This window comes from Perognathus longimembris, chromosome 4, assembly GCF_023159225.1.
Source record: "Perognathus longimembris pacificus isolate PPM17 chromosome 4, ASM2315922v1, whole genome shotgun sequence".
Taxonomy (NCBI): Eukaryota; Metazoa; Chordata; class Mammalia; order Rodentia; family Heteromyidae; genus Perognathus; species Perognathus longimembris.
In genome coordinates this window covers 18,758,222-19,911,654 of record NC_063164.1, presented here as the reverse complement: position 1 = coordinate 19,911,654, position 1,153,433 = coordinate 18,758,222, and the positions used below count along the sequence as shown (strand labels likewise).

At 35.6% G+C, this 1,153,433-nt stretch overlaps 3 protein-coding genes across 10 annotated transcripts; 2 read left to right on the top strand and 1 right to left on the bottom strand.

Moving 5' to 3' along the window:
• Nucleotides 1–11,672: 11,672 nt before the first annotated feature.
• On the bottom strand, nucleotides 11,673–167,759 carry Ikzf2 (IKAROS family zinc finger 2). 7 transcript variants are annotated; one of them, XM_048344820.1, is made up of 9 exons: nucleotides 166,552–166,765; nucleotides 165,041–165,144; nucleotides 163,472–163,520; nucleotides 162,461–162,565; nucleotides 69,219–69,485; nucleotides 60,864–61,031; nucleotides 29,806–29,943; nucleotides 21,805–21,948; nucleotides 11,673–16,066 (listed from the first exon to the last, which is right to left on the bottom strand). In XM_048344820.1, the coding sequence occupies exons 3-9, from the start codon at nucleotides 163,503–163,505 to the stop codon at nucleotides 15,342–15,344; spliced, it is 1,581 nt and encodes a 526-aa protein (XP_048200777.1). In that variant the 5' UTR covers nucleotides 163,506–163,520; nucleotides 165,041–165,144; nucleotides 166,552–166,765; the 3' UTR covers nucleotides 11,673–15,341. The 7 variants fall into 7 exon arrangements, with proteins under 7 accessions (XP_048200777.1, XP_048200775.1, XP_048200778.1 ...); XM_048344818.1 differs by having other exon boundaries at nucleotides 165,078–165,144; XM_048344821.1 differs by lacking the exons at nucleotides 165,041–165,144; nucleotides 166,552–166,765 and adding an exon at nucleotides 167,657–167,759.
• Nucleotides 167,760–273,196: 105,437 nt separating this feature from the next.
• Nucleotides 273,197–969,202, top strand: Spag16 (sperm associated antigen 16). Its single transcript, XM_048345736.1, has 16 exons — nucleotides 273,197–273,323; nucleotides 282,105–282,151; nucleotides 283,792–283,887; nucleotides 288,934–289,052; nucleotides 292,511–292,648; nucleotides 305,300–305,407; nucleotides 313,415–313,532; nucleotides 318,307–318,376; nucleotides 319,149–319,258; nucleotides 357,797–357,924; nucleotides 550,375–550,518; nucleotides 588,374–588,559; nucleotides 641,594–641,720; nucleotides 728,590–728,655; nucleotides 755,805–755,931; nucleotides 969,027–969,202. Exons 1-16 carry the CDS (start codon nucleotides 273,197–273,199, stop codon nucleotides 969,200–969,202), a joined length of 1,887 nt encoding a protein of 628 aa, XP_048201693.1.
• A 1,028-nt stretch (nucleotides 969,203–970,230) lies between these two features.
• On the top strand, nucleotides 970,231–1,112,807 carry Vwc2l (von Willebrand factor C domain containing 2 like). Of its 2 annotated transcripts, XM_048344178.1 has the most exons (6): nucleotides 970,231–970,370; nucleotides 970,566–970,757; nucleotides 973,045–973,224; nucleotides 973,366–973,514; nucleotides 994,925–995,054; nucleotides 1,112,395–1,112,807. In XM_048344178.1, exons 3-6 carry the CDS (start codon nucleotides 973,125–973,127, stop codon nucleotides 1,112,541–1,112,543), a joined length of 528 nt encoding a protein of 175 aa, XP_048200135.1. In that variant the 5' UTR covers nucleotides 970,231–970,370; nucleotides 970,566–970,757; nucleotides 973,045–973,124; the 3' UTR covers nucleotides 1,112,544–1,112,807. The 2 variants fall into 2 exon arrangements, with proteins under 2 accessions (XP_048200135.1, XP_048200133.1); XM_048344176.1 differs by lacking the exons at nucleotides 970,231–970,370; nucleotides 970,566–970,757 and having other exon boundaries at nucleotides 973,059–973,514.
• Nucleotides 1,112,808–1,153,433: the final 40,626 nt, after the last annotated feature.

Sequence of the window (1,153,433 nt, the reverse complement as noted above, 5' to 3'; positions counted from 1 at the left end):
GAGAGTGTAAGGGAGGCTAAAAACCCCCAACACGCTAGACTTTTCCCTGAGGAGGGTTGTTTCGCTGAATCAAACTGTGCTCTGTATTTGTGGAGCGTTGGGCCCTACGGCTCTGCTCTGTTTGTCTTTAGGATTCCAGGAACAAAAAATCGAGCAACAGGATTTTGACCTAACTTTTTTCTGCACCCTGCTTTCCACGAGGCTCTTCCTGTCACCCAAGCCTTTCCCACTGGGATCCCTCAAGTAATTTGCACCTCTGATTTGTCCCTTTGCTATCTATGCTGCACATTTTCCATCCCTAGTCTCATACATTCTTTGATAACTCTCCTCCTACTTTCAGAGCCACGTTTGACATTTTTTACTGCACTCTCTCCCTAGTTTCACAAATCTGTGACTTTAATTACTATATCACACATAAACAGATACAGACACACCACTCCAATGCAGATCTCTTTCCTGATAGTAACCCAGTGTCACCAGTCTCCTACTACATATCTCTTATTTGGATGTCAAACCAGCATTTCACACTCAACGTGTTGGACGAGTTCATTGCCTTTGTTCCCTTTAAGTCGCTTCTCCCCTGAGTTAGCACTACAAAACCTCTAAGCTTACCAGTCAGAATTAAGAGTATTATCCTGAACTAACCCCATTCCCTCAACTGCCTACCTTCAACCCAGCACAAACCAGTCCAGCACACTCTCCCTTGTAAATATCTTCAGAATCTAACCATGACTCTATTTCCATAACACTCCCACATAAGAAATCACCATTATCTTTCCCAAGACTTATTGCAGCAGCTCTGACTTCCAATCTGGCAATCCCTCCAATCTGATCTCATCTGGAAGCTCAGACAATTTTGTAAATTGAATCATGTCACTCCCAAGTAAAATTTTTCTTGCTCCTTGTTTTCATTGTTATAAATTCAAGTTCTAATATCACACTCCACACTTTTATTCTCCCTCTGTTTCTGTTTGTCTCTGATTCTCCTTTGCCCTTTCCCTATGTCTCTCTTTGCTTCAGAACTCTGCAAATGTTTTTTTCTTCCCTTCTGTTTTTGATTTCTGTCTTCCAGCTTTCTCTTACTTGTCTCACACACTCTTGTTTATCGTTGGAATTCAACCTAGATGCTACTTCTTATCAAGATGTATGTTTCTATTCCAAGGAAAAATGAGGTTACACTTTCATTAGTTGTTGTAGTATAATACTTTCACACTTACAATAACAACTACCTTGTTTTATTATTTATTTGGGAGCTTCATGCAAAGACTCAATTTCTTTGAAAACAACAATTACAGTTTATTTGATATATGTCCATAGCACCTAAAGTGGTATATGGATGCACTGAATAAAGGAATAAATTTCATACAGTACTTGGTCAAATGGCTGGCACATAGTAGCCACTCAAATCCTTGCAATTTAAAATTTTCTTAGTGGATACAAGATTAGGTACCATTCATACAGAAATGGAGAGATAATCTAGAAAAGAAAAAGACAGAGTTTATGAGCTTTCCAACTTTCCAAATAAAGTCAAACCTTAAGAATACTTTGTTCCTTTCTCCCAACACTAGGACTGGGGATCAAATCCAGAGACTCACATATCCTAGGTAAGTACTCTACCACTGCATCCATGGCCCCAGATCTTTGTCTGTACTTTGTTTCTGAGGCCCAAGCTGGCCTCTATGTCCTTGCCTCTGTCTCCTGAGCAGCGATGATCACAGGCACTTGCTATCACACCTGGTACATTCTATTCTCTTAAATTCTCATCTTACATGCTAATTTTCTGGCCATTTGTTTAAATTTTTCTAAGGACATAAATGACCTTATTCCAAATCTCAGTATAAATAAACAGGGCCAGAGTCATAGAATAAAAATTAAAAATGTTTTTGCCTCCCCATTTTTGGCTCACTAGAACAGTTGACCAAGTATATTGCTCAGTTTTCTCAAAAGACCAAAAGTAAAAATTGCACACTAAAAACAAAACAAAATCCAAACATTTGATTCCCTTACCTTGAATTTAGTTTATATTTGGGTTTATAACTTCAAGATACTCTATTTAATATCAATCAATCAAATGATCTAGGATGTTTTTCACACTTAGACCCATGATGGCATTACATTAAGCACAGGAAAATATCAAAAGACCTTGCTGGTGTCATGAGTTAGGTGTTGCTAGATGTAACCCAAACCAGCTTTGTACATATGATAAATGAGGTGGGAGAGATCATTCATTCTTACTGTCATCCAGACAGTCGATGATGCATTTGTCCTTGTTTCTACAAATTAGTTTTATTATGGAGTTCCATCATAATAGTCTGACCAAATGGGATGAATTCAGATCTCATAGACCAGAACAATTTTAGATGCGCCAAACAGGTACTGAGTCAATTTGTTGAAACTATACCATTTGTAATGTACATGTGTAAGAAACAATGAAAATAAATCTTAATTTAAAAACAAAACAGCTAAAGGTTTTTGCTTCTGAGGAATATAGGGCTATTTATAATTCAGTCTCCATCCTACAGGTCTAAAGAACACACAAAATATAAAAAAAATCAGTCTACAGATTTAGAATGTAATAAGTAAATAAATTACAGCAGCTGTGGGTGGAGACCCCATGTTAGTGAATTATAATGATTGACAGTGACTGTTCAATAACAGACTGATGGACTGCCATTGCTGATGTATGATGCTGAAGATACTAAGTTGTAGTCGGATACTAGGATTGCCCAACATTTCTTATACACTTTTATATAGTGACTAATAAATCAACTTGGGCATATATACCTGGGAACTAGGGCTGGAAAGCCCTACTAATGTTGATATGAAACGTGATCCCAGAAAGGAAGATATGAATCCATCTTTCGCTTATTCATTTCTGGGGATTCTGAAGTGCTTAAAAACAACTGGGATAATTGTGTCATGCTTTTTTATGAGTGTCATATAGGAATATAACTAACCTATGAATATAGCATACAAATCAATAGCAGATTGGGCATTTTTCAAAAGGTAAAACAAACTATTTTAAAAGAATCCACATTATTAGGAAGATACATTAGTAATTTTCTACTAGCCCCCAAAATACCTCTTTCTATCAGTCTCATTACTGTTATGTTTTTGTATAAATTTGAAATTATGACCCAGGGTAATTCTCTAAAATAAATTTGTCATTACAACCAAGCATTTAACAAAGCTGAGAGAATATGATGGCAGTTTGATACGTTTTTAAAAGTAAAAAATACATTTTTATAGTTAAGGGAGACATTATTTTCCAGAATGCTAAAGTTTAAATTGATGATACTGTGTGCATATTTTAGAGTTTCAACTAAACAAATAGAAAAACACCATGGTATCTTTCTTTCAGAATTGGGCAATAACCCACTTTCTATCATAAAGATGTATGAAACATATATGAATTTTTCTAGGAGAATAAAATAGTTTCTTCTTTTTCTGTGATGTAGGTTTTTTTTTCCTTGCTTATTATATAATCAAGAGATCATGTCTGTAGCTATAACCAGAAGTTTCAAAACATAAATCAATAAAGTAGTAGTAGCTTGGAAAATATATCAGTGTTATGGTATAGCTGACCTACCTTTGGTTAGGATAATTCAAAAGGAATTTGGCTTAGAGTATGGAAAACCATGAGTCATATGCTGTCCCAGTTTTTTTCCCTTCTTCCAGCTGAGTGTTATCAAATGATAGTAATATGTATGTTACAATCTGATATAAATAAATAAGTAAACAAATACAAACAGTGAAGGTAGGTGGGGTAGGGTGGAGACAAAAAGAAGAAACTAGTTGAAGGCCAAAAATTAGGTTACTTACATATTTTGTAGAGGTATGACTAGAATATGACTGTAGGCCTAAGTATAGAAACCATTTCTGAAGACTTGGGAAAACTTCACACCAGGACCAAGAAATTCTAGTTGGTGTTGGCTGATGCCTCATTCCTAAGGGTAGAAAATGAGATTGAAATTTACCATAAATATATCACTTCACATGGATAGATCTTGGATTGTGGGTGGATCATGATATTGCTTTATACTATAATAATAAAATTAAAGAGATAAATTTGCCCATAGATTTATTTTTGTCAGTCCTGGGCCTTGAAGTCAGGGCCTGAGCACTGTCCCTGGCTTCTTTCTTCTCAAGGCTAGCACTCTACTACTTGAGCCACAATGGCACTTCTGGCTTTATCTATATATGTGGTGCTGAGGAATCGAACCCAGGGCTTCATGTATGCGAGACAACACTCTAACACTGAGCCATATTCCCAGTTCCTGCCCATAGATTTTGAGGAATAAGCACAATACCTAGGCTGCTCATTCATTAGCTTTGAAAAATATAATAAAATGCTAACCACAAGAAAACTATTGGCTATCATGGCCAAAGCCATGAGCCATTTTCACGATGAGTCCAGATCAGAGATTTTTAATTAAGAGGAGTAAGAAAGTCAGATACAAACACTGAAACTTAATTTTTATAGTTAAAGAAGAAAATGAGTAAGGAGATAAACATAGTGTGATATAGGAAAAAATAAAGAATTCCAACACTGAAGAAAATTTAGTAAATAATCAAAACCTCCAGAACCAATTTCAATTAAGTATAAGGGCCTATTTTGAAAATCAATACTTTTTGTCCATTAATTTTTTTCTGTAGTAAAATTTTAATTTCAGGTTATTTATGTTGTTAAATAGTATTTCTCTACACCCCTGACAACATCAATGGGTTGGAATCACTTTGTTGAAAAATTAGAATTAGCAGAACATTAAAAGGTATCTTCTGAATTATATCTTGGTATTCAGTATTTTATAATAATTGCTCTTTCACCTTATAGATAAATTTTATCAACCAGATACTGAATAAAGTTAGAAAATAAAATATTAGACCAAGTAATATGAAATTAGAGTAGTCTTTTCATATCAAGTGTTTATGAACAAAATTATGAGCCCATTTCCTTGCTATGGAAAGCATCTGATCACCATTGGTTTCTGTGATATTATATGAAGGAATTAGGTAAGGCTAGTAACAATTGCTGTCATTTGCCAAATACTCAAAAGGAATTAAAACTCATGCTTTTTTTCCTCCCTGGTTATATCAAATTATTCAGAATAAAAGGTTTGTTTAAAGTATGTAAGTAGAATTGAGATAGAGTTGTGAAGAGACATTAAACAGTGAAATTGCATAGGTTATGTAAATCAGGAGACTGATAAAGAGAAATAAGAATGCCATGGTCAGGGAAAGGAACTGAAAGGAAATAGAGAGGAATTATAAGACATAGGAAAACCCCTTCTCTGGGATGCTTTGCCTCAATTTTACTACTCTAGCCAAATGCTCTGAGGTACTTTATCCTTGATTTTTTTTGCCAGTCCTGGGCCTTGGACTCAGGGCCTGAACACTATTCCTGGCTTCTTTTTGCTCAAGGCTAGCACTCTGCCACTGAGCCACAGCGCCACTTCTGGCCATTTTCTATACATGTGGTGCTGGGGAATTGAACCCAGGGCTTCATGTAATGCATTCAGGCAAGCCCTTTTGCCATATTCCCAAAAAATTGGAGACTTTTATCGTTTATAAAACACCATTGATCTGAGTTCTTGAATCTTCAATGTCTACTAAAGCAGACCCAGTATTTGGGATACTTTACATTATGTGGTCATTCCTTTCTAGTCAATTCTACTTCCAAATGGAAGGATTTCACAAAGGATTCCAGGTGGAGATAGCTGATTTTGATCCCAATTCCATTTGTTAAGTTAAAGTAAACACAGAGTGACTCCTCCCTTTTAGTCATAGGCTTACCTAAGTGGAGCCCAACCCAAAGACCTTACCTTACTTCCTTTTACCTTTGCTTCTTCCTGGAATACTTAAAAACAAATCCAACTTCTTCACAAGATATTCCAGTTGGTTTGAAGGTCATGTCCATACAGCTCTTGGAAGGGTTTTTAGAATAAACAAATCAGCACCAATAGAGGTAGTATCTATTTTTGCTATTTGAAGGACTTGCCTTTTCGCTGATAAATTCAAATTAAAAGCTGGTGTGAACTGAATCACAGAATAAAATTATAAACCAAGAAAGGATAAATAAGAAGAAAAAGGCTAACGTAGCTTTTTCATACTGAGACCTTTGGATTTCTCCCTATTTTTATCTTTTTTCCAACTTTCCATGAGATTGTGGATATATAATTACTTTTATTTATATCTGGTCAGTTTCTCTCATTTTCCTTCCACTAAATAGTTCATGAAAGCACCTACCTCATGCATTGTCTGAAATAGGAAGAAAACAAAACAAACTTCCAAACAGGACTCAATTCAAACTTCCAGTTGTTATTCTTGTTGGGACAGGGAGAAAGAGAAGAAGAGGAGGTGGAGGAGGAGAGGAGCACAGAAGGAAAGGACGAAGAAGGAAAGAAGGGAGGGAGGGAGGGAAGAAAATAAGTGTTTTGTTGGAAATTTAGGAATTTGTAATAAAAAGGGGTTTTTCTAACAGGCACTGGAGTTGCTAAGACACTAAATAAAATTCCTCTACCATGTAATTCACATCTCAACTCTTTTGGATTAAACATATTGATAAAATTAAAGTTTTAACCACTGTACCACGAGCTCATCTATTTCATTTCTGACTAATACAGTGGAAAAGTGAGGAGCAGATAGCATATTCTTCAAGAAATCATTTTTTTTTATTTATTTCTTTACTGGTACCAAGGTTTTAACAAAAACCTTTAAATTTGGTATCTGTTTATACCATTAACCACAATCTGGTATTTCTTATTGGTTGGGAAGGGACCTTTCATAAACTTAGTACTAGAGAGCAATTTGGTTGGTAATTTCATCCTTTATTTGCGTTTCTGTTTCCCTCTTTGGATGCTCAAATTTCACTTGAATTTGTAGTAATTTTTATTCTGTGATATTTGTAAATTTAAGAATGATAAATATCCATAAATTCTGTAAATATGAATTGATGAAAAATCCTTAGTAAAAACGTCAAACATGTACTAGACTTTCAAAAGGTCTGAGAGATAAGCACATGCTATAGCTAAATAATGAGTTTGTAATCATTTATACCCTTGTACATCTATGGTTTTGAAATGTTTGTAATAGAACAGATCTTGCATGGAAAAAATTACTTTTGTAATCTGAGAAATGGGTAGTTTGTACTTATATCATGACACAGAATTGAAGACCAAACTCAAGCCAATGAAACTCAATAATCTTTGTGACTAAAGCCTTAAGTGTTTCCTGCTCTGAATTCTAAGCAATTATTTCTAATATGATGGTTGACTACTACTTAGGCCATTTGTGTAATCCATTCACTGTGTACTTTAGAGCAAGCTGGTTTTCTTTCCTCATGTCTGACATCACTCTTCAATAGAAAGGGGTTAGTCTCTATCATAGCGTCCTCAGATTTGTTTTTGTTTTGTTTTGTTTTGGCCAGTCCTGGGGCTTGGACTCAGGGCCTGAGCACTGTCCCTGGCTTCTTTTTGCTCAAGGCTAGCACTCTGCCACTTGAGCCACAGCGCCACTTCTGGCCATTTTCTGTATATGTGGTGCTGGGGAATTGAACCCAGGGCCTCATGTATATGAGGCAGGCACTCTTGCCACTAGGCCATATCCCCAGCCCCTCCTCTGATTTGTTTTAAAGACAAAATAAGCTTTATATGAAAATTGTCTAAAGGGCAGAGATGTCATCCTTAACAAACTGTGGGATAATCTTTTGTCTACTCCGAAAGACTCCATATGATGGAGAATTGTGACTGGAATGAGCATGGAGGACGTTGCAAGCAACAAATCCCTGGAGAAGAAAATGTGATACCAACCATGGCCATGGCAGTAAACCTGGAAACATTCAACTGTTTAGTCTCCAAGGTTGGAAAGATGTGTTTGTGTACAGAATTTTCACCAGAAAGTTTTTTTTTATAGCAAACATTTTCTGTCAGAAGTTTATTTTATTGGTAAAATATTAAATAATATACAGAATTAAAAACTGCACTTACACTTCTGAGAAGAAATAAATCTTGGACAAATTATATGCTTGTTCCTGAGATTCCCTAAATTTATTCCAGTAGCTGTGCACTCAGACAGTACAAACCTTTATAATATAATTCTTTTCACAAAGTATTACAAAGTTTCTGCAGCTTCTTTTAGTTGTACACACATACAGACGCACACTCACACATGCATATACAACACTCATACACTTATACACAATACCCATAGACATGCACAGAGCATGTGTGGGTGTGCATTAAAAACAAAGAAGATACAAGTCCCACATTTTAGTCTGCAGTGATAAAACTGTATAGCAGAGGTCTCCAGATCAGTAGACAGCAGTGAATTGTTACACAGCCGCATAGACTGTTGCAATATTTCCATAGTTCACCCCATTTTTTGAGGTATGCTATTTGAGCCTTAAAAAATTACATTACACTGAGCAAACCTGACATACAAGGTCTGGTATTTTAATTTTACATATATTTATATATTTTTTCTTTTTTAAACAATAGGTGTTTTTTTTTTAATTTCCCCAAATTAGTTTGAAAAAAATGAGGTTTACTGGTTTGACCTTTTTTTTTTTTTGTTTTCCTTTTTGCTTCTAAAACTCAAAATGTCCTAGAAACTGTCAAGCAATTAGTCTTTAAAATAGTCTAATTACCTTTGGTATTGTTAAAGAAAAAAAAGAATTAAGTACCCAAGACACATACTGTATAAATGCAGTAAATGCCTTCAAACAAAATGCCAACATTATTTTTTATAACAAAACATGTATTTACATTTCAGCAGGAACACAGGTATATAAAAAAAAGAAAAAACAGAGCACTATATATATATATATAAATATGCATGATACGAAAAATACTCCTTAAATTTTGTAAGAAAACAGGGCCGTTTCAAATATTTTAAAAAACATGTTTCTCCAATAAGTGATATCAGTTTAAAATTGACCTAAGTGCTTTAATATTAAAGTTTATTTCCAAACAGAGAAATGAAATAAAATATTAAATATTTTTTTCTTAACTTCAAGCATGAGGCGAGAGTCTAAGGAAAGAAATGTAGTCTGTAGGAATTCTAACTTTAGGACACATTTATCAGAAAAGATTAGTAGATTCATTCGAAATTTAGCCTAAAGATTCCATAAAAGCAGAGCAGTAGTTGGTACGAGCTCTAATCATTTGATTGTGGAGTTGTTTTTCTCTTTGTGTCTTGTGTCCTTTGACAGACCATGATTTTCAAGAGTTTCTTTTTGTCATCAGCTAAAGAAATAGGTCAAGAAAGAAAAAAAAATAAAATCACCATAGTTTTTAAGACTTCAAGGGGAGTATTGCACTTGTATAGGAAGAGTATCTTTTTAACTAAAGAGGAGAAGTAATCATTCTGGGATTGTAAATAACACATGGTCTAAAAGGTCCAACTATTAAGAGCAATTATGGGGCCTGAGTACCCCTGCTGACCCTGGAATATAAATAGAGAAATGATAAAGCACTTTTCTCCTAAGTGCGAGAAAGTTAAGAGTCTTTGCTTTACATTTTAAACATCTTTCTACAGAACTATCTAGTCAGTCTGTCATGATATCTATTTTCAAGAAAAGACAAGTATGAATATAAAAATCTAACCCAAAAGAAAAAAAAGGCAAATATATAATCTGGTCACATAATCTCTGGAATCATTTTAGTTACCTAATATTTGAAAGTGAAAGTAACACGAGGGTTATACAGTGTGCGATTTTAAATCCAATCACATTTCTTTTAATAGAAAACTATACTTAAGTACAAAAATAGGCAGGCAGATTATTCAGCCAACAAAAATAATGAATAAAAAACTAAGACTTAAAAAGACCAATGGATTGGAGGTTAAGAGTTGACCTAATCTTCAAAAGCAGTAGCCAGACAGCAGCAGACTTCCACGACATTGGGGGAAGGCAGATAAAAAGATGGGTGAGGAAGAAGTGGAGGGAGTACACATAGTTGGAAGTAAAAGTAACAGAGAGCTTACACACACACACACACACACGTAAAAGGTTCAAAATCTGAGAGTGCTTGACAGACAAAAGAAATGATCAGTTTCAGAATTTGAACCACTAAAAAAATGAGTCAAACAACAACAGAAGACAAAGCCTAGATTCCTTCTCTGATTACGGTATATTGGATTGAAAATCAATTTCCAATAAATTAAAATGAGCAAAATCCTGGTAAGTGCATAGTAGTGGATTCAGTGGCATCCACCTGTTCTAGAACCATTTCTTACTATGTGTCACTTGAGGTAATACAAGGGCCCAACTCACTGCAAACTGACTTATTGGTACCTAAATGAAGTTATCTAGGGTACTGTATGTAGCTTAGTAGAGGGCCTCCACATTTTCTGTTTTTCTTCACAACAAAAATGACATCATGGAAAACTAGTCATTCATGTACGATTCTCTGTATGGGTTAATTAACATTTTTTTTCCTTTTACAGAAAATATACAAATGCAATGTTATGGGAGAATAACTCCATCAACAGAATTATGAACTTATTTCTATGAGTGCATGTGAAAAATATTCACAAACTTACAGTACAGCAAGATAAAACTAAAAGGCTAGAGAGAATGTAACATTGAAAAATCTTGTGGAAATTCCAAAAGTTTAGGTCACTGTAATAAATGTGAAAATATTCCAGGTGTAATTATTTGGCCTAGCAATTCACCATAGGACAAAATGAAAACACTAGCATATCACAGCTTCTTGGTCATATGACATTTGCTTTATAAAACTAGCTCACTTTTTAAAAAGCTGTCATATTCTAACACATCCATTGTAGGTAACACACAATCATGGTATGAAACCATTTGAAATTATGCTTTGGAGAATAGCAATGTGACATGACTGTTGAGTTTTATTTTGCTCAGATTAGAAGGCAGAGATTCCAAGACTAGAAGAGCACTAGACTGGGGATAAGAAAACGAGAAACAACAATACTGCATTTTGTTGACCCCATCCAGTAACAAAGCCTGTGTGACACAAATCTTATCTTTCCTTGACAAACAAAAAATATAAAAAAATACCAATATTGAATTCACAGTGAAAAATGCCACTCTATATTTTTGCCTGCATAATCTTGTCATAGAATTTAGAAATAGGATCAAACTGAAAAAGGTATTAAAATCTGCTTTCAGAGGTTCCTTTTACTTTTAACAGCTAAGCTGAAAGTTTGATATTGGAAAATGCTTTCATAGTTTTTGCCCTAAGAACACAAAGAAGAATTCTATTATACCTAATTTTAAGTAATTTTTTTTTAGAAAATACACAATAAAAGTGTGGTAGAGCTAAAATAGCTAGCCAACATGCCCAATGCATTTTAAAAGGCACCAATACAAATTTTTATAAGTATTTAATACATTAAATTCAGGACCTTTAAAAGACCAGTTACTGTATATTTTAATTATTTTGCAGAAACTGGAAGATTAAAAATATTTCTAAAATGATTTTATATATACAAACTTTAATTGCATCATTTTTTCACTTCCTTTGAACTTGGAGAATTGAGTCTGGTGTAGAGTAATCATACAGGTAGCACTTATTAAAGTAATGTATAAAATACAATTAAGGATGACCACAAGTCTTCACATTATTTTCCTCTAAATTGAATAATCCAAAGTTAAAACGAATCTAGGACTTTTAAAGTTCTGTCTTGAAACTATGGGAATACATATTTTAGTTTATATTTTTGCAGCTTATTCCACTCTATCTCTGGAAATAGGATAAAATAAGATTCAGAAAATATTAAAAAAAAACATTTTCCTCTAACTGTATTCTCAAATGTAAATTTTGATAAATATTTATACCAAGTAAAGACTTTGTGGTTTTATGAGATGTAAAACTGGGACACAAAAATTATAATAAATAAAAAATTTTAAAGTTGCTCTTAAAAATGTTTTTGCCTGTCTCCATATGTCAACATGTAAAATATTTTTCTTCCTCTCCACAAAGGAATCTATATTTCTTTAAGTTTTCATTGTTGAGTTTATCAACTTTACCCCCACCCCTGCTGTTTGTTTCATTTTGTCCCAAGGTCTAAGCTTCAAAACTGCCACTAGTCCTAAAGACACAATTATAACTTCTTTAGTATTTCTTAATACATTCACTTTGGAAAAGTAAACTTCATTGCTCAGGTACTGAATATAATTTTAACTCTATCTCCTTATAACACACGGGATAACTCTGCTTCTTTTGATAAATTTTAAGAGATGTGTGTGGTACATACATGCATTCACAATATGATCCACGCATATTCATTATCTGCATGCATGAAAGAGAGACTTCTTAATAACAACAACAACAAAAAATCTGAACTCCAGGCTCTCATTCTTCCATTCTTTTCCTCCAGAAAATTCCCAATGGAATATTTTGACAACTTTTCATCTTCGAATCTGTTTCCTGGCCAATATCTCTGTTTTAAAGTGCCCTTAGAATAGTGATTCTTCATTACAGAGAGGCTTACAAAGTCTGGGCAAAATTAGGGCAAGACAATAGGATGAATTTTTTAACTTTGGCCCAACTGGAAAATACAGAGGCTAACCCATTTTCATGTGCCTCAAAAACTTCTTGCAATGTGAAATCTCACCTAAATAAACTGTGCATGCTACTGTTATGTAAAATTTGATTTATTTGGTATCTGGTCCTCATATTTATTTTTAGGTGCTACTGAACTGCACATTTTCTTTTGCGTAGAACAGTCATGAAAATATAGCCATCCATAGTTTAAAGAAAGCTTGATGTCCACAAAAACTCCTTCTAACCTAAAAATTTGAACCGACCTTGTCCTCAGTTGTTCCCACCAGAGATGTCATCTCCATCTCTCTTTTGTCCCTCATGTCATAACAGCTAAGAAAACACACTTGGAGCAAATGTACCTTCACACCTACTAGCTCTCTTCAAGTAATTAAATTTTCTGATAAGATAAAATCAAAAGAGGTGAGTGCACTAATATTGCACTCACAGTGGAACCACACAAATTTTAGGTCCGTCGGGAATTCAGTTTTCTCCAGGATAGCAAGTATATAAATGTTTACATTGGGTGGAGGGGCAACTACCCAGAAAAAAATTCATAGATAATGCAATGTCAGGAAAAGTTCACGTGTCCAAAATTATGGACATATTAACTGGCATGCAATTATTTCTTTAAAATATGATAAAACACAAAATCATGAACCTCAAAATTCTTTACCTCACCCAAAAAGGAAAAAGAAAAAGCATTTCAATTATGATTGGGGGAGGGATAGGCTAAGTAAAGGTCAGAAAGTCTCAAAGACATGCCTTGTCTTTGAATAAGTGATTCGTTTGCCATCTACCTACAGATGTAGGAAGACAGAAAAAAAAATAGTTGCCATTCTAGATATCTTTGTTTTGGTACACTGTCATAGATTTAAAGGAGTTGTTTAAAATTTTCTCTAAAGATAATTTAAGACAGGGATTACATAGAGGTAAATTAGAACCATTTTCACCAAGTTTCAGCTGTGTTAGTGCTTAGAATTTGCTTAAACAAGCAAATGGTGAAGTACAATAAAGAGAAGGCTGAGGACAAATTTGACCATCCATATTTCTCTATTTTTGACACTTCTAACTCCACATTATAGTCTAACCTCTTCAGCACTGTATTTAATTGACTTTTAGAACAGATATTAGTTACTGCATACCCGAAACTAATTACTCACAAATAATCCAGTTATAGTTAGGCCTGCTCTTCGCAAACAGAACGAACATCAGGTGCCTCAAATGACCCAAGCACCAATGTTACTCCATTTCTCTCCACTAATGCTACTGAACTGAAAAGATAAAACAAAGCACCCACACAAATGAAAGTAAAATCTGCATGTGAAACATAAAAATATGTCATGAATGAATTAAAAGATGAGAAATTCTGTGCTACGGGGTTAGATCCACTTTTGACATGGATTCATAGAACTGAATATTTTTTAAAAGAAAAAACTGTGCCTGAAGATTCTGTCATATTCCAGGGTCTAAGAAGGGTAAGAGAAGAGTTGGTTGTTTCTTTGTTAGATCTGTATAGTCCGATGTACAGGCTGTAAAGAAGTTCCCTTTTCTCTGCAGTAAAAGAAGCAAATATTATTCCCGAAGAAATACTAGAATAAATAGCCCTAGTTAAACAAATCTTACAGGGTTCAAGTTACCATATGCAGGTCAAATTAGCAGTTTCTCTGAGGACATTTTGAAAGAGGCAGCCTATCACAAGACTTTTAAGATCTTCTACTCCAAGAGTAAAAGAGGAATGGACAATGAGCGGAACACTGAGTGGTCACAGTTTGAAAAAAAAATGAGTGAAGAGAAACATCAAAGATCACTAGGTGGGGTTTCTCTCTACTGTTAGCCTCATATTTTTCTGCTGACTGGTTAACACTGATTAAAGTTTGATAAAGTGACAATTGTAAGCATAGTGTTAGAAGGAAATACGTGAAAGTATCCTTCTCTCATGTTAAAACCTTAAACAAAAATCTTGAAGAAATTTATGAAAAGTGGAAGTCCCTCCTGAAATTACTGCTTCTCATCCACTTAGACCATATGTTATTCTGAAAACTACATAAAAAATACTATTTGTTACAGGTGTTAAAAGTAAGGCTGCAAGGTTGTCTATAAAATGCCAGTCATCAAAACTATGGAAAAACAGTGCTTAAGTTTAGAAAAATAAGATCAAAGGACCTCAGGTGTCTCGTAGTTGTCCTCAACTACTTGTGGTTTAAAAGTTTTGCTCTATGGTACAGTGTAAAACAGACTGAGTTATAAATTCCATAGGGGAAGTAAACATAGAACCCACAACAACTCAACTTGTCCTAGCAGTTATCATTGAAAGTAACAATGAATTTGTGTTCCATGATTTCTAAAGAACAAAAGACTGGTTTACATTTTGAAACAAGATCTTCTTTGAAGAATAAAATTACTTAAACCATTTGAAATTGCCAAAGTTCTACCCAGAAAACTCCAAACTTTCCTGCCTTCAATCATAATCCTGAACATCAATGGCAAATAAGAATCGCTTAGGTGAATCCATATGAATCAACTGAATTTTTTCCCCAAAGCATGACATGCCTTAATATCTACCCATGGCAGAACTGCTTGAAATTTCCACAAAATTAAATAAGCCAAGTTATCAGGAAACCCATCCTTTCACACTTCCATTTTCTTCCTTTTTGTAATTAGGCAGAGCAAATGACACTGCATCCACAAAATAAGAATTATTGACAGTAATAATATTTCTTCAAAAAGGTGTGTCAATATCTGAGGGAAGATGGGATTGTAAGTGCAGTATTTCTTCATGTGCAGTTCGTTACTTCATGGGGGTCCCCTTTGGAATGAAAAGGCCTAGTGGAATGTGTGCTCCCCTCGAACAATGTGTGATGAAAACTCATAACGGTCCTGGCTTCTGTAGCCACAGATGTTGCATTCCAGTGGGTCCCGGTAGCCATGGCAACCCATGTGAATGGTGTACATGACATGGTCTAGGAAAAGGACTCGGCAATGCTCACACTTGAAGGCCCTTATCTGTTCTCCTTCTCCATTGAAAACCTTATAGATGTCCTTCAGAGAGCCCTTAGGAGCCTTGGTGGCATCCAAAGCCTTGACATCCTCCTTCATGTAAGCTGGGCTTTGTTTCCTCTTAGGATTTAAGGCAGGGTTTCCTTGGTAGGACTGGTGGTCATCGTGGCTGCTTTCTGAGTCAGTAGAATCCAGGCAGCTATTGCTGGGGGAGGCCTCTCTTTCCTGGGGTCGACTCTTTGGTCTGATGAGAGAGATAGGGCCATCCATGTTGTTTTCATGACTATCAGAGGTTTCCCTGCTAATGGGTCTTTCTATCCTATTGGGATGATAGACCTGAGAATAAGCTGAGCTTATGACTGGGGCCACCTCAGCGATTGTGCTTGGCGGGTGCTGCATCAGAGGGTGAAGGGCCTCAGTTCCAAGGTAGGTGATTGCATTGTTGATGGCTTGGTCCATCATATGAGACTGCATCAGCTCAGCCTCCTTCTCATAGGTTAAGTTCATATCAAAGTGGATATCTGGGTAGCTGAATCGCATGAGCTTTTCCCCTAAAAGGAAAAGGTAGGGGGGAAAAAAACACATAAGAAAAGGAAAAGACATTGCAATAGCCATTGACAGGATTTAAAACTATTATTAAAAAACCCCGCAAAGATAACTAATGACTTTCATTCTCCATATGAATATCTCATTCAAGTATTTAGGCTCTTCTGCTAAGACTCACCGATACTCAACATAAAGAGGAAATTAGTAATAAGTCATTTGCGTTTGCTCTAATGTCATTATAAGAATGCATGACTTGTTATTTTTGTTTTCTATTAAAATTGTTACTTGTATGATATTCACAGACTCTAGGAGAAATAATAAATACCAGGTGAAAATAAGTCAGAGACCATACTTATTTTTGCATATTTCAAAAGAAAGAGAGATCTTGTTGTAGCCTGTATTAACTCACTCTTGAGTAAGATTTATTTGGTTGATTTAAGTGTTATTTTTTAATGAGTTACAGAAAAACATTTGTCATTTTGGAGAATTGAAATGTCATTATTATAATACTCTTAAATGTTATATCATTTGATAAAATGAATGCAATTAAAGGCTATTTAAAAGTAAATTAGTGATTAATTCTAAAAGTACTTGTTCATGAAATTAGAAAAATTGTCTATTTTTCCTTTGCTTCTTGAAACAGACAATTATTCCCCTTATTCCATCACTTCCTTATAGACATTTGTGATTCTGGTAGGTGTACACAGTGTTAGTTTTTACATATGTTTTCTTGTTTGAAGTATATAGTTCTTCCTTAAGCTTTTGTATCAAAAATGTAATTTTTACTCCAGTACTTGAACATTAAGTCTAAAAGAGTTTTGGTGCTTAAAGAAGTAATTTTTTCCAAAACATTTCCAGATGTCAGAATAGCTTATATTTTAAATTTTTTCCACTAAGATAATGTGTTATTATCATCTTTTGATGGGTAGAGTTTATATATAAATCCTCCATAAAAATATAGGTAGACTTCTCATTGTGATATGTTCAGTATGTTGTGCGTGGAAGCTTAAACTATAATGTTGATAAGATTCACCTGGATAAAATAGGAGTATTTCCTAGTATTTAATTCATACTAGGAGAGCACAGAAAAATTTCCTGAAGGAAGTGCCATTAGGAATAAGAATGTGATAGAAAGCATTAGAAATATGGAGGAAGAAATATGGAAAAAGATTTGCTAGTAGGAAGGCAGAGACAGGAGGGAATTACTTGTAAGTCAGCAATTATTTATACTTCAACATGACTAAGAGTGGACATAGCTGAGTAACATATGTAAAATAATTCTGAATTCACTGAACAGCAATCAACTCTGAGGGATTATACAGGAAAGTACCCTAACTTATTTAACAAGAGGACTAAGAAAGTTGCTATAGTAATCATGCTGTCATGAACTAGTTCAGTGTGATGCAAATAAAGGAAACTGATATGGGGTGAAATTTATAAAAATACCACTGCTAGACCTTGGAGATTATCTATGAAAAGATGGTAAAATAGATGATGAGAGAGAGAAAAAAGTATGAAACTGAGTTTTCTGGCCAAGGAAACCTAATAGATGACAGTGAGATAGGGAAGATATATTCTGTCTGGGGAGCACTATGAGTAATACTTATGTCTAGCAAAGAGAGAGATCTGGATTTGAGATGTAGATGTGTAGTTATCGGCTGATAGAAGGCTACTTCTAAGACTCGAGTCCCGATGACACCACTCAGCAACAGGTCAAATATACAGAAGAAGATCAAAATAGAACCTGGAGCATATTTATATGCCAATTCATAGAGTTAACTTGGATTCTTATACTTGGCAGTATGTTTTGAAAGCACTTGGTCTTGATTCTTCTTCATGAAGAAAGGATTTTGCAGGGCCAGAGAACCCTGCCTATCAAACCCATTGTCCAGGGAATAGGGTAAACAGACCCCAGTTTTCCTTCACCAACAGACTGTATGTTTCCAGGATCTGGGAAATCCTCTTCATGGTGTCCATCCCTCTGTTGCCAAGTGTATGGTACTGGTAAGCACACACCTAAGCCTGATGAATGTGCAAGACACTACTATATATATGCTATGTGTGCCATGCAATGTAAAAGGAACATTGATATGAAGAGAAAAATGTCTACACCTTTTCTGGTCATGGGCAGAACTAGAAGACATTTGGCAGGGGGTACTTCTGATGTTAATGTCTATGAGGAGTACTAAGAAATTTGTGTTTATAGATTTTTTGAACATCATATTTCAAGTCTGGAGGACAGAACATATAATTTGCAGCTTAATGTTTGTCAGTAAGATATTTCAGCATATGAAGAAGAGTCTTCATTAGTACTCTGTCTTATTTGCATAGGTGAATGATAAAGAGTAGTCAGAGAATTTGAAAGAAAAAAATACATGCAGTTAATTATTGCAGAAACCAAGGAAAATAGTGCCTTTCAGATAAAAAAGATGATACTATTCAATAGTGGCAAATATTCTCTAAGATTTATGTGAGACACAGTCTACAAAGGATCAATGGGATTTGGCACTGTAGAAGTAAATTGTGCTATTCATGAGAATAATTTCAGTGGAGTATGAAGAAGAAAGCCAGTTTGGATTGAGAAATGAACAGAAAGAAAGAAAGTGTGGCAAATGTTCTTTTAACTATGCCACCTTTGAAGAGAAGGAAAAAGAAGGTGGTAGAAGACAGAAGGCAATACGTGATTGAAATAAGCTTTATTGTTGCTTATTTGCTTTTAATTAGAAAAACTTATCACATTAAATGTTTAAAATCTAATAGGCAAATGGCAAAGAAAAAAATAATAATGAGGGGCCAGGATGGGAGAATTTGAACATAACATAGGAGCTATCCATCTAGAAAGAGATATTTCTTTCATTGAAATAAGGGAGAAATCAAATATTTATGTGGATGCACATATCCTACAGAGTTAATATAATATTATATTAAAATGATTCCAACTCATTTTATTTCTGTGATTGTAGATATACGATTACCAAGGACAGAGATACCACATCTGCAGAGAACACAGAAAGTTTGAAAATGTTCATGATAGAGACTCAGATTTTTCAGGGACAGGTTCAAGGAAGGTCACTTCATAACATGAACAGACTTCATAACATGAGAACAGACTTGATATTTGAGATCAATGACTCATCGGCTGTGGGATTTCCTCCAGAAGTCCTAGTGAAAGAGATATAAATACAGAAGATGCATAAGATGCACTCAGATGCATGAGACAGTGAGATTTCACCAGAAGAAGGTGGGAAGATACCAAGGCAAAAAGTGTTGAGATTATTGGTAAGAGACTTGACAAAGTGGTAAACGGTGAAATCTAGAGTTCCCAAGAAAAGGAGGAAAAGGCAAACAGATATGTTTCAAATCCAGAGAATCTTGGCCTATATAGCTTGATAAGTGAGAGAACAATATTAAATGGAAGGACATGAATGAAAGGATTTATGGTACAAGTGCAGTGATGAAAATGTCCATTTTAAGAGCAACAACAATATTGTAGCTATAGTTTGCTATATAATACTAGGATAGAATCTAAATAAAAAATCTCAAATTCTTAATAAAATATGTTAACATTTTAGGATGACAGTATTAACTTTGTTTGTACTATAGTCCTGAGTAGTTTAGGGAATGGATTACTTAGGAGGAAGTAAAAAGAGGAGGAAAAAAAAAAGAAAAATAGAGAACTTGTGTGTGTGTTTGTGCATGTGTGTGTTTGTGTGTGTGTGTGTGTGTGTATGTGTGTGTGTGAGTCCTGAGGCTTGAACTCAGGGCCTGAGCACTTTTCCTAAGCTTTTTTGCCCAAGGCTGGCACTGTACCACTTGAAGTACAGCTCTACTCTTGGCTTTTTAGTAGTTAATTGGTGATGAGTCTCTAGAACTTTCCAGCATAGGCTGGTTTCAAACCATGATCCTCAAATTTCAGCCTCCTGAGTAGCTAGAATTACAGGTGTGAGACACTGGTGCCTAGATCAAGGGTGAATAATTTTGAGATACACTGCAACTATAGATCAAAACAGCATAAATAATTTCAATGAAAGCTGTTGACCAATAGGGTGCTGTGTTGAGGTGAAACAGAAATAGCCTCAGTTGCAGGGGTATCAGAAAGAGGGGGTGTGCTAATGAAGGTGAAAGGAATGAATATGGGTGAAATAGATTGTCGGCAAGTATGAAAATAGAACAATGAAGCTTGTTGAGATTGTATTAGGAAGAGAAGAGGAGGGTAAAGGAGTGATAGAGGTGGGAGATTGATAGGAATACATTGTATGCACGTGTGGGAATGTCAAAATGAAATCCCCCTTTGTATCGTTAATGAATGCTAATAAAGAATAAAAAAGAGTCATACTATAATTTTCTAAAACTATGTTCCTCTTTTGTAAGTAATGTAATTAAATCAAATTGAAAGTGGCAAGCCTAAATCATAGAAAATGTGACAAAAAGTGTTACAAAGAAGAGACTATAAAAATTTGGGATATAAAGTGCATAATAATTTTCATGTTTTTCCAACTACACTACTATCAAGTTAGATATAATTATCTAATTATTCTCATAAACTAATAAATTTTAAGATAAATGATCTGTTTTCTCCTTCCCTTTAAAAAAAACATAAAAATCAGGGCTTCTGGTAAAATCTCAGATCTTGAGCTGATGTAATATTAGCTATGACATGTACGACCCCAGGTAGTCCTTTTAGTTGTGGGACTTGAACTCGGGGGCTGAGTGCTTCCTCTGAGCTTTTTTTTTTTTTTTTTTAAATGTGATATTATGGTTTGCTAGTTATTCACTTTTTGTTTGAAAAGAAACCCCAATGTTTTTATTGGAGTAACAGACTTTTATTACTCTTTCCTTCTTGAAATAACAAAAGAAAAGCCTTTCTCCCAATCATCTAACCAAGGTGTCTTATAATGCTCTAACATTAGAGTCTGAGAATTCATTTTAATATTTTATCTCAACATTTTATCCTTTATAAATTCTGCAAAAACAACTTTAATACACATAAAAACGATATTCAACACTTTTCTTCTACTAATTCTTAAATATTCTATAAAAATAGACATGACTTTTGTATTCTTAAAGAAACTCTATGACTTCTAACACATAATTTGAATGTTGCCAGCAATGGGAATTTCAAAAATCATCTCATGGCTTGGAAATAAACAATATATCGAATTTAAAGACATATATAATGTTTAATATTTTCAAAATCACAGGCTGGGACAAAAAGAGATTTAGGTGTAAAATACAGATGCACACAAAAAATCTTGAATGTAAGTTATATTATTTTCTAATGCAGAATTTTGGAAAAAAAGAAATTTCTCCGAATTCTAGATGAAATGCAAAGAGAATTTATATCCTGTAAAGAAATAAAAACCCTGCTACTAATGTAAATTTAAAATGCATTACAAAAGTGGCCAATAGTCTAAGGATTTCATATTTTGTATGATTATTTTACAATGACATTTTCTTTCTACATATCTTTAATTCCATGTATTATTTTTGAGATTGTGACTTACTTCTATCAGTCTTTGTGTTATTTCTTTCTCATGTTCATATGTAAGGGTGTGTGTGTGTGTGTGTGTGTGTGTGTGTGTGTGTGTGTGTGTTCTACCTAGGGGATCATAGAGTAGAAAAGAATAATGTGGAATAGAGATAAGAATGTCATTCATGATATGAAATACACCACATGTGTTTCTAATATATGAATTTGCCTTTTCAAATTAAAATTATCTGATAAAGCATTTGTGCCACTTACCCACAAACTTTTGTGGAGTGGAGCTTTTACGTTTTCCCATGTTTCCTGCGAGCTTCTCTATGACAGCAGGTCTCTCAAAAGGCACCAGAGAAATATTGTTGTCCATAATAGGCTCTTGTTCCTTACAATCTTCCATAGGAGGTACTATATGAAACCACATAGAAAGGCAATCTGATGATTTCTTCCACGTTTTGAAAGATAATCTTGTCTTCTCAATATGTGTTAAAGAAAACACACTCATACACTTGGATAAAAGCAGGTAAGAAGAAGCTCTTCTGTCAAAGAAAACTTAATTCTGTACCACACACACACACACACACACACACACACACACATGCACGTGCACATGATTTGTTTCTATCTAAGTCTGCTTCTCTCAGATCAATGACATAAACTGTTGCAACTATTGGTGGCAAACATGTTCATTTGTTTTCTCGTCTTTTTTCTCTGGAAGTGTTTTTAACGGTGATTAAAATCAATAGTACTTTAAGACTACTCTATTTCAAGGCTTTGGGAGTTTATTTTTATCAGACAATATAAGAAAGTCAACTTGTTTTGGAGAAAAGCTTAGCTACACGTTCAGAATAACAGTACAATATTTGATGATTTTCTCCATCTGTTTTCCTGCAGCAGATTTCGTATCGGATGAGCTGCTAGCCATATTGGCAGTAGCTTAAATACCTGTACAAAGCAGGCTTCAATAAAGGAGATCCAATTTTGAACATGTCTATGCATAGTAAACTCTGACAGCCTTACAATTGTAACTTATTTTCAAAAGAACTCTCTTGCAGGATAAAAATATCTATTTCTAAATTGGCACAGGGGCACTCTAAACTACTAACCCTAATTCACCTGACATAAACTCTCTAACGTGGCTCCATACTCATTCTATTCACATAAGTCTCTGTGGACTAATATTGGTCCTTGAATATTGACATTAGATGCTGACATTCATGGTATAGAATAAATTCAAGAAACTTACAGAAGGTGTTTTTGAGTTGGAAATTTGCCCAAAGATGTTAAATTTAGCATAGGAAAATGTCTCAGACAGATCATATCAGTTGAATAAAACTATTATTCAGAGTTAATACCTGAAGCTTCCATTTACTAGGTACTCTAAGTTGACAGCATACTAGTCAAATGATTTACTTGAATCCTTTAGTTTGTACAACACAGGTGTGGAGCATAATCCATTCTCATTTATAAGGAGGCCCTACTAGCTGACAATAATATTAGAAACAGAAATGAAAGTGAATGAAACTGAATGAAGAATTCAAGTGACCTATTTAATAACGAATACAGAGTGCTGATGATGAAGGGAAAAAAAGTATCAAAAATGTTTTCCTAATTTAGACATCTTTAAAGAAATCCACTTTATGATTTGGTTAGCCTAGTTGCTGGGCCAGAAAAAGTTAATCATTAACCTACATTTTAATAAGAGATTATCTGACTCAGAATAGCAAGGAATTCTGCAAGTACTGGATGTTGATTTGGACAAATTCCAAGATGAGATTTAGTAATAAGAAAGCACGGAGATCATTTATTACACTATTGCTATTACATATTATCAAGTGAGAAACATATCCAAAAACATTAAAGTATTATATAATCTCTTAACTAAAAATGACCAAACAAACCAAATTTCATGACTGATCATAGAATTCAGATAAAAACATCAGGGGGAAAGAACAGTGAGTGATAGTAATCACTTGGAAAACCAGATAATGAGACAGATTATAGTCAAAATCTTAACTTTTCCTTTCGTAAGATTCATAGACACTTCATTATTGCAAATAAGCACAAAGTAGTTTATGCATGAAGCAAACTCAAAAATACCACAAACTTAAATCTAAAATGAAAAAAATTATAAAGAAAAAAATTGCTGTTAATTTTTGCTAAAAGCCAGCAAAACGAGTTAATGGGTTTGTCCCCAATATTGAATATGTTAATTAGTTTTGAAATGACTAACCTAAAAATTGGCAGTTCTGCTGTAAGTCTCGCCCTGAATTTTCTTATTTGCACACACTTAACACTCAAAACGAAACCTGGGTGTGGGAACCGTTCCACACCACATCCACCTCAATTCAGATGATCTGTCCCAAGTTCAATGAAGCTCATCTACACTGAAAACAATGATTCTGGCAAGCTTTGGTGGAAATTCTACTTTGCGACAGCCCTCTGCGTCGAAAGTAAATCTTGTTTTCACCATGTTGGCAATATTAAGCACAAAGTGCTTTTTTGAGGCTTTCCATTTTCTATCCTATATAATCCTCATGATATAGATGCTATTACATCTTTATTTTTACAGATGGAGAAACAAAGACTTAGAAATTGTACTGTCATGGGTAAAAGACAAAACATACTTTTCCTAAAGATCTAATGTTTATTTTTTGCTCTCCTGAACCATGGGATAACTAAACAAAGTGGCTTTTGGATATGTTCTCCAAACACATAAAGATTCTCTAGATATTTCATATCTCAATTGCATTAAAAAATCAGAAAATTAACTAGGATAAAGGTAAACCAGAGTGCTGATATCTTCATTTGTTTCTTTTTTGACACTATCTGAAGAATGTATTTATTTTTTCACTGTGCCATTATTTCATTACATCAGTATAGATAAAGGTTGAGCCAAAGGGCAACATTAGGCTGAGTATGATAGCATACACCTATAAACCCAGAACTTAGGAAGCTGAGGCAGGAGAATCTCCAGTTCAATATCAACCTAGTATATATAACAAGACTCTTACTTAAAAAAATAACAACAAAAAATACAATAAGATGACATAGCTTTATTTATGTTTAGCCAAACAATCCACTCAAAATTCAAATAATAAGAAGAAATAAACTAAGAATCAAGATCCTTTTGCATGTTTTTACACTATCCCCTGTGACCCTGCATAGGAGAGGACGGGTTAACTGGACTGGCAGTTCCACATAGCTGCATACAATGGAGAAAGCTCTCTAAAGGAAAAGGCAAGTCTTGTTATCAAGACAAGAGAGAAGTAAGAGCAAAACAGATAATCTTTCCTATTGTCAAAACTTTTTTTACTATGCTATTGAATCTAAATACAAAAATCTTTTGAGATATTTGTTATTTTCTTGACAGACTATGGTGCTGCAATACTGGTGCTGGCTTCTATGAAGTAACTGTTTCCATATTCCTGGCCCTGCTCTTCTCATCTTCATGGCTTCTTTCCACCTTGATTTGTTTTGGACTTCTGTGATACTTCACTAAATATGTACTATTTATATATATTGCCTAGAGTTTACATATGATATGTTCTCTTGGCCAATCATGTGCTAGGAGCATGGTCCCAAGTGCAACCACCATCTTCCATTCAAGAGATGAGACCCAGTGTAAGGTCACCGGGGACATCGCAATTGTTAAAGGATTTGTGTTGGTGTCTCAAAAATAGTTAGGTCTCCCTAGGAGTAGTTTAGTTCCTAGAAAGCCCATTATTATAGAAGAGTTATCTTGCTTCTCATTATGAACACCTAGCCTCTGGCATTTTGTTACAGTATCTTAGAATGAACTAAACCCCTAATTACAACCTATTAGTGCAAGCTACTACTGCTATAATGATGGCTATCACGTTTTCATTTTTTACCGAGATCTCTTTAGGTCTCTCTCAATAGCTTATTCCAAGATATGTTTTACTGGTATCTTAAAGAAGTGTTAAAAAACTGAAATCTTGCTTTTCCTCTCATAGGCTTTCTCTAATTTCCTATTCTCACCCCCAATGGATGGCACTGTCATCTACCACATCATCTACCCCATCATCCATGCCAGATATTGGCAGATACTAGATTTCTTTACCTCATCCAGACACTTCACTCTTATAACCCCTACCACATGAATAAATATGGAGGTATAAAGTGTTTTAGATTCTACATGTGCAGTTGCTCTGAATTACCTAATGTTTCTATTCAAGACTACTTGAAGGCCACCTTGACCACTGCAACAATTCCCAAACAAGTCCAGGTGTTTCTTGACTTCTCTACTATTACTTTTATATTCCTCCCAGTAAAATGTTAATATAATTCTGTGTCGTAAAGTACAAAAATTCCTTGCCTAACTATATAACAGGCCTTTGATGTACTGTCCAGAACTTTTTCCTCTAACCTTATCACCTTCTTGCATCCTTCTAAACTGGGCTCCAGTTGTACAAAGCTACTTGTAGGTTTTCAACCCTCCAGGCTCTTTTAGACTACTATTTCTTTGCATATGCTGTTATTTCTGAATGAAACATCGATTTATTGGCTTGGCAGGTTAACCTTTCAAAACTGAGCTCTGACACAACTTTCCTCGAAATTTCCCTTGGACCTCCAATCTGAGTTAGGTATCTGTTCTGTATCTCCTGCCCAGTATATATTATCAGATGGTACTCCAATAATTATTGATTTATTATTTAATTTCTTTCACTAGAAATTGCATCATGCAAGAAATACTATATTCAATGGGTGTTTAGTATATGACTTAATGAGGGAAATAATGTCACCGATGAAAATAAATGAAAAAAGCAAACAAAAATTTGCAGGTTTCCAATTATAATACCTCATTGCTTACACAAAAGAATCCTATTTCCCCAAATAATTGAAAGTATAAATCTAAGAATATATAGCTTTAAAGTTGGTTATCTTTCTGGTTACACAATTTCAATTTTGACTTCAGGCATTAAGGGAAAAAGGTAATTACATAGTTTGCTTTTTAAAGCTTGTTTCCCAAGCTGAACAGACTTGAAAATGAACATAAAGATAACATTCAAGTAAGATAAATAATCTGCCATAAAAACCAATTTATGGTTATCTTTATTTCCAGGACCAGAAGTCATAAAACTTTTCCCTTTGTTCAAACTCAGTCGACATTTATAACAACTTTTGCCTCTACCTGCTAATACCTCTTCAGTGTTCTCTTATCCTACTGTGCCGTTTCATCTTTTCTTTTGCATTATCACTTACAGTCTCTCCTCATTCATACCCTTGATACTGCCAGATGTCAATTTTATATTCTACATTAATCATATTTTCCTTTAGGAGATGCACATTTGATGATTAATTGGCTCCTATTGAATGTACTACAAAATCCAATCACTGGATTAAAAGAATGGCTCTACTTAAACATAATAACTTACTCTTCTAGTTTTACTTTATATCACTCTTTTAATTCGAGTTATGTGTGTCAGTGAATCTGTTAGTCTTTATTAAAGTTTCTTCTCTGCATGGAATATATACCTCTGTATCCTGTCAGATATACGTAATTTTCACTCACTTGCATGGCCATATCAAACCCTGATACATGGAAGAAGTTTCCTTTGATTTTTCCACTAGGTTATTCCAATCCTTGAATTAATGGAGAGCTATAGACACATCTTTATTACAGTTTTTGCTCCACTTCATTTTGATATGTTTAAAATGAATACATTTCCTAGCAGGATATAGGTGTAAATATAAAAAAATGTTCATTTATCGTTGCATCTCCAGAATGCTCCTTTGACACTAGATGTAATCTCAATACTTGGGAGGCTGAGGCAGGAAGATTGAAAGTTCAAGGCTAACTTGCTACACAATGAGTTAGAAGCTGGCCTGGAACACATAGGCATACTCTTGGCTAAAATACAAACAAACAAACAAATAAAATGTTCCACACAATTGGCAAACAGCAAATCTTAAAGAAATGCTTTCTTAAGAAGGGCCCAGAGTCAATATGGAGATGCATATGCTTTTGAACTGAGGTCAGCTATGAAAAAAACTTCACAGGTCAAATGATGATCATATGGCTATCAACCCTTAATACTGTAAACAAATTAAAAAATAGATGAGATATAAGAAGTACAATAAGGGATAAATAGGAAGTTTATCATAGCTATTTAAAAACAGACATGTGAAGCTATGCATATGGAACAAGATAATGATGACCTCTAGTAACAATCACCTATGGTTTTCTCTCTTTGACATTTATCAGCTATACTACATCATACAGTCAAACAGCAAATTCCCTAATCAAAGTGGAAGGAGACTAATGTCTACAAATGACTATTACAAAAAACAGAAAAATATAGCATGAAAAAGTATCAACTCTGTGCTTGAACAAATTGACTTAAACAAATATTCATGTCAACACAAAATTTCAAAACCTGCCCTCTTCTCCTTGGCTTTGGCACTGACTCTACTAAGTGATCCCAGCTCTTTCATCCTACTTCCACTCTCTTCCATAATCAGTACTCTGTGTGCTAGACAGGGGCACAGCAATTCAGGAACAGGGCAATAACTGAAGCTACCATCGCTTACAAGACGTGTCTTTTTCTATCCTCCAAATAGAACCCTAATTCCAGAGTCAACTTGACAAAAGATCCAGGTTTATAAAAGTTATTGATTTATATTTTACTTCACTATGACAACATAAAAGTCTTTCAGAGAGAGACCCTTATTCTGGTATATAGTCACTATAGAACTCCATATATAATGAATGGAAAAATTAATTAATTAATAGATTTTTCCACACATGTTATAAGGAAATGTCATAACTGCAATGGGAGAAAATTATGCGGAAAGTCTGGTACTTATGCCATTGGATCTCCATCATCTTTCTGGTTCGAGCTACCGGTAAAACCAGCAATTTAAACTAAACAATATTCTAAGTAGGCAAATAAATAACAATTACATACTATTAATATCAAGAAATCTAATAATAAAAGAAATATTGGGGGTATGCTTTTATTATATATACAATTCTCACAGAAAATATCTCAGTAACACACTCAGACACTAGATAGCCAGACCAAGTTACTGGACTCAAAGACCTACTGATTTTAAATCTCTGTGCTCTGAGTCCTGCACTATTTTCATGTACCAGGTATACAAGTTTGCAGTATCAAATTTACTGAGTAAAGATATAGACAGGTTTATAAACATGTTCATTAATTATGATAATATAAAGGTATATGGACTCAATCATAACAAATGGAATTAAATCATAATTTTATAGTATAGAACCTGTTCTCAACATTGAGTATGCTTAATTCTTTAGCATAATAAATATTTTGAATTTAAAATTCACAACCTAACAGCAAATTATCAGCATCTTATAAGCAATTTCATAATTTATACTATTGTAAAATAAACACAGCCTCAAAAAATCATCTTTAGAGCTAGCTATATCTATATTTTCAAAGTGTATATCAAAAAATATCATTTAGTATTAGCCATTTTACTTTTAAAGTAAAAGATATAAACATATCAATAACTTAAGAGTTTTGTGTATATTTATATGAATAAAATAAATCAGTATAGAAATACAATTAGTAAAAGACAGGCACTACAAATCTAAAGACCTGAAATCCATCACTTTCTGTTGCAAGGATGATTTATAAAAAATTAACATTAAGATTTCAGAATTATTAACTCATAATCAAGGGACTACCTCAGTAGGAATTACCTTCCTAACTGCTGTCATGGGTTGTAAAATCCAGGATAGATTGTTGAGAGAATGATTTTTTTTAATGGAGGGAGATGATATCTACTTCAGATCTCTTACACACTTACAAAGCAGAATTACTTACTTCCCAGACCAATTTTGATACAGATTGGATGAATTTCAAATTATATTACAGATCACATACCTAAGAGAAAAGAAATAATGTACCTAACTAATTCATTTTTTTAGGGAACCTGCAGATAACTATGGAACTATTATATCCCAACTAACATTGGGATAGAGAAATGCAAGAGAAAGGTAAGCATATTCAAACAAATGGGACCATCACTATGCTAACTCAAATCAGAAATAATTTGGGATAACATGCATATATCCCAAACCTTAGTTCATTTCAAGTGTCTGAGAAGATAATTCCATACAATGTTCATGTGGTCTCAACTTGTTTAAAACAGAGCTAAACTTCATCATTGCCTTCACAGGTGGAGAGAATTACTTAACTCATAAGAAAAGATAAAAGCAGAATAACAAGGAAGGAAAAATCACAAATGTCCTTTTCTACCCACCATGGTGACTCATGACCTGCCCGGCAGCCTCCATGCTGACATTCTGAAGATAGTTGTGGCAGCGTTCCTTGTGCTCCTCCAGTGAACTACGCTGCTTGTAGCTCCGTCCACAGTAGTTGCACTTGTGAGGTTTACCCACTGTAAGGAGAGCTCAGGGTTAGTGTTTTGTCCACATCAACACAAGAGAGAGAGTTGTGAGTTAGCTTTGGGTAGTAGGAAGGGAGCATTAATATGCTTTTTAGACTTAGGTCCCTTCCTCTTCTACAGTCTAATTCAGACAAGAGAAAAGAATAAATTTCTACTAAAAGAAAAAGACAGAGGGATGATAGGCAGATTGTATTTCTAGTGTCAAGGGAAATACTGAATCAAACTGGTGATCTGACTATATTCCTGATCATGATGGAGTGATGATCAATTCTCAAATTATCTGACCATTTACATATTTTCCCTTGTAGTTATGTCAGCCTTGACTCACCCAAAAGATACCTCAGGGGTATCCTACATGCACACACATGATGATTTTTTTAAGTTTGTGGAGGATTATGTGTGTTTTGGGGAAAACGATCAAGTTTTCTGAAGAAAAACTAAAATACAATCATTTGAAATGTATTGCTTAAATAAAATGAGACTATTCATGGGTAGCAAGAAGATTAGAGTTCACGTGGTAAGAAAAACTACAGATAAAAGTAGAATGTTTATCTTCCCTTTCTATGGTGGTAATAACTGTTCACATATGTAAAGCTTTTCAGAAGATGAAGTATATTCTCCTCATCAGCACTCTGTATAATACTAAGAACAAACCTACTAGGTACTTGAAGTCAGAATTATTAACAATAACCACTGAAATTTTAATATAGTTGTTTATAATGACAGTGATTTTTTTCCCCAAAACACTTCTCATTCAGGAAATGAATTTTTCCCTACTAGCCAGGGACACATTATCTAAATACACATATTAAAATATACACTGTGATGCTTATGTAGACAACTTTGAAAACAAATGATTGACAAGAAAAAAAGGCACCTTTGTAGGAATAGGCATGTTTTGATATGGGACTTCAATTCTTGACAGTAAATGGATATAAAAGAACAAAAAAAAGTACCAAGAATATATGTGCTGAAGCACTAAGATCTAAAGGACAATGTGTGAACTGGGTTGGTGTTTCTCATTTGACCCCCAATGAATAATTTAGCTTTCCCCAGAGAATAAATAAGTCTTTTTTCATGACTAAAGACAGCATCCTCAACACCAGTCCCCTAATAGACCAATGTGAAAACATTGGTCAGAAGAGAAACTAAAATACCATAACAAGGCAAAGTAGTCAAGACTGCCTAAGATTCACTGTAATCACTCAGAAAAAAGAGCCCAAGCCAATCCTTAGATTATATTTGATGCATATTTAAAGTCAGCTATTTCATAACCATATTTTATACATCATCTTTAAAAAATAGCTATCTAAAGCATGACTGGTCATTTAAAAAATACTAGGCAAAGTACTATAATTTAGAACCAAGTATTTCTGGGCAGTATCTATGAATGCTGGGTAAAATTCATACCACTTACATTAAAAAAAGCAAGAAGCATTTTTAGTCAAAACAGTATATATAATATAAGTATACTTACATGTTATTATAGCGTGAGACATGAGAACTACATAACAAAAAGCCCTCATTGCTTTTAGCATTTTTAAAAAATACTGGTGAATTTAAACTAAATAAATCCACATTGCTGTGTCAGTATACAGAATAAACCTACTAATTAATAGTTAGTAAACACTCACAAAGACTAATCCTCTATAAAGTCATAGCTCATCTTATAAGAAGAAAATGACAATGTTTTGCGTTTTTTATTGCTCTCTACTAACTCTCTAGCTATTCTTATTTTTGAAGCCTATCTTATCTTTGTCACTTGTGCCTCTCCTATTTTGTCAGATTTATTTTAAAATATCTCTCTTTACTTCATCTTGTTCTCATAGTTTATTGGGAATCTGTGTATAATTAGGAATCTGTTCTCAACGCATAACTTCAATTTTTCCCTCTTCTTCATCTCTACTCCAGTCTCTCAAACAGTTTCCATACTGGAGTTTGACAGGCCTTCTAACCAATCAGTCTCCAAGAAATCTGCTTTCAAAATTGCCTATCCCATCCTATCTTTCTCTTTCATTCACTACCATGGCTAGGAATGTTGATACATGCTTGTGATCTCAGCACTAGAGAGGCTGTGACAGGATGATTATGAGTTTCTAGCCCAGCCTAGGAGGTACAGTCCTGGACCACACAATAAGAACCTGTATCAAAGAAAACAAACAAAGCAACAACAACCCCTCAACCCTAAACAAACAAAACAAAAGACTCAAAAGCCTACTATATACCACTATGGTGAGACTGTGGTGCAGAAGACAAGTTCTCATTATGCTTATCCTTTTTCAAATGAGTCTGGTGAGGAATACAGATGGCAAATACATAAGTAATGTAACATAGATTATGGGCGGCTCGACGGAACAAATGATTGGTATATTAATATAGCTTGGGGAGCCTACTTTAATTTCAAGTGGTTGGACAGAAATGTTCTAACCGAGAGGACCACTTAAAGTAATACATGAAGGGCACATGGCAGTATGAGGACTACAGTGATAAGTAAAGAGGCAGAATTTAATGATATTTGTTTTTGAGAAATAATGCCATTTCCTTTTTCTCAAAGTTGTTTTCAAACATCAGTAACAATTCTTGCTAAGCTCATGAATGATTCAACGGTCCCCGTTAAGACCATTTCCTATTAGTTCTTTGATAACATTTATTAGAACTTAAGCTTAGGGTTGGGAATATGGCCTAGTAGCAAGAGTGCTTGCCTCATATACATGAAGCCCTTGGCTGGATTCCTCAGCACCACATGTAGAAAATGGCCACAAGTGGCTCTGTGGCTCAAGTGGCAGAGTGCTAGCCTTGAGCAAAAAGAAGCCAGGGACAGTGCTCAGGCCCTGAGTCCAAGGCCCAGAGACTGGCAAAAAAAGAAAAAAAAGAAAAAGAAAAAGAAAAAGAACTTAAGTTTAGGAAATACTGTTTATATTTCTTTTGTCTTGAATCTCTTGCTTTAGTTTCTGGGATCAGATTCTGAATTCCCCTTCGCTGGCTTTATTTCCCAGTCTCTTCTATAGCACAAATATGGACATGTTGCCAGTCACTCTATATTAAGACTTCATTTCTATGAACCAGAGGGAGTGCCTGGAATGCTTTCTTATTTGTAAGTTTCTACTGGTCATTTAAACCTTCATTCTTAAATCTTCCTTTTGTGTAACCCAAACATCCTTCTCCTCTGTTCTAACACTGTTTATGCTCTATTGACCCACTGAGTATGACAGATGCATTGTATTTATCCATCTGATGTCTATTTCCTTAGCCCAAAGAGCTCTGTAAGGACATAGATCATGCTTTATTCAATTTTAAACTGATAATGTTCATGGTAGTTATTAAACATTGGAGACCTTCAATATAAATTTTCTAAATGATTGTATTTCTAGGCCATATTTCCACTTGCTGTTCAAATAGCCAACTTATAGTCAGTTATCTAAAAAACAAAACATCCTAGATATCCAAACCCATTTCATTCAACAAAACTCCAACCTTGTTCTTATTGCCCTAGTATGCTGTGTTACTATTCCAATAATTAAGACTCATAACAGTGCAACAATTCTTGTCATCTTTTTTCTTTTCATGCTCCTAAATAATATTTAGATTCTGTGTATGTTTTCAATGTTTCTCGTTTGATGCTATCTTTCATCTCCAATATCAATATCCTAGTTTAAGCCTTCATTAACACTAACCTGAGCAAGCACAATAGCCTTCAAGTAAGGTTTTTCTTCCTATGTATAATTATTTCACTGCCTCTTGAAAAGAAACCTTGAATGACTGTTAATTTGTACTGTAAATGTCTTTTCACCTGGCTTCAGCGCCCTTCACAACTCAATCCAGCCGCAAGGCATATCTTTATTTTCTACTACAGACTTGAAACTTTTTCCCTAGAATGACTTCCATAATTTCTGCCTCTTAAATTTTTCTGCATCCTCTATTTCCAACTTCCTCAAAGCCATTCCATCTACAAGCGCTGTTTTTCTCATTAGAGAATTGTAATTGCATTGGCCCTCATGTTTAGGAACCTCCTAACATCCTATTCTGTGTTCTTTCGGGGTTCTATTCGTGGTATTTATCATGTCATTTTGATATCCTTGAAAAATTAGAACAACAACTAGTATACCTTTGTAAACTCAAAAGAGATTTATCATGGTGCCTTGTTCAGTTAATTAAAAATAATAAATGGCATGGATGGCACTATTTTCTAACTCATTAAATGGTCTTCTAACTCCTTAAATAGTTTTTATTCCTCAGTTTTCTTATATCATTTCTAATTCTAGTATGTTCACATAAAACTATAAATAATTCAAAATTATGCCATTTAGAAATAAACACTTTGATATTTCTTTTTCATCCTTGTTTCCTATGTGCATGAACATAAATTTTGTTATGACTAATTATTTTATATATTGTATTTTATAATCTTTTTATCTGAGTAATATATCTTGACTATTTCTGTGTCATGAAATAGTACTTTTGTTCTGGCTATTATATAATAATAATTCCCTCAAGTTCCAAATTTATGATAACATGAAATCATTAGCTCCTTTCTTTTATTTTCTTAGCCAACATCCAAAGACTTTTAATTATGATATACACTATTTATGTTCCATATCTAAAGGAAAAACAGTGCACTTCAATGATTCTAGTATCCCAATAATATCCTGGAGCTGGTGGTGGAGAGAAGTTAAACATAGGTTGAAGTGAAGTGCTAATTGTATCAATGCAGTAAATGCATTTTATCATTTTCTTTTAATTTGGTGATTATTTCTATTTCTTTTTTTTAAACGACAGTTACACATGCCCCTACTTAAAAAATACTAACAGGCATAACAATACTAACACGCATTTAATGAAATGTATAGTCTAGTCCCTATCTGCTCCCCCACAATTTAATTATAGTCGATAAAAACAATCATTTTCACAATTTCTTCCTCTAGTGATTTTATCTATGTTTTTAAATAGTATACAATCTTTTCTTTATTCGTGAGGCTTAGACATTATATTGACTTAACTAAGGATTCTGTGCTCCTAAATATCTTCAACTCTTCTTTCAATAGACATAGAAAAAATTCTGATTAATTGGATAAATGAAACTCTCCATTATGAATGTATTAATTATTCTGTATTACTGCTTTGGTTCAATAGTGATTATGCTTCATTTTGTGAGAAAAAAAGCAATTTTTTTCCTTGTAATAACTTTCACTTTTTTCCTTTGGTTGGTGTTTCTGTTCTGAGAACTACTTATTTTACCCCTAAATGTTCTTGTACCAAATAATAATTGTTCCAAATATTAAGAATTCCACACAATGTCTCAGGTCTCAGCTACCTCCACTCCCATCCTGCCCTTGAGCATCTGCGTATAGTGCTTGCTCCTACTGGAATGGATGATCCTTTGGGCTGTCATAAAAATATTGTTCTGAGATTCCCTTGTCTATCTCATGACTGACTCCCTTCAATGCCTAAATCCTATGTTTTCTTTACTCTTCCTGGGTACGGAGGTCCAGGTTGGAAATCACTTTCCCTTAACATTTTAAAGGCATTGTTCCACTGAACTGGTAGTAATCTTTTAAAGTGTTTGTTGCAAATGTAAGTTTTACGTAGCCTATTTATCAGAAACTTTTAAGTATCTTTTATTTGTCCTTGATGATCAGACATTTCTAAAATATGAATTATATGTCTGTGGTTTAGTAGTTCCAATTTATAGTTACCCTCTGGTTCTCAAGGAACGTGCATATATCCAAATATAATATTTATAGTTAAATATTATGAAACATATTGAGACAAAGATAACATGCACATATGTGTATACTATATGTATATGTGACACAAGGTTATTGTAATTGAACATAACCTATGACTATTTCACTTAAGTTTTATATACAGTATGAGATTTATGCCATTCATTTAAATAATAGGGGTATCCAATTTTCATGTCATTTGTTGAAAATATTATCCTTTCAGACAAAAATAATAGTACAATGCTGTAAAACCAACGTAGTATCTATTTTTCGTTATATTTCTTTACTTTCTTCTACTCCATTAAGCTCTAGGTCTCTCTCTCTCTCTCTCTCTCTCTCTCTCTCTCTCTCTCTCTCTCTCTCTCTCTCTCTCTCTCTCCCTTCTTAAATTTTGAACTCAGGGCCTTGCACTTACTAGGGAGTACTCTAACACTTAAGCCATGCCTTCAGCTGGCTTTAATTACTTTTTGAACAATGTCTCAATTTTTGCCTGGGTTGGCCTAGACCATAATTTTCCTACTTACATTTCTTGCTGAACTGTTAGGACATGTGGTCAAACAGTTTTGTTTTGTTTTTTAATTTGTTGAGATGAGGGTCTAGGGAACCTTTGGCCTGAGCTGGTCTTGAACTGAGATCCTCCCGATCCTCCCAAGGAATAGGATTACATGTATCAGTCCTTATTGCTAGATAAGATTTAAAAACCAAGTTCATCAAGAGATTAGTTTTTAAATTAGGAAGTATAAGTCATGCATTTTTATTTTTCTTTCTTTCATTTTTGATGTTTTAGATCTATTTCCACTTCCAAACAAATTTTGCTGTATGTTTACCAATTTCTATAGAAAAAGACAAACCTGCTGGAGCATGACAATTGGGACTCTTGTTGAAATAAGAGGCTCAGTTTCAGGAGTATTAACTCTTTTAGTCTTTAGGTTGAAATTTTACATATATGATTATTTTCATGTTGAAAAGTTCCCTTCTACTCTATTGCTAGGAATTTTTAGTGTACATAAGTGTTGACTGATTTCAAATGATCTTTCTACAACTCTGAATATTATATGGCTTTTCCTTTTTATCTGTTAATGTGGAGAGTTATAATGATTGATTATTACCAAAGTCGATCCAGCTTAAATTCCTGCAATAAGACGTACTTGGTTTTAAGATATTACCCTTTCCATATATTTCTAGACTCAATTTGTTAAACTTGAATTAACTGTTTGCTATATTACTATTTACTACATTTGCTATGTTTGCTATATTACTAGTTACTATTATGCAGTCATCTTTCATTTGACATCAGAAAAATGCTAAACTAACATAATTTATTTGGAAATATTTTTCCCTTCTCTTTTCTCTGGAAGGATTTACTAGTAGTAAATCCTGTGTTTCCTGTAAGCTGTACTTATCTTTCAATGTTTAACAGAATTTACTAATGAAGTTCTTTGGACTTTTCTGTTTGGGAATGCTTTTAAGATAGCTGCTAACTAAATTATTTCGATAATTCCTGGATCTGTTCAATCAAATGACTGTTCTTTTAACTGTGGATATTTTCTACTTCGTGCATGTTGGTTAGGTTTTAATGGGATATTGGATTTTATGAATTTTGCATTAGTAGGTTTTAGTTTTTATTGCATATCTTTAAAATGCGGTTGATTCTTCCAGTATGCTTCTATATTACTACCTGGAATCAGTTTGATCCTTTTGATATTTGCCTTTATATTTTCAGGAAGGTCCGGAGAATATTGTAAGGGCTAGTTTAGTGTCTCTAAGGCTTTTACTGAATTCCTTGCCTTTCAAGTTCTTTCCATTTTGGTGAGAACTATTTCTCTTGCCACTAGGCCATATCCCCAGCCAGGTGAGAACTATTTCTGGACTAACATTAAGCTCCAGGAAACATCTGACCTTGTGCTTTCCCAAGTTCAGGTAGTTACTTCATACAGGTAGCACAATATTTCACCCAGACTTGAGGGGACCATTTGCAATACTCACTTCTCTTTCTACATGGATTCTATGTGATACTGTTTACTCTAAGCACATTTGTCTTCCCGGTCTGTCATATCTGCCTCAATTTAGTTGTGAGTGCCTGTCTCTGGGTTTGCTGGCAATGAGCTACATCTGAAAACTGCCTTCAGGAATTAAGCTGGGGCAATTGGAGGACTCATTATTATTTGTTTGTTTGTTTTTCATTCCCTAAATATTCAGTTTCTTATTTATCTTATTTTCATTATCTAAAAATTATTTCACACATTTTTTTCAGCATTCTAATTGTTTAAGGCAGGAAGGTAATTCTGGTCCCTAAAGATATCACTAAGAACTTGTGCTAAGCCAGCACCAGCTATAATAAAGCCTACAGTCCTAGCTATTCAGTAGGCTGAGATACGAGGATCACAATTCAAACCCAGCCCAAGGCAAGAAAGTCCATAAGACACTTACCTTCAATTAACTACCTTCCCCTACTCTCAAAAGAAAACCTGAAAGTGGACCTGTGCCTCAAGTGATAGAAGACTATCCTTGAGCAAAAAAGATCAAGAACAGAACCTAGACTAACAGTTCAAGCCGCAGGACCAACAAACATACACACACACACACACACACACACACACGCGCGCGCGTGCACATGAGCACACACACACACAGATGTTAACCTTTAGAAAAGATGCAATTCAGGTAAATTAAATAGATATTCTTACGATTATAATTCTAAGATGAATTATGATATCAAAGGTTCTAAGACAAAGACTCCACTTCAAAGCTAAAGTTTGTCTTTCCTTTAGCAAAGGCACTTTTTGTGATTGATTTCTCTTTAAGACCTACTTCCATTCTAACCATGCTGATATTTCCTTCATAAAAAGACCCCCATTAAAAGAAGTGGAAGACTCTCTCCCCTGCTCTTCAACATAGTACTAGAATTCCTAGCTAGAGCAATTAGGCAAGAAGAAAATATAAAGGGGATCCAAATAGGAAAAGATGAAGTTAAACTTTCTCTCTTCGCAGATGACATGATCCTATACCTAAAGAATCCCATAGACTCTACCCCCAAGCTACTAGAGCTGATCCAAAACTTTGGCAAAGTTGCAGGATATAAAATAAACCTTCAAAAATCAACGGCCTTTCTCTATGCTAATGACCCGAAGACTGAGGCTGAAATCAGGAAAGCAACTCCTTTTGCAATAGCCCCCCAAAACATAAAATACCTAGGAATAACCTTAACCAAAGAAGTGAAAGACCTCTTTGATGAGAACTTTAAAAGCTTGAGGAACAAAATTAGGTCAGAACTAAGGAAATGGAAAAAGCTCCCATGCTCCTGGATTGGGAGGATTAATATAATCAAAATGGCAATATTGCCAAAGGCTATCTACAAATTCAATGCAATACCCATTAATCTCCCAACACCATTTTTTAATGAAATAGAGGAAGCAATACAGAAATTCATATGGAACAATACAAGACCTAGAATAGCAAAAACAATCCTAAGCAGAAAGAACAGTGCTGGAGGAATTACAATACCCAAGTTCAAGCTGTATTATAAAGCTATAGAAATAAAAACAGCTTGGTATTGGCACCAGAACAGGCCTGAAGACCAATGGAACAGAATTGAAGACCCAGAAATGAGCCCACAGAACTACGCCTACTTAATCTTTGATAAAGGAGCTAAAACAATAGTATGGCAGAAAGATAGCCTCTTTAACAAATGGTGCTGGCAAAACTGGCTCAACACATGTAACAAACTAAAACTAGATCCTTATATATCACCCTGCACCAAAATCAATTCCAAATGGATTAAAGACCTCGAAATCCAAACAAACACCCTGAAAACACTAAAGGAAGGAGTAGGAGAAACACTTGGGCTCCTTGGCGCAGGACGGAACTTCCTTAACAAAGACCCAGAAAGGCTACAAATCAAAGAAAGGTTGGACAAATGGGACTGCATCAAACTGCAGAGCTTCTGCATGGCAAAGGATATAGCTCGCAAGATAAACAGAAAGCCCACAGACTAGGAGAAGATCTTTACCGGCCATTCAACGGACAAAGGCCTCATATCTAAAATATATGCAGAACTAAAAAATTACCTTCTTCCAAAACAAAACTGCAAAGAACCAATAGCCCCCTCATCAAGTGGGCTAAAGACTTACAAAGAGACTTCTCTGATGAGGAAATGAGAATGGCCAAGAGACATATGAAAAAATGCTCTACATCACTGGCCATAAAAGAAATGCAAATCAAAACAACATTGAGATTCCATCTCACCCCAGTAAGAATGTCATATATCAAGAAAACTAACAATAACAATTGTTGGGGGGGATGTGGCCAAAAGGAACCCTACTTCATTGTTGGTGGGAATGTAAACTGGTTCAGCCACTCTGGCAAGCAGTATGGAGATTCCTCAGAAGGCTAAATATAGAACTCCCCTATGACCCAGCAGCCCCACTTTTGGGTATCTATCCAAAGGACCACAAACAAAATTATAGTAATGCCACCAGCACAACAATGTTCATCGCAGCACAATTTGTCATAGTGAGAATCTGGAACCAACCCAGATGCCCCTCAGTAGACGAATGGATCAGGAAAATGTGGTACATATACACAATGGAATTTTATGCCTCTATCAGAAAGAATGACATTGTCCCATTTGTAAGGAAATGGAAGGACTTGGAAAAAATTATACTAAGTGAAGTGAGCCAGACCCAAAGAAACATGGACTCTACAGGTTTAGGCAAGTCATAGCCGAGCAGAGCAGAGCAGAGCATCACAAGGCCCAATAGCTATACCCTTATGAACACATAAGATGATGCTAATTGAAATGAACTCCATGTTATGGAAACAATTGTTATATCACAGTTGTAACTACTTTCAACGTCCCATGTGTATCTGTAGCTTCTATTATTGATGATGTTCTTGTATCACCTTCCTGTGGTTGTACCTACACTATCTCTGTAATCTTATCTGAGTATATTGGAAACCGTGTATACTGGTATTGGAACTAGGAAATTGTAAGGGAATACCAAAATTGAGAGACACAGGGTAAAAAAGGACAAACAACTACAAAAGCAATACTTGCAAAACTGTTTGGTGTAAGTGAATGGAACACCTCAGGGGGGGAAAGGGAAAGGGGGAGTTGGGAGGGGGTAGGAGGGACAAGGTAACAAACAGTACAAGAAATGTATCCAATGCCTAATGTATGAAACTGCAACCTCTCTGTACATCAGTTTGATAATAAAAATTTGAAAAAAAAAAAAAAGAAGTGGAAGATTTACAAACCAAATATGTCAGAAATGTAGATATAGACTACTGATCTGAGGAATGAACTAAACAAAGAATTTGAACACAATAGAAAACAAAAACACTGATGATTCTGCCACAACTTTTCAATCAGAAAATAATAAATGGATTGATATTTACTATAGTTTTCTGTTTTTCTAAGGAATTGAAAATTATAAGTTGCCTCTGTGCTCCTAGAACCCATGCATGACTATAATAAAAGGAAAACTAAATCATAGAGCCATAAAGAATTTGAAATAGCAATGTTTACCATAAGTTCATAAGGAGTTATGAGGATATATAGCACAACCAAGTCTTGTTCACTTAAAGTTTCTTGAAATAGGTGACTTCAAGAATTTTCCTAGTGAACCTATAAAACAAATTACAATAGCACTAATAAATTTGGTAAATGTTTTATTCTTTATATAGATGCATGTATGTTTACATGTATATAAACACACAAAGAAATACATCTATATACAAAAAATATATTTACTATTTTCCATGACACATAAAATAAGCAGAGCATTTTGCATATATTGTGTTCATATATCTCTATAGAGTTAAGCATAATCTAGTTGTTTTTTGTTTTGTTTTTGTTGTCAGTCGTGGGGCTTGCACTCGGGCATGGGTGCTGTCCCCAAGCTCTTCAGCTCAAGGCTAGTGCTTGAGCCACAAAACCACCTTTGGTTTTCTGGTGGATAAGTGGAAATTGGACCTTCATTTTGGGGCTGGCTTTGAACCCCAATCCTCAGATCTTGGCCTCCTGAATAACTTGGATTACAGGTGTGACCCATTGGTGGCTGGCCATGCATAGTTCTTATAAATACTTCTATGACTAAAACTGGGATTTTAACATTTGATTTTACCTGGTAAATTGCTTTATAAAATTGCAAATTAATCTAAAGAAATATGACTTCTAACATAGGGTTAAGTATTTCATTTTTTCTGTTTTCACCATTAAGTTAGACTATATGTATTAGTGACTTGTTTTATTACATGGACTCTGTTGTGGGAAAATTTTAAGGTACTTCAAGTCTACTGCTATACTGCTCACTCAAAAAGCTTTAGCAACTTTATATGCACACTAAAATATAGGAGATGGCTGTTTTACTATATTACCAGTAACAAAAAATAAAGTAATAAATTCTCCACTAATATGCTAAAGTCCATGACTCAGAATTGCAGTAAGGCATCTTTGGGCACTGAATAAAACTCCTGGGGAGCTACAGGATAGTTTCTATTTCCGAAGGAAATAATAACACCTCTCAGGTACCATGCAAACTATTTTCTTGCATTATTTAGTGATGCAATATTTTGGTAAAGGTGTGTGTCAGCTATTGCTCCCGTATACTACAAGTGTTATTTAAGACTCAATATAAATATAGGAATGAAGGAGATATGGTCCAAGATGATGCTAGGGTTTGGGAGATTAAGGAGGACTCAACAGGCATAGAGTTACACTTATAGCTGTGGCTATTTAAGAATGAAATAAAAATATTTAGTTTCTTAATGTGCAATTATAATAATGTCTTCAAATGGCTATAAAGTTGTTAGGATGCAAATAATTATTGTTGGGACCTGGGACCTGATTATTTAATAAATGAAACTGTTAAGTATTTCTAAGGGGTAATACTGTGAAAAAGTTACTAAGACATTAATCAAACAATGAACCAATAAAGCCTGGGAACTTCTGTTCTAGGCGATATGACAGAACATGTATTTCTTTTTAATTCGCATTAGAGAGGCTGAATATTAATAAACAATACCAGGCATTTAGTACCTTCACCTATTTTTCAAGTATAATCTCAATGCTTTTGGCTTTATTACCATTTTATTCAAACTATATATACAATAAGGACTTTTTGAGGTTTAAAGACACTTTTGTTTCTTTCAATTTTTTTTCTTCTTCCTGATCTTGAGGCTTGAACTCAGCCAGGATGCTGTCCCTGAGTTTCTTCTGCTCAAAGCTAGTACTCTACCACTTGAGCCACAGCGCCACTTCTGGTTTTCTGAAAATTTTAATTGCATTTAATTGGAGATAAGAGTCTCCTGAACTTTCCTGCCCAGGCTGTATTTGAACTGTGATCCTCACATCTCAGCCTCTTGAGTAACTAGAGCCACCAGTGCCTGGGTGGTTTAAAGGTTCTTACATTTCATGTGATCAAAACTTGTGATCCATCTAACTGTTACATATTTCAAAATAAACTCTGATACAGAGTTTTAGAGCAACATCCACATTTACACTTTTTTCCAATTTTTTAGATGTCATTAAAACTTCAGATTAAGTAGGAAGAGAACATTTGAGAAAGGGGATGGGGTACATGGAATGTCAGCTATTTTTCAAAGTAAATGTCTATTATATTAAACTGTATCCATATAATCAGCTGCCAATCTAGAAATGATCATAGTCAAGTAACTTTGATCTGTCTAAGAGTGTACCAATGGAACTAGGGATTGGAGAAAGGATGTAAAATGTTTCATCAGATCTGTGAAAAGGCAGATTTAAATAAAGAATTAAACAAAACATACAATGTAAAATAACTTGGTGATATAAGAAGAAGGCTCTTTTTAACACATAAATCTTTTGAATGTTGTTGTCTATATATTTCCTAATAAAAATTATTTAAACAATAAACAGACAAATGTTTAAATATCTGAAAATATTTATAGTTTGTCCTAAAACATATCTTTTGGATATCTTGATTTCTTATTTAAAAAACAACAACAAGAAACAAACAAATGAAACTTGTTTAACCTAATATTACCCCAAATGACTGTCATTGTAAAGATTTTTTTGTTATTTTAGCAACTATTACTTTCCCAAACAATTTTCTGTGAATGTACTTTGAGAAGGTGCATGCTATTCTAACAAAAAGTCACACAGGGCTGTCATCAATAGACTTCATTTTTCTTTTTTAAGAGCTGGCAAGAGCAGAGCAAGAACTAGATTCCTTGAATATTATCTGAGTATACATTTACTGAGAACCCTCAGTGCATCTCTGCCATGTTCCAGTGCTCTAGGTACAAGAGTGAAAAGAAAGTCATCATCATTCTTATGCCCTATGCTCAATGCTGACTCTCTATACCTCAACCTTCCCTCTTGTAATGCAATGTATTCACATGCTCTTCAAATTAAATTAAAAGCCTCAGACATTAGCAGTGTTAAGTAAAGTAAGCCAGGCCCAGAGAGACAAAAGATGCATGTTTTTTTTCTCATTTCTGGAACTTATATTTAGCTTATAAATATATAAGTAAGTATATATAGGGTCACACACATGTGTATAAACATAATAAAGTATGGTATATTCAAGGGAGAATTCAAATGGTAGAATTTGTTAGAACAACAAATTCACAGTCTAACAAAATGAGTACCAAGAAGATGATACTTGAGGTATGTGGGAAGAAGAACAATGGGAGGTATTTCAGATGAATGAAGAGAGGAACAATCATAATATTTAATATATATCCTATGAAACTAAGAAAACTGAGGGTTGGATGGAAATGGATGGGGGAAATGATGGAAGGAATGAAAATGATCAAGATTCACTGTATTCATAAACTGACATGTTGGATTGTAACCCCTTTGCACAAATACTTAAAGATCATAAAAATATAGTTAAAATTGATCAAGAGAAAAAAACATAAAACTCTTACAGATACACAAACAAGGGAAACTATGCCAAAGCATGGACAGGCCTTTAAATGAAAAAAAATGATAACAAAACAAACAATACAAATATTGTAAAATTAAGAACATCTCCTTTTTATTTCCAGCTCACTGTGAACAAAATAAGCACAATCCAAAAAGGTCTCAGGTAAGATTATTTTCATAAGAGTGAAAATTGGCAGCATTACTTTCATATCACTTTGTTTCTAGTGATTTAAAGTTTCCCCAGATTTCTTCAACTGAATGCCTAAGGATATGAAATGCAATTAAACAAAGCATGCAATGTAAAATAACTTGGTGATATAAGAGGAAGGCTCTTTTTAACACATAAAACTTTTAAATGTTGTTGTCTATATATTTCTTAATAAAAATTACTTAAACAATAAACAAATGTTAAAATATGTGAAAATATTTACAGTTTGTCCTAAAACATATCTTGTCATTTCTTATGCTACTTGTATTTAGATGAGCTACAATGTTCTATGTATTATCATAATAATAACTAACAATAACAATCACTGAACTCATTACTTGGCTAATTGAGGAATTCAGGAAAAAGAGCTTTAGATGTATAATGTGGCAAAGAGTGGGTATAGTCAAACCTGAGGAAAAAAGAGAGCCATGTTACTGGCTTATTACGATAAATGTGCAATGCATTCTTTAGGTTGATAAAAAAGAAACAGAAAGTAATGCAAGAACTGTCTAGGAATTAAAAATAAATGAACAAACTGAACAAATGATCCAATTACCAAGTGCTTCCTTTTTGATGCAATTTCTATTTTTAAACTGTTTTTCTCCATCTGACTTTGCAATATTATTATAACTTACACCACAACTGAGAAAGACACTGAGATAACTCATAAGTCCAAAAATAATTCATTTGGAAGGAGATACATTCTACAAATTATGGTCTATTCATAGAGTAAAGGCTGTATATGTATAGATCCAGAATATGGGTTCTTTCTTGTATTTCAGGTTGCTGACCTAATGCCAACTGTGTGTGAATCTTAGGTTAAGTTAAATGAGGAAATCATTGTACCAAACTAAAAACAATTCCATAAGAAAAATTTTAAATATATATATGGGAATGTTACAGTATATGTCACATAGTACTTACTACATGGTGTCAGTACTTAATAAATGGTGACCTAGTATACTGCATAATTTACTTGCTCTGTTTACTAATTATTGCTTATCATTTCTTGTTTGTATTTAAGATCTTTCTTTTTTCCCTGTTGTATGTCAAATGCTTAGAAAACTATCTAGGAACTTGTGTTCAAAGAATGAATGTCATTTCGTTGTTAAGAGTTTTCAGGAGCTTTCCCATATGGCACCAAGGATTTTCTTGAAGGAGGTGGGAAACAACTAGCAGGGAATGTCAGGTAGAGCAGTCCTAGATGCCAGTATTTTAAGCAGATGACAGTTAAGTTGATACCTGGAGGATGATAAAGAAACGCTGCCAAGAACCATGGGACTAGCTGGAGATAGTGACTTTTCGCTTATCCATCACTGCAAAATTTCATGGGTAGAAAAGTCTAAAGTTATCTGGAATGGTGAAGAACTGAGATGAGGGGGAAGGTGGTGAAAGATGAGACAGAAGGCCAGAAGCTCCAACGGCCATGATAAGTAGTTTGGTTTTTATTTGAAGAACGATGAAATGCCCACTAACGCTGAGAAATGACACGATTTAAATTAAGTTTTAAAATAACATTTCAGCTGTTGTATGGAGGATAGATGACAAAGCAGGTATATACTGGCCTGGTAGATGGGCATTGGAATTTCAAAGATCAGAGTTCATGGCCCAGCAAGTATGTTGGATTGTATAAAGTATACTTGTAGCTATAATGACACATATTTAACTGTATCAGAGTGTATGTTAAAAATACTTTAACAAAGGTACTTTAGACTATGCTAAATTCATTTTGTTTCACCTGCTTTATATCCTTGTATGAATACCTTTAAGAACTATTTGTTTTTAAAGAACATGACACAATTCTTTAGCTTTATCATCCTATGTGCATGTATATAAAATCTAATAAAAATCGTTGGCACACCAGAGAACAAAAAGAGCAAGAAAGGGGCTGGGGATATGGCCTAGTGGCAAGAGTGCCTGCCTCATATACATGAGGCCCTGGGTTCGATTCCCCAGGACCACATATACAGAAAATGGCCAGAAGTGGTGCTGTGGCTCAAGTGGCAGAGTGCTAGCCTTGAGCGGGAAGAAGCCAGGGACAGTGCTCAGGCCCTGAGTCCAAGCCCCAGGACTGGCCAAAAAAAAAAAAAAAAGAGCAAGAAAATAAAAGAACCATCTTCATGCGGTAAAAGCATTCATATGTAATATATAAAATCTGGCTGTATATAGTGTCACATGTCTGTCATCCCTGCTATGTAGGGGAGCACAAATAGGATTATGACCCAGGCTAGCCCAGATATAAAGTGAGATATTATCTCAAAAACAACTAGGTTAAGCAGGGTTGGTAGAGTGACTTGATGACATGATTGAGGTAATGCTAGGTAAATACCTTGCAAGTGAAAGGCCCTATTATGCCCCCCCTCCAAAAAAGTAAAATTACAGATCATAGATTGCAGGTACACTAATCTCTTCCCTTAAAACCTGAAAACCTGGCTTTCCTATGAAATAAAAATGATGCTTATCACAAAATAACAATCCTTTAATCACTAATCTAAAAATTAAACAGTAATATTTGTTACATACTAGAAAATATGTCCAATCACTACTGACCTCCACTAATCCTAAACTTCCTAATCTATGTCAGAATATTCAGAAGAAAGTGTTTGTTTATTCAGTCAGTACATTAGGAAAAGGATGAAGCAGGAAGAGAAAATACAAAATAAGATCTCTTGTTTGAAATGCCAGATATAGGCTCTTTCAGAAATTTTAATCTATTTGCTTGTCATCACCACAGTTCTGTATAATTTAATGGGATACTACTAATAGAGGATTAATGGTTACTAAAGGAAAATGTTAAATATATTCTCTCTGTCCCTCTCTCTCTATATATATTTATTTTATTTTATTTTTTGCCAGTCCTTGGGCTTGGACTCGGGGCCTGAGCACTGTCCCTGGCTTCTTTTCACTTAAGACTAGCACTCTACCACTTGAGCCACAGCGCCACTTTCAGCTTCTTCTATTTATGTGGTGCTGAGGAACAGAACCCAGGACATCATGCATGCTAGGCAAGTACTCTACAGCTAAGCCACATTCCCAGCCCTCTAAATATATTTTGTATGTTGATTATATTTTTATTCGTTGATGTTTATCAGTTGAGCAATTTCATAAAAGATTAGTCAGAATAGTCCAGGCTGTGGATGCACAGGTTTGTTTCATTCACATAAACAATTAGGTAGGAAAAATAAAGTGGAGGTTAGCTTATTAAACTAAGGCAAATATAAACACAAAAATTTAAATTATCTTTTCCTCCACAGGTGTTATGTGCCCTTCTATACACTAGAAGAGCAATAGAATTGGCATGCAGCCTCTCCAATTTTACCATGGAGTTCCAAACATATCAGGTTGCAGACTTGGTGTAGAAGGGGCAATATAAAATTGTAACAAGTTAAGGTTGTCCACACCAACAGCCAACAAGGATGCAAAGCTGCTAGCAGACAGGGAAATGTCTACAGAAAATTTAGAACAATGAGAATTAAGTTTGTGACTCTTACCCATTTGTTTAGAACTTCTGAGACTAGAGAAAGACAGAGAGGAAAGGATTCTAAACTGATTTAACAAATGACTTTATACTAAAATGAAAAGAGGTACATCAAATGAATATACAATTACACAGGAGAGACTTACTAATAACTCATTTTTGAAATGTTCCTGAAATTAAAAGCATAGCTAGTACTTTATCTCAAAGATGATGCTGTATATGTCATTAAAAATTTTATAGGCTTTGGGGCTGGGAATATGGTAGAGTGCCTGGCTTGTATAAAGGAATACTTGGGTTCTATTCCTCAGCACCACATATATGAAGAAGCCAGAAGTGAAGCTGTGGCTCAAGTGTAGAGTGCTAGCCTTGAGAAAAAGAAGCTATGGAATATATATATATATATATATATATATGCTTTGTATATATATACAAATACAAAATATATATATATATATGCTTTGTAAAGAATTTGTAGGGTGCACAGGTAATAACTATTGGTCTAGAGGAAAAAAGTTGTTCTATAAGTGGAAATCCCATGGATTATCTATCAGTTTGCCTGACTGAACTGGTTATCAAATTTCTACAAGTAGGGCCTCATATGTGTATTTAAGAGTTGAGGGAGGGAGGGGGGCATGAGGGACAAGGCAACAAACAGTACAAGAAATGTATCCAATGCCCAACGTATGATACTGTAACCTCTCTGTATGTCAGTTTGAAAATAAAAATTTGAGAAAAAAAAAAAAAAAGAGTTGGAAATTGAAGATACTAGTCCCATCCCCTCTAGTCAGTACAAAGTCTCAGGACTTAATGGGGAAAATGAGCCCTGCACATCTATACAAATCATTTTCACAAGTGACAGTGCATGGGTAATTACCAATGTAGTTCATTTCTATCCACTACCTCCAGGAAGAGAAGGAGGGGTGAGTGTGGGGAAAGTTCACACTTGGGAGCTCACCCAGAAAATGGGCCAAGTGCCAGGTCTAAGATCAGTTTAAAACAGTTCCTTCTTATGGGAAGCCTGCAGAACAAATGTGCCAACATTATTATTAATGGGCCACAATACATCCAGTTATTGAGCCAGCATAATTTAATCCAAGGTGCCTATCACTTCACTGGACCATGGATTTGTGCTATAAAAAAATCTCTATAACATAACTGATACAAAAATCATCGTGTTGTGAAAAGAACATGAAAAGAACTGATTATAGTAATCTTGTACCCAAGTACCTGGTTTTCAAACTTTTTTTATTCCTCACTCATTCATAATTTAATATCCAAAGGTCTATAACCTGCAACAAACACATATTACAAAACACTTTTCATGTTAAACAAACCAAGAATGCTAATTATGTACTTTTAAATGTCAGTCATTATAAAATTAAGATGAAGTAATTCTGAGAGAAATGGCTGTTGGATTGGGGAAAGGACTTATGAAAAAGAGAGTAAAGAACAAACTTTGAAACAATAAAAGAGGAAAACATAATTTAAATAAACTGAGTGGGAAACTGGATTATTAGAAAAGAAAGTTAGTAACTACAAATGCCATGTGTAGATTAGAAAACCTTTAAACTTGAAGAACAGCTGACCAGTTAGTGCCTTAAAAAAATATGGTAATAGGCATTACTTAGTAAAAAGTGATACTATTTTTGAAGGAATATCCACCGTATGACCAATTAGCAGACTAATATCAGATTTAAAACTAGAGCAATTGATGTTAGATGATAGAATTGCAGTTCTATCTCAAACCAAGCCAGATAATACTTTTGAGTTTTATATTTAAGAAATTTGAAGTACAAGCTATCCTACCTGATTAGATTCTCCAAGGGCATGTAGCTTATACCTTTAAAACTGTACTAAAGGGGACTATGAAAATATACCTAGAAGCAGAGTAGGTCATAATACCTACTTTTATAAGGGTTTTCTTAGGATAGGTAAAGGCATAACTGAAGATAAAAACATAAATTAGAGATATTTAAAATGGCAAACTTCAGTGAGCTTTAAGAAATCTATGTACTATCTAACTGGTATATTTTTGAAAATTTTTAGGAATTAATATGCCATAATTCTGATCTATTGGGTAGATAAAATATAGTCCTTGGGATTATAGAGAAATTGAAAATAACTAAAAATGTACAATAGAGAGGAAGCTGTTGTTTTAACAGATGGACATTATGTGGAACATCTGTTCCAATTCCTTTTATAGGACAAAATAGTTTTAAACTGACAATTTGACATAAACAACAAAGTTCTTAAACTGTCAAACATTGAATAGGTTGCAAAGTATTGTATAAAAATCTAGATTTTCATGAGTAGAAATAAGTTAGATGTTTATTTAACCCCATCCATTTCCATGATTGTTGGTGATGTTTATTTTTTGTCTTGTGTACACTCAAGCCAGTCTGTAATGTGATACACATAAATTACATGAAGTAATTTCATCAAACACTTATTTTTAACTGATACATATAAATTCAAAATTAAATACTAAATAATTATTTAGTTGAAAGCCATTATTTAGAAATAAATAGCAAGTATTATGAAAAATATGAAGTAATTCTGTTTGAAAATGAAGAAAAACTTAAAACAGTTCCCAAACTGATCTGTTTACTTAATATTTTATTTCTATATTTTTTAATAATATCTCAGAATCAGAAATAAGTTTGTTTCCAGATGCTAGAGGATTGCATTCATAATCCTAGGTACTCAAGAGGCTAAACCTAGAGGGCTGTGATTCAAAGCCAGATTGAACACAAAAGTCTCCAGAACTCCATTTTTAATTAATCAGCAAAATGGTTGGGCTGGAGGACTGGTTCATTGGTAGAATATCAGCCATTCAAAAGCAAGTCAAGGGAAAGCACAAGTCCCCGAGTTCAAATCCCATTAAGAAAAAAAAATACATGTTAAAAATATGGTTGCAGGGGCTGGGGATATGGTCTAGTGGCAAGAGAGCTTGCCTTGTATACATGAGGCCCTGGGTTCGATTCCCCAGCACCACATATACAGAAAACGGCCAGAAGTAGCGCTGCGGCTCAAGTGGCAGAGTGCTAGCCTTGAGCAAAAGGAAGCCAGGGACAGTACTCAGGCCCTGAGTCCAAGGCCCAGGACTGCCCCCCCCCCAAAAAAAATAAATATATATATGGTTGCAGATACACTGGACATTTTTGGAAGATAAAAGAAAATACATCACCATCCTTGGGACATTAATATTTTTCTTGCCATGTGTTTTTAAATGATTCCATTTGTAAACAGTAATTTTTCATAGTAATCTGAATTCAGTAAAATTCTATAGCCAAACTTGAATTTTTGGCATAGCATAAATATTTTTATTTCATGATAGAAATTCTTTCTCATTTTTCTCTATTTATTTAAAGAGGTACTATATCACTTTTGTAGACATTACAAACATAAGTTTCTCCTTTGCCTTAAATCTTTAAGATGCCTACAATATTAAAGTATAGGAGAAATATTTCTGAAGTGCTAACTAGAAAAATATGCAATTCTAGTTCATCTCATAATTTCAAAATCCAGTATGCTTTTGGACTACTTGAATTAATAATGGTACAGGGATTAATAAAAATACTCTTTCCCTCAAATACTGGATATAATAAATACATAGAATAAAATATATTGTACAAAACACATTAATTAGTCCGGCTATGTTTATAATCTCAGCTACTAGGGAAGTAAGAGACAGAAGAAACTCAGTTCAAAGTCAACGTTGGGAAAAATATGAAGCCTTATCTCCAAAACAAAGTAAAAATCAAAATGTTTGGGGATGTAGCTCACAAGGCCATGAGTCTAATCTCAGCCCTACTCAAAAATAAAACAACAAAACCCATACTAGTCTATTGTTTTCAAATGGAAGGATTGTAATTGCTTGTTAAGCTGAAAATCCAAAAGACAAATGTAATAAAAACCAGTGATTCATTGATGTATCACCAAATCACATTAAGGGTACATTGTAAATTTATATAAAGCTAATATAAATTTGTAGAAAATGAATTTCATATGGTTGTATGGCATATTACAAGGTTACTGAATAGTAAAGAGTTTAAACATGGAATAGTAACTTTTATTTTCCTACAACTTTAAATAAAACATCTGGGACATGTTTTGAAAACAATAGCTCTTTTTCTCATCCAGCTGATAACTTGATTGTGATTGATACATTACATACTGTTGAGAGTACATTGCAATTATTTATTTATCTTTTTCCTTTCCTCCTTCCTACTGTTAATAAGTTATCTAAATTTCATATAGTATACATGAGGTGGCAGAGAGTAGCAAAGGAGAAAAACTGGTTCTGTATAGATTCAAACTCTTTATGATGTTAGATATATTGCATATAAAATTATTTTAAAAGTTAAAATGAATTAGTAAGTACTTTTTATAAAATGTTTGGAGAGAATGAACACTATTCTTTAAATTTTATTGTGGTGATAGATCAAAAGTAAAGTTCAAGTAGAAAAACAATCATTAGTATTAGTGGCAAAGGGAGACTTAAAAGAGCCAAATAACTAGGCAAAGTCCTACAACTAATTCACAGCAAAACTTCTTAACCGTGTATGTTTTTATTTCTGTCTTTTAGACAGTCCTCTTTCTTTTTCTGCTAATTTGAAGTCACCTCATAAATGTTTATGTTTTGTAGAATAAATACGTGTAACAGTTTCAAGAATCACATAAGACAAAATGTGCAAAGGGCAGATTTGGCAGTTGTAGTCCTTGGTTGGAATCCAGGCTTTGTATGACTTCTTTCTGCATTACTCCTCATCTGTACAACATGAATTGGAAGACGCTCACTCAAATGATTTCCCATTGACTGTCTATGCCTTTGTAGACACACCGAGTAACCCAATACACTGAAGTCTTGGAGCTTTGGTAGGGAATAAACTGTACAGTCATTAAAATCAAGTATGCTTGTAGCCAAACCTATAGATGCTGCTTATGCCTTTAATTGTAATTATATACATTATCCACATATTCAATTTCCAATGAAAAATATTAACATAAGGGTATTATTAATAAACCTTTTTTTCCATTTCAAAAATATTCAATGGGCTGGATATTGGTAGCTCACACTTGCTATTCCACCTACTTGTGAGCTAAAATAGGGAAGATTGTAGTTTGAAGTTAGTCTGGATTAAAGTTTGTGAGACTTTACATCAACCAATAATTTCAGGTGTGGTTGTGTACACCTGTTATCCCAATGATGCAGGACAATGATATCAGGGGAATCATGGTTCTAGGTCCAAAGGGCAGAAAAGTTCAAACCCTCCCACCTCCACATCTCATCTCAACAGGAAAAGATGAGTGTGTGGCACATGCCTGTCATCTGAGATACAATGAAAAGTATAAATAGGAGGATTGCAGCCTAGGGTGTCCCTAATAACAAGAGAGAACCTACATAAAAAAATAATAGAGCAACCTGAATTAGCAGTATGGCTCACGTGGTAGAGTACTTGCAAGTGTGAAGTACTAAAAAAGAAATTCAGTGAAGATTTGCTGATAAAATGAATTTATGAATTGCATTATGGGCAGACATAATCACAAAAAAATCCTGAAAATATATCTTAAAATAAAGGTACTTAAGTTCTTAAAGAAACTGAATATATAATTACAGATAATAGATCATGGCAGTCGTAAAAGCATATGGTGCTAAAAAATTAGTTTTCTCTCTGAATAAAAAGAGCTGGGCTCTTATCAAAAGATGAATTATTAAGTGCATATATAGTGAAAATATACAAATTAATTTTGGGGGGAGGTGCAAGTCCTGGGCCTTGGACTAAGGGCCTGGGTGCTGACCCAGAGTTCTTTGTGATCAAGTCTAACACTCTACTCTTGAGCTACAGCTCAACTCTGGCTTTTTGGGGAGCTAATCAGAAACAAAAAGTTTCAAGGGCTTTCCTGCCCTTGCTGTATTGAAACCTAGATACTTAGATCTTGGCTTCCTGAGTCCTAGGATTACAGGTGTGAACTCCTGGAACCTGACCGATATTTACTTTTTTTTTAATGGAAGGAATTTTCTTTTCCTTGAGAGAGGGAGCACAGCTAGTACTAGAGTTTGAACTTGGGACCCCATGCCTACTAGGCAAAGGCTATTCCTCTGAGCCCTACCTCCAGCCCTGTTTATTGTTGGTTATTATGTAAAACAGTCTCATTCCCTTCCCAGTCATATACCAGGATGTGACAGGCCTATGTCAAGCTTCCAATGTAGCTGGGATAACAACTGCACACTATCACTTCCAAATCTTCTTTGAGGCAGGCTACACAAACTTTTCTGCCCAAACTGGCCTAGAACTGTAATTCCCTCAGTCATAGTCTCCCAGTAGCTAGAATTACGAGCATGAGCTACAAGGCCTAGCTGTAAGAATTTTCATTAAAAGCACTTTCCGTGTTATAAGACTTATTGTCACTAATCTATGAATGTTTCCTTTTGCTTAGTCTATAAAAGGCTTTTGATTAAACAATCCATAGAAAGTACTTAGTGTATTGTCTACTATATAGAGAAAGTTCACAAATGCAAGCCACTATCTAAAAATAACCTAAATATTAGGCCCATACAATCAAAACCAAGACACTACCTCATATCTTCTAGGGGATGAAAATAGAGTTACAAATAAAAATTATTAGCTTTTACAGGAATTACTACTTAAAGATAATATGACACATTGACATTATATTCCAAATATTTTTCATGTTTCTCACATAATTGGTATATATAAATATATCAGAGCCGGGCTCATTAGGGCTAAATACCACAGAAATGTTTAAATGCATCGTACCATAAGCTGAAATATGGTAATAATAGCCAACTTAATAAGGCAATACAGTAGAACAGTGACAGTCATTGCTCAGAGGTTAGGTTTTGGAACCTATGACAGTTATATGCTAATGCCAGCAACAATGTGTGAGGAGAAGCTTAGTGTGACAGAGCTATATCTGAGGGCCCACCAGGGCCACACAAAGGTGAAATGGCAAAAGAAATGCACTGAATGCTCAAGTCCAAACACAGATGAAACATGAGAAAGTTTATCTATTAGCATTTAACATCCCTTATTTACCTAAGCCTGGGAACAAATAGAGCTGAAAACCTACTCTAAAACCTGATTCAGAGTGTTATGGAACTGTACTGCTATACAAAGTGAACAATACCAAAATTAGTAGTTCTAGGTTATGGGGCAATGGGAGAGGTGAAATAATGACTCTCTGGGTAAATTACAGATAAGAGCAAGACTGTCAGAAACTGGAAGATCTGGAGTGTAACTTCATATTCTACACCTAGATGATCTGTGCATGAATGCAAAGTTAGTCATAAAACCAACTGCAAATGTAGTTCTAACAGAAAAATTCATTGGAGCATATTTTATCATAGACATTTACTTCAGACACAAAGCGACTAGACCAATTCCTTCTAAAACAATTCCTATGAATAAAGACTGAAGTACTTTGCCTTGATTCTATAGGGAGAGCATGTTTTCACTATGTTACCTCAAGACTATACAACCTCTTTTTTGGCATAATAGAACCAGAGAACCTTGCTCATCTTAATGTACCACAAAACATCAAGCGGGACAATTACATTCATGATATTAAACATACTGGGTTTGGTGAGAAGGAAGTAATGAATATTTGTGATGCCTCAATAAGATAAATGCTAGAGGACAGTAAACTCCAGAAAAGTTCAGGGATGTCCAGCATCTGTGAGATGGCAAATGTTCAGTAGTGTAGGCATGCTAAAACAGGTCTTCTACAGGAAGTGATACATTGCTCTTTCTGTATTTTAAATAATGAAAAACAAGGGACAAGTAAGTCAGAGTGATATCTTTGGATTTTGGAAGTAGCATAAGCCAAACTTGAGCATGCATGCTGCCCTGCTATGTGTATTAAGTAAATTCAAGGTTTCCAGTTCTAAGCAAAGCCTGGGACCTAGAGGATTTGCAATATTATCCTTCCTTAAGGAAAGCTAACCTAAACTCATGACTAAAGGCAGCACATGCAATGTTTGAAATATCTGTGGCAAATGGAGGTGCTGTTTGAAATCTCTGTCAATGGAATCCTCTGAGTGCAGATTCCTAATAGTTTTACAGTAAAGAACTTAAAATTATAATAATTTTCCATTTAACAAAGTAGCTCCATAATTGCTGAATGTTCTTTAAGACTGAGTACCAGATACAGAACTTAAAATAAATAAGTGGACCAAATTATTCATCGTGAAGTAGGTGTAATCTGAGTCAACCTATCTGAGGTATAATACCATTTTATTGTTAACATGAGACCAATTAGTTTGGGACAGCGAAATGTAGTGATAAGCAAATAACTCAAGGGTTCACAATAACTCCTAATACTACTTCTACACCTCTCCCTTAACACACATCTATCAGGTTATGGGTTGTTCCTTCAAACAGTTAACAAGAGAAGGAAATAAAGTGGGCCTAGTTTGTAAATGAATTGCATGGTATTTGGCAGTGGTTGTGACCTCTGCCATTTTCAACTCCACTTCAAGGGACTACCATTGAGGTAGCTTTGAGAAGAGACCTCCCAGGAGCTAGGATTTCAGCTCCTACATCTGATTGCACACTTTGTGTGGGAGAAGAGATAGTTAAGGTAATGATAAATGACATCGCCATGTGATCAATGACTTCAAAGAACTAAGTGGAAGATTGGAATTAGAAGGTGTGGGAGGATTATGTGGATGCATTTTTTTGAATTGGTATAAAATCTGGTAATATGTCACACTAATTCCTCTTGAAATTATCCACTGTGGAGAAAGTTCTTAGTAATATAGAAAAAGTAAAGCCAAATGTTTACTCTTTTGCCCTAGAATTTGCTCGATGGGCCATGTACATAGTAATAAGAGGAGCAAGGGGAGTAATTGTATATGGATTCAACTATAAGGACATGTAACTCATTTAACTATCTCTACTTCTGAGCTGAAATGTTCAAATACGGAGCTCCTGCTTTGATACCAATTGCCAAGTAGATTACATTGGACTCCTTCAAACATAGAAGAGGGAGAATTTCATCCTCAGGGGAATCTCTAGATATTTAGGATAAAGATTTCCCTTCTCCTTCATGCATGGATGTAACAGAATGCCTTATAAAGATGTTCCTTGCAACACTGTCTTTTATTGATTTTAGAGCGCCCCCCCCCAAAAATACAAAGATTGCCACCCTATAGAATTCTCCTGCTTTACCATTCAGAACGAGGTGGCTAATGGAGGATAAGATGGCCTACCATTGTCATGCCACCTTGAGAATTATGGGATGTTTTACAGAATGTAGTATAGTCCCCAAGTCATTCTTCTATAACCAGAATGACTACACCTGAGAATGGAGATGTTATAGATAATACATTTCTCTGTCCTGAAACCTTGAGATTGAAGCTTAAGAGAACTCAGTCTTAAGGAAGTATGCTTTCATCAGGATTCAGAATTCCGGAATGGCTACATTAAGAGCTGTGAAAACTCACTAGTTATTTCCTGCATCTCAAACAGTTGAACTCATAGGGAGGGAAATGGGCTAATAATAATTCCAGATTACCAAATTGATTTTAGGTTATTGCTACAAAGTAGAGGCAAGAGATATATTTAAAAGTCTTGAGATTCATTAAGTCATATTTTTTAAACTTATTATTTAATCGTGGTGACTGAGGATCTGCAGTAAACCAAGAAATACAGTACTACCAAAAACAGACTAGAAAGTAAGGCTTGGGGCTGGGAATATGGCCTAGTGGCAAGAGTGCTTGCCTCCTATACATGAAGCCCTGGGTTCGATTCCCCAGCACCAGATATATGGAAAATGGCCAGAAGTGGCGCTGTGGCTCAAGTGGCAGAATGCTAGCCTTGAGCAAAAAGAAGCCAGGGACAGTGCTCAGGCCCTGAGTCCAAGCCCCAGGACTGGAAAACAAAAAAAGAAAGAAAGAAAGAAAGAAAGTAAGGCTTTTGGCCTGGGCTAGGGTAAGAAGGAGAAGATAGGATTGAGTGGAAGAAGGAAGTGAAATTGAAAGATCAATTTTGAGATTTTTTTACTAATTAGAGGAAAATAGACTTTGATATCTAAGTCTTATATTCTAGTTATTATGAAGAACATTGCTGATTGGTTTATATTATAAATTCTTTTGGAATAAATTAACACTACTCAGTAGTGATACAGTAGCTAACACCACCTTTATAATCATTCCATTAAATTCTCTTATTCATATGTACTTTAGATTGCTGTTTATCTGCAGAAATCATGGTGTGGTATTGTAGGTTTCAAAATCAGCACAAAGCAGTTATAAACATCACATCTTTGTGAAAATAGATAAAATAACATGCACACTAAACTGTAGTATTAAAAACAATAGAATTCTGTAAAGAATGAAACAGATTAACGTCATCTCTTATATGAAGTTGAAGCAAAGCTTATATTCATAAAATTCTAAGCAATGCATGTATTTTTGTCAACTCAGTAATACTTCTTAAGCCAAAATATATACTTACCTAAAGGAAATAAATGTTACATCTTAAAATATATAAGGTATATTTCAATAATCAAAAGAGATAATTTTGATTCTTATGGTTTCTATGGCCTAAGGCCAGACCCACATTTCTGCTTCTGGGTGACTGTGGTGAGGACCTAAGTCCTGAAGTGGAGGGTGCATAGAATTGGTAGACTTCCTTTTAACCTTTTTATTTAGTTTGGCTTCTTTTTTCTCCTTGACTGTGTAGCCATCCTGATGGGTTTTCCTCTTCATGTCCCTCATGCACTCCTGTTTCCCACTGGCAGAGTCATCCCTTCCATCCCCTCTCCCTGCACACCTTCTTTCTCATTAAATTCCTTGGTGCTGGCTGACCTTGCAAGTTGGACCACAGCCACTGCTGACAGCTGGGAATGGATGCAACAAGTTAGAAAGATGTGGGAGGACTTAGGAGAGGTGGATCATGCCTGTGATCCTAGCTACTTAGGAGGCTGAGATCTGAGGATTGTGTTTTGAAGCCACAGACACAGTAAAGTCCCTGAGACTCTTATCTCCAATGAGCCACCAAAAAGCCAGTAGGGGAGCTGTGGTTTCCAGCCTTGAGCATAAAAGCCAAGGAATAATGGCCTGGTTTTAAGCCTTAGTACTTGCACACACACACACACACACACACAGACATATAAAAAAGAAAAACCAAAAACACCTTGCAAGTACTGTTTAGCTATCCTTATGAATTTAGAAAAGTACAGAGTCCCATAATAGAGAAGAAAACTCCAGAGCCTACAGTTTCCTTGGCTGTACAATGGAGGTTTGAGCTATTTTATAAGAGTGTTTGCTTTTCTTCTATTTTTTTTTTTTGGCAGTATATATGCTAGGCTGGTCAGGAACTCTAAAATCTGCCCTTCTCAGTCTCCCAGACAGGTGGAATTATAGGTATGCAATTGTGCTGGCTAGAAGTATTTTAAAGGTGAATTAGACAAAATTATGTCATGTGAATAAAATATTGTCTTATAAAAAAAGAATTCTAAGAGAGTTTTCCTAGTATTATTTTGAAATATTACAAAATGGAATAAATTTTGAGTCAGAAAGGAAAGTAAAATACATACTTAGAATATTTTGTCTTAATGTTTGCATTAAATTTATTTTTAAATGACCCCAGATTTATCATTTAATGTGTAAATAGTTTTAAATAATTTAAATCCATGTCAAAAATTCTATTCAGTCTTAAAGATAGGAAGAAAAATGTAAAAAAAGATAATAAATATTTCTTTACTACCTTCAGAACATTTAATAAAATCTCTCAATACAGATGAAAATCTATGCTCTCCTCGCATATTTTATATTAAGATTAAAGTTTAATGTGTATTATAGACAGACAAGGCATAAAAAACTGGCTTGAGAGTATTCTATATTAATTCCCTACCTTTAACTTCTTAGTTATGGCAATTTATGCTAAAAGTCAAATGAGATTTATTCAGATTTTTTATCTTTATTTTCTCTTTTATGTATTCATTCTGGCATTACAAAAACAAATGTGCTAGATTATTAAACCATTTATGAAGCAAAGAAGAATTTCAGAAAATGTCCAACAAATGTGATTTGAGAAATAAACAAAAGGAGAGTTAGTATATAAATTTTTCTAACAACCAAATTTTAATGACTGTAGTATTATTCAGTTTAAAAATAATATTTTCTCTGCCACTGATATCTGAAACTGATTACCCTATCAGCAAAAGAAAAAAAAAGAAAAATCATAGCTTTCATTTCATTTTTAGTAATTTTAGAATGTTACTCTGGCATTTCGTTAGGTCTTCAATCATTTTAGATTAACCATAATTACTATGGTTATTACTATTAATAATATAAGCTTAAAAATCACAAAAAATTTATATAACAGCTATTTTTCTAACTCCAACATCCAGAAATAAGAATGATACTCATCAGCTGACAATGGTTTATAATTCAAAACAAGAAGGGCCATAGGCACTCTGCTGTTTATTGGTTATTTAACATATGCAAAATTATTAGGTACTTCCTTGCTCCAAACTAACTTTGTTACTTAGTAAAATTACCTAGTAATTTCTTAAGTTCTTCTATTTTAGCTTTCTTCTCAAAAACTAGGTGGCACTTACCAGAGTGGGTCCTGAGGTGTCCTGTGAGGGCGTCCCTTCTTCTACATGCATAGCTACAGAAAGGACATTTGAACGGCTTCTCTCCAGAGTGTAACTTTATGTGTCTCAGAAGGTTGCCTTTCTGAGTAAAAGAAGCTCCACACTGATTACAGTGGAAGGGGCGTTCACCTGCAAAGAGAAGTGGGAAAGATGTGTACTTTATATGCCAGCAACTGATTTGGAAAGCACTTAACAAAAGCTGTCCTCTATATTCAGGATGTTCATCTAAACTCCTTCATAAGTTTTCTGACCACTGATTTTCTAGATTGTACTTTTAGGTCAAGTAGTCATTTCTCCATTTCATACAAACTTGACAAAGATTCCTGCTACTAATTTAAAAGAATAACAATAGTATTTACCAGTAGCTAAATACCTAGGCACTAATCACTTCATTACCTTGCAGGTTGCATTAGATGCAGCATCCAAACTCTTGTGATGACAGTAATAATTTGATGTTGTTAATTTCCATTTCTAAATAAAAATTTCAATTTACATATCAAAGAGACTGTAAGAATCACAGAGCTAATGCTGAGAATTGAACTTGGTCAGTTTGAATACAAAATCTTGTTCCTTTTATTTTATCATGCTATTCTTTAAAATTCATAGATATTTTACAATGAATGGAATAGCTAGTTTAACTGTTTCACACAGCTGTTAAGGAAAAGGAGCCCACACAGGTATAATGAATGAAGGAGCTTTGATGATCATTACAAGATCCCCAAACACTGTACAAGTATCTTGATTCTCCTGGTCAACAGTGAAACTTTTTGCAAAATTTCCTGATACAGTAGGCTAAAAATTCAAATAAAAAAATCTCACTCATATATTTCCTGTATATTTTTTATGATAATATTTTAATAGGAATATTTTCTCCTTTTTCTCTTATTTCTGATATTGCTACAGTTGTATATGTCTGATTTAATAGTTTGGTCTATGGTAGTAGTCTGCTTAATAGTGTATTTCCATTAACTAATGTCATCAAACATAAAAACGTGTATAATGAAACAATGAAAGAGTCAACTATGCCTAAACTAACAGCATTAGTAAACCATGGAGAAAATATTCTTTCATCAACTTTGCCTTTCACTAAGGACAGAGATAGGCAATAAGTGAATAAACGAATTAACTGAATAAAGTACAAATAATATATAAAGAAATAGTAAAACTATATTGTCTTAAGGCTCAAAGTTTAGAATAAAAACTCTATTGTTTGAACTGAATATTTTCTTTGAGGTTAGATGATGACTATAGTATCAATAGTGTTTCAAACAATTGAAACTGAATTGTTCTTAGCTGAAACATTCATAATAATAATGAATAATAGAAACTCAATATATTGTTTAGCCCTCAATATAATTCAAACACATTGACTCTTATTAAAGAAAGCTAGGCCTCACCATAAAGAAGATAGGCCATTTAGAGTTACTTTCTAGCAGACAGCTACTTAAAGTTCTGTCATAAAGTTTTGTTAAAAAGCATAGAGAGGGCTGGGAATATAGCCTAGTGGCAAGAGTGCTTGCCTCGTATACATGAAGCCCTGGGTTCAATTCCCAAGCACCACATATATAGAAAACTGCCAGAGGTGGCACTATGGCTCAAGTAGTAGAGTGCTAACCTTGAGCAAAAAGAAGCCATGAGTCCGAGGCCCAGGACTGGCTAAATAAATAAATAAATAAATAAATAAAGCATAGAGAATTTTGGGAAAAAATTGATAGGTCACATGTATCTCAAATTGTGTAGTACTCCATTTGGAAGTTAATGACTTACATACTAAAAGAATATAATCTTTCTGGGTGGTAGGAATTAATGCTTTTCCTTAAAATGCTGCAAACTCCTACAGTGAAGTTTATAAGAGGTTCTAAAATAATGTAAGAAGTTAAAAAAATCTTCATTGTTGTTACCTTAAAGTGTATCTTATTTAACTAGGTGGATTCATTTGAGAAAATCTAAAATCTGTCACATGAAGTCTCATTAAACAGTGTAAGTTGATGGTTGAGCCAGGTGCTGGGGTAGCTCATAGCTGTAATCCTAGCTACACAGGAGGATCAAACTTTGGGGCCAGCCCAACCAGAAAAACTCATCAGACTCCTGTCTCCAATTAACCAGCAAAGAAGCTGAAATTGGGGGCTGGGAATGTAGCTTAGTGATAGAGTGCTTGCCTTGCATGCATGAAGCCCTGGGTCCAATTCCTCAGTACCACATAAACAGAAAAGCCAGAGTTCTGTGGCTCAGAAGTGGTAGAGTGCTACCCTTGAGCATAAAGAAGTTCAGGGACAATGCCCAGACCCCAAGGTCAAGCCCCAAGACTGGCAAAACAAAACAAACAAACAAACAAAAAAAAAATCCACCAAATAAAACCTCCAAAAAACAAAGCAAAACAAAAAAACCTGAAGTGGGAGGTGATTCAAGTGATAATCAGCCATGAGAACAAAAGCCATGTGAGATCATTAGGCTCTGAGTTGAAGCCCCAGTATTGGGACATGCACACACTAAAAATCCAATGATTGTAATTTACTTGTCTTTTCCCATTTCACTTACATAAACACAAACTTACTTTGATTTTTTGCATTTGTGTTTTTTTCTCCAATAAAATAACAGCATAACTTGCTTTTGAGAAATGAGACTGAGGTCTGAACTCATGACTTTCACAATTGTTAGGCAGGTGCTCTACCACTTGAGGCAAAACTCAAACTACTTTTTCATGGCATAACTTTCTCCAATTATGATTATCTCTTTCCCACCCCTGCCATGGTATTTGAAATAAAAAAAACAGGTAATCTTTCACAAATTAACTTAATTGAAAAGGAAGAAAACAACAAATAAAAGTTACATTTTTCAATTCAATTTTTCATTTTTACTTCTGGAACCAGTCTATGTAAATTTTCCCAGGCAAGTAACAAGTTAGTTTGCAGTAACTTTTAATGGAATTGAAGCAGTAGGGAGTTGCCTTCAGGACCCAGAGCCATCTAGAATTTTTGAATTGGAATACTGAAAAATAGCTCACTTATATTAGTTAACTCATCACTCAAAATCAGCACCAGGAGAAACTTTTTGTACTTCAATTTATGAGACTAATGATGAGGTAATTGAACTTTTATATTTACAAATCCTCCAAATAGCTATGAATTTTTTTTTAATTAACAGAGAAAGTGCTTCTGAATTTATATAATTACCCTGTAAGAGGGCTGGAGAAATGACAGGAATCAGGGAACATCTGGGAATATTGTCAGACTGCTGAGCATCTAAGTCATGGTATGGAAGTCTGGATACTTTTGTACATTCTGGTGACCATGAGATATGAAGAAAAGCCATAAGCCAGGTCACCACTCAGATTTCTCCATTAATGAGATAGAAAACACCCATAGCAATGCACCTTGGCTTCAACCAGATAAGGCTTTGAGAAATACTGATGGGAATCACGCTGTTCTTTTAGATATTAACTCTATGGTGTTCCTGATTTTATGGTAAAATCTATTTTACTATTCTTAATGTCTTGATTGCATGAAATGATAATAACCACAGTTGGGATTACAGTGACATTCTCAACACTAATTATTAGAACATGAATGAAAGCAGATAATCTAAATTTTTTTTTTTTTTTGGCCAGTCCTGGGCCTTGGACTCAGGGCCTGAGCACTGTCCCTGGCTTCTTCCTGCTCAAGGCTAGCACTCTGCCACTTGTGCCACAGCGCCGCTTCTGGCCGTTTTCTGTATATGTGGTGCTGGGGAATCGAACCTAGGGCCTCGTGTATCCGAGGCAGGCACTCTTGCCACTAGGCTATATCCCCAGCCCCATAAAATTTTTTTGAAGTATACATATATTTCAGAAATACTCCAAACAGAGAAAATACATTATATATTCTTAATAACAAAAAAGAAGTAAATTAATTAACTCACATTTTGAAAGAAAATTCTGTAAGACATTAGGAATCCTTTCAATCAAATTATGGGACATTCCATGAGTTCGACATTACAGAGATGTATGTAAAACCATCTAGTATATTTTTTTCATTTTCTTTTTTTGTTTGGTTTTGTTTTTTTTGCCAGCCCTGGGGCTTGAACTCAGGGCCTGAGCAATATCCCTGGCTTCTTTTTGCTTAAGGCTAGCACTCTGCCACTTGAGCCATAGTGCCACTTCTGGCTTTTTCTATATATGTGGTGTTGAGGAATCAAACCCAGGGCTTCATGTATACGAGGCGAGCACTTTACCACTAGGCCATATTCCCAGCCTAAAACCATCTAGTATTTAAGTAAAAAATTAACTCCTTTTAAAATTATAAAAATATGTATATTGGCTGCAGAATGTTAAACAACACATTTAAATTATTTGGTGTTTAAACTAAATGGGCTAAATAACTTTGCCTTTTGGTCAGTTTGAACATGGTAGGGAACAAAGCATGTTGTTTTTAAATATCAAAATAAAACAAATTAAGAAAATCCCACACTATTATAACCTACATTAATAATATTATGGAATAATCCAATGTAAAAATCTAAGAAGTTGCTGTAAGTGTCTACATGTTGCACACAGTCTTCCCTGTTACTGGGAACAAAAGTCTTGTCTAACAACTCTAGGAGAACAAGTAAGATGGTCACGGCCTGCTTCCTATCCAGTCTCACTGTGCTTTCTAAAACCCAGTTTTCCAATTTACTCATTCATTCATTGTTATTTACTGGATGAATTTATATGTTATTTTTATTATGGAGCCCCTTGTATTTCAATTGTTTACATATTTTCAGAAATATATATTTTAAAATCTGTTTACATATTCCAATGAAACGCACATACATCTACAAAGATTTATCTTTAGAAATAAAAGATAGAAGGTGTTCCCATGATAGATGGGACAATCACCTACAAATATACAAAATCCTAAGCACCTTTCCAGAGAGCCTGGGATTGAGAAAAGGGCTCTACAATAGGCAGTACATGGTGCTCAAAGATGAGATTACTCCATCCTAAAGAAGAGCAAAATAAAGGATTTTCTATACTTGCAGTGTTCTCAATCATTGTTCTTATTCATTTTCGCTCATGTGTGAATGGGTTTATTACCCCTACTTATTTCCTTCACCCTGTTTTTCCAGTGAAGAGTGCCTGGAGTATCCGATGACAATATTACCCGATTTCTTACTTTAGAAGCAATGCCAAAGAAATAACACCCAACCACTAATAAGATACTGTTATTGGGACTTTTTAGTAAAGTATGAAAGAGAAAGAGTAAAAAGTGAATCAGATCTGATACTCCATGCCATTTTAGTATAGTAGTAATTGTACACCTGTTTTCTCATTGCTAGTTTCATTTTAGATAATTCCGTGACTTAAAAACACTCCAGAATGTATCTCAAAGGCTTCATAAGGATTTAGGTAAAAAACGGGAAAATAAAGGCAGCAGTTTATGGTTTTATAGAAAAACATTTTGTTAATGACTAGATTCTAACGATGTACTTCTTGACCTACTTTAAAGAAATACAAATAACCTTATGTTCTCAAACAGGACTAAAATGAAGTTCAAAAAAATCGAACTCATTCAGACCTGTAAAATGGGTTGTCAAAAATACGACATCTAAAATTTTAAATTCAACAAAGTTCCTCCATGAACAGTTACTAGCTTAAAAAAAATCTCCCAGATCTGAAGAATATGTGATAATTTGCATAACAGTCCAGTAAATACTTATTAACAAAGCCATAGTGTTGTAAATATACTTTAAATAATGGTTTCCCTCAGTGTCTTTGTCTTTCTGAGTTGACTAAGCCTTATATTCTTAAAAGTTTTGGAAATCTCTGTAACTATTTATAAAAAATGTTCCATGCCAATTAGGCCATTTTCAATATTAAAATATTCAGCTCAACTTTAGTAATAAAAATATCAAGCAGAGAGTAGAGTAGGAACATAATTATTGTATTTGCAAACTAACAATCCTCATGAAGGTCACTACAGACAGTGAAATCCTGATTAACCTAATTTTTCATGAAAGTGTATTGTGCTTCTTTGAATTTTCTTTACTAAGAACATGAAAGGTTTATTAAAAGCATCCCCCAGATAGGTTTTAGTATACACTTCAGCCTTGAAATTAACACTGTACAATTCAACTGGAAAGAAATTAGATGAAGTTTGAGTAATTTATTGGAAAGTTACATATGTGAATGAGTATTTCTTATCTTCTTCAACACTGACCTTACAAAATTCTGTGAAACAAATGACTCATAGCATTATATTATGAGCATAGGCAAAAACAAGGCTTTGTAATTTGAATTTTTTTCTTTTCTTTCCTTATAAAATAGATAACAAAAATTTAATGTTATCTTCTCCTAAGACATAAGTAGTAAGTAGGTTTCTAATTCTACAGTCTTTTCTTCTTTTATATGACATACATACCAAAGTTTGACCATTCAACTTTTCTGTAGGATACTTAGTACCTTAAAGGAAAAAAATTACAGTAGTGATATAAATGTTTTATAAGTATAGTGTTGTTTAAAAAAGAAATTCAGGGGCTGGGGATATGGCCTAGTGGCAAGAGTGCTTGCCTCATATACATGAGGCCCTGAGTTCGATTCCCCAGCACCACATATACAGAAAATGGCCGGAAGGGGCGCTGTGGCTCAAGTGGCAGAGTGCTAGCCTTGAGCAAGAAGAAGCCAGGGACAGTGCTCAGGCCCTGAGTCCAAGCCTCAGGACTGGCCAAAAAAAAAAAATAATAATAATAAATAAATAAATAAATAAATAAATAAATAAAAAAGAAATTCAATATACTTGACTGGTTACATTGTGTGTGTGTGTGTGTGTGTGTGTGTGTATGGTCTAAAAAGTTGATTATTTTGATTAGGACTGGTTTTTCTTTTTTGAGAGGTCAAATCTGGAGTCTTTATTAGAAAGCCAGAGACTGTGAGAGGACACTTGTCCCCAGAAAACATGCAACCTCAAATACACTTAATACTATTAGAAAACTGAACCATGAGGGTAGAAAGGCAAACAAAGAGCAGAAAAACAACCCCAATAAACCTCATCAACTCTAACAGAGAGCTGATGGAGGATGAGACAGTGACCTGAAAAGTCAGGCGACAGGAGGCATGACGCCTAACATTGATTTTAATGTGAGGTTTCTCATTGTAATTTAAAATATCAGCCTTAACTCAGTCAGAACTCATAATAAGCTATTGATATGTCATGTATTCAAACAAAATCAGGGTATGCTGGTTCTAGATTCACCAACACCCCTAAATAGGTAACTATATAATGTAAAATAGTCATATTACTCTTTTTTCATGCATGAATCGGCTTGAACTAAAAATGCATTGATCTAACATATTTTCATTTTTAAGGACGAAATTAATACACTGGTTATTTAGAAATATTATTTTAAATAATTTTCCTTAATATGATTCATTGTTCTTTCAAGAATTATTTTTTGTTCTTTCAAGACAATTACATTTTCAGCCACTGACATATTAGTGACTAATATTTTGGTATACAATATTACTTTATATTATAGTGAAAGCTCTAGTACCTTCAAATTAATATTTTACATAAAGTTAAAACATTTTAAAGAATCAGCTATCTTCCTGGAATCTCATCTATGATGTTTTTTAAAAATGGCAAGGCATTTGAAGCTATTTAAATAAGGCCTTCTTGTTTGTGTGATTTTCATATGTAGAAAATCTAGAAGGATAAATTAAATTAATCTGAGAGGATTATCCTTAAACAAGTCCATATTACACAAGCTACCTACATACTTGTCTTTCATTGTCACAAGTGACCCTACATATCTCTGAACAGAGCTTAAAACTGAAAATTTGAGGAAGATGGCAACACTCTTAACTAGGGAGAGTACCTCTCTACCACAGAGAACAGGAGCAGTAAAGGAATGACTGGAAATCCTATTTCAAGGAGTTAACGAGATAAACTAAAAATGACTCACCCCTCTATAAATGTGTGAGTGCCATTTTGTAGTATAAAATCTTAGGTAGCAAACTAAATTACCTGCCCATGGGTATGGTAAAATATGTATGGAAATAAAAAAAGATTAAATTACCCAATGAAATTCTCCTCTACCTTTTGAACCCTTATCATATTATTGCTATATTAAGAACTGTGGAAACTGAATCCCAAACTTCTCTTTTGATAAGCTATTCAGATTTGAAAACTGGAAGTCAAGACCCAGGCTAACTGTGCTTTTCAGCAATCCAATACTAGCAGAATTCTGAAAAGGGAGTTTCACCATTGCTACCCCTGAATAAAAAGGAAAGAGAATAGATGTCAGGTAATATCAACATCAGATGTCACAGGCAGTCATCAGGTTATTCTTTCAGCTGCTTACCAGTGTGACTCCTTTTATGTACCATAAGCACATTGGGCCCAATGCAAACCATGCCACAGACGTCACATTTCAGTTTACCATTCGGAAGCCGGATTCCTCCCTCGCCTTGAAGCTCCTGGACTTTCCTGTTGTCAGCCACCTCGCTGCTCTCAATTAGGGGCTCTTCTAGGCTGCTACCCTCATCATGGCCCCTGATCTCATCTTCACGGCTCAGGGGTTTCCTGTCACACTCTTCATCACTCTGCATTTCTAGCTTTACTGAATTTGCTGTAATTAAAAAAAAAGAAATATTAAGTATGTGGTATGTATTTTTACCTACATCGCTTTCCTATGCCTTGTCATTAGACAAGATGGATGTAAATGATACATAAAGTAGAAGGCTGTCCATCATCAAGAACACATAGATACATATCTACTTATGGTATTTCATTGAAGCTTTGCTCAGCCAAGATCTAGGCAACACACTGACTGTATTTCTGCATAGACACACTCATCTGTTTAACTCTATTATTTTTTATTTTCAAATAAGTTTTAATATAATTCTAACATTGGCTTTTGGGTTAGTTATTAAGGCCACTAAGAGTGAGGCACATTTATGGAAGACACAAGGTTAAATATTGCTTAACCCAGAGAACCCTACCTCTTCTTAATTTAACAATAATCACTATTGACTTCATATTCTCTGCTTCGCATCACAGTACTTGTATAAACCTGCTTTCAAACAGAGCAAGAGAAACAAATCACAATCTTGACCCTCCAAATGTCTTTCACATCTGAAGGGACACTATCAAGGCAACTGTCTTAAAATCAGACTAAACATAAATGTTCATTTAAGACCTGCATAAATGCAGGGCAAACTGTACAGACCTCACACACTCTAAATTAACTCTCCCTTTTTTTCCCATATAAAAAAGAGAAGAAAAAAAATTCTCTGTGGAACACATGAGCTTGCAAATCAAAATATATCTAACCCTAATCTATGCACACCAAAAAGGATCTGGTGACAGGAATGGCATAGCATGCATGTACACACTTGTGACTCTTGAGAAATTTAATGCCTTCTGTTTGCTGTTTTTGGATCATCCCACAGAAAAGTTGGAATTCTGTTAGTACAACCCTCATACTGGATTGCTGACAGAGTCCTTTGACAAAGCAGGGCAAGCTTAAGTTAATATCAGCTTTTAAATTCAGTGACCTTAAAAAATTTCTCAAGAAGTCCTATCCAAGTTGCAGAACAAAACAAATTATTTAGTACTACTTGAGTAGAGGAAACATTTTCATGGAAAGGAAGTATTTTTCATTGCAAGTATTTTTCTTGGAGAAACCACACTTGCTCTGGTTTGTTACTAGTACTTCTCAGGATAAGCAGTGCCATCAAAATCGCTCTTTCCCGGTCATTCTCAGCATCCCAAACCAACACACAGTGAGTACTAACAGTATAAACCTGAACTAATTATTTAACCTTGACTTTTTACATCTTTCAACATGGAGATAGATTCAGATTAGTGAATTAAGTTTGAGCAGAACAATTTACTGAGTAAGGGTGAATAATGCCTAACTTCTTAAGTATTTTCAGGAACTTAAGTTCTCTATGTCCTCCATAAAGTTTAGATGGTAACAGTACCCACCTCCTAGAGATAATGGAAACACAGAAAACATGCTCACTTATCAGTTTCCTCTAGACATGCAGTGATATCTATTACATAGATATGTGTACACACACACACACACACACACACACACACACACACACAGAGAAGGTTATTGTGAAGATCCCTTAACGTACAGTCTACAAAGGGACACAAGATCTTGTTGAACTCAACTCCAATACAACATGTACTGTTTGGGGTTTTACTTTATTTAGGAATTGCTGTGACTTTACTGGGTTTTCTATAAGACTACAAACACAATTTTATCCAACTTTATATCCCCAGCACACTCAAGAAACTGGGATACACAGCAGATGCTAAACCGATGTTCACTGATTATTAATAAATTTATTACTAAGTTTATATATCCCTGTAAACTTGCTTTATACATATAAAGAATACATTAAATAGTAAAAAAGAAACTGTGTATTCTAAGGTTCACAATACTTTAGATGCCATCTCAAGAGAAATCATGACCAGTTTTCAAAATCAGAAGTATGTCTGAATCCATCTTTAAATGTTAGATCTTTTCATTGAACAATCATTAGAAATCTAAGAGCATTTCTTCTTTGTTGCCATATTAGAGTACTTTCAATGTGAAAATTGGCATTCAACTAAAATTTTTAATGTGCGTATTAAAATTATGAATAAAATAGGCCATCTTTTTGTAATTCAAATATCAAAGTTATCTGCCTAGGTTTTTTTGCTAGGTTACAAGTATTTGTCACTGAATTTAAATGTTCTTTGTATGCAAGTTAAACATCCCTTATCTTGAAATTCTGAAAATACAATATCTAAAATGTTTTGAACAATGATAGGAAACCACAAATAGAAAATCTCATGTGTGACTTCATTTGACAGGTTGTAGTCAAAATGCAGGCATAAAAGAAAAATGTGCACATACCTGAATTGTGAAATGGCATCCCTTTGGTACAACACTTTATTAATAACAATATAATCATATTTTTAAAACTGCAGGTACAATGAAAATTCTGTGTAAAATTCCCATCAGGCTATACATTTTAGATTTGAAATGGATCCAAATTTCTTCTGTCAACTTCAGTTCCATCTCCCAATAGCTTTTTACATGTATGAGGATATACTGAAAATCTAAGGACACCTCTCATCCAAAGTAGTTCTGATATTTTACCTATACTAATAAAATTGGTGTTGTATTGCTGTGGTTTATAAATATTTTTGGTTTATCATTTCTACTCAAGGGTATTTTTGGTCTACATGCTAATTCCATATACATTTTTAATGTTTTCCATTATAAATTTGGGTTCAATATTTTTCTTCAAGGAGGATTTCTACCCCTCAAGATTTTTCTTGTGTATGTGTGTGCATAGCTACTGATTGCTTAATATGGTCTAATATTTCATCCATAATTGTTATTTACAAAATTTGTTATTTAACAAAAAATAAAAATTGATATTTAACAAAAAATAAGTAACTTATCCTAGCCCATGAATATAGATATAAAAACATAATTGGCACAAAAAAAGTATTATTTACAATTGATCACATATAAACAGTTATCAGAAGTTTTTACTCCTAAAATAATATATTAGAGGCCAATATAGAAAAAAAGATACATATTTTGTTAGAACTGAGAAAAAATTAAATCACTAAGTTATAGTATGAATTCTTTCTATTGATTAGTAAACATTAATATGCTCATCATTTATGAATATGGATCCCAGTGCTTTCCTACAGTACATCAATAGTATAGTGCATTTTAATATATATCTCATAAATTAAACGTTATAAAAATGTTCCCATGTATAAATATTAATATATAAAACTAATAATTTTAAGGCAAATCTCTAAAATTTAGGTGAAATTCTATATGTAAAAAAATTGGGCTGGAGGTGTGGCTTCAATGCCAGCCCAGCCATGAGTGAAAAAGAGCACAAGACTTTGAATTCAAGCCCGGGTCTGGAATATACACACAAACATACATGTTACTATTACAAATCTCAACAATAAACATAACTTTTCAGGCTTGTTTCTCTAATATGAATTGAGATTTACATTTATATACACTGATAAGAAAGAATGGACTAAACAAGATGGTATTTTGGCTGAGGGTGTGGCTCTAGTAGTAGAATATCTGCCTTACAAGCATAAAGACCTGAGTTCAAGCCACAAAAGTGTCCAAAAAAAAAGAAAAGAAGCCTTTGGAAAAACATTCTATTTCTGTCAGAACATATTATTAGCAATGGAAAGGGGCTATGGAATATGATTTCAGTTAGTTCATCAGTTTGTTCCTTTTCTATGTAAAATTGTAGCCACTGATAATTATAGTTCATAGTTAGAATCTAAAACCAACCTTGGAAAAATTGCAATATTTTGTGAAGCTGTTAGATTAATTCAAACTATTTTATAGTGGCAATTTTCTTTCTACCACTATTATACTAAAACAAAACACTAAAAATTTGATGAAAGCCTAGCATACAGAAAGCACTAGGGTCAAGTCCAACAGCCTTTACTACACATACACACACACACACACACACACACACACACACACACACACACACACTAAACTTACCATATACTTGCTTCTTGCCTAATAGTTGGTCAAAATTTTTGTGAAAGTTTTACACTAAAGGTAAAAGTATTAATTTAAGATACACACATTAACTGCACAGTATACACACAAAAATAAGTCATGAAAAATTCTTCAGGAATATTATACAACCCCCTCCCACACACACTTACTTTTTGTTTTTGTCAGTACTGGCATTTAATCTTGGATCCTTAAGCCATGTTTCCAATTTTGTTTTCATTCATTTTTCCAGCAAAGTCTACCTCTGTATGTTCAAGGCTGACCTCAGACTATGATCTCCCTACCTTTACTCCAAAGTAGCTAGACTCAGAAGGATAGCCTATACCCCAAACCCACTGTGAGGTAAGAGTCTTACTGTTTTCTGGGTTGGCCTCGCCTCAAACTTCAATCCTTCTATCTCCAATTCCCATGTAGCTGAGTTTACAAGTGTCAGTCACTATACTAAATTTATATATAATGATTACACAATAAATTTATTGCGTGTAAGAGCAAATATAGGTTGAGGCTTTTCCTTAAAACTGGATATTTTACTTCTTTATTCTAATTTCATCTAGTTACTCATACACACAAGATGGCATATGACTTCCCAATGTCAGACAACTGAGTTCTTTACATATTTTGTAAATACGTTATATTATATATTTAACTTAAACCTTTTGAAAAAACATTTTTAATGTGTAATGAAAACTATTTGGCTAATTTCAGATAGAAAATGGAAGAAATATTATGTGCAATACAAAAATCTGTTTATATATTGGTTTTTAAAATAATCCTAGTAAATTTCAACTGTCATATTCTACAAATACTATAGTAACTAGACTGAAAATATAGTTACTTAAATATTTTTGATTACTCAAACTAAACTTTCTGCAACCTAAAATTTTATCATCAGTGTGACATAATTTTACTGTCTCACAGATTATTCAAGTTTTAGTCATGAAAATGATACAGTAGGATTAAGATTCATTTTCTCTATTGAAAAGGATAAGTGCTCAAGTCCAGTTACACCCTAACTTGCTGTATGTATGTATGTATACATGTATGTATGTATGTATTTATGTATGTATGTGTGTGTATGTATATATGTATGTATGTGTATTGAACTCAGGCCTTGTACTTACTTGATTTACTTGCTCATAGCTGGTACTCTAACATGTGATCCATTTCTGCCATCTAGCTTTTTGCTGGTTATTTTAGACATGGAGTCTCTCCGAATTTTGTCTGAGCTACCTTCAAAATACAATCCTCTAGAGCTTAGCTGGTGCTCATAAGCTAAAATTAAGACACTAGCACCTATTTTCCCCCCAGGTTTTTCATTTTTAATGGGATGGAGTTTAAGTAATATTTGTTTCACCATGCTGAGATAAAAAAATGAAAGAAAATGGTATTCTTTCCAAGTTAGGGGTTTCAAACATTTTTTCAAGCGTTATGTGTAGGTAGACTTTATTGCTTTGTTTCTGTGATGTGAGAACTGGAGTGCTGCTCACTTAGGGGTTTAAACATTAGAAGCATCAATTTCAACCAGTCTGTGCCACGTACCTAAAACAGTAGTAGGCTCAATACCTGTCCAATCTGATGAAGCTGCTTCTATACTAATACAACTCTATCTTCTTTAAACTTTAGAAATGAAACATCAAATGTGACTAAATCTACACTACTAGACTAGCAGCTATTAATAAAATGTTAGAAAAACAAACCACCTTCAAAATGTTGATGGATACTACAATTATTTACCAAATTCTTCCATAGTCCAAACAAAATAAAAATCATAACCAAAATATCTTCAAGTATATGCAATCATTTGTGGGTGTATGAATGTATACGCGCGCGCGCGCGTGTGTGTGTCTGTGTGTCTGTGTGTGCCAGTACTGAGGCTTGATCTCAGGAGCCTGAACACTGTCCTTTAGCTTTATTTTCATGGTTAGGGCTCTACTAACCAAGCCACAGCTCCAACTCTGGCTTTTTGCTAAGTAATTGGAGATAAGAATCCCATGGACTTCCCTGCCTGTGCTGGTTTGAAACCAGGATCTTTGGATCTCAGCCTCTTGAGATGCTAGGATTACAGGTATGAGCTACTGGTGCCCAGCTTACAATCTTTTTTTAAAACATTAAACGGGTAGAAAGCAAAGGAAGGGGTAACAATGTCCAAAAAGAAATGTACTCATTACGTGACTTATGAAACTGTAACCCCTCTGTACATCACCTTTATAATAACATTTTTTAAAAGCAAAAGAAAAAAATCCTCAACAAAATTTCATAGAATATAAATCCTTTGTTCTTGTTAATGGTAGACACATGAAGGAGCATGAATGCTGGGCTCCTCCCAACATTCTTAAATGCTTTTATTTTTTTTTAACCGAGAGTTGGACAAGTGCCAACACCAATGCCACTGAAGTGCAGCTTAGCCTTTTGTAAGTAGCACCTTAAATCTACAATGCATGACCTCATATTTGCTGCTCCTCTTTCCTCATCTCACAGAAATAAGGCTAGATTTTGTCTTTATTACATCCATTGGAATAACTCCAGATCAAGACCCTACAAATTCTGAATTCTTGTTATGATTCCAAGAACAGCAGTATGAGTTTCTCTGCACCTAAACGTAGGTAAAAAGATCTCTTTTTCGCTGCTACTTAACTAGTTGTTGGACCTGGGGAACTTGGTTTGTAAGGACTCAACCAATCTGCATTATTTAAAATAGGAAAGGAAAACAAAACAAATGAGCAACAATAACAACAACAAAAACCCAACAACTTGATATCCTAAGAACAACTAGCTAGGCAATTTAGTCTCTCATAATGAAGGACGTAAGTTCCTTTTAATAATAGTAATAACAACAATAATACCCAAAGAGTATAATTTTTATGTTTCATATGATACATGTTCTGTCTCATTTGACATCCAGAACAAGTAAATTCTAGGTAAAACATCCATAGGTAAACACATGGGAGCCTTTCAAACCATTTGACTTTAGTAAATGTCAGCATGATATCAACTCAAGATCCTCGGGCTCTCAGTCCACAGGCTACAGGCTCTTCAATTAAACAAGTATCTGACATGAGTGTTACATTTAGGGCAAAAATAAGTCATGCACAATCAGTTCTTTCAGGTGCTATAAAACCATGTATATTCAGTTAAAGAGGTGACCAGGAACTGAAAGTGCAGAATGATCAGGTAAAATAAAGACTTCAAGTTTCCATAAGCTGAACTCTTGAATTCTTTCTACCACAATGAGATGCATGGCTACTTCAAAAATATCTATATCCTAATTTTTAAATTGGCTTTGGGTTTGGAAATATGTACTACTTATACACCCATGTAATATTACTAGTAGCCAAAGAATTTCTCTAAAATATCTCCCTCACCTTCATTTTCCCATGAATATATATCTTCCTTTCCAGGCTATCACGTACTTGTGGTAGTTAGCAATTTGAGGAATATGTTAGTTATCATCTATTTTAACCTCTAAACCAACAGTTGCTGGAGGTATGCCATATAAAGCCTTCTTTGGGGTGCATGTTGTAACAGCCTTGCATAAAATATTGGTATAGAGATAAATCACACCCTCAAATGGCACAAGCAGCATCTTCTCAACAGAAGCAAATGCAAACATAGTGTCTACCCACTTTCCTTGAGGAAATATGTACAAAGAAAGAGGGCAAAACAATAATTTCCTGGAGATCTCCTACAATTCGTGAAATCTTAATACTGCATCCCTATCACCAAAGCACACAACTTTATTACCTAACCTAGTGGCACCATTTTAGTTCAAGGATGGAGTTTCTATTTTTTGGCAGATGGCTTATTCATAACAACTAGAGAATGTGGAGTAAACCAACCTAATTTAAAAAGATGCCACAAAAAATGCGCTATCAGTTGATCCAGCCTTTAAATGAATCTAAAGATTCCATATTTCCCATGCCTTGTTCATTTAACTCCATTTTTACACCTCCTTTGAGACGATATAATTATTTTGAAGGAAAAATTTCAACAGCTTTCTGAAACTGCTCTCTTTTCTTGTCTTCGGCTACACCACACTCCCTAAATTCATCCTATTTTCGGTTCCTAGAACAATCTTCTTAAAGCAGAGTACATTTTAACATTGTCAGCATCCTCAATGACTGCCCACTGATATAGCACTGTCCCACTCACAGTATTCTTCAGTCTATTTACTATTGGCCCTCTACTTATTCATATCTCTTCTGGTCAAAAATGTTTTCCTCATCTTCCCAGAACATAGCATACATATCTCTATTTACTACTTTTTCTTGGCTCCTGTAATTACTTTCTGGAATTTTTTTCCTGCTGCTACCCAAATAGGCATACCTGCCAAAGCTCATTTATCTGCTACCATTTTTCAAGAATGTTTTCAGGTTGCAAATTTCTCTTTCTATGAAACATTATTACATTACAGTGATTTCTTAAATGGGTTTTCCTGAACTCTACAAGGCCTATACTGTAAGGCCTTGAAAATAAATCCATTCTTGATTCATTGGTATAACCATCTTATCTTTACATATAACTAGGTACCTGGTGATTGGTTAAACTCCTGTTGATGATTTACATACATAAGTTACCTATACCTTATGACAACAAATCACTGTAACGAGTAAACAAAAAAGCAGAGTTAGTTGTTCAATCCGAAAAACACCATCAGTAAAATATTGTTTAAAAGAAGACTGTATGTCAGGAAATTGTCTACATATATTAACTGATTTAGTTATGATAGCCAATGGAAGTATTTAATTTTATCTTCACTTTGTAGATGAGAAAACTGAAGTCCAGAATGGGTGAAGTAACAGGAAGTCACACAGCTATTCAGAATTAGCTGAGTCTGAGGACCAGAATTAATTGGTGACCAAATTCTTGGTATATCTACTTGTCATCAAAGGCAAGACAGGTACTAGTTATTAGTTAAGAAAACAAAACAAAACAAAAATATGTTAATATATTAAAGACTAGTAATGTAGCACCAATGTGTACTATCTGCTATATACTTTTATTCCCTGTTTAATCCAGGTATTTATAATTACTTTGCCAATTTAGGGTAAAGAGAAATTTTCCTGAGCATCTATTTTGGAAAAAGACCAGCTGACACTGCCAAATTTTCTAAGCAACGATTTTTATCTCATATAAAGAGCAATCGAGTTTGAACCGGTGTTTGGCAACCATCTGTTTAACATAACTGTGGGAGGCTTGTGAAGCAAATTACATTGTGAAATTATCTCTTTAATAAGGGAGTACAAATTTCTTAACCTAACTTCTGAAAGAAGTAAAATCATTACTATAAAATCTAACTGAGCGGGAATGTTCCCAAAGGGATCCACAATACAGAATTGCCCGAGGTCACTAAGGACGTCTAAACCAGGTCAGAAGGTAGTGCTGTGAGCTAAGGAGACAAAGATAAAGAAGGAGGCAGGTTTCTATTACGGGGCAACAACAAGGGAGAGGATCCAAAGCCTGGAGACTCACTTTAGCAGCTCTATGGAGTCTGAGAGGTGAAATGACCAGGTGACAGGGGAGCAAAGTATATGACCTGTATGGGTCATACATTCAGAGACCAAGCTACTGGGGTGCCTTCCCTGCAATTTCTTCATATACATTTCACTATTTGTCTAAGTCAAATAAACAGTCTATTTATCTGGCCCCAAGATGGAAGGTTTATCAATTAGAAACGTATAGACAATAAAACACACCAGTGACAAACAGAACATGTGGTAATTAGGAAAAATAACCTGGACAACTGCCAAGCTCATTTTAACAGATCTATGCCAACTATTTATTTTCCACAATGTAGCAGCAGTTTTTTTTTTTTTACAATGCTCACATGTAGTTTCCAACCACTAATGATTGAATATTTTATATAAGCATATACAATGTATATAGTAAAAGATAAAAAATAATTACAAAGTAACATATGAAGTACTCGGTTGTAATAAGAATGCTGGATTTCAACACCTGTGTTTAAACTCTTAACAAGTGTAGATGTTAAGTCACTGAGTAACTCCCATTTCCTACTGTTGTCAAGTACAGTAAGCAAGATAGTATTGTGGTTAAGAACACTGAACTTAAATCCAGTGCCCTGGAGTTTAAGGCCAGGATTTTTTCATGTATTTGCCTCATGACATTTGGAAACATAACTCTCAATTTTCTCATCTATAAAACCAAGATAATGAGTTCTGAGTATTACATATAATTGTATATATGACACACTAAAAGCTATTTTGCTTTTTCTTAATAGATATGCATTAGCCATTTCATAAATGTAAAAGTCTAATTCAGGAAAGAGGAAAAGGCTTCATGAAGGACAGGACGTAGCATTAAATAACACTTACAGGTTGTTATACAATAAGGGGCATATGTAATAAGCCAAGAGCTAACATAATACTTGCCAGGGAATTTGGAAAATACCAGAGTGGTCAGGTTGACAAAGAAATAACACTCAAATTGGAAAAGAGGAAACTAAATGTTACTGTTGACACTATCGTGTGTGTGTGTGTGTGTGTGTGTGTGTGTATGTGTGATTTAACATAGCCATCTTTAGTTTCTCATACTGAGCAAAATAAGGTGTGGGTAATTTATGAAAACTGAACAGCACAAGGTTCTGAGGCCTTGGTGATGCAGTTGGAAGGCATGCTTACCTGAGAGGTAGAGAAGATAGACTGGGTTACGGCACTATCTTATACACAGAAAATCTCAAGGAGTACATCGAATAGTCTTAGAACTAATAAACTTATTAGGAAAGACACAACATACAGCATCAACATATTATTTATTTACTTATATTTTCAGCTTTATTGAGTTGTAATTGGTATATAATAAATGGTATACAGTAACATTTTTAAAAAATAAAAGTATTGCTATCGGACACTGACCAATTATTTTACTACAGAAATCAAGGAATCAAGCCCATATTTAATAGCTATGTCAAAAAATGTAATAAGGAGATAAAAGATTTCTACAGTGAAAACTGTAAAACATTGATAAAAGAAACTGAGGAGAATGTAAAAACCAGAACATTAAAAAAACTGAATTGCGAACATAATTTTGAGCAAAAATAGAACAAAACAAAAGTCATTAAGTACCTGATTTCAAAATACACTACAAATCTGAAATAATCAAAGTATAGTACTGGCCTAAAAACTGAAACATAGACCAATGGACAGGATGCAGAGTTAGAAGTAACCTCAAGCACCAAAAGCTAACTGATTTTCAACAAAGGTGCTAACACTGATGCTAATGTAATAATCTTTATTGTTTTCAATAAATTGAAAAGATATGTTTTAACATGAATAAATGCTTGAGGAGACAAATGGTCGAAAAAAGAGTAAAACATAAGGCAACAAGGGAATGATAGCAATTTCAAAAGACAAATACTGTCAATTTATTAGAAGACTTGTGTCTCAACATCCAAAGTATGAAAAAGGGAACTTCTTAAAAATCATTCAACTCAAAATTATTCAGTGAGCAGTCTGCTCTGTAGCAGGCTCAATTATCCAAGCAAAACAGACAGACATGATCCTTGCTATGAAACCGTGGAAATACATTTGTGTGGGTATATATGCATAAGCTTTTCACTTCCTATACGTCAGCACCTATCCACTATAAAATAATGGGATGAGAAAAATGATTCAGAACATTCTCACCTCCCCATTATTAAAATATTAGGCAAAATATAGGGGCCCGCCAATTTAAGATGATAATTTCTCCATTGTGCTACTCCAAACATGTCACTCTTGCTTTGCAAATGGAAATTTTGGTTGCCCAATGAATTGTGTCTCCATTTCTATATCACTCTTAAACTTGCTTTTAAAGTTCATAACTAAAGAAAAAAGTTTAATAAAAAAAAAAGCTCAGGGCTGGGAATATGGCCTAGGGGCAAGAGTGCTTGCCTTCTACACATGAAGCTCTCGGTTCGATTCCCCAGCACCACATATATGGAAAACGGCCAGAAGGGGCGCTGTGGCTCAGGTGGCAGAGTGCTAGCCTTGAGCTGGAAGAAGCCAGGGATGGTGTTCAGGCCCTGAGTCCAAGGCCCAGGAATGGCAAAAAAAAAAAGCTCATAACTAATACATGAAATTGTAAAGCAAGGATTTACTTGTATGTATCAGAAAGCACAAAGTAGACCAAAAATATAGATAAAACTATATATAAATGGCTTTGTTGAAGTCTACCTTATTCATTTAAAAGGCTGCCTTCGCCACTTAAAAGTTATTTCTTCCTACTAAAATGCTTAGTTTTGTCTCAATAAAATAATAAAACTTGTGTTCACTTTACTGGTGTTCTACCACTTGAGCCATACCTCCAGCCTATACTTTTGCTAATTATTTTGGAAATAAAGTCTCAAAGATTGTTCTTCCCAGACCTGCCTCAAACTGGGATCCTTTAGATCTAAGCTTCCTTAGTAGCTACAGGTGTGAGTCACCAGCTTCCAGCCATAATGGCTTTCATTATTAATTCTATTAACTTGTGCCATAGCATCTATTTCACATATAATTGCACCAGATGCCTTCTAAGAGGCTTAGCTTCTTTATCTATGACATGGAGATAATGCTATGTATTTATACAGGTAAAATCATTAAAAGTCTACCTGATAGAAGCCAAGGCTCTTGAGGTCCATTTACTCAGTAGTACATGCAATTCCATGATACAATTAGACTGTGCTTACAATTTTATATAAACAATAATTTGTGTAACTGGTCATTACTACAGTTGTTTAGTATCACTATACAAATATATTTATACAAAATGTGTTCCTGCATTGGAGAGGGACTTAGATGAATTTTCAGATCATATATTTAAAACTTAACAGCCTTCCTAATTTTCTGTTCTACTTGCTTTTAAGGTCATAAGAAGAGTAGGTTTGAATGTGAGTGTACGTGAATGCATTTGCATGGTACAGACACTGGAAAACTAGCTGGTATGTGTGCAGGATGCTCTGTATTTAAAGGCAGAGCAGTGTGCCATCCCCATGTGCTTCCTCCAGTTCAATGTTGGCTGGCATCCAAAAGAGGAGGGAAAAAAGGCAAACAGAATATATCCAAAAGCAAAAAAAAAAAAGTGCTACCTTCACAAAATGCATCAAGTCCAATATTCCAGTGATATTATGAAGTTGTTTTTTTGTGTTTTTTTTTTTTAATTTGTCCTTTTTTCTACTTTGTCCCTGTCAGAATGTATACCCTGCCATTATGTTTGGCTTGTGGCTGTTTGTGAGCTTCCTCCCCATCTGGGACTAAGAGGCAAATTGCAGGTTTCCAGGGAAGGGATTGCTGGTACAGCAGGGATCACTGCCTAGCCACTTCACATGGACAGAGCCAAGCCCAGTGACACCCGCTACCTCGTTCCCTGTCACAACCTGGCCACCCTGCTTTGTATTCTTAGTTACTGAAAATAGATAAGCATTAGTTGTAGAAGACTAGGGTCTTTCTTTGCGTGAACACCATAAACACAGGAACAACCATTCAAAGTGATTTTTACTTCTTTTCCACCTTCAAAATGAATGCCATTATTTCAGGGGCATCGAAATGCCCAAATCTGCATTTTTGTCACTCTCTTCTTCCAAAGCCCACTGTTCTCTTTCAAATTCCTAGTAGGTTGCCTTTTTGAAAGGCAGCACATGCTTACTAAAAGCACCTCTCATTCTGTGGAAGCTGTCAGCAATTACTGCAATGAACTTTAAATCTTGTTCTTCTAACTACAGGAGTAGTCTAGAAATAATGACACAACTTCGCACCACTTAAAAATGTCAAGCTGACCACTCAGAAATTCAAGCTAGGTTTCTCCAGAAAAGCCCAAATGATAAGACATTTTATAAGCCTTGCACCTTATATCTGCTTTCAATACTGCACTGTCCAACACATTCACAAGACAGCAACATCTTCTGGGACAAGTCAATACCTAAACAAACTACAAAAGCTGCTACTTGAGTATAACTAATATATGTGCCTGGTAAGAAATAAGAGGTATTTATGTGTAAATTTTTCCCCTTCATCTGACCCAATCATGTGAATTAATTTCATTTTTCCCTCATTGTACCATTTCTAAATATTATAAACCCATTACATGACTAATTTACCAAATGGCAAAATAGGCTTCTTTAATTAAAAAAATAGTGTTTTAAATATAGTTACCTGGAATCCTACTTTCATGCATTTCAGAATTAGATTTATTTTCAAATGACAGGTTCAACGTCTATATTCAGAAAGAAAATTACTTCTGTAAAATTTGAACTAATTCTTTTAACTCAAGATATATAGTCTCAGGTGCATGATGCTAATGAAAAAACAGTAATCTTAATGTAGTTTCTCAAATCATATGGAAAGTCCTGAACTTAGTATATTATCACCTATTCAATATTCTGAAAGGCAAGTCTGTTATTAAGATGGAATCAGGTAAGGTGTAAACAGCCCGTTTTTAATCACAGAGAGTGGGAAAAAATCTAAAGCATGGGCCCTGAACAGCTGTAATAGGGAGAACACTTAGAAAATTATTACTAATGTTACCATGAAGCACACAGTAGTAATGGAAAGGTATTCTGGGGTGGGAGGGAGTGGGAGGAATTCACTAGCTTCTACAATGCTATACATTTTCTCTAAAAGGTGATAAATAAATAAGCCAATTTATTCATCCATTCAGTACACACCCATAGAACATAATCTACACCTTAGACACCACAGTGTTCAGACAATGCTGCCGAGGATAGAGACAATCATTACCATGCAGTTAGTTCTATAAAAGATATTGTACAGGATGCCAGAGGACTAACAGTCTCAGTGCCAAAACATACAGAGTCTGCAAGGACAAAAAGATACAGGAGTCAATCTCAGTATCTAAGCCCTCTCAAAACGGTACTGCTAGAAAAGGTATAAGCTTCTTTAAGGTTAAATCCAGAATCAATAGGGCCACCAGTGTTTACTCAAAGGCCAGTTGTATGAAATGCTAGCAATAGAAAAGACAAATGAACAGAAATGGAAAAACATGATCATTTAGTAAAGGCTCATCTAATTGGGAGATCTTAACATTAGCCATTTTTAATCTCTGACAAATCTTGCTGGCAGGTATTAATTAGCTTCATTTAGCAGTCAAGGAAGCTGAGGTTAGGACCACATCACAATTTTGAATACCACTGAGTCTCTGAACCACCCAAATCCCATCTTATACATATCAGTATCTACAAAGAAAGCCATAAAGGGGGGAAATCTATAAATATGAGAATTCAAAGTTCATTCTCCATTGATGATTTCATTCACATTTTCATAAGGAACTATACAAATAAACAATTTTTAGTAACTGATAAAAGAACATTATGGAAAAAAATTAAGGCATTTAGAGCTAAACAAAACACAGCTCATTACAAAGTAGCAAATAAATGAGTGAAAAGCAACATAATATGAATAACCTGAAAACAATCTGGAAAGAGGCTGGGTGAGAGAGTGGATCTCAGAACTAGGCTTCATACCTGGCTTGAATTTGGAAAGTGAATTTCATGTCACAAATATTTATGGAGTAAATTTTTTGTACTAGACCAAGTGCTAGGCCCCAGAGATGTTGTGACATTTTAGTCAAACAACATTTGAATCTATCAGATGGAGAGAATGAAGACTACAATTCTGTAAAAAGTCCATCTGTATAGAAGAGGAGATCTAATAAAAGACACAGAATTTAGAGCAAGAAGAGCTCAGAGCAATTACTTAAAATTCTTGGAACTCAGAACTTGTGATCCTACCATAGGTCATAAGAAATGACTTCATTTTATTACTTTTTACTCATGTGGATTTACTTATATAGGCAAAGTAGAATATAATTTGTTGAAAATATACGACAGTATCAAGTCCCAATTCTCACCAACAATGCCTACATGGCTTCTATCATAAATATAAATGAAATTATCTAATTTGTTTTCTTTTTCATCATGAAAGTAATCCAGAATGGTGAATAAAATCCTAAAAATACAGAATCACATCACACCACATACACACACACACACACACACACACACACACACACACACACACACACCACACACACTTAGAATAACAAACTAAGTGAAATCTCTTCAGCCCATTAAACCCACTATCATTAAATAGAAGATTGTATGACAAGCAATAGAATACTGGTCAAAAAGTAACAGCTTGGTTAAACTTTGTAGGCAATGATGATAGTGGCAAGCTTTCACTGTGCTGCCATATTATCAGTCTTAATGAAATTCACTTGTCAGTTCAATTTTGAAACACTGAGTTCGCTCACTGCGTGACAAGGGTAAAATTAAAATCTCTTTTCTCTTTCCAATCAAATCAGCTAATGATGAAAAATAAGAAAGAAAGAACTCAGAAACTGCTGTCACTAATTGGTCAAGAAAAGATTCATTTTCAAATTCTTTTTCTTTGCATTTTTCTTCCACTCAGTGGTGATATTCCCATAATGTTACCAGTCAGCTACTTCTTTTCTTTTTTAACTGACCTTGTCTCCAACAAGCATATTGAGTAAAACTAGCTAAAAATATGTAGAATTGCAATAGTAGGAAATAATGCAGTAGTTAGACTCTAATGCTCAGATTTCATTGTCATTATCATTCATTGAGTATTATTGGGCCTGTCTTACAGTTGAATATGTCACCAAACACCTTATTCTAAAATAGAGAAGGGAACAACCTGCCTACACAGCCTGTATTTTACTATATATTTTTAGAAGTCTAGTGAATTTCAACACTCTTGAAAGTAAGCCTGAAAAGGCAAAGAACCATATTTCTTTAGTGTTGTTTCCCCACTGATGAAGATTTCTTTCAAAGCCTACACAATCTTTAGATTTGCTGGTGTTTCTATTTCTTTTTACAACTTTCAAAAAATCTGGTAATTTAATGAAAGTTAATAATGAGCTAGAAGAAGAAATAAAAATCAAACTAAGACAATACATGAGTATGAAGGTATTCATTAACTTGGAGCCTCAACTGATTCTCTGTTCTATAATTTTTATTCTGCTTAATATTACTGTACTATACTTTCAAACTATGTTCAGTCAATTTTTCATCTTTAATTCATTTATATTTTAGAATTTGGTAAGCTTAAACTATGATATTTACTAGTTAATATAAGCACAACATTAACATTGGTACAAAAAAAAAACAGGAAATTTAAAGGGATAGATATTTTAAAAGTCTAAAATCTCAACTTAAACAGCATTATGACATAGATCCCAATACTTCATGATTGCACGGACAGAAATACTGAAATCTTAAAAAAAAAAAAGTATTGTTTAAGATAAACACAGCCCTTTAAAACAAAAACAACTAAAAAAAAAATTTTTTTTTTTAAATATAGGAGCTAGCTATACGGCCCAGGCTGGGCATAAACTATCTTCTACCTCAGCCTTCTGAGTAGTGGGACTACAGGCATGTACTCCACACCTGACAATAAGAAAATTATTCCAGCCAGACACTGTGTGGCACATTCCTTTAACCCTAGCTACTCAACAGGCTGAGATCTGATGATTGCAGTTCCAAGGTAGCCCAGTCAGGAAAGTCCATGAGATTCTTATCTCCAATTAACCAGAAGTTGAGCTGTGGCTCAAGTGGCGGAGAGTTGGTCTTATGCACAAAACCTGAGGCTGGGCCCAGACAGTGAGCTCAGGTCAGGCCTCAGAACTGGTGCACACACACACACACACACACACACACACACACACACACACATTCCAGATCCAAGTTTTTATTTTTGCAGGGCTGGCCATCAAACCCATATAGCCTTCTGCAGAGTAGACATGTACAAAGAATCTTCAACCCTTTGAAGTCTTTTTACTACATTCCTTTTTGCAGTTAAAATTGTATTTTATTCTGCTTGTCTTACTATGGCCCAATCTACCTTTAAGCATGTCCCATTCCTATTCATTCACATGAAATATAAAATACTAAATCTTACCAGGAAAAATTTCTAAAAAAAAGTCCAATGTATTAGTGAAATAATCTATTGATGCCTGCTGTGTGTGTATGTTTGTGTATTGTGTGGTTGTGTGTAAATCAATCAGTAAGCTAGCCATTTAAATAAACAGAATTAAGGAAACAATGGAAATATTTGATACTAATTAAGAAATAGGTATAAGAACCAAATACCTTTGTGCTACACTCAGAAAAAATATCTAATGCCACACTGAGATGTAGATTTTAACATCAGTTAGTTTTTGGGTTTTTTTTGCTTTGTGTAAAATGTGTGTGTTTGTGTGTGTACATGCACATGTCTGCACACATACTAGTCCTGGGGACTTAACACAGGGCCTAGGAGCTGTCCCTGAGCTTCCTTTGCTCAAGGCTAGTGCTCTACTACTTGAGTGACAGTGCTACTTCTGGCCATTTCTAAGTAGTTTCTTGGAGATGAGCGTCTCACAGACTTTCGATTCACAATCCTCAGATCTCTGCCTCCTGAGTAGCTAAAATAACAGACATGAGGCACCAGTGCCAGAAGTGAGGTTGTTTTATTTTGTTTTTTAAGTAATACATGCTTTAATTGTTAACTCAATACAATTTGTTTTTATCGGCTCCCAGTTGAGAACTGTTTTGCAGATATTGCTTTTCTGAGATACTATAAAAACTTTTTTTTTTTTCAGTGTAAGATCTCGTTTATTGAGGAAGTACACACAACTAATATAAGCCACAGGAGCCAATCAGATCAAAGATTGGCAGGAAGGGGAGGGGGTAGTGCAACCTATCTAGGGACTGTAAGGGGAGGCATGAGCTGTCCATAAGGGCGGAAGAGCCTGGGACCAATCTTAGAGGAGGCCTGATTTTTTGTCACAGCCCACAGAACCGCCTCCTGGCTCACTGTCATGCGCCATCTTAGCCACACTGTGGCCCCAGGACTGAGAAACAGGCAGGGCCAGCTGGTTGACTTCCTCTTTCTGATGTAACATGTCCAGGCCTGTTTTTGTTTTATTAGCAGGTGACCGCCTTACTTGAGAGTGTGCCTATCTTATGTTGTCCCCCTCTGGGGATATTACCCATCATTGAATTACCTTGGGCTGGGAATGTGGCTTAGTGGTAGAGTGCTTGCCTAGCATGCATGAAGCCCTGGGCTGGGTTCCTCAGTAACACACAATCAGAAAAAGCCAGAAGGGGCGCTGTAACTCAAATGCTAGAGTGCTAGCGTTGAACAGAAGCAGCTCAGGGACAGTGCCCAGGCCAAGTTCAAGGCCTAAGACTGGCAAAATAAAAACTTTTTTTTAAAGTGAAACATATCCTTAAAGGAAACAAATACAGTATTAACATGAAAACTGTTAAGGACTGTTAAGGACTTTATCTTAAAGACACTCAGATTGTTTGGGTGAAAACTGCAGGTGCAACATTTTTGCATGACTGACACACAATAGTAAGAAAACAGTGAAAATGTCCCATTGAAAGGACAGCTTAGGTTTATTGCACAGAGTTTAGGTTCATTGCACAAAACCAGGGCCAGAGTGAATGTGGCATCATGGATAGTCATATGCTGTCATAAAACAGAGAAATAGTTGTCATTATTTATTAAAAATGATTTTTCTAGCTCTTTTATACACAGGAAATAATTTAAAGGAAATGTATTTTTTAAGCAAGCAAAACCAATACTAAATTTAACCTCATAGAGTGCCTTTATAATTCTGATAATTTTCCCATATATGAAACTGTCAGGCCATGTAGTGTTTGACTCTTACAAATTTCTACCTACTGATACCACATTTATTTCAAGACACAAAGTGTCCCAGTGAGGAATGCAATAGTATAATACATGGATTATATTGTATAATTTAATTTTATAAAATAATAACAAGATTCCTAAGGATATGACATAAACAAGATCTGAAAAGCTAGATGTCTGGAGTCAAATAATGGATATTAGGCACATAACCTTAATACAAAAGTTAAATATGATATTTTGACATGTTTTCCAATCTACTCCCAGCACTTACATTATCCTTTAAATTTCAATTGTTTAGAAAAAAAACTACATATGCTCTTTAAAATTAGGAGAATCTTTTAAATTAGGAGAAGTCTGGTAAATGGCCACCATTCTACAACAACTTTGTAACTTACTATTAAGAAATCAATGTATCTAAGCCTAGAAAATTAGTGAGTATATAACTCATGTAAAACTTAGTTTCCGCAGGATAAAAAGATCATATGATAGTAGCATAAATTTGCCAAAATGCCTGTGGAACATCTTTAGGCAGGCTGCTGATAGCAGAAAGATCCATCTTACATACAAAAGATTCAACAAATCTCAGTAGAGAGGCTTATTTTCATATTTTCTAGGAATAGATTCTCTACGTCCAAACTTCTAACAACAAATGAATATCTGAAGGACAAAAAGTGTATTCATTTACGTTTTTTTATTTGTATGCATGCCAGTCCTACACTTGAACTCAGAGTCTGGGCACTGAGCTTATTTTGCTCAAGGCTAGCACTTTACTGCTTAAGCCTTCTGCCTCAGCTTTTTGGTAGTTAATTGGAGAAAAGGGTCTCATGGACTTTCTTGAAGAGCTTGAATTTGAATTGCTAGTCTCAGATCTCAGCCTCCTGAATAGAAAGAATTTATGGGTGTGAGTCAACAGCACATAGCAATCATTTTTAATATTGGTGGTTCTTAAAATATATCTTAAAGTGTTGATGCACTAAATTGTATGATTCTGTAGCTCAAGACAAACACTACCATTTTTTCTTGTTAAAGAAATGCTAATTTCTTAAAATTCTTAAATTTAGATTTTTCTCTAAGAATTTATATTAAACCAGTCTTTAAATGCCTCTTATGTATAGTGAATGCCAGCAAACACACACAAAAAAAGAATGAGCTGGGCCTGTTATTTATCTCCCATAATGCCAGAACTTGGGAGGCTGAACAGGATAACCATAAATTCAAAGCCAGCCTAGGTCACCTATTTATACTACTTTCTCTTGAAAATGGTAAAAGTACACCTTAAAAAGTGGGGGTAAGGGAAAAGGGCGCATCAAGTGCCAGTGGTTCACTCTTGGAATTCTAGCTACTCAGATAGCTGAGATCTGAGGATCATGGTTTGAAGCTAGCCCAGGCACAAAACTCCATAAGACTCTTATCTCCAAATAAGCATCAAAAAGCATGAAGCAGAAGTCTGACTCAAGCTGCAAGGCACCAGCCTTGACCAAGAAAAAAAAATTGCTAAAGGAGAGCGCACTGGTTCTGTGCCAAGCCCAAGTACCAGCACCAAAAATAAATATATAAATAAAATAAAATACATAAACTAAGAGAAAGAAAGAAGAAAAGAAAAGAAGGACTTTAGAATTGTGGGGGGGGGAACAGGTTATGGTTAATCCATGCTATTTGCATGCATGAAAATATTAGTATTCCCATTAATATCAATTAATATACTAGTAAATGTAGTTATTACTTTTATAGAACTTTAACCCTTACCTATCTGATAATTTGAATATGAAATATCCTTCACAGATTCATGTGTTGAAATCTTGGTTCCCAGCAGGCAGTGCTGATTTGAGAAGTGGTGAAAAATTTGAGGTGAGGCCTTGCTGAGAAAATAAGTCACTGCAAGCCTTGTCTTTGAAGGTTAAACCGGGTCCTCAGTCCTTTTTCCTTTCTCTGTTTCCTGGCCGCCATGAGATGAGCAAACTCTGACACATGCTCAGTCACCCTTAAATCTTGCCTCACTGTAGACCCAGAAACTTGAAACCAAATGACCATGAAATGAACCCTCTGAAACCCTGAACCAAAATAAATTTGCTCTCCTAAGTTGTTTGCTTTTTCCTACCCTTGAAAAGTCTGAGTAATTATTATCTATAACAACAGTTATTATGTTCTTTCTATAAACAAAACCTATGTTATATAAAAGACATGGTGTAACAAATAGGTCTAGAGAGTTCAGAAAATTTTCAAATCTTCCATCTCTTAACACTGCAATCTGAGGTAGGTGATGTTATTAACACTAAACATACAAGGAAACTGAATCCCAACAACCTCAATTGACTTGAGCAAAGTCACAGAGCCAGTAGTTGAAGAGCCAAGGAGTTTGATCTTTTTTGTTTTCCCTACAAATGCTGTGATTTTTGTTTCAACAATTTTCAAAGATGACTCCAGAAAGATATTTTATATTTCTGTAAAATAAAGTGAATTTTGACCATTTACCTGTCTCATATGTATGAACCAATTGGACAGTCTACCATATTAAATTGAAGTTGGTATTTATTTTCTGTGATGGCAATATCTTTCTTCTCTTGCATTTTAATGCTGAGAATAAATACACAATCCAAAGTATTTTCTGACTTTCTGTTTCCAGATTTCTAAAAGCCAGAACGGCATGGTAGGTATTAGCTTCCCATACAGTAGGTTCTTATGGCAGGACTACTTCATCATCTTGAGGATAAATCTATCAGCAAGGTTCAAATACAATGCCTTCCCCCTTCACAGAGGATATGTTCCAAGGATTCAGTGGGGGCCTGAAGTCAGATAGCACCCAACACTACAGAAATTATGTGTTTTTTTCTTATAATAGAGGCATCTAGTCAATAATGAACATATAACTTACTCTGCAAAAATATATTAAGCAAGGGAATGATTTTGAAGTGGGATAGAAGAGGAAGTTGTAGATTTTATCATGCTACTCAGAATGGTACACAATGCCAAACTGATGAATGGTTTATTTCTGGAATTCTTCCACTTAATATTTTCAGAACTTCATTGACAGGTATTTGACAGGTAATTGAAGCCATAAAAAGCAAAAGCATGGATAAAAGGGATTGTATTGTTTTGTTTTTGTTGTTTTAATGGTACTAAGGTTATGAACTAGGACCTTGATCTTACTAGGCAGGTGCCATTTCTTCAGAATTTTTTACTTCCAGTTATTTTAAGAATAGGTTTATGTGTATGTCCAAACCGGCCAGGATAATAATGGTATTTATGCTTCCCACATAAGCCAGGATGACAGGCATATTCCACCATGTCCAGTTTCAGAAACATTTTGCCTGCACTGTGAACTTCCTTATCTCCATCTTTTAAGTAGCTAGAAATATAGGTATGAGTCAACACACCTAGTTATACATTTTTTCTTTCTCTTTCTTTTTTCTTTTCTTTACACTTTTTTGGTAAAATTGTTTTCATTTATTTGAGGGGAAAGAGGAAGGAGGGTTTATTAGAAACAGAATCTGTTGATTAATCACCACCCTACCTGTCTGAAATACCACTAAGATATGGGCTGATGCCCTAACATATGTCCTAACATAACTGGGAAGAATTTACTAGTTGAAATAAACAGAAGTAAAAATTCTCATGCTTTTCTTATTTCTGTCTTTGCATTTTGGGAAACTGCTTCAATTTCTCTGAAGTGCTACAATCCATGAAGATCTTTAATTAGTGCCTATTTATTTTTTTAGCCCTCCATTTTGACATCCAGCTAGTCCTTTCTAAGACATACCTCAATAAACAATACTGTGTATGTGCTTTCCTATCAATTACCTCAATCAAAATTCACCTATAATTTCTCCTAATACTAGATTCCTGCCAACAGCTTTCCAAGAAACCAATTGCCTAATATGATAGGCTTTTTTTTTGCAAACAAAACAAAACAAACAACTTGAACCCTTTAAAAAGTATGTATACCCACTACCATGTCCGACAACTTATAACCATAAAATTGGGCAGAAAAAGAAAGAAAACACTCCCGTAAAAGCACAAGATACAATCACTAGCCAGAATGTTTATGAACTTTAAAGTGGTTATAAAAACTAACAGATAGGCTGTGATAGACAGACTGACAAACAGAGGGATGGACAGACAGTTTAGATGAAGGATGGATGGATGAATGGACTTCTCAGAAAGTCATGGATTTATTTTAAAATAATCTGACAGAAGAAAGATTTGGGATACAGCAAAAAAAAAAAAAAAGGATTTCCTATTAATTGGTAACTACTGAAGCTGAATGTTGGATATATGAAGGTTGAACACAGTCCACTTCTCTATAGATTAAAAATTTCCACACTAAAACCAAAGGAATAAAGAGAGTAAGTCAACTGACCAATTAGCCTGTAAGTAAATTTATGAAATAATATAGTAATTATAGTTTAGGAAAAGAGTGACAATGGTTTGAATAGAAATTTATCAAAGAGGAAAAAACATTAAAACAACACTTGACAACAGACAACATAAGTAAAGTTCAAGTGATGAAGATTTAAAAAGAAGTAAATGTTTCAAAAGTACATTCAAATGATTTCTTGTATCTAGTGAATTGTCATACATCTGCTGAATATTTGCAAAGAAAAATATTAATTTTCCAAACTGTGATAAATTAACAGATGAACTATATGGGTGAGCCACAGATAGACATGTTTCAATGGTGTTAAACCATAAGGTACCAAATATCACTGACTCAAATTCTTAATTCTAGTAGCCTTGATGACAAAGCCAATACACAATGGTTGGGAGAGGGGGTTGTTGATCAAATTCTCCATTATAAAAATGGACTGTTTGGTGAGGTTTTGGTTTCTTTTTCTTTTTCTTTTGGTGGTATAGTATTGAGGTTTGAGCTCACAGTCTTTCTAGGTAGGCATTCTATTACTTAAGCCATATCTCCAGCATGTTTCACTTTAGTTTATTTTTCAGACAGGGCCTCACATTTTGTCCAGGCCAAATTTGGATGGGAATACTCCTACCTGACTGAGAATACAGACATGTACCTACCACTATAACTGTTTTAAGAGACAGGTCTGGGCTGGCTTTTAACTACAATTATCCTAATTTTGCATCCTGCATTATGTTCTGATTTATTGTTAAACTAATATGAACCATTATCCCTTTTCTTAAGAGTATTTTTTAAATGTTGGACTTAGGTTTCATTTTCAGTAAAACTGGATAAAAGTAGCTATAAGATTTTATTTAGGTGTCCAACATTTTGTTTTGCAGAGTCACAAGCCCTGAGGATGGTGCATAAGGATAAGTATAGACACAGAAGGTAGTTCAAGAACTACTTCAGGAACACATGAACTACTTCATCAAGTAGTACAGGATAGCTTAAACCATAGAGAACTGGCACTGGTGAGTTGCTTATCTCAGCAAGCAATGAACTGAAAGCATAGCTCCAAAGTACAGATAATAGAATAATTTCAAAAAAGGTATGTGAGTCTTATCTCAGTAGATCCAAAGTTCAATTGAAATCTAGTATCTATCATATCCTCGGAATAGATCTAGACAGGCAATTTGTAGTGATGCAAATAGTAGAAGACATTCATACTTTCAGATATTTATTGAACTATAAAGGGCTCAAAGTCCAACAGAGTAGAGAAAGTCAACGAATTATGAGGATAGAGTATGAGTCCATTAATAGATCTGAGGACTTATATACAAAGGAGAAAGCACCAAAGACCTTTGGGATGGATTGAAGAAGGCTTCTCAAAGAAGATAATTAAATCTTAAAACATGAAAAATAATTTGCCAGTCATACTGTGTAGGTGGAATCCAAACAGAGGGAAGAACAGAGTATGAAAAATGGATGGTAAATAGTTGGTGGACAGCATTAGTAATGGAGAAGGTGGACTTTAAGCCAACAAACTCAAAATCATGGGAGTAGCCCACAACTCAGGTCCTAAGGAAGTGAGGTACCAAGGTAAGACCTAGAATGACATCAAATGTAATAAGAATGTTATAGTCCTTATAAAGATCTATAAAGAACTTGCAGAACATATGATCAAACTAAAGGAAAGTACATCAAATAAAAGTTACCCAAATCATAAATCTCAAACTTTTATGACATGTCAAATGGAAGATTTTCTCCCCTTAGGATTGTTCTATGTGGTATTACTATGAAGTTTACATTAAAATAACTGATAAAATCTAGTAGGTGTAAATATATATTGAAGGCCTATTATATAAAATTACTTTGATTTCACTGAATATTAATAGTAATAATAATAATAAATATGCATCATACTTGGGAAGCTTATGGCAAAATTAAGGAAATAAAAGAGCTGCCTAAAAATTTGAACACAAAGTAAAGCAAGTATCATCTTTTATTTATCAATGTGTAAATAATTATGCTGTATTAGGGTATCTATGCCAGTAGAGAAAATATTTATGATTAGAGAATAGGAGTAAATGGAAAAAAGCATTCTAGAGAATCTATGTGATGATGGTGATAACATCATTAAACCAAAATGATTCTAAAATTCTATTTGCATAGGGTTTGGATTTAATTCATATGCACTGGATACCTATGACCTTCCCATTACTCATAACCTTCAGTATAGAGGATCTGAAGGAATATTTTGTTCTTTGATTATAAAGTAATAGTTATTTCTTTCTTCAAAGTCTGTTAAGTATGCAAATAACAAAGTATGCTATCAACTCTATACAACTACCAAAATGACTCATAAATTTCAGTAATAATTGTTCAGGATAGTTTTTAGGGAACTAACTTATCTACAAAAAACTGGTGGCTTTTTCACCACATTTGATAGTTCCAGTTTTCCTTCTTTTCCTTTTGAAATACAACTGCACAGTATAATTTCAATGGAAACATTTTATATCAACAATTCATTTACAGTCCAGAAGAACATTTTATGTCTATTTTTCTTCATGTATCTGCCTATGTGATGATCATTTTATACCTCTGATATAAGAAAATGTAGTGACCTCTCATTAAAATGAACCAAATAGGGCTGGGGATATAGCCTAGTGGCAAGAGTGCCTGCCTCGGATACACGAGGCCCTAGGTTCGATTCCCCAGCACCACATATACAGAAAACGGCCAGAAGTGGCGCTGTGGCTCAAGTGGCAGAGTGCTAGCCTTGAGCGGGAAGAAGCCAGGGACGGTGCTCGGGCCCTGAGTCCAAGGCCCAGGACTGGCCAAAAAAAAAAAATGAACCAAATAGGTGAAAAACTACCAAGACTATGCTAAGAAGGTAAATTACACTAAAACCAAGCTCTGCCTTTAGTAATGACTACTTAAAAATACTGGGATTCCACTACGTAAGTTATAGAGGAACAAAGGAACAAAGATTTGGGGTGCATCAGACCTTGTTTTATAATTAGTCAAACTGGCAGTTATCAAACATTCATAATATCTTAGGGAATACTACACAAAATGGTTGTAAAACAATCATACAATGATAAAACATAGTATAAAACAGCATCTTTGCCATGCTAACATAGAATTACACTTGAGAAAAATCATATTTCCCTAAACATAAAGTTCTTCAACATCAGATACCATGTCTCTCTCCATCAGATGGTAGAAGTAAACACTATGTAGAAAAGGGGCAATTAATGGTAAGATGTTCAAAGCATGTGAGTCATTGGTAGAATAAGATCTTGTACAATCTCTTCAGATATCAGCACTTAAGGCAAATGTCTGTACTAAACATGCCATTTTTATCAAATATGTTAAATTGCTCCTTTGAAAATATTCTCCAGGTGTAATCAATTAAATTTTAAAAAATGCTTAAGGAAAAAAAAAAAAAAAAAAAAAAAGAAAAGGGGCAATTAATATTGTATGCAAAAACCAGTATGTAAAGAGTGTAATCATTCCTTTGGTTTTAGGAAGTCCTTTCTTATCTGGAAACCTCTTACTTTATGGTTATTTAAAGAAAACCAAGTGGGCACCAGCGGCTCATGTCTATAATCATAGCCACTCAGGAGGCTGATGTCTGAAGATCACAGTTCAAAGCCAGTCAGGGCAGTAAAGTACATAAGATTCTTATCTCCAATTTACCACCAACAAGCTGGAAATGGAACTGTAGCTCAAGTGATAGAGTACCAACCTTAAGAAAAACAAAACAAAAACAACAACAAAAAAAAAAAAACTAAGAAACTGCACCCAGTCCCTGAATTCAAGTTATTTTATCATACTTAAAAATCTTTTGAGTTGTTACAAAGTCCCAGTACCTTAACATAGTTAACTTGCAGATTTCTCTGACCTGAAGTAATCAGTTCCCCACCAGATTCTGCTCTTTATGTATTATTCTTTTCATTGCATAATCTTGCTTGTCCTTATTTTCCAACTTTCATCATTCAAGGTCCAGTGCCCATGTGATTTCCTGGGAGAATGTTCCTTTCTGACCACTTTGGGAAAAACGTGTGGCTTCTCACAGAATAGCAACCCTACTACTTAGCTGTAAAGGAAGTGTAATGACTCAACAGTCCTTTCTGTGCCACTGTACAATGTGACCGGGAACAGGCTAGGTCAGGCACTTAGCATAGTGACTTGTACATAGAAATGTTCAGAAACGTTTACTGAATCAACCTGAATCCTTTCCCAAGTCATTTTTTTTTTTGGTCATAAAAACACTTAGAAACAGATATTGGCAAAGATTTCTTTTCTTTAGCATTTGGAAAATCAAATTGTGAGCACCTTCTTCAAATTAATATTTTGCAGATTACTTGTGTTATAAAATAGACTCGATAGAAGCTCTTATTGACCAGTAAGGTGACACCACTAACAGCTCAGAGTATGGACAGTATGTTTATTGACAAACAGATAGTAAATATGAAAAGAGTTCAACTAGGAAATATGAACATAATTCCTTTTACATGAGGCTTGGTTTAAAAATCGAATTTAGAAATTTTTGTACTTTATTCTTATTCCAGAAACTGTTTTTCAAGTTTTATTTAGAAAAGCAGTCAAACTGAAGTTTACTCATCAGCCCCAGAAAGGCAGAAGTGCTGGTCACATGGTAGTGTAATAAAAGAATGAGAGAGTAGATATCTACCCAGCAAAGGTGTTGCAGCATTAATGATAGGGAAACTGACCTGAGAAAAACACCTGAAACCTACAACATAATCTAGAATGAAGGAGGCAAGATGATGTTGGGTCAGCCTGCCAGACAATAAAATGCACTCTATTTAAGAATGATTGTTTCCAGGTATGACACTTCTTTATGCTTTACATACAGAAGAACAGGTTTCTTTGCTCTATCATCCTTAAGGTGGTTGGTACTTTGTTAATAATAGGTGTCAAGATCTCTGACAGAGATGGATTTTTCTCACTGGAAAATGTTGAGACTTTCCGGGATCACTCTGGCCAAGTTCTTAAACTTGAGAAGATGGTGATTAGAAGTCAGGCAAGTAGCTCAGCAGTGGTAAGATGTAGGGTAAAGAATGATTGCTAACCCAAACTAAGGGCAATACCATCTGTTGAATTTGTTAAATGCACTAAATTGCAGAACACAGGGTTGGTTGGTGTTAGTATCATTCCTCTCACTAAGAACCACATCACTTGGGCACAGAAAAATAATTTTGAATTTTCATGGAAATATTATAATAGTGAATCTGCACCCCCAAAATCAGCAATGCTTTTTTAAAATTTAGTATTTAAATATATCTCCAAATGTAAGCTATGAAGAATCCAGGGAAAGAATTTCTGGAATGTTTTGACTGTTTGAATAGTTCATATCCTGCAAATACCTGCATAAAAAAAAAAAAAGAAGAAAAAGCTGCAACTGCAACTGTTACTAATTTAGTAGAAGTAAGCTTCTCAAAAATACACTTTTCAAATTGCAAAGCAATAAATGACACAAGATATAACAGACAGACAGACAGACAGACAGACACACACACACACACACACACACACACACTCACACACAACCAAACCAAAATAACTACATTTCTATGGAAGTTATCTCATTGGCTAAAGAGAGGCAGAAGTGATCCTGATTACCCACTTTTAACTTATGAGTTTGGTGATTTTTCACACATAAACATTATCAGGGGAAGTTCATGTTTCTTCCACATGCCTGGATACTGCTAGTTTTACCAGGAGTATTTACATGGATTATTAACTTTCAGAGGACCCCTCAACCTCCTCTACACAGTGGACTCCGATAGCCCCTGGCTGTACTCAAGCAAAGAATTTTAGGAATGGGGAAAGGAATGGCACATTCCCTAGAGAGGTTAGTGTGGAATGGGAGTGGAGGAGGGAAGAAAAGAGGGCACCCTTCACATCCCTGTCAATCAACTATTATTAACTATTATGCTGATGGAATGGAATCTAACTTTATACTGGTAACATCTGGCTTTCCTCCAGGTTCAACACTATTGCCAAAGAAGAGACTGTGGTTTTCTTAAGTGATGTGGCCTTTGCTTCTTAGAGATCTCTGTTAATGCAATACAGTCTCAATACATGCATTGACGATTCTGAAAAAGGAAAAACCAAAAAGCTTCCTGGCTATCAATATATTTAGAGGAACAATCAGGTTTGAAGACAAATCATGTTCAATCAGTGGAAAACCTGGGCAAATCAAATTATCTTAAAAGCTAACATGATAAATCTAACCCCAGTAGTGGACAGATAAAGAGGGTGGTCTAAAGACAGCATGTTGTTGCCTTTTGACTTATTTCTATGGAAATTCTAATCTCATAAGATAGCAAATACTACCATCATTAGTCTTATTTATAATTTAGAAAAACACCCCAATGTTTTAACTGTTAAACTACTGATGTTACTACTTTGCAATTCTATGATGAATCTACTACAACTCACTTAAGAAAAATAATCTGCATAGCTATGGGTGTGTACCCAAGTTTGTAAATATATTAGCCATTGTCATCTACTAGTTTATGTTCTATCCTAAACCAAAAATACTTAAAATCAAATTTAAAAATAATTTTCCTGCCAGATATGTAAGGACACAACTATAAGACTAGTACTGGACATATGGAAACAGGAGTTTGCAGGTATATAGTAGCTTAGATAGTAAATCTGAGGCCAGCCTGGGCTACATAATGAGACTATCTTAAAAACAAATATGATGATGATGATGATCGAGGTGGTGGAGGTTGTAATGATAATGATAATAATATATTCTTTTACTTAAAATAACAAAAACAACTAGATAATACTTGAGGATTAATTGCATGCCAGGCACTGTGCTAAGAATTTCACAACTATTATTTAATGTAAGCTTCAGAACAACCTAAATGAAGTAAGTAATATATTTACCTATAGATAAGGGTCCAAGTCTTAAAAATGATTTGCAGCTTTGGACCTTTGTACTCTAAATATTTTCATGACTTCAGTACCCAGCAAGAATATTCTGTCTATAATCCTCTTGTTAAGACAATTAAGATTCATTCATCTGTATTCTTCCAGAAATCACTCTCCAGGTTCATCAGTTCAAGACAGATGTCTTCTTTTCAATCCCCAAATCTACTTTTCCCCATATCAGTAAATAACATCATTACTATTCTCTCTGGACTCCAGAGGCCAAAAATCAGCCATTGATTCTAATAACTCATTTCCTCTCAAAGGGAACTGCCAGTCCAAGAACAGATCAAAATAGCTCCAGACCACTCCTCACCCTCCCATTTTCCTCAAACTGGACCACAAGGGTCATGTTCATGAAGGCTTTCTTGCAAGTCACCCTTGCTAACAGTACTATTCTCATTAGCATCACTACAATCAACCATACCACAATAGTAGTATCGCTGTCCCTCCAACAGACTAAATATGCAGCATTTCACAATTACCAGGAATTACTCTTATTAGTAAATCTATTGCATTATAAAATTGAACATTTTTTAACTAGTAGATGTAGTTCCCACAAAATTAATCCCCACTGTCCAGATCCAATTTTGTTTGTAGTTATTTAAATGCATGATAAGCTTTATTCTGTAAAGGAGGAAAGGTGGAAGAAAAAGAGGAAAATACAGGCTCACATCTGTTTTTCATTGGACTCTTAAGTGATTATAGTGGAGGAATGATGGCCCAAAACATGAAATTCTAGAATAGAGATTATGGGAAAAGGAATGTCCTGGTACTCTGGTACTGGAAGAACTTTTTAAGGGTCCATATGATATTATCTGACAGATCTAGGCAAAGGGTTTCCATAAGAAAATCCAGAACTACATATGGAATCCTTGACTTGAGCACTGCCTTTATCCTGGTAGGTGGTAAAACAAAAACCTTTGCCAATGGATTTCTGGAGCTGCAGATGCAGACAGTAGGGGTCAGGGAGACATGCGGGCTATGTATGGTGGTAAGAGCTAAGAGAATGATTTTAAGATATACATGGAAAGGGATATGGGTTTCCAGAGATAACTAGGAATATGTGAGGAATTGGGCTGTCTAAAACCAGGTCAATGAGCTGATAATGGGGAGCAAAACCCCCACAGTCTTACTAAGGTGTACTGTCAGGTGAAATGACAGGCTGCTGAGGTCTCTGACATTTACTCTTCTATCTGATGTCTGATGCTCTTGCCATATATATATATATATATATATATATACATATATGTGTATATATATATATATATATATATTGCAGATGCTACTAAAGTAAGATAAAACCATTCTAGAGTGGGGAGGGCCCTAAATTTACCTCTTTTTACAAAGAAGAGGTTTTAATTTTTTTTTTAATCATATGGAGGTTTGAACTAAAGGCTTAGCACTTGCCAGGCAGGTGTTGATCTGTCTGAACCACAGTTCTGAACCACCCCACTAGGCCCTTTTCTGCTCTTGTTATTCTTTGACCAGGGATTGCTCTTTGTATCAGGCAGCCTGGCCAGCCCCCTCTTCCTACTTATGCTTCCATCTGTAGTTGGGATGACAGAAGCATCACAACATTCGACTTCTTCCAGTGAGGTGGGGGTCTCCTAAATGTCTTTCCCTGGGCAGGCCTGGAACCACAATCCTTCCAATAAGGCTCCCCAAGAGCTGGGATGACAGACACATTCCCCAACACCTAGACATTAGATTGAAATGAGGTCTCACAGGATTTTTGCACAGATTGAATTCAAACTACAACCCTCCTGATTTCAGTTTCCCAAATAGTTTTATAGACACAAGCCATTGGTACCTGAAAAAGGGGAGAATTTTAACACAGCAAAGCTAGACCCGGTAAACAGCATCTGCATATGAAGGCAGAGGTCAGAGTGGGACATCTACAAGCCAGGAGCTTATGAAGGATTGCAAGAAGACTATTAGAAGCTAGGAGACATGTTCTCCTGATGCCTTCATCTAGACTTCTAGCATCCAGACTTGTGACAATACATTTATACTGTTTAGATTTCCCCAGTCTTCAGCACTTGTTACTAATATAGGGTCAGGTGATATATATTTGACAAAGTTCAAATTGCTTGAAGAGGTGTTGGGGAAATAAGAGCCTTTTGAACAATGCTTCAGAAAAAAATTGCCAGAACACAAGAAATAGGCTCATGTTACAACTTTTAAAGGCCAAAAAATAAGAATTTTGCAAAGCTGAGATATGTAAGCATGGAATAACTCAATTAAGATTGGTAAAGAATGATTTGTGTCACAATTTAAAGGCTTCATTGATATTATTACTACTGATGGGACTATAAAGTTAGTAGCACTAAAAATCAGGAATTTGTTTATTTTGAGTTTAATTATCCATCTGAGAAAATCTATTAATATTATTAGATCAAAATAGAAAAATGTGCAGGAAATGGTATCATAAGGACATTCATAACAGGTCTAACAACCACACCCTTCTGTTGACTAATAAAAACATGTTAACTGGAAAAGGTCTCCATTCATATGCCACAAGGCTACTTGAACCAGAATAAAGAGACACATCAAGGCATGTTTAATAATTTGTGGATGAGGCATAGCTGACAACTATATCTGATCTTCTGAATTTTGGGGCACACCTGGAAGTCAACTAGCTGGCCCCACCTGTTTCTCAGTCTTGGGGCCATGTGTGGCTAAGATGGCAGTGCCTAACAAGAACGTGCAGCTGCTACAAGTGTCTTTGGTTATAACCCGGAGGCGGTTCTGTGGGCTGTGATGCCCGGCTCTTCCGCCCTTGATGGACAGCTCATCCCTCCCCTTCCTGCGGATCTTAGACCTAATTGGCTCCTGTGCCTTATATTAGTGGCACGTACTTCCCCAATAAACGAGATCTTGCGCTGACTTGACTCCCAGGCCGTGTCTGATTGTCCTCCAGTGAGGGAGGGCTGGGTGCAGGCTGCCTGCCGACCCTGTCCTTGCTTGGCTCATCTGGTCGGGGCGTGCCTTTCCCTGTCTCTCCCGCAGGTCGGGGGAGTGGGGGGGGGGGGGCTAAAGACCCCGACACTAAATGACTGAGTTTGGGCTTTAGAAATTGTCTATTTGAGGAATCATTTAAAATCATAGTTACGCAAACAAAAGGAAAAGGAGGGAGAAAGATAGATGTGAAAAATCTAAGTTGGGTATGTGGAAGTTGTGGGATCCAAGTAGCTTGTGCCATAAAAGAGCTAAGATCTTTCTAAAAAAAAATAGAATATTTCTCTACTCTCTACAACTATTACTCTACCACTAATATGGTTCACTTAACTACTGCTAGCCTCCCCCTATCTATATTGCCCCATTTCATATCTCACATTTTCCAATCTTCTTTCTGAAAAACAGCATAAACCCATCTTTTATAAACTATAACCATAATGACCTCTTCTACTGTTCAATGGTAATTATGGTCATACTTAAATTTTTTACTTTAAATATAGCTGCCAGAACTCTTGTCCAAGGACAAAGCATTATACCATATCACAAGGAAGGGTGTAAGCACAGCCTAATTACTCCCAAAGCTATTGGCCTTTTATCTTTCATAACACTAGTCCCCTCTGGGATGGTATCTTCCTGGTTCTCTGTTCAAGCCACAGTGGTTTAATGACCCATTTTCACTTCTTGTCCCATCAGTCAAAGGGCCATTATCTCTGAGTTAACATAACCATTATCTGCTGCTCTTTCTTAGGAGATAGTCTACACTGGTGACAGATAGTCATCTACACAACTTTCTAGCATCAACCCCTGGAGCTCTAAAGTTCTCCAGAATGCTCATTCCTAGCCTAGCATTTCCTTGTTTTAGGTATCTCCTTGCTCTTTCTAGAGGCTGGGCTTTGTATTGAGACACACACTGTCCTAACAGAAAGGAAGTATTACTTTCTTTCTCAGGAAGCCCTGGGCATCTTATGCAAACCCATTTTCCCACGATCAGCTTTACGCACAGAATAAAGTACATTCCTAAGGAGTAGCAGGCCTTATTAATGAAGTCAGAAAACATTCTGCTCTAAGAAATGTCTGCTATATAGTTGCCCAGTTAGGAATATTAAGGAGGTGAAGTATGGGTGTTTTGGGGCAGGGGGGTGCAGCCTCTCTCTGTACATTAAAAAAAAAACACATGCTCCAGCTGGGGATGTGGCTTAGTGGTAGAGTGGTTGCCTAGCATGCATGAAACCCTGGTAGTACATATACAGGGCACTGTGGCTCAAGTGGTATCGTCCTAGCCTTGAGCAAAAGAAGCTCAAGGACATTGCCCAGGCCCTAAGTTCAAGCCCCAGGACTGGCAAATAAAAGAAAACAAAACAAAACAAAAAACACATGCTCTCTCTTCCCCAATGTTCCAAAATATAACTCAAATCATTGCATTTAGGATAAAAATGCAGTCCTTCCGCCTTTCTCCAAAAAGATGTTTCATATGATTCCTTCCTACCTCCCTAGACACGCGTCACCTTTCACCTGACTCACACTCAAGGTCTATCTGCTTTCTTTCACCCAGTGAAACACACACACACACACACACACACACACACACACACACAAACAACAACAACAACAACAACAACAAAAACCTGCAGTTTTTCCCTACCTCGCAAATGTTGTCTCCCTACTCTACTGCTGAGTGTCCTCTCCTTACCCACTCTTCAGCTTAAGCATCACCTCCTTCAAATATTCAATGGAATCCTAGGCCCAATTGTTCTTTGTAGCACTGTGTTCTTTTTGTATTTGATAGTCCCTATGATAAATTATTATGTTTGCATTTTGAATGTTTACTCCCACACTAGTCTATAAGCTCTATAAGTACAGTTGTCTTCATTGCTATAGAGCAAAGTTTAGCACCTAACACATACTTTTCCTCAAAAAACATTGTATTAAATAATGAAAGGACACATTAGAAGTGCCCAACAACTGAACTACTTGCTTATTGTTCTTAAAGGAAATCTTGATTGTATGTCACATACTTCACAGAAAGGAGTTTGAAGAAGTAACATCAAGTCTATAATCTTGAGCTTTCTAGATCTGGAACTAATACTTTAACAGTTCTGACTGTTTTATGGGCTCAGAAGAAAAAGCTATTATAATCTGAGAAGTTAGTAAATATTTTGAAAAAATGTGATCTGAAGTAGAACTGAGGTGAAACCTAAAATTACAAAACTGATATATCATTGAAGATATGGAACATTTAAATCTTCAAAATGTGCACAAGAGGGCTGGGGATATGGCCTAGTGGCAAGAGAGCTTGCCTCATATACATGAAGCCCTGGGTTTGATTCCCCAGCACCACATATATAGAAAAAGGCCAGAAGTGGTGCTGTGGCTCAAGTGGTAGAGTGCTAGCCTTGAGCAAAAAGAAGCCAGGGACAGTGCTCAGGCCCTGAGTTCAGTGCCCAGGACTGGCCAAAAAAAAAAAAAAAAAAAAAAAGAATGTGCACAAGAAAAGATAAAAAAGTAAATGAATGAATATCCAGAATCATAAACATGTTGGAGGGGCAATGAAGAGGGCACAGGAATGGAGGGAAGACATGTGAGCAAATGCAATCATTGTATTCAATATGCATTATGTATAAACTGAATTATGTAATTTGGAGGTAGGGATGATAGGGGACAGATGAGGGAGAATAAAGGAAGAGGTGACATTGATCAAGATGCATTGTATTCATAAACTATACAACTTTGTACAATAGCTTAATGAAACTAAAAGTAAATGGGAAGTTTGTGTGTGGAAATTTACCCTGAAATAGGTATTGATGACTAGGTTAAATAGATAAAAATCATGTCAAATGACAAAAGATGTGAGCTGAGTTCTAATTTCAATCTCTTAATGTAGTAAGAAATTTAGGGAAATACATTTGCCCATGCAGAATATTTCAGAGTGAGAAGTAACTAGAAGTAACCAGCCAACAAACTTAACACAAAAATAATGAAGCTAATATAACTAATGTAATGTGTATTCTGGATATTTAACAACTATACAAATTGGCCCCCTGCAGCAAGGAGCTGCATTCCTCAAAACAATAGCAGGGAAGAGTTGGCCAGGGACTACCCAAGCTTCCAGGCTCAGATCATTATTCAGCATTTGGTGCATGCCTGTGCCGCTCCCAGGACATCACCTTTCCTCTGGGAGACTGTGGACCCTTGCCTGAGAGACATTTTCCATGGGAAGATGGAGGCTGAGATGCATGAACTAAGACAGGCTGCCTTGACAGAGGAAAAGCAAGGTGTCCATGAAGCTATGGGAAGAATGAGTACACATAGACTTTAATATTTTTGTGACCAACATGATTGAAGTCATCAGCTCTCAGTAAAAAAAGTTGGTGGGGATACAGGCTAGAAGAGCAGAAGACAAGACAAAATCCAAGAAAATCATAAAGGGAGCAAAAGAAATTTGCAGAGTACTGTCTAAGAAGGATAATCAATGATTCCAAGGTTTTGAGCCTAAATAAGGCCACAGAGGGAACAGAGTTAGAATGACAAACTGAAGATATTTTGAATAAATCTGAGTAAAGTGACACATGAGTATTGTGAATTTGATTGAGAACTATTGAATTTTAAGTGTTAGTTATTTGTAAGTATCCTACATGCAGACATAAGTATAAGTCTTAAAATCAGACTCTAGGAAACACTAAGTAAATTTCTTATGTGGTGGCTATGGATATGTCCTTCTTAGTTGGGAAATATAAAATTGGATGTAAGATGGATGGACATGTAGCTATGTACATGTAGATATATACAGCTTTCTTTGGGTAAATTAAATTGATCAAACATACCATTAAATTGAAAAGAAGAATGCTTTATAATATTGCACTAATAAATCATTTAAAGTAAAACCCAAGATACATTTAACAAGATCTAATATGTGTACTAGCCTTACTTGGGTAAAATTTTAAAAATACATTTGTTCAGTTCAGTGAGAACTCCTGAATTAAAACATACCAAAAAATCATGTAAAAATGTATGTAAATAATGTAGTTTAGACATAAAAGCCTAAAATTAAAACAAGACATACATTCTCTTAATTACTTTATTAAATATCACTAGCATTCCATGAACATTTTAGAGATATTCAAGATTAACTTCAAAAACAATATTTATATAAAAAAATGAACATATCTTGTGCTAGAAATACATGTTAATGAAAAGTTGAAGAGCAAACTTTTAGTCTATGCTAAGAGAAATGCTTTGATATGTTATTAGTTCTAAAGAAAAAACAAGCTATTGCATATATTTCAGAAAAAGCCAAACACAGAAAATGTCCTACTTTAATATTTCTAGCTCATCTATGGTTATCATTTCTCTTTAAAAAATAACTACAGACAATTGAAATAAAATTATATAATTTAAGAATGTTTAAAATCCCGTTTGAAGTATCTTTAGTAGTCATTGAGATAGGCATGGTAGCTGATACTTGTGACCCCAGCTACTCAGGTGACATACATTAGGAAGAATATAGCAGGAAGCACACAAACAAATTCAGTAATCACACACTCTGTCCCTTACTTTCCATTCCCTCTTTCATGAGTATGTATTTGTTGACAAATCAAATATTTACTTGTAATTAAATTGATTTAATCACATATTTACATTATCAATTATCAACCATCTCTGTTTTTTTTTTTTTTCCTTTTAAAGTACTAGGTTTGAACTCAGGATCAAACTAGCATTCTACAAATTTAGCTACATCAAACTCTTTTTGCTCTCAGTTATTTTTCAGACTAGGCAAGGAACAATCTCAGATACTGATTTGAATACTTATACCTCCCTCATGGCTATGATCACCAATGTGCATCACTATGCTCAACTTGCTTGTTGAGATGGGCTCTCTGTATTTTTTTTTTTCTTCAGGCTAGTTTGGAATGGTGATCCTCCTAATCTGTGACTTCTGAATAGCTGAAATTATAGGCATAAAATAGCACACCTGGCTTCATTTAGCATCATTATTATTGATCAATGACTGAATGTAATCTAAATACAATATCATATCAAGGGGTATTTTTTATTGCAGTATTCAAGAGAACCTGTGAATTAGATTATTTTGAATGGGTTGAGTCATCATTAATATATACAGCAAATGACAGAAAATTCACAGAAATTAAATCAACTATACTACTCCACATCTGCAACTTTAGAACATCAGTGTGCAAAAACATTTATTCAGGAAAATTACAAGACTATTATAAATGCCCAAGCCTAACCCTCACAGACTTTTATTAAATTAAACACTAGATTTTAAAACACCCTAAAATGAATGTAGTAATCAGCCATAGTTGAAAATCCTATATATATAAGAAGAAGTAATTTATATAGAAATATAGAGTAGAAGTAGATTACTGGCTCACACTAGTAATCCTAGTTACTCCATGGGGCTGAGATCTTTACCAATTTGCAGTTTAAAGCCAGCCCAGACAGGAAATTCCACAAGTCTTATTTTCAATTAATCAGCAAAAAGTAACTAGTGGACCTGTGGCTCAGGGGTAGAGCACAAGATCTAAGAAAAAAAAAGGGGGGGAGGGACAAAGCCTAGGCTTTGAGTTCAAGCCACACCACCAGAACAAGAAAGAAAGAAAAAAGGTCAAGTATCTGATGTATATAATCTGGAAACATGTTATATAATCTGGAAATAAACACATTCCTAGGAAACTAGCATGCTTTGTTTACACTTGATCTTGATAATGCCTACAGTCAACCAAATGGACCTCCTTAACAATTGCCATGAATGTTATCCTTACACTACCTTCATTTGGAAACTAACAATTCCACTATATCCTACTCTGTAGAAAGCAAAAACCCTCCAAGGGCATTTGCTATATACAAGATAAATACATCTTCACAACTAATGTATTCTCTGCAAAAGAAGGAGGGGGAGGGGGAGGGGGGGGGAGGAGGAGGGAGGGGAGGAGGAGGAGGAGGAGGAGGAGGAGGAGGAGGAGGAGGAAGGAGGAGGAAGGAGGAAGGAGGAGGAGGAGGAGGAGAGGAGGAGGAGGAGGAGGAGGAGGAGGAGGAGGAGGAGGAGGAGGAGGAGGAGGAGGAGGAGGAGGAGGAGGAGGAGGAGGAGGAGGAGGAGGAGGAGGAGGAGGAGGAGGAGGAGGAGGAGGAGGAGGAGGAGGAGGAGGAGGAGGAGGAGGAGGAGGAGGAGGAGGAGGAGGAGGAGGAGGAGGAGGAGGAGGGAGGAGGAGGAGGAGGAGGAGGAGGAGGAGGAGGAGGAGGAGGAGGAGGAGGAGGAGGAGGAGGAGGAGGAGGAGGAGGAGGAGGAGGAGGAGGAGGAGGAGGAGGAGGAGGAGGAGGAGGAGGAGGAGGAGGAGGAGGAGGAGGAGGAGGAGGAGGAGGAGGAGGAGGAGGAGGAGGAGGAGAGGAGGAGGAGGAGGAGGAGGAGGAGGAGGAGAGGAGGAGGAGGAGGGAGGAGGAGGAGGAGGAGGAGGAGGAGGAGGAGGAGGAGGAGGAGGAGGAGGAGGAGGAGGAGGAGGAGGAGGACTACGAACGACGACGACAATGACAGAGAATAAATACAAATGAATTCATTGCCTGGGTGATAGGCAAAGTGTTTTCCAAAGCAGAACACTCACTCTTGTCCTGGTTAAAACCTGTTTGTCTGGGGATTGGTTTTGCTGCTCTAGTTCCAGCTTCCCAACCTTACAGGGTGCTGATGTGACCTTGGTTGTCTCTTTGCTGGAGCTGGATCCAACTAACAAAATCCAACACGTGCAGGCACTTGTTTCAACATTATCGAGTATCTCCCAGGGCAGCAGAGAACCAGGGTGTCAGTTGCCATTTCCAGGCTTGTCTATGATGGTCTTTATCCTATGTCCTTAAGCATGCCCAAAGTTAATCAGGCAGATGGACATCAACAATCAGCAACTGAAGTAACCAAACACCAAACAATATAAACCCAATGAAACATTTCCTAGTGAAAGGATTTTACAAGAGCAAAGCATGTAGTAAATATAGTTTACCCATATATTATGAAGAGCTGAAATCTTACTTCAGATGGAGACCCACCATGAAGAAAATGAGCTTCCTTCCTTCCTTCCTTCCTTCCTTCCTTCCTTCCTTCCTTCCTTCTTTACTTTCTTCCTTCCTCCCCTCTCCTTTGGTTCCTCCCTGTCCCTTTCCTCCCCCCTCCCTCCCTCCTTTCTCTCTCTTCCTTTTACTCATTTGCAAATATAACTAATGAGGCTGGGGTAGAAAAATACTTTAATTATTCATATTAAATGTAAATGCATCCTGAAAGTTAAGTATCAATGTTCCCATCAAAAGCAGGAAAAAACAACTCATAAAATTACATCTCATCTGCCTTTTCAGAAAATGGATGTTATCTTATAAGCTGTAGAATATATAACTTGAATGCATCATCCTTTTAAATTTTCACTTATCATTTGATCAATTTGTAGGGACAAACTGTTTAAGTCCAGATAAGTATTGGTAATGAAACCCCTCTTATACAAACTTAACACTGTAGATTTGCAAGTTTTTAAGCTTTCTTCTACCTTTAACTAGTGCCTGAACTTGTAGCATGATACACCTAAAAACATTAAAATCCACAGACACCAAAGCATCCCTTTAGCAACAGAATAAAAATTATAATAATTTTAAAAGACTACTCTAAATTACAAAATTAACAACTTACTTCACAAAGGAAATATGCAAAAGTATATCATTCTTACACTAGAGAATTCTTAGAGATGTTTAGTCCTTAGCTTGGCCATTTAAATAGCTCTAAATCTCCATTTCCCTTGTGGAAAATGGAAAGGTTATCTATCAGAGAATGACTGTCAAAATATTAAAAGGAATCACATATGTTCACACAGGGCTCATATACTTGATTGGTCTCTTCCTAGAATCTAAAAAGAAAACAAACTAACAAATTAACCACCTGCCATTTTCTATTTCATAGGTCCTTATAAAAACTTTGAAACATAATACAAAATTTGAAAACATAAAACAGAATATGTTAAATTGAAATTCACATAATTTCTAAGATCCTATATTATAAAAAATAAATATTCAAGTAGATTCAGAGAGATTAGAAATTGGTACATACAATCTGATGGACAATTTTGAAATCTTAAAATCTTTAAACTAATACTGAATGAACCATTTCTACCATGCTCAATTATCAAGAGGAAGAATTTGAGTAGGATATAAATAAGGATATTTAAAATGGTAAAAGCCTGGGGATCTTCTAAAGGTATACAAAAAAACCACTGTTAACTAAAATTCAGAACGCTGGAAATTTACACATAGCAGAGTAGTTAAGAACACAGACTCTCAATTCAACCTGCAAAGGTTTATATTTTGCTTCATCATTCACTATAGGTATTCATCTTTTACTCAACCAAAAACATGTTAATGTAATTCTCCTCTATACAGCAGGAGTTATTGAGAGCTTGATGCCAGCTCTTGGTACTGGCAAGTTTACTCTTTATATGTAACGAATATATTAAGATCCACTATATTATGGACCTACATGTATTGGAATGCTGTAACAAACAAAAGATTATGAAAGTAAGTATGTTTCATTTCATCTGGGCAAAAGTCTACAAATAGATGTTTGACTACCTCTGAGGTTTGAACTCTCTGGTATTTTTTCTCTAATAAACTACCTTTCTTTAATCAGCTATTTTTAATGAGCAGGTGTTTGTTTGTAACCAGAAAAATTTATTTTGAAGTGAAAAGGTTTGTAACACTTTATGTATTCCATTTAGAAATGCTATTTCACCTTCTGACAAAACTAAAAGCTCACTGGGAACTTTTGAGGTAAATCTGTAAAATATCTAGTAGAATTTATTACTGCTAATTGCATTATCAATTTACAAATATAACTTACTAATACTAGTCTAACTCATCCTACCTATGTAAAATAAGTTAAAATGTCTTCTAAAATAAATTATGAAGAATATATACTCAGATTATTGCTCAGGATAGTCAAATTATATTTGAAAAGCTATTTTTTTCCTTTTAATTAAAACAATAAAAGTTTTACCTATAAGCAACAAACAGCATTTTTCATGCAGTTCATGTCACTACTTCAAGAACAAAAGTATGTGTTAATGTCAGGTTTGCTAGTGAGCTATGTGACCATCAGCATGTTGTTTTAACCTTTCTGATTCTTATATCCACATCTTTAATATTAGGAGAATACAGTGTCCACCTTACTGTGCTAATAAAGGATTGAGTTTTTCTTTTTCTTTTATTTGTTTTTAAGTAACAAGTCATGGCAGGGCAAGGTGGCTTAGGCCTCAAATACCAGCTACTCAGGAAGTAGAGATCAGAAGCACAGAATCAGAGATCTGCCTGGGGAAAGAGTTAACAAGACCCTATCTCAACAAACAAACTGCACGGTGATACAAAACTGTAATCCCAGTAACACGGCAGGTGTAGGGAGAAGGACTGAGATCTAAGGCTGTCTCTAGACAAACCCTTGAAAACTTATTTGAAAAATAATCTAAAAAGAAAAAAAAAGATATGGCTTAAGGGATAGGGTACCTGTAGGCAAGTACTAGGCCCTCAGTTCAAGAAGTATTACTAGGAGACTGGGAATATGGCCTCATGGCAAGAGTGCTTGCCTCGTGTATATGAAGCCCTGGGTTCAATTCCTCAGCACCACATATATAGAAAAGACCAGAAGTGACACTGTGGCTCAAGTGGCAGAGTGCTAGCCTTGAGCAAAAAGAAGCCAGGGACAGTGCTCACGCCCTGACTTCACGCTCCAGGACTGGCAAAAAAAAAAAAAAAAAGAAAAGAAAAAAAGTACTACTATTAAAAATAAGAAAAGGGGCTGGGGATATGGCCTAGTGGCAAGAGTGCCTGCCTCATATACATGAGGCCCTGGGTTCGATTCCCCAGCATCACATATACAGAAAATGGCCAGAAGTGGCGCTGTGGCTCAAGTGGCAGAGTGCTAGCCTTGAGCAAAAAGAAGCCAGGGACAGTGCTCAGGCCCCGAGTCCAAGCCCCAGGACTGGCCAAAAAAAAGAAAAAAGAAAAAATGAAAGAAAATGTTATATACTGTATTACATGCACTTGATACTATTATGTTTATGAGTAAAGGCTTTAGATTCAGTAACCAATTAGCTTTCATTTACATCTGTGTTTTTTTTTTCCTTTTTAGAAAACTCATCTACACCAGTGGCTAGCAATTTTAATGTATATCATTTAAGCTAAATGATACTGGGCATAGATAACACTTTTTATGTCTTATACAGCAGCACTTTAAAATTGGTTTGTTTGGCTTATGCCTGAAATCCTAACTATTCAGGAGGTAGAGATCAGAGGCATGCAGCTCAAAGCCGACCTGCATAAACATTTCCACAAGACATATCTACAATTACCTACCAAAATGTCAGACTGCAGATATGACTTAAGTGGTAGAGAGATAGTCATAAGCAAACAAACAAAGTGGAAGCATGAGGCAATGAGTTCAAGCCCAAGAACCAGCAATATATCAATCAATCAAATAGTATTCTTCAAATGATCTGTAGGAAGGATGTTTTATTCTTTTAGTCTCTAACTCATCACAAATGCACACGCATATTATAAAAAGTAAAATTTGACAAATATGAACAACAAATCCCCAATTTCTATGACTGCCAAAGTTTGGCAAAAGTTTTAGGCAACCTTCATATTATCAACTTTTGACTACTGGACTTTTGTATTATCTCAAGGCAGATTGGAAACAAACATTTTTTTAAAAAAATTATTTATTTATTGTCAAAGTGATGTACAGAGGGGTTACAGTTTCATACATAAGGCAGTGAGTACATTTCTTTTCTTTTTTTTTTTTTTTTTTGGCCAGTCCTGGGGCTTGAACTCAGGGCCTGGCTTCTTTTTGCTCAAGGATAGCACCCTAGCCACTTGAGCCACAGTACCACTTCTGGCTTTTTCTGTATATGTGGTGCTGAGGAATTGAACCCAGGGCTTCATGTATGCGAGGCAAGCACTCTATCACTAGACTGCATTCCCAGCCTGGAAACAAACATTTTTAAGTCCATAGGTTGCATAGTAAGTAAGACTGATGAATATTTGATTGATTTTAGGAGTGATAGATATAAACTGTTCTACAACATCCCATCACCCTTGTTGATGATGTTTTGTTTATCAAGACCTCAATTCAAATGATGAAAAAATAATTTAATAAAGTCGCCAATACACTACAATGCCTTTTTGAAGAAAACTATGTATTTAACATATGCTTTAAAGAGCTATAGGACAAAGCAACTGTGTTGTAACTTACTACCAAACAGTAGGGAAGGACGTCTGTACTGCAGAATGTACCAACAAAAGTAAGTAACAACAAAAGTAAGCTCACAGGTTTATAGTTAAATAATTAAGGATGGTCCTCATATAATCTACCTAGAATAAGTTTAGGGACAACATATCTATGGCACTGCTTTCATTAAACACCATGGGTTGACTGGGATTGGAAAGGACAATGAGAGGCAGTCTCTTTACAAATAGTATTCATTATCTTTCCAACTTTAAAGAATCTTTTTTCTTCTTAAGGTATCAAGCTAAAAATGTTTTCCCTAAGGTAGCAGAGAAAGACCTCAGAATCTACTATGACTCCAATCCTCCTTCAAAAGGCACCAGGAAAAGAACTGAGGCTTTTCTGACAATTGATGACACCTACACTGTTATGGTAATTCTGTGATTACAAAAATGAAATTAGTTCAAATGAAGAAAAATCTTTCCTTTGGGTCCAAATGTATATTTCATTTTAAAAAGAAATTATTTTAAAAATCATTTGACAGCCACAAATGAAACTATGCCTTCATAAGGGCATAAACAGCTATCAGATGAATAATCAAGCATGTTTCAGAGTATTTTGAGTCAGGCTCTGAATTCCGTCTTACATGGAATACAGTACAGCTTGTTCCACGCTTCGTCCAAGATGCTAATGATAGTAGCTGTGGCAATCAAATCAGTAGCACAAATGATCACACATTCACACTTCAAGTGCAAAGGCACATTCTTTCTTATCACTTTATTCTCACTATAAATCTGTCTAAAGGACAGGGAATAATGTCATTCCTCCCTTAACAAATAAGCCTGCCATTTCAGATAACTGATCCATGACGGGCTATGAGTATATACAAAACTGGCACAGTACAGAATCACATGGGTGCCAACCGGAAGCAATTTACAGGCTACTGACTTGAATCTGCTGCCTAAATTACTTTACACTTTCTTTGGAGAGCAGCACACACAATACATATTCTTAAAGTCATAGTGACTTTCATTTTTAAACTCATACTCTAACTGGTGCTTATCAGTGGAGGTTTCATATGAGACCGATGTATATTTCCAGAAATGCTGAATACTTTCTGTACCCAGGAAGGCCAAGGCGTGGTGATGTTGGCAGTTATCAAGGTATCTGTTTGCCCAACTTTCATCCAGGTGGAGCAAAGGGAATAAGCTCTTGAAGCATAAAGAGAAAGGAGAGAAACTTAAAAAAACTGCATAGTTTTCTACAATAAATATATATATATGTACATACACATATTTATATGTGTATAATATATATAGTACTTTTCTTGACCACTAACACTCGGTTAAAGAAAATAAATCCAAGCAGTTTATAGTTCATTAAGTAAAGTGTGTAAGTTTTTGAACTCTTCCTTGTTTGTTCCCATTGTACAATCAAAATCAATTATTAAAGGAAATAAGGTATCAATCTTACAAGACTTCAATAGCTCCCTTCAGAAACTTGATACCTAAAGTTTGCATTCAATAAAATGAGTTTTAAGAGTGAATTTAGTTATTTAAAAGTTCTCAATCATACATATTGAATATATATGGAAGCTGCAGAAAGAAACACCATTGATTACATGACTAATCAAGTATTTCAGTCTTCTACCACATTCCCAGTTGTACCAGAGAAGGGGAAAGATGGAAGGTAAACTCCCCCAACAACTTCTCTGTAACCCAAACAAAACCTGCCTTCAAAAGGTCATACAGACTGAAAAAGACCCGCCGAAAATTGTTCCTGTGCATTCCACAGTACTGTGGGATAAGCAGGAATAGAAAAAAAAAGAAGAAGACGTAGTATAGCATGGGGTCAAGAAACTAAGTGGTGAGTGAACTCCAAATAGTAGATAGTGATCACACAAATGACAATAAATAACTGAGCTTGTATGATGGCCCAAATATTATTTAGGGACTGATATGACTTGCAAATATAAGTACATTTTATATAGACAAGTCACTTAAGGCTCTGAGAATCGAATGTAGTCACAAAGTCAGTCAGCAACTAGTTATTCCTTTGGGTAAGAATGAGGGGCCTTCAAGCTGGCCACCTCTGGCTATAAAAAATATTTTAATGTTTATGAAATAGCTTTATGCTTTATCAAATCACAGGTGAGAGAGAAGTCAATGAACATTTAGTGGGTTCATAACAAATATACACTGAGTGACAGTGAGGAAATGAAAGTTCAGGTGACAAGTTAACAATAGGCTTACGTTTCTTTAAAGGAATGAATGGGAATTCTCTTTAGCTTATCATTCTCTTCTCTGAAATAAAATGTCTTCTAGCTAGGCATGATGCCTCATACCTGTTAATCCTAAAATAGTCAGAAGGCTGAGACTGGGGTGATGACAGGATAGCCTGAATATAGGTGATAACCTTTCTCAACAAACAGCTGAATGCAATAGTGACCACTTGTCATCCCAGCAACATCAGGAAGGTAAAATAACAGGACAGTAGTCAAGGCACGTGCCCAGGCAAAGAGTGAGACCCTAACTCCAAATAACCAGGACAAAAAAGGCCAGGATGCATGGTTCATCAGTAGAGTTCCTGACTAAGATGCATGATGAGACTCAGTTCTACCTCCACACCCCCAAAAATGAATCTTATAGTAAGATTAATACAGGGTTAATAATTGCAAACTCTGAGAAATTAGAAAAAATAAGATGGTAATAAAAATGAGCTATTTAATATTTGATAATTATGACAGAGAAATTGTTAGAGAAATAATCTAGATATTATCAGTGTGACATTCTTTCTTAGTTATAAATCAGACTTGTAAGGAAGTGGCTAAATGTGAATTTCTTAATAAAATATTTTAAAATATACCAAGAGTGATGCTAAATCACACATAAGTAAGCACGCTGGAACAATTTTTAGTATTCAAGAAGTATATATTTTCTGAATATAACTATTTTATTTCATTTACATTAATGTTGACATATCTCAGATTCTATTTGTAGTACAGATAAATATAATATACTCATACTGTATTTGTAATATAGCTACAATTACAATAATCATATAGCTAAAATGACTATGTCTAGAGGTACTGAATTCTGGGAAACCTATTACCTGGAAAAGTTAAAGCAGAAACTTTTTTGTTAGACTACTCAACAATGTTTTAAAAAGTTTTGTTTTGTTTCTGGCTTTAATGCTTAAGGTAATCTCTACATCACTGCTTCTCACTGACAAGAAAGTTAGAACCCAAGTACAAGGCATCCTCAGTCCATTCCTTAGTGAACTTGTTGCTGGCCCTGTCTGAAACCATCCTAACTCCCCTATGTTTTCTTGGCCTTTTGCCAGGAGTATCATTTTACTAGGTGAAGAAAAAGTTTCATTCTTCCCGTCTTGTACTACGTTCACCCTGACCTTGTAATCTTGTTTTTCCACATTTTCTACCTATTGAACAAACATCTTCCCCTCACCCAAATATTTATAAAGGTTGAGGAAGAAATGTAGAGCATGGGAAGGAGGTGTGATCACTATTTGAAACACAGATAGGGCATGGATGGAAACAAAGAGCGTGATTGGGCCTAATGAATTTAGGTAATGCATCCATTGTTCCACACTGCTACGGTCTGGTGACAAGGAACCCCAACTAGAACAAGCTTGTGCTGCATTTTCCTTGGCATTTAGATGTCAGCCTCGATAAGGTCACACCTTGGAAGATCCACATAGCAGCCACACGGAGATAGCAAAAAAGCCTTCAGCCATTCCCATACTCAGATAAGACTAAAGAGAAGTGGAAGTCAGAACCACATTCACATACACAAAGAGGTTTATATGAACAAGGGACATATAACTACATCTAGCTAGATCTTGTCACACAGGGGGTTCTGAAATGGAGCCAACCACAAAGGTAAAGAGAGAGCCACCACGGTCGGCTCCAGGAAACCTATTGCTTTCTTTCAATGACTTCCTTTGAAGAACATCCAAAACTTCCTTCACTGTTCTGAATGCTTCTTTCAATTCTAGTGACTCCTTGAAATGTCCAACTCCTAACCTTCTATTCCCTAAACCTCCCAAAAGATTTATCTTCTCTTCTACTGCAAAGCTCTCTCCCATGAGCTACCCATAGAAACCAATTCCCCAGTCTGCCTTCCCTCCCATTGACTCCCTCAAGATCCAGTCCTCTTCTCCTTCACTGTTTTCTTTTCCAACTGCTCCCAAAAGAACCAAATCTGACATCATTGTGAGAGAAAGATACACCAGAGGTTTTGAGAGGAGGGAGGAATGCCACTAGAAAACACACCGCACCACATGTAGGTACTATGAAGGAATGAGAATGCAATTCCTGAGCTGTTTTCTCTTTTGTGTATATACATACCTCTGATACACTGAAGCATTCCACAAAAGACTGTTTGTTATTTATATGTGGAACCTTCAAACAAGTTTAGGATATGTGTGTAATAAAAGCTATAAAACTTACTAATATAAGTGTGATCAAAATCAAAATACATGTGCAAAGACACTTTATACTCCCCATGACAATAGCTGTAACTACTGATGGGTTTGGCACTCTACTTCCCTATTGAGAAGCTGTTCTATCATTCACTCTTCTAGAAAATTGTTATTTCACCCTTATGTTTGCAGCAAGACTTAAGAGTTTTATTTTTATATATTTTCATATTTTGTATATTTTTATAACCAGAATCACAATGACAAGACTTAAGTGATTCCACTTCTGCTTTAAGACATAAACATACCTGAACTGCCTTTATTAAATTGTTCAACTTCTTAAGTGACTATTTATCTTTAAAACTGGGCTCTACCATAATGAGTAAAAGATAAACCAAATAACCCTTTAAATATTTGTTTAAAAATCAATCACTTCTTCACAATAAAAATATTAATTTATTCTATGATTGAAAAAGTTATGGAAAGAAAGGATCAAACTAATTTAGGATAATCTTATTTTGTATTGTCTTTTTATGGAGAAATAAAAGGGCCTAATTACTTTTAAGGTAAAGTATTTGTTTTTAGTAGATATTTCTCTTTGGGGGAAAGAAAGGCAGGAATGGAAACTTAACCCTGAGCCGGATGTCTCTACCACTGAGATGTCTCCACCACTGAGATGTCTCCACCACTGAGATGTCTCCAATTACAATTGGCCATTTCTGACACCAAAAATCTCATTGAACTATTGCAAGTATCAACCCTCATAAAGGCTCAGCACTACAAGAAGCAAATTAAACCAAGTATGGAATCCTTAGATGTAATAAGTAAAACTCTCTTGCCAATTTAGAGATAACAGGCAAAAAGTAAATGCAATTCTCATTCAAATTATAAACAGATGTGACATATATCACATCATTTAAATTATATGTGACAGGTGTGTCACATATAACACACATGCATACAAGATGTGCACACACACATATCAATAGAGGTAGAGTTAGAGATAGAGATACCATAAAGCAAGTCATCATACAATAAAGAACAGACATAAGATGTTATGACAAACTTGAATGGAGGAAACCAATTCTCTTATGTCACGTACAGGAGGTTTGAATGAGAAGAATCATGAACATGATTCCATTTTTTACTATGGTCAAATTCAGCTGCTCTGGTTCAGAAACAAGATTGTGCATTCCTTCAAACTAGCATTAAGAAAGCACAAAACCCTTTGGCAGTCCAATAACAGTCCTCAGAAGAGACTTTCTAATCAATTCCTTGCCCACAAGAACTTTAAGGCTTAATTCTAATGTCTCATGCCTTTACAGCTGTAGTTTTTGAAGTAGGGCATTTTTGAAAGCCTGCCAAATACATTTTTCCACTTTTCACTAGAATCTCAAAATTCTAATTGTAAAAGTATTGCTAGATGTTTCTCTAACAGTGCATATTTGTCACTCTATAGTGAGACCCTTGAATGGAGTTTAACAGGTAAAGTATGTAAAACAGGATTCCAGTGTAGTTACTGCTACAATTGTATAGTAACTTTCATGCATTAAGTGACAAACTAAGTAATTTGTTCCCCAAAGCAAACAAACAGAAACATGTATATAACCATGGCTGCATACATTCCTATGCCCAGGTATTCAGAGGGAGAGATCAAGAAAAAATGTTGAACCCTATCTCAAAAATAACTAAAAGCAGCTATATGCCTATAATGTGGGCTGTGCCCATAATTCTAGCTGCTCAGGAGGTTGAGATCTAAGTACTATGGTTCAAAACCAGCCTGGAAAGGAAGCTCCCGTAGGGTCTTATCTCCAATAAAGTACCAAAAAAACAGAAGCGGAGCTGTGGCTCAAGTGGCAGAGTGCTATCCTTCAGCAAACAACAACAAAAAAATCCCAAACACAAAAACACAAGGATAGTACCTAGACTCTGATTTCAAACCCCAGGACAAGCACAATACAAACAAACAACAACAACAGCAACAAAACAAATAAGCCTAAAATCTATAAGTAAAAAAGGGTTGGGGCATGATTCAAGTGATAGAGCACTTTTCTAGCAAGCATAACACTAGGCCCTTTACAGCAAACACATTACCAACCAAAACAAAATTCATACATACTTCTAAACTCCTTCCTTGAAAGATATCACAAAAAATTAGAACCTTGTCTGATAATATCTTAGAATTAACTATAACACTGAAAACACTTTAGAATATTAACTATAAATTAACAAAAGGACTGCTGAATTGAAAGTAAAAATACCTGGTCTGTGTACTAGCACTTTGTACTATGTAGCTTTGGACAATTCATTAACTATTTTGGGTGTTGGTTTTTCTATCTCTAAGAAGAGGGAGATAGTGATACATTTCAAAAGCTATGATTAAATTAAATATGGATAAGCAGGGGTATGTGAATGAGTTAGACATAAATTAACATAAAAAACAATCACATCATATAGAATTATCAGAAAAACAAATTGACATTACTACATAGCTCCCCAAAAGGCATTATCCTACTAAGCATTGAGTGAGATTCCCCACACTATTCAAATGGGTAGGTAATATCTCTAATTTCAGCTATATAATGCCAACTACTAAAGATAAAATAGTAAGAACTATATAAAAAGTAGAATCATTTGTTAGAAAATAGGTGATTTTTATTGAACATAGTATGGCACAACTGCACCATTTTTTCCCCTTAAAAGCATCTTTTGCACTTACACAGAACGAAAAAAACTGCTTATTGTGTGACTTTTGCCATCCTCAATCCCCTGCAGTCACAATAAGCAAATTTCCATGTATCAAAGGCCCTGGGATAAACTTCTAAAACACCCTTCATGTGGCCCACAACTTCAGAGAACTGAGCTACGTGCTGAGCCACTGAACTGATGTGACCTGAGATCTGATTCCACTGCAGAGCCATCGGGCTACATGCTAGTGTTACTTTACCAAAATAAAGTCCTCCTCAATAGGACAGCCGCCCAAGAGTGCTTCCAGTGCCAACTTCTACCCTCTGGAATAAGATTCCACTAAGTTAAGGTAGCTCCGGACAGTTTTTCTTTAGAAGCATGTACATGTATTCAGAACCCATTCACCCTGAAATTGAGGTTCAAAGAATACATAAAAGCACATTGCTTTTCATCCCTGATGTAAAAGTAATATGTACTCATCTTATGTAAAAACAATTAAGATCTCAGGAAGACTTTGGATAATAAGTAGTAAGAATCCTAGCACTCAAAAATGACTACTATTAATCCTGATTGGTTTATATCCTTCTCAACTTTTCTCTATGAAGTATACATACATTTATATATGGCAAGGTTTTATTTAGGATCTTGAGGTTCTACTATATAAAGTTGCACAACTTTAAAAAATTTTGTATTTTGAAAAATTCCTCCACTATAATTTTATTTATAATATATGGCTTAAATACCTACATCCTACATTATGTAATACATTTTTCATTAAAAAACAATTAAGTGTTATTTCACATATATGAAAATAATAGGCACTGTAATCAAGTACTCTAGGGAGAATATTTTGAGGGATTTTTTAACAGGCGAACTCACCAAGCTTTTAGTAAGTGAGAATGTAAGCAGACAGAAAGCTAGCAGTGACAACTGTATAATGAACATTATCTCTATTTCATTCAAATAAATGAAAACTAGGTAGTAGAAACTTTGTATGTTGTCTTGTGAATATTTTGTACCATTTCATGCCACCACATCACGATTAATAAAAACACCAAAACAGGTTTTCTTACTATGCTTAAGACATTATCCTAAATATTTTAAACACATTGACTCTAACCTTATATTAATATTGCTTTCCTACACATTGAAAAAAAACACAACAGAATGGTTTAGTAATTCACACTCCAACCAAATGAAATCTAACAAAACTTTAGGTGTTGCTCTTGAATCCCATATCTGATTGTTCAACATTCTCACTTATATACTATTTAATTTCTAGCTATACTATATCACTAATGAAGATAAACTACATCTCTACTTGATGTTCTCTTTCAAGGATGGAAAATATAGATAGGCAAGGAAAATTATCTACAAATCCTAATAAACTTTCCAAAGTTGTATGTTGTACAAAAATATCCAACAATTTCCAAAATGAGTATCAGTCTTTGTTTTTGTCCAGTATTTGGTATTTTAAAAGAACTACTCATAGAGCGCTAGCCTTGGGAGCTCAGGGACAGTGCCCAAGCCCACCATTCAAGCCCTACAACCTACAAAAAGAAAAATCATATAAAAGAACTACTTATATACAGATAAAGTATTATACTTTAATACTTAATTGAATTTAAGTGTAAATGAAAAACAAAACATACAGTAAGATTAAAATTTTCAAATGCAAACAAGAATTAAAGCTATCAATAAGTGGTTAGAACAAAACCTAAATTTAAGCTGGGGTAAGGAAAAGTGGCAAATAAATGAAATACGCCCAGTTTCTTAAAGATCTACTGACAAGGAAATAAGGGGTTGGCACTTTTACTTCCAGTTTATAAGGAATAAGAAGTTCTCAATGAATTCATATTTAATATGGTTACTTTGTCACTTTTAATTTTTCTTTTTCTGTGTTGAATAGGTATATATTTGCATGGTTTGTTACTTTCTTTTAAATTCCAGATACCTTATGTAATATTTCCAGTAAATGTTTGTTTAGTTTTTGTAAAATTTAACTTGTTTTATTCTGTTCATTCTTTTTTGGTGTTTAAGACTTGGCAAATAGTTGGGAAATCTATCCATAATTTATGTAATTCTTCATTTTGCGTACACCTGTGTAATATTCTTTTACTAAATTACTTGATCTGTTAATCAATCGCCTATTAGGGAACATTGCTGGTAAATTTATCTACCATTTTTAGCATTAAAAAACTGCAGTGAATAAATTTGTACAGTCAATATTTGATAAAATATTAAGATAAATTTATAGAATTGGAGTATTCAAAGCCTGCATAGAATTATTTTCATTTACATGGATAACCATTTACACATCCATCAAAAATGTATGAAAGTCTGTTTGCATATATATCCTTGCCAAAAGCACATGCTATATAGTTAGCTGTTTTCCCCCTAACAAAATGGATTGATATTTCTATTTTAGGAGGAAGGTACTGATACTGGGGTTTGAACTCAGGGCCAGGAATTGTCCTTTGCCTTTTATTTTTTTTTAATTGCATTTTCATTTTTGTCTTTTCTTCTTTGGTAGTGAGGTTAGAACTCAGGACATTGCACTTGCTAGGGAAGCACTTTGCCACTTTATATATACCCTTTATATATACCCTTTATTAATAAGAATTCTGGAGCTACACAATCTAGGATTTTGTCATACAGTTTCTTTGCCGTTTAAGGTATTTAATTCTAAGGGTTTCATTTTTCTGTTTGTTTTTGTTGTTGTTGTTTTATATCTACAAAACAAAGGCAAGCACAATGAAATGGCACACATCTGAAATCCCAGCAATTGGTAGACTATGGCCAGAAGCTACCTGGTGAGCCTGCCTCAGAAAACTAAAAATACTGAAGGTTCCACTCATTTCCATCTCATATTTTTATGGTGATTCAGTAAATTGACACTTATAAGCATATATTTTAAAACATACAGTAACTAGCTTGATAAAATATTTCCCTAGCTCTATAGTTGCTAAAATGAAATCAGTACCCTCCAATGTAAAAACAGAGGGGAAAAAGTTTTTAGATATTACCTCATCTAATGAAAATAATTTTGTGTACAAAAATAATCAAAATTTAAAAGTACGTAATAATATATATGCCATTCCTCCTAATAATTTTGCAGATAACAAACAGATATTTCCTCCTTTTCCTCCCCCTTCTCTTCCCACTCCTCCTCTCCCCATTCCTCTTCCCTCTCTTCCTCCTTCCCCTTTTCCTCCTCCCCCTTTTCTTCCTCCACCTCTTCCTTCTCTTCCTCCTCCTTATCCTCCTCCTCTTCCTCCTCTACTGAGGTTTGAACTAAAGGAATATACTAGTGGCAGGACTCTGCCTATACCTCCATCCCTTTATGCTATGGTTATTTTTCATACATGGACGTAGTCTGGCTTTTTTCCCAGGCCAGATTGTACTGACAGCCTCCTTTTTACACTTCCCATCATGGCTTGGATGACAGACCACTGCTCAAATTTTATTGGTTGAAATGGGGTCTCACAAATATTTTGCCCAGGCTGGATTTGAATCACCATACCTCCCCACCTCCAACTCCCTAGTAGCTAGCTTACAGAGGTAACTCACTAAAACCCAGCCTCCTTTTTTTTTTCTCTTTTAAGGCCCTCAAGAAACCATTAAACATGCTAAGAATGTATTATTCTAAAAAATGCATCATGTATTACAACTCTTAAATTATATACTAACCATCCCACAGTAACACACAGAGCTTTTTGGAATAGTCTTATAGTCTAGATTCTCAACTCTGTAAACTTGGTAAAACAGTAATGTTATACTATGCTTTTTTATTATACTTCATAAACTTCTCTAGGCTCATTGCTCTACTCTTTCCTGCTTCTGAGTGAGTAGTCAAAGAGGTTTGATACTATGAACATAACCAATGATGTGTCACAAGAAACCCAGTATCCAAATATAAAGTAAAAGCCAAATTTTTCTTCTCCAAATTTACAAGTTAACATAGTATATACAGGGGATGCAAAATGAGGAGGAGGTAAATATATGGTAAAGACATACATAGATAGATAGACAGACAGACAGATAGACAGATAGATAAAAATATTCTTGGACAAATGCTAAAGACATGTATATATATGGTCATATATGGTAAAGACATATATTATATGTGTGTGTCTACAAATATTCCCGGTCATTCCCACAACAAATAAACAAAAGTTTTTCTATTATATTCACCAAGACCAATGTACAGCCATGAATTTTCTTGGCCCAGAAGTAGAAAGGACTCAACAAAAAAAACTGAAACGGTAGAGCAAACTTCAGAGTGTGTGTGTGTGTGTGTGTGTGTGTGTGTGTGTGTGTGTGTGTGTTTGACAGTCCTGGGGCTTGAACTCAGGGGCCTGCAAAGTATCCCTGAGTTTTTGTGCTTAAGGCTAGCATGCTGCCACTTGAGCCACAGCTCCACTTCCAGCTTTTTGGTGGTTAATTGGAGGTAAGGTCTCACAGGTTTTCCTGCCTGAGCTGGCTTTGAACCATGTTCTTACTCTCTTGAATAGATAGGATTACAGGCATAAGCTACCATCAACCGGCTTTGCATGCCCTAATCTCTATAGCATTTAGCAATACAACGTCTTAAACCCAGCCTGGAGGGAAAAATAATCTTATTTCCACTCTTCTTCCCACTATTCCAGGATCATTCTAAAGTGAACCTTAATGCCATTGATGAATATGATCCTATTAGACATAATTTCACAATTACATCAGCTTACTGGGATTTATCCATCATAAATATATATATGATATATGTTATATCACATATATATGTATATCAAATGGCCTTAACATGTAGGTAATTCCAGTAAGTATACTTACTACCTTAATTTTAGGTCCAATCTCAAGAATGCTTGTAACCATACAAATGACTTTCTCAATGGAAAGCAAAACACATTTAATTTGAGAGAGAGAGAGTTGTTTTCTTAACTCTCTTTTTCTTCTCACTTACTTGTACTGATATTTGGCACATTTGCCCCCAAATCATGGTGGGGCTGGAATGGAGGGAGGAGTATGCTTGGTTTTGTTGTAGCATGTCCTTCCTTAAACCTGACTTGGATTATATTCGTGAAGTTGGCATGTATTCACCAAGGAGGGGTAAAGTTTGACAGAAACAAAGGTAAATGGATATTTTTATACTTTTCACAAGGACACCAAGTGCCAGCCATCTGGCAGAACACTTATCTCCTCCTGCAGGTGATGCCACCCTCTTCCTAATGCCTGGAACAATCAGTCCCCATCTTTTGTTCCCTACCCTTAAAGAGTGTTCCTGAATTCCCCAACCCTTATACAAACTCCAAATTTTAGTTTCAAATAACTAACAGCTTTCAGTGTATTCGACGTGCTTACAGTACTAATCTTTCCTAATGATAATCATAGGGTTTCTTGATGCAAAAATAAATCTCTTTTCTTCTTCAGCGATATCTCATTTTAATCTTCCTCATATATAAAAAGGTATAAGTATGTGTATGTGCATTTATTTGCAAAAACACAAATGTACATTTTATAGGGGTAAGTCATTTTTTAAAATTTTGACAAGTATTCTGATTGTTTTGCTTGCATGAAATCCATGAAAATCGTTACAGAAAAATAGAAAAAAGAGTCTGAATTAAACAAATATTGGACAGACAGGATTTTTTTTTCCCTTTAGGTTTTAACCAAAAATTAGCTGTGGATTAAACTGGAAAAATATAATTAATGGATATCATATCAATTGACTATGTATAACACAACACTGTATAAACCAAATACTTACTAAAACAAAGGACATGAAATAAAATGGGAAGAATCTCTTAGGCTAAGAGTTTCTTCTGAGAGTTCCCTCACAGTTCTGAAAATATAGTAATACATAGCATCTGTTTTAGTATAACGTGAGTAAAAAAAAAAAATATATATATATATATATATATATAAACACCCATTAAGAAACTGAACCAGAAAGGGAAGATTGTGTTTTATAAAGCTTAGGCAAAAAAAAGTTAAAATAACACTATGTCAACAAACAAGCCAAGTAAGGTAGCACTTATATGGAATCCCAGCTACTTAGCAGGCAGAAGTAGAAGAATCAACATCCATGGCCAGCCAAGCCAAAAGCAGAAGACTAAATGAAAAGTAACTCACACTCATGCTCAATTACTTGGACATGGCTCAAGCAAGCATGAGTCACTGATTTCAAAGGCATACTACTCCAACTTAAATATATAAGCAAATAAATGAGACCTAAACATAACTGTATTTAGGGAAAGCACTATCAACTTGCAGGCAAGCCCTCTATCACTCGACACATACCTTCAATCTATGAGAAACTTTTTTTCATTGACTTTTCTTTATTTAAATCAATATCCAAGAAACTAGAATCAAATAAAAATGTCAGAAATAAAAAAGGTCAGTTTTCCATTGAAAAAAGAAAACGGAAAACAAAGCCATGATCCTCCTAACCTTAGTCTCCCAAGCAGTGAGTATCACAGGTGGCATCCATCAGCACCCAGTTTCAAAATACATGTAACTTAACTCTCCATTTCTCCTTCCTTCCTTCTTTCCTTCCTTCTTTCCTTCCTTCTTTCCTTCCTTCCTTCCTTCCATCCTTCCTTTCTTCCTTCCTTTCTCCCTCCCTCCCCTTCCTTCCTTTCTTCTTTCTTTCTTCATGAGAAACTTTTTTAGAATTAAAGGCAAAGCATGGTAACCCTTAAGAGTTTCAAGAAAAGTGCCACAGTAAATGGAAACCAGTTACATAATCAGAAATTATATAAGAATCAGACACTGAATAGTATTTCATATTGATTCAATGGCTATTCAATACTACTCTTAGTAAACTTGCAGTCAATGCAAGGCTAAGAAATTGACCTAGAAGGGTTAACATATATATTCTATGCCTGAACTATGAAACGGTTCTAGACCAAGGTACAAGGAAGCAATGGATAGTAACTTGAAACATGTGTAAACATGTTACACTCTTAGACCAAGTCCTATACACTTGAAACAACATACTCATACAGGATATGTCCTTTCATTTCTCTGCCACCCTGAGAAAACACCTTCTTTCATAGCAAGGTCTCTCAAAATGAGAGCAAACTAATCATCACAGGTTCTTGAGATAATGGAACCTTGCCTGGCTAAGCAGGCAGCCTGCCCATCAACAGCCTGCCATCAACTTCAGATCCACATATCTGCCCAATGATAATCAGGAACTGGTGTTCACACCCTGAAACCAATTCATCACTGTGATCTGCCTTGAAAATACATTAAAGGAATAGGTGAAAGCATGGTGTGACTTAAACCACATGGATCTCAACATGTTCACCCTACTTACTATCATGGAAGAGTTGTCACTGGTCCTGGACCAAGTTTTCCCATGAAAACTGAGATGAAATATACATATACATATATTTGCATATATATGTGTATATGTATATATACATGCACACACATATATATGCAATGTTAGTAACCAATAAAATCAAATTATTTCCATTGTACAAATAAATATGTTTTACTTTAAAACATCTTAACAATTTATGACCAAATGAAATAGCTGTATACATTTGAGCTTTGCTTATATTGTATGCAAAACAATGTATCAATGACTGCCTGAACTTCATTTAATATGAAAAGAAAAATAGATTATACTTAGTGATTTTGTTAATAATAGTACTATTTGAAGAGAAGCAAAATCATATTGTCAACCTCTTCAGTGTAACTCTGCCTTAGTTTCTAAGACACATAAAGAAAGTTGATTCCTCAGAATGAAATATTTTTGTAGCTGCTGAAATCACAATGTTATATATGTGCTTAGTAACATCAAAGCGTACTTGAGAGTCTAATGTTAAGGAAAATTAATTATACAAAAAAATTTCTATTTCACACTTCCAGCCATTCCCAGGTCTGAGTGAAATATGAAAAAAACTAAACAGACATATTCTGATTAGCTAGGTGATGCATATGCAAAGTATAATTCATAATCATAGTTATTAGTTATATACTAATACAGTGTATTTGTAGCTATAGCACAGTAAATTCTATATGCAAATTTCTGTCATTATCATTTTACAAGGTAATTGACTAAGATTTTGAGTACCTTGCCTGTAACTTTAAAAATATTTTAGCCCCTTAATTAACCTGCATTCATTCTATTAAAATGCCTATAATAAAATATATATAATTAAAATATGTTTGCAAAAGATTTATAAGTTTCCCACTGCACCATCACAATCCAGGAAAACTAACCATGTTAGAAAACTCTCATATCATGGATATGCCTAATCATTTTTATTCAGTAACACATAAGGTAAGATTTCACAGGAAAAAGGCTCAGAATTAGAGGTATATATGAAAGAGAAGAAATAAATAAGAAAATTTTAGAAATCTGGGGGCTCTGAGCTGTACTAGGAAAGAAATTAATTTAACAGAATTCTCCACCCCAGTAAACAAGCCATGCTGTAAACAAGCAGTTGCCATTCAACAGCATCCCTCCCACCCCCAATACACACACTCAGTGAACCATTGGAGAGAGCCTGCATGCAGCCAACTGTCAGTGAGTAATTGCCTCTGACATTTACTGGAACACTTATATGTGAAACTACTGTGTGTGCCACACTCTACCAATGACTTTCAATAATTAATTTCACTGAATTCTCACAACAGTATTACAAGAGAGATGCTTTTGCACACTTGATGAGGAAAATGAAGAGTAGAAAGTTTAGCAACCTACCTAGGGCCACATAGCTGGGGAAAGTGGAGCCAGGAATGGAACACAGGCAGAACTATTCTAGTCATTAACTATTGAGCACAGACAAGGGTTTGGAAAAGCCATAATATATCAAGGACCTATGACTACTGTTACTATTTGGATAGTTTGTGTATAAAAAGTATGTCATTCAATGCAGCAATGTGAATGATGATTGAACCCTTAAGAGGTGGGAAAAATTAGGTCATTTGAGTGACACCCTCAAATGGAATTAAGGTAGTTCTCATGGGACCCTGGTTGGTCCTCAAGACAAGGTTGTTATAAAAGAACAACACTGGCTCCTCCCTGGTCTCTCTGGTTTCCTATCTCTCCATGTGATCTCTCCCTCTCACCCACACTCCCACCATGATACCATACGCCAAGATAGCCAAGGAGGCCATTGCCATAGCTGAGCTGATGTTAATTACCTTGTGGTTCAAACTTGAGAAATGTGAGCTAACTAAACGTCTTTTCTTCATATACTATCTAGCCTCATGTATTTAACCACAGGAGTGGAAAATGGACTAATACAAAAAAACAACAGTCAAGATTGAAGCCAGAGACACTATAACAATGACTACTCATTTATCTTCCTGTTTTTCATTACTGTTTTCACTTATGAATTTTAACGGATAAAACAATTATAAAAATGCGGTAACATAAATCAGGAAAAACATCCATTTCCTCAAATATTTACTATTTCTCTGCTGGACATGAGTGTACTACCAGCACACAGGAATTTAAGGCAAGAAGATTGTGAGCTTGAAGCTGGGCAACACCATGAGTTCCAGGGCCAGCCTGAGTTACCTAACTATACCTGTCTCCAAATAAATAAGTAAACCATTTATTTACAGTGAAAAATTTTCAGAACCATCTGATAATTTTTGGAATATGCAGTATTCTTTCCACAGTCACTATACTGAAAAACTGTACCCCAGAATTTTGCACTACTAAATGAAATTATTACCTTTTATCAAGGTTTTCTATCTCTCCATTTACCTAAATCTCTACAACCATTTAACTCTTTAAGTTCTAATTCTAAGCCTCTACATGGATCAATGCCATTACTGTAATTGTATTTATTGCCACTATGACTGGAATCCTAGTGACCACAGTGTTTTTTTCATGTCTGACTATGAATGGGGGAAAATGTACACCTCAAATTCTGATCTGAGGTTTGAAAGACATTTCCTCTGCCTGTTCTGGTGGCTCATACCTGAAAACATAGCCACTTGTGAGACAGAAATTGGGAATCAAACTGTGGTTCATGGCCAGCCAAGGCAAAAAGTTCACAAGACCCCACATCTCTAGGTAGTGGTGTAAACCTGTCATCCTAGCTACAATGGAAACTGAGTTCCAGGGCAGTCCAGGCAGAGACCATGAGAACTATCTTCCTCCCCCATTTCAAAAGAAAAAGATGCTGTGTGATGCCCCATGCCTATCATCCCAGGTGCAGCAGGAAGCATAAACAGGAGGAATGCAGTCCAGGCTGGCCTAAGCAATAGAATCACAAGGGCTGGAATTGCAAATAAAGCAGTAGAGTACCTGCATAAGACACCTGAAGCCCTCAGTTCAAATTCCAGATCTGCCATAATAAGAAATACACTTCTCTTATACTAACTTGCATAGTACTATGAATACTACCAATTAGATAAACATCACATAAACAAATAAGCTTTCACTGAGAATTTAACCAAATTATTGTGCCAATATCAATACTTGAACTCATCCACTTTCACAGCTTGCTTGCTCACAGCTGACCTTCTACCTCTTGAGACATTTCTCCAGCCTAGCTTTTTGCTGGTTATTTTGAAGACAATGTTTGTAGTCCTTTTTGCTTAGGTTGGCTTTGAACCATGAACCTCTGGGTCTCAGCCTCCATCCTGAATAGCTACAATAACAGTCTTTTACTGTATTTGTAAAATTGCCCCAAAGAGAAATTGAACTTTCATGTTTTTGATGTAGCTAAAATAGAATATTTGAGATTGGCAATACAGAAAGAAACATATTCCTCATAGTTGAAAATGCTAGCATCAGGTGAGAGCTTCATTATACTATGGAGAAAGATAAAAGTTGTCCATAAAGTAGAGTGCACAAACTCAGATCTCTTTTCCTTTTCTTGTATAGCCACTAATTTTATCATGGGGCCCCATCCTCATGACCTTATCTAACCCTCTTAGGAAGTTCTGCCTCCAAATATCACCATTATATAAATTCAGGGATTAAGTTTCAGACAAAATAATTCTGGGGAGTCATTGAAACCACAGCATAGTCAAGCAACATGTAGATTTGTGTACCCACTCCCATAATCGGGATACAGAAAAATGTGATCCACAGGAGCCCAATAGCTATACCCTTACGAACACATAAGATAATGCTAAGTGAAATGAACTCCATGTTATGGAAACGATTGTTATATCACAGTTGTAACTACTTTCAATGTGCCATATGTAACTGGAGCCTCTATTATTGATGATCTTCTTGTATCACCTTCCTGTGGTTGTACCTACCCTTTCTCTGTATCTTATCTGAGTATATTGGAAACCGGGTATACTGGTATTAGAACTAGGAAATTGGAAGCGAATATCAAAATCGAGAGACACAGGGTAAAAAAAGACAAACAACTACAAAAGCAATACTTGCAGAACCGTTTGGTGTAAATGAACTGAACAACCCATGGGGGGGGGAGGGAAAGGGGGAGGGGAGAGGGGAAAATGAGGGATGAGGTAACAGTACAAGAAATGTATCCAATGCCTAATGTATGAAATTGTAACCTCTCTGTAATTCAGTTTGATAATAAAATATATATATAAAGAAACATCATGAAAAATAAAAAAATTAAAAAAGAAAAATGTGATCCCAACAAAATAGAAACTGCTCTATAAATAGAATTTAAAAGACAACTCCTACTAACTTAAGGGCTACATTTAGCTCCATGTCTTTCAACCAACCAGATTTTCCCTCTTAGAACAACTACACTGGATTCAAACACACAAAAAAAGGAGGAGGTAAAATGTTTGATAAGAAATATACTCATTGCCTTATGTATGTAACTGTAACACCTCTGTTCATTAAGTTGACAATAAAAAATTTTAAATATGCTTTTTATACTTGTAGCATTTCAACTTTAAGGACAACTTTGAAATTGTGGTTTTGTGGGGGATTTATGAAAACAGTTGAAATTCTTTTCCATGGTAGAACTGTGGCAATTATTAAATCAACACACAACTTTAATATTACACATAACTGAGCAACGTATATCCAGAAGAGATGGCCTAAGTGGAGGCTACTTGACTCAGATTTTCAAGGACATATTTTTACAGTTTTTAAAGATATATATATATTCAGTATTTGGGAAAAAATTATTCTTTATTTGCAACTATTTAACTAGAAGGTCCTTTTAGTAAAACAAACTAAATGTGAAAAACACTGACTCCAACAGAGAAAGGCAGCTGCTAATCTCTTAGCTCAAAGTTCTTATATAACTTCACAGATGCTACTTGAGATCTTTAACTTTTCCTTCACCTAAACATTGTTTGATATAAAAATCCATGAGTAGCCAAAATCTCCTTAAGATTCTACTATATTCTTTGATACTTTTGTTACAGCAGTCATAAATGCTAATATGCTGCACTGATGAAAATAGCACCAACTTAGGTCTGGTACTACTTTGGGGCTGAGAAGATAGTTATTATTTCCACAGACAACAGATGAATATTCATTGACATGAACTCCTTCAAGCCCTACAGCCTGACCTGGTTCCTGAAGTTCCCAGGATTAGAGATTTACTTTGACTTGAGACAAAAATTTTAGAAACCTCTGCTGAAGCACACAGATACATAAAACAACAATAATCTATGAAACCATGTCATTCTCTGAAAATCTCAGCCTGGATTTTTTTATTTGAGTTTCTTTAGGACAACACAGAAAGCTGAGGAAAGAGTTCCTAATGTCTACAGAAAAGTTTAGGTTTAGAGGAAGGATGGGGAAGACATATATCTGACTTGTGTCACTCTGAGAGGAATGCAGGGCTGAGCAGGACAGAGAAGCAAACAAGTTCCAGTTTGCAAAAACAAGTGCTAGAAAGAAGAAAGAATGGTGAAAGCAACCAAAGGACACTTCATATTCTTCTAAGGCCAGCCCTATCTACATAACCTTTGCTGGAGGAATAATGACATGCCCCTTCCTGCTTTCTAAGTATTGGTCCCAACACAACTTTTCTAATAGATAGATAGATAGATAGATAGATAGATAGATAGATAGATAGATATACATGAAATAGGTCAGCTTGACAAAGGGCAAATGACTAAGCTGAAACAAATCTCCCTAGGTTTTGCCAGAGGAAGTTTCACTAGAAGTCTGAAGTCATGAGCCAGCACAAACAGGATAGATGAAAAGTGTGGGAGAGAAGAAACATGAGAAGGACAAAGAAGAGAGGGTGTACCGCTATTATTCAGTTACAGATGACACATATAAGGAAGTCCATAAGAATGTTGCTTATTAATATTCTACCCTACTCTGAGGCAAAGCTACAGATTTATCTAACCTGGCCAGCTCTAAATCAAAAGAAAAAGCAAGAAACAAGGTCCATTAAAGATCTGGGCTCAAGGGTCACCATCTTAATCAGCACCCTACCTCATCCTGGTCCTATTAGACCAGGTGAAATCAGACCGCAATTTACCTTACTTACAATCCAAAAGTAGAAAAAAATAAAAAGCTTAATCAGTAAGTACTAAGCACTTACAGGAACAGACATTGAAAAGAAGGAGTGGTCTCACCTGTTTGAGTGGAACAAGAAGTTAGCTATAGCTATTTCTTTGGAGAAAAGATTTGCTGTTGACAGTTGACTATGCATTTGTTATATGAGCCTGGATCTCATAGCCTCTTTTTTTCCCTGTTTCCTAGATAAAGATATCATCTCCGTTTCTCTTACTTCAAGGGCACTTCCTACTCCAGTCAACTTCCTGAAAATGCACTTGATGTCCCTCAGCCATTTGTTCATATAACACTGGGAAAGGGTGCATGTATTCTATGCCAGCTATTGAGACAAGAAGATTATAGGTACAAAGATGAACATGCCATCCATCTCTGCCCTGCAAAATCTCAGTCCTATAGGGGAGGCAAAGACATAAAACAATAACAATACAATGTGGCCAGCAATACAACAGGATTATACACACTTGCAATGAGACTATGGAGAATGACTAACATTTCATAGAATGATTTGGAGTTTGTCTAGATGAGAATAGGGGCAGAAATTCAAGGAATGGGGAAGGGTTTTGCAATGATAAAAGCAATATGAAAAACTATATTATATTCATAGTATTATGACAAGTGCCATGGCTATAAAAGCAGTGTAAGGCAATGTCAGGAGATGAAGACAGAAAAATACACTGGGTTGTTTAATAAGCAAGTCATGAAAGTTTCCAGGAAGGGGAATGGCAAACAGATTTAATTACAGAAAAAGATGAAAATATCACAGAGATAATATGATTGATTTTATGAATGCAAATAGAAGGCAGACACCTTACAGTTCTTCCTAAAAGGGGGGGGGGTAGAAATCAGTGAATTCTATGCCTTAATTATAAGGACAGCATTTGGAACCTTTCCTTAAATTCATGACTAAAATACTCAACCACTGAATTTTCTTAACATATGATTTCACTCTGCTAAAGGAATTCATTTCTGTTTTCTATGTAATATACAATACTTTTCATAAAGTATTAAAAAATACTTGCTAGTTGAGTAAGATACATAACAATTACCCTGTGGGACCTTTTTAGATAAGTTTTATGCTTTCTGAATTGATTTCTACTCTACCAATTTTATTAAGTTATCTGATGCCATTTCTAATTTATTTCTACAGCCCATTGGAAAACTGTAAGGTCAACTAGGTGAATGTCTGCACAAGTGTGTTTAAAATGTACAGCTCTTCTTTCCTTCTGGCTCCAGGTCATGAGGATACAGCTTCCTATCTTAGGCAAATCAGTACCTGGGTGCCATCCTGATACCATTAGCTATATTTCTTACATTCAGTAGTAACACAATGTAGAAGCTGAAGTCCCTGAAACCATTCAGGAGTTCATATAGGATAGTCAAATAATTTTACCAATATTCTTTCAAACATTATTAGTTAACAATTTCATGAATATTATTGTGTAAATGAAAAGAACCTTAACAAAATGATTGTGATTATTTGTGGAATAAGACTTGTGGAATATAGGTCACTAAATGTTTTGAAAGCTGCTCTGAGGTCCAATAAAGAAAAATATAAATTTCGCAAATGCCTTTTATAACTAAAGAACAGATTAAAAATTGCCATCATTACATTTCATACACAAAACTAAGGTGCATAATATGTTAAGAGTTCTTCAGAGTACCTTCTCAGTTTGGTTAGAGCAGAGCACTAATCACTTGTTGAAATCTAAACTGATTATTTCTGAAGTGTCAACAGATGCACCAAGCTCCCTGGCTGAAACAGGAACATGAGTCTATTTTGTATCAACAGGTTGAAGGAATACAACTGAGAGAGAAGTAGAGAAGGTGTTGTAAAATACAGTGAGATAATAGCACACAAGACTTTAGAAATCATCACAACAAAAGCATTTGGCAAGTCAAAAAAAATGAAAGGGGGAAAGGAAAGTAACAAAGTAAAAAGAAACAAGACCTTTTGCACAGTGCAGTAAGTGCCTAGGTAATATGTCTTTCCATTTTGTTGTTATTACTGAGAAGAGCTACCACTCTCATATCAAACCTTTTAAAGATACAGTTCAATTATATTCTTGTACCATCCATTGTAAAATCAGGGACATTTGTAGGTCTGATAGTAACATTTTGTGACCTTCTAGCCCTGGAAGTAATCTTCATTTCCAGTGTACTCTTCCCATTCCTGGCTCATACACTATTTTATGTTTCTTAAGCTGGCCTGATGATCAGGAGTAGTCATAGGCTCCTCCTTGAGGATTCTGATTTAGTATACCCAGGGGTGAGGTCTGGGAATCTATTTTTTCAAGCTTCCTAGATGATTCCTATGATCAACCAAGACTGGAAAACAGGTCTCTACAACATAACTAATTTTTTTATTATATATATATTATTATCAAACTGAATTACAGAGAGGTTACAGTTTCATACATTAGGCACTGGATACATTTCTTGTACTGTTTGTTACCTCGTCCCTCATTCCCGCCTCCCCCCTCCCCCTTTCCCTAAGACAGGTTGGTTGTAAGGATTAATCTTTCCTGAGAATTTAATAATTTCCTCATGATTGGAAACCTTCAGGATATTATGTGACCTTGCTCATGAACCCTTACCAAATCTTCAGTGAAATACTTAAATGGGCTAACACATCCCTTTTAAACTTGCATCTAATCATTTGTCAACCAGTGAATCTCCTAATAAGATAATTTTCCAAACTAAAGCAAAGCCATGCCTGACCTAATCCAGCCTGGCTAACCAAGAGAGACCCCAGCCCTGCAAACAGGTAGGTTTTACTAACAGGTGACTTGGACCACTGGTGATATCTGTGTAGCTTTGATCAGCTCCTCCCCAAATGCTCACAGAGAGGAAGCCAGCTAATTTCCCTGTTCAATGTGAGTGAGTCACCATCTTAACAATTTAAATTGCTAAGGTGCACATACTGAAATATATGCTTCCCAGCACAATTCCGTATCGAATTACAATAGTAAATCCAATAAAGACACAGTAAAACTGCCACTCAGGCAAGGGAGAAATACAAAGTTGTATGCTAATTCAGATACTGCTAATGTTCTCAGAGAAACAAACTAAGTGCCTAGAATCCGTTTTAAAGACCTCCATATTATTATATTTTTCACCCAAGAATCTTGCATAGGAAATGTCAGCTAGAAAATTGTGGTGAATTTCCACATCCTTCTTACATGAAACCCTAAAAGATGTACATTTCATTTATGTGAGTTTTTTGCAACATCACTTTATACTTCTCTTCAATTTAAAAATCCCACTTTTAAGTCACAAAACACTGGACTTTAAGATAATAAGCACTAAGGCCTCTATGTACTGTCAAAGTTTTGTCTTATATTTGAGGTAAAAAGTAACCAATTGCTCTATCTTCAGAACATGGTTTTCATGAAAAATGAGACCTGAATTTTAATTTAATATGAATTTCCAAATATAAGAACTTTAAAGATTTTAAGGGTAAATGCCAAAGACAAGTGTTAACAACAAAAGTACGAAAGATATACTCAGATTATTGTCTTGTTTTCCTGTTTACCATACTAACATGCTTTCTTTACAGCTGCTGTGTGGACAAAGGCAAAAAGAAACAGAGCATATACATGCTAAACAAGCATTCCACCAGTGGTGCTATATTTCAGAAGACATTAGGAGAGTCTTCCAAACACAGAGGCCAAAAAACTCCTCTAAAAACCTACAAAAAATTTAATCCACAAGCACTACTACAGAATGTAGTATCAAAAACTCTGGTGGATTTAGGGGGAAAATGTAAAGGTGACAAATAAACAAAAAGCAATAGCTTAGCATTCCAGGGAGACAGATGAGGGCTCAATATGAGGAAGAACTTTCTAAGAATTATAGCTGGTCATCAATGCAATAGAGCTCTTCCTTCCTCTAGCACTAGAAGCAGGCAAAATCCCAGTGACCACCTGTCACATATGCTGTCAAGGATATTCTTGTTTTGTTTAGAAAGTTGCTCTAATGACCTAAAGGTCACATAGTGTTTAACTCAAGGGTTATTTTCACATGAATGACATATGTATATATGTGTGCATATGTTCACACAGACACACAGAGTTGTACTCAAGAGGACTTGAAAGACTGATAGTCTTAAAGGAGGCATAAAGCAAAAAAGGATTGCTCAAACTGCCATGGTAAAGTGGCATAGGGTTTTCCTATTTTAGGGTTTTCTTTGGGTTAAAGAAAAAAATTAAGACCTCAGTGACCACATTCTTTAACAGCCTGTTGATAATCTATTTCTTGTGACAGATAAAGTGCTACGAAACTACGCAACACACTTGGATGAATAATTGCTCATGTAAAAACATGCCATGCAATGAACCTTCTGTGTTCTCAACTATGTTTATTTCTCATATGAAGAAAGCACAGGTGAGTCTAAACTAAGTAGTTTCTTGAACAAGTATGTAGGAAAATTCCTGGTTTTAGCTTTCTCAGTACTCGGCTCAGCCTGTGAGTTTCCAGGAAAATTAATATACTTATCAGAGACTCAAATCTTCAGCAGTCTTAAAACAGTTTTGAAAGAAATCATGGTTTTATCTCCTTAAACCATACGCAGGATATCAATTCCTGTATACTTCAGCTAACAACTTAAATGCTAATGGAACAGGGTTTTTTGTTGTTGTTGTTGCCTACCTTCAACTCTTAGATGCACACACTTTTCTCCAAAATATTGTTACATGAATGTTCAGGTTTCTTATATCAATTAAAATTTCATTAACCTCTAAACTTTATGGATGTGCTATGCTAAATATAGTGAAAGGGTCGCTTTATGTAACCTACCAGGAACCAGAGAAACAAAAGCAGAAGTATGAGTAACAAGTGCACCTTCTGTTATAACATGATAACATTTGAAATACTTTACTTAATATTCAATAATTCATACACTTCTATTATTCTTATTATTATTTGTTAGTTGCAGGGCTTGAACTCTGGGCCTGGGTACTGTCCCTGAGGTCTTCAGCTCAAGGTTAGCGCTTTACCACTTGAACCACAGCACCACTTCTGGTTTTCTGGTAGCTAATCGGAGATAAGAGTCTCACGTACTTTCCTGCCTGGGCTGATTTTGAACTGCAATCTTCAGATCTCAACCTCCTGAGTAGCTAGAATTACAGGCATTAGCCACCGGCACCTGGCATCTATTATTCTTTATTACCAGTGCCTCAAAACATGGCTCCCAAATAAAATCATTTTCTCCTTTCTCCTAGTTCTTAATTATGTTTTACTTGGACAATGAAACACAAATGTTCTTGAGAAGCAAAATTTCAACACAACTTTTCATTCAACATATAAAATGATATTTAAATATCTATAATTAAGGATTGTCAAATATACCTAGAGAGCATTTTCTCCCAATCAGATTAGTCAAAATTTATAAAATGCATTGATTGTCAAGATGAAAGATGAGATCTCATACATTTTCAGTTATAGTGTGAAATTTTTTTACCCTTTCAATGGAGAATCTGGTCATACTTCACCAAAATGGTTACTGCACAAACTTCCTTACAGCAAATCTACAGCTAAAACGTTACCCAAAACATATGTGCAAAAGTAAGCACATGTACATTGTCTATATAACAAAATCCCAGAAATAACCTAAATGCTCAAGTAATTAATAAATGTACCAGTAAGATCAGTGTGCACTCAGTATATGCCAACAAGAATAGAATATGATATTAAAAACCAATTCCTTAATGAAAAATCAAGCCACAGGTCAGGATGCACAGTGTAATCCTGTCCTTACTAATACAAAGAGAGACAAATAGTCAGAGACAAATGAATGTGCTATTAATACACTTTTAAAGTTTGCCAAACTCATTAGGCAACTCTAACAAGAAAGGTTTTGACTCTGAAGGTTTTGACTCTTCAATTTATGCTTTTCTCTATAGCTTTAAATTTTTATTCTTTGATCCAGTATCATTCTTATTCACAGACACTTTAGGTTGCTCTTTAGCCCCAGACTAAGCAAAATTTTGTAACACTGACCACATCCTCTGTGGTATAAAGGTCATCTCTCATACTCTTTTCCCTAGCATGATGGCGCCATATTGCCAAAGTTCCAGTTTGGAACTTACACAATGTATGATTTCAAAGTAGTCATTTCCTCCCCTACTTTCCCCTTTCTTCACATTCTCATGTTATCTGTGATGATGGCTGTCTTCCTCTCACTCCTTTGACAAGCCCTTTTGATAGGAGGCTCAGTATTGTCTTAAGCCTGGGTTTGTCCAGTGGTATCTAGCGGAACAATTGCAATTTCCAGTAATAAATAAGCAGTAGATTTGGGTTCTTTATGAGTTCATAGTTTTAAAGTTACATTTTTATTATGAAAATAAAAAATCTTTCCTGACCATAAAGATTTGGCAGTAAATCATTTCCAGATTATGGAAAGAAACATGTGAATTAACTTGAACTAATAAATGTTTTTTGCAATATTAAACAAAAAGTAAAAAGTAGAGAAAAGAAAACTAAAACAAAAACGGTCTAATTAACTTTTCTAAAAAGTAATTTAACATAAGATGTTTAGAAAGTATGTCACAAACATGCAATCATATTCAGCAAAAGACTTTGGAGAGGAAAACTCAGAAGGATTTCTTTATTCTCACAGTGTTGACTGATTTCAAACACCCCCCCCCCACACACACACACCCCAAACACTGCTTCAGCGTCTAACACACATTTATAACAGTGAATAGGAACTACACATCAGAATGGAATGATTATTGATTTCTTAATGGATTACTGCTGCACAAATTTACACTCACAGAAAACCCATCCATCTTTGGGCAATAATTATAAGCCTATCATAGTATATGCAGCATTCTGACTGAATTGAAAGTTACTGTTATATGCGGGAAATGACCAATTTTCTATTTCTCCAGCTCCAACCACAATATAGAGTGGAGAGCAACATCTTACATCGAATTCTATTAAAGAACATGGTTTGTGGCAGCCACAGCCCTCACCATCTGTAAATTACCATTAGTGAAGTAAACAATCAGGTCCTTGTGGACATTTTCTTCTAATTCATTAGTTGTAGCAACTGTAAATAAAGTGAGTTTAAGCCTGTTATACTCGAAGACCTTTCAGTACATCCACTGTAATACATTGGCTCAAGTCATGGCTGTTTTTACTTTATATCTGATCTGTAAACCACTCCCCAAGTCTGAAGTTTTGTAGCAATCAAGTTACAGAGGTAAGTATCTTTCCAAACCCTAAACTGTTATTAGTAAATAGAATTTTAACTAAATACCCACTGGGACACCATTACAACTATGATGCTATTTTCCAAAAGAAAATACTATTGTGTCAGTTCCACATAGCAGTCTCTAGTAACTGGATAATGATGTGAGAAATATCAATCAATTAAGTTTTTAATTCTCATTTTCCAGCTGTAGGAGTTAAGATAATACACTTCCTCCTTGATAGTTAATCCCATTCTCAACACATTACCTGTAACTAGTCGTAAAACGAAAACCATTAATCCAACTCAAATAAAAGTGATTTGGAATCAATAGCATACTTGTTTGCATTTTCTCTTCAGGTCCTAAATTGCCATCAAAATTTTCAATTAAATATATCCATTTTCTCTTATAAAGAATTATAAAGTGCAATTTTTCCACCTAATTAGCTAACTTAAAAATTTGTATTTCATAAACACCCTAGAAATTAAAGAAATGAGAATTGATTGTTTTTATAAAGCATTTTTCCTACATACAAAGAAACCATTATATTACCATGATAATCAACCATAATAATTAAAACACTATTATCTATAATATAAAGTCAAATAGAAAAGCTAAATAAAGTTACCACTATAAAATTAACAAAATAGATTTGAAAAGACTATAAAATCAGAAGATAGCAAACTTAGTTTTTGTTTGTTTAATAAGTATAGATATTCTAAACTTTATAGCAATCAATTCAGAAAAAAGTAAACATAATCTCTGGAATATAACTGGTAACTTCAGGCTGAGTTGATACTTTTAATTTTTAAACGTTAAGATGCAATAAGTGTAAAAATTATGTGAATGTTTATAGTACATAATGAATAACAGCAAATTATGCCAGAAAATAAGCTAAGTGCTTCATAAGTTTGTGCATTTTTTTGCTATATGTAATAAAGCCTTAAAGTTATTATTATTGTACATACTTACACCTGAAGGAGTTGAATTTAGAAAATTTAAGGGATAGTCTCATTGTCATTCAGGTATTAGAATGAAAACCAATAGAATATATCAGCCAATTTCCTATGGCTTAGGAAAGGTAAAGACATAATCTGGGTTGTACCTAACTTTCAACTTGGTATTTTTAGCCATTTTCCCAGGAATCTACCTGAAAATATAAAAACAGGTGCACCCACAGGGACTGAGCATAAAAACACCCAGTATGTGTCAAAAATGTAGTAAATAGACAAATAAACATAAGCCAAGAGTGAACATATCATTTAAAAGAAAGGATAGACCTAGAGCCCAAGGCAAGGTTTTAATCACTGTGCCCACCATGTGCCTATGTGATCCAGGACTTTAGTACACAGATTTCCACAGGGGTATAGATACTATAGGATAAAATACGGTGTATGATTTGCAGACACAGATATGGAGAATTCTATTTACAGAAGGGAAAAGAGAGCCAGCAGATTAATCCATGAAGCCCTATTCCTGGTGTTGAGGCTCTAATGAATGACAAGATAAATCATCTTCTTCAAGTATGTACTGGGAGAAGAGATGAATAAATAAAACAACATCAAGCTCTATTAAGTATAATAAAGACAAAGAATAGGGTAATATTACAGAATGCCTAGGGCTTATTTTCCTGTGATGCTCAGGCAAAGCTTCTCAAATAAAGCAACAGATACATTAGAATAGAAGGATGTATTTGATCGAAGTTATCATGAAGGAGGTGTGTTCCAAACAGAAGGAACAGCAAGTACCAAAGCCTAGAGATTGAGAATACATGACATGACAGCATGTCAAGGAAAAGAAAGGAGGAAAAGACAGTAAAAAAAAAGTCCAGTGAACACAGGGAGAAAAAAGAGCAAGAGTTAGAGGCAGGAACAAAATTCTTGTAGGATATTATAGAAAATGAAAAGTTTACTCTGTTTCAATAGAAAGATTTTATATTTACATAAGTAGATTGGTATAATCTCATTCCAGGTTTAAGAGTACAGGTCTTATATACTGTGGGATGTGGACAAGTCTAGAACAAGAATGAAGGTAGGAAGGGCAGTAATAAAGTGTTCCAATGTTTTAGTCTTAAACGATTATAGATAAGGGTTATGGGAAGAGATATGATAAAGGTTGTTTATACTCAGAAGGTATTTTAAAACTGAAAAGAACAATTTCTAAAGGACTAGATATAGGCTATGAAAAAAGGAACAATGCTAAACACAGAATTTAAAGTAATATGTATGTATAAGTATGTAATAAGTATGTAACGAAATCAGCTAAGAAAGCAAACAGATACTGTGATGAGGATCTAACAGCTACTGATAGATAAAGGTGAATCAAGCAGTTTCAATTTGCCAAGTAATTGGCAGTCATGAATTACATCACTTCTAAAGAAGTCATTCCTTAATTTCATTCCCTTAGACAGAGGCAATAGATCTTGCTTTTTTTGTTTTCTCTTTATCTTTCTTGGTGGTACTAGAATCTGAATTTAGAGTCTCACACTTGATAGGCAAGCATTCTACCCTGTGAGCCATGCTTGCCCATTCTCTTTACTTTTGGCATTTTTTTTTAAATAGGGTTTCACTTTTTGCTCAAGCCAGCCTGGATTGCAGTCTTCCTATTTACACTTTCCATGTACCTGGGTTGACAGGCATACATCGCCACGCCTAATTTCTTATTGGCTAATACGCAAGTCTTACAAACTTTTTGCCTACACTGGCCCAGATATTAGCCTCAATAACTCAGAAAATCAAAACACAGGGTAAACAAACACAAAGCTCAGGGCCCCAGAGGCAGCAAAAAGATGAAAACACCAGATTCAAAGCATGAAAGTATTTTAAAGCATTGAGTGCTTTGTTACAAAATAATAAACACAATTATTAGTTATCAGTAATCCAAATTGTGACTGTACAGACACATGATCTTGAAAACACATTTAAATCTAAAATATCCATAAATTTCACTTGAAGCATATGGGAGCACAGTGAAGTTAGCAACCATCGTTAAAAGCTACTCAAGGAGGTAAAAATATTTTTTAATTGTGGCCTAAGACACACCTCACCCACAGCTGAAAGTATTTTATAGTAATTTAAGTCCAATCACTCACAAAATATGAAAATAAAATCAAAGAGAAATTATAAATTGATTACTACACCGGGTTCTTTATCAGCATAAAAATGTCTATGTCTTATCATTCTTTAATTGCTACTAGAGCTATACATAATATAACCTTGCACTTCAGTTTAGTTAAGATTAAATACATTCCTTTCCTAATTGTTTCTATCTGTTTGATACCATGGCTTATTTCACAGAATCTCATTTAAAGCAAATTTCATCTCATTTGTTTCCAAATAACATACAATTTTGTTGGAAGATTTGGGGGAACAAAAAAAAAGCAAAACTAGGGGTTGAGGGGCAATACAACAAGTACTAGTTAAGAAAATCATCTTCTGTGGGGTGCTGATGACTCAGGCCTGTCAGAAGACTGGGATCTGAGTATTGAGGTCAAAGCCAGCTGGGGTAATAAAGCTCTTGAGTCTCTCTTATTTCTAGTTAATCAGTAAAAAAGCAGAACAGAGGTGTATCTCATATAGTGAAGTACCAGGCTTGAACAAAAAAGTTAAAAGGCAGCAACCACGTTTCAGTTCAAGCCCTTGTACTAGCATGGTTGAGGAAGAGGAGGAGGAAGAGGAAAGAAGGAACTTTGGTTTGTGGCTATAATTCTGGTTACTCAGAAAGCTGAGATCTGAGGATCACATTGTTCAGAGCTGGTCTGGACAGAAAAATCTGAAGGTGTCTTTCATCTTGAAGTCATAGCAAAAAACTCATAGTGGAATGTGGCTCCAGTGCTAAAGTGCCAGCTATGAGCCAAATAGCAGAATGAAAACTCGAGGCCCAGAATTCAAGCCCCAGTACTGGCAAAACAAACAAATAAATAAACAACAAATAGGGTGTTGGTGGCTCACACCTGTAAATCTAGCTACACAGGAGACTGAGATCTAAGGATCCTAGTTCAATGTCAGCCAGACAGGAAATTCTATTAAACTCTTTTCTGCAATTAATGATCAAAAACCCACAAGTAGAGCTGTGACTCAAGTAGCAGAAAAATAGTGTTGAGCAAAAAAAGCTCAGGGACAATGCTCGGGCTCTACATTCAATTCCCAGCGAAGGGAAGAAGGGAGGGAGGAAGGAAGAGGAAAGAGGAAGAAAGAATGATAGGAGAAAGAAAAAGAAAGAGAAAGAAAGAAAAAGGAGGGGGGAGGGAGAAAGGTAAACAGACAGTGAGAGGACTTAGTATTGTCAAAGATACTGAATACACAGACTTACTTTTTGAAACTATAAGAATAATTATAAACAAATATTTGTGATGCTACACAATGATTGCTTACCTACCAAATTGTCTGAACATTGTTTATGTACACATAAGCAATATTTCAAGAAAGGCTTAAACTGCATGGGGGGGGGGTCTCTTTATAAACATTGTATATCTCCAAAGTACTATTATAATAATTACATCATGGGAAAATGTGATAATTAGCACAAGTGCTATATGAAAATTGAGGTCTAGGTTCCTAATTTGTCATAAATAGAAATGTCTAAAGGTTTCAAGGATGTGCCATTTGACTCTAAGGTTTCTAAATAATCAGAGTAATTAGAAAGATTGTTAGTTTAAAGAATAACAACAATGGCTCTGTAACTGTAAATGTTTCTACCTCTTATGCCCTACTTCTTATAACATAAACAACAAAATTGTCTGATGTGAATTTTAATCCTTTCTCATAGTGTGTGAATGAATGCCTTGATATAATGCATCAAAACTCTTTTATATCATTAAAAGTTCTTTTTTTTTCCTGTAAAATCCACCTATATATTCTAGAATGATACTGGTTGAAAAATGTATTTTTCTGAAGCCCTGTGAAGTTTTCAAGTACATTAAGTTTTTAGCCCAACATAGTATTCTGCTTGAATGCGCATTGAGGAGAGTTGAAAGTGGAAACTTGAGCTAAGCAGAATGTTTATGTTAACACTGGCTTGTGGGCAAGAATAAGTAGATGATTTGATCACTGGAATTATCACCACCAATGACATAACTCAAGCGACCACATTGGTGAGTAACCTGAATAAATAATTTCTAGAATAACTGTGATAGGTTTCTAATGGATTCAGTCAGATAATCAATATATATTAACTCATAATGTATTACAAAATTAATAGACAACATTCTTAACTAGGAGACTATTATGAATAAGACTATACAGGTTCTATGTAAGTGAGAAAGTAGTTTTGTTTTTCATCATTTCTTCTCACAGTCACTGTGAGAAAAGCTTTATTAAAGTCACTTTATTGGTCCTCTGAACTCCAAAAGACAAACACCAAAGGTAGTTTGTTTGTTTTTTATCTATTGCAAATAAAGAAAGGAAGACTACTACATAACTGTAGCCCAGACTCAAACCCAGAGAGTTTGGTGACAGCCTAATTCCATCTGCTATCCTCAAGGCTACAGAGATTAGAAAGTCATTTTCTCTACCCTCAAGCAGTTTCCAATTTACAAAAAAGATAAGCTTCAAGAAAAGAACCCACCTAATGAGGAAAAGAAATGGGACGTGATTTAAAAAAAAACAAAACTGTAACACTTTTGAAGAAGAAACTACTAGAAGCAAAAGATCAAATCCAAAAAAAGTTCAAGCTGTGATATGTGCTCTACTGGGAAGTCTTCTGGAAAGATATTGTTTTCTCCTTGATTTTTAAACAAATAAGAGAAAAATAAGAGGATACTACTGGTGTCTGTAAAAAGTTTGACCTAGAAAACATACAACACCATTGAGTATCGAAATTTGTAAAATTTCAGAGGCTATCAGAAATTCATTTACCAACAGGTCTAGCATACTACTGAACAAGTTCATGCTAAACAGAAGCCATCGTGGGAGAGGAGGTACATAGACTATACAGCAATACACTGCCACCAAAAGCATCTTCCAGTTGCCATCTTCAAAAGAAATGCATTAGCAGTCCATAATTACCATGTAGTTCTCCCTCAAACAAAGCAGGTTTAGTTGTGATTTGCTTTAATTAGGCAATTTTACTTTCATTTCTGCAGTAATTATTTCAAATTCAACAGCATTAATAAATGCCTTATATCTGCACACACACTTTTTTTTTTTTTTGGCCAGTTCTGGGGCTTGGACTCAGGGCCTGAGTACTGTCCCAGGCTTCTTTTTGCTCAAGGCTAGCACTCTACCACTTGTGCCACAGCACCACCTCTGGCCTTTTCTATATATATGATGCTGAGGAATCGAACCCAGTGCTTCACATATACAAGGCAAGCACTCTTGCCACTAGGCCATATTCCTAGCCCACACACTTCTTTTCAAACAAAATTTATGACTACATATATCTGACAGTATCCAAAGACAAAGAAGTAGAAATATTCAACAAGTGATCAGAATGCTCGATCAAGTTTTCAGGCAAAACTTCAGACTACTTTTTAAAATTGTTGTTAATGAACAGTAGACTAAAACCATGTGCCTCCACTAGACTATTTGACATTTATATATTTGTATCCATACCTGATTTAATATGATTGTATGATTTGCTATTGATTCAGCTTTTTTCAACTTTTTAAATCTAATAATAACTATCATCTGGTTACTTTAATGTGCTAGTCATCATTCTGAAGATTCTGTCTGCAGTACCTTGCATATTCTTCATTTCTTTGACAAGCAGATATTAATATGCCCATTTTACAAATAGAGCTAAGATTACAAGAGATGAAACATTTATACCTATTGATTATGAGGAGTTGTTTTGTATGAAGGAAAGAAAAACCATACTCAATACCATAACTTTTAAACCTACATATTATTGTCCAATAGGAAATATAACAGTAGGTATTATCAGAAATTGCAGATTACTCTGCAGTTGCTTAAATAAATATTAAGCTTATGATAACCTGCCTCCAGTCCTGTTGCTTTTTAGTTTGCTTTTCAAATAGCGTCTCATTCATTTGTGCAGACCGTTCTTCCTCCCAAACAGCGGGGATTATAGGCATGGACCACACTAACCCACCAAGCTCGTCTTATTATATATTTTCTATTCAGGATGTAAAAGTATTCTGTGTGATGAATATTACAAACATAATATTACTTTAAATGGAATTAAAAACAGTTTCAATAAACAGCTTGTTGAATAAATTACTTATATACCCTCATCTTGTTTCTTTTAATTATTTGTGAGGTTACCAAACCATTTCTTCAAGAAACAATAAAACACGTGTAAACTTCATCTGTCTGATAGATTTTTGCTGAATATTATCATAAGGTTCTATTTCAGCAAATAAAATAAAAGCCAACATGGACACTGTAAATTTCTGAAAGAATGATGAGGAAATCTTTTAAATACTCAGTGTCCATGTAGTAGACACTTCCAGAAGGATATGATAAAGCAACACCTCAGAAAACATCTCTTCTGTTCAGTACCAGGTTCCTTTTTCATTGACATCTCACAAAAGGGAGGTGGGAAAAAGTGGAGACTGTTCTTAGTCTCCTTTAGATCTATGTTCTTCTTAATCTCCCCAAGTGTTCTTCTGATTAAAGTAAAGTAAAATGACTACTGAGGGCAAGACCAACATTTCAGGAATCATGACAATTTCACAGTACAACCAATTAGTATAACTCACATAAAACATGGACTGTATTATAGTATTATACAAGAGATAAAAGTATGGGGTTGAGAATTTAGCTCAGTAGAACACTTGCTTAGTAAGTATAGGACTCTGAGTTTCAGTCCTCAGCTCTGCAAAAACAAACAAAGAAAAAAATAGATATAGACAACAGATGAGTCTAGGGTGGCCACTGGTAACAGCACTGGTTCATTAAAACAAGCTATTTTAGGGTTGGTGCAGTGGGCCAGTGGCAAATGTCTGTAATCTCAGATTTTTTTTTTAAAGGCACAAGTAAAATCCTAGTCCAAGGCCAACCCTAGGACCAAAAGCAAAACCCTACCTGAGGGAGGTATGAGGGAACCTAACACAAAAAGAGCTGGCAGAGCAACTGAGCAATCACAAGACCCTGAGTTTGGAGTTCAAGACCCAGTACTGAAGGAGGAAAAAAACTCAGCAGTACAGACTTTCATTTGGCTTTAAACCTATTAGTTTTTCCCGGCTCAAGACGTAGGACCCCAGTTTTCCAATTTAATCTACCTTCATCTTCTAGCTTTCAAGTAGCTGAAGAACTATAGTGTTCTTCACTGGAGCCCAGTGCCTATTCGCTTGCCTTCTACCACATTTATCTTCTTGCCATAATTACCATTCAGGCAGGAAGCTTCTATGGTTGACTTAAAAATTTTGATTTCTCTCTATTTACTCTGTGTGTGTGCACGCCCACACATGCGCATGCAGGTGCATGCATGTACACACATGCTAAGGCTAGTTCAGTTGCACTTGAGCCACAGTTCTTCTTTTATTGGAGATAGAAGAGTCTCACAGACTGAGCACTGGTGACTCACGCTTGTAATCCTAGCTACTCAGAGGGCTGAGACCTGAGGATCTCAGTCTAAAGCCAGCCATGGCAGGAAAGTCTATAAGACTCTTATCTCCAATTAATCACCAGGAAAACCAAGAAGTGGCACTGGATCAAAGTGGTAGAGTTCATGGACAGTGCGCAGACCCTAAATTCAAGCCCCATGACCAACAAGGAAGAAAAGGTATCTCACAGATTTTCACGCCTGGGGTAGCTTCAAAACACAATCCTCATATCTCAGCTTCAGGAGAAGCTAAGATTACAGGCATGAGCTACTGGTGGCCAGCTCTATTTATATATTTTAAGAAAAGACAAAAAGGAACACAAGAGCTCTATTTTCATTTGCCCTTTGCTCTTCTCCACTAGACCTCCAGAGTCAGCGGTTTTCACTATCAATTCCATCGGCTGCTCAGATTGTTTCTTGAGCTACTTTGATGGGTATTCTATACACTTCACACCTCTGTTCTTCCTTTTCAAATGTCTAAAATCATTTTCCCAGGTAGGTCTTACTCCATTAACAAAATACAGGAGACTGTACTATTTTTTGTTTTTTTCTTTTCTCTCTTTGGTGGTACTGGGGTTTGAACTCAAAGCATCACCCTCATTTGGCCTGCTTGTTTGGCTATGGCTCTATAACTTGAGTCATGCCTCTAGCCCTTCTTTTAGCTGCCATCTCTCAGCTTCTTTTTAAGTGTTTAACATTAAAAAGAATTAGCAACACTCAATGAAATCTTGAATTAATGGAAATGAGCATGGACAAATGCTTTTTTTTTTAAGTAAATTTGATTATCCTCTAGAAGATAGAGCAGAAAAATCTAAGCGTAAGTTTTAACTCTTTCCACTCAAATTTCTTTTGCTATTATAATGATACAATTTCTTGGCTGGCACTGTTAGATGTGATATTAACAATATGTGTACATTACTAAACTTAGAGTATCACAAACTATGAATGAATATCATACATATTTAATTAGAATATATAACATTCTCTGGAAATGCTGATGTGTTATTGTGATAAAGAAAATATCTTAAACTGTAAATAAATATAAAATAACGTTTAATAAATAAGCATAATATTTGTTTATGAAATTACCTCAGATTTAGGTGTTTATCCTCAATGTCAGTTGTCCATTTTCATGCCTACATCACTGCATCGTCAAAGACAAATTGACAGGAACAGAACCATGATTATTTCCCTTACAGATCAGAGCTCCATAATTTCTTTGAAAAGATGGCTAACTAAATTCACTTTTTGTTAGTCGCTCAAGCAATATATGGATTCATTCTTTGCAAGAAATCTTGAAATTCAGAACTATTTAGAATAACAGATTAAGATTTCTTTGTTACACATATCACAAAACTGTCAAAAGTTTGATATTTCCCTGTTATCTTTGTTCTTATTACATACATACACATTCTCAAACACATGCACACACTTTTAAAAATATAAGTAGCATTATCTTGCAGGTGATTATATGAAATCAATTGTCTAGTTACCCAGGTTCTCTTGATTTGGGTTTTTGGGGTTTTGGAAAAGACTCTTCAGATTTGTTACTAGCCACTATAAAACAATGAAACCAACTAAAACCATCCAAATTCATCAAAACTTTTATGGCAACAGCTTTACTGTGAAATTATGATAGATATCATATATCATATTATTTGATATATGTATCAAATTATTATTATATATATAGTTTGTTTATAATTTAATTTTCCTGGGGGTAGGTGTTCCTTGTTTATTTTAGTTTCCAAAATCCCAAATACAAAAATTGCCACTAGGTTATTGCTTTGTCAGTGTTTCAGACAGGAGAACAGAGTACAAATCCTGTTTTGACAGTGTGAAAAGAGCAGATTCACAGACAATATTTGCTTCTTTTCTCCCCCTAGGTCACAGTGATATCTAAGAAGAATCGATTGCAGCTTTCAAATATTTTGTGAAAATTTAACATTGTAACATTAGAGTGTTTCATGTGTAATTTTAAGACAGTATCCCCAAATGATCAAGTACTACTACCTATTTACTAGCTACCACCTATTTTTGACACTAAAAATTCTTATTAAGCAGCCAAATTGCCAAGCTTTAAATAATAAATGAATAATCTCATCAATGGTTGTTCCTTATTCTTTTTTCCCCTTTCCTTTTTTGTAGTACCAGGGTTCCAGGGTTTGTATTATTGGTCTCATACTTACTGGGCAGGTGCTCTAATACTTGAGACATGCCTCCAACCTGGATTTTGCTGCTTATTTTGGAGATAGATTCTAGTTACCTTTTCTTGCCTAGGCTGGCCTTAAACCTAGATCTTCCATATCTGTACCTCCTGAGTAGCTAGGATTACACATATAAGCCTCCACAAACAATCCACCAATTATTGCTAACACAGATCAATGGATCTTTCACAATCAGGAATATAAACCCTCAGTCCTAAAAATTACAGATATGCACTTGCCATCTAAACAGTGACAAGTGTGTTAAATATAAAGCAGTCTACATAAGTCCATCTGAATAATGAAAACATTGACATGTCTGATTAAAAGATTCTTAAGATATCCTTTTCAAGAGAAATATATTTGTGTATATAAATATTGCTTATTAAAAATAGTGTTTTTAAAAAGACAAGAGAAGGATCTTTATGAAAATGGTCATGTTGTATATAGTAGATATAACTCTTTAGAACTCAATCAGAAACTCCCAATGTAAATTCAACTAAAATTGTTAAAATGAAATACACCCTCCAAACATCACCAAGCCCTATATCTGATGTCTCGACAAGAAGATGTAGGTTGACATGATATCGTCAGGTGTAACAGCTTTGATGATAATAAGAGAGCAATGACAAAATGTCAAAGGTGTAGACACCCAGAATGTTAATGTATTAGAACGTGACTTTACGCTGATTAATTATATGCTCCTTGAAATATCTGGAGTGCATATGAAAAGTTAATTGAAGCATTTCATCATGTACCTGCTACTAAAAACAATTTTAAGTAAGTAATAGAGAATTTGCTTAAAATTACAAGTACGTAGAATTCAATCTGTAAATTCTCCATGTACCACATATAGTAGTATAATGGAGATGACAACGGTGGCTGCATGAAAGTCAGTATTATAATATTGCCTTGGATTCACTAAATATGATGGCATAGAATCAGAAAACCTAAGAGCTATTTAAATAATAATCTTACAGATCCCTGGGGGACAATGAGACCTCTTAAATTGCTGATGACCTGAATCACCTGGCAAACAGGTATATGAAAGGAAGCTTGAATGTATGAAAATAGTAGTTAAGGTATTCATTAAAAGAATTACAAGACTATTAGAGTTAAGCTATAACAAATCAATATTTAACAAATTTGTAACAGGAATTTAAGTACTTTAAAGAAAAGGATTCCACTCCTGCAAGAATGGTTGCAACCTGATTATCTGTTTTAACGTAGGTTAAAGACTGAATACAGAAATGAGCCAAGGAAGGTGAAAAGAAAAGAAAAATCTCAGTAGACTAGACCTAGGGAGTCTAAATCTATCACATTCATGAGAAAAGAGGGAACTGGACTGAAGGACAACGGCTGCCTCCGTTATAATGCTGTGCACACTGGGGCATTAAACATTTGAATTAGATAACTTTTTTCGTTGTTCAGATTCTGCGCACCGAATACCCTTCTCTGATTACCCACATAAGTTTTCTCAAGAGCAAAATAATCTAGTTAAGCCAATTATAACGTTCCGGACCCTAAGTTAGTTGCTTAAAGCTTTGAGGGTTGTTGGTTTTTTTCCATTTTAACCAAAGCATAAATTTACAATGTCATTCTGACTTTAAATATCAGTTTTGTAAACTCATTTGATTGGAGTCAACTCTGATAAAAAGATTCACTAGAACTATACCACAAATCAAGTTTTGAAACTTGGAAAGATGAGGATTAAATCCAGTATTATACGCAAATTCATTGTACGATAGCCTATGGAATATCTGAATAGCCAGTTATCCTTTTACTTATGTCATCATTCATTTGCATCTTTAGATTTATAAATGCAAAAACAGTTGGGAGGTAAACCATGAGAAGCAAAATATGTACCTATAATAAACATATATCATAGTGTTCACAACACACCTATTTACTCCTAAATGCTATATGCAGCATTATGAACTCACAGAAAACATCAATTCATTTTGATCTTTGACGATAACATCCTTCCTTTCAAAATAACTCAAACATACATTTGCACTCAACACCAGCAGTGCATCACACAAAGTAAGTGTTCAATAAATATTTGCTGGATCAGTGATTCAAAGACGAAAAGTAGCTCTTTAGAGAGTTTTGAATCTCCATAAACAAAAAAGCTCAGAAGTATTTTCATCATTAACATTCAGTTGGCATTTGATGATGTCTTAGGTAATTAGAGCCTACACTTTCAAAATGAAAGTCTATAATAGATATTCTAAGATAGTAGGTATATTAATTAAGGCATTTGCTATACTACTTTCTGCAATAAGTAATTTTACTAATATGCACAATACTAAAATTTTTTAAATTAAGATTTTCCCAAGTCATCTTAATATTATATATACATCTATGTGTATATATGTATTTATATATGTGCATATATATACATAGATATATTGTCTGTATATTTATCTCAAGATTTTCAAAAAGGCTGTAGACTACAGTACTAAATTCCTTGACTACTTAAGTGGCAGAAGAGGGTGGCATTTAGCTAACAAACTATTCATGTACATTACATGTTTATTTATAAAGACAGGTTACTAAATAAAGAGAAATCATTAGAGTAGAAAGGCTGGAATAGATAGTATATATTAGACTTATGACCTTTTAAAAACAAAATCATAAAATTACATTAAATTTACTACAACAATTTTAAAGAGAAGGACTAGCGTATTTTATTTAAAAAAAAGACAGTGAGTCAATCTTACAAATTAACTCAACTTTTGAAACAAGTATAAAAAAACTAGCATAAAATCCATTAAAAAGGGGGTTTATTAAAGCATGTGCTTATCTATTTTTATATAGAATTTGATTGAATGGAGGTAATTGAGGAAATAGGCCACTGATAAAATGCTAATAATTACTAAGGAGTAAATTTTTAAGAAGTACTAAGCTATTTTAAAAGCAATAGAGGAGCAATGCAGTGGAAACAGAAGCTACATACTAATTTTCACTTATTAGGAAATTTCACAACTTCAATTTAGTTTTTCTACCTACTGATGCGATCTTCAAAAGTTTACTTTACAGTGCTTCATAGAATCTTGAATTAAACCAAGTTTTTTCCTGGAAACTTGCTCCAGTATTTCCTTCCTTTGCTGATAAAGCCTAACACCATGTCACCACTAATTTAGGCCTCATCATCCTTAACTTCTTATCCTTAACTCTTCTAAATCTTATCCACTGGAAAATGTCACCCAAATCTTTCTCTTCCTTTTTATCTCCACTATTGTTAGCTCTCATGACTGGTTAATCATTACAGACCCTGATGAAGGTATTCCTGAATTTAGAATGCTTCCTATTCTATCCACACCTTTATCACCACAGTGCAACTAGTGTCATCCATATCAATCAAAAAAATTGAAGTGACTTGCTCTGTCCACACACTGAGCTCTCCTGACAATGAAAGCCAAGTAAGTTCCCTTTCATACAGTACAGTCTACCTGCACTCATTACCCCTTCGGAATCATCATTAGCTTATAATTCCTACAGGACAACCTGCTTAAATTTCCCAGAATATTGTGCTATGTCAAAATTCTCATTTCGAATATACCATTTACTGAAGAAGCCCTCTTCCTTTTTTCTAAATCCTTACGGATTACTACTTTTCAAGCAAAGAATTCTCTCCCTCTAGAAACTCTCCCCAAACTGGTACCACCTCTCACTCCTATAATAATCATGATAATGAGCTTATTACACCTGTTCAGATGTGTCTGTCCCACCAAAGCATGAGCTCCTAGACAAGTATGGCCTACCATTGGATTCCCTTCCATGTACCTGGCACAAGAAAACATTTGCTGAATTAATCAACAAGAATGATACAACAAAATGCCTAAAATGAATAATCATATTTTAAAATTACTTTAAATTTAAAACACTTAAAACTAGTACCCCCCCACCCCAAATGCATAAGTAACAATGAGGCCTACAAAATAATGACATATCATCACATAAGGACTTGTGGCACTCTCAAAAGCATCAAATGAGATTAAATTTTAAATGTGAACTCCCTGGGAATGAACTGATTCTCAATATGCCCAATATACTCCACCTTAATGACTGGAGTCCTGGGAATACCAAGGATCAGTGATGATTTTCTTTGCATGAATTCAAAACTTTATTCAAGACCACTGAGATCCAATTTTTAAAAACCCAACATACAGAAAAACTCTTAATAGATGTTTTAACTCTTGATGTATGCGTTAAATACTATATATTTTTTTCAGCTTTACCTTAACTCTATCCCAAGGGTCTATGCAGTAAGAAACCAAGAGCAAAAGAAGTAGATTTCAAACAAATCTGGATCTGAAAACAAACCCATTTTCTTATGAGTCACAGGTATGTAGAAAATAACTCAGTAATAGCAGTAGTGATCATTTTATTGGGTTTTGGATGGCAGGAATTTGTGCTGGGCATTTTCCATGTACTGTCTCATTTAAACCTCACAGAAGCCCATTGGAGCTGGTATTGGTTACTTTCAAATTACAGATGAGGAAATTGGAGCCAAGAAATGTGAAGCAAAATGTCAAAGTTCCACACAAGTTAGTAGCAAATCAAGAATTCTAACATGGTTTGGTATAAACCCCAAGTCCTTTTCTATTATTAATTTATTTATTTATAGTCAAAGTGATGTACCAAGGTGTTACAATCAGTTTTCTATTATAAAATAAAGAAATTATTTACCCGCCTGAAATAACATAGAAAACATTTGGCACATTTTGCAGCATCCTAGGCTCCCTAAACAAATTATGCTCACTCCTAGCAATTGAGTAGTGATTACAATGTTTAAAGTTAAGGGGAAAAAAATTCCAAAATATTCCTTACCTATTTCAAAGCAAGATTCTGAACCTCAATTAATTCAAAAAAGTAAAGTATCACCTAATTATGTATATATTCATTATATAAGCACTGCTAAATACATGCATACACACATACACATATGTAGTATGTATGTATGTATGTATTAAAGTATTGTAAGTTAGTAGAGAATATTATATTTAGAGATCTTAATTCATTATAACTTACTAGGAGACTCCCAATAGAATCTAATAAATTATATTACATTAAAATTAAAAGAAGTATTTCCATCAGGAAAGACAGATATAGGAAAAGATAGATGAAGATAATGTACAGTAAGTTGCTTTGTTTTTTTAGTTAGTTTTTAAAGACAGACTTTAATTTCTACTTTTATGAACCCTACAAAGACAGAGTAGTCATGTACGGATGGAAGCTCAAAAATGTAGCATTATACTGTTAATTACTTATATAAATATAGACTTCCATGAAGTTTCCTTTTCTCCTTTCTTTTTCTTTTGATACACAATCATGTGACATAGTCTCTGATAGGTGTGAAGAGGTCAAATCAAACTTCAATGTTGTTTTAATTTCTTTTCAACAAGAACCAAATATAAAGTACAAATCAAGGCACCATGATTCCAAATTGAGCTAGATCATAAATCAAGTCCATCTGGTGTTATATTAGGGTGTGTCCCATAGAAATCCAACCAACGGTGACTGCCAAACTAAGCTATAGAAGACAACTCAGAAAGCCAGTGAGTCCTATATTATAAGCTGTAGTTTGAAAAGAGCATTAGAACAGGGCTTGACAAGATTAACTGATATCACTCCGCCCTCCTAACAACACTGCTATTTCTGTAATACTATTTTTTGTGAATAAAACATCCATTTGGGTTCAACACAGCAGACGCCTTCAGAGGATGGCATTGTTGAGACACCAGTTATCTAACTAACCCACAAGAGAATATCCCAGCTTTTTGTCCCAACCCTGCAAACATTGTCTTTCTGCTAAGACAACAATGAAGTCAGTTGATTTCTTTAAACCTTCATTTCCACCTATGAAAAATAGAAATCATAATACATTTCTGCTTCTCAAGGTTCTACAAATGGAAACTAGGGAAAAGAAATGAATGTGAAGCACTATGAAAAGAATACACTAGATTCTCTGACCTGATTATTGGTCAGAGTCTTGCAAAACTAGAATTACTGCTTTTCCAATTCCCTACATGCCACCTGGCCATCAAACAACTGATAAATAATAGTGACTGCACAACTGATCCACCTAAGAATTTTAAAGGAATGGAAACAAATTCTGTGTCGGAATATACTTTTTATATATTATTTAAGTAACTTCACCTACAACAAAGAATTACTAATTGGCATTATAAAAATAGGTGTAAGGAAATTACAATTACTTACAAATTTTGAACTTTAAAATATTTTCAAAATAGTCATCTGCAGATGAAGAACAGCTTAAAACCAATACTCAAACAACTATATAAGAACTGAAAATAAGATAACCCACAAATAGAAGGAATCACACTGTTTCATCTTATAAGCCATAACAGAAAATGAATTACATTTATATTGTTCTGTCTGAGTTGTCTATCTTAGATTCATAACTTCTAGAATTCTATTTTTAAAATCACTTAACACTGTGTATTTCCAGGAGCCATCAAGGCATATGCTGTCATTCTCTGACACGGGACATTGTCAGCAAATTCAATATGGACACTAATGATCTTAGGCAATAGTGCCCAGCCTTTTCTCAAAGAACTCTTCATTTCAGAAAAAAAAAAAAAAGTCAGAGTTCTATAAGAAAACATGTTCTGAAATGTAGGAAGTAGTCATTATAAAACGTTAGGACCACTAATACCTCTTCTTTGAAGGTTATCTTATACGCTGAATTTTAAAACCCCAAACTGTCAGGTATTATAACATTTTCAGCTCTCTCCCAAGTCACCAATACGCTATTCTAGCGATGTCAGATAATGATAACTGCTGTCATTATTTTTTTTACACAATAGCTAGAAGCAAGTTGTACAAATGCCCTTCTTCTTGGACTAGTCAAAAAATACCCAAAAACAAATGTCTAGGACCTGACAGTAATACTGTCCACTTTCCTAAAGTCAAAATAAATGGGCTATTATGCATTGCTCATTCTGTCCTTAAATCCAGAATATCTGCTTAAAAAGTCAAAGGTTTTTACTCCTTTTATTTTCTTCTGAACTAGTTTCAAATATCTCTTTTCCCCTTTACACATAGACCTCTCTTTCCTGCTACTAGAATCTACCTTATTCTATTCACATTTACTTTTGGCTTTAATCACAATTTCATTTTGAAAGCAGTAGCCCTACAGGAGGTAAATTTGAAGATATTGTTAAGGCAAGAGTGTGTGTGTGAAGAGGAATAAGCAAAACCAGTGATCTCAGACACAAGTGATTTTTCAGGTCCTATACACCCCAACACGATTCCAAGTAAAAACAACAAAATCTGCCTAACCAATTCCAAGTCCCTGTTGTAATTAACAGACAAGAGTCTCTCCCTCTATTTTCTTAGGCAATCTAAAAATGCTGATATTCTCCTAGATCTAACAGAGAGGAAAAAATGGGTATCTTCTCCATCTAACACCTAAGTGGGTAACCTAGATACTGTAAATAGAGGCTACATAAAGGATGCAACAGACAGCTCTGAAGTGGGAGCCAAAATACTTAACCTGAACTCCTTGGAAAAGAACTTGAAAACACTTGCTTAGCCAAAAATGGTACTAATATGAAACTGCCACAAGCTAGTAAATTTTAAAACAACGAATTCTTTATCAAACCTAGGTTTGCTGTCATTGGGTGAGAAAAGCTTTGACATCAAAATGTTCTAAACTTATTCACATTAAACATGCTTATACTTTTATTACTGTTTGTAATTAAAAGATGAATGAACTGCCTTGCTGAAGCAAATACTTACAAAAGCAGAATCAAATTCACAAATACAAATACAAGGGGCATAATTATTTAACAAGCATTTTCCTGATGCATTTTCCAGAGGTGATGAGGATTGAGAAACAAGTCTTTAAGTTACACACTATGTTACATTTCTAAAGCCAATAGCTAAATATTTAACAAATAGAAACCACACAAAAAATCAATCTTAGCTCATTAAGACATTATGTGGGAAGGTTTCTGAAATATAAAAACGCATTCTACCCAATGTCTCATAATATTAAATGTAACATGCAAAAAGTCTAGGTGTACATTACAGTAGTATAACTTATCAAGTCAAGAAAAATAATAAATTAATGCTATAAGATCTACAAGATTAATGGTATTATCTATTCATTGTAAGGGATTATCAATATAATACAACATATAGTCACTCAATAACAACATTGTCCTTCCTACATGATAAAGGAATTTACAGGACTGCTTTTAGAATAAAATTTTCGGGTTTCCTCATTCATAAAAAGAAAGCTTTTAAGTAAAGTAAGTTCAATAAGCTTAAAGTTAATGAATTGCAAAATGAATTCAAGAGTAATTTTTATATTTTGCTTGTAGTTCAGTCTTTATTAATTAGACAGCTTGTGCATTTACAGTAACTTAGGTTGAGCTGTAAGAGGTAAATGGAAAGAAAAGTTCTCTAAGAAAATCAGAATTTAAAGTATGCTCATAATTAAGTATATAATTCAGTTTTTTAACTTAAATCTTCAAAAAAGAGGATAACGTACATGTATTTCATATATAACCTCAAATAAAAAGATTGCAAATTTTATAAATCTGCATATAAATCAGATATCTTTTCTATACAAGAATATATACATATCAAAAGCATAAAGCAAATCAGATTTTGTCTTCTGTCACAGAATACACATTTTTCTTTTTATTTCACAACATGTTATATACTACTACGTCAATAAATGATCCTTTATCAAAAGTTACAGCCAAACTATCTATACTTGCAAACTAAAAAACAGGCTTCTAAATTTTTTCAGTCCTCTCTGGACAATCTTAAACAAAAGGCTTTCAACACTGTTAGAGAATGGATATAAATGAATTCCATAAATAGTCAATTATACTTCACTTCCAATGCTTTAGAGTTAAAAAAAAAAAAAAGTTCAGGTCTGGTTTTTTTGTTTTTTTTAGAAGCAAGTGTCACTAAATTTTTGCCACTAATTGTTTGGCTTTGTACAAAGGCAATATAAAATTCATTTTTTGCAAACTATTAATAGTTATTTGCAACTGACATATTTCCATATTTTTCATCCAACAACCAAAACAAATCCAGACATAAACCTGACAAAACAATCACCAGCAAATCCTGACATCTCTCACCTGATACAGGTAAGCACCAGCTCCCAAATGCCACCTTGGGATAGTTCACACTAGTAAGCAGATTCATGTTTTATCTCACTTAGAATGAACAGGAATAAATTTTGTGTTGTTCTTTCTTTAGCAAAATCTATAGCAATAGCTCTACCACATGTGAGCAGACCCCACAGATCTAACAAATTCAAATCTGTCTCTAGAGAAATAGAAAAAAGAAATCATAAAACGCAGACTTACTGCTTGTCATGTGACTTGGAGAAGCATGTTGTCCATTGGGTGTGCTTGAGGTGAGGTCAATTGCCATGTCGGAGTGCTCTCTTTCAGGTGAAAGCTCATTGTCACCTGTTTTCACAAAATAATATCTTTTGGTTTCTATTCATCGGCACTTAAAATTTAATCACTAAATTTTCTACATTCACACAGTGGCATGCATTGATGAAGTTTTTAAGTAAAGCATATTTTCCCTTCAGAGAAGTGATAAAAGTAGTACTTTTTAGAAACACATAGTAAATGAATGAAATGCCATAAGCCACAATTGTCCCATAACTAAAAACAACAACAAAACACCTGCATTTTCTGTCACACATACTAACACATTGTGAAAGAGAAGGAAATTAATATTAATACATAAAGTATCATTTAGTTTAAAAAGATAAGTTTTAACATCTACCTTAAAACAGTCAAAATAAAGTTTCTATCATGAGCATTTTCCAAAATGCTATTAGAAAGTTAGAGGTTTGAAGAGAGCTTCGTAACATATATATGTATATATCTGAAACTAATTATTTCACATTATGTATCTAGAAAAATTAGGTTACAGGGTAATAAAAATGTAGTACACCCCACATCAGTAGATATATACATAGCCTAAAATTTTCTAAGTTTATTTCACATTATGTATCTAGAAAAATTAGGTTACAGAGTAATAAAAATGTAGTACACCCCACATAAGTAGATATATACATAGCCTAACATTTTCTAAGTTTAAAGTAACTAGAAAAAACAATCTAATAAAAATTGTTGTTATGCCAAGCCACGAGTGATTTCAATATTCCCATTAATTTTACATAGTAGTTAGTATAACTCTTTATTTCTTATTTTGCTCTGTGCTGTTGTTCCTTCAAACTCATTTCAAGTAAAATTATGAACAGAAGAGAATGCTTAGTAAAATCTTTTAATTCGGACATTAAAATATAGGTGATAGGAAACTAACTTTATGGTAACAAATTAATAAAAATGAGTACTTACATGTTATATAGCCATCAATAGTCTCTGTTTCCATAGTCAAAGTGCAGTACTGCAAGATAAAAGATTAAACCCTTCACACAATGATTCCTTCCCCAATAGGCCATTAAATTCTTTACTTATTTGAAGCTCCAAGCAGTTAGTGGAGGTTGATACTGCAACTTGTGCCCAAGAACCATACCAAGTGTACTGTATGTGCTCATTTGCAAGTCACTGAACTCTTTCTGCAAATGATCTGATTCCTGCTGAGATAGGATAGGGAAGATAAGTGTTCTGTGAGATGGGCTGGAGCAAGAAAGGAAGGGCTCTCCTTATCAAAATTTACTTGTTTTAGAGGGGGAAATTATGGGAAGGGTAGCTCTGAAATTTGCCACCTTCAACCAGGATTTAAGTTTTTTTGTGTTTTTTTCTTTTTTAACCATTCACCACTTCCTACAATCACACTACAGTTTGAGGACTTCCCAGTATACAGATAGCTCTATTCACAATTGTTGCAAGTTGGTTCATCATGTTCTAACAGGGAGGGGGAGAACAAACAAACATAAGAAAACAAAACAAAACAAAAAAACTTAGTGCCCAACTCTGTCTTGAAGACTCCAGCAGTGGTTGGTAAGCTCTGACTTGTATTGACATTTTTTCCCCACTCCTACCCCAAGTTCTGTGTAAGCACCTGTTCAGTGTAAGTTTAATTTCCTGCCAGCCTCTGGTTGGACAGGAATGCCAAACCTAGTTAATGCATTCCGATTTTGAGAATTTCAGAAACTTTTGGCTTTGCAGGAAGGAATCATTTTTACTTTTCTTCCAAGTTTGGGAGATGATTTTCATGCACCAGTGACACAAAACAGAACTTAATTCTCAGAAACAAAAGTAAATTGTATGAGATGACACCCCCTAGCTTTGATTCACATGATGAAAAGATCAATAATCTAACTGTATTCAGTGAAGGAAAAAGTTTAAGAACTGACAAGTCCTGAAGAGAATTTTTACTTATTTTCCCACCTTTGGCCCTGGTCCTTTTTGCCTTGAGTTTCAAAACTCTCACTGCCCCAGCAGCTAAATTATTCACAATGAGCCATTTCTGTATTGATCGCTAAGTATATTTAGCCCTGGCTCCTGGAATTTCTCCATTACTTACTGGAAAACAGGCAGCTTCACTTCTTGTCTCCAAAACCACTTCCCTTCTCCCTCCCCTCCCCTTCTTCACCACCACTCTCTCTAACCCCCCCCCCAAAAAAAAAATACAAAAAAACTTTCTTTATGGAATAATCAGATCAAATTCCTAACTCAGTCACTACATCGCACTTAAATTTCAACCTGCTGTACGGTTATCAAATTCTTTCAATTATGATTACATAAAAAGTTTCCAAATGGGAGCAGTTCCTTTAGAGATTTTTTAAAAAACACACACACAATTGAGCTTATCTCTTTAAAAAAAATGTACACATTTAACACACAGATCAAAAAGAAAGAGACGTCAGGGAGAAGCGAAAGAAGTCTGCCCCATCAATGAAATGGTTATTAACCCTCAGAGAAGGAAAGAAAGGAAAAAGAATGAGAAACAAATGTACATACAAAAGAAATTGTCCTGTGATTAAAAAAGATTCATCACCATTTCCAGCTCTGTCGGGAGATCTCAGCTTCTTCTAACCCCACCAAGAGGAGGTGACAATGTCGTGCTGAAGATAAACGGAGAGGGAAAGAAAGAAGTTTCTTGTGCTCCCCCTCTCTCTCTCTCTCTTTCTCTCCTAGGCCCCCCTCCAAGCCAAGCCCCCTGCAGAGTTCAAGGCGAGGAGGAAGGAAAAAGCACTTTACAGGTGGGTCATTCCGAGCCCCAATCCAGCAAACAGATCGGCTGATAAACAAAACCAAGGAATCAGGGAGAAGAAACACCCCCCTTCTCCTCCACCTCCTCCTCCTCCTTCTCGTCCTCCTCCTCCTCCTCCTCGTCGTCCTCCTTCCACCCCTCCCCCTCGTCCCTTTGGGATGGTCTAGTAGGAAAAGTCACTCAGGAATGGCACCGCGTACTTTCAGGAAAGAGGAAAAAAGAGAGACAGAGGGGAGGGAGAGGGAGAGAGGTCAGTCAGTGCCACAGCAATGCGATTAACAAGAAGAGAAAAAACTTGATCCACCGGTTCCTTAAGAATCGACCAAAAGCTAAGACAAGAAAACTGAAAGGAAAAAGGGGAGGTGGGGGGGGGGGGCAGGAGGGGAGGGACAGTCAGGCAGAACCCAGCCAAGGAACCTAGGCCAACTTCACAGGACTGCTTTTGGCCTCTGGCAAAAAAAAAAAAGAAGAAGAAAAAACGAAGAAGGCAAATTTAATCTTAATTCCATCGCTTTCTCCCATACTAGAGCCTGTCAAAGTGATTTAACTGCTGCCTTTTTACATGTGTCATACCAGTTTTTTGGTGGGTTTTTTTTTTCTAATCCCAATAGGATCTGGATTTTTTTTTTTACCTTCTATCTAGACAGCTGCAATTTATGCCAGGTTATCCAATCTTTCTTCTTGGAATTCAAGTTAAAACAAAGGAAAACAAGTCTAAATCCATGACAGCTACCGAAGATGAGAACTGATTAATCGATTAAACATCCCAGAAACAGATTGCCAGGAGGTGGGGTGGGGGTGGGGAGGGGGGGTGAGGATGATAAATTAAGGCAGAGGACATCATCTTCAACCCGATTTCCCTGAGCGTCCTTTACCAGAAATCATCATCCTAATCAGAACCACAACCCATCCCTGCCAACGGAAGAAAAAAACAACAACAAAAAGCCTCTATTACGATTATTATTATTATTATTACTGGTTAACAGCAACAAGTCATCTGATCACATCACAGTGCAGAAACGAGATGCCACATTAATTACACTTAACTTTGAAAACACTCCCCCCCAGCCTTCCCCCTCCCCTTTTTTTTTTTTTTTTGCAAACCCATCCACGAATTCATAGAATCTCCCAGGAATCCGAAGACAAATAAAACAAAAGCTGTCCTTCCCCACGCAAAGAAAAAGAAAAAGGAAAGAACAGAAAAAGAAGGGAAAAAAAAGAAAGAAAAAAGAAAAACCCCAGCCAAGCGGAGATTTACCTCAGCAGTGCATGCAGTAAAACAATCCCATCACCCTTTTGTTTGTGTTTACTGTTAGTGTGTCCTCTCTCTCTCTCTCTCTTTTCCTTCTGTCTTTCCTGTGCCTAACGTGTGTTTGTGCACTGCAGTGGGTGGTGGAAACTAAGGCAGTGGATCTGTAGCTAAGGGTAATCCTGTTTTTACTTCCTCCATCTTCAGCGAGAAGCAGGGTTAGCCCGGGACAGCTGGTCAAACCCCGAGAAACCGATCCGGCGGAGCCCGAGCACATCTCTTCCCCCGCCGGCCGGGCTCGCGCGCAGACGCCCCGCGGGCGGAGGGCGAGTTGGCCGCGGCGGCGGCGGCGACGGCGGCGGCGGCGGCAGCAGCCGTGGTGGCCCCAGCGGAGCTGAGGGAGCCGGGCTCACCCCGCCCCCCCCCTCCCCTCACACAGACTCACACACTCGGGCCCGAACGGGCGAGCGAGCGAGCGACTGAGCGAGCGGGCGGGCGCGAACGTGCGTGCGCGCGTGCGTACGAGTAAAGGCGAAGGGGACCGGGGAGGATGAGGCAGGCCGGAAGGCAGGCAGGCAGGCGGGGGGGAGGGAGGGCTAGGCGACGGTGCGAGTGTGTGAAGTGGGTGCGCGAGCGCGCGAGGGAGGAGGGCTGTGAATGTATATGGAGGGGTGGCGTGCGCGCGCGCCCCAGCGCGGGAGGGCCCGGCGGGAGCGTGGGCGCGGGTCTGCGCGCTCAGCCGCTCGGCGCGCTCGGCAATCGATTACAGGACAAGTGCCGCTGCCGCCGCCGCGGCTGCCGGGCAGCTCCACGACGCGAGCCCGCCTTCGCGCCCACCGCGCTCTCTTTCTCGCTCTCACTCTCTCTCCCCGCCCCCCCATCTCTCCTCTGTCTCTCTCTCGCGCTCTCTCTCTGTCTCTGTCTCTCGGGGCTGCGGTGCACCCCCACCCCCGCCCCTTCTCCCTCAGCCCGCCGCCCCTCCCCCACCTTCCCGGACCCCGCCCCCACGGCCGAGGCCAGGTAACCGGCTCCCCTCCGCGAACCCCACCACTTACGCGCGTGCACACACACACACACACACACACACTTCCACAGAAGTCACCGTAAATCTCACGTTTTCTGCCGGCTGCAATGGAGAGGTTGGAACGGGGAAGGGAGGTGCATTTCGGCCGCGGGAAGTTTTCTTTGGAACTGGGGTGTCGGTGTGTCTGTGTGTGAGTGTGTGCGCGCGTGTGTCCGTGCCTGCGAGGCCGAGCGGGGCGCGGAGCTGCGGGCGCTGCTGCGCGGCGCCCTGGCCGGGCCGGGTCGCTGTGCGCCCGGACCCACCCACCACCCACCCGCAGGCTGCGGCCCCCGCCGCCGCCGCCGCCGCCGCCGCCGCCGCCGCCGCACAGCCTGAGACACCCCCGCGGGGCTCCAGGAGCCCCGGGAGTGGACTTGGGAGAGAAATGCAGGTCTGAGACGAAGCTCCAACTATTACTATTTTGAAAGTGCTTTACGGTGCAGGTTTAAAATTAGAGTGTTTACTTGCTTTTTTTACCCCCCTCTTCTATCCCCGGGCATGTACCACCTGCCCCTGAGTCAAAAGCAAAGGCAAGAAGGGTTCAAAAAGTTTGATACTACCCCTGGAAGGGTTGCCCTCCTCCCATACAATGCCATCAATCACAGCTGCCTTATTTAAAAGGGGGTGAGAATTTAAAAAAATAAAAAAAAGTATGTCCTTGCTACAAATAGTAGCATTTGGTATCTTTCTTGACCACATTTGCAAGAAGAGGGAAGAGAGACTTCTATAATTAAAGGGAAAAGGAAAATGAAAGGAGCTGAAAATACTGAACTGTGTAGTCTGGGTGGGTTAAGTTTGAAAACACATGGAATTATCAGGACTGCCAAGCAGCATTTCTGAGAAACCATATCACAGATTGTGAAGAAAATCGATGTTGAAGGAGTAAGAGCAGCCACCATCCTCCTCCTACTCCTTTTAAGAATCCCAGAAATAGTTACTGGTTTGTTCCTCATCCCCCGCCCCTTCTTCTCAGGAAAGAGAAGTAACATTTGAAAATAAAATCAACTGACTCTTAAGCATCACTTTATGTCTGGGAAGATTTGTCTTTAGGTTTTTGCTGTGAAGAAAGAATTCGTTTTATGGTATACTTTAAGTACCAGCTAAGCCACAACTTTTATTACTCTTAGAATTCCGGAATGAATTGCCTTTTCAAAGTGTATGTCATACATTGCATTTTTAAACAGTTGTGCCATTTTTGTTGTGGTTATTATTATTGTCGTTGCAAATAGTGGCGCCCTAGAATAAATAAGATTAACCAATTTTCACTAGAGATAAATTGTTTATTCTCTTTACAACTTTCTGATGACTTTTCAGAAGTTACAGTAGTTGTGAGTTATGTGTTGATAATGCAGATGTTTAACCTGTCTTCCAGTTATCTAAGTAGGATTAATTCTACAGTTATATCTGAGGAAGGCTGAACAGTGAACTCTCAAGTCGTTCTAATCATCTCATAGGACAGCAAAGATTTTTATCTCGAATTACCTCAGAAATTGGAATGTTGTTAATAATACCTAGTGGCTATTGTTTAAAGGGAAACATAACTTCCTTGAGTTTCCAAAGTCCCTCCTAGAAACTAAATTTAAATGTTGAAGAATCAGCTAAGTTATAAGGATTCTTAGAAATGGTTCATTAAAAGCCTAATCAAATTAGGATAATTTAAGCTTTTAAATTCTTTGCTGGAAGAGAATCCATTGTCAGGTCTTAAGGATTCATACTCAAGTTACCAAAGCTATCATAGTTGAGACATAGTCTTTGCCCCTGGCTGAGTAGAGATTAATTTAACTCCCATGAAGCCTGTCTTTTTAATGAGTTGCTTTCATTGGCTCCCAGTCACCTAAGGCACACTTTCTCCCTCTAGTGGTTAAGCCTTCAGATAGTTTACCATGGATCAGACAGTTGGGCCAAGGGTGGTGGACTCCAGATCTTTGTGACAGAGATCTTCAGCGAGTGGTGTGTATTCTTTTAATATCCCATGTTCCTTTCACAAGTGCAGATTATGATGTGTTGGACTCATCCAGAGAAGTCTTTTTTTTTTAAGCATACCTTGAGTTTAGCAGTTTATTTCATGCCTCTGGAATCTGTAGTCCTTGCACTAAGACTCATATTGAAATCCACTTAGGAAAAGGAACTCTTGTTTAAACCATAGTGATTCACTTTCTTCAGGACTTCTCTCCACAGTATTTTGATGGCAGTGAAAGGCTATGTTTATTTCCATCTTTTCTCATAACTGCACTGTATAAAAGTTTTTGTTAAATATATAATTCTTTTTTTTGTTTTTTTTGAAATATATAATTCTAACAAAAATGAAAATATACCCAGAAGAAAGTAGAATGACGTATTTTTTGACTATTGTACCCAGTTGGGGACTTTTCAGGATAGTGTCACAAAGTGGAGAGAAGGTATACCTGAACTCTACCATTTTGCACATGGCTAGTATTATTCTTCCTGTCCCAAACCTGCTCCTTCCTAGCACTAACTCTTCAGCATCTCATATTTACTTCATAGCACACTTACAAACTTTATTTATATGGTCAATTTTAAAATGAAATTGAGATCCCTACAAGAATATGATCTTCTTAAGGGAGGCATTTATCTATCCTGTTAACCATGTTTATTCCAAACTAGAGCAGTGTTTGGCACAGATTATTTCTTTAAAAAAAATTATTGTAAAGGTGATGTACAGAGGGGTTACAGTTACATAAGCCAGGTAATGAGTACATTTCTTTTTTAACAGTGTCACCTCTTCCATTGTTTTCTTCCAGTTTTTTTTACCTCCTGATACCCCTCCCCCACAAGTTGTATAGTTCATTTACAACATAGTGTCTATTGAATATCACTGCTTAAGTAGTTCACCTTTGTCCCATCATTTTTGTGATTCCTCTTACCCTCCCTAAATCAGATAAACTTATACATGAGACGAAAGGTACAGAAATCAAAAACAGCGACAAAAGGTGAAAGACAGAAGAAAAAAATGCAAAATCAAATAATAAAACTCTTGTTTCCATTTCTTGGAGTTCATTTCGATAATCATCGTTTTTTTTCTTTATTTTTTTTTTGCCAGTCCTGGGGCTTGAACTCAGGGCCTGGGCACTGTCCCTGAGCTTCTTTTGCTCAAGGCTAGCACTCTGCCACTTGAGCCACAGCTACACTAGCGCTTTTACTGTTTACATGGTACTGTGGAATTGAACCCAGGGCTTCATGCTTGCTAGGCAAGCACTCTACCACTAAGCCACAGTCCCAGCCCGATAAGCATCGTTTTGTATGATCACATGCACATAGATATTGAGCCCTTGTGATCTCATAATAATATCCTCCTTTGATCTCACTGTGTGAATGTTTAGAGTCCTGTTTAATTTATCATATCCAAGTATAATTTTTTTGTCTTTTACTATCGAGTTTGGTTGTAGATTTATAGGCACATTCTAATTACAAATCAGGGAAATCATGTAACCTATGTTTCTTTTGGTCTGGCTTACTTGGCTCAATATAATTTTCTCAAAAAACATTCACTGAATGAAAGAATTCTGAGGAAATCACACACCCACCCATATTCCCTGTTTTAAGCAATTTTCAAGGAAGAGAATTATCAGAAACACATTCTGATTTCATCATGAATCTTGGCGTGTAAATCGAGTCACATATGTTCCTTCCTAGATATTATCAAATACATTATACAAATATAAATTGTAAATGGAGTTAACATGGAAAATAAAATTTTGATTAAATTGTAGTTATATGACTCCTTTATTTCATAAACTAGTTATTTCATTTCACTGACAATTCAAGAACCAGGGCAACTATTAAGGAATGCAGAGATTTAATTTTACAACCATAAAGACTAGCAAAAGAAAAATTTTGTGAGGCAGTATAGCTAAAAGGTACATTATTGCATATAGAGTATGGATTTTGGATTCTTTGCATGGTTTTTGTTATCTGTTTTAAATTTAAAGCCTATTCCTTTAAAGAAACATGAAGTTTTTATTGATTTTGCTCAAGGAATTAAATTCATGTGTTTAAGTTTTAGTTTTGCTTTCAGCAGAATAGTCAGGAGATGGGGGAGGAGATTAGAGAATTGTGATTCTTTCCTAATATCAATTTTTAGAAACTAATTATATGCTAATTACTTATTTTGATAGTTTTGTTATTGCTTGATGTAACACATAGTCACACAAAGTAGATGTTCCAAAATAACTTAAATCCCTGGAAAATTTGAGTTAATCTTAACATAGATACACTTAGGCACAATGCTTTTTCTTTTTCTGTTTTATTTTCTATTGTTTTGTTCCAGTACTACTCTTGAACTCAGGGCCCAGGCACTGTTCCTTAGCACTTTTGCTCAAAGCTGGTGGCTCAACCACTTGAGCCAGAGCTCAATTTCTGGTGTTTTGTTGAGTAATTGGAGAGAAGAGTTTCATAGATTTTCTTGTCTGATCTGAGCTTGGGACTTTGGTCTTCAGATCTCAGCACCCTTGGTAGCTAGGATTACATATATATATACCACCAGTATCCAGCTAACACAATGTTTTAAAAGCAGTATCTTGTCTCACACTTGTCAGGTACAATTGTTCTGAATTTTTAAATAATGTATGCAGGGTATAAAACAATGATCTTACTTCCTTCTGTCTACCTGGGTTAGTATTAAAGAAACAAGGAAGCCAGAAGTGGAGCTTTAGTTTCAAAGAAAACACCCTAAGATCCAAAATCCAATTTGTAAGTAAGTATATTAGTACTTCTTTCTCCCTTACTACACTGATAGCCTGTCTTTCTGCCATGTAAGTTCTACGTGATAAGGAACTATTCCTTTTACCTTGATTAGTTTCTAACAATTCTAAAAGCATCACTTTGCAATTAGAGATAAGGCTCTTATACAAAACACTCATGTTTCTAGAAAATGTAATATTATGACTTAACTTCATACTGTGATAGTGTAATATCAGACATCATGTTGAGAGAGCACACTTTGAGATATAGGAGATAATAAACTAACTCCATCCAAAATGACAATTACAAATTGAAGAGTTATACCAAGGGGTGAAGACCAGAGAAGCTTCTAAAATAAACATGAAAGCTAGTGTCTTTTAAAGATGTCATTAAAATCCACCATACTTGCTTTTAACCTGTAGAGGTATTCAGAATTTGTGAAAATGAATTCCATTCATGCCTAAATGAATGCCAAGCTTGATCACGTGATGCAGCTCCAAAATCCTGTCTAAAAGCCACTGGGAATTTTTTTTTTCTATTCCTGGGGCTTGAACTCAGGACCTGGGTGCTGTCCCTGAGCTTCTTTGTGCTCAAGGCTAGCATTACCACTTGAGCCACAGTGCCACTTCTGGCTTTTGGCTTTCTCTGAGTAGTTTGTTGGCAAAAAGAGTCTCAGGGGCTTTTCTGTCAAGGCTAGTTCCTAACCACAGTCCTCAAATCTCAGCCTCCTGAGTATCTAGGATCACAGGTATAAGCTACCGGTGCCCCATCAGAATATTGTGTTTAAAACACTAAAACTTAGCATACAATCTAGTGAGGTTACTGGAATCCCAAATAAAGTGTTAACACAAGAATAAGAAAAAATATTCAACATAGTGAAGACATACATGGTTTATGAAAAAAGGATAATAAAGTGAAAACTCACTCGTGGGCATTAATTTAGGTACAGAATTTAAATACCCTCAATAATCTAAAACATTTTTTAGCAACTAAATGCAAGAGATTCCAAAATTTGTATTGCTGTGGATAAGTAGGAAAGCCCAAAATGAACATTTGATGCTGAAGCTGGAAAGAGAAAATAGGATGGCCTGACTAAAGATCTATGTCCAAGGTTGGGTTGAGCTATTCCTTATTTCTAAACAGTCACATGTTACAGTCAACAGGAAACATTTGGTAGTTAAAACAATGTTGATAGCAGTATGATCTCATCTTTTCAGTCCTATGAAAAACTGTGGAAGTACAAGTCTAGTTTGTGAGACATCAAGTCTTTGTTAATCAGTATTCTTTCAACAGTATGGCAGTCTCCTTACTTGCTTAAAACAATCCTGTAGCTGGACACTGATAGCTCATACCTGTAATCCTATCTACTTAGGAGACTGAGATTTGAGAATTGCTGTTTGAATGCAGTCCAGGCAGAAAAATCTGTGTCTCTTATCACCACTTAAGAAGTAAAAAACTGGAAGTGACTCATACCTGTAATCCTAGCTACTCTGGGAGCTGAGATCTGAGGATCACCATTGAAAGCCAGCCAGGGCATGAAAGTCTGTGAGACTTAGCTCCTGTTAATCATAGAAAAAGCCAGAAGTGGCTCTGTGGCTCAAGCTGTAGAGCACTATCCTTGAACAAAAGGAGCTCAGGACAGCTCCCAGGCCCAGAGTTCGAGCCCAGGACTGGCAAAAAAAAAAATCTAGAAATATTATGTGCTTATGTTAGATGATGGGTGAAGATGGATATTAATAAAGAAAATGGTAAATGGAAAAGTTTAAAAAAATCTCGAAATGGAAGTGTGACTCAAGTGGTAGAGCACCAGTTTTAAGAGAGGAGAGACCAAATGAGAGAAGAGACCAAATCAGAGAGCAGGGTCCTGAATTCAATCCCCAGTATCTATGCACAAACATACACACTTTTACAAAGGTCTGAAAAATGGAAGAGAAAAACTAAAGGGTTCCATCTTCACATTCTTTGTGGCTAGATGGTGACAACCTAGGAAATGAACAGTTTTACTGGGGTAGTACTAGGGTGCCATTTTCTGCTTGACAACTGAAAGAGAGTATAAACTATGGAAAGGGGTTTGAATGAAAGGTCACTTACAAATAAAGTCTAATTTCACTTCCCCTGAATTCTTAGTATGTGTGGTTTAGAGAAAGGTTAGTTTAATATAGAAGTTAGGGTGACATTCTGAACTGTCTAAAGACAATATACAAAGAAAGAACAATACTATCACTGTCTTTATCCCAACAGTGGTGTTCAAGCTTCAAAAAGATATTTGACATCATGGGTGAGGTACTAGACACTTGGGAAAGTCCCACTCAGTAGATAGAGAATATCACTAAAAGTCAAACTATTTCAGAAATGGTTTGCATTTGGAGTACTGTGATTCTGAAATATTATTGAGGGAGAATTTCATATTCAGAATCTATAATGTATTAAATTGATGGTATAACTGGATACACTGATGCTAGAGTAGAGCTAGGGTGGCCATATGTGTCATGATTATTACCATTAAAGTCATTTATTTTGTTCTAGGCATCAGGTTAAGCATGTTACATGCATTTTACCATTTAACACATGGTGCCAATTTAAAAGAGGATACATCATCAAATGTGTTTAGAAAATACATCCACAACCATCATACTATTCTGACTCCCATTTGGCCAATTATTTTTATCAGTAATAGAGAGCTGTTGCTATAGTTAAATGCCACACTTTATGTAACATATTTGCCACTGTTAAATCTCTTGAAAGAAAGCCCCAAATCTAGTGTATTCTTAGAAGTCCAATCAACTGGAGAATCCAAATACATAGTGTTCATGTGTGAAATATGATCTATCTGATATGTAGTAGTTTTATCAAATATTCATAGCACCTATCTTCTGAACAACAGTAATATAAGAAACTGTGGGAATAAATTAAAAGATAACTGTCCTATAAACAAATGTGTAGCAATTAATGATAATAATAAGATACAATTTAAGAAGGTTCTAGTCTGTGTGTGTGTGTGTGTGTGTGTGTGTGTGTGTGTGTGTGTGTGTATTTTGGGTTACCAAGCATAATTAAGCATTTTGCATTTTTGTTTTGAAGGAGAAAAGTTCTAATTCAATTTTTTCAGAAACATGGATCATAACCTTCTCTCTTTAGGACTGGCTTTGTCTGACATGTACAAAGAATGAATAGATGACTTTTTAGAATAAAGTCATAATTTTTTTTTTTTTTTTTTTTTTTTTTTGCCAGTCCTGGGCCTTGGACTCAGGGCCTGAGCACTGTCCCTGGCTTCTTCCCGCTCAAGGCTAGCACTCTGCCACTTGAGCCACAGCGCCGCTTCTGGCCGTTTTCTGTATATGTGGTGCTGGGCAATCGAACCTAGGGCCTCCTGTATCCGAGGCTGGCACTCTTGCCGCTAGGCTATATCCCCAGCCCCTAGAATAAAGTCATAATTTTGAACAGCTAGAGCACTGACTGATTTCTTAGGAAACAATTAGGTCATTTTGCTAGTATCTGTTAAGTGCATCCAGTCAGATTAGGCCCTGCATCCAGTAAAGAGAATACAGGGCAGAGAAACATACCTATATTGTTTTAAGCTTTTTAATTCCCAGGTTACATACACATGGAATTTTCATATTGACTTTCTTATAACAGTTTATTTAGCGAAAAATAAATCATGATTTTATTGGATAACAAAGACATTATTTATAGAAGGATCTTAAAAGTGTTAGGGTAATTTTACATTAGAACATTGTTTGCTGTTTGCAGACACATCTTACTATGTATTTTAGTCTAGCCTTGAAATCTCAATCTCCCTTCCTCAGCTTCCCCATAACTAGAATTCTGGATGTTTGCCACTGTCTTTAGCTAGAACATTTTGAATTAACTGTGCTAATGCAGAATAGTTTCCGAAAACACCAAGAAGTGGTCAAGAAAATGAAATGGACATTGTATCAGATATATTTATAAGAGATCTTTATGTTTTAATTTCTCAATATTTTTGTTATGGAATGTTTTAAATCAGGCTAGTTTGATAGTTAAACAGGAATTGTATTTCTTCACCATATAATATGGATGACAGAGGTACCCTCTTCTTTCAGGTCATCAGAAATACTACTGTAAGAAATATTAATTGACATGGAGCTGGGCACTGCATTGATAATCTATCATATATAATACCCCTAGTTCTAAACCTAGGCCACTATCTCATTTTATTTTTATGTGTTTCTTCTATGAAGAGATAATATACTTACAATAATAAGTTTAATAGTAAAGGCATTTTTATAGCCAGTTTGTTAAAAGTGCATAGTTGTGAATGGAAATTTCTGGATAGGAAAGAAAAGGAACAATTTCACAGGTATCATGATGAACTTCAGAAAGGGAAAGACATACCTCTTGGGCTTGAGATAAAAAGATGGGTACAGATGCAAATAAACTTGTCAATTGTCATGATGAGAAGCTGAGGAAGGATTTGAAGAAGATAATAATGTTATTACTAAGGGACAGTAGAAGAGCTATATCAGATGGAATAAGTTTGAATCAGTCCTATGAAGAATATGAGAGAGGCTTGCTTACTAAAAAGATACATAAAGATTGATATTCAGAATATAAAACTCATTTGAGATTGGAGATCGGAAAGTAAGGTGCTGGTATGCTGAGTGCTATAGTGACAAACAGCATAGCTCACTGCCCAAGTTAAAAACAGTGAGCCACAAAACTGATCCAGTGTCAATATCTTGCACAAGAAGGAAGCTAGAAGTCACTGAATCAATGAAATTTAGTTTAATTTAAAGAAGTATATCATAGTAACATACAATGAAAAGCTCTATACACAAACAGAAAGAGAACAGATTATAGATAATAATAAATAGAATTGTAGAGACCATGGTTATCAATGAGATTAAGAAGCATTATATGTGGAAATCCCAAGTGAGAACTAGTACAAAAGACTGTATAGTGTAAGACCATGGTTATCAATGAGATTGAGAAGCTTTGTATGTGGAAATACCAAGTGACAATTAGTATAAAAGACTGTATAGTACAAGACTAGTATAGTATAAAAGAACAAAAGTTGATATTTTTTGATGAAATGCAAGATGCCAGGATCTAGAATGGATGCCAGAATCTAAAATTCATGACCAATAAAGGTTGGGTTATCTGAACAATAGCAAATATAAAGGTAGGACAATCGGAGACCTAATTCTTAGAGGAATAGAGCGAATGTTGAAGCAGGAGCAGAAGTCTATAAAGGTGGAGTCATTGAAAGGTTGACAAAGAACAGTAGGAGGGAAGGGTCATGAAGAGGTGACAGGAAATAGGAACTGGGTTTTACGTGGAAGTGTAAATTTTCTGAAAAAGTCTTTGGATTTTCATAGGAAAAGCTGACACCCTAAGTCTTAACACGGAGTAAGGTGAATCATCTACTCTTCAGTGGATAGACCATATAAATGATGACTAAGGCTAGTTTACCAAGAACAGCCCAATTTAGAGCTGTGGTCCTAATATAATTATTAATAATAACCCATTTACTCTTTAAAAGTGCCCTGGTTTCCAGGTTAAATTACACGGTCACTCTAGCTTAAAATGAAGTAGTAGCATTAAGGAAGAGTTCTTTACTAGACAAATACATTTTTTAAACATTTGGAGAATCTAGGATGGGTTTGCTTGGTTTTTTACTTTGTTTTGCTTGGGAGAAGACTTTCAGACACCATACTAAGAACTTGCTAGGTTGTTGAATAGTGGAACGTTACTTGGGAAGAGGAGATACCAAGCAATGTCAGAATTGACAGTGCTGAAGAGTGAATTGGCCTCAACGGGAGATCCTATATTATGTTTCTCTCTTCATATCAGCTTTCTTACTCCTTCAAGATGGAGTCAGGTGGACAACCAAACCTTCAGAGGTTAAATGTGTCCAATATTTATTTGTGTCTTTACACCAAGGCCAATGATTATAGTAAGTCATTGTACAAAAGACAAGCAAGATTCAGGTCAGAGACCTTTGTGACCATGTGCCAGAGTCTAAGTTCCTCTGGGAGGAGATCATTGCTTTTAGATACAACGTTTCTGAAAGGATGGCAGCCTTTTTACTCTCATTTTCTCTATCATCTACTTATTGAGTGTCCTTTATTTGGAGCTTTGCCATATCTTCCTTTCTCTGCCAACTCCAAGTACTTCCTTCAAAACCAGGGTAAAAAAACAAAGCAGCTGAAGGCCTGCAGATTGTATGACGACTGGTTTATTCATTGAAGTTACTAGCTTTTGCCAGCCATTGTATACTGAGAGTTGATGTCAAAAGGATTATCAAACTCAAGTCAGACGATAACATAAGATGTGAGCAGAAATTACTATTTTTAAAGGCAATGAATGTATCCTTATGTCTCTAGTCTAAGACATAGGCTAAAATGAAACTCCAAAATCAATTAATATATACCCATGTGAAGATTCTTTAAAAATAAGAACAGGAATGATCCCCTCCCACCAAAGAGAAATTCCTATTATACCATCATCTTAGGAGATCTTTGAGTCATTAAGGTCATAATTTGGCCAAAAATTCAATTTGATATAACTGAGACTAAAGCTCAATATACAATGGAATAGTAAGAGGATGTCATTTTTATGAGCAGTGGGTATTCTTAGACAACATACCAAATACATTTGTAAAAACAGGTTCTATCTTTTCATTTTTAAAATATTATAATTTACAAATCAGTTGCCCATAAGAATCTTTTAAAGGAGTTATCTTGCTGTATCAATACAGATATGAATCATGTGCTTAAAATTCCATATGCAATTTTTAGAATTAAATAACAACAAGAAATCAGCCAAGAAACCAGAGTTCACAAGCATGGTTTCTGAACCTGAGGTAAGCACATTTAGTATATTAGCATACATACAAAGTTGGAGCTGCATCTACCATTGTTTTAAATATTCTTAGCAGAACTTACCCTCTACTCTAGTTCCTGACTCCATTGGACAGGAATATCAGCATATTTGAAATGTTTAAATAGAGCCTTCTAGAATAATGTTTCCAAGGACCTAGTCATAACCCATCAATAGGCTGTATGTTTAGTGACTCACAGCTTTTATCTTTAAAAGAAAATTGACATAAAGCCAGGCACTGGTGTCTCATGCCTTATAGTCCTAGCTACTCTGGAAGCTGAGATCTGAGGATCATAGTTCAAAGCCAGCCTGTGCAGGAAGATCTGTGAGATTCTTACCTCCAGTTAAGTACCAGAAAGCCAGAAGTGGATTGTGGCTCAAATGATACACTGCTAGTCTTGAGCAAAACAAAACAAAACAAAACAAAACAAACAAACAAAAAAAACAAACCTCTAGGACAGCTTCCAGGCCCTGAGTTCAAGCCCTAGGAATGGCACCAAAAACTATACAAATTAAAAAAATTGACACAGAATGGAATAGAATACTTCATATACAAGATAATTATGTATATAACATTTATACATGTATGTCCATATATACACAATATATACACATACATGGATACTACATAATGTTATTTTTAAAGATATTTGCTGCCACTGGGTAAGAGTATCCATTTCTAATGTTTGCTCTTCTACATGCATTATGCCTAATACAATATGCCACATTTAGATTTCTCTACCCAAACCACAGCCAGCTATACTTTAAGTATGTATCCTTCCCCAGAAAATCCTCACATGATAGCAATCATTTTATCTAATCTATGCTCATACATAGAGTGTACGTTTTAGGATAATTTGACAATTGTCACCCTCCAAAAATAAAAACTGTTATTTGTTCTTGTTGGGCATTTTTAAACTAGAAAATTTGATCATTAATATTTTTCATGACATCAAACCAAACATACAGGAAATCTATAGGCAAACACTGTATATTGTAAGTCACCGTACTCCATCACATCTTAGTTACATGTGGCTTTGATCTTTTAGATCATTACATGATATTTTTACTTCTGTCTCACAACAATACTGATACCTTGCACCATCAATGCATGGTTTATAACATTTAATTTATTTGACACCTATAGTCTACATCAATAATGCTGTTATTTAGCTCATAATGGGATATACATTTACATGTAATATGTGTGTTTTCTGACATATTATGTTAGAGCAATCATCTTTTTTTGAAAATAATGTTCTTACCAGGCACTAGTGGTTCACGCCTATAATCCTAGCTACTCAGCAGGCTGAGATATAAGGATCACAGCTTGAAGCCAGCTTGGACAGAAAAGTCCCTGTGAGAATTTTATCTCCAATTAATCACTCAGAACCCAGAAGTGGAGTTGTGGCCCAGAGTGGAAGAGTGCTATACTTGAACAAAAGAGCTCAGGGACAGTGCCCACGCCCTGAGATTTAGCCCCACAAATAATAATTTCTTGTTTTTAATACAGTGCCTTACACAGGTTATGTACTGTCTTTGTTAATACAATTTTTTTCTAGAAATGAAATCTTTCATCAATACAATAAAATATTCCAATGTTGTCTAGCCAATTATTCATTAAAAGCAATGTTAGCCAGGAACCAGGGGCTCACGCCTGTAAGAGTAGCTACTCAGATCTGAGGATCCTGGTTTAAAGCTAGCCTGGACAAGAATGTCTGTGAGACTTTTATCTCCAATTAACCACCTAAAAACTGGAAGTGCAGCTATGGCTCAAGTGATAAAGCACTAATATTTAGCACAAAGCTCAGAGACAGTGCTCAAGTCCTGAGTTCGAGCCCTGGGACTGGAAAAAAGAAAAAAAAACAAGCAATCCGAATGCAGTTTCTTTTTATATTTTTTTCTATTTTCAAATGCGTGTATTTTCTTAGGCCTTTGTTCTTTGCCAAAATTACTTCCTTCTGCAGTTCTTACACAAATATCTGTTTGGTTTCTCCTAAGTCTTTTCAGTGTTTATAAAAATCTTCTCAACTATTTTTAGCTCTCCCTTTTCAGAAGTTATATGATCATAGTGTTTCAGTTCTCAGTATACAGCTGAAACTCTGGTGTCCATCATAGTACTGTATTCGTATCGTGTACTTTCGAAAAGTGAGCTAGTGTCTTAAAATAGCACATGACTCCAATATGACCACAGAACTAACTAGGGTTAAAGTCAAGCTTTCAGAAACACCTGTTGATTTAGTCTCCATATCTTTGAGCTCAGTCTAGAAAATATAGTGAGTCTGTCTTTATTTTTTATCCTTTGCTTATTTTTTTACTTGTTTTCTTCTTATGTAATTCTTCTAGTTTTTTTTCATTTCCCTCTGAAAAAATAATTTGGTTATTAAATTGAAATTGAAATGTATGTAAGACTTGTAAACAAAAAGAATTAAGAGTTCTAACCATATATATGATACAAGTATATTACTATTTTATGTTTGCTTATAATAGAATACTCTCTGATAGATTTCTTTAAGAGAACAGCATTTTAGGAATTGTTTAAAACATGTGATTTATCTCACTTTTACTATTTATATCTCATTTGGTTATATAAGGACCTAAATTGGCATAATCACATTGCAAGTTAGTTGGAGAAAGTTTTTATTGGAGCAAACAAGACTAGAGAATCTTTATTGACTTGTTTTTATTGTATAAACTATATGATTAATTCTTAGAAATATTCTAGGTTAGTTAGAAGCTTGAGAAACTGAAGACTTAATTTAGAGGAATATAAATTGCTATCAAGGTATGTAGGACTGAAATCAAAGTTAGGTATGAAATATTTAAATGAATTTTGACCCACCTCATTTGCTTGATATGTTATTTATCACATCCATTATAGTGACCATAATTATAAACTTTGAGTTTCCTTTTTGATAACTTCTAATAATTTAATTGTGATGTGAATAAATAATAATCCGAAATAATTACTTTAGCTTGCAGATAAGTAATTGTTACTGAGCTTTGATTCTTTATCAAAAGTAGATACATTGGTTGCTATTTACTCCTATAGACCGATGTGTGCTTCAGAAAAAAAAAATGTCCGATGTATTTTATAATGCAAGCCAAAAGACTTTCTCAACAGACTTAAAAAATTATTGCTGAGATTTATTTTTTAACAAAGCAATTTTTATTAAGAGTTATTCGGCTAAGTACAATAATAACAATGGGAAAATCAGAAACTCTCTCATTACCTGCGTCTATAATTGTGCATGCATAAAGTATGCATGAAGCCTTTGAAAGGAGAGATTCTGCAAGTGGAATACTAATTTTGTGAATACTGTAATTTCACGTCTGCTGTCTATGTTCAAGCTGGTTGTGCTTTGAAGAGCAGCTGAGGCTTTATGGAAAACTTTGTAAAACATTCTATTTAGAAGCAATTCTTTTTCTTTGCATTTTGTGCTCTGGGTATTTTTCTTCTTTTGTGTTTTATTTTGAGAACATTTGTATGGAAACAAGATCTTTGTTTCTTACAAGCACATCTGCTCTTGCTGCTTATAGATTACAAGGAGCCATCATCCTCTGTGACATCATAAGCATTTCTATAGCAACCAGAATGGCGTATTATTTTTTTAATTAAATAGAAAGTTACAGAATTTTAACAGCATCAAAATGTTTATCTCAAAACAGATACGTAACAAATTCCCAGAGAGCTACACCACGGCATGGTGCCTAAAACTTTGAAACACTATAGCTTTAGATTATTGCATATAATTCCTTTTAAAGTGATGTGACTGTCAGTTCTAATCACCCACAATTTAGCAGAGAAAGGAAAAAGAAAAATGAGAAGCAGAATATTTGGGGAAACAAATTTGGAGGTTACTGACTTTATTGTACCTCCGTTCCCTGCCACATAAATGGCTGGTATTAGCTCAAGAAGGGGAAAAATACACTACATGAGACCATGATGTTTTAAATTCTACAAGAAATAATGATATAGATTTGAATAACAGCTCTAAGGATCTTGAAGTCTTTTACTTGAAATGATTTTATGAGCAGGCACTACATTCCTTCAGCCACTGGCCTGCTTCACTGCTGTGATGAACTGTGGCAATGAGAACATAGTCATTTGGATAGTGAACCAAGGCTGTTAGGACTGGAAGTAGGGGAAGGCCGACTTTATGGCACATGTAATTATATTTGTATATGTCAAAAACAAAAAACACAGAATTATGAATTGCAAGATAAATTGAGCTTGAAAGGATGGGCTAAGTGACCAAACAGAAAAAGTCAGAACCAAAAGAAGAAAGTCCAGGGTATCTAGCTTAAGCAGAAGTGGGGCAAATTTTGAACAAAGGCCAAAATATCAGGCAAAGACAGGTGGCCACAGCTCAATTCTGTGATCCGAGCTACTTGAGGCAGTGATGGGGGAATTGTGGTATGAGGCAAGCCCCAACCAAGAGATCTCAAAAAGGCTGGGAAAGTGGCTTAGTGGTAGAGTGGTAGTGTGCATGAAGCCCTGGATTCGATTCTTCAGTACCACATAAACAAAAAAGCAGATATAGGGTAGAGTGCTAGCCTTGAGCAAAAGAAGTTCAGGACAGAGACCAGGCCTTGAGTTCAAGTATCAGGCCTGGCAAACACTAAAACAAACAAAAACACAAAACACACACACACACACACACACACACACACACAGAAAAGATAGAAAGAAATTCTCAAGAATCCATCACAACCAATGCCAGGCACAGGGTTGAGGGCCTGGTGATTACCTGCTAAAGGGGTAAAACAAGAAACAAAGTGAGAACATTCCTTGAAAGAGGGATGGAGATGTGGCTTAAGTGGTAGAGGACTTACCGAGTAAACATAAGTCTCTGAGTTCAATCCTAAGTACTCCCTATAAAAAGGGGGTAGAGCAGGAAAATGATAGAGGCCTATGCAGTGGAGTGGATAGGATTGTGGAATTCTCACTGCATGAAATGGAGACATTGTCAAAAAAGACTGAGATTAGATGCGATAGATTCGTTCAATGTATGCTAGGGGACAAGACAGGAAACAAGTGGCTAATGTATTAAATAGCATAATGAGTGACTATAGTTTATGTCTTATTGTTTACATTTATTCAGTCATTTAAAAAATGTTCACAGTGTGCCTTACTTGTCATAGAGGAAACAAAGTGTCACAATTTAAGAATAAAGCAATGACAACACTAATGGAAGAAAAAAATGTTCTCTAGAGACCATGGCCCACCAAATTAAAAACAGTGGCTTTTAAATATATACATACAGTAGCTGCTTCATCTCAGGTTTTGTGATTGACCAGTCAACTCCCTGCGATCCACTATTCCAACAAGCAGTATCTTTTCCATAGCCCTGAATTATTCCGTGTCTCCTGTGTATCAATGTAGCTGCTTGACATGAACTGACTTGTCTTGTCATTGAACATCCCTTACTATAAGTTCCTGAGTTCAAAGTAGCTTATTTTGAATGAAGGAGGTTTCTTTTATTCAAGCGAGTAGCTTAAGTTATTGCTCAAAGCATTTTATGAGATCCAGGACCCCACTGAACTGTTACTCAGTCATTCCTTTGGAAATATGAATCCTCAACTAGACTTTCTGTATTTATCTTTCAGACAAGGAAACAAAGAGTGCAGCAGATCATGCGGGAAGTTTCTGAGTCTAGCATAGAACTACTTTTATATTACTTTTGTCCAGATTTCATTGTTTAAACTTAGTTATATGCCATACTTAACCAAAATAGTGGATAATTTCATCTGTGTGTCCTGCAAAGTTTTTACCTGAAATCATAGTCTTTTTACTCACCAAAATATTTTCATTTTATTCTTTTTCTCATAAAAGAATTCACCCACCCTCATCTCAAATGAGATGCCTCAGTGGTACACACAGACTCTGAATCTAGCTCAGAGTGCAAGATCTTCAAATCATGTTTCCTGTGTTTCTTTCAGATACAGTTGGTTTCATGTGTGTGTTTGACCTGAATGGTTGTGAAGGCCGTACACTTACATGAGTCTTTTATTGGATGTCAGTTACCACTGTTTTGAAATTATTAATAATCTTATCTTTGAATCTGTGTTTTTAGGGTCAAGAACATGTGTGGGAGGACGGGTGTGTACAATGAGCATGTCCTCAGATCCCTGCTACCCTATTCCATTCATATACAGCATTTACGATGCTCCTTTGAGAACAGAATTTCAGAAGACCTATGATGCTTGAAAGTCTTTCACTATGAAAAGTGAGTACACAACATCGTTATGATGTCTATGACTGGATATGCAAGGCACTAATTGCTCCAGAAGCTGCATTTTTCCCTTTGAACCAGAATATTTTCAGAGCAGACAATCTACAAAGTAACTATTATATCCTGTTTTATTCTTTTATTTCCCATCCTTGTATTTCTCAGCAACGTATACTAAAATGATATCATAGAATGAAACAGATACAGCAAATACAACTCATTCTTTAAGTCTTCCTTTTCCCATCTGTATGCCAAAGATAAAGAGCATTAGTAGAATTTTCACAAATTGCAAATAAAAATATAAGCAGTTCATGGAGAAGAAAGGAAAGAAACAGACAGAAAAAAATATAAGCAGTTCAATTAGATATGTGTAGTATTTCTATGTTCTGTGAAGAACAAAACACATGCATGTGCAGGCCATGGAATACAAATTATGCCATTTTTATAAATCTGAATGCACATTTAACATTCATATTTACATTTAAACTGGCATCATATAAAGATGGATAGTAAAATTAAACTTTCCTTTATGCAGAACAGCAATATGTAGTGAACATAAAACTTCATTATTAGTCAAACTGTATTACAAAATAAGGCAAAACCAAGTTTATATTTCAGTATTTGAAATTATTGATTTTTTTCCTGCTTTTTGGAACATATGGTACTTCATTTTCTTTCTTCTTTCCTTCCTTCCTTCCCTCCCTCCCTCCCTCCCTCCTTCCCTCCCTCCCTCCCGCCCTCCCTCCCTCCGTTTCTCCCTCTCTCTCTCTCTCTTTCTTTCTTTCTTTCTTTCTTTGCCATTCCTAGGGCTTGAACTCAGGTCCTGTGCATTATCCCTGGCTTCTTTTTGCTCAGCGCTAGCACTCTACCACTTGAGCCACAGCACCACTTCTGGATTTTTCTATATATATGATGCTGCGGAATTGAACCCAGGGCTTTATGTACGTATGTGAGGCAAGCACTCTACCACTAGTCCATATTCCCAGCCCTCTGCATTTTCATTTGATGTTGGGCCCTGCAAATAAAGAAGGAACCCCAAGGTCTGATGTAGATTTCTTTAACTTCAGTAAATAGCTGTTATTCAGAAAAGGAAGACAGGATATATGTAACAGTGAATAACCACAGAAATGATTGAATCTTTCTGAGTAGACATTCTGACTACCAAAGTTTTGAGATAATATACTGTCTGAGTTGTCTGAGAAATCTCACTGATCCTTGATAGTTGGATATTTCCTTCAACAGTTTCTTTGCCAATATTGTCCATGGGGGTATCTGAAATAGTTGTGAAGCAACACTCTCTCCTTGGCAAATGGCAGCTTTCATAGTCCTTTTCTTTCTCAAGGGTTATCTTTTTTTCTGAATAATTACTTATTTATTGTCAAAGTGATGTACAGAGGGGTTACAGTTTCATACATAAGGCAGTGGGTGCATTTCTTGTACAGTTTGTTATCTCCTCCCTCATTTCCCCCCTTTCTCCCTCCCCCCTTTTCTTCTCCCCCCATGAGTTGTTCAGTTGGTTTACACCAAATGGTTTTGCAAGTATTGCTTTTGGAGTTGTTTGTCTTTTTATCCTTTGTCTCTCGATTTTGATATTCCCTTTCCCTTTCCTAGTTCTAATACCAGTAAGTGCAGTATCTAGGGTACTCAGAAGAGATACAGTGATAACACGGGAACAATTATAGGCAGGGGATACAAGAGGATCATCAACAACAAAAAAAGCTATGGTTTCACATGGCATGTTGAAAGTAATTACAACAGTGATAGCACTTATTTCTATAACATGGAGTTCATTTCACTTAACATCATCTTATGTGTTCATAAGGGCATAGCTATTGGGCTCTTGTGGTCCTCTGCTGTGAAAAAAATTATAAGTGAAGTGAGCCAGACCCAAAGAAACATGGACTCTATGGTTTCCCTCATAAGGAATAATTAGTACAGGTTTAGGCTAGTCACAGCAGAGGATCACTAGGGTTACCTTTTATTGCTCCTTTTTGTTCTAGATTGTACAATTCCTTATGTTTTTCTAAGCATGAGTCTTTGGTCTATTTACTTCTAGTTAGTTCCATGTGCCAAAGTTTTTACTAGACACAGTCATTAAAACTTGTCTTACTCTTTGTTTCCTAGACCTCATGTATTTCATTCAGTTTAAAGACAGGTACCTTGACACTACCTGAAACCATATTCTGTGGTAGAAAAGGATTTCTCTTAATCTGATATGTACTGAAGGACTGAGTTGTTTGAGAAATCTCAGTGGTCCTTTGTCACTCAGGACCATTTTTATTGGGCCCAAAGCTACTAAATTTCTAACAATTTAAGGTGTTAATATTCATTTACATTGATTCAGCTATAAAAGTATAGTATGGTGACTGCATGCATTGGTACACACCTATCATCCCATCATCATATGAGAAACTGATGTAGAAACATTATGAGCTCAAGGCTAGCCTGGGTTACACAGTAAGACCCTGACTTTAAAAATGAAAGGTATAATATAGTGAAAGCATTGAAAAAAATCTACTTTCAAAAGGCATCCTCAGGGCTGGGAATAAGGCCTAGTGGCAAGAGTGCTTGCCTTGTATACATGAAGCCATAGGTTCGATTCCCCATCACTACATATATAGAAAATGGCCAGAAGTGGCACTGAGGCTCAAGTGGCAGAGTGCTAGCCTTGAGCACAAAGAAGCCAGGGACAGTGCTCAGGCCCTGAGTTCAAGGGCCAGGACTGGCAAAACAAAATGAAATAAACAAAAAAAAAGGCATCCTCAATAAGATGCTTTTTAAAAGTAGTTACTAGCTAGGCAGTGGAGGCATATGACTATAATCCCAGCTATTTGGGAGGCTGAGATCAAGAGGATCACAATTCCAGGCTAGCCTTAGCAAAAATAGTTCACAAGACACACCTCAACAGAAAGAACATGGTATACCAGTGTACATCTGCTACTCTAGCTATGGAAAGAGTGGCCAGTCCTGACCAAAAGTGCAACTCTGTCTCATGAACTAGCCAGAGTAAAAAGTGCTGAGAGTGGTTAAAGAAGTAGATCACCTACCTAGCACATACAAAGTCCTGAGTTCAAAACCCAGTATTGGCAGAAAAAAAGAAAAGTAGTAAATATATCACTCATTATTAAAATATTTTCTCTAGTGGAAAGGAATAGACGGTTTTTCACAATTATTTCTTTGGCAGTGTAGTCATGGTTACCATAAAAATATGTCACCAACCAGAAGCTAACAGTCAACAGCCCAGGATGTAACCCATTAAAGTCTTTCTCTTAGGACAAAGAAGAAGGTGAAAGGGGGTGAAGAATAGGTTTTGAATGGCTGGTTAACAATACCTGGATACCCATAAAATTACTTAATTATACATACACATAAGAAGTGGAAATGAGACAATGAATGAGGGTAGCATTGGCAGGCCTTCCAGTTTTGGAATAACTCTCAGAAACCTCAGTGGTGTCTCTTTGTCACCAACTGGAATTAAACGTCACTTGGAATATAAAGGCAGATTTGCATTTTTGTCACTAAGAAGTCTATTTTAAGTTATGTGCGAGTCAGGGAAGCTCTTTGTCACCCATCATGTCACACACACACACACACACACACACACACACACACACACACACCCCTGAGATAATGAACATGAAAAGACAAAATGTATATTTTGGTTCACAATTTGGGAGGTTCTAACCCATCATCAGTAAATCCCTGGGCTTTAGGTCAGTTATAAGATGCACATCAAAATGGGAACAAGTATTGGGGCTAAATGTCTCACATCATGTCCATATAGAAGCAAAAGAGAAGGATCCTCAATCCCACAATTTTCTTTAAGGGAACACCATCAATGACCTAAAAATCCCTCACTGTGACTTACTTCTTAAAAGATTCCATTACCTGGATATCAAGATTTTAATATATACACATGAGATGGTTATTTAAATCATAGCAGCATGCTAACTAATGACAGAAATACTAGACTTATTTATCCTAAGTGTTGCCAGATAAGGATACCCTCCACCCAATAAAAAATGCTAAAAAAAAACATTCGATTGGCAGAGTAGAAAGGCTGTGCTTGCCTAGAAAAATCTCTTCTTAGAAACTAGGTATATGAAAACCACATTTTCCTTAAAAATCACTTAACAAGCAGATCTAGTGAAGGGTCAATTGTCATATTAAGTATTACAAACATCAATGAATTTCAGCTACAAGGAAATGCAAGCATCAGTCTTTCAAATTTGAAATTTTTTTTTTTTACTTTTCTGAGGAGGACTTCTTGGGGTGCACACATAACATTTTTGAAGCCATAGCGACAAAGAGGTAAATTGTTTAACTACTACTACTTTAGTCTATTAACTACTATTACTTTAGTCCAGTATAGTTCACATTCACATTCTCAGCAACCATCTTGACCAAAGGCAGGGAGAATTTTTATATCCTGGTAAAAATATGCCTCTAACATAATTTTGACTTACTCAAGCCCACCAAAATCAGGTTTAATTCCAATCTTACTTCCATTCAAGATTAACCATCTTCTACTAGAATATTCTCTCATTCTCTACAGTTGTTTAACCTCAACCTGTCATTACTGCTCAGTTCAATGCTGACTGCTGTTGAAAGAATGTCAACCTTATGATTATAAATGACGGACAATACATTATGTCAATGTGCTTAAGTCTTTTCTTTATCTGGTATGAAGGTTTGAATGATTTATTGTTTAATCTGATCAACTTCTGACAAATCAAACAATTTTAAAAAGTAAAAGAGATACATCTTAAATTCAGCTTATACAATGAGTAAGATTTTATGCTCCTTATCAAATAGATTTATAATATGAAAGAGAATATAAAGCAATAGAAAGAGATAAGTGAGAGACAAATGGCATGTTCTTTTCTGTCATGTTTCTACCAAAAATAATTTAAAACATAAGCTTAATTTTACATAGTTTTAAATTTGTAGAAAAATGTTGCAAAGATTGTATAAAAAGTAAACTATGATTTAAACTCAAATTCAAGACTATTTCTCAAATTTTTGTTTGGGTTATTTCATTGGTTTTATGTTTGTTCTTTGAGATTGTTCACAATGTTATTTAAATTGTTCAGAGCATTGATTCCAAGATTTGTGTAGGGAGAAATTCTGCCAAATCCAGGGATTTAGGATAATAAAATACTGCTTAGTTCGAATAAGAATTTAGAGTCTTGACCTCTGTCCTCCTTAAGTAAATATACGAGAAATTTAAGCTGTGCTCTGGGCAAATATTTTAGGGGCTGATGAGCATTAGGCTTCATTTAACATAAAGCTTCATCATTCATCCACCCTGGCGACTGTCTATTTCTATTTACTGTTTAATGAGAGTGAATGTAGTCTACTGAAGTTCCTTGTCAAACCTAGGACAAGAAAAGAGATACATCTATCTAGATCGATAGTTGACAGGCTAGCGGCCAGTCTTTGGATGACCTTTAAGTAGCTTAGAAACTTGACTAGCCCAGAGAAGAGAATACATGAATTCAAAATGAGGGAGTGTGAAACACTCTATTTCTCTCTTTCTTTCACTTTAATCTCTATTCCTTTAGAATGTAAGTCTCTTGGGAACAAATGTCTTTACAGGTAGAATACTGTGATTAACACATTTATCATGAGATTAATACATACTCAACACTTAAAATATTTGTTGACCAACTGACTCAGAAAATAAACTTGGTGATCCTTATTCTATATAAAGTATGAAAAGGTCATTAATTTGCTGAGAGAAGTGAGAAGTCTTAGGGAGAAGAAATTTATGATATTGCAGTATGTTCAGGTTTCTCCAGAAAAATAAAGCCAATAGAATATATGTATATATATATGTATATATGCACACATAATATGTACATATGTATACATAGTGTGTGCATATTTATTTACTATGGAAATTTGCAGATGTGATTATGGAGATCAAGAATCCCTCCATCTGTTTTCTGCAAGCTGGAGCACTGAGAACACCAGTGATACAATTCAGTCTGAGATTCAATTCAATTCAGTCTGAGTGTTAAAGCCTGGGAAGTAGGAGAGAGGACAGAGACCAGGTGCTGACATAAATTCCAAGTGCAAAAACCAAGGGATTTAAAACATTGGTGTCCTTGGGCTGGAGAACATTCATTCATCTCTTCTCTGTCTTCTTGTTGTATTCTCGAACTCAATGCATTGGTGAAGGCTTTTCATGTTAGTATTTTCTGAAAACATGCTCACCAATACACTAAAAAATAATGTTTTTTCAAGTATCTGGACATCCTTTACTCCAGTCAAATTGACATATCTTATCATTTCAAGTTACTTACATTTAAACTTGTGAGACTTGTGAGTCTGCAATGAAAATATATCATCTGTGGGCTGGGGATATGGCCTAGTGGCAAGAGTGCTTGCCTCCTATACATGAGGCCCTGGGTTCAATTCCCCAGCACCACATATACAGAAAATGGCCAGAAGGGGCGCTGTGGCCCATAAATGCAAGAAAACATTACTGAATGGATTCTATAACATCCACACAATGAAGTTAACTGTTGAGATAGGTGCTGGCAAAGAGGTATTCAAGACTGAATGAGTTGTCAATGGTGGCAATGGTACTGCTCACACAGTACCAGTAATTGTAGTAACAATTAGGAAGGCAAAGGACATGAATTGTATTTTTTAGTTTCTCATTTGTCAGTAGGCATCCAGTGTCCTAGTAGTCCCTTAAAATATGGTTTTCTTTATATTGTGGATATTTGAAGGCAATAACATTTAATATTTCTGATGGTACTGGTGTTTGAACTCAGGGCCTTGCAGGGCAAGCCCTCTATCACTAAAGTCTTATCTCCAGCCACTTTTCTCTAGTTATTTTTCAGATAACACCTTTCACTTTTCTACATGGCAGCCTCAGACTGTGATCCTTCTACTTACATAGCTGGGATGAGAGTATGTACCATCATTTTCAGCTTTATTTTGAAGCAGGGTTTCAGTGACATTTTTGCTGTGTCTGGTTGGTGGGAAGGAAAGAAGGAAGGAAGGAAGGCAGGGAGGGAGGGAGGGAGGGAGGGAGGGAGGGAGGGAGGGAGGGAGGGAGGGAGGAAGGAAGGGAAGGGAAGGGAAGGGAGGGGAAGGAAAGGGAAGGGAAAGAAGGAAAGAAAGAAAGAAAGAAAGAAAGAAAGAAAGAAAGAAAGAAAGAAAGAAAGAAAGAAAGAAAGAAAGAAAGAAAGAAAGAAAGAAAAAGAAAGAAAGAAAGAGAAAGAAAGAAAGAAAGAAAGGTAGGAAAGAAGGCAAGCAGGAAGGAAGAAGGAAGGAAAGAAGGCAGGCAAGCAGGCAGAGAGATACATAGAGAAAGAAAAGGAAGGAAGAAAGGGAAGAAGGAATGAAGGAAATGTGTGCAAATTGTTAATTCAAGCAAATCTTATGGAAAAGTATTGAAAGTCAAAGGATATAGGTCAAGAAACAGCAGATGGGAAAGAATGTGAGAGAAATAAATGAAATGGGAACAGGCCATGTGAAAACCTAGTCTCTTAGACAACTCTGCAGAGAAGTAGTGATCATTTTTGGAATCAGAAGATTGTAGTAGAAAGTGATAGAAGTGGAAAAGATCAAATGATTGAAGTTTGGGATAGAGAGGATGAGCAAGTTCAATAGGACAGAAGCAGATGGGAGATAAATTTCCAATCCAAAAGGGGAAGGATAGAGACCTGTGATTCTTAGATTTGTTTGTGAAATCTTAGTGGGTCTAAACACTATGAGCTTGTTATCTCTCTATAGCCAGTCCTGGTGGAAAGCCATAACAGAGTAGACATATTGCTAATAGATATAAAGAAGGTTAATGATTTTAAACTCATGGTATTATACCAATTTTAATGAGTTTAGAAATATTTTGGATAGCCCCTAATTTTAATTTTCATTACTAGGACTAAACATATGAAACAGATCCTAAAAATTTGAAAAATAATTTAAAAGGACCAAAATAATTTAAAAAGGGCCAGTAGAGGCTGGGTAGAGGCAGAAAGAAGAAAATGCAAAAATAATTAAAAAGTGGTACATCTGGTTGTGTAAATATCAAAGGAAGCAGATAGAACATTAATGATAAGTTAAATATATGGAGACTCAAATCCCACCAGTTTTTCTTCACTCCATCAATGACAAAAGAGGCAATCTTTGCTAAAGACTAAATACATGTTGTGATATTTTCTCAAGAAATTTAGTCGCACCTAAGGAGAGTGAGAAATAAGGTCAGAAATTGAGGGCTCTACTTAACATATATTTCCTGACACAAATTAAACAATGCATGCGAGCAGGTTACCTAAGTGACAGTTTTACAATGCATAGCAGGAAAAAAATGGAGTCACTGTGGAAAATGGAAATATGAAAGAATAGAATCAAATTAGAAAGTTGAGAAACACTAGAAAGGAGCTCAAGACCTCAAATAGAATAAGTAACTAACATGGGTACACAGCATTAGATTCACTTTGTAGAATATTGTATTCATATAGAATAATGCAACTCATGTTACATTAAGCATTCATCCTTACTCATGAACTTGATCAGATTTCAATTCTGAAAATTTGACTTAACTTAGGAGAGGGAAGAGGAAGAGAAAATTCTTCATAGGATGTCTAGGTTAAAACAACTGCTTCTAGAACAGCCTTTTCTGTCCATAACTGAATACCTATCTACGGGAACGTGAAAAACTAAGATTTAATAGTTTCTTCACTTTATTAATTGGACTATGAATGTGTCCATAGCTTACTAAAAGAACTTCAAACATGTCCTGAAATTATCAAGAAAGGACCTGTTTCTTACATTTATTTTCTGTTCTTCAATGTCCACCGTAACATGCCACCTCTTTTAAGAAGGCTTTCATAATGAGAATGAAGACATATGTAGATTCATAGAGTGGACCTCCTGGACATACTTATATATTATCCTACATTTATTGTCCAACAGCCATGTTTATTCAGGTTAGCCAGTCCAACTTTCCCTAAGAGTAGATTCTGATTAGCAGTTGTCAAACCAAGTCACCCAATCATGAGCTAACTGAAGAGCTTTGTTCATGTATGTGGCAATGAAATAAAGGTGTAAGCCATGTTAATATATGGAATTCATTTCTAGTGACAGATACTAGCTCAGGATCAGCACAAATCTTCAGAGGTATAATAAGAAGGAACCCTAAGACTTTAGTGGAATACTTGAAATAAGAAAATAAGCTAAATATTTCTCTTGTTCTTTCTCTCATACTCACCCTCTTACCATGGCTTTTAGTAGATATTTAGTAACCATAAGTAGCTAACCATAGAATATCTAACAGTAGTAAACTGGAGAAACAAAACTTCTCCTTAATAAAGACAACAGAGCTGATAGAAACCTAGCCTTGAAACTTGCTTCACAAGAGATCTTTTGAGTTTTTAATTCAATAACTTCACTTTTATTGGCTTAAAAGACCAATGAAGTATCAAAACCAAGAAATTTTCTGAATTATACTTATATTCATGTTCTAAATATTTTATTTGAGCACTCATTTAATCATACTTCATGTTGTCTTCCACTGACTTTATCTTTTGTCAGAGTTTGAGCTCCTTAAGGGCAAGGAATTTAAATAGTTCCATGCTTCATTCATGCTTTAGAATACTACTTTTGCCCATAGCATAATTCCTAATAAATTTAAATGAATAAATCAAACACATAAACCTCAGCATTTGATTTCCTTAGTATCAAATTGTACTTAACACATATTAAAGTTATAAAGCTGTGGAAGAAACATATATGAAAGTGTCATTTTATTGTCTGGTTCTGTTCATTTCTTTTCTTCAATAATAGGATATACTTGAAATGGTTATTTTCATGTTCTCCTTCTTTTGCTGTAGACCACAGAAATTACAAACATGTCATGACAGTTTATCTAAATATCTAGAGATTAGCAAAAATAATCAGTGTTATCAGTTCTGTGGGTGTAATTCCAGTATCTGACACTTTTGTTAGCTAACATGGTTTTATCTTGGGTAAAAGAGAGAATTAAAATAGGATTTGGAAGCATTGAAAATAACCAAGGGCCAAAAGAAATCTTCCTTTTCTGTAATTCAAGTTTTGACAATAACAGTATTTAATTATGACGTAGCTTATTATTATATTTTTTGCCATATATAATATATGTGTATACTAAATATATAATCTAATTATACTTGATATTTGATTTTGACAGAATGATTTCATTTCCTTTGGTTTCAATTTTCTCATCCATAAAATAGGAATCATTATACTATCAATCTTTTAATATTGACATAAGATTTAATTGAGTTAATGAAGTCAAGACACTTAGATTATTAGTTCCATATATAAAGATACTTAAGAAGTCTTGGAGTTATTTTTCTGTGTTTATCATTATCCTTCTATACTATTGTTTTGATATTATTATAATTTTTGTATAAAAATACTTTTAAAAACTTTGTGGCAAAATAAAATACACTTACTTTTTCACAGTTGGACACTACTCTTTCCATGTGGTTGCTATAGATATAATCTGGCTATCTTCTTCAATTACTTGCCCTTGAAACAAATATGTACATCAAAAATTTTAAAATAAAACTAATTCTAAAAGTGAATGTATTAGAAACTTATCACAAACAGAATAATTATATGAATATAAAGTTCTCTTTGGAAGGAGGGAAAGTCTCACTATGTAACTCAGGATGACTTTGAACACCTGATCCTCCAGCCTTAGTCTCCTGAGTTTTAGGACTTCTAAGCATGCACCACTTTATCTGCTATAAAGTTTTTAAATAAGGAAGACACATTGGCCTCAAAAAGAATTTAATATATGAAAAATGGATTTAAAATTAATTTGAGTTTTATTTTAATTCACTGTTTAACAAAGTTAATTGAAAAATATATAATTACATTATATTAAATTTTTCATTGAGGTAATTGTATTCTTACATAGTAATGTGAGAAAACCTTCAGAAAATTATCTTATGTGTTGTTCACTTCCTCCCAAAGGTAAAAATCTACAGCATAATATTCTAGCCAGGCAACTAACATTGATACAATCCAATCTTCTTCATATGTCTGTTTTATTTGTATACATTTGTAAGTGTGGTACATGCACATGTATGTATACACATCCATGGGTGACTTTCTTTACAATGTTATCTATCATCTGTTATCTTTTCTGTTTCTGTTACCATAGTCAAGATACTGGAGAGTTCCAGTTTCATACCCACTACCTCTCCTTCCTGTATTTTCTTTCTGTACCAAAATTTAGGTGTATTTTTTTAAAAGAATAAATCAATCTTCCCAAAGCCCTAAAAATCAAACAAAACTTTTGAGACTAAATCTACTACTGGAAACCAGTACCACAGCACATATTTATATCTCTGTCTAGAATGAAACTGATAATACAAGGTCTTCATATATTTAAGTCAGTTGTTACTTATTTGTGCTTCAGTTATGTAGTTATTATCAAAATCAAACCAGTGAATTTACCTTCTAACCTCTACTTTCACTTTTAATGCACAGTCTTTTGCCAAGTAGTCTTTTGCCAAATTGTTTATCAAATATAATCTCCTTTTAAGAAACATTAAAAATATAAGTGCATGCAATATTTTTCTTGAAGCTTAAATACAAAGGTCATTTGAATATTATTTGAAATTTAAAATGTAAAAATAAAATATAAAACATTGCAAATAAAAATCATATCTAAGCTCTTAAAGTCTTCTAAGAGTAAAACTATAGGAAAAATGCCTATCTGCCAGTGAATTCATTTAGCAAAGTATAGGACATTACAGCAAACTGAAAATACGTAACAATGTAAGGGAAGTACAGCAAGCTGAACTCAAAGTATTTGCTGGGCATGCTTTAAATAAACTCAGTTGAGTGAGAGTAGGCATTCAGGAAACAGTTTGGAGATACTTGACCCAGCTGTGGTCCCTTTCCAGTCTTCTGCTCTGTTAGCTGATCTGGTCTCAAGAGGTTTTCTCACCAGGAAATGGAAATAAGCCCATTATTTGTAAGAGATTAAATATTGATCACAATTTTATATTTGTTTCATATTAAAATCTATATGTAAGTGCTTCATTATTGAGTTTAGTTTCTGTATGATTGTTCAGTTCAGAAAGCAACACAATAGAATTTGCTTCTACTGTAAACATAAAAAAATTAATACTACATCATATAAAATTACAGAGATGAGTCTTCTTAAGAGATTTAGTTCCACACCCTTCCCTCCCAAAATGTTTGGCAAATGAAAAAATGAGAAAAGACCAGAGGCAAAATAACTGTAAAGAAAATGACTGGGTGTTAGAATCACACTGAAAGAATTTCAGGCTCTGTAGTAGTAGCAACACAGTCCAAATCCCCATGCCTCAGCTTCTCCACTTGCAAAATAATAGGAATGATAGACTCTCTCTTCTAGGACGTTACAGAAATAAACGATTTGCCACATATGTCATCACACATAGTGAGATCTGAGGAACCCAGTGCGAATCCCACCTGCAAGGATAGTCTGTGAGACTTCTTACCTCCAATTAACCACCACAAGCCAGATGTGGAACTGTGTAGTTGCTTGAGCACAAACAAACAAACAAACAAACAAACAAACAAGAAACCCAGGGACAGCTCCTAGGACCTAAATTCAAGCCTCAGGAACAGAACACACATACATACATCATCATCATCACCATCATCTTGGAATAATATCCCCAGTCACTGGCAATAACCTGATTTTTGTAATTAGAGTTACTGTCTCTTTATCATAAATGTTAATGGCAATAGGATTGGTGTGTACAACAGAATTACTGTGAAATCCCTATAAAAGTGTGCTAGCTAAAGTATTTTCTTATATATATTGACAAGGAGACATAGAGATTTCAGTTTTACAAAATTATACAAGTCTATGTTGAAGGCAGAGAGAAATTGGATGTAAATTGTATATAGGCTATTAGCTATTTCATTTCCCTTTCTTTAATTTTTTCTGTCATCACTGTACTACTTGACATTTCCCAGCACCTTGCTATCCATTATTGCTTATTTATCATATTCCATATTTAATACCAAGCATGACATTGTATTGATCAACCCATTATGTCTTCCCAGCTTGTCTATCTACTCTATTCTGATGGCTTTACACATTAGCTCTTTTGAATGATGCTGTAATATGATTCAGAGTCTTCCAGTGAGAACTTGTAGGCAAATCAGTAATTTGCTTTAGATCTTTCTGGGCAAACAACAGTGGGTTTTGTTTATACCTATAAACCTTTCCTTCCTCCTTGGTTAACTTTTTGTACATGTTTTCTTCATGATTCTACCTTGGATTTTTCTGATGTTCATGGTTTGCTTCGAGGATCTCTCCTCTATAGCTCTTATTATAAGCTGTTTACTAAATGACTACACAGTCTAAATCCCACATTATATGTCTATTGAGTATATCTAGTTGCTCTTATGACATCTCTGCAGTATGTCCTTTGGGCATTCAAACTCAACATATTCACATTGAACTCATCATCATTCTTTTTTTTTTTTTTTTTTGGCCAGTCCTGGGCCTTGGACTCAGGGCCTGAGCACTGTCCCTGGCTTCTTCCCGCTCAAGGCTAGCACTCTGCCACTTGAGCCACAGCGCCGCTTCTGGCCGTTTTCTGTATATGTGGTGCTGGGGAATCGAACCTAGGGCCTCGTGTATCCGAGGCAGGCACTCTTGCCACTAGGCTATATCCCCAGCCCTCATCATCATTCTTTATAAGAGATGAAGTTCTTATAAATAAATACAGTTGTTCCTTTTCTCTCCACTTCTATTCCTGTCCATTGGCATCTCTTATTGAGACAATGGATTTCTCCTTCATTGTTTTCCCTCCATCCACAACATTCTTCAGTGTTTCTTAAATACAAATATAACTGTGCCATTCATTGCCTTCTTATCCTGACAACAGAACTGAAGAAGACCTGCACCCTGAAATGTTCATTCTAGAGGCAAAAGATAATCAATTAATAAGACAACAGACAAAACATTAGATGAAAATGAGGTGCTCCAGAAATTGTGATGACACTGATGTACATGTTTATTGGTACTCAAGAAATAGTATGCAAGAGGGTAAATATCCAAAGTATAATAGTATCAAAGAACTTTGCTTTTCATTAGAATTGCCTGTCTCTGAAAGTTTCTGGGGCATATGTGTTTACAAGTTTTATTATGTAAAATAATATTCTGCTGCTGTAAAGAGAAAAGACTAGGCAAAACAAGAAAGAAGTAAGGAGATAGTTCAGAAGCTGTCAGTAGTCATCCAGTGCAGACATAGAAATAGAATCCTAATGGTGAGTCTGTTGAAGAGTGGTCTCACTGAAAGCTTATTTTGAATATATACTTCACAGGTCTTCCTGATAGATTTGAGAGCAGAAAAATGAGATATGCTGAGATTTTTGTCTTGAGAAACTATAAGTGATGAAACTATTCACGGAGATTAGAAAAAAATCGATCTTTTTTGGATTTTGAAAGGGAACCAAAAATTGAGACTCTCTTTGGATTTTAAAGGGGGAACATCAGAAATTTATTTTTGATATATATTAAATACATATTTATATATATGTACATATTTGTCAAATAGGAAAATGGACATGTCAACATGGAGTTCAGATGAGCCGTTTGGACTAAAGTATAACATTTTCTGTTCTATGTGTAGAATGATTTTAAAGCTGTATAACTGAATCTTCACTTGAGTATAAGTGTAGGTCAGGGGCATTCTATGAATAATTACCAAATTTTGTTTTTTTTAAATGTATGCAGAAATATGTATCCACAATTAGTCTATCCCTTTTTGAGATTGGGTTTGTTAGTCAGCAGTGTAGCCTTTTCTTCCCTGGATTATTACTATTTGGTTTATTTCCCCTATGTTGTATTACATGCTTTTTGTCTCAGATGCCACATTACTGATGAAATCATTTGTCATTAGGCCCAGATCCTTTAGATTATAGCCAGTGTCAATCAGCAAAAGAATGAGTTAGAAATATTCTGCCCTAAGTCTCTCAGTCTCTCAATACACATAAAGACTATTCTGCATCAACTTGATACTCTTCTTTTTGGAATGAGCAGGTGGCACACTGTATGTAGATGTTGAGATGTAACTGTGTCAGGAATTGTGTTTTGAAAGAAAATTACCAGGCTGCCTTTAATAACAATATATATACTTAGGATATTTTCTTGGAGAATGCATTCTCAGTATAGAAGGAATATCAATGCTCTAGTTCTGAGCACCTGAAACAAATGGGTCTAAAGAAAAATTTTGAAGTCTTTACTATAGTAAAGAAGATTCATGCTACCTTTGTGCTTTAGAAAAGCAATCACTTCAGATATAATAAAAAAGAGCTATAAAAATAATTTATTATGGAAATCATTTAGTGTAGAGAAATTATGCACTGAGTATCTATGTGCCAGATTTGTCAGTAAGTGATTGTAAGGATCATGGAATTATGACTGGATACTCAGTGCTATCTGAATTAATTGCCCTACCACAGAGGATGTATGGTTACCTTTCAACCATATGTTGTAATTTTAAGTGTTTTTTTCTTTTCTAAAAGATGACTGAAGTATAACTAAAAAGTAATGAAAATTATTTCATATTAAATTCAGAATGGTTCCTTCACAACTAAATAGCCATCATAATTTGCTCTCTTTGTGTTTTTATCCCTTTCTGTGTTCTCTTTGCCCTGTTGTCCTGCCCTGTCTCCCCTCCTTTTCATGGTTTTATATGTCTTGTGATTTTCTTTTTTTTGCCCCTGCAGACCATAGATACAATTTCCTGTGTGGTACTCAATATGTTGAAGTCCTAGGATGTTCTTTGAAAGGCATGGTACTATTTTGAGGTAAGTTAGAGCATAAAACTGCATTAGCTGTCTCATTTGTGAAAATTATACCAAATTCCCAGATATGTGGTAAGCAGCTGCTGGTAAAAACACATTCCTAATGGTTTTCATAATTGATGTTTGCAAAATCAGAAATAATTCTGAAAATGTTGCATCCTCCTTATAGGATGCTCATGGTGAGAAAGGATTCTGTATTTTATGAGGTTTAGTACATGTTACAGATTGTCTTTTAAATGACAATTTCTGTAGCAGGAGGATGATAAATATTTTTCTTGTACTGGTTTGCGAAATTACAGAAACAGATGCATGCATGTACACATACACATATACACAGTTCTATGTTCATTAGTAGAATTCCAATAACAATATGGCAGATGATTGCACAGGGGTGTGAGCATTTTTCAACTAGCACATAAAATAACTTTCAAAGAAGACATCACTGTATCTTCAATTACTTTTATTAAAATAGGAGATTTAGTGGGCCCCCTCCCCTTCATACTGTCTTTAAGTTAGTTTTTAAATTATTCTCCTACTTTGGCATAACTTCTGGAGCTAAACTTTGTGCAATGCTTATTATGCTACACATTAATTATAAACTTCTTGACCTTAATCAATTTCTTTTCTATTAGTCCAAATTCATACTTAGTGTTTAAATAACTTAAGGAACATGACCTGACTCAGGCAAAACTTCCATTGACTTTTACTGGAGTCAGTGAAATTTTGTCAGACATCCAGAATCTAATTCATTGCTACATCCCAGAATATAAACTATAAACGAGAAACTATAGAACTTGTGCCATATAGCATGGTAATGTTCTTTTAGCGTTTTTCCTGCTCTCAATGGGAGATTTTGATAAATACATTCTATATATAATGACATTTAGATTCCTGGCATATAAATATTAATTTACAATGTACACATATAATTCATGTTTAAATGTATAAAATATTAACATATTATTATCCTTAAATACTTTTTAGACACACTGTTTAATTGGAGTCTGGGTACAAAAGCAGTAGAGCTTTTTGGTTATTCATCCCTAAAATTTAAGCATAGGGTTTTTATTTTTTGTTATTATTATTTTTTGGATCTAGACCTGAATTATCTGGCTTGTTGCTCTTTCTCTGCCTTTTCCTTCACACTGGCACTTTATCACTTAAGCCATACCTCTACTTCTAGCTTTTTGCAGGTTAATTGGAGATAAGAGTCTTGGATTTATCTGTTGAACTGATTTCAAACCAAGATTCCCCAGAGTTTTGCGTTTTGAGTAGCTAGAATTATAAATGTGACCAACAATGCCTGACAATGCATAGTTTTAATACTGATAGATAATAACCAAAATCTTTTCCTCATATAGATGAAACAAGTTAAATATTACCTAAGATACGATGTATTAAAGAGAATGATGGCAGCATAAGAGCACGTGTTCTACCCCAATCCCAAAAAGAGAAAAAAACAAAAACAACCCCCTCCCCCCGACCAAATTTATCCAAGAAAGGAAAGGACAGTAGGGAATGTGTGATGAAGTAGGCTATGCTAACTTAGAAGTAATGTTGGCTTTGGGTATGATATCCACAGATCACAAATGTTAAGGAATTTCTTCAAATTTAATAGTGTTTGAAGCCAAATTAAAAGAAGATTCTACTTTTTTTCGAGGATGTATTAGTGTCGTCAGAAGTACAGGAAATTCTGCAGACTCTTACAATATTGGAAGAACATGGGTAGAAGCTGTACAGCAAGCTGAGGAAAGATGGCCTTTTAGTCTCTTTTCCACCAGAGTTCAACAACATTCCATGGCTGCACTGGCATCTCTGGAATGTAAAGTGAGCACCCAGCCCCTGCTTATTCTGTTTTTTTTGATCTGGTGTCTTGATAGTTACTGATTTCCTCAGATGAAAGAAAAGATCCCCTACTATGAAGAGGGGCAGACCTGAAGTGGAAGGGAATAGAAATGAGAACACCAGAGGAAGTAGAGAAAAGAGTATCAATTGCAGGACAAGAAAATAAGAATTTAAGAGACTGGATAATGCATGAAAAACTATGAGAGAGAGAAAGAGAGAGAGAGAGAGAGAAAATGCTTGCTTTCTATAAGAGTTTTGATTGTTGTTTTACTCTGTAGTTTTCTCACCTTTAAATCACCTATAAGTGAGGTTCAGTGATAACAGGTCATTTATATATATACAAAAGGAGTAGGATAGCACCAAGTATAACTTGGATTACATATAAAGGGTGATTACTTTTATTAAAGTAAGTATTTTCATGATTAAATGGTTAAATTAAATTTTACTATTACTGAATCGTAATAAATAGGGACTCAACAAACAACTCATTGATTTAGCAGGTGAGCCTTCAAAGTCAAAAAGCAATCTGTGTAGTGTATAAAAGAGACAAATGGAATGAGTAGCTCCCAAGTTCAAAGCAAAGGCTAGCAAACTAGAAATGCTCATCACTATTCACCAGTCACATTTACTGTTTTCAGTAGTATCTCAACCACAGGTATAGTCTTTGTCACCAGACTCTAGCCCCTCCATGGTTATCTGTAACATAACTGTACTAGTCACCTTAGCTTTCTGTATGAGTTAAATAAAAACTTGAGGTATTTATTTTTAGTGTTTGGGTAATGAAATAATGGAGCTGAATGGAAAGGAGTAAATTAGTCATCTCTTATGTCCTAGCTTGAAATACAAAAGGAAAAAAGACACATGGAATGACTTCTGATATAAGTTGCTGAGGTAAGAAGCAGAAATACAAGAAGAAATACAACCAACTAGGAAATGGTTCCTGTTGCTCATCCTTCCTGTGAGTACTGATGGAAGTCAACAGTCTCCTATGAAATTTGTGTTTCTATGGGAAGGTCAGAATCCTCACAGAGAATCAGGTTATTATAGAGGACTGAGAAGCTGGGGATTTTTGACACCCTGGCCCCTCCTACTTCTGAGTGCAAGCCACTTCTCATATGTGGTGAGGCTGCCTTTTATATGTCTGTCCTGTGACCAAAGCTTGTAATGCAAGCACTGGGGGGGCGGGGGACGGGGATAAGCAAAGGAAGATGAAGGAAGAAAGGTTCAAACTGATGCTTTTCTTCATAGCCCTGAGGCTTAAGCCTTTATTTCTAGAAGAATGGGGAGGGGAAGAGCAAGTCCCATTTGTTGCTAAGCGACCAAAGCATTCCCAGGTCACATTTGCCGCTATTGAGAGTCAGTGACAAGGTGGATGTTGTGAGGCAAGGAGAAGCTTCTCAGTTCAAGATTTCTTATTCTACATTTTAAACTGTAGGGTTTGCAAGATGAAAATGGATGGGAAGCCCATCAAAGTTCTTTAACAATGGCGTTTTGAGAAACAAGCCAGGCCTGAGAAAGAAGTTTCAGACTCAAACCAACACAGTAAGGCATCTTATTTTTCCCTGGGAAGACTAGGCCTACTGCAAAGGATTCTGAGAAAAAAATTAAGAGGAAAAAAAAAATCACAAACCAATTAATCAAATGAATTATCTATAGGTATATGAGAAAGGAGAGACATTTGATGTCTTTTCTTGGAGGAGAGATTTTTTTTTTTTTTTTTTTTTGGCCAGTCCTGGGCCTTGGACTCAGGGCCTGAGCACTGTCCCTGGCTTCTTCCCGCTCAAGGCTAGCACTCTGCCACTTGAGCCACAGCGCCGCTTCTGGCCATTTTTTCTGTATATGTGGTGCTGGGGAATCGAACCTAGGGCCTCGTGTATCCGAGGCAGGCACTCTTGCCACTAGGCTATATCCCCAGCCCCGGAGGAGAGATTTTTTTAAACATGTAAATTCCCTTGCAAGGGTAACACAGAGAAACATTGTTTTGATATGACAAATACAGTCTTCAAAGATTCAATATTTAGGCAGATCCTAAAACATTTTGAAAATTAAGAATAGTGAGTAGGTACTATGATATACTAAGCAATATTCTTAAAATGTGACAAAAGAACAAAGGTGACAGTGTAATTCCAGTCTTGGAATAAACCAACAGGCCATTAGAAAAGATTAAATAGTTTGGAAGCAAACCCAAATGTTTAAAACAGTACAGATGACATTTCTCGTCGAGGGATTGAATGAATTTCCCCCCCCCCCAAATTTTTTTTGACCAAATGGCTAGAGTTTTCAAGATACTTAACTTTGAAATTCAAAATAAGAGAGGAAGTAGAAAGAATAAAATCATAAGTAACAAAAGACAATTTTAACTAATATTACAATCTTGTTGTTAGCCATTTATTGGTCTGCTATGGCTGGTATAATAAAAATCCTATGACATATCTTCTCGGCCAAGCATTCTGGAAGTTCAAGATCCAGGCGCTGCAGATGTTGAGGCCCTATTGGTACTGTGTCCTTGGTAGACTTCCTTGTAATCACAATAATCCTTGGTATTTCTTTCTCCCTAAAGAAACTAGTCAAATTTGATAAGCGCTCTTACCTAAGGTCTCATTTAACATTTTTAAAGGTGCTATAGCCACATATAACCACATTAGGACTAGTTCCTCAACACATGAAGGATGCAATTCAAATTCATAAAAGGAAGTTTTTTCAAAGTTTTATTTCAAAGGCAAAAAATAGTTCAAATTTTTAAATTAAAGAAATTCAAATAAAACAACAAAAACACTTTTCACTTGTTTTATCAAAAAGCAGGTGAGAGAGTGCAAGGATAGGAAAGCTATACAATACAATTTTGCTGCTTACAGCACATTAACATAATAGAAAATTTCTTATATTTTATTGCAAATAAATTTGTTCAATAGATCCACAAAAATGTATGTGAAAAACGAAAGCTGAGCCAAGTGCCAGTGGCTCACACCTGTAATCCTAGCTGTTCAGCATGCTGAGATCTGAGTATCTTAGTTCAGAGCTGTCCTGGGCAATATAGTCTATGAGACTCTTATTTCCAGTTAACCACCAAAGCAGCGAGAAGTGAAGCTGTGACTCAAGTGGTATAACACTACCCTTGAGCACCAAAGCTCAGGGACAGTGCCAAAATCCCGAGTTCAAGCCCCAGGACCAGCACAACAACAACACAAACCAAAGCTCTTTCAGATAGTGGAAAGATGAATACATTTTTGATGTTAGCAAATAAGGATTTGGAGGAGCCAATGAATGTTACCAGTTGATCAATGGACTATTTTTCCTTCATTAAGTAATACACAAAATAGTGAATAAGCATCCTGGATATGGACATAGAGTATCTAAGATGTAAGTTAAATGAGCAAAGTAGGTTTCTATTTATGTACAAAGTATAAATAGAAGTACATATGATGAATATGGTTATATTTGGTTTGAATTATTTACATTGAATATACAATATTTTACTAATTAGACAAGCAAGCTGTTTTCATCTTTTAAAAAATTACAGAATTTGTTCCTCACACTGGTGGCTCACTCCTGTAATCCTAGTATTCAGGAGGCTTTGATCTATGGTCCTGGGTTTGAAGCCAGGGCAGGAAAGTCTGTGAGACTCCTATCTACACTAAAAAGGAAAAAAAAAAAAAGCTCAAAGTGGAGAAGTGGGTCAAGTGGCAGAGCATTAGCCTTGAGCACAAAGAAGCTCAGGGACAGCTCCCTGACTGAGTTCAAGCCCCAAGACTGGCACAAAAGTAAGTACATAAATATACAAAAATAAATAAACAAAATAAAAATAGCAGAGTTTGGAAGACATATTTTAACTATAGAAAGGCATCATTGAAAAAAAGCAGAAAAATCAGAAAAATGAAAATCAATAAAATAATTTTGCTTGATTAGGAGCTCCCAGAAATGGAGGGGAAATTTTTATAATGTCCATGAGTTCAGAATTTGGGAAACAAACTAAGGAACTTTCCTGTGAAAGTTCTGTGCTATCTGAAAGTGAAATGTTACTCAGACAGGCCCCTTGACACTTGAGAACATTTTTGGCAAAACATAGCTTAACAGAACACAGACACCTGCTACCAAACAATAAGAATTTGTCTCTGAGGGATCTCTTGATATGGAGGTCTATCCTCGAATGTGGAAAAACACACACCAGATTTTTAATACTGGTACCACATCTATTAAATTAGAGTAAATTATAGACAATTTCTTTCTTAGCATTGTGTTTGCTTTCAATATGGTGACATGTTGTTTGTTCAGTTTATTAAATAGTTAAAGGAGTTTAATGGGAATACTTAAAAGATGACATCTGCCTATACTAAGCATGATGGAGGAAGTTCTATGCCGACAATCTGTTATATTTGAAATCTTGAAGTTCTGTCCATTTTATTTTTTATCTTTTTTTTCTTTTTACTTGCTAGCAAGTAAAATATATATTTTAAAATTTGCTTTTTATGGACTCAACCCTCAGTCTGTTGTGTTGATCCCACAACATATCCATGATGCTAAAAATTCCTTGCTGGCATTTCAAATGGGAGTGAAGTAACATTCTAAACCACTTTCAACAAACCTAGTGCCAAATAATGAAAAATGTATTTTTATTTATCATAAGTCCATTTAAGTACCAGCATTCAATGCTAGACAGTGTATCCACATGACAAGAATGATTATTGAGTTTTGTTACACATTGAACTCCCCAATATCCCAACCTTTTTTTTTTTTGTCTCAAATACAGGCAGGTATATGTAGCAATGTAGCCACATTGTCTAGTTTTCTTTTATATCTGTTACATGAATTATGTTTTGACAATAAGGACAGAGGGAGAGAGGACCGTAAACTTCTTAAGGGAGGGAAATAGGTGTGATAGGGAATACAAGTTCTGGGAAAGAAAAATGATGTGAGAATTGGTAAATGCAGGCGAAATTAGTATTTGGAAGTTTCTAGAGGCAACCATTGACCAAACTATCCCTCAACACACGTTCTGCCAAAGTGTTTCTGAGGAATATATTATCTTAACTCATTATATTAGTAGTCAAACTCTGTTTGAATAGATATACTTATATCTATATATCTATCTATAGCTATCTATGTATATATCTATCTCTCTATATAGATATCTATATTCAGTTTGGCAGGAACACTCAGGTCCTCTCACACTTGCTAAGCTTGCTTGACTGGCACATTCCTACTTGAATCAAACCTCTAGTTCTGCTTTTTTTTTTTTTTTCCAGTCATGGAGCTTGAACTCAAGGCCTGAGTACTGTCCATGGCTTCTTTTTGCTCAAGGCTAGAACTCTACCACTTGAGCCACAGTGCCACTTCTGGCTTTTTCCATATATGTGGTGCTAAGGAATCAAATCCAAGGCTTCATGTATACAAGACAGCACACTACCACTAGGCCATATTCCCATCCCTAGCTCTGCTTTTTTGCTGGCTATGTTGGAGATGGAGTCCTTTGGATGTGCCACCCACCTGCGGCTCAATTTTTACTCTTCCAGGTATCACTCTTCTGATTAGCAATGATATAGACATGCACCATCCAACCTGGCTGAAGTATAATCTTAAAAAATGTTTCTGAGGCTTGAACTCCATTCCAGGGTTCTATCCCTGAGCTTACTGGCTCAAGGCTAGCGTTCTACCACCTGAACCACAACTCTAGTTCCGGCATGTTTGTGTGTGTGTGTCCGGCATATGTGTGTGTGTGTGTGTGTGTGTGTGTGTGTGTGTGTGTATTTAATTGGAGATAAGAATCTCATAGACTTTCCTGTCAGGGCTGGCTTTGAACCGCAATTCTGTAGCTAGTAGTACAGACATGAGCCACCAATACCCAGCTTTCACTACTTTACTTATAAAAATTTAATTAATACAATTTGTCATTAGGATATATGCTTGTCATTTAAAAGCATTCTCAAAATAATATAAATATCCACTATTATTAGGTTCCGAAAAGTTATAATTTCCTCTTCTGAGATAGCTGATGAAACTAGTTTGTAAAAATAGAAAGTGGTCAAATATAACCTTCCAATAAAAGGAAAGTTTGTAAATATGAGAATGTCATAAACTACAAAGGTTAGATAGAAATAACTGCGGTTATGTATCATAAACACATTTTTAAAACACTATTAAAGATATCCCTAATGAAATGTTTAAAAACTTGAAATTCTTCCTGAGAGTCACTAGATTAAACTGAATTCAATATGTACTTATTTACTTATTCTTCTCTAATCTGTGAAAGAACAACTCTTATCACTTTGGTCATATAGGAACATCACCTTTGGTTCTCACCTTATATTTATATATCAATTTACAGTATTCAAACTCTCTCCTATATTTATTTAAAATATAATAACTATTATATAATGTCCAATTGAAATATTATTGCGATTTTTGTTAGCTATGGAATCATCTATTCCACTTACCATCATGTGGGAATTGGCATCTTTATAACAGACAATATATTAGACTTGAAAACTACCGGCTAAAGGCCTGTTAACAGTGAGCATCAAGCATGGCCATTGTAAAGAAATATGTGTTTACAATATGCTGGGACTAATTAGCAAAGAATTATTGAGTCATGAAAGGCATTTAAGGCATTTAAGAAGATGAAGCATTAGCTGAGAATCACAAATAGATATAAGGTAGACAAAGACAAATGGTAGAAGGATAAAATTTTTTTTTTAATTTGGTAAAGCACCCTGGGCAACGGTACAAAGGATGGAGTATTTTGCCCATTCTGATAAAAGCTATTAGAGGCCTCAGAGGCCCACTTTAGGTTGGAGTGGGAAAAGAAGAGAAAGTGGCCAAGGATGAGTTAGTAGAAATATGGAAAGGGTAAATGAAGAACTTTGTATCTCGTGTTAAATGGATTTCAGTGACAGATTAGGATCAGGAAAACTAATCAAATTTAATTATTTCAGTAAATTCTACTAGAATGGTTTGGAAAGAAGATAATATGATAGATTCCTGGGAGTCTTTTAGGGAATCTGTTATAGTAATTCAAAGGTCTATATTCAAAGGTCCAAATTAAGAGAGCAGCAAGGGGGAGAAGTAGAAGGAGATCATATTGTGTTTATTCAAGGGATTAAAAATGGTTTAATTTGGGAGTATATTGCTAGCATTCACAATGTGAACAAATCAAAATGGGAAGATGAATTCTTAAATCAGATATCTTGGGTCATTTGGTAAAATTTAACAAAACATCAATAGGTGAATGACTATAAAACAATATCCAAGAACAGTTTTAAATTTTTGTTTGTTTGTTTGTTTTGTTTTGTTTTGGCAGTCCTGGGTCTTGGACTCCACCTGAGCACTGTCCCTGGCTTCTTTTTGCCCAAGGCTAGCACTCTGCCACTTGAGCTGTAGCACCACTTCTGGCTGTTTTCTATATATGTGGTGCTGGGGAATCGAACCCAGGGCTTCATGTGTACGAGGCAAGCACTCTTGCCACTAGGCCATATTCCCAGCCCAACAGTTTTAAATTTTAACAGAAAATTAGAAGCTTGTATTTCATTAAAATGCATAAAATTGTCATGATGAAACGATGTGATTGTGACATAGAAAAAGTCACTTAATAGATTCTAAAACACAAAATAAGAAGATTGTGTTTGTCCAAAGAGGTCATAAACATAATTGAAGTGCAAACAAGAAATTGTCAAGATACATTCAACAAGTGGGAAAGAAATTATTTTATTTGTAATACTAAGGAAAAAATATTCCCTGAAATTATAAAAATATATGCATCATAATTACAAAGCATTTAAAGGTCTACAAATGTTAAGTGCACAATAAGTACATGCTTATTAAACAAAGTTCAAAGTTATTCAGAAAAAAGCTTTAAAAAGTTGATATAATTTTTTACTCATTGAAACATAAGATAATTTAATGTGATTCTGATTAATGAACATGTTGGAAAATGGCTACTGGGAAACTGAACTAGCAAATCTCTCTGAACACCAATTGCTACAATGTGTACCCAAAGCTTAAAAATATAACTTGTGCTGGTGTGGTGGTACATGCCTATAATCCTAGCCCTCAGTAAACTGACATAGGAAGATCCTGAGTTTGAGGCCAGCTTGGACTACCTAGAAGACCCTATTTAAAAACAACAATGAAAAATATGCCTTGATTCAGCCCTTCTGTATCTAGGCATTTTTCCTAAAAGAGATTACACATCAGTGAAAAAATCTAATGACTTAATATCTATCCTCCAAAAGAGGATCCTGAAACCAGAGCTAATGAAGGAATCATCTATTGAAATGTCATCTAAGGGAAGATAAAGAGAGGAGAACAAAGTGAGGTAAGGAGGGAGAATCCGAAAAAGGACACATGATCCATTTAGTTATGATTATGGGCAAGAGGTTGTTTGCTATCACAGAGTCTTCTGGGAATCCACATGCAACACATCTTAGGGGTTTCATCTGAGGCAAAAAGAAGTGTACTTATGTATAACTAGTCCTATTTCCTGTTGAGCAGTAGTTGACTCTACAGGGATTTTACTGTACCTTATTTCCAGGTTACACATGAGCAGCTCTTTTATAGACTCCACCCTTATAGTAGCCCAGATAAGTGATTGAAAGCCATCTGTCAGGGTCTGACATGAAATGCTGTCTGTACTTGTCTGTTGATGTTATGCATGTCCTCAAAGATCCTGAAATAAGAAGCTTAGATGATTTAATGTGGGGCCTGGAATGTATTCGCTAAAGTTTAACATTTGCAACACTTAGACAAGTTTGTGTTTTCTGTTACATTCATCTCCCTTCCTACGTTATAGGGTTAGGGCACATTCTTTTTTGTAAGAAAAACTTTTTTTTCACTTCCTCGAGACATAAGTGCAAGTCAGATATGCCAGAGATTTCTTCAAGTTTGAAGACAACTGGTCTTTGTGAAGGTAACAATTGAAAAGCATATGAAAACAAAATAACAAACCCAACAAAATCTGTAGACATAGCTGACCCTGGGATTATAATTACAGTTTAACTTTTGTCTTCTTCCTAACCAATTCAAGATTTTCCTCACACATAGCCAGCGCTTGGTCGTAAGAAAGGAGAAGATAGAATATAATCACACTGTCCACAGTTAGCTGGCTTATCTTCTCAAAGAATGTTGCTATATCATCTTGGTCTTTCTTGCTGGCAGGATGATTATTTAGCAGTGATAGTAGTTAGGCCTACTTTGATGAAAGGGATGCCAGGTTGTGGATTCAGTACAGCCTACCTAGTCTCTCTCCTAAAGGAAGGTTTGAAATGAAAAGTGAGAGTGGTTCAGTACAGTGGTTGGCATGGGATATCGGGATCTGCTTTCCAAGGCAATTCCTCATATCATCCTTTATGACCTGTCATCCTAAGAGAGCAGAATCTAAAACAAAAGCTGATATGTATGTGCTTTATTTGGAGAAAATAGAGGACAAAAAAAAGCAAATCAGAGAAAAAGGGAAACCATTCTTTGACAGCTGGTTGCTAAATGCTGTGGGACTGTCTAAGAAACCAAATAAAAGGCATACCAGATCTGTCCATACAGGAAGAGGAGATACTAATTGTATATACCAAGAGTTTTCAGTCTAACAAATCAAAATCCCACCCAGGGTGTGAAGATAAAATGGTTCTCTGGAATCTAATGCCTTACAATAAGTGGAAAATTCCTGGGATGAAAGGTAAGACATTTATCACAGGTGCCTGAGACAAAATGCTATCTTATGTCTTCTGTATGAAGCTAGTCAGAGCCTGTGCAACACTGAATGCTATAGGGTACTCTGAAATAAAGACAGGTAAGACCACCAGGAGCTAAAGAAGTTCTTAAGAAGTATTGAATAGTGCCATCAGAAGATCCACTAAATCAAGAAGCTAAACTTAAGAGTATTAAATTTCTATCAATTTAGGATTTGTTGAATAAATGGTGGCATGTCTATTCAATAAAAAACTAACAAAAATGAGATTATATCTTGTGTGATACAAGGTATTCACAATAAATCATAGTTTATGTAATCTGGCTATGTTGACAATGAATCTCATTTTATGCAATTCTTATAGGTCTAAATAAGTTACATTCTACATTCTCATTTTGGGGGGATTGTCAAACTTGTGATGCTTTTTAAAATCTTTGCTCTCTGTCCTATATACACTGCTGTGTCCTTCTGTAGTATTCACTTAGGATATATAAGATCTACTGCCTCACTAGAAATTGCTACAAGTAGAGAACTCTCAATTTCATATTGATTTTTTCCTTCTCTGTCCTTTTCTCTTTTCTTCCCCCCTCCCTCCTCTTTTCCTCATACTTCGTTCTCATAGGTATTAATTACAGCACTAGAACAGAAGATGATGAATTTTTTTTTTTTTTTTGGCCAGTCCTGGGGCTTGGACACAGGGCCTGAGCACTGTCCCTGGCTTCCTTTTGCTCAAGGCTAGCACTCTGCCACATGAGCCACAGCGCCACTTCTGGCCATTTTCTCTATATGTGGTACTGGGGAATCGATCCCAGGGCCTCGTGTATACGAGGCAGGCATTCTTGCCACTAGGCCATATCCCCAGCCCATGATGAAATTTTTTATCCTGGATTAGTTTTCATGTCTAAAATTTTTTTTTATCGTTACCCCACCCTCTAAAATGAGTTTTATAGAGTGTGTAGAACTATGCACTCTTAGAAAGGAATAGAAACTAGATCAAATCCAATGCATCCTTTAACTCAAAAGAGGTCCCAGCTTTTAATTTCCTGAGAAATGATTATGCTACTTTATATGTTAGTTATTAGTCTTTAGATATAGAAAATCACTACCATAGAAGATTTTGAGTTATGTATTTGTCTCAGTAAGAGAAAAAAAAACCCTGAAGATAAAGAGATCATAAAATGTTAGTAATAAATCAGCATTTTATTTATAGAATCTAGGAGAAAACAAAATAAAGCACAAAAACAAGATCATAATGAAAATCTGGACAATTATGGAAGTGAAAGGTGAAGCTTGGGGGGAAAAGGTGAGGGGTGATAAGAAAGTAAATATGATCACAAGTACACATGTACGGGAAGGTCCTTAATGCATATAATGTAACATATGCCTATAAAAATAGTTTTCAATCATCATCATCTGTAGTAGGAGTAGCAGTAACGGCAGTAGCATGTATATTGTACTTCAATGTGACAGGCACAGTTCTAAGTACTTTTGAATCATTACAAATTTAACCTGAATTCTAATCCTGTAAGGCAAGTGGTATTGCATCCTCATTTTTTAGAAGAAACTGAGGCACCGAGATACCAAGTGATTACCCAAGGTCACATGATTAGTGAGTGGCAAAACTGGCATTTGAAACCTGGCCATCTGGCTCCAGAATCTGCACTCTTAACATTATGTAAAGGGGATAATTTCCAGAGTTTCCACTTATTTCCTTTTCTTCTCATTTGCCATTGCTCCTTTATTTTTCATGGTTTCTATGATCTCTAGGCCAAATGAGATTCCAAAAATAACAATTTTAATTTCCAAATCGAGGGCATGATTTCTAAATGGACCAAGTTATTTTTGTGAACCCTACATAAAATTCAGGAACAGAACTTTGGGAAGGAACTTCCAGATGGCAGTAAATCTTCACAGTTCAGTAATTAAGCCTTTTGAGAATGTTACACTGTGATGGAGCCACTGCCTGATTAACTGTACAATATCAATTATATCAAATGGCACTGCTTTAATTCTGTCAAAATTTAGAGAAATCTGACATGCTGACACGAAATTCTATGAAGTGTGATAATGAGCTGCCAAGTGTCATAAAGTGCCACAGGGGGAAGGGAGAAACAATCCGTGCTTTTAGGCTAAATCTGTTACTTTTTATTCATATTAGAGAATGCTTTATTAAACACCATAAGCGTCTAGATACATACTTCTCCTGTTTGAAAAGAGCAGTCTAATCTTTTTAGTTTTTATGAATGAAGTTCAAGTGTGAATACTTGAATTACAGAAGAAAATAAAAGTAACATTGAGCTTTTTTTTTTTTTCTTAGCTGAGAAAGATTGTATGGCTAGGAAATTAGGCCCTTATGCATTTTGTCTCCACCAGTCCTGTGAAGCTTGGTCTTCAGAAAGTTAGCGTTAGCTTTTTGGAAGTTGAGAAATTCAACTTGTCTAATTTTATGGTGACAGAAACTTTCCTGGTCATTAAGGACAAATCCAGGCTGTTTAAATAGCAAAGCTGGAGTTATTAAGTGACAGGATCTTTCAACTAGGTTTGGCTTTCTTGAAAGGAAAGGCATATCCTTTTCATTAAAAACAGAAAAGACTTTATGTTAAATGCAATTCTGTGATCAAACATGAGAGTTTCTATTTCATTAATGGAGTAATAAAAATAGCTAAGAGATAGGCCACTCGAGTTTTTAAATCATTAATGAGATGTATACACAATTAAATTTTCTGTTGTCTTTCAACAAGATGAAAGGAGCCCTGTATTCGGCTTCTTGAGATGCCTGAGTTTCATTAATGAGCACTCTGACATGGAGGGTTCACTTACTTTAATGTGCAGTACTTGGTGATCATCTCCAATTGCCTACCGTATCTGACCTCTTGACCTCCTTTTTACCTTTGTGAATTTTCAGTTATCTCCTGGATATTTCAAGTACCCCCAAGCAAAATATCTATAGCCCTATCTGCCATATTTTTTCTGAATACTTTCCCTTTTAGTACTTCTCTCCCCTGTCCTTTGGTCCAGAAGACTCCTCATGAGTAAATCATTTACAAATGACAGCTCAGTCTTTTTTCTTTGGTTCACTCATCATGGCATTTGGAGATAATTCTTTTCTCCTGGAGATCCCTACACTGACACCATTCAGTTTTATCTTATTCCAGTATTCTTCACCTCCTATAGTTCACCTTTATTGATATGTCATAGCTAGTCTCTTGTGGGCTTTTATCTGACAGCAAGATAGTTCACATCTGTCTACCTTCTATTTGTGTATGGTAAATGTTAATAAAGCTGGTAGATACACTGCTTCCCCATTTTTGTCTAGTAATAATTTTTCACTTATATTTCTCTTGTGGCAGGTTTAAATAAAACCAACAACTGTACTGGTTAAACTCAGTAAGATGTTATTCTTTGCCTCTATCAGGTACTTCAAACTTTTTATGAGTAATTGAATTCTTGTTGGTCTTTGAAAAAGGAAGTGTCTTCTACTAGCTATGGGATGGATGGTAAATAAAAGCCACACTAGTTTACTACTTCTGTGTTCTCTGTTTGTAGATAATGAGAAACAGTGCAGCTTGATGTAGTTGAAGAGAAAAGTTTGCCAGTCCAGCTAGATCTTTATCTCTGACATCTACGATTCATTAAATTACTTGTTACTATATTAAGAGAATGTAGTTACTTATTGAAGATTAGGGCTTAGTTACCTGTTCTGGGTAACTGACACAGAAATTTACCCTGAAAACTCTATTGTAAGCTACTAAATTATCTTGTTATTTCCTTCCAAGTGTTTTTCATATCCATTATAGAGTCAATATTATCTTAATAGCTAATGTATTTGTATATGTATGCATGTGTTGAAGTCATGGGGGATAATAATGTTTAAGGAACCTTTTAGGTAACAAAAGTAGAAAATAAGATGTAAATGGCATCTGTTGGCTAGCCAATTTGTAATGTTACTATCTACTATGTAATCGTACCTATTTGGCTTTGGTAGTTTGAAATGCACTTTGGACCATTTCAGTGCAGCATTTCACACTATTTCCCTGAACTATATAGATCAGATGTTACAGAACCACTTAAAGATGCTAGTGGCTCTATCCCTTATGTCTCTCAATGTATTAAAGGAGGAATATTCTTTAGACCTTCCTGTGAGATATGATAAGAAGGTGAATGAGCTAGGCATGTGACATTCCTGTCTTCCTAAACTTCAGGATTTTTTTCTACATTATTCAAGAAAGGTTCTGGGATCGCACCTTCATTCTCCATAATCCATTGAGCCTATGAATTTTTTTTTAAGTTTTCCAGTTGGAGCTTATACAGTAAACTCACAATTTCTGTCAAGCATAACTTATCAATAGCTTTGACCTGACCACTGTTCTATACAAAACCACTTGTCTAACATTGTTATGGTTCTTATTCCTCAGACATCTTTTGATATGTTAGCAAAAATCACATTTTGTTATATGTAGTAATACATTTACTTTCCTTTAGGGCATACTTGGATTTCACTCTAATTATAAGGATGAAGGCAATTAAAACTATTACAAGGTAAGCGTTGAGAGCTGAATTTAGTTTGCAAGGTTACTGCCTTAGTGAAGTTACTGTGGAGTTGTCAAGCAAACAAATGATCGTCTTTTCAGATTGGGAACAAATGATTGCTTTTGCTGTCTAAGAAGTTACAGAGAGATTTTACAATCCCACTTGTCAGAGTTATCTGTGTTCATGTACCTATGCTTATTTCATGCTTTAAGACATACTTATTTCCTAATTGTACCTGCTGCACAAAGAGATGGTAAGAGTGTGAAATTATGTTTTAATATGACTAACTACTCACTTCATTAGTTAGTCTAAATCCTAGGAATCCTTGCTTTGTCCTTGGCTGAGTTATCACTTCAGACACATTTTTTAGGCAAAGACAGTGAGTGTTTACTACTCAAAGTCTCTTGTAGAAAAACATATGTACTAAAACTTATTTAACTAAGTAAGAAGGAATGGAATTCAGGGAACAATACTTAGCAAGAATATTGGTGAGAAATTAAGAAAATAAAGGTAAATAGTACATGTTGAAAAGAGACTAACATGGGGGCCATTCTGAACAAAAGGTTATGTAAAATGCTAAGGTGTGATCAATTTGGCTATGATTTAGCAAGTATTCATTTATGCTCCACCCTCCACACCCATGGAAGAAATGTACTTCTTTACCTCATTGATGTTTGGCTTGGGCTTGTAAATTTTTTGAATATTGACAGATGAACTCAGAGAAAAGGCTTAAAATGTGCATACCTGTGTCCTCTGCATTTGCTTTCCTGCTTTTTTGCACTTAGAAAAGTATGCTTCAGGCATCCAGTGCTTCAAGGAAGATGAAAGGTGTCAGGAACTGACCAAGAATGAAGGCCAAGTTTGGACCCAGTGTTCCATCCAGCTAACTCTGTCCTCAGTTCAAAACACATAACAAACAATAAACAATGTCTGGGATTTACTTTGGTTGCCAATTAAGTAAAAAAAAAAATTCTGACATATTAAGTATATAAAGGCAAGGAAGGAAGTGTTGATTAACTTTTAAAAATGTTATTACTCTTTTTGGTAAATATAATTTTGATCATATTAAACAAAATAAAAACTGAATAGAGTATTTGTGAAACATATTTTCCATCTCAGAATTGCTTGACATTTGCTTTTTTGCTCTCATATATACATACGTGTATATATACGCATATATATGTTCATATATACTTATGAAAATGGTAACAGTTTCCTTTGTTTGCATGCAATGATAGATCTCTGTATATAGATGCAGAAGTAGCAACAATTATATACAGTCATATATCTTCCTTGGGTTTTCTTATTAAAGTGAATAATTAAAGATTATTCAGTATTGGTACATACAGGTCTAAGTTTAGTATACATTGAACTTTCTAATGACCATTGTTTAAAATAACATAAATTATAAAGTACAGTGTTCCGTTTTAAATGGTATTAGTCAAGTAACATGTTGTATAGTACAGAAATTATTTAATTTACAAATATAAAACAAACTTCTAAACCAGTAAAGAGAAAAGGAGGACTATTGAAAAAATGATCAGTTCCTTAGAAACAAAAAGTGTGTAAAAAAGAAGAAAATAAAATAAAAGAGTCCAAGTAATGTAATAGAAAAAAAAAATCCAACCCTGTCTCAGTGGCTCACACTTGTATTCATAATTATTCAGAGGGCTGAAATCTGGAGGATCATAGTTCATAGCAAGCAAAGACAAAAATTCTGTGAGATTAAATCTCAAAAACATTCTAATTAAAACTTGGGCTGGGGGAAGTGGCTCTGCGGCTAAAGTGGTAGAGTGCTAGCCTTAGCTGAAGAGCTCAGGGACAGTGCCCAGGCTCAGTGTTCAAGCCCCAGGACCGACAACAACAACAAACACAACAACAACATACAAACAAACAAACAATTAGGGCTGGAAACGTAGCTCAAATTTTAGAGCACTATCTAAACTAGCAAATTGGGCAATTGGAAAGCTCAGAGTTTAAACCCTGGTACCACATAAGAAAGAAAAGAAAGAAAGAAAGGAAGGAAGGGAGGGAGGGAGGGAGGGAGGAAGGAGGGAGGAAGGAAGGAAGGAAGGAAGGAAGGAAGGAAGGAAGGAAGGAAGGAAGGAAGGAATTCGGTCACCTTGGGCATCAAAATCTTGAAATATTTTTTTCAGTAAGAGGAAGTATTTTTCCATAAGAGGAAGATTCTCAAACTAGAGTTTTTGAAAGCCCAACTATATGCATGTTATTTATAAACATTTCACTTACAACATGGTTGAATATATAAGGATAAAAAGATATATTACAATAATTAGTGAACATAATATGATATAGGTATATTAATACCAGAAAAGATGAGCATTTAGAGAAATATTTATTATAATATTGCATGCAAGTACAACCTTTAACTTACCCAAAAGAAAAAAATTCTTACTAGGGCTGAGGCAGTATTAAGTACATGATATAAAAATACACAGAAAAATAATTTAGTATCTTCCTCAAAAGTTAATAATATCAACCTAAACAAAAGTGGTTATTGTGAAGAGAATGTGAATAAGATAATTAAAAATGTGATCTCCTCATCAATACAGGCTCTCAAAACAAGTATAAATATATATTCTTTCAAACACATAGATTATTTTTTAAATCATCTATTATGTTTAGAAACAATTTCTATTTATAACAACAAATTGATATTATGCAGAATAGATCTTAATTAGCTTACATTATTTGTACAAATGGGTAAATGTGAAATCTCCACACCTGTATTCAATGTATTTTAATCAGTAGCTACTACTCTAATTTGTTTCCCTTCTTATTTCCAAAAACAATTGTAGAATTCATTTCCATATGCAATTTAATGTATTAGATAAGTAAAAAAAAACTGTCCTTGCAAACATAACACTAAATTCCAAGTAATTTTATGCATTAGAGAAGAAGTAACGCAAATTATGATAATTAGGACTGGGTTTCAGCAAATGTGTTGTGGTAGAAATTTATGGGGCTTATGTCTTTGTGAGACACTTATATTTTTTATATGTACTCTATAGATCCAAGAGAAAACAAGATGGAAAAAATGAATTAATTAGAAAAGGATCAGCAAATACACACATTATGAATTAAACTATAGAAATGAAGATCAACACCAAAGCAATTAGGAACTAATTAAGACTAGAAAAATTCAATATAAACAAAAACATAAGTTACAGATAAGCAGTGCTGGGGTAAAATGTGAAGCATAACTTGAATAAACGAAGTGTCTGATGCATGAGTAAAAATACAGCCACAAAATACTATCTTCTTCTGTTCCTGTTGGATTCCTGCTTATATTTGTAGCTATTGAAAATTGTCAGGTTCTCCTTGAATGACCCTGCATCAATCAATACTCCTGGCCAGACTATCATAGAGGCTGTTGGGCACATATTAATTAGTGCTCTGTTTGTATTTTAACTTTTACATGATGTAGCTGAGGTTCTGTATTGATATAGGGGAACATATTGCTAAGGACTGGATGTTTATGCCCTATTCGCTAAATTCATATATTGAAGCCCCAATTGATAGTGTAGGGGAGTGTGGTCTTTGGGAGGTAATTAGGGCATGCAGGTAGAACACTTATGAATGGGAATGGTGCCTTTATAAGAACAAAGGGCAGGGCCTTCTTTCTCTCTATTCTGCATCGGCAATTCAATGAGAAAAGGCCAGTTCCAATTAGGTTGAAGTCTTCTAACCAGTGTAACTTAATTGCTACTTTTCTGTTTTAGAAGTCCAAACTGACTAAGACAGATGTTTAATGGCTGGATTATTTTTTCTCCTTTACTTTTACTTTTATTTTTGTGTATGTGATTTTTACATTCCTGTTTAGAATATGTATTATCTTTCACACCATTCTTCTTGTACTGATAGGCAAATATATTGCCTGCCATTCTCAAGACAATTTAACACTTAATCTCTCTGTTCCTGATCAAAGATTTGTCTTAGTAATTTTCAAAAGTAGAAATAATACAATCAACTAAATTATTCATAATAACCCCTTACCAGCTAAACAATCTCCTTCTAATGAAAGGAAAGAGCAATTTAAAATAAACTGCTTACTTTGGATTTTGATGGCTAATGCAGAAAAACAGCCAGAACCAGTTTGGGCAAGTCCAACTGCTACATGAGTCACAAGAAGCTACTATGCTAATCTTTTTTTTTCTTTTTCAAAATAACTGATTGTTTTCCATTCAGATTTGTTCCTGGGTCAAACAGAGTATCAGCCTTCTAAGAAGCTAGATGGAGCTACCTGACACAGAACATTTTGTCTTCACATTACAAATACTGATGCACATAGTAAGCCAACTGCTATTTTCAGACAGAAATTGACTTCAAGTCAATGAAAGTAAAATTGCCCCCTTGAAAAAGCTATTTCTTCACTAAAGCATATCAAGAGTATATGAAGTCACCATTTTCTTTACACGGAGCTGAAGAATAAGACCAAAGATGAAGTTACTTAGGGTGGTCCAAAAGATTATCGAAAACTTCATGACTGAACCAAAATTGGACCTCTTGTATGTACACATTTGTAGCTGAGGATATAGTTTTGAGAAACAGTAAATAAACTTTTACAGAAACCTAAGTGGAAAAGCTGTGGTTGGAAACCAGTTCTGTCAGTGAACATTTCCTTTGCTCCTCCAATGCACCGACCACACTGTGTCTTCACAGCATACCCTCCAGATGGGCAGTCTATGTCCTAATGGTTTTTCTACAGCCCAGAAGTTGGTTATTTAATAAGCCTTGACTATCCACAGATATGGATCATTCCTCATGATTGTCACATATGAAGTAATTTAAGCTATTTTGACAGCTATAGACATTCCCTAATCGTGTGTGTGTGTGTGTGTGTGTGTGTGTGTGTGTGTGTGTGTGTGTACTACTATTTCTTGAAAGCCCATCTGACTAGAATTTTGGCACCTTCTTAGGAAGGGACTTGTATCTCAGAGAATCAAACAGGACGGATATAAATGGGGGACAAAAGGAAGTAATGTGGTGGAGAAGTGAATGCTTATGTCACACCCATTCTTCTTTTCATCTTTAATAATATAACTTTATTTTTTAAACTGTGCACTTGACTCGATGACTCCTTTATTTTCAAGCTTCCCTTGTTGTAGGAAAATGATTTTAAATTAGAGCTCTGAATAGGGCTACCTTGAAATTGGCCAGGCTTGAAATACTTACTTGTACTAATTTTTCCCCATTTCGCTTCAGTGAGATCAAGCTGGTGGCCTGAAATTGGCCATGGAAGCGTACTGCTTTAATAAACAACAGGAGAGGGTTATTTGTCCAACATTCACCTGTGCACTATTGGTTCTTGACAATGAACCAGTTATAAATTTCCTTATTTCACTTAATCAAAACACCATTCCTGAGCTGCTGGCCCTCTTGTTCTATATGGTCGCAGGTGAGTTAATGGAAGAATCATGTTCTCTATTGACTAATATACATTTACTGGCCTTAGTAAGCGATGGAACCTACAGGAATAAAAGAACTGCATTCTTATAAATTTTACTGTCAACAGCTGATGTCCATTAGTCCCATCCCCAGAATGCATAGAAAAGGAATAAAGGAAAACATAGGAACAAATAAATAGAAAAAGGAGTAAAGACAGCTATATGTGTTTAGTTACATAGTGACTCCTTTGAAGACAAGCAGATAAAGAGCATGCCACCACCAATTGCTTCAATATTGTTATATTTTCAGGCAATCTGGATCCCCAACTATTTTAAGTCTTAAATTTCAGTCTGTTTCTTTGTTAAAAGGACTTTGAGGGCATATATCCCTCCAGAGACAGAGTTAGTTCTTAACCAGTCATTTATAAGTGTAGGGATTTAGATATACTAGATACCTGGAGTTCATCAGGATAATGCTGATGACTTTGGGTGTTCCTTTTGAGATAGAACCAAAGGTACCTTCCTTGGGACCACTTGGTAATATACTGCCTTGACCTTCTTACCTTACTTTACATCCTTTTAGTCATGTTCCTACAAATATTCACCATAGGGTCTATTTATAGGGAGCTTGATTTAAGATAGGTAGATAAGATAGAGCACAAGAATTTCAATCTTATTCTTAAAAATCAGTGAGAAGAATAAAGAAAGATTCAAGCATCTTCTTCTAGTTTTCTCAATTTTCACCTTATCCACTGATAGGTCTGATGTATATGCGTGGGAAGAAAATCAACTCATTTTGGAAACCAAGTTCATTTAAAAAGTTTGCAATGTATGTCTTTATGCCTGGACTTTAGGAGAGAGGTCAGAATAGAGATATATTAAATTAAAATAACCAAGGTTGTAAACTCATAATGTATGAGTTATGCTGATTTACTTTGATATGAGCTTGCCCATCTCTACCTAATTTTAAAATTCAGTACAGCTGTGAGTTTCATTAAATGTTTATGATCCTATTATAGGGTATATTTTTAGCTTTAATAAAAGGAAGTTGATAAAGCTTCATTATCTGTCGTTTCAGAGGAAGAGTAAAAAAAATCTAACATCTACCAAGTGAGTCTATAATATGTCATCATAAATCTTCTATTTCCCAAGCCTTTGTCTCTCTATGACATCAAGGATAAATGACTATTACTAGAATTAATATCTCTTAAATATATCATGATTCTTCCACATTATTACCAAAAGGCTGTTATGAAAACTTCACTAAAATGGAATTTGATTTTCTTTCTATGAACTGTAAGGGTGAATGATTTTTTAGTACCTGTTCTAGAAACGTCTTCTACATTAGCTCAGCAGGTTTTCTTAGAGGAATAAAATTATTTTACATGTAAGAAAGGAAATTACAAAGTTTAGTGGCAAAATTACCTTCTTTTTTATCATTTGAAAACTGTAATCACTTAAATCACTTCACTAAAAGATGTTAGTGTCACTTCCAAGATTTGAATTTTGCTTTAAAAAGACATGAGTCTGGTTGCAAAAGAACACAACTAAATTGACATAAGGAGAATGCTTAAGAAACAACCTTGAGATCATTGAAGTACTTCTGTTTTTTATACCACAAGCAAAAGATTATTCTACTGTAAGTTTTTTTTTGTACTATTGTAAGTAACAAACATAATTTCTCTAGGCACATGTGTCTATGCAAAAGCTCCTGTCACAGTTGCTATGGAAGTAGTTTCTAGCACTAACATTATTAGGGCTCATTTTGGATTAGAAGGAAATGCATCTGAAAAACACTAAAAACTGCTTCCATGATTTGGAGAATGGTGAAGGAAAGAAAGAAAGGAAAGAAGGAAGAAAGAGAGAAAGGAAAGAAGGAAAGAGAGAGAGAAGGAAGGAAGGAAGGAAGGAAGGAAGGAAGGAAGGAAGGAAGGAAGGAAGGAAGGAAAGAAGGAAGGAAGGAAGGAAGGAGAAAGACAGACAGACAGAAAGAAAGCCTGAGCTACATACACACGGTGATGATTCTGTGTGTTTTAATGGTGATAGTAATCAGAAAAGTAACTATCTTATAGGTATATTGTGTGTCAGGCTAGGTAAAAGGATGTAAGCCCTGGAATTATGAGATATTAATTTTGAAACTTCTATAAAGATTTGGATACCTAGTTAGATCTGAAAAATACTGGTTCACATTAGGTTTTAGAAATTTGCTTTTTTGGTGTGCACTATCACAGTAGGAAAAACTGTATGATAATGAAAAAATGTTTGCTTATTCATTGTCCTCAGGGCCTTTAAGAAATTCATACTTTTTTTTAACTTGTCCCCACTTTCAAAGGCTTGCTCCTGATAAGCAAGGGCTATTAGTTCACACGACAGTGAGAGTCACTGGCTTCAGACAACTAAAGCATACGCTGTGCTGCTATCAGCTCGTCTCCTCACTTCATTTCATGGTTTGTTTCTTTATTTTTCTGTTTTGATTTTCCCTCTTACCTTTGTAAAAGAATCTTCTCTATTGATTTTGAATACTATCCCAAATTTACTTGGAGATAAAATAGAGGTATAAATTAAAACATAAATGGAATGAAATAGTAATTGAAGATGGCATCACCTCATTTCCTGGGAGGAAAAAGTTACCGAACTGAAAGAATGATTTCTTCAGTTGATTTAGCAGGACTTTTGGTTGCTCTTCCTTACTGAGGATGAGCTCCTTACAATGCGGGAAGGTCCAGGTGAGTCTCCATATAAGGGATTGCATGGATGGTTTACAAGAAAGGAGAACCTTGTTACAGTGGTCAATTATTGTTACTACAAAGTCAATTTAAAAGAAACTGACTTCCTTCATGTTGAAAGTCATCAAATCCATTAAGTCATTGATCCTCTATCCCACAAGTCCCTGTTTGCAAATGTATATTATTACAATTAAAGTATACAGTATACAATAAAGTTTAGTTTCCACATTATCTTTGCATTTTGTTTTTAATATGAAGATCAGATATAGGAGAGGATATGAGTTTGGTTGTAATTATGGATGTATCATATCTGAAACTTTAGGGGGTTTTCTACAATTTTTAATTTTCTCAGACTTCCTGAGTATCCAGTTGACTTACTCATGCAGATTTTTATCTTCAGGCTGTATATTTCAAAAGCTTTTTCTTCAAAATGCTCTGTTCTTTTTTTCTCCATAGCTTTCATTTGAAGCAGAATAGATTGCTTTAAAAAATTATCAGTAAACAACAGAAACTATGACTTGAACCACCACAGGTAAGTACTATATTCTCTAATCAAATATAGTGTTATTATGATGACAAATCTCTCATATTTGGAATAGGGAGATGGTAGAACTAATAAAGGAAAAATTATACGTTTCTCTGAATAGATTATTTCCTTTTGTTACGATTACTTTTAGGACTTGTGCATTGTACTTATTAGTCTCATTCTTTCTCTATTAGGTATATTTGGAACGTCTTCATCAGACATGTTGTTGTCACGTGTGTGTGTACACACATATCTATTACACATATATAACTTACATATATAAATTCAAAATGAATTATTTTATATTAAATAACTTCAAAACTAGTTTTAACTATTAATTATTCTTCTACCACATCACTATGAAAAGCAAACAAAAAAACAGGCCAAAGATGTAGCTCAAGAATAGAAAATTTCCCTACCACACACAAAGCTTTGGATTTGATCACAAGCACTGCAATGAAACAAAACTAACAGACAACATCTTAAAAGAAAAAGCAGAAAACAAGTTCTGGATGTAAAAGACACCCATGGAATCCTAACACTGAGGAGGTTAAGGCTGGAGGATACCAACTGCAAGGGTAGCATGAGACCACATAGTGACTTTGAACGAAGCCTGAACTACATAATATGATCCTGCTTCAAAAACAAATAAAAAGCAAAGAGTAGGGCTGGGAATGTGGCCTAGTGGGAAAGTGCTCACCTCGTATACATGAAGCCCTGGGTTCGATTCCTCAGCACCACATATATAGGAAAAGCCAGAAGTGGCACTGTGGCTCAAGTGGTAGAGTGCTAGCCTTGAGCAAAGAGAAGCCAGAGACAGTGCACTGGCCCTGAGTTCAATCCCCAGGACTGGCAAAAAACAAAAAAACAAACAAACAAAAAGCAAAGAATCAACAAATAAATTTAATTAACTGTTTTAGCTATAGGAAGGTTATTTAATATATTCTACCATTATTTTAGCAAGGTAAAGTAAACATTGTATTAAAAGCCAAAATCTCTTCCAATGTACACTTCAGAAATACTGCTTCTTTCAATGATGTGAATGTGAATCTGTGGAATCTTTCTCATTTCTCAAATCCCAATATACTGTGGAGGCAGATTGGTCATGCTATCTATCTTGCATTGTCTTGTGGCCAGAGGAGTGGTTAAAAGATCATAAACGAAACAAAACTCTATTTGTGACACAAAGAAATGAATATTAGTGAGAAAAGATGTCACTGCTGGAAAACACAATGAAAGGATTTGGTGATTTCTTATTTTTTAAAAAAGCAATTATTGAAAAAGATAGAGTATAGGGATAGGGTTAGAAAGAAATATAATAAAGTTAGGTTAAAAGTGTCTGCTAAAACAAATTTCTTCATGAAAATTGAAAAAGTTATTGTGGAGAGTTTTTGTGTGAAACTGAAGTAGATGAGAGACAACATTTGGAAGTGTATGATAGAGGATTTAAATTATATGCCTGGACTTCATCCTGATTGTTTCTCTGGGAGGTTAGGATCCTGGTTAATGTGTTTTAATTTCTCTGGGCTTCAAATTATTGATGGAGTATGGATGATTATACTTATCTCATAGGGTTATTGTGAAGATTAAATGCATTTAAATGTAAATTTCCTGGCATAACAATGATGCTCAATAAATATCAACTATTATTTTCACCATAGGGGTGTAAGTACTCAAGAGAGGACTTGATTAAGAAATTGAATATATCATATTCATCTGGCACAAATGTCAAAGCTAGACTTCACACATTCAGCTGAAAAGTTCATTTCTTGAAAGCAGAATTTAGTGAGATCCTGTTATTTCACTGCTAGTTTCATCCATTAGAAGGTAGGAAAATTGTTACTATCAGCCCATGTTGATAGTAGCACATTGACTAGATTACACACACACACACACACACACACACACACACACACACACACAACAGAATGAAGTAGTAAGAGAAACCAGTAACTTATAGAAAATTACTGACAGGATCAGGTTTTAAATTGGTAATACATGAGAAGAGAAACCGTGTACTTAAATATTTTGATGATACTGCCTGTCAGGATAATGTCAGAGGTGTTAAGGTCTAAAATGAACTGTGATGTATGAAAACTGATAAGGTTAACAAAAAAACTAAAATATGTAAGGAGGTTTCTAGAGAAGCAAAATTAATAGATGTGAATTATATTCTTGGCAAAGGTTATTGAGTAAAATTTGAAGCTTGCTGGTGAAGGACGTGAATAAAAAGCTAGCTACTATTTTGTAGAAAATAAATCAAGATCTAGAACTGCTTCCACATGAGGTTTAGACTTGTTGAAATTTGGAAATGAAGGATGTGCTGAGGTAGTCTTGATGTAGATCATACAACAGAGAAAGGCAATTTCTAAAACAAAGACACCCTAAGATATGGAAGAACTGAGGCTTTGTGGCTGGCTGACTCACTAGGTATGGTGATAAAATATGTGTGGGACAGTGGACACTTGCTGTTCTTATCACTGTTCCAGCAAGCTATATGAGGCTCAAATACTGGAATTTCAGGTAACAATGAATAGAGTGTTGACAGTCAAGATTTCAGAAAACATAATTGGCGGCCCTGACTGCCAGTCATTTCAGGAGGCTGCTGTAGCACTAACCTTGTGGAAGGAAATGGAAGTATGTCTTCTTCAATCCAGATAGATTACACATAGAACAGTAGACTTCTAGGCTGGTCACCTTTGGTCAAGATTGTTTGCCAGCTCTGTGCATTTGTCATCATTGTGACTATTATTTCTCCAATCTTAAAGAGGGAAAGTTAAATAAGTTCTGGCTTGAGTGTTAATATGGCAAAAATTAAGCCTGGCCCTGTGAACATAAAGAAGTATGTGGAAAGATACCAAACCAGGAGCAGAGTGAAGAGACTCAAATTCCTATTGATTGAAGTAGTTGGAGTCTAGAGCAAGTCTTTCTCTAGACTAAAGATTTTTACTGACTCCATAATGGATAGACAGCTTTGTTAGATAAGTATGCATTACTTGAAAAGTGAAATTAAAGCTCCCTGTGCCCAGATCCCTTATATATATGATGTTCTAATTACAAACTATACTAATTGTTTCTTTTTTTGTAATTTATTTATTAATTAAACAAAATTTTTTGACAAGGTGTTGTACAAAAAAGGGTACAGTTACATAGTAGGGCAGTGTGTACATTTCTTGTGATATCTTACATCATGTTTTTCTTTCCCTTCCCTAGGTCAGGTAGACATATATACAATACACAATGTACCAAGAACATATAGAGTTGCCACGTGGCCTACGCCAAAGAAAATTCACCTAGGGCTTTAAATGTAATGTCGACATTAGACAATATGTCGACAGTAGTCTTACATGAACGTACATACATAGCTTTTGGGCTATTGTATTCCACTGAGAGGTCAATTTTTGACCTTTATATGTTGAGTAGTTGTTTGGTTTTAGTTACATAATGTTGGGTCGCTGACCCAATCCTGTGGGAAATACCATTTGACAAGCAGTTTTTGGTTTCACAGATCTGGTCTCTACTGTCTCTCCGTCACCCCATCTTAACAGTCATATATCAGGGAGATCATGTCCCTTTGTTTTCTATGTTCTAGGCTTGTCTCGCGCAGCATTATTTATTCAAGCTCTGACCATTTCCCTGCGAATAACAATATTTCACCATTCCTAATTGCTATGTAGTATTCCATTGTGTATAGGTACCATATTTTTTGGCTCCATTCTACTAATTGTTTCTTGAAAGTATGTGTAGAGGGGGCTTGATATAAACCCTACTGTCCTATTGAATGTAGAGCATTGAACAGTAAGTATCCTGCTTGGTGCTTTCTAACCTTGAGTATGCACAGAAAATGACAGTGCTTATACAATGATGTGGAATAAATGGACTACTGAGGCCACTGTAGGCTTCTCCTTGTTGTCCTAAGGCTTATGGGTGAAGTTCTTGGTGCATGCTTGTGAGTACATAATATACTTTCATGGTTTATAAGAAATGTATGTAATTCTAATTATTCACAGAAAACTCCAGGTTCTGTGATCACCTCTAGATAAGACTGGAAGTTTTGAATCAAATCCTGTCTTGCATAACATAAAATCCAGAAACGCAGATCAAACTGAGGACATGGAGAACTCTTGTAGGACAAATCTATATCACTAGGGTTCTGGCAAACAACCCGTTCATAAACTCACTTGTAAGGCTGAAATTCTTTCCTTATCTTAAAATGCATTATTCTTAATATATTACCTTTCATGTTAAAAATAGTTAACCCTAAATTTTATTTATGCTAGATTTTTATTTTACATTTAATTTAATGAGCAGCATCAAATTTTATGGCTACTGTTTTTCGGGTTTTAATACCCAAAGGACATGTTTAATATGCTGACTTGACATAAGGAGCTCCCGGTGGTAAATGGTGTGATCTGATGTGGAACTGCGCAGGGCTAGAATCCCAAAGCAAAGGCCCTGTCAAGTAATAAGAAATCATATCTTTCTTTATTCTCCTACATGACTCAGCCTGGATAATACCTATCCAGTATGAAAAAAAATAACCCTCAAGGCTTTAAAATACTGGGAATGAGAGTAATAAAGCAAGTTTATAGATGCCGTCTATGAAGCAGAGTGATGGAAATAAAATAATCAAGCACAGAGCGCAGCAAGGAGCACTGTGCTAACTGTATGAGTGTGCACTCTCTGGCCAGAACACATGGATCTGAGGCCTGACTTCATCACTTCTGATCTGTTATTTGTTAAAATGAAGTCATTCAGCTGCTTTGTGGATTGTTTCCTATTGCCAATGAAGACTGAGTATCAAATTAATTAATATACTTAGATTCTGGATCATAGTAAATGCCAAATAAGTGCCAGGGAAAGAGAATTTAGGCCTAAGTAAAATGGGAACAATATTATTGAGTATTAATATTGAGTATAATATACTGGTTGAGGACATAGGGTCCCAGCTCTAGCTTTTCTGTCACTTTTGCTGTCATTATTGATAAGAGAGGAAGTAATTGACTCTAGGAGTGTTGGTGACTTCACCAAGGTATCACACAATAGGAAGCTTTCTGGAATGGCTATGGTTAAACCCCAAAAAGGCCAAAATATGAGGTTTTCTTTATTCCCTGGAATATGTTCAAAGAACTCAAGTTTTGTTTGTTTAATCACAATGCCTCAATTTCCTTACATATATAGAGAGAATAATTCTTATCATACAAGACTGCACAAGCAACTCTTATCACTGTCATTGCATTGATGAGATTCATGTTACTTTAGAGTAAGGAAAAGTGGAGAACAGGGCTGAGGGGCAGAGAAAAAAAATGACATTTTTAAAGAATGTACCAGTGATTTAAAGAGAAGACTTCAAACTTAATTTGGCCCATCCCATGCAGATTTGTAGTCAATTCTGGGGTTATTCAAATTCTCTTTCTTGCTACTCTCCTTGCTGAAAGCTGTGTCCTTTTAAAGCATATGGGTAAGTATCATATTGTGTGTGAAAATCAAAGAGGCAGTAGTCTAAAAATATGTAACCTGGATTCTATTCCTGGCCTAGCTACAGACTCCTGTTAACTTATTAATATGTGTGTGCCTCAATTTCTTATACACATATAGAGAATTAACTCTTTCTGTCCCACTCTCAGGAATTTGGCAGTAATTATAGAGCATTCCCAAACCACTAAGTTTTCTTGAAATAATCAGTGTTTTTTAATATAAGCAACATTCCTCTTAGTAGTCACATTTGCTTTGATTATACAAGTGTTTGTGTAATGCTAGGATTCTATATGCTTATAAAACAAGAAACAGTGTTTATTTAATTAGAATTTACTTTCTTGATGAATTATTTTTGTTTTCTGATAAGAAGTAACTTAATAAAATAAAAAAATACTGAACACTGATGGGAGAAATTTGACAAATGAACACTTGATCATTTGTTCTTAATGTCAAGGGAGACACCTGTTAAAGTAACATTATGTTAGGACACAAGTTAACTTGATTGTTACATCATGTACTAAATGTATATAAATAAGATCAATTCTGAATTTTGCATTTTTAAAAAAATGTTGACTCGAGGGACTACAGATTGTTAGACTGTTTTGCCACTATATCCTTTCCCTCCCTCTCTCTCTGCCATTTCTTTCTCTTCCTCTTCTTCCTCCTTTTCCTCTTCTTCTTCCTCTTCCTCTTCTTCTTCCTTTTCCTCTTTCTCTTTTTCTTCTTCATCTCCTCTTCCTCCTCTTCTTCCTCCTCCTCTCTCTGTCTCTCTCTTTCCCTATCCCTCTCTTTCCTCTTTCTCCCTCTCTTTTTAGTGCTTGGAATAATCTCAGGTTTCTGATTATACCAGGTAAATTATCTACCACTGAAGTACATCCCCACCACTATTTTATATTTAAATCAGTACTCTAAGTTCCTTTATAAATTATACTCCCAGTGCATCCTAATCACCCATGGAAGATGAAATACAAACATATTTAACATGCATATACATGTGAGGACTTTATCACCTCCATCCTCCAGAAATTTTGACTAGTTTAATGTACTCTAGGAGATACCTATTTAAAAATCATCCCAAGTGATTCTAAAATATGTCTCTAATTAAGCGGGGTTTTTTTTTTGAAATCTGAGGGAGAGGTTGATGCTTTTCTCTGTCATTGGCAGTCACAGCTGTTAGAAAACAGGCTATTGATTTTCCAGGAATTTTGCTTTACATTCTTCTGAGTTTAGATGCATAGAGCATAGAATAAGGATGTGTAAGAGAATGAATAAAGCATTTATATTCATGAAACTGTAACCCCTCTGTACATCACTTTAACAATAAAGAAATGAAAAAAAAAGAGAACACTACACAGTCTACCTATCTGCAACATAGAGCTTCTCTTGCATTCTCTTATTGTATGTTTATTTCTTATGCAATATTCTAACTGCTGACGGAGATTTAGATAAGTATAAAGTAGCAGTATTTTGAATTGTTGGTAGTGAATGGATTGATGGCATTCTACGACATCTCCCTTTAATGTAGCAAAAATATGTGTGTGATATGGACTGTTTTCTAGGACTCTATATGCTCAGATTTGCTTTTGTTATAGTGCTCCTGAAATATAAGAATGTTGGGGCTGGGAATATGGCCTAGTGGCAAGAATGCTTGACTCATACATGAAACCCTGGGTTCAGTTCCTTAGTGCCACATATACAGAAAATGGCCAGAAGTGGTGCTGTGGCTCAAGTGGCAGAGTGCTAGCCTTGAGCAAAGAGAAGCCAGGGACAGCGCTCAGGCACTGAGTCCAAGGCTCAGGACTGGCAAAAAAAAAAAAAAGAGAATGATATTAATATCTTAAATAAGTGTTATGATATCTCAGGTGTGATATCTACCTCAGAGTACTTTTGTTACACAATATGTGATCTCAAAAGAAAAAAACACTTTCTCATACCAAAGCAACCTATATGTTGAATGTAATTAAAATTGCTTTTATGAATTTAATGGCCCTTAAGATGTTGCCCCTTGCCGGGCATTTTTTTCTGAATAATTATTTGTTTATTGTCAAAGTGATGTACAGAGGGGTTACAGTTTCATATGTAAGGCGGTGGGTACATTTCTTGTACAATTTGTTACCTCCTCCCTCATTTCCCCCCTCCCTCCACCCCCTTGCTGGGCATTTTGTTTAATGTATTTACTTCTACCATACTTCTTGTAAAATTAGGCAGCTTTTTTAGATAACATAGTTCACCTTCATTGGCTGAAGTAATTAGAGAGAGAGAGAAAGAAAAAAATTATTAGGGTACTCTATAGTAATTGTAACAAATGTACACATGCAGAAATATAAACAATAAAGGGACAAGTTCCCAACCTATCCTGAACTTTGTGTGTCAGTCATATATTATTTCAAGATTTTGTTTATATTTATAGTCCTCCACATCCTCTTACCCAAAACTTATTTTCCTCTTCACAGAAATTACTCTCTTTATATTCAAAATAGTTTCAATAAATGTTTTAAGTCACTTTTAAGTTGGAGGCCTCAAGATCAGGGCTTATGCTAATATATATATATATATTTTACTCAGAATATCAAGAGTACAATTCTGTTCATACCAAATTTTTTCTGAATGTCAGGGACAGGTACTCTGTTTTCATGTCTTACATCTCTGCATCCCCCCAGGGGCTGAAGCTTTTACTCAGGGGATTTCTGGTTGAGGGAAGAGGGTCTGCCCCACGGTCTCTCATTCTAAGTGATTATTATCACACTAGTAAGTTTCCACTGTGGCTGCTGTGTGCAGGCTATGAACACATTTGAAGTCAGCAGGGGACCGTTAGAAACCTCCCCTTTGTTGAGATGGAGCTGGAGAAACGTCGGCTTCACTGAAGCCAACTTGCAACCTGCGGTCTGTAGCTTCTTTTTTCACCCAGTGCTGTTTTAAACTGTCTTCTATCCCACAGAGCAAAAACATACCGAACAAAATACGGTACAAACAATCCCCATGAGTGTTTTTGAATTTTCCTCTGCTAATCTCATTGTAATGGTATGAGGTCTTGCCGGGAGCCATTTGTGGTTTAGACACACACCATTCACACAGTTAAAAACAATTAATATCAAGTATCGAATCAAAGGCTAGTCGATGTAAAAGCTAGATTAATTGACTGTTCTACCTGCCTATGGAAAAGAAAAACATTTTATCTTCTTTACAGATTGCCAATTGCTATATAAGGAGGCATATTTACACATTTGTTCAAGACACTGGATACTTAATAACATAATTGTATGAACCATATACTGAGCTTGCACATTAGATTACCAGGAACAGATAATCCTGTTTTAAATAGAAACCTTCTTCATTATTAAAAAGTTCTTTATCTATGCTTATTCTTAGCTGGTAGTGGACTTAGCCGTCTCAAACTCTCATTTAGTAAATTATAAAGGTCTGTCCTTGGTCAACAACACTTGTATTTCATCAAATAAAGTTTACTTTGAATTTTTATTTAAACTACAAAATTCAAAAGGACTGCTTAGGTCCTACATGAAAAAACTCATCCTATCAACATTTTCCCCAAACATCCCAGAATTAACTTTCTACTGAAAATGCTTCAAAATTCGTATCATGTTGTGTTTGCAAAACATAATGTTGTGAAGTTTAGGTCTTTACACATACTATTCCTCTTCTAAAGTTGATAAACTAACAGAGACAACTCCGAATAGCAATGGCTGCTAAAACATTGATAGATCATAGGGAGAAGGTAATTTCTGTAAGCTATTGGCTTTACTTGTTTGTTGAGTTGTTTTCTTATCAATAAATCTAACAGTATTGCAAACAATAACTTTGAAAAACTATTAAAATTCAAAAAGAGCGATAATGATGATAACTTTATTGCTTTATCTAGTTAATAGACTTTAGAGCTACTCATTAAGTAAAGAAAGATATAGTTTGGAAACACTGGAATAAGACCATATTTTTTTTTCTGATTTATTGGTCACTTATGCCTCCATTTGATTAATTTTGTGTTTGGCATTTGTGATTAAAAACCCTGACTTCATTATTTGGAGTGCTAATAGGCTGATTATGAGGGCTAAGAAGTTTGTGGTTTATCTTACATTATTTGGGGGCCAAATATTTATGTTACTGGGGTACATTAGTCTCCATTTGCAAGTAATATAATTATTTAGATTACATTGGGTTTCTTTGAGAATAAAGAGGGCTTGAGAGCAGAAGAAAGTTATTTTCAAGGTGATTCAGCTATTATCCCCACTTCTGCTTCTGTCCCTGGGAAGAGAGGGTATTCTGACAAATGCAGATTTTTCTTCTTCAAATTAATTGTTGATGTTTGGTTCTTATGCTCCACGTGCTCTTTCTGTTTCTTGCTTTCCAAAACTGTTCCTTCTGCGCTTCTGGCCTTCCTGGGTGGCTGTGAGCACAGCCTCCCAAATTCTTATAAAAAGGGAAAGCATGATGTAAGAAAAGGAGGCAGCTCTGACACACTTAGCAGGAAACTTGGGAATAGTTTAGTGTTTAGGTTTTTTGGCCCGTGGTTCCATCTCTGTTGTCCTTAAAGATAAGAGTTTTAAGTGAGGAAAATGATTTCCATAGGATTGGTCAGTCCATCCTTTCTTAATCTATCTCATTCATACTGTACTTAGGAATGATTCCTTCTAGAGACGCTCAGTTAGCTGCTAGAGCTACCTTACTTCCTATATTGTTGAGACATTTTATTGTTTGTTGTGTTTCCATGGCTGTTTTATTAGGATTTATTTCATTGGAAAAATGAGGAAGACTGAGTCAATATGGTTACCTAACTGCGGGAATGAACTCATTTCTTTGGAATTAAATGAAAATAATTTAAACACATGCACACGTGTGTGTGTGTATATGTGTGTGTGTGTATATATATATATCAGATTTCTGTTATATCATATATATATATATCAGAAATCGGTATATTCTCACCATTTGGTGTGGCTGTACATAAAATTTCAGAGTATGTTCTAGAGTTTATGGTTTATAAAATAATGGGTAATATGATCTACTTAGTGCATTAATTATTCTCATATGGTAGAGAAGATAGAGATTAATTTATAACTTTCTTTTATTTATTATTTTTGTGATCATCCTGGAACTTGAACCCAAGGCTTAAGTGCTGTTCCTAAGCTTTTTGTTCACAGCTAGCACTCTACCACATGGCCCATAGCTGTGTTTGCAGCTGATTTGGTGGTTAATTTGAGATAAGAATCTCTCAGGGACATACCTGCCCAAGTTGGCTTTGGAGATCTTCAGATATCAGCCTCCAAAATGACTGGAATTACAAGCATGAGTCACTAGTGCCCAGCATTATAACTTTTCTTTAAAATTAGTAGTACATAAAGATCTACACTCACAAATTGATTCTATTTGTAGCATTTTTTTTAGTTAGAAGAGATCCTAATTTCCTCTAGGTTCTGTTTTTCTTTCTTTGGTATATATTTTTCAATGCATTGTTCATTAAACTGATGTTTGATTTAGCAATTATGATTAAATGTTATAAACCATACTGATATGCTTTACAACATTTAAGTTATGTTCAATAGACACACTGCCATTTTCAGTATCATAACTTAATACAGTCCCTGCTCTGTGTGTATTATAAATATTTGTTTCTCCAATTTAAATGAGGTGTAGTCTTCAGCTATTTGTTCCATAGATCTGTATATTTCTCTGTAATCTCAGTGGAACCACTCTGATTCTGAAGTCTGAGAGTCTAGAGCCCTGTTTGTTTAGTATTCATCTTGAAGATCTATTAGAAAGAGTAAGAGTCCTATGAATTCTTAGATGTATAATAGAGGGTGATGAAGAAAATGTAAATGTTAATTAAAACTCAATTTTCTTTTGTACAGCTAATTGCTAAAGTAATTGTAATTAAATAGGAAGATATTTTGACTGGTATAAGCTACTACCATTGTGGCTATGTATTTCTTTCTTAAATCACTATGAGTTCACAGTTCATAACATACTCAGTTTTTAAGATGAAGCTTATTAGGTTAATCACATAGAAGATGGGAATTGGTGTTTCTGGCAGTATTTTGAGTTACCCAAAGTAAGTTCTCTCTATCAGTAAACTGTCCAAACTTGATTTATTCTCAGTGTGCTTGGTTCACCTCCCTTATGGCTCACTGAACCACAAGAGAATGAATTTCCTGAAATGGCACCTTTGGCTTTTAAGAAACCATTTGGTGTCAAATCATTTATTGTTCCAAGACAACTTCTAGACTGATTCTGTTACTCCTCAGTCCTAGGGAGTAACCCAACTTTAAGTTTATATTACTAGAGCCAATTTTGAGTACCTAACAACAAAAGCAACAACAACCAAAAGACAAATTCATGTGAAATTAACTACAAGTTTGGAAATTACTTTATCTTTGTTCTTGTAATTTTCAACGTACCATATGAAAGTATGTCTTTTTCTTTTGTCTTTCTTTCCCATGGTTTTACCCTTGATGTCACTGTAACTGACTCTGGTACACTGGGTATTATATGTACGTTTATCGCAACTCGGGAAGGGGAAACACCAAAATGGAGAGACAAAGGGTAAAAGGTGAACCAAATGCAACAGCAATACTTACAAGACAATATGCTGTAAACCAACTGTGCAACTCTGGGGGGAGGGTGGGGAGGGGTCTAGGGAGGGGAGAAGGTGGGAGGATAACAAAGGAGTAGGTAACAAGTTTGGTAAGAAATGTACTCACTAATTACATATGAAACTGTAATCCCTCTGTGCATTACTTTGACAATAAATAAATAAATAAGTTTAAATTAAAAAAGACAAATTGGTAAAGAGAATCTTTTCTATTGGAAATAAGCGCTTGAACACCTATATGCCTGTTGGAAGGAAGAATGTTAACTGACGGCAAAGATAACTCTGTTTGTTCAGGTTTGTTTTTATGCAGTCTGTATAATACCATTCCCTGTTGCTTTTCTACTAAAAAATGTAAAAGTAGCCAGAAGGAATCACATCTGAAGGAAGAAATGAAGGTCCAGTTGGTTCTCCCAGTTTTGTGTTTACATGCAGTGAGATGTGAAAATATACCCATAAACACACAAATGTCATGTTTCTTTAGCTAATCTAATTTTGCTAGTGAAAAAACCTTTAGATACATTAAGATTTCTTTCTCCTAATCGTCAGTGTATTGTCGTATTGTAATAGTTTGGTCTAGTACCTCACTTAAACCAAGGAAAGGAGAGAGACTTACATACAATTTAAATGAGCCAAACAGCTGTAGAGATATTTCTGAGCCAAGTTGATGAAGAAGTAATCTAGTTTGATGGATGTCTTCATTTCTATCTTAATCACAGCATGCTAGATTAGCAATACATGTGTTTCGCTTCAGTTAATTACTCAGAACACATGCACAAACACAGGATTTTACTTCAATTAATTGCTTTGAATTTCAATACACTTTTAGGAAAGACCACACAGAAAGTACCTGTTAAAAATCCTTAGATAAAACTAATGAGTGTTGCCAAAACTTTATAGAGGAACCTCCTCCAGGTCTAGATTTTCTGTCATCATAGTGAAACATCTGAGAAAAATAAACATGTAGACTGTGTAATAATAAATTATATAATTAGATGACCTAATAGCTTGATTTTAATTATAATCACTACCTGAGGGTCTAAAGAAGAGTGAAAAACTATTAGGTTAACTGATCTGTGGTTATAGGACAATGGAAGGTATATGTTCTCATACATCGATCCTCAACTTAAATTTTATTAGTGGCTATGCCTTTGTGCTGGTCTTGAGATTGTTTTGGCGCTGAAATGCCATGTTTTAAACACTACTAGATTGCTTGTATACCTTGTAAATAAGCAGGTTTCTTTCTTTTCTTTTCTTTTTTTGCCAGTCCTGGGGCTTGAACTCAGGGCCTGAGCACTCTCCCTGGCTTCTTTTTGTTTAAGGCTAGCGCTCTCTACCTCTTGAGCCACAGCGCCACTAGTGGCTTCTTCTGTTTATGTGGTGCTAAGGAATTGAATCCAGAGCCTCATGCAAGCTAGGCAAGCACTCAACCACTAAGTCACATTCCCAGCCCCCAGCTTTCTTTTTTTTTTTAATTGCCAGAAACTAGAAAGCATTGTTGACTTACCAGAACTGACATAGTCATGTGATAGCCAGAGTTAACTGCAGAGCAGTTGATGGAGAAATAGCAAAAATGATGGAAAAGCTAGTACAAAATGTATATATTTAATGAACCAAATCTATTTGAATATTGAAAATATATTATCACTGAGCAAGGGAGTCATTTTGTGGTTGGAACATCATTGATACTCAAGTTAAGATGTACAGATATAAACTATGACCAGCTCTTCCATGAGCAGTATTGTGGATTTTTCCATGGGAGAAAAAAAGGTCTAATGTAATCTGTTTTATAATCCCTATATCTAGGAAATCTGTGGAACTGGGAGGAGCCCACCTAGGCAGTTAACAAAGAAGTCAGTATCCAGACACCCTTAACATTTTCCTGAGAAGTAAAGATAGAGAAATAGATCAACTTAGTAATAGACCAGCAGCAAACCTCCATTGTATTTCTTCCTTGTATTTTCCTCCTATTTTTCCTTGTAACCGAATGTCTACTACCTGTGTTAGTCCGTATACTTAAGCAACAGAGTCGTAAGAATTACAAGTTTGGACTAACTTTATGAAAGAATTGCCTCCCTAGTTCTATTCTGACTCTATTCAATGAGCGTTCATGTGCATCTGCACACACACAAATACTTATTAGAAAATAAGCAAAGCAAAACAAAACAAAAACAAAGAAGCCCACCTCCCCCCCAAGTTTTCAAAGAATACTGAAGATAAGCAACTTCAATCCTTTGCTAACAGCAAACAGGGAAAACACACAGTTTGTTTCATGGGTTAGGTTAATGACACTACACTTTTGAAAAAAAAACAAAAAAACAGAACAGTTAAAAACACCAAGGGTGGTTGGTGTGTTCCTTAGTGCAGTGTAATCGCAAAAGTCACTTTCTGACTTTGGATAGAAAAGCTAAATTCCATTTAAAGCTGTTAAATGAAAGGCTACCATCCATATCTCCTCATCCTGACAGTGAGATTTGGTCTGGGGTAAGTGACTTCATTACTCATCTGTTAGTTATTCTTTGAACAAAAGCAGGGTTTTTTTTTTTTTTTTGCTCAGCCTAGGGTTGAATAGATAAATGTGTAACACCCCTTGCAGTAGGTCTTGGGATGTAGCCAAAGCCACTTCGAGAGCTCAATTGTAAACGCTCCAACATTAAAGGATCAGAATATCACATAAATTCCTAGTCAGTGTCCACGAGTTACAAAATATATACTAAAGATTATTTTTTCCTCATGAGCAGTTTCAACTGGAAATTTTAACTTTCCTAAAACCATTACACCATGTGCTTTACTGGCACAAAACAATCAGAAACAACTTATCTTATAAGAATTGGGATTGCTTCAAACTATCACTTGAAAATACAAAATATAATGGCCATTTTTATTTCCTGAATTATAGAAATTATATTCCTATCTAGCTAGGAATAAAAGAGAGAGAGAGAGAGAAACTATGTGCTTCTAACATATATTTAGGTACTCATTGAAACAAACTGTTGTAAAATCCAAATCATCATAAACTTGTAAAAGCCAGTTGGGTTTCCTTTACTGGACATCTAGACACAGGGCCTTTGTAAAGGCTTATTAGTATTATTATTTAATAACAGAGTGGTGTTAGTTGCAGGCACTTTAATAAGAGGTTCATATTTAAAAATGGAATTCAAAAAGACAATAAAAAACAATTTCTTAGTTGTTGGCTCCATTTTTATGTCACCCAGGCTTATTATTTCACTTTGAAAATACCCAGTTGTAAAATCAGTGAATAGTCAGAGCTAAGACTCTCCTTTGAGAAATGATTGCTTAGTTTCTCATTACTTATCTTTTTGGACATTTCTATATTAAAACACTGAGTGTTTTTTTTTATAATGTTCCTGCTCATACTCTCTGTTTAGAATATATAAGACTCTACTATTAAATACTTGTGGAAATCATTTTAAGTGAAAATCAGTAGTCATTCAAAAATGAAATTAAGGGGCTGGGAATATGGCCTAGTGGCAAGAGTGCTTGCCTCGTATACATAAGGCCCTGGGTTTGATTCCTCAACACCACATATACAGAAAATGGCCAGAAGTGGCACTGTGGCTCAAGTGGCAGAGTGCTAGCCTTGAGCAAAAAAGAAGCCAGGGACAGTGCTCAGGCCCTGAGTTCACGGCCTAGGACTGGCCCCTCCCCCCCAAAAAAAAGGCAAAAATGAAATTAACACATATTATAAAAATACACATACATATAGCATACACTTGTATATATAATCTTTATAAGAGATTAGAAATAGTATATATTATTCATTTTTATGTGTTACACTCCTATTTTGGTAATTAGTTATATAAAAAAACAACCAGATGTTCAATGAGCACATTTTCCACATTTAAGTGTTTTCCTCATATCCAGTATTTTACAATGATTCCATTCATTTTTAGACATTATCGATTAACCTTAAGAAGTGTATTACCTTTATTATAAAACCAATCTGCCAGTGAAGCTCAGTCTATCCATAATATAAAGAAACAATAATTGAAAGATGATATTTACTCTTAAAGGTTTATGTAACACTGACTATTGCTCTTTCCAACTTCTTGGCTATCTGCAGAATAGGAAAAAAATCTTATTAGAATTAAAACCATAAATCTTTATACTTCTTTTTTGGTCTTATTTCCTTAGTATCTTTAGGCAGCTGCTTATGCTTGGTTTTCTCATGTAACTTAGATGGTTTAGAGGGCAGATATATAAGGAACTTCCTTCTGTAGTAGCTGAGTTGTTTTACTTATCTAAACTTTATTTTTGAAAACTTTGTCCTCACCAATCAAAACCATTGCACGTAGACAGAGGGGCTGAATTAAGAACACAAGGCAATTGTTCTTCAGTGGTCTCTGTGGGCAGGCAGTTGAGTCAGAGTCTGGTTTGTTTGTTATTCCAAATTCTAGTTAATACTTGTAGAATCAAACAGTATAATCCTAGGAAGTGTCTTTTCAAGAACATGGTAAGAATACGCTGATGATCAACATAAGACACATATTTAAAAACAATCTTGGAGGATCTTGAGTGGTCTATCTAAGTGATAGCTTTGTAGAAGAGATATTGGCTACAAACACTGGCACTTAATTGACAAGTATATGATGAGTGACTTGCGAAAAATAGCTTTATTTTTATTATGATTTAGGACTCATAGACAGTTGTTTATGTGATATTTGTTCTCTCAATCTGCTGCTTTTTGTAACATTGCATCTGGTAAAGAAAACATTATACACAACTGTCATCGAGCATTGGCTGGAAGATGTGGAGTTCAAAGCCAGCCTTTTGCCGCATTGCTTAGGTGTGGTCTATACAGAATTTCATCTTTAAAAAAAGAGTAGGGGAGAGAGAGAGACAGAGAGAGAGAGAGAGAGAGAGAGAGAGAGAGAGAGAGAGAGAGAGAGAGAGAGAGAGAGGAGGGAGAGCAAAAGAGAGCACCAAAAGAAAGACAGGAAGGAGATAACCATTTTACTGTAGTGATGTGACCCTTTTCTTACTTCCCTAGCCAAGCTATGTGCCTTATGGTAGCGTGACTTCAGTTTGGCACCCCTAAACCACCATCCCATGCTTAGTCCTTGACATTTTAGGTCAGTGTGATTTTGACACCTCCATTATTCTCATGAAACAGGTTATGAGTAGAACATGGAAACCCTACAAAAATATAAGTTAAAATTGAGCAATGAGGAAAGGCTTGGTAGCACATGGGGCTTGTCCAGATAGGTCAATCACAAAATCAAGAGTTTGGCAAGATGCATTAGCCAAGTATAGACATGCAGAAAAGTGGAAAGGAAAGCTTAGGCACAGGAACTCAGAAGAAAGGTGCAATATTAGGAAAATATTTAAGTACTAGGTCTGCATTTCAGTCCTAGACAGGTTCAGGAGCAGTAACACATAGAAACTAAGATTGTGAGCTGTAACAATTAAGCCAAGAAACACCAGTGGCTCATGTCTGTAATCCTAGCTATTCAGAAGACTGAGCTCAGAGGAAAGACATTCAAAGCCAGCCAGGGAAGGAAAGTCCCTGACACCCTTAACTCCAATTAACCTCCTAAAAGCTGGAATGGAAGCTGTGGCTTCTAGTGATGCAGTGCTAGCCTAGAGCACAAAAACTCAGGGCCAATGCCCAGGTCCTGAGTTCAAACTGTATGCCTGGCACCAAAATAACTAACTTTCTCTTCTTTCTTTTCTTTTCTTTTCTTTTCTTTCTTTCTTTCTTTCTTTCTTTCTTTCTTTCTTTCTTTCTTTCTTTCTTTCTTTCTTTCTTCCTTCCTTCTCTTTCTTTCTTTCTTCCTTCCTTCCTTCCTTCTCTTTCTTTCTTTGCTTCTTTCTTTCTTTCTTTGCTTCTTTGTTTCCTTCCTTCCTTCCCTCCCTCCCTCCCTCCTCCCTCCCTCCCTCCTTCCTTCTATCCTCTCCCCCTCCTCCTTCCCTCCTTCCCTACCTCCCCTCCCTTCTCTCCCTCCCTCCCTCCTTTCTTTTTCTTTCTTTCTTTCCCTCTTTCTTTCCTTCCTTCCTTCCTTCCTTCCTTCCTTCCTTTCTTTCCTTCTTTCTTTCTTTTTTTCTTCCTTCCTTTCTTTCCCTCTTTCTCTCTTTTACTCTCCCTTTCTTTCTGAGTTAAGACAAAAACCTATTTTTCAGCAGCTGGTTTTAAGGCTAGAATGAGACTCATTCTGAGCTTACTCCTAGAATGCTTTAATCTTCCTGTCTAATATCAAAAAAGATTTTTGCCTGTCTCAAATACTAGAAATCAGAATTTAATTATCCTTGCAAGATGACAACCTTAGTAAGGATGGGTAGATCCCATATTTCCATTTCCATTCTAGGCTCTTACACTATGTTCTGAATGCATCAGAAATGGAGATCCATGTGTTTAATTGTTTTAACAGGTTTGTTACTATTTTGTAAGTGTAAAGAGAATACTTAGAATCACATTATATGTAGTAAAAATATGTGTGAATGTATCTTAGACTCAGAACTGCTTTTCTGATTACTTATACATCTATATGAATGATTAATAATTATTGGAGCTTCAGATCAGAAAGTTAAAGAAACTTATCAATAAGATAAGTAGATATATGATTTAGATACATTTGCTAAAATATTTTTATTGCTTTGAAAATGTATCAAATAGTTGGATGAAAGGAAAAGGTAAAATTAAAGTTGCATAATTTATATATTATAATTGTATAATTTCTCTTCTTTTAATATGAAAACCTGAAGCACAGGTAAGAATAAAAAGGCTCACTATAAAAATGATAGGAGGTTCTAGGTCAAGTTAGCTAGCTATTGGAAAAAATGTCACTATCATGTTTCATCAAATAGTAGGAATCAGAACCAAGTGTTCTCATTATACACAGGATACAAAGTACTTTATAAATCACCATGTCTGCTGACATTCAATTACATTCAGTCTTATGAAAATGAACTGCAGAGTGTTTTAAGTGTCTGCTAGCAGTAAAACTTGCCTTTTCATTGAAAAAAACTTGGCTTTTACACTTGGCCTCAAAGTTCATAAAACACTTTTACACATCTAAGATAGAAATACTGATTATTCTGCAATGTTTTAAACTTTAGGCTTCTTGCTTTAGAACATTAACAATGCACACCTCTCCATCGGCAGACCTTCACAGTAAGTACTCATCCATATGCACAAGAGAAGTTTAAACAAGGAAACCCACCTTGTGTGCATCAGGCAGTGTCTCTCCATGAAAACACAGGCCCTCCATTTCTCATTCTGGTTAATCTCCACAATAAGGGTCTCTGTGCAGAAAGAATCAAATGCTGTTGAATGATGAGATTCAACATTCCACCAGTCTTAATCTTACTGATTATAGGGGCTCATCTCTCTCTTTATCTTCTATCTTTTATTTACCAAGTGAAGAATCTTTAGTTTTAGGTCACAGGTTTGAAACATCAGTAATACATCTACAGGTTCCTGAAACTATAATTGGAAATTCGGACTAAGTCCCTTTGGTGACATCAGACATGATATCATTATTGTTGTTGTTAGTCTTGCTACCAGTGGTAGCAATCAGCCAAATAGCCTCCAAATAGTTGTACAGACATTCTTGGATGACATTCTGGAGATAACTGTAAATTTTGTGGACATTTATCTAAGCCTCAGAATTTTCTTATGTCTATTTACATTTTAATGTTACATAGTATGTACATATTTGTGAGCACATACCCAGAAACATGGTTGTTATGCCTAATAAATACAAGTAAATATTTTATTTGAATTGAATTTTAACTAACCCACTCCAGGCAAGGCACTTCAAACTTTAAAAAAAAAACATAAACCTCTTTGTATAACTACTTAAACATAATAATAACCAAACAATAATTTCCATGTTAAAAAATATATATATATATATATAATTTATATGCTCAAGTATGTTCGTATCTTGGATGAACAGTATTCATAATGACCACAAGGCGGCACTAGTGATTTGTGAATGCAAATGGTGTAACAATTGGCCAATACATATAAATGTTGAAACCACTTACTAACATTTTTTTTTCCTGAGAAATAAATGTCATGGTTTATGTTGGAAATAGCATGAATGTCTTTTTTATGCCATATAAAGCTTTTCTGCATTCCCACAATTACCATAAAGTGCTTGCTGTCTTTGAAAAATATTTTCATGTAGTGATTTAAATTTTCCAATTTAAGTCTTGTGTATTTTACAGTGCAGGTTCAGTAAACATTCAGATAAAAGTACTTCCAATATCTATAATTAAAAGTATTTTAGGGGCTGGGGATATAGCCTAGTGGCAAGAGTGCCTGCCTCGGATACATGAGGCCCTAGGTTCGATTCCCCAGCACCACATATACAGAAAACGGCCAGAAGCGGCGCTGTGGCTCAAGCGGCAGAGTGCTAGCCTTGAGCGGGAAGAAGCCAGGGACAGTGCTCAGGCCCAGAGTCCAAGGCCCAGGACTGGCCAAAAAAAAAAAAAAAAAAAAAAAAAAAAAAAGTATTTTAAATGCATAATGTATTTTCTGTAAAAAGTATTACAGGATTTTTCAGAACAAAAAGTAACACTTACTTTTGTTACGTGTCCTTATGACATGAAGCAAATTCCTCAATGTCTCATGGACTTTTCTGCCAGTAGACTCTTATTTCCAATTAACCACCAAAGCACTGGAAGAGTAGTTGTGGCAAAAATGGTATAGTGCTAGGCTTGAGGGGAATGAATGAATGAATAAATAAGTACAGTAAATAAATAACTAGATCAGGGATAGCAACTAAACTCTTGAGTTCAAGTTCTAAAACTGGCAAACACACACACACACACACACACACACACACACACACAATGTAAAGTAATGGATTAAAAGAAACAAGGGGCTGGGATATGGCCTAGTGGCAAGAGTGCTTGCCTTGTATACATGAGGCCCTGGGTTCGATTCCCCAGCACCAAATATACAGAAAACGGCCAGAAGTGGTGCTGTGGCTTAAGTGGCAGAGTGCTAGCCTTGAGCAAAAAGAAACCAGGGACAGTGCTCAGACCCTGAGTTCAGGCCCAGGACTGGCCAAAAAAAAAAAAAAGAAAAAAAAGAAACAACAATGACACAGATGAAGAAATTTGTTATTCATGCTCTTTTATTTATTAATCTATTATCAGGTTATGCCTCAGGGTTAAACACATTCCCAAAAAGAAAGGTCAATCATCCTTCCTTTACAGCAGTAACTTTCCAGTCACCAGCAATGCCAATGGCAGATTGAGTTTCTCACATACCACTTCCTTCAATGACCTCCTTAGATATGCCTTTTCTGGCAACTCTTATCTCCATACCAAATTTCCTATGTATTTTTGCATATAAACCTAAGTGGAGTTTTATGTATGGGGGCCTGCATTGAACTCATATTGAGATTAGTTTGTGCATCAGTTAAAAGTAATCTTTAGAGTTGGGGTTGAATGGTTTTAGAATCACTGGTTAAATCAAAATGTTCTGGCTGCTTGATACCACAATGTAATGGAAATTCCTTTAAAATTACAAGATGCGGAGTAGAGGGAAGAGTAAAGGAAGATGTCTCCTTCCTAGTTTCTACAGGCCATCACTTCATGCTGGGATGTTAGCAGGATGTGGCAGAACCAGTTGCCCAAACACAAGTTTCTTGCTTTGATTCTTCACTTACTTAAATCTTGAATCTGTTGTTAGTATGGGAAAACAGCATTCTAGACTAGCTGTCTTCCCTATTTGGCCATACTGCATGCTTTGTTTGACTTACTGTGTTTCTTTCTTTGTTTATCACAATCTACAGACTCTAATAACCTCAGAGTCCAGCCTCTGGCCTAGGATTTCAATAACACTGTGACTACTGCAGAATTGGCTGCAAGAATGATGACCACTGTTTTGCAGATTCTTAAACTGGGCTTTAAGCTCCTGCTACCTGGCCTCCCCTGTCACCAACATTAAGTCATGCATGTTCTACAACTACCTGCCTGGATACCTTTGTCTTGAATGAATGTTGAGACTCCTAGTCTACATTCTGACTTCACTCACCTGTTTTGCCATCTGCTCATTAAGTCTTGTGGGTTTGAATACCGGCTACACCAGGACAGCCCCCTGGGCTGCAGCACTTTGCAGGGCCCCCCTTTATCTGGTTACTCAATCTTGTTGGAAAAAAAATGTTACTTCCATAGTGTCCGCATGACACTGTATCTCCCTCATTGCCTGGTGACTTCTTGTCTCTCTGTGTGGCTGCTTTAACTTGCCGGCCATTCCTAGTCTACCAATGCTATGCAACTGTTGCTTGTTTGTGCTCAGACATTGGACATGCCCTCCGTTACACTTTATCATCCATCGAAAACAAAACTCAGCAGACACTGTTGATTTCTATCTTCTTTAGGCTGTTCTTCAACAGAAAGAATTTTTGTCTGCCCACTTTAGGGATGTTTCTTTTCTTTTCATGTCTTGACTGTGTGTTTCTAGCCCCTTCTGAGGCATATCTTTCTTTTAATCATTTCCAGGAGCTGACAGCTTTACTTTAGAGTCAATCTAGGGTACAGGTTATTAAAAAGAGCCAGTTATGATTGTTGTATGAGCTAACTCTATTGCCTGATTTCTGTCTTATGGAAATAAGTTTTATTCCCAGCAATCTGTCAAATATGCCAATGCTCACAATATGCATAGTTTAATTATGAAGTAAAAATGTGGGGATAGGAAATAAAAGCTACAAAGGAATTTCAGTTTCTGCTGTAATTTAAGACATACACAGGCACACACATTTATATATACAGATATGTGTGTGTATATATACACACATATAATTCAAGATAGCTATCTATCTATCTATCTATCTATCTATCTATCTATCTATCTATCTATCTTAGTAACCCTGACTTGGTTAAGTAGTGGACAAAAAGAAAGTTCTGAGAGGACCCCAAGAAAACAAATTTTAACACTCCAGCATTCTAGGGTAATGGTCTGCCTGAGGTTCTTAGTGATTTGCTCCAAGCAAAAAGAAAGCAGGTTGTTTGAGGCCAGCTATATGATTGGTTCATCACTTGGTAGCTTGATGTCCTCAAAAATACCCTGCATTTAGTTTAACAAAGCAGATATCAGGAAGATGAAACATGTCTGAGTTGGGCAGTCATGAGGACTGGAAAGGGAGGCAGCTGCATAGAGAGGGGGATGATGATGGTAGGTAAATACAGTTATACAATCCAAGGTTCAAAGGTGAGAATGGAGCTAGAGAATTTGAAAGGATGGGCGAGGGGGGTTGTCAGGGGAGGCAGGAGATAATGAGGAAGGATGACACTGATGAGCACTTGGATGTGTTACCTTCTTAATCACATATTTGAAGCTAATATTTGAAAAGGCAAAACCCCCTGCATTTCAAACAAACATAGTTGACTTCAGTTTTTTTTTAAAAAAAGCTTAAAGACAACTAATTAATTTTCTTGCCTGTTTCTCTATTTTAAAACATAAGATGTCCATAGCCTTAGTAAGTATGTAACCAGTTTAGGTAAAATACTACATATTAGAAAAAAAACATTCCTTTATCTTCATCCTATTTCATTTGTCAATGTCTAGGTCTATGTGAATTCTGTGACTTATATAAAAAAATTCTATTTGTCTGTACACCTTTTAATAGGAATGCCATGTGTGAGATCCATTTTTGCAGGGACTTCAAACTTTATCTCTTCTATATGATAGTTAATATATAAAGTACATTAAGCCGACTTACAATGACCATTTAAAACTCATTATTGCTTAGTAGCAATATGGCAAAGTTATAAACACATCTAATGAGGCTTTTATTGTCTTGCATTGTGTAGTTGCCTCTTAAAGAAAAAAAAAACACCTCTTAACTTTAAAAAGGAAAATTTCATTGCTAATTAGATTCAGTCAGGAAACTAATAGAAACTTAAATTTAGAAAGAGGAGGCAATTCGTCCAAGATTGTCTTTGGAGTTTTTAGTGGTACCATGTAATGTACATCTTCAATTTATTTTTTAAAATAATATTTGTAAAATGGTTTCAGATACTACGTAAGTGTATACATAAATAACAGGTGGATAAAGAATGAACTTTTCAGTGTGAAGTTTCTTGATCAAAAACATTTTAGAGAAATGATACTTGGAGTGACTTAGTGTTAACATTTTTGTCATCATATTTATTGAAGAAACTGGTTTAATCAGTCTGGCTGAATTGAGTATTTCTGGAGTTGTACAGTAGGTGGCGCCATTGTCATTTTCGAACCATCTGCTGAGTCAGTGGGCTGTGTTCTCTGATGAAGTGATGCACTTTTTTTTTTTTTTTAAATTAAGGCAAGAGAAGGGTTGTCACCGAAGAATCAATCTTGAAAGTCATTATGAATTTGAAATGATGTCAAGCTTCCATTCTTTTGCCACTGTCTTGTTTCGGAGAACAAAGTTTCCCTCATACCCCTTGCTATAAATGGCTCCTTGAAATCCTTTTATGTATCATGATTTTCTTTTAAATGAATCTAGTACTTTTGCTGCCTCAAGAGAACAAAAATCTCACCTAAATGATGTGGAGAAAAATCTATGTCTTCATGATGAGGATAATAATCCTCTTTATTCACCTGTGCTATTTATTATTCCTCTCCAATAGCATTACCTGTGTAATATGGCAGTAATCATAGAGGTTAGAGTGAACTCATTCTTGCCTGGAAAGATTACCTGTATTTATGTTTTCTTACAAATTCTTGAATTGCCTCCCACCAGCTCTTTTGTCAATCCTAAATCCATTTGCTGTTACAGTTGGTCCTAAAACAAACAGAACAACAATAGGAACAACAATGAAACTTAGTTCACTACATTTTTTTCTACAGAAAATGTGCTGTTTCTTTTGTGCAGCTTACTACTGAGTCAGCCATTAGTCACTAATGGATTTGAAGCTTGAAAAGGTGGATGGTATCGACAGGCACAAATGGATTTCTAAGCATTTCTCTGAAACTTCTCACTAATGTTTGTTTCATGGGAGCAATGAAGCATGTCAATCCCTTATGCCATTTTTTGGTTCAGCCCTAAACAAGGTCGGCCATACTAGGATTTTCACTTTCCTTTAAACTTAGGGATCTACTGTGCTTGTCTAGGATTGTCATAATCGATTGAGAGTGTGAAATAAGGCCTTAGTACAAACAATAATTTGGAAACAATTCAAATAGGTTTTTGAATATTATTTGCCATTATGCTTTTCTTTATCCCTGAAAATTTGCTGAGATTGATAGATGCCTATTGCACTCCATCTTGGAGGTGAGCATGTGATTTTCTTGAGGTATATTTTATCTGTAACTTTTTATTGCAATGCATGTCAGTTTAAAGAATGCACCTAATTCTCTTACGTAGTACATCTCATATATGGATCAGTGAAGGAAACGGATCCATTTGAACTATGCTGCTTGACAATTTCGTGTCTAAAAAGAAATGGTATAAACATGTTTTTAAGAAGATTTAAAGATATCCAATATTGCATTTTTTGTACAGATGCCTGACCTTATTTAACTCTGAATCGGGATCAAATTGCTGCCATTCTTCTTACTTATCATTGGTATTCCATAACAAATGGCCTGCAGTCCTCTAGCATGTGCTGTGTGACTCAGCCTGATTGATTATTAGAGCTTTTGAGACCAAATTATCCCTAATTTTCAATTTCAATTTGGTTTAAGTCCATCAGATTCAAGGCTTTTTAAATAGACTCAGTATTTCATATGGCCTTTGCACTCTGTAGATGTTTAGGCACAGTAGGCAAGTCAGATAGGAAAGGCCTATGTGTGTTCATAGGCATCAAGAGATACACTTATCACTCTGTGTGAGATGAAGTCATCTACATGCAGGTTTGTTGCTTGGTGAATTTTGTGTTAGAACTTTAAACAAGGCATCTGACTCCCCAATTGGCCTGACAATGTGCTTTTCAAAGGTGACCCTGTCAGGGATACCCAATCAACCTAATTTTTCAGCGGATATTGATTTTTGTACTCTAGCTAAGGACCGCAAAGGTCCTAATTCAGTTCCACTTGGTTATATGTGTTCCGTTACAAAATACCTAATGATTCTCATGGTTGCTTGACTTATCGAGCCAACACAAAAGTTAGTTGAGTACAGAAAAACATATAGGTCATATGTGATTTACAAAAGATATAAGTGAATGTATGCAACCACATACCTAGATTTAGATGTTTAGAAACTGTGGTCTATTTCCACTCAGGCAACTTGAGTCAATTTGGGCAATTTTTTTTTGTTAGCATTTTGTGGTTTAAGCTTCTATGATTGGGTATGATTTAAGTATATGTTCCAAAGAATGTGTGTGTGTGTGCAGGAGGCTTGGTCTTACCAATGTGGCAGTGTGAGAAGTGAGAAGTCTGAAGAGCAGTATGAGAAGTGATGAGAAATTGTAGTGCAAGTTATAGTACACGACGGTCAAGCAGACTGCCTTTTTTCCTCCACCTTGCTTCCTGCTTCATCATCTGATCTCCTTTTTATGGGTGCTCTCCCTGATGGCCTGCTGTGATATGACCCAGCCAACGCTTCTCTCCTCGCCTGGTCCATGGCACCAAAGCCCCACGGAGGAGGCTACAGCTCTCATATTGCCTGTTCTTTCCTATTGGATGACCAAGTTTATTTAGAAGTCTTTTCTCCCATTCTTTGAGCCAATCATCACTGACTTGGCCTAAAGGTGATCAAGAACCAAGACTTGCCTGGCCAGTCAGTGTGTCATTCTCTCACTTCCCTCCCATTACTGCTTTCTCTCCACCCACCCAGTAGAGAAGTGCTACTCTTACCTATAATGTAGGAGAAATGCAAAACAAAACAGAAGAGGCTGGGGATATGGCCTAGTGGCAAGAGTGCTTGCCTCCTATACATGAAGCCCTGGGTTCGAAACCCCAGCACCACATATATAGAAAACGGCCAGACGTGGCACTGTGGCGCAAGTGGTAGAGTGCTAGCCTTGAGCAAGAAGAAGCCAGGCCCTGAGTTCAAGGCCCAGGACTGGCAAAACAAAACAAACAAACAAACAAACAACAACAACCCCCCCCCCCAAACAAAACCTAGAATGCCTTCTGAGGAGATGAAAAGTTAAGAATTTGTCCTAGGTTTTCTGTTTTGCTTCTGTGTTTGTGTATTGTTGTTTGGTTTACCATTAAGATCTTGGACTAATGATCACTCCCAATATCCAAAAGAAAAAGAACATTATTTGCAGCCAACTATCAGAGTTCTAAACATCAAACCCTATCTGTACCCATACCATCTTGAATGCACTTGATCTTGTCTAATTCACCCAGTTGCTTCATGTCTCAGAAATTCCTAACTTCAACTCCATGGGCTGTGATGTAGTCAGCAGCCTCACTGTTATCATTATTTTTATACCAGATCAATGTCTTAAAAGGAGGTCTTTCTGTTTATGTTGGAAAGATATACAGTTCTATAAGATTTCAGTAACTTGATCGACAAACAAAATAGAATTTATTGCATTAGTAGTTGATTTGCATAGAAAAATACACTGTACAACTGTGTTTCCCCCTTTGCTTCTCTTTGCATTCGTGCTATAGGATATATTTCCTCAGAACAGATCATTTCCCTGCTCACCCTCAGTCAAAGCATTTCCTCAAAGAGCTCCTTCCTGTTCTCATAGCTTGTGTTTCTCAGAATAAGTTCATGCAGATCTTTTTATTCTTAGCTGCTCTGTGAGAGAGATTTACATAATTTAGAAGTTTGTTGTGAGGTCCTGACAGCTGGCCCAGGACCTGGAATTGTAATAGCACACTCAGACATGAAGTAGTCAGGAGCTCTGATGCATCTAGAGTTTTTATAGCTGTTCTGCTGTAGAACACAAAATACCAAAAGCTCCAGTTCTGCGTCTCCTGGTAATGGCATTGCCTGAATATAGGTTGTTAGGATACCAAAAGGGACTAGATTGTTATGGAAACCAAGGAGCTACTGTGAGACAGACAAAAAAGGCTTTGCTTATATAAGTTCTCATGGAACATTATTTCTTTTCTTTTAGCACAAACAGAGATATTTTTTAAGCCAGTCTAAGGAGGCTATTAGAGATCAGGAAGTCAGTAAAATTAACCTTAGTTTCTTAAAAACCAGTATATCTCTAATAATTTTATTGTGGAAGGTACAGGAAATGCTTATAGGGCCTGAGTTTATCAATTTCATATACCTGAAAGAAAATTTCAAGCATAGTAAGTTGTAGCTGTAAGTAGATAAAGATTTTTATGGCTATGCATAAGAAATCCAGCAAACTTGGTCTAATTTTCCCAAGTTTTATTGAATATACTTGACAAATAAAACTAAGTATAATTACGGAATAACACATAATGTTTTAATGTACATAAACCCTGTAAAATATTTATATAATCAAGCTAATTAACATATCACCACTTATGGGGTGAAAATAATTTAAACACCACTCTGTCTGCAAATTTCATGAATAACAATTACTTATAGTCATTAGGCTATACATTTGATTTCCAGAATTTATTTTATAACTGAGAGCAAGGGGTATTCATCAGCATCTCATTATTTTTTTCTGTCACTTGACTCCATGTAACTACCTTATTTTTTCTGTGAGTTTGAGTTCTGATCACTTCTAAATTCTAGATATATCATTAAGTATTGTCAGTCTACATCTCACTAATATGGCTATACATAATATTCTCTAAGTTCATTCATGTTGTCTTGTGTATGTAATTCAACATACATAATATACACATATGTGTAATTCATCCTTTGGTAGATGCTTTATTACTCTCTCCCTATTTAGCTATTGTGAATAACGTTGCCTAATAAATATGGGAATGTAGATATGTCCATGAGGCAGTGATTTTATTTCTTTTGTATATATACTCAAAAGTGCGATTTTTAGATTATATAATAATTCCTTTTTAGATTTTATAAGGAATTTCATACCACCTTACACTCCTACCAATGGTGATAAGGGTCAAATTTTCAACATTCATAACAATCCTTATTTATTTTTAAATAATGGTTATCCTAGCAGCAATGAAGAGGTATTTAATTAGTAGTATTATTGAAATTTATTTTTTTATTAAACTTTTTTCTTTATTGTCGAAGTGTGGTATAGAGGGTTACAAATTCATATGTAAGGCAGTGAGTACATTTCTTGTTCAACTTGTTACCTCCTTCCTCATTTTTAGAAGAAATACTTTAGGATATTTAAAAATGAATTACTAATATAGAGAAGACAGAAAGTAAGAGTATGCTACATTTGGTATTCACATTTAATATACATACTTTTTATACATTTATATTAGAAATTGCTGTTATTGATGGACAGAACTAATAATTTCTGTCAAATGTTTTAGAATTGAAAGAATAATTACTTTGTTAATATGGGATTGAAGTATAGCAATAATGCTTATTTTTAATATATTCTTTTCACTTATTCATTGTATACAGTTAAAATGACTGATACTGTCCTATAAGTGAAAAAAGATCTGTGTCAATAGGCATAAATTATGCTAGACCTGCTTTTTTGTTATTGTTTGGCTTTGTTTTCCACACTAGAGTTTAAGCCCAGGCCCTCCTCCACGGTAGGCAACCCTCTGACATTTGAGCGATTCTCTTAGCACTGCTATTTTTATTTTGCTGTTGAGATAGCATTTAGCTAATTTTGCTAACTTGTAATTCCCCTGCATCCACCACCTGAAAAGCTGAGCTTTTATCACAGATTTGCACACAGATAGTTCTGTGTCTGGACTTTAGGTTGATTGTGGGTATGATCATTTGACACTCATTTTGGGGGGGTATGATATCTAGCTATGGAAAAACACATTCAACATTTTTTTTGTTAAAATATCAATTAAAGATTAACTGTGCCTTAAACTAGAAATTCTTTTATTGTAAATTTTAAATAGTTTTACAGTTCATAATTAAACCCTGTATAAATTAGTTTTGTTATAGTAGTTATGCTAAAAATATTGCATATTCTCTTGGGTGTAAAAGGATATTGGAGTTTTGGAAACAACAATTGAGAGCTCAAAACTGAACAGTGATAGTTCTTTGGGGGACAACTTAAATAGTCAAGGGATATTGAAGCTGTCTTATAGAGAGTGCTATAAAGTTCTGCAAGATTAATATAGATTGATTATAAGTTGTTGTATGTATTAAGTTCATTTAAATGATTTAATTGCAAGACAATGTCACCTGAATCCAGAACCTCCATATTTTGTTTTCTTTGATTGGCATAATGCCATTTGTTGTATTAGCTTTTAATTCTAGTAAGCCATAAACTGATTTGTGAAAGTGATATAAGAAATGATGTGGGGGAGAAATGATATGTGCTAGTCATACTTGAATATGTTTCTATGCCTGCATAGGGATTTTCTAATTTGCCAAACCATATTGCATTAGCCAATTTTCTCATATCTCGGAGGCTGGTTGAAGGGTACAATTAAGAGCATTTCTTTCAAAGGATTTGCTAGATTGAATTATAGAGCCAGTTTCTCGATCCTTGCTACCACCCCATGACAAGTAGGCTTTTGGCTCGATTCAGATCTTGATCCCATGTATATGTTTAAACTTGACTTTTTAAGTTTCACTTTGTCAGTAAAGCTTTTAGTAGATGTGGCATGTGCCAGGGTTTGACATGTGCTTGAATGGTTGAATTTGTTTATTCTTTTCTTCTTCTTTTTTTTTTTGCTGGAGAAGAATATGCTTTGTGTATCCTCTTGTCCAGGGAGGGTGAGAGATGTGTGAAAAGTACTTGGGTTGTGTCCAAAGTTGGGAGTCAAGGCTGCTGAACCAACCCAGGTCAGCTGATTTCAGCTGACTCAGACCTGCATCCAAAAAATAATAAACAGAAGAAGAAGAAGACTTGTTTGTGCTGAGGCTTGGAGTAGTCTGTAAGGTCACATTTTTTGTGGCAATAGCTGACTGAGAAAAGGGTTTTCAATGTGAGAGCTTTGGCTTTGTTTTGCTAATAAAATACAAAACTGAGACATCAATTGATGAAGTGATTTTCCTTAGGTCAGGTGAAAACTCAGAGAATAATCTCAGACTATCTGTGTCAATGTTACATTAAAGCCAGGGCATTTTAAATTAGGTTATAAAGCAAGAAACATCTAGGCAGTTTGGCTAAAATTTCTTTTTCTTTCTTTTATTTTGTAAGGCCATTTTTTTTTCCCTGGGCAAACAGTTTTCTCATCTGGGCAAATAATTATCTATTCAGATCAGCAATTTGCTCACTAGAACAAATAGCTCATTTATCAGAGAATTAATTAATTTAGCAAGTTTTACTTTAAGACTTTGATCTTTCTAATCCTCAACTACTGGGACATTAAATTTACCAATACTAATTCCTTGCTCCTCTCTTGAAAAAACCTAACAACCCTTGAGACGTGTCTAAAATTCTTTGATATATATACGTTTGATATATTACTTGCATAGAGAAAATGAATTTCTCTTGTTGAAGTAAATTTAATGCATTTAACTTTGCTTGATCAACAGTATTTTTTTCTTGATGGACCTCAGTGTTAGGATTTTTGACATATATTAGACTTATTCTGTTGAGCATCAAATGCATATATTATTAAGAACATCAAAAATGGAATAGAAATTTGTTGGACTTTATTTTGCTTCAATTTACCACCAACTTCCACATTGATCAATGTATTCGATTGCCATCTACAAAAGAAAGGGAACAAGAAGATCATCTTTAAAGTTCCCAGGCTTACACGTCAATGATTGTGAGACTTTGAGGTTTTCAAAAACAATAATTACTAGAACAATTTAGTTTATTGCTTTTTAAAATTTCTCTTAATAGTCCAACAATAGCAACAATTTAAATATGATTATTTTATTGTTGCCTCTTTCAAATATGATAATTTTCTTTAAAAATACTAGTGAACTACCTGAACAGGTACCTTATCCTTGTTACACTAGCTACTCAGGGTGCTGAGTACTAGGGATCGTGGTTCAAAGCCACCCTAGACAGAAAAGTCTGAGACTCTTATCTCTAACTAACCAGGAAAAAGCTCAAGTGAAGCTCAAGTATAAAATTTATTCTATTTCGGGCTGGGAATATGGCCTAGTGGAAAGAGTGCTTGCCTCGTATACATGAAGCTCTGGGTTTGATTCCTAAGCACCACATATATAGAAAATGGCCAGAAGTGGCGCTGTGGCTCAAGTGGCAGAGTGCTAGCCTTGAACAAAAAGAAGCCAGGGACAGTGCTCAGGCCCTGAGTCCAAGGCCCAGGACTGGCAAACACACACACACACACACACACACACACACACACACACACACACACACACAATTTATTCTATTTCTTTGTGTGGTTTGTCAGATGTCATCTTACATTGTATTCCAAGCATGCCTACTCACTATATAGCCTAGAGTGGCCTGGAACCCTTCTTATCTTGACTCAGTTTTCTGAGTGTGGGGATTGCAAGCATATTCCATCTTGCCTGGCTAATTTATCCTGTAGATTAAAGGACATTTTGATTATGTCAATTTATTTGTCCTAACAATTAGAATCTAAGTATACTCTTTTTGAACATAATTAATTGTATTCCTTCAGATATTAGCATTTCAGAATTTATTGTGAAACAATATTATGTACCTTGAGTACAAGTTTTACTGCTCTGTAATGAGAACTTAAGTAAAATGTTCCCTGCTAAGGAAAATTTGCTTAGCTTAATGACATATTGTTTGCTTTTTTATCAGAAGATATTCACTCTTATTTTGTAAATAATTCGAATGTGTTCCATACAGATTAAAAACAATAAAATGGATTCGAAGATAATCCTATAGACAGGCATACTGATAAATGTAGAAAAGAGAATAACTGCCTACAGTGGAAGTACCACATAATTATCAAAAGCACCTATATAAGAACTTAAAAGCCCTAGAAATACTGAGAAGGACCAGTCACATCAACCTTTGACTTACTAACTAGTGAAATAGTAGGTGTTCACAATCAGGACATTCCAACATCTGCCTGCAGATCTAGAATCAAGGCAGAAAGAAGATTTCCAGATTCTGAGAAATGTAATAATAAACTTTAGAAATATACAATATCATTATTTTATCATTTAGATTCTCAAAAATAATAAATTGTTCAAGAACTTGTATGTTACTATGGTGTTAGGATACTTCATTTTTATTTTATTTTATTTTATTTAATGATTGATTGATTGATTGCCAGTCCTGGGACTTGGACTCAGGGCCTGAGCACTGTCCCTGGCTTCTTTTTGCTCAAGGCTAGCACTCTGCCACTTGAGCCACAGCTCCACTCCTGGCCATTTTTTGTATATGTGGTGCTAGGGAATTGAACCCAGGGCTTCATGTATATGAGGCAAGCACTCTTTGCCACTAGGCCATATCCCCAGCCCAGGATACTTCATTTTTAAAAGACTGCCTTTAATTTGCTCTTAGTCTTATACCAATTTTTCATTCATGATTTTATTTGCTACATACATTTAATATTTTCTGAATACTATTTTCATAATGAAAAGAATTTAATTTTTCTTTTATTATCAGTTCTTCCTTCTTTTATTTCTGTCTTGCTCTTTCAAGAATCATTGTTTCAATGATCTTGCCCATGACTCACTGAGCAAAGGTCAACTATAATAGGAAAATGTTACAGTTTTTGATTGAATCCGTTTTTGGTGTGGAAATAAATTCAATTGAGACAGATTTACCCCAAAAATCTTTCATTTCTAATAAGTAAGATTCAGACTGATTGTACCATGTGGTCCAGTGTATTGACTCCACAATCTTCTAAGAAAATGGCCTGCTTTCCCTAGAGGGAGGACACATTATACATTAGAAAATCGCTTTGAAGTCAGGTGTTACCTTTCTACAATATTTTTGGCAGCTTAACTGCAGTATCTATATGAAATAACCAGAGTACACAAACAACTTCTGTGAAGCTTTTAAATAGTAATTCCTGTGAAATGGTGACCCAACCCAAATAGCAAAGTGCTAGTAACTGTTATCAAGAAAGCAAAGTGAGAACCTAAAGCTCTTAGTTTAGGGCCCAGTACTGACATATGACAAGACAAAACAAAACAAAGACTATGAACTGGAATTTGCATTGCTTAACAAGAAAATTAATATAGCAATGAACGAAGAGGTAAAGAAATAAATTACATCCTCAAAGAGATGGTAAATGAAAAGAAAGGAGAAAGGAGAAGGAAAGAGGTTACAATATCAAATTCAGAAGTAGAAATTTCCCATGACAATGACTATACCAACAGGAAAAATGCATCAATCAGAAAATGCATGGATATATTTCTGACATGTTGATTTATTTCTTGATTGATTTGTTAAGCTTAACAATTGTTTATGCCATGGAATGATTTTTTAGAATTTATCTATGATTAGAAAGTATTTTCTGATGGGCTGAATAATAACATTTCTACATTATAAGCATAGTTATAGTAGCTATACAGACTTTATATTTGAAGTAAGTTGAGAGTAAATATATATTAAAATAAATGAAACAACACAGTAATTTCTATAAAACAAACTCTTAATTCCTATTTTGGAGCAGTGTCATACTGTATCTTTCCTTTGAACCTTTGCTGCTTTATTCCTTCATTTATTTGTTCTTTCCTTCCTTTCTTTGATTTTTTTTTTTCCCTGCTGGTTGTGGGGCTTGAATTCCGGGCCTAGATACTGTGCCTGAGTTCTTTTGCTCAAGGCTAATGCTCTGTTACATTTTTTTTTTTTGCCAGTCCTAGGGCTTGGACTCAGGGCCTGAGCACTGTCCCTGGTTTCTTTTTGCTCAAGGTTAGCACTCTGCCACTTGGGCCACAGTGTCACTTCTGCCATTTTCTGTATATGTGGTGCTGGGGAATTGAACCCAGGGCTTCCCTTATACGAGGCAAGCACTCTTGCCACTAGGCCATATTCCCAGCCTTGCTCTGCTACTTTGAGCCACAGTTCTCCCTCCCTCCCTCCCTCCCTCTTTCCCTCCCTCCCTCCCCTATTACCTTCCATCCTCTTTTCTCTCCTTCTTATTTTCTTTATTCTTTCCTTTTTACAATTACTGAGGGCTTGAACTCAGGGCCTTTCAAACTCACTTGGTTCACTCTATCTTGTCTATGTCTAGCCCTTTACCACTGAAGCCATGACTCCAGTCCACCTTGTATTTAGTTAGGAATGGTTTATCCATATCATACCAAATAGTGCTCGTGTTTGACATCTTTTTAAATATCAATTAAAATAATAGAAGCAATACTTTTAAATAAAATTTGACTCTCAGAAAGGTAAATGGATACTTCCGTGGTTTCAGGAATTCCACTATGTGTCAAATAACTGTGGTGTTATAACTAACATTTTTGGTTAAATGCTTAATCAAATGTTTCAAGTATATTATTAATAGAGGATTATTGGTATGATTACCTGATTCTATGATTTTTCCAAGTATTTTAACATGTAAAATCTAAATTAAACTCAACAAATTTGCTACTTCGTTTCAAGTTTATGGATTCTGTGAAATAGTTATTTAAAATAGAACTTTTACCTCTCTGAATGATTGCCTTGAGATTATTTCCTCACTAAGATTTCAATTCTTTGGAGGAAGAATTATCTTCCATCTTAAAGTAGAAATACCTTTTATCTTAAATAGACATATAGGAATAATATTATTGAAATTTATTTTGAAGTGAATCTTCTGAATCTAAGTATCTTCTCACGGCTATCCTAGGCAGAGGGGGCTTTCCACCCAGTGCTGAAAAACCTAGATGTGAGAAGCCATTGATTGGATTGCAGATGTCATACTGTTTAGCTTTAGGAGAGCTTTTGCTCCCTTAAATGGTTTGATTCACTCACCTCTGAGTAGCCTCCAAGTATAACCCTATAAGGAAGTCTAAGCTGGTCCCATAGCTAGTTCCTAAGAGTTCTGAAAGTTCTGCTTGCACCCAAGTATTTCCATATAAAGTCTGATCTTATTGAAATGCTCGAGTTCAGATCCCCCAAGAGACAACCAGAGGCCAAGACCAATGCAAGCAGCAAAAAGGGTGTTTATTTCGGGCTAGCTCGGTCCTCCACGCACTCAGTAAACTGGTGACTTTAAGAGGCCCTGAGCCTAGGGCTTCCAGCTGTTTTATACATTCTTTGGGGAAGGCTTGGACTTAGCATACATCATAGCATCTTTTAACAAATCAACACACACCACGGGAAAATTATGAAATAATTCTAAAGCATGTTTGGCGCATTTGGTAGCGGGAAGGAATCTGGAAAGGATCATTGGTCAGATCAAGGGACCGATGCATTTAAAATTGATTGGTTAAGCCATAGGGGTGTAGGGAAGGGGGGATACGTGCACAACTGCAGGGTTTTAATTAGATACTGGAAAACACACTTGGGTGAGAGTTCTAGAATAACTCCAAAACTTGTTTTTCTTCCCTACAGGTCACTCTCATGGGTGTCTATGGTTTTTCTGAGAACTCTCTGTCCCAGGGTGTTGTATGGTCTTTACTGAAAAGCGAGGGGTGGAGGATAGGGCTTACAGTAAGATCAGTCAGGTACAGAATGGGGTCTTAGAACAATATGGAGTTACTCTGGTCCTTCACTCTGGCTCTTCATTTTTAGGGCTTGGTCTCCACTCCCAGCATGTGATTTTTGTCTTTAAAAGCTTTGTTCAAGTTCTGTACTGTGCTGCAGGTCTTTGAGATGGGAGTCCACCTTCAGATACCAGCTCTCCAATAAAGACTTCCAATTTGACCTCACAAAATGTAGCTCCTCTGATTACCAACAACTGAGTTACCTTATGAAGAGCCAGACTTTGAAGTCAAGCCCCACTTTACCACACGAACCCCACTTTACCACATGAACCTGAGATAAGCGGCCGGGCCCTGTGAGCAAACCTAGGACAAGCTTATTAGGGCCCAGCTGGTCAAGAACTCTAACCGCCCCCAGAATGCCTCGAGCCCTGAGCAATCAGATTTGTACCCGTGTCCTAATCTTGCTTGCTTAAACACCTGATTGCTGTAACTTTGTTTTTTGTCTTGCTTGAACACCGGATGGCTGTAACTTTGTTTTTTGCCTTTATAAGCCCTGTGCAACCGCAGCTGGGGGCTTCCTCCTAACCTCTGCTGTGTCGGTGGGTAGGACAAAGCCCGAGTTGCAGCTCGCTTGACTAAACTCTTGCCTTGCTTTTGCATTTCAGAACGTCTGAGTCTCGGTGGCCTTCTTGGTGGTCGTTTTGCGACTTGGCATAACACCTTACAGTTTTACTGATAACTGGAATGCAGTTTGAAAATCACTTGCTTCAGGCCTCCTGTTCTTTTTGGCTCAATTTAGAACAAAAAATTGAGTGAAACTCTGGACAAACAGAAAACCAAGGGAGGAAACTGCTCAGCTTTATCTTTATGTCAGTAGCTGAAATTTGGCAGATCTGCTAAATCTTAGGAGGCATCCAAATCTTAGTCTATAAAATTAATTAATATTGTGTAGAGCTCTTACAACATTGCAGAAATTTCATTACAACTTCTTATAAATTATCTTATAATCACATTTTATGGATGAGTAATTGAGTACTACCGGGGTTAAGCAATTTTTCCAGTGCCACCCTACTTTCAAATGGTTTGCTCTAAGGCATGAACTATTTATGACTGTAATGTACAGAGTCTGATCACCAGTATTTTCTTCTTGCCCCTGAGGTTCCCTTTATTTCTTATGTATTACAATTTTAATAGGCATCAAATACCAGCTCAAGGAAGTTGTAAGGTCTGTCCCTGGAAGGCTCCATGCAGATGCTCCCACCTCATTAAGTCTCCGCCCAGTTACCTGGGTAACCAGCAGACCTGGAGGCAGTTACCGCCCCTTTCCTGACATCACATCCTAATCCACGGGCCACACCCCCTGCCCCTGCCCTAGATAAGGCAGGGCTGGGTGGGGGTCGCCCCTTCTCTCCTTTCCAACCATTGATCATCTTGGTCACAGGCCCGCAGTTCGGTAATAAACTTTCTCTCCTGCCTGAATACCGCGTGGCATTCTCCTTTACCGGCTACCTACTTTAAAAACCTAACAGAAGTGTTTCTAGATCTTCACCTGCTTTTGTCATACTTCACCTACCAGAGGATAATGATGAAGCTGACACTCTCTTTAAGAGGCATATGTGACTATGTTTTATTTTTCTTTCAAAATAGGTGGTATTAATAAGTAAGACCTCATGTTGAACCTCATGATACACCATTTCCATACTACCACAGGATACACAAACTGGGTAAAACAAACAATGGGTGTTTCTTTGGTTCATGGTTCTGCAGTCTGGAAAGTACAGATCTTGGAGTTAGCATCTCCTTTAAAAATGACGTTTATCAGACTGGGAATATGGCCTGGTGGCAAGAATGCTTGCCTCTGGGAATATGGTGTAGTGGCAAGAGTGCTTGCCTCGTATACATGAAGCCCTGGGTTTGATTCCTCACCACCACATATATAGAAAAGGCCAGAAGTGGCACTGTGGCTCAAGTGATAGAGTACTAGCCTTGATCAAAAAGAAGCCAGGGACAGTGCTCAGGCCCTGAGTCCAAGCCCCAGGACTGGCAAAACAAGACAAAACAAAATGACATTTATCCATTATCAAGGCTAATTTGTTTGACTTAGTCACAATTTTAAGGCTCCATCTCTTAATAGTATCATGATGACAATGAAATTTCATCATGAGGTCAGAGGGTCTAAGTAACATGCTCTATCTCGCAGTCATCATGGCACCTGCGGGCTTTTCACTCAGCTCAGAAAAGCCTAGAGATGAGAAAAGCCATTCTTGGAATTGGAGATTCTTAGCTCCAAGAGAACTAGGAGAGCTCTGCTTCAGAAAATATGCATGTGTCATGCTGCTACCCCAGGGAATTTATCCTCTGAGAATGCTCTCCCTAACTGGTCTCCACCTCAAACCTGTGGTTCCTACCTTTAAAAGCTTGTTTGCAAGCTCTATGTTATGCTGCAGGTCTTTGAGGCAGAAATCCACCTGCAGTCTCTGGCTCTCCAATAAAGTCTCCCAATTTGACCTCTCAAGATGTGGCTTCTTTGATCTCTCCAATCAAGCCTCAGTACAACAATTCAATCCATAGTATTTTATGTATTTATATGTGCTTTTAAAGTTAAATGGGATGCCATCATTTTACTTCATACACCTATAAATCTCACTTGAATTAAATTTATTTAAATCCTCCCAGTGTATTTTCTCGAGTCATTTTTAGAAACAAAAGCAGACTTATTTTTTCCTGTCACATTCAGATTGCCAGTTATTTTGGAAGTGTGATACAGGCTGTTGAAATGCTTTGTGGTTTTTGTTTGCTTCCTCCCCCCAAGCCTATAGCCAACAGCTTGACCTCAGGGCCTGGGTGCTGTCCCTGAGCTTTTATGCTCAAGGCTCTACCACTTTGAGCCACAAGTCCATTTCTGGGTTATTTCTTTTTTGTTTTTCTTCTTCCTCTTTTTTTGTTTTGTTGTTGTTGAATGGTTAATTGATAATAAGAATCTCAAGGGGACTTTTTGTGGGAGCTGGCTTTGAACCACAATCCTCAGATCTCAGCCTGCTGCGTAGCTAGGATTATAGGCATGAGCCACCAGCACCTGGCATGTTTGCTTTTATGTATATATATATATATATGTATATATATATATATTATTATTATCAAACAATTACAGAGAGGTTACAGTTTCATACATTAGGCATTGGATACATTTCTTGTACTGTTTGTTACCTCGTCCCTCATTCTACCCCTCCTCCCTCCCCCTTGCCCTTCCCCCCACCCCATGAGTTTAAAAATACTTTTTGGAGACTGATCATTGCTACTTCTGCCCTTTTTATTAGCACATACTAGTTGTACAAAATAATGTCCTTTGTACATTTCCCCCATATTACCCTTGCTTCCCCTCTCCTCCCACTGATCTTCTTTTTCATAGTCTCACTCTTCTCTCATATCTTTTTAAAAAATCTAGTTTCACATGTAGGAGAAAACATGTAATATTTGTTATACAGTCTCTGACTCATTTCTCTCAATGTGATGATCTCCAGTCCCATCCATTTTCCTACAAATGACATGTTTTCATTCTTTATGAAAGCCGAGTGTAATTTGAATTGTGAAAACTATCATGATAAATAGGTACACAAGCATCTTTAGTGCATTCTGAATTAGATTTCTTTGGGTATAACTCCAGGAATGAAACAGGTGATCACATAATAACTCTATTTTTAGTTTATTTGTGGAACCTTCATATTGATTTCCATAATAGCTAGACTAATTTACAGTTCCCATGAGCAATATGTAAGAGTTACCATTTGTGGTTCTTCTGAGAACTGTCTAACTCATTTGCTATTTCTGCCTGGTAAAAACAATCCTCAGGGCAGTGTAAATGATAGCCATTTTGGAGGTAGAATTAATGTCATTGTATCACTTTATAGCAATGTCAGCAATCTTTTTCTGGGTGGTAATTAAAGTAACATTGGCATAATTGTCTTCTGGGAAAAGCTTTATGATTCAAAAATTTTTAAAAATGGGTTAAAAATAAGAATTTGATAATCAGTTGTTTATGCATGTATTAGTGACCTCTCAAACTACTGGGTGACAAGTCAGAGAAAACTTCATTATCTTTAATCATTTGGAGAAGCACTATACCAAGCATTATTTGTATATGCTATTTTTGCATTTCTCCTTCCCCATTCTAAGGGTGCTTGGAAATCTAGTAAAAAAAAAAATACATAGGTCAGTGGCTCTCAAACTTCAGCTTCCATCATAATCCACTAAAAATCCTGTTAAAACAGGGCTCTAACTTGGAGACTTTGATTCTGTAAATTCAGGATAAGCTGCAGAATTTGCACTTGGAATGAGTTGCTAACTGATGTTCATGCTACAAGGCTGAGAACTACATTGAGAACTACTTGAAAGAAGGTTATTTTTCCTGTTCTTTTATTAATGTGGGCTTTTTCCCTCTGTTGGTCCTTATTTTATTTGTATTCTACCTGTGCTTTTGCACCCACTCATAGTTTAGGCAACATTTTTCAAATTTTATGATTACTGTACATTACAGGAAGAGGAAGTCCTTCTTCCATAGCTTTTCCAAATTAGAATTGTCTATTGGATTTTCAGCATCCCAACCCCAAATGCAATGTGCTCTTTAACTTTGAATCTCCACTGTCCTATCAGCTGTATGCAGCACTGATCATTCTATATTACAGAACCGAGTGAATATGCACTGTATTAACAACTATTGCATTTTAACCTTTCTTGTAAAGGACCAAAGAAATTGAACATAGAAATTTTAGAGTCTGAAACTTAAATATAAGTAAGATAATAAAAAGAAGGAACAATAGTGAATGAATTAAGAGCCTATAAGAAGCTAATTTGCTATTATTAAACTTAAATCAATTTGAATCGTACTTTGTTAAAACTTTTGCTTGAAGCAGGGTATAGTGGCTTATGCCTAAAGTGAGAACTAGGGAAAGAGGACTGGATGGATCAGGAGTTCTAGGCCTCTTGGATTACTAAGGAGACACTCTCAAAAGAATACAAAAGACAAACAAAACAGAAAACCTTCTCATATGATGTCTCTTTTATACTATGTTTCTTCATTATTTGTTTGGCATTTTATGGTACAACATTCAAGAGAAAGCAATTGGTGTAGATATATTGATCAAAAATGAGATAGGATAGAATAAATTTCAATAGAGTTTTACTTGAAAATAATTTTCAGAGGACACTAGTTAAAATTCAGCCTCTATTAAATCAGTCAAGTAAATGGAAATGAAATAGTAATCAATAATTCACAGGATAAAATGAGGTGATTTTAATCAAGGCATTTATCATAACAGAAAGACATATAAGAAATACATTTTCAACTAAAAAGACCTTGTATAATCTATGTACAGGGTATACACTAAATAGATTTTTAAATTATTTTTATGTGTTTGAAACAGAACTTTTTATACTATGTAATCTTATTAATAGACAAAACAAATTTTATGTCTGATTATATCTTTGCAAAGGAAAACTCACTTTGATTAGAAAGATGTTTTTTATAGAAAGATTTCAATTTATAGAAAGATTTCATTGTTTTAATGAGAATCCTAGTAGTTTACTTGGACAAAAACACAGAATTTATAAAAGGATATTAATGTTTATTACTTGAGGAAAAAAGCTGAGAGTGTGCTAAGGAAACAGGGAAATTAATTTGACTTTCCAGATGTCAGAATATTACATCTGAAAAAAATAATGAAGCACATTTCAATAGACACTGGTATAGAGACAGATAAACAGATGATAAGAAAAGAGCAAATATTTCATAGGCAAATCTCAGTTAATTGAAATCTAGATATGTAAAAATGATGATTTAATCAATGAGAAAGAAGAAACTAATTTTAAAAAGGTTCTGGTAATTTTGGACAACCATTTGGAAAAAATGAAATTAGGATCTATTTAATTTCTTGCATAACAATAAACTCCCAATAAAGTAATGACTTAAATATGTAGAACAAAACAGTAAGTGCAGGGCTGGGAATATGGCCTACTGGTAGAGTGCTTGCCTCCTATACATGAAGCCCTGGGTTTGATTCCTCAGGACCATATATAGAGAAAAAGCCAGAAGTATTGCGGTGGCTCAAGTGATAGAGTGCTAGGACTGTACAAAATGAAACCAGGGACAGTGTGCAGGCCCTGAGTTCAATCCCCAGGACTGGCAAAAAACAAAACAAAACAAAAAAAAACCCAAACACAACAAAACAACCCAAAACAGTAAGAGCTTTCAAGAATATCAAGGAGGGGCTGGGGATTTAGCTCAGAGGAACAGGGCCTGCCTGGCGAGCACAAGGCCCCGAGTTCAGTTCTCAGCTCTGGAAAACAAACAAACAAACAAACTATAAAAAAATATCAAGGACAGTGTTTATATAATCTAAGATTTTGTGACCAATGCCAATGTCTATAAAACCTAGTACAGGTTTTGAATATTTTCCAGCATTAAAACCTCACAGTAATACAAGAAAGGCAATGGAAAAAGTGTATTTACTTATAGTTTTGGCTAAAATTTTAGAGATAAAAAATTTTAATCTTATTTCTCTTTCCTATAGTACTGTTATAGTTTGTAGAAAAGATGACACAAAACCCAATCATAGTAAAACCAGAAGAGGTAAGAGGCTCAATATATTACATGGCTGGGCAGTAGTACCTTAGACTTGTAATGCAAGCTACTATGGGGATTGAGATGGGATCATGGTTCAAAGTCAGCTTGGGCAGAAAGCCCTGAGATTCAGTCTCCAGAATCACTGTCACAAAGCCTTGCTGGACTTGTGACTCAGTATTCAAGGAAACTAGCTAAACAAGTATGAGGCCCTGAGTTCAAAACTCAACACACTGTGTGTGTACATGGATTTCATTATAATGATGGTTTTATAAAGTAACGGTTATATAAATTCTATTAGTACATTAAGTTCATCCTACATTAAACTATAGAATGGCCATGTAATAACTTTATTAATGCAATAATAAACTTTATCAATGCAAATTGACTGGATGATTTAAAGTATTTTTGAGTAAGAATAGTAGGAAAAGAAAAATTAATGTCATTCCAATTTTGTAAAATTACTCTCTCTATATGTGTAAAGTAGGCATATATTAACTGTGAAGGGTCAGATTTTTTTGTCTACTATTTTTTATTTATTCATTTATTTTTGTCGGTTGTGGGATTTGAAGTTAGGGCCTGATGCTGTCCCTGAGCTCTTCAGCTCAAGGCTAGCACTCTACCACTAAAGCCACAGAGCCACTAGTCTACTATTTTCTTTAAACCATCAAGTTATCTTACTTCTGTTTTTGGACCTTGGTAAAACATAAAATAATCTTGTATCTGAAACTAAGAGATTTCTTACTAATGGTACTGCAGATAGCTTGCACATTATATCTGTAACCAGTCTCTAGGTCCTTATAGGTATGGAATGACACATGACATTTGAGCAAACAGAAGAGCATGTTAAAGTACGGGAGAAGTGGATCTTCACATGAATGTTGGTGAAAAGGAAATATATGTATTGTATGGTTGGAAAAATGGTCATTACTATTACTTATATGAACTTGAAATTTCTAAAAGCTGCTATCACTTACAGTGAGGTTTTGAAAAAAAAGACGAAAGCTACTTTTATATAAAGATGTACCACTAAATGGCTTGAACTGTACTGGTAGCAAATGAATGTTCATAACTTGTGAAAATTGAATAGTACTTTGCTAGATATTTGCATATGAGTATTTTCTGCTTTGAAACTACAAGTGCAGAAAGTACATCCATTGTCAGATTTTGTTCAGGTTTTGCTTTTATAAATAATTTCACTTTTACATAAAGGGAGAAGTTAGTCTTAGAGGACATTAAAGTTGTTGTCCTTTCTGATTATTCCTTCAGTTTTTCTCTCTCCTTTGGTTTTCTTTATTGACTTTCTTCAGAAATATGTTCAAAGGGAAAGTAGACAATTTAAAACTCATTCATCAGAATGGCAAAGCATATTCTATTCTTCCTTTACTTTTAAAAGAAGTTTGTAGAATAAACTAAAAAGGCAAGATTATAGGATAAAAATTCATCTGAACTCATGTGACATGAACTTTTTGGTTTTGCTTGGTGATGTTTTTGTATCCATTTTAAATTAAGCAGTAATTAGCAAACAATTAAAATTTCAGTCTAGGTTGGCTATTTAAAAATTATTTCTTGAGAATACATAGTACTTTTAAGATGTTAGAGGTCATCACAATCATTTCCTTGCTGATTTTTTTTATCTGAAGGGAACTATTGCTTTTGTTTACATTTATATTTGTAAAATATCATTGCTTTAAAATATTGCTTACAAAGAAGTGGTGCTGTGGTAGAGAACTAGCCTTGAGCTGAAAAGCTCAGCACCCAGGCAGAGTTCAAGCCCCATGACCGACAAAATAAAATAAAATAAAATATTGCTTAGTTATTGCAGAGATTAACATACTTACAAAGTAAAATGTTAAACTTTTTATTTGACTCTTTAGAAGTGTTGATAGTTATGTCACTATGAAATGTATTTTAAGTTGTTGAGACAAAAATATCTTAGGTGATTTTTAAGTTTGAAATCCATTTTATGGATATAAAGATTAGCACTTAAGTTAAATCCTTAGTTATTTGGCATCTTTATAGAATTATACTTTTTTTTATCCTTTTCTGAGTTAGAATACTTCTTAGAAGTTTTTTTATTTTAATAAGAGTATTTCCGACTTCTCCCTATACATCTGACCCTGGTCATTATTTTTAATGATACTATTACACTATTCATCTGTTAAAAATTATTGAATATTTCTTTTTTTAAAATTATTTATTAATTGAACACTAATTTTTTGACAAGGTGTTGTGCAAAAAGGGTACAATTACATAGTAGGGCAGTGTGTACATTTCTTGTGCTATCTTACACCCTGTTTTTCTTTCTCTTCTGAATATTTCTAAAAATAGTTATTTTTATCTTAAAAGCTGTCTCTATACTAGTTTGAACTTGGTAATATTCACTCTCTTTTTAAAACAAATTTTACTTACATTGCTTGTTGAAAGCATGTGATATACAAGGCATGATGATGGTGCTTTTGGGATATTTTGTGTACTTTTTAGAGATTATAAGATGGATAATAAATATGAAAGATTAGGAACCTAAAATTGAGAGAAATTAAGTTAAAGTAGAGAAAAACTAGTATATAAGGCAATCTGTAGAATGTGACATATTACAGCTGTAGAAGATCCCTAGTAACAGAACAAAAAGTTCTGTTGAGTGTTGAGTGTTCTGAAAGCCCCTTCTGTGAGTCTCTCATGCTTCTACATATATTGCTAAGTATGAGTAAAATTCAAGGCCTATTTTGATCACTTCTTACTTATGTCATTTTTTCAGGGCCAGGTTTGTAAAGATGAACCTCTAGGATGGAGGTAATGACTCTGAACCATACAGCAGACTTTCTCTTAAATCAGCAAACTCCTTGGTTTCAAAATTTCTCTCCTGCATTTTCATTGCCATTGTTCCTTGCACTCAGAATGTTTGATGTGGAAAGTCAATGATAAAATGAAGGTTACAAAATGCATAAATGTCAGGAGTGAATTCTCCAATTATTATGTGTATTTGTGTACTTGGTAACACAAAACTCCCCAATTTTACTAGAAATAGGTAGCATTTTTAGTGCTAGTAAATTTGTATTAAGTTCTTAAGGCTTTGTTAATACATCTTTCACAATAACAATTTCAAGTAAGTAATATAATTATTATTTTACAAACAAGGAAACTGAAGCTAGAAGCAGCTTTTTAAAAAATCTAATGCTCACATTCTCAATCACCTTCCTAGGAAGTTACTTTATAAATTACTTTCATTTTTTGGTCATAACTGGGGGCCTTGACTAACTTTTTAATACTTGGTATTTATCAAGAACTATAAAAAAGAATCTGCAAAGAAAAGGGCCTTGAAAATGCTTCCTATATACAATATCAACCTGAAGAAATTCCTGTCTTAGCAGTAGTGTTATTTGCCACATGATTGGGCAAATATCATATATTATACATTATGTAGGGCCATTTGTAGCTCACCATTTTTTTTTGAAGTGGTTTTAACTCAGCAAAAGTCAATGCTACCAGTGGATGCTAGGGTGATTCTTCTAAGTCCTCCAAATAAAAATGTGTCTAGATAAACACATTAAAGATTATAAGACATGAATTGATTTAGGTGACCACCCCTAATATTTGCTACATATCTCAATTACATTTGGTAGCTCTCTTTGGTCAGTCAGCCAATTATGAGGTCAAAGACTTTTTTTTCCCTCTTTCTCCAGGCAAAGATTTATTTTCTCTTTTCTAAAAAGACTTTTCTCCTGGAAACATTTGGAGATCTTCAAACATTTAAAATCCAGGGGCTACTAATGGGCCTGTAAGAACCAAGAGACAGGCAATTCAGAGAAGAAAGAAATGACAGGATCAAAGTGTAAGAGAACACCAAGTTGTCTCAGAAAGATGTAATCCAAGAGGACTGCTTCTGACATCTAGTCCACTCCAAGAGCTGCGTCCTGAGCTCCGGGGTAACTAGGCAACGAGTTGCCCTGGTAACCTGGGAAACACTGAGGGCCCTGGTCAGCCTAGATGCTTGGGCCTGGCTTGTGGGACGAGGTGAAGGAGGCTGGTTCTCGCGAGAGCTGAGTGGGGCTTTAGGGAAGTGTCCTCGCCCAGAGCCAGCACCTCAGGGACGACGGTGGGGCCTTGCAGATGGCTGAGCAGGAAAGGATGAGTCCCGCCCCTGTGCGGGTCCTAGATGAAGTTTTGGGCATGGGTTTGACGACAGCCGGGGAGACGACAGAAGAGGTGCCCACAGAGGGCATCTACTACCTGGAGCGTATCCTTCTGGTGAAGGCTCGGCCTGCAGGGGTTGTCCCCCTTTGTTGGGGATGGAGGCTATGGTTACGGTTTTTCACCCGGAGCACCAGTTAGGGCAACCACCAAGCTAGTCCCTAACTGGATTGCTTATCATCGGGGACCCCCTGATAACCACCCCCAGAATTCCCCCTTCTATGACTATCGGTTCACCTGCTCATCCTCATAGAAGAGTTGGGAGATCTGGCAGGACCAGGCACTTAGTGAACTATATCAGTATGCTGTGGGTTGAGGGTTGGTATTTGTATTTAAGGAGCCTAACAAATGGATTTAGCACCTCCCCACCCACACTCCCGGCATTTAATAGTGCTCCCAAACTAGTAGTGCTCCCAAACTAATCCTCGAGGTTTTAGAATACTGCTCCACTAAATTAAATCTGACAACACTAGGAGACTAGGGCAAGTCCTCTGAGCTGAAGGTTCAACTACCGCATCCATTATTCTATAGAATGGTCCCATTGTCCAGAGTTTGTTTCAGTAACATTACATCCCTCGGTGGTTTCTACCTCAGCTGTTTCTTAATAACAACAATAATAACAGTAATGACTAAGTGATAGGATTTTTTTTTTCTTCTCAGACTCCAGGGGCTGACGAGTAATGTTCAGAAGAAAGTATATTTTGGTGGGAGAAATACCAGGAACACTGAATAACATGTGGATGATTAAGTTTGCTATTTATTTGCAAAGAATTAGAGGTCCCTTGTTCTTGATATATATGTATACATATACATACACATATAGTAATCGTACAAAAAAGAGACGGGGAAGACTTGTGAGAAAAAGACATCTAACTTCACTCTTCAGATAAGAGAAAGATGGTTATCTATTTTACTCCTAAAGATATTAAGGAAACTCCAGAGTCTCCTTGATTTTTTTTTCTGGTCCCATCCTTTCTCCTCTGACAATTCAAGAGTTATAGCAATAATTCATTTTGTGAGCTTTGGCAATGCTGCTCAGATTTAGTACATAACCTGTTAGGAAACTATGAAGAATCTAGTGGGAAGATTAAATAAAATATCCCATATTTCATTGGATCGAAATTTGAGTTTTATAGGAATGTAAGTTTGAAAAGTTTGAAATCAATTTGAATGATATAAATGGGTGTTTCAGTGTCACAAATAATATTTTTATGCTCCATTTTCATAGCTCCAACAGGCTGTCTTTTCCAGTAATACTTCTTTTTAAGTTAAAAAATCATTCACATTATTCTTTCTGAACTCATCTACCTCAAGTAGAAAGTTGTCAGTGCATGGTAACAAATCATCTTGTCATTTTTGTTTTTATCAAAACAATTTCTGTAAACACAATTTATTGACATGAGACTATGATAATTTTTTTTGCAGTACATGTCAGGACTTGTGAAATACATGATACACTTCTGACACAATGAAACTTTTAATGATGAAAACCAGATTTCTTAATTTGTGAAGACATCACAGAATCAAAATTGCAACCTTTACTGGTTTGCATATGTCTTACAAAAACTTCAAATACTCACTTTTACAAATATAAATCATTCTAATATTTTAGAATTTTTTTAATCTAGTTTGCAAGTTATCTAGTTGCTTTTCTTCCATGTTTTTTTGGTTGAGTAATTGGCACTTGGCGTTTCAACCTAAGGGTTTCCAGGGAATATCAAAGTTAAACCAATCAGTTTTTCTATATGCAATGTTTACTAAACATTTGTCCAAAGTTCTTTATGGGAGAAATCCTTTCATGAATTAAGACCTGGTTGGAGCTGGAACTCAGTCTCTAGGCACTGTCCCTGAGCTTTTGTGCTCAAGGCTAGAACTCTACCCCTTTAGCCATAGCTCCACTTCTGTCTTCTTTTATTTATTTATTTTTGGTGGTTAGTTGGAGATATATATCTCATAGACTTTTCTGCCTGGGCTGGTTCCCCTCAACAGATTATCCTTAGATTTCACCTTACTGAGTAGCTAAGATTTCAGGCATGAGTCACTAGTGCCTGTTAAAATATATTTATTTGTTTTATTAGAATACATCACAACTTGGAGACTTTCCATTGTACTAGTGATTAAGGGCTACCTATTGAGGTGTAGCTGTGTATATTTGGGAGTGCCCAATTCCAATTGGCAGATACAGGCTTGAATAAATTTGTAATAAGAAAGTTAAAGGTTGATTCTATTGGGATTGGTCTGAAGAAAGACCATCTTTAAGGAAGAGTAATGGAATGCATGGACTCTCGAAAGGAGGTCTCAACATATTGTTTTTGTTACCTCCTTTACTCTCTGCTTCCTTAGTTAGGTCTTATATTTAACACCGAGAATTTGGATTCTTAGGGTATGAATATAAGTTCTCTGGCCACTTCTGGGGTCTCCCCCTGTACCTAGCGATTTCTCATTAGTGAGTAAGTTTAAGCAAGTCTTTTGAGGGTAATCATTTCTGGATTCAGGGCCAATGTCCGCAGCTGAAAAATTAAGGATTCTAGACCCTAAAATAGCATGATCACAATAGACTGGTATCAGCCCAACCTAATGGCATTCCTTAAGGAATATCTTGAATCTTTCATTTCAGTAGTGAAGATCACTGATAACGATAATTGAACATTGAGGTGCATTTTACCTTTTATTATTTTATTATGTTTACAGAAACTTTTTGTTTTATAAAAATAAATGCTGTTATTCAGTGGAAGCATAGATGGCTAATGTAATAAGATTTGTAGGTTTTTCTCCTTTTTCCTTTCCTCATTTTTCTCTGATTTTTCTTAATCTTTCTTAGTGTCTTTTTCTTCTATTATAAAAGTGTACTTCTCTGAAATAATATACTGTTATGTGAGCAGGTATTTCATTATGTTCTCAAGTAGTGTATTTTCTGTTATAGTTGGAAATCTTAATTTATCCAATGTTCTTTAGATACTACAATATGTATACCCTACATAGTTTAGGATAAAAATTATACATAACCTGAGTGTGGAATCTAGACTGAGAGCCATGCTACTATATAAAGTTTCACATATTACATGTGAGAAAGTTGTAGGCTCTTTAGAAAGAGAAAAATTGTCTTCTCTTCTGTGTATTCTAATCTAGGCTTGGTTTAATATGAATCAAACATGGAACTTTAAATAAAGATTCTAACATTTAAATCCAGGTTAGGGCTGAGTGTATGCATTATTCACAAGCTCCCATGGGCTGCAGTACTGCTAGTTTAAGGATTATAATTTCAGTAGCAAACACAAAGATGGATGTTATGACTTCTAGCTTTTGTATTTTCAGATAGTGTCAGGCATGATGATGCATATCTATAACCCCAGCCTTAGGAAGCAGAGGCAGGATTGAGAGTAAGAGGCCAGCTTGGGATATTGAAGGAATTGGAGGCCATTAAGGGCTAGAACATAGAAAAAACTCTTGCCCCAAAGACAAACCAACAGAAACTACTTTAAAAACAGTAGGATAGTGTGTGGACAGGATAGTAGATCTTTGGGTTTAGAAGTTTGAAAGACTTATACCATCACCTGCCATGATATCTGTGAATCTAAAGTCTTGAAAGAAAGTAATTTCTGGCATCTGAGACAAAAGATGCTTTTAGTTAATTAAGGCAGGAATAGCCAAAAATTTTCAGTCTTGCCAATTCTATTTGAATTTGTAGAGGCTCCATGCCACTAATAAGAATTCTGAGGCCACATGAGGATGTGACAACAGGGAGTACACACAATTGGGGAAAATGAATGCTATTTATTTTCCACTTTTGGTCTGCATTATTCAATTAATTTTATTTAGGCTGGTATTCCCATGAAATAAGATGACTGCGTCTTTTGGTATTTACAGTACTTTTGAAATTTTGTACGTATGATATTGATTTGGAGGATCCAGGCTAGATTTTATATTGCCCCTGTGAACACTGGTTTTGAAGTGATGGGAAAGATGCAAAGTGAATTTTGTGTATGGAAGCTTTGGGAATATATGTAAAATATGATTAGCTGTGTTTCACTCTAGATTTTATAAAATGATACTACTGCTGGCCATGATTGGGACCTAAAAAAACAAGAACAGAAGAGATCAATGTATGAGGAACTTTATGCTCCCTTCTGAAAATTGTTCATTGGTTTGTCTCTGGCTCAAGTGTGAATAATTGTTTGAGACCTCATGATACGAACTGTTACCATAAAGCTTGTTGCATTGTTTCAGCTGAAATGCTTCTGAGTCACATGATCATAAAGTTGTGTTTTCTGTAGTACTATATTATGATCTTAATATGATTGTGATTTTCATGTTCTCTGGCAGTTTCAGTGTGGCTGTTCCATTGATCTACTTTTTTGGTGGCATCTACAATGACAGGGCCTAGTGCAGGTTCTGCTGGTGCAGAATTAGTCTATACAGGGTGACTAAATACAGTGAATGGTTTATATTATGAAAAGTCACAAGTCTTCTCAAATTCCTTCCAGAACCAATAAAGATATGGCTGAGTGGGACTCTCAATGATTTTCTACACCGTGACTTTATGAGGATCTGGCCTGGAAGTGGTTGTGCTGTGGGTTGTGACATCAAGGAGGACAGGAAAGGAAAACCACAAAAAAGTACTCAAAACAAGAACAGACTAGGAAACTAGGCACAGTTAAGAGTAAAATGTCAGAAGGGCAAGAACCAGATCTGTGGGCAGTAGATAGTACTGGAAACCAATTTTTTACATGGGCATCATTTATGTTCTTTTAGGTAGATGGAGCAAGAATATTAGGTATTTTTCCAGTGGAAAAAATAACTCTGCCTGAAAGCTGTGACTGGCTTTTTTGTACGAGTGGTTTCTCCTGTTGAGATAACCTAAGAGATAAACTTACAGATGAGAAATGGCTTAGTAGAAGTATAGAAGTAACATAGAGTATTTTATCTTTCAGACATTTGCTAATGGATTGGCCTTTTCTACTCTAGCAGGACTGCTGTTCAAAGAAGTACTTTTCCAACTTTTTCACACAGGTGATCCTTTGGTTCCTTCTTCACCCTGTCTTTCTTTCAGTTTGCCACAATAGCTAAGTGGATGAGTATTTGTAACATGCAGAGTTCTCTTTATGCATACCCAAGAGAGTAATTTCTCTGAGGTCTTGGAATCAGAGAATGCTATATATCTGCTAAGAGACTCATCTGTTTTTATTCAGAAGATACTGAATTGACACCTGATTACTGTCCCATCTTTACCCTGACTTCTGGGAAGCTGGGAGACAAATCTGTTTATGGCTTAAAAAGTCAGAGAGATATATGGTATGGGCCACATCTTTACCTTTATCTTATTTCTACTGTTTTCACTTCCAGTATTTACTTTCATCCATGTTTATAGGTTGCATGGTATGTGTATTTGTAAAGTGCTACAGAATCATTTTAGGATTAGTTTGTGCGTTTATGTGTCCATGGGTTTTGATAGCTAGCTAGATGATAGTTGATACAAATATATAGGCCAAGATACATTTATTTCTTTAATAATGATGCACCATCACATTAGACTGAGGTTCTCCCAAAAAGATTTCCTGTAGATTCATATTTTGGGGGTCGAAAGACATCCGGAGTGTAGGTGTTCTGGGTTTGGGCCTTTTGATCTATTTTTAATCTTTTAAGCTTTGGTTTTATAGCATATATATATACATATATATGCTATATATATGATATATATATATATTTTTTTTTGCCAGTCCTGAGGCTTGAACTCAGGGCCTGAGCACTGTCCCTGGCTTCTTTTTACTCAAGGCTAGCTAGCACTCTGCCACTTGAGCCACAGCACCACTTCCGGCTTTTTCTATATATGTGGTGCTGAGGAATTGAACCCAGGGCTTCATGTATACAAGGCAAGGACTTTATCAATAGGCCATATTCCCAGTCCCTACTTGCCCATTTTTAAGTGCCAAGTTTGGGGCACCTTATTATGGAGCAATAAGTAACAAATACAGGTTTTGATACTTGTATTGGGATACTAGCATAAGAAACCTTTTTCAGTATCAGCTTTGCTTTGGACTTTAAAATTGGACAGATGTTGGAAATATATGTTAGGTTTTAAAGATAAAATAGCTTAACAGATTGCTACGACTAGCCTGTTTTTCTCTAAGGATTCTGCTTGACAAGCGACTGTTGGAGTGAGGCAAATATAATTGGAAACTCTTCTGAAGCATTTGATACCTTATACAAGTAGATGTTTACTATCTGGATGAATTAAAATTATATGGTAGATAATGGGTGTACTGCTGTTTCCTGTGTGATTATTCTTTTGTTTGCCGAATTCTTTTGTTTGACCCTAATTACTTTTCACCACATTATTGGAGATACTGATGTTTGACCATAGAATATTGTGGTTTTTTTTTTTTTTGACAGATACCTGTTAGCTGAGAATTGATCATAACTGAGCTAGGCTAAAATGTTGCCTATAAGTGACAGGGATAAAAGTGAAGAGTAATTACTACTGATTAGTGAAGCTGAATAATAAGAATATATTTAGAGGAATATAAGTCTGTGGAAGATAATTAGCGAACATTTCATGTACCTGGGTAGCATTGGAATCCCATACAGAATATGGAGAGACATCCTGAACTGCTGGTTTGGATTCTAACTCTGGATGCTGTGTCTGTGATTCCTAATTTGCAAAATGGAAATAATAGTTTTAGCCCATAATAAAAATAGGTTTAGCCCATACACAGGATAAGGATAAAATAATTTAGTATATGAAAAACCAATAATGTCTGGTTTGTATTAAACGCTACATATTATTTATTCTTCATCAAAATAACAGAAATTGTCCTGTATACTTTTAGTGAAGTCTTAGAAGATAAAATATTAACAAAGGAAAGAGTTTTTCAGCAACAAAATAATAGCCTAATCTTATCTTTGATCTTCAGAACAGCCACTATATTTTAAAGTGTTTATTTTTTATTTTTTATTTATTTTTTGGCCAGTCCTGGGCCTTGGACTCAGGGCCTGAGCACCATCTCTGGCTTCTTCCCGCTCAAGGCTAGCACTCTGCCACTTGAGCCACAGTGCCACTTCTGGCCATTTTCCACATATGTGGTGCTGGGGAATCGAACCGAGAGCTTCATGTGTAGGAGGCAAGCACTCTTGCCACTAGGCCATATTCCCAGCCTACGTTAAAGTGTTTAATGCAAACAAAAGAATATGAAAGCCACAACTTCTGCGAATACTGGAAAAAAATCTGACATTCATTGTTATTTTTATTAATGTTAATTATTTCCTTGAAATTTTTATTTGTTTGTACAACATCTTGCAGTTTTTGAAAGTATTCTAGCAATACTCTTGGAATTCCTTCTTATTATAATAATTTCATTGGTAGTTAATTTCTTTTTTCACTTCCTGGAATAGGTGTATTTCTTTTAAAAAATTTTAATGTTATTATAAAGTTGATGTAGAGAGGTGTTACAGTTACATAACGCAAGAAAAAATATGTTTCTTTTTGGACAAAGTTACTCCTTCCCTCATTCTCTTCCAGTTTTTCCCTCACATCCTCCATCTACAAGTTGTATAGTTAATTTTCAACATAGTGTTCGGTAATTAACATTGCTGCATTTTTTTCACCTTTTGTTCCTCTATTTATCACCCTTACATTCCCTAAGACATATAAATGAACAAACAGAAAAAATGGAAAAGACAACCAAACAAAACAGCAAAAAAGAAAGAAAAAACCTCTTGCTTCTATTTCCTGGAGTTCATTTCAATAAATATTGTTTTGTTTGATTATATGCACATAGATATTGTGCCTTTCTGTTCCTTTCCGTGTATCCTCCTTTGGTTTCATTGTGTGTGAATGTCTAGAGACCTGTATAAGTTATTATGTCCCAGTGTATTTTAGAACTAACTTCCACATATGAGAGAAAACATGCACTTTTTGTCTCTTTGAGCTTGGCTTACTTCACATAACACAATTTGTTATAGGTCTGTCCATTTCCCTATAAATCGCATAATACTGTTGTTTTTTTTAAATAGCTGTGGGTAGTTAATTTCTTAAGCACTTATTATATAACATTGAATTATGCTTGCTATATAGCTTATATTTACTTAAAATTAGAGAACATTTCCTGAACAAATAATTTAATTAAAAGCTGACATATATAAAGAGATTTAAGTAAATTTTACTGATTAAACCATAGAATATGTTTTTACTTTATATTTAGATGTTCTATTATTCTTTTCCTGTTACTTGCTACCAAATAAGGCCACCTAGGTTTGGGAGTACTTGACCCAAGAGCTCTGCTATTTAAGATAATCCTTAAAAATTTACATCTTTCTAATTCATATTTCTGTGGTCTTGTAGTAATTTAATGTGGATATCTATTGTAGATGTAACTGGAAGTCCATAAATAGTAGTCAGATTGATATAAATGTAATTATTCATTACCATGAAGAAAAAATCCTAAGATATTTTATATATAAATGTGTAGGTTGTCTAGAGAATAAAAAGTTTAGGGGCTGGGGATATAGCCTAGTGGCAAGAGTGCCTGCCTCGGATACACGAGGCCCTAGGTTCGATTCCCCAGCACCACATATACAGAAAACGGCCAGAAGCGGCGCTGTGGCTCAAGTGGCAGAGTGCTAGCCCCTTGAGCGGGAAGAAGCCAGGGACAGTGCTCAGGCCCTGAGTCCAAGGCCCAGGACTGGCCAAAAAAAAAAAAAAAAAAGTTTAAAAAGTGTGTTTTTCAAATTTCAGATATAATTCGATCTGATAATATTTAAAGTCAATGCAGTTTTAATGTAACAATATTATTCCATATATTTTGGGATTAAAACTTAACAAGATATTCAGAGATCAGCATAACTGAACCATCTGAAGATGATTGTGAGTATGAAGAGGTAATTTGTTAATTTTATTCATTCTATAATCATAAAAGTCATCTTCATGAACTAGTTATTTTATGAAGCAGGTAAGCATTTAATTTTCCTTAAACACTAGTTTGTAGTTTAAGTTAACTACAATCAACTGGTTTAAGTGTGAGTTGGGGATATTCTGATTAGTCTGGGAAATACTTCTTGCCTATCTTTCTTCCTGTTAATGGTTCTTGAGATTCATCTTATTACCTATCTTATGGATACATGCTAGAGAATGTCAGTTTTTTTTTTTTTTATAAGATTCTCAGGTCTTCATACTGAGTTGAACTCAGGGCTCTTGCTTATATATAGCTCAACTATATTTCTGGATCTCAAAGCTTTAATTGAATTAATTTTTCCATTGAGACTTACTAATACTTCTAAGACTTGAAGGAGAAAGACAATTACGTGAAAACATTGTTTTAACTCATGAGACCTATTAATACTTCTGAGTTGTTGTTTTTTTTGCCAGTCCTGGGACTTAAACTCAGGGCCTGAGCACTGTCCTTGGCTTCTCTTTGCTCAAGGCTAACACTTGAACCACAGAGCCACTTCCAGCTTTTTCTGTTAATGTGATGCTGAGGAATAGAACCCAGGGCTTCATGCATGCAAAGCAAGCACTCTACCACTAAAACAAATTCCTAGCCCGATTACTTCTGGGATTTTAAGGGTAAAACACTTCTGGATAACAGAAGGTATGAGTAACACTGATTGGAAGAAAGCCTGGCAATACATTGCTTAGACAAGCGAGAGACAAGATGAACACAGGAGAAAGGATGTTGGTAGAGTTATGTTTTATATATAAAGTTACTGAATGAGTTAAATGTAAAAAGCCTGAGGGTAGTTGCTAGGATGTAAGAAGTATATGACTAATGGTAACTCTCATAAATATAATTCCAACATGTTTCTTTTTCCCAATATTTTAACACTTAGGCAGTATGTTATTTTGTAATAAGCTAGATATTTACTGAGACTGGTTGTTAGGAAAAAGTAATGATGGAGGAGACCTGAGAGAGGGCAGCATTGGTGGCATTTAGACATTGGAATATTATTCTACACTCTCAGTAGAGTTGTTAGAATATTTACCACTATATATAAAAGTGGTTGCCCACAAACAAATCTTGAATTCACTAAGTGACCTTGAGTCACATTTATCAGGAGGTCAGAAAATGACTTTGTTATTCATTTTCTAGACGTCTTTATATGGATAAAGCCTCTTGTGCTATGAAATCTATGTCTTTGATGTTTTTATTTGTGAAGAAAAATATTTCTAAAATTAAGTATGGTAGTCTCTCCATACCTATGGTTTTACTCTTTTTGGTTTCAGTTACTCATGGTCTATTGTAGTCCAAAAACATGACAGTTCCTAAGTTTGAAATACCTTTTCTTGTAGTATATTTTTATAATTGTTTTATTTAATAGTAGTTATTATTACAAATTCCTTACTATGCTTTGTTTGCATTACACTTTACCACATATATGTATAGAAAAAATATAGAAGACATAAGAACATGTTAGAGTGTATACTCCATGGTGAAGAGACAACTACTATATGGTATTTCATATTTATGCTAATATGTCCAATCTGTTCTTTTTTTTTCTCTCTCTCTCTCTCCCTGACCCAGATACCAGATGACAATTTCAGCATTCCTGAAGGTGAAGAAGATCTGGCAAAAACAATTCACCTGGTACAAGAACAGGATACAGATACTCAGATCTTGGTGAGAATTTTGAACATAGTGTATCCCACAGTTTAGAAATAGTACTTTTCTAAATAAAATGAAACTTAATTACCTGCTATGACCATTTCACTTGTATTTGTCACCAAGCCTTTATTTAAAATAAGCTGCAATATTTTATGTCTTCATTTGCGACATTATAACCATTCTTGCATGATTTTCTAAAAGTGACTTCATTAATCTTCCTTCTTCCTTGAGATAAAACCAATAAGCAGGAGTACAGATATGAGCCACTGGTGCTTGGCTTGGGATGCTATTTATTAAATTTTTTATTGTTATTATAAAAGTGGTGTACAAAGAGGCAGAGCATAGTTTTAAAGATATTTGCTGTGAAGGCAGTTTTCTTTTATTATGATCATATTACATCTATTAAAAACAGAACACAATTCCTTTTATGTTAGAGGACATAGTAGACATAAGGACTCAACGTTACAAAGTTAAGAATTGATAATAATTAAAGATAATTAATGATTAGAAGTATAAGATCACGGTAGGGTTGAGTACGTAGCTCAGTTCTGCAGGCCAAGGCCCAATTCCCATCACAGAAAAATACATCATGATTCTTTGAGAAAAGCTAAGTAGAAATACTGACAATAGACTTAATTATTTAGAAAAACAGAGAAGTACTCCTATTGAGCAGTTAATTTTTAAATAGTTTAAGGATGTTTACTTTTGGTCATTATGTTTATACTTTTTTTTTTTTTTTTTTTTGGCCAGTCCTGGGCCTTGGACTCAGGGCCTGAGTACTGTCCCTGGCTTCTTCCCGCTCAAGGCTAGCACTCCGCCACTTGAGCCACAGCGCCACTTCTGGCCGTTTTCTGTATATGTGGTGCTGGGGAATCGAACCTAGGGCCTCGTGTATCGGAGGCAGGCACTCTTGCCACTAGGCTATATCCCCAGCCCATGTTTATACTTTTAATTAACATAAATTAGTTGTACGGGAGGAGTTTTATTGTGACATTTCAATTCATGTATGCAGTTTATCCTCATCAACCTCACCTGTCACTTTCCCTTATCCCACTCCCCACTTCTTAAAACAATTTCAGCCAGTTTTATTATTATGTTTTCATATATGTAAACAAAGTACTTTGACCATATTTGTCTTCAGTAACCATTTTTTAACCTGTTCTCTTCTCATCAGTATATCTTCTCCCAACAGAAGCTGTCTCTTCAGTGTCATATTGATCAGGAATTTTTATTGACATGACTTATGCCAGCTTCATACATAGTCGCACTGCACTTTGAAATTATTCTCCCTCCCCCCCATTTCCTTTTCCCCTTATCCTCTAAATAGTTCTATAGAATCATGTTCTGTGTTCATGTGTGTGTGTACCCTGAATTTCTATCTTTATTTATTGAGCAGTGCAGCAATAATCATGGGTGTCCAGGCTTTCTTTTTTTTGATATAATTTTTACCCCCTCAGATATTTGCTCAGTAATTATATGTTAGCATCATAAGACAGGTCTATTTATAGATTTTGGAAGTACCTCCATACTAATTTCCATAATAGTTACAGTAGTTCACATTCTCATCAATATGTTGACTCTTGATTGGTATGTATCATGTAAATGAAGGCTCTCTATTTTGGAAATGTCACTTTAGACCTTTCTTTTTAAAAATGATGGTATGAGGTAGAACCACCTTTGTGTCCAAAGCATTCTGGGTCCATGTGTTTAGAATATTTTTTGGCACTTTAGCAATTGCACAGTTTTGCAGCTTGCAGTGCTTGCTAATTTTGTGCTTATTCTGAAGTGTCTTATTAACCTCACAATTTAGCTACAAAGTCAGAGATGTTTATAATGTATAACTGAAAGAAAAATACTACTTTTATTACATAAATATACATGCTATTTGTATGTATGCTATCTATGTAGATGTAGGCACAATTTTTTGGAATCTAATAAGTAGAAGAACTTCTATATTGAAATGTTTTTGTTTTTACTCAGTTTTTTTTTTGTGTGTGTGTGTGTCTGCCAGCACTGGGGCTTAACTTGGTTGCCTGGACACTGTCTCTAAGCTCTTTTGCTCAAGGTTGGCACTCTACCCCTTGGGCCACAGTTCCACCCTGAGTTTTTTGTTTGTGGTTAATTTTCAGTAAGAGTCTCCTTGGACATTTCCTGTCTCTGGCTGGCTTCAAATCTTAATCCTCAGATCTCAGCCTCCTGAGTAGTTAGGATTGCAGGCATGAGTTTCAAGCACTGGCTTCAGATGGGACTGATACTATGTATTACTCATATTTAATTCCTATTACAATTCACAGTACTTTTATCATGGAGAATGTTCACCAAATATTCACATATATTAAGATGAAAAGATATTCATAATCACATTATATCTGGGAATGTGTTTGTTGTACATAAATGCAAGATTATAAGTGAAAGCATAAGTATATTGATAGGATTATGTATGGTAATATATAAATAAGAATGATAATTTAAGGTGATTCTATTTCCATTCTGATATTTTCAGGAAGAGATAGAAAATGTTTTTTTTTTTGAGAGAACGAAGAATTACCCGGAGTTCTGCAACAAAACATATGAACATTCTCTAAATGGCTCATAGGCATCCTTAGAAACTGAAATGATATACCCTCCTACCCATCTCTCTGTTCTTCTCGTCCTATTTTTGCAATTTTTCAACTATCATCTAGCTTATCCTAAAATACAAATTTCAAAGTTTCTGACCAAAGTTTCTGAGGTCAAAGTGTATTTGTTAAGTTGTGTTTATGTTCAACTGTAGTTTATGCTCCTAATGATTAGATATAGTTTTCTGTGTTAGTAAATACCATTTTGCAAAAATATGTTTTCCTCTACTCTTTTGACATCTCTATAATACTTAATAGAGTCTTGGCTAATGTTATCTAATGGCTAGAACACTCACTAGAGAGCCTCATACATTGTTCAGAATTTTCTATAGATTCCAAAGTTTTATTCAATTTGCTATTCTACAATGATGTAGTAAGTAGTAACAATGTCATCAGTGTTAAATTATGTACAACATTTTTGAATGGATTATTTTAGGGCATCACAGTTGGCTTTCCAGTGTATCTGTACATAAATATTTTATGCCTTTTATGTAATCTTCTATCTAGTTACTATAGAACTGCTTTTCTAAATTCAGATCAAATTAGTGAATTCTTGTCAGTGAGAAGAGAATGAGTGCTCTTGAAAGACAATGATGCTTTCAAAGTTTTTAAGAAAATACATGGCTTAGTTACTTTTTTTGTTGCTGACAGAATGCCTGACACATTAATAGGGGTAAAATTTGCTTTTCTCATTTCAGAGCTTTTAGTCAGTCATAGTAGGGAGGGCAGAGTGGAACAACTCACATCACAATGGACAAAATCCAGAGGGAGAGTCTTGCAGAAATGGGAAAGACATAGTCCCAAGACATGTTTCTGTGATCTACTTTGGCAAAACTGGTCCTGTTTTCCAGAACTCTACTCCATTTCCAATAGTCTGTTCTAATTTTGAATCCATTACTGGTCTGAGCTCTGATGATGTAATCACCTCTGGAAGCAGGCTCACAGACAAACCAACTGTGTGCTTTACTAAGGTGCTTCCCAGACAAGTCAAATTGACACTAAGTTTAACTATCATGCTACCCATTGTTAGATTTATTTTGTACATCAGCTGATGTGCTGTATGTGTTATCCAACTGGTCAATTATCTCTTGAACTCTGAAAGCAATAATGGACAGTATATAAACACAAACAAATGGGCTGGTTGTCTTCTAATAAACTTTATTTACAGAACTGTTACCTCTGACCCCTGATGTAATTGACTGAGTTATTTTTGTTTCTATTATGGAATAATAATTATTTCTTCCCCAGTATTTTTAAAAAATCAATGTAATAACATTGTCGTATTTTTAAATAGGAATAACTAAAAAAACCAAAGACACTATACATTTCTTTTACTTTGTGTGTACCTGATAGTGAAAGGGCAGGGCAAGTAGAGCTCCTCAGTGTTCTTCAGATAATCTGATCTTACTCTAGCCTTATCTAGAGCTTGAGTTACTCTTCTTCTTTGATGTAGGCTTGTGTTGTAAAAGCACTTTATTTAGAGTTAAAAATACTTCTGAGGGATACAATACAGAACCTACACTAGTAGTTCATACTTGTAATCCTAGCTAGTCAGTAGGCTGAGATCTGAGGTTCCTACTTCAAAGCCAACATGGCCAACAAAGACTATGATCTCTTATCTCCAATTAACCACAAAAAGTGGGAATTGGAGCTGTGGCTCAAAGTAATAGAGCATTAATCTTGAGCACAAAAGCAGAGGGACAGTATACAGGCCCTGATTTCAAGCCACTGGACTGGCAGAAAAACAAACAAAACCCCTTGAATGTTAGCATCTTGAAAGCCTTTAAACAATGTGTTATACTACCTACTTTATTGTATAAAGTGGCCTGTTTAAGTGTTCTGCCATATTTTTACATGTTTCTCAAATATCCTCTAGAAATGATAAAATATACCTTTCTAAGAAATTTTCAACATTTTTTTTCTAGAATTATATTATTTTTGGAACTTTATTCCTCTTATTTTATTATTACTTAATATTTTCTATTTTTTATTTATTGTATTATTCTTAGAGTCTGAATTTTGATCTTTCTCAACGTTAACATGTGGGGTTTTGTATTTGGGATTACAGCCCAGATCACACTTATTCAGTGAAATCTTTCTTCACCGCAGTGTACCTATACCAACTTTACACACATACCTGCAGGGATCTTGGATCCTATCTTCAAGCTTCTCCTTTTTCCCCACTGGCACCTAGTCCTGACATGCTGAATGCATTTTATTTTTCATATTCCATCAATAGCAATTGACTGCCAAGTATGAAGACTACAGCTTGTTTGTTTACACCAGTGCTTTATCCCTGTTGATTAAACCAGTCCTTTATGGATAATATTTAAGTTGAATTACTAGGAAAATGAATAGATGAATAATTGAATGAAAGACTTACTTATGCCATTAATAAAATGATTTGATAGTAAAAATGAATAATTGCTTATTTATATTTTAGGAGCAAGAAACAATTCTTCCTTCAAAGCCTGTGGTACCTGAAGTAATAGAAGACTTTCTCTGCAATTTCCTGATCAAAATGGGAATGACCCGAACTCTTGATTGCTTTCAGTCTGAATGGTAAATAATGTGGCTAAATAGTTGTCTATAAAGGTCAATCACTTTCATATGTGCACTTTTAACAATCTAAAAAGACTAAAATTATGCCGCTAACATACCTAGGTAGAAAACTTCCTCATTTCTAACCCTGAATCCATACCATTCACATACACTTATATACACATATATACACACACAGCCCACAGCCCATCTCTACAAATACAATTTTATTAAACACTCTTTCCAAGTATTCAGATTGAACCATCTTCAAGTAATTAAGAAAATGGAATATCTCCTATAGGTAACAAAATTGATTTTTTTGAAACATTTCCTTTCCTTTGGTACAGAAATATTTTTCCTCTATTTAGGTATTCTACAACTACTACCACTACTACTACTATTACTTCTACTACTGCTATTACTGCTGCTTTGCTTTATTTATAGTGTAAATGCTTTTCCTATTTATTTAATATAGTTGGTTAATTCTTTTTGTACAAATAGCACTTCATTTAGAAGTAGAAATATATTTTCAGATATTACCTAAAAGTATGATGTCATTTATTTATTTGATTTATATAACTTAATAACATGGATTACAAAAATTACAGGCATGACAATAATGTCAACACACATGTTTTCTGTTCTTAATATTCCTAAAGATATTTTAAATGATGGATATGAAAGGTTTGACTTTTGATAGTCACCGCATGCAATACAAACTGGGGTTAATATAATGTATAAAATGTTTATTGTGTTTTGGGCTATACTAATTCAAAATATGGACAAATTTATAGTATTTACTAGTATATTATTTTTACCTTTGATTTGCTGTCCTCTATTGAAAATATGCACATAAGAAGACACAGTTGCATTGTTTCACATTACATATCCAAGTTAATAAATTTAATGTTGAAAAGTAGTTTTAATTATTTAAGAAGGAGCCAGTGGCACTGTGGCTCAAGTGTTAGAGCACTAGCCTTGAGCTGAAGAGCTCAGGGATAATGCCCAGGCCCAGAGTTCAAGCCCCACACTGACCAAAAAAAAAAAAGAGTCTTATGGATTTGGGTTGGGAATATGGCCTAGTGGCAAGAGTGCTTGCCTTCTACACATGAAGTTCAGGGTTCCATTCCCCAGCACCACATATATGGAAAACGGCCAGAAGGGGCGCTGTGGCTCAGGTGGCAGAGTGCTAGCCTTGAGCTGGAAGAAGCCAGGGACAGTGCTCAGGCCCTGAGTCCAAGGCCCCAAATTAAGAATGATTTTTAAAAAAGTAATCTTAAAGAAATAATTGTAAATGTATTAGGCAATACATTTTTGTAAGAGCAAATTGATGATTCATTTGCAGATAATTAATGAGGAGAAAAAGTAATTTGGTTCAATTATCTCCTTTATTTTTAAAAGAATGAGTTAGGACATAAAGTTCTTACCTATATGCTAGGTTAGTAATACTGTGAAATAGAGAAACCTAAAAACACACACATACAGATACACACACACACACACACACACACACAAACACACACACATTATATAACATTTTTTGGTGGTGTTAGACTTTTAACTCAGGACCTTATGCTTAATGAACAAGAGCTGTGTGCCCAGGCTGCCATGGAGCTATTGGCTCTTCCCCAAATCTAGTCCAATGGAATACTGGCATACAGCCAGAGCTTTTTTTGTATCCCCTAGGTAATGTCTATGACTATTTCCATGCTTTAAAAGCAAAGTTAATCATGAAAAGATTATATGGCCTGTAAAGTATTTTTGACAAGTAGTAAAATATTTATTTTCCAAAAAATTGTTGCCATGGCCTTCTTTCTGTAATATAGACAGGTGAGTATAGTAGGATTTTGTTCCTTGAAACACTGGAAAGTTTGCTTGTTTGTTCAGTGCCCTTATGACTATTTTAGTAGCCCTCATAGGCAATAGTGATTTGTCCTGGTGAACAAAATTAAGGAGAGTCTTATAATAGAGCAAATATGTCAATGTCCCTTCAGTCCTTAATATGCCCATGTGTCATTCATCATCTTCCTTGCCAAATTGGCTTGTTCCCTTGGCTATTAACATGTTCATTGTTCACTCACTTGAAATGTAATTCTTTGTTCTTTGCCTTTTCTTATTGCTATCCACTTTCTTTAATTCTTCTTTCCTTTCCATCTTTAATTCTTCTTCTCTTTCCCACTTATGCTTTAAAGTGTTTTTCTCTTTTACATTTTGCTTCCTGTTCAATCACTATCTCTTTAGCTGATGAAGAGCTAGCTTTTGTTCATATACTATACAAAGATTTTCCTCTCTGCCCAATTGGAATTAAATAAAATACAGGAATGTTATGATTTACCTATCATGGGAACTCAGTATTACAATATACTAAAGTTGAGGATGGCAACGATAACTACATAGAATAATACCCTATAATATTCAGTGGGTAAGCTGTTAGAAAAGTATTAATGTTGTAGCTTAAAAATGACTTAAAATATTTTAAAAGACAAGGCTTCTGGCTTACTACTCAGAAATTTACTTTTCTTTTGACCTTACAAAAAAACTTTTTTTGGGAGTGGGTTTGAATTCAGACTCTGGATCATTCCCATAAACATACACTAAGAAAGTCCTGTTAGCTTAACCTATACTTCATGTCCAGACAGTACCCATTTCTTATAACTTCCACTACTGATCACTTTGTTCTACCCCCTCCCCTGCCTCTTTTAGATTGTTGTAGCAGCCTGCCAACTATTCTTTCTGGTTCTATACTTATTGTTCTAAAATCTGTTTCTTCAAAGAGACTCACCTTTTCAAAACATAAGTATGATCAGTGTCCCTGTCTCAAACTCTTCCTATGACTTCAACCTCATTCAGTAAAACTTACTTTCCTTTTTCTGGCTCCCTGCTTCCTTTCTAGCTCTTCTCACAGCATCTCTGTTGCTCAGATATTGGATCTAGCTCAAATGAATCTAGGTATAGACGCATTTTGCTCTTCTTGTAGATACTGAGCACTTTCTTGTCTCAGAGTCTTTGCATGTCTTTTTCTGTCAAGCTTGGCTATTCCCCTTCTGTAGATCCTCGTGATATCAAACCTTCAGTTCTTTCAACTTTCTGTTCAAAAATACACTCTGTCATTTATGCTTGTCAGTCCTGACTATAGTCTGTAAAATAGTATAAACACTCGTACCAATAACTTACCCTCACTTTGTTTCTCTCTTATTGTTTTATTTTTCTATAGAGAACTTACCACTTTCTCACTATACTGGCAACTTCATGAGAAGGAGATAGATTGATAATGTAAGAGATTTTCAGTCATATTGTATACCCCATCAGGGTAATTTTTTTTTTTTTACGATTTCATTTTAACAACCTTCTAATATTGACATTTTAATCTGTAAATGCAGCAACCAATTGCTACCAGATTTTCTGACCCTAAAATTTTGAATTGATTCTGACTTCATTAAGGAGAAATGACATAAACCATTTGTTTGATTTTATCCTAGGTATGAGTTAATACAGAAGAAAGTAACTGACCTTCCAGCCGTTGGGAATGTTCCAGATGTCTATAATCAGATTATGTTTCTAGAGAATGAGAACAGAAATTTGAAGAAAGATTTGAAGCACTTCAAACAAGCAGCTGAGTATGTTAGCTTTAAAATATTTCCCTCCACTTTTCTTTGGACTTAATAAAATGAAGAGTTGAATGAAGCTAATATGTATAATCCACGAGAACTGTTGTGCTAGAAAACAGAATTTCACATAAGTTCTCTTGTAAACAATGTGAAAGACTTTACCAGCAAATTAATTTCTTTGATAAGTAGAACTGTCACATTTGAAACTTGCCAACAGAAGGAATACAGGACACTGTGTGGGAGGTGGTTAATTTATGAAGTAACACTCATTTTCCTATGTTATTTCTTAGTCTTTTCATGTTTTGTAAATCATGTCCTATGAAGATAAGCTAATTTCTGAATTAATAATATTAATATAAAGAGTGGAAGGAAGAAGCTAATTGATTTTAATTGGACAATTTAGAATTTGAGAATTCTTTAAAAGGAATAATGCTAACTGTAGACATTGGTGATAATGATACATCCATGTGGGTTTATCAGTTACAACTGTTTTATTGCTTTGGCGAAAACTACTGATGGTGGGAAAGAGTGTACACTTATGAATACAGGTGGTATTGAAGTATCTATCAAGATGCTACAATTAAATTTACTGAGAACTTAAAACTACTTCAGGAAGCAGTCTGTTAAAGAGCAAAAAACAAAATGTAAAGTATCCCATCTCACAGCACTGGACCAACAGTTAAAATTTTAATGAGTGTATTTTTTATTTTCTTCAATACGTATGTTTATTTAAATACAACTTAAGATTCTATTAATGTCTTACATGATATTTTATAACAACATAAAAATATTTTATGAACATAATTTTTATTCTAAAAAATTCCTGAAGGGAAACCCTTTCTTTGTAATTTCTTGGCATGAACTTATACACAAGAAAAATTTAGTAGCCGAATATTTCCATCTCTTCCTAAAATGAATGGAAAATAACAGAGTTTTAGTGAACGAGTTTACATAGTGTTTTTCTGGCAAGGAAATATGTGAATATGTCTCATGGAGAGACAATTTTTATGGAATCATCTGCTTATTTAGAGAGGAGAGTGGATGCTTTAATTCATCACTCATTCTAGTCAAACATATTTAAGGAAGGGGGCATTCTTTTAAATAAATATATTAATGTGTATGGGAAAATAATTTTAAGATGTATGCAAAACTTAATATATAAAGAAACTACTTTACATTGCAAACTGGAAAAAAATAGTTAAAATAACCTTTTACTTTTAGAATGTGAATTTTCTAGGCATACAATTTTCATATTATCTTGTGGGTGCTCTGTTCAGAATGCTGCCTTTTTCACAGTAGTGTGTGATGATCCACAAGAATACATTCCTAGAACCATTATTTTCTCTATTCTTGGTTCTTTTTTCTGAGAAATATTTTTTACTCTTTTCATTGGTGCTTGCTGTGATTTTGAACAGATGCATGTAATGTATGCATTTGGAAATTGATAAAGTGTATTTTTGACTGCATTTCCTGATGTACTCTTTTAATTCTTCATCCTCTTTTATTATTGCTTGAGTTTATTATTTTTAAGTATATGCAGAATTAGACACTTTATGCAATAAGTTTTAACAGTAATATTAACTAATCATTGTTGCTTATGAAAATATCAAAATTAAATAAAGTATAACTTAAGCAAATTAGTACTTTAAAGTTAAGTAAAATCATAGTTAAAACAGATACCATGCAAATGAAATTGTGTGTGTGTGTGTGTGTGTGTGTGTGTGTTAAAATATCAAGTTATGAGCTAGGAATATGGCTTAGAGGTAGGTAGAGTTCTTGCCTAGCATGCAGGAAGCTCTGGGTTCAATTCCTCAGTACCACATAAACAGAAAAAGCCTGAACAGAACAACTGCTGTAGCGCAAGTGATAGAGTGCTAGCTAGCCTTGAGCAAAAGGAAGGCAGGGACTGTGCTCAGGCCCTGATTTTAAGACCGTGGACTGGCAAAAAAAAAAAAAAATCAAATTATAACTTTAGGTTCAGTAGGCTATGGATATACCTCAACTCAGTTATTCAATATAATTTAAAATCTAATAAGTTAGAGAGGATATTTATTTGTTTTAAATCTGCTTATATGGCGCATTTGAAGGAAATCCTCTCTTACAAACAGATGATTAATATTTATTTTGGTGAATGAATATTAAGCATGACAAACTTCAGAGCACTTTTTGGTAAATTATGTTCCCCATGCCTTTGAAGTTATGCAATAATTTCACCAAAGTGAATCAATGATATAAGCCTGTGACAAATTATGCTTCTTCACTCAAGGTTGTCAATTTGACTTAAGAAGAATATTGTTTTTAATAATAGTTTGTGACATAAATGAGATTCTTCTTTGTGGATTTTGACTAAAATTTGCTTTTTTAATATTATGTTAAGGGAAAACAAAAATAGATTTAAGATGCCTTTAAAATAATTCATATTTAATATGCAAAAAGGTTATAGACATGTCCTATTGTCCTTGATTATATTGGTATCATTTAATAATACAATTAGAAAATTAAAGAAATTAAATAGCTTTAAAGTTATTATTTATCTGGAAAAGGATTTCATTAGATAGAACATTGGTCTTAAAATATATAACTTCAATGTACACTCATTTATTAACTCCTGTTACTATTTTTTTTTTTTTTTTTTTGGCCAGTCCTGGGCCTTGGACTCAGGGCCTGAGCACTGTCCCTGGCTTCTTCCCGCTCAAGGCTAGCACTCTGCCACTTGAGCCACAGCGCCGCTTCTGGCCGTTTTCTGTATATGTGGTGCTGGGGAATCGAACCTAGGGCCTCGTGTATCCGAGGCAGGCACTCTTGCCACTAGGCTATATCTCCAGCCCCTCCTGTTACTATTTTAAACTGATTTATTAATTATCCGTAACACTATTAATTCCTTGAGAGTGATGTGATGATAATTAAATAAGGCAATCTATGTTAAAAGGGTATGTTAATTATAATGTACTTTGAAATATTAGGTATTATTATCAATAGCACTAAAGATTGTCATCCTAGGAATAAAAAAAATCATCACAGGGTTAATATGATAATCCATGAAGAAAGAAACAAAAAGGGAATTATTTTATACCCAAGCATCATTTGAATTGCTGTATCGTAATTGAATCAAGTCTTTTCCTTTGTCATGAGTATTGTTAGTTTTTAAACACACATTTTCTTTTTGCCTGCTACAAATTCAATACAAAATTTGTTCAGATAATTTTCTTATAGACATTTTCAGGAGAAAAATATTATTAAAAGATATATAGTTAGGGGGTTGTGTATATTTACATATATTCTATATAACAGAGAGACATATAATATATTTAATATGTTAAGTTGACACCATTTTTAGACAGACAGAATATAGGTTTAGCTTTCCATTGAAATATAGTTAATTGTTATTTTAAGTTCATGAAGTGACAGGCAGTAATTTTGTAGTGCAAAGACAACGAAGGAAGAAACATATTGAATTTTGATAACATGTATTTTATAAGCCTTATATCTTCTCAGTTTACATATTAAAAGATTCTTCATCTGAAGTTCATAAATAACCTCTATGTGTTTATTATTTAGGGTCTTATTAATTAAGAATCTTTGCTTGTTCTTATAGCCTATTTTCAGTAACAGTATACCTTCTTATTATCCTACAAGTAATGCAAATAAATTGAATTTCATGCTTCAGTTTTAAAAACATGCATTCACTTGTTCTTGAGCATCTTATAGTCTGGTTTACATTTCACCTTCCCAAATTGCCTTCTAGATTGAAGAACTCTGCTACTAAATTGAATAGGTTCATTCCTCCTGTTTATTCTATTTTTTATTCTTGTATTTACTCCATCTTCTGTGTCAGAGTGGGATTCTGGCCCTGTATTTACCTTACTAATAAGCCCTTTTTCCTCTTTTTGCATCTACACTATTGACACTTGGTAAGTTTTGGAAAATGACTATTGAATCTATATACTTACATGTATGATATGATAACAGGTAGCAAGTAACAGGAAGCAAATTAACATGTGTAAAGGAGACATGAATGATGGTACTGAGGTTTCAACTCAGATCTTTGGGAACATTATGCAGGCACTCCACCACTTGAACCATGACCTAGTCCTATGACCTAGTCCTTTTCTACTTTGGTGTTTTTTTTAGGGAGCACATTGCTTTTTGCCTGGGACTGGCTTCAGATTGTGATGATCGTAACTATGCTATGGGATTATCACCATACCCAGGCCCATATTGTTGCTTTTCATGAGAAGATTCTTCAAATTTTGATGAAACCAAATTTTATCATTTTATGATACTGCTTTTTTTTTTTTTTTTTGGCCAGTCCTGGGCCTTGGACTCAGGGCCTGAGCACTGTCCCTGGCTTCTTTTTGCTTAAGGCTAGCACTCTGCCATTTGAGCCACAGCGCCACTTCTGGCCATTTTCTGTATATGTGCTGGGGAATCGAACCCAGGGCCTCATGTATATGAGGCAGGCACTCTTGCCACTAGGCCATATCCCCAGCCCCTTATGATACTGCTTTTGTTACTTTATCTAATGTACCATTGTCTACCCTTAGGCCATGGAGAAATTATTTTTGAATTTTCTTCTAAAAGCATTAAAGCTTTAAAATTTTATTTCATGCTATAACTATTCCTTAATTTGTTGTGTGGTGAGAAGCATGAGATACAAGTAAATTATCTTTTCTTTTGGAATATTCAGTTGTTGTGTCCCCACTATTTGGAAAATTTTCTTCAGAATTTATTGATATCTCTGGGACTTCCACTGGAAATCAACTGTAGGTATATTTCTAGACTGTCCTATTCTTTTCATTTCTTATTCTATTTCTTCTCTATTCTTCATTATTTTCTATTTTATATTATTACACCTATATCAGACTGTTCATTTTTTTTGTATTTTTCATGAGTAAAAAGTGAGAGTCCTTTGTTCTTTTTCAAGATTGCTGGTTTATTTTAGGCTCTTTGCATTATCATATATATCTTGGGTTCACTTTTCCAATTTACATAGAAAGAGATGAATGAAATTGAGACTAACAAAGTTGAATACAGTACACAGAGATTTAGTGTAAATATCCATGTGTATATTGTTTATATGTATATTCTGGAGAGGAAGGAACGATATTTTCACAAGTTTGAGTCTTGTTTACATAGAACATCTTCTCATTTAAAAATGTCTTCTAATTTAATATTGTATATATGTGAAAGATCTGGAAATTTGTGCCTTTAACTTGATATCAATATTTTGTTGTTGTTTTGTGAGTTATATATAATAAAGAACTGAGCCTTGTGTTCCTTTCATGGTACCTTCAGGGCTTATATTGTACTTGAAATGTAGTAGAAACATAAATAACTGTTCTGCTAATACTTAACTTTGTAGCTGGAGTTTAATGATCTTTAGATGGTATTTTTGATATTGTAATTTTGGGGATGTCATTTTCTTATCATGAAGGGAATTTAGTCAACTTCTATCACGCTAATTCTTGCCTTATTTAGAATATTGTCTTTCATTTCTGACTTTAAATTACATAAATATAATGCTGAACAAAAAAGATCTATGGAAAGCCCTAAACATTTGGTAGAAAATAATATTGTATGAAGATTTGAGAGAAAATAATCTTGGCTGAAATCTTTAATGGAAAGATAAAAAGCATTATTAAATAAGCATTATATTTTCTTCTACCAGAAAATGAAGATATTTAAAATTAAATTGCAATTAATATTGAGGAAAAATTAGGAGGTTTGGTAAAGGGTACTTATTTTACTTACAAAAATTACTTCTACAAAAGGTCAAAAGGTTCTCAGCTTTTGTGAAGACCCATTTAATTTAATGACTTTCAGAAACAAACACTGTGAAAATCAAGATAATAATGAAGCCCATAAAATTTCATGCTTTAGGATTTAGGTAATTGCTTGTTAAATTAGGAAGGTATAATTTCTGGACATGAGCATACTCCACTTTTTTTAAAAAGAATATAAGGAAATTTCTCTAATCCTGCTGACTTCCACTCAGCCATTCTACAATCATTCTAATATTAACGAGTGACTTAAAGCATTATCAATTTAAAGATAGTGACATATGTGGTAGTCATACAATTTACTGTGATCAGAAATTACATTAGCTAATTTTGCACATGGAGAAAATAATGTGGTGAAGATAGCATGCTTTGATTGGTGAAAGTAAGCAAGGAAACATATGTTGTTTCTTTTCAAATAATGATAATAAAAGCTCAATAATTTTATAACTAAATGACTATATAAAATTATTTAAATTAAATAATTAATAAGGTATTTTACCAGGGACATTCATAAACAAAATATTTTTAAAGGTCATACTTCTAAGTTACACTTTTATCATGATAAGAAGTGGAGTTTTGGAGTTTCATAGGTTAAGCAGAATAAATATCTATCTGATTATTGCATAGTTGAATTTTGCATGTTGATTTTCCCGATTCCTGAAATGGTGAGATTCAGTGCCCATTGTGACATCTCATTAAGAGAAGGCATGTGTGAGTTATACTTTTTATGATATATAAATTTAAATAGACTGCTTGACGAATAACTCTTACTTCACTGCTCTTGAATCAGTGTTTGCTGTCTTGGTTAATAAAATATTTTTTTAGAAAACAAAGATCCTGTACTAATGTGATGAGAAAGTACTATAGAGTAGAAAATATTAATTGCTTATATGAATACGTTGCACTGTTCTTCAGTGCAACTTTTATTTTCATTTTATTAAGCAGATGGGCATCAGGAAGGTCATAAAAGGAGAAGCTTCGCCATGAAATGAATTTAAATTGTCTCACTGAGTAGATTTCATTTGTGCAAACAGAAAGCATGTCTCTGAAAACCAATTTAATGGTCAGAAAAACTTTAAGGTCTAATACTTCAGTCAATTCCTATGCTTTCTTTCCTGGGATGAGCACAAATAGATTTCTAAATCTGTATTGAAAAAATGAATTTCTACAGTACTGCACATCTGTGGGTCTGATTAAGAAACTTGGAAGCATTTTTCAAGTACTTTTATCCTGTTGCTGGTTTACATTTCAGTTAAGAGAAATAAAATATGTCTATGTAACTGCCAAGATTCTAGATATAAGATAGTTTTAGTAGACTTACAATGATGTTCATAAGAATTTAATTTATGGAGACACATAGTGATGCATCCTGGTACTTTTGGTCTGTTAGAGTCTACCTTTCATATATGTTACTAGAGGAGGACAGATCTACTAGAAAAAAAATGAATCTGTCTCTTTTTGTTTGTGCACTGGTACGGGGCTTGAACTCAAAGTCTAAGTGCTGTAGCTTCACATTTTATTTCAAGGCTAACACTCTACCAATTGAGCCCCTACTCCACATACAGCTTATGAACTTTCTTGTCATACCTGGCTTTGAACTGGGATTCTCAAATCTCAGCCTCCTGAAAAGCTAGGATGACAGGTGAGACCCATTCCCACCAGCCTTGAATCTGTCCTTTCTAGTATACTGCGTAAGAATGGTGATGTGATGAAGATAATGACAGAAACATTTGTCAAGTGTTATCTATGCATAACAATAAGACATTTAATTGAATGTGATGTTAGGTTTATTTTTATTTGCATAAGTTACTTGAGGTAGTTTCAAACATACATAAAATGAAATTCACTCCCTTTACTATTCTCTTCGTCTCCCTTCCTCTCTGACCCCTTTAAAAATAGTATTTGATGGGTTCTATTATGCTGTCTTCATACCCTAATGTGACTGCAACACTTTATACTTAAGTCTCTCATTACTATTAGATTTATTATCATCATCATATGGTTTCTGGGCACTGTTGATTATAGCTTGACTGAGTAGTATTGTGATTACCATGTCTGTGAAGCTATCTCTTATCATGTGCTGACATACATTCAACCTTGATATGTGCCTCAAATTTAGTGTTTTTAGGACCTTTCATACTGATTTCCATAGTTGCTACAGAATTGTACAATCAACCCAGCAATGTATGAAGATTCCTCTTCCCTAACATCCTTAGCAATATTTGTTGCAATATTGTTTGCTTGGTGATAGAAATTATGACTGAGATGAGATAGAATCTCATTATTTTTCTGATTTTCATTATCTTTTTGGCAAAGTTATTAAACATTTTTATGCATTTTGGCTATTTGTACATCTATTGAAATTCATTAAGTCATTTATTAATATTCATTAATCTATTATTATTGGTTCTTTAGATATTTAATTTTTTCAAGCTCTTTATGTATTCTAAATATTAATTTTTTGATGAATAGCTTACAGAGATTTGCTCACATTCTTGTATTTATTTCTTTTGATGTCTAGAAGATTTTTGTAATTTCACCTGAGCCACTTGGTCATATTGCTGACCAATTGCACTCCTATTCCTTAAGTTGTTGCCTATGCCATTATCTTCAACTTTCCCCTTTGTTTCCTGTGGTGTTTTTAAAGTTTCTGGTTTTGAGATCTTTGATCCATTTGGCAGTAAATTAGGGGTCCAGTTTCAGATATCAGAAGGTATAATAAGAATAATCTGGTTTCCTATACAAAGATCTTGAGAAGCAGCTGTCTTTTCCCCAGTATATGCTTTGGCTTCTTTGTCAAAATCCAGAAGGCTATAGCTGCATGAATATATTTTTGAGTCTTTTATTCTATCGCTTTGGTTTTTATTTCTGTTTTTATACTGGAACCATGTGATTTTTTGTCATTATCATTCTGTACTTTACTATGAAGTTCAAATTTATGATACCTGCAGTGTTTCTCTTTGTGTTCCGGGTTTCTCATGTTATTCACAGTCTTTTATGTTTCTATATGAATTTTTTATTTTAGTTTCCTACTTTGTGAAGAACAACATTCAGATTTTGATGGAGTTTTCATTCTTGTGGTGGTATAGCAGTTATCTCAATATTAAACTCAATATTTGTTAGTATTTCTAGAATTTCTGTAACTTTATTGAATTCTTGTTATATTTCATTCATTGTCTTTCTTATGCCATTCTATTTGTATTTTTTAATTCCTTTAATTGTTTATATTGTTACTCATTAATTTTATAGTTAATTATTACTATTTTTTTAACTTCTTGTTTGAGATTTCTACCACATCATTATCATCCAAGTGATTTATTATGTAATTATTTTGTTTTGGCAAAGACATTGCCTTGTTCAGAGGCCAAGTCATTGTTTGGAGGTTTTAGTCTCTTGTGTTCTTTCAGATGAGATATGCACATTGTGTAGGCAAGGCTGGGTAGTATTTAAGCTGTGTTGTATTTATCCAACACTGGTCTGGTGGTGTGCCTCAGTTGTCAAACATTCACTCACTATTACCACAAAGCACTAGGTTTAGTCTCCTACTCTCCTGGGGATGTGAATAAGTTGTAGAAGCAGTCAAAGTTAATAGACTCACCAGAGTGAAAACACAATAATCACAAATTAATAGCAATCATTGACATCATTCTCATAGCTCCATAATAGTAAAGAAGCAAAGATAATGCTTCCTGTTACAGAAAGACACTAATTAAGCTGGCTACTAATGAAAAGAAGTAGAGGAATAGTACTGAAGAATAGTGTGGTATAGATGGTGTAATAAGGATAAATACAGAAGTAGCTAAATTAAGTTTTGAGAAAGAAGAGGGGAATACATAGAAAATATCCAGATAAATGTATAGTGAAAAAAAGAGGGTAAAGACAAATATGCCCTGCCAAAAGTACGGAAAATTAAGAAAAATTGTGGATGGGAGAAAATAGGAGAAAACTAAGAGAGGGATTCAATCTAATTGGATACAGAAGGTAAATAGAAATGGGACAGGGAAATAGTAGATAGAGATCATTACAAATTGAATTTGAAAATGTGGGTATGTGTTTCTCATATAATGACTTCAAAAGAGGAGATAAGAAGAATAAAGAAAACAAAAGAAACCTCTGAAAGACATAAATTTAAAAGTCAATATTATTTGTTGAGAATGAGGTGTCTTCTCCCAACTAGAATTTTTTTTTGATAGTAAAGACAGAGTTGTGTGGTTTGGAGACATATCAGTGCTGTCTATTGGAGGCAGAGTGGCCCATCAAGACCTGAGCCAAGTGTCAGTACAGGGAGATGGATTTCGAATGCTATTTTCAGATTCTGGTGTCAGGTCCCAGGTGCTGGACTCTGAGCTTCCTAGACTGGTTTCACTCTCACTGCAGGGCTCCATAAACTCACAGGCTGTTTTCTGTACCTGGGTGGTTCTCTCACCAGAGAGACACAGGCTCTGGATTTGCTGAAACATCCCAAGACCCTGCACAGATAATTCCTGCCAAGGTTCTCAAGACAACTCTGGGCTCATGACACAGCTCCCCTGGTCATGGGGCTCTGTCTTAGGACTCATAGGTTCTCTGTGTCAGGTCTGTATGATCCTGAATATGATTATTTTCTCTCAAATTGTTCCTTTTATCAATATGAAGTGACTTTCGTTTCTTCTGACTAAGAAGAATCTAGCTATTCCTGATGACTTTTAGCTCCATTTTCTTGTAATATCTTTTCCCACGTTTCAGCTTAAGTCTTAATTCAGGGTCTTGCACTCCCTAAGCACAATTTTTTTTCCTGTCTTTTTTTCACACAGTGTTCCATGTTTTTCTCCCAGGGCAAACCTGGACCTTGATCTTCTTGCCTATACTTCTAATTGACTGATAATACAGACATGTACCACCATGCCAATCTGGTTTTGTTGACAGGGGGGTCTTGGAAACATTTTGTCCCGGTTAACCTCAGGCTTTAATCTAACTGATTGCTACCTGCAGAGTAGTTGGGGTCACGAATGTATGCTGCCACAACGAGCAGTAAGTGATGTAAGTGATCTTATTGCTACATTTATGAAAATCTTAAAGACAATGAGAAATAATACTGACAGGCTAGTATACACTAAGCTAACTTGGGAAACTCCCAGTTTTCAAATGCATGACTTTTTTTTGAGTTTGATTTTCCTCCTGGACAAAATAAAAGCCCTTTCCACTCCCACTCCAAACACATACATACATACACACACACACACACACACACACACACACACACATACACACACATAGTTAAGACTTAGAAAAAATGGTTTAATTAATCACGGACGTACTCCTCAGATAATTTTTCAACATTGACACAATCAACAAGTAGGTGGATTTAGATGTATTTTGCCCTGAAAATGAAATTAAGTCCGATGGAGCCAGTTGACCATAACTCTTGTGTTACTTAGGCAGTATTTAGTGATTAATGATGAAAATTACAATCTTGTCATTAGGGAACAATTGATCATCCAAAAATGAAGAGATAGTGAGAAAACAAACTCCATCTGCATCTCTTTAACATACAAACTGATTTCATAATGAGAGATCATAGTGGCCCACATATGCTCCCTTGGGAATCTGAAAGCCTCCTCTTACCCTGTGCATTTCTTTGGCAGCATCTCAGACACTGGTCCTCACTGATTTCTCTGACACAGCTGAAAATAAAAATCTGACTTTGCGCATTTATTTTTTGTGAACCTGAGTTTTGAAATGTGGAACAGACGAGCAGATTTCTTCCATTCTGATGCTAGTGTGAGTTATCAGTGCTGTAACTTGACTCATTTTCATGATGTGTGTGTTTCCATGCAAAAGATTCTCTAGACCACTGTTTGTCATGGGATGTTTTATATTATACTGTAACTAACTTCTTTTATGTAGTGCATAAAACATTCCCAGTGCATAAAACATTCACATAAAACATATAGTTGCTTTAGCAATCAGAGATGTGCAAACATATATACAGTTAAACAATCTCTTTTGTAATACGGAAATATATTGATAGCCTTTCTTACACAGGTAGTACTTATTTTGAGTAATATAATAGGTACAATATATTTTTATATGAATTACTAGAAGGAAAGTTTCGTTTTCCAATACTTAGAAGATCCTTTCTAATTATCTATGCTAAATAGTCAAGTATATTTCCTTTTAATCTTCTGTGATGTTCAGAGTTAAAGTACATATTTTTTCCTTTATTTAAAAATATTTTAACTTATACTGTTTTGTATGTATTTCACATTGGTAAGCCAAACACATTCTCATTAGTAGTGATTGGATTGTACTTTTGGAGTATTCTGACAATATACATTTTTACTTTGATTTAGTTAAGTGAAACAAGAACTGATCATATGTTGAAAGTTCAAGATTTGTCATTTCATTTTCCACTGCTTCACCCATTTTTTTCTTTTTAAGTTAATTTTATTGTCAAGGTGATGTATAGAGGAGTTAGTTACATGTATAAGGTAGTGAATACATTTGTTGTCATACTTGTTACCTCTCCCTCATTTATCTCCCATCTTCCCTACCCCCCCAAAAAAGTTATACAGTTACTTTCCAACATATTGTCTTGTGAGTCTTGTTGTTGCATTGGTTTACCCTTTCTCTTTTGTCTCACCATTTTGTTTTCCCTTTCCCTTCCCTAATTAAGATAAACATATAAACAGTTCACAGGGTACTAAAATCAAATTGCTTCACACATTTTAAATTCCATACAAATTATGTTGTACCTAATATTTCAATGAGAATTATACTGGGATTGTACTTTGGGTATTTTTTGAGTTTATAATACTGATTTTTAACTGAGGGGTAAATAAATTTTCAGAAAGGAAGTAACAATAATTTTTAGATTTGGTATTGTTATTATGTTTTTCAGCAAAGCTAGAGAAAATCTGCTGAAAATTCAGAAAGAACGTGATTTTCATCGAATGCATCACAAGCGTATAGTCCAAGAAAAAACAAAGTTGATTAATGACCTCAAAGGGTAAGTGATCATATATGCTGGCATATTCAGTTATTACCAAGTAATTTATGGTGGCAGATATTATAAAGGAAATTATTAATTCAACTATTATTGAACATCTAGTATGTGACAGACACCATTACTATGTGTTCGAAAATATGAGCATGCATAAATGTAGGCCATCCTTGTGAATGGAGGACCCAGAGATTCTTGGATTGTAGAATATAGAAAGTTTTAGATGGAAAAAGAACAAACTACACTGCATTGTTGCTCTGTTAGCTAAGAGGGTAATTGCTTCAACCAGACTAGGGTATGACAGGGCTGAAGTATGTATTTTCAGAGCAAATGAATTTCAGCTTATAAATATGAATCACATGAATAGAGTGGGATTGGTAGAGTGTATCTAGATGGTACATGCTGTGTAAAAGTGTCAAGTCACAAAGGAGCATAACATTCACCGGATTGTGGCATTTGGAGTACATCTCTCATGGGGCTTTGCAGTGGGTAGGAGGCATATCTTAAATGCTCTTGACTTTTTGATAACACTTTTTAGAAATTATTTGAAAGACAGAACATAGATTTTTCTTTCTCTCTTTCCTTACTTTCATACCCACTAAAAATAAAAAAAAATAATCCTTAACTAAATTTCTTGTTCTTGGGTAGTGTTATCTACTAGAACTTTCTCTATTGGCAAACACTCTGCATGTTGCAATCTGTTACAATAGTCAATAGGAATTTATATTTTAAAAGGTATCACTATTGTTGAGTATCTACATATACTTAAATGGAATAGTACCACAGTTCATTTCTCATACAATTCATTTTTTCAGATTATATATTTTTTCATATTTTACTATCTGGAGAGCACCAGGGAGAGAAACCTATAATTGGCTTATACTCAGAAGTCCTCTTCCTCATCTAATAAGTAGAAAATATTTAACCATGTGGATAAATCACTAATGAATGTTTTCTAAGGACCAAAATCAAGAAACCAATGATACTGTCCACCAGTCACAATAAAGGTAGCAATCATGTCAGTCAGTCACCAATGAATACCTTTTCTAGTAACTGTGCTGTTGCATAGGAAATCATAGTACAATAGGTCTTTTTATTCCTGATAACATTAGAGCTAAAGTTCTGTTTCACAATTTACTAAGTTATTTCAATTTTGTTTTCATTTTTCTTTTCATTCTAAATGGCTAAATGTTGAATTTTTGCCTATTTTGATCATCTCATTTTATATTTCCAATTTAACCTGAATAGTTTATTATGAATTTATTTTTTAGAAATAATATCAAATATAGAAATTACAAATAAAGAAATATCAAATACTTATGAAACTGATGAAACAGAAGTACACATTTAGGGAGCATGCATGAATCCCTGGGTTTAATTCTTCACTACCACATAAATAGAAAAAGCTGGAAGTGGTGTGGAGTTTAAGCCCCAGGACTGGCAAAAAAGAAAAGTAAAAAATGAAGTACATATTCAAGCTAATTTAACAGTTTTTCTTAATATTGTTTTCATGTTATGCTATGTATTTTCTTTCGATAGTGACTTTAGCAAGGGTAGTGGAGACAAACATAAGTGAGTGAGCCAAAGATAGTACATAATGAGAAATTATGTCATCAATATTTTCCTTTAAAATAACCATACATGAATTAGAAAACAAAGGTGTACAATTTGATACCTATGTGTTTAGTAACATGTAACATTAATGGAACTGTTTAGTACATACCAAACAACATATATGCTAATCAGATTAAAAAGAATGAAGGATGGAATTGGACATGCTACCTGAAATTTTTTTGGTTACTTTTTCTGAATATGGCTGAATTGATACAGAGTAAATGCATTTATAATGCTAGCACTTTAATATTTAAGCTTTTATTTCTGTCATTAGTGAAATATAATGTATATTTCAAAATCAATTACTTTTATAAATATTTCTACATAAATAGTTTTTGTATAAAATAGAACTACAATTTAATATTGTAATAGAAAAACTTAGAATTACTTTTTAGAACTCCTGGGGACATCACTTTGGATCATAGTAATTAGGATGTCATAGTAATTAGGATGGAACAAGTCCTCCAACTGAGGCAGAACTCTTTTGGGAAACTGTTCTTAGCAGTATTACTTTTACACACCTTATATAATCATTTAATAGTCCCTCTTTTGTTGAGCATCCTAAATTTCCTTTTCTGTCAGTGCTGGAGCTCGAACTGATTGATAGCTTGGGTGCTGTCACTTAGCATTTGTGCTCCAGTCTGACATGCTACCACTTGAGCCACAGTTCCACTTCCAGTTCTTTGGTGGCTAGTTGGAGGTGAGTCTTATGGATTTTCCTGCTCGATCTCGCTTCTAATCGCAATCCTTATATCTCAGCCTCCTCACTAGCTAGGATGATAGGTATAAGCTACTATCCCGATAGCATGCTAAATTCTAAGAAGGATTCTCTCTCAAATAGCTGAAATTCTCAGGACAGGCTCCACCTGAGTAGCCAAGATGTTGCAAATTGCTTTATATTCCGCTTTTGTAGCACCCTTCCTCAGTAAGTACTACAGGAGGTTATATGATGTGGCATGTACCCTTGCTAAGCAAGATTTCCTGCTCACCATGAAAACTCCTTTCATCTCCCCTGAAGCCTTTCACTTTTCAGATCTCAGAGAGTTAAAGTTTAGAGAAGCAACCCTTTCTTATCTAGCTTGGGATTTGGCTTCATTGAACCAGATACCTTTTTATTGGCTCTCCTCTCTGTAAATGGTTACAATGATATTTGATCCATGGGTCCCTAGGACATTTGGCTCCAGCAGCATGATTGGACCTGGACTAGATTTCCAACTCTTAAGGATCTACAAAACTGGACAAAAATTATGAAGTTGATTGCTTTTAACCTTGTGGGAAAGTGCAAAGGCGTGACTTGACAACGAACAAAGTGACTTGCATGATCACACTAAGTTAATTCTTGCAGTTATTTTTTCACGTAGCAGTATGGCAAGATGTAATCTAGAGCACAGTGGTCTGAGAGGCAGAGATATGAGTTCAGCATTTCAGAGTGAGCTGGAATTTCTGGACCAGCATCCACAAAAGAGATGCTGGGCATGAAAAGAATAAAAAATAACTGTAGTGGCCCTCTTCAGTCTTTGACCAAACAACTGATTTATGGAAGTATAGGATACAACTATGAAGCCTGGAACAGAGTCCGACCTTAGAATATGTGAATAAAGTAGCAAGTCCAGACATTATGCATTACGTGTGAATATTTCAAATTATTTCATAAACTATAAAAGGAAAGAATACCATACTCATCCTACGAAGCCCCTATGACCCTGACACCAAAACTAGATAGGACTCAACAATAACAGAAAATTATTGACCACTTTCTTTGATGAATATAGAGGCAGAAAAGTTAAATAAAATACTTATAAATGGAACTCAATACTTTAAAAGCATCATAAACCAAAATCAATTTTGTTTCACTTAAAGGATATTGGTTCTGACCAGCAGATTCTTGGTGACAGAAGATGTTTCCATGTGGTAACAGTTCGTATTTTTTTTTTTTTTTTTTTTGGGCCAGTCCTGGGCCTTGGACTCAGGGCCTGAGCACTGTCCCTGGCTTCTTCCCGCTCAAGGCTAGCACTCTGCCACTTGAGCCACAGCGCCGCTTCTGGCCGTTTTCTGTATATGTGGTGCTGGGGAATCGAACCTAGGGCCTCGTGTATCCGAGGCAGGCACTCTTGCCACTAGGCTATATCCCCAGCCCAACAGTTCGTATTTAATAACTTATGTTAAATAATCATGTGTTGAGGAATTGGTTAACCAACAGATGTCTTCCCAACCTCTGCTTTTATAGGTTTAGATTGAGTCAGGGCTATCTAAAGGAGCTATGGGAAAAACAAGAAAGCACATTCCAAGAGGTAGATAAAAAGATAATGGGAAGTACTAATATAAATACATACAAGGGCACCTCAGGTATTTGACAGGATTACTGCTGAAGATCAGAGACTTACAATCCAGTGTAAATAATAGTTCCATAATCAGGATTTCTGCCAGTATCATTCAAATATGAGTCAGATCTTTGCAGCCACTCACAGTGCCTACAGAACTCTACATTCTCAAAAAGGGATGCAAGGTTCATTCAACATTAAATAAAATGTATGATAAACAGAATAAAAAACAAAACACTAACTATCATCTCATTAGATTTGGAGAAAGCCTTTGACAAGATTCAAAATTCCATGATGTTAAACTGCAGAAAAAAAACCAACCAACAAACAAACCAGGAACCAAAGGATCCTATTTCACCATTTTGAAGGCTATATGGCTATAATTATGGAGAACCATGTTAAAGCCTCAAAAGAGGCCCTGGCCTGGGAATATGGTTTAGTGGTAGAATGCTTACCTTGCATGCATGAAGCCCTGGGTTAAATTCCTCATTACCGCATAAACAGAAAAAGTCAGAAGTAGGGCTGTGGCTCTAGTGGTAGAGTGCTAGACTTGAGCAAAAAGAAGCGAGGGACAGAGCTCAGGTCCTGAGTCCCAAGTTCCAGAACTGGTTAAAAAAAAAAAAAAATCACTAAAATAGTCAAAGAGATGGAGGAGAAAAGGAGACAGAGAATTTGATTTGATCAAGGTATGAAATATTACAGAGAGATACCTTAATGTAATTAATTTTTGCTAGTAAAAGTGAAGTATATAGAAAAAGAAGCTGAAAATTTTTCAGACCCTCAGAGAAAACATGCCAAAAATATCTTTGGGATAACCTCAAGTAATCTATGTCATAAGTATTTTGAATCTCAGAAGAGGCTGAAATCAGCCTTTTTCTAGCTCATTTCTTAGCTGACTAGAGGGTCAAGAGTATCAATTTGCTTAGTTCATTCAAAAAAACTTCCTTTGACCAATAGATGACTGTGTGGACTAACATAAATGTACTGGCCTTTAACTCTATTTATCCTGAAGATTACTGCAGACTTTTTTTTTTTTTTTTTTTTTTTTTTTGGCCAGTCCTGGGCCTTGGACTCAGGGCCTGAGCACTGTCCCTGGCTTCTTCCCGCTCAAGGCTAGCACTCTGCCACTTGAGCCACAGCGCCGCTTCTGGCCGTTTTCTGTATATGTGGTGCTGGGGAATCGAACCTAGGGCCTCGTGTATCCGAGGCAGGCACTCTTGCCACTAGGCTATATCCCCAGCCCCATACTGCAGACTTTTATTCTAACAAAGGAGTCATAATGTTGCTTTTGGTTTCTGAACATCAAAAGCAGCTCCTTAAAATGTCTTTGCCTCACATATAGTCACTCAGATAAATTGCCATAGATAATTCTGCAGAAGAAATGTTGGTATATTAATGGAGATCAAAGATGAACAACTATTGAGTTGTTTATAAAAATGAATACCAGAAAGAAGAACCATGCTTGGAAAAAGAGGCAAAGTGGGGGACACGCAGATGGTGGGAGAAAGGATGAGCAAATTCATCCATTGTAGCCAGTGAACAGTATGTGCAAATTAAACTATTAATGCCAAGGCATTAGATCTTTCTAAGAGAAGAAGTCATTTTCTATGAGCTTATAAAATCTGGAGAAATAAAGTTTGGTATAGGAACCAACATATACAAGGGCATCCTAAGAGCCAGAAGAAAAGAGCATTTTATATTCAGAAATGGATCCATTCATCAGGAAGATAATAGCATAAATTGTCTACTGCTCTAAGTACTTTAAAATTGCTTTAGCCAAATATGATATCATGATAAGGAAAACATTTACATTTATAATAGGAGGTTTATGCTCTCAAAAATTAGGAAATAGACACACAAATTCTCTAAGTTTGTAGAAAAATACTTCCTGTCAATTTAATATAAATTATATTGCTTGAATATTATCCAAGCAATGTTATTACTTTTAACATGTTTATAGGATTTTCACTATACTGTATGTTGTACCATTAAAGAAGTGTCTATAAATATCAGAGACTTGATGTTACACAAAAATATTTTCTGATGACAGCCAATTGCATTAGAACTCAGTAACTAAATATCTCTTGAACTATCTCATAGTTGTTGGAATTAACACATTTCAATTCCTTAAAGTAAACATTGTGTACTGACTGATTCAAAATGTAGAATATCAAGTTAGGCATGGTGGTACATACCTTAACTCTGTCTACTCAAGAAGTGGAGATCGGGTAGATTCTAGTTTGCAGTTCAAGACTAGCCTGGGCAAAAAAAAAAAAAAAAAAAAAAAGGGATACCTAACTCAACAAACAAACTAGACATAGTGTTGTGTGACTGGTTGGAGCTACAAGAAAGGCATAGGTAGATGATCATGCCTGGAGTTGCACCCTGGGAACAAATGTGAGACACTCTGAAAAATAAACCAAGCATAAAGGGGCTGGAGACATGGCTTGAGTTGTAAAGCCATTCGAGTAGAATCCTCAAAAGCATGAGGCCTGGAGTTCACAACACCAGTACTGGTGAGAAGAAAGGAAAGGAGAGGAGAGGGGGGTGAAGGGGAAGGAGAAAGGGAGGGGAGAGAGGAGAAAAGAAAGAGAAGAAAAACATTAAAGAAGAGGAAGAGGAAGATAAGTGTAGCATAACAAAATTTGTGTTAATGAAGGCAAAGCAGCAAATTACCTACAACGAAAGAGAAATAAATTTAATAAAAGAGCTGAAAGCAGTAAGATAGAAAAAAATCACGATTAAGAAAAATTTAATGGACTAAGATACTCTTTATTTGAGAACATGATAAAACTGATAATCCCTAGATTGACTAATCACCACTATGGACAAGGAGTAACCTGAACACATATAATGATGCTGAAAATATAAATTACAACCAAGAAATTTAATTCCCAGGTATATGACTAATGTGACTTATACAACTTGTATAACAATATTCATGGCAACCTGAGCTTGGCCTTTTATCAAAGAATATTGCGTAAATACATCGTCAACTTTATAGATATGTGTATATGTGTTTGTATAAATAGAATGAAGTAGATGTACTGATACACTGACATATAACTGAAGGAATAATCTGAAACTTATGCCAAGTGAAGGAAACAAGTCTCCTAAACATATTCTATGTTGCCAAACATGTAACATAAAAAGTTGGAGAATCTTCTATGTTGTTAGGACTATATTTTCATAGTTGGATGGATATATATATATATATATATATAATTATCAAACCTCTTGAACCATAACATTTAATATCTGTGTATTTTATGCCTTTAAATTATACTTCAATAATTTTTTTTTTTTTTTTTTTGTCCAGTCCTGGGGCTTGGACTCATGGCCTGAGCAGTGTCCCTGGCTTCCTTTTGCTCAAGACTAGCACTCTGCCATTTGAGCCACAGCGCCACTTCTGGCCATTTTCTGTATATGTGGTGCTGGGGAATCGAACCCAGGGCCTCGTGTATATGAGGCAGGCACTCTTGCCACTAGGCCATATCCCCAGCCCCCTCAATAAAAATTTTAAAAATATCTTGAGTTTTAAATTAAAATAGTTTGCAGGTGTTTGTTTTTGTGATATATCAAAATCTTTTCACATTTTCATGTTCTTTGTATTAGGTTATTCATTCTTGTTTTCATAGCCATCATTTATTATGGTGTTAATAATAGTTTTTCTTTAATCACCCATTGTTTGTAGGCCTGTTTTTGAAAATTATTTCTACATTGACTAAAGAAAGGCTTAATTTCTGAAATCTCAAAGAAAGCAGTAATCTTCTTGGAATATACTCGAACACAGCAAAAGGTTCTAGAAGGAAGTATAGAAACTACTTATAGCAAATACGGTCTTCCCATTCCCACCCTTCGGCCCACAGACCCCTGGTTATGACTGAAGTTTCATGCCAAATAATAGTTCCCGTGCTTCATGGCTTTTGTGTGTTGATCTATGTATGGCCATTCATTGTTATGCGTAAGTCAAAAACAAGTGAAAATAAGAAAAGAAACACAAGATTTACAAGTTAGATGGAATTCATTGATTAAACTCTTACCTTTTAAGATGCATGTGGTCTTTTTCTGTTTGTAGATTAAAGCTACATTATGCATCTTATGAACCAACTATGAAAGTGTTACATGAGAAGCACCAGGCTCTGCTGAAGGAGAAAATGCTGATCTCCTTGGAAAGAGACAGAGCTGTTGGGAAGGTGAGAAATGAGAGGAAATTAAAGCACCCGTCAAATTGTTTGGACTCATTATTTTTATAACATTAGTAGAAATGTTGGCTTTGTTTCTGAGATAAATTTTAAAACATCTTCTACCAATTTTCTTGTAAAACTTCATTTGGAAAATTAAGAGAAGTATTTTATCTATCTAAATGTCTATGAGGATTTTTATTATAGTGAATAGTATTTAACTGAAACATAAAGCCATAAGAAATTATTAGAGTGTAGTGAGAAGAAAATGCTTAGCCACAGTTGTTAGATACACTTAGATTTAAATGCCAAGCTATAAACATAAAATGACAAGTATAAACATCGATATTTGGCAAGTTATCTTAACACCTAAAACTCAGAGATACTTTATATAAAATGTAGCCAAAAAAAAATCCACCTCTATAATTTCTGTGGAAATAGGAAATAATGAATAAAAAAAGTTCTTGAAAATGTTTTCCAAAATGAATAGTTGACATTCCTAATTGTTGAGTGAATTTGTGTTTATCTTGCTAATGAGTGAGTTTTATTTTTTCCTCAGTTTTCACATAGGCTAGCTAAAATTCCTTTTATTTATTTATTTATTTTAATTTTCATTCTTTTCTTGTGCTGATTTTAAGCGCTTGAACTCAGGGCCTGGGCGCTGTTCTGAGCTTCTTTGGCTCAAGGCCAAAGCACCAATTCCGGCTATTTCTGAGGAGTTTATTAAAGGAGATAAGAGTCTCATAGACTTTCCTTCTAGGGCTGGCTTTAAACTGTGATGCTGAGATTTCAACCTCCTGGGAACCTACGATAATAAATTTAAGCTCCTAGCGCAGTTTCACTCAGAATTTGAGCAGTGGTGTGGAACCATTGGCAAAGAATTTAAAGAAGTAAAACAAAATATTATGCCACATTACATTTGTTTATTGAAGAATATAAAACTGTAACTAAGCTTAGTATTATTTTGTTGTTTGCTTCAAATTTTCACTTTGCCCAAACAGAAAATACCAAAGCTTATGTAGTGGCAATACTGTTCTTTTATTAATTTTACTGTTAAGGCATGTTTTAATCATTTTTTTGTGTGTTTTCAGTTTAATTCTTAGCTATTGAAGTGCAAACCATCCCTTTCTTTGGTGCCTCTTTTGGCTTGCATTTTTTTTTTTTTTTGGCCAGTCCTGGGCCTTGGACTCAGGGCCTGAGCACTGTCCCTGGCTTCTCAAGGCTAGCACTCTGCCACTTGAGCCACAGCGCCGCTTCTGGCCGTTTTTTTCTGTATATGTGGTGCTGGGGAATTGAACCTAGGGCCTCATGTATCCAAGGCAGGCACTCTTGCCACTAGGCTATATCCCCAGCCCTTGGCTTGCATTTTAATTTTCTGCCCTTGAATGTTTAAATTCTAAGTAATGTGAATAAACTGAGTATTATATCATTACATAAATATAAGACATTTATATGTCAGACTTGCAAATATTATCTCCTTGATCTCTTCTTGCATCTAATCGGTGGGAGATATTTATACTACATTTCTTTTTGACTTTTTCAACACATCCAGCATTCAATCTTCTGTTACTACGAGTCTGATTATGGCTAACTTACCCTCCTAGAAATGTCTTTAATTCTTATATCTCAAACAAAAGGGATGTTCCTGAGGCTAGATACATGGTCATATGAAGAATGTGCTTAGAACAGATAAAATCTCTGGGTTTCATATTCAATGATTTAGTTAAAAGACTTAAGGATTAGGAGTGATAGATGATTCACAGTTATATATAGTTAGCTGTGTGAACAATCGGTACATTTACAAATGTCTAATTTCTTACCTATTAAATATATAAAAATATAATTGATATATATCTAAAATGAAAATATTTACAAAGGTAAAATAATTCTATCAGAATTGAATGTTCTATACTACTGCTTATGTACATAATAACAGTTTAGATATGTCATTAGAAAAAGGAACTGTATTGGGCACTGCACATATATGTATAGTTAAATGGAACCTCCTAGTTTAGATGTTGGAATGATGATGCTATTTCCAAATTGATTTAAGAGAAAAGCACATATTCCCAAGCATTTCTGAAATATATGAGATCCTGGAAAGGAGGATACTGGCTTGAGGTATTTTTTTAAATTGTGGGTGGGGCCTAGGGCTAGCATGATCTGGGGTGACAATCATACTCCTTAGTGGATCTTTCACCGAGTCTAAGGAGATATTCTCAGTAGCTAGCCCTAAGGCAAGTGATAGGGAAGGAAAGAGCTGAGAAAACTGGGGGAGAGTAAAGGGGGGGTCACAGAAATGGTGGAACAAAGGGTGGACAAATGTAACAGTGATACTCACCTGTATATCCTCTCTACACTCACCCTGTGTATATCACCTTGACAACAATAGTAAGGTAAGAAAAAAGGGCTAATTGTCAATTATTAAATAATAAAGTATATTCTTCATTCGTTCCAACCAAAAAGACCTTAGTGTTAAAATATGTAACAATTTGGATGAGAAAAATAATACGGTATGAATTATAAATTTGAAATGTAAAGTAACTCTGTGGTTTCTTTATAATATTAATAAATGATTGAAAAAATCAGTGGTAGCAAATAGACAAATCTCCCCTATAGAAAGCCCAGATATCACAGTAGAGAATCTTTCCTTCCAAGAGGTAAATTTAACAACTCAGCAATGAGGTGTTGGTTGCACTTCATAACTAGCTTCCACTGCACTTCATAACTAGCTTCCACAAGTGCAGGTATACAGGAAAAAAGTAATGCTGCAATTAGGTGATCAAAGTTGGTATCCTTGTCTTAAGTCATGCTGGTAGCAAGTACCTTAGATATAATGTGCTAATAAATGCATTTCTTCTTTCCTCAAATCTCATAACTCTAGTTTAACCACTGAAAATACATCAAACAAACCTAAATTAAGACAATTAGCGAAGTACTACCTGGTCATTACTTCTCTAAATATTCAAGGCCATTTAAATAGAGAAAGTCTAAGAAATGGTCTCAATATACAGAAGGCCAAGGAGACGCAATGACTAAACATATAGTACATTGTGGATGGATTTCTGTAACCTAAAAATTTTATATAGAAAAAAATCAAATAAAATTTGGATTTAGTTCATAATAATGTATGATTATCAAGTTTATTATTTGTAACAAATTGTCAATCTTTTTTTTTTTTTTGCCAGTCCTGGGGCTTGGAGTCAGGGCCTGAGCACTGTCCCTGGATTCTTTTTCCTCAAGGCTAGCACTCTGCCACTTGAGCCACAGCGCCGCTTCTGGCTGTTTTCTGTATATGTGGTGCTGGGGAATTGAACCCAGGGCCTCATGTATAGGAGGCAAGCACTCTTGCCACTATACCACATCCCCAGCCCACGAATTGTCAATCTTAATGTGTGATGACAACAGAGGAACAATGTGTGTAACATACCAGAACTCTCAGTACTATGATAGCAATTGCTTCCTGAGTCTTATACTATTCTTTTTTTTTTTTCAAATTTTTATTATCAAACTGATGTACAGAGAGGTTACAGTTTCATACATTAGGAATTGGATACATTTCATGTACTGTTTGTTACCTTGTCCCTCATGCCCCCCTCCCTCCCCCCCTTTCCCTCCCCCCCCCCAGGTGTTCAGTTCACTTACACCAAACAGTTTTGCAAGTATTGCTTTTGTAGTTATTTCTCTTTTTTTACCCTGTGTCTCTCAAATTTGGTATTCCCTTTGAATTTCCTACTTCCAATACCAGTAAACATGGTTTCCAATACACTCAGATAAGATTACAGAGATAGTGTAGGTACAACCATAGGAAGGTGATACAAGAACATCATCAATAATAGAAACTACACATACACATAGGACGTTGAAAGTAGTTACAACTGTGATATAACAATTGTTTCCATAACATGGAGTTCATTTCACTTAGCATCATCTTATGTGTTCCTAAGGGTATAGCTGTTGGGCCTTGTGATGCTCTGCTATGGCTTGCCTAAACCTGTACTAATTATTCCCAATAAGGGAGGCCATAGAGTCCATGTTTCTTTGGGTCTGGCTCACTTCACTTATACTATTCTAAAAAAGATTATTTGAAAAATTATAATCCATTTGTTTGTCATGTAAGGACAGATAGCAGTCATTCACATTTTTATCCAAGCATTCCATAACCATATTATTCTGGTTATAATTTATCTGCTACTTTCTATTAATAAAAATTAAAAAATACTGCTATTCAGTATTAGAAAAAGTCATGTTTCTATTTAATTAAATATAGTATTTTAGTTTAATTTTCATATAGTGAGGAATGAGACAGCATTTTAAGGTTGAATATTAAATTTAAGTCTACTGTCCAGGAAATAATAAAAGTATGCCACCCAGCTTTCAAATGTTAATGATTATAAGATATGTTTAATAAAGCAAAATCAATGTTAGAAAATGAACAACTGGTCCTAGACATTAAAACTTAGGTAAAGTTTTAGTTATTAAAAGAATTTTTTCATGATTTTAGTTTTAAAACACAACTTAAAGCTTACAGATATAAAGATGATGTAAAAATTTAAATAGCTGAATAATAATCAAGATATGTAGCGAAACTTATCCAATGAAATAGAATCTTAACTAAACTCTGGTTTTACTTTGTTAAAGTTCATGTTTGATTTTTAAAATTTATAGGGATTAATTCAAATGTTATACTTTTTGGTATTTCGAAATCAATTTTTAGAGACCATATTTTATTTACCCCCTTAAAATATATTAGTATAGATATAATGTTTTTACTTTTTTTCATCAGATTACTGGACTCCAAGCAACATTGAGAACGATAGATGGAGGCCAAAATGTTCATTTTCCTATAATTAGAGGTAAAAGTAAAATGTATAAAATCTCTATTACTGGTCTGATGATTCCTCAATCTTATCAGTCCTAGCTACTTAGCATGCTGAGATTGTAGAATCATGATTTGGAGCCAGTTTACACAGACAAAATATTTCCAAATAACAGAAAAAAAGCAGAACTCTACATTTGGTGCAATTTGTAATGGATAAATCTGAGAAACCTAGCACATGAAAAAAAAAAAAAGACCGTGGTAACTATTTTATATGCTATGATAATTAAAAACTAGTTAACAGTGGAGTTTATTTTTATTTTTGTTAGGTGATCTCAGGTCCTAGGCACTGTTCCTGAGTTCCTTTATGCGCAGGGCTAGCAATCTAACACTCTGAGTCACAGCTTCACTTCTGGTTTTCTGATGGTTAATTGGCGATAAAGAGTCACAGGGACTTTCCTGCCAGAGCTGGCTTGGAAACGCCCTTCTCAGATCTTAGCCTCCTGAAGAGCTAGAATTACAGGTATGAGCCACCAGAGCCCAGCCAGGAGTGTTTTGTTTATGATTTATTTTGCTATATATTTTGTTAATATTGACTGATGAAAGAGAAAATTTCAAATGAGAATATGGATCATAAGCCTTCACTGGAGAAAATAATGAGTGTCATTTTTTTTTCAGTAATTAACCATTGTAAATTTTAAAGCTTTTCTCCTTAATAAAAAAAACACAGCTAATTGAAGCAACATTTTTGGTTATGATGATAATGTTTTATATTGTTCACATTAAAAATGCATTCTATTATCTTGCAGTTGGTCACTACTGTGAAAAGGAAAATAGACCCGAGGGTCCTACTCAAAAGAGTCTTCGTGAAGCCAGGGAACAAAACAAGTGTAAAATGTTGATGAAAGGTAACAAAAAGGTATACTATTGATTTGTTTCCATTAATTCCTATTTGACTCTCAGATCTTCACATCTTTGCACTCATGTAGTATCATTTTCTTTAACTGGAAAAGGAATTTAGAGCTTATGTATTCTAAGCCCCTTAGTTTATAGGAGGGCATAATGGCAAATATTAGCAATTAGATAGATCATGCATCCTTGGTTATTAATCATGGTTATGGCAGCAAACCTGTGTACTGTTCTATTTAAATGTACATGAGTATGAAAAAAATCACTCCCAGATCATCTGTCATAGTCTCTGACCTTCAAAAATATATCTCCTTTTCAAAAATATATTATGCAATAGTTAAGAATCAATATATATGCAACAGTTAGGAATCAGACTGCATCATTAGTGTCTGCTTTGCAGTCACAGTGGTAATGAATACTTTCTCTATTGATTAAAAAATTACATTAGCGTATTTGACCAAAAAATCAAAACTGATAAAAGAAAATTATACAAACATATAAGAGGTTAAGTTTCTGGGAATGAATACTATATAAAATTCTACTACAAAAGGGTTCTACATGTTGCATTTGTTTTAAAATAAAATGCTTAGAAATAGAGAAAGTGTTCATTTAGAATTAAACAATCTTCCTCACCCTAAGTGATCATTTTTACTAATATTTCTTTTATTTTTCTTGTTATTAGTATAAAATTATAGAGATAGAATATTTTTTCTGTGATTCCTTTAGATATACTTCCAAAATCACTTGTGGAAATAAAAAGATACTTAAAAGAAGTTTGCTGATATGAGTAATACCAATATGCATGTTTTCATAATTATATCATTTAGAATTGTTCGATACTCCTAATCTATTTCCAGCATTGTTTGTAACTTAATATTAAAAATGATGCCATAAAACAGCATCCACATGGACTACATTTAATCAGTGAGCATCATCGGATGCAAATTTAACTACTATGATGAGAACCATAGAAAGGAAAGGTAGTACCCAAAGAGCATGGGTGATATGGGTGGAGGGCCTCCCACAGTGTTTTGAGCTATGAATTTCTACTCAAGCCTTGGAGGAGTGGGACTCACAAGTGGGCTTTTTGTAATGAAATTCTCACATATCCTCTCTCATTTCCACCCTCTTTATGTTTGCATACATTTTATAAGTATAAAAAGTTTAAAAGAGCCAAATATGATAAGTAAATCCTTTAAATTTTGCAAGTGAGGGGCTGGGAATATGGCCTAGTGGCAAGAGTGCTTGCCTTCTATACATGAAGCCCTGGGTTCGATTCCTCAGCACCACATATATAGAAAATGGCCAAAAGTGGCGCTGTGGCTCAAGTGGTAGAGTGCTATCCTTGAACAAAAAAGAAGCCAGGGACAGTGCTCAGGCCCTGAGTTCAAGGCCCAGGATTGGCGAAAAAAAAAATTGCAGGCGATTTACTACCTTTTGCAATATAGGAAGGGCTGAATCCTGATATTTCTGAGAAGCTTGCAAAATAATGTCCCCATCTTTCTTTAGGTGATTAGTTTAGGTGAAGTTCTGTTTCCTTTACTATTTGAAAAGTGTTGTCAAGTATTTAGTATTTAGCCAGATCAAATCATTTTTTTTAGTCTTCTCATCCCTCACATAGAATATTGCCATCTCTGGGCTGGGAATATGTCCTAGTGGCAAGAATATTGCCATCTCAGGCCTGGTATGTTCAATTAGCTTAGAGAATTTGTTTTTCGGTTGTTTATCTGAAACAAGTATCCCTTTCTACTTATTTTGAAATCCTAGTAGATACATTTTGATTGGTATAAATCAGTGTTTCACAAACCTTAGTCTTGTTTCCATATTTCTATCTCTGGCTTACATCTGCCATGTGCTCTCAACCTTGTTTTCCAAGTGCCTGCTTGGAAATGGCGTTATCCAATTTATCATTGTCTAGTTAAATTTATTTTTCTTTCAAAATAATTTATCTTGTGTTCTATAATTGTTCTTTTTTTCTTAGAAGCTTTCCATGTGTTCACTGCTGTAATATTTACCAAAATCTCCTTAGGGCCATCATTGGACTTTTAAAGATAACTTTCTGTACCTGAATTTCTTGCTTTCTTTCCTTTAGACTTTTGTTCTTCATTTCACAACACTTCATCTTATTAATAGTTTTTCTTTCAAATGATTAATGATCCCTGGTCAGAATTCATATTAATGCAATCAAGACTAGATTAGGTTATAAAGCTGTCTCAGTCCTGTTATTAAAGATATTCACTTTTGTGTCATAATCACAATTCCTGACTGGCATGTGTCTTCCTCTTTGCTGGGGTTTAAGAACACTATCTGAGCTCTGTAAGTCAGTTAAAGTGCACCTGGCAGAGACACTGCAACAAAGCCATAGAGACTGAGCACAATGCAGCATTAACCTTGCCTATAAATGGGGACAAGTATGAAATTTGGGGCTGAAATGCATTAGTATATTTCACATTATTGGTATAATATTGTACTTAATTTAGTATATTTTATTATATTTTTTCTTTACTACTTTTCCCTCCTAGGCTGCAGTACCCTCCCAGAGGGTAAAGTGCCAGATCTTGCCAGAGGTGAAGAGGTTATATAGTCTGACTCCAGGCTTCGTCTTGTTTTTGTTTTTGCCAAAACATATGTTAAAATCGTTCCATTTTCTTTAGGGAGAATTTTTAGTTTGTATCATCATATAGCTTTTTATACAGGGGCATAATAAATACAGAAGAAAAATTAGTTTTCTTCTTTTACCAGTCTAAAGTAGTTGTGCAATGAATTTTTCTGAAGTTTTTGCCTCTTCATCCAGACACTTAGAAAAATATTCAGAATCTTAAGAAAAAAAACCCAATTTTAAGTATATTGCGGCAGGGTGACTTTAATAAAGAAATGGTTCTAGTTCTGTAGGATCTAGAACAGGTAAGAGTTCAGGAGTCAGTTATGACACAACTCAGAGTTGAATAATTCTAGAATACTACTAACACCTTTCATTCTGGAAACACAATGGGACAAGTGAGTGCTTTCAGAATTCAGACCTTGGGCCATTGGGTAGGAGTTTTATACTTGAGGAAGGAGCTCTCTAGGAAGAGGTGAAGCCACCAAAGCCACATCAATGTAAGAACAAGTTCTAACACATTATACTATAGTGGGGAATGAAGAAATAACATCTATGTAAAATATTCAATTCTTAACCCTCTATTTCTGGGCATGATGCCTATTTGATTTGCTCCTCCCTTTTATTTCTTGCTCACTGTTAGCTATGTTTAGCTAGCATCGTGATTGACTCAATTTCTTTACCTGGTGAATTGACCCTTATCTTCAATCTTGAAAAAATCTGAGTATGCAGTATTTCTATTACCATAGATTGTTATAACTTTCTTTTGACATTTGCCTTTCAACATGGAGGTGGGAAGATATATCCTGATTTTTTGCTCAGTCATAAATGATCCTCTACAAAACTATTATTTACCATTGAAAGGATATGTCCCAGCCATCCAAGGGGACAATGTTGATGGTTATGCATTGATGGTCAGTAAATAAATATCCAACCTAGAATAGTTGCTGCAATTTGTACTTCACCTGGTCAGAAGTAAAATAGCACAAATTCATTTTTGAAGATTTATCAATTTTCTACTAAGTGGGGATATGGTAATGAGGATGAGTCTATCATCTTTATCTTTTTCTATTTCTATAAGGTTGAGTTAATAATCAGGCTTACTTAAAGTCATTCTTATATTGTAAACTTATTCTGAATTGCAGAATAAGAATTGTGACTATTTGGAAGTCATTGTTTTGGTCTGGAAATCTTTTCTCTTAAGTTAGTTTATTTAATTTTTTTGGCAATACCTGGGCTCAGGATTTTGAGCTTACTATACAGAAGCTCTCTGGTCTGGAAGTCTCTAGTCTCAACATGTACCTAAAAGTAAACAATAAAGAAATAACTCAAAGTGGGAAGAGTGTTTAAATAGACATTTTTCAAAAAAAGATATTTCAATGGGTAGCAAGCACAAGAAAATATGTTTAACTTCAATAATCATTACGGAAATACTAATAAAAACTGTTAGATATGTATTAGTGTGGATTCTACTGGAAAGACACAGAAATGGGAATACTTAAACCCTTATTTGCTATTGTAGATTTTGAAATAGTTTAGTCACTTCGAAAAAAAATATAGTATTTCCTAAAATACTAAAAATAGATTTATCATGTGATATAACAATTCAACATCTGGTTGTATACCTCATGGAACTGCAGGCAGAATTTTGAAAATATGTTTGCATCCCTATATTCAAGTACATATTATTAACTACAAATGTAACATGGAAACAACCCAGGTGTTTGACATTAGATGTGTAAATATACAAAACTTTTAAATATTATGTTATTCAACATTCAAAAGGAAGAAATTTCTGCTGGGCATCGTGATACATTCTTGTAATCCCAGCACTTGAGAGTTAGAGGTAATACCATGAGTTTGAATACCTGTGATACATATTTACATAGTTCTTGACCAGGTTGGGCTACACAGGAAGATCTTATCTAAGAAAATATGCTCAGGGTGTAGTTTAGCAGTAGAGTGTTTGCTTAAAATGACCCTTGGTTAGAAATCTAGCTAAGAAGAAGAAGGAGAAGGAGAAGAAGAAGGAGAAGAGAAGAAGGGGAGGGAGACGAGAGAAGGGTGGGGAGAAACTTCTAGTGGATGTCACAACATGGATGAATCATGAAGATATCATGTTAAGCAAAACAAATTGACAAATTAACAGTTTAAAATGGATTATAGATTACACTTAAAGAAGCCAAATTTATTCATACTAAAAGTAGAGGATAGTGTCAGCCTGGGGGAAGGGAGAACTGGGGACCTAGTGATTAGTGGGCATAGAGTCTGAGTGTTACAAGATATATTCTGAGATAGATGAGGATGATGGAAGCACAATGATGGGAATGCCTGTACCACCAAGTTCACTGAATACTGAAAATATTGTGATATGTGTGTTACCTGGATTGGGGAGAAAATTGATACTTTGGATGGGTAGAAAAGGTCATCATATTGGAGAGGAAGAGTACACAGTGCCATATATATATATATATATATATATATATGTGTGTGTGTGTGTGTGTATATATATGCTTTAACATGTATAACAAAAGCTGAAAACAAATTACATTTTAAACTAAAATTTCAAAGAATGATAGTCTATGAAATTGTCACATGACTTTCTTTATATAAAGTTCCCTAATTCTTGAGAAGAGCTATTAAAAAGGAAGTTAAATGATTAGATTGCTCTCTAAGGTAAAAGCTGGTTTTGCAACAATTATTGAGAATTTGAGAAAAAAGTTTTTGCTAACATTTAGGTTGTTACTCTTGAAGACCTTTCAAATGCTAATATTAATTTCTGATTCGTTATTTTTAAGTGATTTAGTATTGTAGGTTATTCATCAGTATGTTGTTAGATAAAAAATGTCTTTGAAACTTACTTTCTACTACCAATATGACTATCAGCATAGCAGCTTTCTCAAACTATGAATGAATTTTTACATGCTATGGATGAGTTTTCATTTCGATTCATTATATTAACTTGGATATTAAAAATAAATATACTATTTTTAGCCATTATTTACTTCTTTCACAAATTATTCTTTCATAAGGCCTATCATTCATTTTACTCAGCATATTATTTACTGTGGCATGAACTTTGACAGATGCTCTTTTAAGAGTATCAATTTTTTTGAAATTGAATCTGTGTTTAAAATGTAGGTCTACCATATATCACCTAAAAATGTGTTTATTACTTCCATGTTTCCATCTCTAAAAACTAGGCAGAATAATATATTTCTCCAAGAATTTTTTTCATGAGTAATTGATACATTCAATATCTGTAACAGTTTCCATAATGTAAATTATACTCAAGTAATGACAGTGTTTCTGTAGAAAAAATGCTTACAACATAAGGTAAATGGACTTTAATTTTTGTAGCATTTTTTATGTCAGTCTACAAATGCAAGTCTTTTACAGTCTTCTAAATTCACTACTTTTTAATCCATTTAGTCACTTCATTAGATAATGGCATGAGTAATTTAGCAATAGCTTTCCCTGAGTGCTGGTATAGTCTCCCTAACTTAGGTTATATACTAGTCGATATATGGAGGTTAGAGAACTATGGTGGCTAATTAATATAGTCTGGATTTATACATCGTCTGTATCTCAAACTACTTGCATGCTTACTAAAACTGTATTCAACTCTCAGTTGTTTTAGACACTTTTCTATATTTTGCCAATTACCTCATTATGTCTTAATTTTTGTCTGATATCAATGGAACACACTCCTATGACTATATGTACTTAATATTTTAAGTTCTGTGAATTAATGGGTTACAGATTTTGCCCACTTTTCTTTGAGGCTGCTGAACTTTGAGGTGCATTTGAAATCTATCTTTGACACAAATTTCTTGGTCAATCTTGTTCTACATGATGCCTTTGGATTTTCTATTTATGACGTGTGTGTGTGTGTGTGTTGTACGGAGGATTGAATTCATAGACTTACATTCTAATACTTGATTCATGGCCCTCATTCTTTTGGTACTTTTCAGGTGGGATATTGTTTTTTGCCTGGGCCAGAATTGTACTGTTATACTCATCCCTCTGCCTCTCCAGTAGTTAGGAAAACAGGTGTGTTCCGTCATGCCTGTTTTTGTCTTGTTTTCTTTTACTTATTTATTTATTTTTGACATAAGGTTTCACTAACTTTTGACTAGGCCACACTCAAACCATGGATCTTCTATTCTGACTCTTGAGTAGCTGGGATTGGAAGGATATGCTACCATATCCAGCTCTATTCATGATATAATACAATGATTATAAATTCTTAAGTTTAATGAAGTCAAATGTATTAGTCCTTTTTTATATCAACACTCATTTGTGCAAGAAATAATTTTTCTATATCAGTGTCAAAAATACTGTGTTCATACGTTTTAGCGCATTTATGTTTCCCCATACCAAATAATTTAGTTTATCAAACTTCTGAAAGTACATTCTTTTACTAAGAATAGCTTAATTACTTAAAGCATGAACACAATACTTTTATTTAAACTGTAGACTCTGTATGCCACTGTGTAAATCTTAAATTAACCTCTTTATTTATAATCAATTAAAAATATAAATTAGAAAGATCTTGTGTGACATCTACACAGTTTACATCAACACTAATATCTTGTAGTACTCTAGTATATTACAACCAGAATATTGAGTGGATATAGGCAAGGTACACCATAGTTAGATTGCATTAAGGATACTGTTTTATGGTGCCTGCCATCTTTATATATCCTTTGCCCCCAATACCTACGCTTAACCAACCATTAATCTAATGTTTTCTAGAATATTTTCATTTTGATTGTTACTTAAGTGAAAGTATACTACCATCATATTTAACTTTTTAAAAACTTTTTTGCTCAGCATAATTTTCTTGAAGTTCATCAAGAATTTGTATAAATTAATAGTTTATTCTTTTTCCTTACTGATAAATAATTGTCTATTACTTGTTTTTTAAATACTTGGTGAAATTACATTTGAGAAATCCATTTGTGTTTGGAGAATTAAGGGAACTTATAAATCCAATTTCTTGTAACTTTAGCACCACTCAGATTTTTATATTTTAGTACCATTTTGGAAACTTTTAGGTTTTCAAGAATTGCTTTATTCCTTCTAAGTTGTTAAATTTATGAGTGAAATGTTTATTTATAATATCTTTTTATGATCATTTTAATGATCACAGGATCATTGGTCTTTTGTTTCATTCTTGGTATTAGTGATTTTTGTTTTTTATTCTTTAAAATTTTTATTAATCTTATAAATACAGCTTCATCAATATTAATAACTTTTTCAAAGAATCAAGTTTTGTTTCATTACATTTTTACAATACTTTTCTTTAGTTTTTGGCTTTCGTCTTTGCTCACTTTTGTGTTTACTTCGTTCACCTTTTTTATAATTTGATGTGGCAAAAACTTAGAATTTAAGACATTTTTTATATTATAAGCACCGATTTGTATGAATTTCCTTCTCCAAATGATTTTAACGTTATCGCATATATTTAAATATGTTGTGTTTTGGTTTTCATTCAGTAGTTGGAATTTTTCTTTCACTTCCCTTTTAATGAAAGATCCAAGTGTTAAGAGAATTTCCTGGTTGATTTTACTGTGATCAGAGAACAAATTAACATTTGTTAACATTAGGTTAAGTGCCAAACTCTAACTGACTTCTTTTCTCTGGGTAAGAAATAACACAATCTCCTAACACTACACTGTTTCTCCACACACCAGGACTCTGATTACTTCCTACTCTTACCTTTTAGAATTTCTCTTATTTTGATTAATGACCTTTCTGTCATACCTAGTAGGGAAGACAGTATATTAATATATGATTTCATAAAATTTTGCTTTACTAACTAGCAAAGCAAAATACTTAATTATCTTGATATAAATTATTTAATGTAGACAATGGTTGGGATCAAATTTTACTTTGTTCCATTTACTTAATTACTTGTCCAGAACTTTTTATATAGGGCCTTCCCTTCCCTTCCCTTCCCTTCCCTTCCCTTCCCTTCCCTTCCCTTCCCTTCCCTTCCCTTCCCTTCCCTTCCCTTCCCTTCCCTTCCCTTCCCTCCCCTCCCCTCCCCTTCCCTTCCCTCCCCTCCCCTCCCCTCCTCTCCCCTCCCCTCCCCTCCCCTCCCCTTCCCCTTCCCTTCCCTTGCCTCTCTTCTCCTCCCTTCCCCTCCCTTCCCCTTCCCTTCCCCTCCCCTTCCCTTTCATTTCCTTTCTATTCCATTCCTCTCTCCCTCTTTTCTTTCTTTCTTTCTCTCTCTTTTTTTTTTTTTTTACTGTGGTCTGCACCATAGCTCTGTTACTTAATTAATTTTCATGTGTATTCATTACATTTTTGTCTCTGTGACCAACACTTAAATAATTTAGAAGGAAGATGGTTTACTTTGACTACTGGTTTCAATGTTTTCAGTCCGTAGTTCACAGGATAAACTGTTTCTGGGCTTTTGAGGCAATGGAAAGCTATATAATGGTAGATGGGTATAGGGCCAACAAAAGTGGTCATCTCATGGTAACTAGGAATCTGAGAGAGACCAAGAAGGGTCAGGACAAGATATAGCCTGAAGGATTTTTCCCAAATGACCTACTCCCTCTAAATAGGCCCCAGCACGGAAGCCTGCATCACTTCTTGGTAATTACAACAGATTGTGACTCCATCCATGAATTAATGCATTAACTTCTTCAGAGTCCTCATGAACCAAGTGTCTCTTCTTAATTGGATCTGTCAGCTGGGGACCAAACCTTCATTATATGAGCTTTGTAAAACACTTCATTCCAAACCAGCATCATTATATGTATATTTTTGTCTGGATTTTCCACTGTTGAGTTAGCTTATTCCTGTGTCAGTACTACACTTCTTAATATTATAGTTTTCATTTGGATATTTCTCTAGTTAAATCTTTCAAACTCATTTTTAATTTACATACGTGTTTTTGCTATTTGTTTACTTTTCTGTTTCTCTGTGAAATGTATAGGCTCATTAAATTCCATAATATTTTTTTCCTTTGTGACTTTTGTTGAAATATTTTTAGTTTTATAAAACGATTTGAAGATTCTGGCATCTGTGTGACATCGGGTTTTACAATGTATTTGGACTTGCTTTAAAAATTATAATTTTTCTCTGTGAAAATCTAATAAATGTGTTTAATGTGATGCTAAGTATGTTAAGCCTTTGCATTATGAGCATTATCTTAAAATAAATAATGTATTCCTTTCTTGCCTTTGAGGCCTCCTCTAACAGAAATCAAGAGGGAGCTTATGAGTTCTGTACAAGATCAACCCGCTCTGGAGTTCCCTGCCTCTATCAGCAGGAGTGGAGAGGGAACTCTCAAACCTGGATAAAGGCCACATCTCTACAGGGCACCTTTGGCAAGGGACAACAGAGCATAAAACTCAGAGAGAGACCACCTGCCTACAAGACACCTTGCCTCTGTTTGCCCCAGCCAAACGGGATACTCTGAGCAACATATATTCTTGGGTTGTCTCCCTCTAAGACCATCTTTCTTCAATACTTATGCCCTTTGTCTATGTTCTTTTCAATATCCTCGTATCATCATTTACTGATAGAACTTTAATTCTCCCTGCACATTCTTCCTGTTTCCTGCATTCCCTAAACATTTTACAATTAATAGAACTCAAAGTCAGTGAATAGTAAAATCCTCTATATTTTCATCTTTCCTTCATGTTGGCTAAAAGATATCTAACTTTCTTTTTGTAATAGTTCCAATTCCAGTGGGTTTCTGGCAAATATTTGATAATCAGTTCTTTAGAAAAAGGATGAAAAAACCCCTGCATTTTCAGTCTTTCCCAGTTTCTGTGCTATAAATATACCATAGTCATTCAAGCTACAGTCTTACTTCACTGAGTGGCAAATTGGAAATTGATGTCATTGTCAGCAATCCTGAGTCAGTATGAGCCAGACTCATGTCTAAGAGCACAAACAGGAGTATTGAATTATTACTTTAGACTAAGAATCTAATTCTTTTGCTTCTTTTTACTATTAATTCTCCTTCCTTCCTTCATGAACATATCATTCCTTGAATCACATGATCAGATTTCTTTCCACATACTATGCCATTTTATAATAAGCACTTCTTCTCTAGTTATTTTTTCTTATCTGTGTATATTGTAAAGAATGTGCAGAAAGTACTGAAATCAAGATAATTGGAGAAGATATTCTCATCTGCTTATGATTTAGAAGAAATAGCATTTCAACACAAGGAATGGCATATGTTGTTTTTGATAGATAATCTTTGTCAGTTGAACCAAAAATACTTTCCTACTATGTAGTGTATGTTTGTGTTTTGCAAATGTGTTACTTTTTAAAAATAAGTTAATTGTAGGTGTTTAAAATAGGCTTAATTGCTAAGATTTTATTTTATCAGGATTAAATTTTGAGTTTCTGTTTCAGAGGAGATTTTGTCTGTAAATATTTTAACATGGTAAGTGTAATTGTAGATGTTCTAAAGTAAACTCTCTTAGTTCTAGTACAAAATTAACTTGTGCTTTATGTATTGTTCTCTATATCACTGGATCTTATTTGTTACCATTATTATGCTTACTTCTACTGTATGAATAAAATTGGTCTTTAATATCTCTAATCTGTTGTCCTTTTATAATTCTGGAATAATTGAATAAAGAGAGAAATATTATTTTTGCTTTGGAAAAGTTTGTGTTTTGTGGAAATATATTTGCATGATTTTCAGTAGAAACATTCTAAAATCTAACTGGAACTATTAGGTACTGGTGAGAGATTTTCTTTCTATTTCTCTTTAATACGACAGAAATCTTACAGGTTACTTCTTCTTTAGTCAATTTGGAAAGTTAGAGTTAACATGATTAGATTAATATCACAACATTTCTGAATTTATCATATTAAAGTCTTTTTAAATCCTATTTTTGTCTTCCATGAAATTCCATTGATCCATGATTATGTTTATTTGTGAATTCTATTTCTTTCCATCCATTTCCTCAGTTGTATCCATCCTCCTTTCTCCCTCAGTCTACCTGAATATGGTGAATTTTATTGATGTATTTGAGGAATCAGTTACTTAGTTTTTTGGTTTTTTTTTCGTAGCTCATCTTTTTCTCCTATGATTTCCTATTTATTTTCTTTGCTATGATTTCCTTTTGTAAATAGTCTTTGAGTTTGTTTTTTCTTTTTTAACTTTTTGTGTAGGATACATAGCTAATTAAGTTCTGGCTTTTCTACAGTTGTAAGCACTTAATATTATGAATACCTCCCTACTGTTTTAGCTGAATTATATAGGTATTTATATTCAGCATGTACTTTTTAAATTTAGAGTGTTTTAATATTTTGGTTATGATTTATTCTTTGTCCTATGGCTTACCTAAAGGTTGTTTGCAAGGGCCTCTCTCTCTCTCTCTCCTATATATATGTGTGTGTGTATATATATATGTATATATATATATATATAGTTTTTGGGTTATCATTTATTTTATTATATATTCACAGTCAAAATAAATTATGGCCAAGGGACAGGACATAATCTGTATGAAACAAACTCTTGGAAAATGTTGGTACTTATTTTGTTATATTGCTAGTTAAATGTGCCTATGGGATTAATTTTCAGAACTATTAGATCAAAGAATATAAACACATTTGCCTGGGTGCTGTTCCTTACTTTGTTTTGCTCAAGGCTAGTGCTTTTCCACTGGAGTCACAGCTCCATTTCTGGCTTCTTTTGTTGGTTTGTTGAAGTTAAGTCTCTCAGGATCTTTCCTGCTTGGGCTGGCTTCAAACTACAATCCTAAAATCTCCACCTCCTCAGGAGCTAGTATTACAAGCCACCAGATCCTGTCTGTTTTCATTTTCTGGTTATTAATTCAGGCTTATAATTAAGAATGGATTAATATAAAATATGAGTTGGAGCTCTGCATTTATTAATCAGTATGTCCCTTGGCAAACAATATGTAAGAGTGGATGGTAGCTAATCATTGCTCTGGGCCTTTAAAATGCCAGAATTTAGGGGGCTCTCATTAGGAAAACAACTCTATGTTAATTACTACTTGGTTTACTTTCTTACTTAGAAATGAATGTTTTATATAGGAATAGTGTGGTAATTGTAGAGATAGTGGTGAGAGCACTGGATGTAGGGAGAGCTCTGTTTACACCCACCAGCCTTGTATTCTTAGCCCCTCTTATGCGGCTGAGTATAAAACTTAACCTGGATGTGTGAATTAAGTTAGTAATCTGTAACCTATAACTCTTTCACGAATATTGTCATTTGTGGTTTTCTCCCTTCTTTTTCTCAGATTATGTTGACCAATTACTTTCTTTTCTTGAAAAATACGTTCTCTTCATCTGTTTTCCTTTATGTGACAGTACATTTATATCTTCCCTTACATTAAATACTTAAGATAACAGTTTCACTCTCATTCTACGATCACTTTCCTTAAGATGAAGCTTCTATAGTTAAGTTAATTTATTAGCATTAATTCAAGTCAAATAAAAAATAATTTCCTTATGGAGAAAGAGGAACTTACTGACAGGAAAGGTTCATATTCTGAAATTTGTATTGAATGACACTAGAGAACTATCATGAATTTAAGAAGCAATAAAATCCACAAATAATTAAAAGATACTGAATTTTGAAAATAAGTATTAGTTTTTTCTCTAAAATAAATGTTCATTAAATACAAGCTACTGTTTTATATTCATTTTCCTAGATTGCATCATGTGTCTTCTTTTAAAAAAACAATTCATATTACATACAGATTCTTTTCCTAGATTAGATCATGTTTCTTCTTTCAAAAATAATTCACATTACATACAGGTTGTTATTGCTATATGGTTATTGTGCTTTGCTAATGAGGTTATTGCTTTTTGAATTGAAAGGGTGATTTAGAAAGGAAACATTAAAACTAAAAATGAAGATAATTTAGTAATTTATGAGCTCTCGCTGTATAAGTCATGCTACAGATACATCCAGAGTCAACTACTGCAATGACTTAGACTCTTCATTGGACTTTCATGCACAGACTCATGTGGTATGTCATTATGTATTATAGTTTCCCGCTGTTATTAATCAGATAAACAAATAACTGTTTTTTTTAATGTAACAATCTGTATGGATCATGTTTGCTGAGTTAACACAATATAAAATTAAGTTATACATTTATTAAAGTTAAATTATAATAAAATCAGCATACTTGGGTTTGTGCTATATCTACATAGCATTGCTGCCTAGCAGGTGGCATGTCTTCTCCTGGTACTTGTATAGGTGTCAAATTGAAATGATGTCTATTGCTTTGTGTGGAACTTACTCTTCACAGAGAATAAGCTCTGGATAAATGATGCATTTTATCCGATGATGAAAGATAAGAGCAATCATATGTTGTTTGGAATAGTGTATCACAAGGCACTGTCAGCTCATCTCTGGAGAATATGCTCATGCTTTTTATGTTACATTTTTCTTGAGAGACTGATATTGCCCATTTTTTAGATGACTAGAAACAAAGCAGTTGAAAATGGGTTGCTGTGTGAAGTAGAGCGTGTTTCACTAGCAAATAGGAATTGGAAGACAAATAGACGCATTTGATTTAAAAAGACAAAGGCCCAACAAAAGAGTTTAAAATTTACACATCAATGAAAGATGTAAATATTGAAGACTTGTGACTTTCCTTGATGCTTTTGTAGGATTTATCTTCTCCAGTATCATTCAGTCTAATCATATATTGGGTTGTTATTTAGCGTTACATGAAATCCTTAGAATTCTTATTTATTTATGTATTTATTTATTCATTCATTCATTTATTTATTTAATTTTGGTTGTGGGGCTTGAACTCAGGGCCAGGGTGTTGTTCCTGAGCTTTGTTGCTCAAGGCTGGTGTTCTACCACTTTGAGTCACAGTGCCACTTCCGGTCACAGTGCCACTTCCGGTTTTCTGGTGGTTAATTAGAGAGAAGCCTCATAGACTTTCTTGCCCAGCTGGCTTCGAACCACAATTATCAGATCTCAACCTCTTGAGTAGCTAGGATGACAGGCATGAGCCACCAGCACTCAGGTTACAAGTCATATAATTTTCTAATACTATAAAAATGGCCTCATTTTCTGAGTACTTTTCATCTTGCCCTGATTCTTTTCTATTAGGGAAAGGGTGTGTTCTTACCTGTCTTCTCTGGAGGCTATTTCCTGAGACACTCTAGGTTTGCCAATTTTTCTATCATCTTAGAGCCTCACAAGATAGGCAGAGGAATAAGGGATTGGCTATTGTTGGTTAACCTTTTATATCATTTGGAGACAGAGAGGAGAAAGAGAGAAGCCAGAAAGTTGAGAGAGAGAGAGAGGGTGAAAGAGAGAGGGAGAGAGAGAGGAGAGAGAGAGAGGAGAGAGAGAGGAGAGAGAGAGGAAAGAGAGGAGAGAGAAAGGGGAGAGACAGGGGAGAGGGAAGGGAGAGGGGAGAGGGAGGGGAGAGAGGGGGAGAGAGAGGTGAGAGAGAGAGGAGAGAGAGCAAGAGAGAGGGCTGAATCTCATTTCATGGTACATTTTGAACCAAGGCATTTTTACTAACTAAATCCCATGTATTTATGATGCTTAATGTTCATCTTGCCTTAACTTCCACTTTTAAAAGTGTATAGCATACATAACTGAAAATTACTGTTGATGGACTAAAGTACTTGGTTTAGTTTTTGTGCTCAAGATGTAACATTACACATGTATAAACATTTAAGAAATACTTCAATACACTGTTAGATTATGTTGAGATTGAATGATGCAAGATAGCAATATAGTGAAGATCAAAGTCTGGAGAGAAAGACGGTGTCTATATTTAGATTGGTACTACCTGTATGTCTTTGGTTCAATTATATACATTTTTATGACTTAAATGGCCTCATCTGCCAGAAGAATTTTAAATAATGTCTACTGCTGTGGTTATTTTTAGCCTTACTATCAGTTTCATCTCATAACAAATATCAATGCAATGAAAGTTAACTTTATAAAGATACTTTATATATTATTTCAATTTTAGTTTTCAACAACACTGAAAATGGAGGTGCTACTCTTAACTTAGTTGGTAAAGATACTAAAGCCCCCAAGAAGTTTTATTAATGTACCTCAGGTCATCTAGTTGTTATAAGGCAAAGATAATTCAATACTGTTTTCTTGTTGCTGTCTGCTTAATACACTGCTCTCTATTTGCTAAACTTTGTGTAGTGAGAAGTCTTAGTATAAACTATTATCAAAGTTATCTTATTTTAAAGTGCATTTCAGCAGAGTACATCTATCACAGTTGAATTATCATATTAATGAAATTCAGAATTTGATATGGAGACTTAAAGACTTCTTTCCTGGGAAATGTTTAGTTTTCTTTTATATGTACTATAAAGATACAGGCTAAGGAGAAAAGGACAAAAGGCTTGTCAGAGGGGAGAAGAGGTAGTACCAATGGGTGCTTTTGTGTTTGAAGGAAAAGCCTGAGAAAGAGTTTTGGAAGAAGGAAACACAGAACAGGCAGCAATAGAGGCAAACACTCTTGCCACTAAGCCATATTCCCAGCCTGATAGGCAGCAATAGAAAAGAAAGATTCTGAATACATTTCAGCTCCTTCCTAATTTTAAGGCAAAGCATTACTATCAGGAGAAACAGAAAAAGATAAAACAATTTTCAAAAGTGAAACTGAATTGTTGCTCCATTAAACTTTTTCAGTGTCTCCACTAGTCAATTAGCTTGTGGACTTACTCACTTTATCATATTATATATGTTACTTCATTTTACCCATAAGCTATAATGGTATGCATTTAGTACATCTTGAAAAGTTGAAATCTAAGAATTCACTTTTCAATTTATTAAAAAATCGGGAGCTAGACAGGCACCAGTGACTCACACGTATAATCCTAGCTGCTCAGAAGGTTGAGATCTAAGGATCATGATTTAAAACCAACTACAGGCAGAAAAATTTCCAAGACTCTCATCTCCTGTTAACAGCAGAAAAGTCAAGTGAGAATGTAAGGTTCTGAGTTCCAGACCCTGTTCCAGCACCAAAACAAGCAAGTAAAATGTGTAGTTTACTTGTAGCAAATCAGTACCTGGAATGACATTAATTTCCAAGAACACTTAATTCCTTTCCAAATATGGTCAAAAGGAATTTTATGGAAGCATTTGCACTTTTTCTAGTAATATCTCAGGATTAAAGATTTATTGATCTTCAGCCATTTCATTCTCAGGATATGAGATGCAATAATATAAAAACATAATGATGAAAACAATCTTACTCTTTAGCCATTGCAGTGAAAAGTATGACATTTAGAATCACATTGCTCATAACTGGTCCCTTACTTGATATGGGCAAAATAATTTATCTGACCTTCAGTGTTCTTATATATAAAATGGCATTAAAATAACTTATGGGAACTAAATTATAAAATGTAAAGCAGTGAGGTGCTTAGCATGTGGCAAGTCACTTTGTTGCTATTATAATAAACTATATAGTTAAAATTGCTTCTTATATTACATGTATATACATATATATGTAAACTTTATGTTCTTATGTAAAGCATATTTATTTGACCACAAATCCTGCCATTATAACAATGACCTTAGAATCCCGATAAATGATCTTCAATACAATTCTCTGTCCTTAACTTGATCTGCTCCATCAGTTTTACTTTTTTTTTTTTTTTTTTTTTTTTGCCAGTCCTGGGGCTTGAACTCAGGGCCTGAGCACTGTCCCTGGCTTCTTTCTGCTCAAGGCTAGCACTCTACCACTTGAGCCACAGCGCCACTTCTGGCTTTTTCTGTGTATGTGGTGCTGAGGATTCGAACCCAGGGCTTCATGCATGGTAGGCGAGCCCTCTACCACTGAGCCACATTCCCAGCCCATCAGTTTTACTTTGTAACCCAATGCTATAATTATGCTTCATTATTTTATTTTATTTTTTCATTCATTTATTTTATGACCTGAGAAATTTGGGTGTTTGAGCTAGAAAAGGCAATTAGTATGTATGAATATTTTTTTATCTTGCTACCATACTGTTATTTGCTTTTTGTATTATTCCTCTCTGTTACTCTTGGTTTGATAAGCAAATGTGTAGTTTTTATTAAATAACTTGTTCCCTTTTGTCACTATTATTTCAAGTTCAGTTTCATTGCTACTGAAGGAAACCCATCTCAAACTAAAAGTGCAAACTTTCCCCAAAGCATTTCAGTTTTAGCCAAAAGGTAGAAAATTATTTATTAATGTAACTAAGGCGATAGATGATTGAAGGAAGGGCTGTTCAAGAGAAATAAATGAAGCCTGGATAATTTTCACAGTTCTCAGATGTAAAATGCTAAAAGTTGGAAATGACTACACATCTCACAGACATGGCATTTTCAACTCTACATCACTAAGTTTGAATTTTTCATCCTCAGCTCAGGTATTTCCAGATATCCATCTTGGATGCTCCCATCTTAGATGTTGTGAAAGAGTGTCAAACAGATCCTAGATACAGGCAAATTTAGATGGATCCCCTTCCCTGCCTTGCTACTTATTTCAGCAAGTCTCATCATAATCTGTCCTGATAGGCCAGCCAGAAAAGTGCCCACTGTCTCCATGCTTCTCTGAATCTGTTCTCCTACAGCCACTTTATCACAGTTAGAAAAATTCTATTTTACTTCTTTATCTCACATACTGTTCATATATTTCTAGTTTTACTTGACTAACTCAAGCCAAACCAGCATCTTTTGCTAGTTATTTGGGCAGTATTCTCAGGTAACAGTGATTTTCATGAAAATACATGTCTTTCCTTAGGTCATTTCTTTTAGTGACTTCTTATTGCTGTAAAGATGAGGAAAAAATCTAACATGATAAATAGGTACCAGGAAATTCTGTAGTTGCTTACTGAATCTTGCACCAAATTTCCATTTCCTTCCAGAACTTTATTTCAGGTTCTCTGGCCCATCATGACCCTCCTGTAGCCAGGCCTTAGCTTATACATTAATATAACTTAAAGGCACTTACTTTTGAAAACTGGTATTTTGTATCACCTATACCAATAAAGCTTATTCTCTACATAATCATTATTAGTTAACAATATGAAAAGCACATCATACGAATATTGGAATTAGAATTTTCTTTGAAGATATATATATGTATATATATATATTTATTTATTTTTATTTTTTTTGCCAGTACTGGGCCTTGAACTCACAGCTTGAGCACTGTCCCTGGCTTCTTTTTTGCTTAAGGCTAGCACTGTACAACTTGAACCACAGGGCGACTTCTGGCTTTTTCTTTTTTTTTTTTTTCTTCAAATTTTTATTATCAAACTGATGTACAGAGAGGTTACAGTTTCATACGTTAGGCATTGGATACATTTCTTATACTGCTTGTTACCTTGTCCCTCATACCCCCCTCTCTCCTCCCCCTTTCCCTCCCCCCCCCAGGTGTTCAGTTCACTTACACCAGTTTTGCAAGTATTGCTTTTGTAGGTGTTTGTCTTTTTTTACCCTGTGTCTCTCAATTTTGGTATTCCCTTCCAATTTCCTAGTTCCAATACCAGTATACACGGTTTCCAATGTACTCAGATAAGATTACAGAGGTAGTGTAGGTACAACCACAGGAAGGTGATACAAGAACATCATCAATAATAGAAGCTCCAGATACACATAGGATGTTGAAAGCAGTTACAACTGTGATATAACAATTGTTTCCATAACATGGAGTTCATTTCACTTAGCATCATCTTATGTGTTCATAAGGGTATAGCTATTGGGCCTTGTGATGCTCTGCTATGACTTGCCTAAAGCTGTACTAATTATTCCCAATAGGGAGACCATAGAGTCTATGTTTCTTTGGGTCTGGCTCACTTCACTTAGTATAATTTTTTCCAAGTCCTTCCATTTCCTTACAAATGGGACAATGTCATTCTTTCTGATAGAGGCATAAAATTCCATTGTGTATATATACCACATTTTCCTGATCCATTCGTCTACTGAGGGGCATCTGGGTTGGTTCCAGATTCTCGCTATGACAAATTGTGCTGCGATGAACATTGTTGTGCTGGTGGCATTACTGTGATTTTGTTTGTGGTCTTTTGGATAGATACCCAAAAGTGGGGCTGCTGGGTCATAGGGGAATTCTATATTTAGCCTTCTGAGGAATCTCCATTATGCTTGCCAGAGTGGCCGAACCACTTTACATTCCCACCAACAATGAAGTAGGGTTCCCTTTTGGCCACATCCCCTCCAACAATTGTTATTGTTAGTTTTCTTTTCTTTTTTTTTTTTTTTTTTGGCCAGTCCTGGGCCTTGGACTCAGGGCCTGAGCACTGTCCCTGGCTTCTTCCCGCTCAGGGCTAGCACTCTGCCACTTGAGCCACAGCGCCACTTCTGGCCGTTTTCTGTATATGTGGTGCTGGGGAATCACCTAGGGCCTCGTGTATCGGAGGCAGGCACTCTTGCCACTAGGCTATATCCCCAGCCCAGTTTTCTTGATATATGACATTCTTACTGGGGTGAGATGGAATCTCAGTGTTGTTTTGATTTGCATTTCTTTTATGGCCAGTGATGTAGAGCATTTTTTCATATGTCTCTTGGCCATTCTCATTTCCTCATCAGAGAAGTCTCTTTGTAAGTCTTTAGCCCACTTGATGAGGGGGCTATTGGTTCTTTGCGGTTTTGTTTAGGAAGAAGGTAATTTTTTTAGTTCTGCATATATTTTAGATATGAGGCCTTTGTCCGTTGAATGGCCAGTAAAGATCTTCGCCCAGTTCGTGGGCTTTCTGTTTATCTTGTTAGCTATGTCCTTTTGCCCTACAGAAGCTCTTCAGTTTGATGCAGTCCCATTTGTCCAACCTTTCTTTGATTTGTAGTTTTTCTGGGTCTTTGTTAAGGAAGTTCTGTCCTGCGCCAAGGAGCCCAAGTGTTTCTCCTACTCCTTCCTTTAGTGTTTTCAGGGTGTCTGTTTTGATTTCCAGGTCTTTAATCCATTTGGAATTGATTTTGGTGCAGGGTGATATATAAGGATCTAGTTTTAGTTTGTTGCATGTGTTGAACCAGTTTTGCCAGCACAATTTGTTAAAGAGGCTATCTTTCTTCCATACTATTGTTTTAGCTCCTTTATCAAAGATTAAGTAGGGGTAGTTCTGTGGGATCATTTCTGGGTCTTCAATTCTGTTCCATTGGTCTTCAGGCCTGTTTCGGTGCCAATACCAAGCTGTTTTTATTACGATAGCTTTATAATACAGCTTGAAGTTGGGTATTGTAATTCCTCCAGCACTGTTCTTTCTGCTTAGGAGTGTTTTTGCTATTCCAGGTCTTGTATTGTTTCATATGAATTTCTGGATTGCTTCCTCTATTTCATTAAATAATGGTGTTGGGATATTAATGGGTATTGCATTGAATTTGTAGATAGCCTTTGGCAATATTGCCATTTCCATTATATTAATCCTCCCAATCCAGGCGCATGGGAGGTTTTTCTATTTCTTTAGTTCTGACTTAATTTCGTTTTTCAAGCTCTTAAAGTTCTCATCAAAGAGGTCTTTCACTTCTTTGGTTAAGGTTATTCCTAGGTATTTTATGTTTTGGGGGGGCTATTGCAAAAGGAGTTGCTTTCCTGATTTCAACCTCGGTCTTCAGGTCGTTAGCATAGAGAAAGGCCATTGATTTTTGAAGGTTTATTTTATATCCTGCAACTTTGCCAAAGTTTTGGATCAGCTCTAGTAGCTTGGGGGTAGAGTCTATGGGATTCTTTAGGTATAGAATCATGTCATCTGCGAAGAGAGAAAGTTTAACTTCATCTTTTCCTATTTGGATCCCCTTTATTTTTTCTTCTTGCCTAATTGCTCGGGCTAGGAATTCTAGTACTATGTTGAAGATCAGGGGAGAGAGTGGACATCCTTGCCTTGTTCCCAATTTTAAGGAGAATGGCTTTAGTTTTTCACCATTTAGCGTTATGCTTGCTGTTGGTTTGTCATAAACTGCCTTGATTATATTCAGGAATGTTCCCTGGAATCCCAGTTTTTCCAGGGCTTTTAGCATAAATGGGTGCTGGATTTTATCGAACACTTTTTCCGCATCCAGAGATAAAACCATGTGGTTCTTTAGCTTGCTCAGGTTGATGTGGTGGATTACATTAATTGACTTGCGTATATTAAACCAACTTTGCATCCCTAAGATGAATCCAGTTTGATCGTGGTGTATGATTTTTTTGATGACCTGTTGAAGTCGATTGGCCAGAATTTTGTTGAGAATTTTTGCGTCTATGTTCATCAGGGAGATCGGTCTGTAGTCCTCTTTCCGTGATGAGTCCCTGCCTGGTTTTGGGATGAGGGTTATACTGGCTTCATAGAATGAGTCTGGTAGTGAACGTTCTCTTTCAATTCCATTGAAGAGTTTGAGAAATATTGGTGTGAGTTCTGTTTTGAAGGCCTTGTAGAATTCTGCAGTGAATCCGTCTGGACCTGGGCTTTTCATGGATGGGAAATCATTTATTGCCGTTTCTATTTCAATACTGGATATGGGTCTGTTTAGAAGGTTTAAATCTTCATGTTTAAGTTTGGGGATATGAATTTTTTCTAGGAAATCATCCATTTCTTCCAAGTTCTCGAATTTGTTGGCATAAAGGTTTGCAAAATAGTCCCTTATTATTTTCTGAATTTCGGTTATTTCTGTGGTGATATTACCTGTTTCATCTCTTATCTTGTTTATTTGAGTGTGCTATCTTCGTTTTTTGGTCAGGTTTGCCAGGGGTCTGTCTATCTTGTTGATTTTTTCAAAGAACCAACTCTTTGTTTTTTTGATTCTTTCGATGTTTTTTTTTTTTTGTCTCTAATTGATTTAATTCTGATTTGATTTTAATTATTTGCTTCCATCTATTGACTTGTGGTTTGGCTTGTTGTTCTCTCTCAAGGAAATTAAGGTGCTTCCTTAAATTATTGAGTTGCTGTTTCTCCAGTTTGTTGGTGTATGCACTCAGAGATATAAATTTTCCTCTGAGTACTGCCTTTGCTGTGTCCCAAAGGAGCTGGTATTTTGTGTCCTCAACTTTGTTGAATTCCACAAACATTTGAATTTCCATTTTAATTTCTTCAATGACCCACTTCTGGCTTTTTCTATATATGTAGTGTTCAGGAATTGAACCCAGGACTTTATGTATGTGAGGCAAGCACTCTACCGCTAGGCCATATTTCCAGCTTGAAGAGATAATTTTGAATTAATAATTTTTAAGGCTCACAAATTTGTGTACGTCATTCAAACATCACCTGAAAGTTTACCTTGACTATTCTAGGTCAGCTTTGTAATTTTCTATGTTGCAGAACCCGGACTCTACCTTTTGGGCTCAGAACTGTGTCTTAACATACTTGATTAATATGTCTTTTTCCACTTCAAACTTTGAGAGAGCAAGAACTCAAACTCTTCTTGCTCATTGCTATTGCTCCAGCCTCTCCTATTGTCTAGCTCATAATGATAAGTGATTTTGGAGTGGATGAATAGAGAGCTATTCAGTCCCTCTTGGACTGCAACTTGAAATCAGAGCTGACTCCAATACTGCTGTTCTGCAGTGACAGTATACATTAGCATATTATAATAATAAATTACCATGCTTAGTGTTCAGCACTTATCTTGAACATATTCAAAAGCAAAACACGAATCCTTGGCTTTTTTAGTTTAATCAGTTTAATTATGATTTCATGACTTACAATATTAATGAAAAGGAGGGAATGTGCAGAGGGAGATGTAGGATATATAGGAAAATATTTGAAGGATGAGATACTTAGAGAAGACCAATAGAAATCTGCCTGTGGGGAGTGGTTTGGAGTAGGGGAAGAGGCAGAAAGATGTCCCACCCAATAGTCCTTGAGAGGCTCAGGAACTCACCAATGAGTGTGAATGTGGCACTGAGGGCTCATCCAGCCTCTCCCCTGGCCCTTCTCTTGGTGCAGCTGCTGAGTGGAGTGGGCAAAAGGAGCCATTGACATGTAACTAAATCAGTGGGAAGCTTGTGAACATTGCAGGGCCAACTTTGCTTGAATCATGTAGGTAGCTTTTATGTTGCTTAGGGTTGTGTCCAAAAATATCTCAGAAGGAAGCAAGAAAGATTCAAAATTAAAATGTGAGTTGGTGAGGCTTAGAATATGGCATAGTGGTAGAATGCTTGCCTCTTATACGTGAAACCCTGGGTTTGATTCCTCAGCACCACATATATAGAAAAACCAGAAGGGTCACTGTGGCTCAAGTGGTAGAGTGCTAGACATGAGCATAAAGAAGCCAGGAACAATGCTCAGGCCCTGAGTTCAAGCTTCGGGACTGGCAAAAAAAAAAAAAAAATGTAAGTTGGCTCATTGCTGACAATTTGAAATCATTCTCGTTTTTAAAAGTATAGTCCTCCCTTCATTCCTCTATTCCTTGACCTTTCTGCCTTTCCTTCCCTTAACTCTAACCCTTCCTACTTTAGTATGAAAGTATTATACATGGTCAAAAATCCTTAATATGCTTTTTCTAATAGCTTGGGGGAATGCATAATCACAGCCCTCTAGTGAAATTGAGGTCAAGCCTGATATTCCACAGAATTTCCTGTCTTCTTCATGAATATTTTAATAATTTCATGTGATAGAAAGTACAGAAGAGTTTTCCACATCAATAAATGTTTTGACTTTGATGTTACCTAAAGACTGATTATATTATTTTAAGGGAGCAGTGTACATTTCACTACAAAGTCATAAAAGTGATATATTTAAAATGTTATTTATTTCCTTTTGTTTTTAATGGTCATACCTACATCTTAGTATAAAAAAATAATCACAATTATATTTCCCTGTATTCATTTTGTTACTTACTGCTTTGTGATTTTATATGTGATTTTATATTTCTGCCTACTTTAACCTTGTTTTATTCACATAAATCCTTGTTTAAACTTCCAAAAAAAAGATAGTTACATTGAAGTTATTCAGAGTCATACAGGAAAAATGACCACAGTATTAACACTACAGTTTTAATTAACTTCTTCATTTCTATATTAAATCGAATTTTTAAAGACCTAAAGCTGTGATCCCAACTGGGAGACATCTACAATACAGGATCTGAGCAGCCTGAGGTTGATTATTAGCCAGAGTTTCTGGATGGGCTTCAAGATCTGTTTCTGCCAAAATGTAGGGCCATTTTTCCATAAGCTTGACAACAGAGTTGAACGTTTATAAAAATTACTTTGTAATACATGTCCAAACCTATGTGTCTCTGGGCTTATGTTGTATATCTCATTACCTTGTTTCTTTGAGTTGATTACAGTGAAGAAAGGTATGCCAAACATACAAATTCACCTTCTTCCTGTTAAGTGCACAGATCTTTCAGAGGTTTAAAATGTATTGGTAATATTTTCTCTGTCACCTGTGACTTTTGTCTTGATTGTGGTACAAGTTGCCATCATTATGCAGTATCCTTTGAAAAAACCTAGGGTGCAGTTTAGCACAGTGGAAAAATATTGTCTTATTTTGAAATCTAGATTTTGCTACTACCTAGTTAGTAAATTCCAGGCAGCTAATTCCCTGTGTCCAAGTTTTGGCTTTTCATCTATTTCTTAGGAACCATTAATTACAGAGAATCTTGACCTTTTCTCATCATTACAAGATTTCTTTAAAAATGTGACAAAATGGTTAGGTTTGGTGGCACATACATGTAATCCTACTTATATGGGAAATGGACATAGGGGATTGTGAAACAAGGCTAGTGATGGACAAATGTGGCAACGCCCAGCCTATGAATGGAATTGTCTCCAGTGCTTGTGGCTAAGAAAAGAATATGGATGGGAGGGAGTGAACTTAGCTGAAGCATTGAGCATGGTATTGTTCAAACTCAGCAAATGTAACATGGCTTTCCGATATTATGAGGAGTCATTACCTCTACTATTCTCCTATCTTCCCTTAATTCTCCTTAGTACATTTCCACTTGAGGCCAGATATCCCTCCATACATTTTGTTGCTTATCAAAGATAAGATTTTTTTGTTTTAATATTTATAATTATACAGAGTTTACATCCTATTGAAATTTTAAAATGATATGCTTTTATTAAAGACTTGATCAACTATGTGGACTCATATCTTTGCTCAGAGACTTTTGTGCCTACCATGTCCCCAATTTACAGTTGTTTTACTCAGTCTTTTTATTCCTCCCCAATCTTTTGCCACACACATTTCAGAAATCTCCAGTTGCCTGTATCTTCTCTCTGTACTTTGTTTGCACTTGCATTTACTGTTTTATGTTTATCTCTATTTTTTTCTCTATGGATAGTTTCAGTACCAAGTCCAAATTCTTACTTTGATTAATGTTTATTTTTGCTATCATCTTCAGATAGTATTTTCTGCCTTCATGACTGATGCTCGTGAGCTTTCAATTCATTAATGGGTATTTCTAGAACAAGTTCAATGTCATTGCATTTGTTGAGCTATTACGGGACCGTTTCTCAGCTGCATCACTTTGCTGAGAATTACCTGGCTATTCATAAATGTACTTTTTTTCTTTGTATATATGATCCTGGAATGAAGTGTTGTTTTGGCAATGTTACTAATTTTGACCATAAACAATGTTTACATTCACTAAAAGTAGATATTTTTGAATTATCATTGCTTAATCTCTGACTTTGCCTTGAATGGATAGTAAATTTTGGCTTGTAGCCAAAAGATAGAATTTGAATCAGAATCTCTAGAAAGTATTACAAAAATAAATGCATAAAGGCATAACAGATCATGTTTATATAGTGTTAGAGTTAGCTACAGTAAATTGGAGAAAGTGTTTTTAGAGCTGCTAAATCTTTAACATGTATTATCATTGTATAGTGAAAAAAATGAACAATGTCTCCAGCTATACTCCAGCTATATATAGAATTTGTCACTAAGAGACTGTTAGACAAGTGAAATTACTATGTAGGTTCATACACAAAATATAAATCATAATGTTACTTTGCTATTTCCACCCCAGAGGAATGCCAGCTGTGTTTTGTGAATTAAATATAAACAACACATCGACCTGTAGGAGGACCATTTGTTCACTAAGTATGCCTTTATAGAACACCTACTATGCAGTAGGTCCCATTATAAAGAAACAGAAATGCATGCTAGCCTTGTTTTAAGCTAGTTCAAACAGTTTGCTGGAGGGTCTGTGTAATGACACGATTGTGGTGCTCTGTCAAAGCACATGTATGACAGGACTAATGGGTAAGGACTTGGATAGGGCATATATGTAAGGTAAGCAGTGGAAGGTGATGTTAGGCTTATGTCATCCTGTATGGATGGTCTTGTGGACCTGTGTTATGCACCGAAGAGACCATCAGGTGGAAATAATAGGGAAATATGTGGTTACATTTGCTTTTTCATGAATGTAGTTCTTCATTCATCGAAATAATATGTAATTATATATGCTTTCTCACGATATGGTTTTGTTTGTGGACTTCATTAAGTATTGAGACATACTAAAGGTTGCAAAATGTCCTGTGGGAAAGAATAGAAACCCCTAATAGGAAAGGAATAAGTGAATGGAGGAATAGAAACATTAGCATAATTAGAAGACAGTTCGGCAAGTGACATCAATTTTAATCATGGGTGTAAATAGTGGTGCTTAATTTATATGGAAATTCAAAAACAAACTAAGGGACATGGGAGAGGTTGTCCCTCTAAGATATCTCCTGCTTCATCAGTGCGTAGACCGCCGGACTCAGAGACCTCATGACTCCCAGGGTCCAGCTGTTTCCGCCTCCTCTTTAGCAAAAATCTTCTCAGCCCTCTCTTCTTTCCATACCAGCCAACCTTTTGGTTTTCATTTTCGTTTATTTTTTCTTTCCTTTTTATTGTTGGTATTTTCTTGCTAAACAACCTCTAGCTTCCAGGACAGTCAGAAATACTTTGCAGAGTTCAAATAACTTCATTCGTCTGGCCAGTTTGCATCTGTAGGCTTCTGGCACCTACTTTGAGCTAGAAATCTAATTTGACCCACAAGGATGTGGCTCTGGGGAACCTGGGCTGCTTCTGCCAGTTGGCCAAGGAGAAGCACGAGCGCCCCTACAGAAGACGCAGGACCAGAGCAACCGCCAACACCTTCCTGCACCTGTTGCAAGTATTTAAAGTTAGAATAAAAGCCCAGATGCCAGAGCTGGGTTGCACCGAAGTCACGGGGCCCTGGGAAAGAGCCTGAACCCTTCATGCATTAGCGGCCTGCACGGGTCTCGGCCTCTGGGACCTCCTGGACATCCACTACTTTCCCAGCAGGTAAAGTTGATGAGGATGGTGGCTGACCCATCACCAACTGAGCAGCCTTGCATCTCTCCTGTCAGGGCCTCTGGCTCAGCCTCTTTCTTCAGCCACTAGGTGTTTTTTTTTGTTTTGTTTTGTTTTGTTTTTTTTGCCTACCACTCATTTTTATTATTATTTTTTCTTATTTATTGTCAAAGTGATGTACACAGAGGTTCCAGTTTCATACATTAGGCATTGGAAATATTTCTTGTACTGTTTGTTACCTCCTCCCTCTTTCCTCCCTCCCCCTTCCCCCTTTCCCATTCCCCCCAGGAGTTTTTCAGTTGGTTTACATCAAACAGTTTTGCAAGTATTGCTTTTTTATTATATATAAATATTTTTATTATCAAACTGAATTACAGAGAGGTTACAGTTTCATACATTAGGCATTGGATACATTTCTTGTACTGTTTGTTACCTTGTCCCTCATTCCCCCCTCCCTCCTCCCCCTCCCCCCCCCATGAGTTGTTCAGTTCATTTACACCAAACAGTTTTGTAAGTACTGCTTTTGTAGTTGTTTGTCTTTTTTTACCCTGTGTCTCTCAATTTTGGTATTCCCTTCCAATTTTCTAGTTCTAATACCAGTATACCAGGTTTCCAATATACTCAGATAAGATACAGAGATAGTGTAGGTAGAACCACAGGAAGATGATATGAGAAGATCGTCAATAATAGAGGCTACAGTTACATATGGCACGTTGTAAGTAGTTACAACTGTGATATAACAATCATTTCCATAACATGGAGTTCATTTCATTTAGCATTATCTTATGTGTTCATAAGGGTATAGCTATTGGGCTCCTGTGATCCTTTCCTGTGACTTGCCTACACCTGTGCTAATTATTCCCTATAAGGGAGACCATAGAGTCCATGTTTCTTTGGGTCTGGCTCACTTCACTTAGTGTAACTTTTTCCAAGTCCTTCCATTTCCTTACAAATGGGGCAATGTCATTCATTCTGATAGCCCCACTTTGGGGTATCTATCCAAAAGACCACAAACATAATCACACTAAAGCCACCAGCACAACAATGTTCATCGCAGCATAATTTGTCATATCTAGACTCTGGAACCACCCAGATGCCCCTCAGTAGAAGAATGGATCAGGAAAATGTGGTACATATACACAATGGAATTTTATGCCTAGATGGTGTTTTAAGTCACCTTGAAGTCCTTTGGAGCAGGGACAAGTCAGCTTTTTGATTACTTGTTTAGATACCTGTGGAACATCTTCTTATAGTTAGATAAAGGTAAAGTACTTTAGGATAATCCTTAAGCATAGACGTACGTGCTACAGAAGTATGTATGGAATTTTTCTTATAAGGGAGCTATGGACTCTGGAGATATTCAGTGCTTAAATAACATGTATGTATGTGCACATGTATGTATATGTCTAAGGATGTGTAGTTGATGACTAAATTCATTTCATTAGCAATATATAGATAGACCAGAAAATCGTTGGCTAACATTAGATCATCTGTAACCAGGGAGATGGTGGAAAAAATGTTCAAAACCTGAGATTTTGGTTATTGATTGAAGTGTTGATCATGATTCATTCATGATAAGTGAACAAGAGATGAAGGCAAATGTGTAGTGACTCTTGAGACTAAATTTGTATGTGTGTGTAAATATATACATATATGACTGTGCATTTGTGCACACACATACAATATTCTTAGTCCTATTCACTAATTGTAGGGCACATGGACTATTACAATAGCTTGGCTGCAGTTAATAAGGTTGTAATGAACTTGAAAGTGCAGTGGCCTCTATTAAATCATGACTTTAGATATTAAGAGTGGCATTGCTAAATCAAAAAGCAGTTCTATTTTTAGTTTTTTGAGAAACCTCTATAACCATTTCTCTAGTGTTCGCATTCATTTTTAGTCTCACCAACAGGGCATTAGATTACCTTCACTCCTTATCACTGCCAACACGTGTTGTTCTTGATGATGGCCATGCTGACTGGATTGGGGTAGCATCTCAGTTGTCATTTTCATTTGTAGTTGTCACCCATTGAGCTTCCTTCTATGTATATTATGGCCATTTGTACGTCTCTTGATCATTTATGAATCCAATTGTTGGTTCTTTGTGAGTTTACTCTTTTGAGAGTCAGATTGTCAATCCTTTGTCATATGTACAGTAGACATGTACAGTTTTTCTTGCATTCTGTGTCTGAAAAAAATAGACTATGGATGGTCTGAGGGTTTAAAATCTGCATTAAAGGATGCCTCCCCAAAAGTTACTAAAAGTTATATATAAGCAACAAGAAAGACTTTTGTAAAATGAAAAGTAAATGATATATACTTTCTAGCTACTGGTAAACCAATAAAAAAATATGACGTTTATTGAATGAAATGCCATAAGTCAAAGAGATCACATAAATTTTTAATTTGATAACTGTTGAAAACAGCATCATCATTTTCAAGTTAATCACCTTTTTATAAAACACTGTCCAGTACAACTTCATTGCCAAGTACGGACACAGATGGTCACTTCTGTAGTTATTGTAGCATAGTCCTTATTAATCTTCCATGTGCTTTTTCTTTCTTACCTGTGTTTTTATTTTGTTTACTCTTTCTTTGAATACAACTTGAATATGCTCTCTTTTATACAATTAAACCTGAAGTTATAATTTATTGTCAAGGATGCTTTCACATATAACTGTCACTTTTTAGGTGGTTGCATATTGTATAAAAACAGTTATAAAATAAAAATATAAAATCTGAAAACCATTTTTAAGTTTCCTTTATTAATTAAAGAGAATTAAAGTCAGGATAAGATAGCCAAGCTATGCTGAAATTTCAATAATAAAAATTCATGTTTTTTTCTTTTAGTTTGGATGTCTACCTAATAGACAATGTATTATGTAGTCAATGCTACTAGAGAAACTGTCCAATTGAGCAATTTCTACTGAGTCAGATATATCATCTGGCAAAATTAACCTTTAAAAGGCCTGTCCTTGGTCTCTGCTTCATATAAAACAATTGCTTGTTTAAAAGAAATTTATAGAGAGAGAAATAAAATCTAAAAGTCACTGAAGTTTCCACTTCAATCTGTTTTAGTTTACATATGACTAGGTGGGAGGCATTAATACCAGCTAGGAATATCTTTATTTATCCTCAAAGTAAACTTGCAATAAGAGAATTGCCTTGCATTTCAAACTTAAACAGGTTATATTCATTACTGGTAAATAACCTTTCCAGTGATTCTTTTTTAATCTTTCAGTTAACTGTCTAAACTTTCAAGTTGTTTGAAAAGTTGCTTTAACCACTTTTTAAAGTAGTGAACTGACTTGATTTGGCTGCACATTTAATAGCTGCCCATAACCAATAACTAGATACTATGTGAGTGACCTGTGACCTCCCTGAATACTGCTTCAATTTGGCTCAGCATCTGCTTAGGCTCATGGGAATTATGAGAGCTACCAGGATGGCTTCCAAAGAAATAGATAAGCAACCCAGCTGTTTGCTCTTTGTGCCAGGAACAGAACCTATGCCAGCTGGCTGCCCTCTAGAAATGTGTATGGTGAACAGAAAGTCATTGGGTGAGTCTTGCATTCCCAGAAAGGAAATTTTAGCCAAGGGAACACAAATGAATCAGATCATTTGTCTCATTTTTTAGGAAATGTCTTTATAAGAGAAGAATATAGACTTGTTCCTCTGCTTTACAATGTAAACTTATTATGGCTGTCCTTCAGGTGATTTTTGTAAATAAAATAAGCTTTCAGAATTCTACTCGAACACATACTTGGCTTGGGGATTTCAACCAATACTAAGATATCTTGTCTTGGCAATGAAAGCAGACTATGAATCCTGGCCCAACTTCGTGAGATGTATAGCCTTGTTTACATCAGTTAGAAATTTTGGCATATGCGTAGAAACCTAACTCAAGTGGCTTAGTACAGCAAAGCAGATCCTTCTTATACTACATGGATGTTGTGGATCAGCAAAAAAACAAAATTCTAGAAACACAGTCTGATGGGAAAAGGCTTGAAATTAGATCCCTTGTTATCAGGCAAAACAAGTAAAGGAGTCGCAAAATGTGCTTGCACTTAAACTTGCTCCTTGCAACATCTTTTTCCTTGCATTTAATTGGTCAGGAAAATTACAAGGCCACATCACACCTACTTTCAAGAAGACCACACTCTGACATTTATGAGTATATCTAAAACTACTTAACTTCTGAAAGCTGAATTGGTCTTTAAGGAAACCTCAGAAACTACAATCAGTGTCATTTGTTGGGTTTTGACAGTATTCAGAGTATAAGCATATGATTACTAGGAAGGAGGTGATTTATAAATCAAATAGTATCACGATGCTTCTAATCCATATGTTTAATTTTATTAACATGTAAAGTTGGAGCTGATATATAATCATGTTTTTTTTTGTTAATTATGGACTATCAGTGGAATATACAGCTTGAAATATCTGATTACTCTCCCACACAGACTTTATAATGTATTTTTAAAAACTGGTCGTGATTAGTATATAATTGCTTAGGCAAGGCCTAGATTGGTAGTAAACTAGTAAAGCCCTTATATGCCAAAAGAGAAGGAATGTTAAAGGGATAAACTATTAACTTGGGAAAAGTTACTCATATTCATTAAAATGCTGGTTCTATATCATATGTATATTTAATTCTATGTTTTCCAAGTGTTAAAAGTAACCTTAATTCTATATAGAAAACTTTGAAACTGCAGAAATAAAATTCAGATAAAATACAAAGCATGCAGAGTTAGTCACTATTAATATTCTGACATACAGGCATGTGTTACTTAATGATAGGGACACATCCTGAGAGATGCATCCTCAAGCAATTGCTTCCCTGTGAGAACTTGATAGAATGTACTTCAACACACCTGGAGGACAACTGCCAATCAATCCATGTCATGTGTTGATGCAGAGCCAAGGCCTTGGGTGAACAATGAAGTATATGGTTGAATCACAGAAGGCATGAACTCTAAAATAATGATAAAAATTCAGCAGTGATAATCACTAGACACTATGTTTGAAATAGACTATATATTTGCAGGGAAGGGGCAGAGAGGGAAAAAACTGGGAGAAAATGAGGAAGGGGTGACACTGTTCAGAGAGATATGTACTCAATACCTATCTTAAGTAACTGAAATCCCTCTGTACATCATCTTTACAATAAAAATTTAAAAAATAATGATAAAAGTACATAATAGTAAATAAATAATCTAGGAAAATCGTTAGCTATCATGTACAATGTAATACACATAGTTGTAGGTGCTGTATTTTAATATAACTGGAATGAAATAGGATTATTTACGTATCACTACAAATACAATCATAATGTGTTGCTTCACAACACTACAACAGCTCTTGCATTACTAGATGGTAGGAATTTTCATGCCCATTATAATCTTAAGGGACCACCATTGTCTGTGTAGTCCAAAATGTATCACTGACAAAAATGTTATGTGCTTCATGACTGTACTTCCTTTTACTACACATAGATATGTAAATATGTATGTAGGTACCCTGTATTAAGTGACCACTTGTCTTTATGTCTGTATAGTAACTAATGGCTTGATAGTGTTCTATTATTTAGATTGATATTTTGTAATTCAGTAAACTAATTTCTTTTTACTGGAAGTTAAGTGTTTTTTAGTACACACACACACACACACACACACACACACACACACTCCCCTATCTCCTGGAAACTGGTCTGAAACTTTCTAGAATGCACTTTAAAAATGGAGTTACTGAGAGAAAGGGCTCCTGGGAGCTACTAAAATTGAACAATAAGAGGCCATAGTTTTAAAGTAATACTAACTATTCAATATAGTAAAAATATGCTTCATTACAAGTCCTTTATTTCCTATGCATGCCAATTTTTGTACTAGGTTTAAATAATACCTCAGCGTTTCTTAAAGTAATAATTCCTTTCATGAAAAAAGTTGTAATACTAATAATACATAAGAGTATAAATATAAGTCAAGCAAATTTTTGATTTCTATTCTATTAGTAGTTTATACATCAAGAAAGAAGTTTAATCAAGAATACTTTTAAAATGTGATAAGGTGGTGGAGTATACAAGTGGTAGTTTAGAGCTATATATTTTATTTTTGTTAGTCTTTTTGCTTTAACCTAATTTGATATGAGTAATGTCTCAAGTAATATCTTAGTGACAGATTAAAAACACAGTGAAGCTATTTTATTTTATGTAATCATAAAGAATGTTTGGACTTAGTACTTTGCAAGAACTAAATAAAATGATTAATTATTTTTGGGAAAAGGACATTTTGTAAATAAGTATGCCACTTCTCCCTATCAAGCCATGATAATGCCAGCAAACCTAAAGGTCAAGAACTTGAATTGATAAGTAAGGCTTTCCCTCCCTCACTATGGTTTCCACTCTTAGATTGTGAAAGTCAATTAGCTCTACCAAGTCTTCCTGATAATGTCATTTGTCAATCAATCACAAGGAGTGATATGGCAAGCTTGTCAGCCAGCAAGGGACCACTTGAGTGATCTATCAAACAATTAGGGCATAGAAACCAGAAGGAAACTTCTGGTAAATTCTTCCCTACATTGGGAATTAAGATATGGGAAAAATGTTTCAGTAAGGTGTTCTTTTTTAATGTGAACAGTAATGTGATTTATGTAAGCATTAATTTATTTTTCTTTTTTTTGGCCAGTCCTGGGCCTTGGACTCAGGGCCTGAGCACTGTCCCTGGCTTCTTTTTGTTCAAGGCTAACATACTCTGCCACTTGAGCCACAGCGCCACTTCTGGCCGTTTTCTGTATATGTGGTGCTGGGGAATTGAACCCAGGGCCTCATGTATATGAGGCAAGCACTCTTGCCACTAGGCCATCTCCTCAGCCCCGATGTAAGCATTAATCTTTTAAGTCCTTAACTTTACAATTAATACTTAGGCCAATATTTAAATAATATCATTCCTAACGTGACTGATCAATTAAAAACAGCACTTGATGGTACAACAGAGAAGCCTCTAATTTCACATTCAAAGTTTGATATGAATTAAATAGTTAATCCAAACTTATTGAGATATTTGTGCACAGACTCTAGGCCACTGAACACCTAAACTACTCAGATATTGTTTTATACATCTATGAAGAAAGCTTAATTTTCATTTTTAGGCTTAGCCAAGATTTTCAATTATTGTTTTATTAGGTATTTATCTTATTGTTAAAGTTAATGAAATATTTTATCTTATATTTTCAATTTATTATTTCTCAGATGTTCTTGTCCATAATAAAATGGCTTTTCTATAGTTACTGTTTCCATCTAATTCTTTGTCTACTCTCTCATCATAATCGTAGTATGTACAATCAATGACTGCATCTTCTTAGTTCTGTATGTCTCTCATCAGTGAACATTCTCATTTCTATGATTTATGATAACTGCATCCCCTCTGTTCCAATAGCTTTATTAGTTTTTCTCACCTTAGCGTCCTTTACATATTTCTACTCTAATTTTACCAGTGATATAGTTTTTAATTTATGTTGTTTTGTGACAGACCCTTGAGTCTTTGCTGTAAGAACAAGCATATTCAAGTTAATATTTTTGACTTGACACAGAGTAGATGGTTATATATTGAGTGTATACTTGAGTGAACAATTTCTAATTAAAAATTGCTTGAGGTAATTTCTACCAATGTTAGATCAATAGAAAAGGAAGAGAAACAAGAACACAGCTGGGTCAAGTGCCATGGATTCATGGCCCAGGGGCAACTTAGTTACCTGAAACTCTTGTAGAAGGTGGTCCAGTAACTTGAATTCTCCATAGGGTTAGATACATGGGATGTCTGATTGATGAATTACTTAAGAGGAAAAACCATCATTTCTTATATAGTTGAATATTAGCAGTAAGTAATCCTACAAGATCAACGGAGCAAGCCCTGCCCTATTATTGGTACTTGAACAGATCACCTACAGTTGCCTTGGTATAGGACTGGTACTCTGAACAATAAGATCATAGTAGAATGAAGTGTGGTTCAACCAGTATTCCAAGAAAATATTAAACTGTAAGTTGATTTATATATAATTATTTTAAAACTGCATGTTAAATAGTTTATAATAAATTTACTTATAAGTTAGAATTAATGTGTGCCCCTAATTATGAAATGAATAAAAACAGGACCAGAAATTGTTCATTTCTTATTTACATAAGTCCTAAGTATGCAGTAAGAGCTTTAAAAAGATTATATCATTTAACCTTCGCTGCATCCTATGGAACAGGTATAGTTTGAGCTAAAATATATAAATACAAAAATATAACTTTAAAATTCATTAAATACCTTACCTGGAGCTGAATTAATAATGAAAGCCATGATTTTCAATCCCTACCTTTTTACACAGGGAACTTTACAGTAATGGCTGCGTTAGAGACTCAGTGTCAGAAATTATTATTCAATAGGCCTGGTGTGTGGCCTAGAAATTTCAATGTGTAGTCAGAGCTGAGAACCACTGAACAATTAAAGTCATTACTAAGAGCTTAGCAATGTGGCCTGTTGTATCTTGCCAATGCAAACAAAAGTTAATGGTTATACAGCTTTAAACAAAAGCTTAAAGATTTATTTTACTTGCTCGGTCCTGAGTACATTGTCTTTACTAGTGTATTCTGTATTTAGTTCACTGATCCTCCTTACACATGTATTGGCTATTGTCTCCTGTAAAGTTTCAACACATTTCCTGTGTTATATAGGAGTTTATGCATCTGAGTTTATGTGAGGGTACCATGTTTACATAGAATTACTATTACCAAGGCTTTGCTGCTTTTGTAAATCTTAAGTAGCTCTTTAATTGTTACTGTATTTTCCTATTTTTATCTGAGCTATAGAAATAAGTGATATAACTTAAGTTTTATTAAATGCCTTATTTTAGTACTTTCACATAATGATTTATCAGTGACCATAAAATTGGTATGAATAATAAGCTGTGGTGTGAGATATTTTTTATGGTCAAAAATGTTATAATACTAGAATTTAACCTATCTTGATATATTTTCCAACATAATCATTTACCCTCCATTTCCAAATGAAGCAGCATTATTAAAATGAAATTCCACTATAATAATAAAGTACAAGAAAATCATAAAAATGCAACCTGAAAAAATGAAGTCAACGAAAGAAAAGAGAAATATAGTAAAAGAAAGTACCACCCAATCAATTAAAACACAAAAAGAAAATGACATATAATTGAATATACGACTTGGCACTAGTTTGCTTTGTAGGATTTTCACCTTTTACAAGTTTATTTATTTTGCTCTCTTGCAGTATATGAATCAAATCCAGTGCTTTTCACTAAGTAGGCAATAATAGAAGTTAGTCAAAATAAACTGTTGGTGAATGAATGTGCTATTTTAAGTGTGTGGTTGCACATAAGCTGTGAACAAGGATATGGTGGCAAATTGCACACAGTGGCATAAATTAGTTCAACATTTCTCGAGAACAATCTCTAAAGAGCTACCTTGTTTTTTTTCAAATGATGTTTGGAATTATTTTCATGTTTCAAGCTTTAAGGAAACAATCAGTGATGTATGGGTTTTTAACAGAAAACTCTTAATAGCATGATCAATAATAAGAGCCAAACCATTAAATATTACATAAAATAGAATATATTAATATTAAAATAATCATTTTCAGAACAGACTAAATGATGTGAAAAATGGAGTTACAGTTAAATGAATATCGGAGGGTAGATACCAATTTTTGAATCATTGAAAGAGAAAATGAGCTAAACAATTGAAACAATAAAAATGATTAAATCTTGATGGTGAGACTAAGATACTTTTATTTCCTTATAATAGGAAATGCACATAACTATGTGAGGATGTATTACTTTTTGATCAGAAAATTATTTATGAAAATAGATTATATCATTTTTCCAGCTCTGTAGGTATTTCCTACCCATTAGACTGTAACTTTCACAAGGGCAAGTAGTGTCTTGTTTATCTGCTTGGTTCATTATTGGGTTTCTCATGCCTAGAATATTACTTAAGATAAACTGGTACTTATAAATGAGCTTTGAAGGATTTACTGAGCACAAAACCGAATAAAGGCTTCTAATTCTCAAGGCACTTTTTAAAGAGTTAGGCAATGAATCCACCCATTAGAAAGCATTGAATGTTTATTCATAGTCCCGCATCTTTTCACTGAGGATAAGGTTCCTTCTTGTGGAATTTGAATGGCATATGGAGTTTTCTTGGCAATCAACAAGCAGAAGTGGATTCTAATGTATGTGACTTAAAGGACTATGACAGAAATCTACTTTTGCAAATATCTTTAATGTACCTTTAAAATGGAAATGATAGTAAAGATTAAAAAAATAAAAGAAATGTTTAGTTTCTAGGTATATCAGTTCAGAAGACAAAAGAGGTATCAGAATGATCATAGGCAGAGTGTTGAAATTACTGTTTGGGTAGAAAGCATACTGAAAATGTCAATTGACAAATTAAAGACAGTGCTATATTGGGTTCCACTGGAATTCCTGAAAAGAATTCTTTTAAGTAAACTTTCACATGTAGCATGCAGCTTAGAATTAAGGAAGGTTATGAAATAGCTGTGTCCCTTGTTTGAATTTTGATATTTCATGCATGTTTTCTTAAGTTAGATAAAATAAGATAATAAGAATTAAGGTAATGTTTATAGAAGAATACAGTAGTAATAGACATATAATTAAATATTAAATAATGCAAAATCAATGTGCACAGTGTTGCAGGTATTTAACACAGCTCTTGCTGTATTTTTTCTCTAGGATTCAGAATTTCCCATAGATATGCAATCAAATCTAGACATGAATTTATGTAAAGAAAATCTTTGCCCAGCAAAATTTGACTACAAACTGAATAACATTTTTAGACTTCATGAACTTCCAGTGAGCTGGTAAGATCCTTTATTTTTTTAATTAATGCTTTTGAGATTTTATTCCCATGCCAATACTGTGGTGATCTTACAGCTATTAATGGTTGAAGTTGTTTACTTTTTCCAGTTCTTATTCCTTGCCATAGGTACTGATCAGTCTTAAATTAATTGTTTTAGTCACTTGGTGGCAGTGCAGACTAAGTGCACTATTGTGTGTTATTATTGTTAGAGTTCTGGCTCAAAATAATTTAGAAAAATCACTTGAAACAGCTTCTACTATTATTTTAAATATGAAATCTCAGAAACTATCCTTGGAATTTGTTTATTTACTAATTTTAGCAGTATCTTCTTTCCTATTTTTGAAGACCACCGTTTTGTGAACTGTAATCATATTGGTTAAAGACAAAAACTGTTATCTGACATTTATTTATATTCTTTGTTTTATGAATATATATTTATGAATGACTTATTTTACATTTCATTAAATTCATAGTATTGTATTCAGATTTTTAGAGAAAATATTTCTGTGTGAAACTTGTGCATGTAAGTGCTTATAAATTCTACAGTGGCTTAACATTTCAGCAACTGGTCAGCTTTTATTGATATTTATGGATGTATAATTTTGCACACGGTTAACATCCTGAAGTAACAACTAGATATAGTAACTAATATTATTTTCTTGCATTTAGAGATAGAAACCAAAGTCTTAATGAAGAAGTCTGATTTGTAGAAACCACAAATATTTTGTGGTTGCTTTTATTGTTCATAGGACAATTGATATCACAGACCAATTCTCATATATATATATATACAGACTTTGCCTATGGTTTCTTTCTTTTTCTTTTGTGATAATTCCTCTGTTCTTTATTAGTATTTTTATTTTTACTAGCATAGTTTTAGTAAGGATGGTTTTTAATATTGATATATCTGAAAAATTGATATATCCCACAAATTCTGATATATTCCACAAATTCATTTCACTATTCTTTTCCTCCTTTCCTCTTTTGTTTAAACCAATCTGGTGGGTTTCATTCTGCAGTTTTCATGTATATACATGGAATGTCCTTTGATGCTAATACCTTTGTGTATCTCCTCCTTCCTATCTCCCACTGATGCCTTCTTTGACAGTCTCATTTAACAAGAAACATTAATGTCCCATAATCATGACTAACATCATGATTGTCATCATCATCATCATCATCATCCTGTGTTCTAAATCCTTTTTCTTTGATTATTTCTTAGTAGCAAGAAGATTACCCATGATACATAATACTTAATAGCATAATAGGTATAGTCTTAGATCTCATGACAGAAATCAATATGTTATTGACTTGTAAAGGTCTGTAAAGGGAACCATATAAATAGTGTATTCATTTCTAAATGGTCTGCTTTGACTGAAAACAGATGTATGCGTGTCATTACACCAGTCATTTGATGGTTATGACTGTTTAGTATCTGTTGATTGTACTTCCACACTGTATTTCTTGCATAAACCATGCCTGATGTACCATCTTCAACTTTAATATGTGATGTCTTTAAAATACAAAATTCAAAGTCTCAGAAGATGATCTGAGCACCTTTCTCAGAAGTTTAGTTTTCATCAACGGAAATTCTGTTTCTCAAATTTATATTTCATCTCTGTAATTAATACATAATTACATCACAGTAGCAAGCACAACAGCCTTACAAAATACAGCTCACCACTTTGACTCCCAATCATATATCTTGATTGTTGAGGATAGCTCTGGTTTCCTAGGCCAGTCCAGCAATGAAGTGGAGCTTGACAGAGAATATTGAGACGAGAAACAAACATTTAACACTTCAGCCAAAGACAAGGTCTGGATTCAGCTTAATTTACTTTCAGCCCCTGGAAAGACAGCTGTACTGATAACTACCCTTGAAACTCAGGGAGTCATTTCTCTGCTGTAATCTTCACTAGTGAGACCATTAGAAGAGAAAGGTCTAGCATTATTGGTCAGCCAGTAGAAAAATGAATCTGAATTAGAAAGAGTAGTCTCTCTTTCGGAATCACATCTTAAAGGACAATGCAACTGTGACTTCAGGATACTAATTTTCATATGCCATTTGTTTTTCTTTTTGCCTATCTACTTTCTTTTTAATTTTTTTATTAATTTCCTTATTGTCAAAGTGATATACAGAGGGGTTACAGTTACATATGTAAGGTAGTGAGTATATTTCTTGTCAAACTTGTTACCTTCTCCCTCATTTTTCTCCCCACATATACATATACTCACAGAGCAAATAGTGTCTTAGAATATAATAGGTGTTTAAGGAAAATACTTATTGATTCAATTCTGTGTCTTTTAGGGAATTTTTTCAATTGGCTATGAATTTATTATCATAGGAATGTATTTTAGCTGTGGTATATGAATTGTTTACAATTAAAACTATAATAATAAGCCAGGTGCCACTGGCTTATTCCTATACACTTACCTACTCAGGAGGTTGAGATCTCAGGATTGTGGTCCAAAGCAAACTTGGGCAAGAAAGCTTGGGAGACTCTTATTTCCAATTGAGTACCAACCAAGATGAATGCAGTGCTATGGTTCAAATGGTAGAGCACTAACTTTGAGCATAAAAGCTCAGGGAAAACTCCCAGGCCCTAAGTTAAAGCCTCAAACATGGTACACACACACACACACACACACACACACACACACACACACACACACACACTCCCCTATCTCCTGGAAACTGGTCTGAACCTTCCTTCCTTCCATCCTTCCTTCTTTCCTTCCTTTCTTCCTTCCTTCCTTCCTTCCATATGGTCCTCTGCTTGGTCTCAGGGCCTGGGCTCTGTCCCTGAGCCTCTTTGTGCTCAAGGCTAGCGCTCTACCACTTGAGCCACAACACTACTTCTGCCATTTTCATTCTTATAGAGTCCAATTTTATAAGCAAAGAACCAGAAGGATTGTAAATTAGATGGGCTAAGAAAAATGTTAAACTCTGATTTAGGTAGATACCCTTTTACTGCTTTTATAGGATGATTCCCATCAGCCTAGAAAATGTCCTTCAGTATTTCACTACTTTAAAAAGAAAATAAATTTCTTTCTTATCCAGGCAATTTAACCTCTGCGTTTTCCCCATGCTCTGCTTTGAGCTCAAGCTTTCTGTTCTCATTTTCCCCAGCAAGGTGTTTCCTCCTTTCTTTCTTCTTTGAAATAGTTACTTCCCTTGTTGGCCACCCATGATCTCACTTGTTTGTTCTCATCTTCTTCATCCCTCCTTTAGAGATGCTGATGATTGTGTGTTTCCCCTCAACTCCTGATATTAGCACACCCTGGATTTCTTGCTGAACCCCTGTGCATTCCCTTCAGCATTTTCAAAGAGCTGCCCCTCATGGGATGGATTCCTGATTAATGGAGCACACCTAGGTGCAGCTCACAGGTTCACCTTTTTGCAAACTACACTTTGTTAAATGGTTCCTTCCATTCTCCAACATACTCCCACTATGGTGATATCCGCCCTTTGATAGTGTTCTTCTAAATTATCTTGTGCAAAAAGAAAAGTTGTTGTTTTCTCAGCAAACTCATTTTTTCTTACTCTTACAAAAAGCACCACTGTGTGTGAACATATGCAAGCCAAAGTGCAGTAATCATTTTTATTCCTATTCTCTCACTCTGAAATTTCTGTCAACAGGTGTATAATTATCATAAGCTCATATTGTGGTTTTTGTAATGTTTACATCTCCCCCAGAGGAAAAAATGTATTAGAAGGAAGGTATGCAGTAAATTTGGGGGTTATCAGATGGAAAGAATTTACAGTTCCTTGAGTCTTCAAAAAATTCTCTTCAGAAAGATCATGCTTGCATGCAGATAGAATCATTATTTATAAGAAGTGTACAGAATACTTCTATTTTATGTAGTTTAAAGATATATGGGTTTTATGATTTGCTACCAAAATACTAGCATAGCTTTCAGCAAATAATAAATAAATGTTTATATAATTAACTTTCAAGAAAGAAGATGCACTTGAGTTTACAGTAAATAGTAAGAATTCATTTTAATGAGCTATGTATTTTTGAAGGCAGTTTTTATTTTATTTCAGATTGTGTTTAGTACTCTTGCATCTGTCTCGAATTCAAGGCAACATTTGATTATTCTCTTGGGCTTGAGAGCAGTTGTCATCTTCTATGGTGTTCTGATTTTTGTTTTTTGGTCAACTTGTAGTTGAAATTATGGAAAGACTCTTCTTACATTGGTCATAGATGATGTGGGAAAGCATTTTCAATTCCAGTGTTTTATAGACTCAACCATAGACTGACAGTTGGCCTTCTGGGGCTATAATCATTTTTCATTCCCTTTTAATTATCTAGATTCATAGTAATAACCACAGTGACCTACAAGAAGGCATTGTTGGACATATTATAAGCACCTATAGTAATTACATGTAGTGCCAACAATGCATAAAAATTCTACCTATTAACTAAGGTTCGTTAAAAAAATGAAGTTATGCTTGTTGTCCCTTAGGACATAGTTTGAAACATCAAGACATGTAGTTTGTGCATAAAACTTTTTCTGCAGTATAATATTATGATAAGGCAAGTCTATTTCCATGTAATGGCAATGCATCAATAATGTCCCATTAAAGATAGAAAGCACCTCTCATTCCAACTTCTTTCATTACATATTGGTATTTCCTATTACCAACTGCATAATAGAAAGGAAAATGGAAGTTCAAAGTAAAGATTCATCTTTATAATGCAGAATGTCAGGGAAGGTGGTTTAGCACAAGTACCCATCAAGCTTGTGTTGTCCTTAATAATTTATTCAGTAGTTCAAGCAACACTATATTCACATATATTCTCATAATGCTGTTTAACTAATCAGGATTGGTTTGACTGGGTGAATTGCACTGGTGATTTTATCATTAGACCCCACTATTTCTAGCATTATTTGATGAGGCTCCTCACATAAACTTCTCATCCATTCCAAAATAAAAGCATATTGGGTAGTATCCTATATTTTTTCATATGATTCACAATTTTATGATAAATGGATTGTAAACCTCAGTGCTTGTAATGATATATTTAAATCTTAAACCAATTTTGTAACATTCTTATAGGGACATTATTAAGATTATATTCTTATGTTCATTTTATATCATTAATTTTTCTTTATTAATACTGCTTTTATATTCTAATAGAAAGTAATAAAAACTTTTTATTAGACTTACACATTCAGCCCACATACCAATATTTATGCTCTGAGTTCAGCTTTAATTTAAACCAACCAACATAATCCCAAGGAAGTAATCATTAATTCAGAGTACCTCATAAAATAAGACATCTAACTCACTTGTCTGTGAGGCATCTCCAGTTATCAGTTATGTTTCAACCAACCTCGTTCCTCTACCTTCACCATTTTTATTCAGTTTTAGAATTATCTTCTTATAAATCTTTGTCTTCTACATAGTAACCTAAGATGACATGTTCATCTTTGAAACATCCTTATTACTGATTTATCAAATTTATCAGTAAGGTTCAGTGTTTGTGTTCAGTCACTCACTTTTGTCAGAATCCATCAGCTGTTATTTAGGCTCCCAGGAGCTTCCTGCGCATTGCTCTACTTCTAGACTTTGGTTCAAATTGAACCTATTTTCCCTACTATCATCTTCACAGTGTTTTCGAAGATTAAGATTGGGTATCTAACTTTTGCTTTAAAATCTTTGTGATTACTTTCAAAGCATGGAAGACATTTGGTTCTTTACAATTGAGTGCCAGCTGACCATTCTTGTTCTCTCATGCCCTTTGCTTCTGAATGCACTATACACAGGAGTCAGTGACTCAGTCACACAGTCATGTATTGGCCCATGTTCCTTGGGTTCCTTGGGTTTATCTCACTTCTCCATTTGCAAGTATTGAAGTGAGCTAAGATGATCATTATCCTTAAAAGTTCCTTCATGGAGGGGACCACAGGATAGATTCTTTGAATCCCAGTGTAGGTTCCTAAATCCTGAAGAACTCTGGAGGGGATAAATCATGACAATATTCTGTACATGTATAGTTCCACAACAATATTGCAAAGTCTATTACACAACTATAACCTAAGTATCACCTAATGTAAAACTGTCCCTTTAGATACTTGGGGCCTGAATGTCCAACAGTATTTATGAGTGCCGGTAGTAAAAATTTTTTTACTCAAAATCAGTCATAATTGACATATTCCGTGCTGGTAGATTAGCTAAAAGATTTGGTAGCTAGTGTACTCTCACATACTTCAGAAAGTATAAAGCAAAATTCCATTCACATAGGTTGCCTTATTTTCCTGACTTTATAGGTAGTTTTCTTTTTCCCTCTTGATTTTTGGTGTTGAACATTGTTATACGTGCCTTTTCCTTCTAGTTTCTGAGAAGTCTCTCTTTAAGTCATTAACCAACTTGTTATTTGTGTTGTTGGCTCTATGATAGTTTTATTTCTAAGCTCTATGTATATTCTGGATATTAGACCCTTATCTGATGTATAACTAGTAGAAAATTTTAAGTTTGATACAATGCTAGCCTAGTTTTATGTACCATTACTATTAACACAGTAACACAACAGTTCATAAATCTTACTATTACTTTTATCACAAAATAACTATGTTTTACAAAGGTATTTGTATAGGTATTTGTGCCATTTGAATTTACTGATGACATGAACATTTTTTTATTGTATTACAAATTGTGAATGGTATGTTTGTAAATTTATGTTTCTATGAATTTTCTTTTATTAACCATACTGTATTTTTAAACAAAGATGCTTTCTACAATAGCAATTATTTTTACTTTTGTATATTACATAGAAACACCTTAATTATTACTTTAGCTACTAACTCATAAGAAATTTACTTTCTCAACTAGGCTATCAGTTAGAGTAAATGCTAGAAATTTGAATTTAAAAATGAGACATCATTTTAAATTTCAAAATTCTTTTACCTATTAAGTTTATCTCAAGTATATGAAGATAGATTGCCATGATTTTAAAGTAGAATTATATGATTGTCCTCCTAATTACCTGTGTGCTTTGTTCACATATTTACCTTTCTACCTCCCTGAAAGGTCATTTGATTTTTTGGTGGTTAAACCTTTGTTCATCTTTTCTCCCGCCCTCACTTCTTTTGGTACTAGGGCTTCTTTGCTTCTGGTTATTTTGGAGACTGTCACCAAAGACATACATCAGTCCATCTTCCAACAGTGCAATTTTGGGTATTTTATAATGTGGGTGATGATACAACAAAACTCAATCACATTACTGGATCAATTAGTTGAAGAATCATTAATCAGAGTATTTTGAGTGAGATTAGGCATGTTTGTTGCTTTGAAGATACCACCAAGTGTGCAGCTAAGCTAAGCTAAGCAGTTCAAAGAACCAATTTCTATTCTCTCAAATGACATTGTAAAATGGTTGAAAGACTTAATCCAAGGAACGAGAGAAGTGTCTTGCTATAGCTCTCAAACGATGAGAAATGGAAGTTCCATTCCTGTAAGTTTAGGCAAATTTCTTGCTGAGTTTTATGTTTCATAGAATGGTCAGGTTAAATTTTATCCTAGAATGGAAAACTGTGACCAGAAATCATAAACAATCCATTGACAGAAAGCTATGAAAAACTATCCTCTAGAGGTGAAGATGGCATGGGAAGATATTGTGTAAAAGAAAAATACACTTGTGTGATGCTATCAGTAATAATCAATTATTTGCAGTTATTTATGGCTATGTGCTTGTCATAGCATTGTATAACAAAGAAAACTACCACTGTGATTGGCCATTAATTTATTTGAAAACATTTGCAAATATACTGGGACCATTGTCTTATATTCTGGGAGACCAAGCAAAACAACACACTTCCTACAATGGTTTAAGGATTAAATGTATCTACTAAATATTAAATTATGAGATTCTTGATGCACAACTTGTGCTCTGCACATGCTGGTCTTTTACTTTGGCCTATTTGCAATATACAATTCTCTTCCTTGACAACACAACGACCTGTGACAGAGCCTCTGTCACCTAAGAATTTATCTTTAAGACTTTCTTTACTTACTAACCTGGACCTCAGTGTTACTACACCTTATGGAACATACTTGATTTGTGGTGCTCTTTGACTGGTTAATTAGTGGATATGGTCTTACTCTTACCATTTAACTCTGTTCCAATCCATTATCCATTTCCTCAATTCTAGATGATGTGATTCTAGAAGGAATGTCTGCATTTAACTCTGATAATTCTCTATTCGTTCATTTTCCTGCAAGCAAACATTGTGAATCAATCATGCAATTTAAGAGATGCCAGTTTTTGATGGCGAACATAACTCACTCAGCTAGAACAACATCTTGCTGTGGACATTGAGTTTACAAAATAAAAGCAGTATACTATTCTTCACACTGTGGGCTTCACTTTGTAATTTCAGTAATAGGTAAAACTAATAGTTATCAACCCTCCAGCCTTGTTCTGACTGAGTTTGATACTTTCTATAATAATTTCCAGACATGACAGACTGAAATAAAATATTTCATCATAAATATATCATAACCATCTTTGAGAGATTCATTGTGATTGTTAAATCATTGCCTGAAATTATAGTGTGTTATTAGGATAAATTAGAGTTTAAAAACTCAGAAAGAAACGAAATGAAGAGTTTTATGTATCTGTCCATCCACCCATCAGTCATCCATCCATTCATCATCCAATCTTCCACTATCCATACATTCATTATCCAATATCCATTCATTCATCTCTCATCCATCCATCCATCTACCCATCATCCAGCAATTTCTCCATCATTCATTCATCCACCATATATCCATCCTCTATCATCTATTCATCTATACATCCATTCATCATCCAACATCCATATATCCATCATCCATGTATCTATCTATTAGCTATCTATCTATCTATCTATCTATCTATCTATCTATCTATCTATCTATCTATCTAATCTATCACTTTCATCCATCCATGCATCTATCCATCATCTATCTAACCATCCACCCACCCATCCATCCATCCATCATCCACCATTTGTCCAACTATCCATCCATCATCCATCCATTATCTATCTATACATTGACTATTTATACACCCAACATCCATCTGTCTGTCCATTCTTCCATCCATCCATCCTTATCTACTCATCTACTGATCAAATATAAAAAAAGTCACAAAATGATCTCTTGGTGTGAGAACATGTACTCTTCATTTATGTACCAGTTTTATTATTTTCAAAGTGAATAAAATGCTAATTTGTATTTTATTTAATTTCATACAGTTTGAACATAAAACAAATAGCAGGTGCCTTTTTAAGTATAAAAACCAGTGCACTGTCGCATTGATAAATGATTTTTATTTGGCCCTAAAAAATTTAGACATCCTTCCTAAAGCACTTTATGAAGCCTGAAATCCTAATTATTTTCACATCACTTTAAACACTCCCTGGAGTTTTTTCCCCTCCTAAAATAGTACTTGGTTTCTGCTCTTGGTTGAAACTTTAAAGTTCAATCTCAGCTGAAGGGATAGAACTGTAGTCTGACTTGATTTTAGCAAGGGTGTGTAGTTAAGTTGAGATGAGCTTTGTAAATGTAGGGAGAGAATGAACTTCAATGTATCTCTTAGTTATTTTGTAGTTCTATTTTATTTACAATTGATGGTCACATATGTTACCATATCATCCTATCTTTTAGCAGTTTAAGGTGCTTGAAAGATACAGATTTATACTCTAATTTGTTTTAGGCATCAAAAAGATATTAAGCTCTAGATGTAAACAATTTTAATTTGGATGTTTGTTAGAATTCAAGTTCCAGAGTGGGTTCTGGGGTTACACTGACTTGATTGTCTCACATAATTAACTGTGGAAACTTCATAGGATAATGACCATCACTCAAGCATGATTTTCTCACCTGACAAGTGCTTTTAGCCATGGAAGCCTTCTTTACAGAGCTGTGTAAAGTGAGGAAATATATATGAGATAAAGGCAGTTTATACAACAGATCTATGTCTACAGTTACATCTAATAAACAATATTACTTATATTTCTAATAATGAAACATATTTCCAAATCTTAAGTTAATCTGAGGCTCATTTTGTTGAAACCAAAGGTGGAACTATTTTCTTTCTAATTTAATGGCATGAATTGGTTTAAAGCACATTTTCAATTTAAGAATATGAATATCAATTAATAATTTCTTTAATTTTACTTACCTCTGTAGTATACTGGAAATAATTTGCTGCATTGAAAATACTTGAGTGTTATGCTACGTTTTTCTCTGTAATGTAACAATACTTTCTAGTATTATATTTTACATTTTGTACTACAATCTGGAAATACTTCTTACCTTTGAAAATTACAGTATTGCATTCCTTTTATGATCTCATGATGATTGTGTTCTTATAACTGAGGTAATAGGAAGAATTACTAAAGCATAATGTAAAATAGGAAGGCTAATATATAATAAAATATAAAACCATAACAAGATTTTGGAACTTTTATTTTGTATTAAGGTATGTAAACACACAGTACTTTGATTCAAACTTAATTTTCTCCCTGATGCCTACTAAAACATAATATATGTGTAACTTTTTCTATGAAGAAAAAATAAACAAGTTTTCAGCATTATTGTAAAGCAATATTGGTAGAAATTTATTCAAACATGAAAGGATATAAATTAACAACAAACCAAACAACTTTTTGAACAGGATCCTGTATAAAATTGTGGATTATTAGAGAATGAGAGCGAAAGGAAGGGTGGAAAAAGGAGAGAAGGAAGAAAGAAGAGGAGAGGATGATAGAGAGGAAGAAAGAAAAGAGATGGGAAAGAAAGAAAGACAAAAATGATAAACACCATTTGTCAAGTCATATTTTCAAAACAAGATTTTCAACGTTGTTCATTATACTTAAATTGCAGAGCACTAAGCTATCAGGCTATATATGATTACTGAAAACAAAGACAGGTATAGGATTGAGAGCTACTGATTAGCGTGATCTACCTGGCTGGCTAGAACTGAGGTTCTTCAACTCTTAGCCTCCCAGACAGCTTTCATTGTGTGTATGGTCTACTGGTGCCTGGCCAGGCACTGGCTAGAATAGGCCTGGAACTTGAAAAGTCATTGCTTTGGAAGAGACTGACAACACTCAGATCTTGTTTTTATAAAATAACATCTTCATCCAACACATTTCAAAGCTATGGTTGGTTTAAGACATCTATTCTCTAACTCTTTTCTCTACTATATGTGTGTTGGTTTCATCCTTTTTTCCCTCATTGCCCCTCTTTTGGTACTTGACTAACAACTTGCAAACAATTGCTGCTTCTGAATTTAGCATGTATATTCTCTGTACTTCTTGATGTCCTGTATTTGAAAGATGAATTCCAAACTTAACAATGTGTGCCATGCTCTCAACTTTTAATTGATATACCACTTTGGGACGTGTCCAACCCTTCCAGAAAGCACTTTTGTATCTATGCCTCCTACATTCCATTCTTACATACATCCTTATGCAATTTGAGTTTTTACACAATAAAAATCATTCAATTTGGATTCTTTTTAAATTTAGGAAATCATCTTTATAGCACATACAATGAGAATTATAGATTTTTTTCTTCATCTTCTTTATTGTCAAAGTGAAGTACAGAGGGGTTACAGTTTAATATGTAAGGCAAGATTTTTTGAAGTCTTCAGGTAATCCAAGAAATCTCACAACATGGAGTCAAGATTCTCTCTCTCTCTCTCTCTCTCTCTCTCTGTGTGTGTGTGTGTGTGTGTGTGTGTGTGTGTCTCAACACTGTCACCCTGAATTTTCTGGTAAGAGCAAATATAGACTGGAGATTTTGCTGCGCTTTCCCTTTCTTCCTTTCACTGTCAGAGTTTTACAACCAACCTGAAGAGTGTTTCACAATACTAGAGTTTAGTCATGATATTAAGCAACAGCTGAAGGAAAGACTGGACAATTTATCTTAGTGATTATCAGGCTTCCAAATCTCTCCCAGTGCCATGGTCCAGCCACAGCTCAAGCAGGGGTTCCGAAGGGCAAGGGGATGATGATGAAGGAGATGGAGAGAAGGCTGATAGCACAACTCTGTTTATTCCAGTGAAAGCCTTAGCTATATATACCTTCTGTATTTGTCACGTGCTTGCATAATGTTGTCCTAGGACCCACTGCATGGAAAAGTGCAGAGAGTGTGCATCCTTCCTCATTCTATTTCAATCAATCCTTATCTACCAAGGTCCCTCAGATAAGCTCCCAGGCCCAGAAGTTGAAAGAAGTACTTCCCTAAAACACAAGGGCAAGTACTTGCAGAGCTGAGGGTTGGAGTCAATGGTGGTGGAGCCTTTGCTCACATCTTACCAGCTCCTCGCACCCCAGGGTCTGCAACATCCCATGGCCTTTCTGTTTCTTACTTAAAAACTGTAGTTCTTTTCATGCGTACATAATAGCTTCAGCGGGGAATGTCATGTAAACTGAGAGATAGAAACACCTTTCCTCTAATTGTGGAAGCCTTTTGTTGTAGATTTATTCACAAAGTATATTGCTATACAGAAGACTGAGCACAGGCACACAATTAGGGAACCTGTAAGGAAGGAAGAGGCAATGAAGGAAGTGTGTGCTTCATCTATAGTTAGTAAGAGTACAGAGAGAATAGAGTCACAAAACCCAAAGGATAAGAGAGTTTCAGAAAGATAGAGTGACTCGAGTGGATTATAAAGCTGCTAATTTGGAAAACAACATGGCACTTGATATTTAAATATATATTATCAGAAAGGAATTGTCAGGTTATCAAATTGCTGAGAAAATCATCTCATGGCATTTCACAAGGCTAAGCTCTATGTTCTATGGAACAGATTTTATTTCTTCTGTTTTATTCTTGCAGAAATAAAAATATAATGAGCACTGAAAAGTAAAAATACTATTAAAAGATCACAGTTTACTTCATCAATAAATGTAGTTTGCTACATTTTTATTAGAAATTTAGTATGATATCTCCATATTATTGTAATCCTTAGTTTTTAAATCCACACGGATAAAACTAAAAGATAATTTATAGCAATGATATTATTTACTTTTTAAATCCACACGGATATAACTAAAAGATAATTTATAGCAATGATATTATTTATGATAGTAAAGATACAAATCTATGCTAATTGCTCTAATAACCTAGATAATTAATTATCATGCATCCTAAAATGGAATCCCATTAAGTTATCGTACTATGATAGATGCAATCATTTTGATAATGTAAGTAATCTACACATTTTTCTAAATTAATCACAGATGTTATTCTAAAGTTGTTTAATGTGATGAATAATAATGGTTCACTTATCAAAATCTTAATTCTGATAGGGGTCTTAAAACTTAGCAATTATTCAAATTTTATTGCTTGAAAGTAAATTGATTTTTTTCTTTAAAGTTAACTTTGTTATGTCTCTGTTTTTACAACCCATAGGGGAAAGTAAAGGCATGACTCAAGTGCTTGAGTGCCAGCCTTGAGCCAGTATGTCTAATGAAAGTGTGAAGCCCAGAGTTTTAAGTCACAGTCCTGTAAAAAATAAAAAATAAAAAAAATCCCTAAAGGAGTAGAAAAGTTTCATGGAATATCTAAAACATATTGGGGAAGAGAAAACAATTTAAGAACTGTGTCTACTCCTTTACTGCTACAAGGGGTAGAATATAAGTACCCAAGAGACTTGTTCCCCATTTCCTAAGTGTAGCCATAGAAATGGAAAGACCCCCAAGTGAAATCATTGCATTTTGTATTTAGGAAGATAACATCACAGGTTTTTAGTTCCCTAGTATAGAGTAGGCTTTGTGGACTGGAGCAGAGGTACCAAAAGAGAGCCTTTGAATCACAACAAGCCAGAAAGACAGGGACCTGAAGTCTCCTTGAGACTGGGAACTATTAATGAATGGCTTCCATTATGCCTTATAAGGCAGAAAACATTAGGGTCTGATGGTCCTAATTTGTGTTACTGTAAAATGGAGAACACTGTGAAGTTACGCTTCAAGGAGGCCTGCTGCTAACACAGAGGATGATAAATAGAAACTTTTCTGGCTGGGTTGGCCTTAAGCCACACTCCTGTATTTGATAGGCTGCATTTTATTATATGACTGTGAATGTATTTTCCCCCCAAGTTGGAATATTTCCTTTAAGGTTTAATCAATTTTCTGGAGTTAATGATTGTTTTAATATTTCTCACTGCTTTAATTTCATATTTGAAATACGATTACAAAATCATGGAGCAATTTTTAAATAGGTGTGTAAAACTTCCTTTTGGTCAGATTGGCTTTCTTTCTTTCCTCTTGGAGATAACTATCTCCCCTACAGCCTTCTGTGTTTTCTAGGTTGGTTGAACAGCCATCACTGCAGAGACTTTTTTTTTTTTTTTCTTTTCTACAACACTCTGGGGAATTCCATGGCTCCTCTATTGAGTTGAACTTTCTACACATTGTATTTTATTTTGATTTATCCTCCCATTTTGTTAGAGTGTATTGTAGCTATTACCACCAAAACTTTTTGTTTGATTTTTGGAAAATATTGATTTCAGGAAATTAGTGTTCTCTGAAGATGAACCCACTGTTAAGGATTTGGCCCCCATTTTTTTTTCTCAAATTTTTATTATCAAACTGATGTACAGAGAGGTTACAGCATCATACGTTGGGCATTGGATACATTTCTTGTACTGTTTGTTGCCTTGTCCCTCATTCCCCCCTCCCTCCCCCCCTTTCCCTCCCCCCCCAGGTGTTCAGTTCACTTACACCAAACAGTTTTGCAAGTATTGCTTTTGTAGTTATTTCTCTTTTTTTACCCTGTTGCTCTCAAATTTGGTATTCCCTTTGAATTTCCTACTTCCAATACCAGTAAACACGGTTTCCAATATACTCAGATAAGATTACAGAGATAGTGTAGGTACAACCATAGGAAGGTGATACAAGAACATCATCAATAATAGAAACTACACATACACATAGGACGTTGAAAGTAGTTACAACTGTGATATATCACTTTTTTCCATAACGTGGAGTTCATTTCACTTAGCATCATCTTATGTGTTCCTAAGGGTATAGCTATTGGGCCTTGTGATGCTCTGCTATAACTTGCCTAAACCTGTACTAATTATTCCCAATAAGGGAGGCCATAGAGTCCATGTTTCTTTGGGTCTGGCTCACTTCACTTAGTATAACTTTTTCCAAGTCCTTCCATTTCCTTACAAATGGAACAATGTCATTCTTTCTGATAGAGGCATAAAATTCCATTGTGTAAATGTACCACATTTTCCTGATCCATTCATCTATGGAGGGGCATCTGGGTTGGTTCCAGCTTCTCGCTATGACAAATTGTGCTGCGATGAACATTGTTGTGCTGGTGGCATTACTGTGATTTTGTTTGTGGGCTTTTGGATAGATACCTAACAGTGAGGGTGCTGGGTCATAGGGGAGTTCTATATTGAGCCTTCTGAGGAATCTCCATACTGCTTGCCAGAGTGGCTGAACCAGTTTACATTCCCACCAACAATGGAGTAGGGTTCCCTTTTGGCCACATCCCCTCCAACAATTGTTATTATTAGTTTTCTTGATATATGACATTCTTACTGGGGTGAGATGGAATCTCAATGTTGTTTTGATTTGCATTTCCTTTATGGCCAGTGATGTAGAGCATTTTTTCATATGTCTATTGGCCATTCTCATTTCCTCATCAGAGAAGTTTCTTTGTAAGTCTTTAGCCCACTTGATGAGGGGGCTATTGGTTCTTTGCGGTTTTGTTTTGGAAGAAGGTAATTTTTTTAGTTCTGCATATATTTTAGAGATGAGGCCTTTGTCCATTGAATGGCCGGTAAAGATCTTCTCCCAGTCTGTGGGCTTTCTGTTTATCTTGAGAGCTATGTCCTTTGCCGTGCAGAAGCTCTGGAGTTTGATGCAGTCCCATTTGTCCAACCTTTCTTTGATTAGTAGCCTTTCAGGGTCTTTGTTAAGGAAGTTCTGTCCTGTGCCAAGGAGCCCAAGTGTTTCTCCTACTCCTTCCTTTAGTGTTTTCAGGGTTTGGCCCCCATTTTTTAAAATTAACCTATGAGCATTAACATCTACGAAGGTTTCTTCAAACGTAAGAACAATATAAAATATCATAAGATTTTATTTTAATATCAAAGCATGACATTAATTTACATTGTAACATTCTTTGTAAAAATAATCTTTAAAAGTATTTAATGCCATGTTTTGATTTAGATTATTTTATCTTCTATATTTTTACATATTCATATTATATATTATATATTCATATATTAAATATATATTACATAAATATATATTAATATATATTCAAATATTCAAAGTTGATTTGTGATGAGTTTTGGGATTCAAGATGATTGAGATTATGAAGATTAATTTATTGATGGGTGGTTTCACTTTATTTTGACATGCGTTTACCAAACCCATATTATTTCATAATATGTAATTTTTTTTGTTTTTTTGGTTTTTTTTCTTTCAAATTTTTATTATCAAACTGATGTACAGAGAGGTTACAGTTTCATACGTTAGGCATTGGATACATTTCTTGTACTGTTTGTTACCTTGTCCCTCATGCCCCCCTCTCTCCCTCCCTTTCCCTCCCCCCCCCCAGGTGTTCAGTTCACTTACACCAAACAGTTTTGCAAGTATTGCTTTTGTAGCTGTTTCTCTTTTTTTACCCTGTGTCTCTCAAATTTGGTATTCCTTTTGAATTTCCTACTTCCAATACCAGTAAACACGGTTTCCAATATACTCAGATAAGATTACAGAGATAGTGTAGGTACAACCACAAGAAGGTGATACAAGAACATCATCAATAATAGAAACTACACATACACATAGGACGTTGAAGGTAGTTACAACTGTGATATAACAGTTGTTTCCAATAATATGTAATTTTTATTTGAAGTATTTTGATAATTTTAAACTAATGTTCATTCTCTCTTTTCTTATTTTAGTCATATATAACTCTTATCTTCCAACTACTCATAGCTACATCACTTAGTCACTTAAACTTTAACCATTACTTTAGTCATATTACATAATTTGTAGGAAATATGTGTTAATCTTTTCAAGTAAACAGTAGAACTAATTACAACCATATGAAAATACACTTTTGGCTGAATAATGTCTATGTACACAGGTTTATATTCAACTAGAACATTTTCTTGGAACTTAGTTATTCTGCATTGATGAATATGTACCTACATGAGTGTACAAAACTTTATGTATATAGAATATGTGTTTATGTATTTTTATGTATATAGAATCATAAATGATAAACATATAATTTCATATACTTATGTCAAATTCCATTATGCTTATTTCACACACACATAAAACTATTTATGTATGGTTGCCTGTATTATATGCACATTACCTCTGAATATACATGATAGATTAAGCTCCTCTGGCTCTCCATACACCTTATCATTCTGCACCACATAGCACTTTTATTGAGTGGTTAGGGTTAGGCTGACAGGTTTCAGGCTGAAAGGCAGAAACATTTATCTTTCCTGACAAACAATTTGTGAGTACTTTCCTTGGGTTGCCAGACATTTGCTCTGTGAGAATTCTCATTCATCCTGTGGAATCCTGAAACAGCTACCCCTTTCCTTACTGGTTTTCCATGAAAACAAAACAAAACAAAACAGCATAACAGAAAACCCCCAAATGGCACAGAAGTTGCCTGCAATATAAAATTTAAAAATTCCTCTTTTAAGAGAAGAAATATTTCACAACAATTTGTAGTTCAGATTGACAAACTGCACAATCTCACTATAACACTTAATACATTATTGCATATTTGACATCAAGCTACTTCTCTGTAACATGGGGATAACTGGGAGTCTTGCATAAGGTTGCATTGTAGCTCTCATAAGGTAAAAACACACTTTGCAAAAACTACACTGATAAGTTACAAGAAGAATCCAATATGTATTTACTTGCTTTATGCTACTCATGTGTGTATTTGTATCTTAAAATTTGTATATCGGATTTTATTTAAAACATTTTCACTTTATCACTTGAGTCTCAACATACTCTTTCAATCGTAAACATTCTTTTGTATGAGATATTTGTTTTTTTTCCCTCTATTTTCACTCAAAATGACATTAGGAAACATCTATTTGTGTCAAATCTTATGTTGAATTATATGAAACTGCCATTTTATTCTGTATGATATGTATTGTATACTATATATGCATATGAATATACATTTTCATTTGAACCAACTTATAAATTGCTTAAAAATCATTGTGAGTACAAATATGTAGGCTTTCAGATGTTACCACACAATTGTGTTTGCTGTTGGTTCAGCTGTGGGTCATAAAGAGCCATCAGGACTGGCTCAGACATGCATCTAAATCTCCACACTTGGGATTATTTTCTGATATCTCTATGGTAAAGGTATCTTTATCTCGACATTTTTCTGTACCTTGCTTTTAGTTTGGCTGAATTTACCATCTAGATAATTGCTGTGTTTTTGCTTTCCTCCTCCCTCTTTTATAATCTATTCCATCAAGGAAGAGAACTTGTCTCTGTCATGATGCCAGCCAGTGTCCCACCACCCCAGTGCTTGTGCTTGCTGTGCTTGTTTGATATCTCAGGACAGCTGCCTTTGGTCCAGGGCATCTGCTCAGCAGCAGGCCTTCTTCACTTCACTCTTGTTCAGAACAATTATTCTTTCATTCAAAAGATAAAGGTATCCATCTTTTCTTGTATTGTAAAGGTAATGTACAGAAAGGTCACAGTTGCATAAATAAGGTAATGAGTACATTTCTTGTGGAACAGTGTCACTCTTTCTTTCATTCATGCTGCTGATTTCATTTTTGAATGAAGAGCTAATGCTATCCAAAAGCTGATGTCAGATTTTGTTTTTCTAAGTTAGACAATAACTATAAAATAGATAAAAGCAATCACACACACACACACACACACACACATACATTTAATTTATGTTGAGTAAGCATCTTCTTACAATGGATTTTTAAGTAATGGGTATTTGGTAGTCCCTCTCAAGTGTCTTTCTTCAGTATGTGTCCACTGCCCTAGACAACACTCCTTGAAATACAGTAAGGGTACATTTTTCTTGGTACCAGAGAGACCTGGCATATTTTTTTCCTTTAAATTCCTTTGGCAACTTTGATCAAAATTAGCATAATACTGAATGTGGAAGAAGTTGGTTTTGTGGCCAACTGCCAAATTTTAGTATGAATTTGAGCTAAAATTATAGCACCTGGTTACAATATTTAAGGGTTTCTTACAGAGACTGACTGAATACATCTAAGTTCAAAGTAAGACTGAGATGGCATAAAACTCTTGAAAACATTTGATTAATGTAATTTTCAACAAGTACAACTATTACAAGGTGCTTTGAAAATACACAAACAAGTTTTACTGTAGAATATTTTGTTTTTTTCTACTTAACAGAGCTGTTTTGCTGCCTGGCAAACACAGCAGGCCACTGTACATTTTTGAGAAAGAAAATACTTCAAATCATGATTGACTGACTTGCTGCTACAGGAATAATTTAGTGCTTCATGAGCAGTGTAATTGCCTTTGTTAATAAATCATACTATTTAGCAAACTAATTTTATTAAAAGCTTGATTAAACAAACAAGATACATTATTAGCAAAAATTATTTTCAGATTGCTATAGATATTCAAAACTATATATTTTTAAAAAAGCTCACCTGGGGGCTGGGGATATGGCCTAGTGGCAAGAGTGCTTGCCTCCTATACATGAGGCCCTGGGTTCAATTCCCCAGCACCACATATACAGAAAATGGCCAGAAGGGGCACTGTGGTTCAAGTGGCAGAGTGTTGGCCTTGAGCAAAAAGAAGCCAGGGACAGTGCTCAGGCCCTGAGCCCAGGTCCCAGGACTGGCCAAAAAATAAATAAATAAATAATAAAGAAATTAAAAAAGCTCACCTAAAGGTCTAAGCAAATTATTATACTTCCAACTAAATTCTTATATTGTCCAAAGTCTGAAATTATCTAAAAGACTATTCTTGACACTGGAAATACCCATATACTCTATATTTATATATTGTTTATTTTCATAATTATGATAACTACACAGAGTGGCCAATGGATATTATCTTCATGTAAATCAATAAACATAACAAGTTTACTTATATTTTCTTTTATTCTTTTTATCTATAATTAACAAAAATAGATCTGCATTGAGAAAAATTCTTAGTTATTTTGTCAGAGAATTAGAAGTTAATGTTCAAGTACTATTTCCATATTATAAAAATGCTATATACTTTAACTATTTTTAAATATTTTTAATGATTTTTCACTTGTTTGTAAAGTTGGAGACTGGACTGTGAATTAATTTTACATTGTAGTTTAGTTTTACATTGTAATTAGAGTAGCCAATGCTGGTATTTAAAGAATGGAATATTACATCTAAGATTTTTCTTTCGACAAGTACAGAAGTGCCAAATCTGAAGAAAAAGAGCTTAAGGTTTCTTGGGCACTCTAGGAGTACAAACAGACTATGAAAAATTACAGTAAGATATGGAATACTTTTTGTATATCAGTAGTTGAAAATAGAGACCAGGAGTAGCAAGCACATAGTTAACATTGCTAAAGTGTTGCTTTTGCCACCTGTGTCATAATATGTTTTCATCAATTGATTCTTTGTTTCAGTAACATATAAAAGGAAAGGCTGATTCCTGGAGCTAATGAAGAAACAGGTCTAGTTAGAAGTGGATGAGTGGCTCAAGTTCTAGAGTGCCAAATTAGATAAAAAACCCTAAGTAAGAACAGCGGGCTCTAATTAGAAGCCACAGTATACACACACACACAGATATGCACACACACAGACATATGTAACCATGAAAGAGAAAAATGTCAGACTTCTGATGATGCATCACCCCAACATAATCCAAGAATTGTCATTCCTTGAAAAAATGGATAGACACCTAATATCTTGTTTTTCTAGTGAAAGGAATATTTTGAACATTTAATGTTGAATTTTTTTTTAAGCCAGTCCTGGGGCTTGACTCAGGGAATGAGCACTGTTCCTGGCTTCTTTTTGCTCAAGGCTAGCAGTCTATCACTTGAGCCAAAGAACCACAGGCAAAGGTGTGTTTATGGCAGAATTCATTCTACTCTTCATCACCATGAGTATGATATGTATATAAATGAAACTGGTCTCAAAATTACAGGTCAGTGGTATTCAAAGCAAACAAGTCTTCATTAATATCACTTTTCAAAATACCTAAATTATGTATTTCAGAAAGTTGTATGACAGCGGGGAATGTGTCTTAGTGGTAGAGGGCTTGCCTACCATACATGAAGCCCTGGATTCAATTCCTCTGTAACACATAAACAGAAAAAGCTGGAAGTGACACTGTGGCTCAAGTGGTAGAGTGCTAGCCTTGATCAAAAGAAGCTCAGGGACAGTGTCCAGGCCCAACCCCAGTTCAAACCCCAGGACTGGCAGAAAAGGGGGAGAGGGGGATTTATTATGATATTTACATACATGCATGGGATGTTCTTTGGTGAAATTCACTCTTTTTATATTCTTAATAGCACCTCTTCTACCCCTTGTCCTTTCTTTACAGCATTGAGTGGCAAGTATTATCTACTACTTTCATACTTACATACCTCCATAATTCACTTCAATCATAATCATGCCTCTTTGTCCTTCTGTTGCTCAATCCCAGTCTCAATTTTATAGTTATGTCATATTTTAATGAATGATTATTGTATTATCATGTCCATTAGCTAAAACATATGTCACTTGTCTTTTCGTGTTAAGCTTAGTCTGTTAAGCTCAATAATCTCTAGATCCATTCTACAAACAACGGAATTTTATTGCCAAGTATTACTCTACTGTGTACAGGCAGCACATTTTTAAATCCATTCATTTTTTGTTGTCTGTCTAGTAGATTCCCTATATAAGCTATGTGATAATTGCTGGGATAAACATGGCTTTGCAATTGTCTTCGTTGTATGCTTGCTATATGTCCATGAGTGGGTTAGCAGGGTCACATGATAGTAATAGTTTTAGATTTTTGAGAAACTTCCAGATTGATTGCCATAGTGGCTCCATTAGTTTACCTTCTAACCAACAGTGGGACTATATATTCTCATTACTTTGCATATCATTTTTTGAATACTTTTAATTATCTTTAGGCAATTATACAAAGGAGTGGTCATTCAGCAAACAGTTTAAACCGTTAAAAACAGATGCAGTGCATCTTGATCAATGTTGTTTCTTTCAACATTCTCATTCTCCCCTCCAAACCTACCCTTTCTTCACTTTTTGAAAATTTTAGGTAATGTATTGGTTGTTTTTTTTTTCCTCAAATTTTTATTATCAAACTGACGTACAGAGAGGTTACAGTATCATACGTTGGGCATTGGATACATTTCTTGTACTGTTCATTGCCTTGTCCCTCATGCCCTCTCCCTCCCCCCCTTTCCCTCCCCCCCCAGGTGTTCAGTTCACTTACACCAAACAGTTTTGCAAGTATTGCTTTTGTAGTTATTTCTCTTTTTTTACCCTGTGTCTCTCGAATTTGGTATTCCCTTTGAATTTCCTACTTCCAATACCAGTAAACACGGTTTCCAATATACTCAGATAAGATTACAGAGATAGTGTAGGTACAATCATAGGAAGGTGACGTCCTATGTGTATGTGTAGTTTCTATTATTGATGATGTTTTGTATTGGTTGTTTTTAATTGACATTTCTCAAAGAAGTTTATGTATAGAATGCATCTTGATCGTGGCACCACTTCAACATCTTCACCCCCTTCCCTTATATTTCTCAATGTTGTGGTATATACAAGGATATCTTTGAATTATCTCCCTGCCCTCCCTTTATTTTCGACCCCTCTCCCCTTTGCACCTTTGCAAGTACCCATTTCCTGGTACTTAATCTCATTTTTTTTTTTAATGCTGGAAACATGTTGCATTGTCTGGATATACCAGTTTATCCGTCCATTAATCTCCTGAAGGACAGCTTATTTGTTGTTCAGGTTTTGAAAAAATTATTATGAATAAAACTACTATTCAATTTTTGTGCAGTTTTTTTAGTAACCTAGATTTTCAACTCTTTTGGGGTAAATAACAAGTAGCAGGATCATGATATTGCTTGGTAAGATTCTATTTTGTTTTATGAAAACAGCCACTTAAATATATTTCAAAAGGGAAGATCATTGTGGGGGCCCCACTTGCAATCATACAGGATTTGTTTCTTCACACATTTGTCAGAATTTGGTGGCCTTATTGCTTTGTATTCTGGCCAGGATATCAAGTTCATAGAGCTCTTTTATTGTTTTAAATCATGTTTCTGTGATGACATCTGATATGGGTGTCATATTTTATATGTTTGCTTACCATCTGTTTTCTCTGCTTTTAAGGCATCTGTTAAAGGTTTTGTCTCACTTTTAAACAAAGCTGTTTGTTTTCTTCTCTTAGTATTTAAGAGTACTGTATCTTTTGGATAATAGCTACTGATTAGATATGCCTTCTTTTAATATTTTCTCCCAGGCTGAAGCTTTTGTTTCTAGAAAAACATCTTTTTTTAATACTTGTGATGAGAGTAGAGTGTCTGTTGTGAGTGAAATACAAATGTTTAATTTAAATGAAATGTAGTTTAGGAATTTTGTTCATGGTTTATGGCCTTTGATATTGTTTTTCAAACATGATTGTCAAAACCTAGGCCATTCAGAGTGTCTTCTGTGTTATAGTATAAGAGTTTTATAGTTTTGAATTTTTACATTTATATATCAATGACTTTGTGTGATTTGTTAATTTAAAAAGTCATCATTCCAAGGGGAGTATGGTGGCTTGCGCCTATAATCCTAGCTACTCAGGAGGCTGAGATCTAAGGATCAGAGTTTGAAGCCAGCTAATCAGGTAAGTCTGTGAGACTCTTATTAACTATAAAAAAAATTAAAAAGAAAACAAATCAAGAAGTGGCTCACGTGATAGAGAGCTAGCCTTGAGCACGAAAGCTCTGGAAAAGCACCCATGCCCTGAGTTCAAACCTTTGGGTTTTCTTTTCTTTTTATCTTCCTTCCTTCCTTCCTTCCTTCCTTCCTTCCTTCCTTCCTTCCTTCCTTCCTTCCTTCCTTCCTTCCTTCTTTTTTCTTTCTTTCTTTCTTTCCTTTTCCTCCCTCTTTCCCTCCCTGCCTCCCTCCCTCCTCCTTCTTCCTCCTCCTCCTTCCTCCTCCTCCACTCTCTTTCTCTTCTCTCTCTCTCTCTCTCTCTCTCTCCTCACTAAATTTTAATCACTGTGGTGGGCAAACAAACTCCATTCTGTGTACTAGAAAAATAAAGAAATAAACCCTAAGGCAATTGAAGGTGGAGATCCATGTTCTGGAAACAGCAAACAAAAAATCCACAAGAAAATATTTTAGTAAATATTTGTATTATCAAGCTATGAAGTACAGAGGGGTTACAGTTACATACATTAGGTAGTGAGTACAGTTCTTGTAGGACAGTTTTTAAAACAAAACAAGTTGTTCAAAGAGACCTTTTTCTTGTGGCTTGTTTCTTTTTACAATGTATATATATACATATATAATATGTATATATACATATATAATATGTATATATACATATATAATATGTATATATACATATATAGATAGATGGGTTTTAACCACAAGAAGCATATGCATTACTGAAAAATGTACCTATTTATAAGAATGAGACTTGCAATGGTTTGTGGCAGTTATGATTACCTTACAAGTATAGCTATCTTCATTTCCCTGCCTTAAAAAATAAAGTTGTTTAATGAACGTGTGGTTTAAATACCCTTTGGAAATTTAAATTGCTATTGAAAAAGGTATGTAATGTAGTTATAGTCCTTTGTTTATGGAGCTGCAGGATAGAAGGAAAGGAACCTGAGGCTAACAGAAATAGATTACATCTCACTTATGGAACATAGATTAAAATAATGTATTTTACTGTGGCTCTCCCTTCAGAATTCAAACTCAATTTCATTTACTTTTTGTATTTAACGAATAACCTCAGGGTTCTCTTGAAAAATCATCATCAGGAGATAACCTAATATATCATTGGTATAGTTTCTTCCTGTGGCAGAATCATTGGCAAAATATCATGTTAGTAATATTGCCTTTTTATAGTTTCCAAATGATAAGACAGAGAAGCGTTCTCAAAATGCAATTTTCCCACTAAAAATAGTCAGGATATATTTTCTACTGTCTTGCTTTTTGTTTTATTGAAAGAGAAGCAATATCAAATTAATTCTAGTCCATTACTTTGAAAAGGAACATTCAGTTGGTCTATTCAGATACATGACTTATTTTCTTTATAATATCTTGTAGTTATTATGTTATTATGGTGACTTCATTTGAAAGAATGACTCCTTGTCAGTACTTTACTCTATTAGCAGTTTTTAATCAAAAGATGTTATTTCCCAATAGGGTATTAGATAAAGGATTCATAGAGTTGATCTTTGTTAATTATAAATATACAAATACATACTGCTGTTACTTGAAAGACCAAAACTTTTCTCATTTACAACAAGGCATAATTAACAGAATTAGTATTACATTATTTTGTGAATGATCCTTAATATTTAACACAATATTCAGCTAAAATGCTTATGTAAGTATTTTTTCTTGGATTTTGTACTACTCAGCCATAAATTATATATATATGTATGTATACGTACATATATATGAATATATATCTGAAGAATGATATTCCAACGTTTAAAAACTCGGCCTTCTCTTTACCACACCCTCTCCAATATGGATAGTGAACACATAACACCTATTGTTCTTATCTTTCTTAAGTGTTATAAGCGAGAGACTGTTCACTCAGCAAACATAAAAATGAAATTACATCAGGTATTCTCTAATTATTTCATCATTAGCATTCCTAATGGAAATTCCATGGGTGAATGGAGTGAGAATTCCATCAAAAATCTATGATGTAATCAGGTATTTGGAACTCTAGAGGGTCATAAAATAGTGGAAATGTTCTTGTTTCGGGAATAAAAGGCTACAAATCATGAGTAAAGTTTCTACCTATCTCTTTTTTTTGTTGCTTGTTTTTTTTTTTGTTTTTTTTTTTTTTGCCAGTCCTAGGGCTTGATCTCAGAGCCTGAGCATTGTCCCTGGCTTCTTTTTGCTCAAGGCTAGCACTATATCACTTGAGTCCCAGCCCCATTTCTGGCTGTTTTCTATATATGTGGTGCTGAAGAATGGAACCCAGGGCTTCAAGTATACAAGGCAAGCACTCTACCACTAGGCCATATTCCCAGCCCTCTTCCTACCTCTTTGTACTAACAAAAATGATGATGTATCATGTTTCCAAATAGGAAAATGAGACACACACATTTCAAGCAATTCTAGTACAATGTTGAGTATCCACTTATAGATATGAAGTAATACTTACGAAGTAAGACTGATTCTATTGTATTGGTGTTCTTATTCTTAAGCAGATATTAAATCTCTCTTTTTCTGTATATATTCCAGTTTTGTCTTTTTTCATTAGTTTCATTGATTTTAACTACACTTTTAATTGCCATAAATTCAATTCTTTTAGTGATAATTTTTTTCATATACACAATTTTTATTTTGAGTTTCTATGAGTATGCCAATTATCCTTTGTTTCTGACTTTCAGTTATTTTTGTCTTTTCTATTAGCACTGTGTTTATGAGCTTGAGCTAATACTAATAAAAATGTTAGACTTAGTAGCTTAAAAGAAAGAAATTAATTTTCTTAGTTTTTGAGGCTGATCATATTAGGTGAAGCATGGACAGGTTCTGGTGTACATGTATACAGAGAAAAAGCACTCTTCTTCCATCCTTTTTCCTCTTCAAAGGGAGCTAACTCTTATAGGAGTTCACCTTTATGACCTTGTTATCCCCAATTACCTCAAAAAAGCCCCATCTTCTATATATTGGAGGGTAAAGTGTTACCATGGCATGACATTTGGAGACAAACAATGCCCTTCAGTCTTCTGTGTCCTGTCTTCCTGTTTTCTCTTGCTGAGACTCTGTCTTCCCTTGCCATTAACTCTTTTCACATACTTACTAGTGACAGACTAACTGGATGTGCTTCATTCATGTGCATGACTTGTTTGAGTTTCCTTTGTGGTTGTATTACTTCCTCCGATGACTGTCTTGACACAGATACTGCATCCCTCCAAGCACTCCAAGATCCACAAACCATCAACTACAGAGGAGTGGGAAGGAAGGTAGCTAGTTCCCTAAAATGAAAATAGCTGCCACCTTTATTTAGCCTTGTGCTCAATGAACACTCCCTTTGCTTGGAATAGCTGCCTTCTATCACTGCTTCCATCTTTGTATCTTATGCTTGTAGATTTTGTTGCTGTTTTGGTTGTTGTTGTTTTTGGCATTTCTATAATTGAGAATTAGGAAGGAGTATGGTCCATCATCCTACAGCAAAAATTAAAAAAAGAAAAGATTGAGAACATCATTAACTCTTTTTGTATTAATTTTTATTGTCAAGGTGATATACAGAGGAATTAAAGTTACATCCTAAGGTATCAAACTTGTTACTTCTTCCCTCATTTTTCTCCCCCCTTTCCTTCTCCCCAAGTCCCCCCCCACTTCGAGTTGTACAGTTAGTTTACAACATATTGTCTTGCTGTTGCAATGGTTTGCCTCAACCTCTTGTCTCACCATTTTGATGTTCCCTATATATGTATATATATATAGGTTCCCCTTCCCCTAATATATATACCAACATATATACAATACTCAGTGTACTAAAATCAAATACAGTGACAACAGGGCTAAACCATAGGGAAGATAAACAAAAGAAAAAAGAAATAATTTCACATAGTGTGCTAAAAATAACAACAACAATGATAAACCTCTTGTTTCTATATCCTGGAGTTCTTTTTATTTAGCATCATCTTGTGATTCTATGTACCTAGCAACTGAGCCATCGCAATCATCTGCTAGGACTATTGTAGACATATACTAATTATTACCAATAAGGGAAACCATAGAGTCTATGTTTCTTTTGGTCTGGCTCATTTCACTTAGTATGTTTCTTTTTCCAGGTCTTTCCATTTCCTTATGAATGCCCCATTCGTAAGTAGGCTAAAGATTTAAAGAGAGACTTCTCTGAAGAAAAAATGAGAATAGGCAAGAAGCACATGAAGAAGTGCTCAACATCCATGGCCATAAAAGAAATGTAAATCAAAACATTGTGGAGCTGAGAATGTGGCTTAGTGTTAGAGTGCTTACCTAACATGCATTAAGCCCTGGGTTCAATTCTTCAGCACCACATAAAAAGAAAAAGCCGGAAGTGGCACTGTGGCTCAAGAGGTTAAAGTGGTAGCCTTGATGAAAAAGAAGCTAGCAACAGTTCTCAGGCCCTGAGTCCAAGCCCCAGGACTGGCAAAAAAACAAAACAAGAAAAAAACAAGAACTTTGAGATTTCACCTCACCCCAGTAAAAATGGCCATTATCAAGAAAACTAATAACAAATGCTGGCAAGGATGTGGCCAAAAGGGAATGAAATTATACTGTTTGGGAGTGTAAACTTAGTCAACCACTCTGGAAAGTAGTATGGAGGTTGCTCAAAAAAGGTTTTATATCACTGTTGTAATTATTTTCAACATGCCATGTGAAACCGTACCTTTTTTGTGTTTTATTTTATGTTTTGTTTTGTTTCTCTTGTATTCCCCTACTGTGATTGTACCCCCGCTATCACTGTATCTCATCTGAATACCCTGGATATTTCATATACATGTATTACAAATAGGGAAGGGAAAAGGAATGTCAAAATCAAGAGACAAAGGGTAAAAAGAAAAATGATTCCAAAAGCAATACTTAAAAAACCATTTGGTGTAAACCAACTGTACAACTCATGGAGAAAGAAGGGAAGGGGGAGGAGGAGGCCTGGGAAAAATGAGGGAGGAGGTAACAAGTTGAACAAGAAATGTACTCACTGCCTTACATATGAAACTGTAATCACTCTGTACTTCACTTTGACAATAAAGAAAAAAAAATAAAAAGCTGAACATAGAGCTTTTCTATGATCCAGCAACCCACTTGGGGACATTTACCCAAAGGATCACAAACAAGGCCATACTAAAGCTACCAAAACAATCATGTTCCTTACAGCATTATTTACCATAGCTAAAGTATGGTACCAACACAAATGCCCCTCAGTAGATTAATGGATCAAGAAACTGTGGTATATGTACATAATGGAATTCGTTTTTTATTGTTCAATTTCTTTTTTTTATCATTTCTTTATTGTTAAAGTGAGGTAGAGAGGAGTTACAGAAATGGAATTCTATGCCTCTATCAGAAAGAATGGCATTGCCTTATTCATAACTCTTTAAGTCATAAAATTCTGTGAAGCAAATTAATTATCCCAAGTGGGATATTTTAAGTGCTATTACTTGTAAATGACTCAGGTCATGAGTTGGAGAAAGTGCAGGGTTTGCAGCATAGGAAGAAAGTTTTTGGTGTGACAATAAATACCACTTCTCAGTATTTGCTGAATGCATCTCATGTCTCTGGCCCTGTTTTGGGTACTTAACATTTGTTAATTACATTAACATGCACAAGAATATTGTAAGTCTTAGACCACAATTAACTGTATTAAATACCTGTTAACAATTAGAAAACAGAATCTAGAACAATTAAGAGACTAGCCCCAGGTCAGAAACCTACTAATTGAAAGAGTTTTGATTCCATCTTGTAGTCTAGCCTCTGATTCTAAAAGCTTGATTACATCAGTATTTTAATTAAAAGGTTGCAATCACAAAATAAATTACACAGTACAATTCAGAACCCACTGGTTATTTTATGATCACTGATGATAAATTCTCTTTAAAAATTTAGAATTCTATTTGAAAACTTATTTAAATGGAATGTGTCAGTATTATTTTCTGTGGTAAGAACATTAGACCTAAATCTATTCTCAGTACTACCAAATACTAGTTCTGGGAATATTTATTTACTTACCTTTTTTGATCTTCAGTTTTCTTTCCTTTTTATTTTCTCCACTGAATTGTAGTTTGGACTCAAGACCTTGGATTCCCTAGTCAGGTGAACTATCACTTAGCCACTTTCCTTTCTTCGTGGTGGTTATTTTTGAGGTATGGTCTTGCTTCCTGACAAGATGTGTGGTAGTAGTATTTTGGTCTACCTGTTTTAGATTTTGCACCACGACTGAGATTACAAGTGTAAACCATCTTCTTCCCTTCAGAGGGAATATCTTGAACTTTTGTGCTTAGGTGTATTGGCTAGGGATTGCTGGGACCGGTTTGGGTATAAATATTACAACAGGGGAAGAGAATGCTGGTCCAGCTGAGATTAAGTTGAATTAAATGTCTATGGGACACGTTGCATGGAAAAGCATCAATAAAAGAAGATAATGACAAGAGGAAATGGGCTTCAAAGTCTAGCTTACAGTGAGTTGATGCAAGGTGGGGATGACATGCTTGTATCCCAGAGAAACAGTTCAAGGATTCAGTGGTAGAGGGTGGCATATGACAATGTCACAGAGACATTGAATGTTACAGATGTGGCTAGTTGAAATAAGTACCTAGAATTGTTGATGAGATGGCTGAGACTGCTGGTAGGAGTTAGAATTGAGTTGTCAAGACCTCTGTGAATCAGAAATGTTATCAGAGTTATGTAATTAGATATTTTCTTTAAGGAAATTTATAAACATTATTCAAAAATGAAAAAAATACTTTTTTATCATTTTTTTCTCTCCCACTTCAAATATTTATCTTTTTATTCTTCAGGAAAATATAATTTAAGGAGGAGGGGATTATTAGTACTTTATAGTTCAGGTAAAATTGAGAATAAAAATTCTTAAATTTCATCACTATTATTTTATTATAAGGTGATATTCACAGTAATTCTTGACAATGGAATAATGGCCTACACTCATTGTGTAACATCTGCTATGCCCTCTGTCAACTAAAAATCAATTAGAATTTTTAATTATTTTTTTCTGCAACATCTGCATAGTAATCTGATTCCAAGCCAAATTAAATGGTGTTTCTAGTGACAATGCAGAATAATACAGGGCAGTTAATTTGCATGCCATTCCTGAGTTGGTTCATATAAAGTTGTAATTGTTCTTAATCATAAGACTCAGTATCAAAAATCAGCATTTACACTTTCTGGAATCTTTCTTTAACTTTTTGCTCATTTTTTCTTACCAAACCACCTTTTGTAGTTGGCAGAGTTTCAAATTTTCATCTTGCAATTAATTTCTCAAATAATTGCTGATAACCAGGTTTTTGTTCTTCTGGTTTATAGTGAACTCCTACCAGTGCTGCTTCAGTCTTCTAATCAGGAAAGTCAAAAGCAAATAAGTAGGATAGTGATGGAAAACTCTGCAGACAGCAATATTTGCTTATTTCAATCAACAGACTTTCTAATCAACTCAGCCTGAGTTTTCGAGTTCTTCATTATAGTTTTGAATAATGATCATATTTATTTCTCTATGGTAAAACTGGACATCTTTTGTTCTTCATTAGGATGCAATTATTTAAGGATAAAATGAAAAACTCACTAAATATGACAATCACCTGTTGACAATTGATATGTATTAATAATCTATGTCATTTGTATTTAAAATAAAAATCACATTTTGGTGAACATTAGCAACTTCTCAGGTTTAGAGCTCAGCTATTAGACTTGTATTCGTGTACAATTAAATGTTTACTATGTACACACTGCTGCTCTAGTTGCTGTAGGCAGGTCTTTTCCCACATATATTTTGTATTTACTGGGTGTGGTCTGGTTTCTTTGGTTTCAGTTCTGAATGGCCTTAATGTATCATGGATTTCTGTGGATGTGTGTGTTGATGATTTCCTCAACATTTCCAAAGACTTTGAGTAAATAGTCAATTTTGGTGATAATATGAAGATACGTATAAAATATATCAAAAGTTCAGTGTGATCCTAACCACAATGAGTCTAACTTCCAACTGTGAGGTTCTGTAAAAATGGAAATTCTGATTATCTGTGGAGGAGGATGAGGGCTGAGGGTGAGAGAATACATTTCTAACAGAATGTTGAGTGATATCCATGTGGTTGAGTTTTAGAGCATAATGTGAGAAACAGAGACATAAATACAATTTTATGATGTATTTACTTTTCATCAAATAAAACTAAATTGTAGCAAGCTTATTAATTATCTCCAGTGGCAGATAATTTATGTCATCATTTATCATTTCACCATAAAACTTCAGAAAAACACCCAAGTCTTATTTACCTCATTTTTCATTAACTGTACTGGGACCACTAGCCATCAAATTTATGGTCACGTTGTTTTCCATGGCTGTTCTCTTTGCTCCATCTGAACTAATTTCTCTGTAAACTATGGGATTTATGCTCTTTACTTGTAGAAAATTAGGGCACTGAAGGCAAATCTAACTTTCAAGGACCCAAACAACATTCTACATGCAGGTGTAGTGATGAGTCTGCAGCTATAATGGGATTGGTGTTTGAAGAGCTAATGGTAATTTTGGGGAAGAAAGGAGAACCTGTGTGCCAAGGAGGAGATCACAACTTGCTTGCCTTCTATGTACACAGTGTGTTATTGTATGGCTAGACAATATGACAGCATAACATGTGGGCTTATGTCTACTCTACTTGCTGTAGCTGCCTCCTGAGGACCACTGCTTAGACACCTTTCAAGGGGTGCTAAGCCATTACTGGTCAGCTTTGTTTTTCTCTTGATCAGTTTTGAACTAGGAGAAGTTACAGTGTGCAAAATAGGACAGTCTCTAACCAAGTTCTCTATTCTCTCTCTCTGCCTCTGTCTCTTTCTGTCTGCTTCTCTCTGTCTCTCTCTTGTTCTCTTTTTCTCTCCCTCATGCAGCCCTTTTCTTCTCCCCAAACTAAAACCCCATATGCTATCATCAGTACCATGTTAAAATGGTCTCCAAAGTCCTTGTCTATCTGTGAAATGACTGAGGGGAGGTAGCAGGCTGAATCTTTGTAGAGAATATCTACTCCACAGGAAACCAGATCATCCCTGTACTCCAAGTGAAATGCACTGATTTGAACATCCCAAGATTACTTGTAATTTTATCCTCTCAAAGTATTCTGTCTTGACACTTGATACTTTCATGGAACTTCCTCTCATTGTAGCAGAATTACACATATTACCCCAAATATGGAAATTTAGTCTGCTATTTTATAAAACAAAAGACATTAACTGAATTCTGTGTTTTTCTTGACTTTTTTTTTTTTTTGGTGCATGAGGCTTTGGATACAGAATCTTGTACTTACTAGGTTAACATCCTATCACATAAGTCACACCCCCATGCCCTTTAATTTACTTATTTTTCAGAAAATGTTACATGTTCTTATTTCCTTGCCCTTCTCTTCCTTCCCAAGGAGGGCTTCAGGCAACAATTCTCCCTAATTATGCTTCCAAATAGCTGGCTTTATGAGTGTGAGCCATGTCACCTGACTTTTTAGTTGAGTTGAGAGCTCCCTGTCTTTTTACTAAAACTGGCCTGAACCATATAGTTCCACCAATTTCTGCCTCACTTTTAAAATTTTTACTTGGAAATCGAAATTTTCAAAGTTAAGCTCACAAGATACATTTATTTATTTTTATTTCTCCTTATTGCACTATTAAAACACATTTCATCCTCTAAAGGAATCAACATTTCATGCTCTTTTGGGAAGAAAAAGAGAACAACTAGATATCGCCCAAATATCCAGATGCACAACCTTTCTCTCAATAGCTCTACCTTAAGCATTATTATTATTTCCGGGGTCATCTTTGCCTGAATTCTATAGTTGTTTAGACCTTCCATACACATGCATTTCTTTCTCATGCCACAACTTGTATTCCCTTTGCAATCTTTATAATTTGTACTTCACAGCTGCTCTTGCTCAGATGGAACTTTGAAATCATACTTATTTCCCAGTAGTTCCCCTCCAAGTTCCTCCCTCCCTTTCTCTCCTAGAGAGTCCAGCTCAACAGTTTGTTGCATTAAAATTCTACAGTACCTGTTCCCAAATCTGTTCTTGAACCTTAAACAATAATGATGGATGTATAAATGATTCAATTCTGGCACTTACGAACATTCTTGTTATGACAATGAGTGTGTATTTCCCCTTCTGTTATCCTAGTTATTCATGGAAATATTTGCTAAGCATATTTTAATCATCCTCACATTATTCAAGCCTCATTGATTTTAAGAAACAGAAATCCAACTCAAAGTGGCTCATTTAGTTAATGTTTCCACACATTATGGGAGGGAGTCAGCTGGGTATTCAGGAGAGTGGTACTAAGAGAGTGGAAGCCATCAGGCTCATAGGACCACTTCTCTGTCCCTCTCTCTCTGGGGCCAGCAGCTTTCTCCCACATCTTCCCTTGTGTATATCTGCAGACACCCCTTAGAAGGTTTTTGGCCCATTAGTTTTGCTCTGATAGAACTGAAACTGTTTAGAAGCTTTCTTATTTTAACACACACACTCTTAAAGCCTGTGGCAGAATGAAAGGACATATGATTGAGTGTGACTACAATTGGTAGAAGGAAACCAAGAGATCGGCCCCAAACGTGATCAATGCAATCTGCCCTAGGTCCTGACAGTATCCTAGTTAATCACAAGTCATAATTTGTTATGAAAAAGCACACATTGTTTTTATAGATTTTTAAGTTCAGGTGTGACAATTTGAATTTTAGATAGTGTTGTGAAAGGCATACAACATGATTTTGTTTAAAAGGGATTACTAACAAATAACAAGGAAGGTCCTTATAATTGAGACTGAGTCACATGTAAAAGTGGATTTTATATGTAAGTGTATCTATTTGGGGGAGGGTAGCCAGGAGCCAAACGTGATGGGACAGAGGGTAAACAAGGTCAGCAGTGCTACTCACTAGACACCATGTTGAAAATGAACTATGTAACTTGTGGGACCAGGGGGCATCAGGAGAGAACACTGGGAGAAAATGTGTGAAGAGGTAAAGAAATTTACTCATTATCTGACTTATGTCAGTATAATCCCTCTGTACCTTTACAATAAAAATAAATAAATAAAAACATAGATTTTGTAATACTACCATAGGTGTACTTCTCTTGTATTTCCATATTGCTTTGATACTTATTTAAAAATTATATAGAAGTTGAGCACAGCTAGCTTATGCCTATGATCCAAGTTACTCAGGAAACTGAGATCTAATCATTGTGGTTTAAAACCAGCCTGGGTAGAAAAATCTTTTATCTAGAGGCCTGGCTCAAGTGATATAGTGAGAGTGAGAGGCACTGATTTAAATCCTCAGTTCAAGCAGAAAGCAGTTTTTTAGGGAGACATGCCTCATGAATGATATGTCTAGCGAATCCCTATTTTAGTTGATAATGCAACTTTAGAGAAATAAAAATAATGGGGGATGAAGAGAATCAAGATTCTTTGAGTTTTAACTCATTAACATGTAGAAGGAAGTCAGGGACAAATAATTTGCTATTATCATAAAGATTTTAGTTTGTTTGAACTAATAAGATAAATAGTATTTCCTTCTTTTTTTTAATTGAAAGCTTACTGTTTTACCCAGTGACTGTATTTCCATACAAGCTTTTAATTTATGCTATTAATATAACTCAAGAAAAATTATAAAACTTGCTCAGGTATTTTATGACAAAATCAAATTTAAATGTTTCTCAGCCTAACACAGTTTTAAGAACCTTCTTTGTTTTAAAATAATAAGATAATTGTATGAATGTGATGTACAAATTTTAGAATACTATCTTCAAAGTGTTGCTTGCCTTAAGTTTCCTACTTAATGTACTTCTTTTTTAATACCTACATTGGTTTATTTTAGCTTGAGCACGTTTTTTCTTATTTTGTCAGTAGTAGGACTTGAACTCAGGACCTGTGCTAAGGCTAGAGCTTTACCACTTTAGCCACATCCCCACTTCCAGTTTTTGAGTGGTTAATTGGAGACAAGCATTTCTGCCTGGGCTGGCTTTGAACTGTGACCTCAGATCTCAGCCTCTTGAGTAACTAGGATTACAGGCATGAGCCACTGGTGCCCAGCTTTGAGTACTTTTTTAGTTTTATTTCATACATCAATTATTTTACTTCCTTTGTACTACCAAAGACAGTCTTTGTTTATAGAAGACACTCATACGATCTAAGCAGACTTGATGCAGAATATTGGACTCGGTCCCAAAGAGGACTTTCTCCATAGAATGCTGGGCTTTGTATGTTAGGTAAAGTTCAACTTTACTGGGTTTTGGCAGTTGGGGAAAAGAATATTTTCTATCCAGTCTTATAACAACAGTAATTTTCTAATACATACCTCTATTCACCTAATTAAAAAAAGTTTAAAAAAGCATTATTAGAAATAACCATTTTACTTAATTTTATATGATCAGAAATAAATGTACTTTCCTAGATATTTTGCACTGTAGAGCCAAATAGGGTATAGTTTCTCTGAATAGATAGCTAGATAAAGAGGGAGTAATCTCATTTCAGTTTCCTTTATAAGTGGTTTACATTTTGCACTCTTTTTATAATATATTCCCATGCACATTTAAATTGATTTGATAAGAAACCTATAATTTTGTTTGCAGCTTTTCAATGATGTCTATGAAATAAGACTGGAAAAGACGTACCCTTTTTGAATTTTCCCTTGGTCTTCTCAACAATTTAATATCTGTGGTCTGGAATCAGTGAAGACTTGGTAGTCATATATGAGATCCAAAACCTGCAATTAATATTTATTTATTATTTCTCAACAAGAAATAGAATACTGTTGAAAAAATATTTCTTACCAGAGTTTATACTATTCTTTATAACATTTTTGTCCTTTACTAATAGGGAGGTATATTATCTTCAGAAAAGTATATTGGTGATATTCCTATTCTGTGAAATGCTTATTCATATTCATGCTTACAAATTTTTCATTAGTGTGTCATTTTCATATAAAGTTTTATACATTATTATTGTACATTTACTTAGATGCCAGAGGCTTTGCAAATATATTTCACAGTCTTATCAATGTTCCATTGCTATGCCACTTAGAAAAGGTACTTTTTTTGTAATTACATAAGGCTATATTTGTACATGAATTTCTTCCTGTCTTGCTTAATAGGTTCCTCTCTGATTTACATTTTCTTTTTGTTCTTGCATTCAATTGAAAGGATATCACTTAGACACCTAAAAATAAAGACACAGAGATTCAAACTAGTAACTTTGTTGAGTAACCCTATAGCTCATTTTAGTTATAACCATTACTATAACTACTACAATGATGTATGACACATACTTCACTGGGCATCTGGTATTAGACACCTGGCAATCTTTCCAACTCTGAATACTGGAAGACCCTAACTATTCCTTAGCAAACTTTCCCTTTTAACTTTATACTATAGCTCTATCTCTCTTCCAGTTCAAATGTGATTTTGAGTAGATCAAGCCAAGTAGTACAGGTTTTTATTAAAAATGGGTCTAATTTATATGTGGGTTGTGTGTTGCAGCAAAAATCACTAAAAGATGTGTTTTATTTCTTTTTAATGTCTTGTCTGATTAATGAAGGCCTTTAAGAATTCTTAAAAATCAGACTTTAGTAAATAAAGTTGTATAAATCAACATTTATGATCTGAGTATTATGCTAATACAGTCTAAAAGTATTAACAAGTTTAAAGATGAACAAATCACCATCCAAAGCACTGAAGAGCTCCTAATTTAGAAGAGAAAATTGGAAATGTAAACAAATTGCTATAGTGCATGTTCTGGAATGCATATATACAGAAGTGAAGATGTAGTGCTATGTTTTGTTTTTTAATTAATTTGTTTATTAAATTTTGTAAACACAGATTCATTTTGGGTAAATATGAAGAGATATTGGCAAGAAAAATAAACATTTATAAAAAAATGAACAAACAAAAATGAATTCTTAAAAAATGTTTCCTGAATTTTATATGGTAATGGCATAAGGTTTTTCAGAATAGAATGATTTCTTTGGACAATAACCAAAGGTGACTATCTGTCTCCTGCTAAGTGAAATTATTTCATCCACGCAACATATAGAAAGTATAGTTTTGATTTAAGGAAATTTCATTCATTAAAATATAACAAAATCTGTGTTGGAGAGGTAAAATACAATCTCTGTCATATCAGTGCATTAATTTGTAAACATTTATATCTGCATAAGTTAAACTTAACAAATCATTTTTGGAAGTGACAGGATTGTCGCAGTGGTTTGAGTTATGACTTTGTCTCATGACAAGGAAATAGTACCAAAAAGATTACAGGGGACTCCTTTTGAAATATTTATTACTCTCTTCCTTCTTTTGCAAGGAAAGCATTTAATTTAATCATCCTGTAAAAAATTATGATGTGTATTATGATGAATGACCTGAAGTATATACTATACATCCAGATGCTTATTTTAGGAGAATAAATAGCATATTTATTGTATAGTATGTAAAAAACAAATGGCATATGCATTTCAAATACCACCTATGTATAACACTAAGTAGCTTAACATCTTATTCTGGGATTATTTTTCAATACCAAATTGGTTATTTGAGGAAAAATACCTTTAAAACAGTTTCTGTGATGAGTCAGTGTCTTAGTCTTTTCATCCTCAAAGCTCATAAATAGAATTTTTTTCCTCACAATTGTAGAAAATAGCAAATTCTTTATAAGGGCAGAGTATATTTCCTATTTCCACAACAGGTTTTGTGCAGTGTAAGGAGGTTTGCTATTTCTCTAAAGCTTCTTTGTTAAGGCACAAACACCATTCATGAAACTCTGTCCTTATACAATTATCAACTCTCAAAGGCCCCCACCTCTTTATGCATTGACAGGGGCGTTGACTTCCACATATAAAATTGAGATTCAAACCATAATATCCCATCTTGGCCACCCAAGTTCATGTTATACTCACATACATTCTATATCTTCCCAACTCAAAGGTCTGAAAGTTTTGACTAATTCCAGCACTGGCTCTCAAGTCTACATTAAGTCTCCCCTAACTGCCCCCTAAATCAGACATGAGTAGAGCTCAGGATATGGTTCAATCTTAAGCAAAATACTCTCTAATGTACACTTGTGAAATTAAGTGTTTTGTGTGCTTCCAAAACACAATGGTTGGGTAAGCACTGGACAACATGACCATTTTAAACAGGAGATTTGGAAAAGAAGGGATGAATGTGCTCATACAAGTTTTCAATGTTAAAACCTGAGAATGATCTTTTCTGACTTGAGTTTGTGCCCTTTAGGCTTACTAGGTAGTGGGCCTGCCCCACCCTTTGGGCAACTCCATCACTGTGGTTTCCCAATCCCTGTGGCATCTGGGTGTCTTGGTCTTTTGCTGGTGGTGCCTTAGATTGGAATCTTTCATTGGTGTCTCTGGAGGTCTAAAGGGGGGTTTTCCCTTCTGTTTCCATTGCTACTATGCTACTCATGGATTACTTTAGTTTTCTTTTCTTTTTTTTTTTTTTGGCCAGTCCTGGGCCTTGGACTCAGGGCCTGAGCACTGTCCCTGGCTTCTTCCCGCTCAAGGCTAGCACTCTGCCACTTGAGCCACAGCACTGCTTCTGGCCGTTTTCTGTATATGTGGTGCTGGGGAATCGAACCTAGGGCCTCGTGTATCCAAGGCAGGCACTCTTACTGCTAGGCTATATCCCCAGCCCCTACTTTAGTTTTCTTGTATCCTACAAAATTTTATTCCTTGGTCAATTCTCAAAGATCACTTTACTGAGTACAGTAGTCTATGTCGGCTCGAATTAAACCTTTTGAATCCCTGTTTACATATAGTGTTTGCATGGAGAAATCTACTGTTTTCCTAATAGGCTGCATTTGCAGCTTTCAATAATCTTGATTATATTTAGCATACTTACTGTTTTGAGTCTAGGCATATTTCTTCTCTGATCTTGTCTGTTTAATGTTCTGTATGCCTCCAATTACATTGATGATACTCTCTCAGCTGGGGAAATTTTCTGCCGTTAATTTGTTGAGTGGGTTCTCAGTGCATTTAGCTTTTCTTCTTCCTCACCTGTCCCCGTCAATGTAGTTTTGATCTTTAGATGGAGTTCAAAAGGTCTAGTAATAACCCACGGTATCTTCTGTATTTTTTTTTAGTGTTTTTAATTGTTTGGTTTTATTCCTCTGCTTTATGTACAATATGCAACACCCTATTTTCAACTTACTCTGTTTGGTTACCCAGGCTTTTTTTTTTTTTGGCCAGTCCTGGACCTTGGACTCAGGGCCTGAGCACCATCCCTGGCTTCTTCCCGCTCAAGGCTAGCACTCTGCCACCTGAGCTACAGCGCCCCTTCTGGCCGTTTTTCCATATATGTGGAGCTGGGGAATCGAACCTAGAGCTTCATGTGTAGGAGGCAAGCGCTCTTGCCACTGCTAGGCCATATTCCCAGCCCGTAGGCTTTTGATTGACATTTTTATTTGGAAATTAAACTATTTCCCAGAGGTTTTGTTTTAAGAGTATTTTATTATGGAGATTTAAAAAATTTTATTATAAAGATGATATACAAGTACACCAGTGGATCCTCTTCCCTCATTCTTTCCCAGCTTTTCCTCTCATGGATTTCCTCTCCCTCCAATTATATAGTTCATTTCCAACATAGTAACTAGTAGGTTTCACTGCTGAATTGGGTCGCCCTTTGTCCCACCACTTCTGGGCTTCCCCTTACCCTCCCCAAATCAGAAAAACTTATATACAAGGCAAAGGGTACAGAAATAAAAAAAAAACAGTTAAAGAAAGGAATAAACCAACGAAATAAAAGGAAAGAAGAGAAAAGGAACCACCAGTAGTATGAAAAAAAATATTTCTTCCATTTCTTGGAGTTCATTTCGACAGTTTATATACATTTTATTTTCTTCATTTGTTTTCTCTTGTCCAACTTCTTTGGGATTTCATCTAAGCTTTACACATCTGCTCCTTTATTTCATTGTTTAATTGAGATCATTGGCCTTCCATAGCTCCGACTTGAGTTCTTAACATTGGTCATGCTTTTGGTGTGTGGTTGAGAGTAATATGGTAACTTGTTTATTTGAGTTTTGTTATCTTTCCTTGGATTTATGCAACTGTGTTTAGATTTTGTGGAGGTTTCAGCCTCCTAAATATTCTGAGGTGGTTGTTTGTGGCAACTTTTTTAAGATCACTATGTGGAGGCTTTTGGATTAGAGGGCTGGGCTCAGCTGACAAATAGTGAAGTTCAGTGCTCAAGTCACTTTGTGGGATTATTTACCTCAGAGGATAAAGAAACTCATTTTTAAAAGATGTTTTATGTTGTCTGTAGTCTTTTTTTTCTTATTTAATGTCAAAGTGAAGTACAGAGAGTTTACAGTTTCATATGTAAGGCAGTGAGTACATTTCTTATCCAACTTGTTACCTCTTCCCTCATTTTTCTCCCTGCTTCCCCCTTCCCCTCATCTATAGTTTTATGTGCAATTTTTTTTTTGCCATTCCTGGGCCTTGGACTCAGGGCCTGAACACTGTTCCTGGCTTCTTAGGGCCCAAGCACTGTCTCTGGCTTCTTTTTGCTCAAGGCTAGCACTCTATCACTTGAGCCACAGCACCATTTCTGGCTTTTTCTATATATGTGGTGATGAGGAATTGAACCCTTTGGCTTCATGTACGTAAGGCAAGCACTCTACCACTAGACCATATTTCCAGTCGTCTTATGTGCTTAACCTTCTAAGGAAGACTGCCTTATCCAGGAGGGAGGAGGACTGATTAAGAGTAATCGTGTTGAATAATTCTATGTAATTTATTATGTATGTTGAGAAGAGATTGCAGTTAAGCTTTATGGGAGAGGCTAATGGGATGAGGAAGTGAGGTTAGGAGAAAACCTTTAGTTCAAGTTGTGTTTGTTAGGGCTCACTGGAAGTGAGTAGGTATAGACAGTCATGCAAATAAGAAAGAAGGAGGAAACATGACCAAAGAGTAGAAAAGGTAAGAGAGGATAAAAAGAGGTAGAAAAGAACAATCAGGGAAACAAATGAATACAAGAAAACAAAACACAAAGCAATATACAGAAAGCAACAAAAGGAACAGATGATGTTTGTGTAGACTAGATACTAGTAAGTATTTAGGTACCGAGGAAAATTAAAGGGTAAAGGAACAAAGTCAGAGAGAATATGAAGACAGGAATTTCACTCACCAATGTAAGGAAATTGAATGTGATGGAGATTTAGGAAGGTGATGATACAATGTTTGTAGAAGACTAAAAAGAGGTGGTTGGGTTCTGGTATGATTAGTTTAGTTAGAAAGCAGTGGGTAGGCAGAACAAACTCTAACATTAAATGGGAGGTGTTATTAGAAGATAGTCTTCTATGATTTATTGAAAAAAGAAAATAAATATAATTGAAACAGTTGAACCAATACAAGAACAAAGTGATACCTTCTTGTAAATGACAATTACAATTTTTTGTGTTTTTTTTATATCTATGTATATGGTATATTTATATATAGGGTTCTCTGCAAATTGCAGTAGTTTTAGGCCAAGAATGATTTCTTTGCTTCCCTCAGAAGACTTCATGTGTGTATGGAGGGAATGATTTCAAAGGTCAAGCAGATTCTTGATGGCTGATGTCATTATTGTTTGTCTCACTGATAATTTCAAGGGTGCTCAAATGCCAGGCTTTGTCATTGCTGCTTCTCTGAGCATTCCTATGTATGTGCCATACTTCTGAAGTATTCCATACTTCCCACTGCGGAACCCACAGCTCCCTCTCCCCCACCCCTACCCCAGTTTTTCTGTTCTCTGGCTCAGTGGGTGTTCTCATGATACTTTCTGCTTGTATATCCCATGGGCTTTTGCAGCCTCTTGTTTCCTGACTGTGGCTTCCCTTCCTGCACCTTTAAACTTACATGGCTCCCTGCCAGCATTTCACTCTTTTTTTTCTCAAGGCACTTATGATTGAATTAAACCCCAAATATCCCATGCACTTTCAAATTGCTATTTTATCTTGTCCGTGGACTCCTAAAAGAGCCCTATCAAGATGGCAGCACCACCAGGTGCTGGTGACTCATGCCTGTAATCCTAGCAACTCAGGAGGCTGAAATCTGAGGATCATGGTTCAAAGCCAGCCATGTGAGATTCTTATCTCCAATTAACCACACAAAAGATAGAAGTAGAACTGTGGCTCAAGAGGTAGAGTGCTATCTTTGAGCAAAAAGAGCTCAGGGAAGGTCCAAAGTTCAAGCCCCAACACACACACACACACACACACACACACACACACACACACACTCCCCCTTCTCTCTCTCTTCACTTTTATGTATATATGTATGTATGTGTGTATATAAATGCTCATAGATACACATATATACATATTGAGTGTCTCTACAGGGGTTTAAAGAACAAGCCGTGCCCTGTCCTGCTCCAATCTATCTGAGTAAAAATATTAAGAAGGAATGGATTCTGCAATCCATTCCAAGGATCCCGTAACTTTTTTATGTAAATAAACACCACCACCTGCCCAGAACAACCACGAAGCACAGAACGATAAATGATTTATTCACACTAATAAAACATACCACCTGCAAACTTATCATATTATATCAAGGACACATGAACACCTGGACTTTTTGGACTATAGCAAAGACACTAGGAATATGAGCTTTTCAAACACACAGACCAATAAGTGAGGCAATATCCTTACCTATGGTAAATAAAAGGATGGAAACTTAAAATTGCCTTATGGAACAATGGCTCATCACTGTCACAGACTGCTATGATGTACTACTCATCATGTCATCTGCCAGGGAAATTACCAGATTACAAACTTCTATCTGTCCTTGGACTTCAACCTGTCCCATTACTCCTGCTGCTGATGCAACCTACTCTGCAACATACACGGTAGAGCTCTTCACTTAATGAACTTAGCAATCACTTCCTTAACTCAAAGTTTTAACACATGGAGTGACTTTTTTAAAACTTATGTTGGCTCTCTGAACTGATTCTTGCCTCCTTCAATTCTATAAATTCTTATGTCTTTCAAACTTTTTCCAATAAATACAACCGTGTGACATATAGTTTATTATTCAAGTATTTAGGTGATTGAGTATAGGGGTATTCATGACTAAGTGAGATGTAATAAAGAATTGAGGATTCCAATGAAATTAGGCGTATTTGATGAAATAAAGCCCTTGAAACAAGTTACCTTGTGACTTTGTTAATGTTCAATAAATTCTGACATTGTGAAAGAACACAAACTTGTCAGTCTATGTCCATAGCTTGCTAGTGAAAGTGGTCTTGGGATGAGCAAATTAACATGTGTGCTCAAGAAGAGCAAGAGCCTACTTTACAGGAACATGATTTCACACTATTTTACTAGGTTGCAACATACATTTATTATTATTATTGTTGTTCCTCTTGAAAAATAGTCGACATAGAAAATGAAATGTAATTTTAAAATTAAATATTTATCAAACTAAAATTTTCAGTTATCTTAGTTTTACTAAGACTAAAAATTCTCATATATATATATATATTGTGTGTGTGTGTGTGTGTGTGTGTGTGTGTGTGTGTTGGTTGGTTGCTGAGGATAGAACCCAGGGCCTCACACATACTAACTGCATGTTGTACCACTGAGAAATATCCCTAATCTTTTTTATTTTCATTTGTCAAGAAGATGTATCTTAAAGATACATATAATATATATGTATGTAATATATATGTAATATATGTAATATGGTAGTATCTTTTGAAAAATATGTTTGAATTTTTATTTTGCACAAGTGAAATTTTTTCAAAACTATCACAGCATACTTAAGTATTTTTTCAATTATACTTATAACAGTCTTGGCATAATACTATTTTTTTCAAAATGACTTTGTAGGGAGGGGAAATGACAATTCTAGAAACTTCCAGAACTTTTATGCATCTCCATAAATCTGAACAGAGCATTAGGAATATGACTGCCATGAGAGGCAGGTGGAATTGAAAGGTAGAAGAGGGAACTAGTAAACAAGAGACAGACCAGGTGGGAACCAGACGTACTGAACTTCATTGAAGTAACTCAGTCTAACACATGACATTAAGCCAAATGGACAGAAAAAGAATCCCCCCCCCCAGGGGGGGATGCAAGCAGAAGGGAAAACTCAGCAAAATCCACAGGCACACCAAATGGTGTTTTGTAAAAATACAAGTTTAAGATGAGACACCTGCATGCCATGTAGCAAACTGATGCCAGAGAAGAGGCTCCCCTGCACTTCTTCTGTAGGATGTTTGTAGTAATGGTTTAGAAGGGAATCAGCTTATCAGAGTCATCACAGCCAAATTTTTTGGCTAGAGAGAGGAGAAGACTATGAATTTTCACATCTTTGAACACCAGGCCACTTACCTAGTGGACTGGGGAAGGCCTTCCTAAACATCATGATACTACTAATGGCTAGAAGGAAATAAATTTCATAATTGTTCGTGTAACTCTGCAATCAGGTATGAAAGTGTATCATAGTCTCAATTGTGAGTTCACTTCTAGATACTCAGATAGAAAAGGCTCATTACTTGCTATTTGGCAACTCATAACAAATGTAAAACTTACAATTACAAGTAAGGAAATGGAAACGAGAGGGTATTTTGTCTTTGTTGCTGTTTTTGTTTTTCCTTTTGTCTTGTTCATTTGTCTGTTTAGGAGAGGGTAAGAGGGAACACTGAAATGGTGGGACAAAGGGTGAACAAATGCAGCAGTGATAGTCACTAGATACTATGTTGAAAATGAACTGTACAACTTGTGGGTGGGGTCATGAGGAAAAACAGAGAGCTTGGGGGGAAAGAAGGGGTAACAATGTTCAAAAAATTTACTCTTAATCTGACTTATGAAACTAACCACTCTGTACCTCACTTTTACAATAACAATTTTAAAAATTCTAAATACTAATAGGTTTACATACAAATAACATGGGAAGAGTTCCTCTGACAGACTGAGAATAGACTTAATAAGAGAAAGCATTCTAGTGGAGATAATTGATGAAGTCCTTTATAATTTTGCTCAGAATCTGGGCCAGGTTGCATTGCAGAAAGGAAAGTGGATGGCAGTTTAAAAAGGGGACAATCCTGGCGACATAGATGGTGAGAGACTATGTACAGGAGCAACTCAACTTCTATATGAAAATAGTTCTGCAGGCAACTGGATATTTTTGGAAGAAATTGTAAATGTAAGGAATGAGAACAAAGCTGTGATAGAAAGCCAAAGCACAGTTGATTGCTGGGTATCAAAAGGAGTTTGAATCTTATTTTGATCTACGGCCATACTACCCTGAACGTGCCCGATCTCGTCTGAATCTTGTTTTGTAGGTAATTTAGAGAAGAGGTGGATGAGAAGTTATCAATATTAGAGGCTTAGAGATGAGACATATAAGCACAACTACCATGAAAACAAACAGAATCTATCTTAAGGCAACAGCTCTGTGAATAGGAGAATTCAGACAAGTATGATTTTGGAATTCTTAGCAGATAGATATCTATATTTCTGATATCAATGACCCAGTTAGGCCCATTGAGTATTTGGTATTATTATTCCCAAACACAAGTGGAAGATTCAATAGCATGTAAAGTAGGGAGAAAGATACTGAGTTGAAATTTCTCATAAAAAGTGATGATTTCAAGTAGGATCTATGTCTGGAGCTCAGGGAAAATGAGCTTTGAAAATGTAAGTTTGGAAGTCACATGGTATTCTTATGTTTATTCTGTGCATTTCTATTATTAGAGTGGAAAAATTGTTCTCCAGTGAGATTTAAAATTGTAACCTGAGAAGTAAGTAAAAAGGATATTTCCTTATTTAAGCAATATATTAAACATCAAAGGCACATGAATAATTTAAAATAGTTTCAGTTCATTTCCTCCTTTTTATCTTTTTGATAGAATATTTATATGTTGTCCATTACTTATCACTCAAGAAGAATGCATCTTCACATCCTTATATTAACAGGAAATTGAATACAGGCCATTACAATGAAGGCCTACAGTAATTTAATATAACAATGACTTGTGAGAAACTTTATTTTTAAGCAAAACATTAACCATCTCATATATTTGTGATAAGTTTTTTTTACAAGAATACCCACAAGGAAAACTTAAAAACACTGTGATAAAATTTCCTATCCATTTAAATAACCTACAATTGAATAGTAGAGTATCAGAAAGTATGATCAATTCTTCAACTAAGGATCTTACCCAACAGAAAATTCTGTCAAAGTTTCAAAAACTTGGTTTATAATTGATTGCATTTTTTTGAAAAGAGGGCATTTTGATAATGATTAGCTTTTAAAGTTATTATACTATTCAACTTGTGTTTATTAGGTTGCATGAAAAAGAAAGCTTTTAATTAGATTTATACACAATATTCATTTGTACATAAAAAGAATAACACAGAATTCTCTTAGACTCATGCACAATATTACCTTAGCTCTACTAGACTAAGGTAAATTTCCAGATTTTGAAACTGTAGAACTTGAGATCACAAGTAAATAAGCAAACAGAAATATTTCTGCCTTCCATTCTGACTTTATTTTTTGAATAATTATTTATGTATTATCAAAGTGATGTACAGAGGGGTTACAGTTACATACGTAAGGCAGTAGGTACACTGGAAAAATTGGAAAAACTGAAAGTAATTTTACTAAATAGGGAGATAAATAGAAAAAAAGATGGAGGGTGAATACTTTCAAAATATTCTGCTACTACAAATGAAAAAATCTCAGTGAAAAATTGTTGTTCAATAAGGTGTTGTTGAGCAGGGAAATTCCTTGTTGGTTAAGATATACTAAAAACAATGGATGGCAGGAACACAATACAGGCTCTGTTTGGGGGCAGGAGGCAAGTTTGGAGAGCAAAAAGCCAGAGTGAATGAGGCTGAATATGTTTGAAAATGGAGCAATGAAACTTATTCAAGCTGTTTGAGAAGTGGGAGGGAGGACTATAGTAATGGTGAGTTTGGTCACAACATGTTTATATGCATGCATCAAAATGTTATAATGAACTTCCTACCCCTCTTGTGTAATCATCTACAATAATAAAAATCATAAAAAGAGAAGGTACATTTTTTTTTATCAAACTTCACATGTATAATTAACTCATTTTTTTCCATTTCCTTATGGGTCATACTGAATGATCTTAGTAAATATTATAAAAATAAACCATTTGTGTTTTTTATAACCTCCATTTTTCTAGCAGGGTCTTTTCAAATATATACACAGGGTCTGGTATGAACTAGGCATAAGATACAATCAGCCAATGTTGATTCAAGCAAAATTTATTCCATTTAAAATAATCATCTTGAATCTATGATAATTGTATTCTCCACTATTTTATTATATGATCTCATAAACATCATAATAATTTTGGAATTGGTTTGCTTTTTTAATATCTGTGTACATCTGTATACCTCTCTATATTCCTACTTACCTAAAACCTCAAGATTATAGCACCCTTCCTTGATCTTCTATAGTAAATGTGTAACAATACTGTTAAATAAGCATAATAAATGAATTTTGAGGGAGAAAAAAATCACACCTTAAATTTCAAGCTATAATAAAAAGTAAAGCATGGTATAATTTAACTTTTGAAATAGGCTGCCATCTGTCAAAGATAGAAATATCAAACTCAAAAGAACTCACATTTTAAACATAAACTTTTCTTTTTTTCTCTTTTAAATTTCAAACATAGCTGTCATGTTAATTAAAACTCACTGGAATATTATGGTGAAAATTTAACATCATGTAGCTTCCTTTATAATACCATTGAAGCCTTTTGTTAAGTTTGGGAATAACTGAGTTTATCCAGCTGGAAAAAGCTAGCCAAAAACACCTATACAGAAAATTCTCTTGTCAATTAGTTTGAGAAGAAATGGAACTTTTCAGTTAAAGTTGTATCAAACTTGACGTATTTTGTACTCTTTAGGATTATTTTAAGTATTTTATGATAATTATCAGATATTTAGACAGTTTAAATATTTAGGAAGATAAATAGATATTGGTTTGTTACTTTTCTTGTTAAACAACATGAAGTATAAAGTCATGAAATATTAGAGTATATATATGTATATATGCTTATATTTCTGGACATTAAATTTCTAGCTTAAGTAATATATTGGCCTTTAAATTATAACTAGATCAACAAATATCAGACCTTAAACATTTTGGTGGTTGTTTTCTTTATGTTCCAGAAGTATGACACAAGAAGTCTTTGTATATGAATTGCCAAAGTTACTATTACAAACATTAGATGACAACATAATCAGCAATAGGCCTGGGTCATTTCTTTTAGGAACTAATAATGAATGCTTAAAATCAAGAGGTTGTAAGCTTCTAATGGACAATGGTGTAGAATTTTTGTATGTAGACCTGAACCTGGAATAAATATTGATTATCTTTGTATCGCTCATGAAATCTTATTTATTTTTAAACGTTTTGTTTCTTCTGGTATTTAAAAGTCAATTTTTACTAAATTAGCATTTAAGCTTAACTTGTCTTGATCTTCACTACTTGTAGTCATCATTCAGATCAAATTAGTATTGCTTCAAATTGTTGCTTGGGTTTCTGAAACCTGAGAATATGATAGCAATATCCCCTTCAAACCTGAAGTTTATCTCTGATAGGCTCTGATCCAAATGCCAGGTGATATTTTTAGGACTGACTTTAAGAATGTGATTAAACAAAATTTCAAATGGAATGCAACTGATTTTTAGTACTTTTGGGCACTCGTTTGCTCATTTTTCCACTTTGGGGAGCTATAGTAAATTAAGATGATAATTTCTGAATGTGACCCTTTAGCCCTGGGGGGGGGGTGTTTGAAAATTGAAAAATAAAGACAGAGATTTGGAGTGAGCACTCACATGGGAGTTCACTAATTACAAAAGCAGTGCAAGTCGTTACCTATTGGAGCTTTGAAGAATATAAACATAAACACGTTTCCAGCAGATTCCCCAGTAACCATGGAAGCTTGATCGGGGTCTCTCAGCTTCTTTCCTCCCACAGTGGATTCATCTGGTCAGATATACAGTGACCAGTCAGCCACCTCTTCTTCATGAGAAGGACAGAGATTACAGATGCATGTTGCTGAGATTAGTGAAATATAATCGCCAGAAAGCAAATACAAAAGTCATCACATTTCAAAATGCCAAAGACTAGCCTCCTTAAAACCAGTTCAGTGGGGCTGGGGATATGGCCTAGTGGCAAGAGTGCTTGCCTCGTGTACATGAGGCCCTGGGTTCGATTCTCCAGCACCACATATAGCACCACATATACAGAAAATGACCAGAAGTGGCGCTGTGGCTCAAGTGGCAGAGTGCTAGCCTTGAGCAAGAAGAAGCCAGGGACAGTGCTCAGTCCCTGAGTCCAAGCCCCAGGACTGGCTAAAAAAAAACACAACAACAACAAAAAAAAACACAGTTCAATATGAAGTCAAATTGGTATGAGATGCTATCTGGGCAGTAAATGATGTTTCCATGGTTTTCCAAATTTAGTAGAGTCTAACGTACTGTGCAAGATTTTTGGTGACAGTAACCTGATTTGTTTGAAAAGAAGACCACTGCTTCATACATTTACTCATTTGCTGATTCAACACGTATTTACACATTTTTGTTCAAGATATATAGCTGGCTACTGGAATACAGTCACACAAACATGTTACAAATTTCTCCTCCTAGAGCTCATAATCTACCTCTGGTTGTTTTTGAAGACTGTACTTTACAACAGTACATTGAATCACAAACAACCATTTCTAAACTTTTTTTTTTTTTTTTGGCCAGTCGTGGGCCTTGGACTCAGGTGTCCCTGGCTTCTTCCCGCTCAAGGCTAGCACTCTGCCACTTGAGCCACAGCGCCGCTTCTGGCCGTTTTCTGTATATGTGGTGCTGGGGAATCGAACCTAGGGCCTCGTGTATCCGAGGCAGGCACTCTTGCCACTAGGCTATATCCCCAGCCCTATTTCTAAACTTTTGAGCCAGGCTAAAATTAGCATATTAATTAGATAGTTTAGTTTGATTGGCTGTAACTCCTTTATTTTCTAGTGGCACTTTCAATATCAGGTTTGGGCAATTAAATTTATTAACTAAAGTTCAAGAATCTTGTTTCCCTAAAAGCTTAAACATATAGCTTTGTCTTATTTAATAAGTAAGAAAGATAATTATTTCAGATCGGAATTAATATTTCACCTGTTCACAGAGTACTTTTTAGATGTTTTTCAGATAATCGATCTTTATTAATAATGTGTTAAGTATATGCTATTGGTCTGAAGTTGAGACGACCTAATGAGAGATCCACTGGAGTGTAAAATTTAGAGGACAAGGCACAGATGATTAAAAGAAAAAATTCCAGATGATTGAAGGTTGTGAATCCACTTCATTTTGAACATTAATTAAATGACTATAATAATCATGTGACTTATTCTCATGAAGTTGCTCATTTGCTCTATATTGTAATTTTTGTTCAATGTAAATTTAATAGGATTTCATGTCAAGTGAGAAATTAGATCTTTTCTCAATTAGGAGAGAAAAGGGCAGTGGCATGTTTTGCTAACGGATTGTAGAGATGAAACATGATTCTTTTACATATCATCATGCTATGTAAACTTCAAAGGGAAAACAAACTCTGAAGACAACCTAGTTTCTTACTACCTTTGAATATGAAATATTGCTTATACAATTTGACCTTTAGAAGGTATTAGTTTGTGTCAGCTAAATTGGGCAAACGTATATTAAGAAAGGTTACATCTCTTCAGTGTCATTCTGGTGTTCTATAAATGCTTATGAATTAGTATTGAAGAAGAACATTCATAAGTAAAATGTTCTTTCCATAATTTGAAGACTTGCTAACCAAACACCTCCTCTAAGATCAGTTTATTTGTATTAATCATGATATGTAAATATTCCTATGACTACAGAATGAACAGAAGGAAAAATTTTTAGGAAAATATATCTGGGAAGTTTCATGTGAATTGTACACTGCTTCAGGAGTGCATTCTTTTAAATATCAGCCTTAGATAACTTTAATTCATACTATTCCCAAACCTACTTCTATAAATTAAGGGGTTTTCAATAACTGTTTAGAGGGCAAAAATTATCAACTCAATTGTGAAATGACTAATTTAAAAACAACAGTGGATACTTAAGTTTCTACTAGGCACACACTTCATAGAAAAAGTAGACAGAAAATTATTTTCAATAATTACCTTCACATTATCTATTGTTGGTTTAATATGTTGCATATGTCTTTCAGATAGTTACCCATTGCTTAGATTTCTTTCCCTTTTATTGTAAAGTTGATGTACAGAAAGATTACAGTAAGGTAATGAGTACATTTCCTTTTGAACAGTGTTACCCCCTTCCTCATTTTTTCCCACTCCTCCTCCCCTCGTCGTAACTCCTTACATTTCCAACACATTGTACAGTGAGTATCACTGTTGCATTGACTCACCTTTTGTCCTGCCAGTTCCATAAATCAGATAAATGTATATTCAAGGCAAAGGGTACAGAAATAAAAACCCCTGACAACAGGGCATAAACTAATGAAAGATTAAAGGAAAGAGAAAAAGAGATAACTGCAAACAATGCATTGTAAAAACCTCTTGTTTCCATTTCTTGGAGTTCATTTTGATAAGCTTTATTTTATATGGTCATATATACATAGTTGTTGAGCTGTTGTCATCATCTGCTAAGAATATCAAAGACATATTTGATTTACTACAAATAAGGGAAACCATGCAGCTGTTTCTTTGGGTCTGGCTTGCTTTGCTAAATATAATTTTTCCCAGTCTTTCAATTTCCTTATGGATGGGAATTGCTTAGGTCTATATATGCATATTTCATTGAATTAATTCTTTAACTTTTATTCTCATCACCCACTATGGGTGTGATTTAAAAGTCCTTTCTCACTGTTAAATTATAGCAATGTTCTTCTGCATTTTTCACAGCTATATTTTGTACATTAGTTCTTCAAATCAATTTGAAACATATATGCATATTGTATAAACTGGGCCAAATTTTTTCCCCAAAAAACAAATGCCTTGGAAATTTTATGGGGCTAAAAAGAGCAATGTGTATTTCTTGTTGGCTCCCATGAAGCACTCTTCCCTGACATAATCTGCCAAGGTCTCTTCACGTGAGAACCCATTTGTAAGGAGTTGACTGTCCTAACTGCCCCTTCATATCTATCTATATCTACAAAGCCAGTGACAAGAATGCAGAAATATTTTCTAGAAATTTATCATTGGGCTGTTTACACATCTGAAAGAAAAAAATAAATAAGATTTTATGCTAATTTTATCACATGCATTATTTATCTTATTTCCATCAGTGGCTTCTTTTTTTCACTTTACTCTGTGTTTTGATGAATACTCATTTCATTTTTAAAGCAGTTCAGATTATTGATAGATCCTTTTCTTTCTACAACTCCTATCTCTACAATAAATCCTCCTAAAATTTGTGTCACGTGGCTTCCCTGATGTTAGATCTTTGACTCTTCTCCATTCACTTTAAGGAAAAAGAAACTGAGTTTATAGCACACAATATTCCTTTGATCTCACATTCTTTTTTATTTACCATCTTATTTTTTTACTCAGCTACAAAAGATTATTTTTGTTGAATTTGAGTTTAATGTGTTCATTTCTCATCAAAAAATATCTTTTTCCCCACCATATGTGTGCAGGTACTCATATGTACATACATTTTTTTGTATAACAAATAATTATTGATTGATGAAAGATAAAATATTTCAAACATATATGAAAATGAGAATATAATGAACTCCATTTAGCAATGAAGAATTAGAGAAACATGTCCAATCTCAATTCACACAAACATACCCAACTACCCATCATGCTAATTTCAAAGCAAGTATCAGACACATTTTAATGTGTGAATATTTTGGACTGGATTTCTTTCTGCAAATTGAAGTATAGTTTACATATCTAAAATTATATAAAACCAGCATACATGAAGGTAAACAATAGGTAAAATTTTTCCTCATGTGTTTTACCTAATGGTCTCTTCTATGTAAAACTATTTTGATTTTGATGTACATAAACTAGTTTTGCCCTTATTAACATTGAATAAATGTTACTTCTGTCTCTGTACTGCCTTTTTATCTTGGAAATTTGTCCATATCATTATGTGTATAAATTTAAATTACATGGGATGTAATTTAGTGTTCTATTATATAAATATACTAAAATACTGTGGAAAGACATTTGTAATCTGTCCATCTTGGGGTTAGTATGTATAAGGCTGCTATGAATATTCCTGCATGTATCTTTGTCAATTTATAGCAGTGAAAGAGGAGATGTAGATTATTTACTATCTTTTCTCTATTAAATCAAAGTGAAACTCTTTGACTGATTTTCAGGCATTTTACCAACTTTAGAAAGTATTGATAGCAAATATTAGTAGTCTGTGTTATAGTCCCACAGAAGAAAATGGCAAAGGCATGTAAGAAAAGAATAAAAATCAAATTTCTACAGCATTTTCTGATTTGTCAGGAAGAGAGTTCTCAAATTAAGTTTTTCTTATGAACATATCTTATACAATAGTTTTAAAAGTCAAAATAAATTAGTAAATATATATGTAGTTATAAACATGTATAATATATGTATTCTAGTAAAGACATCTACTTACATGAAGCAATTTAGTAGTATTTTTGAAAGTAAAAATTTAATTTTAAACTTGACCAATATTTTCTCATTATCTATGCAATGACCAGGATCTTTCCAGACTTGCATTGTAGGCACCTGCTTCTCTTCGTTCATGCACAACACAGGTCATAAAAGCATTTCAAATCTTCTCAGGTGCTATTTCATTATTTTCTTTTATTTAAAATGGGTACGAGTAGGTGTAAATTTTGTTATTTTGTGTCTGATAAATAAATTGCTTAAGTTGAGTCATGTTTTAGAGGCTGAGCTCAGGGAAAGTGTAGCAATTTGAAGCCACTCCTGAGTTGTTGTGACTGACCCACCCACATGTAGTTTTAAACACAGCTAAGAAACCACTGGCGTCCTCACCAAGCAATATTTGCACTTTCTTTCTCACTGGCTGCATGGAATTCTATTTTTCTCTGGAGAACTTGGAAATTTGTCAGGTGTGACTGCCAGTGAATTCAGGAAGTCATTTAAGTAATTTCCCTTCCATTAGGGCTAATAAGAACCTTTCACAGTTGCTTAATTTTGTACTTTCCAGACCTCAATTCATTTTTAATATTTTCAAAAGTACTAAGTTTAACTATTGTTCTTCCTAAGTGTGAATAAGTTTATTTCCCAATGAGAAGTTATTTCATAAGTATTCCTAAGAATAACCGTTCAAACTGTGTTCATTAATTATTTCCTAATTTCTTTTCTCTAAGTGTGTGTGTGTGTATGTGTGTGTGAGAGAGAGAGAGTCAGAGGAATGAGCAAATATCGCCACAGTTATATTAGATATTTACTTTCAAATAGAAAACAAATTGTGTAAGAAATGTAAAAGAGCACAACTTAAAAGAGCCTTTTAATTGTTATGTAAATCATCCTGTAGAAGTGATAATAAAAGTGGTTATTGAGCTCCCAGGCTTGCCTTTCACAGCAAACTTCAAGCGAGAGCCTGAATATCACCCAAGAATTGATGTATTCTGAAAATTAAAGCTAGGAAATTATGTGGCCTTTAGAAACCCTAGAAACCTCTTTGCAAGCATCAGCTTGATTCTGTATTAGTTTTAAATTACTGAAAGTGGTATAATCTTACATTGTTCTAATTACTGAAACATCAGTTTATAGTGACCATTTCTAACCCATTCACTTTTGGATAAATTCACTTTATGTTAGAGAAATGGTGACATCTTTGACCCTGTACTGCATGCTGTGAAAATGCAAATTACTCTATGGCTTCTTAGTTTTCTGAACTACTCCTTGGTGTTATCCATTTAAATTTGTTGTGTACTAAATTTTCTCAGAGCTAAGTTAGTTTTCTTACTCTACTATCTGGTTCATTCCCATCTTAGATTCATAAATTACAACTTACTCACTTCAATGTCTCACTAGGCAGCCTCCTAAGTTTTGCTCTAATTAGATCCTAAGATACTTCTTTCTCTATTATTTAGCTCATTGTCTACTCAAGCCATTCCCTCTCTTGGTTCTCTTTCATTTCTCTCTGTTATTTAATATGATTCTCATCATAAAGAGTTTATTTCTTATCTCTTCTCAGACTTCCTACTTTGCAAACTGTTGACTTTAAAAAAATCATCTTTATAAGATTTCAATAGCTCTAAAAAGGAGTTTCAATGCAACAAATCAATTTACATGTACGATGCATTTTAATTCCTTTTATTTAACATCTTAGGGTTTAAACTCAAGAGTGCACCTGGAAACATGGTTCTCCCAGTCTCTGCCTCCTGTCCCCAATTGGACTCATGGCTAGAGTGATGAATAAGTCCTTTGTCATGGCCTCAGGGATGTAATGAGAGACATCTCACTTAAATATCTTCACAACTTTTTGAAGTGTTTGTTGATTTAAGTTTGAGTCTTCTTTTTCCTGTTTTAAAAATGATATGGTATTCATCCATTTTACATGATTATGATGAAAGCCTGAGGTGAATAACTTTGTAAACCAAAGTTGTGTATTTGGCCAAAAAAGAAGTCTGTGCAAATTCAGAAATAATTAAATGATTCCTGTATTCTATCAGATCACAACAGAATAAAATTACAACTCAGCACAAAAGCCACCATAGAACATTCTCTTACTCATGGAGATTGAACAACACATTGTTTGATGATCAGTGGTCAATGAAGAGCTCAAAATGGAAATTTAAATGTTTATAGAAGTTAACAAAAATGAACATACAAATACTTGGTCCTCTGGGATACAGAAAATGCAGTACTCAGAGGAAAATTTGTAGTTCATAGTGTCTACATCAACAAATTGGACAAATCTCAAATCAACAATGTAATAATACATCATAATCTCCTTGAAAATTTTGAACAAGCCAAACCCCAAATCATTAGATTAAAACAAATAATCAAAATTAAAACAACATTGAGATTCCATCTCACCCCAGTAAGAATGTCCTATATCAAGAAAACTAACAATAATAAATGTTGGAGGGGATGTGGCCAAAAGGGAACCCTACTTCTTTTTGGTGGGAATGGAAACTGGTTCAGCAATTCTGGAAAGCAGTATGGACTTTCCTCAGAAGGCTAAACATAGAGCTACCCTATGACCCAGCAGCCCCACTTTTGGGCATCTACCCAAAAGACCACAAACAAGAACACACTAAAGCCACCAGCACAACAATGTTCATTGCAGCACAATTTGTCATAGCTAAAATATGGAACCAACCCAGATGCCCCTCAGTAGACGAATAGATCAGGACATGGATCATTGTGGATATATACACAATGGAATTTTATGCCTCTATCAGAAAGAATGGCATTGCCCCATTTGTAAGGAAATGGAAGGACTTGGAAAACGTTATACTAAGTGAAGTGAGCCAGACCCAAAGAAACATGGGCTCTATGGTCTCCCTCATAGGGAATAATTAGCACAGGTTTAGGCTAGTCACAGCAGAGGATCACAAGAGCCCAATAGCTATGCCCTTATGGACACATAAGATGATGCTAAGTGAAATGAACTCCATGTTATGGAAACGACTGTTATATATCACTGTTGTAAGTACTTTCAACATGCCATGTGAAACCGTAGCTTTTATTGTTGATGGTCCTCTTGTATCCCCTTGCTGTGGTTGTACCTGCACTATCTTTGTATCTTATCTGAGTACATTGTAAACTGTATATACTGGTATTAGAACTAGGAAAGTGAAAGGGAATACCAAAATCGAGAGACACAGGATAAAAAGACAAAGGACTACAAAAGCAATGCTTGCAAAACTGTTTGGTGTAAACCAACTGAACAACTCATGGGAGGAGAGGGAAAAGGGGAGGGGGGAGGGGTCAATGAGGGAGGAGGTAACAAACAATACAAGAAATGTATCCAATGCCTAACGTATGAAACTGTAACCTCTCTGTACATCAGTTTGACAATAAAAATTAAAAAAATTAAAAAATTAAATCTGAATTAAATGAATTAGAGACAAAAAAAATCATAGAAAGGATCAACAAAACTGAGACTTGGCTCTTTGAAAAAATTAACAAGTTTGACAGACCTTTAGCAAAACTGACCATAAAAGAAAAGAACACACCTAAATAGATGAAATTAGAGATGAGAACAGTGATATAATGACAGAAAACAGCAAGATTCCGAACACTAAAAAGGGATACTTTGCCAACTTTTATCCTAATAAATTTGTGTATATGGAATAAATGGAAGAATTCTGGTCAATATTTATATTGCCAAACTAAACAAAGATTTGAATCAAATAAAGAGACTCTTACCATGTAATGAAATAGAAATGTTACTTTCAACAGGCCATGTGAAACCGAATTTTTTTCCCCTCTTGTATTCTTTTCCTGTGGTTTTATCCCTGCTATCACTGTATCTGACTTAGTACCCTGGATACTGTATATACTAAGAAAGGGAAAGGGAATACCAACATCGAGAGATAAAGCATAAAAAGACAAACATTGCAATAGTGATACTTACAAAACCAATTGGTGTAAACCAACTGTACAACTCATGGTGGGGAGGAGGGAAACGGGGAGGGGAGAGATGGGGGAAAATGAGGGAGGAAGGAACAAATTTGATAATAAATATACTTGCCTTACATATGAAATTGTATCCCCTCTGTACTTCACTTTTGCAATAGAGAAGAAAAAAAATCTAAAATTTGAAAAGGGAAATTGTAGCAGATATAAGGAAGTGGAAAACCTCCCATGGTTGTGGATTGAGGATTAACATCATGAAAATGGCAACAGTGCACAAAGCCATCTACAAATTCAAATACCCATCATAATCTCAACATTTTTCAGTGAAATAGAATAAGCAATCCAAAAATTCATATGAAGTAATAGAGCACCATGAATAGAAAATAAATAATCCTAACAAGAAGAGCAGTGCTGGAAGAATATCAGTACAAACTTCAAACTCTATTACAAAGCTGTACAAAGGCCAGTGGAAGAGAATGGAAGACCCAGAAATGAACCCACAGACCAATAGCCACCCGGTCTTTGATAAGGGATCCCAAAACACAGGATGGAAAAAAGACAACCCCTTCGATAATTGGTGCTGTCCGAATTGGCTAAACACATGTAGAAAAGTGAAGTTAGGTCCTTATATATCACTCTGCACCAGAATCAACTCAAAATGAATCAAAGACCTCTATGTAAGACCAGATACCCTGAAAAATTACAGGAAGGGATGGGGAAACACCAGGGCTCCTTGTCACAGGTTGAAACTTCCTAAGTAAAGATCCAGAATCACAACAAATAAAATAGAGGCTGAATAAATGGGATTGCATCAAATTGAAGAGTTTCTGAATGGCAAAAGACACGGCTGAATGGCAAAAGCCCATAGATTGGGAGAATATCATCACTATTTATGCATCAGACAAGGGCCTCATATCTAAAATATACTTAAGGCTTAAAAACTTAACCCCTTTCCCCAAATGAATCATCAATGAAACTACAACCCCTTTAATAAATGGGCTAAAGACTTAAAGAGAGACTGCTCCAAAGAAGAAATAAGAATGGCTAATGGACACATGAAGAAATGTTTAACATCTCTGTTCATCAAAGAAATGAAATCAAAACAACATTTATATTCTACCTCACTACAATTTGAATGCCAATATCAAGAAAATGGATAGTAACATGCTGGCAGGTATTGTTGGTGGGAATGTAAACTTGTTCATCCACTTTCGAAAGCAGTATGGATGTTCCTCAAAAACACTAAACATAGAGCTTCTCTATGACCCAGCAATTCCAATCTTGGGCATTTATCCAACTGACCACAAACCAACCCCCCTCTCCTTACTAAAGCCACTAGAACAAACATGTTCATCGCAGCATTATTTACCATATTTAAGATATGGAATCAACTCAGAAGCCCCTCTGGATGAATGGATCAAGAATATATGGTGAGTATACACAATGGAGATCTGTGCTTTCATCAGAAAGAATGACATGGCTCATTTCATAAGGAAATAGAAAGACTTGCAAAAATGTATATTAAGCAAATTAAGCCAGACCCAAAGAAACCGAGGCTGCATGGTTTCCCTCATTTCAAACAACTAGAATATGTCTATGAATATAGAAGTTAATCCAGTAGATAGCAAAATACATATAATTACAGTTGGACATGATTAATTAAACAGTACTCTAAGCATTTGAATACTAAGAACAAAGGAAGATAGTCTTAGGAGAGGATCAAAATGGCTCAATAGCTATATGGGTATGACAATATAAAATGATGTTTATGGAAATGAACTCTTTGAAATGGAAACATTGTACTGTTTGCAGTTATCTCTTTTTTCTTTCCTTTTTTCCCCTTTGTTTTATTCCCTTTTGTCACTGTTTTTGATTTCTGTACCCTTTGTCTTGTATATGAGTATCTGATATGTGGAGGGGAAAGGGAATCACAGAAACAACGGGAAAAAGGGTGATCCAATTCAGCAGTCGGTATTCACTAGACACTGGAAATGAACTTTAAAACTGAGGTGCTAAAAAAACTGGGGTGCTTTAAAACTGGGGTGTTAAAAAAGAGATGTATTCGTTACCTGAATTATGTAATGGTAACTCTTCTGTCCATTGTCTTTACAAGAAAATTTAATTTAAAAACTTAGCTATTACTAAATAATAATGTTACTTTTCTTGACATTGCCATGGGGATGCTAAACATACTTGTTCAGAAAAAATTAAAAAACATCACCTTTTCAAGCCTCTGAAGTAAACATTCTGTTCTAAAAATTTGCATTATTTTCCTTTCTGATTTTAATGAAGTATTTTTATGTTTTGCATTTTACAGTTTTTTTTAGTGAGTTGCAGCATGTTAGGACTAGAAAGAAATTACACAATTTTACTAAGCTTAAGATAAATGTCTTTATAGTATTTAAAGCTAAAACTTTTCAGAGCTCCATGAAAATGGTATTTGTTTGGCTCAGAGAGATCTGGAGGCTCAAGGGCCTCTATCAGGCTACATATGGCCTTCTTACCTACTCTCCGATGAGTGTAGTTCCTCACACTACATGAGAGGAAAGTCTCTCTCCTTGCTTTTAGGAAGCTGCCCCTAGTACATCATGGAGGCATCCCCTCACAACCTTTCCAGTCCCCATCACTTGCCAACCTCTACCTCTAAACAACAGACTAATGAGTTAAATGTCAACATATTATTCTTGGGGAACAAAGCTCAAACTATGTCCCAGCCACAGAAAAAAATACACATGAATACTTTACTATTAAGAGCATTATTCAGTGTAATAAAAGTGAAGATCTTCAACTAAAGATCAAAGAGCAATTATACAATCATAGAAGGTTTTTAATGTAATGTGATATTCAAGAGCCTAGAAAAATGTACAATTTGAAAACTTATCCAATGATTATCATACAGAAGGAAGAAAATAAGATTTTTCTGTATATTAGATACAGCATAGAGGGTTTCAATCTACCTTTATGGCTTTGTTTGTCTTAAATGGAATGTTTAGTTAATAATACATTGAATTGCATCTTCTATCTTATTTACTTCACAGACAACTACACCATTAGCTGCACCATTTTCAGTAGATTTGTTATGTAAACTAATAATAGAATTCCCAGAAGTAAAGGAATTTTCACTAGGAAGCACATTTTTGTCACTTATATAAGCCTATGAGTATACTAAGTAATGACATATCATACCATATACAAAGATGTAAATGAAAAAATACTAGGTTTAACTTTAGAGCTGCAAAAGTTTTTTTTAATGTATTAATATTTTACAACTGAAAAAATGTTCTTATTTTAATTTGTAATTGAAACAAAGCTTTTCTCTTTTGTTTCTGGTAGCATTGGGGTCCTTGTCCTCACCAGAAGGGTGCCCTACTATTGAGCAATCCCCTCAGTCCCAAGCTTTCCTATTTTGGCTCACAGAAAGCTACCCATTTATTATAGTATTTTTGATTTTTCTCCACAATCAATATTTTTCTGTGGTTGGAACTATAGGAATCAAGAAGCATCAGTTAGATATAATAATGTCTTTTGTCATAAATTAACAAGGCTTTATTGAAATACAGTAAAGCAAATTGTTGATCTCAAAACTCTGTTTATGTGTAGATTATAATGTTGGCTAATGCTTGCATATTAGATAATTTACCTCAAAAAAGTGAGGATCTGATGTGATTTGTAAGTACTTCCATGTAAAATTGTATGTCTGTCATCTCAGTTTGAATATAATAATCTGCTGTTCAGATTTTTTCATTAACAAGAATCAGTTTAGTAATGAAGCAACATGTTAAATAGGGTACAAAAGGAAAACAGCACTGTCTGTGTATTTTACACATAAGATATACACATTTGAAAATGTACATGCACCACCATAAGTTACTGTAGTTACAGTTCTTTCTTTCAGAATTATAACTTCCTCATGCTTTTATTTTCCAAATCTTTATTTTCAACCATGACATCTCTGTACACCTACTTTGCACCATCATTTTAATGTCTGAAAAACATTCAGTCATATATATATATATATATATATTATCAAACTGAATTACACAAAGGTTACAGTTTCATACATTAGGCATTGGATACATTTCTTGTACTGTTTGTTACCTCATCCCTCATTTCCCCCTCCCACCTCCCCTTTCTCTTCCCCCCCACCCCATGAGTTGTTCAGTTCATTTACACCAAACAGTTTTGCATGTATTACTTTTGTTGTTGTTTGTCTTTTTTTTACCCTGTGTCCCTCGATTTTGGTATTCCCTTCCAATTTCCTAGCTCTAATACCAGTATACCCGGTTTTCAATATACTCAGATAAGATACAGAGAAAGTGTAGGTAAACCACAGGAAGGTGATACAAGAAGATCATCAATAATAGAGGCTACAGTTACATATGGCACGTTGAAAGTAGTTATAACTGTGATATAACAATCGTTTCCATAACATGGAGTTCATTTCACTTAGCATTATCTTATGTGTTCGTAAGGATATATCTATTGGGCTCCTGTGATCCTCTGCTGTGACTTGCCTAAACCTGTGCTAATTATTCCCTATAAGGGAGACCATAGAGTCCATGTTTCTTTGGGTCTGGCTCATTTCACTTAGTATAACGTTTTCCAAGTCCTTCCATTTCCTTACAAATGGGGCAATATCATTCTTTCTGATAGAGGCATAAAATTCCATTGTGTATATGTACCACATTTTTCTGATCCATTCTTCTACTGAGGGGCATCTCAACGGACAAAGGCCTCATATCTAAAATATATGCAGAACCAAAAAAATTACCTTCCTCCAAAACAAAACCACAAAGAACCAATAGCCCCCTCATCAAGTGGGCTAGAGACTTAAAAATAGACTTCTCTGATGAGGAAATGAGAATGGCCAAGAGACATATGAAAAAGTGCTCTACATCACTGGCCATAAAAGAAATGGAAATCAAAACAACATTGAGATTCCATCTCACCCCAGTAAGAATGTCCTATATCAAGAAAACTAAAAATAACAACTATTGGAGGGGATGTGGCCAAAAGGGAATCCTACTTCATTGTTGGTGGGAATGTAAACTGGTTCAGCCACTCTGGCAAGCAGTATGGAGATTCCTCAGAAGGCTAAACATAGAACTCCCCTATGACCCAGCAGCCCCACTTTGGGGTATCTATCAAAAGACCACAAACATAATCTCACTAAAGCCACCAGCACAACAATGTTCATCGCAACATTCAATCTTAACATACGCAGATAGAGTCCTCTGAACTTGGTTCTTCTCTGTCTAGCAAATGGCAACTCTACTCTCCCAGCTATTTTCTTCAAAGACTATGGAATATTTCTTTTTTTTTATTTTTTGGCCAGTCCTGGGGCTTGGACTCAGGGCCTGAGCACTGTCCCTGGCTTCTTTTTGCTCAAGGCTAGCACTCTGCCACTTGAGCCACAGTGCCACTTCTGGCCATTTTCTGTATATGTGGTGCTGGGGAATCGAACCCAAGGCCTCATGTATATGAGGCAGGCACTCTTGCCACTAGGCCATATCCCCAGCCCTATGGAATATTTCTTGAACTTTCTCTTTCCTCTACATGAGATATGCTGATCTTTAGGGAACACTGTTCAGTTTCTTCCGTATCTGATCATTTCTTAACTCTCTTAACATTTTAGCCACTCACTGTCCAAGCCACCATCCTGAATCAGTTCAGTTATTATAGTACCTTCCAGACTGGTCTTTATGATGATTCCTTTTTCCTCTCCATCCCAACTAAGTCTATTCTCATTCCAGAAAAAAACCGACGTCATTATGATTGGAGATCATGTTATTCTTTCACACAAAAACCTGATCAGCCCTTAAATCATAAATCTCTTCTAATTCCAGAAGTACCATGCATAATTTGAAGGCCTGCTACTGTGTGAACCCATCTAATACTCTTCCGTCTGACTTACTCAATTCCTGTTACTCTGCTCACTTTGACCTGCTTTTAGTAGGTAGGTCAGTGTCTTCTGTGCCTTCTCATTTGCTACATTTTCATTCCTGCTGCTTGGAATTCCATTTCCTCAGATACCCCTTTGAACCACATCTGCTGTCTCATAAGGTTAGGTATGTTTGCTAACACAAAATGAATGTTTTCAGTGCTTACTAGGATTATGAATGGACCACAAGGAGTTAATTACATTCTGTAGCACCTGGATTTTGGTAACAAGCTCCATTTGGAACAATGAAAAGTCATAATAAGATCCATTGCTTCCTTTGCTATCTTACCCTGTCACTGTTAATAGCAGAAGACAGTCATTGATGGCCATCAATATGTTTCTGTAACTCTGAAACAAAGTGTGTATACACTTTATTTAAACTTTTTACTAATTCAGTCTTTGAATCCTGATTCTAATTATAGATATCTTGGTCTTTGGCTATTTATCCTCTGAAACTCTCTGCCACTTTTATTTTACTTTTTTTTTTTTTTTTTTTTTTTTTTTTTTTGGCCAGTCCTGGGGCTTGGACTCAGGGCCTGAGCACTGTCCCTGGCTTCTTTTTGCTCAAGGCTAGCACTCTGCCACTTGAGCCACAGCGCCACTTCTGGCCATTTTCTGTATATGTGGTGCTGGGGAATCGAACCCAGGACCTCATGTATATGAGGCAGGCACTCTTGCCACTAGGCCATATCCCCAGCCCCTTTATTTTACTTTTTAATTCAAACAATCCACCTGGTGGTAAAGTTGATCACAAAGTTTAAGAACAGTCCCTAGAGAAGTGTTCACATAAATCTGATATTAATATCTTGGAAGTGATAGTTCTTTCAGTTTAGTTATGAATTCCCCATGTACTTTCATAATCATCAATTAGGGCTTTTTATGGCAAACTTGGTTATTAAGGGCAACATTGGTATCTAATTTATGCTTGTGGTAAAGATGACCAATGATTTAATTTATTTAAAAATATGAATTCAGGGGGCTGGGAATGTGGCTCAGTGGTAGAGTGGTTGCCTAGCATGCATGAAGCCCTGGGTTTGATTCCTCAGCACCACATAAACAGAAAAAGCCAGAAGTGGCGCTGTAGTTAAAGTAGTAGAGTGTTAGCCTTAAGCAAAAAGAAACCAGGGACAGTGCTCAGGCCCTGAATCCAAGCCCCAATAATGGCAAAAAATATATATGAATTCAGGAATTTGGTAGAAATATCCTAACTTTTCCATTTGTAGGGTAGTAATAGGACAGAAAGCAGCATGGTCTTTGACATTTTCATTGCTATGTACTGTATGTAAATGTACATAAAGTTTCTATGCTAAGAACTTTTTTGTACTTATTTATTATCAAAGTGATGTACAGAGAGGTTACAGTTTCATATGTTAGATCTTGGGTACATTTCTTGTACTGTTTGTTACCTTCTCCCTTGTTCCCCCCTCCCCACTCCCCCTTTCCCCCATGAGTTGTTCAGTTGTTTTACACCAAAAGGTTTTGCAAGTATTGATTTGGAGTCATTTGTCTTTTTATGCTTTGTCTCTCTATTTTGATATTCCCTTTCACTTGCCTAGTTCTAATATCAGTATATTTAGTATCCAATGTACTCAATGAGATACAGTGATAGTATGGGTACAACCCCAGGAAGGGGATACAAGAGGATCATCAACAAAAGAAGCTACGGTTTCACATGCCATGTTGAGAGTAATTACAATATAACACTCATGAGTGATATATTAGTGATATAACACTCATTTCCATAACATGGAGTTCATTTCATATAGTATCATCTTATGCATTCATAGGGGCATAGCTATTAGGCCCTTGTGATCCTCTGCTGTGACTAGCCTAAATCTGTGCTAATTATTCCCTATAGACTGCAGAGCTTCTGTAGGGCAAAAAGGACGTAGCTCTCAAGATAAACAGAAAGCCCATAGATTGGGAAAAGATCTTTACTGGCCATACAACGGAAAAAGGCCTCATATCTAAAATATATGCAGAACTAAAAAAATTAAATTCCTCCAAAACAAAACCACAGAGAACTATCAGCCCCCTCAACAAGTGGGCTAAAGATGTAAAAAGAGACTTCTCTGATGAGGAAATGAGAATGGCCAAGAGATATATGAAAACGTGCTCCATGTCATTGGCCATAAAAGAAATGCAAATAAAAAACAACATTGAGATTCCATCTCACCCCAGTAAGAATGTCCTGTATTAAGAAAACTAACAATAATAAATGTTGGAGGGGATATGGCCAAAAGGGAACCCTACTTCATTGTTGGTGGGAATGTAAACTGGTTCAGCCACTCTGGAAAGCGGTATGGAGATTGCTCAGAAAGCTAAACATAGAGCTCCCCTATGACCCAGCAGCCCCACTTTTGGGCATCTACCCAAAAGACCACAAACAAGAACACACTAAAGCCACCAGCACAACAATGTTCATCGCAACACAATTTGTCATAGCTAAAATATGGAACCAAGCCAGATGCTCCTCAGTGGATGAATGGATGTGGTACATATACACAATGGAATTTTATGCCTTTATAAGAAGGAATGATATTGCCCCATTCGTAAGGCAATGGAAGAACTTGGAAAAAATTATACTAAGTGAAGTGAGCCAGACGCAAGGAACTTGTTTTAATTCTTAAAACTATCCTTTAAAGATGATGTTGTTAAAATCATTTTAGTAATAAGTAACCTGAGAATCACTTGAGTATAACTGATTTACCTATAATCAAAGTGACCATAAATAGTGCAAATATTGTTTGGTCACCCAATATAGCCAGTTCTTCTCATGAAATACTGGAAAGAATAAATACAACTGCAATCTTCCCCATTCCTCATGTGATATAGACTTACTAGTAAATGTACAAAATTCTTCTTAGGGAAGAATAGTGCATTTGGATTCTTGAGCGTTTATTCACTGGGGCTACATAAACTCAAGGCCTAGCTTGAGCTTTTTTGCTCAAGGCTGTCACAGTGGAGCCTCAGCTCCACTTCAGGATTTTTGGTGTTTGGTTTGTGAGTCTCACAATCCTTCCTGCTCAGATAGAGTTCAAACCATAATCCCTAGATCTCAGCCTTCTGAGTAGCTATGATGATAGGCCTGAGCCACAGGTGCTACCTTGAAAAAAAAATATTTTGTAAGCATACGTATGATGATAATCTAATAAATAAAATAACCTAGTAACTGTAACCAAATGGTTTAATGCATTATGCATTGTAATATTAGAAAACATGATTGTACAAATTGCTGTAATTAAAGGAGAGTAGCTGTCCATAACTCTAAACAGGAATATATATATATATATCTTACACACAGAGACTGTTATTTTGTGTGGTTATTACAGACATGCTATGGAATTAATTCTTTTGTGAGGAAATTAGAAATCAACCCTGTTAGTGGATATTGAGAGACATGTGGCTAGTAAGTAGGATGACAAAGATTCAAACCATATCCTCTGCTAACATTTTCATAACTCATTTTAAGCTACGAGAGTAGGTAAACTCACTTTTTGGTTTCTCCCTGAGTGAAAAAAAAATATCCTCCAGCAAGTTGTTCTGTCTAATTTTACTGCATAATTAAGCAGATTACACTATAAATTAATGTGTTGACACAGTTAACTGTTTCTTATTTACTTTTCTATCCCCGAGGAGTCTGCTACTCTACAGGAGGCTTTTTAAATAGAAGCATCCCATTAACTTTTTCTAATACAGAGTTGGGAAACCAACAGCAGGTATAACCACCAGAGCTGCCTTGGGCTTCCCAGAAATGTCACCAGGAACCTAAGGGAGCAGTAAATCATGGGAGGGGTGGAAGTAGGGGTAAGTTACAAAATAGCCCGGTTTACTTCTCCAAAGATGACCTTTAGAGTGCTGAGAGAGTTCATTAAACTGGAAATTCCTGGCTCCAACCAGAATTACAGCATCTGCATCTCCCAACACACTCCCTAAGTCGATCCCAGGTGATGGGTGTTTGGTTTTCTGTTTATTCACGGTAGTACTGTAAATAATAGAGTACAGAGAATATTTCATTTTGAGTCAATATGCTTCAAGTTACAGTACTTTGTACTTGAGTAATCTAGCAAAATTTTAATACAGGAACTTGCTGAGAGCTCTCAAAAGTTTTTGAAGCAGAGCCATATTGAGTACAGGAAAGAATTTAGTTAGTCCTTGGGGCTCAGGAAGCATGAGGGACCTAACATGAGCAACCTATTCAGGGGTGGAATTCACACTGGATTGGTGCCATCCATCTTGCTGTCGTTGCTTCCCTGGAGTAGCATGGGTTTGGGGAAAGACCCTTGTCCAATGTTCCCTTGAACCTCTGCAGACCAAGCTTGAATCAGCGGGGAAACATAGGTGTAATAAGTAATGCAGGTGCTGTAAAGAAGAAAATTCCATGTTAATCTGTCCAAATGTAACTAGCTTCTTATCTAAGATTCTAGTTTCCCTGTTTATTGAAGTCTCATATTACTATCCTCAAGTGATCCATTAACAAGACTTAACCTAGAAAGAGTCTTCACTCCTAATTTTGAACTGGGACATTTAACTCCTAGTCCTGACCTCCTTTGCGTGGGAATCAGTGCTAGAGCTTGGAAAGCCCCAGCCTTGCACCTCCAGCCCCTTGCTGCTGCTGCTGTGTGCCTCAGGAGTTTTTCTTGTACACAACTCTTTCCTGCTGCTGTGTGACTGTGCACAACCCTTTCCTGACCTTCCTCCATGAAGAGCCTGTTAAGTTTTAGTCTGTAGTTCCTTGCCTTTGATTCATTCCATGCTTTAGTGTGAAAACTACAGCACAAGTTATCTTTTTCTTCAGTTCAGGCCATACAATTTTCTTGTGTGCCTTTATCTTTCTTCCTTATGGAACATTCTTCTTAAACACGTTTCCCATTGCTGAGGAGTAAATGAATGTTCTCACCATGTCTGTCTCCTTAGCACAGAAAGCCCTTCCTTCCCATCCTGTCTTTAACCACATTTCAGCATCCACTCCAATTCCTAAGACACGGTTTTTGGATTTTGTTGAATATGCTTTTCGGTTTCATTCTCTGCAAGTAATTCGATCTTCTTCAACTCTACAGAATGGGAGGAAGGCAGAGGGAGGAAAGAAGGTGAGAATAAGTGTAGCTAGATTTTGTGTCAGTCCATGATTTTTCTCTTTCATTTGCCTTTTTATTGCTAGCTTATCTCTTTAAATTTCTCTACCTTTCTTTTGTACAAATCAGTATTTGAAATACTTTCCCACCCTCATAGGAACCAGTTCTAATACCAGTTTAGTTGTTTCATATTAACGAAATTGTCTTATTCTAAAATAGGCATCATTTTATCAATGTAAAAGTGTTTAGAAATAAAAGTGTGACTAATCCATAAGTACAAAAAGATTCTACAGCTGTGAGACAAAATATAAGTTTAATCAGAAATAAAGAGTTTAAATTTTCAGTAAAGATTAGTGACCACAAAAATGTTAGCTCTGAATCATTATGAATGGAATTCTACTTATAATTGAGAGAGTATTTATGATTATCTTATCAAACACAATTAATATATTTTATCTTTTTTAAATTTAACTTGTGCTTTTAAGAAATATAGGTACAACAGGGTTTAAACATTCAAATGCAAGAATATTTTATTAAAAACTTCTGTAAGTAGATCACAGTAGCCCAATAGCTATGCCATTATGAACACATAAAATGATGCTAAGTGAAAGGAACTCCATATAATGGAAACAAGTGTTATATCATTGTTATAATTATTTTCAACATGCCATGTGTAATCGTACCTTTTTGTTTGTTCGTTTCTCTCATATTTCCCTCCTGTGGCTGTTCTCCCACTATCACTGTATCTCATATGAGTACCCTGGATACTGTATATACGTGTAATAGAACAAGGGAAGGGAAAGGGAATATCAAAATCAAGAGACAAAGCATAAAAAGACAAACGATTCCAAAAGCAATACTTACAAAACCATTTGGTGTAAACCAACTGTACAAATCATGGGGAGAAGAAGGGAAGGAGAGTGAGAGGCCAGGGAAAAATGAGGGAAGAGATAACAAGTTGAACAAGAAATGTACTCACTGCCTTACATATGAAACTGTAAACCCTGTGTATTTCACTTTGACAATAAAGAAAAATAAATAAATAAAAACTTCTGTAAATTCATTTTTAACTGTTAGAGTAATTGAAAAATTACTTTATTGATTTTCGGTAAATCTCACTTTTTAAAGTTATAAACAGATTTGTTACCTTTAATTTGAGAAGAGAAGACAGTGAACTTGTTTGAATGACATTATTGGAGAGAAATTTAGTACAAAGTTGGCATTTGTGATAGAAAAAGTCATTACATTTTACTTATTTTAAATACAGTGATGAGGGCTGGGGATATGGCCTAGTGGCAAAGAGTGCTTGTCTCGTATACATGAGGCCCTGGGTTCAATTCCCCAGCATCACATATACAGAAAACAGCCAGAAGTGGTGCTGTGGTTCAAGTGGCAGAGTGCTAGCCTTGAGCAAAAAAAGAAGCCAGGGACAGTGCTCAGGCCCTGAGTCCAAGCCCCAGGACTGGCTAAAAATAAATAAATAAATAAATGAATGAATACAGTGATGGCAATACTTAGGTTGATATTTTTGCAAGTCAGTGAATTCTGAGCTGGTTGATACTTGTTTGCAAACGATGTCAATTTAAGTGTTATTTTAAAACATATGCTATTATTTATAGTAAGCACAATAATAAAATTCTATACATTTGCATACTGGAGGTATAAATGAAATACAGTTTAAATAAGCTAATTTGTTTTTATGTGTTTTATCAAAAAGATTAATCAAAGATTAATCAAAAAGAAATCAAAAAGAAAAATAATCAAAAAGAAAAAAATATAAAGTTTTAATTATTTTATAGTTTTCAGTATAATTCTTACTTTTTTCAGAGAATAATGCAATGTGTGTCATTGCTCTGTCCTTTGTATTTTTGTGAAACAATTGATATAAATTATAGACCTCTTTTCATAGGACTGGAACCCAGGATTAAAGCATCCTGAGTTTTTCTGTTATGAACGCACATACATATTAAAATAAAAGTAATTTTAATGATCAGGAAAACAAGATGAGCACATTATTTAATTATGAGTCAGAAAATAATCATTTAATTTTACCTTATTAAGAGTTCAGGTGTATAATGTATTTGTGTTTGTATCTACATATTTGATTTATGAAGTATAAGTATTTTAAATTCATAACCAGTATTTAAAAGTGATATTCATCCCTCCATTTAAGATAGTCAAGTCATAGAAACATATAATAGTTTTATAGTCCTTAAAGTTTACTAATTGGGAAATAAGAATATGGTCATGAAAGGATAATTATATATTTAATAAAATAATGAATAAGGCAGAACATGCAAATGTCAATCTGTTTTTTAAAAAGAACATATTGTTTGGCTAGTTAAAAAAGTTCATGATGGTAGGAGAATTTACAATGTCATAGGAAATTGTTTACTTTCAGGAGGCAGAATATTGATGGATGAGACATTCAAGAAAAGGTTGATAAAGAAAGCAAGTAAAGGAAATAGGCATGGTCTTGAGATAGAGGATTAATTATATAGGAAACAGTGAGATAGATGCACTTGAAAGTGTAGTTTAGGACATATTGTAGAGAATTCTGAGCAGTTTAGTATTAGAAATGTATTCTTTTTGAGGTGGAAGGCCTTTCAAAAGTTTGTAAATCTTTTGGATAATTATTTGGGAGAAACATAATATATTGATTTTCAAAGTATATACTAAAATTGGATTAAAAAATCCATACTGATATACTTACCTCTGGAATTGCTCAAAATGTATGTTCATGTTCCCTGCATGATATTACTACTACATTTTCAGTCATGATTTTCTTTTAAATATTCAGTTTTTAAGGAAGTATAGATTATATTCCTTAGTTTCATTTTTACTACATTTTAGTCCCAGAATCACTGGCAGGGAGACCATAGCCCTGAGAGTTCGGTGCTGCAGTTGGGAGAGCACAGAAGCCAGAGACCCCTGCTCCACGCTTAATCATGTTGTAGGTGAAGCATCACAAGTCACAGTCACCCTCACAGTTTGTGATGATCGAAATGAGAATTCTTACCCAATCTGTGTTGAGAGCCAACATCCTCTGGAGAATATTGTGGATTATCACCTTCATCAGTTTGTCACAATATCAATTACAATTTTGTCACATGAAGATGTCCCACAAAATATGTAGACTAAGTAGGACCTTGATGTCTTTTCTATAACTGTGGTAAAAGAATAATTTTTTGAGAACAAATACCAAAAGCAAGGCTCCATGCATGCAAGCCACAATTCTAGTTAATATTTTAATTACTTTTATTTTTGTTTTAATTGCTGGTCCTGGGGCTTGAACTTAGCACCTAGGATTTTCCCTGAGTGTTTTTGTTTAAGGCTTGCTGTCAGTGGTGCTGTGGCTCAAAGTGGTAGAGCAATAGCCTTGTGTAAAAGAGCTGAGGGCTAGTGCCCAGGCCCTGAGTTCAAGCCCCACGATGGACAAAAAAAGTCTCAAGGCTTGCTGTCTACCAATTGAGCCATAGCTCCACTTCTGACTTTCTTTCTTTCCATCTATTTAATATTTTGCAGTAGTTTTTGCAGTTATTATAACATATATTGCTTGCAGTTATTGCACTTTTTGAAGTTATTATACTATATGAATCATTTGCAGTTATTGAAAATAAAAGTCTCAGGGAGGGCTGGGGATATGGCCTAGTGGCAAGAGTGCCTGTCTCATACACATGAGGCCCTGGGTTCGATTCCCCAGCACCACATATACAGAAAATGGCCAGAAGTGGCGCTGTGGCTTAAGTGGCAGAGTGCTAGCCTTGAGCAAAAAGAAGCCAGGGACAGTGCCCAGGCCCTGAGTCCAAGCCCCAGGACTGGCCAAAAAAAAAAAAAAAGTAAAAGTCTCAGGGACATTTCTGCTCAGGTATATTTTACGTTTTGACATGGGATGTCACCTGCTTGGCCTGAACTCGCCTTGAATTTGCGATGCCTCTTCTAGGGTTACAAGCCAGATTAGTACCAGCATTGCTGGCTTTTTATTTGCATTATTAATTATAAGTCTAAAATCACATTTAGAAAAAGAAATGCAATTTCCTATCTTTCATTGTTGGTATATCAATCCCAGCCATTTGCATAATAGGGTCATATATTAGCCACATCTGGAATGCACGTGAACAGTAATGAACGCTTTAGTTGAGGCTGATGAATCTTTAAATGTTTCTCTAGTCTTTTCATTTCGAAACATAAAATGATTCCCTTGTTTTGTATTTGCTATATATTGACATTCAACTTTGCATATGTCTATACTATTATTGATGAGTGTAAAGCTGTCATAGAAGTTGCCATGTAAAGCTAATTAGAGAATTTGTTTTCCTCCGAATTAACTGTTCATATGAAATCAGTTTTTACTGCTATTGGGATTTAATATGTAGCCTACCTCTTTCATTCTAACAATAAGACAATTACTGGCTTGACACATGAATGACACCTTTTCTTTTTCCTATTTTTTTTTTTACTGTTTGCTCTAACTGTAAGGTAAAATTTTATGCTTTTTCCTGAACTGTGAATTTTGTGCTTCCATTGCAAATGATAAAATAGACAATGCATAAAAGGAGTCTGGAAAATATTCATGAAGCATCCATCATTAGGTTTACCTTAAGTAATGACATGCCCATTAGATATCATGTTCATTTGTTTCATTGCAGAAATCTAAAAAAAATTATCTTTCTAACCAGCAATTGAAGTGATCTCCATTTTCATGGATTATGTACAGTTATTTGATTTACTTTGATAGGTAACAATTTAAATGGATAGGTGAAGAGGCAGATGGCTCCAACATTAAATACTTTACTAAGAATAGGTTAGACACTTTAAAAAGTGTTCTACGGTAATGTATGTAAGTCAACTTTGTCAATTAAAAGAGCTGGCTTATATAAAATCATGAAACAGTTATTAATCATTATCTAAGATATACAAATATCAATAAGCCTAATTAAATTTGTACTTTGTCATTCAGAAGCTAATCCCTGTAACATGAAATGTACTTTTAAAGGTGAGCTGTATATATTTTTCAATTTGTTTAGCAGGAAGTTTTATGGGGTTGGAATATTGCATTATATGTACATATTTTGCAATATAGTAATAAGACTATAATCATTGTATTAGATTAAGTATGTGATGCTTAATTACTAAACTATGCTATCACAATATTTTTCAGTTTGGTTTTATGGGGCTGGAATATTGCATTATATGTACACATTATCAATGTAGTAATAAGACCCAAATCTCTGTATTAGATAAAGTGTGTGATGCTTAATTAATTACTAAACTGTGCCATAAAAATTTATATCAATTTAAGGACAATAGTTTTCTGTGTCATGACTTATTTTTTAATACCGAAAAAACATGTACACCTTAAATGTAGAGGAATAATATTGCATTCTAGGTTCTGATTATCATTATCCTAAATTACAAATGCTTGTAGTTGAACAAATTAAGTTATGGTAATTTTTCCTTTAAAAGGAGAATACAAATAGTTGGGGAATAATTTGGTCTATTTATCATCATCCCAGAGAAAATAAAATAACAATATAGCCCACCTCAAACACACATTAATCTCTGTGTAACACTAGGAGGAAGCAGAATTTTTATATCATCTTCAAAAGTTATGGGAAACATACTTTGGTTCCCAGATAGTATTTCTCTATTTCTCTTCAAATGATCTGTCATAAATTCAATCATAGACTTAAATGTTAAAAAACTAAGTGTTAAATTTAGATGCAGTTTATAGCCCTTGGGCCTTGGAAAGAAAGTTGAAACTTTATGAAGGCTACTATTATGACAATAAAAGGTAAATGTCTACCTCTTATATATAAAATTATATTAATAACATTTACTGGTCAGGGACAGAGGTGGGGATTTGAACTGAGGTTTTTTTTAAGTAAAATTTTCATACTTGTGGCTACCATAGCCTTCATATATTGGTTAAGAAGGATTTTTTGCTGGTCCATATAACTCAGATTCAAACATTCACTAAATATAGTGGTTGCATCATCTAAGTTAACTTTAACTCTGTGTCACAGACATTCTGTTTAGACTAGAGATAGCAGAAATCATACATACAGTAGTACTGATCTCCTAAATTAGAAAGATTAAACATATTGCCTTTAAAGCATTCAGAATGAACAATTAAGCTGTGGGTGTGCTTGCCCCAACTTTGTGTTTTCTGTGTTTCCAGGGTTAAAGTTATATTTCACAAACTTTTTTTGTTTGTCTTTAAATGAACTTATTGCTATTCCAACATAGGTTCACTTTGATTCCATTGTACTTTTTTGACTATATTTTCATTTTAGTTGTTAGTAGGTACATGATTGTTGACAGTACATGATTAAGATACATATTCATGTGTTTCCAAAACATTCCCTATCAGTTCGATTCTGGGTCTTTACACTGGCTGTTGCTATGTGAGTGGTATTTTTCCCTGAATCTTCATAAAATGAGCTCCACCTCAGCATTCAGATCTCTTCTCCAATCCACCTTCGCCTCACTCTTCAGTTAATATTCTACCACCTGAACAGCAACCAACTTTTCATTCACTCTGTATCCCATTAGCATGTAGTAAGCTCTTTCTATATCATTTATCCTTACTAGTTTATTGTCTAATTTAAATGCTAGAATGTAGGTTCCTAGAGATCAGAGATTATTCCCATAAGTTCATCTCACATTGGGAGGTTTGGAAGAGTGTGGGTCTTATAGTTGGTAGAAAGAAGTACTTTATGCTTCTTACTACTTTGTTGTGAGGGACTATGTCTGGAGCTCTCAGAAATATGTAGAGTACTAGACATTGTTCCAGATATTTTTGGTTTTCATTAGAATCAAACACTCATTGTTTTACTACTCTCAAAATTATAATATAACTTTTATTGACCAATATTTTCACATTATATCCTAGTATTTGTTTATGAATGTTAAAAGAAATATTACTATGTTTATATAGGCTTTGACCATAAATTATTACATTTAGGATAATTTACCCTTATTTCAAAATAGGGTAATTATTCACTTATACTTGTAAGATATTAGCCTGTGAAAACAGAGCCACCTTTAAGTAGATAAAATGGATGGAATGTAATTCAGGGTTGAGGTTATATGGATGATGGGAACACTAAGAAGCAAAATGAAGAGAGTGAAAAAAGTGAAATAAATGGTGACGGAATAGCTACCAGCCCTAGGATGATGGGACAAAATGAAAGGTGGTGATGCTGAGTTCAGAGGTCAGGGTTCTCAAGAGTGACTGTGCCTGATCCTTGAACACCTTGGTGCCACATTAGACTATGAGATTGTGGGGAATGCCCTTGCAGCCTCCTTCAGTTACTTACCACCCCACCCCAATCTCCAGTAAGTTTCCCCCCTAGTTCAAACAGAGCCAAAAGTCAAGTAATAAAAATCCAGGAGGAAAGTAGCTTTCTTATCAGCCCCTTACCACTACCCTGAGCAAAAGTGCAGAGCTGTACAGAGACATTAGGTTAAGATCTGAAGACAAAATCACCACAAGAGGCATTCCATTTCATGTGCAAACAGAAGTGCAAATTATATTCTATCCCTCAGATAACAAATAGATGTGATCCTTCACAGTTGATTTGTTTATTCGTAACAGGTTCTAAATTAAGCTACCCACGATTTTTTTCTTGCAATAGTTTCTAAATAGCCCATTGGCCTTGTTTTGTCCCTACACAAAACTTATGGAGTATTTTTGAATTCAACTCTTACAAATAGATTGATTCCCTAAATTCTGTTAGTCTTCAGCAAAGGGACCCAATTCTAAGTGGGACACTTTTAATCTGTAGTTTCATTGACAGAGGAAGTAGCTAGTGCAATTCTTGGATTTTCCCCCTGACCATCGTGCCCATTGCCCTCATGAAGGGAGAGACAGTCCAGGGTACAGAGACAGCCATTGTGGTATGCTAACTGTTTATGTTTGGGCTTGGGTTTCTGATCCAGACATTTCAATACTCTTCCACCATTCCTCTTATCCTTAGATTATGTTGTAATTATCTCTCTGTCGAAGCATTTTAGAGCATTGTACTGTAATAGGTTACCAATTTTTCCTTCTCTTTCTCAAAATCAAAAAAGATGGGCATTATAAGTGAAACACAAGTTGTGTAGAACTATAATAAGGTGATATGCAAAACAGATAGATCAATTGTGCAGTGAGACGTGACTCTCTCTTGTCTAGTTTTTCAATCTGGTACCTATCTTATATATATTGAAGTTTGACAGTGCTTTGAATAATGACTATCCAGGTGGACAGCAATACTCTTTATAACTTTTAGATATAGAAATAAAAAAGAGAATCTCCTCTCACAGTACATAAACGTTTCAAGGGACCAGCTGCATTTTTAAGTTCACAGAAGGCTCATAAATAGAGTTTGCTTTGTGCTTTACTAAACTCCTGGGAAAGAATCAGGAGCTCTATTTAGACTTTATTGCTATTTGATAAACTGGAAACATGTTTCCTCCAAAGTACTACGAATTTCCTTTCTTTTCAGGACAAAGCTGGGACTCAAGGGCTTAGGCAACTTGATTGCTGAACTGAACCATAAAAGATCTCACAGAACTATGGTAACACTGAGAGATGTAATTTCACACAAATGCCCCACACCAATGGCTCACACCTTTAATCCTGAGATCTGAGGATCACAGTTCAAAGCCAGCCTGGGCAGGAAATTCTGTGAGACTTTTATCTCCACTTAGTCCCTAGAAAGCCAAAAGTGGTGCTGTGGCTCAAAATAGTATATCCTTGAGCCAAAAAGCTCAGGGACAGTGCCCAGGCTCAGAGTTCAAGCCCCATGACCAAGGGAAAATATTAAAATAATTTTAAACTAACATTACAAGATCCTAGCTTTAGTTATTGTTTTCATAACCAATGAAAAGCATGAGAATGTGGGCAAAATATTGCTAAAGCTCTGTCTTTTTCTTGGACTAGACTAAAAATGATTACAGTTTTGGATTGCAGGAAAGAAAAGTACTATTTGGACATTGGCTGCTGAGTAACTAGAGCAAGAGTGAGTCTGAATAGCTCTGATTCTGCTTTGTGTTGTGAAAGCAGTACTCTTTATAACTTTTAAATATGAAGATAATAAGGAGAATCACCCCCCGAAGTACATAAAGATTGAAAGGGACCAGCTGTATTTTTAAGTGGACAGAAGGGTCATAAATAGCCTGCTTTGTGCTTTACTAAACTCTTGGGAAAGAATCAGGAGCCCTATTTAAACTTTGATTTCAATATAGTGATGAACAATGTTGCTTTTCATGGTATTTAAAAATATTTACTACATTCTTTTAAAATTTGTTTTCTAATTTTACTTTTTTACTGTCCTTTAGTAGCTGTGCAAAGGAGGTGCCATTTAACAAAGCAGTTTGTGAATACAATGCACCTTGATCACCTTCCTTTCAACATTCTTATCCTTTCCCTACCAACCCTTTCTCTTACTCTTTTTTTTTTTTTGGTTTACACATCTATTTTTTTATTGTTTTATAAAAAAATTATGCTGATACTGGGGATTAAATTCAGGGTGTGGGTGATATACCCTTTAGCTTTCTCCCTCCAGGCTAGCTCTTTATCCCTTGAGCCACAGCTCCACTTTTTGATTTTTTGGTAGTTAATTGAGAGTCTCTCTAGTTTTTTCTTAATTTTGTAGAATATACATTGAATTCTTGACTGCATTCTCCCCTTCTCGTCTTCATTTATTATATTATTCTTTAATGAATTTTCCATATAGGGTCCTCATTGCCACATTATTTGTTAGTATACTTGAGATCTCAAAGTGACTTTGATTATTCAGCTCATGTATATGTCAACTTATACATTCCTGGTCTTTCTTTCATTAATCACTTGCTGAGTTCCTTTTTAAAATTGCTAGACACCAGACATAAAGTGACACATTGATGTAAGAATTCACAATTTAGTAAAGGAGGGAGGGAGATAAACATCTAAAATAGCACTCACTGAAATTTCTAAAACAGTGGCTAAAATTGCTTTCAGAAGTTAAAATGATTAGTCCTATAAAGGGGATTTAAGAAGCCAAGAAGAGAGTCTTTATTAGAAATTGTTCTATTTGAGCAGAAGTTTAAATGTTGAAAATACCTTCAGTTATTGAAAGAAAAAAAAGTCATGGAAATATTTATTACTCTCTAGTTTAGAACAGTAATCCATAGTTATTTTTAAAGCTCAGATAGTCTGGTGTTAACATAACACCTTTTTTGCTTCACTGCAAACCTCTAGCATACATACTCAGTATTTTATCCCATGTGCTCCTCTCAATACTGTGTCTTTCGCATGTCATAATATTGTATGTGTGTCCTAGACAAGTCTCTGTGCTTCTCTACCCCCATCTCCTCTGCCATGCAAGATGGTAATTTGTTGAATAAAACAGTCTAGTTATAATTTCATAGGAAACGCAGAAGCTAGGAAACAAGATGCAAAAAATTCCATGTGAATGTTATGTACATACATATTTTTCTAATACAAAAATAACTGAATTCAGTAGAAGTAATACTTATGGTATGTGATTTTATACCTGTAAAGCACAAGTATTGATCAAGAAGTGATTTTAGAACTGGACTAAAATTCAAAAATTTAATCTATTGGTTGTTTCATTGTTAGCTATATTAAAATTGTCAAAATACACTTAGGAAATGAAAGAGATATATTGTCTAAAAGTCTGTCTACAAAAGCAATGGTGACTACTTTGGGAAGGGTAGAATTCTTAAACAGGATAGAATATTAACTATAAAACTGAAGATTTGTTAATTTATGTAGGAATTAGTAACTTCGGCCTTAAAGATTAAAAATACAAGTTATATGCCAGGTGCCAGTGACTCATAGCTTTAATCCTAGCTAGTTATCAGTCTGAGAACTGAGGATTATGATTCAAATCTACCCCAGGTAGGAAAGCCCATGAGACTCTTATCTCCAATTAGCCACCAAAATAAAACAGAAGTAGAACTGTGGTTCAAGTGGTGGAGTGCTAGCCTTGAGCAAAACACCTCAGGGATGATGCCCTGGCCCTGGAGTTCAACCCCTGGGACACCCCTCCCCCAACACACACATGAAAGAAAAGGATAATAAAGGAAAGGAAATAAAAGAAAAGAAAGAGGTAGGAAGCCAAGAAAGGAAGAAGAAAGAGAGAAAAAGGAAGGAAGGGAGAAAGACAATTTACAGATTGGTCTAAATCATATTTATTCTATACAATCAACAAAGTTTAAAATATGAAGCATATAATCAACAACAATCATAGGCAGTTTATGGATATATGGGTTTAAATCATGAGTATCACATCACAGAAGAGGAAATACGCTAGTAAATATTTGAGGAGGTATTTTGGACTCAATAATGATCAGAGAATTACATATCATGCTGTAATGGACTGTATTTTACACCCACTTGATTGGAAACATACCATAAAAAGCTCATTATGACAAGTGATTAAGAGGATGTGGGACCTCAGGGTTTTCTTGTAAATTGTTTCTTTGAATACAAATCCATGAAAATGCTTTGGAAAGCAGTTTGATATTGTTGTGTATAATTTGTCCTACTGTATTATGAAATCATTCTAGCTATAGATACAGAAGAAAATTGTTTTTTATGTATATCAGAGATATGAACAAGGATGCTTTAGGTTTGCTCTCTTCCCAGTAGTAAATATGTGGAAGCAAATCGAAAGCTCCCATATATAAATCCTATAAATCCATTAAGTGAATAAAATAATAATAACATAGGGGAGGGCCTTGTGAAATCCTAAAACTTATCTTCAGCAATTCATTTGTAAGATAATTAAAATGAAAACAAAAACTGAAAAAAAATGTAGTTAGGGAAATACACATACATATGTATATACATACATACATTCACACACACAAACACACATACAGGAATAGGAAAGGAAATGACAAAGACAACCTTCAGAGGAACGCACTTTTGGTTGTGGCAGAGGAAACGGGAGGAGGGAAGATAACACAAACAGGAATGATGGGGTCATATCACTTTCTATATTGTGTGGTGGGTTGTCAGCTGTTTGTCCTTCTATTCACGAAAGATGAACAAATAAAAACAGCCCCACCTGGACCAATTATGACAGAAACACATGTCAGACCTATGACTGAGTAAATTACATAACTCATGGTTTGGAATTCCAGAAAATTTCCACGAGGCAGGTTAAAGTCTTCTGCTTCTTTCTCCTTTCTTTCTAGTCCTCATTAAGTGCATGCTATTGTTTCATTTTGCCCATTGCTTGCTGCTGACCGACCTCATGCAGTAGTGATGGCTGTTGTGGTAGGTATGTATTTTCCTATGTGTCTTTCGTTGAGCAACAGGAAGAATGAAAGTGTCTTGATGTTGGGGGAGGTGAAGAGCGTCTCCATCACTCGCTTCGTGGTTTCCAATCCTCCATACTAAAGAAAATCTTGTAGCTTTTAACTTCTCAACTCTAAAGAGCTCTATAAGTCAAGCTCTTTCTAGAATCTCTGTCTGATCTAAGCCATGGGCTTTTATAGCACTAGGTCTGGTACCCGACTGGTACAGGCCATGCTCCAAATATATTCATGGAGATAAGACAAGGTCTGTGGACTCATTTGTCTCTTTCAGTTTAATGACTCCCTCTGGCTCTAGCCAATTCTTGGCTTATAGGAAATAGTAGTATGAGAATTAAAAGAGAAAATAGGTTTTGAAAAATTGAATGAAGGAAGTGAGGGAAGGCACTCATAATATTTAATGTACATCCTATGAGAGAAGGAAAATTGAGAGCGTAAGTGGGGTTGGAAAGGATGAAGGAGAACAATGAAAAGGGTGAAATGGATCAAGAGGCATTGTGCTCATAAGCTAACTTGATGAATTTTAACCCCTCTGTACAACAACAAAAAGATAATAAAAACACTTTATAGCTAGTGAGAGTAGGACTAATATCACTATTTTATCATGTAATTCATTACAATTGCCACTTGTTAACTCCACTTGTTAACTATTGCAAAGTATTTCAGCAAGTTTGGATATTACTGAATTTCATTTTTAGCATGCCAATCATTTTAAAATCTTAAGTTTTCCATGTTCTTTAACTATGAGGGAAAATTTCCTTTAATAAAATCCAAGTGTAGGGCCTAGTCGCTTAGCTGGTTAAAGCACCTGTCTAGTAAATAAAATCCAAATCAGCTATACTCAACCTTAAAATAAGACTTAACTATATTAAATTTCAGGTTTAATAAAATTATTTCCGACTGGGCACTGGTTTATTCCTGAAAGCTGTAATTCTAGTTAATCAAGAGTGTGAGGCCTGAGGATCAGGGTTCAAAGATAGTCTGGGTAGAAATTCAATGAGACATTGCACCCAACTACCCAACAAAAATTTAATATCCAAACTGGAGTTATGGCTCAAAAATAGAGTGTCCCTGTGAGCAAAATAATATGATAGTGCATGTGTGAGGCTCTGAGTTCAAGTCCAGTACTGGTACACACAAAAAATTGCAATTTCTTGAACATATCTACTGTAAAAAGACTTAACTAAAACATCCATTTTCATATGATTATCAATAAAAAGTACAGATATATTTACCTTATTTTCTCATTCTGTCATTTACTAATCATTTTTATTTCTTCATTTGCAAGTAGCAAATATTTTCAACATTTTTCAGAATATAGGAAAGATGAAGTTCCAGGAATAGAAAGCAAAATTTTAACATTTACAGCTGGCAGAACAGGTTTGAGAATAATCTAACTTTTTGAATGACTACAAAGGGTGTTAATTAAGTAGCAGGTGTTTTATCACCCAAGTCTATTTGAAAAAAAAAATAGCACAGATGTAGAAAGCGTAAGTACATCTATAGTTTGTATAACCAAGCTCTATATTCATTGAGTTCCATCTGTTACACTAACCTCAAACCACACTTAGTGCCAGCCAATTAACACCTTGATTAAGCTATAGACCACTTGCAGCTTCAGAATGGAATGAATTCACTAACTTTTATAAAAACTCAATGTAAAACCAAGATTTAAACAGCCTAGCAAAATGGAGAAAAGATTCACACATCAGCCTTGTGGCTCTCACACAGTCCACCGTGATTAGGAAGGACACACATGGATGGCCTTATCCCTGCTTCTTCCTTCTTCCTTCATTATTTTGTTCTCTCATATGAGAAGGACTTGGTTGAAGGCTTTCTTTCACACCCGCAAATTAGAAGCAGAAAAAAAACATTTTATCCTCTCCTCTCACCGCATAATTGTAGAGAAGAGCAATTTTCTTATTGGCTCAGTTCATGTGCTGATGCTAAGCAGGAGTGGGTGGCCCCGTGGACAGGTCAAGTAAGTGGCTTCGGAAAAATAGTGATTTCTCTTCAGAGAAAAATTAGATATCAGTTAACATATTTGAAGGAAAAATGTAACAGCTTGAATAATGATGCTGTAACGCCTTAACTATACCAGCACTTTACAGAACTGAATGGAGGGGAGAGCATTGAGGAAAGTAGATTTCCAAGGTCATCCAGAGGTGACTGGAGGGAGGGGAGACAGCAAGAGAGGTCTGTTTCTGGAAGAAGGGTGCACAGTGAGGAAGCTCATAACTTTCACACTTACTGCATCTCAATGGCTGCAGGTGAATTATTTCTAAACTCATCATTGCAAAATATCCTTTGTAATTAAAAATAAAATTCAAGCAGAGGGCTGGGGACATAGCCTAGTGGCAAGAGTGCCTGCCTCGGATACACGAGGCCCTAGGTTCGATTCCCCAGCACCACATATACAGAAAACGGCCAGAAGCGGCGCTGTGGCTCAAGTGGCAGAGTGCTAGCCTTGAGCCGGAAGAAGCCAGGGACAGTGCTGAGGCCCTGAGTCCAAGGCCCAGGACTAGCCAAAAAAAAAAAAAAAAAAAAAAAAAAAAATTCAAGAAGAATGCTGTAAAGATGGGAGACTAAAAAGAATATGTTAAAAATAGGCTTGATTTTTTGTTGTTGGTCCTGCTTGTTTTATTAAGAAGCTAATTGCATTGTTAGTCACACCTATGAGAAGAGACCTGTCAGGTTATTCAGAACTTGACATGACTAAGTCTGGTCAATGAAAAGTAAAGGGATTGTCAGGATGTTAAATATGGCCTCCCCATAGTATTCCTTAAAGGGAGGCAGAACAGTTTTAAATTTAAATGGTTATGTATAGTAAAAGTTAATTTATAAATTACTTACTTACTTTGAAATACTACTTAGAAAATGTTAAACTATTTTTAAATCATACCTGATAGATAATGGAATGAAAGATTTATGTTACTTGTTTATTTTGGGAGATGATAATGCATTCATTACATAGTCTGTTGTCTGCTTAGAATGCTAGAACTTAAGATTTCAGGGTAGGCTGTCTTAAAAGGAAGGCGTTTTTTTTTTTTTTTTTTTTTGGCCAGTCCTGGGGCTTGGACTCAGGGCCTGAGCACTGTCCCTGGCTTCTTCCTGCTCAAGGCTAGCACTCTGCCACTTGAGCCACAGCGCCGCTTCTGGCCGTTTTCTGTTTATGTGGTGCTGGGGAATCGAACCTAGGGCCTCGTGTATCCGAGGCAGGCACTCTTGCCACTAGGTTATATCCCCAGCCCGGAAGGCGGTTTTAAAGTGCAGGAAAGCAAAGGAAAGATGGAATCCACAGGCAGAAGCTGGAACCACAAAACTAGAAGGGACACAAGTTCAGTCTTCATTGCCCCAGCCCTAATGATGGGGAAGGTAGGCATGCTTCTCCAAGAGCGAAACACACACGCATGTCACTTCTCCACCGGTGTAAAATCTGCGAATCCTTGTAACATTTCAGATCATCTAGAGTTTTAATGCCTTATCATAGGTAATGATATCATGGTTATAATTCACATTTTCCTAATAGCTAAAAATAGTGAATATATTTTCATTTGTTTATTATTTTTGTTGTCTGTGAATTATGTATTTAAAATTTTGAGTCTCAGACTCATGGCGATGACCCAGCTCATGAGCTACTTCTTATAAGTCCTATCCTCAAACTCAAGAAGAAATACAGGATGATACACTCCAGGTGGTGAGTTCATTGTTTCCTAAGATATCAAGCAGAATTAAGTCAAATATTAGCAGTGAGCTACTAAGGTGTCTAGGAAAAGTAAACGTCTATCCCAGTATTTAATTAAAAATCAGACTCTTACTAAAAGCAACCAGAGAACCAGCTTTTCCTGCAAAATTTCCTATTTTTTTTGCAGATGAGAAAAATAAGTGACAAAAGATGTCAAATGAAATATTTCTTCTCAATTTTATTATACTTCATAGAAACTACAACATAGAGGTTTCCTGCCTAGTTCCAGAGCAGTGATTTTTTAAAATGTATATGCAATCCATAATCTAGGACTAATGTATAAGTAGGACACACAAGGAAGCTTACTTTAAATGAAGATGCTCAGATCTCAGCCTGCGGAGCAGCTGGGACTACAGGCATGAGAAACTCAGGCTTAGCTACTATCCCTGTTAACTGTGTTTTTATACAGTAGTTCTCTTCTGAACAATGAATATATATTTTCATAATGATCCTGATGGGTATGGGTACAATAAAATTAGTATTGTAAAATCTGTGAAATGAGTGAAGGGGAAGGGAATCTGGCAAATAGAAAAGACAAGATAGGGAGAATGAGGGAGGGGATGACTCTGACCACGAAACACTGGACGCTCAGATGGACATGGTGAATTGTAACTCTCTTGCACAACCTTTGAAGGTTCAGAAAATAAAAAATAAATGCTAATACAAGACAATAAATTTCATAGAAATAAAAAATAAAGAATCTTGAGAGCATCTTACATATTCAAGGTACTCATTCATATGATATACAAGTACATACTCCTAGTCTTCAATATTTTTTATCTACTGAACATAGTTTTTACAGAGCAAAATCTTTAACATATATTGAAATACAATTTATTTTATCCTTTTATTGATCATGGGTTTGACTTAGAATATAGGAATTCATTGCCTACCTCTTGGTCCAAAAATTATTAGAGTTTTCTTCTAAAAAAATGCTGTTTTGCATTTAACATTTAAATATGTAATTTGTGGGCCGTCTTTTGCCAATTCCCTGCAACTTCTCTGTAGTTATCCCTTCTTCTTGCCCTTTCTTAAGGAATTGTAATGCCATCCCTTGATTTTGGTCATTTTATTTTTTACTGTATTGCAATAAGGACCACTGCTCTCCATCTTTCTATAGCTTCATTTGTAAACTATTTATTCTAAGCAAGTCTTGGACACCTTCAGCTTCTGTATGAAGGTCTTTTGGAATATTGACATGACGAACTCTCCTAACAGGAAAATGATAGGTACACTTTGTTTGTCCACAGTCTCAGTGTAGTGTCTGAGTAACAGCAAGTGTGGTACAAATGCTTGTCATACACTCTTTGAAATACTCAACACTATAACTCTAAGCTCTTGAGCACACATTTGTGCATCTCTCCTTCCTCAATATACCAATAGAAACTACTTTGAGATGAAATTCAATTTAGATAGTTCAAAAAATTATACAGGCCATTGTCTTTGTGATTTCACTCCTTATGCATAGTTTTTGGTTTTCTATATCTTTCTAATTTTTTGATTGAAACCTACATTGCAACATGAAGACAGAGAAGGCCTTAAAAATAAATCCTTTAACAACCATGAATGGCATCAACTGTGTATATACTATATGCCAATGAAAGGTAAAGAAAACTACATGAAAATTATTGATAATTTTAATATTCCTATAAAGTCAAATTTACAGGAAGGCTAACAGGGATATGTCAAAACTGAGGAGAAAAGCAGAATGAAAACTGTGATTATCACAGAGATTACTTGTGAATCTCTGGAAAATACACAATAAGCAATTCCCTTTCACTGAACAAAAGCCCGGGAACTCCTGTGTAGGACACTGTAGTAGTGAATACATGTGATCCTAAATTTGTCCAGACCTCTCACATACATAACACCAGTGTGAACTCTAATGTTAATGGGTGGACCTGTGATAGTAGTATGCCCACATGGATTCCTCCCGTTGTAGCAAGTGTACCATTTTGGAAAGGTCGGTTGATTGCAGGGCAAAGTATAGATATGTGGGGATAGGGAATGCCTGGGGGATGTATTTGCCCACTCCTCACTTTTGCAGTGACACTAAACTAATCTATAAAAAAACACAGTTTACAAGAAACAAAAATGTGTTGAATGTCAGAAGAAAGAAAAATAAGGTAATTTATTATAGAACTTTAGGCCCTAACTCCTAGATTATCCATGCTTCAAAACAAAACTTTAGCCTTTAAGATTGAGTCCACAATTCAGAATAGTGAGCTAGAGGTGACTTAGGAACATTGGAAGGGAACTTGATTTACAGGTTACTTGATTACTAGGATAGTGGAAATGCTTATTTTGTTTATCTTTTTAAATTTTTACACTGAGTTTGGTCCTATATGTGTGTCCAGATCAATCATTACTTCAAGAGCTATTATTAAGTTAATTTCTTGTTGGCTAACCTTGGTTGACTAAACTCCTAAATTAGATGCTTGAGTAAATACTAAATGAGATGCTTCATTATATAGCTTAACAGTGAAAATCTCTAGTCCTATGTAAGAGAAGCGAATGGGACACAATTCCATCTTAGTGAAGCTTCAGTTTCATAAATGAAAAGGAAATTTTTTCAGTTGTTTTGAACCTTATATTGAAATGTTCAATTATTTGGAGTTCTTGTAGAATCTCTTGCTCATTTCTGTGAAATGCCTTTGATAGTTTTTTTTGAATTACATGTGGTTGTAAGACAGGTTTAGTTTTTGTTATATGATCCTTCATTCCTAAAATCTAGTAGTCTTCATTCAAGCAAAAAAAAGATATTTTCAATGTTGCAAACTTTTCTCTTGACCCTAATATGTTGCCATATACTGAAGTGAACAGCATAAGGAAAATGTACTTCATTTTGAAAGCAGATCCTGCTTCTATAAGAAAATAAGAATTGGTTTGGTGTTAGCTGTTTTTATCATCACTGGAATAATTGATAAAATCTTCACATTATTTGCAGGGTGAGCTGGGAATATGGCCTAGTGGCAAGAGTGCTCGCCTTGTATACATAAAGCCCAGGGTTCGATTTCTCAGTGCCACATGTAGAAAATGGCCTGAAGTGGCACTGTGGCTCAAGTGGCAGAGTGCTAGCCTTGAGCAAAAAGAAGCTAGGGACAGTGCTCAGGCCCTGAATCCAAGGCCTAGGACTGGCAAAACAAACAAACAAAAAAACAAATAAATTATTTGCAGGGTGATTTTCAAACAGGCCAGCTTTTGTGGTATTAATGTTCACATGTGTTGGCAGACCCTTACTCATTTTGCTTGCCCAGTATACAAAAGCCCAGGCATGAACATCTGTGCTTTTTCTAAACTAAAGAAAGCTTACCTGGGGGCTGGGAATATGGCCTAGTGGCAAGAGTGCTCGCCTTGTATAAATGAAGCCCTGGGTTTGATTCCCCAGCACCACATATATAGAAAATAGCCAGAAGTGGTGCTGTGGCTCAAGTGGCAGGGTGCTAGCCTTGAGCGAAAAGAAGCCAGGTACAGTGCTGAGGCCCTGAGTTTAAGGCCCAGGACTGGCAAGAAAAGAAAAGAAAAGAAAAGAAAAGAAAGAAAGAAAGAAAGAAAGAAAGAAAGAAAGAAAGAAAGAAAGAAAGAAAGAAAGAAAGAAAGAAAAGAAAGAATAAAAAAGAAAGAAAGCTTACCTGGATTATACAAGAGCTGATGTGAAAATAGGTCATTTCAAGTAAGTAGGCAAGTTCTACTTCTGATAACAGCGCTCTCTAATTTGAAGAACCTCAGTATTTCATAGGAATCAAAACTGGTAAGACATAGTTGGTACCTGTCCTTAGCTTCACTATAAAGCTAACAATAAAATAGGAGAAGAAAGGTTAGTACATTTTCTATTATTCTATTTATTATTAAAAATCTTTCCACCTTTAATTTCCCTTATGAATTTTTTATTAATAGAAAAATTGCATCTTTGCGAATTAGCTACTCAAAATGCACTCATCACCTGTTCTTTACTTCATCTTTTTGTTTTAGAGTGAAACTTAAGTTGCTGATTTTTCAGTATTCCTTGCTTTTAGGCTCACTCATTGTGACCTACTTCTGCTTATGAGTTGCAGTTGCTTTCTTGTATAGGAAGGTACCAAAGTGTGAGAAGAAAATCCTGTGTTTTTTCTCCTTCTTCTAAATTTAAACCTTCTATGACCACCTGTTCAATCCCATCTTGAGCCCTTGTCTTCTTTCTTTGCCCCACTCTTTTTCTTTCACTTACTAAAAAGACTGTCATCTCCAATCTGTTTCTTTTCCTATTGTTTGACAGCTCCTTCTTTGGGCCATAACTCTTCTCTTCAGTTCTTTCAAACTAGATTTGGCACTTCTCTCTTGTATTATTCTTGGGTAGCCCCAATCACATTTCTATGTATGTGAGGAAATATCTGGGCACAAAGAAAGAGGACATCTATCTTGATTAGCTTACATAGCATAAAAAAACAACATTTAGTGAACAACGTATTATGGGGTGATCATAGATCTGAACAATTTGCATTTATTTCCTCATGCTACATTTTTTTGTAGGACATTATTTTACAGACGAGAAGGATAAAGTAGTGAAAAGTGAAGGCATAGGTTTCTTAAAGAGCTGGATCAAATGCACATAACTTGTTCCAGAGCATGATTACTGTTGCCACTATGAACCTATATCTTTAGATAGAAGATGAAGGCTATAGAGCTTATGGTATTTTACATGAAAACAGGCTTAAGAGCCTCCATTGTGTAATGAATTCATGTGACCATTTTAATGTCTAATACTTCTTGAATTTTATGTGTTTGTCAGTACAGTTCACATGTAAATATACATTGCTGCCACAAATTTCTTTTGCTACATATTTTTGTAGTGTGTAAAATATGAGAGATTCTTAAGAGACATTTGGATCATATGCATTCTCAATTCATCCTCACAGATATTTTTATCCCACATGGTACTAAGGTGGGACCCAGAAAAGAGCAGAAAGAATAATGAAAAATAGAAGGTTTATTGCATTGAAAGAGCAGTGACATATTTAGAAGATTCACATCATTTTTATCATAGAAAATGTTTATAAGCCATTGCAAAGACTAGAGTTTTAGTACAACTGAAAAGTGATACTCTTAGAACTGTGCATCAAGGTTGAGTAAATGAGACTCCTAGGACCTGTTTCAGGGCCTCTCCTCTTTCATTGGTTGATCATTCTGTTGTCTCTTTATTGCCATCTCACACAGTTTACATTCTTCCTATGTTGACTGGCATTTCTTAACTGGAAGCAAAATTGTCATACTGAAAGTAAAAAGAAGTGATAGAAGTTACCCAATCTATGTACTCATTTTTATGAAATCAAACTGTGTCTCATGTTTATAAAAATATTTCAAACTTTGCCTAAGACTAATATAGCAACCCAAAATGTATTTTCTTTTCTCACTTTGTTATGTCCAACTGGCAGAATTTTAAAGCTTTGCCTTCACTGACTTTGACCTATTTATTTCAGAGGTGAGAAAACGCCATCTACTTTTTTTCCTTTTACAGAAATGCAAGTGTTTTGTGTTTATGAAAAAAAGGTTAGACATGGTGAATTGAAGCAGAGGAGGAGACTTGGGAGTTTCAGGAAAGCTTGGCCACTTGACTGTAGCTGGGAAAGGTCAGCATAAAAGGAAAGAACAGCAGTCTAGATGAGGGGACACAGTGTGGTGTAGAAGAATAGAGAATGAGAGGTCCTGCCATTTGAAGTACCACAATCAGATTGTCAAGTACATTTCTATACAAACACAGAATATGGTAACATAACTTCATGATCTCTTCCTATTGAGATGAGAATAGTAACTGACAAATATAATACAGAAAGGTTAGTTGTTCTCTCTTGGTCATCCTTTTCTTATTGTCATTATTGGACATCTAAATTTTTCATAGGAAAAGTGTTTAAAAATATACAGACCTGAATATGGATAGAGAATATTTTGGGGACAGGTAGTGAGTTGAACAATGGGAACATATCGTATGAGTCTGATGTTGATATACGTATGTGTGTATGAGTCTGCTGTATTACAAAATAGGTCACTGTAGAATTCAAGAGGGATGTTTTGAAACTGATCTGTAAGAAGACAGCTGATTCCAGAATGAAGGAATTCAGAGAGGTGCAAATTCCAAACCAGACCCACAAATGCTCTGGGAGGGATACTGAGCAAACTTCTTGGAGCTTCAGGTTCCTTGGTTGTAAATGACATTGGCAAATGAACTGGTATCTAATACAGTGCTCATTGTCAGTACTCAATGTTATAATACTTTTCAAAGTGGTAGGTTTCACTGCCCATATTAAATGATGTGAAAAAGAGTAATACTACTGAACAGTCAACAAAATTGACCTTGGAGAGCTGCTATTTAGATTATAGGTATCATTCTTCACCACCTTAGAAGTTGTCCTATTCAATTAAGTCACAGAACACTAGTCTAAAAATAACAATGACAACAAATTCTAGAAAGCTCATGTCTCAGATGCACAGAGAGGAAAAGATATGTGGTCAGTAGATGTTGTTTTCTACTTTTACAAAATGCTTTATTTTTTTCTAGAGATAGTGAGGTACATAGGTAAATTGGGTTCAGAATTTTACATAATTTTGTTTGAGTATTTTTTTAAATATATAGATGATTTTTCTAATGTTTTAGTACTAATATGGGCAATTTTATAAAAAGTAGAACCATAGACTAAAGGCCCTAGAGATACCAAGGCACATACTAAATTCTATTAAAACAATTTAGGCACCCACCCATGCATGAAATAATTATGATTCTGAGCACCCGGGGAAAATTAGTATGTAATGTCTTAATTAAAGCTCTGAATCACAATTTTATTTGCAGATTGAATGCTATTAAATCTTTAGAATGGTATATTTTCGTTTTGTTTCAGCCTCATGTAATTAATATGTGGAATAGCTCTTTTGGTAGCACACTTCATTATTAATTTGAGAACTATAATTGTATGTGAAAAAAGACTCTTTGGAAGATAGTCTGTAAATTTTGTCATTATGTTAAAATGCAAATTTTCTTCTTAGTTACCAGTGGTATATCTGCATATTCACACTTTCACTTGTTTTGGTTGGTATTTGTCTTTACATTTTTAAACTAAAAGTGAGGACCTTTCCAAGTGGCATTCATAGATAGGATGTTTAGCTTAATTTTGATCTCATTTTCATAAGAAAAAATGTGATTCATATTAGGAATGTATTACTAAAGTTACATGGCAATTAAAGCTTGAGCCTAGGGACAGAAAAGTAACAACTTTATATCCTCATTACTGTTCTTGTCACAAGGAATTGTTTTGACTGCAGTGTTCTCTTTCAGGTGGCCTCTAAGAAAACATCATTTATCTTAGTTTCATTGTGAGAAGTCCCCAGAAATTCTTCCTTCAGTTTTAAAAAAGGAATTTTCAGAAATATCCTCAAATAGAAATGAATAGTTGAGCACAAAACTGTAATGTTCAGCAACACCAAGTAACTGTTGTCTTTTGAGAATAAGTGAGGAAGAGGGAGAAGGGGAGAAGAAGGGGAGCCTGAGGCAGCAGAGGAAAACACAAACTTACAATCTTAAAATAAGACAGTAAGAATCTTCAGCCACTCCCAGTGGCTTTAAGACTGGGAATGAAAAGCCCCTGAATTTAATGAGAAGTATTCTGTTGGAAGGAACAAAAACTACTGTTCTCTGTTTTTGTTTTTTCTAATGGACATGTTGATTTATTAGTACAGTGTATCTTGATCAGTGTCTTAACTTGTGCAGTCACTTATCAGCCAGGTACCACTGTCCCAGCCCTTCAGCACTTCCACCCCCCACCCTCATCCCCTACCTCATTCTTGGACTCAGCAACATCAGAAATCTAACTTCTTCCTTGCTGATTGGATTGGAAATGGAAGTGACTATTACTTCCACTTTTCATTTGGCAAACATGTTTCTCTAAGAAAAACAAACTTCATGGAGTCCTTATTATTTATACAATTTATTAATATTGTGGCTGGTGCACAGAAATTATTTATGTTCATTAGTTATACTTGAAAATTAATGGTATCTGGGCACCCCAAGGTGTATATATGTGATCCTGGCATTCAGGAGCCCAGAACCTAGATCCCAGCTTGGGCAGAAAGAAAAAGAAGTCCTGGAGGCCCTTTCAATGCAGGGCTGGTGTAGCACTTACCTTGACCACAGGCAGATGGGAGTATTGGAGAACACACAGGTCAGCTCATGCAGGAGTAAGAACATTACCCCCAAACAAGGGTGGGGCCCTCATTTCAAACCCTGCTTTGATATAAAACATGCTACATGTTTATTATACAGACATAATTTTTCATAAACTTTTATGGTTAATTTGATCTAGAAAGGGATATTTTTAAATTATTAATTTGGGGTTTTTTTCCAAAATGAAATATTTTCAAATGATCTTTAGGCCTTTCAAAAAACTGACCTTTTCCTCCTCAAGAATTTATTTAAATATTTAATATGCTTTCGGTATCCTAGAAAAAAAACCCACAAGAGATTTTCTTATACAATGACAGCATATATATTAATATCCTAAAGCTAGCTCTCCAACAACTGGTCACTTGAGCACTAATTTGTTCACCCAATGGATGCAAATATAAACTTCACTCTCATGTTATTTCTGATTTTTAAATATGTGTTGGTAATGTTTTAGAATTTTGAGGGTGTTTTTAAATTCCCTAATACTATGAATAGCAAAATAAAAGCCATTATAAAATTAGAACAGAATTGGGGTTTGAAGATAGAGTTACAGGTAATTTTTCCTCCAGTAAATTAAAAAGATGAGGATTATCACTCTAATTACTTCCAGAAGCCTATCCCACAAATCAGAACCCATTACCTTAAAGTGTCTTTAATTTTGAGAGCATCTATGAAAATGATTTTCTGCTATCAGCCACCACCAATTCTCAGATGATTTTCAAATCGAAAGAGACCCAAAATTATATAAAACTAATCTTTAGGCTACAGCACAGAACTGTCTTTCTGCTGAGCATACATTTAATATTTTAGAGAAATAGACCAGATTAAAACAAAGCTCTGGCTGGTGCTGCTTTGGGTAACATGAAAGAAAAGGCATGTGGTAAAACAATGACTTTAAAGACAATATTAAGTAAAAACTAGGACATGGTTTTAGCTACTGGACTTGACGGCAGTCATTCCAAAGTTGTCTGAGGGTATGACTTATTTGAAAGGAGCCAAGGTCTTTCATAGGTCTTTTAGAGGAAGGAACCATGTTTTTTTGGGAAGCATCACATAGGCTCGGGTTGTAACTACCACCAAGAAATGGTCTCTGAACTGCTGGTCCTTGAACATGGTGCTTCTCTCTCTTGCTGCTTCTGTTGCTTCCACTTCTCTATCAGCTTATAAGTTGGCTTGCTCTGTCTATTTCTTGAACTTCTTTTTCCTTCTTGAACTTTTCCTACAATTTACTACATTGTTTCCTATTCGTGTTTCCAAAATGTTTTTCCAGACCTTGCTTTCTAAATGTGCACAGTGCTAGGCACCTCCGACAGGATGGCAAGTGATAGGCAAGGATGCCAGAGTCTCACAGAGCTGCGACAGGGTAAGCTGTGAGCTCCAAGTGAAGACAGCTCTATGTCATCTCTAGGACACACCTCTCACAGATGAGGAAACAGAGGCCTAAAGGTGTTTATAAAGTGAAAGACTATAAGTAGTTTTGATGAGGTATACTCCTACTCAAATTTTATCAGTATATATGTGAATTATTATAAATCAGAAGTTCACAAGATATTATCAAGAGACTGAAAATAATTTAGACACAGAAATTCTTCCCTTTAGAAAGATATATGAAATAGCCCCTACTAATCTGGATGGACAATTTAAAGATAATTGGGAAAAGAGGTTTCGACTACAAGAAAGCTTTGAGGCATTCCAGAGTCAATTTCTGGTTTTTTTTTTGGCCAGTCCTGGGGCTTGGACTCAGGGCCTGGGCACTGTCCCTGGCTTCTTTTTGCTCAAGGCTAGCATTCTGCCACTTGAGCCACAGCGCCACTTCTGGCCATTTTCTGTATATGTGGTGCTGGGGAATTGAACCCAGGGCCTCATGAATACAAGGCAGGTGAATGCATTGAATTATTTGGTATCAGTGTAGTTAATTTCCCAATTCATCTTTTTTTTCATTCCCATGGGGGACCCAGTTGTGCTAGGCACTGGACTAGAAGTCCTTCCTATTCCTCCCTCCCTCCCTCTCTATATGATTGTTTCCCAATAGAAAAAAAGGCTTTTGTGATCCATTCCTTTCCATTCCTTTCCTTGGATTCTATACTATCAAGTCTATTCTCATGCCTTGTGTTTATCTCTTATCCTTATGCTATCTGCTCCTTGTATTTCCAGTTCACTTGAAAGTATTTACATAGCTGTCTGACTCTTGTCTCATCTCACTGCATGTGGAAATTAAAGTACCATCTGTCACTTCAACGATTAGGCCTCTAATTTGCTCCCTAGTTTTTCTTCATTTTAGGGTTTTAACAACTTAGTGCCTTTTGATAGTGTTCATACAGATGTTTATTAAAATTTTTTAAGTTAGTATTCTTTAATATTCAAATCCTCCCTATTTTGTAAGAACCCAAATGCTAGGGAACTCATGAGAGATTACTGCCTGTTGTAGTTTATCACAATCCTTTCCTAATCTTTATAACTGAATTACCATTTGAGTTACCTATTATGTAGTAAGAGAGTATTTTTAAAAATAGATATTTAAATACTTAAAAATAGGGTAATTTTTAGAAATAAAGGTTTTTATAAAAGAACCACATTTTAAAGACTCTATAATTGTCATTACAATGTTACTATATACAGAGAGAGACATAGACCATTAAATATAACAACTTCAGTTTTTTTCAACATATAATTATTGGGCTTAAAATGAAATAGAAATATTCTGGTAACTATAAATATAAATATAAATTACGGTACTTTCCTAAGGAACATGGTAGAGTTGGAAGAAGTATGTGCTCAAATTGACATATGTTCTGAAATGTTCTTGAGTGTGTCTGTGAGGAAGTGTCGTGTATAAAAGGGTGCACAAACATCACATGTGTTCAAAACTGTACGGAGCTCACCTGCAAAAATTTTTCCAACTGTGGTTCCTACAGAGAGAGTTCAATAGTTAATTTATAAATTATCTTATTGTGAAGTTTTCAGCAAGTCTGAATTAGTAGTGTAATAAAACTAATTCATCACCACAACAAAATGAGTAATGACAGTTGAAAAATGGCTATAACCTTAAGAATATACTCATTCCATGTCTACTTGTTAAATTATTGTGGAAATGAAAAATGTCTCATGTTATAGTACATGTTGTATAAAATGTTAACAGCTCTAATAGTAGCAGCAAGTATAATTTATAAATAGGCATATATTTTGAAAGCATTTAATTAGGTTGGCTCTTTTTCTACAGCTGAAAAAAAATTAGTTGTGTTTCTTATTTGAGAAGTGTTTATTGCTTATCTTTACCTAAGGGGTATTCCAAATCTGACAAATATCACTTACATGTTGTTGTTAAATATGGAAATGCAATAAAATAATAATAACCACTCTAACTACATCTGTCAAAAGTTACATATCTAATTACATATGTAACCTGTGTGTGTGTGTGTGTGTGTGTGTGTGTGTGTGTGTGTGCTGATACTGAGGCTTGAACTCAGAGCCTAGGTTCTGTTTCTTCCTTTTTTTGCTTTAGGCTAGTGTTACATCACTTGAGCCACATCACCACTTGACTTGGATAATTGGAGATAAGAGTTTCACAGTCTTTCTTGGCAAGGTTGGCTTTGAACACAGATCCTCAGATCTCAGCCTGAATAGCTAGGTGCCACCAGCACCCAGTGGTATGCACCGTTTTGTATAGTTTGTAACTTTGTTCCATTTTTAAGGGAATATACAAGATTCTTGGAAACAAAGAAGTTGTAGTAGCTGTTCTTCTAAGTCACTGCAATATAAACTGGCCAAGCTTCAGATCCTGTTGCTCACTGCCTATAGCTCCCCTCAGTAGGGGCATCTGAGGGTCCCAGCCTCTCCCTGTTCTGTCCGGGAAACCCTCTCTGGTTTTCACTGAAGATCCCTTGGGTGTCTTCTACCTCTCCCATTAACAATTCTTCCATGCTTTTTTCTCTGTATCAACTAATGTAAAATAGCTCACTTACAGGGCAGTCAGAGCTGCCCTTGGGGAAGCTGTTTTCTGTTCCTTGTGCTGCACTCTGGGCTCCAGTGCTGGGGAAGAAACTGATTGGAAAGGGCCACAGCCCAAGGTTTTGCTGTTTGTATTGGTTTAGAGACAGGTAAGAGCCCTTTTCTCTTCAACTCCTCATCATTTGTCCCTACCTCCATCCTGGCACTGGACCTATCTCACCTCATGCCTGTTTGCCAGTGGGGTTTGGTAGAGGCACTTTGCTATCTCCAGCTTCTTGTTCTCAGGCACTCACCCTATTCCTTTTTGCTGGTCACAAGCAGCTCTAAAAATTGGACACTTGGGGAAGGACAGTTTCTAACATAGATCTAAATAGCCATTAAAGCTTAGTCTGAAGTCTTATGACAACCAAGATTTATAAGTTTGAGTCACATTATCTATACACTGTAATTGTTGAAAATTGCTTTTACTAAAAACTTGAGAAGTATTTTCACTTACAATTTTGCTTGTGTTTTAGTCTTTCTACCAGAATTTGAATCGCTATTTCTAAGAACCATATAATAATTGAAAATATCTGTTCTTTTGGAGTCTCCATACTTTCTGTAAGTCTGGTACTTCAGAAAGTAGAATCAGCCAAACAAAAGTACAATTTGATTTAAAATTATACTGTTGGTCCTGATCATAAGAACAATCATAATTTTGCCTTAACTTCCTTTTTTCACACTTACCAGATGTCACTGAAGCTGTAGAAATACTTAAAAAGTAATCTGTGGAGAAAAAAATTGCTTCCTTTTTGCTTTTTCCTAACTTTATTTCACAATGTACAGTTGTTCCAGTGACTTTTATCTATGATGAAAATATTTGTAGAGCTGGCTTGAAATGATTCTACTTAGCATTAAACATTGAAAATTAACAAGACAAAATATTAGTTTAGAGAAATATGGAGTGATTATTTTGTTATATTTCCACAAATACATGATAAGATAACGAATTCAACACTTGATGACTGGCTTATTACAGGTAGTTACCCACAATAGTCAGGTGCTTAGAAATACATAATTATATCCTGTTACTATGTTGTTAAAATAATGTGGGCTATATTTTGAATATAGAAGGTCTTGACAGTAATTCGCTTTTGTTTTAAATGAATTAACATTCAGCTTACAGAAATGTAATAATACTCTAATTTCAGATCTTGGGGAGGATTCTGTATTGCTCTAGCTATATGTTTTTTTTCCAGTTTTATGGACTTATAAGTGAATACAAAGAATTAATTCTTATGGGAGACTTAGAACATTGGATTGGCAGCTGAGAATCATTGCGAGAATTGCCTGTCAAATTGAATACTAGAGGCAACAAGCAGGCAGGTGAAAGCCTTAAGTTTTCCTGTCTATACTAGTCTGTTGTTGAGGATTCATTAAACCAAATTTGCTTTCTAATAAAGCTCCCCCCAATCACAAAATACATAAATTACTTAAATATCTATGTGTGGTATATGCATATTAATGTTAGGAAATTTCTTTGTACCTATATTTTAAAATATTTTTCTTTCTTCTTTTTTAGTTTATACCTGAGGCAACAGCATGCAATGGAATATGAATGTTTTTAATTAAAATTAGTTTAGAGTATGCACATAGCCAGAGGTGATTTTGGTATTTTCTACAACTAGCAAAAGTAGGAAAAATTTCTCTTTCTTTGAAAATCATTCAAGAAGTGATTTTACACTCAAATTTCCATATTGATTTACCTATTAGGGCAAAATTAGTTTCATCTAAAACATGAAAATATAGCTACCTTCTTATAATGAATTCAAAACTTATTAAAGTTCTACTTAAATTATATATAATATATGCGAAAATAAAAATATCAAACCTTCATGGTTCTCTTGCTCTTTAATAGCAATTTTAAAACTAACTTTTAAATATTCTGTGTTACTTGAAGTCATTTTGAGACCATTATTGAATGAAAAATTAATATACTATATAGCATACATTTATTGATAGTAAACTGTGTTTTCTAGGCTTTGATAATCAAAAGAATAAAATGATGAGAAGGATATATTGCTGCTCATGGGGATAATAATTTTTTGAGGGAAATATACATATTTAACTAATCCTGTGGTACAAATTGTACTAAGTGGTATAGAGGAGAGATTTCCAAATCTATGAACGTTTGTGGTGGAAGATTTGATGTAAAGTCAGTTAGCAAAGTATGCTTAATGACATGATCTTCAAAATTTGACCCCAAGGCTTTCAAATTAGGTTATGAGTTTTTCAAGCCATAGCATAAGGAAAGGATCTGCCTAGGTAGAAGAACTACATAGACACATAGGGTTCAACAACCAAGGGATGGTTAGAAGTTCGATTGTATCACTTTAAAACAATGAAAAATAAACAATAAACAAACAAAAGAATATAGTCTGATGTTTTATCCAAAGTACCTCAAGATACAAACAATTAGAAATAAGTTCTCTTCATATTTAAGTTAAAATGATATAATTTGTGTAGCCCTAGTTCAGTGGGGTTGAATCATTCTAAGAAAAAAGTTGAGTACGAACACGACAGAGAAGATAGTTGGAAGGAACACAGCCATGTGAAGACAGCCATCTTTACTATAAGTTAGGAAATAGGCCTGGAATGTTTCCTTCTTCAGCTCCCTCAAAGGAAGAGTACTCCTCTGGGAACTTGATTTTGGTCTATTGGCTTTCAGACATCCTAAATTCCTGTTGTTGTAAGGCTGTCAGCATGTGGTGCTTTTTAAGGGAAGGAATTCAGGGAGCAAACAATGCTCAGTAGACTGAAAAGGGAGAATAAGGCAACTTATTCTCAAGAGAAGATACAGTATATGAAAGGGCCAGATAATGGCCAAACATCAATGCCTTTCTGTAAACAGATTGACTGAAGCATAGTTACCATAACTAGTTGTGGATCATTTCACAAGTGATACTTTTGGGAAAATTTACCATTGTGCAGTTTAGTTGGAGTGCCTTCTAAAATTAGAGACTTACTAAAGATTCTTAGTCAAAAGTAATAACTATAATTTATGTTCACTTATGTTTTAATACAAAAATTTGCAGTAGTACCTTCTTCTGGGTAAAAAAATAGTATAATTTGAATTTTGTTTGTTGGTTTATGAACATCAGCTTTATATTATTCAATGAAATACTTGCCAGAGATTGTACTTTAAAAATTAAAAATATGAGGAATATTTGTTCTCACAGTGGAGGAAGAGGTACTGGTTTCTCATGCTTTGTGTCAAAGATACAGGCCGAAATGTTCTTTTTTATAAATGATGCCTTGGTGTTGCCTTCAAGATGTTGTATCTTGAAAATACCATTTCCTTTTTGTTAGGTAAGTAATATGAAGAATGTCTACACTTCTTTTTAGCAACAAAATGCATTTCAGTAATGTTTGCTAAAAGCCCTTTCTAAAATTAAAAGGTAAAAATTTTAAGACATCCAGACAGACTTGTCTTTTAATGTGCAGTTTATTATTCGAGAGACATCAGTGTTTGGCATCAAATTCACATGCCAACATGCATTTTTATGCAGATGATAGCAAAGCAGAATGACAAACATGCTTCTGTAACAGTAGAATGTATATGAATTTTGTCCTGATCCTCTGTGGTGACTTCTAAACTTGAAAATTTTACAGGACTGATTGGGCAATCCATCAATTCCCATGCTCCATGAATTCAGTCATCGGGCTCATGAACTGAAAGCAATGAGGCACAACTGTAGAGTTGTTTAGAAGCATTTGTATGGCTAGAAAACACAGAATCAACATATATTTATCAGGAAAAAGTTAAAATTTATCCTAAATTTGAAGCACAACAAAAATTAAATACCAAGACTTGCAGCATCATACTGAAATTCAAGTTTTGTGTATTGGCTTCACAGACAGGTCAGTCACTTACATTTCCACTATATAGAGTGCATATAAAAATCAGACCAAAACAAATTAACTTTATAGAAACATAGTGGACATGACTTGTTAAACAATGTAGAGGTTTTCCAAATTCTGATTATAGATTCTAATGTAATATTTCTCTTTATGTTTTGTTCCTTATTAATGGCATAGCAGAAACTGATCCCTAAGCACTACTTTGCTCTGTAGAAAGAAAGCTTTGTGTAAGGAATGATACAAGTATATTTAGTCCTTAGCAATAAATCTTCAGCATGAAGCTAAGGGGCTGCTTTGTAACTTTGGTTAAGGGAGACCATATAAATACTACAGGCATGGAACAAGTAAGGATGATCGAAGGAGGACTGGGACTGAAGCTTATAAGCCCTACCAAAATGAACAACAAGGAGCATCCAGGAGACAGCTTGGAAACTGCCTTTGCACTCCATCAGTGGGAATGTAGTGGAAGAGCAGTGGATGATAATATCGAAGAGTCAATGAAGAATCAAATGCAGATGATGAATGTAGGAAGGCTTTAGTGATTAACAAGTATGCCAGTGACACGATCCCAAACTCAGTCCACAGTGACTGCCAGAGAAAGGATATAAATGCGGGAGCACAGACATTATTGAGTGACTACTTCAAGTGATACCAGTGAGATAATGGTGGCTTGACTTCAAGGTGATAGTACAGATATAAGGAGTTACTAACTTCTAAGAATATATTTTAAGACTTAGAGGCAGAAAGGTTGGTTGACCCACTAATTGTAAGTAGTAAGGAAAAGAAAGGAACCCAAATAACTCTTAGTTCCTTGTTATTTATTTGAGTAATTTTATCATAGTCGCAAAATTGAGGAGATTGAAAGGACAATACTTTCAAGATGAAGATAAAATGATAATTCCAAATTAGGTATTAGATACTGAATATGTGAGCTCAGGGTTGATTAGAGTTCAATGCTGTCCATTAATATTCAGGACCCAGAAACACATCAGTGGCAAAGCCTAGAACTAAGTTTGATAAGCTGGGGAGAAATTGAGGAGGGAAAAAAAACAACATTCAAGACCTGAAAGAAGTCTAGGAAAATTCAAACACTGTTGTAGTTCTTAGAGATAGTATGGGAGGTAAGATTTGTGATGCCAGATATCTCCTATGAAGAGTTATTTTAATTAAATGATGAGTCTATTTTGGCAAGAATGGGCAATGAGGAATAAAACAAAGGTTAACAGCTTTTGCAATAAGAGGAACCAAATACAGAAATAAAAGCAGGAGAATGTGTGCTAAAATGGTTTTATAAAGAAGGAACATTAGACTATGCTACATATATATATCTGTATATATGTATGCATATATGTACGTATGTACATATACATACATATATATGCATACATATATACAGATATATGTACATATATATATACACATTGATTCAATATAAATAAACTGGTCATTATAAGAGCCAAGTTCATTAGAATGTGAGTAGCCATGAAAGCCAAGGGAACAAACAGATTGAATTCTTTGATAAAAAACAAGGACAGGGCTGGGAATATGGCCTAGTGGTAGAGTGCTTGCCTCTCATACATGAAGCCCTGGGTTTGATTCCCCAGCACCACATATATAGAAAAAGCCAGAAGTGGAGCTGTGGCTTAAAAGCTAGAGTGCTATCCTTGAGCAAAAAGAAGCCAGGGACAGTGCTCAGGCCCTGAGTCTGAAGTGCCAGGACCGGCAAAAACAAAGACAAAAACAAAAACAAAACAACAACAACAAAATAAAACACTAAAGAAAGGGATGGGGAAAACAATATATACAAGTTTAGTTTCCAGTAGGTAGATAAATTCTAACAAAATTAAGACTCCTAAACTTATTCTTTTAATCAATGTCATCATTCATGAAGGGACAATGAAAAAAGGACCTACAGGGCTGAGGGTGAAAAAACTAGTCTATTAAGGCAAAACGAATGAAGTCTCAGTTTGGGTAATGTCAGGGTAAGTTGTCAGTTTAGTGGAGTTTCAGAGCTTTAGAGAGTATCATTTGTTATTTATAACCTTGCCTTTAAATGGGGCCAGCCTGACTCTATATCACAAAGCTTGTGCTATGTGGTAGCTTGAATAATTGTCCAGAAAGTTGTGCAAGTTCTAATCTGTGGAACCTGTGACTGTTACTTCATATGACAGAAGAGACTTTGAAGATGTGATTAAATCAAGAGCTGTGTGATTGTGAAATGATCCAGCATTATGTAGATCTGCTCTAAGTTAGTCACAAACATCTTTACAAGAGAAAGGTGGGTGGTTTGACTGGAGAAGATATTGAGATAAAAGATAATGAGACAGAGCAGACTTGCATCTCTTCCTCAGACAAAATGGCTGGGGTTCAGTATTGTCCAGCATTGTTAAGATTTATTTACTAAGTACTTCTAAATGCTATTATAATTGTTCTGTCCTGATCTTTCCTCAAATCCTTGTTGTAAACATCCTTTTAGTATTTTCGATGAATGATTGAAACTGTTGAAAGAGGGAGGAGTTGATAGGCCCTTTAAAAAATTAATTTTATTGTCAAGGTGATAAACAGAGGAGTTACAGTTACATACAAAGGTAATGAGTACATTTCTTGTCAAACATTGCTACTCCCTCCCTCCACAAGGAACCAGGCCTACTAATACCATGGGCAGACCCTGGACTTTCAATATTTTTTACAATAGGTAAATTAGTTACACTATATATAGAAACTTATGCAATCTATGAATCTATCTTCCAGTGTAGCCTCTCACTACTTTCAAACTATTAATATACAAACATGCAGGAGACTTAAAAATCGTGAAAAAATTAAGCATTTCCTTAACTTTACTCCTACTTCTAGTTACCACATACTTTAAAAAATATGTCAAGGTGAGGTAAAGAGGGGTTACAGTTACATAAGTAAGTGAGTACATTTCTTGTCAAACTTGTAACCTCCTTCATTTTTCTCCTAACTTCTCTCCTCTCCAATTCCTTCCCCCACCCTGAGTTGTACAGTGAGTTGACAATGTATTGTCATATAAGTATTGCTGTTGCATTGGTTTGCCTTTTACCTTTTTTTGCATCATTTTGATGTTCCCCATTTTTTGGTACCCTGGGTATTGTATATAACCACATACTTTTGTATAGTTCTTTTTACTACAAGTTTTCATATTTTATCATCTCTTCATGCCTCATCTACTTTTTAATCTAGTGACAGCTATCTTCGAATTCCTTTACTCTAGTACATGATGCTCAGAGTTTGGCACCATACTCTTGTTCTGTAGTCTAGTCTTTTCACTTCTACTTCTTGTCTCTTAATCAGTTTCTTTATTATTCACTCTAGTGACATGTTCCCACTTGGCTTCTAGGGTACCAGTCTTTTGCTGTTGCTATTGTTTTTTTTTTTTCCTTTTCTATCTTTATTTAAGGACCTTCCCCTTTCAGTGTTTTCTTCATGTTCTTCTTAGAGTTATTTTCCTCTCTTTGTATGAAATCTCCTTGAGTGATCATATTTACTATTAGAATTTCAATTTCTGTCTAGACACCAATCACTCCAAATTTTCTACTTGACACTCTGAATACTCACCTGGCCCAAAATACCAGTCCTTCTTACCTTTTCCCACTGGGATAGACTCTGAGGATAACGGCCTCTGTGGGTTTCCTGGAGTGGTGAAGTGTATTGGATCTGAGACCAATGAAGTGAATTTAAATTCTGCTTTGATCCTTTAATTTCAGAAGTAGAAAGTCATGTACCATCTTAATCTTCAAATATAGTAATCACTCTCTAAATGGTGTTCATTAAATGAAATAATGCATATCACTTATAAGATACAATACCTGACATGTATTAATAGTTAATTACTGTTGGCAATTACTATTACTGCTAGTTTCCTTCTCCTGTAATTACTGTACTGCTGCAAATTCCTACCATCACATTTCTAGATCTTGTTTCTGTAATTATTTGTTCTACAATTTTATTTTTTGATGGAGGTGTATGTGTTTGTGCTGGTACTGATGCTTACACTCTGGGTCCAGTTGCTTAGCTAGTTTGCTCACAGCAGGTGCTCAACTGCTTGAGCCATACCTCTACTTCCAGCTTATTTGAAATCTACATGTTTGACTGCCTTGGAGATCTTCAAACATTGATTCTTAGATAGTGTCTCCTATGTAGCTAGGATTATAGCTATGTGCCCAGTTTTTCTACTACTGTTGATATTCACAGCTTCCTGTTTCCCAAAACATACCTCTTTGTACTCATGTAGTTTTGAACTACTTAAGAAATCATTTACAGAAGGGAGGGGGGCAAAAAGTTAAAAAAATGCAGTAGTGATACTCAGGAGACATTATGTTGGGGCCTGGGACTGGGAGGGAAAAACTGGGAGAAAACAAGGGAAGAGGTGACACTGTTCAGAAAGGAATGTACTCATCTGTCTTATGTAACTGTAACACCTTTGTGTATTGCCTTACAATAACAATAAGAAAAAGAAATGATTTGCACAGAAACGTGTAGATTTCTTCTCTGAGTTACATATGAACCAAGTTTACAAATAAAGAAAGCTTGCTATCAAAATATTTTTATTTAAGTTGTCTAGCCTAAACTACTCAGTTACTATTTATGAGAGGTAGAAATATACACACTACATTTTTACCCTTTTTTGGCTGTTAAAAGGAGTTTTACATATTCATGAATGTGTGCTTTCCAGAAGAGTACAGACTCCATTATACTGTAATTAGGACCACATTTTCTAGGTTGTTATGTACATCTTAATCAAAGGATAATCATGCTATATTTTGAAAGTTACAGCTATTTCTCCATGATTCTTTTGCTTTGTAGAAACAATTTTCATTTGTTTGAATTTTTAAAGAATTATGGACCAAATAGGGAAAAAACAATTGTGATGTTGTCCATTGATAAGAATAGAATCCATACATGGTCTCTTTCTTTTTCTCTTTTTGGAACTATTTTAAGTTCTGTATTTCATTTTCTTAAGAATTTCATCTTTTTAAATATATTTTTATTACCTTTAAGTAGTTATACAAAGGAGCTGCTATTCAACAGAGCAGTTTATGAAGACAATGCATATCGATCAATGTTACCCCTTTCCAACATTCCCGCCCATTCCTGCCAAGAGTTTCATCTATAATATTACTTTTATTAATTGATTTTTATTTCATATTTTTAAAGATTATCTATACAAAAAGAAAAGGGTAAATTTGCAGACTTGAGAATGTAAAAAGACATTTGGAGCTGAAAGAAAATATAAAACCAATTAAAATGTGTTATCAGTAATACTACTAATCTTTGCTTTTTCAAACATATTTTAACTTATAATATTGAGATATCCATAATCTAAGGGACATGAAATTTGCTGAAACACTGTCATAAGGACTTTACTATCTTGTTCTTCAGTACTGCTTATTGCTTTAAATTTTGTGGCTGAAAGGTGATTATAAGACATATTGGTTGTTTCTCCTGTTCTCAAAGAAAAGTGGCATTTCAAAGACTTTACTGATATTAGTTGTTAGAAAATTGGAATAAGTATAGTCCAGTATAGTTCCCTATGTTATTGGGCCCTCAATTCCATGTGGAACTCCACAGACAGAACATTTGGATGGAAGACTTGTGTTTCTTCCCTGCACCTGGCTATCAAAGGAGGAGTTCTGGGGCTGGGAATATGGCTTAGTGGCAAGAGTGCTTCCCTCTAATATGTGAATCCCTGGCTTCAATCCCCCAGCACCACATATACAGAAAATGGCCAGAAGTGGCTCAAGTGGTAGAGTGTTAGCCTTGAGCAAAAAGAAGCCAGGGTCAGTGCTCAGACCCTGAGTCCAAGCCCCAGGACTGGCAAAAAACAAACAAACAAACAAAAAAAACAATCAAATGAGGAGTTCTGCATCTGAGGCAGACACTGTAGATGTGCACAGAGGAGCTCCCCTTCAAAGACAAAAGTCACGGGCCCATGAGAGATCATCAATGCACTTTTTCAGGCCCACCTCACCCAAGCAGAGGTCATATTTTTTCTGAGAATAGCCTCATTGAAGGACAAAGCAAGAATATCATTCAAACATATAGTCTGTTCTTTTCCATGGGTGTACTACTATGGATCATCTATTCTCTGAGGCCTCTGAAAGATGGCAGATTTTGTCAGATCTGTATTACAGTATGAGGGCATCTGATATGTAATCCTATACCCTCTTGTTTCTTCTCATCTATTACTTTATAAAATATACTTTCACAGTGTCCTCCTGGAACTACCTCCTAGATACAAAGTCAGGATTCAAAATAACTATGTTCAGGCTTCTTAGGGCTGTTGTCAGAACTGGTTGTCCATTTGTGCTTATTCATTGGATGGCTTTCCCAATCAAACATCATCAACCTACAATAATATTTAACAACTGTATAGCAATATAACCAAGCACATATCATTGTTTCTGTTAAGAGTTTTGAGATGACATGTTCTCTTAATAATTTCTCAAGTGTAAGATGGAGATAATCAGAGTCCACATAGTGTCTTGAGAAGAATCAGTAGCCAAGGAATTTTTTTTTGGCCAGTCCTGGGCCTTGGACTCAGGGCCTGAGCACTGTCCCTGGCTTCTTCCCGCTCAAGGCTAGCACTCTGCCACGTGAGCCACAGCGCCGCTTCTGGCCGTTTTTTCTGTATATGTGGTGCTGGGGAATCGAACCTAGGGCCTCGTGTATCCAAGGCAGGCACTCTTGCCACTAGGCTATATCCCCAGCCCCTAGAAGAATCAGTAGCTAAGGAATTTTAAGTGCTCAATTTATGCCAGACTTTCCCGACTCCAATATATTTTGTCAGGTGAGGCTAATAGGGGAGAAAGAATGAATGTAGACTACATATTATAATGGGCTGAGCAGAGATTGGAGTCTAGACAATGACTCATGACAATGTATCTGCTATAGACCTAACTAGATTGTGAAGTCAACACAGAATAATTCATTGTTTATTCTCAAATTGTGGAAGAAGAAATTCTGAATAATTTAGATAAATTAATAAAGAACTTTAAAAGCCAAGTTAATAAATTTGGACTTTATTTTGAGGCCATTTTAGAGTTATTTGGGAATGTGAAGAAGGGACTTAAATTCAGTTAAATGTTTAGAAGGTATCTATCATTTATAGTATAATCAACAGACTGATTTGTCCTATGAAGACTGGTAAAGAAATGACTGTATTTATCCAGATGAGAGAGGATGTTTTTCTAACGTATGGTAGTAGCAACAGAAATTAGGGGAATAGGATTTGAGAAAAAAGTTAAGAAATTCTAAATATAGCAACTTGCCACAAAGTTGTGTCACATTGGTTTGGGCACCTGTGTCCAGTGTTCTTACTCATTTGAATAATGCAATTGCTAAAGTTTCTTTCTTCAAATGTATGGTATTATCAAGGAGAGAATGAAAAGAGAAAGAAGGGATGGTTAAGCGGGAATATAGTGAAAGAGATTTGGAATAACTTAGTTTTGGAAACTTTGTGCATTTATGACACTATTAAGAACATCTATTTTATAGGCCAAAACATCTAAATAAAGTGTTATTTAACATGTAGCTTCATGTTCCACTGCTTTAGAAATCTCTCAACTCTCCTAGCACAATAATCACATCCTTATCTTTTGACAGAGAATTCAAAATGTCTTGGAATTCTCACTTAAATTATGAAAAGAGTGTCAATCATAGTGGAGGTTTTCCATAAGTATGTAAAAGCATTAAGCAAGCTTTTGTGCATGTGCATACACACATACACACACACACAACTTTCTTTAAAATACCCTGCAGTTTATGCAAATCACACATAGGATTTATGCAAATGCTGTACACTTTAGTAGTCAAAAATACGTATTTTTTGTGAAGTGTAGTGAGTCTCTCTCTTAAGCAATACAGATAATTATAGACAAGGTAAGGAAAGAGGGTGCACTTTACTCTCCTGTGCTTTTGCAAATTGTGGTGCATCCGCTTCAGACCTGGCAAAGTAAAGTGCATCATTTTGGGAACTGCTGCAGAGTGTGGTCATTGCACACTACCACAGCAGGTATTCTGAAGTTGTGCGGAACAGAGGTGACAGGGGCATGACATGCTAGCACTACCAGAGACTATTTGTTAGAGTCTGAGAATAAATGACATCAATTTCAGGAGACAGAAAAGTACTGGACTCTGTGTTCTCTTGACAAAACTTCAAGTGATAATGGTTGAGTAAAAATTTCTCCTAAATTTCTTCCTTTTCTAAAATGCCAGGTTTTGTATGCAAGGGTTTGAGTCAGTGTGGAAACTAAGCAATAATTGATTTTATACTTTCACTGGTTATCAACTTAGCATTTACTAGAATCAACTCATTTATTTATTTATTTATTTATTTATTTATTTTTTTTTTTGCCAGTCCTGGGGCTTGGACTCAGGGTCTGAGCACTGTCCCTGGCTTCTTTTTGCTCAAGGCTAGCCCTCTGCCGTTTGAGCCACAGTGCCACTTCTGGCCATTTTCTGTATATGTGGTGCTGGGGAATTGAACCCAGGGCCTCATGTATACGAGGCAAGCACTCTTGCCACTAGGCCATATCCCCAGCCCTCATTTTTTATTTTTAATATGTCAGAATTACGAGTGTTTAGCCTGGTTTGGGCACTTAGAAACACTCGCTTGGCATACTGACATTTTCCTTAAGATTCACTTTGGCTTCTGCATTATAACACTTTTCTAACATGATAGTTTGATCATGGTACTCTATGTTTAAATAGTTTTTGTCCTTTCAAAAATCTTGGGTAGCTTACCAATACTGAGGTGCTCAAAATAACAAAACTCATTTTTGTCCCATTTCTTTGGGTCTGTGATTCTGGATTATCTGGGCTGAGGGTTCTGGTTTGAGATCTCTAATGAGATTATGCAGACTGATGGTCTAGGGCTACAGCTCTATGAAGGCTCCACCAATGAAGGAAGATCCATTTCTAAGGAGGCTCAATCACAACATGATAATGTGGTTGTCTCCCATGGTGATGTGAAGCAGAGTGATTGAGGAAACCAAGGTGAATTTTTCACTATTCTTTGTGACTTTATACCAGAGCTTTCTTCATCACTTTGGTTATGATTACTGTACTGTTTAGCAGCGATTCATTATGAAAAATCACTATCTAGCAGTGAGAACAGTAGGCACAAAAGCCACTGGGGACCATTGTAAAGTTCAGTTATACTTGTTTATTTACTTTGAAACCAGGTCTAAACTCTTGGGCATTGCTTACAAACATTTTCAATAATAGGACCATTTCCCACATTATCAGCTTCATTAAACCACGCACTCCGTGGATCATGCTCCAATAATAACAACAGTAACAATAATAAAACCTTCTTTCAGTTCTTCTAATATGTCATGTTATTTTCACTCATCATGTAACTTGTCTTCTCATTCTTTAACTCACTCTTATTTATTCTTTATGTCAAGTTATTTGATATTCCTCTTTTCCTGAAAGTTTTCCCTTGACTTTCTAATCATAGATTAATATGTACCTGCTTACATAGTACCTTTTTTAAATAGTAGTATTTCATATACTTTGGTGTAATTACTTTTTCTATTGCATATGCTATAATAGGCTAACATCTATGAAGTCTAGAACCATTTGTATATCATTCTGCTTTATTTCCTAACATATATGTATAATTTAACAACATTTTTGAATGACTGCATGTTTTACAAATAAAGAAAAACTTGACTGTCATTAAGTGATATACTGTAATTTTCTAAGGAAAAGGAAACAACCTAAGACCTAAGCTTATCTACTATTATTTTCTCTTTAAAAATCTTAAAAACAGAAAAGAAAACCTAGTGTAATATATTAATAATAGAATTTGTTTCTTTGTGGAATGAAACTTGTAGCTTGTTGAGTCCAGAAACCAAGATAGACACGTGAAAAAGATTTTGTTTTCTCTAGGTTACATATCAATATTATTACATCTTAGAATTAGTGAAATTTAATTAAGAAAACTCTAGCAAATCTATTTTTACTTTCATCGTTGTTAAATTACAATGCTGTGATTCAAAAAGACTGAGCCAATTTTCATATCTTTAAGTTTAAATCACTTACATATTATTTTTCATATTTCACTTTTAAAGATGGACAAACTATGATTTAAGAAAATGCAATATTGCTAATTAAGTATACAAAACTTTTTCAATTGAACACACTTCTGTGTATTTCAAATGTCCTCATTGAATCTATCACTTTCGCACATATTAAACATGCCACCAAATGCAATCAAACCACAGTACACAATGAGACTGTGTTCTGCATAGCATTTATAGGAATATGAGCATTTAAGAGAAGTGTTTCTATAATACCATTTCAGTCACGGTTTTCATTTTAGTATTTTCTGGGGTTTCTGTGGATCTTGGAATGACATGCAAATTAAGAGAAGCATAGAAGGATTAATTCCTGGTACGTGTCACACATATTAGTGAAATAATCTGAGCTATAATGATTGCTCTGATATTAGTAAATGGAACTCTTTCATACAGTAAGTTTTAATATAGTAGTTGGCAAGTAATTTCTGATAACTCATAGCCCTCTTGTACATTGGCATCACTTAATATTTTATGCAATCACATTTTAACTACATTTGTCCTTTGATACTTTAGTATTTGAAGTACGAGTGGAACAATGGGAAAGGGAAGTGAGGAGCTTTTTCCTGCTATGATGTTTAGATAAGATCTGGCTGAAAGAGGCACTGATCATTTGCTTAAATTCGGTGGTATTTGGACATTTTCTTATAAATATTTCATGATTTAAAAATAGGAAAACAGGGGCTGGGAATATGGCCTAGTGGCAAGAGTGCTTGCCTCCTATACATGAAGCCCAGGGTTCCATTCCCCAGCACCACATAAATAGAAAATGGCCAGAAGTGGCACTGTGGCTCAAGTGGCACAGTGCTAGCCTTGAGCAAAAGGAAGCCAGGGACAGTGCTCAGGCCCTGAGTTCAAGCCCCAGGACTGGCTAAATAAATAAATAAATATAGGAAACAGGGACTGGGAATGTAGCTTAGTGGTAGGATGATTGCCTAGCATGCATGAATCCAAGGGTTCAATTCCTCAGCACTACATAAACAGAAAAAGCCAGAAGTGGAGCTGTGGCTCAAGTGGTAGACAGCCTTGAGCAAAAAGAAGCTCAGTAACAGTGCCCTAAGTTCAAGCCTCAGGACCAGCAACAACAAAAGACAAAAAAGGAAAAAAATATTTTAAGCTATGATTAAGGTCATTTAAGCTTAAAACTACATTTATGCAACTATGTTTGAATGAATTTCTGTTGATTTAATAGAGGTTTCTTTCATTCAAGTGAATTTGACTCATATTACAGATATCACGATGTTGGGGAACAAAAAGTGAAAGCAATCAAGAGACAAAATTATAGACCTAAGACAGTGTTCAAGTAAAAATATTTTCTTAACTTCGTTATTAGAAGTTACTAAAATTTTTGTATAACTGATTTCTCATCTTCCAGTTCCTTACAAAGTAGTGATACATGCATACTTCAAAATCCAACAAAATATGTATGATTTTATGACTTTAATTTCATTTTTGACATTACGTAAATAAAATATAAATATATATTATGCATATTTATAGATTAGCTTGCATATATGTGTAATGATATGATATCTAATATACTATAAACATGTAGCATATGTACATGTATTACATGCATTATACATTTAATATACATGTAAGGGTTTGCATGTATATAAATTTCATTTTATAGAGATACTTAATAAAACAGTTTATTTAAATAAGAAATTTAATTTTTAAGATAAGAGAATTAGAATTTATATATTTTATTGATATTGAAATGACTTATGTAAGTTTGAGTCATTGGACAAAATTATAAAATTAGAAAGGAACAAACTGTAGAAAATTATAAAATACATAATTTATAATTTTGTTATTTAGGACTTGTGTATTTTATGTACATAGAAAACTAATCAGAAATGCAAAATATATAAAAGACTAGGAATAGCAAAATATTATTCAATTATTTGAAATTATATTTTGTAATTTATTAATTAAACAAAATTTTTTTGACAAGGTGTTGTGCAAAAAGGGTACAGTTACATAGTAGGGCAGTGTGTACATTTCTTGTGATATCTTACACCATGTTTTTCTTTCCCTTCCCTAGGTCAGGTAGACATATATACAATACACAATGTACCAAGAACATATACAGTAGCCACGTGGCCTATGCCAAAGAAAATTCGCCTAGGGCTTTAAATGTAATGTCGACCTTAGACATTATTTCGACAGTAGTCTTATATGAACCTATATACATAGCTTTTGCGCTATTGTGATCCACTGAGAGGTCAATTTTTGACCTTTATATGTTGAGTAGTTGTTTGGTTTTAGTTACATAATGTTGGGTCGCTGACCCAATCCTGTAGGAAATACCATTTGACAAGCAGTTTTTGGTTTCACAGACCTGGTCTCTACTGTCTCTCCATCACCCCATCTTAACAGTCATATATCAGGGAGATCATGCCCCTTTGTTTTCTGTGTTCTAGGCTCGCTCAACATTATTTGTTCAAGTTCTGACCATTTCCCTGCGAATAACAATATTTCACCATTTCTAATTGCTACGTAGTATTCCATTGTGTATAGGTACCATATTTTTTGGATCCATTCATCTGTGGAGGGGCATCTGGGTTGATTCCATATTTTGGCTATTGTGAATTGTGCAGCGATAAACATGGAAGTGCAAATGTCTTCTTGATATCTTGGGACCTGCTGTTCAGGATAGATGCCTAGGAGTGGTATGGCTGGGTCATAGGGTAGGTCTATATTGAGCTTTTTGAGACCTCCATACTGTTCTCCAAAGTGGTTGTACTAATGTGCACTCCCACCAACAATGGAAAAGGGTTCCTCTTTCCCTGCACCCCCTCAAGCATTTGTTGCCTGAGTTCAGAGTATAGGCCATTCTAACTGGAGTGAGGTGGTATCGCAGGGTTGTTTTTATTTGCATTTCCTTTACTACCAGGTATGTTGAACATTTCCTCATATGTTTCTTTGCCATTTTTATCTCTTCTCTTGTGAAGTCTCTCTTTAGCTCCTTTTCCCATTTCCTAATTGGTTTACTGGGCTTGGAGGGGCTTAGTTTTTTGAGTTCTCTGTAGATGACAGATATTAGGCCTTTGTCTGTTGCTGTGCTGGTAAAGATCCTTTCCCATATGGTTGGCTCTCTTTCTATTTTGGTGGCTATGTCCTTAGCTGTGCAGAAACTTTTTAATTTGTCATAGTCCCATTTGTCGAGTCTCTCCCCTATTTGTTGTGCCCCTGGAACTCTATTCAGGAAGTTCCTTCCTGTGTCTGTAAGTTCTAGCATCTTTCCTACTCTGTCCTTCAGTAGTTTCAAGGATTCAGGTCTGATATTGAAGTCCTTGATCCATTTTGAGTTGATTTTGGTGCATAGTGATAGGCTAGGGTCTACTGTGACTTTTCTGCATATGGCTGCCCAGTTTTCCCAGCACCAGTAGTTAAAGAGGCTATGTTTATTCCACTGTATGTCTTTAGCTCCTTTGTCGAATATCAGCTGACTGTAAGAGTGCGGTTTTATTTCTGGATCTTCAATTCTTATTCATTGGTCTTCCGGTCTGTTTTTATACCTATACCAGGCTGTTTTTGTTATGATGGTCCTATAGCAGAGCTTGAAGTCTGGTATTGTGATACCTCCTGCACTGCTGTTTTTGCCTAGAATTGCTTTGGCTATTCTAGGTCTTTTGCTGTTCCATATGAATTTATGGATTGCTTTCTCTATTTCAGTGAAGAATGTAACTGGGATTTTGATAGGGATTGCATTGAGTTTGTATAACAATTTGGGCAATATGGCCATTTTCACTATATTGATTCTGCCTACCCATGAGCATGGGCGGTCTTTCCATCTCCTTGTGTCTTCTTTATTTCCCTTATTAGATTTTTATAGTTCTCATCAAATAGGTCCATCACGTCCTTGGTTAGGTTGATCCCTAGGTACTTTATTTTTTTTTGGCTACTGTAAACGGAATTGTTTCCATAATATTCTTTTCTGCTTGTACATTGCTGGTTTACAGAAAAGATGCTGACTTTTGTGGGTTGATTTTGTATCCTGCTACTTTGCCAAAATGGTTTATTAGGTGTAGGAGTTTGGGGACTGAGTTTTTTGGGTCCTTCAGATATAAGATCATGTCGTCTGTGAACAGGGATAACTTGATTTCTTCCTTGTCCATGTGGATCCCTTTGATGTCCTCCTCTTGCCTTATTGCTATGGCTAGGGATTCCAGCACTATTTTGAAAAGAATTGGGGAGAGTGGGCATCCTTGTCTTGTTCCTGAGTTTAGGGAGAATGGTTTTAGTTTCTCTCCATTTAATACGATGTTAGCAGTTGGTCTGTTGTATATGGCTTTTATTGTTTTGAGGAATGTTCCATCTATTCCTGTTCTCTCCAGAGCTTTTAATAAGTATGGATGTTGTATTTTGTCAAAGACTTTTTGGGCATCGACTGAGATAACAATGTGATTCTTGATTTTAGTTCTGTTTATGTGGTGAATTACATTGATTGATTTACGGATGTTGTATCATCCTTGTGACTGTGGGATGAAGCCTACTTGGTCGTGATGTATAATTTTCTTGATCAGTCTCTGGATCCTGTTAGCTAATATTTTATTGAGGAGCTTTGCGTCTGTGTTCATTAGTGATATCGGTCTGTAGTTCTCTTTTTTTGTTGGGTCTTTGCCTGGTTTGGGAATGAGAATTATATTAGCTTCATAGAATGAGTTTGGGATTTCTCCCTCTGTTTCTATTTTGCGGAAGAGTTTGAGGAGTATTGGTATTAGCTCCTCACTAAAGGTTTTGTAGAATTCGGTGGTGAATCCATCTGGGCCTAGGCTTTTCTTTGTTGGGAGGTTCTTGAATACCCCCTGTATCTCGCTATAAGTTATAGGTTTATTTAGTTGATTTATTTCTTCTTGGTTCAGTTTGGGCACTTTATACTTCTCTAAGCATTGATCCATTTCTGTAAAATTATTGTTTTTTATTGAGTAGAGGTTCTGGAAATAGTTCCTTATGATTGTTTGAATATCGTGTGTACTTGTTGTAATTTTTCCAGTGGAGTCCCTGATTTTACGTATATGAGTCTCTTCTTTTTTTGTAAGTCTTGTGAGGGGTCTGTCAATTTTATTTATTTTCTCAAAGAACCAGCTTTTAGTCTTATTTATTTGTTGAATGGTCTTTCTGTTTTCAATCAGATTTATCTCTTCTTTAATCTTTTGATCTCTCTCCTCCTAGTCATTTTAGGTTCGATCATTTCTTGTTTCTCCAGTTGTTTTAGTTTCATCGTGAGGTTATTCACCTGCTCTGCTTCCATTCTCTTAATGTGAGTGCTGAGGGCAATGATCTTGCCCCTCAATACTGCCTTAGCTGTGTCCCATAGGTTTCTTTGTGATGTATTTTCATTGTCATTGTGGCTTATGAATTCGTTAATTTCCTCTTTAATTTGGTCTGTGGCCCAAGTGTTGGATAGCAGTGTGGGGTTTAGCCTCCAAGAATGTGTACAGCCTCTGTGGTAACTGTTATTATTGAGGGTTACCTTTAATCCACTGTGGTCAGATATAATACATGGGATGACGTCAATACTTTAGTATTTGCTGAGGTTCTTTTTGTGGGCTATGACATGGTCTATTTTGGAGTATGTTCCATGGGCTGCTGAGAAGGTGTATTGGGTTTCTATAGGGTGCAAGATTCTGTATAGATCTGTCAGCTCCATTTGGGATATGGTGTTACTTAGGTCCTTAGCTCCCTTGCTGATCCTCTGGGTGTTGGATCTGTCTCTTGGAGAGAGTGGGGTAATAAAGTCACCCTCTATGATTGTGTTTGGGTCTATCTTGTTCTGTAGTTCTGTGAGAATTTGCTTGACATATGTAGGGCCTCTTTTGTTCGGTGAGTATACATTTATCACCGTGATGTCCTGATTCTGGATTTTTCCTTGTATTAAAATGTAGTGACCGTCTTTGTCTTTTTGAGTTGATTTTAATGAGAAGTCCAACTTGTCTGAGATCAGGATGGCTACTCCTGCCATTTTGGTAGGTGCGTTTGCTTGGAAGGTCTTGCTCCATCCTTTCATTTGGAGCCTGTTTTTATCCCTTGCTGTAAGGTGGGTCTCTTGTAGACAACAGATGGCAACTTTTTGTTTGCGGATCCATTCTGCCAGGCTGCTCCTCTTTATCAGAGAGTTTATACAGTTTATATTCAAAGAGATCAAGGATAAGAATGTTTTTTCTCCTTCCATTTTCTTGTTGGGCTATTTTTCCTCTTTTTTTTTTTCTTCTTGTCTTTAGTGAGGTGCTCTTTCTGTTGGGTTCTGGCTATTGTAGTTTCTTTCTGTTTCTGTCTGTGTGTCCTGTTCAATTTCTGTTGGGTGGGAGTCCCCTCTTAGAATTTGCTGTAGGGCTGGGTTTTTTTTCACATACTCCTTTAGATCCTCTTTGCTATGGAAAGATCTGGTTTTCCCCTCAAATATGAACTCCAGCTTCGCTGAATATTTTATTTTAGGTTGGCAATTGTTGGCCTGTACGACTTGGATGGTGTTCTTCCATTCTCTTTGCGCATGGTAGGTTTGTGTGGAGAGGTCTGCTGTTATTCGGATCCTCTTCCCATTGTAGAAAATTTCTTTCTTCGCTTTGGCTGCATTCAAAATTTGCTCTTTATTATTGAGATCTGAAGTCTTGAATATTATGTGCCTTGGTGTGGCTTTTCTAGGATCTGATCTGCCAGGTGTACTATAGGCTTCGGTTACCTGGATGGGGTCCCTTGTGAGATTGGGGAAGTTTTCTGCAATCACTTTATTGAAAATATGTTGAAGCCCTCTGCTCTGGTGTACGGCTCCTTCTTCTATTCCAATTATGTGCAGATTATATCTCTTGTCTTTGTCCACTAGCTCCTGGATTAGTCTGCCCTGGAGCTTTACCGTTTCTTGGAGTGTGGTAATTTTCTTGTCCTTATTGGCTGCATCATCATCCAAGAGAGAGATTCTGGCTTCCATATGGTCAATTCTTTGTGCTGTGGATTCAAGTGCGGTGTTTATGGATGTCAGATAGCTATTTATGGTTGCTAGATCAGCTCTGATGGTGGAATTTTCTTCCTTTAAAGAGTTGTATTTTAAATCTATTTTTTCATGCATTTCACTTCTCAGGATGTTAAGGTCTTCTTTGACGGAGGTTTGCACTGTATCCATTTTTGCTTCCATTTCTTTCTTGGCTTCCTGGATGTCCTTCGAGACTTCCACTCTAAACTCCTGGAATTGTTTTTTGATTTTGCTTCTGAGGCTTTCCATCATTTCTGCTAACATAGCCCCAGTTGTTTTTTTATTCTCCATCTACTCTTCAGTCGTACTGCTTTTTGGAGCTTGCGAGTTGGCTTGCCCTTTGATGAAATGTGTTATATTTCTTTGTGATTTGTGCATCTGGAGATCTGTGGGTGGCTTTCCTGGTTTGGCTATATGCTGTTTCCTGCTGGTCTGTCAGTGGGAGACTTGTGTCCTGGCTCTGGGTTTGAGTTCGGCTGTTGAACCTTACTGCCCAATGGGTGAGTGTGACTGTCTTGGTTGTTGCTGAGGTGGTTACCCTCACTGCACTTGGGGGTGGGTAGGTTCTGTGTCTTTCTCTGTGGGATAGTGTCCTGCCGCTGTGTTGTGCTGACCCTAGCGTGCCCCTGGTGGGGGTTTGCTGGTCGCTGATTTGGCGTGGTGTGGAGGCTTTTCTCTTCTTTGGTTCTTTTTTCCACATGGTATCTTGGTCAGGGGAGCTCACCTCTCAGGCGGTTCACCCATCTGTGTGGATTGCTCCGGGGCCGGTGTTGTTGAGGGGTGGCCCACCCACTTGTGTGAAATTTGCCAATCTGAGGGGGTGCTGCCACTGGGGGGCTCTGCCCTCCTGTGCGGGTGCGCCTATCAGAGCGAGCCCTGGGTTGTTGGGGTGTGCTTGTGCCCTCCTGAGAGCTTGCTGTGGGGGGCAGTATGTGGGCCCCAGTGGGATCAAGTGCCTGGGCGCGGGTTGGCGCCCACAGACTGTGCCTCCGCTGTGAGGGGGCGTGTGATCAGGCCCAGGTGTCCCTGCTGGGCTGGTATTGCCCACCAGCACGCCTGTGACTTTTGTTCAAAAAGTCCTCGAGGCCCAGGTGCCTCAGGTGGGGCTTCCAATGCCTGCCAGTCCTGGGGACCCTGTTGGGAAGGGGGCGGGGCTGGAGGGGGCGGTGCCGGTGCCGCTGGTTCAGGCTCCTCTGCTGCCTAGGTGCTGCTCCGCCCCTGCTAGCTCCTGTGTCTTCCCAGAGTCTGAAGGGACCTTTTGCCACCTGATTTGGGGGTTCTTTGTTCCCTTGGCATGGGAAGGGGGAGGGAGGGAGATCTAGCTTCTTTATAGGGTTTGGGTCTCTGATAGCTGGTCTCCCGTTGGGGGAGGGGGTAATGGGGAACTTACTGGTCCTGGATTGTGTGTGTCCCGTGCTGCTGTTGGCCCTTGGGGGTGGGGTGCTGGGGTGTGGCGATTGGTCATTTGGTGGTATTGGCCCCAGCTCTCCCCTTCTGCACCCATGGTTCCCCCGCCACTCACGTCTGATCTCTGCCATGTGGTCCCGTGCCTCCCATCGCCACCGTCTGTGTCAATTGGTCCGCTTTCCCCCTGGGGTCCATGGAGCTCTTGCTGTCCGGACTCTGCGCTCCTGACGTGACTTTTTGGCAGTTGGTTTGTTGGCACCAGGTCCCCTTTCCCAGCCTGGCCCTGTTCGGGCCAGGGTCGGCGAGTGGGGGGGAGGGGACCTCGGAGATTTTCCGGCTCCGGGCAGTTTATAGGCTCTTCTTTTTTTGTTCTTTTTCATTTCCTGCTTTCCTTTATTGCTTCTGGCTGCTGGTTTTGCTGGGTTCTTGATGGGGTGTTGGGTGCTAGAGTTCCCAGCTCACTATTCAGTTGGAGCGAATTGGGGTGCCTCCCTACTGTGGCGGTGCCATCTTCCTCCTCACTCTGAAATATATATATTTTTTTCTGAAATATATTTTAATTATTTTCGAATACATAAATATGCCTGCACATATATGTATACATACATGTCATGTCATTATAAGCAGTTCTTTTCTGTAATTTTGTATTTTAGCTAATTTGTTTCTAAGAATATATAACACATTTTGTATAATCTAACATCATGCCTAGTACAAAAATATTTTAATATTTGTCATTAATTAAACCTATAAATTACCTCCAATGCCAGAAAGTTCTATTTGCACTTATATAATATGCCGTAAAGCTTGTACTACTCCAGGGGATACCATTATCATTTTCATTTACATAAATGACCTCTTCAGCTTTGTTTATGTAAACCATCATGCAATTAGTCAGGGAAAACTATTTGTCTCACCTGTGTCTTACTGTGGTCATTTGTATGTATTTATGGACATGTCATATATATATATATGTATGTACATACATTTCACAATCATAGGTATTTGAGTCCTTCTATAAAACATTAGCTATTGGACTCAAAATTGAATGTCTTTCCACTTACAATTTATTTTCAAAGAATACGTATGTTCATTGAATTGAGTTTAGGATTAAGGAAACTGATATGTTAGCCAGAAGGATATTATCTGTGTTGTCTTGAAAATAAGGGCAATAGCATGAGAGGGAATAAAGACACTTTTACTAATATGACATTTGTAAGATATTTAAAAGCACTAAGACTCTAGAGAAGAGTGAGCTATAGCCCTACATTTCCTACCTACTTTATAAGACGAGGTGAGAGTTCATTTGACTTGAGATTTGGAAGAGAGAATGTCTTTGAGAGAAGTCAGAGTTCTATGTCTTTCCCTTCCATTTATTCTAAAGAAGGTGAATGATTCTTTCCTCCTAAGTAAAGATGTTTCTAAGAACAGCACTCTAGAAATTTGTCCTCTATAATTGGATAAGTATTGAAGTTGGTTCAAAAAAGCAAACAAACATGAGAACAAAAAGTTTCAGCAAATACTTCATGGAAAACAGGTCCTGTTCTAGCCCGGATGAACTCTTCTTTTGAAGACGGATAATATTTCTTATGAATATGGATATGGATGACACATGAGAGAAAATATGACAAGTATTTTTCAAGATGATGTGAAGGAATATAGTAAACTAATAGACAGGAAGAAGATGGGCATGGAGAGGCATTGCAAGTCCTGCATTGGGGGACATCATGTTTTTAGGGATGACAAATGGAAATTTGAAGTGAAGTGTTCTCTGATAAAGCTACAAATATCCACTGAAGAAAAACAAAACAAAATGTGATTTGGACATCAGTCACTATAGAGGTTATCAATTAACCTGTGTCAGCAATTAAACTCTTTTCTATCTACATGCCTCATCCTACCCAAAAAGGCAGACGTAGCATGGGTGAAATCTCCAATCAGGGAAGAGACAAGAGCACTAACTACCTATCTTGTCTAGGCCAACTGGAAGAGAGAAGATAAAACTGGACATGATCATATGCCATTTATATGAGACTTAACTGGGACTCTTCATCTATTTCAAAGAAGAAATTGGACAAGTGTAAAATCAATTTCCTCGTGCATTTTCCTCCACTTAATTCACAGCTGTTCACAAAAGCAATGACAAGAAACTCTCCTGAATTTTATAGTATGGAAAAGGCACTGAGAAACAACAGGAAAAGCTTCAAGTTACTAAGCACACCTCCACTTGCAACTAGTTCTCACAGAAGGTACATGTGAAGTGAGGGCGATCTTGGATCTACAGAAAATCCTGCAAAAGATACTGACTATGGAGGTGAACTGCCTCCATGAGATGGGGTAGAAAGGCCCAAATGCAAGAGTTGACAGGGCTTTAAAAAACAGAGGAAAATGTATCAAAGTTTGTGCAATTTTAGGTGACCTAATTTGAGATTTATAATCAAGCAATCTGGTTCTAGAGTATGTGATCTTAACCACTACTTCATACGCCAAAAGTAAATGTAAAGTAATGGGCTTCCTATATTTTTCATCTATTTCCATTTCCAGACATTACGAATCTACTGTTGGGCTGGGCATATGGCTTAGCAGTAGAATGCTTACCTGGCATGCATGAATCAGTGGGTTCGATTCCTCAGCACCACACACACAGAAAAAGCCGAAAGTGGTGCTGTAGCTCAAGTGGTAGAGTGCTAGCCTTGAGCAAAAAGAAGCCAGAGACAGTGTTCAGGCCCTGAGTCCAAGCCCCAAGACTGGGGGAAAAAAAGAATGTATTTTTACTAAGTAGGTTTGGAAAGACAGAGGAAGACAATAAGAAAATTGCCTCTACCAACTATAATCTTTTCTTCAATGTACTGTTTGTTTTCTTTGCCATTCAGCTGGTTTTTTTGAAACTATTGAGGTTTTGAAAGTTTTTTTTTCTTTTCTCTTACAGAGGTTGATTTGGTGTTCTACTGATTTCTGTTTGGAGTAGTTTGGAGGGTACAAGAGTGGAAATAAATAGGAAGGTTAGGAAGACTATTGTGGATTGATGGTCCAAGAGAGATAATGGCTATAGGAAGAAGAGTAGACAGGAAACAATTATCCATCTCTCTATCATCTATGTATGTATGTATGTATGTATGTAGTATGTATGTATGTATGTATGTATCTATCTATCTAGGACAAGATAGAATAGATATGATTTAACGATCAATAAGAAATTGGAGTGATAAAAATTTTAATTTCTTTATGTGTGTCAGAAAGTACAAGAATATGTCATCATAAGGTTTAGATAAGTCATGATAAACATATGGCATTACCTACCATAAATGGCTAAGGATGTTTGCTGAAGTTGAGATGGTTTGTGTATTTTTGCACCCTGGGCCTTGTGGTGCAAACATTACTCCTGTCTCTTACCTCTGAAGCATCAGTACCTTCTTCACCACATTTTGATATATCACACGAAATGATTCTTGTCAAGAGCTCAATTGATGTGATGTATCATTTCCTAGAATATATTCTTTTGTCTATCTGACATCAGTGATACTGTTTGTTGAAGTAATTTTACACATCATCAAAGCCACATGGTTCCTACTCAGAGAAAGCTAATATTTTGTGAATCTTGTTTATTTCTCTTATGTGAATGATCTGTGAGAGTTTGTTGCCACTAAAACACTGCTCTCTTTAGAAACACAAAAGTAAGGTGAGTTGGAGGACCTTACCCCACCCACTGGGATGGGATAATTAGATATTTGGGGAAAAACTGAAAATGTCAAGTAGGATGTAATAAAACCATCTCAGGGGGGAAGAATTGGCCTCATCTCTCTATTCTAGACTTCCAAACAAAACTTTCACGGACATACTTGCAAATTTTCAGTGTTGTATTTTCTACATTTCACATAGCAGCTCTAACTTTGTTCTGCTTCCTTGGTTTTTAAACATGGTAAATCTGAAGAAGTCAAATCAGTATCTCCGTCAGTTCTATTTCATTCCTTAAATTTCAAATACCTTATATATTTGAAACATGAGCATGGTTAACCAAATAACTTTAAAAAAAACCATGAACTGTTAAGATGCAATAAAAACTTCTCCAACATATTAAAATGGTGACAGAGATAAAACATAAGCCGGTACACATTTCTATCATGTATTGGTATATTAAAAAGATGATATACATGCTAATATGGGAGTATCAGTGAGTGTTAAACAGGAGTGCAAACTGTGACCAAAGCAAGTTAGGAGCTACATAAATCTAGAGACAAACCCAAACTTTGAATTTAAGAAAGAATTTTGGGAGATAAAAAGAATAACAGAGATGTTTTCTTTAAACAAGATGAAACATAGCAGCTTCCTCAGTCAGGAAGTTAGATGTCTTAAATTCCTCTTGTTCTGGCTTCGTTTATAGTCATTTACCAACTTGTGTTTGAGGTCAAATCTACTATCTATTGTTTTTTATTCTTCCAAGGGCAATTCAACTTCTTTTCTTTAATCTATCATTCCTCATTACCTTCAAAATTAACACAGCATAAGTTAGATCACACTTGGCTGTAAGCTTTAGTCCTGAAAATTTCTGGTGATTATTCTATAGGACCTGAAGTAGTAAACACAGCAATAATTAATGGCAGTTACAAACCCTAATTTCTACCACTTCTACTTTTATGTTATCTGCTCTTAACCTTTTCCTTTCCGTTACTGTAAATCTTTTGGTTCATAGTGTTATTTATTTTTATTTTCCTGATAATGCTGTTTGATATGCTCAAGTTGTAAGAATAGGATTGTTCATACAAATACATTATTTTTATTTAACCTTTAATAGAAAACACACAGAAAGTTTTTTGTTCTAGCAGAGCTTTGTTTTTCCCACAAAAGCAATGCTTTTTCTGTTCTCACTGTATATGGATTTACATGCACCAGGCACTGGCATCAGCTGACCATCTTAATAAAGCACAGATTGTGACTTGGAAGATATTGGAAATCATGAGTTCTGTTTTTAATATAACAGCATTCAGCTGCTCTTCTGGGATCACATTTTGACCAGTTAAAGGTAAACAAGGCCAGGAATATTCTAAGTCTATCAAGTCAATATTTCCACTATGTTAGACACCTTACATCTATTATCTTCTTTAACTCATAGAAGAGTTCTGCAAAGTAGGTGGTCTTACCTCCAAAATGTGGAAAAATAGAAACAGGTTTGCCTGTAGAGAATAACAAATTTATTTCATTTATTAATTAACAAAATGTGTATTGTGAAATCACCTAACCTCTGAGTATCTTAGCTTCCATTTTGTAAAATGGTGCTAAAAATTCTCTGCCTTGCAGGGTTATTAGAAGGGCTTAAGCTCCTTACCAATCATCAACCCCAGTGCCTGGCCCAAGTAAGCTCTTAAAACATTATCTATTGTTATTGTTATTGTAACTCCAATTTTAACAGTACATCTTGCTAATCAACCGAAAGGAAAACTTAAGTGCTTATATTTCATATTTAGTGTTGGTCATTAAGAGATGATATAATTTGAATTATAGATGTAACTGACAAATTTTTATTTTCATTGTCCTGATTGTTTAAGCTACTTAATCATAACACTTATCCTCTTTCAGTAATGAATCTTGGTAATAACTGCTCATTTCAATTAATGAATGTACTGACTTACACAGTTTTCATTAGTCAGCACTGAGACATACTGAGTCTATATTATTTTTCTCAGTGTAGAAGTGTACAAATCAAGTAGTGAACCCTCGTTTACCAATCATTTGGTAATTTCAAGATTGCTAATGAGCATCTTTTTTAAGTGGATTAGATTATTAGTGCCAAGCACAGTTGTTTATGTTTGTAAGTCTTCATTTGATCTTGTACCAAATCACATATTTATTTTCCTGGAATCCCAAGGAATGGGAGAATCAAATGGAGGCTTTCAATAAAGGTTTTATTCATTTAAGTGTGCAATTCACTTAAAATCGGGAACACTTTGCTTTAAGGGAAATGACATAGCAACAAAAAATTACTTATGCAAAGTAAGATCTTAACAGATATTAGTAATTTAAATAGGAAAAAGCAAAGCTAATGTAGGATATATTCTTCTTCCTTTCAAGGCAGTAAAAAATATTGTTGCTAATTATTAGCTACAAATTATAGTAAAATACATTAAAAGTAACTATAAAAATTATTAAAAGGAGAAATAATGTTATATAAAATAATTGAACAAGTTATGAATGAGATGAGCTCAAATTTAAACTATAGACAAATAGAAATGAAAAAGAAAACCACTTAGATGACAGTAGATCTTACATTCTAGGCATTGCCATTACATCACATTTTACCATTACAAGCATGGTGGCACTTTCCTCTAATCCTAGCATCAAGAGGCTGAAGCAAGAGGATCACAAATTCTAGGACCCTCCTTTTTGCTCCCTTCCCACTCCTTTTTAACACCTTCCCTCTTTCCTTCTCTCTCGTTTTAAATTTCTTTGCCAGTTATGGGGCTTGGACTTAGGGATTGACCACTGTCTCTGGCGGCTTCTTTTTCTTCTTCTTCTTCTTCTTCTTCTTCTTCTTCTTCTTCTTCTTCTTCTTCTTCTTCTTCTTCTTCTTCTTCTTCTTCTTCTTCTTCTTCTTCTTCTTCGCTCTAGGTTAGCACTCTACCACTTGAGCCACAGTGCCATTTCTGGCTTTTTTTTTCTTTTTTCTTTTTCTATATATGTGGTGTTGAGGAATCAAACCCAGGACTTCATGTATGCGAGACAAGCACTCTACCGCTAGGCCATATCCCCAGCCCCTTTTTCCTTTCTTTCCCTCCCTCCCTCCCTCCCTCCCTCCCTCCCTCCCTCCCTCTCTCTCTCTCTTTCTCTCTCTCTTTCTTTCTTTCTTTCTTTCTTTCTTTCTTTCTTTCTTTCTTTCTTTCTTTCTTTCTTTCTTTCTTTCTTTCTTTCTCTCTTTCCTCCTCCTCCTTTTCAAAAAAATAAAGTACTAAGTAAAAATAAAACACCTAAATTTACTGTTGAAACTGATTTGGGCAATTGACTGTACCTCACTTGAGCCATGTTTTGTCATTCATTAAATGACTTATACAATGTATTTGCTAAGGGTTTTTGGAAAGCACCTTCTTAGATTTTTGTACAAGCATTTTGGAATGAGTAAATAGGGATACATCATGGGTTAGAAGGTATGAGTCAGTGAGTTAGGACATTATGCTACTGGCCATCATGGCGTGGAGGGAAGAATAAACTCTAGGTTTTAAGGAAACAAAAGGAAAGAACTGGTATTATTAACATTAACAATAGCATTGAAATCAAAACAGAGCATTTTCATAAAACTTCTAGTGAAGGAGATAAACTAAAAAATCACATTAAAATGAGTGACTTGCAGGCACTGGTAGCTCACACCTGTAATCCTAGCTATTTAGGAGTCTGAGATATGAGGACCAAAGCCAGCCTGGACAAGAAAGTCCCTGTGACTCTTATCTTCAATTAACCAACAGAAAACTGGAAGTGGCACTGTGGTGCAAAGTGGTAGAGCAATAGCCTTGTGCTGAAGAGCTCAGGGACAGTGCACAGGCCCAGAGTTCAAGCTACATGACTTACAAAAATAAAATAAAATAAGTGACTTTTTTATAGGCTAGGTCAAAGTCCTGATATAAAGGAAACATTGTAATTGCTGAACATGAAAATGTCGCATTCATGGAAAATGTTGTAAACCACATATATTAAGGCAAAGAAAAATTTTGAAGTATGGGGATTTGTTGAAGGAACATAATAGTGAAATTAACAAATATTCCACTTTGCAAAGCATATCAGTTTTCGACATAGAGATGAATATATACACCAATAAAACAGCCTCTTATAAAACAAAGACAAAATAAAATTCCCTGTACTTCATTATTCAATTTCTATGTCCCCCCTTAATTTAATCTTGTTATTTCTAAATTTTGTTTTCAGTGATAAAATCTGTATTCTGTATTTTATCACCATAGAGTGTGCTTCCACCCCCAGCCCTGTTATCTATAGCACGGAAGCTGAGGTTACCCCAAAAGCTATGGAACTCTGAGGTCCTGCCACAAACCTTTCCAACAGAGCACAGGCTGGGATTACAGCATGTTTTCACAGCTGACAATGAGAGAAAGATGTATATAGGTTTATCTAAAATGAGAGGGTCCAACTATGCAATATATATGAGGGTTTAGAGTTTGTCTCAAAGTAGGTCAGAGCTACTTTCTTTTTTTTTTTTGGCCAGTCCTGGGCCTTGGACTCAGGGCCTGAGCACTGTCCTGGCTTCTTCCCGCTCAAGGCTAGCACTCTGCCACCTGAGCTACAGCGCCCCTTCTGGCCGTTTTCCATATATGTAGTGCTGGGGAATTGAACCGAGAGCTTCATGTGTAGGGGGCAAGCACTCTTGCCACTAGGCCATATTCCCAGCCCCAGAGCTACTTTCTTGTGATTAGAAACATGGTTGATGTTTCAGTGTTTGTGATGAACAACTTCATCAGTGTATTACAATACAAGTGTGGAAAACATAAAGTTAGCTAGTCCACAGAGTTTTCAAGACACTATATGTTTCTCAGTGCAAAGAAAAAGCAATGGGAAATGGGACTCTACCATCCTCCACCCAATTAACATTGCATGATAGCTTTTCTTGACCATCAGCTTCTATCATTTTGTATTTTGCATTTGATTCCATCAGCAGCAGTATGGTGAGTGTTCTGCCCCTATCTTCTCACTCTTTTTGCCATAACATATGCCACGTTGATTTGCAACATGCAACAGGATGGATAAAGAAATGGCCGAGGACTTCATCTCAGTGGTGAAGCCCAATTTGCCCATCCACCTGTCACACAGAAGTGACATGACATCAAATCTTGCTTGCTAGGAGCAATACTGTTCATCAGCACTGAATGTGGAATCATTAGCATTGACTAATGAGTGAATGTGGAATCACAGCCCTTCCCTTAGCCGTAAGGCATAGTAAAGACAGAGCACCCACAGCGACAGCCATATTGATGACACTTCATCAGCCACCTTTCATTCTTGTCCTAGCATTGCTATTGGTAATGATAATCTAAACATAAACATTTTCTGTGATACACACACACACAACCACCCACATATACATACATATATATTCAGCTAAGAGACTAGAGATACTATTTGTTGCTAATCCTTGATGTGAATAAACCAAACTTTAGTTACTGAAGGCTACTACAGGCAAATGTCAGGCAATATGAAACTAAATGGGTAGCTTGCCTGTTTCTATCAGAAATGTGCCCTGTAGGCATCGCACTACACTGGTCACTAATTGGTACTTGGCATTCCCTTTGAAAGTTTCAGGAGATAGAATAGCGGCCAGCTCAAGGATGAGCATCAAGTTGGTGTCATTAGAGTGATCACACTCATATGAGGTGTTTCCAAATGTCCATTATTGCTGGAGGAGCTGATGAATCTGACAGAACTCGGGCTCTTTGTGGGGAAATTAGGATTCTTAATGTTAGAGGCAAATGTCAGATTATTTTGTTCCGATCCAGACCTTTCAGTTTGAGGACTTTCAAAAGAGAATGAACAATATATAAATGCATTAAGCATTCTGATCTTAAATTTTAAATCTGAGTATATAAATAAAGGTAGAGTTTTAATTTGGAGAATATTTATAGATCTTCTCAAACATATAATCTCCATATTACCAATAATATTTATGGTTGTGAGGGTAGAAATCTATACATTATAGAATCAACTTCCAAGGCTTCTCAGGACATAATAAGCATATGCTGAAAGTTAACAAATGTTTACCAGACATGCTTAGAGGAAATAAGTTATTCAATTTCATATTTTGTAGAAACACAATCCAATTGCATTTACCATTTAGTGCAAATAATTATTTGGGCTAGATACTAGAAATTAAAGAGTGATTGAAAAATACAGCGTGAAAATACATGCTTTCACAGACATTAATTTTAAAGGAAAGACCAAGTAGCAGTTAAAAAGGAAAACAAAAGCATGAAAAATAATTTAGATAGTGATATGTGATATGGAGAAAATATATAAATGAAGAGAATGATTGGCCCTGTGGACTTGGATTTAGAGGCCTGAGGAACAATTTTAAATAAAATGCACATAGGAAATGTCACCAAGATTGCTGAACAAAACCAAGAAAGGGAGAGAGAGTGAAGCATTCAGCACTGAAGAAAGAGCACACCACATAGCAGGAACAATGGTTACAAAGGCTCTAAGTGGAAATGTTTCACCTAATGTGGCATGGGTAGGAATGAATAAGCCTAGAAACAGTAAAAGATGTGAGGCAAGAGGCCTGCTCCTACTAGGCTCTGAGAGCTATCCTAAGGAGTTTGGGATTTTGAAGTTTGTTTTGAAATATCTAATCCTTTGTTAGTTATTCTTTCTTTTAACATATTTTTATTTGTTTGTACAATGGAGTTGCATTCACTAAAGGAGCTCATGAATATAGTGCATCTCGATCAATATTGTCCTTTTCAACATTCTCATCCACTTTTCCCAAACTAGATATGTAAGGATCTAGTTTTAGTTTTCTGCACGTGGGTAGCCAGTTTTGCCAGAATCATTTGTTGCAGAGGCTTTCTCTTTTGGTCTATATTTTTCATTCCTTGTCAAATATTAGATGACTACAGGCCTGTGGGTCATTTATGGGTCTTCTATTCTGTTCCACTGCTCCTCAGGCCTATTCTTGTACCAATATCAAGCTGTTTTCATACTATGGGTTTGTAATAGTCTGAAGTTTGGTGTGTTATTCCTCCAACACTGTTTTTCCTGCTATGAATTGCTTTTGCTATTTCTGATTATTATTCCATATGAAATTTGGGATTGCTTTCTCTACCTCTTTTAAGAATGTTGTTGGGATTTTGATGTACATCATTAGTTTCTTTATTACTTGCATGATTTCTGACAAGAAACTCACCAGGTTTCTGATTTTCTTCTACCATCTCACACTCATCCTGTTTTGAAAGGGTTTTGTTTTTGACTTTGATATTTTTGGCACTTCAAATATGATGCATTTATCCTGCTTTTTCTCTGAGCTTTCTGTGTATATGGTTTGCTGTCTGTCATCAGTTTTAGAAAATTCTAAGCCATTAGTTGATTTTTTTTGCTCTGATTCTCCTCAGTATTTCAATTATGAATGTGTTACAAATTTTTACTGTTCCATAGCTTTCTCTTCACATTTCAGGTTGGAAGGTTTCTATTGACCAGTTTTCTGGTTCTTTTCTGTGCTGTGCTGAGTCTCCTAAAGAGCCCTGTTAAGACACTGTTCTTACATTGTTCCTTGCATTTCTAATGATTTCTAGCATTTCTATCTCTCTGTATTATCATTTCTTGCATATTGTGTACTGTGCTCAATAAACCTCTTCATATTATCAAAAATAGCTAATTTTTCTGTCGTATCAGAAGTTATCTCTTTTGTTGCTTCTTTTGTTGTTCTATCATGTCTTTAACTTTTTTTTTTTTGAGAGCTTGGTATTGAAAACTGTAAGTTACTAGTTTTATTTAGAGAATTACATTAGTCAAGAATGAACTTGAGGGCTGGGGATATGGCCTAGTGGCAAGAGCGCTTGCCTCGTATACTTGAAGCCCTGGGTTCGATTCCCCAGCACCACATATACAGAAAATGGCCAGAAGTGGTGCTGTGGCTCAAGTGGCAGAGTGCTAGCCTTGAGCAGGAAGAAGCCAGGGACAGTGCTCAGGCCCTGAGTCCAAGGCCCAGGACTGGCAAAAAAAAAAAAAAAAAAAAAAAAAGAATGAACTTGATTTGTATTTGGTGCTTGCAGTTGCTGTAGGTTTAAGAGACTTTAAATTCAGGTAAATGGAACATTTTTGTCTTTCATTGACTATAGACTTTTTTTAAGTGTTTCCTTTCAGAAAGGGTAAGACTTGTTACTTTCTCATTCATAATCAATGTCATTATATTGGAATTCTATTTGGTAGATTTTTATTATTTACTTTTATTTTGTTGTAAAAGTGAAGTACAGAGGAGTTGCAGTCACATAAGTAAGGCAATTAGTACATTTCTTGTCAAAGATTGTTACCCTCTCCCTCATTTTTCTCTGTTTCCCTTTCCTCCTTTATTCCCTTCCCCTAAGATGTACAGTTCATTTCCAACCTAGGATCTTGTTGTTGGTATGATAGTGAGGAAGGTATAATGGAAAGCATTCTTTAATCTGTGAAACTTCTGGATATTTTTCTCACTTTATTGCATTTCACTCAGTGGTTTAAATACTTTTCTTTTCAAAAAGCACTCTCATTGTTATATCTTCAAAGAAAAATCAAAGATTGCTTAAAAGAATGACACAAAATGCATTTGGATCATATAATGAAGATAATCATACTGACACAAATTCAGGAATTTCTACTTGCTGTAGGTTTATTTTTTAATAACACAATTACAGAAAAATGTTTTAGAGAAATAGTAAATAAATCATTTGACAGTTGTAAAAATGGAGATCATAGTACCAAATTGAAAAATAAAATTCAATGATATAGGAATCTTTCTGCCTGACACATTACAGATCTTTGTAATAATCATAATCTCAGGAGGCTTATTATTATACTAAAACGGGTTCAGTTTTAAAGTAATTCAACATGTCACTGAGATGATGTCTTTTCATACATTTATTTTATTTATTTTACTTTTTATTAATGTTAATTATTTGTATAAAGGAGTTGCCATTTAATAAAGCAGTTTTTAAATAAAATATATTGTGATCAATGTCACCCTTTGAATGTTCTATAGAGCTCTGGAGAATTTTAATATCAATTTTATAATATTAACTTTTAGAAAAATTAAGACAACAAACCATAAAGAATATGAAAAAAATTAATTCTATCCCATAATACTACTTACTCATGCTTTCTCTTACTTCTACTAGTTTCTTTTTCTTAGTTTTATTGTAAAAGTGATGCATGGGGCTGGGAATATGGCCCAGTGGTAAAGTGCTTGCTCATATACATGAAGCCCTAGGTTCGATTCCTTAGCACCACATATATAGAAAAAAGCCGGAAGTAGCGCTGTAGCTCAAGAGGTAGAGTGCTAGCCTTGAGCAAAAAGAAGCCAGGGACAGTGCTCAGGCCCTGAGTCCACACCCCAGGACTGGCAACAAAAACAAAACAAATAAACAAAAAGTGATGTATGAGGGGTTACAGTTATGTAAGTCAGGTAATAATTACGTATCTTTTTGAACAGTGTCACTTATTCCCTCCTTTTCTCCCCGTTTTTCCCTCCAAGTCCCCCTCTCCCACAAGTTGTATAGTTTATTTCAACACAGGGTCTAGTGAGTATCACTGCTGCATTTATTCCTCCTTTCCCCCATTATTTCTGTGCTCCCCTTTACGCTTCCCCAGATAAACATATACAGAAGAGAGAGAGAGAAAAATAGAAAATAACAATACACTTGGACAAATATCATTTTATATGGTCATGTGCACATAGCTATTGAGCCTTTGTGATTAATCCTCTCTTCTACCAGTGTCTTCATGAATACAGTGCACTCTTGTTATCCACAGGATGTGGTTCCATGGAGACCCTGGGTACAGGGAAAGTTGCAATAACTCAGATTATTGTTGATGCTTGATTCTTTGATCTCCTAGTGCCCCAGCAGCTTCCCTTGAAGATATTCTACCTTTCAACAAGTCTAAACATTTTACATTATTACTTAAAATAAGCATATTAGATGCCACTTGTGTCTGAGAGAATTACCATAACTTATCTTGCTTTGGGAGCACCGATTTCTTTTGTGAAAGCATTTCACGAAGTCAGTGTGTAGAAACACTGAACAGATCACATGACCCCACAGGCCTGCCCGACAGACAGGTGCATGTTCAGGAATGCAGCATTTTTCTTTCTGAATCTTCCTTTTATCTTATTTCTATTTGGTTTTTGACCATGCTAGGACAAAACCACAATGTAATAAATTGGCAAGTAAGGTGAAGTCACTGGATATGTTTTACATCTTTACAGATCCAGCATGCTTTTCCTTGTCTAACTATGTATTTCTATAGAGTCATCAAAGTGATGTATTTAATAACCTCAGAACACTAAATCCTAACTTGCTAGCATTTAACAATACTGCATTTATATCTTTATTACATTCACTCATGCATCTATTTCTTAACATTTGTAAATAGGCTGAGAAGTTATTTTCAGTTTATGATTGAGTGATGTTTTACCTTAATTTTATCTACCCATCCATTATGAAAATAATGATTTTCTTCTGCATTTTAGTCTTAAATACCAGCCATTAGTTAAGTTTATTACACAATTTTCCCATCATAAATTTAATGAACTTTGTTCTCATTCTAAACAGTGTTATCAGCTTCTGTATGCAGATATAATCCTGGATTTTCCTTGTAATGCAAGATCATCAACCATACACTGGTTCTGATTTCATTGCCCATGAATATATTGAATATTTTAAGTTATTATAGTCACTATAATTAATTATAACAAAGGGGGCTACTGATAAATATTGTCCAGATGAGAGTATGTGAAGCTAATTACTAATAATCTTGTAAACCATTTCTCATACCTTAAAATGTAAACTATTTAAAGATGGAAAATTAACAGCAGCTTTTTAACAGTGGTTAAGTTCTTATTTTTTAAAATAATGATTACTTATTTATTGTCAAAGTGTAGTACAGAGGGTTTACAGTTTCATACGTTAGGCCATGGGTACATTTCTTGTACTATTTGTTACCTCCTCCCTCATTCAAGTTCTTATTTTTGGTATGTGAAAATTCCAATTTTGGAAATTACCACAATAAAGATTTAGAAATTAGAAGACAATAGGATATATATCCAGGATTCATAACTTCTAGCAATATTTATCAGTCATAAAGTTAACTTTAAAATTAAAATTGCTGTCACTAATGTCTAATATTTGCTTATGAGTTGGCAAACACTTATTGCTATCATAGGCTTGACCTGTAGACATGTCTACTAGCTGTCACATTGTGCACCATTTCCAACTTTCATGTTTAGTCATATGGTAGGTTTGTACTGTTGAAATAGGGATTTAAATTGGGATCCATGCAGTCAATGTTGACTGTTTTCTGGATAGATTTAATTTGCAATGTGAGTTTCTCTGAATCTCCATTCTCCCCCAATCTCATCACACACATCTATGTTTTAGGATGAGCAGGAAAGTAAACCTTGTTTCTTAAATACTTCTGATCTAGGGATTGTTACTACAAGCCTAAGCAGTAGATATTTTCTATTAGTGAGATATCCAGTTCCCATTTAATTTAGAATATTCTCCCTCTAATATTGATCCGAATAATATATTCTCATAGCAATTTACTTCACGTGCTTTGTACAGAGACTGATTCTTTTTTTTTCTTTTATTTATTTATTTATTTATTTATTTATTTTTTCTCAAATTTTTATTATCAAACTGATGTACAGAGAGGTTACAGTATCATACGTTGGGCATTCAATACATTTCTTTTCTTTTTTTTTTTTGGCCAGTCCTGGGCCTTGGACTCAGGGCCTGAGCACTGTCCCTGGCTTCTTCCCGCTCAAGGCTAGCACTCTGCCACTTGAGCCACAGCGCCGCTTCTGGCCGTTTTCTGTATATGTGGTGCTGGGGAATCGAACCTAGGGCCTCGTGTATCCGAGGCAGGCACTCTTGCCACTAGGTTATATCCCCAGCCCTGGATACATTTCTTGTACTGTTTGTTGCCTTGTCCCTCATGCCCCCCTCCCTCCCCCCCTTTCCCTCCCCCCCCCCAGGTGTTCAGTTCACTTACACCAAACAGTTTTGCAAGTATTGCTTTTGTAGTTATTTCTCTTTTTTTACCCTGTGTCTCTCAAATTTGGTATTCCCTTTGAATTTCCTACTTCCAATACCAGTAAACACGGTTTCCAATATACTCAGATAAGATTACAGAGATAGTGTAGGTACAACCATAGGAAGGTGATACAAGAACATCATCAATAATAGAAACTACACATACACATAGGACGTTGAAAGTAGTTACAACTGTCATATATCAATTGTTTCCATAACATGGAGCTCATTTCACTTAGCATCATCTTATGTGTTCCTAAGGGTATAGCTATTGGGCCTTGTGATGCTCTGCTATGGCTTGCCTAAACCTGTACTAATTATTCCCAATAAGGGAGGCCATAGAGTCCATGTTTCTTTGGGTCTGGCTCACTTCACTTAGTATAACTTTTTCCAAGTCCTTCCATTTCTTTACAAATGGAACAAAGGCTATCTACAAATTCAATGCAATACCCATTAATATCCCAACACCATTCTTTAATGAAATAGAGGAAGCAATCCAGAAATTCATATGGAACAATAAAAGACCTAGAATAGCAAAAACACTCCTAAGCAGAAAGAACAGTGCTGGAGGAATTGCAATACCCAACTTCAAGCTGTATTATAAAGCTATAGTAATAAAAACAGCTTGGTATTGGCACCGGAACAGGCCTGAAGACCAATGGAACAGAATTGAAGACCCAGAATTGAACCCACAGAACTACGCCTACTTAATCTTTGATAAAGGAGCTAAAACAATAGTATGGAAGAAAGATAGCCTCTTTAACAAGTGGTGCTGGCAAAACTGGCTCAACACATGCAACAAACTAAAACTAGATCCTTACATATCACACTGCACCAAAATCAATTCCAAATGGATTAAAGACCTTGAAATCAAAACAGGCACCCTGAAAACACTAAAGGAAGGAGTAGGAGAAACACTTGGGCTCCTTGGCACAGGACAGAACTTCCTTAACAAAGACCCTGAAAGGCTACAAATCAAAGAAAGGTTGGACAAATGGGACTGCATCAAACTGCAGAGCTTCTGCACGGCAAAGGACATAGCTCTCAAGATAAACAGAAAGCCCACAGACTGGGAGAAGATCTTTACCGGACATTCAACAGACAAAGGCCTCATCTCTAAAATATATGCAGAACTAAAAAAATTACCTTCTTCCAAAACAAAACCCCAAAGAACCAATAGCCCCCTCATCAAGTGGGCTAAAGACTTACAAAGAAACTTCTCTGATGAGGAAATGAGAATGGCCAATAGACATATGAAAAAATGCTCTACATCACTGGCCATAAAGGAAATGCAAATCAAAACAACATTGAGATTCCATCTCACCCCAGCAAGAATGTCATATATCAAGAAAACTAATAATAACAATTGTTGGAGGGGATGTGGCCAAAAGGGAACCCTACTTCATTGTTGGTGGGAATGTAAACTGGTTCAGCCACTCTGGCAAGCAGTATGGAGATTCCTCAGAAGGCTCAATATAGAACTCCCCTATGACCCAGCAGCCCCACTGTTGGGTATCTATCCAAAAGCCCACAAACAAAATCACAGTAATGCCACTAGCACAACAATGTTCATCGCAGCACAATTTGTCATAGCGAGAATCTGGAACCAACCCAGATGCCCCTCCATAGATGAATGGATCAGGAAAATGTGGTACATATACACAATGGAATTTTATGCCTCTATCAGAGACTGATTCTTTAACCTGCCGTCTCACTAGAAAAGATGACTAATATGATCCTGTTTTATTTAATCTCTGACAAGTTAATTTCTTTTTTTGTATATGTAAAACTATTTTATTTTTTTCTTAAATTGCTCTCTCTCTCTCTCTCCCTCCCCCGTGTGTGTGTGTGTGGGTGGGTGTGTGAGTGTGTGTGTGTGTGTGTGTGTGTGTGTGTGTGTGTCTGTGCTGGGCCTGGGCTTGAACTCAGTGTCTAGTTCTAGTTGCTTTCCCTGAGCATTTATGCTCAAGTCTAATGCTTTACCACTTGAACCACAGCCGTATTTCCAGCTTTTGGGGTAGTTAATAAGAGAAAAGTGTTTCATGAATTTCTTGCTTTGGCTAGCTTTGAAACAAGATCCTCAGACCTCAGTCTTCTGAGTTGATAGCATTATAGGTGAGAGCCACCAAAGCTTTTAATTTTTTTCCTTGTTAAGATTGCTTCAGCTGTTTGAGTCCTTTTGTGCTTCCATATGGATTTTAGGATTGCTTTTTCTAACTTTGTGGAGGAATGACATTAGGATTTTCATGGGTATTACAATAAATTTGTAGATCACCTTTGACACTATGGAATTTTCATGATACTAGGTCTGCCAACCCATGTAGACAGGTTTTCTTTCCATATATGGTGTCCTCTTTAATTTCTTTCTTCAAAGTTTTCTAGTTTTCATTGGAAAGGTCCTTCACCTTCGTGGTTAGGTATTTTATTTTCTGGCTATCGTGAATAGAATTGTTTTCCTAATTTCTACCTCATCCTGCTTAAAAGCTACTGATTTCCTGAGAATGGCCAGGAGACATATGAAAAAATGCTCTACATCACTGGCCATAAAAGAAATGCAAATCAAAACAACATTGAGATTCCATCTCACCCCAGTAAGAATGTCATATATCAAGAAAACTAACAATAACAATTGTTGGAGAGGATGTGGCCAAAAGGGAACCCTACTTCACTGTTGGTGGGAATGTAATCTGGTCCAGCCACTCTGGCAAGCACTATGGAGATTTCTCAGAAGGCTAAATATAGAACTCCCCTATGACCCAGCAGCCCCACTTTTGGGTATCTATCCAAAAGACCACAAACAAAATCACAGTAATGCCACCAGCACAACAATGTTCATTGCAGCACAATTTGTCATAGCGAGAATCTGGAACCAACCCAGATGCCCCTCAGTAGACGAATGGATCAGGAAAATGTGTTACATATACACAATGGAATTTTATGCCTCTATCAGAAAGAATGACATTGTCACATTTGTAAGGAAATGGAAGGACTTGGAAAAAATTATACTAAGTGAAGTGAGCCAGACCCAAAGAAACATGGACTCTATGGTCTCCCTTATTGGGAATAATTAGTACAGGTTTAGGCAAGTCATAGCAGAGCATGACAAGGCCCAATAGCTATACCCTTATGAACACCTAACATGATGCTAAGTGAAATGAACTCCATGTTATGGAGACAATTGTTATATCACAGTTGTAACTACTTTCAATGTCCCACGTGTATCTGTAGCTTCTATTATTGATGATGTTCTATTATCACCTTCCTGTGGTTGTACCTACACTATCTCTGTAATCTTATCTGAGTATATTGGAAACCATGTATACTGGTATTGGAACTAGGAAATTGAAAGAGAATACCAAAATCAAGAGACACAGGGTAAAAAAAGACAAACAACTACAAAAGCAATACTTGCAAAACTGTTTGGTGTAAGTGAACTGAACACCTCAGGGGGGGAAAGGGTAAGGGGGAGGGGGAGGGGGGTATCAGGGACAAGGTAACAAACAGTACAAGAAATGTATCCAATGCCTAATGTATGAAACTGTACCCTCTCTGTACATCAGTTTGATAATAAAAATTTGAAAAAAAAATGTCACTAACTAACAACAACAACAAAAAAAGCTACTGATTTCCGTGTGTTGGTTTTATGTCCTGCCACTTTGCCTAAGGTGTATGTAAACTCTAGGAGTTTTGTAGTGGAGTCTTTAGGGGCCTATAGATACAGGATCATATTATCTGCAAAAAGGAAAATTTGACTAATTATTTCTTTACTTGGATAATTTCTTTCTCTCGTCTTCTTGCTCAGGCTTAGAATTCCTATGCTGTATTAAATATAATATAGGAATAAATATCTTCTAAGTCCTAAAAACCAATCAAAGAAACTTAGTTGCTATCATGGATTTTCCTCTTTAGCTCCTTTGTCTCCCTTACATCAGAGGTCTTATGTATTTGAATATCCTCTAAGTTATTGCACTCTGGTGGCATAAAAACAAGTATGATGATCTCATTGTCAGTTATCCAAACAGGTTTTCTCTCCCAGGTCTGTGCTAGGTGCGGCAGAAGCTGGGGCAGCTGGCTAGGATAAGATGATAAGGACAGATTATCACGAACACTCATCCCAGGGAAAGTTAGCAATAGAGGAAAACATCCTGCCCAACAGTCCAATGTCATGATTCTTCTTTTCTTAATGCTAAAAGCAAACTAATTATATAGCCTATTATATATTCAAATATAAAAATTATTAGGCTTATTAGACTGTTTATATATGAATGATTATGTCTATATACTTTTCTTAGTGAAAATATCCTAGTCATCCTTTTGAGAACTTCATCCTATTTTATTCTCCGCCCCAAGATTGAGTCTATGTAGCCTAGGCTGGCCTTGATTCATGATCCTGTTTACTCATGTTTGTAGGGTTTCAGCTCAGTACCTCAAGATTGTTAGTTGGGCTGATGCTTCTATATTTGAAGCACACCTCTACTCTAGCCTTGTTGTGGCTGATTATTTTATAGATATATTGGTTGTTTATTCCTGAGACTTGTTTGGGTAGGCTGACCTCAAAATTCAGTCATCCCTTTTTCTGTCAACCAAATAAGCAGATAGGATAACAGGCAAAAGCTTTCCATGCCTAGCTACCACCTGTTTTTCAAGCCTGAGGTTTTCTCCTCAAGCAGTTCTCTTCCTGACTAATTTTATTGCCTTTTGTACACTTTGAGATATAGGTTCCTGCAGATTCTGAATATATATGTCTTAATGTCTTAATCAGTAGAAACTTCTTTGGAATACTTGGAATCTTAGTTTCTACTTCTTAACCTAGTCTAGGCTATTTAGCTTGCATTTAGAGGCACTCAGACATTATTTTTGTTTGTTTGAGCCCAAACTACTCTTTTGTGTTTTAGAGACATTAACTGCATTTACCGAAAGTAAAACAATAATTAAATTTTGTTCTGTAATGTACTGGCAGGAAAAGTAGCCTAAGAAACTTGAATTGTAAAGATGGTAGACACAGAAAGTATTATGGAAAGTTTTGTAAAGGTTAACATTGATACAGCTATGCAAGCACACATTTTTCCTAATAAGATTAGTAATGCCAGCTGCCTGCATTCAAAGAAATAATTTAACTTCAATGTGAGTATTATATGAAACACCAAGTAAAATAACAATCATAGTTAAATTAAATTGAAATATGCATCACAATTACAAATGAAGAATTAAGGCATAGCTTCTCACTACCTGCTATGGCTGCAATGAGCATCATGGAATATTTGACTTTTTATTGTAGAGAGCTATTTGCAAAAAAATAAATTAGTATTTAGTTATGATATAAATTTTCTGCAGGTGCTTTACACTTATTATCTCTTCCTTTATGATAGGTTCTATAATTGGTAAATCTCAAGAAATGAAAAAATTCTTCCTAGTATATATACATGGTAATTGTAATTAACTCATACTCCTCTCCTAATTTTTCCCCTCTTTCCTCTTCTCTCCTTTCCTCTTCTCTTTCCTCTTCTCTCCTCTCCTCCATTTCTCCCATCTCTCCCCCTCTCTCGCCCTTTCTCTTTCTCTCTTCTCTTTTCTCTTCACTCTCCTTCCTTCTTTTTCTCCCTTGCTCCTTCCTGCTCTTTCTCCAAAAGCTGGGAAGTCACACAATTTTATTTCCAAGAGCTACTTGAGGTTTCACTTTAAGGTCTGATCTGGACTGTTTTCATAAACACAACCATTTCCTAAGCATGACCAGCCTCTAGATTATAAGTAGTAAATTAATTCTCTGGGTGATCGAGTCTTGTAACATACATGGTAGTTTCATTACAGCAGTTTAGATTTGGTGTTTATGAACTTCATGATTTTGAAAGCCATTTAAGATTTTATATTGCATCTTTTTAAATACTTGAATCATAGATTTCAAAACCTATGATAAAATTAGCAGTAACACTTTAATTTGTATTTGTATATGTACATTTACTAATTTAGTCAGAGAAATCTATTCAACTCTTAAATGCCAAAAATATTTAAAATAAATCTGTTAAGTATAACTTATTTGAGATGTAGTTGGAACCCATCATGTGACTGAAGCTTTCTCACCACTTGTGTTTATTTGCAATAAAGCCTATTTGTTCCTCCTCCTACTGGCTCAAAACTGAGCACACTCCATGGTTGCCAACCATAGTAAGCCTAATGGTCAACATCAGAGCCCCTTCACAAAGTATTTCCTCTACACTAGTGTTTGGAAGCCTATGATATAGATCCAAGGGCCAATGTCTACAGAGTTTAATAAATGTATAGTCTTGCATTCCTCAGTCCTGACTTATACTCACTGACTGTTCCCTGCCACATCTTGACTTCATGTATGTCTCTGTCAGAAATTATAACCTCCTTGGGACCCCTATGTAATAAATGGCTTCTGTTTCATGCTTCCTAGCAATGTCTGACTTCATATCATACCTATATTTAGTCAGCATTCCAGTCAAAGTACTCTTAGAGAGAGAGCCTATTCTTATTCAAATAGGTGAAATGTAGATCAGACAAAACAAGGGCATCTTCTAGTATAAAAGTATTTCCTATGGGAGAAATATATAATTATAAGTTGGACAGCTGGCTATTAAGTTTCCTCTGAGAGTAAAGAATTGTCTTGTGAAAGGGCACTATGAACAGCCATGGCCGAAGTTCCTTGAATTCTGAGGCAGGACAGAATTGGAGCTTTTGGATTCTCTCTCTCTCTCTCTTTCTCTTTCTCTCTCTGCCTCTCTTTCTCTCTGCCTCTCTCTCTCCCTCTCCCTCTCTTTTTCTCTCTCCCTCCCTCCCTCTCCCTCTCCCTTGACCTAAAAACCAAATTCAAAACAAAACCAACAAACTAAATCAAAATGAAAAAATAAATATCCCCAGTCACCAGAGAAAAATCACTGAATGAATATCTGTGAGATGTGTTGTTTTAGTGATGACTCATAATTCAGCTTACAAGAGTCATATCTCTAAATATGAATATTCTAATATTCCAGTATTAGTTTGTTCATATCCTCTTTCTTCTAGACTAGATAAGTGCTTGGTTCTCTGATCCTTTTCCATCTCTTCTTCCCACAGTTTGGAATACAGTTGTGTCCCCACATTATTCCTTTTTATTATTTAAACTTTATGTAGTATATTTATAAATTTGACCCCTTCCCATCAACCTAAGATTAATATTTTGGATTTACTCTTTGTAAGCTTATGGCATTATCCCCTCAACCTTCCCTAACCTTCCTTTTTTCTTGAACATTTCTACTTAACTGGAGTCTTAAGCTTTCTTTAAGTATGCTGAGATTTGATAAAAACAAACCATAGGTCTTCAGATTGTTCATGATTGTTTTTTTTTCCTCATGATCATGTGATGTTTAATTGTTCAAATCAAAAAATTCTATAATAGTATACTCTTGATTTTTAAAGTTCTGTTCCCTTCATCTTTTTGTCTACTTCACATCTTATGGTGCACCAGGAATTATGTAATACATACACTAAACCATAACTAATTGTACTTTGTAACAATGAATAGGCTAATGCTTCACTTTGGATTTCCAAAATCCACGTTAGGAATCACTTCAGTAACTTTGTGTTTTAAGCCATAGAATAATTTCTGGGAACAATCCACAAAAACCGTTGTTCCCCTACTACTTGAAGAACTAAAGCTTACAAACCATCATTTTATGTTCATAAAATATTTTCCCTAAATATTTTCCCATGAACATATTTATATTGAAACTCAGTGGCTAATTCACTGACTGGCTGCCATTCATATACTTATATATATTTTCCACCTTACATCAGTTAACTCTGGTTTCTTTGTTATAACTACTTAGAGAATTTGACACTTGATATTTTCCTGTGTGTACTTCCTCCAAATTATTTATAGTGGTACAAGGATTTCTCAGACCGTTTTTGAAGTGATCCACTAAAGAGATAGACACTTCAAAGGCAAAGTTTCATTCTGCAGGTATGAATGAATCTTGTACAATGCCTTTTTAAAGAAAGAACAAAATGCTGTCTTATCATTTCATTTTCAAGTATCTATATACACAAATTAGAACTTCGGTAAAGATGAAGGGTTTGTGCTTGTACAGCATAGATTCTGGTTGAACAGACAGGAAATGAACAAGACAGTAGCAATTCCAACCTTCCGCCATAGCTGAGAGCATGTCATATTAAATATATTGCCACATATGAAATCATCTTTTTAAACTTTCATGTATTTGAATAAACTCACTCTTTTAGTAAATATGGGATCTGAGATTATCTTAAAATAGTAAATGTTAAACCTTAAATATTACATTAAAACAAAATAAAAATGCAATTTCACAGCCCAGTGACTAGTGTTTTCTCTCACTTGATGAAGTCAAGAATGCCTGATGGTTGGAATAAAATCATCTGGAGCGTGCTCAGCTGCAGTCGTTAGGAGATGTTAAGAAATGTGATTTTAATTTCACCTGCTGACTTTTTGAAGGCAACTTATTATAAGAAACAGTTGAGTAGTGATATCATGCTGCTGGCACTTGAGCTTTCTGCTGGAGTTGCAATCCAGTCTTTGTAAACCTGTAATTACTATTTCCTAAGTAATTCTAGGTTTTCATTACTGAATCCAAGTTGTCTCAAAGATGCCGAAAAGCAATATACAAACAAGCCTAGTGATGAAATGATAACTTCTTTGTGTTACTGCTGTTCAGTGTTTATCTTTCTGATGACATAACAACGTATTACTAGAAAGAATGCTCAGCCAGTACAATTGGTAAGTTAAGCATTAGTTTTTAATATTATCATTGTAGTACCTTTTCAAGTGGAAACAATGTTTTACTGCAGAGTTATTGGTGTGGCCATCACATCTTTGAGAGAGAGGCAAAAGAATAGTGAAAAATTACATGGATATTTAAATATTTTCCCTAAGTCATTGAAGCTAAATGTTTAAAAAAATAGCCATCTATTGATATCATGCTGTACAGAAAATGTGAAATCACACTTCTGTGTAATGGTATTTTAAAAGAAAATGTTTATTTAAAATATAAAATCCTTGGCCAATTGTGGTGGCTCAAACCTGCAGTCCTAGCTAGAGGAGAGACATCAGGAAGATCATAGTTCCAGGCCATCTAGGGAAAATGAAAGACGGTACTTCAGCAAATTGGTAATGCACATCTGTCCTCCATCTCTGAGTTGAGAGGTGGATAAGAGAATTGTGGTCCAGAGCAGTCTGGAAAGTAATTAAAAACCATAACCAAACTATAACTCAAGCAAAAAAGGTGAAAGTGTTGCTTACATGCTAGAGTATCCTATAACCGCGTGTAAGGCCTGAGACCAAATCCAAGAGCCACCAATATATAAGTAATTATGAAATAAAAGTCATCTTTCCTGAAAATATACAGATAATTTAAATGAATTACTAACAATACCACACCAATACATTTTTTGGTCAAGTGAGAAAGCTCTTAAATTTCTTCTTTCTTGTTTACCTTCTCCTTCTGTTCCTTCTCTTTCTTCTCCTTTTCTTTCTCTTTCTCTTTCTCTTTCTCCTTCTTCGTTTTTCTTCCTTCTTCTTCCTCCTCCTTATCCTCCTCTTTCACTTGAACTCTGGGTCTAAGTGCCTGACACTCAGGCCATTTGAGCCCATAGCTCAACTTCTCTGGCTTTTATGGTTAATTGGAGAAAACAGTCTCACGGCCTTTCCTGCTCAGGCTGAGTTTCAACCACAAACCTCAGATCTCAGCTTCCTGAGTAGGTAAGATCATAGGTGTGTCCATCTGAGGCCCTGCTAACATTACTTCATCTGAATGTGCTTTGTTCACACACTGAGCAAGGCACATAGATCAGCGCTGTGAAGAAGATGGAGGGTTTATGCTTGCACAACCTACATTCTGATGGGTAGACAGGAGGTGAACAAGTAAAGAACAGTTTCAGGTTTCTGCTAACGTTAAGCTGCGGAGATATGCATCATAGTAGAGATGGCAGGCCAGAGTACTGTATGTAGTGCAAAACAACAGAAAGCAACCCATACATGCTGCAGTTGTATGTCCAAATTATTCACATATATAAGTTAAAACAATACTAGATAGAGAGTGGAAAAGATCTTTCACAGTCAGTAACTCTTCATATGTGGGACTATCTCCATAAAACACTCAATGTTGCTGAAGGTCGTAAGACTCACTTGGCTGAGTTAGGACTAGAGTTGGGGATTCCTGATTCCAATCCTGTTTATTACTAAGAAGGCACATGATGACCGAAAAAACTAGGATGGAGTTAAAATATTCAAATGTTAAGTTTTTCATAAACAAGATGAATTTAGAAACTCTAATACAGACCTAGATGAATCTCTAGACTAATTGATCCCATTCTTGAGGGTACTGAAGATTTGGATTTGCAGTTGTAGATGATAACTTTATTCATCTTTAGCCACCACATTACAAAAAGTATGAACACCAGACTTTTCCAAATATGGAAAATAAGTCATAGGATCTCTAGCAATGGGAACCAATGAATAATTAATGAACCTGAAATGTATTAAAATGTAGTCTCCTTTATTATGTATTCATTAAAAAGGCACGAGAATAGTAAGTTTTGACCCTAAAATTGAATGGTGAAATGAATGTAAGTTTCATTCAATGTCTAAATAGCTCAAAGCAGTTAGTCATGACTAGCTTATTCTAAGGTATTTGAATGCTTGATGCATTGATCACTTCATAAATTATCATTATGGAGGAAAGAAAGGATAAAGAAATGAACTGGCATGTAGAAAACACCTATTTGCAAACACACATACATCTATAGTTAATAAATATGTTCAGAAAGTTTCAGGGTACAAAATCAGAATGCAAAGCTCAGTTTCTCTTTTGTGTAATAACAGTCAAAATTAATTTTAAGTATATGCAATTAGCAAAACTCTTATTTGCTGTAAACTATTACATATTGCTGGAGTTGAAAGAGACAGGAAAAATAGATGTCATTTTCCTGAATTAAAAGACAGCAATATCAAGTAAGATTTAATGAGAAGCAATTAAGTCATATTTTAAACTATTATTAAAATTAAAGCTTAGAACCTCTTAGACATATTATTTTAATGAAAAAATCAAACACATAAGATTTTGTGAAACTACAGAGCATTCTATAAAATAATGGCATTAATTGTGTTTAAAGGTCCTTGTATTATTCTACTGCACCACTTCAGTGGGCTTGGTGATGAGCTTACTACCTAGAAAGATGCCTAGATTATCAATAGTACTTCATGTACCCATCATGGCGTAGTCACTTTCAGGCTAACATTCTATTTTTTCAGGAACATAGTTTGAATTTTATTCTTTCTACTACCAACTATTATTATTATTTATCTTGCATTATAACATGATTGGTTAAACTTTTAACTTAATACTTTATTTCAATTTGTTAGGGTCTAAACTTGTGACTTTCCTGGTGTTGCTATTTTTTATTTTTTGCGGAGAATTACTATTCGGTATTTGTAATCATTCTTGGTCCTTTGAGTTAATTTCTGAGTGGTGACACAGACAGAATGAAAATCTACCACACACTGTTGGCCGGGGTATGCTGGTAAGGAAGGAATTTTAGCTGCTTTTGTGATGCTGTTTATCTCAACTTCCTAATCTGCCAACAATTATGAATCAATTCAAAGTACTAATGAAACATATTTTATGTGAATTATAGGTCTTATCCAATCTCTTGAAAGTCATTTTTGTATCAGCAAGTTTGTAAATCTTTCACCTAGAAGGTAGATAATATGCTGGCTTCCACAGGAAGGCTTTAGAATAGAATGAAGGACCCGGACCTTTACTATTAATATTTGTATCAGGCCGACTTCATCCCTGTGTTAAAAAATGGCTTCCACTTTTTAACGGAATGTGGGCTGGGAATGAAGCTTAGTGATAGAGTGCTTAGCTAACAGGCATGAAGCCCTAGTCCTCAATACCACATACACAGAAAAAGCTGGAAGTGGTGCTGTGACTCAAGTGGTAGAGTGTTAACTTTGAGCAAAAGAAGCTCAGGGACAGTGCTGTGGCCGAGTTTAAGCTCCAGGCCTGGCAAAAACAATGGCTTCCTAGAATATATTGAGTACTCAATAAATACTGATAGTTGATAGGGTAACTTCTGAACCAGCCTCTCCATTCTTGTTTCTGAGTATTTTTGTGTGGATGTGACATGTCAACATAAATTTGTGTGGCTTTCTCATGACAAAATAATAGTTCTCAAATCCTATCTCAGTTCCTATGAAGACTCTCCATTTTGAAATTCTAATTGGGATGCTACTGCCTATCCCTTGTTATTAGCATACATACTTTCAAAAAATAGATTAAAAGCAGGGCAGGGTATCCGTAACAGAAAAAAAAAAATACATCGATGTACTTCATGATAAGCAACTGAATGTGAGTGGCTCAGATCATAGAGCAGGACTTAAAACACATGTAATGAAATCATTCAAAAGATTAAAATTAAGAATTCCTTCAATAAATGTGTACACTCATTTATTAGCTTGAAGTTGGATGAAAAAATATAAAGGATTTCATTTTGGTTAATAACTGAATAAGATGAATTTCATTCTTGACACTTAATGTAGGTCTTGATGTTTTTCCAGACATATTAATAAATTTGACTTCAGCAATTTATATTGTTTCCCACTGAGATTATTTCATTTCATACTTCCTAATAAAATAATTAGTCAGCGATGATGCTCAGTGGATATGTGAAGATGTAGTGTGGGGAATGATCTTTTTCTTTGTGTTAACTGAGTCTGTGGGGAATTCTAACAGTGTTACTGAAAATGAAAATGCACACAAATCTGTGCTTGTGCTGGCAGCAGTTTGTAGGACACTCTCTCTCTCTCTCTCTCTCTCTCTCTCTCTCTCTCTCTATATATATATATATATATATATATATATATAACATTTGGCACTTCTTCCAAATAAAAGACTGAGCCATCCACATGAAGTAATGGTTTTGGTAATTTCAGATGAACCCTAGTCCTGTTCCATCCTATGCTACCCACAGGCTTCAAGATGCTTGATATTCCTGTGGACCATTTTTCCAACCGAAATTGAACTTACGTATCTATTCAATTTCAACCCCCAAAACAATTTTTGTGACACTACTAGGGTTTGAACTCAGAGCTTTTGAACTGTGGGCAAGAGCTCTAACACATGAGATATGTACCCAGCAGGGCTTTGCAATTGCTAGCCCCAAACATCAGCCCTTTAGTGCACAGATTATTTTTGAGCTAGGTTCTCACTTGCTGCCTTGGGTGCATGTCTGACCTTTGATTATCTTGAGTTTTGCTTACCACTGTAGCTGTGATGACAGGAAGGTACTATCATGCCCATTTCTTCTTTATGATGGAATCTCACAAACCTTTCTGCCTAGGCTGGCCTGATAGATGACAGGGGCATTTCCACTGTACCAGATATTGGTGGATAAGGTATCTCATAAATGTTTCTTCAAGGACTGATAGTTCAAAGCCTTCCTCTGATGTAGCTGAGATTACAGGTATGTACCAAAATATCCAGACTTTGCCCTGAATCTTTCTTAAGAACAGAAACATAAAAATAAATTCTGAGTCTTTCTGCTTCTAATTTTTGAAAATAATACTATGTTCCTCCAATCTATTTTTTCATACTTTCTGTCTTTGTGAAAAGGAGTCTTCCAATGTTAAGGAGTCTTTCCATGCTAATCCCAACCAGGTTGAACAATCTTCCTACCTCAGACTCCCAAGCAACTCTAATTACAGGCATGCATCAGTTTTTCAGGCACATCCAATCTATTTTGAATTAAATCTTTTATTTCATGTTTATTCTTCATTTTTCTAGACCTTTCTATTAATATTAAACTCTACCCTTCAAGTACAATGTTTAGTCTTAAGCTTCTTATCTATTGTCCAGATCTTGACATCATTAACATCATTTATTTTGATTCTTATTTCTATATCAGTTACCTTCTAATCACATGACAGCAAAAGTCTTGGCCTTCTCTGGTACAAGACCCTTTTCATGGCCAAATTGTTCTTCACATCCATTGAACACCACTGATGGCTCAACAGTGTCTATGAAATAAGCAATTTTATTTTGTATATTCAAGACTTTCATCAATGATTCACCAAACTATCTTTTCAGTTTTATAATTTATTTATACTTTATACATTTAGCTTCTCAAGCCTACTTCTCAACACCTTTTTTGTGGGTTCAATCCAGTGGATCATTTACCATTCTGTGAACATTTCTAAAGGGCTCTTCTCACAAGCATAAATGTTCTCTGTAACTCCTGCTGATATGACCAGTCATAGTTTTAAATGTAAATTTAATGCTCCTCCATGAAGAATTGATAAATTCCTTCTGAAAATTGTCAACTCCTACCTATTCAATATTTATACTTTCATTAATTTGTTCAAAATTTTAATATTAGTCTTTGATGTTCATATGTACTGTAGGGTTTGTATAATCCTTCTCTATGTTATGAGCAAAGAACCACCTGACTTGACACAGTGCATAGATAACTAGAAGTGTGTGCATGCATTCATGTATGCATAGGTGTGTGCGTGTGGTGGGGGTGGGTGCTTTTTTGGACACATGCATAAAAATGTAGAAAACAGAAGATAGACTTGCTCACACTTGAGTTTTGGTGATTTTTGTCATGCTTTGTCTGTGACTACCTCATCCCAATTGACCTGGCCCATCAGTTCATCTTAGACATCTTTCCTTTGCTTGTTCTGACCTTAACTTATCATCCAGCACAACTATTTTGCTTTAATCTGATCACTACTCATCTAAATTAGAAATACTATTTTAGATGAAAATAACACATAAGTATCCATGCAGAAATCCCTGGTGGTTTAATTATCACTGAATTTTTTTAAGAAGCAATTTTAAATGGTTTCCAATTGTGGTTAATTTAGCAGTAAGTTTTCAGTGGTGTGGACATGGTAATAAGTGTTAAAATATTAAACAAACTTGATTGCCAAATTCTTCTTTAACAGCAGAATGAATGCAGGGGTCCTTATAGTCAAGGCTATTTTAGAAATCCAAACCTTTGTTGAGTGCTTGTTAATTTGTTTTAAAGCTCACAGCAGAAAAATAAATTCCTTTGTTGGAGAAAAATGAAAGTTTATAAACAAACATAAATTCTTCTATAAACTCCTCAGTTTTGAATCATGTGACATTTTTCTGTAAAAGTGGAGAGCAAATATTGTCTATAATCTTTAGTACATCTCCCATTGTCTATACCAAGAAAGTGGAGTTGAGGAGTAAGATGGCGCATCAGCTCCACTTCTTACTAGATAATCATAATTCTTAGTGAAGACTATTTGACAACAGCTTAAAGGATACATAAAATAAAGGCATTGAGCCATGTGAAAGGGATTAGAGTTCTGTTCTCCTGTGAGTTGCATAAAACCCAAAGTTTAAATGTGAGAAGAAAGGTTTTCATTCTAATCTTAAGCATGAAAAGCACACTTATTCTGAAATATATGGAGTAAATATTTTAAATAAGGCAAGTTGAACAAGAAATGTACTCACGGCCTTACATATGAATATGTGACCCCTCTGTACCACACTTTGACAATAAAGAAAAAAGTTTAATAAAAAAGAAATGTTTTCTTACAATATCCATATGGATTCTCTGAAATCTGTTATTTCAGAATGTAATTCAGGCATGGTAAGACAGGTCCTTATCATTTAATGGAAAGGATTAGGAGTCTCTGTAAGAATGTTCTAAGTCACCTTTCCTGAAGTTTCTTCTGTTCTGGAAAATAAGCCCAACAAGATGTTTAATATAATAAAAAGTTTTCATGAATAAATGTTTTGAAAATAGTACGCATAGTATGGCACCCTCTATTAAAGTCCTGTCACTCATTAACTTATTAAAGCAGTCCTTTTGAGCGTCCCTCAGTGTGGTGTTGGGGGCATTATTTACAGAAGTGTAATTCAGCAACTCTGAAATTGCTATGAAAATTTGTATGTTTTCCAACTTCATTTTGCCTCCCATGGCTTGATCGCCTCAGATTTTCAGGTGAGTTCTGCGCCCCCTGCTCTTGCCCTTCTGATAGTTGCACTCCTGCGGCAGTGCTCCTCAGATGAATTCCTTCCCGTGTGTCAGTGATGGCGTGAAGCCCTCGGTGTCCCACTGCTAGGATTCTGTCGTGTACTTGAGTGTGTCCAGGCTCTGTCCTGGTGACAGCCGCTTCCTTTCTTCAGGCATGAGGGGGGGGGGGCGGGGGTCTGCGTCTCACCTTCCCGACATTCTCAGAACTCCAAGTGAGTTTTCCTTCTCTACCTACTGTTTTCATTAAGTTGATATCTTTTAGATCTTTTACAATCAATATGCAAAACAGTTTAGCTCTCCCAATAAAATCAAGACAAACAGTACCAAAAAATGCACAAAGCAAAACAGCAGTGAAATATGTGAACCTTTGTTCAGCTCCTGCCACCGACTATCAGAGCTCTCTCCTCTTGTTCACAACCCAAATTGGTCATCACTCTCTCCTTTTTATCTCCCAGTCGCTATGAATGAATAAACCCTCAATTTCATTTCTTTACACATAATTTATTATCAAATTTAGGTTTGTCCGTAGCAACTTTTAAAATCCTATGAGAAATACTTCAGGAACACTGATTTCCAGTTCCTCAGCTGCTGTCCTTCACAGGGATATGCAATCTTCCTACTCTCGTGCAGGTTGCTGGTCGCGATTTGGAATCACAAGTAAAGCAGGAAGTTTGTGTTTATATTGCATCTTCTTGTTGGGAGATAGGGTCTCAATGTGCAGCCCAGGCGGGCCTCAACTTGCCATCTTCCTGCCTTATCCTCCTAGTGTTGGGACTACAGGCATGCATTACTGTGCCAGTCTCAATTTTGTCTTCTGAAAATGTTAGATTCCTCTCCTGTGGTCAAAACACCTCAATGTATACAGTCTCTAACTATACTACAGCTTCTTGGTGGGCCATACACAAATTAGATATTTCTCTGTGGATTTTGACTATATATTGTTTCCTCATAGTCATGAGCTTTGATTTAAACTGTTCCTTTGCTCATAAGCATCAGTCAACAAATTCCTAACCTCTACATTCAAATAAATGTAAGAAATTCTCTAACCTTCAACAGTGTCTAGCAAAAACTCCTTATTGCATCTATGAATTGTGTTTAAAAGGCCAGGGAGTTTTGAATTAAGGATCAAACGTGTTCTAAATCTGTTCATTTTATTCCTATTTAGGGCACTGTTAATATGAATGGGTGATTCTCCTATTGTATAGCAAATAACTTGCTGGATTTGAAGTGAAAATGATTTTAATTACTGTAACAGAAAATTTTTTCTTTCTGGCACTTTGTTCCATACAGGAAGTGGGCACAGCTTATAGTCACATCGTGTGGTTTTTAGTCTGTTAATCACTTCTCATAACTAATGGAAGTAAAGTGGCTAGGGTCACTGGTCAGAAATAGTTACTAAAAATAGATTCTTTTTTTTTTGTATATTCTATTTCCGAGACTTTTTTTGCCCTTTAGCTTTGTGTTTCTGCTTTTACTTATGTTGATTATATCATATACTTTTAACCTTCTTTGTCCAAAATATTTGTCTCTAAAGGCAGTTTTTGAGATGGGGCAATAAAATTCTTGAAACTGTAGCTAAATATGTATGGTGATATCATAGACTTTTAACCTTCTTTATCCAAAATATTTATCTCTAAAGGAAGTTTTTTTTTTTTTTTTTTTTTTTTTTTTTTTTTTTTTTTTTTTTGGCCAGTCCTGGGCCAGACTCAGGGCCTGAGCACTGTCCCTGGCTTCTTCCCACTCAAGGCTAGCACTCTGCCACTTGAGCCACAGCGCCGCTTCTGGCCGTTTTCTGTATATGTGGTGCTGGGGAATCGAACCTAGGGCCTCGTGTATCCGAGGCAGGCACTCTTGCCACTAGGCTATATCCCCAGCCCCTAAAGGAAGTTTTTGATGTGGGGCTATAAAATTCTTAAAATTGCAGCTAAATATGTAGCTTTATGTTTTAGACAACATACCTGATAGTCTCACAAGTAAGAATGGAAAATTTTTGTACTTTAAAATTTTAAGGCACTGACCTCATTTAATCTTAACCCATTAAAATTATATCATTTAAAAAGACAACCAATTCCAAAAGCATTACTTACAAAACTATGTGTTGTAAACCAACTGTACAACTTAAGGGGGGGGGAGTGGGGAGAGGGAAAGGGAGAAGAGGGGAGGTGGGGGAAAAATGGAGGAGAATGTAACAAGTTGAACAGAAATGTACTGACTGCCTTACATAGAAAACTGTGACCCCTCTGTAATTCACTTTGACAATAAAGGGGAAAAAAAAAGAAAAAAAATTGAAACAAAATTAGGCTTAGGTGAGATAAGAAATGTGTAAGATTATAGTTGATATGGACTTCAAATTTAATATAGGTATGTTTTAAAGAAAATTACACTCTGATTTTTGTGAAATTGTTAAATAACACAATCTAAACCTTCAGGTTATATAAAATTGATTTGTCTTTAAATGACTCCCAATGTTTGAAAAGCATTAAAATTAATATTAATATGTAGCATGCCCAAGTGAAAGTAAAGTTTGTAGTCAGGATGTAAGCCAATGAAAATAAAAGGAGTATAGTTTGGAAAATCACTGGTGAGTTTCACTTACATATATTCTCATGGATAATCAAGAATCAATTTTAAAGATCTAGAGTTTGGTCCAATGTTGTTATTTTTACACAAATTCCTTAAATATTATAAGAAATAAGTTGTGGATAGCTATGACTAAGAATTCATACTGGCAAATATAGATGATGTTAAGTGAAATGAACTTCAAGTTATGCAAACAAATGGTATATCATTGTTATAATAATTTTCAACATGCGATGTGAAACAATACCCCCCTCCCTTTTCTTTTTGTATTCCCTTCCTGTGGTTTTAACCCGGATATCACTCTAACTGATTTTAGTACCTTGGATATTGTATATACGTGTATTGGAACTAGGGAAGCGAAGTGAAATACCAAAATCGAGAGAGAAGGGATAAAAAGACAAACCATTGCAACAGCAATACTTACAAAATGATATGTGTAAACCAACTGTACAATGCATGGGGGGAGAGGGAAATGGGGAGGCGAGAAGCAGGGGAAAAATGAGGAAGTAGGTAACAAGTTGGATAAGAAATGTATTCACTGCCTTGCATATGAAACTGTAACCCTCTGTATTTCGGTTTGACAATAAAGAAGAAAAAAATTGGAAAAGAAAGTGGCCTTCCCACATGTTTCTAACCTTAGATTGATATTAGCCAAGTTAATTACACATTACTCACCATGTAAAGGTTTTTATAATTGATCAATACAACAAACTGATATGAATATCAATGAATAGCAAAGAAATATTATGCCTTTCCATCCTTTAATCCTCATAACTTAAATGTTTTTCTGTTATTATTAAGATGTTATTCACAATTACAAGATCATATTTTGCCAGTTTCAGGTGGCTTATACCTGTCTATAATCCTAGCTACTTAGGAATCTAGACCTGGTGATTATATTTCAAAACCAACCAGGGCAGAATAGTCCTTGAGACGTTTATCCCAAGTGGCTCAAGTGATAGAGTGATAGCTATAAGTACAGAAGCATAGGGACAGGGCCCGAGTTCAAGAGTACCACCCCCCCATCATATTTTTGCCTTCAGAATACATAATTCTATTTTATAAAAAAATTGAATGCTTATTTTGAACTCCATACAGTTAATATTCAAGAAATATGTTTTTAAGGAATGAGTAGTCAAGCTCATGCTGGATATTTGAGCATTTCTTATGCACTTATTGTTCTTTCATCTATTTTCATTCAAATGTGTTTCTAGAGTTCCTATGCCTGTTTTAAAGTTATTTTTGCTTTTGTTATGCCATTGAAAATCTTCTGTCTCTGTCTCCCCTCCTATTTCTACACACAGACACACACACACAGACACACACACACACACACACACACACACACCTACACACACATGGTTTATGACCTGCAAGTACTTTATTCCATCCTGCAATATCTTTTGAAATAGAGAAATGTGTAATTTTGTTGAAGCCAATTTATTCAATTTATTACTTTTTTTCTAGTTGTGCTTTTCCTAATCTTAGAAATCAGTGACTGGCCCCAAATTATAAATACTGACTCATATGTTTTCTGTTTAATAATATTAGCTCTTACATTTAGGTTTGTGATGCCAATGTAATTAATAAAGTGTGAGTCATACTCATTGGGTTATACTCATAGTCCCTTACCATCTTTTAGAAATTCATGACAAGAATTGTGTTCTACAAATTAATATTTGGCTTACATTAGAAGCAAACCCAAACACTATCAGTATGGCATAATTCAGCTTCCTGTAAACATTTTGTCATCCTTTGTGACCTTATTTTTAATATTTTCTGTGTAAGACCAAAGCATCAGTATTTCCCATGGGGCTTATTACTAAGAAGAGATAATTTTGAGTAATGCAAAAAGCCTTGTAAATTATGTTATTGCTTGTTTTTCCTTTTTTTTTTTGTGTGTGTGTGTGTGTGTGTGTGTGTGTGTGTGTGTGTGTGTGTGTTGGTAGTCTTGGTGTCTGCACTTAGGCCCTTGGCATTGCTAGACTGGTTCTCTGCCTCAGTCATCATTCTGGCCTGTTTTATCAATACGGTTTTTAAGATATGGTTTTGCTTCCCACCCAGGGAGGACACTTGTACTTACTTCAGGCCTCATGTAGTTGCTTGGGACAATATGCCCATTCCACTGTGTTAAACTGTGGGTTAAGGACTTCTGTGAATTTTCCTGCCCTGCGTGGCATCTAACATGATCCTTTCCCTCTCAGCTCCCCAAATAGCTTAGCTACATGTGTGAGAAATTGGTGTCTGGTTATTTACCCATTTTAATGTTTTGCCTGGTAAAAGCAGGCATTTGTGTACAGTGAGCTGTCATAGTCTCCAATCTTTCCTGATGTTTCTTTCTGTAAATTAGGATCATTTCTTTGGATGCCTTAACTGATAAGCACTCTTACTGCATATTTTAATGGGAACTCACAACTATAACTTTTATTTCTTCTACTATATCTAAAGTAAGGCCTTTCCCTTAAAGACCAGATAGAAAATGCTTTAGTCTTTTTGTTCCTAGAGCCCCTGTGGTAACTGCACTAGTAGCACCAAAGCACCAGTGGACACAGTATAAATGAAGGAACATCACTGATCCAGTGTGATCTTTCTTATTAAAAACAAAACAAAACAGCCTACGACTCAGTTTGCTGACTCATTTATTGCTTGTTCAGTTCCTTCACAAAAATGAAGACTTAAATTTTGCCTGAATGAAAGGGCCTCGTGTGGCATTTCCGTAGCCATGGCTCTCTGAAATTCTGATGCTGACAGAACAGTTTGAGTTGTCCAAAATATACTGGGACTTTCATGCTCCTCGTGGAGACACCTTTACTTTTATCACTGTAACCTCAGTTTGTATGCAGCAATATTACACTCTGGGCTTGTGCTGATTTTTTGATCACCTAATATCCCAGTGCTTTTACTTTATTAAATTGTGTTGAAGCATGCCCCCTTCATATTTCTTGTTTACTTGCTATTCATCCTTCATCTGCTTCATCCTGGTGGTTTCATCCCACAGTAATGTAATCTTAAGTCAGATCTCTTGACTTTATCTAGAACCAAAATTACATTAAAAAATATTGCCTTGGAATCTAACCAACCTACTGGGTAATACTCCACCAAAGATTTCCAAATCTCACACAAGATTTGTATTGCTGTTTTCTGTAAGGGTAACATTCCAGTCCTGTTTAAAGTGACACTACATATTTACAAAGCATAGTAAAATTATCTACCTGAAAAAACAACAAACCCAAGGATTTTTACTTTGCTATTTCTAATTCTATTCTCTCACTGATTCTGTATTTTTGGAATTTTTATATCTTTTTGTTATCACCTCTAGCATGAAATCAATAATGTCAGTGCTGTGAATAATAGGAAGTTAGGCACTTAGGAGTTTGATTTATGAGCCAAGCTTTCTTTTTCTTTCCTTTTGTATTTTTTTAATGCGGAACTGGGGTTTGAATGGTAGACTTCATACTTGCTAGGCAGGCATGCTACCACTTGAGCCACACCCCTAGCTGTGAGCAAAACTTTGAAAATGTAGAATAATTGACTAAAGGGCTAAAAGATTAAGGCCACCAGCTGGTAAACTGAATGTGTATAAAGTAAATAGGCGACATTTTTTTTTATAAGTCTTTATTTTGTGTCTTCAGATCTAGTGTAGCACTCTTGGAAAACATTATTACTTGAGAATCCCTGAAAGAGTATTCAACTATAGAACAGAGGTATGAGGAAGAATCATTGACATTTTCCACTGTGTGAAGTAAATACTTTCAAAACATATTAATTTATGTTTCTAGGAATTACCTATCTTTAAGACAGTAATTCATTCTTTGACAATACAAATCTAAAATCTATTAGCAAATGGCTGTATTCTCATTGTTTTCATCATGTACTGAAAGGTGCAAAATAAAAACTATTTTAGCCGGATTCAAGTGGCTTCAAAGTATAATCCAGCTATTCAGGAGGCTGAAATCTGAGGACTATGGTTTGAATCCAGCCTGGAGAGGAAGTATGTGCTGTCTGATTTCTAATTAACCACCCCAAATTCAAAGTAGAGCTCTGGCTTGAGTGGTAAATCACTAGCCTTGAGCACAAGAACAACACCCAGATCCTGATGTCAAGCCCTAGAACTGACACATGCAGTTTAGCACTAGAGCGTATGGGTGCACACACACACACACACACACACACACACACACACACACACACAAAACACACACCCAACCAGATTCACAGATTGTCCAGTGGAAATACCATATTATCTCCCAGGTCCAAATAATACATTTTGCAGAATACAAAGTATACAATTATTTTAATGAGTACAAAATAAGGCGCAAATATTTTCAACAAACTTCTTATAGGCCAAACAGGTGATCTGTGGTGAAATTTCAAAGACAGTACTATACAAAGATTCATATAAGACAGGAGAGATTAGGGGAAAGAGAAAAAAAGATAAAGATATAGATGGAAAATCTGGATAAAATCCTGAGAGCAATGAATCATCAATCTCCTGAATTTAGACCTCGCTGTAAGAGAGAAATGTCAATATGCTGAACTTATGGACAATTAAACTCCTAATAATTTTTGTCAGAATCAAGCACTGAGAGTAAAAACTAGCTAATGTTACTAGATTTGCATGCACTCTGTTAATTTATATTAAAAATTTATAAATTGGGAATGTGAAACATTTTGTAAATTGTATTCACAGTCATACACATTTCACATAAAGTGTCTACAGTTACTTATATAGCGTTGTTTGTGGCAAACTACTGCTACAATTTTCAAGTCACTAACAGTGAGTCTAAAAAGGAAAAAACAAGTCACTTTTGTTTGAATTCTCCTTGTGATATCATAAGGAGAAGGATGAATGCTTCACTTCTCTTAGTAGGTGGCTGCTTGACTTTGAGGGAATGTCTGTGTTCAACTAAGAGAGACTAAGAAGGAGGGAGGAGATCTTGGGTTGCCCCTGTTCAGCCCTCCAGTGGAGAGAAGATGAGAACCACAAGAAATGCTCACACAAAAGGGAAGGTGAATTTTTGTCTACCCCTAGCCCTCATTTGAATTGCACATTCAAATTTTGATCTTAAAAACAAACAAAAGTGACTGATGTCTTCTTATGTATGTGAGCTTAGAAATCAGTTTCATATCTTGGTCAGAGTACACAACTCAGTAATTTTCTGAGATAATCAATTCAAATTTTTTCCAAGGAAATAGTGAGGGTAGAACAAATTATTTTGCAAAAACAAAGATTAAAACAATTCCTGCCTTGATTTTGAAGACAAAGACAGGAATAAATACTACCATTGCTATAAGAGCCAGCATCTGATTATATGAGTAATAATATTAATATTCATGATTTTACAAAAGAAGCAAAGGTATTGAAAGAATAAATATTTTAACTGATTATTCAGTCTAATTTGTACATTTTTCATTCAGTAAATATGCAGACTCTTTTCCTCTCTCTCCCTTTTTTTATCTGAATGTTTTCTTCTACCATTTATTTGTTGGCTCTGAAAGAAAAGAGCAAACTGTAAATGTAAAATCAGGAAATCTAAAGTGCATCAAGTCGGCTGGGAATATGGCCTAGTGGCAAGAGTGCTTGCCTCATATACATGAAGCCCTGGGTTTGATTCCGCAGCACCACATATATAGAAAACGGCCAGAAGTGGCGCTGTGGCTCAAGTGGCAAAGCGCTAGCCTTGAGGAAAAAAAAAAAAAAAAAGCATCAGGTCCTACAGTTACTATGCATGAAGATAAACACATTTTTGCAGTTATATTAAATAGCTTTATTTTCTTTAGTTTCATTTGGCTTTTACTCTAGAATACAATAAATTTGTCTTAATGAATTTATTACTACATATGATTTTGAGTTTGATCAGACACATTAAAAATAGATAAGTAAAATTCAAAGTGCCAAAATGGAATTTTAAATTTATACACGTACTCTTCAAACACACGCACACACACACACAGTTACACACACACACACACACACACACACACACACAACTATTAGAAATGTAATCTGGATGTAATACTGGGTGAAGACCTGTTTCATTAAATGCTATACATTAACGTTACTATTGAGGTGAATAACATTCAAAGATATTATTGAACATGCTTGTGGCCATGAAGTTAGTAACTGATGGAGCTAAACTCACTTACAATTCCATTTCCTGGCCCTGTAATCCTGTCTTTAATCTGAGCTCCTAAATGGACAAGAGGAAAGGCATACTCAGGAAAGACTTTCTGTAGATACCAACCCAATAGCTTACTTTGATTGTCAGATGTCATCTGGAGAAGAGTGGGTTGTCTTGAGATTTAAAAATATAGTTCTTTATTTATTGATAGTTCTGGGAATTAAACCCAGGGCCTCATGAATTATGGACACACTCTCTGTAAGTGGGATACATCCCAGCTCTCTGTTAAAAAGCTTGATGAAAAAATTGATGTTATCCAATGGTAAAAAATAGTTGAAGCAAAGGAGATCTAGCTACATTTCCTAAAGAAGAGAAAATGTAAGGGTATTTTTATAGACTAAATTTATTTCCAAAATCCTAAGGATAATAGAGGTGGATACTGGCAGTATGTGAGCAATACTCACAAGACAATATGTTGGAAATGAACTGTACAACTCAGGGATGGGATTGGCAGAGGGGAGAAAATGAAGGAAGGGGTAACAAGTATAACAAGAGCTCACTACCTTACATATGTAACTGTAACTCCTCTGTACATCACCTTGACAATAAAATTAACAAAAAAGAAACAAAAAAATTCAGAGTGGGATTACTGTTAAATTTATATTAATGTTATTAAAATACTAATTTGAACAGGGAAGCCATGTGTTACTAATATTGTAAAAAGATGTTTATTCTCGGGTAGGAAAATCAAGCTTGTGATGTCCAAATGCTCTTCCACAACTTCTAAATTCTGTGATTCTCAAATATGTAATTACATTCAATCTTTTAAATTTGTTAAAGGATAAAAGAATCACATATAAAAATAAGGCCAAATGCTTATCATGCAAATGAACCTACCTATAGTTCAAAATATTTTTGTTTTAATTTTATAATATCTTCATTTAACAATGGTGTTGCAATGCCTAAAGCAGAGTAAAAAGCCAGGTTGTAAGCAGTAAAATAAGTTATAAATAATGGGTTATATAGTAAAACACTAATCTTTTTGAAAGGTTCCTTGAAATATAAGGTTAATAGAATTCTAGACATTTTAAGAATTACCATCTATGTAAAATAAATGGGGAATCGTAAGTGCCCTGTCTAACCTGATGATATAAAATTGATAGATCCTTTGGTAGTATGAAGAATTTTAAGTGTGTTCAGCATGCAGATAACAATGTTTCAAACAAGTTCAGAGCATTATTCTATTAAACAACAACAAAAAAAACCACCTGTAAATGTTGCTGTTTTCAAGTGAAAAATGTTTCTTGCTCTCTTGGAGATTAATTTAGCATTTGCTCAATGAGGACTTGTTTACAACTCTGTCCGTAGTGAATATTACTTTTGATTTTGCCACCAGATGGCAGAGGTAGGCACTCCTTAGGTAAAAGTTTTATAATGTGTTTTAATAATTTTCTACAATTAGATTAAATCAAAACAGACAGTTTGCCTACCTTTAATAAGCTTGTAGAAGATATGTTAATGGCAAAGATAAAAATATTACCTAAAATGAAAAATTAATTAGTATTTTATCCTTATTAAAAGGGAAAGTCTAAAGAAATTCTTATTGTCAGGTTTTAATAAGTGAGGCAAATATTTAATTTATCTTTTTGTTGTTGTTGTTGGTTGTGTGGCTTGAACTCTGGGCCTGGGCACTGTTCCTAAGATCTTCAGCTCAAGGCTAGTGCCCTACCTCTTGAGCCACAGCACCATTTCCTAATTTATCTTTTATATTTTGATAATTGTATCTTTCTAAAGATAGCCAATGGCCCCATAAATCCTTATGCATTTAAAGGCATTAGGCTCATATTAAGTGAAAATCAAAGAGGAAATGTATAACAAAATCACTGATACTCATTTGTTAAGTAGTTAATTGAGTGGTTAATTAGGAAATACATTCAGAGTTTAAGATGTATGAAGTGCTTTCAAATTGTGTTTTTGTTCTAGTGAGGTTTTTGTTGTTGTTTTGTTCTGTAAAAATTCTACTTCCTTATAGGGCACTAAATCTTCAATCCTGTTCTTACCATATATTATCACAAAGGAAATACTCATATCTACTCAGTTTTTCTCAATTCACTTGTAAGTTCATCTAGCTAGACTCACCTATTAAGAGTGAACTATTGTTTTCTAACCAACAGAACATTTGGCCTTTTAAAGATTTTTTTCAGGAGACAAAGATTCTTAGCTTTAATGATATTAACAAACATGCATTTACCTGTATGTGTGCTTAAGTTCCTTTAACGACATGCATTTTCCATAGAAAGCAAGTAAGTGGCTACAGAACAGATCTACATTTGTCTATTTTTCTAGGTGTATGTGATAGAAGAATGTCAATTGTTTGCCATGGCAGCTAAAATATGACATGATGAAAGTTTGTTTCCTTTCTCTTTCTAGGTGAACCTCTCCCTCAACTCTCAAATAACCTTTGTCTCATAAAACATATGTATCTTCCCCCCTCAAATTATGGAAGAGATTTGAGCATTTTCAGAATAGTGAAGAGGACCAAATTTCTCACTGAATAACAAGCTGGGAAAATTCCTCCTCCTTTAGTTTCTCTTCTATTTTCCTTTACCTCCTATTCACACCTGTACATTTCATTGCAAACACTTAAGGAGATTGAACAAAACATGTGAAAGTGTTTAGCCAGACCAAAAAATGAAAAAGAGAAAAAAAGAGCAAAGAGATGTTCCAACTGTTGGGAAGGAAATCCAGCCTTCTCAATTATAGCATTTATCCTGATGATTAAGATTTGAAATTGTTTTACTCTAATAATTTATACATTTGTACCATCCTAATGCAAAATTAGCACTACCAAGAAGATTGCTGAATGACAGCTTCATAGGGCAGGCTGCTGAGAAAGTTACACTGTGAGGGATGAGACCCTAAACCACAGTAGACAGGTGATATAAGCTAACTCAGCAACTTACAAGAGGACAACCAGAAACAGTTTAGACAAGCAGAAAGTATGAAGAGAGGTAACATACAGCTCTTCTTTAGGAAGAAGGAGAGATTAACAGGGATAGGAAGTGCCCATAAAAGGAGGAGTTAGAAGTATAGTGAACAAGGCTAGAGAACTGAGTCGAGAAACTAGGAAGTAATGTCTTCATAGTATTCATTGAGGTTATAATTTCTTACATATAAAACCAAAGACATCCACAGCAAAAGAAAAAATAAGTAGGATTTTACCAAAGTTAAAATATTTTACACAAATAATATATGTGTAATTATTACATATCAACTACAGATCAAAATATATTTTAAAAGAATAAATGAAACTTGACGGAGAGATGAGCAGATATGTGTTTGTATGGAAAAGGGAGAGTAGATGGATGCATTGATTCTGGAAAGAGGATATTGCAACGTACAATGCATTTTGCTCCCAGAACACTGTGTGTGTGTGTGTGTGTGTGTGTGTGTGTGTGTGTGTGTATTTAATTCCTAACATCTGAAACATTTGATACCCTAATGATTTCAATATTGCCTTATCTGACAGTAAACTTTTGAATTAGTACATCATTCATAGAAAACTTTTTTTTGTTTTTTACTTATATGTAATGAAGTGGCTCATTTTATTAAGAAACTTCAATGAGTATTTAAAATCATAGTACATTTTGTCTCTTTGCTTTGTTACATTCTTACTGAAGTTATTATGTTTTCTGAGTTTCAAATAACATGAAAGCAGGTCATGAGATTTGTATGTCTAGTAAAAAAGAATCAATTTTTTTTGTTCTCACGGAGCTTCCTACCCAGGCTGGCTTCAGAGTGTGATCATCAGATCTCAGCCTCCTGAGTAGCTAGGATTACAGGTGTGAGCCACCAGCACCCAGCTAAGATTTTTTTTTAAGATTGGAAAGCTGCATTTAGTTCGACTTAGCTTGCCTGAAGTGGGCTCTTCTTTGGGAAACCAATTTTTGCTTCAATCTTTTTTTTTTTTTTTTTTTGGCCAGTCCTGGGCCTTGGACTCAGGGCCTGAGCACTGTCCCTGGCTTCTTCCCGCTCAAGGCTAGCATACTCTGCCACTTGAGCCACAGCGCCGCTTCTGGCCGTTTTCTGTATATGTGGTGCTGGGGAATCGAACCTAGGGCCTTGTGTATCCGAGGCAGGCACTCTTGCCACTAGGCTATATCCCCAGCCCTGCTTCAATCTTTTAACTAGTTGGATAAGGCTCCTTCTGGGACAAAAGATTTTTTTATATATAATTTTTGTTTTACTCACTACTTTATTCATCAGCATTAACATTAAAAATATACCTCTTTTAAAACATCACCAAACAATCAAACATCATAGCCTAGCCAACCTAACACATAAAATTAACTATCACAATGAATGTTAGAAAGGGACATAAAGAAAAAGAATTAACAGTGGTAAAGAAGGACATTGCATAAACAAAGATGTGAATTCTTCAGGAAAATGTTACGATCCTAAATATTCCATATAATTACAGTAGGAGACTTCAATAGTTTTCTCTCTTTTTTGCTCAGTAATCAGCACAACATGTAGATAGAAGAAAATATATTAACACCTTGAATAGCACTATCAACAAACTTGGCCTAATTAACATTATCCCTCCCCTCAACATTATAGGCTAGTGAACCCTTATTACAGAATCAAGATTTTCTGAGAACCAAACAAGTTTCAATTAATTTAAACAGAATAAAACAACTGATACATGTAACAATATGCTTGCATCCTGAGAACACTATATTAATTAAAGTAGACAGATACAAATGACTGCATAGTGTATTGTTTCATTTACATTACATTGTAGAAAATTTTAAATAATGGTATAGTAAACAGATGAGTGGTTGAGGGAAGTTGGATTTAAAGAGATGCTAGCTGAGTGTAAGGAGCAAAAGGAAATTTTGGTGTGAAGGAAACTCTACATTATAGTTATAATAGGACTACATGAATTTTTCAAATTCATGAAATTATATATTTATTATTAATTTTATTATAGGTAAATTATTCGTAAGTAAACTTGATTTTAAAGTTTCTTTTCAGCAAATTCATTGAAACCTTGAACATTTTGTACAAGCAGACACTCATGACATTCAAAAATTATAAGTTAGTGGCTTATTAAGGATAGATTACCTGAGACCAAAGATATATCTTTGGGTTCCTTTTTATGTAAACAACTGACTTTGTAGCTTGTTTGTAATAACTGAATCAATTAGTTTTTAACCTCAAGATAATCCCAAATTAAATGCTTATTTTTAATAGTTTTTAGTGAACATTTTTATTTATTATACACATAACAACTTATAACTTGGTGCTCATTATCCATGGCAATTTGTAATTTTTTGATGGAATACTTTATAGGAAATCATCACATAATTGAGGGTTCTAACAGCTATTTTTTAAAAGTATCATTTGAGTTAATGTGTGCCGGGCTAGGTTTACCTCCCCTGGTGCGGGGATGCTAAGCTTATTCCCTTATCTGTGCTCCCTTTCCACCCTCTCCCCTGGCTGCCTGACCTGCGGGCAGGCCAAGATGGAGTGGAGGACACGGGTAAACCTCAGGTGCATGTGGCTGGGCGAGACCCCTTTCCCCCTTCCTATACCCACCAAGGAAGACAGGCACACAAGGGTCTTGGAAAAGCCTCCGAGGGCAATCTGTTTATTCAAGGGAGGGGCTAACAGTCATATAGCAGTGATGACAAGGAAAGGGGGGGATTGACCAGGAACTAACGATAGGCTGGAGAGCTTGTCCATCCAAAGCAGCTCCCTAGGACCTCCCTCATGGGCTAAAGTCACTCCCCATAGTACCGCCCTCTGGGTACTGCCCGCGCCAAGGTGGCACATGTGCTCGCTGGTGAGAGATGGGGGGCTGGTTTCAGAGGTACTCCCTCCGGTTCCAGACCTGGAAGGAGATAGGTGTGGCTAGCTTCCACACGGCCCCAGGGCCAGGGGAAGAGCAGCATGTCCGGACCGCCCTCATCACCCTTCCCCCTTCAATGCCAAGCTGAACCCCCGACAAATGTGAGCAAGTATTACAAAATTACAGGTTTTTGAAGAAAAGGTTTTAATGAAGATTAGCATTCACAAATGTACACAACTTATACAGCTACATAGATTTTCACAAAGTAATCTCACATCAAGAAACAAACCACTATCTCACCCTGAAATCCCATGTTTTGCTCTCTTTTGATCACTCAACACTAATAATACCCATTCTGTTTGAATTTTGTACAAATGGAATCTAAAGTGTGTGTGTGTATGTGTGTGTGTGTGTGTCATAGCTAACATGGAATCAACCCAGATGCCCTTCAGTAGATGAATGGATCAAGAAAGCAAGAAAGTGTGGCATATACACACACAGAAACGTGTGTGTGTGTGTGTATTCTGTCAAAGCATTATGTATGAGTTACACCAATGCTATTAATGTTTTTGTAATTTGGCTATTTTCTTCAGTCTGTGTATACTTTAGGATGAATAAAAAACAGTTATTCATTCTACTACTCACAGCAATGTTGATTGCTTTCAGTTGTGGCTCTTTCCATAGCATGTAGCAACACTAATTCATACACAAACCTTTTGATTAAAGCACATAGGCCCAATATAATTTTTTCCAAGTTGTTCCATTTCTTTATAAGTGGGGCAACATCATTCTCTGTGATGTTATTTTGGAAGCATAGAATTCCATTGTGTTTATATGTAACATTTCTTGATCCATTCATCTACTGAAGTGCATCTGGGTTGATTACATATGTTAGCTATGATAAATAATGATACAATGAACATGGTTGTGCTGGTAGCTTTAATGTGGCCTTGCTTGTGGTTATTTGGGTAAGTGCCCAGAAGTGGGGTTGCTGGGTCATAGGGCAGCTCCATATTTAATCTTTTGAGGAATCTCCATACTGCTTTCCAGAGTGGTTGAACACGTTTATATTCCCACCAGCAGAATAGCAGCATTCCCTCTGGACACATCCCCACCAGCATCTTTTATTATTAGTTTTCTTGATAATGGCCCTTCTAACTGGGATTAGGTGGAATCTCAATGTTGTTTTGATTTGCATTTCTTTTATGGCCAGAGATGTTGAACATTTCTTCATGTCTCTATTGCCATTCTTATTTCTTCTCTAGAGAAGTCTCTAAGTCTTTAACTCACTTACTGATTGGGTTAATGATTCTTTGAGAGTTTATTTGGGGGGATTTGTTTTTTTAAGCTCTAGGTATATTTTAGATATGAAGCCACTGTTTAATGTATAGCTAGTAAAGATCTTCTCCCAGTCTGTGGGTGTTCTCTTTATCCTGCTAGCTATGTCATCTGCCACATAGCCTGCATAGTTTCCCTCATTTGTAATAAGTAGAATATGTCTAGAATGTTCTTAGCAGAGGACTACAATGGATCATGTGGATATGACCATAAAAAAGTGATGCTAATCAAAATGAACTCAAGAAATGGAAACGATTGTTTTCTTTTTAGTGTACTGTTACAGTGCTTTATTCTTTCTTTTTTTTTCCTTTAGTTTATTCCTTGGTGTCACTGTTTTTTCAATTTCGGTGCCTTTTGTCATGTGTATAAGTTTTTCTGATTTGGGGAAGGATAAGGGAGTCACAGACATGATGGGACAGAGGGTGAACCTAGGCAACATTGATACTCACTAGACACTATGTTGGAAATAAAATTTGCAACTTGGGGGAGGAGAGGGGGCCCTGGGGATATGGGACAAAATGAGGGAGGGAGTGATAATGTTCAAAAGGAAATGTACTCATTACCTTACTTATGTGACTGTAACCCCTCTGTACATCACATTTACCATAAAATTTAAATTTTAGAGAACACACTTAGGCATTTCTGATGACATAAATCTATCAATGCAATGATCATGTAATAGGACATGTGCTATGTTCAACTTTATAAAATATAGATATTTCTCAAGTGAAATTTGTTTGCCTAAATGTGATATTTGTAATACATTAAAGTGTTAAATTTTTACTTCAAAGATTAATGTATTATTCAAGCAACTGAGTATTTAACACTTGGGAAATTCTTATGAAAACATCCAGGATACCTTATTTATTTCTTTGTGTAATGAGAAGATCTGCTTCATGTATAGCTCATAATGTTTCCTACATCTCTGGTATGCTTTGACAATGCATGATAGCAATGTGATTTGCACAGATTAAAAACCTGCACATTTCCATACTGCATTGCTTTAGGAAACGCTTACCTTGCAATGCAGGTAAGGCAGTTGTCAGTATCTCAATTGCAAATTCTTATATCACTGTAGCAACTGCTCTGGAAACAAGATGATTGACTTATCTGAGTGCCAAGAACACTCAGGAATCAAACCAAACCTACAAGAACCAGACTCAGATTCAGGGAAATCTCTTTAGGTCTTAGATAAAGGATCTCTGCAGAAAAACTGATCATTACAAAAAGCAAACTTAGAAAATAGTGAAAAGGAATCATTTTTGTATATTTAGTAGGCACACATGCTATATTAATATAGTTGTATAATTTGTCAAAATGGTTTATTAAACAACTCATGATTTTTATGGTTTTTCATTACTTGGCAAATTTAACTTAAAGTATTATGTGATCTATAGACAAATATATCATAAATATATTTTTATAGGTACATTAACTTTTTAGGAAGAAGAGGAATGATACTAGGAACAGAAAATATAGACAAAATAGCCACATATATCACATGTCATTGATATAAATGCAGTACATGAAACTAAAGATGTCATGTGAAGGCTTGTGTGTGAAAGCACACATGAATGATGAAAGTATAGATTATAAAAATGGTTAGTTGCTCCTATGTTTTATTGAAGTATTTTAAATGAACATGATGATTCTCTATAGGCAATGTTTATAGAAATTAATAAGCATTGCTTTTCTCACCCGTACTTCTTAGCTAAAACAGGCTTTATATGAATGTACATTTTCAATCAGGTAGTTTGGTATTTCTTCATAGTTTTTAGAAAAAGCTTTCTGGTGTATGACTTGCAAACTTCTTTTATGAAAGTATGAAAGGCCTCTTTAATAGTATTGTATTAGCCCCAATCCTGAGACTATCTATGTCATTATTTTATTAATATCATATTTACTAAGTTATAATTTGTCTTCTCATATCACATGAGGATTTTTTCCTGTTTATCTTTATAATCTTAGTTAATAGCTTATATGTTCAATTATTTATCTTATGAATAAATGGATAGAAAATCAACGTGTATGAAACTAATTAAAAGAATAAAAATTAATCTATTTATATTCATTCATTTTGGTAACTTTCTGCAAAAAATTTTTCATTTCAAATTTACTAATTCCTTAGTAAACATACATTCTTTGGTCATGGGTATCTGGGGTGTCAGTGTAGGCCAGAGTGACTTTGGGAGAATGGATGCTCAAAATCTCAACTGGAATGGCTTTGAACCCTTATCCTCAGATCTTAGGCTCCTGAGTAGTTAGGATTACAGGCATAAACCACCAGTACCTGGTTTAATTTAAGTTTTAATAAGTACTTCACAAAGTGTAATCTTGATTTGCTAAATATGAAGAATGAGAAACATGTGTCTATATTTATTTATTTATTTGCATTATATCTCCGAATGGCCAGCAGAAGTATAGCAATGGCCATCCAATACTCATATCATCCTAGTAATCAACATACTGAATAAATGACAGTTTAGTGTTATGCTTTGAAATTCAACAGGAGAATATTTGATTCTATTTACTATACTATTTCTAGAGCAAGTATAAAAGTTGCTTTTATTATGTCCCATATATATTAAAATAAACATTATTTATATCTAGACAGCTTCCACATTCTTCCTCAATAAAAACCATAAATTTATCCCAGTTATGCAAATGATATCTGCAAGGGAAATTTAAACATGCAAAAATCATTTATACTGCTCAGAGTGTTTTATAGACTTTTTAAAATGTACTTTTCCTTAGAGCCCCAGTTTAGTGTTGCTATTTTGCAGGCTATTGGGTTGCTCTCCTGACAATGTTTGATTTGTCCTGCTGTACATTATGCTTCACTCATGGTTAAAATATACATAGTGTTTGACAGAATACTGCCCCTTTCATGCCCAGAAAAAGGCTTCACATTCTAGTTCCTAGAATTTATGAATATGTTACCTTAAATAGCTAGAGGAATTTTGAATATGTATTTACGTTAAAAATGTTAAAATGGAGAGATTATCTGTGTGAGTCCAATATAAGCACAATGGTTCATATAAGAGAAAGGAGCCAGGCACCGGTGGTTCAGGCCTGTAATCTTAGCTATTCAGCAGGCTCAGAGTTGAGAATTGCACTTCCAAACAATCCAGGAGACAAATCCGGAGACTCTAATCTCCAAATAAACAGTAAAAAAAACCTAGGAGTGGAAGTGTGGCTCAAGTAGTAGAATGCCAGAGCCTTGAGCAAAAGAAAAAGCAGGGAGAGCCTAAGGCTCTGAAATCCAGCACCAAAAAAAAAAAAAAGACAAGGAAAGGAGACATGAGTCTAGGAGATGTGGTGATTGAAGCAGGATTGGCATAAAAGAGAAACTGGAAAATGCTACACTGTTCATTTTGTAAATGGAGGAAAAGTCCAAGGAGTGCATTTGTCCTCACAGTTGGAAAAATTAAGAAGTAGAATTTTTTACTAAATCGCCATACTGCATAAGCCCTGCACATACCTTGATTTTAGCTCATTGAAGCCTACTGCAAACATCAGACGTTAAGACAGATTTGTATCGCTGTGACAGTATAATTAAGACGAACAATTTCCAGGAGGAAAAGTTTATAAAGGCTCAAAGTTTCAGAAGTGAAACTGTAACTTCATTGTTTTTTGTTTGTTTGTTTTCCGCCAGCCCTGGGCCTTGGACTCCGGGCCTGAGCACTGTCCCTGGCTTCTTCCCGCTCAAGGCTAGCACTCTGCCACTTGAGCCACAGCGCCGCTTCTGGCCGTTTTCCGTATATGTGGTGCTGGGGAATCGAACCTAGGGCCTTGTGTATCCGAGGCAGGCACTCTTGCTACTAGGCCATATCCCCAGCCCCGCGTAACTTCATTGTTTTGAGGCCTAGAGCAAAGCAGAAGATCATCGTAAGAAGCACATGCTAAAGACAGCTGCTACTTCTGCCATCTTGGGGTGGAGTGTGTGCAGAGTGTAAGATGTGCTCTTCAGTTAAACAGGTACAATTAGGGGAAATATGCGAGAAGGTATGTAAAGTTAAAACAATCTAAGTCATAAGCTGGTTCAGAAGTTGCAACCAAGTAATCTGATTGGCTATTGTCTCAATTAATTGGTTGAGTAAGCTCTAACAGTCAGAGTCATTAATGCCTACTAAGTGTTCAATAGTCCAGCCCTTTTTGGATTGCAAAATGGCTCCAAACTGATTGTAGGAAAGAACTTCTCAGGAGCATTAAGTCCATCCCAGCCCTCATGGCTGTCACTTGTAAGTTAGAAAGTGTGATTAGAGTCTTTCTCTCAGAGATTGTGATGTTATCCTCCATTCTCATTCCCCTTGTCATTTTCTGTCCCTTATAGGTAACTGCCTAAATCACTATTGTAACTATCCACAGGTCAATTTATATTTTTCTAGGCTCTATTACTGTCCAGCTCATTACAATCTGTGGTTTTCAGAAAAGAGTTTTATGCAATGGTCATTATGAAGAGTCAGAATATGTTCATATATACATATGTGTCTGTGCATGTATGTATGTGTATGCACATCCCATATTTATGGAGGAGAGGAAAAGGCCCATGGTCAAGGGATGAATTCAAAGGACAACAAACTGATTAACAGGAGAAAAGATATATAGAATTATTTTGTGGTAGAGAGTTTCACAAGAATGAACAGCAAGTATCCAATATGTCAATGAAGTTTGAAACTTGCATACTTTTTCACAGGCAGAGAGAAGTGAAAGGCATTTGGAATGTGTAGAGGAATGGTGTGTTTCTGGAATTATAGTCTCTCCACCACTCCTGAAATTCAAGATGACAGAAAGGAATTAGGTTTATTCAAGGGAATGCAATCTTTATTTAGTTAATCCTGGGGCTTGAACTCAGGGCCTGGGCACTGTCCCTGAGCTTCTTTTTACTCAAGGCTAGCACTTTATCACTTGAGCAGCAGTTCTTCTTCTGCCTTTTTCTGTGTATGTGGTACTGAAGAATTGAACCCAGGGCTTCATGCATGCTAGGCAGGCACTCTGCCACTAGGCCACATTCCTAGAGGGAGGGAGTCAACTTTAACCTTCATTACAGAGTTCTCTGCGACAGTAGAAAAAAGAAGAGGAGGCTGGGAAAACTATGTGCTAAGCATAGTCTTTATCATTCTGTGTGTGTGTGCGTGTGTGTGTGTGTGTGTGTGTGTGTGTGTTTCTTCTTCTCCAGAACACAGCAATAGACTTTATCCTTTGGTATATAGATTCTACATTCCAAACCTCATAGCAAACTACAGAGAACAGACTTAGACTTACAGGTTGTCAGATGTACTGGAAGTTGTAGATCTGAAGAAAGATTATTTAGGAATTAATATCTAAGCCATGTAGGTAGGAGATCTTTTTAGAAGTGCTACAGTATTGAGCAAAAGAGAAGCACTATCAATCTTTGAAAAGTTTGTAGGGTAGGATCAAAGGCCAAGGGGAAGGAAAAATAAAAGTTATCACCAAGAACGACTTTAAAGGAAGAGTCCTGCTACAAATAGATGGTATTTTTAGGAAAGATTGGTGGGCCCAAACAACAAACCAAAATCTGGAAGCAGGTTTGCTTGGGATCTGGGTGTAGTGTCAAATTTACTATTCTTCCCAATAAGCTAATATTTGTTCCTTGATAACATTATGAACAAAGATCTGAACACAGTTTAATTCTTTCTGGAAAAAACTTCCCTTAGATAAGGAAACTTTAGAGAAACTTCAGATAAAACTCCTTTCTGTGCTCTGGAGGAAAAAAAACTTCAAAGAGAAAAGTTTCTATGATTATTTCTTAGGTCTTTCAATCTATTTTACCTTAATGTAATCGATAAACCAAAGTACCCCACTATGGGGCATCATTTTCTCAGCCTCAATATTTCAATGTTAGGAGCAGCATATTGTATCCTCCTTAATTGATGATGTTTCTTCATTGTCTTGAAAGAAGAAGTAGAAATACAGATATGGAGTATCCAACAATCCTAGTTTGACAGTTGGTACTAATTTTGTGTAATTTAAAAGGAATGAGAATATGCCATTCATGTGTCCTTGATAGGTATGGGGTTTTCATACAGCACTTGTGAGCTTGAGCAAGTGTTTCACCAAGGTGAGAGTTTCCAAATTTGAAGCTTAAATAGTTGGATTCTTAACATATGTGTCCTCTCCACTGTGGGTGCATTTCCACAGTGTCGCTGCTGACACTGCAGTAACTCACTTTCAGGTGCCTAATTGAGTATCAGTTAGGATGTGTTCAGCTGCCAAGACACAACATGATAAACCGTAATATCAACATATAAGAATTTCATTATCTCACGCAGTGCAGCACTGGTAGACAAGCTCAACAAAACCTGCACAGTCTGACTACTTCCTTTTCCTCTCTGGACTGTCATCCTTAGTGTCATAGGGAAAGAAAAATAATTTTCTCTCTACCCTGCACATGTCCTAACTTGGATTTCCTTTAAGAAAGTAGGCTCATGGGAGTAAAAAAAAACAAAAATGTTAACATGTACACCTCATGTGTAAACATGTTAATATGGAGAAAATGCAGAGGAATGAGTAAAGCTTTAGAAAAGTTCTCAAAAGTTTAAAAATTTAGCCAGGGAATGGAATGAGATGGCTAGAAGAAAATACTCTAAACAATGGTATGGTTTCTTATTTAGATGTAAGTAATTTCTTTCTGAGGTAGAGACTTACAAATGAAGATTTCTATTATAGATAAAAGTTTCTATTGCAAGGAAGAACATTTCAGAACTCCTTCTGATTCTACATTTTCTCCCCAAACCCAGCTCAGAACAATTGATATACCAAAGGGTCACGGGAAAGAGCCAGGTTTACCACAATCATCATTTGAGGTATAAATCCATCAGTGTCTCAATTTTGTCCTCATAGCTATGAGGTGTGCTGCTTGTGCTTCAAGTGAGAAAAACAAAAGCAAAGGCAAAAAATTAAAAAGCAAAGAACTTTGCCTTTGTGCTATGTATGACTAGATATTCAGAAAACAACTTCCTAAGAATGTCAATCTATAACTCAATGAACACATCCATGCCACAAGGTTCCTATTTCTCTAAAAACAGTCCAGAAATGTGTTTTAATTTTTCAAACTCTAGGTCAGGCATAATTGCATGTACCTATAAACTCTTTTTAGATGGGAGGCTGAGGTAGGATTGCAGTTCAAAGCTAACCCTGGGAAAAATACAGGAACCATCTTGGAAAATAAATCACAAAGGGCTCAGGGTGTAGCTCAAGAGGTAGAGTGCTTGCCTAGCAAGCACAAGGCCCTGAGTTCAAAAGATAGTACAGACGAATAAAAATAACAACCAAAAGTGCTAAACATACACAAAAATCATTTCCTAAGTTCTCCAGTAGACAAAAAGGGAAGGAGAATGAAAATGAGAGTGTGAATGAGTGAGAGAATCATTAGTTGGAGACTGTGAAGTAGAAAGTTAATAGGCGATTTCTGTGAGATGGATTGGTTACTCTCTACTGACATACCACCATTCCTCACCTGGCAACCCCATATAAAATACTGAGCTATACACTGCTTTTACAGAATGATGATAGACATGAAAGGATCAGATAGGTTTTCTTTCTTCTCTTGTTATTCTTCATTCAAAAGGAAAAAAATCACTTATCATGTAATGTTTTCATAAAACTATTAAAAATTATTCATTTCATCTCCCTATATACAGGAAAATATTTTCTAAAATTTCTGTCTCTTAAAATAAAAAGTAGCACTGGAGTCCCAAGTAGTTCCTGTGAAAACGGCTACTAACTCAGAAGATGTTTTTTCTATCAAGATTTTAGGCATGACAATGGTTTAAAATAAATGATTTGCAAACTTTTGTAGGCTAATCAGGTTGGAAACTAAAACGTTTTTAAATCTCTCTCACACATACAGTATCTAGCCAAAAACAACAATTGCAAAATGAATTCTTTTTTATTATGTATTTCAATTTTCCTTAAAAGCAAGCATATTTCAGTGCCCAGAATGTGACATTTTTGTTGCACAGCAGTAGAGTTGATGTGTACAGCATCTGGCCAGAATTCCAGCATACCATCCATCAAAGAAATTTCAGGGGCTGATTAGTACCACAGCACAATCTTATAGAGGAGAATTAACTATATTCTCATGAGTTACCTTTTAAAACATCCCTTTTGAAATAAAACTTGTGACTTTCTGCTAGCAACTGTAGAAAAGAGATGATAAGGGGAATGAAGGAGAGGATTTTGTTCCTACATTGAAAAGGTGAGAGGAGAACGTTTAAAGAGAAAACTATGTGCTCAAAAAGTGTTCTATATTCTAAGTTATGATTACTCTTAAAGTGTTGCAAGGCTTCTAACTTAGAAGATTTTCAGAATATGGCATTTATATTGTTTTTATTGTTATCTCAAATTTTGCTTATGTTTTCCAACTTGGCAAGTAAGGCTATACATTAAAATGTTGATAGGAAGATATAAAGTAGAAAAGGAATTTAGATTTTAATTCATTTAATTTTAATAATCACCATATTTAGGCCAGGTCTCTGTTATCCTAGTAAAGAAAAGAATTGATGAGTTTTTATTAATTCTTCAATTGGTAATTGAAAATTGAGACAATGTCACTCAGAGGACACTCTTCTTTTTAACAGAAGTCTGATATTTAATGGGCTTGTTGGGGAGGCAGCTCAGACACTTAAAGTGGAATTTTTCTGACATTTGTGACAAAATGTAGCTTGTGCTTCTTTATCAATAAGAAGTGATTTAAAAGATGAGTGAGACATTAGCAATGACTGATTTGCTATGGCATATCACCTTGGATTTGGAAAGTTTGGTCACTGTTTGTTAATTTGGGTAAGAAAAGAATCCATTCATGGTGGACACTGTAATTATCTACAGTAAACACCCCAGAGACTCAAACATTGAAGGAAGCAGGTGTCAAAAATTCAGGGAAGGTTTATGGAAGAGGTCATAGTTGAGACGGAGTTTCTCAGTCTCAAATAGGGTTACTATTGGTGAGTACTATGAAAGTGGTGAATGACCTAAGGAAGGACTGTTTGTTTCTAGACCACAATGGTGATAGTGGAATTAAAAGATAAGGTTGGAGGAAACAGTGTTGTCTCACTTCCTGTACTTCTTACTAGACTACAGTTGAGGCAGTTTAATGAAAATAGTGGAAACTAAGGCCAGAAACTCTAATAATGAGCTCTAACAATAACTCTAGTAATAATAATTCATAACAATGAATTCATAATAATAACTGAATCAAGATAGATAGAAGACTAAGGCTTAGTTCTTGAAATAATTTTGATCCTGAAACCAGTCTCTTCTCATATCTCATATGGACTTCAGAATTCCAGAGAAGTTATTTTATCTAGGTATACAATATTTGTGCTAATTTCTGAAGTTTCTATTATTATTGTGCCTTTGTATTTTTTTATTGATTGCCCCTAGAAAGACAAGAGTGCTATAAAAAAGTATCTGTCATTACCTACTCTGTCCCTCAAAAATAAAATTTTTGATGGTTGTATATGAGTACAGTGAACAGGTAAAGATGTCAGCTAGCAAGGCTTTTCGTGGCAAAAGGGGAAACAGATGGGGCATAACTTGTATGCAGTGGTTTTCCCACAAGGTGGTGCTAAGAAAGTAAAGGATTTTTATTCACTTCAGATCCTTGGCTGGCTTAATTTCTGATTATTTACCTGATGGACATTAGTGTCACTTTTTCTTCATGAAAGCCTTGCTTAATAAAATGATTAAACTAATCACTTCAATGGAAATAGAGTTAACATTTGAAAGTCACTTGACTGTAACAATCATTTGCACTGTCTTAACATTCCTCTTTTCTCACTGCAGCTTTGACTTAATTGTTGGTGTGTTTTCAAGTTTCCATTACCTTTCTCATTTAAAGTAGAATTACACTGTTAAGTTAATGTAAGATAACGTAGCTTGTTTCATAATTGAAGGCTTATTCTTTTTTTAAGTACAGGGAGTATTCTTTCTTGCAGACTGCAATTAGCTACATTTATTGTGTCAAATTATACATATAATATTAAGCCTTCTAAAGCGTTAGTAAATTCTGTACATTACTGTTTTGTGGTTTGAGATTTGTGGAATAAATATTTATATAGCTAAAATATGAGTTACATATATTTAAAAATTTTGAATTCTTTCTTAGAACCTACTCTATTGACTGTAGAAAATACAGAATGTCTAAATTGAAAAAAAATTATAATGTAATTGCAAAAAGATTTTTAAGTTGATAATTCTACACTCTGCTTCATTTCTACAGTCTTGTGAAATGATTCTAAATCACAAATTTTTAAGGCTAAGAAAAATGAGAACAGTACAAACAGTTGATATAATTAATGACCAGAGAACTGCATATTTTTGATCATTTTGTTCTAACCAATTCAATTTTTATTTCTTTCCTGAGTAAAAAAAAATAATAACCTTACAAAGTTTTTTCTTTTACATAGAAAAACATTTACTGGGTTACTGGTGCAGGAAAAGGACAAGCCTACATGAGCACACATACTATTTTTGTAGTATATTTTTATGCACTTTAATTTGTTTTGTTTTTTTTTTACTTGGAGCAATATTTTTATTTTTATTTTATGCTTTACATTGTCTTATTTTCAAGAATAAGTTGATGAATGGTTGCATGCATGCTGAAGCACTATACAATGTTGGCATGATAGCTAACAGGTGCCACAGACTCTCCTGACTGCTAGTCCTCACTCTGGGAAACCCAAAGGCCCTTCCAGCTCCTTTGACCTATGCCTCAGTTTTCTTGTTTGTTAAGTGTATGCACTTTAATTTGTATATTTTGAAAGTAGACATATATTTTGGCACTTCATTCAGACCTATTTGCTCCTTGTCTTTTGTTTTGTTTTGTTATGGTTCATTTAATAGTAAGAAATATGATGCATATATCTTTTCCAAATTGTATAGATACAAATTGTATAATAAATTTATGCATAAGTGTTTGATCCTTTTGCATATATCTTGCCATTTAGATAAATTCTCCAAGGAGCAAATTTTTTTGTTAAAAATGACAGATGAATATATTAAGTTTAATTGATTGCCTGCAAAACTACCATGTGGTTTGTTTTGTTAATATCAATCTCACAGTAGATAGTGTAGATATCAGTTTGCTTTCTTATTTTTATTTTTTGATCTACATCCCTAGTTGTTTTGCTTTTTGGTTTAGTGATTTATTGATTGTTAGTCCTAGGGCTTGAACTCAAGGTCTAGGTGTTTTCCCTGAGCTTCTTTTGCTCAATACTAGCCCTCTATCATTTGAGCCACAGCACCACTTCGAGCTTAATGTACTCATTAAGGTAATAAGTACATTTCTTTTTGAACAGTTTCACCCCCTCCTTCACTTTCTGCCACTTCTCCCTCTCCCCTGACTCCCTTCTTCCCAAGTTGCAAAGTTCATTTCTAACATAGTGTCTGGTGAGTATCACTGTTGCATTGGTTCAATTTGTCCCACCATTTCTGATTCCTTCAGTTTATTTCAAAGTGAATTGTTGGTATAATATGTTCATTCTTTCTGCATTTGAATTGCCTTTGAATCAGGTGGTAAATATTTTCTGGAATAGATAGTGTTGGTTATGTCTTTAGGATTGCTGAGAGGCAAACTAATTTGCCTGGAAAATATTTTAAGTACCATTCTTTAAAAAAACCTTAATTGTAGAAAGGAAAACCATTTGTTTCTTATGTGTATCAATCATTTTATAAGGATTTCCACATAAAAGCATATCCTTAGATTTAATGTGTTTGAAAACTGTTTCAATAATCCCAGTTATAGAACACTACACAAAACATTAGTTCATATCCTTGTTCCCTATCTCTCAAAACCATCTTTCAATCTATAAAGGCAATAGCAACCCCCAAAACACAATTGTAGCATGACCAAATGATACCTGATGAGTCCATAAAGAGAGTGATGTGGGAAGAGTTCTATCTCAGCCAAATTAACTTGCAGAAACCCAATGGGAACACTAGAATCAGAAAGAAAGAACAGAAATCACAGGGAAGTTATGGTGCCTGATAAAGAGACATACAATTGACAGAAAGGAAAGACAACTATCAGTTCTGTTATCTTTGACTTCTAACAAGGTTGAAAGGACTTCTACTAACATGCTTTGGGAAAATTAACACGCAAGACATTTGAAAAAGTTAGAAAAAATATATTAATTTATTATGGGGCATAATGCAATAATCTATGTTGAAACAGTATATAATGTGCTATTATATGGATATATGCATGTATCTCAGAATGAATTGCAAAAAGTACTCTTAGAACAATGTATCCTTCAACATTTCATTGGAGTGCAAGTTACATCAGTGTATTTTGTATGACTTTCTTTGACATCCGTTTTACTGACTGAACTGAATGTTACTTTGTAGGTTAAAAAAATCATTGAGAAAATTCTCCAACATAATATTTTTGTTCTAAGCTTATTTACTTTTATACAAAAGAATATAATTATAAATGATAATATAATAAATTAGCTTTTATTGGAAACAACATACAATGGGACCTCTCTATACTAGATTTAACATTTCAGAAACTATAATTTCGTATTGTCAGAAATTAGACTAAATGTATTTCAAGTTAAATTTCTTTTGTTAGCCACTATAAGGGTTTTATTTTCTATTATTTTTATAACAAAGTATCACAAATTAAGTGACATAAACACAAGTTTACAGTGGGAATAATCTGGTAGTTGAGAGTTCTCAGCATGCTCCCACTGAGTGGATGTGTCTGGGCTCCAACCTGGAGGTTTTCTGGAAGCGTGGGCTTCCAGGTGCACTCAGGCCTAGTTCTGGTCATCATAAAATTAAAGTTCACATGTCCTTGCAGGCTGATGGGTGGGTAGCTTCAGCTTTCAGAAGCCATCCATGACACCTTTCCTCCACTTTCAGAAATTCAGGACAAAGTTTCCTTTCATCCTCAGTCTCTTCGCCCTATCTTCCATCTAATTCCTCCTACTTTAAGGATGCCTTTGAAGAGATTAGACCCATCTTCCCAAGATAATTTCTCAATACCCAGAAAAGTGACTTGGATGGACATTTTGGGGGAGACAGTTCTACATAGGACACAGGACAATAGGACACAGTAATTATCTACCATGAAAGAAAGAAAAGTCAAAAAATTTTGTATTTAAAATAACTGGACTGGAATGAATGAGTAATAATAATCTAATGAGTAGTAGATAGCATGTTAAGCATATTTTATGATTTCTCTTAACTAATTCCCGATGGGACATAGAAATATATACTCATTTCATGGAAAAAGAAACTTAAGCTTCTTTCCTAGTTCCAGTTCTAGGGTCCACAGAGTACTCTGGTTTTGTTGTGAAAACAAATACCATGAACCAGGTAACTTATAAAGCAAAACAACTTACCTCTCCCAGTTGTAAGAGGCTAGGATATCTGAGACCAAGGGGCTACATCTGGTGACAGCTTTTTTGCTACAGGGTAATATGGTAGAAGGTACCATAGGAGAAGACAGCAGGAACTTCAAGTTCAAATCTGTTTTCCTCTTACTTTAAATCCACTAATGCCATCCTGGGGGCCCAACCTCATCAGCACATGGAGTCCTAATCACCTCCCTCATGTTCTGCCTCCAAATTCCATCAGTATGTGAATCTGAAAATCAAACTTCCAGCAGCCCACAAACCGCAGAACCTTAGGTGGCCACAGCCAGGCACATACACATTGCTTACTTACATCATTGTGATTCTTTTAGCTGAAAACACATGCCATAATGACATCTGAAATCTTTTCTAAATTTCCCAGACTAATACTGTATTGATGTACTAACAAAACAACTTCCTTCTGAAAAACATGTTTTAGAGCAAGAATGATTCTTTACAAGTACATTTCCAGGTTTGCATTTGAAATTGGCAGTATCGATGTTACCCAATATACTCAGACATTTCCTGTTACTGTCTGTCAGGAACTTTCTTCCCCTACCCAAAGAATCTAAACATTGCCTTAGCAAATGTACTAATAAGTGGCCAATATTAGTAAAAATGTGTGGAGTAGAGGTGCAGGTAATGTATTGAATAGAGGTTACCACATTGAGTTAAAGTAAGTACATTTATCAGATTCAATGGATATTTGTAGGTTACTGAAACAATGTATTGAGAAAAACTAGTGCTGGGTGACCTAGTACTAAAAGCAGAGGCTTGTCCATATTCCTGGCTGCACAAAAGTAGTGAGAGGGAAGCAGGACACAGAAAGGGGATAAGCAATAGGGTTGCAGGATAGTAAACACTACAGCAAGGAAAGACAGAACTTTTCTTCTTGGTCTTGCAGTGAGATTCCCTGAAATGGAGTATTAACAAACACACAAGCCTGCCTCTCTTTCTCTCTTTCTCTCTCTCTCTCTCTCTCTCTCTCTCTCTCACACACACACACACACACACCACTTACACACATATACAGAGATACAATGCAAAAAATAATGAAGCAATACCACATTATAAAAGGGACTTGGTAATTTTGCCAGAGTTCTGTGTTGCAGACGCTGAATGCTGCAGTAAGGAAAGTGCATTATTTATAAAAGCAGGGTTTATTAAGCTGTGCTTGACAGAATTGGGAATGGTACCTATCTCTTATTACTTTCTGAATTCAGTGTAGAAAATAAATCAGGTAATTAAATAGCTTTGAGTCACTCCTTTCTCTTCTCATTGCAAAGCTGATGTGAGTGAACATAGAAGCTCAAGGGCTTAGCTGGGATTGTACTGGGTTGCCGCATGAAGTCTCTCACTGACTCCATTTCTTCCCTGGAGTGGGTAGATGCAATAGAGTTGTGTGGCAATGGACACCTCTTATTTATACTTCTTTTTATATGAGATAGAATAGAAAAGATGGCAGCAGCCTTTAAGATGCAGACAAATGCCAACAAATAGAAGACAGACAAAGCAAGAATGCTCCACATCACAATACCAGGACCCATTTCAATGCCATTCCTTTCTCTGCTTAATTTGACATTGTTTAAATGCATTAAATGCTCTCAGTTTTAGACTTACGTCTCAATGCTCTCATGTCTCATCAGCTCTCACGTTGGCCTATTGTTCTCTGTTCTGCTCCATAAGCTGCACTTTCTATTGTTTTCAGCCTTTCTTATCTACCTGATTGCCACTCTCCAATTCATCTTATCTCTGTGCAGGTCTTACATGTAACCTACACTGCCTTGGACTCACATTTCCTTACCCTTCCAAATGCTGGGATTACAAATATGAACCCACACACATATGTCTGTGTTGCTGTTATTTTAAACAGCTCATCTGAGATGTTTTTATAATCACAGTTCTTATTCCTCTTTGTTTCATCTCATCCCTATTTTCTCTCCCACATCCCCTGAGAATCTACACAGGAACTTGGCTTAAGAGGTGTTTCAGTGTCCCTGGCCACTATTATGCGTTGCACACACTGAGTTCCCAGCTTGGAGATTAGACTCTTCCTATCGGTGCCCCTCAGCCCTTGCTGTGTGGTCTAAGACTCAAGGTGGGATAGAAACTTCCTTCAGGCCTCAGCACATTTCTCTTCTGCTCTAGAAATTGATACCTAAACTGACAATGAACACCTATGTGACTTTCAACATATGCTTCTTAAATGCTAAATCATATCCTGTTTTTAAAAACGTTGTGTTTAATCAAGATACTTCAATAATAAAATAACCACAAATAATTATTTTTTCTATAAATCATTTACAAAGTAGATACTCAAGGTGTTGTCAATAATTATCGTGAGACCATCACACTGGCTTGATGGTATCTGATAAACTGGGATAATTTCAGATAAGAACTATCTAGTTTTATAAGTAAATTCATATCAATTCCACTTCTTAGTTCTAAGCCTTTTTATTCTGCCTAGATGACATGTGGCTTATATTCCTGAATATCTCCCTAGATAAAAGATTTGTCATCATAGAGCTCTTACAATGAGGAAATTTGACTTTACCTTAAAAAAATCAATGCTGTGTCACTAATACACTGAAGGGGATGTGAAATGGAAATTTTGATATTCATAACAGCACAGAATTCTTGTAAATTGCTGAAACATGAAATAACCAAATAAACTTTATTATTGAAATGGATTTCTTAAGAATATAAATGTGTTCTGTAACTTCTCAAACTTGTTAAGCCATAAAGTACTACAGCAATTTCATAACATGAAGCATGGTGTTTATAAAACTATGCAGCATAAAATGTTCAGCTGCTATGGTGGCAGGAAGATGCCAAGAGATATTTTCATAAATCTGGAAATTGTTAACCTGTTTCATTGATCTTCCTTTTCCCACTTACCCAAATTATGATGCCTGACTTCATCTGTCTCAGGAGTTTATACATTTCCTTTAGTTCACTGTGCATTTTAATACAGTATTTCTTTGGCATATCAAAATAATCAACAACATAAAGAAAAAGGTGTTATATGTCTCTTCCTCCAGGCTTCTTAAATAAAGAGTCAGAGACCAAGAGGAAACTGCCATTTAATTTAATTTTTTTACTAAGTAGCCCTGGCTATCTTACAGTTTGTGTTTCTTTTACTCAAGTCTCCACTGTAATGGAATTACAGGCAGATGTCACCAGGCCCCATTCCACACTGTCCATTTTAACATTAATATTCAATACAAAATGGACAGTCAGCCTGGTAGAAATGTGACTGGACAAGAGTAAAGCTGAGCAGTGATGGACTGAGAGGGGAAGCCCAGCATGGCAGTCTCTTCACGTTCTTTCTGCATTCTCCATGAAGCATCTGGGCTCCTTCCAGGCATTGGGCAGGACCAGTCTGGAATGAGCATCTTCAAGGAAGAAGGACAGAGTGCTGTTTTCAAGCTTTATGACTTACCTTGGCAGAAGAGAAAAAAGTGAGGAGTGTGCTATCATTTGAGGTTTTATACTTATCTCAAATCCCACCCAACAAGACTGAAAATGTCATTTTGTTTTATTCAGATTTTACAAGAAGGATCTGAAGGACACAAATACATGATACCACATTTTAAAAACATGGTGAAATCAATCAAAGCACAAACTAAAGTGACTTTTGTTGAAATCCACCAGTCTCCAGTCTTAAGAAGTAGGGAGATAATGCGGAAAAGCCTGGCTTTGGGACTTATCAAACTGGAAGCCACTCTCTATCACCCCCATGAAACAGGAATGTATAACTGTGTAGCAGGCTCAGGGGAAAGCTATGCTGATTGGCTTTACTAATAGGTCTAAGTCATTGCTTAGATTCTAGATCTACCTCTTTGTCCCTATTGTGTACAAGTTAGGTAACAATGTAGGGGGACAGTTGGTGTCCTGTTCCCTGCCTCAAATTTAATTTTCTACATATAAGAGTGGAGGAATATTGAAAAAGAGGAAAGCAGAGGAAGAGAAGAAAAAGAAAGAAACCTAAATTTTATTATTCCACAAACTATACAGATAACCTACCTGTTTAATAAAAATTAAAATCTAGTTTTTTAGGTCACAGAAATACAAACTGCAGTCTACATTGAATAAAATTCAAAGTGTCACCATTAAAAAATTTAAATGCAGGACTGGGAATATGGCTTAGCGGTAGAGTGCTTGGTTCGATTCCTCAGCACCACAGGAAAACAGAAAAAGCTGGAAGTGGCACTGTGGCTCAAGAGGTAGAGTGCTAGCTTTGAGCAAAAAGAAGCCAGGGACAGTGCTCAGGCCCTGAGTCTAAGCCCCAGAACTGGCAAATAAACAAGTAAGTAAATAAATAAATGCCAAGGAAATGTTAAGATTTTATTGTTTATATTTTCTTAGCTGTCTTCTAAAATGAATGAGACTCAATATCTTATTTTGACAGATTTCTACTTTTTGGGCTTCATGAGCACATCTGTCTCATGACTTCTATTGTGTTTTCCTTGGCACTTTAAGTACACCAGTGATTTAATATTGTTTGATGAGGAGGAAACCCCAGGCTTACTCTTCCAATAGATAGTGGTAGAAATATGGACATGCTAAAATGGCATCTGTCATAACAATATGAAGCAGAGGGCTGAGTAAATGTATAACTATTATTTGAGTTGCTTAATGTATACCCCTAGATAATGTCCTTTCTTTTGCCCTCTTACTCTTCACTTAACAGTTTTTAAAACATCACCTTTTTATACCTTTCACCCACTTCGATTTATTTTCCTTTGCTATAATGGGATCACAGTGGTGGGAACACTTGTGGATGAAGTGCATGGTGAGACACATGTAGAAGATACACATACGAGTCAGGAAGCCAAAAGAATTCTGAGGTTAGGCTCACCCTTTTATAAAAACCCACTCTCATGAGAACTAACTCAGCACGAAAAGAATAATCCTCCCTAAGTATAGCACCTTCAATCATCTAACTGTTCTTGTCACTCCCCAACACTTTCTGATACTCACTCCCCTGACATTGCTGCTTCTCTGTCCCCAGCCCCTCAGCACAGAAACAATTTAACTTATGAAATGGTCTTAGGACCATTCTCAGTCTTCTTCTCTGAGCCTTCAAGGCCCTATATCTTCTCTTCCACATAATATGGCCACCCTTGTTTGCCCTCTGTAGTCATCGTATCTTGCCTGCTTCTTCTTCACACTAACTGCTTTCAGATTTAGCAATTTGCAGTCACTGTCTGCCTTGAGATCATACGGAAGTTTCTTTTTCCTTGTCATTCTGGTCTTCTCTACAGTGCCATGAGCACTTCATCCAAAAGAACTCTCTTCCTCAAATCAGTCACATCATTTGGCTCTGTGCATGCTCCATTGCTTTGTAAACCTCCAATGCAAGTCAGTTATCAGCTGAACAATAGGTAGCTCTCAGATATATTGTTCCTAGCAGGAAGATAAAAGGCTGTAATATTTGGGTGTACATTGTCCTAAGAAGAGGTAGGTAAATTGTCACCTACTATTCATGGAGCACATTCTGATATTGATTCTTTTCAGTGCACTCTGCAAGACTCCAGTTTGGGCCCTAAGTAGAGTGAGTGAATTGAAGTGAAGGGAACATTTAGAGTGCTCACTGGTGTAAAGAAAAGACAGGGGCCCTAATTAGACTTTCTGGTGACAATCTTTTTTTATGAATATTCTTCCCTTTTGAAAAGTCTTAACCATGCTTCTGATAATTAATAGTGTTTGCTATACACCTACACACTTTCCCTCCAAACTCTCCTGTGTAATACTGGCATGAAACTCATTTTAATTAGAGTAGAGATCTTGAAGTATGTATCACATGATCTGTTTTAAAGAATGTGTCCTAAAAGACAAGGTGAAAAGAAAAGTCCCTGTTATAACATAATATTTTATGTAACCTGCTTGGCACATATTTTTTAACAAAAACATTTTCTAGATACTTCATCGGGACATGACTAAGAAGCAGACACCCACATTTTCCTTATCCGAATCGCTAAGATGTTTTGTTGTACTATTTTTCCCTACTCACAGCTTATTAACTTAGGACTGAGGTGACAAGGCCTTTGTCTTCACATCTTGTAATTATAATTAATAGTAAGTTAAAGGGAAAGAGAGCACTTAGATTCAAAGTTTAAAGTAAAATGACTTTGTGGCACTTAGAACAGGTGCCAGGAAGATTTTAAGTGGGAGCTTATTCTTATTAATTAGAACGTTTGGAAGACATCTTTGGGAGTGAAAGTCATTCTGTGGTTATAAAAGGGACATCTCTTTGTGGGCAGAATTTGGGGAGGAGATTCCTAATTTCCTCATTGTCATGGCTAGGGCTTCTCTGAGGCCTCCTGCAGGTGCCATACCTGAAGGGAGAAACACAAATGAATGTGTGCATGTGTCCCATTTCCCTCAGTGTACTTCTGAAACTGTCTATGCAAGAAACAAGTTCAGAAAGTCCTTAATTTTGCTTGTAAAGTTGTTACTTACAGTGGATGCATTTTTAGTAGTGAATCCCATTCATAGCAAGCTGACTATACCCAGATAGTTATCCTAACCACTTCACATATGCCTACTTATCTTTTATCATAGTCTTTTTTTCTTCTTTATTGTCAAAGAGATGTACAGAGGGCTTACAGTTTCATATGTAAGGGAAATACATTTAAGGGAATACCTTTTCCTTCACCTCATAGTCTTGTGAGTTAGTTTTACATTGCCCTTTTTCAGGAATAAAAGAACTAAAGCTGAGATATAATCAGCTAAGAAGTGAAGCCAGAATAAGTAAGGCGAGAGCTTTCTCAAGTGTAGGCAGGAACCCCATGGATTCTTGTGTATCTGCATACACACAATTATCAAGTAGCTATTACATGTACAGCACTGTTCTGGCTCTTTTGCACATCTCACTTTGTTTGTCCTTACAAGTTCATTACATCAGTACTATAAGTGATCTTATTGTAAAGATGAGAGCCTGAGGCACCGACTGGTGAAGAAAATTGTCTTAAGACATATGGATATTAAGTCTGCACAAATTAAAACTCACACTTTACTCCAGACCCATGCTCCTCAACACTAGTTTACTCCATATCATAAGAATGCTCTGGAAATAGTGATCTGCAATGTGTGGGCCCATAGGCCAAATCTGGCCTGCTACCTGCTCTTGCAAATGAAAAAAATAAAGTTTAGGTAAAATAAACTGATTATCTTAAGTGCATCTGGCAGTTGATGCTTTCAGAAACTTATGTAAACAAACTACAGGAAGGTTGCTAATAACCTGGTTTCTCTTTCAGCATCAGAGCATATTCAGTGCAAAGAGTAGGGTCCTCTAGTCTTTTTAAGACTTTGCATGTGGTGGTACCCAGCTCTGGTATGTTCACTGCTCATTCCTTTAACTTTGGTTCCATAATAACTTATGCATTAACTGGCAATGATGATGTGAAAACGCTGAAATAATATTATTAATAACACCCATATACATAGAAACTATAAAAGATCAATTCAAAATAGAAGTAAATAAAATAGTCTGTTTCAAAACCACACAATCCTATAGTTAAAGTCAGTATCCAACCATTACCAAATGTGAGCTTAAGCAATTTATGGCATTTCTAGGCACAGGATATTTTACTTCAGCCCAAAATAACAATCTTGGTAGCCCCAATATTGATTCTTTAGTCATACGGTTGACAGCATTTCTCAAATAGCTCCCCCGCCCCCCATATGCCAGTCCCTCATGAAGCTACAGCATTTAGCAAACAAAACAAACACAAATGCCTGCTCTCATGAGCTTTCTTTTCACTTGTGAGAATTAACGCCTTTGGTAGAGGGTGTGGTAGACATTTAGTAGTGAAGCCATGTTAGATATCATCAATAGCGGATAATGGTGTTGACAGTAAATGCTTGACTTCAGAGAGCAGTGCCTCATTTTGCCTTTGATACTAGTACTGATTCTATCTGGGAGAATATTCCTGATCTGTGGCTCTTGTCCTGCATCCTTCCTGTTGATCATGTCTCACTATTATCTGAAATGGGACCTACAGTTTTTTGTTTTTGTTTTTATTTTTTAATATATCAGAGGTCTTTACAACTGTGACCAAGTATTTGCTAATGAATTTTTCCATGCAAGTATTTATTCAGAATCGGTATTTATTGCTTAGTATGAAACCAGTAAATTCCCTCCTCTATGATTCCAAGTATTTCTGTTCATTTAAAGACGATTTCCTGGATGGACTGAATTATGATTTGAAGAATAAACTAGCAGTGTCTGACAAAAAATATATCCAGAATTATCAGCAAATAGTCATTTGGAGATGAGTTTGAAGGTAGTCCCCTTCTCTGTGGTTTCAGTTACCCAGGATGGACTGTGGTTCAAAAACATAAAATGGTATTCCAGAAATCATTCACAACTCTTAAAGTACATACTGTTCTATATAGTTCTATGCTGTCTTCCCCAGCTCCCCTTAAGTTAGAATCACCTCTCTTTTCCACCATATCACATCAGTATATACTCCCCGCTCCCTAATCACCAAGGAGTTATCCTACTCATCAGGTCCATGGTTACAACCCACAGGTCTCATGTTTAAGGGTCCCTTGTTATATTTGATACCTTCTTCAAAAGTCAGTTATGTGAAACAGAATCTATCAAATGCTTTCCTCAACTGAAAAGGTTGAAGGTCTTGATTTAACAAAGAAAAAATGCCAGAATTGTTGCTAAAATATAAGGTAAGAACACAATTCTCTCCATGAAACTGTGAAGAAGGAAAAGGAAATTTGTGCTAGTTTTGCAATTATACCTCAGATTTTACAACCACAGTTCTCTGGGCCATAGTGGTAGATCATGTGTCTAGCAGGAATGTGGCTGAATTCAATCCCAAGCACCACCCCTCCCCTAAAAATGTTAAGGAATTATGCATGCTTAAGTATTTAGTTAAGACAAGAAAGACAGCAACTTTGTGAGTTGTTAGACCCTAAACAAATATGTATAGTGTTTATTATAATTTATCATTTGTTATTTTTGACAATCTCTTATTGTGCTTAATTTCCAAATTTAACCACCATAGATGTGTATGTATAGAAAAAAATAGAAACAGTAGAGTTCAGTACTGTCTGTGGTTTTATGTATCCTCTTACAGTTTTGGAAAGCATCTAAAACAGATAAGGGGGCACTGTGTATGTAAAATGCATACATGCACAATGTATATACATATATACATAGATATGTATATATCTATACATATAACTATATATATCTCTCTCTATATCTATATATCTATATCTATCTATATCTCTATATATACATAGATATGTATATAAATGTGTGTGCGTGTAGAAAAATACAACGTAAGTAGAATACAAGACACACATAAGTAGAATAGAGTTCATGTTTATATTTCTCTCTTCCCTTCTGTAAATAGATTCTCTTACAAAAATCATTTTGGAAACTTATCTTTCAAAGTTTGTAATGACATCAATGATTTTAGTTACCTTTGCTTAAAGAGGGTAATTCATCACGTAGCCAGATATGCATGTGTCTGCCCGGAAAGCTGCAAGCCAACATACATCACACTCAGAGACTTCAAGGATTTGCCCTGCCTTCTTGTGTGTGTGTTGGAATATAGAATTCATTTTAGTTTGACATTTTTTACTTCTCATCATATTTTTCTTCTAATTAAGTTCCATCAATGTATCCTCTACCCAGTTTGAGCTGTAATAAATTTCTTTCTTGCATTGGCCTTCTGAAAGCCACAGAGCAACATTATGATGAATTGTAAAATGCATAATTTCCCTTCCACTGTGTTGTCTTTGTTAAACAGCAGTATATGTTTTAAAAAATAGAGATGGGCACAGGTGGCTTATGACTATAATCCTAGCTGCTTAGTAGGCTGAGATCTGAGGACCGTGATTTGAAACCAGCTCAGACAGGAAAGCCCATGAGATGTTTATTTCCAATTCACTATCAAAAAGGCTGGAAGTGAAACTATGGCTCAAGCTGTAGAGTGCTAACCTTAAGCACCAAAGCTCAGGGACAGTGCCTGGGCTCTGAGTTCAAGCCCCATGATGGGCAGAAGTAAAAAAGCCAACAAGAAACATTTCCCTAGGAAAAGGGACAGTGGTCACAACACTCTGAGATGTACTCTGCTATCACCCCATTTCCCAAGCTACATGGGCCTAATTCAAGAAAATAAAGTTTCTCTTCATAATTTGGAGTATTGACCATGGTGTAAGGGATAAGTAATGGAAAAAAGTTTGTTGTCACTCAAATGTGGACTAGAGCCACATTGGGAAGTTGACTTCCTTGTGTTCATGTTGCAGAAGAAAATAGGAAAGTCATTCGTAGAATGTGAGGTTGCTACTTTTAAGTTATTGCTTGTTTCTTTGTATTATCTATGCACGCAAATGCATTATGTGTTTGAGTATAGATAGCCAATCTGAAATTGAACAATTGTTGCTAATGTTTAGGGCATTTTAATAGGTGCTTGACATTGCATGCATTTGTCCCCATTACGTTGTAAGATACAGATGAGGCTCTATATTAAAAAGATTAAAGCACTGCCCAAGATAAAATATCAAGCATTAACCTTGTAGACTCTTGATTTTAGAATAGCTTAGCTCTAATATTTAAATAGCCACAATGATTAGAGTCCAGTTCAAATAGGAGTGCTTAATGTGTTAATCATTAATTTTACATACTTCCTTCTCATTTCCTTCTATGCCTTTATCGAGTGGGAATTGCCTATGCATCTTGAATTCATTACTATAATTTGTGTGCTGTGCATTGATTGAAGTTGGTTTAAATAGTAAGTTCCCACAGAACCTGAGCTTCATGGCTTTGTTGTAGATAGTGTGGCATGGAGTTAATGTTTCATTTATAGTATTTATTATAGAACTCCCAAAGCGTGGTTATGATTCATGATGTTTTGTTCCAAAGTAATGCCTGATTTAAGACAGATAGTAATCCAAAAAGAATTTTGATTTTCTGTACTAAGTATGGCCCAGTGGTCCCAATATCCTAACAGGAAATATCATCGGCATAACTTTTCTTCCCTAAAAGAACCAGAATTATTGCCAGCAGGAGACATGCATGAGCCCCTGTAACAACTGATTCCTTTCATAAATAGTGAAGGCCTTTGATTGATGGATGTCAGAAAGCTTTCTTGTTTTACCTGGGAAGGGGGGCCCACGACTTCTGGACACACTGGATGTGAACTACTCTGCCTTCCAGAAATGAGATCATCTCTGCCATTTTATTCATCCACAGGCTGAAAGTGTCTGTTCTTATCCCTCTCTAACACCCCTCTCTCTCCTGTACAGCATCATCATGCATCCCTGCAAGGACATGCTCATCTCCTGCAGTGAGGATCGCCTCTGGAAGTTGGTGAGCCTACCAAAGGGCAATGTGCTGCTCACGGGTTCTGGCCACACGGACTGGCTTTCCAGCTGCTGCTTCCACCCCAGGTCAGTGGACATGTCCAGCCTCCCTCATCTCACCTCCGATTGCTCTGGGGAGTGGGCCTACTTACTGGTGACTCTGCACCCTTTGATCATGTGCTGTTTTTTGTCTCCCTCTGCAAGTGCACAACACTCCATAGAACTTAGAACTGTGCAGACAAGATGGGGCATTGACTTTCATCACACTGACTGTAAACTGATTGCTTTTGATATTTGATGCATGTGACACTTTGTCCTCAGGCTGAGGCCCAAAGATACTAAATTTCTCAGGACAGCATTAGGAATGCTCCTTGTGTTCATGAGCCCATGGATTTCTGCTCAGTAATGCATGCTAGTGTTGACTACATTGTCTTCATCTCGCCCAGTTTCCTTTTCGAATTAAATCATCTACTTAAAAGGATCAGAAAGCAGTGATCAATTTCTTTAAAAATTCAGTGACACTCAAGATATTAAAAGGAACACAATTCTGAATACATTGAGCTTAGTAATGTGCAGAATTCAATAAATCTTTGTTCCCTGAAGACGGTGGACACAGAAGGAAAGACTTTGCTGAATACCAGAATTACTGCTGCTTGTGGAGCCAAAGTCCTGTCCACGAGTTCTGTGGGTCAGCTACAACAGCTCCACAGCGGAGCAGTTTCTGTTGTCGTTCATTAGGATTGGGCACATCTTCAGCCACTCAAAGATCTGTGTCACTCTTATGCTTGGAGCAAATGATTGTTGTGGTTATCTCACAGTTCTTGATATAGTTTCTTTCTTACTCCACTTGGAAATTTTCTTCTTTGGACGGCTTCTTCTTGATTCATCTCCATTTTATTTTCTCTAAATATCTTTTCCTTTGTTTTACCTTTGGTAGGAATGTCAACTAAATTAGATTTGAAAATATCCTGTGAATGAGTTAAGCCAAGCTCAGAGAGACAAACAGTGAATGTTAACTCCAATATGCAGAAATTAGTTCTGAAATGCATTGGGATATGCCAAATTATACAGGATTCTAGATACTCACACGGACACCAAAAGAGGATCTTAGGAGAGACTCACAAAGTCATAATGCCTAAGTGCCTCTTCATATTTAAATAAAATAATATACATACTGAAATGAACTCCATGATACAAAAACAAAATACTTTATTCTTTTCAGTTTTTAGATTTTGATGATTCTGTCTTCTTTACCTTATGTATGATGTATTCATATGTATATCATTGTGAGGGTGGGAGGAAGTACAGAACTTGAAGAAAAAAGGGTGAAAAAGTGCAACAATGGAGCTCAATGGACACTGATGACCTATACAACTTGTGGGTCTAGGCAGGAGATAGGGAGAGAATCAAAGACACTATACAACAGGAAACATACTACCTACTACTACTTACTTATATAACTGTAATACCTTTGCATATCATCTCTATAATAACAATAAAGTAAATTAATTTAAAACGATCCGTATTCATAAATTTGTAAGTTAGTAATAAGACTGAACTTCAAAAAGTGCATCTCATTTTATTTATTTTTATTTTTTTAATTTTATTATCTTTAAGTAGTTGTACAGAGTTGCCATTTAACACAGCAGTTTATGAATAGAATGCATCTTGATCAATATCATCCCTTTTATCATTCTCATCCATCCTTCTCAAACTACCCCTCCCCTCACTTTTCTTAAGTTTGTAAGCTATACATTGAATTATTGAGAACATTTATTGTTTGAATTAGCATTAAATACAAATTTTGAAAGTAAATTATACATCCCAAACTTTAATTTATCCTCATCACTAGATGTTTCAATTTAATTTGTGACCGTGTGGTACAGTACATGTCTGATAAACAGCTATGCCACCCTCTCACCTCTGAGAAACATAAAGCTCATCTTGCCAGCAGAGACAACACAATTAGGACTATAGCCTCTCACATCTGTAGTCATTGGGCATGCTAATCAGATTTTGATAATGTCTCGTTACCATGGCAGCCTGTGACTCAGAAATTTTTCTTGTTAGTGCTTGACCAGCAATGGTCTTCATAATAAATCTTACTGTTTCCTCACTCAGTTACTGAAAATAAAATGAGGTGAGATACATCATTATTTTCTCATAATATGAAATTACATTCAATGATTTCTTGTGGCAAAATTGCTGTAAAATATTATTCCATTTGGATATTTACAGTGTATACAATCAAAGCAAGGAGAAATACATTTAGCTATCAGCATTATTAAGAGATACTGAATAATAAATGTTCTTTTTTTAGAACAAATGAAGGAGAATAAATGACTACTATAACCAAAAAAAGTTATTTTTTATTTATGTGGGGTCGAAGTAAAGTCAGACAATACATTCTGATACTTTACACTCTTTACCTCAAATATTTTATAATGCTTAATGTGAGGAAATGAGCACTGCAGAACATATATATATATATACATATATATAACATTACAAATATATAACAATACATATGTATGCATTGCATATATATATCATATAGAAGATAACATTTCTTCTATTCACCTGGAATTTAAAATCAAATTTAACTAAATTTGCTTTAAATATATTACATGACCTGAAGGGAATCTTTAGTGAACTCAATCATAGTTTCTTCAGAACTCAAATATTGATTCAAGTAGATCTCTTGCCCTTAGAAAAGACCCAATGGCGAGGATATACTAACATTATTTACCTGCTATGTTCTATCCCAATAAAATGTAATGGGTTTTCTATATCTTTTATTTTAATGTCCCTACTTGGATACTCTATAACTTCCAAAGGAGGTGCTCCTGACAATGACAGTAGCTGCAAAAGAGCCACGGTCTTTTCAGCTACCATGATGTAAAACATATTTTAAGGTCAGTACTATTTGAATGAGTGGCCCAAATCAGTCATTGTTGTCCTGTTTCCTGCTGATAGCAGACATCTCAAACACATAAACAATAAGTACAACAAGCATTCTTCCTTTTATGTCAGGCAAAAAATAAAAGATTAGCAGGTAAAAATAGAGTCAATAGGTGGGAGACGGCGGAGGAGCGGCTGAGCCCTTCAGAGCTCCCTCCGATGTCGTAGTTTCTCACCTCATAGAAACTGTTTCTCCGAGAAAGACAGCCAAAGTAAGTTCTAACAGTACAGGGATTCTGAACAGGAAGGAAAAATCGACTTTGCTGGTCTGAAAACACAGTTTTGAGCTCCGGGCGGCGTCCCGCCGCGGCACCAGCGCCAGCTCCGGCACAGTGCTGGGCACAGCCCCCCGCACTCCGCGCAGCTAAAGCGAGAAATACTCCAGACGGCAGCCGAGCACGGAGGACCTGACATCGCAGAGACAGCGTGAGTACCCCAAAAGTAATCCTCACTTGTGCCCACAGTCCAGCTTCTGGAAGGCATCCCTGTCCCCACCGCCAGAGCAAAGCGCCATCTTTGCCACTGGCATAGGGTCAGACCAGACTGGAACTGAAGCGGGCCTGGGGAAAGCGAGGTCAAAAAACCATCTTTGAAAAGGGCAGGAGGGGCGGAATCAGTGAGAACCAGCTCCGCCCAGAAGAACGCCCCCTGCCCTGGCGGGAGGCGAGTCCGGGAATTATACAGAGATGCCCCTCCCTCCCCGCCGGAACTTCTAAACTTAAAGCAAAAGCTGCGAGCAGCTACCAGGGGCACGGAAACAACAGAAGGAGGAACAAACAGTTCCGGGGACAGCTAAACGGTCCCGTCACAGAGGAAGCTAATTCCCAGCCCAAAACGGAGCTGCATTCCATAGCTACCTATGCCAAAGAGGCCGCCTCCCTCAGGCAAGCAACTCTTAGTGGAGCAAAACAGGCCAGAGGCGCCACGCTCTGCTGAGTTCACAGTCTAGTCAAGTCCAGGCATCAAAGGCAACGGCCCCACAGCAGACAGAGGAGCCACAGTTCCTGTGACTGCCCACGTCCCCATCGACAGAGGACGCCCAAGGCCTGCCTGCAAGCTGTGCGAACCTCAGAGACCCATGATTGCACCAACAGGGGAGAAGGTCAGAACAGATCCACCCCTTGCCAACTGAAATCAAGTCAAACCAGCCAATCAGGAAAATAGACTGCAGTCCATTGCAGAGAAACCAGAGACTGGTTTCTTTTTCTTTTCAAACATTTTTTTTAACTTTTCTTTTAAATTTTCTTTTTAATTTTTTCACACCTGAAACATCATTGGCTGTTTTTTTTTTGTTTGTTTGTTTTCCATTTTTACTGGTTTGCTTTATCAAGTTTTTTTTTTGTGTTTGTTGATTTGCTTGGGTTGTCCCTTTTCTGTTATTTTCCTTTTTATTTACTTATGCTTCCTTGTTAAATAATTTTTCTCTGTTTTGTGCATCTGTCTTCCAGTATTTTTACTTCATTTCTCTCATTGCGTCCTCTTCCTTTAAAAATTACTTTCCTATAAATAACACCTACACCCTTTTCTGCTAACTCTCCAGTGTCTGTCATATTATCAATGTGCTTTCTACTGATTCTACTCTTCTCCACATTTCCACGTCACTGAAACTAAACCAAAATCACCACCCCCCCCAATACACTTTACTCTATTCTCTTTACTACCTCCAACTTACCCCCCTGACTTACTGCCTGGACCTCCAGGCTCCATTGACTCCTGGTTATTGGATAGAGGATATCCCAGCTTAATACGAGTGAATCAAAGGGGTTCATAGAGAAAGCCAGTCCTAAAAGAACTTAATATAAAAACAAGAATTGCGTATAAGGTTGTAACAGTAAATAAGTAACTACTGAATACAGGGCCCAGGATCAGATGTTATATTGAAATTGTATTCTTTAGGAACACCAAATCTAACTTTATGGACAGGTATACAAGTTATCTGTATATAATTGTGAAATTGTAAGATTTACACAACAGTGCTTGGTAAGGGCTGCTTTGGGTCTTAAACAGTGCTCACAGGTGCTGGTAGACTGGCATTCCCAATTCAAATGGGCAGAAGAAACACAAGAAAGATGGCAAATAATGAAGTCTTATCCCCCACCCAAAACAAGCAGGAAGCAGAGCAGTCAATCAAAAACATAGAAGAAAACCCCCAAAATGCTCTACAAAGTTTACTGATAAACATGATAAATGAAAAGTTTGAATCACTTCAGTCAATTATGTTAGAGCGTGAGGAGGCAAAGCAAAAATTAATGGAGAATTTCATGGCATCCACAAATAGAAAGATAAGTGAGCTTCAAGAGTCAAATGAAAAGATAGCTACCCAACTTAAAGATTTGAGAGACAACACTCAAAACCAAAGTAATGAAGTTAATGAAGTAAAGAAGTCCATACAGGACCTAAGAAATGACATGGAAATCATCAGGAAAGACCAGTCAGAAGGAAAAGAGATTCGAAATCAAGTAGCTAGCCTACAGTCCCGACTAACTGAAGCAGAGGATCGAATCTCAGGAGCTGAAGATTCCTTAGATTCTATGGAGAAAGATCAAAAATCAATACAAATCCAGTCCAAGCAACAAAACAGATCACTACAGGAGATTCAAGACACAATCAGGAAGCCCAATTTAAGGATAATAGGTATTGAGGAAAACTTGGAGAAAGAGGTTAATGGGATAGGCAACCTATTTAACAGAATATTAGCTGAGAACTTCCCAAACATCCAGAAGGAAAGGCCTATACAGATACAAGAAGCATTTAGAACCCCAAATCGACCAGACCAGAATAGGACTTCCCACCGACACATTGTGATCAAAACAGCTTCAGCAGAGTGCAAGGAAAAAATACTCAAAGCTGTTAGGGCAAAGAAAACAATCACATATAAAGGAAAAGCAATCAGAATTACCCCAGACTTCTCAGCAGAGACCATGAAAGCAAGGAGAGCCTGGAATGAAGTATACCAAACTCTAAATAAAAATAACTACCAACCAAGAATTCTGTACCCAGCCAAACTCTCCTTCATAGCCGAAGGTCAAATAAAAGTCTTCCACAATAAGGAAAAACTGAAACAATATATCTCCACCAAACCAGCTTTACACAAAATCCTTAAAGATGTACTATACAGGGAAAATAAGATCCCAACACAGACAGAGAAATGAACCCTAATTAGTAAACACTAGATCAAGAAATGGGAAGACACAGTTTTAAACAAGACAGTGATAATGAAAGGAACAAACGATCACCTCTCAATCCTAACTGTCAACATTAATGGACTTAATTCTCCAATCAAACGACATAGGCTCATAACTTGGATCAAAAATCAAGATCCATCTTTCTGCTGCCTCCAAGAGACACATCTATCCAGCAAAAGCAAACATCTTCTAAAAGTGAAAGGCTGGAAACAAATCTATCAAGAAAATGGCCCCCATAAGCAGGCTGGAGTTGCAATCCTAGTATCAGACAAAATTGACTTCAAATTAAAAAAGGTAAAAGAGACAAAGAAGGTTACTACATACTAGTAAAAGGATCTCTCCAACAGGAAGAAATAACCATCCTAAATATCTACACGCCAAATGCAGGAGCACCCAACTTCATCAAACAAACACTACTTGCTCTAAAAACATTCATAGACCCAAACACAATGATAGTGGGGGACTTTAACACTCCACTATCACCTCTGGACAGATCAACACGCCAAAAACTGAACAAAGAAACCACAGAACTAAACAATTGCATAGACCAACTAGACTTAATCGACATCTACAGAATATTCCACCCAGCAAGGACAGAATACACATTCTTTTCGGCAGCACACGGAACATTCTCCAAAATAGATCACATCTTAGGGCACAAAGAAAATCTGTACAAATTCAGAAGTATCAAAATCATTCCCTGCATTCTTTCAGACCACAATGGAATAAAATTAGAGCTCAACTCATTCAGCCACCACAGAAAATCCCACAATTCATGGAGACTAAAGAACACACTGCTGAACCATCAGTGGATCATTGAAGAAATTAAAACAGAAATTCAAATGTTTATGGACTTCAACCAAGTTGAGGGCACAAAGTACCAGCTCCTTTGGGACACAGCAAAGGCAGTACTCAGAGGAAAATTTATATCTCTGAGTACATACATCAACAAACTGGAGAAACAGCAACTCAGTAATTTAAGGAAGCACCTTAATTTTCTGGAGAGAGAACAGCAAGCCAAACCCCAAGTCAATAGACGGAAGCAAATAATTAAAATCAAATCAGAATTAAATCAATTAGAGACGAAAAAAACCATCGAAAGAATCAACAAAACAAAGAGTTGGTTCTTTGAAAAAATCAACAAGATAGACAGACCCCTGGCAAACCTGACCAAAGAACGAAGGCAGCACACTCAAATAAACAAGATAAGAGATGAAACAGGTAGCATCACCACAGAAATAACCGAAATTCAGAAAATAATAAGGGACTATTTTGCAAACCTTTATGCCAACAAATTCGAGAACTTGGAAGAAATGGATGATTTCCTAGAAAAAATTGATACCCCCAAACTCAACTATGAAGACTTAAGCCTTCTAAATAGACCCATATCCAGTATTGAAATAGAAACAGCAATAAATGATCTCCCATCCACGAAAAGCCCAGGTCCAGATGGATTCACCGCAGAATTCTACAAGGCCTTCAAAACAGAACTCACTCCAATATTTCTCAAACTCTTCAATGAAATTGAAAGAGAACGTTCACTGCCAGACTCATTTTATGAAGCCAGTATAACCCTCATCCCAAACCAGGCAGAGACTCATCACGGAAAGAGGACTACAGACCAATCTCCCTGATGAACATAGATGCAAAAATTCTCAACAAAATTCTGGCCAATCGACTTCAACAGGTCATCAAAAAAAATCATACACCACGATCAAACTGGATTCATCCCAGGGATGCAAAGCTGGTTTAATATACGCAAGTCAATTAATGTAATCCACCACATCAACCGGAGCAAGGTAAAGAACCACATGGTTTTATCGCTGGATGCGGAAAAAGCGTTCGATAAAATCCAGCACCCATTTATGCTAAAAGCCCTGGAAAAACTGGGATTCCAGGGAACATTCCTGAATATAATCAAGGCAGTTTATGACAAACCAACAGCAAGCATAACTCTAAATGGTGAAAAACTAAAGCCATTCCCTTTAAAATCAGGAACAAGGCAGGGATGTCCACTCTCTCCCCTGCTCTTCAACATAGTACTAGAATTCCTAGCCAGAGCAATTAGGCAAGAAGAGAATATAAAGGGGATCCAAATAGGAAAAGATGAAGTTAAACTTTCTCTCTTCGCAGATGACATGATCCTATATTTAAAGAATCCCATAGACTCTACCCCCAAGCTACTAGAGCTGATACAAAACTTTGGCAAAGTTGCAGGATATAAAATAAACCTTCAAAAATCAACGGCCTTTCTCTATGCTAACAACCCGAAGACCGAGGCTGAAATCAGGAAAGCAACTCCTTTTGCAATAGCCCCCAAAAACATAAAATACCTAGGAATAACCTTAACCAAAGAAGTGAAAGACCTCTTTGAAGAGAACTTTAAAAGCTTGAAAAATGAAATTAAGTCAGAACTAAGAAAATGGAAAAACCTCCCATGCTCCTGGATTGGGAGGATTAATGTAATCAAAATGGCAATATTGCCAAAGGCTATCTACAAATTCAATGCAATACCCATTAATATCCCAAAACCATTCTTTAATGAAATAGAGGAAGCAATCCAGAAATTCATATGGAACAATAAAAGACCTAGAATAGCAAAAACACTCCTAAGCAGAAAGAACAGTGCTGGAGGAATTACAATACCCAACTTCAAGCTGTATTATAAAGCTATAGTAATAAAAACAGCTTGGTATTGGCACCGGAACAGGCCTGAAGACCAATGGAACAGAATTGAAGACCCAGAATTAAACCCACAGAACTATGCCTACTTAATCTTTGATAAAGGAGCTAAAACAATAGTATGGAAGAAAGATAGCCTCTTTAACAAGTGGTGCTGGCAAAACTGGCTCAACACATGCAACAAACTAAAACTAGATCCTTATATATCACCCTGCACCAAAATCAATTCCAAATGGATTAAAGACCTTGAAATCAAAACAGGCACCCTGAAGACACTAAAGGAAGGAGTAGGAGAAACACTTGGGCTCCTTGGCACAGGACAGAACTTCCTTAACAAAGACCCTGAAAGGCTACAAATCAAAGAAAGGTTGGACAAATGGGACTGCATCAAACTCCAGAGCTTCTGCACGGCAAAGGACATAGCTCTCAAGATAAACAGAAAGCCCACAGACTGGCAGAAGATCTTTACCGGACATTCAACAGACAAAGGCCTCATCTCTAAAATATATGCAGAACTAAAAAATTACCTTCTTCCAAAACAAAACTGCAAAGAACCAATAGCCCCCTCATCAAGTGGGCTAAAGACTTACAAAGAAACTTCTCTGATGAGGAAATGAGAATGGCCAATAGACATATGAAAAAATGCTCTACATCACTGGCCATAAAGGAAATGCAAATCAAAACAACATTGAGATTCCATCTCACCCCAGCAAGAATGTCATATATCAAGAAAACTAATAATAACAATTGTTGGAGGGGATGTGGCCAAAAGGGAACCCTACTTCATTGTTGGTGGGAATGTAAACTGGTTCAGCCACTCTGGCAAGCAGTATGGAGATTCCTCAGAAGGCTCAATATAGAACTCCCCTATGACCCAGCAGCCCCACTTTTGGGTATCTATCCAAAAGCCCACAAACAAAATCACAGTAATGCCACCAGCACAACAATGTTCATCGCAGCACAATTTGTCATAGCGAGAAGCTGGAACCAACCCAGATGCCCCTCCATAGATGAATGGATCAGGAAAATGTGGTACATTTACACAATGGAATTTTATGCCTCTATCAGAAAGAATGACATTGTTCCATTTGTAAGGAAATGGAAGGACTTGGAAAAAGTTATACTAAGTGAAGTGAGCCAGACCCAAAGAAACATGGACTCTATGGCCTCCCTTATTGGGAATAATTAGTACAGGTTTAGGCAAGCCATAGCAGAGCATCACAAGGCCCAATAGCTATACCCTTAGAAACACATAAGATGATGCTAATTGAAATGAACTCCATGTTATGGAAACAAGTGATATATCACAGTTGTAACTATTTCAACGTCCTATGTGTATGTGTAGTTTCTATTATTGATAATGTTTTGTATCACCTTCCTATGTTTGTACCTACACCATCTCTGTAATCTTATCTGAGTATATTGGAAACCGTGTTTACTGGTATTGGAAGTAGGAAATTCAAAGGGAATACCAAATTCGAGAGACACAGGGTAAAAAAAGAGAAATAACTACAAAAGCAATACTTGCAAAACTGTTTGGTGTAAGTGAACTGAACACCTGGGGGGGGGGAGGGAAAGGGGGGGAGGGAGGGGGGCATGAGGGACAAGGCAACAAACAGTACAAGAAATGTATCCAATGCCCAACGTATGATACTGTAATCTCTCTGTACGTCAGTTTGATAATAAAAATTTGAGAAAAAAATAGAGTCAATAATGGTTTTTGAAGACATAAATAGATAATATGGTCTCCAAGTACATATAATACCTTATAAAAACAAAAGGATAGTCATAATAAGTGTCTTGAGATTATGTAGTAAGTAAAATGACAGTGGAAACAGAGGGATTGTTAAGGTAGTAAATGTACTTAGTAATATTACACTTTGCATTCAACTCATCATCAAAAAGACTCTTTTTCTAAAACATGACCATTTTATACCCCAACCAGTATACATTATTTCCTCAGAGTAAAAAATATTTAAATCACAATTTTGACCTAGATTTAATGAAATGCAATGTTTAAAATTTAGTAACTAAAGATGCAGCACAGCTGAAATTATTAAAATTATGTCAACAAACATTTGGTCAAAGAGGATTTAAATTCTATTATGACTTGGCTGATAGAATATTAGATACACAATATTTATCCAAAATATATTCATAGCTTAATGCTTTATTATTGAATAAAGAAAATAATAAATTAAAAAATCATATAGGTATTGAGCCATTGTGATTCTCTGATAAGAATATCTTAGACATTTCTGGTTATTACAAATGAGGGAAACCATGCAGCTTGTGTTTTTTGGGGTCTGGCTTACTTTGCTTAATTTAATTTTTTCCCGTCTTTCCATTTCCTTGCAAATTGAGCAATGCCATTCCTTCTAATGGAAGCACAGAATTCTATTGTGTATATATACCACATTTGGTTGATCCATTCATTCACTGAGGGGCATCTGGACTGATTCTAAATCTTAGCTATGGTAAAATAACCCTGCAATGCACATGGTTGTGCTGGTAGCTTTAGTGAGGCTTGTTTGTGGTCATTTCAGTAAATGCTCAGGAGAGGGATTGCTGAGTCATAGGGGAGCTCTATGTTTAGAAAATTCTTAGCAAAGGATAATAATGGCTCAATACTTATGTGCCTATGACCATATAACATGACGCTTATCAAAATAAATTCCAAGAAATGGAAACAAGGAGGTTTTTAAATGTAATATTCACAGCTATTTCTTTTTTCTTTCTCGCCCCCTTTTGTTTATTCCCTTGTGTTACTCTTTATAATTCCTGTACTGTTTGTCTTGTATATAAGTTTATCTGATTTGGGGAAGGGAAGAGGAGTCATGGAAATGGTGAGACTAAGGCTGAACCAATGCAACTGTGACATTCATTAGACATTATAATGGTGGAAATGAACTTTACAACTTGGTGGGGTGGGGGAAGGCCTCAGGAAGGGAAACTGAGAGAAAATGAGGGAGGGGGTAACACTGTTCAAAAAGAAATATACTCATTATCTTACTTATGTAAGTATAACCCTTCTGTACATCACCTTTAGAATAAAATTAAAATAAAACAAAAGGTTGCAATCATCAAAAATAAAATACATCATATAAAGAGCAAAACTAGTGAACAGAATTGAAGCACAAAAGTAAATCAATGAAAAGCATACATCAACAAATTAGAATTAAAAGCTTAAGATCACTGTTTATCTGTATATCTATTTAGTCTTTGTAGATCTAGAAGTTTGCTTTTCCATAAGAAAAATGATTTTAAAATGAACTACAAAGAAATAAATAGATAACTTGGGAAAGCAGAAGAAATAAAAGCAAAAGAGGCAGTTGGATGGAGTTGGTATAATGTATACTTATACATATATTTTATTCAAAGGGGACATCTGTCTGTATATCTTTTATCTATCTATTGATAAATACACCCAATTTGATGATGCAATGGATTTTTATGAACTTCAACACTGTCAGCTGCACTAAGTACATCACAATAAAATAGGAATCTCAGACTAAAGACAGTGAAAGAAGCTGAGTTTGAAGTTCTAGTTTTACATTCTTATATTAGTGAGACTTTTCATTGCTGTAAAAACATACCTGAGCAAAGAAAATTAAGTGAGGAAAGATTTATTTTGTTCATGGTTTAAGTCATGTCATACCATTATGGCCCTGAAGCATGTGAGGAAAGCAGCTAACATCATGGCAGCCAGGGAAACAGTGAGAGCATGCCTGCATTCTCTCCTACTCTTTTTTTTATTTTATTTTATTGTCTGGACCCCTATCCTGTGGGCCAGTGTCCTCCCATCAGTGAGGATCTTCTCACTGGACCGACCATCTGTCAACACACAGAGACGTACCTTGCAGACATCCCCAGTTCTGTTTTTCTAATCACCTAGGCAATTCTCAGTCTGATCAGGTTGATAATATTGACATCAGATTTCCTATATTTAGCAGTTTTATGTCTGTGTTTAGAACTTTATCAAAAAATTTTTTTTAAAGAAGAAAAAACAATAAAGAGAAAGGAAAGCAGGGCCTGGTGGCTCGCACATGTAATCCTAGCTGCTCAGGGGGCTGAGATCTGAGGATGATGATTCAAAGCCAGCCTGGGCAGGAAAGTCTATGAAATGCTTACTGCCAATAAACTACTCAGAAAAATCCAGAAGTGGTGTTGTGGCTCAAGCAGTAGAGCACTAGCCTTGAGCACAGAGAAACTCTAAGCCAATGTCTGCCCCCGCCCCGAAAAAAAAGAAAGAAAAAAGAGAAAAGTTAGTTTGTAGGTTCATTAAATTTTGAAGTATGAGGATATAAGAAGGATTTTTGTTCTTGGTTTTAAACATAAGACATAAACATAATTTCAAAGCTAATAAATAATTATAATAAATATAATATAATAATTATAATAAATAATTATACCTGCATCATAACTAGAGTCCAGTTTCAAAATTACAAATGTCAAACAGAATATGAATGATCCAACTTTAAGAACATGTTATGCTATATTAATAGATTAATACTGTAAGTTGCTATCAGATGGTCCACAAAATACAGCCTTTATATATGTGAAGTACATATGATTACAATATGTTTGAATTTCTTGTGTTAAACTTCATAAGGGGAATGAATTTTAGAACAAATTGGAAAAGTCTTCCACGTGAATGTAAAAGTTGGATGCTGTGGAGTTAAATAGGTTTATTCTCTGAATCATCTATTCACTGGTATATTCTATCATACAATAATTTTGTGCAAATAATATACAGGTTTACAGAAATCAAAGGCATTAAAAGTCTTTATTACAGAAGAATATCTAAAGGACTTATCAATTGAAAATAATAATATCACATGTAAAAATTATTATTGAAATCGACAGTAAAACTGGTTTGTGTAATCTAAGTTTTTAAAGTACCTGGCAGGATTTGAGTGTGTTCCAAGTTAGTGTTCAGCAATGGCCCAGAAAAGAACAACCTGCAGTTACCAGTGGTTTACCACTAGATGGCGATAACACCCTGGCAAGGAAAAATACCCTTTGTATTTACTCGGAAGACATGAATAAGTGTTGGAAAGTAATTTGTCAGTCACTGAAAGCAATGGGTGTGTTCTTCAATTCAGGGACTGTTTAGTAGCATTGTATCTCACTACTGAATGAGAAACATACGATGCTAAAAGATAGGATTATAATCACACATCAAGTTCACGCAATAATGAGGCCATACATACATTAGAACTTCTAGCAGAAATTTAGATCTCATTATTAGAGTTTTATTCAACTTTGCTCATTTTACCAGGTCTTGAATCTCTGAGATGAAGTACTAATGTTATCTACTTTGTGGGTTGATTATGACAGTTGAACACTGAATGTGAAAAACCTAAGTGGTGAGGCATGATACCTGTACGCTCAGTAAATGTTGGCTGTTATTTTTGTTTGTTTCTTGACTGGCATTTTGAGAACCTGCACTAGATTGCTCCAGGATCATTGTGAATATGGTATCATTTCATGCAATCATCTAAGAAGAAAGAATCAATTGTGACATGGAGCTTATGCCAAGCTACATTAGAAAAACGTTACAAAACCATGAAAGCTCAGGTGGTAAGATCACACCTCAAGCTCATACAAAGTTAAGCATGAAAAGAATTATGTCAGAATAATGGCTACAATTAGTGTATAAAGATGCATGTTACCATGTTGCTCGTAGCTCTTAAAAATGTAAATGTCACTTTCAAACTTGTTTCAAACTCAGTGCATTGTTCTTAACACATTATTTTCTCTCTCTCTTTTTTTGGATGTCTTTAGATTATGTTGTAAAAGAAAAAATAGTTATTTTTTTACCCCAGGTGAGAAAAGTACTTTTCAAAGCAGATTTTTTTTGAGGAATTTAATGTAGGGATAGTTCACTTCCCTCATCTGCAGGTAGGCTTTGTTATTGCTGACTTATTCAGAGTAGCTTTGAGCCATCAAGTCACCCAACTGCCAATTCATGTCTAGGTTAATATTTAAAGATCAACAAAGCTCATGCTATCTACCATCCTCAAGTATTAGTTGGTCTTTACTTTTAACACGATACTACTCAGTAGCTATAACACAATTTCGAGTGTAAATACTATATCCAATGTTTGGTGTTGCCCTTTTTCCCCCCAATATGACCAGAGTGTATTTTGTGAAACAGCGTGTACCTCCCAACATCTCTCTATAAATAAAAGCAGCAGGATTAGGGTTTAAACACTTTCTCACTGCTGCATTTTATCCTGAGTTCACTGCCTGAGGCAGAAATGGAGCTGACAGCATCCTGTTAAACATAACGTCTACCCTCATGAGCTGATTTATGAATTGTGAAAAAATGGATCTCTCCATAGTACTGCCTACTCTGTCTTCCTCGTACAAGCTGCCTATTCATGTATTTATGTAGTGCCTAAAACCATAATCTGAGAACTCCTTAACAAGTGTATCATTTAACTGTTTTTTTTTTAGAAAGGCAACATGGATAACCATATTATTTGATATAAACAGAAAGCATAACGGTTCAAATTGCTAAGCATAGTGAACATATTGATAAATTAGCTCCCTAATATTTTGATATCCTGCTTCACCCCGAGGTGCAGAGATAGATGCTGTTAAAATCTGGAAGCTTCAGTAGATTTTAGCAACAATAACTTTATATTGCCATTGTCTACAACAATATTTTAGAATTAGAATTATATGTTAAGTTTCTGTACTTAATATAGTTTGTCACCTTTCTGAAGCCTCTGAGCATTGCACATAATTGCTTGCTTCATCAAATATGGTTGTGTGTCTAATTCTAAAAGAATTGCATGGCTCTCCTCAGGGGGGAAAAAAAACATTAAGAAGAAGATAAACATTTTCCACCATCCTACTACTCAGTGAAAACCATGCTTTCACTATAACACTAACCTTGCCAGTATTCATGGTAGCTTCGAACATAGTTGCAAAAGGCTGAGCTTCTGTTAAATTGTCTATTTTTTCCAGTGCTGTACAATGACCTTACTGGTCATTGTTTCCCTTTTTGCAATGTCCATATATAGAACAGCCTCTGCTTCATATTTGATGGGCTAATGTTGTGGAAGGGAATTTAGTTGAAAGAGAGAAGCTTCAGATCTGGGTCGTGGAAACGCTGGTCTCCGCGCTGACCGCCTGACAGCAGCCACCAGTGACAGAGTAGCTGTGCCACGTCACATTTGGCGAGTACACCTCGCAGTGATAATGCTGTGTAATTGCTCACTGTTTCCTCCTCATAACGCAGTACGTTCCTCTGGGTCTTCGGGAGTTGGTAGAGGTCAGATGCCTGAGTCATGGTCAATGAAATGTGAATGAAAGTGACACTTCCATCTGTAGCAGACTGAAGAGCACTCTCATTCCCCTCCTTTAGCCGCATGGCCCAGGGGCATAGCTTTATGCTGGCCTCCAGGAGCTCATTCACTTCTGAAATTTGATATTATCAAGACAAATGAAGGCATCTTGGCTATATATATTAAGCCTTTGAGGCTGAATGGTTTAGCAGTTGTGACTTGTCAATAGTGGGTGCTACTTTTATTTATTGTCTAAAGTCAACTTTCACATACCATAGATAAAGAAATACATTTGGAAACACGGACCCATAGCCTTGCTTCCACAATGAACCAAATCTGCCTTTACTATGATGCAACATTTATGTACCACTTGTTTTTCCACATGGGTGTGACAGCCTAACAGATATGTCATTTCATTTGACCTCTGAGAGGCTCTTGCTCTTCCAAAATGAGTTTAAGCTTCTTCTAAGGTTTAAATAAAGGTTGTGTGGGGCACTTGCATTTGGCAGAGTCGTGAGCCTAATCATTGCTGTCAGTGTTCAGAACCAAGGTGCTAAACTAGGCCTGGTTTGCTTTAAAAACAAGACAATTGCCTCCCTTCCTTCTTTCTAGTAAGAAAATAGAAACTCTATGGAATTTTAGAAGCTTATGAAGGGAAAGATCTAGATCTTATTCACTATATATCTGAGACACAGCAGGTCACAGTTGAAACATTACGGAGAATGAGTGATCTAATTAACATGAACAAAATTGTAGATGATAGAATGAGAGTTTTCTTGTGTGTTACTTCTGGCATGTATTATGTGACTTTACAAACATGTCTGCAAGCATCACATACCTAACATATCACAGTTGTTGCTCGTCATCCCTAAAATCACTCAGTTCAAAGAACTGAGGACCTTGTCTTTCCCTTGACAGAGCTTCAAAATCACCTATGCATTCTATGACAAGGAAAATTTTCAGTCAAAAACCTAGCGATAGAATGTCCTCAGAAATGGGAGAATGAGGATAACAAAAACACACTCCACGTAGAAGCAGAGGGCCCTTGGAAAACCTTGTCAAAATCAGTCTTTTCATAATTCTAGAACTTCACTCATCCAAGGGGCATGATGAAAGACAAATGGCCAATGCTGAGTAAGAGCAGCAGGGAGTTGTATATGTCTTTATTTTCCTGAACAGGAAACACTGGACAATGAACTCTCTAGTGGTAACTTGGAAACATGATTTCCAGGAATAGAGAAGACACATGTACATGGAGGACTCTGTGCACACGCAGAAAAAGATTGAGGCAAAACCTGAGAGAGTCTCATCATCCATCCACTGCTGCCCTGAGGGACCTGAGTAAGCAGTTTGAAAAAGCTAAGGCTGAGTTGTATACATCCAGGGTGTTGATGTCGTGGACAGCATGCACAAAGAGCCTCTCATCAACTGTCTAGTGCAATTGTTCAAACCTAGCACCAACTTCTGTGACCACAGAAAGCATAGAACACAAATTTATCGAAGGGAAGTCATTGAACAGAAAACAAGCAAGAGAAGTGCTGTGATTTGAGTATGGTTTGCACCTACCAGGATTCATGCTGAGACTTAATTCCCTAACTATAAGCTTGCTGAAAGGTCACAACCTCTATATGAGGTGGCCTGAGAGGTGGTTGGCTCATCAAGGAATTAGTGCTGGTTGTGGGCGGTGCGTGTCAGGAAAGGACTGGGTTTTGTAGAGGAAAGTACCCTGTGCTCACTTAAGTACTTGTATGTCACTGTGTGCTAGAATGCCAGAGAACAACCTCAGCTATTTCCTCTTTCTCTGTTCCCCATGACACTTCCATCTGCCAAAGGCTCCAGTTGGGCCCATCTGAGCACATTTCACTTGTGTGGGGCAGTCCCTGAACGTAGCCTCGACGTTTCTACCACGCATCGAGATCCAGTCTCAATCTGCCACATCACACGGCAAGCTTTAGTTTCCCCACACATATTTAGGACCCAGATTGCTATTTGACAGACTGGTAGCTTGAAATATCCAGTGTATGTTCATTTTTCAACTTGCAATGGAAGAGTGAGGAAGATTTCACGGGACACTGTGGGCTCCCGTGGGTCTTCACTTAACAGCTGGTGAATATTCAGGAACTTTAGTATTGTCTTTCTCTCAACTCTCTGACTTGCTGTCTATGGAAATTACTTACAAAATGCTTCTGGATAGGTGGATTTCACATGTTATTTATATAGTTGTTGGAGAGCATTCAACCACACATAACTTATTTCTTCAGCTCCACAAGTTGGATATGTAACATATATTATTTGTGGTTTTCAATGCCTTCCCTATGTGAAGTGCATCAATCTGGTTCTACCTTGATAGCCTTCTCACTCACTGCATTGCTTGTTAGAAATTTTCTACCTTACTACTATTTCTCCAGTTTCATACATATCAAATTGCCATATGCTATTTTATATAATTGGGAAACAGAATATGGCATTTTCCCAATTATTTTCTCTCTTTGTGGTTAGTAAATCAATTGGAGAGAGAGAGATGTATAATCTGGTTCTGTTGACTTTTTTGTTTTGTTTTGTTTTGTTTTGTTTTTGGCCAGTCCTGGGCCGTCAACTCAGGGCCTGAGCACTGTCCCTGGCTTCTTTTTGCTCAAGGCTAGCACTCTGCCACTTGAGCCACAGCGCCACTTCTGGCCATTTTCTGTATATGTGGTGCTGAGGAATCGAACCCAGGGCCTCATGTATATGAGGCAAGTACTCTTGACACTAGGCCATATTCCCAGCCCCTCTGTTGACTTTTTATCATCATTTCAATGTTCCTATGGTCTGGGAGGTGGGAGTGGGGGGTGAAGAAACAACTTTATCAGAAAAAGTCCTAAGTGTCTGACTGTACGTATTTGTACCTGTCTCCACTTCTGTGGATTTTGTATTCAAGAAGAAGAGCCCATTGCTGAACTTCTGTAGCACTTTGATCTCTTCAATGAAATTTTGAGGGAATGCCCATTAGAATATATAATACATATATATATATATATATCCCTTTCCCTCGTTTTTCTTGATTTTTATGTATGTGTTAAAGTGTTTGTCTGTGTGTGTGTGTGTATGTGTGTGATTTAACAAAGCAATTTATGTGTGCAATGCATTTTGACTTCTGTCGCCCCTTCAACATCAACTGCTCTTTGGCCCACCCCTTCCCTTACTTATTTTGTTGGGTTTTGACTCTGTCCTTCTAAACGATCATACTATTTGTGCTTTCCAGAGAGTCTATCATACTTCAGTTAGTTCGTTTATAGCTGATTTGGTACCAGCTAGCGTATTTACTTGTAGATTTATAGGCCTATTGTAACTCTCTGGAATGAGAGAAACCATGCAACTTCTGTTTTTCCAGGTCTGACTTACTTCACTTCATAAGCTTTTTCCCCAGTGTTTCCATTTCCTTTCAATTAGTACAATATCATTCTTTCTGGTGGATGAATATTTTGTTTTCTTTGTTTTTGAGACAGGATCTCAATATGCAGTCCTTACTAAGCTGGCCTCAGATTTGTGATCCTCCTACACCTGCCCTCCAATGCCAGAATTACAGGCCGGCGAAACTACATAGACACTTTTTGATTGTTTTTCAACAGTCATTCCATAGGTATTGCTTCTGTCTTTTACAAGAAGCTAAACCATAAACCAAACATATGCCTTCTTTCAGACAATTTGCTCTACAATGCATTTAGCAGCTATTCCTTTAAATCTTAGGCATCTTAGCTTATGTTATGAAAGGGAACCTAGGAGATTCAAAGAATTAGTATTTATTTGTCAATGTGTCACTGTTATTTCTGAAAATAGAGAATGGAGTAATTGAGTAGTGCAATCCAAATGACCACAAATACTTTTCTGTGTTCTGTTTGCACTGGATATCCCACCTTTACAATTTTGGTCCAGTACATTCTTCTCAAATGGTCTTCATATTAGAAATTTGATTTTCTCTGTACTCTTAAAACTTGCATTTAAAAACATGTTGTCTATATTACATATTCTTAAATTTATTGGCAAAAATTGAATAAATAATATGTTGATACTTATAGTTGTTGCTATTTTTGTCCTGTATGTTGTTGTTGTTGCTAAATTTGAGTCAAAGTTTCATTATGATCTAGCCTAGATAGCTTGTTATAAAAAATGACTTAGTGGAACTGAGTTTTATTATTATTATTGACTTAGCAGACATCTAAAGATAAATTTATGCATTAGGGATACTTAGTTAATTATTAAATTGGCCATTTTGTATATCTACAATGAGTATATTCTCCTTCAAAGAAAGAAGACTTCTAAGAATTGTTTAAATTATACCTAATTATTTCATTATATTTTGTAATTCCCTTATTAATAACAATGAGCATTAAAAACAAAAGAACAGTGAAAAAAATTCATAGCTTAAAGCCTTTTATTTCATGTTTTCCTGATCATTTTTAGAGTGCTGTACAGGGGAAATTGGAAGTATGGGTCTATGTCATCATCTCACTCAGAAGCCCATATTTATTTTTAATAGATGATTAAAATTGACCTTAAAGGTCATTATTAGTCATGAGTTTTTATACAAGCAAATTTTTTTCCAAAGACCATGTCCATAGGCAAGAAGTTTCTCAGGTCAAATAGATGCTGTCAAAATAATGACTCCAGGCACTGCTAAATGTCATAAGGAACTAACATTTGCCTCCAGTTAAACCAAGAATCATTCAACTGTATCTAAGCTGTAAATAAATATTAACTTGTATGACCTAACCTTGCTGATTGATGGCTTGATTAAATTATAGAGGAAATCTTGGCACATTAGTACAGCTTGCAGTAAATTGGTTGCTAAATAAAATTATCAGTAAAGCTCATTTAGGATATGTGAACTTGTTATACTTGAGAAGATGGACTAGAGCCATGTCCACATGCGTGAACTGGCTCATGACAGACTTAGTTCATTGATTTTCAACTGTCTTCAAAGACCATATCAAATGTGACTATTAAGCAGTGGCTAAAGATGGTAGGAGAGCATAAAGTTTTCATACTTAGGCATTAATATGGATACATAGAGAGATAAGTAATTTAGGAAGGTATTAGCAATGTGTTAACTGTACCATATTTTTAATGTTATTATCATCTGTTCACATAGAAAGTTAAAGTTTTTTTTTTAAAGACAGTTGACCCATAGGTGCAAAACATTGGCAAATGCTAAGCAAATCATGACTCTTAGGGAGTACCAATTAGAAGCAGGTAAAGTAAAAGGGAAAAAGCAGAGACCTATTGCTATAGTCCAGTTGAGAAATGAGCAAGACCCACTGCTCCTTTTTTAACCCCAGTTCCTTAGGGGAATTAAACCCTTGAGAATTATTCAAAGGCCATAAGCCCAATACTATAATTCTGTTTGTGTGGAAGATACATCGCAGCATTACATTCAGTGCATGCATTAGGTTATTACATTTTAATTCTCTTGCTGGAATTCTGATTGAGAAGGTCTAATGAAGGTCATATCTTATGTACAAACCTGTATATAAGAAATTGACTTATGAATAGCTTTCAAATTTAGATTGAGAATGAATAAGACTTTAATACGGTACTGGCCTTTTAACTGGAAAAGTTAAATTTCTTGGTTATGGCATAAAGTTAAAGTCTGAGATTTATGCAAGATTTGAACACTTTGAATTTAATGTGCTTGAAATGCCTGTGGGATATTCAAGTAGATATTTAGAACATAAATCTGAATATCAGAAGATAGGTTTGAGTTTATATATAATGTATCTATTGCCACATTAATGATATACAACACATCACTCCCAATATTTGTAGTTTGATACAAGAATTGCTCAATTCATGGATCCATAGGCCAAGTGCACTTGATTTGCTTTGAAGCACCTTGTCTCCCCTCGGCTCTTTGATGTCATGGTTTGGTAGCTCAGGTCCTATGTCTTCTAGAGGACCTCTAGCATCTCCCACACGCCTCCTTCTCTTCAGGATCCTTACACATCCTCCCCCCTCCCCGCCCCCTTCACAGATTAAGGAGGCAGGTTTTCACAGAAAGGCTCAAAGATGCAAATAACACCAAGTCCACCTAAGTGAGCAAATAGTGGAAGTGTGCTTAGAACTAACAACCCATCCTTTTCTTGTGTCTCTGAGGTAGTGTGTATGGGATCTCCAAGCCACAGAATTCAGAGCTTGGTGACAGGAAGAGCTGGAGAACGAAAACCACTTTTAGCTCCACCACTTCACATGAATGGAGAATCCTGAATCAGACATAGAAAAGTCCCAGTTTATTTCTTTGATCTGTATACAAACCTTAATATATTCGTATTAACATCTCAATGTGAGTGGTAAGTTCTATGGGAGTCTTACACTTGTGGCAATCTTTGAAACAGAACTAGTGAGGTGAAAAGAAGAATTAGTTTTAAGATTTGTATCTAGAAAAGAAAGGTGCTCAGGAGACAGAGATCTGCAATTATAGAAGTGTTATGAAAAATCAGGAGAACAATGCTGCCCAAAAGAGGGTTGAATGACAAAGACTACAACCCTTGGATATAAAATATACAGTTTGGAGAGAAGGTATCTACAATGTTTGTCAACCCAAAACATCGGTGGTTAACATGATGAGAGAGTCCAGAGAAGTCATTGCTGTAAATCAAAGAGTCTTTCGTAATTCACGCTCTCATGCTAATTTAACATTGAGTTTTTCCCCATTCCAGCTATTACATTTAGAAGAGTAGGGACTAGACTCTGAGGAATTTCTAGCATTCTCCATTCTGAATAGTAAACACAGATGCCAGACTAAAACCAAGTATGTGAGAAGCAAAACCTATAGTATATGCCTTTTTTTCTATTCATCATGTTGACATTTAGTGAAAACGGCCTGGTGTATATTCATTAAGATTTATTCTAATTTTATTTTAATATGACTGTGAAATTCATTTCCTTATGTATTTGATGTCTTTGATTGACACAAAACTCAATAAGACCATTATAGCTGTATTAAATATTAACCAGGATATTATTTTGAAACACTTGAGAGCTAGGATATTTCAGCCTGATCCAGAGTTTTTCTGAGCATATTAAACCTGACAGCTTTAAAGCTTGCCAGGGCATTTTTGAAAATTGTCCTAAACTTGGACAAACCAAATAAGAAAAAAGTTTTCCTAGAGGAGTTTACTGTAAAAAGCTTTGCAGATTTGACATTATGTCAAAGATGGCATTAAATACAGGTGTTTCTGCAATAGTAGTGAATGAATGTTGTGTGTTTTGAATAACCAAACTTATATTTGTAATATACAAATAGAACTTTTAGTAATTTGAAAAATCAAGGATAGCTAATTGATTAACACTTGGAAGCACAGAAAATATGTGTAGTATTAACTTGAGAACCAAAAGAGAGAGGGAAAATAAAAGGCAAATGAAAAAAGGGGGAAGGTAATCTTATAATTCACACAGTTGAATCCTTTTTCTGGGCTGCTACTCCCATTTAGCAAACTTATTTTGTCTAAGTGGACATCAACGTCCCTTTGGGACTTTCAATTTCATTTATTTTATCAATAAAAAGAGCCTTCTTGTGGGGAAAGGGATAAATCACATTTAAATGAAATACAAGAGATTACACCACTGGAGGAGCTTTTACCTTGACTAATCCAATAGCTTTGGCCAAATATCTCAATGTCAAAAGCATTATATGGATTCCTCAAGCTAACTCTGGCAAAGAGAAATCAATAAAAAGTATTGGATTTGATTAAAATGTTTACTCCCCCCTCCATCCTCCACCGTCCCAAGCTAAATGGGCCTTCCCCATACTAATATAAACCTTGTTATTGTAATTTGTTGCCTTGTTTGTTGTTCTAATAACACAGGCTTTAGACTTCATTCTTGAATACTATTCCTCTCTGTCTCTTCATGATTTAAGTATTTAGAATCTGCTCTGATGTCATGACACATGTCTCTGAACTTACTAACAAACTTTGAAGAGATTTTATAGACATAATTTAAACCAATTATTCAACTTGGAAATACACTATGACTTTAAAATGAATGATACAAATTTTACAGAGGTGAAAATATGCTTACTGAGATAATTATGTCCAAAATCAATCATAGTCATTTTTTACAAAAGACACTTTAATATATAAAATCCCAGAAAATGGATCATATTTATCTTGTACCTTTGGTGCCATTATATATTCTATACTTTATGCCTATAATATTACCCAAACCAGCCCTCTTCTCCTATCATTTAATAGTTATATTCCCAGTGTATCTTTATGGTGTAGTCTTCAAATTTACTTCTTAAGGATATTTTTCCTGATCTTTTGAAATTAGAGTAATTTCCCACAACTGAGTTTATTTTTTTAATGGATTTTGAACTGTGACAAAGCAGGGGTTGGAAATACACTGACCCTTTCTACATTCCCAACAACAAAAAATAGGTCATTTAACTAATAATCTAGTTACTACTTAGGTTTTCATAATCCCATTTGTAGATCATGGTTCTATTTGGTTTCCAAGTCCATATTGTCTATGCCTGGTTGATTTTGTTATGCTAAAACATTCATTTTATTGTATTATGTTCCATTACAACTATTCTGTCCCAATTGGGTTATTTATGGAAAAAAATGATGTTCCTTCATTTATCAGTCAAGGTGTTCCATAAAAGATCCCAGATTACCTTCCTGATATTGTCAATTTTGCTTCTCTCAAACACAGCACTCCATCCTATGTTTTTTTTTTTTTATATATCACCAGGAAACAAATTCTAACTATTACACCAAGAAAATTATCTAGTGTGGATTTAACATGATTTATAGTCAACCACTGAAGAGCCAGAGTGAAGGACCAGAGTAACTCCATATTGTACTAAGACCCCATTCTGTACCTGACTGGCCTTACTGTAAGCCCTATCCCCCCACCCCTCACTTTCCAGTGAAGACCATAAAATGCCCTGGGACAGAGAGTTCTCAGGAAAACCATAAACACCCATAAGAGTGACTGGATGGCTGAAACTGATTAAGGGGGTTAGTCAGAGAAGAAAAACAAGTTTTGGAGTTACTCCAGAACTCCCCTACCCAGGTGTGGTTTCCAGTATCTAATTAAAACCCTGCAGCTGTGCACATATTCCCCTTGCTACACTCCTATGGCTTAACCAATCAATTTTAAATGCGTCGGTCCCTTGATCTGACCAATGATCCTTTCCAGATTCCTTTCCCTCCACCAAATGCGCCAAACATGCTTTAGAATTCTTTTATAATTTTCCTGTGGTGTGTAATGATTTGCTAAAAAGATGCTATGGTGTGTGCTAAGTCCCTGCCTACCCTGTATAAAAAACAGCGGGAAGCCCTAGGCTCAGGGCCTCTTACATCACCAGCTTACTGAGTCAGCACTCCATCCTAGACAGTCACTGAAACACTGGCTATCAAATGTTTATTTGTGCTTTGGGGTTTTATTTGGATTTTGAACCCTACATCTTTCATTTTGGGTGATGTCTACTTTCTCACCTGTCTATGCAGAACATTCTTCTGTGTAAAATTCTGGCATATTTTACTCCTTTCACAATGGAAGAATTTTACAGAGTCAAATCTTGGATAATTTCTTCTTCCTTTCAATCTCCATAAAATATCACTGTTTCGGTCTTACCCTTCACAGTGAAGGACATTGGACTTTTTTTTCTATATCTCACATTTCAAAAGTTGGGAATATATAACTACCACTTTTCACCTTATAGAGCTCCATGTAAATCAGTGGAATAACTTGTGTTTACATAGAATATACAAAAAGAATATTTATCCTTGTACATATAGTCTATTATATATGTCATATTCTACTTTGTGTGTGGAACAAGAAATATATAGTAAGCTTAGGAAAATAACATTCTAGAATAGGAGAATGCATACTTGCAAGCAACATTCTTAAAAATAAAAAAAGGTAGGTCCTACAGCATTTTACTTTTCTATTACGTCAGAAAAATGCATTTAATGAAATGAAATTTCTCTTTCCCTACATATACCCACATAACACAAACAGCATGAAGCTGAAAAGTATAAACCATTGGATATTAAATTCAAGTGGGAAAGACAGGCAAATTTTAAAGAACAATGAATGTAAAGGAGACTTTTCTCATATCAAAGCTAAAATCATTAAGAAACATGTATACTGAACTGGAAATAATTTTTAACTCTCAAAGGACATAGGATATAAGTGAATTTTGACTCAATAAAACTTATAATAATTACTGTGATTGTAGAAAATATGTGAAAACATAAACATTTGGGAAAAGTAGAAGCATAGGACACAGGCAGATTTTCAGCATAGTTACAATTGGCTTCTGTGACATGAACAAAAAAATGTATTCAAATATATGAACAAATTATTTGAACTGTTGGATTTTGCACATAACAGAATAGAAAATTATTCAGGAATATACTACTTCCAGGATATATCCTTGTTCGTTTTTGACAATAACAAAATAAGAAATCTTTAAATGAGAAGATACCAAAAGAAATCATTATCAAAGAGAAAAAAGTAAGTATCTTCATTTTTCTTCATTTTTCCACAGCAACCATGTATTCCAGAAAATGATAGAGCAGTACCTACAAAGCTATAATCCATGTAACATGGTAAATTGTTCCCAAGTATTAGAGAGCTCTGAAAATGTAGAATCCATGTGCTTAGCCTTGTTAAAGAAACAATACCAGCTGCAGAAGCAGCAGAAATGTGAGAACAAATAGAACCAAACAAATAATTTCTGCTGATCATATGTGGAGATTTCTGAGATGAGATCAGAGGTGATTTGATCTCTGCATGTCATATCAAGTGACAAAGCATGTAACTGAGGAGATATTAACACTTAGATCCTTCATAAGATGTTTTCATAGACTACAGTGAGAGAACAAACATTCTCAAAGCTCCGTAGTTCCTACATCTTATTTTTTTCTTCAGAAGAATTTAGATAACACTGATGTTTGAGAAATTTATTTTAATATAATGTATAAAATGAAAATTTAGTTCAAGTAAAATTTAACAAAACACTTAATATAATCATATTTTCATTCTCTCTGTTCCTAATATTTCTGTACCTCTTTATCCATTTCTTGCTGTAAACATGCACAGAAAGAATTCTAAAATGAATTGTGGAAACTATCAACTATAGATAAAAGTTATATGATAGAATTTGGATGTATATTATTAAATTGTATTTTATCTTTCATCACCTTTTCTTTGCACCTTCTGTATTCACAATTTTTTTATTTCTTCATACAGTAATATTAGAAATCTCTCTCTATTATATATATGTATATAATACAGAGGAAGGCTATCATTGAGTCAAATATTCTTTACTTAGGAAAGAATAACACAACTGAGATCCTTTTACCTGGAGGTCTTGTTGAAACATAAAAGCTCTGTGCATAGTTTTCATACTCTTCTTTGAAAACTTGTATCTAATAAAAAGAAGAAAGAAATAGCTATATTTTTAGAGAAATAATGAATTATTAAGTATGTTCCATTATGATACCCCAGCATATTCACAACCAGTCATTGGAGGTTATCCTGATCATAGATTCTATCTGTCTTGATTTGCCAAAATTTGTTCTTAGAACAGTGTTGGCTCAGAGGTCATCCTGAGCGTTGTCTTTTCATAATGCACTAGGTATTTCTTTCTTTTTTGGCCAGTCCTGGGCCTTGGACTCAGCGCCTGAGCACTGTCCTTGGCTTCTTCCCGCTCAAGGCTAGCACTCTGCCACCTGAGCCATAGCGCCCCTTCTGGCCGTTTTCCATATATGTGGTGCTGGGGAATCGAACCCAGGGCTTCATGTGTAGGAGGCAAGCACTCTTGCCATTAGGCCATATTCCCAGCCCCTGCACTAGGTATTTTTGAAACCATACTTGCTTTGTAGAAATAAGAAGAAATTCCTGAGTATTTTATTGTTTTATTCTCTCCAGATAAGAAATTATACTACAATGCTTCCAGGAAAAGTTGAAATTGATACTAAAATTGACTCGGGTTTAACAGAGATGTAGTGGGAAAACAAATGTATTTCCAAGGCAAAGAGTCTGTAAAATACTCTTTTTATACTTTGCTCTAATAGGCATCCTACTTGGTCCCGGGACTTCTATAGTGATAGCATGTTGTTATCTTGTATCTAGTGATGTACTGACATAAGCTGGGGAAAAAAGGACCAGCTATTCTTATTGAGTCTAGACTGCAGAATAATATTGGATTTTAAGCACACATTTCACTCTTCACTCCAACAAGGAGAGAATGGTACTATAGTACTGAAGGTCTACAACAAAACCAACTGTACTTCATGATATCATAATATTACAAATAAGACAGACATATGATGATATACTGTATTTCTATTTGATATTTGTTCTTTCTTATCTTAACTGATTTTAAAGCTCCATAAAATGTTTGTAAAGAGCTGTAAGTGGTTTTCAGAGACCTGATCTTAGCTGTTGTTCTATTACAGATTTCATATGCTATAGTTCCAATTGTTCAGCCATTTTGCAGTTTGTTTTTGAAATATCAATAAATTACATCATGTGAATATAAAAAGCATTTGCACATAGGAAACTAATTAAAATGGCCTACATACATAAACAAATAATTTAAACTTTATCTTACAAAATTCTCTTCGGTCACTATTGGGTAAACTTGAGGCTTTGTGCTTACTAGAAAAGTACACGAGTGTAAACCACACTTAGAGCCCTTAAATTTCTGCATAACAAATCTATATTAAAAAGATTACCTAAAAGATGCCTAAATTAATGTAAATATTTTCAACATGTGACACTGTACTGAGAAAATCTCACAGGAAATATTTACATACATAATTATACTAAACTGCTAAGTATGTCTCAGGCTTATGCTTATATATTTACTTGAATAGCAAAATACATATTTTCTCCATCTAGATATACGTCAAGATAGGGGAAATAGTAGTGCTGACAGCAAAATGTTCTCTCATGACACAGCTCTCCTTTTCTCTCTCCATTCCCTTCCCCTCTGCTCCCTACTAGCATTTAACTGTTGCATACCTAAGTAAGTTACTCAATCAAATCTAGCAGGTAAGAAAAAAATGACAAACTTGCCCCTGCAAGCTTCTAATATTTTAAAGATTTATATTTCACTGTCTAAATATAATACTGTGTTATTTGGTGTGTTTGCTGTTCTCTAAATTTTCTATATTAGTATTCGGAAAAAGAAATTTTTAAGAAATAATAAGCAATAATGTTGTACTGTGAAGGGTTCTGTTAAACATGAATGGAATAATGAAGCATTGATGTTATTAAGTAGATTTTTGTAGATATCTTCTTAAAGCTCATAATAAAAATTCATTTTAATAAACCAATAACTGACTATAACTTGAAATCCTTTAGACCAACTAAGTAAGCAATTTCAGGCCTTATGAACATTGTCCATTTTTTTGACAATGACACCTTTTAGAAAAGTTCTAAGATAATGATTTAGTGGAATTTCTAAATATACATAGGTTGATGAGAGAAAATGTTGAATACAGAAACATAAAATCTAAATAGAAATACCATCATGTTAAATAAGAAAGGTCAGGTTAGCAAGTGACATTTTCCTTTCAGCAATCTTATTATATTTCTCAGAGCTTTTAATTCTTTATCTGCAACAAGAAAATAATGTTTATGGTTTGAGGACTGAATAAATAATAAATGTGTACAAACCACAGAAAATACATTTTTATAAGTAAGTAGTCTTAGAAATCTGAGAAGTTTCAATAGTAGCTAATGGAGTAAAAATTATTTCTGTTGTCTTATTATTTCTGCTATCTTCACTAAAAATGCAGTGATTTTATCAATAATAGTAGCAATTTGAAGTGACTTGTACCTATTATTCTGAGAATAGCAGAATGGTTTATTTCTACATAAATGTCTGTAATTATTATCTTAACAGTACAGAGGCTCAGAACACAGTAACTCAAATTATGACACTTTGTCATTCTGAGCACTTTGAACTGAAGGAGACTGGAAAATCCTCAAAAGCAAGGTCTTTGTTCTTGGTTACAGAATATAGAAAAGGAAGTATGTTTATGAGAAAAATATATGATAAAAGTCATTTCATAGTAGATGAAACTATTTTCTAGAATATGATAGTGTTCTTTTGCATCCTATGCTTTGAAAGGCACTGAATGATAGCAAAGCCTATCACTAACTTCAACAAGAAGTTTTTATATAGGAGAAAACCATCTCAATGAAGGAAAATTGTGAACAGAGATACTACTGAGCTGAATATCCTAATACTAGATGTTTCAGATAGAGAGTATATATTTTATTATTATAAAACCAGTACTTTGTAGAAATTATTACGGATGTGTGATGAGCTGGATTTGAACAATATTTCTAAGTTGAGATACTAGAATTATGAGATATGGGAATGCACTTTCAGCAAGCTCATTTACAAAGTATCCAAATTTGTCATCATGATATTGTCAATTATGAAAACAAATCAAATTTTATTAGAAAACATGCTTGCTCTTTGGCTCTATCAATTATAGTTCACAAATACATGTGTTTCACACACTGAATGCTTTTCAAAAACACAATGAGAAGGTTTTCTCAAGTTCAACTTACAGATGGTACAGATAATAACTCTTTCACTCTAATTTCATTGTGGACTTTGGCAAGCTGGTGAAAAGCAATGCTTTATCTATCTTAGTGCAGTTCTTGCAGGGACTCATAGTACTGAACCAGAGGCTGAGAAAGTGTCACAGTCCACATTCAGTGTAGGCTGCGGGTGATGGATAATACATCTTGACTTTCTTGACCTATAGAATATATTGTCAAATCAATCCAGCTAAGAATTTAACTCAGTATCATCACTCTCACATATTTCGGTTACCACTTACTCATGAAAGTCAGAAAAGAGCCTACTGGAAAATTCTGCAATTCAGGATTTTTTACTAACTCAGCTCGGAGGTCAAAAGAAGATATAGAAAGAGAAAATTCATGGGGAGAATTTTCTTTGGAAGAGGGGCACATTTGGCCCTTTCTACCTTAGATTTGGAAAAGTCCTTTAATGGAAAGATAAATGTGAGATTGAGACCCTGTCTTGAGGCTCAAAATATTTACTCAAATCTGGAAATGACAGTGATTATGCAAAGAGCATTGATATCACCATAGTTAAGTTCAATAATTGTGTACAAGTTGAAATTAGAAATTATCACAGTTTTCAAGTATAGTTTATGAGCTATGTTCTCTGCAATAACCTGGTCTTCGTCATGGCCCCAGAGTTATCAGCCTAAAACTTACATCTTGTTACCTCCCCAGAATTCCTGAACCCTCTAACCTTGGATCCTGGCCTACAGATAAAAATTCCACAGGACTACACAAAAAGTCTTTGGTTATTGGACTGTTGCTTCTCTATTTGTTCTAATATTTCATTCCTTTTCTTTGATTAAATGAAAATGCTCAGACATCTCTGAATATGCCAACTTTTGTCTCAAGCTGAACTCTCTTTTCATTCTGCTTATACATTGTGAACACTTGCTTATGTGTGCATCGGTTTTGATAAAATATGTTCACTTTTATAAAGCTTTCGTGACCACCCTCCACCCATCTTCCACATCCTGTTTTTTCATTGATAAAATACCCAGGGAAATATAATAAAGGTTATATGTTTGCATAACAGTCATTAAGTCCTGAGAGAAGTGTATATTTCATCTACCTATTATCTCTAGAACATAGTACAATTTTAAATTATATTATATTGTATTTTATTTTATTTTTGCCAGTCCTGGGCCTTGAACTCAGGGTCTGAGCACTGTCCCTGGCTTCCTTTCGCTCAAGGCTAGCACTCTGCCACTTGAGCCTCAGCGCCACTTCTGGCCATTTTCTATATATGTGGTGCTAGGGACTCGAATCCAGGGCTTCACATGTATGAGGCAAGCACTCTTGCCACTAGGCCATCTTCCCAGCCCTGTAAATTATATTTTATATTACTAATTTTACTTAAGAATTTAGGGCATGTGAAAGAGTGGTAGGGGATTTTTTTGAGAGGTATTTAAATTGAAAAATAAGTTAGGTAAAAAAGCTGAAGATAGAGTGGTGCTGGTTTCTCACATACCTGTCATCCGACTCAGGAGGCTGAGATCTGAGGATTGTGTTTTGAAGCCAGCCTGGGCAGGAAAGACCATGAGACTATATATATGCTCAATCATAAGCAAATAGAAGTGGCACTGTGGCTCAAAGTGGTAGAGTGATAGCCTTGAGCAAAAGAACTCTGGGATAGTGCCTAGGCAGAGTTCAAGCCCCGTAACCAACCAAATGAAAAAAAAATGGATGAAAATGAAAGTCAATACACAATGATTATAATCTGTCTTAAATTTTATCTATTAAATGAGGACTTTATCTTAGACAATACATATAGATTTGTGCCTATAATTTCCCTTTTAGTAGAGATACCATACCATAGGCAATCCACCAAAAGGAACCTTGTGATCTGTGAATATACTCTCTACCTCTTACAATTTAAGCCACAATATAAAGATTAAAATTTTAAAGGAATATGAGTACCTTATATTCTGCATATCTTTTGCATCCCTAATAAATAGCAAAATTTCAAAAGGAATTCAATCAACTTATGGATTTAAAAATACATAGTAACCTAATAGGACATATCAGGTTGAAGGATACCTAAGAAGTAGAAAAGTGGCATCATAAAAATTGCCTTTGTTATACAATCAAAATCTAAGTAAGGTGGAGTAGCAAAAGCCCTGTACATATGGCAAAAAAATCCATTCTTAATGAGTAGCTTCCTTGCCTTATAAACCATGTGTGTACAGCCCTAGAAATAGATAAGGAGATTGGAAGTAGAGAGCTTTATGTTGGGCTGTGGCTATGAAAAGAAAAGCTGGGCCCTGTACTGAATGAAAATGAAGGATCTACCAGAGCTTTATAAGAAGCAAGGGCAAGATCTGGGTCTTTACTACCTAGGCCTGAGGAGGTAGTGATTTTAACTTTGCAAGATGGTGGGACTAAAGATTTTATTAAAAAGTATTCATGTGTAATAACTGAGTATAGACTGGAGATGGAATATAAGTTAAAGGCAGTCATTATCTTTGGATATACCAAAGAATAAAGAACTAGGTTAAAGCCCAGTCTTAGAGAAATGGAAGAGGATAAGAACACATGAAAATCAAGAGGAAACAGTAAAAGTCATAGGAAGTTAATAGGGGTAGATATTAATAAAAATAAAATAAGAAAAGGTGTTTTTGAGAAGGGCAAAATGTCAGAGATAAGATCACAATTTAGGCTTCCCTGATTGTCTCTACAGCTCTGATAAAGAGAGGAAGTTGCTTTTGTTTGGGAAAGAATATTTTAGAAAGAAAGGATACAGAGGATATGAGCAATAGGAGCAAATAGTCTGCTAAGTGTTTGTTAATTGTGTGGTGTATAACCCTCTTACTTCATAATTAAAGTTTTAACTTTTCCTTTGAAAAATGAAAAACTGCTGGTGAGAGTCTGAGCAGAGGAATAGCACAAATAGAATGTGTGTGTGTGAAGAGAAACTAGAGAGGCAGAGAGAAACTTGACTCAGGTAATTGTGAAGACTTACAAGGAAGGCTAGCAGGCTCAGGACCCAAAGAAGAGCTGATACTTGATATCACAACCTGAATATGAAGACAAATTAGCAGGCAGAATTCTTTCTTTGTAAGAGACATATCTTTTTCTCTTGAGGTCTTCCACTGCTTGGATGAATCTTATTATATATCTGCTTTACTCAAAGTTTATTCAAACTTAAATGCTAATGCCAGAGCAGTTTCCCAGAAACTGAGCCCGGAAGGAGCTAAGTGGCAAAGAGCTTGCTTAACAAGGACAGTGTTCTGAGTTTGATCCCCAGACCAGAAAAGAAAAAAGACAACAAAAGAATACAGTTTTTCCTACTCCTTCCTTTAGTGTTTTCAGGGTGTCTGTTTTGGTTTCGAGGTCTTTAATCCATTTGGAATTGATTTTGATGCAGGGTGATACATAAGGATCTAGTTTTAGTTTGTTGCATGTGTTGAGCCAGTTTTGCCAGCACCATTTGTTAAAGAGGCTATCTTTCTTCCAAACTATTGTTTTAGCTTCTTTATCAAAGATTAAGTAGGCGTAGTTCTGTGGGTTCATTTCCGGGTCTTCAATTCTGTTCCATTGGTCTTCAGACCTGTTCCGGTGCCAATACCAAGCTGTTTTTATTACTATAGCTTTATAATACAGCTTGAAGTTGGGAATTGTAATTCCTCCAGCACTGTTCTTTCTGCTTAGGATTGTTTTTGCTATTCTAGGTCTTTTATTGTTCCATATGAATTTCTGGATTGCTTCCTCTATTTCATTAAAAAATGGTGTTGGGATATTAATGGGTATTGCATTGAATTTGTAGATAGCCTTTGGCAATATTACCATTTTGATTATATTAATCCTCCCAATCCAGGAGCATGGGAGGTTTTTCCATTTCCTTAGTTCTGACATAATTTCATTTTTCAAGCTTATAAAGTTCTCCTCAAAGAGGTCTTTCACTTCTTTAGTTAAGGTTATTCCTAGGTATTTTATGTTTTGACATAGCTAGAATATGGAACCAACCCAGATGCCCCTCAGTAGACGAATGGATCAGGAAAATGTGGTACATATACACAATGGAATTTTATGCCTCTATCAGAAAGAATGACATTGCCCCATTTGTAAGGAAATGGAAGGACTTGGAAAAAATTATACTAAGTGAAGTGAGCCAGACCCAAAAAAACATGGACTCTATGGTCTCCCTTATTGGGAGTAATTAGTACAGGTTTAGGCAAGTTACAGCAGAGGATCACAAGAGCCCATTAGCTATACCCTTATGAACATATAAGATGATGCTAAGTGAAATGAACTCCATGTTATGGAAACGATTGTTATATCACAGTTGTAATTACTTTCAATGTACCATGTGTATCTGTAGCATCTATTATAGATGATGTTCTTGTATCACCTTCCTGTAGTTGTACCTACACTATCTCTGTAACATTATCTGAATATATTGGAAACCATGTATACTGGTATTAGAACTAGGAAATTGAAAGGAAATACCAAAATTGAGAGACTCAGGGTAAAAAAAGAAAAACAACTACAAAAGCAATACTTGCAAAACTGTTTGGTCTAAGTGAATGGAACAACTCATGGAGGGAAAGGGAAAGGGGGTGGGGGAGGGGGGTATGAAGGACAAGGTAACAAACAGTACAAGTAATGTATCCAATGCCTAATGTATGAAACTGTAACCTCTCTGTACATCAGTTTGATAATAATAATTTGAAAAAAAATAAAAAAAAAAAAGAATACAGTCGAAAAACAAAAACCCAGACAGAAACTTTGTACTGATAATTGACCAAATATCTGTGTATAATGTCCTGGTTGAGGCACCACCTAAAAGTACCACTTGTGAGTCCCTTTATTAAGTTAGCTCAAAAATATTGTTTAGAGGTTATATTTAATAATGTTTACTGTATCATAACTTAAAAGAAAAAATAAAGATTTACCTATGAGCTAATTGAAAATAACTTTAACAGACTTATTGCTTGGTTAGTTCACAATTTATATGAAAAAATCTACATGGTACCTAAAATAAAAATTCATTGAAAAGAAGATTATTTTATGTAAATATCTTTCCTATCTGGCTTTCTACATTATAAGATGGAGGGGAACATCTTTTTTTCATCCTTAGGAGAAATTTATTTATTAAATTTTGCAAAGAAAAGTTTTGTTGATCTTTCATTGTACCATTCAATACCTTTTCTTATTTCTAGTCATGTTTCTGAAAAGCAAATCACAACAAAAGAATATTCAGAAATTTATATTTTATGAATTTGGACTTAGGTGAGTTCATGCACCTGAGCTATAACCTTAAAACACTAAAACTTATGCAAAGAGCATTTATCTTTGTTATGAAATAAGCATCAGTTTGTAGTGCTCATAAAGAAATAGTTCATTCCAGAAATAATTTTTCTAGTTCTGACTTTTGTTTCTCCTGCAAACACGTGTTTTAGAACTGTACAAAATTTGCAGCCATATGCAGAAATACATCAGAGTAATGTTTTGTGATCATGAAAAGAATTTACACAATACATATATTGATATAATTTTTAATTTTTTTATTAAGAAGTTGTACAAAGAGGATCCAGTTCTGTAAGTCTGGTTATGAGTGCAATGCATGTTTATCAATTTGACCCTTTCCCTCATTCTCCCCACAGTATTCTTAACAGATACTAAGATTTTTCATCACTAATACTCTTTCATTTCATCAGAAATGTATATTGGAGAAAAACATATAACTAAACTTTTTTGTGTTCATTTGCTTGTACTTTCTAAAATATAGTGTTTGGTGCTCATTTTTAAAAGCTAAAGTTCTCAATGGCAAACGTAACTGATGATTACTCTCATTTTGCAACTTCTCACCTATGATAATTGGAAAATGAAATCATTATTTGTGTGCATGTGTGTATGTGTTTGTGTTTGTGTTGGTACTGGAGCTTGAACTTATATCTTGGAAGGTATCCCATAGCTCTTCCACTCAAGGATGACACTCAGCTCTGTATCTACCATTTTGGTGGTTAATTGCAGATAACAGTATCACAAATACTCCTGTCTAGGATGGGTTTGAACCAGAATCTTCATATTTTAGCCTCCTGAGTAGCTAGGACTTCCAGCATGAGCCACTGACATATGACTATTTTTCTGTCATTAACGAGAACATCTTTGACTCTGTAACGCATCCTTTCTGTGGCGCTGTTAACACCTATCAGTAGTGTCTATTTCTCCTTTGCAACTGAAAAAATTGTAGCACAAAAATAAGCAAATCTAAGAATAAGCAATCAATTTACCTGATTCTACTATTTTGTCTTTTAAAGATTACTGGGGACTTTTTGTTTTCCTTTTCTAGTAAGAACCACTCTTATCTTTCTACATTCATATACTTGTTCATTCTGAAGTTGTTACTGAGTACATCAGTTGACAATCATAAAGTGAGATGCTGTAGATGCAAACACGGGAAAAGGAAAACTATTTCTCTGTCAAAATACCAATCTTGGGAGAAGGGAAAATGGTTCATTAACATTGCATGGGGGAAAGTGAATTATGGGAAGCAATAGTAGGTGCATGAGAATAGGATGGGTAGATGATAATGAAAGTGAGATTTTCTTACAGCTGATATTTTGCCAAAATATCTCTATGGTTCTCCATATTGACAGCCACATATTTCATAAATCCTTTATAAGGATAAAGGCTGCAGCTTTATTATGTCTCTTGACAATCAAAATTGAAAACACAGTGACATCCAACCACCCAACAGCCCAGTTATCTTTCATTTTCATGATCCAGTCCAAAGGCCATCTAAGTCCCAATTCTCTGCTTTCTTCATCATTCCAAAACGGACTGTTGGACCATTAAACTAGTGTAAACACAGGCCAGCAATAGTGATTTACTACTACACACATTGCATTTCAAAAGCATCATAACCAATGTCTAAATTTTCATCACTCTGAGTTCACATTTCCTACCTAACATATAATCTTAAAACCATCACATACTAAAAAATAAATGGGCAAATTCACAGTTAGTGAATTTAGAGAATAATCTAGACAAATTAAACAATATCTCTCACTGCTTGAATTATTACATAACCCAAGTAAGAAAATGTATCAATCAAAATAAGATCATTGGTTATAATAATTTAGGTTTGTCTCTGAAAGCAAAAAAAAAGCATACATATTCTTCATTCCTAGAATATAGCTATTTGTATAAAAAACAACCTATGAGTTAATTTTTTAAGTGTCTTTATTTGTGTGTTCTTGCAAACAGTGAAAACAAGCTGGCTACTTCAAGTGGTGACACAACTGTAAAACTATGGGACCTAACTAAAGGTGATTGTGTTTTGACCTTGGAAGGACACAGCCATGCGGTGTGGTCATGCACATGGCACTCCTGTGGCAATTTTGTGGCTTCTGCTTCATTGGATATGACGAGTAAAATCTGGGATGTTAACAGGTAAGAACTACTTTAAACATTGGGTGTCTCTGTTGCTCTCTGTCTGTCTGTCTTTGTGTCTGTCTGCATATGAGTACTGCTGCTTTTTCTTCCTCAATGCTACCACTGGGAAACATTACAAAAAAGTTATTCATTGATAAAATTTGTAGAGAGCTTCTTAAATAATCTTAGTGAAATCCATTTCTAACTCCATTAATGTTTGTTGATATAATAATTCCTTTTTAAAAGTAGGCAGTCAGATCAAGCCTGAGTAATAAGATTAGCCTTGCTTCACTGAGAAGCTGTTTGTCTTCAGCAGAATAAAAACAAATGCTTCCTTTAAAAGACACAATTTAAAAGCACCATTTCTATTGTGCCATCCATGGGTCTGCTGTGGAACTTAGTTTAATAGACATGGGTTTAATTGAAGTAATTATTTGATTTATGGTTAATTTTGATCAGTCTAAAATTTCTGAATTAAATGCTTCTCAGCAATTCACAGATTATAAGAAATAATGCAATTTATTGCGCACAAATGCCAACTCAAATAATTTAACTGTATTTTTTATCTTTAAGTAGTTGTACAAAGGACTTGTCATTCAAATAAGTAGTATATGAATACAGTGAATCTTGGTCTATTTCACCTGTTTTATCATTTTTGTGGATGTAGAATTTGTACTGTATATTTTTATCTTAATTCCGACAAGTAAACCCATTATGTTTACAAAAATATAAAAATACATGTATTTGACAAGAATATATATACATATATCTTCGTCTATATAATGCATACAAATATGTATACAATCTATTATGTATACAAAAGGATAAAAAAAGTTGTTAGGTAACTATCAAACATCCTAATTGTTTCATGTAAGAAACTTTAAATCATTTGTCAAACTTCTGATCACTACAGCTCTAAAAATAACGAAAAGTAGGGGTTGGGAATATGGCCTTCTATACATGAAACCCTGGGTTTGATTCCTCAGCACCACATATGTAGGAAGAGCCAGAAGTGGAGCTGTGGCTCAAATGGTAGAGTGCTAGCCTTGAGCAAAAAAAGAAGCCAGGGACAGTGCTCAGGATTCAAGCTCTGGGACTGCCCAAAACAAAACAAAACAAAAATAACTACAAGTAGAAAGGACTAAGATGTGGATCAAGGGATAAAGCACTTACTTAGCAAAACATAAGCTGTAAATTCAAACCCAGAATCACTAAGCATAAAGAGAAAGAGAGCAAAAAATTAGAAAATGAAAGAGAGAGCAAGAGTAAGAGAGAGGAGAGAAAATGAATGTATTAGTTTGCAATGAGGATAGAAAATAAAGGAGGTACTTATAAATGTCAACAGCTTTGAGCCCACAATGATGAGATATCAATTTGCTAGGCCATTCATATAAGTTTATTGTTTTCAGAAATACTAGAGTTTGTGTGAAGAAAGAAAATTAATCAGGACAAAGATTTTTGCATAAGCTATGATTTCTGCTGCATTTCCTTATCAGGAAGCAATTGTATGGAAGATTTGCTAAATATTTTAGAGAACTGTACTAAGTAAAAAAAATCCTGTCTCCCTTTGTAGTTACTGGACTCAAACTGTAAGAGAATTCAGGATCCCTTACTTTATAGCAAATGACACGGACTTGTAGTTCTAAGTAGGAAATAGTATCTAGTTATCGTTTCAGATATGACCATTGAAGACACCAAAATCTACCATGAAACAAAATAGACACCACAGAAAATGGGGCAAAGGCATTCCTTTTTGGAGCAACCATGGTCCAACCAATGCTCTCTGTTCAGTGTCATGGCTCTGAGTCCCTCACGACCCCTGGCCAGGGGATTATCAACACACAGATGGATATATGTTCGCTATTTTTCTACTTTCTGTATTGCAGTTTGGATAGCAATTATTCTGTCCTTGGTTACCACTGCTACCGTGTTTATGCTAGTGATAGCAGGGAACAGAATACATGATTTTCTTTAGATGATCATCTATATTCCATAACAAATCTGAACAGATTGTGCACTTCCCAGAGGTTGTAGTCTATCAGACAGACAGAGTAATGAAATGGGACCTTTCACTGTCTCTCTTCAGGACATGGGAAAAAAGCCAGTGGGTATGGGGAAGAAAGGATGGCAAAGATGTTTTGGTGGGCAAAGTGTGTGGCAGAGACTGACCGTTGCTCAGTAGAACCCGTTTCTCCTTCCAACCTAGTTGGGAATTTGGCAGTCTATCTAAATGGTACTTCTCAGCTTCCTTGTTTATGAAATGTGGATCTGCCAGGTTAAGTTCAACACACACACAAAGTTAGAATAACAGCACCACCCTCATGTTCTTTTTATGGTAGCATGAGGTAGCAATAACTGGCCACAGTAGCTTAGCTAACAGTTATCTTAAATGATAGTAACTGTCAACAAACTTGATATTAAGCCAGCCACAGTCATTACCTTGGGTCAGGGAGCCTCCAACTTTCTCTGAGTTATTCAGAAATGGGAAATAAATGTTCATTTTGTTTAAGACATTTTATTTCCAGCCCATTAGTCATGGCATTTTAGCCATTCTCCTGTGAATATTCTTCAGGTGACATGTTTTTATCTCATGGCATATTTGTAAGGCAATTAAGACAAATCTTGAACTGTCTGCAAAATTTTTTTGGATGGATGATGCTAAAAATTCTGTGCTGATATTGTATGGTTTTCCTGCTCTCTTAATTTTTTTTATTACTTTGCCCTTTCTTACTTATTACCCTTAATTTCTACTCTAATATTGTTGCAGCCTATAAAGTAGCAATATTTTCAATTTGAATGATTTGTACACATGTAGTTTAATGCCCAAAAAGTACCTGAAAATTGTAAGAAATCACAAAGCTATATAATATATATGAGTCTGTATTGGTAGAACACTGGCTCATTAATGATGATGTGACTTAAATATTTTTTTAAATACCAAGAACCCCAGCACTGGTGGCTTATGCCTATAATCTTAGCTACTAATGAGGCTGAGATCTGAGGATTGTGGTTCAAGGCCAGCCTGGGCAGGGAAGTCTGTGGAACTCTTATCTCCAAATAACCACAAGAAAACTGAAGGTGGAGCTATGTTTCAAAGTGACAGAGTGCAAGCCTTGAGGACAAAAGCTCGGAGATATTACCCAGGCCCTCAGTTCAAGCCCCATGGCCAAGTAAAAAAGAAGGAAAGAAATGAAATAAAGAAAGAAGGAAGGAAGGAGGGAAGGAAGGAAGGAACTAACAAAGAAGGAAAGAAAAAAGAAAGGAAGGCACAAAGGATTTCAATGTATAGTAGCAGTGTCCATATTTACTGATGACAATTTATTATTGCTGGCTTTATGCTGATAAAATATAAATAGTGCCAATTGACTGGACAAGTTTATTTGTTTATAGATCCATCAAATGCAGGGTGGCATACAAGCTTGTATATGCATCAAGCTATAACACTGGGCACAATAGAAAATACAAGTGACATTTTATGCCAAATGAGTAATAGTAAATGATTTTATATAATACATAGCAGTGTTGAATGTAGTGGAGACAAAAAGGAAGGGATTGTCATTTTAATCAAAAAGATGCAATTGACTTTGGATAGTCTCAGTAAACTGAGGCCAGCCAAGCAGCTGCCCCCGAGTAGCCTCTCCCAAGCTCCTCTGAGCTTTCAGTGGTAGCAGCAAGATGTATGCGACTTGTGAGGGACAAACAGGTCATTGTGGCTGGAATTAAAGTGAGCAGATGAATGTATGTATATAACATTCTAGCAACAAATGTCAATGACTTTGACCTTTAGCCCCAACAAAATGAGATACTTACTGGAGGGACATGAGCAGATTTTCAATCTGTGATATATTTTAAAACAATGACTTTGGTTTCTTTTTGAACATTTGTTTGTGCTGGGGCAGGGTGGCTCATACCTATAATCCCAGCTATTTGGGAGCAAGGTTTGAATCCAGGCCATAAAAAACATAGCAAGATTTTTCATCTTAACCAAGAAACCAAATGTTTTGGCACATACCTATGACCTCAGATCTTCAGAAGAGTGTAATAAGAATATCAAGTTCCAAGGGTAGACCAGGCAACAATATGAGATCATATATGAAAAATAACTGAAGTGAAAATAGCTGAGAGTATGGCTCAAATAGTAGGATAAAAGGAAAAAGCAGGAAGACCAGTTGGGATAGCATCTAACAATAAGACAGAAGACAAGAAGTTTGGAACCATTATGGGACCAATTATAGTAATAAGACTTGTTTATGCTCTGAATGTATTTTGGAGACAAAATGCATGTGGAATTTCTGATTTGTGGATGAAAGACAAAGCAAAGGCCCTATTCCATTCTGAGACATGTGAAAATCAGAAGGCCATTCTTGTTCAACTGGAATATTACTATAATTTTATAAAAGACCTTTCCAAGGTATATCAACTCATATTATAGAAATAACCATGAATGAGAAATTCCTTCTCATTGTCCATGGAACTTGTACCCAAAAGAAGTGAATGTCCCTTTGCCTCCTGCATCCTTTCTGCTAAATTTGATAATTCATTTGTTAGTCAGCCTCTGGGTTAAATCAGAGGAGGAGAGCAGAAGGTAGCTCTTGATAAAGAAGACAGTAAAAACTAAGGGAAAAAAAGGAATACATAAGATTAAGACTCTGTTACACTGAGATATCTTCTGTTCATGACATGTACCAGTAATTTCTCTGAGGCACCTACAGTACAAAGATGGAGTTCAAAATGAGAAAAATTTCTTTACTAGAAAACAACATTTCTTTATTAAAAAAGTAATAAAATGGGGTTTAGTATTTATAATATAATATATTCCAATAATGTATGTGCTTCATGATTCATTTGCAAAAAGTTAGCTATGATGGCAAAGAAGGACATATTGTACAATATTAATGGTTTTAAAACATAATAAGATAAGAAGTATTAAGACTTCAGGGCATAGCTTATTGGAACATTAATACCTGTCTTGTACTGTGAAGATCTCCAGTTGCCTTCTTACACCTGAAAAGGCACCCACGGTGCACATTAAGGCTCTCCTAAAGTGATGCTTGAAACATAATTGTAAGAAATGGAAAGATACTGAAATTGACCTCTTGTGATTAATTTATCCTGTCCCACCACCATCATAAATCAACCATTACATCTCCTCAGATTTTCATTTATATTCAAATGAATAGTTCCTTCTAGAAATATTGGGCCAGAAATGATCTCAAAGTGTTTCAACATAAACACAAATGATTAGGAAAAACGAGAGAGAGAGAGAGAAATAACATATTTTCACTTTCATTTTTCCCTCCCAAAGGGAATAGTTAATAAGCATTCTGGAGGAAGTAAATATTTTGTAGAGCAAAAATATTTGAAACTGATGGCAAGTTTTAAGGGCCAGTGCCCATGACAATAGTTTTTTGTGAGTGACCTTTTATACATATGGATCACCAAGTAAAAGAGAGTAGCATCACTTTATATTTTAAAATTTGTTTCAATGTCTTTACCCATGAAAAACTATTCCATACGAAGATGGATATTAGATTTAATCTATATAAATATCAATTAAAGTAAAGATATTCCATTATCAGTGAATAACTATTTTCTAATATAATTATTTTTTTTTACCCTATACCACCAATCAAAGCAAACACCCTCCTATAACAAATAGGCATCTGGAAAAACTAATCTGGTGAATAGATAAATCTTAGTCTTCCTCAATCCTAACAATAAAAAGGACTACTTACAATAAAAAGGACTATTTACTATTATTTGTCAAAATAAAATTACAGATAGACATTGTCAACATGAAGTAAGAGACAATAGGCACATTATCTTAATAATTAAAGCTTAATTGTATATCTATATAAGTGTGTGAATGCCTGCGGATATAAGAATTCACACTTATTTGTAAAAGTTAAAAATTCAGCTTTAATTTTAGAGTAATCTGTAGATACTCGACTATCTTACATATCTGATAAAAGGTTTATTTTAACTCAGCTTCAGACAAACTTGCTTCAAAACTTATTTATTTGAGAAATAAAATGCTGTGTGTGAGTGTGTGTGTGTGTGTGTGTGTGTGTGTGTGTGAGTATGCCTACACATGTGCATGCTAGTCCTGAAATTTGAACACAGGGGCTTGACACTATCACTCAGTTTTTGTGCTCAAGGCTAGCACTCTACCCCTTGAACTATAGCTTCACTTCTGGGGTTTGGGTGGTTAATTGGAGATAAGACTCTCTCGGACTTATTGGCACAGGCTAGCTTCAAAGAGTAATCCTCAGAGTGCAACTTTCTAAGTAGCTAGAATTATAGGCCTCAGCCATTGGTGCCCAGCTGCAAATGCTAGTTTTTATCCTATTCCCCAAACTTTATATTGGAATTATTTTTAAAACTCTAAGATTGGACTCACTTACTTTTGTATAAATGTCCAAGTCCATCAAGCCAGAATAAAAGAGTAGTGTTTGCTATAAAAATAGCAAGAATAAACTTGCTAGATGAAAGAATACTTTGTATTGACAATAAACCTGAATTTTTCTTAAAGCATTATAAAATATAATTTCCATAGATTTTCAATAATATTACTGCATATTGACATGGATTGTGCAAGCTCTTTCCACTTATCAATAAATAGAATTTTATAACATGTCCTAGACAAAAGAATAAAAATAGACCAGACCAGGTCTAGTCAAAGCTCTTGGAAAGATTATTCTCTAGTCTAACTTTGACCACCTAAGAGCCTACAATGAGCTTTTCTATGAGAAAAGACCTGCTGGTAAATCCATCTCCCCTCATGCTTTCCTGTATGTTCATGTTCTGTTTACTACATTGCAAAATGTCTTCTGTAAAATTTAATTATTCATTTTTTGTTTTGTTTTGTTTTTTTGAACAAAAATAAAGCACTGAGTTAAAAAGCCAGCTCCCTAGTAGGTCCCATTAGCGAAGACAGGGTCCCTCTTTATCCATGCCCTATAAATCATTAAACACTGACTTTACTATGAAATCAGAAAAGGAAGTGCCACTGAGAGCAACTGGCTTTATGAGGCATCACAAGTGGGGTCCTGGTTCTCTGTTACTGGAAACGAAGTTAGAACTGTGGGGATAAGAAGTTGCCTATGAGGGAGACATATAAAGTGATGTTGAGTCTTTCCATCTTTCCAAGATTCTTTTTCGTTGGTATTTGGGTTTTGTTAGTAGTATGTAAATGACATCCTACTAAAATCATTCACATTGTAGGGCAAACATTCCTCTGATGGATCTAGTTCAATTCGTTGTTGAGGTTTCTAAATAAGTTTACTTGAGTAAGAAGATGGTTTCTCTTAGCTCTAAATATTGTTTTTCTGTTTATCCTTTGCTTTTTGTTATCTGTTATACTGGAGTTTGTACTCAGAGGCTTCTGGTTTATAGACAAATACATTACCTACACTACCAATGGGTCCATGTCACTAGCTCCTTTGAGTTCAGATAGGATATTTTACTTTTACCCAGATGATCTTGTCCCAGGATTCTTCTATGTCCATCATCCGAGTGATTTGAATTACAAGTGCGAATAATCACTCTTATCTTATTATTTGAGAAAGAGTCTCCCTTACTGTCCGTCTCAGTATTCCAAATAGCTAGATTAAATGTGTCAGCTGCCAGGTCTGAACTGTTTTTCTCATTTATGTATTGTAAGTCAAACCTTTAATAGTTAATATTAAAGATGTAGAATGAGCTAAGAACAGTTATTTTTGTGTATTATTGTTTCAAAATATCCAGGGAAAGTGTCCTATTCACAAACTGAGCAGATAGATTTACTGTGACATTATCTAATTGTGCTTTGGAGAACGTACATGTGGGCACAGAGGCAACAAACATATATCTTTATTTAAAGTCCACACAAATAGAAAAAAAAGTTATCATTGAATGCTTTTTCAAAATTAATTTCTCCGAAATATCAAAAAGCTTATAAAAGTATCTAATGTGTTCAACTTTAGAGGTCTCATGTAATTTATCTTATTGCTTATTTCTAGTTATTTGGCAATTAAATGTATTTTTTTAAGAAAAAGCCTCGAAAATAAATCCAACTTTATTATTTTACTTGTATAAGGCAATATAATAAATTATACATGTCTATACTCCCAAAATACTAGTATTCATCATGATTTATCCATGTCTTAGATATATGTATATGATGTTTTAATTAACAAGCATCCATTATTTATCCAATCTCTTTTTATTTGTTGCTTTTATGTCTGTCTGGATCATTTATATATGCACTTTAGCCTATATTCATTTGGTGATATCCTCAACATTACAATGAATGTTCATTATCTGAATTATATCCTCTGTTATTATCTATGTTCATATCCTTATCAAAATCAACCACATAAGTACCCAGTCCACAAATTCACGTTCTTCTATAAGGATGTTGGGTTTAGTTCCATCAGGCTGATAGCTTTTGTTATCTGGGTCACTATAAAAATGCCAGCCATTATACCTCATGATTTTCCAGTTAGAAATCATCTCTCATTCACCTCTGATCCCTTTTTTGCTGTATATTTTGGAATTATATTCTTTCATCAGCAAAATGTTCTATATTGTCAATCCCTTTATTATTCAATTTCTCTTCTCCCTTAAACTGCCTATCCCTTAAGAATATTGATTCCCAGTTCTATCTCTAGAAGTTAACTATTCAAAATGTATATTAAGCATATGGACACTGTCATCGTAATGCAGAGAGGTTATTGTTTTAGAACTTTTACATATTTATTACATATGAATACATGTATAGAAATAAACCTTTACTAAGCACTGACTTGTGGGAATCTTGATCTTGGATTCTTTGACCTCTAGCACCGTGGAAAAATGTGTATTTATTTATAAATAATTGAATATTATTTTATGAATATATTTTAATTTATACTTATAAATATAAATCATTTTCCATTGTGCCTGTTATTTTACATTCTCATTGGCAATACATGAGAAATGGTTTCTCTTTATCTTCACCCAAATTTAGTACTATCAGTATTTTAATGTATGTGTGTGCTGGTCCTGGGGTTTGAACTCACGACCTGGCACTGTATCTGAACTTTTGTCCTCAAGGCTAGTCCTCTACCACTTGAGCAACAGCCCTACTTCTGACTTTCTTTGCAGTTAAATGGAGATAATACTTTCACAGATTTTCCTGGCTGGAATGTCTTTGAACCATAATCCTCAGATCTCAACCTCCTAAACACCTAGGATTACAGACCTGAGCCACCAGCACCTGACTTTAATCAGTATTTTTTTTCTCTTAGATCCTTATTTGTGTGTGTGTGTGTGTGTGTGTGTGTGTGTCTGTGTGTGTGTGTGTCTGTGTCTGTGTGTGTATGTATATATGCATGTATGCATGGTATCCCATCACGAGTGCCTATGTGTTCAGGTTTCTTCCTGCAATGAGTCAGGTCATGTCAGAGTAGGACTCACCTCAATGCCTTTATTTAACTCATTTACCTCTAAAGAAGTTCCCTAATGGAAGCTATTGGTGGGTAGGGCTGTAACCTATCCTTTCCCAGGAACACAGGCCAATTATAGTCACTTCCTTTCTCCATATTTTGGCTACACCAAGAGCTTTTAGGACTTTAAGTACTTATATATACATAAACACACACCAGGGTACTCTCTTTCTATGTAATTCAAAATTGAAACAAGCAATAAAGAATTCACAAAGAAGCCCATGAAATCTGAAATTTTCCCCTATCAAGAGCCCATTGACACTACTCTTTTTATTATGAATATTAAATAATTTAAATTTGCTCTTTAATTCTTTTCCACCTTATCTTTGCCCTTTGTCCCCCTCCTCATTTTGGTGCAGCTGCTTTGCTAGTGCCTAAGGCCAGGCGCATCCGCTTTCTACTGAGTTTTTATGAATAATTTGTTCTATGTCATAAAGCATTCATGTTTCTGCTCTAGTTCTTTTTTATCTTTACTGTCTCCCTGCCACATCACTCTCTCCTGTTTTCCTCCCTTAATGCTCTGTGCAGCCTCGTGTAGTTAACTGATGCCATATTATCCTACAAACTGCTTCTCATTTTTCCCTTACATTTTTTGTTCTTAATGCTTCATCCCTATTCAAAATCAGTGATTTTTATACCTGCTTCCATATTTAGTGTTGCTTCAAAAATTAAACTATTTAGGCTTCTTCTCCATAATTCCACTCTGCAAGGAAAGGTATTGATCATACAGTGCCTGAACTTCAATGATCCCATTTTACTTCCTCTGACATATTTACTTCCAAAGTAAGCTCTTCTGTGGCCTAGACACACACAATTTACAACTGGATAAAGAAAATGCCCATATTTATTTATCTCTTCTGGTGCAAGGCACCACTCAGCCACCTCTTAATAGGAAGCTTTTACTTACCCATTATTTTAAGTCTATAAGGGGTTAAAAGTTCTTGTCAAAATGGTAATAACTCTTCACTTTCAAATATTTGTTTCTGCTATGAGTTCTTGAGTACTATAGCACACTTATCAAAGCAAGTAAATTTCAGCCAGAGGACTGAAGGAATATTCTCACTGATTATTTAACTCCAAATATTATTACCATGCCCGTGTGTGCCCTGAATTTTGGTTGCATAACAGAGCATAGGAAATCAGGGTTGAGTCTGACAAAATTAAATATCCACAAAAAATCTATGTACAGAGAGATGCTTTGTGATCTTACATACAGGTGAGAAAATGTGAAGCAACATTCAGGTTCTTTTCTAAAACTAACATTAATTAAAATGATTCCTTTCTTCCCCTGGAGCAAAGAATCTTTTCTGTGTAACTCTGCTGCATGGAGAGTGAGCTTTAAGTGTGTGAACAAAATGCAGCTTTTATACAGATGACACAAAAATACACAATGTTGAATCTGGAACAGATGAAGCTTCCTTCGCCACGTGTATCTGCGGTTAGGTTGTAGAAACTGACATGTACTTCTTATTCATGAGTTTTTCTGCATGCAGAGGAGAATTTGCCCGAATTTTACACTGTGATGAACTCTTAATAAATTCTAGCTTAGAGTTAGGTAAACTTGCCATACAATAATGAAGAAAAGTTTCATTCAGGGGCCATGTTATTAGTGCTTCTCATTTGGATTTCAGTTGCCATGACTGGAACCAGACTTTGTAAATGCATCTCAATTCTCTGTATTATCCTAAGAGTTGAGAAGAGATTTTGGAAAATCTTAAATTTCCTAATGACCTTTTCCTTCTCACATAGTTCTAAGGTGTCTGTGCTGCCGGTGGGGCACATGGGTGTGGGAAAACCTAGCTTATAATGGCGCCTATCTTCATCATTGTTCTGTTTCTACGGGAATGGGAAAATTCATAACATTGCTCAACCAATAGCTTCTTTCATTAGAAAGATCTGCAGGACGGATGCTTCAGGAATGTCAGCTGCTCTTCATTACCTTAATGACCTCTTAGACTTGAAAAATATTCATGACAATATTTCCTTTGCTTAAGCATAAGTGGTTTTCCTTTGACATAATTAACTTGGCAAGTCATTTGGTATACGTTGATTAATATTTATCCTTTGAAATGTTTTTACTTAATCATCAAAGAAATTTTAAATATCACCTCTATATTTAAAGTAACAAGCCAATAGAGATATTTTATATGAAATTGGAGGTTTTATAATTTTCAGTATGACTTCTAAATGATAATGAAGGAAGGAAATTGAGGAAACTTTTTGAAAATATACTAACCTTTTTATAGCTTCAACAAAGTGTAATGTTTAAAATTTGGTGGAGTGGTACCAGGGTTGGGCATATTTTAACTATGGTAAATATTGCTGCAATGAACATAGTTGTACTGGTAGCTTTAGTATGCTGCTGTTTGTAATCCTTTGGGTAAATGCCCCAAAGTGCGGTTGCTAGTTCATAAGGGAGCTCTATGTTTAGACTTTTGAGAGACCTTCATACTGTGATTGAATAAGTTTGCACTCTCATCAACCATATAGTAGGGTACCCTTCTGGCCACATCCAGGGCCAGCATTTGTTGATATTAGTTTTCTTGATGATGGGCATTCTTATTAGGGTGAGGTGGAATCTTAATGTTGGTTTGATTTGCATTTCTTTTATGGCTAGAGATGATGAGCACCTCTTCATGTGCCTCTTGGCCATTCGCATTTCAAAGAAGTCTATCTTTCAGTGTTTAGCCCACTTACTAATGCGTAGTTATTTCTTTGTTTGTTTGTTTTGGGCAAACTTAATTTTTTGAGTTCTAAGTATATTTTAGATATGAGGCCCTTGTCTGTTAGATGGCCAGTGAAGAACTTCTCCCAGTCTGGGGGCTTTCTCTTTATCTTGCAAGCTATGTCCTTTGCCAAGCAGAAGCTCTGCAGTTTGATGCCATCCCATTTGTCCAACCTCTCTTTGATTTGTTGTGCTTCTAGGCCTTTATTAAGAAAAATTTGACTGTTCTAGGGAGTCCTAGTATTTCTCTTACTCCTTGTTGCAATGTTTTCAGGGTCTCTGCTTTTACCTCGAAATCTTTGAACCATTTGGAATTGATTCTGATGTAGGGTGACATATAAGGAACTAGCTTTAGTTGTTTTTTGTTTGTTTGTTTGTTTTTACCAGTGTTTAACTGATTTTGCCAGCACCATTTGTTGAAGAGGCTGTCTTTCTTCTATTCTATTGTTTTGTCTCCCTTATCTACAGGTCTGTGGGTTTGTTTCTGGGTCTTTAGTTCTATTCCATTTGTCCTCAGGCCTATTCTTATGCCAATACCAAGCTGTTTTTATTACTGTAGCTTTGTAATAGATTTTGTAGTTTGGTATTGATATTCCTCCAGCACTGTTCCTCATGCTAAGGATTGTTTTTGTTATTCAGAGTTTTTTGTTGTTGTTGTTGTTCCATATGCATTTTTAGATAGCTTTCCTCTCTGTAGAGGAATGGATCAGGAAATTGTGGTATATATACACAGTGGAATTGTGTACTTTTATCACAAAGAATGACATTGCTCCATTTGTAAGGAAATAGAAAGACTTGGAACAAATCATACTAAAGTGAAGTGAGCTAGACCCAGAGAAACATAGACTCTATGGTTTCCATCATTTGTAATAATTAGTATATGTCTATGATAGTCCTAGAAGATGATAACAATAATTCAACAGCTATGTACATATGATCACATAATGTAAAGCTAAGAGAAATGAACTCCAAGTTATGGAAACAAGTGGCTTTTTATTGTTGTTCACTATGTGCAATTATTTCTTTTTCCTTTTGTTTATCTTCCCTATGGTTTAGCCCCTGCTGTCACTGCATTTGATTTTGGTATCCTGGGTATTGTATTCATATTTGTCTGAATCAAGGAAGGGAAGGGGAACATCAAAATGGTGACCAAAAGTGTAAAAGGTGAACCAATGCAACAGCAATACTTACTAGAAAATATGTAGTAAACTAACTTTACTACTCTGGGTGGGAGGCTGTGGATTAAGGAGGAGAGGAAATCAATGAGGGTGGAGGTAACAAGTTGACAATAAATGTATTCAATACCTTATGTATGTAACTCTAACCCTTCTGTATATCACCTTGACAATAAAAATTAAAATAAAAAAGAATAGAATTTGGCTGATATAATGATGATATAAAACAGTCAAATAGAAATATGAATTATAGTGAACCTTGCCTAAAAATTAATCTAAAGACAGCAAAAAAAAATAGACTATATAGTTCAAAGCCACAGAATAACATGCTTCTTAGTTACAGAAATATCCAAGGTTACAATAGAATCATAAAATATTTTTACTGCATTTATACAAAATATCAAACCATATTAACTATAGAAGAGATAAAAAAAAACAAAATTTCATGATCCAGAGTTAATTTTCATTCTTTCCTCGATTCATTCGTATTCTTATCTTTTTCAGAAAAAAAGTAAATCACTTTAAAAGGATGAGTAAAATATAACCAAAGAGTACACATTAAAACCGGAAGAACAAAGAAAGGATAAATACACAGACCCTAAAATGAAACCAGAAATCTACCCAGATGTGTTCTGTGATAACTTGCCTGCTAATATTGCATTAGCAGGTAAGATTTAAATTTCCAGATGTAAATTTTCAAATAGAACAAGTAGTTAGCTTATTTATTTTTATAATGAAAGTGCTTTGAGATGTACTTAATCAACTATTGATGACAAAGATGTACAACTTTTTATTATAACCAGCATATCTCAATAGAGAACATAGGCAGATACAATAAGTGGTCTTAACAGTATCCTTAAGATGGAGCTAATATTGCATTATGTTACATATGATAGTGTCTCATAGTAAATACATTCTAAAAATGGCACCTATGGCCAAATACTTACAGATTATTCAAGATTTATTAAGAAAAGCTTTAGGATTCTGTTCAGAATAAGCTTTCAAGTACACATGATTTAAAGAAACCTAAATATAAAAGAGGAATGTAAAGATACATCAAAAGCAAATTAAGAGCACAGTGAGTTAAAAAATAAGTTGTTGCATGGAGGATACAAATCAAAGAGAACAATACAATTCAGGAAATGTTTAAAAGATTATGAAATGTTTCAGAGGGTAATGATTAAGAAAAGTAGAAAATGGAGTCTAAAAATTCCACAAGACAGATTTTTTTCAGGGAAGGTTGAAAGAGATAAGTCATAATACAAGTCAAGCATAAGTGTGGCATGCTGGAACATACCAATAATACCATCCATTGGTTGGTTACAGTAGCAAGAATGAAAAATTGAGGCCAGCTTTGTCTACCCAGGCCATCCTGTGTCACAAAGAGAGAACTTGTCTTAAATTTACAAAAAATTAATAACAAAAGTATAAGCAACACATAAAATGCTGTGCTCATTTTTCTATTGAAATAAAAAACATATCTAAATTAAAATTCTAGGAGCACTAAAATAAACTATATATGTGGTAAAAATAATGATCATGCAATTTATAAATCTCTTCATTTGAGGTAGCAGTCACCGGAAGATAATGCAGAAGTAAGTCCTCATTGGGCAAGCCCATTCACATACTTCAAAATTAAAGTAAGGGGGTTGGGAATGTGGCTTAGTGGTAGAGTGCTTACCTAGCACCACATAAAAAGAGAAAGCCAGACGTTATGCTGTGGCTCAAGTGGTAGAGTGTGAGCCTTGAGCATTACGTAGCCAGGACAGTGCTCAGGCCCTGAGTCCAAGCCCCAGGACTTACAAAAGGAAAAAAAAAAAAGAGAGAGTAAGAACAATTGAAAAGACAGGCTTTGGGATATTTTTTCCTTGGATTACACCTTAACGATAATTTGATGACTAGAAATGTCTAAGAAACAAAAATATCTAAGAAGTATATGAAAGAAAATACTTGGTAGAGTCAATAAAGTGGGATGGTTACTATGATAAATGATAACCAATTGTGTTAGGTACAGTTATAACTCCTTTGGCAAAATGAAGTTCTCTATCAGTGGCTGCATTAACTGTGTTTTTCTTCCTTTCTCTACTTGGAACCAAATTCCTAGCATGTGAACTCGTGTGAGACAGACCACAAGAGTCTTTATATTGGCATGAAGAATGTCAATAATCTTCATTCAGACATGAAAAAGTTATAGTACTGTTAACTTTTCATTCAATGTGAACATATTAGTGACATGTACATTTAGAGAAAAGAAGAGGTAGTTCTCTAAAATAAATAAAAAGAGACTAGAATGAGCTAATGTAATATCTATAATGTATGATACAGCTATAGACAAAAGAGAAAAATGGCTAAGTGTCGATTTTGAAAATTATAGCCAGTAACATAAGTGGAGCAGACAACATTGTTATGAAGCTAACATCCAAAGAACTTTAGTTTTCAGAGTCAGAAAAGCTTCAAATTTCACTGATAGTCTGTAATAAAGAAATATTGGAAATAATTATTTGTGATTAATATGCTAAGTAGTATGATTTTAAATAGCAATCATATAACACAAGATTATCTATTGACTGGTTGATGAAGTGTAACCAGAGGCTCATAGGAAATTTACTCTTTTTGTTTTTCATTAGAAAAAGTAGTTAAGCCAATTAAATACTGTCTTCATAGAACAAAATCACTTTACATAATTAGAACTGATGAAAACATAGTATATATTCATGCTTTTTAATGTAACTTGCTTTCTTAGATAAGAGAAAAAGTAGAATATATGTCATTATTTTTTTATAATTACCTTTATCAATACTGAGTCATTATTGTTAATCCTGATATCACTTATTTTAAGTTTGGCAAAACCATTGTTAGTGTTTTTGGAAAGTTTTGTTAATCTGAAAATATTATAATATCACCTACTTGTTGTAAATAGTCTGCACTGGATGAGAGATTATGGCCAATCAGATATTTATTTTCTTTTTTTTTTCCTTTCAGAACATTGGCTATGCCATGTGTTGCCTTGCCTTTTTTAACTCCATTGTGTCAGGTGACACATGAACTGTGACTGTTTAAAATTCCCTTGTTCATTATGAGTCTGATGTTCTTGTATTCCAAGTTTATTCCACTTTTTAGCTTTAAACCTTTTGACTACAATTGATCTAGGTGTGGATCTCTCTTTTTATTCTACTTTGAGCATCTTGAATGGTTTGAACTAGATTTGAGAGGGTCTCAACTACTGTTTCTTTATATATTTCTTATCACTTTCTTTGTATCTGTTCTGATAGGCATACTATCATGTATTCCTTTGTTTTCTTCAAGTTGAATACTTTATTAACCTGTCTTCAAGTTTATCATTTCTTCCCCAGGCCAAAACTACTGTTGAATTCTGGTAGTGAATGTTTTCATTTCAATTTCTGCACTTCAATTGTTATTTCATTTTTTTCTCAAAAAATAATTATTTTTCATTTAATTATTTTTATTAATGTCTAGCTCTTATAGTAAAGATACCCTATTTTCTGAGACCTTGTTATAAGGCCTTCTTTAAATTAACTATGGCATTCTTTGATTATTTGAACATATTTATAATAGCTCTTTGAAGTCTTTGCTATTGCAGTTTATATGACCTATTTGTTTGCTATGTATGCATCACACTACACTTTGTATGGTTCATATTTTTTTCAACAAAGTAGACACTTTAGATGATATAAATCAACTCAAGAGACATATTCCTTTCTATGCATTTCAGATTTACTGGTGATGATTTTCCCTTTAATTTTGTAGTGGCCAATTTTTCCCACAGTACTCATGCAGTGTCTGAAGTTCTTCAGCAAAGCATGCAACTTTGGGCACAATGATGCCAAGAATGACACAGGTTTCCATGCGGTTCTCATCTTACAGCATGTTTACCTTCTCTTTTAAAAAATAGTGGTTATGTATTTCCTTTTTTATCACACCCACCCACCTATTCTACTGTTTAATAGTGACCTCTATTATTTTTGAAAACTTCTCAGTGGCACACGTTTATTTTCAGTTTAATCCTGGTAACATCTCAGTGTCTTTGCAATGTCTTTGAGGCCTGTCCTCGAGCTTGGCCCTGGCTCTTGGTTTTTGCTTTTAACCAGACTCTTTCCTGGTTCTCCTTATTAAATGTTTTGCTTGTTATTATATTTTGACTACAAGGCTCCTCAGCACTAAAATCTATATATTTTTTTACAACAGCCTCATGCTTGAGCCTCTTTATGCTTTATTCTAAATAGTCAGCATCAGAGGAGCTATAGAGCTTTCTGCACTGGTAGCATGCATCTCTGGGCGCAAAGGGCAACTGTGCTCTAGAGAAGCATTGTCTGTTCTCACAAGCGAATTCTGGATTCAAATGGCAGGACTAGCTTTTCTTCTTGGCTCTCCTATTATACTACCTCCTCCTTAAAAGGAAGCCAACCATGACTATCTGGGGCTCTGAATTTGAAGTCTACCACACATAGAGTATAGCTTCTGTGCTACAACAAGGGCAGGTTAGAAGAAGCATGTCTTAAGACTCTCAGCATTGTTAGCCTGGAATAAAGTCCCTGCAACATGGACATAGGGCAGTGTGGAAATACTGCATCTCACCTCCCAGGCTTGCAATGAAACACAGCTCTAAACTAGGATGCTGGAGGAGATGCAACCCCAACTTTCTGGGTGTACATGTATAGAGTGGCTTTTCTAGGATACTGGAAAAAACTGCATGATAAATATCATAATCATTTTTCTCACTGAAATTTAACATATTTACTTAAAGAACTGATCCTTCAACTGGACTATTCTATTTGGCTATTACCAAAGGTTTTAGTATTTGTTTTTCAGCAATGTTCACTACTTAACTTACTGATTAGAGTACTTGGCAAAAGAGTGGAGGGCACTCCTCACATCATCAATTCCAGTTATATCTTTCTTTCCAAACTTGTTTTTTAAGCATGATATACAAATGTATTGTTAAAAATACTAAAATGAATATCAGTCTATAGAATGAAATGTATTTAAAGGCACACACACGTAATGAAATTCTGAGACAAATTTCCAATCCATTTACCAAAAAATCTGGATTATGTTTGTAATCTTAGCTATAGAGAAGGCTGAGATATGAGCCTCACAGTTTGAATCCAATTGGACAGAAAAATCTGCTAAACTCTATTATGAAATTTTGTTAGCCCTCATGATTCCATACTGGAGCAGGCCCAAGTGGTAAAACATGAGGTATAAGTAGGAATGAAAAGGCCTACCAAGAGTGTGGGGCACTGAGTTCAATCCTCAGTACTAGCACAAGTGGAAAAAAATAGAAGAAAATAAGAAACTGAAGATACTTGAGAATGAGAATGGGACAGCATCCTTTATCGGCGAAGTAACAGAAGTAGTAATAAGAAAATGGTGTGTATATTATTTTAAGCAATCTACAGGTTCAATAAAATCCTACCAAAGTACTAATGTCATTTTCAAAGAAACAGAAAACTGAAACTTAAAATTCATATGGAAGCACAGAATACTGAAAATAGCCAAAGCAATCTTGAGCCAAATAAAAACAATACTATAGGTCTCTCAATACATTTCATTGAAATATACTGCAAGCCATAGTGACATCAGGATGGTGCTGGCATAAAATCAAAGTGATGACATAATTTTGATGATCCAGAAAAAAACTCACAGAAAGTCCATCCATCTGATTATTTGGCAAATAATTTGTGTCATGTAATAAGAATGATTTTTTTCTTTGACAAATTTAATACAGGGTTGGAATCTTCCATAGTATGCATTTAATATGTAATAACTATATAAACAATATAAAGAATTTTAATGTTTTTTCCAGACTATTTTCAAAGTCTGGAACAAGTGCCAGTAATTGCTTGTTTGCAGTTTTCTTGTCCAGTCTTCTGTGGTTGTCTCACGGCATTTGAGATGCCATCCGGGTGGTTATGGTCTGTGACCTCCAGCCACCTCTATTCCTCTGCTCATTAAGGGGCATGTGCAGGGGAGGTGAAACTCAAACCCACACACTTATTTCTTTGGCTGTATATTGGCTTCAAGCTACTTCAGCTCATGGAGGTCAGACAAAGCTCTGAGAGATTCAGCCAGAATTCATCCGTGGAATCTGAAGCTCAACTGGACTCTGTAGGGGATTCTCTGTCAGTTTCAACTTTCTAGTAACTTTGCAGTTCTCTTTGTTTTGCCTATGATTTCATTTTCATCATCTGTATAACTTCTGTGTTAGAACTTGTAACATCCACCATACCTAACACAACTATTTGTATTTACATTCTTCTGTCAGAGAATAACAATTATATAGAGACTACCACTGTGTAACCTCAAACCATATCCTGTGATACTCTACTATGATCACCTTCTTTCTGTTATACTCACACAACATGGTGGTCAGCAAATCATTTTCTCTTTTTGTATGGAATGGTACATTCTGTGGCACTGAATTTTTACCCCGTAAAACCCCTCAAATTCCCCATAACCAAACATTGATAGTGGACAGAAAATATCTCAGAGAAGCTAGAGAACATGTAGGTTGAACTCATAGATGAAATGATGTAGTAGAGCCTAGAATGTTCAGATAGGACTGTAGCTACATGAGTGGCTAAAAGGAAAGCACTTTCTTATTTGTGATTATTAAATAAATTTTAAATACTTATTATAGAAACACAAATAGACAACAGTACTTGAATATAGACTTTTTAAAAGCACTAAGATTTAATGTCTACAATAAACTCTTCAATAAGTACTAAATTTTAAGTAAGTGCAATTATAGATGGGCCTGGGAGTGTAGCTCAGTGGTGTAGCATTTGCCTAGTATGCATGAGTCACTGGGTTTAATCTCTATGATATTAAATATATATTTATATATGGTTAGTACATATAGACACACACTATATATAGTATGTATAAATTACATTTATATAGCATACATAAACTACGTGAATATAAATAATTTGCACATATGCATATATGTGTATATGCATACAAATGTAGTTATCAGTTTGTGACCTCCTAGAGCTAACATTTAACTTTGGGTTAAATATATATTTACAAGTACAGCAATGTGTTGTCTTTCTGCTCATTTTATTAAATTGCAAGATGCTTTCATAATCATCATGTATACTAATTCTTGGTTGTTTTTATGGAACTTGAAGGACAATAAAAGTATTTTAAATAGTAATGAGTGTTTATAGAGATTTTATTTCCCTTGGTGATATATCAACAATTTATTCTCTGTCCTCTTTTAAATTTAAATTTATTTTAACTGCTACTCTAAAAAATTATACATATTTATGGATATCATATTTTAACACATGAATTCATTTGCTAATATTTAAAGCAGTTTAAGCTTATCTATTGCCTCAAACACTTATCATTTCTTTAGGGTAAAAAGTTTCAAAATTCTTCCTCCTAGCTTTTTGAAACACATAATACATTATTACCACCTCTTATTTTACAGTAGTATTCCAGAACTTCCTGCCTCAGAGTTAGTATCTGTTGACCAACTTCTTCCCATGTCTTCTAGCGCTGTTCTCCTGTAACTTCTCTCTGTGATTTCTAGGAAACTAGCCAGAGAAATAACATGATACTTTATTTCTTGCCTGGCTTATTTCATTTAATATAATGATATCCAGTTCCATCATAATATGTCAAATGATTTGACTGAGTATACATACATTTTTTTCTCTTTTTATAACTTGATGGACATGTTGTGTTTATTTCTTTGTCTATGGAGAGTAGTGTTGTAAAAATCATTACAGTACAAATGTTTCTTCAGAATATTGATTTCATTTCATTTGGACTTTTTATCCACTAGTTAGTGTGATTGCTACATGACATGGTAGTTGTAATTATAAATTTTGTGAAAACCTTCTTTCTGTCTTCCATAATGTGTCTATTAATATTCACGCCCACAAATAGGGGAAACTGTTTTGCTCTTCTTCATATTCTTATTGGAGTGAGGGGACATGTCATTGTGATTTCAGTCTATATGTATTTTGTGATTAGTGATGTTGAACATTTCTTTATACACCACGTGGACATTTGTACATCTTCCTTGATTTATTAGCAGTCAACTTTTGTTGTGTTTCAATGTGTACAGGCAAGTCAGCTTCTATAATGCTCAAAAATACATTGGAGCTGTCTACATAGCTGTCTTCGTCTGTTGATCTGTCTATAAATCAAATAGCAACTCCTGCTTTTAAGGCCTGCAGTATCAGATTTCTGCTGATGGAATGGAAAAGGCATTTGGCTTAGATTCAGAAGTACCGGATTCAAATGATCAAGAAACATTTTTGACCTCAGTTCTCTTCAAATGATAGAAAATTCACATTGAAGTCAGATTTAAATTTTGTCTTTGTCAGGTGTTGCTAGAGACTTGATATTAGTTATATTTTCTTCCATTCCCGGAACATTAGCTCCATTTGTAAAATGAAAAACATAATGCCTATCAGTTATTGACAAACAAAGTGATGAATGATAATTTTTAGATAAATTGCAAGCCTTTATTGTAGTTTTTATATGTAGCAAGTTTAATGCCAATTTTTATGCTGAGTTCCCTTTTATTTGAAGTACTTGTATTGCAGCAATCAAATAAAATTTTTGTATGAATGTTACACACAAAATATAGATGATGTACAGATGTGCTTATGCTATAGGATGCTTACAAGAAGAACAACTGTTGGGAGGTGGTTTGAGTAAATTGTGATATTTTGAGAAGAGATTGAAAAAGAAACCAAGGAAAAGATCTCCAAATTGAGGTAAAGGTATGATCAAAAGAAAAGAAACAAGATCTTCTATAGTTGCAGAATGGTGTGAAAGTGAGTTTGATTAGAAGAAATAAAGCAGGATATAGAAAGTTTATAAAACATTTTGAGGAAGAGATCCAAGGGCCATGCAGGGCAATTTAGGAGTCCCAATCTTTTCTCGGGTTTAGTAGGGAGCCACTGAAACTCTTTCATAATTATCCAGATTATGGCCAATAGTTACTTATATCTCATGCATCATGGATTTGTAATCTGGCAACAGTAGAAGTTGCAGTAGAAGTAGTTTCTCCTTTGGGTTGAATGTCACCCTCTAAAGTTTGTGTTGCAACTCAATCTCCAGTAAAATATTAAGAAGTACATGCTGTAGGAGGTGGTCTTCAAGACATGCTGTAGGTCTTCAAGACATGTCTCTTGTGTATAGGATTTAGGCATGTGTTCTGGCCTTCTTTCCTCTTCTACCTTTTCTGTCATGGGAGAACACAGTGTTTAGAAACTGCTGGCACCCTGCTCTTGGACTCCGCAGCTGCCAAAATGGTGAGAAATAAATTTCTCTTCTTTATAAATTACCCACAAAGTAGCCATACAAATAATATTAGTTACTAAGATCTGATAGCCTGAACTCAAATGTCACAGATAAGTGAACTGAAAAAAAGCATATTTCAGCCATTATGTTTCTTAAGCAATAAAAATACTACAACAGTTTTCTCATTCCATTTGTATTGCTAAAAAAAGTCTTCAGTGGAATAACATACAAATCCAGGGATTTATTGCTCATGGCTATGGAGTCCTAAAATCTGCAGTGCCAGCAGATTTGCTATGAGGTGAGATTTGTTCCCAGTTGCCAGTATGGCACTGCCTTGCTGTATCCACTGAGAATAAACGGGGGAAAGTCCTTAAGTTTTCCTTCCTACCTATGCACTCTAATCCCACAATGTGGAGGAGCAGCCTTCACAACGTAACTGCTTCCTCCAAGCTCTCTGTTTGTAGAGTGCATTGGCAATGAAGCTTAAACCTATGAATTATAGGAGACACAAATATTCAGACCATTATCACAGTGCCACAACCCATGGAAGTGGCTGGACATGGTGTTTGAAGGAAAACTCCAAACCGGCCTCATTGAAATATTTTGTACAATATGGATGGACTAATCATTTCATGGATATGAGTGCACGTGTAATTTTAGCACACAGGCACAATGTTCCAAACAAATGTGCTGCAAGAACATTTGATACGCATTCATTTACCAACTTAGTTTTCATAATTATATGTTTTGCTCATAATCCTGACAGAACTGGTGTAATTTTCGTTAAGTATGACTACAGTTTTATTATACCCATCATATTAATGCCATAGTTATTTTGATATACAAGAAAACTATTAGGTTGTTTTTCTATGATAGTGAATGTAATAAGTACTTTAAAAAACTGGTATAGGTTTCATTGCTGTTTTAATTTAAAAGTACTCAATTGATGGTGACCTCAGACAGCTAGTGAATAATATGAATATTTTTACCAGTTTATATAGCTACAGAGCTATCTTAAAACATTATTTTAATAAATTGTATTTTAGTTAGGAACTCATTAAGTTATTGACATTTTACTTTTGATGTAACTTGAGAGCATCATTTCAATCATAACTATTGCATCATTAGCTCAAACTTATATTTGGGTGATTAAGGATGGCTTTGCCTTCACTTGAAATGAAGTTTAAGCCCTTAAAAAAGCTTTTGATTCATATGATAATCATGTATTTGGAACTGATCTTAACAAGTCCTTAGAATTTGTATATATCAACATCTGATTTTATAAATATTTAATATCCAACGTGAACATAAAATCAATGTATCATTTTATCTTGGAAATAGATGTAATAAAATCCTTACCAGTCTAACCCTTTTCTGTGTACAATTTTAAGTGACCTCAATTCAGTTTACCATGTTGTAGGACAGTGATGAAATCATCTATAATCCCCAACAGAAGCTCTGTATTTAAAAAGTCAAACACTGAGATCTCACACAACCCAGCAATTGTACATCTAAGAATGCTTTGAAAAGATAGGAAAGCGCAACCCAAACAGACACTGATACACGCAGGCAACATTAGCATTTTGGAAACCCTGTTTTCCACAGTGGCTACATCATTCATTTTCGGTGTATGTCACCAATGTATGAGGTTTCCAGTTCCTTGGTATTAATTCTAATACATGATATTTTCTTGCAGAACTCTGATAATGGCCATACTAGTAAGTGTGAGTTGGTATCTGATTGTGATTTTTATTTTGCCTTTTCCTAGCAAATAATAATGTCTAAGATATGTGCCTTTTGCTCACTTATATGTTAAAATTGTCCCTAAATGTAAAGAGAAGTTAACTAATAAAACATAACCACAAAGAGAAATCTAACCAATATAAGACATATAGAGCTTTATAGAGAGATTTATAATTAGGAATTGACATATATAACAATGAAAAATGGAAAGTTCTAGGTTCCAACCTGAAGTTTCAGGCATAGGGAAGATGTTGACATAGCTTTGGTCCAAATCCAGGGTCTTGAAAACAAGTGCACTAGGGCCCGGTGCCTGTGGTCAGGGAAGATGGATTTTCCTACTTAGACAGTAATCAAATTTTCCATTTTCCTTTCACTCTACTTGGACTGTCAACAGATTGATTGTTGCCTCCCTGACTGATAAACATTAGTTCACTAGTTCAAATGGCAAAACACACATAAAAACACATTGAATCACTTCTTTTTTTCGTTAGCTATCTGGAAATCTGATAGCACAATTAAGTCAACTAATAGAGAATTATTCATCACAAAATCCGTTTCCCATTTTTATGTTTTGCTGTTGTTGAAATTTTCTATGTACTAATGACATATACTCCAGGTATAATATACCTCCAGGTATAATATATCTTTTTACATATGTATCTTAAAAATAGTTTCTTCCAGTCTGTGTTTTAAGTTTTCACTCATTTAATCATATATATTTTTCATTCTCTTCTCCCTTTATCTTATATTCAGCATTTTTCCAGATTCCTTGAATTCCAGAAAGTTACAGGAAAAGAAATATTCAGGGAATGAAAAACTTCGATTCAATGTTTGACGATTGGTTCCATTAATGGTCATATCTATGACACTTACCATTCTGTTTATAACTTTACTTCTTCCCTCACTTTCCCTTTATGATGAGAATGGCAACCAGCTAGTAATAAAAGATTAGATCTCTCTCTGGTCATTTTTTTTTCAATTTTATCCAATCATAGGAAAGTATTTATCTCCATAATTCCCCAGAATACAATGTCACTCTTGAATGCTCTAATTTCCAGACATTCTCTCTTTGGCTTTTCTCTCTGGTTTGAACAGCTGTTTTTGTGTATTAGTGACAATCTTTCATCCCAGGTGTGATCTATACCTTCTGCTTCTCCATCCTCAGTGAGACACAAGAAACAAGAGTTGATGTACTATCTCCTGTTTGTTCCCTAGCAGCCCCTAAATAGGTCAGTACATACATAGTCCTGTTTTCATTATCGTGGACCTTCTCCCTCCAGGACCAGAGGGTACAGACTGACATTGGGAATATGAGCTTCCTTCTTTGGGACTACTGCTAACCCATTAGCAAGGTTTGTCTATGGCAAATAAGAATGTCATGCCACAACAGATTCCTACCATTTTTAATTTGCCTTTTTCTTGACTTAGCCTTTACTTGGTTTCTATCTACCTTTGTCTGTTTTCTAGAGTTATGACAAACATTACTGTGACAGTTTCTGCGTGTTGTTCAATATCCTGTAAAAGGGAAGGGGCTTGGAGATGTATACCTTGTTCTTCTGCTGTTGTAATTCCTTCTTATATAATATAACTTGAGGTGATGCAATTACTTAGTAACTTGCAAGCTCTATGACAGATGTTGAATTATCTATTATAACAGATAGACAGGAGGAAGACAAGCCCTCAAGAACTTTAGGGAGTTATGTGATATATGTATATTACTATATTATACAACTTAGCTTATGATCTGTAATAAATCAAAAAGGTCCAAGATAGGACTAATCATGACACTTTAGATGAACTTAAGGAAAGTCCAAGTAGAAATTTTACAATAGTAGTGGGAGAAAGAGTTCTGCTAGAAATGTTAGCACAAGTATAATACATTATAGCAGAAACAACCTGCGTCATATATGTGCTGGATTGTAGAAATTTGGTGGAAGACAAAGGGAAATTTTATTTCTTGAGAGAAACATAAATAATAGCTTTTAAAACAAATATTATGACTAAAGATATTGCTTCATATTAGTTTGATAGGGATATGCAGAATGAATTGAGAACAAAAAGTTTACCTTGAATTGACATAGTATTTCTATTAGCCGGTGAGTTTTTGTATTCTATATATGTATACTACAGAATTTCCTCCAGTTTAGCAAACAAATTCAGAGTTAAGATCTTAAATTCTCCAGCATTGTTTGAAAATATACATAAAAGCCATCTTGTAGTATATCAGTCTATGGAAAAACTTGACATTTAAAACAAGAGATTACATTTTGTAGTGAAAGATTAGCTACTGAATGAATTAAGGTTGTTCATAACAATAACACACATAGTTACACCTATTATGAAAAAAATTAACCAGTATATGCCAATAAATTGACTTTAGAGATAAAAACGTAAATGTATGGAAAGTTTCCAGTATCTTCTAAATATAGGTATTTTGTTTCTCTCTTTGGAAACAATTATATTGCCTGCCATGCCTTTTCATCTTATCCAACCAAACATAAATTAAAATATTCATAAAAATTGCATCTGTACTGAACATGTCAAGGCAGATACCTGTCTTTACTAACCTTATTCTATTTACAATATAAACTTTATTAGGTATGGTAATCAATAGATTATTAAATACAAATATGAGAATGTACAAAGGTTTATGCAAATGCTACACCATTATTATAAGAGATCTGAAAACCCATAGATTCTGGTTTCTACAAGAGGAAACAATTCCCATGAGTACTGAAGGAAAACTCTGATTCCTACTACAAATACTCAGGAATATTAATTAATTCTATTACATCCATATTAACAGGTATTATTTATAGAAAGACTTTACCTGTCTCATTTTATATGCACTGAATAGTTAATTAACGTTATTTTCTTTCTATCAAGTATTAATTAACCTTGTTACCAAAAATAATCCTTGTAATTGTAAGGAAAATACTTTAATGGTACTTGATAAATAAACAACTCTATCTTAATACCTTACAGCTAAATGTCCATAGCTATACCTCTAGTCTTAGCTACTCAAGAGGCTGAGATCTGAGATCAAGTTTTGAAGCCAGCCAGAAAAAGCAGCAAAAGTCTATCAGACTCTTGTCACCAGTTAACTATAAAAATAATGGAAACAGAGGTAGTGCCTCAAGTGGACCAGCATTGAGCCAAAAATGTTGATCAAAACCCTTATTGGGCATAATTAGTACAGGTTTAGGCAAGTCATAGCAGAGCATCACAAGGCCCAATAGCTATACCCTTATGAACACCTAACATGATGCTAAGTGAAATGAACTCCATGTTATGGAGACAATTGTTATATCACAGTTGTAACTACTTTCAACGTCCCATGTGTATCTGTAGCTTCTGTTATTGATGATGTTCTTGTATCACCTTCCTGTGGTTGTACCTACACTATCTCTGTAATCTTATCTGAGTATATTGGAAACTGTGTATACTGGTATTGGAACTAGGAAATTGAAAGGGAATACCAATATTGAGAGACACAGGGTAAAAAAAGACAAACAACTACAAAAGCAATACTTGCAAAACTGTTTGGTGTAAGTGAACTGAACACCTCAGGGGGGAAAAGGGTAAGGGGGAGGGGGGAGGGAGGTATGAGGGACAAGGTAACAAACAGTACAAGAAATGTATCCAATGCCTAACATATGAAACTGTAACCTCTCTGTACATCAGTTTGATAAGAAAAAATTGAAAAAAAAAGTAACACAAGCAAAAAGAAAAAAAAGACTGCAAAGCCCTTAGTTGAAACTCTAATCAAAGAACAACAAAATCCTAGTGCCCTATAAATTCCATCTGTCCCAAATCTTTACAATATTAAGTGACAGAGTACAAATATAACAACCAATTAGTAGTTTTTACCTGTATTTTGTGGCCATGTCTCATCTCTAGATGTTTGTTTCAATATCATAAGAAGATGAAAATAATTGATCATATGTCTCTGAAACATTGAAAAATTAATTTCTAAGCAGTATAGTCAGCAAGGCTCTCCAATCTAAGCATTTACTCCAAACAGATAGAGCCTACGTTTGCTGTTGTGCAGCTCCAACTGTAAATGCAGCTGAAATGCCCTTTAGGACACGACGCTGGAAAGAACACTCCAGTCATGAATCCAAATACCAGCATGTTACCCAATAGATACTCAGAAATCGCATGTGAGTTAGTTTTAGTTCAAGATATTGATCTAGCCTGTGAACTTTCCTCTTTGCTTAACAGTCATTATCACAATAAGAAAGGAAGAAGAAAAGAGAAAATACATGTTATTATCCCATGTTACAGGAATAAAGCAGTCTTAATTTCTAGAAATGTTGAGACACTTTTGCCAAATGTTGCTCATCCAGAATAAGTGCTAACTACTCAGAAGTTTGAGATCTCGTTACCACAGTTTGAATCCAGTCGAGGCAGAACACTCATTAAGGCTCTAGTTCTTGCAATTTGGGGACTGGAGGTATGGCTCAGGTGGGAGCAGGTCAATGGTGAGCAAGAAAAGTAAGGTTTTGAGTTCAAGCAGACATACTGGCTAAACAAAAAGAAACAAATAAAGCAATTCATCCAAAATCATACTGGAAGAGGTTCAATGGGTTGAGTTTAGAAAACAAAAGCAAATAAATGAAGGATATGAAAACAGGAGTTTGGCACTTAGGAGTTTTATACCGAGCCCACCAAGGGCCTAAACTTACTTTTATATTTTTCAAATATACTTAAAAGTATTGTAAATAGCTTAATAATTAATTTAAATCAAGATGTAGAGAAACGTATGAAGAACCTCCCCCCCCCCCCCCAGGAGTGATAGAAACAAAAGAATACAATACTAAGTTCAAGTGTATTACTAATGTGAGCAATCTTATTTAAAAGAAATATTTCAAATATAGTAAGAGAATAAAGTAAGTAAAATAACTATACAAATCCAGTTTCCAAGGTTCTTTCCCTTGAATCTAGAAGGGTTAGAAGGCCAAAGATAAAAGAGGGAAGCATAATGAATTTATTGCATTGCATAAGTAAATGTTGTATTCTTTACTACAAGTTAATGTATTATTTATAATTTCCTAATTGCTACAGATTAAGTAAATCTAGAATCAGTATGATAAAATTTATTATATAAAGTTAATGATAAAAGTAAGAGTGTGCCAAGATAAATAATAGCCTTTCCTACAAAAAAAATGGTAGATTAACGCTCTTGAAGCCTATTTTATTTCTGTCAATAAATAGATTTTCTTATTTAAAATCTTATCTGACCATCACATCTAAAGTTTCAAAATACTAAGCAAATTCAAAGAAAAACTTTAAATATCAAAGTATACTTTTTTTCTTTGATTCATCATAGAGATTCTTTTTTTAAAATTTTTTTTCTCAAAGTAATATACAGATGGGTTACAGTTACATAAGTAAGGCAGTGAGTACATTTCCTATCAAACTTTTTACCTCCTCTTCTGTTTTTCTTCCACCTGTTCCCCTCCTCAGTTCCCTCCCTACTCTACCCTGAAATGTACAGTTGGTTTTCAGAATATTGTCTTGTAAGTATTGCTGTTGCATTGGTTTCCCTTTCACCCTTTGTTTCTCCTTTTGGTGTTCCTCTCCCCTAGTTCTGATAAACATGCATGTAATACCCATTGTACCAAAGTCAGTTACAGTGACAACAGGTGTAAAACCATGGGGAAGAAAGACAAAAGAAAAAGATATAATTTCATAGGGTACCTTGGAAATAACAACAATGATAATCCACTTATTAAGACATATAAATTGTACAAGAAAGATACTTACAAAATGCCCATTTAAAACATGCATTCAAGCAAAGTTAATCCTGTTATGAGCTGAGCTTATTGATTAGTTTTTATAAGCCAAGAAGTATGTAGGATCAAATCCTTTATATACAACAGACTTGTTAGAATCAAATAAAATGTAACAATAAGTCCATTTTGAGGGAGAATCTATACAAGGCTCCCTGTTTTCATTTATGTAGGCTGCCAAGACAAAATGGCACAGAGTAAATGGATAGGCAACGAGCCTCCATTTCTCACAATATGGGGGCTGGAAATGTAAGGTGTGGCAGTTGGCTAATTCAGTCCTGACCATGGCTTTCTTTCTCGCTGGCAGCCAGTTGCCTTCTTGCAGTGTTCCCACATGAAGAAAAAAAATAGGTGAGCCCTCTGTGATTGCTCATTAAGACAATTTTATCTGCCACATTCTTAAAAAATACAAAAAAAAATCATGTAATTCAGGATATATTTTTATAACAAATAGTCCAAACAGGGTTAGTACTTTAAAATGTGGGCTTGTGAAGGGACACATTCTGTTTATGGTGCATATTTTTGTGTGCATCTGTTCCTAGTGGCTGAACTTGGGGCCTGGGTGCTGTCCCTGAGCTTTATGCTCAAGGCTAGTGCTGTTGCACTCCCAGCTGAGTTTTTGGTGCTTAATTGGAGATAATCATGAACTTTCCTCCCTAGCCTGGCTTCAAATTGTGATCTTCAGATCTCAGCCTCCTGAGCTAGGATTATAGGCATGAGCTATTGGCACCAAGCTATAATACATTTTATGAGAAAAAAAAGTATAGTGTTTCAGTTTTGAAAATAATGTACTTTTCACAGAGCTCTTACTTCCAAAGGTGCAGGTATTTATATATTGTTTTTAAATCAATGTTAGTTTAAACAATGAATTCTTCAGATATTTTTGTTATTATGTTGGGGCTATAGTATGTATTTCTATTTCCTGAGGAAAAAATTCTCAGTTAAATATTATATATAGCAGCTTAAAATTCTTGTTTTAAATAGAAATATACCTATATGAGGCAACAATACTGAAGTAAAATGAAAATGACCTTATCTTTTCATTCCCTTAAAAAAAGTTTTTATTAGAAGGCCAAATTTATTTTATATTAAAATAAGAAACATAGGAAACCCATTTTTTGTAATAAATTCACTATTATACAAAGCTGTTGACATACTACAGTAAACTCTCTTAAGCTATTTCCATTATTCCCCTTCTAGAAATGCATACACACATCCTCACAGTAATCAAATAGGCTAGTTGATGAAATAATTTGAAGTAAATCAAAATTTATGAAGGTGATTTAAAAATTCATAAAGATCTCAGACTAATATTTGAATTTATGATTTATTTTTCACAGTTCAAAAATGCTATCTTGTATTCTTTTTATTTGTTGTGTTTTCAGTTTTGGTTTCTGTTTTATTTTGAGATAGGATTTTACTATGCAGTCCAGGCCAGCTATGAACTTGGGATCCTTCTGGCTCAGTCTTCCAAATGTTAGGGTTACAGATGCATGCCACCATTTATTTTTCAAAAATGTCACCTTTTTAATGTGTACTTGTTTTTGTTTGTCACTGAGACATAGAAATGATAACTGAATAACTAGCTAACTAATGTTGCACCCAAAGTTTAAGATGTATAATATTAATAAATATAAAAGGATATTAGTATAAGAAGTTAGACCTCTAGTTCAAATAAGAACAAATGTGCTTGTTTATTAACTTATAATGTTGTTTATTAACTACTTGGAGAGAGTTATTTGAAGCACATTAGTGGAAAGGAGTTATCATGTGTCCATGTCATATAGGCTAATCCATTTTCTAAAATCACTTCTTGCTATGAAAATCTATACACTAATATCTACTTTTTATCCTGTAAAAACACCTCTGAGAAATCAATTGTTTAGTTAGTTTACTTATATTCTAAATTTTATTGCTATTACTAATAAAGATAAAATGAAACCGTTGAGTTGGCAAATGGAGACCAGTTAGAAGACACATTTTTATTTCATATTTATAGGTAACAAAACTTTGATGTACAGTAAGCCTTGCCAGTATGCTGTAGTTTCTGGTGTGTGTATACAGAGGTTGTAGGTAGCATAAGAGTGGTGTACTTCATTTGAGATTATGCAATGTGAAAGTAACTCAACTACTTTTGGAAATGAGAAAATAAACTTAGTTGAGAAAATATAATTGGACAACCATCTCCTAAGGGTTTGGAAAAAAATACATTCTTTGGTTTTGTTTTTCATTTGTTGAGGGTAATACAAGTTTTCTATGAAAGAGTAAGCTATAGAGAACTAATTTAAAAATATCATTCTAAAATCCGTATGATTATTATTTCACCAGTTTCCAATTTCATACTTAAAAATATCGAGAATTAGTTTCCAGACACCAAAATAAAACTTGTAGCAAAATTTCAATCTTGAACACTTACTTTGAATCACATTATATAAAATAAATTCTAAGCTTTTGTGAAAAGTAGTATAGAATGTGAAATACATACTAATTATTCCTATTGAAGTTTGTGAACCTCGAGGAAGTAATTTTTAATAAAGCTTCCAGTTTTGCTTACGATTTAATAAAATAACTGGACCCTGCCTTTACAGATATAAGGTTAAAATTAGTTGGAAATGCTAAATATATCAATCATGTAAAGGTCACTTGAAAGCTTGATATTTAAGCTTTGAACACAAGGTAACAAGTGTAGAATGAGCCAGTTCAAGCTTCATTTAAAAAAAAGTTTGAGTTCACTTGTTTTCCAGAGAGAACCCAGTAGAATTCCAGATGACCATGTCATCTGATGACAATGCTCTTCTGACATTTTTGGTTACTTAGTAACATTTTACTCATATCTTGGTATATCCTCAAAGATTTTAAAGGTTCCAAAAGTGCACAAAGTTAAGTTAGACACAATTGTGAACACACTTTGAAAGGTCCATGGTGTTGCCTGAGGATAGGATCCCCGGGCTCAAGTTCCCCTGCTAGCCACAAACATGAGTTTTAAGTCATTAACTTCACACTTTTCTCAAATAAAGCCAATTGGCATTTCATGTGTCTGCCCTTCATAAACAATATTTATTGTGACTGTGGTGGGGTTGAGGATGCCATTGCTGACTGGTTTTAGTCTCCAGAGTTTAGATAGAACATAATCTAGATTAAATAATGATAGTAATAATACCTTAGAATCCCACACGTACTGCACCATAAGAACATTATAGTAATGAGATATAGTAATGAGATTGGAACAAGCATGCAAGTTATTATGAACCCTTGCCCTATCACAAGCATCAAAATAGATAACGAAAAGAGTGAACCAAGTGGAACAGAGCTGGATTAGCTCTGATTGAGAGAACCTATGACTCATTGCACAAACCTCTCTGAGTTCTTACTGGAAGTCATCGCAGAGAGCTGAAATACTGCAGGAATGCATGTGATGGAAATAATTGATACGTTACTCTATCAGTCCCAGGTACAGAAATATTGTCAACTGACTAAAAAATTCTAATTGCTAATCTAATTGGAGAACATACTATGAAGCTTTTTCTTATTGTTTCAAAGTGACATTGTGCTCCAGGCCACACATCATTTGGCTGTGGGGAAAATAAGGTTTATTTTATGATCAAAGGAGGGTAAAATAAAATGGTAAAAACATTTATATTTAGGGATCCTTGAATCTGAGCAGACTTATACACTATAGGCATCTCAGTAAAGTGGAAGAGAAAAATGGAAGTTAATTTGTTCTAAGTCATGCTAAGGTTTTTAGATATTCTCATTCATTCATTCATTCATTCATTCATTCATTCACTGTGAACTCTTTCCATATGCTAGACCTGATCTCTAACTCTACACTATTTCATCTCAAATGTGGATATTTCAGGTCTCTAAAAACCCACTGCTCGGGGCTGGGGAGATAGCGTAGTGGCAAGAGTGCCTGCCTCGGATACACGAGGCCCTAGGTTCGATTCCCCAGCACCACATATACAGAAAATGGCCAGAAGCGGCGCTGTGGCTCAAGTGGCAGAGTGCTAGCCTTGAGCGGGAAGAAGCCAGGGACAGTGCTCAGGCCCTGAGTCCAAGGCCCAGGACTGGCCAAAAAAAAAAAAAAAAAAAAAACAAAAAAAAAAAAAAAACAAAACCCACTGCTCACCTACTTCTTCCTCCATGGTTCGATCTCTATTACAAAATCAGAGACTCAGTGATCTCGAAAGATAGACTGAATTTTTAATCTAGTAATTATGTGATTTTGATCCTGTTACTGAATCATGGTTCTTACACATCAGTCTTAACCTGATTTTCTTAAAAATTATGGCAACTTTTGTTTGCATTTATTTTTAATTTTTCCCTTTTGTTTTAGGATAGGGTCTCAATATATAGCCCACTCTGGCCTTGAACCCATCATCCTTCTCCCTGTACCTTGCCAGTTCTGCAAGAAATGTACTCACTGCCTTCCATATGAATCTGTAACCCCTCTATATCACACTTTGAAAATAAAGAAAAAAGTTTAATTAAAAAATGTGTACCATCACACTCAACTCACATTGACTTTAAAATAACTAAATTTCCATTGCTAGACTGAGCTTTCTAAATCCTTATTTTCAAGGTAATATACAAATATCCCTACTCCCATTTTTAGCTCTCTGGCTTCCACTAGAGTCTGGTATCCTCATCTTGGACAACGGTAGCTTTTCCTGCTTGGCTGATATTAATTTCTCAATGAAGCATATATTTGAATATTTGATGAGAGGCCATATGTTTTCACCAGGGATTAAATTGTATTAAACGACATTAAAAGAAATATGGAAGACAGGAAATATAATTTGAGCCAATTATAGAAATCTTTCTACTATGGGAAGAAACACCATGTTTTAAAAAAGCACATATAATCTACAATTTCAAGAGCTAACAAACTTAAGTCAAAAATGGAAGGGATTGAAAACATGAAGGTCTGAAGTGATTGGCTTGTAAGATAAGGATCTATAATTAGTGGGCTCAGTGCTTAAACACTTCAGAGATTTTCTAACCCTTTTGAAGGTCATTTATACAATGGATGCTGGTATTACTTGACAGGAAAAATAGATGAAAAATCAGTGACTATATAAAAACAAGAACAGTATCAACAAGGCTTATGGAGCACCTTATCCAACAACAGCAGGATGCAAGCCTCTGAAGTGTTCATGGAGCATCACCATCTATATAGCTAGACTGTAAACGAAGATCAATAAGATCAACAAAATAAGATCAGTGAAAATGAAAGGATATAAATCCTATAGTGTACATCTCATGATCAAAACTTATTACAAATAAATAATTGAAATATTTGGGGACATGACAAATAAATAAACACATTTTAAGTAACTCAAAGGTAAAAGAAGAACTCAAAAGTTAATTTGAAAAATATGTAATAAAATACAAAAGTCATGTAAAAACAAACTATGGGATAGTATTCAACAAGATTACAGAGTATGATAGCAACACATAAAATTCAGTCTTATCTCTTCTTGCAATGTACAGTAAGACCGAAATTTCAGACAATATCATTCATAGTTTCCCCCAAACAAAAACCCTATGTATGTATCTAACAAAATATGTTCAGAATCCATATGTTGAAAATGATAACTGCTTGGAGAGAATTTAAGAAGATGTTGATAACTGAGGATTTATACTGTTTGAGGTTTAGAGACCCAGCAGTAAATATTAAAATTATTCCAGAATTTATATGAAGATCTAATACAGTTCAGAATTTTAAAAAAATTCATGAAATAGTTTTTGTAGAGATTTCAATTGTATAAAATGTTGAGCTCTATGACTGCAGTTATTGAAATGGCAGGGCCATGCATTTGAATGTGACTGGCTGCTTAATCCAAACTTCTGATGGGTCAAGTGATGAGATGTGTCATATAATGGAGTTGCATAGTGGCTTAATTATTGACACGATTGGTTTGGACTTGACAACGTGATAAAACTTCTGCACAGTGAGAACCATTCTGTAGCTAATAATTGCCTACTTTGTGCCATCTAACATTAGATTGGGCCTGGAAAATTCTGAGCAAATAGCATCCATCCTTCTTCATTCCAATTTTCCCTTGAAGAGTTCGTTGGTGTTTGTTTCACCATTGTTAACTTTTCTCCATATTCATATAGTTCACTACACAGAAGGCATTTCACCATGCTATGTGCATAAAATAAAAATAAATGAATAATGCCTCTATATATTCATTTGCATTAACATATAAAAAAGTAACATAGGAATTCACTAGCTTTTATAATTCACTAGATTTTAATTTAGGAAAAATAATTTCTTTGCCCATGTTCTTAGTAGATATATACTGATCCACATGACTCAATATTATTTCTTTCTCCAGCATTATTGATCACCAAGAAGAGTCTCATATATATATATCATGTGTCCAAGTAAGATACATCTAGTGGAAACTTTCCAGATGAGAATAACCCAACTCAAACTTTCTTCTTATACATGTAAGAAGAGTTCAAGGTGCTGAATAATATTAGCAAGCATGTTATCACATACAAATTGTTCACAGACTTTTTCGGTTATGTTCTAATTATTTGTAAGCTTAAGGAATTTACATGAATTGCTTAGTCATGTCAGTGACAGTGTTGATTCATAAGCTCAGGTATAAGGACTAGTAGTACAGTAGTACTCTTAGCTTTAGGAAACCTACTGTTCTATAACATAAATATTGAGGCAAAGAAAAATTTTCATTATTGTGGCAAATACTTGATAAACAATTAAAAAAGATTTATTTTGGCTCAATCATGATTGAGGAAGTTAAGGTCAGCTGGAGCCATGATTTTAATGCAAGATTTCATGCCAGCAGGGGCATGTGTAGAGGCTGCTCACCTCCTAGCAGCCAGGAAGTAGAGAGGGAAGGGAGGAACCAAAGACAAGACATACTTCAAGGATACACCTCCAGTGGCCTTCTTCTCTATCTGGACTCCACTTCCTGAAGTTTCCAGCTCCACCCACAATAGCACCGACCCAGGTTTCAGCACATGACCTAACAAGCATTATTTCATACACCATAATATTATATTTTAGAATAGCCATTCATGTTGAGGGGTCTTTCATGATTTTTAACCATCTGTAGGTTTTTCTTGTGTCCTTTCCAAAAGGGTTTGATGTGGTGTGATCTTTATGTTTACTAGGACAATGTTGGATCTAAACTGAGTATATTCCACATTTACAGTTCATGTCCTCATGTATTGTTTTGAAATACAACTAAATATAGCTAAAATATGTTTATTACAAATGGAAGATTATATAATCATGATAGGACTACAACTATGCCTTATGTTTACATTCAAATATACTTTTTTTTTGGCCAGTCCTGGGCCTTGGACTCAGGGCCTGAGCACTGTCCCTGGCTTCTTCCCGCTCAAGACTAGCACTCTGCCACTTGAGCCACAGCGCCGCTTCTGGCCGTTTTCTGTATATGTAGTGCTGGGGAATCGAACCTAGGGCCTCGTGTATCCGAGGCAGGCACTCTTGCCACTAGGCTATATCCCCAGCCCCCAAATATACTTTCTGAGTATATAATTCCCTTTTGCAAAAATGTTACAGCTAAACTGTGGAGGGAAACCATATTACAAACTAAGAGACTGATCACATTGTTGCAATATATCCTCTCATAATTTCTCTGAGGAAACATTCAAAAGGATACTCTAAATGGAACTTTTAAAATATCTCTGGCTTTTTTTTTTTTTTCCGATGAGGCACTTTCTTTACAGTGAGCTTGAGTGATAGAATCAAGAGGAGCAGTACTTGCAAAAGTGGCAGCAGGCAACGATCTCCCCCCACCCTTTCTTTCTTTCTTTCTTTCTTTTTTTTTTTTTTTTTTGGCCAGTCCTGGGCCTTGGGCTCGGGGCCTGAGCACTGTCCCTGGCTTCTTTTTGCTCAAGGCTAGCATTCTGCCCTTTGAGCCACAGCGCCACTTCTGGCCATTTTCTGTATATGTGGTGCTGGGGAATTGAACCCAGGGCCTCATGTATATGAAGCAAGCACTCTTGCCACTAGGCCATATCCCCAGCCCCACCCTTTCTTTTTCTTTGCTAAAAAATCATTTCACTTTAATTTGACTTTCCTGACCAGTTCACCGTAGCAGTTTTTATTTGTGGCTGTCACAACATTGATGACTCCATATGTGTTTATAAGCCTATGATTCCCTTGCTAGGTGTTGTAGTATAGTATAATATTAGCATTTATATTTTGAAAAGTACATTCTTTGTCATAAATTATTTCCCATTTCTTTAAGTTACAGCTAGGTCAATGTATTTGGGGTACAAATTAGTATTATCTGTCCATTCCTTTTAGCCTGTAGATACAGCTTTAAATATGCTTTATTTTTTAAAAGACCATTAAAATTCATAGGACTAAGGATTTCAAAATTCAGAAATTAAGCAGACTAGTACAATCTAGTTGGTACAGAAATTGCATAAGAAACTATTTAGCTACACAAAAGACATGCTAGTCATGTCAGCCTGAAGATTTGTGAGGGATAATTGGCATATGCATTGGCTGATATTTCTATTGTATATATCTGGAGCTATATACAAATGATAAAACAAAGTCATATAAAAGTTAGTCTTATAGTACAGATGTCTAATGGGCACATAAGTCATCCTTATCAACTTTCAGCCGTGTTGACCAGTCATGTAATGAAAATGGATGGTACCTGAATGAGAAAACAATTATGTGGCTATCCGAAGGAGGGTATCATACCCAAAGGATGAACAAAACACTTCAAGCAAAACTAACAGCAACATAATGAGCTGAGGAGTGACAGGCACAAACATGAGCAGATCGTGTTGACTTGACGCTAGCAGAGTCTGCACTGCTTCACTGCTTCATATAAACAGAAGAGCATGCTCAGCATAACCGAAGAGGCAGCTTACAGAGGATGACAGCCTGCAGGTAACACCTGCAGCCAACACCCACAGGACAGAATATATAGGCTATATATTTATTTATGCAATTTGTGAGGAAGCTAATGTTTGACACAAATCGAACTTTGAAGGCTCACTCTTTTGATCAGGAAACAGCAAGGTTAATAGCCCGTCGCACAGTGCAAAAGGTATCACATATGTGTATGATTTAATGCAGGAGATGAGGTTATTGTAACAGGAATGCTGTTAGCATGCCATTTGCACATGCATAAAAGTGTTCTGATTATGATTGTCCTTTGATAAAATAGACATTCAAAACAAAATATCCTGCAGCATAATTGTAACACCATTAGTCTCCAATATTAGTTTTGTTCTGAGTATTAAAATCTATGGAATCCTCTTATAAATTCAGGCACAAAAGCAGGGTGCAGCCAAAGAGAGGTGAAAGAAATATCGGCTCCATAAATATCTGTACAATTTTTAAAGAAAGATGTGTAAAATAGAGACACACTGTTATCTCACCTAAAAATCAAGATTTTGTTTGAGAGAAGGAGCATTGAATCCAAAGATAAAGGATGTTAAAAATATAGAATGTGTGCTTCTTTACATAAAATGAGTATTTTTAAATCCTCGATAACAGTTAATAAATATGTCATATGTGAATCTACCAAGGAATAAAACAGATGACATAAACTCTAAGGACATGGTAGGACCTATTAATAACCTTATAAAGGAATTTAAATACTTGAAGTGGCCCACTTTGCTGTATGTGTAAATAGGCCCTCAGCAAAGCTACCTTCCTGATTCAAACTCATTCACAGGTAACAGTGAAACATCATGTTAGATGAATGATACAAATGAGGTGATCCATTGTGATCCCTTTTGAGCTAGTGATAGCAGCTGGTCTATCAGCCCAACTGAGAAGATTTATCTTTAAAATAATCACTTGTATCCTGTCAAACTTTTCCAATCATATATTTCCAACCTACCAAGTCAATTTTAATACAAAAAAGCGGCAGAGAGAGTTTAAGAAAAGCCAGTGTGATGTGATATCAAAAACACCAAAGAAAAGCAAGTGTGTCTTCTTTTCAAACTTTGTTTCATTTATTTCATTTTCTGGCAACGTTCCTTAAAAGCTTTAATTAGTTGATGGTGTGATTTTGCAGGGAGGAAGTGTGAACAGAACAGACATTGTAGTGGCGGTAAAAGGCAATGTACCTAACATTCACATTAGATGGCATGGAACACTTCCCAAATGACATCTTTTAATGGACCAGTAAATGTATGACCAAAGAGAGAGAGAGAGAGATGAGAGAGAAAAAGAGAGACAGAACTTCATTCTCAACACAAAAGGGCGATTTAATAAAGAAAGCAGAGAAGACTTTTAAAAAGACTCTTAAAAGATTCTCAAAAACCTGCTAGGTCATTTCATCCTGGTCACCACAATGACCATAGTTTAGTAAGTATTTAGAAGATCAAATATAATATTCTGTTGTGCATTGCATGTCTTACAGCCTACTTAATTATTTAGACATTTCAAAGAGAACTGGTTTTCTGGGAATTTTTTAGTTACAAAGTACAAAGTAGTGACTATGACTGTTACATATCCTGCTGTTTCCCTTCCCTGAGACTGACTTGTCTCATTTGCTGAAATACATGTGGCAGCATTGGAAAGCTGCCCCCTACTTTGAACTCTACTCTTCACATTACTATTAAAATATACAGATAATAAATGCTTTTGACTTGAACATATCAATGGACAATGGAGAACAAATCCAAACTCAGGCTCTTCACCACGTAAGTTAAGGGTCACATCCCTACAAAGTTCTATGTGACCTTGAATGTTTATTTTTCACCCAGCTTACTATCTTTATGTACTGAGATTTATTCTTTTCATTCTGGGAAAAGAATGGACGAGGGCATTCCTATTCAGGGAAGTAGAGAAGTGGGATGCTGGTATATGCTTCAGAGGAAAGTGAGGGAGCACTCTCACTGAAAGGAAAACTCACCTCGTCATCATCTATTCATTAATTAAATCATTAGTTACTTCAGATAGCTACTCACTACATCTTTGGAAAATGTGTATGCTAGTCCTGGGACCCAGCCTTTCAGATGGACCATGTGGCTGGTCCCTCTGAGAGCTGACTATATTCTTCAGGTAATGCAACAGAGTGGTACTATATTGTTTTCTTCTCACAGCCTGGCAAGCATATTGCAGTCTGGTTGCATTAATGGGATTGCCCTCCTCACTCTTCCTCTTTGTCCTTAGAAGCCTCATAGCAGCCTCCCTTTCCCTCTACCTTAACATAACATGAATGTGATTAGAGTTTTACAAAAGATCAGAAACACTTTGAGTCTAAGTAAGATTCTGCTTTCTCTCAATTCAACACAACACCAGCAAGGGATTTCCAAGCTTATTTCCTAGCTTCTACAGAAAGACTAGGAGAAAATTATCACCAATATATACATACAAATTATACTACAGTAGATACATTAAACTACTGTAGCAGAATATTACACACAATCATATCCATAGGAACACTGGTGAAAAAATACAACACTAAAACAAAGACCTAATGGATAAATTCTAACAAAGCTCTTAATGTAATTTGTGCACTATGCATGAGATTAATTCTAAGATATGGAAATTAAATAAGACTCAAGACCTAATATCTGATGCATTATAAGTGTTAAAACAATATAATTACACAAATTTAGGATTGGCAGGAAAATTTGAAATGTATGGTTGCTGTACTCAGTTCAAAGAGTTATTGAAAAACCTGTTGCTGGTGGCTCATGCCTGCAGTTCTAGCTAATTAGGACGCTCAGGTCTGAGGATCACAGCTCACCGACAGCCTGGGCAGAAATGTCTGTGAGCCTCTTATCTCCGCCATTACCCATCAGAAAACTAGAAGTGGAGCTGTATGGCACAAAATGGTAGACCACTAGCCTTGAGCAAAAGAGCTCAAGGACAGCATCCAGACCCTGAATTCAAGCCCCATGATAGACAAAAAGAAAAGACAAAAGTTATTGAATATAGGCGGTGATAAGTTGAATAAGAAATGTATGTACTGCCTTACATATGAAACTGTTGTAACCCCTCTGTACATCACTTTAACAATAAAGAAATGAGAAAAATAAATAAAACTTAAAACAAAAGGAAGTTGTGTCTTTGCCACAGAATTACAGGTACTTGAAGTGAGAGAAAGTACTCCTAGGAATGATGGTTGTAAACTACTCATTCATTTTATTTGTTTTTTAAAGTTCAATTGTACTTTATTGTAAACTCCCATTCACTCTTAAACAATACCTTCTTGGTTCTCTTTCTATCATTGTGCTATCATTTCATTAACCACATCTTGTTGGCCTACATTTTAACACAATCCTCAGGTTTTGGAGCTGTCATTCACATACAGAACTGAATTAATTGTATTAAAACAAATGTAAAATTTTTATTTATAATACCTCTGCCTTCTTAGAGTTAGCATATATTTATATATGCATATATATTACATTTTAAATAAAATATATCTGGCTTAGAAGCATGAAAACCTTGTTCTTCATGGAGAACAAGTATAAGGTTGAGAGGAATAGTCGTCCTTCATTGACTAAAATAATATATTAAATCAAGGGAGTGAAGATGGAAAACAAGAGTGAAGTGAGCCAGACCCAAGAAACATGGACTCTGTGGTCTCCCTCATAGGGAAAAATTAGCACAGGTTTAGGCTAGTCACCGCTGAGGATCACAAGAGCCTAATAGCTATGCTCTTATGAACACATAAGATGATACTAAGTGAAATGAACTCCATGTTATGGAAATGACTGTTATATCACTGTTGTAATTACTTTCGACATGTCATGTGAAATGTAGCTTCTATTGTTGATGATCCTCTTGTATCCCCCTCCTGTGGTTGTACCTGCACTATCACTGAGTACATTGGAAACCGTGTATACTGGTATCACAACTAGGAAAGTGAAAGGGAATACCAAAATCGAGAGACACAGGATAAAAAGACAAACGACTACAAAAGCAATACTTGCAAAACTGGTGTAAACCAGCTGAACAACTCATGGTGGGAGAGGAACAGGGGGAGGGGAAGGAAAGAATGAGGGAGGAGGTAACAAACAGTACAAGAAATGTATCCAATGCCTAACGTATGAATCTGTAACCTCTCTGTACATCAGTTTGACAATACAAATTGGAAAAAAAAAAAAAAGAAAGAAAAAACACAAGGTAAGTTTCTTAAAAAGAGCTATTGTTTGTGAACTAGTGTCTTCATACAAGATAATAGGAAAGTAGTAGACAGGGAAACAGAAAATTACATCAGGTGTCATCATTTACATTTATGATGGGAATGTACAAATGATTTTTGTCTTTGGTGGTGCTGTCTGGTGCTGTCTGGTGCTGTCATGCTCCATCACTCCAGTCTATTTTCACCTTGCAATGGAATTCTGAATGGACCTTCCTTGTGGCAGCTCATTCATCTCTCAAAAGCCTGCTCTGGAGGCCTGTCTTCCCAGCATGCCCCACTACTTAAGCTACTGACTCATGAGTAGATCCCTTCCCTCCTCCTCTTTGAGCAGTTTTGTATTCCCTTAAGCTATACGGGGACCTAGCTTTTCTGTTGTGTTTTGGACCTGATTTCTATAACATGTCATTGTAGAATGTATCCCAATATTATGCCAAGCTTGAATAATAAAATATCTCCATAATTGGACTGGATTCCAATTAAGCACAGGGACGATGTTTTCAAATTAGTGTATTTAACGTATATGTAAGGATATATACAGATAGATAGATAGATAGATAGACAGATAGATAGATAGATGTCCTTAGCATATGTGTTCTGTGGCTAAGCATATATGTTTTAATATTTTGCATTAACCTCAAAACACTAGTAAAGTTTGCAAAAAGAATATTAGACTTAATACCAAATCCAATATGCCAAAGCTTTTAAAGCGGAGAGTATAAATCTTTACCAGTTGGAATGCCTCAATTAAAAATTATGAAAATCATATTCAGATTTGCTTATATTTTAAAAATGACCACTGACGAACCATTGACATCTAGCAATGCTTCTCTTAGTTACATGTGAAATTCTATTTCAGTATCAACTCAAACTTTTGCAATTATCACATTATTGCTCTGGAGATGCTGCTATTTGTTATGTTTCTTTTGCACTCAGATATCTTATGGCTTATATCTTCTTTCCATTATATTTTCAATATATCCTGTGGACCTTTTTATTATTATATTTAATTAGATGCACAAAGTAATTGCCCTTTAACAAAGGAGTTTTTGAAACAATGTATTTTGATCAGTGCCACTTCCTTCAACATTCTCATCCCTCCCTCCCCTACTCACCCTTTCCTTTTCTCCTAGTTTTACAGCGTATACATTGGTTTCTTGACTACATTCTCCCACATTTATCCTCTTCATTCATCTACCTATTTGTCCTTGGTCCCATTCCACCCTTTTGAGTATCTGGTCCTCTTTCTTTAACTTTTCTAAATCTTGACTTTGCTTTACTAATGTATTACACTATTTGAATTTTCTATTGCATCTTTCATATTTCAGTGACTACATTTGTATACACTTGCACCAATCAATGTATTTACTTACAAGTTTACAAGTGAAATCTAGCTTCCACATATAAGGGAAAACATTAAACCTTTGTCTCTCTGTACCTGACTTCACTTAACATAATTTCTTTCCCATTCTTATCATTTCTTTACAGGTGGTACAACATCATTTTTTTTCTAAAAGTTGAGTAAAACTCCAGGCGTACCATATTGTATACCATATTTGCTCAATCCATTTGTCCTTTGAAGGGCCTGTGCAATGATTGTGAGCTGTAATAAAAAGGTTTGTGATGGTGTCCTTTCGGTATTCTGGTTTGTAATCTTTTGGGTAAATACCTAGGAGTGGAATTGCTGTATCATAGGGAAGTATTTTGTTTAATTTTTTGAAGAATATGCACACGGTGTTTCAGAGAGTGGTTGAACAGTGATAATGATTACTGGGGTGACATTTTTCATTTTTCAATTAAATACAAGATAATCCAACAGCTATATATTGTAAAACAAGAGAAAAATTATAATAACATTGCTAATATATCACAGATACAAATATTACAAACTATCTACTATATCCCAGATATCAGAAAAGTGGAGATAGAATGAAAAAGCATTCTAACAAAGTATGTTTAATCATTTAGTATATATAATATATGTGTATATTTCTCTGTGTGTGCATACTATGAAATAAACCCATTAAGTTTTTTTTTTTTTTTTTTTTGCCAGTCCTGGGCCTTGGACTCAGGGCCTGAGCACTGTCCCTGGCTTCTTCTTGGTCAAGGCTAGCACTCTGCCACTTGAGCCAGAGCGCCACTTCTGGCCATTTTTTGTATATGTGGTGCTGGGGAATCGAACCCAGGGCCTCATGTATACGAGGCAAGCACTCTTGCCACTAGGCCATATTCCCAGCCCACTAAGTTTTAAATTAAATGAATTATGGCAATTGTAAAAAGCAATGAAACAAGTAATGACTTAGAAGATCTCTTTAACCAGTGCATATTTTCATATAGCTTTATCTAGGCTTTCCACAAAAGCCCAAAAACCCAGTTCTCATAGTAAATTCTGCTTCAGATTTTGTAAACATGGAGTGAATGCACTTACAAATTATATGAATGAGTTATTAATATGTATGCTCGGTTTCTGGATTCTTTGGTTAAACGTTTTAAGATTAAAGCATATTGCTAAAGTAACAAATGGTTTACTACTTTAAACCATAATGCGATGAGTTGATAGTAACTTCATCTAATTGTCATTACATTAAAAAGAAAAATTTATTTAGAACCCCATATTTTGTGGTTTTGCAATTTTGTGTTTCAAGTCTTCATCCTTAATGTATCTTTCAAAAACTTCAATTTTTTCAGTAATCTTCTTATAAAAATTAAGAAAAAGGTATATTTTAATTTTTTTTTTTTTTTGGCCAGTCCTGGGCCTTGGACTCAGGGCCTGAGCACTGTCCCTGGCTTCTTCTTGCTCAAGGCTAGCACTCTGCCACTTGAGCCACAGTGCCACTTCTGGCCATTTTCTGTATATGTGGTGCTGGGGAATTGAACCCAGGGCCTCATGTATACGAGGCAAGCACTCTTGCCACTAGGCCATATCCCTAGCCCCATATATTTTACTTCTTAACACATCCATCACTGGGGAATTTTGTTCTTTTCTATGTACATTTGTTTCCACCTGGTAACATTTTCATCCATTCTGAATCACTCCTTTTCAGTATCTCTTTCAGGAAAGATCAGCGAGGGATGAATTTTGTCAAGTTATTGATCTGAAAACTTTTTTATCCTCATGATTAAAGGGACTTTTAGGTGAATATTGAATTTTCCACCCTTAAAAACATGATTCTACTTCCATTATGTGTGGTGAGAAGCCAGTTGTCATTTCTAGCATTGTTCCCTGGACATGTTATTTCTTTTATCTGTGACTGCTCCAAGATTTTCTTTTTATGTTTTGCTTTGACAGTTTGCATATGATATGTTTAGGTGCATTTGTCTGTGACTGATCCTACCAGGATTTTTTTGATTAAAAAATATTAGTACTTTGATATTCTTTTGTGGAATATTTCAGCTATTATTCTTTCAAAAATATTTTTGCCCCTATTTTCTGCTTTTTTTCTCTATACCTGCTAAAAACTCAATTACATACATAAAATATTTCCACTGAAAGATTCAACTATATATAATTGTTCAATATTTTTATTCATTTCTGTTCCATATCATGAAATTTTATATCCTCCCAGTCTTCAATCGTGATATTTGTTTATCCAGTAATTCTTTTGTGTATTTGTGATTATCCTGGGACTTGAACTCAGAGACTGAGCACTGTCCCTGATGTATTGTTGCTCAAACCTAATGCTCTAGGAATTGAGCCATTGCTCATTTCTAGCTTTCTGATGGTAGGTTGGGGATGAAAATCTCATGGATTTTCCAGCCAGGGCTGACCCTGAACCACAGTCCTTAGATCTTAGCCTTCTGAATAGCTAGGATTATAGCCATGAGCTACCAGAACCTGGACCTAGTGAAAGTTTTAGTTTGTATTCTTATCTCATTATGGTTGTTTTTGTTTTGAACTACAGAAAGTATACTATAAGATTCTAAAATATTTTAGGAGATTCAGGGAATGGGAAATCATCAGCAGTTAATAACTTCTTGGTTTCGATTTCACTTTCTCTTGTCACATGGCCTCACATCTTGAATGTCTGTAGTTTGTTTTCTGCTTCCTTTTCATTACAACTATACCCAAATAGCAATTCTAGCTTCTGACACAGCCTAATCTTTTTAAACGTTTGTATCCATTATATGGAAGTGTTCCATAAATTAATGCAATGTACATTGATCACATTCACCCCCTCTATAACTATCCTTCATTCTCTATGTTCATAAAAGCAATTTTAGCATATTTCATCATTCTCTTTTCATAAATGTATATGAAATTCCCCCTCCTTCGCGCTCTTCATTTGCCCTCCAACTATGACTACATTCTGCTATCCACCCCTAAATAAAACTTTGATTTTGGTCATTTATTATTTAAATAGATATTAACTGCACAGTGGGGTTATACTGTGGCATTGCACACATGGAGATATTATTTTTTCCAGCCTGACTCCTTCCATTTTCTTTCCTCATTCACGGACCTTTATTGTTGATGGTTCACAATGAATTTCCTTAGCCATCTTAATGCATAGATGCAATGTCTTTTCCATTGTATCTGTAATCCCAGTTGGTCTATACAGTTGGTATATGTTACACTGTATGATAATTCCATTAATGATTGAAACGATATATGATTTTTAATCTTTCTTCTTTGTGCTTCAAATTTAATCATTTCAAATTGTTTTCTATTGAATTCTATGAATGCTTTTATTCCTGCAATACTTAGTCTGATAATTTTCTCATTTAGGGAAATTTTTATTTCCCATATATTCCCCATACTATAAATGTTTTTTAACTGTACAGAGAAGCAGCATTAAATTCCCTCTCCCACTGCTGTTTCTAAAGGATTTTAATTTATCTTCTGACACTCTGTTTGTACACCCATCCTTCTGTTCCTTTAAGTTCTTGAGCATGGTTATAATGGGTGGTAAGTCTTTGATTTCCAATAATTGATTCAGGAGTCTGTCTTTAATACTATTTGTGTGTTTTCTACATTTAACATCAATTATCTTTCTATAATTTATGGCAAAGTTTTAACGTAGGCTAGATGTTGTGAGTGGCAAAATCTGAGAAATGATTTCAGGTTGTTTTCCCAACTAAGGTAGTAAGCAGTGTACATATATTAAGATTATTTTCACCTTTTCTCCCTTGGCTTTATATTTCAACAAGGAAAGTCTAATTTACTTAATGAACCAGACTCTTACTCATGTAGTAGAATTTTTTTAAAAATCTCTACTGTGAGCCCTGAGGTAGTGGGAGAGGTCTCTCTACTTAGGTTAGGATTACACTACAGCATCTTCCAGCAGTGCTCAATCATTGGTGCCATGTTTTGGTCTCCATGGTAGAGCAGGAAATCTCTGCTATACCTTCTGAAATCTTATTCTATGGGCATAGCATATAGACTCTTGGAAGCAACTCATGGAAAAAATCTTTATACAAGCCACTGTCATTCCAGGCTCACCCTGAACCACCAATTCCAAATAACTCAGCTGCCCAGAATGTTCTCACTGCCCTTTTAGTCAAAAGAGATTTCAGCTTGTGTATGGTCTACCAGGGATTCAAGGAGGTCAAAGAAGACACACTTCTTCCCTTCTCTTTAGCAGTATAACCCTGTGCTATGCCTAAGTTCAGTTCCAGATTGTACCTTAGGTGGTTGTACATAAATTTTACAAATTCTTATTGCATGAAGAGAATTATACCACTGAGCATTGTATCACTTTGGAGGACTGAATCCCAGGAAATCATTTTTTTGATGTTTGAAAATGGTATTCATTTATTTTTATTTTTTTCTTATTTATTGTCAAAGTGATGTACAGAGAGGTAACCGCTTCATACGTTAGGCATTGGATACATTTCTTGTACTGTTTGCTACCTCCCCCCTCATTCCTCCCTCCCCCTTCCCCTTCCCCTCTACCCCCATGAGTTGTTCAGTTGGTTTACACCAAACAGTTTTGCAAGGATTGCTTTTGTAGTAGTTTGCCTTTTTATTCTGTGTCTCTCGATTTTGGTATTCCCTTTCACTTTCCTAGTTCTAATACTAGTATATACAGTTTCCAATGTACTCAGATAAGATACAGTGATAGTGCAGGTACAATCACAGGAAGGGGATACAAGAGGATCATCAACAATAGAAGCTACGGTTTCACATGGCATGTTGAAAGTAATTACAACAGTGATATATCACTTGTTTCCATAACATGGAGCTCATTTCACTTAGCATTATCTTATGCATTCATAGGGGCATAGCTATTGGGCTCTTGTGATTCGCTGCTGTGACTAGCCTAAATCTGTGCTAATTATTCCCTATGAGGGAGACCATAGAGTCCATGTTTCTTTTGGTCTGGCTCACTTCACTTAGTATAATTTTTTCCAAGTCTAAGTGGTATGGAGATTCCTCAGAAGGCTAAACATAGAGCTCCCCTATGACCCAGCATCCCCACTTTTGGGCATCTACCCAAAAGACCACAAACAAGAACACACTAAAGCCACCAGCACAACAATGTTCATTGCAGCAGAATTTGTCATAGTTAGAATATGGAACCAATCCAGATGCCCCTCAGTAGACGAATGGATCAGGAAAATGTGGTAAATATAAATAATGGAATTTTATGACTCTATAACAAAGAACGACATTGCCCCATTCATAAGGAAATGGAAGGACTAGGAAATCATTTTTATTGTTAGATAAAACAGGTAAGGGAGGCTGACATTGACCAGGTGGATTTGATTATATTCAGAAGCAAAGAACATTTACAATTAATATAGCACCTGTGGCTCAAGATATTTGCACTAAGATCAATCTGTATTTCAAAGCACAAAAATACAGGCCAGAAAAACTTTAGAAATCAAGCCTGAAACACAGTGGAGAAAATTTTTCAAAGACAGTACATCTAAATAGATGTTAAAGATTATCATCCTTTCTACCTTCTGCCAGTGAATTTTCTCAGTAATTATGTGCCATTAATCTTTAGCAAATAATGTAAATGAAATACAAATGAAGACCACAAAGCACACAGTAAATCACCTAAACTATCATAATAAGAACTTGGATAAAGTTATATAATTTTAAAGACACTACAAAATGGTTAGACCTTAAATTGTTTCCTTTAACCAATGGAACATTAAAATGACAAGAAACAGTTTGTTATGATTTTGTAAAGCAAGAGATGCAGATGAAAAACAGAGAAAGATCAAGAGATAAGTAGTATACACTTTTGTTTTGTTTTGTTTTTCTCAGTCGTGGAACTTGAACTGGACATTGCCTGGGCAATGTCCCTGAGTTCTTCAGCTCAAGGCTAACAAAATACCACTTGAGCCATAGCACCACTTCCTGTTTTCTGGTGGTTAATTGGAGATGAGTCTTACAGGCTTTCCTGCCCAGGCTGTCTTTAAACTGCAATCCTCAGCTCTCAGCCTCCTGAGTAGCTAGGACTGCAGCCATGAGCCATAGGTACCCATTGAGATAAATAACGTGTCAATTTCTCTGTTTCTGCTTCTGTCTTTTCCTCTTTTCTCTTTACCTCTTCTTGTTTCTCGATAAAGATATAGCTGGAAGTACTATAATATATAAAGAAGTGTTTTAAGATAGTGGACTTTGAATATAAACTTCTAAACAAATATTTTGTGTATATGCTTTTGTAGGATTATTAGAAGTCTATAAATAAAGCTTTTTAGAAAAGATTATTTAAAAAGAAAATAAGTTATTCAGTAGGTTTTGGTACTTCTCTAAAAATTAAATATAAGTTAAAATCCAAGTATTTCTGTCAATATTCAAATATATTGGTATAGATCAGAGAAAAACTATCCTATATTTCTTACAGAGTCATATGCTTAATATTTTAGCTTATGATCCATATGGATCATAATTCAAAAGACTTCAGATACAGAGTTTATTCTCTGAAGTTCTTTCTCTGAAACAGCAATAAACAATGTGCAAATGATATCTTCAAATACCATTTATCCACAAAAATAAGAAGTTAACCCATACACTATAACTTGTGGGTGTACTTTGACACCTTGTCAACTTTAATTACCATCCTTTCTCAAAAATGCTGAGGTAAATAAATTAATGTAAAAGTCTTTATTAATGAAGGTATTTTCTCATTATATATATATGAAAACCATAGTTCTTGATATATAGATTGTTACAGAATAACGTGAATGCGAGTGTGTGTGTATGTGTGTGTGTGTGTGTGTGTGTGTGTGTCTTAATATCTTTTCTTCTCAAAAATGCCAAAACATAAGTAGGGTAAAGTTTTTTCCTAATATTTCATTGCTGTCATGTTCCAGTTGACTACTTTTCACCATAATGCTTAAAAAATCTCAGAATTTTGGAGCTGTACTGGAAATCTGAGCTCATTATATTAATTTTATTTATGCAAGAAACAATGACACTAAGATTAAAGGACTTTCTTCCTTTCTTGCTGGTTCTTGTCAAAGATAGGACTGACATCCAGTCTGCCTCTGCCCTAGGAGTTTTCCCAATATACCACACTATTGCTAGGGCAAGGCTCAAGCTAAGGAGGTACTACACAGACAGTAATTAACTAAGTACTCTCACACTAGCAGTGAATTGTCTTGCTTCTACCCTTTATTTTAACATCTGACTTTTAAGTAATGTTATTTAAAAACAAAGGTAACATAGAAAATGTCATTCTGCTTCAGGTGTCGACAGTTGTAAGACTTGGCCCCTTTTTAACGTGAGAAAAGACAAAGCTTCAGTTTTCTTTCCTTCTCAGTCAGTGGTTTAGATCAGTGGCTCTCAAACTTGAGCATACATAGGAATCCCATGGAGTGTCTGCTCAGACAGATTGTTGGGCCTCGCTCCAAAGTTTCTGATTCAATAGGTTTGAGATGATGATGAGAATCTGCATTTCAGACATGCTTCCCAAGTGGTGGCTGATAATGCTAGTCTGGGTAAAAACTCTTTGAAAAACACTGGTTTGGATTCTTAGCCCTACAGGCAAATCACAAAAACCAGGAGAAGCATAATATACATCAGTGACTGGGCTTTCCCAAATGAATTGGAGTGCAGTAGCTGAAGCTTGAGACTAGATATGAACATTTTCTAAGTGTGTCTCAGGTGAATCAAACATACAATCAAAGCTGAGAGAACGGGGGTGGGGATATAACATAGTGGCAAGAGTGCCTGCCTCAGATACACTAGGCCCTAGATTCGATTCCCCAGCACTACATATACAGAAAACGGCCAGAAGCGGCGCTGTGGCTCAAGTGGCAGAGTGCTAGCCTTGAGCGGGAAGAAGCCAGGGACAGTGCTCAGGCCCTGAGTCCAAGGCCCAGGACTGGCCAAAAAAAAAAAAGCTGAGAGAAAACAAAGAAAAAAAAACTCTAATAATAGATATTTGTCGTTTGATAACAATCCTCAGTACCAACCAAAACTAAATAAAAATCTTTAAAAGGTTACTTGGTCTTTCTAACTACTATAGCATTTTATTTTCTTAACATACATCTGTATAAGTTGGAGACTATTTTATATAGTAATTTCTTGTTATATATAAACTCTATAAAGAAGACCTTTCAAGCCAATTCTATAAACTGAATAGAATTTAGTCTTACTCAGTTTTATGCTTGTAATTCCTTAAAGTGCTTTGAACACATGGTAAATATAGATTTTTTTAATTTAAAATTATATCACAGATTCTTACATTACTAGCATTGTTTAAGCAAAAGAAACATTTGGATCCTATCTTCTACAACTTTAACATACCTCTTCTCTCCTTCCAGCGCAAGATGCAGGTATACCTTGTACGGACACACGGATTCCGTGAACAGCATTGAGTTCTTCCCTTTTTCCAACACACTTCTCACTGGCTCTGCAGACAAGACCTTGTCTATATGGGATGCACGCACGGTAAACAAATCATCCTTTCTTTTTTCCAGATTTTGATTATCCTTACTTCTCTCAAATACAACTGAAAACATTTTTAAGGGAATGTAGGGTTGAAACTCCTAAATATGAAATTTAACTTATGCACTGTAGCTATCTAGCTTTTTAAATGCTAACACAGAAGGACAAAAATAATGTAATTAGTTTATCAGGCATTAACTCGCCAATATTTATGTAGATAGAAACTGCTGATGCAGGAAATTTCAAAGGAAATATCAAAGATGAAGTCACTCCCTCCCTCTCCCACCTCTCCTGTATGCTCCGCTTCTTTCCTCTTTTTTCTCATCACCTCTCCTCTCCTCTCCTCTCTTCTCTTCTTTCCCTCATGCCAAAACTACGTATTCTTAGAAAACATGTATTTTGTTTACTTTCGTGTTTGAAAATCTGAAGCAGTGATGCTTGGGAGGAAAACCATTCTCTCCAAGGAAACTTGTCTTTCTTATATCTGTCTTATGTACATAAAAGTATTTATCAATGAAGACCTTCTCTCCTGTTAGTACTACCAGCTGTATAATGTACTAGAATGTGTAACATTACTTCACCTGTCACATCAGCAACATCTATGCTATTGTTCCTCCTTATAATGTTTAGAATATGTTGATTTATTGTGAGGAATTCTCAGGCTGAAGATCTGGACCTAATGGAAGACTGATGATTTCCTTCTCTTAGTAAAGCAGTATCAGTACCTCTGTCAGCATCAAGTGATCAATTACTATTGTGAGACCCCCCCCCCAAATATTTTTGATGACACATGAAAATGACCAGTAGATTATGTTCTCATAATTTAACTTTATACTTCTTTCTCTCACTCTCAAATATAGTAGGCTAAATCATTAACTTAATCTAACAGCTTATTATCAAAGATAATGAATATGGAGAGCTCTAAGTCAGACCTAAGTCAACAAGACAGTTCAGCTCTGCGTTTTGTGGGGGATGAGGAGAGGGCTATAAATCTCTATAATTACCAAGTGGAGGCTATAAAAGAAGTTGAAGTTTGGAAACTCATGAAATTGCTCTGTTTTATAGGGCTGCAGGTTTTTTTCCCCTTCTTCAAAGTTAGGAATCCGTAAAACTGTTTTATTAAAATTGAAGAATAAGATTGTTCTACTGTCAGAAAATATTTCATATAGTAAATTTAATGAATGAAAATGCACGCCTCCAAAACATCATAAAAATCCCAAAGTACACGACTATTTTGGAAAGCTTTTTAAAATAAATATATTGAGATCGTGCCACATTCACAGGCCTAGTGAAAATACTAAGAATTTTTAAGGGTTATTTTGTTGTTGTTGTTGTTCTTTTTGTTTGTAGAAAATTAAATTCACCAGACAAAGGAACACTGAATGCGAATGGGATGAGTAATTCTTCTGTGCGTCATTGCAGCTGATGGCCATGCTCCGAGTTGCTGACCTTTTACCCATTTTTTTATCTCTTGCAATGAATCAGACACAGAGAAGTTCATGCCTTGTATGGCCTTTAGTGGTGACACCTGCTGCTTAGACTATCTGCAAATATACACACACCATACACACACACACACACACACACACACACACACACAATTTCAGTTGCAAATACTGAATCCTGCTAAGCTTTAATGATTGCTCTGTAGCTTTTCTTTTCTTTCTCATTTCTATTCTATTTAGTGATAACTATTAGAGAGCTAAATGCCAGGTACAACCTCTTAGATGGTACAGAAATGACTGTGAAAGAATCCTATCATCATGGAACACGTAAATTTTTAAGGAACCAGTATAATAACAATAGAAAATATGGAAGCAATTTAGTAACTTCTCTATGTTCGATATAACTACAGAGTTGGTTTTTTTTGTAGCAAAGCTACCAATATAGTTGGCACTTACCGAGTAGATATATACCATCTCTTTGCCGATAACATCTGCATAATGCTTATTGGAGTCTAATCAAGTGGTTCCTGTTACTAACTTTATTTCAGTATCGAGAAAACTGAGACTCAGTGAGGTAAATAAATTAACATGTTGAGCTAGCTGGACAGCAGTAACAGAAAACAAGTTGCCTGGTCCACCTCAGTCTGTCTGTCGCCTTTGTGGCCCTTGGCCACTCTATTGCCTCCTATCACCAACCTGTCCATCAGTCTCACTAAATCGTTTGGATTTTTTTTCAATAATTGCTACTCAATTATTATTTTACACATGTAACAATGTACACAGGTATCTGAATGGAAAAGATGAAAGAGGTTATAATTAGCAGTGTTAAAAAGTTTATGCTGCTGTTTTTGTGTTTTATTTTGTGCCTGGTCCTAGGCTTTAAACTGATGGCCTGGGCATTGTCCGGGAGCTTTGATGTTCAGGGCTAGCATGATACCACCTAATTTACTAATCAACTACCAACTTTTTGGTGTTTAACTGCATATAAAAGTCTCAATGAATTTCTGCCCCTGATTGGCTTTCAATTGTGATTCTAAGATATCAGCTTCCTAAGTGACTAGTATTTTAGGCACTAGCCAATGGCACACCAGCTTTATTCTGCTGTTTTGTGACCTCTGATTTTGATTGGTTCCCCCAAAATGTAACACTAATATTGTGAAAAGATGATTGCCTATATTTTTAAAGTCCTCACTTAATGATTACAAATAATGACTTAGTCAGATCTATGCAGCTAGCTACTAGAGCTTCAGAAAATTGATATCTTGGAAAGATATGAAACTCCCAAAGAGGAAAAAAAAAACTGAATCACGGTCTCTATCTGTCAGTTGGCTGCACTGTTGAACATATCTACCAATTACTAAATGGTATCTTGGATAAAATATTGGTCTTGTAAAATAATGAGAATTTTTTGAATATTTTCAAACCAGGTAGGAAATTCTGTCTATAGGAGGATATAGACCCAAGACTTTTTAAAGGTTACTGCCTTTACATAGGTTTGTCAAGGAAATACCATCAAATGTATTATCAAATGTTCTATGGCAAAAGTTACTTTAAAAATGATAACATTTTGTTCACTATTAAAATGTCACCTTTATTTTGATGAAGTGATTAACTATATCATTATTTTCAAAAATCTGCTTATAGCCTACTGGTAAGCATATTCTTGTTAAAAGCTAACTCTCTGTAATGTGCTTTGTTAAAAAAGTAACCATGAAATTGGTGGGAGCAGGAAACCTTTTCTTGGTATTCCTTATTTCATTATGGACATTTGTCTACTCCTCAAAAGAATAGTTTGCATAAAATTAACCATCACTGCATGCTTTTTATATGTTGCACTTTTTATATGATGCACTAGATTTCAGAAATCTTGATTTAAAGATCTTCATTATTTCATAAACATTACCTAAAATAGTACTGTGCTTTTGGTACATGACAGCTACTTCAGACTGTTTAAACAGGAAATCCAAATTACATGTAATTATCCAATCTGTACAATGACCTTTGTTTTGTAAAAACATCCTCTTTACTGTTTAAAGTAAGCATAATTTCCCCCCTTGTTACTGATCCTTTTGTGTTATTGTTGAAGGCTTATCCCCCAAATTTTTTATTCCTTAGAGAGAGGTTGTTCTACAGGCAAGTGAGAAAACTTTATTCTACTTGGAAAACTTTGCTAATTAATTCCTTGTAACGTACTTAAAATGTTGAGTTTGATGAATGAGCCATTATTTTTCCCACCACAAGACAAGTCTCACCAAATTGCTAACATACTGTGTAATGACTAATGGCTTTAGTGATGTGATATAAGCAGATATATTTGAAAGAAAAATAAGCATATTTATTATGCTTCTATAAACTTCAGCCTTGGGTTTCTCTTTAACCCCAAAAAGATAGATAAATTGTGTTATTTGTATTTACATCACATGACATAGGCAAGTAGTAGCATGCAGCCACTGGGTCTGCATGCAAACCTAAACTCTGCAATTTATAGGAAGTATGGCCTTGTATAATTAGCATCAAGTATTGCCACCTCAGTTTTCTCATTTGCAGTGAGTGGATAGGAGCAGTTCTTTTTTTTTTTTTTTTCAAATTTTTATTATCAAACTGATGTACAGAGAGGTTACAGTCTCATACGTTGGGCATTGGATACATTTCTTGTACTGTTTGTTACCTCGTCCCTCACTCCCCCCCTCCCCCTTTCCCTTTCCCCCCATGAGGTGTTCAGTTCACTTACACCAAACAGTTTTGCAAGTATTGCTTTTGGAGTTGTTTGTCTTTTTTTTTACCCTGTGTCTCTCGATTTTGGTATTCCCTTTCGATTTCCTAGTTCTAATACCAGTAAAGTCGGTTTCCAATATACTCAGATAAGATTACAGAGATAGTGTAGATACAACCACAGGAAGGTGATACAAGAACATCAAAAAATGGGCCATTCATTAAATGTCTTACAGTGTGAAGTGTTCAGAAGAGTGATTAGAATTCAGTTATTCCAGGTATGTTCATAAGCAACTGTCATACCACTGTGTAGCAGTCTTCTTACTGATATTGTTCTGAGATTTATTCTCTACTTTCACAACAGTTATCACAATCAATGTTGAAGAAAATGAGAGGAAGAGGAAGGAGGGAGGTGGCGCATGAAAGGGAAGGAAGGGGGGAAGGAATACAATGTTTTTCTATGGTTTTTTTTTTTAAATTTAAAACCTTGTGGCATGTTTGTCTAACATTTTTAGCCTAAGATTTTCTTCCTTTATTTTTCCTTTTAATTTACATTGATTCCAAAACATACCACAAATTGGCACTAACTAAATTTTAATGAAATCTATAGCTTATGCAATTTTGCTTCTCCATGATGAAGCCACACTACTTACCCTATTTTGGAAAAATGGTCACTTGACTTATGTGCTGTGATAGTTGTAGTACATACATCCCATGAGGTTTTTCCAGCTATTTTTTCTTTCCCTTATGTGACAACACAATAGTTTAATCTTTCTCTTTTTAAATTATTATTGTTTTATTATTGATTTCATTCCTTTTCTCTCTCCTCTTTTTTCCTAAATGTCTTTTTTCACTAGATTCTGCAAGGCTCCTCTTTTCTAAATAATTGTGCTTGCATTATTATGCAAATCAAAACAGCATTGAGATTCTACCTCACCCCAGTAAGAATGTCCTTTATCAAGAAAACTAACAGTAATAAATGTTGGAGGGGATGTGGCCAAAAGGGAACCCTACTTCATTGTTGGTGGGAATGTAAACTGGTTCAGCCACTCTGGAAAGCAGTATGGAGATTCCTCAAAAGGCTAAATATAGAGCTCCCCTATGACCCAGCAGCCCCACTTTTGGGCATCTACCCAAAAGACCACAAACAAGAACACACTAAAGCCACCAGCACAACAATGTTCATCGCAGCACAATTTGTCATAGCTAAAATATGGAACCAATCCAGATGCCCCTCAGTTGACGAATGGATCAGGAAAATGTGGTACATATACACAATGGAATTTTATGCCTCTGTCAGAAAGAATGACATTGCCCCATTCGTAAGGAAATGGAAGGACTTGGAAAAAACTATACTTAGTGAAGTGAGCCAGACCCAAAGAAACATGGACTCTATGGTCTCCCTCATAGGGAATAATTAGCACAGGTTTAGGCTAGTCACAGCAGAGGATCACAAGAGCCCAATAGCTATGCCCTTATGAACATATAAGATGATGCTAAGTGAAATGAGCTCCATGTTATGGAAACGATTGTTATATCACTGTTTTAAGTACTTTCAACGTGCTATGTGTAACTGTAGCTTCTATTATTGATGATCTTCTTGTACCCCTTCCTGTGGTTGTACCTACACTATCACTGTATCTCATCTGAGTACACTGGATACCGTATATACTGGTATTAGAACTAGGGAAGTGAAAGGGAATATTAAAATTGAGAGATAAAGGATAAAAACATAAACAATTCCAAAAGCAATACTTGCAAAACCTTTTAGTGTAAACCAACTAAACAACTCATGGGGGGAGAGGGAAAGAAAGAGGGGGAGGGGGGAATGAGGGAAGAAGTAACAAATAGTACAAGAAATGAAACCAAGGATTAACATATGAAACTGTAACTTCTCTGTACATCACTTTGACAATAAATAAGAAAAAAAATATATATAAAAGGAAAAAAAACTAGAGCAGAAATTGTTCAGAGAAAACTTATACTGATTTGTAAGTAAGATGAACATTGTGCAGTAGTTTGATAGTATTATTACCAATATAAGTAAAGCTCTGATTTTTCTTTTTAAACATAAACCAGTCACCTCTATCCTTTATATCTTTTCTTAGAAAAGTAGCATTTGGGTAGCCTTCATTGCATCTTAAGACATTCATTTAAAAATTGGCTTGCATATGTGTTCTAGACTACATAAGTTTTTCAGAACTTACGTTAACCTTATTAAAAATTGAAGTTGGGTTTAGGTTTGAGTGCATTTATGTTATAGACTATAAGTTTTTTTGTAGAAAAGCAGTTTATCTAAATAACTCATTGTTTTCTAAAAACTCAAAAACTAGTATTTTAATTATAACAAAACTACTATATACTTGATGTGATATGCCATAAAGTTTAAAGTCTTTAAACTCTAATTTTTTTTTGGGGGGGGGCAGTCCTGGGCCTTGGATTCAGGGCCTGAGCACTGTCCCTGGCTTCTTCCCGCTCTAGGCTAGCACTCTGCCACTTGAGCCACAGCGCCGCTTCTGGCCGTTTTCTGTATATGTGGTGCTGGGGAATCGAACCTAGGGCCTCGTGTATCCGAGGCAGGCACTCTTGCCACTAGGCTATCTCCCCAGCCCCAAGTTTAAAGTCTTTAAACTCTAATTATTATATTTCTCTATATAAATTTCTATATATATGAAATATATCTCATGCCTTGTACATGAAACTTTGCACAACAATAACAAGTGGTATCATTTCTGTCTTTTCTCTTATAGTTAATTTAAATACTAACATAGTCCCTAATTAATAGGTAGATTTTTGCACCTGGGTTTGCACATTTAAAAAATATATCTCAATAATCAAGTGAAGATTCATATTCATTGTGTAGTCACAACTGAAACCTGTGCCTAGGTAAGTTTTTTGAGACTTTTAAAATAAGATTTAGATATAATTCTTTCACATGTCATAGAGTTCATCTAAATTTTATATAATTTTAGTTTATTTTCTTCTATTCTTTTTTTTTAATCAAGATTACCAGTGAAATGATATCGATGATTTAAATGGTATTAAAAATCAGACAAGAGGCATGGATCGGCATGTTATTTATTTATTTATTTGGCAGTCCTGGGGCTTGAACTCAGGGACTGAGCACTGTCCCTGGCTTCGTTTTTGCTCAGGGATAGCACTCTATCACTTACGCCGCAGTGCCACTTTTGGCTTTTTCTATTTTATGTGGTGCTGAGGAATCAAACCCAGGGCTTCATGCATGCAAGGCAAGCACTCTACCACTAAGCTATTTTCCCAGCAGATCTGCATTTTTTAGATGAGGCAGAATATATATATACATATATATGCATATATATGTATATATATTCTCTAGGAAAAACATTTATAGCCTATTTGAATTGAATAATCTGACTCGGACATAAAAACATTGAGGAGACCTTAAACCAAAATTAATTTTAATATAGAAGTATTAGCTGTCCTATACACTATCTTTCTGTCTTCAATAGAACATACAGAAAACATATGTTTAAAGTCAGATAGAATGGAATCTGAATCCAGGTTTTGTTTTGTTACCTCTTGCTCGTGTTTAGGGAATCATAACATTTAATAATTGTCAAGTTCAACATTTTTTAAAAGATGGAAATAAAAAGTAAACTGTAGTTTAGCACTGGGAGGATGATTAGAAGTCAAAAAGCGTCAGTTGTTTTCTTCCTGTCTGATTAGGAAACAATGTGAGCCACACAAGTGTGTTCCTGAACTGTTCTGTCTCTTTGTTTGTTGGGTTCAGTAATGCTTAATGAAACTGAACTGTTTCATTGCAGACTGTTTTGCTTGTTGTTTTGTCTCTTGTTGTCACTTTCAAGAATTTAGCACCTCTAATTCATCACATTAATTTATAGTTCAACAGTCAAGATAGTGTTTATTTGACCCATCTTGCTTGTAATCCCTTAATTTCATTTTAGCATATAGAAATTACTTAGGTATAATCTTGTCACTGTTATTTATTCCTTTATATAATCAATCCATTAAAACTTCAAATGATGGTTTGGCTGTATTTCAAAGTAAACAACACTGAATTCATTGTAACATTACATGTTAATTATAATGATTAGCTATAATTGATGAAACTAGAAATTAAAGGCAGTGTTTTTAGCAAGTGTTTTTGGCATCCTACCATGGTTGTGTTCAATTTCTTACTTTCGTAAGGAAAAATATTTTGCTATGTTAAAAGGATGTTTTTATTCTCCCTGTGTTAGGATTTGAACAAAGGCAGACCACCATAGGAAGGAACATTCCAGAGAGAAAACACTACATCCAGGAATGAATGCTAAGGTAGCAGTATGCCTGGTGTGTGTTTATTAAGCAAGCACAAAGTTACTGGAGTGGATGAGTTAAGGGAAGAATAGAAAACCTCAAAGGAAACCAGGGAAATGTTAGTAGGGAGGAAGAGAGGGGAGAATCCCATAGATCTGTAAGTCATTTTGATGACTGAACTTTATATGGGGTGATATAGGAAAACACCAGAGAGATTTCCTGTCCTATTGGATAGGAAAGGGGAAGGTGGTGTAGAAACAGAATCATCCATGTGCTAATTTTACTCCATTTGTGCAAGAGATAAATGGCTGGGATCATAATGATAGCTAAGAGGAAGGTGTGTTGGAAAAGTACTTTTAACAGGCAAAAATGAAAAGGAGGTGGAGAGAAAAAAAACACTGTAGTAGAACTTAGAATATGAGAGGCAAGAATTTTGTTCTCAAAAGTCACTTTAAGCCATTTGCTACTAATCTAGACTTTAAAGAGGAAATCAGTTTACAGAGTTACAAAACAATTAAAAAAAACAAACCTTTGATGCTTTGTGTTATTGTCATGCAAATTTCATGTGTTTCATGTACTCATTTTGATACCTTGGAACACACACACACACACACACACACACACACACACACATATTTCTCCACACAATCATTGTAAGAACATATACCATCACCTCCAAATAATCCTTGTGCTTTTTTTTTTCTAAAGTTAATACACTAAGGATGAGAGCTGCTGTCTTCACATATTTTTAGGTGTGCAATCCTGTGCTATTGACTTAAGCTACCCTGATGTGTAGTAAATTCCTGTAACTACTTTATTTTTCATGACTGAAGTTATATAATCATTGGACTATTACCCATTTTCCCCTCTCCATCCAGGCCTTATAACTTACCATTCTATTTTCTCTTTCTGGGAGTTGAACTATTTTAATCTCCTCATCAATTGGAATTATACTGTTGCCTCTGTGAGCTTTACAGGATAATGTATTCCAGTTTCATCCACTTTTCATGAATGGCCTGATTTCCTTACTTTTCAGCTGAAGAATACAGTATATGCACATACATATACACACGCATATATACTATATGCATATAATATATATTATGCACATATATACATGTATGTACCTATCTATATGAATGTGTATATATTTTATATGCAATTACACTTCTAGAATAGTTCCAAAAGAATTATGATCAGGATCTGTAAGAAACATGGACACTCTCATATTTAATGCTTTTATTCACAGCATCAACAAATGGATGAGTAAACACATTTATTCTATTTATTTTTGTTAATCATATATTGACATTTCAAATGCTTATTTTTCAATTTATAAATTTTATCTGTTATTTCATTTAAAAGTGCCAAGTTTCTAGTACCATACTTAGAAATTTGAGGTCCATATAAAATCAATACAAATTTCAAAGATTTCTGCCAGTATCTTAAACCTTTCAAGTTGGTTTCATTCCACACATCTGTGAAAAACACTGCATTTAGAAATGATGTATTTACAGTGTCAGCTGCCAAAGTAAATGCTGTTAATACCTTGGTCCCTGGGCCCCAATTCATCTGCAGCAGTGCTGGACTGGACAGTTCCTAGAGCCATTATCAGCTTCCCACTTCAAGGGTTTATCTCTGTCTCACTGTTTCCCTGCCTAAGGGCTTTTCCTCTAGTACCACAGTTTAGTAGTCTCAAATTCCAGCTCTCACAATCTAGAGCCCCCAAGGACAAATGTCCTGGTCCTCAGTGTAACAATCAGGACACATGTTTCAGATGGCTCTTCATGGAGTCTTTCATAAGCACAAATGCCAGTCTCAGAATTTTCCTGCAAGAGTCATCTTTTTTGACTTTTGCTCCTCTTGTTTTTCTATTCTTACTGCTTTGTCTGTAATTTCAAGTTCATCTCCCAACAAACAACTTTTAAAATATTTGTCCCAGGTATGCTTTCAGGAAACTCATGCCAAACCAGGAAGAGAACTTTTAATCAAGTTTCGCATAGCTGGTTGGAAAAAGAAAAGGTATAGTTATGTTGCTACAGGAATTAAACAAAGCTGAAGAGTGGCCCTTTCTGCCCTAGTGTTTTCCCTTGCCCTTAATGATATCCCTGTGTCTAGTGTTACAGAAACAAAGTTCTTCAAGCACCAGTAGAGGTACTGATATTCCATTCACAAATGCAGCAAATATTAGCATAATTTCACAAGTGGTGAATCCGGTACTTTTTCTATAATGAATCATTTTGCCAATAGTTATAAGCAAATGCAGGCATGAAATACAGAATGAATACCAAAGAGCTGAAGGCTCCATGGCACACTGAGTAGGTAGAATGATCATGTGTGCCAAAAACAGAGAAGCAGGAATTCAGAATCATAGAACTTAGGCCAGTTTAGAGAAAAGATAGAAACTTCCAAACGTCTGTGCTTCTATCATCTGGAATAAAATGATAAGAAATTGAGATGTCTCAGTATGTCAGAAGTCACAACTACCTTCAGAGATTGGCTTTATTTTTGAGAAATCACATGTATAAACTCTGGATAAAGTCAGGATCCAGAAAGTATAAGGAAGTAAAGATGCTAGAAGATTTGAAATTAAGATAGAAATCCTAATTCTTTGTAAATATTATATGTAGATGTGCCTTGGACGATAACAGTAGTTTCTAGATTGTAAGAGTTGTGATACACAGATTATGAAGTAATACATATTCTATGATTCACAACCAGATGATTTCTGATACATGGATTCTTTTTTCTTGTTGTATAGAATCATAAATGCACGACTTGTTTTGAAATGTGTAAATTAGTTAATAGAGAACACATAAGTAATGAAAAGATTTTCAAATATATCAGCCAGCAGAAAACACAAACACACACACACACACACACACACACGTGGATGTCCACACTCATGTACTGTTTTCCTGAAAAGATAGGGAGAGTGCAATGCTTTTAGTCAAAGCAGAATGAACTAAATTAGGTTGAAATTATTTAACAAGTAACAAACTTGTAAAGTAGGTGAAAATTGCAGTCAAAGGCATAATCATATATTTTGCTCCAAGGCTGGTGCCAAGTAGATTAATTTCACAAAACAGATTTACCAAGTATGTGGGTGTGTACAGGGAAAATGAGGCTAGTAAAATAAAATGTAATTCATGACTTGATAAATGTATGGTTTAGCAGTTGAAAAGACACATAAGTGAGTTACTTGAGAACACTGTGGATAAGGCATCAAGTTTTTGACAGAGTTGGATTCAAGAAGAGTGGCAAAATTGGATTCATGTTTTCAAAAAATTACTGTTCCCTTAGGGAAGAGATGAAAAGGGAGCCGGAAAGTGAAAATCCAGATAAAAACATTCATGGGTTAGTAAGAAGATGGTAGCAGTGATAAGATATTGTTTAAATTCATATTCACATACTCATTCATTCATTTGGACAAAGACTCAGTCGCACCAAAAGTTATGCAGGCTATACTTGACTCAGTCTCTCCAAGTTGCTAACATTTTAGTATATTTGATTTATCCTTTCTCTGCCATTATCTGAATATATCTGAATGTATATGATTCTATGTGTAAGTTTCCCCAGAATATCTGATTGTAAATTCTAAGCATCATACCCCTTTAAGCATAAGTACATGAGTGTACACTACTTAAAAATAAGGATATTCTCTTAAATGTCACAAGAAAATTCTACAAATCAGCAAACTGGTATGAATATAATTATCTCTTATTAACTATATTGTTTTGACTTATATATTTAATCTTGTAATATACAAAAAGTTGTTTCAGTGTTACTAACCCAAACCTCAAAGTTAAGAAACCTACTACCTCGGATTTAAACTTCTGTCTTTAGCCTGCAGCATTTGATCCAACTGTATGTTCAATTGTTACTTAGCTTGGGTCTTCCCAGAGTCCCCATTCATGTGATTCATTCAAAATGTTATTGATTTCATATACATTGGATCATTATTTCTATTTATGTTTGATTTTAATATTTTCTACGCTTTTTGTTTTTAGTCTTTTGGGTTTGTGAAACAACATTATAAAAGTCCATTTGATTTTTTAATCTATGTATTATCTTTCATCTATTTTGTGTTAGTTTCTTTATATATTTAATATTTCTAAGCATGTGGTTTAATGTATTTAGTGATGCTCTTATTTGGGTTGATAAAATATTTAAGGTTCCATAACTTCCTTTTATGTCTCATAGATTCCAATAAAGTAAAAACATAAACATCACTCTGTGTATGTACATACTAGTGTTTTTGTTATGCTTTTAAAAAAGCACTTTATTTTGTATTACCATACATACTTGATTAATAATAAGTGGTTTTATATTCCAATTTACCTTTTTATTATTTTCTTATTTTCAGAGAATTCTACATGCTTTTTGTGTTTTAGAGGTTTTTTTAGGCCTGGGTTTTTTTTTTCTGGGTATTGTTTCAAGACCTTGTGCTTAATAGGTAAGTGTTCTATCACTGGATCTATGCCTTTTTGTTATTTTAGTTCTTTTTCAGGTAGTGTATAGTGGATTTGGCTGGTCTTGCTTTAAACTGTGGTCTTCCACAGTTTACTGCCTGCTGCATGTACTACATGTGTCTTACTGAATGAAAGATTTCAGTAATGTTTTGCAGACTGACTTCAAATCATGATCCTCAGATCTATACCTCTAGAGTAGCTGAGATTACAGGAATGAAACCCTCTATTAATTTTAGAGGTTTAAATTTTAAGTTTATAGTTAAGAATCTCATTATGATCAAATTTCATGAGTACCTGAGTAGAAGCCTGTTTCACTATTATCATGATATAATTTTTTATGCATTTCTATCTCTTTTATTAAGTTTTGTAGCACTTCTCTAACTTAATTTGTAACTACTTTGCAGGTCTCATACTGATGTGAATGCCCTACCATATTCTAGAATTAGCATCTCACTGCATTTCAGCTGTATCCAGGTGTTTGCTACATTTTCTAGTGTCTGTGTCTACTTAGCATTTCTGAATTATTTTGTCATTTGTTTAATACGTGATATTTGAGTTGTAATTTATGTGCTATATTGAAAGATATCTAAGTTACTTTTAATGGAGGAGTTAAATCTATTTTTATTCACATCACTTGATAAGTAGTGTTTAATTGCAAACATCATTTGATTTAATAATGATGTAAACTGTATTATGTTTGTATATTAGTCTATAAAAAGTGGACTTTTTCTTTCTTAACAAAAACTTTATTCAGTGTTCAGGGAACACTTTTAGTTCTAGTAGTTAATATATTGTGTTCATAGAAGCACAATTTGTGATTGTTAAAATATGGAACCCACTCAAATGACCCTCAGTAGATGAGTGATCAAGAAAATGTGGTATATATACACAATAGAATTTGATGCCTCTATCAGAAAGAATGACACTGCCCCATTCTTAAGGAAATGGAAGGACGTGGAAAAATCATACTAAGTGAGCAGACCCAAAGAAACATGGACTCTATGGTCTCCCACAAAGGGAATAATTAGTGCATCTCTAGGATAGTCATAGGAGAAGATCACAATAGCTCAATAGCTATATCCGTACACCTAAGATGATGCTAAGCAAAATGAATTCCAAGTTATGGAAGTAAGTGGTATTTTCTACTTTTTTACTTGCTTGCTTGGTTGTTTAAAACATAGTTGTTTAAAACTTGCTTGGTTGTTTAAAACATTTCTATATGCTTCACATATATACTCACACTTTTCACATGGCAATTTCCTTCTTTTCTTCCTTATCAACCTATTTTTCTCCTTATCAGTTTTTTTTCTTCTGTAAAGATTCTGGTTATACTAACCTAGAACTCCTTTGTATCTTATTTTTAGCACATTCTTTCTGATTCCTCTATTTTTACTTTAAAATTTTTATTTCCTTTGTAGTTTCCACATTTTTATTTTAATGAACTTGATCGTATTGTCAGTTGGATCTATTTTCCTTTGGTATGCTATAAATAGCCTTTATTTTAACATAGTTCAATCTTAACTTTTTTTCTCTGTGTTTTTTAAGGTTTAAATTATTTATTATTACCCCTACATTTCAAAATACTTGTTAGAAAATAATTAATATAGTCTGGAATGTTGTATAACAGCTTTCCTCTTCTTCAGGGTTCGATTAGGTGGGTTAAGATTTTTGTTTTCTTCAAGCCAGTTTATTTTTATTTTTATTCTTTTTTTTTTTTTTTTTTGGCCAGTCCTGGGCCTTGGACTCAGGGCCTGAGCACTGTCCCTGGTTTCTTCCCGCTCAAGGCTAGCACTCTGCCTCTTGAGCCACAGCGCCGCTTCTGGCCGTTTTCTGTATATGTGGTGCTGGGGAATCGAACCTAGGGCCTCGTGTATCCGAGGCAGGCACTCTTGCCACTAGGCTATATCCCCAGCCCATTTTTATTCTTGTATTTATTTTTACAATGGATTTAAGTAAATGAAGAATGTAGTTCCTCATTTCTATGGCCTGGAAAATGATTTGTATAGGTGATAGAGGATCAAAGATGCCTGTGTTAAGTGTGAAAATCTAAGAGAGTGGATTTTAAGTGAGGAGAAGTTAACAGGAGATGAGGTGTTAATTCCTCTAAAGTGTTTTGACTTTATCCCAGGGCACCTAAATTCCTCCTTCATGCTTCTTTTATTCTTTCACCATACCATTTCTTCTTTCTGACTCTTTTCCTGAAGATTGCCCCTTTGCACCATTTTTACTTCTTCACAACAATTGTTGCTCTAGTCTTGATTTTTCTGTTGTTTTTACTTGTAAAAGAATCTTTTTTGAAATATTCTTAGATAAAAATGTCTGCTATGATGCAGGAGGTGTCTTGTAATCCTACTTTCTTCAAATAAGGCACACAAATGTTTATATCTAAAAACATGTCAGCTGTAAGTCCTGCAAACCTGGAAGACAGAATTAAACTTTCCTCAAATCTATTCTTTCATCATATGAGGAAGTAAAAAAAATGTCTCATGAGGCCTATCCATTTATTTCTGTAGGCAATAAAAGTATTTTTCTATGCCCCATCATATGAGGTGACATTATAAGAAACAAATATAGTGTAACAATTCCTGAGAATTAGTAGCTATTTTGGAACATTTGAGCATTTTTCAACAAAGAATGAGAGAGTTCACCCCCTTTCCTCCTTACTTCTGTGATGCTCAATTTGTGCCTCTTGATTTGTGTTCAAAAATCTAAAAAAAAAAAATTTAGCAATACAACTCTGATAAATTTCCAAATTAATCCACTGAACTTAATCAGTGTTCAATAGCTTAAAAAAAAACTATTCATGTCTACCTTTGGGAAGAGCAGTTTTAATCAAATAAAGCACATTTTACTCTGTTTAATGGAGTAGGTCAGAAATCTTAAAATCATTTGAGATTAATGGGCTAACATAAAGGAATGTATTATCAAGTTAGACATTCAATAATCTGAGATCTAACCTGCTTTTGATCCTTATAAATCATACCAAAAAATTCAGACAAAGAGGACAGAGGTGGTGGGGTGGGGGGCAGCCTTGTGCACCAAAGACAGCAAGCCACAGCTTTTCTTTTTAGGAAAATGGTTATAGCCAAGAATCTTAGACATATATGAGGACCTTAGATCACCTCACACAATGGAAATGTTTAAAATATGAAATACAGAATATGAAAATCCTCCTAAATTAACTTCCACACTTATAATCTTCATCACATTTGCCATGGAGTTGAGCCACATAAATCCTGGATTTTATCATTTACCCTCAGCTTGGACATCCTGTGAAGTTCATTTCAGAGACAAATTTTCTTCTTCATAGAGTATACGAATAGTCTCTTTACCCACATATTCAGGTAGTAATGAAATGGAATAGGGTCATCTGCGAACAAGTTGTTCCCCTCAGACTGCTCAGTCACCCAAAGGCAGTTAGCTGGTTGTTTTAATTCCTTCTTTCCAGCAATTTGATGTGATTTTCCTTTAATCTTTTCCATCATAAAAATATTAACTATTAAGTGCATGACTTGAAGAAAAAAATTACTATAATGAAAGTGAGAGGGAACGATGGGATCATTTTGGTCATAAAATTAGCATTGTTGATGCACCTGGATGATCTCTGTTTATAGGAGCTGCTAACTTCACGCTGAAGATTCATTCATTTGAAGGAGCAGTGTAGGGGTCTAGTTGCTTAGGTAGTTAAGTGGGATTTTTAAATAGCTGAGACAAAACTAATATTCTTCTTACTTCTTTTTTAAAATTAGAAAGGAATGTAGAGTCATTGTATTTATGATAATAGTATGACATGTCAATATGACAAACATATTTATGCACATACATCCATACTGGTGTTCTCATTCACATTGTAATAAGTGAAAAGCCCAGCTCTACATACTACTTATCTAAATAGAAGCTCTGATGATTATTCACTGGTTTTTATGAGTCTTCTTTTGCATACCAGGATTGTACTTAACATTTGAGCCATGCCTGCACTCCTTTTTACTCTGGTTATCATTGGGATAGGGTCTCACATTTTTGTTTTGCTAGTCCAGCTAACAATCCTACTTAATGCTATCCATCCAGTTAGAATGACAGATGAACATCGCCATACCTAACCTTTTTTTTTTTTAATTATTGAAGAAGGAGTCTCACAAATGCTTTTCCTGGGCTGTCCTCAGACTGTGATCCTTCCTATCTCTATAATTACACCTGCCTTATTCTCTGTTTTGAATGGTTAGTTTCATGTAGAATAATAATTTTAATATATTATTGTTTTATTTTCTGAACAGAAGATATGGTAGATTACTGCCTCAAGGAGTAATCTGCAACTTGAATGTCACCACAGCATTTCCTTGATGTTTCTTCCAACAAAATGTAATGTTAAGAAGCATAACCAAATAAGTATCAGAAAACAGTACTTGCAAGAGGGGAGTTGGGCCAAGGGGAGAGAGGTAGATGAATGAAGGGAGGAAGGAGGAGAATGGAGTCCAGAATTCATTGTATATACTACTACAAAATTAAGAAAAATAAGAGAAGAGGTAGGGCAAAGGGGAGTGAAAATTTTGAAGGGATGACACAGATCAAGATACATTGTATACATAAACTGCTTTGTTAAATGGCCAAAGGAAAAAATTTTTTTAAGTTAGAGAAGAAGTTTTGGAGGGATGAATGAGAATGTTGAAAGGGGTGACATTGATCAAGATACACTATTGTGGCTTGTTGAATGGCAATTCCGTTATACAACTAAAGGACAAAGGGTGAACCAATGGCACAGCAATACTCCCAAGACACTATACTGAAAATTAACTTTACAATTTGGTGGGGTAGTTGGGAGGGGAGGGAAAGTGGGAGAAAATGAGGGAAGGGGTAACAGTTTTCACCAAGAAATGTACTTACTACCTTGATCATGTGATTTTAACCTCTCTGTACATCACCTCTCTAATAAAATACTAGTAAAGATAATACATATTAGAAAACCTAAGTGGCAAATCTAACATAGATGTGATTGTATCAATCTCTAAATTCCAGCAGCTATTCTAAAGATTGTATAATTCTCTAAATAATAACATAATCTTAATAAGTGATATAAATATCATCCTACTTATTTTAAAGTATAAAGTATTATTGACTTTCATCTTTTCTCTGCTATAATGCTGAAGTTTCTACTAGTCAAGAGCACCTGCTTTCAGGGATTCCCTAAAGTCACAAGTACCCTTGACAATTTGGTAGATGGCTTTTAAGACAGGAACAAGCAACTCTTATACATATTTCACTATTGTTGACATTTAGAAGGAATTTTGTAATTTAGATATTTTTAATGTGAAATTAAGTGTATAGTAATCTAAACCAAACTTGCCTATATTGACTAGGAAATAAGAGTGGGAAATTAAAGGGCTTTTTTCTTCTTCTTTTTCTGATATTGAGGGCTTTAAAAATCCTCTCTCTCTCTCTCTCTCTCTCTCTCTCTCTCTCTCTCTCTCTCTCTCTCTTTTGGGGCTTGGACTCAGGGTCTGAGCACTGTCCCTGGCATCTTTTTACTCAAGGCTAATACTCTGCCAATTTGAGCCACAGCACCGCCTCTGGCCGCTTTCTATATATGTGGTGCTCAGGAATCAAACCCAGGGCTTCACGTATACAAGGCAAGCACTCTTGCCAATAGGCCGTATTCCCCAACCACCCCCCCGCAAAAAAAAACAAAAACAAAAAAAAACAAAAAACTCTTGATGTTTATCACTGTAGTAGATTTATCACTTTTTTTTTTCCTTCAAGATTTAGCTTCTTGGATCTTGATCATACGAATGATAGCCTCAGACCCTGATGCAGGCTACAGCTGCCCTTTAAAACTTCTTGCATTTGTAGACTTGAAATATTTTCATAGATTTTTAGCAGGACATGATGGCACTGGCCTATAATCCTGGCACTTGAGGCTGAGGGAAGAAAATTGTCATTTCTCGGGCCAATAGCCTGGGCCACATAGTAACATAATCTTTTCCAAAACCATGAATACATACACACATTTTGCATTTTGTTTAAAAAAGAACAGTGCTATTTGGGTTAAATACAATGTGTGTGCATGTGTCTCTGTGTGTATGTAGATAGATAAATAGGTAGAGAGATGAAAAACTGACAGGTAAAAAATTGAATTATTATGTTTGCTCATATTTCATGACAGATATTGTCCTGTTTTCATTGATGAAGGTAGTCTATATTGATAAAATCATAAACTTTAAAACATGTTTATAGATATTCTCCAGCCACATGCATCATATTTTCCAAAGAGGTATAATCTGTATCTCGCTTAGTGGATTCCATGCCAGACAGCAGGAGACCAGAGGCTTCCTCGCAGTTATGGAAAGTACTAGAAATGATCTGGAGAACCCAGTGCATTGAATTCTAGGCAGGCTGGACTGGATAAACATGAAACTATTTTCTGAAGAGAAGTTAGGAAACATACCTCAAATTAGACGACCAAAGGGGGGAAAAAGAAACTTTAAAAATTCATACTTTGATCATTTATTTTTATATTTTATATAAGTACTATTTCTTAAACTTTATTTTTCCCTCTCCTGTCCCTGCCCATGAGTTAAATAGCCCCTTTTTAAAATACAGTTCATGAATGCAATGGCTGCATATGCTTACTTGTTCTCCCCACATTTTTGTGCTCTCTTTGTCTTTCCCCAATACAGAACATGTTTCCATTTCTTGGTATTTGTTTTTATAAACAATACTTCATTTGTTCAAAAGAGTTATGGTTTTGGACTCTTCTCCCTAGCATACACTTCTGCACTGATCCCTGTATATGTTTTCATGCATGCCTGGTTATATTTTAAACCTAGCTTCCACATATGAGAGGAAAAGAACCCAAAACGTTGTTTGTCTCTCCTGTCTTGGCTCATTTGACTTAACGTGATTCATTTGTTCTAGGTGCACCCATTTCCCTGTGACTTCCATAATAGTATTCTACTGTAAGGGATCTGGGCTGTTTCCAGACCTTGGCTATTGTGAACGCTGCAGCAGTGCGCATGGAGTTGCAGTGTCTTTACTGTATCCTGAATTGTAATGCTCTAGGTAGATGCCCAAGAATGGTATGGCTGGGTCACAAAGATGTTCTATATTTAAGGTTTGAAGAAATTTCAGTTCTATTTTTAAAATGAAAAATTAGGGCCTGGGAATATGGCCTAGTGGTAGAGTGTTTGCCTATACATGAAGCCCTGGGTTCGATTCCTCAGCACCAAATATGTGTGTATACATATAAGTACATATACATGCATATATGTACACAACACACACACATATATATGTGTGTATATATGTATATATATATATATATATATATACATATATATATAGCCAGAAGTGGTGCTGTGGCTCAAGTGGTAGAGTGCTAGCCTTGAGCAAAAAGAATCCAGAGACACTGCTCAGGCCTTGAGTTCAAGACCTAGGACTGGCATAAAGAATCCAGAATTAGTTCATGACATCTTTTATATTAGGAAATAAAAGTATTTTGACTTTCCTGTCTGTCTGTCTATCTATCTATCTATCTATCTATCTATCTATCTATCTGTCTGTCTGTCTGTCTGTCTATCTATCTATCTATCTATCTATCTATCATTTACCTACCTATGTTAGATTTTATTTGTGTACTTTTTAGGTAGAAATTCTTTATGTCTGAAGAACATTGATAAAGTGGTCCTTTGTATTGTTCATATTCCATGTTATCAGAAATTGTACCAGTTATAGTTTGGTAATCGTATTCCTTTCACCAACAGCTTTTCCTTTAAATGTGGTTTGATTTCTGCAATAATGTAGGGCACAGGCCCATTGCTGGGTATGTTAGGGACACTCAGCAGCTCTGGATCACGGGATGGGATGAGAACTGATCCAAAGAGCTGCCTCACGGTGCCCAAGTGGAAGTCTCAATCAGGAAAACCAAGGAAAGGAACTTGTGGTGCAATTGATGTGCTTACTTAAATGTATTTTACAATAATCTCTGAAAATGTGTTGAAGTGTTCTCTTGAGCTCATGAAACCCGAGTTCTTCTTGAGAATCTCAGGAATGTGGACTATCCCAACTACTTTTACTTTATTATAATTTTTACATTTTTCCCTTGTTAGGATTAATCTCAGAATATCATTCTCCCTGACCTTTTGGGTTTATTTACTTTTCAGGTAGGTCTTGCATTATGCCGAGGTTAGTCTGTACCATAGATCTTTGATTTATATTTCTACACATCTGGAATGACAAGAGAGCATGAACCCCCATGTCCAGTTTTCTTTGAGGGTTTTTGTTTTTAGTTGAGATGGGATATTCCAAGGAATTGCTTGATCTGGCCTCAAACCTAGAATTATTAATCTCAGCCTCCTCTCCAAGTAGCTAGGATTACAGATCTGGACCACCATACCTTCTAAGGAGGGAGGGTGATTCTCTGAGCACACTTAAACATATGAATTTGTCTCCTTCTCTGCCAACACTCATACCTAAGTGGCCTTACCTGAGCAACTCAGGTAGACACAACAACATCCTAGTTTTTTATATTTTTCACTGTGAAGCACAAACTAGTCTCACACTCACAGTCCTTTAGGAATCACAGATCTGCACTACTGTACTCAACTCATCATACTCTTGTCCAAGATTTTGATACATTCATATTGCTTAAGTCATTGGTGTTTCTCTTGAAATCAGAGAACATAATTCAGATTCAAGTCCCATAGAAAATTAGTGTATCTACTGGATATAAGTAGAAGTGTTACATCTATACAAATACGGTTTACTTCATTCTCATTAAAATGATTTTAGCTTCCAGATCTGTGAATTAAATACTTAAGCACAAAACCGGGTAATAAAGTTGATGGATGGGAGAAGAGAACTAACATGATCCATGGAAGATCCAGCCAACCAGGTGAATTCCTAGGCCAATCTCTGTACGTTTTCTCTAAGAATGCTCAGAAAATCATCTTCATGTTCCAACTTTCTCTTTCATCTTCTTTATCACCAATCTATTTCTTCTTTTTGATTATTAACCTACATTCGTTTCCTACCTTCCAAATCAATATAGTCTTTGAAACACAATTCCTCCTGTAAAAACATTTCTAGGGCATGAACCAAGCCACAGGAGACACCCTTCTTCATGTTTCCTTTAACACAATATTGTTGAAGAGACCTAGGATGGAGAAAGGTGTCACATGTCAATTAAATGGAGTACATTCCTTGAGGGCTAGTTATGACTATACTTTCTAAAACAAACAGCCATTGTATTGTCACAGCCATTAATATTGATAACACAATGTTTTGTTATGTCTTAATATAGCTCAATGATTTAATTTAGCTGTGACATCTCTGCCTTTTTATCATTTCCTTTCCTGTGGCCTCCAACCAGATTTTGTTCTTTCAAGTATTTGATTCAGTATAATTGTGCAAATGTGTGTGTTTTACATACATTGCTATGTAATCTCTTACTCAGCTTATGGTTCTTTTCTTCTCTGACTATATTTTGTATGAAAACCATAGTATCTCCAAAAAGAAATATAGTTTTGTCAAATTAAAGGTAGAAGTATGAGAGCAAAAAGAATGACGAAGTAAAGAAAAATCCAGCTAATGTTTCACACAAGGACTCTTGGTAGAAGACTAAGAGAAGACTGTTCTGTGAAGATTGGAAAGGGTCAGATCTGGGGGAAGTTACAGTGAAGCTGTGTCAAGCTCATTTGCTCCTTTTGCTATTTTTTCTTCTCCAATGCACTGTAAATATTTTTTTTAGTTCCCTTAAGGGTACTAATACCAATTTGGTTTTTGAGTTAGGTACTATAAATACCATAACATTTGAATAAGGCATTTTCTTGTTTTACTCAGGGAAGTGTAAAATCTCAACATTCATCTTTTCTTGTACCTACAATAGATGACCAATGATAGGGAAATTCAGAGTTGCAATTTCACCAGAGTCAGCAAGAATACTGTCTTCTTGAGGAGGCTCTATGACAGATGACATTTCTGCGGGTGATCAGCCTTAAGCACTGATGTGTACCATTTCCACTTTCCTTGGTAATCTTATGTTAGGCTGCAGAAACTGCACAACAGGCTCATATCCTATATTGTCAAATGTGCTTGAGAAACTTTCCCTAAGAGGCAGACTTGGATTTAAACATATTTCTTTTTATTTAGTAAAGCTTGATCCTCCCCTTATCTATATGGTTTTAGTATGGCACACTAATATATAATGATCAGAACATGTTTGTCTTCTCTTTTCAAGAATGTTTCTGTGTATATTCTATTCACAATAATTCAAACAATCATTTTAGTGCTTTCCTTGCTATTGTGGAATCATTTTTATTGGTAAAACTACTTTGTGCATACAGAAGAGTAGCCAATTTGAAAAGCTTCTAAAAATATAAACATTAGCATTTTCCCCTACCTGTTATCTCTCCTACATCATTCCTTGAAGTAAATTGAATGGGACACTAGCTAGACGTGGCACTTGGTGACTGAAAGTTTATTTTGGCTGACCAGCAACCCTTCTGTCCAGCAAATGTGGACCTTCTAGAAATCTTATGACCCTCAATGTGGTCACACAGCTTTTGAGTTCTGTCCAGTTTAATTCAGATTGTGGCAGAGTCACAAAGAGGAGGAGACACCTTGCTCCTGGGGCACAACCAATTCACTTCCAGATAATTCATGCCTGGAACATTCTGACATGCATGTCCTCACCACAGACCCCAGAGCTGATTGTTTTGCTGCCCGCCGACCATCTGGAATCAAGGTCTTGTTTCTTTCTTTCAGACTTGATTTTCCAGAAGGTTTTGCTTTTATGGTAACAGAAAATATTAAGAGTGTGAATTTAATCCAGAAAAGCTATTTTTTCAATGTTAAAATAAAAAAAAAACTACTCTGCTCATCATAATTATAGTTTGGTTCATTCTGCATGTACTGATACTCAAGTTCCACACAAGACTGATTTTTCTTCTCATATGTTGCCTGTGCTTGCTCCTTATAGCAAAGTTCTAAAAGAAGCACACATAGGAAATGAACTCAAATGGAAATAAATAAGGGCAAACTTCATAGCTTAGAGGATTGTCTGTGCAATTTCCTTCTCACATTAGCAATATGGTTGAGACACATGGCAAAACCTAAGCTCCAGTGAAAAATGTCAGCTCTACTGCCTGCTTCTTCATTTTGTTTTACTGTACTGGAGATTGAAGCAGAGCAAGGCACAACACTCTCAGAGCTGGGCTATACCATTCATTTCATTTTTTGAGAGAGACCCTCCCTCATTTTTCCTTGGCCTCCAGTGGAACTTGGATTGTGAGCATGGGCCCCCATACAGAGTTGCTTTAATATTAATTGGCCATCTTGTGTAAGATCATAGGTGTGAGCAGACAGCAACACTAGATTATTAAAGGCTTGAAAAACAGACTTTGGGAAGGAAAGCTAAAGAAAATGAGGGTATTTTACCTGGAGGAGAAAGACAAAATGGATATAGAATCTAAGCATAATGAAGTTATTGCATAAAATAGGAATGACAATGATTATAGTTGAACCAGGGGTTGAAACTTTCTTATCTTTTGAGTTATAATTAAATTAATCTTTAACTTATACAGGGAGAAATTTCAAATTCACATCAAGTCTGCTGAACTAGATCACAGCAAAGGAAAATGAAAACCAGATGTATCTTACCAATAATCAATTACTGACAACCATTGCCTTTGATAATGCTGTAAGCAAAAATATGGAGTCTGGACTCCTCACAATGAGTCTGCATCTCTAAGTCACTGTGTGTTCCTATTTGCTTCATATAGCTCTGCTTGATATTATTCAAATTCAGAGAGGTCTTTTAAAAAATCTGTGCATAATTAATGTTAGTAAAATGGTTTAAAATGCCAGTTATTGTGAAGTTCTATTTACAGTGCTTATTATCGTGAAGAATATAGTATAAGTTATGGATATTAGAGTTTTAGAGGAATGATGAAAATAATGTGTTCTGATCTGGAGGCTTTCTGAGGTCTGAAATATCGGTATATAAATTCCTTTATCCCAGGAAGACCCCTGTGTGAAATATCTATAGGATTATAAAAGGGTTATTAAAGAAATAGTCACAGCAAGAAGATGAAAAAGCATGTAAGTATTATGTAATTCTGTGGGATGGCCCACCTTAAGTCAAATAGAAGGAAATCAGCATTACATTCCTTATTCTTCTAAGACTTAAGTGTTTAAAATGCCCCCTAAACACCACCGAATCTTCTTCCAATAGCTTTCTATACTTTAGATCTGATAAGAATTTAAAATTATATGGTGATGACTTTCAATTTGCTGGAAGAGTTTAGGAGACTAGCCCTGACAAACATCAATCCTATAAAGTAATCCTACTTAAGATGTAGGGTTCCATTATCCATTAACCCATCCTGCAATACTAAATTGATTATTTCTCTTAATTACCTTGGCAGTTGTCAGTATATAAAGAAATGATAATGACTTGAAAATATTTCTAATTTTTAAGCCTTCATTGTACTTCCTCAATTCTAACCTGCCAAAAATTGGAATGAATGCCCATGTAAAAAATAATTGAATTTCTCTTTTTTTAACTTCTTCTTAATTAACTTTTAATCTAAGGTGCTACACAGAGAATATCTCTTAATAATGAATGTGTCTAAAATATGAGATAGAGATTTAAATGATTTAAGTAAACATCTGCCTAGCATAAAGAAATTAATGTTTTGTGTGTGTGTGTGTGTGTGTGTGTGTGTGTGTGTTTAAGATAGGACATGGCAGCTAAGTGTTAAAATAGTTTCCAGCAAAATCAAGACATTGTCATCATTTTAAAGAAACTGGTTGAGCAACCAATTTAATAAATACATCTGAGTAGTAAACTCTGGAGTTAGAGCAATTATATTTTTTGTCATGTGCAAAATTCTGGAAATTTATGTAATAAGTACTTGTCAAAATGCCCATGTAGTCATGTATGAAAATCATCTATTAATACGGAATGAGAAAAAAACAATAAGTTGGGAAATTTTAGTAGAGAGTAAAATACTGTTGTTTTGTTTATTTAGAGTGGATTCTATCAACAGCAATTTAAAATAATCAGTTCAATGGTATGATCCCTGGTTGGTATTCAGATAATTACTATACTTACATCTAGTAATTTTCAGCTATTAAATGGAGTACAAAAATGGCATGTAAATACAGAAAGCTTTGACTTATAATATCTCCTTACTATATGTGCGTAATTTGTTTTCTTATCATTAAAAATCATGCCAGTTGAATTCCTTACATACAAAATTGGAAATAATCTTAGCTACATAGTGCATGCTCTGATAAAAATATTTTGTTGTTGAATAGGACACAGTAGAATCATAAAGACAGACACATACACACACAGAATTGCAAATATTTATCTTTTCAAATCTCTTTGAAGTGAAGGATGAAAACAAAATACATGTATATACACATTATATAAGTGTATATAAATATATGTGTGCAAATCCATAAGTATGTAAATATTTATGTGTATTTATAGGCATATATGTATATATTTGTGGAAATAATGAAAGAGTGAGTGACAATATGCATCAATGATTCACAAGAAGTTCTGAAATACAAAAGAAGAATAGGTCCTGTTAAAAACCTCATGCTAAATGAACCCCAGAAAGTCCACTGCTACAGTGCTATTGAGAGACCTATGAGTCATTGGCTTATTATGAGATTTAGGCATTGTTATCTTTTTCTTTATCAATTGTTTATATATTCCACTGTAGTGTTCTTCCCAGAGTATACAGAAACTCTTGTAATAGTCATTGGAATGTCTCCAAAGGTTTTCTAAATCTCTCTCGACCTGGCAATTCTGCAAGTTCAAGTATTTTCATCTTTATTTTACCATTTATTCTTTTTAATTATTATTTTATTTCTATGTGTACTTTTATTTGGAAACACTTCCCATTGTCACTGAGATCTGTCCTCAACTTGTCTCATCTTTCTCTTATAGCTCTCATTATATTTTTTCTTTGTTGTGAGTTATTTCTTGCATTTAATCCTTTGAAAGGGTCACCACCTTCTAACATCATTTCATTATGATTAAGCGACAACATATGATTCTCTGTCACCTTAGCATAACCTTTACACAGGCTGCTTCTGCCTGGATTTGTTCCCCAGACACATACATATCTTGTTTTCTCTCCTGCTCCTAGTCTTTCTCAAATGTCACTATCTTGGTTAGATCATGACAGGCTATTTATTCTACCATCTAACACCTCTCCCACTCTTGCTCTTCCGATTCCTCTTTTCCTAATCTAATCAGAAAGCATCAAAAAGCACTCATTAATTGTATACAAATTACTTCTCAATTATGTTTATTATGTTTCAGCACTCACTAAAATTTCTCCTATGAGGGTCAGAATTTTGGACTCTTTTGTTCGTTTATGAATCCTCAGCTTTCCTAATAATTCCTCATAGCTAGCAGTAGGTCAATCACTACTTGTGTTGAACACAATGAAAAATATAAAAATACTACTGTTATTTGTGTGTATTTTTTAAAGACATGTAAGACAATTGTATTAAAAGTATATTGAAAATTATATAAATGTATATTTTAGTGCCTCAAAATATGTGTGTGGAGGCTGGGAATATGACCTAGTGGCAAGAGTGCTTGCCTCGTATACATGAAGCCCTGGGTTCGATTCCTCAGCACCACATATATAGAAAAGGCCAGAAATGGAGCTGTGACTCAAGTGGTAGAGTGCTAGCCTTGAGCAAAAAGAAGCCAAGGACAGTGCTCAGGCTCTGAGTCCAAGACCCAGGACTGGCAAAAAAAAAAAAAAATGTGGGGGAGGGGGCAGTAAGGATGCAGTATTCTTGTATTTAACAGGGTACATACATTATGATTGTAGAATAATAATATTATTGTTACTTTCATCTTTGTAGAGAGTTGAGTTGATAGAAGAGGGGGATATCCTCAAAATTTTGTGGTCTGCTTATGTTTTTATGTTTTCAAATAATGAGCATCTGTTTTATGGTCATTTTAACACTACCTACAGGCTTAAAAGTAATTCTATAATGTATTATAGGAACTAATGGTTGGATTATGAAAATTAAGCTATAAGGAGTGTTGAAGCCTTTTTCTAAGAAATTATCTCTATATCCCCAGAAATATTTTTGGACTTCCACATTGTACATGAATTACTCTTCTCTCTTATAGTATATATTTAATCATATGTATTTCATCATTTTAGTTCCTTAAATTGATTTGAAAGGGCTGGGAATATGGCCTAGTGGAAAGAATGCTTGCCTCTATACATGAAGCCCTAGGTTCGATTCCTCAGCACCATATATATAGAAAAGGCCAGAAGTGGTGCTGTGGCTCAAGTTGGCAGAGTGCTAGCCTTGAGCAAAAAGAAGCCAGGGACAGTCCTCAAACCCTGAGTTTAAGCCCCATGACTGGCAAAAAAAGAAAAATGATCTGATAAACTATTTTTGAGTGAATGGTCTTTTGAATGCTGACTTACTAACTAAATTACAGAAATCAGATATAAACAAATGAGATTTCAATTGTCCATTTGATATAGTGATTTGCATTAGTTTTAATAGGCCCCAGGGCAGTTTTCTATCCTGTAACTGCTATTAAATAACATTTTATACATTTACTGAAGATACTTAAACAGTCTGTTCAGTAATTCAACTGATTTGTGTTTATTTAAATAACTGTGGAAGAAATTTAAAAGAAAATATGACCTAAAAGAAAAGAGGAACTGTCTGGTGTAGTTTTATTTAATCATTTTGTAAGAGCTACATGTTTTTTTTTTAAGTTGAGGAATTCACAATAATACTATCCAGTATTATCACTGTGCTAAGAGTTTTGATATTTTTCTCATATGTCTTACAGTAAAACTTACAATTAAATTGACAGTAAAATGAATCCCTTTTTTTTTTGTAAATGTTTAGGTTTAAGTACTAACTTTTTCAAAACCACAGCTAATAAGATTCAAACCAGTACATAAATATTGTATTTACTTCACATTAAATCTATATGCCTAATTATGTGTCACTAATAATTTGCTCATAGTAAACCCAAAAGCTTCTTATAATCCTTAAAAATAGTCCCTAACAGTAGAAAGGTATTTTGATCCAAACTATATTATCAATTAGTTGCATGAAACTATACAACAGATGGAAAACCATATCACAACTCTTCGAATGGTGACTGAGCATAATAGGTACATAATGAAAAATTGAATTAATTAAATCAGAAACACTTTTGTATATCGTAATACTCTATGCCCTTACAGAGGAAAAAGTGACGTATAAAAAAGGAAAGGATTAAAACAAATGGCATGTAAAATAGTCATTGAGGATGACGTAGTAAATAAAAAGGATTAAAAGTTCACTGCCAGAAATGATTTTTTTTAAACAAGCTATAAAGTGTTGGTATATTTCAGTATATAGCCTATTAAAATGGAGAGGAGGCAGAGAGGAAGGCCAGAGGAGGAGAGGAGAGAGATTATCAGAGTTCATTTAACTGAAAAAGAAATACTTATTTCCTGTGTCAGTTGTATTCATTTTTAAATACGTGAAGGCCTAGTTAAAAATATGAAACCATCTCTGAAGGTCAGATACAATGACTTTTCCATTCCTCTCCATTAAATTAAAAGGCTACATTTGCTTTTGAAGTATCACTCTGTCTCATTCAGGCAAACTGGTAATGCATCAATATTTTCTTGACCTTTGCCTTCCCCTAAACCTTGGCAAACACTCATGAAACATCATGTCATGTACAGTGACTTGCTAATGCACTTCATATTCTCACCAGTGCATCCACCACGTGGATAGTACAAATCAGCATCCATTGCTTGAACTAATGAAACAACCTTCAGATTAGAAGTCCACCAACGAGGCTGGGGATATGGCCTAGTGCCAAGAATACTTACCTCGTATACATGAAGCCCTGGGTTCAATTCCCCAGCACCACATATATAGAAAACGGCCACAAGTGGTGCTGTGGCTCAAGTGGTAGAGTGCTAGCCTTGAGCAAAAAGAAGCCAGGGACAGTGCTCAGGCCCTGAGTCCAAGGCCCAGGACTGGCAAAAAAAAAAAAAAAAAAGTCCACCAACCCATTCTCAGCAGAGCTATCTTTCAAGACAAAGATCTCTCCTTAAATCTTAATTTGATGCCATCTATAAAATCTTAGATGGTCTACAGCTTTCTCATGGAATTTCAACCTTGGATCAGATACCTTTCCTGGATTGCCTTACTACAACCCCCAAGACTTATGAGTTAGTCATAAACATCACCTTACAACTGCATCTCAAGAAGAACTTAGTTTCTGAAATGTTGTCTCCCTTTGCTAGTCAAATTTCTCCTAAACATCATATTTAGAAAATATATGTTCTCATCTTCATGATGCTATTCCAAGGCTATGGTCTTTCCCCCTCAATTTAGAAGGAAATGTGTTCATCAGACTTTATTACAGCATCTATTTTCTGCATATTGTCTCCCTGTATTTATTAGGCTTCTCATTACTGTTTCCCTGTGGATACAGAATTCTTAGGACAGTACAATTGCTCCTTGAGATATTCTCCTTCAGGAGAAACTGTTTAAAGCAAGAAAAAAAAATCTAAGCCAAGAAATATGTTTGGTTTATTAAAAACAACTCAACAACTATGAAATTTTTAATATACAAAATAAAGAAGGCAGGGCGAAGAATATAATCTCTATATTATAGAAATGGAAAGTGATCATACTTGTATTGATAACTGGATAAATTGAGATGGATGTCTTATTGGAAAAGGGTAATAGAAGAGCTGAGAGGAAAATAAATCAACATTATTGTTTGATTTCAAGTGTTCAGGGGAAGATTATTTTCAGGTACTAAGTTTGCCTGCATCTGGAAGGAGTGATTTTGTAATTTCCTGAGCTGTCATCCTTTGTTGCACTGTTGTCTCTCACCCACTCTGCTCTCTGGGGTTTTTTAGCAGACTGCACAACAGGAGCTTGGGGAACAATGGCTCCAAAGTCTTGCAGTGCCAAGACCACTCCACAATCAATTCCCTGCTTTCCAGGTGGTAAAAACTGGCTCAGCCACATTAACTTTTCTATGTTCTATATGAAGAAAATCTGCAGACAGGGAGAGAGAGAGAGAGAGAGAGAGAGAGAGAGAGAGAGAGAGAGAGAGAGAGAGAGAGAGAGAGAGAGAGAGAGTGCTATGAGACCAGTGATTACGGATCAATCACTTTTATAGCTGCCAGAGCCCGAAGCAGAACAGAAATGATAGACAAAGGAATAGTTTGTTCAATAATTGAGTTGTTTCTTAGGGAAGAAAAAGAAATATTTTCAATGTGTTGAGTCTCTTTAGAAAAGGCTTATGCTATTTTAAACATGCAGTGGTATGCACTAGAAATGGAGGTTTCAATAGTGTCCCGTATTATATATAAAATATTATAAGGCAGCTTTGGTTAGATTTGGGTGAGGATCTTCTCTGGTACAGTCATTTGGTTAAATTATTTGGGACACTTTTACACATAAAAAAGCAAAGGCACACACTCCCTAAATCAGAGGTGAGTTAGTTAAGGTACTTGGATATTTTAGACTATGGACCCCAAAGTTAGGCAAAGACAACAAAACAAGATTTTTATATTCATAGGTCCAGGTACACATTGCTTTCTGAAAAATGCTAAGTTTATAATATCATAATAATAGAGACATGAAATAGTTTGTATTTGGTACATTAAAATTGGTTCACAAGACTCATGGCATACACCAAATGACTTGATGAATTGAAACCCCTTTTTGTAACTATTTAAAATGAATAGATTTGTCAGATTTTGTTGAAATAATAATTTTAAACTACTAGATGTCCTATATAACGTCACTGTGGTGTTTTTGTTTGCTAACCTCTACTTTCCCCATTATTCTCTCACCCTATTGCCACCATAATACCCACATTAGCTGTGAGGCAAGAGTAAATATCAAATATTTTCAGTGACTAGAGAGGCTTACAGAGTGATTAGAGACTTGTAGAAAGGGATGCAAGATCATAAAAAAGAAATGTGGCCCTTCATAAATACAATTCAAATTATAGCTTAGCTCTCAATTTTTTTTCTTTTTGTTTTTGTTTGTTTGTTGTTTTGTTTCTTGGAGACTAGTGAGAAATCATTAATGCTATTTAGAAAGCACTCACTCAGTTTAATAGGAAATGTCTAATAATATAAGGATGGAACACTCAAGGTATTGGCCACAACAATCTTTGGCTCCTGTGGCATTCAAGTTAGGCACTTAGTTTCTGGTACCTTCCTATCGTATTTGTAGAACTGAAAACAATAACACAACTTTCTATCAACAGGTCATACAAATATTGGAAGATAATAACCTGTAATTCAATTTAAGTTGTTTAGAATGTCATTTTGTGTTATTGCTTTCCTGAAAAGATCCATTCTCAAATGTAAATTAGGGGAAATAAGCACTATTAGTGTTCTCTGTATTATTAGATATTTTCATATGAAGCATTATACTGAATGCAGAGAAAGTATATTTTAGCTGAATGTAGAGCCCTGATTTGCTCTAATAAAACATGGATTTACACAAGTTCTATCAGTAACCATGGTTTCCACAGAATTCTCATGAACTGGCTTTTATTTCCTAATAAGACTCACTGGTCCATACCTTTCCCTTTGTATTCTAGGAATACAAAGGGTATAAATAAAAATGTAAAAGAAAAGTTACAAAACTGTCCCTTGAAAACCAAATGGTTGATCATAAATTGGACTGTCTATGCAAATGAAGTAAATAATTAAAACCTCCAAGAACAGCATTGACTAGGTGGTTGATGACTGGCAATTATAAAAGCTGAATTTTTAATATGCATACATCTAAGGAGACAGTAAAAATTAGCTCCTAGACTAATGGACTTGCCTTTCTTTCAAAGCAGAATTTTAATGAGAGCATTATTTATAACAAAGAGCCCAAGAACCAGGGTATTCTTGCTTAGTCTCATTTTTTTTAGTTCCCTGACACCTTATCCATTAAACCATGAACTTCTTCACTGAATAAAAATCTTTTATTCTCTGAGAAGTAAAGGTCAAAATTATCTCGGAAATTAGAGTGTGTGTGAGTATATATACATATACGTATAGGCCTATCTACATATATGCACACAGACACAGACACAGACACACACACACACACACACACACACACACACACACACACACACTCTCTCTCTAAAGGCAAGCCACTAAGGATGCAAGAGGTTATAAAGATTGTTTTCCTAAATTTTCAAGTTGTATGTGTTTCTTTTACATATCTCACTTGATTGAATTGTCCCACATACTTCTGTTATTGATTCTCTGCAAATCATTATTCTCCCACTAAAGCTCTATGTGACTGTTGCCTAGTTATCTACAGAATACTTAAGTTAGTCCACATTTTCTTTTATAACGCATGAGAATTGTTTTACTCATTCTAATACAAGTATATTTTTACTTTCTAATTTCTTACATGTCATTAAAAAGGTTTAATTTTCCCCTCGGCACACGGTTTTATCATGGCCTGTCTGTGTTATAAGCATCATAGGGTCCTTTGGTAAATTAGGATTACTCTTTTCCCCTTGGGATTTCAACCAGAGCTATTTCTCGCCTTGCTTCTGTGACTCTTCCCCACTCCTACAGTTGTGACTAAGCAAGAATGTCTAAGGGTGTTTTATTGGCTAGTGAAATTATCCCATATACTATGAGTCAGACTAAGGCAGATCCAAGGATGAGTCAGAAGCGTGTGTTAGTCAGAGTTGCTTTAAACAAATTCAACAAATTTACTTGTCCTTTTCCAGTTCCATCCTTTCAACCTCACCCCAGAACTAATCTAAAATGTTATGAGCAATAGACAGAAGGAAGAAAAGCATTATCAAATTGAACATGATGAATGAGTTCCCTTTAGTCAAAGCTTCCTCCCTTTTTCTTTTTTCTTTTAATCCTTCAGCATTCCATAAACTTCCACATGCACTCATAAACAGTAGGCAAATATGTACTTTAAAAAAATCACAGGTTTTTTTAAAATGTGAGGAATCAGGTGCCTGTGTGATGCTTAACATGGGAGAGGGCAGCAGGCAAATTCATTGGACAAACTAAGACCTTAATCAATGAGGAAAGCTAGTTATTCCCACTTGGTGTCTACTATTATTATCTTGAGGTAGTTGTACAAAAGAGTTTGCATTTAACAAAGTGGTTTATGATTACAATGTACCTTGATTAATTTCAGCTCTTGCACCATTTTCACTCATCCTTTTCCTACCTACCTAATATTTCCATCACTCTTATCTTGCCTGTATTTCCCCTTTCTTCTCTTTATTCAGCTACACCTTTCCCTACTTCACTTCTTTCCAGTACCAGCCTCCTTCTATTCTATTTTGCTGAACTTTGATTTTGACTTTCTAAGGATTTACATTACTTTAATTCTTCTGTAAACCTACCATATTTCAGTTAACACATTTGATTATACTTACGTACCACCCAATGTACTTAATTTTGAGTTTGTGAGCTAAATCTAGCTTCCAAATATAATAAAACATGCATTTTTTGTCTTTCTGGACCTGACTTTCTTCACTTAATTTTTCCAAGTTTTTCCATTTTTTTACAAATGGTACAATATCATTATTTCTAATGAATGAGAAAAGTTGAGATATATATATGTATATATATATATACATATATTTATATGTACTACTTACTACTCCTGATTCATTCCTTCATTGAGGATCATCTGGGCTGATTCCATGCCTTGGATATGGTGAATAGTGCTGCATTAATTATGGTTGCACTGGTGGCTTTATTATATCCTGGTTGGTGATTGATTGGGTAAATATCCAAGAGTGGAATTGCTGTATCATAGGGTAGTGAATTAGAACCTTCTCAGAAGATGAAATACAATGGTCAATAGGGACATGAAGAAATTCTCTACATCTCTGGCCATAAATGAAATACAAATCAAAAGAGCATTAAGATTATACCTCGCCCCAGTGAGAATGGCCATTATCAAGAGAAAAAACAATAATAGATGCTGGCCAAATAGGATGTGGCCAAATAGAAGGTCTAATACACTGTTGGTAGAAACATAGAATTGATCAAACACTGGAAAGCAGTGTGGAGGTTCCTCAAAAAATTAAACATAGAACTCACCTTGTGGTCCAGCAATTCAATGTCTTTTTGAATAGTAAGATGACAATGTTAATGTTGTCTAGGAACACAGGACAGTGAGATGGTTAAGTTCTTTTTCTTTTTGTTTTAGCAATTCTGTGTTTCTCCTTTTTGTTTCTTGTTAAGTCCTTGGCATACATTTTCCTATTGGAATTTGATTTTTCCTAAATGATTTGAAAAGACTTTTCATGTTCTTTGACCATTATTTCTTTTCTTTTTTTTTATTGTCAAAGTGATATACAGAGGGTACAGTTTCATATGTAAGAGAGTACATTTCTTATATAACTTGTTACCTCCTCCCACATTCCCTCCCCTCCACCTTTCCCTTTCCCCCACCCATGAGTTGTTCAGTTGGTTTACACCAAATGGTTTTATAAGTATTGCTTTGATGAAACTATTTTCCAGGTTATTGCTTTTCTTTTTGAAATTCCTAATTCAAAGTTTTGATTGCTCCTTTTTACGATATATGTATATTTTGAAAATCTGTCAATGTTAGACATATACTTGACTAAATCATCTTCTAATCCTGTTTTATTTTATAACAAATATAACTCATAGTACAAGCTGGATCTTTAATATCTTCCTAATACCGAACCACTTGTCCAAGGTCTAACTAGTCAATGACATTTCCTCTTCACTCCTTCCATTTATGGTATTTATAATATGTTGATTGCACATTACAGAGGGAACTCTCCTAATCTGTTCCACACAATTATTTATTTCAGTCTAACATTATAAATGTTCTGCTAGTCCAGAATACTGTAATATTTTCTTGGATATTAAATACTCACTTTAAAAAATATCCTATTTATCATCAAACTCTGATTATATAATTTCCTTCTTTGGATGTATCAATAACATATTGTGATCAATTCCATAATTATGTTAATAAGGTCTTTAGCACTTAATTTTTTAATTCTATGGATTAAATTCTACTTAGTTACAGTTTACGTATGTTATTAAATTATTCAACTGCTTCTAGATTTTTTACATGTATAATTAAGAGTATTCTACAATTTTTTTTATTTGTCACTACCTGAGTTCTTAGACAGTTTTATGGGTTTGTAACACAATTGAAAAATACATTACAAAAAAATTGTAAGAATATGACTGAATCAACTATGAAATCTAGTATTTCTCCTTGCCGAAAGACAAATAACCACAAACATCCTGATGATAGAAAACAAATAAAACCTTGCACCAGTCCTGGGGGCTAGGAAGGTAGTGTAATCACACAGAAATTCTGAGTTGTTTCTGCTACAGGCTGTGCATATGAAAAAAAGATAAGAGGATAATAATATGATAGCTCAGAACTCCAAGAGAAGAGTGTGACATTTCAGATAGAAAATAAGAAAAATAATACAGCAGTTTCCCCAGCTAAAGTCATAAAGAGTTCCAAGCAAAGACATATCTGTAAATAGAAGACATTCATAACTTCTGCCATTCTTCAACAGAGAGGACAGGCCCAGGAGCTTAAATATAAGTACAGCTATATTATACTACAATCATTCAGACAGGTAGACTTCTCCCTGGAATGACATTAAAAGCCATAAAGAATGAAACAATACATTAAATTATTTAAGGAACATAAAGAGTTAAGTTTGATATGATTGTCTAGAGCTGAGGAGAAAAGGAAAATACCAGAGAAGCATGTATATAGATGACTGACTATGGAGAATGTATGTATATATATGTATATATATACACCCATATATATACACACATATATATGCATATATAAACATATAATATATAATATATATGAGGAAAACCAGTGTGAACCCCAATATGAAATTAGGACTTATTAGTTGACCTCTCCATATTTACTGCAGTCACTACAGAGGAAATGAGACATTCGTTTCCTATCTCGCTCTAGGTGCTATTATGAATTATGAAACTCTCTAAGAGGGTTTTGTGAGTCGAGTGCACTATTTGTATTTCTCAGCTCCCATTTTCTGTATGTTCTTTTGTAATCAGGAACTGAGATGAAAAAATAGATTTGTTACTCTATCCATTTTGGCTTTATTTACTTAAGACTCTCACACCTGGAATTTAGTTAGACATTGAACTCATTTGTTTAAAAGAGAAATTATAAATAAATTTAAAAGATTTAAGGAATATTTTAAGATAATGAGATTTTAGTGGGTTTGAAAGTTAATTCATCAAAAATACGTGCAAGATATTTTTTAATACCTCTTATCTTCAAAATTCGTAAACTGAATTTACAAGAAGTCATTTTTAATCCTGCTTTCCTTTCCAAAGATAAATGTATGTCCTGTGACATTTCCAGCTCTCAGTTTGTCTTACTTTCATAAAATGGGTGAAGAAAATTTGCACTGTTTGTGAACTCAAAGTCCTGACAGAGAAAAGGACAGCACAGTAAAGAAAAACAAGATTTAAAATTTTATGTGGAAGGAGTACTTTAAAAATACTTACTAAAAGATATGAAGCTGCTATTTCTAAACTGTCTTTCTGATGCTTCAAAGAATGTTCTTTGGGCTCTAAATCTAATAAAGCAATCCATTACTAGACATATTCTTGATAAACATATCAATATACCTACATTCACTACAATCCCACTCACCAAGAATAATAATCTTCCTCAAATTATTATTTGTTATGACTATTTCTCTAGTTGCATATCATTTAAGTTTAACTAAAATGAAATATTAGAAATATGTTTAGGGAATCTGTTATTCAATTCCAGTGCTCATATGTAATGATACATGTATTTGCAGATTGAAATTTGTTTGATAGAAATATGGGTAACAGGGCTGAGGATATGGCCTAGTGGCAAGAGTGCTTGCCTCGTATACATGAGGCCCTGGGTTCAATTCCCCAGCACCACATATACAGAAAATGGCCAGAAGTGGCGCTGTGGCTCAAGTGGCAGAGTGCTAGCCTTGAGCAAAAAGAAGCCAGGGACAGTGCTCAGGCCCTGAGTCCAAGCCCCAGGACTGGCAAAAAAAAAAAAAAAAGAAATATGGGTAACAAAAACTTTAAAGAGTAATATTTTAAAAAGGAATCCTAGAAATTATATTTAAAAAAAAAACAACAACAATTTTTTTTTCATGATTCATGCCTGTAGACCTAGCTACTCAAGAAGCTAAGATCTTAGGTTTTGGATTTGAAGCCAGCCCAGGAAGGAAAATCTGTGATACTGTTACCTCCAATACTCAATAAAAAGCCAGAAGTGGCACTATGACATCAGTGTTATAGAACTACCTTTGAGCACAAATGCTCCTGGACAGTGCCCAAGCCCACAGTTCAAGTCACAGGAGCAGAAAAATGTAAGTGTGTGTGTGTGTGTGTGTGTGTGTGTGTGTGTTTTGCCTATTAAAAATATATACATATATAAATATCATTTTTACAGAAAGAAGAAAATGTATTCCTTTAAATAATCAACACCAGATTGTTTTATTTGGGCAAGAATCACATAATTGGAAGACCCACATTGTATTTAACCTGGTATTAAATTGGTGATATTGCAATACTGCTGACTTCTTTAAATCATGAATTATTTGATTAGAAATTTTTTTTAAAGTGCCTAAATGGAACCAGTAGTGACCAGATATATAGAATTTCCAATATGTAGAATTCCTATATATGAGCCTTCCTAACAAGGTTTAAGTATTATGTAATTAAATATTATAAAAATAATAGAATTTCTAATATATGGAAATTCCTAACAAATGTGTAAGTATTAAATAAATATCTTAACAATTAAAGGAATTTGTTGCCCATAGATGGTAAACGAGTATGAATTGATGTTATGAACCACAGTATTTGAATTCATGTTGTTTTGAAAAGAATACCTTAATGACACAAAGGGTTTCACTAGAAAAATGGCATACATACCTATTGTGTACTTTCAACAAGTTCATCCAATATTTTGTATTTCTGTCTCCTCTCACCTCTTCAAATAGTATTTGGCGGGTATCAGTATATAGTCTACATACATATTTGTATAGGAAAGCAAGAGGGAGGGAGGGAAGGAAGGAAAGAATGAAAGGAAGGAATGGTAGGAAGGAATGGAAGGGAGGAAAGGCAAAGATAATAGACAGTCACATATAGGCACATATTTATATGTAGCATAATTCAATCCTAATCTCCCTTCAGTATTTCTTCCTATCCCCTCCTCCCTACCACTGAACTCCTCTAGGTAGTCTGCCTTTTGCATTCTTGTCCCATTATTTATTATTACTTTCATGTCCTCATTGTCATTATCACTGTGGCTCTCTTCATCATTCTTATTATTTATATTTAATTTCTATGCTTATCCCTACTTGCAGATGATATTATTTAGGTCTATGTTCCATAGGTATCCCTATTTGTGTATGATTTGACTTTGTATTTAAAAGACCTTAATATGTCTTTGTAAAATCTCTAGATCTACAAAGTTCTTTGAGAATGTAGCAGGGTATAAAAATCAACATATAAAATTCTATAGCTTCCTATCCACCAATAATGAACATGATGAGAAAGAAGAAATTAGAAATGTAATTTCATTCACTTAAGCCTAAAAATATGTAAGAATAAATATATCTAAGGAAGTGAAATACTCTATAATGAAAATGTAAAATCCTGAGAAAGAAATTGAGGAAGACATAAGAAAATGGAATTATCTCCTATGTTCATGAACTTGTGAAATTAATATTGTCAAAGTATCTACATTACCAAAAGCAACTTATGTACTTAAACTCAGATCCATCAACATGGATCTTTACAGATACAGAAAAATATCAATTCCCAAAGTTATATAGAAACATTAAAGCCTCTAATTATAAGAAGTAATTATGAACAGAAAGGACAACAGTGGAGATATAAAAACTTCAGTTTCACATTGTACTAAGAGCCATAGTAATAAAAAGAATGTCAGTAGAACAAAAACGATCAAAAAATCAACAGAATAGAAGAATTAACAATCTGTACAGATAATGCTGTCTGACTTTTGACAAATCAACAGAAACATACATTGGTACAAAGATGGCCTCTTCAACAAACAATGCTGAGAAACTGATTATCTCTATGTAGAAGACTGACAGCAGATTCTTACTTGTCATTCACTCTAAGGTAGACAAAAATTAACTCCAAATAGATCAGCTATCTTAAAGTAAAACATGAAATCTTGCAATATCTGAAATAAAAAAATATAGGGAACACTATGGCAGATATAAGCAAAATTGATAAACATAATTAACAACACCAAAAGATACCCATGAAATTGAACAAAATCTGGTAGCTATTTATTGAACAAAGGATTAATGCCTAGAACAAAGAACTCAAAAATCTACATAGAAAAAGAAAAGGAATACAATTAAAAAATGGGCAAACAAATTGTATAGACGCTTTTCAGGAGAAAACATATAAATGGCAAATAAATACATGAAGAAGTACATATTAAATATAACTCAGAAAAATGAGCAAACTAAATTAAGCTAAAAGACCAGATTAAAACATGTTCTTATTCATTTGTGGAAAATGTATTTTAGTTCCGAATGCTATGATGTTAAAAGTTTAAATGTAACATATTTCAACTCTAAGAAAGAATGAAAATCAGTTTTGTCAAAAATAACCTACTCTGGGCTGGGGATATGGCCTAGTGGCAAGAGTGCTTGCCTCATATACATGAGGCCCTGGGTTCAATTTCCCAGCACCATATATACAGGAAACGGCCAGAAGTGGTGCTGTGGCTCAAGTGGCAGAGTGCTAGCCTTGAGCAAAAAGAAGCCAGGGACAGTGCTCAGGCCCTGAGTCCAAGCCCCAGGACTGGCAAAAAATAAAATAAATAAATAAATAAATAAAAAATAACCTACTCTGGCTGGATGCTGGTGGCTCAAGCCTATAATACTAGCTACTCAGGAAGCTGAGATCTGAAGATCATGGTTCAAAGCCAGCCTGGGAAGGAAAGTCTGTGAGAATATTATCTTCAATTAATCACAAGAAAATCCAAAGTGGCGCTGTGGCTCAATGGGAGAGCCAGTACCCAGGCCCAGAGTTCAAGCCCCAAAACTGACAACACACGCACACACACACACACACACACACACACACACACACACCCCTACTGTGGTATTAGTTCACCCTTTGTTTTTTTGTTTCATTCACAAGGCAATATGTTGGAAATTAACATTAAAACTGTGTTGGTCAGATAGTGGGGGGTCAGAGAAAGTGGAAGAAAAACAAGGGAGGGGTAACAATGTTCCACGTGAAATGTACTCATCACTTATGTAACTAACCCTTCTGTACATGCCTTTACAACAAAATAAAATAAAATTTAAAAAATATAAATGAACAAAAAATAACCTACTGAGTATTTATCTTCTCTAATATTTGTGTACTTGTTTTTATATGTCATCATATTTATAGCACCAGTAATCTTGGGTGTGAATGAGAACAGATACTAAATACTGGGCCATTCTAACTTTTCACCATAAAGTTAGAAATTCTAATAATAATCACGATACCTTAGTTTCAAAAGCTACTAGATATAAGATCAAGATATATGTATTATAGTTCTATATAATTGTAGCAAAAATGGATGAATTTAAACTAATATAGAACTTAATGTAGAAAAAAATCAATTCCCAGGAAATAGTACAGTAAATAATGTGGATGTCCTCTGGGCTGAAATTTAAAACGTATTATCATGGAAAAAATTTAAAACATTGATAGTTTGGGGAATATGTTGCACTCACGTATTGGAATAATTCAGCATCATAATATTGCGATTATCCCCAAACTGATTTATAGAATCAGTACAATGTCAACAAAAGATGAATCTTACAAACATAAATTTGAACATAAACAAGTATAAAATTATCTTATTTATAAAAACTTCAAACAAACTATTCAGGAATAATGAAAATTAAAGTAGTGGCTCCTTTGTGGGGATAAAGGAATTGGGAGTGGTAGGAAAACAGGTTCTCAGTACAGTAATGATCTACAAATCACTCAGCATAAACATGCCAGTTTAAACACTTGTGACTTCAGTACTCTGCTGCATGTATGTTATATAAACCAATAAAACTGTTTTCTTACAAAATAAAATAGAAATATGCAGAGAAAAACTGCATACCCTCAGGGGAAAAATAAAACATACATCCTTGAGACAGGCAAAATTTCAAGGCAGACCCACTCATTAAGTCCAGTGGAGAGAGGTACAAGGATGAGGAGAGAAAGATATATTGATTTATTTTTATCTCAAAATCTATCACCATAGCTCTTTATGTGTTCGTGTATTATGGTTAGGAAAAAATTATATATTTTGATGTCTGCACTGCGGAAGAGCAGATTGTAAATTCAAGAACAGTGCTTGAGTTTAAGACTTTTCAATAGTAATTGTTAATTTTCTTAAGTAAAGATGTCTGCCTTGATTACAGCTGATTAGCAAGAGACAATCTCTTTCAGTCATATCCCCTTACATGGAATTTATGACTTACTAAAATAAGTTATATATACTTATTTATATTTGAGTGCATTTTTATACATGAACATCTACTTTGTTTAAATATATATTTTATATAGTAGAATATATCCATTTTAAATAAGGTGCAAACTGTAGAATAAGTAATCTAAGAATCATTTTTGTTTGAACTTGAATTACTTTGCATGATTTTTGAGGCATATTTATCTTCCTGATTAGAGCTTGTTTAGACTGATATTAAAATTAGTCTGCACTACTTGAAGACACAACACCTGATCTTGAAGAATTATATCTGAAACACTGGTTAACAGAAAAAAAGCTGTCTGGGGATTAAGTATTTTGCACTAATATTCATCCAATAAGATCAACAACATACTGATAAATGAGAATTAGCTGTGAATTAAAGTCAAGCATTAAACCAAGGACATGCCTGCAAGTAAAACAAAATTAAGAAATTAGGCTAAAGTAGAAATTAGTCAATCTCAATTAATTTGAAACATTTTTTAGTTCTACTTGTGTGTGTGTGTGTGTGTGTGTTCAAGCACATGCGCGTGCACAACGCATGAGCTGTTACAAAAAAGAACACAGGCTTCAAATTCTAAGGAACATGTTTGAATACAGTTCAATCCTTTTGAGATGTATCAGTGAGAACCTTGACTTGTAATGCCATGTGCTTCATTGTGATTGTAATTTAATCCACAGTGGTATATAAATTAACAGTTCATTTACAGCTTGGCAAAGGGAATAAGAAAGCTGAAGCTACTGTACATGGTAGGGAGTTTTCTGTTGAAAGATGATGACTTCACTTTGGCCTGTAATCTGAAAGAGAGCTGTGATCTGAACATGAACTTTCAGTCATTGTATGTGTGTGGCTATGCAAACAGTGGCGATGCACTTGGCTCCCATGAGTGGGGTATGGGAGAAAAGTGGGCCTGGGATAAAAACCATAGAACAAATTGGGTCATTAGAAATAAGTCACAGCAGAGGATCACAAGAGCCTAATAGCTATGCCCCTATGAATGCATAAGATAATTTTAAGTGAAATGAACTCCATGTTATGGAAACAAGTGTTATATCACTGTTGTAATTACTTTCAACATGCCATGTGAAACCATATCTTCTATTGTTGATGATCCTCTTGTATCCCTTTCCTGTGGTTTTACCTGCAGTATCACAGTATATTATCTGAGTACACTGGAAACTGTATATACTGGTATTAGAACTAGGTAAGTGAAAGGGAATACCAAAATCGAGAGACACAGGATAAAAAGACAAACGAGAGAGAAAGATGGCGCCGACAGAATAGGGAGGCACCCCGACTCGCTCCAAATGAATAGCGAGCTGGGAACTCGAACACCCAACACCCCATCAAGAACCCACCAAACCAGCAGCCAGAAGCAGTGGAGAAACGCAGGAAAACAAAAAGGAGCAAAAAAGAAGAACGGAAAACCTACACGGAGCCGGAGAATCTCCGGGGCACCTCCCCCCACCAGCGGACCCTGGCTCAAACAGAGCCAGGCTGGGAAAGGGGAACCCGGCGATTGGCAGACAGGCTGCCAGGAGCGCAGAATTCATATAGCGGGAGACCCCACGGTCACAAGGCAGGGTGCGGACCAAGACACACACCGGCAGCAACAAGAAGTTCAGGTCCACACCGGGTTCGGACAAGGGAACCCAGCGCGGCAGAAAGAGGGAACCAGGAAAGCCACCACAACACTTCACCAACCCCTGAAGGGCCAACGGCTGTGTGGGACACACACACAAAGCAGCAACAGTGAGTGCCCCATTATCCCCTCCCCCAACGGGAGACCAGCTATCAGAGACCCAAGCCCCACAAAGAAGCTAGATCTCCCTCCCTCCCCCTCCCCACCCCGAGGGAACAAAGAACCCCCAAATCAGATGGGGAGCCCCCATCAGGCGCTGGAAGTCAGTTCAGCAGGGAAAGGGCAGAGCAGCCCCAAGGCCCCACAGGTTCCTGAACTGGCAGAACCGGCCCCGCCCCCTTCCCAACAGGGACTGGGGGTCGGCCGGCAGTGCAAGCCCCACCCCAGGCGCCTGGACCTCCCAGACTCTTACAACTAAAACCACAGGCGCTGGTGGGCAATACCAGCACAGCAGGGTCACCTGAACCTGATCACATCCCCCCCTCGCAGCGGAGACGAGGTCTGAGGGTGCCAAGCCACACCCAGACAGTCGATCCCACTGGACCCCACACATACCGCCCCCCCCCCCCAACGGACTCGCAGGAGGGCGCAAGCACAACCCAACAACCCGGGGCTCGCTCTGGGAGGCATATCCCGCTAAAGTGCCTGTTGTAGTGGACGCACAGCGCACAGGAGGGCGGGGCCCCCGGCGACAGCACCCGCTCTGGTGGCGTACCCTGCACTGGTGGGTGGGGCCACAGCAACAGCACCTGCTGCCGTAGACACACATACACAGGAGGGAGGGAAGACCTACACAGACCTCCAGATACACAAATCACAAAGAAACATAACTCAGTTCAGCAAAGGGCAAGCCAACTCGCCAGCTCCAAAAAGCAGCACGACTGAAGAGGAGATGGAGACTAAAAAAGCAAATGAGGCCATGTTAACAGGAATGATCGAAAGCGTCAGAAATGAAATCAGAAAACAATTCCAGGAGTTTAGAGCAGAAATCTGGAAGGACACCCAGGAAGCCAGGAAAGAAATGGAAGCAAAAATGGATACAATGCAAGCCGCCTTTAAAGAAATTCTCCACATCCTGAGAATTGAAATGCATGAAAAAATAGATTTAAAATACAACTCTTTAAAGGAAGAAATTTCCACGATCAGAGCTGATATGACAACCATAAATAGCTGTCTGACATCCATAAACTCCGCAATTGAAACCATAACACAAAGAGTGGACCATATAGAATCCAGAATCTCTCGCCTGGACGATGAAGCAGCTGACAACAACCAGAAAATGACCACACTCCAAGAAAAGGTGAAGCTTCAGGGAAGACTAATCCAGGAACTAATGGACAAAGACAAGAGATATAATCTGCGCATAATTGGAATAGAAGAAGGAGCCGAATACCAGAACAGAGGGCTTAATCATGTTCTCAATAAAGTTATTGCAGAAAACTTCCCCAATCTCACAGGGGACCTCATCCAGGTAACCGAAGCCTATAGGACACCTGGCAGGCCAGACCCCAGGAAAGCCACCCAAGGCACATAATATTCAAGACTACAGACCTCAAGATTAAAGAGCAAATTCTTTTTTTTTTTTTTTTTTTTTTTTTTTGCTGTTGCTATATCATGACTTGGGCATTTTTTTAAAGTTTTTATTATAAAACTGATGTACATAGAGGTTACAGTTTCATACGTTAGGCATTGGATACATTTCTTGTACTGTTTGTTACCTTGTCCCTCATACCCCCCTCCCTCCCCCCTTTTCCCTCCCCCCCCCCAGAGGTGTTCAGTTCACTTACACCAAACATTTTTGCAAGTATTGCTTTTGTAGTTGTTTTTCTTTTTTTACCCTGTGTCTCTCAAATTTGGTATTCCCTTTGAATTTCCTACTTCCAATACCAGTAAACACGGTTTCCAATATACTCAGATAAGATTACAGCGATAGTGTAGGTACAACCACAGGAAGGTGATACAAGAACATCATCAATAATAGAAGCTACAGATAAACATAGGATGTTGAAAGTACTTACAACTGTGATATAATAATTGTTTCCACAACATGGATTTGATTTCTCTTAGCATCATCTTATGTGTTCATAAGGGTATAGCTATTGGGCCTTGTGATGCTCTGCTATGAATTGCCTAAACCTGTACTAATTATTCCCAATAAGGGAGACCATAGAGTCCATGTTTCTTTGGGTCTGGCTCCCTTCACTTAGTATAATTTTTTCCAAGTCCTTCCATTTCCTTACAAATGGGGCAATGATAGAGGCATAAAATTCCATTGTGTATATGTACCACATTTTCCTGATCCATTCGTCTACTGAGGGGCATCTGGGTTGGTTCCAGATTCTCGCTATGACAAATTGTGCTGCGATGAACATTGTTGTGCTGGTGGCATTACTGTGATTTTGTTTGTGGTCTTTTGGATAGATACCCAAAAGTGGGGCTGCTGGGTCATAAGGGAGTTCTATATTTAGCCTTCTGAGGAATCTCCATACTGCTTGCCAGAGTGGCTGAACCAGTTTACATTCCCACCAACAATGAAGTAGGGTTCCCTTTGGCCACATCCCCTCCAACAATTGTTATTGTTAGTTTTCTTGATATATGACATTCTTATTGGGGTGAGATGGAATCTCAATGTTGTTTTGATTTGCATTTCTTTTATGGTCAGTGATGTAGAGCATTTTTTCATATGTCTCTTGGCCATTCTCATTTCCTCATCAGAGAAGTTTCTTTGTAAGTCTTTAGCCCACTTGATGAGGGGGCTATTGGTTCTGTGTGGTTTTGTTTTGGAAGAAGGTAGTTTTTTTAGTTCTGCATATATTTTAGAGATGAGGCCTTAAATTCTGAATCCAGCCAAAGCAAAGAAGGAAACTTTTTTCAATGGGAAGAGGATTCGAATAACATCTGACTTATCCACACAAACTTACCAAGCTCGAAGTGAGTGGAAGAACACCATCCAAGTACTTCAGAATAACAATTTACCACCTCGGATCAAATGTCCAGTGAAATTGGAGTTCACATTCGAAGGGAGAACCAGATCTTTCCACACCAAAGAGGAGCTAAAGGAGTATGTGAATAAAAAACCAGCCCTACACAGCGAATATTAAGAGGGAACCCCACCCAACAGAGATCGTAAAAAACACACAGACAGAATCAGAAAGAAACTTCAATAGACAAAGTCCAGCAGAAAGACCAGCTCACTAAAGACAGGAAAAAAAAAAAGAGGAAAAAACAGCCCAACAAGAAAATGGAAGGAGAAAAAACACCCTTATCCTTGACCTCTTTAAATATAAATGGTTTAAACTCACAGATAAAGAGGAGCAGACTGGCAGAATGGATTCGCAAACAAAAAGTTGACATCTGCTGTCTACAAGAGACCCACCTTACAGCAAGGGACAAAAACAGGCTTCGAATGAAAGGATGGAGCAAGATCTACCAAGCAAATGCACCCACCAAAACGGCAGGTGTAGCCATTCTGATCTCAGACAAGCTGGACTTCTCATTAAAGTCCACTCAAAAAGACAAAGAAGGACACTATATATTAATACAAGGAAAAATCCAGAATCAAGAAATCACGGTGATAAATGTATACTCACCGAAAAAAAGAGGCCCTACATATGTCAAGCAAATTCTCACAGAATTACAGAGCAAGATAGACGCAAACACAATCATAGTGGGTGACTTTAATACTCCTCTCTCTCCAAGAGACAGATCCAACACCCAGAGGATTAGTAAGGGAGCTGAGGACCTAAATAATACCATTTCCCAAATGGATCTAACAGACCTATATAGAACTTTTCACCCTACAGAGACCCAATACACCTTCTTTTCAGCAGCCCATGGATCATATTCCAAAATAGACCACGTCATAGCCCACACAAAGAACCTCAGCAAATACAACAGTATTGACATCATCCCATGTATTATATCTGATCACAGTGGATTAAAGGTAACCCTCAACAACAAAGGATACCACAGAGGCTATACACACTCTTGGAGGCTAAACGCCACACTGCTATCCAACACTTGGGCCACAGACCAAATTAAAGATGAAATCAACGAATTCATAAGCCACAATGACAAAGAAAACACATCACAAAGAAACCTATGGGACACAGCTAAGGCAGTACTGAGGGGCAAGATCATTGCACTCAGCACCCACATTAAAAGAATGGAAGCAGAGCAGGTGAATACCCTCACAATGAAACTAAAACAACTGGAGAAACAAGAAATGACAGAATCTAAAACGACTAGAAGGGGAGAGATCACAAAGATTAAAGAAGAGATAAATCTGATTGAAAATAGACCATTCAGCAAATAAATAAGACTAAAAGCTGGTTCATTGAGAAAATAAACAAAATTGACAGACCCCTTGCAAGACTTACAAAAAAAAAGAAGAGAAGAGACTCATATTCGTAAAATCAGGGACTCCACCGGAAAAATTATAACAAGTACACACGATATTCAAACAATCATAAGGAGCTATTTCCAAAACCTCTACTCAGCAAAAAACAATAATTTTACAGAAATGGATCAATTCTTAGAGAAATACAAACTGCTCAAACTGAACCAAGAAGAAATAAATCAACTAAATAAACCAATAACTTACGGTGAGATACAGGAGGTAATCAAGAACCTCCCTACTAAGAAAAGCCCAGGGCTGGGGATATAGCCTAGTGGCAAGAGTTCCTGCCTCGGATACACGAGGCCCTAGGTTCGATTCCCCAGCACCACATATACAGAAAACGGCCAGAAGCGGCGCTGTGGCTCAAGTGGCAGAGTGCTAGCCTTGAGCGGGAAGAAGCCAGGGACAGTGCTCAGGCCCTGAGTCCAAGCCCCAGGACTGGCCAAAAAAAAAAAAAAAAAAAAGAAAAGCCCAGGCCCAGATGGATTCACCAACGAATTCTACAAAACCTTTAGTGAGGAGCTAATACCAATACTCCTCAAACTCTTCCGCGAAATAGAAACAGAGGGAGAAATCCCAAACTCATTCTACGGAGCTAATATCATACTCATTCCCAAACCAGGCAAAGATCCAACAAAAAAAAAGAGAACTACAGACCAATATCACTAATGAACACAGATGCAAAGCTCCTCAATAAAATATTAGCTAACAGGATCCAGAAACTGATCAAGAAAATCATACATCATGACCAAGTAGGCTTCATCCCTCAGTCACAAGGATGGTTCAACATCCGTAAATCAATCAACGTAATTCACCACATAAACAGATCTAAAATTAAGAATTACATTGTTATCTCAGTCGATGCCCAAAAAGCCTTTGACAAAGTACAACATCCATACCTATTAAAAGCTTTGGAGAGAACAGGAATAGATGGAACATTCCTCAAAACAATAAAAGCCATATACAACAGACCAACTGCTAATATCATATTAAATGGAGAGAAACTTAAATCATTCCCCCTAAACTCAGGAACAAGACAAGGATGCCCACTCTCCCCACTTCTTTTCAACATAGTGCTGGAATCCCTAGCCATAGCAATAAGGCAAGAGGAGGACATCAAAGGGATCCACATCGGTAAGGAAGAAATCAAGTTATCCCTATTCGCAGACGACATGATCTTATATCTGAAGGACCCAAAAAACTCAGTACCCAAACTCCTACACCTAATAAACCAATTCGGCAAAGTAGCAGGATACAAAATCAATCCACAAAAATCAGCAGCTTTTCTGTACACCAGCAATAGACAAACAGAAAAGGAAATTATGGAAACAATTCCATTTACAGTAGCCAAAAAAAGAATAAAGTACCTAGGGATCAACTTAACCAAGGACATGATGGGCCTATTCAATGAAAACTACAAAAATCTAATAAGGGAAATCAAAGAAGACACAAGGAAATGGAAAGACCTCCCATGCTCATGGGTAGGCAGAATCAATATAGTGAAAATGGCCATATTGCCCAAATTGTTATACAAATTCAATGCAATCCCTATCAAAATCCCAGTTACATTCTTCACTGAAATAGAGAAACCAATCCATAAATTCATATGGAACAGCAAAAAACCTAGAATAGCCAAAGCAATTCTAGGCAAAAAAAATAGTGCAGGAGGTATCACAATACCAGACTTCAAGCTCTACTACAAGGCCATCATAACAAAAACAGCATGGTATTGGTATAAAAACAGACCGGAAGACCAGTGGATTAGAATTGAAGACCCAGAAATAAAACCGCACTCTTACAGACAACTAATATTCGACAAAGGAGCTAAAGACATACAATGGAATAAACATAGCCTCTTCAACTACTGGTGCTGGGAGAACTGGGCAGCCATATGCAGAAAACTCAAAGTAGACCCAAGCCTATCACCATGCACCAAGATCAACTCAAAATGGATCAAGGACCTCAACATCAGACCTGAATCCTTGAAACTACTGAAGGACAGATTAGGAAAGACACTAGAACTTATAGGCACAGGAAGGAACTTCCTGAATAGAGTCCCAGGGGCACAACAAATAGAGGAAAGACTCGACAAATGGGACTACTACAAATTAAAAAGTTTCTGCACAGCTAAGGTCATAGCCACCAATATAGAAAGACAGCCAACGATATGGGAAAGGATATTTACCAGCACAGCAACAGACAAAGGCCTGATATCGGTCATCTACAGAGAACTAAAAAAACTAAGCCCCTCCAAGCCCAATAAAACTATTAGGAAATGGGCAAAAGAGCTAAAGAGAGACTTCACAAGAGAAGATATAAAAATGGCAAAGAAACACATGAGGAAATGCTCAACATCCTTGCTAGTAAAGGAAATGCAAATAAAAACAACCCTGAGATACCACCTCACCCCAGTTAGAATGGCCTATACTCTGAACTCAGGAAACAACAAATGCTGAAGGGGCTCCATTGTTGGTGGGAGTGCAAATTAGTACAACCACTTTGGAAAACAGTATGGAGGTTTCTCAAAAAGCTCAATATAGACCTACCCTAAGACCCAGCCATACCACTCCTAGGCGTCTATCCTAAACATCAAAACCCAAGATATCAAAAAGACATTTGTACTTCCATGTTTATCGTGGCACAATTCACAATAGCCAAAATATGGAAACAACCCAGATGCCCCTCCACAGACGAATGGATCCAAAAAATATGGTACTTATACACAAAGGAATACTACATAGCGATTAGGAATGGTGAAATATTGTTATTCGCAGGGAAATTGTCAGAACTCAAACAAATAATGTTGAGTGAGACAAACCTAGAACACAGAAAACAAAGGGGCATGATCTCCCTGATATATGACTGTTAACAAAGGGAGACGGAGAGACAGTAGAGACCAAGTCTGTTAATACTGTATATGTTCTTGATACATTGTATATTGCATATATGTCTACCTGACCTAGACAAGGGCTAGAAAAACAGGTCGTAAGATATCACAAGAAATGTACACACTGCCCTACTATGTAACTGCACCCTCTTTGCATAACACCTTGTAAAACAATTTATGTTCAATTAATAAAAAAAAGAGAAACGACTACAAAAAAATACTTGCAAAACTGTTTGGTGTAAACCAACTGAACAACTCATGGGGGAGAGGGAAAGGGGGAGGGGGAGAGGAGACGAGGGAGGAGGTAACAAACAGTAAAAGAAATTTATCCAATGCCTAACATATGAACTGTAACCTCTCACTTTGACAATGAATAAGAAAAAAAAGAAATAATAATAATTAATAGATTCTACAAAGTTTCTGGATACTGTTGGGCAAGAATTTAACTATACCTTATAAAGGAATGAAAACAAGAATAAAAAGCTGACGAATCTGAGAACACATTTCCTTCATGTTTATCTCTGCAGTAGCATGTATATCCTCTTCACTTTGAATAGGCAGATTTAGTTTATCAAAAACATATATTTTAAAAAGGTTATTCCATGACTAGGAGTGTTGCTAAAGTAGAATAGTCAAACTTCAAAAGAAGAACGTTTTCTCCATGTATCGAAGCTTTAATATTGTATCCTCCTAAGATGCAAACGCACAAGGAAATGATATGATTTTTACTCATGTCAGGCCTGAGGTGGTAGTGATTTTCCTGAACACTTCTGTCTCCATTGACATCCAGATACATTCTCTGGTGATGCTGAGCTGGGCCCTCCCTCTAGGCTACCCACACCATGCGGGCAGGATGACCAGTCTATGTCCCCAATTTTTTACTCCACTAACCACTTTAACAAATTGGGGAAATTTGCTCAGCTGCTGGAAGACCCGGATAATTTACACATGAGAAATGTACTGCTCCCTTGGAGTGGTGGACAATTCAGTATGTCCTGATTTCTCACCCGTCCCTGCCTCACTTAGGTCTCTTTTTTTCCCCACCAAATCCTCCCAGTCTTGCACTTTCAAAATAGGCCTTGACATATTCATCCTTGTTTCAGGCTGTGTTTTCTAGGGAGCCTTGCGAGGAGAACAGGGTACTTTCTACTTGAATCTATGGCCCTCTGTCTATACCAGCATGAGGGAGGCATCCATGTACACTGTGCTCTGTTCACAGGAACCCATTCATATGTTGCTGTGCTTAGAGGTCAGAGTGGAGCTTGTTACCAGAAAGGTAGGAACCACTACCACCAGAACAGACACCCACAAGATAATCTGACAAAAACTAAAAGTACAGTACTAAAGGATTTTTCTGTTGGCTATTACTGCTTCCTTGTAAGCCAGAGAAAGCAAGTGTTTTCAATGTACATTTTTCACCTCTGTATACAGTTGAATAAATTGAACCTGCTGAGGTATTTCTATAAATATGGGATCTTTCTGTGAAAAAACATAGTTCTGGGTATTTTTATAGCCGATCAATTTTATAACTGAGGGCATAGCATGATACATAATAACTATTTAAAAGCTATATTCTATAAAAAAATTTTAAACTTTTCAAATATAATTCTATGTCCATCTCAAAATAGTTTTCTTACATAACTGGCTTTTGGATTTCTAGAAAGCCATGTAATCACTGACTCAAATGACCTGTCTAAAGTAATATAGACAGGGTTTGGGCACAACTTCACAGCCTATCACAGAAGCTGACCAGTAGTAAGAAGATGGGGCTTGGTTGTCTCCTGTAGCCTGTGGGACCAGTGCTGTATTTTTCAGGGTACCTCTAATCTCTTCCTTCAACTGTCATCGTGTAAGCCTAAGGTACATCTAAGTCTAGTCAACAGTAAACATCCGAACAGTGGGATATAAAAACACCAAATACATCACAATCTGATCTGCCAGTCACTGAGGATAAATAAATATGTTACCTTTTTCCACCTTCCAAGACACAATCAGAAAGGATGATTTACCTCCCTGCTTTCTCTTTCATGCATTCAGCAAATTGCATGATGCGTGAGCTAGATAGGACACCGTAGAAGGGTTACAAATCCTCAGCAAATTATCCTTCCCTGCCCTTGAGAAAAAAAAATCTTACATTCTGGTAGTAAAATCACTTTGTTTAAACAATTGTTCATGTCTGAATTCACATTGAAAAAACATTGAATTTTACTAGAGTTAAAATTTGTTTATGCATAGGGTTTTAAAAAATAAATCCATTTAGAAAACTAGAATTCCAGAGAAGTCATTAAGGCAAGAATTTAATCACTGTATTAAACATGCCACTAAATTTCAAGAAGTACCTAGAATCTGTCTATTTCTTTTTTTTTTTTTTTTTTTTTTTTTTTTTTTTTTTTTTTTTTTTTGGCCAGTCCTGGGCCTTGGACTCAGGGCCTGAGCACTGTCCCTGGCTTCTTTTTGCTCAAGGCTAGCACTCTGCCACTTGAGCCACAGCGCCGCTTCTGGACGTTTTCTGTATATGTGGTGCTGGGGAATCGAACCTAGGGCCTCGTGTATCCGAGGCAGGCACTCTTGCCACTAGGCTATATCCCCAGCCCGAATCTGTCTATTTCTATTGAAATGATCATGTCTGCAACACACTGGAAAAACACCATTTCTAATTTATGCCTCATTTTATTTTTAATACAATTTTACTATTATTTTTTGTTTATATGGTACTGAGGAATCGAACCCAGGACCTCACAATGTTAGGAAAACACTCTACCACCAAGCCACATTCCGAGCCCAGAACACCTTTTTAAAAATATTGTTAATGAGAAAAGGCCAGTGTGATCACTCATGTACACCCTTGTTGCCTTTTCACTGGGTGACTTACTAAAGGAGTCAGGTGACTGTCTCAGAAGACAGACCAGAGAAAAGCACTGGCTCCATCAGCTTATTTTTGGCTCCAAGTTTTTGTTTGTGTTTTAGAATTGATAAGAGAATTTCAGAAAGCATACCAATTAGCCTAGGCAGCAATTAAATCTTTAAAGAGGAGCACCAAAGTCATATAGCTGAAGGGATATGACCTTTTGCAAATGGCCAAACTTGATTTGGTGTCTATATTTTTGTCTTGCATCCTTGTGTATTATAGGTGGTTTATTGACTTTTGATTTCTGTTTCTTTGTCCTTAAAAAGGGATGGTAATTAAGATTTTAACATTAATTATATAATTAATATGTTATAACTCATCTGGTTTACTACAAAAATGTGGCCAAGAATTTATTGAAAACCAATATATATGAAGACCTAAAACATTAAAGCTATCAGTAAAAAGAATTATTAGTTCCATAACTTTTCAAGTAAGTTCTTCACAACTAGCAAAATGTTTTATAAAATGTTCACCACAAGAAAGGTATTTTAAAGCTTTTGTGGCTAATTCAACAGAACCGTGTAATGAGTCTCTTTAATCAAATTCCTTAAGACACAGCTCATCAGTCCAAAGGACTACAACCGAAACAAACACAACCTTCACCAAACAACTCCTTTCCCATGATCAGGCCACACTCTATGATCAGAGACTACTGGTCCTCTAACTTGATGGAACAGGAAAGCTCATAGAAACACAGATGGAGGATTCACCTTGGAGCTGTCAGGTGAACAGGCTTGGGGGATAGTTTCATTGAATTCTCAAGAGATGGTGGTGTCCTGGGGACCAAATTTTGAGAATCACTGTCTACAGAGGGGAATATATGTATCTCAGATGTTTACAAACATGAAAGTTGGAAAATAATGTAAAATGTACAGGTTTATATATATTAGAAAGGAATATATGTATATATATATTTCTTTTCACTAAATGAAAAATATAATGCATCTAAGGTGTCTTTCTAAGTGGGATACTTGAAGTAGTACCATGCTAAGAACCAACCTTTCTTAATTGTGTAAGTCCTTCATGAACCAAATTTTAGCTAAAAGCCATCTGTCATTAGTTAAACTCTCCCCCCGCCCCCCCCCCCCCCCCCCGCAAATAGTTGATTCAGATTCTAATCTTCAGTACTACAAATCTGTTTCTGGTTTGAAAATAGTATCTTTACAACTGATCAGATATTCTTGAGCAGCATGAGCTATGATTGTACACGACTTCTGTCTGTATAAGGAAAGAAGACCTGTAGCGGCAATAACATGTGAAGACAGAGGCAAACATCGGAATTCCGCATTAACAAGCCAATGATTGCTTGCCAACACCAGAGGCAAAGAGAAAGACAGAGGACAAGTTCTAAAGAATCTTCATGATACCTCCCACACTTTGACTTGATCTCAGCCTTTTTGTCTCCATCATTATTAATTGAATGAATTTCTGTGCTTTCTATTTGTGGTGATAGCAAACATAGGAACTGTAGGAATCATATTGTCCTAGATTTCAAGAGTCAGCCCTTCTGTCAAATCCACTGCCAACCTCAATGCTTGTAGAGTATCACCAAGAAATTTTATTTTTTCATTTTTAGGACTATTTCCTTGAGAAAGTGTGGATGAAGGGAAGAAGGTAAGGTAAAGTGTAACTATCTCAGCCTCCACTCATCACAATTCAGGAAATCTGAAAACATACTAAAAATCAATTCAAAATGAATGAGAGGCCTGAACATATGACGGGAAACACTTCCACTAGTAGAAAATGCTTGAAGATATAAAGACTACAACTTTTGAGTATTGCTCAGAACAGCTCAGCAAAGAAAAGCAAGAATTGACAGATGGGATTACATCAAGCTAAAAAACAACAACAACAACAAAAAACTTCTACACAGCTAAGGAAGCAATTATTAGAATAAAGAGACAACCTACAAAACAAGAAAACTTACTCTCTATGCATTTGATAAGGCATTAATATGCAGAATATACAAGGACCTAAAAAGTAGACAAAAGAATAATAATTCAACTTAAAGTTCTCAATAGAACAAGCCTAAATGGCCAATAGACACATGAAGAAAGTAAATGCGAATCAAAATAACATTGAGATTTCTCCTCACCACAGTCAGAAAGGATGGATATTATCAAAGAACAAAAACACCACAAATTCTAGTGTGGATGCAGGAGACAAGAAACCCTTTAACACTGCTGGTGGGAATGTAAATTAGCCCATTCAATATAGAAATAAGTATAGAGATTTCTCAAAAATCAAAAATTTCTCAAAAATGAACCTGTGACATCATTCTTGGTCATATGTCCAAAAGAATACATCAGCTTACAATAGAGACACACATCCATGTTTATAGAATTACTATTCACAGTAGTTGAGATGTCACCAACGATGAATAAATAAAGAAAATGTCATGTGTATATACATATATACATACATACACATGGAATAAGGAGAATTATTCAATCATAAAGAATAAAACATGTCATTCTCAGAAAAATAAATGGAGCTTGGGATAACATTTCCTCTAGAAAAACTAGTGACAATTTAAAAGATAAAAAAAACACCTGGAGGTGTGGAAAGAAAAGATAGGCTAAGGGGAAAATATCAAACTATACATGTATCAGTGAAAAGGTCATAGTGAAACCAATTTTTAAGAGTTTTCCAGTAAAGTTATCAATGGGCTCAGTATAATTAAAACATTATAGGCATGTATGGAAAATGACAATGAAACAGCACAAAATTACAATACTGCATTTTAACAATTATTAACTAAATTTATTTTAACATAAAATATGATGATTTTGCATAGTTAAAAGATACCATGAGTTATTTTAGTATACAATATTTGAGTCCAGAAAAATATATTTCACATCATACATTTAGTAATTATTTAGGATACTCAAAATTTTTGTATAGCTTTTTGAAATACATAATTGTTATTTATAATCTATTACCATCCTCTTTTTAGTTCTACCCCTAGCCTCTGCTACATACCTACTTCTCAATTCTAATTCCTATATTCTCTATTTTATTTATTTATTTATATTATCTATTTTTAAAAAGAAGAGAAATCTGAACCACTGAGGAACACTTTTGTTGCCTTTCCCCTCTGGCTCTATATTGGGTGTGTCAAGCTCTAGAGTTTGTTTGAATAGTCTATCATTGGCTTTGACATCTGGCTCTGTTCTTGGGTTTGGCTCTGTTCCTTGGCTTTCCTTCTGCGTCTTGTCCCTTGCTCTTGACTCTGATACCTCTACAGCATCCTGCATTAGATCTGGTGGAACTTTTCACCTGTCGTTCCTTTTTGGGTTATATTTTCTTGTGATTATATTTGTCCAATTCTTTCCTCTCTGTCCCCAACCCCACTATTTACAATGTAATAGTCTCCTCTCCTAAGAGGCCCATGAAGCCCACACAAGCTTGCTTTTCTTTTCATCATTCTTTATTCATTAAATGGAATGTCGTTGCACCTTGAAAACAAGATTATTACATCTTTCCCCACCATTTCCCACTTTTCTATTCCCTTGTCCTATATTACTTTAATAGATTGACATTTAAAAAAATACTGCATCCGTATTGGGGCTTGAACTCAGGGCCTCACATGCTCACATGGCATTTTCTTCCAAGGCTAGTGCTTTCCACTTGAATACCACCTTCATTTCTGGATTTTTGTTTGCTTGTTTGTTAGCTTGAAGAGTCTCATAGACTTTTCTGCCCAGGCTGACTGAATGGTGATCCGCTTCTGTTTTTTGCCAGTCCTGGGGCTTGAACTCAGGGCCTGAGCACTGTCCCTGGCTTCTTTTTGCTCAAGGCTAGCACTCTCTATATCTTCTGTGTATGTGGTGCTGAGGAATCGAACCCAGGGCTTCATGTATACAAGGCGAGCACTTTACCACTAGGCCACATTCCCACCCCCGGTGATCCCATTCTGAATAGCTAGAATTATAGGCATGAGCCAACCAGGGCCCCACTCATCAGTTCATTCTTAGTACAAGTTCAGTTCTACCAACAATTTCAATCTCTTGTTCACTGCTCCTGCTCAGTCATCTTCCCAACTTCTGTATCTGTATATGCCTTGTTCTTTTCTATAACCAATATGCTTTGTCTTGAGAACATAACTCTTTATAATCACTGCCTTAATATCTTAAACTTAATGTACTAAACTGCCTTTAAAACTTACTGTACTACATGCATCCTTCATATTCATCCTTTTACCCTTGTCAATTGAGTGGCTTTTCTACTTACACACATTAGAATCATGGAAATGCTCAAAATTATGAATTTTCAGTTAGTACTATATTTATTCTATGAAGGTCCAAGCATTACATATCTTAAAATTATTTTCCAGGATATAATCACTGACGTAGTATTATGCTCAGCTATTTTGATGTACATAAAGATGTTCCTTAATTTCTAGACCCATCACCTTTCATTTCTAATTTTAAGCATCATCACTCCAGTTTACCCATTCCATCACTCAGACATGCTTCAGGACACATCATCCGAAATATCTCTACCAAATGCTCACATGGAACTCATTGAAACCCTTTTTTTTTTTCATCTTTAGCACTTCCAAGGAAGAAAATGCATATTTTTATTGTGACCCTGTTATTTATTTCAACTTTTTCCAACTCATAGTTACTGATGACTTACCTCAGCCAGATGTGTTTAACTACTTCAGTAAGACCCTCTGCATGTAGGAAGAAAAGTTTATTCTGAATTATCACTTTTTCACCAAGGGGAGAGCATTTATGCTTTCTGGGAAAAACATAGGGAAAATGCTTAATAGTTTTATTCTGTAGAATCCTTCATAGACAATGTTTCAAAGCAGGATCTAATCAGCAGACATCGCATTGGTGAGCTAGGGAAAGAAACTATGCTTTATGGTTCAACCTTTTATCCACTCCGTCGTTAAGGAGGCAGAAATTAATACACTGCCAAGCATTAAGGTCAGGTCTGCCACTTTGCCAATGGCTGTGTGGGTAAGATTAATTCAATAGAGAAAATATTTAGATAAATGTTTTCGAACCACATTCTCAGTAATCAGTAATCTAGTGTTCTGATCCCTGTCTGATGCCAGTAACTTTCCTACCTTTGGCTTCCAACTCAGGAAAAGGAATAGTGTCCACCACAGATTAATCCAACCCTCCTGTTGCATGTTGAATCTGGGATCCCATTGATGACTATTTCTGTCCCAAACCATCCTTATTGCTAAATACACACTGTTAGAATAATATATCAGGTCATATTTCTAGGTGTGCTGTATTACATCTATTTTATTATTTATATGTTAACGTACCCCCTTTCTCATATGTGTTCAGTCTTGTAAATCTCTAATGTTAAAAGCATACCTCGGATTTTTTGCTGAGAAATCTCAGGTTTTTTTTATAGTCGCTATTGTTGTGTTGTCAGGACCTGGATTTGAACTCAGAACCAGTGTCTTACTCAGCTTGTGCTCTACCACTTAAGCCTCACTTCCAGTCCGGTTTTTGTTGTGATTGTATTTTTTTGTTTTCTGGTTACTTTAGAGTTAGAGTCTCTTAGATCTTTCTGCCCAAGTTGGCCTCAAATTGCCATCTTTCAGATCTGCAGAGTAGCTCTGATGAAGGCATGAGCTTCTAGAGACCAGCTACTTTATATAACTTGTATGAAATTATGTATCATTTACATTTTTTACTTTTCTTCATTCTTAATTTTTAATATTTCCTCTCTTTTCTGCCTTTTTGCTTCTCCATTATGACTTTCCTTTTCCCTTCAGTAATCCTACAGAGAGTTTTCAATCTCTCCCTTTCCCTGACCTTATCCCATCAAGTATTTTATTCATTTACATCTTCAACAATTCAACCTGAGAACAAGGGCATAACTAAAAGGTCAAGAGCTAAACCAGAAGTCTACATCCTATTATTCCTTCATATAACTTTTTTTTGCTTTTCTTCCTTCAGCAAATACGTGATGAATCACCTTGACTTTATGACTCCACTTTAAATTTCTTTTCCATAATTTTCATTATTTTACTATCGTTAAATCAGTGGAAATATCTTATTTATAATTCACTAACAAAACTATACACACCCCATTGGCAGCCTTTCCTGTTCAGTCCTCACCTTGTCTCTCTCCTTTCTTCCTTATACAATCCACCCACATTCAGGCGTGGCTCCTCATGTAGGTGATAATGTATTGCTGCTATCACTCTCCTCCTGTCATCTTCACATTGACAGCTACTTACCTGTCCCTGAAATCAACTGATCTGGACTCCCAATGTCTTAGCCTATTCTTTGATTTCCTATGTCAACAAATGGCAACTTTACCTCCTTATGACTCAGGCTTCAAACATCAATGCTATTTCATACTTGCATTTATTAATTTCTTCAGCAGTCATAATGTACCTGCTCATTGCCAAGGAGTGCATTATGTCCTGGGGTTACAAAGGAGAATAAACAATGCCTCTTCTTAGTGATCTTGCCTTCAATTGGGGGAGGGCTTGACAAGTGAACAGATGAAGTGCTGCAAGTGCTGTTCTAGAGGACCCACTAAAAGCCTGTCTGAACTCAGGGTGTAATGATTCATACCTTGTGAGCTTTACAAGAAATGCTTTGCATGAGACCAGTACTGCAGTCTTTAGTATGAACAGGCCATTTAAAAATAAGAATGAAAAATACAAGAGGCCACTAGGAAAACATTTGTAACGTCAAAGAAGCATAAGACCATGTAAAACTTGCTTTGACTGCAGTATTGAATCAAGAGAAAGAGGGATGATGAATCTTTCTGAGCGATACTGAGAAGGTCTCCACATGCTCAGAGTCAGTGACCAAATTCATTATCAGGCAGTTGTCTCAACAACATGGACAGGCGAAAGTACCCATTGAATCACCTTGTCTGATTTCCACAGGATTCAATTGTTTGTTAAATCCTACAGATGTTTCCTTTGAATTTTCTTTTACAACTTTTCCCCAGTGTCAATGTTCAATTGTTTTCTTCATGGCTCAGCAGCTCAGGACCTTTCCCTTGAATAACTAAACTACAAAGAAGAAAGTATCTATTACAACATTCACATGGATATAAATACCTCACTGCATGCTACATCAAAGTTTAATTCTTCCTAGTGACATTCAAAGCTTCCCCCATGATCCATTTGTCTAACGACCTGCTAATGCAAAAGAAGTTCAAAGTCAAGTACCACTTCTTTCTCACATTTACACAAGAGAGAAATTGGCACTCATTTATGCCTTTGATTTTTGTTGCTTTTACCTTAAGCATTGTTTATCCCTCTTGTTTTTTGTACATTCCTATTTTTTTTTTTACTATTTTCTTTCAGGATTAAAATTTTAAATTATTCCAAACTATGCAACTTATAAATTTTGCTCCTATGAAAAATGTACTATTATATTTACTTTTAATTGATCCACACACATATATATAAGTGTACATATTAATGGAATGATACATAATTTTTCATACTCATGCCCATACACATATCTTATATTTAAATCAGATTCAAGTATATATTTCTACTCAAACATTTGTCTTCTCTTTAGGGTGGAAGCTTCCAAAATTCTTGCTTGTAACCTGTTGAAATATTAAACCTGTTATTGTTATCTATGGTAACTTTATGGAACATTAACATACCAGACTCTTTTGCGCCTATTTGACCATAACTTAGTAGCTATTGATCAAACTCTTCTTTTCCAACTGTTCTCTCGATCCTCTGGCAACCACCATAACACTAATTTTTAAAATTCCATATATTAGTGAAATCATGTGATGCTTATCTTTTTACATCATACTTATTTTACTTAACATAATGATCTCTAGTTCTATTCATGTTAAAGTGAATGGCAAGATTCCCTTTTCTGTTATGGCTAATCACTCTATCATCTTAATGATGTGACCTAAAATGTTAAACGATGGGACCAGGTCCTATCTAGAAACACGCAAAGTCAACCTTTGACAAGAAACTGCGTCTCACTGGCTTGTGTTTTCATCATTTCATTTCATCATACTGCTTGACCTGAAGCACACATTACTATCAGCATAATTTCACAGATTGCTACATGCCTATTTATTCAAGCTTTCAAAATTCAAGATAACTATGTGTATACTTAGGACAATTTCTTGGGAGCCGAACAATCAGTAAAGGGCCTTAAAATTTTATATTCATTTATACATAGTTTCATTAGTCTTCCATTCTTCACTGACTCCAGAGCGTAAAACAAAGAAACAAAGAAAGGAAGGATGGATGGATGGAAGGAAGGAAGGAAGGAAGGAAGAAAGAAAGGAAGAAAGAAAGGAAAGAAGAAAGGGAGATAGAACAAACTCGATCAACCAAGTTTCAGACTCTGTGTTCACATAGTGTCTCCAGGCTCTACACTATAAGATGTCAAATAGACACTACTGGATTCAAATAGAGACAGTTACCTTAAAGTGAAATATGTCCAAGCAGACCCTTGTCATTTTCTTTTCTCAGTTATGTGATGTGTTAACTCTACTCAGGTTTGTTTGAAATGGTAGAGCCTTAGATGCTTTACTAATATAGGTCCTAAATATTTTCCTTGTTTCCATTCTAAAGGCTTCACTTTTTGAGCCAAAATGGCTTAAATGTACATTTTTGTCATGTGCTAATTCTACCTATGTAAGCAAGTCAATAAGGTAGGAAAAGTTTACCAACACACTAGGACCAAAACACAGCAAGACTTTATGTAAAAAGTTATGTGTTCTGTTTTATTTTCCTTTTCCTTCCCATACACAATAACAGTAAACTATTAGAAATTACTATATGTCACTGAGTTTGTGTTAATTCAATCCTTCCAATATTTTTAAAACATTTCCTAAGTTGTCTACAGCTACAAAAGTTACGAGGATATTTAGGTAAAAATATATGGCTATTTTCCTGATGGATATCACCATAATAAGTGCAAATAAGCAGAGGAAAGGATGCCAATGGGAAAAAATGTGGAACAATAGCTCCTGTGAATAATAGGCCACTATGCCAAAATACCATAAAGATATAGAGAGGGTCAAAGAGATAGTCACCTAATTCTTCTGAAGGATAAGAATTAATGGGTGAAGAAAGAAACTTCAATCACAGAGTTGAAGAAGAGAGTAAGCAATTTCAGCCCTAGTGGAATGTTATGTGCCATCCAATTTGAGGGTACTATAAATAAAAATAGTCTTGAAAAACATGTCCCTTGTTCACCCGGAGTACAAATTAAAAATAACACGTGGAAAACATGAATAGGAAGAATATCTAGAAGGTTTTTTAAGAAAAGACCATCCCTACAAAAATAGTCTCCTGCATAAATTTGTTAAACTACATTTAAAAAATGATAAGTATCAAAACTAAAAAGACATTATATTTACTTATAAAGATCTAAGGTATAATAGAAATTGATGGAAAGAAAATTGTAATATGAAAGTGAACAAATATGTACTTTAAAAATATTGAAAGGATATGAAGTATATATGAGTAGGTTTGATACCACAGATATTTGAATCAGTATGTGGAAAACAATTTTGCAACAATTTAATAAGGAAGAAAATGCAAACAGCTACAGTAAACAAAATATCTGGGCACAGGTAAGTCATGCCTATAATCCTAGCTATTCAGAAGGGTGAGAGCTAAGGATCAAGATTTGAAGCCAGCCTGGGCAGACTAATATGAAACACTCTTACACTTAGAAAAAAATCCAGAAGTAGGAGTTGTAGCTCTAGTGGTCTAACACCAACCTTGAGTCAAACCACCAAATGAGTTCGTGAGGTTTTGAGTTCAACCCTCAATATTGGCACAAACACACAAGAAAAATCAAGTTTGAAAAAGGGGACAAAAGATCATTTGTGGAGGTGTGGAGACAAAGAGACATCATGTATATAAAGGGTAATTCAGATGGAAATGCAAGGACACATGTAATATAAGCTACTGTAAACACTATTGTAAGTAATGGGAGAGATCATTAGACATGTACAGACAGAGATATACAGAGCAAACCCACAACTCCACATTGTACAGTGGCTGTCCCCAGTAGTCACACGCTATAATCATTCCAGTTTGTACACCCTTTAATTAGCACAGGTTTAGGCTAGTCACAGCAGAGGATCACAAGAGCCTAATAGCTGTGCCCCTATGAATGCATAAGATAATGCTAAGTGAAAATAGCTCCATGTTATGGAAACGAGTATTATATCACCGTTGTAATTACTTTAAACATGCTATGTGAAGCCTTAGCTTCTATTGTTGATGATCCTCTTGTATCCCCTTCCTGTGGTTGTACCCGCGCTATCACTGTATTTTATCTGAGTACATTGGAAACTGTATATACTGGTATTAGAACTAGGAAAGTGAAAGGGAATACCGAAATCGAGAGACACAGGATAAAAAGACAAACGACTCCAAAAGCAATCTTGCAGAACTGTTTGGTGTAAACCAACTAAACAACTCATGGGTGGAGAGAGAAAGGGGGAAGGGTTAAGGGGACAAAGGAGGAGGTAACAAACAGTACAGTACAAGAAATGTACCCAATGCCTATGAAACTGTAACCTCTCTGTACATCACTTTGACAATAAATAAGAAAAAAAAAAGAACTGAAGATACAAAGAAATTAAAAGTTGGAATTTGACACTTGGAAAAATTTGGAATTTGGATTTGTGACACTAATAAATTTCATAGGGTGCAAATATTTTAATATTTGAAGCCAACATTCATGTATTAGTGGCTGCATAGAAAATTATAAGAACAAATTTATAGGAATGTCCCAAAACTTCAAAGGAATAGAAATATACTTGTTTCAAACAACAACAACAAAAATCATTGTAGGGGCTGTGAATGTGGCTTAGCGGCAGAATACTTGCCTAGAATGCATGAAGCCCTGGGTTCAATTCCTCAGCACCACATAAACAGAAAAAGCCAGAAGTGGCGCTGTGACTCAAGTGTTAGAGTGCTTTGCCTTGAACAAAAAAAGCCAGGGACAATGTTCAGGCTCTGAGTTCAAGTCCTGGGACTGGCAAAAAAAAAAAAAAAGTCTGTTGTACTTGAAAGAACACAGAGAAGTCTACCAATCACAAAAAGAAGAATGCAGCGCCCTCTGCATTTGCTACACTGCATAGCAGTACTTAGTTTTTGTTCAGAGAACAATGCTTCAGGCGATTCTCAATTAACAACAACACTGAAAGAAGAAGTAAATAAACTGAATTGAACCAAGAAGAAATGGATGGGAGAAACAGAAATAGCTGGAAATCTAGCCTCCAAAACAGATGCTGGAAACAGATGGTTTTGTAAATGAGTCCTCTCACCCTTCAGAAGACACAAAATGGCAACAATATTTGATCTATTTCTGACCTGAAAAAAGATAGTCAGGTCACTTTACAATGCTAATATAAGTGATACAGGAACATGGCAGAGAAAATGAAAAGAAGTACTAAATGGAATGCCAAGTTTACTTTAGAATATAGGATGTGAAAATTAAGATTTTAAACACTGAAATTCAGAAACCTATCAAAATAACATCCAAATCAAGCGTTCTATAGGATAATAATACATTCGTCATTGGAAAATATTAATTTGCTTTATATAACTTCCATTCATATCTACTCAAACATTTGACTATAAAGCCTTTAATGGGACAGAGCAAAGGGATTATGCCAGTCTTGGTTTCTGCTTTATCCTCTCTGTCCATCCCAATATCTCATGAGAGTAATTAATAAATCTCTCAGTATATAGAGGAATAGAGAAGTTCTCAGGGGCAGAATAGAGATATTTACAATAGGTACAAATAAAATTTGTTACATGAAAAAAGTTTTAAGTCAGTTATCAGTCCAAGAGGAAGGAAGTATAAGAAAATATGCACATTGGTTTAAAAGTGGACATTATGAACATCATCCTAATAACATAAACACTGAATAATGCAAATGTGATATTAGAAATATCGGGTGAGGAACTCCGGCTGCTATTCTAATTAGTTAATAGACCATTAAAAGGGAAATATCAAAAGGGCAGGGAATATGGCCCGGTGGTAGAGTGCTTGCCTCCTATACATGAAGCCCTGGGTTCTATTCCTCAGAAAAAGCCAGAAGTGGTCCTCTGGCTCAAGTGGCAGAGTGCTAGCCTTGAGCAAAAAGAAGCCGGGGATAGTGCTCAGGCCCTGAATTCAGGCCTCGTGATTGATTAAAAAAAAAAAAAAGGTGGGGGCGGGGAGACTTCAAACCACAATTGAATGTGGATACATCCACTGACAACAATTTAGGGATTTCCTTTAGGTAAGTGAAGGAAAATACTGTTATATAGAAGAAACATCTGGAAGAGTTGTGATGATTGGCTCTAAGAAGTGTAATTATGCAGCTAGAAACAGAGACAAGGGCCTTCTTTGCTTCAGTCTTATAATCATTTTTATGTATTATCATCAAGATTATACACACTTATATTACTTTGAAAGTATTGTTCTGTTTTTAATTTTTGAACACAAATTGGGTAAAATAAAAAATTACTTTTACCAAATAAGAATTTTTGTTTTGTTTGTTTTTATCCCAGTCCTAGGGCTGGGGCTCAGGGCCTGGGCACTGTCCCTGGCTTCTTTTTTGCTCAAGGCTAGCACTCTGCCACTTGAGCCACAGGACTACTTCTGGCTTTTTCTGTGTATGTGGTACTGAGGAATCGAACCCAGGGCTTCATACATGGTAGGCAAGCACTCTACCACCAAGCCACATTCCCAGCCCCCAAATAAGAATTTTTTAACCTGACCATAATAAAATTAAACATGATATCTCTTTGAGTCAATATGAAAGGAAGACTGTGTTAAAGATACATTGTATCAGTCAAAATTCATGAATTTTATCAATAGGGCATTTATTGCATTATGTTTTCCAAGCTCTGGAGAGCTATGCCTTTTCATCTAATTATTTGTCTAGATCAGACAAAGTAGACAATTAGATATAGATAATTGTCTAGATAGAATTTCTTCTAATAATGTTCCTCAAATATTATTCTCAAGAAATAGTAAAAATCATATACCAATATCATTGTTGTTCTTATACTCTCATTCTCCTCTGACTTCCATTTAGATTCTGTTTTTTTAAGTACACACTTAGAGCCATTTTCTACACTGATCTTCAGTATTCTCATCCAGGACCACAGCATAAATTAATAATCTACAAATTATAAATCAGTGATCTACAAATTTATTTTGTCACGTTAACCAATCATCTGAGCACAATTTCTTATCTATTGACATTTTAACCTCTCTCCTCCAGTTGGTTCAAAAACATCTTTTAAAAAGCAACATGTAAGGCCAGAAGCGGCGCTGTGGCTCAAGTGGCGGAGTGCTAGCCTTGAGCGGGAAGAAGCCAGGGACAGTGCTCAGGCCCTGAGTCCAAGGCCAGGACTGGCCAAAAACAAAAAAAGCAACATGTAAAAATCTGTACCTATGAATTTTTTTTCTCAAGGTCATTCTACAGGATTCTCTAAGGAAAATCCATGCAGATCTACAAACCCAAATTTAGGCATCATCACTAAACTTTCAATTGATGAGTAGCTCTTGGCCAAATATTCTTGGCAAAATCTCTTACTATTTACCAATTTTCTGGTTTTGTTGAGATCCCCTACCATTTCAGTATTTATTTCCTTATCAAATCTCCTGTCTCTACAAGTCTGTCTCCTCTTCCAAAAGTTTCTTCACATTACTTTCAGAGAATTCTGGTTTCAATAAGAAATGTGCTCCATTGATTACATATCTATGCACAGGAATAAGTTTTACAAGTAATAATTCACTCAGTGTGCTTTTACACTTATAATAAATTAGGAAAATAAGTGATAGGAAGTTTTCTGGAATGGAAGAAAGGAGGAAGAAATGGACATGGGAGAGAAAGGAGGACTTGTAGGGGAAAGCAGAGGTAAAAGAGGAAGGAAAGAGGAGGATAAGAAGACTAAAAAGGAAATTAAAAATAATAAGAGGAATAAAGACTAAATCGAGATTGGACTATTGCAGAGTAATTTTAGAAGACTTCTTATTATATATATGTCATTATATAATGTAACTATCATAATATTAGATACAGCAGCAGTATGTTTATATATTATATCATTCTATGTATTTATTTATATATAAAATATGTATTATGTATAATATATATGCATATATATGTATTATATATTAATATATATTACCTTAGAGAGGCATGTTCTTTATATTTGGTTATTAATATCTGTTAGTCACAGCAAGAATGATAAAAGATGACTGGGGTATAAACAGAGTCAAGTACAAGACAGAGCCAACCACCCAGCCATCCAAGGAACAACATGGTACCAACTGTGGTATGTTCCTGAATTGTTCCCATCATCCACATTTCCTTTGTATACTTTATTCATCTTATCACTCAGATCTCAGGTCAAAAGTAGTTTTCATAGGGAAGCTTCGCATGACTTCCAACACCCATGGAATATTGTTTCTAACATCCCAACTTTCACTTTTAGTGCTTATTGCAATGAAAGTTTGTGGAGATTTGTTTATTTTTGTTGTTGTTGTTAAAGTTTGTCTCCCCTGTCACTAGTTTTTGAACCCTTTCAGAGGAGAAGTACAGATTACTATGTTTGCATGACTTATATTATTGCCTTAAGGCATTTTATAAATAAGTACTGAAGAAATGAATAAACAGTTTAGAACAGATAAGGGAACAAACTCACAATACTGGATTTTGACTTTTTGCTTCCTGAGTTTGAAATTGATGTCAGATCATCAACGTCCTACTAAATTTGTTTCACATGTAACAGAGTGAAAAAGAAAGCCAGTGATACAATTTTTAGAAAGCCACACACCTCCTTCTTTCTTTCATGACTTTGATCCCCTGGAGCCAATAATGTTAATTCCTTATATGAGTCTCCCTGCTCATCATCATCACTAATATTTGTTGAATAACGATTATGTGTAAAAATTCTAAGCACTATATATTATCATATATTTCTCTAAAGACTATAATATAAGTAGCAATATTACCCTATTTTACAGATGAAAAAAGTGAAATATATATATATATCTTGCCCAAGCAGGAAAAGTTATACATCTGGTCAGAAGCAGATCCAGCATTCAAAAAAAAAAAAAAATCTTGACTATTTGGCAACAGAATCTCCCATGATTAAACATTTTCCCTTTCCCAATGTCCACATTAATTCAAAGAATTTACTTAATACTAGATATTAACAGTGATATATAGAGTAATGTATTTTAATAATTATTTATTTATTGTCAAAGTGATGTACAGAAGGGTTACAGTTTGATACGTAAGGCGGTGGGTACATTTCCCTCTCTTCCCTCATTTTCCTCCTCTCCCCTCCCCCTTTCTCTCTTCCCCCATGAGTTGTTCAGTTGGTTTATACCAAATGGTTTTGTAAGTATTGCTTTTGGAGTTTTGTCTTTTTATCCTTTGTCTCTCGATTTTGATATTCCCTTTCACTTCCCTAGTTGCAGTAACAGTATATACATGATCCAGGGTACTCAGATGAGATACAGTGAAAATGCGGGGACAACCACAGGAAGTGGATACAAGAGGATCATAAACAAAAAAAGCTACAGTTTCACATGGGCTGTTGAAAGTAATTACAACAGTGATATGACACTTGTTTCCATAACATGGAGTTCATTTCACTTAGCATCATCTTATGTGTTCATAAGGGCATAGCTATTGGGTTCTTGTGATCCTCTCATAGGGAATAATTAGCACAGGTTTAGGCTAGTCACAGTAATGTATTTTAAAAGCTGCTAGAATCATGCCTGGCACCTAGCAGACACTCAGTATGTGTGGTTTTGCTGTTTATCTGTTTTGCTAAAACACAATCTTACTATATACATTAGTCTATAATTTCTTGTACTTATTAGGTACATGTACACACTTTCACATCCTATTTTGTTTCTTTATTCATGCATAGCCTGCATCTACATGTGTACAGGAATTTATAGAAATAGGTTGCTATATGCTTGAAGATTCATGTTTCCTTCATTTTCCTTGTTCACTCAAACTCCCCATATTACTAAAATCCTAAGCGCCGTTTATTTTAGGACAGATTTTGAATAGTCAAAGACAACCTCTGAATCATACTGAAATGCCACAATGCCAACAAAACCCCTAAATTATACTTTTTGAAAGCCTTTTGTCATTATTTATTTGCAAAATTTGAGTAAGAGCATACCCAAATACTAAAAGTTTGTCAAAATTCATTTCTGCACTTGATTTCCAAGTTTTGCTCACCAGATATGTGATTTAAAAACAAATTCACAGATAAATGTGCACATGCTGCTTTTATGAACAGGATAAAGAACATGTCATTTTTAATTTTAGTGGATATGATCAGATTAGTTTTAATAAATCTATAGTTTACATTTTTTTTGGCCAGGCCTGGGGCTTGAACTCAGGGCCTGAGCACTGTCCTTGGCTTCTTTTTGCTCAAGGGTAGCACTCTGACACTGGAGCCATAGCACCACTTCTGGCCTTTTCTGTATATGTGGTGCTGAGGAATCGAACCTAGTGCTTCACGAATATGAGGGAAGCACTCTACCTCTAAGCCACATTCCCAGCCCCAGTTTACATTTCTTATCATGTGTAAATAATAGAACCCATTCTCCAGCTACCTGACAGGCAAGTGAATTGGGCGTGTCCACTCTATCATGTATTGCACTACAGAGTGAATTGAATACCTCTGCATAAATTTATCATCCTTTTGTATTTTCTCCAATGGGAACCATTTTTTCATAACATTTGTCCATATTTCTATGGGAATCATTTCTTTTTAGTAATAAAATATGTATGCTTTATCTATTTTCTGCATGGCAGTTTTTCAACAAAATAAATTTTCTCCTATTAGATCATATGGCATCCTTTGCCATTGCAAACAGTTTTTGTTTAAGATTTGGAATTTAACATGTTCACATTGCAAACGTACATTTACTATTGACTTATCACCTGACAGCACCAAACTTTACCCTTCTCAGCTTGGCTCTACATCTGGGAGTGACAGCCCTAGGTCCTCACTTCTGATTCTCTATGGATCCCTGGCTGACCTCTGTCCATAGTTGGAGCTGAGGAAGAAGGCAAGATTGAAGAGGCAAGCCAGCCTGAGTCTTTGCTATCTACATGTCTGCTTTCTGTGAGCTTCCTGATGCTTCTTGCCGCTTGCTTCTTTGTAACAACAGCAAGCATCCTATTGCTGCAACTGAATACATTTTCAGTTGTGTTTTTTTTTAAACCTAGCACAGACATCTCTGCACCCTCTTCAGAGATGCTAGCATTCATCAGGCAGGCTCCTTCCAAGAGATCTGAGTTCCAACACTGCTCTAAGTCTTTAAGATTGAAAACCTCCAACTTTTTTTTCATCCCTCAGCCCTAAGGATTATAGCTGTTCCCTGCAGTTACTACTTCTATGCTTGTATGTTCTTTTACATTTGTTGAGACCTACTTAGCAATTTTGTACCTAGATAAAACCTTTTCCCCCTTAAATCTCTAAGAATAAATAGTTTGGATTCTATCTCTTGACTCAGTCTTGATTAGTAAATAATTATGGGCATTTCTATATTTTGAGGAAGAATTCAACTCGTTATAGATTCAAATTTGAATATTTTAATTTTTCCCATATTCATAATTAAGCTTTCTCTAAATGTGTGTATTCAGTTAATTAACTGGATTATGAATATGTGCATTTGCATAAATGCAGGTGTATCTGTGTGTATATATTTTGTGTATCTCTGTATATATGAGTTCACATACTTGTATATGAGTTGAAGGAGGGTGATATTTGTATTTGTATATATATGTATATATATATATATATATGTGTGTGTATGTTGTTTTCTGCAGACATAACGCACATCAAGGTAGTAAGAATATTGTTAAGAATGCTGTCACTAACGGTCTAGTACAGAATTCAGCAAAATTATTCTATGTATAGCTAATCTTGTAGGCATAAGGTCTCTTGTAAAAACTTAACACTGCCACTGTAACCCCAAGGCATACAGAAAATACTCTGACTTTCCTCAGTGTCATCTTTATATCATCTGAAAAATTAGTCCCTAAGTTTGATTTGTAGCTCAGCAGTAGAGCCTGTGTTTAATGCCGACCACTCCTCCCAAAGTTTCCAAAATCAGGAAACTTAGTTATTGTTGTTTTAATCTAGAATTTTACTATTGTCATTAGTATTTGGTATTAGTATTCATATTATTCAGTTGTCTGTGGTCCAGTAGCATTCATTTCACCTGAGAGATCTTGTAAATCAGTCTTGGGCTCCAGGCAGTGGTATGCTAAAACTGGCTCACGCTGGCTGAGAGCTGAATGTGCACAATGCTTTCCAAATCTGAACTTAGGAACATCGAATTGCTAACTTGAAATTTTCCATAGAGGAATATTTACACCATGGAATCCGACAAATGTTACAAATGATGGTGCTATAAGAAACAGGTTTACCAGACCATCATTGACTAACTGGTTTAGAATTTGTATTTGAATAAGAATTCTAGGTCATTTGTATGAACATTAAATTTGTTGAACCACTGGACTAGATCTTTTTTTTGAAAGTAAACATTAGAATCACACGACACATATTAGAATATGTGTGCTTGAACCTATGTGCAATACTGATTCAGAAACTCTTTGCAAGTGAATTCTTGTGAGAAAAATCATTTTATATAAAAATATACATTTTAAATACATTTTCAGCTTGGTTCTTATGCATCCAAAATCAATACCTAATGTATGTATGTTACAAAGTGTAACCCCTCTGTATATCACCTTTGCAATTAACAATAAAAGAAAATAAGATTAAAAATGTCGATAGGGAATGCACTCGAACATCTTCCCTTAGGACTTTGATTTCCTTCCTAATTTATAATAGAACAGAGTTGAAAGACTTAAAATTTTATTCCTAGATTTTGAGACTTAATCACAGTGTAACCGTTTGTATGGCTGACTTTCAGAATTGTACAGGCTGCTATCTTTACCTCCCCCCCCCCCCCCACACACCTTTCAGAATAGTTACATTCGTATTATTGTCCTGTGTCTGTTTCAAGCATACACTCTACACTTGGTAACCACGTCACTTTCAGGTCTACAGATGGAGAAGAAGTGAAGGAGACTCTGCCCATACCAGGACTCAATTGAGATAAGGATTTTCTGGCTTTTGAATCCATTCTATGGTTAGAGGAGAATTTGGGGAGGGGTTGTTTGTGGGAGGACATAAGTCAGTGGGGGGGAGAATTTCAAGACTTTCTACATTCTCTTGTTTGCCCAGCAATGAATTCATAATTATCAGGGCTACTGATTTATGGATGGGGAAAAAAGGATCTTGTAAGTTCTCAGTGTGTCGTGCACAATGTTGAGCATATTCTGAAGTAGTCACATGTGAGTGTCAAAGCCACTGTGGTGCTGGGATCTCCTTGACAGCTTTGCCTCTGCTGTCTTTCCTTAGCTCCATCAGAGAAAGGACACACATGGAGACTCTCTTCCAGTTTTCCTCACCCTTTAACATCCTCTCCCTAAGGGAAGGGCTTCGCATTCCTCAAATAGCACTTTCACAATCAATGAGGAGTGTCTAAGGCTGTCTCTGACTTAGCGCAAATGTGCAACTTCAACATTCTGTTACTCAAGTAGTATTCCTAAAGGTAGTATGTTTTAATTAAATCTTTGTTGAGTGAAGGAAAGCTACCAGTATAAATCTGCAAGTATTTGCTTTCTAAAGATTTTTTCTTTCTGTATAAATGTTTTCATCCAAATTTGTTTGTATTATCTCTCTATATAAGTGATCTTAAAAATTCAAATAAGTATTATATAAAAAGAAAAATCAACTAATGTATTCATAGTCTGAAATGTACATAGTATAATAAAACTATATCTCCTAATGTAACACAAACTCATACAAGATAAAAAAAAATGAGATCTGTATTACAATTTCAGTTAATGCTCTTTTTAAAAAGACTAAGTAGTTGTACAGAGGATTTGCCATTTAAGAAAGCACTTTGTGAATGCAATGTACCTTAATCAATCTCACCCTTTTTCAATATTCTCATTCATCCCTCCCTTCCCCACCCTTTCCCTCATTCTTCATTTTGTAGGACATAAACTGAATTCTTGACTGCATTATTCCTCTACTCGTCTTCCATTGACCCCAACCAACCTATCTCAAGTACCAGCTTCCCAGTATTTGTTTTGTTTAACTTTGTCTTTCTAAAAAATTGCACTATTTGGGTTCTACTTTGAATCAACCATATTTTAGTCAATATATTTGTAGGTTCTCATACACTGCCCAATGTATTTACTTATAAGTTTATAAGCTAAATGCAGCTTCCACATATAAGGGAAAGCATGAAAACTTTCCTTTGTCTCTCTGGCCATGAGTTACTTTATTTAAGATAAATCCTTCAGGTCTATATTTCTTTACAAGTGGTACAACAAACCAGTTGCCAGTGGCCCTTGCCTGTATTCCTAGCTACTCAGAAGGCTGAGATCTGAGGATCATGGTTCAAAGCTAGCCTGGGCAGGAAAGTCATGAGACTCTGATCTCCAGTAAATTAATCAGAAAAAGCTAGAAATCACACAGTGGCTCAAGTGGTAGGGCGCTAGCCTTGCGCACAGGAAGCACAGGAACAGAGCCCAGGCCCAGAGTTCAAGCCCCAGGACTGGCAAAAAAAAATAAAAATAAAAACGATACAATATTATTCTTGCTAACATATCTAAAAATTCCTTTGTGTATATATATATATATATGTATCTATAAGTATATATCTATGTATATATGCATGCATATGTATATATGTATGGACACCTACATATATACCATATATGCATATCTAATACATATATTTCACATTTATTGATCCATTTGTCCATTGAGGGGCATCTAGGGTTTGCAATTAAAATTTTGTTAGGATGTTAGATTTTATGAGTTTTCATAATAATGAAACATTGTAGATAGGTAGTCCTTCAGAAGCTGTGAATTTTTTTTTTCTTATTGCCAGTCCTGTAGCTTTAGACTCAGGGCCTGAGCACTGTCCCTGGCTTCTTTTTGTTCAAGGCTAGCACTCTGCCACTTGAGCCACAACGCCACTTCCGGCTTTTTCTGTTTATGTGGTGCTGGGGAATCAAACCCAGAGTTTCATGCATACAAGGCAAGCACTCTACCACTAACGCATATTCACAGCCTGAAAAAAAATTAATTTTTACTGGAAAAAATATCTACTGAACCTAACAATTATCTCAAGCAAATGATAAGTCAATAGTAATATGAAATACTTTGTAATTTTGAGATACTTTAATTGTGTGATATAGTAGTGAGAAGAATTAGATCGAAAATGAAGTATTGAAAATTAATGTTTATTTTCTCTGAGAGGTGGTTTCTTTTGCATTCTTTGCCTATGAGGAAACGTGAGATTGAATCTGAACTTTAATATCTGTTTTTACTAGTGCTTCCCTCCAACCCTCGCATATTTTTCTTCTGTATAGTTTCTTATGCAGATTACCAACTTGATGTTTCCCACATAAAATTCATAAGGCTGGTAGTTTTACACAATAAGCTTTGTTTTATTCATGCAAAGAAATATAGATATTTTGTCAGGAAAAAACATTTCCATAGAAATCTTTGGTTCATTAAATGCTGTCACTCCACTCTGTTCTGCTCCATCATTATATTGGACATATTGTGACACACGACTCACTTTCATAAAAAGAAATTCCCCAAGGTTTACTTCTGTAATGAAATGGAACTAATTAAATATAGTCTAAGGTAAGATGATTGGTAACAAACTCACACATAAACATGAATATAAAATTTATGTAGATATACATCTACATATATACATGAATTATGTATATGCCTACATAGGTAACATTCATGTATACACACATACACACATACACATATATCCAAATATCCAGATACACATACATCTACAGAAAACAGAAGACTATTTTTGAGAGTTAACATCTAAGCGGCATGAAAAACTCTCCATGCTAACTTTCCTTCTTTCTAGAAACAGCTTGTTCTTTCAGCAACTCAGTGTAGAACAAAGAAATAAAAAAATTGCTATGTGTTCAAAAAGATCCATGGGAAAAATTTTGGAGAAGCATGGCAAACTAACATTAATAAGTGACACTAATTAGGCTTGATTTGCATATTTAACTAGTCTCAATTACACACAGATTCAATGAACATTTTAAAAGCTGCAATCAATCTTCCCAGACATGGTTAGTTATTTACATGAAGTAACAAAAACTGAGAGGTCTGTTAATGAGGACTGTTTCCAATTTATATCCCAACAGAATTATTTCAGCAATAGCAATGGGCTATGGTTTTCTACAACAAATTACAGATGTGTAAGTTTAAAGTTCTTTGATTTCACAGACAAAATAATAGTTTTTAAGTTTGTAGAAAATGTGTTCCTTAAATTACTCCACTGTATTAAAATATTAGTTAAATTTCTCTAATTATGAAAAGGTTTCAAATTTTTCTTTTGCCCTTGATGTTTAAACTTGAACACCAAGGGAATTGTTGGTGTTGAGTAGGTAATGTTTTTCACAAGGTGAAATGAGGGTTCATTTTACTCTTCCTTGGACAAAGTTTATTTTTTGTCTTCAAAACTATATAATTTGAATATTAAAATAATTTGAAATAAAAATATAGAGGACATACATATATGCAATACACTCAATTTCTGTATGTTATGTTTGTAGGATTTTCTTTGACATTTTAGGAATGTTTTGTTATTACAAGTTATTTTCTAACAATATTCAGAGGAGTGATTCTTTATAAAAGGAGATTGTGCCTGAGTGTAATGGGGGGCTGCTGGGGTATCTGGGTATAGCTATGGGGAGTGGGTGAAATTAGCAGCAGAACTCAGTGTACAAATCATTTTTCTTTGTAACTGTCAAATGAGAGTGAAATTCCAATGTGACTCAGAATATCCTAGCTCCACGAGAGTTATTTTATGAAATCAAAATCCTGGGAGATTAACCTTTCAGCCTGAAATGCCTTGAAAGGCAATTCAGGTCATAAGGTGAATAAAAGGATGCTGAGGAAGGATAAACTTACAAATTTCAATTAATACCTTCCCTAGGATCACCGTGTGTGTGTGTGTGTGTGTGTGTGTCTGTGTGTCTGTGTGTGCAAAATATTTATTAAGTGCCTCTCAGGAGCCAGTCTGTTGTTGCGGTTACAGTTATGTAGTGATGAAAGTATTGGCCTCAATCCTTGCAAGGAGAGCTCAGCACAGCATATTGTGGCTATATAACAATCATCAAGCACTTGCCAGACGACAGTGTAAACACCTTACATGAGTCAAACATTAAGTTCTCAAAACAGAAATAGAAATCAGATCTTATTCCTATTATATACATGAGAAAACTGACAGGGTGTGATAAGGCTAGCAAACCACAATGCCCAAATTCAAACCCAGTTTCAGTGTAGACATTGCATTATTAAGTATTGCTTTTGTGCATGTGTAGATTGAAGGCTGCTGAGATATGAACTCAAATATACCATCAATGCTTACCTTTTTAAAATTTTGAGATGGCATAACTATGATGATCAATAATCATATATGAATGGTGTCCTCACAGAAAGACACTGTGACACAGATACACACAGAACAAAGCTAAGGGAGCCAATAACCATTTGCAAGGCAAGAGGAAAGGTTTCTTAATGAAACTAATCTTGCTGACTTCTTTCCTACACATCTGTAAGAAAGGGAATTTCCATTGTATAAGCCACCCAGAGTATCCCCATTATGTAAAATATCCAGGCCATCATATATTGTTGTGACATCCCTTGCAAACACAGCATACCCTTGATTGTATCAAATGATAAAAACTATCTATGCTCAATATCTGAAACTAAAAGGTAAACTGTATAGTTAGGTGTGGAAGATCATACTCGTCTTTGAGCAAATCCACTTGTTGACCTGATATCCAGATTTTCTATCAAAACTTTGCCTGCATTGTGTTGTTGACAAAGGAGTGTACTCAAAGCAGTCAGTCTGAAGAGAGATCAGTTGTGATTGTGGTTTTTACCAACCAGTAAGGGGAGAAGAGGGTAAATAGCAGCCTTAGAAACCTGCTCCTTGTAGTGAATCTCTGACTGGTTGTCTGACTTTAAAATCATGAGTCTGTCAGTGTTTAACATTTAAATGGATGTTCATTGAAATAAGCTGCCATTGATTAGATAACTTAGAAACAGTTGTGATTACTTACTTAGAAGTAGGGCTATAGAACTGTTACTAATTGAATACATGTGTCTAAAATTCTAGTGCTTGTTACTAACACTGAGTCTTTCCCTTGGAAAAATAGTGATTTTAAATTTCTCAGTGGGGAGCTGGGAATGTGGCTTAAAGGTAGAGTGCTTGCCCAGCATGTATGAAACCCTGGGTTAATTCCTCAGCACCACATAAACAGAAAAAGTCAGAAAATATGCTATGGCTCAAGAGGTAGAGTGCTAAGCTTGAGCAAAAAGAAGCCAAAGACAGTGCTCAGACACTGAGTCCCAAGCTCCAGGACTGGCAAAAAAAAAAAAAAATTATCAGTGGCCAACATAGTTAGTATAATAAAGAAAAGGAAATGACAAATTAATTATTGAAGTGGTAATATATTTTAGTTATGTTAACATTGTGCTGCTAATTTTATACAATTTAAGTACCAGTGAAAACTTAAGATACTGAAAGTATGAATGGAACTGAGAAAAGTGAGGGAGAGTGGTAAGAGGTGACATTGATCATGATGCATTATACTCATAATCTGACTTGTTGGGTTGAAATCACTTTGAATAACTAAAGTAAGTTAACAAAAAATACTGCCAATTTCCTGTGGTAGAGACTATGAGTTGTGTAGACAGTACATAATCTAGGGTTACACAAATAGGAGATGTTACCACTAAGTTTCTTGTGACATGAACTCTGAAGTTTCTACCATTACGTTGCTCATTATCACAGCATGTTAACTCTCATAAAAGTCTGTACACACAAAATAGTTTCTTTTATACTCATGTGGACATATGAGACAGAGTGAATATGTCTGCATGTTCACAGACTAGTTCATAACTAGTCCAAATACAAATGGTGGGAATTAAAATGGTTCCATCTGAAGTCGATGTGAGATAGAGGATGAGGATTTCATTAACTAGTCTTCTGAAACATCAATTATAGAGCCATGGTCCTGAATTTATTTTCCCAAAATAATCTAGCTAATAAAAATTTAGGATTGTTGGGCTGGGAATATGGTCTAGTGGTAAAGTGCTCGTCTTGTATACATGAAGCCCCGGGTTTGATTCCTCAGCACCACATATACAGAAAAAGCCAGAAGTAGCGCTCTATCTCAAGTGGCAGAGTGCTAGCCTTGAGCAAAGAAAAGCCAGGGACAGTGCTCAGGCCTTGAGTACAAGCCCCAAGACTGGCAAAAAAAAAAAAAAATTTAGAATTGTCACTGAGAAGAGAATGAAGAAATTTTTCTTGCATAATGAAAAGATTCAATATACCAATATGCATAGCAGTTACACAGATGAATATAACCATATATAAAATTCATTGAATTCCCTATGAAATATGCATTTCACAATAGGTAAATTATATGTCACTAAAAATCCACCGAGACATCAAAAGGACATTTTTATATTCATGTAAGTGCATGCAGGCTATTTTTTATATCCCAAGGGGATAGTTGAATGACGTTTATATTTGTCTTTATTTTTTCAAAACTAAGTAAGTACTGTTGCAAAGAGGAAATGTATAAGCTTTAACTCCTTAAAAAATTTAGGGATAATATGTTTGGATGACTGCTTTATGACTTTATTTTATGTCTAATTTGAATAGATTTCATGTTCTTTTTCTTGACGATTAGACATTTAAAATTCATTTATTTATCTATTTTTACTTTTGTACTGGCTGTATTGACAAGGCCTTTCATATTCGTAGGTACCATACTGAATCTTCATAGATAGGATTCCTGAGGGTCAGTTTATGCTAAGTTGTATGATGGGAACAACCTTTAAACGTCATGTCTTTCTTGCTTCACTCTGCTTACCTCATGGACTTTTGGGAGGGCTGGGGGTAAGGCAAAGCTTCTGTTCATTTTGCCGGTGCAGGAATCCAGAGTGATATCACAACTATCACTAGAGTGCTGATGCTTTTTGCCAAAGATAAAAGTGACCATTGAAGGATCCTATATCTGTCATTAAAGGCTAGTGTAGTGGGGCTCTGGGAAAACAAGAGGAAGGCAAAACATGTCATTTCTACTCTCATCTCTCAGATCAGATCTGATTATGTGACCTGATAAAACCAACAACAGGAGCTAGTTGGTGTGGACCCACGCAGAAAGGAGGGCCACTAGTAAAAGTGAACAGATGGCCTCACTCGTGTCATCTTTGGGAGAATGGACTGAATTTTGAATTAAAAAAAGAGACTGTACTTTCTAATCTACATAAGCATGGGTTAAGGATCTTTGTTTTCTATTTCTATAATGAGACTTGTTATGTACCCTTTTGACAGAGTTGTTGAGAGGGTTCTTCTGGTCATGATTATAAAACACTTTGCTTCAGGTACATACTAAATAGAAAACTGCTTCCTCTGGCTGCATCAGCGTTTCTCTGTGGTTGCTCAAAGGGTTGAATGGCCATGGCAGAGTCCATGGAAAGCCAGGGTAAGTTCTCTCCTGGGTTGGAACTACCTAGCACCAATGGTGTCGGGGGATTTCAAGATGTCATGAGTGACAAGTAGGGATGTAAATACCAAGAAAGAGAGGAAGCTATTTTTCCAACAATGCGTATACATAATGAAATTGTTGTTATATCTTTTGTTTTTTAGATTTGCCTTGTGATATCCATTTAACCTTGCTTACTTCCCCAAGACTGACATAGGCCTTCAGGTTGACACTGTAAATTAGGAAAGATTCGCTTATGGGGCTTACTTTAGTGTCATGATGCTAATAATACAGAAGGGAAGATGTTTAGTAAGTAGTTTTATTTAACTGTTGAGTGATATGAAGGGATGAAAACAAGGTGATCTATTTGTTGGGTGTTAACATCTGGGGAAATAGTTGAGCCCTCAAATTTCAGGGATTGGGCAGATCAGCAGCTCATTTCTGATTCCTGAACTGTCTCCTTAGAAGGCTTATATTGGAGCATTTCTCCTGTGGTTCCAATATTCAGGTTCCTTTCACTTTGTCTTGCTCTACCATTTTGAGTCCTCTCTTTCTGTAGCCTACAAAGAGGGGGGAACATAGGATTATATTTTAAAGATTATGTGAGATACATTTTCAGGACCAGGAACATGTCTAACATTTGCCATCAAGCCTGGCTCTAGGCCTAAAGGGAAAAAAAAAAATGTCCCATAAAATGTTTTCTGCTACTGCAATGACAAGTTGGAACAGAGAAGTCAGAAATATTAGACCTCAGATACCATCAAAAAATTGGTGTGAGAGATACCCAGCTACTGGCACATGCCTGCAATCCTACTTACTCAAGAAGCTGAGATCTGAGGATCAGGGTTCAAAATCAGCTTAAGTTTATGATAATCTCATCTCCAATTTAATCATGGAAAAGCCACCAATGAAACTGTGGCTCAAGTGGGAGAGTGCAAGCCTCCAGTGAAAAAGCTAAGGGACGGTTGTCAGGTCTTGAGTTCAAGCCTTAGTACAAAAAAAAATAGTGTGTGTGTGTGTGTGTGTGTGTGAGAGAGAGAGAGACAGAGACAGAGAGAGACAGAGACAGAGACAAAGCAGAATAGGAAGGATACACAAAAATATTTACATAAAGCATCCAAGGTGAATAAGAGCCAGAGTGAAGAGAAGAGCATTCTAGGATGGTTAGATAAACAGGGGGCTCTAGTCACAGCTTTATGTCTAGCTATCACTGTTTACTTATGTATTATCCTGATAGTGAATCAGAGCTCAAACCATTTAGCGGAAATTATTATCTTCCATGTCTTTATTCCCCCTAGAGGGATGCAGTGAAAGCCAGGTGTACTCTGTAGGTACAGTGGCTGTGTCTTGGAAAGGCAGCCTCAAACTATGAAATTCTATTCTCCTCCAGGGTTGGAATAGAGAGAAAATTCTTTAAAAAAAAAAAAAACCACCAAAAAACCCAAAACAAAAAAACACCCTTTGCTCTGAGTTTGCTTTGCTTTCAAATGCAAACAGATCTCTAGAAGAAGCATAGGCCTCTAGGCTTGAACCTGGGGCCTGTACATACATGCCTCCAGGGCAAATGTTCCTACCCTCTCCAGAGGTCTCTATTTAAGGGTTGTTTTCAATCATCTTTCAATCCAGATGTCTGTACTCTTTGCTTGGAAGGCCCTGACAATGAAGTAACATGAAAATATTCAACAAGCACAGCAAGTTGAAAGGAGAAGTGTTACTGTAAAAGGTCAGACAGCCAAACACCACAGAGCCTTTGCTTCTCTGCAAAGAGCTGGGAAATTATTCCCAGTACATTGGTATTTTTTTCATGGCATGATCTGATTCTGGCTTTATTGATTCTCTCACAGCTGTAAGAGGAATATAGCATAAGCGCAGAGCAGGTATACAGGGAAGGGGCTCCTGCCTTCATCAAGTCAATGCCCTACCCTAGAGAGGTGGAACAGGACTGAAATGGACAGAGTAGGGCTAGATTTAGTGGATGAAGGTAGAAAGGAGGTGTAGGAATGTATTTTTAAATTGCTTCCTTAGGTTTTGCCACTGTTTGAGCAACTGTTAATGCCATGTATATATATAAAATAGTTGGTGAAAAGGAAAGCAGTAGAGAAATAGTAAACGAAATTCTCCTTTTGCTTATTATACCTGAAATTCTGTATCACATTGGTCATCTACTAGCAAGAAACAGATGACAAGAGGGAGAAAAAGTATGATGTTTACAGAGCAGTGGTAAGGGTTAAGGAAGCTGACTCTAGTACATACAGGGACTCATAATAAGGAGAGAGATTTAACTATCCTTAGATCTGAAAGGGCAGAGGAAGGAGGCCATTACTGGATAAAGTGTGTTCTGAAGCTGCAGGGCAGGCCTCACACAAGAAAGACTGCAGAATTTGATAGATAGGATGACCACTGACCAAAAGAAAAAAATGTCATCTGAATAGGAAGTAGCAAAGTGATCACTTTTCTGTATCCTCTGTTTCTACTCCTCAATAATCTGCCTTTCTCTCTAGTTGTATCCAATCAGCAACCAGAAGGCCTAGGAGACCTGGAAAAGAGAAGAGAGAAGGTAGTAAGAGAAAGAGAGAGAGAGGAGTGAAGAGAGCAAGAGAGTGAGGAGAGAGGAGGAGGAACAGAGAGGGAGGAAAGAGTAGAGAAGAGAGAGGAGCTAGAGAGAGAGAGAGAGAGAGAGACAGAGAGATAGAGACAGATAGGAGAGACCACAGAATGTGAAACAGGGTGGTAGTCCCTGGGCAGTGAATTGTAGGACACAGTAGCACATCTCTTAAAGAAATGACATAGACTCATCAGCTCTTAATACAGAAGGCATGTAAACAAACATCCCTACCTTTCCATTTTGCCTGGATTCCAAGTGTAGATTTGTTAAGATCTTTCTTTGTGGGATGCTGTACACCAACATTTCTAATGCATTGCCAACTCAAGTGATTCCCCTAACAAAGTTAGATGTTAAATGCCATTACATGATTGTACACAGTACACAATAAAGCAATTGTTTTAGGGTTACATGCATAGGCGTGAGGCACAGATTCCAGAGTAGTTGCGATAAGCCATGCCCTTTCTCACTCAGAGAAGCAAATACAGAGGCAACATATGTGAGGTCACATGATGAGCTTAAAAAAAAACAACCTCTTTCTTCTTTTACATTTTTTCATTCCTTTGAAGGAAAACAGTTTTGACAAGAATTCATCAGAGAAGATATTCCAAACTGTAATGTCTTGGTTCGGGTATTGCTTTTGATTAAGGCTGTTTGCTGGCTGGAATATTAGTAACCCACATATTCCCTCTACCTCAAAAAGTGTAGATTCACTTTTATCTTGGGAACAAAGCTGGATAGAAAAGCTTTTTAACTTTTCTTAATTCATAAAACATTTATCTTCGAGTCAGGTTTTGTTATAGCAGCACGAATGTGGTATGTCAGCAATTCCATTATAACCCCATATTTCCAGGGCTTTTCAACAGTGCCTTAGAGATTCTCCTTTGAATTAAAACTTGGCACTCAGGATTTGAATCAGAAACTACATTTTCCTTACCAATTAATCAAATATTTCTAGACATTCTCAAGTCAGAAGAGGAGCAAATGTGGAGAAATATCTTAAGGCACATTTGTCTATTAAAAACTTTGTAAAAATATGCACACATCTTACATGCATATTTCATCACTGTGTATTTGGTTCTCAAATAATTAACCATGACAGTCCCTAAGATAAAAAATAATTATTATTATTATAACATCTATACTTTGTCTATTGGACTTTGTAAGTAATTCATTTCTACTTTGGGAATTTGAATAGTTTGAAGTTCTCAGCAAAAATTGGTTTAATATTATAACAGTGCTAATATACCAAGCCAGACTTACAAAAGAGAATATTAAAGTGTTGCTGCATATTTCTTTTGGTGACATTTAAATGTATGTGGGGAAACCTGCATTCGGTGAACAGGGATTAGTTGCATGGAGTGATTCTGTATATAGAAACTTGAAATTTAATTTGCTGTAATATAATGGCAATGGTGGGACTTATAACAAAGCATAGAATAAATCTTTCCAACCTTGTTTATTTTAGAAAAATGCCACGAATGACCAATAACAATGAAAGAACATCATGATAAACTATTTTTACTATCTCATTTTGGAGATTTTTTCTTATTTTATTTTTTATTTTCTGCTGCTGCACTTGGTGTTTTAACTTACGGCCTCATAGTCCCTCAGCTAGTGCTCTACCATTTGTGCCATGCCTCCAGCCATGCTTTTCTCTGGTTATCATGGCAAGGATTTCCCTACCTGGGCCAGTTTTGAATCATGATCTTGAGTTTCAGTCTCCTGAGTAGTTAGAACTGCCAGCATAAGCCACAGGTGGGTGGCCAAACATTTAAGGCTACAAGTAGATGAAGACATTTGAGGACATCCCAGCAATAGACTTCTCTCCAGCTATAGTGGTTTTCATGTTGTTCCAGAAACATATCATCAAACTAACACCCAAAGACTTTTGCTCTAGCTTTTCTTTCTACCTTGAACTTTTGGATGTCTGCTTTGTCAGCCCCCTAACTACCTTCAGTCCTTGTTCAGTGAGGCCAAACTAGATCACTCTGGTTATATGATTTGCTTAGGTCCTACAGTGGTGAGGAAAATTGTCCCTTTACCCTCTGGAGGTTCCTTGGCATAAACTGACTGCCGAGTTAAATAGGAAAAAAGGAACACAAATTATTAATGTGCCAAAGGACAGGATCTGGGCCATCCAATGATGAAGCTCAGTGAAGGGACATGTGGGTGTGGCTTAAATACCCTCTTCCTAGAGGACAGGTAACCAGCAATTGTAGGCAGTTTCAGAGTCGCAAATTAATTCGGAGGATTTGATTGGTCCCAAAGAACAGACACAATGTTGGGAATGATTCTCTCTGGAAGCTCTGAGCTGACAACAGCATGAGACAAAGAGGGTGTGATGGTTTGCTAGTCTCCCTTCCAGTCATAGGAGCTTAGTCTTTCCTAGATTAAGATTTCAAGAGAGATTCAAGCAACTACATTACTGTGGGAAGAGTTTCCTTCAGTAGATAAAAAGAACTCCCAGAAGAGCCCCTCTCTGCACTTGGGTAGGATGGAGTGAAGAAGAGAAATGATATCAGTTTTGAGACTGTTTCTCCATGCCCAGGATATCAAAGCATCATGTTAGGGTACCATTTTCAGAATGCCAAAATTAGTCTCTATAACCCAGTTAGATACCTCCTTCTTTACACTTACCTCCTTCCACGTCTTTATGTTTTTAACAAAATATGTATCGTCCTGTGCATAAAATCCATAAGGTGATGTATTTTTTCTTTTTCCACATTTTAAGCTCATAGAGTTGTGTCTAACACATTGTTGAATGAAATATGAATTCCAAAGGCTATAACATGAATCTCCAAACAACAGTCCAGGCATTTTCCTTGGTTCTTCTGAAAACGAAAGTTGGCATTAGTGCCAAAATGTGAAGCATCACGTGTGGGTTCCCACTGTCATGTGTCCTTTGAAACTGAAGTTTGAACATAGTTGTGATCCTGTAATCTCAAAAGAAAAGTCTTAATAAAATCGCCCAACCCATCATCTCATTCCAGCAGTGGAGTAAGGACTATTCTGCAAAGGACCCACCAGACAGGGTTCACCTCTGGTCAGCAGTGCAAATGCTAAAAGCAGCAAACTTACATTGCAGGCACCAACGCAGGTGCATCAACAGCCTATCCCTGTGAGAGACTGAATGGCAGTTGATGGCAAAGGCTCCTATTTTCCGATCTTGATCCTATGTTAATTTTATTGATTGATTTTAATACATTACAATTACTTTAAGACTTAAATAAAATAACTGTTAAATACAGTAAATAGAAGTTATTTATTTGGTGTCTGGTTTCTTCCTAGGGTAAATGCGAGCATTCGCTGTATGGCCACATGCATTCCATCAACGATGCCACCTTCACTCCAAGGGTGAGTTCCATCCTCCTTCTCATAATTTGTCTTATGTGACAATTCCTTTTTATAGAACAGGCTTCCAAAGGTAAATAGTTAGTAACCTAATAAGCTGAAGAGATGGATCTATTTAGGGGTTAATTATAAGCAATGATATAGATGCATAGAGAGTAAAGAGCTGCAGGTTTTGAAAACTCACAAGTTCACACACACACACACACACACACTTACACCACAAGTAGGCAGGAGTGCTGAAGAATTCTATTACTTACACATTCTTTTTTTGTTTTGTTTAATGGTATTTGATGCTGAACCCAGCGTTTTGCACATTTCCAGCTTTGTCCAGACCTGTAAATGAGATAGTATTTTTGTAGTTTTGGTAGTGAAGCATTTTCCTACTGAGCAACATCTCAGGCCTTTGCTTTCCTAGAGAGGGCTTAACTATGTACTTCAGGCTGGCCTTGAGTTTGGGGTCCTCCAACCTCTGCCTCCACAGTGCTGATAATTCAGGTGAGCCCCATTACAAGCAACCAGAGTGCATTAACGTTTAGTGCCAATCCTCCAAATAACTAACGTGATTCAGGTGCCTATAAAGACAGACCAGGCAGGCAAGTCCATGAGACTCATCTCCAAGTAAGCTCCCCAAAAAGCTGGAAGTGGAGGTGTGGCTCAGTGGTAGAGTGCTAGTCTATCAGTGACATCACCTAGACCCTGAGTTCAAGACCCAGGACTGTCAAAAACAGACAACCAAAAACCTACAATGCTTGAAAAGGAAGCAAAAATGAGTAAAAGGTGAATGAAAAGCAGTTAAAAGGACGGTTTTTTTTTTTAATATAACAGAAAACCTGCTAAGAATAGTATTTTATCTCCAGCTTGAAGTACTCAGTTATAAGGATAATTTAACCAGTGGTGAACACTGTAAAACATTACTTTGTGTTGCTAAGCTAATGGAAGGTGTCTTTAAAATGCCTGAGAGAACAGTACGGAAGTGTGATTTAAGTTTGTACCTTCTCAGAGGAAAGCGATTTGACTAGATAGATGACCTCTCAAGTCCTTCACATGCCATGATTTAATTATAGCTAACATTTTAATTTGTCTCCAACTTCCCAACAGAGTAAGAATCCTAATTCCATATTCCTCTTTGCCAATTAGCTTTAAAAGATAGCTGATAGATTGCTCACATGTAACTTCAAAATGACAGTATAATCAAAATTCTGTTACTATCATTTTACTACTATTCTTTTACAAAGAGGAAAAGTACTCACTAAAAATTATATCTACTGAGCAAATTCTGATGGCCCAACTGAAATTGGGTTCATGTAATTGTCAGTCCTGAGAATTTTAATAATGGGCTCAACCACAATTATGTGTTTAACAGATTTGTCTTTGTAAAGAATAGTCCATTTAATTGACTATAGTGAGCCAATTAGCTGAAAAAAATTTGTATTATGGATTAGGTCTAGACAACCAAGTAAAATTTTATTTCTTGCAAATTATAGAAACATTTAGGCACCATGGACCCATACGATATAGGATATTTACGCTAAAACTCTAATAAGTGGCTTGTAGCTTCTCACGCTCTGGGAAAATTAAATGGAAACTGGGACGTAGTAAACTAATATTTTGTAAGTCAGGCATTTTATTATGGTGAGCAATATCATAGCTGAAAAAATACACACCATTCAACATTCTAAATAGTAAAATTAATAAATATGGAAATAACTAAATTAGATTTATGAAGTAAGCAATCGAAGGAGACGTGCATTAATTATATATACTTAAAGAGCAAGATGATGAATATGAGGTCCAGGTGTACAATGTCAAAACGAACGCCCTGTTTATGTTTACCTCCTTGGTTCAAAAGGACTGCTACAATGCACTGCCAAATCAATCTCACAAAGCAGTATTGAAATTTTCCATTAACTTATTTCTTCTTTGCTGCAAGTTTTAATAAAAAAGTGCTTGGTGATGATGACTGATATTCTTGCATCAAATTGGCAGCCACATTTTAATAATGTGACTTGGCCCACGTGCATTCAATAGAACATAGGGAGGTTGGAAAGCAATAGTGCCATAGGGCACAGTGATGTGGCATTATGACACTGCTGGCATTCAAACTACCTGTAGCCAAACTGCAGTGGCAGAATGGGACAAAATGTCCACAGCAGTGAAGCATTTCCCATTCCCTAGTACTGGACTTGGTCATTGTTGGGTGTTTCTAAGAGGCAATAATTCACGAGAACATGACTAGTTAAAATTGTATTTGCTGTTTACGTGAACACAATTTTAGGAAGATTCAACAATTAAATGCTCGTAAGTTGAAAGCATAAATGAAAATTTCAGTGCTGCCAACCTAGAAATCAAGATTTACAGAAATAAGTCTCCAACAAGCTACACATATGTATCATCCTGAAAAAAAAACAACACAACTATTTGAGTTGAATTTAATGTCAATGTTTGTAGTATTAGTGCACTGGAGTTTTCATGCCTGACTTATTTCTCCATTGTCAGTGAAGACTTCCTGCACAGTTGCCAAGAAAGTTTCCTTTTGAAACTTCCTCATTCAATAATCCATAATAAAATCTTTTAAGATACTCAGAACATTTTTCAGGTTTTTTTTTTTATTTAAAGCCTTCTTATAAAGCAAAACTTCAATTCAGAAAGATGACATTAACTGGTAGGAAAGTATGAATTGATGCAGAATAGATTAAAAAAGAGCAACTATTGTATTCATATATGTGCATATATATGCATATGTGTATGTTGTAAATACATATGTCGCACATACATACATAAATACATGACTTACATATGTATATATGTATGCATATGTATATGCCTTGCATACATATATACATACATATGTTTTACATACATATATATGTGCATATGTGTATGTCTTACATACAAAGTGGGAAAATGAGCACTAATCTTTGTCAGGAGTCCCCCAGGCTTTCATTTACAACAAAAGTGATCTAGCATCTTCCTGGATGTACCTTGAATTTGTCAGGTAATGAAGTTGGTCCTTATTAGATATGTTCCTATGTTTTGGTATTTCTTTTTCCATCTTCTTTGGGGGTTTTATTTATTAATTTATAATTTTTTTTGTCTGTCATGGGGCTTGAACTCTGGGCCCAGGTGCTGTCCTGAGCTCTTCAACTCAAAGCCAGTGTTCTACCAGTTGAGCCACAGCACAATTTCCGGTTTTCTGAGTGGTTTATATGAGATAAGAATCTCACAGGTTTTTATGCCCAAGCTGGCTTCGAACTGTGATCCTCAGATCTCAGGCTCCTGTGCACCTAGGATTGCATGTGTGAGCCACCAGAGCCTGGGGGTGGGGAGTGGGGCTACATTTTTAAGTTATTGTAAAGGTGATGTACAGGGTTACAGTTACATAAGTCAGGTAATAAGTACATTTCTTTTGAACAGTGTCATCCTTCCCTCATTTTCTCCAATTTTTTTCCTGACCTCCAGCCCCACCTCAAATTGTATAGTTCATTTCCAACATAGTGTCTACTGAGTATCACTGCTGAATTCATTCATTCTCTGTCACAAGGTTTCTGTACTTCCCCTTCATCTCCACAAATCAGATAAACTTACATATAAGACAAAGGGTATAAACATCAGAAACAGGGACAAAAGGGAAAAAACGGGGAAAAAAGGACTGCAAACAGTACAGTAAGAAAACCTCTTGTTCTGTTTCTTGGAGATCATTTCAATAAGCATCATCTTCTTGCTGAAGAATATCCTCTGGTATTTCGCTCAAGGGAGAGTGCTTAGTAAACTTTCTTCATTTTCATATATCTGAAAATATTATTTATTTTCCTTCCATTATAATATTCCAGTGTTTCCTGAAACTACTGTTGCAGAAAAGACTCTCCCCACCAATCAAGTGGTGGATCTTTTAGATACTGTTATCATTCCCTCTGATACTTTGTAATATATGTGATATTTCATATTTAATATTTTGGTGGTATATCTACATTATGGATTTCATTCCATCTTGTATTTGGTGTATTTCTTTTTAAGTATATTTTTATTTATGTATTATAAAAGGATTTGCCATTCTATAAATCAGCATATGAATACAATGCATATTGGTTAATACCACCTCTTTTCATCATTCACCTCACTCCCAACTTAACCAACTAACTCCCCTTAATTTTCTTAATTTGAATGACTTTTCACCATCACTAGTCATTAATTTTTAAACTATTTCTGTCATATCAATTCCTTCTAAGCTATCCTCCACAAACTTCTTTTGTGTTTATTAAAACAGCTTATTCAGATTCCTATGTTGCCTAACTTTTTTTATATTTGTCAGCTTACTGTGCTGCAGTCCCACTAATTTTTCTAGATTTGTTTCATAATTCATGCTTTCTTTGTCTGATCCCAGTTTTCTTTTGCAGTTTTATTGAGTTTCCATCACTTAATGACTGTATTTCTCATAATTTCTATTAGATTACTTTCAAGATTTCTTGCTATTGTTTCCTATATTGTATGGGATTTCAGGTTATATGTGAATTTTGTTTTTAAAGTTTGAATCCATTATTTCCGTGAATTTTCACTAATAGGTATACCTATGCATTTTCCTCTCCTTGTTTGTGGCAAAGACGTCTCCTGAACCATTCTCTTCTTATCTGACCAACGTAACCTAGATATCATATCCACTGAAGCTTTCATGATTTCCATACTGGATTCAATGGCAGGTCTTCCATTCCCTTCACACTTCATCTTTGAACATTTCAAACTCTTCTTCTCAAGACCTGAGAAAAGAAAGTTAGTCACTTTTCCTCCTCCCCATAGACTGTGCTAGAACTTGTTAACTGACATGCCAAATATTAACTGACTCAATGTTGAATATTTGCCTGTACAGAATTCTCTTCTTAATTCACTTCATTCAACATGTCACATTTAATTTTTTCTACGTGCTGATTGTGTGACCCTCAGAATCATCAGTAGGAATTTTTGTATTTCAGCCTAAATATCTACAAGATGCCTCACTTAAATATATTAGCAATGAAAGCCCTTCTTCACTTTCAGTTGAGCTGATTTCTTTGTTCAGTTTAGCTCAGAAAATACCATCCTGTTCATCCTGAAAGAAAGGGATGAGTCATAGTTAGCAAATATCTTGGGATTTGTGTGTGTTTACATTTTTGAGATATTTCCTTACACTGAAATTCACTAAAAACAAAGGAGAAAACGGATATTTTCAATTTTGTTTGACTTATTATGTCCAGCATGAGTTATTTTACATATTTAATATTCTAATAAAGCAATGAATAAATAATTGAATGCAGAGTTGTACACAAACTTACCCACAAAGATTTCATTACAACAATGTATCATTTTTATCTTGCTTCAATATTAAAGCCTTACCCAATCTGTGGATGCTGAGCTACTCAATATTTGATTATTAGACTTATTAGGATCGACAGGCTATTCCTTTAGAAAACTTCTGTGTCATAATGTTTCATGCCCTGGAGGCATGGGACAATTTGGCATTTTGTTTTTCCCCAATATATTTTAGGTTCTAAAAAAAAATATGTTTGCTCAACAGAAACTAACAGAAACATTAACCTGCAGTACATATTTTGTAACTTATCAAAAACAAATAAAAATCTATAATTATTCTGGATAAACTATGTAGATGCAATGTAGTTGATCTTACTAAAATGAATGTTAATTTTCAGTCGGAGCATTCTGTCTGTTTCATATCTGATTATAACGTAATTACTATGCAGCTAGAAGTTTTAAATTTGATTTAACATTGTAAATCGCTTTTTCTCAGTTGCTAATACATGGATAGCAAATGTTTAATTCACCTTATCTTTTCTTTAAATAATCCAGAAACAAGTGCCTGCCATTGCCTACCTGAAAAAACAAAAACCAAAACAAACAAAACAAAACAAAACAAAAACTCATCATCCTATTTTATCAAAACAAGCTGAATTCCATGTTGATGTTTTTTATTGTTATTCAACTAGAAAGCACTTAGATCCAAATTCTGGCTATCTTATATAAAAATGCAAATTATTTAGGCCATACATCCACTGATCATCTGAAGGACAGATGATGTCAGGTGGCATTTATGCACTACAAAAATTTCAATTTTGTTTACTTCTCCAGCAATCCAACTTGATGTCAGCTACCATTTAGCTGGGCCAATAATATTGATATTGGATGTCACTTCTTATTCATTACTGAGCTTAGATGATACATAAGTCAAACTTTTAGATGTGTAGTGAAAAGCCGCATAGCAAGTTCCCTCTACCTAATGAGTTTGCAGAAAACAACAGAATAGGCAGCCTAGAGACAGGTAACACAGTTTCTACATTTGAATGTTTTCAATGATCCCATACTAATAAAAAAATTGTCTATTTAAGCCTACCCTACGCTATATTATATTTTATTAACTCTTTTATGAAAAAAAAATCCCTACTAGTTTTTATAAGATAATTTTGAGGAGAAAATGAAAAAAAACTTTAAGAAAAGGAAACAATGAGAGTTTGCATAAACATTCAAAAATTAATTTGAAGAACATAGAATAAATTTATGTAACTCTTATTTACTTACTTGGTTCTTAGAAATCTAATGCTACATATAAGCAGTTACAAAAATTAAAATACATCTAACTTTAGGTCACAGTACTCCTGAATTTTAAACTTTATTAGCTCCCACAGTCAGAGATGATTTCATACATTTGTCATTTTCTTGATGAGTACATACAATTCAGAAGCAATAAGGTGATGTCATAGTTTCTGAGACTTTCTCATTGACTATATAGTTAATCATTTGTTTTCTTTTTATATATTCTTTGGATGACTTAAATTTTCTAACAGATATGATAAATGTCCAGTACTAGAATTTCTACTTAGCGATCCTTTCATAAACCCCTACTTTTCCAACTAATACCCTCAGTTCTAAATTCTCACCATGGCTCACAGCTGAAGTTTCAGCAAGAAACAATACCAAGACCTGCCTCCATGAACTTATATCCTTTAAGAACCAAATATAGTACATAACCCAATCCAACAAATGAACTATTGCTACCTATAAAGGATAAGCAACATAGAAATTAGCAATTGGAGCGGAGCTGTAGCTTACTGAGAAATGTTAACATAGGAAACATTACAAAATTAGAAGAAAGAACTGCATCAACAAAGGCTACATTCCTCCCATGGTAGCCTCCTGGTACCAGCAAGACTGGGACCTGTGGAATATTCCAAAATAAGATTAGGCATGTGTAACATTTTTCATATACTAGATGGGTGGTCATTTTGGTTCTTATTGGTTAGGTATCATGTGGTTGAAAACATTTTAGAATAATCCTCTAACATCTATCATTTCCAAAATGTTTATATACACAAAGATAACCCTGCCTGTGAGCAATATAGTAGATTAATTTTTGGTATAATACCTGGACTCTATTCAACGTTTTGTACAAGGCTGGTGCTCTACCACTGAAGCCACAACTCAACTTCCAGATTTTTTTTGGTGATTAATTTGAGATAAATATCCCAAGGACTTTTTATTCCCAGATTGGATCTACAGACAAGAGCATCGTGAATTGCAAGGGTTATGGTGTGAGTCACTGTGCCCAGACCTTCAGTTTATTTAATCCCCATAGATATTTACACAATTCTTGCTAAAGAAACTAATCATTAAATATTCATGGATTAAGAAATATCAGAAGTCATTGCAGGACAGAATGCAAAGCATTTTTTTTAGTGAACATGGTTAGGAAAATGTGTGCTGTGGCATGAGTAAGTAGATTTTCTGTTGACTTTAAGTATTAGCTTGAAATGTAATATATCTGCAGTCTCTTTGTGATTGTTCTGAGAATATAGACGCCAAAAATAGTTCAGAACAGGTTTATTAGTTTATAAGAGATAATGCCACTGCTCAGAATATTTGACCATTTAGGTAAATGATCTGCTAACATAATGAGGTATCAGTTTGCACAGCACAAAATTCTTCTAAATGTCAAAATAGCAATACAAAAATGCATACAGCATTGTCATTATGATTAATTTTGGTCAGTCTTAAAAGTGGACACAATTTAAAGCAATTTAAAAAGAATAAAATAGTACACATATGATAATACACAAGGTTTTCAAAGAGATTATTTTACTTCTAAGAATATTTAATGCATCCTACATTGTCCTTAAATCACATAATTAAAGCAAAAATAATTGTTACACTAAATTACTCATAAGAATAATTATATGAAACCATGATTATCCCCTTTAATGTAATCTTACCCTTTAGTTGTGTGTCCTCTGTGAATGAATCTGGTAAATTCACACTCTCAGAAGTGACTATAGTTGACATGTTACACTAAAGGTAGAGAAGGAGAGCTGACCGTTTTTCTAGAAAAGATTGAATTTGTATATCCAGAGTGACTGCGAGAAAAATGTAATAGAAGTTACATGTCCCTGAGGATTGGCCTGGAATTTCCTGGAGCAACTTTTACACAGTCCTGAGTCCCAGAATGTCAGTCATTACCATGCTTCCTCTATCATCCAAAAACCTAAAGATAGTGTAGTTTGGGAAATATTTTTGCTTACTAAAAATTGGCAAAGCACTGAGCATAATGGTTGAGTTCCATCATTCTGGACTCAAGCTAAGGCAGGAGGATTACAAAATTAAGACCAGGCTGGGCTACAGCATGAGTTCAAGACCAGCCTGTCCTACATAGGGAGATGCTGTCTTCAAATAAATAAATAATGCAACAACAACCAAGGAATTGGAAAATAATTTCTTACTTGCTCCCGGGGTTTGAATGAAGCAGAGCACGTTTGTTTCTGACTGAAAGACCTGATGCCCTATGAGTCTTTTTCTCCACCCAAACTGGAAAAAATAAATAGTACCACAAAGATTCCCCTCCTTTATTATGGTGATTTCTACTAAAATTCACCACATGTATTCAAAAATTTTCTCATCTTTAAATAAGAGATGCTTTCTGAGAAATAGGTTTCAGCATATATATTTATTTATTCATTCATTTATTTATTTATTTATTTAAAGTATGAAAGAAGCCAAATCATTTAATTAGGGAACACTATTCCATTATATTACATTTAAAGACCCAGTGTTATGAAAATTGGGCACCACCCATATGGGCATTGCAACATTTTAACTTGGCTTTCCTTTTTTTTGTTTCTTTTTAAAAATTCTTCTTTATTGTCAAAGTGAAGTACAGAGGGTTTACAGTTTCATATGTAAGGCAGTGAGTACATTTCTTATCCAACTTGTTACCTCCTCCCTCATCCCCCCCCCCCGCCTTCCCCCTCCCCCCTGAGTTGTACAGTTGATTTACACCAAATGGTTTTGTAAGTATTGCTTTTGGAATGGTTTGTCTTTTTATCTTTTGTCTCTCAATTTTGGTATTCTCTTTCCTTTCCCTAGTTCTAATACAATATATACAGTATCCAGGGTATTAAGATCAGATGCAGGATAGCAGGGGTAAAACCACGGGAAGGGAATATGAGAGAAAAAACATGAATATGGTTTCACATGGCATGTTGAAAATAATTACAACAATGATATATCACTTGTTTTCATAACGTGGAATTCATTTCACTTAGCAACATCTTGTATGTTCATAGAGGCATATTTATTGGGATCTTTGGATCTTCTGCTATGCCTAACCTAAACATGTACTAATTATTCCCTATGAGGGAAACCATATAGTCCATGTTGTTTTGGGTCTAGCTCACTTCACTCAGTATGATTTTTTTTTCCAAGTCCTTCCATTTCCTTATGAATGTGGTAACATTGTTCTTTCTGATGGAGGCATAGAATTTCATTGTGTATATGTACCACATTTTCCTGATCCATTCGTCTACTGAGGGGCATCTGGATGGTTCCAGATTCTAGCTATGACAAATTGTGCTGCGATGAACATTGCTTTGCTGGTGGCTTTAGTGTGGTCTTGCTTGTAATCTTTTGGGTAGATGCCCAAAAGTGGGGTTGCTGGGTCATTGGGGAGCTCTATGTTTAGCCTTCTGAATAGCCTCCATACCACTTTCCAGTAACTTGGCTTGCTTTAAAGAGTAGACTATAGACAAGTGCTGGTGGCTCACTCCTGTAATTCTAGCAACTCAGGAGGTTGAGATCTGAGGATTGTGGTTCAGAGCCAGTCTAGGCTTTGAATTAGGGTCTGTGAGAGTCTTATTTCCAATTAACTACTAAAAAAGAAATTCGGAAGTGGAGCTCTAGCTCAAGTGATAGTAGTCCTGACTATGAGCAAAATATCTCAGCCCAGGCCCTGAATTCAAGCCCCAGGACTGGCATCAAAACATAAAATTAAAAAAAATGAAAAAGCAGTCTATGGATACAATTTCACATATTCAAAGAACAGTGATTGTTGCACTAGTGAGAAAGTCTGAAGTTTCTAAATTTTTATGGCAGCAAACATAAGCACAGTGTGATAGAGCATTGTTCTTAGATATAGTTTCTAGGAAAGCTTGATATACACATATATAACATATATGCAAACACACATATTTGTTAATACACATATATACATACATGATATCTAAGGTACTTTTATGAATAAAATTGTGATTTGTAAGCTATTAGGTTGGTAATATAATAAAACAATATATCTTAATTATATAATAATTATTTTATTATATATAACACAATAATATATGAAATTATATTCTTACATAATTATAAAGTTTATGCTTATGATCTTATTCATGAATTATCATCTCTTTATTTATTTATTTTTTTCCTATATTGTTAAAGTGAAGTACAGAAGGGTTACAGTTTCCTATGTAAGGCAATGAGTACATTTCTTGTTCAACTTGTAACTTCCTCCCTCATTTTTCCCCTGCCTCCCACTCCCCCTTTCCCTCTCCCCCCATGAGTTGTACAGTTGGCTTACACATAATAGTTTTGTAAGTATTGCTTTGGGAATGGTTTTTCTTTTTATCTTTTATCTCTCGATTTTGTTATTCCTTTTCCCTTCCCTAGTTCTAATACACATATATACAGTACCCAGGGTACTAAGATCATCTTTATTAATATAGTGAAACTATTCTAAATTTATGTGATTTTACTCACCTAAAAGTGTACAGAAAACAAATTGATTTCAGGTTATTCTAGCAGTATCATTACAGTGATCATTATATAATATTAATCAATAATAATTGGTCACATTAAAAAAAATCTTTTGCCAAATAGAGTCACACCTTAAGTTGCCATTCTATTAAATAAGAATGACCTAATAAAATTCATCTGGACATACCTGAGTCTTCTGCTACAATCAGAAAGCAAAAGGAGGGGCTGGGAATATGGCCTAGTGGCAAGAGTGCTTGCCTCCTATACATGAAGCTCTTGGTTAGAGTCCCCAGCACCACATATATGGAAAACGGCCAGAAGGGGCCCTGTTGCTCAGGTGGCAGAGTGCTAGCCTTGAGCGGGAAGAAGCCAGGGACTGTGCTCAGGCCCTGAGTCCAAGGCCCAGGACTGGCCAAAAAAAAAAAAAAAAAAAAAAGAAAGAAAAAGGACATTGCCATTAAGAGCAGTAATTACTTCTCTGCTCCCAATTTTGCTAGATAATTTGCTGTATTTCTCCATGAGACATAGTATATGTATTTCTTAAAGCTATATTTGAGTATTTAAATGAGTATTTTGAAATTACTAGAAGTATAATGCCATACATTTTTCATAAGAAGTTTTCTGTAAATATTTGTGGAACTCAATTAAGAGAATGAAAAAAAAATCAAATCTTTTCCCAATCAGGAAAGAAATAAATTTACATGGAATTTTGATGCTTCCTTCTACTTCAGCTGCTAATATATATTCCTAGGATTTACAAGGCCTTCACTGACTTCTGACAGCCACAAAAAGTCTAGTGATCTTCCCATTGTAATTCCCTGCCTTTTCCCCTTCAGTACTTTGAAATTATAGAAGTACCAACTTACTTCCTTGATTAAGGACAACAGACTAATGAATTTAAAGTGCATGGCTCACTAAAACTGTCATCCTTGCTATACTGTTTCAACTGCAATATCAACTGTGGCTACCTTTTACTCTTCAGGGGTCCAGTGATATTCAGATTCTTATGCAAAACTTGCTCCAGCAATATCATATGCTGTTTATTTCTAACCCCCCAAGAAGGAAGGCTGCATTTCTCAATTTGGTAGTGGAAAGAACAGATCACGAGTGAGCTGTCTCAGGTTAACCCACCGAGTACTGGCCTATCCACAAAGAGAGTTTGTGAAAACAGGCATGATGTCCATTTTTCACTTCGGCCGAATTAAAGTTGTTTTTAAAGGTTTAGTCTCTTTCTGGAATCTAGGGATCTTTATAGCTCCAAACTCATAACCAGTCCTAACAACATATCTACATGTATAATTTTTCTTTGACATATGTAGCAATTCCAAACTGAAAAATTTGATACCGCTTCTGATATTGAGAATTACGCTTAGGTTTTTTTTTTGTTTTTTTTTTTTTTTTTGCTAGTCCTGGGGCTTGAACTCAGGGTCTGAACACTGTCCCTGGCTTTTTTTTGCTCAAACCTAGCACTCTACCACTTGAGCCACAGTGCCACATCTGGCTTTTTCTACATATATGGTGCTAAGAAATTGAAGCTAGGGTTCCACGTATTCAAAGCAAGCACTCTACCACTAGGCCATATTCCCAGCCCCTAAATTTTTTTTTTACTTCAAATCTCTGGTTTCTTTTCCATTTATCACAGATCCTAGCCCCCTGCTTGGCCAATACAGCATCTTCCTTTGTAAATGCATTAAATATAGCATGTTCCTATGTAGATATATGATGAAGGATGGCTGCAGTGAGATCAGTTAAAGCAGAATAGGACTACTAGGCCCAGACTTCACACATGAAAACCTGATGTCATGCCAGCAATGGTGTGGAAATGAAGTAAACTCATGTGAGAGTAAGAAAACCCTTAGTGCTTTCAGGAGAGGCCCGTTGCCAAAGGCAGAGTGCATTAATTTCATAGGCCATGCAAGTAATTTCCATTTCTCCTTGAATGAGGTGTTAGTTTCAAAAATTGTCCTCTGAGTACACTCTACTCTCAGTGATATGTTAAACCTCCTCTCCTTTGCCTTCAGAAATTGACTATGTTTTGTATCATATTGAACATTCAGGAGATTGGGCCAATCTACCCTGAATTCCCAAATCAGTACACAAAGACTGTAGCTACTTTTATAAGGCAATAGATTGTAAGTAACAAAGATGGAGAGCTAAAAATTAATGGAGAAAACTATTCCCACACAAACATATAGGGATATTTATTTATTTATTTATTTATTTTTTGGGCCAGTCCTGGGCCTTGGGACTCAGGGCCTGAGCACTGTCCCTGGCTTCTTCCCGCTCAAGGCTAGCACTCTGCCACTTGAGCCACAAGCGCCGCTTCTGGCCGTTTTCTGTATATGTGGTGCTGGGGAATCGAACCTAGGGCCTCATGTATCCGAGGCAGGCACTCTTGCCACTAGGCTATATCCCCAGCCCAGGGATATTTATTTTTAAGCAGCCCAAATGTCCTTTCGCTGGTGAATGTATAAATGGTGGTTCATCTAGATAATAGAATATTATTTAGCACTAGAAGACTCTGTTTAGCCATAAAAATAACCTATTAAAGAAATAACCCTTAATGAATACTACCAAGATAAATAAACCAATCTGAAAATTATATACACTATATAATTCCATCTATTTGACACTGTGAAGTGGCAAAACTAACAATAGCTTTAAAAGTCACAGCACAAAGAAACTCACATGACACTTTGAAAGAAAGGAGAACATTACAAGAATATAATAAAAGGGGTAAATTCATTCCAACTACATTTCTCAAATTCATGGAACTATCAATGGAATTATCACAATGAAACCACCTTGTACTATTAATGTTTACTAATGAAAAATAGCTATGAAATCACTGGTGTCAGAGTTGGAGACAGGGAGGATTAGGTGAAATATAGAGGAATTTTAGGAGAGTAAAAATATTTCCCATAAGTATGGTGGCTGTTGTCTCCATTCCCAGCTAAATCAGAGGAGGAGATTGGAAGGATCATGATTTGTGGATGACCCAAGGCAAAAACAAACAAACCAACCACTGGCCCAAACCACAAGCATGTGTTGTGGTACATTCTGTGGTTTCACCTGTATAGGAGGCATAAGGCAACAGTACAAGGGCAGTCTTGAGCAAAAAGTGAGACATTTTACCCAAAAATAACTAAAGTGAAAAAGGGGAGGGCATGCATGGCTCACATGTTAGAGCACTTACCTTAAAAATGCAAGGCCTTTTTGTCTAGGTCCAAAGAATGCACAGCACCAAGAGTGAACCCAGATGAAACAATGCGCTCTTGATAACTGTGGCTCCATGCAGTTTCCCATCCTGTAACAAGTGGCCCCCTGCAGGGGTGAGGGGCACTGCCTATGCAGAAGGCAGGGAATACATGATAAATCTTCCACTTCATTTCACTATGAAATGATAAAGTCCTTTAAAAAATGACTCATCTGACTTTTTAAAATATCAGGCATAATTCGTAAGTAAGTTCAGTCATAGAAGAGAGGAGAAACTTCATCTAGACTACTCAGAAATCCAGCCAAATATTTTGCTAGTTGTAAAAGCACCCAGTTGAATACAAACAATCTAAGGCAGTACTGTTCAAGATAACTTTTTGCAATAATATAAATGTCTTTGATCTAAAACACCTCTTGGGATAGTCGCCAATTACACAAGAAAATTTTAATTACAGCTAATTAAAATTAAATGAAAATAAAAAATTCAGTTCCACTGTTGCCATGGTTACACTTAAATTAGTCACTAGTTACATGCATTAAACAATGTGGGCCCTAGGAGGCAAAGATAGACATGTATACAGAAATTAATGTGGCTATATAGATTTTTGTAACATAGTTCTAGGGGGGTAAGTGAAGAAATATAATACAGCAGCTTCTCAAGAGAAATTCAGAAATTTTATTTGATACTTATTATCAAAGTATCAGTGAATATATATCCCAATCACTTGGAAGGGAAAAGCCAGCAAAATAATATGTGGGGATGGCATAGTTGAGGGATAGAAAGAAAACATGTTACTACTTGTGGGGAAGTTTGGGGACATAGTAAGAAGGAACAGGAGCAGGGAGGGCAAGAAGGTGCTCAAGTTTGCACTCGAGAGTACTTAGTCTCCTTTTATGGAGAGCAGCGTTTGCCAGCCATAGCACTATACAATTTTATGGACCAACATTTTGATGTTGTATTTATCAAGATGCCTGATCTCAGCCTACTGAATCACAAGTGATCCTTATCCCCAATCATCACAGAGATGTCTCTAAACATTGACAAATGCCCCATGTGAGGAAAGTATCACCTCTGGTAGAAAGCTATGCTATGACATGGCCTGAGAACAGAACAAACCACAGGGTGGAAGGCAGGGAATTAATTACATGTATTTCTATGGGAGATGTTGAGGGCCTGACTTGAGACAAAGTACAGAGTAGGGAGAAAATTTAACTGAGCAGGACTATGGAGGAGCTGGAAGGAGGCCACGAAAATAAGCTCTGGTGATTGAATGTTATGTGGAGTCATTTGTAGAAGTGGGATATATACCTAAAGGATCAAGTTTGCAGGAAAGTTTAATTTGAATTTAAGCATTCCACCATTCTGATTCTTAGCTATCTGTGGAACATACCAATGTAGATGTCTTGTGGATAATTGAAGGTAAAGGCCTGACATTCAAGCATAAGTGAAAATTGCAGATGTAGATTTAGGAATACTAAATGTCTGTCTTTTACTGTTTTCGTGTGATGGTCCTGGGGTTTGGGGCCTGGACACTGTTTATTATGGGTTTTCTTTGAGGTTGTATTTTAATTTTTGTTATTTTTCTTTTCTCAAGTCTGGTACTCTACCACTTGAACCACAACCCCACTTCTGTTTTTTTGGCGATTACATGGAGAAAAGAATGTCACAGACTTTCCTGCCTAGGCTGGCTTGCAACTATGCTCTTCAGATCTTAACCTCCTGAGTAGCTAGGATTACTGATGTGAGCCATGGGCACCTGGTTTAGATAGCTTAACAATTAAAATCATTAATTGGTGTCTCTCATTGCCCCAACAACTAGACTACCTAATTTCTTGCTCATCTGCAACTATGAGCCTCTTGCATTTACTTAAAACACAGGGTCAGTTTGGTTTCAGTTTCATTTTGTTCCTAATTTCATATAAATCAAGGACTTCGACATCTAGCAACATTGGCCAATTTACTTCAGTATTTCTACTCCAGAGCCCTTGACCCTAACTCTTCCCTCTTCTTGAATGCTCCTCCAATCCTCTTAACTTGAAGCTCACATTCCTAGAAAGACTCCTCTTGTTGGAACATGTGCATTTCAACACTCTTACAGCCAAACACTTTTTGTCTTCATTTAAAAAAACTTCCTCCTAATGGAAAAACTGATCTCTTTTTAGTATTTAGCATACCTTAAAGGTATGATTCTCCACCAAGGCTTTCATGTGTCTCATTTTATCTCTTTTAATCACTAATATATCATTCAATACTTAAAATGGTGCCCAAATACCTCATATAGTGAGAGAAGTGGTAGATTATCTATGAGTTGAGGCATATTTGTCTGAATTTTTTCTCATGCTTAGACTTATGAGTGGCTGCAAAACCACAGGAAAAGAATGTTTACTTGGCTTTCAGAATCTGGGATAAGCAGTTTTGCAGTCCATAGCATCTGCTTAGCCCCCAAACCACTGACCGTCTAAAGTTCTCTTTAAATACACATATTTATGTTCAGACTGCATGAAACACTTTTAAATGATATCCAAAATTCACATGCCTCAATAGTAAATTCCAAAATCTCAGAATTTTTATATTCTGTTAAACTCATCATCAAAAATCACATTTTCCAGAGAAGAACAAAATCATTTCTGATTTGTGCCTCTATACTGCACCAGTCTCTCTATAAAATTATGCCAGTAAAAGTTGCTGATAATCTTAATCTTATTATATGTGCATGCCTAGAATTTGGTATTCCCTTGGGGAATGCATCCCAGTGCTACCCATTGGGAAGAAACCAGTTTGCATCCGATCACTTGGGTGTTTGATTTGTAAACTAAAGAGCTCTTGCCATAATTCCATCATTAATTCTGTAGCTTTATAGGTGCCTGGTCATTTCTCCTAATGAACAATAAAGTGTCTCTTTTCCTCCTGCCCCAAGTGATGGACATTGTAAAACTCAATATTCACTCCTTCACGTGCATGGTTTTCATAAGTTTTTCATACTGTCCTACATTGTAAAGTCAGACACCTAGTTGCTCAATTGTTCTCTGTCAGGCATACTTCTTGAATATACGCTTGGTGTTGTGTGTGGTCCACTGCATTACAATTATGCTCTTTAAGTACTAAAGACTTGAACACTTCATGGATCTAAACAAGTGCATCTAAACAAGGCATGTGAAATGTTTTCTTATGTAAGAATTCAAGAGCATAGGGCCTTAATTCAGAATATTGTGGATTGAGTCCTTGAACAGTATTTTATAAAACGGATGGCTTTGGGCAAGTTGTGTAAAATGATAAGCTTAATTTGTACCATCTGGAATATGGGACAGTATTAGTATCTTAACAATAAAGATGAAGTATTAATGAGATAAAACATATAAATCAACTTCAAATTGATATAAAGCCAGTTATGTAATTTCATAGTTTTGTGTTATGTATATTACCTTCTATGGAATTATTTTTGAAATAACCTGCCTTTGTGTCCATTGGAATAATTGATGATGCAATCACTGATGCCTAAAATATTGATTAATGCCTAAAATATCAGGGAAGAAATTCATACCAAAAGAGTACAATATTATCATTTTCATTCTAATATATATTTCATTCATATTATATATTACATATATAATTATTTCATTCATATATACATTTAATTCTAAGATACATTTATATATGTATATGATATATACATTTCATTGATATATATCATATATCCATTCATATATATACATTTCATTCTAATATGTATAATCTGTATTATTTATATATGTGTAAATATGCATATTTCCCTCTTCATCTTTGAACAACATGAGCATTCCCAAATATTACTTTCTTTTTCATTTCTAATTTCACTACTTCTTTACCTTATTTGTGCCATTGAATTATAGAGGAAATGATGCAATGATATGCTACTTAATGTTGCATAGAACTGCATGTCTCCTAACAGACATGCTAATATATCCATTCTAAAAATGTTTGGAATAATGATTTTTTCCTCTTAATAAGCCTAAACATTTTCGTATAGTTATACCTTAATACCAAGTTTCACATCATTACCTCCACATATTGAAAGCAGCTGATGTTTCTACAGCTTAATGTTTCTGCCATTTGGTTTATGACCTTTCTTGTTCATTTTACATAAGAGAAATGGGAAAAAAACATGTCATTGTATGTATATCATATAATGTTACTTCATTTTATGATTACAAAAGTAATGTGAACTAACCTCAGAAAATCTGAAATTTTAAAAGAGAAAATAAATTTGAATCTTTCACCCCAGTACCTAGAAATAATCATTTCAGATGTACTGCCCATAATTTTGTTTCCAATGTGTAATTTGTGTTTGTATATCATATAAGGAAGAAAGTTTTCCCCTGCTTCTTCATTTGACCATATATACACATAGACATATATTCTAATAATCTTTGATAAGACTATTATAATAGTTAAATAAGGGTTTACATAATTATATATGATATACATATACCAATAATATATAATATGTAAATATGTAATATATAGTATAAGAGTTTTCTCCCTCTGTATGCTGTCTCTTTTGTGTTTTGTTTTGGTTTATTTTGCCAGTCCTAGGTCTTGGGCTCAGGGCCTCAGCACTGTTCCTGGCTTCTTATTTGCTCAAGGCTGGCACTCTACCATTTGAGCCACAGAGCCCACTTCTGGCTTTTTCTGTTTATGTGGTACTGAGGAATCGAACCCAGGGCTTCATGCATGGTAGGCAAGCACTCTACCACTAAGCCACACTCCCAGCCCTGTATGCTGTCTCTTCACTGAGTTTATTTTATTTTTTGTGGAGAACCTTTTAATTTGATCAATCCCATTTTTGTCAATTCTTCAAAGTCAGTAAGGTTCTTAGTGTCTGTTTTGATTTTGCTTGTTGTCAAAGGCTGTTCTCCATTAAAAGTGCTTTGCTTTTTTGCTTGTGTTGCTAAAGATGGAACCCAGAACCTCATTCATGCCAGGAAATCATTGCACTGACCTACAGCTGAGTCATTCTGGGACTTAGTGTTTGTATAGATGCACTTTAATTTCATACTGTAGCTCTGGAGTGTAGGGTGAAGTCAGGTATTGTGACATCCTTAGCATTCGTTTTTGTTGTTTTCTTCCCCCTCTGGATTGCTTTGGTTAGTTGTTGTTTTTTTTTCCTTTTGTTTTTCTTTAATGTCTATAAAGAGTGTTGTTCAAATTTTGATGGTGATTACAATGAATTTTATATGGCTTTATGTATTATGATCTTTTTGCAATATTACTTCTGTTAATCCATGAACACAGGAGGTCTTTCCATCTTCTCTTTTTTTCTACAGTTTCATTTTGCAGTGAGTTACAAATTTAACTGTGGAAGTCTGCATCATATTGGGATAAATTTGTGTTTATATCTAGGCATTTTATTTTATTTTAGTCTACTGTGCATAGGATTACTTTCCCGAGTCCCATTTTAGTGAATTAAATTCGTGTATACATAAGCCACTGAGATATTTTTTTTTAAATGTATTGATTTTGTAAACCACTGCTTTGGTGAAAGTGTGTATCCAATTTAAGAATCTTCTAGGGCAATTTTTAGTGTTTGTAAATAGTAACATGTCACCTGCAAACAAATAATTTGATGCATTTTCGATTTGCATCTCTTTTATTAATTATTTAATATTTGTATTTCTTTTGTTTCTGTTTTCACCTAATTGCACTAAGAGTTCAAGCACAACAGTAAACCACAATGGGAATAATAGACATTATTATCCTGCTCCTGGTTTTAGGGAAATGCTTTCAATGTTACTGCAAACAGAGGTAGAACCTTCTATACCTCATTTCTTTGGGGCTTTTACCATGAAAGGACTTTGGGTTTCAACCAAGGCTTTTTCTCTAGTTATTGACCTGAGGACTGTGATTTTCATCCTTGCTTCTCTTTATATGATGTATTACATTTATCAATTTGCATATTCTGAAACAAACTCATATTCCTAGAATAATGAAAACCTCATCATGACATATTATCATTCATATGTATTGCTGAATTTGGCTTGAGAGTGTGTTTATGTATTTTCCACAGTTCTCTCGTTGGTGATTTATAGCTTTATTCCATGTGGACTGATAAAATACAAGAAGCTATTCCCACTTTTGTTCACTTGAGATTTTATGTTTTGTATATGATCTACTCTGGAGAAAGTTCTGTGGCCTTGTAAGAATGAGTATTTTGCAGCTCTTGTGTGAAGTATTCTGTAAATGTCACTAAAATCCACTTAACCTATACTATTATTTAATTGTGAAGTTCTTTCATTGATTTCTTATTGTTTGAATGATATAGCTCAAGAAAGTGTATTATAGAAGTTATACCCTACTATTACTGTATTGGAATCTCTGTTCTTTTATGAGCAGTGTGTTTGTTTTATGAAATTGGAAGTGGAAATGTTATGTGTGAGTATTTATGATGATCTTCCAGTTGAATCTTCCTTTTTGTTAATATGAAGTGACCATTTTGTTCTAATCCTTGTTTGAAGTTTATTTTGTTAGACATAAATATAGCTACAGTTTCTTGCTTTGGAGAACTGGAAGCTCTTTGTCTTTCCTTTCACTATAAGCCTGTGTTTTAATTTGACATTGAGATTCATTTCTTGTAAACAACAAGGAGTTGGGTCTTACATTCTTTGTACAATGTGCCAGTCTTTATTCTTTCATTAGAAAATTGAGACCATTAATACACAAAGTAATCATAGAAAGGTACGCATTTTTTTCTGTCAGTGTGTTATTTTATTATGTTTGTCTCATTGCTAATATCTGTCTGCTTATGTACCCATTCAGTGAGATTTTTCTTTCCAGTATTATAATTTTGTTTTTCTTCCCCATCCCTACTTTAGTTACAAGCATCTTCTGAAAGTATGGCTTAATCCCTTAATTTTTGTGGATTGTGAAAGATTATTATCTCTCCATTAATAATGAAGAGTATCTTTGCTAGATTCAGTAATCTAGATTACTAATTATTTACTTACAATATATCAATCCACTCTTAACTAACTGTTGAGAAATATGTGACTTATCATGTTTCTATTTAGGTTTTGAATATTCATTCTTTGTTCAGTACTCTTATTGTTTAAGGATAATATGATAATCACAAATTTTCCAAAACTTAGTTCTAAAAAGATTTATTTCTAAAAGATTCCTATAATAGATGATAAAAGCTTCTGGTTGGCATTGGTTAGAATGTGAATAGTGAAGTAGCTATCTTAAACGTTGGTTTATCTCAACCCAAACTATCATAGATTTCTGAGGCAAATATGGTTCTTTTTTTGCCAGTCCTGGGCCTTGGACTCAGGGCCTGAGCACTGTCCCTGGCTTCTTCTCGCTCAAGGCTAGCACTCTGCCGCTTGAGCCACAGCACCGCTTCTGGCGGTTTTCTGTATATGTGGTGCTGGGGAATCGAACCTAGGGCCTCGTGTATCCGAGGCAGGCACTCTTGCCACTAGGCCATATCCCCAGCCCGCAAATATGGTTCTTATCTAGTGGTATTCTACTTGTATCCAGAATACTGTATTAATTAAAATTTTATTATGTTCATTTTTGTATTCGTGTGCTTTTTGTTCTCGCATGTATCTTTAGTATAAATGTGTTGCTATTAAGAGTTTGTCTCTGGCTTTTACAAATAAATTTGAAATTAAAAAAAAAGAAATTTAATGCTATTATTTTACTGAGTGTGTTTCTTTCGTGTATAGCTTATACCTTTCTATTCCATACCCATGTTGGAAAAGTTTGTCCTTTTAAAAATGTTGGAAATTTTTGTACTTGATTTATAATTTTTATGTTTTCTCTATTGTTTAAATGTTATCTACCTAGTCTTCAGCTGATATTCTAACTTTTTCCTGATCTAATTTGTTTGTAAGCTTTCAACTGGCATATTTTTTAATTATTTGGCAAACACTCTTTATTTGTAACATTTTAATTTGATCTTTTAATTTTTTCAAAAATGTTCTATCTTTAATGAATTTTTCTTTCATATCCTACATTGTCTTCTTTACTTCCCATACTAATTTTGTATTCTCTTGAATTCCATTCACTTGTATATTTTTCCTTTCTTAATTATTCTTACCAATATTATTTTGATTTTTTTTGTAATTTCATCCATATCATTATCAGGAAATTACATTATTGTAAAACTCAGTGATGTAAAGGACTCATGTTCTGATTTTTAAAATATTCTTTTGTATTTAAATTGAGATTTGTATATCTGAGTCCAAGTGTTAGTTGGAGATTTTAATCTCCAGCATTCTTTCAATTGAAAGTGTATTTAGGTAGAACTTAGTCGTAGCAGAATTGAGTTGTATTTTCTAACTGGTGACCTGAGGATATAGCTCAGTAGCCTAACATTTGTCCACATGTTCATAACACTATATATCATACATTTTGTCACTCAGAGCAAAGAATTTCTTATACTTCCTAGTGGAGAGATTGGTGCTGCGTGTGAGTTGATGAAAGACTCAGTCACGACTAATGAATTCAGCCAGGCACAGGTGGCTCATGCCTGTAATTCTAGCTACTCAGAGTCTGAGATCTGATCATCACCATTCAAAGTCAGCCTGGACAGGAAACTCCATGAGACTCTGCCAGAGAACCGGAAGTGGCACTGTGGCTCAAAGTGATAGAGCTGAAAAACTCAGAGACAGTGCCTAGCCCCAGAGTTCAAGCCCTATGAACAACAACAACTAAATGATTCATTCTGCCATTACTTATAGGTCATACACTGGATATAATTCTAGATCATGAGAACGTGTTCTCTGACAAGACAAAAATACTTTTATTTTCACTTAAAAATCTATAATGCTATAAAGTGTGCATCATTTGCTTAATTTTGTTTAATTTGTATAATTTTCTATTATATATAATATGTGCATATATATTTATTTACTTACATATGTACACGTATATGTTGACATACTATAAATACATATATTGTATCTACACATGTTTATATGTATATATATATATCATGCAGAACCTAATAATATCTTCATTTTTCAGGAAATCACACAATTCATTTTATCTTTATGACTAATATTCCATGTTACCGATATATATCACTCATCCTTTATTCATCTGTTATTTACCCATTCTCAGTTTATTACATTGTTCAGCTATTCTAAGAAAGGTACCATAAACATGAGCACGCAGATAACTTACATAAATTAGTATTTACACTCTTCTAATATATGCCCAAGAGTACTATAGTTCTTAAAGCTGAACTTTAGCAACATAATAAAATATAAAATCAAACTATGAAAGTAAATTTCTTTTTTAAAATAATGGGGAAGTAATTCCAATTTTGTACCCCAAAAGAAAAGAGACAATAAAAGGAAAATGTAAGTATGAACTTAATTGGAAAAATCAGCTAAAGAAAAACATTAAGCCTCAAAGAAAATTAGAAGATGCCAGAATACAGAAAAACTTCCCTTGCCCATGTTTTTCATATTGACAGGATATATAGTGAAAATGACCATAATATTGAAATCAATCTATGCAATGCCCCCATCAAAATCTCAATCTTTCTTTACAGAAATAGAAAAGCAATCATAAAATTCCTAAGACAATCTGAGCAAAAAGAGAAAGGCTGGTTTATCACACTACCAGACATTGAATTTCACCACTAAGCTATGGTAAAAACAAAACAAAACAAAACCAGCATGGAACTGGCACAAAAACAGACAGTAAGATCTTGGAACATAGTACAATACCTAAACTAAAATCAAAGTACAGCTATTTGATTTTTGACAAAGAAGTGAAAACCTGCACTGGCGAAAACATAGCCTCTTCAACATACATTACTGTGAAATTTGGTTAGCTACATGCAGAAGATTGAAATGGGGCTTTTGTCTCTCAGTGTATATAAAAATCCATTCCAAATGAACCAAAGGCCACAATATGTAAGACCTGAAGCACTGAAACTACTATAGAACAACATTATAAAATCTTTGAAATGGACAGGCGTAAGTAATTGTTTTCTTAATAAAACTCCAACTTCTCAACACACACACACACACACACACACACACACACACACACAGAGAGAGAGAAAGAGAGAGAGAGAAATGACAAATGAGATTGCATCTAATTTAGAAAGGTTTTGCATATCAAAAAATATCAAATATACAGAAAATCAAGAGGGAATTCAGAGAATGAGAGAAAATGTTTTCATAGCTACTCAATGAATAAAGGATTTGTATACAGAATATAGAGCTAAAATAGAAAAATTAATCCAAATACTTAACAGACAAATTAAACATTTATCAGAAGAGAAAATACAAATGACTAATAGGTCAAGAAATGTTCAACATTATTTGGCTATAAAAGAAAAGCATATGAAAACCACATAAGATTTCATCTCACCTTGTTCAAAATGACCCTCACCAAGAAACAACAAATTGACGAGGTTTGTGAGAAAAACAGAGCTTCATGCACTACTGGTGGAAATGCAAATTAATGCAGCCACTATGGAAATCAATAGATTCCTGAAAAACTAAAATAGCCAGGCACTGGTGGTGCATTCCTGTAATCCTAACATCTCAAGAGGCTCAGATCTGAGGATCGTGGTTCAAAGACTGCCTGGGAAGTCTGTGAGACTTTTGCCTCCAATTAGCCACCAAAACGTTGAAAGGGGAGCTATGGCTCAAGTAGTAGAGCAAGAAGCTTGAGCACGAAAGCTGAGGCACTGAGTTTATGCCACAGAACTAGCTAGCAGTCAGGCACACACACACACACACACACACACACACACACACACACACACACACATCTAAATACAGATCAATGTGAATTTCTTTGAGAGTTCTCTATCCAGTTGCCTTTAGTACTTTATTGCACTCCTTAAAACAAAACTTTCAGATGAGTTCCAAGGAACCATTATCTACCAGTATAATAATTATTTTCTTGAGATCTATTATGTTTAAACATTGTCATTGGCTCATCATTTGCTCATCCTGCTTAGTATAGCTAAGTCATTCCTTTAGTACAAAATGTATTTCAATTATCACAAAAGGATACGAATTTCTTTCTGTCAATTATTATTTATTAAATTCATTTTTACCATAATGAACACTTTTAATAATGAATGACTTTTTAATTTCTAAGGCAATGGAAATTTCTGGCAAAATGAGATTAGTGCAAAAATTTATAAAGCATTATGTACTCTTTTATTAAAGAAGTATTTAGCACAATACCTGGTTAATGAAAATCATTTAATAAATATTGGTTCATTTTAATATGGGCAGCATTGATAATTTGACAGCAATAAAGGCTTCAAGTATCAAATGTTAAAATGTTAACTGTTTTAATATTTACTTCCACACAGCAAACAGGGTGAAACTACCTTTATTTTTACTTCATTCCTTTCTTGTTTAGTATTCAGTTGGATTGAGCGTGCTTGAAAATTGTCTTTCCTTCAGACTCCAGACAAAAGTACATCTAGTCAATAACTTGCCTTCAGCGAGAACTGTGTGCACAAATTAAATTCTGATGAGAACTGATCTGCTCCGTTTTCTTAATTGAACAAAGATTCCATTTTGTGACTTCTGAAGATGATTGAAATCCTCTATATTTGGAAAAGGTTTTTCCCTAATTTATAACATTAATATTCCCTGCTAATACTGAAAACTGCTGTTTCATTTGCTGAGATGAAATTCACTGATTTCTCTCTATTCTTACAATACATGTTTAACTACTTGAGAACATTCAATGCTCTCCATGTTCCTTTCAAGTCATAAAAAAGATGAAGCATCTCATTTACTAGGTTGAGGAAAGGTTTTTATATTCTTTAGCCAGTGAGAGCAGTTACAGAATCTTAATACTAATGGACTCTATTCCATTACCCGTATGTTTAGGAAAAACAAAATGTCCACTTGAATTGCTACACAGGATGTATATTTTATACAGAAACAATAGTAATCATGATAAAAATGAGAGATAAAGTAAGCTAGCCTAAAGTAATAATGAACATAGTATAATGTTAATAAGTTTAACAGCTAATAACTTAGGAAGAAAACTAGGAGAAAGTTTTGTCTTGACATTTACATACCTTCACTGGAGCTGAAAAGGGAACTGTATGTCAAATTGAAAGCAGCATATTGATTCATCACCAACATTTGAAACAGCACTGATGTTGTGGATACTTATTGCATTTGGCAAATAAATTAAATGATGAGATGATGAGAATGTGTGGAAATTTAAGAGCAGCTGGAGAACATAAACCCTCTTTTACTCATCAGTGTATCTCCAGCTCCTGACAGGAAGCAAGCTTTCAACAAGCCTTTCTTAAGCAGAAGTGTAGACAGCCCTTGAGCTCAAAACTGATGAGTCTGGGTTACAGCCACTAGACTGGGAAAACACTGTCCCCTGTCTCCATTACACCTGAACCGAGGTACTCTGCTAGATCAAATCTCCTCTATCTGGTTTTTTTATACTACCAAAATAAACCCAAACAAGTCCACTGAGAGGTGTGTCTAAGACCACAATAAGCACTATTTCATTACAGTGAATTATGCCTGGCCTCTGTCATTTTCCTCAACATGATAAAGCTTTCTCTTGCTGTCACATATATCATTCACATGGCATACAAAATGTATACGCAGACAAATTAAATATTCTATAAATAAAATGCTTTCTTGAAAAACTGTTTACTGAAATTTAGTATAGAATTCTATATTTTGTTTTTATTTTTCTATACTAAAGACAAAGGTACAATGGTATCTTTTAGCTTGGGTTAATTTTTTGTGAGCTTACAATATTGACCTTAAAACATCATAAAATTGAAATTATAACACCACTCTGATGTTTTGCCTGGAGGTTATGAGGTATATTGCTGTAGATGAATACACATTTTTATCATCTATTTTATAATTTACAGGGTCACATAATAGCATCCTGTGACACTTGTGGCGTTATAAAACTATGGGACTTTCGGAAGCTCTTGCCCATCGTGTCCATTGATATTGGCCCCAGCCCCAGCAATGAGATTAACTTTGATTCAACAGGTAGGATCCTTTTAATTAACTCTATGACCAAATTAATAAGACTATTATTCATTCTGGAACTGTTTTATCTTTCTTAGAATTTTATAGTATTTATTCCTATAAAATTTGTTACTTATATTCCATTACTTATTATTATATTACTTATATTATATATTCAATCTCATCCATGTTATATATCATATTTATATCATGAAAGAATTACATTTGTTTCTATTTAGAGGAGGAAATAACAGAACATGTGTGTGTTAGCATAGATAATACAGCACTGCTATGGTGTCATGGAAAACTTACTGCTCAAATTCACTTATATCACAATGTAGCTTATGCAAATAGAGCCAATAGAGGGTTTTTTAAGCAATAGTAACAGAGAATAAGAAAGAATAAAAGTTGGTGATGCAGTAACATTTTAATCATATGAATTTAATAAATTGTCCTGTATCATCTAGATTATGCAATATTTGTGAAATATATGTTCATCTTATCATTATAGTTGTGTGCTTTGAATCCTCTAATATTATTTGATTATGTTTAGTATATTTCTGGAATAATGTAAACATTACAAACCATATGGAATATTTTGTCCTTTCTGGTGATGACTAGAATATCCATTGATGTTAAAAACTACACTGATTCCAACTTTCCACTTAGGAGATTAAAAATATAGTTGTGCCTACATCTTTGTGCTGGCCTCTGCTAAATAAAGAATGGACAGTGTACCTCTTTAGTTAGGGTGATTTTTTTTTTTCTTTTTTTGCCAGTCCTGGGCCTTGGACTCAGGGCCTGAGCACTGTCCCTGGCTTCTTTTTGCTCAAGGCTAGCACTCTGCCACTTGAGCCACAGCGCCCCTTCTGGCCGTTTTCTGTATACGTGGTGCTGGGGAATCGAACCTAGGGCATGGGAGGCAAGCTCTCTTGCCACTAGGCCATATCCCCAGCCCCCGGGGAAGTGAAGACAAAAGATTTAGTTTTTGTGAAGAAATAATGGTTATATAAACAGTGTATATGAATTCTGTATGTGTCTTACAGCTTACTGTCATCTCACATCTGGAATTTTGAGAATAGTTAAATGTACCTTCTTAAACGCTAGCTTGTGTTTGTTCCCATTATAATAGCGCATGTGAACCACCCTAAAAACAGTGCCCACTTGAAATATAGTTTTAGTTGCCAGGCATGATGGTGCACACCTATAGTTCTAGCATCTGGTAAGTGGAGAACAGAGAATGGTAAGTTCAAGGTTAGCCTGTACTACGAAAAATTAAAAAAAATAAAAAGTAAAATATTTTTAGTAATATTCTTGACATTAAGACATTTTTGATCTGCCAGAACTCAAAATGAGAACACTGTGCATAATAAAAGATCCCAGCTGTAACAATTTCTTTCTATGCTATTCAGGCATATTAATATTTCAATTTAATTTCTGACATATAAGTCTACCTTGATATCATAGCTCAGAAGGAGCATTAATGATTTTCATATAAACATTTCTCAACTCTAATTCCTTACTATCTTGAGCAAGCATGTATGTATTCCTGTTTTTGAAATATTAAAACTTTGACTGTTCATTATACTAACAAAAGGTATAGGTTATTTTGAAGTGCTATTCTAAAATAGTTGTATTTTATTCTTATTACTAAATATATTTCCACTGACTTTATAATGATCTTGTCATCAATAGAAAGTTATTGTATAGTCAGACAAATGTGTTTCAAATAAATATCAGTGTCTATCTTTTTTCATAAAAGTCAATATGCTGCTAAATCATGGGTAAAGTGAAGTCCTTGGTATTTTTCCTTTCCATGACTGTCATATTTCTGGTAACTCAGTAATATTAACAAAAGTGTGCTGTAGCAAAAGAGGAACAATGGTAGGTACACATGACTAAGAGTGTGAGCTGCAGCCAGTGAAATCACTCTATCAGCCTGAGGCAATACAATCTCAACCTGACCTTGCATTCTTTGTACATTTCTCCAAAGAGCACAATATATTTAATTTTAATTCTCCATGTCTGAGAAATTACTGTCATAGACTTTTCTCATTGAGCAATGAGAAATATTTGTTTTTGTGCAGAATATCTCAATGACTCTTCATTTCAAAAGGTTACAATCTATCTAAAATTGGAGAACCTAAAGGAAACAAACACAAGGTCTGATAAAAGTATGAAAGACATACCTGAAAGTACCAGAAATTATATTCATCTCAAGACAGAGTAAAAGAGTGAAAAATATAGAGAGCAACAAAATTGAAATTAAGATAAAGCTACATACAGCTATTCTAATCCTTATATTCTTTAGGAACATATTACTTAAAAGATAAATATATAACTGGCTTAATTTATGAGTATACTTGGACTAGGAAAGAAACATCAAACCTAAGTAAACTCAAAATATGCCTTAATTTGAAGAGGCTTGTATTAATTCCCAGTAATAAGCTAACACATGCCTATATGATACAATCATTTCCCAAAACAAATTAGTACTTAACACTTAATGAGGACTCGCGTTAAACTGTGTGACAGGATCTAGTTGTTCAGTGATGTACAACTAACAAGATTTGTTACAGCTGTGCTGAGGTGCAGCTACGCTGTTTCACTTGTGCATGTGAACCTGAAGAAAGTCACTGAAAGCACACATGTGATGAGATCAGAGTATTATGTAATTCGTGTGAGGATATGGAAGCATCCTGTCTGATGTATTCTCTATAAGAAATGATCCTCATAGAAACAAAACTTTCCTATTTCTGGATCAACTTAATTAAGAACATCTTGAAATTATGAAGTAATCTTTTTTACAAGAATTGATTCTGTATACATTGTCTTATTTTTTTAATAAATAAGAGATTTCTTCTTGCTGAAAATCTGACACAATATGGAATTAAACTACTAGTGGAGATGATTAAAAATATATAATCGTGTTCATATTTTCATTGCAAATATATCAAAATTGCCTCATTATTATTAAGCTCACCAGAAAATATTTTGATTTATCAAAGTAAATATGTCTTGGGGCTGGGGATATAGCCTAGTGGCAAGAGTGCCTGCCTCGGTATACCCGAGGCCCTAGGTTCGATTCCCCAGCACCACATATACAGAAAACGGCCAGAAGCGGCGCTGTGGCTCAAGTGGCAGAGTGCTAGCCTTGAGCGGGAAGAAGCCAGGGACAGTGCTTAGGCCCTGAGTCCAAGGCCCAGGACTGGCAAAAAAAAAAAAATAATAATTAAAAGTAAATATGTCTTAAGGAATGGTACTTTGTGTTTTAAAATTGAGATACCTAATCACATATCACCTTTCAGATATAGCTTTGTCAAAAAAAATTTTTTTTCGAAACCAGAGGTTTAGTAAACAAATGTGTACTGTAACTAACACTCAGGTTTAAATACATCTTCAGCACCATTTAGAGTTTAGACAAATGGTTTAATCTCCCTAAAGTAGCTGTCCTTCTAAAAATAGTGGGAGATTCTGCCATGTAGTACTTAATATGGATTCAAAGACACAAGTGTATTGTATAATCAGAATCTTTTATCAGAGTCCTCTACTACATCTGTGCTAGAGTGGCAAGGGATCTGAAGGGCCCTTTTACTGATTTTAGGAATGAAAAATCAAGTCAGCCTACTCATGTGCAAGTAGAAAGCTCCAAACTTTGCACCACCATAGGAAGAATGCTAGTGTATCATTTGTTCAAAAGATACAGAGGTCAAAGCTTCATTCTCAGGAAACACTATTTTTTATAAAATAAGTGAATGGTTGGTTGAATTGATATATAAATAAGGTGTGTGTGTGTGTGTGTGTGTGTGTGTGTGTGTGTGTGTGTAATCAAAAGATTGGAAGACACATGAATCACCATGTAGGATTTAGTTTTTCCTTTGCTACAGCAGCTGCTACACATTTAAAAGAGGAATTGCATGTGTGATAGCATTATTTACATAATGTTTTATTCGCAAATACATTACTTGTGACAAATACAGATTATCCGTGTTTACAGATGAATACATTATTAGCCTATATTTATAACCTTGTATTTGTGAAGGGATAAGTGTTTCTTTCTTATTAAACAGAGTCTCCTGGTATTATAAAACAACATTTTTTTGTGTGATGATTTGCCATCTAAATAGTTATCCCTCACTTGGCATACTCAAAATGCCATATGTTTTCCCATTCAAAAATTTATAGCTATTTCAGAAAATGTTAAATGGAATCTCATCATGAAAGTAATAAAAATGAATGGTGAGAATTTATACATACCCTTTTCCACATCCCTCGTTTCACTCTGTTTATGTAGTTGAACAGTAGTTCCCCTCCTTTGGAAATGATAATTCTAGGATATTTGTAAAGGAGTCACATCACTAAAAATGCAGAGGCAGAAATTTCAGCCAGATGGGGACTTTTCAGCAGCAAGCTTTATCAGTATCACTTCATCAAAATGGGTGAAGTTTCCCACCATTTGGAGGAAATCCCAAATACTCTCCACAGGCAAAATTGCAATAAATATGCTAAAATGAGAGGGCAAATAAAAGGTCTTGATTGAAAAATAAGAAATATATTAGGCTTCCCTCTGCTCCAGTTTTTCAAGACAAAATGAGATAACTCTAAATTCTTGGTCCAAATTAGATTCATTAGTCTCTGTTACTAAAGGCTGCAGTAGATGGTTTTGTGTTTGAAAGGCAGCTTGTCCTTAGTCCCCTCCTATAAAAGCAGAGTGAAGTGTAGTGCAGATAGCACTCACCCTGAACTTAGAAGTCCTGACTTGGAATTTTCTCTTTACTTCTTTCTGGCAATATGAGTTTTGGTGCGAGTTCTAAACATGTCTGAGCCTTAATTTTCTTGTATAAGGAGTGTGCTTAAAATTACATAAGGACTTTATCACTAGCCAAGGTAATGTAATAGGGACCACCTGGATGGATTCATACCAAGAAACACCGGCAAGAGAAAAAGCGGCAACCATTTATTAAACAGCAGTTTTTAGACACTGAATGTTGGATCATAAAAATACAGTTATTCCTGAGATATGAGACATACATAAAATCAGTACCCCAGATTATTGTCTGACGAGAGTTTCTAGGCTTCAAGTTAGTGTCAGGCACACTCAGTGCTAGGACAATGGGGTGGTAATTTTTTTTGTTCAAAGAAGCAACTCTCAAGTCTGCAAAGTGAAGGCTAGGAAGGATGAGAGCAGGCCAGAAAGAACCCTGCAGATTTACAGGACATCCTTCCATCTCCAGCTGAGAAAGGGCTGGTACCTGACAGCTTGAGGCAGGGGAAAGGTGTGCATGAAGCACTGGGACAAAGAAATCCCAGGACCTCACCCAGGCCTAGGAGAATTTAGTGCACCCACCAACTAGAGTTGAAAGTCTCTGAAATTCAAAAAGACAATAGGTTGGGTACAAATTACCCAACTACTCGTCCTCCTATTTTCCATATATATATTCATTCATTCATATATTGTCTTTATTATTCATTTATATGTAGTCATCTCACCACAACAAGAAAGTGGAGCATTTACAAGACTATATAAGCTACAAAGTCTAAAATTGTCACTAGGATGCTGTTTGCTGAAGCTCTATTTGAGCAACACCTCTAATTTTGCTTTTGATGACTGTTTTAGAGACAGAATCTTATGGACTTTTCAACCTGTCTGGCTTTCATCCATGATCTGCATCATAGTCTCCTGAGTGGGTGGTTAGGATTGCAGGAGGAGCCAGTGTGCCCAGCTTTTTGATATCCTTTTGACTAATAAGGAAACTGCATCACATAATATTAACAACCTCAGAGTCATCCAGCCAATAAATACACAGTTGGAATCTTTTTCAAAGCAGATTAAAACCAGAGATATACATTTTATATTATTCTAACTTTCAGAGTAGTAAAAATATTTGTTTATATTTTACTATATGGCATCTATTAGGAGAAAAGATTCATTAATTATGAATATTGAAATAGTCTTACTAATAACCACTTGGAGATGTTTAACTCAAAGCTGAGTAAGACACAGAATCCTATGTCACTTAGTTTCCTTTGTCTGCAGGGAAAACAGCAGAAAAGAGAATCTGTCTAGTATTATCTGTCAGGGTTTGACTTAATTTAAGAACAAGGGGCATCCTAAATGCTTTTATTTTTCCTACTGGGAGCTAACACTTGAAACCCATGCCACAGTATAAACTTCTATCCAAGCAGTCAGGGATGCATTACATTGGCCCCAGAAGATTTCTTCTTTCTGCTCTTCATGTTAAAGTATTCTATAATAATATATGCACAATATAATGCCTGATAAAATCATCACTCAAAAATGTTTCAAATAATAAGGGAATACACACACACACACACACACACACACACACACACACACACACCTCTGTGTGTATGTCTCTATGTTTCTGTGTATATGTGTTCCTAGGGATTGAACCCAGTTCCTCATTCATACTTTTATTTACCTAAGACATGCTTAAAAACAAAAGTAACTGAAATTAGAAAGAAGTACAAGACAAATTCCTTTTTAAATTAATTTTATTGTCAAGGTGTACAGAGGGGTTATAGTTACATAGTAAAATAGTGAGTACATTTCTTGTCAAACTTGTTACCTCCTCCCTCATTTTTCTCCCCCTTTCCCTTTCCCCCATTCTTCCCCACCACTACTAATTAATTTCTAATTACTAGTTTATTTCCAACATATTGTCTTATGAGTATCACTGTTACATTGGCTTGCGAACCTTCTTTTGTCTCTAAAGTATGGGAGGCCCCTTCTACCACATAACTTCTTATGGAGAATTCAAACCAACTACTTTTATCTCTAAAGCCCATTCTACCACTTTCTTGATAAAAGAACCAGAACAAGAAAGGATGAAATATATATATATATTTTTAAAAATGACCAGGTAACCCAGCTTAATTATTTTATAGCCCCATTATTTAATTCCCTGTTTGAGTAGAGTAGTTCTATTGTGTTTGTAAATCCATTTGTGCTTAAGTAAAATGCATGCCCCTCAGATATTGGAGAAAGGAACTGGAGTAGCTGAAGGAAATCAGATTACGTAGTATTGTGTATAAATGCATGTATGACTCATACAACATGTAAACCAGGATTCATTTCTTTCATTTTATACTTTTTTTTTTTTTTGGCCAGTCCTGGAGCTCAGACTCAGGGCCTGAGCACTATCCCTGGCTTCTTTTTGCTCAAGGCTAGCATTCTACCAATTGATCCAAAGTACTACTTCTGGCCCTTTTCTATGTATGTGATGCTGGGGAATCAAACTCAGGGCTTCATGTATGCAAGGCAAGCACTCTACCACTAGGCTATATTCCCAGCCTTCATTATATACTATTGAGAGCTTTAATGACATCTTTATACTAATGACATATTTATACTGTACTTTAATGACATCTTTATACATTTATGCATTCTCAAAATTCTATGAAAACCTGAATTATATTTTATTATTGTAAATCAAGAACTGTAAAGAAAAATAGAGAATCAGAGGAACTAATTTTATACTTTATCTGGAAAATGAGCCTTTTATTCCTCTGTGATATTGTCTCAGTATTTATTTATTTAGTAGCAACTTATCTTAAGCAAGCATTGAGAATAACACTACAATAATGGCTGTGATATCTTGCAAGTTTTCATTAAAGACGTATTAGTCAAAGATAATATTAATTCAGGTGTAATATTTATAGATGTAGAAAGAATTGTGGCCATTAATTTCTTTTGATAAGTCTGATGTCCATTCTTGTTTTTGTGACTGTGCCATTTCAGTTATTAAGTGTTTATATTATCATCCTAATGATGGCTCATCAATTCAGAAATTGCAGTAAAATGCACAATTTATGATGGATTAATATACATGAAAGTTACTGACTTATTCCTGAAAACATAAAATCTGCACACATCACTAAGTCTTGTTCTTTCAGAAGTATGAAGGGCTGGATACTTAGATAATAACATCGCTGTGTACTGTGCTGTGGACATGTATAAAGGGCTCCTCCTGGACTTGTCTTGGTAGCTGTAGAAAGAAAGCTATAAGACCTCCAATACCCATACATCTCTTTTTATGAACTCTGGATTGAATTTGTATAAAAACAACAAAACCCATCTAGTTGTTACATCATGTGTATTAGGAAAGCACTTTCTTGAGCACATGGTGTACTTTTGCAAAATAAAATTTTTGTCCATTATTTGTAATGTGAAAGTGAGCAGGACAATCACATCCTCTTGGCTTCAGCTTTATAATCTGTAAAATTATAAGTTTGGATGAAGTGACTTCATCAGTTCATTTACAACCTAATCTGTGAATAATTTTTATTTCATTTCCCCTGTGTTGAGTGTAATTAGGACATGGTATCCTGAACCAAAAACACCACTAATAAAATTTAGATGTTCTGGTCTACTATTTAAAAAAGAAAGTTAAATATAAAAATGTAAACATGATATCCTATATTTTCTTGATTTCAAACAAAAAAATTGGAACAAAAATAGAGTACCTAAGTACTAAGCCTCAAATTAAATGGCAGCTCTATTTCTCAGCAAGAACAAATTTTATTCTCGAATATCAATTTACATTCAAAAAATGGCAAAAAGTTGCATAAATTCCAACATTTTTAAACAGTAAATTAATGGCCAGACCAGAGACTTTTTATAGAACAATATCAGATAATAACATTCTGACCCACTGTAGTTAAATCAAGGAAGAAAATAACTTATTAACCTTACAAATGACAGTATTTATAATGCAGATGAAGTCAACTTTCAATGCTGTGATTCTATGAATGCTGCAGACACACAAGTTAAATTTTCAATTATCTGTAGCAGTTTTTATAGCATATATTAGTTGTATGAGGTGTATTTTATAAGTGATATTTCCACACATGCATACTATGTACTCCAGTTGACCTTAGGCTCCTATTTCTCCCTACTCCCCATCTTAAACAATTTAAAGAGTTTTCATTGTCCTGTTTTCAAACAGGCATATTAAGAACATCAATCATAGTTACTGTCAGTTACCCTCTCCATTCATCCCCACACTGGTTCCTACCTCAGTAGCACTGGCTTCTGTTTCCTGTCACTCATTATTTTGCAATATATTATCTGTACTTGGGGCTTTCCCATATGCATATAGTATATATTAATTGGATCAATACCCTCTATAATTTTATTTTTTCATTCCTCCATTCATCTATTGTTCAACACATTCAGTATTTATTTGTTATATTCATGAATACATTTTTTGTATTTCAAAATTATTTATCTTCTTTGATAGGCTCCCTTTCTCCCTTCTCCTTGGACCCTCAAACAGCAGCACAGTTAAAATTATAGCCTATATATTTGTGTGTGAGCATATATATGTGTGTGTATATACGTATGCAAAAATATATATGTATATGTACATATATATGTATGTATGAAGTCTAGCTTCCACAAATGATGGCAATGTGGGATAGTAAAACTCACTAGCAGGGCTTGTAGGCATGCCTCAGTTGGTAGAGAGATAGCCAACAAATGAAAGCTTCATGTACCAAGTTCAAGTCCTGTTCTCCAATAAAAAACAAAAACCTTAACAACAAAGGAAACTACAAAATTTTCAAAAGAATGAAAACTAAATAATACATGGATGCACGGTTGAATGAAAGAAGGAGGGAAATCAGAGTTCTTAGAATATAATGAAAAATGAAAACATATTCTACTGGATTTTGAATATAGCAAAGGAAATTGATATCTATGAGAACCCTTTTCAGAAAGAAAGAAAGAAAGAAAGAAAGAAAGAAAGAAAGAAAGAAAGAAAGAAAGAAAGAAAGAAAGAAAGAAAGAAAGAAAGAAAGAGAGAAAGAAAGAAAGAAGAGGGAGGGAAGGAGGGAGGAAGAAACAAAGGAAGGAAGGAAGGAAGGAAGGAAGGAAGGAAGGAAGGAAGGAAGGAAGGAAGGAAGGAAGGAAGGAAGGACAAAGGAAAGAAAGATTTCAAATAACTAGCCTGATGATGTAGCAAAAGCTCCTAGAAAATGAGGACAAGCACAACTCCATACTAGCAGAAGAAATTATAAAGATACAGAGGAAGAATTGAAAAAGGTAGAGACAATAATGAACTACTCAAAAGGAATACTTTCAAAACCATTTGGTGTAAACCAACTGAACAGCTCATGGGGGGAGAGGAAAAGAGGGAGGGTCGGGGGGAAATGAGGGAGGACATAACAAATTGTACAAGAAATGTGCTCACTGCCTTGAATATGAAACTGTAACCCCTCTGTATATCACTTTGACAATAAATAAGTAATTATTCAGAAAAAAAGATGGTCCCTGGAAAAGATAAAATGAATCTCTTACCCAGTCTTACCAAAAGAAAGAAGAACAATGCCCAGATGAGATGAAAAATGTATGAGGTTAAAAATACCCAATTCGAGATGAAAACAGAGATATTCTAAGAATAGAGATATTCTATCAATGAAATCCAGAGTATCATAAAGGAACATTTTGAAATTCAATAATAAATAAACCAGAACATCAAGAAATAAATTTGTAGTTGCATTTTACTTACCAAAACTGAATGCGGAAGATATAAACTACTTAAACAGATTGTGCATTTTAAGCACAATTTAACTGCAGCTTAACCCTCTGAAATAGTTGTACTACACTGAAGTTTAATTGACACGTTGTATGTGTAGATAATCAAAAATCATTGGGAGTTTTTTTTTTTTACATAAGCAAAATATTCCCTCGAAGTTATTCACATAGCTATGTGCACAATTGCATTTAAACAATAATCAAGGTGAACATGTATATATAATGTCAAATTTGAAATTAGTATCATCAGATGTAATAAAAATTCACATACTGTTAACATAACAAACATTATTCAAAAGCCTTTCCCTAGTTACACGCATATGCACAATTAGTAGGCTAAGGCCAAATTATTTTTCAAAACACATAAGTAAAAACATTCCAAATACTATGTATACAAATGTAGCAATCATAAGAAATGAGTAGCATAACTGTCTACATATTAATTTCACTACAAAAATATAATTTCTGAATGTATGTAGTTAGCTATGCTGGTATGTTTTTATATACAATGAAAATTACATGTTTCGATACCACAGGTCATTTTGAAAGATAAGCAAATGACATTTGTATACATGCTTTCATAAACCAAAATGCAATTACATAAGGAAACAAAGTACAATTTTTTCCAAAGTGTAGAAAAGTTTGAAAATCTAAGAGGAATATATTATTATAATCTAATTGCCCACACTCATTATTAGATTAAAAAGTAATAGTAAAAATTTATAGTGCACACATTCTTCATGGTCCAAAATCTATTATCCCCAAAATTTGTCTTCCTTTTAATAGTCTGTATATACAAAATGGAACATAACCATCTTTAATCTGCCTGCCTGATATTTTTTAATAGGATAATCCTTTATCTGAAGCCTTAGCTCAACAGATGTGCAAATCAGCTTGGAACAAATTGCATACAAACCTTGGATATAGAACTGGCACAGTTGGTAGTTGGGATAAACTGTAGTTACATTTATCTAAAATTGAATTGCAAACAATATTCAAATATGATTTATTGAATCTGATTGAACTCATAAGTATATTTTCTCACTTGTAATATAAAGAGTGTAAATAAAAATGGTTCAAAGATCATCAACAGATAAAAATACTGCAAAGAACCAATCATCTATTAGGAAAATCCACACTCTATTAGTGGTTTGAAATAATGAGTGTAAACATTTGGAACAGTACATAAACATTTCAGATAATGCTTTCTTCCCCAGAATTGTAAGAGTCCCTCTCATATTCTGTTGGCCTAATGTGGTACTAAAGTGCTCTAAAGTGAACTGTATTTCATTTCAGTACATTGTACCACATTGCTTTTCAGAATCAGTCTTGCTGAACTCATTTATAGGAACTCCCTAGGATGTTTCTCCTTCAATAATGGATAATACTCGAGGGTGGGTCAACCTGAAGCACTTTCTTCATGTTGACCTAGACCTAAGTTTACATCTGTCCAGTTTGCATCTGGGCCTGCTCCTGTAACACATGTAGTCTGCACTGTAAAGGAAGATTGGGCACAAAAAACCAGACTGTACTATCACACTTGATTCTAGATGTCATAGGTACTAAGTCTGCTTTATATTCCATCGGTCTTAAGAAGTTATAATCCAAGGCCAAAACTATTATGATCACAGGCATCTAGGGCAAGGTTCATGATAACAGCAGGAGGCTTTGCCATAGTACAGAGAAGGAGCAAGCAGTCAGGAGCAATAATTGAAAAAATCGGCTGAAAGACCAGATTTTATTTCTAGTGAGACTGTTATTTTTTTTCTTCAGTTTGAACTCAGTGTCTTATGCCTCAGCCATGTCATGAGCCTTTATTTTTAGGGGGGGAGGGGTCTTGTGCTTTCTCATGTGACTGGCCTCAGATGGAAATCCTCCTAGCCATTTTCTCCTGTGTAGTGAGGACCACAGATAGGTACAAACTTGTCTGGCTTTGAAATAGGGGTCTTAATAACATTTTTGTGAGCCCTCTATGGCCAGAGATTGTCCCAAATACCTCCAGCTTAGTAGTTTGGATTCCAGGAATGAGCCACTATGTATGACTCTACTAAAACAGATTTTTAATAACATATAGACAATTGCATCTTGCCTCACTTATCTATAATAGCATTTTCATCACATATCAACCTCAGGTTGTTGGACAGTACTTGAGTTTTCTTTTCTAATGCATTGTTGTAACATTGTTTCTGATTTGGTACAATAGTGATATTCTAATATAACTGTGAATCCGTTCTCTCGTCTTCTTTTTCAAAGACAACTATTGAATTTACAATTCCCTGATATTTGGCGGGGGGCGGGGGAGGGTAGTGGAATTCGGCACCTCATGCTTGCTAGGCAGGTGCTTTCCTACACATCCATGTTCCCTTCCCTTTTTGTGCTGATTATTTTTGAAGTAGGACCTCATTACCTATGGGCATGTTCCTGGGCTGTGACCTGTCTCTGTTAGTGTTCCGCTTATAGCTGACATGATGCCTTCACACCCAACTTTTCCCATTGAGATGTACTCTAAATCATGCAACCATGATCTTCTCAACCTCAGCCTCCCGCCTACCTAGGATGAGAGGCATACACAGCCATGACCAATGAATGATCACTTGAGCAACAGTCTCATGAATTTTTCAGCCCAGGCTGGTCTTGAACTATGATCCTCCTAACCTTGGCCTCCCAAGTAGCTAGGATTATAATCATGAGCCACTAGTACCTGGTTATTTCCTGGATTTTTAAATATGCTTTTGTAAATTTCAAATTGGGTGGAATTATGTCAATGAATGTGGACTGTGATAAACTGATCTCTGTGTTCTAAAATACAGAAAGCATGTCTTCTGTTTCATGTTTAATCAAAAAGAAAAAATACATATATGTACATCCCTTGTCAGTTTAAACAATTTATGGAAATTTTTGTTTAACATATCAATTGTTATTCAAATAATAAAATTTCTTAATTTTTTCTTATTGAGATCTCAATTTCTAATATGTGGGTATTAAAATCCTCAACCACAAGTGTTTCTCCCTCAAACTTTGTCACTTTTTGATACATGTTAGAGCCTATGTTCAAAAATTGTGTATTTTTATCACCATTACATCCTCTTGTTGTTTCTTCCCTTTTATCAACTGTAACTTCTTCATAATGATTTTATCTGAATTTTTATTTTGGTCCACATTAAAAGGTTCTTCTGTATCATATTTTCCTGGAAATCTTTCCATAATTTTATTTTTCATATCTTTTTAATGAGAACACATTTATATTTATTTTGTATGTCCTTTTTTCCCCAGTGTGACATTCCTTTTTTTTACATGGTGATGTTAACTCATCCATAATGGTTCCATTGCTTTCTACATCAAATGATTGCATAGAAATTGTTTTTTCAGTCAGAATTATCAAGAGAAAACAGCCAGCCAGAGGAAATCCTTAATCTTTAAAATCTGAACTTTGAAATGCTGTCTACCATCTGAAAAGTTTTGAGTGACCATATGATATCACCAGTGGAAAACTGTACAACACTACTGTTTCATGCACAAAATAATTTAAAATGTTGTCACAATTACCTACAGGCTATATGTATAAAGTACATATAAAAATAAGTGAGTTTTGTTTTGAACATGAATTCCTGTTCCAAAATATCTCATTACATATACATACGCACATACATAAAAGATTCCAAAATCCACAAAAGTTCTGAAGTTCAAAGTGCTTCTGTTTCTAGGCATTTTGAATAAAGAACACTCTACCTGTGTTTTTCTGTGAAGAGAATGGTGTTGGGGGAGAGAAACTGAGCGAGAGAGACAGAGGCAGAGGCAAGAATGTTCAAAGGTCTACTGAAGCTGCCTGATCTGAATTTGCATAGCAGACCTGCAGGTTAGAAGATGCAGGGAAAGCTGTTGCTGCCGCATGAATCTTATAGCAATGGGGAAGTTGAACTCTGGCTTCCTTGGGGGGAATCTTTACCTTTCAAAAGCTTTCAGCTGATCAGATGGCACCCAACTACACTACGCAGAGTCGTCATCTTCACTCAACATCAGCTGATTTAAATAAATAATTACATCTAAATGTTAGTTTCATTGATCATCCATACTGCTATTTGACCAAAAATAATGGACATCATAGATAAAATGGCTAAAAATTAAATCCTACCATGCTGGAATGTGAATGTCTGGAAGGGCAATGATAAATAACTAATGAAATCAATACTAACATGTTAGCTAAGTGATGATAAGTCCTATAAAAATTAAGTTAGGAAAACAGAGTAAAGAAGGAGACCATTTCTTCAGACAGAGCTGAGTTCTTGATGAGTTGATACAGTTGATACAGTTGAGTATGAATTATGGAACAAGTGGTTATGGGGGCAAGACAATTCTAAACAGAGAGAACAAGAGTGTAAGAATCTCTGTGTCTGAGTTATGTGTGGGGGTATTAAATCATTTGAAAAAGATTGTGATGTCTGAATAAAGTATTATAACCACCAATTTATTAAAGGTCTGAGATGCTATTTTACCAAATCTTGTCTTTTTTCTTTATTCTAATGAATTATTTTGATAATCTTAATTTTTAAAGTCCATTTTTGTTGAAGTAATTTAAATGTTGCTAGGAAATAATATCACATGAAACTTAAAAGAGAGAGCTAACATATTTGGTCAAATTAAAGAACAACTACTTAACGGGTTTCCTATTAGTTATGGATGGTCAAACCAGAGCAAATTACAAATTTTATAAAAGCACAGTAGAATTTAAGTCACAGATTCAGGTATGTGAAATTTATAAATGTCAATGCTTCAGTTACTTTTAATAGCCAGCAACTGAGAACATCATGATAAGGGACAATTATATAAAATATAGCTACCTTTCCAGTGCTCTCCTTTCTCAAAAGCTGGCAGCATATTGCTGCATATGAATATTACTGGCTTTGTTGAGGAGATGCTTAATAGATTTGCTACTCTTCAACCTCATAATGAGACAATTTCCTATGTACAACCTAGAGTGCTGACATTGCTACGAATCAGGGGTGCTTAACTTTTGCTGTTACCAGCATAACAGATTAGTTTGTGATTAAGTTAAAGAATCTCCTTGAAGACATTTGCATCTAGAGCGGCTTATATACAGAAAATGTCTTTATTTTACTTAAAAATTGGCTGGGCAGTGGTGGCTCATGCCTATAATCCTAGCAACTCAGAAGACTGTGATTTTAGGATTGTGGTTCAAAACCAACCCAGGCAGGACAGTCCATGAAACTCTTATCACTAATAAACTACAAAAAAAAAAAAAAAAAAAAAAAAACAAAAAACAGAAAGAACCAGAAGCAGAGCTGTAGCTACAATGGCACAGTATTAATCGAGCAAAAAAAAAGTTCAAATATGTACAATATATGTTATTATGTATATTATGTTATGTATATTACATGTTATATCTAATATCAGTAGGAATTTTATTTTTTTTTAAAATTCTTATGGTGCTAGGATGCTAGGGATTGAAACTAGACCCTTATTCCTGCTAGGTAAGTGTTGTATTTCTAAACTGCAACAGAGCTGGGTGAGAATTTTTTTCCATTGTTTTTATTGTCAAAGTGCTATACACAGGGATTACAGAATCATATGAAAGGCAGTGAGTACATTTCTTGTTCTACTTGTTACCTCCTCCCTTATTCCCTCTCCCTCCAAGAGTTGTACAGTTTGTTTACACCAAATGTTTTATAAGTGTTGCTCTTTGAATGGTTTGTCTTTTTGTTCTTTGTCTCTCGATTTTGGTATTCCCTCTCCCTTCCCCAGTTCTATTACCCATATCAGACAATATCCAGGGAACTAGGATGTAGTACAGTGGTAGTGAGGGTACAGCCACAGGAAGGGACTACAAGAGAAACAAAACTAGACAAACCACTCAGACAAACAAACTGCCAAGGAAAAAGAGAAAAAAAAGATAGTACGTTTCATACTTTAGGCATTGGATACATTTCTTCATACATTAGGCATTGGATACATTTCTTGCAAGTATTGCTTTTGTTGTCGTTTCTCTTAATTTACCCTTTGTCTCTCAATTTTGGTATTCCCTCTCAATTTCCTAATTCTAATACCAGTATGAAACTGTAACCTCTCTGTACATCAGTTTTATAATTAAAAAATTAAAAAAAGAAAAAAAAGAAAAGAAAAAAAAACGGTAGTACGAATTCACATGGCATGTTGAGAATAATTACAACAGTGGTATAACTCTTGTTTCCATGACATGGCATTCATTTCACTTGGCATCTTCTCATGTGGTCATATGGGTGTAGTTATTGAGTAGTTTGGTCTTCTACCATGGATAGTCTATTCCTGTACCAGCTATTCCCTCTGAGGGACACCATAGGGTTTATGTTTCTTTGGGTCTGGGTCACTTCACTTAGTATGATTTTTTTTCTTGGTGAGAATTTTCTCATGCATTCTGAGAATATGAAACAATGGAATAATGCTTAGAAAATTCATCTGGATGATACCACTTAATAATAAAGATAAGCAAGATATGTGTGTAACTGTAAAATTTAATAACATTTATTCTACTAACATACCTTCTGATGCTTGGTCCTATAAGGAGAGGGTGTTATTACCCAAAATAATTTTTCTTTAAAAACTATTTTTATCATAGCCTTTCACTGGACAAAATTGATATACAGTTTTTTTTAAGATTATTGAACTAGTTACTATGTTTTAGAATTATTACCTTCCTTTTTCTTCTGCCTAGGTACAACCTTCTTTATAACATTTGCAACCATCTCTTTATTCAACAGTGCTACTTGAAATAAAACTTTATCTGTATTTTGGACTACATTGGTCAGGATGTTAGGAATATCATGCTGATAGTACTTAATAATCCAATCATGTGTCATTCAATCTGATTTAACTCTTGCTCTGCTTTTCTTTGCGATAATAACAGAATTTTTGTTAATAAAGTCATATTTGCTACAATTCAATTAGATTTCTCAAGTGATAATATTAAACATCCTCATTTAGATGTTTAATGATAAAAAGAGGTAATTATTCATATTAATTAAAAATAATCTACAAGAATTATTCAAAAGGGCATCTTTGAATACTAATCATAAAAAGATAATCACTGAAGATAATTTGAAAATAAACTTGTTGAAACACAGTAATCCCAAATCCATACAATGGAATACAATGTGACCTTTAAAATGCAAATATGTTTATAATGAAATGCAAACAGTAACTTTCCCTTATCTGTCATTGCTTTCCACAATTTCAGTTAGTCATGATATACCACAGTATAAAAGCACTAAGGGAAATTTTGATAAACAATCATAAGCTTTATACTGCACCCTGTTCTGGGTAGCTTGATATCTTATGCCACCTGATCATTCCTTTGGAATTTGTGCCCTTAAGATAAAGGGAGATACATGGTTGTGATAGTACACTTTGGCTATCAATTTGATTAGACTGAAAATATTAATATCTAGGACAATGGGGGAAACCATTTCTAATGTACTATTAAGAATATTGTAAAGGTGATATGCAGAGGGGTTACAGTTACATAAGTCAAGTATTAAGTATATTTCTTTTTGAACAGTGTCAATCCTTCCCCTCATTTTCTCTCAGTTTTTCCCTTCTGACCCCTCGCCCCTAACCCAAGTTGTATAGTGCATTTCCAACTTATTGTCTAGTTAGTATCATTCCTGCATTGGTTCATCCTTTGTCCCACCATCTCTGTACTTCTTCCCTTCTTCAAACCACATAAACATATACAACACATAGGGTCTCTTCTCCCAGGTGTAATGTTTCAAAATCCAATATACAATTAATTTCTAATACAGACAAAATACTTTAAAAATGTCCCTACATGTATAAGAGAGAAAACATAAAAATAAATGTTTATCTGAAATCATGAATATCTGGTCTAATCTGAACTTCTTGTTATAATTGGATAGATTGTTACACATATTTTGTCCTCACCCAAAGCTTTCCACAATTGGCTGAGAAGTCAGGAAGAAAAAGGAGGATAAGACTCATTTATCTGAAGCCAGAGCAAAGTTGGAATTTAATGTTTAATCTTGGATGGCTTTGTTTAGGTCTGAAGCAAGAGAAGATCCATTCCAATTGGACTGAAAAAAAGTTAATGTTTTTATTATCTTTAAATAGCTGTACAAAGGAGTTGCCTTTCAAAAAAAACAGTTTAGGAATACAATGCATCTTGGTCAATGCCACCCCTTTCAACATTCTCATTTGCCCCTTCCAACTTACTCCTCCCCTCACTGTTCTTAATTTTTAGGATATATATTTTCTTTATTTTTAGGATATATATATTGAATTTTTGCCATTTAAGAGAACAATTTATGTATATTTTGTTCTGGGCCATATCATCAACATCTTCACCTCCATCTGACTCACCCCTTCTATATTTTTCTCAATTCTTTCATATACACAAAGAACTCTCACCTGTATTCTCTCCCATTCCTCTCTTTATTGTTTTTACTCTCTTCCTTTGGCTCCACCTCCCCCTTCTTTGCAAGTATCTATTTCCCGGTACTTACTTTGTTGAACTTGGGCTTAGTCATTCTATATATGTATCTATTATTTGAGCTTACTTCAGTTAATTCATTTGTAACTGATTGCTTACCACTTAATTTGTACAGATTTATATGCATAATTTTGCTACCACAAATGAGAGACAGGATGCAACCTATGTTTCTCTGTGTCTGGCATAGAGCTACCCTATTACCCAGTGATTCCACTCCTGAGCATTTATCCAATAAGACACAAACCAGGATACAGAAAAGCCACCAGCACAATCGTGTTTATTGCAGCACTGTTCACCATTACAAAGATATAGAATCAGCCCAAATATTCCCCTCAATTGATGAATAGATCAAGAAAATGTGATGTGTGTATCTATCTATCTATCTATCTATCTATCTATCTATCTATCTATCTATATATCTATCTATCTGTGTGTGTATTGAAAACATATATATATATACACACACACATATATATGTACTGGAATTCTACTTATCCACAGAGAGAATGATACTGTACCATTAATAAGGAAATGGAAAGACTTTGAACACTTTAAGTAAAAATTTCCAACTCTTTTTAACTCTTACCTGTGAAAGGGATGTCTGTCTTGCTATCTGAAGAGTTTAGAAGAAATCAAATAGGTCCCACTGAATAGCTTCTACTGGTGGCTGTCTCCTTGTGCAGTCAGTAGTCTGGTCACAAAGGTGATTCTGTTTGTCCAACAGTAGAGGCCTCAGTTATTCATTTTCTCAGTAAGTAGGTAAGTAGAATTGATTCATTATGGGAAACATTGGGAGCAAGTGAGAGGCTGACAATTTGTGTTGTTTTCATTCAGCCAGATCATATTATAGCTAATGTTCATATTCATTACTAAAATGCCAGTATCTATTTCTCAAGTGGTTCCCAACCGGAGAAAGGAAGAAAAGAATATTGTACTGATGCTAGCAAATCACAATATTATTCAGATTCCTTTTATATGGCTGCAGGAAGCCACATAAACATATAAATATATATGTGTATATGCACATATATATGTATATATACACACTGATTAATGTGATATTTTTGAAAAATAATATGGAATAATATATAAAAATATGTATATGAAACTACATGAATCAGTTAATAAATTTATATTTACTTATAAAATGATCATATTGCCTTTATATTTGAAAAGATAGTATTTTAATTATTTATATATTTCTCACTTTACAGAAGCAATAGAACAGTTTAGAATAGTCTCCAGCATGAAAGTTTGGTTTTGCATCCAGATTCTACAAATAGTTAATTCTGTAAACATGGGCAAGTTTCTTAATATTTCAATGCCTAAAAGTTTCCTTCTTGTCAAATGAGTTTAAGGACCTGTTATGGTTTTTGTAAGCATCTCTGAGAAAATCTATATAAACTCATTGAAGACAGCACCAGCTTATTCTCTTGTTTACATTCTAATACAGGAAGTGGGAAGTAACTGTGTTACTCTGTCCTCTTATACTTTCCTTCCTTCTTTTCTTTCTTTCTTCCTTCCTTCCTTCCTTCCTTCCTTCCTTCCTTCCTTCCTTCCTTCCTTCCTTCCTTCCTTCCTCCCTCCCTCCCTCCCTCCCTCCCTTCCTTTCTTTCTTTCCGTCCTTCCTTCTTTGCTGTTTGTTCTTTCTTTCTAGTACATATTCATATAACATACACATACTAATATGTCTATGTTTCCTGCATAGGGTAAGAAGTCAAGGTGTTGATATTTTAGGTAAGATGTGCAGGCAAGGCTTCTGAAAGAAACACCCACAGGACTTGAACAAGCAAGTTACCAACAGGTCTAGGCAAAGAGCATTCTAGACAGAAGGATCCAAGGACACAGACCCTGAGCAAAGCAAGGTTGAGGAGTCCCATGTGGCTCCAACAGAATTTATAGTGAATGTTTAAGGTATGCTGGTGAATTGTTTGACATCAAAGAGAGCAAGCCTCCCAAGGGGTGGAAAGTGTCCAGGACTCATGCCAGCCAAGTTAGAAAGGCTGTGAATGATACTGGGAAAACTCTTAGGGGACAGTGCTTGGGATCTGGCTCAGCAGAAGAGCGCCTGCCTGGAGAACAAGGCCCGGAGTTCGGTCCTCAGCTCCGGAAAAAATAAATAAATAAAAAGCTGTTATGGGACACAGTGACAAGGCAGCTGAGGCCAGTGTTTCCTCAAATACAAGTACTTCACCAAAGGATATTGCATCGTGTGATGCTGCAATGAAATTAAACAATGTATTTCATTTAAAAAATTAAGTCATGGTGATTTTATCTGCAGTGTAGTCTTTTATTAGCAATTTTGAGAAACATCCATCTTGTCTTTATAGGGTACAACATTAAATAAATTCTCACATGACATAGAATACCCAAAAAAGAAACTTGTTATCAGGAAACTCGTTCTTTGATGGTCCTTAGGTATTTATATCACAAGAGTTACATCCCTGGAGTGTAATGGCATTCAAAGATTGTAGAAGTGTATTGAAGTTACTATGATTCAGTTTTGCTCCACTTTAATTCCTGGTCTTGTTTTATGAGCAAACATGTATATAATTTGACTCTTTTATTCTAGGCGAGTAAATTAAAATTCAAAGTGTTAAGCTAAGGAGTAAGTTGGCAAACGTTTAGATTAACTTCCTTTAGAGCAAATTTGTACCAGCAGCCAGGCAGTGTTGTGCATTTTGGTCATTTTGCTTTTTCAGAGATAATGAGGGTGGGGACTCTACAACTATAGGCAATGACTTTGAGCTCTCAGCACTCTGAAGAGATTAGTCCCATTGATATTCTCTTCAGTTTTTTTTTTTTGAAAGAGAAATTCTGCCTTCCCCTGAGTGTAGAAAGATGGACAGCTATTGAATAGAAACTGCTTTGTCTAGCACATTGTAAGCTATTAAATATTCTCTTCTAAAAGTCATATGCAACATTGAAAGTTTTCTAAGATGACTGAGATCCTCATTACACTAACTTGTTAATTTTGTCTGAAACTTCATAGTTAAATTTGGTATCATTTGCCTGGAAATATCCTTAAAGGGATTAGAGTCTAACCAACTTGGTGATGAGCAAGTAAGTTATTCTGAGAAAAAAAGGGGAGGTGGATGAAATAATTTCTACCAGAAAGACAGAATATGTACATGCACACATACATACATATATGTGTGTATATATGTGTATGTATACACATATATGTGTGTATATATAGATATACTACTCAGAGTCAGAAATCTGCCCACCCCAATGGAAACTTACTGGCCAATAACAGGTCTCTCCTGTGTGAATTGATCAAATATGTCTTTCTCTGACTTGAAAAAAGTTAAAGACATTTTGAAGTCAAACGAAGCCATATACACATGATAAATTTTATACTGTGTGACAATTGTGTTTCTTTAGAAAAGTCCAGTTGGCAAAAATCTTGATTTGACTCTTTCCTGTAATTAAAAAAATGTCTTCTGTGAGAGAAGGACATATATACAAAAGTGCAGAACTGCAGTTCTGTCTTAATATCTGGCTTAAGTACAAGAGCCGCATCTACTGATTAGCTTGCTCCTGCAGACAATCAGATAGCTACTTAAACTGCTGAAGGTCATCAAATTCTTCCTTACAAAAGGATCCCTTCAAGTTCAACAGCTTAACAGGTTTCTTTTGCCTTCGAATTCCTTGCACTCTTATATATACATAAAAAATGAACATTGCTTTCACTCAGAGAAGGTAATGAAAGCCTATGATTTAGGAAACAAGGATATTATCAAATAGGCCATTTATGTATGCTATTCAGACTATGTATCTTCAGGATATCACAAATATTGATCAATTTCAGGATAATTGGATGCATGAAATAAAAGTAGCATACTATAAATCATGATTGTGTCTTGTAGTTGGAAAGAGTTATTTGGACTCCATCACATGTTGAAGCAAGTTATTTGCTTGTAGACCTTGTTCTCTTGAAATAGATTTCCTGTGACAACTCTAACAGCCAGTTTCTTAGAAAATAAACGGTGGTATGATTCTAGCCATTTCTTCAGGTTACTAGAAATTGTAATCTCCCATCACTTCCAGCCTTAGAACTTCTTAATTCCAGATGTGGTCACATCATCAAAGATGCTTAATAGGCTCACTTTTGGCACAGTGATGAAGAGATGGGTGTAGGATTTCATAAAACATGTCTAAGACCAAAGAATGGCTGTTCTTGTCTCTATACTCAGCAGCACTAGACAGGATCCCAACATTTTGTCACTTGTTAGCCTTGGAAATAAGAGTCTGTGAGATTTTTCCCAAGAACATTTTCAGGAAGTGAGATAAGATAAGAAGATTCTAATCTACAGATCTGGCCTCTTCTACTTGAGGCCACCACCATAACAAGATTAGACATTAATTATACTAGCAAATACGTAAAAGACAAAATATGGGCCTTATTTTTTTTACAAGGAAAGGGATTGTTTATGTATGCTTTCAATATTCAACCTGTCCTTTTCTTAGTATTTTTTTCTCTAAATAACAAATGTAATTGCTGTACTTCGCTGAGTTATCTATATTCCCCTTATACAAATGCTAGCATATCTAGAAATGTTTATTAATGACTACCCAGAAAATATTTTTGAATCCCTTTTTCTTTAGTTATTATTAGAAATTTACAGAGGCATTTTGATAACTTCTGAAATTTCTCAATAAATATTTTGGAAGTCAGAATTTGAGTATCTTTTGAACAACTTTGTTTTACTTTCCTTTGGTGAAGGTTGATGGTTTACACTATTAAGGTGCAATAGCAAATTACCCAAATTCTTACATAGTAGAAAAGATTTTATTTTGTTTCACAGATTGAATTGTTTCATATTGCTAGTTAAACAATCAGAATGTAAAAGTCTTATCTGCAACCAACATCAGTGTATCAGTATTATGATAGTTTTTAAGGATAATAAATGAGTAAAGGTTGTACAATGTAACAATATCTCAACATCATTAGTTCTCTCCTAATACCACCCTGAAGTATCAAAAGTCATTGTGGGCATCAAGATCAACAGGAAAAAAGGAAAGATAAATAAATCTTGCTCTTTAAATCTTCCTTGAATTTTCACAAAATTATATAAATAATTTCTGTTAGGCAAAAGGTTGTCACTTCATTTAGTTACAAGGAACTATTTCATTCCCCTCACCTAAATAAGCGAATTTAGAATTTCATTCCCTGGCACCGTTTCCACAACTCTCCTCTGCAGAAGACTGAGTTCTGGGTGTCAGCCACACTGTATATATACAGCTGTAATTCTTGGTTATACTCCATGGAAACTGACTCTGCTATTTTAACTACAAAAGAGGAAGATTAGAAGGGCATTGTCCATTTTTAAAAATCCAAAGGAAGGTTACACTAAAGAAATAATTATCCAAAAAAAGTGGATCTGAGAAAATCTGTAGTTGAAATGAATTGTATTAATGAGTACTATTCTCAAATATTGTCAACAAAATGAAATGGCCCCAATAATTTTCAACCCAGGTGCTATTGACTTTAGGAATGAAAGGGAAATTATCCAATCACCAGAGAAATGTTCTCTTCGTAGCCAGTGAAGACTGGGGTACTTTGATTGGCCATACTCCATGAAGTACAACCAATGGGCCCATATGAGGATTTCCCAAGACCCAAATGAAAAAGATGCAATGTCATGGGAAGGGAGGATAGACAATTTCATGCTTTTGAAACTACTTTTAATATTATAAATTCAAATACAAGAAAATTATTTTGATATTAAAAGGAAGCACAAAAATTCTAAGTTAATAGCATCAGTTATAAAATCAATCCTTCTTTCTTGTTGAAATTTTATGGGCATAGATGAACTTGTGAATCCCTAGATAGCTGTTACTTTCTATGTAAAAATGTAGGTGAGACTATTTTCAATTATGAGAAATGGTATTTGCTTATGAGGAATGGTAGAAAAACAGTAAGAATAGGCATTTAGGTCATTTTGCATGTTGTTATTTCTTTAGAATATTGTGTAAATAAAAAAAAATACTTCGGGGGCTAAGTCTGGTGGTATATACCCATAGCCTCAGCTACTTGGAAAGCAGAGGTAGAAGGTTCACAATTCAAAGCCAACCTAAGTAAAAGCAGGAGACACTTGCTGGAAAAAATGAACTAAACACAGGACTAGGAATGTAGCTCAAACATGAGGTCCTGAATTTACTCCCATACGTGTACCAAGAAAGATAAAATAGAACAAAATTAATATTTTAAAATAATTATATTTTTTTTCAAGGGGATATTAGAGTTCTAGAGTACACTCATTTATATCCAACTCGCATTTTTTTTTAATTTGTGTTTTAGGATTTCTGCAGATGTACACAAAATTTTAAAGGCTTTTGTTGATGACAGTGAACTCAAATATAACATTTGCCACTATTCTGTATCAAAGACATGTGTGATAGAATAGGTATGATGGACAATATCCAAGTAGATAAATTTAAGTTACTGTAACAGGTAGGAAGTTGTTCTTAAGAAACAATGTTATTACTGGAGTTAGAGGAGCTTTAGATGGTCAACCCTAAAGCTGAATGCCAGGTTTGAAAATTATAGGAAAGACTGTAGGAAATGGGAAAAATTACAATGAAAAAAATCCTCCAAACAGACTTTACTGTGCCCCTCTTATCAGTTCACCGTACCCTGTAGTTGTAGTTTTCTAAGTATCCCACTAACTTAGCAAATGGCTGCTCCCTCTATGCACAAAGGAAGTGAGTTAACCCTGTAATTTCGTGAATTTTTTGAAGGCTAGCTAACAAAAAGATTCTCTTCCTTTTCCTTTGATTCCAGAGAATGCATAGTTGTAAATTCTTTTCCCTTAGGAGCTCAAGAAGCTAATCTTCCTCTGAATCTTTCTTCAAGTGTCTCAAATAACAAAAGTACAGTAATGGTCATTTTTCATTCTCCCATGAGAAACTCTAGTGAAATTTATTATTTGTGTGTGTGTGTGTGTGTGTGTGTATACCTGCATTTTAAAGCAGAATTCTATAGTAAAAGGAAACGTATGTGTTATTCATTCTTCGAAGTTACTCTTTTTCTAGACATTATTTTAAAATTTCTGGAGGTAAAATCTTACATGAGATTCTGTTTTACATTTCTATTGTTACATAACTGCACCTCTGTAGATATATTTGAAGAAATATTTGTGCAGTATCTTCATTTAGTTATGAGGCTTATATGTATAACTTACTATGTATCTAGTAAATATATATTATTGCTTTATTTTTTACTTTATTGTTGTTTTAAATTTACTTTAAATTTCCTTTATTGAGGTGATATACAGCAGGGTTACCTTAACATAGAGCAAGTAATGAGTACATTTCCTTTTGCCTATGATCATCTGTTCCCTCATTCTTTCCCATTCCTTCTCTCCCATCTCCCCCATGATTTGTATGGTTCATTTCATTAATGGCCTGTGTGCTCCACTGCTGTACTTTTCACAATTTTTCCCCAGAATCTGCGTAGTCTCCCTACCCTTCCACAGATGTGCATGTGAGTGTACCATATAAAAGTTAAACAATACAGAGTCATCCAAAAAATCTAAAATAAATTCAGAAAAAGCTCCTTTTTCTCCATATCTTTGGAATTTGTTTCAGTATTTGCTTTATTTTATATACATATGAAGAGTTGCTTGGGTTTATACCTTTGTAATTCCTTCCTAAGACTATCCTCTTTTGGTGTCACTGTATGTGAGTATCTAGAATCTTGTGTAATTTGTCATACCCAAGTGCACTTTAGGTGTAACTTCTGTATATCAGGGAGAACATGTGCCATTTGTCTCTCTGAGCACTGTAATATTTATACACTGTTTATATCATATAAACATAAATATCATACACAAAAGAAGGCTATAAGTAAATACAGGTATTTATTTTTATTAACTGAAGCATCTTATTTAAAATGTTATTAAACATAATTAAGCCTACTTGGAATATTTTTTGGAATGAAAAGTTCTTGTTTGGCTGAATTATCTTTCTTTAGACAGGAGATATTAAATTTTTGCAAACACTCTGCTAAAATAAACCAATCTAGTAATAAACCAATCTAGGAAATTGGAATATAGGAGTCTTATGGTTGCTACATTATGTAGTTTGTAAAGTAATGCAAGTGATGGTAATCAATGTGGAAAGCTGCATATATAAAGATGGAAACAGATGCTAATACCCAGGTGGTTGAACAAAAAAGTAATATGGCCTTGGTTCAGCACTCTGGTGCTAAAAGAACATCTGGATGGATATGTTTTATCTCAAAACCAGAACTTGCTAAGAAGAAAAAAATGTCTACAGTGAATGGAGTTGAATTAAAAACTGAATTTTAAATTATCGAGGATATATGGCCTTTAACTTTCCATAAAGTCATAGAATACTTCACATGAGCCGCACACAAAAATGTGTTGACAAAAATGTAACAGATATACATATATATCAATATATGTATATATTTATCATAAGACACAAATACTAAGTTGTTTTATATAACATGTAGTTTTATAGAAAGTACATAATGCATGGTAATGATTCAAATGTATGTATTCAGCATCTGAATCTAAACTTTTTTGCACTAGTATCTGGATGATTTTCATTAAAAAGGAACAGTTTCTGGAAAGAAATTCTTATGCACTGTATTCTGAGAATCCTGCTAGAAATACATTTGTTTTATATGTAGTATATAAATAAAAACTTATAAATAAATTGAGAAATCACTTTCATACTGAAGAAGTTTAATTTTATCCTATGAACATCTCTTTGGCAAAGATGACCCACTCCATAATGTTAAGTTTTAGCCAAAACAAATAAAATGGACACCTAAAACAAAACATTATATCTTTGATACCTGAATACTGAAAATATTTCCCAACTCTAATGACTTTTCTATTTTTTGAAATACTTTATAACACACAATATAAGTGTATGAGTGAAAAACTCATTTGGTACCTAGGAGTTTGTTGAAATACTATGTAGTCTATGTCATTTGCAAAATTATAATAACTAAAACTGCAGTCTATGGGAACCAATGCTCTGGTAATGGTTTTAATTCTTCTTCTTTTTCACTGAATTTTGTATTACCAGTTTGTGTAATTAGTTTTTTAACTTGACCATAATATTGTGAGCATATGAAATGGGCAGATATCAGGAATAATTAAGCTCTGTCATACTAAAACCTCAATGGACATACTGTCTATTTTATAGGAGAAACCAACTTCCGATAGACCTGTCAGTTTCACTTAGGGAAGACCCTCTGCTTGTGGCTCTCTCTTTTCTTAGAGGAGTAAGTCCTCTTTCAGGAAGACCTGCTCCCTGATGTCAAAGTGCCTTCTCCACAAAATGCTCCCCTGGTCTTCACTGCCTACTGTTCCTTGTGTTGATGATTCCATCAGTAGAGATGGCACCAGATAGTCTAGAAGCAAAAGGAAATGTCTGAATCTTGATAGACAGTGCTTCCACCAGCCTAGATATGTTATAGATGTTCCTGAATGGATCTACAGCTGCAAAAGCTTTCTTGAAGAATATCATTTAAAAGTGTTCCCATGTGCATGAGACTTGAGGTTTATTGCATCCCAGGTGAACTGTATTTGCTAACCACATGCTATTGGTGTATTGCAAATTGAATTTCAACCCATAGTGATCACTATGAATGGAAGATACTATTCTGTGTGCATAGAATTCAACAGTTTAAACTCATTGATTTGTTTTATTAAACACATAATGAGTGTTAAAATAGTAAAAATGTTAATTACTAATCCATTGCAGATTAATAATTACTTAAAAAGGATTCAATTTTATTAAGGGTCCCATGATAAATATCATAGCTGTATGAAAAAAAATATAGATGAATATTCCTCTGTAGCCTATCCCCTCCCATCTCATGGCAAACTAAACTGCATGTTACTAAATAGGAGGATGCTTAACTTAGAATCACCAGAATCTACAACTAGTACTTTTCCTACAACTGGAGAGTATATCAACAGGGAAATCAGAAAACTGCCTCTTGGTTTGTATTCACATTTATTTGTATACTTCATACACATAATGAGGAAAGAGTGAAACAGGCCCAGTTTTCCTGCATTTTTGAATTCGTGTGGGTTCTTGATTCGTTCTAACACCCATTTCTCATTTGTGCTGAAGGGTTTGCAGATAACAAATAACAAATGTAGCATCTTGGTATAAAAGAACAATTGGCATCAAAATTACCTAAAACTTCAAGTTAGTGTTGTCCTGTTAAAATCCCTGAAATCATATTCACCATTTATTTACCTATTTCCAAGATAAATTTAAATAATGCCTAAATACATGATGAAAAGTATATAATTTAATTAGTAATGAAATTTTTTCTATGGAATTAATATCTATCCTCCTTTTAAATGATCAACTAGTGAAATAAGAATAAAGGAGCATTCAGGAAACCAACATGCACTGTAATCATAAAGAAAAAGTCACTGAGTTAAGAGAAAGAATGGATACTCAAATTTGGGTCAAGTAATCATATTCTATTGTAATGTAAGTACAGATTTCTCATACCTTTTGCAAAATGGACTTTGCCGATTGTACTGGGATTAGATTTCGTTTCCTTACAGCAAGAGATCTTTCCTTAGAAACCAGTATGTTGAGTTGAATGTACAAGCTCTAATATTATAATTAAGAGGATGCTAGATCCAATATAATATGTGACCTGTTTGAACTTGTCATAACTGCCTGGGGTCATTTTTGGCTTTGCAATGGAGGGGAACAGAAGATTCCAAGTCGTGCTTAAGACAGACCACATGACCACGATGTGGGCAGCAAGGAGGAGGGAGTGTGTAATTTTATCCTGAGGTGGTGAATACAAATAATGGCCTCTCACTGTCATTGGACACAACAGACATTCTCAAGGGTTTGCTTCTCTTGCTGTGCATATCAAGGAGGTTTTGTTTTGTTTTGTTTTGTTTTGTAGTCAAACTGATGGACAGAGAGGTTACAGTTTCATATGTTAGGCATTGGATACATTTCTTGTACTGTTACCTCCTCCCTCTCCCCCATCCTCTCCCCCCCCACCATGAGTTGTTCAGTTCATTTACTCCAAACAGTTTTGCAAGTATTGCTTTTGTAGTCGTTTGTCTATTTTACCCTGTGTCTCTCAATTTTGGTATTCCCTTTTAGTTTCCTAGTTCTAATACCAGTATACAGGGTTTCCAATGTACTCAGATAAGATACAGAGATAATGCAGGTACACCACAGGAAGGGGATACAAGATCATCAATAATAGAAGCTAGGGTTACACATAGCACGTTGAAAGTAGTTACAACAGTGATGTAACAATCGTTTCCATAACTTGGAGTTCATTTCATTTAGCATCATCTTATGTGTTCATAAGGTTATAGCTATTTTAAACAGAATCCTGTCTCATATAAGCAGTCTTTATTCTTTTTGCTCCGACTGACCACCATCAGTACTTCCCTATAAAGAAGAGGAAAGTACTGGAGCAATATGCAAAACCTGCACTATTCACAGACATTCTCTCTAATAGTCACCATCACTGGAAGAAATGACTGTAGTGTCATATATTTTTTAAAGATCTTTTCATTCCTCCACTTTTACTGCCTTTATTACACTTCCGGTTTACATCTTTTAGAGCAGAACATCTTGCAATTCTCTGCCATTGTCACTTTGGCAAGATGCAAAATTGTATATTTTAGTCCAGGCAATTACACATGAGTCAAGCAGATGGCTGTAATTTTTACATTAAAATGAAAACAATAGGAAATGTCTAAATGGTTCTGACCTAGTTGAGGTATGCTTGAATACCTCTGACTGCCATGTTCCCTTCAGCACTGTGACTTCAAGTACATTGTGGATGGTCCCTAAGCATCACACCTGCATCCTGTTAAATTCTATCCATCACCAGTGCTCCTCACTCTAACACATACAAAGTCATTGAGAACAGGAAGTGGAGCAAATGATTTAAAACATTTTGTTCTCTAAGACACTCCATGATATTTAGCTTTCTATATATTTTCTGCTATATTGATCATGGACTAAAAGAAACTGATAGTTTATCTCATTATCTACACTATCTTTTCCTGGAGATTAAAAAAAAATAACCATAATAAAGAAGTGGAAAATAAGCCAAAGACTCTAGATATATTTTATAGTAGATATTAACCAGTATAGTCATAATAATTTGACTCATTTTATTATATATTTTTTGAAGCCATGGGTTATTGGTTTGCTCATTTTATTTTATCTGTGTAGTTTAACCTAATTTTAAAGGTAAATATATACACATCTGCCTCTAGTAGTCCACTGAATATAGATAAATATGGTGATTCCCTTTCTAGACTATACAATCTAAACTAGATTCAAATAACCAACAGATAGCATTAACATATACTAATAAATGTGTTGTATAGCAAAAAAATTGATAAACAAGTTATTTTTTAACCTTGTATTTTTTCGTACAATGAGATTGCTATAAAAACATATAAATATAAATTGATATGTCTTAATAGGGACAAAAATGACTGCAAATTTTGGAGTTAAAAATTTAATGTTTTTTGGTTATTTGGGATTTTTTTCTGTTGTTTGTGGTTGCTTTTAACTTCCAATCTTTTGACAACTGCTGTATATATGTAAGCTGAAAGAATATAGACTTACAAGAGTAACACAAGTTTTAACATTATGCTTTAGAGCCAAGACAGAATGAACTGTTCTAATACATGGTATGTTTTACATACTTGTGCTACACTTTAGCACATTAAAGTTCTGATCTCACAGTGAGGAAGCACTCTGGCCCCTTACCAGATCCTCCTGCACAGAGCCTTTCTGAACATCTCCACTTAACATTCTCCATGTTTTTCATAAAATGAATAAAACAGCTAGCTTTAAATTTAACTTGCTCATTACTATGGCTACCAATTATGCATTTTATTTATTTATTTGTTTGTTTGTTTGTTTGTTTGTTTGTTTACCAGTCCTGGGACTTGAGCTGAGGGCCTGGGTACTGTCCTTGAGCTTCTTTTGCTCAAGGCTACCACTCTACCACTTGAGACACAGTGCCACTTCTGACTTTTTCTGTTTGAGGCTTTTTCTGTACATGAGGAATCAAACTCAGGGCTTCATGCATGCTAGGAAGACACTCTACCACTAAGCCACATTCCCAGCCCCAATTATGCATTTCCCTTTTTTTTTTTTTTTTTTCATTTTGCCAGTCTTGGGCTTGGACTCGTCCTGAGCAATGTCTCTGGCTTCTTTTTGCTCAAGGCTAGCACTCTGCTACTTGAGTCACAGAGCCTTCTGGCCATTTTCTATATATGTGGTGCTAGGGAATCGAACCCAGGGCTTCATGTATAGGAGGCAAGCACTCTTGCCGCTAGGCAATATTCCCAGCCCCAATTCTGTATTTCCTGTATCACCAATTACAAGGAACTCTGGAATGAATCATAGTTGTAAAGAGCCAGTCATAGAGTAAATACTGCAGTATTTTCTGGAGGAATAAATGACTTTAAGCTTTAGGGTATTTTTCAGTGTGGTAGCAATTTATACTTTCATTATTACTCCTCTTTAAAAAATCTTTATTGTTTTTCTAAATGGCCCATCTCTGTTTGTATTGCTTTCTATTTTCTTAAATGCCTTCTAGATATTTTTCTATTTGTCATTATCTGAGCCTATATTTAACCATAACAGATCCATTACTGTCTCCTATATGGTCTAAATGTGCTTCTTGAGAGTTCTGTGCCCTGTTCTCACACAGGAATTGAATGTCTGTTAAGGAAAAAAAAGGGTTATTTTTATTTTACAGCACAGGTCCTGGAAGCAACTGGCTCAGCATTCGTGCAGACGGTCACAGTGCCCATCCCCTTTGCCAGTCTTAGCTTCCTCAATTGGATAAAAGGCGGCTGGTATGGTTCTATGCTTGCTCACCAGGAAGAATAAGATAGTGGATTCTTTCCCTTCAGTAAGAAAAGTGAATGAATGCTTTTCTAGAAAAACCCCATCAGACTTCTTGATAAGGTATAATCTTTTCTTCATGCACAATTTCTTCTGCCACTCCAATGAACCCATGTCAATCATGATCACATTAGATGAAAAATTCCAGAAACAAACAATCCACAGGTTTAAAGGAGTGTGCTACTCAGTTACTCTTTGGACATGAATCCTCCATTTGTGTAGCCCATTCAAACTGTGTATGCTGTAAGTGACCCATCTATTAGTCAATCAATAGCCAGTTCCAATATCAGAAGATATGATGGTTTCTCAGTTCGGGTGTTCAAGTAACTCTTACCTAGTAATGTTCCCAAATGGTAAAAATAATGCTGCTGGCAATTCAGATGGGTTATAACATGCTTATTTCAATTGTCAAGAGAAAGCCAGGTGCTAGTGACTGTACTCCTACCTCCTCAAGAGACTGAGATCTGAGGATCATGATTCAAAGCTACCCAGGGCAAGAAAGTCTGTGATACCCTTATCTCCAATTAACCACCAAAAACTGGAAATGGAGTTGTGGCTCAAAGTTGCAGAACACTAGCCTTGAGCACAAAAGCTCAGGACAGCTCCCAGGTCCTGAGTTCAAATCCCAGGACCAATAAAAATATCAAGAAAAATCAAATTGAGTAAAATGAGAATATTTTAAGAGAAAGAGACTACATTCATGTACATTTTGCAGTATATTACAATTATTCTATTTTATTATTGATTGTAGTTGTCAGTATCTTATGGTACCTAATTTATGAATTAAATTTTGTCATGGATGTGCTCACAAAGTTACAAGTTTAGAAAGCTATTGGAATGCATTTCCAGTAGATAAGTATGTGGTGATGAACCTCACTGTCTTGAACCTGTAACACAGCAAATCTTACTGAAAAAGAGGCAGGGGAAAGGGAGCAGGGGAATAAGTCATCTCTGTCACCCTTTATTTTCTCATTTTAGCTCAAAAACGTACCCAGATTGCCTTATTCTTGTCATCCATGTTATTCAAGCTTCAACTGGTAGCTTTGAATACCTAACTTCTGATCAAAGAAATAGAGCTTTCTGGTCTTTTCCCCAAAATAGTGTTTCAAAGACTGAAGGTTTCATTGAAGATGCCATGAATAAAATATCCTAATCTGAAATGAGAGAGAAACCATCACAAATGGCTAACTTAAGTTCAAGCCATATATATAATAACTGTGTCTCTTAGTCTCTTCAAACACTTAAGAATTTCCCATAAAAGCTTCCTCATACTTTCAATATGGAGGATTCTTTTAAGTCCAACCATAGTATGATATTCACTACTCATCTATTTACACCACACATTCTTAAATGTTTGCTTTCAACTTCTTATGGGTCAGTAAGGAAGAGTTGACATGGAGACAGCTGGCCAGCCACACATCACAGGAAATAAATAAGCTATATTTTGCTCTTCACTGACACATGGTAAGCATCTCTGTGTCTCTTTCATCTAGAGGAAAGAAATGTGGGGTGGGTTTTCTTTTGCTATTTTGTTTAATAAATAGAATTGATAACAAATAAATTTGATCATATAATTTACAATGTAACAATACACATTTAAATGGTTAATTTAAAATGTAACAATGGTTATTTATGCCTCATTAATATAAATTTGCCAGAAACTCTTTCTAACCTCACTGATAATAAGATTAACCACTTATCACAACCAGTGTCTCTTTATATAAGCTAATTCACTAGTCAAATATTAATTCAATTGAAACAGAAGGGATAACCCATCATTTCTTTTGCTATACAGAACAACAAAAAGATAAGCATTTTTTTTTATCACTCACAGCATTCATAGGAAGAACTGAGGTACAATTTAAGGCCAGTTCTTAGCAGACTACCACCCATACATTACTTAAGGGTGAATCCCAAACCAGTTTCAAATCCCAAAACAAAAGGGCATAATTTGACAAAAAATCTTACTGCCTGATAGCTCATAGACATCTTTCAGCAATTTAGGTTCCTTTTTAAAGGGCAGAACATGGCCAACTGATCCCATAGTAAGATTTATAAGAGTAATTATTGTCATATAATTCAACAAATCACTTTTATCACTGAAAAACCAAAGCTCTCAAATTTTTGCATTTTTGTCACTGAGATTTTTTGTGATAAAGTTTTCTAGGCAATGAATTTTAATTTTTTATAGAAAGACATTACTACAATTTAATTTAATAAGAAAGTATAAATTATTATTTCAAATCTTTAAGTGAAGTTAGATTTTCACATTTAGAAAATTATTATAATATGTTATATTTGTGGGAGTCAAGGGGCTTGAACTCAGGGCTCCAGGCTAGTGCTCCACCACTTGAGCCACAGTCCCACTTCTGGGTTTTCAGAAGTTAATTCTCAAATCTCAGCCTTCTGAGTAGTGAGGATTATTGGAATAAACTACTGCATAATTCTCTCTCTACATATATGTGTGTTAAAAACATAATAGGCACTGTTGGCTCGTGACTGTATTTCCAGCTATTTGGGAGGCTGACAAAGAGGATGATGAAATTTCAAGGCTAGGCATAAAAGTTTTCAACTAAGAGCTAGGCCTGATGGCACATGCCTGTCATCCTATGACAGGAAGCCTTAAAGGGACAAATGGCATCCTAGGCATATGCCTGGATGAGACCCTACCTCTAAAGCAACTGACATGGTGCTAGAGACATGACTCTGTGGTATCTTACCAGCCTATCAAGCTCAAGGTCTGAATTTAGATCCCTAGGACTGTCTATTTACAAAAGAAAAAGAAAAAAGAACCAATGGTAGTCAGAACTTTGAGAAATATGTTGCTAATTTGCATCCATATTAACCATTCTTCTCAAATTATCAGGGTATATTTGCATCAAACAGGAATAACCTTATTTAAAGAAGCTTAAATTACCTCACTAAGTGCTCAGGATGGAGGTAGTGCTATTTTCTAAGCATATCCCATTGTGATCTAGCATTTATAGATAAATGAGTAAAATAACTTTTCTGAGCTTGGGTCTACCTATTTCATAAGGTTATATTATATGCATAACTTGAGACATTTTATGCAAATTAGTGTGTACAGCTTCTGTCATAAATATTTCCTGATAATTTATTATTATTATACAGAAGCTTATTTCTTAGTTACTGGGTGGAAATAAGAGCACTAATTTGGAGCAAAACAAGAAAAAAGCAAAACATATTAGTATAAATAAATGTACCTTTATACATGTCCCTGAATAAATTTGTGCCTTATAAATGGAATTTATTATGGATGAAAATGAGATGAATTACAATTGTGAAGTGTTATTTTCTTAAATGTTAAAAAGATATATAAAAGCACATATATGGTTTTATTATGTAGGGAGGAGAACTATGTGCAAACTGGAATGACTTGAGAAGTTTTTCCCAGGGCAGGCAAAACTTGAAGACTAAAGAGAGACTGGATGGTAGAATTTTTGTACAAATGTGTCTTAGGTAAGTCAGTGACAAATGGATGGCAGAGATACAGCCCCATGGAAATCAGAGAGCAAGGATCTGAGTACTCCTCTTGAATATCCCAGAAGACACACCGAATCCTTTCATTACATTCATTTTCCACAGTCAGCTGCCATTTTTTTCAATTTCTCTATTTAAAACCAATCTCTTCCATGTAAATGTGAGTGCTCTTAGGGTAGAATCTTTTATCTCTAGCACTTATCCAAGAAAAAACTAGCACCAATGTTCAGAAAGTTCAAATTGAAACGAGACCCTTAATGAATATAAGATAAAATTAGAAGAGTCTTTCTCTTAACAAGCTATGTGAGGTAAATTATGGACTATTGTTTCTAAGTATGAATCAAGGAATTCTGAACGACATTTCCTCATGTGACTGTTTGCAGTGAACTGCCTACTGCAAGCAGCCATTGTGATGATGTGTAGAGAAGCCACAGTTTTAAACATCTTTTGGGATACTCTATGTACATAAAGTATTGTTTGCCAAAATACTGATTCCTCTAATATATGTATATACATGAATTTGTACTGCATCCCTCTACAGCAAAGTTCCAGTGTATTCCTGTCTTAATCCACAAGAATCAGTTTAAAATAGTTTTAATTATTCCTTAACCTTGATGAAGGTGAATGATATTGTATGCAATACTTTACTTGAACATTTTTATGACTGTAAAAATTAAGCACTCATCACATACCCATTAATTAACTAATTCAATTTTAACATTTGTTCTCTTTATCAGAAAGTTGCCATTGTGTTTGTTAGAAGTTGGAAGGAACTTCCACTCATGTCTCTTTGGTTTATGCGGCCTCGTTCAAGAGAAACTTTGAAGTAATAATGGGAAAGCTGGCTTTTGGAAACAGGAGATGAAATACAGTTTTACAAAGCTCCAGTTCACATCTTAAACCCTACAAATCATCAAATTTTTTATATGTCTATTTTTTCTGGTATCTTTGCTAGGGTTATCATTATCTCTTCTAGGACCTTTTATTTTCATGTTTAATATCATGTTGAGAATATGTTGATAGCTTCAAATGCTAGGCATGTAATCAGGGCATCTCTCTCTTGTTTGGAAAAAGCCCTAAACTCTACCTGTGCTATTTACATATATTAAAATATTGGTTTAAACTGGGAGACTGTTTTTGAGACTGTAGTGAAATAGGATCCTAGGAGAAAAATCACAAAAGCAGCAAAAGCTAAATGTGGTTGCTCTGTATTGAATGCATAAACATCTTTTCTACGTTTTTCTCCATGTTATTTTGATCAAATGGCTAAAAATACTCCATGGAAGAGAGAGGGTTTTGAGAAGCTTGTTTGAAAAACTCAATTATGTAGTTATTATGTCTAAATTAATTTATGTAACTACTTAAAGTATGTGCTTCTCTTTTTATTAAAAAATTGAGCTAATGTAGATTATATTTTATAGTATCAAAACAGTATCACTGTATTCTTTGAGGGATCTGGGTCAGACTAAGACATACTCAATTCCTAACTTCCTAGCCAGTGTGCCTTAATTTTATAGAAATTTAGAGCAACTAAACTTGACCATGATTGGCCTTCATATCTGCCAAAAGAGGAATTCTGGCAAGACATGCACAGAGCAACAGTAATAGGAAAGGTTATGAGAAAGTACATATGACAGAGAAATAGAGCACATGGGGTAAATGTGTCACAGGACAGCATTTCAGTGCATTTCAACCATCTTATGCTGTCTTCTCCATTACAAATTGGCCCTTGGTTAAGTAGGGAGAATGAGTTTTCTTGAATATTGCTTTCTGATTGGCAGCTCTCCTTTCCACTTTATATAAGATTGGAATGCCAAACACCAAAGACTTAGTGTTCTATTCTTATTTCCTCTTCCTCATGTAGCCCTGTGCCCCTATCGCTCAGTCAATCTGGTTTTGCTTCATCAGGTTCTCCTGTCATCTGCAAGTTCTAGGGGCAGCAATGCCCTGATTGTCGGTTTTTCGAGTGACTCACACCACTAACAACAAGTTCCTTTATGGCATAGGCAAATGTTAATTCAAAATTTTCTCAAATTAGAATTTTTTTGATTCCCAAAGTGAAGTACAGAGGGGTTACAGTTTCATACATAACGCAGTGAGTACATTTCTTATGCAACTTGTTACCTCCTCCTTCATTTTCCCCCACCTCCCATTCCCCATTTCCGTCTCCCCCTATGAGTTGTGCAATTGGCTTGCACCATATAGTTTTGTAAGTATTGCTGTTGCATTTGTTTGTCTTTTTGTCCTTTATCTTTTGATTTTGGTATTCTCTTTCCATTTCCTAGTTCCAATACACATATATACAATATCATGAGTACTAAAATCAGTTACAGTGATATCAGTGGTAAAACTACGGGAAGGGAATATGGAAAAAAAAGGAAAAAAGATGGACACAGTTTCACATGGCATGTTGAAAATAACTACAACAGTGATAACCCACTTGTTTCCATAACTTGAAGTTCATTTCGCTTAGCATCATCTTATGTGTTCACACGGGCATAGCTCTTCAGCTATTGTGATCTGCTAGGACTATCCTAGACATGTACTAATTATTCCCTATGAGGGGAACCATAGAATTCATGTTTCTTTGGGTCAGGCTCACTTCACTTAAAATGAATTTTTCCAAGTCCTTCCATTTTCTTATGAATGGGGCAGTGTCATTCTTTCTGATAGAAGCATAGAATTCCATTGTTTATATGTACCACATTTTCTTAATCCACTCATCTACTGAGTGGGGTCTGGGTTGGTTTCATATTTTAGCAATGACAAATTGTGCTGTGATGAACATAGTTCTGCTGGTGGCATTAGTGTGGTCTTACTTGTAATCTTTTGGGCAGATGTCCAGAAATGGGGCTGTAATAGAACGAATAAGAATTTTCATTGAGCAAGCTAGTAGGTAAAATGACTATCCCACCCCAAATTATTATCATTTGCTTTATTTTGCATTATCTAACTCTGCCTGACCTCTTTCTTCTTTGTCTTATGGCTTTGAGTCATGCATGTAGACATAGGTGATAGGTACCAGCTGTTCTCTAACCATTCTCACACTGCCTAATTACCATATTCTCCAAGTCTTTCCCCTGCATCTGCCACAGCATGAATATCTCTGGTATTCAAAGATGGAAAGTGAGTAAGCAAAGCATCCTTACACAGTTCTTCTCTTGTCAGATGGTTTGCTAGAATAGTTCTAGGTGCAATAATTTGAGTTTCTTATGAATGCTTGAAAAGTAGTATATATCCTTAACAAAGTATCTGAAATTATTTTCATAAATTTAATGATCACAAAGGATGTTACCTATATCCCATTTCATGCATATTTTTGTTGGCTGAATGCTAGTGCACCACTGGTATTCACATTATGAAGCTTATGGGTCATAGTTTTCCCTCATTGTGATAACAATACCCAATACTTACAAGAGGAAAGTCAGTTTAGTTCACAAGCCTCAGAAATTTCAGTACATAGTCACATGTAGCTATGGCAGCTCACATAATGGTGTACAGGAGGCAAAGTGATAGAGCATATGGACCAGAAGTCCTAATATCCTCACCCTGGGCACACTATGGATGGCTGTGCCTCCTAGAGGCTCCATCACCTCCCAGGAATGACACAGAATGGTGACAAAGCCCTTAACATGTGGGTCTCAGGGGACACTGATGATCCACACTAAAACAAAGCTCTAACAATAGATGCCCTGAATTTTGCAGGTGCTGCCTTGGAGAGTTAATTGAGCTTAGATGAGGTCATGATGATGGGAGGGGGCAGGGGGCTAATAATGACAAGTGTCCTTAAAACAAGAGATTGGAGGGTACCCTCTCCTCTGTCTGTGTGTCTCTGTCTCTGTCTCTGTCTCTGTCTCTGTCTCTCTCTCTCTCTCTCTCTCTCTCTCCTCTCTGTGCTGTGAAAAGGCACAGCAAGAAAACTAGAAGGCTACTATTCGTAAATGAGAATGTTGAATTCAATCAAGATATATTGTACTTATAATAAACTTTTCTGTTAAATGGAAACTCCTTTGTACAACTACTTAAAGATAGCAATGATTTTTCTAAAAAAAAGGAAGGATCCTTACTAGAACCTGTATGGGTTCCCTCTCTTGAGCCTTTCAAATTCTGGAAATGTGAGAAACAAACTTCTATAATTTATATGCAACTCATTCTATGGTGTTTGGTTATAGTAGTCTTAGATGACTAACATAAAATGTATTATAAATATATTTTTGGCTAAAAACAAGTAGTTACAGAGTTAGAGTGGAAGAGGAAGGCCTCCTTATGAACACATTAAGATAATTAGACTTATTGTCTGCAAAGTCTAACTTAATTCTCAATTCAAACAAATATGTTTAGTAACATTTTCAAGATGACCATTTCTTCAGGATTCTAGAAAGGATCATGGGAAGACAGAGCTGCAGACAGTACAATGATGTAGATAGGTAAGAGAGTACATAGAAAGATCATGGGCTCAGACCTGGGATTCTTGGCTTGATGGAGAAGTCAATATATTTTATCAACATCTCTTATCTTTTCAGTGTCTCTTATCAAAGTTCTTCTAGATTCTTCCATTCAGAGCTATGCAGGTTAAATTGACTGTTGGCTAGTATAGCAAATCGGCTAATGATACACTTCTCTTTAGCAGAGTAGAAATGTATTATTGAGAAAAATGAATGGGAAAGAAAAAGCAAGGATGCTGTGAACCAAGGTGAGGAAAGGGTTCATGCAGAAGTTAAGTTATTAGAAAGTAAATCCCTTATAGTCACGTGTCCTGCAGGCTTTATGAGCTCTTGGATAGGTAAACACCAGTATGAATATCATTGCTCAAACTACTGTTAATGTGAAAATTTCTGAGCTCTAATTCTAATAGTTTCTCTTTTGTATTTCCTTTAAATTGTGGAGCATTAATAGTCTCGGGGCATTTCATTGTGAAAATTTCTATTGTAAGAAATTTCACAATTGTATATAGAGTAGTTAGAATAATGCCACCCCCTAAATTATGTTCCCTCAATTGCTCTTCCTCTCTCCTTTTGCAAACAGTATTTGGTGGGTTTCATGGTGCTGTCTTTGGAATATCAGCATGTACGTGCATTGTACTTTGAATCTCTTTACACCCAGTACTCTAATTTCTCTCCACTTCTGATCATCTCCCCTGCCCCCGGAAAGTCTCCCCTTTACAGGTATCGTGCCTTGTGTTGGGTGGATTTCCATTATTGTCATTTTAGAATTAGATTCTATGGACAAGTGAGAACAGGTGATACAAAGTTTTGTGAGCTGGAATTGAAGACATCAGAAGATGGAAATATCTCCCATGCTTATGGATTGCCAGAATTATTAGGAAAATTGCTATACTATCCCAATCTCTAATCTACAGCTTTAATGTAAGCCCATCAAAATTCCAATGACATTCTTTACAGAAAGAGAAAAATCAATTCTAAAATGTATATGGAAGCAAAGATCCAAAATAGGAAATGATATCCTGAGCAAAAAGAGCAATGATTGAAGTTACCACAATGCCTGAAATTAGACTATAGTTATACCACAGAGCCACAGTAACAAAAATAATTATAGTACTGGCACAGAAACAGACACTAAGACCAATGGAACAGGAAAGGAGACCAATAATTAAACCCAGACACTAAGACCAATGGAACAGGAAAGAAGACCCAGAAATAAACCCAGTTATAACACTTGATTCTTGACAAAGGACCCAACAACACACATTGAAAAAGACAACCACATCAGCAAACAGTACAAGGAAAACTTGCTATTAATTTGTCCTTCTAAATACTTTATCACCCAAGCCCTATAAATGATTACTGTACCTTTCATTAAACAGAAACAAAGTGAAAGAATGAAAAGATATGATATAAAATAAATAATGCTCCAAAAGAAACTATCGTGAAGAATTCAACCCAAAGGTTGACACTAGGTGAAAATAGGAAGTATCCATTTCTCATCTATGTACGAATTTATGATGATTTGAACAAACACTACAGTCTCACAAGAAACTAAACAATTATACCTGTCCAGTGATGTTGTTCATATTGGTGACAGGGGCATAAAATATAAAGAAAGGGATAGAAATTGTTGGCATAGGTCAATCTGGAGAATTTCTCTTCTGTTATACTTTAACATTCCTTTTCTCCTGATGCCTTAAGAAAATTGTGCTTGTACTAAAAAAAAGAAGTGAATAATGTTAAATTTGCTACTGAGCAACTTCACAATACTGGGAAAACACTCTAGTTTCTATTTCTTTATAAGAAATTGAGATTTGTTTCTTCTATTAAACATTGGTCCTGCCTTCTCCAGGAGCAAAAATCAAAGAGAAAATAGCATTTTGTTTGCCCAGTGTTTTTAAGTACATTTAGCCCTGCTATTCTAATGCATTCTATCAAAGGCTATGTTCTTTACTCTTTGTCACATACTATAGTTCATTCTGTTTATAGCATTTAGTATACTGTGTAATCTTTTCTATCATTTTTCAGGTTTTTACTTTTCCAGAGAGGTGACTGTAATATTTTATGGTATTTGGGCCTGGCTATTTTCCTTAAATGGCTTTTATACAGTATTTCTCTGGTTAACAGAGAGCCGTGGATAAGCAAACACTCTATGTGCCAAATGGTGCCTATCTATTAATGCTGCTCTCTTGCCATAATGTGTTTTAAAAAATAAGCAGTAAAGCTGCAGTAAGCTTTTCTTACATCATGTTCCACTGGCGAATGAGCTGGTGACCTTGCAGAAGGATGGGGAGTTTTGTGCCTAGAGAGGTCTTAGGAGAAACTTGTGATGCTATGAGATGCCAATCAAGGGAGAGGCGTGGCTGAAAAGCAGTGGTGAAGATCAACCTCAAGTCCACCATCAAGCTGACACTCATATAAAAGTGCCAGCCTTGAGGTAAAGGCATCAAGCTTTGTATCTCTGTCTCTGTCAGCAATTGGTTACAAGGACGACACAGTGATTGAGAAAGGCACTTAGAATCTCAAACATTTCCTGGAAAATTGGCTTTTAACAGAAGATATTCTTTTTAAAGAGAACTGTGTATATATGAACAATTAACAGCCATTATCTCCAGGAATTGAAAGACAGATGTTATACTGGGCAGTAAATAGTGTCTAAAACCTTCTCCTGCAGCTGCTACCCTACTCAGATGTTTGTGAAAATTAATACTTTCATTAAAATTCATTACAAAGTAATATCATCTGTATTTGTGTGTGTGTGTGTGTGTGTGTGTGTGTGTGTGTTTAAGAGAGAGAATGAGGAGGAGGAGGGGGAGGAGGAGGTGAGGAGGAGGGTGAAGAGGAAGAAAGGAAGGAAGGAAGGAAGGAAGGAAGGAAAAGAAAGAAAGAAAGAAAGAAAGAAAGAAAGAAAGAAAGAAAGAAAGAAAGAAAGAAAGAAAGAAAGAAAGAAAGAAAGAAAGAAAGAAAGAAAGAAAGAAGAAAGAGAGAGAAAAAGGGTACACATAAATTCATTTGACAGTGGCTCTCAGAGCTAGCACCGTCATGGATTCAAGCAGAGTAAATCAGTGTATAAAACAAAGGGCTCCCTGTGTGACTGACTTGCTGTGCAACCTTGGGTAGTTACTTAAATTTTTTTTAATTCAGCCCATTGTCCCTGCAAGGGCCACCATAATGCATGTCTGTGGATTATGAAAATGTGTGAAGATTGTCCAAAAGATGGTAAAAAATAACTCCTCTCTAAATGGTGGCTCCTTTTTCTAGATATAGCACAAGTTATTGTCCTCCATTCCAAGCTTTCAGATACTTGCTTTGAAAAAAATACATAAAATAGTCCAAGTGGAGAAATGTTGCAGTATCAGTGCAAAGGCCATTTCTACTGGACAAAATTCTCAACACTGAATTTCATCATCAATCATACTGCCATCTCTGTAAAAGAAACACCCCCCCCCCCATAAAAAAACAACTTCATTTGAGACAGAGTTTTATTTATTTTTATTTTTCTGCCAGTCCTGGGGCTTGAACTCAAGGCCTGAGCACTGTCCATGGCTTCCTTTTGTTCAAGGCTAGCACTCTATCTCTTGAGCCAAAACGCCCACTTCTGGCTTTTTCTGTGTATGTGGTACTGAGGAATCGAACCCAGGGCTTCATGGATGCTAGGAAAGCCCTCTACCACTAAGCCACATTCCCAACCCCTAGACAGTTTTATTATGTAGCCCAGGCTAGCCTAAAGCTCGCGATCTTCCTGTCCTGAAAGATGGAATTACGAGTGTAAGCTACTATGTCTGGTCATATTTCTACTTGAAGTGTTAATATTCTCAAATACTATAAATGTTAATAAAATATTGTCCCATAATTGCATTGGTAAAACAAAATGCATTGACATTCTTTAAAATTTTTTATAGAGTTACTCTTTATATAATACTGAAATATTATAGTCAGAACACTACATGGACAAGCAATCGAACACTGAAGACGAACAAGCATGGCACATTCTAGAATAATTCTTCATTGTGTGACAAATAGTGGCAAGGGCCCTTGTGGGGCTTTTGTCTTTTCCATTGGAAACCACAAGGTGGCGATATTTGAAAGTTTACTTCATGCTTGTTTAAAGATAAAAGTAATGCATTGGGTTTCCAAAATCAACTACTGCACAGGTAAATTATCTGAGTGGTTCACATAAATTAAAAACTATGTGCACCACCACACACATTTATTTCTGGACTATGGTCCTCATCCTCATTCAAATACACTACAGTTTTGCTTCTTGAATTATTATAGTAAGCTACAGATATTAAGTATTTAAGACTATAGGAAAATTTGAAACAAAAAAATGAGCCAGAGAAAGTAACCATAGACACCTGGTCATTATTAAATTGGCATGTAATGGTTGCAGATACACATAGTTTTTCAAATATTTGTATATTCTACTACTACATGACAAATTTATTCACAATAGCAATTTAGAATTTAGTACCACACTAGATAGAGATTTGCAGGTTAAAAAGACTCATCTTTTGCCATGACTCTCTGTTTTGACTCTTACAAAGTCACAAGGTTAGTGGGGTGGCAAAAAATGAATCATATATACATATATATGTCCTATATACATACATAAATGTACATTTAAGTATATGAATACATATACACATATGTTAGATATGTAATGTGGCCTCGTTATCATATTGCTAGATACCATATTGCTGGGATGGGGGGGGATTGTTTATGTTTATTTGCTTGTTCTTTCAATGGTGAAAGCTCTGCTTTTAGTCTGTTTGGAAGAAGGAAACAGTTATTTACATTTACCTGCTAGACTGGAATATATGACAATATCCTTCAGAAGTGGCCTCTATACCAGCACTGAGGTAAAAGTGAAAGCCCTGCTGCTACGTTATAGATGACATGGGATGGGATGAGAGTAATGAGACCTTTGAGTCTAGCTTCAGCCACTGACGCGGTGTCCAGAGGAGAGAGACCAAACTCCTGGATCTAGCTTTGTCTACTGAGTAGGTAATGAGAGAATGAGTAGAAACACATGAGCCCAGAGATACACAGAAGACAAGATCTGAGCAGAAGTAAGCACTTTACATTTATATTTTGTAATTTTGAGATTCTGATGAAAACCCAATGAAGATTTGAGGAAAAAAAGTGGCTCTGTAGGTTCTGTTTTCTTATGGAAAATTCAAGATGAAATTTGAACTCAGTCAACAAAATTAGGAATATACTTAATGCCGAGTATTTAAATAGCAGCAATTTAGCACAGAATAGAAGACCATCCAGGACAGGACCTAAAGAACACAGGTTCCCTAGAGGGCTTTTTACCACCCTTCATTGCTTTCCTAAAGAATTTTACCACTATTAGGCATATATCCAATGCACAGTAAATCAAAATACCAGAAGATACCTGCATACTTCTGTTTATCTCAGGACTGGTCACAAAATCCAAATAATTGAATTAAATATAGTGTACAACAAATGAATGAGTAAAAAAAAACTTGTGTATATGGATGTATATCTATATGGCTGTATAATATTCCACAGTATAATATATAGTATTCATTACATATATTTATGGGTGGTAGATAGCTACAGAGATATACTATGGAATGCTATATAGCCATAATGAAAAATGGAACTATATCATTTGTAAGAAAATGGATGGAATTGAAAGTCATCATACTGAGCAGGGCAAGCCAAGTTCAAAAACCAAGATATTGTACGTTTTCTCTCATCTGCAGAAACTAGACCTCGAAGACCTACATATTCATATATATATATGTATATACATATATACTCATATCAAATTTGCATATATGAATAATCCTAGAATATGACTCTAACTAAAGGACACTTTAGGAAGAAAGAAGAAGGATATAATGAAACAAAGAGTGAAGGAAGGGAAGAGAAGGGAAAGAATGGAAAGGAAAGGAGGTGAAGAAAGAAAAAGGAAGGAAGGAGAAAGAAAGGAGAGGGAGGGAGGGAAGGAAGAAAGATGGAAGGAAAAAAAACTATGAGAATGAACACAGAATATTCCTAGGTGAATGTAATTCTTAAGGAAATGTAGAGACATCCATTGTTATTAAAATAAAAATAGAAATGTGGCAATATATCATTCTGTCCCAAAATATTCTCATAATTACAAGTGTAAGACACAATGCAAACCAAGAAAGATACAGTAGATACTTGGAAATCATAGAGAAAATCATTTGAGGAAGAAAGATGAAAAGATTATTATGCTAATTATAAGGGGTTAGGTAAAACAAAGTGTTTCATATTGACATGAGACATATTTCTTAGTTTAATTGAATTTAACATTTAAGTATCAAAAGCAGAGCACTAATTTAGACTTGAGCTAAAAATAATGTAGAAGGGAATGGTATAATAGTATATAACACAGGGAATCACAGAACACAACATAATCCATCAAAACCACAGAGCCTGTAATTTTCTTGCTTTATATTAGATTGAAAAATGACTTCACAGTATGTTCTTTTAGATAAATGATGAGAAATCTAAGTCGAGGGAAAAATTCAATGCTAGCTTTGTGTGGATAATGTATGAATCTAACATTCACAATTAATAATTGTTAAGGGATTAAATGGCCCTGGGATACAGGTAACAGAAAACAGGTCCACCTGTCAATATGAAGTTTAGGAACATCACTTAGAAAAACTTAGGACAATTAACCTAACAGTATTCCACTCAATCTCCAAGCAGAAATGAGTGTTATAGAATAATGTAGGGCAGATAGTGACTTACATTGTCATTTAGACTTCTGACATATTTTAAATTAAACATTATTTGATCATAAGCTTGAAATCAACGAATGAATTTGAATATGTAGTTTTTACCCACAAAATAAATGTGAAAATTACCTACTGAATTTAAATTCATATTTGGGAATGAATACCACTTTAAATTATGTCAACCTTATTGTAGAAGTCACAAAATTTTAAACTAATAAAGTTCAATATAAAATAAAACATCGTTTATTTGGACTATGAACCTTCGTAAAGAGTAATCCTAAACCTCCTTTATATTTAGTGGAAAAGTTAAAATAACCTTGTCATTTCAAATAAAATGTTATTGGCATTATTAATAAAAAAAATTCTAGCTAGTACAGTTTTGTTCATAAAATGTAACATTAAGAATTTTACTCCAGTTATTCCTATTTGAATAATTTCAATGTAGGTTATGTGACAGATATATGAAATTATATTTATTTGTGATTCTTTGTGGGTTTTTTTGTTAGTGTTTTGGTTTTAATGTTTAGATACAAGGTCTTGTTTTGTAGCTCTCAAGCTAACCTTGAACTTTCCATTCTGCTTCATCCTCTGGATGTTGGGATTACAGTTATGCATTAGAATGCTTAGTTCCATCTTCAAATGTTCTCTCTTTTTTCCACTGAGTTAACCACTTTATCGCTAATAAAATGTTTATGAAAATATGGAAGATCATGGCTAAAACAATTTATGTATTATAAAATATATCCATGTTCATTTCTTTGCTCAGTTAAAGCAAATATTTAATTAAAAATTGCTACTTGGGGCTGGGGATATGGCCTAGTGGCAACAGTGCCTGCTTCATATACATGAGGCCCTGGGTTCAATTCCCCAGCACCACATATACAGAAAATGGCCAGAAGTGGCACTGTGGCTCAAGTGGTAGAGTGCTAGCCTTGAGCAAAAAGAAGCCAGGGACAATGCTCAGGCCCTGAGTCCAAGCCCCAGGACTGGCCAAAAAAAAAAAAAAAAAAAAAAATTGCTACTGAGTTTTACATGGCTGTTAGCCAAAAATGGCTTATGAGTTTTGTATTATGTGATTTTATGCATAAATCATGTATAACCTTTTATAACACTTCTAACTCACTTCAAACTTAGTAGCAGAATGCATAGCACTTATTTATTTATTTACTTAAAATATAGAACCAATGCAAATAAGCATGTGAAATCTAGAAACACTTGCCAAGTAAATAGCCTGAAAGTAGATATCAGTTCTCAGATCACTCTTGTATTTTAAAAATATGGTAACTTGACTACATTTCACTTAAAATCATGAGGAAAGCAAAAAGAATAAATTGCAAAGGGTAATCAAGTACTGTCATTGTAACTCTTTAACACATCTCATAAGATATAAACCTACAAAAATTATTCATGAAATTTGGTTTAAAAATATGACATAAGACTTTTGTAGCTAACATAAAACAAGACTCATGATTAATGTTATAACCCTAAATCCCCACTTAACCCTTTCTTCACTGAACATTAACTTTAAAAGCTTCAGTTGATCTATTGAGATGACTGTGTAGTTCTTGTCCTTGCTCCAGTTGATGTGTTGAATTACATTACTTGATTTGAGTGTACTGAACCAGATTTTCATCCCTGGAATAAATCCAATTTGATTATAGGGTATGATTTTTTTTATTAGTTTTTGATATTGGTTGGCCAGAATTTTATTGAGAAGTTTTGCACTGATGTTCATCAAAGAGATGGGTCTATAGTTATCTTTCTTTGATAATTCCCTATCTGGTTTTGGGATGAGGATTACGCTGGCTTCATAGAATGAGTTGGTAGTGATCTTTCACTTTCAAATTTGTTGATGAGTTTGAGGAGTATTGGAGTGAGTTCTCCTTTGAAGGCCTTATAGAACTCAGCTGTGACTATGAAATGATGCTTCTTGAAATCAACTCCATGAAAGGGAAACAAGAGATTTTTTTTTTCAAATTTTTATTATCAAACTGATGTACAGAGAGGTTACAGTTTCATACATTAGGCATTGGATACATTACTTGTACTGTTTGTTACCTTGTCCCTCATACCCCCCTCTCCCCACCCCCTTTCTCTTTCCCCCCCATGAGGTGTTCCATTCACTTAGACCAAACAGTTTTGCAAATATTGCTTTTGTACTTGTTTTTCTTTTTGTACCCTGAGTCTCTCAATTTTGGTATTCCCTTTCCTAGTTCTAATACCAGTATACATGGTTTCCAATATACTCAGATAATGTTACAGAGATAGTGTACATACAACCACAGGAAGGTGATACAAGAACATCATCTTAAATAGATGCTACAGATACACATGGTATGTTGAAAGTAATTACAACTGTGATATAACAATCGTTTCCATAACATGGAGTTCATTTCACTTAGCCTCATCTTATGTGTTCATAAGGGTATAGCTATTGGGCTCTTGTGATCCTCTGCTGTAACTTGCCTAAAGCTGTACTAATTACTCCCAATAAGGGAGACCATAGAGTCCATGTTTCTTTGGGTCTGGCTCACTTCACTTAGTATAATTTTTTCCAAGTCCTTCCATTTCCGTACAAATGGGACAATGTCATTCTTTCTGATAGAGGCATAAAATTCCATTGTGTATATGTACCACATTTTCCTGATCCATTCGTCTACTGAGGGGCATCTGGGTTCGTTCCAGATTCTAGCTATGACAAATTGCGCTGCGATGAACATTGTTGTGCTGGTGGCTTTACCGTGAATTTGTTTGTGGTCTTTTGGATAGATACCCAAAAGTGGGGTTTCTGGGTCATAGGGGAGTTCTATATTTAGCCTTCTGAGGAATCTCCATATTGCTTGCCAGAGTGGCTGAACCAGTTTACATTCCCACCAACAATGAAGTAGAGTTCCCTTTTGGCCACATCCCGTCCAACAATTGTTATTATTAGTTTTCTTGATAAAAGACATTCTTACTGGGGTGTGGTGGAATCTCAATGTTGTTTTGATTTCCACTTCTTTTATGGCCAGTGATGTAGAGCACTTTTTCGTATGTCTTTTGGCCATTCTCATTTCCTCATCAGAGAAGTCTCTTTGTAAGTCTTTAGCCCACTTGATGAGGGGGCTATTGGTTCTTTGTGGTTTTGTTTTGAAGGAAGGTAATTTTTTTAGTTCTACATATATGTTAGATATGAGGTCTTTGTCCATTGAATGGCTGGTAAAGATCTTCTCCCAGTCTGTGGGCTTTCTGTTTTTCTTGCGAGCTATGTCCTTTGCCATGCAGAAGCTCTGCAGTTTGATGCAGTCCCATGTGTCCAACCTTTCTTTGATTTGTATCCTTTCTGGGTCTTTGTTAAGGAAGTTCGGTCCTGCGCCAAGGAGCCCCAGTGTTTCTCCTACTCCTTCCTTTAGTGTTTTCAGGGTGTCTGTTTTGATTTCGAGGTCTTTTTTTTTTTAAAGTTTTTATTATAAAACTGATGTACAGAGAGGTTACAGTTTCATACGTTAGGCATTGGATACATTTCTTGTACTGTTTGTTACCTTGTCCCTCATACCCCCTCCCCCCTCCCCCTTTCCCCATGATTTCGAGGTCTTTAAATCGATTTGGAATTGATTTTGGTGCAAGATGATATATAAGGATCTAGTTTTAGTTTGTTGAATGTGTTGAACCAGCGTTGCCAGCACCATTTGTTAAAGAGGCTATCTTTCTTCCAAGCTATTGTTTTAGTTCCTTTATCAAAGATTAAGTAGGCATAGTTCTGTGGATTCATTTCTGGGTCTTCAATTCTGTTCCCTTGGTCTTCAGACATGTTCCGGTGCCAATACCAGGCTGTTTTTTATTACTATAGCTTTATAATACAGCTTGAAGTTGGGTATTGTAATTCCTCCAGCACTGTTCTTTCTGCTTAGGATTGTTTTTGCTATTCTAGGTCTTTTATTGTTTCATATGAATTTCTGGATTACTTCCTCTATTTCATTAAAAAATGGTGTTGGGATATTAATGGGTATTGCATTGAATTTGTAGATAGCCTTTGGCAATATTGCCATTTTGATTATATTAATCCTCCCAATCCAGGAGCATGGGAGATTTTTCCATTTCCTTAGTTCTGACTTTTTTTTTCCTTCTTTTTACTCCTTTGGTTTAGTCTTTATTGTCCATTTTTTATTTCTGTACCCTTGGTCTTATACATGAAGTTATCTGATTTGGAAAAGGGAAGGAGAATCACAGGAATGGTGGGACAAAGGGTGAACAAATTCAACAATGACACTCACTGGACACTATGTTGAAAATGAAATGGACAACTTTGGGAGGAGGGGAGTTGGAAGGGGCAAAACTGAGGTAGTATGAGGGAGAGGGTGACATTGTTCAAAAAGAAATGTACTTATTACCTGACTTACATAGCTGTAACCCCTCTGTACATTATCTTTACAATAAAATTTAGATTTAAGAAAAAAAGGAAGTGAAAATTAAAAATGAGTATAAGTCCATATGACTGTATTGACAAGTAGGAATCAGAACACTACTAGATATTATATGAAGCATTCAACAATTCTAAAGACCTCCCAGATAATTAAGTTGATCATTGGCCCAACTCTGGCTTTGTATTTGGCCACATAGTAAAACTATAGTCCTGACACTGTTAGTGTCACATGGATAACATCTGGCATTGTTTTTCTGTCAATTGTCAAAATACATGAAAATAATTCTTTTGCCAAATACAGAGTCAAAATTGTTGAGTAAGCCACAATTTCCTTTCTAGAGATACTTTTTATGAGAGCACTTGTTATATCTGAAATGTTTTCTTGACAAAATACTTTACATTAGCTCCTAAAACAAAACTATTAGTGAAAATATGTAAAATACTGTACTTTCCTTACTTTTTTCCCCCCAGTGTTGGGACTTGAACTCAAGGCCTGGGCAAAGTCCTTGAGATTTTTGTACTCACTGCTAGCCCTCTACACTTGCTCCACAGCATCACTTCCAGCCCTGAGTAGTTTATTGGAGGTAAGAGTTTCATGGGCTGGGAGTATGGCCTAGTGGTAGAATGCTTGCCTCATGTACGTGAAGCCCTGGGTTAAATTCCTCAGCACCACATATATAGAATAAGCCAGGAGTGGAGCTGTGGCTCAAGTGGTCAAGTACAAACCTTGAACAGGGACAGTGCTCAGGCCCTGAGTTCATGCCCCAAGACTGGGAAAAAAAGAAAAAGAGCTTCATGTACTTTGCTGCCCCAGCTGGCTTTAAATTTGAACCCTCAGATTTCAGCCTCTTAAGTAGCCAGAATTACTGGCATGAGCTGCCTGCACCCAGTCCAATTTCTCTACTTTTAACACGGAATATTATGACTTAATCCATTCCAGTTTTCTTGATGTTTACATGCTCCTCCATGTCCCGTGTTTCTGCAGACTTGAATTCTTTAATGTGTAGTCTGAGATAACATGGATTAACCTGTTTAAATTGCGTCCTTCCTTCCTTCCTTCCTTCCTTCCTTCCTTCCTTCCTTCCTTCCTTCCTTTCTCTCTCTCTCTCTCTCGCTCGCTCACTCGCTCGCTCTCCCTCCCTCCCTCTGTCTTTTTTTCTATATGTGTGCATGCATGCATGTGGGTCATGGGGCTTGAACTCAGGGTGTGGACACTGTCCTTCAGCTCTTTTGCTCAAGGCTAGAGCTTCACCACTTTGAGCCACAGCTCCACTTCCTTGATTGGGTATTTCTAAAGAAAATGGTTGGGAAAAATACAAAAGAGTAGAGTGAAAATGTGTAAAGCTCCTAGAAAAAACAAATTTTTATGGCTATAAAAGTATCTACTTTCATACCTTTAACAGTTGTGCTGCTTAAAAGCTTATGCTGGTTCTGTCGCTTCACCAGGTCATAGTTCATAGCTGCAGAGCTGCATTTTAATGCCACAATAGCAACCAGAATTCTGGTGTAGTATCTGAGATATTCTCTGGTAATAAACTTTTAGACCAATTAAACTAGATGAACACATTCTTGCTTGAGTTAAAATATCAAGACATCACATTTCTTCAAGTATTTTTATTTCATCTATTTTGGGGAGGAGACATTATAACAAAAAGCAGGAATGCAGGAAATGTGAGTTTAACTAAAGAAAATTTTATAATCTAAAGACATTAACTCAAGCATTGCCTATGATTAGATTGAAGACAAAATTATCTAAAGATGTTGTTTTGATTTGCATATCCACTCTGACCAAAAATGTTGAGCATTTCTTCATGTGTCTGTTGGCTATTCTTACTTCTTCTGCTGAGAAGTAAAAGTCATTAGCCTACTTAACAATTGAGTTTACATTCTGAGAATGTAATTTTCTGAGCTCTATCCCACCCAGTCAGAAAGGCCATAATCTAGAAAACTAATGATAACAAATGCTGGCACGGATATTGCCAAAGGGAACTCTATTACACTGTTGGTGAGAATGTAAGCTTGTTCAACTACTTTAATAAGCAGTATGGAGGTTCCTCACAAAACTAAACATAAAACTACCCTATGACCCAGAAATTCCACTCTTGGGCATTTATTCAGTTGTGCACAATTAGGTTACAGAAGAGCCACCAGCAAAACCATGTTCATTGCAGCACTATTTACTATAGCCAAAATATGGAATCAGAAATGGATCAAGAAAAATGGATCAAGAAAAGATGTTACAGATCCACAATGGAAATCTATCCATCCAGAATAAAATAATGTAACATTTATAAAGAAACAGAAATGCTTGGAAAAAATATTTAAGTGAAGTAAGCCAGACCCAGAGAAACAGTGGTGGCATGGTTGTTTCCCTCATTTGTGGTAGCTAGAATATCCCTATAAAACTATAAGTAAATACAATGGGTGGTATGAAAGCAGTTACAAATGAATTAACTGGGGTATAACAGACAGATAATAATATACTTCCTTAGAAAGACTAATTCAAAACCCAACAAAATAAGCACCAGGAATAGGGCACTTGCAAGAGTGGTGGGGGGACAAGAAGTAAAAGGTAGATGAGTGAATAGAGGAAGGGAGAAAATGCAGACAAGAATTCACTGTTTATATCACAAAATTAAGAAAACTAAGGGAAGGAGTGTGTGGAGGGGGGAGGGTGAAAACATTGAAGGGATGACACAGATCAAGATACGTTTTATATATATATATGTAAATTGCTTTGTTAAATGAAAAAATCCAATACGTATCCTAAGAAATTAAGAAAAGTAAAGGAAGTGTTGGTTTGGGCAGGAGCGTAAGATTGTTGAAAGGGATAACATTGATCAAGATGCATCACATTTATAAACTACTTTGTTGAATGGCAGTTCCTATGTACAATCACTTAAAGATAATAAACATATTAAAAACATAAAAATAGAAATAAAATTTTAAAACTATCTACAGAAAAGAACATTTCAACAAAAGGGAGGGATCCACTGATGGCCTTTGAAAGAAAGATTGTTAGCACCAGACAAAATGACCTTCTTGAATATAATAGGAAAGAGATGAATTTTCACTGTGGTCAATATTGGGTATGCAGCCCAAGTTGGTCATGAGACCACTGCATTCGAAGGCTTCAATCCTGTCTTAAGGACATTGTACTTTTCCAAAGTTTGAAGTTTGGATCAGAGCTGAGCTAATCAAGATTTGATAGTCCCAGAGACAAAAAAATAGTGTCTGGGATACTTAAACATATGCTGGCATCATTGTCACACACATTCGAAGAAGAAAAAAGAAATGAAGAAAGAAATACAGTCTTGATTTTCCACTAGTGCCACCACAGGAAGCCACAACAATTTCCCCCCCTTGATATCTACATAAGCTGTTAAAAATATGATCCTGGGAAACAGACCTGAGAGAATTACCTCTCATTTGATAGAAAGAATATATTCTAAAGTTCTGTTTTTTAACCATCTACCAGGTGTAGTCAGTGTTCAACAAAACTGATTTTTAGTTTTGGCAATCTAAATTATTCTCTTTTATTTAGTCAACAAAGAAGATTCACTCAAGCTAAATGAAAAATAGTTTTCATTTTACGTGATACGCGAGAGATTTTATTATTGAAGATGAAGGTAATTATATTGTGATGAAGATAATTTGACAGTATCCATTTTAAACTAAATCAGTATTGTTTGTAATGTGTTTTACTCAATTGTCTGGTCATTAGACATTTATTTGATGGAAAATATTTCAGTTCTGTTATGGGTAAGATCTCAAATTTCAGTCTAGGGCTAGCTATGGACTTTAAACCTTGTACCTACAACTCCTATATAACTGAAATTACATGTGTATTTCATACATTAGGCTAATGGGGTGAAATTATTTCATGGGAACACACCTGAAATTTCAAAATATGAGCAAGTAAAAGTTCCTGCTTAGATGAACAGAAATCCATAAGAACAATTTGACCAATAAATACGACTTTCCCTTGGGCTTCATATCTCCCTCACCATTGTTTCCTGAGCCTCAAAATAATATCAAATGAGCTTCTGATTTGTTTTCAACTTTGTTAGTGTGTATTAATCAAGACTTAATAAATATTCTGTAAAAACGATTCAAGCAAAAGCACAGCCAACCATTAAACAACCCATAAGATGGGTTCTATTTTTTTCTCTTGTTCTTTAACACGATGAAATCATGAAAGACTGTTGGACCATGAATGATGAGAGTCTTTACAGCTAACCTAGTCATTTTATAATAGTAAGGTCCCTTATTTTTGGTTTCAGGTGTTCTTACCAAAATAATTTATTCTTTCTATTGGTTGGTTACAGATAACTGGTAGCAATGCTGCCTCGACTTTGCCCCCCAAATATTAGTAATTCTACATATATTGAAGGATTAATGCTATTTAACTTAAAACCATAAGCTGATCCCGTGACTGGGACCCAGAGTACATCAGTTTATTTATGGAAAAGGAAACAACTCCAAGGAACTTTCTGAAACCAGCTGAAGTGCTTGCCCCCCCGACAACTACCAGCTTCACTCTCATATTCTCCCTCTTTGTCAGGAAAAATGGAGAATCTACTGTTGCAACAAATACCAGATGTTCGACAAGATTGCCATCTGAAATCAATACTCCCTTCTACAGTTTTCTTGACCTACTTCATCAGCTGGAGTCAGCTCTGATTTGTATCAACTGAAACTTCAGACAGGGTTATAGGGTGATGGAGAGAAGAGGCAAAGGGTCACATCTGCCAGTCAATATCAGAAAGAAAAAAACTTCAAACAGTATGCATTAAAGACTGTGTTTTCAGATCCTTATGAGAATTTTGGATATTAGGTAGCACTATTTGTTCTGCAAAAGATAAAAGGCATCACAGAAAATGATGTTTAAGATCTCATTAGAACATTATATAAACATTTATTGGAATAGACATTAACTAATTAAAATGTGATTTTCTGGGCATGGCAAATAATTAGAAAGAGGAAGAAGTAAAGATTTTTTCTGATTTTTTTCTATTTTGTGGCAATGATGTTGGTGATAATAGCCTTGAATTCATACCTTATGTCATCAACCAAAAGAACTTTGTGGAAAAAAGCCTAATGTAGTAAATCAAGACTTGAGACACTCAGAAAAAAATGACAAATATTCAAGCAGTTTTTTGTTGGTTATTCAAGAAAAAAATAGAGTAAATATTATTGTATGTATAATGAAAATTATTTTTAAAGTACCATAAAAATAAAAGCAAAAGCAAGGAATGCTACAAAAAAAGAATTTGTAGTATGTAAGGAAGATACAATCTTCAATCTATAAAAAGCTGAGTATGAGCCGGGAGTCAGTGGCTCATGCCTATAATCCTAGATATTTAGGAGGCTAAGATCTGAGGATCATGGTTCAAAGCCAGCTGTCACAGGATAGTTTATGTGACTCTAATATCCAGTTAACTACTAAAAATCTGGAGATTGCACTGGGGCTCAAGGTGGTAGAACACTAGCAGTAAGTACAAAAGTTCCAAGACAGCACTGAGGCCATCCCATCCCTTTCAGATACCTGCTTCCTGCTGTTTCATTTTGTTGCACTGTGACTTTTCTTTTCTAAGAAATTGCATTATTTAAGTTCTTTACAATATTTCAGGTATTATATTTGTATAATATTGCATACCACCCAATGTATTTACTTATAAGTTTATGAGCTAAAACTAGCTTCTACATATATGGGGAAACATGCATTCTTTGTCTCTCTGGGCATGATTTACTTCACTTAAATTTTTTTCCAGATCTTTCCATTTCTTTAAAAATGGTACGATATTATTGTTTCTAATGGATGAATACAATTCACTGTATGTATATACCACATTTTCTAGATTCATTTACCCATTGAAGGGCATCTGGGCTGATTGTATACCTTGTCTATAGTGATTAGTACAGCAATGAACATGGTTGTACAGGTGGCTTTATTGCCCAGGAGGAATTGCTGGATCATAAGGTACTTCTACATTCAAAGTTTTGAGGATCCTTCATACTGCTTTCCAGAGTGGATGAACAAGTTTATTTTTCCAAGGTTTTGCTTCTTCTAGAAAAGATTACTTGCAATTGTTTGTTAGAAATGTTTATTTCCTTCTAGTTGAGCACTTCTTTGCCCATTGCTGACTTTAGGAAGATAGTCTGTGGCTAGAGCCATGGGATCACACCAAAGCCACAGCTTTCTATCCTAATTGTGATCCAAGGAATAGACCAGGCTTTCACCAATCATTACTAAGGTTTGGTTTGATTTTGTTTTCCTCTGTGGCCAATACATTTTAAAGGAACTCTCTCCCATTCCTTTGTACTACATTCCCAAGATGCCCTCCTCCAACTTCAAGTTAACCACACTTTGGGCTTTTAGGCTACTGTGCCTCTTGGGGTCCAACTTCATTTCTACTTCACTCTAGCTGAAAGTCACTGTCCAAAGAGTGAAACTTATTTGTAAAATAAGAATCAAATCATGAAATTCCTTAGTTCAAAATTTGCCAGTGAAACCATATTATATTTAGAATAATATTTCCTGCTTTTGTTTCTTGAAAAAGAAAAATTATGTTTGCTTTATGCCTTGGCTACTTTTACAGATTCATCTACAATTCTCCCCCTCTTTCTTTCTCTTGTAACTTTATTTGTACTTTTAAAGTGGTAATGCTTACTTCCTGTTATATTTTCTCTTTCCCCCTTGAAGGTTGCCCATCTCTTAAACATACAAATTACTCCTTCCCTAGTTTCTTTCAAATTTTAACTCAAAAACCTTCTCCTCAGACTCAGATTTCTAGGCCTTGCTCTTGATGTATCAGTAACACATTAATTGTTTGACTTGAAAAACAGAGGTTCTACAGTGCAGAGAACTTCTCTTTGTTATTTATTGTGGTCTAGCTCTACACAATACAAACTTATTCACTGAACTCCATTTCCACAGCATGCACAAAGTCAGGCTTCAGAAGGACAGGCTAAAACCACCAAATTGTGAAAACTGGTAAACTTCTACCTATATAACCATTCCATCTAAATCTACTTTTTTCTTTGATTTGTTTTTGATTGCTGTTAGTTGAAACAGAAAGACCTCTAAGGAATACTCAGCTCCACACAGCAGGCTTTTCAGTTTCAAGGTTAACCTTGGAATGCTCTATGGGCTGCCATTATTGTCAGAAAGACCTTCTAAGAAATAGAAGATTCACTTTGAGGACCAGAAGAATTCTGAGGGAATATCTTTGTTTTCTTATTAATATTTTCCTTAAATAGTTGTAGGATTTCAGTGATACAGGTCAGTTTGTGAGTACAATGCATCTTGAGCATTATCATCTGTTTCATAATTCTCCCCCATTTCTCCAAAATCTATCTCCTTGAATTGTGTGGGTTCATGTTCACACACACACACACGCGCGCGTGCACACACACACACACAAACACACATATATAAACTGAATGTTATGACTGTATTTGCCTACTCTTCCTCTCTGCATTTGTCTATCTCCCCACTGCTCACATTTCACAACACACTCAAGATTCTTGGTGCTCATTTGTTAAACTGTAAATTAAATTAGGTGTTCAGAGGAGTTACATCATTGGAATATTTCCCTACTTTAGTTAACCTGTCTGCTTATATATACATATGATCTATTTATTTATTATTTAGATCTAACTTCCACATATGGGAGAAAACACTTGTCCTTTAATTTTTAGAAACTGACATACTTCACTTAACATATTTTTTTCCAGATTTGTCTGTTCTTTTCTCTTTTATGCAAATGGCATAATGTCATTCTTTCTGATAGATGAGTGAAATTTCATTATATGTGTGTATAAGCACACATTCCATGTATACACATATATGTGTTTATATACATATAAGTAGATATGAAGAAAATATGATATCTGAATACATTCCTGTATGTGTATATGTGTATGTGTGAATATATACATATAGGTGATATATTTATGTATACACACACATACATACATATAGGGTTGTATCTATCACATTTTCATGATCTATTTGTTTGTTGAAGAGTATCTGGAGAGGGAAAAATCACACATTTGTGTTCAGATCACTAGAGTAAAAAGCTCCACACAGCAGACTTTTCAGTTCCCAGGTTAACCTTTGAATGCTCCATGGGCTGCCATTATTGTCAATGTAATCAAAGTTGTTTTCATTGTACTGTTAGTTCTTTGTGTGGTCATGCATTCTCTATCTGCTGCCTGAGCAGCTCACCCTCAGCTGCATGATACCTTGCTGACTTTTCCCTTACCCTCCAGATTTGCAGATCATTTCACAATTGTGAAGAAAGTTCTTACTTTTCAGTACTAATTAACATTCATTTTCTATTCTTTGCACAACTATGAAAGTAATGTATTTACCGTGAAGTGTACTAACACCTTTATTCTTAATTAGTCTTAGAAGCAGACTAATTATCCACTAATACCCCAGAATTATTTGATCAAGTATCCACATGAAGCTGCTCTATCTAGGTAGAAATGATGACTTCATTGACTCTATAGACCCAACACATCAAAACCACACTGGTGGGGAAATTGTTGAAGTTTAGGACTGGAGACCAGCTGGTAGAATTCTTTCCCAAACTCAGGGTTTTTTTGGGCGGGGGCAGGATTCTGTGCCAGAACTGGGCTTTAAACTCAGGACTTCATACAATAACTTGGCCTTTTTACATTCAAGGCTGGTACTCTACCACTTGATCCACACCTCCATTTCAGCCTTTTTGGATTAAGATATGAGTCTCGCACTTATTTATCTTTGCTAAATTTGAGCTGTTATCCAGTCCTTAGATCTCAACTGCCTGAGTAGCAAAGGATTATAGTCATGAGCCACCAGCACCTGGGTAAGCATGAGTTTTATGCATGTTTCTTAAGTTCAACACTATTCACTGACAAGTTGAGTTGAATGTCCAATGTACAGGTCAATTATCATCCCTGGTTTCTATCTACTTGATAAGACCAGCACCATTCCATTTCCATTGGGACAATGGAAAGTATCTACAGATATTGAGAACTATCCCCTGAAATATGTGTATGTGTATTTTGTGTGTGTGTGTGTGTGTGTGTGTGTGTGTGTGGAGAGAAGCCATTGGAAGATAGGAATAGACATTCTTGGACCTACTATTCTATCATTGTATCTTTCCATCCTACCTTCATAGTCTGTCTTTTTTCTAGTTAAGTTTACTTCTCTTTTAAGGAGATTGCAGAACTTAGAGCCACATCTTTCTCTCAGCTGTACCATTGCCTTCCCAGGCTTGGAGGAAATTTTTCACCACAGGCTTTCCAATGAAGTCTTTCTATACTGTTTTTGACAGTGGAATTACTGAAGAAACTACATGAGTAAACAAATAAGGATGAAATGACTTTGTAACTCTCCATTTTGTTGTAGCAGTAGCACTATTATTCTTTTGCTGAATGTATGTAGACTGTATTTGTGGACTTCATTTTAGGCTTTGTGCCTACCTTCTGTCTCCTACATGTCAGCCTTTACTATAACTTCCACCTCTTACTGTTTTCAATTATTGTTATGCTTTCATAAGTCTCACTTTTGTCATGATTTAGTGTAGATCCTAATCCATTAAGACTTTTTCCCATCTGTGTTTCCCCCCAAAATTCACATCCTTGAGGAAGTCAGTCAGTTTGAAAAAGGCCTAATAAATACCAATGCAAATAGTTAAAGAAAGGCCAAGAGATGAAAATAATTGCATGTGACATTCTAGAGGTTGGACTTGGAGATTCATGTATCAGAACAATAAAATTAGCTAAAGTTTACTTTGAATTAATAGAATAAAATAAGATTGGAGATTGAAGGGTTAATCTTAGCTTTACAATTAGAGAGAAATGATTAAAGATGATGCGGAAGACAGAAATAGTAAAGCAGTGAATTTGTTTGGAAGACCAAACAAATTATGATTACATAATAACCCTGTTTAGAATATTGCCTTCATTGAGGTAGAAAGATCGTAGAAAGTAGAGGTGGGAGGGTGACCTGAATCTTGACTGAAGAAATAATGCTGCATTGGAGATCAGAGTCCTGATTTATAAGGTTCTTTGCCTTTCTTTTTCATGTTGTAGGAATGAGTGTTTATAAAGATGAAAATTTCCCATACTGTTCTTACCTGATATAAGCATGATATGTCAACAGTATTCTCATAAGGTGAATGAAAAAAATGTTAGAACCATAATTTTGATGACACCTGTGTTCTATCATTCAAAATCTTTGAAGGAGTCCTTTGATTTTCACCAGAAGTTCTGGAATACAGGGAGCCTTTGCAGTACAAATGTGTTTTTCAAAATTAAAAACTTTCCTGCATTCTTAAAATGCACTAATTGAGTTCACAACAGAGTCTACAATTTTACATTAATTATGCGATGCAGACATGCATATTAAAGCTGTAAATGTTTGGAACACATAAGAGCCTTCAACATTTAGGAACATTTTAAAACATCAAGACTAGCTAGCAAGTTATTCTCTTTTTGGTTGAAGAGAAATGAGAAGGAATGAAAATTGTGTATTGACATCCTATGTAGATATGAGGTATATAAAAATGTGATTAAGAAAATGTTAACTTATGAGGTCATTTTTTACAATGATTACTTTATAGATTAACAAATACAAACTTCCATCAGACAGTAAAGTCCATTATTTCAGATAAAGAACATTGATTTATAAAAGCCAAGTGGCAGATTTAACACAACCTCACAATTTAATGAAAGTGTTACAAAATTTTAGTTATTAAAAATTCATAAAGGTTAACATTTTAGATATAAAAAGAGCAAGGCACCAATCGATTTAATGGGAGATAAAGGGTAGAGCATGCAATGCTTAGACTTTAAAAATCCAATTATTCCTATTACTCTGCATACATTAGGCAGTCATATTTTACTGCTATCCGATGCCTCACTTGTCTGTCTGCCTCTTATCAAACCTCCTGTTTGCATTTTAATTGACTTGTGGGAGAGCAAAAGGAAAAAGTAAAAGAAGTTGTAAAATTAAAGAAAGGGCTCTGCATACTTAAAAGCACATAAATGACCTTCTCTGACTCTGTTATGCTAGTGCTTTAAATATCACTGTGCTCCAAAAGTCAGTTCCCTCTGCCTACTTTCTAATTACCCCTGCCACCAAATCCAAGTATGGTTTACAACAGTTTATGTCACCACTGTGAAAGTTTATGTCACCACTCTGTGTCAGCACTCTTAAGAGTGCTTAATCAAACAGAGGAATTGTGGAGGACTTGAAGATATTCCCAGGAGACAAAACACACTTCCCACTTTATCACTGATTTAGTTTTGCATGTGAAAATCGGATTGGCGACAGTTGGTTTAAGAGAAGCTATGAGGACAAGGGTGGTGCTTGGCACTGGTGGAGAAGGGTCAAGGGTTTTCTCTGGGAATTGTGTATAGTATATACACAAGGCGAGCACTTTACCACTAGGCCATATTCCCAGCCCTAATATGTGGATAGTATTCTTGTTAGCACTGCTCACATGGTTTGGGGATTCCTTTTGAGGCAGAGCTGCACAAATTTGTCAATCTCATCAAGATTTTATACTCCTAAAAGTTTATTAAGATCCTCAAAGGCATTTTAACTATTTCAATTATTGTTTTTGATACAGGAACTTAAAATACATATGAAGTTGCTTTAAGTACAGTAGCTCATATATTCTACGATCAACATTTTGTGAAGACATTAAAATAAAATTAGGGAGAATATTAGCATTGCTTCACACTTTTCCAACTTTCATGTGTACCATGAGAAGTAAATTCTAACACCTGTTTTTATAATGAATTTTTTGTAGGTTAACTTGTTTGGTTTTGTTTGTTTTATTGTTGTTGTGGTCCTAAACATTGAACCTAGGTCTTCATGTATACGAGACAAGGGCTGCTCTTGCCCTTTATTTTATATTGTATTTTCAGAGATAGGGTATTCTTCTGTTTTCCCACTAAGGTGTAGAATTTATAATTCTGCCTCTGCTTCCTGAGTAGCTAAGGAGTACCAGTATGCAACAACACGTCCAGGCTGGACATGTTTCAATGGAAGTACAGAAAATAAGGCGCCACTCACTTCTGTACTTGGAATAGAGAAAACCTTATGATCTTCTTATAAACATTTAGGGGCTAGACCCTGTTGTCACTGTATTTGATTTTGATACCCTGGATATTGTATATACATTTGTCTGAATTAGGGAAAGGAAGGGGAACATCAAAATGGTGAGACAAAGGGTAAAAAGTGAACCAATGCAACAGCAATACTTACAAGACAATACCTTGTAAATTAACTGTACAACTCATTGGGGAGGAGACGGGGGAGAAGGTGGGAGAAAAATGAGGAAGGACGTAACTAGTTTGACAACTAATGTATTCACTACCTATGTATGTAACTGGAACTCCTCTATATGTCACCTTGACAATTAAATTATATTTTTAACAAGAAATGTACCCACTGCCTTACATATGAAACTGTAACACCTCTGTACATCACATTGACAAATAATTTTTAAAAATTAAAAAAGAAAGACAAGCAAAATAAGTAAATAAATAAATTATATTTTTAGAAAATTAGGGGCTAGAAACCTCAGAAATCCTAATACACAATTTTTAATTGTTATTGAGGGTGTAGGAACTGGCACAACAGGAAGAACAACATAGACTGATTATAGTATTAGCTTCATGTCAACCTGGGGAAGAATTGTCAGGAAACTGCTAGGAGCTGTAGACCTACTTAGACCTACTTTTGCCTTGAAGCTGTCTTTAATCTATTTATCTGTTTTTATCTTGCTATTTTCCCTCACCCTCTCCTCATGAAAAGATGTTCAAAACTCTAGTCATTATCATCTGACAAAGAATCTTTTTTTTTTTTTTTTTTGCCAGTCCTGGGGCTTGGACTCAGGGCCTGAGCACTACTGTCTCTGGCTTCTTTTTGCTCAAGGCTAGCAATCTGCCACTTGAGCCACAGCGCCACATCTGGCCGTTTTCTGTATATGTGGTGCTGGGGAATTGAACCCAGGGCTTCATGTATTGGACGCAAAGCACTCTTGTCCCTAGGCCATATCCCCAGCCCCTGACAACGAATCTTGAAAGAACTAAATTCTGAGGAGGAATATAGTTTAATTTGTTATTAAATACTGCAAATCCTTGAAATATGCAGATATAACACTGTCAGTTTCAAAACTGACCAGGAGGAGGATGAATATACTCATGTGTAATTGGAGTCTTGAGTTTGAAAAGGTGATGAGACTAGTGTGTAATGTTTTGATGGTCATTAGCAACTTGACTTCATTCATCCCTAACATCTCTATCCATATGTAGCCTACTAATGTCCTCTATTCTCATGTGAACTGCTTTAAGAGTAATTAAAATAATTACTGGAAGGCTTAAGAGTTGGAAAGTGTTATTGTTTGGTCAAAAATGGCTTTGGGAAATTAAAATTCAAACTAAGATCATTGGTAATGGAAACAAGAAGAAAATTAAGCTCTGGTGCTTATTAAAAATAACACTATGTTTTATTTTAGTCTAATATTTATGGAATAATTAAGTACGTAAAAATATCAGTGAAATTTAAGCGCACTGCATTTTATAAGAGTAATTAGGTATAATTACTATATTCACAAATTTGGGCATTTGGAAATGTCAAGAGTCTCCTATATTAAATCAATATTTTAAGTTAACATTAGAATAGCAAACCTCAAGCTGTTTTTAATTCTTGGTTTGTATGATTTTTTAATCTTTGGTACAAATCTTTGGAAAGTTGAAAAGTACTGATTACTGTTATAATGGAGTCTATTTATAAAGTAAGTGAGTTGATGACTTGTGCCTGTAAATTCTAGCTACTAGGACGGCTGAGGTGTGGAGGGTGTTGTTTGAAGCCAGCCCTGGCAGAAAAACTTGAAAGAATTCATCTGCAAAATAAGCAAGAAACAATCATGGTTGGAAATACACATCAAGTATTAGAGTACATGAGCCTAACAAACTTTAGTCACTGAAGCTTAAAAAAAAAAAAAACAGTTAACAGCTTTAAAAAATAAAAGTAGGGTACAAGTTACATATTTAGTTCTAGAAAATTTGTGCAATATGTTCATAACGATGGCTGTGGTTGCCACAAAGTGCCTCGTTTACCTTTAAATACTGTTAATGTGTCATGCATGCAGATGGAGGGGTGGAACTGTGCACTAAAGTGGGGGCTTTAACTGTAATACTCGACAGAGTCACCTTTTACCTGCCAGTTCAAAAGTTCAATCTGTTTTCATATAGAATATATATATATATACTAAAAAAATTCAGTCTTTTAAACAGCCTTACTCTGATTCAGCCTCTTCAGATACTCTTGTGCTGTGCAGCAGTGGCTCTGTGTGTAAATGCTATGCACTGAGGAGACACAAAAAATATGTGTACAGGATAATGCCTCATACCAATCAGATGTCCATTTGTTTATTGTGTTTGTTAACAACCCATTATCTCTTAGTGTTATAAACTCCACTTAAAACTGATTAAAGTCTCATTCTTGTCACTGAAAAAAAAACAGTTAAAAGAAAACAGAAAAACAAAAACAACCAAAAACTTCCTTTGTAAAGTAAAGCAAATTATACATTTGGAATTTGTTCTTCTATGTATCATGAGTTATCCATCACAATGTGAAGGGCTTCCCCCAAGTATCTAGTGTATATCAAATGCCATATAAATGGTTGTTAATTTTACACTTTCCTACAAATATCAATAAAGAGAAAGTAACTTACATGAGTTTTCTCTCACTAAAATAAATTACTTAAGTAAGCTAAGGTTTGTGTCAACCCAACTGCACTGTTACTTGCTGCTAGTTGACAATGAAAGGTGCAAGAGTATAAGCCTTATTGATAAGCTTAGACATAGATAAAGATAACTTAACAAGCCCTATCAGAATGTTAATTTCCAGGAAAACATACTTTTAATCATTATTTTAAAGTTTATTCATTTTATTTTGAATTGTTTAATTTTTAGTAACATATTTTCTATGTAGGTATAAACACTTATCAAGACAGTATATTTGGCAGAACACAAAGTCATGGACTAAGTTATTTAAATGTACTAGACAGTAATTATTTTATTCCAAGTTTAACTTAGATCTTACTACCAGTAAAAGTTTAAATGTTTGTCTTATATGAAAGAATACACATCCTTCAAAATCTATATCTTTGGCCTAATTGGTCTTACATCTATGTTGCTAAGAATTCTTACCTAGAAAATCAGCCTACCCAAAACTGAAAATTTACTGCATTTTATGGCTCTGAGTATATACATTCAAAGATACTAGAGATTGTCAAGCAACTGTCTGACTGAGGCTAGGGAAGAATTCTGGGTTAATTTCATTTGCAGAAATTTTGGTAATTTTTAATCAATAAGACTATCCATTATTTCACAGAGGACAGATTTGCCCATACTTTCTGTGTCCCTATAGCAATTTGTATATTTCTTTTATATTTTAGTTATCTTTAAGTAGTAGAAGTTGTCATTTAACAAAGCACCTTATTGAATGAATACACAATCCATCTTGATCAGTGTCACCCTTTTTAGCATTTTCATCCATCTCTTCCCTTCCCATCCCTTCATTTACTCTTCTGTTTTTCTTTTACTTTTTTATTTTGAGGTAAAGGTGATGTACAGAGAGGTTATAGTTATGTAAGTAAGATAATGAGCACATTTCTGCTCAAACATTGTTATCCCCTTCCTCTTTTTCACCAACTTTCCCTCCCCCACTCCCCCCAACCCTTCCCCTAAGCCCTCCCCCACTCCTCACCTCCCACCCCCTGTTGTAGAGTTTATTTCCAACTAGGATCTTCTGGGTATTGTTGTTGCATTGGTTAACCCTTTCTCCTTTGTTTCTTCAATTTGTTATTTACTACCCTTACCCAAATCAGTTAAACATATATACAATACATAGAGTACAAGAATTAAACACAGTGACTAAAGGAGATAAACCAAAGGGAAAATGAAAAACAAATTTCATACAGTACATTAAAGTCAACAAAATCAGCAGAAGCAGCAGCAACAACAACAAAAACCACTTGTTCCATATCTTGAAGTGCATTTTGATTGGCATCACTTTATATGGTTATATAAATATACCTATTGAGCAATTTTGGTCCTCTGCTAAGACTGTCCTAGTCATAAATCAATTGTTACAAATGAGGGAAACCATGGAGCCTATTTCTTTGGGACTGGCTTACTTCTCTTAATATGATTTTTTCCAAGTCTTTCCATTTCCTCACAAATGGGGCAATGCCATTTTTTCTGATGAAAACATAGAATTCCATGGTATATATATATACCACATTTTCTTGATCCATTCATCTACTGAGGGGCATCTGGGTTGGTTCCATATCTTGGCTATGGTAATTAATGCTGTAATGAACAGTTTTCCTGGTAGCTTTAGCGTTTCCTTGTCTGTGATCATTTAAGTAAATGCCCAGGAGTGGGTTTGCTGGATTATAGGAAAGCTCTATGTTTAGTCTTTTGAGGAACGTCCATACTGCTCTCCAGAGTGGTTGTACAAGATTACATTCACTCTTCTTAATATTATACGATGCACATTCAATTCGTGACTCTGTTCTCTCCTTGTCCTCTTCATTTGTCCACCTCTGTCCCTTTGACCCCATTCCACTCCTTTCAAATTGCCACTTCTTAGTGTTCATTTTGTTGAACTGCGATTTTCCTTTTTTAAGGAATTACATTATTTGAGTTTTCCCTTATTCAACCATATTTCAGTTAATGAAATTGTATTCACTTGCATACCACCATCATAATTACTTTTAAGCTTATAAGCTAATTCTAGCTTCCACATATAAGGGAAAACATAGACAACTATGCTGTTAGTGTCATGCAGATTTTGGGTGCTGAAGGTTCTGTTTGTTTCTTTCTCTAATGTTTCAGATAGTGCCAGGCAAGAATTAAAAAAACTTCAAGTACAAGTACTTGAAGGTCAATGGTTTAATGTACAGTGACATTTTTACTTAAAAGCATAGCAGAAGTAAACATGGTGGAAAAGATTCCATATGGCACGTTGTGGGTATATTTTCTTTATTAATCTATATTGTTTATCTTTGGGGGAAATAATTCTTCTACTACATTCTCTTTCCATGTGGTTGAAAAAGAATGACTTCTCTTTACATTAGGTGTGGGCCTAAGATAGAGAACTTTATGGAGTTGTTCTTCTATTTGCTGTATTTTGAATGTGTCAAGCTGTATGATACTCTGTCCTGTGTTGACAATTTAATCCTCAATGCCATAATATGGGGAGGTGGAGCCTAATGAGAGGTGATCATAGTTTTCCCACTGATGATGCTCCTTCACCAATCCTTGATTTTTGATATTGTACTTCCCAGGTTCCAGAGGCATGAGAAATCCATTTATTTCTCTATAAATTACCCAGTCTTGGCTGAGACTGTAGCTCAGTGGTAGAGCATGTGCCTACAAAGTCCTAAATTTAATCTTCAACACTGACAAAAAATAAATACCATGCCTGTAGTACTCTATTATAGCAACAAAAAACAGACCAAGACACTATCCAATTTCCAAATTATGAAATCCAATGTATTCCTTATTTTGCTTTAAGTAGTTTCAATTAGTCAGAATTCACATTGAGCAGTAGCCTCACTAAAACACTCTTTATGTTTTAGAACTCTTATCATATGAAATATTCATCAGGATACATTTTTATCAGTGTTTTAATGACTTCAGCATAATATGAATGTAAAATTGTGTATTTGCTTCTAACCTGTTTCACACTCTAAAGTTTCTGCTTAGCCAATATTTTAGGCATAATTTTATAGAATGATTATTTTTCTAACTTCTCATTTCTTCCTTGAGATCCTAATATAGAGAATATTTTTCCTCTACATTCTTTTTCTTATGCTTGGCATTTGTGAAAATGTTTTTTTCAAGAATTTTCCTTTTCAGTCTACCTTTGTTACAGAAGATAAAGAAATACAAAAGCACATTTATATTATATTTCAGAAATATTTACCTTTCAAAAGAACCTAAACACAATGGCTAAATATATTCAATATATGTAATAGAAATCAGCATTGGTATCTTTCTTTTAATTCTACTTGAAATTAGAGATTACTAACAACTAAATATTTCTTTCCAATGTATCATCTGACTTTAATTCATATCAATTTTGGTGTTTCCATTTTAGTTCTTCAATTATATGCTTATTAGTATATATGTTTTACTTGTGTTTTTGGTTTTCTTTTGATTAATGGAGCACTATGTGTTTTCCTTCACAGAATGTTAGTTTAATCAGTCCAATTTAAGAATTCTTTTAGTGTTAGTAAAGTGTCCCTTGAAGAAAAACATTTACTAAAATATTTGGAAAGTATCTGAAAAAAATATTATAAATAAATAATATATGCCTTGCAACACCCATTTTTAATAAAAAAATGATACTGAACATGATGTTGTTATTGCTTCTCAGAGATGGTAGACATGATCATCCATCAACAAACATATCCAGATATATTGAAACATTAGCTTCCTTTCTATTTTTTAGCACTAGAAATAATCTAGCTATCCACACCAATTCTTATAATCCTTTCCACCAAATAATAACCTGAGTTTCCTATTTTAGAGGGGAAATTTTAACACCTAATCTGTGAAAAATAGGATCCAAGTAAATGATTTTCTGTAACATTTTTGTACATCTCATGACATATTTGCTTTCCACAATGAATATCGATTGTCATTTTTGTAATTATGAGAATCAACTTCAGTAGTACCAACTTTTTGTCAAGCTTTACGACTAATCCAGCTAAAATCTGCTTTTGTCCTCCAGATTTATTATTGGATTATCTACCAGGGATATTCCACATCATTTAAAGTTACCTGAGATCTTTCATAAAATGTGCAGTGGACATGACTCATACTAATTAAATAGCAATCCTTGGGGCTTGATACTTAGACTGTATTTTACAAGTCTTTAGGTGATTCAACAGATCAACCACAGAGAAATGCCACCCTAATGGTCAAAAGGGTATTTAGAATTGTATTACGGAATTTTCAGACATTTGTTGAAAATCAGTTACTGATACATTCACTTAGTGGTGATGGATAAGTGAAATGCCTTTATTTATTAACAAGAAATATGTTACAGAAGCACTTGATAATCACGAACATCTGCATGTTAAAAGATTTTCATTATTGCAAGCCATTTTTGATCATTTGTACCCATCTAGGGGGCTTTATCTCTCTGGGAGGTAATCTATGTTTAGTCTTAACTCAAGAAGAGAAAGCTCTTGAGAAAGGCTTTGAGCACACAGGTCATTAGCAAAGTGCTAAAACTGAAGTATTCACCAAAATATCCATTATAATAATGATTATGAGACTTATTTTCATAGAAGAGTAATTTTCCCATGTAGGCATTATGCAATATTTTATAGTAGTAAATTCTAAAAAATTTATGAATATGTGTAGTGTGTAAACAAATCTGAATAAATAATAAACAAGGAGAGATTCTTTTTAACGAGCAGTATAAAGTTAGAACAATAAAATGCAATCTAGAGTTCTTGATTAACTAAAAAGATATCCAGTAGTAAACTTGAAAGCAATTAAGTTGTTCTAAAACCAGTATTTAAACCATACATGTTTAAATATTTCTTCTCTCATCAAATGATGTTTGAATTATGATAAAATATCTATCTCCAATTTTATCTTTAAAAGCATTTACTAAGTGCTACATTTACTCTGATACTGTACAGGAAATATAAACATGAGTAAAAGATGACTCTTTCTCTTTTATGGTTAACCATGTTATGGATGAAACAGACATATGCATAAAAGCTGAAATAAGTCCTATTCTAATCGCACATGATGGACAAGGCATTGAACAAACTTGCCAAAAGAAAAGTAAGTTTTGAAAGAGATTTCAAAGGAGAAGAGGTTCCCCCAAGGAGCAGAATGAGCAAAATAATCAGCAAAACTTAAGGGATTCTTCAGAAAGACAATCCCTTCAATATAACCCAGAATGTGACAGTAAAGACAAATTTGTAATGGGACTGCATTTTCTTTCTTTCTTTTTTTTTTTTTAACTGCATGTCCCTTGCCTATTCGTTTTTCTTTTTTTATGGATTTTTTAATTGTCAAATTAATGTACAGAGAGGTTACTGTTTCACATGTTATGCCTTGGGTACATTTCTTGTACTGTTTGTTACCACCTCCCTCACTCCCCCTCCCCACTCCCCCTTTCCCTCTCCCCTCGTGAGTTGTTCAGTTGGTTTACACCAGTGGGGTTTGCAAGTATTGCTTTTGGAGTCATTTGTCTTTTTACCCTTGTCTCTCTATTTTGATATTCCCTTTCACTTCCCTCATTCTAATACCAGTATATACAGTGTCCAGTGCACTCAGATAAGATACAGTGATAGCGCAGGTACAACCACAAGAAGGGGATACAAGAGGATCATCAGAAATAGAAGCTACAGTTTCACATGGCATGATGAAAGTAATTACAACAGTGATATAACAGTTGTTTCCCTAACATGGAGTTCATTTCACGTAGCATCATCTTAACAGAATTCACACCAATAATTCTCAAACTCTTCAATGAAATTGAAAGAGACAGTTCACTCCCAAACACATTCTATGAAGCCAGTATAACCCTTATCCCAAAACCAGGCAGGACTCATCACGGAAAGATAACTATAGACCGATTTCCCTGATGAACACTGATGCAAAAATTCTCAACAAAATTCTGGACAATCGAATTAAACATGTCATAAAAAAAAACACAAAACATACATCATGATCAAATTGGATTCATCCCAGGGATGCAAAGTTGGTTCAATATATGCAAGTCAATTAATGTAACCCACCACATCAACTGGAGCAAGGTAAAGAATCACCTGGTTGTATTTCTGGATGCAGAAAAGGTGTTCGATAAAATCCAGCACCCATTTAGCATAAAAGCCCTGGAAAAACTGGGATTCCAGGGAACACTCCTGAATATAATCAAGGCAGTCTATGACAAACCAACAGCAAGCATAATTCTAAACAGTGAGAAGCTAAATCCACTCCCTTTAAAATCAGGAGCAAGACAGGGATGTCTGCTCTCTCCCCTCTGCTTCAACATAGTACTAGAATTCCTAGCCAGAGCAATTAGGCAAGAAGAAAGCACAAAGGTGATGCAAATAGGAAAAGATGAAGTTAAACTTTCTCTCTTTGCAGATGACATGATCCTATACCTACAGAACCCCATAGACTCTACTCCCAAGCTACTAGAGCTGATCCAAAACTTTGGCAGAGTAGCGGGTTATAAAATGAATCCTCAAAAATCAACAGCCTTTCTATATGCTAATGACCCAAAGACCGAGGCTGAAATCAGGAATGCAACTGCTTTTGCAATAGCCTCAAAAAACATAAAATACCTAGAAATAACCTTAACCAAAGAAGTGAAAGACTGCTATGATGAGAACATTAAAAACATGAAAAACGAAATTAAGGCAGAACTAAGGAAATGGAACTACCTCCCATGATCCTGGATTGGGAGGAATAATATAGTCAAAATGGCAATATTGCCAAAGGCTATCCACAAATTCAATGCAATACCCATTAATATCCCAACACCATTTTTTTAATGAAATAGAGGAAGCAATCCAGAAATTCATATGGAACAATAAAAGACCTAGAATAGCAAAAACAATCCTAAGCAGAAAGAACAGTGCTGGAGGAATTACAATACCCAACTTCAAGCTGTATTATAAAGCTATAGTAATAAAAACAGCTTGGTATTGGCACTGGAACAGGCCTGAAGATCAGTGGAACAGAATTGAAGACCCAGAAATAAACCCACAGACTATGCCTACTTAATCTTTGATAAGGAGAAAAAAATAGGATGGAAGAAAAATAGCCTCTTTAACAAATGGTGCTGGCAAAACTGGTTCAACACCTGCAACAAACTAAAACTAGATCCTTATATATCACCCTGCACCAAAATCAATTCCAGATGGGACTGCATTTTGATTGAACTAGGTTATGAAGAGCCTTAAATTTCAAGCAAGATTTCGAATTCTCCTATCCAAGTAATATAATTTTGAGTTTCTTAAGATTCCTGAATTGTAAATCATATTTCTTAGCCTGACACCAAATTCTCAAAACAATTTCATATTTTTTCTTTCACATTGGTCATTTTGCTTAATAATTAAATGTCTCTCAGCCATTTTCTTTTTTTTTTAAGTTTCATAACAACCTTTATTCTGTTTTAAGACCTAATACAGTGCATTAAAGCAACTTAAAACAAGACATAGTTCCACGGAATATGTTACTTGAACAAAATGTCAAAGAGGTACACTCCACCCCCCCCCCACCCCACCTCAGGTGCCTTGTAAAGGCAAGATTACAACCGACCATGACATACTCCCGCTCCTCAAAAGACCAACTTTATCACTGTCATATAAACAGATTTGTAAAAACATTCAACAGATTGTAGCTTTAAAAATACACACATATAAATGAGTTTGTTTGTTTTGCACTTCCCCCCAGTAGCAGCATCCTGGGAATCTAATGCTATCTCATGGTGACAAGTTCAATGTTAAGCCAGATAATCTTTTCCTTGAACCCAATTCCATTTCTTCCCCACCCACGATCCTAGCATCTTATTTAGATTTTTTCTTTAATTTTTATTATCAAACTGATGTACAGAGAGGTTACAGTTTCATATGTTAGGCATTGGATATATTTCTTGTACTGTTTGTTACCTTGTCCTTCATACCCCCCACCCTCCTCCTCCTTTCCCTTCCCCACCCCCTCCCCCCCCCGCCCGGAGGTGTTCATTTCACTTACACCAAACAGTTTTGCAAGTATTGCTTTTGTAGTTGTTTGTCTTTTTTTACCCTGTGTCTCTCAAATTTGGTATTCCTTTTCAATTTCCTGCATCCAATACCAGTATACACAGTTTCCAATATACTCAGATAAGATTACAGAGATAGTGTAGGTACAACCACAGGAAGGTGATACAAGAACATCATCAATAATAGAAGCTACATATACACATGGGACATTGAAAGTAGTTACAACTGTGATATAACAATTGTTTCCTTAACATGGAGTTCACTTCAATTAGCATCATCTTATGTGATCATAAGGGCATAGCTATTGGGCTCTTGTGATCCTCTGCTATGACTTGCCTAAACCTGTACTAATTATTCCCAATAAGGGAGACCATAGAGTCCATGTTTCTTTGGGTCTGGCTCACTACACTTAGTATAATTTTTTCCAAGTCCTTCCATTTCCTTACAAATGGGGCAATGTCATTCTTTCTGATAGAGGCATAAAATTCCATTATATATATGCGCCACATTTTCCTGATCCATTCGTCTACTGAGGGGCATCTGAGTTGGTTCCAGATTCTCGCTATGACAAATTGCGCTGCGATGAACATTGTTGTGCTGGTGACTTTACTGTGATTTTGTTTGTGGTCTTTTGGATAGATACCCAAAAGTGGGGCTGCTGGGTCCTAGGGGAGTTCTATATTTAGCCTTCTGAGGAATCTCCATATTGCTTGCCAGAGTGGCTGAACCAGTTTACCTTCCCACCAACAATGAAATAGGGTTCCCTTTTGGCCACATCCCCTCCAACAATTGTTATTGTTAGATTTCTTGATATATGACATTCTTACTGGGGTGAGATGGAATCTCAATGTTGTTTTGATTTGCATTTCTTTTATGGCCAGTGATGGAGAGCATTTTTTCATATGTCTCTTGGCCATTCTCATTTTCTCATCAGAGAAGTCTCTTTGTAAGTCTTTAGCCCACTTGATGAGGGGGCTATTGGTTCTTTGTGGTTTTCTTTTGGAAGAGGGTAATTTTTTTAGTTCTGCATATATTTTAGATATGAGGCCTTTGTCTGTTGAATGGCTGGTAAAGATCTTCTCCCAGTCTGTGGGCTTTCTGTTTATCTTGCGAGGTATGTCCTTTGCCGTGCAGAAGCTCTGCAGTTTGATGCAGTCCCATTTGTCCAACCTTTCTTTGATTTGTAGCATTTCTGGGTCTTTGTTAAGGAAGTTCCGTCCTGCGCCAAGGATCCCAAGTGTTTATCCTACTCCTTCCTTTAGTGTTTTCAGGGTGTCTGTTTTGATTTCGAGGTCTTTAATCCATTTGGAATTGAGTTTGGTGCAGGGTGATATATAAGGATCTAGTTTTAGTTTGTTGCAGGTGTTGAGCCAGTTTTGCCAGCACCACTTCTTAAAGAGGCTATCTTTCTTCCATACTATTGTCTTAGCTCCTTTATCAAAGATTAAGTAGGCGTAGTTCTGTGGGTTCATTTCTGGGTCTTCAATTCTGTTCCATTGGTCTTCAGGCCTGTTCCAGTGCCAATACCAAGCTGTTTTTATTAGTATAGCTTTATAATACAGCTTGAAGTTGGGTATTGTAATTCCTCCAGCACTGTTCTTTCTGCTTAGGAGTGTTTTTGCTATTCTAGGTCTTTTATTGTTCCATATGAATTTCTGGATTGCCTCCTCTATTTCCTTAAAAAATGGTGTTGGGATATTAATGGGTATTGCATTGAATTTGTAGATAGCCTTGGCAATATTGCCATTTTGATTATATTAATCTTCCCAATCCAGGAGCATGGGAGGTTTTTCCATTTCCTTAGTTCTGACTTAATTTCATTTTTCAAGCTTTTAAAGTTCTCATCAAAGAGGTCTTTCACTTCTTTGGTTAAGGTTATTCCTAGGTATTTTATGTTTTGGGGGGCTATTGCAAAAGGAGGTGCTTTCCTGATTTCAGCCTCGGTCTTTGGGTCATTAGCATAGAGAAAGGCCATTGATTTTTGAAGATTTATTTTATATCCTGCAACTTTGCCAAATTTTGGATCAGCTCTAGTAGCTTGGGGGTAGAGTCTATGGGATTCTTTAGGTATAGGATCATGTCATCTGCGAAGAGAGAAAGTTTAACTTCATCTTTTCCTATTTGGATCCCCTTTATATTTTCTTCTTGCCTAATTGCTCTGGCTAGGAATTCTAGTACTATGTTGAAGAGCAGGGGAGAGAGTGGACATCCCTGCCTTGTTCCTGATTTTAAAGGGAATGGCATTAGTTTTTCCCCATTTAAAGTTATTCTTGCTGTTGGTTTGTCATAAACTGCCTTGATTATATTCAGGAATGTTCCCTGGAATCCCAGTTTTTCCAGGGCTTTAAGCATAAATGGGTGCTGGATTTTATCGAACGCTTTTTCCGCATCCAGAGATAAAACCATGTGGTTCTTTCCCTTGCTCCGGTTGATGTGGTGGATTACATTAATTGACTTCCGTATATTAAACCAACTTTGCATCCCTGGGATGAATCCAGTTTGATAGTGGTTTATGATTTTTTTGATGACCTGTTGAAGTCGATTGGCCAGAATTTTGTTGAGAATTTTTGCATCCATGTTCATCAGGGAGATCGGTCTATAGTCCTCTTTCCGTGATGAGTCCCTGCCTGGTTTTGGGATGAGGGTTATACTGGCTTCATAGAATGAGTCTGGTAGTGAACGTTCTCTTTCAATTTCATTGAAGAGTTTGAGAAATTTTGGTGTGAGTTCTGTTTTGAAGGCCTTGTAGAATTCTGCTGTGAATCCGTCTGGACCTGGGCTTTTCTTGGATGGGAGATCATTTATTGTCGTTTCTATTTCAATACTGGATATGGATCTGTTTAGAAGGTTTATATCTTCATGGTTGAGTTTGGGGATATCAATTTTTTCTAGGAAATCATCCATTTCTTCCAAGTTCTTGAATTTGTTGGCATAAAGGTTTGCAAAGTAGTCCCTTATTATGGTCTGAATTTTGGTTGTTTCTGTGGTGATGTTACCTGTTTCATCTCTTATCTTGTTTATTTGAGTGTGCTGCCTTTGTTTATTGGTCAGGTTTGTCAAGGGTTTGTCTATCTTGTTGATTTTTTCAAAGAACCAACTCTTTGTTTTGTTGATTCTTTCGATGGTTTTTTTCGTCTCTAATTGATTTAATTCTGATTTGATTTTAATTATTTGCTTCCGTCTATTGACTTGGGGTTTGGCTTCCTGTTCTCTCTCAAGGAAATTAAGATGCTTCCTTAAATTATTGAGTTGCTGTTTCTCCAGTTTGTTGGTGTATGCACTCAGAGATATAAATTTTCCTCTGAGTACTGCCTTTGCTGTGTCCCAAAGGAGCTGGTAATTTGTGTCCTCAACTTGGATGAATTCCATAAACATTTGAATTTCCCTTTTAATTTCTTCAATGGCCCACTGATGGTTCAGCAGTGTGTTGTTTAGTCTCCATGAATTGTAGGGTTTTCTGTGGTGGCTGTTTGAGTTGAGCTCTAATTTTATTCCATTGTGGTCTGAGGGAATGCAAGGAATGGTTTTTATACTTCTGAATTCGTACAGATTTTCTTTGTGCCCTAAGATGTGATCTATTTTGGAGAATGTTCCATGTGCCACTAAGAAGAATGTGTATTCTGTTGTTGCTGGGTGGAATATTCTGTAGATGTCGATTAAGTCTAGTTGGTCTATGCAATTGTTTAGTTCTGTGGTTTCTTTGTTCAGTTTTTGGCGTGTTGATCTGTCCAGAAGTGATAGTGGAGTGTTAAAGTCCCCAACTATCAATGTGTTTGGGTCTATGAGTGTTTTTAGAGTCAGTAGAGTTTGTTTGATGAAGTTGGGTGCTCCTGCATTTGGTGTGTAGATATTTAGAATGGTTATATCTTCCTGTAGGAGAGATCTCTTTACTAGTATGTAGTAGCCTTCTTTGTCTCTTCTTACCTTTTTTAATTTGAAGTCAACTTTGTCTGATACTAGGATTGCAACTCCAGCCTGCTTTTGGGGGCCCTTTGCTTGATAGATTTGATTCCAGCCTTTCACTTTTAGAAGATGTTTACTTTTGCTGGATAGATGTGTCTCTTGGAGGTAGCAGAAAGATGGATCTTGATTTTTGATCCAACTTATGAGCCTATGTCGTTTGATTGGAGAATTAAGTCCATTAATGTTGAGAGTTAGGACTGAGAGATGATCATTTGTTCCTTTCATTATCACTATCTTGTTTAAAGCTGTGTCTTCCCATTTCTTGATCTGATGTTTACTATTTAGGATTCATTTCTCTGTCTGTATTGTGATCTTGATTATTTTCCCTGTGTAGTACATCTTTGAGGAATTTCTGTAAAGCTGGTTTGGTGGAGATATATTGTTTCAGTTTTTCCTTACTGTGGAAGACGTTTATTTGACTTTCGGCTATGAATGAGAGTTTGGCTGGGTACAGAATTCTTGGTTGGTAGTTATTTTTATTTAGTGTTTGGTATACTTCATTCCAGGCTCTCCTTGCTTTCATGGTCTCTGCTGAGAAGTCTGGGGTAACTGATTGCTTTTCCTTTATATGTGATTGTTGTCTTCTCCCTAACAGCTTTAAGGATTCTTGCGCTCTACTGATCCTGTTTTGATCACAATATGTCAGTGGGATGTCCTATTCTGGCCTGGTCAGTTTGTGGTTCTAAATGCTTCTTGTATCTGTATAGGCCTTTCCTTCTGGATATTTGGGAAGTTCTCAGCTAAGATTCTGTTAAATAGATTGCCTATCCCATAAACCTCTTTCTCCAAGTTTTCCTCAATATCTATTATCCTTAAATTGGGCTTCCTGATCGTGTCTTGAATCTCCTGTAGCTATCTGTTTTATTGATTGGACTGGATTTGTATTGATTTTTGATCTTTCTCCATAGAATCTAAGGAATCTTCAGCTCCTGAGATTCGATCCTCTGCTTCAATTAGTCGGGACTGTAGGCTAGCTACTTGATTTCGAATCTCTTTTCCTTCTGACTGGTCTTTCCTGATGATTTCCATATCATTTCTTAGGTCTTTTTTTTTTTTTTTTTTGGCCAGTCCTGGGCCTTGGACTCAGGGCCTGAGCACTGTCCCTGGCTTCTTCCCGCTCAAGGCTAGCACTCTGCCACTTGAGCCACAGCGCCGCTTCTGGCCGTTTTCTGTATATGTGGTGCTGGGGAATCGAACCTAGGGCCTCGTGTATCCGAGGCAGGCACTCTTGCCACTAGGCTATATCCCCAGCCCCATTTTTCTTAGGTCTTGTATGGACTTCTTTACTTCATTAACTTCATTACTTTGGTTTTGATTGTTGTCTCTCAAATCTTTAAGCTGGGTAGCTATCTTTTCATTTGACTCTTGAAGTTCATTTATCTTTCTATTTGTGGATGCCATGAAATTCTCCATTAATTTTTGCTTTGCCTCCTCATGCTCTAGAATAATTGACTGAAGAGATTCAAACTTTTCATTTATCATGTTTATCAGTAGACTTTGTAGAGCATTTTTGGGGTTCTCTTCTATGTCTTTGATTGACTGCTCTGCTTCCTGCTTGTTTTGAGTGGGGGATAAGACTTCGTTGTTGCCATCTTTCTTGTGTTCCTTCTGTCCATTTGGATTTGGAATGCCAGTCTACCAGCACCTGTGAGCACCGTTTAAGACCCAAAGCAGCCCTTACCAAGCACTCTTGTGTAAATCTTACAAGTTCACAATTATATACAGATACCTTTTATACCTGTCTATAAAATTAGATTTGGTGTTCCTAAAGAATACAATTCAATATAACAACCGATCCTGGGCCCTGTATTCAGTAGTAACTTATTTACTGTTACAACCCTATATGCAATTCTTGTTTTTATATTAAGTTCTTTTAGGACTGGGTTTCTCTATGAACTCCTTTGATTCACTCGGATTAAGCTGGGATACCCTCTATCCAATAACCAGAAGTCAATGGAACCTGGAGGTCTAGGCAGTAAGTCAGGAGGGTAAGTTGGAGGTAGTAAAGAGAATAGAGTAAAATGTATTGGGGGGGTGGTGATTTTGGTTTAGTTTCAGTGACGTGGAATTGTGGAGAAGCGTAGAATCAGTAGAAAGAACAAGGTTAAAATGATAGACAATGGAGAGTTAGCAGAAAAGAGTGGAGGTGTTATTCATAGGAAAGTAATTTTTAAAGAAAGAGAATTCAAAGAGATAAGTAAAGTAAAAATACTGGAAGACAGATGCACAAAACAGAGAAAAATTATTTAAAAATGAAAAAAAATAAAAAGGAAAAAAAAAAAAAAACAGAAAAGGAACAATCCAAACTAACAATCAAACCAAAAAAAACTTGATAAAAGAAACCGGTAAAAATGGAAAACAAACAAACAAACAAAAAACCAATGATGTTTCAGAAGTGAAAAAATTAAAAAGAAAATTTTAAAAAAAAGTTTAAAAAATGTTTGAAAAGAAAAAATAAATGGAGTCCTCCTTGTTTGGGTAGTCTTTCCCCAGTCTCTGGTTTCCTTGCGATGGTCTGCAGTCTATTTTCCTGATTGGCTGGTTTGACTTGATTTCAGTATGCAAGGGGTGGATCTGTTCTGACCCTTCTCCCCTGTTGGTGCAATCCTGGGTCTCTGTGGTTCGCACAGCTTGCAGGTAGGCCTTGGGCGTCCTCTGTAGATGGGAACGTGAGCAGTCTCGGGAACTGTGGCTCCTCTGTCTGCTGTGGGGCCGCTGCCTTTGATGCCTGGCTTTGAATAGGCTGTGGACTCAGCAGGACCGGGTGCCTCTGGGCTGTTTTACCCGGCTGACAGTTTCTTGCCTGGAGGAGGCTGCTTCCTTGGTGGAGGTGGCTATGGAATGCAGCTCCTTTATGGGCTGGTAATTGGGCTTCCTCTGTGACGGGACCGTTTACCTGTCCCAGGAACTGTTTGCTCCCCCGTCTGGTGTTTCCGTGCCGCCGGGAGCTGCTGGCCGCTTTCGCTTTAAATTTAGAAATTCCGGCGGGCAGGGTGGGGCACCTCTGGCTAAGCCGAGGCCCAGGACATGCCTCCCGCCTGGGCAGGGGGCGTTCTCCTGGGCGGAGCTGGCTCTCACTGGTCGGTCCCTCTTGCCCTTTTCAAAGATTCTCAGCCATTTTCTTAAAATTTAAAACAGTGAGCCAGTTACAATAGCTCTTAATCATACCTAGTTCATGGCCTCATGTCCAAAAAAACAAATAAAAGCAGAAAGGCTGGGGTGATGTCTAAAGTCGTTCAGTGCTTGTCTAGCAAATGTGAGATTTTCCCTTTGAACCCCAGTATCACCAAAAAGAATATGTCATTATGATGAGGTTTATAATTTCGTAATCACATACCAGTTAATTCTAGTAATCATGTACAAAATTCAAACTTTTTGCATTAAGTATACCCCAAAGGACTTAGCAACTTTTCACCCAATAAATAATTTATACTCTATCTGAAAGACTTGTAAGATAATTTAAAAAAAAGAAGTAAAATTAAGGAATTTCTGAGGAAAAGCTACACAAATCATTCTTCAGAACTTAGTGTGTTAATTAGATAGGATGTCATTTGTCTAATATTTCCTTCAAAATCCAGGGAAATAAAGTTTTCAAGATGCATTAACTGTTAAGAGCAAACAAATGAACATTACAAAAAAAATTTATTCAACAAATCATTATGAAGCACGGGGTATGGGTGAGGTTTAAAAATGATGCAACATAGAGTCCATGTTTCTTTGGGTTTGGCTCACTTCACTTAGTGTAGTTTTTTCCAAGTCCTTCCATTTCCTTACGAATGGGGCAATGTCATTCTTTCTGATAGAGGCATAAAATTCCATTATGTATATGTAGCAAATTTTCCTGATCCATTTGTCTACTGAGGGGCATCTGGGTTGGTTCCATATTTTGGCAATGACAAATTGTACTGCGATGAACATTGTTGTGCTGGTGGCTTTAGTGTGTTCTTGTTTGTGGTCTTTTAGGTAGATGCCCAAAAGTGGGTCTGCTGGGTCATAGGGGAACTCTATGTTTAGCCTTCTGAGGAATCTCCATACAGCTTACCAGAGTGGCTGAACCAGTTTACCTTCCCACCAACAATGAAGTAGGGTTCCCTTTTGGTCACATCCCCTCCAACATTAATTATTGCTAATTTTCTTGATAAAGGACATTCTTACTGGGGTGAGGTGGAATCTCAATGTTGTTTTGATTTGCATTTCTTTTATGGCCAGTGATGTAGAGCACTTTTTCATGTCTCTTGGCCATTCTCATTTCCTCATCAGAGAAGTCTTTTTTAAGTCTTTAGTCGACTTGTTGGGGGTGGGGGGAGGCATTGGTTCTTTGCAGTTTTGTTTTGGAGGAATTTAATTTTTTTAGCTCTGCATATATTTTAGATATGAGGCCTTTGTCCATTGTATGGCTGGTAAAGATCTTTTCCCCATCTGTGGGCTTTCTGTTTATCTTGCAAGCTATATCATTTGCCCTGAAGAAGCTCTGCAGTTTGACCCAGTCCCATTTGTCCATCCTTTCTTTTATTTGTAGATTTCTTGGTCTTTGTTAAGAAAGTTTCATCCTGTGCCATGGAGCCCAAGTGTTTCTCCTACTCCTTGTTTTAGTTTTTTCAGCATATCTGTTTTTATTTCGAGGTCTTTGATCCATTTGGAATTGACTTTGGTGAAGGGTGATATATAAGGATCTAGTTTTAGTTTGTTGCAGGTGTTGAATCAGTTTTGCCAGCACCATTTGTTAAAGAGGTTATCCTTCTTCCATCCTATTTTTTTTTATCTCCCTTATCAAAGATTAAGTAGGCATAGTTTGGTGAGTTCATTTCTGGGTCTTCAATTCTGTACTATTCAAAGTGAAGTGAACCAGACCCAAAGAAATATGGACTCTATGGTATCCCTCATAGGGAATAATTAGCACAAGTTTAGGGTAGTCACAGCAGAGGATCACAAGAGCCTAATAGCTATGCCCTTATGAATGCATAAGATGATGCTAAGTAAAATGAATTCCATGTTATGGAAATGACTGTTATATCACTGTTGTAATTACTTTCAACATTCCATGTGAAACCATAGCTTCTATTGTTGATGATCCTCTTGTATCCCCTTCCTGTGGTTGTACCTGCGCTATCACTGTATCTCATCTGAGTGTACTGGACAATGTATATACTGGTATTAGAACTAGGGAAGTGAAAGGGGACATCAAAATAGAGAGACAAGGGGTTAAAAAGACAAATGACTCCAAAAGCATTACTTGCAAAACCATTCGGTGTAAACCAACTGAACAACTCATGGGGGGAGAGGGAAAAGGAGAGGGGGGAGGTGTGAATGAGGGAGGAGGTAACAAACAGTTCAAGAAATGTACCCAAGGCCTAACGTATGAAACTGTAACCTCTCTGTACATCACTTTGGCAATAAATAAGAAAAAAAAATTTTAAATGATGCAACAATGGAACCCACGCTGACCTCAATGAGCTTTCCTACATTTCTAGAGATTATTAGAATTGGAGCAATGGTAGTGTCAAACAATAAGGAAATACAGTGGAGGATGCATAATATATGAGATGACAAAGGGTGGTGTTGAGGCAAGCAGGGGAATGTATTACTGAACTAGTAATTTGTTAAATTTTTATTAAGTAGTTGGGGGAAGATTCACAAAGAAGGTAATATATAAGCCATTCATATAGAGTTAGATAGCAGGAACAAAATTTACATTTGAATCATATTTCTCCATGTTCCATGGAATCAAGGAAGCTCAATGTAGCCAGAAAAATGTGGGTCAGGGAACAGGGACCAAATCTTGGAGGTCCTTGCAAGCTATTTTTATCATGTATGCTTTACCTGTAAGTAAGGTGGGACTCCAATGGGTATTCTCACATTTTAGAAAAACTAGTGTGAAAACCTAAGTCAGTGATGTTGGCATCTGCATCATTGTGGCTAGGGAAATGTAGGGTTATCTGGTCACAATCCAAATGTACTCAGAAGACATAAAAGTATGTGAAACATTCATGCAAGAATTACTATCTACCTATGAATTAAAACAATCTTCACAATCTTCATGAATCTTCAACCTACATTAATTATTTTATTACCACAATTATGACAATCACAAAGGATCTGGAGGAGAGCAGACAATAGTTTACATACTTACTGTGTCCTTCTAATATTCAAAAAGAGAGGGAAAACTGACTCCCTTTGCCATTATATGGCATATATATACATATATAGTATATATATACTAGCCCATAAGTAAATTAGTTTTATCTATAATGTATTTATTTATAATATAGTAAATAATTATGCTTTTTAGATTAAAGATCTTTGTTTCATTCCAATACATACATTATGTGTTGAAATCAAGTTTAGAAATTAAATGTCTGTGTAGACTCTGAAAATAAATTACATACATGTTGATAACTTAATTAGTTATGTTCTAGTTGTATACCATGTAGAACTTGGTACTCTTTTAACTTCCTGACGAGGTACTCATCCTCAGCTTTTAGTGTGACTAATTCTGGTAGAAAGCCAAGTGTGGAACTTTCAATTCTTACTTAACTTTAGGCTGCAGACAGCATCTGAAAAGGATTTGATTTGCAAACCATGGTGTTACACAGCACTCCAAATTTATTAGCTCAAATATGACACATTTATTTCTCACAAGTCTCAATAGATTTCAGTTGTGCTTCTTCTCTTGCCTGAAGTTTGCTAGTGAATTTCCAAAGGCTGGCTAGGCTCAGAGGGTATCAGATAGAAGATTTAAACTCTGCCCCCAGGTCTCTCTTCCCATGGCAAATTCACTGAAAATTCTTCTTCTGTTAATAAACTTGGTATGAGACTAGTGCACAAATCACATGATTTATGTGGGCAAGGCCAGATGAAAGGACTGGAAAAGAGGACTGACCTTTTAGGGAAAAGGGTCCAAATCACAAGGAAAGGACAACCAAAGCAGCCTCAGAGCCAAACATAAAGCCATTGTAGTGACCATTTCAATTTCATGTCAGGACTGGAAGACATCCAACTTTTGTTAAAACATCACTCCAAATTCTGATCCTTTTTAGTTCAGCCTCAACAAAATAACTTAAAGACTGTTTAAAATACTTAAAATTTCTCTTTCCAAATTTTCTCCCAGGAAACACTGATCAAGTCACATAAATTCATAATGTGGGCATATTTGAAAAATAAGAAAAAGAATGTACAACATGAAACTCCAAGGCCTGTCCCAGTAAGAGTGCACTTTTTGAGAAAAAGAAATCTTTATGACTGGGAAAGAATTATTTTCTGATTCTGAAAATGTGCTTGATTTTTAAAAAATTTCAATAATTAGAATGCTGAGATTTTTGCTTGATACATTTTAATGCGTTACACTTTTATCTTTATTAATATTAACTGCTAAATTGGAAATATAAATAACAACTCATGGATGTTTAAAATGTTATGGGAAAGTTGAACACATAACAACCTGCCAATAGCTAAAACTAGTCCAGTGAATAAAGACAATGATAGTGGTTGTGCAGCTATCTTGTAATATGAATTATTATTTTAGTTGAGCAATAAATTTGTATAAATATCATGTCTCAAATTGGTAAACCCACTCAACCTGATAATTACTCCAATTAGTTTGTGGTCAAATAAAGTGGTTACCTAAGTTAGACATTCTATATCTTTTTCTCTCTGTAAAGCATGATCTGAATAATTTGCTATCTCATAATGTCAAAATTAATAAGCTAAAGTCAGTATCAGAAGCAGTTTGTTATCAAATTACCCAAAATACAGTTGAGAACAAGATAACAATAAATAAGATCAAGGATATTAACTTTATTTCACTACTCCTCAAAGCTATATAGATATTGTTTCCTGACATCTGTCACTTCAGTCAGGACCTCCTAACAAAAAACATGTTGACCTGGTACTGTCCAACTTTGTGTATAATGATACAGTTTCCTCTTTTTTTGGTTAACTCTGGCTACAATTGAAGACACTGCTCTCCTCAGTCACTCTTTCCTTTCTGCCATGGATGATAGCAATTTTGAAAATTCCAACTTCTCCTTGGATAGCCAGGAGTTTGTGCTGTTAATAAGATGTATTTCTCGTGTATTTCTCTATGTATATATGTATGTATGTATGTATAGCATATATAACAGAAATAATTTTCCTATCTCACTACTTCTGCCTTCTATAGACCAATATTTTGTTGCTATTGTTTTATCTAGAAGACTATAAATAGAAATAAAAATTATTTTTGCCACCAAAGTCTAGGAAATTACGCCCAAACAAGCAACTATCTGAAATTCCCTTTCTTTCTGCATGTTTCTTGCTGAGATGCTATGCTGTGACTGTTTGTAAATATAAAAGCTGCTTCTTGAGACAGATGGTTATTTACTGTGTTTTCTCTATTATGTGGGATAAATTATTAACAAGGAAATAATTGAATATTGAATATGCCTTGGCAAAGAAATAATCTTTCACCAAGTCTGTCACATAGTTTGCTGTAAGCATGCATTCCAATTAGTAGAGTTGGCCAAGTAGATTAATATATCAAATTGTTTAAATTCATGACCCAAACCTACTTTTCTTAAGAACTCAGTAGCATTGTGAATCAATTATTATTCAAATTCATTAGCTTTCTGCAAATTTCAACAGTATTTATGATACATGGACTTTATTTATGATTTGATGTGCGTAGCACTGAAAAAAATTCTCAAAAGCATTTTTCATCCTAAAAAATGTTAGCACCATTATATCAGAGACAATCAAATTGTTTGTCATGTTATCATATTAAAAATGAGGGTAGAAATCTTTCATCTCACTTCTTGTAATTTTTCTTGTGCATACTATCACATAAAATATTGCTTATGGAAACGAAGTCCAAGAAATGGAAACAAGAGGGTTTTTACTTTTTTTGTTGTTGTTGCTGTTGTTGTTTTTCTTCAGTTTTTCTCCTTTTGTTTCTGTTATTGGTTTTGGTACCTCTTGTTTTGTATGTAAGTTTATCTGATTTGGGCAAGGGAAGGGGAAGCACAGAATTGGTGGGACAAAAGGGTGAACTAATTCAGCAGTGATACTCACTAGACAATATATTGGACATGAACTATACAACTTGGGGAGCAAGGGGGTCTGGAAGGATAAAAAAATGGTAGGAAATGAGTGATGGGGTGAGTAAATGTACTCATATTTCACATAACTGTGATCCCTCTCTATATCACATTTACAATGAAAAATTAAAGATTAGAAAGAAAAGAACATAACTAAAAGAGCATAGTGACTAAAGTATTTAAAAATTATAACAAAAAATAAAACTTGCTTAACTGTTATGTACTAGCATAATCGGCATGACCGTGCACGCTTTTATAGTCCCAGATGTTCAAGATGGCAAGAGAAAGATTCTGACTTTGATGCCAGCCACATCCAAGGTAACTCAAGGGGTACAGTGTTTTCCTATCATTCACAAGTAACGTAACAATGAAGACAAAGTATTAACATCAATAAGTAAAATTACGGAAAGAAAAGAAAAAGAGATTGGCTGGGTACAGGTGGCTCATGCCTATAATCCTAGCTGCTCAGAAGGCTGAGGACCTTGAGAATCAAAGTTCAGACCCTGCTCAATAAACAAATGCAATATACTTATCTCTAATTAGCCAGCCAAATGTGGGAAAAGAAGGTCTGGCTCAAGTGATAGAGCATCAACCATGAGATGAAAAGGCTGAGTTTTGAGGCTTGAGGCTATGAGATAGTGCAATACACCTATCTGAAAATAGGGGGAAAAAAGGGATATTACGATTGATTTCTTCAAAATTCCATGATTAAATTAAAGCAGAACTGGTAACCTCATTTGACTTACACCCAACTTGTCTCTATTAATAAATCCTCATAATTTTTATCCTAACTCAACAGAAAAACTAAAGGGAAAGAAAAGATTAACTCAGAAAAGGGCCTGACTTTGTCATGATGTTGAAATTAAGGGCAAGATAATGAATGCACTAGTGTTTATTTGAGTACATCCCACAAGGGAAAGATCTGGTGGGAGGATAGCCTACAAAGAATTATATGGGATCTTTCTTGCCACAGAATGTTCAGTCTTTCAACAAATATTTTTTTAGTAACAGTGGTCACCGTAGGGGATACAATCAAAAGCAAAAAAATCTTTTTGTTTAGACAGTACAGTTTACTAGGGGAAGCAGACAACAACAGCAACAACAACATCGAAAAGAATGATTTTGTATAGTTCAAACATTCCTACAAGACCACAAAAGAAAATAATACCAGCTCTGAGTTTAGTGGTCAGAGGCAGGTGATTCAATGGACCATTTCATGCCATGTGGGGTATTGTAGAGTAGGAGATGTTAACTCACATAAGATCCTCACAAACAGACATAGCTTCATGTATAAGAAAGAATGAGGAGACAGAAAACTTATTGTCTTGCCTTTACTTGTCTAAAGAAGTATGCAAATAAATATGGTTTTCCTTGTTCAAGTATTCAGACTCACTTGTTAGGGTAGTACTCTATTGCTTTGGATCCGGTTATCTTCCTCCTTCCCTCCCTCCCTCCCTCCCCCCTTCTTTCCTTCCTTCCTTCCTCTTTGTTCCCAGAATTTTACACAACAAATGTAAACAGACAAACTACCAATACTTGGGAGCAAGTGAATAAAAATAGGTAAATCATAATTATTGCATAAATGCTCAGTATATGACACGATGAAAATGAAGATTTAATATGCAACCATCTTTGTGTTGCAATTATTCTACAACTGTGAACCTTGGTATTTTATGCACTAAATTACATTGTTTGACCTTATTGTTACCTGATTCTGTATAATATTTATATCAGCTAGCAAATTTCTACGTTAACAAAAACATGTAGCTACCTGAGAAATACATATGACAGGGTAAAAGAGGCATTCCTAACAGGATGTTAGCCTACAAACTCCATTGAGCTCTAAAACATCAGAAGGATGCACCAATTCCACAGTTAACCAGCAATAGTTGTGATCTCTGACTATGCATAATATTTTTTTGCAACAAAGTGAGAGACAAATATATTCTTAGTGAAATAATAAATGTTTATTACGTTAAACTTTGTAAGTGTTAGATACACTAGTCAATCTAGGAAGAAATAGTATGAGTTTAGAATTAGCTCATAATAACTAAAAACCTATAAATACAATTGTTTGTTTTCATCAGCTAATTTACAACCCTGCACATGTTAGTAGAGAAAGGGCAAAATGTAGATGTAAGAACTTTCTACGGGACATCAACATACTGAGGCTAGATGAAAATAGAGACAGGAAAATTCAAACTAGTTCTAATTTAGTGTTGACATCCCAGATAGAGGAACACTGTTGTATGGATGATAAATGAGAAGGCAAAAAGTTGGGAGAATTATAGGGACAGCAGATGGGACAGGTATTATGGGTCAAGTTTCGCAAGAATATTTTGAAAGCAAGGTGGGCTCAACACAAGTCATTTCTCTGTTATCTTGACTGTTGATAGTGTTAGGGCAGAGAAAATTATTGAGATTCCCTGCTTATATGAAACACTTAAACTAAAGCAGTCAAAAAAAATTCTAATGTTGCCAGGTACTGGTGCCACATACCTATAATCCTAGCTACTCAAGAGGCTGAGATCTGAGCATCACAGTTCAAAGCTAGTCCAGGCAAGAAAGTCTGTAAGATACTTATCTCGAATTAACTACCAGAAAATTAGAAGTGGTACAGTGGCTCAAAGTGGTAGAGAGCTGGCCTTGAGCACAAAGAGCTCAGAGACAGCGCCCAGGCCACAAGTTCAAGCCCCACAACTGACAAAAATAGTTCTAATCTTTGGTTTAGTAACCAAAACTCACTTCAGCTGATGACGGTCTTCAATGTTGTCTGTCATAATTCTTGGTGTCTCATGTCTCTGGACTTAGACATGGTTGAATAATGAACCATGTTCCAAAATAGTAGTAAGTGGAAACACATGCTTTCTGTTGGCTAATGCTCGGCAACAACAATATTCCAAATATATCCCAGGTTAGAATGAAAAAAATGGACAAATCAATCTGAAATAGTGAATAAAAATCAAACCTCCTTTTACAAATGTTTTAAAATGCAACAATATACTATGATATGTTTTCTAGGTTGACAAAAAAAAAGCTATCTGGGATGTTGAGTCTTACTATTTTTTTTAATATTTATTAGACTATAGAATGAACTGAAGACCAAAATTGAATTACCTATTTTCAAAGGTACGGTCAAATAAACAATACTTTCATATACCCATATGAATAATTTCAATACTTATGTACATAAGAAATTATAGATTTTATAGAATTCCTAGTCCTATTTAATTGTAACTTCTTCTATTAAAAGAAGGGAAAATATCACCTGTGCTAAGAGGCTTCATATAGCTGGATGTTGTCATCCTAATATTTAGCCCCCACCCCCCAAATAGGGGAAGTGTTGGTGGAGAAAGGGTAAAAGAACACACAAGTAGACCACACACATACTTGTTCTTCAAGAAACATTGTGTTTTTCCTTACGCCTTAGGGAAGTTTCTTTGGTACTTATTGTCTGGTCTCTTTTGGAGCTTAGGAATGTCCTAGTTTATGTAGATGGTTTAAGAAATCAACATGATTTTAATTTTTTCAAAGACTGGGAGTAAAATTTAAAGAATTTATTTTAGTAAAAGAGTGTGCAAAGCATTATTAATGTAATTTTATGTAAGTAAATATATAACAAAATAAATACATAAAATGATTAGATACACATAATAATAGAATCTACAACTTTGAAATTTAACTGGTATACTTTTAAGATTAATAAGGGAGCACTTAATATCACATGAAGATGGTATTACGGTACCCTAGCTTACACTTATTACTATTTTTTATTATATACATCTTTAAATATATTTTCTTGCTCTTGTAATCTTAACTAGTGAAGAAGTTGCAGGAAAAAGTAAACATATAGTAGGGGGTATTTGTCTCCTGGGAATAGGAAAATTCAAATGTAAAATTTCAACCTAGATTCATTTCAGAATATCTAGCACCTTTTACCTAAAAGTATTCACTGAATTTATTTAAAATATTTCATGATTTCACAAAAATAGAAGTAAGACTCAATTTCGTTATTTTCATTCTGCTGTTTTAATGCCTTCTTTGATAATAGACACATTGGTGGTTAATTTCATTAGTTCTCAGTGGAAAGTCCACTGATAATAGAATTGATAACTACAAAAGTATTTCTAAGAGTATCTATTGATTTAGAACTGCTATATGTTTGTTTCTTTCTGTAGATTTTACAAAAAGCCCAGTATTTCTGTTTAGAAAAACACTGAACAGTCCATCTAAAACCAACACTAGACTGGATAAATAAAAAGTGGAAGGAATATCTACATGATATAATGGAGCCAATGATGACCATGAAAGTACACCCAGAAAAATACAGTGTTCAGTGAGAGAAACCAAACAAGAACATACACTCCATGGTTCTTTAAAGACAAAGCACAAAACCAGGCAATACTTTTGATAATTTGGAGTTTGTATTGCACAGGGTTTCATAGCAACATAACAAAAGGACATCTGTAGATGCTTGGAAACATGGAAATAGGGGAGGGGGGCATTTCTGAAGTACCAGCAATATTTTCTCTCTTCACCAAGGTGGCAGTTGTAAAAGTCATTAATGTTATTATTTTCATATTAATAATGAGATTTTAGTATCACAGCTTTGTCCTTTCTCTACTCTTGAGTCATTTCCTTACCATTACTAATTTTTACAGTTTTCTGCATGTGGCCACCAATACTTAGTGAAGACTAATGATGATTATGGATTATGGTTATAATGATGATGGTGGTGGTAGTGGGTTGTATTAATGATGGCTATGACAATGATGATAGTAATGATGGAACGAAACAAGGTATGAAAAGAAGACATGTAGATCGGAAGCAAAAGAATTAAAATTAGCGTCCAGATATGCAGGATGTGTAATACATTGTTTCTGTTTCATCCAAGGTGTACCATTACACTGCTATAAAGAGCATATTGTCACCATGGAGATACTTAATAAGAAAAGAATCATTTTCCTCCTTTTACTGTTTTTGAACATGTATACACACATATACACAGACATTTGCATGCAGAAAAATACATGCAGCAGGCACACATACATACACAAACACACACACACACACACACACACACACACACACACACACACACCACATGCATATTCATATCAGAGTTAAGTACACTGGGAAAAGTTCCGGAGCAGGAAGTATCAAAATCAATCTTAGCCAGGTGTTCTCTCTTCTGCCATTTCCGTTCTTAGGAACGTAGCAAACACACACACACACACACACACACACAGATGTACAGTTACCAATTCGACTTCAGAATATGTATTTGTAGAGTAATGAAAGGAATGTTGTTTTTGAACAACTCTTCCATCTTTGTATTATGAACTGCTTAAGCTAATCCTCCAATTATTTAACCTTGTGGTAACATTGTAGGAAAATCAAGATTCCTAGTCATTCAAGCAAGTTTACAGGACTCCCTAGTATATAAATAGCACCACCAGGATTTTGCTCAGATTTAACTTGATTCTACTACAGAAAAATAACTTCTCTGACCCCAGCATTCTCTCTTTCAGAACCCTGCATTTAATTGAATCAAAAGGAATTTTAAAAGGTGCCCCGGCCTTCTGCTCCACTACCCTAATAATCTTACCAAGATTTTCTTAGCACTTACTAAAAGTTTACTTTTCTTTCATGATTATGCCCCCCAACAAATGGACATTAGTCACGATGTTTAAGCCATTTATGATTGGTTTCATTGGCTTTTGATCACAGCAAAAACATTTATTTCAAACAGTGTAATTAAACTGTTGCTTTATGTGTTATTGCTCTCACAGTAGCACAATCTATCAAACCTTTTGTCATGTACTACAATCAGAATTTCTGTCAATTTTTTCCCCAAAACTAACTTTTGTTTTATTCAGATTTTTGCTGCAGTCCTAGAACTTGAACTCAGGGCCTAGGCGCTGTCCCTGATCTTTTGTAATAAAGTCTAGCACCCTACCACTTGAGTCACAGCTCCGCTTCTGGCTTTTTTTTTTTTTTAATAGTCCTTAATTGGAGATAAGAGTCTGTTGGACTTTCCTGTCTAGGCTAGCTTTGAACCTTGATCTCAAGTCTCAGCATTCTGAGTGACTAGAATTTTAGAGTGAATAGGCTCCAAAACTACTTTTTTATAATAATTTTGAAGTGGCCGTATTGCAAAGCATTTATCAAAATGAGATTGTGGAGATTATTACTCTGAAAAAGAAAATACACATTTAGTTTTTTATCTATTAGCACAGGAATAAGGGCACAAATGTGGTCATTTCACTCAGACTTTCATAACTAGGACCAAACCATCTGCCAGATTGTATTATAGTGGAAATAATTCCCATCAGGTGTCCTGCTGGCAAACTCGGATCAATTAGTACTTGTAATTGTGGCTCAATAATAATTACAGCTACATCTAGTGAGTGTTTATCTCCTGGGTGCCACCTAGGAAGGTGATAGCTACCACTTAAGCTGTTAAGGTTTGGAAAATGAAAATTAGTAAAGTATAGGGGCTTATACAAAATTGCCAGTACAAGGAAACTGGGTGTGAACAGAGCTTTTAAATACAATTTTTTTTGTTTTCACCTTTCATTTCCCATTGCCCAGAATTCATCACCATGACTCAGCAAATAAGATGGTGATTGAACAGAGATTTTTCAGATTAGGAGGCTTTGGGTATCCTCTTTGTGTTAAAATGACTAACTCCTGGGCTGGAAATGTGGCTTAGTGGTAGAGTGCTTGCCTAGCATGCATGAAGCCCTGGGTTCGATTCTTCAGTACCACATAAACAGAAAAAGCCGGAAGTGGTGCTGTGGCTCAAGTTGTACAGTGCTAGCCTTGAGCACAAAGAAGCCAGGGACAGTGCTCAGATCCTGAGTTGAAGCCCTAGGACTGGCCAAAAAAAAAAAAAAAAAAAAAAGGAAAAATAACATGACTGACTCCCCTGAACTCATCCTGAATCCTCAAAATGACAATGTGATAAGTAATCTCATGACTAAGCTAGCGTCAAAGAACTTATGTCACTTTCATTACAAAAACTGAATAACATATATTTTGAATCCCCTACTATTTTACCGATAGAACTCATTCTCCCCAGAGTCACAGCTTCTTCCTATGTCCATAGAGTATACTTTGCACTTTGTCATGAAAGAAAGGTGGATTATTACTTTTAAGAACATTATTGTTTCATAAAAATCACAAGTACTGGGCCCCTTTAAGAGGTCACCAATTCTGTAGCAAAAGAGAATATCATCCTCTCATTTTGCAACTATAATATTTCTGCTATTTTATGCACTAGATTCAGGTCCTGTTCACATGTTGGGTGATATTTCTAAACATAATGAGGTCACAGTGTTTGATAAACTGTCTACAAACAACACACCATTTTAATGTATCAGTTGTTTTAGTATTTCACTCAGGAGGTAAATAGCATTTATGTCATCATCAATGTTCTACTCTCATGTAATATGCCTTTCAGGTACTTTTGAGATGTTCTTAAAAACCTACATTACTAGATTTCTGAAAAGAAATATGAACATATTTCAACATATTAATGTACTTTGATTTATACATGTAATCCTGAAAAAAGTAGAAAGATTACATTAAAAATTATATTTATTGGCTCAGTGCTTTTGGCTCATGCCTCTAATCCTAGCTACTCAAGGGACTAAGATGTGAGACTAGCAATTCAAAGCTGTGAGACTCATATCTCAAATTAAGCATTAAAATAAAACAGAAGTAGAGCTGTGGCTCAAATGGTAGAATGCTAGCCTTGAGCAAAACTATGCAATCTCCAGGACAAGAAAAAAAGAAAGAGAAAGAAAAGAAAATCTGGATCTATTATTGTCTTTGTAAAATGCAATTATAAAAATGTAAATTATTGGAGCCAGTATTTTGTTCATTGAACTTTTGTCAAGTTACCAAATCAAATACAGGAAAACATCAATTCAATTTCTATGATTGGATCATTTCTTCTTTTTTTTATTTCACAGATTTTTATTATGTATAGAAATCTTTTTCTCAGCTTTTACCTTAAATATACTGTTTTTATTTTATTTGTCTTATGTTGACTTTTTATAGATTTTTTTTCAAATTTTTATTATCAAACTGATGTACAGAGAGGTTACAGTTTCATATGTTGGGCATTGGATACATTTCTTGTATTGTTTGTTACCTTGTCCCTCATACCCCCCTCTCTCCTCCCCCTTTCCTTCCCCCCCCCCCTGAGGTGTTCAGTTCACTTACACCAAACAGTTTTGCAAGTATTGCTTTTGTAGTTGTTTGTCTTTTTTTACCCTGTGTCTCTCAATTTTGGTATTCCCTTTCAATTTCCTACTTCTATATACACGGTATACACGGTTTCCAATATACTCAGATAAGATTACAGAGATAGTTGTTATATCACAGTTGTAACTACTTTCAACGTCCCATCTGTATCTGTAGCTTCTATTATTGATGATGTTCTTGTATCACCTTTCTGTGGTTGTACCTACACTATCTCTGGATCATTTCTTCTTGAGAACAACCCACTACATCTAATTTTGTTTACAAAAATAAACATTTGGAACTAGGCACCAGTGGCTCACACATGTAAATCTTAGCTACACAGGAGACTGAGATCTGAGAATCTTGGTTTAAAGCTAGCTCAGGCAGAAAAGTATGTGAGACTCTTTTCTTCAATTAAACACCAAAAAGCCAGAAGGGGAGTTGAGGCTAAAGTGGTAGAGCACTAGCCTTGAGCAAAAAAGCTCAGAAACAGCACCCAGACCCTGAGTGCAAGTCCCACTACCAGCACGCAAACACACACTCCTGTAAATACACGCGTCATTTGGAAATGGGCTATAGCTCAAGTGGTAAATCACCTGCCTATCACATAAAGAAGGAAGAGTTTGATAGGACTTATATTAGGTTTATGTATGTAGATTAGCTAACATTGTAGTTTCAAATTCAAAAAACAAAATATCATTCTGTAAGCTTTTTGCTATAGATTTAGAAACTATAGCATTATATCTATTCCCAAACAAGTCTCTTAATTATAAGATCCTATGCTGTAGGTGTCTTTTCACTTATGCTCTCATGCATATGAAGGATATATTTATTATACTTAGTAACTTTGAATTTAGTCCATCACACAATTTGTTTTTACTTTAGAAAGTACAACAATCCCAAATTTGCAAATCAAATATGTTATTTCTAGCTCTTCTTATGTTTCCTAAAATCTATGTTCACCATGGTGGACTTCATAATCTGAGTAGATATGATAATGAGGTAATTATGCCTAACCGTACATCTGTGTACGGTTGGGTCCTGGCCTTTTCTCCACTGCTAAACAGTGACTGTTCAAATTCCACAGAATGTGTTCCTCTAATCCTTTCATCCTCTCATTATAAAAGTATGTTTTTTTCAGAAATTATTTCCATGACCAAAATCATCTAATGCACTATTCTATATCATTATAAACAAACCTCCTGTTACCTTCTCAAATATGTAAGAATTAAGATTTTCAAGAGTAATGAAATCTACCAGTAGCAGTACCAAGCTCAGATGGTTAAACTATAATCACATTTTAATGAGAAAAATGAATTCCATATATATTTAATATAACTTCATAAATTAATGTTATAGTATCTACGAATAAGGCATTATTAGGTGGAAATTACATAAATTAAATAAGTAATTGAAATAACTTAGAATTGCTTGTGCTATCTTGTCTAGTGCCATAAATTGGTTTCTTTGTATGTCTTACTTAATAAAATTTTATTGATAAGGGTAATGAGCTTTGTACATGGTTACTTTTCCTGATAGGAATATCATTGGTCTTAATGATAAAGCTATCTACAGCTATTACTTTCAAGAATAGTGGTATTTATTTTTTGTAAACTGTCATTACATTGACATTCATGTCTAAACCAAAATAAAACTCCAGGTAGAAATCTGAGATTTTCTTTTTTGAAGATTCTAGCGATATATTATTGAAATTGTTGCAAAATTCTAACATCTGAAATCTTAACCATTTTAAGTGTACAGTTCAGCAATTTTAAGTATATTTACATCTTTGCACAATAGATCTCTAAATATGTATAATCAGTTTCGAAAGTTTATACAGTTTCTATTTTCAGCTCCAGTTCCCCTCAACAGTGGATTCCCATTTTTAACAGTAGATACCATCTCTGTATTTAGGAGAGCTCTCTCACTCATTTTTCTCCTGTGGAAAGGGACTTTAAATTTACTTTGAGAAAACAAGCATAAACATTCATTAGAAAATATGGGTTATTCAAACTACATAGGTGACGGAACGTTGATACTTTGAGTTGTGTTCAGTTTGGAGGATATGTGGACAAACAGTACTCCCGAGCCTTTTCTGCTGGCCCTTTTGACATACAGGGAGAAATACTCCTTTCACATTGCTCACAGGGATAGAAAAGGTTCCTGGTTGTAGTTTGTCCCATTCAAAATCAATAAGTCAGGAAAGTCATTTTGGTTAGAAATAATAATTATTAAAGTACATAAATTGGACAATACAGGCATGCTTCTGCTGTACCCTAACAGTTTAGACAATTTAAACTTTATAACATTCTCATTGCAAACAAAACAAAAAGTTCTAAAAATACAATTTTTACCACCAAATTCCAAATTGTCATTAACATCGCTGGTAGATCCTCCTCCTACTTAGGGTGGTCACTCATGGAAGATGAGAAAAAGAAACCAGGGCTGGGAATATGGCATAGTGGCAAGAGTGCTAGCCTAGTAGTACACATGAAGAACTGGGTTTGATTCCTCACCAGGACATATATAGAAAATGGCCAGAAGTGGCGCTGTGGCTCAAGCAGCAGAGTGCTAGCCTTGAGCAAAAGAAGCCAGGGACAGTGCTCACCCTGAATTCAAGCCCCAGGACTGGCAAAAAAAAAAAAAAAAAAAAAGAAACCATATGAGTTTGTGCTCACCAAAGGCCTAACAATAACTGGAACTGATATCAGGAATTATTTTCTGGCCTTTCAGCTTATGATTTAAGGCTTATTTATTTATTTATTGCCAAAGTAATGTTCAGATGGGTTACAGTTACATTTGTAAAGCAGTTAGTACACTTCTTATCAAATTTGTTACCTCTTTCTTCATTTTTCTCCCACCTTCCCCCTTCACAGTTCCCGCCTCCCCTCCTCTGAGTTGTACAGTTGGTTTACATCACATTGTTTCATAAGTATTGCTGTTACATTGGTTTGTCTTTTGCCCTTTGTCTCTCCATTTTGTTGTTTCCCCTTCCCTAGTTCCAATAAACATAACATACAATGCCCAGTGTACTAGAGTCAGTTACAGTGACATCAGGAGTAAAACCATGGAGAAGAAAGACAAAAGAAAAAGGTATAATTTCATAAGGTACCTTGAAAATAACAACAAAGATAAACCACTTATTTCCAAATCTTGTGGTTAACTTTGCTTAGCATCATCTTATGTGATCATATATACATTGCTATTGAGCTACTGTACTCCTCAGCTAGACTATCCTAGACAAGTACTATTGTTTCCAGTGAGTGAAACCATAGCATTTAGGTTTCTTTGGGTCTGACTCTCTTCACTTAGTAAGTTTTTCTCCAAGCCTTTCCATTTCCTCATGAATTGGGGCCAAGTCATTCTTTCTAATAGAAGCATAAAATTCCATAGTGTATCTGTACCGCATTTTCTTGATCCATTCATCTACTGAGGGGCATCTTGGTTGGTTCTATATTCTGATTCATTATGTTGGACTGGTCTTTGATATTGCCTCCTGCCCTAAATTCAGGTCTCCCTCCCAAAGCAGCCTTAAACTACTTTCCTAAGATTGAATGAATGTGTTCCCCTTCCTACATTAAATTCCATCCAAAGAAATCCAAAGCAATGATAAATTAAACAGGACTCTACATATTCACAGTGAGACCAAAGGAGGATCAGGAGGGTTCAATAGGTGTGCATATGATATCATATAAAATGATGCTTGTCAAAATGAACTCCAAGAAATGGAAGCAATAGGTTATTTATTGTACTGATTGTGGTTCTTTCTCCCCCTCCCTTTGGTTTATTCCCTTTTCTTGCTATTTTTTTTTAATTTCTGTATCCTTTGCCTTGTACATGTTTATCTGATTTGGAAGGGGAAGGGAAACACAGAAATGGACAAAAGGTGAACTAATTCAGCAATGATACTCACTGCACACTATGTTGGAAGTGAACCATACAACTTGGAGGGGAAAGGGCAAGGAAGAGGATAAAGTGGGGGAAAATGAGGGAGGGGTGACACCATTCAAAAAGAAATATGCTCATTACTTGACTTATGTAACTGTAACCCTCTGTACATCACCTTTACAATAAATTGTTTTTTAAAAAATCACTGGAAGAACACCAAAGAAGTCCAAAGCAAAGTTTGCTTTTATTTTGCTTTTAAACACATTTTCTCCAAGTACACAAAGACCTTTGAAGACATGGTCTGGACCCTATTCATCATTGCATACCTCAGCCGTCCCTATGGTCTGCAATGTGGGGAATGAATTACAAAGGGCAGTTAACGAATGAATATTGGCTTTTATATAGAATCCCTATAAAGCAATCTAATTTCAATTTGAAATACACAAGCTCAGTATGTACAAACACCAAAGTAAATGTTTAGAAAGGATGTCTTGGAATGAAAATCAAACTAGAAATCTTAAAGAAACATGTTTTCTTTTCATAAATTCTCTATGGATTTTTTTTTATGTTTTCCAATGCAATCTAGTTCAGATAGCGGTTTCATGGTAGAACTTGGTTAGTTGTATAAAAACGGAAAAATCATATGAGATCGTAATGCAAATTAGTCATCATCAAAAATGTATAATAGAGACTTAGAATTTACATAACCTCTACTAACATTTATTTTATATGAAAGAGGAATAGATTCCACAGCACATACATAATTAAATGTAAATGTATGCTGAGAAATCTCATAATCATGAAAAATACATATCCTGATGGACTACTTTTATTTGGCAACCTTTTGCTTCCAATATCTGTTTTAATGTTCAAGAGTAGATTAGAAATTATATCTACAGTCTCCACTCTTTCTATGAAATATGTATAAGAGTAGGTATACAATTTATTTTCCTATGACTGCATATAGCCAGGTGGATAATTATATCTTCCTGAAAAAGTGAAACCATTAGAAATTTTCTAACCTTTAACTTTACCTTTTGTAGGCTTTAACACTGATAACTACTACATCATTAGGTACTATTACCCAGGGGTGTTCACCCAATTTCCCAAGCATCTTTCATGTGGTTGGGAGATTTATATGGAGTATCAGTATGTAAGGCTTTGTTACTTGACTTAATGTTCTTTGTGACTATGTTTTTTAAAAAATACAGTTTTACAATTTAGTAAAATATGAAAAAAATCATATAAAGAACTCTCCAACAACTCTGTTCAGTTTTTTGAATATGAAACTCCACAAAGAAGTAAAACCAATTTTAAAAATCAATAGATATATTGATATAATAGAGCTTTAAAATTTTGTTACACTGGAAAAAGGAGGAAGTACATTGATAACCATGTCGCTAATTATTCTATGGGGCATATTAACTGCCTTAATATGTATAAGACAAGTATATAGACTTGTTTCTGTAAGAGAGAAATTACATTGTGCAAAAAAATAATAACCCACACACTCAAATGGTCAGAATCCATTAAAGAGCATAGAAGCAGAGATTATTAGATGGAGAGTTTGGAATTTGATACCCTAGAGACTTTTTTTTTAGGATACAGGCAATCAATTGTCTCATACACAGAATGTTTTCTTCGCCTAGAGGCAAGTAGATAAAGTAATAGGGAAACTGGATCCAACATTTTATTACTATATCAACCTTTATATCCAAGCCTTTTTTGCTCAGCCAATTAGAAAAAGAAGGACCATAAGAGTTTAGAGTACCAAGTCTAATTTTTGATTCAGTCCATACATAAAATGCAGAGGTGATCCGTACAAATTTCCTTGTCAGAATTTTAAATAACTAATACTAGTCAATCCAATTCTAATCCTCTACATGAAGAAAATGGAGAGCACTTTACACAGTTGTTTTCCTCTTCTGTGCTTTTTATCAAATTATATTGAATTTTGCTTCTTTATCAATATCTTACTTGTGGTCAGTAAGAAACCTCTCAACTCTAATCACTAAACTTACCAAGAGTATTTTTATTTCAAATAGAACAATAAAGAACTGAACACATTTTTTATATTTTACCATAACAATCTCTTCAGTTATCAGCTATGAGACAATGAAAACATAACAAATGATCTGATTCATGTTATAAATTACAAATTCTCACTGTGTAAAACTAATACCAACCCATACTTTACAAAGTTACCATAATTCAAATTTATAGCTCCCTTGGATTATTTTTTTCAGGACATTATTTTCCATCTTGTAATTAGAGATTAAGTACAATCCACTATCTTTTGGGTAAATGAAGCCTTAAACCCATTGTTTTGTCCTGTTGACAAAATAAGCCTTACCCAGGAATGACTTACTGATTAATAAGACTGAAGTCTTTTAAGCTTAGTGCTTGGGCAAATCAATAATTGGAAAGCTGAATTTTTTGGACCAAAATGAAAAATAAAATCCTCAGTAAGAACCTGAGGTTTTGTTCAAATATATAGGCACTATAACTAAATGCTTATGAACCCTTAGGCTCAAAGGAAAAGTCTAGGGAACGTGACACAAAATCCTAAATGGTTGACTCTTTATGTGATGAAAGAGTGTTAATCACTTTGATTGTGGAAAATAAAGGACCCGGAGAACTATTACTCAAGAGGTATCCATAATCAGAGAAGAAAATCATGCATTAAGTTCTGAAAATCATCTTAGTAATCCCTTGAGATGAACTGAAGATTTGAACAAAGAGAATTTGATCATAACATACTTATTTACAAACTATTCTGACAAACATAGTTTGTTTCTGGATAAGTTTTTATTGCTAGAGTAAGGATTTGTAAAATTAATCTTTAGAAACTGGTGTAAGGTTTTATGAAATTTCATGTTAGGGAAAATTATTAATTAATTTTCTATAATGATGACTATAATAAATCTTTGTGATAGCTTCAGTGTATAGATAATCACATGAAAAAGCTGTAATATAACATAAGCAAAGAATTTTATGCCTCAATATTGTTATATGTGTCTAATTTAAGTATTGCATTTATACCATCTCACTTCTTGTCTGGGAGTTGAAGTCCATATTGCACTTGTGTTTTATATATATAGTTTTTTTTTATTATCCAACTGAATTACAGAGAGGTTACAGTTTCATACATTAGGCACTGGATACATTTCTTGTACTGTTGTGTTTTTAATTACTTTCAAAAATTCACCAATCATATGCTACATACATGCTATATATATGTGTATATATATCTATCCTATGGGTTACTTATTTCTCAAGAATTTAAGCAAAATAAAATTTTAAATTTTATCTTAAAAAACAGCAAAAATGAGGCATTTGAGTTGGCACCAAGAGTGTGCCCAGGCTTTCTCTGAAGATTTCCTCATTACGCTTACAATCTTTCTCTAGAGTTGCAGTAAATTGACTTTTCTACAATACCAAGAATAGAAACAAATGGTAGAAAATGTCACATCATCACAATCAGCTTTGGGTACTAAGACCTATCCCTGAATGAAAGACAGGAGGTTATAATGTCATCATAGTAATGCTTTTGAAAATCAAATTTAAAAGTTTAACAGACATTTATAAATAATTTCAATAGTTTTACCTACATGTACTCTGTGTCACACAAAGTCCTTTTGCAATAGATCTCTGGAGAATGTCCTTATATGTTATATTCATATAAAAATAAAAGAATGCCCTCAGATTATTAAATATTTAGCTTGAATACACATATATGTTTATATAATATATGTATATATGCATACATACATATGTGTGTGTGTATTACCAGGAATGAGGATCTATATGAAAATTTGAGACACAACCTATTATTTATCTGCTCCCAATGCAATTATGAATAGATTTAATTGGCATTGGGATTAAAGCTTTACTTACTAGTGTGTAACTAATTAATAGAATTTTCAGCTCACTCAGCATAGGACCTCTTCAGTGATAAGCTGAAGTTCTGGGGGGAAAAATGAAGACTTAAAATGACTATGCATATGAATTTTAAATTACCCTTCATGTTTATGCAGAAATTAGGAAATTAACCTTATGGAGTAAAATTGATATGAAGCAAATTGTTACCTAGCAGAGACATGACATAGTTTTAATGACTATAGATTAGAACACCTGTTAGACAATTATTATATTGCCCCTTATTCTTATAAAATTTTTGGAGCATAATTAAAAACTAAACCTAAGTAATTTTAAGAAATAGTTATTTCCTGTTTGAAAGAATATTATGATACTAATGCTAATCTTGGTTTTCAATAAGTAATGACATTGAAATGCTATTTTTTAACATAATCTTTCTTATGGACTAGTAGGTGATTCTCAGAGAGCTTTACCAATTTGTCTTATTCAGTATAAACTTTTATTCTTTGCACACTAAATAGGAAATATGTTTAGAAACATCTGTGGCTTTGTTTTCCCCACATCTGACAGGTGATTCTATACCAAATATTACTTTCTGACTCTGAACTTTGCCTTTCCAAATTTTACACTATTCCTGGCACAACTGGTTTTTGTTCTCCCATTCCTGTGTCCTTGAACTGGTATTGACTAGATCTGCAAACTAACTATACATTATTCATGCTCCTCTATGCCACCTGTAAACATCTGTCCCTGCATGCTGTTCTGTATTTGCCAAATTACTGCATAAGAATATTATGAATATGCAGCACCATTCTGAAATCATGCATTTAGGGTTTACATAGATTTATATATATGGCTGCCCTGCAAGTACCTTACATTTCCTGGGTGACCTGTGGGTCTTCAGTATCTCTTCCCCCTAATTCCCAATGATAACTGAGTTACGTACATTACAGAGAGTAGACAAGAACTATTTTTCTTCCATATAATTACAGGAACTAATATAATCTTGACTGATATCTTTAGAAAGAAATGGGAATACTTTGTTTTCATTTTTTTTAAGTTGGAATTTTTAAATGGATGGACCTAGAACAAATCCTGTTAAGTGAGGTAAATCAAGCTCAGAGAGACAAATGACACGTTTTCTCTCACATGCTGAAGCGAGATCTCAAATACACCAGGACTAATAAATTATGCACGTCTCTAGGCATTCACACACAGTGAGACCAAAGGAGGATACTCTCCTAGGAGAGAAACAGAAAAGCACAAGGTGTATGTGCATCTGGGTCATACAAAATAATATTTATCAAAATGAACTTCCAGAAATGGAAACGCGAATTTTCTTTCTTTACTTTTTCTTTTTCCTTTTCTTTCTTTTTTTCTTTTTCTTTTTCTTTTTTTCCAGTCCTTCTCAGGACCTAGGCTCTGTCCCTGAGGCTCTTTGTGAGCAAGGCTAGGGCTCTACCACTTGAGCCACAGTGCCGCTTTGGGTTTTTCTGAGTAGTTCATTGTAGATAATTGTCTCATGGTCCTTCCTGCCTGTGCTGGGTTTGAACTGCAATCCTTAGATCTCAGCCTCCTTAGTAGGTAGGATTACATGCATAAGCCACTGGCGCCAGCATGATTTTCTTTTTTACTTTGTTTACTTTTATTTTGTTCTGTTTGTTCGGTTATATGTCTTTGGGGAGTGTAAGGGAGGAACAGAAATTGAGGGAGAATGGGTGATCAAATGCAACAATGGTTCTCACTAAACACTATATTGAAAATGAACTACAAAACTTGGTGGGGATGGAAAGGAAAAACCATCGAGAGAGCTAGGGAAGGAGTGAGATTATACAAAAGGAAAAGTATTCTACCTGATATAACTATAACTACTCTGAATCTCGCCTTTATAAAAAAAATTGAAAAAGAAATTAAAAGCTAAGTTGTGATTTTTAATAATAGATTGTTTATTAGTATATTTTAGTTGTACAACAGTGAGGAGGGTTACATTGTAATCCCCCCTCTACTATTTGGAACTTAAACAGAACCCATTCTCCACTCTTAATAAAGAATATCCAGTCATGATATAAATGACACTGGAGATGAATTCTAACTTGTAGTTAAGATAGTACTTGGTGAATCTAAAGGCATTTCAGGTCAGTACAAATAAGCAATTTTTAGTTAATAAAATTCTGTATTTCAGTCAAAATCACGTTTGATACCTGTCTTTTTTTTTTAGGTTATATCCTAAAACAGAGGAAATACTGTAACTTACTTAATCTGTTAGTTATTCACATATCTCCCAGCATGTTTAAAAGTGCCTATAACATAGTCATGAAAAAATTATAAACTTACATCATACAATTTACATTTTCAGGGATTATATTAAAATATATAGAAAAATTCAAAAATATTGCCATTTATGTGTATTATAGTTTTCCTGTATCTAGTACTCATTTATTATGTACTAGGAATTCCCAAACATATAACTTCAAGCTTACACAAACATTTGCTTCTAGGTCTTGCCTTCCTTCTAGTACTCTCTACAGTTAATCCTATGTAGCTCATATTTTATTAAATGTTTTTCTATTATATAGTCCTCACAAGGTCTTTTCCCACAGTTGCCATTTCTCTACTGAGACCTTTTATTTTTATTCTATGTCCGCATACTTTTCTTTATGTTCTTAAGCATACCTATTGTGCCTATTTTTGACTCAATTATTAATTCAAATATCTGAGTTATCTTGGGATAATACTCTTTCTTTTCTCTCAAGAGTGGATCACATGTTTATCTTTGTATGTACATTTTTTTTTATTATATCACATAGATTTTCCTAAAGAATTGTTCAAGTTACACTGAATTGGTTTTTTTTTAACCTTTTTATGTTAGTAGGTGTGTGACTTTGAAGGACTCATACTGCACAAATATTCTCAGAAATGGCCACCAATTCACATAGCAGTTCCATTATTTAATGGTAGCTGAGATCTGGAGGCCTGCCTGTCTTATGCATTGCTGATTAGTTGTTAATCAGGCATTTGGGCAGTGTATACACACACACACATACACACATACACACACATACATACATACATATATCCCCTTATATACAAATTGTGTGTTTATATAAATTTTTTGTAAATTTTCTACCTGGAATCCACAGAGAGAGAGAGAGACAGAGAGAAGAGAGGAGGAGGAAGGGCTAGGCTTCATTTAGGCTTTGAAGCTCTTTTGCCATAGTTCCTACTATCTGCTCTCCTTTAGTTAGATTCTCTTCCTCTCCCTGGAGATAGAATTCCTTTCTAGTCTGGTGGTTACAAAAGCTTTGCTTTTAAAATAAAACTATCCGTAAACCCCGAAAGTCCCCTCCAGATTTAGACTTCTGAAACAAAACACTTTACTTTTGAAAAGCATAAGAGAAAGGGAGTAAGGTATATAAGAATTGTATGTGCAAGGGTACAAAATACTGTTAATGCTATATTTACTTGTTTTTATATCCTTATAATTTTTAATTCTTCTAGGCACTGGTGGCTCACAAGTATAATTCTACTTCTCAGGAGGTTGAGATCTGAGGATTGAGGGTCAAAGCTAACCTGAGCAATAAATTCCAAGAGACTCTTATCTCCAATTAGTAAAACTTGACATGGAAATGAGTCACAAAGAATAGCACCGTAACTGTAATTTTTCTTTTTAAAAGCAAGAGTGCTAGATCTGGAGTTCAAACCCCAATAGTAGCACATGATAGATATGTGATAGATAGATGATAAATAGATAGATACATACATACATAGAATTTTACAGAGCTAATTTTTCATTTGTTTATTGAATATTTATTTTGTTTATTAAAATGTTGAAAATACAACCAAATTATAAGCATAGGTTTATATATAGAAATTATAATAAAAATTAGAACATTATATTCTTCCACCTCATTTATAACTATTATCCTAAAGAATTTGAATTCCTTTCATGAAAGATTTATATTCAATGTAATTTTGATATACTTATAAAACAACACATATTGGATAACAGATCATATGCCTATTGTCAAATATTTGTTAATTAAAGGAAATTTTCTAATTTTATTATTTCTTACATATTAGTATATAACTATCAGAAACGTACATATCTATTTATAAAGATTGTCAAGCCCTATGAACTTATTGTATTTCTAATATGTCCACTATTTCTGACCATTTTCTATTTTTGAAATCTGCTCCTCAGTCATCCAGCATACATAATAATTACGACATACCAAGCAAAGAAGAAATGAGGATAGAGCAACCCAAACCTAAGTTTCTTAAATGAATTCTAATGGTTACAAATGTACTATAGCTGTCATGTCTCTAGAATTTCTTGTCATATCCTTTAATTGAGCTTAGGCTGGCTTGTGCTTACTAAATTTTTATTTCATAAAAAATTTCTCAGTACTGGGCTGGGAATATGGCTTAGCGGTAGAGTGCTTGCCTAGTACGGATGAAGCCCTGGGTTCAATTCCTCAGCATCAAATAAACAGAAAAAGCTGGAAGTGGTGCTGCGGCTCAAGTGGTAGAGTGCTAGCCTTGAGCAAAAACAAGCCAGGGACATTGTTCAGGCCCTGAGTTGAAGCCCCAAGACTGAAAAAACAAGACTAAATTTCCAAGTATTTTGAAAAAGGGGGTCTTTTTTTGTCATTGTGATCTCTCCATTTTAGTCACTCAGAAATAGATGCTCCCGAAAAACTAGAACAAATAATATTTTCATGGTTCCTGTGCTAGTCATAAAATGATCATTAAGTATTTTTAGAGAGATAGCTCAAAATGTCACATAAAAGTATCCAAAATGTTCAAAATATATATTATATTAAGAGTATTTCTTCTTTTATTCTCAATTTCCTCACAAATAAAAATGGGAAAAGATTAACTGTGTGACATCCATGCTCTCATTTAGCCCCAAATGTATGTGATTCTAGCAAACATTTAATAAAAGATTAAATAAAGTACAATTAAAGTGGTCAAATGACTAACGATCAGTGTTCTGTTACGTAAATTATCTGATTTCCATAATCTTTCATGACCTATCCATGTGAATCAGTGGTTTTATTGTTAAATTATGCTTCTTAAATTTTTTTTACTTAAATGTTATTATTTTATTCCAAATTATTTTAAGTTTCTGTTGCTTGAAGGATATCCTGCAAATAAAAAGTATATAAAAATACAGTGTGGTACATTTTGATAAACATATACATTATGAAATTATGACCATAAATTAATTAATATATCCATCATCTCAGATGGTTGCCATTAGTACCCACTATTGCAACATATTTTAAATATACAATACATCATTATTAACTATAGCCACCTTTTATGTACATTAGACTTCTAGGACTTATTGGACTCATAACTAAAAGTTTGCTCTTGATGGAATGATTCGCCCATGGAGGGCACAGGTGCAATGGCCTCACACGTGAATAAATTTCACATTTGCATTTCAGGTCTTAGACTCAGCATAATCCCCTTTCCTAGCCTCTCCAGTGAATTCTTAATTACTGATAATTTATGTCTTTACTGGCTTTGTATTGTTTGCAAAGTTTGCAATAAATTCTGCATAGCGTCGTGTGTAAATGTGTGCATCTGTAAGCAATGAAATCATTTATGTTCTGAGCACTTGATAGAAGCATTTGTTTTTATATCAGCTTTGCAGTTTCAGAATACTTTTGCATCTTTGGGAGATCCTGCTTTATTTTATGGCATCAAATTGCAAAATAACCTTGGTTGTTATACTTCAAGGTCTCAGGTGCTGAGTCATTAGTGGCTGTGGAATAGATTGGAATTGCATTCCAGCTGCAGAACTACAAACAAAGTGTAATCCAGGTTCTTTCAGGCTTAACAAGAGCATATGGAGATCTCCACAACACCAGCCTGGCAAGGAAATTCGTTTGGGAATTTTGAGATAAATTCCCTCAGGACAACATCTCCAACAGATTTTTAACTTCTCAATTGCACACCAAAAGTGTATAAAAATAAGTGATGTTAAGGCAAAGAACAATACTATAAACATGTAGACCTACATCTCTCAAAACTGATCATTCATAAAAATAAAAGTATTTTACTAGGCTTAATATATATTTGCATGCATTTGGGGGACTGTTTAGCTCATCGATCTACTGGACATAATTAAACTAGTGAGAAATATATCTATGAACAATTTATCACAATAATAATATTCTGCTGTAAAATTAAGCTTGTGATATCTACCAGAATTATGAACAAGAAACTGAACTTCAGGGTATTACTACTACAGAACTTCATGTGGTTCCCTAGACTACGGAAGCGACTCTTATTCTTCCTGCTTCTCCTCTCCTTCAGTATATTCTAAATCTGGGCATACTCCAAGAGTCAAGTTGGTCTTGGAGAAATCAGATCAAACCTATCAAACAAAACCCAACAACAATTTTCCATCAACCCTGAAATAAATCCGAATCACCTGCACCATATCTTAAACCTGTCATGACCACATCTCCTTAGGTGACCTCATCTACTTCTATCTTTGTTTTCTCCCTATTCCAACAAGTCCTTCTCTGCTCTGTTTGTATACCCACTCAACTAAAATGTCTCGCTGCTGCAATGGACTTTTCATGAATGGAAAGTTTTCAATAAACTATTTTGAGAGCAGTTTGGGGTTTACAGAAATTTTACATAGTAATTATAGAGTTCCCATATATTACCTCTCCCTAATTTCTCCATGTCTGCTATACAGTATTGCCAATCAATAACATCCTGCATTCATGTTACATACTTGTGGTCACTGATGAGGGGAATAGTGAAATCTTATTAGGTAATAGCTATAATTTGCATTCAGATTCAATCATGTTGTTATATAGCTCAATGAGTTTCACAGCTGCATCCATCATTATATTATTGTGCAGGATAGTTTCACTGTTCTGAATTGCCTCTTTGCTCTACCTATTCAGCCCTCTTACTGAAGCTCAGGCAACAATTGCTCATTTTACTGTTTTTTTTCTCTTTGTTTTTATAATTTTTAAATATTTTAAATCCTTTATTTCTTTATTATTTTTTTCTCTTTTCTAAAACCATACAGTTGGAATTATACAGGATGTTGCTTTTGAAGATTGATTTCTATCAGTAAACAACACATGAATCCTCTGTGGCTTTTTGGGCTTTCTAGCTCATGTATTTTTAGCACTGAGTAATATTCCATTAGACAAATGGACCACAATATGTTTATACATTCACCTATTGAAGGACATCTTGGTGGCGATCATATTTTGGCAATAATTAAAAATGGTTGCCATAAACATCTTTGTGTAGGATTTCATGTGGACATAATTTTTCAGCTCCTTTGGGTAAATACTAAGAAATACTACTCATGCATATCATGATGTGAACGTATTCAGTTTTATAGAGAATTGACATTTTGCCTTCCAAAATGTCAATGTCATTTTGCATTCCCTCCAATAATAAATGAGGGTTCCTATTGGCACTGCGGCCTAACAGCATTGGCTATTGTCTGTTATGGATTCTGGCCTTTCTAGTAGTTATATAGTAGTATATTATTATTGCTTTAATTTGCAATTTCCTGATGACATATGATGTTGAACATCTTTTTCAAATGCTTATTTGCCATCTGTGTATCTTCTTTGATGGCATGCATGGGCAGATCTTTTGCCCACTTTTTAAATTGAGTTCTTTTTTATTGTCATATTTTCAGAGTTCATTGGATATTTTTGATACAAATCTTTTCAGTTACACTTTTAAAAATATTTTCCCTCAACTGCAGTTAGTCTTTATATTGTCTCAAATGTCATTTTCAGAATCAAAAATTTCCTTTTATGGAATTCCTATACATCAATATTTTTCTTTTATGGATCATGTATTTGATGCTGTAGATGTTAAGATCATAATTAAGTCCACGATCACATATATTTCCTCCAATGTTAGGCTTAACACACACAGTTAACAGTTTTACGATTTATACTTATGTCTAGGAATCCATTTTGAACTCATGTATACAGGTTTTATTGGCTTTCTTTTCCTACAGATTTTTAGTTGCCCCTTTCCTTATTTGTATTTTGACTTTAATGTCATCCATTTCAAGGGGCTCTTCTCATCTTTCTGTCTGGATCAGTCCTTCCCAATTAATTGCCATCTGATACATTCTTCTTTCTCCTTAGCACCATCATTATCTAAAATGATACAGCCCTTCTTTGATTTGTATGCCTACTTTTTCTTTGTTCTCATTGTAAGTGCCATTGGGAACAAGAACTCAGTTTATCCTGTCTACTGTTTTGTCTCCTGTTTCCAACAGCATGGCACTCGGCTGATATTATATATTGGAAAATAGCAAATAAATTAATAAACAAGAGTCTCAAGCATATAACAACATACATGGAAGATTTTATTATCAGTGTCTTTGTAAGCAACAAGAACAAAAATGTATAGGAATGAAAAATGAGGTTATAAAAGACAATGCAAGATTAGAACAAAAGCATAGCCATTTTTATTATTCTGCCTGTAACATACATTAAGCCCAAATGAATTTAGAAGATGGTGCCACAAAAAGAATAGGATTCTTAGGAAAAGTAAATGATTTGCTTGGAAGTTTCAAAGTCCTTGGTGTATTGCCAATAGATTTTATGTTTAGAGAAGATCTATTTAATCAATACAAACAGTCAATAGAAGACTCAGATAAATTACTTCTTCCTTCCAAAATGCAAATTAGCATCAACTAATTTTAGTTGCATTTTTATTAAACAAATAATGGAAAGGAATGTATTTATAATCCAAATCAGGTTAAATGATGAATTAACCTCTCTTTCTTCTACATAAGAAAATAATCATGTGACCTAATCTTTTAGTAGGGTCTACTGAATCTTGGAACAAATCAGACCCCAAAAGGATGCTTCTTAATTGACTCCTTGACTGCTGATGAGACATTATGTAAATTTTCTTGAGTTTGAAGTATCTATACTGAAAGTATACCAACAATTGATGAGTGGCCTTATTAAAAATATATTCATTATTCTCCAGGCACCAGTGGCTCATGCCTGTAATCTTAACTACTCAGAGGCTTGAAATCTGAATATCATGGTTTGAAATCAATTTGGGCAGGAAGTCTATGATACTCTTATCACTAATTAACAAGCAAAAATACAGAAGTGGAACTGTGATCCAAGTAGTAGAGCACTTGCCTTAAGTGGAAATGCTCAGGGAAATCACCCAGGCCCCGAATTCTAGCCTCAGGACTCTCTGTCTTTGTCTTTCTGTCTCTCTGTCTGTCTGTCTGTCTGTCTCTCTCTCTCTCTCTCTCTCTCTCTGTCATTCTCTCTCTCTGTGCTCTGTGTGTGTGTGTGTGTGTGTGTGCGCATGTCTGTCTCTCTGTTTCTCTCTGCCTCTGTCTCTCTCTCTTTTCTACATACACATAAAATACTATACAAATACTACAGTCATTGTCATTAGAGTATCAATGTACCTAATGGTGGGGCTGGAAGATTAGCTCAGTGGAAATGTACTAACCTAGTGTACAGAAAACCTTGAGTTCAATACCAGCCCCACAAAATCATCAGCAACACTACGTAAAATTTTCAATAAGACTAACATCATAGGTTCTTTAAATCTTTCTAACCGTATTTTAAAATAGAATCTGAGAAAAAGGGAAAGAAATGTTATTGAAATGATTTTGGATTTTTCTACCTCATATGTTCTATTCATTCTGCCTTTGTTTATAAGGGCAATAAGGTAATTTCTTTCTCTGTGCTTTGGAAAAGCAAATTAGATCCAATGCTTGTTGTACAAATTTTTGTATGACTAAAACTGTTCAATATACTTTGTTTAGTACCAAGAGGTACCTGACACAGTTTCCGTATGCAAGCACTTTGCTACTCTTTTGGAAATGTAAAATTCAGAAGAAAAACATCAAAAATGATTAGAAGAATTGCTAATAACTACCAACTTGTTTAGCAGTTAAAAATTGACTAATTATGCTAAATTATTTTATTGAATTCCTAAGATATCTTTTGAAGAGATGACTATGCTAATTTCTAAATAGAAAAATTGAGATAAATAAAAGCAAAAGGATTTTTTTTCAAAAGAATTTTTTGCCTGAAGTTATTCCATGGAGAAGACAGGTATAGGCCTAAAGGTAGATTGCAATCTCATCCAAGAAGGAATTTTGTTTATATAAGTAGCAAGTATACTCATCAGATCCTAGAGATCAGAACCACTTAGTAAAGATGTGCTCACTAAATAAAAACCTCAACTTTTATTAATTCCACACTGTGTGATAGATCATACAACTCTCACATATAGAGTCTATGTTGTGTTTCTCTTTCTTAGTATAGCATCCTTGCATGGCCTATACCTAACCTTAGTACAGCATGGGTGCTTGGCCTGTACTGGACACTAAGTAATGTGAGGTGATACACAGATAGTACAAATTCAAGCAATGCCTGCAAGTAAAAGAGAGAACGGTGTGCTAGAATTTTCAATAGGCTTTATAGAAAAAAAAATATGGCCCAGAACTCTAGAAAGTGAATGGAGTATTGAACGCAGAGGGAGAGCATTCCTAGTAGAAAATGAGGTAGGAATAAATCATACCATTCCCAGGACTTAATGTTTTAACTTCTGGAGTCACACTAAGACAATGTGACTGAAAACAAACTGATGGCATTTATATTTACTCTAATTTACTCTAAAAAATCACAGCTTAATGAATTTAATGAAAAGCATCAAGAGCCTGAGATATACTTGAGGTTCAGGCATGAGTCTGTGTGTGTGTGTGATTGTATTTTTATTGTTTATTGTGACTTACACACTGTTAGATATAGAATTAGCCTCTAGATTTCTGCACTGATACATTCCATGCATTTAAGAAATGTAGAGAATTTTATTCCCTATGCTATTCAACAGTAATATTTAGAATGATTCATGTAAATTTTAATATTCCCTTTGCATGAAACTGGGATGCAATTAACATACTCCTTAACTCAGTGCCTATAATTTGATGTTTTCTCATTAAAATAGTATTGCCAGTCCCTAAAACTTGTCCTAAATAAACTTCTCGAGATTTTACAATTATAGAAAGAAATGGAATCATGTTGTAAATACAATCATCTTAGCTTTTCGAGAAAATGCCTTCTGAGAACAATTTGGAAAATTTCTTGAGTCTGTTTTAAATTTAAATCACATATGTTTCTAGAACACCCATTAAATATATTTGTTGCTGTTTGAACATAACAAAGCTAAGTTAGTATATCATAATGCAATAATGAGTGAATATAGCCTTCCTGAAGACAGATACTTTAAATGTTAATATAAAAATTATAACATTAATGAGATTTTAAGAGTACAAAAATTTATCACCCAGGTTAATCCCACTCTTCTAATACAATAATTGATTTCCACTTTGGATTATTTTCTTTAGATCTTTGGATGTAATGCCTGTTTATTATGTGATTATACTGAATTGTGTGTGTGCACTCAGGGGTGTGTATGTATGTTTAAATAAATCATATTTATTATTTAATAAATTAAAGGCTATGTTTTCCAAAGGATTTGTATTTTTGTAAATGCACTGTATTAATATTCACTCCATTTTCAAAAGCTATTTTTAATTCACTCCACACCAAACTAATGGTATTGCCTGCCTCAAAATTATACTGCATGCAGACTCCAGTATATTTATTGGGGAAAAGAGTTAGTAAAGTAAATATCATGTAGCCATTTGAGAATATTTTCCCTTAGGTATTTCAAAGGAATTTTTTCATTCAGGAGAAATTAATTGCAACACAGAAGAAGTCTGAGAGAAGAACCTACCTCAAGCACTTAAACTGAAAGCCAAAGTCTGGATAATGACTTCTGAATCATGAAAGGGAACTCATCCTCCAGCAACTATAAAATTAAGTTTATCCTGAAACATTTACTTAAGGGCAAATGTTATGTCCTGATCAAGACCCTAGAATAGATTAGTTGTAGAAATATAACCAGGAAAAGAGAAAAGAAAAGGCCTTTTGACTTTAGTTCACTCTTTTCAATATGTTTAATTTCAGATTTTGCCTCTCTTCCATTGATATGCATATATATGTATGTGTGTGTGTGTGTGTGTGTGTGTGTGTGTGTATTTCTCATCTCTCTATTCCTTAGAACAATAGGTAAAATATCATACACTCAAAAGGTATTAAATTGAATACCTTCCCTGTAAAGTCAGTTTCCGTTCAGAAATATTCATTTTGTAGATTTGACATTCGACATGAAATTCTTGAACTTGGGTTAGATCTTAACTTCTCGCTTTTTTTTTTCAAATTTTTATTATCAAACTGATGTACAGAGAGGTTACAGTTTCATACGTTAGGCATTGGATACATTTCTTGTACTGTTTGTTACCTTGTCCCTCGTAGCCCCCTCCCCCCTCCCCCTTACCCTTCCCCCCCTGAGGTGTTCAGTTTACTGACACCAAACAGTTTTGCAAGTATTGCTTTTGTAGTTGTTTGTCCTTTTTTACCCTGTGTCTCTCAAATTTGGTATTCCCTTTCAATTTCCTACTTCCAATACCAGTATACACGGTTTCCAACATACTCAGATAAGATTACAGAGATAGGGTAGGTACAAACACAGGAAGGGGATACAAGAACATCATCAATAACAGAAGCTACAGATACACCTGGGACGTTGAAAGTAGTTACAACTGAGTTATAAAAATTGTCTCCATAACATGGAGTTCATTTCACTTAGCATCATCTTAGGTGTTCATAAGGGTATAGCTATTGGGCCTTGTGATGCTCTGCTATGACTTGCCTAAACCTGTACTAGTTATTCCCAATAAGGGAGACCATAGAGACCATGTTTCTTTGGGTCTGGCTCATTTCACTTAGTATAATTTTTTCCAAGTCCTTCCATTTCCTTACAAATGGGACAATGTCATTCTTTCTGATAGAGGCATAAAATTCCATTGTGTATATGTACCACATTTTCCTGATCCATTCTTCTACTGAGGGGCATCTGGGTTCGTTCCAGATTCTCACTATGACAAATTGTGCTGCTATGAACACTGTTGTGCTGGTGGCATTACTGTGATTTTGTTTGTGGTCTTTTGGATAGATACCCAAAAGTGGGGCTGCTGGGTCATAGGGGAGTTCTATATTTAGCCTTCTGAGGAATCTCCATACTGCTTGCCAGAGTGGCTGAACCAGTTTACATTCCCACCAACAATGAAGTAGGGTTCCCTTTTGGCCACATCCCCTCCAACAATTGTTATTGTTAGTTTTCTTGATATTTCTCATTCTTACTGGGGTGAGATGGAATCTCAATGTTGTTTTGATTTGCATTTCTTTTATGACCAGTGATGGAGAGCATTTTTTCATGTCTCTTGGCCATTCTCATTTCCTCATCAGAGAAGTCTCTTTGTAAGTTTTTAGCCCACTTGATGAGGGGGCTATTGGATCTTTGTGGTTTTGTTTTGGAAGAGGGTAATTTTTTTAGTTCTGCATATATTTTAGATATGAGGCCTTTGTCCGTTGAATGGCTGGTAAAGATCTTCTCCCAGTCTGTGGGCTTTCTGTTTATCTTGCGAGCTATGTCCTTTGCCGTGCAAAAACTCTGCAGTTTGATGCAGTCCCATTTGTTCAACCTTTCTTTGATTTGTAGCCCTTCTGGGTCTTTGTTAAGGAAGTTCCGTCCTGTGCCAAGGAGCCCAAGTGTTGGTTTAATATACGCAAGTCAATTAATGTAATCCACCACATCAACCAGAGCAAGCTAAAGAACCACATGGTTTTATCTCTGGATGCGGAAAAAGTGTTCAATAAAATCCAGCACCCATTTATGCTTAAAGCCCTGGAAAAACTGGGATTCCAGGGAACATTCCTGAATATAATCAAGGCAGTTTATGACAAACCAACAGCAAGAATAACTTTAAATGGGGAAAAACTAAAGCCATTCCCTTTAAAATCAGGAACAAGGCAGGGATGTCCACTCTCTCCCCTGCTCTTCAACATAGTACTAGAATTCCTAGCCAGAGCAATTAGGCAAGAAGAAAATATAAAGGGGATCCAAATAGGAAAAGATGAAGTTAAACTTTCTCTCTTTGCAGATGACATGATCCTATACCTCAAGAATCCCATAGACTCTACCCCCAAGCTACTAGAGCTGATCCAAAACTTTGGCAAAGTTGCAGGATATAAAATAAACCTTCAAAAATCAACGGCCTTTCTCTATGCTAATGACCTGAAGACTGAGGCTGAAATCAGGAAAGCAACTCCTTTTGCAATAGCCCCCCAAAACATAAAATACCTAGGAATAACCTTAACCAAAGAAGTGAAAGACCTCTTTGATGAGAACTTTAAAAGCTTGAAAAACAAAATTAAGTCAGAACTAAGGAAATGGAAAAACCTCCCATGCTCCTGGATTGGGAAGATTAATATAATCAAAATGGCAATATTGCCAAAGGCTATCTACAAATTCAATGCAATACCCATTAATATCCCAACACCATTTTTTAAGGAAATAGAGGAGGCAATCCAGAAATTCATATGGAACAATAAAAGACCTAGAATAGCAAAAACACTCCTAAGCAGAAATAACAGTGCTGGAGGAATTACAATGCCCAACTTCAAGCTGTATTATAAAGCTGTATAGTAATAAAAACAGCTTGGTATTGGCACCGGAACAGGCCTGAAGACCAATGGAACAGAATTGAAGACCCAGAAATGAACCCACAGAACTACGCCTACTTAATCTTTGATAAAGGAGCTAAGACAATAGTATGGAAGAAAGATAGCCTCTTTAAGAAGTGGTGCTGGCAAAACTGGCTCAACACATGCAACAAACTAAAACTAGATCCTTATATATCACCCTGCACCAAAATCAATTCCAAATGGATTAAAGACCTCGAAATCAAAACAGACACCCTTAACTTCTCTCTTAATTCCACTTGCATCATCTTTGTCCAAAAAAAATTCCAATTTAGAGCTCTCTTTTCTACCACAATCCAAACATATTTAAAATATCAAGATGAAGTTCCTTCTGGGCATTTTTGACTTTCATAGCAGAAAGTTTGTAATGAAACCAATTGATTGGCAAAATGAAGGAAATACTTTGCGATCTTAATTTTCTTTTGAGCTATGCATGAATTTTAGTCCTGTTACTACTTTCTGCTTTTATCATATTACATTTATTATAAAACAAACCCATCAAAATGGTACACAAGAGCCTCGGTGATATACCTAACTTAACCTCTCATCAAAATACAATTTTTGTCTTATTACACTGTCACAATACTAATTGCCTTCCTGTTTCTAGAATGACTTGCCAGTATGCCACCTTGGTTCTCACTTGTTTTCTCAAATACTTGGAATGCTTCTCCACTCATTAACCCCATAAAGGATTCAAGACCTTTCAAGTAATAGTCTTAAACTAAACACCCCTCTTCATGGAGATGTTTTCTCCCTACTTTGCCAAAAGAAATCTCCAAGAGAGGCTTTTCCTGTGACATCATGTTTTGTATTTCTTTTCTAAGGCTTATCAAAATAAAGCCCCATTCATTGACTATCTCCTTCAAAAACCAAGTTCAATGAATACAAAAACAATTTTTAAAAAACCAACATTTATCCTTCAAAAATATGGGTATGCAGTAAACAATGTTTGGTAGACAACAAGAAACTAGCCAACTGTTGGTAAATATTTGTTGGAAAATGTAATATTTGAAATATGGACATTAAAAATAAATCAATTCAAAGATGATGCTTGTTTGCATCTCTTGCTTGTTCTGAAGTCAGTGATATTATTCATCAGCAGAGCATTATTATTTCAACAACTGAGACTGTGGGATACAAGAAGGTAGATTTTCAAAGCTAATGATAAAGATGAAAAAAATATTGAAGCCTGGGACCTGTGTTTCATTTCAGAGAGGAAATAACTAGTGTTTTGAAAATAACTCTGAATATAGGTAGGTGCTTTGTTATCCTAAAGATTTTGAATTTCCTTTTTATATCTAGTTTGATAATTAGCCTCAGAAAAGTTCATACATTTGGAGGATTGTTGGAAAGTTACTTCTAATATTCAAATGAATAGAAAGGAAATGACTTCAAACACTATATTGAAATCTTATTAAGAAATTCCTAGGGGACAAAAAAAAGAAAGAGAAAAAAGAACACCAGAATTTAGTTTTATATGAATTTCACTGAGCTTAATAAGCCTAAAGTTTGAACTTTGAATAATTTGCACTGTATCTGTGATCCTCATAGTATAGCTGGTTTTAAGAAAATCAGTGAGAAACATTTCATATGTCATTAGAAAATCACTTCTGTTATGGACAGATAGAGCACTTTCCTGTCATACTTGAGTTTCTTTATTCAGTCAGCAGCACTGCAAAAAAAAGTCATATTAGTACACAATGCTATAATACTTACAACATTTAGAGTTGTTACTAATATTTGTCTTTGGAAACTTTATATTATGAATTTCTAATTGATACTTACCACTTTGTTTACTGCCATTACTTTGTTTCAGTAGATGCACTGTCTCACATAGCACTATGTTTCTGCTTACATAGTCCTTCCAGGCATAGTTAAAATATGATGGAGTTATCAAAGTACCTTATATGATCTAAAATGATTGACTTAGGATCCAAAGGAATGACAAGACTAACGAGAGTCTCCATATTTTATGGTCTGCATGTTAAAATTGTGAGGCACTTTAACTTGATATATTATGCACGATACCATAATGGATTTTATAAACAAGAAGAACAATCCTTTACCTTGGACTGACAGATGAGGAGAAAAGACAAGAAAAGAATCTCAGCAGGTTCAGATGAAAAAATGATAGGAGACACCATCTAACTATGATACTGATTACTGTGAAGTTTATAGTCAACAGCAACCAACACTCCCAAACACGTATTTGTGAACAAAAGAGAAGATGCAGCTGAGGAATGCTTAAAGTATATGAGTAGCAATTATTAATAATTACCAATAATTCCTACACTCATCAGTATAATGGTAGTAAGATCATTTTTACTGATTTCCTAGCTGGATGATTTGTTTTGCTTATTTACATTAATTATTTGATATAATTATAATTATTTGTGTGAACCTGTTTTCTTTAAGGCCATGACAACATTGGTATCTCCTATTATTTTGTGATTTAGCAATTGCAACAACAGTCATGTATAACAATGATAATAGTAAGTGATTATAGTAGTTAAATACATATCTGCCACTTATTCGCAGCAAATAATACTTATCTTCAATCCTTTTAAAGATCTCAGCTATTTCTATTTGCATATTTTAAGTTTTAATTACTATTAAATCCTGTCTTCAGTGCTATGTCCACCCCCACTTTACAGATATGGAAATAAGGAGGACACTTTAAGTTTGTGAGCTGAAAAAATTTTTGAGACCACATTCGTTGCCACTTTTTAAAACTTTGCTTAAAATTAAAACTACCCACTTCAGCCAAAGTGGAAGGGAAAGATTACATTCCAAACTCATGCTTTCTGCTGAGATTGGCAGAATTTTTACTGCTCTATTAGTATCTGTTTAATGAGCAAATTTCCTAAGTACACATATAACCCTGTGGCACTGAGGATAAAGAATTTAGCCAGTTTCTTTCTCCTCGGAGATAATTCCAACTCTTTGCCTATTTGAATAACTTTGAATTAAATAATGTATATAAACAAGAAATTAACATTATAACTTAAAAAGTATCAATGCACAAAAGAGACAGCAAAATCAGTAATGTATTGAAGCACAATGAAGGAATTCATGAGGATGCTGCTTTGCAAACACTGATTATTTATTACAACTTATCTATCCTGTTGATTTGAGCTCTCTTTGTAGGGAAACCTCCAAGCTGTACTTAGCAATATTGCCACACAGCCCTAAGTAGGGATTTTGTGAAGAGTTCACCCACACTTTGAAGTCTTCTATGGGGTGGATGAATACCTAGTAGAGAATGTGCTCTGAAAAGGAATATTTCTTGGGACAAAACACTCTCCAAATCATACTTCTCTAAGTCACTGACAAGGTCTCATACTACGTGCCTCATGATTAATTTTCTCTTCTTTGCCTTTGGTAAATCTTACCAGTTCTCCAAAATCCAGCGTAACAATTTGTTTTCCTTCATTTTGAATTCTTCCCCCTCTCCCCAGCACAGCACTGAGGTCTGATCACCACATCCAGAACTCAGTCATGTAGCATTTGTACTGATTGATTCTGTACTGATTGTACTGTATTGATTCTGACTAGTAGGTCATACATTTCAAACATCACACCTGTCTCAGGCTTCTCTACCTTCACAGCATCCACCACAGACACAGATAGCAGACTCTCAGGAATATTGAAAACCTTTTGTTAACTCAGAAATGCATATTCATTTAAGTGGTCAAAACAGTAATTCACATATACATGCAGTAACTAGAGAGGTTTCCACTAGGATATCTTTCTTAGAGTTGAATAACCTTTCCCTCTCTTTCCTTTCTTTCTCCCTCTCTCACTCTCCCTTCTTCCCTCAGCCATATCTATATTTTCTCCCCCCCGCCCAAGTCCCGGGGCTTGAAATGAGGGTCTTGGCATTGTCTCTGAGCTTCTTTGGCTCAAGGCTAGCACTGAACCACTTGTGCCACAGCACCACTTCCAGCTTTTTCTGTTTATGTGGTACTGAGGAATAGAACCCAGGGCTTCATACATGCTAGGCAAGCACTCTACCAGTAAGCCACAATCCCAGCTCTCTCCATATTTTCTTTAACCAATCAATGCACATTTAGACTATCTACATCTTAAATGTTGCAAATAGTACTGCACTGAGCAGGAGAATGCTGACACCTCTTTAGGATACTAATTTTATATACACTTCAGGATCTCACCTGTAACATATATCAGCAGGGAAATGGTGTTTGCTAGAGACTGAGGAAGGGGAAAGAGATAATGTTGGTGAAGAGGTGCGAAATTTCAGTTATGCAAGATAAATTGATTCCAAACATATAATGTACAGTAAAACATCAATGCAACTGTAATTAAGAATACTGCATTGTATACTTAGAACATTCTGAAGACATACAACACAGACAACCACATCCACATGCAGATGCAGAGAGAGAGAGAAAGAGAGAGACAGGGAGAGAGAATTTCTAAGATTCTCTTAAAAATTGATATAAATACCTAATTTCTACAAAATTTATAGCAAACCTCAAATAATACTATAAGGAATGAAATAGTGTTTGGTAAAATGGCAATGGTAACTTGTTCTGGTATTTCTTGTCTGCTTGAATTAGAATTATTTTTTAAATGACCCAGTGATCCAAAAGAGTATTATTGCTCTCTAATGGGAAAACGGTGAGTCCAGTCTTCCATGTTTCTTTATATGTTGAAATATAACTACTTTGAAACACTGTGTATTCTAATTATTTTGGAATGAGTACATGAAGAATACAGTAAGAATTAAGATTTAAATGATAATTTCAGTGACTCTCAAAGTTCTTTGGAAAGGATACTTTATATCACTAATTCATTTGATGTAAGATTCCCTAAATTATGTAATTGTACTACCAATAATTCAAATCTTATTTGTCTTTCTCCCTTGTATAGTTAGCTATGCCTGCACCTCACACTGTCAGCTGCTACCTTTGAAACCCCTTGGTACTGGTGATATTCATTGAGAGGATGACTTTGAATGATTGCCATACTCTGTATAAGCATTGAATACACTTGGAAGCAAAAAAATCTACTCTTCAAATTTCATTTCTTTTTATCTTTTCCCCCTAAGAACTTATCGTGATTTCTCTCTTTATCCCATTATGGGAATGAAATCATGAAATAAAATATAAGCCAACAGTTCACAGATTTATTATTGTATTTGATATATTCACATTTGGAAGAGTAATGTTCTACTGTTAAGTGAATCCAAAGAGATTAAATCTCCTTAAAGGGGATCTGTCCTCTCATGCTGGTATTTTCTTCCTAGTATAACTTGACCAAACCATAATTGCTTGTGAGCTTTCAGAGATTGCCACACTTTTCATTATTTTTCTGCTGGTGAGGTTGTTGTTGTTGTTTGAGTCTTCAAATACTGATTTTTGGCCAAATCATCATAATTAAATGTATTCACATTAGTTCATTTCAATGAAAATATCAACCCCAATAGAAAATATTACATTTCAGAAATGGATTTAATTCATATACTTGAAAAACCAGTGTGTGTGTATGAGTGTATGTGAGAGAGAGTGTGTGCATTCATTTAAAAAGTCTAAATTTCATGTGTCTTAGCTTCAAGTGCTTAAATTGAAATGCCAGCTGAAGTCATGGGTGAGCTTGACCTTACAAGGGGCAGTAAGTATGTGGTCATTTGCGTTTGTGAGTTCCACTGTCCAATTCCTATTCATCAAATAGGTGATACTTGTGGATATCAGCAGCAAATCATGGACTTAATTATAGTGACTCTAGTGAAGGCCTGATGTTTGGCTGTGTATATTTCCACCTAATGTAGCTCTTAACAGCCTGCTTAGTGTCTATTAATTCCCCCCCATTCAAATAAGACACAATAATGCTGATGACCTTAATCTCTTTACTTAGATGTTTGTGCAGTATTCAACTCCAAATCTAGCATGGTTAGACATTTGGGATACAACCAAAATCAATGACTCTTCTAATGTACACTTGGTTTATTTTAGCTCACAGTATGGATACCACCTATGTTGCTGAAGACTAACAGTCATGTTTATGTCCTTATGTAAACACTGGATCTAGTCATGAGCATAGTGCTATCTGCTCAGAGTTTGGGGAAACCAGGTCCAATGACCATTTGATGAGGGTGAAGAATAAAGCTTGGGCTATCTGGTTTGAGAATACAGTAGGTACATGGGGAGGAAAGGCTTGGGCTTTCTGTTTCATCCCATTTTTTGAGACCATAATCTCTGCTTTCCTTGTTATCTTCTGAGAAGTGAGTGAGTTGGCACCAAAGGACCAAAAGTAGGAAGAACAATCCTTGTCTGATGAGGCTATGTGGTGACCTGCTGGACTGAGCATTCTTCATTATCCAATTAATACTTCACTTACACTTATAGACAAGGATTGATCTTAACAGAATCCCAAGCTTGCTTATTAGCATTTTTTAAACATATTTTTGCATCTTACCAGAAATAAACAACATATGAAAATAGACTCTTAAGGGAATTTAAATATTCTTTTTCACTGGACAGTGCTAAGCTAAATTATTTCTAACTGGAATGAAAGGAACAAGAAATCAGACCAAGTGACCAAGTTCTTACTAAATAGTCTCAAGCCATTGTCTTGGCCAACAACATTTAATTTACTTTTCTAAATATTTCCCTTTAATTGGGTAAGTTCAAAATGTAATGTTGGGAAATAATTGTATCTTCAATTTCTTGTGGCTGAAATAATTTAAATGTTTTAGTTTACACAGTATATTTAAAATCAGTATATATAACACTGTCATATTTCCTCATTTTTCAACTATAAAGAATGAAATATGAAAGTCTTATTCCACTTTATATTAATACTGACTATGGGAATTTAAAATAACAATATAAGCATAAAAATATTTCCATACTCCTAACATGAATTATTCAAAAATATTTTACATAGGTTGTAGTGTGTGAATCATTTCCTTTGTTGTAAAAATGATCATGTTTAATGATGTGAATCATATATTTTAACAGTTGGGATAAATCTCCTAAACTCAAAATGTATCAGAGTCTTCCAAACTAAAAACAAAAGAAGATCCCTCCTAGGGTACATTAGAAAATTTTAGAGATGTATTATCTCTCATTTCATAAGAGAATGATACTTAGTAAAGCTACCTGCTGCACGCAGATACACTTTCAAGCAGAGACAAAATAACTCATTAGATCCTATGAATAATTTGAAACTAAAATGGCTATGGTTCTTTGAGTCTGGCTCACTTCACTTAGTATAATTTTTTCCAAGTCCTTCCATTTCCTTACAAATGAGACAATGTCATTCTTTCTGATAGAGGCATAAAATTCCATTGTGTATATGTACCACATTTTCCTGATCCATTCGTCTACTGAGGGGCATCTGGGTTCGTTCCAGATTCTCGCTATGACAAATTGTGCTGCGATGAACATTGTTGTGCTGGTGGCATTACTGTGATTTTGTTTGTGGTCTTTTGGATAGATACCCAAAAGTGGGGCTGCTGGGTCATAGGGGAGTTCTATATTTAGCCTTCTGAGGAATCTCCATACTGCTTGCCAGAGTGGCTGAACCAGTTTACATTCCTACCAACAATGAAGTAGGGTTCCCTTTTGGCCACATCCCCTCCAACAATTGTTATTGTTAGTTTTCTTGATAAAGGACATTCTTACTGGGGTGTGGTGGAATCTCAATGTTGTTTTGATTTGCATTTCTTTTATGGCCAGTGATGGAGAGCATTTTTTCATATGTCTCTTGGCCATTCTCATTTCCTCATCAGAGAAGTCTCTTTGTAAGTTTTTAGCCCACTGGATGAGGGGGCTATTGGTTCTTTGTGGTTTTGTTTTGGAAGAGGGTAATTTTTTTAGTTCTGCATATATTTTAGATATGAGGCCTTTGTCCGTTGAATGGCTGGTAAAGATCTTCTCCCAGTCTGTGGGCTTTCTGTTTATCTTGAGAGCTATGTCCTTTGCCATGCAGAAGCTCTGTAGTTTGATGCAGTCCCATTTGTCCAACCTTTCTTTGATTTGTAGCCCTTCTGGGTCTTTGTTAAGGAGGTTCCGTCCTGCGCCAAGGAGCCCAAGTGTTTCTCCTACTCCTTCCTTTAGTGTTTTCAGGGTGTCTGTTTTGATTTCGAGGTCTTTAATCCATTTGGAATTGATTTTGGTGCAGGGTGATATATAAGGATCTAGTTTTAGTTTGTTGCATGTGTTGAGCCAGTTTTGCCAGCACCATTTGTTAAAGAGGCTATCTTTCTTCCATACTATTGTTCCTATGGGGGAAATCATTTCCATCCTGCGTAAATTTCATGATGTCCTCTAGGTACAACTAGACTAACTTGGACATTCATACATGGAGTTTTCATGTCATTTGTTTAATGCAGGATTAAGGCATCACAGCCCAAATTAGTCTTCCTCTAACTGCTTGTTTTATATGGACAGAAACCTATATATTGACTTCCATGTGCTTCAGCCTGCTGAGTTGTTCTGACTTTACTTCTAGAGATTTGATCATTTTTACCACTTTATGAGTGTGGAGCCCAAGGCACTGGGTTATTATTTGACTTTCACAGCAGTCTAACTGTATGGTATAATCATAATTTATACTTATTTTTCAGAAGTATCATCCAACTGGTCTAAAAAAAGAAAAGGTTTACACAGTACAATATAATTAATACCCTATCTCTGGATAGTCTTTTTACTTACTGCTTTCTCTAAGATTATTTTCATTCATTTCTACTGAAACCGATTCTGCTGACAAAGGAAAGTATTCAAGATAGGGTTATCATTGTCAAAGTCAAGTGGAATGTGAAAGGAACTTCTGTTTATATTACAAGTCAGAGAAGCGAAAATTCATTTGTATAACAGGGTGATTACATGGAAAAAAATAATTAAAAAAACCTAGCTTTTGTTTAAATTTAAACTAATCATTCCACTAATAGTTTTATTAACTATAAAATTATGTGCATGTTTCAAAGGACTTTTGAGGAGTTAATATCACTTTTCATTTAATTTTAAAATAGTTTCATGTACATCTTTCATTTACATTTTCTAGACTTTTCCCAAGGCTTCAACTGTTGTTAATTCTATTCTAGTATTTTCATAAGATACTTGGAGAAACTTTATTTTTAAAATTCCATTTTATTTTTAGTAAACTAAGGTATAATAACCATAATCTTAAACTTTTTGCAAGGTTTAATTAAGACATGATGCAGTCATAGCAGAGGACAATAATTCCATAAAATGAAAATGAAAATGAAAATAAAATGAAAATGGTCTTATATTTCTGACTCTGACATTCACGAGTTGAAAATGCTTTTCTGAACTCAGTAATTAATGTATTTTTGTCTTCACATATTCTCACTGCAATCTCCACAATCTCTTCCTTCTATCCATACACTTCTCCAAGAGTCTTTGTTTTATTTTTAAAATAAAATTCCTGACATGAAAAACCAAATATAAGTACCAGTTCATAATAGTTTACAGAAATGTATAGCTGTCTAACACATCAGATAGGTTTTAGCCTAAGTTTATTAGGCTGACTAGATTATTTCTTAAGTATTTAAAGAAATTATTTCTAATCCAAAATATACCACTATGCTCTAATAATTATTCAAATTAAATCTCCTAATTAATAACATCACTTGGTTATCTACTTGAGGCATTGTGTTTGTAACTAGACCTGATAAATTTGTGTTTATGGCCAATATTCCTGTGGATTAGCAACTAACCTGTGCTGTTACTGCAATAGATAGGTTATTTGAAAATCAGCAAACATGTGGTTAGCTTATCTTATTTCACTTCTAAAAGTAAGTACTTCATTATAATTTTTCCTTGAATTACACTTTCTCAGAAGTAGTCATTACTGTCCCATGAATAACATTTTTACATATTTGAAGTATGTTTCTCTTAAATTAGTTCCGTTTATGTAATTACGATTTGTAGCTGCATAATGCCAAAACTTGTGGAATATAATTAGGACCAATGACAAACTCTTTATTTATGCAGTTTTCTAAAATTGCTCTGAGAAACCCTGAGTTTACACTAAGTACTGATGTTAATCAGTATCTTCAGATTCTAAATCTTGAATGAAATCATGAAGTTCCATATTGAACTTTTCATTTTAGTATTTATTAAGAGGAACATACTCTGGAGTTGATCGCTGGGAGTTTGAATCCCAATTATATCTCTACTCTATGAAAGAAAAACCATACGCATGTTATTTAATACTTCTTGACTTTCTATTTTTAAGGGAGATGTGGAGGATTGGCTTTGCACTCAAGCTAGTCAGATGTAGTTCCTGCCCTTTTTATCCTCGAATTATTTTTTAAGTAAAATTTGACTCTTGTCCAAGCCAGTCTGGACCACAGTCTTCCTATCTATACTTTCCACCATGATAATAAGCAGAAACAGCAACATTCAGCTTTTTTTTTTCTTGGAATTACAGGGCTGGGAATGTGGCCTAGTGGTAGAGTGCTTACCTCACATTCATGAAGCCCTGGTTTTGATTCTTCAGTATCACATTTATAAAAAGTACCACATATGTAAAAGCCAGAAGTGTCACTGTGGCTCAAGTGGCAGAGTGCTAGCCTTGAGCAAAATGAAGCCAGGCCCTGAGTTCAAGCCCCAGGCCTGAAAAAACAAACAAACAAACATGGAATCACTGTAATATTTTTTGTCAGGTTGGCCTGGAAGTGTGATCCTCTCATCTCTGCCTTACCAATAGATGTGAGCTGCCATCCTCACCCAGCCTCTTTGTTAATACTGCATTCACAAAGAGGAGCACTTTAGAACAAGTAATAGATGAGAAGAGCATAATTCCCAATAAAATGGAGCTGCATAATGAGAACATGAAGTACATACAGATTCAGAGAAGTGACTGAGTAAGCTAGAGTGGTATACATGTTGAGAAGATTTGGGAATTCTATCAGTCAGCTCAGGTGAGTTCATATAAGGGAATATCTTAAACGTCCAGGAAAGCAACAATTGAACACACAGTGGTGCCATAATGAAAGCTAAAGTGGCTCAAGAACCCTAGAGAAGTAATCCATACAGGTGGAAAGAAGAAAGATAAATGTCCATGACAGTAAGACTTTGGCAGCTGCATAAAGCTGACTGGGGGGAGTTATCTGGATATGGTAGTGTAAGAATCCAGAAGGAATTGGGGAAATATGAGAGAACTGGAATGCAAAAATTATCTTAGTTGTTTCTGAGCTTATCACCACATAGTCCGTTATGTGTTTTCACTGTTCCTCAGTAGAAGGAAATAAATTAGCAGCTACTTGAGGCAAGCATCAGCAGAAATATAGCCATCAGTGGACAAATGAGAGAGGTTTCATCTTGAATGGCCTTCTTTTATGCACTGGCCCCAAGGAATGGAGCCCCATTCCAAACTGCTTTGTCTGCCTGTTCACAACAGTTCTGAAAATCAGGCCTGCAGTCCAAGTCATGTACAGCTGTTACGTGTTACCAAACATAGGTAGCATGTTTAGCAACATTTCTCTATCTAACTGTGTACAGTTGTCATAATATCAAGCTTAAAACAATTTAAAATGTCCTGTTAGCAGGCACACAGAAATAAAAGATGAAGGACTTCATTTTAAACATAAAGTCATCTAGAGGAGATACTGTAGTTCATTTGAAATAAATACCTTCTTTCTTTATATTTTTACCAATTTATGCTGAAGTATTTCACTTTAGGTATAAATTGGTCAGATTTTACAGCTCAGACCTAATGTAAAATGGAAATGTATATTTGGAAATGATGCAGAAATCTTGCTTCGAATCCAGTGATAGTGATGAATGACGTGAGATTTGGCAATATTGTGTCATTCATCTGCCCTTTCTTGTTTTGTTCATGAAGTATTGATAACAAGAGATGATTGTACCAATTTTGTAGTCTTTTGTGTCACCAGCCTTTTTAGACATATTACACAAGCTTTGGTCACCTTGGTGATCATGTTCTCTTTTCAACTTCTTCCTTTAAAAAAAAAATAAGAAGAAGATTTTCTTTGCAGCTTAAAAATAAATCCCAAGTACTTTAATGAGTGCCTGTGCAGGCAGCCTACTGTGCAGAGTTGGGGTAAAGCAAAACTGTTTACTGGAAATGCAGCACAATAGAAATCCCATTAACAAATGCATCCCATGACAGGGATACCAAACAAAGCAGTTTCCGTGAGTTCCAAATCATCCCAGCTCATCCATGGGCCACTGAACAAAAGGGCCCTCCTGACCGCATCAGCAGGTAAGCTGAATGTGGATCCTAATTATCATTTAGAGACAGAGTCCCTTGCTATGTCACTGCACAAGGCAAACCACTTTTCCCCATACCAGATTTATGCTAATACGATTATATAGTACCTATTATAAGGGCCCAATGCTGAAAGTTACACATAACTGCACAGAAATCCTTCCTCTCTCTCCTTCAGATTTGAAAAAAAAAATCCGATTAAGGTATTTCCCACTTTAACCTCTATGATTTGTCATTGGTGGTGGCCATGGGGCTTGAACTCAGGGCCTGAGCACTGTCCCTGAGGTTTTTCCCTCAAGGCCAGCTGTCTACCACTTTGAGCCACAGCTCCACTTCTAGTTTTCTGGTGGTTAATTGGAGATAAAAAGTCTCATGGACTTTCCTACCTGGGATAGCTTCAAACCACAATCCTCAGATATCAGCCTCCTGAGTAGTAAGAATTACAGGCACAAGACACCATTGCCCACTTTAACTTCTACAATTTTAACTCAGAATTTTAGGACTTCAATTATAAACAAAGTCTTTCTTCAGTGTTCTAACCTGAATGTTTTGTCTGAAATTAGTGTTCTAATGCATAAATCTTTAGTCTCACCTAAGAACCATAGAAGCAGCTGATATCTTGGCACCATCTTGACAATTCTTATAAAAACAGTATGCAGTTCTTGGTACTAATTCCTGGTTGCAACTTTTGTGTATTTAGGGGCTTTAGAGAATTAGAGGCAGAAACACACTGATGACAATAATCAGAGATAACATTAATTAGAAACATAATATAATTGGAGATAATAAGGCATAATCTCTTGATTTAGCAGTCACATAAACTACATGCCTTTGTTCAGTTTGCAGACCAAGATCATAAAGCTTTTATGTCAAGCTAGATCAAGAATCCCCATCTTTTGACTTCCAGCCTAATGATCTTTTCACTTCATTTTATGGCCAAAAAACGTAAATCATTAACATGCAAATAATGTGAGCAATGCTGTATTGAAATGAACTATATTCTAATATCAAAGATGTTATTGAAATATGAGTCTCCAAGATAGCATGAGTATAATTCTTATATAATTCCCCCTTTTCTGATATGCTTGTTCAAGTGAAGACTACCAGAAGTGCTAAACCTTTATTTGTGTACTTCTAGGACAGTTTTCACAAGTATACCAACGTACTATAGTTCAATAGCAATGTTAGTAATCTTGTTCTCTGTGTTCCCATTGGATTTACTTTTCAGGCTCTACTCTTTCCAGACTTTATGCATAGCCACAGATTAGAGATAAAAGTAGCTAATGGTTGCCTCAGTTCCCTTTTGAATCATACAAAGAAACTTTTCCAGTCACTCCCCCTGCTGGATTCAAGCTCATTAGCATCACATGTCCTTGCAAACACCAATCACTGCCAAGAAAATGGAATTACTACAATCAATAAAGAATGATCAACATTCAGTTCCTGTGAAGCACAAAGCCCCTAGGTATCTGGACAAAATCAGAGTTCTGTTGGAAAAAGGCAATTAGGAAGAGTTTGAGGGAGGTTACTGATTGATTTATATAATTGGGGCACATTTCTTAATTACTTGATTCATGTTTCCTTTAAAAAATATTCAGGATGTAAGATCAGAATTCAACATTCATCAGCATCTGACAAGGTACTACTACCTGTCACAAATTTTGAAGCATCTGTTACACACAGCAATGTGGCACCTGGGAAAATGCACTTCAGTGCAATTATGATTGATATGACACAGTTGGAAGAATTGTTATTCTACTCCCAAATGTAGGAACCCCAGTCATTGTTACAGAACAAGACTTCTAACTTATGCACTAATGGGAGACATGGTTTACCAGTCCTGGCCTCCTGCTCTACTTGTAGAAAAAGCTCAAAGCTTTACTAGTCAGACTTCATCATAATTCTGAGTTTTGGTTAGGTCTCATGTAGAGTTCTGAAAGTGGAATAGGCATAGATAAGAAAAGGCTACAGATCTCCAGATAAAGCCTTGCGTATACTAGCCTGGCTCTAGCACACAGTTCCTGAGAAAGGGGTGACAAGAACATATCCTGAAAGGAAGGAGGAAGACCAGGGAAAGGAAGTAGGAAAATTTTGAACACTTTTTAACGATGTTGCTCATGTTTTGCTTTGTCTTATTAAAATCTTACATTTTCACACTTTCTTCTAAAGCCCTCTCATTGGGTTGCTATAACCTCCAAAATAAACATGTTACTCGAATGTGCTCTTGAAAGTATCCAGTTTTGAGAATGAGTTCAGGATGAGGAATTCTTTCCCATCTTAATTTTGTTTATTTATTTTTGTTTATACTAAGTGGTTATACAAAGAGATTCAGTTCCAGAAGTCAGGTATAGCACGTATTGGTCAATGTCACTTTCATTTTTCTCCTCCATTATCCCCCTCCCATTCCTAATCTCAAATTGCATAGTTCAGTTTTTACATTGCATACATTCAGAATGGCTAAATTTACCCACCCTTCCTTCTTCCATTTGTGTGCCCCATATTTTGACCTCCCCATCGAACATGTTTCTACTTCCTGATATTCACTTTGTTAAGTGGTTCATTAGTTGTTCAAGAGCTACACTGTTGAAATCCTTTAATTTGTTAAGTACACTATCCTTTAATATGTTTGTGTGTATATGCATATAGCCTTGCAAATGGTATTGTATATGTTTGTATATTAGATTTAACTCCCACATGTGAGGGGCACTATGCAATGTTTCTCTCTTTGAGCCTCATTTACTTTTTTCATCTCAATCTACTTCATTTGTTTATCCATCCATTTCCAGAAAGTGACATAATATCCTAATAGATGAGGAAATTTTTATTGTATGTATAAACCATGTTTTCTTGATCCATTCATTTGTTGTAGGATATCTAGGTGTTTCCATATCTTACTTATCATAAGTAATGCAACAAGGAACATGGATGTGCAAATTTCTTTGCTACATTCTTCTTGTAAAATTCTAGGTAGATGTTCACGAAAAGTGTCACTAGACTATAAAGTAATTCAATGTTTACTTTTTTGAGGAATATCTAAGCCACCTTATGCTTGGAGATCATATTTTGCAAAGTGGAAAAAAGATCTGAATGACAGATTGAGTAAATTCTGAAAGGTCCCCTAATTTAAGCTATAATGTTTACATAATATCAAAATAAATTAATAATAATCAAAGTATTGTTCTTATTATTAAATTATCTGTTCAATAATAACATTTTTTCTATATAAACAAACAGAACCAGAGAAGTTGTTCACAGGCTAGTTAAAGTGAAGTTAGGGTGTCAGAGATATTGCTACAGTATAGACTGTGTTGAATAGGAGAGTGAGGAATCAGCAAGATACACAAGTGATAAAATCCTAGACCAAGAAAATGACTATGGCAGAAGGAGCTCTTACAAAGAATAATAATAGGAATTAATGTAAGACTCTATACTACCAGTCTAACTAGCTGGAGGTAGTAGTAGAAGCAAAATAGCTGGAGGTAGTTGTGGAAGCTGTCTGAAATGGTAAGTTAATTGTAGAACTTAATTTTGTGAAATATTTTGCAGGAAATATTTCTTAACAGAGTGTATAATTATATCTTTGAATATTTCTTCATGGCCACATGTGATAGCAGGTTTCTCCTACATCACTCTTTTTTTTTTTTTTTTTTGGCCAGTCCTGGGGCTTGGACTCTGGGCCTGAGCACTGTCCCTGGCTTCTTTTTGCTCAAGGCCAGCACTCTGCCACTTGAGCCACAGCGCCATTTCTGGCCATTTTCTGTATATGTGGTGCTGGGGAATCGAACCCAGGGCCTCATGTATATGAGGCAGGCACTCTTGCCACTAGGCCATATCCCCAGCCCCTCCTACATCACTCTTATTGCTATGCAGTTACACAGAGATTCAAGCCCAAGTGATATTGCTCTGTGTATTTCATTTGGACAATACTTAATGTTGCTTTCAAAACTGCATGAGACACAGCTACCATGATTTCTGATTTGTGATTGATATGCTCTTTCCTTTGGTGCTATACTAGTTACTTTTTTCATCAACATGACAAAATGCCAGACAGTAAAACATTAAAGAGGAAAGATTTAGCCAGGCTCTGAAGGTTCAACATTTGTAATGATAGCTATTCCAAATCTGAGAATCATGGTTGAAAGCCAGTCAGGGCAAGAAAGTCTGTAAAATTCTCATCTCCAATTAACCACCAAAAAGCCACAAGTAGCGCTATGGCTCAAGTGGTAGAGCACACAGCAATAAAGCTTAGGACAGCACTCAGGCCCTAAGTTTCAACCTCCAGAACCAGAACCAAATGAAATAAACAAAAGAGGAAAGATTCATATTGCCTTACAGTTTTCAGTCATTCCATCCAACATGGCAGGGTGCCAAGAATCAGTTCCCAACAAGATAGAAAAGAGAAAAAGGATTATAAGGAATCAAAGGGTAGTATATAGCCCCCAAGGATATATGCCTCCTCTCCCTGCTTTCAACCACTTTCCTATTTTGCCAGCATATTATGAATCCATCTGTTCATTAGGCCACAGCCCTTGTGATCCAATCACAACCCCAAACTCAGCACCTGGCAACAAGCCTTCAGTGTCCCAGGCTACAGAGGACATTGCACATTTGACCTTTAACAGCTCCTCACCAACCTTTAAGCATCTTTGTCTAACAATTTATTTTGCTTTTAACTTTATGTGTCGCCATCCTGCTCATCCCTAACATTTCCCTTTATCACTTCTACCCAGAACTCTCTTGTGCTAGTCAGCTTTCTGTCACTGTGACAAAACTGTTTAAGATAGATATTACAAGGAGGGAATTTTTATTTTGGCTCATGATGTTAGAGGTTTGAGTGCATTGTCACTCTTTTGACTCCATTGATTTGGGGTCTATAGCAAGGCACAACTTCATGACATTAGTAGAGCAGATCTGCTTTTTTCATGGCAGCAAGGAAGAAAATAAGCAAAGATACCAGTGTCCTAATGTTCCATCAAGGTCACTTCCTAATGACCTAACTTCCCTTATCTTGGCCCTTTTTGCTAGTTTCTATTACCTCACATGGTGCTACGATCTACCTACTATGCTTTTAACACATGGTCGTTGGAGGTACATTTTATTTATTTTTTTCTTTCAATTTTTTTATTGTCAAAATGTGATACAGAGGGGTTACAGATTCATATGAAAGGCAGTGAGTACATTTCTTGTTCTACTTGTTACCTCCTCCCTCATTTCCCCCTCCCCTTCCCCCTTTCCCTCTCCCCCCAAGAGTTGTGAAGTTGGTTTATACCAAATGGTTTCTAAGTGTTGCTTTTTGAATGGTTTTTCTTTTTGTTCTTTGTCTCTAGATTTTGGTATTCCCTCTCCCTTCCCCAGTTCTATTACCCATATTGGTCAATATCCAGGGTACTCGGATGTAGTACAGTGGTAGCAAGGGTACAGCCACAGGAAGTCACTACAAGAGAAACAAAGCTAGACAAATCACTCAGTCAAACAAACTGACAAGAAAAAAGAGAAAAAAGTAGTCCAGTTCACATAGCATGTTGAGAATAATTACAACAGTGGTGTAACTCTTGTTTCTGTAACGTGGAGTTCATTTCACTTAGCATCTTCTTATGTGGTCATATGGCAGTACTTATTGGGGTACATTTTAGACTCAAATGATAACTTTACTGCTGTCTCTGGATTTAGGACCTCCACCCTGCTCCCATTACTTGCAGCTCTCTGTATATGGCACGTATCATTCAATTTAATTGAGTTTTTGTTTACATGCCACATTCTCACAAGCTCTTAGCTTATGCCCTGTTACTTCTCAAGACTCAAAATATTAATTTATGCACTAACAAAAGAAAATAAGGTGTATGGCTTAGGAAACCTATGAATATTTCTTTTAAAAACTATTAATCCTATTATAACCTTACTGATATTTTCAAAAATATGTTTTGTATCAATTGGAATAAACTGAATATGCTATAGTAAAAAGTATTTTATCTTTTTTGATATGTTCCATTTTTCTCTTTACCAGAAAACAAGAAATAAATGATCATGGTTACCAGAGAAAAAAATAACTGGAACATCTTAACCTGAAGTAGGTTTGTGAAAGAGTATGAGTAAAAGAATTTAAACAATGGTATTCAATAAAGCAATGACAAAAGAAATATGTCTTCAGAAGGCCAATGATAATAAGAATCTGCCCACAGCTCATGTCTATAATCCTAGCTACTCAGAGATTAAATCTGAGGATCTCAATTCAAAACCAGACCAGGAGTCAGTGAGACTCTTATCTGCAGTTAACTACCCCAAAAAGCTAGAAGGCTAGAAGGGGAGTTATGGCTTAAGTGTACAGTGCTAACCTTGAGAGAGAAAAAAAAAAGCTTAACAGCTTAGCAATAGTACTTTGGCCCTGAGTTCAATCCGCAGGACGGGCACAAAACATATATATAGATATGTAGGTGGATGGGTGGATGGACAGATAAGATAGTTAGGTAGGTAAATAGGTAGATAGGTAGATATGAGAACTAGATATAGATAGGTAGATAGATATCTGCATATTGCATGATTAGCCATGAAAAAAAAAAGCTATGAGTGATATTTATTCTGACCTTGGAAGATGTAAATAGGTATGTAAGTAGCATTCTTTGTTGGTTTTAATTCTCAGAATTGCAAATAGCTATTGCAGGCACAACTCACATCAATGACACCACATGTACTGCTAAAGGTAAATATTTTAATGTAGTATTTTTTTTTGCCTAATTACAAGGCCACATTGACTTACTGCTTAAATTTTACTTTACCTGAAGCCACCTAGGCAGTGAAAAATGGGAATAACACATAGTAAAAAATATGTAATACATCTTAATTATTTTAGAACATGGTTTTTTTAAACAAACAAGTACTGTAACATATCTCACAATAATTTGGAACATATCTCCTTTGTTTTTAGGCCATGATTGAAAATTAAATGGGAATATTATAGGACATGAACTCAATGTTATACATAAAATCTGTTTCTAGTTATATAATTAATAGTATAATAATAAGAACAATTAATGAAATTTTCAAATTCATTGATAGGTGAATATTCCACAGCACTCTTTTTATCCTGGTGAAATCTGTTTTACCTCAGAGAGCCTTCTATGGCCTTAACCTAAAGTAGCTGCTTATATCAGTGCATTCATAATTATTATTTCAGCCTTCTTAATTTATTTATGACTTAATGAAAATGCAGATGTACATGAAGAGAAACTGTAATTTTAAGTTGTATCCATGTTTTTCCCTACTTTTGTGATATTTCTATAGTTCCATTAGTGCTTATCTATTGACTACATTGAACTATAACTTCTTTCTTCCTTCCCTCTTTCTTTCTGTTTTGTTTTTCTTTGCCAACAATCCTCACCCTCATCCTTGACTATACATTATAACCACCTACATATTCTTGTCAATTAATTTAAATAAGTTGACACTTTCTCCCAAAATTCTGATTCCAGTAATCTAAGTTAAAAAGCAGTTATCACACCCATAAAGCCAAACTAATTTCTCTGGTTTGTCTGTGTATCACTCATCCCTTCATCTCATACCCTCACAAGAAAATGGTACTATTTATTGTTGACTAATTTATCTTTAAAGAGACAAAGTATGTTTTATGGCATAAGAGCTCATGCCATAACTAACCAAAGCATACATTGCCATGCACAACTCTCATATTTCCTTAGGGCTAAAATATACCCAAGAAACATTTGTAGTAACGGTGATTCCCAAAATTCCATTTTCTTTTTGTTTTCAAAACAATTTTTTTCTTATTTATTGTCAAAGTGATGCACAGAGAGGTTACAGTTTCATATGTTAGGCATTGGATACATTTCTTATACTGTTTGTTACCTCCTCCCTCATTCGCTCCTCCCCCCCTCCCCCTTTCCCTAACCCTACTTCATTGTTGGTGGGAATGTAAACTGGTTCAGCCACTCTGGCAAGTGGTATGGAGATTCCTCAGAAGGCTAAACATAGAGGTTCACTATGACCCAGCAGCCCCACTTTTGGGTATCTACCCAAAAGACCACAAACAAGGACACACTAAAGCCACCAGCACAACAATGTTCATCACAGCACAATTTGTCATAGCTAAAATATGGAACCCAGAAGCCCCTCAGTAGACGAATGGATCAGGATGCCTCTATTAGAAAGAATGACATTGCCCCATTGGTAAGGAAATGGAAGGACTTGGAAAAAATTATACTAAGTGAAGTGAGTCAGACCCAAAGAAACACGGACACTATGATCTCCCTCATAGGGAATAATTAGCACAGATTTAGGCTAGTCACAACAGAAGAACACAAGAGCCCAATAGCTATGCCCCTAGGAATGCATAAGGTTATGCTCAGTGAAATGAACTCCATGTTATGGAAATGAGTGTTATATCACTGTTGTAATTACTTTCAACATGCCATGTGAAACCATAGCTTCTATTGTTGATGATCCTCTTGTATCCCCTTCCTATGGTTGTACCTGCACTATCACTGTATCTTATCTGAGTACATTGAAAACTGTGTATACTGGTATTAGAACTAGGAAAGTGAAAGGGAATACCAAAATTGAGAGACACAGGATAAAAAGACAACTCCAAAAGCAATACTTGCAAAACCATTTGTGTAAACCAAAATTTCATTTTCTTATGGAATTGATTCTAGATAAAGTTGGAGCATATTTTGGATAAAGAAACATTTGGTGCCAAAAAGCTAAAATTAAATTTTTATTGACCATGCCAAAAATAATTAAAATATGGATAAAAATTGAATCCTCTAACTATTCTAAACCATGAAAGTACTATTTTTCTGTAAGAGCAGAAAGGACTTCATACTTCATAGTTCTACTTGAAGGAACAGAATGGGTTTCTTATAGGCCTCGTCTCACTTTCACTTTGAAATTACCTGTGTGAAACTGCATCAAAGTGCTTCAAGGTACCACAAACTGGCCTTCTAGGATACATGAAGTCCATGACCCTAACTAGTTTAGTGTTGAGATAAAATATAAGAATCCCTACAAATCAAGTGATTAACTGATAGAAGAACTTTTTCTCTCACTTCTCCAATAAGGCAGAAGAAATGGAATCTTTCTTGGCCCCTTTTAGTAAACTAAAAGATTCACCGTTTGCTTTATTGTTTATTCTACCCTACTCTTTGCTGAGTGTATATGGAAGTACTGGTCCAATTGAGGGTGATTATTTGGGATCAATTGTGTTGTTTTTATCCTAATATACATAACTATTGTTTTTCACATGCTCTGTCTTTCTCCCTATCCCATTGTGCTTTAAAAAAGGTGTCCCCTGGTATTAAAAAGAAATACTTTTCTAGGATACTTATGAAATTTAAAAATACATGTTATTGAAATATTTATTTATAAACTTTTACGTAAGAAAATAACTTGTATCTGTATAAGTGATATCAATGTCAAGTATAGATTATACTTATTCCAAGTAAGGAATTGGGTTCTTTTTTAACTGCTTAGGTCAGTAGCAAAATTTGTAGCTCAGACTATTGTTTTATGAACTCTACAACATTCAAACCCAAATGTATTTTAAGTTTGTTTTCATTCCCCCTTAGCCTGAAAAGTTAAATAGCAGGTGTAGTACTTAATGAACTGAAGCAACTTGGACTTATTGGTGTGGTAAATAGATTGTGATATTCATTTCCAATTAAAGTTCTTTTGCAAAGATCAATGAAGCACATTTTCACAAATTGAATCACACTAAAATAATAAACAAAATTCTCTCATCCCTGTTGATGGCAAATTATTATTTCGTTAACATTTAAAATCCCATCACATTATTAATTATAAGAGGTAAAAATATCAAGTATTTATTTCCTCATGTGTTCACAATTTACTTTCAGTTTTCTAAGAAAGGTAAAGAACATTAACTATTATAGCAAAAAAAAAACACATAAGAATAATTTTCCAAACTTGAATTTTTTGGTGTTTGATCCATAGCATTCTTTATTTACCAAATAGCATGCTTGTCCTAATGATTAAAAGGTCTGATCTTTAGTAAATTAGAAAAGAATCTCTTATAGAGTAACCTTTAATTAATGAATGCATGGTGTACATTTGCATTAAAAACAATGGGGTTTACTGGAAAATGGAAAATAGCCTGAGACTTTGCCTCTCGAATCATTGAGCTGCTTCAGAAAATTAAAATGTTAATTTAGCCACCTTAAATGTCACTACTTTATTCAAAGAAAGCATGAATGTTATGATTTTCATTTTCACGGACCTCCTAACCTTTCACCTCCCTTTGATATTTCTTTCAAAGTATCTTTATGAAGAAGTGTTATGCACTCACATCATTTTCAGTATAAAGTATTTAATGTTTTGATATTAATGAATAACAATAGAAATGGAGTCACCTCTGAATCAAAGGGCATTAGTTCTAACAGGAGCCTCTACTTTTAAACAAAAAAAGGGGATATATTCATCAATAGGTTCATGCAAGACTTCTTGCCAATGAAAATCTAGGACTTAACAACACTATTCTACACCATGATCTTTGCCTTCTAAAGTGTCTTCCTAGCAATACATGAGCCCTCTGACTTTTGTGAACATTTCTAGAATGTTGAAACACTTACCTAAGAGCATTATGGTGGTTTTCCAAGCCAGGTCTGTGTGACATTTGTAAAGAACTTAGTCTAAGAGTAAAAAGTGAAGAAAATATTGTTTGAGTAAAGAACAACTCCTTTCTGGTATTCTGTTCCATCCTTTCTTCCATCTACTTTACTTATTGCTTTACATCTCCTACATAGGCCACATCTCAATTTTATGAGCCAGTAATTTAAAGTTGTAGGTTATTTTATCAATTTTATTTTGAAAATAAATGACTAAACACACATGTGTACATATGGACATTATCAATAGCCATTTGCTCACATCATTTCATAAAAGAAACAATATACTAATACCAAAGCCCCAAAACCCCTTGTTAATAGAAAATGATACATCTTTTAACTTTATTTTTCTCAAATACCATGTCATAATCTAGCATAAACCTATAGTCCTCTTTCAAAACATACTGCATCAAATGTATTATTTCAAAATACGATGCTAGATGGAAGGAATTGTTTTATTGTTATTGTAGCGTTTATATACAGAGGGGTTACAATGAAATTAATCAGATAATGAGCACAATTCGTTTTTATTATTTATTTATTGTCAAAGTGAAATAAAAAGGGATTGCAGTTTCATGTCAGGCAGTGAATAGTTTCTTATCAAATGCCTTCGTTTTTCTTGTCCTTCCCTGCCCCTTTCCCTCCCCCCCCATGAGTTGCACAGTTGGATTACAGCCTATAGTTTGTAAGTATTACTGTTGCATTGGTTTGCCTTTTACCTTTCTCTCTCCATTTTGATGTTCCCCTTCCCTTCCCTAGTTCCAAAAAATGTATATACAATACCCAGGGTACCAACATCAGTTACAGTGACATCAGGGGTAAAACTCTGGGGAAGAAAGACAAAAGAAAAAGGGCATAATTTCATAACAACGACAACGTTAAACCACGTATTTCCATAATGTGGAGTTCATTTCACTTAGCATCATGTTATGTGTTCATATGTATATAGCTATTGAGCTATTGTGATATTCGTCTAGGACTATCCTAGATGTGTATTATTATTATCAATGAGTGAAACCAAAGAGTCTATGTTTCTTTGGGTCTGGCTCACTTCACTTAGTATAATTTTGTTTCCAAGTCCTTCTACTTGCTTATGAATTGGCATGTCATTCTTTCTGATAGAGGCATAGAATTTCATTGTGTATATTTACCACGTATTCACGATCCACTTATCTACTGAGGGACATCTGGGTTGGTTCCATATTTTATCAATGGCAAATTGTGCTGTGATAAACACAGTTGTGCTGGTGGCTTTAGTGTGGGTTGCTTGTAATCTTCTAGGTAGATGCCCAAAAGCATGGATGCTGGGTCATAGGGGAGCTCTATGTTTAACCTTTTGAGGAACCTCCATACTGCTTTCCAGAGTAGTTAAACAAGTTTACGCTTCCACCAACAGTGTAGTAGGATTCCTTTTTGGCCATGTCCCCTCCAGCATGTGTCCTCTTCACTTGCTCTCTCCCAGTTTTTCCCTCCTGTCCTCACAAAGGAAATATACAGTTAATTTTCCACATGGTGTCTAGTGTTGTTGGGGACTGTTTTGGCCTTGGTGAAGGAAGGGCGCCAGATGTCGGGATCTGGACGATCCCTTTCTCCCCAATTTCCCGGGGAGAAATGGTTGAACTCCAAAAACTATGAGAGAGCACTCGGCCTTATTTCCCCGCCCGCGGGATATGAAGGCATACCCTCGTGGACTTGCACTAAGTTGAGGAAAGGTTGCCAAAGCCTCCCCTCCCCTCGGTCCCCTCACGTGTTACCAGGAGCGGGGGAAGAGACTCCAGGGAAACTCTGTGATGGTGGAATGCGTCTCAAAGGCTTTAATTTGGGAGGGGGACTTATATGGAGGTAATGGCGGGAAAGAAAGGGGGCTGGCCAAATGGCCAGTCATAAGCTAAAGACCAAGTCCATCAGGTGATGTCATGAAACTTCCTTTGTGGGCGGGACAACCCCATCATGGTGGCACGCACATGTTCGCCCCTCAGGGGCGGGGGGCTTCTTTTCCGGTTGAGGCTGGTTAACTCCCTCCCACACTGTCCCAGGGCTGGGGGAAGGGGAGCGTCTCGCTCTTGGCGCCCTTCCTCCACCAAGGCCAAAAGAGTCCCCAACATAGTGTGAACCACTGTAGTATTTCTTCACTCTTTGTTTCACCTTTTCTGTGACTCCTTACCCTACCAAATAAAAAGAATCAAGACACAAGGAAAAGAAAACAAACACAGCAACAATTGCAACTAAAATATATCTCATTTCATTTTCTTAGAGTTCATTTCATAAAATATTATTTTATATAATCATATGCACTAGCTATTAAAACACACACAGAGGAACATGATAAGTAATATAGGACTCTAGACATTTGCACAATGAAGCCAATGGAGGATATGCACAGGAGGAGTTGATGGAAATAATCTTAATAGTTTGTCAAACTATAATCTGCCTAACACTTCTGGGGGACCTTGTTAAATGCATGTCCTGGTATAGTGGGTCCAACAGTTGCTGGCAGTCCAAACAGCCAGCAGGCTTCCAAGTGATATTCACGGGGTTGTGTTGGAGACCAAATAGAATAACAGGAAACAGAACTATTTTCTCCCAGTTATAAATAGCTAACCTCTGAGGCATTATTCTTTGTAAACTTTTAAGTAGGAGTAGAAGGATGTATATTATAATGAATATCCTTGAAAACTCAAAGAAATTAATCTGTAAAAATGATGTCATCGAAAAATTGTTTGAAAGGATTTTTTTAACCTTGAACAGTTTAGACCAAATTTAATTAATTTCCAAAATATTTTGACCTTGAGTCAATTGTGCCACACTAAGTGCATTACTCTTTTTAAAAATAGATTGTTTTGCATATATTAGTTGTAAAAGGGAGTTTTATTATGACATTCCCATACATGCATACTTCTTAATCCACCTGGAAAGCATGCTCACCATCTTGTATCTCTCTTTTCCTTTTCTCTGTTATTCCCATCCAATTCCATATCATTAATCAGCTTCCTTGCATCTAATTTGTTTTCTTTTTAATATACTGAGATGGAAAGAAAAAAAGAGAAATAGGTCATTTTAAAGGGATATTAAATTCTGTTATCATAATTTACAAAGTATCTTTGTAGGGGCTGTGTCTTCCCTTTTTGCTCTACTAATCTGGTAGTCACCAATGATTAAACTGCCTTCTGTGAGTTTAAAATTCCACCAGTTTCTCTCTCCCTTTCTTCCTTTCTCTCTCTCTTCCTCTCTGTCTCTCACACCACACACACACACACACACACACACACACACACACACACACACACACCACTCTTATTGTTTCTTTCTTTGATAGTCCTTAAAATTGAACTCAAGGCTTACTTCTTGCTAGGGAGATAATCCACCATTTAAGCCACATCAGAAGCGTTTTTACATTCATTATTTTTTGGATAAACCAACCTGAGTTGGACTCCTCTAATTTAGGAGACTCCCATGGTTAGAATCTCATATTTTCACCAACACATTCAGCTTATTGATTGAGATGTGGTCTTAGTAACTTTTTGCCTTGGCTGGCCGGAAACTGCTATCCCCTTAAAAGAAAGTAGAGACCTTTAGAGCAATAAACATCACAGCTAGAGTCACTCTACCTCACTCTGTAATTTTGAGCTAGGAAGTTTTGGGAATTTGGTTTTACAGCAATATTTAACTAGTAGAATAAACAGAAAGCAAACATTCATGGAATAACTGCTGAAGGATATATATTGCAAATCCATCTTAAAGATGAGGACAGGGGAGTTCACAGCTGTAAAATAACATGTCTATATTAACAGGACTATGGGTCAAGCATCACATTGCTTCAATATACTAGTGTTAATGTACTAAGGCTCAGCTAAACAACTAGTTTTGGTTACTACAGTCTCTAGAAGAAAAAAAATATTAGGGAGAAAAAGTTTTATAGCATAGCAATAAAATAATGAATATCTATTTCTAGAATAAATTAAGAATTTTATAAGTTCTTTGTAGGGTAAGGAAGTATTTTTAATTGTAGTGTGTATTGTAATTAAAGTAGGTTGTGAGACATTAGTGCTGCTGCTCAAGCTAGTTAAAAGAACCAATAAATCCATTCCATGACAGAAAGAGTAAACAGGGTCTTTTCTTTCTGTATGGCAGGCAGAAAGAAATGTTTCTTTCTTTTGCTGTTTATTCCTACTTTAATCCTAGTATAAATAAGTAAATCCTTGTCAAGAATAAAACTTCAGAAAATGAAAGGGGAAGCCAATAAGTTAAGCAACATTTATCAAGCAATAAACTTCTATTGGAAGATAGACAAGGTGCTGACATAAGGGGGCATGGCTAGCTTGGCTCATGTTACTTAGCCTCAGTTTCTCAAAGTTACAAAATTACAATTATTTTAAGAAATGTGAGGGTAAGATGATATTGTGTACTAAATCACAGGAAGTAGATTTTTGTACATGTGGCATTGTTAGTGTTTCGTACACAGTTTTCTCAAACCTAAGTTTCAACTAAAATAAAATTACATCCTGTCTTTTTTTATTTCTCAAGTATGCTTACAGCTATCTTATTTTTAAAGTTCAATCCATGCTAATAGTTTGGCTATCATAAGGCATTTAACATACATACTTTAAATTATGTTCTTCCTCTTTGTATTCCCTCTTGGATTGGATCATGAGACTTTCAAAGCACTGATAGTGAGAGATTCTACACCTTCCTGAGAGCAAGAAGTTAAAATCTAGGACAGACTTTTTTTTTTCCTCTCAAATGCCCATTCTGTGAAATTGATTTCTCTTTCCTGATTGAAAAGTCTGGGATTTGTTGGCCTGCAGGGGACTTTGCAAAAGGCCCATCTGGTTAATCAGTCACTTTCTGACTGATACTCGAGCATCAGCAGGGTGGGTAATAGATCATGGAACAAATGATCTGGCAGTCAATTAAATCTATGTCATGTGTGTATGTTTCTGGAGGCTCTCTGATAGGAGCAGGCTACTAAATAAAAAATAAATAGAAGTTTTTCATCTAGACTAAATCTGGTTTCATTCTGAACTCATGCTCTATAGGCTTATTTGTTAGCACCTGATTAAATAATAATGTTTAGGAGTCTTTAGAAAATTTTAGTGGAAGGACATCATGTGGTGTCCAAATACTTTGGACCCCTGAGTTCCTAAATGTTTTTCCTAAAAATATGAAAGATGAGAAAGTATATATGAGTGTGTTTCAACTGTATACAAATATATTTAAGTATGAAATCTCAAGTTATATGTTTAAATTTGTTTTTTCATAAAAATTTACAGTACAAATTTTATATGTAGAAGTGTAGTATTCCGATAATTTTCTGCCTTATTTTAATGATGTAACTCTTCAAATCTGCTTTTGGTTCAATTTTTTCTCATAACTTCCTAATCCATGGCATTAGTCCATGTAATTAATGATAGTAATAAAAGAAGTTAACATTCATTGGCTACATATGAGGTTCCAGGAATAGGGGGAATAATTATATAAAGCTTTTCTCATTGTGTGTGTGGTGTGGTGTGTGTTTGTGTGCGCGTGTGTGTGTATGTGCTCTCATACTTCAAAACTTGAAATGACCTTTCAGGAAACTAGTCTAAAATTTTTATTACATCAAAAAGAAAACTGAGGCACAGAGAAGCAAAGTTAGCCAAGGACACCAAGATGGGATAGAATGTATCTTCATAGCATCTCATCTTTGTGACAAAGAGAACAATAACAAATCTGTGATGCAGAAGCAAAGGAAATTTCTCATCCTCTTCTGTATAAGGCAGAGCCTTTCCCAGAACAAAGCGGCCTTTGAAGCCAGGAATGCTCCACCTCAAATCTGCTCCCAGGGTGCAGAGGATAACATGACATGGCCAGCACAGCAGAAAATAAAGTTCAAAAACTGTTCCATTGTTTACACAATTCTTTGATGTCAGTATTTAAAGAATCATTATTATATTTTATATATCTTTCTAGCTTGCTTCCATTAGCTCATCTTTGGTGTTCTTAACAAATCAGTTTAACCTTAAACATTCTTCTTTCATTCTACTTGATTGAATCAAATGAACAGATATCACAAAACCAAATAGTATGTATCTGATGAGAAAACAACAACATATATATGAATATATTTACATACATGACTTGATTGAATGTATAAAACTCATTTCAATTTGAATAAGCAGGATGGAAAACTGTTTCTACAGCAGAAGGTCAGATATTTATCTACTTATGAAGAGTTGAAAGTATAACAGAAAAATATTGAAAAGGAAATTTCAGATTTTTGGTATTTTTGTCTTTTTGTGGGTTCCCTCTGAATCTACATCTTCAGTAGGATTTTCTTCCACGACCCTCTCTGCAGCATATAAATCAACCCAACACTGCCCTGAAATGTATCCTAACCTAATGCAATATCATAAGGCTATAAAAGAATGCTTTTAGCAAGGCCTTAGCTCTGCCCTTCTTTCATCACTGAAGTGTCAAGTTGTAAGTAGAGGTATGTGGGAACCATTAGAAAGGAAACGAAGAAGAGAGGAGAAAGCCTAGAAAGTAGACAATTTAAAATGAAATGTTGTGGGAGAATTCTAAGTGCACCTATGGAAATCAATTTTGGAGAAAAATTGGGGAAATGAAAATGTCTTGAAAAAAAATGAAATCACATGTTTAGGTTCCCCAAACAATACTGTTTGGAGATTTGCATCCAGCAGTCTTATTGGAGAGTGCTCTTGTGAATATCTACAGTACATGAATGAGAGAAACAGAATTGAAACAAAGGAGAAATTTCAAATCAGTGGTAAGACAAAAACTCATTCTGTCCTACAAGATTTTCTAGAGCAGGAATGGTCCCTCAAAGTGTTCCAAATCAAAGCATCAACCACTCATATCGTACAAGATGGAACCCTCAAGTATAGCAGCTTAAAAAAAAATCTAGATGGGCAGAAATATAATGAAAAGGTGTATCTCTTTCATTTCTGTCAGTATTTTTGATTTGTAGTAGTTTTATAAAATAGTTTGGCAAATGTAAAAGAATCTATAATTATTTAAAACATCATGATAAAGAAAGACCCCCATGGTTATGATTCTCATAATCATGAAGTCTCAGAATGAAATATGTAAACCAAAGAATAATTGGTATCATTTTTACTTTTAATAACTTTCCTGAATAAATATCAGTTGAAATAGCTAAGTGGACCATGAATTTTGACATTTGATGAAACCAAATCCAACATTTTGCAAATGATATTTAGAACATTTCTTTGATATGTAGAAATCTTATTTCTACCAACAGAAAACACACTTGATACTTCATGATAATCTAAAAACTGCCACCAGAGTTCCAAGACTACAAAAGCAATATGTACTAAATAAAATGAAATTATGATGATTGTTTGTGCACAGAGGTGGTTAGGTTTCAGTAAGTTGCTATGTAGAGGTTGATTACATTGCTCAGGAATTGCCTGAAGTCTGAGATAAAAGCAAAAGTCACTGAGTTGACAGTTTCCACAAACCAAAAAAAAAAGTCTACTTACTGTTCCATCACAGAAAATCAAAAGCTAGGGTAAGCCCAAAATAGTTGATTGTACTATGAAGATATAAATTAATTGATGTGTTTTTTTCCTAAGCATTTCTTAGCCCATAGTAAACAAGATCTTAGATTAAAATATAACAGTAAATCAAAAATGACAAATTTTAAGATGTTTTATAAAAAGAGAACCTTACATTAGATAAACTCCTATTGATTGGATCAAATAATATAATTTTCCATTTTAATTTAGTATCCTATCTCTCCTCAATGCAGTTAAACTGTTCTAGGAAGTATTTGATAAAGAATAATAAAATACCTCCAATAGCAAAAACAATCCTTAACAAGAAGAACTGTGCTGGAGGAAGATTAATACCAAGTTTCAAACCCTTTACAAAGCCATAGTAATAAAAACAGCTTGGTACTGGCACATGGACAGGCCTGAAGACCAATGGAATAGAATAAGAGACCCAGAAATGAACCCTCAGACCCATAGACACCTATCTTTGATAAGGGAGTAAAAAACACAAGATGGAAGAAAGAGCCTCTTCAACAAATGGTGCTGGCTGAAGTGGCCTGTTACATGTAGAAAATTGAGGTTAGATCCTTACATATCAGGCTGCACCAGAATCAACTCCAAATGGATCAAAGACCTCAATGTGAGACCAGATACATTGAAACTATTACAGGAAGGGAAACAACAGGGCTCTGTGGCACAGTTTGAAGTTTCCTAAGATCCAGAAGCACAACAAATCAAAGAAAGATTAGATAAATGGGACTGCACCAAACTAAAGAGTTTCTTCATGGCAAAGGACATAGCTAGCAAAACAAACAAAAAGCCCACTGGATGTAAGAAAGATCTTTACTAGCTCAAAAAATTACCCTCCCCCAAAAGGAAACAAAAACAAAACAACCCAGCAACCTCCTCAAACCTTGGCTAAAGACTTAAAGAGAGACTTCTCCTACAAAGAAATAAGAATTGCCAATATACATGAGAAGAGATGTTCAACAACTGTGGACATAAAAGAAATGCAAATCAAAACAGCATTGATGTTCCCCACCTCACCCTAGTCAGAATGGCCATTATCAAGAAAACCAATAATAATATATGCCAGCAGGGATATGGCCAAAGGGAATGCTACTACACTATTGGTGGGAGTGTAAACTTGTTCAACCACTCTGGAAAACAGTATGGATGCACCTCAAAAGACTACACAGAGCTTCCTCATTATCCAGCAATATCACTTCTGGGCATCTATCCACTCAAACACAATCCAGGCTTCACTAAAGTAAGCCGTATGCCCATATTCATTGCAGCTTTGTTTACCATAGCCAAGATATGGAATCAACACCAATGTCCCTCAGTGGATGAGTGCATTAAGAAAATATACATAACGGAATTCTATGCTTCCATCAGAAAGAATGACATTTCCCCAATCATCAGGAAATGGAAAGGTTTGAAAAAAATTATAGTAAGTGAAGCCAGACCCAAAGAAACAGGCTGCAAGGTTTCCTTCATTTGTAATATCAGCAATGTGTCTATAAATCTAAAAGTAAACCCAATGGGTAGTAAAAGACAAATAATTACACCTGTACATGATTAATTAAACAGCAGTCTAAACATTCACACAGTGAGAACAAAGGAGGATATTCTTAGGAGAGCATCACAAGGGCTCAATGCTATGTGCATAAGATCATATAAAATGGCGCTTTCAAAATGAACTCCAAGAAAAATGGAAGAAAGAGCGTTCTTTGTTTTGTTTTGTTTTGTTTTACTGTACTGTTTATGGTTCTTTTTTTTCTTTGTTTTATTCCCTTTTGTCACTGCTTTGATTTCTAGACCCCTTGTCATCTGATTTGGGGAGGGAAGGGGAAGCTCAGAACTGGTGGGACAAAGGGTGAGCCTATATTAGAAATGAACTATACAACTTTGCAGGGAAGGGAAATGGGAGGGAAAAATTGGGAGAGAAAGAGGAAGGGGGTGACACTGTTCAAAATAAAATGTACTCATTACTGTACCTGAATCATGTGACTACAACCCCTCTGGTACATCACCTTTACAACAACAATAAAAAAAAATAGTAAAATGCTAGAAATCCTGAAATATTTGAACATATTTTTCCAAAATGGAATAGTTGATAGTTTTACTAAAGGGGTTCTAGGTTAGTAAACATTACAATATTTCTATAGAGTTATGGAGCTCACATACATTTAAGGCAACTAAAACAAACCTAGATATGATGGAATAAGTTTAAAACTAATTAAATATTCTTTCTATTTAGTTAATTTAATTTCTACTCCAGAATGTGATCTAAATTAACTTTCAAAGTTTAAATAAACCTTAAATGAAATAAATGAATAAACCCCAATACAACTGAGCATAATTAATAAAATTGAATATGTAGCTTGAAGGGCCAGAATAAGAGAGAATGAGCAATGGGATGGGAAAAGTCTAGCAATGATACCAAAGAGAACATACTTAGAATGCAGATCTAAGTCTCAAACTCAACTACACACCAATGGATTTGTGCAGAACAAATGGAGGTTTTTGTTCTCTTACCTTAATAATAGTGGATTTCCATTTTTACAAGAGAATTTCTTTTTTCTTAACCCATATCCTTTTGCTAAAAGCACATTCATCATCAAGCACCATTTATTGAAAATAGTGCTCTATATTCAAGAGAGTATCAGTATATATTGAAAAGAGGAAATATGTGTAGATGCTCTGCATTTGAATTACCCTTCAAAACCTCACTTTCTTGTGTAGATAACACTTAATACAGTCAAAGTCCTCTCAATTGTTTAACTCTTCAAAATCAGAACGTCACAGATTTGAAAGAAAAAAATACTGGCTTGCCTAATATTGGGGAAGTTTCAACTTGACTCTGCTTTTAAAGCATTAAAATATCAAAAATAATTTAGTTTGGATATAGAATTCCTAGAATTTTGTAGATAAATAGTGTATGAAGAAATGATCATTTTTACAACTGCAATATGTGAACTTGTGACACATTCATTCAAAAATCTTTATTGAATGTGATTCTGTGCCCTTCTTTAAGAATACTAGCCAGAAGCAAGGTCAATATATTCAAATTTTAATGTTCCTCTTATTTTTAATAAATAATGGAAGTCAAGATTACATTTGGACTTTTTTTTAACATGACCTGATCTAAAGTGTCATCCCTATCATAATTCACATGTGGTTTGTAACATGGGAATTTAATATCTTTCTTCCTCTGTGCATAATTCATTCGCTGTTCTTATAGTCAAGTAATATTCAGAAATGGTAATACTAAAACTTACTTAAAATTTCTGAGGAAAACTGTCTTCTGACCTCATCCCTACCAACCAGAAGACACACACAATCTTGAACTACTTGCTCCAAATAGTATTTCTCTTCATCTCACGTACTTCGTTTTCGTTCTGAAACTGGGATCTTATTTCATGCACAGTTGACTAAGTCCTCTCCTTGTACTTCAGTTGAAATGAATGAGGTATTTTTCTTTCTCATTCCAAGACATGTATTTATTCATCGATGACCCACTTATCATTTTTATTGCATGCCTATTATATTCGAGGCACTTACTCCTTTGTAAGAATGTCATGGGGGACACTAATCTTTATCCTTTGCAAGTTTCAAGCCTAAGGAGAAAGTGAACTAAAAGTTGATAGCCTCAGTTGACTACTTAAGGCAGTAGCTAGCTCTACCTCCTGAACCTAGACTTTCTGATGCTTTCCTGCCTCAAATCTTCCCCAGAGGCCCAATTCCTCCACAGTTAGATTGTGACAGCTTTCTGGCAGAATTTGCTGACTTTGACCTGCCATTTGACTGGTCTTGACATTCAGGCACTGTCTTGATCACAAATGAAGCCCCTATGAATATTTCTGATTTCATAGATGTGATAATTCCCATTCTGTCTGTTTTAGTGACAAGCAATTAAAGCAGCTCCCATTAGACTCTCATCTCTCCCTTTCCTACTGTCTCCCTGTGTTTGCTTTAATTCAAACTTTTTATCTCATACCTAGACAAAATTTTCTCTGAAAGAATCCTTCTGTTTCTTCTACTCCAATGTAAAATAATCTTTCTAGACTGTTTTAAACACCTTGCTTATAATTGGCAAAAAAGTACACAAATATTAGTGGTGTTAAGTTCTCTTAGTTACTAAAAAATGAATATATGCCTAAAACTACTACTCAAAATTAAAAATAGAGCATTGTCAGTATTTCAAACCACCCAACAAGCCCATTCCTGATCTCTTTCTCTCCTTTATCTCCAATGATAACCACTATCATTTGCATTAGTGTGACTGAATTTTGGACTACATATAGAAATATAGCATAATTATGCCATGTCCAGATTCTTCCTCAGCATCACATCTGGGAGAGCCATCCATTTATACGCATGTAGTGCTATTCTACTCAGTTTTATTTATTTATTTATTTATTTATTTATTATCAAACTGAATTACAGAGAGGTTACAGTTTCATACAATAGGCATTGGATACATTTCTTGTACTGTTTGTTACCTCGTCCTTCATTCCCCCATCCCCCCTCTCCTTTTCCCTTTCCCCCCATGAGCTGTTCAGTTGTTCAGTTCATTTTCACCAAACAGTTTGTAAGTATTGCTTTTGTAGTTGTTTGTCTTTTTTTACCCTGTGTCCTTCGATTTTGGTATTCCCTTCGAATTTCCTAGTTCTAATACCAGTATACACGGTTTTTTAATATACTCAGATAAGATACAGAGATAGTGTAGGTACAACCACAGGAAGGTGATACAGGAATATCATCAATAATAGAGGCTACAGTTACATATGACACGTTGAAAGTAGTTACAACTGTGATATAACAATCGTTTCCATACATGGAGCTCATTTCACTGAACATTATCTTATATGTTCACAAGGGTATAGCTATTGGACTCCTGTGATCCTCTGCTGTGACTTGCCTTAATCTGTGCTGATTATTCCCTATAAGGGAGATTATATAGTCCATGTTTCTTTGGGTCTGGCTCATTTCACTTAGTATAATTTTTTCTAAGTCCTTCCATTTCCTTACAAATGGGGCAATGTCATTCTTTCTGATAGAGGCATAAAATTCCATTGTGTATATGTACCACATTTTCCTGATCCATTCATCTACTGAGGGGCATCTGGGTTGGTTCCAAATTCTAGCTATGACAAATTGTGCTGCAATGAACATTGTTGTGCTGATGGCTTTAGTGTGATTATGTTTGTGGTCTTTTGGGTAGATGCCCGAAAGTGGGGCTGCTGGGACGGGTCTATATTTAGCCTTCTGAGGAATCTCCATACTGCTTGCCAGAGAGGCTGAACCAGTTTACATTCCCACCAACAATGAAGTAGGGTTCCCTTTTGGCCACATCCCCTCCAACATTTGTTATTGTTAGTTTTCTTGAAATAGGACATTCTTACTGGGGTGAGATGGAATCTCAATGTTTTGATTTGCATTTCTTTTATGGCCAGTGATGTAGAGCACTTTTTCATGTCTCTTGACCATTCTCATTTCCTCATCTGAGAAGTCTCTTTCTAAGTCTTTAGCCCACTTAATGAGGGGGCTATTGGTTCTTTGCAGTTTTGTTTTGGAGGAATTTAAATTTTTTGTGAGGCCTTTGTCCGTTGAATGGCCAGTAAAGATCTTCTCCCAATCTGTGGACTTTCTGTTTGTCTTGCGAGCTATGTCCTTTGCCCTGCAGAAACTCTGTAGTTTGATGCAGTCCCATTTGTCCAAACTTTCTTTGATTTCTAGCCTTTCTGGGTCTTTGTTAAGGAAGTTCCATCCTGTGCCAAGGAGGCCAAGTGTTTCTCCTACTCCTTCCTTTTTTTTTTTTTTTGGCCAGTCCTGGGCCTTGGACTCAGGGCCTGAGCACTGTCCCTGGCTTCTTCCCGCTCAAGGCTAGCACTCTGCCACTTGAGCCACAGCGCCGCTTCTGGCCGTTTTCTGTATCTGTGGTGCTGGGGAATCGAACCTAGGGCCTCGTGTATCCGAGGCAGGCACTCTTGCCACTAGGCTAAATCCCCAGCCCCCTACTCCTTCCTTTAATGTTTTCAGGGTATCTGTTTTGATTTTGAGGTCTTTGATCCATTTGGAATTGATTTTGGTGCAGAATATATAAGGATCTAGTTTTAGTTTGTTGTATGTGTTGAACCAGTTTGCCAGCACCATTTGCTAAAGAGGCTATCTTTCTTCCAGACTATTGTTTTAGCTCCTTTATCAAACATTAATTGGGCTTAGTTCTGTGGGTTCATTTCTGGGTCTTCAATTCTGTTCCATTGGTCTTCAGGCCTGTTCCGGTGCCAATACCAAGCTGTTTTTATTACTATAGCTTTATAATACAGCTTGAAGTTGGGCATTGTAATTCCTCCAGCACCGTTCTTTCTGCTTAGGATTGTTTTTGCTATTTTAGGTCTTTTATTGTTCCATATGAATTTCTGGATTGCTTCCTCCATTTTATTAAAAAAATGGTGTTGGGATATTAATGGGTATTGCATTGAATTTGTAGATAGCCTTTGGCAATATTGCCATTTTGGTTATATTAATCCTCCCAATTCAGGAGCATGGGAGGTTGTTCCATTTCCTTAGTTCTGACTTAATTTCATTTTCCATGTTTTTAAAGTTCTCATCGTAGAGGTCTTTCACTTCTTTGGTTAAGGTTATTCTTAGGTATTTTATGTTTTTTGACGCTATTGCAAAAGGAGTTGCTTTCCTGATTTCAGCCTCGGTCTTCGGGTCATTAGCATACAGAAAGGCCATTGATTTTTGAAGGTTTATTTTATATCCTACAACTTTACCAAAGTTTTGGATCAGCTCTAGTATCTTGGGGGTAGAGTCTATGGGATTCTTTAGGTATAGGATCATGTCATCTGCAAAGAGAGAAAGTTTAACTTCATCTTTTCCTATTTGGATCCCCTTTATATTTTCTTCTTGCCTAATTGCTCTGGCTAGGAATTCTAGTACTATGTTGAAGAGCAGGGGAGAGAGTGGACATCCCTGCCTTGTTCCTGATTTTAAAGGGAATGGCTTTAGTTTTTCCCCATTTAGAGTTATTCTTGCTGTTGGTTTGTCATAAACTGCCTTGATTATATTCAAGAATGTTCCCTCGAATCCCAGTTGTTCCCGGGCTTTTAGCATAAATGGGTGCTGGATTTTATCAAACACTTTCTCCGCATCCAGAGATAAAACCATGTGGTTCTTTACCTTGCTCCGGTTGATGTGGTGGATTACATTAATTGACTTGTGTATATTGAACCAACTTTGCATCCCTGGGATGAATCCACTTTGATCATGATGTATGATTTTTTTGATGACCTGTTGAAGTCGATTGGCCAGAATTTTGTTGAGAATTTTGGAGTCTATATTCATCAGGGAAAGCAGTCTATAGTCCTCTTTCTCTGATGAGTCCCTGCCTGGTTTTGGGATGAGGGTTATAGTGGCTTCATAGACTGTGTCTGGTATTGAACATTCTCTTTCAATTTCATTGAAGAGTTTGAGAAATATTGATGTGAGTTCTGTTTTGAAGGCCTTGTAGAATTCTGCTGTGAATCCGTCTGGACCTGGGCTTTTCTTGGCTGGGAGATCACTTATTGCCTTTTCTATTTCAATACTGGATATGGGTCTGTTTAGAAGGTTTAAGTCTTCATGTGTGAGTTTGGGGATATGAATTTTTTCTAGGAGATCATCCATTTCTTCCAAGTTCTCAAATTTGTTGGCATAAGTTTGCTAAATAGTCCCTTATTATGGTCTCAATTTTGGTTGTTTCTTTGGTGATGTTACCTGTTTCATCTCTTATCTTATTTCAGTGTGCTGCCTTCGTTTTTTGGTCAGGTTTGCTAGGGTTCTGTCTATCTTGTTGATTTTTTCAAAGAACCAACTCTTTGTTTTGTTGATTCTTTAGATGGTTTTTTTTTTGTCTCTAATTGATTTAATTCTGATTTGATTTTAATTATTTACTTCCGTCTATTGACTTGGGGTTTGGCTTGTTGTTCTCTTTCAAGGAAATTAAGGTGCTTCCTTAAATTATTGAGTTGCTGTTTCTTCAGTTTGTTGGTGTATGCATTCAGAGATAAAAATTTTGCTCTGAGTACTGCCTTTGCTGTATCCAAAGGAGCTGGTACTTTGTGTACTCATCTTGGTTGAGTTCCATAAACATTTGAATTTCGGATTTAATTTCTTCAATGACCCACTCATGGTTCAGCAGTGTGTTGTTTAGTCTCCAAGAACTGTAGGATTTTCCTTGGTGGCTGTTTGAGTTGAGCTCTAATTTTATTCCATTGTGGTCTGAGAAAGTGCAGGGAATGGTTTTGATACTTCTGAATTTGTACAGATTTTCTTTGTGTCCTAAGATGTGATCTATTTTGGAGAATGTTCCATGTGCCACTAAGAAGAATGTGTATTCTGTTGTTGCTGGTGGAATATTTTGTAGATGTCGATTAAGTCTAGTTGGTCTATGCAATTGTTTAGTTCTGTGGTTTCTTTGTTCTATTTTTGGCGTGTTGATCTGTCCAGAGGTGATATTGGAGTGTTAAAGTCCCCAACTATCAGTGTTTTTGGGCCTATGAGTGTTTTTAGAGACAGTAGCATTTGTTTGATGAAATTGGGTGCTCCTGTATTTGGTGTGTAGATATTTAAGAATGTTATATCTTCCTGTAGGAGAGATCCCTTTATTAGTATGTAGTAACTTTCTTTGTCTCTTCTTACCTTTTTAATTTGAAGTCAATTTTGTCTGATACTAGGATTGCAACTCTGGCCTGCTTTTGGGGGCCCTTTGATTGATAGATTTGATTCCAGCCTTTCACTTTTAGAAAATGTTTACTTTTGCTGGATAGATGAGTCTCTTGGAGGCAACAGAAAGATGGGTCTTGATTTTTGATCCAACTTATGAGCCAATGTCGTTCGATTGGCAAATTAAGTCCATTAATGTTGAAAGGATTGAGAGCTGATCATTTGTTCCTTTCATTATCCCTATCTTGTTAAAGGCTGAGTCTTCCCATTTGTTGATCTGTTATTCTGGTTTACTATTTAGGGTTCATTTCTCTGTCTGCATTGGGATCTTGATTATTTTCTCTGTAGTACACCTTTGAGTATTTTTTGTAAAGCTGGTTTGGTGGAGATACATTGTTTCAGTTTTTCCTTACTGTGGAAGACTTTTATTTGACCTTCAGCTATGAATGAGAGTTAGCTGGGTACACTATCCTTGGTTGGTAGTTATTTTTATTTAGGGTTTGGCATACCTCATTCCAGGCTCTCCTTGCTTTCATGGTCTCTGCTGAGAAGTCTGGGGTAATTCTTATTCCTTTCCCTTTATATGTGATTGTTTTCTTCTCCCTAACAACTTTAAGGATTCTTTCCTTGGACTCTACTCATCCTGTTTTGATCACAATGTGTCGGTGCGATGTCCTATTCTGGTCTGGTCGGTTTGGGGTTCTAAATGATTCTTGTATCTGTATAAGCCTTTCCTTCTGAATACTTGGGAAGTTCTCGTCTAATATTCTGTTAAATAGGTTGCCAATTCCATTAACTTCCTTCTCCAAGTTTTCCTCAATACCTATTATCCTTAAATTGGGCTTTCTGATTTTATCTTGAATCTCCTAGAGCGATCTGTTTTGTCAATTGGATTGGTTTTATATTGATTTTTGATCTTTCTCCATCAATTCTTGGGAATCTTCAGCTCCTGAGATTCGATCCTCTGCTTCAGTTAGTCGGGACTGTAGGCTAGCTACTTGATTTCGATTCTCTTTTCCTTCTGACTGGTCTTTCCTGATGATTTCCATGTCATCTCTTAGGTCCTGTATGGACTTCTTTACTTCATTAACTTCATTAATTTGGTTTTGAGTGTTGTCTCTCAAATCTTTTAGCTGGGTAGCTATCTTTTCATTTGTCTCTTGAAATTCATTTATCTTTCTATTTGTGGAGGCCATGAAATTCCCCATTAATTTTTGCTTTGCCTCCTCATGCTCTAGAATAATTGAATGAAGAGATTCAAACTTTTCATTTATCATGTTTATCAGTAGACTTTGTAGAGCATGTTGGGGTTCTCTTCTATGTCTTTGATTGACTGCTTTGCTTCCTGCTTGTTTTGAGTGGGAGAAAAGGCTTCATTGTTTGCCATCTTTCTTGTGTTCCTTCTGCCCATTTGGATTGGGAATGCCAATCTACAAGCACCTGTGAGCACCGTTTAAGACCCAAAGCAGCCCTTACCAAGCACTGTTGTGTAAATCTTAGTTCACAATTATATACAGATACCTTTTATACCTGTGTATAAAATTAGATTTGGTGTTCCTAAAGAATACAGTTTCAATATAACAACCAATCCTGAGCCCTGTATTCAGTAGTTACTTATTTACTGTTGCAACCCTATGAGCAATTCTTGTTCTTATATTAAGTTCCTTTTGGACTGGCTTTCTCTATGAACCCCTTTTTTTCACTTGGATTAAGCAGGGATACCTTCTATCCAATAACTAGGAGTCAATGGGATCTGGAGGATCTAGAAGTAAGTCGGAGGGTAAGTTAGAGGTAGTAAAGAAACTAGAGTAAAATGTATGGGGGGGGGTGATGATTTTGGTTTAGTTTCAGTGATGTGGAAATGTAGAGGAGAGTAGAATCAGTAGAGAAACAACAAGGTTAAAATGATAGACAATGGAGAGTTAGCAGTAAAGAGTGGAGGTGTTATTCATAGGAAAGTAATTTTTAAAGAAAGAGAATACAAAGAGAGAAATAAGGAAAGAATACTGGAAGACAGATGCACATAACAGAGAAAATTTATTTTTAAAAAGAAAAAGAAAAAAATACCAGAAAAAGAAAAAAAAAAAAAAAGAACAACAACAACAAAGCCTTGATAGAACCAACAGGTGGAAATGGAAAACAAAAACAAACCAATGACGTTTCAGAAATGAAAATATAAGAAAAAAAAATAAAAAGAAAAAGAAATCTTAAAAATCTTTTTAGACAAAACAAACAAACAAAAAGTCTTCCTTGTTTGGGTGCGTTTTTTACAGTCTCTGGTTTCCTTGAGATGGTCTGCAGTTTATTCTGCAGCTTGGCTGGTTTGACTTGCTTTCAGTTTGCAGCGGGTGGATCTGCTTTGACCCTCCTCCCCTGTTAGTGAAGTCCTGGGCTCTGTGGTTTGCACAGCTTGCAGGTAGGCCTTGGGCGTCCACTGTAGATGGGGACATGTACAGTCTCGGGAACCATGGCTCCTTTGTCTGCTGTGTGGCCGCTGCCTTTAATGCCTGGCTTTGAATAGGCTGTGGACTCAGCAGGGCCGGGAGGGCGCCTCTGGCCTGGTTTACTCAGCTCAGGTTTGCTTGCCTGGGGGAGGTTCCTCCCTCCTGGGCAGGGAGGCCTTCTGTGCAGAGCTGGGAATGGAATTCAGCTCCATTTGGGGCTGGGAATTGGGCTTCTAAATGGGACTGTTTATCTGTCTTGGGAAGTTTGTTGTCCCGTGTGGCTGTTCTTTGCCGCCGATAGCTGCTCGCTGCTTTCACTTTTAATTTAGCAATTCCGGCGGGCTGGGTGGGGCACCTCTAGTTGAGCCAAGGCCCAGGACAAGCCCCTCGCCAGGGCAAGGGTCATTCTTCTGGGTGGAGCTGGCTCTCACTGATTGGTCCCTCTTGCCCTTCTCAAAGATGGCCACTTTGTCCTCGCTTTCCCCAGGCGGGCTTTAGCTCCAGTCTGGTCTGACCCTCTGCCAGTTCAAAAATGGCGCTTTGCTCTGGCAGTTGGGGAAGGAGCTGCTCTGTGGGGGTGAGTGCGAATGTCTTTCGTGGGAGTACTCACACTGTCTCTGCGATTTCAGCCCGTCCGTGCTCAGCCTGCGATCCATGTCTGTACGCTGCCGTCTGGAGGATTTCTCCCCAGTCTCCATTGAGCTGCGCAGAGTGCGCAGCGCTGTGCCAGTGCTGGCACTGGTGTGGCGGCAGGACGCTGCCCAGAGCTCAAATCTGTGTTTTCAGACCAGAAAAGTCAATTTTTCCTTCCTGGCCAGAATCCCTGTACTGTTATCACTTATTTGGGCTGTCTATCTAGGGGTAAAAGTTACTCTGGGGTGGGAAAACTGCGATGTTGGAGGGAGCTCAGCTAGGGCTCTGTTGCTCCTCCGCCGTCTTCCCAGAACCCTCTACTCAGTTTTATTCCTAAACAAGTTTTGATCATATGAACATGCCAGCAATGATTTTCCCAATGTACTGCTACTATTTTAGTTGTTTCCAGCTTAGCTAATTATAAATAATGTTGCCATGAATATACATATGCAAGATTTTGGTGAATATGTACTTGTATATATATTGGGCCATGATTGACTATGAAATATTTTCCATGGGGTTGTATGTGTTTAAACAACTAATACCAAACAGTTATCAATGTCATGGACATCTAGGAATACTTGTGTGTTTGTGAATACTTAGACTTTGTCAGCCTTTTAAATCCTATCCACCCTAGTAAACAACTTTCTGTGTTCCATTATGTTTGAAAAGTTTGTTTCAGAGCACTTTTTTAGATGTTTAATGGATATTTTCTCCCCCTTTTTTGTGTGTGAAGAGTGTTTGGTTTATGTTTCTTTGTAATTTTTTAATATGCTAATGGCTTCATATCATTGTCACAATTTTTTTGACGTTCCTCTCTTTGAAAGATGAGATCTGTGTCCCTTCCTCTTGAATCTGTATAGGCCAGTAATTATTTCACTAGAAAACTGAAGAAGAGGTGAAATGTGATCTGGGGCAAAGTGATTAATGCCATGCACCTCCTACATTGGTTACTGGAAAACTTGCTTTTGGAGTTTGGAGCCACAAAGATGGGAACCAACAACCCTGAAACTAGAATTTTAAAGAGGAAATGTCAAAACATTCCCATTTCCCAGCCAAAACCATTCTTTCACCCCTTCTTAATCAAATGCCAGCCCTGTGAGTGAAGTGTTTCTCTACCTTCAACACCATTCAGTCACCAACTGAAATGGCTAGATGACCTCCATTGACACATTGAAACATGAGAATTGCCTAGCCAAGGTTTCCTTAGATCCCCAATTCATTAAATTGGGAGGAGATATTTAGAGTAGTTGTTTGGGGAGGGAAATTACATATACTCAGAGCCTTACACCTGCTAGGATGGTGCTTCACTTCTGAGCCATTCCTCACCCATTCTCTACTAGTTATGTCTTGGATAGACTACCATTTAGCACTTAGAGTTATGCCTAAGCTGTGATGTGAATACTTTTGCCTTCCCATCATCACTGGAAACACTTGGTTAACACCTATGGATAAGCTTTCCTCCATGAATATAGAGTCTCAAATTTTTATGCTTTGATTGGCCCAGAAACATAATCTACACAATCTCAGACTTCCACAAAGCTAAGAATACCAGATATGAGTTACTGTATCCACAGTCTATTGAGATAAGGTCTATAAGACTTTTCTGTCCAGTCAACTGCAAATGGCAAGCCTTCAATTCTCAGCCTTTCAAGTAAGCTAGGATTATAGCCATAAGCGATTGGTACCAGGCTAAGATGGCTACTTTTAAAACATTGAGTATCAGGTTAGCTTGTCATGGCAGCAATAGAAAGCTGAAAAAGAATTTGCTACCTAAAAGGTCAGATGACACAAGGAAAAGAAGACAAACAACTACAATAACAATACTTGCAAAACTATTTGGTGTAAATGAACTGAACAACTCATGGGGGGGAGGGGGAAAGGAAAGGGGGAGGGGAGAGGGGGCAATGAGGGACAAGGTAACAAACAGTACAAGAAATGTATCCAATGCCTAATATATGAAACTGTAACCTCTCTGTAATTCAGTTTGATTATATATATGTATATAATAAAAGGTCAGATGATACTTTAACAAATCCAAAAACACAGAATTCATTTTGAAAATTACCATCAACCTTACGGCAGCTATTGGTACAGATTTGAAAGAAAATGAGTTAACTGGTTGAAGCTAGAAGAAAAGTGGACTTGGTTAAGTAGCCAATGAATGTTTGCCAGTAGTGTTGCAACCGATATAACAGGCTAAACAAGAAATGCATTTAATAATCTCAAAGATCAAGGTGAGGAGAATTCAGAGCAGAATGTTGAAAATGCCGCCTAACATCTACTAACTGCTTATACTAGTTAAATGCGATATATCACAGGTAAACTAAGGACTAAATGCTTAGGATTTTAGTAGAAAGGCTAGAGTCACTCTAATACATCAAAATATCCATAACGTAAAGGATAGTTTCATAGCAAATATCAAGTCCTAGTAACTGCTAGTAAAACACTACCTTGGTGAATTGAGATGTGGCTATAAGATTCTTTGTTAAGATCTGAGAAGTATTCAAGCTAGGCCCTCATTTATACTTCCTCAGTTAACAAGAGTCTCTAAAGTTAAGTGTATGCTGAAGACCCTCTCTTTAGATAAAATCTATATTGTTCTAAAGGTATGGTGGACTTTGGATAGAGAGAATTTCATCTAGATGACCTCCACTGTAATGGTTTGACCAGCTTTTACTAGACAGAGTATACACAGTGAAAAATAGAATAGGAATGTAAAGCTCAGGCGTTTGAGTGGAGAAAGAAGGCTATGAAAACTCCTTAGCTAAAAACATAAGCTCTTCTCAAGGAAAAATAGAATCATTCAGAAGAAACAAATCCAGAATCCAGAAGACCCACAAGTGTGAAAATGCTCTTCAGAATCTCAGCATTTCTGTTGTCCACTGACTGCTGTGCATCTTGTACCACTCACTTGTTCAAGCAGGAGGGTTTATTGGAGTTGTCCTGGATCACCTCATCACTGTATGATGGTTTTGTAAAGGACATCTAATTTGTTTCAAAAGATATCACGTTGAGAGTACTAATGTCTCAGAAATGAAAGCTAAAGAGCATCTCTCATACGGGGCATGATTTGAAGAACAAAACAACAATTATGAACCCTGAGCCCAAGATACATTGTAATGATACTTTAAGGAGTCAGCTTCTGTAGAAAGGATGAGGGTATTCTCCTAACAGAACAGGGGAAGTATTTGTGTCTAGATCCTAGACTCTGGTAGTTTTAAAACATGACTACAACATATTTTTGTAATGATTTTATAAGACCACCAATTCCTTTCCCTAAGTCTTAGAGGACTTGTGGTGGCTTGGACTTACCAGGAGCCCTGAGAAGCTTCTTATGAAGCCTAGTTGTAATGAGGACACTAAGTGGAGAATTGTAGGCATAAATGTGCCCACTAAGTGTAGATATCTCATACCAGCTATGCCCAACTATCCAGCTTTCCACAACAAGGTAACAGAATATATATCTGCCATGCTGGCTCATCTCTTTTCAAATGTACCAGGTAATGGTTGGGACTGAAGAATCACCCAGCCCTAATTCATTACCTTAAAAATCATGAGATAGAATAAAATGGCTGCTATTTTAAGACTCTCAGTTTGGGAGTAGACTATTACACACTAATTTGGAACCAGAATAATAATAGATTTTATTTATAAGAAATACTTATATACTCTGGCTACAAACCTGTTGTAAACAAATACTTTACAATATCTTATTCTCATATACTTTTCTGAAATACTTTTTTTCTACTTTGTTCTTATTTTCTTCTATTCTAAGACTCTACTTGCAAATAAAATAGACCCTTTCTTATTGTCTCACAGAGCCATAAAGTTCTGATATTATTTTAAGGGCAACTTTTCTTCTCTCTGTTCAAATTAGATAATTTTTATTGCTCTCCCTACATCTCCTGTCTTTTTCTTTTACCATTTCTTTTCCATTGTCAAGCCCATACACTGAAATGTTATTATAGATACAGAATTTCTCACTTCTAGAATTTTCCTCTCTACTTCAGCCTAATAGCTGCCTTCAAAGAAAACCATTTTGAGTGGGTGATAGATACTTTTTGTCATTTGAGTGATACAGGAATTACTGTGACTCCCACCTAGATAAATTTGAAACCATGAGTCCGAATGAAGTTGGCTGAACTGGGTGGTAAACTTTATTTCCAAAGAGGCAATGGTGTGTATTCACTGGTCCTACATATTGTTGACTGAAAGAGAAATGCATGGAATCGTGTGATCTCAATACAGTAATGAACATTTGGAAGCTGAAGACAACATTGTGTCCAGTGACAGATTGTCAGGGTAAGGCAATGCAGGTCATTGGATTTGTAATAGGCCCTCCAATCCAAGTTTTCTAAGAAATCACCAAAGGGGATGAAAGATAGGTGTCTTCCTATTAGCTCAATCTGGAGTTGCCCAATTACATGAGGTAAAAGAAAAATTGGAAGAAGAAAAGAGAATTGGTCTATTTATTGCTAGTAGTACAATATCATAGATTGGGCAAGTTATAAAGAAATAGGGTTTATTTTAGCTCAGTGCTCTGGCTTATGATTAGTACTTAGGCCTTCTTGCTGGCAGAGTCTTTAGGTGATAAAGGGCGTAATGTTGACCAGAGTTGGGGAGCACATTGGCTATGTGTGTTGGTCTGTTTTCTTATAAAGTGCCAATATTCAATTATGGAGATGCTACAGTGATAAATTTATATCCAAAAGGCCCCACTTCTAAATACCATAGCTGTCTTAAGTTTCTATTCCTTATATCTCAGAATGAAAACTAAATTTGGAATGTGACAAACCATTTTTCAAACCATTGCACAGCCATTCATTGCTTAAAGCATCATATCGTCATATATTTCATAGCATTTTAGAATCATATCTGTTCTGTCTTTACGCGTCAGTCACATGTCTTTGTGTTGTAGCTATGCATACATCTAAACTACTATTCATATAAATATATGCATATGCAAAACATTGCATTATTGACAATAGCATCGAGGAGATAATTATATTGCCCATGCTATATTTTAGCTTTTTTCCGAATTGCTATACCAACATGTATTCTGTTTATAAAAGGGGAAAGGGGCAACACAATACTTTTTAGAATGGTATTTAGATGTCTTAGTCTATATGTGCTACTGTAACAAAATGCCATAAACTTGATAGTTCATACATGACAAAAATTCTATTTTTCATACTTCTAGAAACAAAATGTTCAAAATTAAGGCAACAAAAGATTTACTTTTCTGAAGGAAGACACTGTCTTGTTGCATGATTATATGGTGAGAGGAGCAAGAAAGCTTTTGAAAATCTATTTCACAAGGGAGTTAAACTCATCTTTAAGAGCCCAATGGCCATTATCTATCACCTCCCAAATGTTTCATGTTTTAACACAATGATATTGGGGCTTACAATTGACATACAAGTTTGAAAGGGACACAGCCTTCAGAGCATGGCACAGAGCTCTGTTAGCAAGCAAGTATCCCATATAGCCCAGTTGGATCTTAGTATTATCTGCAGGTTCAAAGTTTGAATGATGTGACACACTATGGACAACCAATTATGCTATAGCATATATTTGAAGGTTATGTCACATTTGAGTTCCTTTTATAAAATAGTATACTTGAAAGTTCCCTAATTGTTTCATTGCATTCTTCTTAAAGAGACTTTTTTTTTTTTTTACTGCAACTCTCTCCAAACTAAACTTCCTATCAGGGTTTCCCAGAGCTCAGAACTTTTAGCACATGTCACTCAGAAGATCAATATTTTTCCCAACTGTTCTTGGTGGTGGGGGAAGGGGGACTACAAGCATGTGAGTGTACACACTAAATCCTTTACTAGCATTTTTTTCTCCTTTCTCCTTCCTATTTGGCTTACAGTATTTTATGTCTTCTACAGTTTGTGTTTTTGAGACTGTTTGACATTTCAAAGTATACTTTTAAAATCCCAGTAAATCCATTTGCTTTGCCCTTCCCTTTTATTTATGCAAGATGTACAAGGATCTCCACTTCTCATTTTCCCTACATTACAAATCCTCTAATGTATTTAATATGTGACTCTCTATCCTTTGTATTTGCAACTTCCCTGACTTTTTTTATTTCAAGAATCCTATAGAATTCTTTTCTATCGTCTTGTTACAGATGTGTTATGGTGCATATATTAATTTAATCTGTCAATATTTTTATTGCATAAAGTTTATAGCAAACTGGAGGCAAGAGGGATATAACTTTACCTAAAGACTGAAAATCAAGCTGATTCATTAGCCATTCCTTAAATTTACTACTAATTATACCTGAGATGACTGATGAAAAAAAATGAACTCTGATTTCATTTTCTAAATCCAGTGATAGTTCCGTGTTTAGAGAGATCAGTATAATAAATTTCTGAAGCCTAACTACTGTACTTAAAGTATAATCAAGGATTTTTAAAAAGTCACATTTTCAAACCTACAACTTAAGCTACAGTTGTGGAATGATACAGTGGCCTGAATCAGTCTATATAAGAGATGTGGGCCCATCCTTAATGAAGCACTCAGTAAATGCAATCTTCAAGAGAAAGGCCAGCAGGTCAGACACTGCTTTCACAAATTAAGATAGACATTTCATAAATCACAAAACTACCAGTCAGTCAAGGATCAAATGCAAATAGAAACAATTGAGCTACCGAGGAATAAAAGCTGTGACTGCATACTGATGTGATATCTTCTGTAGATTTTTAAGACATCTATACCTCTCTTGAACCCCAATTCTCCTTTAACCATGCGAAAATTGACATACTATTTATATGGTCAATGATAATCTGTGATAGGAGTTACTATCTTATAAAATATGTCAAATATGTGAATTTCTAAAGTGTTTCTTTTACTTTATATTAATGTAACAGCATATTTCTCAGCTATGATTGAATTTTGTTCATGAAAAATCTAAAAATTTTATCTAGTCAAGTTAATCTTGGCCCATTACAATTCTTTAGAAAGGTACACATTTTCCCTTGTATCAAAGATGCTGAATAAATGTATATCTTTTCGAACAAAGTCAGAAATTATGAATACAAAGAAATTATGGAAACAAATTTGAAAGGCTTCTCTCCAAGTGGATTTACATCAAATTGTAAGTATTTATTGGGATAACAAGACCTTCTCTAATTTATCAACACTATTAGGAAAGGACACTTGGTGATTTTTCAAAGGAAAATAAAACATGGTGGTTGCTAAAATGTTCCAATGTATTTTTAATATTGTTTTATGTTCTTTTGGATATACTATTGACTTCATCTCAATTCTATTTCCTTACTTTCAAAAAAGAGGTTATTTAATCTTCTTATTGTTTTAGTAGTCAGTCTAGAAATTCAACTTATTTACTATAAATATTTTCTGTGGTTCTCTTCTAAAACAGTGGTAATACCTATAAAGAACCCAAATAGCTAGGATTAGACCAGAGACATTGAACCAGCTCCATTTTATTTTATAATACTACATATTATAATAAAATTTTATTTGTATTACCCATATGATTACTATATTCTTTTTAAAAAATTAGTGATTATTATATTTTTAACATAAATTTTCTTCTTTATCTCACACCTTCTTTCTATGATCGTTTTCTTCTTGGACAACACTGCTTTACCCATCTTACATGCATCTACTATTTGGCTCTAATATCTTTATCATGATTACCCTCACATATAGACAGATATAGATATGTCACATATACACTCATATATATTAAATCTACATATATTATATAGGTGTTATATATAGATGTATATCTATCTCTATCCCTCTACATTTACTAAAAATGCATTATGTGTCAGGTACTATTCAAAATGTGTCACAAAATTAACTACATCAAAGAAATATTGGTAATGAAATATATTTTTTAAATTAAAAGTTGGAAAATATTTTTGGGGACTTTGGCTCTAAAAAGTTAAAATTATACAATTTTATATTTTTAAGATTATACATCATATAGTATTATAGTTGTATGAAATGTTTAAATTTTTACAGTTTTGATATTATAATTATATAATTTTATACAAATTTACATAATGTATATTATATACAAAACAATTTAAAATTTATAACACATTTTATACAATTTTATAAACTATAAAATTATTATATTTTTCAACTTCAAATATAATCGCATTATCCTTAAAATATTAACTCTTCAACTCATCTACTACCAAAAAATGCTAGACCTTATTTGTGAAAGCTAAAAGTATTCAGTAAGAGGTCCATTTTCAGGGAAAGCAAGATGATGATAAACTACCCAAAGCAACTTTTGTTACATGCATCCTTTCCATTCCAATTTTATAGGTAAGCAAATAATCTAAAAGACTAACTTCCACAATTCACATATATAGTGACTGATGGATGGAGGTAAAATGTTAAGTCTTCTTGACTTCTGACTCTGTTTCTTTTCTATGCATAACCCAATAGTCTACTCTAAAATCATATTACGTGTTTTGGGAAATAGTGTTGTACTCAGAAAAAACAGCAACAAAAGACATGACATAGATACTAAAGTGTTAATTCAGCTTTAGAGCTCTGGGAAAATATTTTTAACAAGTAGAAAGGCTTTGGCTTTATCAAGAACGTTTAATTCTCATAGCCAAGCCTACCCTGAATTTCTACATCAACTGCAGATGAACCATTAACTTTCAAATTGGTCGCTCCAGGGTTCTATTTACATTTTTAATAGAGGAAATATCAGAGGAACATAAGGCCTGAGTTAAATCCAAAGGAATTTCCAAGATAAGTAAGTGATCAGAGCAATAGAATATATCCGGATGCCCTATATATCATTAAAGAATTCATTAAATGTATTAAGGGAAATGTAGTGTCAATTTGCTCTAATTGAGAAAAATTCCAAGACAAATTATTAAAACCAGATTTAAATGAAGAAAGCTTGGTTTGCATAATTTGTGGGAGATGTGTTTGGCCACTATGGACTCCTTGCTAATAAGCTCTGACTTGGTTAAAGTCCCTCAGAGAGAGAGAATTGAGTCTACAATTGGTTCACTAATGAGCACTGTCAAACTGTAGATTGGTCTCAGGTGCTCTGATCAGAAGCATGCAGGAACTTTTTTCTCTAGACTCTGACTCCACTTGTTGGGAAGACCTTGCTAAGCAATTTTATTCTGTTACCACAACCTTGTCCATACTCTGGAGAAGGCAAAAAATATTTGCCCTGAGATAAGTTCTCATTTTTGGATCACCATTATTTTCTCCTTAATGGTTCTCCAAGGTAAATAATGGATATATTCTAAATTTATAAGAATCAAGGGGATTTTATTTCTCAACACATTGAAAGTGTATGAGAATACTACTTGGTAGAAGAGAAACATTTTAGATATTTGAGCATGTCTCTTTACCTCTACAAACAGAATAGTCACTTATTCTGCCATGTGTTGACAGGTCATTTTAACCACTACAAATAAATTGAAAAGCATAGGTGTTATGTAAGTTTCCATCTGTTTCATCTTTTTTTTTTTTTTTTTTTTTTTGCCAGTCCTGGGCCTCAGACTCAGGGCCTGAGCACTGCCCCTGGCTTCTTTTTGCTCAAGGCTAGCACTCTGCCACTTGAGCCACAGAGCCACTTCTGGCCGTTTTCTGTATATGTGGTGCTGGGGAATAAAACCTAGGGCTTCATGTATTAGAGGCAAGCACTCTTGCCACTAGGCCATATCCCCAGCCCACATCTGTTTCATCTTAACAAACAAGTTGTAAGATGGTTTGAAGTGAATTTTGGAAGCTCTAACACTGTCATTTCCAGCACAATTCTACCACTATTTATCATTTTGCTAAGTGGAATTTCACCTGCCACTTACAGGATGCTAGAACATAGCTGCCAATTAATTTATCCAAAAGTCCATACTTGGAAGTTATGTACATAAATTATTCTATCAGGGGAATATGGCCTAGTGGCAAGAGTGCTTGCCTCGTATAATATGTTTTCTATCTTACTAATGGTTTGCAAAACTATTCTGCATTATCGGAAAAGTCTTCTGCCACAAAGTACATACCTACCATGAGACCATAGGCAGAATGTTAGTACACAGGAAAAGAAAGTCTATGGGTCTTTTACTTGTTTGTATTATTTAAATTTTTTAAATTGTAAGGTGATGTACAGAGGGGTTACAGTTACAAAAGTAAGGAAATAAGTACATTTCTTATTGAACAGTGTTACCTCCCTCATTTTCTTCCATTTTCCCTTCCTCCCCTCCCTCAAGTTGTAAAGCTCATTTCCAACATAGTGCGTGGTGAGTATCAATGTTGCTGTTGCATTGGTCCACCCTTTGTCCCACCATTTTGGTGATTCCCCTACCATTCCTCAAATCAGACTAACTTATTATTTTTTTTGCCAGTCATTGGGCTTGAACTCAGGGCCTGAGCACTGTACCTGGCTTCTTTTTGCACAAGGCTATCACTCTATCACTTGAGCCACAGCACCACTTCCAGCTTTTTCTGTATATGTGGTGCTGAGGAATCGAACCCAGGGCTTCATGCATGATAGGCGAGCACTACCACTAAGCCACATTCCCAGCCCTCAGACAAACTTCTATGTATGGGTCTTTTAAAAGTACTTAACAAAATGTCCTGATGACCAGACTCACATTGCTCCTGAGTACTCATTGATAAAAATTCCTTTATATTTTCAGTTGTAAGGATAAATTTATTAGTACTTTATCAAGGCTACTTAGAATTTGATATGGTAGTATATCAGGCTGTCACTTTTGGAAAGAAACAGACCTTGAAGAGAGTGAAGAACTGGTTTTATATGACAGAATAATAAAGATGTCATCTCTCCCTACAACCCAGTTTCTGAATATCTTCTGATTTCACTGCAGGAAAGATTCAATGTATTTCAAAGATAGAAAGTATGGGAAACAGGCTTCGGTCACCTTCATATTTTTAATGTATTCTCTAAAGTCATAATTTTAATCAACTTGGGGAAATTATGATTCTTTTTTAAAAATATGTTTTTATTTTTCAGTTTTAATTATCTTATTGTACTATTTAAGAAATAATACTAGAGCAGAGATTTTTCTTCTTAAAAATTAAAAGGGTAGCTTCTCCATGTTTTGTTTTAATTTTACTAGCTTACTTTATTGGTCATAGGGCTTTAGACATAGACTGTTAGATTGTCTTTGGATGGCACCTCCCAATCCATCAAAATGGCGGTCATTGATTGATGGCTGCTGTTAGCAGAAGAGCACAGTCTTGAATATCTTACCAAATGACATTTATTCAACCAACATAATAGGACAAAGTATTCTTGATATGAAGAGTTAAAGCAAGTGCTGATATTCAAGTGCAAGTTCATATTTGCTCTTCAAACTCAAACTCAAAATCTTCTCTCATAAACTCATGCCTCCTTCTGTATTTCCTTATCCCTTGTTGAAAGCAGAGGCTTCCTTTCTGCCTGTCAGGATTGAAAACTCTGTTATCCTCTGTTTCCCTTATGCTATGGTAGCCACATTTCTTATTTGTCTGGAATGTACCTTTACAGTGGGTCTCCTTACCATTCTTTTATTTTTCATTTATCTCTCTCTCTCTCTCTCTCTCTCTCTCTCTCTCTCTCTCTCTCTCTCTCTCATATGTGTGTGTGTGTTTTTTTTTACTTTACAGACTTTTAGAGTGTTTTTTTTTTCCTTTGGCTTGTCCCTGTTGTCACTGTTGATTTTGGCACTCAGTGTCTTTTATACATGATTATCTGATTTGTGGAAGGGAAAGAGAATAACAAATGGTGAGACAAAGGACAAATAGTGAACCAATGCAATAGCAATACTCAAAAGACACTATGTTGGAAATGAACTTCACAACTTGGGAAGGGAAAAGTGGGGGGGGAAAGTGGGAGAAAACAAGGGAGGGTGTAACAATGTAACCCCTCTGACATCACTCTTACAGTAAAATTAAATTAAATTATAAAAAAGAAAACAGGCTAGACAAAGTTAAATTGCAATGGCTAGAAATTTGTTTGGGCTCTTCAGGTAGGAAAATAATATATTCACATTCTGCTAAATTTGAGAATGGCCAGGTGACTTGCTTTGAACAATAAAATGACCTATTTCAATTTCCTTTTCTATCCACCAATTGCATTGAAATAGACAATATCTCAAAATAGTAGGCCCACCCTGATTATGTGCTTCATCAGACCTAGAATAGGGCTTTCATTTCTACAATAAACATTTGTGTGAAAAGAGAATAAGATTGTTTCTAAAAGTTCCTGAAATTTTAGGATTTTCATTACCAGAGCAAACAATCCTGATTGATCCTTTCTCCCAGGGGAAAGGAAATCATCAAAGATATCTTCAGTTATTAAAATAAGACATCTATTTCCTATTACACATGAACTGAGCTATAGGTTAGACAGACATAGACTCTTTTAAGAATAACATATTCATCACTTAAGTCGAAACTTATATAATTCTTAAAATTTATTTATTGTCAAAGTTATGTACAGAGGGCTTACAGTTTCATATGTAAGACAGTGAGTACATGTCTTATCAAACTTGTTACCTCCTGCCTCTTTTTCTCCCACTTTTCCTCCTCCCCAATTCTTTCCCCCCCCTGAGTTGTAGATGGTTTAAAGCATATTGTCTTGTAAGTATTGCAATTGCATTGGTTTGCCTTTTACCCTTTGTCTGTCCATTTTGATGTTCTCTTTCCCTTCCCTAGTTCCAGTAAATATATGTACAATACACAGGGTACCAAAATCAGGTACAATGACATTAGGGGTAAAACTATAGGGAAAAACAACAAAAGAAAAAGGCATAATTACACATAGTATGTTGAAAATAACAACAATGATAAACCACTTATTTCCATAACTTGGAGTTAGTTTTGCTTAGCATAATCTTACATGATCATATGCACATAGCTATTGAGCTATTGTGATCGTCTGCTAGGACTATCCTAGACAAGCACTAATTGTTTCCAATCAGTGAAACCATAGAGTCTATGTTTCTTTGGGTCTGGATCTCTTCACTTAGGATGTTGTTTCCCAAGTCTTTTCATTTCCTTATGAATGGGGCAACGTCATTCTTTCTGATATAAGCATAGAATTCCATTGTGTACATGTACCACATTTTCTTGATCCATTCCTCTACTGAGGGGCATCTGGGTTCTTTCCATATATCTTAGCCATGGTAAACTTGGTCAACTACTCTGGAAAGAGGTGTGGATGTTCCTCAAAAGGCTTAACATAGAACTCTCTATGACCCAGCAACCCCACTTTTGGGCATGTACCCAAGGATCACAAGCAAGACCACACTAAAGCAACCAGCACAACCATCCATGTTCATTGCAGCACAATTTAGAATCTTATATAATTTTTTTAACTTCAAATTCTACTGTAAAGTTATAGTAATAAAAACAGCTTGCTACTGGCGTAAGAACAGGCTTGAGTACCAATGGAATAGATCCAAAGACCTAGAAATGAACCCGCAGACCTATGGCCACCTAATCTTTGATAAAGGAGCCCCAAAAAAGGATGGAAGAAAGACAGCCTCTTCAACAAATGGAGCTGGGAAAATTGGTGAAACACCTGTAGAAAAAAAAAGTTAGATCCTTATATATCACTTTTCACCAGAATCAATTCCAAAAGGATCAAAGATACCATGGTAAAAGCACATACCCTGAAAACATTACAGGAAGGAATAGGAAGAAACACTTGGGCTCCTTGGCATAGGTTGAAACTTTGTTAATAAGGGCCCAGAAACATAGCAAATCAAAGAAAGGTTGGACAAGTGATATCGCATCAAACTGCAGAGCTTCTGCATGGCAAAGGATATAGCTTGCAAGATAAATAGAAATCCCACGGATTGGGAAAGATTTTCACTAGTCATACAAAGAATGTTTAGCCAACACATAGTAAAAAGAGTTTCATATTCACGGGTCATATGTATTGTATAAAAAATAGAGCAGACACATACAATCCAAAAATGAGATTGCTGATGTCAAGCTCAAGAAATCTTGTGATTCAATGAATATTTGTAAATTTAGATGTGTGTGTTGTTTTGTTTATATGTTGAATGTGCTAGTATTACCACAAAACCAATCAATAGGCATTCGGTTTTAACATCCACAAGCTTCTAACTACTGGGAAAAAAAACAACTACTGGGACAAATGAGGAAAGATGAAGACCAAAAGATAAGGCATGGAAATAAATGCCAACTACTTTTGCTCCTGACATGGGAGTACTTGCAAATAAGACCTCAACTGTTGGAGATGATTAAACAATCCACGTTGGATCTTGTGTCCAGCATGTTTCATTCCAAACTCTACTACAAAGTCTCAGACTCAAAGCTTTAAAATTCCTGAGCCCAATTAAACAAGGGTGGTAAGAGATGAAACTATTTTCCATTACTCCAAGTCCCTTTTCAGCAATATTTGTTCTACCTAGGGAGGGATCATTTCTGTTGAAAATAAATGGGAAATTGTATTGGAAAATTGAAAAAAATCTTCTTGCTTTTAAAATGTCATATGCAGATGGGAATGGTAGCTCACACCTGTAATCCTAGCTACTTGAGAGGTAGCATTATGAGGATATAGATTTCTAGCCTAGGAGAAATGTTCACAAGATCCAATCTCAACCAATAAATCAAAACAACATTGAGATTCCACCTCACTCCAGTAAGAATGTCCATTATCAAGAAAATTAATAATAACAAATGCTGGATGGGATGTGACCGAAAGGGAGCCCTACTACACTGTTGGTGGGAGTTTAAACTTGTTCAAGCAAACTTGTAAAAATTCTATGTCACACTATCTAACACTAATTACCATAAAGATTAATGACTTGCCATGCTACGATTCTCTTTAGTAAAGAGCTAATGGCAGTGAAGAATTCTACGACACATAAATGGAGCAAGCAGTAACATGGGGAAGAGAGGAAGTCACTAAACTTGAGGAAACTTCTTCAGGGAACACAGACACTGAACTCAGCTGAACTCAGACACCTGTCAGGAAATAAGGTCTCTATTCCCAACGCACTCTTGGTTATTGAGGAGTAAAACATATGGTTTCATATGTTGTTTCATACAAATTCTCTTACATTTATTCCCCCGACTACTTGTCTAATATGACACTTTGGTTTCTTTTTTTCACATTTCTTTTTGTAATTTTTTGTTGTTTTTATAATGACGATGTGCAGAGGGGCTACAGTTATATAAGTCAAGTAAATAGTACATTCTTTTTTTGGACAAAGCATATTTCTTTTAAAATAGATGATATTCCCTTTTGTGAAGGCTTAGCCCTCATTACTGAATGAATTCCTGAAAGCCCCACTCCTTTTTTTAAAAATGATTATTACTTATTTATTGTCAAAGTGATGTAATGTACAGAAATGTTACAGTTTCATAGTTAAGGCCATGGGTACATTTCTTGTACTATTTTTTACCTCCTCCCTCACTCCTCTCTCCCCCCTCCTCCTTCCCCTCTCCCCACCATGAGTTGAACAGTTGGTTTACACCAAATGGTTTTGTAAGTATTGCTTTTGGAATGGTTTGACATGTTTTCTAATACAAATCCAGCTATTGTCAACAAGTTCTGTTTTATCTTCAGAAAACTCTGTTTCTGTGTGGTTATCCTAAATGTTTTAATGCTAGTAATTTCAAACTCAATGTCATTTAAAAAATACGAGACTAGGAAGTGGCACTGTGGCTCAAGTGGTAGAGCTCTATCCTTGGGATAAAGAGCTCAGGGACAGTGCCCAGGCCCAGAGTTCAAGCCCATTACTGATAAAAAAAAAATTTGAGACTATTTCTTGGCAACCCTCTGATGAAGGGAAGAATGATGTAAATACATGGTAAAAAATGTTTTCATGGCTTCTAAGTGGATGTGATGTGCAGAGCAAGTTCAAAGGATGGTGATCTCAGTCCTGAATGTTTCCCATGATTGCTTGGACTTTGTGAAGCATGCTGACTCCCCACTTTATTTCTATCAGCAGATCAGGAAAATGTTCTTTACCAGTCCTCTGTCATGGGCACTGAGTGGGGGGAAAGGGGGGTTGAACTCAGAGCCTAGGTACTCTTGCTTGCCTTTTTCACTCAAGACTAATGCTTTACCACTGGAGCTACAGCTCTTCTTAGGCATTTTGCTCATTAATTGGAGCTAAGAGGCTCACAGACTTTCCTTTCCAGGTTGTGTTTGAAGTATAATCCTCAGATTCTCAGATCTCAGCCTCCTGAGTGGCTAGGATTACTGGCATGAGCCACTGGGTCCCAGTGATGGGCATATTTTTAAATCCCATATTCTTTACTTCACAAGGTACATTTTTCTTTGATGAAGCATCACATCTGTGTAGTTACCCGTGTTCTTTTCTACTCATACTTCAAACACTGTGCCTAATGTTTCCTGCTCCTTTTTTCCTAGTCTTTGTAATGCAATCAAACCTTTCTGTCATACTACCTCTGATTTCTGAATCTGTGGTTAAGAAACATCTAAATACTGTTACTCTTCTCTTGAGAATGCTATAACTCTTAACTTGTTAAAGTTTTGGGTTTTTTTAATTGTTATTTTTAGGAGTTGTACAAAGGTGTTACAATTTCATAAGTCAGATTATGAGTACAATTGAAAATGATCATGTTCAACAGGTAATTCTCACCAGTACCAGCTGCTCCTTTTCTTTTTCTGCATGAGGATAATGAGGAAAAATTTACTTTACTTGTCCTTCATATTGTTTTTATTATCTTTAAGTCGTTATACGAAGGATTTGCCATTTAACAAAGCAGTTTATGAATACAATATATCTTGATCAATGTTACCCTTCCAGCGTTCTCATGCACCCCCAACTGAGCCCCTTCCCTCACTTTTCTTGATTATGTAGAGATATACATTGAATTCTTGACTGTATTCTCCCTGTCTTCTCTTTGTTTGTCTGTCCTTTTCCATTGACAACACCCTACTTCTTTCAAGTACCTACTTTCTGGTATTTATTTTGTTGAATTTTTCACTTTGCCTTTCTTAAGAATTGCACTATTTGAGAAATTACTTGAATCCACCATATTTCAGTTAACACATTTGTATATAATTGTATACCACTCAACACATTATAAGTTTATAAGCTAAGTCCATCTATCTTCATCATATCCTTTGTCTCTCTGCGCCTGACTGACTTCATTTAACATATGTTTCCCCAGGTCTTTCTATTTTCTAACAAATGTTACAGTTTTCTTTTTTCTAATGGATGAGTAAAAATTCATTGTGTATATATACCCTTTTTTCTTTATCTATTCATCCATTGAGGGCCATCTGGGGTGATTCCATACCTTGGCTATGGTAAATATGCAGTAACAAATATGTTTATGCTGGTGGCTTTACTGTATCCTGGTTTGTAATCTTTTGGGTAAGTGCCTACGAGTGGAATAGCTGGATCATAGGGAAGTTCTATATTTGATTTTTTGAGGGGCCTTTTCTTACTTTTTTATTATTTATTTTACCAGCTTAGTGCTACTTCTTGCTTTGAAGCAAAGCTTCTACTTGCATCCACTTAATCCTATTCTAATCAATAGCCGCCGTCCAATCACCTTCTTTCTGTAGCATCAAGTTAGTTTCTCTTCTAACTGTTGTCATCATCCTGAGCAAACCTCAAAGATTATCCACTTAATTAACAGTCTTTGATTCTCTGTATTTCATGACAACATTTGAAGCCAATTCACATGCCCACACCACAGGTCTCTGTAATTAGTTGAAACCATCATCTGTCTAAGAATTTTAATTCTAAAATACTCATCTCTGTCTATAATAGCTCTCCACAACTTAATCTGCTTATTATTAGAGATTTCCTACATATTTCCTCGGAGTATATGTGGCTCATTTTCCCTCTCTGGATTTACTTCTCATCTTTCACAATAGAACCCCGAGTTAGTTGTGCGCTGTTGCCTGCACCCCAGGCTCATCCAGGTCTTTTATCTCTCATATAGGTTCTGTCAACCTCCAATTTATGATCAACCTAAGAGCTGATTCCATGTATACATTATATATGATGAAAAATACAAAAATAATACATTTTGGCTCTTATTATAGTGTAACACTAAGCTACTACTTACTTTCTTATTTGAACACCAATACTGCAATACTACAACAGCTGATTTGATAGCAGAGATTGCCACTGAGTGATCAACAACATATTCAGTGTGAATGCACTGGGTGACTCTTGTCCTAAGTGAAAAACAATAGCATGGGTGCAAGGTGTCATTCTGGCCCTCCACAGCATTACAGGATAAAGAAAAACAACACCTTAAAATGGCTTCTGGAATGTTATATTTTATAATTATAGAAGGGAAACCCTAGGACTGGGGCAAATTCAGACAATAGATGAGTATTTTATTTAACCATGCTGCATCATATGAGAAAGTTGCTTCTCTGTCTTTAGCATTAAGTAAATGATGTTGCCACTTTTTGCCTCTTCTCATATGACAATAGATGATCTCTCATCTGGTGTCAGTATTACTCGCTCATCTCTTCATCAGCTCCCCACTCAATTGATCTTTACCTTTTAAGAAACTTCAAAATGAAAACATCCATTTCTACCTTTACCTGAGTAATGAAAGTCTTCCAAGGTAAAAAAATGATCTCAAGATAGGCAAATACTTGTGTTTTCTTTGGTCCTGATCTCTGTAGCTCTTCAAATTTTATTCTCTCTGAACTACTTTTTGATCATCTTTTTATAATGTCTCTAATTCATCTCTTGCAGCTTTTCTGACTTCTAGTTTTCCAATTTTTGTTTGTTTGTTTCATGGAGGTACTTGGTTTTGTCTCAAGTCTTCACACTTGTTATGCTGGTGCACTACTACTTGAGCCATGCCTCCAGTCCTGATTTTGCTGATTATTTGGGAAATAGAGTACAGAAAATGTTTCTATCTGGGGTGGCTTAAGACCACATCCCTCTGGCTCTTGTCCTCACAAGTAGTTAAATTTCACAGGCACGAGACACTAGTGCCTGCCTAGTTTCCTGATTAATTTGTCCGTTTCATGAATTACTGAAATACTGAAATTACTGAAAGAACTGGTAGCATTTGGCCCATTTTTCATTAGCATGATGTCTAGAGAAAGAACTTTTAAGCTATTCCTGTTTGACTATTCTTCTCCATGCCAGAACCCCTCCTTCAGTATGTGTCTCACTTTGATTGTTGTGCTACCCATTACAAAACTGCAACTCTCACCACAATTTCACCGAACTTTATCCCATAGCTTTACTTTGATGCAATTGACAAATACATATATGCTTAAGGTATAGATGATTCGATAGATACATATATCTTGAAATATTCAACACAATCAAGTTAGTTAGCCCATTTACCAACTCACCTAATTAACATTTTTGCTTGTTTTGCGTTTGTAATAAAGCATATTTGAAAGTCTCTATTAACAAGCATCAAGAAAAAAATATTTGACATACTATGTTTTCACTTAATAAGTGAGACCATATTAAGTTATCAGAAAATACAGAAGTGACGGAGGGTGAAGAAAATCAGGAGATGATGGCCACACAGGACAAACTTTCATTTATAAGAGGAGTCGGACTTTCCTTAGGGACTTGGTACCCCTGGGAAATCAGAGCTGCTGTGCTTTTCACGGGCATGTGTTGTGATAAACAATAACAAGAGTAGTAGGCTGAATAAATGAAAAAATAGAGTCATACTTTAAACATATTTTCTATTCTAGCTCCAAACTCCTTGCATGCTGAGGCCTATTTGTAGCTACATTTCACTTCCTAGCTTTTAGTCCCCCATTCATAAGATAGTCACAGTTTCTCTTAGGGCTTTAAAGGCTCTTCTGCTGACACAGTCATTTTCAGATTCACAGAAAACGATGTATTGTTACTGCAGTGGTTCATATGTCTGATGGAAGATGGGACTGCTCTGGTATCAGTGCTCTTCTAGAAAACTCTCTTGCTCCTATGAGGCATACTATGAGTTTTATCAAGCCTACCTTACACACTGAACACCTGTTCTGTGCCAGGAAAATAAACACATATGATATATGATACATGAAATATATGTTGGTAAGCATACAGTTTATTAGAGAAAGTCCTTTGTCTTCTTTTACTTTTGAGATCTATCTCATTCTCACAATTAGAATATTCAGATGATGTTTAGAATATGATCCATATACCCATTAGCAGATTCATGCAGCAACAGATACTGGAGATTTTCCATGAATTGAGTTTGAAATTTGAGAATCACATAAATCTCCTTAGGGGCCTAAGTTCCACATTGTTTTATTTTGTATTCCTATAATAGTGATAACATGAAGAGCCTGTTGTGCCATCTACTTCCTTTCAAGGCCAAGTGGGACAGTGATCTCAGCTTTCCTTGAATCATCATGACAGTGTAGGTAATTAATTGGTCTTTATCGCTTAAGCTACAAACTTAAAATCAGACTTCCTTTCCTAAGACTAAAAAAACGTTAAGCAGCATGCAACCAAGAATAAAACAAAAGCTTAAAGGAAAAAGTAAAACACAATTTATTTTTCCACTGAATTTTATTTAAAACATACCTCTGAGAATTATCGACAAAAAGAAAGAAAATGTCAGGTTTTGTTCAGGATGCAAAGGAAGATATCATGTTCAGCAGCACATAGATATTTCTTTGTGTTATTTATCTACATACTCAGAAAAGATTATATGGATTTCAAACTTGGTCCCCCCAAACGTTGCAATTTAAGGAAAAATAATATGGCATTAGTTGGATTATTGACATTATTATACAGATTACAATGATTAAGATTACTATTGCTTCTATTGCTTTATAATATCATAAATCCTAGATAAAAGTAAGGAAAATGAGATATATTTTTGTCAAAATGTAGTAGAAATTTTCAGCCATTCTTCTATTTTCATTATCCACTACCTTTCCCCCAAAGAGCCACAAGGCTCACCCCTTTACCCTGCTAGTTTTAAAATTAATAATAAAACATTTGCTGAAATTGAAATATCCAAATGTATGTTACATTTGCTACTAGTGCTTTAGAATGACAAAGCAATGTCCAGTAGGGAAGAAAAATTTGTGTTGAATATTTTAGATAGCTTCATAGCTAAATGAAGTTTAGAGTATTTTTTAGCAACAAACATAGGAACATATATGTGGGTGTGAAATCCTGAGGAGATTCAACATTCCTTCAGATAGACAGTTTCTTAGTAAAGGCAAATAATTACTTCAAAAACTTTCTCTCAGAATAAGCTAATAACTGAGGAATTCAGCAATTTGATATCTTTAATAAAATAACACCTTCTCATGGCTAACAGACACTATGAAGAAAGTCAAGCAGGTTTTATGTAAAAATATGGAGGCTTCATTTTCCTTTTATGCTGAAACTGATTCCATAAGATGTAACTGTAATGCAATGAGGCTAATTGCAAGAGCCTTGCATAGTTTGGTTTAATAACCTTATAATGCATCCTCTCTGAAAAATGTCATAGACAGTGATCAAAGTGAAGAAATAATTTATTTTCAAAAGAGAAGTATATAAAGTTGTTTTTCAATGCATGACTTGGAGTGCTCACCTGTGAGTTATAATTTGTGGAGCAAAGGGCAGAGGAAGCTTAATGCAAAGCTCTTACTTTACTACAACAATGCCCATATTGCCTATTTTTGAAGTTCTGCTATGTCAACTCCAACAGAGAGATCTCTTTACTGATGGAAGTACGAACTGGGGAAAGGGGCCTTTAGGAAAAAAGCAGATGTGAGAAATTTACTACCTTTGCTGCAAATACTTTTTTTTAATCTCCTGCCAATGATGACAGAAAGAAACGAATTTCACATTTCCCTTTTTCATAGTAATGGCTTCATAAATCATAGTTGTAATTGAAACACTGTGAAACTGTTTTAGCAACAATGCTTTTAGCATCTACTATGGGCCCAAAGCTAAGCAGTGTTCCAGGATGTGGAGGAAGTGAGACAGACTTGGTTTTTGCCCTTGAGGTTGGCAGTGAAGCAAAAGACAAAAGCTAGTAAAATTATAATGTAGAGATGAAATGCTAAAGCAAAACAGAGACTGGCTAGAAACAGCAGTGAAACATGGTCAAACAAGGCCAGCTTAGCAAAATACCAGTCTTATAGAACTGAACCATTTACTAAAGATTTGGATTTTTATCCTGTGGTCAACATATAACAATCCTTATATTCTAGTAATTAAAAAATTACTTCCAAAAGTGTCTGCTTGACAGTCATATACCAGGAAGGGTATTTAGAAACGTTGCTAAAAAATATCCAGAATGATTTTCTGTATATCAAATTTGCAAGTAGGAAAATTTATCCAAAGACTGGTTGGCTGCCATTGAATTAACTGTTACAATGAAAAGTTATCTTCTCATATACTAAACTAACCAGCAAACTTGAGCGGCCAGCAACCTAAGAAATGGATCAGAATTTCTCTGTATGTCATTTCAATTCCTTCCTAGCTGATTCCTCTAGTTCCTGTTGCCTGACAAGCTTGCTCTTCTAAAATATTTCATAGCATAAAGTCATATAAGATGAATTAGAGCCAAACTGAACATCAAAAACTAAATTTCTCCAAATGTACCGAACACTTGGGAGGCAGCCTGCACCTGCAGCCCCAAGAGTTGAATGTGTTGAATAATCAAGGATCCTAAACAGAGCTGCACTAGAGCAATTTACCCAGCTCATCATTATATGAAATAGAACATTTGATTTTGGCACCAAAGATGGGCCAAAGGAGATGCATACTTCATTTGATTAATTAAGCTACCACAAACAAAATCATTTAACTCAGTGGAGGATGCTTCGCAAGCCCTCCACAAATCTAAATTTCTTCCTTGGAGAGGACACTATGTCTTTTTATGTATTTATTATTTTCGTTTTCTTGTGCTGATATAAGAAAAGAATGCATGGCATTCTCTTGACTCTGCAATGTCACATACATAGGTCCTCAACTGGCTATGGAACAACACACTATGCTTTTCTTTTCTTTTTTTTCAAATTTTTATTATCAAACTGATGTACAGAGAGGTTACAGTTTCATACGTTAGGCAATGGATACATTTCTTGTACTGTTTGTTACCTTGTCCCTCATACCCCCCTCCCTCCTCCCCCTTTCCCTTCCCACCCCCCCCCGGAGATGTTCAGTTCACTTACACCAAACAGTTTTGCAAGTATTGCTTTTGTAGTTGTTTGTCTTTTTTTACCCTGTGTCTCTCAAATTTGGTATTCCCTTTCAATTTACTACTCCCAATGTGTTTCTATCTAGAAGCAGCATGGTATTCAAGTGCATGCGAGTATCCTAGGTCTTTGACCACACATAGGAAATGTTAGAACGTGCTTTTGCCTTTAACCATGTACAGAACTAGTCTTCAGCCACATAGGCGTTAATGATCTCTCACTTCCTCTCTCACTTGCTGGCCTTTCCCAGCCTTAAGCAATTTTTTAAAAAAGAATCCTAGTTTAAACCATTTTCTAGTATAAAGAAAAGAAGTTGGGGTTTCCTAGAAAATAGGACAGATACCCAGATATTAACACACTCAGCCACCAACCACATGCATACATGCATTGCATACAAGACAAAACACTCTTTTTTGGGAAATGTTGTAAATTGCTTTGTGTAGTTATGTTAACTTAGTGGAGAAAGGAACAGGTAAACTTGATAGGCCTTGTTGTTGATCAATTTGTCTGTACATCTGAGAATTAGGAGTCTTAGTCTGGAACTCTGGAAGTTATATAACAGCACACTGACTGTAGGATTTTCTTTTCACATGTCTAAAGTTGTGATTGAACCAAGTATAATATTGACCTTTGCAATGAGAGATTATGCTGTGTTATGCTTCTCCTCAAGTTCACATGCTAACATTCCTGTAGTCAGAAATTGTTTTGTAATTAGAGTGGGTTTGTTTAATTTGAAATGTTCTTTTAGTCTTAGTTCCACAAAGAAGTTGGCCACCAGTAACTCATACCTATAATCCTAGCTACTCAGGAGGATAAGATCCAAGAATGATGGTTCTAAGCTAGCTCAGGCAGAAAAATCTGTGAGACGCTTATCTCCACTAAACTACAAAAAAAAAAAAAAACCAAAACAACAACAACAACAAAAAAAACCCTGGAATTGGAATTGTGGCTCAAGTGATAGAGCTCTAGCCTTGAGTAAAAAGAAGCTCAGGAGCAGTTTCCAGGGCCAGTGTTCAAGGCCAGGATACAAAAAAAAAAAAAAAAAAAAAAAGCAGTTGTATTAAAATTTTTGTTTGCATTAAAATTTTTGTTTTCATAATGTTATATTTTGGGGTTATGAAGAGGAAAGAAGAAAAATAATGAATGAAAGAAATGGCATAAAATTCTTTATGCCTCTATCAGAAAGAATGACATTGTTCCATTTGTAAGGAAATGGAAGGACTTGGAAAATGCTATACTAAGTGAAGTTAGACAGACCCAAAGAAACATGGACTCTATGGCCTCCCTTATTGGGAATAACTAGTACAGGTTTAGGCAAGCCATAGCAGAGCATCACAAGGCCCAATAGCTATACCCTATGAACACATAAGATGATGCTAAGTTAAATGAACTCCATGTTATGGAAACAATTGTTATATCACAGTTGTAACTACTTTCAATGTCCTATGTGTATGTGTAGTTTCTATTATTGATGATGTTCTTGTATCACCTTCCTGTGGTTGTACCTACACTATCTCTGTAATCTTATCTGAGTATATTGGAAACCGTGTTTACTGGTATTGGAAGTAGGAAATTCAAAGGGAATACCAAATTTGAGAGACACAGGGTAAAAAAAGGGAAACAACTACAAAAGCAATACTTGCAAAACTGTTTGGTGTAAGTGAACTGAACACCTGGGGGGGGGAGGGAAAGGGGGGAGGGAGGGGGGCATGAGGGACAAGGTAACAAACAGTACAAGAAATGTATCCAATGCCTAACGTATGAAACTGTAACCTCTCTGTACATCAGTTTGATAATAAAAATTTGAAAAAAAAGAAACGTACACGCTGCCCTATTATGTAACTGTACCCTTTTTGCACAACACCTTGTCAAAAAATTTGTGTTCAATAAATAAATAAATTAAATTAAAAAAAGAGAAAAAAAAGAAATGGCATAAAATTCTGTAAAACAAAATACAAGTTAATAATGGAAGAATACTTACTAGAATTCAGTAAGATACATTAAATTTATCTCAGTTATTTGTATACCTGTCATATCTAATTAGAGTACAAGAGCCCGTGACATCTTAATTACCTGTGACTTGCCTCTGGGGTCCAGCACACTGCCTGGTAACAACTTGTAACTTAGGAAGCATTGGCTGGAAACAATGGATTACAACGTGAATTAGCTTTTAAATATACTGCTTCTTGGATATTTTCTTCAATTATACAATCTTGCCCCAAGAAGCCAAACCTGTGGAAAAAAATAAGTTAAAATAATAGAACCAAGGTGGAAATCAATGAAATTCTTTTTCTTGATAATAATTTAGTTTTATTTCCACATTTACTTCTATATCTGTGATTTAAATAATTTCTTGGAACAAACAGCCTAGCCCAGAATTTAAAGTGAGGGACCCGCCTAGCATTTCTATAGTTTATACTACAGCCCTCAACATGATCTAGAAAGTCTAAACTCTCTTCTATTTTAGAAGAGTGAAAGGAACACATTCACGTTTGTATTTGGTCCAGTGTCTGTCATCTGGTGTTCTATAAATGTTGGATAAATGGCATGACTGAATGACAGTTTTAATAGTAGTGCTTACTGGTAGAAAACCCCAAAGATCCCTCTTACTCTAAATGTAATTATATGATTATATTAAGCCAAACTAGAAAGCAAAGTAATAACATCCCAGATTACTTTACATTATAAATAAGACTTTTTACAGACGTGACTTAGGGCTCTAGAGATGAAACAATTACCATGGATTATGGGTCCAGCATAATCCCAAAAATCTTGGTAAGGGAGACAGAGACCAAAGGAAATCTGGTAACAGAAACAGAGGTAGCATTATACAAGAGCATAAGTAAGCAAACAAGCCATATATAGGAGCCAGAAGAAGCAGGAAAATAGAGTATTTCCTACAACTTTTCAGAGGAAACGCAACTATGCTAAGCCTTTTGAGACCTCTGATGTGCAGAACTGTGAAACACTAAATCTGTGTGTTTGAAATCACCATATTTTTCATGATGTGATACAGCAATGATGGAAAATCACGCAACAGGTTTATCCATTAGGAAATTAAGTTTGGTTTGGGTTCACAACTATCATCCTAGCTACTCAGGAGGTTGAGATCTGAGGATCATGGTTCAAAGCCAGCCCTGGCAGAAAAGTCCATGAGACTCTTTATTTCTTCTTCTTCTTCTTCTTCTTCTTCTTCTTCTTCTTCTTCTTCTTCTTCTTCTTCTTCTTCTTCTTCTTCTTCTTTATTGTCAAAGTGATATACAGAGGGGTTACACTTTCATATGTAAGGGAAGTACATCCAGGAGAATCATATCTCCAATTAACCACCAGAAAACCAGAAGTAGCAGTGTGGCTCAAAGTGGTAGAGTGCTAACCTTGAGCTGAAGAGATCAGATCAGGGACAGCATCCAGGCCTAGAATTCAAGCCCCATTACTGACAATAAATTAATACATAAATAAATAAAATAGAAGAAACCCAACTACTCAAAGTGGTATAGGCAGTAAAAGAGCAAGAAAACATCTTGCCTTATGTATTAAGAAGTTCAATATGGCAGAGAAGTTGGTCCATTGCCCCAATGATACTATCAGTGATGACACTTAATTGCTTTTGGTATCTCAGTTCAGTTTCTGTTCTATTGGCTTCCTCCTAAGATGGGCTCCCTTATTAAGTTGGGAAGGCTGCCAATAGTAATTGCAGTTAAATTCTTTCTTGCTCACTTTTAGTAGGCAAGAGCCCAACTTCTCATAATTATGTATCTTGATAGGCTTGGACTAATCAGGGCTCATCCTGAGTGCCTCCCTCAAAAGCTAGCTATGACAGACATCTGGACAAAACAAGGGTTCAGTGAAGAGAAGGAAAGAGGAGAATGTATGCTGACAAGAGACCCAGCACCATCTCACAAAACCTTGTTATTGGAGGAGTGAAAGGGTGAACATGGTTAAACAAGGTCCAGGGACACTGTGCCCTCCATCTCAGATCTGGCAAGCAAGCTCCAGCTTTTTCTTGGCAGTGTTTCCTCTTGCTCTCTATAAGGACAGTTGTATAATAGAAGGAGCAGCAGCAGTTAGTAAAAACCTACGACTCATTCTGCCAGACTGAGACTGGCACTTAGTTTAGATTTTCCCTCCACCTGGGGAATGGCAATGTGCCCAGCACCTTGGCTCCCCACACCACCGTCTGCCATACCTGCTGCTGGTCACCAGTGCTGGATTCCATTGACAGCAGATTGCCTCTCGTGAATCATCCTGAAATATGTTGCATTCCCTTTGGAAACTGGAAAGTGTTCATACATTCTGATCTATACATTACTGAACTGAATCTGCTTCTTACTATATGTTTTACAAGTATCTTATATGGACAGTGCTGAGGAATTTCCTACTCAACCAACGCTGTACCAAGATGAAGTAACAGAGAAAAGAGGACAGAGAGGGAATGTAAATTGCACAGTTTTAAAGTGTGAACTTAGCTATATACATTTTGAGATGTTTCACTGAATCTCCAACTTTCGGGGCATTATTTCCTACAGTTTTCTAGAAGAGAATATTTAAGAACTAAATTGCAAAGTATGTAAATGTCAGAACTCTTCTTAATCTTTCAGAAGTATGATCTCCAAGCCCATGTTATTTTGTATTCCCAAGGGCCACTCCAAGCATTGGATATCTGCACAAAGTTCCCTTATAATAATAGCTCCCCCTCCACTTGCCAATACTAACCCTATGATTAAAAATTTATCCCAGGGCTGGGGATATGGCCTAGTGGCAAGAGAGCTTGCCTCGTATACATGAGGCCCTGGGTTCGATTCCCCAGCACCACATATACAGAAAACGGCCAGAAGTGGCGCTGTAGCTCAAGTGGCAGAATGCTAGCCTTGAGCAAAAGGAAGCCAGGGACAGAGCTCAGGCCCTGAGTCCAAGGCCCAGGACTGGCCCCCCCCCCCAAAAAAAAATTTATCCCAAGCTATACAGAGAAACAGAAATCTGACAAGTATCAAACTTTCCACAATTTTGCTTGATGGAGATGGTATTGTTCTTTCTTGAATAACTACAGCAAGCAAGAATGGATCTAATACGTAAGGAATCCCCTTACATAGCCTGTTCTGACTCATATCAATTGTAAGAAAAAGTGGAATGTGATGATTTTGATCTTTGGGATTGCTTGGGATAATCTAGCTGGCTAGGTGGTTATATTTTACTTTCAGTATATTCCAAAGCATCTGCAGAAAACTGACATTGGAGGAAGAATATTCCTCTTTAATAACCTTCTGCTTCTGGGAATGATTTCAGAAACCCCACAGAATCTAGCCAACTTATAGCGATCAGGATAGCCCTGGAACTCTGAAAACAGCTCCAATTTTAAGGCTTGTGATTGGGGTAGTCTCTTATTTTAAGATGGCAGGCACTATGTTTTAGAACAGTACATTTGAGTTCTAAGTATAGTGTACTGACCCACAGCAAATCATTATTGTTATATGTGAAGAAATAAACCAGGGAAAGTATTCATAGCCTTGCAAACCTACATTTTTGTCAGCAAAAAGGAAGCTAAAGATAGAGCAATATAATGAGGCTGTGGCGAAAGGGGATAGATTGGTGTCATTGTTCAGAAATACTTATGGACCACTTAGTGGTCTTTCCCAAGGCAGACCAATCCTGTAGTGACAGCCTTTAAAATAGCAAACTGCCATTCTTGGTGTAGAAACAAAAGGTCTTTTTAAGGATCACGTGAGTTTTCAGATTCTGCAAAATGTTAATGTTTGAGAAGCATTTCCAGTTATCTGCAAGAAAATGCCTAAAACAATTTTCAGAAACACTTCGACTGAACTCTACTGAAATTACATTTTATGTAGTCCTGTGTGATTGCTTCTGCTTTATTGTTCAAAAACTGTTAATAATGAGTAAGAAATTTAATATGGAGAAAACGAGCAACAGAATGGGACCCAAGATTCTTTTATTTTATTTTTTTAATAAAAAAAGTAAAGACTGTTAGAGTCAGTATCCAGAGATAACGTACTGGCATTTACATTGTTTAATTTATTTCTAATTTAGAGACAAATCAACATATTAAAATGTTAAAACAGAATATATCTTCTGAATGAGATGGCTTTGAGGCCCTCAGAATTCACAAAACATTTTCATCATAGTGGTTGTGAATTAAAATCTCTGAACAGAAACAACAAACCCAACAGCCTATGTCAGACTCTAGCAGCTATTCAAACGCAGCCACCACCGTTTGAGACGCCATTTCCAGTGGATGTTTTCTATGATACGAAGTCAATTATTGCTTCCACTTCTACATTAGTGTAATTGGTTCTTGCTCTCCAGAGGAGAATTTATTAAGGCAATTTCAGTAAATAAGGGGAGAAGATTCCCTGTTTGCTACTGAAATCCATTGGGTATGGATAATCTATCCAGTCTGCCTTCAGATCATACTGGGATTCTTGCTGCTCTTGCATGTGTAACAATCTCCTTCATCTTTGCAAGGGGAGACAGAATGACATTTTTTTCAAGAAAAATGTTATGCCTAATAAAAATGATTCTAAGAAGCAGTATTGATTATCATGCATTTCAAAGAACACCCACCTATATTCAGAGGAGAGCTCAAAAGAATGGAGGAAGCATGTACTTTCTCAATAGTTCTAAATTCTTAGTCGCTATTATGAAAATACACACTAAAGCTAAGCGTTACACAGTGTCTGTACCCAGCCAGATGCTTAGTAACTCAGCAAATTCAAGAGGTGCTTTCCTTTTGGTTAAGTTGTGCCGGGCATGAAAGAGCCATGATACCTTTCCATGAAAGCAAATTCTGCTCGCTGTAGTATGACAGGAGGAGGCCCAATTCCCAAAGACAGTTGTCTTTCTTTTTTCTGCCAACATTTTTCATTTTGAGTAATGTATTGTGAGAACTTTTATTATTTGAATAGGGAGTTACAATATCACATTTGCTGCATCATATTTGGCAAACTCTGGAATATAAAGGAGAAATCAAAACCAGCCACAAAATTGTGGATGTGTTCACCAAAACTTTCAATACTGAGTGCAGCCAGAATGGATGGGTAAAGCTACATTAGGGTCTCTAGGTGAAGGGTAGTATGAAAGTCTGGGTATAATCCCATAATACTGGGCACTGGAATAGTTCTGGCCTTGGAAAACCCAGTTTATAGTAATCAGCAAATGGGTTCCTTCATACAAGAAAAACAAAATGAAGCAAAAAAAACACAAAAAAACCGAAACACAAAAATCAAAAGCATTCCATTAAGATGGTGGTACAAACATGTCAGGGATTAAAACATCATTTAAGTCCAGTCAGGGACAAACATTTCTGCCATTGCTATATACAGTGTTGCTTACCCCTCAACTTTGTTTTGAAAGCCAGGCCTCACTTTACATCCTCAGAACAATATTAATTCAGAACTGACTTGGATTTGTTCCTTGGGCAAAAGGTTAAGTGATCCATAAATTTATTTCCCTGTAGACTTGGAAAAAGAAAAGCAAATATCACAGTGATTTGTTAGCCAAGTTTTACAGCAACAGAATCATCGAATATTCCTCCTGTAACCAGCCATACTCAATGTGGTGTGGTGAATAGAAAATAGCTCTAATATGTATGGCTCACCCACACAAATGATATCAATGACCAGAAATATCAAATCCTCAAAGAAATCTGATTAATAAGGAATGGCTCTAACCTGCCTCATGTTTGACTAAGAACTAAACTCCATTACAAATGGCAAGGAAGCATAATTCATGTCTATATAATGGCTTTTTTGTGAACATAATTTCACTGGGTGGAAATGTACACGATCTCTAAACCAAAATGTATTCGTTGCACTATAGAACCTACATTTTTCATTACCTAACCTTAACTTCTGTAGGCCTCTTTCCAATGACTAGAGATTAGTGTAATAAGTACCTTTATGACTCATGGCAGGTGGTGCTGCATGAGGCAGATTTTGTGATTGCAGGTAATCGCCTGCAGACACAAATGCTCTCATGCAGGAGGGGGTGCTTGAAAGGATAATAGTGATGGAGAGTTTCTTATAGATGGCACCATCCTCTCTTAGCAACAATGGCTCTGTGGTTGAGTATCCATCAAGCACACGACAGAGGTCTGTACTCGCTGAAAGTTTCCATATTGAATTCCAGCTTCTTTTCTAAATGAAGAACATCATGTTCATGTCCCTTTGTGTCTCCAAATGATTGTTCAGTATACAGCTAGAGATTAAGCTTTTTGCTCTGAGGGTTGTGGAAAGATATGTAGAAATAGAAAAGTCTTGGAATAGAAGGGCTTGTTTGGATTTCTGCCTCTCTGTTCATTGCTAAGGTGTTCATGTAGAAGCACTAACCAAACCACACCACCTACACCCACTGCTGCCTCTTGTCCTGTTCACCCTAAAGCTACCATTCTACTTTACTATCCTTTTCTCACTGGCCAGTTCCACAGTGTATACTTCTACTCATAAGGAAACTTCCTACCTCACACACTCTGCTTGTCCTTGGGTAGAAGGTGAACAAAGTGACTAGGTCCAAACTCCACTGAGCTCATGCTATTGGTAACAAGAAGCACTGGCTATGATTATTGCAAAGATTATTTGATTGTGCTTCATGTTGTGCCAGAAAAGGGTTCAGATAACTGTTAGGCCTTGGGCATAAAATAGCCCCAAATCTTCGTGAATTGAAATCTTGGCTCCCAGCTGGTGGCACTATGGAGCTATAATGGGTCATAAAGGTGCTAGCCTCATCAATGGATGACTGCCGTCTATGGCCATACCACCCTGAACGCGCCGATCTCGTCTGATCAATGGATGAATCCTGGTTTGCATCTGTAGCTGAGTAGACTATTAGGCAGTGGGGTTTCTTGGAAGAATTGGGTCACTGAAGCATGTGTATGAAAGGAGGTGACTTGTCCCTGGACCCTTCTGTGTCTTCTGTGAGGTGAGCAACTTTGCTTTACCACATGCTCCTTCCATGGTTTTCTTCTGTATCTCAGGGCCAGAGCAACAGTGCCAGCTGACCATGGACTGAAACCTCTGAAGCCGCGAACCAAAAGAAACCCTTCCTGCCTTAAGTACTTTATGTCAGGTAGTTCTGTCATAGTGATGGAAAAAGAATTCACACAGATGCTGTGAAGGCATGGAATAAGGATTTGTGAGCACAGTCTGAGAGATCAAAGGAGACAGTCAAGCAGAAGAAAATTTAGACTTGAACATGTAGAAAATGCATTTAACGAGGCAAAAGAGATCAATGAAGGGAAGAACATCCCAGCCAGAGGAAATATTTTTTTTTTTTTTTTTTTTTTTTTTTTGCCAGTCCTGGGGCTTGGACTCAGGGCCTGTGCACTGTCCCTGGCTTCTTTTTGCTCAAGGCTAGCACTCTGCCACTTGAGCCACAGCGCCACTTCTGGCCATTTTCTGTATATGTGGTGCTGGGGAATCGAACCCAGGGCCTCATGTATATGAGGCAGGCACTCTTGTCACTAGGCCATATCCCCAGCCCACCAGCCAGAGGAAATCTATCTGGTTGAGACTGAGGTAGAAGGAAGGGTGGGGACAAGTGTTATAAAAAGTGCACAGAAAGGAGATTATAAAATCACAGGCAAGTGTGAACTCAGCAGAGGATAGAAAGGAACACAATCACATTTAGATTTTTTAAACTCACTGTTCTTTACATAAATTTTATAATAAAAAAATTTCCAAAAACCTCACCTTTTGCTATTGGGACATAGTTGTTTAGATGAGAGAAGAAATGCACATGGAAATCCTTCTATAAATATCTGACAGTAAAATAGCTTTGCCCATTGTTCTATCACTGCCTCATTACTTCTGCCCTATAGGTTATGAATACGTATTTAAGATAGGAGACTCAGACTCATAAGGTAGTATCCTTTTGATTTGAGCTTACTAACTTGTCTGTCCAAGACCATCTTAGAGCTTTTGCATTTAAAGCCAAATTGATACCAATTAAAAGAATGGTGACATAAAATAGGCTGTTTCTTTCCTCAAATTTGACCACAGTAAATAGTACTTGAGTGGTCACATCGATGTAGCTTCCTCCTTATGAAGATAAGACATTTGCTCCATAGGCTATACTTGTTGTAATAGCCTTTCCCAAATAACTTTAATTTATGCATGTAATTTTCTTTCTCTACTTAAAACATATTGACACTTGTTATCACATTTTTTTCAAACGTAACCTTATGATCATGTTATTATAACAATGCCTCCAATCTCCAATAGAATTTTTACCAGGCTTCAGAGTGTTTGGAGCACTCTTCCTCCCCACAATGAGTATCAATGCTTCCCTCCTCCTTTTCATTCTTACAGAAGAGTGGCTTAAGTATCTTGGATATGCTCCTGATCAGAGCTCAGCATTCCTCTTCGGGCAGAAGGTGTATCCTTCTGTGCCAGTGGCACCACATGTTTTCCAGGCAGGAAAACTTTTTCATTTCATCAGCTTATGCAATAGGTTCTCCAAGATGCCATCTGCTGTTCAGACTTCCAAAGCAGATGGCTATTCCTTCCATCAACAATATGGAAGACTTAACTAAAAGAAGGCATACAATAGAGAGATGAGCAAAAGCCCAAACGATTGAGTGTTTCTCTTCTCAGATATGCCATCAATAGGTGTAGTTTTCTTTAACACCAACGAGAGAGAGAACCATTAGAAAATCCATGGTTACCATCACCTAGTATTGAAAGTATTCTTTTCTATGTGGTAATAGGAAGAACCATTAGATATTAAGTAATCGTGGTTGCCACATCATACACTGTGACTCAGCTGTCATGATTCCAGATGAGCATAACATCGTCTGGGTTCAAATTCTCTAATTAGCTAGCTATTCTTGGCAGAGTTCTGTAACTTCTCAGGGTCTTATTTGTAAAAATGTTAGCGAATAATAACAATCCTTGCCTTTGGGATTCTTGGGAGGATTAGGGGATTTGATGAGTGAAAAATATGTAAGCTAAACTCCCAGCACATAATCAGTGTCATGTAAACAAATTATACCTACTAATCTCTCAAATATGCACACAAAATCTCTGTAAGGAGGAAACCGGATCCATCAGAACTTACGTAACTATCAACAACAAAGTTTGCTAAGTTTACAGTCCCCAATCTTAATTATCTTGTTCTTTATAGTATGATTCAATTGTGAACTTTGTTAGCATTAACTCTACTTGCACTAGAACTCTAAACTTATTTTTTGACTCAGCTATCAGCAAGCAGGTCCAATTTTGAAGCTTAATAGGGAATTTGTGTGTTAAATTCACTTGTTACCATTAGTGTGCTCCTTTTCCGTGATCTGCATTTTTATTACTATTTAAATTGGGATTTTATATCATGTGTGCCTTTGGTGAAAAACGTTCTCAGGAAAATATTCTACAAGGTATGTTTATTTGTTGTTGTTGTTGTTTAAAGAACAGGAAAAAATACAAGTAACTGAGAAACAATGTCCTTGAAATAGATAAAATTTTGTTCTAACACAGACCATTGAGAAATAAAAATAAGGATATTGCATAAGAACATGGGATGAAGAAGGCAAGTGCCTGTTAGCAGCTACCTAACTTCTCCCCAGCTGCTTCAAGTCATACTGTATGTGGAATATGCTGTACTCCCAATCCAATTAAATGTCTCCAAGCAGCAGATCAACTTATTCACACATCTGTATCTTTTTATAACCACTTCCTTTCATCCAAAATGTTCTCTGTTCACATTTTTTCCTCTTTGACTTCCCCTTGATTTTTTTTAAGATTTAGCTCAAACATTATGTCATCCGAGATGCAGGAATTGGCTAACACTGTTCAGTCTTGACTCTCTCTGCTTTCATGTTTTTTGATGTCATATACATAGTACTGTATACATTCTGTTTATTCATTTGTTTATTTTTATTTATTTATTTATTTTTGGCCAGTCCTGGGGCTTGGACTGAGGGCCTGAGCACTGTCCCTGGTTTCTTTTTTTGCTCAAGGTTAGCACCCGACCACTTGAGCCACAGCACCACTTCTGGCCATTTTCTGTATATGTGCTGCTGGGGAATTGAACCCAGGGCTTCATGTATACGAGGCAAGCACTCTTGCCACTAGGCCATATCCCCAGCCCTCATTTGTTTATTTTTAAAGAAATTTTCATCAAGTTTCTGCTACTGGATACTTCACTAAACTAGGATTACCATGTGCACATTATATCTACTTTTGAGACCACAGCTCTGTTTTAGGAACCTAACACAAAGCAGGTTCTTTTCCTTGTGTTTAATAAAAGAGTTGACCACACAAGATAATTTCATGATTTATCATTACAGTCTAACTTTTTAATAAAAAGCAGTACTATTCCAGCTTGTTCAATTTGACTCTAAATACTTTTGGGTTATTAAATAAAAAGAAAATCTTCAAATCCATTATTAGAAACCAATAATTTATTATCACTTAGAAAACATACTTCAGGGTTTGCTTTTATCATTGCATTTTATCCTTCCTAATTTATAAAAATATAGATTGCCATAGTTTTAATATTTTAAAATCTATAATTATTCTTTATACTAATTTCTTTATATATTTGATATCTTTTACTGCTGACAAGATTCAGATTTGAGAAGATGCTAGAACAAAAAGAATGCATATATTCACGACTACTGAAAAGATTTCCAAACTCAGGAATAGATCCAGGCACAGTGAAATTGAACACACGAAATATCAGGGGCCCTTGAGGCTTTGAAGGAACCCTTACAAAAAACATGAGCCCTAAAGTTCAAGGTTTAGTAATTTTATGTTCAAACTATGTCTACATTTTACTGTTAAAGGAAATATAATAAGTTAAATGGTATATATTATTTAAATCCCATATACTGAATATCTGTTTTGATGAGCAAAAGACAGCTATGAAATGATCCAAACCCAATTAATAAAATCTGTCTCATCAAATAAGAGTAAAACAGAAGCTGAGGTAAGGGCTCTGTGTGTGTGTGTGTGTGTGTGTGTGTGTGTGTGTGTGTGTGTGTGTTATCATTTTTATTTCAGGCACTTTTCTTTATTTTCATTATTACAGTAATAATATGTGTTACTTTTTAATTTCAAATGCTGAAATAAAATTTGAGAGGGAAATGAAAGCCTGGGAATGCAGGGAGATTCAAAGAAGTTATTCTTTGGTAAGTCTCTGGAATAAAGTCCATATTCTCCCAAGGTGACTATGTGACTATACCACACAGGCTGGTTTTTAGAAGTTCTGTTATATTTGCTACAGAATTAGCCACATTCTTTTCTGAGAACATCGTCTATATTAATAGCCTGCTCCCTAGGCCTTTCATAAACACATGCCTCCAGAGAAGCAGATAAGAAGAGTGAACATAAAAGCTCAATGACCTACCAATGGGGTGCCAGGAAAACCATCTCTGGTAAATAAAAGACTGCTCAGTATATCACACTGAAATTACTTAAATCAATCACTTTTTGGAACCAAGGGGGAACATTCTTCTTTAGATAAGACAAACTGAAGATGAATACGGAGGCATATATAACCCACAAGAGTGGAATTTAATCATGACAAGTCAAGCCAAAAATATATCTCCAGTGGCAGCACTTGATTGTGGTAGAGGAAAATACAATATACATTTCTAAACAACTTATCACAAAGAGAAACTAAAGCAGATTCATACCAGCACATTTCTTTTTTTCAAAATAGCCGTTTCTACCAAAGTGTGTACCATCTAATCTAAGTGAAAAATACAAGCTAACAGCATCTTCCAGCAGGAGATTTTTCCCAGTTCCAAAAGGCAGGACTTCCTAGGCTGCCGAGGCTTTACAATTGTAGTATATACGATGCTCTCCCTTGCCCCAACTCTGAGCACAAAGGCATGTGCCTTTCTTGTAGGTGTTCTGACAAGCAGATATTAAAGAGCAGCATATGTCAGAAGATATAAAAAATCAACTAGCCTCGTTGACAGATTTCACAGTGGAATGTTTGTACTGTCAGGGTGGTGGGTATGACAGACCTTAGTGATGACAGTAATAGGAGTGTTCAGGCAAGTGAGCAAGTTTAATAGACACGCCACTATTGACAATCACATGCTTATGTGAAGAGTACTTGCTTGCATTTTTCCACTGGAAATTCTAGAGCCTATTTTTTTTAATTCTCTCCAGAAAACTTGGCACAATAAGAAACTACACCACTAGTTTAATTTATTTCATCTGATTTTCAGGATATTCCAGGCCATCTATCCTATCACTGACCTTGTTCAAGTCAGAGCTATTACAGACTCAAATAGAACTCATGTAACACTTGGAAGTGACTGTGAAAATAATTGCCGACTTCTCTAACGAGCATGTCAAATTAACCTTGGAACCTAATCTCAGGAACGCTTGTTACTAAACAGTAGTTTGGTAAACCAGTGCACTGTAGACATGGCACGTAACATGCAAGCCAGCTATCCCACTGGGTGTCACAAATAAAATGTATGAAACAGTACAGTCCTAGTCTATGCAAATGAATATGAATTTTATATTTCTTCCATTTCAATGTATTCAAGTTAATTGCAGGGTCTATAGCATACCACCGGCAATAGCCTACTTCCTACTTATGTGAACTCTTCTAGCTGAATTATGCGCTAACTTTGTATGCATGCTCAGTGGTAGAGCATTTGGAAGAATGAACTGCCAGTTGTGAATTGATGCTAAATGAAGGGGTAGGCTTTAAAAGAGAGAGAGAGAGAGAGTCCTTTTCACTTGTGGGCTTTAATACTCATCTAATTATAATGATTTCAAATTCTCTCAAGGCTAAAATTAAACTTGGCTTCCTGGATAGCCAAACAAGTGACTATTCTTCTGTACCACCCAGATCCCATTTTAATCTTTACACATAAATTGGTTAAAAACAGTTATATCCTGAATGCTGAATTAAATGTCACTAAAAAAATATAAATTCGAGGGGCAGATAAAAATACAGTACCATTTCATTGGAATGACAAGAATGTGTTCATTCCCTTCTCAGATGAAGTGGAGAGGAACAAGGGAACCTAACAGTGGTTCTAGAAGGCAGTGTTGGTCTTGATTCTGAGATCCAACTGGATGAACAACTGTGGATCCAAGGGGAAAGTCAAAAGAAACACCACTCCAAAGGAAGAGCCAGAACAGAGTCAACAACAGGGTCCAATTGACCATCAGTCTATAAAACGGTTGGCAGAGTCAAGACTGTTTATGAAACAAAAGACTACTGTACTTTTTGGTGTGTGAGAAAGAGTCTTAAAGCCAGCACAGAGCAATATTTACAGAGGCTCCAGAAGGAGAGATCAGGCATTTGGGGAGGCCATTTGGTCAGGAATCCGTGAATTTAGATAGAATACTACTGAAAAGTTTTGGAGAGTTTACAGGCTATGTTTGCTCATTGGGGGTGAGAAGCAGAAACTCAGGCTTGAACTCAGGTCCTGGAAGTTGTCTCTTAGCATTTTAATTCAAGGCTGGTGGTCTACTACTTGAGACACAGTTCTCCATTTCAAGGCTTTGGGGGGGTTAATTGGAGGTATGACTTTCTAGCCAAGGCTGGCTTTGGAATGCCACTCTTAAGGATTACAGGAATGAGCCACGAGGTACCTAGCTGTACTTTTATATAACAATACAAAAGCACAAAATCTAACGTTAAGTAAACTGTATGCCATGTCTGGAGATTAAAAGAACATGTGGTGGAGTGAAACTGAATAGAAACAAACAGGTTATATCCCTTTAAATCGTGAAGTACGAAGCCAGGTGGTTCATCAGACCCTAATATATTTACATAAAGATGTCTTCACAAAATTATAAATTAGTAAAAAATTTATTTTTTTGTTTATTTATTTATTTAACACCATATTAGTTCCTTCTGTCTCAGAATATTGGGTAGAGAAAACAAACTTGGGCCGTTTCCTTGTTCCAGCTTTTAATCACTGCTCTGTCATGTAGTATCTTTCTCTGTAAAACGGAAATAATGTTTTCTTCACATATAATTGTAAGTATATTACATACTGTAAAATATGGTAAAGTTTTCTAAAATTTTTATTGTCAGTGTGATGTACAGAGGGTTTACAGTTACACACATATGGTAGTGAGTGCATTTCTTGTCAAACTTGTTACCTCCTCCCTTGTTTTCCTCCCACCTTCCCTCCGTCCCTATTCCTCCCTTGAATTGTGCAGTTAGTTTACAACATATTGTCTTTTAAGTATTGCTGTTGCATTGGTTCACCTTTTACCCTTTGTCTCACCATTTTGATCTTCCCAGTCACTTTAGAAAAGTTTTAATAAATGGAAGTTAATGTTTTAAGTTCATGTTTATTGACAACCACTCCCAATCATTTGAAGGTAAATATCCATTAGATGTGTCTTCTGCAACTAATAAGTTGTGAAAGACTTAGAATGATTTGGAATTAAGGGCTGATCCCTCTGTGATTTCAGAGTATTTTGTATTTCTTTTAGACCAGCAGATTTTGATATATTTAAATTAATTAACTTAGTTATCCCAAATTCATACCATGCTTTTACATTTGATATTCCAACATTGCTTTTCTCTTGGTGGGGAAGGGGCTGTTTCCATCTTAACTATCATTATTTAGAATATATCTCCATCTTTTAGCTATCATGATTTGTATTTTAGTGGTGCTTATTTTGCATACAACCACTTTCACCCTTGTACAATGTTGTACTAGAATAGGAATGGATTAACTTCTAAAACTAAGGATGTGATTATTAATAATTCACCATTTTAACATTAAGTGATAGAAGTTGACACAATTTCCCCTGTCACACACAGACAAACCTCCACATTCAGAAAAGGCAATTTCTTTCAAATGAAGGAAGTTAACTTTGACATCAGTACTGACATTAAGAGATAAACTCCTCAAAATATCAGAACTCTGACTTTTCAAGTTTGAAGCTCATAAGAGTTAAAAATAGTAAAATGTGTTGGGGGGAATCAAAAAGCAAGTTTTTTTTAACTTCAGAAATACTAATGCTAAGAATAATACTAATTAAAATTTTAGTTAAATTTTTGTAGGAAAAAAAGTCTATAGATCTTTTTCCTTTGCAGGAACACTGGGAGAAAACCACAGGAGTCTGTGGTTTTCTTTGAACACTGCATGTGTGGTTCTCAGTGTCCTCTGACATTAGCCAAAGCTTTCCTCAAGTGTTCTGAGGCCCCATATGAATAGGTGTCGTTGAATTTATTTTATTCCAACATTGATCAGCTGCATAGATGAAGACCAAGTAAGGAGACATGTCTACATGGATTTCTTAATGAAAGCAGGTGGCTGTTGATATCCTAAATAGCCTCAATAATTATTTAGTACATTTTTAGGACTTTAGGTGCATTTCACAAGGGAGTTCTGTAATATGCAGAAGACAGCTCATGTAGGAAAGCACCTGCTCTACAATCTATTCAATTATGTCTTCCTAATAAAGGGCAAATATTTTGAGAATTACATATGCTAAGGCCAAAGTTCTGTCCCTAGTTAATCAGATTTTAATCTTTGGATTTATTTGCCTGCTACAGTTTAGGAATATCTGGATTATCAAAGAACTAACTTCCTAAACAAGATGTGGATTTCATAGAAAAGAGAAAAAGAGTTTGTAGATCATTGTGATTACTCTTTTAAAAAATTCCATATAAAAACTCTTCAGTGAAGGGTTGGGAATATGGCCTAGTGGTAAAGTGTTCACCTTGTATGCACGAAGCTCTGGGTTCAATTCCTCAGCACCACATATATACAAAAAGGCCAGAAGTGTTGCTGTGGCTCAAGTGGTAGAGTGCTAGCCTTGAGCAAAAAAGAAGCCAGGGACAGTACACAGGCCCTGAGTTCAAGCCCCAGGACTGGCAAAATAGAAACAACTCTTCAATGAAGTAAAATTCACATGCTCACTAACATTTTCTACTAAGTTTAAGTGATGGTAAGTTTTATTCTCAACACACCTGCTTTTTGTGTAATGTAAACACAGTATATATTCTGTGTAAGGTGGACATCATTGCTTGGATAAAGTTCTAAAGTAAGATATTGAAGCTTTCTCTGATGCCTGTGTTATCATTTCTGTATATGATCTCTACCTGGAGAAATTTTAAACGTATTTTTTAGTTTGTACTTTAAACTTCTACTTCACATAATGTCAGTTAAAATAGTATTCCCCACAAGAAAGAAACTAGACTCTTTTAATAATAGTACAAATAGGAAAAAAAATAATAATAGAAAAGTTTATGATTTGTTACTGTCACTGAAGCAAGTTAAAATCCCAGGTAACTTTTTTCTGAAAGTATTATATTGATCAGCACTAGGGTACAGAATGAACTAAATCATATTTCACATCTCCTTCATTGGTGTTTTTGAAAATCTGAGTAATGACCAAGGTTGAGCCACTAATGCAAATCCTCAAAACTTAAGTAGTTTCTTGATACTTTTCATTTTGAGGCATCTTTTAAAGAAACAACAGATGCCTCCCCACATGCATTCACAAAAAATCAATACAATTAATCGATAGCACTCTCCACAGGTAATAAATGCTGAGAAGCATTTCTGCCTATCTGTATCGATCGAGAGAATTGCTTCAAATTGGTTCTGATGTGTATAAAAATCATTTCCTTATTGATTAAGGCTTGTCTTCCTTTTTCTGATATGTTATTTCATATATGACACACAATTATTTTAGACTCTTGTATATTTGTAATAAACAAATTTCTTGTGATTTGTAAATGAGACTAATTTGAAGGAAATATAAAATCAGTGTTTTTGTGTCTTTGGGGGAACATATTGCTTGAAATTTAATCAAGGCATGAATAATCATAAGAGTTTACTAGAGTTACTCTAATGAGAAATGTAATGATGTACTTCATTCGCATTTCCATTATTCATAATAGGCTTGAAAGTTTTGAATCTGTTTCTGTGTCTCCTAAGAGTTTATTTCATGCAGAAACATGCATGAAATCTAAAAAGAGACTATTCTCAAGAATAGAAGGATAGAATTTTCGTTAAATGTTGACTAATAAAATTGTTAACAGATGGGTGGGGCCGCCTCTGGCTGTGTTTACCTATATGTCTAGGATAGTCCTAGCATATGATCACCATAGCTCAATAGCTAGGTTCATATGATCACATACGATGATACTAAGTGAAACAAACACCAAGCTATGGAAATAAGTGGTTTATCATTATTGTTGTTATTTCAACCTACTATATGAAATTATGCCTTTTTCTCTTGTTTTTCTTCTCTACGATTTTACCTCTGATGGCACTGTAACTGATTTTGGTACCCTGGGTATTGTAAATATGTTTGTCCGAGTAAGGGAAGGGAAGGGAAACATCAAAATGGTGAGACAAATGGTAAAAGATGAACCAGTGCAACAGCAATACTTAGAAGACAATATGCTGCAAACCATCTGAACTCGGGGGAGGTAGAGAGGGAATTGGGCAGGAGGAATGGTGGTAGGAAAATGAGGGAGGAGGTAACAAGTTTAACAAGAAATGTACTCACCACCTTACATATGAGATGGTAATCCCTCTGTACATCACCTTAACAATAAAAATAAAAATATTGTTAGTAAATTATATTTTAGCATGATCAAAACATAAGCAAATTTTGTGATCTATTTGCTAGCATGTGTTTTTAGTGCACAAGCATAGAATGAAATGTAAGCGATTGATTAAAAAGTTCTCCAATGGGCTGGGGATATGGCCTAGTGGCAAGAGCACTTGCCTTGTACACATGAAGCCCTGGGTTCAATTCCCCAGCACCACATATATAGAAAATGGCCAGAAGTGGTGCTGTGGCTCAAGTGGCAGAGTGCTAGCCTTGAGCAAAAGGAAGCCAGGGACAGTGCTCAGGCCTTGAGTCCAAGCCCCAGGAATGGCCAAAAAAAAAAAAAAAAAGTTCTCCAAGGCAACTCAGCTCCTAATTTAATACATTAATTACTCTTGTGAATTGTTCCTATAATAAAACAATCAAAGATCCCTGTCAACAAGATTTAGTAAATTTCATAACCAACATTATCTACTTTTCTTATCTGGTTGTTCCACTACAAAATGACATAATATATGTCAGGACTGCTGAGAAACTACATAATTTGGAAAAATAGCACTGAATCAAATACTTTCTAAAAATCTAAGTTTATTAAAATTGCTCCATTGAGCTGATTGCTGATGGCTCCTGTTTGAAATCATAGCTACTGAGGAGACTTAGATCTCTGAGGATATGGTTCAAAGCCAGCCTAGGAAGGAAAGCCTGTGAGACTCTTATCTCCTGTTAACCAGCAAAAAGGCAGAGTGGAGCTTGATCAAAAAATCTCAGGGGCAACAACCAGGCCATTAGTTTAAGCCACAGGATGGTACCAAAGGAAAAGAAAGAAAGAAGGAAAGAAGGAAAGAAAGAAAGGAAGGAAGGAAGGAAGGAAGGAAGGAAGGAAGGGAGGGAGGGAGATCCGAAAGATCCAAAAGTTTTAATTCATCTCAGTGATGTGTGCTTGGGACTTGAGAAAATATGACTAGCCACATCATTAACTGGGGCCCAATACTTTAACTTAAAATTTTTTAAATTAATCCATCTGGAATTTTTTTGTATTTTCTTAGTTCTGCAGAATCATTTTTTCATAAACAAATGGAAATCTCTCAACAAAATCATTAATTCTCTTTTCAGTGATGATTATTGGGTCAAATATAATTGCTGTATTAAAATCACTTTATTCACTATTTAGGAAAGTCTGAGGTAGTACTTGTAATGTTGAAAAGGCAATAATTCGAATAATAACAGAAATTGTACTTCCTATAACATTAATATCAAACATGTCCCTGAAAATGTGGAGTTGTCTCTCCTGCTCACCAAGACACTGTGAAATCCTAGCAATACCAAACGCATGCTTGGAGTACTAAAAGAATAAAGGCAGCCTTTCTGAGTTTATTCCCAGGAAGCTAGTTGCACAATCAGGTTCTGAAAGTCAATAAACACGATTAGAATAATGACAGATGAAAGTTTGAAAGCAATGTTATAGTTTAATAGAAATTAATTTTAAAACATTCCCAGGCACAAGCATGGATTCCAATAGGATCTGGAGCTGCACACTCAAAAGATGTTTACTCTGAGTCATGTTGCATTTGAGTAAGGGACGCTTAATCACTGTGGAGAGATGACATTGAACTAATCCACAAAAATCCATCCAGCAGTATTAGAGCGTGACGTAGAGGATAAGAGCATAAGCTCTGGAGTCACATGGATCTCAAGTCCATTTTCACTAATCATAAACTGCATGCCCTTGAAGAAGTTGCTATAACCACTCCAGGCAGACTTTTCCCTTGTATAAGGCAGGGTTATATGCCAGCACCATCTATCACAAACAACAAAATTATACATACTACAATAGTCTTACTTTTTTAAATTGAAGGGAAAATGTTACTATTCTGTATATATTTTAGTTTTTAAATATAATTTTATTGTTATTAAGAAGTTGTACAGAGGGATTGCCATTTCATAAATCAGGTAATTAGTACATTACTTTCCGGGACAATGTCACCTCTTCATTCACTTTCCGCCAGTTTCCCCCTCCCTTCCCTGCACACAAGTTAGATCAGTCATTCTCCACATAGCGAGTACCATGATTGAATTTGTTCACCCTTTCTCCCTCTTTCTTCACCCCCCCTAAAAACAACTCAAAGAAAAAACAAACACCACCACCACCAATAATAATAACAACAACAAAGCATGTTACCATTTCCTGGAATTTGTTTCGATAAATAGGATTTTAAATGTTCAGAAAAATTGCACCTCCTGGAGGTGCATATATTTTAAATCCATATCAAAATCCATTTTATTTAACAAAATAGTATCTACTTCACATGTAAACAAAATGGAGTTGTAACTAAAATATTTTACATTCTTCTCGCTTAAGGTGTATTGAAATCAATTAGCAATTGGGGAAGGAACACATTTCCGTTTGGTTGGCTACAGTTCAAGCACTCAATGGTGCGGTGTGCATCACATCCGTTAGAATGGACAGAGAAGGTGAATGCCAGCCCAACAGGCTGATATCAGGATAGAATGAGATGGTACATGGAAAGGATTTAGGATGATGGTCAGAAAATAGTAAGTCCTAAAAGAAGTAGTTGTGGGGTGACATTGATCAAGATGCACTGGGAGATAGTACTCTGGCTCAAAAGAGCCCTAGTTTTGAGCAAAAGAGCTCAAGGACAGTGCCCAGGCCAAGGCTCAAGCCCCATGATTGACTTATGTACAATTACTTAAAAATAATAATGAAAATAGTAGTCGTGGCAATTGTTATTATTGCCCACTGGGTATTGAATTCAACAGTCTCCCTGTTACATTGTGAGAAATGCAAATATATAGCATGTAGATGCTGTCCTTGAATGCTTAGAAAGTTAAAAAAATACAACAAATGCATTGTTCCCATAGTTTATGGTGACATATTATCATGTGAAGAGTATGAATTAAAGGTAATAAATGGAAGATGTTCTTTTGGGGATATCTGGTACCAAATTAATGAAGAAAATACTTTCAAATTGAAACTCAATAGATAAATTGACTTTTGTTTGGAAGCTATGGCCATGGACCATGGAGAAAGCGAAGGAAAACATTCCAACAGAGGGAATAAGGAAAGTACTAGTCTAGAGGTGGTGAAATGAAATATATATTAAGAAATGAGAGCAAAGCAAGTGCTAGTGTCTCATCCCTGTAATCCTAGCTATTCAGAAGTCTGAGATCTAAGGAATGCAGTTCAGAGTTAGCCAGGGCATGAAGGTTCCATGAGACTCTTATGTCAATTAATCACAGAAAAAGCTAGAAGTGATGTTGTGACACAAATGGTAGCGTACTTTCTTTAAGCATAAGGAATCCATGTATAGCACCCAGGCCACAGCTGAAGGACTGGCAAAAAAAAAAATAATAAAGAAGAGGAAATAAGGAAAGGAAAGGAAGAGAAAAGAAGGGAGGAGGGAGGAAGGGAGAGAGGGAGGGGGAAAATGGAAGAGAAAGGGAAGAACGAGAATAAAACAAGGAAAATATGTGTTTGCATAAAAGTATATTTGAATAAGAAAATGCAAAATATATCCAGGAGTACAGAGGCCTTGAAAGAAATATCAGAAAGCTGAGATTTTCTCCACTGTCAGAAAGAGACAGTAAAAAGAACATTAAGTTAGGAGCCAACATCTGGTTTCAGCCAGTTACTACAGCTGCCATGAGTATATTTCCTTCCCTTTACCAGGTCATTTCTCCTCTGTTGTTTTATTTGGGAAACAGGATGGTTACACTGAAAATAAAACAAAATTGGGCAGGTCAGAGATGTGGCTCTTTTGTTGTTGCTGCTGCTTTTCTTCTTGTTTTTCAGTTCAAATTTATGGTATTGTAGGATAGAAGTGGTAAAATTAGAAAAATGGGCTGGATATCAGGGGCTCAAGCCTATAATCCTAACTACTCTGGAGGATGAGACTAGAGAAGCAGAGTTCAAAACCAGCCTAACCACAGGAGTCTACAAGACTCTAACTCTACTAGTTAGAATGGAAGAGAAGGGTGGAAGAATGCAGTCATAGTGTGCAATGTACCTATGTGAAAATGCAGATAGGAAAATAGAGGGATTGGGTGTGGTTGAAGGATAGGGAGAATGAAGGAAGGAGTGACATTGGTCAAAAAGCATTGTACTTGTAAACCAATGTGTTGAATTATACCCCTTTGGTACAACTACTCAAAGATAATAAAAATCATAATTTAATATAGATAGCTAGGTTTGGAAGTGTAATTCAAATGGTAGAGTGCAAGCCAAGAGTGAAATAAAATCTGAGGAGAACACAAGGCCCCAAGTTCAAAATGTACTATCTTGTTAAACGCATATGCATGCATACACACATACACACACATATACATACATACACACACACACTACCCTTAAATACATTAAGAATCCATATAAATAAATTTAAATATAAGTTGTGACAGAATGATCATCCAGTGAATCATGTTGGTGGTCTTGAAATCTAACAATAGACTTTAATACAGGGGCAAAATATCTGCAAACACACAGTTATATTATAGGAAGAAAAGATAGAGAGAGCTTGATTGAGGGAGAAAAAGAGATGAGATGAGAAATTAATGGAATTTGGATCTGCAACACAGAGAATTAGTATTCATAATGGAAAAGAGAAAGCCAAGGAGGTAATTTGGCTGAAGACATAGAAGGGAGGTGAAATGAGTTTCTTAGATATCAGTCAGGTACAACAGTTAGTATGTATGATGTTTGTATTAAAATAAAAATATTTAGGTATTCAATGACCTAGATGAAGAATCATTCATGACTATTTTACTCCCAGAGATTCACAAAGTAGTAAAAATCAACACTAAATAAAACAATTACAAAATTAGTGCAGGCCTTACATTTGAGAGCTAGTTTTTCTGGTTAATTTCCTGGCCAAAGAGATTCTTTGGAACATCACATTCAATATGAATCTTACTTTCTGAAGGAAACTGGAATGCCAGTAAATAAAGTGAGAGTTTTTCATAATAAATATTTCTTTCTAAATCATGACATGGACTTCTTGGGATTGTGGAAAGAGACTGTAGGGCATAGGTCTGTTGAAGGACTTGGAAGAGAAAGGAGAGCTCTAGTTTTCCTGTTAGCTCATTCTCATAGACATGAGTGACAAAGAAATGGGATCAAAACTTTCTGTTAGTATATTTCATAATAGTATTGTGTCCATGTATATAAGGTGCTGTAACTCTTCTTTCATGTGTTAAAATATTGCAATAATAACTTAACACTGAGTACTATCAAAATAAAATAAAATAAAATATTGCAGTAAAATATTACACACACACCCCCAGTTAAGCAAGAAAAACCTGGGAGTGCAGCTATGGCTCAAGTGATAGAGTGCCAGCTTTGAGTGAAAAAACTAAGGGACAGTTCACAGCCCCAGAGTCCAACCTTCAGTACTGGCCCATACACACACACACACACACACACACACACACACACACACAGCCTTCACTTGAATAAGTGCCAATATTTTCTTTGCATATTTTATTAGCATAGGATGAAAGACATTATATTCATATTATTCATAGTGATAAGTACACTCAGATAAAATTTTATTGCTTTATTTTTCATGAGTTAACTCATTCTATATTGTAACCTTCTTCCAGTGGTTTGATTGCTATGAGAACTTAAATTAGTAAATATTTGTAAATATTAGTAAAACTCAAATATCTGAATTTTCATAGTAAATCTAGTCGAGATTGTTTTGTTCAAGATATTAGCAGAACTATCACTTTCCTGTAATAATAAGAGATGAAACAGTATTAAAACTTGAGAGAGTTACAGATTTATTTGGAACTGTTTTGAGAAATCAATTATTTTTTAAAATCAATTAATTTACAAAGGTTAATTGGCTAGTTTTCTTTCTATTTCTTTTTTTTCTTTTTTGGATTTGTCTGTTTTTTGGCAGTACTAGAGTAAGAAATCAGGGTCTCATGCTTGCTATGCTCTACCACTTAAATTTTTACACTTACTTTAATACCTGGATAGGTCTTGATTTTGCCTGGTCTGGCTTTGGACCACAATCTTCCTACCTATATCTCCAATGTGTCTGGGAACATAGGTGTGCACCACCACACCTAGCTTGTTTATTGAGAGGGGATAGGTTATCTTTATGTTTTGCCCGGTCTTAAACCACAATTTTCATGATCTCTACCTCTAGGTTTGTAGATATGAGCCATTGTGCTTAGCCGATTGGCTCATTTCGTAGCAGAGATTGGGAAAAAATAATTCTTGTCTTATCATAAAAGATTTAACAAATTCATCAGCTACGGTATAATGGAGAGCAAATCATTCTATCCTCATTGAACCTGCTGAACAACAAAATAATAGTGATATACTCAGTAAGAAAATATTCTAAAATTTTGATAGGTAAAATGAAATCAGAATTATTTTTAAGGACACATAAATGAGGAATTATTCATAATCATTCAGTATTGATGGATACTGAACTATTTATATGAAAACAGCAGTTATAAATTCATCTTTTCCCTAGACTATATATCTTCTTACTTGGTGAATAACTCAAATGGTCCAATACCCGGAATGTAAACAAATAAGAGAAATAAGCCAGCTTGTTACACAACAAATATTTAAATGTGATTTATCTTCTATTAAAATATCTATGAACCAATTTTGACTATTTTTATTTTTAATAAAATATACTAGCTAGCAAAACACACTAATCTATATTTTAAATCTTACTTGTTGTGACATTTGTGTAATTCATACATTCATAATTTGGTATAATTTTTCCTGTTTACAAAAATACTGTATATAATTAATGCAGGAATTTCATGTCATCTGACAATTATTTTAGTTTTTAAATATTTAATACAACATTTGAAGTAGAATTAAATATAATTTATGATCTAGTTTATCATTTGTTTTTTAGAGGCATATTTGGTTTAACGTGAACATGATTAGTATAAGTTCACAAAAACACATCTTGGATTACTTGAAATTTTATTCCTACTTTATTTTCATTCTACTGACCAAGTTCTGATGTGAACAGACAAATCTATTTCTCTATCTTCTATCTCTCTATCTTCTATCTTCTATGGAAATCTCATTAAGATTGTGACATTGAGATGACTAGTGCTTTGTATGGTGGCTCAATTTTCATTGCCCATCACCAGAATATTTAGAAAGTTCCCATCTTCTATTACAAACTCCACTTTCTAGAGATTACTGCCATTAATCAGACTATCTGACTATGCATTATGTGATTTCCTAGCTGGTTTCAGAGCTGTTGTTGCTTTGAAGACCTTTCTCTCTCTCTCTCTCTCTCTCTCTCTCTCTCTCTTTACCCTAACCCCACTCCCACCCCCCCCATCCCCCCGCTTCATAGCAACTAGAGGCAATGCATCAATGGACACACCCTGGCACCCTGAATCATAAATAAGTTGGGAAACTACTATTTACATTAGACATAATATGTCACATAATAATCCATTATGTATTTAACATGATCGTGTATTTATACTTATTTTAGGCATTAGTTATGGTATACATATAATCTTTCATCTTCTGAAAAATTCAGAGTAATGAAAACTTCCTATCTGCTCTAGCAAAGGAAAATATTTAAAATATAGGTGTATGATGAACTATATAATCTTGAATATATTCAAAAATTACTAAATCATGAATCTTACAATTTTTAAAGATTTGACTTCCTCAAAAAATAGTGGTTTAAAGCTAAATCCTTTGTGTTTTTCTTTTCATCAGTTGTGGGGCTTGAATTCAGGGCCTTGGCCCTATTTCCAAGCTCTTTTGCTCACTGCTAGTGTTCTACCACTTTGAGCCACAGCATCACTTCCAGTTTTTGAGTGGTTAATTGCAGATATGAGGCTCACGGGGACTTTCTGGCCCAGGCTGGCTTCAAACCACAATCATCACATCTCAGCCTCCTGAGTATCTAGGGTTACAGTTGTGAACCACCAGTGCCCAGAAATCCTTTTCCTTTTTATGGACTTGAAATTTGTTTATTTTCTTTAGTCTTAATTTCTAAAAGAATATTTACTACTCTCTCCCAGCGATTGTATAAAGACTACCAAAAAAACCAAAAACTATTTGTTTGATTCTTAGGAAATTCCCAGCAATTGCCTATAGAGTGGGGCTCGATGTAAAATCTATATGTAATGACTCTGTCAGCATAGACTGGGTAGGAGAAGGGTTATAATAAATATTCACATCTGCTGCTTTGGACACTCTAATCCATCCTAAGGATCTTTGCTGTGTCAGGCTTTGTTCTAGATGAAGAAACCCAGTAGTTATAAAGGTTTGCAAATAGACCATATTTATCATGGTTAACTTTACTCTTAAAGCTTCTCTGTTTTAGGGATTTCTTTTTTGTTGTTGTAATTTGAGATTAAACAATTCACCATGTTTTTATGATGACACCATACTCAAATTCTTATTATGAAATGGATAAATTCCTTTCAAGCTGGTCAAGAAGGCACCACTGCTAACAGCACTATGTTTGATGCAGAAATATGATGGCTAGAGCCCAAATTGTGGCTTGAAGGGCTTGTGATTAAATATTAGCTTTTTTATCCAGGTGTCATCAGGATAAAGGTATTAAGTCTTCTCAAGCTTCTTCTGTCTTCACCTACACAATATTATTTTCTTTATCATTGAATTGTTTTATGGATTCTACAGGATCGTCCATGTCAGGCACCAAACATGAGCTCTAGCATGCAGAAGGAATTTGGTAAACTTTAAACACTGTTGTTGCTATGATGACACATTAACTAAATGTGGTCCTGTAAGCAATGTGTAGTAGTAATGTTGTAGTAATTTAAGTACTAAATTCATATAACATAATCTATTGACTTTCTCTGCCTCCAAGGTCTTGGATAGTTTGGTACTAGATTTTTTAAACAAAATTACATAAATTAAAATTGAATTTTTTCAATTTAGTGATTATTTACTTAAAATATGCTATAAGTATTACTAGAATAGCTTCTAATTGCTCTAGCATATAACAAAATTTAATTAAAATATCTAAAATTTAAAGTTATGACAAAGTCAATCAATTTGAAATTTATTTGAATTTCACTTTCTAAGATTTATTTAAATTTGTTTTACTTCATCTACAAAGAAAATGTGTTGATTTGTGAGTATTATAAACTTTGAGATTATAAATGCATGTTGTTACTGTTTTAGGCAATGATTTAGCATAATTATGATAAATAGAATACAAAATTTAAGGATAAATTTTGTAAAATACATATTTATAGAGTAAAAGTATATTTCCCATAGGTAAAACTTAAAAGCTCTTCCTTTTAAAACTTTCCAACATCTGCATATGAAGAAGTTTGCCTGGCTTAATTGCCTTTAATGCCATCTCAGAATGATGTATTGAGTCACAGATACTTAAAGAATGATGGGCAGTTAAGGACTTCTGCATAGAGAGTAGGCAAAGCATTTGGCTTTGTTTTCCTATTTGAAAGTTTTATATTCTAATCATTGTTTATCTTAATTAGATTCAAATTAGAAATAGTTCATCATTAACAAAACAAGTCTTGAATCACAACTGAAATAAAACAGAATGTTGTACTACTTATAAATGACGACTATTTAAAATCTGCCCATTTCCCTGTCCACCTCTTTGCCCATCTCATTCTCCTCACTTCACCTTCTCTCCCTCTCCCACTCTTTCGCTCTTTTCCTCTCCCCCACTCTCACTTTCAGGTAGAGTTTTGGCTCAGGCAAGCAGCAATGGAATTATCCATTTGTTGGATCTTACATCTGGGCACATTCACAAGCTGATGGGCCACGAGAGTGAAGCACAGACGGTGGTGTTTTCACATGATGGGAAATATCTGTACTCTGGAGGTTCTGATGGCACCATCAGGTCCTGGTGCTGAAGGCCAGCGGCTGGTCCCACACAGAGATCATTCCCTTTAAGGCTCGAAAATGCCTGGAGTAGCCCCAAACCGATCAATAAATAACTGGTTAAAACAGCCAGTGGGTAACATTTAAAATGTATCTTAAAACATGATTTGGCTATTCATTTAATGTTCATAATGTTACCAATAAAAAAATAATAATAACTTTTGTTCTTTTATTTGTCTGGTCTTTTTTTTTTATCTAAAATGTTTGTTTGGGTTCTTTTTGTTTTCTCCTGTGTCATTCTGATAAGAATTTAGAGACAGAGCATCCTTGCCAGGGCTTTGGGAGAAACAGCTTTACAATGACGCCTAATGACAGACTAGATGAATTACAGGAGATTGATTTTTAATGTTAGAGAACAAACTGCAGAAAAACGCAGCTACTTTTTCTTTTCTTTTTAAAAATCAAATCCAAGCTGCAAGAAGACCCAAAGTTGAATTATGTAGTAGAGAGGACTGTCTTTCTGCCATGAAAGGGTCAAAGAAAAAGGAGCAAGCATTCATTGACAGTGATTATGCTTATCTATTAATAACAATCAAGGACTGCAGATGGCTTAAATCTAAATGCGAGTCTCTTCCGGAACTTTCATCTCTGCAGCCCATCCAAGAATGCATTAGGTATAATTACACATTTTTTAAATGTATTGTAATTTCGATGCAATCCAGCGTCTCACGTAGAATGATTTCCCCTTTCCTAATGCATGCGTCCGCTGTATAAAGCGCGACTGCTTAGAAAAACACTCCTGCCTGGGCTAAAGCAGCAGCTCCGGGATTTCGACCAGCCTGGACTCAGAAGCCAGTTGTTGGCGCTGTCCGTGGTGCTGAGGAATTCCCGGCTGCCGGCAGAATGAGAAGCACACATCAGCAGTCTGAAAACTGCTCTCAGTGATGCGGAAGCCCGGCTAAAGTTGCTCCTCTCCTTTGGCGCCCACAGTTAGTTGGTTTTTTTTCTTTCCTTTTTCCTTTCTTTTTTTCTTTTCCTGGTATGTAACAAGGGATCTAAGCAACATCTTGGGGACGATGCTGAGGGTATTGCCGGCAGAGCTGGCTTTAAGCTACAGTATGCTGTTGCTGTCTGTGATCCTCAGAGCCTAGCCAAATCACCTCTATTGCCGTAGCAAACCTTCTGGAAGTGAACCCATGTGTGGAGGAGGCGCAATCAGCAAGGAAATTTCATAGAAGGATCTAAGGGGGAAAAAGCTAAAAATAAGTTCAACATGATTCTGCTATTGGTTTCTGGATTTCTACGGGACCAGCGATGCTTCTTCCTTTGAATTCTGAAGACAGGTCCACAGCATTTTTTTCTTATGTGTATATTTGCTGTGTTTCTCTCTGGAAGGGTGGGAGACTGCATCCGGACTGTGTTTTGAAATGGGAGGTAGAGAGGATGGATTGCCTTTAATTCATGCCTGAAAAATGTATTCTTGGGATGACTAAAGAGGAACTGCTTCTTAAGAACACACCTGACCTTTTAGCTCAGGTTGGTCTGTGACTCCCCCTCCCCTCCACCATTCACCTCTAGAGTGAATAGGTAAGTGTTTCTTATGACATGAGTTATGTTTGCATTCTCAAAGAAATAAATACAGCCTTTTAAAATCATATGTAGCAATATGGAGTGGGGAGGGAAAGTTTATCTGGAAAGTGACCCTCAGTTTAACCTGTATGCTTTCTTATTAAAAAATAATCTTCTGACAAACATGTTATTAGATACCTCTGAGGTTTCATTTCTGAAATTGTATTTTAAATTGTATTGGAGCAGCTCAGCTATTAAGAAGGCTTTAAAAATAGCCTAAGAACTTTATTGTATTAAGAAGAAAATCTTGCTTGGTCCATGCAGATTTTATAAATATATGTCACATTTCAAGCACTGTTTCATGTTTATAAAAAGTAGATATCCCTCCCTTATTTTGACCTTTAAGTTTATATTCATAATAACCTGACACATTTATACCTACCTGTGGCTTACATAGAGATCGTTTTCTCTCTGTGTCCTTTTGAAACAGAATCATATGTGTATTTTATGTTGCTTGCCCGCATGTATTGATAGATGGTACTAGAATATTATGAGTCACAGTTACTCCCTTTCCTTCCAGGATAAACTTTCTAAATATGTGAGAGGCGTAAAAATGCATTATTTAATTAGTTAAATATATTTATGCTTTTTTCAGAAGCTTCTCATATGTTTGTAGACCCTTTAATAATTTTGAAAAAAAATGCTTTGTCAAAGAGAGCTCCCAGCTCTCAAGCAGAATTATAGGTTTGCATTTTATTGTACTGTCATGACTCATTATTTTTGGCATATTTTAAGAGAAATCTATCTCCTTTATCATTACCCACACCAAAAGAATTCTAATATTAGAGAATATTGGAGTTTTAATATCAGCTTTTTCTGAAAAGAACACACGAGTATAGTACCTTCCATTTTACTATTGCTAGAATTTGCATATCTAATTTAAAATGTAAATACACTCTCATAGTTTATGAACTTTTTCTAATGTCATCTTCATCATATTTAATATTATCTTTGGTGTATGTTAGGCTGAAAAAGATGTGGTTTGTCATTGTCTCTGAAAATAAACCAATGAGTGGCATTTACACATCTGAGAATGTCCTATATACCATCTTACTGATATTGGCTTCATGCCAATATCAGCAATATTGGCCATGAAGCCAATATCAGACAAATACTTTAAGTAGACAAATATTTTATATTTTCCTCATCTATTGCTCCCTAAAGTTACAGTTTCTCAAGAGTTTTAGTTTGAGTTAGTTACTTTTAATATGTAAATAAGTCCCCAGTACCAACACTTTCACACCAAGCAAGAATAACAGGTGAGACTTATGATAGATATTTTCATCCAATGAACAAAGTATATTCTCTATGCATGACAATGCTTTCATCATTATTTCATGAAATCCCGATACTTTTGTACTAGTACCTTTGTGCCAATTGCCTAAATGCAAATAATGTGGTACTTCAAATAAGTTACGTTTTCAAGAGTTTATATCAATGGAAAAATGCACTCATAATTTACATTACACAAATGCTAGATTGCCCTGTCTGTGCAAAAATTCACAGGTAGATCTTTCCTGCCCACTAGGAGCTTACTTCCTGAGTAAAGCAGAGATGTAGGCAGTAATACAAACTAAATTGTCTTTAAATATTCTTTTGAGTAGATGAAACTTTCTTTTATTATTTGTTTTAAATCTTTCTCTATTTCACCATAGAACAGTTAAGATTTTTTTTTATTTCCATGTTGACTGAAACAAGTAACTCATACTGAGATTAGTGAAATTAGTGTCTTTCTTCGTTTATGGGTATAAATAAATTGGAAGGCATTTATACTAGTTCTATCTCAATTAAAACATCCAATGATTGGTCTATGCCTTTTTTATACACTAATCTCTTGAGTTTTGACACAGATGCTTATAACATATACACATATTACCACTGAACCAGTCCAGTTTAAAGAAGAGGAAAAGAATCTGAATGTACTGGAACTGCTTGCCAATAGCTACTTATAACCATCCTTTGAAGCTCAGCAAAACTTCTTCTTACTATTTAGAAAAAGGAATATCTTTGAAAATCTAAAGGTAAATTCGAGCTCAAGGTTCCTCTGTAAAATAACTCCACAAAGAACAATATTTTGTGAGGGCCACATATGCAAAATTCACAATAAATATAAACCGTTGCATGAATTTGGTCTATTTGAGGATGTGTAATATCCTCTGAATTGAACCCAAGCAAACAAGGGCTTAAATGAATCTATATTTCTCTTTCTATATATGTCAAATTATTTTTAAATATTTATTTTCAGCCTACCCCTCTTGTATTCCCATGGAAGGAGCTGAGTATATATAATATTAGGAGTACATCCAGAAGTCTTTGAGGAGGGGGATGGCTCTTCATATTCATGAAGCTTGCATACTTCTATTGGTCATCCCTGGATTGGTCACCTCTGCCGCCATCAGTCATGAAGACTATCCTGCTGATGAAGGTGACCAGACCTCCAGTAATGACAATTTGATCTTTGATGACTATCGAGGGAAAGGGTGTGTGGATGACAGCGGCTTTGTGTACAAGTTGGGAGAACGGTTTTTCCCAGGGCATTCCAACTGTCCATGTGTCTGTGCTCTAGATGGACCTGTTTGCGACCAGCCAGAATGCCCTAAAATTCACCCAAAGTGTACTAAAGTGGAACACAATGGATGCTGTCCAGAATGCAAAGAAGTGAAGAACTTTTGTGAATACCATGGAAAAAATTACAAAGTCTTGGAGGAATTTAAGGTATGCATTACTCTCTGTACTTACTGAATTCTAACTTCACATCAACAAGATTGGAACATTTAACATGTTGGCTATATATGTATAGGTAGTCTTTGTCACATGCTTAATATCTTTTTAACCTTTTTATAAATTAATGTTTTATGAGGAAAGGGAAGGGTTGTTTGTAGGTATCTATTTTAAGTTTGTTTTCAAGTTTTATTGGGTTTTCAAGGCTTATGTTGTGTATTTGGAGCCAGTTATCTATGGTCTTGAAACATTTATTATTTGTTTATCACGTGGAAATGAATGGGCTGCAAAATCACACTTCTGATCTGTGATATTCATAATAAGAAAATGCATCAGGCCTACTTGTTTTAGAGCATGGACTCCATGCTCAGACTGTTTATAAGGCTTTGTGGAGAACTTAAATTCTCGATAGTGTGTAAAAGTAATTTTTAATATCTACATGGTATATACTGGCTTTCATGCTACTTTCTCCTTTTGAAGTAACTTGTAGTTCATTTTTTAACCTCTTCTTGGGTTTTCTATTCTCCAATAACTACTTTTAATTGGATTGTCCCACATCAAGCCTATGGGCATTCTCTCCAACTGGGCCATATGAGGAATTTCAGACCAATCTGGTATACATAACAAAACCCTGTCTCGCCTAAAGAAGCAAACATATTCCTATTTCTGTTCTTTTTTTTAACTGTATATTTTTTTTGCTTTTCTTTTTGGTACTGTGGATCAAACCCAGGTTATTACACCTGCTAGGTAAGCACTTTGCCACTGAGCTACAACCCAGACTACATATTCCTCTTTAAATGTAAAGGGTTTTTTCCTTGAAATGAATGATGTATGTATGTCTTGATACAAAAGGTTTCATTTCATCTGCCCAACTTCTGTGAAAAGACGCTCAGAATAATTAAGTGAAAGAAAATAAGGCTAATTTCCAATGAACTTTCTGCTTAAAAAAAGAATGCTCAGTTCTTAGCATTGATTAAACTTCTTTCTCCACAAGAGACAGATAATACCAAAAGTCAATGGATGAAACAAGACTTAATTGATTATCAGACTATTATCTGACTATTATGCCCATTCCACTCTCGGTCATTAGTTCCATTGAGCTCTAATTTCTCTAGGAATATTTAAACATTTTAACAAGATTACTCATAATTATTGCATTAACTTTTTAATGTATTGTTCTAGGATTTTCTCACATATTATGAAATTTTGCTGTGCAGCATTGAGAAATAAAATCTAGAAGGCCTAACAAAACTGTTTGTTATTGACAATAGTAAACAGAACCCCATTATATATTTATTAATGGCTTTAATTATATCCAAAATATTCCATAAACATTAATTTTAGATAATTTTTCATTCAAGTGACTGAAAATAGAAATACTTAAAACATGATTTAGAGAAGCATGTCTAGAATTCATTTGACTTCTACTATACACATGTATATGTACATATACATATTCACAATATGTTATATGCATATATATGCATTTATATACAGTAGAATATAACAGGGTTATTGTAGGAAAAACATCTAATCTAAGCAAAGAAAACATGTCAGATAAAACTTGTGAGATTTCTAGCTTGGAAATCAATATAGAATAAGAAGGAAAGATATTATCTGATTACAAAAGTGTAAGTAAATCCACTGCTAAAAATGCTATAGTTGATTAAGTACATTTATTAAATTTATTTCAACATAAAGGTAGTAACACAGTTATTGTGTCAAATAGCATGAATATATAAACAAAAAGTTGATAAATCTTGACTTCCTTCTATATCCCCACTGTAGTCTACTTCTTTTAGCAAATATATACACATATATCCATATACACATAGTATATATGTGTGTGTATATATTTCCTCATGTATATGCATTATATACATATATAATATATATATATATAATACTACTTTTCCAATAGCTATAAGATTTAGTGATAATCCAGGATAAAATTGTAAAAGAAACTAAGACCAGAAAGGTTTAATTAACTTATTTAAAGCCATCAAATTATTTAATTATTTCTAAAGTCTCCCTTTCTCACAATTAAATCGACCATACCTTTCAGAATACCTTGACTTTTAAGTCAGATAAATGTAGGTTAAAATATCAGATTTGTTTATAAGATTTAAATATTTGTGTCACAATTGCAATGATTATGAAATAACCATGGTAATAATTGGCTTCCTTGGGAAAACATGTTGGAAATATCTAATGAAATATAATTTATATGAGGTTTCCAGGTTGTAATAACTAGTATATAACAGGTGGTGAATAAATTATTCTCCTGTAAATTCTAATGCCTGAGACTACCTCTATATTCTAATTTTTTATACAGCTTTGTGTATATAAATATACATATACACACATACCAATAGATATATGTGTAAAGATATATTTATATATCTTATACATATGTTATTGTTAGTCATGAGGTTTGAACTCAGTGCTTGCGTGCTGTCCCTGAGCTCTTTAGTCTTAGGTAGCAATGTACCACTATGAGCCACAGCTTCACATTTGGTTCTCTGGTGATTATAATTAGAGGTAAGAGTCTTGTTGACATCCTGCCTGGACTGGCCTTGAACCACAATCTTCAAATCACAGCCTCCTGAGTATTTAAAACTATAGGTGTGAGCCACTAATGCTGGCACTTTGTCTATATTTTATTAATTTATTTGGCTTTTTTTTAATTTAATTTTGTTGTCAAGGTGATGTGCAGAGGGGTTACACTTGCATACGTAAAGTATTGAGTACTTTTCTTGTCATACTTGTTGCCCCGTCCCTCATTTTTCTCCCACCTTCCCTTCCTCCCCCTCCCAAGTTGTCCAGTTAATTTCCAACATATTGTCTTGTGAATATCACTGTTGGGTTGGTTTGTCCTTTATCTTTGTTTCTTCATTTTGAAAGTTCAATTTTAAAATTTTTCAAAGAAACTTTAATATGCTTTAAAGTGTTTTACTTGTCCATATTTTCTATATAACTCCAAATAAGCATTAGTATTAGCCATAGTCTGTCTTCTTGGTTTCCTTCAAACTCAGCTTTAAATGAGCATGTAAGTAAATTTAAAGGACAAATAAAACTTCCATCCAAAAATCATAATATATTATTATTGAAGTTTAGAAGTGAGATATCCTTTGCATATAATATATTCATCCAATTAGCATTTGTTAGACAATTTAGTAAACAAGATACTGTAGGTACACTGATAATGGAAAGTATGATATTCAGAAGTCAATGTACCCCCTTACAAGGAAGATGCAATTAATGGGAAGAGGGAAAAGGTGGTCAAAAGTTCAGTTTTGTGACTCTGAAATTCCAATATAATTTCCGTCAGATTTGGCCATGCTATGGTTTGGTCTTCAAGATGGCCCAAGTTGAGCCTATTTTCTAAGAAAAAATTGAAATTGGTCCGGGGAGATTAAAATTGCAGATGAAATCTCCAGAAGAAAAAATCTAGAGAGGATGTATCTGACTAAAATGCCATCCTCATAAGAATGAGGTAAATTTGTATATATTTTGGTGTACAGTGGATGGGAATGATTTGATTTCTAAATCAGAGCATTGAATATCTGATTCAATATTTTTACTTCTGAAAAATGATGGGAATAAAATCGTGGTTGCTATACAGAAAGATGTCATACATAGTAAAATTTTTAGACAACATTGTTGTGTATCCAAGCCCAAATTAAATAGAGTAACAGATTGTTAATGGTGGAGGAACAGAAGATACTGTCGTACAAATACGAATAGCTATCTATTTCTTCTACCAGAGTGGACCCTTTGTGGCTGGGGAGCAGTGGTTTTTAATTGGTTTTGTTTTGGTTTGCCTATTATGTTTTTCTTCTCTATTCCACTCCACCCACTAGCATAGCCCCACCTAACAGGATGATGAAGTTTGCATTTCCAACCTCTACTTTCTCCCAACCCCTTCCTAGCCAAAGCTGGTACTGCATGCTGTCTTTAGCTCAGTGTGCAATCACCACCTAGTGTTTAAGTTGTGACATCCCACTCCACATAGTTGCAAAACATGTGTCACACTTCAACCTTTTCTAATCAGCAAATTAAAATGTAAACTGATCCATATGTCTCCTGATGGGAGAAATAATACTTTTTTTTGTAGTGGTTGTGAAGACTTATTCCATTTACTGTTATAAGCTTTGAAAACAGATTCCGCTGGACTCCTTCAGAGAACTAAATTCGCCAGTTTTGTAGTAATTTTATATTAAGATAAATGTCACTGTACAGCAGGTTCTCTTATCCATTTTTTTGTGTGTATACCCAGGAAATAAGACATGGGAACATACATTTTGAGAAATTAAAGGTATAAATAATGAATTATAAGAGCACTTCCTACAAAAAGAAGTTGATTAGAAATGGAGGTTTTTATCTACTTTGACTCCATGCTTCACTGTTGCATATTGAGTTTTCTAAAGGAAGAAACATTTCTTATTTCACTCAGTATTTTTATAACTCTCACTCTGCTAGATTTAGCATTTTGAGATATTTCTTTATACTTTAAAAGTTGCACTGATTTAGTTTTAGGTCGTTTACTGAAGGTTATAATATACATAGCTGAAAGAGATCTTATTTCAGTTTTTGCATAGCTTGTTTTATTTTGAAGTGATTTTCTGTATTCAGTGCCCCTAATTCAAATTTGTGCCAGTCCAAAATCTTCCCTTCCCTGCTGACACTGACCCTTGTGTTTTTCCCACTAATGTCCGAAGACAGTTGATAAGGTCATTAATTTTTCTATTTGAAAGGGTCAGTGTAAATAATTTCTCATATTACACATGTGTGGAATACAATAAAGTAATAATAAAAAATAAATAAACATGATTTCACGATGTGGCAACCTGCTTAGATTTTTTCCTAAATCTTGTTTTTAACATTTAAATCTTGAGGAACAAATCAAGGACAAAAAATATTGGACACTCAAGTGTTTTGGCAAATTATGACATCTATGAGAGACACTGGTGTCATGGTAGGTTTGTAATGGACTTGCTCTTTAATGGGTATGTTCACAAGGAAGCAGAATCTCCAACTCCTGCCCTTAATCTGCACCCTCATTAATAATTTCTAATATAATAACATACATTATAAAAATATTGGCATAGAATAGCCTTTTGAATCCGTGTTTATTTAGTCAGTGGCTGGTTGTTTTTCAATCTGGGCAAAGGAGAAAGAATGGAAAGTAATATGTTTGAGGGTTTGAGAACCTGCTCATGAAGGTACAAGAGACTATGGAGGCTGAAGGATAATGTCAATGAGAGGTCTAACAGCGAGCAGCTTGCAAACACAATTCATCTATCCTTCCCAGCTCCCATGAAAGGTACAGGAACTGCATGAGATCTACACAAGGCACAGGACAGAAAACATCTTCAAAAGCTTGACATTTATACTTATTTTAATAACAGACAGGAGTAGATCCTGAGTGTGTGGGTGGGTTTTTTAAAAAAAGAATTTTATCCAAGAGATTGGCCTATTCTCAATCGAAGGGTAGAGGGTCACCAGGAAATTTAAAGCCACTATCTAAGGAAAGTCTTGGAAAGCATCGTAATTTTATATAACAAAGATAACTGAGTATTTTGTAGAGAAGCTGAGAATTGTTTTCACTGAAGATGATGAAAATTGCCTTAAAGAATAGCTTCTCTTTGCAAGTAGCAACAAAATGATAAGAGTCATGGCTGCTGTTCACCTGGGGTCCAGCCACAACATGCAGGATTTTCAGATTGGAAATTCATTTCATTAAAAACAACTCAAGTTCATTATACCCTTTCTTAGGAAATTATACTCACTTGGCTTATTTTTTTTAACTTTGCAAAAGTACACCAAGATTAGGAAAGAGATCATACTTTTGAAATAATTATCTTCATAAAAATTGCGCATTTATAATTGAGAGTAGTCCTTTTCATACTCAACACTCTTGAAAACAATGCCATATGAACATATGGCATTCAAAGTCATCCCCAAAAAGATGATATATCCCCTTTGCAGTTGGAATTCATCTCTTGCATTATCTTTTATTAGAATTGATAGTTATAGCCATTTAGTACATAGGAACCGTTTTTTCATACTCACCATCACCCCCAATATGTATTGCTGCCCTTCTCATTGGAAGATGCTACTCCGAATGGTGATACTTGTATGATAAGGATGACTACAGAGATGTGTGACTGGGCTTCCATGTCCTGTGCACGTGTGGAGGCTGCTCTTTGATTTGCAGCCACTCCGAGATTTGTGAAGCTTCTCACTGGTAGTGACAACCACAGACGTGACGTCAGCCCTCAGCAGGGTACAGCCATTGTTGCCGGTTTATTCCACAGGCTCTAATTGTGCATAAAGTGAAATTGAGAACAGAGTAACCTGGTAATTTGCCTTCCAAATGTAAACCCCAACTGTACAAAGTTTGGATATATGTTACAAATTTGGCTGTTTTGACTCACCAAAATATGGCGATATTAACAAGTATTTTCCTCTGTTTCCTCTAGTTATACAAGTCAGATCAACACATTTAGTGCAAATATGATAGATTAACAGAGTAGAAATCCAGAATTCAATTGCTCCATATAAGTAATTGATGTGGGGTGAGTTGGAGGGGGAGGTGTCATGCACGTGTGTGTGAGTGCACGTGTGTGTTTGTGTTAAAAGCAAGAGGGGTGCAAAAGTGTTCTTATCAGAAATCTTTACTATAAGATCAGATGAATCCTCTGATTCTAATCCTTCTTAACTAATGATCCTTTCTATGTTTTTTGGTTTTTTATTTTTTATATAGCTTATTTTATATGAGCACTATGTCTTATGAAGGACAGCACAAGAAAAGCCTATCTATCAGTGGATTTTTATTTGTACATCAAGAAAGAATTGAAACAAAGAGCTAAGCTGGGATTTTTAAGTGATCAGTGGCATTTGGTGTTTCAAAAAAATAGATACTATTAATTGGGGCCTAGTTTATTTTAGAATCTGTACTTTTGGACTTTCTCATCTCTCATGATTAACATCAGCACTTTTAGTATCTGGTCTGTTGTATTGCTCACCACAATGAAGTTACCTTTGTAAGGTTTTAATTACATCATGAAAGAATGAATAAAATGCTAAAGTGAAAAGGAAAAGCATCTCCTTTAAAAGTTCTCTGATGACATTATTCTAACGTGGTATAAGGTATACAAGAGTGCACTGCTTATAGCTATTAATTTTTCTCTGTATTATGCCATATAACCATGAACAAAACTCAATATATTTTAATATTGAAATCATGTAATCAAATATCTTATAAAGAATAAAGCATATTAGCAATTTGAAGATTATAGTAAAACTTACCAACAATACAGTTATAACTACCAGGGAAGAATTTTTTTAAGTCAGGCACTAGTCTCAAATCCTGGTAACTCCTGAACACACTTCATAGCCAGCCCAGAAAGAAAAGTCTTATCTTGAATAAACCAACTGGAAGTAGAGCCTGTGGTTCAAGTGGTAAAGCACTATCTCTGAAGAAAAAACTAAGGGACAGTGTCCAGGGTCTGAATTCAAGCTCCAGTACAGGCACAAATAAATAAATAAATATTACTTGTTTTTAATTGTCTATGTAGGTGTTAATGTTGCTACGCATAGTAAATTGTTTCTTCTCACTAAAATTTTTACTTTGGGCTTGGAATTATTTTCTAGTCATTTTTAGGTTATTCCATATACACATATGCCTTATCTTTTGTCAACTAAATGCATATATACCATATTTACATATATATTATTATAAACTTGTATGTACACATTTATATAGGTGAAGTCCTTCTACTTTTTAGAGCTGACCAGAGAAATGTAGATCTGTAAAATATCTCTTGGGATTATTTTGGACAACTCCCTTATTATTTATTTATTAATATTAAAAAAAAAATTTTGCCAGTCCCAGGGCCTGAATACTGTCCCTGGCTTCTTTTTGCTCAAGGCTAGCACTCTGCCACTTGAGCCATAGCGCCACTTCTGGCCATTTTGTATATATGTGGTGCTGAGGAATCAAACCCAGGGCTTTATTCCCAGACCCCAACTCCCTTATTTTTGACATGATAAAAAAAAAAAAGACTAACAGAAACTTTGTGATAACACCATAATGATGCAGCTCATTATTTGCAAAAGCAGTCTTAATATATCACTTTCCTGTAGTCTTTTGTTGCATTTTACAACTTTCAGATTTAATAAGAAAATTCAAGCTGATTTGCATCTTCTTTCCCAACGAATGTGTTGGATGTAAAGATTTATTTCAGCCCATTGTCTACAGAAATATGATATCAGAACTTATCACCATGGCAACGGAGTTACAAGTAGATAAGAACAATAAGATATTGACATATCTAAAAATCAATCTTTAATTCAGATTGAATACAACTTGTATAACAGCATAAGTTTGTAAAAGCTCAGATAAAAAGTGAATTCATTGTCTAAAAACAAAGATGCAGTAATTTAAAGCAACAATATAGGCCTAAATAGAATAAAAATGTCATATTAGATTTTACTTATTTACTTTTACCAAGACTATGCTAGGAAGTAACAAAGAAACTAAATTAACTGTTCTTGATCATGTGTTTGCATTTTTAGGAACAGTATCCAATTCTTTACCTATTGCTCAAGAAATTCTTACCTGTTGCTTCATGGCAGGGATGAAAGGAATCTAATGATGGAGTAGGCAGAATCTTTAGCTCCATAGATAATATATCAACTAAAAAATGTTCCAAAAATTCATATTTCTTGATTTCTTCCACTTTCACTCTGGTTTAAATTGCTTATATTTCAGGAGTGATGATCATGTTGATTAGTTGAATTTGGGAATTGTACTGTAGGGTTTCTCCACTATTTTATAAAGAATATTGTCTCATTGAGAGATTCTTAGTAAGAATTTCCCTTCCTTTTTATGGTTACATTGAGATCGGATGCATAAACATTTTGGAAATGTACAGTATATAGCAAAATAATTATGATATTAGGCAGTAGCTCAACAGTGGTAAAAAATTGAGTTTTAAATGGGCTCTTCTCCCTACCAACCAAGTCCGAAGCACACATCACTTTATGTCTCAGTGTACCCATCTCCAAAATATATATGATAGGTGAAGCTATTTGGCAACTTATAAGTGAATCATCAGAAATATTAGCTATTTAACCCATGTTTAATCAAGGACTTTAGGAATTTATGTAATAGTAGAACATATTTTCTCAGACATTGATTAACATCTTGACTTTCAGGCAAGTTTGTTGAAACAAAACTTAAGTAATATCTTGCTAGCAATTCCAGCTAGTATAATTCTGTTGACTTTTATGGACCATCAATAAAAAGAAGTACATTTAATTCTGCTTATTTTTTATTGTACAGATCTTTTTGAAAGTTCCAAAATCACATTCATGGCATTAGTTATGCAACTTATTATCTTACATTCATTAAAACAGTTTGGTTGACATTTGAAACTTTTAGAATAATGATCACTTGTAGAACAACAATATCAGTTGTAGATAACCGACAGTTGAAGACAAGAATTGACCTAATGCAATCTACATGTCAACTCAATTTGTAATCCACTTTGTTAATAAAATCATATTGGAAAAGATCCATACATATTAAGTATATATTCTCTCTGATGACTTCTAGGATGTTCCAAAAGCTATGTCACCCACAAAATACAGTAATTTTCTGGTCCTTTATAGAAAAATTCTACATTTAAGTTATTCTGCTCTTTCTACGACCTCCAGATTGTGCTGTATCATATCTTTTTGTTGAAGATCACCAATTCTTGATGTCCTTGCTAGACAGAAACCCTGTTTGCCTGTGAATGGTCTCAGGGCTCTTGTTTCAAGCATGAAAATTGAAATAAAAAGGAAAAGTAACACATGTTTAATCGTTTTAAATGAATTCTGTGCATTTTACAAGAGACATGCTAAGTCATACTTATTCGAAGGGTTTACTCCAAAAAATAGCATTCTCTTTACATTGTTTAATAACAAGTTTACAGTTATTGAACATTGTAAATAGACTGTAAACTGCCTATTTTTTATGTCTCAGGTGCTCCTAGGTGATTGATAAAATATTTAAAAGGTACATTTAATTTGATGTGGTATAATCGACATATTTAGTGTTAAATTCATTTATAAGTGAAATTTTCTTCATTATTATTATTGTATTACTAAATATTAAGGTTCACAATTCATAGTTTGTGATTCACTAAGCATCTCTTCCATGTGGAACAGTGGCAGGTTTTGTTGTATGTACTTAAAGAGGAGACAGGGAACTGACCCTCCTAATCTAACACATGCAATATGAATGGCCTCTGAGAGCAGGTGGATTGTAATGTTTATTCTAAAAAATCCTATGGAAGAAATAGTAATTCTTTTAGAAGAGCTCAAGGAAATTAGGCCAGAAGTTGGGGCTCTTAATACATTCAGTGTATTTTGGCAAATGTAAAGAAAAGGCTCAGTCAGAAAAACATGGGTCAACCCAAGGACACAGAACACAGAAGATAGAATATGAGCTAAGAGTAAGGAGGGAGCCGGGGCCAGCTGGAAGTATAAATGCCAGTCCAGGAGCTTGAGTTAAAGCCTGGGATACATAGCACTTAAGGAACCACTGGAAGGGACTTAGAGGAGAGTCACAAAACCAGATCCCTATCTGAGACAAAGATAAATATTAGTGTACAATCTTACCAAATATTTTTCAAATATTCTTGTCAATTGACTTACTTAATACTAAGTTTTATTATCCATATTTTCAAAATGAGAAGACAGATCATCAGAGTAATTTATACTGTTTTCATGTCATGATATCTGGTTCTAACTCAAGGGTTGCCTTTATGACACCTTATCATCTTTGATGAGTTCGTCACAGACATTAGGCAAGTGTTTGATTTCCAAGTAAGCAGAAATACATTGTTTATGTTGTTTAATAGGTGTTCAATTATATCTATTTCATCTTTAGTCCCATATCTCTTTTTTGCAGAAAGGTAGTATATTGATAACTGATATGAAAACTTATTTTCCTCTTCCATATTGCATAGAGTTTAATTGGTTTCATTTAAATCCCATTGCCAAAAGAAGTTCAAATATACCTAAGGCACATTCTCATCCATTTAAAATTCTGAATACAGTGAGGACTGACCCAGGGTTAATTTTGTAAATTTATTGCTTAATTTTTAGAAAAACTTCTACAACAGTAAAATATACATTTTAAAGTATTATAAAAATTATTTTTTCGGGGCTGGGAATATGGCCTAGTGGCAAGAGAGCTTGCCTCATATACATGAGGCCCTGGGTTCGATTCATCAGCACCACATATACAGAAAATGGCCAGAAGTGGCACTGTGGCTCAAGTGGCAGAGTGCTAGCCTTGAGCAAAAAGGAAGCCAGGGACAGTGCTCAGGCCCTGAGTTCATGGCCTAGGACTGGCCAAAAAAAAAATAAAATTAAATAAATAAAAAAATAAATAAATAAAATATAAATTATTTTTTCTTATAAATGCAATAAAATACAAACGTTTCTAAAGAGTCTATGTAATTTGTGAATGATTTCTGTAGCCTCACAAGTGCAAAGGCTTCTACTACAGTCACTGTAAAAACTTCTGGTGGTTACTGAATGAAGTCATTTCATTTATAGGAGGAGGAATTCTACAGCACTCTGTATCCTCATTTATTTTGATTGCCTACTAGTTTTATTGCTCTCTGCTAAATATGACAGGGAAAAATTTAAATTGTTCAGTCTAACTTTAATTTTCCCGGACATTAAAAATAAAATTTTGCTAAAATAGCAAACCTTTGACTGCTGAGATTTAGAAACCTTCATTAAGGAGAAAAGGGACAATCACAGAGAAGTTTCTCTTTGTTAATGAGACTCTGGAACATTCACATGAAAACTGTAAGATACTAAAATCAAGACTCCAAAAACTGTGAGCTAAAGTTACCCTGTGAAACATAAAGAATCTGATTAAAGATTCAAGTTTCATCCCTACAAACAAGAATCTAACTCTAAAAATATTGTAGGAGGTTATTTTCTGTCAAACTACAATTTGAGTGCAAACATTTTGGAGATGTAGATGGCTTTCAAAACTCTAAAAGATACTTCACAAACACACATATTTCAAGTAATTCATAATTGCAATAATTATAGCATAATTTAGTAAAATAATTTATGAGTAATATACTCCCTAGAGAATAATATAGCTCTCCCAAATGGACAAAGAGTAGGGTAAGAAGTACTGATTATTTTGAAATCCATATGATGAGAGTCATAAAACAAAAGCTACATAGATTACAAACTCATTCACAAATTGTATGATTCCCTTTTAGTCTTGGAACAACCGATAAAGAAAGTTGTAGCATTGTTAATGATATATTGTCAGTAGTGACTTCTTAAATTACAAGTGAGAAAATCTAATAGTTTATCTTGAGATAAGAGTGAGAACTTAACTTCCAAATATGCTTATACTGAATTATCATGTTACCAAATTCCACTAGGAGTTAGCACTAACAATTTCTATACATAGTTTAAAAGTTTGCCACTTATTTGTTTGCAAATTGCTCCAAAATTACATACTAGAAAGGTTCCTCTAGAAACCACTGTCATTGTTTTAATTAAAATATTTTGTGTGCCTACACACCTCAATCTATGTTCATAGAATGAAATAAGGTATGAAGTAAACATCAGATAATAAATTATGAAATAAAGTAGGAAATTACTGTTTATTCTTAAAATTGGAAATGTGATAGTTAATATTATAAAGTAGGGACTATCAGTTTTTAATTTTTCCTCCTTAGCATGTCAAATGCATTGGTACATCAAATAGAAGTAATAATTTCACTTTTAGAAAAGTTTTTCTTACTAAAATACTGAGCGTCAAAGGATTCTTAAGAAATAATATGATTGCCACTCACAATTGGATGGATCTGGTTTTCCTATACTGCTAATTTCCACCTCCTCGAATCTTACGGGCTCTGCCTTCAGGGTCATGGGGCAATGCTGTCAGGCTGGATTAAGGCCTTCTCACTAGCACCCCTTACCTCAGCCTGCTTCCTGCAGAATAAGGCCGGTCACATTCGTTCACAATATGGTTCTTTCCACATGTAGAACTTGTCCAATGCTAGTGTGGATAACTAGCTCTTTAACTGTCCCAGAACAATCTCTCCTTAATTTCACCTGGAAAGTTTTCAAGTTATACAGTGGCTTACTATTTTCCTGTTGCGTAAATATGTGGTCCATGGAGGATTCTCAGCACGAAAGTACATGGATTCTGGTGCAGATGTTCAGTTCCATTGTGAAGGCGGTATCAAAGCCAATGTTCAGTTAGCTTGTCAGTGAGAAAGTAAGAACCACTGTTCCAAGATTATGCCACAAGTTCAGGTGGCATATTTTATATGGACTTCATTGAAACCTTCCTTTATACTTTGAAAACCATCTAAGCTACAGAAAAAAATATTTTTTTTCTTAAATACACACTGATATTTCCTTAATTATATTCTTCCTAATTAAAAATGCCTGTTATTGTGCATATATAGTATATATACTTAATGTACATACACAGTTACAAATGTACTATTATGAATACAAGCTCCTATCTGTTATGAATATAAGCTCCTATCTGTTTTTGGATGCTATTCAAATATCAAAATTTTCATTTCATGCATTTTATTGTCTTGAAACTCCATGGAAACATTCAGGAAAAAGATTGATTTTGTATTTCATCAATCCATCAGAATATACAGGACTCTTTTATCAAAGAAAAGCTTGCCCTTGGAAAATAGGACAAACACATTTAACTTCAGGAAAACTATTTTTAGGATAAACAAACTATTAATATAATATTACAATTGTGTTGCAAGCTCAATGATAAATGTGAAAAAATAAGTGAACTTTTGGTCCTGGACAATTAATAATTTTATCATTGGTGCTTCAACTGTTTTCCAGTCTTCTATTTAAATTTAGCACAGATTAAATGGAAAGGAAAATAGAAAGATCAACTCTAATAACTCAGCCCTCCATTATGAGAGTATCAGCAGTTATCCTAATAAAAATCTGTTTAAAAATGAAAACATTCATAGATATATTAATTTGCATATTACTACTTATTGAAAGCATGGGAGATATGTAGTTCCTCTTGTTATAGTGTGTATACCCTACCATGTATATAATACATATCCCACAAATATTCTGAATAAACAATTTTTCAAATTTATATATTTCTGAATTATATTCTGTTACTTATCTGGTTTATTATAGAACTTCATGGGGAAAGCTAAATCTACTCTTTGCACACGTTTCTCTAAAATGTTCATGTTTTTAACAAAAATGAAATGTTTCTTTTTTTTTTTTTTTTTTTTTTTTTTTTGGCCAGTCCTAGGCCGTGAACTCAGGGCCTGAGCACTGTCCCTGACTTCTTTTTGCTCAAGGCTAGCACTCTGCCACTTGAGCCACAGCGCCACTTCTGGCCATTTTCTGTATATGTGGTGCTGAGGAATCGAACCCAGGGCCTCATGTATACAAGGCAAGCACTCTTGCCACTAGGCCATATTCCCAGCCCAAAAATGAAATGTTTCTTGATACATTAAAAAGAATGGTCCAGAATATATTTTCAAAATCCCCTTTCCTACAGAGTAAGCCAGAACAACTAATACTTAACCCACAGTTTATATAATACCACAATATACATCTACTGACCAAAGTGAGGGGATTATTAAATATCTATGTATCACATTTCCCTATTTGCCTTATCTGTATTAATATTCCTAAAGAAGTCCCAGCCCTATGTCCATAAGATGATAAGACTCAAAACCTCAGTGTTCCAAACGTGTTCCAATCAATAGAACAGCTCGCTGAAAAGGTCATCACAATCTCATTAGACCAAGCAGAATTTTAATCAGTATTGCTATGGGTCATCTTTCAGATGGCTGTGAATTTTGGTTAAAACCCATTGGATCTGTTGATTACTAGATGATATCTACTGCATACAAATCAATGGCTACAGGAGGGGCTGTGGTTGTTAAATGCTCTTGTACTTTGTATTTTAATGTATATCCTAATGAACAGAACAGTGAGATTTCTGACAGGCATCAGCAATTTTGAAATAGAATCTCCCAAATTTCTCATACAGTTTGTAAGTAATGAGATTTGTTCCAGAAAGTGATATAAAAAATATATGCCATAAATTATCTGTAAAAGAAGAGTGCTTGATAAAGCAGTATTTTTTTTCCATTTGTCTAGATCAGATTTTAAATAATTGGTTATGGAGATTTTTCTTTCTGAAAGGAAAACTTTGCTGTATTTCCTTTTATAATTTTTACCAAGTACAAAAGAAATGGATCACCTCAGAATATACTAAGCCTAATGTCAATCCATCAGAAGGAAGCCATTTATGTTATTTCTATGCTGAAACTTGACCTTTCGAATAAATTCCATGCATTTCATCCCTTCAGCTTTCAACAATATTCACAGGGAGTTTCTTAGGAATCAAGGTTTTTTTCTGATAATATTCAGGTTGTGTTTTGTTATGCTTTGTATTCCACTTCTTCCTTTTGGGAAATAGACATGTTTAAAATCAGGGTTATTTTTGCCTGAAAGGGTGTTTGATAATATACTAAAATCTCTGTGCTTAATGAGCAACCATTAAACTTGACACGTTATAAAATGAGACTACATTTTTCTCAGCCCCCTTGACAATTCCTGTGTATGTATTCATGTTCTAAATTTAGTTAACATAGTATTTTCTAGTTCAATAAAAGTGTGAATCATCTACTGCTAGATAAGCCACTCAATGAAGTATTTGAAGACTGACTTACCTGTGATCTTCATGACGAATACCATGAATTTAAAATGCCTTTAGAGAGTGAGTTTATATCCATTGGCATAATATTGGATCCCAAATCCTTACTTCATGACTCATAGTCAAAATCTTTTCACCAAAAGTGCACTTTATTATGTTTAAATAAAACACAAACATCTCATTGATTCAAAATCTTTTTTGTATATTATGAACACAGATGAAGCTGCATTTGGGTACAGCTTAACAAATAAAGAAAATGGATTTTTGCATCAATAAATGATAAAATATTTTAGTTATGGAATAATAGATTATATGTCATAGGATAAGATAGGTTAGATTTGGGAATCTGGCAAAGAACAAAATACTGTAAGTAGCTTAGAATTCATGATGACAGCAGAAGAGAACAAATAAAAATGTAAGCAAAATAAGGTGATTTCATGGGCTCATGATGGTTTTGGAATGAATGCATGATGGACAGAGATGATGGAGGGGCTCGATTACCTGACAGACATGGAATAACTTCCTGGGAAAAGGACACCTAAGGACAGTACTACAGCAAAGAGATGGGCTACTCTCTTGTCTTTTTTCTTCCTTTTCCCCTTTATTTCCTTCCTTCTTCCTTCCCTTTTCCTTCTTTTCTCATTTGGAGTGACTTATAATGATCAGTTTAATATTCATAACGTTTTCTCTAACACCTCTACTATTTTTTTCTTGGTATATTTCTAGCATAATTCTATTAAGTCAAAAATCCTCCAATTTATCTAAATACTGTAAATATTTTGATGTAACAATGTCCAGAATCAAATTCCATTTGAGGAAACATACTAAATACCGTTTTAAAATAAAATCTTATTCTGTCCATTTATACTTTTCAAAAAGCCATTATGTAGCAAAATAAGCCCACAAATAATATTTCTTCCCTATTTTGTGTGCTTCATATTAGTTCTGTGCTATTGCTTATTGATATCACTATCACTTTATTCATTAAGGAACTAAGAAAAAGAAAGGCTCTATCACAGCTAATGAAGGAAACATAGTAGGCTGAATCTACGGTGGCCCATAAGTCATTGGAAGTGGTCATTTGTTTCCACTGGTCACCAGTAGGGAATGACCCAAACAAAGCCAAATAAATGAAGTAAGTAGTGTGGGTTTTGTTTGTTTCTTTTTTAAGTTTTCCTAATTTAGAACCCTAACCACTTTTATTACAACTTTCATCAATTTACATAGTAAAATCAGATACTGGTATGCTTATTGTCACTTTGAGATTTGAATCTCTGTGACAAATCTTAAAATGATCAGTTCCTTCTGAATATTCTCTGAACAACACCATCACCAGACCTCATATATCTCTTATATTTTGAGCTATTGATATGTGGACCAAAGTTCCACGTTTTCTCTATATATGGATGATGAGGAAATCTGAGTGATTTTAGAATATACAACAGATTTAAGTATTCCGTTAACGTGTGGCAAAAATTCTATCCAACCACAATCCTCTTCTGCAGTGATGAACAGTGACAACGTTAGTTTCCACATTTCCACAAAACACAGATTTGACCCTTTTCTGGGATCATTATTCCAGTAACTTAATTTTCTATCTCTTGTGTTACTTTTCCAATTAAAAAGTAATGATGCGGTTATGATTTTTTTTTTTGCTTGCAGGATTCTCAAAAACTATAGTGACTTTTTTATTTCAGTTTAAAAGTCTTCCGAAATTAATAATTTTTAGCCATATGCATGTGGTCAGGTTTCCTTTCTAATACCACAAAGGGAAATAGGAATTTGAGATACCTAAACAATTTTTGAAACAACTTTGTAATCTATGGCAACTGGGAGAGCAGTCAGTATGTATCAGTGGGAATGGTGGGAATTATAGTACAATCCTTGCTTAAATCAAATACTGTATTACATATTCTGAAGCACCAAGTCTTCATAATAACAGATTTATCATATTTTTCCATTTCCATAATGCACCTATAGTACTGAAACCATCTAGTAAATGCCTTCGCAAATAAATCACATCCTAATCTCAGCTTTATATTCTAAATCTATTGACTTCAATTTCATAAATAAAATTTGTACAAAGTATGTATGCTGAGGGTAACTTTGTTTTCCAAAGATTGCTTAGAAATCAAGTGTTCTTCGAGATTTCTTAAGAAAAATATTTTGCTTGCATAAGATTTTAGATTTTTTTATTATGGCCAGTCTTAGGGCTTGAACTCGGGGCCTGGGCACTGTCTGTGAGCTGCTTTGGCTCAAGGTTAGCACTCTACCTCTTAAGCCACAGTGCCACATCCAGATAAGAATTTAGGATGGGGTCACATATTCATCTGACTCACCATATCTCTAGTTGACAAGAGCCATGTATAGGACATAATCTTCTAAGTAAAAGCTAATGTAAATTATTTCTTCCAACTACTTTCCCCAGTATTTTCTGTTCCTCTGAGGGCTTTATTTAATCATTACTTTTATGGGACATTTCCAAGTTCAATCTCTAATTTACACATTCAGGAACCCAATAAAATGAAATTTGTAACCAACACAAGAGGTAAAGATTTATCAAAAGTACCTAACTATTGTAAGATTTACACTGTAATGTGGGAAGGATTTTTAAAAGAATTCAGTGTCAAAGTAGCACACAGCTTGCTACTAGTAAGTTAATGCTACTTAAGCAATATCTTCTTAAAAAGGAAAGTAGGAGAAATGGTGAACATCAAGTTGGTCTGAGAGCTGATAAGATCATGAAAGAACAGATACCTGGCAAGCCTGAATGGTCATAAAGAGATTTCCCGTGGAGTTGATATGTTAGATTGCTCAGAACTGAGCAGATGGGGAGATGTAGGCTTGAGATGTGAAGAAATGAACTGCAATAAATAATGATTACCAGTAAAAAAAAAAAAAAAGAAATAGAGGATCTATAATTTTTTAAAAAGGAAGAATTATTAATAAATCCAGGTCCAGGGAATGATTAGAAACTACTAATAGCATGTTAGGGGGTCTAATTCATTTTGCTAAGTTATGCATTTCATCCTTTAACATCCCTTCCAAAACTCAGATATACTTTGTGATCTTAGGTCTTCTTCAGAGTACTTCTCAGGATTTCAAGGCTGATTTGTGTCAACATATCTAGTGATTTGTTCTTCCGCGAACATTATGTTTCCTAGTTCTCTGAGTATCACTACCAGTCACCAAAGCTTAATAAACATAATACAATGCCAAATGGCAATCTAAACTTTGGCCTTCCACACTATTTGAAGTCACATATAAAGAGAGCACTAAACATCTAAGTATAGTGAAATTCACCTTCTTAGCAAGAAATACCCATCCCCAATTAATTACCCCATTATTAACAGTTATTCTTGTTGATCTATTCTATGTGGAGACACGTACAATACATTGGAAAATTAAATACTCCATGAGGGTTGGCTGAATGGTGCTTCATGCTATGGAACAACAGAAGGTCATTACTAGAATGGCTTGATTCAAACTCTAGTCTTTAATGTACCTAGAACCTGTGCAAGCGATTGATCTTGCCAACTTATTTACCTATGAGATATAGATAATTAATGTAATTTATAACAATCAATTTAAAGACATATACTTCTGGAATTCTATTTACATGAAAAAGAAGTTTAAATTTTCTAATCTCAACAATTATTGAAAGCAGAGATTCCCTTTTCATTAAAGTTAGGTTCTGGGTAAGAAGTGAACCAATTTAGGTGCATTGTTCAGCACTTAACTTAGTCACTAAAATGTATTTAAATTAGAGTGGTACAATCTGTGTTAATCTAGTTCAGCAAATCTTTCGTGAAGACCTCTGATACTTTGACATAAGCATTTAACATTGAAAATTCAGTGTCTCTTCAGGGGTTGATATACCTCAAATCAACCTACGAGAGTTGTATCTGCCCTGCTCCTGAGCCCTTCCTTCAGCAAGAAGGCAAGCAAGAAGAGGAAGTTGGGAAAGAGGAAGGTGTAGAAGGAATTATTTGAGCAGTCCATTTTTTCTCACACATTGGCCATAAATACAGTGTGAGATCTTTGCTGCCCTGAGGTGAGGAAGGCTGTGTGAAAAGACCTCTTTGTACTTGCCAAGGAAAAGAGACACCTCCTGACCAATTTGCATGGGAATCTTGCACATCAAACAATAGGGTTTATAAAATCATCTCACTTTTTTAATTCAAAATTTTCTCCATCAAATATCAAAAGGTATATATTGTAGGAACAAGACTTTTGTTTTTAATTTACAGATATTATTTAGGAGGGAGAAACTTTAGAAAAATTTCATCCCTTGGGAGAGTGGCAGAGATTTCTCTGAAGTGCTTAAATACAACTCACCACAGGGTAAAGAGCCTAATTGCACTTTCAATAAACTTATTGATCACATGAATAAATAACAATTCTTTATCACTGATTCAACAGCTTCAATCTCTTGTTAAGACTAAATTTGCAAACTAATTAAAGCCAACTATCCTCCAAGCACAATGCAAAGATGAAATGAATTTTGAAAATTATTAATTAAGAGGTTTCTACCCCAGAGACCGCCTGAGCTAGGGAGCATCGACCAAACCCAAACTGCCAGGTCCAGGAAGATTAAAGAGCTGATAGGGATTATGGACAGTAGCCATGGAAACAATGAAATAAGACTTCATTAATCCAATTTGCAGGTGAACTGTGGCATCGACTTGAAGGCAGAACTTTCTAGAAACAAATTGATTTAGACATATACACTTTATTATATGTATTAATTCTAGAATTCTGAACCTCAGTTTGAAGTAGAATAGAGCTAGGAGTTATACAGTGGAAAACATCACAGACTGACCACTGCTTTACTATCAGATATAGGCAGTTTCTAGAAAGGAAAAATAAAAATCCCTAACTCACTCTTGATTGGTAAGTATACTATAAAGACAAATCATTGCTGCTTTCTTGACTTTTTTTCCTCTTAATTAATCACTTTTCAATTCCAGTTTTAGAGTCCTTGACTCTTACTTAAATAGTGGCTTTTTAGGTCAATTGATTTTAGTTCACTCATAAAAGCAAGCAGGCAAGATGAAAGGTATTCACTAAATCTTTTAAGAGGCAGTATCTGGATGTTTGGATGCCAAATGCAATCTGCTCTGAAATTCATGTCAAAAAAGTGCCATTTAGAGTCTAGGTTACCTTGAAAAAGCATTCATACAAAGGGTAAGGATGTGCACTTAGCATTTTCTTGTTGCTGGGTAATCTCTCTCTTGGGAAGAAAAACAATGACAAATGGCAAAACCTATTTTATATGGCCCAGCATCCTCTTGTTAACAGAAGTTATAAGCATCCATGCATCTTGAAACCAAGCCATCTGACATGTTAGTAGTGCAAACATTTCTCTGGAAAATAGGAACAGTGAAGTAAGAAAACTTAAACATGGGTGCTCTAGTAATTCTTTCCAGAAACTCAGCTGTGCATGGCAATCCTTGGCTTGGTTGGATATCTGGATTGCTTTCCACTGGAAGAGAAAAATCATATAATGGTAAATGGCATTAAGTCAGTAAAACTAATAGAAATACTGATGTTTTGTCTTCTGACAGCATATGAATGTGCAAGCATTAAGTTATAGGAGAAAAGGGGCTAATTTTAGATTTGTTCCTAGCCCTCTCCATGTGAATGGTGTCGCTGTGAGCCCAGCAATGAAGTTCACTGTGTTGTAGCAGACTGCGCAGTTCCTGAATGTGTCAACCCAGTCTATGAACCAGAACAATGTTGTCCTGTCTGCAAAAATGGTAAGACCACACTGCATTAGCTTTCAAGGAGGGGTTAGTGCAAAATGTAACATACTTCAGCACTGCACACCATGCAGTGTAAGATCCCTCTAAGATCCGCCTGTAGCTTTTCAATGTGAACAGAACTGATTTATTATTTTCTCATCTGAGCCTTAAAGTGAAAATAAGCCAACAATTGGTGAATTGTGCAGTTCTCCATCTAGGGAATTAAAGTTCTTGTAAACTGTGATCCTTATTATTTATTGCTGATTTATGACGCTATTGGAAAGAACCCAGTAGTACCATCTTTTTGTGGTGATTGCATCTCTCCCTCTCTCTCTCTCTCATGGACTTTATGAAGAAAAGAAAAGAAGGAAATGAAGAAAAAGAAAGGAGAGGAGAGGAGAAAAAAGGAAGGAAGGAAGGAAGGAAGGAAGGAAGGAAGGAAGGAAGGAAGGAAGGAAGGAAGGAAGGAAGGAAGGAGAAGGAAAGAAGGAAGGAAGGGTCAATTTATTTAAAACAGGCAGCTGTTAGCTTTCTAAAAATAAACATTGTGGTTTGGTCCCTTCCCCAGGCAACTTATAATTAACCCTTTGACATTTGGATAGGCATGGGTTTTGTTGTTATATAAATCCATTCAGCTAAAATATTAAATAGCTCATCTGACTTCTCTTTTTCTTCTTCTCCAACTGACCTGTCATGCTGACAGTCTTCTTTAGAGGCTGAAAATAGATATCATCCCAAAGTTCTAACCCACCTGATATGTGCAATGATATTAAAGTTAAGACTCCATATTTCTAAAAAAGCTTCTGAAGAAACTGGAAAAGATACAGGAAAGAACAATTGGAAGATTTAATGGTTGAAAAATAGGGCCTATGAGGATAGACTAAAGGAGCTAGCATAATTTGTCCAGGAGAAGAGAAGGCTCAGGGGAGACCTATCTGTCATAAAGTGTATGAATCATTAGTCTAAAGTAGAAGAGGCTTGTTATTTTTCATTTTCTCCAAGGATAAAAAGAAGAAAAACTCAAACATCTAATCAATCTTGAAAAATAGGATTGACAACTCTTTGATTGATGACTCCATTTTTTTTCCTATAAGCAACTATCTAAATAGGTCCTTCAGAGTCTTTTCTTATGGCCCAGGTTAACTTGGTCTCAGCTGTAAAGTAAAGACTACTTTGCTTATTAAAAGCCTATCTGGACACACTCCACATATTTTCCCAACAAGTAAACCATACAGGTAGGATATATCATCTAGAATATCATATGCTATATGAAAGCCCAAAATATACTCAAAACTTAAAATCTATGTCAAATGTTAAATCAGCTGTTACAAAATAGTGACGCTTACTTTTTTGAGTTTTCAAATGCTTTTTTTTATATGCTCATTTTTTATTAAGCATTTTTCTTTATTAAAGTGTGGTAGAGAGGGGTTACAGATTCATATGTAAGGCAGTGAGTACATTTCTTGTTCAACTTGTTACCTCCTCCCTCATTTTCCCCCACCTCCCCTCTCTTCCTTTCCCTCCCCCCGTCCAGAGTTGTGCAGTTAATTTACACCAAATGGTTTTGTGAGTATTGCTTTGGGCATGGTTTGTCTTTTTGACCTTTGTCTCTCCATTTTGATATTCCCTTTCCCTTCCCCTGCATAAACAGTATCCAGAGTATTCGAAGAGATATAGTGGGTAGCAGGGTACTACCACACAAGATTACCTCCTTTTTTGATCACATGTCATGTTAGAAAATTGTTTTCCTAATGAAATTATTTTTGTATAAAATGGGAATTAGTTAACTGGTGAGGAACTCATCAGTAAAGCTGATAAACAGATGTTTGTTCTAGGTCTAGCCTATATTGAGTACATAGGTTATTTTCTTATATTTTTTGTCCATTGAAACAGTATAAGATGACTTCTGTTTTTTCTTGTGATTGCCATACAAACTAAAAAAAAAAAAAAGCACAAAGCAAGTGAATCTGTGTTGAAATAAGTAGGACAGTCTGTTAGATTCTTTTTGCCTTCTGGGCTATCTTGGGATTTGAACTCAGATCTCTGTGTTAGTTAGGCAGGAACAATTACACTGAAGCATGCTCCCAGCTACAGAAAACAAACTCTAAACATAACAATGAGGTGCTGTAATTTTTATTAAATGATACTAGTTGAGTACTTGTGACCCCAAAATATTGCATAATCAATGCCAAAAAGAGCATATACTAAGGACTACTGAAACTCCTTGTGTTTATAGTCATAATATTTTGTTAAGAAAACAAGCTTAGGCTCTGAATTCTTGTTTTCTAAGCCCAGCCCAGAAAACAGTAAAAGATGACCCATATATAGAAGAGCTGGAGGAAAAATAAATATTTATTACCACACAACATAACTAGGACAGTTTATTCAACTTCCAGCATGTTATAGGTCTATTGCATTACATATGAGAAGACGCATTTGCCCATTGTAATGTAAACTCTTGAGTAAAGTATTGCCTACTATTTTCTTAGACTAAAGTAAAACCACACAGATAAAAACCTATCCTGTGGATTCAAGATAGAAGCAATAGATTTTCATTTGTATAATAATCTTATGACATTTTCTACATTTTCTTAAATCTCCCTAAGTGTTGATGATTTGGCAGGCAAATATTTTTCAGTTTGCATAAATGTTGATTGTCTTGGCTGTCAAATACTTTTCTTTTTCATACCAAGATTGATTTTCCTGGCTTCCTGAATTCTAATTTGCCAAGAGCAAGAGGCATTAATGATATAAACTGAAAGTTTAAAGTGATAGCTTCTACCGCATATTCAGCTAACATCAAAACCCTTGCTTTTAGATGAAGATTAAACAAAACAAGAAAACTTAATGGTATATGCATCACTAGCCCAGATAACTATAGTGAGCAATGAAAAAAATAATGATTATCTTTAGAAATAAGCATTTTAATACCATAAAATACAGGGCAATCTGTTCCCAAGACAAACAATGGTGCTCCTTATTATCATTAATGTAATTTATAACAGTCAATTTAAAGGCATATACTTTTGGAACTCTATTTACATGAAAAAGAAGTTTAAATTTTCTAATCTCAACAATTATTGAAAGCAGGATTCCCTTTTCATTAAAGTTAGTTCAGCACCAAGAAAGACTGTCAATTTAATCAAAATAATATTGGAACATTAAAGAAAGATGTTAATGATCAATCAGAGTGTATATAATACACATATTGGAAGGAGAAAGATCAGGATTGATTTTTATTTCAGAGGAATTGTGAAAGAGACATAAGAATTTGTTGTTTAAGAAATTATTATTGAGTATTTACTTCTCTTTTGTCTACCCATCTGTAAGAGTTGGTAATCCAAATGCCTTCCTGAGAAACACATGACATTTCCAGATTGTTTTACTTTTTCCAAGATTGTATTACTTTGACCTTTCAGGACAAAGCTTTTTTATCGGAAATAATGAGCACTCTTTACATTTTTTATAATATAAAAAAAATCATTAGCATAGCCGCTGCTTAAAGAAAGCATTCCAATTTAGAGTTTCATATAAATATTTTGAACATTTGAAAGCTGATTGAATAAACACACACATATATGTAAATAGTTATACTGAGCTAATAGCCTAGACCAAGTGCTAGTTTCTGAAGATTAGTTAACATTAATTTCAACTTCATTTGCTATAACTCATTCCATTTTTCAGTTATTTATATATCCTATTTTTGTCCCAATTTATTACAAATTTATGTTTATTGAATACCAAACACCTGGAATAGAAAAGATGTGGCTATATTGAAATACTTGACCATTGAAACATCCAAATGACTATATTTTAAAATATTTCATTATCCAGTATGCCCGTACATTTTATGCTTTCATGGGCATCTGATGAGTCACCATTCATGGTTATGAAGGGAAAATTATAACATGAAAAAATGAAAGAACTGATTATGTTGGATCATGCCTAGAGATATGGCGGATCAGGATTCCAGGCCAGTCTTGGCAAATGTTTATAAGAAACCATTGGGAGTTATGGCATATAGATCAGAAGTATAAAATAGGCAGATTGTGGCCCCTGCACAAATCAAAGGCAGAGGCAGGGAGGGAGAAGTGTGGAAATAAGAACCCATCTCAAAAATAACCTGTGTAAAGAGAAGTCTGGAGTCATGGCTTAGAAGTAGAGTTCCTGCCTAGGAAGCTAGATACTCTGAGTTGAAACCCCAGTAGAGGAGATTTCATTTCCTTTGTAACTTCACAAACATTGATATAACTGTATTTAGATATCAGATATTTAATTTAGTTTCCTTTGCTTTCTTCCAGTTTAGTGCTGATACAAATAAGTCACAAAGTAGACTACCCAGAATGGCAGTGAGGAAGGAGAAGTGGAAAAAATGGGGCAACAGCCAAGATACAAACAAGACAGATAATTTTTCTGGATTTCTAAATTAGAATTTGCCAAGCATAAGAGGCAAGATTACAGTGATAGGATCTGCCACACTTAATATTAAATTTCATAGGTATATAGCGCCTTTTAAAACTACTTAGGACATGTTTGTTGCGTACTAACAAAATATGTAAAGAGCTCTTTGAAATGAGGAAGAAAAAGGAATTACACAGTATAGGGAATGAGCCCAATATGAATATATATACATACATATATACATATATATAGTCATAGATAAACGCCAAATGTCTAGAAATACAACTGCCAAAAAGAGATAAAAAATGGAAATTAAAACAATGAGATACCAAAGCATTATTGTCAATATTTTGAACATGATGACTCCTGATATTGACAAAAGTAATCATAAAATACTTAAGAAAGAGTTATGATGGACAACTTTTAAGAAACTCCTTTCTACCAAAATTTTTATGCCATTTGACATTAGACATTCTACCTCATATTTTGTTTCACATTCATGTACAAAATTTTCATTGCATTTTAAGAGGAAAAGGTTGTGAGAAAAACCTAATAATCTTTTAATGAAACAATGAAATACATTAAAGCCATTAAAAAGACAGTACTTTTTTACTGCTATGTAAATTAAGCAAAAATTACATGGTAGTCTAGGCATTAGTTTATATTTAATACAGTGATATATTTAAATATTCCACCTTACTTTTTAGAAGTAGTACTCTGGGAACTGAACTCAGAGCTTTATGCTTGGTAGCCAACCACTTGAGCCATACCTCAGTCCTAAAATATGCATCTCAACTGATATAAATTTATTTTAGAAGACACCTGATTTAAAATAGATATTAAATTTTATATGTTATAAGAACTAAGTGGGTACAGAACAGAACAATAATAATGATTCAATAGTTACTTGCTCATAGCAGAAGGGAGATAGTAGAGAGAGAAAACAACAAAATTCTTTACTACAGGAAATATTTAAACAATAGAATTATGTGTAGTGGTTTATGAAGTACAAATCTTCATCAACATAAATATTTCTTAGTGTCATTAATATATAGACTGGAGCATCTTTAAAAATATTTTATAGTATTTTTATATGTTTCATGAGGAAGTTTCAGAAAAGTACACAGTAACATTTTTACTTTTATTCAGGTATCAGAAGAGAAAGTAAAGATGCAAATACTTGAATATTCTATCATAGGAGTCTTTACTGGATGAATCTTTACAACTCTGTTATGCTTTTATAATTTAAAATATTTCCTCCAACATTTAAAAGAAAGATAAATTCAATGTTATATAACTTTTTCAGGAAATAAACAAGAGAGAAGTGTTCATTTTTAATGAAACATGGTACTGGTACAAACCAAAAAACTACACACCAAAAATAAGTTATAAAAACCACTGTGCTTATAATTATGAAGAAATCTTAAACAAGATACAGTTACTAAAGATACAATCTAATATCCTTAAGATGTAGATTTTACAGAGGAATGTAGTTTATATATTTTATAATATATCATCAATGTTCCAAGGCAGCATTCGTTAATGACTTACCTAAATATATCTGCGGAATTGATTATGCCAATCAAATTGATAACACTGAATTAATTGAGTGTTAAAACATTTTAGCTTAATTTTTAATCCCAATAAAATTTTTGTACTAAAGCAAGAAAAAAATTAAGGTTTTTCAGATACTGTGGAAAAGGAATTTAATGATTGGTTAACAATCAGAAACCAGCAGCAGGATTTAAAATTATGCACCAAACCAAGGGAAATTTCCTATGGGTTTGCAAAAAAATGTCAACATTATAAATTTCATGAGTTTAAGTTTTTCCATGACTAAATGATGAGAGATATCATGTTATCATTTCTATACCCCATTAAAGACTGAATATAAATAAGCAATATTAGTGACAAAAACTTTCCAGATAGGTGATTTTTTTTACATCATATGATAAATTTATCACCTCTCCAAAGAACAGAATCATATTTGATATATAAATACTATTGATACTTCTTTCAAAAATAAGATGATGATGCTCACTTTTATTTACCATTTCACATAGACTGACAGAAAAAAAGTCATTCAAATCCTCTTGTAAAATTTAATTTTATTGTCAAGGTGGTGTACAGAGGAGTTACAGTTACATACGTAAAGTAGTGCATACATTTCTTGTGAAACTTGTTACTCCCTCCCTTGAGTCCTCTTATAAGAAGTAAAATGCAAAGGAAAATTTTATTTTATTTATTTTACCCAGAAGAATAGCTAAGTCCTAGAGTTTAATAATTTATTTAAAAAAACCCATAATAACAAAAAATAATAATTCATTTCAAACCCACTGATCCATTGTGTTTTAAGGGTATTGACCATGGGAAAATAGATGAAGTAAACAAAAATGGAAAAAGTTGCCATGTACTACTTCGTTAAATGGCGACTGCTTTGTACAACTATGTAAAGATAAAAATCAAAATTAAAAAAGAAAAAATTAATCTTGAGTGAAACAGACATTCTCATATTTCTCATGGATACATAAAGTGATACAATCCCACGGAGAAAAATTTAAATATTTATATACATACACATGTATGTATATATGTATATATAAATGCATATAATTTTTACTTTGGTGATTCCACATATTTTTGCAGATATGTGAAATGATCAATGAACAGTGTTGTCATTTTCTGTCTTAAACCTGAGCTCGCTAATGAATAATAATCAGAAAAGTTGTAGAAATGGATATAGATTTAAACATTTAGTATTCTATGAGTTAGTATCCAAAAAAGAGCAATTTACTTTCCACAAATACTTAGAAAAACACTTACATTTGCTTTGAATTAAATGAAATCTATTTAATTAGAAATCCATGAATAAAATTAGTACATCCTATTTAGATACAAAAAAAAAAACCCCAAAAACCACTATGCTGGATGCCAGTGGCTCACACCTGTAATCCTAGCTACTCAGGAGGCTGAGATCTGAGGATAGCAGTTTGAAGATAGCCCAAGCAGAAAAGTCCCCATGAGACTTTTATCTCCAACTAACCACTCAAAAACAGGAAGTGGAGCTCTGGCTCAAACTGGTAGAACACTGGCTTTGAGCCAAAGAGCTCAGGGACAGTGTCCAGACCCTGCGTTCCAGCCCTACCAATGAATAAATAAATTTTCTTTTTACATTAAAAGTCAGAAAAATTTTCTAAGGGCTATAAAACATATCATACCAGGTTTCTTTTTTTCTTTTTCAAATTTTTATTATCAAACTGATGTACAGAGAGGTTACAGTTTCATACGTTAGGCATTGGATACATTTCTTGTACTGTTTGTTACCTGTCCCTCATATCCCCCTCCCTCCTCCCCCTTTCCCTCCCCCCCACCAGGTGTTCAGTTGACTTACACCAAACAGTTTTGCAAGTATTGCTTTTGTAGTTGTTTGTCTTTTTTTTTTACCCTGTGTCTCTCAAATTTGGTATTCCCTTTCAATTTCCTACTTCCAATACCAGTAAACACGGTTTCCAATATACTCAGATAAGATTACAGAGATAGTGTAGGTACAACCACAGGAAGGTGACACAAGAACATCATCAATAATAGAAGCTACAGATCATGGGACATTGAAAGTAGTTACAACTGTGATAAAACAATTGTTTCCATAACATGGAGTTCATTTCACTTAGCATCATCTTATGTGTTCATAAGGGTATAGCTATTGGGCCTTGTGATGCTCTGCTATAACTTGCCTAAACCTGTACTAATTATTCCCAATAAGGGAGACCATAGAGTCCATGTTTCTTTGGCTCTGGCTCACTTCACTTAGTATAATTTTTTCCAAGTCCTTCCATTTCCTTACAAATGGGACAATGTCATTCTTTCTGATAGAGGCATAAAACTCCATTGTGTATATGTACCACATTTTCCTGATCCATTCGTCTACTGAGGGGCATCTGGGTTGGTTCCAGATTCTAGCTATGACAAATTGTGCTGCGATGAACATTGTTGTGCTGGTGGCATTACTGTGATTTTGTTTGTGGTCTTTTGGATAGATACCCAAAAGTGGGGCTGCTGGGTCATAGGGGAGTTCTATATTTAGCCTTCTGAGGAATCTCCATACTGCTTGCCAGAGTGGCTGAACCAGTTTACATTCCCACCAACAATGAAGTAGGGTTCCCTTTTGGCCACGTCCCCTCCAACAATTGTTATTGTTAGTTTTCTTGATATATGACATTCTTACTGGGGTGAGATGGAATCTCAATGTTGTTTTGATTTGCATTTCTTTTATGGCCAGTGATGTAGAGCATTTTTCATATGTCTCTTGGCCATTCTCATTTTCTCATCAGAGAAGTCTCTTTGTAAGTCTTTAGCCCACTTGATGAGGGGGCTATTGGTTCTTTGCGGTTTTGTTTTGTAAGAAGGTAATTTTTTTAGTTCTGCATATATTTTAGATATGAGGCCTTTGTCTGTTGAATGTCCGGTGAAGATCTTCTCCCAGTCTGTGGGCTTTCTGTTTATCTTGCGAGCTATGTCCTTTGCCGTGCAGAAGCTTCCTATTTATATTATTTTAATAGATTCAAAATTGTACTTTCTCAACCAAGAAAAAGGTTAATAAATTATTTTTTCCTGAACAATTCCAGACCTTAGAACATTTATCTCTAATTTCCCAAGCCCTTCTTCTGTGTCACTATTTTCTAGTATTTTGAGTTAATCTTGTTTCAGCTCATCCTGAATTTGTTCTTTACATTTCTTTTTTCTTCTTCTTTATTTCCAAAGTGAAGAGAGAGGGGTTACAGTTTCATATGCAAGGCAGTGAGTACATTTCTTATCTAACTTTTTACCTCCTCCCTTATTTTCCCCCCACCTCTCCCCTTCCCTTTTCCCTCCGGCCCCCCCCCCCCCACCCATGAGTGGTACAGTTAGTTGGTTTACACCAAATGGTTTTCTAAGTATTGCTTTTGGAATGCTTTGTCTTTTTATCCTTTGTCTCTCGATTTTGGCATTCCCTTTCCCTTCCCTAGTTCTAATACACGTATATACAGTATCCAGGGTACTAAGATCAGATACAGTGATAGCAGAGGTTCTTCTGACTGAAATTTTATGATTTAAACTAGAAAACCTCCTATCCAAGATGATTTAACTTTTTCTGTTTTATAAACCACTGATTAAATCAATGACATATCACTCCTAGAAATTACACTGTGACTCCTTGTTATAATTTGCAGTCTGTAAATTAATTAACCAACTAATAATTCCTACCACTTGACTTTTCAACTCCTATGAAATTCTTTTTTAAAAGCAGCTGGGAAGCTTCGTTGCCCATTTTATGCACCTATTAGGCAAATTGCTAAAATATTCACTTAAGTATATACATTTACCTTTTTATGAAACTGTTTTTGAAAAATCAGCCTTAATTGGGTGCAAGTCTTTCACCTTAACTTCATATTTCCTTACTTGCACTCAGGTGGACAATTAGTCACAAACATAAAACAGTGATAAAAACAAATACACTGCAGATGAACTATTCCTGGGATCCTCAGAGCATATATCCATTATATATCCACAGCTACAGGGGCCCCAGAACCATTCATGATGAAAGCATGCAACCATGAAAGTCAAGTTCAAAGTCCGTATTTCATTGACACTATGACTGAAAGTCAGAATGATCATATTCTTATGAAGCAGATGTCAAAACAGAGTATTAATCAGTAGCTATTTTAATGAGCCACACACACTAATTTTGGCTTCTTTCATAAAGCATCCTCTAGAATATGAAAGGGATTATTTGTATTTATCTTCTCACCAACCAACAGGATTCCCTTTAAATTCATCAGTGAACTAGACTTCAAAAGCATTATGTTCCAGTTGTTGACCCAATTAAAATTATACCACATTTTAGTTTTCTGTGAACCACATCCCCTTCTATAATTGTCTGGGCTACCTGGAAAAGTAGAATAGAAAACCAATACATGCAATTAAAAAATAAAATAGAATTTTTCCCAGTGTGTTTACTTATAAGCGCTTGGAACATTGAGTCCATTTCTCCCACAAAGCCCACATGTTTCTCGTGAGAATGGACACATGGTAAAGTTTCCTCTCTCCTTCAGGCTCCATAGAGTGCTATAACGTACTACACGGGGGAGGGAGGGAGGAAGCGTAGTGAACACATAACACACCAAACACCTCTCCTTCTGAACATCCACATAAGCTTGAAGAAAACCTGACTTCCGCAGAGTAGCTCGATGTACTGTTGACCGTATCCCCCTGAACTAATCTATCTTATGTTGGAGCTTCTTTTCAATTATTTTTATGGACTATTACTGTCTTCTAAAGACTGAGTACTCATAAATCACCTCCCTGAACCGTGTATGCTAGAGAACGTGCCGCTGAGAGATCACCAATCAGCGTCGTTGGGAATTGGATATACTTTCAGAGGTCATTAGATGGGGTAGGGGAGAAGGAGGAAGACAAAGCATTGGATCTTGCCAAGATTCATGGGCACAGACATAATCTCACCTCTCTAGAGAGGCTTGAGCCATGGAATGTCTCTGAGAGACTCTGAAGAGAGAATTGCAAGGGCCTTCCTCTGTCTCTGCCTTGAGAGCTTCTCCTCTGTAATCACCCTCCACCGCCAAACACATCGGGGCATTCATCACTCTCTCACCAAGGGCTCACTCTCCTGCTAAGGGCACATAATCTCACTTCATCCAGAACCCTTACCTAAAGTAGATACGCTAGCAAGTTTTACTACTTGCCTTGCTCAGCGGGAGCATTGTGAGCTTTGCTGTGGATAGCGTTCCAAAACAAACTGTACCCAACATACCATTCTCCTCAGCACTGAATGGAAATGGATTGACGTACGAAACACACACACACACACGCACACACACACACACACACACACACACACACACTATACATTAGTTTAAGGTCCTTCCTGGGAGGGCTCCATGCAGATGCCCCTCCTAAGTCCACCCACTACCTGAGTTACTTAGGTAATGGCACACCTGGAGGCCATTACTTCCCCCTTCTCAGTTCACATCCGATCCACCTGGAGACGCCTCCCCACCCCTGCCCTAAATAAGGCATGCCCCAGCAATGGTTCATCCCTTCTCTCCTGCCATACTTCATCTGGCCACAGGCCAGCATTTCAGGAATAAACTTTTCTGCTTGAAGACATTGAGGTGTTTTCCCTCATAGGTTACCTACTTTAATAGACCTTATATAAAATAAAGACATGTGGGAAAGCTATGTTGTAACCCTTTATTTTATCTGAACATCTTCAAAAGCATTCAGGATTGATGACCCTAGGCAGTCCTATGAAAGAAAAAAGTATAACCCTTCCCCTCCATCATCCAGTGGAGCTGCAAACTTTTGGAGCAAGAATCTTTAATGGACACTTCCTTCAAGCATAGAGTCCAAGATTATGTTTCTTACCGATAAGACTAAATATTCTGAGGCCTCTATGTTGACATGTCATTGTGAATGGTTCCCAAAATGGTGCATGATTCTGCGAGGATTCTACTTTTCTTCCCCAGTAGTCACTATCTTGCACAGAGCATCTGACTTGAGTCTCTTAGGACTTATTTCACCTTTCCCCCCTGCTTTCATCAGACCCACTCAGAACCACTGGGGTGCCTGACTCCAATTCTCAGGTCATGGTCTGAAATATGGGTAAACAGCCCAAATTCCTACTTTCTATTCCCTTTCTCCACCTTAGACTGACTATCCATCATACCTACTGCTACATAAACAAGAGTCCATGTTGCTTTCTTATCTGCTTGTCTTGTCTCCTCACTCAGATGTTTCTGTGAGGACATGGATTTACTGGTCAAGTCCCACTAACTATCAAAACATTGTGGGCACAGACATATGTTTTTGAAGAAAGGAATGAATGCACAAAACTGCACAGAAGAGCTGTGAATTCAAAAGAAATCTGATTTCCTGAGTTTATTATTTTAAATTTTGAAATCTCTCTGCCTTAAATTTTTGTACAGAATTTTCATTTGGAAAGATCTGGGATTCCTGAGGTGGTAGGAAGGAAACTGAGTCGCACATTTCTCTCATGCTAAGTTTGATTTAGTATATCCCTAAGCTAACTGATGAGAGGCCTAGCGAGGAGATATAAAAGAAATGGGTTGCTACCAGGGGAAAATGAGCCTATATTTAATTTTACTGCCTCATTTCTCATATGACTACCAAGGGCTTCTGTTTGTTAAGAACAGAATCCATGTGTATATCACTTTAGTGCAAAATTAATGCTACACTTTAGCCAGAGTTATTCTTAATGATATATCTAATCTAATTATAAAGATTAAATATGTTAATGTCTGCAATGCCCTAGAACATATAAGGGCTTAATAAATGAGAACTGGTGATACTCTTAGTTGTTAGATTAATTATCATCATTAGACTAAGCATTGAGAAAACATCTGGAAAGAGAGCTATTTCTCTCAGCATGGGTTATCAGCAGACATCCTTGCCCTTGCCCATCACCCAGCATTCCCTGCTCCCTGACTCACCCTATAGGCCACTGGCTCAGGTGTGCTCTCTTCTCTGGGTCAGTGCCTTCCTACCATCTCTCTGCCATCCAGGTTGTGCAATACTTTATGTGCAAATTAATTGGGCCTATGTTTTTTGTTTAGTCACTGGTAATCTTAAGAAGGCTCTGCATTGGGGAAATATATGTAACTTAACTCCTCTCCTTAACATAAAATTTCCCAATACTTTCCCTCACACTTTCAGTTGCATTAATTATAAAAATTTCAGAAGAGGTTGTAAGTACAAGAGTATTTTTATATGTGTTTGCATGTGCACATATGTGCATGTGTGCAGTGTGCATACATTGCAGTAGATCAGAAGGGGAAACATCTTGATGGGTTTAATGGCTTTGCAGTGCATCTGAGAAGATTTTGCATAGAGGGATGATGACTTTATAAAGGAGATTTCTGAAAATAGTTGTACAAGGAGTTTATACTTTATCCTGCCCACTTATATACATACAGCATGTCTTGATCAGAGTAACCTCTTACATCATGCTGTCTTCTTCCCACATCCACTATTAACTCACTAATCACATCAAGTTTCCTGGTTTACTACTCACATATATAGATTGGTGCTATGACTATGTTTGTTCATCATTCTTTCTCCCATTCCTATATCCTCTCTTATTAGCCAGCAATGAGGATTAACCAGATATGTGATTTGAGAGTCTTTGGTAAAAAATCACTTTAACTTAATGTGAAGGCAAAAAGAGATTTCAGAAAATGTTCCTGGATATCATCAGAGATTATAAACTGATTGTAGGAGAGGATGCAACTGAAAAGTAAATCAGAATGGTGGTGTCAAAGGAGGATACAAGAGAGCTGTTAACTAATAGTACTTCTACCATGTGGTGGTTGGAAAACATTCCAAGAGTTGTGGCTATGACAGAAAACCCTCACAGCACCTCTGATATTTAAATGTAGCTCTGAGGGGCTTCAGATCAGTCTATCAGTAATGTTAAATGCCTCTTGAAACATACTATGTGTGGATGCCCCTCAACTGGGAAAAAAGATCTAGGAAGTTGCTGTGCGCATAGTCATTTTGCTAATATGTGCTTTATCAGTATAAGATGACAGCACAGAGAAGCCATAAATGCTTGTGCTTGTCAGGATAGACAACCAATTGACCCTGAGTCCTCTATTCCTTTCACCCATCACTTTTATGTGTTTTGCAGAAAGGTCCATAAAGCAACACAGCTGCCTTCTGGAAGGCTAAGCTCGGTTAGTTTCCATCATCCTTAAATGACAAAATGGTCTGCAGTGTTGTGTCCAGATCTGGAAAGCCTCCTTGCTCCAACTTTCTGTCAGCATTTAAAATAGGGGCAGAATGGAGGGCACAAGGACTGATGCTTTGTAATTAAGGTAGGGGTTCTTGATAGCAACCTTTTCTTTGTCCTCCTTGCCTGGTTTAGTTTGAAGATTTCTCTGAGGATAGAGAAGGTGACAATAAAAAGAGTAGCTGGGAGGAAACAGCTGTGAAGAGGGAGGCCTGGAAGCCTCAATGCAGAATTCCTTCATATAAATGGAGAAAAGTTTGATTTTGCTTACTCAGTAAACACAACAGTTAGGTCTCTGAGCTGAATCAAGTAACCAGACCATCAGCCAAAGTTGTATTTTAATCATCTGAATCACCTTTACTGAGATACAGTAGGTAAATAAATAATTGCTCATTTTTTAAAGTGTCCATCTCCATGCTTTGACATATATCTTTTAAACCATTACCCCAACCAAGGCGGTACCTGTCACTCACCAAAGTTCCCTCAAGCCCTGGTGTCATCTTTGCCTCAAACCTCCCTCTACCCAGTCACAACCCAGCCAACCTTTATTCTGCTTGCAGTTCTCACCCCTCATTGGCCAATTCCTAGGACTTGCAATAATGGAATCATTCAATGGGTTTGGCTTCTTTCACTCAAGGAAATTACATTAAGACATGTTTATATTACCACACATGCCATTCTTTTTCATTTATTTTACTTTTGAATTAGCATGTGTGTAGCGATTTCATTGTGATATGTGGATAGTTGTACCAAGGAGTTAAATGATAACAAAGCAGTTTAATAATACAAAGCATCTTGATCAGTGTCAGCCCTTTTAACATTTTCATCACATTTCAACATACCCCTTACCTTAATTTTCTTAATTTACTAGTACATACAATGAATTCTTGACTGCATTATCACCCCCTTCTCTTCATTTGTCTACCTCTCCCCTTTTGGCCCAAACCCTTCTCTTGCAAGTACTCATTTCCTTGCATTTATTTTGTTGGGCTTTGACTTTACCTTTCTAAGGAATTACATTGAGTTCTCTCTTGAGTCTACCATATTTTGGTTAATACATTTGTACCCACTTGTATATCACCCAACCTGTTTACTTATAGCTCTTGGATTTATAGGAAAATTCTAGTTACCACAAAGAAGGGAAAACATGTAACTTTTGTTTCTCTGTGTGTCTGACTTACTTCACTTAATATAACTTTTTTCCAAGTTGTCTAGTGGATGAGTACAATTCCATTGTGTACATATAGCACATTTTCTTGATCCATTTTTCCATTGAAGGGTATCAGGGTTGATTCTGTATCTTGGGTATGGTGAACAGTGTTGCAATGAATACGGTTGTGCTGGTGGCTTTATTGTAACCTTGCCTGTGATTTTCATAAAACATGAAAATCATCAGGTTCTTCATTTTTCTGGAGAAGACATGATTTCAATTTTTATTTACGATTGAATGATACTTACTGTGTACATGTACTACATTTTCTTTATTCATCCACATTTTCTTTATCTATTCATTTATTCAATTATTATATTTTCTTTATTCATTCATTGATAAGCACCTAGGCCAATTCCATACCTTGGCTACTAACTGTTGCAATAAACAGCAGTTTATCATACCCTCTCTTTTACTCTTTTTTTTTTTTTTTATATTGGCCAGTCCAGGGCCTTGGACTCAGGGCCTGAGCACTGCCCCTAGCTTCTTTTTGTTCAAGGCTAGTACTCTGCCACTTGAACCACAGCGCCACTTCTGGCCGTTTTCTATATATGTGGTGCTGGGGAATTGAACCCAGGGCTTCATGTATAGGAGGCAAGCACTCTTGCCACTAGGCCATATTCCCAGCCCTGTTTTACTCTTTTTGATATCTACTCAGGAGTTGTAAAAGTAAGTCACATGGTAGTTTTAGTTTTTGTTAGAAGAGCCTCAGTACTGACTTGCATATTGGCTTATTAATTTATAAATCTATTGACAATGCATATTATTTTCTTCTCCTTTGTATTTCTTAAAAGTAGTTCTATCAGCCTTTGTTTTAGCTACCTGAAATATTTTATTATACGCTAAAACATTTGAGAGTTCTTAAGATCTGTTTTATTTATTGAACTTACTATAATTATGAAATTTTTATCATGCTTATGTACTTTGTCCAGTAATCTCCTTTATTCTAATGTTGACCTAGTCATTCTACCATCCTTTCAATGAGTAATACTTACTATGTGATATTTACTGTGTGATTTTTATCTATTTGTGTTTATATATTTAATGTCCTTTTCCATAAATTGTAGATGTTGGTCTCTCTTTTTAATCCAACCTAATTATCTCTACTTTATAAGTGAGGTATTTAATTGATTTACATTTAATGTTACTATTGATACAGAGGTAACTCTAAATATATCACTTGTTTTATGTGTACAACTTTTCATTCCTGTCTCTTTTTTTCTTCCTTATTTTGGATAAATTAAGTATTTGTAATGCTATCTAACCATTTTTTGTGATATTTAAGCTATATTTTTTATTTATTTTAGTGGCTGCTTTGGGGTATATAACATACAACTTTACCTTTTCAGACTTGCTCTTTAAGTCATGGTATATTATTTCATATATACTATTGGAATATATTAATGATTTCCTTGAACCTAAACTCTCTTTATAATATTGTCATATTTATTACATTTATATCTGACATTTACCATACTGGATTTTATTTTATTTAAAAAACAAATGATCTCATAATGTTATTTAGATTATAAGAAAGATCATATGCATTTACCCAAGGTCAAGTCCCATTTATATCCATTATTTTTGTGTAGACAAACACTTTCATCAAGGATAGTTCTTTAGTTGAAATTGTTGAAATTGTCTCTGCTTTTTTTCCTTTGCTTTGCTTTTTGTTTTTGTCCTGATCCTGGGGCTTGAAGTCATGACCTTGGCACTGTCCCTGAGCCATTTTACTCAAGTGCACTTCCACTTGCGCCACAGTTCCACTTCAGGCTTTTTGGTAGTTAATTGGAGATAGGGTCTCACAAACTTTCCTTCCCTGGCTGGTTTTGAACCATGATTCTCAGATCAAAGCCTCTTGAATTGCTAAGATTACAGGTATAAACCACAAATACTTGGCTTCTTTTGTTTTTATTACTTCTTATAAATCAACATCCCAGTGAAATCTTTAAGCTTTTTCATAACAAAAAATTAAGATTTGAACAATAAAAATTAAGATTTCAAAGATAACAGTATAGTCTTTCTTTCTGTGATATTTTGAAGGCATTAAATTCTTCTACTATCTTCTTTTCCTCCTCCTCCTCCTCCTCCGCCTCCTCCTCCTCCTCCTCCTCTTCCTCCTCCTCCTCTCCTCTTCCTCCTCCTCCTCCTCTTCCTCCTCCTCCTCCTCCACAAAATACAGACCCAGTAAATAATAGTCACTTTCAATTTATTTAATAGTTTAAATGTTTTCACATTTTCTCTCTTCTCCTCCTTCTCCTTCTCCTTCTCCTTCTCCTCCTCCTCCTTCTTCTTCTTCTTCTTCTCCTCCTCCTCCTCCTCCTTCCTCCTCCTCCTCCTCCTCTTCTTCCTTCTTCTCTACTCTTTCTCTATCTACCTTTCTCTGTCTACCTCTCTCTCTCAAGATATCCCTCCCTCCCTCTCTCTTTTTCTCCCAGAGAAGCTCGCGAGTACTTTGCCTTATAAACACAAAATACTTAAAAGTACTCAAAGTACTTATAAACTCAAAGTACTTAACCTCTCAGGTTTAACTAAGCTTAAACCTTAGTCCAGTTTATGAACCTTTGGAAGTTGCCTAGTCTTCTCACTCTATTCTCTCAGGGCAGAAACATGGGGAAATAATAGGATTTCCTTATGGTTTTCATTCTCTCAAGCTTCAATATACTCATTGCCTGTCATGCAGTTACTTGAAAACAATTATTTATTATATGTATAATTTCTATAGGTAATAAAAGTCTGGTCTTCACTATCTTAGCTATAAGTGGAAGATCATACTTGAACATGACAACTTTGCATTTTTAGAGACAAAGCTTAATTCAGCCTTTTTCTGTTATAACAGTGCTGAGAATTCACAGCTATTCAGATTAAAATACTCTTTGCCCCAAAATAATCACCAAGTGATAACCATTTCATAACCATTTTATAATTCTTTGCAGTAGCCATTACACCAGATTATTCAAAAGTTATTTTTATTATTGAATACTGTAACACATCATGAGGTTTCACAAGTTTTTCTTTACCTTTTATGTAAATAAAGGAAATTAGCATTATATATACATATATTATATATACATACTATATACATACTATATATATATATATATATATATATATATATATATATATATACAGTGCTGTGTCAAATACCTGGTAAATTATAGATCTATCCTTTTAATCCATTTTTTCCTGATTCTAAAAACTTTTTAGGGACTTCCATAGCACTGTGGTTATTATTTACCATAAAAATAGGAATAGGACATTAACAATGTTTTTTTCTAATTATGGTTTCTAGCTAAGGACATTAAAACACTTTTTAATTTACCACCTTAAAAGATTTAGCTGACTAGTAAAATTTTAGAAGAGATTTTTCTGTGGATCAGCAGGAAAAGAAAATTTATATTGCAAGAACAAAAGTGATAAAATGAGAGGAATATAAAGTGATTAAGTTGATCACTCAGTTCCATGCCAAAAACTTAAAATAAGAATTTGTGGTCAGAAGAAAATGGGTTCCCAGAGAGTTAGGCATCAAGGGAAAGCTCCAGGGAGAAAATGGTTCATTTGACAAACCATCAAATAATACACAGGATTGCTGACAGGAAGATAAAAATGTTGGACTTTTTAGAAATAATATTACCTTAGTGACTTATGATTTCTATCCCAAATGTTAAAGAAACCAGCTTTATAGGAACTAATATTTCCAATTTAATTACCATTAAATCTATCAAGTAGTTTTGGACTTAAATTTTTTTGAAAATTTGTATTTTCTTCTATTCTTACTCTTACATCTTAGTTTCAAGTGTGTGTGTCTATGCATGGGAGCATGTGTGTGTCCTGGGGCTTGAACTCAGGGCCTCCCACACTCCTTGGCTTTCTAGTTTCTACCACTGGAGCCACATCTCTACTTTCAGCTTTTATCTGATTAATTGAAGATTTGTCTTCCCTGGCTAGCTTCAAACTGCAATCCTCAGGTTTCAGCCTCCTGAATAACTAGAATTATAGGTGTGAGCTATGAGCACCCAGATTTTAGTTTAAATAAGTTGACATTTAATAAGTATTTTATTGCAAAAGTAATTTACTCTTACTACTAAATTGAATCAATGATTAAAATACACAGAATTCAGTAAGACCAAAAGAATACTTCCTACATAGTATAGCAATAATTATATCAAACATTTAGGAATGACAAAATATCTCCATTGCAACCCATTCAGTTAATCACCACCTTATGTGAGAATTTTACCTGCAACCATTCAGTTAATGACCACTTCTGTGAGAATCTGGTTTGCTTTAGTTCTATGACTCCTCCCTGAGAGCTCTTTGGAACACCATCTTTTGTATATGAGAAGATGAAAAGAAAATCTATATGGCACTTAAAATTTCAATATTTCCCTGGAATAACTTGATGTCAAATTCTACCATTAAAGGCATTCAGACAGAAGTATAAAACTTCCAAAGCTAGTTTCTATTCATTTCAATTATTTAACAACCCTAAAATATAAACTTTAAGTCTATTTTATTTCTGTGGGAGAAAAGAATAGTAAGAATTGTGGTTGTGGTCGAATACTCTTGGCTTAGTTATTTTTCTTTATGACATAGTTGTAAAGAATGGAAACAAATGATTTCTCTTATATATCAGCATTCTTCAAGCATCCAAAGAATGTACAGCCAGCTTCATTAGAGGGAGAAGTGAGTTTGGTAGCTTTAAACAGTGGTTGATTTCTAAAAGAAAAAATGCAAACGGTACAACTCATACTCCCTGTAAGTTCTCAGATGGACATTAGCATATGCAAAGCATTAAATTGCTAATGTCTTATAAGCATAGACCCATGACAGGTGTATTTCTAAGAGGAGAGCTGAACTGCAGACTACAAATACATAATTTTCCAAATGAATTTCTAGATAGAATTGGATATTGCAAAAAAAATTAGAATTTTCAAGATGAAACAGGCCTTGGAAATTATTTGTTGTAAAATCTTTATTTTATACTTGGAATAAAGAAAACACGAAGACAGAAAGTGACAATGAATTGTTCAAAAGAAAATCTCAGGGAAAGTAGAAATGCACCCTAGCTCTGCTCTATCTCAGGAACCCATATGTTAGCCCAAATAAATACATATTCTGTGTGGTACCCCCTCAGCTACTTATTGGTTTGTTTTCCTTTAACACAGTTGCTTGTACAGTTTTATGACAAGTATTTTATAGGATTTAATTTGTTTTTACATGCTTCTGGGTGTTGAGTGCCAATCAAATGATTCTTAAGGTTATTTTTGATTTTGCAAGTACTTGTGCACTTACAAGTAAAAATGTGTGGTTAGAATATTAATGACCACATTTACTAAAAGCAAAAGGGAGAAGAAAAAGAAGATAAGAGTAAGAGATCTGGCATATTAATAGATTCAGGAAACATTATGTCGAAGGTCAACTTTGAAAGCAATTCATTTTTATTTCCTTAAGAGAAGAGAGCCCAAAAGTTTTTAATAGAGTGATGACAGTTCCTTTTCAGCACCCATAAATTTCCAATGTGGTCGTGATGAATATAGTCTGAAGCACAATAAGTTAAAATAACCAGTATCCTGTGTTTAATGCAGTTTAGCAAGTATTTATTAGCCTCCTTCATTCAATAAAGTCATTTGTTAAATACCTACTTTGTACCAGATCTTCTGCTTCCTGCTAGAAAATCAGTGCTGACTGAGGCTCAATACCTTATTTAAACTCCAAGGCTTAATGGGAGTTGAAGAGAAAACAAACAAGCAGAAGCCATCATTTTCTTTGCAACATGCTCCAAGAAAATTTTGTCTAAGAGTGCCTAGAGGGAGAAAAACGTAAGTGGAACTTCACTCATGTTAGCTATATTGGACAGGATTAATCACAAGTAACCAATAGAGGTCCTTATTGGCCCTATTGATCTTTTTGTAGGTCCCATGGGTCCTTATGCTTTTCCTGCTGATGAATATTTGACCTGTATGTGCACTCTGCATAGCTGCAAAGATTGATAATAATTATTTTTATTTTAATAAATATCTAATACGTTTTTATTAGTATCTGGTATATAGAAGATGTTAGAATGCCAGGAATTAGTGTATCAAATAAATGTCTACAGTGCTTTATGATATATTACCCCAATAAAAGAAGCAGAAGAAATAGGAAAATGATGAAAATATGTCTTGAAGTTGGGAGCTCAGGAAACTAAGGAAAAGTTTATTTGAAAATACCTATACATAACTTCCATTCTTCCTCCTCATCTTTATACCACTTGGTGTTTCTCATTCATTTCCTCCTGTTTTTCTGCCATCCCTTGTGCCATACTCATATACAACTTCAAATTTAAAACACCAGCTGGTTAAAAAACAAACTAATTCCAAATGGTAACATCTGTGGAATGTTCCTTTACATCTTAGAACTAAATATCTTCATATTGACTTCTGTCATTCTGGATCTGCAAGAGCAAATTCTAAAGTTCTGTTGGAGGATTTTCTATAGAAAAATCTAAAAAAAAAAATTCTAGAAAAATCCACTTCTCATGCCTAAGTAGTAACAAGGTAACAAGTTGAACAAGAATTTACTCACTGCCTTACATATGAATCTGTAACCACTCTATTTCACTTTGACAATAAAAAAAGAAAAATAATAATTAAAAAATAAAACCTTCTATTAAGATGAACAAGTGATTGTGTCATGGCAGGCAGATCAAGACTAGGTTAAAAAAAGTTCAAAGTCATACTTTAATGAAAACTATCTTCCTTGCTATAAAGAATTTTTCTGCATGAGCATACATTGATTTTTAAATTAATTTTTGTATGCATTGACTTTTAAAGGCTATCTTAATCATTTCCTAGTGATTTTATTTTTGCTAAGCATGTCTTGATTATATTTCCAACACACAGAAATGATACTAGCTTTGCCTGGCATTATCTTCCAGGAAAATTGTTGGAAGAAAAAGCCACGGCCCATGCTCTCCTTGAGTGTGTGAAGTCCTTCCTTTGCCTCACCTGGATCTACAATGATATATTATTTAAACAGAAGATTAAGTTTATTCATTAATCACTTCTAGCAGAGATTGAAAAATGAATGAATGAATCAATCAATCAATGGGCCAAGACAAAAATAGATAGGGCAGAATTGTTAAAAGCTCTGTAGGATGAATAGCTTAGATGAAAGCAAAGCAGTAATGAAAAGTAACTATGTCTGCAAAATAACATTTATTGGGCAGCTGTGTCTTATTTAATGTTCACCACAGCCCTTAAACAAATCAAAGTGAAGTACTGAAAATTACTTATCAATAAGCCCATGAATGTAACATTATAGTACCATGATGTCATTTCCAAAACCCATCTTCTTTCCACCAAATCACACAGCTAATATACATTCTGTGATGATATTTGTGAGTAGATCAAAGACAATTGGATGTAAGTTTGGCTCTTGAGCAAACTCATAGCGTTCTATAGGTCATGTTATTATAGATGTACTCTGCACACTTTCAGCTTTCTACTTTTTGAGTACTTACTTGGCTACAAATACCTGAAACCCCATCTTCAATTGCCTTCAACCAAATCATTCACCTATCTGAAAAACTGAAGTCTCTGAATGGATATTGAGCCCTTCATTGTAACATAGCTTGGTGCCTGCCCATCCAGGCTTTCTTTCTCATGTATGTGTGTGATTGTAGGGAGAAAAGGAGGGTAGATATTTTTATTCTAATAGTTGCTTCATGTGACGTATATTAGCTTGAGTTGAGAATAAACAGAGTCCTGAACTAATCCTCCTAAATGGAAGAAGGTGATACCCTTAGTTTGCCAGGCAGGAAGCACATTATGATCCCTGTAGAGCAGGAGACAGTAACAGAGTCCCAAGGGAGAGGCAGTATATGGTTCTGCTGAAGGAAAAAAAAAAGTGTTATATTTTAGTTAATATTTTATAGGTGTCTAGAATTAGGAATGATGTATTTTTGTCATTAAAAAAAATCTGTGGATGCTGGTGCCAGGGGCTCATGCCTATAACCACAGAGCTACTCAGGAGGCTAAAATGTAAGGATCAAGGTTCGAGCTCATCCAGGGAAAGAAAGTCTTATAAGTCTCTTAGCTCCAATTAGCTACAAAAAAAAAAAAAAAAAAAAAAGCCAGAAGTAAAACTGTGGTTTAAGTGGCAAAGTGACAGTCTTGAGAAAAATGCTCAGGGGCAGCTCCTAGATCCTGAGTTCAAGCCTAAGGACTGGCACCAAAAACAAGAAAAGAAAATGAATAGAAAGCACACACATGTATGCGCGCACATACACACACACACACACACACACACACACACACACACACACACAGAGTTTATGAAGATAGGCATGGTGGTAAATACACCCTAATATAATTGTAAACTCAGCACTTGGAAAGGCTGTCTGTGAGACTCGTATTTCCAATAAACTACTCAGAAAAAGACAAAAGTGGTACTGTGATTCAAGTGGTAAAGTGCTAGCCTTGAGCACAGAAAGCACAGGGACAGAGCCCCTTCCACTGAAATGTCTATGCTGAAGTCCAGCTTGGGTTACATCTTGAGACATATCTCAAGAATAAAATATGTGTGTGTTTACTAATCTCCTAGCCATGACCTTTGGATATTATATTTTAAAGTCATTTTTAGAAATTTTTATTTGAACACTTTTTCCACATTTTTATTCCCATCAATTAATTGTACAGGGAGTTTCATTCTGACATGTCTATATTACATAAAATATATCTTGATCAGATTCACTCCTTCCACCAGTCTCCCTTTCTCTCATCTTCCCTCCCCACTTCCCAACACTATTTCAACAAGCTTCCTTGTTCCATTGTCACACATGCACACAATGTATTTTTAACCACAATCACCCACTCCAATTACCCTTACAGTAAAAAATACTTTGTAAACAACTTAGTAGGACTTAAGACGAACCACTTAGTAGTCAAAAGCAAGTGGAAGCTTTACGTATGAAACTATAACCTCTCTGTACATCACTTTGACAATAAATAAGTAATTATTCAAAAAAATATGGGCTGGGGATATAGCCTAGCGGCAAGAGTGCCTGCCTCGGATACACGAGGCCCTAGGTTCGATTCCTGAGCACCACATATACAGAAAACGGCCAGAAGCGGCGCTGTGGCTCAAGTGGCAGAGTGCTAGCCTTGAGCGGGAAGAAGCCAGGGACAGTGCTCAGGCCCTGAGTCCAAGGCCCAGGACTGGCAAAAAAAAAATATGACAATCATTAAAACATGCCTATTAAGTCAAGAAATGTGCCTGACATTTCCCATGCATTAATTCTGCATTAAGCTTTTATAATAGATAAATCCTCAGTTCTCAGTGCTAGCTTGTTATTATTCATGTCAAAACATAAACATAAACATGAATTTCTTTTATTGGCATTTGCCCTCTCCAAGGCAGAGATCCAATGACATAGTCTCCATATAGCCTGAGAATCTACCACACTGAACTCATGGTAACCAAGTCTTCTTACTCGTTGAGCTCAAAGGAGAAAAGCATGGAAGGTCAGACACCGAGTAGATAGGGTTTTATCATCTTTCAGTGTTGCAACACAGATTTAACTTAACAGGATATTATTAGAAACTAGAGTGAAGTGAGTTAGTAATATGTCCACTTTAAATGTATAGACTTTTAAAAACTTATTCATGGATAAAATTGTCTCTTAGTAATGGACATAATAAATGCTAGCCATTTATTATGGGCCAGGTCCTATGTGACACATTCTACAAATGTTCACTCATTTAATCCTGATAGTTACTTTATGAGGAACATGTTGTTTTTCCACATTTCTGTGTGAAGTTCAAGTTACTCTGAGCATAAGAGCTGGCCCAAGGTTGCTTGTGTTATACTAGAAAGCTCTAGTCTATTGCTCAGGCTCGACACAGAACAACTTCACTGTGTCATATCATGGCTTTGATGGTTTTGAAAAAGAAATAGCAAACAAAATAAATGGCTTACTTATGGAATAATAATAAAAAGTAAGTTCCCCCCAGCTGTTGTAATGTTTTCTACAATCATGTACCTTTGCCTCTCCATAATTCATGTTTAACAAAACCTCTATTTAATGCTCACAACACTCCTGGGAGGCAGGCAGAGCAGGTCTTGTTGACTTCATATTGCAAATGAGGAAAACTTTCCCAAGAGAGACGAAATGACTTGCTCAAGGTCATATTGCTAATGGAATTTACCCACAATCTTCTGACACCATGATTTTTTTTCTTGCTATTAGGTTGTGCTCCCTTCCTTTTGGGCTAACTTTGGTTGGTAACCATGCACTTCTTTTATAAAGTGAGCAGGAAAATGACATAGCTTTAGTATAAGCAGTAAAAATATTTACTTCTTTTTTTCTTTTTCTTTCATTGTTGCAAAAATACAGATTGAAATCTAAAGAGATAGTATTGGAAAGGAAAGTCCAATGATTTAGCCATCTTGTTCATTTTTAAACTTACAGATCCTCCTATTCTTCATGGGCAAAATTGTCAGACTGGCCTGACATCTTTGAGAAGTGACTGCGATGATTAAGTTCTTTCCTCACAGAAACAGGGAAACTATAATCGATCATCTCACCTAGACATGAGCTAATAGGCTCTAGATGATTGTTGGGCTTGCTCTTGTCCATAGATACAGATTACCTTTTCTGACCTAGATCATGTCTCAGAAAAGTTATGGGAATGATGAGGAAAGTGGATGGAGACTGATCTGGCTAATTTTTTTCCTACCACCCAAAGCATGAAACTCATTTAGCACTTTCATTTCTGTTAGGGTTTAAATATGTCTTATGCCCTTGAAAATTCATGTTGAAACTTTTTTTTCAATATTACAGAGTTGAGAAGTACTGGAAATTTGTAGAGTAGGGACTAGGTCATCAAACAGGATTAATGTGGTTCTGACAGAACATAATTAGTGACTCTGAAAGGGGTTTTTAATGAGGGGTTTTGTTTCTTAGGCACGTGTCTGCTTGCACTCTCTATGAGATCTAGTAACATACTCTTGGAATTACTATTCTCTAGAACCATGAGCTAAAATAAACTTCTTTCCTTTATAAACTGCACAGTAATAGTAATGGAATACTAATGGAATAGTAATGGAATAGTAATGGAAAAAAATACATATTCCAAACTCGAGTACATCAGAAAAATATTTATTAACTACATTCATGTGAATGAATATTCACCAACAAGGTGGCATAAAACTTTAATATTCCTCCAACTGTCTTCTACAAGATGTTGTACATTTTATGTTAAGAGAGATATTATTATGAAGTTTTGGTGAGTCTGAGAGAACCGAGAGATAACACAACGATATAACTCAGGGTGGAGGTGGTTGTAAAAGTTAAAATCTTTCTAGATTTGGATGAGTCAGATACAGACATTTCTAAGATAGATATATACACTGAGATCTACCTGAGATCTACTTTACTCAGGCTGGTCTATATGATTTTGAGGAAAGGTGAAATGTCCCCTTCCAACCTGACTGGAGGCAAATTGCTTATAACTGTTGAGCATGGCATTTGCTTGGCCCCTAGAGCCTTTCTTTTAGAAAGCTTTACATTGCTTGTAGGAAGGCCTTTCTGTGGTTATTAGACCACAACAGTACCTCAAGGCAATTCTCTCTGTGTTGTACATCAATGAAGCATTGAAAAGAAAGCATCTGTTGAGAAATTTCTTCCAGAAACTAGAAAATGAGACCTTATTTCACAATGCACTTGGGATGACACGTTTGAGTGCTACAGGGGATGAGCAAAGAATAGAAGTAATTGATGTAAAGTTCATATTCTTTTTACAGTGTTCTTCTTCATTAACAAGGTAGAACCAAGAGGTGTGTGTATGAGTGTGTGTGTGCGCGTGCAAACATGTGCATGTGTCTGGTGTATATATGTGTGTACAATTCCTGGGGCTTGCACTTAGGTCATGGGCACTGTTCCCAAGCATTTTTGCTCAAGACTAGTGCTCAATTAAGATTGTGCAGTGAACATCAGGATTTTTGGACAATCCCTGTGTTGGGGAATTGTGAACCACCGTATTGGTTTTGCTATGTTTTTTTTTTAATTTTTATTTTCAAACATGTACAGAGAGGTTACAGTTTCATACATTAGGCATTGGATACATTTCTTTTACTGTTTGTTACCTCCTCCCTCATTCCCCCCTCCCTCTCCCCCATTCCCACCTCCCCCTTCCCCCTTTCCCTTCCCCCCCAAGAGTTGTTCAGTTCATTTACACCAAACAGTTTTGCAAGTATTGCTTTTGTAGTCATTTGTCTTTTTTACCCTGTGTCTCTCGACTTTAGTATTCCCTTTCAGTTTCCTATTTCTAATACCAGTATACACTGTTTCCAATATACTCAGATAAGATACAGAGATAGTGCAGGTACAACCACAGGAAGAGGATACAAGAAGATCATCAATTATACAAGCTATGGTTACACATAGCACGTTGAAAGTAGTACAACAGTGATATAACACCCGTTTCCATAACGTGGAGTTCATTTCACATGCCATCATCTTATGTGTTCATAAGGGCTATTGGGCTATGATCCTCTACTGTGACTAGCCTAAACCTGTGCTAATTATTCCCTATGAGGGAGACCATAGAGTCCATGTTTCTTTGGGCCTGGCTCACTTCACTTAGAATAATTTTTTCCAAGTCCTTCCATTTCCTTACAAATGGGGCAATGCCATTCTTTCTGATAGAGGCATAAAATTCCATTGTGTATATGTACCATATTTTCCTGATCCATTCGTCTACTGAGGGGCATCTGGGTTGGTTCCAGATTCAAGCTATGACAAATTGTGCTGTGATGAACATTGTTGTGCTGGTGGCTTTAATGTGTTCTTGTTTATGGTCTTTTGGGTAGATGCCCAAAAGTGGGGCTGCTGGGTCATAGGGGAGCTCTATGTTTAGCCTTCTGAGGAATCTCCATACAGCTTGCCAGATTGGCTGAACCAGTTTACATTCCCACCAACAATGAAGTAGGGTTCCCTTTTGGCCACATCCTCTCCAACATTTGTTATTGTTAGTTTTCTTGAAATAGGACATTCTTACTGGAGTGAGATGGAATCTCAGTGTTGTTTTGATTTGCATTTCTTTTATGGCCAGTGATGTAGAGCACTTTTTCATATGTCTCTTGGCTATTCTCATTTCCTCATCAGAGAAGTCTCTTTTTAAGTCTTTAGTCCACTTGATGAGGGGGCTATTGGTTCTTTGCAGTTTTGTTTTGGAGGAATGTAATTTTTTTAGTTATGCATATATTTTAGATATGAGGCCTTTGTCTGTGGTATGGCTGATAAAGATCTTCTCCCAATCTGTGGGCTTTCTTTTTATCTTGCAAGCTATGTCCTTTCCCCTGCAGAAGCTCTGCAGTTTCATGCAGTCCCATTTGTCCATCCTTTCTTTGATTTGTAGCATTTCTGGGTCTTTGTTATTGCTGTGGTTTTTGTTGTTGATGATGTTATTTATTTGCTTTTCATCAGCAGTTCTGATATCATTACATCTGGAACAATCTTGATCTGAATTTTCATCTTTTTCTTTCTCTCTTTCTTTGTGATTTTTTTTGTCTGTTTGTTTGGTTTATCTTTTTACTCAAGGCTAGTAGACTACCCTTGAGCCATAGCTCCACTTCTGGCTTTTTTGGTGGTTAATTTGAGATAAGATTTTCATAGAACTTTCCTCCCTGGGGTTGGTTTCAGACCTGGATCCTCAAACCTCACCTACCTGAGAAGTTAGGATAATGGCCATGAACCACCTGCCCTGGCCAAAGGATATTGTTTATCAAGAAAAAGTGTGGCTTGGGTATTTTATTTTGTGTTCTCACTTTTCATCGAAATTTGGGTACTATAGAATATGCTCATAAGATTAAAATAGTCATAAGCCTAGGAAAGTGGAAAGAATAATGAGGATTCTTCTGTGGACTGCAGACTGTGACAAATGGATAAAATGAATGACATCTTAAACTTCCAGGTTGCCATGTGAAATGTGAGATTGATATCAAGTCCTCCAGTTCCTGAACAGAGAGCAATAAATCTGTCTTCTAACATTTAAATGTTAAGATAAAAAAAGAGAAACACAATTCAGGGCAATAGAATGTAAAGGCAAATCAAACGTGCATTGGAAGTTACTGAGAATTATAAGGCTCCCCCCATTGCAGAGAATGTCACTGATGGCAAAGGAGTTTAAGGGACTTTTCCAAGGTCACATTGAGTAATTTTCCATTCCAGGATAACTAATCTTCTCACACTCAAATCCGCCACAATAGTGTTGATAATAGAATGTATGAAAATAGAACAGAACTGTTAAATACATGGGCCCTGACTGTGCCTCTCTTTCAGGTCTCAAGTGATTTCTCCACTTTCTCATACATTATCTAGGACATGAACAAACCCCGATCTTCCTTTCATAGTGTGATAATAAGTCTCACACTTGAAGGAAGCAATCCTCTGCTTGGTAGCTAATGTCTTTGTAGAGTGAAGAAATTACACTGCAGTCGATATGCAGAGTTGATTTGGTACCAAAAGCACATATTGTATCATTTAAATCAATATTTCAATGATATATATATATGTTCATAACAAAATTATGCACATTCAAACTGCTGGCTTGCCCAGTTTTTAATACCAGTTTGAGATATACAGAACATATATTAACATTCTGGTCAAAAATGCTAATTTCCATATAGCATAGTAATTGCAGAAATGATCATTGGGTTATAGATCAGAACATCAATGCCAAATACTAATGAAAAGAATTTTGTTCGGACATAGTGTATCTAATTTTCCCAGCTTCTCATGCTCCAATGCACCATGAGCTTAAACTTAAAAAAAAAAAATACTTGTGGTTACCTGGTGAGCTAATGCTCACCAACCCAAAGCTGTATGACTTCAGGTACTGCTATTCAGGTACTGAATAGCAAATTAATAGGTAGTGGAGAAGCAGTGATTAAAATCTGAATCAGGCCTTGTTACATTCATAATTATATTTATTCAATGCTTTAACTCATTTGGATGAGAAGCTCACATTCACCCTGCTTTTCTGATTCTTTCTGTGTGTGTCTCTTTCTCTCTCTGAAGTGCTTTTATATTTCATGTACTTATTAATAGTGTGGAATTCAAGGAAGAAAAGCTGAACTTGAAACATTTATTTTGGCGATTGGTTATGTTGCTGGAACCAAGGTGTTCTTTAAGGGCATTGATTAACTTCCCTGAAGAATCTAAGTCTTTTTACAACCCTACCCTCAAGGAGACAAGCTCTTACACTGTGATAAAAATCAAAGTTCTGAACAGGAGAGGGAAAAGTTACTAATATTAATTTATCTTCCATGTACCAAAGCAACGTGACACCTTTAACTAATACCAGCTCTTTTTAAGAACTGAAGCCTCAAAAATGTGTATGCTATATGAAAAAAGATAGACTTCAATTAAGCAGAACATACCATTTGTGTGAACATTCTACTCCCCAGTGAGCCTGTGAATGGAGTTATTACTAGGGTGTTAACAATGTCGGAAAGCAATGGAGAAAGCCACTGTGCTCTTCTCTTTCTTATCACACTTCTGGAAATCATGGCCATGAATCCATATTTCAGGAAAACCGTGAAGAACACGTAGAGGATCAACACTACTAGGGTCTTGTTACTCTGACACAAATGCCCTATTGATTTATAGGAGTACCTCCTTTGCTTCCACGGCCACAACCTCCATAAAGGAAGCAGACATGTCTGGTTTCATTACCATCTCTGTAACCAACAAAAATTAGTTAATGTATGTGAAATACATGTCTCTCAGCGAATCTTACCTACTCCTCTCAAAACATTAGGAGGTAGCTATAATAATAATTATTATTATTATTACTACTGGCATCCTACATCTGAAAACACAAGTCATTGGAAATAAATATCCCACAAACTATTATACAGCTAGTAAACAGTGTGACAGACAGGGCTTGAACCTAGTTGGCTGACACTTAACCCTTCTTTATGGTGAATATACAGCAAAAATCCTCCTCCTTTTTGGAGTTTCATTCACTTCTAGGTAACAGTATTGCAATATTAATGGAACTTGCAGAAAAAAACAGCAGCTGTTATAAAAGGTCACTTTTGTTCGGAAGCATGTAATTAGCTTATTGATCAAGAGTAACATAAATTATGAACAAATGTAGCTTTCTTCATGACTCCTACCTTATTCCTTAAACTTCTTTAGTGGGAGTTAATTTTGCTCATTCTTAAATGAAAATTCAGACAAGGCTATGGGGCACTTTATGTCTCAGGCATGCTTTCAACCCATTCATTACCTCATCCAAACCTGATTTTTATCAGATGTTCCCCAGCTTCAGCATGGCATCCAAGCATGGGTGTGATGCTGCATCCTGGTACATGCTGTGCCCAGGACTTCATCCTCCACCCACTTGCAAACTGTTGTTCCCAAAGAAAGAAGTGGTTCAGATACCATTCCTGGACAAGACTCCATATGATCCTATGGGCTTTGTCTGTCTCCGAAAGCCCACAGCTATGCCCATAGAAATAGTCCAGCTTTGCTCACATTTCTAAGCAGCTGCTGCATCCTGTTGCCCAGCTCTCAACAATTCATTCATCCACATCCATTCCCCAGATCCCTCATCATAATCCTACCACATCTTTCCTATGCACAAGCCACAAGTCAATCCATTATACCTCCTAAATGCAGGAGCTATATTTCAAAACTCTCACACAGGGCTCCCTTATTAAATAGGAACCACCAAAGTGGAACATGAGGTATCATGCAGAATATGCTTGCACAGGAGTCTGTTCCTTGGTGTTGTTGCCTTCTGATGCTGATGTACTTTCTGGCCTGTCTCAACCTTGATGTTGGAGAGGAGCTCAAGAATCATAAAAAAATGTGTATTGGAAAGCTTTCTGCTACTAGAATGCTTGAGTTGATCAACTTAAAAAGAAGAAAGTTTTGTTTTGACTCATGTTGAGGTCTCACCCCATTGTCAGTTGATTCTGTTCATTTCAGCCTGTGACCAGATAGAGCATGGTTGTGGAGTGATCATGTCAGACCAAGCTTTTCCCCAGATGGAGGCAAGAAAGCAAGGAGAAAGAGGAAGGCATAGGTGGTATATATTTCACACTGAGGTCACAAACCTCACACTAGACCTCACATCTCCAAATGTTCTAGCTCTTCCCAATAAAACCAAACATTTAATACATGGGATTTTGAGAAGACCATCCTAGATGTCCAAAATATAGAAAATATTGTTTGTTTTGCTACTTCTTCACATGAGCGAGGTCATCCTCGAAATGATTTTGTTATCATACCCTGTTATATGTAACTGATGAAACAGATTGACCATTTTACTACCTTTTACAACTATATTCATAGTACATTTACACTACATTATCCATAAAACTGCCTGTCCTGTTATACATATTGCATCTGTCATTTCAATGAGTTTCTAATATTCTCATTTTTATTTTCTCATTTTTACCTGGTATACCATATGATGGGTGCATATAGTCAGATTTTTTTTACTGCACTAACAAAATACCTAAGTAAACAATTTCAGGGTGGAAATATTTATGTATTTTTAAATAATTACTTATTTATTGTCAAAGTGATGTATAGAGGGGTTACAGTTTCATATGTAAGGCCATGGGTACATTTCTTGTACTATTTGTTACCTCCTCCCTCATTCCCCCCTCCTGCTTTCCTCTCCTCCCATGAGTTGTTCAGTTGGTTTGCACCAAATGGCTTTGCTTTTTGAGTCATCTGTCTTTTTATCCTTTGTCTCTCGATTTTGATATTTCCTTTCACTTCTCTAGTTCTAACACTAGTATATACAGTATCCAGGGTACTCAGATGAGATATAGTGATAGCGCAGGGACAACCACAGGCAGGGGATACAAGGGGATGATCAACAAAAGAAGCTTATTTTGCCTCACAATTTCAAAAGGATGAGGTCATCATGATTGAGAGAGTGCAGTAGGGCAGAACAGCCCTAATCATGGCAGCTGGGAGATACAGAGAGATAAAGGCTGTGCTAACATAACAGGCTCTTTCTTTCTCCCCATTTTATTTCATCTGGAACCCCAGCTTATGAAGTAGTGTCATGCATATTCAGGAACACTCTTCCTTCCTTAGTGAACCCTCTCTGGAACATTCTCAGACATACCCAGATATGCAGAACTGTGCTATACAGAGCCCCAAAGCACATCCAATCAAGTTGACAATCAAGAATAACCATCATATTAGGTTTTTAGGCTGCAAAACTTTGGATTTTCATCTTTTTTTAAACCTCTACCAGAATGAGGTAATCAAAATACAAAACTTGTTAAAGGGTCCACTTTGTTCAAGGATTGACTGTAACAGAATTGAATTGTCTATAATCTAGAAATAGAATGAACAGTCTGAACATTAAATAGAATGAAGGTATTTGTTTGAATGGTTTAGTATTTTTTAATAATGACTAGGCCTTGATTTTGTATACTAATAAAAGAGATAAATAAATAAATAGAACTAATTAAAACTGAAAAAGCCGTGTCATTGGTGCTGATAATACTTTAGAACTTTACATTTGGATTCAAGAAAGAAAATAATTAAGGCCCCATCCTTATATGATTTTGAAAGAAGAATTGACAAATATTTGATGGAATCATAACATCCCGAGTGACTAATTACAAAACAGATACTTTACATTCAGCCTCATCTGCAAAAACCCAAAGAATCATGTTCAATTTAAAAATTTATGTTTCTTCCACATTCAAGAAATCTTGAAACCAGTTCAGGGCTGGTGTAGCACTTAGAACAAGGGCTCAGGACCTTGGCTCCTTCTGCCTTTTCACTCAACTAGAAATTACTGCCTTTCCTGAGGTCACTTCATGACCCAAGAAAGCCATTGGATTATACAACTGCATTCTGTGCTTAAGGAAGGAAGGAGCAGCAAACAGATATCGTTTGTCTCTCAAAGCAAAGACCATCTGCCTATATACTGCAGGATAGAAATTAGTCCCTTGGCCACACCTAGAAGAATAAGAAGCTGAAACACTGATCTGTATTCCAGAAGTCTGTGGTGCCAAGATAAAAGAAGAAAAAACTAAATCTAGTGAAAAAAGAACAGCTAAAGAGAATTCTTCCACAACAAAGTATAATATGATTTTTGTTTTACTTTTATAACCTAATATCAAGCAATATTGAACAAAATGATAAGACTATAGAGACAGACGGAGATGCAAATTTTCAAAGAAGGGTACATCTTAGAAAAGGATGATGGGAATTAGCAAGAGCACTACCCAGGTCCTTCTCAGTTTTCATCCCTACTCGATCTGGTGCTCTGATTTTCCCATTAAATGTAGATGGGTTCTAATTATTCCTGAATCTGAGATGGCTTATGAGTTGCTGTGACAAGTAGAAAGCAATGGAGGTCATGCTATGAGACATCATGTTGGGACCTAGGAGCTTGCAGCTTCTGTTGTCATCCTTCTGCAACCTGCTGCCATTATAGTAGGATGTCCAGGGTAGGCCCCTAAATTGTGACAGAACATGGAGAGAAAAGTGCCCACCTAACAGCTAGCCTAAGATGGCAGACTTGTGAACATTGTTGTGTTCAGAACTTCTAGAACCACCTGAGCTAAAAGATCTATGGTGTGGTTTTCTTATGCATATTTGAAAATCATCAAAGATCATAATTTGACATCTGACGTAGCTCAGGATGTTGGCTTTTGGCTTTTGCACAAACTGTACAGTACTATTGCAAACTAACTTCATGGCAAATGACAAAACATTGACTTGAACTCCAACTTTGAAACATCATGGTATTGATAAAATTAAGTTTATTTTATTTTTCTTCCTTCCCCTTCTTCCCACTCTCCCTTCCTTCATTCCTTCTTTTCTCCCTCTCTTTCATCCTTTCTTATGTTTTCCCTTCTTTCCTTCCTTCTTGGCTCTTTGAGACAGGGTCTCACTATGTATCCCAGTTTGACCTTGAGATTTCAGCTCTCCTGCCTCCACCTCCCTAGTGCTGGGGTGGAAACAAGAGGTATAAATTACCATATCTAGCTACTTTATTGGATTCTTAAAGATAAAAATAAAAAAGATCCTATTGCCATGTTTGTACACGATGTCTCCTCCCAAGGACTGGAGCCTCAGATGTCTTAAAAATGTTTTTTATTAGTAATATCTATTAATTCTTGATATAAGTAACACAATATAATAAATGGGGAGAAAAAATATGGCTAAGAGCAAATACTTTCTTACATTATATGCACATCAAAAGGACAGACAATATCAATTGTATATTGATTATATGTTGGCAAAAATATTTTCAGAATCTACATAGGCAAGACTGGAGATGTAGTTCAAGTAGTGAGGAAGCATGTCTAGCAAGTGTAAAACTCTGTGTTCAAACTACAAAAACAAGAAAGAAAAGAAAACAAAGAAAGAAGAAAACAAAGTGAACACAGTTATTTGGACATAAGTAACATGCACAATCACAGAAATGGAATAATCAAGTAAGATTAAAGACCAAAAGTCGATTCTACCTTCCATTCCACTGAGTAGTGTTTGTAAGTTTTACATTTTCGTTTTCCTCAGTGCTCACCAACACCATTGATGGCATTAGATGCCATGCTCTACACTAGATGTAGCTCAATGGTAAATCATTTGCCTAGCATACATAAGGCTACAGCTATTATCTGTAGCACAGAGTGAAAAATAACAATTAATACTAATAGGGCTTCAACAGAATCCCAAAGAACTTGGAAAACAAAGCCATTTCCTCCAAAATTCTCATGAATTCTTGTCATGAATGTGAACTCTCCCCTTCCTTACCACCTTACTACCAGTGCAAAAAAGATATTTTTTCTCCTTCTCCTACTCTTAATTAAAAAAACAATGTTAATTAGTAGGAAGGATAAACAAAAGCTATGCCTATATGTTGTTGCAAACTGGTAGAAAATATGAAAAAGTTTAAATTTATCCTTGATTTTAGTTTACTTGATAACCGGTATAATTTGGGTGTTGTTGCCCTATTTCTATCTAAGGCCTGTTGCCGTGGATTCTGAGCATCTGTCCATTCCTAGGTTGGTAGAAGTGTCAAAAGTCTGTGCAGCCCTTACCTGTGTGCAGTTTTTCACCCACCCCTGACAACACAGTATCTACCCTCTTTCTCACTCCTTTGATCACAAGCAGAAGTGCCATGCCGTGGTAGGCTGGAAATCAATATTCTCTCTCTCCCAGAATCCCTATTAAAGGAATGAGCGGACTTGAAATGTGAACCTCTAACTGGATGGTTGTTTATGTGTCATGGAAACAGAACCTAAGTGCTTCAGTGTAAAATAGCAGTTCTGGTCACAGAGCCTGAGCTTTCTACACAATGTGATTTCTGTCTGGCTTGAGATTGAGTGTAAAGTAAGTGTTATGCCTACCATAAACAAGAAGTCAAATAAATGGGGAGTGAGAGATAAATGTAGCATAATACTCAGTAATCTGAGTTAATGGCTCAACTATTTTAGCTCCATATGTCAGGCTTTCAACTGCCTATCACCATGGTGAGGATCAGAATAACATATATTCCTTCCACCTAAGAAAGAATTTGAACATACCAGTCAGTTGTTTAATCATTTGCAACATGCCATTCTGCTAATTATTTGAAGATCAAATCTCCAGAATACCCATAGTTCTCTCCCTCTAACCTCTAACAATTGTGCTCTTTTATCATCTCTAGATTTCAAAATCCCCACACCTAGGAAGTAATTTCTCCATGTTTATCCCTGGTAAAAGAGAAAAAAAGTGGTAATACATTTACATTGAATTTAAATAGATCACTGCATCCTCTGATGAGATTTAAGGTGATTTCCAGCTAATTGGAACAAAAACAGCAGTAAGTGTGTTTGTCAGGTGCAAGAGGGAGAACGGATCAGAGTATAGATTGGAATGTCAACCATGTATGAGTGTAGGATTGCATCCACTGGTGAGGATGATATACTTCAGGCTCTATTGTAACAAAGGTGAACTCTGGTGAAGCACAAGGGGCTGCATTGGTTTCTTAGGGCTTCCATATCAAGGTGCCACACAGAGAGGGACTTAAAACCACAGAAAATATTCTCTAACTGGAAGGAAGCGGGAGAAGTCTAGAGTTGACATGTTGAGAAGTTCAGGGGAAGATACCTTTCCATCTTCTACCAACTGGTGGTTTCCAGTGGTGTTCAGTGTTCTTTGGCTTGTAGAAGCACCATCCCCATTTCTTTCTCCTCCCATGGCCTTCCCCCTATGACATCAAGTCTTCTTTCTCTTCTTCTAAGGACACTAATGATTGGATTAGGGCCTACCCTCATCCAGTGTGACCTCATCTTAGGTAATTGCATCTGAAAAGACCTTTTTATTTCTTATTTATTGTCAAAGTGATGTACAGGGAGGTTACAGCTTCATATGTTAGGCCTTGATTACATTTCTTGTACTGTTTGTTACCTCTGCCCTCATTCTCCCCCTCCCTTTTTCCCTCTCCCCCCATGAGTTGTTCAGTTGGTTTACACCAAATGGTTTTGCAAGTATTGCTTTTGGAGTCGTTTGTCTTTTTACCCTTTGTCTCTCTATTTTGATATTCCCTTTCACTTCCCTAGTTCTAATACCAGTTCTAGTTCCCTAGTTCTAGTTCTAGTACCAGTATATAGAGTATCCAGGGTACTCAGATGAGATACAGATAGTGCAGGTACAACCACAGGAAGGGGATACAAGAGGATCATCAACAATAGAAGCTACAGTTTCACATGGTATGTTGAAAGTGATTACAACAGTGATATAACAGTCATTTCCATAACATGGAGAAAAGACAGTATTTCTAAAGGACACATTCTGAGATTCTAAACATAAATTTTAAGGTACATGCTTTTCAACCCAGTACAGGAAAACAAAGGAGGAAGTTAAGTAGTCTGAATTTCCCCCCACAATTTGCCACTGGCTAACTGCCTGACATTGGACAGCTGAGTTTAGGGCCACACATTAACATGCCTTAAAACAAAAGGCATTAAACTAAAAGTTCTTCAGTTCTAGACACTTGTGTTTCTCCTAGATACTCAGTTTCAGATTGTGTGACTTCTAGGATAAAAGTCAGACATCTATCATCCTTCAGGGCAAAGCTAATGCAATGCTTGTAGAACCAATGGAAAACAGTCTCTCATTAGGCAGTTTAGCCAGGTAGAACCTGTTTCCAGGAAGTCTACCTATGGATGAAATCTGAAGAGGCAATAATTATGGAGTTGGAAAAATTCAAACATTTGATTTTATTTCTAGCATGCATATCTCAAAGTCCTTTGGAATGGTTTTATAAGATGTGGGAACAAGTAAAACAACATGATGAAACTTGTGTAACATTTTTCTGTCACTGAATTTGTCTTTGCTAGACCCATCTCACAAGTTCTTGGCATTGGGCTCCTATCAATGTCAAATTTTCCATATCAACAAACTTTAAAGCAACACCATTTTCTGGCTCGTCTATATTTTTCTAGGATCAATATTTTCATAGCATATCATCATGAAAATTATGATAAACCTGCGTGAGTCTAAAGTATGAAGAACAAACATTCCTTACCTGTAGGAGTATGCATCTTAAATAGAAGTCGGTAGAGACAATGTGCAATGGTAAAGCAACAAGCTTAAATTTGATATCTAGCTGTGTGACCTTAGGCAAGTTACATCAGACTTTCTGTTTCCCCATCTGAATATACATATAGAAAACAAACAGACAAACCTATGGTTATAGTCTGGTGCTGATGGCTACTCAGGAGGCTGAGATATGAGGACCTCATTTGGAAGCTAGCCCAGGCAGGAAAGTCCAAAGATTTTTATCTCCAATAAACTACTCAGAAAAAGCTGGAAGTGGTGCTGTGACTCAAGTAATACAGCATTAGCCTTGAGCACAAAAAGTCTTGGAGACTGTGGTCCAGGCCTTGAGTTCAAGCTCCAGGACCAGCAAAAATAAAAAACAAAACATGGTCAACCTATGACCATATGACAATGATGATTTATGACAATGATGTACAAATCTCACTGGCTCAATATCTGCCACACAGGGATAAAAGATTCCTGATATTAGTCTGGTCTAAGTAGATTTAAGGCTATTTATCTCCTTCCCCTAGTACATATGCCTCCTTTATGTAAATGCTAATACTGTGTCTTCCATACCTCTAGTTGCATTCAGAATTTAAGATCATATCTCTTCCCGTCCAGTTCTTTACTCTGGGAGATCCTTAAAGATGATAACCATGTCTTGTTCATCTTTTTCTCTCAATACCTGAGCTGACAATTCGAATGAGTGAAACAGTGAACTGCACAGAAATGAATGCTTGGGAAACTTTACTTTCATAAACAAGTATTAAAAACATAATAAATTCTGAAAAGTCTTACTTACCTAAAACAATTATTAAAGGCACAAAAGATTAGATCCTGACCCTTAACTGCTATATTTCTCATTTGATCATTTCTACTAGAATAACAATAAGTTGGTATTTTTCCTTTCCAGTTCTTTAAGTTTTAGTGTGTGTGTGTGTGTGTGTGTCTGTGTCTGTGTCTGTGTCTGTGTGTCTGTGTGTGAAGAGAAAATAGCCATAGTTATACTAAGATGTAATTATATACTCAGGATCTATTTATGGGCTTATGTATGACAGCAGCCTGATGATGAATGTCATAGATGTTATGTTGTTTTTTTTTAACTATAGGACACTGAACGTTTAGTGGTTTAGTGAAGCGCACACAAGGAATCTGAGGAGAATGGGAAGCAGAGCTGAGAGCCCTCAAAGCCCCTGCTTATCAGCTCGTACCACAGCAAGTGAGGCAGTATTATTTGGAGTACCATGTTGTTATAAGAGATCTTAGGAGGCTGGTTTGGGGAGTGAAAATTGATCTGAGGCGAGTAGCCATCCCTTAAAATATTTTTCTAATCCCTTAGCAGACTACATTATTCATCTGGCTCTTTCCTGGCGCTACTCAGAACAGCTTTTTACTGCATTGGTCATTTTCGGTCTCTCTATCCCTGTATGGAAATTCACCACTGATTGCCTGCAGGCGGGGGTGGGCAGGGTAGACTGAAAAGCTACTGCCCAGCCTGCTAAAGGACTATGGCAAAGCTTAATATAGCTAAGAATGTTGACCACCACTGGACTCTGGACACTGGATCTTTGAGAGGAATTTCATTTTTTCCCCTCACTATTAGATGCAGCTTCTCCAGACTATTGCTAGGTCTGCTTTTCCTTTGCTTTCAATTTTCTTTCTACCATAATGTAAAGCAGAACCCAATGCTTTGGAGGGAAAAAATGAGCAAGATTTGGTTATTTATGGGATGAATTGTGACATCTGCAAATTTGTGAGTCTAAGTCCTCACCCCTGATTCCTAAGAATGTGACTATTTGGTAATAGTGTCTATAAAGGGATAATTTAAATGAAGTTATTAGGTGGTCCCAGATCTGAAACCTATGATATCATTATAAGAAGTGGAGATTAGGACATAGACACCTACATAAGGAAATGTTTGTGCAAATGAGGAAGAAGGCAGCCACTTGCAAGCCAAGGAGAGAGGCCTCTCAATTTAGAAGAACCCCAACTCCTCCAAAATCTTGATCCCCATCTTCTAGCTTTCAGAATTATGAGAAAATAAATTTCCATTTGTAAAAGACACCTTTATTAAGACTTCTCTAGGAAATAACACATTGAATAATCTCCAAATAGCATTCACCACTACACAGCAAGTATTGGCTTGAAGAATTGAAGGTATTCAATCATCATTCAGCAGTTACCTACTGTGCGGCAATCTCTGTCCAGTTGTTGGGGAGATAGTGCTGAGCTAGATATAGTTACTGCCCTTGTGAGGTTTATGAGCCTACTGGGGGGAGACAGACAAAAGAAGTAATGATTATCCCAGTGTGACATATTAGCAATAAGACAGTAGCATGCTCAGTGTGCATCTGAGACACATATACAACATGCAATCCCAAATACGCAAGAGAAAACAAGTTATCAGGGAAGACATCCCAGAGGTGTTTTGCTAGAGCTCTGTGCTGAGGAATGAATAGCAACCCATGACTAATGAAGGTCTCTTCCTTGAAGCAAAGAGCTACACTTGAAATGTCAAGAGTCCCTGGAGCACAGAGCAGCCCAGCATTTCTACATGTTGTGTTGAGTAGAGGTCCCAGTTGAGGAGGAAGCAGAGGACAGGTTGGGGTGCCTTATGAAATATGATATCTTTTGGACACAAGCAACCAAGTAATAACATTCAGATTCATTCAAGAAACAGGGCTTTATTAGATTAAGTGAAAGAGTGCAAACAATTACAGGAAAAAGTTACCTCTCATAAACCAGACAGTCAGATATCATGAACAGAGTTCTAAATTTCTTGATAGTCTTGACTACTTCAGGAAAATTCAGCTCCTCCACAATGACTATCGGTGACCTCTAATTTAGGAATTTCTATAGCAAATCTTGAATCTTGATTGAATATGGTGATGTGAGTTCATGCATGCATGTGTGCTGAGTGCTTGCACGCACGTGTGTGTGTGTGTGTGTGTGTGACCTAATGTGACTGGTACCTGTATAAGCAGATATTAGGATACAAATCGATTAGAACACACATAGACCCATATACATACATATATGCACATATATACTCTATACACATATATACATGCATATATATGTGTGTATATACATGTATGTTTGTATACATTATATATATATATATATATATATATATATATATATATATATATATATATATACACACACACACTATTTCACCAAATCTTTCCTCCCTCCACAGTTCACAGACTCGGCTTACTACAGTTCTTGCTTCTTTATAGCAATACCTTCATTCAATGGACTTTACCATAAGTATATTTTTATTTGATGCTATTCTTCTTTATTGCTTTTATTTTTCAAATTAAAACTCCCGATGATCAAGAATCTGACCAAGGGGGCTGGGGATATAGCCTAGTGGCAAGAGTGCCTGCCTCGGATACACGAGGCCCTAGGTTCGATTCCCCAGCACCACATATACAGAAAACGGCCAGAAGCGGCGCTGTGGCTCAAGTGGCAGAGTGCTAGCCTTGAGTGGGAAGAAGCCAGGGACAGTGCTCAGGCCCTGAGTCCAAGGCCCAGGACTGGCAAAAAAAAAAAAAGAATCTGATCAAATTAAGAAGTCACAAGCCAATACAGGAAATCGCTGTTGAACGTAGTTGGAGACGAGGCTACTTCCACTGATTGGACACTCATCAGAGGGCTGCTTTTGACCCACTCTTTGATCCCGCACATCCAATCAATCAGTTTTGACCACAGTACTGTAGCAGGCCATTGTCTTATCAGCAGGTACTCAGAGAAATAGTTCTGTTTGATTAATTTATAAGAGGGTTATGGTAGTGACAGACAAATTGAATTTCTTAATCTTTATCAAGAAAATATTTAGGAGTTGGGGGACTGGGAATGTGGCTTAGCAGTAGAATGTATAGCACGCATGAAGCCCTGGCTTCAATTCCTCAGTACCACATAAACAGTGGTGCTGTGGTTCAAGTGGAAGAGTGCTAGCCTTGAGCAAAACAAGCCAGTGCCAGTGCCCAGGCCCTGAGTCCAAGCCCCGGGACTAGTTACAAAGAAATGTTTAGGAGTTGGTAAAAGATTTTAAGAAAAGAAATAGGATGCATTTTTTTTTTGTTTTAAGACTATTAAGATCAAAGGAAAATGATTTGATAAGTTATAGCTAAGTCTTCAGCTATCATAATCTTAATGCCATGACATTGGGTCTTGTGCAACTGATATTGGAGTTGCTTTGTTCCAAGGAGTCACTTAGAGTTGTCTGTATTCAAGGATATTTGGCAGTAGCTAGCACTAGATAGGTGAAGACAGCAGGTAACAGATGTACACTTGTTCTTACTCTTCTAAGCTCTGAAGTGACACATCCCCTCCAGTCACTTTGTTCTAGACTAGACTGTTCTAGAACTAGACTGACCAATGATACATGTGGGAAACTATCTGTTGTATCAGGAGGGCAAGAATGCAGCCTAGCACCTGAGCTTTCATGATTTTACTCTTCTCATCATCTTCTTACTACTTAGACCACATGGGTAAAAATCATCATTTCTCCTAGAAATTACAAATTTCTAGAGAAGATATTCTTAGTTTTCCAGTGTAAGCCATGTGTCAGTCTACAATCTGTCTGCTTTACTGGCTGAATCTTGTTTCAGTAGTCTAGCTGTTGAGAACCAGGTACAACTATATAGATGACAGGGGAAGAGGGGAATCGAGCCCAACAGATGTGGAAGAGGGCTTCAGGGGCTTAGAGGAGGGAGCAGAGCTGGTCATATAAGCAAATAAATAATTACCACCAGCACTGATTCAAACTAAACACCTGAAACCATGAAAACACATATATGACCAAAAAAAGGAAAAGGAATATATAAAAAGAAACGGGTCTTAGAAAAAATGCTGTAAAATATCACCGTTTAAGTGCTAGGAAAAGAATGATGAGCCTTTAATGAAGTGCATGCAAGAAAAACTATGGGTCCATAAGGAAGGAAAGAGGCTCAGGAAGGAGAGAAAGTCCAAAGTGCCTAACTACAACAAAGAGATCAATACAAATATGAACAGAAGAAATGGGGATGGGGTAAGGGATTGCAACGCGAAAAAGCTACAAGCTTTAAAAACCTAGCCTATTGCTACAGCCAAGATGGATCTTGGAAACACTATTCCAAGAAAAAGACCCAAATAGGAAACCCGATTTCTATGACACATTCAGAAAAAGTAAATCTGTAGGGATGGAAAACAGGCTAATGGTTGCCAGAGACTTGGGGCAGAGGCTAGGAATGACTGGGCTGGGCCTCTGGTTAGGGGTGATTAAATATTCTGTGGTTAGATGGTGTCATAAGCTTGGATGTACTAAAAACCATTGAATCATACACTTTAAAATGGGTAAGATGGCATATTTTGAACTATTTTAAAATATTAAGAAATGTCTATACATACAGAGAAAGTGGTATATCACTTTAAAAAGTGTTTTTAAAAAGTGTGAATTTTCTTTTTTTGAGGGGATTTCACTCCAGGCCTCATCTCATACTCTTGGTTAGCCATTTCATGCACAAATGGCACACTGCAATTGAGCCACACCTCAGCTTTGAGGTTTTTGCTAGTTAATTGGAGTCTTATCTCCAGGCAGTCTGTCCGCCCTGGCTAACTTTAAATCTTGATTCTCCAATCTCAGCCTCCTGACTAGCTAGAATTATAAGTAGGAGACATTGGTGCAAGGTTGGAAGTTTCTATTTTACTGGGAGAGTACTGAACATGTTATAAGTACAGGAAGGAAAAACAAAGAGGCAAAAGTTAAATATGGGGATGTTTCAGGTATATTGTTGTTCTAACCAAACAGGAATATTTTGAAGATTTAAAAAAAATGAGTGATTGGTTTAATTTGGAATGAAGGAGATAACTTTTATACCAGGCAAGAGCAGAATGAATCCTAGATCCAAAGTGTGGGTAGGGATATTAGAGTGAGTTGTAGAAATATCACTGCTTCTAAAATCAAATATTTAGACCTTTGGAAAACCACTTTATATTCCTAGATATGATACAATAACTACATGTTGTTCAACTCATTTATTAACTGGAAAGTTGAAGTATCTCGCCCCCAAATTATGAATTTCTTTTAATGTCTTGAGTCACTTTTCATTTAATTCTAACAACATCTTACGGAAGGAAGAAAACATTGGAACCCAATATATCCCCTTGTTCAAGCTACTTAAACTCCTGAATTGTATTCCCGCATAGGTAAAACTGGAAAAATAATATCTACATTTCAGTCACCATGCTCCCTACCACAATAATAGACACATCAGGAATACCCTTCACCTTGTTTTCATCCTGCATTCTAACCTCACTTTCTCGTTCCCTTCCAATTATACAAAAGTTAAAACTTGAAACAAAGAAAAAAAAGAAAAAGAATCCAGGAAATGATTTTTAAAAGCATTATTTTGCTTTTATTTAACACATTTTTATGCCAAAGATGGAAAGGGCAAAGTAGCACAACCCAAAATAACTGCAGTGCCCAGGAATGTCACAGCAGAGGGATAAAAGTGAGCATGGTGACAGCGGATCTCAGGAAATTAACAAGGAGAACACATTACAGAGGGAAAGAGGCGATGGTGCTGTTCTGTGTGCAGAGCATCTGGAAAGCACAGGATGACACAGCAGACCCAGCTTGCTGCACAGAGCCCTTCGGAAGCAAGAGGACAGCGGAGGAGCATCCCCAGAGGAAGGGGATGGTGCCAGGGATGGGAAGCACTCTGTGTGAGGAGTGACAATAGGGAACAGCTATCAAAGAACTCTGCACTCCATCAACCATGACCACAAAGGGCTACTACAAAGGAGCTGCTGCTGTGACAAGTGCCTTCTCTTGTGACATTTGTTGGGAGCCACTGAAGAGCTGTCAGCTTAGAGCCTCAATGCATCAAAGAGACCCACAAAATCAACAGTCCAATTCACACACAGAATATTGGATCTTGAGGCATAGAAAATCAGAGGCTAGAAATGACTACCAAAGAAGAAAATGGAGTAATGATAATGCATTCAGAATTGAAGAGGACTTTACAATAAGTGTGAATAATTTTTTATTTTGAATATTATAAATGCACTTGGGGAACTATGAATATAAAAGAGACACCCATTGCTCCTAGAAATCATGAACTTGAATACTTCTATTTTTGTTTTGGTATGCCTACAGTATCAGTTGATATTTAGTATGTTTTGCTGCTCTATCAAAATCCACATCTCAAGATCTTACAAAAAAGAGAAGCCCAATCTTCTTGTTCACATTCTGTCAGCTGTAAGGTAATTGTTATTCTACTTCTGATAACTTCCTCATTCTAGTGTCTAAACTGAAGGAGCAGTCTTTCTCTGGGACATAAATTTTTCTTAGCAGAAGGGAACAGCTCAGGCAACTGAACACCTCCATACATGTATTGTTGGCTCAAGCAAACTTCCTGACCAAGCTTGGATCACTGGGCCAAAAAAAATAAAGAATTATTTTTCAAGGAAAAGGACACAAATAACTAAAAACAATTTTAGAATCTACCTATACCTAATGTAGGTTACTCCTGCATAAATGAACATGATAAATATTTTCTTTTCTTTTCTTTTTTTTTTTTGCCAGTTGTGGACCTTGAACTCAGCCTGAGCAGTGTCCCTGGCTTCATTTTGCTCAAGGCTAGCACTCTACCACTTGAGCCACAGCGCCACTTCGGGCCGTTTTCTATGTATGTGGTGCTGGGGAATTGAACCCAGGGCTTCATGTATATGAGGCAAGCACCCTTGCCACTAGGCCATATTCCCAGCCCCATGATAAATATTTTCAATGATGCTAGCACAGGTTACGTTAATTTCCTTAAGAAAACCAATTATGATGTAACGAGATCCTTCCACTACCAGAAGAATATCTCAGGGTAGGACTTTGTGGCTTCTCAAAAGCAAGATATTAATAAACATGACTAATTTATGGATATTATTTCTATCAATCCACATACTGTTTGATGAGGTGTTCCTCTTTGTACAAATGACAAACTCTAACCCTTTTTAAAACAAGGCCCCAAGGAAAACTACTAGTTTCTATGACTGAAAAAAAATAATGGAAGGTATAACTTTCAGTACGGCTATATCCAGAGGCGCAACGATCCTGGCCCTTTACTTTCCACCTGTGGCACTGCTTTTCACTTTGTTCCTTTTATTCTTACTATTCTCAGGTGTGTTTGTCACCCTCACCCTCTCCTCTGGTGAATGAAGGATTATATCTTAGCACATATTATGAAATATCATCCTGATTTCTCTGGCAAAACTTTCTGTTTAGTTCAGCTCAGGAAGTGTGCACCTCCAAGACCAGAAAAGAATAGTCTGAGCCCAAGTTTTTGGTTACCTGTCAATCTAAGGTACTAAAGGTTGGGTGGGGAGTATAAATGGGCACCTAGATTTCAAGAAGAGAACAGGATTGTTGTAGAGTTGTTCAAGAAGCTATTGATCAAGGAATTGTTGCTTAGAAAATAAGCAAGCAAACAAAAGAAGCACACCGAACACCTACTGGTAGATATTTCTGGGTCCAGGTTATGTCTTGCCTTATTCACCACATATCCACGCATGTCACTTGATTCTCTCATTCTCCATGTCTATGATGATCTACTCTAGGAACACCAGCTCCTACTATAAAGCCAGAGTCGATCACCTTATTGCAAATTTTCCAGTGTTCAAAGGGAAAAGCAGAGGGAGACAGCCACACTGCTTTGTCAGGGTTATTGTGTTTTGTGCTAAATGCATCTACCATATCCTCATCAAAACATGATGAGACTAGAGTGATTTTATTTAGCATAGCTTCATTCCCACATGAGCAGCAGATACTGCAAATTACTTACCTAAGGTTTTCGTTCTTCCGACAAAGCTTGCAATGATTTCTCTAGTCCTATGTGTAATAAAATATTATAATTTATTCTCATAAATGTGAAATAAAATACTCCCCAATTAGTCTCATCTGTATTTTTTTAGGAAAAGAGAAATCTCCTTTCCTATGCACAGCTAGAAGTAGGCCAACAGAATGACTTAAGACAGTCTTCCCAAACACACTGCCAAGAGCATTTCTGCAACAAACTAAACAATGAGATCCCACTCTACATGTCCCTGAAAGGTTTCTTGACTGAAGTTCATAAAATTACTTTGGCCTTTTCTCTTCCAAGTCAGTCAATGTTCTTTAACGTCTCATGTCTCTGGCAAATTTTCCAATTTGAAGGAAATCTCTCTCAGCTTATCTTTGAGTCTCCAAGTCTCTTAAGATCAACATTTGTTACCCTTGTCTCCTAGAGATTCTTAAAGTCAAATCAGAAATGAAAATTTAATAGAACTAGGCAGGTGTTGGCTGCCTCAGACTTTAAAGTACTTAAAATTCACCCTTGAAATGTTATACAACTATGTTTTTTATAGCACTAAGTTCTTTTTTTAAGTTTCTAATTTGGTGTCTTGGGTGTTTTCTTCTTGTTTTTCCTTTCAAGGGCATCCTTAAGTAGAAAACTTTTTGAAAAAAAAATAACGAAAAATATACTGCAACTCTCACTTACCCATGAAATAAAGCTTCTGTCTATGACAACTCTTAGACATGTAAGGCTGCTGGGTTACCTTTACTTCCACAGTAAAAATTACCTCAGAAGCCTTACATGATGGCTTTAATAGGGATTGCGTTCTAAGAGGTTTGATGTATCAAAAATTTCCATAAACAACTATTTTAAACTTTCGTGTTGATGACTGGTTCCATCAATTTTATTGTTTTTGTTTCTTATGTATGTGTCTAACTTGAAAACTCTCTATATTACAAAACATCCTACTAATACTTTCACCTCCCACTTTCAAGTCATAGAGATTTGCAGAAATCATAAAGGCAGTTAAATAAAGCTGTATTGCCCATAATTTGTTAACCATTCATGAATGACTTCACTATCGTCTTCAGAGCCAATCTGACTATGAATGCCAGCCCCAAGAGTGTTTGCTTTATTTACTCTTATGACAGGAGTGGAATTTTCTTGAGCATTTGAGTTTTTGTGCTGGTTGGTATTTGTGTGTTTGTGTTCCATGCCAATACCAAAGGAATTTCTCAACCAGCTTTTTTTCATTGGTACAATTTGGCACAATTTCCATTTTGTTGTTATGTGTTAAGAAAACACATCCCAGGCTGGTTTTTTTTTTGTTATTTTGTGTTTTTTTTTGGCGAGTCCTGGGCCTTGAACTCAGGGCCTGAGCACTGTCCCTGGCTTCTTTTTGCTCAAGGCTAGCACTCTGCCACTTGAGCCACAGCGCCACTTCTGGCCGTTTTCTGTATATGTGGTGCTGGGGAATCGAACCCAGGGCCTGATGTATACGAGGCAAGCACTCTTGCCACTAGGCCATATCCCAGCCCATCCCAGGCTGTTTTGACATCAGTGTTGCTCAGTGCACCGGCCATTGCTGGAGAACCACTGTGAGAATATCCTTGTTCCACCCACTCATCTACTGGTGAAATCTTCCAGCTGATCACATCACCAAAATAAAAGTTCTGGTCTCCTACGAGAAGAACTATTATATTTCCACAAGACTGTCCACAGCATGTACTACACAGAGTGGTTATGAGAATCAAATTATTTCAAAAGAAAAAACCAAAACAAAACAAAACACAGTATTTGATCACTTTGGGAACTCTATGACCATTTTTTTTCCTGAAGGAATGCAAGCCCATAAAAAGCATTCACACTCAAAGTGGTGTCATTTTACCTATAAAGATATATGCTTGGAAAAACAAATCTTTGAAATCCTCATGACTACTTTCAAATCATGAAAATGATAGAAAATAATATTTTATGTCTGTTTGACTATTTTTTGAGAAGAATAGCCTCTGTATTTGAAAAGGAGGATGAACGTGAATGACATGAGATACCTTCTTCTACATGAACTGGTTTTTAAACTTACAAAGGACATTGGGCAGCTTTAGTCAGACTGACAGTCTCATGCTATGCCATGCTATTTTAAAAATATCAATTATGCTTAGGTTTACTGACTTGTCAACCCACAAAAATGCCATCTTTTAGAGCATTGATAGACCCCTTAATTAATATGCTATTTGTAAGGACATGTGTACTGCCCTACTTTATCCTCTTGTGGGCGTGATTTCACTTGTACAGAGCAAAGGGATTTCTAACAAGAGCACCAGATTTCCCAAAGGAAGCACAAATGAAAGGGGGGGAAATGTATGTATTTGCACACTCCTGCTTTGTAGTTGCTTACCAATTAAATTGTCAACAGCCAAGAGGTGTTTCTTTAAACAATAAAGCTAGAATTTTACCAACCACTGATTCAACAAACACCTTTCTTTTCTTACTAGACACTTGATTCTCAATAGAGAGGTGATGGTGATACTATCTAAAGATAAGCATGCTATGCCTCTAGTTAAGGAAGAATGGAGGCACATATTTCATATGCCTTAGTGTGTTCATTGTGCATTTGTGCCTGTGTTCTTTTCACACCTTGCTCCCCTGTTTCTTCTAACCATGATAATTACACGGTACTCAAAGATCTTTGATGAAAAAGAAAAGTCTTTTCCACCATTGTACTGAAACACAGACTGTGTGTGTATGTAAGAGTGCCAGTAGTAGGGCTTTAACCACACAATTTCAGCTGCTCTTGCTTGATGTTTTCTGCTCCAGATTGGCACTCTACCACTTGAGCCACATCTCCACTTCTAGCTTTTTGGTGATTAATTACTGATATGAGTCTCACGGACTTTTCTGCCCAGGCTGGCTTCAAATCATGATCTCAGATATTAGCTTCCTGAGTTACTGAGAATAGAGGTGTGAGCCACCAGCACCCAGTACATGTAGACTTCTAAAAAGGCAATCAAAATGTTAAAGAAGCTAGTACTTAAGAATCTCAGCTGGTTAAATTTAGAGTGTTGAAAAAGATCCAGTCCAGGAATAATCTTTGGCTTAAGGCCTATAACATTCGTATTTGATAGTGTATTGAAAAGGGGAAAAAAATAATTTAGTCTAAGCTGTCGCCATTCCACATATTGTTCTTCCGTGATGGGTGAATTGGTGTTGATAGTGGTGTTGGCCTGAAAATCATCGCTTTCTTAAGTGTTCTATTTCAGTTATGCTACTATATCAGCTTTAAAATCCTTCCTGGATGAAAATTTTAAGACTTAAATGATCATTTCCTGCCTCTATGAATTCAATGGTTTCCTTCCTACCTCATTCAGTCTTTGAACTCATATCTTTGAGCCATTATTATAGTCAACATGTGACACGTTCCTAGGTACCCAGGTATTAAGACCCTTCATGCAGTGGGGAACTTTTCCTTGACAAATTTTTCCACTTAGTCAGTGACTTCTAATTTCATCAGCTTACACTTTGACTCAACATATAACCTGCTGTCCCTTTCTAGCCTCAGCCTCTCAGCTGTCATTTCTGCAAATACACTCTCTTTATCAGTGCTCTGCCAAACACGCATCAGTCACCTGGAGTGGTGATTAAAATGCCTGACTCTGGGCCCCATCCCAGTGATAATGAATTGGAATCTCTGGAAGTCAGACCTAGGGATTTGTATTTATAACCAATCTTCTCCCAAAAGGATCTGAAGTTTAATAACTGCTGATATCCCCTGCTCCGCCAAGCTTTTCATAATGATGCTCACATCATAATTTCTGTTAAAGGCTGTAGCATTTGTGTATTCGTTAATGTTATGCTGGGAGCTATAGCGGATCAAAAACAAAATCCCTGTGGCTTGATCTAGTAGGTGTCTGGAGAAATGTGATGCTTAGTCATTATGTGATGGAGCCTGATAGAGACTGCTGGCTTCAGTACTGTCTCACAGGGTCACCCTGAATATAAAAATCCAAGTAGTCAACCTAAGAATGGAGAATGGAGGGTCATCTAGAAGATATTTGCAAATCTGGCCAGAAGTAACATATACCAAGCTTCCTACTTGCTTGTCTCCTGATTTGGAGTCCTACAATGAGTCCACAGCCAAAGACTGCCCAGATAAGTCAGCCCTGATAGCAAATCTGAACAAATATTTTTAAAAAAATCTCCATTTAATATTATCATGTATGAGGTCATTCATTACAAAGCAATGACTGACCCAAACTATTAAATATTATTACTTTTTCTACTATATTTTCCTCACTTGTTACCTTTGCACCTTGCCTCAGCTTCAGTGAATATGAACATTGAAATTGAAACATTGACAAGTTCTCAATGAATATTAGCTGTGACAATGGAAATCACTGTGAATGGTAATGTCTTCCACAGTTTGCGTTTGGTAGTATTGAGAAGTCAGCTGAAATACATTGGTGTCTGGCTTCAGATACAAAACAATCTTAAAATTATCTTTTTGGCAAAGCTGCATCCCCTGAACAAGAACAGAGTTCAGACCTGGATTTCTTTCTGATATGTAAGAGAAATAACATTTTCAGAATCAAAGTTTTCAGAATATCTGATGCAGTGATTGAAATTGGCCTGTACTGGGTTCATTCTGGACTGACATAAATTATGTGAAAGACAGGTATACAATAATTAAGACCCAAAAGTGTGTCTGGACACACCAATCAGAATGTGTCCAGTACTTGTCTGTCTTAAACCCAAAGTCATTTCAAGAACTGAAGTTTGAAGTTTATTCAGTTAGAAACAATACATAAACCTGTGTTGAACAAAGTATTTTAATACAATATTACTATATTATCTTGATACCAATGCCACAGTAAAATATAATTGTTAATATTGTCTTTGAGTAAAAAAAAAAAAAACCCACAAAGACAAAGTACCTACAGTCAAGGAAAGTTATAATGCGGTCCAAGATTTATCAAACCAATTGTTCTCAAAATGTAGAAAACACGAGAATTTCCCAGGATGCATTTTTATAATCCAGACTCTTAGTCACAATAGCAGTGTTGTATAAGCTAAGCTAGACTAAATCTCTGGAAGCTGCATACTTAATAAGCAATTCAAGTAATTCTGCTCTACACTAAATTGGAGGAAAACTGAAGAAGTTAAACCAGAAATGTTGAAAGGTTTTGCCTGAGCGGGGCTGAAGGATGGAACTGATAAGGTGTTGCTTTTCATGGTATCTTTTGCCTCCTAATTGATGTGCTCTCACCATGTGCCCATGTCTGCATTTAAACCGCTGGCTTAGAGATCAGCAGCTACCTGCCACTGCCTTGAAGTGCTCCCATTTGTGACTAGATTGTTCTGCAAGGAAGAAGCACAATTTGTTATCTATAAAAAAGCCACTTTCAACAGTACACTGACCAAAAAAAAAAAAAAGACATATCAAACTAGCCTTGAAATCAGGTGGAATCCAGGCACTATACAATTGTAGCTGGATCTGGGTATATATGGGACCAGTTGGATAGATGATTAATATACTAAACAAAATAATACGATTTCAAAATGAGAAGATAGAAAAGTTCTTCAGTGTTCATTTTGAATAGTCTTATATCTTCCCCCTACTGCCAATCCAGAGAAAGGTGACAGCAAGATGTACGGGAGAAAGAAAAATCAAGAGATAATCTAGTTGGAAGGGCTGATGTTGGAACTAACTCCTTCAGACCCACACACTCACTAAGATGAATGAAACCCTACAGGATTCTGGGATGGATTGCTCTCCATATGAGAGAGTTCTCTGATTGCTCGCTTGGGATGGGTGCATGAGAGTTCCTTGATGTAGCATGTATGTCTGATGGTTAAGAGAACTGAGATTTATTGAGCAGTTCAACCAGCTTGCGCAACCAATGTCAGCTTCTAGCCAAGCTTGTACAACCCCACAGAAGCCACTAAATTATTCTTTAATTAAGATGAATTGAACAAACCATCAAAGTATTTGTCAGGGGGCAGGACCTGAATCAAGCTAGAAATTATAGCCCATTATAGATAGTAATATCTTCTTCCCTGGTAGAGAACTTGGTATGTTCCTCAGCATGAATTGGCATGATTGTTTATTCTCACCACACCTTGGGGGGCATAATCCAGAGCTTCCTGACTGCAAAGCACTTCATAACATTCATTACTTTATCTTCACCACAAGGCTGTTGGACAGCCTGAGGATGTGATTCCCATTTTACACAGGAGGAAACTATCACAGAGAGATTAAGTGCCTCACCCAATGTTCCAGAATGAAAGGGGATAAACAAATCTAATTTGGAGCTCATTGCTTTTGCTTGCCTACAATCCCAATATAAACTGGACTGGTCTGGATGTTTACAAAGATCACTGTAATTAGTAACATTATAGGTATCATGAAGGGTATGAGGACTAGTTCCTCTCACCTCAGACATTGCCTGTGAAATTTTTGTTCTCAAGGACACTGTTGAATTAATTGGAAAGAACTGGGCTCTGCTTTCCTATTTTGGCCACCCTGGTATCCCCAGCCACATATGCACAGTGGCCATCTGGAAAAATCTGTTTCTAACTTTCAGGGAGCTTTGCATCCGTTTGCATCGCCGAATCTGTTTACCTATTGGCACAGCTCTTGGATTTTAGAAGCAGTATGATTTCTACTTGGATTTACTTGAGATTCTGCCTAATAACCAAAACAAACAGTGGAACATAAGCCTCCGTGGAGAATATGCACACAGATTCAGAGAATACTCCCCCAGAACTACTCTATAATTTGTTCTCTTTTTGCACTTTTAAATTTTTTTAAGAGCTGTTGAAATCAGCCTTTGTTCATTGTGTTCATTACTACAAACACTGTTTTATTTTTTTTCAGTCAAGAAATACTCAAAGGTATAATCAGGTCCTTCCATAGTATTTAATTAGCCATAATTAAAAGACATCTACACAAAGCCCAGTGTGTTCAAAATCTTTTCTTCTGTTACATTGCTAATAAATTAAGAAATTAATTGGCATGGTGAATTACAAAAGAAAATGTCAGTGCAACATTTTTAACTGTCTTATAAAATTGACATCTTTTTGTAGATCATTCTTATCAAATTTGATGACATTATCAATCATTAAAGAAAAAAATAAAGAAAATACGTGACAATAGTGGGAAGGGAAAGACAGATAAAGGGATAAAGAATGTTCTTACAGATTTATATTCTAGCAATTTAAAATATATATAATTTTGTTGTTACTTCTAAAGTGTTGTAGAGAGGGGTTACCATTTCATAAGTCAGATAATGAGTATATTTATTTTTTGGATGTCACCCTTCCCTTGCTTTCCCCAGGTTTCCCCCTCCTATCCTTGCCCAGCAGTTACATAGACAATCATTTTTCATGACCAATTCACCACATCATATAACAGTAGCTTCAGGAGATAATTTTTTACCTCCATATCTCAGAGAGATGTTTCAAAAGAAGGGGCTGCAGCAAGGAATGCAGAGAAGAAGGTATATTTATGCTGCACATATGAATCTTACTTCATTGCTTAAGAATATATATGGCAATATATTATGCATATGATTATCCTGATACAAATAACATGGAATCATAAAGAATAGGTGAATGAAGAGTGTGAAAAATATTATCTTTTGTTTCCATCTGTAGTTTTTCTAAAGACTTGCTTAAACTTGGCCCACTCTGTAAAAGATTAAAAAAATAGCTTTGGATGGATCAAAGACCTCGAAATAAAAACAGATACCCTGAAAACTCTACAAGAAGGACCTGGAGAAACACTTGGGCTCCTTGGCACAGGACGAAATTTCCTTAATAAAGGCCCAGAAATGCTACAAATCAAAGAAAGGTTGGAAAAATGGGACTGCATCAAACTGCAGCACTTCTGCAGGGGAAAGGACATAGCTCGCAAGATAAAAAGAAAGCCCACAGGTTGGGGAAAGATCTTTACCGGCCATACAATGGACAAAGGCCTCATATCTAAAATATATGCAAAACTAAAATTTCTCAATTTCTAAATTTCTCAAAAAAAATAAACCGCAAAGAACCAACAGCCCCCTCAACAAGTGGGCTAATGATGTAAAAAGAGACTTCTCTGATGAGGAAATGAGAATGCCAAGAGACATGACAAAGTTCTCTACATCACTGGCCATAAAAGAAATGCAAATCAAAACAACATTGAGATTCCACCTCAACACAGTAAGAATGTCCTTTATCAAGGAAACTAACAATAACAAATGTAGGAGGGGATGTGGCCAAAAGGAAACCCTACTTCATTGTTGGTGGGAATGCAAACTGGTTCAACCACTCTGGAAAGCAGTATGGGGATTCCTCAGAGGGCTAAACATAGAGCTCCCCTATGACCCAGCAGCCCCACTTTTGGGCATCTACCCAAAAGACCATAAACAAGAACACATTAAAGCCACCAGCACAACAATGTTCATCACAGCACAATTTGTCATAGCTTGAATCTGGAACCAACCCAGATGCCCCTCAGTAGACGAATGGATCAGGAAAATATGGTACATATACACAATGGAATTTTATGCCTCTATCAGAAAGAATGACATTGCCCCATTCATAAGGAAATGGAAGGACTTAGAAAAAATTATTCTAAGTGAAGTGACCCAGACCCAAAAAACATGGACTCTATGGTCTCCCTCATAGGGAATAATTAGCACAGGTTTAGGCTAGTCACAGCAGAGGATCACAAGAGCCTGATAGCTATGCCCTTATGAGCGCATAAAAATGATGCAAAGTGAAATGAATTCCATGTTATGGAAACGAGTGTTATATCACTGTTGTAATTACTTTCAACATGCCATGTGAAACCGTAGCTTCTTTTGTTGATGATGCTCTTGTATCCCCTTCCTGTGGTTGTACCCCCACTGTAACTATATCTCATCTGAATACACTGGATACTGTATATACTGGTATTAGAACTAAGGAAGTGTAAGGGAATATCAAAATCGAAAGACAAAGGATAAAAAGACAAACTACTCCAAAAGCAATACTTGCAAAACCATTTGGTGTAACCCAACTGAACAACTCATGGGGAGAGAAGGAAAGGAGTAAAGGGGAGGGGGGAATGAGGGAGTAGGTAACAAAGAGTACAAGAAATGTACCCAATGCCTAACATATAAAACTGTAACCCCTTTGTACATCACTTTGACAGTAAAAAAAAACAACATAGATTTGGGGGCTGTGAATATTGCCTAGTGGTAGAGTGCTTGCCTTGTATACATGAAGCACTAGGTTTGATTCCTCAGTACCATATATAAAAAAAATGCCAGTGGTGCTGTGACTCAAGTGGTAGAGTGCTAGCCTTGAGCAAAAAAGAAGCCAGGGACAGTGCTTAAGCCCTGAGTTCACCCCAGGATTGGAAAAAAAAAAAAAAAAAAAAAGCTTTTATTTGAATAGAAACAAAATAGAGAGCAAAACAGTCATTGCTCCAAAGCAATATACATGAAAAGCTTGTATATACCTGTAAGATAATACAAAACTACCAATACACTGGACAGAAGGGCTTAGCCACACAAACAATACTAAATGGCTAATCAATGGGTAAATAGAACATTTTACATTTAATAATCAAAAAATTAAGAATCAACATAAGATGAGCCTTCACTGTATTATTACTAAAGATTTTTAAATTCTTTATACCTAGAGTTTAGAAATCTGATCATTTGCTACTAGCACTATAACTTGATGTAACTTTCTTGAGAACAACTTTGCCATAAGTATCAAAAGTTTCAAAAATCATCACATGCTTGGACCCAACAATAATCAGCAAAAAGCTGTAATTCAGGCATGTTCAAGTGGTTAAATGGAAGCCAACAAGTGCAAATCTCTGAATTCAAACCGTAGTGCTGCTCAAAAAAATGATAGAGAAATAATCCAAATGCCTACTATGAAATTCAAAATATATATTTTGTCAAATATTATGAAGCCAAAAAATGTTTCTGAAAAGCATATAATGTGAGAAAGACATGATACATTTTGTGGAGAACAGAATATAAGACTACATTAATGATTTTCAAGTCCCTGTCTAAGCACATAGAAGGAGGAATAGAAATACATTTAAATTAACAGAAGTTTTGTCTAAGTAATTGCAATTACTGAAACTTTATCCTGTCATTTTTATAGAATGTTCTACGATAAAATGTACTTTTTGGGATTGTAAAATATAAAATTAATTTTATAAAGCAAGGTCAGGACAACACGTTTCTTTGAAGCTATAACTACTTGAGCAGATGGATATTTTTAAAATAAAAATTACATACTTTAAAGTTTGTGCACTTTTGTCAGATTTAAATATATCTAGAAATATTTAGAATGCTTAATCTCCCACATTTAAATGTAGCTGAAGATTTTTTTTTCTTTTTTGCCAGTCCTGGTGCTTGAACTCAGGGCCTGGGCACTGTCCCTGAGCTTCTTTTGATCAAGGTTAACACTTTACCATTAGAGAGCCAGAGCGTCACTTCAGGCTTTTTCTGTTTATGTGGTACTGAGGAATCGAACCCAGGGCTTAATGCATGCCAGGCAAACACTCTACCACTAAGCCACATTCCCAGCCCCTGAAGATTTTTTTTTTTAACATTTATACTGTGTGCCCAAAGAATTAACATAGCTCAATATTCAAACCATCAGTCTGGTAACGTTGTTCAAAGAATTCACTAATAAGCTTAAGAAATGAATAGTTATTCAACATAATCTAAATGTGATTTGAAATTGAACTTATTGTCTTCTTTAATTCTGTTAGACAGTTCATAAATCCACTAGTTGATCAATCAGTCAGAGTGATTGCATACATAAAATGATCATACAGATGAAGGTTAGTAGTCACTAGTAATCATTTCACACATATGGCTCTATTTAATATTAGAAAGGAATAATGTTGCTTGAGAAAATTAGATGTCATTGTCCAACATCTTTGTTCCATCTGTGATGAAACTAGGACTTTTTCCTGATTTCTAATCTGGCATAAGGAAATAAGAGTCTCACAGACTTGCCTGCCTGGGCTGACTTCAAACTAGAATCTTCATATCTCAGCCTTCTGAGTAGCTAGGATTACAGACATGAGCCAGCAGTGCCTGGCCATATATATATATATATATATATATATATATATATATATATATATATATTTATATATGTATTTTTAAATATACATATATATTAAATTCTCTAAGAACTCTCTCAAGTTCTCTAAACTTATATGAAATAGGCTGTTGTTTTACTACTGAAGACTTCATTTTTGTTTTTGCTTTCTTGAAAACCTGTATGAGAAATTAATATGGATTTTTATTCTGGGAGTTCTAATGAGGTATCTGAAAGAGTTCTAACTTATCAATATTTGCTCTTTATTTTACTCTCCCCTTTTTTCATACTTTCCTTCCTTTAATTTCCTTTCCTCACTTTCAGGGTCTCGAATCCCAGGAAGGTGATAACGTTGTGTGCTGAGTTCCTCAGTAGGACTTGTTCAACTGTACATAGGTTTGAGAATTTCCTTTTTGTGGCCTCCTTCCTTCCTTGGTTCATTTCTTTACTTTCCTCTGATTTGCTAGAGATCTTGTTCCATATAAGCTACATCAAAACTAAATAAACTTTCTAAAGTATGTATGCATCTTGACATTACATACGTATTTAAACATGAAGCTCTAATATAGCAAGCTGCAATATTTTGTTGGGAACTTACTACTTAGTAGTATTTTGTGATTTTCTGTTCTTGAACACTAATCATTTCAGCCAGTCTCTATTTCTCAAGAGACATTGCCACATACTCCAAGACTTTCCTTTGGGCATATTTCTTTAAAGAAAGGCTTTGCTACTTCTTAAGCAAATTTTATTTATGTTTAATGATGAATGTTTCTAGAAAGTAATGGCTTGACTCCTGAATATTGCAGATTTGCATGTGGAGTTGGTGGGGAGTGATTGGGGTGAGTAGAACTGATTTGAAGACAGCCATGTTCAATTATCCTCTTCATCTCCCAGCATCTTCTCTGTCTTATGTTTCCCAGAAGTAAATTGCTTGGGGTCCTATGGGGCACATTGTCTCTGCCTGGTTCTCTTCCCTCATTGACTGATTTTTAGCAACACTTCTCATCTCTCTCTCTTAATGCTCACCTACTCTCCTTCTAGAGGAGTGGTGAAATTTTCTCATAATGAGGACTAGCATTCCTTTATGGCTGTGGATTTTCATAGCTATGATTCAATCACTTTCATATTAATTTAAGGAAGATTTCTTGAAACAGAAGAAAAGGATGATCTGAAAGCCTTATTAAAATGAAAGCTAGATGTTGTTGCAAAGAAAGTTAGCACCAAAATGAACTTAATGTAACTAGGAATGATTACAATAAGGTCTCATTTGAAACAACTAGCAAATAATCAAGATTTGGTGGAGGGCACCTGGCTCAGTTTTCTGAGCCTTGCTTTTTAGATAAATTTCCATTATAACCTCTTTTTATTATAATTTTGTTGTGTCTCTACTCAGAATCAGTAAGTCATATTTATTCTGGAAACTTAAATTCTAGTAAGTCATTAATAGGATCCAGGTGTAAGCTAAATTAATTATTAGACATTGTGTTGTTCAATTAAGTTTGTACTTGTGGACTCTTAATGGCACTGCTGAAATATGTACAAATTACAATCCTTTTCCCCTATTCATAAATAGTACAGGCTAAATATTTAACAAATGTTCAAGTTCTCTGTCACTTCTTTTTTGGAACTTGTTTATTGTTAGGTCTACAAAGTCCTCTTAAGGAAACTATATTGTTAACTGGTTCATGCCTGTAATCCTAGCTACTCAGGAGGCTGAGACCTGAGGATTCCTGTTCAAGGCCAGCCCAGACAGGAAAGTCCATGAGATTCTCATCTCCAATGAACTACTCAGAAAAATCCAAAAGTGGAGCTGTGATTTAAGTGGCACAGCTCTAGCCTTGAAAAACAGAAACTCAGGGACAGTGTCCAAGACTTGAGCTCAAGTCACAGGACTGTCACAAGAAAAAAGAAAACTGTATTGTTTTAAATTCCTGCCCCAACACACAGGCACATACACACACACACACACACACACACACACACACACACACACACACACACACACACAGTATCCTTCAATATATCCTTCTAAGTAAAGACACTTTATAGGTCTGAGTTCCTAGCCCACCACCATACCTCGGAGTACATGTCTCAAGAATTTCACCTTCAATGGTTCTGGGAAAGGCTTTCAATCTAATTGAATTGCTGAGTGAGGGGCTGCTCACTACTTGGGAACTTTATGGACCCTTGTAGTCATGGGCAGTGGCGGAATCACATCTTTATCCATTTACAGAAGGACCCCTAGAATGTATGTATTGGCACTTATTCATTCCTCTAAAAGATAATCCCTGAATAAATGAATAAATCCTAGAACATCTCTTCTTTTCTGCCCAGTAGGCAGTAGGCAGTAGGGAAATTTACAACCTAATTCCTTAAACCTGTGCCTTACATGACAAAAATTTCTTTATGAATGCAATTAAGGTTATAGTCCTGGAGATGGGAGATTATCCTGGATTAATTAAAAGGCTCATCTTTTTCTACATAATAAAGTCCCTAAGAGCAAGATGCACACACGCTTTAATGTTAGATGCTCAAGGGTAAAATTTTTATAATAATCCTGTTATCCATCAACATAATAATTTGAAGTAATGTAGAAATATCTGTTTAAATGACAAAGAAATTCAAAACTTGTAACCACCTATTCACAGTTTGAACTGTGTCTACAAAATTCCTACCTTCAAATCCTAATGCCCACTGTGACTATGTTTAGAGATAGTTCCCCCTGGAAAATAAATGAGGATGTGTCCCTCGTGCAATAGCACTATGATTTTATCAGAAGAGAAAGTTATACATATAATGTAAGACACAGGGAATGATAGCTATTTGCAAGCCAGAAGAAAAAGTAAATCTCTTATTTAAATCTTCGAATCTGGGATACCTTGTTATCTCAGCTTAAGCCGACGAACACATATGGAACACATCTGGAAAAGATTCTACAGTACATTTCTCCACGGGTGACATATAATCTCATGAAGTAATCTGTTTTTTATAACAAAAATGTGCAAGGGAATTGCATATGATGAAATAATGGCCATAAATATGTACCAGTTTAGCTGATATGTTGGGGCATGCATAGGCTGTGAACCTAATGCTTTTCCTTACACCTGGTGCTTCTCTTTTGAGACATGCTGTCTATCAACCATCTCTCTCTCTCTTTTTCTCTCTCACACACACAAGTAAACTATTCATTTCACCTTATTATTATAATTTCAGATAAGCATATTTGAGGAATTAAAATAATTTTTTTATTCTTTGCCATATCATCTGGAAAGCAGGCATGTCGTCACCTGCTCAAGCAAAGGTAGGCTAGCAGGTGACCCGTTCCATTCACTGCACAATTAAGGTACTTACATTACATGCTGAGAACCATTAGCATTTTAAAATCATCAGGCTTTGTCTTAAAATTTTTTTCTGTCAATGTGACAGGTTTCTACGGATGAATTATAGGATTTGTGTGACAATCCAGAGATCAGTATTACTAGCTCAAAATGTAAAATTCAAGAGTAGATGCATTAAATTCGGTACCCAGGAGTTTTAAAGTTAAGAGCTGTCAAAAGTAGCAGTTTCCCTTATACAACAGTGAGCACAAGAAGAATGAACATGTGGATGTAACTGGAAATGGAATCATTTATGACTTTATGTATAAAGGTTGGCATGATGAATTACAGCTGGAAGTAAAATGATCACATAAACTACAGTATCTAAGTGAAATATGTGCTAAGAAGTTCCTCCTGAAACATCACCAGATTTCAGTGCTCACTGCTTACAGGACTTACTGAAACTGGAGATTTTCAAGGTTGAATGCTCATAGAATCTGCTGTAGTAATGATTCAACTATCAGGAGTTGATAAAAGCAGAAGGCCTTATTGATTTTAAAGGATATCTGCTCCTTGGTTGTCCAGTTCAATAAAATTAAAGATTATTGCACAGCCATAAGCAAGGAAAAGCTAAGAATCAGCCGAGCGCTGGTGGGAAGATTATAGAAAAAAATGTCGTTTGGTCAGAAAAGTAATTTGTTTGGGTCAAAGAAGAACTTCCCTCCCCCACCCCCAGTCATTCTATGTACTATACTTAGTCATGACCTTCATCTTGAAATTCAGTCATCATAGTTTCCAGTCAAGTAATCCACAACAATGTTATGCCTATGATTATTGAATAGTGCTTAACATATCAAAGTGATAGTCCCCAAGTAATGATTATGAAGATGTGTAAAATGTATAACTCATTACTCCATCAGGCATGCTCTATATGAAGAAAGTTCTTCAATGCCTACCATTTAATCTTCAAAGAAGGAATGTCTATTTTTGTCAAGGATCCATGTATTCATTCAAGCATTCTGAATTTAATTTGGGATGTCCTCAGGGTTAAACTTTGTTTAGTAGTCATACTGCACTATGTTTCTTTTCTTTAAGTAATAAATGATCTACGAGTTAAGGGAGAACATTACACTCATAGAACAGAACAGAACCCTCTATCTAATGCAAAGGCATCTTCTTCATCATCCCTAGTGAGAAATTGTCCATGCTCTGTTTAAAATCGTTTCGAAATTTCTGAAGACATATCTGCAGATGTATGAAATCGGCCCTCAAATAGCATTCTCAACTCAGTCAGCAGCATGAAAAAATTGTCAGATGCCAAAAGAGGTCATTAAGAATGACAGCCGGGTGTTGGTGGAGCCAGTATCCTTGGCTCAGGATTTTATTTATCAATGAGAACAGATTGATAGCTCAGCCCACACACACACACTCACGTTAATGGCTTCAGTTTTTCCAGCTCTAATTATAATACCATGTTCATTTGGGTTAGCAGTTGTTAAGGTTCATATCAAAGGTTTATTCCTTTCTGTAATCATTTACTTAACATTTAAATTTTTGCCTCTCCAGCTTTCCAGTGAAAGTTGTTCAAAGATTATCTTTTTGTACACAGAGACAGAAAGCACTTTTACTGTGTCACAAGGAAACAAGAGGAACAGGAAAGCATCAATTTCTGATTCCAAGGCAATAATTTTCTCCTTCCTTCATGTGACTTTATGTAGGACTGTGAAATACAATATTTTAATATGAAGACAAATTGTTGCAAGCATAATTTGAAAGCTCCCTTTCCACTGACTTCAGTCTTTATCAGGTGCTAGATATAAATAAATACTAGAATGGTAATGAATATAGTAATTTCTACAACTAAATAGAACTCTACTCTAGAATATTCAGTGGCCAGATGGGTTGCATAGTAAGAGGAAAGCATGACATATTTTTGCAATTCGGTATCTAGCAGCAGTGGATATTAAGTTCCTGTAGTACTTTACCTAGAAATCATGTATTGAGTCAACAGCAGAGTGTCTAGTAATGAGATAAAAAGGGGCTGAATCCTGTAGATGTGTACACATGTCTTAGTGCAGGCGGTCGCTTTTTGGTGGCAATGTGTTCTTCCCAAATTGGCATAATCACAGTTTCCACCTCGTTTATGACCAACATAAAAAATTGCATAAAATATCATGCACAGCTGTAGTCAGAAGGAAGATTCAATTTGGGCTTTGTGCAGACTTGACTTGCTGCCAGTGCAGTTACATACATCAACTAGGGCTGCATTTAAGCCAATAAAATACAGTTTTAATTCTTGTAGCAAATTTATTTTTTCCAAGAGAAATTAAATATGATAAGAAAATCATAAAAAAGCATTAAGTTCTTTCATGCCCCCACTCAGTCCATCTTTTGTTAATATAATGTGTAAGGGTCACGAAACAATAAGAAAGCCAAAACAAAACCAAGGATAGGCTTGCAGCTCCAGCTAGCCTCCAAATGAAGTTTCTGGTGGGATTGCACACACGTTTTCATTATGTTGACAGACTCATTGGGAATATTATACATGAACAACTTCCAACATCCCTTCTGGTTTGTTTGAGAAATCCCAAAGGCCACGGTGACAGAGAACAGCATTTGTGAGCTACTGAGGAAGACAAGATGCTGTTTTCATCTGAAACCCAAAAGCACAGGACAGCACAGCTTTACAAGATCGCTTCATCCCTGTGGAGAAATGGGCTGACTGCTCCACTCCTGCAAGAAGCCATCCTTCAACTCTCAGGTGTCTTAAAGAGCAAGCTGCCTCATTTCCCATCCTTGCTCCAAAGAAAGCAAAGGACTAGGTGAAGGCCAAAGGGCCAATTATTGGCTGAGGCAGAGCCAGACCTCCAGTCTTTGGAACCTGAACACAGTGTTCTTCCAGTGGTGTCTTTATGCTATTTGAAGAAGTCAGTGGCACCTCAAGAAAGGAGTAAGGATGTCCATTGAGAGCTATCAGTGGTGACATTTTATTTATCTGACTGGGGATGCTCAGTGTGGAGAGCAACTTCCTGACTCACATTCAGTGACTTTCCTTTGGTAACTTGAAACTATCACATGATGGGTACATTGACACCACTGAAATGGGCAGTTACTACAAACCAAGATGGCCTCCTACCCTCTGCCATAGACATTATCAGAATAGCCTTCGTGTTACGATGCCAAATCAGGCATCAGCTGACCAGTCATCAGCTATGACGATGCAGCAGTTGCAACCTCTACCCTTACTGCATGGTCTCCATGATCCACTCCTAGTCCTCAACCACACAATGTGCCACAGCTACTGTAAACCTACTTTAAGACCAGAGGGAATATTAAAGAGTAGTCTTTCTGGAGTTTGAGGCTGATTACAGAGCAGGCTGTTTGGACAGTGATGAAGAAAGTTAGTCTATGCTATAGTTGTTCCCAAACACGAGTCTCCAAATGTTGATTTCTTTTCATCTACAGGGTTTATTCATTTAGTCTATATAGATTATATATAGGTATCTTTCAGCAAGATTTTCCTGAAGGAAAGAAGACTTTTTTAAGAAACTAGGAAATGTTTCTTAGAGTTTTGTAGGCAAATAGAACTCTGCTTCCTCTCAGCTGTAAGATCTATGAGTTCTGTGGCTTTGTACAAATTACTAACTTCTCTAAACCTCCCCTTCTGCACACAAAAAGTGAAAAGAAAATAACTGTCTTTTAGTATTATTCCAGGATTCATGAGATAAGGTACACTAGCCCTCATTCTCCTTTGCCTAAGACACTGATTCTCTTCTTGTGTTCTCTTTCTCACATCCATTCTCCCTTCTCTATAGTATTCATATTTTATTCTCAGGATTTTATTTCCCACTAACTCTCAGATAGCTTCTTATGATCTTATCTCAGTTACCATTCAGCTTTGTATTATCAACTCTATAGTTTAATCTTCTTTGACTTGGCATCTGATACACATAAACACATCCTCCTCCTTAAAGTACTTCCTTCCTTTGGCTTTCTCCACCCCAGACATCCATGTTCCCTTTTCTATAAGACATTACCAATTCCAGTAGTCTGGAGGCTATTAAAGAAGAGCTACATGATAATATGACAGACAGTTATAAGGTCATTGAAGCCTGAAGAAAAAATAGAGATCTGAGTAGAAAATACAAATACTCGTGCTTTTCAATTTGTACTACAGGAAGTGGCGCTGTGGCTCAACGGTGCTAGCCTTGAGCTGAAGAGCTCAGGGCAGTGACCAAGCCCAGAGTTCAAGCCCCACAACCATCAAAAAAAAAAAAAAAAAAGAGTTTGAGCATCAATTTGTACTACAGATTTCAGCTACTTGAAAAGTATTTGGAAATCAAAGTGCTTCCAGGTTCACTGACAGAGATATTTATCTATGTACACAGATATGCATTACAATTATCTACATATTTTAAACAATACTATAAAGTCTTAAGAACATTAGATTGCACCCACAAAACAAAACATTCTAATGGCATTTTAAAAAACAAACATAGTCCTGAAATTATAAGAATACTTAGCAATATAAGAAAACACACAAAATAGGGTGTTTGCTGATACAACTCTCTCACACACACATAGACATTCACACATGCACACATGCACACATTATCCTTCTGTGTTTACCTAAGACCATGTTCAAATAAAATAAGCAAACTAGTATTTAAATAAATATCATATATTATCCATCAGAGATAATCACTACAAAAACGCTGACATATATTTTTGCAGCTCATTCTCCATTGATGTTTCACTTTAAAAAACAAAAATGGAATGAATTTGGAATTTTATTTCATATACAATGTTCATCTCATGTAACATAGTTGGGAGAAAAGATTTTCATTTTATTAATTATTAATCTTTCAAAAAGTTATTTTAAAGTTAATAAATACTCCACATTTTTACCTCAGCAGAATTTACATAGCAGTTTTCATATAGTACACAGCAAGGATTTCCAGCCTCCTGTTATAAATGACTCTGTAATGAACTTTCTTGACCATAAGTCTTTGTTCATATATTCACTTATTTCCTGTGACTAGCTATATATAAGTAAAATTATCAGGTGAAAAGGCAAATAATTTTTAATGCTTTTGAAATATATTTTCCAAATTGCTTTCCAGAAATGTTATACCAGCTGACACTCTCACCAATGATGAACGGCAGTGCCCCTAACTCTCATTCCTGCCAACACATGAGATTATCTTTTTGCCAGAATTGCCAATATGAGATGAAAACTAGTATCTATTTTAATACTGTATTATGTTAAGTAAAGCAAAGTATAAAAACTACATATATGCAATATTATCCTCACAATGAATGTCTAGAAAAAATGAGCAAAAAGAATTGCATGAAATTATTTTAAAAGTTTTGCACTTGGCCTCGTGCCATTGGCTCACCCTTGTAATATTAGTGAACTCAGCTCAGGAGGCTGAGATCTGAGAATTGAGGTTGGAAGCCAGACTTGGCATGAAAGACCCTTATCTCCCACTAAACACTGCAAACACCAGAAGCGGAGCTGTGGCTCAAGTGATAGAGAGCTAGCCTTGGGCAAAGAAGTTCAAGGACAATACTCAGGCTCTGAGTTCCAGCCCCAGGACTGCCACAAATGTGTGAGCACTTTGATGTTGAAATAACAGCTAATAGCTATTTTCATCAAACAATAAGAATAGCCTATACTACTTAGTCCAATGCTACCATGGTTTAGGAAACATACTAGTTGACTTATATGCAGCATTTCATTTGATCCTCAAAACCCTACTAAGTTTTATTACCCAATTTATAGTAGAAAATATCTAAGCCAAGAAACCTGAATAAAGACTGGGCTAGGATTTAAACCCTAGCTTAAGTAATTTCACAGTTGCTGCATTTTCCTTTCTCTCTCCTAATTTCCATATTTTTTCGTTCTTCAGTTAATGAGCACTTGTTCTTTTACAAATAATCAAAAACAATAAAAGTCATTTTTACAACTTGTTATAAAGAAAAGGGCCCCTTACTAAAATTAATATCTGTAAAATCTGACCCAGTTCTCTTTTTAGAAAAGCAGCTCATCGTCAGCTCAGGAAGGTAACCTGAAAGAATGACATGACACTCAAGGTCATCAGCTTCATTACATAAAACATCACTTCCTTTTCATCACATAGGAGGCTGCCATTCCCAGTGGGTAGTAACTGGTCCTTGGCTTGTAGCCAGTCACTCTGCATTATCCTAGAATTTAATAGTTCTGAAGTAGATAACTGAATAACAGAAGTAGATAACTGAACTGATGTGAATAATAATGTGTTCTTGTGTTTAATCAGTGATTGCTTGTTTATCTTATTATTAAGGCCAAATGACAACTAGGTCCTCTTGTTAGTGTTTAACACACACACATATCATTTTCAATGTATCTTTGTGTGTATGTGTGTGTGAGGTGCAGGTGCATGCAATCTTGCACATTAGTTCCAGGGGTTTAACTCAGGGCCTGGGGCCTCTCCTGAGCTTTTCTGCACAACACTAGCAATCTACCACTTGAGCCACAGCTCCACTTCCAGCTTTTTGGTCGTCAACTGGAGATAGGAGTCTTATAGACTTTATGCCTGGGCTGTCTTCAAACCATGATTTTCAGACCCCAGCCTCCTGAGTAGCTAGGATTACAGGCATGAACCACCAGCACTGGGCTTTAAATGTATGCTATCCAGCAAAGCGTAAGTATACCTAAAAAGGAGTCATAATTTATTTTAAAGGTACATTGGATATTTTTTCTAAAAAGAAAATCCAGACTCCTTAATTATCATGAGCTATAAAAATGCATGTGTGTACAGAGATGAGTTCACTATCTACTTTGTAGAATGAGAAGCTACTTTTCAAATTATTTTTGCTTTTTTAAAATTAAATTTTGGTATGTTAAACATTTATAATAAAACACAATACACAAAGCAATAAAGAGGAAATGAGGAATATTTGTGTGAGAGTAAAAAGTCCCAAAGCTAACTTTTTAATATTTGAAGATCATATTTCTTGTGTGTGTATGTAATATATTCACATACATCATTACAGAACATATGAATAAATATCATCAGACTTTGTAGGTAGACTTTCAGGTGAAAGGAACCAGATAAACCTCATGAGTTGACTTTAGTCAAAAAAGAAATAACTTCATAATGATTTTTTCCTTTGATAAGGACTCCTATGTAAGTTTAAAGCTGTGGCTTGTGTGTTTGTGGTGTGTGGTGCTGTCCAGTGGTATTTCCCTAGACCAGAACCTTTTTCCCATTTCATTTCCACTCATCTGCTACTTGCTGACCTCTGTGCTGGCGTGCATGGATGCTCAGAGCTTGGTAAGCTTTCTCATTCTAGAGAGAAGGGCTGCTGGATTACACACTTCTTGCCCTCTAAGAGCCATTGCCCTCTGGGAATCTGAGGAAGGGTTGCATTGCCTCTGGCTACCAAATCATTTGCAGTCCTTCCACAAGCTTGTATTTGCTAGTTGTTCTCTTTCCTCTCTTAATGAGTCTCTATAGTTAAGAGGATTTAATATACACTTTTGAAAATTAAGAAACTGAGATTTTTCTCCCTAATATGTGTAAAGAAATGAGGATGTGATGCCAAAGAGAAATTAATATGAAATTGTGGTTTCAATATTAAAAAGGCTGAAGTTCTGCCAAATGTTCTTCTTTATTGTTAATAGTTACTTCCTGGAGTTGGCATTCACTCTGAAGGATAGCATAATGAAAAGAATGGCATGTTTAATTTGGACAGGATAATTAAAGCATCTATGGCTTATATAATCATAAGTTTATTTTGAATCAATACTTATCCAAGAAGAAAATTGTTAGATTGATGAAAAGGGTGACACTGATCAAGACGCATTGTATTCATAAATTTATTTGTTGAATGGCAACTCCTTTGTACAGCAAATCAAGATAATAAAACCAAATAAAATTTCAAATATATTAAACCAAGTCATAGCTTGTTATGTAGATAATTTTTTAAAAAACAAATCAATGTAGTATACCCTTTGTCAACTAATAGCCATAAAATTCATGCTATAAACATTTGCCCTCTTCTAACTGTGTCTTGTCAACCTCTCAGTTCTCTGGGTCTGTCCATTTATGCTATTCTCAGTTACTAAACAATAAAAAGAATCAAACATACAACATCACCCTAATACTAGGAAGAAAATGTTCTCAGTTATTTGAAGCTATCTAGGTCTGCTTCTACTAAATCTATTACAAAACTTATATATCTTCCTTGAAATTCTTAGATCTCAGCTGTTTTAAAGGCTTTTTCCCGCTTCCTCTGAGCTGAAGCCTAGGTTTTATGGTACACAAAAAAAATGAGGAAAATATGAAAGAAGTCCTTCCTGGCTTTTTTAGCAAGGAAAATATAATTGATCCAACCTTGATTCTAACCAACTTTGTATTTGTTTGCAAATATTTGCTAAATGCTAGTACAAAGCAGGCACTGTGTCAGGCGCTAGAGCCACAAAGGTGAGAAGTCAGTGCTACTACAGTTCTGTCCCAGTTGACTTTTTCTCACTAATACCCTGCTCTCTCCAGGTGAAAGACTACCTTTATTCTTATTTACAAGAATCTGACTATTTGGCCATCAAACCAAGCATATTGTAGACCGTTATCATGTAATCTTGGCTCAAACAAAGGTTAGAGAAGCACTGAAAAGAATTCTATTCCTCTGAACAGCCTTAGAGCCAAGGTGATACAGCTGACTTCATGCTTTTTAGAAATGCCAAGTATAAGACAGGTCCTCACATCAATTGAGTAGTTTGTGTTTAGAAAAGCTGGGGATAGATGAAAGAGCGTACTTTCTTTCTCTCCCTCTCCTTCATCATCTCCTCTCTCTTCATCTCCATCTCCCACTCCCTCTAAAGCTTGGGCTTTAAATAAATAATGAGCTCATTAATTCTCAGGAATTCTTTTTTTTTAACTGAAAAAGTATTTCCTTAGTCTATTTTCTTCCAGGAAAACTATGTGTGAGATGTTTTATCACCTTGAAGGCAGAGATTCCTTTGAAAATTGAAGAAAAGCAATGAAACCAAGGTTTGGGAGATGAGAGAAATCTTAAAAGCAGTAATGAAGGTCAAGTACATTTGTGCAAACTGACCAAAGTTCACACAAAGTCAGGAAGTTTAAGACACAAGTTGACCAGTTGTGTATTTTAGTATTTAAAAGGTTGTCTTTCAGAAGGGCATCAGTTATATGTGCTTCCTCATATGTGAAAAAGGAACTTTTAAACAGAAAAGACTGTACAATTCTTATGAAAATTAAATGTGTTTGGGTAATGGGCACAGTGTCTCATGGCCATTAATATAATCCTAGCTACTTGGGAGGGAGAGATTGAAATGACAGTGGCTCAAGACCGGCCTGGAAAGAAGTTAGTGAGATTCTTTCTCAACTAATAAGCTGGGTGCAGTGGAAGGTACCTGTCACCCCAGTCACAAAGGAGGTATATGAATAGGAGGATTGTAGTCCAGACTAGCCTGGGCAAAAAGCACAAGAATCTATTAGACAAGATCAGGTGCGTTCAGGGTGGTATGGCCATAGTCCAAGAATCTATTAGAAAAATAACTAAAGCATAAAAAGGGGTTGAGGGAATGGCAGAAGTGGTAGAGTATTTCCTTCAGGAAGCATGAGGCCTTAAGTTTAAATGTTAGTACTGCCAAAAAATCAAACAAAATAACAAAAAAAGGATTTGTACTTTTAAAGTTATTAGGCTAGTACCTATCATATAAGTGCCCAGTAAGTGTTAGCTATGATTTTATTTTTACAGTTTTAGTAATGCACTTGCTTGACTAAGAATATATATGCAAAACATATATAATATACAGTATATGTGTTAAGGTATATGCAATATGCGGTATGTGTATAATATATATAGTATATGTGTTGCATGTACAAAATATATACTTATATGTTCATATATAAAAGTTACTCAATATAGATGAATGTATATCAATATATAGAATATTTATTATGTAATTGATATACATTCAGTATGTAGAGAACATATACAGATATATTATGTATGTATTGTATTATATAAATTATTATGTTATATAATTTTATATAATTACACATTATATAGCAATATATTAATTTTTATATTTATATATGTACAGAAAGATGATACATTAGTATTTTTGAAAGCAAGTAACAGCTTCTTTTGGAATACAAGATTACAAATTGAAAAATTTGGTGTAAAAGTTAGCTATTTGGGAAAACAGCTCCTTCCCATCCACAGACTTAGTTATAGTTCTGTTTCATTTAAAACATATATACGAACTTCATCACATTGTAGAGACTTGGCTGGAGACTAAAGTGAAAATGGATTGATCCTCCCCGCCAAAATCTCTTCATCTCTTTTGGCATCATTTAGCTCCTTTCTGGTACACTAAAACAGATGACATAATTAGGAGCAGAAGAATTTCATGACAAAGCTGCAGCCTAATATAAAGGGAATCATTCAAAACAAAGTTGGGGAGAAAAGCCAAAAACAGAGATCCTCCAAACCTGGCTTAATTCTGCTTTTACTTGCCATGTCATAGATTCAGCTAGAAAAGACTGGAAATTAGAGTTGCTTTATCCACTGTCCTCCACAGTCTCTCCTGTCTTCTTCTTCAATAATGTCTGCCTTACTATCCATTCTCTATTCCTAAAAACATCCATTTTGACAGTAATTATTTAATATTAGCATCCAAGTTGTTCTAGTGAGATGGAGAGAAGATGGAATCCGTAACTGCTTAATTCAGAGACCAGTCATCCTTGTTTAGTTATTGTTCTCCTAAGTCCTAGACAGTTATCTGAAATAAATGTTAGCTTATGCCTAGCATATGATAAATCACAAGGTCTCTAACTGTTAATGTTGATCTTAAAGCAACCCCTTGGGTAGAGGAGTCGTAATAACATATTGGGGAGAAGTTCCCACACTTCATTTTCATAGTTTTGAAGTTTTCAAAGAGGGAACCCATTTGTATTCCTGGCTGATTCTGTAACATCCCTGAAAGAGTTTCAGGAACTCATGAAGTCACACATTCCAGCACTGAAAGAAAACACAAATGGTTACCACCAGCCTGCTATCAAATGGTTGAATTCTATCGGTGATTCCTTTCTGTTAGTAAGGAAATTATCACATCTTGAAGTTATCATTTCTTCTTTGAAGACTTCCAGTTTCAAAGAAATACACTAAAAGATGAGATGAAATTCACATTATAATCCATTGACCCTATTTCCATATTGTACATGCAAGTGGAATCTGATTCATCTTTCCTGTATAAACATTCTTCAGATTTCATAAAGACAGTTATAATATCTCCTCAACTTCTTTCCTCTGGGGTAATATTCCTTCAACTATCCTTAATATGCCATCATTTAAAATTCTCAAGTGAAGCTAGTCTTAATTTTATCGTCTTTTTTTCTATCCTATTTCACAAGTAGAAGTCAAATTTGAACCACTTGCTACAGGTAACTGAGTCATTGAAGAACAAAGCAGTCTGTCAAAACTCATGTTAATTATGTCAAAGAACAACAGCAAAAGATCCATTTAATGGAGGAGAAAATAAACAGCACTAAAGAACACTGGCTCACTACCACTGTCTTCCAATCACTCATAGTCTCTATTTTTTCATTAAGAGCATAGAGAGTCTCTCCTTGAAATTAAAGAGACAATAAACTTGCATCCACTGTACAAAGTTATCAATATGTGATTATTGTAATCCATGTTCGTGACAATTGTTTAGGGGCCAGAGGCAATATATCAGGCAGATATAAATGAAGTACATGATGGACACTGATCAACTGAGAATTAATGACTCAATGGAGAGTGAGGAGTTTGCATAAGATAACAAGCTAGATAAGAACAAAAACAGCACCAGAAGTCAGAATCTGACCCAACATTACCACAACCTATGGCTTTTCCAAAGGACAAATTTGCTACTCAATGCAACCATTTACCTTGATTAGTAATAGTTTTGGATTTAGAGGTGACAGTAAGATATAAAAATTCTTGACTTACAAAGAAAAAAAGAAGAGGAAAACCTGGCACTGGTGGCTCATGCCTATAATCCTAGATAGTCAGGAAACTGAGATCTGAGGATCACAGTTTGAAGTCAGCCCAGGCAGGGAAGTCCATGAGATGCTTATCTCCAATAAACTACAGAAAAATCTGGAAGTGACATACCATGGCTCATGTGGTAAAGCACCAGCCTTGAGTAGACGTAGCTCAGAGGTAGCTCCCAGGCTCTGAGTTCAAGCAAGCTCCAGGACAAAAGAATAAAGAAAAACTGACTAGAACCAAATGACCAACATGTTGTTTTTATATTTAATATACTCTTAAAAGACATTTATTCTTAAACATAGATAAGAAAGAACATTTGATTGGTTTTAATGGTACAGGAAGTGACCAAGATAATTTGAAAAAGCACTTTCACCAAAGCTATGGCCAGGTTTGAGATATGTCCTTTTGCAGTTTTAGATAAATTATAAAGGTACTTCACAAATTGGGTTCACAGGGAAGGTGCTGATTCATTCTCATTATCACACTGATTCTACAAAGGGTTTCACCATAATATCTGAAGCAAACAGCACTGGATTTAAATCCCAGATCGATGCAACATTCACATCGTCTATGGGTGTGTGTTTGCACTCAGATATTTGCTAGTTTCATCTCTCATCTTCTGTCAGATGAGGACTGGCAGTTCAAAAACCTTCATCATAAAAAGCTTACCATTCCATAAATCCCCCCAAACATCTTAAAAGAAAAAGCACACACACCCAAGCTTCTTTGAATCTCGTAGCAGCAGCAGCTGAAATAACATTCAAATCATGAGAATCACTCACAGTATTTCAGAGGATAACTTGCCATGTGGGGGAAAAATATGAGTGGGCCCTTAGGTTTCCATTTCCTTTGCGAAGGTACTTTTCAAATGTGCCAAGTGGGGCCAAGCCAAACCTTCTCTCCTTCACAGTTCACCTTTCCTTCGTTAAAACGGAAAAGTCGTGACAGCATCACCATTTCCATGGCACTGTGGTAGGTGGTTATCAAAGATAACCTGTAATTATTCCATAAGAAAAGAATGTTCATGCCAGTAGCAAAGGGGGTGGGTGTCCGAATTACCTATTGAGTTCAACTGTTTGTAATACCAGAGTCTTCATTGTCTAATCATATCAACTTTGGACTTGATTTCGTCCTTTGTTTATGATATACATCAGGCAACATTAATTCCTCTCTGTTCCTGTGCAAGAGCAGATGCTCCTTCATTAATGACACCTTCTTAGTGCTGATGAGGCTGAACAGATAGGCAGACCTGGCTACCAACTCTTTTCCCATGGTCCCTGGATTCCTATGGGATTTACAAAAGGAGCATTGGAAGACAAGGACCTGGAGAACTAGAAGATGGAGCTTTAAGCCTAGTGAAATGCTGAAAAGGATTAGGGATAGAAACAAATGTCTATAAGTATACCTAAGTCATGTAGGCTCTGAAATTAATGTGTCGCAGGTCCCTTGTTATACTTGTTTCTACCTCATAGCAAATTTATGATGTAGGTATACATAAAATGTGTATGTACTCATAAGGATAGGTCATTACCAACACAGCATTAGCCTCGTAACAGTATAAACAAAAGCTCTCTGAAATCTCTAAGCCACTGCTTACACAGCCATATTAACTTCGTGTGTGGGTGTGCTCACTGCATTGGTAATCACATTAGAATGAGTGGGAGAAAATGAAAAATATAGGTAGGTCAACAACAGGAGTAATTTCATATTTTCACCTACACAGTAATTGTAATCCTGAACCTAGGATATTTCCATTTGCATTCTTAACTAAACTTTCCTGGGTTTGGGGCATCAAGGTGGCTACTTCTCTACAGTCACAATAAGATTGAAAAGAGTTGATTACTCCCCCACAGACCTTCCATTCAAGACCCCTCCAAACATTAAATGATGGGGAAACACACAGTAAACAAGGAAATGCAAGCCACAAAGTAAGACAGGGTAGTGCATGCCTATGTTCCTAGCACCTTGGAGTCTAAGGCAGGAAGATCAAAGTTCAAGGTCAGCCTCAGCTATAAAGTAAGATCCTGTCTCAAAGAAAATATAAACAAAGCAGTACAAGAAAAAAAGCAAGCAGAAAAACTAGCAATCAGACCCTATCTTGCCAGCAAAAATATCTGTAGGACTTCTGACAGATAAACACATCCTGACTGTGTGCGACTGTGCGAGTCAAGACAGATTTTTCTGCTGAGGATGTGAGGAAATACTGCCAAATAATTATTACTTGGAAGTAACAAATGCTTTTTAGATCAAGTTATTTTTCCCTTAGCGTGACTTTCCTACTTCTAAATGTATAGAGGAGTAGGTAATTCGTTCTGGCACAGTGGGAAAAAATGTGAAAATAAAAGAAGCAATTTTGGATTTTGTCTGTATTGGAGTATTAGGTCTATCCTGCAGGTAATCAACTTTTCTACAAGTTAAGTGTTCTGTTTTTCAGGGAGGGTGAACTCTTCTGTCAGTAGATGTCAGGCAAATCTATTTCTTAAGTGGGCTCTTTGCAGAAGTGGTTGGCTGCATATGAAGGTAGAGTCAGAGCTACTGTAGCCCCCATGGGACACTGTAACCAAAGCCATTTCTCAGGAGACTCACTGGGGAACTGGGAAAACCCATGGAAAAACATGAATCAGGGAAAGCTACTTTCTGATTTGAGCAGAGCAGATTTGAATGGCAGAGATATCTATCACAATTTAAAAGATAAATGGAAATGAAAACTTGGAGTAACAGACTCAAATGTAGTCATGATATTTCCACCCATGCACTAATTATATTATTTCCACAATCTACAATCTTCGTCAACTTTCTTCTTCAAGAAGTGATACCATAACACTTGCTCTTTCACTCTAAGTTCAGTATAAGTAGAAAAACAAAAAGAAGCTTGAGGTCACAGAATGCAAAGGTAGCCATGGAGATAGGAAACAGACAAACATAGCCAACTCCGTGATTTGACATGGGGTGTGTGTGTGTGTGTGTGTGTGTGTGTGTGTGTGTGTGTGTGTGTGTGCCTGTTGCTACTGGGGCTTGGATTCAGGGTCTTGCCTTTTTTTACTAAAAGCTAATATTCTATCACTTAAGGCACACTTCCTCTTCTGAGCTTATTGATGGTTAATTGGAGATAAGTGTCTCATGGACTTTTTGTCCCCTGCTGGCATTGAAACACAATCCTTTAGATATCAGCCCCCTGAGTAGTCAAAATTTTAGATGTGAGCCACCACTGATCACTGAAATACCTCCACAGCACCTTGTACATAGCAGAGGTGCAAGAAGTAGCTACAACGAATAATTGTGACAATAATGTCAGGAGTAGTCTCACCATGATTTCAGATTCTGGTCTAAAAGCTGGTAATAAATTTCTTGCTTTGCTCACTTGGATATTATTGAGGTAAGTCTGTAACTTTCTAATAAATGTGCTATTTAAAGAAACACCTTATTTCATTGAATTCATACTAAGAAAGAGATGCCATACATTTTCATTGAATAGCCTTCTCATAAAACATGGGTGAACAATCAGATTCCTGCCTTTTTATGATTCTTTTAAACTACCTGTAAATCTGTTTCCTATTCTCTTTGGGTGGCAAATTTTGGAAACAAGATGGAAATCTCTTCCCTTTTTAGCTCATGGTGATTTTGCGACATTTTTTTTTGAACAAGTTTTTTGTGTGTAGTTGTTGTATGTCTGTTTTTAAGTCAATATTATTTTTTAAAAGAACCTGATAATGGCAATCCTGTATATTTGATAACTTGAACCAACTGAGAATAGGGGAACGGGTGGAAAAGGTGATGGGCAGAAAAATCACCTGCCACAGAAATCCGAAACCTTCTCCTATCTGAGTCTTTACCTCCTGAGTCTCCATAGGAACAGCCAGAAGTATTAACTGGTGATATACCACATTGGGGATACCATGTTGGTGCTACAGATGCCAGATCAGTCACCTTGTGCTAGTATGGGAAGGTCTCCAATAGGTTGATTTTTGCATTCCTCATATGACTTGATCTCCCAAAACCAGTTGCTTTCTGATCCTTACAGTGACTCTCAAAGTCAGGACTCCATTTAGAGACCAAAACCCAAGAGAGGCCACAACCTCTACAAGTGAGCAGAACAAAACTCTGCCTATACCAGTGTGTCTGATTCACAGCTCTGCTCACAAGTACCTGCAATCCATTTAACCTTGCTATGCTCTAGTTTCTTTTGTAACCCAGAAACACAATAATGTGCAAAGCTACCTCATGGGATAGTTTTGAGCAGTAATTAGACAGTCCGTGGGTATGTATATTTGTATTTGAGCACTTCTGCTTTCTGAGGTGTGTTAGCAATATTTAAAGATAAAGTCAAAATAATTGAATAGGCCGACAGCAGTAATGGATCTGCTCTCTATGAGAACCTTCTAGTATTAAACAGTACAATTTAAAGCTGGCTTGTTTTCTCCCCCAGATCTCACCCCTTGGGCCCCTCCACTGACTTGCAATGTAACTTTTGTGGCTTCTGTTTCCACATTCATTTTCAAAGCAATCTAAAGTGATCATCTCCTTTTCAGGGAATAGATGGGAGAAAAGAAGTAGAGAAGGGAAAGCCAAGAGCTTTAATAAGTATAATTGAAAGAATAAAACAAATTGCAGACAGAATCTAACTCTCAAATACACATTTGTTATTTCTCTTCATATAAATGCAAATTCAGCCCAAGAGGAAGTTCACACAGAATTCTCTGATTTATGGCACTTGCCTAGTAATAAATACAGACATTTTTCTGATTGTAGTCAACCAAGTGAGGAACAGGAGGTTCTTAAGGAATGTCTATAACTTGGCCTTGAATTATTTGTTATGTGGCTTCTATAATTTAAATTGCTAGGGTTATCTATGGATAACGGCAGGCAGAGCTTAGCCATAAACCTCCCAAGTAACTGTGACTTCCTGAGCCCCAATCCTAACAAATATTTCTAAACTGTTTTCCTTGACTCGTTGCCAATAAAACGGATGGAAACACTTTCAATTCTCTCTTTTTCTTTCTTGGTCATAGCTTGAGAACCCTAGCGCTGCTTGCTTCCCTTCAGTTGCAGATATTGGTGGCTGAAATCAAAGGCCAGGCCCCAGAAAAAGTTCACAGAAGGGACATACATAGGGCCAAATTGGACCCTCCGATTCACAACGTGTATCTCTGAGATGTGTGGTAAGTGTCTCAGGTACTGATAGTGCCGCAGCCAAGATGGTAAACTATAGCCACATGCCACTCATGATGTCCAGGTGCCCTGTCACATCCTGGCTCCAATTTTGCTACAATGCATACTGTTCAGGTGCCATGGTCCTGAATGCTATGCAATTTAATTGCACGTGCTGCAATTAAAATTGAGGGTAGAAAGAAATGACTGTATTTCTTGTATTTCCAGGTCAATTGTGTCTCTGTGTTCTTTTACCAAAAAGAAAAAAGGAACTTACTTCCCTGCCATATCCATCCAAACTGAAAGGAATGCATTGCCTGCTGTGGGAAAGCATGGGTGGGAGGGACAGTGTACATACAACCAGGTCAGGCCACATGGGGGCCCTGAGGCACATTTGCTAGCACACTGGGAGCAGTGGCCCCTGGAGCTGTGCAGTAGAGACTGAGATCAGACGTATTCCAGACAAAGTTTCCAAAATTAAAAACAGAGTTACAACCTATTTGTTTTGTTCTCTGGCCCCGAATTTTCTCATCCTAAATTCAGGTTTACACTATACCATTGGCAGTGCTAAATCCAATGCTGAGACTCTGTGATTTTTGAGTCAAGGCCAATTTATAAACATCAGGTGGTAGTGACTAAAACAAATGTTTGCCTCTTTCAAGCACTGTTTTTGTAACTAGTGTTCTATTAGTCAAAAGAAAAGAGAGAGAAACCCCATAATCCTTAGCTGTTTAGAAATGGTCCTTAATAAAATGAAATTGATGTTCTAGACAATATGATTAGTCCTATTGGTTTCAACACTAATGAAAAAACTGCAAAAAGAAATTATAGGTAGAGTGGAACCATTTTAAAGTATCAATGAAACAATGGGGAGAGTGACTCAGAAATAATTTTAAATTTGTGTCCCCAAAACTGGAAACATTCTTCTAAACAATAGTCTGCTTTAAATCAAAGAGAAGTCAATATCCTTGATTTGGGATTAATGCTTTATATTCTTTTATTTTAAACTTAGCTCCCCACATTTTCTCAAGTTATCTTTTGCATATCACCAGCCAAATTTTTTGTTAAGCTTTCCTTTCCATCATCTAATTGATGAAAGTAGCGGATATAATGAAGATGCCTTTTATTCCAATTGGTCCCTCCACTCCCCTAGTCCAAGATTCATATACTATATGATGCTTTGCTAAAGGAAAAACCTCAGTTTGTCACCTGTGGACAGAACTGGCTGCTACCACGAAGACTATAATTCAAGTGACATTATGACTGCTTATAAACTATAAGCTTTGGTTTCATACCTACAAAAGTAGTGTCTCCTAAAAATTCTGTAAGTTATCCTAATTTCAAACATTGAATATTAGGCTGACAGCCCCATTCAACTTGATATGGCTACACAGCGTTAAGATGAAACAGATAAATAGAGTTTTATAGCAGAAGTCATGACAGAAAATCTTGATAGAAGCTCAAACAGAAGTGACAAACATGAAAAAGTATGCATATATACATAAGTATGCATATATACACAAACACATTTAGAAGATGTCTTTCACCTAGAACTATCAAAGTTAGAAGACAAGATATGGGGTACTGACTTCAAAAAGTGGGTAACATACAATAATTTCTAAAGTGGAGTAGGAATATTATATAATCTCTCTCAGGCTATCTAACTTAAGTGCCCCCTTGGGCAGTCCTACTAGCTATACCTATTTAAATATCCTTACATGTCTTTTATTGGCAAAGAGGAGAGAATTTCTCTTAAGTTTCTTCTTATCTATACATTACACTGCATTTGTGAGACACAAACGACCTATTTTGTTCAGTGCCCAATGCATGTCACATAGTAAATGCTTGGTGAATATTTGTTGGATTGTTGAATGAACCATCTCATAATTTTTCTTCCACCAAACATATTGATTGCATGTAGCACTCAATGAACATGTCTGTAAATCATAGTAGCATTGTAATCCAAATTGAGCTTTAGCATGAAAGAAAACTATGAGGTAGAGTGGATTTGCACTAAGTCCTTAAACTAGTAGAACTCTCTTTTATCTTCCATGATCATAAGAAATTTCAGTAAACTTAATGGCCTTGAAAACTTCTTCTAGTGCTCATGTGTTTTACATGAAATTCAGCAATATGACTCATGACCAGCTCATACTTAATCTACCATGGGAAATTTGCTACTTTGGTTATATACTATTGTGCATCAAATTCTTATCTCTTGTGGGACAAAAAAAAAAACAGAGACAATTATTTATGTTCTATGTTTCTGTCTGGAATTAGACATATGCCTTCCCTTACTTTTCCTTCTAAAATGTAATGTACTGGTAGATGAAGAGGCAGCTAAGTGGTAGAGTGCCTATTTAGCATGTGCAAGCCCTAAATTTGATGGCCAGTACCACAAAAACTGTTAACATTGTTTTCATATTCTTATATCTACCCGATGCTTTTGGAGAGTTTTCTAAATATGGATGTCTACCTACTTCACTTCGTGCTCCAAAAACCTTCAATACTTCAAAGAAAAAGTTGTGATTCACAGTAGGATTTACCAAAGGTTTTGTAATCTTGTCTCTTTATTCTGAAGATATGCGAAATCATGCCTAGCACTCTCCTGATATCTTCCTCAAATAAGAGCCCCCACACACACACACACTGCCAAGATTTACTTCTACTTTTATTTTTGATTAGCTCAGGAATCAGTTTTCCAAAGTACTTGCAAATTTTTATTCATCACCCTCTCATAATCTGGGTGAAGTGCCTCCACCATCTACTTTTCATTGGCTAAAGTCATCTTTTCCCTCCTTCCCCTTCCAGAGTCTATAGGCTCTGGCAAGGAAGTCCTGAGTTTAATGTTTTGTCTCTTTCACATCAAGCATAATGCTTGATACTTCCTAACAGCATCAAAATAACTTAAGAATTATAATAACATGTTCATTGGAATAGCATGTTTGTTTTACCTGCTCACTCACTCACTGGTGGACATGTAGGTTGATTCCACACCACAGCTACGACAGAGTAAATTATTCCACTTTACAACATAGGAACCCACCCTCCTTTCTAAAAGAAAATGGGCATATAGTCTCCTTCTCTCTTCCTTTCTTTTTCTCTCTTTTTCCCTCACTCCCTCCTTACTTCCCATCCTTTTTCCTTCCCTCTCTCCAAGCCTAAGTGTCACCCCCAGCAATCCTTCTAAGTTTACCCATTTACATATTCTTCAACATGCCTTCATTACAAATCTGTCATTCAAAGCAACATGGATAAACATAGAAGTCATCATACTAAATAATAGGGCACAGAAAGAAAAGCAGATCATATTTTTTTACTTATACATGGATCTAAAACTATTGAAATAATGGAAGCAGAGAGTAAAATGGATGCTGCTAGAAGCTAGAAGTGGAATGAATAGGGAGATGTTGTTCAGAAGGCATATGTTGAAGTTAGACAGGAGAAATATAGTACAGGATAAAAATTTAAGATGTGGGCTTTGTTAATCAACTGGATCCAACCACTTCATAGTGCGTACATATAACATCCAGTGTATACCATTGTATATGATTTTAATTTGCTGAAAATAAATGGAATAAATGAATACATGTATGCTATTTCATACTACTTTCCAAATATGCCGTATGAATTTATTGTTTACCCCATTAACCCAATTCATGAAGCCAAAGTGACCAAGGATGAGTAAATTGCTTCCAAATAAACTGTTAGTGACCTTTCTTGGCAAGCTACTCATGGAGAAAATTTTGAACAGAATCCTGGGTACATATGTACATCATCAGACTCTTCCTCATCTTCTCCTTCACCCACTCCAGTCTCCTCTTTGGTACACCTGTGTGCCTATTGTCATTCTTCACAAGAATGCAGGAGGACATAGATGATTATGCTTAGAACTGAACTGTGAGCGGATATAGTGAACAATTCCCCAGGGTCTGAGTGACCATTGCAGACAAGATAAGGGGTGGAGCACTATTCACTGACAACTGTTAAATGGTCCTTCATCAACTATTCATCACCTCCTCAACCTGGAAGCTGTTATCTCTCTACAAACTCATCACTTTGATTAAACACATTCATAGACAGCCTCCTACACACTGTAGGTGAGTACAATTGGTTTCTAATACAAGCAGAGAACCAGTGGGAGGCTTGGCCTATTTTATGCAGGTCAAATGAACATTGCCATGTTACAAATGTCTCTGACTCAATCCTTTCAACAACAACAACAAAAAAAAGTGTTAAGCAAGTAACCACGGCTTTAAGTGGTTTGGGTAAAGATTACTGCAGGCAAAAATTCTAATGAAAACTGTAATTAAACACATGAAAAAATTCTAATGAAAACAAACACTTCATTAGAATGATTGTTGCAATGTAAACTGATCAAAATACAACCAATTTGTAGAGTCTGTCAGAATATTTTAAAATAATTTGGTATGTATATTATATGTATACACATATGTATTTATACATATATGTTATCATAATACCTATATATGCATACTTAATAAAGTAGCATAATTGTGCAATTTTACTTAAAGAATAATGTTCTAGTAGAATATTTTCTCTTCCTTCTCCAAAGGATATTTGTAGAAATGCGTTACTGTTTTCTTAGTTTTGACACTGATTTATCAATGTGACCGTTACTTAGGACCCAGAGTGGTCAAGTGGGTAAGTCTGGGGTTACTTCTGCCAAAATCCATAATTGTTGGCATTGTTTAAAAGAAGTGTCTGTCTTGCTTTTTGTGCAGGATGCAATTAAAAATTTCTATTGGGTAAAAGCAACTATAATTTCTAAACTGAGCACTTTGAAATTGCACTTATAGATCTTCCTTGCATGAATGGATATCTGGCTTGATATCTAGTGATACTTGCTGCAATGCCTCCTCACAGAATTAAGCAACTATATAATCAATTACATTTTTTAAAGGGCAGGATGATATGCTCTCCTTGGATACCCTACTGTCTGTGATTTGTATGGGGACTACTCTGCTTGACTAAGAATAGTAACAGATTCTCGATAATATCACAAAGATGTGAAGCAACTCCACATAACCCAAAGAAACTACTTATTCATACCACGGAGTTCAAAAGATTATTTTGAACACCCTTTAGGAAATTTCATTTCTTTTTCCAAAGTTTTCCACAATTAAAATTCAAAGAAACTGTTGTGATTAATATATTGTTAGTCCAGTTGCCATTGCTAGCTAAAGTCCTTACATGCACCTTGGACTAATTGGGAAACATGATTGATGGTAATGAAAAAGATGTGTTAGTTATGCTTCTGTGTGACTCCGTGTTATTCTTAACCATTAAGCTAAGAACTTAAAATTTTCATATTTATTCACACACTTTGGTAGTGAATAAGAAAGTAAACCTGACCTTGAATATTAGCCAACACTAAGCTGAGGATTTTACTGTGTCTTCTGTTTCCTAGAAACATGATGTTCTTTGGTTGCCAACTTGTAATTAGATAGTATTAACATTTTTATCACTAATATTTTAATGAATATACTAACATTTCTGAAACCAACTGAAAAATAAATTATAGTTCATAGGGATCACTGATAGAAGCAAGTGCAATCTATTTTACAATTTTAAGACAGTTTAAATTCCACCTCTAAAATGATTTTTAATTTAAGATTAAATTGATCTTATGTGTGTTTTAACAATGCTCATAGGAATCTTTTTTCTGTTCTACCTTGAATAATTTTTTAAAACACAAAAATCAGACAAATTAGTTATAAGAAAATATGAAATTTAGGACTTCCCTCTTAGGAAAACTTTTTCCCAAGGAAACTTAATTGGAGTTGAGTATAACCCTGGAAATGTTGCTCTTTGTTTGGTGAAGGCCTAGGTAAATACTGAATGATATCTAATGAATAGTGAGTAGAACCTATGTGCAATAGACACCACATGTATTGTGAACCTGGGTTTAAACGTGTTAGAAATGAATGGAGAGAGGAAGCATGACAGAATGTAGTAGTTATATTCAATGTATATATGCGGGAAATTGAGCCAGGTAATGAGGAAGTAGTTAAGTTGGGAGAGATGGGGTAGAATGATGGAAGGAGTGACATTGGTCAAGATGCATTGTACTTATGAACCAATATGTTGGATTGAAATTTATACAGCTACTTCAAAATAATTTTTAAAAATTTTTAAATGAATAAATAAATCTCACAAATACAAGGTTAAAATTCAGAACGAGGATAATGATTTATACTATCAGAAACAATATTTAACATTCATTGATCATTTAGTAGGATCTTGATGTTTACTATTAAGCTTCACAATAACGTAGAAAGACAGCAGCCTATTACATTTGAGGACACTGAAGTTCACAATTAGGTAAAATCAGAAGTTTTTTTCAGGTAGTAATTTCTGGAATAAGATTCAGACACCAGCAATGTGACACTAGTGTCCCTGCTGAGAATCAATCAGCCCTGTTGCCTCTGAGAGATGGTTTCTCCTTGAACATGGAAGACCTATACTAGAAAGCTGGTATTTAAACTCTTGTAAATAACTAACATCTTCTACCACTGGATGGAAGGCATTTATTTCCAGAATTCTGCACCTTCTAAATTTCATGGACAGTATATTCTCACTAGGACTTACATGAGAAAAAAAATTTACCTCATCTGAATTAGAGGAATCCCAAAGAAATTAATTTGCTCTCTGAGAAATTCATTGTAAATAGCAGACAAGTTTTCTTCTAAGGTGCTTAGCATCTGTCAATAACACATTGAAAAGAAAGACAGAAGAAATCTGGGATGGATTTTACACAGTAATGGGTGACCCTAATACTTTTCTAATTTTTATTTTGTTTTGCATTTTTACTGGTTATTTTATTTACTTTTTTAATTTAAATTTTATTGTAAAGGTGATGTACAGAGGGGTTACAGTTACATAAGTAAGTTAATCGGTACATTTCTTTTTGAACACTGTTACCCCTCCCTTATTTTACCCCACTTTTCCCCTCCCAACCCCTCTCCCCTAAGCTGTATAGTTCATTTCCAACTTAGTGTCTACTGATTATCAGTGCTGAATTGGTTCACCTCTTGTCCCATCATTTCTATGATTCTCTTCCTTTCCCCAAATCAGATAAACTTATATACAAGACGAAGTGTACAGAAATCAAAAACAGTGGAAAAGGGGAATAAACCAAGGAAGAAAAAAGAACTGAAAACAGTAAAATAAGGAAACTTGTTTCCATTTCTTGGAGTTCATTTTGATAAGCATCATTTTATATGGCCATATGCACATAGCTATTGAGCCATTGAGATATTCTCCTAAGTATATCCTTAGTTCTCAGTATGCAAATGTTTACAGTGCTGTTTAATTAATCATGTCCAAGTTATTATTTGTCTTTTATTATCCAATGGATTAACTGTGGATTTATAGACATATTCTAGTTATCACAGATGAAGAAAACCATGCAGTCTATGTTTCTTTGGGTCTGGCAAATAATTTTTTCCAAGTCTTTCCATTTCCTTATGAATGGAGCAATGTCATTCTTTCTGATGGAAGCATAGAATTCCATCATATATATATATATGCATATATGTGCCATAATTTCTTGATCCATTCATCTACCGAGGGGCATCTGGAGTGATTCCATATCTTAGCTATGATATAATACTTCAATGAACATGTTTTTGCTGGTAGCATTAGTACAAGATGGTTTGTGATCATTTGGGTAAACACTAGAAACAGAATTGGTATACCACTTTTAAAGTGTTCTTCTCTTCACCAAAAGAGTGATGTTCAGAGCAAAGTTTATCTTCAGCCAACATACAACAAGCCAATGGTTTTCTCTTCATTTACTTCACTTTCATTTACTTCCTTAATATCTCTGAATTTAGCTTTTCCTTTGTTTCTAAGATTCCCCGGTGGCAGCTTTCTCTTGAAACATATTAGCTGGATGATAGTAAATGTTGTTAATAACTATGTGATAACTAATATAGTAAGTATTAATAGCTGATATAATAACGATGACAATAACTAATTATTGAGGTGAATGAAATCACATAACAGGAATTGTTGAGCTTATAAGATTCATTGTGATTTACTTACAACTCCAGAAATAATTTGGTGCCCATGATACAATGCTTTAGAAGAAGATTCCTTAGGGGGAGGGGGAGGAAAACTTCCCTGTCCTCTCTCAGCCTCCTGGCAAGGTGGCCCTTCATATACTGTATTCCTTATTCCATTTGATTTCTCATTTTGTTGTCTTGGTATCACTCAAATAGGAAAGCAAAATCAAAACAATTCTTCCCAGGTCCTCTTCCTACTTATTTCCCCAAGTGACATTTACCTGTTTCTACGTCACACTGATCCACTAGGGCATGTGACTTCCTGCTAAAGTCATGGCTCCCAATCCCATTGCCATGATACCTGTTTGCCTCATTGATTCTCTGATCAGCCTGCTTCCTGGCATAGAAAAGAGCTCAAAACAGGATCTCTTAAAGAAAAGACTAAAAGTGATTACAACAGTAATATAACAGTCATTTCCCTAACATGGAGTTCATTTCACTTATGCATTCATAAGGACATAGCTATTAGGCTCTTGTGATCCTCTGCCATGTGAAACCGTAGCTTCTATTGTTGATGATCCTCTTGTATCCCCTTCCTGTGGTTGTACCCACACTATCACTTGTATCTAATCTGAGTACACTGGATACTGTATATACTGGTATTAGACGTAGGGAAGTGAAAGGGAATATCAAAATCGAGAGAGAAAGGATAAAAAGACAAATGACTCCAAAGCAATACTTGCAAAACCATTTGGTGTAAACCAACTGAACAACTCATGGGGGGAGAGGGAAAGGAGGAGGAGGGAGAGAAGATGAGGGAGGAGATAACAAACAGTTCAAGAAATGTACCCAAGGCCTAACATATGAAACTGTAACCTCTCTGTGCATCACTTTGACAATAAATAAGAAAAAGAAAGGACTGAATTCAACTGTAATTTACAATGGGAGATGTACTATCCCACATATGAGCTAGAGTCTTAAGTAATCACTCAATCCCAATAAATCGTGATTTCCTCATCTCTAAAACTAGAATTGAGAGGACTAATATGTAACATACTCAGCTCTGTGCTAACATCTAGTGAGAATACACTTTGCTTTGGAGGTTTTTATTCGGTGATAAGCAGGTAGCATTTACACTATTGACATGGAGATATTCATAGCAGTCATTGAGACTGATAGTCTATGCAAATTTTACTCTTCATGAACAAGAGTAAGCACTATTTATTCTTTCTCAGTTTCCCTAAGGTAAACGTGTGGTCTCTAATGCAGACTAATAATAAACATCCACCAGAAGGGGAGTTCAGCCGCTGAAGAGTTGCTGTGGTTGTTTTATTTTTGCTCAGGTGGAAGAGGTCATTTATTATGGGATAGCGTTGGCTCCAGAGTGAATGTAATGCCAGTGACAGTCTGCCTGACTTTAATGGCTTCCCCTCATGTTACATGGTCCTCACTGAGATCATTAACATACTACCTTCAGCCTGTCCTTGTGCGCTGTGCAGTAAAATATTGGGAAAGCAAGCTGTGACCCCCAGAGACTATTTGCATCTGATCATTTACACACAATCTACTGAATTTCTAGGTAACTTGGAAGATTACATAAACCCCTCCAAAATGTACCCTGATGGCAGTCCCACTCAGGTGCCCCATACCAGCTATTATGCCTGCCTAGAGACTGGGATTTCCCATTGCTTTCCTTTTTTCCTTTTTCTTAACTTGCATCAGTGAGCAGTCAGGGCTACTGACAAGACTGTGATGATCCTAACTCAACGGTGAACAAAGGTGAAGTGACTGAAACTTCTCCTACTGTTGCCTGGCTCAGACAGACCCTGACTTCATTCACAAATGTACAATTAATGCAAGATGTAGATGCTAGTGTCAAGGCTGGTAGAGTTGCTTTTCTACCTAGTGTCCACCACGCAGTAACAGACAGGGGTGCCATAGGCCAGTGAAAGTCGCTGTAGGCACTAGTCCAAACAAGCTTCCTGCATTGTATGATCTCAGTGGTGCTCCTCTCCTATGCCCTTTCCAATCATAGTCCCTCTTGCCTCTCCTACTCCAGAAATGGATATATCTCCCGGGTAAGTACAGCTATCAGTGGTGCAATTTCCATACACTTTTATCCATGACATATGTATACAAATCTTCACATTACTGGAAGATGTCTGTTTAGAAATGCCATGTCAACTGTGTTTTCATTCATTTGGAAACTTTTATTACATGACCACCCTGTTAGATTGTCACCAAATCACACTAAGTATCATTTTTGTGTGTGCAAGTTTCATGATTGTTCTCATTGAAAAAGAAAAATCTAAAATCACTCATGAAATGCACCAAAAAGAATGTAGCATTCATTCAATACACAGAGGCTCTTCTGGTAGCTACTCAGTGACAAAAGCAAACAAATAAGCCTTTTTATTTTAAGTCAATATGAAAAGTTGTCTTCTGAGTTAGAGTACTAACAGATCCTCCTCCCCTCACCCCCAATTCTTCCTCATTTCCCACAATTTTTCAGGAAATTTCTGGGGCTTGGATTCAGGGCCTGAGCACTGTCTCTGGCTTCTTTTTGCTCAAGGCTAACATTTTACCACTTGAGCCACAGCTCCACTTCCAGCTTTTTGTTTATGTGGTGCTGAGGAATTAAACCCAGGGCTTCATGCATGCAAGGCAAGCACTCTACAACAAAGCCATATTCCCAGCCCTTCAGGTAACTTTTGAGAGAAGAGTTTTACATATTTCCAAGGTTGGCCTCCAATTCCTGGTCTCTAGAAAACTCCAGCATCAGTCTCTTGGGTAGCTTGGACTGCAGGTGGCCTGAGTACTGGACTTCCTCTAGTTTTCACAAATGTTGAATAGAAATGACTTCATTAAGGTGTGATCAAACATAACTTTCATCCCAGACAACCTTTAATTCATTTTTAAAGCCTCTCAGTTCTCTAGAGAGTGTTCTCCTTTAAATATATTTGGCTTAACTATATAAAACCCATGTATTATAGCATCTCGCATAAGAATGTGATTCCGCAGAGCAGGAATTATAGAAAAAAAAGCTAGTTCTGTTTAATGATATAAAATATAAGTCAACTAAAGTAATCTTATCAATTTCATCAAGCATGGCCCTTTGTATTTCATAATCAAGGTTGTTTGAAAATAATTATTAGTTATAGTAGTCAAGGAAAAAAGCATTTATCTTATCCACAACACTTTCTAGAAAAAAATCAAATGTTGTTGTTGCTCCCAGAAAATTTATGGATTAGTCATTTACTATCTGAATATGCTGGCCAAAAAAAGGAAGGGGGAAGAAAAGACTATGGGAGGAAAATGAAGATGGTTGGCAAGGTCTCTAAGCTGACTCTAATAAACAAGAGAATCCCAGAGAGCATCCTACATGCTTCTCAAATCCAGACTGCCCTGGCTGATTATAGAGTTCTTAAATGGTTCCTACCATGCAGTAGGAAGTTTGGGCTTTTGATTAGACCTACCAAGTGCCTTTATTTTCACTGCATTTCTCAGTATAGGGGAAAGACTAAAGTCTTTACAATGCACCCAGAGTATGATCATTTGTCAGTATCCTGCCTATGGAAATAATAAGATATCATAGTGATTTTCAAGTTGCAGAAATGTTTTCTCACTTATTAGTTTACATAGCTTTCCTGAAACCCTATGAAGGTAAAGATAGGGGAGTACTGTTGCTCTCCCTGCTCAAATTTGATGAATTAAGATTCAGAAAGCACACCTACCTGAGACAGCAAACCAAGTCTAGGATCCCTGTCTCCTAACTCCATATCTTTTGCTCTGTACTTGTCCAAGAGGAAAAGAAAGTGACACCAGGAATGAACAACTTTACCCCATCCCCAGCAGTCTTAATAAACTGGGCATGTATTATGCAGATATAGATTAGAGTCCCCTGGGCTATTTATTTGTTTGTTCATTTATTTATTTATTTGGTCTGAGATGGGGACTCAGACTCTGTATCTGGCGTTTCTGCTCATTGGCTGATGCTGTACCATGTGAGCTATGTCTCCAGCCTCTGTAGTGGTACTATTTGTCCTTGGAGTTCCTGGGGATAAAGTATTAAGAAAATATTTGATTTGTAAAGACTTTAAGGAAACAGCATGTATCCATGGGAGGAGAGTAAGTTGGACCTGCTGACCCAAATTGGTCAACACAGCCCATCTCTTCAGAGCTTCTGTGACGTGAATGGCCCTTGGCTTGGTGGGCATTGAGGAGCCACTCCCTCTTCTGAATGTATTCCCCAGGACATCCCACCCTAAACAGGTATATTTGATGCTCCTTGATGCCTGACTCCATTCTTCTTTTAAAAAATATAAGCAACTATTAATTCCCAACAAAACAAAACTTTTCTTCTTAACATAAATATTTTGCCATTTAGCACTAATAGAAGAAAGCTATTAGAAATCAATATTTTATTTACCTATTGCATTAACAAATCCATTCTTAGGAAGAGTTGTTGGCCAACACTTGTAGCCAACATGTGTTCAAATAATGGTGAACAGGCAGAGAATTGGCAATTTCCTTAGGCAAGTTTCATAGCTGCTTTGTTCAGTCTTAAATTTCTTATCTATAATGTAGACACTACTATAGTCATGAAAATCTGCTGACAATAATTACAAAATATTGACAAGTCAATCAATCTCTCATTTGTGCTGTGGTCCATGGTCTCTTCTATGCTATGCAACAACTCCATGAAGTGAGAAATACTGATTCTATCTTATTATTATCATTATTCTATCAGTACTGACTTATTTTGCAGACAAAGAGTCTACAGCATTAGAGGAGTCAATGCCAAAGATATTCAACTTGTGAGTAGAAGAATAGAGATTTCAACCCAGGGTCCCACATTTATCACACTATGCTACCTGATTCTTTGAATATCCCATACCACTTAAACTGTAAATTCTCTTATGCTCATTTCTTTGGATAACAGAGTTTAAAATGACCAGTCCCTTCAAAATTCATTGTTAAATTCATCCATTACCAATGATTTGTTATCTTCTGAGAAAGGTATAGAGAAGGCTATATAATACAACTAGAACTCTGAGAACTACACAAGGTAAGAATAAGTAGCCATATAGTCAAAATCAGTCAAGACTGCCGAACTGTTGGCTCTCAGAATATCTTACAAAGATTAGCTAGATAGAATAACATCTGTGATGAACTCTAGGAGCACTGGTGTGTGCTGGTATCTATGTGCATTCTCCTTTCAAAAGCTATTGTTACAAAGTGTTCATATATAATAGCTTTGCCAACACTCTATTATCAGCCTTAAACTGGCTGCCATTGAAAATATAAAATGATATGTAGCTGCTTCCTTTTGGATTAATGACACAAAATTTTAGCCTAGTATCACAATATGATCATTGTGAAGAGTATGTTTTAAAAGGAAAGGCATTTTGCTCAAGATACAAAAGAGATCAGTGACAGCAACACTAAATCTAACTAGCATACATGGTATATTATACAGAAAAATATAACTCAATGTATTTGATGCTTCTGAAATTTTGGAGCTGGTGGAAACCTAAGAGGGAGAGGGAGAGGGAAAGAGATAGAGATAGAGGAGGGGAAGGGAGGGAGACTAATGTCTTTGGGGAATAAAATTATCTAAGGCTAATGATGTCACTCAGTGAAAAGCAGGGTTTCCTAGCCTGTACAAGTCGGACGGCTCAATCCCCAACATAAGTACACATATACACACACAAAGGGGCACCCACAAGCACACAAGTGTATACACAAACACAATGGTAATTTTATAAAGTTGGACCAAATCGAAAATAAGGCTTCATAAAGCTTTCTCAGAGGCATTGTTGTACTAGGGAAATAAAAAAAAAATTCCACTCATATCCTGGATACCACAAAAGCAACAGTAATATCTTTGAGGTCTTCATATCATAATTTAAGGATATGTTTGATTTTTTGTCAGAATCACACTATAACAAGAAATAAAAGTGCACAAACTCAATCTCTCATTATCAACTAATTCTAATTTTGTGCAATGAGTCTAGGACAAAATGATGCTCACCAAAAGTAATTCATTCTATTTCCTAAATACAAAAATTCTGTATCTATACTCTATCATTTCCCTGTCCCACCCTACTCATTGACTTCTGGATTCATGTTAGATTAGGATCAGATACCAGAGGTACAATTGAGTGAGGAAGATAATATGTACCCAAATGTTGGAGGCTGGTCTAGTTTAGCTCTAGAAAATCAATTTGTCTTTAAAACAGTCTACATTGTATTCATAAACTGCTTGGTTGAATGGCATTCATTTATACAATTACTTAATGAAAATATTTTTTGTCTGTCTTGGGGCTTAAACTCTGGGACCTGGACTCTGTCCCTGAGCTCTTCAGCTCAAAGCTAGCACTCTATCACTTGAGTCACAGTGCCACTTTCAGTTTTCTGGTGGCTTATTGCTGCCAGGGCTGGCTTTGAACCACGATCCTCAGATCTCACCCTCTTGAGTAGCTAGGATTACAGGTGTGAGCCACCAGTGCTAGAACAATAAAAATATTTTTTAACAGTCCAGTAAACTAAGCCTAAATGATTTTCTGTTTCCTGGAAGTATGGAGTCTCATCTCCTTGTCTGGCCAGGCCCACTTTCTGAGCAGTCAGGGGGAACTGCTGTGACATTTGGTACAAAGCCACCAAAATACAGGAAGCTTCTGTTTGATTACCTTATGTTCATTGTCCTCATTTCTTTCCCACCAAATGCTCCCTGGGCCTTATTTGCTGTCGCCTTTAGCTCCTCCTAGATTTTCCTGAATTCTAATGTTTTCCTGCCTTTCTCAATAATGCCCTAGTGGGACACATGCAAAAGCACTGTTTTAATCTAGAAATGGCCACAGTAGGCGTGATATTACACGGCTGTGCGGCAGTTGTCCTCATTGCCAGAGACTGTTCATTTCATAAAAATGAAGTGTAATGTTCACAGGCAAGCCAAGCAATTATTGCAAATATCAGATCCTCAGCAACAGACAAACACAGGCATTGTTCAGGTTCCTAGGATCCTTACCACATGATTTCTCTCAGGATGTTTGCATCTTTGAAGTGAATGTCATTCTTCCACTCTGAAGCTGGTTTTCATAAAAATCATTTAAAGTGAGCGCAAAGATCGGGGAATACTGCACACCTATCAGTGGCTCAGTAAGAGAGTGCTCTCAGGTGGTTGTCATGCATGTGTGATTCTATGTCAAAGCCTAGTGTCATCGAAGGAACCTCAAGGAGGCTCTTTCATATACGAGACAAAATCTACCTTCCAGAATGTTGTTGGAAGAAATGCTACAATTCTTCAGTGAAATCTTTTGCAATGTGCTGGTTTACCTTTAAGGTATTCACAGTATATTATGGAAATGTATATTTATAAACAAACACTTTCTGTATCAGTCTCCACCATAAAGATTCAGGATGCAGTTCCAGGAAGACCAGAAGAGAAAAGTGGTCAGATCTGATTGCATTTTGTTAATCAGAACAATGAATGTCACCATATGTCTAACTATGAGCTAGGTGTTTAAGAAAATTCTACAAAAACAATATATGCAAGGTATATAATATATACATTATATATATATATGTTCCATTCTAAAGCCTTTAAAGCTTAGACCCTTCTTAAATCTTTGCAGCAACCTTAAAACAAAATTAAAGATTATTCGATGCATATAGGCAGAGCAGTACAGAATAGGTGCAAACATTCTGATGTAGGTTGGCGAAAGTTCTCTATATAATATGGGACAAGGCAACTGATTATGCTGAAATTGTAGTAGATGACCTATCCTTTTACTACACTTGTTAACATCTATGTTACTGGCATTGGTATATGGCACTCCTAAAAAAGAAAGCTATGCTGAATTTTTTTAATGAAAAAGACCGGTGTCTGCATGCAAGTTATTTGAGAGAAAAATCAACAGAACAGCATTGACTCATGATTATTATAGAGCAAGACTCAGCAAAATTCCATCTAAAACTTTATCCCCTGGTAACAAGATGCAATAATTGAAGTCATCTCAGTACATGTAATATCATAGGTACCAGAAATTACAGAGATTCCACGGGAATCAGGTGAGAAAAGTCACATTCCCTAAGTGCATGTATTTGAGAGGAAAACAAATAGCCTTGCACAGATTCATCCATTTTTACTTAATATGCCATTTCTCTCATATTAATAGCTGGAATCAATTTTTTTGTCCTGAAGAAGCACTGTGGATAGTATACAGTAGGCATAGAGCAGATCTCCTTGACTGCCTCCGCAAACACATGGAAATTTACTTTTAACTGCATGCATGACAGTTTTTATTTATTCTCCTGGTGTGCTCTCTCTCTCTCTCTCTCTCTCTCTCTCTCTCTCTCTCTCTCTCTCTCCCTCCCTCCTTCTCCCTTCCCCCACCCTTCTCTTCATTGATTTAGGTTTCATACTAGTTAATGTGAATTCTGCTTTCTTCAAATGTTTCCTTAATTTGGAGACAATGCCAATGTCGTTTCAAGCTTGTCATTAAATCTACAAAAATCATCTGACTCATACTTTATTCCCTGAGATTTTTCAACAGTTGTAAACTAGCAGAGCAATTAGTCACTCACGCTACTCCATCCTCTCTGTTGTTCAACTGGGACCACGTGGCTTTATATCTCTCCTGTGCCCTGGGTGTTCTTTCACTGCTTGACAACACAAGGCAACCAATTTACAAGCCTAAAACATGTACACATTTTTTTCCTGTTTTGTGCCAGTCTAGGATCTGCGTGGGCATTAAAAAAAAAAACCTGCATGTTGGCAGAGACGATGTACTTTTTGATTTCTGCAAATGAACAGTGCAAGCCAGGACTTACAATTCATAAATAAATTTCCATGTTTTCCCTGCAGGATATAAATACTCTAAAACTCTGCCTACAAATTCAGATTTGAGCAGGGGACTCAACCAAATCTAGTGGATTGAGGTACCATTCTGAGCGCAGTGAAGCATCCTTGATTTTTTTTTAGTAGACATAAAGCAGCTAAAGGCAAACCACAAATGTTTCTGTCAAACCCATCCCAGTTGTTAACATAGTCCATTGGTCAAGTGGCTGCCGTGAGGGCAAGCTTGTGAGGACAGTGACCATTTTGAGCCATGGTTAGGCTGCACAAAGCCTTTTCCTTTTAAGACCACTGCTAACAGCATTAGCAATCAACGCACACACGCTTAGAAATCTCTTTAAATCCACTGGGAAATTCTACTTTCTATCTAGACATAACATGCCTTAACATCATCTACAAGTTGATTCCTATTGCCTTCCTATTGCCTCTTAACAAATAACCACAAATCCCATTGTTTGAACAAAGACAAATTTATTTTTGATACAGTTCTAGAGGTCAGTAACCTGAGATGAAAGGGTTAACAAGGCTGTCCCATTCATTCCAGAAGACTGGGGTGCTGAGGTGGGGGTGGGGGGTGAAGGAGAGGCTTTTTTCCTTACATTTTCTAGTTTCTAAACATTTCCTGAGTTACTTTGCTCACGACCCCTCACAATTACCACTCCATCCTCTTGCATCATTCCTACTAACAACTCTCACCTCTCATCTTCGTCTCCTACAGATCCTTATGATCACAATGGCTTGAGCAAATCTTGGGTATTTCTGCATCACAAATTTCTTAGCTTAGTTATATGTGCAAACTCTGGTACCATGTACAGTGATATATCCATAACTTCCAGGATATGAGATATGGACTCTTTGACAGGGCATTATTCAATCCACTACAGGCAAGAGTACCAATGGGGATATAAATACAGTATCTCTCCCTACTTAGATCCTTACTTCTTATAGCACCAAAGAACCATGGATGCAAAGCTACCAATTCAACTGCTACTAACAGACTACAATAAGAAGCTGACCTAGTTGTGTACTGATATCACAATAACTTGAGATCTGGTTAGGATTAAAGGACATATTTCTTTGCTCTCATTTTGATTCACCCGTAACAACCTCAATGTTTCTTCTATTGCCCTAGCTGAGTGTCTCTGCTAAGGCTCAGACAAAAACAACGAATTGGATCAAAGACCTTCTTAGGTCTCAGGATCTCACTCTAAACTTTCTGGTGCAGAGAGACAAACCCAGATATGCAAATGTTTTTAAATGCCTAACTCAGTGTTTAGAACTCAGTTGGCTTGAAAACCTGCATGTGAAATGCAAGTGCTGCAAAATTCTCTTTATTACTCAAATGCTCCAGAAAGTAAAATCCCTAGGGCTATACTGTGCCATTTGGAATGGAAATGAGCTTCAGATGAAAACTTGGGTGTATCTAAAGGTCAGTGGAGTTCCACCAGATGTTTTGCTTCCACAGGACAAACTTGGCCCTAGTAGTATCTCCTAGTTACACTTGGGAGAAATAAATGTAAATATTTTATAACATGTTTCTATTTCAAGCTTGGCTCTTCCTTTAGGCTCAGAAATGTGGTCTTATATTCATTCTTTTATTTTATAATGTATGCATTTAACATTTATTACAAGAAGTAAAATATTTCTGGCATATCTAAAATTGACCTCCTCACTCTCAAATACCACCAATTGTCACCATTCTCTTTCCTCTTTCTTGAAACTGTTTCTCTTTCCTTTTCCTTTCAAGAGAGTGCATAACCTGCCATTCTATCCAGAAATGAATAATGAATCAGCAGGATCCTTTTCTGGGTTCCCCATCTCGTTTCTGAACTCTCAAATTAAATTACCAGCCTATTCTTTGCCCAGTAAACTACAACAACATTTAGCAAGATAGCTTCTTCATATTCAGATTTTTTTAATCTCTTAATAGGGACAAAACTATTAAATTGTTTTTACTATTATTATTATTATTATTATTTTGTTGGTTGTGGGACTTGAACTCTGGTCCTGGGTGATGTCCCTGAGCTCTTCAGGTCAAGGCTAGCACTCTACCACCTGAGCCACAGCACCACATCTGGTTTTCTGGTGGTTAATTAGAGATAAAAATCTCCTGGACTTTCCTGCCCAGTCTGGCTTTGAACGGTGATGCTCAGATCTCAGCCTCCTGAGTAGCTAGGATTACAGGTGTGAGCCACTAGTGACCAGCTTATTAAATTATTTTTTAAGGCAAATAGTGTCATAGGGAGGAACAAAGTCCTTTGAAGTTCCAAAGTTAATAAACATTCAGGGTGAGAAATCTGTGTAACATTCGCAACACAATTTCAGTATTGTGGAAATTTTGGAAATGGTTATAAAAAATTTAAAAAGACATTCATGAAGGAAAGGAAACATTGTATTGATCTTTTATAGACTTCATACCATGTGAAATTATGCTACTTTTCCTTTATATTTCTATCCTGGGGTTTTACCCCTGATGTCACTGTTAGTGATTTTAGTACCTGGGATACTGTATCTATGTGTATTGGAACTAGGGAAGGGAAAGGGAATATCAAAATCGAGAAACAAAGGATAAAAAGCTAAACCAATACTTACAAAACTATATGGTATAAACCAATTGTACAGCTCTTGGGGGGAGGGGAATCAGGAGGGGGAGGGAGGGAAAAAATGAGGGAGGAGGTAAAAAGTTGGATAAGAAATGCACTCACTGCCTTACATATGAAGCTGTAACCCCTTTGTACATCACTTTGACAATAAAGGAATGAAAAGAAAAAAAAAAAAAGCTCAGGGACAGTGGCAAGGCCCTGAGTTCAAGCCCCAGAAATAGCAAAAAAATAAAGGAAAGAGTTCACTAAAGTTTGAAAAAAAATATAAAGACTTCAATCAGATTTTACAAGTTTATTTGCATTTTAAAGATCTGGAAACTGTAGTAGATTTAATAGTGGGATGCTACCTTGGTGGGCAGCCTCAGATTTTCAAAGCCAAGCTTTCACAATAGTGAATGCTTTCAGTGGGTTATTAAAAAAAAAAATTCTGATGGAGAGAGGCTATGGTTCTTAAATGACAAGCATCCAGTGTTACAGCAGTGTAGTGTCTTTCATGTCTATCAATGATTATGACTGATGCTATTTCCATCCAATCTATCACTTTCTATTGATCTTTATTGACTTCCCTTTCCAGCTTAGATCCTGTGGCTCATTAATTCAACCTTTTTCTTGCTGATTCCCAGTTGTCTAGCAAAACCCCCAAACCTCGATCAATCTAAATGTGTGCCTTCTACTTTGGAGACAGCCACATGTCAGACCACAAAGCATGCTGGATTTTTACTCCAGCCAAGTTCTCTGAGATACCCAGTAGAGTCTCAAAAGCTGCTTCTTTCTCTCTGTCTCTCTCTCTGTCTCTCTCTCTGTCTGTCTCTCTGTCTGTCTCTCTCTGTCTCTGTCTCTGTGTGTGTATAAGTGTGTCTCTATCTCTCTCTCTCTTCCATCTCATGGCTTTCCAGCAAAATCACACAGTATTATTATTTTCACAGTCTTCCTTGACAAAAATGAGAATTTGATTTGTTCCTATCCTAACTAAATATCTTTTCTATTTTTTTTATTTTTATTGTCAAGATGATGTACAGAAGGGTTGCAGCTATATACGTAAGGCAGTGAGTACATTTCTTGTCAAACTTTTTATCTTCTCCCTCATTTTTCTAATACCTTTCCTCCTCCCCAATCTCCCCTGCCCCAAGTTGCACAGTTATTTTACAACGTATTGTTTTGTAAGTATTGCTGTTGCATTGGTTTGCCCTTTTTCCTTTGTCTCACCATTTTGATGATCCCCTTTCTTCCCTAATTCAGACAAACATATATACAACACCCAGGGTACCAAAATCAAATACAGTGACAATGGAGTTTAACTAACTCTCTTTAACAAGAATTTTCCTTCTCATGGAAAGGTAGATGCTGATCTTGATAGTCTGGCTGGAGGCTGATGCTGCAGATTTCTCACATGCTCAATAGTCAAGTCACTACTGCTGGCCCTGAGAGCATCATTTCCTGCTGTAATTATCAAGTTCCAGAATTCACTTCCTGCATGAAGATACAGAACTTCTCAAAACCGGAAATCTTTCCTATATTACCAAGTCTTTTCTGTCAGTGGAGAGGCATACAAATAAACACACACCTACTTCTCAAAACACAATGTTGACTACATAGAAAAATTTCATTCAGTAAGCCATCCTTATTATTTTATTCTACAAGCATTTTATAAGCTTTCTTACATAGGTGATCAACATATATTTTCCCCAAACATCACATTTAAAAATCACTGAGTTCCAGCTTCATCCTCCCAATGACATAGAAACTGCCTTTGTCAACATCACTCAGAACCTACTAGGCGCTAAATTCCATGGATGCTTTCAAACTTTATTTTCTCCATATTCTGGCAATATTTTATTCCTTATTAAAGCCTTCCTTTCCCTTGACTTCCATTACAGAAACTTACTCCCATTTCTATAACCACTTATCTGCAACCCTTTCTCAGGATTCTGTTCCTTCTCAGTTCCTTGGGGGCTGGGAATGTGGCTTAGTGGTAGAGTGCTTGCCTAGCATGCATGAAGCCCTGGGGTCAATTCCTAGGCACCACATAAACAGAAAAAAACAGAAGTGGCGCTATGGCTCAAGATGTAGAGTGCTAGCCTTGAGCAAAAAAGAAGCCAGAGACAGTGCTCAGGCCCTGAGTCCAAGGCCCAACACTGGCAAAAAAAAAAACAATGAAAACTCAGTTCCTTGGGGTTCTATCCATGGTCACCTTGCCAAGTATTTGCTCTTTTTCTCTAAAACGCATTGTCATTAAATCATTCATGATCAATATCCTGAAAATTTCTAAACTATTGCCATCTTCTTTTGACAATTACTGGGAGCACAGAAGAATCTGGAGACATCTTTGAAGTAAGAGTGGCAGTGTTTTTGTCAAAGATGAGCTGCCTGTGTCACTTTTCTCTCTATCCTCTCCTCTAAGGTCAAGCAAAAATCATTGGCCCAGACAAGTATAAGAGGACTATTTCTAGATTCCCATGAGGAAATGGCAGGCCTAACTTTATAATCTTACTTTGTTTGTTCATGAAACTGTTTTCCTATTTTCAGAGAGCTCAGTGGGATCTTCCATAACATTCAACCATAGAAAGCCTCAGCCATTGAACTACCTAGAAGCAAATGTTGTCTAAAGTCCATTTGGTGTTTATGATACAAGGCTGGGGTCCCAATGCATGATCTGAATGACCATACAAAATGTATTCTCTGAGATAAAACAGCACCTCTGAGAGTCTCCATACATCAGCAATGCAGAGAGTTCCTTTCAAAGTTCAGTTTTAAAGGCTGTTTATTCTGCAGCAATTCAAGCTTCGTCCAGACTGATTGTTGTTTTTTTTCTGGCTTAAATTGCATTGCGGACCTCAAGGAAAAGAACATAAACAGCAAATTTACAGCCTTTAAACAAAATTGCCTTAACTTGAGGGGATTCCCTTAATATTGCTTCTCAATTTTTTTTTTCATTTTTTGAGAACTTTTCTATTTCACAAGATTTCAGGAACAGGAAGTGTCACGGGACTGCTGCAAGCTAAAGTCTTAAAAAAAAAAAAAAACCAATACTTCCCTACCTTATATATTAAGTACCACAGCCAAAAGAGAATAGGAGCTTAGATAAAGTTATTCAGTATCCCATCCATTAGCATTTTAATTCTGTCAACAAAACTAGCATCTGTGGCCAGGATTCCATACCCAGGACAACTTCCAATAAACACAAACAATGCAGTGATCTCCATCGTCAATGTCTCCACTTTTCCTTCAGTTGAACTCTTTAGTCTGTAATTGTCATTCACTCTGGGCTAATATCTCTTTTTCCATTGTTTCAGCTGTTACAAGTGCTTGCCAGAGTCCAAGCCAAGATAAAAGCTAATACGTGTAGAGATCCACCATATACTAATTAGTCTCAACATTTCATATACATGAACTTAATATAACAATCCTATTGTCAGGAGGTGTCTTGCCTGAGTTTACACTGCGATTAAATGCTGACTCTCTGCCTGGAGCTCTCTTCCACAATATTGTTGAGCTCTGCAGGGGACGATCACACAAGCAATCAAATTGCTACTGCTATAAATTGTAGTCACTTTCCTCACTTGGACTGTCAACCTTGTCCAACAATTTCATTATGCCTCCCCAGCTAGCTTTTATATTCTCCCCAGTGACTGTTTCAACCTTTTCCTCTCTCCTCTTTTCCTAAAATTCTCAGCAGAACCACATCCTTAACACTTCTCAGAAAAATGTAAATTATCAGACAGAAACTTCCAGCTTCCTCTTACCTATGACATGACAAGACAATCTCAATGTCCTAAGAATACAGAATTCTAGACCCTGTTTCTTCCTCAAGAAAGGAAATGACCAATTATCCTCATGCCCTTCCTTATTTTATATTCAAGTTCCCCCATGATCCTCTCCCACCAGTGTTTAAACATGCTTCTCCCTACTTCATAATTTCTCTTGGCTTTACTTTTTTTCATTTCTACAGCCTTACTTCCCAACCATTCCTTAGCCTTCTCCAACCTGGCTTTTGCCACCTCTAAGAAATTGCTCTTGTCAAGGTCCTCATGACTTTGACTAATCCATTACTCTGTCACCATCCCAGTTGCTTCACAGAGGACACTGTCACCGCTTCCTCCAAAACCCAAAACGCCTTCTTTCTTTACTGCTCTTATGCCCTGCGTTCCTATTGCTTTTATTTTCTTATTGTTTGGATTCTTCTTTTCAGTCATCTAAGTTGATCCATGGTATTGTGTACTGCCTAAAGAACAGTCCTCTTCTTTGCCTTATACCAAATGCTTCAGAGAAACCTCACTTCGCTCTTGGTTTCAGTGAACATTCATTTGTCAGATTCACACATCTCCATGCCCAACTCAGTCATTTCTAGTTCCCTGTTTGCCTCTGCACAGGTGATTCATGCCTACATCAACTCAAAATTTCTTTCTTTTTTTTTTTTTGCCAGTCCTGGGCCTTGGACTCAGGGCCTGAGCACTGTCCCTGGCTTCTTCCCGCTCAAGGCTAGCACTCTGCCACTTGAGCCACAGCGCCACTTCTGGCCGTTTTTTCTGTATATGTGGTGCTGGGGAATTGAACGTAGGGCCTCGTGTATCCGAGGCAGGCACTCTTGCCACTAGGCTATATCCCCAGCCCTCAAAATTTCTTAGATTAATATGATTCACTTTTTCTTAAATCCTTTAGCAGCGTTCTCTGTATTTGCTCAATTAAGAAACCTTTACCGTATTGCATAGACTTTTTCCCTCACTAACATAACAGAATAGAGTTCTACTGATTCTCTCGCCTAATCATCACATCCATCCCCTCCTGTCAACTCACCATGCCCACCTCTCTTGTCCAGCCTCTCATCTTTGACTCATGGGAACATTGATTCAGTTGGTCCACTTTGACCAACACTGCCCTCTTTACTGCTTTAATTCATGATCTACGTTGAAGATGATCTAAAGTTTAACAAATTAAAAGTTAAATCTGGTCATGCGATTGATCCTTTACATGCAATCCCAAACCACAGGTATGAGTTTTAAATGCATTAAAAGTGTCCTCCTCTTGTCTCTACTTTTGTTTTGTTTCCCTTTTTCTCCTCTACTTTGCAGTGTCACCAATGCTCCCTGATGCCCTGAGCCTTCACTGCACTTAGAAGCTGTTCTCAGGTGGCTCCTTTGCCTAAGGCTTTTCATCTCCCTGACATCTCCCACTATGACACATCACTTCCTCAAGGCTTCTAGACTAGATTAAATCCCCTCCGCACATGCACTCTATTCTACTCATTATAAATTTTATCCCACTGTTATTCATTTTCAGTATCTCATTTTACCACATCCAAATAGGAGGAAAATCTATATCTTCTCTACATTCTATTTCTATACAATGGCTAGAACATGGTGGGTAATTAATGTTTGCTTATAGAATTTCAAATAATCTCCCCAACTACAGAATGTATGACATAGATTGTGAACTTCTACTTATACTAATCTTGTCAACATTTCTGTTTCACAGTTATGAGCTGGTGACAGGCATTGTTAGTTATGCATTAAAGAAAAATTTTATCTGTGGGCATGTCTAATAATGCATTTCTATGGAACCCCTGGGAATGTCAGCAGGAAATCTGGATCTTTGATCATATGTTCCCATATCAAAATAACCTACCCATTACATTTTTTTTCTTTTTAAATTCTAAGGCATTTTGTATCTTTGAACATACAGAAGTTTTCTGTTTCATCTCCATTATGAAATGTGCTGTGTGTTTGTGTGTGCGTGCACATACACACACACACACTTTATTGATACGCACAATTCACATCCCAAGCCCAACTCTCCCTCATAAGGACATGAGTTCCATTCTCACGTGCTCATCCAAGCACAGGATTTTGAGGAAATGAAAATAATGTGTAATCTCTTAGCCATGAAGTAGGCAGCTCTCAAAGATCATTCTAAATTAATTACAAGGAGTAAAGTTTGTTGCTAAAGAAATTTTATTTTCTAGGTGAAAGCTAGGGAAAGCTCAGTAACGCAATCTTTTTATAACCGGTTTCAAACCAATAGATAAATATATACTATTTTCTTTCCAATGATAACTGAGTTGTTGTTTTTTTTCTTCAGAAAGTGAGGTCATTAAACCATCCAAAATGGGTCCAAATGCCACATTCACACATGACTTTTTGATTCTCAGGCTGTCACACAGGTAAAAATCACACTTATTGAAGAAACACAATAATGACAGCTCAGTATCTGATGCTGAAACTTGAAAGTAATTGAACCATTTAACCACCATTTACTTGCTCAGAATTTCTCCTCAGAAATGACCCTTCACTAAAAGCCCATGCTTTTGTAGATGCTGAATTTATTGCCTTCCAGATAAGCTATGTATGTAGTGAAGCTTCTTCATAAACTGACACTGATGATATAATCGCCTTGGTTTCCAATATTATGATTTTTATTCAGACTCTGCCATGTCTTAATGTAATGGCTCCCACTTCAGAATCACCTAGAATGTGACACACTTTGAGGTACCCCATATCCAGAGTTTATGATTCAGTATCGGATGGGACTGGAGAGTTTGTTTTTCAAGGATATTCCCAGAAATACTGAGGCAGATGATCAATGACCCACATTTACTGAAAGGGGAGGCACATAAATGGTGGACAAAGGCTGTAAACAAATGTAGCAGTGCTACTCATGAGACTCTATTTTGAAAATGAACTACATAACTGCAACTCATGGATAGGTATGGGAGGGAAAAACTAGGAGAGAGAGCAAGGGAAGGGGTGACATTGTTCAAAAAAAAATGTACTTTTAACTGACTTATATAACCACAACCCCGCTATATATTACCCTAACAATAACAATAAATGAATTCTTAAAAAAGAAAATCCCATTTGAAAGGTAATCTTTTTCCAATAACATATACCATTTCTTCCCATCAAATTATGTAAAAATTTGTCAATCTGTCATCTCAGTTTCCTAGTATTTCTAGTAGCAACGTTTAAAAACTGAAAAGATGAAGGTAATTTTAATATTATAGCTTCCCTAACCCAATAGGTCCAAAATAATTTCCATTCAACATGTAATCAATATAAAAGCATTAGTGAACTGTTTTACTATCTTATTTTCCCTGATGTTCAAAGGTGCACTATGTCTTTGAAATCTAGACTTAACAGTGGATGATACCTTGGATTAGGTATATTTCAAATGTTCCAGCACCATATATGCCTAGTGTCTGTCAACTACAATAGACCATGCAGTCCTAGAAGCTGAGTCAGCAAATGTGTTGAAGCTCCACTTGCTTTGAACCTCATAATGACTGACTTCACCAGGAGTCCTCATTTCTATCATATGCAAGATGGATTATCCACTTAATAGCTAATTTTAATGAAACAAAGGGACCCACTAACTACATCGTTAAGCATACACATTGGTGTGTGTATGTATGTGTGTGTGTATGTGCATGTGTGCACACATGTACTCAACATGCTTGGGGCTTGAACTCAGGGCCTAAGTACTGTTCTGAGCTTTTGTCCTCAAATCTATGCTCTACCACTTGATGGTTAACTAGAGATAAGTGTGTCATAGATTTTCCTGGCCCAGCTGCCTTTAATTGTGATCCTCAGATGTCAGTCTCTTCAGTAACTGGAATCACAGACATGGGTCAATGATGACAACTCACATTTATTCTTTAAGTTATGCTAATATTGATATTATTTCTTTATTTTTATACACAGATCTAAATAAATTTGTCACAGTGCTTTCCTTTAATGAAGATTTTTTTTTTAATTTAGTTGCTCTTTGGCCCCTTTTATGCTACTTAACTCCTCCCTCATCATCAGCTCCTCTCTAGTAAGATAATCTGTTAACAACACAGACTTTGTACTTCATTATTTTCTCTGCACCCTCCTCTAATCCTGTTCAAACATACACAGGGGAGCTTGTTTGTCTACATTTGTTTTATTAAACTAGGATCATATTATACACACTTCTCTGCATAATTGCTTTCTTATTCAATAATAACTCATGAAAATGGCAAGTCAGCTGCAAATCAGCTGTAACTTGTGATTCATTCTTTTTAATGGCTGCTGAGAAATCCATGGAGTGGGGGAAGGGTACCAAAATTTATTCAGTATTCCTGTTATTGGTGAGCAGTCACATGCCATCTTGCTTTTTAAGCACTAAGGACAAATAGAGAAATCACTCTATACAAGTTGATCCGTGAGAGAAGGTATATATTCCATGCATATATTCACACATATGCACACATATATACATATATAGTCACATTATAAATATGCATAACTGTAATATAATACACACATTTATTATATAACAAATTTATATGTATTATTTACATATGTATACAATACATATGTATATAGAAACAGGTATAAATATGGATGTATATACATGTGTGTATGTGTGTGTCTATGTTGCCTATTCTTTCTTTCATTTAGTTTTCAACCTCTCTTTTAGTCTTGAAGTCAGACGTTTTCTACATATCTCAGCCCTTTCTTTCTAACAAATGGAAGCACCTATCAGCCTTAGAAATCCATCTCCAGGTGCTTCTCCAAAGAATCCCTCCTTGATTGACAAAGGGTTCAGATCAATGTATCCTCCCATGACCCTCCCCAGAGGTGTACTATTCAGTCATTTTCTTTATTCCTCTAGTTTCCTTGTGAGCAGTAAACAAGCCTGGGGCCGGGAGAAGGGGGTGGGGAGATCCACAACAACTTTACTGTTGCATGACCACGTGATTTAAAAAAAAATTCACTAATAGAAGCAAGATAAATTTTCTCATCATGTGTCTGAATTTGTTTCAGAAGAGCACATTTGATTAATAATGAAAGGAGCTATACTCTATAACATACCCAAATCACATAGATTGTAACTCAGAAAACAACTGTAGTTAGAATGGTAAATTACAACAATATTTACTCAGCTTTACTATGTGATAGACATTGTTCTAAACATGTTATATATGCTAATTCATTTTCCCTTGAAAACTTCCAAAGTGGAGGTTCTCTTGGGATAATGTTATTACATAGCTGAGGACCTGGAATTCTACTCATAAAACAAATGACAAAAGTAGAATGAGAATGTGGACCATCTGACTCCAAAGTGTTCTCAATTTGCCTGACTTCTGTCTCTTTGACCTTCCATCCTTATCTGTCAAATAGGTATAGTATATCAACTTCCATTACCTTTAGGAATTCTGAGAAGAGATAGGACAGTGATTTGAAAGCCATTTTGCAAAATACTACCAAGTTGGGGCATATTTATTTTGGCATGGAAAACTTGACTAAGATATTCTATCATTCAAAGCAAAAGAACTACGCATATCCCAAGCCAGGCCATGGCCCAACCATCCACTGAAGGTTAGAGTGGACAGATATAGCCTACTAAGGCAGAACTTAAATTTTGTCTCATTTTCAGAGCCTGCTGATTTGCCTGAAATTAGAAAAATGAGCAGCCAACCTTTATCTCTATATTGTAGCATGACTGTGTCCTTCCTCTCCTGGATTCAGCCCTTGCATTTTGCTTAATTGGAACACCAAGCTATAAATCTGACATACTTAAGGGCCAGCAAACTCCCTGGAGCTCGCAGGCTGAAATTTGTGTGGGAGTTCAGCAATATTGAATTTTCAAATAAAATGATTAACAGTCACCTTCAGGGCAGCCTCAGAGAAAACAATTCTTCCTGAATCGTGCCACCTTATTCTGAGGAAGCTTTTTGTTTTGAGGTTTAATAAAAAGGGTTCAAAAGTGATGTAGGAATGAGTGACTGAAACCCAGTAGGGAGAAACACTGTGCTGTAGTTGGGGCAGGGGTAGGGGGGATGGAGGGTCCCATTCGCAATCAGACTCTAATCACTATTCTCTATCCAGACCTAGCAAGTCCATCATAACACACCACTAGGAAGTTACAGGATGTTCAGCTCAATTTTTAACCGCAATCATCTCTAATTACTGGTTAAATTAGAAACATCTTTTCCCAAAAGTTCAATAATTGAAAAATAGCTATACCTGGTCAGAAAGCCTATTTGCTTTTCTATAGCACATTAACATCTATCAGACTTCATGAAGCAGAGAATTTAAATCAGTTAAAAGGAAGGACATAATCCGATTCGATCATAAACTGAAGCCTACAAACCTGTTATTTGCTGAAACAATGATGTCAAAGCTCTGCCAAATAAATAGAGGATGCTTATGGCTTTACACAAGAGGAATCTGCCTCATTTGTGCAGCACAATTATCATTTAGAACTAATTTCTAGAACATAGCAAGTGTCAATACTAAATTTTCAAAGCAAACCCAGAGATTGCAGTCCTACAAAGAGCACTATTAAATAATATGAAGTTGTTGTTTGAAGGAGGACTATTCAAGAATGTTATACAAATTTTCAGTCCTAAAGTGCTTATGGAGTGGTCACACCCACTTGGCTCTCCTGGTCTTTAGGAAATAACATGGCTTACTGGAGCATAGATGTTGATGAGAAAAAAAGAACAGAGCATCTATTGAAGGGTCTCTGTGCCAACCTGCCTGCCTTTCATGGTGATGACAAGAATCAGTTATAAAGGCTTCCTGGGAAGAAAATTCTACTGTGTGGTTACTGTAGAGAAGATAGCAGTTTGAGGGGCCATTTCTCTGCCCCATGCGAGAACTTTGGAGTAAGACCTTCCCCTTTCCTCTTATCTATTTATGCATTTATCCTTTTACTTATACCTATGCAAACACACACACCCCAATAATTTAGGAAGAAAATTCTACTGTGTGGTTACTGTAGAGAAGATAGCAGTTTGAGGGGCCATTTCTCTGCCCCATGCGAGAACTTTGGAGTAAGACCTTCCCCTTTCCTCTTATCTATTTATGCATTTATCCTTTTACTTATACCTATGCAAACACACACACCCCAATAATTTAGCTACCCTAGCTGTTATATAGCTACTAACTAATACTATTACTTCTACTACCACTGCTACTACTGCAAATAGGTGCTATAAAAACTTGGAAGAAACAAAAAAATAGCTCCTATACGCAGAAAGATTGTTTCCTAGGAAAGAGCCTGAAGAAATGGCTCTGTATCTATATTCTTAGTTTCATACTATTGCTGGGACTTTGGTTAAGAGTCTTTATATTTCTATGTTTATTGTCTTAGCTAAAGAAATAGAGAAAACAAAGCTTGCCTGAGGAGAAATAAATCATGGATAAAGCCCTCTTGACAAAGAATTAAAACCCAGTTTGGCTATTCATGTCTATCATCCCAACATTTGGGAGGCTCAAGTAGGAGAATCACAAGTTCAAAGGATAATCTGAGCTATATTGGAAAATTCTACCAAAAATAGACAAAAAGAAAGAAAAGAAGAAAGGAAGAAGGAAGGAAGGAAGGGAGGGAGGAAGGGAGGAAGGGAGAAAGGGAGGAAGGGAGGGAGAGAGGAAGGGAGGAAGGGAGGAAGGGAGGTAGAGAGGGAGGGAGGGAGGGAGGGAGGGAGGGAGGGAGGGAAGGAGGGAGGGAGGGAGGGAGGAAGGAAGAAGAAGGAAGGAAGGGAGGGAGGGAGGGAGGGAGGGAGGGAGGGAGGGAGGGAGGGAGGAAGGAAGGAAGGAAGGAAGGAAGGAAGGAAGGAAGGAAGGAAGGAAGGAAGGAAGGAAGGAAGGAAACAAGGAAGGAAGGAAGGAAACAAGGAGGGAGGAAGGGAGGGACAAAGAAAGAAAGAAAGGAGAAAGGGAAGGAAGGAGACAGAAGAGGAGGATGAGGAGGTGGAGGAAGAAGATGAGGAGGAAAGAAAATGGGAAAATATTTAAATTATTAACTAAATTGAATGTGACTGTTATTTACTGGGTCTGTATTTTGCCTTACCTTCCCACAAGAGAAACTGGATTCAGGAAAGGAAACTTTAGGATTGTATAAACAATTTTAAAAATGATACGACTTGAAATTGTGTCTTCTTTGGCTACTTCCTATTCTATCCTCTTGGGCTAAGAAATGAATTAATTACCTCTATACTGTGGTTGGGAAAATTCCCTATCCATGAAGAAAGCCTCTCCCTCTCCTCAGTAAAGGTACAACTGCCAGGGATTCACATTCTAGTCCTCCTTGCCATTAGGGGGCACTTGACTAAGGTCTGTGTACCAGACATGCCCCCAGCTGACTTTGAATTACAAGCTAATGACCATTAGAAGCACAGGTCCAGGTCTGCCATGTCTTCATTCTGGCAAAACTGGTGGGAGAGATGGTGTGAAGATAGCTCCCCAGCAGCAGCATCCAGAAGCGCCAACTGCTTTCTGTCCCCAAGGTATGTCTTCACTAAGCCCATGTTCAGTTCTGTTTTCTCTAACCCGATTCTTGTGGCTGTTACAGAACATTTCTGGGCACAACTTCCTTCAGTAAGTACATTTTCTGTTCAAATTGTCCTGGATAGGTTATGCTACTTTCTGTCAAAGGTTTCTCCTCCTAGACCCCTAGAGAACCCCAACACAACTGTCTTCCTCTATCGTCCAGCCCTTTATCTTCTTCCAATAAAAATCAAGACTTTCTGGGACCTTTTCCCTCAGGATTTTATTTTTCATAATCTAACCATGTAACTCAAGTCAATGTCTTAATTGCTGACAGTAATCTAACATTACACCCACATTATAGCAGATGTGCAGTGCCACAGAGCAAAGGGGAAAGGGATATATTCCAGTCACCAATATATAAGTCCTAGGGCTGTGACGGGTCTGGTCTTTGTCTGCAATGTCAGAAGTCCTGCATCTACCTGGGAAGATTCTCTTCTCCATTCCATTCGTAGATGCTTAGAAAACCAGCCACAGTGGTAGTCATAGTAACCACACAATGAATTGGCAGTTTATCAAATCAGTATTTTACACACGTGCATGCACGCGCGCACACACACACACACACACACACACACACACCATTATAAAATACTTCAGTGGCTCCCTTCTACATTCAAATGAAAACCAAACTAACACAACCAAGAAAGCCCAGAACTTTGATTCCTACCTTAGTCATATGCTCTAAATACTTAACTTCGCAGGAAAGTGGAGAACCAAAGAAGGTGGAATACAGGTTCAAAACTGATTTGTAACATATTTGATTTTGGAGGCATAAATATTGTCATCATGTTTTATGTAAAACTACTAAAATTGTAAAAATGAGATTATAAAGTTCTGGAACACTGAGGAATGTGGCCACTTACGTTAACATACCACCACTGCAATTCATGTGCCCAGATACTTCCCCACCAAACTCACCTCTCTATTCCAACCTCATTGGTATTTCACATTTCCTCTGGAATCACTCCCATCCCCAACTGCACTTAGTAAATTTCCCCATAGACAGCAGTCTGAACTAAGCCATGTCCTCTGCTAGTACTATCTGTGTTCCTCTCCTGCATGGCACTTATTTCAGGTTACATAATGATTCCTTAATCCTCTCATATGATAGTCCACATTGCAAGGAAGCACAGGTTTAAATGAAGTATATTCAGAGAAACTATCAACTTGTTTCACCACACAGATTTTAAGTTTCAAGACCTATCAAGAATTTTTTTTTAAAAGAAAAGAAAAGACTTCAGCGTCTGAGCAACTCTGCTTGGTTGTTACAACAACAAATAGGATACAAATGTTCAGTTTTCTGGTGTTGTCTTAAAATTCTGGATTGCTGAAGCTGGAGAAAATTGTTCCAAATGCTTTTCCTCTTATCACTAGTATGTCTATGCTGGTGCCTCCTCATACATTAAGGAAGTTGAGGCAGAAAGACTGAGAGGATAAAGAGTTCCTCCTGGCTCCCCACTGTCACCTATCCCAAGAAATTCTACTTTTTTATACTTAACGTATTACTCTTTCTTGCAGTACATAAAAGTAGTATAAAAAGTTTTTATTTTACAGATGTAAAAGTGCAGATGCTCAAAGAAGTAAAGAATAATAAGGGAAACATTTATTTCATTCAAAGGGTATCTCCACCTTTCTATCTCTTCTCTGAGCATCAACTCTCAATAGAATACTGCATTCTCAATTTTACTGTATAAAAAATAAATCCTCATTGAGATTAGAATACATGTGTCCCTATTTATATTTAGGATACAAAGGGGAAATTCTATTAGCTTGCAAATAAACTACTTATTCTGGAGGCTATATGAATACACAGTGTAAAACAGGTAAATATAAAAAATTCTATAGAAAACATCTGACTTCTTTCCAGTCCTTTCCTCTTACTTCACTATGTACTCCCAACACAGAAACTAACTAGACTTTCCAATGCTAATCAGAAACTCATGATCTGGCAAAAGAATCCTACCTCATTGCCTAAGCAAAATTAGAAGCCTCCTGTAGGTTGCAGAGAATTGAATTCATAATGTGATGATGCCACCACTACATCTAGCGATTTTGAACATTATTTTCTATCTGTGAAGCTCAAGGTCATGAGCAAAAGAATAGATACCTCTCTGAAGGTTACTGAAAAGACTGAATGAGATGAAGTCCTGGCATAAAATATTTAATAAGTTATCATGTTTTTCCATCTTTAGTGAGTATTTGCTCTATGTATACCATACCCAGAGTAGGCAACATAGATAGGTCTGATCTCTAGTTACAGTAAAAACGTTTATTTCTAACACATAACTTGCTAGTTCAGTCTATTTAATTCTGTTAAACAAACATATACATAATAAGGCATTAGGTCTGGACAATAAGAAATGAACAGATATTCAGCTCCTGTTTTCAAAGAACACATCTTTTTAAACTCTCAAGAGAAATAGTTCATCAAATTTTTGGCTAGTACTACATTCAATTCTCACTCATTTCTGTAAAGAATATATGTGTGTGTGCATGTGTATGTGTGCTTTAATTTCAAGGAGAATGAATGCCTCATTTCCATTTCCCCTTATTCTAGGACCCAGAAGAAAGAATGCACAGTTGCTTGCCATTCGTCACATAATAAGCCTCCCTTCTCTGAGCATTATTGGGTTGTTCCTCTATCTTCTCTTTCTAGATTAAATAATTCCAATTCCCTTAGCCTTTTCTCAGAGGTCCTATTTGCCAGCCTTCAATTTAATCATTTTCATTGCTCCCTTCTGGAGTTTCTCCAAGACCTCTACATTAAAATATGTGGCTTTGCCTCTGAGTTCACTCTTCTAAGCAATTTACCCCTTCATACCAGACCAAGACAAAAGCACCAAACTCCTGCCCCAAGTAAAAGAGGATAGTGAGAAATCATGAGGGTAGATTTTCTACATACAGAACACTCCTGTGCTCAAAGCAAATTAGCATTTACTGTCACCTCTATTCAGCAGGATGTACTAAAACCAGAACAGTTCTTAAATAGTGCCAACCATCCCACTTACAATTATCTCAATTACTTCTAAGTAGATAAAACTATTAACAGCAAACTTGAGACTTGCTGTAGTCACACCTCAGATTCTCAGAAGTGCACCAATAAAATCACTGGACTACTAAAGTTAAAGAGATCACACAAAGCATTCTGTAAAATACTCCTGGGTCAGCAGGTTGACGATTGAGAGCTTACTATGTTATTTGTAGGCAGTGCATTTGGTCAGTTTTGGCACATTCAAAAAGATCTTTCTTGTGTTCTATCCATCAATGTAATTAATATTTCTTGGGCTGCAAGTGTAGCAAATTCTACATGACTCTCAAGAAATGATGGATAGAGGTTAATCAAATATATACACATCATAGCATGCTACTAACATATGCACACTAGGACAACTGTGAAAAGTAGAGCTCTACTAAAATTAATCTTCAAGACAACCCCAGAGACTTATAAGAAACCTCTTTTCATACGTTCCTCACAACTTTTTTCTCTTATTGTGCCATGGATACTAGCACCCTCTGATGAACAAGAAGCTGCCAAAATTTTACTGGAAAATATTCTCTCTGTTTCATAGATGCCTTCTTTTTTAAATGATTATTGAGAAACAAATATATTCTTTCTCCATCTGGAAAGGCTAAAAGTAGAATTAGGGTGAAAAATCTTGGTTAGATGTGTGGTTAGATTGCTCCTCTAGGCTATCTCCAGGCAGACAGGTGGCAGTCAGATCTAATTATGTTTCTGAAACCACCTCAGCACCAGCCAGTCCCTATTTGGTCTAGAACTGGATAGGCTCAGACATATCTTTCAACAACAGGCGTGGGAGAGCCAGCTGCATTCTGGGAAAGCCTTGCCATGTTCTTAAGTAGACTCCTTCATCTGTGAGTGCCATGTAAAGGCATGGGTTGGTGTTAAATTGTCTCAGCTAAAATCAAAAAGACAATGCAATCTATCAAACAATGACTTCAAGCTCCACTATATGGAATTAACATTGTTTTCTTAAACAGTTGACACTTACGTTGGCCAAGAACTTATCATGTTAGTATCAGAACAAGGAAGATCCTCTTCAATGAAGGAAAATAGCCACAGCTGTTTAGTCATCAAAGTTTACCCAGTATATCCCCCATACTTTTTATGGATTTCCATGCTTAGGCACATGCCCCAGATACTGTGTAAGAAAGGTGGGTGAAAGAAAGGCAACATGCACGCACAGTTGATGTCTGGCAGCACTGAAATAATGGACTCCTATAGTGTTTATAATAGTTCTGTGTTGATAAGTGTACATTATAATTCAGTAGTTATATTTTTATACAAGTAAGCCTACAATGATAAACTAAAACTACAAATAGCCTCTGATTTCATTTATTTGTTGGTAATGACATTGTCTTCATAAATTCTCCTAAAGTGGTAAAAAAGTGAAAGTCGGCCACCAATGTTAACATATATGGCCATGCTACCCTGTAGTGCCTATGCTGACAAGCCAGGAATGCTGGGTTAGTAAGTCATTAGTAAACAGGGTTTAATGCCTCCGCTCTTTACCAAATAATGTACTTTCACGATTTATATGAAATGTTTTCTGAAGACCAGAAATTTGTACCACTCTACCATACTCCATTGTACCATGGGACAAAGTTTTATTCTATTTCAACTTGGGGATGGCTATCAAATAATATTGAACACTGGTGAACCTCTATGGGAAGAAACAAAATACAATGTATAATTAAGTAAATTAAGAGGAAGGATAACAAGAGATAGATAAGAAATGTAAATGTGAGATTTGTCAGTTTTTAAAACCTTCATCTTTAATGAAGAGGTGACATTTTCAGGAAAGTTATTTGAACCTGAAAAAGCAAAATAATTTTCCTGCTCATTTCTGAAAGCCAACCATTGGGATCATTTGTCGTTGTTGTTTGGGTTTGTGTGGGGGTATGTGTGTGTGTGTGTGCTGGTTCTGAGGCTTGATCTCAGGGCCTGAGCACTATCGCTGAGTTCTGGTACCCAAGGCTCTACTACTTAAGCTACAGTTCCACTTTTGACTTTTTGCTGTTCATTGGAGATCAAAATATCACTGACTGTCCTGCCTGGGCTGACTTTGAACCTCAATACTCAGTCTCCTGAGGAGCTAGAATTACAGGCCTGAGCCACCAGCACCCAGCAACCATTTGGATCATGCTTGATTTTTTTTTTTTTAAAGAACTCTGCTTATAAGAATCAAGTGAGCAAGTGAGCCTGTAACAGAGCTTATCTAGAGACATGAATAAATCATCTGGTCATGAATTATTCATTGTTATCAAGAAACAAGCTGGGAATTCCAGGAACTATACTTGGGAGGTGCTGAATTCATTGTCTCACACTCCCCACATGAAGGAAGATGAGCTCTGGGATTGCCAGGTGATGCGGGCCATGCCAGTCGCCCGTTTGTGTTTCAGAGGACACTGGCAGCCTTCACCCAGAGGACGACACAAACAAAGCTCAACCCATAGAAGCTTTAGAAAAGTATGTGTATTCAGGAAGGAGACTTTCTCTCCTTTTTCCTCTCTGTCTCTCTGTCTCTGTCTCTCTTTCTCTGCAGTCCCTATAAATCTATAAGTAAACATGCTAGATGGTATGAAAGCAGTTCCCAATGGATTAATTGAATTATAAGAGACACTATGGAGAGCTTAAATCATACAAATGTTTAGAAAGATTGTCAAAACCCAACAAAATAAGCACCAAAAAATGGGTACTTTTAAGGGGGAGCAGGGCTAAGGGGAAAGAGGTAGACAATGAAGTACAGAGGAGGAGGAGTCAAAACAAAATGTAAGGGAAGGGGTGGGTTGGAGAGGGATCAAGATGTGTTGTATTCACATACTGCTTTGTTAAATGACACCTCCCTTGTATAACTACTTAAAGGTAATTTTTAATGTACTGAAAACAAGTCCGTGATATACATGGAAAATATGAGTTGGGGGCAGAAGATAGCAGTGGTGAGAGTTAAAATTGGAAGAGGATGGGTAGGTGATTCCTGGATTCTGAAACAACTCCTTAGCATGGTCTGCTCTACACATTCATGACTTCGGGTGAGGGTGGAGGGTGGGATTGTGTTGAAGGGAGAAGGGCCAGAGAGGGAAACGGGGAGGCTCTGCGATTTAATCAACTAATCAATGAATGTGTGTTCCAGGTCCCAACTGCTTTGCAGGAACTACAATAATTCCGGCTGGCATTGAAGTGAAAGTGGACGAATGCAACATCTGTCACTGTCACAACGGAGACTGGTGGAAGCCTGCTCAGTGCTCAAAGCGCGAATGCCAAGGCAAGCAGACTGTGTAGGACAAATTCCCAAGTAATGACAGCGTTCTTAGGAGGGGACACTATGGCTGCCACACTGCACATGTTGAACACAACACAACACAAACCAACAAACTCCTGCCAGCTACAACAGGGTCACCAGCAAAACCTTTTAGGATTGACAAAAGTGAATATTTTACTAAGGGGGGATATCTCCCCTTCCCTCTTGCTATATAAAATATATATAGTATATAGCTACCCAAACGGCTTTTGTATTACCACTGCTTGATGGTGACTTGATGACCAGATTTCTGGAATGACAAAAGAAATAACCTTGCCCAGGCTCCTTCTGTGCGGCAATGCCTCGGACCTGCCAGCTCACTGTCCCCTGATTGACTCCATTTTTACTTTTCTGTGCATCCCACACAGCATTTTCCCCCTTGTAGTATTTTACTTTTCACCTTTAGAATCTAAAGGGCCAGATCTGACTGCACATTAAAGCTTTGAGATGTATTTTTTAAAAAAAAGATTTAATAAAGCAGTGTCAAGGGAAAGGATTGTTCCAGAACAGGACAACACAACTACATACCACCAATTCATCCCATGAAGTGAATGTCACATCCTGTGAGCTGAGAGATGAGGGGCGGACACGTGGACAGACCCTCTGCTGGTCAGCGTGGGGAGGTGACACTTTGTGCTCACAATCTGATTCTTACAAACCATTTGAAACTGCCAATCAAAAACAATTAGGTGAAGAACATGATGAGCTTAACTAAACATCCCAAAGAGATAGGTATTTATAAGCAGTAGCCTTCATGACCAGACTTTGTGACACTGGATTTAATTACACACACTGTAAACCCATTTTGCCACCGGGTATTATAAGTTCCAGAACCAGGGTGAGTAGCTCCACTGTGAATCGAAATCCTTCTGGATGTGGATGACAAAATTTGATTTCAGATTTAGCTGAAAGCCAGTCATACTCATGAACAGGTTTTATGGTTTAGGACACTGTGTTTGCCATGTGATAGGAACAACCACTCAGCCCTAAGTCTACAGTTGCAGATTCAGGACACTTTCCACCTCAAGTGCTGATTTAAAATTCAAAATTAGGGTAGAGGGAGCCTTGCACAATACAATTCCATTTGTTGAACATTTTTAAATGTATATATTAGATACTGAGCTATTAAAGTGAACCTTTGAAGAGTCTCAAGGTTGCCCTGGTAATGCTGCTAGTATAATAACAGAAAATAATAACAATAATAATAACATACACAGGGTATCTGATGCCACCTCAAGTTAAGTACGAAATTTGCAGTTCTGAAACCACATGGCATAATATAATTAGTTGTTCATTCTACTCTCCTGTCAAAAAAAAAAAAAAAACCTTGGTATAGATCTGATAGGGTCCTTGAGGAAACTTCAAGTCTGTTTTCATTATCAATAATCATTCTTTCTCTGCTCTCACCCTAACCCTGGCTTCTCCAGGGTTGCTCTGGAGTAAGGTATTATGGCAATCTTAGTGGTAGTGGCATTCTTTGGTGGAGGATATTCTGTGCATTTTTAAGATATTCAACAGAACCTCTGACTTCTATCCTCTTATGTCCCCATTGTATCCCCTCTCCTCATGTGTGGCAACCAAATATTTTCAGATATTGCCAGATGTCCCCACAGGATGGGGGCAAAATGTCACTGAGCTGATTAACAACGGTCTTAGGAGGGAAAAAGCAATAGCAAAGTTTCTGCTGGGAAACTCTGGCCCCACCTAGGGATTTGGTGAGCCCCTGAGCCCTTTGGGGGCTGCACAAACAGCAATGGCAGAGCAAGTGGCTCTCCTCCATAAGAAGTGACACATTAGAGGTTCCCTCTATGGACACCAGTGTCTTTAGTCCAACGAATTGGGTTTTCTTTTAAACTTGCCAGCCTCTCCTCCCTGGAAGTATCTCCTGTCATCAAGAAAGAGTTATCATTTCCAAAATTAATGTGCTGAGGCGTTGGACCTGACACTTCCTTGCACACTGTGCTTGTGTCATGATACAAATAGCCACACCAGTGCCACCCCGAGGAAGAGCATCCAGCTGCCTTCCCTTGAACACCAATTTGCTACAAGGTTGGTGCCTTTCCGTTTGCTACCGTGGATACATCATAGAGACAGTCGTGAATCATTCATGAACAATTCTGCATGATTTATGCCTGCACTCAGAACTGTGTCTAGACAGAGACGCATTATAGAGCTTTCTCTGCCCCTGAGGTTGCCTATTGCCAACTTCAAAAATCCACACTCTTGGAAAGAAATAATAATAATAACAAATGACAGGAATAAGGCTGGAAACTCAGAAAATATCATTAATAGAGCCATGCAGCATAGCACCTTATCTATTATTAAGGAGTTACTATGTCCTTTTTAGAAAACAGAGTGTAGCTGGGAAAGCCGAGGTGCAGAAATTTTGCATCAAAGTCTTGGCACAGTTAGAGTCACAGTAAGAATTTGCTGGAATAGAGTATAACATCCATCAAGAAACTCTCTTCAGAGATTCTGTGAGGGGCAGTCTGCTACCAGCTCAAGAGGGAAAACTTGATTGTTGTTTTTGTTAGTTTTTTTTTTTTTTTAGTTTTTATTTTTTTTTTTTGTAGTTTCACTACAAGCTGTTTCTTTAAAGACTTTGTAGCATTGATATCTCTGCCCCTTTAGGGAGAGATGAACCTATACTGTGACAGAATTTCTCATACACTGATCAGCACTTTCTTCTACCGTGGTCATTGAGAAATTCTATCCAAACCCTGAACATTGGAGCTGTGATCTCATCTGTTGTGTTTTCCCTTTCAACCCTTTATTTGCAAACACACTGTCACCTCTGTATCCATTATTTCCCTCCACCTTTGGTTCTCGGCTTTAAATACAGTTATGTTTAAATAAGGGATCAACATCTTGTCTGTCAGCTAATGCCTATTAAAATGATCCAGTTTCTAAAATCTTTGAAAAAAAAATGGTGTGCCTGAAAACTAGTGAGGAAAAAAAAAAAAACCTAAACACTAAACTGTAAAAAAAAGGGGGGGAGGGGGATTCTAGCAACAATATTTGATGTGTAAAAGAATATATTATTAAAAATTATTTTGTTAAATATAAAGTGTGTTAACCAGCAAATATTGTTTGTGGTATATTTTCCTCCCACAATTTCGTCTCCCTATTCCCCACTCTCTATTAAATGACTAATTTTCAGTGACTTCTATCATCTGAAAGCACAAGTGTCTTCAGAGCTATATTCAGTGAGAAGCAAGCATTCCTTCTAGTATTTGACTTTGTGCATTTTCACTTTTCATAATACAAGAGAGAGCTGGCTATGGATTCAGAAAAGAGACTCAAATAAACTGACAGTGAGAATGTGAATGGCAGGCAGGAAAAAAATATCTTTCCTTACTGTATATCCTTCTTTGGTTCAAAGGATGATCTATAATATCCGAGTGTTCATGCATGCCAAGCACCCTGCTACACTCTGAGCCCATAGAATTCTGTTCAGTCCACTTCTTGTACTGACTATGCTTCCTCTGTGAAAAAACCAGAACATGGCAAGTTGAAATGCTTTGCCTAATATCATGGGACATAAAACGGCAAAGCAGAAATTTCTTATTTTAAAATTTTTCAAACATACACACACAGAAGATAGAACAAGGGTTCCTCATTTACCCACTGTCAAGATTCAGTAGTTATGAAGATCCATCAGAATACTTCATTGATTTTCCTCCTTAAGCTTTCTTTAAAACAAATACCAAGCACCATCCTTATCATCTCACTCTTGTAATTTACAGTCATCATCTCTTTTTAAAAAGTGGCATTTTCTAACCAGGCACCAGTTGCCTCACATCTATACTTGTAGCTACTTAGGAGGCTGAGATATGAGGACCACATTTCAAAGGCAGATAAATCCAAGACACTGTCATTTCCTGTTAGCCATCAAAAATGTCAGAAATGGAGATATGACTCAAATTGTGGAGCACCAGCCTTGAATGAAAAGTGAAGCAAGAGCATGACATCCTAGGATCAACCCCAGTAACTACACACAAAATAAATAAATAAATAAAGTGGCATACTGTGGTACTATTACACTGACCAAAGTAATGATTCCTTAATACCATCCAATATCCAATTTGTATAAAAGAACTTAAGATTTTTCTGAAATAAAACAAGAGTGTGTTTGTATGATCCAAACCATCCACAACATTGCTTTTATTCTCCTAAATTCAAAATAGAGATGCAAGCCCCTGCTAACCTCAGCTAGAAACTCTTAGTGAATTTTGAGTTTGGGGTGTTATTTGAAGATGTGCACTGGGGATATTTTTCTTTTAAGGCTCCCTGTTAAAGACCTTCTCGGGCCTTAAGGCTTTCTGCCACCTGACCTCTAGGGGGGCAGTAAAGAGGCCTAGTGCCAGAGCCATTGCAGGTCTAAGGATAATATCTATTCTGTGCACAACTTTACCTTGAGTATAAAAGAAACTAACATTTTCTTTCCCCTTGAAATAGATATACTGCACATGACAGTAAAAACCGAAAAATTATAAGTTGCCATCATTTTTTGCAGTTTTAGAGAAAGAAAGAAAAAAGGCAGCCACTAAGAAAAACATCATGGTATCCCTAAACATACACATACATCCCTATAAAATATTTTCTTTAAACATAATTATCTTTGCAAAGGGATTTCAATCTAATATGTCACTTTGTACTAGACCAATGTGACCCCTTTCATCATTCTCCCCAAACATTTTCTGAAAATAAGACTAGACTGTCTTTCATTTCAATATTCCTTGTTTTTAGCTCTCTCCTTCCTGTGCCTATTGGAATGGATGCTTACAGTCCAATTCACACTTAGTTTCATGGAGAAGTCACCCCAAACATGGGAGAAAAAATGAAATCTTGATTATGTTGGGAATTATTACTGCCTTAAAGAAAGATCTTTTCATGACTCTGAAAGACAAATGCTACCTCTAAGTCATCACACAACTTAAAGTAGGATGGCTTCTTATAAGTGGGCTTCTGTCTTATTTAGTATTAACCTTTGATTCTCCCTGGCCAAATGGACACACTTAGAAGGCATAGTTTTTTGGGTGAGCACAATACAGTGCCTTTCATAAAATAAAAGTTTCATAGACTGAGTTGAATTTTTTTCAATTAATTTTAAAAACTTAAACAACTTTTGTCTTTCAAATATTTTCATTTGTCTTTCAAATATTTTCAGTGCTAGTAATGACACGATGGTTTTCTTTTTAAGTTTTAGAAGCCTTAAATTCTTACATAGTTCTTTGAATAATCTAAAACCTTCAAATAATCATAATACCCATTACAAACTGGCTCTGAGTAGAGGTACTTTCAATAAGCTATATTTTTAGAAGTAAATTTGAGGTTTAAAAATGTGGGTAGGGTTGGGGAAGAGTTCGGATAGAAGATTTGGCTACCATTTATTGGTAGTTAATTTCGTGTATCAGACACACTTGACTACTTTATATGACACTGTAACTTGCATTCATTAGTTCTAGTTCAACCATTCTCACAACTACCATGAAATTATGGACTAGTATTCTTATTTTTCTGACTGCAAAATTGAGATTTAAATTATTTGTGGTTTTCTCACAATTATATGCCAGTTTTTATATCAGAAAGTTGAAAATACTAAGCCAAATCATATCCATAAGATAGCTTAGAATAGACTTAGGATATAAGAAGGTCTTTTATACATTACCTTAATTTTTAGGATTGGGTTTCAAAGAAGAGATATGGATATGGTGGGGCTAGATTTGGATCTTGCAGTCTCAGGACAATTTGGATGGATATTTCAGGAAATATTATGGGAGAGCCAAAAAATGAACCATATGTTATGAATGTGACAAGCAGTCAGGTGTGATTAGAGTGTAAGGATAGAGATGGAGTCATGCAATCAGAAATGAATCTGGGAAGGAAACCTTGTGGTTAAGACCTGGAAAATTATGCTAAGAAACTTGGACTTGCTTCTTACCAGTCCTGTGGTTTAATTAACAGCAAATGACAAGGTGCTGTGGCCATATTTGTACCTTGGAAACAATTCTAATAGCAGAGTGAAGGGTGAATTAGAAGCCAAGGAGAGAATGGTTGGGACACTAATAGAGGTAATTATCAAAGCTCAGGAAAAAATAAATAGGATATGATCTGATATGACACTCAGATAGAGCAGCTGAGAGAATAGAACTTCTTGGAAGATCAATTGGGGATTGGAGAATTAATACAGTCACACTGATAGCTCGAGGGACTAGAAGGACATTCTCTTCAGTAACAACAACTTACAATGTGGCACCTGTGCTTTAGTTGGGGTTGGCCCAGAATCTCATTTTAGAATATTATGCTGAAGACGTAAGTAATAGCACATCAGATATTTAGGATCAAATTCGATTATGTTTGTCTCAGGCAGTCCATTATTTTTCCATTTGCTTGTATTATTTTCACCTTGGTTTGAATAACTGCATCTTGAATAACCAAAGTTCACCACTGTTCATATTTTTTTCTATATTGTCCTTGGAGGAAAAAAAATCAACATTTTGAAGAAAAGGATAAGAATTACATTACTGGTTTGCTGCAACTATTAATATCATACCAGAATTTAATTGCATACTGTGATAAAAACCACTTATTAGTTTCCAACACCATTTTCATAGATAGTCCTTCAGAATGCAAAATGCTGGCTTTATTTTCCAGATTGTTCCTCACCAAGATCTTGGTATCTGAAAGAGAGGAATTATTGAAGTTCCCACTATGACTGTCTGTTTGTTTATTCGTAGGCTATCTAAGAGCAAATGGCAACTGTGGTCCTAGGAAAGCCCTGAAATTTGAGCGTTCCAAGATGCTTAACCTTTCCAATTATATAGGTATTTTTTGCCTTTGTTTGGGTTTTTGGTTTCGTTTTCTTTTTAATTAATCACAACATTGGGTCCACCAGACCCATTAACTGCATGCCTCATTTAGACCTTTCAGAGATTTGGCTGCAGATGCAATTTAATTTGTTGACCTATGATCGATAGCAATTAATAGCATCTCTTTAATCTTGTTGAAAGGTCTGCCTCTGCCTTCAGTAGCCACCACCTCAAGGGATAGGTATCCATACACGCATGTTATTCAGCTTATAGCCAACAGATCTCTACAACCACATATCTTTCTGAGACTTCAACCTTCATTTCCAAAAATCTCCATTTTCTAGCATTTTCTAGCAGCGATCACTCAAAGGATTAGGTAGACTGGTTTTAAAACAAACAAAAACACTCCAGTATAGAATGGTGAGAAAAATTCTGGAATGGTGAGAAAAAAATGCTAGAAGGCACTTCTTTCATTTAGAAAACAATGTACAACTTTTAACGGGAATTATGTTGATGAAATAGATGTGACAGTTCCCTGGAACTTCGCCGTTATGTGGTAGCTAGCCCAATCTCTGCAACCCTCTCAAAAAGTTTGCAGTCTGATGAGGTCAACATCAAGGAAAGTTTGCAATAATGGAACCATGAGTGCTGTGCTCTATGTGTGCGCCAAGGCAATGCATCAGTCCTGACCCAAAGGAAGGCGTTCTGGGACACAAAACTTCTTGCCTGGGTTTTGAAATAGCTGCTTAATGCTTTCTTGCTATTGGTAAGGTGAGATTTCCAATGATACAGCTCAGAAGACTAACTACCCACAACTTGCTATCAATAAAAATCCATTCGAATTTGCGAATCTGTGCCTGGTACAAAGCCAGGAGTTTAGAGTAAAACAAACAAAACACAATGGTATGTCACCTTCCTACTGTGAAAGTCATTTCCCATGCTGACGTTATTCTAATATTTCTAATTCCAATTCACTAACCAACAGAATTCTCTCTCCTCTACCTTCTTTGGGATGACAATTCAGTGAATTTTTATCAACATCCATCCTTGCATTGCAGTAGGAATATTATCCTGTGATGTCATCTGCATAGTTGGCCTCTTCTATTGGCCTACTATTGATAGCAGCTTAGTTATGGGATGAAGGCTGCATTAGTCAGCCAGAAAGTGATGTATTTTTGGAGCAAAGACTTTTCTCAAAATGTACATAAATGACCAGAAGAGGATGAATACATGCTGGAGAACTTGAAGCCAGTTGGCAAGAAGCTGTCTGGGTCACAGCTTCATAAGCAGATAATAAAAAGATGCTAGGCAATATGCTGTAGATAACTTTTGTGGTTATTAGATATACAAATAGAAAATATATAATTTGTAAATTGCAAGTTTAAAAATGTCTAAGGCAAATGTACACATATCTATGTATAAAAAGTAAAAGACCTATCTGTCCGTGGAAGTGTAAAAACTGTAAATATTATGGTGGAATTATGGCTATGTTAATAAGATCAAATACTTGTTATGTCACCGTCTGTCTAGCACACACTTCTTTCTCCTAACAATGGCAGGCTTATTTAGCCTACAATAATTCTGATCCCACCTTTGCTTTGCTGTGAAGCATTTCATTAGTTCTGCTTGTTCCTAGATTTAATTTCCCATCCCTAATCGTTTGTGGCTCATGTGGTCCATCGATTTCAGAAAGAGGCAGAACATGAACAAAGAAGAGGTACAGAAGGAGAACGAAAAGCACACTGCTGTGGAGCCTAAGATCATGGCAGTGACAGTTAAATGTATGTTTAATAAACAAAAACAACATTCCTTATTAAATATGCAGACTATTAACATAAACATATGGTTGGGTTTTGTTGGCTTTCTTTTTGTTTGGAATTTTCTTTTTGTTTGGCTTTTCCTTTTTTTTCTTTTCTTTTTGCAGACACACAAGTATTTCTATTCGCAAAGGCTTCTTTTCCATTACCTTCTCTGTTCACTGTGTCACACATCACCTGGACGTACACCAGCAAGAAGACCAGAGAACTTTCTAGCACTATCTAGATGTATAGGAGGGCTTTGACACAGAGATGGAGGAGAGTGCTCTCTGAACTACCAAATCGCTCCATTTCTTTACATCAAGTACATTTGTGTCCTCTTAGTTGAGCTGGTTACTATTTTCTTTGTTTCTGAATAATTACTTATTTATTGTCAAAGTGATGTACAGAGGGGTTACAGTTTCATACATAAGGCACTGGGTACATTTCTTGTACAATTTGCTACCTTCTCCCTCATTTCCCCCTCCCCCTCCCCCTTCCCCTCTCCCCCCATGAGTTGTTCAGTTGGTTTACACCAAATGGTTTTGAAAGTATTGCTTTTGGAGTCGTTGTCTTTTCATCCTTTGTCTCTCGATTTTGATATTCCCTTTCTCTTCTATTTTTTTTTCTTGATGATCCTCTTGTATATCCCCTTCCTGTGGTTGTCCCCGTGCTATCACTGTATCTCATCTGAGTACCCTGGATATTGTATATACTGGTATTAGAACTGGCTACTGTTTTCATCTCTCCAGAGTTCAGGAAAGTTCCAAGAGGTTTCAGCAATCAATCGCCTGTTTGGTTTTTCTTTTTCAGAGGGGGTAGGTGGTTTTGCCTTGTTTTTTTTTTTGTTTGTTTGTTTTAGTTTGGTTTTTTGCTAGGTAGTATACTGCCCTCGGGAATGTTAACTTTAATTGTCTGGGTTTGCTTTGAATATCCATCTGCTCCTGATAGTTCACAATTTGCTGAGTACAAGGCATGCTTGGATATATGCATTAGGAAAAAAGGCCCCTGCACTACTCCCATTGTCTTCTCCCTTCTCTCCAGCAAAACAGCTCTTATGAACACTGGAGACTGTTTCCAATCTCTAGAGCTAAGAGTCTATCTTACCTCCAATTGAACATCACAAACCAGTGTTCACTAAAATAAAGATCTTAAAATCCATTGTCCCTCAAGGAACAGGAGGGCAAACTCACAGCAGCAGTCATGATCTGATGAATCTCTGAAAGCATACAGTAACCTTCAAAGACGGGCCATGCACAGAATAAGAGTGCATACCACCACTGTGGTGTGCATGTCTACACTTCCCTCTTTGCACTTGGACAAATCCAGAACCTTTGTCTTTAGTCTTCTTCCACCCCATTGTCTTACACAGGCAGGGAAAGGAAGGCTGGTCAACAAAATCCTATGACTACTAAAATGATGTCAACTTAGAATAAGATCTATTTCAGGGCATGTAAATCCAGAGTGGAAGCGGGGTCTACAGCACTAGTGTATGTCATTTCCTTAGCTCTCTCCATGAGAAATGAAAAGCTTTATTGGGAAGGTGGCATGCTTGCATTGAAATACAACCAGAAACACAGTCACCCTCCTCTCATGAACACAATGTAACACAAATCTTTTAAATTGGTTAATTGAGTGGATCCATATTTAGCATCATTAAAACTGAAATTTAACTGAATAATCTGTCCCAACTTTCTTTGCTTTGAGGCTTGATTTATGTCTATTGAGCTGGGTCAAATACAGTAGATCATTATAAATATCCACTTCTTAATGGCTCCATAGATATTGCCAGGGTCACTTTTGCAAAGGCAAGTGATTTCCTTCTTGAGAGAAAGAATTCATTCCAGGTGAGTATATTTTTTATATTTTATTGTGGTAATAACACTTGGCATGAGATCTATCTACCCTGTTAACAAAATTTTAACCATACAAGGCAGTACTTTTGATTATATGTACAACATTGTATAGCAGCTACTTAGAATTTATTCATCTTGATGAACAGAAATGTGATGCCCATTGATTTAGTCATTCTCCATTTCGTCCTTCAACCACTCCAAAAATCTACCCTTTCCATTCTCTGATTGTGTAAATTAGACTATTACATGTAACTTATGTAAGCTGAATCATACCATGTTTGTCTTATGTAGCTAGCTACTTTCTCCTGGCATAAGGTCCTCCAGGCTCTTCTGTGATCGCACGTATTGTAGCATCGCCTTGCTCTTTAAAAGCTGAATCCTGTTCCACTATAGGTAGACACCACATTTTCTTCATCTATTCATCTACCAGTGGATTACATTTAGATGGGTTCCATATAATGCCTATGGTGACTAATGCTAAAATGAGCATGTGAATACATGACCATTGTTTAGCTTTGTATTGAATGACACTAAATATACCGAAACATGCACATATTACAAGAGTGATATAAGAATAATACATAATAATGTGAATCACTAGCACTCTAGGAGTGCTCCTATACCCATTCCAAGTCAATACCCTCACCAGCCAGCATGCTCATTTTATCAAGGGTGTCTTAAAAACATCCAGCAGCATAGCTCACTTTTGCTTGGTTGGAAATTATATAAGTAGAACTGTACAGTATGTAGTTTTCAATCTTTCAAATTCTGTATCTTTCACTTGATATTTCGTTTGTGAGATCAATTGTGGTTTTATTGTTTTCTTCTCTTCTTGGTGGTACTATAGTTTGAATCAGGCCTTGCTTTTACTAAGCAAACCCTCTATCACTTGAAGCAGTGTGCATATGTGTGGATTAAATATGTATATGTGTGCACAAAATCATATGTGTATGTGAGTTTGTATGTATAAACATGTATATATGTATACATACATACATGTGTATGTATATTCCTCTTTATCCTGGATAGCCTTAGACCTCAATCTTTCTACATACATCTCATATATAGCTTGAATTATAGATGTGTACCATCATGCCCCATTTATTTATTTTTTTGTTTTTCAGCTTATTTCTTAAGTTGTGGTCTCCTTAACTACTCCTCCTGTAATCCTTTGGATCTGGGCCTCTATCGCAGCTAAAATTACCATGCCCTATTACTTGTTGGAAAGATAGGCAACTGAGACAAGGTCTCACTATGTAGACAAGAGTGCCTTGAAACTTACCATGCGTGCAAGGGTAGTCTCACACTTATGAACTGAACTACCAAGTGCAGATATTATAAGTGCATGCAACTGTGTTGTCTTTTCTTTATGAGAAAAGATATTTGTTCTCATCAACAGAACACATTTCTTTATTTGCTAGGTGACATAAGTATTAGTAATATTGACATTAATATAAAAAGGAGGAAACATCACCCAAAGATCAGAGATTATAAAGAAATAGGGGTAAATTTCAGCAAAAATTTATTTTTCACCTGTGATGACTTAATAATCTACATTAGTGGGAATCCACTAGAGTCCTTTGTTGGATGAACAGGGTGAAGTTAGGTTTCTATTTTCCCAGAGGGCTTGTCTGTCACTGTCATATTTCCCTACTTCTAGCTGTATTTATTATTTATCATTTTCTCCTTTTCCAATTCAGTATTGTCTTCTACTTGCCTAGAAAAGGAAGCAAGCCTTCGTGATAAGTGAGTTCAGAGAATTCAGAACTGAAATCAAGACTTGCCCAGGGTGAGATCACTAGAAACAAGAGGGACCTGAGAAAGTTCACCAGCAGCTGCTGTGGGCCCTATCATCTCTGCCTAGAGCAGCTGGGCCAATCTCACCTACCATTCCTTCCTAGGGCTCTCTATTTGCTGCTCCTCAGTCCAAAGCACTCATCTTAGGGTGTTGTTGCCTCATATTCAGCTCAAGCCGGGCTCTTCACAATGTCTTCCTCTGCTTTCTGAACATCTTGAAACACTCATGAATCCATGTCATAATTCTCATGAAATATAAAAGGGCCAAGTCCATAAGACTACAAGTCAATGGGGCACTTAGCAGTGTCCTTGGCAAACAGAGCATGTCCAATTAATATCTCTTGAATGAATTAATAAACAGGTAAGAATATAGATATCTTTGCAATGTAAAATTAATTTTACTTCTAAACCTTTGACATTTTCCCTTCCTCTTAATATACTTATTTCAAGATGGATAATAATAATATACTTATTATAATAATAATATACTTATTTCAAGATGGACAAATAAAAAACCACTGAGATCAAATCAACTTTTTTCTAAATACAATATTTTCCCCACTTTCAATAGTATGTACACTGTAATTTCTTTAAATTAGAGGTCTAGCTGCTCAGCATTTTAAGCCCACCAAATAACAATATCAGTAGAGCAAGCATTTTTGTTTTGAAAGAAGCATCTTAGCCAATCCTAGGCAAATAAATTGGTGGAAATGATTACAATATCCTTTTTATAAAGCTTTATATGTACTTCCTTCAAATCCATAGGATCAGTTAGGATGAATCATTTCACAGAGCAAAGATACAGGTAAGATGTATGTTTTCGTGTTTGGTTGTATGTTAACCTTCTGGGTTTGTTTGATTTTTATTTGGCCTATATACTTAGACCAAGTACTGTTCTACAATATGACAGGATTTATTAAAATGATATGAGGAAATTCCTTAAATGGTGTGAAAGAATCTATTAAAGTGATCAAGAGAGTACATTAATATAAAGCATTCAGGCTTACTTCATAAATGATGCAAGGGGTCTATGATGGGCCCATTCTTGCAATTCTGGCCAACATCTGATCTGGTATTTCTGATTAAGTATTTTTATTATTTTTTTCTTGAGGTTCTTTTTTAAGTGGCAGTTATTCCAAAACTGCAATGTGGTTTGGACACTATAAATGACTTAGTCTACTGGTCATAAAAGACTAATAGTAAATCTCTATATCTCATACCTCAAAATATTTATATTATATATTATTGTAAATGATAGAAATAGTCATATTGTTCTGGAAATTCAACCAATTTTAGAACTTGGTAGTCAGTATCTAAAAAATATAAGTTGAAACTTTGATGTATAACCATTAGGAAATTATTGTTAATATTTAAATATTTTATTGTTATTATAAAGGTGATGAACAGAGGGCTTACTGTTTCATAAGTCAGGGAATGAGCACATTTCTTTTTGGACAATGTCACCCCTTTCTTCATTCTCTTCTGCTTTTCCCACTCATCCCTGCCCACAAGTATAGTTCATTTTCAACATAGTAACTAGTGAGTACTACTGCTGCATTTGTTCATCCTTTGTCCCTCTATGTCTGGAAATTATTAATATAATTCTCATATGTACATATATATAGTTGTGGTTATTAAGGAGTTTTACAAAGGGACTACAATTTCATAGGTCAGGTAATAAGTGCAAGGCTTCTTGGACAATGCCACCCCTTCCTTCACTTTCCCTGTATAAGCTGTCATGTCCGGTTGTGTTTTAGATCCAACTGCCACATGTGCAAGAAGGATCTTTGTCTCTCTGAGCTTAGCTTATCTCACCAAGATTTATTCTAGGTCCTCCCATTCTCTGCAAATGACATATTATTCTTTCTAGTGGATGAGTAAAATTCCATTGTGTATATGTGTCACATTTTTTGACCCATTCATCTATCATAGGATATCTGGGCTGTTCCATAACTTGGCTATTTTGAATAATACAGCAATGAACATGTGTGTGCAAGTGAGTTTGCTGTATCCTGACTTGTAATGTTCTGGGTAGATGACTAGGAATGTTGTAGCTGGATTGTAAGGAAGTTCTATGTTTAGTTTTTGAGGAATCTCCAAGGATGGCCTTGAACTGCAAGTTCCCAGGTGTCAACCTCAGTGAGGGATGTTATCCTGTTAAAAGAGACTTTTGAAGAGGTCAAGCAAACAGCTGACAAGTTTACAGGGCTAGTTAACACGAATGACATGGGAGAACACACCCTGGGCATAAGCCAGAAAAGTTCCATTTGGAACATAAACCCAATTGTGGCCAATTACAAGGAAGGAGGGATATCTGAAGGAATTGTTTAAGGATAGTGGGCTGGTTTGGAGTAGCCAGTCAGAGGCTAAAACAAATATATATATACAAATGGCAGTAAAGGGAAAATGGACAGGTATGGGCATTGGGTGGGTAAACAACTATTCCTCCTGATCTCCCAGCTCTGATTAATTTTGAAATGGTGAGACAAGGTGACTCAATTTAGGATGTGGCACCATTCTCTTCTTACTCCTCTCCATGATCCTTGTTCCCTAGACTGGCTGAGTCCCAGGGGTCTAGGTGCTTGCTGCTGGGATGGCTTGCCTCCATTGGCATTCATGGGGTTTGAGCTCAGGGCCTGGGCACTGTCCCTGAGTACTTCTGCTCGAGGCTAGTGCTCTACCACTTGAGCCACAGTGCCGCTTTTAGCATTTTGCTGGTTCTCTTCAGCCAAGCTTCTAGCCTGGCTCTTTGCTGGTTAATTGGAAATTGGAGTTTTAGAGAGATTTTCTGCCCGGGCTGGCTTTGAACTGCAATACAAGGAGTTCAGCCATAAAAGCCCTTTTTGTTTCCAATTAAAGCAACAAGGAAAGCAATAGGAATAGAGCTTTACCTGAAACTTGTTGAGAATTGACCAACAACTACTTGTCAGAGTTCTGTCATAACATTTAGAGAACAGCAGACTGAATGAGATCCATGTGCCATCAAATCAAATCGTATCATTTAAACTTACCGGCAGGTGGAAGAGAGCACAAATGAATCATAATCAAGAGGGCAAAGGGTCAGGACAATGTAAAGGTCTCAGCTTTAGCAGTGGCTGTGTCTTCCATCCTGGATCAGCCATGTGTGATGGAGGCAGGCAGGAGAGATGGGTTAGATCTGGGCAAGGATGTAGTGGCATCTCTCAGAATCCTCTGGACAGGCTGTCACACCTCCTGTTGGGTTGCCTGCAATTTTCTACACAGACTGTTTAAGGTCATTTGAAACCTCCCAGTATTCCTTGGTTGTTTACTCTGTCATGATAGGCCTGTTACAAACCCAACTCTAATCTTGGGGCAGCTCTGGGCCTGTCAAAATCCTCACAAGACTCCTAGATTTCCTGAGCAGTTTCTGATACAAGAGAGAGAGAATAAGGAATCATTAGTAGTGAAACCAGGCAGTTTGGGAGCAGACTGTGGAAGCTTTCTGTAGTCACAGGCTAACACAGTCCACGCAGCTCACACACATGTTGACCTGTATCCTATGAAGCAAAATGTTAATTTGGGGTCAGGAAAATGTAGGTTAATAGTCACATTTGTATAAAATGACTCTGATCTCTCGATCTTAAAGAGTTTATGAGAGCACAGGAGAGAAAAATGGAAAAGCAAAATCTAAATCTATACCAAAGAATTGTCAGGATCTGATGTACACTTGACTTTTAGCATAGATGGTCATAAAGAATGACACACTGGTTTTACATCATTGTACTTATACCACATGATGCATATTTGAACCTTTTGGAGTTTTTCTTAGACACATTTACCTGCACCCAAACATGGCCAGCTTGGGTTTAAAACCTTAAAAAGGCAAGTAGGTTTTAAACCATGATGCTGGATTTTGCATGTCTTACCCACAGACAAACAGACAGACATACAGACAGACAGTTGTGCACAAGCTTTGGGCATGCTTAGAAAAAATTTTCTCTTCCTGAATTGGCCATGTAAGTCTGCTGAAATTCCAGTGGCAAAATGATATTATTTTGCCCATATTTTAGAACCATGTGGTCAGTTAGAAAGCAAAAAAAACTTTTCCTAGGAAACAAATTTTTCACAGATTCAGGCTCACAGCAAGACACCTTCATTGTAAAGCCGCCGCCCCGGTGCGGGGCAGGGTTATCCGGAGCCTCCAAGCCCCCACCCAGCCTTGAGGAACTTGGCACGCCCATCACCTGGGGCGCTTGTTAATCCATTCTATTGTTAACCGAAAGCTTAGGATTTAGCCAACAATGATCGAAGTTTAACCGAATCTCCGACTTAGCGAACACCGACAAACGAAAGCCTTCTTTGTCTCTTTCAAAGCAGATTAGCCAACAACAGATGCCAGGTAGGCAAGCCCAGCAAATTTCCCAGGCCTCAGAAGCGGGGAGGGGTGGGGGCAGCAAAGGCAAGCCAGCCCCAAAGCAGAGAGCTCTGCCGGCCCACAGCCAGCCCCGTGCGCCACTGGGGCCCCTTTGCCAGGCCTCCCTCCCGCGGCTCGGACACGCGGACCCTGAAGCACCTGCTCTGTGCCGGTGGCTCCATTGCTGCTGCTGCTGCTCATCTGCCACGTGTCTCCGGACCACAGCTTCCAGCTTGGAACCCAGAGGGGGGGGGGGGGGTCCCTGCCCGGACCCACGTGCGAGCCCATCGAAATGGGGCACCGGGCCCCTCTTCCCCTTGGCAGTGGGAAGTCTGCCCCTCTCCCTAGCAGCCAGGCTAAAAAGGCCAGCAGTGTCCACCGAGGGTGCAGCATGTTTTAAAGTCTTCCAGGCCCTTTTGGCTTGAGCGTGGACCTCAAAATCTTAAAATGTGGGTCGCTCCCTTGACTTTGGGCCTGCCCCATCCTTCTCCAATGGGGGGACTCATGCACCCCAGGGTAAGATTGCTCCGGTAGCTTCTAAGCCTACATTTGCGGTGCGTTCGTGGGCCACACGTTCGGTCGCCAATGTATATGTCAGGGCTCTTGGCCCAGCGCGCTTCTCCTTACCCACAGGAGAGACATGAGGGCATGCCCCTATGGGGTAGAAACCAAGAAAATGTGCAAGCCGCGAAAAACGCCAACCCCAGCCCCCTTACGTTCAAAGCAGGACTCAGGACACACAGGCGCTTTTGGGGAGTCATCTCGTGAACATCCAAAGGCTTTAATTTCAGGGTGGGGTTTATATAGCAGTGATGAGGCAGGGCTGGTTAGAGCCGGCCTTTCGGTTCTGGACCCCGGAGGTTGCAGGTGGAGCAAACAGCCACGCGGCCCCAGGGCTGGAGAAGAGGCAGGCCTATTAGGACCGCCTCCTAAAGCAGCAGCCAGTACCCCACAGACAGGTACAGCCACCCATGCTCAGACTTCAGACTGAAAGATGAAGCTGGTTAGATTAATGCAGGCCAAGACAGAAAGGGCCTGGGAGCCCCTCAACAAGTTACACTCCCATCATCCGATATGGAACAACCACTACATTTCTAAAAAAGGGAGCTAGTCAGGCAAATATGTACCTAGGAGAGGGGGGGATTCTGGTTCTAGCTACACCATGGAGATGCATCTGGAAAGTAAAGCAAACTAGAATCAAAACCACAGGGCCAGCTGTATTTTTTGGAATCAATAATATGAATTGACACTAGAATATGTTCACAGGGATAAAACGAAGTAGATCCATTTGACTTAAATGGAAGCAATATATGCGAAGTTTCTTGAGAAACAAAAAAAGGTTGAAGAAAAGAAGTACTTTACCTGTAGTGAGACCTGAAGTACAAGAGAACAATAATTTAGATTTTGGGAAACACAGCAGGTTAAACCCTAGACATATTTAGCTACTGGTCACCAGAAGATATTTCAGCCTCTCTTGCCAATAGTCCATCGAATAACTGAGTTTGAAATTCAAATCTAAGCTTAAAGTAAGGATACAAGTGGAAGTATGTTAAGAACACAGGTAACAGTAAGAAAGAAAGCAACAGAAAACAAGAAACATCACTTAAGAACCATCCATAGAATGGGATAGTCTTTTTATTAATATATTTTTATTATTATTGTAAATCTGATGTACAGAGGGGTTACAGTTACATAAGACAAAGAACATATTTCTTTTGTAACACTATCATCCCTTCCCTCACTCTTTTCCAGTTTTTTCTCCCATTCCACCCACAAGTTGTATAGTTCATTTTCAACATAGTGTCTAGTGAGTACCACTGCTCCATTTGTTCAACCCTTAGTTCCACTATTTCTGTGTCTCCCTTACCCTCCCAAAGACAGATAAAGAACAAACAAGACACAAACAAGACAAAAAGGAAAAAAAAACTAACAAAGAAAAAACTCATTTCTATTTCCTGGAGTTCATTTTGATAAATATCATTTTGTATGATCAGATGCACATAGGTATTGGAACTTTCAGTTCCTCTCCTGAGTAGCCTCCTTTGGTCTCACTGTATGTGAATGCCTAGAGTTCTATATAATTTAGAATAAGATAATCTTAATAACTCACAGAAACAAGTCTCAATATTCCCTTCCTAAGAGTCCTTCTTTCTTACTCAGTGTCTCAAACAGCCAACATATTAATTAACTCTTGTCTACCTAGAGAGAAACAGAACCAAAATCTAATGATGAATTCCTGATGAACACAACGTTAGTGGCCAGAATGAAAACTAATTCTATTTTCCAAAAAAATGTTCAATAGAATGCTTCAGTGATATCTGAGAGATACATATATTGCTGTATAAAGGTCTTGAGTAACATCTTCTCACACAAATAATTCTTACCTATACAGACTGAAATGTTCATTTCCCAGTCCATTAGTTTCAATTTAATGTATATAGAACATGGCTAGAATCAATAGAACTTCGAAGGTTTCATTTTTAATTCAATTCAGATGGAAACTTCTGTGTGCTTTTTGGTATTTCCAGCACTACAACAGCTTCGGCAATGAGCCCCACAGAAAGTATGAGGCCAAGGTTAAAGCTCCCCAAAGTCAAGATCCTATGATATCCAAAAAAACAGTTCTGATTGTATTGTGTGTCTTCTGGTATTTTATTGGCATTTCAGGATCTGCAAGTAGAGCAGAGCACTGGGACTCATTTCAGTTGCAGATGTACAAAAGCTATCATTAAAAATTCCTTAACTTTTACAAAATCCAAGGCTTTAGCTTATTAGTCATTAGCTGTTTAAAAATGACAAGAAATGGAAGTAGGAATATGCTATTTTTCCTTAACACATAAGAAGCAACAGAAGAATGGGAGATGTTAGTCCTAGCTTCAACAGAATTAACAAGCTTATTCTACTTCCTTAACCCTAGGTTCTAGTTCAGTGGATTAGCAAACAGTGAATACTCAGAAAAAAATTAATCATTTACTATGTCCTGACTTTTTAAAAATGACATTAGTCCTTAAACAATACAGTATTACAACCTCATTTACATTATATTAGATAGTAAAAGTTAATCAAAGATAATATAAAAAGTGTATGGAAGGATGTATGTTGGTTGTATGCAAATCACTGTGTCTTATCGAAAGGATTTGAGCTTCCACACATCACAGTGTCCATAGATAACCTGAAATCATCCTTTATGAGTATCAAAGAATGACCATTCTTCCTAAAGAAGGAATGATTTCAATTACAGCACTTAAATTCATCTAGTATTTTCAGTGAATGTGTGTTTTACAATCCAGCACATGAGGTCAGGTATGGAATTTTTCCATTTTGAGGTGATATTTTCAGCAACCAAAATCATTAAATTTTGGAGCATTTTGGATTTGATATTTTTATTTAGGATGCTCAGCTTGTACTAATTATAAATTGTTGAACCTCTCAGGAGGAAATATTCAGCACTGTAATAGTGGGGGCAGAAGGAATTTAAGCACCCAGCCAAAAATGTTTTACTTTGTAAATTTGTGTCATACCAATGACTTATTTGAAACCAAAACTCAGCTTTGATCACTTAATACAATAAAGGTCAAGTCATTTTAAAAAATACAGTCCTACTGAGATACATATAGGAACATATAAGGAACATATGGGAACATTTAAGGTTCTGTACAGCCATTTGGAAAAATTCAAATGCATAAATGCAAAATCTATAATAGTAAAAGTATAATAGACACCCAAGACCAATTACATGCAAAACACTGTAGCAAGTGCCATACAGAAGTCAGTATGCATACTTTTCTCAGTTCTAAATATTTTACTAATTAATCCAGTACCTCCATTTCTGTTATTATTTGGTCTAATATTTTTATTTAATAGAACCTCCTAAAGAAATAGCCCAAAGACTTCTAGTCAAAATACATGCACTTCTCCATGGTGTCCACCTATTTAGTGTTGATTAATTATATACCGTTGAAAATTTTTAAAAATAGAAACTATAATGATTATAAATACATCAAAGAGCTAATTATACACAATATTAAAATATATAGGTAAGTGTAGCTTACCTGATGAATAATTCAAGAATTATTTATAATGCATTCATAAATACAAGCCTATTTGTGTGTACAAATATATGTACATACACACATGCAAATGAAAAGCCTGTGAAAATTCCTCAGACAGTAGTTTCTCAAGAGTCGTAACTAGACATCATCATGGAATAAACCATATATGCATCAATGTGAAAATTGGCTTTGTATAGGGAAAAAAAATCAGGTCTATAAAATTATAGACCAGCTGGGCACTGGTTGCTCACACCTGTAATCCTAGCTACTGAGGAGACTGATATCTGAGGACCAATGTTCAAAGCCAGCCCTGGCATGAATGTCATGACATTGGTAGCCTTAAGCAAAACTCTGAGGGACAACACCAGGTCCAGAGTTCCCAGGCCCCAAGCTAACAAAAAGACAATGAGGAGGAGGAGGAGGAGGAGGAGGAGGAGGAGGAGGAGGAGGAGGAGGAGGAGGAGGAGGAGGAGGAGGAGGAGGAGGAGGAGGAGGAGGAGGAGGAGGAGGAGGAGGAGGAGGAGGAGGAGGAGGAGGAGGAGGAGGAGGAGGAGGAGGAGGAGGAGGAGGAGGAGGAGGAGGAGGAGGAGGAGGAGGAGGAGGAGGAGGAGGAGGAGGAGGAGGAGGAGGAGGAGGAGGAGGAGGAGGAGGAGGAGGAGGAGGAGGAGGAGGAGGAGGAGGAGGAGGAGGAGGAGGAGGAGGAGGAGGAGGAGGAGGAGGAGGAGGAGGAGGAGGAGGAGGAGGAGGAGGAGGAGGAGGAGGAGGAGGAGGAGGAGGAGGAGGAGGAGGAGGAGGAGGAGGAGGAGGAGGAGGAGGAGGAGGAGGGAGAAAAAATAGACATAGGTACAAAAGCCACGGAAGTATCACTCAAAACAAGCTTACGTATTGAATTTTCAATCGTTAAAAATAGCTAGGCCAGTCCAGTCAAGAAAATTTGAAAATTACATTTTATATCTTTAAAGAAATGAATAACATCTGCAAGGAAAAACAAAAACACAAAATATGGTAGCCAGGCACCAGTGACTTCCACCTATACCTAATAATTAACTCAGGAGGATGACAAAATGAGTTATCACAGTTCAAAAGCAGCTCAAGCAAAAACATCTAAGACTCCCAACTCCAAATAACCAACACAAAGCTGGGCTGGAGGTAGCAGTTGAACAAGCACATCAAGTAAGTGTGAGGCCTTGACCTCTAACCCTAGTACCCAAAATAATAATCAATCAATCACAAGCTTCCCATAAGGATCCCCCAAATAAATAATACCCAGTATGCTATATAGTGCACAATCTTCCTGCCTGAGCCAATCAGAATCTTTCTGCTGAGCCATAAGGGATGCTCCCCTCTGATCTGGGTAAGAATAGTTGCAGGGAAAGTAAGCAGAGTCATATAGCTTTCACAGGGCTTGTCTTGGAGTCATGTCTTCTAAGAATGGTGCAGACTGTCTAAGTTTTGTACCTGGATTAAGTTCTCCTGAGATAAAAGGCATGATTGTAGTGGCCCTTTGATTCAGCTGGTGTTCTTAGCCTCCAGGTTAGGTTGAAAGCAGTGTGTCCAGCTTCCAAAGAAGTGGAGGCTTGAATCACAGATCACCCCCGAGGCTGCCAGGCATAAGGGAAGCTTCTTTCAGCTGTCACTTAAAGGATCCAGCAATCCACTCCTGTCAGTTTTGCTCACTCACATGAAAAAATAAAAAGTAAAACAAAGACATAACAAAAGCTCAGCTCAGAACACATATTCTGTGATACTGTAACCTTAGTTAACTCCTAGCCAAAGGTCCGGGGGAAGAAGTGGGTCCCTATGATCCATCTGATGGCATGTGGAGACAAAGAAGTGAAAAAGCAGAAAGAGCTCATCAGTGCAATTGTGATCAGCTAGCTGTGATTGCAACCTACAAGTGATCCAAGTTAAAGTTCTCTCCTTCCATAGAAACAGGGACATGGGCTCTTATCTCCTTTTTCCAAGGAACAGCGACCAGGTCCCTGAGAAAGACTCTTGAGAGTCGCATGAGCTACATGTTTACAGTTATGAGCACGTCTTAGTAAATGCTCTAAAGAAATGGATGTCAAGGGCCTATTGTTGGGTGTGGATTAGAGAAAATAAATTGCACACTTGCTTGGTACCATAGTGGTTTCCCAAGTAAGTACTTTAACAGCTGGGATTCGCTTATGGTTATGATTTTATGCTGCCTAAATATCTGTCAGAGTTTGAGCAATCATAGTTCAGGAATTTGCATGGAGATTCCATGCGCAGAGAATTCAGCAGTTTTCACATGCACTTGTCAAAAACAAAACATATACACATCACTCAGTCCATCAAAGCTAGTTTTGCTTAGAATGACCTTCAGGAAGGGGTAATATTAATCTTATTAAATATCAACCTTGAGTATGTCTTCTTACTATTCAGAGTGACATAATGGAAATCAGGAATAAAGCATTTTCTCCTGCATGCTGAAGTATTCAGGTTGTCTTGAGGTAAAGCCATTGTTCAGGTGTTTAAATTTTGAAGTGAATATTACTTCTGTGGAACACAAAAAGAATGACTGGTAGAAAAACTCTAACTTTCAGTGTTTGGCATTTGGCAAATGTTTTGTTCAAAAATAACTGTAACAGTTTGACACTTCAAAGAAAACAACTGACAACTAACAATATCTATTGCCAATGATAAAACTCAAGCTTTCAAGTGAAAATTGGAATTTTGAAAAATTATACTCTTCAAATGGGCTTGAAAGCTTTGTGGTATTTAAAAACTGTTCTACAAGATTAGTGGTTATATTAATGAATGTGAGTTTTATGCCATTTAATAAAATTTGTTACTTGAAATGGTAATTAAAATGTGCCTATATACTTTTTACAGTATCGTTTCCCCACCTTCCCCCAGTAGTTCATTTTCATCATAGTGCCTAGTGAGTATCACTGCTGCATTTGTTCACCCTTTGTCCCACCATTTCTGCGCTCTCCCTAACCCTCCCTCAAACAGATAAACTTACATACAAGACAAAAGGCACAGAAAAAGAAAACAGCAACAAAGGAGAAAAGAAAACAAAAACCAAACGAACACAGATCCTCTTGTTTACATTTCTTGGAGTTAATTTTTATAAATATTTTATATAATCATATGCACATAGATATTGAGCCTTTGCAATCCTCTCATAAGAATATCCTTCTTGGGGCTGGGAATATGGCCTAGTGGCAAGAGCGCTTGTCTTGTATACATGAAACCCTGGGTTCGATTCCCCAGCACCACATATATAGAAAATGGCCAGAAGTGGTGCTGTGGCTCAAGTGGCAGAGTGCTAGCCTTGAGCAAAAGGAAGCCAGGGACAGTGCTCAGGCCCTGAGTCCAAGCCCCAGGTCTGGCACAAAAAAAAAGACTATCCTTCTTTGAGCCAGGCACAAATCATTTCTCTGTTATCTTGACTGTTGATGGTGTTAGGGCAGAGAGGATTATTGAGAATCCTGCTTATATGAAACACTTAAACTAAAGCAGTCAGAAAAATTCTAATGTAGCAAGGTACTGGAGCCTGACACCTGTAATCCTAGCTACTCAGCAGACTGAGATCTGAGAAAGAAAGAGCGAGAGAAAGAGAGAGAGAGAAAGGGAGGGAGGAAGGAAGGAGGGAGGGAGGGAGGGAGAGGAAGGGAAGGAAGGAAGGAAGGAAGGAAGGAAGGAAGGAAGGAAGGAAGGAAGGAAGGAAGGAAGGAAGGAAGGAAGGAAGGAAAGATGAAAATTTGAAGATTGATTGATTGATTGTTACCTAGCCAGTTAGCATGCTTGTAATTCTACCTACTCAGGAAGCTAATATCTGGAGGTTTGAAGTATAAAGTCAGCTTCAAGTCTGTCAGACCCCCATCTCCAATTAATTAGCAAAGAATGCCTGGCTAGAGGCATAACTCAAGTGATTCAATCTCCAGTTGTGAGTAAAAACAAAACAAGTCAGAGGGCAGGACCAATAAATTCAATAATAATATATACTATTTTTAAAATAACATCAAATTGCAAAAAAAAAAAAATTCTTTAAGTCTGGCAATATGAAGAATGTGGGGAAACACTAAATTCTCACATACTTCTCATGTAGGCACAACCAACCCAAAGATCAATTTGGCAATATTTAGCAAAAGCTGACACCTGCAAGCAGCCAACCATACTTCTACATATACTGACTTAAGGAAAATTTTTGCATCCCTATACAGAGAAGCTCAGCAATTACCTTTGCAGCATGACTGTGCAGATTTACTTTTACCAGGAAATAAATACATTGGATACTTTTTGAGCAGCTAAAGTAGGCCAGCTCCTCTCTTCATATCCACATAGATATACTCTAAACACTAAGTGAAAGACAGCCATAGAGTGACAGAAGAATTATACCATTTACATTGCTTTGTAAGAGCACACAAAATATATTATGTATTGATAAATATAGATACAGTGAAAATACGAAAATGTGTACTGAATCTAAGCCAAATTAATAGTAGCATTTGCCTTTTGGGAGAAGGAAAGTGAATGATCTAGAGGAGCATAAGCAAATTATCAGTAATGATTTATTTCTTTGATAAAAACAATCTGAAGGAAATGTGGCAATACATTAACATTTTTTATATTTCAATGGCAGGTACATGAGTGCTTATACCATTATCTTTTGTTTGTACTCTTTTAAAATGTTTATAACTTTTGTCTGTAAGGAAGGTAATCATTTTTCCTTAGCTTCCTGAATTTGTTTTGGAGAGAGGAAAATAAATGACTCAACTTGGAGTAAAAACATATGGATTATAATTCCAAACTTTTCTTTTAGATATCTATGCATTTATCCATGGATGAGCTCTTGGACTTTAAATAAGAAAGTAGCAACTGCTTCTGAGAGACAGACTAATTGAAATATCCTTATTACAGAACACAAAATATTGGTTGCTAGGGCAATCTTAAAATGTATGGGACTCTGAGAGGCTTAAGCAACAGAAATGTATGAAATGCCTCACAGTTCTGGACACTGAAGCTCGCAATCAAGGCTCCTTCTGAGGACTGTGAAAGGAAGAATCGGGTTCAAATCAGGCCCCTTAGCTGCTGACTGCCAATCTTCTTTCTATTACTTTCCATGCATCCCTTGATGCGGGCCTGCATCCACATCTTCCAGTATTATAATTATGCTAGTCATCGTGTATTAACACCTTCCTGATCACCATGTTGTAATGCTAAAAGTTCCTGTCTCCAAGAGGGTCACATTCTGAGGGTTTGAACTTCAATATCAAATCATGAGGGAGTAGAATTCCACTCTTAAGACCTACAGTATTTATTTAACATAATAAAATATACAACTAAGGAAAACGTATGCCTTTTAAAGGTGAAGTTTATGCCTTCCAAAAAGTGAATTGAATGTATTGGTAATATTTAACTGTAGGGGAGTGAGAGGGCAAGTCTGAGGAATGACAGAATGAGGTTATGGACTTCAGCTCCACCCTTTGCAGATGTAATATGACACCGGTGTGGACCTGCCAGCTCCTTGTTTGTCACTCCACCTCCAGTTTGCTCAGGTGGGTAGAAGGTGATACTAATGATGCTAAGATCCTGCACTAGATTCCCATCTGAGCTAATTAGCTTCACTCAGCCCTCCACCACAGCCAGTACTTGGCTGTTTCCTGCTTACCCAGGGAACAATTGAGACCATTCAAAAACGGGGCACTGGCTTTCCACAAGGTGTGACTTCTACTCTCAGTTCCACAATTTATAAACAAAACAGAAGAAAGAGGCAAAGGAAGCCTACCTTTATCCCAGCTCAAGCTGGGAAGGTATCTTTATCCCTCTCCTGTGGCTCCAGACCTCCATAATCAAATGATTAACACAGGGCAAAAAGTCTTAACAGATGGAAATCAACACAAACCAAGGAAAGGAAGTAAAAACCACAGATAAAAGATAAGAAAAGGGCCACAGACTGGACTTAACAAGACTGTTTTCATAGGACCATTTTTCCCGCCTAATTAAAATATAGTTTCCGTTTCAATAGTTACAAGAAGACTAAAAGCTTACAAATATTCTACCCTCACTTATCAACCAACCTAACAACATATTCTGTAAAATACTGGGCATTCTGTGGAATAAACACTTAATAAACCTTTCAGAAAATGAAATGTTTCTCTTGTCTTGCTTTTTGATTGTTTTTCTCAAATATAAGTTATAAATGAAGATGAAGGCTTAATCTTCAGATACATAGGAGAGGAACAACTGAAAGCATAGGTCCTCAGCCATCCCAGAGGACTATGCGGAGATAATCACAGGCAGGAGAAGGTTCATAAGGAGGTTTATTAGTGGGGCCATAGTTCCCACGGGAGAGGGAGCTACATGGCGTCTGCACCTTATCCAGGTGGCAGCTTCTCTCTCTGGGGATAGAGGGGGAAGTAGGTAGGTAGTGAGTAAGAGTGGTATGGGTGGATCTGGGGGCTAGTGGGAGGAGCTGAGGACCTGAGGCTAGGGAAATGCTAACAACAACACTCTCCCACCTTTCTAAGTTTTTCCACTTTAAAGTGAGGAGTGTTTAGGCCCTGCTCCTTCAGGAGGCATGATTACATGTGGATTATACTTCAGAGAAATCTGCTAGAAACTCTGTGCACTGGACTCTGGTTCCTCAATGTGATTTGGGGAAGTTCTATTTGCAGTTCTCTCTTTTTCTAAATTTTATAGAATATTGACCAGTAAATATGACCAAAATATTCTGGGTATAAGCAGAACTCCATTACACTCCAGCCAAAGGAAGAATTTTTGTCCCCCAGAGCTCTGAATTCCAGAAATATACTGCAGGTATAAACTCATGCATCTCTACCCCTCCATTTTTCCTTTCTGCTTTCTTTTATAGTTTCTCCCCATATAGCAACACAAAGACACAACAAAGAATGTTAAATTACAAGAATCCAGGTTTCCTGATGATCTGCCTGTCCCTGAACTAATTTTTGTGCCTAGGCAAATGCCATACTCCCATTCACCATGCCTGGTCATGTGACACCAAGAGCCTAAGAGAAGAAACAAACCCATGTCAATCATACAGGACTCAAAGGAGCAGACACTAGTTCACTAAAGCAAACTTGATGTCAAAGAAAAGTAGAGGGGAAAACCAATAGATAGCCAGCCATTGGGACCACACCTATAATCCTAGAACTAGAGAGTCTGAGGCAGAAGAATTAAGAGTTCAAGTCCAGACTGTGCTACAAAGCACGCCCCTGTGAAAAGAAGGAAGGAAGAGGGAGGGAGGGAAGAAAGGAGGAAGGGAGGGAGAGAGGGAGGAAAAATGAAAGAAAGAGAGAAAGCAAGAAGAAGGGGAGGAGGAAGGTTGAGAAGGTAGAAGGGGGGAAGAAGGGAAGAAGAGCAAGCAGTGGGTAACTATTACTGAAGGCTTGGGCTGTTAAATCAATATAAACAGTATTAGTCACCTAGGGGTAGGGCCTGACAGCATGGAAATCAGTACAAATTCAGCATCATTCCTAGAAAAAAATGATTTAAAAATCCATTTTGTACCACTGATGGTTCAATACCACATTTCCACCTGGACACATAATTATGACAAGTTACAATTTTCATTTGAAAGCTGTTGTGTAGGTATAAGAAAACAGCAAATGAAGAGTGACATCAAAAGGCAGTTTAGTTTCTACCCAGCCACTGATAAAATCACATGTAAGCCCTTAGTTCTACAAGACCCACAGGAATAAGGTGCTGAAATAATTATTCCATTATAATTAAATTATTAAGAAAAATGATATGTGCTGCCTTTTGAAGCCCTCTCCATGCAAGGGAATAATTTCTTCTGTACATGTAATTTATTAATTTGTTGTAACAATTAGTCTCAGTGCTCTTGTGAGGCATACTCAACTCTCACCAGGATAAAATGACACACTCCGATAAAATCTGTGCTTCTGAAAGGAGGCCTGAATTTCCAATCCTGATAATGACTTTGGTTCAAAATACTCCCTCACCCAAAGGGACTGCATAAATAAAGATCAAAAGTCTGTGAGATGCTGGGTGCTGGTGGCTCATGACTATAATCCTAGCTACCCAGGAAACTGAGATCTGAGGATCGGATTGTGGTTCACCAGCCCAGGAAGGAAAGTCCTTGAAATTCTTATCTCCAATTAACCACAAAAAGCCAGATGGAGAGCTGTAGCTCAAGTGGTAGAGTGCCATGAGCAGAAAAACTAAAGGACAGTCCCCAGGCAAGGAGTTCAAGACCCATTACTGGCAAACTCACCCCCCCAACACACACACAAACACACACACACACACACACACACACACACACACACACACACACACACCCTATATAGTCTGTAAGAGAGACATTAACCATGTCAGAGGGTCCTGCCAACTGCTGTTCAGGAAAATTCCCCATAGGAAATTTGGCCTCCCTGAGATACTTGTCCAGTATAGTCATAGTAATATTCTACTTTATAACAGTTAATGACAATATCAAAGGGTACAAAATGTTTGTCCAAGGAACCCAGTGCCATTTATTTAAGTTCCTTATGTAGTCAAATTTTTGAATGCATCATCTATAAGATGGAAAAAAAAAGTTCATGGTTGCTGTTTGGTTTTAACCAGGAATTAAATGAGGAGCTCACCATATGTACAAGCTGAGACATTGTTTGCAGCATTTAGCAGGGTCAGATGATCAAGTTTCATTATTTCATACATTTTCACACTTGCAATGGAGTCATAAGGAATTGATGGGAACAGCAAATTCATTTTCAAACAGGTTTATCGCTTCATCGGGTATTCATTTAAGCAGAATCGACAGCATAACTGGATCTCTTTGGCCCTATGTGACATGTTTTTCCAAATGGAATGATAATAAGTACAGAGATGTAATAAGTAGTTAAAGACTTTTCATTTCCACCAGGCACCCAGACATTCAAAAGAAGGATTCGCTTTTATTCTCAAGCTATTGCTCACTAAAGGATCAATGCCCAAATATTTTAGGGTCTTGCTTAAAAAGAAATTTAGAGGTGCCACAATCCTTTCAGTTTTCAATGAATAACACTATTATAAAGAAATCCTCATGAATGATTATATTTCTGATGAGAAAAAGAGTAAGTTGGGCATTTAAAAAGTATTACATTTTCTTAGATCATTAAGCAAGATAAAATAGGAGAATTGCATGTTAATTAAGAACATAAAATACTTTAAAGAAATATTATTGTTTTAATGTCAGGCTATCTCTGATTTCCAAAGTTTGGTAAAGCATGTATATCATATATATACATAGAAAATAATTTGTGTGAAATCACTGAGATCATCCACAGTGCCTTCTATTTAATCAGTTGTGTCATGACCCAAAGATTCAATTCAAAGCATATACTATTGATTTTCTAAATACATATTGATATTCTGTTTTGAAAATGTGAAAGGACATAAGTAGTATAATAGTATCTAAAATTCTTTCATAGCACACAGATTTCACTGGAATACTTAGGTATTTATTAGAAAAGCTCTAAACCCTCTCGTTTAAGGCATTGGTCTTCTAAGTGTAGTCCACGCAGTAGCAACCTTATCACCACCTGTTAGAGCTGTAAATCAGGATCCACTTAGATCTATTGAGTGATAAAGCCAGGACAGACAAGCAGTAGAACAGACTCTTTGGGTGATCTGATCATGCTGAACTTTTATTTTACTTACAAACCATCCAGATAGGCTTTGGGTCTACAGGACAGATGCTCTGATCATCAGTACTCATTGGTCAAGAGCAGAAAAGGCAGACGCCCGGGATGGAGCCAGACATGAAGGGGCTTGAAGGCTACAGCTTCAAACATTTATGTTAAGAAAGAAAATAACAACTGTGTATAAATAAATACTTACTTGGAAAGAAAGAAATCACAAATTTAATTGTTATAATGCTAACAAATTTCATGAACTACAACATAATGCTTTTATCAGTCAGTTTACTAGTTAACCACTCTAATACTCTTTGCCTAATACTCATTCCAATACTCTTCACAGAATATGTTGTTTGTCCTATAAGATAAGAAGTTGGCTAGAAATTCCTGTAGGAAGAGGTAATGATAATTTAGTCTTTCCTCTAGCATAATGATTTTTCAAGAAGTTTTATTATCAAAAGCTTAGGCAATTTGCCAAAAAGATTGTTGTTGAATTTGGAAAAACTTCTCTCAGGTTTTATTTGTATATGAGCTGTAGGATTTGGGGGCACATTATGTATTTCATTGTAGCAACTAATCTTTCTAACATTTCTAAAATTCAGAGTCTCTAGCTGGGGCCTTGGAGAGGCTGTGTGCAAATGAGGATGTTTTATTCATGTCATGTTAAATCCACCTTGCATCAGACCCTTAATAATTTTCTTTCCCCAAACGACCATCAGCCTATCACCCATATAATTCACTTCACACCTGTGAGGAAGAGAAACAGTGCAGAGTCAGGAATATCCAGGAATCACCCCTTCTTATGAAAACTAAATGAAGAGAATTGTTGTTCCCCTGAAAGAGAAGAATGGCCTTCCATTATCTACACATGGAGAGATGTGTCCAGTGACTTGTCATAGGACCAGATTCCCTTATCTTTCTTGATCTAGAAAGTGTGATGTTTCAGCTTCTGAAGTAGAAAAGGCTCTGCAGGACCTAGTATAACTTTGTAGATAATAAACTAAGGGGAAGATATTTCAAAGCCTTCTCACTACCTTTGTGAGGACCAGTTGTTCAAAAATAGAGACTGAAGTGGCCCATCAGATATATCCCAAGTGATGATGTTCATTTTGGATACATTTTGAGATATATGTCTACTCTTTGTGACCCCAAAGCAATAAACAGTAAGCAAGCAAAGATACAGTGATTTAAAATCAACATCCTCCCACTTGGCCCTCCTATGAATGCAACTAAGCCATATAGTGAATGTAAACACCACTCTAAGAATGCAGTTTTTTATACCCACTGCCACTTTAGCTTCCAGACATATCAATTATTTAATATATAAGAACAATACTGCTGCTACTTATCAAATACATATCTAGATTCTAGGTATTAAAATTCCTGGTAATTATTCAAAGGAAATGAAATCATGAAGTTGAAGAGAGATCTGTGATAATAAATATATATAATTGTATTGCTGGTGGCAGTATGTGTCCACCTACAAATAAACCAATAAAGAAAATGTACACACATAAATTTTCATAATTATCTTCAGTAGAATAGACTTTCTGCTATGAAAAATAAAAATCCTCTGATTCACAGTAACAATAATAAACCTAGAGAATATAGTGTTAAATGAAATAAGCCGAGGACAGAAAGACAAATACCAAATGTTCTCACTCATTTGTGTAATCATAAAAAAATAATAAATGATCTCACAAAAGTAGGGAGTAGAGGAGTTACCAGAGGCTGAAGAGAAGGAAAAGAGGAGATGCATAGGGAAAGACTGAAAGGTACAAAAATACATTAGATAAGGGAAGATGTTCTCACATTTTACTGCATAGCTAGGTAACAAAATTATATTTTAGAATAGCTAAAAGAGAGGATTTTGAATGTATTTCTGACAAATAAAAAATCTCTAATGTACTAATATGCTAGACTTGACCATCACACAAAAATGTATCAAATGATTATACTATATTTCATAAATATACAATTAGTATGTAAATTTGAAAAAACATCAAAAGTACATATACATGTATACATACAAACATTTCCAACCAGGCCAGCACTAAGACAAATTTTCCCTACATGTACTTACTTTATGGAGATGTTTTCAATGTTTTTTCACATTGGCTCATTCAAGAATAGAGTTTTATCACAAAACTTTTTTTTTAAAGAAGGGAATGGATGAATGTAGTAGCAGAGTTAATAGTCACTTGCAAAAATTAGCCTCTGTTGGTATATGACTCTTTACAAGGAGAGAGAGGAGGAGAGATGGGGCAGAAAGAGTGAGAGAGAGAGAGATGTGAATGGCATTTTTCATGAGTATTGAAGCCTAAAATATGACAGGTGGCGTATTTCAGGAAAACATCCTACATGAAGTGATGCTCATTAGCAAAAGACACTGGAAAAAAGTCATGAGTGTGTCTGTAGAAGAAAATAATAGCTCCCTATAAATAAAGGGTGTGAGAATGGGAAGAAATTAGGACGGAAGCTCAGGGTTTGAGTGTCAGCTAAGGAGCTGAATCTCTTCATAGAAATGTGGGCACCATGAAAAGTTTTGAAGCTGGAGGTAACATGACATGTCCAAGAATGTGTTCAAGAATGCAGCATGGACTATAGAAATGTGCAGATAGATCCATGGGACCTGCTAGGATATTAAAACAATAACTCAGTATAAAGAAGCCAATTGTACCTAGAATGGCCCAAAAACTGAAAGGAGAGAATGAATGAGAGGAATAAGAAAAGAGAGGCTTTTGCCAAATGTCTCAATTGGGAGAATTCGTGAGCAGAAGACAGGATGGAGAGCACACAGTGGAGAATATCATCGAAGGAAGCACTGTAGTTTGCAACCTGGAGTCATAATGGCAGGTGTGTTGGAAACATACTGCTTAATGTTCAAGCATTGGTCTTTTATATAAGCCCAGCAGACCAATAGTTGCAGACTCCATGTAAACAAAACTTAAAGCATGAAAAATTGATGCTGTTCTTTAAGAAGTAATTATTAGAGAAAGACAAGGGAGATGGGAGTATAATCATATTTTCTGAAGACTTTAGAGGTCAAAGAGCAGATCCCTGGAAGCCATGATAACAGAATGGACACTTGAACGCCAGATTATCCTTTTCATAATAAAGGTCCAGCCTATTACTCCTCCATATAAAACCCACCAATGACTTTCCAGTACACATACATTGTCTTAAAAATTCTGTTACCTTCCAACAACTTGCGTCCTCTCGTGCTTCCATTGACTATACTATAACACCTGAGACCCAATTTCCTCCACAGGCATTAACCTTTCCTTGATCCTCCTACTTGAAATACTATCCTGCATCTTCTATTGGCTTCCCGTATGTTCTCACATCATCTAGCAGACGTGCTTATTCTTTAAACATCCATTTTTTGGGGAAATTTTACTCCTCCTTGTGTTAGGTCAGATATCCTTGTTATAAACATTAGAGTTTTAGGTAGCCTCCCTGAATAGTCTTTATCATGGCTTATATTATCAGGCACTATTGGTCCTTCTTTAAAAAAAATTACTCTTTGAGCATCAGAATGACTAACACCTAATGGTTTTCTACAAATATTTTTGGGGGGAATATTAATAGCAGAAACAATAAGAAACATTCTTGTCTTATTAAGCAAATACTAAGTATTTTACAAGATCCATAATTACATTCCATAGTATTAAAATCATGGACTTGAAAATGGATAGCCTGGATTCAAACCTTAGCTTTATAACATTAAATGTGCCCACTGGAGAAAATTATTAAATTATCTGTGCCTGAGCTTCCCCATCAATGAAAAGAAGGTAATGTAGAGCTGTGTGGTGATTAGGTAACTAAGCAGCAGAGATTGATTTCCTGCCCAAGGCTTTAAAACTATCAACAACAGAGCTGCGAACCAAAACTGAGAAATTTGAATGTGATTTTAAAACCACAAAATGAAGAAGTATATATACATATATATAGTTCCTATCTATAAAAATTATTGTATACATATGCAGAAGCATTCATAAATCTATAAACTCTACATATACACATATATAAATAACAAAGATTAAATAGATGATTTCTATCTATAAAAATCACTGTATACATATGCAGAAGTGTTCTTAAGCCCACACAACCCCACACACACACTCACAGACACACACATTCACACACATAGATCCATCACCCTTTCGTTTTCTTCAAAGCAATACATAGGACTTAAGGCATAGGTCCATGGGAGAATATCCCAAGAAGCTTGCCCATAATAATCTTTCTGGTCAGTGTCATGGAGTCAACAATGGATGAAAAATGTACAGTCGTGGGTTCTTGGGGTGGACAAATAACAAAATTGCTGAACTTGTATCTTGCTTTTAAGAGAAATGTCTCTTCACTAACAGATTCCAAATGCCACTCCATTGCATGCACATACCAAAATTGCTTGTTTCTATTTATCACTTAATAAACATATGAAAGATTGCACGAAATCCATGTGCAATGATGTGTGATGACAGAGCATTAGTGACCCAGTCTTTTTCCTGACCTAGTGCTAGTTTGCTTCAGTAGTCTCATGGTATGGAGCCTAAGAAACAAATAAAGCATCCATGCACAAAGTTGATACAGGGAACTCTCTCAGTATCGACAAAGTTAGAAAGAAAGGAGGTCCACATATTATTGCATCCTTCTTGAAGGCACATTTTTTAAAATTTTTATTGTCAAACTAATGTACAGAGAGGTTACAGTTTCATATGTTAGGCATTGGATACATTTCTTGTACTGTTTGTTACCTCCTCCCTCATTCCCCCCTCCCCCTTTCTTTTCCCTTTCCCCCCCATGAGTTGTTCAGTTCATTTACACCAAACAGTTTGCAAGTATTGCTTTTGTAGTTGTTTGTCTTTTTTACCCTATATCTCTCGATTTAGGTATTCCCTTTCAGTTTCCTAGTTCAAATACCAGTATACACGGTTTCCAATGTACTCAGATAAGATACAGAGATAGTACAGGTACAACCACAGGAAGGGGATACAAGAGGATCATCAACAAAAGAAGCTACGGTTTCACATGGCATGTTGAAAGTAATTACAACAGTGATATATAACAATCATTTCCATAACATGGAGTTCATTTCACTTAGCATCATCTTATGTGTTCATAAGGGTATAGCTATTGGGCTCTTGTGATCCTCTGCTGTGACTTGCATAAACCTGTGCTAATTATTCCCTGTGAGGGAGACCATAGAGTCCCTGTTTCTTTGGGTCTGGCTCACTTCACTTAGTATAATTTTTTCCAAGTCCTTCCATTTCCTTACGAACAGGGCAATGTCATTCTTTCTGATGGAGGCATAAAATTCCATTGTGTATATGTACCACATTTTCCTGATCCATTCGTCTACTGAGGGACATCTGGATTGGTTCCATATTCTAGCTATGACAAATTGTGCTGCGATGAACATTGCTGTGCTGGTGGCTTTTGTATGTTCTTGTTTGTGGTCTTTTGGATAGAAGCCCAAAAGTGGGGCTGCTGGGTCATAGGGGAGTTCTATGTTTAGCCTTGAAGGCAGATTTTCTAAGAAACCTTAAGTTGTTTATACCTTGACTTGAAAATTTTCATTTAGACATTTCACTATTGACACCTAGGAAACCCAATAGGTTTTCTGGGGATGTGTAGTCAAGGTGGGTGAAGCTATGAGATGATGCTTAGAAATAAAGCCATTTCCTTTTATGGCAATTGATCAGTAAGCCTTGGGAGAACTCTGCTCACCCTTTGCTGTCCTTACCACAGATCCTTTCAGGGGACCTATGTGGAAGTGGGTTCTGAATTCCCTTGTTTTGTGTAAGGATAGCTGAAGCTGAATGCATGCTTTGGAAACCACTAATAAGTAGCAGTATCAAGGGTATCATCCTGAACAAGCAGGGTTTCCCTCAAGTCAAGTCTTTAATAACCACTAAGAAGCATCTGGGATTCTGAAAGCATGATGCTCATGAGGACATTCAGAAATAAAGCCTGGCTATCCTGGGAAACACACAGTGAGTCTGACTATTGAGATCTGAGTTGAATTATTAAATATTAAATAAAGAAAAGTACGTTTTTAAAATGTGAATCAATGTTGAGTCCATAAATCCCCATTTGAAACTTTTGAAGAATAAACAAGGCAATGATTTCTGCCTGTTCACCTGAACAGAAAAAAAGAAGGATTTGTTTACTTAATAAATAGGTTGTTAACTTGCTTTACATGTCATAAGTAAAATAAGGGATTCCACTTGAAATGATAGGCGGTAGTTTTCACCTTGCCAGTTCACAACAGCAACAGTTATGAACTTCAGCCCGCTATGCTGTTTTCCTACTTCTCATTGCAAACACAGTAAGAAAGAGTCTCAAAGTTCACGTTTCGTGTCTCCACTGTATACTCAGCAATCTATGTGTGTGCATATGTTGTGCATATGTTTGATCGCTTCCTTCTGACATTGTTAGTATTTAAGGTCCTTGTTTTGTCATTCTCAAGGAAAATACAAACTAAATATTGCCTTGTAGGGTTTTCTTTTCCAAATGTGGAAGTAGAAAACAATCCCTTTTTAGCCTTCCCAGGTAGTGGCCCTGAATGAGAAGAGAATAGTTTACATATGAAATTGAAAATTTAAATCTCTAGGGTGAATGAAAGGCAAGCTAAAATGCACCCTGGGGGTATTCTAAGGTGCACAAATGTGATTTCATTTCTGCCTAGCAAAGCATTAATATTAATAGTGAGTTAGATGTAATTCCTTAACGAGCCACACTCTTCTCCCCAGGGTGTTCTTAAAGCATTCCCAATTCCCTGTTTCTTAACTTTTAGACTTGGGCACCAGGATGGAAGATGTTGGTACTAATTGATACTTCTCCTTACATGTCAAAAAAGAACTGAGATTCATCCTGCAATTGTAATACATTCAGTCACAAATCAATAAATAGCAGAGTCAGGTTGAGAGAAGAGCCTTAATGGGCCATTTCTCCATTGTACTAACATCAAAGAGTATCCAAACGTCAAGTCTAGATCAGCCATATAAGCTATTATATTATATCACACAGCTATAGATATAAATATAGATAGATCATATAGATATATATGCTATTCCCTCATGAGCACCAGCTCCATAACAAACAAAACAACACAAGATTCAATCAAGCATACAAGACTACAAACCAGAAGCAAAACTGCATTTTGCTCTGCCATAATCAGGATTTCCACTCTCACGAACACGGTTCGTACCTCTTGTTCCAATGTTTTTCATACACAACTTTAGAAATTTGGAGAAAACTATGAATCAGTGTTGTCATTAGCAATAAATAATACATGATGCAATATTCAGGATAGTAGTTTTTTTTTAATGTGTTATTTCTCATGATAATGTGTGTGTGTGTGTGTGTGTGTGTGTGTGTGTGTGTCTGTGCCAGTGTTGGAGCTTGAACTTAGGGCCTGGCACAGCCCCTGAGCAGTTTTTGCTCAAGAATAGCACTCTACTATTTGAGCCACAGGTCCACTCCAGGCTTTTTCGTGGATAAATTAGAGATAATAGTCTCAGAGACTCTGTCCCGTGTGCCTTTGAACCAAAATCCTCAGATCTCAGCCTTTTGAGTGGCTAGGATTGCAGGCATGAAATAACTGGCACACCTGCACTATTTGTGATTATTTACCAAAACCTCCTCAAGAATATATTGGCCTATTAAGGAATTATGAGAGGTTGATTCTGTTTCTCTCTCTCTCTCTCTCTCTCTCTCTCTCTCTCTCTCTCTCTCTCTCTCTCTCTCTGTCTCTCTCTGTCTCTCAGTGTACTTTCTTCTTTTTTTGCCAGTTATGGGGATTTAACACATGTTCTGGGCCCTGTCCCTGAGCTTCTTTGTGCTCAAGGCTAGTACTCTACCACTTAAGCCACAGTGCCACTTATGGCTTTTTTTCTAACTAGTTTATTGGAGATGATTCTCATGGACTTTTGCCCAGGCTGGCTTTGAATTGCAATCCTCAGATCTCACCCTCCTGAATAGCTAAGATTACAGATGTAAGCTGATGGGCATCAGCCCTTTTGTTATCTTTAAATAGTTGTACAAAGAATTTGCCATCTAACAAGGAAGTCTGTGAATAAAATGCATTTTGATCAGTGTTACTCCTTTCAACATTCTCACATCCCTTCTGATCTACCACTTAACCTTACTTTTTCTTAGTTTTGTAGTATATACAAAGAATTCTTGACTACATTTCCCCCTGCCCCCATTTCTCCTCTTCATTCATCTACCCCTCTCTGGTTTGTCCCCTCTCCCCTTATAAGTATTCATTTCCTGATGCTTATTTTGTTGGGCCTTGACTTTGTCATTTTGTTGCTGTTATTAGGCACATTTTATTTATTTATTTTTGACTTGGTCTTTCTAAGAAATTACAATTCTGTTGGCCTCTAGTACAATAATCAGGTCTCTGCACAAATAATATAAGGATTCTCTCTGTAGAAAGAGAAAATAACTTCTCCCATTCAAATACAGTTAATAGAGATGGTTTCTGGAACACATTATAAACCTATTTCAAGCTACATCATGTTCTTTCGCCCCCCAAATAATTCTCCATATACTCCACTATTTTCTTAAACCCCTAAGCAGTGAGAATGCTAAATCTAAAATAATCTCTTCAAGTTTATACTATCCATCTCAAACATTTTATAAACAAAATGAGGGCCAAAGAGAGAAATGACTTCTGCAGAAACTAGCATAGAATCAGGTCATATTATATAATTATGCAGAATTGAGATACTGAAATTAGTACAAGAAAACATATAAAGTGACTCACACCTGTTTATCCTAGCTACTCAGAAAGCTGACTTAGCGGATCTCTGTTAGAAGCCAACCCAGGGAAGAAAGACTCCACCTCCAAAATAGCCAGCAAAAAGCAGGTCTGTAGGCATGATTCAAGTGGTAGAGTGCCAGTGGAACAAGCAAGTTGAGTAAACTTAAGGCCCTGAGTTTGAAGTTCCAGTAGATAGATAGACTGATCTATCTATGTATCTTCCAGAACCCATATTCTTATTTCCTCTACTAGCGGCAAGGTTAGTAAGATATTAGTAAAATACCAGTAGTAATTTTACTCATTGTTATTATTAGTAGAGAGAAAGCCCATAGGTGAGCACAGAAACTTCTAGAATGTAGAGTTAGCTAAAAAGGGATAATGTAGGGGACAAGACAGAAGTAGCTTCCCCATGTTAACATGTGGGGCAGATGGTGGGAGAAATGGAAGTCTCAAAGTGGCCAAAGTCCAACAGAGCCAGAGAAAAACCAGCCAGTACAGAGCAGAGAGACAGATGGTTTTCAAAAAAGAAGGTTCCTAGAATAAAAGGTAAATGCCAACAAAATGGAGCATTGGAGAAGAGTGGGTAGGGGTGTCTGTGACAGGGAAGTCATATGACAAGATAAAAATAAAGCTAAATTGTAATGTCAGGAGAAAAACAATGGTTTTATGAAAAAAAATATAACCATAACTGGAGATCAGACCTCACCTAGGACTACATATGTTAAAAAACATTCGTTGAGGTATCTTTAACTCTTATTTCCCATATAGGGAGGGGGCAGAAAAAGTTTTTACTTTTTTCTCTTATTTCTCCCTATTTTATCCTTTTATACTATAATAATCCCATAAAACTTTTAAGAAAATTATTGAGCAGGGCTCTGGTGGCTCATGCTTGTAGCCCTAGCTACTCAGGAGGCTGAGCTCTAAAGCCAACCTGGGCAGAAAGTCTGTGAGACTCTTATCTCCAGTTTACTACCCCAAAGCCAGAAATGGAGCTGTGTCTCAACAAATAGAATGTTAGCCTTAGGGCAAAACAGCTCAAGAACAGCACACAGCCCCTGAGTGCACACACATACACATACACAAAATTCATTGAGTATTTACCATGCACAAAGAACTGCCAGAGTTATAATCTGAGTAAGAAAAGGTCCTTCTTCTTGAGAGTTTAGATCTAGTGATGGAGACAATCATATGTACATCTAATTATGATGCATGACATACTAAGTATATTCTGTGAGGCTAGTACAAGTATTCTCGGGACAAACTCAAAAAAATGAATGTCATTCTAGACTCTGGATTCAGAAAGCATTTTTTATTAGACTCTGGATTCAGAAAGCATTTTTTATTAGACCTTAGCCTTAAAGATAAAATTTTAAAAGGTAGAGATGTGAACTCCAGGAAATGGAAACGAGAAGTTTATTTCTTTGTTGCTGATTTTGTTTGCTTTTTAAAAATTTTTGTATTTGTTCTTTTATTTGTCTTTGGGAGGGTAAGAAGGGGACACAGAAATGGTGGGAAAAAGATGAACAAATGGAGCAGTGGTACTCACTAGGCAGAATATTGAAAAAGAATGATAAAACTTGTAGGTGGGACAGGAGGGAAAACCTGGGAAATGATGTGGGAAGGGTGACATTGTCCAAAAAGAAATGTACTTATTACCTGACTTATGTAACTGCAGCTCCTCTGTGCATCACTTTTGTAATGAAAATTTTAAAAATGAAAAAAGAGCAAAATAAAAAGGGCTGGGAGCATGGATCATGTGGTAGGGTACCTGGCTAGCA

Excerpts from the sequence above, each read along its gene's own strand:
- Ikzf2 (XM_048344818.1), bottom strand. Across the intron at positions 69,486-162,460 it reads TCCAAGTCACATGACAAGCA|CAAATTCAGTAAAGCTAGAA; the intron begins GTAAGTCTGCGT and ends TTTTAATTACAG. Across the intron at positions 21,949-29,805 it reads GCAGGTCATGAGTCACCATG|TACCTCCTATGGAAGATTGT; the intron begins GTGGGTAGAAAA and ends GGTTTCATATAG.
- Vwc2l (XM_048344176.1), top strand. The coding sequence starts at position 973,125 with ATGGCTCTTCATATTCATGAAGCTTGCATACTTCTATTGGTCATCCCT. Across the intron at positions 973,515-994,924 it reads AAGTCTTGGAGGAATTTAAG|CCCTCTCCATGTGAATGGTG; the intron begins GTATGCATTACT and ends ATTTGTTCCTAG. Across the intron at positions 995,055-1,112,394 it reads TTGTCCTGTCTGCAAAAATG|GTCCCAACTGCTTTGCAGGA; the intron begins GTAAGACCACAC and ends TGTGTGTTCCAG.
- Spag16 (XM_048345736.1), top strand. The coding sequence starts at position 273,197 with ATGGCTGAGCAGGAAAGGATGAGTCCCGCCCCTGTGCGGGTCCTAGAT. Across the intron at positions 283,888-288,933 it reads ATACAGATACTCAGATCTTG|GAGCAAGAAACAATTCTTCC; the intron begins GTGAGAATTTTG and ends TTTATATTTTAG. Across the intron at positions 588,560-641,593 it reads AAAATCTGGGATGTTAACAG|CGCAAGATGCAGGTATACCT; the intron begins GTAAGAACTACT and ends CTCTCCTTCCAG.